This window comes from Podarcis gaigeae (assembly GCF_964106915.1).
Source record: "Podarcis gaigeae genome assembly, chromosome: 8".
NCBI classification, from domain to species: Eukaryota; Metazoa; Chordata; class Lepidosauria; order Squamata; family Lacertidae; genus Podarcis; species Podarcis gaigeae.
Window position 1 is genome coordinate 89,150,366 of NC_139684.1, and position 1,134,594 is coordinate 90,284,959.

A 1,134,594-nucleotide genomic window follows, 5' to 3' on the forward strand; every position below is an offset into this window, starting at 1 on the left:
TCAGCCTTCTTGATGGTCCAGTTCTCACTTCCATACAAAAGACCCTGATGTTGGGAAAGATGGAGGGCACAAGAAGGGGACGACAGAGGACCAGATGGTGGGACAGTGTTCTCCAAGCTACCAGCATGAGTTTGACCAAACTGTGGAAGGCAGTGGAAAACAGGAGTGCCTGGCGTGCTCTGGTCCAACGGGTCACGAAGAGGCGGACACGACTAAACGACTCAACAACAATAAGAACAGGATAAGACCTGAATGACACCAGCTCCTGGGTCAAGGTGCCATATTTCATTACACGCTGCTGTATGTTGAGAGAACTGAATAAGAAAGGGGGTGGGGGGAAGCAGGCCTTTCTCTGCTCCAACCAACCAGCCACTCTCTCCCTCGACTTTTCCAAAGGGACCCAGGCGTCCTGCCTGTTTCCTCTCGGCGTTCCCTCTAGCAGCTAGCAGGTCTCATTGTGCAAAGAAGAAAGGAGAAGACGTCGGGGGGAGTCGGTTGGGGTTGGGGGGGAGCGGTTTGGAAAGTTTTTGCTTCTCCGAGGGGCGTGGCCTCTGGCTGCCGGAGGCGGGGCCAAGGCCCGCCCTGCCTATAAGAGCTTCGGAGGGGCCCCTTTACGCTTCCATTCATAAGCTGCGCGCGTGCCTTCCTGCTTCTCTTTGATCTCCAGCCTGTTCCCCAGGGCGCCACCTGCGGCTTCGTCTGCGCTCCCCGCCGCTTTGGCTCCACTTTCCCCCTTCTGCTGCTGCTCTTGGACGCCGCTCGCTCGCCGGGGACTTGGCTCTCTGCAGAGTCTCAGGAGCTCGCCTTCCTCCTCTCCTTGGAGTCCCGGCTACATGGCTCTCCGCCTCCTCTTCTCCGGCTTCCTGGCGCTGCTGTGCGCCCCGCGGGTGAGTGCGCAGCGATCGGATTCTCGCGCGTAAAGAGAGCGCGCAGCCGGACCCGCTGGCGAAACGTGCCGTTTCCTACGCGCGAGGAGGGGTGTAGGCGTTAAAGGTGCCTTTGCCTCCCGCTCCCGATGCCTGTTTACGGCGATTTTAGGTGAATCCGAGGAGGACCAGGTGGTTTGCTGCGAATAAAGTAACCCTTGCGCTCGTGTGTGTACAGACACTTGGGTATCGATCTGCCCAAGCTTTGCTGTTGAGTAGGAGACAGACAGGAGTGTCAACTTGGCCCCGCCGCCGTGGGTGCCGTGCAGCGTGCATGGCCCTGGCACCGAAATTTGTGGGTGCCCCGGGCCCCTTAATAGAATTTTGCGGGTGCCCGGGGATCCAGGGAGTTGGATAGGAGACTGGTCCGTTTGTGTGCGCTCTGGGCAAGAAGGCTGCGCTTGGCACGCCAGCCTTCAGGTTGCAAACCCCGAGGTCTCGGGCAAGATGATCATAGTAAAAGGAAGGACGTGTCAGATGCCGGGTTTTTCAAGTTTCTAGTCCACATTACTGTGTATAGGTGGGAAAGGTGTGCAGCCTTTTGGAAGCCTGCGTATCTCTAAGATAGGACTTGCTTAAACAAGTGCGATCATGAAACTTTTGGATCCTTATAATAGCTACTTCTTATTAATTGTATATCTTGCCTTTCTTTCAAGGACCTAAATGTAGAATATATGGCTCCCCCCATTTTATCCTTTCAGCAACTGAGATAGTTTAGGTTGATGGACCAAGGTCATGTGGTGAGGGTCATGGCTGAGTGGCCCAGTCCTCATCCAACACTCTTAATTTAAGCAACTGTGATGGTTACTAAATCCTTCGGAAATAGAGCAGAAGAGAAGGAAGCTGTTTGTTTGTTTGTTTGTTTTTAAAGGAATCTGGTCCTTGATTGGTAAAGCAAAAGGAACTTGTGTGGAGCACATCTGCTGTTGTCTTCAGAAGGTTTTTTTGTACTGCATTTAAAACAAAATGTGATTTTTAATTAGGCTGCTTCCTGACAAGGGCTTCATACTGTAAATGGGTTGTTGCCGTATCGCAAGTGGGTTGTTTGCAACAGGTTTTTTGAAAAAGAAGCACTCAGATTTCAATCCAGATTGAATGAAGAGGTGGGGTGCAGGCTGATGTTTTATTGATGTACGTACAGTACATTCATTTATTGCTTCCCCCTCACTGTGCAATTCCAGAGGCAGCTCAGTACACCAACTTTGGGCACACTTTCGGAAAACGCTATTTGCACGAGTGATGATAACGGGTGTCTGGTGAGACTAAGATTCTGATGCAGCAATTGCACAGTGATTAAAAGGGCAAGATCTGGAAATATCTTCTGTTAGGGGATTTAGAGAATTGTCTGTGCACAACCCCTTCCCCAAAACTGGGATTTTAATTAGAGTGGATGACGGTGTTCTAAAAAGAGAAGTTTGGGGGTTGAAGTTTGCTTAGGTTCGGTTGCTGTGTGTGTGTCTGTGGTAAAGAGAAGAGCAGTTAAATGAATCAGGATCTTTCTTGAATCAAAGCGCCGTTTTGTCTTTGTTGCCTGCGGCCCCCATGAAAACTTGTTGCTGAATCCTTTGTGAACTGGGTTTTTCCTCTCCTAAACTTTTGCCTTTTCAAACCTCCATCCGCCATAGCCAAAGGTAGGGATGATGAGAGTTCAGCAACAGCCACCACTGTTTGGCCACCACTGTTCTAGACTTTAAAAAAATCTCTAGCTCAGCAATCTGTTTGGGCAGATGAGCACATGGATGTTCGTTCTTGTGTGCTGTTGGCATGAAATATTGAGCTGGAGTGATAAGCCCCTCGCCTTGGCTACTCCCCTTCTCTGACCTGGCAACGGGGCCCCCGCCTGGTTGCAGAAGGCATTGACCTGAAGGACAGGAATAAAAAGAGCAGATGTTTTCTTCCACCTAATGATTGCAACTTTCAGGGTATGTGTTAGGGGTGTGTGTGTGTGTGTGTGTGTGAGAGAGAGAGAGAGAGAGAGAGAGAGAGAGAGAGAGAGAGAGATCTGCACATGGAAGTATTGCTTTATTAGTAGATTTCTCGCAGCATTTGTGACTGTTTGGGGGCATCCCCAGAAATCCTCTCTGCCCCATAGCATGGACCTCTATTTGGTATCCACAGATCTGGTTGGCCACTGCAAGAACAGGATACTGGATTAGATGGGCCCTTGGCCTGATCCAACAGGTCTCTTCTTAGGTTTGTTATATGGACATGAGTGTAGTCATGGAATCAGTCAGAAGGGATCCCCAGGGGTCATCTAGTCCAGCCCCCCTTGCAGTGCAGGAATCTCAGCTCAAGCATCCATGACAGATGCCATCCAACCTCTGCCTCAAAACCTCCAGGGTAGGAGAGTCCGCCACCGCCCCAGGGAGGCCATTCCACTGTCTAACAACTTGTTTTTACACTTAAATCTTACCCTCTTCCTACCCACCCTGACCTGTGCTCTTTCTTGCCAGGCCATTTGCATTTTAATCTTGCATCGCAATTCCTCCCATCTCTGCTGGACCAGCGTGTAAGCACAGTGATCTTCTTTTTTGACACACACACACACGCACACACACCCTTCTTTACTGTCCTCTTTGTGTGCTTGGTTCTTGCCACGATAAATTAGTCTTTCAGGTGTTTTTGGAACTGTGTGTTGTCATCCCCCACCCAACCCCATCTTTATTATTCCAAAGTTGACCCTTGGTGTTGAAACCCTTTTTCTGGCAGTGTTTTGGATCACGGTTGTTAAATGTAGTTTCATTTTTTTTAAAGTAATATTTATTAACATTTTAAAGACTGCAAAAGAAAGACAAAGAATTAAACAAAACAAAACAATACAATACAATACAAAAACACAACACAACACCAACCCCCAAACATTAAATTAACAAAACCAAACAAACACAATTTAAAACACATCTAATAAGTTCAGTATCTTAACTTTCATTTACTTGTTTCAACGACCTCCTCACACCTCCCTTTTTGTATTCCATTTTAATTGTTTCAGCAATTCCTTTCCATCTTCCTCTGTTTTCTGTCCTGTAATTTATCTTAACATATTTTAACCTAACGTTATTTTTCCCTTTAATATATAATTGTCTTAACATATTTTAACTTTATTTTCCCTTTAATACTCTAATAAACTATTTGTGCTTGATTCCTTGTAACATTTCTACTAAAGCTATATAGCTCCTTTCCAACATTTTTCTAACACTCATTAATTTTACAATATTTTTATAAATAGCCTTTAAACTTTTTCCAATCTTCTTCCACCGACTCTTCACCCTGGTCTCGGATTCTGCCAGTCATATCCGCCAATTCCCTATAGTCCATCAACCTGGTGATCTCTTGTCCGATGCTCTTAACTCTTTTCCAAGTCCCTTCTGCGAGTCTTCTCCATATTTATACATGAACTTTGCTTTGTCTTCCACTGATCTTACTTTCATTTTCCTTCCTTTGAGGCTAAAGAGTAGATCTCGGGGAAACTCCCACCTAAAGATGATTTTATTCCTTCTTGACAGGGCAACCAAATCTCCGTAGTTAAATCTAAGATCCAAAAGGTATTTCAGGACGTCTTTCAAAATTTCCACTCTTGACTGTTGTTCTTCTAAGTTCCTCTGGTATTTCCAACAGTCTCTTATTTTGTTCTTCCCTTTTTTCCCTCCTCTTCCAAGTCCGAGAGCCCTCACAGTTTTAATCTCTTCTTGACCCAAGTCCCAGTCCCCAAAATCATCAAATTCCTGTGTGAGGAAATCTATCAAACTTTCCTTCTCCAGTTACAGATAGGTAGCCGTGTTGGTCTGCCATAGTCAAAACAAAAAAAATTCCTTCCAGTAGCACCTTAAAGACCAACTAAGTCAGTTCTTGGTATGAGCTTTCGTGTGCATGCACACTTCTTCAGATACACCAATGATTTTATTCCTTCTCGACAGGTCAACCAAATCTCCGTAGTTAAATCTAAGATCCGATCTAAGATCTAAGATCTGAAGAAGTGTGCATGCACACGAAAGCTCATACCAAGAACTGACTTAGTTGGTCTTTAAGGTGCTACTGGAAGGAATTTTTTTTCCTTCTCCAGTTCAGGTAGGGCTCTGATCCTCAAAATCTGATTTTCTTTAGATTCAATCAGGGCCCTGGTCTCTTGGGACAGAGCGTTCCACCAGGCCGGGGCCACGGCCAAAAAGGCCCTGGCTCTAGTCGAGGTCAGTCTAATTTCCACCATGCCGGGGCTGCTTCAGGAAGCATCTGATGGTTGAGCTATCTGGCCATAGATTCAGTGAGGAGAAGCTGGAGAGCAGCAAATTTGTTTCACGTGGCTGTTTGCAAAAGTGCGAGGGTTTCCTCACAAAAGTGGGGCAGGTAATACGTCTATAAAGTCTTTACAGTTCCTCCAGGAAGCTAGTCTCCTTCCCTCCTGCCGCCAAAACACACAAATATATCTACCTCCAGAGTCGAGAAAGTAGGGTGGAATTTGTGTGAAATGTTCTGTGTGTGTATATGAGAGAGAGAGAGAGAGAGAGAGAGAGAGAGAGAGAGAGAGAGAGAGAGATATGCACAACGGGAATGTCTAAGCAGAGACTAATGGAAGGCCAAGAACTGCTGTTTCCAGAATGGAGGGAAAGTGTGCAGTGTAATTAATGTAGACTGTAATCTAGATTCTGTTGTCAGTGCAGTGGATGCTCAGGTTGCGAATGTGATCCGTGCGGGATGCACGTTCACAAGCTGCAGTGTTCGCAACCCACAGCTGCGCGTCTGCGCACGTGCGGGTTGCAATTTGGTGCTTCTGCGCATGCGCGATTTAGTGCTTCTGCGCATGCATGAACCTGGAATTAACCCGTTCTGGTACTTCCGGGTTTTGGCAGTCCATAACCCGAAAAAACACAACCTGAAGCGCCTGTAACCCGAGGTATGACTGTATATGGTTTGCTATTGTTGTAAAAGCTGGGAGCATAAAGAAAGAGACAGGAAGAGTGACTTCAGTGTCCTGCTCTAGATGGGGGTGTCTGGGAATGAGACATTGCTTTCTCTGCAAAAAGAGCTCGGAGGAAGAAAGAGCCCTTGGCATGGTCAGATGATGTTGATGGGGTGGGGAGCATGATGCACGTTTCTGAGCAACATGTTCCCCACAGACATCTGATTGGCCACTGTGAGAACAGGACGCCGGAACACTGCGGTTGGAAGCAGCGCATGGGTGGGAAAACGACAAAATGTCCGGCAAAATTTTGCCCAAAAAGCTCAACTACTTCGGCCATGTGTCTGGATTTTTACTTTTTGAAATGTGACAGCCCTGCTCACCAACAGTTTGTAGAAATCAGCAGGCAATTGTCAATTTTTTGACAGCATGGAGATGAACACTTTCAGCTGGTGGTTGTTGTTTAGTTGTTTAGTTGTGTCCGATTCTTCGTGACTCCATGGACCAGAGCACACCAGGCACTCCTGACTTCCACTGCCTCCTGCAGTTTGGTCAAACTCATGCTGGTAGCTTCGAGAACACTGTCCCACCATCTCTTCCTCTGTCGTCCCCTTCTCCTTGTGCCCTCCATCTTTCCCCACATCAGGGTCTTTTCCAGGGAGTCTTCTCTTCTCATGAGGTGGCCAAAGTCTTGGAGCCTCAGCTTCAGGATCTGTCCTTCCAGGGAGCACTCAGGGCTGATTTCCTTCAGAATGGATAGGTTGGATCTTCTTGCAGTCCATGGGACTCTCAAGAGTCTCCTCCAGCACCAGAATCCAAAAGCATCCATTCTTCGGCGATCAGCCTTCTTGATGGTCCAGCTCTCACTTCCATACATCATGACTGGGAAAACCAGAGCTTGAACTATACAGACCTTTGTTGGCAAGGTGATGTTGCCAAATCTAGCTGTAGTTCCTGGCACAAGAGCTCAGGGCTGTCTTAAGCATATCCGGTGCCATGGTGCAAATATCTCTCCGTTTTCCAGAGTTGTTGACCTTTCGGGGGGGGCGCTTTGGTCTGGCTCCTTTACATTGCGTGGTCCAATGTGCGCTTGGCGCTGCACATAACTAAGAGGCACATCGATTGCAACCCAGATGGCCTCCCACGAAACCTCCCTCTAAGCACCTGGTGCCCCTGAAATGCCCCCGTCCGGGGAAGTCCTGCGCCACAGGAGGGCCAGCAAGCAGATCAGGTGGCTTGCTGGCTGTGCCATCCTCGCTCGGCATCAGGATCGCACAGGGCGCTTCCCTGCTCCGCTCGCAGACTCCGCAGGGAGGTGTGCAGGCAGTGACGCGGCCAAAGAGGGGTGCCCTGCGCCCACCCCCGATCGCGCCCGTCAGGCACCCAGGCAGCCCCATCAGGAGGGGGCGCAAAGGGGCTTCCCTGAGCCCGAGGCAGCATGCTCTGATGGGTGGCTGAGAGGAGGGGAGCGGGGAAGGGAGTGAGCCCTGACTCTCCTTCCTGGACACTCAGCCTGCGGCGCCCTCCAAAATCTGGCACCCTGGTGCCCCATGTCACTAATGTCTGTGGGTAAGACGCCCCTGCAAGAGCATCTGCAAAGGTTGGCAGCCATAAGTACTGTGGTACCACTTCAGGTTACAGACTCTGCTAACCCAGAAGTAGTACCTCGGGTTAATAACTTTGCTTCAGGATGAGAACAGAAATCACGTGGTGGCAGCGGGAGGCCCCATTAGCTAAAGTGGTGCTTCAGGTTAAGAACAGTTTCAGGTTAAGAACGGACCTCCAGAACAAATTAAGTTCTTAACCCGAGGTACCACTGTACTCTGGGAACTGGCTGCAGCATTGGAGAGGGTTTATGAAGTTTCAGAGGTCAGCAAACTTTTTCAGCAGGGGGCCAGTCCACTGTCTCTCAGACCTTGTGGGGGGCCAGACTGTATTGGGGGTGGGGGATGAACGAATTCCTATGCCTCACAAATAACCCAGAGATGCATTTTAAATAAAAGGACACATTCTACTCATGTAAAAACACACTGATTCCCAGACCGTCCGCGGGCCAAATTTAGAAGGTGACAGAGCCGGATCCAGCCCCTGGGCCTTAGTTTGCCTACCCATGAAGTTTGTGCTTTGGGAACAGCTACAGTGCAGCCCCCCACCCTGCCTGGGCCACGGGGGTTGTGGGCTGAGGCCTCAGGGCAAGCATATTGGGTCCAGAGCATAACTTGGAGGTTGGCCAGCTGACTGTTGCCCACTGTGGACATTTCACTTCCTGCTTGGATAAAAGGCTGTGAGGAAGGAGTAAGAATGGGGAAAGGGACATTGTTACTGCCACTTACTGCTGAGCTAGGTTCAAGGTTCTTGAACAGCTTAGGTCAAGGGTACCTCAGGGATTACCGGAACCCTTACATCCCAGCTCAGATCACTGAGATCTGCTGCAGGCAGTGTTTGAAATTAGCCAGGCACTAGACGCATTTTGCACCCGGCTTTGGACCACTTGCGACCAAGTGAGGATTCCTGGGCGTCATAATGGCACCTGATGTCTCCACCATCTGGGGATCATTGGATTTGGACTGTCTTCACACACTAATACCCCACCCTATAGTATTCTGTCAGTTCTATTTTATCTGCACAACCAGAAATGAATTTCTGGAACCAAATTGCGTTTTCTGGGCAGCCTGAGCAAGAATCGCCACTGTTAAGAAAAAGAGGTTGGAATAATAGGGCAATATATATGTGAAAAGACCCTGATGTTGGGAAAGATGGAGGGCGCAAGGAGAAGGGGACGACAGAGGACGAGATGGTTGGATAGTGTTCTCGAAGCTACCAGCATGAGTTTGACCAAACTGCGGGAGGCAGTGGAAGACAGGAGGGCCTGGCGTGCTCTGGTCCAGGGGGTCAGAAAGAGTCGGACACGACTAAACTACAGGGAACCAGGCAGAGGGCCTTCTTGGTGGTGGCACCCGCCCTGTGGAACGCCCTCCCATCAGATGTCAAAGAGATAAAGAATTACCTGACATTCAGAAGACATCTTAAGGCAGCCCTGTTCAGGGAAGTTTTTAATATGTAATGCTGCACTGATTGGGAGCCGCCCAGAGTGGCTGGGGAAACTCAGCCAGATGGGCGGGGTATAAATAATAAATTATTATTATTATTATTATTAAACAACTAAACAACAACAAATATATGTGGACTATCCCTCAACCAAGTGACTTCTCTTCTTTCAGTTCTCAAAGCTCTTAACCTAGCTCAAGGTTGCCATCTGAACTAGCAGATGTTTTACTGAGAATCCATCACAGTAAGTCCATTATTTGAAAAGTCTTTAGAGCCGTCTGGCCCCCAAATGGCAAATAGACATTCTGTTTTGGCGACTGCAACGTTGGTTTAAGGAGCCATTTGGTGCCTAGTTTATATATCCAAGTTTCTAACACTGGCTTCAGGTACGTTGTTGGTCATTCCCCAAGTTGGTGAGGCTCATTTGACAATGAGAAACCAAGCCACCCTTGTCATTGGCCCAGCCCTGTGGGATACTCTGCCAACAGTATGGAATAACTATGCCAACTTTCTTTCCCACCAAACCTATGAAGGCAGTTAAGAATTCATCCTTCCATAATGCGTAATTGATGTCTGTATTTAACCTTTGTATGGCTTTATAGTTCTATCGCTGCAAACCGCTTTGAGATACACCATATTTTCCTGTGCACAAGACGAGGTTTTTTATTTATTAAAAAATGATGTTAAAATTTGGGGCTCACCTTATACACAGGTAGTGCGGGGCAGGTGGTGATTGGTTTCAGCTGCGAGCAGGAAATTCTCCGCGTCACGAGGGTGGGCGATTGGTGGCTGTCACAAGGGCTGCTTGTGATTGGCTGCCGCTGCGGCAATTGGGCGGTTGTTTGGCGGCTGCCAGCGTTGAATGGGCAGACAATTGGTGGCTTCAGGGACGCTCGCGTTTGTCAATATTTGCGCGTTGGGTGATCGATTTTTGGCAGTCCCCCCCCCAAAAAAGCTTAACAACCCTTGGCAGTCTCCCCCTATTTTCTTAATTTTGAGTCCCCCAAAATAGGGGGCGTCTTATACACGGGGGGGGGGGGGTTATACACAGAAAAATATGGTTATATATCTATGTCTATTTATGACGTAAAGGTAAAGGACCCCTGACCATTAAGTCCAGTCGCAGACGGCTCTGGGGTTGCGGCGCTCATCTCACTTTACTGGCCAAGGGAGCCGACGTTTGTCCGCAGACAGTTTTTCCAGGTCATGTGGCCAGCATGACTAAGCCGCTTCTGGCGAAACCAGAGCAGTGCATGGAAACGCCATTTACCTTCCCACCAGAGCGGTGCCTATTTACCTACTTGCACTTTGACGTGCTTTCGAACTGCTAGGTGGGCAGGAGCAGGGACCGAGCAACGGGAGCTCACCCCGTCGCGGGGATTCGAACCGCCGACCTTCTGATCAGCAAACCCAAGAGGCTCAGTTTAGGCCACAGCGCCACGTGCGTCCCTTATTTATGACATAGTGGTATACAAATATTGGTATCAATAAATGAATAGTTCAGTGGCAGAGCATTTGCTGTGCACGATGCAGGAAATTCCAGAATCAATTGCTAGCGGCATTTCCAGGAAGGGCTGTGAAAAGACCCCTAGCAGAAATCTTGGAGAGCCACTGTACAGGGTTATAAAGACTAGGACTAGCCACCTGAGAAACAGTTTCTACCCAAATGCATTTCTAGTTTTAAACGCAGTATAAGGAATCTCTATAGGAGTATACTGTATTTTAAAATGGGGTTTTTAGGGGTTTTTGAATGTCTTATGTAGATTTTTCAATTTCATTGTTCTGTATGGGACAATGACAATAAAGATATCGTATCACCAGTCAGTGCAGAAAATGCTAATCTGGATGGACCCAGTGGTCTGATTCAGTATCAGACAGATAGCCTCCTGTGTTCCTGTAATAGCTGAGAGGGAGGGGGCTGCAAGGTCTCTCCTGCGTTAACCGGTTTCCCCCCACCCTCTCTTTGTTGCTCACAGGCTGAGCTGGCTGGCGTCTTTGAACTTCAAGTCCACTCCTTCACCACCACCAGCCTGCGGAGCTTCTGCCACGGCGGCCAGCCCTGCCGCCTCTTCTTCCGCGTCTGCCTGAAGCATGCCCAGGCCGTGGTTTCTCCAGAGCCCCCCTGCACCTTTGGGGCAGCCTTGAGCGACATCGTCCCTGCTGACCGCAACGCCGTGGCCACCAGCGGGCCCATCCGGGTCCCTTTCCACTTCAAGTGGCCGGTGAGCTCCTTCCCCCCAGGCCTCAGCTCTGCATGTTCTGAGCCTCTCGGTTTCAAACCCAGGACAGGAAGCCGTGCTCAGCACCTCTTTCTCCCATGGGATCCTGATGAATTTGCTCCCTGTGTCCCCTATAGTGGGCATTTTCTGTCCAGCACATGCCTTGTTTCTGTACTTTAGTGTGCAGCCAGAAGGTATGGGAAAAGATGTGTTGCGGCATGTGTGGGCTAGGATATCTGTTGGGGGGTGCAGAACCTCAGTTAAGTATTTTTATTGATTTACTTGAATGTGTGGGAATGTTCAGGGTGGCAGGAGAGGATATATTGTTTATTAATCTCCTTCCTAACTTGCTCTAGCAAGTTTCTTTACTTAGCAGAGTTTATATTCCCCTTTTTACACGCACAGCAGATAGCTGGTCGCAGGCTCGTGTGAGCCTCTCACTATTATACAGTGGTACCCCGCAAGACGAACGCCTCGGAAGACGAAAAACTCGCTAGACGAAGGAGTTTTTTGTTTTCTTAGCCACTTCGCAAGACGCATTTCCCTATGGGCTTGCTTCGCAAAACGAAGCTTGCCCCGCAAGCTCCGGGGATAGCGGGGAAGCGCAGCGCGTCTTCCCTGCTGTCCCCGGACCTCTTTTGAAGCAAGGGGCGGCGGGGAGAAGATCGCTTCTCCCCGTTGCCAGCCCCGCAATCTCCGGGGACAGAGGGGAAGGCACGCGCGCCTTCCCCTCTCTCCCCGGACCCCTTTTGAACCAAGGGGCAGCAATGGGGAGAAGCGATCTTGCTTCAAAAGAGGGGACAGAGGGGAAGGCGCGGGCAACGGGGAGAAGCAATCTTCTCCCCGCTGCTCCTTGCTTTAAAACAGGTCTGGGGACAGAGGGGAAGGCGCGCGGCACTTCCCCTCTGTCCCCGGACGGTCTCCATAGGAACGCATTGATTGATTTTCAATGCATTCCTATGGGAAACCGTGCTTCGCAAGACGAAAAACTCGCAAGAAGAAAAAACTTGCGGAACGAATTAATTTCGTCTTGCGAGGCACCACTGTACAATTTGGTCTGTTTCAGATTGAATTGTATGTTCCTGGTAAGTTCCCTGAATCCTTAAAAAATTAAAGACACCACAATCTTATTCAAAGTCCAGGGCAGTCTTTAGCATTTGAGCCACCGAAGTGCAAGGATCCACCCAGCGCCATCCCCAACCAGAGACGAAACAAGTCCATGGCTCCACTAGTGACTCTGACTGCCGGTTATTTCTCTCGTGGGCTCCTTCCACAGTTTCAGCCTCGGGCTGGAGGCTCCTTCGCCTCGCCTTCGCCTCCCCAACCCACCGCCGGAGCCGCTTGCTGCGGGAAGCTTCCAAGGTTTTAATTAATTTGCAGCAATTAAAGCACGGTTAAGAGAGGAGGCGTGGAACAGTGGCACAGCTCCCCCACAAAAAAATCTCCAAACAAAAACAGATGTGGGGTTGCCCTCCCTTCTTCCCATATTTCTTTTCTTAGTGGGTTGGAAACGGTTCGCCGGATGATTTATTTCTTTTGATCCCACAAACTTGAGGGGAAAAGCAGAGAGTGCCACTGATGGCGTGGCACGTCTTTGGTAAATGAGCGCACAAAATTGAAAGTCCTTTAGTGAAACAGTAGGTACACATTTTGGTAATACCTAGGTTTATATGTATTTTATTTTTCTAGCTTGATCAAAATTATGATTTCATAACAGGTAGATAGTTAAGAGCTTAGGTGGCTTCAGCTGTGGGCGCCTGGTGCCCCCTAGAATTCAGTGTGCCCGGGTGCCCCACACCCATGGGTAAAGACAGCCCTGTCAAAGTCAATAAAAGAAGTTTACTTACATCAGTTCACAGATGGATCCCTGAAGGCAGACTTAGTTACCAATACAGTCATACCTCCAATTGAATGTGCTTTGGGTTGGGCGCGTTCGAGTTGAGCTCCGCGGCAACCCGGAAGTAACGGAGCGCGTAACGTCCGGGTTTCGCTGCTCGCGTATGCGCAGACACTCAAAATGACGTCACGCGCATGCGTGGAAGCGGCAAAACGCAAGAAGATCAAACCTCTCCTTTCTGAAGGAAATCAGCCCTGAGTGCTCCCTGGAAGGACAGATCCTGAAGCTGAGGCTCCAAGACTTTGGCCACCTCATGAGAAGAGAAGACTCCCTGGAAAAGACCCTGATGTTGGGAAAGATGGAGGGCACAAGGAGAAGGGGATGACAGAGGACGAGATGGTGGGACAGTGTTCTCGAAGCTACAAACATGAGTTTGAGGGAGGCAGTGGAAGACAGGAGGGCCTGGCGTGCTCTGGTCCAGGGGGTCACCAAGAGGCGGACACGACTGAACGACTAAACAACAACAAAACCAAAAGAGTACCTTTTCTGGGATGCCACCTGTTGCAATAATGTGTGCACATTATCAAAAGACAAGTAAATACTTCTTCTTTTTTTCCTTTTTGGCAGTATCGTTTATCCACGTGCAACAAATTTGACCAGGACTTCTTTAAAGAAGTGATACCCTTGTTAAGACTGCCAGCCCTGCCATTAGGCAGGATGAGGCAAGTGCCTCAGGCAGTTGATTTTGGGTGTCGTGACAGCCAACTGTTAAGTTAATATTATTATCATCATATATTATTTTACTGCCAGGGAAGAGGGGAAGCAGTTATGAGATTTTCTGCTTCAGGTGCTAAAATAAATTAGTCAGCTTTTGGGTATTAGGTACCTTGACTTGGAGTGGAGCTGGGGGGTTTGGGTGGCATTTGCTCCTCAACAATATTATTATTATTAGTATTATTACTACTACTACCGTATTCTTCCATGTATAAGATGCCTCCTATTTTTGGGGAATCAGAATTAAGAAAATACACTATCTGTGTATAAGACAACCCCTTATTTTAAACTTCAAAAATTTCAGAAAAAATATAGTCTTATACACGGAAAAATGTGGTTCTTCTTCTTATTTTTCTTCTTCTTCTTCTTCTTCTTCTTCTTCTTCTTCTTCTTCTTCTTCTTCTTCTTCCTCTTCTTCTTCTTCCTCTTCTTCTTCTTCTTCTTCTTTTTCTTCTTTATTTTGCGTGTGTGCAGCCCAGCTTAATAAGAATTTATTTGCTGTTTTTCCTCACTTAGTTAAGGGAAAACAGATAACACAATACACAATTTTTAATATTTGAGTGTAACCCTAAAGGTGTTTCCCTGCCAACTTGTTCCCTCACAGTTCTTGTTCTGAGGAGAAAACGAGAGAAATTTTCTTTTTTTCTTTTACAATTTTGGTCTATGTGGTGTTGGGAAGGCAGCCATTTATATTTATTTTTGGATCCGAGTGTGTTCTGCTGAATCGAATTCTCGTGTTTTTTATTAAGTATTAAGACACACTCTGGGAGTTTGAATGAAGGCTGTTGCAGAAAACAGCAACAGGAGACAGAGGAGAAATTGTGAGGGAAATATTGGACTGAGGGGGGGACAGCAATTCGACCAAGCAAGGAAAGCTTCAGGCTTGACCATATTTCAAGATCTTTTTTCACTTCTGACCAGCATTTCTCATAGTTGTCTTTAAACAAATTCACATTCTTAGCAGTCATATTCACCCCCAGGTATTTTACTTTCTTTACTAATGTTAAACCTGTCTCCTTCTGAAACCACTCTCTCTCAATCGGCGTCAAAATTTTCTCCAAAACCTTGGTTTTTAACTTATTCAATTTAAAACCTGCCACTTGACCAAATTCCTGGATTAGTTCTAGGGCCCTCTTAGTGCTAGATACTGGCTCCTTTATTTTTATTTTAATATGTGTGTCACTCCATAAACAACTCTGACTCCATTTTAGCCGGTAGACGGAAAACCGCCCAGCAGCTTTTAGGCCGCCATCTTCACCCTGAGGCCTTTCTCTCTCTCTTTTTTTATAATATTTTTTATTAATTTTAACATATAGATTATAAAATGTACCACAAAACTTATCACTTATACAATCTTTTTAGACTTCCATCAGCACCTCTGATGATCCACCGTTTTAACCACTTCTTAGGCATTTCTTAACTTTATATTGCCTTTACATCTCTTAACAAATCATCCTTCCCCTTCTCCATTTTTGCAATACTTCCAATAATACTCCTCACAAAACTTCTTGCAAACCTACAAACGTCGTCTAATCTTCACAAATACTTTTCAAATAGTCTGTAAATTTACTCCAGTCTTCCGTGAATTTCTGGTCCCGCCAGTTTCGAATCCTTCCTGTTAGTTTATCTAGTTCTGCATAGTCCATTAACTTCATCCTCCATTCTTCAATCGTCTGTAATTCTTCTTGCTTCCATTTTTGGGCCAATAATATTCTTGCTACTGTTATTGCATATAAAAAGAGCTTACATTCCTTTCTATTTATATCACTCCCCACAATGCCCAATAGAAATGCTTCTGGTTTCTTTATAAATGTATATTTCAACATTTTTTTCAACTCATTATATATCATCTCCCAGAAGCATTTCACCTTTTTACATTCCCACCACATGTGATAAAATGTTCCCTCTTTTTCTTTACATTTCCAACATTTATATTACTAACTTTATACATTTTCGGAGGCCTTTCTCTTGGAGCAAGGCCAGATTGACACACAACCCTTCCTTCCTTCCTTCCTTCCTTCCTTCCTTCCTTCCTTCCTTCCTTCCTTCCTTCCTTCCTTTTCCAAATCCTTTATTATTTTATTCACATACTATACATTCTTTACAACAAACAACTCCAAAATAAACAGACAGCTCCAAAATAAAATAATATGTAACATAACCATAAGTCTCGTGTTTTCATTTACACTGATCTCCTCTCCGATACTTTTACTTGATATTTCTTGCTGCTTTCTGCTTTCGTTATAGAATCTTTATGAAAATTTAAATCTCTTAAATCCTATACCAATCTTTAACAATTTCAATTAATCCCTTCACCTCCCTCCTCCACAGCCCAATACTTCCCTCCACCCGTGTGCGATCTCTTTTACCTACTATTATTTATTTATTCACTTTATTTGTTATTCCAACCTTAATACATTATTATCCTATCTCCTTGCACCTTTTAAACTTTTGCATATTAATTTTTAATCTCCAGCACCGACTTTTTTCATGTATTCCTTAACGCATTCCCACTCTTTATTAATTTTTTGATTAGAGTAGCCTCTAATTGATGCTGCTAATTTTGCCATCTCCACGAATTCAAGAAATTTGGTTCTCCATTCTAATAATTCTGGTATTTTATCAGTTTTTTGCCACTACGATTCTGGCTGACGTGGTTGCGTAAAGGAATACATTCCTTTTATCCTTAGGGATGTCACTCGATACTAAAACCAGCAAAAGTGCCTCTAGTTTTTTACAGATCAAATTGCTAAATACAGGTGAAACTCGAATAATTAGAATATCGTGGGAAAGTTCCTTGAGTTCTGTATTCCAACCTGAAAGGTGAAACTAATATATGAGATAGACTCGTGACATGCAAAGCGAGATATGTCAAGCCTTGATTTGTTATCATTGCTGATGAAAAGCCCCAATTAATCTCAGAAAATTAGAATATTCAAGGAAATCAGCAAAACAAGGATCGCAAATCTAGCAAGATTGGACCTCTGAGAAGTAGAAGCACATCGCGCTTTGCATGTCATGAGTCGATCTCATATATTAGTTTCACCTTTGAAGCTGAATGACTGAAATGAAGGAACTTTTCCACGATATTCTGATTTTTCAAATTTCACCTGTATCTTTTTAAAGCTCTTCATGTATCATAATCCAGAATTGTTTCACCACTTTGCACCCCCACAACTCTCCTCTCTGTCCCCCCCCCCCAGCATTTTTCCTGACATATAAAAATGGTTTCCCTGCATTCACCAGCTTGTGAGAACGGACCTTGCGTGCGCAAGTCCTAGTCTTAACCGTAGCCGAAAAAGTACCAAGGTGGATGCAAAATGGCAGCTTGACGGCAGTTCTCTCACACCTTATGTGGGTGTTTACTAAGCCTGAGGCGGCCATTTCTGAACAACAGCCTCACCTCCCCTAACAGTACTTTGGAAAGTAAAACTAAAGTCAAAACTCTCTTTTTTCCCCCCAAATTTATTTTCATTGATTTTCCACATTTATTTATTTATTCAATTTTTTAAATTGATTTTCCAATATTTTTTTAAACAAACAAACATAGATCTCAACCATTTTTAAACCAATCCTAATAACATTGTCAAATGACTTCCTCGTACCCCCCTAGTTGAATTTCAGTGTATGTCATTTTAACAGTTTTCCAAAACCAATTTTCTCGTCAGATTAACTTGTTCACTTAACATCTTTCTTTCTTTCTATTTTGCCATTAAACATATTAATTCCTAACATTGCGTATTTAAATCCTAAGCCTATCTAACATTTGAAAGCTTTTCCAGTTAAATTAACTTAACACATTTAACTAAATAGTCTTTAAATTTCCTCCATTCCTCCTGGTACTCCTCCTCTTTCTGGTCACGGACTTTCCACATTTATAACAGATATAACACATAAAACACACAAAAGAAAACATGTTACAATACTGAAAAAAATAAACAAGAATATAAACACTTATTACTTCTAAAACCCAATTTAACTTTCATTGTTAACTGACTGAATTTCATTCTATCACCTTGTAATAGTTCTCCAAAACCCTCTTTCTAATAAAATTAACTCTAATAAAATTTACCATCTTCTTCTCTTTTCTTAATAATCTAAATCCATAATGCTTTACAATTCATTCTTATTCTAATCCTAAGGCTATTTGATACTTTCAAGTGACTTCTAATTATCTTATGCTACAATATTTAGCTAAATAATCTTTGAATTTCTTCCAATCTTCTTGATACTCCTCTTCTTTCTGGTCGCGGATTCTTCCAGTCAGGTAGGCCAGCCCCCAAAAGTCCAACATCTTCATCTGCCATTCTTCTACTGTTGGTATTTCTTGAGATTTCCAGTTTTTAGCTAGTAGCAGTCTTGCCGCTGTATTGGCATAGAAAAACTAAGATCGTGGCCACTGGGCCCATCACCTCCTGGCAAATAGAAGGGGAAGAAATGGAGGCAGTGAGAGATTTTCCTTTCTTGGGCTCCATGATCACTGCAGGTGGTGACAGCAGCCACGAAATTAAAAGACGCCTGCTCCTTGGGAGAAAGGCGATGGCAAAACTAGACAGCATCTTAAAAAGCAGAGATATCACCTTGTCCGTATAGTTATTGTGCCAGTGCTTGTGCCAGGAACTACAGCTGGATTTGGCAACATCACCTTGCCAACAAAGGTCCGTATAATTCAAGCTATGGTTTTCCCCAGTCATGATGTATGGAAGTGAGAGCTGGACCATAAAGAAGGCTGATCGCCGAAGAATGGATGCTTTTGAATTATGGAGCTGGAGGAGACTCTGGAGAGTCCCATGGACTGCAAGAAGATCAAACCTCTCCATTCTGAAGGAAATCAGCCCTGAGTGCTCACTGGAAGGACAGATCCTGAAGCTGAGGCTCCAGTACTTTGGCCACCTCATGAGAAGACTCCCTGGAAAAGACCCTGATGTTGGGAAAGATGGAGGGCACAAGGAGAAGGGGACGACGGAGGACGAGATGGTGGGACAGTGTTCTCGAAGCTACCAGCATGAGTCTGACCAAACTGCGGGAGGCAGTGGAAGACAGGAGTGCCTGGCGTGCTCTGGTCCAGGGGGTCACGAAGAGGCGGACACGACTAAACAACTAAACAACAACAAGTCTTGCCGCTGTATTGGCATACAAAAACATCTTTTTTGGGCTAAAGTCAAAACTAAAATACAGCAACTGCTAATTTTTTTAGCACATATGTCACTTGGTCTGCTTCTACCGACCAGAAGGGAACAGTTATGTGAACAGGAATTGTTGCTGAGGACAATGGCCGAGTCCCAGCGCCACCCGCTCAAAATGGCGGCACTCTTGCCTTCCCAGAACTTGAGATTATTATTTTTTTTCCTAATTGTATCCTTGCGTAATATAGAACAAAATGCATTTAACCACGAGGAGGAGATACAACCATCTGGGGCTATTGTTTTGGCATTTTGTGAAAGAATCACCAGCCTCGTTGAACACAAACTCAACCGCTGGCCCATTTGAAAATAACTGAGTCTCAAGAAGGAAAACAACAGGAAGATTTAAAAGAACTATTAGAAATGACTATCAAAAGCAGCAGAGATATGAGATGATCAGAGCCGCCCCCCTAAACCCGAAGCATGGGAAGCCCCAACAAAAAATTTATAATTCGGCAGAATATTTGGATTATTTGATATGTATATGTATAATGTCGAATATTTAATGTGATTTGATTGGAATGATTTAATAAAAATGATTTAAAAAAAGAAAAAGAAAGAAAATAACTGAGACTCAAAGTTGTTGTTGTTGTTAGTTACCTGCCCTTTGCCTCAAGGTCCCAGAGTGGGATGCAAAGTGAAAACATCATATTAAGAACACTTTAAAACACAATCACAAAAAGTAACGTGGCAATTATTGTTATCCTTGAAGACTGATGAAGAAGCTGAGGCCTTTCGCTGCACCACTCTGATGATGATGATGATGATGATGATGATGATGATAATAATAATATTTATACCCCAGCCACTCTGGGCGGCTCCCAACAAAATATTAAAATACAATAATTCATCAAATATTAAAAGCTTCCCTAAAGAGGGCTGCCTTCAGATGTCTTCTAAAAGTCTGGTAATTGTTGTTCTCTTTGACATCTGGTGGGAGGGTGTTCCACAGGACAGGTGCCACCACCAAGAAGGCCCTCTGCCTGGTTCCCTGTAACTTGGCTTCTCGCAGGGAGGGAACCGCCAGAAGGCCCTCAGAGCTGGACCTCAGTGTCCGGGCAGAACGATGGGGGTGGAGACGCTCCTTCAGGTATACTGGGCCTTTGAGGCCGTTTAGGGCTTTAAAGGTCAGCACCAACACTTTGAATTGTGCTAGGAAACGTACTAGGAGCCAGTGTAGGTCTTTCAAGACTGGTGTTATATGGTTTCGGCGGCCACTCCCAGTCACCAGTCTAGCTGCCGCATTCTGGATTAGTTGTAGTTTCTGGGTCACCTTCAAAGGTAGCCCCACGTAGCGCACATTGCAGTAGTCCAAGCGGGAGATAAGTAGAGCATGCACCACTCTGGCGAGACAGTCCGCGGGCAGGGAGGGTCTCATCCTGCATACCAGGTGGAGTTGGGATACAACTGCCCTGGACACAGAATGGACCTACACCTCCATGGACAGCTGTGAGTCTAGAATAACTCCCAGGCTGCACACCTGGTCCTTCAGGGGCACAGTTACCCCATTCAGGACCAGGGAGTCCCCCACACCCCCTGCTCCCTGTCCCCCAAGAACAGTCCTTCTGTCTTGTCAGGATTCAACCTCAATCAGTTAGCCGCCATCCATACTCCAACCGCCTCCAGACACACTCACACAGGACCTTCACCGCCTTCACTGTTTCTGATTTAAGAGAGGTAGAGCTGGGTATCATCCGCATATTGATGAACACCCAGCCCAAACCCCCTGATGATCTCTCCCAGCGGCTTCATATAGATATGAAAAAGCATGGGGGATAGGATGGAACCCTGAGGGACCCCACAAGTGAGGGGTCTGAACACTCAACCCCCAACACCACTTTCTGGACACGGTCCAGGAGGAAGGAGCAGAACCCCTGTATAATAATGTGTGAGGGAATTGCCAGCTGGTTGCCATTCTACATCTCTGCCCCAACATGGCCAACACATTTTAGTCACAGTAGGCCTTGTAATAATAATAATAATAATAATAATAATAATAATAATAATAATAATAATAATAATAAATTTATACCCCACCCATCTGGCTGGCTTTCCCCAGCCACTCTGGGCGACTTTCAACAAAATATTAAAATACAGTACATATCAGGCCCATTCTGGAAAGGCAAGAATGCCGCCATTTTGGAATTTGTCCTCAGCAACCATTCCTGGTCACATAACTGTCCCCCTCTGGTTGGTAGAAGCCTGTACAAGTGACACATTTGCTAACAAAATATGCAGATAGCTTTTCTTCTTCTTCTTCTTCCCCCTCTTCAATTTTACTTCAAAAGTAGTTTGTTGTGGGAGATAAGGCTGCTGTTCAAACATGGAGAAGGCGTATAACCCAGTCTCACAGTCAAAATAAATTAAAGCAATTCTTTAAAAAGGTAGTGAAAAAAGACTCTTCTTAAGAACCTAAAAACTCCCTTAAAACGGTCAAGTCTTCAAAAAAGTTATATGATCTAAGAAGGTCTTTAAAAGAATCCTTCCGAAAGAATTTAAAAATTATAATGTAGCACCTTAGAGACCAACTGAGTATAATACAACTCTTTTGAAGACTTGATTCTTTAAAGGGAGTTTTTAGGTTTTTAAGAAGAGTCTTTTTAACTACCTTTTTAAAGAATTGTTTTAATTTATTTTGACTACGGCAGACCCAACATGGCTACCCAATTGAATCTCACAGGCTTCATTAAAGTGGTTTGGACCCTGTTCAACATATTTTAAAAAGGGAGCAGATTTTATGATGACTGATGGTATGTGGATTTTTTTTGAGAGAGAGACTGTGTATGTGTGTGTGTGTGTGTGTGTTATTTTTATTTTTATTTTTTGAGTTTATTAATTAACGTTATTGTGTTAGATCGGTAAACATTATCATATTACATCACAAGGCTTATTATAATATAATTTTCAGCATGTATACAAAGTTTATATACAAGGTTTATATACCTAAAGAAAAGAAACAAGGACAAAAAACTATTCCAAAATCATACATGTGCCAACACTTTGGACTTCCTGTCTATCCCGTTGTATATTCCTTTTTTACAGATGAATGTACTCTTATTATTGTATATTTCTTTACATTTTATCTAATACATTCCTATATCAGTATGTACCCTTGGTCTTATTTCTCAGCTCAGTCAATCAAATGTGTGTGTGTGTTTTTAACGAATGTTTTAAAGGATTTTTCTTCGGTTGTGTGCTGCCACAAATGTGCTTACAGGTTTAAACGGTGGGATATAAATGTTTAAATTAAGGGGAATTGAGGTTCTCCCATGTTCCGTATGCTTGGGGGCTATTCTAAACTTGGAATTGTTGTTTTTTCCCCCCAAATTAACCCCCCCCCCCATGAGTAGTGAAAAGTGGCAGCTTTTTATAGTAGAAAAACATCTGCTGTATTTCCTCAAGTCTCTCACTTGTCTTTTCTCTTTTTCCTTCTCTCCCAGGGCACCTTTTCCCTCATTATTGAATCTTGGAGGGCAGACTCAGGAGAGCCATCGACAGGTAAGTGAAAAAAAAAGTTATACGGTGAAAATATTCAAAGTGCTGCACATTCATAAGTCCAAACAACAATCCTGTAAAGTAGGCCAATAGCAAACCCAGAGCAATAAGAGAGAGATGAAACAACGACCAAAAAATACGCTAAGGGGGCAGGAACATAGCTGTCAACTTTTCCCTTTTCTTGCGAGGAATCCTATTCGGAATAAGGGAATTTCCCTTTAAAAAAGGGAAACGTTGACAGCTATGGGCAGAAATAGGAAAGTTACCGTGTGAGAGATATAGAAAACGCTACATTCCTTTTTTGTTTGTTTGTTTTCATTGAGTTTATTTACAACACATAAACATACACACTTGTCAAACTAAACTTGGAAATAATAGTACAGAATCAAAAGAAAAGCAAACAACAACAAAACACACACACACAAAAATACAAATACAGTGATACCTCGGGTTAAGTACTTAATTCGTTCCGGAGGTCCGTTTTTAGCCTGAAACTGTTCTTAACCTGAAGCACCACTTTAGCTAAAGGGGCCTCCTGCTGCCGCCAGAGCATGGTTTCTGTTCCCATCCTCAAGCAAAGTTCTTAACCTGAAGCACTATTTCTGGGTTAGTGGAGTCTGTAACCTGAAGCATATGTAACCCGAGGTACCACTGTAAGACATGATAACGTACAAAAACTTATTCACACCAATTAATCAATAATATATATGTACCATAATAAAAAAATTCCTTCCAGTAGCACCTTAGAGACCAACTAAGTTAGTTATTGATATGAGCTTTCGTGTATGTGCACGAAATAGCTGAAGAAGGTATCTGAAGAAGTGTGCATGCACACAAAAGCTCATACCAATAACTAACTTAGTTGGTCTCTAAGGTGCTACTGGAAGGAATTTTTTAATTTTGTTTCAACTACAGCAGACCAACACGGCTACCTACCTGTAACTAGATATATGTACCATATTCCAGTTCTTCTTTTCTTCTAATTGACTTCCTTCATCCTCAACATGGTTCTTTTTTTGTTTTTGGTAAACGGCCTCCTTTTTAGAATAATAAATTATTATTATTATTATTATTATTATTATTATTATTATTATTATTATTATTATTACCCCGCCTATCTGGCTGAGTTTCACCAGCCTCTCTGGGCAGCTTCCAACAAAATATTAAAATACAATAGACCGTCAAACATTTAAAGCTTCCCTAAACAGGGCTACATTCCTCTTTTCTTTTCTTTTTTGCATATAATTTTATTGATTTTCAAATTTTAACAATTATATAGTACCATAACATAACAACCATTATCTCATTTGCTCTGCCGAGATACGACTTCCGTCTGTCCTTTTTCTGGTTTCCTTCTGTTACATTTTATTTTGCACATTTGTAACATCTCCATCCTATATTTATCTTAACTTGTCTTAACACTCTTTTATCTTAAATAGAATGTTAATTCTTCTCACGAAGTGAGCCTTATCTTAGAAAGCATTACATTCCTTATTCCTAATAAGTTTTGAGGTAAAATTGTTCCTTTAAAAATGTGAACCGAAAAGGCTTATGAATTATCCTTAAAACTTCATATACCGTATTTTTCGCTCTATAAGACGCACCAGACCACAAGACGCACCTAGTTTTTGGAGGAGGAAAACAAGGGAAAAAAATAATCTGAATCTCAGAAGCCAGAACAGCAAGAGGAAACAGAACAGCTTTCGCTGCGCAGCGATCCCTCTTGCTGTTCTGGCTTCTGGGATAGCTGCGCAGCCTGCATTCGCTCCATAAGGCGCACACACATTTCCCCTTACTTTTTAGGAGTCTTATAGAGCAAAAAATACAGTGTGTGTATATATATATATATATATATATATATATATATATATATATATTGTATCGAAGGTCTTAAATGTTTGTGGGTTTTCATTTTTGAGTCATTTTTCATTTTTGAGTCATTGAGTCATTAATCCGTTCCAGACTTTTAAAAACAACCCTTAATACAGCAATTGAACATGAATTTTGCTATCTACTCTAAAAAAATAAATCAGTATTTTAGATGATAAAATTATAAAAGTTATTATTATTTCTTACCTGCAATTGGATGGGGGGCTTTTATCCATTTCCACAGTCGCACAATCAGTCAATCATTAGCTGAACTGGGCTCCACACAGTCACAAAAACAAACGAACCGAAAAAGCCCCAAAACACAAAACGCAAAACAAAATAGCAAAAACAAAATAGCAAAACAAAAACAAATACAGTGGTACCTCGCAAGACGAAATTAATTCGTTCTGCGGGTTTTTTCGTCTTGCGAATTTTTCGTCTTGCGAAGCACGGATTCCCATAGGAATGCATTGAAACTTGCAAGACGTTTTCGTCTTGTGAAGCAAGCCCATAGGGAAATTCGTCTTGCGAAGCAACTCAAAAAAGGAAAAACTCTTTCGTCTTGTGAGTTTTTCGTCTTACGAGGCATTCGTCTTGCCGAGGTACCACTGTAGCAAAAACAAAAGCCCCAAATATAAGCTACAAATATTACTACAGAACACTGCAATCGGAAACGGAAGGCTTGAATTACAATGGGGGGGGGCGCAAATTAGAAGCGCAACAGGAAACACAAGGGGACGCAAAACGGAGCATGTTCGGCTTCCGAAAAAATGTTCGAAAACCGGAACATTTACTTCCGGTTTTGGAGCGTTTGGGTTCCAAGCTGTTCGTGAACTAAGCTGTTCAAAAACTGAGGTATCAGTGTATTTAAAGATGTCAACTCACCTCTCAGTCTCTCTTTCCTTCTCTAATAATGTATGATGATGAAGAATATGAAATACGGATAGTGTAATATTGGGAATAAAAGTTCTGTTTTCTCCCCAGTAGCCTCCTCCTGTTACAGGCAGGAGTGGAGGTGTTAAAGCTTTTTTTCTTTTATAAATGTTATTTTATGTTTAATTGTCTCATATATGTATTTTAACAAAAAAAAAACCACCCCACAGTTTTTACATGATCGATCCATATTTTCTTCGACTTCCCTCCCTGCCCTTCTGTGTTTCCTTATTTTGTATCTTTTTACCAGTACAGAACAATTTTTATCTAATTAATAACTTCCCATTATATTCCATTTTAATTATCTTTTACTGCCCGAGTTTATGTCAGTCCTGCTGAAAAAGAAGTGGTTCTCTAAAGGTCTCAGAGAGAGCTCATAGAAACATGAGACATGAACCAGGCAGCTCCTAGTTAGCTGATCTATGGATGAAAGGCAGAAAAAAAATGTAATTAAAAAGTGGGATGCTGTAGGGAATTCTATTGCTACACCTTGTGGTAATAATAATAATAATAATTTTTATTTATACCCCGCCCTTCCCAGCCAAGGCTGGGCTCAGGGCGGCTAACAAGCAATAATAAAAATAAGTTGAATGAATACAACTTAAAAACAAGATTAAAATACAACATTAAAACATTAAAATGCAGCATCATCACAGGAGGAGAAAGGAAAAAGAAAGAGGGGGAGGGAATCAAATTGGCTCCAAGCCAAAGGCCGGGCGGAACAACTCTGTCTTACAGGCCCTGCGGAAAGAAATCAGATCCTGCAGGGCCCTGGTCTCATGAGACAGAGCGTTCTACCAAGCTGGTGCCATCACTGAAAAGGCCCTGGCTCTGGTTGAGGCTAATCTGACTTCCTTAGGGCCCGGGACCACTAGGGTGTTGCTATTTATGGACCTTACATGAAAGGAACCAGGGGCACCGGAGAATATTCTCACCTCACCTCACTAACCAGGGCTCTGTATTCAGAGTTCAGGCAATCTCAAATTCTGCACTTAAAATATTATGACCACAGTGTGATCTGTGGAAATTGGAACAAATTTGCATAATTTCATATTGTGTAATTCTGGTTTGGGTAGTCAAGGGGAGAAGCTCAGGAGCAAAACTGGAAATAAAAGCTGTTACGGGCATCACAAAATACCCATTTCAAAGAAGAAACACTGACTCCATAGACAACGCCCCTTCACAAAACAAAATACAGACAAGAAGCAGAAAAACCCCTCCTAGCAAAAACAATTTCTATCCTTAGCAAATAAAAAGTAGGAGCCTTAGTGGGAATTGTGGCATCCAGAGGTCCCACACTGGGGGTCCCAAATGTAGGCTTGCTAATGTCCTACACACAGTGACGGTCAAACTTCTTTAGCTTCTGAAATCTTTGTAGGCATCAACAGTTTCAAACACACCCCACAAGTGATAGGAATTTACAAACAAGGAAATGGTAGTTTCTGAGGAAGCTGGGTTCTGCACTCATGGCCACATTTTGCATGTCTTCTTTGCTTCCGCACCATCATAGAAAACTCACCAAGCCTTGGAAGTGATTGTTGGTGCACACAGCTGTCCATCTTAATAATAGCATCCTTGTTTTGCTAAGTTTTAGGAAGCATGGTTTATGAAGTGCAAGATGGTCCTTAGGTGTGACCATTTGGATCAATTTAGAAAAACAGCAACAATCTGCAATCAAAATGTTTTTAATAGAAAATGTTAATACTAGAAAAGCAATGAAAGGACACAGATAACAGCTAGTTTTGCGTAGCAGTTAGGGGGCACAAGATTGAAATATATGCTCATCCATGACACTTACTTGGTGCCTTGCAGAATGCTGCAGCGAGGCTCCTTACGGGGTCCTTGCCGTGGGATCACATTCACCCGGTGCTATACCAGCTGCACTGGCTCCCAGTGGAGTACAGGGTCAGGTTTAAGGTGCTGGTTTTAACCTTTAAAGCCCTATACAGCCTAGGACCCTCGTACCTACGGGACTGCCTCTCCTGGTATGTCCCACGGAGGACCTTACGGTCTTCAAACAAAAACATCTTGGAGGTCCCGGGCCACAGGGAGTTTAGGCTAGCCTCAACCACAACCGGGGTCTTTTCAGCTCTGGCCCCGATCTGGTGGAACGCTCTGTCACAAGAGACCAGGGCCCTGCGGGATTTGACATCTTTCCGCAGGGCCTGCAAGACGGAGCTGTTCCACCAGGCCTTTGGCCAAGGCACAGTCTGACCCCCTCCTTTGGTAATCCTCATAGAACTCTAGCCCAATGGTTGCCAATAATTTGATTCTGAATTGATTTTAGTATGTATTTTAATTAATTGACTGTGTGATTTTTATGTACACTGTGCTATTTTTACTTGTTAGTCGCTCTGAGCCCGGTTTTGGCCGGGGAAGGCGGGATATAAATAAAAAATTATTATTATTGTTAGGCCAGTTACTGTCTCTCAGACTAACCTACTTCACAGGGTTCTTGTGAGGATAAAATAAGGAGCAGGAAAAACATGTACACAAACGTGGAGTAGTAGTAAAGAATCCCAAGGTTTCTTATATATTTATTGTGTGACTACATTTGTAATTCTTTGTATGGTTCTGGTCACCTCATCTCACAAAGGATATTATAGAATTGGAAAAGGTTCCAAAAAGGGCAACCAAAATGTTAAAGGAAATGGAGCAACTCCGCTATGAGGAAATGCAGCATTTGGAACTTTTTAGTTCAAAGGTGAGTAAGAGGTGACCTTAAAAAGTAAAGGTAAAGGGACCCCTGACCATTAGGTCCAGTCATGGCCGACTCTGGGGTTGCGGCGCTCATCTCACTTCATTGGCCGTGGGAGCCGGCGTACAGCTTCCGGGTCGTGTGGCCAGCAGGACTAAGCCGCTTCTGGCGAAGCAGAGCAGCGCACGGAAACGCCGTTTACCTTCCCGCCGGAGCGGTATCTATTTATCTACTTGCACTTTGACGTGCTTTTGAACTGCTAGGTTGGCAGGAGCAAGGACCGAGCAACGGGAGCTCACCCCATCATCACGGGGATTCGAACCGCCGACCTTCTGATCAGCAAGTCCTAGGCTCTGTGATTTAACCCACAGCGCCACCCGTATCCTTACATAAGTTTATAAAACTCATGCGTGGCATGGAAAAAGTGAATAGAGAAAAGTGTTTCTCCCTCTCACAACACTAGAATTCAGGGGCATCCAGTGAAGCTGAATATTAGATGATAAAGTATTTCTTTAGAATCATAGAATCGTAGAGTTGGAAGAGACCACAAGGGCCATCGAGTCCAAGCCCCTGCCAAGCAGGAAACACCATCAGAGCACTCCTGACATCTGGTTGTCAAGCCTCTGCTTAAAGACCTCCAAAGAAGGAGACTCCACCACACTCCTTGGCAGCAAATTCCACTGCAAATTTACACAGTGCATAGTTATACTATGGAGCAGGAGGCAGTGATGGTCACTGCCACCTACTTTGGTGGCTTTAAAAAGAGGATTAGGCCATTTCATGGAGGCTACTGCTGTCAGTGGCTGCTAGCCATGATGGCTGTGCTCTGCCCATACTTTTCCCCTCAAGTGTGCATGTGACCAGTACAGATGTGAAGTGTGCTCTCCTGACTAGCCTCTACAGAAGTATCCAGTATGAACTTGCTCATTTTGATACGCACAGAGCTTTTTCCAGCACGATTTCTTGAAGCCCCTGCCTTCCAAGAGCCTGTAATTCTTGGATTCAAAGGTTTGAACCTCACTGCTTGTTGGCTATTTGCAGTTGAGTAGCGCTGCAGAGAGCTTGCTGGGGAGACCATGCATAACAAGGAACTCAGAAAGAACTTTAACCAGGTTTTAATAACAAAACAAAAACTCCTTTTACACTTAAGCTAAGAACAACAAACATGACCCAACCACCAACCCCCATCCCCCAGGGTAATGAGAGAACTAGGTGCTGCTCCTTATATACTATGCCCAAATGCTGACACAGCTTAATTAACACAACCTAGCAGCACCTGCTATGTTTCACAGCTGTAAGACTGGGTCTCGTTATTTGCCCTGGCCCTTAAAGACATACACAACTTGTGAAACGATCATGAACCTTCACATTTTACAGTGACCATTCGACAGTTCTGGCTGGAGGCGTATCTCTCGCTCTCCCTGCCCACCATTCCTCCCATTGCTTAATGACCTATCCATCTTCCAACTTCTTTTCTCCCTTTCTCCAGAGGATGCCCAGAGGTTGATCAGTCGCTTGGCTACGCGCCGCCGCTTGGCTGTGGGTGAGGACTGGTCGCAAGATGTGCAGCTGGGAGACCAAAGTGAGCTGCGCTACTCCTACCACGTCACCTGCGATGAGCACTACTATGGGGAAAGCTGCTCGGACTACTGCCGGCCGCGGGACGACACCTTTGGGCACTACACCTGTAATGAGCTGGGCAGCCGAATCTGCCTGGCAGGGTGGCGGGGCGAATACTGCTCTGAGCGTAAGTAACCTCTAAGGAGAGGAGGGTGTAGCAACCACAGCTTGTAGTAGTAGGGGGAAGGAATAGAGTTGAGACGCTGGCATTTCACTTGCATGAATTTAACACGACTCCCGTTTAACATAAAACAATACAATCATAGAACTGTTGAGTTGGAAGGTATGCCAATGGTCATCTAGTCCAGTGTTTCCCAACCTTGTGCCTCCAGCTGTTTTTGGACTACAATTCCCATCATCCCTTGCCGCTGGTCTTGCTAGTCAGGGATGATGAGAGTTGTAGTTCAAAAACAGCTGGAGGCACAAGGTTGGGAAACACTGATCTAGTCCAACCCCCTGCAGGGCAGGACCACAGCTGAAGAATCAATGTCAGGTGGCCAATACTAAATTATCAATGCATCTATAGTGGGAGGGTATATGGTGTTTTCTAGTGACCTACATACAGATCCCTATGGCAACAAAAGTCTGCAACCCTATGCAGGCATGGCCAAACTTGGCCCTCCAGCTGTTTTGGGACTACAACTCCCATCATCCCTAGCTAACAGGACCAGTGGTCAGAGATGATGGGAACTGTAGTCCCAAAAAGAGCTGGAGGGCCAAGTTTGGCCATGCCTGCGTTGGGTTGCAGACTTTTGTTGTGGAATCTGTTCTGCTAAGAATTATTAGGAAAGGGATTTAAAATAGGTAGTATCATAATAGCCTTTACATATTAGTAAAGGGTGGCTACACATGGGATAATGTGTGTTCGTGTGGTTGCTTCACTCTAGATGATATTATTACTTTTATGTGGTATTTATTATCTGCACATCACCCTATGGTTGCAGGGAAGATTACAACATTAAACCACATTAAAAACAATAAAAAAGAAATGAAGTAAGATGGGTCATGAAGTATATACGGTACCGTATTTTTCACTCTATAAGACGCACCAGACCACAAGACGCACCTAGTTTTTGGAGGAGGAAAACAAGAAAAAAAATATTCTGAATCTCAGAAGCCAGAACAGCAAGAGGGATCGCTGCGCAGTGAAAGCACCAATCCCTCTTGCTGTTCTGGCTTCTGGGATAGCTGCACAGCCTGCATTCGCTCCATAAGACGCACACACATTTCCCCTTTCTTTTTAGGAGGGGAAAATGAGTCTTATAGAGCAAAAAATACGGTATATACTGTAGAAAAGGGGAGAAAAACAGAACAAGGGACAAACTTTTTTCCGTTCAGAAAAAGCTATATTGAGCTTTTATAGTTTAGAAGAAAGGTGACTAAGGGCATGTGATGGGCTTGTAAAATTATTTATGGTGCAGAGAAAGGAAGAGAGGTTTTCTTCCCTTTCCCATAACATTAGAGTTCAGAGTCTGTCCACTAACTTGGTTGGCAGTAAATCCTGGACCGACCAACTATTTATTTACACAATGGCATTCTCTGCCAGAAGATTTGTGATGGTTCACTAGGGTAGATGGCTTTCATATTATAAGAAATTCAGATAGGGTTGGGTTTATTCATGGCTGAATAAAGGGTTGAAATATTGCACCTTCGTTCTCTCGTTGTGGGTTTCCTAGAAACACTTTCCCAGCCACAGTTGGAAACAGGATTCTTGACTAAATGAGCTTTGCCAGCAAGGTAGCTCTTACATTCTTAATCATGGATCACTTTTCTTCCAAGTCAGTCCATAGCAGTAGGAGTTTTTTTGGTGGTTTAACACCTCTTTATCAAACTGCTGCCTTAACATATAGTAGCTATGGGATATATCCAGACAAGGTCTACTCAGAGCAGACCCATTAATGTTAGCAGACTTAAGTTAGTTTTGTCCATTAATTTTAATAGGTTTACTCTGGATGCAACCAGTGGTGTACCTAGGGTCCCTTGCGCCTTGGCAAGGAGGTATTTTGGTGCCCTCCTCCCCAGAAAAAAAAATCACTTTACAGCAGTAGCCCCATGAAAATATTCTACATTTTATGTGACCTAAGTACTTGAAGTATTCGAAGTGAAGACGAAGGAGAAAGGGCAAAAAAAATGTTCACATGTCTTTGAGCTGTGGTGCAAGAGGACAGTAAGTTTCTCTCCTGCTTGATCTTGCCTTGACAGCGGTGGTGCAGCGCTGCACACAAATACATCACACACTCCATAGTTTCCAGCAGTCGACCTTCATGCAGCCTTGCCATTTCTCCTACTGCTCAGCTCCAAGCTCTTGTCTAAACTCATGACCATACACAGAAAACTGGAGACAGATTTCTGTGATGATTTTTGCACACAAACACACACACACACCCCAGGCCTGCGCCCCTGGCGAGGGCTGGTTTTGTTAACCCCTTATGCCTCTGGACGCGGGTGGCGCTGTGGGTTAAACCACAGAGCCTAGGGCTTGCCGATCAGAAGGTCGGTGGTTCAAATCCCCGTGACGGGGTGAGCTCCCATTCCTCGGTCCCTGCTCCTGCCAACCTAGCAGTTCAAAAGCATGTCAAAGTGCAAGTAGATACATAGGTACCGCTCCAGCAGGAAGGTAAACGGCGTTTCCATGCGCTGCTCTGGTTCGCCAGAAGCGGCTTAGTCCTGCTGGCCACATGACCCGGAAGCTATATGCCGGCTCCCTCTGCCAATAAAGCGAGGTGAATGCCGCAATCCCAGAGTCGTCCACGACTAGACCTAACAGTCAGGGTCCCTTTACCTTTACCTTTAACCCCTCTGGATACAACCCATTATTTCTGTTAATCAAGAGTTTTCACCATGTTGGGATAATTTCAGTGCTGGAACTGCACTGTTTGAATGAGCTCCCTCCTTTTGTGTGTGTGTGTCCTGGGGGGCGGCGGGTTGTAACTGCCTTCTTAGTGTAATTCTCACTGTCATCAAATATACCTGGGTATACAGTGTTCAAAACACTGCAGAGCAATTGACCCCCTTAGCTATAGACTAGAGATGGGGAACCTATGAGCATCTGGAAGTTTCTGGGTTATAGCTCCCATCAGCCCTGGCCACTGACCAGGCTGGCTGCTGGAGTCAGAAAACACCTGTTGTTGAAAACAGTGGCATAAGAAGCAGGTGAGGGAGAAACAATTTTAAGTGTATTTGCAGCCTTTTGAGAGTCTCCTATGACCCCCAAATCTATAGGAGAATTTAGATAGCTACCAGGCCTTGACAAATAGACCCTGACAACCAAAAGAATAACATTGCTTGTGCTGAAGGAAAGGATTGGGGTTTTAATGTCAGTGCAGTTAAAAGTATCAAGGGATTGTAGGGAAGGACTAAAAGAGTTGTTAGTTTAGAGAAAATAATAGCAATTTTAAAAAGTTTTTTAAAATAAAAGTTATAAAGTGCCTAAAATATTTTTCTCACTCCCATTAATTGAAATGGATGGGCAGTCTGGTTAGGTTTAGTGCAAAATTTATTTTTAGAATTCACTCCCAGAAGCTCTCGTGGTGGTGTGACCTCTCTTAGTGTGACCTAGCTTAGATAGTCTTAAGAAAGTTTGAGTAAACCCATCAAAGAGGAGAGGTCTTATAAACAGATATTGTCCAAGAAACGTAACTGAAACCAATATGTTAATCATTCTCTTGTGGTTGAGCTTTCGGAAACATTTGGCTGGCTGTTGCTTGAGGGAGATTGGTCTCTCTGACTTAGGCAATTGGGTTCCTAAACTGTCACACTATTGAAAGAAAGGGATTTTCTTAAAATAGGCAAAACCACCGCTAGCAGGCGACACCCTTTCTTTCATGCCGTGAGGGAGAGAGAAGTCATTCCTTTTGACCAGGAAAACATTGTTGTGTGGCCAGCTCCCATACACTCCCAAGAAGTGGAATAAAGACACATGAAATAGTATTTTAGCTTAATGGGCAAAAAAGGCCAAAACTTTATTGGTTACAGAATGTGAGTGGTATTGGCTTAAAGGTAAAGGTAAAGGGACCCCTGACCATTAGTTCCAGTTGTGGCCGACTCTGGGGTTGTGGCGCTCATCTCGCTTTACTGGCCAAGGGAGCCAGCGTTCAGCTTCTGGGTCATGTGGCCAGCAGGACTAAGCCGCTTCTGGCGAACCAGAGCAGCGCACGGAAACGCCGTTCACCTTCCCGCTGGAGCAGTACCCATTTATCTACTTGCACTTTGATGTGCTTTCGAACTGCTAGGTTGGCAGGAGCAGGGACCGAGCAACAGCTCACCCCGTCGCAGGGATTCGAACCGCCGACCTTCTGATCAGCAAGTCCTAGGCTCTGTGGTTTAACCCACAGCACCTCCCGCGCCCCTTGGTATTCGCTTAGGCATTGGAAACCACACAACTATACCTGACTCCTGCCTGTCTGAAGGAGTCTTTGGATGGTTAACCACCAGTATGCCAGTATGGGGAGCCCTGCTGATACACATCAGCTAGGGACTCCTCCAGGGTCACCGCTAGGGGTCATGCCATGGCCCTAGCGCCCCCCCCCCGTCTGGGGCTTTGGATGGAGACCACGCCCCCTGGATTCTTTTAATGGAATACCCTTGAATTAGGGAGGGGTAGGTGATGGCCACTACCTCCCCTCCCCTTCAACCTAAGAAAAACAGAGGCGAGTCCTCCGCCGCGAGCAGTTTAAATAGCTTGTGCCATGCCCCCTGGACTGTCCGATTTGGACGGCCTAAGGATGATGTGGCCGAGGACCATCCAGTGCTCCCAGCCCACAAGGGCATCTCCGGGATGATGTTTCCGGGAAACGGGAAATGGCTCTCCCTCGCCTGATTGCACAGTGTGGAGTGTGATGCTTTCTGAAGATGCTCAGAGGCGCTACCCCTTTCACAGCAGAAAGTGTGATTAATTCTGCTGCCTGTCTTTTCCTGAGGTTTCTGGGATCAGAGATGGTGACCCTGTGTTGCTCATACAGATTTGTGAGTTATTTAGATGTTAAAAGGATTAGACAGGGGTGGGAGGGGAGGGGACACACACAAAATGTGCACGTGTGAACCCCTTCTAATCCTCAAAAGTTGAAGCAGGATAACGGGCAGAAAGGGCAAACTTGGCCTAGGTCCGCAGCCCTCGTCGGTTTTGCCAATCTCCATGGAAATGGCTGTGGGCCTGGGGAATTCTTCCTTTTACAGTCCCTTAAATCACAACGGTTTAATTGCCTCACAAAGCTTCCCCTTGGAGCCTTGGCATATGGAGGGGCTGGTTAACCTCCCAAGGGGAAAGGGGGGGAGGGACTGGATAATTAACCAGGGTCATGTGAACCACACATTCCCCATTCCTTTGTTATAGTGTGCCTTAGCTGGATGTGGTGGGGAGGCCAAGTTTTAAAAGTGGGTCGGGGGGGGAGGGACACATTCCCCCCCTCTTTCCCCAGACACTCTGCTTTTGTTACTGAGGAACAATGGAGAGCAGCCAGAGATTAAAAGGGGTCGCGTGTTCCAAGCCAGCCATGCCTTGTCCTGTGGTGGCTCTCCTTTTGGGTGGCATGTGGGCCTTTTGTTTGGTGCAGCGGCAGGTGCCAGATGTTGGCGTGACGCGTGAAATCTATACAGCAACAGCACTGGCTCTCTTCCCCCCCCTCTCTCCTCCTCTCTCTGCTTCCCCTCCCTTCTTTTCTGTTTAACTCTTTTCAGCAATTTGTCTGCCTGGCTGCAGCAACAGCCACGGGTACTGCGAGAAACCTGGAGAGTGCAAGTGTCGTATTGGCTGGCAAGGGCATGTCTGCGACGAGTGCGTCCGCTACCCAGGCTGCCTCCATGGCACCTGCGTGCAGCCCTGGCAGTGCACCTGCCAAGAAGGTTGGGGCGGGCTCTTCTGCAACCAAGACCTCAACTACTGCACTAACCACCGCCCGTGCAAGAATGGCGCCACCTGCACCAACACAGGGCCGGGGAGCTACACCTGCAGCTGCAGGGCTGGTTTTGCGGGGACGAAATGCGAGATCGAGACCAACGAATGCGACAGCAACCCTTGCAAGAATGGAGGCAGCTGCAATGTCAGTATAGCACCTTAACCCTCAAACTCCACCTTCCTTTCTCCTAAACCCATTCTCACAACTTCTATAAGTTTTGCACATTTTGCACATCCACCGCGTAACAACAGATGCGTAGGTATCTCTCGTAAGATTACAGGTGGATAATGTAATTTCTGTGTTCTGGGATGTTTCCAAATTCACATTTAGTAACCCTGGGAAACAGTGTGGGCTACACTGAAGAGAGATAATGTAGGTTACTAATAGTAAAAGTTATAGGAGCTCTGTGAGCAAGTTGAAGTCTTGCACCAACTATGAACTCACTTAGGGAAGCTGCTGCTTTCTCAGTCTCTGCATATTAGACATGGCCTACCATACAAGGAGGTTGTAAAGCTCATTGAGACCATGTCTGATGTATTTTGACACACTGGAATTGAGGTTTAGAACTACTAGGAGCTACCATCAGGAAGATGTGGCAGTCTCCATGGAAGTCCCAGGTTGTATGTTGTCACTGCCAGGCATAATGCTGACCCATGTTTAGGAACCAGATGCGAATTCTATCTCATATTACATGACAGACTTCCTTTGAGGGTTGGGGGAAGGCATTTCTGTACTAAAGTGTGCATCTGAGAGAACTCTGCTGGAGACAGATGTACCCTCTTCCGTAATGGTTGCAGCAAAGCCCAGTGTTTCCCTTGGTTAGTGTGAATGGTACCCTGTGCTGAACTCAAATACCAATTCAGTTGTGTCAAACCTGGCATACCCCTAAGACCACTTATGCATAGAATCTTAGAGTTGGAAGGGGCCCAAGGGTCATCTAGTCCAACCCACTGCAATGCTGGAATCTCAGCTAAAGCATCCATGACAGAAGGCCATCCAACCTCAGCTTAAGAACCTCCAAAGAAGGAGAGCCCACCGCCTCTTGTGGGAGTCTATTCCACTCCTGAACAGTTCTTCCTATCAGAAAGTATTTCTGAATTTTTAGTCTGAATCTCATTTCTTGCAAATTTGAAGCCATTGGTTCAAGAAAACGAGCTTGTTTCATCTTCCATGGGACAGCGCTTCAGATACTTGAAGTGGCTCTCATATCTCCTCCCAGTCTCCTCTTTTCCAGGCTAAACCTACCCAACTCCTTCAACTGTTCCTCATCAGGCTTGGTTTCCAGACCCTTGATCGTCTTTGTCGCCCTCCTCTGCACACATTCCAGCTTGTCAACATCCTTCTTAAATTGTGGTACTCCGAAGTGGACATTGTACTCCAGGTGTGGTCTGACCAAGGCAGAATAGAGCGGTAGTATTACTTCCCTTGATCAGGACGCTATACTTCTGTTGATGCAGCCTAGAATAACATTCATGTTTTTTGCTGATGCATCACACTGTTGTCTCCTCTTAAGCTTGTGGTCCACCAAGACCCCTAGATCCTTTCCACAAGTACTGCTAGTATGCCAGGTGTCCCCCATCCTGTATCTGTGCATCTGCTTCTTCCTGCCTAAGTGCAGAACCTGACATTTGTCCCTATTGCAATTCCTTGTAGGCGTATGTCTACACTGCGAAGGTAAATTTGTGTAACTGCCATGACTTCTCTATTCTGAACTTGGGGGGCTTGTAGCTAGGTAGAGGGCCTATTCTTTTTATCGTATATCTAATGGGAACAGTATTTGTAGATTCTACTCAAGAATGTTATTCATAAATGCCAGCTTTGTAAGAAGAGGGTGCTGTAGGGAAATCCTCAAGGACCTTTTTTGAAAACTTGCCTGTCAACTTCAGAGTTAGCACACACATTGTGCACCTATGATGATGGTGGCATGAAAGGGTGACAGAGTGGATTAACGATGTGTATGCAGGTGGCGCTGTGGGTTAAACCACAGAGCCTAGGGCTTGCCGATCAGAAGGTCGGCGGTTCGAATCCCCACGACGGGGTGAGCTCCCGTTGTTTCCATGCGCTGCTCTGGTTCGCCAGAAGCGGCTTAGTCCTGCTGGCCACATGACCCAGAAGCTGTACGCCGGCTCCCTTGGCCAATAAAGCGAGATGAGCGCCGCAACCCCAGAGTCGGTCACGACTGGACCTAATGGTCAGGGGTCCCTTTACCTTTACCTTATACATACATACCAGAAGTTATAAGGGCAAACCCAGAGATGAATGACAACTTTCAAAGGTGAAATTCAGTAGCCCAAATGGGAGATCAAATATGTTTTGTACAGACAGTCTGGCCGTAAGCCAATGTAGCAGATTTGGGGCAACACTTTGGGAGATGAAGATGGGACATAAATCACTAGGGGAGTTCTCCTTTCTAAGCTATGCTGAATTAAACTGAATAGAATTTGCACAGCAGGCAGCAAGTGTGAATCTGGACCCTGGCATGCTGGTATCCAAGCCCTAACCCTCTAGGAATCCAGGGTGGAACAGGGAGCAAACATGTATTCCCTTGCAGATTTGACATTGCCGTGCCCTGACCAAGACACCCTTGCAATGAGTTCAGGTTTTAGCTAGCAAAGGGGCTCTTGCATTCAGAAGTGCCAATGACAACTTTGTTTAGGAAACCAAGGATTACGAAAAAGAAATGGTTTATGTTGCACTTAAATGAAACTGATTCAACACAAGCTGGCTGAAAGGTAAGGTTTCTGGGGAGGAATGTGCAGCCTGGCTTCTATTTATTTTCTATTTTTCAGTGTGGGAAAAATGCATCTTATGTTAGGTTTCTTGTTGCTTGTTCTGTCTCTCCTGTGCTCTGATCCCTGCAGGTGGTCTTAAGAGAGTCTGGTTTATTTTATTGATATGGTACAATGCATGCGCATTGGTGTCCTGAGTGATGCAAGTTGCTCCTACCCCAAGCAACTTGTGCTTTAAATCTTAGAATCATAGAATCATAGAGTTGGAAGAGACCACAAGGTCCAACCCCCTACCAAGCAGGAAACACCATCAGAGCACTCCTGACATATGGTTGTCAAGCCTCTGCTTAAAGACCTCCAAAGAAGGAGACTCCACCACACTCCTTGGCAGCAAATTCCACTGTCAAACAGCTCTTACTGTCAGGAAGTTCTTCCTAATGTTTAGGTGGAATCTTCTTTCTTGTAGTTTGGAGCCATTGCTCCGTGTCCGCTTTTCCGGAGCAGCAGAAAACAACCTTTCTCCCTCCTCTATGTGACATCCTTTGATATATTTGAACATGGCTATCATATCACCCCTTAACCTCCTCTTCTCCAGGCTCAACATGCCCAGCTCCCTCAGCCGTTCCTCATAAGGCATCGTTTCCAGGCCTTTGACCATTTTGGTTGCCCTCCTCTGGACACGTTCCAGTTTCTCAGTGTCCTTCTTGAACTGTGGTGCCCAGAACTGGACACAGTACTCCAGGTGAGGGGGAGAGGCAAGGGTAACTCAAGCTTAATTTTTGTAGCAGATAAGAATCAAATGCTTACACAGATGTTTTAAGGAGGGTTTTTAGGTAAAAGGGAATAGTCAGTGTCTACTGCAGGATTTTAAGACAAAGCCCACTGGGGGAGAGTTTTCCACCCTTGCAAAAGCAAATACCAGCTTCATAAATGGAATATGCAGCAGGGGAGAAAAGGAATCAATTCAACTTCCAAAGGTGCTCTGATACTTTTCAGTTATCCCTGCCCCCAAATAATGTAATTTCATTTTTTTAAAACCTGGACCTTTACATGCAAAGATGCATTTAACTTTGCACTGAAACTTTTTATACCTCTTCTTTTTCTTCCCGCCTGTCACAATAGAAAAATATAAAGGGGTGGGATTCTCAAGGAAATTCTACATCACTTTCTTAAAATTAGCATTTGTTTCCTAAATGTAAGGGTTTGTCATCATGTCATCCCCTCCCCCCTTCCCTGCAAACACACTTTCTCTTGTAGTTGGATAATGTTTGAAAATGGAAAATTTATGCTCAATGCCATTTCTTTAACTCGGTGGTTTTTCTAGCTTTTTCTGCCCTCAGGGAGCTCTTTTATGTTAAGTGCAAAACTGGGGAGATGGGGAACTTTCGTGGGCAGCACTCCATGTCCTCCTCCTATAAAGGACCCATGTTTCAGTGCCCTGGGTTTTTCAGATGCCTGATAATGCTTTAATCTGAACTACTTCTAGAGTAAAAAGTGTTTTTGAATGCTTAAGCACTTACAAATGGGTATCCTTGGATCACCAGAACATTTTGACATGTCTTACATCTTAATTCAGCCTTGAATTAGCCCTCAAAACTTTACTAGTCAGCCTTCCCACCTGATAGATGCTTGTTGTGTGTTATGTTGCAGTGATTTTTAAATGCATGAGCTGCAACTATTCTTACTGTGAACATGTGTTTAGTGTTGATATTTTAGCAAAGGGTGCCACCTACTGGAAAAATATTGAACTTGAACTTCTGACATCAAGTTTGTACAAACCTCTCCAAACAGTTCCAAGCAACTTTCACTGTTAACCTTTTTTACAGATACAGTGGTACCTCGGGTTACATACGCTTCAGGTTACATATGCTTCAGGTTACAGACTCCGCTAACCCAGAAATAGTACCTCGGGTTAAGAACTTTGCTTCAGGATAAGAACAGAAATCGGGCTCCGGCAGCAGCAGCGGGAGGCCCCATTAGCTAAAGTGGTGCTTCAGGTTAAGAACAGTTTCAGGTTAAGAACGGACCTCCGGAACGAATTAAGTACTTAACCCGAGGTACCACTGTATTTCCTTCAGGACAATCCATGGAGATGATGATAATTATTATTATTATTATTACCCATCTAACTAGTTCTCTGTGCCCAAGGGGCACCAAAGCAGACTATGAATATGAACACAGTGGAGTCTGTTGCTCAAAGCAAAAATAGCACACTTTAGAATATTCAGAACATTTAATATAGCTGAGTAATCCTCACCACCTTACCCTTGTAAGGTAGGGTGCAATTATTATCCCTATATTGTAACTGAGGCAACTGAGAATGCAGAGGCAAGACCACCAAATGTGTTTGTAGCAGGGATGAGATTTGAATTGGGGTTGCTTTTATTTGTAGCTTGGTCCTCTGGCCACTTTGCTGTACCGAATCCAATGAGTACCTTCAAGTTTGTCAAAATGCAGTGTCACTGTCCTAGTATCCCTGTCTGCTATTGACAGAAGAAGTGCAGCATGAAATAGGGAGAACATGAGAAGCCGCATCTTCTAAAACTTTCTGCTTCTACACTGCTATTAACATTACAAGAGCCCTGCTGTCTTCCTTTATATCTGGTCACTCAGGGGAAGGTGTTGGTAGTGGAAGGAGGGCAAAGAGAAGAAAATAAACCTTATTGCATTTTTCTAGGAGGGGTATATCCTAATGACAGAGTTTTCCTTTATTTTTTGCAGTATGATACTATAACCCTTGGGACGCGGGTGGCGCTGTGGGTTAAACCACAGAGCCTAGGACTTGCCGATCGGAAGGTCAGCGGTTCAAATCCCCGCGACGGGGTGAGCTCCCGTTGCTCGGTCCCTGCTCCTGCCAACCTAGCAGTTCGAAAGCACATCAAAGTGCAAGTAGATAAATAGGTACCGCTCTGGCAGGAAGGTAAACGGCGTTTCCGTGCGCTGCTCTGGTTCGCCAGAAGCGGCTTAGTCCTGCTGGCCACATGACCCAGAAGCTGTACACCGGCTCCCTTGGCCAGTAAAGCAAGATGAGCGCCGCAACCCCAGAGTCGGTCACGACTGGACCTAATGGTCAGGGGTCCCTTTACCTTTACTATAACCCTTGGAGCTGGTTCACCTATATGAAGCCACCAGGACATGACTGAACCTGTAAATGGGTGCATGAATGAGGGGAAGCAACACCACTCTTCCCCAACACATCTCCTTACAGCCTCACCCTACCCCCAAACACACAGCACTGTTCTCTTTGCAGAGTTCACTTCCAGCACTGGAGATTAGCTGAACAGAAAAGTGCCTGGTGAGACAAACTAAGGAGGTAAGCCATTTTCTGGAAGGCTTAGCATCCCCATTAGCCTGTCACTTTTACTCCAAAAACCAGGCACACATCAACCATACTTCTCACTTTTTACAAAGTGTGTTTAATTAACCCCTTTCCGGTGCACTGCATTTAAATGGAGTCAGTTTAAGCTATTGTTATTGTTGTTTAGTCGTTTAATCATGTCCGCCTCTTCGTGACCCCCTGGACCAGAGCACGCCAGGCCCTCCTGTCTTCCACTGCCTCCAGCAGTTTGGTCAAACTCATGTTTGTAGCTTCCAGAACACTGTCCCACCATCTCGTCCTCTGTCGCCCCCTTCTCCTTGTGCCCTCCATCTTTCCCAACATCAGGGCCTTTTCCAGGGAGTCTTCTCTTCTCCTGAGGTGGCCAAAGTATTGGAGCCTCAGCTTCAGGATCTGTCCTTCCAGTGAGCACTCAGGGCTGATTTCCTTCAGAATGGAGAGGTTTGATCATCTTGCAGTCCATGGGACTCTCAAGAGTCTCCTCCAGCACCAATTCAACTATTATATGCATATACAGTGGTACCTCGGGTTAAGTACATAATTCATTCCAGAGGTCCGTTCTTAACCTGAAACTGTTCTTAACCTGAAGCACCACTTTAGCTAATGGAGCCTCCCGTCGCCGCCGCACGGTTTCTGTTCTCATCCTGAAGCAAAGTTCTTAACCTGAGGTACTATTTCTGGGTTAGCGGAGTCTGTAACCTGAAGCGTATGTAACCTGAGGTACCACTGTAATATACATATTCCTCCTCATGGAGTCTGGTCTCCTGTGTGACAAGCACGGATACCTCTTCCTATACTACTGCAGAGTACGATCATCACACATGGGACAACTTCATGGACCCCTTTGGTATTGGCAGCATGAATGACAACAGAGAAAGGCTCCTTGAGCTGTGCTTCCATCACAGCCTCTGCATCACAAACACATTCTTCCCTACCAAGGCAAAACACCGAGTCCTGGAAACATCCAAGGTCAGGCCACTGGCACCAGCTGGACTTGCTTGTCACCAGGCGACTGGCACTAAACTCTGTTTTCGCCACATGGAACTGCCACAGTGCTGACTGTAACATGGATCACTCCCTGGTGGCAAGCAAGATTCAGCTCTAGCCAAAGAGAGCCCGTAACGCAAAGCAGAAAGTGCAGCCTCAAATTAACACTGCCAGAACAGTCACACCTGAACTTTGAATGCTTCTCTGATTCCGTCAGACAAGTCCCACTGAACTGCCTCAGGGATAACATTGAAACCACATCAAAGAGGCAATCAAAACACAGCTTTGTCCTCCTCTGGCAAAAGAGAGCAACAGATCCTCAATTGGTTTGAGGCCGGCATAAAGGACATGTTGCCTGTTATCGCTGCCAAGCATGAGGTTCTTGTGAACGACAAGCTTGCACCCTGCAAAAAGACACTGCACCGAGAGAGGCAAGGAGTGATGCCCAGCAGATTGCCAGACAATGTGCCAATGACTACTGGCTAAAGCTGTGCCAGAGCATTCGACTCGCTGCTGACACTAGCAGCACTTATAAAAGGTACGACGGCACAAAGAAAGTCTTTTGACCAACAGTCAGGAAAACTGCACCACTGAAAAGCTTGTCGGGTGAGATCATCACAGACTGCCGCATGCAGATGAAGAGATGGGCAGAGCACTATGAAGAACAGTAAAGGTAAAGCTGGTGACCATTAGGTCCAGTCGCGGACGACTCTGGGGTTGTGGCATTCATCTCGCTTTACTGACCGAGGGAGCCGGCATACAGCTTCCGGGTCATGTGGCCAGCATGACTAAGCCGCTTCTGGCGAACCACAGCAGCGCACGGAAACGCCGTTTACCTTCCCGCTGGAGCGGTACCTATTTATCTACTTGCACTTTGACGTGCTTTCGAACTGCTAGGTGGGCAGGAACAGGGACCGAGCAAGGGGAGCTCACCCCGTCATGGGGATTCGAAACGCCGACCTTCTGATCGGCAAGTCCTAGGCTCTGTGGTTTAACCCACAGCGCCACCCTCGTCCCATGAAGAACAGTACTCACAGATAAACATGGTCTCTGACACAGCAATTGACAGCATCCAGACTACCTGTCCTGCGAGAGGGGAATGTTCCTCCCTTGACAAGCTGAAGGACACCATCAGCTCTCAGGCATGTGTTAAAACCCCAGGACAGGACAGGAGGGAATCCTAACAGAAATGCTGAAAGCCTGCTTCAGTTCCTCCCTCATGACACATCTCCACAGCCGCCTCTTGCGGTATTGAGATCAAGGATCAGTGCCACATGACATGTGCAACTCCAGCATTGTGACCCTTCGCAAGAACAAAGGAAGGTGACTGCTGTGGCTGTAGCTATTGTGGAACCTTCTTGCTGAGTACTGTGGGTAAAGTCTTTGCCTGTGTAGTTTTCAACAGGTTGCAGTCACTCGCTGACAGCGTCTGTCTATCCTGAGTCGCAATGTGAGTTTGGAGCTCAGAGGTCCACAGACAACATAACTTTATCGTTGTTTCAGCTGCAGGAGAAATGCTGAGAGCAGAGACGCCCCTTGCATGTTGCCTTCATAGACCTGGCAAAAGCCTTGCCCACCTAAGCTTCACAAGATGATTGTGTCGTTCTACGAGAACATGCATGGCACTATCCAGTATGATGGCTCATGTCAGGTGTGCACGCAGGAGCCGGGCCCTGTGACCAGTAGGGCTTTGCAGGACTGGGGCCTTCCTAAGTTTGTTCTGAAGAGGCAAGGCGTGGCCGCACAGGTGAGACCAATTGGTAACTCACAGCACCTGGTGGCAAGAGCCGGGAAGGGATATAAGGTCAGCATTTTCCCTTTGGGTTTTTGCCACAGCAACACGTTCCCTGACTTGCTGCGTTTGACTCCTTGCTTCTTGATCCTCGGACCTCTGACTTTGTGACTCCTTGCTTCCTGACCCTCAGACTCTTGGCTTTCTGACTCCTGGCTTCTGGACTCCCATTCCTGCTCCCACCCCACCATCTTGCCCCCGGTCCCGACGTCCCCAGCCGGGATTTCGATCGTCCCTGAACCGGACCGTGACAGCTCATCTGCAGAGGCTGTGTTTTTGCTGTGGTTCTCTTTGACATATTCTTCTCCCTGGTGCTGTCACATGCTTTCAGCTTAATGGAAGAAGAGGAGGAGGAGGAGGAGGAGGAGTTTGGATTTGATATCCCGCTTTATCACTACCCTAAGGAGTCTCAAAGCGGCTCACATTCCCCTTTCCCTTCCTCCCCCACAACAAACACCCTGTGAGGTGAGTGGGGCTGAGAGGTTTCAGAGAAGTGTGACTAGCCCAAGTCACCCAGCAGCTGCAGGTGGAGGAGCGGGGAAGCGAACCCGGTTCACCCAATTAAGAGTCCACTGCTCTTAACCACTACACCACACTAGCTCTCGGAAGATGGTGTGTACTTTCATTCAAGGAGCAACTGGGGTCTGTTCAACCTCGCACATTTCCGCATCAAGACGAAAGTGTGATGGTCCAAAATAATAAATTCAAGTGTGACGGGTCCATATCTAAGAGATATTGTTTGCAGATGATGCAGCCTTGACAATGCACTCCGAGGAAACTCTACAGCGATTCATCAACTGTTTTGCTCAAACCTGCAGGTAGATCGGCCTTAGCATCAGCCCGATAAAGAACAACATCCTCGGTCAGGACATCACCAGCACTCCATGCGTTCAGCATTGGTGATCCCATGCTTAAGGTAGTAGATGATTTTTGTCTACCATAACCAGCAATCTTCCCAGTGCTGGAAAAGTGTATTGGCAAGGAAGCTACGGCAATGGCTTGGCTATCCAAAGGGATATGGGAGAATGCGATACTAAGACCCAGTACAAATATGAAGGTCTACTATCCTTGAGTGTTGAGCACACTCTTTTATGGAAGTGAATCATGGGCAATGTAGAACCGCCAGATGTGAAGCCTCAGTGTTTTCCACATGTGCTGTATCAGGAAGGTGTTGGGCATCATAGAGTCTCAAACAAAGATGTGCTCTAATTCCCAGCCTCTTCACACTCCTGTCTCAGCAATGTCTATGCTGCCCTGGTGTGATGGCCTGGGAATCTGATTCAGAATCTGAACCTGAGGAGTCCCAGCCTGCACAGGAGTCCCCGCCTCCAGGGCCGGCTGAGCAGGGGCAGGGCCTTGATTCTGAAGCCCCTGCACCTGTGCCAGATCCTCAGGAGCAGACACCAGATGTATCCACTCTGGCTCCTGAGGTGATGGAGGACCCATTGCCTGCAGGTGCTCCTCTCCCAGCCCTATCAGGGGAAGGTGAGGTTGCCTCTGGGTCCAGTAACCCTCCAGCCTCTCCTGAGCTGCAGAGGTTCGGGGCAGAGAGGCTGAGGGAATTGGGTTCTCTCAGGAGGAGTGCTCACCTCCAGGCCAGGAGAGGCAGGTCACCTGTGGGCTGGGACCGCCCCTGGCCTCAGAGGAGATAAAGGCCAGTCAGCCCAGTCCCAGGTTGCGGGAGCAACGACGTTGGAAACCTGTTCCTGCCAGCACCCTGACCTGCTCTTCCGGAGTTCCCGACCACGCCCGGCTTCTTGCTTTGGACCCCGCTTCGCCCTTGGTGGACAGTCTCCAGACCCTCGGCCCAGGACCGGACTCTGACCACGCCTCACGGTAACCCCTCCCCCTGGGGACCAGCACACCTGGTCCTATCCACCGAATGGAAGATGGCAGGATCCCTAAGGATGTGGTCTATGGGGAGCCAATTCAGACACCAGGCCCATTGGCAGACCGACTCTGAGTTACAGAAATGTCTGCAGATGTGACATGAAGGCTGGCAACATCAACTCTGCTGTGTGAGAATCCCTTGCAGACAACCACAGTGCCTGGAGGCAGACAGGTCATGTTTCCACAGCAGTGACCAGAGGGAGGAATGACTGCTGGAAGGAGTGCAGAAAGAAGAAATGCCATGGTGCTTCTGCAGCAGCACAACTGCACACCTTCATCTGCCCCAGCTTCAACAAAACATGTCTCTCCTGTATTGGTCTCCACAACCACAGCAGACGCTGCAACTCTCCAACAGTTTAACCTCCAAAGGTGCTTTCCTCCATTGTCTCCCGAGACAGACAGATATCAACAATAGGTACCATATTGTGAAGGGCATAACCAGATTCTTCCACACCAAGAAAGCAGTAACATTCAAAACAAAGAGCCAGGCGCCTTAATTTTAATCTTCACTGCATCTTAGAGTAGTAGTGCTTGAGTAAATTACTCCTGTTACTTGTGCCTACAGCAGCTAGGTGCTTTATACTCAGTTCATAAGTTTATTGTTCTAGCCAAAGACCATGACAAACTTGTATTAAATGATAGTATTAGTATAATAATACAGACCATACATCCATAATATAAAAAAACAAAAACTTCGCCAAGTTCCAGAGCATTATAACAGTTTCCCTTATGCATCTGATGGCTCCAATTCTAATATTATTTTGCCTTTGTAAAATCCAGTTTGCTAACATCCATGATGTAAGAGAGAGAAGTTACCAGGGACACCAGCAAATTGAAATCCGTCTTGATTTAAGATTAACCACAACAGTTTATAGCAATTTTATCTTAACTCCCTTTTCCTGATTTTTATTTTATATGCTTGTGCATATGTGTGCGTGTGCACGCAATTTCTCCCTGGGTGTACCTGCTTGCTTATGTGAACAAAGGTTTCAGAAAGCGATCTCTTGGATCTCTATATAAGGGACAGGCTAATAGATAATGAGTGAAGCCTACCACTTGAGGTTGACCACAAATAAAATGTCTGTCTGCGTACAGGACCATGCTGTAGTGGCCATCCAAAACTGCAGTGGGCATCACTTGGAAATGCAGTTCAATAAAAGCATTTTTTATTTTTTTAAAAAAATATTAAAATTGTAAACCACTTTATGATTCTATGTAAATTTTAGCCCTTTAATCTACATAAGTCCCCACTGTTCCATCTGTATATTATAAACATTTCCCCCTCATTTAATCATGCATTTATGTGACAGGAGTGGGTGTCAAGAGCAGGTCAGCAATAAATCACACACAGTAAGTGAGGTTAACTCTTTATTAGAGGAAACAAGGTCTGCTCCGCATTGCCAGGCCTCATGAGCACAGCAACTCTTCTTGGTAGATCTTGCCCCTATGAGGCAGTTGTGGAGTTGAAAGGTCTTCACCTTCCCACAGCTGCCTATGTCTCCTCCTGTCCTGGGTGCTTCCTATGCAGTCTGAGACGCTGCTGCCATGTTTGTTTTTGCTCCTCTTCATATCTCTCCTGGTTCTGGGAGACCAGGGGGGAGTGTAGCTCTTTGCAGCACGTGGTGGGGTGGGAGAGAGACATCCTGGCTTCTTCACCAGCGTGACTCATAGAATCATAGAAGAGTTGGAAGAGACCACAAGGGCCATCGAGTCCAACCCCCTGCCAAGCAGGAAACACCATCAGAGCACTCCTGACATATGGTTGTCAAGCCTCTGCTTCAAGACCTCCAAAGAAGGAGACTCCACCACACTCCTTGGCAGCAAATTCCAGTGTCGAACAGCTCTTACTGTCAGGAAGTTCTTCCTAATGTTTAGGTGGAATCTTCTTTCTTGTAGTTTGGATCCATTGCTCCGTGTCCGCTTCTCTGGAGCAACAGAAAACAACCTTTCTCCCTCCTCTATGTGACATCCTTTTATATATTTGAACATGGCTATCATCTCTGCCTCTTGGCTTCTCTCTGCTTCTGCTTCTACTTCTGATTCTGGAATTCTGTCTGCCACAGACTCTTCCTGCTTTCTAAACCCCATTACCTCTTCAGCTTCTGACACCACCATCTCCCAGGCTTCTCCCTCTGACCACAAATTGCTGTCTTGCCACCAATCTCCGGGCTCTGAGCCTCCACCCCTTGAGGGTTCTCCAGCTGGTTGCCTCCCACCATTCTTCTGTGTCCAGCCAGCCCATGACATTATCCTATACATCAGGATCCTAAAAGGTTAGTTCAACACTGCCACTCTGGTTATAATTAGACAGGCATTTACAACGTAAACCTTGAAAGATTCCATCAACGGTGTCTCCGAAAAATTTTACACATCACTTGGGAAGACAGGTGAACTAATACCAGTGTGCTGGAAGAAGCAAAGATCACCTGTGTTGAAGCAATGATTCTTCATTGGACTGGTCATTGGACTGGTCATGTTGTGTGGATGCCTATGATCGTCTTCCAAAGCAAATACTCTATTCCGGACTTAAAAATGGAAAACGTAATGCTGGTGGTCAACAAAAGAGGTTCAAAGACTCAAGGCAAATCTTTAAAAATGTAGTATAAACACCAGCAACTGGGAAACACAGGCCTGCGAGTGCTCCAATTGGAGAACAGCCTTTCCCAAAGGTGTCATGGGCTTTGAAGACACTCGAACTCAGGACGCAAGGGAGAAACATGCTAAGAGGAAGGCATGCTTGGCAAATCCACACCGTGATCAACTCCCGTCCAGAAACCAATGTCCCCACTGTGGAAGGACGTGTGGATCCAGAATTGGCCTCCACAGTCACTTACGGACCATATTTATGGAAGGCAATCTTAGTCGGCTACCAGTGATCTCCAAAGAAGAAGACGACAATGTAAACGATTTCCTAAATCCAAGGAAGCACCTACAATGGCTTGAATTTCTGCTTGCAGTTCAGATTCTGTTTTCATTATTCTGCTGGGTTTCTTCACTGGCCAGTTATGGGTGACCACCTGTAGAACATATGGCGATCTCTATCTTCTTCATGCACTGTTTTTCCAGGTATGCTCATTAATTCATTGTTCATTGCCTTTTCCTCTTGTCTGTGCGGTAGAGCAGGAAACGTGGAGTGCCTCCAGAGTTCCATTGCAAGATTGAGACTTGAACAAATTAGGGTAGGTGACAGACCAATATCATTTCCCTGGAAGGTAGCAAGTGGGTTATCAGCATACTCATCCACTATCAGTCGCCTTGGATCTGAAGGGGTTAAGTTGAGAAGGGAAAACAACTTCATCTCTTGAGCATTTATATTGGTGTAAAAGCAGGTAAAAGCAGAGTTAAAGTTCCAATGTTGATGTTGTTGTTGTTTAGTCGTTTAGTCATGTCCAACTCTTCGTGACCCCCTGGACCAGAGCACGCCAGGCCCTCCTGTCTTCCACTGCCTCCCGCAGTTTGGTCAAACTCATGTTTGTAGCTTCGAGAACACTGTCCAACCATCTCGTCCTCTGTCGTCCCCTTCTCCTTGCGCCCTCCATCTTTCCCAACATCAGGGTCTTTTCCAGGGAGTCTTCTCTTCTCCTGAGGTGGCCAAAGTCTTGGAGCCTCAGCTTCAGGATCTGTCCTTCCAGTGAGCACTCAGGGCTGATTTCCTTGAGAATGGAGAGGTTGGATCTTCTTGCAGTCCATGGGACTCTTCAGAGTCTCCTCCAGCACCAGAATTCAAAAGTATCCATTCTTTGGCAATCAGCCTTCTTTAGGGAGGTTTTTAAAGGCTGATGCTGTACTGTTTTTAATATTCAGTTGGAAGCCGCCCAGAGTGGCTGGGGAAACCCAGCCAGATGGGCGGGGTATAAATAATAAATTATTATTATAAATTATTATTTATGGTCCAGCTCTCACTTTCATACATCACTACTGGGAAAACCAGAGCTTGAACTATACGGACCTTTGTTGGCAAGGTGATGTCTCTGCTTTTTAAGATGCTGTCTAGGTTTGCCATCGCCTTTCTCTCAATGAGCAGGCGTCTTTTAATTTCGTGATCAATATCAAATTAAATCAATATTTAATATCTATCAATATTGATAGATGTCATTTAATTGTTTGGCTACTGAATCTGATTAGAGCCTTAGTGAACTCAGACCTATCATTCTCTTGATGTACCTTCAAGCCATCACCAACTTCAATTTCTTTGCAACCCTGCAGATAAGCCTAGCAGAAATCAGAATCCCTGTGTCCAGTATACCAATTATGGCATTTAAGACTGAAACATCCTTTTCCAATGTGTCAGTTCTGCTAAAGCTTCTCTCTGCTGTTTATTTAGACAGGTGACATTGGTGGCGTAGAAGTTCCCACAGTGAGGGAGTTTCAGTCTCTGTTGTGGCTGAGTCTATTGCGCCAAGATTGTTATTACACCTAGCTGAGGTTTCATTATATGGAGGAAGCTGAGGTTGCCTGGGAGCATATATATTGCCTCCTAACAAGTTTCAATCAATTGACCAGTTAGCTAAGCTCAGGGCCGTCTTAAGCATATCAGGTGCCGTGGTTCAAAGATCCCTCCAGTGCCCCCCCTTTCCCCAAGCCTCTGCGGGGGTTGCTCTCCTCCCGTGGAGGCTTGGGAGGCAAGCTGCACGCCTTCCAGCCATATGGTTGACAGGGTACAGCTGGCGGGTGAGCAGGGAAAGGGGAGGCCGCCAGCAAAGGCGTGCAGCTCCCCCATTCGCTGGAGCACCCCTGAGAGGCCAGCACCCTGGTGCAACACGCCAGTAAGCCCAATGGGAAAGACAGCTGTGGCTAAGCTTTCATTAGAGGAACATGTAGGATAAGGCTTCTCTAGCCCCATTACTTGCACATGCACCCTGTAAAGCAGGGGTCACCAACCTAAGGCCCATGGACCGGAAGCCGCCCCTGAGCCACCCCCGAACTGAGTTGCCCGCTTGCGTGCTGCGCTAAACCCATGCAGCATGGACTCGCTTCCGCAACACCAGAAATTGCACCTGCGCATGTGCAGATGCCCAAAAACACAGGCACGTGCATGACCCAGCCCACGGAGGGATCTCCGTGGGACCAATCCGGCCCAGGCATTGCTGACCCCTGATGTAAAGGACCAGGACTGTCCATGTAAGGCATATTTAGAAACTTTATATACAAACTTGCACTTGGTTTCTGTCATTGAACTCAGCCCAGCTGGTGCACAAGAGGAGAATCTGGAGGTAGAAAATAAAAATGGGGGCTGAACTGGGAGAGATGACGAAGAAAAAGTCCAGGTATTACATAGAAGGTAAGTCTGAAGGTGCTAAAGAAGTGTCACAAATTCCACGAGTAAAGCACCAGAATAGAAAATGGATATTCTACAGAGAAGAACAGATAACAAAAAGATTGAAAGCAGCAGGATGAAGGGAAGACGGAATTCATAGAGTACAAGAATGTTAAAGACATAAAAGCAACTTTTTGGTGAGTGCAAATAGGATAAAGAAGCTGATGTAGATAGAACTGGGGTGAAGAACGGAAAGATATGGTTGAAAGGACAGGTAGAATGAGCAAACCAACCAGCAGAATAAAGACTGGAATGAGAAATAGGGCAGAGATGAGAGAGTCCAGATGAAAAATAACCATGATCAAAATAAGAGTGATGTCCACAGAGGAAGGGCTGGGGTTTAGATTGTGAAGACACAAGCAGCAAGTTTTAGCAATCTGAGGAGTTGAAGGTCAAGAGGAATTAAATATACTCTGCTTAAGCGACTGACTATGAGGATGGATAGGGACGCGGGTGGCGCTGTGGGTTAAACCACAAGCCTAGGACTTGCCGATCAGAAGGTCGGCGGTTCGAATCCCCGCGACGGGGTGAGCTCCCGTTGCTCGGTCCCTGCTCCTGCCCACCTAGCAGTCAAAGTGCAAGTAGATAAATAGGTACCGCTCCAGCGGGAAGGTAAACGGCGTTTCTGTGCACTGCTCTGGTTCGCCAGAAGCGGCTTAGTCATGCTGGCCACATGACCAGGGGTCCCTTTACCTTTATGAGGACGGATAAAAAGATGGTCAGTTGAAGCATGCAGAGGAACATGAATGCAGAAGAGGAAATTGGAGACTTAGGTATATCAGCTTCAAGAAAATGTTCTTACGGTCATGAAGGAATGGCAGAAGACAATTGATGACTGGATAAGCGCTGCTGAGACAGGTTTGGCTAAGTACTGCTGGAACAGGTTTTGAACACAAGCAGTAGAATAAGGTAAGAGGCAAAGACTGAAGGCATGGCCAGAATGATCCCAGTATAGGTAAGGCTTTTGACAATGTCTCCTATGATAGTCTTGCAGAGAAGCTGGAATAATGTTGAGCTGGACAGCCCAAATGTGAGGTAGCTGTTAGTGGGTTTGTAACTGGTTGACCTAATTAATGGTTCCTTGTCATCCTGGAAAAAAGTGAAAAGTGGGGTGCTGTGTTATGTTCCAGGCCCGTTATTGTTCAATGTCTTTATAAATGACTTGGACAAAGGAATTGAGGGGATGCTCGTCAAATTTGCAGATGGCACCATACTGGGAAAGGTAACTAATGCAGCGGAAGAAAGAATAGGGATTCAATATGACCTTAACAAATTGGAAAACTGGGTCCAGACTAACAAAATGAATTTCAAGAGGGACTAACAGAAGGTTATAAAGCTAGGCAGGAAGACCCAGCTGCACAAATATAAGATGGGAGACACCTGGCTTGCCAGTAATACATGTGAAAAGGATCTAGGGCAGTGGTTCTCAACCTGTGGGTCCCCAGATGATGTTGGACTACAACTCCCATCATCCCTGAGCTCTGGCCTTGCTAGCTAGGGGTGATGGGAGTTGTGGTTCAACAACATCTGGGGACCCACAGGTTGAGAAAAGCTGATCTAGGGGTCTTTTGTTGTTGTTGTTGTTTAGTCGTTTAGTCGTGTCCGACTCTTCGTGACCCCATGGACCAGAGAACGCCAGGCACCTCTGTCCTCCACTGCCTCCCGCAGTTTGCTCAAACTCATGCTGGTAACCTCGAAAACACTATCCAACCATCTCGTCCTCTGCCGTCCCCTTCTCCTTGTGCCCTCCATCTTTCCCAACATCAGGGTCTTCTCCAGGGAGTCTTCTCTTCTCATGAGGTGGCCAAAGTACTGGAGCCTCAGCTTCACAATCTGTCCTTCCAGTGAGCACTCAGGGTTGATTTCCTTCAGTATGGAGAGGTTTGATCTTCTTGCAGTCCATGGGACTCTCAAGAGTCTCCTCCAGCACCATAATTCAAAAGCATCAATTCTTCGGCGATCAGCCTTCTTTATGGTCCAGCTCTCACTTCCATACATCACTACTGGGAAAACCATAGCTTTAACTATACGAACCTTTGTTGGCAAGGTGATGTCTCTACTTCTCAAGATGCTGTCTAGGCCTGTCATTGCCCTTCTCCCAAGAAGCAGGCGTCTTTTAATTTCGTGGCTGCTGTCACCATCTGCAGTGATCATTGAGCCCAAGAAAGTAAAATCTCTCACTACCTCCATTTCTTCCCCTTCTATTTGCCAGGAGGTGATGGGACCAGTGGCCATGATCTTCGTTTTTTTGATGTTGAGCTTCAGACCATATTTTGCGCTCTCCTCTTTCACCCTCATTAAAAGGTTCTTTAATTCCTCCTCACTTTCTGCCATCAAGGTTGTGTCATCTGCATATCTGAGGTTGTTGATATTTCTTCCGGTTGTTGATATTTCTTCTAGGGGTCTTAGCAGACCACAAGCTTAACATGAGTCAACAGGGTGATGCAGCAGCAAAAAATGTGAATGCTATTCTAGGTTGCATCAACAGAAGTATAGTGTCCCAATCAAGGGAAGTAATCGTCCCGCTCTATTCTGCCTTGGTCAGACCACACCTGGAGTACTGTGTCCAGTTCTGGGTGCCACAATTTAAGAAAGATGTTGACAAGATGGAATGTGTGCAGAGCAGGGCGAGCAAGATGATCAAGGGTCTGGAAGTGAAGCCTTATGAGGAAAGGTTGGGGGAGCTGGGCGTGTTTATCTTGGAAAAGAGGAGGCTGGGAGGAGATATGAGAGCCATCTTCAAATATCTCAAGGGCTGTCACATGGAAGATGAAGCAAGCTTGTTTTCTCCTGCCCCTGGAGGGAAGGACCTGAGCCAGTGGCTTCAAGTTACAAGAAAGAAGATTGCGACTCAACATCAGGAAGAACTTTCTGACAGTAAGAGCTGATGGACCCCAGTTAATTTTATGGGAGGAAACTGATTCTGTATTATCCTCATGGCTATCTTGTAGCTCTGTTTGACACTCTTTACACACATTTTAAAGTGAAGATCTTCTAGACTGGAGTGGACTAGGGTGGTTACATGTAATCAGAAACAGGTTATATTTATAATGCCTTTGGTTTGCACAGTGTGGTGTGCCTTGAGATAATGGTCTCTAAGACTTGCCCTTGGAGTGTTAAATACCAGTACTCTGCCTTTTAACGTGGTGGTGATCAGAGTGTCCCTGGTCATGTGCAGAATGCTTCTCCCATTGCTGCTGAATATAATTCCAAGGAGCATCTTCCCCCAGCACATCAGGGAGTGGTGAGAGTGAGGAGGCTTCAGAGGTAGAGCAGTCATTGGAGAAGGATTAATGCCCCCATTCTCAGAAATTAATAAATGGTTTTTACCTCCTCCCCCTGGAAGTAATTCCATTTGAAAAAGTTAAGGTCCTAGAAAACTATTGCTAGTCAGTGCTGATGCTGGTGTTTGGGATTGCCTGTTGCCTTGGCCTAAGACAGGGCCCACAAGAGCAAAACACAAATGGAAAAGACAATTGAAAAGGCTGAGAAGTCCTGCTCACCTCTCTCTAACTGTATGGAGTGCCAGTGGTAAGTATTCAGGGCTCTGTACCAGCTTAGAAGACTGCTCTTCTCCAGCACGTGCTCATCTCTGAGCTGCCAAAAGGAATCAAACTGGTCCATGAGATGCAGAGCTGAGCCTGAATCTCTCACTGTAAATGCCCTTGTGCAGAGATGCTTATCTAGGCTCTACTTTAGACTGATCCTTTTAAACTTAAGGGCTTTCTATGACATTTTAAAGAGGCATGTCATTGGATGACTGGCACTAGCTGTATTGTAGTAGCCCTGTGACCCAGTCTTGTGCCAATATGCCTGATGGGCACAATCTGTGCACCTAGGGCAGTGATGGCGAACCTTTTAGAGACCGAGTACCCAAACTGCAACCCAAAACCCACTTACTTATCGCAAAGTGCCAACACAGCAATTTAACCTGAATACTGAGAGGGACGCGGGTGGCGCTGTGGGTTAAACCACAGAGCCTAGGGCTAGCAGATCAGAAGGTCAGCGGTTCAAATCCCCGCGACGAGGTGAGCTCCCGTTGCTCGGTCCCTGCTCCTGCCCACCTAGCAGTTCGAAAGCACGTCAAAGTGCAAGTAGGTAAATAGGCACCGCTCTGGTGGGAAGGTAAACGGCGTTTCCATGCACTGCTCTGGTTTGCAAGAAGCGGCTTAGTCCTGCTGGCCACATGACCCGGAAGCTGCATGCCGGCTCCCTCGGCCAATAAAGCGAGATGAGCACCGCAACCCCAGAGTCGGTCACGACTGGACCTAATGGTCAGGGGTCCCTTTACCTTTACTGAGATTTTAGTTTAGAAAAAACAACTCGTACATTAACATCTTTTGTCTTAAAAGAAAAAAAGCAGCAACAGAGCTTTCAGTGATACATACAACTTTTTACTGAAAGGTAAAAGTTTGCATTAAGATGATCCAAACAAAGTGAGGAGAGTAATCCCAAGTGCTTTCGTTGATTTAAAAATATTTGGCAGAGAATTCCACACGTTAAGGATTCCCTGAGCGTTTAAGCTCCAGCCCAAGCAAGCAAGCATGCATTCTTGGCATGGCCCTCTGAGCACGTGCAGAGCGGTGCCCCCCCATCACACTGCCATTTCCCGAAAGGGCCCAGGGGCTGTCCCACATGCTAGCCCCGCTCCCTCGCCCAGCCCTGACTGGCCCTACACAGGGTGTATAAAGCCTCAACCTCACAGCAGGAGGAGGAGGAAGGCGGCTGCTCGGAACTCTGGGCAGCCCACCAATGTGGCAGTGTGGCCTCTGAACGCGTGCAGAGTGCTACACCCTCCCCACCCACAGCGGAGGCTCCCCAAGGGAAAACGTGCACCCTGGAGGTTGTGACTCCGTTTTGCACCCCTCGATGCCCCATCTGAGGCACTTCTCCTCGGACACAAGTCCCAGGATCCGTGCCCAGCCTCTAAAAACAACAAGAGCGCCTGCATCACATATCCGAATGAGACCAATGCCTCACCTGGCCCTTCCCGTTGCACCTCCCTGGCCACAAGGCTGCCTTCTTGGTCTGGGCGTCCTGTGCGGAGCAACTGAGCAAAAGGAGCCCTAAAGGTGCTGCAGCAAACGGGCCAATTTGGAGATCTCGGCTCTGTACTGTCCTGCTTGCGCAGCATCCGAAACTGAGGGCCCGCCATAATCATTGCCAGTGCTATTTCGCAACCCGCTTGCACAAAATACCTAATTGCCGCAATATGCTCCGGAAGCCTCCATGCAATTGGGTGCAATGAACTCAGGCCAAAGAATAGCTGAGACCCCCATTTTGGAGAGAGTCGGCGCCCTGGCGGGCATCGCGTCCCGCCTCTGCTGCGCAGTTGAGCTGAGGACTCGGCGCACCACCTTCGCCTTCTGCCAGTTCTGTGCTGGGGTGACGGCGCGTGTGCCCACAGAGAGGGCTCTGAGTGCCCCCTCTGGCAAGCGTGCCATAGGTTCGCCACCACTGACCTAGGGTAACTTGCAATATGAGGTCAGATCTATAAACTGCTACATATGAAGGGAACCTGTATTGAACTTTTGTTTCGGTCTAAAGACCTATGACCTTTAAGTTTTCTTTCTTTTTTTATATAAATATTTATTAAAGATTTTCTTAATACAATAAAAAAGAGAAACAAAGAACATAACATATAGTTTTACAATCATCATACTTTCTTCACTTCTTTGGACTTCCTCGCATCTCTCGTTCCTGCGTTCCAAATTTTCTATCTTTACCCAGCAATTTATCACCTTGATTCAATTCTTGTATTATAATTTTCCAATATTATCCCTAATTTTAGATAGTATAACCCCCAGCTTAGAAGCTTAATTTTAACATAATATTTATCCAAAATTTATCTTTTCTTATAATTTCATTTATCTTCATACTCCTTTTAACTAGCTTTTTAGTGCCATATTGTTAATAATCTTACATCTTTCTTAACATTCATACAATTTACAATATTTTTGTAAGTAATCTTTGGATTTCTTCCAGTCCTCCTCCACAGCCTCTTCTCCCAGGTCTCGGATTCTGCCAGTCATTTCTGCTAGCTCCATATAGTCTATCAGTTGCATCTGCCATTCTTCCAGTGTGGGCAAATCTTGGGTTTTCCAGTGCTTGGCGACAAGTATCCTTGCTGCTGTTGTTGCATACATAAAAAGGTTTTCTAAGCCAAGAGCATTCATCATTAAGCCTTGCAAGACCTGAAATGCTTTGACCAAATCAAGTCTAACCAAAGCAAGGCTCCTCTGCAAGTAAAATGAAGTGAAAGATTAGCTATAAGTCCAAGGTGTCTTTCATTCCTTCTTTCCTTGAAAGTGCTTTAGCTGGAACAGGGCTAGCCAACATGGAGCTGTCCAGATATTGTTGTTGTTTAGTTGTTTAGTCGTGTCCGACTCTTCATGACCCCCTGGACCAGAGCACGCCAGGCACTCCTGTCTTCCACTGCCTCCCGCAGTTTGGTCAAACTCATGCTGGTAGCTTCGAGAACACTGTCCCACCATCTCGTCCTCTGTCGTCCCCTTCTCCTTGTGCCCTCCATCTTTCCCAACATCATGGTCTTTTCCAGGGAGTCTTCTCTTCTCCTGAGGTGGCCAAAGTATTGGAGCCTCAACTTCAGGATCTGTCCTTCCCGTGAGCACTCAGGGCTGATTTCCTTCACAATGGATATGTTTGATCTTCTTGCAGTCCACAGGACTCTCAAGAGTCTCCTCCAGCACCAGAATTCAAAAGCATAAATTCTTCGGCGATCAGCCTTCTTGATGGTCCAGCTCTCACTTCCATACACCACTACTGATGTAGTCCAGATATTATGAGACTCCAACTCCCATCAGCTGCAGCCATCATGGCCAATGATCAAGGACAGTGGCATAGTGTGGGTTGCTGGTGCCTGGGGCAGGCAAGCCACTGATGCCACTAGAGCACCCCCCACTGGAGCCAAGCTGTGCCATGCTGCACTGCCTGTCTGCCCACGCAAGGGGGAGCCCAGCCGGCTGACATGGCTCTTGGTGGATAACCCCCAACACACACCTGCAGAGAGGAGCACTGGGCTGTGCAGCACGGGTTGCCCCTTGACTGCCTCCCTCTGTCCGCACCTGCTCACTGTGCGCCTTGAATGCTCTGCCACCTGTGCCAGGGAGGGGGTCCTTATGGAAGCTGGCACCTGCCAGGGAGGCCAGGTTGCACACCCCCAGGATTTTGCCTCAAGGAAGGTGGGAACTAGGGCCCAACAACATCTGGAAGGCACCCCTGGGTTAGCAACCCTTGAGCTAGAGCATTTACAATGTTAAGTATGCTTTTCAGGAGCTGAACTGATGGGACCAAGCCAAAATAATGATCAGCTGGTTTTGCTTGGAGCTTAAATGTAAGAATGTGATCAAAATGTAAACCCTATTTAAAACACATGACAGGTATGTCTTTTGTACTGATTATATGTGAGATGAACAACTGCAGTGGATTCGGGGTCTGAACACAGTGGGACATGAGCCACTGGGAATATCTCCTGTGCAAACTCCAATGAAACACACACAATTTTTTTTATTGTATTTTTATTCAATTTTGAAGATTAGTACAGTGGTTCCTTGGTTTAAGAACAGTCCTGTTTATGAACAATCCGGTTTACGAACTCTGCAAAACCAGAAGAAGTGTCCCGGTTTGAGAACTTTACCTCGGTCTAAGAACAGAATCCAAATGGTGGAAGGGCACTGGTGGTGGGAGGCCTCTTTAGGGAAAGCGTGCCTTCGGTTTAAGAACAGTTTTGGTTTAAGAACGGACTTCCAGAACGGATTAAGTTTGTAAACCGAGGTACCGCTGTATTGTCTGTCTCCTGAAAACATGAGCTGGGCTCTTATAAACTAAGAGACAAAAACGCACAAGGAAAAGAGTCAAGAGGAAAGGTAACCATAAAGCAAGCATTTAAATCTATCTGGGACCGGATTAATCTCCCCTTTCCGATGGTCTTACACAGGAGACAACCTCAGTGGGTTGTGCTTAAGCCTCTTTCATCCTGGGCAAAAAGGCCTAATCACTCGGCTGTCTGTCCTTATCTTGCAGGACTTGGAGAATGACTACAAATGTACCTGCCCTCAAGGTTTCTACGGCAAGAACTGCGAAGTCAGTGCTATGACCTGCGCCGATGGGCCTTGTTTCAATGGCGGGACCTGTGTGGAGAAACGGATTGGCGGCTACACTTGCCACTGCCCAGTGAATTACCACGGTTCCAACTGTGAGAAGAAGATAGACCGGTGCAGTAATAACCCGTGTTTGAACAGTAAGTGTTCCTTTCCTCTCTGCAGTCTTTCATTGCACTAATCATGGGGATCCTAATTTGGATTTTAAGTATCACAAATGCAGTAGGGTTGTTTTTTTATGCATACGCTTTTAAGAGGTGAACTGTAATCTTGCTGTGTCTTAAGCAAGATTTCATTTATCTAGCACAGAAGACTACAGCAGTTGTAAGGTTTTAAAAAATGTCCAGTAGTCTAGGTTCCACAAAACTTGGCAGGGTACTTTAGGAGGGACATGGTAAATCACTTTATATTTGGGTAGACATTTCCCATATCTGCATACTATTGTGTCAAAAGTGTCCGTAGCTTTTTGGTACAGAAACCCTAGTGAAGTAGTTTGCAGTTAAGACAGCATTTGTTAATTTATTGTTAAAAAGTGAAAGGTTACAAATTGGCTCTTAGGATAAGCTTTTTAAGCCTATCCTGCTAGATTACCAAAACGTATGTTGAGGCTCCCTAAAGGTAAAGGTAAAGGTAAAGGGACCCCTGACCATTAGGTCCAGTCGCGGAGAACTCTGGGGTTGCGGCGCTCATCTCGCTTTACTGGCCGAGGGAGCCGGCGTACAGCTTCCGGGTCATGTGGCCAGCATGACTAAGCCGCTTCTGGCGAACCAGAGCAGCGCACAGAAACGCCGTTTACCTTCCCGCCGGAGTGGTACCTATTTATCTACTTGCACTTTGACGTGCTTTCGAACTGCTAGGTTGGCAGGAGCAGGGACCGAGCAACGGGAGCTCATCCCGTCGCGGGGATTCGAACCACCGACCTTTTGATCGGCAAGCCCTAGGCTCTGTGGTTTAAACCACAGCGCCACCCGTGTCTCTAGGCTCCCTAGAAAGGGTTAAAGTTTGCTTGCATTCTCCCTGCCAAATGCTGTTGAATGATGGCTCCAGTTTAGTCATTTAGTCGTGTCCGACTCTTTCTGACCCCCTGGACCAGAGCACGCCAGGCCCTCCTGTCTTCCACTGCCTCCCGCAGTTGGGTCAAACTCAGGCTGGTAGCTTCGAGAACACTGTCCCACCATCTCGTCCTCTGCCGTCCCCTTCTCCTTGTGCCCTCCATCTTTCCCAACATCAGGGTCTTTTCCAGGGAGCCTTCTCTTCTCCTGAGGTGGCCAAAGTCTTGGAGCCTCAGCTTCAGGATCTGTCCTTCCAGTGAGCACTCAGGGCTGATTTCCTTCAGAATGGAGAGGTTTGAGTGGTAGTGTCAACCTAGTTGGTGAAGTGTGTGCAGGATCGCTCACCAGTCGCGTCCCTCCGGGCAGCTTTGCTCTCCCAATCGCCTCCTCTCTGGCACGCGCTCTTCGGCTCCCAATGCCCTTCGGGTCAGTGCAGGTCAGGGGCTGTGGTTGTCCCAAGAAAGTGCACAAGAGGAGACTACTTTTGCAAGAGGCTGCAGTGAGTCATGGAGATGGGCGACCCACGGGCAGGCTGTGCCGTGGGGATCGGGGGGTAGGGAGATGTGGGCAGGCTGGCGTGTGGGGATGTGGGGTTGGAGGACAGGCGTGGGTGGTGGTGGATAGGGGTTAGGGAGACACGCAGCAAGTTGGATAGGACAGATAAAACCTTATTCGCATTAGCCAATGGCCATAGCAACAGTGAAACATTACAGTATACGCAGAAAAGGGAATTTTATATTAAAGCACAATTTAAAGTCCTGAATCAGCCGTCAGTTAGTGGTCCTTATTCTGGTTGCCCCTGCTATGAACCCAGCAACCTTTGCTGTTATCTGCTCTTTTTGATCTGATAGCAGAAAGGAGATTGTGGCAGTGGCTGAGCGCCCTGGGATGGTTAGTACGAGTGGGGTGGTGATCTCGTTCCTCAGGTCTTTGTAGAGAGCGCAAGACAGGAGGACGAGTGCCGCTGTTTTGGTGCTACCGTCTCCACAATGGCAAAGGCGTTTCTCAGACGGGATCTTTTGGAATTGACCCTTGAGTACCGCAGATGGCAAAACATCCAGTCTTGCATGTGTAAAAGCACATCTGTATTTTGGGATAATAAGATTGTTCCAGATATGGGGCCAGAGAATCAAAATGGAGAGGTGGAAAATGAGCAGCAAGTTGGGTTGTGAGGATGGGGCTTAAGGAGACATGGGTGCAGGTTGGGTCATGGGGATCTGGGTTAGGGAAGCACATTCATAGGCTGGGTCGTGGGGAAGGGGGTTGGGGAGACGTGTATAGGCTGGGTTGTGGGGATGGGGGCATGGAAGGCCTGCATGTAGACTGGGCCATGGGAGTGAGGGAGATCCATGTGTAGGTTGGGTTGTAGGGACGAGCATTAGCGATACTGACCATCTCTTTAGCCAAAAGCAGGCCCATACTTCCCATTGAAATACTTGTAAGTTTATTAAAATTGTTCTTCTTTTTAAATACTTATTGTTTTTCCTGTTTTTTTGTGCACTACAAATAAAGTACCGTATTTTTTGCTCCATAAGACGCACCTGACCATAAGATGCACCTAGTTTTTAGAGGAGGAAAACAAGTAAAAAAATATTCTGTTTTTTTTTTATAATAATTTTTTATTGTTTTTACAAAACAAAAAACAAAAAACAGGGGACAAGGGTATAGGAAAAACAAACAAATCACAAACAAATACATAAAACATGACTTCCCCATACCTCCCCTTCTCTGCATCATTATTTTATAATGTGTCAGCAACCCTTCAGTCAATTTCTCTATATATTCTCATTAAGTTTCCCCCTTTAATTTACGATTTACAGCTGTAGTTCTTTGTTTCTAGCCTCTCGACATCTTAACCGTCCAATATTTTACAGTAGTTCTTAAGGTATACTTTAAATTTTCTCCAATCTTCCTCCACCGCCTCCTTCCTCTGGTCACGGATTCTGCCGGTCATCTCTGCCAGTCCCATATATTCGATCACCTTCGTCTGCCATTCCTCCAGAGTGGGTAGTTCTTGCATCTTCCAATACTTTGCTAAAAGAATTCTTGCTGCCGTGGTTGCATACATAAAGAAAGTCTTATCCTTCTTCGGTACCAATTGGCCCACCATGCCCAGAAGAAAAGCCTCTGGTTTCTTTGAAAGTAAAAAAATATTCAGAACGAAACAGCGGATGTATGATTTTTGTGGTTCATGCTGTGGCCACAGACATGTGATTTGATGGTGAGTTTGGGGTAGCCCAATGCAAAAATCCTGAGGATCCATGTGGATCCGTGCTTTGTAACCATGTTTTTGCGCCATTGCGGCCGCACGAAACAGTGGATCTGTGGGTTTTTTGGTGCAGGCTGTAGCCCTGGACAGGCTATGTGATCTGATGGTGAATTTGGGGTGACCCAATGCAAAAATCCAGAGGATCCATGTGCTTAATTTTCCAGAAGCAAGCGTAGGCACCATATTTTTCGCTCTATAAGATGCACTTCCCCCTCCTAAAAAGTAAGGGGAAGTGTGTGTGTGTGTGTGTGTGTGTGTGTGTTATGGAGCAAATGCAGGCTGCACAGTTATCCCAGAAGCCAGAAGAACAAGAGGGATCGGTGTGCAGCGATCCCTCTTGCTGTTCTGGCTTCAGGGATAGCCATGCAAAGCCTCTTGAGCAGAGCGGGAGCGCTCCTCCCTCTTCGCTCAAAAGTCTTTGCGTTGCTTTCTTGTTTATTGTTTTCCTCTTCTAAAAACTAGGTGCATCTTATGGTCGGGTGCATCTTATAGAGTGAAAAATATGGTAATTAGTGGATAGGTAAAAGAGGTAAAGGTAAAGAACCCCTGGATGGATAAGTCCAGTCAAAGGTGACTACGGGGTGCAGTGCTCATCTTGCTTTCAGGCCAAGGGAGCCGGTGTTTGTCCGCAGACAGCTTTCCTGGTCATGTGGCCAGCAGGACTAAGCCGCTTCTGGCACAACTGAACACCATGACCAGAGCGCACGGAAACGCCGTTTACCTTCCCACCACAGTGGTACCTATTTATCTACTTGCACTGGTATGCTTTCGAACTGTTGGGTTGCCAGGAGCTGGGACCGAGCAACGGGAGCCCACCCCGTCACGGGGTTTCAAACCACCGACCTTCTGATCGGCAAGCCCAGGAGGCTCAGTGATTTAGACCACAGCGCCACCCATGTCCCTGTTAGTGGCATGGAAATATGATGTCCAAACTGTTTGCTTGGCAGTACCTATATATTGCTGACCTATACATGATATTAGGACACAGGTGGCGCTGTGGGTTAAACCACAGAGCCTGGGACTTACCGATCAGAAGGTCGGCGGTTCGAATCCCTGCGATGGGGTGAGCTCCCGTTACTGGGTCCCTGCTCCTGCCAACCTAGCAGTTCAAAAGCACGTCAAAGTGCAAGTAGATAAATAGGTACCACTCTGGCGGGAAGGTAAACGGCGTTTCCGTGTGCTGCTCTGCTTCACCAGAAGTGGCTTAGTCCTGCTGGCCACATGACCTGGAAGCTGTACGCCGGCTCCCTCGGCCAATAAAGCGAGATGAGCGCCGCAACCCCAGAGTCGGCCACGACTGGACCTAATGGTCAGGGGTCCCTTTACCTGTTATACATGATATTAATAGTACTTGGCTGGGGGAGCCACCTTAACTGGGTGGCTGCATCCAGACATCACAATGACTCAGTGTGAAAGAAATGACGCTCTTCTTCCCCTTGCATGTGCCCCTCTTATTCTCAAGGGTGGCCTTGAAGACAGAGAACTTTCACTTCTATTATTGATTAACTGAAGTTTGATATTATGTCCAAAGCCTGAACTGTAATTAATTTTAATAAGCATTTGTTGAAAGAAACCCGCAACGTAAATCAGTTTGCAGTTGGCTTGTTCCAACAAAATTCTGGTTAAGATTAATGTACTTGTCAGAGAGTTGTGGATTTGGTTTTAAAGAGCCTACAATGTATTGCATTTGATTCTTTTCAATTTAGATTTCTTTCTTTAAAAAAACATATTTTTAAAAGCACACTTAATATGGTTTACTAATCAGATGCAGGTTTTCTTAATCACAGATGTTTATCCACCCTTGCTCTGGACAGTAGTAGTAGTAGTAGTAGTAGTAGTAATAATAATAATAATAATAATTTATTTGTACCCCGCCCATGGTATAAGGTAGGGGTCCTCAAACGTTTTCAGCAGGGGGCCAGTCCACTGTCCCTCAGACCTTGTGGGGGGCCGGTCTATATTTTTTGGGGGGGAATGAACGAGGGACGATGAGCAGCGCATGAAAGGGCTCCGGAGAGGGGCTGCTTCAAATAGTGGCAACTCGAGAGGGGCGCTCAGCCAGCCGCGGCTCCTGTGCCTTGCCAGTGGCAGGGGCTGGCGGCGGGACGATGAGCTGCGCACCAATAGAGCCCAGCCCCCTTCCTCCTCTAGGCAGGGCAGGGAGAAGCCAAGAGGAGGGAGGGAGGAGGCACCGCCGCCGTGTGAGGGAGAGGGAAAGAACAAGTGCGCTGGCGATCCATGCAGTGATTCTCGGACCATCGGCGGGCCGTGTTTAGAAGGCAATTGGGCCTGATCCGGCCTGCAGACCTTAGTTTGCCGACCCAAGGAGTAGTAGATCATGGTGTTTGTCCTTCCAGCTTTGAGTACGAGTCTCTTAGCTTGCATAACTTTTATTATACATCTCCTTTCCTTTGGCGATCACTCGTAGCTGAGTAAGATTGACTTCCATAAACACGGTTTTAACAATGAGTCCATAAGTGACTGTGGAGGCCAATTCTGGATCCACACATACTTCCACAGGGGGGACATTGGTTTCCGGGTGGGAGTTGATCCCGGTGTGGATTTGCCAAGCATGTCTTCCTCTTAGCACATTTTCTCCCTTGCGTCCTGAGTTTGAGTGTCTTCAAAGCCCAGGACACCTTTGGTCAAGGCTGTTCTGAGTTTGAGTGTAACTGATGAGACATTATATTCTATGCCTCCCTAGCCATTGTCATTGCAGGTGGATATGGAGCCAGCATGCTGCATAGGTTAGAGCAGGCTTCCTCAACCTCGGCCCTCCAGATGTTTTGGGACTACAACTCCCATCATCCCTAGCTAGCAGGAATTGTAGTCTCAAAACATCTGGAGGGCCGAGGTTGAGGAAGCCTGGGCTAGAGTGTTGGACCAGCATGGAAGGCATATTGAGAGTATATAGGTAACAACAGTGACTTTACTGTGGGTGTCTGCTGTAGACCTCCAGGCCAGACTAAGGACTTGGAAGATGCCTTCCTACAGCAGATTAGAGTAGTCTTGGGAGACTTCACCTTCCCCAATAACTACTATCTGTTGGAATTCAAAATCTGCAAAAAAATATTAAGTCCAACAAATTCCTCCATTGCCTTGCTGACAATTTCATTTCCCATAAGGTGGAAGAAGCCACAAGGGCATTGTCTATCAGGGACCAGGGAGGACTAATCGATGAAGCAGACATTAGGGCTGGGCGATATCTGGTTTTCAATACCATGATATATCACCAGGTAAACATCATGATATATTGATATATCACGATATCTGAAATAAGGAAAGAAGTATGTAGAGGTGAACAGGATAATGTCCTGGCAACTGCTATTACTTAGGGATCCAAAACAGCAGTCCCAGATTATTTGTATTCACTATGACTCATTGCCATACTTTGTATTTTCCTGAATACCACCATTTGGTAGCCAAGCCCAAAACCAAAAGTCCTGTTTGGATGCATTTTGACTTGCCTGCTGATAAAACTGACTGTGTGGTGATTGCTAATATCGCCATTTATCCATTTTAGACCCCTTCTTAGAAGAATTGCCAGGACATTAGCCTGTTCGCCTCTTCTTAGTTGCTTCCTTATTTCAGACATTGTGGTAGATTGCATTGTTTGGTTGGTGATATATTGTGATGTTTAGCTGGGGATATATTGCGATGTTTAGCTGGGGATATATCACAATGTTGAAAACCAGATATTGCCTAGCACTCACACACATTGTGATTCGTGATATATTGCCAACTCAAATATTATGAAACAGTTATGATGATGTGAGTTTCAAACCGGGTTTGGATGATATATTGATATATTGCCCGGCCCTAGCAGACATACTGGGAACTTTGGAAGGAAGTGAGCATGTCCTACTGGTTTTCATGATACAGAGGCAAGGGAAAGCTGATTGTGGTAAGAAATGGACTCTGGACTTTAAGAAGGCTTAATATGATAGCCATGTTCAAATATATAAAAGGATGTCACATAGAGGAGGGAGAAAGGTTGTTTTCTGCTGCTCCAGAGAAGCGGACACGGAGCAATGGATCCAAACTACAAGAAAGAAGATTCCACCTAAACATTAGGAAGAACTTCCTGACCGTAAGAGCTGTTCGACAGTGGAATTTGCTGCCAAGGAGTGTGGTGGAGTTTCCTTCTTTGGAGGTCTTTAAGCAGAGGCTTGACAACCATATGTCAGGAGTGCTCTGATGGTGTTTCCTGCTTGGCAGGGGGTTGGACTCGATGGCCCTTGTGGTCTCTTCCAACTCGATGATTCTATGATTCTAAGGCTGATTTCAAAAAGCTTAAGGAACTATACTGGTTGAGGTCCCATGGTGAGAAATACTCAGAGAAGGGAGTCCAAGATGGATGGGACTTTCTTAAAGGTGAAATATACTGAAGGCACAAATGCAGACAATTCCAGCAAGGAAGAAAAGTGGGAGGCATAAGGAGCTTGCAGGTGAGATGAGATTTGAGAAGGGCATTTATAAGAAAAAGAAGAAAAGGGAAATCACAAAGGAGGAGTATACACAAGTAGCCAACAGTTGCAAGGAGAAGGTTAGGTGAGCTAAAGCTCAGAATGAGCTGAGGCTTGCAAGGGACGTTAAAAATAACCTTGGCTATCTTCGAAGCAAGACATAGAACAAGCAAGTCGTATGTCCTCTGGGTGGAGAAGATGGAGAGAAGCTGTTGGGTGACAGAGAGAAGATGGAATGGCTGAACACCTACTTTGAGTCCGTCTTTACCCAAAAGCAAAGCAGGGTCAGCCTGGTAACAACAGAACAATCAATTCAATGAAGGAACTGCAGGCCAAGATAGGAAAAGAAGGGAACACCTCGCTACTTTAAATGAATTCAGATCTCCAGTGCCTGATGAGCTGCGCCCAAGGGTTCCAAAGGACCTTGCTGATGTAATCTCAGAGCCTTGGAGAACAGGTGAGGACCCTGCAGACTGGAGGGGGGCAAATGTTTTCCCCATCTTCAAACAGGAGGAAAAGGAAACACCGTTTACCTTCCCGCCGGAGCGGTACCTATTTATCTACTTGCACTTTGACGTGCCTTTGAACTGCTGGGTTGGCAGGAGCAGGGACCGAGCAACGGGAGCTCACCCCGTCATTGCGGGGATTCGAACCGCCAACCTTCCAATCGGCAAGTCCTAGGCTCTGTGGTTTAACCCTCTGTGGTTTAATTACCGACTGGTGACCTTGACATCGATACCAGGAAAGGTCCTAGAACAGGAAATTAAATGGTAGGTCTCTGAGCACTTACAAAAGGATGCTGTAATTGCTAAGACCCAGCATGGGTTTCTCAAAAACAAATCATGCCAGAGGAATCTCTCTCTTTTTAATAGTGTTACAAGATCGGAGGATCAGGGAATTGATATGGGCCTAGCGTATCTTTATTTCAGTAAGGCTTTTTGACAAAGTCCCCCATGATAGTCTTGTAGAGAATCTGATAAAATGTGGGCTAGACGAGGTAACTGTTTTGTGCATCTGTACCTGGTTGTCTGACTGAACCCAAAGAGTGCCACTTATGGTTCCTCAGCATCCTGGAAGAAAGTGACAATAGGGGTGCTACAGGGTTCTGTCTTGGGCCCATTGTTGTTCAATGTTTTTATAAACAACTTGGATGAAGGAATTGAGGGGACGCTCATCAAATTTGCAGATGATACCGTACTGGGAGGGGTAGCTAATGCTTCAGAGGACAGAATCGGGATTCAAGATGACCTTCGCAGCTTGGAAAACTGGGCCCAAACTAACAAACTGAATTTCAGGCAGGACAAATGTCAGGTTCTGCACTTAGATGGGAAAAACCAGCTGCACAAATGTAACAACTAGATTGCCAGTAGCACATGTGAAAAGGATCTGGCGTCTTATTAGACCACTGGCTTAGAACCTAAGTCAACAGTCCAGCAGTACCAACTTGGGTTCCAGACTGTGGGTGCTCTGCGCGTGTGTGCCCCATAAGGTAAAGGTAAAGGGACCCCTGACCATTAGGTCCAGTCGTGACCGACTCTGGGGTTGTGGCGCTCATCTCGCTTTACTGGCCGAGGGAGCCGGCGTACAGCTTCTGGGTCATGTGGCCAGCATGACTAAGCCGCTTCTGGCGAACCAGAGCAGCGCACGGAAGTGCCATTTACCTTCCCGCCGGAGCGGTACCTATTTATCTACTTGCACTTTGATGTGCTTTCAAACTGCTAGGTTGGCAGGAACAGGGACCAAGCAACGGGAACTCACCCCGTCACGGGGATTCGAAACGCTGACCTTCTGATCGGCAAGTCCTAGGCTCTGTGGTTTAACCCACAGTGCCACCCGTGTCCCATGTGTGTGCCCCATGCCATGATGTCACATCACTATGTCATGATGTTGCAACACAGGGCGTGCATGCGCTCCAGCAGCAACTGGGCTGGGACTTGGGTCTCCACCACAGCACCTCTATTGGGGCCTACTGCAGCTACGGACACACCCCAGAAGCACGTCAGCAGCAGCAGCAGCAGCCCCCAACAGGGGTCCCGCAACAGCAACTGGGCCTGCGTGCTCCACCACCGCGCCAGAGGAAAGGCAGCAGTGTGCAACAACAGAGGGCAGAGGCGTTTTCAACTCATGGTCAACAACCTTCCATGAGTCATTGACCTGAAATAGGTTGGTGAGGAAGCCAGGACACATGCGCCTGATGTGCCTGCTTGCTAAGCAAAATAGTGTTTGTTTCTTTTCCTTTTTGCCTGGTGCAAAAGTTCAGTTTGCTTCCTGACCGATACTCTGAGCTCCAAGCACCCTTTGAAGTAGGCAGACAGTGGCAGGCCAGCACTTGACCAGGGGCTGCCAGGCTTGTAGCTGACCAGTGAGACATGATGTTCTCTCCCACCAACAGAGAGAATCCGTAGTACCCGTACCTTATGCCAATCAGGTTGAGCTCATAGCTCATGGCTGCTGCCTTGCATGTTGTTTTTGCTGTGTTTGCAACATCGAAGTGACCTCTCTGGGGCCTAAGCTTGTGTATATAGAGGTCCAAATGACAGAACCCCTCTCTTCAGCCTTGTTGTGGTCCAAAGGAAAGAAAGCAGTGCATTTGGCAGCAGGCTAGCCTGCCAGTCAAAGCCATTTTTTAGGTCTGGCCGCTGTCGCATGATGACAGCTTCTTGAAGCCACAGATGAGAGCTGCATGCAGGGCGATGGGGAAACCAGTGGTGGACAAACTACCAGAAGGATCACGAAATGTTCCCCACCAGAGATACTGCCTCTCCCCTAACATCCCTTGCACCCCATAAATTAAGCAACACACACACACACACACACACACACATATATATATATACCTACTGAGTGAAATTCTGGCATGTGGAATTTTTACTCAACAATATTTAGAATTTTTTAAGAATTAGATTTGTATAACGCCCTTCATCCGTAGATCTCAGGGTAGTTTAGCAGTGTTTCCCAACCTTGTGCCTCCAGCTGTTTTTGGACTACAGTTCCCATCATCCCTCGCCACTGGTCTTGCTAGTCAGGGATGATGGGAGTTGTAGTTCAAAAACAGCTGGAGGCCCAAGGTTGGGAAACACTGGTTTACAGCATAAAAATACAATATAAAAACACAGAATATAAAATACAGAATAAAAAACGAGAACATAAACAAAACAAAACAATAACCCTCTCTCCCACAAACACATAGTCTAAAGGGTATAGGATGTTAATCAGACAAAGGCCAGGTTGAAGAGGAATGTTTTCACCTGCCCCCTAAAAGTGCACAATGAAGCATCCTATGCGCAGTCAATATTGTGCAATCCTTGCAGGTGGGGGGAACCACAACCCACAATCTGCAGTGCTCTACCCACTTATCTGGGGGTAAGCCTCATGAAGTTCTTATGAGCAAGCATGTATAGGATTGAACTGCAAATGTATATGTGCCTAACTGTGTAGTTTTATCTTCTTTTTCTTCTAACTTATTTTCCAGACCTCCTCATACCTCCCTTTCTTATATTCCAATTCAAATTGTTAGTTCAGCAAATCCTCACCATTAGTTTTTTTTACTTATTTCAAAACCTTATTTTCCATATCTCTTAAGCATTACAGCTGGGAACCACTTAATTTCTATTCAACATCATTCTAACATTCATTAATTTTACAATATTTCTGCAAATAGTCTTTAAAGTTCTTCCAGTCTTCTTCTGCCGACTCTTTTCCCTGGTCTCGGATTCTGCCGGTCATTTCTGCTAGTCGCATATAGTCTATCACCTTCATCTGCCATTCTTCCAGAGTGGGTATATCTTCTTTTTAAAGAGAATGAAAGGTGGGAGTTGAGACCGCTGGTATGGCGAAAGAGCAAATATTTCAATTCTTTCCCCTCTCCATCTGCAGTTCATGCCTACTTTCTGGCAAGCCCCAAAATAGGAATGGGAACCGTTTTTCTGCTGGTGGAAAGATCCCAACCTCCCCTGTGCTCTGTGGGCCACTTTGACAGGTGGCTGTCATCATGATGTGTGATTGCAGTTTCAAAGGGGCTGAAAGTGAATGCCTTTGAAAGCGAGGTACTTTCAAATGAACTCACCCTTCTTTGTCAGTTTGCAGGCATGGTTTGGATTCAAACCACTCTTGCAAATGGACTTTTCCATTCACCATTGATGGGGTTGAAAAATAGCAATTATCATCAATGTTATTTGTGTCTTGGAAGAACACAGGTGCTTGTCACCTTGTTTTTAAATGTCTGTATTAATTCACAAAATTATACCCCTGCATACCTAACGAAACCATTGTCTTGTTTGAGCAGCCCCATCTTGTGGAATTCAGCCACTTGAGTTTGCAATTAGAGGGAACCCATGGAACCTGCGACCATGTTGCAGCATGGTGTGTCCCTGTTTAGGATGCCTAAACTGGGATCAGCTTTGTCTGCGAACAACAGTCCTTCTGTTTTGTCTAATTAAGTTTCACTTTGTTAGTTTGCATGCAGTCTTTCAAGCACCTTGGTGCAATTCTCACTTGCATTTGTGCAATCTGATGAAAAGGTCGGAGAGCAGTGATCATCAGTGTACTGGTGATGATATCTTACTCTTCATTAAAAGGTAAAGGACGTCTGACAGTTAAGTCCAGTCGTGAACGACTCTGGGGTTGCGGCGCTCACCTCGCTTTATGGCCGGGGGAGCCGGCATTTGTCCGCAGATAGTTTTTCCGGGTCATGTGGCCGGCATGACTAAGCTGCTTCTGGCAAAACCAGAACAGCGCACGGAAACGCCATTTACCTTCTTGCCAGAACGGTACCTATTTATCTACTTGCACTTTGACGTGCTTTCAAACTGCTAGGTGGGCAGGAGCTGGGACTGAACAAAGGGAGCTCACCCCATCACGGGGATTCAAACTGCCGACCTTCCAATCGGCAAGCCCTAGGCTCTGTGGGTTTAGGCCACAGAGCCACCCGTGTCTTCATTACAGCAGTATAATTACTTCCCAAGCCCTAGAAATGATTCAGCTTGAAACAGGAGGTCAGTTCAACACATCACATGCAATCAACATGAAAAGTACTTCGCGTAGATCCTGTTTTTTCAGGCTCCAACAGTCTCCTGCTGCAGGAGGAAGCCCAGCTGCCTGAAGCAATTGGAGAGGGCTGGGCAGGGAGGGGGGGCAAAGAAGAGGCAGGCATCTCCTTGCAGCAGGAAACTCATTTGCTGTCTTGTGCTATCCCCCCCCCCAAAAATGCTACACTCCTGCCAAGATGAGCTTCACTGCACTCATTCAGCAGGACCAGTTACCAAGTAAGCTGAAGTAACTGTGCCTGAAAGTGATACTGTATTTTTCGCTCTATAAGACACACTTTTCCCCTCCTAAAAAGCAAGGGCAGTGGCGTAGCGTGGGGGGTTACGGGGGGGCCGGCCGCACCGGGCGCAACATCTGGGGGTTAGGGTTAGGGGGCGCAAATCCACGGGTTAGGGGGCGCAAATCCACAGGTTAGGGGGCGCAAATTACTTGCCTTGCCCCGGGTGCTGACAACCCAGGCTACGCCACTGAGCAAGGGGAAATGTGTGTGCTTCTTATGAGGCGAATGCAATCTGCGCAGCTATTGCTGAAGCCAGACGAGCAAGAGGGATCAGTGCGCAGCGATCTCTCTTGCTCTCCTGGCTTCAGGGATAGCCACGCAAAGCCTCTTGAGCGCCGGCTTGGTGTTGCTTTCTTGTTTCCCTCCTCTAAAAACGAGGTGCGCCTTATGGTCGGGTGCGTCTTATAGAGTGAAAAATACGGTACTTGCTGACTTCTCCATGGAAATGTTGTATTGCCAGTACAGTGGTACCTCGGGTTAAGTACTTAATTCGTTCCAGAGGTACGTACTTAACCTGAAACTGTTCTTAACCTGAAACACCACTTTAGCTAATGGGGCCTCCTGCTGCTGCTGCCGCGCCGCCGGAGCACGCTTTCTGTTCTCATCCTGAAGCAAAGTTCTTAACCTGAAGCAGTATTTCTGGGTTAGCGGAGTCTGTAACCTGAAGCGTATGTAACCTGAGGTACCACTGTATCTGTATTCACAGAATAATAGAATCTTAGAGCTGGAAGGGACCCAAAGGTCATCCAGTCCAACCCCTTGCACTGCAGGAATCTCGGCTAAAGCATTCAGGACAGATGGCCATGAAAACCTCGAAGGAAGGAGAGTCCACAACCTCCTGAGGGAGACTGTTCTACTGTCAAACAGCTCTTACTGTTCAGATGAAGCCTGTTTGGGGATTCTGGTAAAGAAGTGTGCATAGCATGGATGTTTGCTTTAATGTTTCCAAAATGGCTGCTTCTTCATTTCGTGTTTTGCAGAGTAGGGCTTACTTCCCACAAATCACTGCCAAGTTGTCATTCTTTCCCTCTTCCTGGATTTTAACCAACTCAAATCCTCTATTAGCTGTATTTGTTCAGAAAGCATTTTGTCTAGAAGCAAACTTTGTGTCCAGCCTTCTTATGAAAGGTCCTAACACATGATGCCACAATTGAGATTTCAGCGTTCTTTGACAGAAGTAGGCCCTCATAAAGCCACATTCTTCTTGAGGATGAAAAGGGCGTCAAACTCTGCCAGGAGAAGTTCATATTTGTGTTTGTGGTCCTCTTCAGCATGGTAAAAGATCCACAAACTTCACAAACTTCTTATAATAGACTTGCACCATTCCTTCCTCCTTGTGGAGTCTTGTGGCTTGGCAAAGGCTAGCAAATATTTCTTTCCAGGCAGGCCTTGATACAGAATTATTAAAAGTTAAAAAGATTTCTAGTTTAGGAAACTCTGTCATTTTGTTTTGTTAGGAATTTGTGGGTTTAAAACTTGAATTTTGACACTATGTCAAAGAAGTCTTTGAGGACAAACCAATCTGGAAGCTAGCAAGAACTTGATTGATTCTTATCAGAAAGAGACAAACAGGAACTCCACTTCTTTTAGTTACAGATAGGTAGCCGTGTTGGTCTGCCATAGTCAAAACAAAAAAAATTCCTTCCAGTAGCACCTTAAAGACCAACTAAGTTAGTTCTTGGTATGAGCTTTCATGTGCATGCACACTTCTTCAGATACACTGAAACAGAAGTTTCCAGACCCTTCTATATAGTGAGAAGGTGGGGAGGGGTATTACTCAGAAGGGTGGTGGGAATGGGTGATTGGCAGATAGCTGTGATGAGCTCTTAATGACTGCAATAGGTCTTACAGGAAAAAGCAAGGGGCGAGAAGGTGAAAAATGGCTTTGTCATGTATAATGAGATGTATAATTATACATCTATCTGCATATCATGTATAATGAGATGTATAATTATACAGCTATCTGCCAATCACCCATTCCCACCACCCTTCTGAGTAATACCCCTCCCCACCTTCTCACTATATAGAAGGGTCTGGAAACTTCTGTTTCAGTGTATATGAAGAAGTGTGCATGCACACGAAAGCTCATACCAAGAACTAACTTAGTTGGTCTTTAAGGTGCTCCTGGAAGGAATTTTTTTGTTTCCACTTCTTTTAGGCAGCATCAACAGAAGTCGTGTCTCGATCAAGGGAAGTACCGGTAATAGTCCCACTCTATTCTGCCTTGGTCAGACCACACCTGGAGTACTCTATTTACTTCTGAGCACCACAATTTAAGAAGGGTGTTGATAAGCTGGAATATAGAGGACAGCAACAAAGACGATCAAGGGTCTGGAAACCAAGCCTTATGTTTATCTTGGAAAAGAGGAGGCTGAGAGGAGATATGATAGCCATCTTCAAATATCTCAAGGGCTGTCACATGGAAGATGAAGCAAGCTTGTTTTCTCCTGCTCTGAAGGGTAGGACCTGAGCTAGTGGCTTCAAGTTACAAGAAAGGAGATTCCGACTCAACATCAGGAAGAATTTTGTGACAGTAAGAGCTGATGGACAATGGAATGGCCTCCTTCAGAAGGTGGTGGACTCTCTTTCCTTGAAGGTTTTAAAGCAGAGTTTTCATGGTTACCTGTCACGGATGCTTTAGCTGTGATTCCTGCGTTGCAGGGGGTTGGACTAGATGACCCTTGGGGTCCCTTCCAACCCTACGATTCCATGACTAGAGGTGCTTACCCAACTGTCACTATCTTCAGATGGGATTCAATCACATGCCAGCAAATTTGGGTAGTGCAATTAAAGTGGGTTCAATGCACTTTCACAACAATCCCATCATCTTTCTCTCCCAAGTCAGACTTTTTTTTTTTTTTGCAATAGGAAAAGGGAAAGTGATATGATAATGCAATAGGAAGTGTGGGATAGCAATGCAATGTCACCTACTCTCCCTGCCCAAAAAAATCTGGATGAATGCTCAATAGCCAGGTTGCGTGGCTGACCTAAGTACAATGCTGCTTACTGACTGAACTATATCTCAGTTGCATCCACAGAACATAGACACAAGCCAGGGACAGACCTTGGGATCTCAAATTTCAGCAGGGCCCTGTGCAGTGCAAAAAGGGGACGCGGGTGGCGCTGTGGGTTAAACCACGGAGCCTAGGACTTGCCGATCAGAAGGTCGGTGGTTCGAATCCCCACAAGGGGGTGAGCTCCCGTTGCTCGGTCCCTGCTCCTGCCAACCTAGCAGTTCGAAAGCACGTCAAAGTGCAAGTAGATAAATAGGTACCACTCCAGCGGGAAGGTAAATGGCATTTCTGTGCGCTGCTCTGGTTCGCCAGAAGCGGCTTAGTCCTGCTGGCCACATGACCTGGAAGCTGTACGCTGGCTCCCTCAGTCTCAAGAGATGAGCGCCGCAACCCCAGAGTTGTCCGCAACTGGACCTAATGGTCAAGGGTTCCTTTACCTTTACCACTTGCACTCCATTCTAAAACATAGTTGCAACATCCCTTAAGCTTCATGGCCAGTGCGACCAAACTGGCTGTGCTGCCTTAAATCCGCCTCTGCACAAACCACTAGGGATCCCACAGAGGGAACAGCGGAGGAAGCTGCTCGGGCACCTGGGGTGGCGTGCCCAGGGGCGGCGTGCATCGCAAAGAGTCTGCCTGCCTCCTCTCACTCAGCCACCCTACAGCTGGGGGGGGGGGAGGGAGCAGTGGGTGGACCATTTGGGCAGCATGGAGCTTTGACGCGCCCAAGCCCTATGTCTCTCCCAGGAGTGCCACCCGGCATTTTGTCACACACACCCCAGTGGTGACACCTGGGGCAGTCTCACCTACGGCACTCCCTTTCTCCGCCCCTACACAGAGGCCTCACACACGAAAGAGCTAATGGAATAAGAGGAGGAGGAGTTTGGATTTGATATCCCGCTTTATCACTACCCTAAGGAGTCTCAAAGCGGCTAACATTCTCCTTTCCCTTCCTCCCCCACAACAAGCACTCTGTGGGGTGAGTGGGGCAGAGAGACTTCAGAGAAGTGTGACTGGCCCAAGGTCACCCAGCAGCTGCAGGTGGAGGAGCGGAGACGCGAACCCGGTTCCCCAGATTACGAGTCCACCGCTCTTAACCACTACACCACACTAGAAGGCAAAGCACAGGACTGTTAGTAACCACAGCATGATTAATCAATACGTATCAATCAATACGTGATTAATCAGTGGAACGTGTGCACAGCATGACAGCTGGGATGATCAAGGGTCTCGAAGCCAAGCTTTATGATGAGAAATGGTTGGAGGAGCTGGGTATGCTTAGCCTGGAAAAGAGGAGACTGAGAGGAGATATGACAGCCATCTTCAAATATCTGAAGGGCTGTCACATGGAGGAGGGAACAAGCTTGTTTTCTCCTGCTCTGGAAGGTAGGACTTGAACCAATGGCTAAAAGTTACAAGAAAGGAGATTCTGACTAAACATATGGAAAAACTTTGTGACAGTAATAGCTGTTCAAGAGTGGACTAGTTGAGGGTTTGGATTAGATGCCCTTTGGGGTCCCTTCAACTCTACAGTTCTATGATGCTGTGATTCTGCAGTGTAACAGAGCAGTGTGGCCAAAATACCTTCATTAGCAGTGCTTCAGAGGTGGCTAGAAAGTACTTTGTTGATAATGGATAACAACTTGAATTGGAAAGCCTAATAAGAAGCCCCTTCATGGATCACCGCCTTGTCGTCGCGAAGGGGCTTGAATAACTCAGAGAAGCTATGAGCTGTGCTGTGCAGGGCCACCCAAGACAGACAGTTTATAGTGGAGGGTTTTGACTAAACCTGATCCACCTGGAGCAGGAACTGGCAAGCCACTCCAGTATCCCTGCCAAGAAAACTCCATGGACGAAGACAACAGGTATATAAAAGTTATGACACTGGAAGATGAGCCCCTCAGGTCGGAAGGCGTCCAACATGCTACTGAGGAAGAGCGGAGGACAAGTACAAGTAGATTCAGAGCTGATGAAGCGGCTGGGCCAAAGCCGAAAGGATGCTCAGTTTCGGATATGCCTGGAAGCGAAAGGAAAGTCCAATGCTGTAAAGAAAAATATTGAATAGGAACCTGGAATGTAAGATCCATGAACCAGGGTAAGGTGGATGTGATCAAAAATTAGATGACAAGAATAAATATTGACATCCTGGGCATCAGTGAACTAAAATGGAAGGGAATGGGCGAATTCAGTTTGGATGATCATCAAATCTACTACTGTGGGCAAGACTCCCATAGAAGAAATGGAGTGGCCCTCATAGTCAACAAAAGAGTGGCGAAAGCTGTACTGGGATGCAATCTCAAAAATGATAGAATGATCTTGATATGAATCCAAGGCAGACCTTTTAACATCACAGTAATCCAAGTTTAGGGACGCAGGTGGCGCTGTGGGTTAAAGCCTCAGCGCCTAGGACTTGCCGATCGAAAGGTCGGCGGTTCGAATCCCTGCGGCGGGGTGCGCTCCCGCTGCTCGGTCCCAGCGCCTGCCAACCTAGCAGTTCGAAAGCACCTCCGGGTGCAAGTAGATAAATAGGGACCGCTTACCAGCGGGAAGGTAAACGGCGTTTCCGTGTGCGGCTCTGGCTCGCCAGAGCAGCGATGTCACGCTGGCCACGTGACCCGGAAGTGTCTCCGGACAGCGCTGGCCCCTGGCCTCTTAAGTGAGATGGGCGCACAACCCCAGAGTCTGTCAAGACTGGCCCGTACGGGCAGGGGTACCTTTACCTTTACCTTTAATCCAAGTTTATGCACCAACTACCGGTGCTGAAGAAACTGAAATTGACCAGTTCTATGAAGACTTACAACATAAAAGGAACAACTGGCAAGTTTGGCCTTGGAGTTCAAAATGAAGCAGGGCAAAGGCTAATAAAGTTTTGTCAAGAGAACAAGCTGGTCATCACAAAAACTTTTTCCAACAACACAAGAAATGCCTCTACACATGGACATCACCAGATGGGCAACATCGAAATCAGATTGATTATATTCTCTGCAGCCAAAGATGGAGAAGCTCTATACAGTCAGCAAAGACAAGACCTGGAGCTGACTGTGGCTCAGATCATCAGCTTCTTATAGCAAAATTCAAGCTTAAACTGAATAAAGTAGGAAAAACCACTGGGCCGGTAAGATACAATCTATGTCAAATCCCTTATGAATACACAGTGGAAGTGAGGAACAGGTTTAAGGATTTAGATTTGGTGGACAGAATGCCTGAAGAACTATGGATGGAGGCTCGTAACATCATACAGGAGGCAGCAACGAAAACCATCCCAATGAAAAGGAAATGCAAGAAAGCAAAGTGGCTGTCCAATGAGGCCTTACAAATAGCGGGGGAGAGAAGGCAAGCAAAATGCGAGGGAGATGGTGAAAGATACAGGAAATTGAATGCAGATTTCCAAAAAATAGCAAGGAGAGAGAAGAAGACCTTCTTAAATGAGCAGTGCAAAGAAATAGAGGAAAACAACAGAATGGGAAGAACCAGAGATCTGTTCAAGAAAATTGGAGATATGAAAGGAACATTTCGTACAAAGATTGCCATAATAAAAGACAAAAATGGAAAGGTCCTAACAGAAGCAGAAGACATCAAGAAGAGGTGGCAAGAATACACAGAGGAATTATACCAGAAAGAAATGGATGTCTCGTATACCCCAGGTAGTGTGGTTGCTGACCTTGAGCCAGACATCCTGGAGAGTGAAGTCAAATGGGCCTTAGAAAGCACTGCAAATAACAAGGCCAGTGGAAGTGATGATATTCCAGCTGAACTATTTAAAATCTTAAAGATGTTGTTAAGGTGCTACACTCAATATGCCAGCAAGTTTGGAAAACTCAGCAGTGGCCAGAGGATTGGAGATCAGTCTACATCACAGTCCCAAAGAAGGGCAGTGCCAAAGAATGCTCCAACTACCGCACAATTGCACTCATTTCACATGCTAGCAAGGTTATGCTTAAAATTCTACAAGGAAGGCTCAAGCAGTATGTGGACCGAGAACTCCCAGAAGTGCAAGCTGGATTTAGAAGAGGCAGAGGAACCAGAGACCAAATTGCAAACATGCGCTGGATTATGGAGAAAGCTAGAGAGTTCCAGAAAGACATCTACTTCTGCTTCATTGACTATGCAAAAGCTTTTGACTGTGTCGACCACAGCAAACTATGGCAAGTTCTTAAAGAAATGGGAGTGCCTGATCACCTCATCTGTCTCCTGAGAAATCTCTATGTGGGACAAGAAGCTACAGTTAGAACTGGATATGGAACAACTGATTGGTTCAAAATTGGGAAAGAAGTACGGCAGGCTGTATATTGTCTCCCTGCTTATTTAACTTATATGCAGAATTCATCATGCGAAAGGCTGGGCTGGATGAATCCCAAGATCGCTGGAAGAAATATCAACAGCCTCAGATATGCAGATGACACAACATTGATGGCAGAAAGTGAGGAGGAATTAAAGAACCTTTTAATGAGGGTGAAAGAGGAGAGCGCAAAATACGGTCTGAAGCTCAACATCAAAAAAACGAAGATCATGGCCACTGGTCCCATCACCTCCTGGCAAATAGAAGGGGAAGAAATGGAGGCAGTGAGAGATTTTACTTTCTTGGGCTCCATGATTACTGCAGATGGTGACAGCAGCCACAAAATTAAAAGACGCCTGCTCCTTGGGAGAAAGGCGATGGCAAACCTAGACAGCATCTTAAAAAGCAGAGACATCACCTTGCCGACAAAAATCCGTATAGTTAAAAGTATGGTTTTCCTAGATGTATGGAAGTGAGAGGTGGACCATCAAGAAGGCTGATCGCCGAAGAATGGATGCTTTTGAATTCTGGTGCTGGAGGAGACTCTGGAGAGTGGAAAACAGGAGTGCCTGGCGTGCTCTGGTCTAGGGGGTCACGAAGAGTCGGACACGACTAAACGACTAAACAAGAAGAAGAAGAAGAAGCAAGAACTATGTTGTACCACAGTCTGAGGAAAGAAATGCTAAATGTTATTCTCAAGGATATCAAGGTTTAACCAAATGCTGCAAGTGAGCCAAGCAGACAGTTCCAGTACCAGGTCGCTGGCATGAGGAACAGACTCTCACCCTGTGACTGCTGCAGAAGGAATAGATCAACACAATGGAAGGAACATTTAAATCACCACACCTTTACCTGGTAGATATTGGAAAACACTTGTTCCAGATGAACTCACTACTGACAACATGACCCAATTTATGGCAGCAGGTATTCAGGCAGCTTAAAACTTTAGCCATATTATCACCAGTCATCACTACCCTCAAGCAAACTGGGAGGCAGCGAGAGCAGTATGGTCAGTAAAGATAATCTTGAGACAGCATGAACCACAAATTGCTCATTTACGTTACAGTCATCTCCACTGACAACAATTCTGCTGAACTATTATAGCTGTGGATTGATAAATTTGAGCACCCATGCCAACCCTAGAGAATTTCATTGCGTAGTGGCCTGACCTGCAAAAAAGTTGCTTGTTCAGACTGTGAAGCTATAACTTGTGCAATTCATTGAGAGAACTATTGCGTTTAGAGCCTTGAGAGAGTTTTGTCCTTGAGACTTTGAGATGGGTAACTGATTACCTGAACTACCAAATGTTGCACAAGGGCTGATTTATTTGTTTGTTCTTTACACAAAAGGCAGTTCAGCCAGTGGCGTAGCGTGGGTTGTCAGCACCCGGGGCAAGGCAAGTAATTTGCGCCCCCTAACCCGTGGATTTTGCGCTCCCTAACCCGTGGAGCGCGCCCCCCCCAGATGTTGCGGCCGGGCCCCCCTGCACCCCCACGCTACGCCACTGAGTACAGCAAATGTATGATTAGTGTCATTTTATAGTTAGTGCACTGTGGGTTAAACCACAGAGCCTAGGACTTGCCGATCAGAAGGTCGGCGGTTCGAATCCCCGCGACGGGGTGAGCTCCCGTTGCTCGGTCCCTGCTCCTGCCAACCTAGCAGTTCGAAAGCACGTCAATGTGCAAGTAGATAAATAGGTACCACTCCGGCGGGAAGGGAAACGGCGTTTCCGTGCGCTGCTCTGGTTTGCAAGAAGCGGCTCAGTCATGCTGGCCACGTGACCCGGAAGCTGTACGCCGGCTCCCTCGGCCAATAAAATGAGATGAGCGCCGCAACCCCAGAGTCGGTCGCGACTGGACCTAATGGTCAGGGGTCCCTTTACCTTTACCTTAGGTGGCACTGGACTTAGTTGTAGGAGTTGGGAGTTTCTTGTTGGAGAGAGGCATATTGCGTAGCTTCCTGGCTGGTTTGTCCTACAAGACTTCCATGACTACGGTTGCCATGTGCTCCCTTTTTTTCAAGACATGCCCTCTTTTTCAGGGGTAATTTTTTCTGTCCAGGTGGATTTTTTAAATTTGCCAAAATGTCTCTGGTTATACTTTCTGTTTTTTTTTTTTTTTAATATTTTTTATTCATTTTCACAAATATAACAAAATAAAAACATAACATAACATACAATGACATAACATAACATACTAAGACATAACATACAATAACATACATAACACGACTTCCCCAAGCCTTCCCTTCACTGCACCCTTATTTTTTTAAAAACAGCATTTCTAGCAATCCTTCATTCCAATTCATAACTGATTCTCTTTATATTTTATTTAAATTTAAGATTTAACAGCTATAATTCTCTATCTTATATCCCTTGACATTTTAGCATTCCGAAATTTTACAACAGTTCCTAAGATAAACTTTAAATTTTCTCCAGTCCTCTTCCACCGTCTCTCTCCTCTGGTCACGGATTCTGCCGGTCATCTCTGCCAATCCCATAAATTCTGTCACCTTGGTCTGCCATTCTTCCAGAGTGGGTAGTTCTTGCTTCTTCCAATATTTTGCTAGTAGAATTCTTGCTGCTGTGGTTGCATACATGAAGAATGTTCTGTCTTCCTTTGGTACCATTTGGTCGACCATGCCCAAGAGAAAAGCCTCTGGTTTTTTAGCAAATGTCCGCTTGAGAATTTTCTTCATTTCATTATAGATCATTTCCCAGTAGGCCTTAATCTTTGGGCAGGTCCACCAAAGGTGGTAAAAAGTTCCTTCACATTCATTACACTTCCAGCAATTATTATTGGGCAAATGATATATCTTTGCTAGCCTGGCTGGGGTCATGTACCACCTATAGATCATTTTCATTATATTCTCTTTTAAGGCAGTGCATGCCGTAAATTTAATGCCTGTGGTCCATAACCTTTCCCAGTCCGCAAACATAATGTCATGACCAATATCTTGTGCCCATTTAATCATTGCTGATTTAACTGTTTCATCTTGGGTGTTCCATTTCAGCAGCAAATTATACATTCTAGACAAATTCTTAGTATTGGGCTCCAATAGTTCCGTTTCTAACTTTGACCTCTCCTTCTGAAATCCTACTTTCCTGTCTTGCTTAAATGTTTCATTAATCTGCTGGTGATGTAACCAGTCTCTGACTTTAGGTTTTAATTTCTCCAAGCTCTGTAATTTGAGCTTTTCACCATCATATTCCAAGATTTCACTGTATTTTGGCCAGTCTGAATCCATATTAAGTTTTTTTACCGCTTTAGCTTCCAGGGGTGACAACCACCTGGGGGTTTTATTTTCCAACAAATCTTTATAACGATTCCATACATTAAACAATGCTTTCCTGACAATATGGTTTTTAAAACCTCTATGCACTTTTACCTTGTCATACCATAAATATGCATGCCGATGAGACATAGACATAAACTGGTGGTTGAAGACTTGGTTTCCTCTTCCCCTCTCCTGCTCCCTTCAGCAATATATTGCAGCTTCTGTAGCCTACATATAGTAGGGGTATTTAAAATGAGAGTCATCATAGTGTCCCCTTTTTTGCTCTTCAAAATATGGCAACCTTATGAATGCCAGAGTTTGCCAATGTAGCATCTGCGGGTGTACAATCATGCACAGAGGCCTTTCTTGGCATCCACAGGGTTCCCTTTGCTGAAATTAGGCTTCAGATAAGCATTCTGCTGTGGCCAATAGAATAGTTTGTAGCGTGTGCTTGGTTGCAGTGTGCCCAGGGTGCCCATAACAATTTATCCAGTTTGGCAGAGTGCCCATGGGCCCCAAAAATTGATCATCCTTGATATATATGTAGGCCTATGCTGTAGAAACGTGCCTTTTTTGTTTTGTAAATTCAGCCATGTATATAAAAAATGGAAGCACAAGTTGGGGAAAACACCAAAACCAAGAATGTATTATATTTTTCATTCTGTTATTTAAACTCAGCGTTGGGGCAGCTGACAATGGGAAGAACTGGGAGGGTGAAAGCTATGAACGCAAAGAGGTGTGTGTGTGTGTGTGTGTGTGTGTGTGTGTGTGTAGGGATCAAGGCCATGGAGGGTTTTGAAGGATAAGGAGCTTCTGCTGGCTCCTAGAACTGATCAGAAGAAAATACAGGTATTTAAGGAGAGGTGTTCTATGGTCTGAGTAGTAAGAGACATGAATAATTTTGACAGAAAATTTCTCAGTAGTAGAGGAGTGATAGTTACAGCTGGCATTTATGTAGTAATTTTGTGTCTGAAGCAGTTAACTTACATTATTTTAGTGAAGCTTACCTCTTTTTCTTTGGAGAGCACTCATAGCTGAGAAAGATTGTCTTCCACGCACACGGTCTTAATGGTGTGTCCGTAAGTGACTGTGGAGGCCACTTCTGGATCCACACGTCCTTCCACAGTGGGGACATTGGTTTCCTGGCGGGAGTTGATCACGGTGAGGGTTTACCAAAAGTGCCTTCCTCTTAGCACGTTTCTCCCTTGTGTCCTGAGTTTGAGTGTCTTCAAAGCCCATGACACCTTTGGTCAAGGCTGTTCTCCAATTGAAGCATTTGCAGGCAGTGTTTCCCAACTGTCTGTGTTTATAATACATTATTTAGATTTGCCTTGAGAGCGTCTTTAAACCTCTTTTGTTGACCACCAGCATTACGCTTTCCATTTTTAAGTTCAGAATAGAGTAGTTACAGTATTTTGTAAGATGATACAGTGGTACCTCGGGCTAAGTACTTAATTCGATCCAGAGGTCCGTTCTTAACCTGAAACTGTCTTAACCCAAAACACCACTTTAGCTAATGGGGCCTCCCGCTGCCGCCATGCCGCTGGAGCACGATTTCTGTTCTCATCCTGAAGCAAAGTTCTTAACCTGAGGTACTATTTCTGGGTTAGTGGAGTCTGTAACCTGAAGCGTATGTAACCTGAGGTACCACTGTGTAATCAGGCATCCGGACAACATGACCAGTCCAACGAAGTTGATGTTGAAGAATCATTGCTTCAACACTCGTGATCCTTGCTTCTTCCAGTTCGCCTGTCTTCCTAAGTGATATGTAAAAAAAAATTCGGAGACACCATTGATGGAATCTTCCAAGGAGTTGGAGATGGCGTTTATAAGTGGTCCATGTTTCACAAGCATACAGTAAGGTTGGTGGTACAGTAGCTTTGTAAACAAGCATTTTGGTATCCCTGTGAATGTCCCGGTCCTCAAGCAGTCTGCACTTCAATCAGGAGAAAGCTGTACACACAAAGCTCAGGCGATGCTGGATTTCGGCATCAGTGTTGGCCCTTGTGGAAAGGTAACTGCCCAGGTAGGAGAAGTGATCAAACACTTTCAAATGTTACACCAACGTTACACTGCAGAGGGGTTGTTTTGTGCTTGTTGGTGCAGCACTTTGGTTTTTTGAATGTTGAGCGATAGACCAAGCTTTCTGTAAGCTTCTGCGAAGATATTTAGCATGGAGTGGAGGTTGTCCTCTGAGAGTGCATACTGAAGCTCTATGACAGAAGTTATGATAACCTTACTCTTTGCTTTCAGCCTACTCAGATTAAAGAGCTTTCCATCAATACATGATTCTACTCCGGTGGGGAGTTAGCCTGTTGCTTTCGGGCAAGTTTTATTCGAAGGGTTGAAAGCCGCTCATTAATGCCTGTAAGGACTTCTGACAAGAGTTTCACAAAATCATTTTTGATAGCAAAGCCTACTCCATGTATTTGACGTTCTTGTTTAGGTAGACCTTTCCAGAAGAATGTGTAGCCCCCATTTTCTTCCTTCAGTTGTCCCTCTCCTGTTCTTCGAATTTCTTGAAGTGCTGCAATATCGATGTTAAAACGTCACAACTCTCTTGCAATGATGGCAGTTCTCATTAGCTGTGTTATCCAACAAAGTCTATATATTCCATGTCCCAAAGTTCCATTATATTTTATGACTGCTGGGTGATGACCCCACTGGGCGCGGTAATCCAGACAGAGAAAAAGGGAGACTGTGTTTAGAGACACCTTTTCTAGTCTCGCCCCCTTTTCGGAGTGAGCAGAGTAGATCATAAATAGGACTGCTCAGTCATGTATATACAGCTGCTGAGCTACTCAAGGGCCTCTTTCCTTGAGTCAGAATGACTGGATCTGTATCCACCGCCCATGTGCCGATTCCTGTCTAGGGGCTTCCATATTTCACGGTCCTGCCCTCGTTACTATTTGCCAATCGTCATGGGACTTTTTGGGGTTTCAGATGGGTTTTTGGAAGATGCCTGTGTGTTAATTTGTTTTATGTGTAAAGATCAGTGCATGGTGACCAACATACAGTCTTCATAGTAAGGCTCTATTCCAATGGCATGAGTATCACGATGACCGGTAGATTCTTATCTGCTACAGCCTTCATCCACCTTCACAGCTGTTGTAACATACCGCTTGTTATCTTCCACCTGTTCTGCCATTGAGGACTTCTTGGGTCATTCTTTGTCTAGCTCCTCCCATTTGACCTTACCACGTTGAGTGACCCTTCTGGGTGTACAAGACTTCTGATGGCTTCACTCATAAGGATCATAGGAACGCGTTAGGCCACTCACCACGACAAGGTGATGATCCAAACCCTGTGAGAAAAACCAGTTTTGTTCCCCTGTTGCAGAACTGGGGATGAGAGTGAGGTCACTTAGTGAGTTGTTGTCTGCCTGTGATGAGATCTAAATCAGAAATTGCCCATCTTCCTCTATGTTCTCGGAAGCATTGTTATTGCATTGCTTAAATTAAGCCTCAATGGATTTTGAGGATGCTGGCTCGTCAAAGGAAAACATTTGCTGAATGAAAGCTGCTCTTAAATGCATGCCTCCATCTCTATGAAGGAAACCACTCAGACTCTCTGTCTCCATTTTGCAGGGTATGGATGAGAACTTCTATGTTTGGAGATAGTACGCCAACAAATATCAATTTCTGTTGGCGAGGGCTCCTGCATGCTCTGTTTGTGGACTTCTCAGAGCCAAGTGATTGCTCTGGTCACCGTAGGAAACAAAAATGCTGGACTAGATAGATTCTTTAGCCTGATCCTGTAGGCTTGCTGCTACATTCTTCTGGTAACAGGCAAAGGAGGTGGCTGCGATAACTTTATGCATTCCTATTTCCTTGAGTCGTGAGAAGCCCCAGAAGCTGGGACTCAAGGCAGCTCACAACATATTAAGAAATATACTTACTGAATACAGTGGACGCTCGGGTTGCGAGTGTGATCCGTCCAGGAGGCATGTTCACAACCCGCAGCACCACATCTCCGCACGCGTGAGTCGTGATTCCGCGCTTCTGCGCATGCGCAAGTGCCAAAACGGTTCAGCACGGTTCGTAACCCAAAAACACACAACCTGAAGCATCAGTAACCTCAGGTATGACTGTACAAAGTAACACAAACTAGATAAACACAATACAGTAGTTAAAATAAGATGGAATGCATTTAAAACCAGCATTAAAATAATGATTACTTTGATAGATGAGAGATACCCTGAAGGAAGGAGACTTTTGTGCTTTCTAAATATTTCTTTTATTAACACATCCAAAAGCAGAGCAGCAGGTCCCAAGAAAACAACTCTGCAGTCTCCTTAAGTGGCACCCCCAGTTTTAGCTGACTTCAGTGTGAAACTCCCAACTTTCTCTTCTGAAACCACCTGATAGTGGCACGCACCTGCCCGTTCCCTCAATGGAAAGGTCTCGCTTTTTATAAGCCTTCTCGGTACCTCATTTAGTAACTTAGATGTTGACAAGATGTTGTTGCTGTTTAGTCGTTTAGTCGTGACCCCCTGGACCAGAGCATGCCTGTCTTCCACTGCCTCCCGCAGTTTGGTCAAACTCATGCTGGTTGCTTCGAGAACACTGTCCCACCATCTCGTCCTCTGCCGTCCCCTTCTCCTTGTGCCCTCCATCTTTCCCAACATCAGGGTCTTTTCCAGGGAGTCTTCTCTTCTCATGAGGTGGCCAGAGTCTTGGAGCCTCAGCTTCAGGATCTGTCCTTCCAGTGAGCACTCAGGGCTAATTTCCTTAAGAATGGATAGGTTGGATCTTCTTGCAGTCCATGGGACTCTCTAGAGTCTCCTCCAGCACCAGAATTCAAAAGCATCAAGATAGGCTTGCCATATTTCAAAAAGTCCAATTCCTGACACCCCCAAAGTTGTTGAACTTTGTTGAGCTTTTTCTTTCTTTCTTTAACTTCAACTTCTTTCTTTCTTTCTTTCTTTCTTTCTTTCTTTCTTTCTTTCTTTCTTTCTTTCTTTCTTTCTCAATGCCCAAAGGGAAAGGGGGCAGTGGCGCAGCCTCCCTCCCCAAAACAAACAATAAAAACACAACAACCCAGTGTCTCCAAGAGCAGATTCATCTTTTTCTTCTAGCAGGGAAAGAAAGGGAGGTTCCTTGTGGAGGTCCCCCTTGCCCATGCTTTGGGAGGGTGGGACTCAGGAGGTGAGTTCCTTTGGATCTGTTCCCAAGCAGGTGGCCACAGGTGTCCTGTTCCCTTTTAGCCGGGCTCCTTGCCTCCTGCTCTGCGTCCTGGGAAGGGGAGCGATTGTCTTCCTCGAGGCAGCAGCTTTGGCAAGGTAATACAGCAGCTGTCAAGGGGGGAGGAAGGCGGGGGCGAGATAACTGAGTCGTCTTTATTTTCCTCTCCAGATGGCTGGGAGACTCTCGCCCTCCCCTCCTGCTTCTCAGCTGGGGCTGCTGCGTGTGGGGAGGTCAGGAGCACGAGTGTGCTTTGGGTCTCCCCATGTAAGGGAGGGGGACACACCTTCTGCAGCTCAGTGGGGGAGGGAACCGGGTTACCATACATACGGGAAATTCCGGACATCTCTTTGAAATTCAAAAAATCCCCCAGGACGTCCAATTTCCTGGCACTTGCAGAATTTTCCAGACGTATGGCACAAGCCTGTCACAAAACATCTCCTAACCCATGGGTAGGCAAACTAAGGCCCAGGGGCTGGATCCAGCCCAGTCGCCTTCTCAATCCGGCCCACGGATGGTCCGGAAATCAGTGTGTTTTTACATGAGTAGAATGTGTGCTTTTATTTAAAATGCATCTCAGGGTTATTTGTGGAGCCTGCCTGGTGTATTGACATGAGTATAACGTGTGCTTTTATTTAAAATGCATCTCTGGGTTATTTGTGGGGCATAGGAATTTGTTCCTTTTTTCCCTTCAAAATATAGTCTGGCCCCCACAATGCCTGAGGGGCAGTGGACAAGACCCCTGCTGAAAAAGTTTGCTGACCCCTGTCCTAACAGATTCTGTTGATGAAACATCAAGTCAGCCATTTCTGCACTGTTAACCAGTAATCTGTCTAATTTGTGAACCGCCCTGAGACCCCCAGGTAAAGGGCGGTATATAAATTCAATAAGCAACAACAACAAAGGGATGTTCAGCCATTGCCCATAGCAATCTGAACGTCAGTTTTATTGGTCCTTCTTTTTCTGGGTTCTTGAGACAGCGCTTTGGCTTGTTACTGCAGAGCAAGGAGGAGAGTAAATCTTCGCATCTCATGCTTCCCTACCCATTTCCAATGAATGCTATGTGAGAGGAGAATGGCTAAGAGATCAGGGATTGGGGAGATGGCTTGAGAGGGGAAACACAGCTCCAAGCCTCTTTTCGGAGCAAAATTAATTATGTCAGCTGGCAGAGGGCCGGGGTAAAGGATACCTGTGCTCCAGCAGGTGAATGAGGTACTAATGAGTTTCAAGTTTTGCTGTTGTTCATGACAGATTAGCACAGAACTTGGTTTCCCAAACTGTGGTCCATGAGTTTCATTCGGTGGCCCAAAGCATTTCTGTGAACTTGTAATTGAAGATGAGAGACAATATATTAGTCAATACAGTGGTACCTCTGGTTGCGAATGGGATCCGTTCTGGAGCCCTGTTTGCAACCTGAGAGGAATGCAACCCATGTCTGCACATCGCCACTTCTGCGCATGCACATGACATCATTTTAAGCGTCTGCGCGAGCGGCGAAACCCAGAAGTAACCCATTCTGTTACTTCCTGGTCGCCGCGGGACGCAACCTGAAAAGACTTTTCCCGAAGCGTCTTTAACCCGAGGTATGACTGTATAGTACAGTGGTACCTCGGGTTAAGAACTTAATTTGTTCCGGAGGTCCGTTCTTAACCTGAAACAGTTCTTAACCTGAGGTACCACTTTAGCTAATGGGGCCTCCCGCTGCCACCGCACTGCCGCCACATGATTTCTGTTCTCATCTTGAAGCTAAGTTCTTAACCCGAGGTACTATTTCTGGGTTAGCAGAGTCTGTAACCTGAAGCGTCTGTAACCCGAGGTACCACTGTATGTGGTGTTGTGGGATGGGTAGTACCTCTGGTGGGGGCCATGTTGTGCTCCTTCTGGGATAGTTTGTCCACCTTTGGTCCCCCACCCTGAACTCATCTCTTACCTGTAGCTCCCAGAAGTTGTCAGCGTGCGACAGCAGCCACACCCCAGAAACACAGGGGCATTGTGTGGGTTGCCGGCACTTGGGGCAGGGCAGGTGTTGATCCCCCCTGGCAGACTGGGCAGCAGTCAGTCCCTTCCCCGGCCAGTGTCTAATCAGAAGAGTCTCTCCTTGCAAACTAGCTCCATCTTGAGAGCAGAGATAAGGCAGAGAAGTGAGAAGCCAGGAGCACTGCCGTGTTGCCTCACCCTCCTGTCCTTGCAGCGAGGCAAACTGGGCAACACACATAATAATAATAATAATAATAATAATAATAATAATAATAATAATAATAATAATTTATTATTTGTACCCCGTCCATCTGGCTGGGTTTCCCCAGCCACTCTGGGCGGCTTCCAACAAAGATTTAAAATACACGAAGATGTCACACATTAAAAACTTCCCTGAACAGGGCTGCCTTCAGATGTCTACTGAATGTCAGGTAGTTGTTTATCGCTTTGACATCTGATGGGAGGGCGTTTCACAGGGCAGGCGCCACCACCGAGAAGGCCCTCTGCCTGGTTCCCTGTAGCTTTGCTTCTCGCAATGAGGGAACCGCCAGAAGGCCCTCGGCACTGGACCTCAGCATCCAGGTAGAATGATGGGGGTGGAGACGCTCCTTCAGGTATACAGGACAGAGGCCATTTAGGGCTTTAAAGGTCAGCACCAACACTTTGAATTGTGCTCAGAAACGTACATGGCTCCGGCAGTGCTTTCCTAACTCCCTTTTCTTCCCTCCCTCCTTGGTAGGCAGTGGCAACGCAATGGCACCCTCCCTCTTCCTCTCTCCCTCTTGGCCAGCCCAGGGAAGGCACAGGTGTGTCTTCTCAGTGATGGCTCCGACCTGGTGGAATGTGCTGTCCCATGAAACAATGGCCCTTCAGGATTTAACCTCCTTCCGCAGGGCCTGTAAGACAGAGCTATTCCGCCTGGCTTTTAATATGAACTCAGACTGATCTTTTATTTCCCTTCCCTTCCTCCCCCTCCCCTTTTATGAAGATTAGCCGCTCTGAGACCCCACAGCTAATTCTCCCCTGGTCTCCTCGCTGGCCCAAGTAGGACCAATTCAGCCAGCTAGCCCTGGGGATTATCCAATTGATTTTTGAGTTATTCATATTTTTATGCTGTATTTTATGCTGCTTTTATAATAAAGTGTTTTAAATTTGTTGTTAGCCACCCTGAGCCCAGTTTTTGAACAGGGAAGGGTGGGGTATAAATAGAAGTTTATTATTTATTATTATTATTCATTGCCCATGAGGAGAAGGAGGCCTGGGCGCAACTTGCCTCCCTTCAGCTCTGGCCTTGATGAGGGAGTCTGTTGTGGGGGTGCCCAGGGCCACGGCTCCCCCCACCCATGCTATGCCACTGTGGGAATGGCTTCAACTGGCGGCTAAACCAGGTGAGGTTGGCTGTTGGTGCCTTGAACTCCTCCTTCCAGCAACTCCTGCAGCCAAACTGGTGCAAAACATATTGCTCTGCTTGTTAGAATTCCTGCTCCATGAGTGCAGTCATGGGATTGTTGTCTTTCATATGACATTATATGTTTTGACTCCACAGAGTGGGAAGTGACGGAGACAGGATGTTTGTGTTCCTGTGTTCCGTCAAGTGGGACTATTGTCCTTTGTTCTTTTTCTCTTTGCTGTCTGATGCTCGAAAGAAAGGGAGCCATGTTGCAGTGCTCCGTGTGTGTTTATATGTAAATAAAGTAGATTAGCCAAAATGCTGAGTTGCTGAGGTCTGTCACGTGCATAGATCTGTGGATCCCTAAGTGTGCCAGTGTCTGTTGGCATTGGTCGCTGTGATGTTCAGGCAGAAGAAAGCTTATGAAGTTCCTGAACAATTGACCAGCAGGGAGAGAACATGCCAGTCGGGCATGTGTCTCTGCCAGGCTCCTACTCGAGTGTAGGCTGAACACCTGACACTGCTTTCCTTTGGACCACATCATCAACGAGACCGAGGGGGAGGAGTATTGTTCTCTGGGCAGCCCATGACCTCCATGCACACTGGCCAGCCTTGCGCTCCAGAGAGAGGTCACTTTGGTGCTTTTAACACAGCAGTATGACTTCACCCCTGGAGGCGCACTCCATTGTCTCTCAAGACAGACAGATGCCAACGACAATAATATAATAAAAGAAACAATTAAATGCAATTAAAAATCACAAAGTATCTACATGGTGCATTGCAGATGCTACAGCAGCCAGAAAAGCCATTAAGCGTTCCGCCAAGACCAGCAATTTCCAAGTGGTCCATGAGAGGTGGAGGTGGGAACTGCATACACAAGAGAAGCTGGAGAATGGGGAAAATAAATAGGATACTTCTTCCCTTTTCTTTGAACGGGGTTCCTCCTTCATGCTAGCAATTTCAATGATAACATTTAATACAATTGCATTTCTTTTTAAAAGCTGAAGGTTTCGTTTCAGTTGACTAAATATCCTTTGATTAAAGCTTAATGTGGTTTACAGGCAGGAACTATGTGATTAGCACTGCTATGTTCAATGGTGCTTACTCCTGTTGTTGTCTAGTCGTTTAGTCGTGTCCGCCTTTTTGTGACCCCCTGGACCAGAGCACGCCAGGCACTCCTGTCTTCCACTGCCTCCCACAGTTTGGTCAAACTCATGCTGGTAGTTTCAAGAACACTGTCCCACCATCTCGTCCTCCATCGTCCCCTTCTCCTTGTGCCCTCCATCTTTCCCAACATCAGGGTCTTTTCCAGGGAGTCTTCTCTTCTCAGGAGGTGGCCAAAGTCTTGGAGCCTCAGCTTCAGGATCTGTCCTTCCAGTGAGCACTCAGGGCTGATTTCCTTCAGAATGGATACGTTTGATCTTCTTGCAGTCCATGGGACTCTCAAGAGTCTCCTCCAGCACCAGAATTCAAAAGCATCCATTCTTCAGCGATCAGCCTTCTTTATGGTCCAGCTCTCACTTCCATACATCACCACTGGAAAAACCATGGCTTTAACTATACGGACCTTTGTTGGCAAGGTGATGTCTCTGCTTACTCCTAGAAAGCTGCAAAAGACTGCAGTCATGCTAATCCCAAAAAACTGGGCATTGTGCCAAGAACTGCTGCCTGCAATTTTTGATTCTCCTTGGAGGGATGGCTTGTTAGACTATTCCGTTCCACCTTAAGTACAGGCATGACTGTTGTGTGCCACATGCCTGTTTACACTCCAGAACAGCTTGCTGGGAACTTCCATTTGTGTATAGCTTTCGCTTATGCCGCTTGCTTGGACACAAAAGGGAGAAGACATGTTTTTTCCTTGTCTTGATGTACGCTGAATAAACTGCCTGTAAATATGCTTTTGGGACATGGGTGGCGCTGTGGGTTAAACCACAGAGCCTAGGACTTGCCGATCAGAAGGTCGGCGGTTTGAATCCCTGCGACGGGGTGAGCTCCCGTTGTTTGGTCCCTGCTCCTGCCAACCTAGCAGTTCCAAAGCACATCAAAATTCAAGTAGATAAATAGGTACCACTCCGGCGGGAAGCTAAACGGCGTTTCCGTGTGCTGCTCTGGTTCTCCAGAAGCGGCTTAGTCATGCTGGCCACATGACCCGGAAGCTGTACGCCGGCTCCCTCGGCCAATAAAGTGAGATGAGCGCTGCAACCCCAGAGACGGTCACGACTGGACCTAATGGTCAGGGGTCCCTTTACCTTTACCTTTAAATATGCTTTATACAGCCTCTCTCTGTCACTTCTGTTGCGTGTTAATTACTCTGCTGATTAGAGCGTGCTCCAGCTTCTGAAGGCTTCTGAAGCTGCAGGTTGCTGTTTCATGCTAAGCCAAGGACCGGAGATTGCCTGGCCGGTGGGCCTGAGCCAGCTGTGGGCTTGCCAGTTGCCCCCGTTTGCTAGGAAGCATCCCAACATGGCTACGGGGGTTCACAAGATGAGTTCCTGCACTTCCACATTTATATCCCTGCTTGGCAATAAACATGGGATCATAGAATCATGGAGTTGGGTCATCTAGTCCAACCTGCTGCGATGCAGGAATCTCAGCTAAAGCATCCCTAAAGCAGTACATGTGAAATGGATCTAGGAGTCTTGGTTGACCACAAACTTGACATGAGCCAACAGTGTGACGCGGCAGCTAAAAAAGCCAATGCAATTCTGGGCTGCATCAATAGGAGTATAGCATCTAGATCAAGGGAAGTAATAGTGCCACTGTATTCTGCTCTGGTCAGACCTCACCTGGAGTACTGTGTCCAGTTCTGGGCACCACAGTTCAAGAAGGACACGGACAAACTGGAACGTGTCCAGAGGAGGGCAACCAAAATGGTCAAAGGCCTGGAAACGATGCCTTATGAGGAACGGCTAAGGGAGCTGGGCATGTTTAGCCTGGAGAAGAGGAGGTTAAGGGGTGATATGATAGCCATGTTCAAATATATAAAAGGATGTCACATAGAGGAGGGAGAAAGGTTGTTTTCTGCTGCTCCAGAGAAGCGGACACGGAGCAATGGATCCAAACTACAAGAAAGAAGATTCCACCTAAACATTAGGAAGAACTTCCTGACAGTAAGAGCTGTTTGACAGGTGGAATTTGCTGCCAAGGAGTGTGGTGGAGTCTCCTTCTTTGGAGGTCTTTAAGCAGAGGCTTGACAACCATATGTCAGGAGTGCTCTGATGGGGTTTCCTGCTTGGCAGGGGGTTGGACTCAATGGCCCTTGTGGTCTCTTCCAACTCTATGATTCTATGATTCTATGATCCCTGACAGATGGCCACCCAACCTCTCTTTAAAACCCTCCAGGAAGGGAGAGTCCGCCACCTCTTGTGAGAGTCTCTTCCACTGCTGAACAGCTCTTACTGTCAGAAGGTTTTTTCTGAATGTTTAAGCAGAATCTCCTTTCTTGCAACTTGAAGCCATTGGTTCGAGTTCAGAGCAGGAGAAAACAAGCACACTTCCTCCTCCATGTGAAAGCCCTCAATATATTTCAAGGTGGCGTGGCAAGAGAAATTGATGGATTATGCGGAATTGGCGAAATTGACATACAAACTGCGAAACAAGGACAACTGTGACTTTAAAGAAGAATGGGAACTCTTTACAAACTACTTTTAAAAAAAAGCACAAAACGAATTGGCAAGTTTTGAATAAACATACACAAATTTATTGATTGTCAACATAATAGACAGATAATTTAAGGATCTTTACAATTTTATAATATGCAGAGAATAACATGTGCTGAAAAATCAGAGACAGGAGCTGAGGGAAGTCTTTGCGGGGGGAGGGAGGGTTTTTCTTAGGGAGGGGGGAAATTGGGGGGGATGAAGATGATATGCTTTGATACTTTGTTACATTGAAATTCTTAATGAAAATTATTTTAAAAAAGAAAAAGATATTTGAAGGTGGCTATCATATCCAGGGACGCGGGTGGTGCTGTGGGTTAAACCACAGAGCCTAGGACTTGCCAATCAGAAGGTCGGCGGTTCAAATCCCCACTACGGGGTGAGCTCCCATTGCTCGGTCCCTGCTCCTGCCAACCTAGCAGTTCAAAAGCACGTCAACGTGCAAGTAGATCAATAGGTACCGCTCCGGCGGGAAGGTAAACGGCGTTTCCGTGCGCTGCTCTGGTGGCTCAGTCGTGCTGGCCACATGACTTGGAAGCTGTACGCCGGCTCCCTCGGCCAATAAAGCGAGATGAGCGCCGCAACCCCAGAGTTGCCCACGACTGGACATAATGGTCAGGGGTCCCTTTACCTTTACTATCATATCTCCACCCAGTCTCCTCTTTTCCAGGCTAAACATACCCATCTCCTTCAAGTGCTCCTCATAAGGCTTGGCTAGACCCTTGATCATCTTGGTTGCCCTCCTCTGTGCATGTTCATCTTGTCCCTCTCCCCATAATTTGAGCACTACTTCTCACCCTTGCGGAGGGCTTGGTGCCTGATGTTGCCTATGCGACTTAGAGGTTTCAGACCCCACAAACTAGGAACAATACGAGAGTATACCCTATTGAGAATTCCCCAACTCCCTTTGCTTCCCTATATGCAGCTAGTTGAGAAGGCAAATGGTGCATACCAGGGCGCAGGGCTGCAAGCTAGGACTCTGCTCCCTTAAATTTCTGCTAGCTCATGTCTAAGAGGTGGTGCTTGTGTACTCCTTATGGGCTCCTTACGGGGTCCTCGACGTGGGATCACATTCATCCAGTGCTTTACCAGCTGCACTGGCTCCCGGTGGAGTACAGGGTCAGGTTTAAGGTGCTGATTTTGATCTTTAAAGCCCTATGCAGCCTAGGACCCTCGTACCTAAGGGACTGCCTCTCCTGGTATGCCCCGTGGAGGACCTTAAGGTACACAAATGACAACATTTTGAAGGTCCCAAGTCGCAAGGCGGTTAGATTGGTCTCAACTAGGTCCAGGGCCTTTTCAGTACTGGCCCCGATTTGGTGGAACGCTCTATCCCAAGAGACTAGGGCCCTGCAGGACTTGACATCTTTCTGCCTGGCCTTTGGTTTCGACTCAGTCTGACCCTTATTCCCCCCCCCCCCTTTATGATTTTGACTTTTAAAATGAGGCTGCGTTTTTAAATTGCAATTTAACTGTATTTTAAATTGGTTTTCCCCCTTTTTTCTCATGTTTTTACTGAAATTTTATTGGTGTTAGCCTCCCTGAGCCCGACTCTGGCTGGGAGGGGGGCAGGATATAAATACAATTATTTATTATTATTATTATTATTATTATTATTATTATTATTATTATCATCATCATCATCATCACTGATTTTTTTCCCTGCTTTAACTTTCAAGACTTCCAAGAAATTGAAATTTCATTTTTCATTTGATCCCTGGCCATTACCTCACAGCACAGTTCCCACAATTGCCTGGGAAGAGGGAATGTCCTTTTAAAGCTATGCAAATATATTCTCTGGTTTTTGGATGGGTTTATTGCTTTGCTTGATGTATTGTGCTTTAATAGTGACTTACTCTAAACATTTGCCTTGGGGTAGAAACGATGGCTTGGTTGCCACAGGTGTCCAGGACTGAATAAACTACCGTATTTTTTGCTGTATAAGACTCACTTTCTCCTTCCTAAAAAGTAAGGGGAAATGTGTGTGCGTCTTATGGAGCGAATGCAGGCTGCGCAGCTATCCCAGAAGCCACAACAGCAAGAGGGATTGCTGCTTTCGCTGCTGTTCTGGCTTCTGAGAATCAGAATTTTTTTTTTCTTGTTTTCCTCCTCCAAAAACTAGGTGCGTTTTATAGAGCGAAAAAATATTTGGCTGGTTTTCAGCCATTAACCTGCTTGCATGTCTCTGTAATTTACTCTCCTTTCCTTTCCAGGTGGCCACTGTCTGGATCTGGGCCGCAGCGTGATCTGCAAATGCCGCCAGGGTTTTGCTGGCCCTCACTGCGAATTGAACATAGATGATTGCGCAGGAAACCCTTGTGCCAACGGAGGCACCTGCATCGACGGCCCCAACAGCTACACCTGCTCCTGCACCCTGGGCTATGGCGGAAAGGACTGTGGTACCCGCATGGACGCCTGTGGCTCCAACCCGTGCCTGAACAGTGGCACCTGCTACACCCACTTCTCGGGCCACGTCTGCGAGTGTTCATCCGGCTACATGGGCTCCAGGTGCGAGTTCAAAGTTCAGGTTCCCACCCCTGTGAGCAGCCAGCGGGTGGCTGAAGGCCCTTTTCCCGTTGCCCTGGCCGTTTCCTTTGCTCTGGGGCTCCTGACCTTGGTGCTCGCGGCATGTGCCGCCGTGGCTGTGCTTCGGCACATGAGGCAGGGCCGCAAAGCTGTGAAAAGCAGTGTCCGCAATGACCTGGCGACCATCAACAACCTCAAGGAGAGAGATGGCTTCCTCATCTCCCCCGGGCGCTTTAAGGTCTCGAACAAAGACAGCCGATTCGGTGGAGACCAGTTCAACTGCAGGAGGAAGTTGCTGGATCAGAGCCGTGAGTCTGTCTGCAAGAAGAAGCTGGAAAAGTAAGTGGTACCCATCTGTCCCATTTGGGCTCCTTCTGTTTGCTTCTAACTTGAAGACTGGGGTGAAGTTCTGGGGTAGGGTGCATGGGCAAATATTAGGACAAGGTTATTAACGTATTTATGGGACTGCCTCTCCTGGTCTGCCCCACAGAGGACCTTAAGGTCCATGAACAACCAACATTTAGAGGTCCCGGGCCCTAAGGAAGCTAGATTATCCTCCCCCAGGGCCAGGGCCTTTTCAGTGATGGCTCCGACCTGGTGGAATGCTCTGTCCCATGAGACCAGGGCCCTGCAGGATTTAACCTCCTTCCGCAGGGTCTGTAAGACAGAGCTATTCCGCCTGGCTTTCAAGTTGAACTTAGCCTGATATTTTATTCCCCTTCCTTCCCTCCCCCTCCCCTTTTTATGAAGATTACCCGCTCTGGGATCCCACAGCTAATTCTCCCCTGGTCTCCTCGCTGGCCCAAATAGGACTAATTTAGCCAGCTAGCCCTGGTGATCATCTAATGTTTATTGGATGGATTTCCCCCCTAAATTGATTTTTGATTTTATTGTTATTCACGTTTTATACCGTATTTTATGCTGTTTTTTGTAGCATCAACTGTGTTTTACATTTGTTGTTAGGCGCCCTGAGCCCTGTTTTCTGAACCCGGAAGGGTGGGGTATAAATAAAAATTTATTAGTATTATTACTATTTATTAATTGGGACTAGGCATTTCAGTCATGTTACACCAGTGATTTATCATCTACACCAGTTTATCATCTACACCTAGTCCATTTCTGGGTCCACTTTAAAGTGCTGGTTTAAAACCTTTAATAGCTTGGGACTAGGATATCTGAGGGACACAGGTGGCGCTGTGGTCTAAACCACAGAGCCTCTTGGGCTTGCCGATCAGAAGGTCGGCGGTTCGAATCCCCGCAACGGGGTGAGCTCCCGTTGCTCGGTCCCAGCTCCTGCCAACCTAGCAGTTCGAAAGCACACCAGTGCAAGTAGATAAATAGGTACTGCTCCAGTGGGAAGGTGAACGGCGTTTCCTTGCGCTGCTCTGGTTTCGGTGTTCCATTGCGCCAGAAGCGGCTTCTGAAAGACTGCCTTCCCCTGTATATACCTTACAAAGCCTTAAGATCTCTTTAGACACCATTTTCCATGTACCCCGGTAAAGTGGATGGCTGCTGAGCGGAGGGTCTTCTCAGCTGTGGAATAGCCCCCTTCCCCCCCCCCAGGAGCCCTGGCAGTGCCTGTATCTGGTTCCGTTCACCCAAGTCTTTTAAAACACTTGCATTAAAAAAGTGGAAACTTGGAGACTTTATTGAAGGCAGCCCTACTTAGTGAAATTTTTAATGTTTGATGTTTTGTCATGTTTTTAATATTCTGTTGGGAGCCACCCAGAGTGGCTGGGTATTATTTATTTATTATTCTGAACTGCTACTTTGGGGCTTTATTCTCATCTGATAGAATGAAAGATTTCTATTTCATTTGATGGTTTATTGTGCTGCTCGTATTGCATTTTATTTCATGCTTCTGTGAGCTGTTTTCAGTAGTAGTGGAAGTAATTTAATTTAAAAGTCCATGTAGATTTGGCAGGTAAGTACAAGAAAGCAACGCTGTCCAAGCTAGTGATGCTCATAAGGCTGAGACATTGAGTTTATGCTAATGTGTTGGCTTATTGCAGTACATCTAAGAATATGTATATGTAGGAATCCTCATTTGCTTGTGAGACGATCCTGTGATTTCTTCAGGAAAAAACTATCTGAGCAGGATCCTAAAGGACTCAGAGCCTCATTCGTGGGATTGCTCCCGGAAACTGCCATTTAGATCTACCTCTTCTCAGTGTTTGTGTGTACATTTGTGGGTAAACAGGAAGGAAGTATGTTTTACAATGTTCATCTCAAAATTTTAAAAAATCAGTTATTTCAGGATACTAAGGGAATAAATGCCTTTGCATTTTTAGTGCTTCTGGTGCGAGCTATATAAATTACACAGAGGAACAGCCCTGTAAGACGAACCACCATTACATTATATAGGCAATTACCATTAGCACCCATCTGCCTCATCAGACAATGGAAGGCACCTTTGTGGGTGAAATCAAACCATTGGAGGGTTACAGCGTCTGCTGTGGCTGTAGAGACCGATACAGGAGAGATATATTTTGTTGCATCTGGGACTGGTGAAGGCATCTGGTTGTGTTGCTGCAATGCTCCAGGGCATTTCTTCCCTCTGCGCTCCTCCCAGTGGTCATTCCACCTGTGGTCACTGCTATGGATACACAACCTAACTGATTGTCTCCAGGCAATGCAGCTATGACTTAAGCGCATCTGAACCGCTTTACCATACTGGATTTAGCAGTCATCTAGTCCAACACATTGTCTCCCGAAAGACAGCCTGTTGATGCTGGAAACTTGTGTGTGTGAAAGCAACTGTGCCTTCCCTTCTTGCTTGTACCCCAGTATTCAGTATGCTTGCAGGGCAGCAGCTGAAGAAGGTACAAAAAGGGCTTTCTATCAAGTATGACAGCCATGTTCAAATATATCAAAGGATGTCACATAGAGGAGGGAGAAAGGTTGTTTTCTGCTGCTCCAGAGAAGCGGACACGGAGCAATGGCTCCAAACTACAAGAAAGAAGATTCTACCTAGAAATTAGGAAGAACTTCCTGACAGTAAGAGCTGTTTGACAGTGGAATTTGCTGCCAAGGAGTGTGGTGGAGTCTCCTTCTTTGGAGGTCTTTAAGCAGAGGCTTGACAACCATATGTCAGGAGTGCTCTGATGGTGTTTCCTGCTTGGCAGGGGGTTGGACTCGATGGCCCTTGTGGTCTCTTCCAACTCTATGATTCTATGATTCAGCACTACCTCTGAACATTAAAATTCCATTTTTAGCTCTCATGATTAATAGCAATCTATAAACTCAATGATAAACAAATTCAGATCACTCTACTAGTCAACACCAAATTTTGTAGCAATTAATTCTATAAGTTTATTTCTGCATAGTGAGAAGAAATATTTTCTTTTGCTTTGTTCTGGATCAATTGCAAATAATTTTCATTAGATGGCCCAGATCCCAGAGTCTTCATTTCCTCTTTCTCAGCAAGTGTTTTCTACCAGTAAAGAGACAGTAACTGTGAAGATTTAGTTTTGCATGAATGTTTTATTGAAACCTTTCATCACACAATAAAAAGCCAAAGTGATCTAAATAAGAAAAAGGGGAAAAGGAAAGGAAAGGGAAAAAGAAGGGGGAAAACACGAAGTCCTCTCACAAAGGTAGATCTTAACCCTTGCCTCACACAGAAGGGGGTGGACCTTCCCAGTTCTCACTGGGGAGCTTCCCTTTCTTCTCCCAGCCTCCCAGCCTGGAATTTATTCCCTTCCCCACTTCTCACACAGGGTCTTTCACCAGCCAACCATTGCCTTCCTGTGCAAACCCTCATTAACCCTCATTTAGTCGTGTCCGCCTCTTCGTGACCCCATGGACCAGAGCATGGCCGGCACTCCTGTCTTCATCACCATTTTCATCATTTTTAAATTTGTATACCGTCTTTCTATCTTACAATACTCAAGGCGGTTCACAAGCTGAAGAAACAAAAAATGTACATCTTATATCAATCTAATGCAGTACAAAAATGTGATAATAAAACTTTAAAATGGGCAACTTACATCAAAAAAGTAACATTCAACAATCATTAGAATAGTATTAAATAATAAAAAGGTAAAGGTAAAGGTACCCCTGCCCGTAGGGGCCAGTCTTGACAGACTCTGGGGTTGTGCGCCCATCTCACTCAAGAGGCCAGGGGCCAGCGCTGTCCGGAGACACTTCCGGGTCACGTGGCCAGCGTGACATCGCTGCTCTGGCGAGCCAGAGCCGCACACGGAAACGCCGTTTACCTTCCCGCTGGTAAGCGGTCCCTATTTATCTACTTGCACCCGGAGGTGCTTTCGAACTGCTAGGTTGGCAGGCGCTGGGACCGAGCAGCGGGAGCGCACCCCGCCGCAGGGATTCGAACCGCCGACCTTTCGATCGGCAAGTCCTAGGTGCTGAGGCTTTAACCCACAGCGCCACCTGCGTCCCACATTAAATAATAAGAACATATAAAAATTAAACAGAAGTCCACTCAACAGTCACAACAAATAACTTCTAAACTATAATCAGTAAAAGAACGGCAAGCCACAGTACATACAATAATACAATACAAATTGAGAAGCAGAGACTAGAGGGTGGGGCAAGGCAGGTGGAAGGAGGCCTTGCCAGATAAGAGTCTCTCCCCTCACAGTTCTTCCTCCAGGACCAGCTTCCACTGCCTCCCGCAGTTTGGTCACACTCATGCTGGTAGCTTTGAGAACACTGTCCCACCATCTCGTCCTCTGTCGTCCCCTTCTCCTTGCGCCCTCCATCTTTCCCAACATCAGGGTCTTTTCCAGGGAGTCTTCTCTTCACAGGAGGTGGCCAAAGTATTGGAGCCTCAGCTTCAGGATCTGTCCTTCCAGTGAGCACTCAGGGCTGGTTTCCTTCAGAATGGAGAGGTCGGATCTTCTTGCAGTCCATGCTGGTAGCTTCCAGAACACTGTCCAACCATCTCGTCCTCTGTCGTCCCCTTCTCCTTGTGCCACATGCATATACTTGTTCATAAATTTTATCAAAGCTTTTTCAGCATCTAATGATAGAATAAGAAAGTCATCTTTTTTTTTTTTTGTAAATCTATTAGATCAACCACTAAACTGCTATTGTCTGTAGCTTGCCTAGTTTTAATGAATCCTGCCTGGTCACTCTTTTTTTTAAAAAAACCACATTTTTATTTGTTTTTCCACAAATACAATAGCCATCAAAAACTTATCCAGCAGTACAGCTAATGGTGTTTGTTTCATCCATTGTCTCTAGACGTACACTTACACATTTAACATTCAAACATATTACTTAACGTAACCTCTCCACTGAGAATATTGAGCGGTTGGTATGCGATCTTGATTTTGGTCATTAACATAGTTAAAGACAGGGGTCCACATTTATTGGAAGGTGTCTCTATTCTTTATGCCTTTAATTGCCCCCCTGTGTCTGGTGAGACACTCACACATTGCTGTATCCCAGATATTATTTTCCCTTATGTTCAGGGGTATTTTAGTCTGGTTCTTCCATTGCTGAGCTATCTCTAATTGTGCTGTGGTCAGTAAGAAGCCTACTAATTCACTGTGGTAGAGCTTACGTCTAGGTCCAAAGATAGTAGGGCTAAGACAGAATTTGGAGAAAGGGTTTGGCCTGTAATTGCAGATATAATGGAGAATATTCCAAAAGTTTTTTATGTAAGGTCATTTCCACCAAACATGATTAATGAACCAAGTGACCCCCTGGACCAGAGCATGCCATGCCCTCCTGTCTTCCACTGCCTCCCTCATGTTAGTAGCTTCGAGAACACTGTCCCACCATTTTGTCCTCTGTCGTCCCCTTCTCCTTGTGCCCTTCATCTTTCCCAACATCAGAGTAGTCACTCTTTATTATTGGCGATATCAATTGTTGCCTTCTATTTGCCAAAATTGTTGTTAAAATCTTTATATCTATATTAATTAGTAATATTGGACAATAAATGCATAGAGTATGAATCTTTGTCTGGTTTTGATATAATTGTGATATATGGTTTCTCTTTTACTGTGTAATAATGGGTATTAATATCACTTGGAGAGCTGTATAATTCACCGGCTACTCCTATAATACTGGGAATCAATGCCCTGTCTTTCTTTTGTTTTAAACAATTGGCAAGGTCTTGTCTGCTTCTTCACCATTTTCCCAATATGTCTGCAAGCATGAATTCTGTCTGTTGAGGTAGAATATTAATTAATTCATACTTCTGTTTTGTATTTCTTTATATAAACAAATAGATGGATTTCTAACGATTTGTGCCCAAGATTTTTTCAACTACCGAATTTTTCCATGTATAAGACTATGTTTTTTAATGGAAAAATCATGTTCAAAATTAGGGGTTGTCTTATACATGGTAGTGCATTGTGGGGCCGTGGGTTGGAGATTGTTATTGGTGGCTGCTGCAAGGGCTGTTGCTGATTGGCTGTCGCTTCGGCAATTGGCAATTTGTCTACGTGCGTGAGCAGCATTTATGGTCTGGTGGATGAGCGGTTTCTGGCAATCCTCTCCCCAAAAAGCTCAACAATTCTGTACAATCCTCCCCCCCCCCAAAAGCTCAACAACTTCGGGGAATCTCCCCACCCCTCATTTTCTTAATTTTGAGTCGTCCCCTCCAAATAGGGAGTGCGTTATACACGGGGGCATGTTATACACGGAAAAGTACGGTACTTTAACATTCTCAGATGTTAAACCACATGTTTATGCCATGTTTTGAAAAGAAGGATTTCATGCACAGGATAATACGTTGTGCAGTCATAGTTAATATAAGATCGTGAGATTAATTATCTAAGACCAATGGACACATGGCCACCCCACAAATGATATGAAATAATCATGCCATTGCAAGTAGGTACCACTTTGCTGTAATGGGTAGTGAGAGAATCCATAATTTTGCCAGGTTATAAAACTTATATAAATGGATAGTCAGCAAGGGGAAAAAACCAAATATGCTGCATCATCTCTGTAACAACTGTCTTCAAATATATAGAAGAACTACTCTATATCCACTTAATTGTTTTTTCTCTAGGCTCACCATGTTTTAGCTTGTGGTCCACCAAAAATCCTAAATCATATTGTAAAGAGAAAAAAACCCCACTCTTCCCTTTTTGAAATCCTGCAGTTTTAAAAATATGTTTTTATTAAAGATTTATTTATTAAAGATTTTCTTACATTACAAAACTACAGATCAGTTATATTCGATGTGAGACACTAATGTTATGGACAGTATAATGTGGGGGAGGTAAGGGGGAGGAGAGGGGTAGTAAACTACTAAAGTGCCGTATTTTTCGCTCCATAAGACACACTTTCCCCCTCCTAAAAAGTAAGGGGAAATGTGTGTGCGTCTTATGGAGAGAATGCAGGTGGGAGGCTCTGCTCAGCACTCCCTTTAAAGAGCCGTGTGGAGCATGTGTGCGGCTCTTGGGGGCTTTTCCCTGAGGAGAGAGAAGGGCCCCCAAGAGCCGCACACACGCTCCACGAGCTCTTTAAAGGGTGCGCAGCTCTTGGGGGAGCCTTCCTCCTGCTGCCTGGAAGAGGCTTCGTGTGGCTATCCCAGAAGCCAGAACAGCAAGAGGCTAACCCAAAAGCCAGATCCCTCTTGCTGTTCTGGCTTCTGGGATTCAGAATATTTTTTTCTTGTTTTCCTCCTCCAAAAACTAGGTGCGTCTTATGGTCTGGCGCATCTTATAGAGCTGAAAATACGGTAGTTCTTTTACATAGGGTACGTGGAAAGCTTTTGTGTCAGCGTCCCGTGGGTAGGTTCTTTGTATTCATTTAATAGTTTTCATTGGAGGTAAGAGAGTTTGAACTGCGGGAGGCAGTGGAAGACAGGAATGCCTGGCGTGCTCTGGTCCAGGGGGTCACGAAGAGTCAGACACCACTAAACGACAACAACAAGAGAGGTTGGGGAGCCCAGGGCATGGTTGCTTGACTTCAATTGACAGCAGTGGCTTTTGTTTGTGGGGGCAGGGGGAAGGTTGTTAGGTCAGGTTAGCCATATTGATTTGTATGCTGTTGGTGGGTTCTTGTTGTTGTAATGTAATGAAAGGGAGCCACACCGGGGTGGTGTCGTCTTCTTTTGTTTGTCATGCTAGTTTCAGTTTGTTGGTTAGCTTTTCTAGTAGGGCTGTTTCCCATACGGCTTAGTACCAGTGGTCCATGTTCACTTCTGACAGGTCCCTCCAGTGTCTAGTTATGATGCTTCTGGCTCCTGAGAGTAGGTGGCTTATGAGTTCTTTGTAGTGTGAGCATTATTGTCTTGAAAAATATTCAATGGGGCCAGTTCTGGTGTTGCTTCTAATACTTGTTCTATTACTTTACATCAGTAGGACTGATGTCCAAAAGGGTTGGATTTTGGGACAATCCCACTACATGTTGAGGTATGTGCCTGAAGAGGTGTAACGCCTGCGGCATTTTGGTGAGGTTCCTGGATGTCTCAGTGCCAACTTCCATGGTGTTAGGTACTATCTATAGATAAATTTCACGGTGAGTTCCCTTCTTTTGGCTGAGATGGATCTAAATGATGGTTTTGACCACAGTCTCTTTAAGCCCCTTTAAAAAACTGCAGGGTTTTATGTTTGTAATGTTGGAATTTGCCAACATCTCAAAGATAAAACCCTGCAGTTTTTTAAGGGGCTTAAAGAGACTCCGTAGTTTTCTCTGGGTTGGATGGTTGTGAAGGTTTCAGAAGCATTGAGAGAGCCTTTGCTTTGAGGCCCCATATTTTTCACTTTATAAGACGCACCCAACCATAAGATGCGCCTAGTTTTAGAGGAAGAGAACAAGAAAAAAAATATTCTCTCCCTCTCTGTGCAGCGCCTCTCCATCAAAGCGGGAGGAGAAATGGAAGGGTCGCTACACAGAGAGGGAAAGCTGTGCAGCACCTCTCCAGCGAAGCGAAAGCAACACGAAGCCTCCGGAGCACAGCGGGAGCGCTCCCGCTGCACTCAGGAGGCTTCGGGCGGCTATCCCTGAGCACCTCCAAGGAAGCAGAGCCCACCACCTTCTGAGGGAATCCATTCCACTGTTGAGTAGCTGTTACCATCAGAAAGTTTTTTGCTGATGTTGCAGAATCTCCGGTCTTGTAACTTGAATCCATTGGTTTGGGCCCTACTCTCCAAAGCAGGAGAAAACAAATGTGCTCCATCTTCCATCTGACAGCCCTTCAAGTGTTTGAAGATGGCTCTCATATCTCCTCTCGGTCTCCTCTTTCCCAGGCTAAACATACCCAACTCCCTCAACTGCTCCTCATAAATAAGGCTTGGTTTCCAGGCTTTTGATCATCTTGGTCACCATCCTCTGTACACATTCCAGCTTGTCAATAACCTTCTTAATTTGTGGCATCCAGAACTGGACACAGTACTCTAGGTGTGTTCTGACCAAGGCATAATGGAGTGGTGCTGACTTCCCTTGATCAGGACACTAATCTTCAGTTGATACAACTAAAATAGTACAGTGGTACTTTGGGTTACAAACGCTCCAGGTTACGAACTCCGCTAACCAGGAAGTAGTTACCTCGGGTTGCGAACTTAGCTCCAGGATGAGAACAGAAATCGCGCGCTGGCAGCAGTGGGAGGCCCCATTAGCGAAAGCGCACCTCAGGTTAAGAATGGTTTTGGGTTAAGAACGGACCTCCGGAACGAATTAAGTTTGTAACCTGAAGTACCACTGTATTCACCTTTTTCTGCTGCTGCATCACAATGTTGACTCATGTTAAACTTGTGGTCTACTAAGGCCCCTAGATCCTTTTCAAATGTAGTACAGGCCAGCAAGGTGTCCCCCATTTTATATTTGTGCACCTGGTTCTTCCTGTCTAAGTGTAGAACCTTGCATTTCTCTCTGTTGAAATTCATTTTGTTAGTTTGGGCCCGGCTTTCCAACCTTAGGATGAGTTAGGGGTGAGCAGTGAGGTAGCCAGATTTGTTGCAGAAGAAATTATTCAAGGAAGAAGAAAAATCAAAATTGTTTGTTTTGATAAGCTAGAATTCAGATGCAGTTTCTCCAAGCATAGTCACTGAAACTCTATGTCAGGCATCCACAAACTCAGCCCTCCAGCTGTTGTTGGACTACAACTCCCATCATCCCTAGCCAACAGGACCAGTGCTCAGGGATGATGGGAATTGCAGTCCCAAAACAGCTGGAGGGCCAAGTTTGGGGATGCCGGCTCTATGGCTACACTGGGCTTATTTTTAATTGGCATTCATAATGAAGTGTTTTGAATTATGGTGCTGGAGGAGGCTCTTGAGAGTCCCATGGACTGCAAGAAGATCAAACCTCTCCATTCTGAAGGAAATCAGCCCTGAGTGCTCACTGGAAGGACAGATCCTGAAGCTGAGGCTCCACTACTTTGGCCACCTCAGGAGAAGAGAAGACTCCCTGGAAAAGACCCTGGTGTTGGGAAAGATGGAGGGCGCAAGGAGAAGGGGACGACAGAGGATGAGATGGTTGGACGAGATTCTTGAAGCTACAAACTTGAGTTTGACCAAACTGCGGGAGGCAGCGGAAGACAGGAGTGCCTGGCGTGTCTGGTCCAGGGGGTCACGAAGAGGCGGACACCACTAAACAACTAAACAACAACAAATGAAGTGAGATTTGGCATGCAAACTCATTCATTTGGCACCTTTAGAATGGTGATCTATTTCATCCAACTGTCTGTGTGACAAGTGATCAAGGTGGCCACTTACACATTGCCAAAAATACAGAAATGCATCACCGAAAAGGAGGACAAGAGAACACAAACTTTTTTTAAAAAATCAGATGATACTTTAAATGGATAGAATGCTTACTGTAATTTAAAAGTGTGTCTCATTGTACTGGAGAGGACTGTGACCAGGTGTTCTGTGTGCCTACTTAGCCTTCTGCCCAGATATAAACTGTTTAAGGACAACTTCAACAGCCCTCCTGTTCTCCCTTCTTAAGGTTCTTTATCTTGAAACTTGACTTAGGGCTTATCCACACTTCCACTGCTCCCTCCCTCCATCCCCCTGGGGAAACCGCTCTTTAGTGCTCAATTGGAACAAACGGCAATTTGAGTTTTCTTTGGGTTCAGGTTTGCTCTTATTTTTTTTTACTAAATAGCTAGTTTTCCCTGAGAAAGGAGCAGGGCAAAGGAGAAACTGGTCAGACTTGTGTAGAAGTGTGGGCTAGTCCTTAAACTAGACAGCCCTTTAGAGGACTGGCACTGTCCTTTGTAAAGTAGGACACATGGCCACACTACAAATATGAATATAATCGTGCCAGTGCAATGGCAGTTAGAGAATCCATAATTATTGTAATGGGAAGTTAGAGAATCCATAATTTTGCTAGGTTATAAATCTGATATAAATGGATAGTTAGTTTAACACTATTTCAGGGTTTTTAATACCCTGCACTTCCTCCAGGGCACAGGGTAGCTTACAACACAACATAAACTGTAATATACAGTATAAAATGAGACAACAATGAAAACAGCAACATTAAGCCCCAACACTGGGTTCCAAAAGCCTGGAGAAATCCACAATAAAAATCCACAATAACTTTGCTAGTAAAGCTCACTGAGCTTTTGTTTAAAAAAGCATCTTCTTCAGCCAGCAGAAATGCAAACCAGCTTTAAGTTGAAAATTTCAACAACCTTACGAAGAAGTTTTATCAATTAAACTGCTCCTCTTAAATAAGACTCCCATCAAATAAAAAGAAGTCTCCAACCACTGCTTCATTCTTTTCTTTCCTCTCCTTTATTAATGTTTTTCAGTGTGTTTTCTTTAAAATGATACTTTACAGTAAAATAAATTCATTCCCTTCTTACATTTTCCATTGTTATTGTAGCGACTGCAGTAAGCAAACTTTACCTTCGGAAAACCTTACCTTCTGTGAATCAAATCAATTTATCCATTTCTGCAATCTCCAAACACTTAACAGGTGCTTGTGGATTTCCCCAGTTACCATCCCATATGGTACTTAATGCTGCTTTAGGCAGCAGTGATGGGGTAGCACTGGGGAAGCATGCAGAACTACTAAATAAAGCAGAATAAATCTACCACTAATGCACTATTGTTGTGCCAAAAACAGGTTGTAGATTACAGCTTGAAGGGGTCCACAAAATCAGGCTCAGTTCCTGTCTTGTTTTAGATCTAGAACATGGGTAGGCAAACTAAGGCCCAGGGGCCAGATCCATAGCTGTCAACTTACAGATTTGAAAATAAGGGACCAGCAGCCTCGGAAATAAGGGGTCAGCAACCAAAATAAGGGATTTTCAGAGCACAGGTATGTTCGACTTTTGAGCCCCTCTGAGCCAAAGGCAGAAAGCCCAGCCAGCAGCCAAACGAAGCCTCAAGCGGTGGTTCCCACAGCGCAGCAACCCGGCAAAGGGGATGCAGCAAGGGAAACCACCGTCACCTCTCCGCTGGGAAGCGCTGAGCAAAGGCGAGTCCACAGGGAACGCGGCCGATTTGATCGGCACAAGGCATGCAAGCTCCACCCCCCAGTCGTTCTTAGACTCCTTATTGGGTGAGCAACGCAGCCAAACAACACAGTTGGCCGGCAGGGAGGGAGGGAGAGGAGCTGCTTCCTTTGAAACCTGGGAAATTTAAGGGACATCATCAATAAGGGACAGCAGCAGGACACGGCGCTGGGATAAGGGACTTTCCTGCCAAATAAGAGACGGTTGACAGCTATGCAGATCTGGCCCCATCACCTTCTAAATCCGGCCTGCAGACGGTTCGGGAATTGTGTGTTTTTACATGAGTAGAATGTGTCCTTTTATTTAAAATGCATCTCTAAGTTACTTGTGGGGCATAGGAATTCGTTCATATTTTTTAAAAAATATAGTCTGACCCCCCCACAAGGTCTGAGGGACAGTGGACTGGCTCCCTGCTGAAAAAGTTTGCTGACAGCACTTCCGGGTCGGCGCCATCGCCGAATGGCGGGCTCCCTCCGAGCTCCGGAGGGAGCCGGCTTGGCAGGGGCTGGGTCCTACCGCACCGGCGATGCGGGGACCCTTAAAAACCATGGCCAGATTGAGGCCGTGGACATGGAGACTCGGCTGGCACCGTTAGCGCCCTCCCGACTCGTGAAGGAGCCTTTTTAAAGGCTACGGATCGGGTGCCGGGGAGAAGCGTGGTGCTTTGAGTTCTCTGCTATCCCTGCCGAGCGCAGCCGCATGCCATCCGGCGGAGAGCGCTGACTTCTTCTATTGAAAATTCGGCTCTAAAGAAGAACCCGTGAGTAATTGGAATATGGACTAAAAAAAAAAAGGGGATAAATTTTTAAAATTCGGAGCGAACGGGGGAGGTGGAAAAAAGGAAGTCAGCCTACCCCTAAATTGTAGAAGAGCCAAAACAAAGGACTGGACAACTAAGATCGAGTGTAACCTTATCTTGCCGAATCAGCAACTTCGCGAGGGAAAATTATAAGATTGAGCTGGAGGAGAAAAGTGGAATTGTTTTAAAAAAAAGCAACCCCCCCGGAATCCCTGGAGCGATTCGTGAAACTGCCTGGAGAAAAGTGATGGAGGTTTTGACAGCTGTCAAAGAGCTGACAAAAAGGAAGATTAAAATAGAGACTTTGTTATGAGGACTTTGCCGGTTATATTTGTTACAAATTGAATACAAACTGTTTTAAATATCGGTCAACAAGCTACTTGGTCTGGTGGATGTGATTCTGGAAGGGAACTTTGTTACTGCAATCCACCTAGAGGAGCCGAGGGACATTGCATGTGTTTTTCACAGGAAATGTGAACAGTTGAATGGAACTTTCAATCTCCTGGGAAACTGCAGGAATGGAACACTATTTTGTCTACAGAGGTCTACACACTACAGGAAACAATGGAACTATTTGTTGGAAAACGAAAGGAACATGATGTAATGCTTTGCTTCAAGAATAACAAACCTCTGCAGAGACACTAGAAACTTTTGGAAAAAGAACATTTCTGTGGGAGAACAGAGAAATAAAAAGGAGGAGAATGATTGATAAGAACAAGGAAACAACAAGAACTGGACAGAACTGGGGGAACATTTGGGATATTCAGGTTTGACAAGCTTATGGATACAAAATTGGAGTTTTTACTCCTGGATATAAAAACCTGGATAGAAGAAATGGGCCCTTATTTGATAGACTCCTTCTACGATTGGACATCCGTAATTAAAGACTGGCAAAGAACCGGAGGGATATAGTGTAATGTGGGAACTCCAGGAAGATATTAGAAGTGGAGGGATAGGTGAAACGCAAAGGGGAAAGAGGGGAGGGAAAATTGGAATCCAAAGGCTGTAAAATTATTATTTACATTTATCTTATTTTCATCTGTACTATGTTCGAAAGGGGGAAACCCGTGGAAGGGTATAGATCGATCTTAGGGGACGAGAATTTGGATAAATTGGGTTATTGACGAAGAGTGTAATTTGGGGATAAGAATTTGTTGAATTTAATTGCTTATTTGGAAGATTTGGAACACAAGAGGGGATAGGGAGGGGAAGTCCTAGTTATTGGCAATAGATTGGATTTAATTTGCTTTGATTTGTTCTAATTTGGAAAACCTTAATAAAAATTATTAAAAAAAAAAAAAATGAAAAAGTTTGCTGACGCCTGATCTAGAATCTTTGCATCCTCTGCACAGTACCTCTGGTGGGGGAACACATCATGCTCCTTCTGGGGTAGTTTTATCCATCTTTGGCCCCACCCTGCACTCAACTGTCACCTGTGGCTCCTAGAAGCTGTCAGCATGTGACAGCCTCCACAGCCGGAGAACGGCTTTGGCTGGCTGGCTAAACCAGGTGAGAGTAGCTGAAGGTTTGTTTTGTAGTTTGTATAAGAAAACTTGTTTTTAAGGGGATAGTTTCAGGGCTGCTCAGGAGTGGGCCCTAGCCAATAAAATGGCTGGGGCAGGTTCTGCTGGGGGTGGATGCACTGGGACACCCGATCTCAGTGATAATGGGTAGGAGGAGTTATGCTAGCACCAGACCTTGTCAGGTTTAGTCGTTATCTGAAGACTATCCCTGCCTCCAGGTCTGTTCCTGACCAGAACGATACTGGAATCAACAAGGGTGACCCACACGACTTTAAGGTGCTGCTGTGCAATGGCAGGTCAATGATTCAAAAGACCACTGCCATCCGTGATTTGTTCATGGGTGGAGGGATCTGGCATGGTTGGACATGGCAGATGGGTCTGTTCTTGCCACTGCTTGTCTGCCAGCTTTCACTTATGCACAGCAACCCAGGTCACGTTGCAGTTATTTTTAGGAGGTCATTAGCTTGCACTAGGCGCGTCCTATTGGGAGTTTTCTGAGTGCATGTTCTGGAAGTTGGGAAATAGGGGCAATACAGGATTCCTATTGGTGTACCTATTCCCCGCTTCACCAAGGATTCCCTGGCCGAGCTGCTTCAGGTCATGGTAGATGTTCTCCAGGAGACACCTAGTCTGGTTGTCCTAGGGGATTTTCTTTTTCTTCTTTGGCAATCACTAGTAGCCAAGTAAGATGGTCTTCTATGACCACGGTCTTAACGGTGTGTCCACAGATGACTGTGGAGGCCAGTTCTGGAGGAGGTTAAGGGGTGATATGATAGCCATGTTCAAATATATAAAAGGATGTCACATAGAGGAGGGAGAAAGGTTATTTTCTGCTGCTCCAGAGAAGCAGACATGGAGCAATGGTTCCAAACTACAAGAAAGAAGATTCCACCTAAACATTAGGAAGAACTTCCTGACAGTAAGAGCTGTTTGACAGTGGAATTTGCTGCCAAGGAGTGTGGTGGAGTCTCCTTCTTTGGAGGTCTTTAAGCAGAGGCTTGACAACCATATGTCAGGAGTGCTCTGATGGTGTTTCCTGCTTGGCAGGGGGTTGGACTCAATGGCCCTTGTGGTCTCTTCCAACTCTATGATTCTATGACTCTATGATTCTATATCTACTACTGTGGGCAAGAATACCATAAAAGAAATGGAGTGGCCCTCATAGTCAGCAAAAGAGTGGCAAAAGCTGTACTGGGATGCAATCTCAAAAATGATAGAATGATCTCGATACGAATCCAAGGCAGACCTTTTAACATCACAGTAATCCAAGTTTATGCACGAACCACTGGTGCTGAAGAAACTGAAATTGACCAATTCTATGAAGGCTTACAACACCTTATAGAAATGACACCAAAGAAGGATGTTCTTCTCATTATAGGGGATTGGAATGCTAAAGTAGGGAGTCAAGAGGTAAAAGGAACAACTGGCAAGTTTGGCCTTGGAGATCAAAACGAAGCAGGGCAAAGGCTAATAGAGTTCTGCCAAGAGAACAAGCTGGTCATCACAAACACTCTTTTCCAACAACACAAGAGACGACTCTACAGATGGACATCACCAGATGGGCAGCATCGAAATCAGATTGATTATATTCTCTGCAGCCAAAGATGGAGAAGCTCTATACAGTCAGCAAAAACAAGACCTGGAGCTGACTGTGGCTCAGATCATCAGCTTCTCATAGCAAAATTCAAGCTTAAACTGAAGAAAGTAGGAAAATCCACTGGCCTGTACTCCACTGGGAGCCAGTGCAGTTGGTAAAGCACTGGATGAATGTCCCGTGGCAAGGACCCCTTAAGGAACCACGCTGCAGCAATCTGCACCCACTGGAGTTTCTGGGTCAGCTTCAAGGGCAGCCCCGTTTAAAGCGAGTTACAATAATCAAGCCTGGAGGTGACCATAGCGTGGATCACAGTGGCTAGGTCAGGGCGAGAAAGGTAAGGGACAAACTGCTTAATATGGTGGAGATGGGGAAATGCCACCTTTCCTGTGGCTGCAACCTGCACCTCCATGGAAAGGGAGGCGTTGAAGGTTACACCCAAGCTCTTGACAGAAGGTGCTGGCACTAATTGCGCCCCTGCAAGAGATGGGAGTTGGCCCCCCAACCCCATGTCGTCTCGACCCAGCCAGAGGACATCTGTCTTTGAAGGATTTAACTTCAACCAGCTCCCACGCAGCCATCCAACCACAGCTTCCAAGCATCTGGTCAGTGTGTCCGGGGTTGAGTCAGGGCGGCCGTCCATCAACAGATAAAGCTGGATGTCATCAGCATATTGATGACAACCCAGCTCAAAACTCCAGACTGTCTGGGCAAGGGGGCGCATAAAGATATTGAAAAGCATCAGGGAAAGGATTGCACCCTGTGGCACTCCACACACCAAGGAGTGCGACAACTCCTTCCTAAGCGCTTTCATCAGCATATTGAAGCTCTATGACAAAGGTTATGGTAACCTTACTCTTTGCTTTCAGCCTATTCAAGTTAAGGAGCTTTCCATCTGTTCGATACTTGATTTCTACCCCGGTACGGAGTTTCCCTTCAACAATGTGTAGGATCCTGGCAATGAAAATAATAACTAGAGTTGGGGCGATAACACATCCCTGTTTAACACCTGATCCCTCTGTGAATGGTTCACTTTGAGAGCCATCGTTATCTGAGATTGTTGATGTCATATTGTTGTGGAGGAGCTGAAGGATGTTCACAAATTTATCTGGCCAGTCAATTTTCAAAAGGACATTCCACAGGCATTACGATTTACAGTGTTGAAGGCCTTAGGTCAATAAACACCATATACATCAGTTGGTTTTGCTCTCTGCATTTTTCTTGAAGCTGTTGAGCAGCGAAAATAATGTCCACTGTCACCATAGAAGGTAGACAACCATTTTGGGATTCAGGAAGGGTAGCCTTGGATATAGTTAGGAGAAGGTTTGCTAAGATCCTTGCAAGAATTTTTCTGGCCGCAGCTAATAAAGAGATGCCTTGATAGTTTCCGCAATCACCTTTCTTAAATTTTGGCATCCCTAAAGTCTGCTGGGATCTCTTCTCTCTCCCAGATTTTTCCGATGAGCTTGTGAAGTTGTTGTTTTGGTTCAATTCCGCCCACTTTGAATAATTCAGCAGGTATCCCATCAGTTCTGATGGCTTTGTTTTTCATTTGGTTAATAGCTGTACAGAGATTTGGAGAAACTCCAAGCTCATCTCTAGTTTGTTTTTTGCAGAATTTGTGAGGGGACCTCAGCAGATACAGGGGAGTTGCAGTTAAGGAGATGCTGGTAATTTTCTTTCCAGCACAATGCAATAGCTTCTCTATCTTTTTGAAATCTGGTACTGTCTGTTGAGCATAGGGTGAATAAAGCATGATTTATTGGCCAAAAGATGGTCTTTGTGGCTTTAAAGAAACTCTGTGCATCATGAGTGTCAGCTAAGTGCTGGATCTTTTGAGCTTTTTTTTAATCCACCAGGTATTCATCAGTTCTCTTTAGGGACTTCTGACAAGAGCTTCATAATATCTTAAATGGATTTTAACATCCATGCCAACATGACCTCACAAGGGGCCACTCAGGGACATCATGGAAAGCATGGCCTCCATGGGGCTGTCCCTGAATAAGTTTGGCCCAACTCATAGCCGCGGACATGCCTTAGACTTGGTGTTTACCTCTATGGATGTTGGTGATCTGACACTAAGTAAAAGTGAAACAAAAGAAGTGCCATGGTCAGATCACTTCCTGGCGCAACTGGACTTCTCTGCAACCCTTTCCCTCCACAGGGAGATGGGACCAATTTAGATGGCCCGCCCCACCACTTAATGGATCCAAATGGTTTCCAGAGAGTGGTAGGGAACATATCCCATGTTGATGGCCTGACTCCCTTGTGGCCTACTGGAACATGGAGTTAACCATACTATCCACTTGTCTGGCACCAAAGCGCCCTCTCCAATTGCTTGGAGCCTGGACAGTCCCATGGTATCCGCCAAAGCTGAGAGTGATGAAACAATTGCTGAGACAGCTGGAGCACTGGTAGTAGAAAAATCATTCTGAATCGGACTGAACATGGGTTTGAGCTCAACGTCAAGTGGTGATAGCAACAGAAAAAAGGACCTTCTTCACTGCCTCTATTGCATCTGCAGAAAATAGTAGCAGGAGACTCAGGTGGTTCATAATCTAACTGAACCACCATCACCATTGGACCTGGAGAGGACACCAAGATCTCCTGCAATGATTTTGTAGTTTTTTGCAGATAAAGTCGCTCAGATTCAGAAAAAGGTAGACTCCACCATGGTAGCAGAGCCGGCGTAGGAGAGTGCTAGAGTTCTGTCTACTCAAGTTGTATGGGATCAATTTCAATCTGTTACCTCCAAGGATGTGAATAGGCTGTTTGGATGAGTGAAGCCTACCACCTGTCTCCTTCATCCTTGCCCATCCTGGCTCATAAAAGCCAGGGTTGCATGATGGGCCCCGTGATGTGGTGAACGCTTACCTCTGTGAAGGGAGTCTTCCCAGACCCACTTAAAGAAGCAGTTATTAAACTGCTTCTTAAAAAAACATATTTGGATCGAGCCACTATGGCCAACTATTGCCCAGACTCAAATCAGTGCGCAGGTGATATAGAGCTCTACCTACCCAAAGTGGTGTTGGGGGATGAGTGTTCAGACCCCTGGGCTCTCACTTGTGGGGTCCCTCAGAGTTCCGTCCTCTTCCCTCATGCTTTTTAACATCTACATGAAGCTACTGGGAGAGATCACCAGGGGGTTTGGGATGGGTGTTCATCAATATGCAGATGATACCCAGCTCTACCTCTCTTTTAAATCGGAACCAGTGAAGGTAGTGAATGTCCTGTGAGAGTGTCTCGAAGAGGAGGATGGATGGTGGCTAACGGATTGAGGTTGAATTCCAACAAGACTGAAGTACTGTTATTGGGTTACGGGCGGCGGGTGTGGAGGATTCCCTGGTTCTGAATAGGGAAACTGTGTCCTTGAAGGACCAAGTGTGCAGCCTGGGAGTCATTTTGGACTCTTAGGGGTGGAACAGTTATTCTGAAGTTTCTCAAAGGTCTGTGCATCACTCCATCCCATAATACAATGTTTCCAAACAAACAACAGCCTGCAACAGTCCTCTCTCCCCCACTGGGGGGAGCTATGTCTCAAATCTTTGCCATTTCCTCCTCAGCCTCATTCATCCTCTATCTGAAGGAACCCTGCAGATACAATTTCACTTCCAGTAACACTGCATTATGATCAGAGCATGTTCTAGGACATATTTGGATTTTTGTTACCCTTGGAGCTATATCCCTGGTAATCCAGAGGTAATCGATTCTCAAGAATGTTTGGGATGAATTTGAAAAAAAAGTATAGTCTTTCTCTGTAGGATTTTGTAGTCTCCATATGACTGACAGGACATATTTGTCTACCATATCAAAAAACAATGTTGGGAGTCTGCCTGCTTTCTGCTCTTGTGATTTATCCATAAGTGTGGAGACTATTCAAATCTCCCATTAATATTATTTTATAATCCAGGTATTCATTGAGCTTTAAATCCAAATTTCTAAAAAATTCCACTTTTCCATCATTTGGTGCATAAATTCCCAATAAAAGATATTTATCGCCTTGTGCTGTAATTTCAGCAGCAATGTATCTCCCTTCCTCATCCTTAAACAACAGCTTGGGGTTCCATTTTTCTTTGACATAAAAAACCACTCCTCTTTTTTTTTACCCTATCTGATGAAATAAAGTCCTGTCCAAGTTTTTTATTTTGTAAAATTTTTCTATGCAATCTAGTAACATACATTTCTTGTAAGCAAATTATATCCAAATTGTGTCTTGCCAAGATATGAAAAACTTGGCCTCTTTTTTTCAGAGAATTTAAACCATTAACAATCCAGGAGTAAATTTTTAAATACATCTTAGTTTTTTAGGGGCCTTCCGCACCCAAAGGAGGAGAACTTTCCAAGCCAAGTTCCTTTGCATTTTTCTCCAGAAATCTCTCTTTCTCTCCCACAGTTCTGATTTTTTGTTTCCTCCCCTGAAATTTGAAGGAGAGGCCCTCTGGGAATTCCCACTTGAAGAAAATATTTTTCTTCCTTAGAGCAGTTGCCAGATCTGTGTAGTTATTTCTCAAAGATAAGAAATGTCTTGGGACTTCCTTGAACAAAAACACAGCTTTCCCATCTATCTTTAAACTTTTTTTATAGTGGTGTCCTAATATCATATCTCTTTGTTGTTTTGTTTTGAAAGTCACCATACAGTCATGTGTGATTTTAGAGTCCTTTTTGGGGCCAAATCTGTATGCTTTATCAATCCACAAATTTAATTCTTCTTTTGGAATCTCCTGAAAAGTTGAAAATTCTTCAATAAGCCAACCCCTCAGATTGTCCTGCTGCTTCTGAACTACCCATCTCAATCTCAAATGAGCCTCCTTCTCCTTCAATTGAAGAAACGCATTTGAATTTTGCGCTTCCTGCTGTACAGTTTCTAAGTCCCAGACCCTTACCGTTTCCAATTGTGTAATTCTTGCCTCATGTGAAGTCATATCTGACTTCACTATCTTCAGGTCCTCCTTCAGTTCAACAAAGTCGTTCCTCAAATCTTGAATAGTTTTTTGGTTTTCTCTTACTTCTGTTTTAATTTCCTGAAGAAGCTGCATTACAAATTCTTCAAATGTAGGTGTTCTTGAGTCTCTCCTTGGTTTATTTTTGGCTTTCTCTGGTCTCTCTGGCCTTTGTCTCTTTGTCTCTCTCATCCATACTTTCTCTCTCTCATCCATACTTTCTCTCTTTTTTTTCTTCCCAAGGTCAGCTACAGTCACCAGGGAGAGATAAAAAAGTAAGCAGTCTAGTTTCCCAGCTTTCAAAGGTCCCCACTCCAAAATAAGAGTCTTTCCTTCCCACAGTCTTCTAATCTGTACAAGTCTTTTTGTTTACTCCTCTAACCAAAACAAAAAAATTCCTTCCAGTAGCACCTTAAAGACAAACTAAGTTAGTTCTTGGTATGAGCTTTCGTGTGCATGCACACTTCTTCAGATACATGCACACGAAAGCTCATACCAAGAACTAACTTAGTTGGTCTTTAAGGTGCTACTGGAAGGAATTTTTTTGTTTTGACTATGGCAGACCAACACGGCTACCTATCTGTAACTCCTCTAACCAAGTCCTCAAAAGCTTATTTCAAATCTTTAACTTAGTAACCAGAGGGTAGAGATACAATTCCAAGTAATTTTTGAGTTCTGGCAGCTGTGATTACTTTGTATTCCCCAAAGCGGAAAACAAAAGTTGAAAGTATCCGATTCCTTTGTTACGTCACAATGGAGTCAAGCCTTCCCTCTCCTGGGAAGTCTGCTTCCACAAAGAAGATATAACAGTTCAAACAGTTCCCGAATTCTGCAGGGAAATTACTTTTTGTCTCCCCCCCTTCCCCCTGCTAGAAAGGGGGTACAGTGGTACCTCAGGTTAAGTACTTAATTCGTTCCAGAGGTCCGTACTTAACCTGAAACTGTTCTTAACCTGAAGCACCACTTTAGTTAATGGGGCCTCCTGCTGCCGCTGCGTTGCCGGAGCACGATTTCTGTTCTCATTCTGAAGCAAAGTTCTTGACCTGAAGCACTATTTCTGGGTTAGCGGAGTCTGTAACCTGAAGCGTATGTAACCTGAAGGCGTATATCACCTGAGGTACCACTGTAATTAGTACACTTGAAAGTTTCTTTAAAAAAATAAAGTTAAAGTTGCGGCTTTTGGTAACGTTAGCTGCTTTCACTTTTACTTCAGCGGAAGGGATCAACCTTCATTTTTAAATCCCTTTCCTTCCCAATTTGTAAATCCAATTTGAGTACTCACGATTTTCAGAAGAATTAAGTCCAAATTTTCTTTGGAGGAATTGGCTGCTCACGATCGCCGGACTCAGAGCTTCATGCTTTGAAGGAAGCGAGTTGATTCTCCAGTGCCACCGTCTCCAACCCCGCTCTCACTCGGCACTCTTTTTTGAGCTTACTGGCGAGCGGGGGAGTCGTTCCTGGCACCCGCAGGAACTCCAGGTCCTCAGAACACTCGATCTGAGGGGAAGTAGATTTCTCAAATTCTTTTGCTTTCTGACGTGATTGCAGGTTACATGTTGGAATTGGAATTAATGGGGGAGCAGTTTTATGCTGCAAAGTATGACCCTACAGACACGCCCATCTTTCCTTCACAACTCACTCCCAATCAACTAATTAACAGGAGCATGTCCCCACCCAGCAGCTTCATGCAGATGTTAAACAACTTGGGGGATAGGATTCAGTCCTGCAGAACCCCACTTTGAAGGTTCAGTGGGGCTGAAAAGCACTCCCCAAGCAGCACCCTCTGGGAAAGTCCATTCAAGTTGGACTGGAACCTCTGCAAAGCAGTGCCACCCATCCCTAGTTCAGACAGTTGCTTCAGAAGGATACCATGGTTGATGGTATCGAAAGCCGCTGAGAGGTTGAGGAGAATTAACAGGGACATGTTTCCCTTGTCTCTCTCTCGACAGAGGTCATCAAACAGGGCAACCAAAGCAGTTTCTGTGCCAAAACCGGGTCTAAACCCCGACTGAAATGGATCCAGAAAATCAGTTTCTTCCAAAAGCGCCTGGATCTGGTCTGGGTGGGGCACAAATAATAATTTTGTTGTTGTTTTAAGAAACTCTGGAGATAGACTCTTGATTCAAATTGTCACCTGCCCCCCAAACATCAACATAAACCCCCACTTCAGGAACTCTCACATCAAGTTTGGGGATGATATTTAAAGAGGCAGCCAAACCTATGTAAAAAATGGGCTAAGTCACACCGAAGTTATATTTTGGACCACCACCTTGATTCAAAATGGCAGCTGTCAACTTCAGGACTCCTCGTGCCAGCTTTGGCAACAATATTTTGAGAGGTGGCCAGATTTATAGAGAACAAACAGACAGACAATTCTTCAAAAAATCTAGTCGATATCTTCATTTGCTAGATAGTGAGGGGTGGGATTTTAGGGGACAGGTAGTCTAGGACCTCCAGGTAGCATTTTCAGAAGTTTGCTTACCTTCAATGGCCAGGTGGCATTGCGGCCTGGCCATGGGGAAGACTGCAGAGTGGCCTGGGTTCGGGGATTCCCCAGGGGGCAGGTCCAACCAGCCAATGGGTCTGCCCCCTGGGGAACAAATTGAGGCGATCACAACACTCCTCAGTTTTTCTGTGGTGGTTAGGCATTGGGTAAGCCTTAGTCAGGCATCCCCAAACTTGATCCTCCAGATGTTTTGGGACTACAATTCCCATCATCCCTGACGACTAGTCCTGTTAGCTAGGGATGATGGGAGTTGTAGTCCCAAAACATCTGGAGGGCCGATTTTGGGGGTGCCTGGTCTTAGTCTTGTCTGGAGGGGAGGTTGTAGCCTCCACCTGCCCCTCCATTTTTCTCAGTCTGACAGTTTCCTATTGTGAATGTAACCAGACATGTTCCCTCAAATTACTCTTGATATAAAGCAGCATTAAAATAATCTAGACTAGTGTCAGCGTATAATATGTAGGGTTTCCTACTATCAGGAAAGTTGCAAGTGTTAGGAATTTGATAGTCTTATCCATTCACATAAATTTTCCAGCAGTTCTGATATTTTATGATATCTCCCATCAGCGGACTGGACACATCCTCTTTCCGCAAGAGAGACTCCTTTCATCAGATCTGTCAGAGGACAAACAACAGAGGGCTGTGTTGTTGTTTAGTTGTTTAGTGGTGTCCGCCTCTTTGTGACCAGAGCACGCCAGGCCCTCCTGTCTTCCACTGCCTCCCACAGTTTGGTCAAACTCAAGTTTGTAGCTTCGAGAACACTGTCCCAACATCAGGGTCTTTTCCAGGGAGTCTTCTCTTCTCAGGAGGTGGCCAAAGTCTTGGAGCCTCAGCTTCAGGATCTGTCCTTCCAGTGAGCACTCAGGGCTGATTTCCTTAAGAGGGCTAGTTTCACACAAATCTCTGGGAGCCAAATCCTTCAAATGGTCTCAAAGATTTCAAGTTAGTTATCTGCAGTTTTAATTTTAGTTGGATACAGTGGTACCTTGGTTCTCAAACTTAATCCATTCCGCAAGTCCGTTCCAAAACCAAAGCGTTCTAAAACCAAGGCACGCTTTCTTGTGGAAAGTAATTCAAAATGGCTTAATCCGTTCCAGACTTTTAAAAACAACCCCTAAAACAGCAATTTAACATGAATTTTACTATCTAATGAGTCCATTGATCCATAAAATGAAAGCAATAAACAATTTACTACAGTCACACAATCAATCAGTAGCTGAACTGGGTTCCATACAGTCACAAAAACAAACAAAAAAGAACCACAAAAACTTAACGCAAAATAAATAGCAAAAGCAGACAGACCTCAGCGTAACACTTAAATCAGAAGCGTAACACTCAAAATGGAGCATATTTGGCTTCCAAAAAAAGTTCGCAGACTGGAACACTTACTTCCGGGTTTGCAGTGTTTGGGTTCCAAGTTGTTTGAGTACCAAGGCGTTCGAGAACCAAGGCACCACTGCATGTGGAAATCCTTCTTCAGACATTATGCATGGTATTCAAGTAAATATTACTCAGAGTAGACCCATTAAAATTAATCATGGTCATATAATTCAATGTGCCTACTCTGAGTAGAATCAACTTGCATAATACTATGTCATTTAAGACTGATAAGATCGACATTTTATTCAAGAAGAGCTTCAAGCTATGACCTTCTAGTTGATCTAGAAGTTTCATTAGCCAGGTCTCATTCTCAAATACTGTTAAATCATCAAATATTCCAAGGATATTAATCTCCCTTATAACTTTCTCCATCAACTATTTAAATGTAGCTGGAGCCTCAGTCACTCCTTGATGCATCCTTCAAACTGATAGAAGCCCAGAGGGCAAATGAAAGCATTTTTCTTTGTTTGCCTCTGCCATAGTAATTTTATAATAGCCACTCCTGAGTTCCAGCACTTTAAAACACTTAGTACTTCCCGTCAAACTGTTCAATGCACCATCTATCCAAGGTGTATTTATCAGGAATGTTACAGATAGGTAGCCGTGTTGGTCTGCCATAGTAAAAAAAAAAACACAAACAACAAAAAAAAATTAAAAAAATAAAAAATACAACTTATCACCAAACTTAAAACCATGGAGAAACCTGGTCTGAACAAAGACCTTGGATTCTTATCTCATTATACATGACAAAGCCATTTTTCACCTTCTCACCCTTCGCTTCTTCCTGTAAGACCTATTGCAGTCATTAAGAGTCGTCAACAGGCTCATCACAGCTATCTGCCAAACACCCATTCCCACCAGCCTTCTGAGTAATACCCCTCCCCACCTTCTCACTATATAGAAGGGTCTGGAAACTTTTGTTTCAGTGTATCTGAAGAAGTGTGCATGCACACGAAAGCTCATACCAAGAACTGACTTAGTTGGTCTTTAAGGTGCTACTGGAAGGAATTTTTTTTGTTTTATCAGGAATGGTCTGTCAGCTTAATCAGTGCCTACCTGTATGGTACTAGTCTTTTTGCACACAATTACAATGAGTGGTGCAAATGGACTCCTGGATGATCCCTGCAAGAAGTAGTTATTAGAATCATAGAACTATAGAGCTGGAAGGGACCCAAGGGTCATCTAGTCCAACCCCCTGCAATGCCGGAATCTCAATTAGATCATACAAGACAGATGGCCACCCAACCTCTAAAAACCTCCAAGGAAGGAGAGTCTGTACCACTGTCGAACAACTCTTACTGTCAGAAAGTTCTTTCTGATGTTTAATCAGAAAGTCCTTTCTTGTAACTTGAATCCATTGGTTCAGTTCCTATTCTCTGGAGCAAGAAAAAACAGTTTATTTAGGCATATCCCACTTTTCTTTCTTGTTGGAATTGTCTGCATTTGGGCCCTTCATTACTTCACCTTTAAGAAACTTCCATCCATCTTGGACTCCTTTTGCTTTGAGTATTTCTGACCATGGGACCTCATCCAGTAGTGCCTTACTTTTTGAAATCCGCCTTCTTAAAGTCTAGGGTGCATGTCCAACTACACTCACCTGTCCCCTTGTCTCTGTATCATGAAACCCAAGAGGACATGAACACTTCCTCCCAAGGTTCTCTGTACTTTCACTTTGTTGACCAGTTCCTCCCTGCTGATGAGGACCATGTCTAAGACAGATGACAACCATGTTGCTTCTTCTACTTTCTGGGAAAGAAAGTAGTGAGGCAATGGAGGAATTTGTTTGATCTTACATTCCTGGCAGAGTTTGATTTCCAGTAGATATCAGGGTAGTTGAAGTCTCCTATGACGATTATGCCTGTTGTCTTTGTCCATGGAGTTTTCTTGGCAGGGATACTGGAATGGCTTGCCGGTTTCTGCTCCAGGTGGATCACATTTGGTCAAAACTCTCCACTATGACCTGTCCATCTTGGGTGGCCCTGCGTGGCATAGCGCATAGCTTCTTTGAGTTATTCAAGCCCCTTTGCCACGGCAAGGCAGTGATCCATGAAGGAGATGGTTGGATAGTGTTCTTGAAGCTACCAGCATGAGTTTGACCAAACTGTGGGAGGCAGTGGAAGACAGGAGTGTCTTCGTCCATGGGGTCACGAAGAGTTGGACACGACTAATCTGCTGGAGGAAGGCATCACCCAAGTCTGGCTTGACAATCCATAGCAGACACCCACAGTAAGGACATTGTTGTTTCCCTGCTACAGTTTTCACCAATATACTCTCCATCTGCCCTCCATGCTCTAAGTCATAGATCTCTTCACAAGTGTACAATCCTTTACATATAATGCTAGTCCTCCTCCCTTCCTGATCTATTTCTTTGAGAAGGATTAACATCTCAGTTTCTACATTCTGAGGGACGCAGGTGGTGTTGTGGGTTAAACCACTGAGCCTCTTGGGCTTGCCGATCAGAAGGTCGGCAGTTCGAATCCCTGCGACGGGGTGAGTTCCCGTTGCTCGGTCCCAGCTCCTGCCAACCTAGCAGTTAGAAAGAACGTCAAAGTGCAAGTAGATAAATAGGTACCGCTCTGGTGGGAAGGTAAACGGCGTTTCCGTGCGCTGCTCTGGTTTGATAGAAGCTGTCTGTGGAATCTGACCCAGAAGCTGTCTGTGGACAAACGCCAGCTCCCTCAGCCTATAGGGCGAGATGAGCATGCAACACCAGAGTCATCCGTGACTGGACCTAATGTTCAGAGGTTCCTTTACTTTACCTTTGAAATCCCAGTATTATCTGGGAAAATCCAGACGCATGGCAGCCCTAGTCTCATCCCACCAGATAATAATGCTTTTTAGGTCATATTTGCCATTCTGTATTAAGAGCATTCATGTAGAGACAACTGAAACCATGACTCATTCTACTGCACACTGCTGCCTGTTCCCTGCCATAGGGAGTCACCTGCCGCCACCACATTTCATTTTCATTTATTCAACTTATTAGTTGCTTGACTCTCAAAGGTCTCCCAGTGACTTACAGCAACAACACACACACATACCATAGAGCGGGAAATTAGAGAGAATCATAATACATTAATATTTCATATATTGTAACATCCATTAAAAACATACTCAAATAATAAAGCAATACTCAGACCCACTAATTAACAATAAATAAATAAAATCTCAACCTCCCTCTAGTCTAAAAATCGTTCACATCAAACCAATAATTCCCCCCCTTTAGCCTCCCTACTCTGTCCAGAAGTCTGATGCCAAGACCAGCTGTTAGAATCCGTGGTGGGTAGGCCCAATGTCCTCCAGGAATAATCCGGCAACCCTCCTCTTCCTTCAAGAGGAGCTGTAGCAAAGCAAACCAGGAAGATAGTAACAAACGTTTTGCCTGCTTTGCAGTTGACCTGGCCACTGATCCTCTCCTGTTGCTCCTGGCAGTCCTCCTTTGTTGTGTCATGTTCCTCCAGGGGTTCATCTCCTGCACTGGGCAATCTTGTAGATGTTCTATTAACACCCTTAGGCACCTGAATATCTCTATGGAAAGTCATGGGTCATGCAGACAGATAGGTATCCTACCACTTTGACAAAACCACGTCCTATTCATTTGATGAGTAACCTTTGTGTTTAGATGCCTGTTGTAATTTCAAACACTCTTTCCACCCCACTGGTTCAAGAGAGTCCTTAAATTTAAACTTCTCTGGATCAATGCAAAGGGTTACCTCACTGTGATCTTGCCTGTCAGCAGTTATAGCAACCTCATAGATGTGAACTCAGTGCTATCTCTGTAGATGCCGTGATTTCCCCCCTAGATTCATTCCTCAGAAGGATCTATAGTTCTTCAGTGGAGATGTAGGCAAGACTACATCTAAAAGTGCTCCTGACAACTCATTGTTTGGTGGGATTTATACTAAAATCATCTGATTTGGGGGGGATCAGAAGGGTATTAACTCTGCAAGCGACAAATGTCTTCCCTCCAGCAGGAAGCGTTGTGAAACTTGTTTGACTGAGACCAACAAACTCCCTGAAATCTCTTCTTGAGGCTTGAGCATACATTTGGGGTCCTACCAAATCTTCATGTCTTTGGTACAAGCAGCCAAAATACTGGCATTAATTCCTATAATTACAGAAAGGTCATTGTACCTTTTGGGTGCTGGGCACACAAATGCCATTATGCCAATCTCTTTAATTCCAGTAACAACTTCAGGACACTACGTTCTACAGTGACATAGCCTGTATGGTCTTGCTTAGGCCTATATGGCAAGTCCTTCTATGGACTGGAGAGAGGGGTCTCATAAATGCTGTTCATGAAAATTATGGTAACTTGGGATCATCTGTCCAGTAAGGCTTGGCAAGTCCAATACCCAAGTTTAACTGTGATCATTGGTGTTGGCCCAATCAATCCTTGGGAAGTATTTAGTGCTGAGGACAATATGCTGAAAGTGGAACTGTTTCTCGTTGCGGAGCTGAGTCACTCCAGAACTGCGCCCCCAATGTTTTAACCCTTTACTAGCCTCCTTATCAGCCTCTGGGTTTTTTGGAGACAATAATTATAATATCATCTTCTCCACATCTATAACAAGAAGAGCCAACTGACTCATGACACGGTGCAGGACCCAAAAATGTGCATCTTTTGGTCTCACGCTCTGGTGTGGCCACAGCACAGGAGCCAAAACGGGACATCTGGGATTGGGATGAGAAGTTGGAGCAGCTTCTGTAAATCCGGGATGTCCTGCTTAAAATGGGACAGTTGCCTTCATATGGCCTTCACTTATACAGTGGTACCTTGGTTTACTGACTTAATCCATTCTGAAAGTCCGTTCTTAAACCAAAGTGTTCTTAAACCAAGGCGTGCTTTCCCATAGCAGTGAGGGACTGAATTTACAAATGGAACACACTCAACAGGAAGCGGAACATATTCTGCTTCCAAGGCAAAGTTCACAAACCAAAACGCCTACTTCCGGGTTTGCAGCGTTCTTAATCCAAGTTGTTCATAAACTAAGCTGTTCTTAAACCATGGTACCACTGTAGCTGCATGCACTGTTGGGCATAAATTTACATTACTTTGTGTAACTTAAGAGGCCTGGCAGTAGAGAGGGCACTGCCTCCTCTTAAACTATGGGGACGGCATTTATCCTAGTTTGTTTCCAGGCCCACCTTAGAAGGCTGGTTTTGTCCTTTAAAGCCTGTTGTAACTTAGGACCAGCCAGGGTCCTTGAATGACTGCATTTCTCTATATGTACCTACCTAAACATTAAGATCCTCAACGGAGTACTCTTCATGTGTACCCCCGCCATCTGAGGTGAGGGGCTCTGGGGAAGACCTGAGTGGTAGTGCCTCAGTTGTGGGATGTTCTCCCCACAGAGTGTCACATTTTGATGTTTTTGGCACCAGGAAAAGACCTTTCTTTCCCAAGTTTTTCCCCCCATAAATCCTGCTGATTATGCTGGTTTTAGGAAATGTTTTTTGTTTATTTACATTTTAATTGTTTTATAAACCACTCTGAAAATATGATTTGGAGGGTGGTATAAAACAGCCACTGGGACGCGGGTGGCGCTGTGGGTTAAACCACAGAACCTAGGACTTGCCGATCAGAAGGTCGGCGGTTCGAATCCCCGTGACGGGGTGAGCTCCCGTTGCTCGGTCCCTGCTCCTGCCAACCTAGCAGTTTGAAAGCACGTCAAAGTGCAAGTAGATAAATAGGTACCACTCTGGCGGGAAGGTAAACGGCGTTTCCGTGCACTGCGGCTTAGTCCTGCTGGCCACATGACCCGGAAACTGTAAGTAAAGCGAGATGAGTGCCGCAACCCCAGAGTCGGCCACGACTGGACCTAATGGTCAGGGGTCCCTTTACCTTTACCTATAAAACAGCCACATAAATAAATATTCAGTGTCAGGGCTGAGTCCCGGAACACTGTCAGGAGCCAGCATCAAGAGGAGGTTAGCAATAAAAAACCCAGTGTCATTGAATTCTTTATTCAAAGAAACCAAAACAGGGCAGAACTAATGATCCCAACAACTCTTGCAACTCTTTTCAGTAGGTATCACCCCAATGAGGAAGTTGCTAGGACTTAAAGGTCCCTGCCTTCCCACCAATCCCCAAGCAGTCTCAGGCTCCTTGGTCTACTATCGTCTTATTGCTGCACCCTCTTCATTCCTCTACGTGTCACTGGAATACTTTTGAAATTCACTGGCTAAGGTTAGTTTCTTAGAAAAAAAACTAAACAAGAAAAAGTGTCACCACTTTTTATTAGGACCAACGAAACCTCACAAAATAATGAGCAAGTAAGTGCTTAAGTTTCATATAACTCCTCGGACAAAATGTTAAAAGAGGAAGAATATGATGTACTGGTAGCAGGCATGAGCAAACTCGGATTGGCAGAGGGAAATTCAGAATGCTGTTGGCAGATTGTTTAGATTGGCTTACATACTGCACATGAAGTGCTTTGACTGCCCAGGGGAATGTTCTCAGTAAGTTGCTAGTACTATAATCTTTCCCCTCCTTAATATATCAGTGTTTAGTTAGGCAGGAATCTGATATCCGAAGTGTCCTTCTGTTAGAAATGTCCTGGTTGTATGAGCAGTCTGGAGAATGACAGCTTTTGAGAATGTATTTAACAGGAATAACAGTACATGTATGATTTCTAAAAGGTGCTTTTGGTATTTGGAATAGAGCCGAACTACAAATTTCCTTTCTGCATATGCTGTTTTAAACCTAGGGACTGGTTGGGCTATTTTTCCATTCTCATTTTTGTCATCATGGTCCATCTAGGTCACAGTGGTTCTAAAATCTACCTGGAGATGGCAGGGCTTATACCTGGAGCTTTCCTCATGCAAAGCAGATGTTGGGCCACTAAGCTATAGTCCTTTGTTGTTTAGTCGTTTAGTGGTGTCCGCCTCTTCGTGACCCCCTGGACCAGAGCACGCCAGGCCCTCCTGTCTTCCACTGCCTCCCGCAGTTTGGTCAAACTCATGCTGGTAGCTTCGAGAGCATTGTCCCACCATCTCGTCCTCTGTCATCTCCTTCTCCTTGTGCCCTCCATCTTTCCCAGCATCAGGGTCTTTTCCAGGGAGTCTTCTCTTCTCATGAGGTGGCCAAAGTCTTGGAGCCTCAGCTTCAGGATCTGTCCTTCCAGTGAGCACTCAGGGCTGATTTCCTTCAGAATGGAGAGGTTTGATCTTGCAGTCCATGGGACTCTCCAGAGTCTCCTCCAGCACCAGAATTCAAAAGCATCCATTCTTCGGCGATCAGCCTTCTTGATGGTCCAGCTCTCACTTCCATACCTCACTACAGGGAAAACCAGAGCTGTAGTCCTTATCTCATTTTAAATCCAGGTGAGAACTGCAAACAGAGTCCACCCACTCTAGTCTTAAGGATTGAGTTGGCTAGTATTGGCAGAAGCCTTCCTGTACATATTTTGGCACCAAGCTGTATAGGGCTTTGTCAACCATTGCTAGGATCTTGAATTGATATTAATAGCATGCAGGCAGCCAGTACATGACCCACTAGTTAATTACTTGGCAGCCACATTCTGCAGCTTCCAGACTGTTTTCAATGGCAGACCCACATAGAGTGCACTGCAGTAATTCAAACATGAGGAAACTAGCACATGTGTTACTAATGACAGGCTATACTGATCCAGGAATGGCTTTGGCCAATGAAGCAACTGTCATGGGTGCTTCTTGCCGCTGTCTGGTTCTCAGCTAGGCCTCCAGTGACAGAATACTCCCAAGCTTGAATGCTCCAGCAGGTAAGTGCTACCCCATCTAAAACAGGCTGTCTTCCTAATTTCCAAACCAAAGAAATGTCTTTTCCAGAATCTTGGCCCTTATCCAGTCTGTCATCATTTCCAAGCATTGGTCCACCATATCTACCACCTCACCAAATTCAGATGGAATTGAGAGCATACTGGTAATTCTTTGCTCCACATTCTCAGATGATTCCTCCCAGCAGTTTTGTAAGATATTCTATAGCATGGGACACAGAATAGAACCCTATGGAATCCCACAGCACAGTTTTCATGGAGCTCAACAGGAATCTCCCAGTGCTATTCTCTAGAGGGGACACTGAAGGTAAGAGTGGAACCACCAAAACACAGTGCCCCCAATCCACAGAGTTGCTCCAGAAGGGTTGTTGTTTAGTCGTTTAGCCTCCGCTTCAGGATCTGTCCTTCCAGTGAGCACTCAGGGCTGATTTCCTTCAGAATGGAGAAGTTTGATCTTCTTGCAGTCGATGGGACTCTCTGTATCCAGAAGGATACAGTGGTCCATAGTAGTAAAAGCTGCTGCTGTTGAAAAGTATCAACAGAGTAATACTCTCCCTATCCCTCGCTAACACTTCAATGCAGTTTCTGTGCTGTAACTGGGCTAGAAACTGGATTTAAATGGATCCATATACTCTGCTTCATCTAGCTGCCCAGCCACCAGCCTTTTATACTCCTTACCCACGAAAAGGGCTATTTGCAACAGGGTGAGAGTTATCTAATACCTGCAGTCCAGAGTGGGGTTTTTTCAGGAGAAGCTGCACTGTTGCTTCATTCTAAATGGCCAGCACCATTCCATTTTGCAACAAAGCAATCTTCCACCCAGTTGATCCCTCTTGGTTACATAACACAAGTCAGCATTGGGTACAGGTTGAGAGGACATGCAGTCAGCCAAAATTATGCAAGTTTCTTGTCCTGTCCTGTCCACATCCACAATAACTCAAACTAATCCCACAAGGAATCATTAGGCAGTGTTTTAGAGATCTCACCGGGATTTGCATTAAATGCAACGTTAAGTTCAGAGTAAATACAAGTAATTTTGCCACCATAGGGATAAGCACATTTGACAGAACAGGCCTCTGAACGGTGAGACGTTCCCATTAGACCTAATCAGCCAGTTTACCATTCAAAACAGCTCTGCCGGATGATTCACTGAGGATACAGTAGTGGTAGAGAAGTGTGCTTTTTTTGCTGCTGCTGTCACATGTTACGCAGTTATGCATTCCAACCTGTGTTATTACAGGACTTTCACCGTCTGCACGCCAACTCTTTGGCTTCTTTCCCAGTTCTGATCTCCTTGGAGTGCTCAGGATCACTGCAAGCTCCACCAGATCACAGAGGGCACTCGGGAGTGATCACATCAATTGAACTTCTCATATTGCCATTCCATAGCAAGACTAAGGCATCGAAACACCCAAATGGCTTGGGTTATTGACACGATGGCCCCTGAGCGCCCTCTCCCACTTCGTGGAGCCCGTTTGGGCCCCTGGTATACTCCAGAGCTTAGGGCAAGGAAACAAGCTGGGAGACGGCTTGAACGTAAGTGGAGGAAGGATCCAAAGGAGCCTACCTAGTGGCAGTGAAGGCAGCAAAGAAAGCATACTTTGCTACCTCGATTGCATCCTCACTATGTTGTCTGGGGCCTTTTACAAGCCGGCCCGAAGGAGGTGGGAGAACCAACGGTAGCTTGTTGTGACTCGTTCGCAAGGCATTTTGAGGATAAAATCACTTGCATCCACCAAGACCTTGACTCTGCTGTTATAGCAGAGGAATCTCATGGGGTGCCCAGAACACAGACTAGTCCTGTTGTGTTGGATGAGTTTCAGCTGGTAGGGCTCAGGGATGTGGACAAGGTGCTCAGATGGTCAGGGCGACCACTTGTGATCTAGACCCTCGTCCCTCCTGGCTGATAAAAACCAGCAGGGAGGAAACAGCTGGCTGGGCCAGGGAGGTGATCAATGCCTCTTTGCAAGAGGAGGTGGTCCCTGCCTGTTTGAAGAAGATAGTGGTAAAACCACTCCTTAAGAAACCTTCCCTGGATTTGGAAAACCAAATGAACTACCAGCTAATCTCCCTGGACCTAGTAGTAGGTTCTGGAGCTAGTAGTCACAGACCAGATCCAGGCACTTTTGGAAGAAACTGATTTTCTGGATCCATTTCAATCGGGGTTTAGGCTCAGTTTTGGCACAGAAACTGCTTTGGTCGCCCTGTATGTTGACTTCCGTCGAGAGTAACAAGGGAAACGTGTCCCTGTTAATTCTCCTCGATCTCTCAGCGGCTTTCAGTACCATTGACCATGGTATACTTCTGGAGCGGCTGTCCAAATTAGGGGTGGTTGGCACCGCTTTGTGGTGGTTACAGTCCGACTTGGATGGTTGTTCCCAGAGGGCCCTGCAGGGCTCAATCCTATCCCCTACGTTGTTTAACATCTACATGAAACTGCTGGGTGGGGTTGTCCAAAGATTTGGAGTACGTTGTCAGCAGTATGCTGATGACACTCAGCTCTATTTATTTATACCCCACCCATATTCTCAATTACAAAACATTCTCAATTACTTCATCCAAGTCATTTATAAAGACGCTGAACAACAATGGGCCTTGGACAGAACCCTGCGACACCTCACTTGTAAGTTTTTTTCCAGGATGACCAGGAACCATTAATGAGTACTCTTTGGGTTTGGTCAGTCAACCAGCTAATCAACAAATCCACCTTCATTCAATCCACATTTTATCAGCTTATCATAGCAAAAAGTCATTGATACTACCACTGATAATAATATTGCAGCCTGAGGATGTGGGCTAGCTAATTAAAGAAGTGTGAGCAGCCCCCTGCCCATCTTGGGTTCTTAGAACTAGCCATAGGGGGCTGACTAGTTCTTAGTATAATAACACTTCACTGGAGGAAGGAAACATTTGCCTGGGCAGCAATAGAATACTGGTGATGGTGGTGGGATTTTGCTCTGTCACAGGGAGGGGGACATATGTCATGTGAGATAGGCCAGGAGAAAGTGTGACCGATATTTGCAAGCTGTTATCTGTTATCTCAACTAGCAGGTGTTGGGTGGCTGTACCAGCTTGTCCTCGTTATCTTACGGTGCTATTGGTAATTGTCAGGTTGAAGCACAATAAAATATCTCCCATCCATGATGTGAATGTGAATTAATAATAATAATAATAATAATAATAATAATAATAATAATAATAATAATAATTTATTATTTGTACCCCGCCCATCTGGCTGGGTTTCCCCAGCCACTCTGGGCGGCTTCCAACAAAGATTAAAAATACATTAAAATGTCACATATTAAAAACTTCCCTGAACAGGGCTGCCTTCAGATGTCTTCTAAATGTCAGGTAGTTGTTTATTCCTTTGACATCTGGTGGGAGGGCGTTCCACAGGGCGGGCGCCACTACCAAAAAGGCCCTCTGCCTGGTTTCCCTGTAGCTTTGCTTGTCGCAGTGAGGGAACCGCCAGAAGTATTCAGAGGTCAACTTGGCGTTTATTACCGAGAACAGATGAGTGAGCTGGGAAGGCCAGATAATAATAATAATAATAATTTTATTATTTATACCCCGCCCATCTGGCTGGGCTTCCCCAGCCACTCTGAGCGGCTTCCAAAAAAATATTAAAATACTGTAATACATCAAACATTAAAAGCTTCCCTAAACAGGGCTGCCTTCAGATGTCTTCTAAAAGTCTGGTAGTTGTTTATCTCTTTGACATCTGGTGGGAGGGCATTCCACAGGGCGGGCGCTGCCACCAAGAAGGCCCTCTGCCTGGTTCCCTGTAACCTCACTTCTCGCAGGGAGGGAACCGCCAGAAGGCCCTCGGTGCTGGACCTCAGTGTCCAGGTAGAACAATGGGGGTGGAAACGCTCTTTCAGATATACTGGACCAAGGCCCTTTAGGGCTTTAAAGGTCAGCACTAACACTTTGAATTGTGCTCAGAAATGTACTGGGAGCCAATGTAGGTCTTTCAAGACCAGTGTTATATGGTCTTGGCGGCCGCTCCCAGTCACCAGTCTGGCTGCCACGTTCTGGATTAGCTGTAGTTTCCGGGTCATCTTCAAAGGTAGCCCCACATAGAGCGCATTGCAGTAGCCCAAGCGGGAGATAACCAGAGCATGTACCACTCTGGTGAGACAGTCTGTGGGCAGGGAGGGTCTCAGCCTGCGTACCAGGTGGAGCTGGTAAACAGCTGCCCTGGACACGGATTTGACCTGTGCCTCCATGGACAGCTGTGAGTCCAAAATGACTCCCAGGCTGCGCACCTGGTCCTTCAGGGGCACAGTTACCCCATTCAGGACCAGGGAGTCCCCCACACCTGCCCGCCTCCTGTCCCCCAAAAACAGTACCTGAAGATCTCTCCCAGCGGCTGCATGTAGATGTTGAAAAGCATGGGGGAGTGGACAGAACCCTAAGGCACCCCACAAGTGAGAGCCCAGGGGTCTGAACGCTCATCCCCCACCACCACTTTCTGAACACGGCCCAGGAGGAAGGAGCGGAACCACTGTATGACAGTGCCCCCAGCCCCTCAAGACGGTCCAGAAGGATGTTATGGTCGATGGTATCAAACGTCGCTGAGAGATCCAGCAGAACTAGGAAACAGCTCTCACCTTTGTCCCTAGCCCGCCAGAGATCATCAACCAGTGCGACCAAGGCAATTTCAGTCTAATGAGGCCTGAATCCCGATTGGAAAGGATCCAAATGGTCCACTTCTTCAGGTGTGCCTGGAGTTGTTCAGCAACCACTCGCTCAATTACCTTGCCCAAGAATGGAAGGTTTGAGACTGGGCAATATTTGGCCATCGTGGCCGCATCTAAAGATGGTTTTTTTAAGAAGCGGTTTAATAACCGCCTCTTTCAGCGGGTCTGGGAAGGCTCCCTCACGGAGGGAAGCATTCACCACCCCACGAAGCCCATTGCCCAGTTCTTCCCGGCTAGCTTTTATAAGCCAGGATGGGCAAGGATCCAGGAGACAGGTGGTTGGTTTCACTCGTCCAAGCAGCCTGTCCACATCCTCGGAGGTAACAGATTGGAATTGATCCCACACAACTTGACTAGACAGGACTCTAGCACTCTCCCGCCCCGGCCCTGCTCCCTTGGTGAAGTCTACTTCTTCCCGAATCTGAGCAATTTTATCTGCAAAAAACTTTGCAAAATCATTGCAGGAGAACATGTGGCCCGTACTGGGCCCTGATGTAGCAGGTGGTTCTGCTAAATTGCGGACCACCTGAAAAAGTCTCCTGCTGCTGTTTTCTGCAGATGCAATAGAGGCAGTGAAGAAAGTCTTCTTCGCCGTCGCTACCGCCACTTGGTAGGCTCAACATTGAGCTCTAACCCGTGTCCAGTCAGCTTCAGAATGGGTCATCCACCACCGGCGCTCTAGCCGTCTCAACGATTGTTTCATCGCCCTCAGATCCGTGGAAAACCACGGGGCTCTCCGGGCTCCATGCAATCGGAGAGGGCGCTTCGGAGCCAAACAGTCAATAGCCCTGGTTAACTCCACATTCCAGCGGGCCACCAGGGAATCAGCTGAAAGGCCATCAACATGGGATAAAGCATCCCTTACCACTCTCTGGAAACCATTTGGATCCATTAAGTGGCGGGGGCATACCATCCGAATCGGTCCCACCTCCCTGCAGAGGGGAAGGGTCGCAGAGAAGTCCAATTGCACCAGGAAGTGATCTGACCATGTCTTACCCAGCTTTGCCCACCTGGTTACTCAGTTCAACACTGGTCAGGGGGCCATGTTTATGTGTCTCACAATAGCCAATCTCTCTCACCAGGAAACCAATCTTACTAGAAGCCGGGTGTGAAAGGTTGTACCTGGTGCTGAATAAGAGAAAGAGAATTGGTATTTTGTTGGTGTACCACCCACCCTACTGGATAAAGTATCTTGTGCTGGAGAACTTCAATAAGAGCTGTTGAACTATCTCCCTCGGGAGATGGTGGCCATCTGTCAGGGTTGCTTTAGCTGAGATTCCTGCATGATAGGGGGTTGGACTAGATGACCCTCAGAGTCAATTTCCAACACTACAGTTCTAGGACTCTCCATCCTAAACCTGCCTTGTCTGGCCAGACGTGGGACTGGGTTGCTACCATGACAACCATAGGCTGTCTCAGTACATCACTGATTCAGTGCATTGTTCAGGTCATACTCTTGATGTCACCTTTGTAGTAAATCAGGGTGGGAGTAAACCAATAGTTGGGGAAGTGTTTGTTTCCCCATTATCATGGATGAATAATTCCTTTGTGAGATTTGGATTGGCTGTGATGGATCCACCCAGCAGCAGTGGGAACCTATTACGATGGTCTGCTGTTGCAGTCCTGTTTCTGAAACTCACAAATCCATGTTGCTATCTTGGAATAGCAAATGTATGTGGTATTCCCTCACCTTCCTTCCCAGTAGAAATGATCCATGAGTCCTCAGATACTTCCTATATCCTTTCCTCCACAGTGCTTCCTTCCTAAATCCATGTGGATTCAAATGCAGAATGGTCTATGTGTATTCCTCCCATTCTGCATATATATATATATATATATATATATGCAGGTTTTGGTGTCCTCGGGTGTCTTCCCGTGTAAAAGTTGGGGTGTCTAGGCGACGTTTCGACGAGGTCTCACTCGTCATCTTCAGGCTGGTGCTTTCGGCTTCTTGTTACTGGAACAGAGCGGGATCTCAATGTTTGAGTTCCTATAAATACTGTAGAGGGGGTGTGGTGTCTAGCCTCCAATGTTCTGGGCAGAGAGGAAGTTCCCAGGCTAGTGTGCCTTTTCTTCTTTTGTTCCTTAATTACTTGAGAGATACCTTGAGTGATTTCTTGAGTGATATCCTGAGTACCACTTAGGTGGGTCATTAGGTGTGGATTAGTTGCTAAAGTCTTTGTGTCTTGACCTCTATGAAATACCCTGCAAAGTCTGCCCAGCCACGTACATTGGACAAACAAACAGACGAATAAATGCACGTATCGCAGAACACAAGAATGCCGTCAAAAAAGAAGAAAAAACTTCCTCTCTTTTCCAACACATGAAAGAAACAGGACACGAAATTAATTTTGCAGATTCCAAATTGCTCTTTAACACGGAACATCACCACAAGAGAATAATCATGGAAGCCATCGAGATAGAGAAACACCCTCACAACATGAACAAGCGTGACGACACATCCCGCTTGCCAGACATCTGGAAATTAGCCCTCCCCACAAAAACTGACACCAGATCCAGAGGCACACAGAACGCCAACACCAATCAACCACACCAGACCCAAACCCAGACCCTCTCCACAGATGAATTACTGACACCATCCAGTAGCCAATCCATGGTGGCACCTCCGGATGCTGCACCCCCCTGCAATCCCTACACAGATCTGGCTGACACAAGCCACAAAACCACAGCTCGCCCCTATACACGAAGCCAAGCCAAAGCACAACTAAGTGCAATACAGCCATCTTCTCAGGAAAACTCTTCACAAAGTTCAAGAGGTCAAGACACAAAGACTTTAGCAACTAATCCACACCTAATGACCCACCTAAGTGGTACTCAGGATATCACTCAAGAAATCACTCAAGGTATCTCTCAAGTAATTAAGGAACAAAAGAAGAAAAGGCACACTAGCCTGGGAACTTCCTCTCTGCCCAGAACATTGGAGGCTAGACACCACACCCCCTCTACAGTATTTATAGGAACTCAAACATTGAGATCCCGCTCTGTTCCAGTAACAAGAAGCCGAAAGCACCAGCCTGAAGATGACGAGTGAGACCTCGTCGAAACGTCGCCTAGACACCCCAACTTTTACACGGGAAGACACCCGAGGACACCAAAACCTGCATATATATATATATATATATATTTGCTTTCGTAGATTTTCACGGGTACAGGAATGCAGGTTTTGGTGTCCTCGGGTGTCTTCCCGTGTAAAAGTTGGGGTGTCTAGGCTAGACACCCCAACTTTTACACGGGAAGACACCCGAGGACACCAAAACCTGCATATATATATATATATATATATACACACACATATATACACACACACACACTTTTATTAATTTTTTAACATATCATTTCCAACAGTCACTTAACATATATTTTTATCTTATACAGCTTTTTAGACTTCCGTCAACTATCTCTGAAGACTTTCCATTCTTTATCACTTAATCTGCATTTCTTAATTTCTCTATTACTTTAAATTATCCTTAACTGATATTCTCTTCATAATCTTCCTTGCAATATTTCGCATAATCCTCCTTACAAAACTTCTTGCAGTCCTGCTAGCGTAATCTGTTTATTACAATTGCTTTTCAGGTAGTTCAAATATTTACTCCAGTCCTCTAAGAATCTCTGGTCCCGCAGGTTTCGAATCCGTCTTGTCAATTTGTCTAATTCTGCATAGTCCATTAATTTCATTGGCCACTCTTCTTTCGCCGGTAATTCTTCTTGTTTCCACCTCCCTTTCTTCTTAAATCAGTTGTGCCTTTGCAGTAATGTGACCCATCTAGCAGTAATAGCATTTTTGAGTCAGCCGTTTCATAAACAATCTCTGAAGAGATTTCTCTACAAGTGGAGCAGACGTGGCTGATCATGTTGAGAAAAGGTGTCTTAATTGCTACTAATCATGATAGCTAAATGAAGCACCCATGCCCAGAGGCAGCTTATGTCTAAACGCCAGATACGAAGGACAAGGATGTGCTTTATTTGGGAGTTTCCTGGAAGTATCTGCCTGGTCCCTTCTGGAAACAGAAGGATGGGCTAGAATATGAACCCATCTTGATGTGTCCCTGCGAGACACTTCTTAATTCCTTTCTTTCCTGATGGAGGAGCACGTGTCCAAAGCCCCCTTTAACTTATGGAATGAGCTGCGCAGCTCTTTGCATTTTGTCAGTATGGCCAACTGAGCTTCTGTTCTGGCGTTATTACTAGATTTAGCCCTGGAAAGCTCAGGAAAGTAATTTATATTGAATCATAGAATCATAGAGTTGGAAGAGACCACAAGGGCCATGGAGTCCAACCCCCTGCCAAGCAGGAAACACCATCAGAGCACTCCTGACATATGGTCGTCAAGCCTCTGCTTAAAGACCTCCAAAGAAGGAGACTCCACCACACTCCTTGGCAGCAAATTCCACTGTCGAACAGCTCTTACTGTCAGGAAGTTCTTCCTAATGTTAAGGTGGAATCTTCTTTCTTGTAGTTTGGATCCATTGCTCTGTGTCCGCGTCTCTGGAGCAGCAGAAAACAACCTTTCTCCCTCCTCTATGTGACATCCTTTGATATATTTGAACATGGCTATCATATCCCCCCCTTAACCTCCTCTTCTCCAGGCTAAACATGCCCAGCTCCCTTCCAATTCATTTTGTGGTATGTATTGTGAAACATATTTAGGGGAATTATTTTCACAGAGAGGCTAAATTGGTCCTTGCTGTTACATTCTAAAATGTGAGTGTGAAGCTGACATCATCTAGAATGGACAATTGCATTATCTTCAGTTTTCTCGCCCCCATTAACAGCAGTCACCAGAGACCCAAAATTGACGACAAGCTCAGATGTGCTTTTAAGTGTCTCATGTGTCAACTGCATATCATCTTGTAGACCAACTAGCAAGGTGACAAAACATTCAATATTAGCAGCAGAGCAGAAAGCTTTCTAGGGCAGTACAAGATGGTTTGGCAACAGTCGCGCGATCTAACACAGGATTGGGAGACCTTTGGGCTTCCAGATGTTTCTGAATTGCAACTCCTATAATCACTGGCCATGTTTGCTGGGGCTGTTGAAAGTTGTAGTTCAATAACCTTTTAACTGTTGCTGTTATCTCCCTTTCCCTGTTTCTTGACACTCTACATGAGTAGTCAAATATCAGGATGATAAATTGGGTGTTTAAATATATTAAAAATTGAATTTTAAAGAAAAGTTTGGGGTTTCGGCTGCCATTTTCTCTTTAAAAAGAACCTGGTTTGAAACAAAATCTGAATTTAATGCAGACATCTATCAAGTGAATTTATGACGCTCTAAGTAACTTATAAAAGACTATATAATTGGGCAGCTTTTTCTCATTAAGAAAGAACTGTAAAAAAACACACCACATTTTAGTCTTGTCATTTTATACAAACCTGTAGTTTATATAACTGCTTGATACTGAAGGCCAGAGTGGCAAATTACCACAGCCATCATCCAGTATGCCATCTATGTGACCTTATTTATGCTTAGGGACGGCATGTTCTCTGCAATTAGAGTCGGTAGTATAATTATGAATGAATATGGTTATAGCTACTAATTATAATACACTCTGGTAACTCAAATAATAGATGAAACAATTAAAAGTGAGGCCAATAATTCAAAATAGTTTTTCCCCTTGATGATTTAAATCAGCCAAATTTGCCAGATATTGTATTCTCAGTGGCTGCTCTGTTCCCCATCATGTATTTGATGGTAGAAATTATGGGTTGTCTCCAACTAAGTTCTCTGAGTATACCCACTGAAATTAACAGATCTTCAAATACCTTAAGGGCTGTCACACAGAGGAGGATGGGGGTTTTTGGAGCCAGTGTATAGAATGCCATTCTCAGTGTTGTTGTTGTTTAGTCATTTAGTCGTGTCCGCCTCTTCGTGACCCCCTGGACCAGAGCACGCCAGACACTCCTGTCTTCCACTGCCTCCCGCAGTTTGGTCAAACTCATGCTGGTAGCTTCGAGAACACTGTCCCACCATCTCGTCCTCTGTTGTCCCCTTCTCCTTGCGCCCTCCATCTTTCCCAGCATCAGGATCTTTTCCAGGGAGTCTTCTCATGAGGTGGCCAAAGTCTTGGAGCCTCAGCTTCACGATCTGTCCTTCCAGTGAGCGCTCAGGGCTGATTTCCTTCAGAATGGAGAGGTTTGATCTTCTTGCAGTCCATGGGACTCTCAAGAGTCTCCTCCAGCACCAGAATTCAAAAGCATCAATTCTTTGGCAATCAGCCTTCTTTATGGTCCAGCTCTCACTTCCATACACCACTACTGGGAAAACCATGGCTTTAACTATACGGACCTTTGTTGGCAAGGTGATGTCTCGGCTTTTTAAGATGCTGTCTAGGTTTGCCATCGCCTTTCTCCCAAGGAGCAGGCGGCTGCTGTCACCATCTGCAGTGATCATGGAGCCCAAGAAAGAAAAATCTCTCACTGCCTCCATTTCTTCTCCTTCTATTTGCCAGGAGGTGATGGGACCAGTGGCCATGATCTTCATTTTTTTGATATTGAGCTTCAGACCATATTTTGCGCTCTCCTCTCTCACCCTCATTAAAGGGTTCTTTAATTCCTCCTCACCTTCTGCCATCAAGGTTGTGTCATCCGCATATCTGAGGTTGTTGAGGTTCTCAGTGTTACAAAGCTATTATTGTCACTCAAAAGGAACAGGACCATTTCTGCTGGGGTGTACCTGTTTGCTTTTGTGAATAAAGGTTTCAGAAAGAAATCTCTTGAGTCTCTATATAATGGGCAGGCTAACAGATAATCAGTGATGTATTCCACCTGAAGTTGACCACAAATACAAAGTGTGTCTGTGTACAGGACCTTCTTGTGAAGGCCATCCAAGACCACAACGGGCATCACATGTAAATGCAACACAATAAAGGCATTTATTAAGGAAGCTGGGGAGAGTTTGGTCAGATAACTAGCTCTAAAATGTTCTGTTCTCAAGAGTGGATACCAAGGGGTAAATTTTGTGTTTCCAATTAGTCGTGGCAATGCTGTTTTTCCTAGAAAAAATAGACCATCTCTCCTGGTATGCACTGCGGAGGACCTTAAGGTCCACAAATGACAACATTTTGGAGGTCCCGAGCCTCAAGGAGGTTAAATTGGTTTCAACTAAGGCCAGGGCCTTTTCAGTACTGGCCCCGACTTGGTGGAACGCTCTGTCACAAGAGACCAGGGCCCGGCGGGACTTGACATCTTTCTGCAGGGCCTGCAAGACAGAGCTTTTCCGCCTGGCCTTTGGTTTAGACTCGGTCTGACCCTTCTGTTTCCCTCCCCTTATGGTCTTGATTTATCGGCTACTTTTAGTAGGCTGCATTTTAAATTGCATTTTAACCTGTATTTTAAATTGGAGGTTTTTTCTTCCCCCCCCCCCTTTTCCCCCTATTACGTTTTTACTGTGATTTTATTGGTGTTAGCTGCCCTGAGCCCAGCTCTGGCCGGGGAGGGCTGGGTATAAATAAAATTTATTCTGTAATCTGGCTGGGAAAAGCCCTGATTACAGGAGACCCCTTAAATGCAAAGTCCATGGTGTTTGTTTTTTTGACGTGTAGGGGTTATTCTACACCGTATTGGAGGTTTCACCCCAAACCTGCCACAAAGAGGAACAATTTGTGTTCACTGTGTATGTAAAATGAGGTCATCCCGTGGATAATCTCTTCAGTCATGGAGTAGATGATAGAATGGGACATTTGAAAAAAGTAGGACTATTAGAAGGAGTGTTCAGAGGTCTACTAAAAGGTAACAGAACTTCTGGCAACAGAACAACCTTAGCACACAGATCATGCCAGCAGGTGATTCCAGTCACACATCAGGTTTTGGACAGGCGGTTGTGGTTTAGGGAAAAACCACAGGCCACATGCAAGCCGAATTGGGCCTGGAGGCCAGAGGAGCTTCACAGCTGCCATGAGAATGTCATGTGTAGTGCTGCTGGCAGTGTTGAACCAAGCTGTGGAATGGAGATGGTGGAGCCATATGGTCCTTAACCTCAGGCGGCAAGATGCCTTGAGCTACCTCTACTCACAGCCTCACAGGGCTCCAGAAGGAGGAGAAATAAAGCAGTATGTCATCTGCATATTGAGGATAACACACTCCAAATACCACACTTCAAGGGGCACTGTCCCCTAGTGGTTTCACAAAGAGGATGAGAGTGAATATGGAACCTTGCAGAACCCTGAAGGGAAGATGCAGTGGGGTTGAACAGAAATTCCCCACAACTTCCATCTGGAAACAGCTGTCTAGGTAAGAGAAGAACCACTGCAATACAACCTGTCCACATTCAACTCAGGCAGCCTCTTCAGGATACCCTGGTGAATAGTGTTGAAAGCTTCGCAGCTTCTTTTGATGCACACTGGACCACTCTCAGCTTTCAGCTGCAAATTTAAGCAATTTGGAGATCTGATTGGTAAAATATATGCTTTTTATTTATTTATGATTTTATCATATTGAAGAGTGTAAAATGTTCATAAATATTAATAAATCTGTCTGATGACCATGATGAATGTGCCCTCTCAAACCAGCTGAGTATGTAAACACTCCCCTTTTTTGTATTATTTTCTATTCATTGCTCATTCTCACCTCACCCTTGCTTTCCAGAGTAGCAACAAGAGAACACTTCCCTTGCCATGAGCTGATAACAGACTTTAAACATGAGGAGCAAAGATAAAGCCAAGGCCTGTATGCTTGTTCAGTGGGTAAAGAGAGTCTGCTAGGTGTGTTTTATGAAGGTGGTTAAGCAGGCAAAGGTGCCATAAGGTCTTGATGAGAACTGAGTTTTTAATTTCTGGATTGAAAATTGCCACCATAGTCAAGGCTTACTAGGAGGCAGAGTCCACTGCCACTTAGCACTGTGACTTGGATACATTGCCAGTTGAGTATGCTGTACAGAATGTCTTCTTTTTCACTCGCTGATGAATCCCGCTGATGAACCATCCCGCTCCCATATTTTGGGAGGGAACAAAGCTTCCCCCTCCAGTTTTTAACACACCCCTTGCTTCTTTTTCCCTTTACCGCAGTAAAAAAACTGAGCCCACCCGGTCCATTGCTCCTGTTGGATACCCCAAAGAAGGCACCTACCACCCCATCTACATCATCCCAGACCAGATGGAGCAGTGCATTTATGCAACCGAGGTAATGAATATATGCTCACTCCTCCAACCTGCCCACGCTGTTACCCTGGAACTAGCTCAGGGTCAGAGATGACAGTCACTGCCATACAGATCAAATGGTCCTGTGAGGTTCACAGCCGATGGTATAACTATACACAATCCAATAGCAGAATCAGAAAATGTGCCAGTTCTGTCGTGCTCATGGTGTCAACGACAACAAAATGTTGGCTGTTCCTGGGGGAAGCAGCCTTCAAAGCTCTGTCTGCTCAGGCAGGATATTGCTCAGAGCAAGTGTTGGCTGACAGAAGATTGAGTGAATGGGTGCATGCCTTTACAGTCGTACCTTGGATCCCGTACGCCTTGCGAGTCAAACGTTTTGGCTCTTGAATGCTGCAAACCCAGAAGTGAGTGTTGGTTTGCGAACATTTTTTGGAACCTGAACATCCGATGTGGTTTCCGGTTGGCTGTAGGAACTTCCTGCAGCCAATCAGAAGCCGTGCCTTGGTTTCCGAACGCTTTGGAAGTTGAACGGACTTCTGGAACGGATTCCGTTCGACTTCCAAGGTACCACTGTATATCTTGGCTTCCTTTTCTCCATCCACCTTTTCAAGACAAATAATTTCACTCTTCCCATCTTTCATTTTCTGCCTCCTTTCTTATGTTTAACGACACCACTCACACCTCTTAGCCAGAGTTGCAGGTAAAAAAAGAACAGGAATACTTGCTGAAGCAACGTCATTCGGCTGCATCCAGCTGCCGCCGTGCAGCCTTCCAATAAATGCAGCCACAGTCTTCTAAGACTTTAAAAATCTGCCTGAGTTAGCTGAAGCTTCTAAATGATATCTGAGAAGTTTCTTACTATGCTTTAGGAATAAATTATAAATTGCGAGAGAATAATCTTTTCCCTTGAAAAATATTACATCATGAAATACACTGGAAATCAAGAACCATCTATTGGGTTTTTTTTTACTAGCTTGAAAGCCCTGAAGTGGCTCAGCAGAACTTATTTACCACTAAATCACATCTCAAGGGGCAACTCCCTTTTCAAGGAAAACACTTTTAAGGTGGAATTTTATGAAAATCTTAATGTCACACTAATCCACACAGATATATTTTTTCTAATTCCCATCTTGCACTTCAATCTCGTTGAAAAGCAAGTTGTTTTTTTACTGCTTCTGCTGAAAGTAGGAAACAGTCTCCCATATTCATATTATAATATGCATATACATTCCAGGTTTCCTAAAGTAACCAGCACATATTTATTATATGTAGATGTGTAAAAATATATCATACATACATTTTGCATATAGTTTTGCGTATAATTAGTTGGGCTTTTGAAAAACAGCAACACAACAATGCATGAATGGCTCTGACCTAGGCACTCAATGCAAAGGCACTCCAACGCAGGAACTGTCAAATTTCATGTATAAATCCTCTTGCATCTCTGACCACTTTCTGCTAGCCCCAAATTGCTCAGAGCAATGCCCTTTCAATTTTCTGCCAGGATAATAAATAATAATAATAATAATAATAATAATAATAATAATAATAATTATTATTATTATTATTATTATTATTATTATTTATGCCCTGCCTATCTGGCTGGGCTTCCCCAGCCACTCTGGACGGCTTCCAACAAAACACTAAAATACAATAACCTATTAAACATTAAAAGCTTCCCTAAACGGGGCTGCCTTTAGATGTCTTCTAAAAGTTTGGTAGTTATTTTTCTCTTTGACATCTGGTGGGAGGGTGTTCCACAGGGCGGGCGCCACCACCGAGAAGGCCCTCTGCCTGGTTCCCTGTAACTTGGCTTCTCGCAGAGAGGGAACCGCCAGAAGGCCCTCGGCGCTGGACCTCAGTGTCCGGGCAGAATGATGGATAGCACACATCTCCCTGAAGCTGTAGTTCACTGCTCCATAAGCTTCTTGCTATTTGCCTCCTGGCCTTTGCTCTCTATCCGACCTGCATGCTCTGTCCTTGGTCCTGACACCTGACAAGCTCATCATCCCTGATTCTTGCTTACTTCTGTTTGCTACCTGCCAAGCTACCTACTCGACTGATGCAGTGAACTCTTGAGATATAAGTGAGGGATTATCCAAGTTAACAGTGTGAGAATTAAAACTAATGGAAACAAAAATCACACTTTCCAATACACTAAATATTGTGCAAACCAAATACAACTATGCCATTGACATATTTTTAAAAATATACAACCATGTCATGTTTCTTTACTCAAGCCCTACAGAAAACAACGTACGTAAGGTATTCAGTCTTGGTACGGTAACTGATCTCTGAAAATATTTTTAAGGTCGAGGCCAAAGTGTCTATGAAAATGGAAATGTTTAGGTAGGCAACAGGTTCTGAGTTTCCAGTTTTAAAGTTTGGCTACCCTTCAGCTGCAGTCGTTGTTTTGGTCGTTCAGTGTAAAATTCTCAAAGGCATCTCTGAGAGCTGGTGGTATAAACAACATTGGAGATGTGTATCTGATTGAGCTAGTCTCATGTGGTTGCTGTTGTGAGGTCCACCCTTTCGCTCCCCAATCTCTGCTCCAAAGCTTTTTCCCTCCCTTACAAAAATAGCCAAGGAGTTCACCCTGTTGGAAGCCACAGATTGCAATAACAAATTTAATCCTTCCTCCAAGGAGTTGAAATGTATTAGTTTATCCCTGGGTTTCTCAACCTTGACCCTCCAGATGTTTTTGGCCTACAACTCCCATGATCCCTAGCTAGCAGGACCAGTGGTCAGGGATGCTGGGAATTGTAGTCCCAAAACATTTGGAAGGCCGAGGAAGCCTGGTTTAGCCACACAAGGACCTTGTAGAAAAGAGGAGTGGGCAAGAAGCCCCTCCTCCAGTAAGTTTGTAAACTGAATGGTTTTTTTCATGCATCCAAACCCAATTAATCTCAGCGAACCCATTTGATAAGCATTGCAGGCAAGGGTATTATATTATAACGAGTAGACTTAATTGGTACTACTGTGCTTTGGCTGATTAACATTCTATGTCCCTTTAAATGTGTTTGTGGGAGGGAGGTTATTGGTTTTCCCTTGTTCTTGTTTTTATTATGTATTTTGGGTTCTCATTTTGCACATTTATGTGAATTGCCCTGTGATGAAGGGAGGTATATAAATTTTAATGATAATGATAAACCTCTGACAGCTGATGGCTAGCAATAATCATGTATTTCAGGATTAGTCTATGGGCCAAAAGGAATGATCAATATCCTTTTGAAGGATTAAACAAAGTAGCTTCCCCCCATGCCTATGACCCTAATAAAATTATTAGTCATAGTGACCATCAATAATGAGTAGCTGCTACCAGAACACCTAGTGTTTTAAAAAAAGAAAACATGTAATATTCAGTTTGGGGATATACATTGTACATTGCGCAAAAGGGGTTCAAATTGACCAGAAAAAAATCCATAACATAATGAGAAAATTGAGGGCAGGGTATCGCTGAAAAGATGCTAAACCCCAAAGCTGTAACTCTTGTTTTTTAGGCTTTACTTTTGGGCCCAGTCATTCACAGAGGTTGAGTTTTGCTCTCCATCAGCATGTGCCCTATTAAGTATTATAGGCAAGTGCTTTATAGCCTTAGAGAGATGTGCACCGAATCCTGAGTTTTTGCCAAGGGATCATTACAAATCAATGGACACACTCAGCATAGGGTGATGGAGGATGGATTTCCCTGTTTCATTCAGGAAAGTTAGGCAAGACATGGAAGCTGCTGAAGTAAAACCAGCAGAAAGGTATAATGTGCAACACCAGATCAAAATGTGTGATCATAGAATCATAGAGTTGGAAGAGACCACCAGGGCCATCGAGTCCAACCCCCTGCCAAGCAGGAAACACCATCAGAGCACTCCTGACATATGGTTGTCAAGCCTCTGCTTAAAGACCTCCAAAGAAGGAGACTCCACCACACTCCTTGGCAGCAAATTCCAGTTTCAGCATATGCGAGAAAGCAGAGGTAACATGTCTTTAGGGGGGGGGGGTAATCTATATATTGTGGGACGCGGGTGGCGCTGTGGGTTAAACCACAGAGCCTTGGGCTTGCTGATCAGAAGGTCGGCGGTTTGAATCCCCGCAAAGGGGTGAGCTCCCATTGCTCAGTCCCTGCTCCTGCCAACCTAGCAGTTCAAAAGCGCATCAAAGTGCAAGTAGATAAATAGGTACCGCTCTGGCGGGAAGGTAAACGACGTTTCCATGCACTGTTCTGGTTCGCCAGAAGCGGCCTAGTCATGCTGGCCATGTGACCCGGAAGCTGTACGCCGGCTCCCTCGGCCAATAAAGCGAGATGAGCGCCGCAACCCCAGAGTCGGTCACGGCTGGGCCTAATGGTCAGGGGTCCCTTTACCTTTTATCTATATATTGACTTTGTAACCCTTCTGTAAAAAATTAATCGGTGTGTCAAGGGAGGGGAACTGAAAACCACATTTTGAAGCCATAGAAACTATACTTCCCTGGTGTTTTGTGTATCATGTGACCAACTACTCTCATTACCTTCCACGGTACAGTCATCTCTCAACTTACACAGGGGTTATGTTCCGGGGCTAGTACTTAATGCCAAACTTGCATATAGTCAAAACACAACTCCCTGCACCTCTGAACACTCTCCCAAGGCCACATGCACTCTCCCAAGGCTGCTGTACACTCTCCCTGCATCTCCAAATGCTCTCTCACAAAGCGAGTGCAATGGTGGGTGGGATTGCCAACAGTCCCCCCCACCCCCGGATGCCCACCCTGCTATTTATTATTTTCGACCAAACACGTAGTGCTGAATTCACACAAGTTAAATGTAAGTTGCAAGTTGACTGTACTTGAAAGATGGGTTGAACTTATCAGGTCGCACACACACACACCCCTCCAAAGTGGTGGTTGCTCTGAACAGATTGGACAACGTAATTATCTTTGGAAGGATGCCAATGGACCAAGCCATTGAAGACACAGTTAAAAGGATGCGTTTGCCAGGTGGGACTAAAGGATTCAGTTTTCGTAAAGAAGCAGCTATCAGGTATCGCACTCCTGTGGATTACGGAAGTCCATGCATTTGTTAACTATGAAACATGACTGATGTTACAAACAACTGGTTTATCTAAGCCAAACATGACAAAGTGGGTGTGAGGCGCATGACAGACATGTTTCAAAACACATGAGTGAAATCTATTCAGTTCTGTGACTAGAACTGGTGCGGCAAGCTGGATAGTGATTTTTTAAAGGCACAATAATTTGGGTTTACTACAAGTTTCAGGCAGAGAGACCCAAACATAAATGAAGTAATAGGATTCTCAAATTGCAACTGAAATGATCTTCTACCCTTAACAGAATGGCACAAGTCATAGCTAAAGGAAGAAGTTACAGATAGGTAGCCGTGTTGGTCTGCCATAGTCAAAACAAAAAAATTTCCTTCCAGTAGCACCTTAAAGACCAACTAAGTTAGTTCTTGGTATGAGCTTTCGTGTGCATGCACACTTCTTCAGATACACAGTATCGTGTGCATGCACACGAAAGCTCATACCAAGAACTAACTTAGTTGGTCTTTAAGGTGCTACTGGAAGGAAATTTTTTTGTTTTGACTAAAGGAAGAACCGTATGCTGAATGATGACAGAGCTCTGTTTGGATAGATGATTTTGACAGCACAAGGCCATCATTTGTCATTTAGAGATATTCTGGACCATTTGGCCCACTCATTAGCAATGTGCTGTTTATTTATCTTTTTACACAATTAAGGCTGCATTCTTATACACACCTACCTGGAAACAAGCCCTATTGAACTCAGTGGGATTTAAGTCTTGAGTAGGATTGCAGTGGTGTTTCGTTTTGCAGAGTATAAATAATCAAATCAAAAATCAAATCAAATTCATTGTTAGCAGCCATGATGTTAATAATTTTACTAGGGTTGTAGGTTTGTTTGCTTTTTAAGCTACTGTACTATGTTTAATCCTTCCACTTGGTATGTTTTAATGGCCAGCGGCTACAAGCAAGGCAAACCCGACTGACTGCTATCAGCCATGCCACTTTTAGATCTGTGACCAAATCGGCTGTTTCCTGAGATTGTTCTCTTATACCGAAAAAAGTAAAAAGTGGCTCTCAATATTATCTGAATATACAAGCCCCCTCCTTGATGTCAACTTCTAATTAATTAGGTCATCAATGTGGATTTTGAGAACTGTGAACAGGTATTGACCGATGGCCAAGACCCAGAACAGTCTGTAGCTCACACAACTGGGATCGCACCCTTGTGTGTTGCAGCCAGTTCTGGGTATGTTCAAAACTTGCTATTGGTGAGTTTCACAATTTAACAACATGGGGTAGGAAACATACAGGGGCCAAAAGTGGCTATCTTAGCTATAACAGCAGAAAGAGGTTTATTATCCAAGTTAAATGTGCATGGCTCCTTTTACACTGATGCAATAGATGAGTTCTACAGGAAGTCTCGACGGTCGAGCTCTTGTACAAATAATGTGGGTAAGCCGAAATAATTATTTATTTTCCTTGATGCATGTCTCGAATGGATAAAACAATTTACCCATCCACAGTCATACTTTTGCTGAGATTAAACCTTACAACACGGGTTCAAAGTGATGGAATTCCCTTGTAGAAATATGTGTAAGTAGCAGAGTAATACAGGAGCCTAATTGTCACAGACAAGGATGATGGTACAAAAGCTTCTGTTTAAAAACAAATGCAAGCCTTAACATTTCAGGATCAAGAATCTCAACATGAAATTCTCCATCCGTGAATAGAGTGTACACTGGATCAGGTTATACCTGTCACTTGCTCCTGGCAGAACAGTGTGAATCAGCAAACTTTATCCCTTGTGGTAAGAGGGAAACCCATGCTCTGCCCTTCTGGTCCTGCCTGTTCCGCGGGGGCAGGAGATGCGCAAAGGTCCCCCCATCACCATGCGTTCGTTTTTTTAGTACAATGCCTCAGAATTTTTGTTTTCATTTGACCCATATTATCCCTGACATGGAGAAAAAATACCTACCAGGCCTCGCTAGGGCTGGGAGAACTGGGAAAGGCATACACAGCCAAGACATCAAGGAGAGCCCAATGGAAGGCTCAGGTGAGTTGACGGAGGCAGCAGCCTATGCCCATTCTAGAAGATGTAGCAGCCTGATCAGAGGGTGGCACCTCCAATCACTCATTGCCCACTGGCACCAAACCCATCTGGAGCATGGCAGTCATTCCTTTCTCAATGTCGCCTTTGGTTTTGGTTTTAGGGAGTTCTAGTTTTCTATGTTGTTTGTATTTTTGTGTGCAATGCATTTTGTGGGTTTGATTTGATGTATAGTTGTTGTAAGTTGCTTTTAGTTTCTTTCCCCCAAAAAATAAGATACATAATTTTAAAATAAGTAGAGTGCAGCTTCCCAGGAGTAGGCAGAAGGGCTGCTGTGCAGCATGAATTATGGTCTTCATCCATCCAGGGATTGTATAACCACTCATGTATCAATGGCCCAGCAGTCTGACAGCTCTGCACATGCAGACCCTCAGTGGTGGGGATGACCCTGGAGTATCTCTCCTACTGGACAGAGAAGAACACCCAGGGATGAAAGTCCTGATCCCCTTTTTCAGACAGATGACCTTTTTTTGGCTCTTCTGATCAAAGTGGGTAGAGCCTGCAGCCCAGAAATTCCCCATCCCCTCCTGTCTTGGCCATATAATTCCTCTCCCCAATGCTTTCAGTTAAGACCATAAACCAGGGACTGGTGCTCACCCTTCGTGTATAAGGAGTTGTCAAACATATGGAAGCACTCCCTCCCTCAGCAATGGAGGATGCACTCTTGGGCACTATTCTTCCCAAGGACAGGAGACAACCAAGTTCATACAGGCTTTTGCTATCTCTAATTTTTCTGGGGAACATCTGTCCTCGTGGGCAGTGATTTCCTTCAAATGTTGCACACAGGCTTGCTGAAGCTTTCTGAGGTTGATCACCTTATGTTTCCAAGGTCAACCTGACTCTAGCACTCTGTCATTTGGAGAGCAAGCCCTGGGGGAAGTGTTGGTAGAAACCAAGATAAAAAGGAACTTTGCCTTCTGTCCAAGGAGGGGGGAAATGTATGACCCGTGAGGTGTCCTATGGCTTCCTTCACCCCTTGGACCCAATTCTGATGCAAGGAAACCAGAGGTTCCAAAATAGAACCTAGACCACTTCTGCTAAGGGCCATTCCCCCAAGCTAGTATAGAAAATGTAGAAGACCTCAGCAACCATAAGATCAAAAGGAAAAATCAACTGTGGCTCTCCCTTAGGAATTGACATGTTCTCCAAGGGACAGGTTTCTTCTCTCAAAAAGGATTCATCCATTGACTCAACAGTTAAGGCTGTGTGGTTAATGTAAGATATTATGTTAACATTCATGTTGTGTTTGATTTCATGTTGTGTTTGTTGAGAGGCGTCGTGTTATAAATTAGGGTTTTTTTATGATGTTGCTGGAGAAACACCTCTTACCTCTCACTCTCTGTATCAACATGACGCCGCCAAGGTGTAGCCATTTTCTGCCCCTTCTGGGGGCACAGCTCATTCATTGACAGCAAGGAACCTTCAAACTTCATTGGCAGAAGGGTGTAACAAAGACGTCCAAGATTCATCTTCAGCTTTTGGGGAGGCAGCTAGTCCAACAAGTTATTTCTCCTTAAGCCTGGAAGACAAGATTGCCCTTCCACAGAGTTATGTTAGCTTCTGTTCGAATTAGAAGGATGACTTTTGAGAACATCTCTGCCAGAGGGTACCTGCTTAATGCCTAGAATGTCCTGAAGATGTTGAATCATCAGCTGATGAGAAAACACCTTCACCGTAGTCCCAGTGCTTCTTCCTCTATCAGCGGAAGAGGATATCCTGGAGGTGGTGTGTTCAGATGCAGAGGATTTGGGTCCAGGAGAATAGAGCGTCAATGTATATACAGGGCAATAGCCTGTACATGTACGTCATCAGCAAGCAACAAAGTGAGCAGTGTTACCTCAAGATTCCTAATGAAAGGAGCAGAAAGAGCAACTAGCCTAATATTCTACTTCCTATGCCTTCTCCAGCACAGCTGCTTTGAAAAATCAAAAAAGGCAAAAGCCATTCTAAGCATCGTCTTGTTGACCAAGGCATCTGGGTTTTGGACCTGATGAGAGTATGCTAAGCTCACCTGTGTGGCAATTGGGGGAGGGGGTCTTTTGGGCCACTGAGCTTTTAGTGCAGTGCAGCTTGAGTCCTGGGGTTGACACCCTTCCTGGCCCTCTTTTTCTCTGTTAGAGCTTCAGGGAGTTTTATTGTTTTGAAGATTATTTCCAGCTGTAGAGTGACAGTTACACCAGCTTCATTATATCCCCAAATGGGGGAGGGCACCTCTCACCAGAAGGAATAAAGTTTGCTGATTTACATGGTCCCCTACATGAGAGCAAGGGGCAGGAGTAACCCGCCCAGGATACCCTCCATTCACCAAGGAACCTCCACGGTAAGTCCAAGGTTTCTTCCTCCAGCTTGGCTCAGGTGTCCCTCCAAACGATGTGCTAAAATCCCTCTTGGGGCTGTAGGAGGCAGGCTGCGTAAGGAAAATGGGTTGGAGACTGCCTCTAGGAACCCTGCATGGCCTCAGCTGAAGAGGGCAGGGTGTTCAAACAGGCAGGTGAGCCACGGAGTACTGTGGGAAGGTGAGCTCTTCTTCCTCCTAAGTCTTTGTTTACCTAACCACGCAACTGTAAGGCAGCATCAACTCTGACCACATCAGTTATCTTTTCTTTCTACATCTTGCACATGGCCAAACAATACCATACCACCTCAGGCCAGATCCCAGAGAACCAACACAGTGCAGTGAGACTGTGGTAGCTCCCATGAGTAGGTTGTATAGAAATCCATCTCTCTCTCTCTCTCTCTCTCTCTCTCTCTCTCTCTCTCTCCCTCTCCCTCTCCCTCTCCCTCTCCCTCTCCCTCTCCCTCTCTCTTTCTCCCTCTCCTGTTTTGTTTTCTTCCCCTCTCTTCCTAGAGTTGAAGCTTTAAACTTTGCAGGCTTGGGGTGGATACCAGCAACATTATCTTTCATTTCTGGGCATTTTAAAACTATGGCATCTTCAGAAGAGACTCTTCTTCTTTTTTCAACATATATAACTTTTTTATTTTGTGTAAGCTAAGAGGAAATTTATACACTGAAATTTCAAAAAGACCTCAGACATGCACATAAACCTTGTTAGAGGTTGTTCTACATAGCATTCTCTTTTTTTCCATAGGAATTTCCCCAAACATTTACAACCCATAGTTTTACTGTACATACAGTCTACGAACCACAGCAGTCTATGATCATGTCAAATTTACACTGTGCAAAATCAAAATATAGGGATAGTGGTACAACAACAAAAAATGTAACAGGTATATTTCAGTGTAAGACATTTAGACAGTTTTGGTCCTTCCATCCCAAACCAAATTGATTAACACATAGATCTGGAGAATCAAGTGCTTAGGCAGTGATCACTTAACTAAAGACTATTTTTGTGAGCCGCCCATAGCCCTGGCAGAAAAACAAAAACCTCTGTCTCCAATAGTTTCATTTTCCTCCCTGCCAGTAACCATTGGAAAGGAAGATTTCACAGGCTCTGTTCACAGCCAAACCAACATTTTTTCATTCAGGCTACTTGATATCAGTCTAAATGGGGTAAAATGGTCCAGAGATGATTCCAGCAGCATCAGTGTCCCTAGAATCATGGCAACTGCTCTGGAGGTCTCCTCAGGGCCAAGTAGGAGGGAGGTGGTCTTGGTTCCCTGAAATATGGAGAATGCTCAGTTACACTCGCTGTTGCCAACTAGATCTTTTGGACTACAGGTCCCATAAGCACTGGAAACCGTCATCTAAAATATCTGGAGGCTGCCAGATTGGCAAAGGCCAGCTCGCATGAAAGAATTTGTAAGTTCACCAATGAAATGTATGTGATATCCCTTAGCACAAAGTACTTGCCCCCCACCCTGCCAAAAAAAAAGACTTGCTATTGGAGGGTATCGCTCAGAAGAGACAAGACCACAAGACCAGAGAGGGAGGAGGGTGGGACTGTTCTATAATTGTCTTAGTTCCAAGAATGAGAAGGAAGACGAATGTATTGTGAACTACAAAACACACACAAAAAGCAGGCAACTTGCAAAACCCAGATCTTCTGAATGGGGGTTAAAATGGAACTGGACGATTTCATGAGATCAAGAGATGACAAGGACTTTGTGCCGATAAGGATAAGGCTGCCATACAAGAGAGAACACCAGTTTTATTCCATTGAGAGGTGTTCTCAATATCTGATCTTGCCCGATGTTCAGAAGCATGTTGAGAATAGTGATCGCTCTACCATGGGAGCACTAAATACATAGTTCTGCATCTCTCAACTATCTGCTGACACGTGCCCAGTTGCAAGAGAAAGTCAGACATAAACATCTCTTTTAACAGCAGTAGGGATGTACAGCATCCCCAAGTTTGGCTCTAAAATGAGCAGGATTTTGCGAGCATTTCCTTCAAGTGAGACTCTCAAAAGATCAAGCACTTTGGTAAGTGAATTTAAATAAAAAACTGGAAAAGTTCTTATATGCCTATTGGAATCAGCAGGACCCTGGCTTTCACATAACCCTAAACTATGGCTTAGTGCACAAACCCTTCCCAGAAGCTTAACTACGCTTTACTTGCTGCCAAAAGACCATGAGTTAAAGCCATGGTTTGTTGTTGACTTAGAAATCTTGGTTCCCTTAGTTATAACTTGGCAACCCTTCCTTTAACCACAGCTTGTTAGGCCACAGGCTACAAAGGCACAAGGTAAGAGTAGAAGGAAACCAGTTTGTTTAATCACCTGTAAGACAACTCACATTTAACTTGTAGTTTGTTAAACAAGCCATGGCTTAACGTTATGTGTAAACCCGGCCATAATTTCCAAAGCCAGACTAAAACCTCCATGTTTCACTGATTTCAATTGAGACATGCTGCAAAACAGCTGCTGGGAGGAAAAGCAAACCGACTGGTGCTGTAGCTTGCTTTTTGTCCCTCGCCAACCTTTTCGTGGCTTCCAGGTCTTTAACTCCGTCTATTCAAGTTAATAGTGATTTCAGTACTGAGAGCTAAACATGCTGAGAGTCTACACACATCTGGAACAGAAGAAAACTCATCCCATCCACCACTGAAGCTATTTCTGCTCCACCTGGTGTTGAGATCATGAGCTCTGGCAGTAGCCAATGTTGTTGTTGTCATTTAGTTGCGTCTGACTCTTCGTGACCCCCTGGACCAGAGCACGCCAGGCACTCCTGTTTTCCACTGCCTCCCGCAGTTTGGTCAAACCCATGTTTGTAGATTGCAGAACACTAACCATCTCATCCTCTGTCGTCCCCTTCTCCTTGTGCCCTCCATCTTTCCCAACATCAGGGTCTTTTCCAGGGAGTCTTCTCTTCTCCTGAGGTGGCCAAAGTCTTCAGGATCTGTCCTTCCAGTGAGCACTCAGGGCTGATTTCCTTCAGAATGGATCGGTTTGATCTTCTTGCAGTCCATGGGACTCTCAAGAGTTTCCTCCAGCACCAGAATTCAAAAGCATCCATTCTTTGGCGATCAGCCTTCTTTATGGTCCAGCTCTCACTTCCATACATCACGACTGGGAAGACAACAGGCAGTAGCCAATATCTGATTGCAGAAGTAGCCTGTCCTGCTACGCAGCTTCACCTTGATACCTGTGACCTAATGAGAGGGGAACACCAATGACAGGAGCAAACAGAATGGTGCTGAGCAAGAACCACCTCAGGAAGAAGAATCCAAGCAAGTTCTCACTCAGCAGCAGCAAAACGAGCCAAATGTTGGCAAGGCATTGCTTTTCTCTAATCACTACATAAATACGAGGTAGTCACAGGCAGTAGCAGTACTTTTCTTATCTCAAGCGTCTAAAGTGGACTCCTTTGCACTATTCTTCCGTTGGGAATCTTTGTAGCATCTTATTGGCCTGGACTTGCTGACTCTAATGAGGCAATGGTAGTCTTAACTCCCACGGGCTTATGATGCAGCGTGGAGGATTTAAAGATAGTGCAAGGACTATGAGCTACACCCAACCAAAGTGAAGATCTGTGATGTCCTGGTGTTCTTGGAAGGTGGCCTCCAGAAAAATCTAAATCAAACACCAAGTGATGGGGGACAGTTCTGTGGCTGCTTGTGGCATGAAGGCTGCCATAAACGGATTTGCCCTGCATGCTTCCCACCACGGGTCCACAGAGCTGAAACACAGTCAGCAGCAAAGCATGAGGAAATGGTCCTGAGTCTTGATTAATGAGCAACACATGATTGTTCTAGGCAGCTTTATTGCCTGTTATGAAGCTTAAGGGTTGATATACAGAGACTGCCGTGGATCCCCACAGGAGCAGATCTGCTTGCATCCTCTCAGCAGATCAAAACCGAAACTCTCACAGTCACTCAAATAATGCAATTTCACTGTCATCTTTGCACCTTTGTAAACAATCCTGCTACACGGCCAGAGCTTCATGTTACATACGGAAACTCACAGACATTTTCCTGAAAGAATGACCAATATCCCCAACACCCCCTCTCAGTCTTTTCAGAACAACTATTTACAGAGCATAAACAGAGTGCTTACTTAGTATGGTTGTTGCTGTTTAGTCGTTTAGTTGTGTCCGCCTCTTTGTGACCCCCTGGACCAGATCACGCCAGGCCCTCCTGTCTTCCACTGCCTCCCGCAGTTTGGTCAAACTCATGCTGGTAGCTTCAAGAACACTGTCCCACCATCTCGTCCTCTGTCGTCCTCTTCTCCTTGTGCCCTCCATCTTTCCCAACATCAGGGTCTTTTCCAGGGAATCTTCTCTTCTCATGAGGTGGCCAAAGTCTTGGCGCCTCAGCTTCAGGATCTGTCCTTCCAGTGAGGACTCAGGGCTGATTTACTTCAGAATGGAGAGGTTGGATCTTCTTGCAGTCCATGGGACTCTCAAGAGTCTCCTCCAGACCAGAATTCCAAAGCATCAATTCTTCTGCGATCAGCCTTCTTTATGGTCCAGCTCTCACTTCCATACATCACTAACTTAGTATGGTTATCCAAACCTAAAAGTTCAACCATCATTTTACATTTAAGAAATGTCAAAGGTTTCGTCATTGCATCAGCAACATTCTGGCTCCTTTCACAGTACACATGGCATAATTACATTCTGTGCCACGTTACTGTACATTTTACATTCTGATATTTAATTTTGACATGTTTTGATCTTCCTTTAAAATGATCAGATTTAGCAAGAGATGTGGTATATATGCCAGATTATCAATAGAGACCTTTACTGGAGATTCACCTTTCATTCCCATGTCAATCAGTAACTGTTTAAAATAGACCAGTTCACTGCACAACTCACTCAGAGAACAGTGGAGGCTTCAGTGGCTTCAGTGGAGGATACACTTGCAAGACCCTGTTTTTGTGATTTATTAGCTCAGTTTGGGAAAGCTTAATGGAAAAACTTAATTGACTGAACTCTTTTTTTAAATGCAAACTGTCACCTCTTCTTAGGCGGAGGTGACCTGCTTTGGTATGGTCGACCTCTTGGAGCGGCACCTGAGACCATCTGGAGAACAGCCAGCTGTGTGCTACCCTCACCTGTGATTTGTCCTTCTCCAGTTCTCTCACGTGCTCCTCTAACCTCCTATAGGAAGCTGCCTTATACCGTCAGATCATGGGTAGCTGCACCGCAGCAGTGTGTCTTTGGGGCAAAAAACCCCCCGTTACGAGTGGTCATTCCTCAGACTGGCTCTTCTCATTCAGGGCAGAGACAAGGAGGAACCATAAGGAGGGAGGAGAGCCCATCTTCAAGATCTGCTGCCTTCTTCCCAATGTCTGTCTTCATTTTTAAAATTTATGCTTATTCAGGAACTAATGGTTAACAAACTAGGGTTGGGAGGCTGCAGAAAAGGGCAATATAGTGTTCCTAGAGGCAATCTCCAAACAATTTCTGTTAGGGAAATCAACTGCACTCCTGGCCTCAGAGGCGTTTAACCTAATCTTTTGGCGCGGCACCTGAGAATATGTGAGGACGTCAACTTACAGGTGAGTACACACAGTTGGCCCCCCCCCCTGTCATTTACTGCTGGGCTGGGGAGTTCTGTATATATATATATATATATATATATATATATATATATATATATAGCATTACAAAGACTCCCTTTTCCTATTTACACCTTGAGCCGAACTATTTGCTCATATGAAACAACTCTACAGCACCAGCTTTGAGCTGAAGAGAGAACTGAGAATACTTTAAATATATCTATTATACTTTGTAAGACGATGGGTAAACACCTCTCCGCTCCCAGCACCTCTGCCCCAGTGTGTATTATTTCAGTCATCCTGGATAGGTTTGTACACGGAAAAAAACGATGCAAGAATCACAATATTCATTATCTGCCCAAAATTAAGACAAGCCAAAATTTTCACAGAGATCCAGGTTTTAGAATGACTGCTGGTGGTACCCGGAATCTGGACCCCCTTCCCGTGCCTGCAAGCCCCCTCCTTACCTTGGGCTGGTTTGCCGGTTTGCCGGTGACGCACCTCTTGCTCCTTGCAAAGTTTTCCTTCCTTCAGGGAGCTGGGAATGTGAGCAGCCGCCGCTGTGCATTACCTTCTCGGTGTCCTGAATGGAAAAGGCATTTTGCGCTGGGCAGGGCAAAGGACTAGCAGGCTTCTCAGTGGCTTCTCCAGGAAACTCTTGGGTCAGGAACCCGCCAGGCACAGCAGCAGTCTATCTGGGCATCCTATCTGGCATGATGATTAATCCAGACTTGGCAGGGCTAATTCCTTCCTTGGAAACATGCTCACTTAGTTTTGGGGAGGGGGGAGGGGGGAGGGCAAAAAGGCAATACTCGGTCATTGTGTTCCGTTCTAACCCTCCCTCCCCTTCTCCCTCCTTTTTTCATATTCATTTCTAGGTCTGAAGAAAACCCTTCTCCCAAGCCTTGGACTCCACCACCTGAATTTTATTTTAATTCCCCTCCAAATTCTCAGCTAAAGGAATGTTTACAGAGCAGACTGAACGGACTCCTGGAGCAGCCAATGTCTTACCATTATTAATTTTTTTATCTATATAGTATTATTATAAAAAAGACTCCTTTTTTAAAGGAAAATATTTAATATTTATTCTTGCTGCTATATTTTTTTATTTTTGCATCGAGAGCAACAGACTGACTCAGAATCTTAGGAAGCGATCGCTGGATTGGGAAGTATTGGAAAGTCAGAGCTGGGTTTTGGAGAGGTTTGTTTGGGTTTTCTCTTGAAAGGGGGAAAAGAAGGACGGAGGCTGATTTGGGAGGGAGGGAGGCTGCCCTAGGATTGTCTAATCTGGAGAAAAGGCGGGTCCTTTTCCCACACAAGTGCGAGGAAGGAAGCGATTATTTTTTCCCCATGTTCCTATTTTTTAAAATACGTTTTTAAACTGTTGCCGGTTTCCCTTCCGTTTTGTGGGCTCTTTGCCTCAGCCCACAGTGACTCTCCTCTCAGTCTGAAGGAGGGAAGCTGCCCTTTTGTTCAGCCACTGGAGAGGAGCAGAAAAAAAACAACAACCCCTAAAACAGGAAGCCATGATTGATTGGATTTGAGTGATGCCTCACCTTTCAGCTACAAAAGAATCCACAAGGCACCTTTCATTGAAAAAGGAAATAAAAATTAAGAAAGCACAATGCGCATCTGTTGGCTTGATGTGGTTGTAAAAAAACCAAGGAGGAGAGGCTATGGACCCAGGTGAGATACTCACCTGTAAAAGTACCTGGCAGGACAGGTTCCATGTGTCCTCCTTATTTTGCCAGTAGTAGTTCCCGAAGAAGCATTTTTCAACTGGAGGAAATGGTATGGTCGCACCACTCTTATCCCCATACAGGGACAGCATTTATACAAGGCAAGTAGCATGTGGGAGACTAACAGATTCCTCCCTTTGTAGTGGAAGTTCCCTGGTGCGTTGGTTTTAATCAGAGACTGGGAACCTCTGGTCTCCAGGCTGGGTGTGGCCCCTGGAGGCCTCCCAGGGCCACTCTTGCCTGGCCCCACCCTCTCTCCCTCCCGTTCCATGGTGGCCGTAGGAGGGAGGGGGGAAAGCAGCAAACAGCAGGTCCCAGGGGCCTGATCTGGATGAGGACCAAGGTGCAAGGTGGCCATTTAACCCTTCAGTGCGATCCTGAGCTGAATTGTGGCCGCCGGGCTGCCCATCCATAGATCCTCAAAAGCTCACTTAGGTCTCTAGCCCCACCTACTGCTGGAATATTGCCTGCAAAGATTCCCTATCACTCTTCTGAATGATTTGGGAGGAAAACTCAACCAGACTCCTAGGGGACACCGTTGTCCTTCACTGCAAAGCAATATAGCAAGAGGAGATTCTGTTTAACAGGACTTTTTGTCCTTGGGGTGAATTGCTTTCGAAGGCTCCCCACCACCACCACCACTCCCTCCACAAGAACAACCCCCCTTGGCCACCACAGAGGCCTCCTGGTCCTGGAGACGGGCCTGGACCAAAAGCAACATGGAATATCAAAGCGCACTCTGACAAGAGATAAGTCATCATTTTTGGCTATCAAGTCAAAACAGAATCCATTGTGCTTTACGTGACCAATTGGATGAACATCGTTGATTGCTTATTTTGAATTTTTTTAACACACTTTGAGAGATGAACTTCTTGTACTGTTACCCCACAAATGGCAATTTGAAGCTTCATATAAAGAAAAGTCAACATTTCCCCCACAATAATGGTGAGTATTTTTTTATACAAAAAGGATGGAGTGGAATCATGTTTTGGTAGCAACTAAATCAGTTTACTACAGCTGCGGCAACCTTTTCATTCCATTTTTTAAAAAAAACCTGCAATCCTAGACTTGCTTACCTGGGAGTAAATCCCATTGGAATCAATGGCTTTTACTTCTGAGTAGTCGTGTAGGATTGCAGTTACATTTTCAGCCTCTGATCCTTAATGTCACAGATTTTAACAGAAATATTTTGGGATGCATAGCAGTTCTTGTTCCTTTTTAAACTGTTCCCCTCCTGCCCCATGTTTTCTTTTTTAATTTTAAAACACAATAAATACTGTGTACAAAAAAAGTCTGCTAGAGATGCTTTATATACATATTTAAGTTGTATATACTGTATATTTATAAGTGCCATGTTTATATATCCTTCCCCACCCTCTGTGACTTATTTTATGTATGGTCCTTTCTCTCAAAAGAAAGTTATATAAAATATCTATTTTGCTCAGTGAAACCTAATCTGCCTGAACCTGTTTTCTTCCTGTTTCGCTTCATTTCTACACCACACTTTTACACAACCACCACGTCCAGGTGGAGCTTTTAGGGTGGCTGTGATGGGGACAAACAGCCCAGCCTGTGCCCAATTTATTGCACTGGGCAGCGGACTAGCTCAAGACGTTTTGCCGCCCAAAGCGCTGGCACAACGGCAATCTGAGAGGAGCAACCCAGGCTCCTCACATCATCATCCCAGAGTTTGTGGTCTTAGCATTCATGGACATTGCCAAGGATTCCAGGGTGTGCCCTCCCAGTTTGCGGGACATCTCTAAAAATGCTGCCACCCCAAGTGGCTGAATACATTGTTTGTTGAGTTAGGCCTGCCCTCAAGGGACACTTCCATGTCCAGTCAGGTCCCAACACACTGAAAAACAGGCCACAGGTAGAAAGCCACCGAGGTGATTGGCCTTCCATAACTGCCACCATTCCTAGCCTGGGGCCATACTGGGTGGGCTTGATGGGAGTTGGAGTCCAGTAATATCTGGAGCTGAGGCTCCAAGACTTTGGCCACCTCAAGAGAAGAGAAGACTCTCTGGAAAAGACCCTGATGTTGGGAAAGATGGAGGGCACAAGGAGAAGGGACGACAGAGGACGAGATGGTGGGACAGTGTTCTCGAAGCTACCAGCATGAGTTTGACCAAACTGTGGGAGGCAGTGGAAGACAGGAGTGTCTGGCGTGCTCTGGTCCAGGGGGTCACAAAGAGGCGGACACGACTAAACAACAACAATATCTGGAGGGCCACGGGTTCCCCACCCCCTAACGTAGGGGGAGTCCTTGTGAGTAGCAGGAGAAACAAAGGTCTCACACTCAAAGAAACCAAGCACAATATTTGTGAGAGACAGGCAGTGGCATCATCAAACAGGAATCCCTTTCCCTGAACCAGCCCACCCAAAGTTGCAAAAACAGTTTAATAAAGCATCCCTGCTTAGGGAAGCTTTTAATGTTTAATAGGTTATTTTATTTTAGTGTTTTGTTGGAAGCTGCCCAGAGTGGCTGGGGAAACCCAGCCAGATGGGATGTGTGTGTGTGTGTGTGTGTGTGTGTGTGTGTGTGTGTGTATACAGTATATATATATATTATAATAATAATTTATTACTTATACTCTGCCTATCTAGCTGGGTTTCCCCAGCCACTCTGGGCGGCTTCCAACTGAATATTAAAAACAATACAGCATCAGACATTAAAAACCTCCCTAAATATGGCTGCCTTCAGTTGTCTTTTAAAAGTAAAATAGTTGAATTGTTGTTTATTGCCTATTATTATTATTATTATTATTATTATTATTATTATTATTATTCAGCCCCCAACTATTTGCAAAACCTTGCACAATGTTTCGCGCAAAAGGGACATTCCACGGGACCCAGTTCCTGACACCTCCTGGGAGTTAAAGGATCTGGAAGACGTTCCATCCACTTCCTGACACTTGATAACCACACATGGCTTTTCGTTCTTTGGTGGAAACGGCAAATAATTTCTCTTCCTGCTGACAGTCAGTTTGTCCACTATTGTAGTAAAAAGGGGGGGGGTCTCTTCACAGTAGGGATGGGAGAACATTTGACTGTACACACAGCCAGGAACCCCTGAATAGAGGCCCCTTGGAGATGAATTGGCTCCTTGCTTGGCTAAAGCTTTGTCCCCCTGTGCCCGCCCCCAGGAGCAGAGCTCCCTGAACTAACAGAGGAAAGTGTTAATGGGGAAACCATAAGGCAGGCAAGTGAGAAAGGCCTGACCTACCAGCCCTGGGGCAGCTGTTTACAGGCAGCTGTCAACACATGGCTGAGAAATGAGTGTGTCCACTCAGGGTGTGGGTCATGGCTGTCAAGGCTTTGAGATGGGCATGCTGGGGAGTCAGGAAGCTGGCACTCCCATGAAAGGAATGTTTTAAAAAAAATTAAATATATAGTCACTGGTTTAGTAAAAGCATTTCTCCCCCAGTGATTGGGTTTAAACATAGCATCACATGCTGGTAAAAAAAGGGGGGGGGAGGGCACTCTCCATCAGATAGAATTAGAGCAATCAAAAATGACACCTGGTTGCTTTCCATTTACAGGACTAACCTGTAAAAACCATGCCTAGATAGAGCCAAAGATCCAAATACAGTGGTACCTCGGGTTACATACGCTTCAGGTCACATACACTTCAGGTTACAGACTCCGCTAACCCAGAAATAGTACCTCGGGTTAAGAACTTTGCTTCAGGATGAGAACAGAAATCGTGCAGCAGTGGCGCAGCAGCAGGAGACCCCATTAGTGGTGCCTCAGGTTAAGAACAGTTTCAGGTTAAGAACGGAACCTCCAGAACAAATTAAGTTCTTAACCCGAGGTACCAGTGTACCAGGAAGCAAGCCAGAGTCTGGCCTGCCGTGCCTTCTGAACCCAGGCTCCTGTACAAATTGGATGTGCCACTGGGCCACTGCGAGGCCTTGCGCATTTAGCCACATCTGCCTAACAAGGAATGGTACACTGCAAATGTGCGAAGGGCACTCAAAATAACAAAGATTGTTAATAAATAATAATAATAATAATAATAATAATAATAAAAATATTTTTTAAAATTGTATCTTGCCTTTCTTCCATAATGGAAACTGAAGCAGTGGTTCTCAGGTAGTTTCCACTCCAGGCACCTCCCAGACCCAGGGCTGCTTAGCTTCAAAGAGACTTTAGCCTCAGTTGACTTCAGATCATGCTCAATGGTGCATGCTAAGTGCCTAACATTTCAAAACAACGTTTTGTGTAAATGAAGAGGAGCAGCCTGAACAGCTTCAGTTAGCAACACTCGTTACTGGGCATCTAGTGTCATCTAGATGTTCATCCAATTTGCGGTTATAACTCTTCTTTGGCGATCCCTCGTGGCCGAGTAAGAGTACGGTTTTAACAGTGAGTCCGTAAGTGACTGTGGAGGCCAGTTCTGGATCCAGACAACCTTCCACAGTGGGGACATTGGTTTCCGGGCAGGAGTTGATCACGGTGAGGGTTTGCCAAGCGTGCCTTCCTCTTGGCACGTTTCTCCCTTGCGTCCTGAGTTCGAGTGTCTTCAAAGCCCAGGACACCTTTGGTCAAGGCTGTTCTCCAACTGGAGCACTCGCAGGCCAGTGTTTCCCAGTTGTTGGTGTTTATACTACATTTTTTTTAGATTTGCATTTAGTGCGTCTTTAAACCTCTTTTGCTGACCACCAGCATTACGCTTTCCATTTTTAAGTTCGGAATAGAATAGTTGCTTTGGAAGACGATCATCAGGCATCCGCACAACAGGACCAGTCCAACAAAGTTGATGTTGAAGAGTCATTGCTTCAACATTGCTTCATTCATCAACACAACAGCTGTTGCTTCCTCAAACACAAAGCGTCTTACACGCGCACACCTTTGAAGATGGCATAAACAGAACTGCATTGTTCAAAAATTTAATGGAAGATATACACTAAAACGTTATCAAGGACGCAGGTGGCGCTGTGGGTTAAAGCCTCAGCGCCTAGGACTTGCCGATCGAAAGGTCGGCGGTTCGAATCCCTGCGGCGGGGTGCGATCCCGCTGCTCGGTCCCAGCGCCTGCCAACCTAGCAGTTCGAAAGCACCTCCGGGTGCAAGTAGATAAATAGGGACCGCTTACCAGCGGGAAGGTAAACGGCGTTTCCGTGTGCGGCTCTGGCTGGCCATGTGACCCGGAAGTGTCTCCGGACAGCGCTGGCCCCTGGCCTCTTGAGTGAGATGGGCGCACAACCCCAGAGTCTGTCAAGACTGGCCCGTACGGGCAGGGGTACCTTTACCTTTACCTTTATACACTAAAACGTTACCATTGGTTCAGCTGTTCTGTAAGGACCTAAGAACAGCCTGCTGGATGAAGCCAATGGCCTGTCTAGTCCAGCATCCTGTTCTCAGTGGCCAACCCAAAAAGGGGCATCTCCTTGCCCTACATAGAGGTTGTGGGGCTTGAACCCGGGGCCTTTTGCAAGCAAAGGAGGTGCTCTCTATCAGTGACCCACCACAGCCCTTCCCCACAAATGGCTCAGCAACCCCTCGGTGCTTGATCTCTAAAATAAGATGAGCTGGGTTCAAACAAGCCTGGATACTCCGCAGAACTAGGCGCTGCTGCGCTAATCCCAAATATGCTGGTTTAGCTGCAGATACTCAGTATTGCGGAAAAAGTGCTCAGCACACACTGAAAGGATGAGTTGCACATTTATCGCTTGATGCTGCAATGAGCCAACGCTGATTGAACTTTCAAATCAGTCAAGCACAGGACATTTCGGTGGAGTCAGTTCACAAGTACAGCTTCAACTCAGCAAGCAACCTGCCTGCATGTGTGAGTCAGATCTCAGGGGAACATTTCTACCACTTTCGATTTTCCGGAACTGAACCATACCTCAAGTGAAGTAAGTCTGATTTCTGACAATGTTACCAAGGGCCCATCTTAATAAAGCTGATTTATTTAATAAATCTGCATTCCCGTGGCCGGTCTTAATAGGCACACACTTTGCACTCACCCAGAGAGACCCTGCAGATCATTCCAGCAGTGACCCCCAGTGTCTCAACAATGAATCAAGTCATTCTATCACGAAGTTCCAAACTGAGCACAATTCTGTTCCCTGACAGATATAAATTGCTGCTTTCGATTCACTGCTCTCCCTGATATCCCTTGATGTCAGCCCTGTTTAAGGAAGTTTTTAAGGTTTGAAGTTTTATTCTGTTTTTAGTCCTCTGTTGGGAGCCGCCCAGAGTGGCTGGGGAAACCCAGCCAGATGGGTGGGGTATCAATAATAAAAATGATGATGATGATGACGTCCAGGCTTAGAAAGCCTATCTAGCTACATTTCAACAAAGCAAGACTACCATCAACCTGCTTTTAAAAACAGCAAGTTTCTAGATTTTATTGTTGCATGATAGGGGGGAAAGTACAGTGGTGCCCCGCAAGACGAACGCCTCGCAAGACGAAAAACCCGCTAGACGAAAGGGTTTTCCATTTTGGAGGCGCTTCGCAAAACGAATTTCCCTATGGGGTTGCTTCGCAAGACGAAAAAATTCTTGCATCCCCCCGCGGGGGTTTTCCGCTTTTTTCGCCCTTTTCTTAAGCCGCTAAGCCGCTTAGCAGCTGTTCCGCTGATAAGCCGCTTAACAGCTGATCGCTGGAAGCCGCTTGACAGCTGTAGCGCTAATCCACTAAGCTGTCAATGGGCTCGCTTCGCAAGACGAAAAAACCGCTAGACGAAGAGAATCGCGGAACAAATTCTTTTCGTCTAGTGAGGCACCACTGTATAGGCAGGTCTGTACAAAGAAGCCCAGAACAGAGAAGGTGGTCAAAACTGAAGCGGCATTCAAATGTCCTGAAGAAGCTCCCATGGCAATGGCAATTCCCATGCACTTCCAGATGTTGCTACAAATCCCATCATCCCTGTCCACTGACCAGGCTGAAGGAAGCCAAGGTCCAACAACACTGTTAGCTTTCTAATCTGTTAGCTTTCTCTTGACACCAAACTAGCCAGCAAATAAATGAGGAGGTACAGAGCCCTAATCATAATTTGTTTCTTAGGAATAATTTGTACAGATTTGCATATCATTAAAATATTTCTATCCCACCTTTTGTGCCAAAGCACTTGAAGGCAACTTACTGCAGGGGACCACATTTAAAAAACAAACGAAAACCATTAAATCTGCAACATCAGTAAACAAGCATCATTTTGAAAATTAAGACACAGCCAGCAGCAAGAAACTACAAATGCCCTCTGATATAGTCTGCAACCAGAAAGCCTTTGGCAAAGGGGACACGGACACACACACACACCACCCCTGAAAGGAGCGCCATAGCCTGGGAGATACGGTGGGAGAGGGCAGTTGGGGAGGGGGCCCACATGGACAGGCCCCTCCATAGCTGAAACGGAGAGGGGAGTCGGCCCTTCAAGTACACTAAGGACTTATAAAAGCCAAAACGGGGGCCCTTAAACCAATTGGAAGCCAACAAAATGTTTCAGGATTCGGATCATAAGCCTTTCTGGCAACAGCGCCAAGTCGCATTTTCTAACAACAGCGGTTTCCCAAAATCTTGAAAGGGGGCACTATAATTACCAAGGGCTGAGGTCTCTCCCCCCAAAAAAATATTCTGCTGAAGAAGAGACCTTTGTAACTCAAAGACTTGCATGCAAGTTCTTCATCTGCAATCCCTCATAGCCGGGTAAGATTGTCTTCCATAAACACAGTTGTCAGGGTTTCAGGGACAGAGAGCGAGGGGGAGGGGTCCCAGGGTGACGAGGAAGAGGACGACAATGACCCGAGGTTGTCAGTGAGTCCGTCAAGTGAATCCGAGGATTCCCAAAAGGGAGCCCCCCTGGTCAGGCCAAGGGGCAGTAGAGAGGGAAGCAGTCAGAAGCAGGGGAACGAAGAGGGAATCCCCAGTGGGGGTTGGAGATCGGGACCGGCCTCTCCGTCGGAACGGAGTGAAGGGGGTGGAGTTACCAGTGTGTCAGAAGGAGCAGTACAAGCCTCTTAAGCTGGTGCAGGGGCGGGACTGACTCAGAGGGGACTTCAAACATCTAAGGGTAACAGATGCTGAGCCACGGAGCTTGGATGTAACGACAACAATGTTCTTCAAAAAAACCTTTTGTATATAACTTGGACTGGATTTTGGTCTCTTGTGAGCTGGGACCTCGGTGGCTCTGACAGTAAGTCCCCTCCCAAAGAACGCAAAATTTTTTTTTGCAAAGCTCACAAACGGTGACAGCCATGAGTGCGGAGGATCAGCTGACAGCACTGCGAACTACAGTTTCCGAACTCACCGCTGCAGTCCTTGCGTCTCAGAAGAAGCATGACGAAATGGAGAAGCGCTGCCAGGACCTGCAAACAAGGTGGGAGCGTGCAAACAGGGAAGGGTTCCCAGGGTCCAGATCAGAGGGCATTGGACTTGGAAGGCGGGGGGGCAGCCTAGTCACCCACTTCGATGGGAACCTGAAGCACTACCCCAGTTTCAGAGCAGACGTTTTGTATGCATTACACTTGCTTCGTCATGACTTTAAAGATGAGGAGGAGAAAGTGGGGTTTATTGTTTCTCACTTGCATGGGCCGGCCAGAGACTGGTTGCGCAATTTGTGGCGTGAAGATGGCCCTGCCCGCCGCGATTCTGATGAATTCATTAAAGCGATGGATGCCTGCTTCCAGTCAACCGTAGATTTGGATCTTGCACGCAGGGAGATATTTGGACTGCGGCAAGGCAAAGCCACTGTGCGTCAGTACCATTCCAGATTTTTTGCTTTACTGACTGCGTTACGCTGGGAGAAAGACTGCACACCTGTGAGGGATTTGTTCTGGGAGGGTCTCAGCGGTCCCATAAAGGACGAACTTGCCAGGGGAGACAGACCTCAGACCCTGGAGCAGGTGGTGCAGAGGGCTCTGGCGATTGGCATACGTCACGAGGGACGTCCTTGGCACAATGAGGAAGAACGTCAGGTGCGTCCACCAGCGAGGACGTCTTCTTTCATCCCCAGGGAGTTCAGTCAGTCACATCCCTCGCCGCTGGGGAGGCAGGGGAAGGAGCCGATGGAACTTGGTGGTGCTAAGGCTCAAGCAACAGCCAGAGCCCCAGTTTCCGGTGCAGTAAAGGCGAAGCCTCCTAGAGGGACCAGGAAGTGTTACATCTGCGACAGTGCACTGCACATGGCGAAAGAGTGCCCCCAGAGGCTCCAGAAACACACTGCAGCTTTAGCGACGGTAGCTGCAGAAGTGATCCAGGAAGAGGAACCTCAGGGAAACAATGCCTGGCTGCAAGCAGAATTGCTGGGGCTCAGCCAGGCGAATCTGTAGAACAGTCCCCAGCGTCTTTGCAACCCACAGACCCTTTACCACCCAAGCCAGCGGTGCAGCTCACTGCAACACTTCAGTTGCCAAATGGGACCACCCTAGAAGTGCCCCTCACGATCGATTCGGGGAGCAATGCCGATTTCGTGGGGATGCAATTCGTCAAGCAGCATCGCATAGCGCTTCTGCCCGCCACAACGCCTCTGAACGTAGTCACAGTGGATGGCAGGAAATTGCTAGGAGGGCAAGTTGTGCAACAGACACCTCCCATGGTGATGCGGATAGGAGATCACCGAGAAGTCATTAGCTTCAATGTCACCCAACTGTCTGACACGCCTATAGTATTAGGCATGAGTTGGCTGGAGAAACACAGTCCTGTTGTAGCGTGGTACCAACGCCAGATCACCTTTTGCTCATCGTACTGTGCTCAAAATTGCATCCAGTCCTGCCAGGAGGAGGGGGCTGAGCACCAGCTGCGACTTGGCATGGTGCAGGCAGTACCTAGCAAGTACAAAGGGTTCCTGGAGGTTTTCTGCGAGAAGGAAGCTGACCAGTTGCCGCCCCACAGACCTTATGATTGTGCCATCGACCTGGTGCCGGGGGCGCAGTTGCCGACTGCAAAACTGTATTCCATGTCTGAGGACGAGATGCAAGAGCTCAGGGAGTTCATAGAGCACAATTTGAAGCGTGGATTCATCCGGGAATCGAAAGCAGTGGGGGGCAGTCCTGTGTTCTTTGTAAAGAAGAGAGACACGCCCCAAAAAAGACTCATTGTGGATTACAGGTTCATAAACAGTATGACCAAGCCCAAGGCCTTCCCCATGCCCAAGATAGATGATCTCCTAGCAACCGTGAGGAAGGGGAAGATCTTCACCAAATTGGATCTGCGTGGAGCGTATAACCTCATACGCATCCGGGAGGGCGATGAGTGGAAAACGACCATGTTCACGCCTCTGGGCACGTATGAATACAGAGTTATGCCGTTTGGTCTCCAAAATGGATCTCACGTATTCCAAGCCTTTATGCATCACGTGCTAGCGGGACTCCTCTACAAGAAATGTGTGTGTTTCCTCGACGACATCCTGATCTTTTCGGAGACGGAAGAGGCCCACGAGAGGGACGTAAAGGAAGTCCTGCAAAGACTACGGGAACACAGGCTCTACGCCAAGTTAGAGAAGTGCCAGTTTGATGTGACGGAGGTGGATTTCCTGGGCTACAAGCTGTCCGACAAGGGGCTCGCCATGGACAGCGTCAAGGTCCGCGCGGTGTTGGACTGGAAGAGCCCACGCAATCGGAAGGAAGTCCAGAGATTCGTCGGCTTCGCCAACTTCTACCGCAAATTCATCAGAGGTTTTGCAAAGGAGACAGCAGCGATCACGGACACTCTGAGTTCCAAGAAGAAGAGGTTCGTGTGGACGGAACAGGCGGAGCGCTCTTTTCGGAAGCTTAAAAGCCTTTTCGCCTCCGAGGAGCAACTGCTGCACGTGAATCCAGGCAGGCCCATGCGAGTGGAGACCGACGCGTCAGACAGGGCGGTTGGAGCTGTACTCCTGCAAGAAGATCCACATGGAAACTGGAGACCCGGTGCCTTTTACTCCCGAAAGCTCAGCAAGGCGGAGCAAAACTACACCATATGGGACAGGGAGCTGTTAGCCATTCACGCAGCTTTCAAAGCGTGGCGACACTTCCTCATAGGAGCCAAGCACACAGTACAGGTCCGCACGGATCACAAGAACCTAGAGTATTGGCGCACGGCGAAGCTCCAAAGCCAGAGACACATGCGCTGGGCGGAATTCTTCGCGGATTTCGACTTTCGGATAGAGTACATCCCAGGAGATTCCAACGTTATAGCCGATGCGCTATCCAGGAAACCGCAATATCTCGATGAAGCGGCGCCAGTAGCAGCCAAGCACATTTTCGCACCGCAGGCGTGGTCGTGCGCTGCCATCGCAGTAGATCTGGACGCGGTGCGACGCGCGTTGCAAGTGGATCAGTTCGCACAGTCCAAAATGGAGGAGTTGCGCAGAGGTGTGCAGAGTGGAGAAGAGTTCCAACTGCGCGACGGACTGCTAACTCGCAAAGGTGCCCTCTACGTGCCAAGCGACGAGCTTCGCGCAAAGGTTCTGCAGCAGTTGCACGACGCCCCCAGTGCTGGCCACTTCGGTAAGGAGAAGACAATAGAACTGGTGGCAAGGGACTTTTGGTGGCCCCGGATGCGCGGAGAGGTAGCGGATTACGTCGCCAGGTGTGACACTTGTCAGAGGTTCAAGCCAGTACACCAGAAGCCAGCGGGGCTGTTGGAACCGCTGGAAACGCCACAGCAACCGTGGGAGAGGGTAGCCCTGGACTTCGTTACTGACCTGCCCAGCTCCAGAGGGAAGACAGCGGTACTGGTGGTTGTGGACCTGTTCACCAAGATGGCGCACTTCATTCCGTGCGCAAAGGTGGCGACGGCGGAACAGACTGCCAAACTCTTCATTGATCACGTGTTCAAGGTGCATGGGCTGCCGCAGTCCATCCTGTCCGACAGGGGGCGCCAGTTTGTTTCCAATTTTTGGCAGAAGCTTTTAGGTATCCTGAACGTCAAGATCAACCTTACGTCGGCGAGACACCCACAGACCAACGGCCAAGCTGAGAGGGTCAACGCGATCATGCAGCAGTACCTGAGATGTTACGCCAATCAGCGACCCGCAGCTTGGGTGGACTACCTGCCGATGGCAGAGTTTGCCTATAACAACACGAAGCACGCGTCCACGGGGGTGACGCCGTTCTTCGCGAACAACGGTCGGCATCCCAGAACCTTCCCGGGGTTCGGGGCACCGAGAGAGGGGGTGCCGCAAGAAGCCGACCAGTTTGCAGCGGAGCTGCAGGAGGTGCACGAAGAGTTGCGGAGACATTTGGAACTGGCCAAGCAAGCATATAAGGTGCAGGCAGACAAAAACAGGAGAGCGGGGGAGGAGATCCAGGTGGGGGACTGGGTGTGGTTAGCCGCCCAAGCCATGCCAGCCAAGTCGTTGGCCAAGAAGAAGCTAGGGCACAGGCAGTTAGGGCCGTACCAAGTGGAGGCTAAGATCAACCCTGTAGCCTTTCGACTAGCCCTCCCCGAAGGTTCCAGAGTGCATCCGGTATTTCATAGGTCGGTGCTCACCCCCTACAAGGCACCGCACAGGTTTCAGGAGTCTGAAACAGTCCCGCAACTACACACTAAGTCACAGGAGAGGGAGAGGGCGCCTAGGGCCGAACCACTCAACGAGGTCACAGAAATCCTGGACTCGAGATGGGGGGAAGAGGGGGTAGAATACTTTCTAGCCACAGAGGGCACTCCAGCCAGTGCCAACGGTTGGGTGCCGGGCTACGCTTTAGACGAACCTCTTCTAAAAGACGAGTTCCATGCCCTTTTCCCGCATAGACCCATGCCAGCCGAGTACTTTGATGACTGGCTCTTTACGCCCACACTCTCAGGCAGTACTTTCCGGGGTTTTTCTTCAGCCGAGGAGAGAACGCCAGAATCTAGCCCGCCCAGGGGATCGTGCTCAGGGGTGGACACAGAAACCTCCTATTGGTGGGACGAGCAACCAGAGGAGGACTGGCGCAGGAAATGGCTGACGGGACCTTGGCCGGCAGCACCAGACGAGGTACCAATGGAAGAGGGAGAAGAGAACACTTTGGGTCAAGAACCCGAATTCGAACACTCATACACCGAACTGCAAGCAGAGGATATGCAGGTACACAACCTGTATCCTGCATCCACCTCCGAAGAGCTGCAGCTCCTACAACCTGCACCCGATGGGCGGGAGGGGGGAAGGGGGGCTTCAAGGGGGGGATGGATGTCAGGGTTTCAGGGACAGAGAGCGAGGGGGAGGGGTCCCAGGGTGACGAGGAAGAGGACGACAATGACCCGAGGTTGTCAGTGAGTCCGTCAAGTGAATCCGAGGATTCCCAAAAGGGAGCCCCCCTGGTCAGGCCAAGGGGCAGTAGAGAGGGAAGCAGTCAGAAGCAGGGGAACGAAGAGGGAATCCCCAGTGGGGGTTGGAGATCGGGACCGGCCTCTCCGTCGGAACGGAGTGAAGGGGGTGGAGTTACCAGTGTGTCAGAAGGAGCAGTACAAGCCTCTTAAGCTGGTGCAGGGGCGGGACTGACTCAGAGGGGACTTCAAACATCTAAGGGTAACAGATGCTGAGCCACGGAGCTTGGATGTAACGACAACAATGTTCTTCAATAAAACCTTTTGTATATAACTTGGACTGGATTTTGGTCTCTTGTGAGCTGGGACCTCGGTGGCTCTGACAACAGTCTTAACAGTGAGTCCGTAAGTGACTGTGGAAGCCAATTCTGGATCCACACGTCCTTCCACAGTGGGGACATTGGTTTCCGGGCGGGAGTTGATCCCGGTGAGAGTTTGCCAAGCATGCCTTCCTCTTAGCACATTTCTCCCTTGCGTCCTGAGTTCGAGTGCCTTCAAAGACCAGGACACCTTTGGTCAAGGCTGTTCTCCAACTGGAGCGCTCGCAGGCCAGTGTTTCCCAATTGTTGGTGTTTATACTACATTTTTAAAGATTTGCCTTGAGAGTGTCTTTAAACCTCTTTTGTTGACCGCCAGTATTATGCTTTCCCTTTTTAAGTTCGGACTAGAGTAGTTGCTTTGGAAGACGATCATCAGGCATCCACACAACAGGACCAGTCCAACGAAGTTGATGTTGAAGAATCACCATTTCAACACTGGTGATCTCCTTGATAAAGAGTTTTGTGAAACCCTAAAGTCTGCATTTGCCTACAACACCGGTGGTCTTTGCTTCTTCCAGTACACTGATATTAGTACGCCTGTCTTCCCAAGTGATGTGTAAGATTTTTCAGAGACCCCGTTGATGGAATCTTTTGAGGAGTTGGAGATGGCGTTTATAAGTGGTCCATATTTCACAGGCATACAGTAAGGTTGGTGGTACAGTAGCTTTGTAAACAAGCATTTTGGTTTTCCTGCAAATGTCCCGGTCCTCAAACACTCTGTACTTCAACCGGGAGAAAGCCGCACTCGCAGAGCTCAGGCGATACTGGATTTCGGCATGCAACTTACAGCAGCCACTTAGCACTGCCTGCCTCTCTCTTCTCCCTGCCTTTCCACCTTAAAACAACTCTTCCCGGCCCTTCCCAAGTCCCTCCTCCCCTTGCAGTGGATTAGCTGTCTGGCTTTGATAACAGCTGCTGGGAGTGTGTGCGTGTGTGTGGCTGTCTGCTGAAGTTGGTAGGTGTCCTGATATTAATATAGATGCACACACACAGAGAGAGGCACACCCTGTAAACAGCTTTGGCTGCCCTGGAGGAGAGTCAGAAGTGCTTCGAGATGGGAGGCCAAACTTCTCAGCTCTTCACCGTCCCTGAGCAGCAGGAGATCATGAAAGAAACCGGCTGTACGGGAAAACTTTATAAGAGAGAACGGTTTGCTTTCCTTCTTTTCACGAATAGAGGGGGGAAATGGGGGAGGAGGGAGTTTGCAACAGAGCTCGGAATTGTTTTAAACCCCGTTCCCCAAAATGAGAAGCCCACCTGCCTTGTGGCGCATTTGCTCTCCTCTTTGCCAAGCCCACAGACCAGCCTTAGATCTCTGGATCTGTCCCAGGAGGAGACTTGGCTTTGCTGGAAGAGAGAGATGTCCTGGCTGCTCCAGACTTTACGCAAGGGGTGGGAATCGTGGCCAGTGGGTTTGGGCAATCTCATAGGAGGGAAAGATCCAGCACTTGTGGAGAAGAGCCTGTTGACCAGAGAGAATCAGAATCGGGACTTCATAGCTGAAGCACTGCTCAGTTTGGAAGCTGGGAGGAAAGGGGTGTTGGGACTTCCGAGATCCAGATCAAAGCACAGGGCAGGGAGCAATTTAAGAGGAGATGAAAGGGGGGCAGCAGCTGCCATGATGCCAACGCACCCCTCTCACCTTGAGCCAGAGAGGGAACAGGCACTGGGAGAAGAGGCTAATCCGGATTTTCGGGTTCCAGCGTTCTGGGCCTGTCCCGTTCCAGCCTCACCCCAGCGGGGCCACCCGCCTCCTGTCGCCAGCTCAGGGCACAGAGCAGAGGTGAGGTGACTGATGGAGATCAGAGATCCACAAAGTCTGTTCCCAGCCAAGGAAATGGGAGTAAACGACAGCGCATCAGCTAGTATTGTGTGAGTGCAGAACTTCTGGACAATTTGCAGCTGTGGAAGAAATCTTGTTTTTTTCCTCTTGTTCTGATGAGTCAGCCAAAAGCAGAGACTTGGGACACGGGAATCTTTCATCAGGGACGCGGTGTGCGGTTAGTTTGGGGGAGATCATCATGCTCCTGGGGTGGAATGTGATCCTCCCCCCTGCCCCTTTAAAGAGTTATTTTACCAAGTTTTGGGTGAAAAATGAACTGTTGCTTTTGAGCTTGGCACTGTGCCCCACCCAAAGCCTTGCATCTTATCTGGCAGCTGGCTTCTTATTGTTTACAAAATCTCCAGAGGAGGAAAGGGAGGGGAGGGGGCTGACTTTGAGATTTCCGTCCTGTTCCCCACTTCAACAAGTGGGGGGGGGGTGTATTAAATTCCCTCAGCAGGGGGTAGAAGGTTTGGATGTGTGTGCTTTAAACCCAGTGTTGTCACCAACTTCTTTTATTATGCTGGGCTTGTCAGGGGCTTCCCTGGAGAGAAGATGCAGCAGATTTCAAAGCAACAAGTGCTGTGCCAGGAATAATAGTCACAGTGGCACCCTCCATTTCCCATCTGCCCCAGTTAGCATGGATAATGGGAGGTTGGGGGGGGGGGGGAGACACCAGACTGACAACCTTTGCTCTATACCTTTTCCCATTTCATCTGGTACTTGGAACTTTAGTTGCTGCTAAAATTCATTTATAGGGACGCGGGTGCCGCTGCAGTCTAAACCACTGAGCCCCTTGGGCTTGCCGATCAGAAGGTCGGCGGTTCAAATCCCGCGACGGGGTGAGCTCCCGTTGCTCGGTCCCGGCTTCTGCCAACCTAGCAGTTCGAAAGCACACCAGTGCAAGTAGATAAATAGGTACTGCTCCAGTGGGAAGGTAAACAGCGTTTCTGTGCAATGCTCTGGTTTTGCCAGAAGCAGCTTAGTCCAGACGAATCTGATCACCAGCCCTCCCTCAGGCCTGCGACCTTCTTTTCCCCAGCAACCACGTTGCATGGTCCCCACGTGGACCAGGAGACTGCCCTGAATCTGGACAGTCTGTTCCCATTTCCTTGCAATGCAGGCGTGCTCAAGCCTGCTCTCCAAGTTTCAAACAGTTCGCCTTTAGTTTCAGGGGAATGTTAATTGCATCTGGCTTCTTCCTTTTTTAAAAAATACGTTCGTTTCAAGGTCATTATACCTGCTGCTCATGGCACTTTCTTGGCTAATCATTAAACCTCTCCTTTCCTCTTGCACCCAGTCTCGGAAGCTAATGTTATGCGCCTTTACCAGCGCTTCCAGGCATTGGACAAAGATGAAAAAGGCTTCCTCAGGTAAAGAAGAGGGAAGGGAAGGGAAGGGAAGGGAAGGGAAGGGAAGGGAAGGGAAGGGAAGGAAGAGGATGGCAATCTGAGAACAAGGAAGGAACTCAGAGGCCTCCGTCTGAAGACATTGCCCCACAACCACCACCCCACTGACCTTTACACAGTAGAGATTCAGACAGCTGAGTTGAGATTTGTGCTTTTCCTAACCTGCCATGTTCTATTCTACTTGTGGACATGATATAGCCATGGGAACAGGGAGGACACAATTCACACGAGAAGTTTTTTGTTCTTAAATTAAAAATAAAGAAATATGAACTCTTCTTCAAGCGCTATTTCTCCATTTTCTTCTTCCAAGACTGGTAAAAGGTTTTAAAGTTTGATTCAAGAGCATTCAATAAATACAGAACTAAATACGTCAGAGCAAATTGGTAAAAAAATAATGACACATTAAAGGTGAGCGGAGTGGCAATAGGTTCCCCCGTCCAATGTGACAGAGCACAAGTCAGAAACATACTGCTCTAGAATTCTGTGATTCCAAGAGTCAGCAGAGTAGAATTAAGAACAATTCACACCTGCAGAGAACAGCAGTTCTGCTCTGTTCTGGGGGTCTTATTAAGTTAGTTTTTCTGCAGGCAGAAGACCCGCAAGAGGGGAAAATGCAGAAAACGCAGCGGAGACAGGGATTTTCATAACAATGTCACGCTGATGCCCAATTAAAAAGTTAGTAAACGCAGGAAGGATATCCCATAGTAAATGCCTACAGAAGCCCCTTAGCCACTGCTTTTGACCACCAAATTCCTGCTCATTTGTCAACACCTGATGTATTTCAGTTTTACAGTGCTTCATCCAGCTGACATAGGATGTTAGGGTGCCCTGGCAGAAACAACAACGTTATCACCACAGCTTTCTGCACAACATCTGGGTGACAGATTTAGGGATGCAGGAGTTGAACACGGCCCCTGAGCTCCCAGTACGTTTAGTAGGCTGGTCTCTGCTTTGAAAAGCAGTGCAGAAACTTTTATGGTTGTCCACTTCTCAAGTACTTAGGAGGACTGTAGCAGGAAGAGAGGCAATGTGGATTCAAAATATTCGCTGCCCAGACACTGAGGTCCAGCTCCAAGAGCCTTCTGGCAGTTCCCTTGCTGCGAGAAGCCAAGTCACAGGGAACCAGGCAGAGGGCCTTCTCGGTAGTGGTACCCGCCCTGTGGAACGCCCTCCCACCAGATGTCAAAGAGAACAACTACTACCAGACTTTTAGAAGACACCTGAAGGCAGCCCTGTTTAGGGAAACTTTTAATGTTTAATAGACTATTGCATTTTAATATTCTGTTGGAAGCCGCCAAGAGTGGCTGTGGAAACCCAGCCAGATAGGCAGGGTATAAATAATAAATTATCATCATTATCATCATCATCATCATCATCATCACTGCAGGCCAGTCAAAGGAGGCGGGTGTGGGGTTAACAATTACACAGACGGCGCCTGAGCCGAACGGAACGAGTCGCCATGTCTCATACAATTTTGCTTGTTCAACCTACCAAACAATTACACAGACTTCGCACCAGGAAGACAAAGAAACCTTGGGGGGTTTTCTGACTACGACCTGAATTCCTTTTATGTGTTTCCCCCCTGCTCGTTTTGGTCATCAGCCACTTCAGATATTCACTGTGAACAGAAAATCTGGATGGAATAAAATAAAATAATAAATGAAAACCTAACATAAGCCCCCTTTGAGTTGTGGGGGTTGGGCTAGATACCCCTTGGGGATCCCTTCCAATTCCGTTGCTAAACCTTATACGTTCTGTTATAGCTATGTTTTCTCCCTCCGCAGCAAAGATGACTTCGAAGGGATTGGAGAACTAGCAGTGAACCCCATTGGCGACCGGATCATTGATGCCTTCTTCCCAGATGGGTGTGTATGGGTGTGGGTGTGGGTGTGGGTGTCTTGTGTGTAGGGAAGTCTCTGGCCCTGCCCAGTGCCATAAAAAACAGAAACTGCCCTCGCTTGCCCTTGCCCTCACTTCAGCACCCTCTCCTCTTCTAACAATACAGGGAATCAGACCTTAGTGCACAAGAATGATTCTAGAGTCCATTCTATGATTCAGGGTACTGCAAGAGCCAAGTGTGCCTGGAGGGTTCTTCCGCTCCCTGCTGCTTCTTGGTTCTAGTCTATTATGTTCTTCCACAGACGCATTTGCTCTTGGCGAACATCCACAAGGAACATCTCCCAGCCCCAATTCCCAAGTCTCATGAAAGGGCTCATCCTGTGTCTGCCTGAGAGCCACACAGAGTTCCTGCGTTGTCGCTGAGACCCAGCCAGGCAGGAGTGGCCCTTGCAGGCAGTTCCCCAAAGTCCACACAAAGAGAAATCACAGGACTGAGAGGTGTGAGGCAGACACTGGCCTTGTCCAATGTAATCAAGGCTTGCCTCTTTTGCAGCCCTGATGCAAATGCATAATTAAGAAACACCCTCAGGCTGATCAGGCTTCCTCAAGCAGTGGCATGCTAAAGAGAGGAAAGGAAGTACCGTATTTTTCGCTCCATAAGACGCACCTAGTTTTTAGAGGAGGAAAACAAGAAAAAAAAATATTCTGAATGAAACAGTGGATGTATGATTTTTGTGGTTCATGCGGTGGCCACAGACATGTCATCTGATGGTGAATTTGGGGTGACCCAATGCAAAAATCCTGAGGATCCATGTGGGTCCGTGCTTTGTAACCACATTTTTGCGCCACTGCAGCCCCACGAAACAGTGGGTGGGTGATTTTTTTGGTGCAGGCTGTAGCCCTGGACATGCTATGTGATCTGATGGTGAATTTGGGGTGACCCAGTGCAAAAATCCTGAGGATCCATGGGCTTTTACCTCCCCCCTCCCAGGCAGCCTCTGCTAGAGTCCCTTATCTCTCTTCCGATCCCACCGATCAGCTGCTTCCTTTCAACACTCCCTTCCCTCTTGTTTGCCTTAGTGTCTTTACCTTAACTGGAGCAGTTTTTTGCTCCTCCTTTTCTCCTAATTTATCTCCTCATTGCTTTAATCTTCCTGTCTCCTCTCCTTGCAAGTTCGCTGTCTTTACCTCCCCCCCCCCCCCCGGCAGCCTCCTTTATTGCTAGCATCCCTTATCTCCCTCCTGGCTCCAGGGACCACGCATTCGCTCCATAAGACGCACAGACATTTCCCCTTACTTTTTAGGAAGAAAAAGGTGTGTCTTATGGAGCGAAAAATACGGTAGCTCAGGAGCACAACATCTGCTTTGCATGCAGAAAGTCTCAGATTCAAACTCTAAGCATCTCCAGTGAAGGCAATGCAGAGCTAGATGGGACAGCAGATTCCCGTGTTCCTTCCTAGTAGGTAAGATTCCACAAAGGGTCTTGTTTCTCCCTAGGAGAGAGACTACGGACTTCCGGACATTCACTCGTGTGCTGGCCCACTTCCGGCCAGTGGAAGGACCCGGAGGCTCGCAGAATGCTAACAGCCGGCTTAGCAAACTGAAGTGTGAGTGAATATAATGGGTGTCCCAGGGAAAACAACTACAGGAGGGCGCCAAGAAGTACCCCTTGTAGCTGTAAGGGCGAGACGCTTGGTTGATTTCATTTAAATGAAAACCGAAACACAGAGTTCTGCAGTCACTGCCAAGTTCCCCAGTTATGCTGTGCAGTAACAAAAGCACAGCATGCACCTGCAACCTGGGTGCTTAATGTCCACCCTTAAGCTGGACAGATCTGTGGGCCGGGCCGGCAGCACAACATGGTGTCTCGCCCTAAACATTCCCCATTGCTAACCTCCCCCCCTGTTGTTCTGGTTCCTGTTTAGTTGCTTTTCAGCTCTACGACCAAGACAAGGATGGAAAGATCTCCCGAGCAGAAATATTACAGGTAACTCTTGCAAACAACTGGGGAAAGCTGCAAGGGTGGGGAAGGGATGTGCGTATGAAGAATTAAAACCAGGGAGGGGCAGTGCTTAAAGATGTTACCCAAAGGCAAATATATCCTGCCCCCTAAACCTCAATGGAGGAGGAGAGCTGGCGTCACCCTGACAAAAGGAATCTGCTCTCTACATGCACTTTTTAAAATTCATATGTACCAGGCTAGAAACGTCTTGGGCTCAAAGCTAACTGTTGGAAGACTCAGGATGGATAAAAGAAAGAACTTATTCATGCAGCACATAGTTAAACTGTGGAACTCGCTGCCACTGGAGACAGTGACGGCCACCTACCTGGATGGCTTTAAAAGAGGACAGGGCAAATTCACAGAGTGCAAGGCTGTCCTTGGCTACTACCGATGATGGCTATGTACTGCCTCCATGGTCAGAGGCCGTAATGCTTCTCAATACCAGTTGCTAGAGGGACGCGGGTGGTGCTGTGGGTTAAACCACAGAGCCTCTTGGGCTTGCTGATCAGAAGGTTGGCGGTTCGAATCCCCGTGACGGGGTGAGCTCCCGTTGCTCGGTCCCTGCTCCTGCCCACCTAGCAGTTCGAAAGCACTTCAAAGTGCAAGTAGATAAATAGGTACTGCTCTGGTGGGAAGGTAAACGGCGTTTCCGTGTGCTGCTCTGGTTCGCCAGAAGCGGCTTAGTTATGCTGGCCACATGACCTGGAATCTGTACGCCGGCTCCCTCGGCCAGTAAAGCGAGATGAGCGACGCAACCCCAGAGTCGTTTGCGACTGGACCTAACGGTCAGGGGTCCCTTTACCTGAGAGAGCTGCTGTTGTGCTTGAATCCTGCTTTCAGGTTTTGCACTGGGCATCTGGTTGGCCACTCAGAGAACAGGATGCTGGACTATCCAAGCCATTGGCCTGATCCAACAGGCTCTTCTTACATTGTGAAGGTCACAAGTGATTATCGTGCCAGGAACCCCAGGAAATTTATCCAAGGACATCGGTGCAGAAGCACACCCATGTTTGTGCTCCAGCCGTCGGCAGAGCAAAGCTTTAGTCCCTCATCTTGATGAAGGCGGAGGATTAGGGAGAAGCAGCGCCCTTAAGAACCCCTCATCTCTCTGGCTACTCCTCTTCCCCAACCCCCAGGTGCTGAGAATGATGATTGGGATCGAGGTGACGGATGAGCAACTCGAGAGCATCACAGACCGAACCATCCAAGAGTCTGATAAGGATGGAGACAACGCCATCTCCTTTGAGGAGTTCGCAAAGGTCTGGGATAGGGGAGGTTCTTCCACACTGGCCATTCCCAGGTAGTGCCCTCCAGATGTTTTGGCCTCCAACTCCCATCAGCCCACAGATGGGAGCAGGAGAACAAAACATCTGGAGTGGGACCAGCTTGGGGAAGGCTGGTCTATGCGCTGCAGAGATATGGACCCTGAGGAACATAAGTTTAATTTCCAGTCATTTTTTTAAAAAAGCCAAAGATATCGGACAAGTGGATCTGTGTCTTCAAGGCAGCCATAGCCCAGGTGTGGAGAACCTCAGGCCTGGGGGTTGAATGTATCCCTCCACACCCTTCTATCTGTCCCTCAGGACTCTACCCAAAATACTCCATCCTCTCTCCCCAGGCCACACCCACTCACACACACACACACGTCCTCTGAACTCTGCCTGGATGGCAGAGATGGTTGTGGGAATGTGTGCATGTAGAAGCTGTCCCACAAAGGTAACATTTACATTTATTGTCCCACCAAAGATATCATGTGATCCCCAGAAGATTTCCCAGAAGGGGGCCATGACCCTTGGGCTGAAGGCAGGGAAGGCGGGGTATAAATAAAATTTATTATTATTTATTGTTACTATTATTATTAAGGAGGTCCCGCACCCCTACACTAGCCCCTCGCGGGCACTCGTCTCCTTAACCCTCAGAGGCACACACTGAAATTATCCTTCAGTCATGTTTTCCAGGATTGGGGTTCAGGCCATGAAAAGCAGTTCTAGGTCTGAGAAAGGCTAAAAAGCCCCAGTAAAGCTTTTTTTTTTTTTTTTTTTGGTAACGCCAATCTTCTCCACTTTGCTTTGCAGTCTGTGGAAAAGCTGAACATTGAACAGAAGATGAGCCTCCGGATCCTGAAGTGATCCATCAGGGACCAGAGAAACCCCTGACAACTTGGGAAATGAACAAGTCTGGCTCCTGACAGCAAAGGATGGAGTTGCAAAAACATGTGGGATACTGTCAGATCTCAGCTCTGCTCCTGATGGGCCGCAAAGAAACCAAATTAGAGATCTCCATCTAACAAAGATCCCTCACTGACACCAAGATGGGATCAGGAGCTGTTGACCAACGGAGGCCTGCCATTCTGTCTGCCGTGTCTAAGCAGACCTCCATGACAATATTTCATCTAGAAGCGGCACTACCTTTTTCCCATTTTCTGAGAAGCTGTGCAATCCCTACGCCATGCACTAAAATACACATCAAACCAGATTTTCTTTTTCTTAACAGGAGGGTGCAGAAAGCAACTCTGGCACCCTCCCCTCCCCATTCGTTGCAAGCGAGCCCAAAGTCGTAACCTTGTAAAGAAACCGTGGAGCATCATGCAAAGATTTCAGAATGCAGTTGGGGCCTAAAATGATTACTTCCTTTGGAAAAGCCCCCAACAGCCTGGGGTGGGGGGCGTGGGAAAGAGGAGTTCATACTTTTGAGACCTCCCCTCCTTTTACGAAAAGCTTCGCAAAGGCAGTAGAATTTAATGCTGCCAGACAGCAAACGAACGAGTCAGAATTCATTTCCGGGAGATTTGATTTCAAGGTTTCATCAAAAAGGTAATACAAACTGGAACTGTGGCACTGGTATCTGAAAACCAGTTATCATTCTTCGATCGCATTTTCATTCATTAAAAGATACGCAGATTGCATCCACACAAAGCTGGAAGTGGTTTTAAATTATCTGCCCTATTTTATTTCCATTCTTGCATTCTGCAGCTACGTAGTAAGTATGTAGGAAGCTGCCCTGTACCAGGTCAAGTTTCTTCTCTTCTCTGGAGAGCAGCGGCTCTTGGGGGACGGGGAGGGGGACGTGTCTCACGCAGGAAAAGGTTCTTTCCCGTCACTCTGTACCCGATGCTTTGTGTTGAAGCAACTCCCCTAGGAGGAAAGGTTTCAGGGCTTTTAGAGCCAAAGGAAGAGGTGATGTAACAGAGGTGTATAAAATTATGAACAGCATGGCAAACAAGGGCAGAAAGAAGTTTTTCCTCCCTCTCTTGTACAGTGGTACCTCAGGTTACATATGCTTCAGGTTACAGACTCCGCTAACCCAGAAATAGTACCTCGGGTTAAGAACTTTGCTTCAGGATGAGAACAGAAATCATGCAGCGGTAGTGCAGCAGCAGCAGGAGGCCCCATTAGCCAAAGTGGTGCTTCAGGTTAAGAACAGTTTCAGGTTAAGAACAGACCTCCAGAACGAATTAAGTTCTTAACCCGAGGTACCACTGTAATCCTAAAACCTTGTGGGCATCCATTGCAGCTGAATGTTGGAAGATACGGGACAGAAAAAAGAAAGGATTTCTTTACACAGCAGACAGTTAACCTGCAGCAGCAGGAAGGGGTAGCCAACAATCTACATGGCTTTAAGAAAGGATTTGACAATTTCACGGAGAATAAGACTATCAATGGCTGCTAGCTGTGATGGCTATTCTCTGCCTCCACAGTTATGCCTCTGAATATCAGTTTCTGGAAAGGGAAGCGTGTTCTTCTACTCGCATCCTGCCTGCAGGTTTCCCACAGACAACTGGATGGCTATTATTAGAACTGGGTGTTGGACGAAATGGGCCACTGGCCTGATCCAGCAAGCTCTTCTTGCGTGTTTAAGAAAAGGGATGCCCTGCCAGCTTGGGACCTTCTGCATGCAGAACAAGGGCGGCTCTGCCACTGAGCTAGGCGTCTCCCTCTCTCCTTTATGTTTCCCACATCTTTGATGCTTGGTCTGTTGCTGTTTGTTGTTTAGTCGTTTAGTCGTGTCCGCCTCTTCGTGACCCCCTGGACCAGAGCATGCCAGGCACTCCTGTCTTCCACTGCCTCCCGCAGTTGGGTCAGACTCATGCTGGTAGCTTCGAGAACACTGTCCCACCATCTCGTCCTCTGCCGTCCCCTTCTCCTTGTGCCCTCCATCTTTCCCAGCATCAGGGTCTTTTCCAGGGAGTCTTCTCTTCTCATGAGGTGGCCAAAGTCTTGGAGCCTCAGCTTCAGGATCTGTCCTTCCAGGGAGCACTCAGGGCTGATTTCCTTCAGAATGGAGAGGTTTGATCTTCTTGCAGTCCATGGGACTCTCAAGAGTCTCCTCCAGCACCAGAATTCAAAAGCATCCATTCTTCGGCGATCAGCCTTCCTTGTGGTCCAACTCTCACTTCCATACATCACTACTGGGAAAATCAGAGCTTGAACTATACAGACCTTTGTTGGCAAGGTGATGTCTCTGCTTTTTAAGATGCTGTCTAGGTTTGCCATCGCCTTTCTCCCAAGGAGCAGGCGTCTCAGTCTGCTCGCTGCATTTATACACTTTCTTCTTTCCGGATCAGCATACTGATCTTAGGATCAGGCCCAGCTCAGGCATTGTAAAAAAAGGAACAAGACAATTGAGAAATATGCACAGACACAGCTAGAGCCCCTTCTTCGTATGCTTTGCTGAGCTACAGAAAAATAGGTGGTGTGGGGGTTGGGGGGGGGCTTGCAGTTGAGAATCTTGTGCAGTGAGAAGGTATCCTGACAGACAGAAAAAGGGGTCTCATCAACCAAATGATACTAGGGGGCAGCATGTTAAAGATAACACAAACCTCTTTTATCTGGTACTAACTGTTGCCAGAGCAAATACTTTTATATGCAAAGAGCTCCACGTGTCAGCTGCTGGTCAGGAACTATACAAAGCAACTATACAAAGTATTCATGGTATGCTCTGGTACAAATCATGCAAAAATTTGCTGGGGCATACATTTCCCCGAGAGAGTTCCTCGTGTCAGGCAAGAACTCAGATATTTGTCTCATTAAGAGGCCAAAACATCTCCCCTCCCTGAACTGTTGCAGCCTTTCTGGAAAGCTGGGCACAGAATTATAAATTTTTGATGACACCATTAGCAGAGGTCCATCTTTTGTTCTCCGTTAGCAAATCTGCAGCCAAATCCAACTCGGGAGACAAAACTTGAGAAAGCCTGCATCGTCCAAGCAGTGCCTCTTAGCCCAACTGTCCTGCAGGCAAGAACAGCACCTCTCGCCCCAAAAGCACACTAATGTGTGCAGCACACATACGCCCAGCCTTTACATCACTGTAACATTTGAGAAATACCTCAATACAAGATCGTACCTCTGTACTCCATGCAAATGAATGTGGGTAGTCTATCACTCCCTGTTTCTGTAAGGAGTCATTAAATGCAGATCACAACCACTCATAAACATGCCCTGAAGCTCCACCCTGTGAGTGACCACGACAGAATGTTAAGCCCTATAAAGCCATATTCATGACACGCCAGTATTTGCCCCGTATTTCCCATTTAAGCCCACAGGCGCCCAGCCCACCCACCCCTGCCCCGCTACCCCCACCATTTCTCCTGCAGGGACCCCTCCTCCCTCTTTGCAGATCCAGCCCTCCCCCTGCAAGATTAAAGATACCAGCAGGCCAGTCCTCCCTGCATCATCAGATGATGTCATCTCCAACAGCTGGCCAATAGGGGAGCCCCCAGCTGGGAGCATCTTTGCTGCAAGACAGGAGGGCTGGGGAGGGAGCAGAAGCAGCTGCTGGGGGAAACTGGGGGGGCAGGGAGGGTCGGGTGGGGAGCTCCTTTGTTTCTCTTCCCTTTGAGGCGGCAATCCCACTGCTCTGTAAATCCAACCTGGACTCTCCTCCTCGGGCGGCTGGCTTTGACATTGCAGGTCCTAACATATCCACCTGCGGCAGGAGCTCATTCATCGCTCTCCAGCAGCAGATACTTCAGAAAAGGACTGGTCTCCCTCCGATTCTTTAAAAGGAGACTCTTCGCCTCTGCAGAGCGACTGGACTGCACCTGCTTCAGCTAGGAAACCACAGAAGCCAAGGCCGCAGGGCAGGTACATTTCCTCTCATCAACCTTCGTATCAGCATCATATTACCTTTATTCCAGAGCAGGGAGATAAATGAGGATGGGAAAGGGGAGAGAACAAGAGGGACGGAAACCCCTCTTTCTCATGCAGGGTGGGTTTCCAGGAAGGAGCATGCAGAAGAAACTGGGAGACATTTTACTGCATAGCTACCAGCTTGCGAGGTGCAAGCCAGCCAAGGCTTCCAGCGGGCAGATTAAGGGAATGGAGTGTGTTTCTGTGGATGTGAATGGATATGCCAGCAACGTTGCTGGCCTTCTTTCAAGAGACGTCATTTTTAAATTAGATTTGGGGCTCATTTTATTGTGGGGGGCAGGGAGGTAGAGTCAGAAATAAATCTTTTTGCAGATCCATATCTAGTGGTGCCGAGTATGAATTGCAAATATCCGCTGAAACACTCCCCCAAGTTAACCAGGGGTGGGGGTGAGTCTTCCCAATTTTTGACAAATCTGAACATCTCTGTCAGATTTATGTCCCCCCCCCCCGCAAACTGAAATATCCCCGGCCTGACCAAAAATCTGCTTCACATGTTTCTATCCTACCTCCCCTCCCCCACCCCCCAAAAAGGTTTTGCCTTTACAAGATTGTGGAGTCTCAGCAAACTGTCAACTTGCCAGGATTTCTTTTCTTAGCTAAGGCAGAAGAATTAAGGCATCACCACCAATCCTACATTGTATTTCAGTAAACACTGGCTGTTTGCATGGATGTAAAACAAGGAGTAACTCAGGCTAAACACGGAAGAGCAGTCGGTGTCTTAACAGTGAAAACGACACAGCCCAGTAACAACTTTGTGCATATCTGAATCAAACTGGTCTGGTAGTTTTTGCTCTTCCTAGGGAGGGTTCCCTGGGAACTGTAGTTCTGTGACAGAGGGTGGGACGGCTAGGGAACTCTGCCTGTTATTGCAGCGGACTACCATTCCCATAATCCTTTGAGGGAAGCCATGACAGTTAACACTGTTATAAAACTATTATGGTTTGTTGTTGTACAGAGAGGCCCTTGGAGAGTGGCCATGTATTGTGGGGAGGACGTTTCGTAGGCATGAGCCAGCGTCACCCGTCCCACGCACAATGGGAATTGAAACAAGACCTAATTTGAGCCAGGGCAGAACCTGGAAGAAGCAAAGAAGCTTCTGTGCAGATTGCCTTTCCCTCGCCTGCACATCTGGAAGGCCCTGCACATCTGGAAGGAATTAAGAGGATGGGCTCATGATGCTAGTTGAGGAGTGGAACTGAGAAAACCAAAGGCAGGTGGAAACAGAGGCAGGTAAAACCACAGGACAGGGCACATTAACCAGGGGTCAGCAAACTTTTTCAAGGGCCGGTCCACTGTCCCTCAGACCTTGTGGGGGGCCGGACTATGGGGGGGGGGGGAATGAACGAATTCCTATGTCCCACAAATAACCCAGAGATGCATTTTCAATAAAAGCACACATTCTACTGATGTAAAAACACACTGATTCCCGGACTGTCCGCAGGCCGGATTGAGAAGGCGATTGGGCCGGATCCGGCCCCTGGGCCTTATTTTACCTACCCATGACATTAACCAAGGGTAGAAGCAGGCATAATGTGGCACAGACAACACGCACCAAATGCCAGAACATCAAATATATTGATGGTTTGACACCCAGCCAAAAAACAGGAAAACAATGTACTCTGAATGGGAAAGACTACCTGGTACCTGTGACAAACATAATCAGAACAGAGAACTGAATTAGAAAAACACTAAAAAGGAAAAACACTTGACAATTTCGTCTGAGGCACCTTGCACACACAAACCCCAGCTTCCTTCTCCAAACTCTTTGAATGCATTAAAAACAAACAAAAAATGGAGACGTGCAGGTTCAAAAATTCTTTGCACAACGAATCTTCTTGTTTATCACACAGCAGACACAAGTTGGGGAACTGCAACCTTCCACACTTTCTTTCTGAGTGCTCAAAACAGAGGGTCACACCTGGTTTTCTGCATGCCTGCCTGCCCGCCGACATGTCAACTATCAGTCCTGAATAGTGAGTATCTCGTGACTAAGGGAGAAGCCTTGTTGGTAAGAGGCTGTGCCGGGTAAAAGGGCATTCTGAAATCATTCAAATTGAGCACTGGGTTTTGGGTGCTCAGCCAGGGCGGGAACGAAACCACCAATCCTAGGCATCACAGACACTGTGGATTAATTACTTCCTATTCACAATTAAAGCTTGCTCCTCTTCTCTTAAGAAGGAGGGGGGGGACCATGTACGTGGCTCCCTTCAACCCAAACCAATTTACAGTTGCTCACCAAAACGCCTTTCTCTTTTCTACCTTGTCAACAGTGACTACTTGTTTAAGCTGCTGCTGATTGGCGATTCTGGAGTTGGGAAGTCATGCCTTCTGCTCCGTTTTGCGGTAAGGCTCTTTGGAAGGGGTGTTCCGGCACCTTGGCTAGCTTTTGATGAAGTGTCAAAATTATTATTATTATTATTATTATTTATACCCCACCCTACCCGGCCAAAACCAGGCTCAGAGCGGCTAACATCAAATGTATAACACATTAACATAAAATAATAATAATTATTATTATTTTATAAAAGGGACAAGGCAAGCAGGACTCTCAGCCACATTTTCAATGTCAGGTCTTGCCCCAAGATATAAAGAGGAAGATGCCTCTGAGCATGCGCAAAGCATCTTAGAAATAAAGCTCCTATATTTGGCCAGTCAGACTATTGGGTCCTGTACTGTCTACTCAGGGCCTCAGCCAAGGCTCTTTCGTATCACCTGCTCCCAGGTGCTAGGCCTTATCCTAGCCTGAGTCCAGCGCCCAACCATCAGACATCCACCTAGTCAATGCAAACCACAGAAGTCACAAGCTGTGCCACAGAACAAACTTACAAATAGCTCCAGACCCAGGGAAAGGAACACAAAAATGAAACAGCAAGCTAATTTTGCTTGGGGGGGGGGAATCTGCAACCCAGGCCGACGCCTGTTCTTCGACAGCGTGCTTGGCTTAACAGAAATAGGTTCCAGGTGAGCCTTTTCTAAGGGTGTTTTCCCCACGTCAGAAAAAGTTTTCCTGGGTCACTTCCAGGAAGAAGCCTCATACTGTGTCCACAGGTCATAAAGATCTCATTTTTCCTTGTACATTAGCTCCCATGCACCCCCATTTTAGATAGCCAGTGCTATTTTTGTCCACATTAATGAGTGTGATTTGTTTTTTTAAAGAAATCCCTTCCCACCCTGAAATTCCAGACACGGATGGAGGGAAGTACTGGGCTGTGGGGGAGGGAGGTGAAGGGATTAATTGAAATTGTTTAAATAGGGGGGAAAGGGGGAGACACAAAATACTGTGCACACTGAACACTGGTAGAGCAATCATTTAGGGATAAAGCATTTCATAATTCAATACCCAATACAGATTTATCTGCAGTCTCTTTGAGACATCAGCCATCTGCATGCATTGAGACAGAAAAACGATAAAGACTTACTTTTTCCAAGATAAAAAATAATTTACAAAATAAATTCCAGACTTTGAATTCCCCAGATTTTTCAAGGTAGCCAAGGATACTGAACTGGCAATCAAGAGATATGGTGGTTCAAGTGATGGACTAAGACCTGGAAAGTTAGGGTTCAAATCCCCACTCTGCCCTAAAACTCACTGGGTGTCCTTGGGCCAGTCACTGCCTCTGAGCCTAACCTGCCTCACAGGGCTGTTGCAGGAATTAAATGAGGAGGGGGGAAACGTTTGCCACCTTAAGCTCCATGGAGGAAAAGGTGGGATACAAATGCAGTCGATAATAGTGGGGTGGGTGCCAAAGTAAGAAGCTGCCTTGCAGAGAGACAGACCACTGACCCATCGATCTTCACCCTCCCCAAGATTTGAGGCAGAGGTCTTTCTCAACTCTACCTGGAAATGCCCCCATGGAAAGAAGATGCTCTACCTCTTCAGTATCTTACGATTTCTTAACTTACAAATGATACCATACGATACGTCTTTATTGTCATTGTCCCATACAGAACAATGAAACTGAAAAATCTACATGACATTCAAAATCCCCTAAAAACTCTGAAACCCCATTTTAAAATACAATATACTCCTATAGAGACTCCTTATACTGCATTTAAAACCAAAATCACATTTGGATAGAAACTGTTTCTCCTAGTCTTTATAACCCTGTACCTTCTTCCAGAAGGCAGAAGCTGAAAGAGATCATTTCCGGGGTGCGCACTATCCTGCGCTATCTCTGCAGCTTTCTGATGGCACCTGGAAGCGTAGATTTGATCCAAGGTGGGAAGAGTGCATCCAATTATTCTCTCCGCAGTCCTTACAACCCTGCGCAGCATTGTTTTTCCCCTGACCGTGCAGCTCCCAAACCACACACAGAGACCATAAGTTAATACACTCTCCACAGTATGATGGTAAAATGCCATCGACAGGTCCTTTGAGAGATTATTTTTCTGGAGGATTCTCAGAAAATATAACCTCTGCTATGCTCTCTTCACCAAGTCTTTGCTGTTTTCTCCCCAGGTTAGGTCATCTCTCAACTCCATTCCCAGAAATCGAAACACTGAGACCTCTTCCACACACTTCCCCTCAATAATAAGTGGCTGAATATTCAATTTACATTTCCTAAAGTCCACAATAATCTCTATTGCTCCCACTCAGACACAGCAAATTATCTCAGCAGAATACCACTACTCACATGCACACTTTCTTTTCTTCTTCTCTAGGATGACACCTACACAGATAGTTACATCAGTACCATCGGCGTGGACTTCAAAATCCGGACAATAGAGTTGGAGGGAAGGACCATTAAGCTGCAGATTGTAAGTATATCCTCAGGGCTGTGGAAACAGGAGGCTGGAAACTGAGCTTCCTGGATTCTCTCCCTCTGGTGCAAGTTGCAATGGCTGCATCCTCCACATGCAGCTGCTGGGTGACCTTGGGCCAGTCACACTTCTCTGAAGTCTCTCAGCCCCACTCACCTCACAGAGTGTTTGTTGGGGAGGAAGGGAAAGGAGAATGTTAGCCGCTTTGAGACTCCTTAGGGTAGTGATAAAGCGGGATATCAAATCCAAACTCCTCTTCTTCTTCTTAAGAGTTCCTGTACCTTAAACAGCTGCACAGAATCTAGAATCACAGCAGGTGCAACTTTTTCTTATCCACCTTGACAAATTGTTCCACTCAACCTCTTGTAATTAAGGACCCCTTAAAAACACCTTGAACGTTTGGTGAAATGATAACCTTCCAGTGAAAGTTTTGACATTCCTTAACAGCAGCCTTAGGAGCTGCTTCAAATTCTAGATTTGCTGACAGGTCCAAGGGACGAACCCAAGGAGAACAGAGTGCTGAAATATACAGTATGTGTATTTATGTAAATGTTGTGGCAACTGAATATACATGCATTAAAACAGACCTATGATAACTTCCCCTAGTATCTAGTTACAGGTAGGTTGGTCTGCCGTAGTCGAAACAAAATAAAAAATAAAAAAATTCATTCCAGTAGCACCTTAGAGACCAACTACCGTATTTTTCGCCCTATAGGACACACCGTCCCATAAGGCGCACCTAGTTTTTAGGGGGGAAATAAAGGGGAAAAATTATTTTCCCCCCAGGCATGGGGCTGGGGCGGGGGAAGCCTGAGCTTCCCCCGACCCCAGCCCCCAGAACAGGCAACTCTCTGCAAGCCGTGGGAGCCTGGCGCCAAGCTCCCATGCCTTGCGGAGAGCTGCATGAAGTCTGGGCGCGCTGAGCTTAGCACGCCCAGGCCTCAGCATGCAGGCAACTCTCCGCAAGCCGCGGGAGCCCAGCGCCGGGCTCCTGCGCCTTGCAGAGAGCTGCGCGAAGCCTGGAGAGCGAGAGGGATCAGTGCGCACCGACCCCTCTCGCTCTCCAAGCTTCAGCGAAAGCCTGCATTCGCCCCATAGGATGCACACACATTTCCCCTTCATTTATCGAGGGGGAAAAGTGCGCCCTATAGGGCAAAAAATACGGTAAGTTTGTTATCTGAAGAAGTGTGCATGCACATGAAAGCTCATACCAATAACAAACTTAGTTGGCCTCAAAGGTGATTCAGACCTATATGAACAGAATCAAAATTTCTGTTAAGTTCCATTTTGGTTTCACTCATTTTCTCATACTCTTATTACATTCTCTTATTACATTTCTAACACTGTCACTAGAAAGCAGCACTGACCAGAACAAACACATTTATTTGCCCCACAGTGGGATACTGCAGGGCAGGAGCGCTTCCGAACAATCACATCCAGCTATTATCGAGGTGCGCATGGCATCATCATTGTATACGATGTGACAGACCAGGTAAGTGGGACAGAGAAAGAGAACAGCTTTTCATTCAAGAAAAGTAGAGGGGAGACACTAGACCTTAGGTAGGACGTTCCCCTCAGGGCAACAGTGACCATCACAGCACAGAATCATAGAATTGTAGAGTTGGAAGGGACCCAAAAGTCATCTAGCTCAACCCCTTGCAATGCAGGGTATCTTATCCCTTGCAGGGATATCCTTGCAAGGGATAAGATACATGGCAGCAAGAAAAGCTGCTGCCCTGGCCAGCTACCTTGGGCCACCAGTAACGGAGGCCAAAGGGCAGACTCCCACAAAAATTCACTACCACAAGATGCAGCAATGTCCACTCCACTAACTTAGATAGGTTTAAAAGCGGATATGATAGATTCCCCTTTAAAAGACTGAAGGAGAGCTTTATGAAACATTCCATAAACCTCCATGTTATGGCTCCTCTGTTCAGAGGCGTAATGACACTAAGCATCATTTGCTTGAAATCAACAGCGGAGGACAGTTTTTGCCCAGTCTGTGGGCTTCCAAAGGTGTTATGTACTGAGCTGAATAGGATCCAAACTGCAACAATCTGATTGGTCCTAGAAGAATAGGATCCAAAATGCAGCAGTCTGATTGGTCCTAGAACAATGCAGCAGTCTGATTGGTCCTAGAACAATGCAGCAGTATAATTGGTCGGCAGGAACCACCCAATCGTGCTCCAGATAGAAGTGAATCCACAACCTGATTGGCCTACAGGCAAATTCTGGAATTAGCCAACCACGTGCAGCCCATTGTGTAAATTATGTATATAAAGTAGATACTTTGAGAGGACTTTCATTCTTCCTCCTCACCACTATGAGCTGAATAAAGAGCATGAAATCCACTCTGAGTATATTTCAAAAGGGCATCTGATTGGCCACTGTAAGGGAACAGGATGCTGGACTGATGAATTTTGGTCCAAACCAGCAGGGCTCTTCTTATTGCCACCAGAAAGTTCTCTTGCCAAGCCCCATGTAATGAATGAGGGTAGCTTTGCAAATGCATCCATATAATTTAATAGCACACATTTTTAACTAACCTTCCTGCTCCATCTATCTCAGCGTTACTGATGGGCAGTGTAAGAGAGGCAGAGAATTAACTTTTGGAAAGCATCCCTATTTAATCGCCTGGAAGGGATTCTTGCTCACCACAGGTGACTAGGCAAGCAGTTATTTAGAAGCTTGGTTGGTGAGAAGAAGCCAGGGACAGACAAATGAACAATATGGTTAGGGAAGAAGAGGAGTTTCAGCAAACATGAGGCCAGAGTAGCTCACTGCTGCTGCTACCCACATACTTAAACGAACGACTTCTCTGAACTCTGTTCCTGCCCTTTCCAGGATTCCTTCAACAACATGCATCTCTGGCTGGAGGAAATCAACCGCTATGCCAGTGAGAACGTCAACAAATTGATTGTGGGAAACAAGAGCGACCTCACGAGCAAGAAAGCAGTGGATTACACTACAGCCAAGGTGCATAAATAGGGGGAAGGGAAAGGCATGCATCAAACCAGCTTTTACCCTTAAATTGCTGAGAAAGCAATTTCACCTTCAGTGAAACTAGCTGCATTTGCACTCTTTCATTTTCATTCATTCTCTTTGTCGTCTCTCCGACTCCTGAAGGAGTTTTTAGACTGTAAATTTCATGATACAAGAACCTAAGCTATAAACATATTGCTTATGTTATTTCATAAACTGCAATGGCGCTAGATCAAAAAGCCAGCTTCTACCTTATGAAAAGCTGGGCAGTGGAGTGTCACCTACTGCTAGTCTCCTCTTGTTCTCTTTCGGATCACCCCATACTGTTACTATTTCTACTAATAATTTTATTATTTGTACCCGCCCCATTTTTATTGGGCTGCTAATAGCTGTCAGGGCGGCAACATTTGTTTAACAAGTTTATTTAGATATTTAAAAAATGTACGAACAAAGCTTTCTGTAAAAACAGATTCCAGGGTGCTACAGAGAGATATCTAAAATTGCAGAAATGCATTATACAGAATAACATTTATTTGCTATGGAAAACAACAAAGAGTCTCTTGTGACATGTTAAGAGATTCTTAGTTCTTTTTGCCGCAAAAGGCTTAGCACGGCTACCTGTCTGCAGATCATCGCTGAGTCTTCATTGTTGTTTTGTCTCGACCTCCCTGCACGCAGGAATACGCAGACTCCCTTGGGGTGCCCTTCCTAGAGACCAGTGCGAAAAACGCCACCAACGTCGAACAGGCCTTCCTCACCATGGCGGCAGAGATAAAAAACCGGGTGAGCAGCGGCCCCACCCAGAACGACAGCCATAAGTCCAACCTCCACATCCAGAGCGGCCCCCTGAGGCAAGAAGGGCCTGGCCAGGGAGAAGATGGCGGAGGAGGCTGTTGCTAAGAGAGCAACCGCCCAACGAGCGAAGGAGTGGGAGGTTCAAGGAATGCACAAGGGGGAGGGAGCAGCGGTGAGCCTTGGGCCTGCAGAATGGCCAACGATGACGACAGGACCCCCTTTTTCTTCACAGCATCCCAACGCATCTCTATGGACTTGGAATGCACAACAGAACTTCTCCTGGCAAAACTGCCTTGGCCAATCTGTGTTTGCTTCATCCCGTTTCCCTGACTTTGGAGCTGTCCTATCTTTTCCTGTTTAGCAACCACCTCCTGACCAGCTGTACCAACACACACACACACACACACACACACACACAGCCCAGTTTCTTTCTCTTAGCAAATCTCCTCCCAGCCCAATGGAACATGGGACCTACCAATTGTCTTGCTGCATAGAAAAAGGGAATCGAGGGTAGCAAGGGGGCGGAGAGACCCTTATACCAGATTCATTCGCCTAGAATTACCATCATTACCTGGTTCCACTTCCACACACACCAAAATGGGTTTCGGAGCATGCAATCAAGATCCCTTGGCGCACGGTCTAACAGCCACCACCTCCCCCTCAAGCCTTTCCTATTTTTTAAAAAAATCAGTACTGTATTGCTGAAGGCAACTGACAGAAAGGGTAGATTTCCACTCTTCTCTCGGCCATCGCTTCCCGCTACCATCTCCCCAAAACTCCTGCCTGCTAGCTCTGAGAGCATAACTGCATTACAAACTTACATTAGTCCATGGATCCTGGGGGGTCGTAGTTTGGCAAGGGTCAAGAGAAGTTTCAATTCCATAGAGTTCCCCACCAAAGAACTACAGATCCCAGAATTAAGGGGAGAACTGGAATAACTCTTTAACCTAATGTAAGCATGTGACGCATCCATAAACACAGTACATCCACACCCAACGTTTCATGGATGAAAATACGGACACCGTTGCGCATGCGTAACATGCCTGTTCCGCCACTACAGATCACTGTCTTGGCTCTCCCCAAACGCCGCAATACACAGACATTGTTGAAGGTTCCCTTCCCCCAGTGAACCTTAATTTATGTTCATGTAACTTAGATATCGGTGGGAAGGGAAAATCCTAGTCTGCGCACATGTGCTAACGAGTTTAGAGAAGGGGAAAGGCCACTCCCCAAAGCCCAAGCAGGGATATTTCACCTTGGGCAGCTACTAGGAAACGGGGTCAGGCAACCCACCTGCCAGCATATGGTGCGTGATTTGCAACCTCATGGCGACGCAACTGTAACCCCATGCCTGCAACAGGTCAGAAGTCCAGGGAAACAGGATTTAACATTTTCAATAGTCCACTTGCCTTTTGGAGGGTTTGCAGGCCTTATGGTGCTCCTAACACCGACAGCATCAAGCAATCAACTCTTGTTGGCAGAGCACAATGTCTAACTCCTTTTTCTCATCCTTTTTTTATTTTATTTTTTAACATTTTGCCCTCAAGAATTGCAATGCTAATTTGCCCTTTGTTTAAATAAGTAGGTTGGCAAGTTTTCTATTCATCCAACATACATGCGTAGTATGTATGTTGGTACCCTACTGATTTATCTGTCACTCTGGAAAATACTGAAAAACTGTAAGGTGTTAAGAGAGAGCAAGCCTCCAGTCCTCATGGGTGTGAAATATACAAGGCTTCTCTGTGGAAAGCTCCAAAAGGCAGGGGACACAGGGCTTACAGGAAGGGAGCTGTGGTCCTATCTGGTTCCCTATCTCCCTTCTCCACATCCCTATTTACCATGCAATCCTGATTTCAATACCCCTGCACTAATTTTGAGGCCATATTCCTCACCGCCACAGATGAACATCAACAGGAGGCGAGGGCTTTCCCACTGTCAGTGGGAACTCTTGAAATCAAACTGCCCAGCATATGAAATATCTGGTGGGACTGAGAAGAGGACCCTGAAGAACATCTGTCCCCATGAACTCACATTGCTGCTGTCGCCATATTTGGGGGGAGTACAGCCAGGAGTCACATAATGCCACAGGCTCCATCTTTTTAAGGGCAAAAGCATTTCCCTATAAATGTTTGTATGTGTGTCTGGTTTTTTGCCTCTTTTTTTTTAACCGTGAACTGCTTAAGAGAACGAATATGGTTGAAAATATTTTGAAGTTAACTTCGCTTCTCTCCTTGCCCTGGGTCTCTCGCCCAAAACGAAATTTCTCTTTTAACAGATTGGATTTGTCAGCCGGACTAAATGCAGAACCAAGCAAAGGCTCGCAACGTTTATAACTCTGGCAGTTTATTCGAACGGCAGAATTCAGCATGATCTCCTCCAGAGGTTGGTTGGGGGGCAGGGGTATAAAACGAGGGCAAGGGTTTCGTGTGTTTCTGGACTGCGTCACAACATCTTATGAAAACCGAAAGCGTTGCTGGATGTAATTTGTCTGATTAAAAGCTTGACAGGGTGCAGATTAAAACAGAAAACAGCTCACTGATTAAGTGGAGTGATCCATCTGTACTCTCTTGGGACGCTGGGAAACAGAGGGCCTGATTTCTGGCCGCAGCCTCTGAGCTTAGCCCCAGTGGAGGTCACAGGTCTGCCAGCATAGCAGATGAAGGACAAAAGTGCAGGGTTTCAGAGCTGCTGTATTTGATGTTTTGAACTGTACACTGCCCTGGGAGTCTTGCGCTGAAAGGCAGCCTAGAAACAGATCAATGCTGGCAACGTCCTTTGCCAAACCCACTGAGCGATAGCAGTGCAGGGGGAGGGGAATTCTCTACACAGCCCCTTTTTCGGTGCTTCTTCTTATTAATTTATGAATTATAAACTCTCAAGAGCCTCAAGGTGATTTGTAAACATACCATTTTGACATTAAGCAGTATATAAATAAATGAACAAGTTGAAAAAGCTTTTTTTTAAGGGGGGGGAAGGCTTCCACTGTTTCCAGTAAGTACAAAGAGCAGGTGTGGGTGCCTGTCAAACCTCAATGGGGATGCTGTTATGGCTGACATTGTGACTCATGGCCATTGATAAATAAATGTGAGCAAGGGGAGAGAGAAGTCAGGGCATCTGAAAGCTCACCAGGCAACAGACCGAGATGTTTCAGGTATATACCTTTTCTTAAAAACAATTCCCATTTTAAATACTCTTTAATATATGATGGGATTTTAACTCATGCCTGGATTTCTTTTGATGTAGCCTTTTATCTGCTACACTGCTTTATAATTTGCATTTTAAACCTTGCTATTTGAGAATATAAGAAGCAGCCAGTTCCTTTTGTTCCTTTTGACTGTTTTGCACAAGACACAGACTTCCTCTGTTATCAAGGCCACATGCTCATCCGCCAAATGAGCAGAGAACCAGGAAGACAAGAGCTGCTCTGAAGTTGGGTCAGAGCAAAGGCCCATCTAATCCAGCATTCTGCTCTCCCATTGCCCAGCCAGGTGCCCCAATAGAAAGCCCATAAGCAGGACACTGGTTCTGCCAAAAGCTCACTACATACCCTTAGGCAAGTCACTTACCTCCCCAGCCCATCCTCAAATACTTTCAATTATTGGAATACTTCTATGCCGCCTTTTGGTCAAGAAGACCAGGCAAGTTATCTAACAATATAGTGGCACCTCTGGATGCGAACGGGAGCCGTTCCGGATCCCCATTTGCATCCAGAGCAGAACGCAGCCTGCGCATCTGCACATGCGCGGGTCGCGATTCACCACCTCTGCGCATGCGTGTGACATCATTTTGAGCGTTTGCACATGCGCGAGCGGCGAAACCTGGAAGTAACGCTTTCTGTTACTTCCGGGTCCCTGCAGAGCACAACCTGAAAATGCTGGACCTGAAGCAACTTTAACCCAAGGTATGACTGTACAAGGAAGGGGAAAAGAAAATACACACCAGCTCCCAAACAGAACAAAACATCATAGAATCATAGAGTTGGAAGAGACCACAAGGGCCATCGAGTCCAACCCCCTGCCAAGCAGGAAACTCCATCAGAGCACTCCTGACATATGGTTGTCAAGCCTCTGCTTAAAGACCTCCAAAGAAGGAGACTCCACCACACTCCTTGGCAGCAAATTCCACTGTCAAACAGCTCTTACTGTCAGGAAGTTCTTCCTAATGTTTAGGTGGAATCTTCTTTCTTGTAGTTTGGATCCATTGCTCCGTGTCCGCTTCTCTGGAGCAGCAGAAAACAACCTTTCTCCCTCCTCTATGTGGCATCCTTTTATATATTTGAACATGGCTATCATATCACCCCTTAGCCTCCTCTTCTCCAGGCTAAACATGCCCAGCTCCCTTAGCCATTCCTCATAAGGCATCGTTTCCAGGCCTTTGACCATTTTGGTTGCCCTCCTCTGGACATGTTCCACATCAAGCTCCCACACACACACATACACACTGTATTCAGCATTTCAACTACCCAAGCTCAAAGTCTTGGGTAAAGAGCATTCCCTTCACCACCCACTAGAAAGCAAGCAGCAAAGAAGCCAGGTGCTGCCCCCCCCCCCGGGAAATGCACCAGCAAAAGACGGCAGAGCCGATCCACCCGGCTTGATCCAATTGCACAGGCAGATTCATCTGGGAGGAGGTGATCCTCAAGACATGGGGATAATAGTAAACTACTTGGCAAGGTTGTTGAAAGGATAAGACGCACCAGACCACAAGACGCGCCTAATTTTGGGAGAAACAGGAAAACAGTGAAAGCAGCAATCCCTCGTGCTGTTCTGGCTTCTGGGATAGCTGCGCAGCCTGCATTCGCTCCATAAGACGCACACACATTTCTCCTTACTTTTTAGGAGGGAAAAAGTGAGTCTTATAGAGCAAAAAATACGGTACTTGGCAAGGTTGTTGAAAGGATTGCTGCGACATGTGTTGGAAGTATTTCGAAGACTCTAAAGCAAGGGGTGTCCTAACTTAGGCCACCAGCAAATGTCCTGTCCCTCCACCCAGACTCCACCAGTTTTGACACTCGAGACAAAAAAGAAAAATGATTAATAACGCAGAGTGTGCTGCGATGGAGAGAGACAAAGTTGCCCTGATAAGCAGAGATGGAGCACTAGCCCCACTCCTTAGCTGATCTCCACATAGCAGGGGGGAGGGTTAGCAGGGGAGTGGGGGGGGGGCTGTGTGCAAGCATGCAAGAGCCTGTGTCCAAGAGTGTGGACTGGCCACATCCACTGCTGGCATGCAGCTCCCAGAGGACTGGCAAAGGATGGGTGTGGACCTCATCCTCAGGCCAAAAAATATTAGCCACCATCTGCTCTAAAGCACCATATAAATGTGCTTGTTGTTACTACTGCTACTCATTTCTCGCTTGTGAGATCATAAACTGCTGAGCTCCTGAAGCTCCAAATCATCATCATCTTATTATTTGTATACCATTTTTCCAGAATCATGCTCAGACCAGCGCATCAGTGTCTGAAATAAGGGCACCAGGACATCTCATTTAGATAAAGGCTTTCAGAGTTTATACAGAAAGCCTGGCAATGCGGTTAACAAGACATGCTAGGTACTATTTTAGAGTAATAAGTAAAATTCACAGCTTTGCCTCATTTTGTACAAGCAGCCACACACAAATTCTAAGGTTTGCAATTCTTTACTTCAGTAGTAATATCTGCAAAATTAGCAGCCAAAAGAAGTGCATTTCCAAACAAACACAAAACGGCCAGCTCTCAAACCCCTTGTCATAAAAGACATCCGGTTAAGTACAACCTGAACGTGTGACAATTTCTCATTCACTTCCACCATGAAACAGAACCACAGTGTGAAAATTTGTGGAGAGGAGCTGATAGAAACCAAACTGCGGTTTAAGTGAAAAATTGGCCTAGGGTGCTCAACCTGGATCCTGTCATTAACTGTTAAAGTTTCAATTGCAAATAGCAAAATAAATAAATAAAAATCCCCAAAGCTAAGCCTTCAAATCCACAGTAATGAAATCTGAAGACGTTTGCTTACGTGTTCTCTGAGATTAGCATGCGCATAAAGATCAAGGAAATGTGCAGTCTTTATAGAGGCACACAAAAGTTTGTCACACAGCCTCCTTCCCACATGGCTATGCAACTCCTGCGTATTTCACGTTACCCTGACCTTCCTGCAACACACAGACAGAAACTGAATTAAAATGTAACAATGAACTATGGTTTAATAGCCCATTGTATATTATTCCAGGAATAAACTGCAGAGGGAGGCTGCACACTGCCCGCTCTCTTCCTCCAGCAGTGTTGAGAAATCAGAAGCTTTCACTTCCTTTTTTGATTAACCATTTGATTAATCCTAAACCGAGGTTAATCTTAACTATGGTCTGTGTTGAAACAAGCCTGTTTCATTACCCATCCCAGAGGAGAGGCAGGGGAGTGGGAGAGCTCGGAGCTTTCTGTGCCTCATTTCCGTAACAATCGCCATAGTTTGCAGCTGTGTTTGGACACAGCCCCAAAGCAGATACAAAGAAAACGTAGAACTCTAAGTAAATGTCAAGTCAGAACTTTAAGCTTCAGTTACACACCCGACTTTCCTATTCCATCATAGGAAAGGACCGCTGTGAATACGGCATCACGGCAAAACGATGTATTTAAACATTTATAGCCCCATCCACCCCGAAAGTACAGCAACGTTTAGAGCTCTCCATTTGCTAGGTGAAGATTTACCAGCCTTGCGCACACCCACCCACCCAGCCATCCACCTTAAGCCTGAAATGTCTTCAGTATGCAGGCAGGCAGCAGCTTAGCAGGCAGGGCACTCTAACTGGGGAAGATGTCCACCAACTGCTTTTGGGGCCACTTGCCAAAGTCTTGAGAGCTCAGCTGGGCATACACCTGGCGCTTGGCTGTCTGATAGACCTCAGCTTTGACCTAGTTGAGGGAAAGAAAGGAGGAGTCTAGAAGGGATGTTCGAGAGAAAGATTGGAGAGCCCACCAACACCCCCCTTGAAATTCTCCTTATTTACTTATTTTCTTTATCATCTTTTTTCTCATCATTAAATTTATATACTGCCCTTCATCTGAAGATCCCAGGGCGATTCATTCACAACATAAAATAGAAAATGAGAATACAAAATCCTTAATAAAAGAAATACAACCCTCCTGGGGAGAACATTCCACAATCAGGGAGCCAATGCATGAAAGGCCCACTCTTGTGCTGCCACCCTCTGGACTTCTCACTGAGACACATGGGGAAGGGCCTCAGGTGGCTGGCCTTACCCAGTCAGATGGGTGGCATATAAATATATTATAATTATTACAGAGTCTGGGTCAGTTCATATGAGGAGAGGCGGTGCTTGAGGTACTGTACTGCAGTCTTGACATGTTTGTTGTTGTTGTTGCTGTTTAGTCGTGTCCGACTCTTCGTGACCCCCTGGACCAGAGCACACCAGGCACTCCTGTCTTCCACTGCCTCCCGCAGTTTGGTCAAACTCAGGCTGGTAGCTTCGAGAACACTGTCCCACCATCTCGTCCTCCGTCGTCCCCTTCTCCTTGTGCCCTCCATCTTTCCCAACATCAGGGTCTTCTCCAGGGAGTCTTCTCTTCTCCTGAGGTGGCCAAAGTACTGGAGCCTCAGCTTCAGGATCTGTCCTTCCAGTGAGCACTCAGGGCTGATTTCCTTCAGAATAGAGAGGTTGGATCTTCTTGCTGTCCATGGGACCCTCAAGAGTCTCCTCCAGCACCATAATTCAAAAGCATCCATTCTTTGGCGATCAGCCTTCTTGATGGTCCAGTTCTCACTTCCATACATCACTACTGGGAAAACCATGGCTTTAGCTATATGGACCTTTGTTGGCAAGGTGATGTCTCTGCTTTTTAAGATGCTGTCTAGGTTTGTCGTTGCTTTTCTCCCAAGCAAATGTTTAGGGCTTCATAAGTCAAAACCATCACTTTGAATTGGGCTCAGAAACTAATTGACAGACACTGCAGTCGGGCCAGGATTGGCATTATATGCTCAAACTGTCTTGCCTCGGTGAGCAACATGTCCACCAAACTTTGCACCAGCTGAAGTTTCATGTATAACATGTTGCAGCAATCTAACCTAGTTACCAGAGCATAGACAACAAAAGTTAGACTATCCCTGTCTAGATAGGTGCACGGCTGGGCCACCAGCTGAAGCTGATGAAAAGCACTTTGCACCTGAGACTCAAGCAACTTCAATGGACCCAGAAGTACCCTCAAGCTACGTACCTGCTTCTTCAGAGGATGTGTAACCCCATCAAGAACAGACCACCTCAATGAAAGGAAAACAAGGGAACCCAAACCCACCACACACTCTTTGGGGCAACTGAAAAGACTCACCTTGGCTTCATAATATGTGGGCAGCAGCAGCAAGTCCTCTCTCTTCATCTCCTGAGCCACCTTCCTGAAGGATTTCAGCATGGCAGCCTTGCAGAGCCGACTTGGGCGGTACTGGTCAAATGGATTTGTCATGCTGGCAGAGGCAAGAGCGATCCATCAACAAGGAGCTTTACATGAATCAACAGCAACACCTCACAACAAAGCAGGACCTCAACAACAAAAGCCAGTGTGTCCCAGCACACAATTCAACCACAGTACCAAGAAAGGCCATGAGTGAGAATGACCAGGTTCTGACTCAAGAATCCAAATTCGAGAAAATGTGTGGAATTAACAGAATCTGAATTCAGCAATTACCACTATGCCTGCCTTTCTACATGACCCATGCAAGCTTGCATTTTATATTTGTGTGTGTGTGTGTGTGTGTGTGTGTGTGTGTGTACACACACACACACATTCTTCCTACATGCAATGTGGTTATGTGCAGGAGGAGTAAGTCCTCATTTTAAGAAAAAACAAACTATAGTGTTCCATTGATATGCAGCCATTTTTAGCCTATCAGTAGTGACAAAGTGGGACATGGGTGGCACTGTGGGTTAAACCACAGAGCCTAGGGCTTGCCAATCAGAAGGTCGGTGGTTCAAATCCCCGCAACGGGGTGAGCTCCCGTTGCTCGGTCCCAGCTCCTGCCAACCTAGCAGTTCGAAAGCACGTCAAAGTGCAAGTAGATCAATAGGTACCGCTCCGGCGGGAAGGTAAACGGTGTTTCTGTGCGCTGCTCTGGTTCGCCAGAAGCAGCTTAAGTCATGCTGGCCACATGACCCAGAAGTTGTACGCCGGCTCCCTCGGCCATTAAAGCGAGATGAGTACCGCAACCCCAGAGTCGGCCACGACTGGACCTAATGGTCAGGGGTCCCTTTCCCTTTACCTAGTGACAAATTAGCCTTTAGTATTGGATTTGAATTTCTTTATGGTTTTATTCAGGTTTTATTCAGGGACGCAGGTGGCGCTGTGGGTTAAAGCCTCAGCACCTAGGACTTGCCGATTGAAAGGTCGGCGGTTCGAATCCCTGCGGCGGGGTGCGCTCCCGTCGTTTGGTCCCAGCGCCTGCCAACCTAGCAGTTCGAAAGCACCTCCGGGTGCAAGTAGATAAATAGGGACCGCTTACTGGCGGGAAGGTAAACGGCGTTTCCGTGTGCAGCTCTGGCTCGCCAGATGCAGCTTTGTCACGCTGGCCACGTGACCCGGAAGTGTCTCCGGACAGCGCTGGCCCCTGGCCTCTTAAGTGAGATGGGCGCACAACCCCAGAGTCTGTCAAGACTGGCCCGTACGGGCAGGGGTACCTTTACCTTTACCTTTTTATGGTTTTATTGCCAATGTTTAGAGCTTAGAGGTAGGGAAGACTGCACTGGACTCCCAACAGCTGGAGGACCTTTTCTTTCTCAGCCCCCTGCCTCCCAAAACACAGACCTGAAGCAAAACTTGGCATCAGTAGCTAACCCTCAGCTGTTTACCATTTCAACCACCTGTAATGCAGTGAATTCTCAGATACCCAAACACATAGAGATATTGTCGGTCTTTATTTTTGATTGGCTGCCCCTCCTCCTGAACAACCCAAATGACTTATTAGCACAAGGGGTGCCTGCATAAAGAGCATCATTTACAGAGAAGACGCCAAATTCTGCTTGTCGAGTTCGGATCCTTTTATTAGCAGTAAAACCACAACTGATTCCTAACACACACACACACACACACACACACATCATAGGCCTACCCCATTCCCACACCCAAGCCCCCAGTGCCCCAAACTCACTCCTGTACTGCCTTCCCAACAGCTGCATTCACTAGTTCCAGCATCTCGTCTCCCCCACACCAGTTGAAGCTCAAGGAGCGAAACTCTGCTGGCGTGTCAAGGGAAGCGGCACAGGGACCCTTAAAAAGGTATATCTGCCTGTGGTTAAATGGCTTCGGCAAGCTATCCGAGGCTGCCAGGTTCAATCGCTCATTGATGACCTTGTGGAGGGTGTCATGGTCTTGGTAAGGATCAGCTGAAAGGTGAAATTAGGAGAGAGAGCAAGTTACTTGCAAGGAGAAGGTAGCAAATTCCAAGGCTGATGTTGTCTAAGGGAGTTTAGTGCACAGCCAGCCCCACATCTGCACCCCACGAGAGGACTCTAGGGGCTGCCAACCCTGCCCAGGACAACTGAGGCATTGATGTGATTTAAGCTGCAGTCAGAGAGAGGGGCAAGGCAGTAAATAGCTCAGCTGCCATTTAAGGAGCCCCGACCTGCCCCTGCACTTACTGTGCCATGGGGTATTATTATAACTATTTTATTTATTTATTAAATCTGTATACAGTGGTGCCCCGCAAGACGAATGCCTCGCAAGACGAAAAACCCGCTAGACGAAAGGGTTTTCCGTTTTTCGATGCGCTTCGCAAGATGAATTTCCCTATGGGCTTGCTTCACAAGACGAAAAAACCGCTAGACGAAGAGACTCGCGTAACGGATTATTTTCGTCTTGCGAGGCACCACTGTACCACCCTTCATCCACAGATCTCAGAGCAGTTACAATATCAAAGCACAAAATGCAGAATTAACATAACAAAAACAAACCAATAATCCGCCCCTCCTACGACACATTTAAAAGGGCCTCAGATGTCTATCAGCCGAAGGCCTGGCTGAAGAGGAACATTTTCAACAGGCATCTAAAAGGGTTTAATGAAGGCACCAGATGAATCTCCTTGGGGAGAGGATTCCACAAATGGGAGGCACTGCAGAAAAGGCCCTGTTCTTGTGTTGCCACCCTCCTGACTCTTGTGGAGGAGGCACATGAAGAAGGGCCTCAGAGGATGATCTCCAGGTCCAGGTTGGTTCATGTGGAGAGGTGGTACCCCTGAAGGGATTGTCCCCCCAATTTTTTTTATTTTTGCAATCCCCAGAGAGTTGGCTTTGGGGGCATCACCTCAGAGGCTCCATAAGACCCTGTGTATTAGCATGCTGATAAAGCTCAAAATAGGGACGCGGGTGGCGCTGTGGTCTAAACCACTAGGGCTTGCCAATTGGAAGTTTGGTGGTTCGAATCCTCCCGTTGCTTGGTCCCTGCTCCTGCCAACCTAGCAGTTCGAAAGCACATCAAAGTACAAGTAGATAAATAGGTACCGCTCTGGTGGGAAGGTAAACGGTGTTTCCGTGCGCTGCTCTGGTTTCGCCAGAAGCAGCTTAGTCATGCTGGCCACATAACCAAGAAAAACTGTTTGCAGAGCGGACAAACGCCAACTCCTTTGGCCTGTAAAGCAAGATGAGTGCCACAACCCAAGAGTCATTTGTGACTGGACTTAACTGTTGGGGTACCTTTACCTTTTTTTAAAAAAAAAAAAAAAAGCTCAAAAGGATTTTTGTTCATTTAGTGCCCCAAGGCAAGGAAAGCCCAGTGTCCTGGGATGTAGAAGCATGGAATGGAAACATTTCTGCAGTTTGGATGCTGCCAATACAGTTCATGGGCTCTTTATGCGAGTTCTGTAGTAACAAAAACATACGTCACCTAGGACAATGCTGGTGATGTACACCGGGTGGATGATGTGGCTGAGAAGGGCCCCCTGCACTCCCAAGGCACTCCAGCGGGTCAGCTTGTCGCTGCTGGAGACACAGTAGACGTAGGCAGACAGCGTGCTGGGGCGGCAGTACGAGATGGGCCTGAGGACCCCTTTAATGCTGATGTGGAGCCCAATGGATGGATTCGGCTGTGGAGACACAATCCTGCAGGCCACAGGAGGGGAAGGGGAAATTAAATCAACTCAGAGAGGGAAGTAATGGGGAGGATTCAGGTACAGGAATTGGGACTGGAAGATCCCAGGGGGTGGGCTGAAGAAACAGAGTGCTGCCACTGTGCTGACGCTAAGAAGGTCTGCCAGCAACTGGATGCAGAGACCGCCAGGGAACCCTGCATGTTACCTGGAAAGCTACAATGGAAATAAGGCAGAATATAATAAATTAAAAGTATTGTTCTTTTGTTCTTAATGCCAAAAGCAGCCTCTTAGATTGGAGGAAATGCAAAGATAAAACTTCACCTGATGCAAGCTTGGCTGCTGAGCTGCTCTTTTGTCAATTGTCAGAAAACCATAGAAAGAGAGGATAAATAGCTTTTAAAGGTTTGGGGGGGGGGGTTGCTTCAAAACCCCGTCCGAGCAAACACAAGAGTGGGCCAGGAGTAAATAGTGAGCAACTTACAAATTGCGAATGCCTCTCTCAGAGTGCATGCAGTTCTCCTACAATCTATCGTCTTCCTGCAGCCTGAGTGGGGATCAAAACCCTTCTCCTGGGTTTCTTAGCTTTCTCCCAAATGGCAAGGCAAGGAGACCAACTGCTAAATGGAGCCATAATGAACAACAGGCAGAACCAGCTCCTTCTAGTTCCATCCCCCTCCCTTCCACCTTCTGCAAGGGCAATGCTAAGACAAGAGGAGGAAGCTAAAAGGAAGTACTGGTCACCAGAATGATTACAAGTAAGAAGGCAGGTGTGGCGGAGGCTGGCTGAGGGCAGGTGGAGGTTGACAGGATAGTGCCTCATTTGCCCTAAGGGACCAGCCGCCACTTGCCACCGAGATCCCCACCACAAAGACCAAACAGCCCATCTGACCTGCATGATCTCATCTCTCTCTCCTCCCCACAGCTACCTCTCTCTTCCACACACCGAAACCTTTCTGCTCTGAGCCACAGGCAAACACTCACCGGGTGTTCTCCGAAGCTCCTTTGGGCCTCCGACTCAGGTAGAGATGCAGAAAGTAATTTGGTTTCAGAGTCAGGTGCACCCCGTCCTCTGCCAGGCGGAAGATGCACTTCTCAAGGGCGGTGGGGTCTTGGCAGCAGAACATCAGTAGCTGCTTGTATAAGTACCTGGGGATACCAAATATTGTCGCTTGTAAAGGCTGTTGTGTCTTTGGGCCTTCAATCAGATCGCAGGGCAACCTCCTGCCGCCTATCTCCAGATACAGTGGTACCTCAGGTTACATATGTTTCAGGTTACATACGCTTCAGGTTACGGACTCCGCTAACCCAGAAATAGTACCTGGGGTTAAGAACTTTGCTTCAGGATGAGAACAGAAATCGTGCTCTGGCGGCACTCAGCAGCAGGAGGCCCCATTAGCTAAAGTGTTCAGGTTAAGAACAGTTTCAGGTTAAGAACGAACCTCCGGAACGAATTAAGTACTTAACCCGAGGTACCACTGTACTCCCTTCTGTTTGTTTCCCTTCTTCTTCTTCTTCTTCTTCTTCTTCTTCTTCTTCTTCTTCTTCCCACCCCCTTCCATGTATATCAATATAAGAGATTGTAGTTTGCCTACTTTACCCTCTGTAATCATTGTTTCACATTTCAGTTGATTGTTAGAAGAGTTTGTTTTCGTTAACAAAAAAACTAACACCATAAAATTCCAGATTTTGAAAGAGACCTGTGTTTCAGTTTGCACATTGTATAATGAACTGTGAATTCAGCAGCTTCTCATTCAAGTGCAAACAAAAATTGATTTTCTCCCCAATACATGTAACTGGGACATGTATCTTTGAAACACGACACCAACCAAAGTAACTGGGCAATGCCTGAAGAAACCCCATTGCTCCTCAGTCTTGTTACCAAACTCCTCTGCTCCTCTGTTTGAAGAACTCCCTTGTCCAGTGTGGCTATAGCTAGCTGCCAACTCCAAACACCAACTCCAGTCATGGGCCTTCTAGTGATAAGAGGGTTCATCTCTAGAACATGCAAGGCAGCGTTAGAGAAGAATAAAGGGAAAGGGAAAGGGACCCCTGACCATTAGGTCCAGTCGTGGCCGACTCTGGGGTTGCGGCGCTCATCTCGCTTTATTGGCCGAGGGAGCCGGTGTACAGCTTCCGGGTCATGTGGCCAGCATGACTAAGCCGCTTCTGGCGAACCAGAGCAGCGCACAGAAACGCCATTTACCTTCCCGCCAGAGTGGTACCTATTTATCTACTTGCACTTTGACGTGCTTTCGAACTGCTAGGTGGGCAGGAGCAGGGACCAAGCAACGGGAGCCCTCCCGTCACGGGGATTCGAACCGCCGACCTTCTGATCGGCAAGTCCTAAGCTCTGTGGTTTAACCCACAGCGCCACCCGCATCCCTAGAGAAGAATACCTCTGAGCAAATACCAAGTGAGTTTCCCTAATCATTAGGTTATCCCAACCAGTCCTCAACATCTGGGATTAGAAATAAGAACCTCTTGTGATTTCCAGGAACAGTTGATTCCTGGCACCCCTCACTTGTAAAATCACATCCTGCCTTTAACCTGCTGCTTCCCTCCTAAATTGCTCCTTTAACCTGGCCAGTAAAACCAGCACTGCACATCAGCGCTGGGAAGACGGGGTGCCTTACCTCAGAAGCGCTCTGCGGGCAACCACTAGCCCATGCATATCATGGATTCTCCTGCCTTTGAACTCCATCCAGCCCTCGTAGCAGACATCTCCTGTTCCCAGGGCAACCAGCTCATAGGTCTCCTTGTAGGAGCTCTGGCTGTTGGCAACCTCTGAAGGGACAGGAAAGAAAGTGTCAAAATGTTAATTGCGACTTCAAAGGCCAGCTCAAAACAGGGAGGGAATATCCAGGGAGGCAACAACCATTCAGGAACAGCCGCTTGCCTAGCAAACATTTGGGCCAAATTAAACTGAATGCTGAGTGCTCTGCTGAGCGGGGAACAAGCCAAAACTGCTGCAACGTCTTGCTTGGAGCAGGTATAGGACCCCAACTAGGTGGAGTTTCCATCCCTCCCACCTTTAGAACTACTTTGCATTTCCTTCCTCTGAAGAATGTAAGAAGAACTCTGATGGATCAGAGGAAGGATCCATCCAGACCAGTGGCTCCCAAAGTGCGCTGTACCAGTGGGGTTACCCAGGAGGGCACTAAGAGGCGAGGGGCAAAAGGGGGCATTGAAAGCACAAATGATTATCAGTCTTTGATGTTGTTTTTTAATATGCTTTATTGGTTGAAAACTTTGTAACAGAAACGGACAATAGATGTTATAGGCAAAATGAGAAATAAAAAATAAACCATTATTCATACTTGCTTTGTGTATAGTATACATTTGTGATTCAATTTTACAAGGCTTCTCATCTTCCCCTTGCGTTCCCGAATAAAATTCCTTAAATACGTGCTTAGACTTTACTTTCTCCATGTTATTTCACTTACTATCAATTTTATTTTATAAAGTTATCCTGATTGCACATCGAAGATTATCAGTCTTTGAAAAGCTGGTATCAATGGATCAAGCTCATCTATTTTGTTAACTAATTAAACTAAATAGTTTTAACTCGATTTTGAATAAATATGCAATTAATTGTTACTGTTTTGAAATTTATTGTGTTATTATATTCCCCAGTGGGTCTTGCAAACTGCTATTCTGAATAATGTTTTTAATATGGTAAAGGTAAAGAACTCCTGGACGGTTAAGTCCAGTCAAAGGCGACTATGGAGTGCAGCGCTCATCTCGCTTTTCAGGTCAAGCTGTCTGTTTGTCCACAGACAGCTTTCCAGGTCATGTGGCCAGCAGGACTAAACCATTTCTGGTGCAACGGGACACTATCACAAGTCCCAGAGCGCATGGAAACGCCGTTTACCTCCCTGACGCAGCAGTACCTATTTATCTACTTGCACTGGTGTGCTTTTGAACTGCTAGGTCGGCAGGAGCTGAGACAGAGCAACGGGAGCTCTCCCCATTGCAGGGATTTGAACCACCAACCTTCTGATCAGCAAACCCAAGAGGCTCAGTGGTTTAGACCACAGCGCCACCTGTGTCCCTAAGGTAAAGGACCCCTGGATGGTTAAGTCCAGTCAAAGGCGACTATGGGGTTGTGGCGCTCATCTCGCTTTCAGGCCGAGGGAGCCGGCGTTTGTCCACATACAGCTTTCTGTGTCATGCGGCCAGCAGGACTAAGCTCTGATAATAATAATAATTTATTATTTATACCCCGCCCATCTGGCTGAGTTTCCCCAGCCACTCTGGGCGGCTCCCAATCAAGCCCGGCTTCAGCTGGGGAGGGCAGGATATAAATAATTTTTTTTTTATTTTTTTTATTAAACTGCTTCTGGCGCAACAGAACACCATGGCGGAAACCAGAGCGCACAAAAACTCCATTTACCTTACTGTCGCAGTGGGAAGGGACACTGGAGACACATTATGGAACCAGAGGAACAGTGGACCAAAAACGTTTGGGAATTCCTGCTCCAGACCAGCATCTCATTTCCCATTGTGGCCAACCGGTTGCCTCCAGAAAGCAATCCAGCAAGGCATGAAGTTGTTGCTCCTCAGCAGCTGACACTCAGCGGTATTCTGCCTTTCATCCTCGAGAGTCAGTATTGCCATCATGCCTAAAGTCCACGTAGGATTTCACCCCCGCCAAAAAAACAGCAACACCCCAAAGACGACAGGGCGCCAGTGGCTCACCTCTCTCCAGTATGAATGCTGCCACACTGCTCATGCAGCCTTGGTACCGCACGTCTTCTCCGATAAGCATTTCACAGATATCACTGGTAATAGCGGCACAACGTTGTGTGTGGGAAACTTCGATTTCTGGTGAAGAGAAAGGGGGCAGGTTGTTTTCCTTGGGGTAACTGTTTGGACACCTCTGCTTATTCTGCAAACGTGACGAGATCTAATGTCATGTGGGGAGGCTCAGCCCCAGTACCATTTTTCAAATGCCAGAGACCTCATGAAAAGAGAGTGGACACTTGCTGACTGTTCCCTCCTCACAGGGCTGGAGACAGACAGTTTTAAGCATGGGCAGGCAAATTATGCAAGCCTCAGGCTGAAAAAGGTTCGCCTTCCCTTGGCACTGATTGCCAGGGGCTTTCAAAGATCTCTGGAATGAGTCTTTCCCAGCCCTATAGTCGCCCTTGTGCAGAACCCCGTACCAAGTGCAGGGAAGGCAAAAGGCCACGGGCAGTTTGTCACTTGCATCTTAAAAAGCAGGAAGACTATTAAAAGGAATAAATGCATTCAACATTTGCTATGAACAACACACGAAAGTTAAGGACAAGGAATTAATAAGTTAAAGGAAAGCCATGTTTTTGAAGAATGTTATTCTTACCAGGAGGCCGAGGTTTTACAGAAGAAACTGGGATAACAGGCAAGCCTACAAGACACAAAAGGCAACTGAGGTGAAGAGATGTACTGAGAGACAGCCACCTTGTACTAAATCTGCCTGTTACAAATTGCGGTACAGTACATTGTGCCATTCCCATGATAACCTGCTTTCTACATTTGTGTGTGAACCCACCCCCACAATTTAGGATTGGAAAGGAAATGTTCAGCCTCTACCAGTTTGGAGAGACAGCACTCAACTTCAGAAATGCCTCTCAGTGCGTTGGGACATACAAGGCAACAAGAGCAGCTCTGAACATGTGCAGAGCACCTTTCCCTGGAAGTTGCATAACCAGAGAACACACCATGCTACACACCATCAGAAAACCATAGCTCATTCCTAGCCCTTGTGAGAACGGGTGGGGAGGGTGCCTGTCCAAGCTGTTTAGACCACTTCACTATTCTAGAATTCAGAGTATCCGTGGAAAGGGAGTGAGAATTTACTAGGTAGAAACTGTACATTCAAAGTACACTGCTTGCCGAGACATATGCTGGGAACTGTGGCTCTGTGAGGAACACACTGCCATCTGTTCCCAGGATTTTTAAAGCCACGTGTTTTAAATCAGGCGTAGGCAAACTCGGCCCTCCAGTTTTATTTATTTTTATTACGATAAATATCATCTTTATTGTCATTGTCCCATAAAGAACAACAGAATTGAAAAATCGACATAAGACATTCAAAAACCAACAAGCCTGCTATCCCAGCTATCCCAACCTGGTTAGCCACCTAAAAACTCTGATACCCCATTTTTAAAATACAATATACTCCCACAGAGACTCCTTACACTGCGTTTAAAATCGCATTTGGGTAGAAACTGTTTCTCGTGCGGCTAGTCCTAGTCTTTATAACCCTGTACCTTCTTCCAGAAGGCAGAAGCTGAAAGAGATCATTTCCGGGGTGCGCACTATCCTGCGCTATCTCTGCAGCTTTCTTATGGCACCTGGAAGCGTAGATTTGATCCAAGGTGGGAAGAGTGCATCCAATTATTCTCTCCGCAGTGTTTACAACCCTGGACAGCATTGTTTTTCCCCTGACCGTGCAGCTCCCAAACCACACACAGAGACCATAAGTTAATACACTCTCCAAAGTACAATGGGAAAAAATAGTAATACTACAGTTCCCATCATCCCTGACCACTGGTCCTGTTAGCTAGGGATGATGGGAGTTGTAGTCCCAAAACATCTGGAGGGCCGAGTTTGCCTATGCCTGCTTTCAGTATACGGTGTGGGTGTGACACACAAGACATACTTTCATTTTGCTTCTCCAGTTGTGCATCCGAAACATCATCGATTGGTTGATCCCATCCATCCAGGAGTGGCTCCTTAAAAGAAGCGGAGGGCAGAAGGTGTGCTGCAGAAAGAACATCAGTGGGGAAGTGAGGAGGGGTGCCAAAACAGAGAAACAAAACACGAGAGTGGGGCAGAAAGGGAAGCAGGAACCTCCCTCTTAACCTCAACGCCCACAAAATATACTGACCTTCCAGCTCCCAATGTCTACACACAAAGAGGAAGAAAACAGGGGGTAGACCTGCAGCAATCATGCAGTTTTATTTACATTAATCCACAACTGATATAAATCTTACCACGAGGCAGGGCAAAAAGACCTACCCGTATTTTTCGCTCTATAAGACGCACCAGACCACAAGACGCACCTAGTTTTTGGAGGAGGAAAACAAGAAAAAAAATATTCTGACTCTCAGAAGCCAGAACAGCAAAAGGGATCGCTGTTCAGTGAAAGCAGCAATCCCTCTTGCTGTTCTGGCTTCTGGGATAGCTGCGCAGCCTGCATTCACTCCATAAGACGCACACACATTACTTTTTAGGAGGGGAAAAAGTGTGTCTTATAGAGCAAAAAATATGGTACTTATGGTAGAAACGGTTGGGGTGGGTGATGGTTACAAGACCCAGGCTGCTCCGTAACGTCACCCATACCTCCTGTACAAGAGGGAAGAATGTGCTTTTGACCTTTACTAAATTTAACAAGTTCTCATTTTTCCCACTGCAGAGTCGAGAAGTGTGCACATCCGGTTACCTTTTATCAGACATTCACCTCCAGTGCTTTGTAAAATATTTATTGAGAAGAATTTCACATACAGAAAGCTTGACAAAATAAATGGATCGTATGGTTAGAATTGTGATTACAAAACGAAAATGCGTAGCTGCTGCAGATCTACTACTACTTATTTTCAAACTCTTGAGATACATAGACATTTCTAGGAATCACTTTCTGCACTATTCATCATATATTGTAAGAATCTGCCTGCCAGGGAACTGCCATCGGAGAGTCAGGTGGTGGAAGGGCTCGAGGAGGCTAAGAGACCCTCAGATGCTGAGGAAGGAACCAGCAGGGGGAGAGGGAGAGTTCCTGCAGAAACTCAGGCGGAGGGATGGCTCCAAGATGCTTCCAGTGAGAACAGCGGGGAGGGCTCAGGACCTCCGCTGGGGACGCCCACTCTGCGCAGGAAACTGTCACGCAGAGAATCCAGACGTAGAGTTTCCGTTAAGGAACTCTTATGTTGGCATAAATTCCGGAAGCGTCCACTGACGGATTCTGCCAGCGATTGAGGGAGTCATGCTTTGAGGGCTCCCGTAAAGGCAGAGCTTTGAGACCTATGCAAAGCTCTGAGGGATTCAGCTTTTACGCACAAGCAGCTCATTATCCCATCACACTGCCCTTTGAGCTGACACGGCTCAAGCACTAAAAGAATCCTGTGGCAACTTTTAGCATATGCATTACAGCTTAAGCTTGGTAGGATGGGTGGGATCTAAATTTAATATAAATAAATAAAATAATAGGGCAATGAAGTGGTTGTTGGAATAAATTGAGCCTTTGGATCCCTACAAAGACTGGATTTTGCAGGAAAAGGCACCGCCAAAGAGGTCAAATTGCTAGTGTTAAGAGCATCAGAGCCCTGAAGCTGGATGAGACCAAAGACCCATCTAGTCCAGTATCCTGTTTCCATGGCGGCCAACCAGATGTCCCTAACGAAGTCCACAAGCAGGACATGAATGCTACAACATTCGGCAGGTTTAACCTGGCAGATTCCCTTGCCCTCTTAGTGCAATGGTAAAAAGGTAAGTCCAGTCAAAAGCGACTCTGGAGTTGTGGCACTCATTTCGCTTTCAGGCCAAGGGAGCCGGCATTTGTCCACTGTTTTCCGGGTCATATGGCCAGCATAACTAAATGGCTACTGGGCCGTGACGAGTGCCAGAGTGGATGCGGGTGGCGCTGTGGTGTAAACCACTGAGCCTCTTGAGCTTGCTGATCAGAAGGTCAGAGGTTCGAATCCCCGCGACGGGGTGAGCTCCCGTTGCTCTGTCCCAGCTCCTGCCAACCTAGCAGTTCGAAAGCATGCCAGTGCAAGTAGATAAATAGGTACCACTGTGGCGGGAAGGTAAACAGCTTTTCCAGGCACTCTGCCACTTGTCAAGGTCCTCCATGCGCCAGTAGCGGTTTAGTCTCTTTCAAATCAGAACCAGTGAAGGCGGTGAAGGTCCTATGTGAATGTCTGGAGGTGGTTGGAGGATGGATGGCGGCTAAGAGATTGAGGTTGAATCCTGACAAGACAGAAGTACTGTTTTGGGGGAGAGGAAGCGGGCAGGTGCGGAGGACTCCCTGGTCCTGAATGGGGCAACTGTGCCCCTGAAGGTCCAGGTGCGCAGCCTGGGAGTGATTCTGGACTCACAGCTGTCCATGGAGGCGCAGGTCAGTTCTGTGTCCAGGACAGCTGTTTATCAGCTCCATCTGGTATGCAGGATGAGACCCTCCCTGCCCGCAGACTGTCTGGCCAGAGTGGTGCATGCTCTGGTTATCTCTCGCTTGGACTACTGCGATGCGCTGTATGTGGGACTACCTTTGAAGGTGACCTGGAAACTACAACTAATCCAGAATGCAGCAGCCAGACTGGTGACTGGGAGCGGCCGCCGAGACCACATAACACCAGTCTTGAAAGACCTACATTGGCTCCCAGTACATTTCCGAGCACAATTCAAAGTGTTGGTGCTGACCTTGAAAGCCCTGAACGGCCTCGGTCCAGTATACCTGAAGGAGCGTCTCCACCCCCATCATTCTACCTAGACACTGAGATCCAGTGCCAAGGGCCTTCTGGCGGTTCCCTCGCTGCGAGAAGCCAAGTTACAGGGAACCAGGCAGAGGGCCTTCTTGGTGGTGGCGCCCGCCCTGTGGAACGCCCTCCCACCAGATGTCAAAGAGTAAAATAACTACCAAACTTTTAGAAGACATCTGAAGGCAGCCCTGTTTAGGGAAGCTTTTAATGTTTCATAGATTATTGTATTTTAGTCTTCTGTTTGAAGCCGCCCAGAGTGGCTGGGGAAACCCACCCAGATGGGCAGGGTATAAATAATAAATTATTATTATTATTTTTAGTCCTGCTGGCTACATGACCAGGAAAGCTGTCTGTGGACAAACGCCGGCTCCCTCGGCCTGAAAGCGAGATGAGCGCCGCAACCCCATACCTTCCAGGGGTCCTTTACCTTTACCATAGCAATGCTGCAACCACAGCGTTATTAATTCTCCTTTCAGGCCCAGTCCACCCTCTTCTGCATCTACCCTTTCCTTGTGTGGCACCACTAGCGGATCCAGAGAGCTCTGGAGAAAGAAGAGGCTCCTCAACGGCAACGGTTTGAAGTTGTCCTTCCTTCCAAGGAGACTGCACCCGATCTTTCTGCAGAGATGCTGCGAAATTTATTTTCTGGCAACCCTCTCCTGCCGCCTCTTCTTTGTCCGACATTTTTCTGGGAAGAAGGGAAACAGATAAAAATTTAAAACTTAAAATTTAAACTTAAAATTTCAAACTTTTTTTTAAAAAAATTAAAAGAAGGGGTGTTTACAATTACAAGCTTTTTGCTTGAATGTCTAAGTTTTGTACCAATGTTGTGTTGCAGGGGCAATATAAGTTTTGTTATGTACCAAGGTTCCTGCTTTGTTGGCAACCATCTGCCTCGAGATGCTATTGTGCTCTTATTATATTTGTGTATTTTCTGTGAACTGCTTTGAGGAAACTACTATACATAGCTTTTAAGTTGGGGGGGTCTGTCTGGATACCCTTCCAAAACCTGTGATCTTGTGAGGGTAGAAGGTCTAAGATGAAGCTTGGGTATGAAAACAAGATAATTGTGAGTAGAAGCAGGACTAAGATGTGGAGATCTGCTCCAGAGATCCAGACCGTGGGGAGCCCCAAAAAATTAATAAATACAATTTGGACTATAATTTGAACTTTTTTATTTCAGTTTTTTATTTTTCTAATTGGAGTATTATGTTTGGATTTTTAATTGGATGTTTTTTATTGGAAAATCAATAAAAATGATTTTAAAAAAGAAAGAAAACAAGATAATTCTGCAAGGCCAGGGGCCACCACAGAAAAGGCCGTGTTTTTTGAGGCGGATGACAGTCTGCCTTCCCTCATCAATGGTTATGTGGAACTTGATGGGGAGATTTTTAAGGGTCTGAATTCTGAATTTATCGCTATTCACGTTTCATGCTGTATTTTATGCTGTTTTTTGTTGCATCAATGAAGTGTTTTAAATTTGTTGTTAGCTGCCCTGAGTCCGGTTTTCTGAACTGGGAAGGGCAGGGTATAAATAAAAAAATATTATTTATTTAAATGGAAATGGATTTTTTTTTTAGAGACTACCAGGTTAAAGAAACATGAGTTTTAGACCATTATTTGACCGGCCGTGAACCATTTTGACGGGGTTCTGTTTTGTTTCTGTTTCGCAATTAAGTGGCCGTGAACAAAAGAATTGTAAATATGTCTAAACTGGTACATACGAAAAGCACGATAGATCAATATTTTGTGATTTTTTTTAAAAAAAAAACAACCCTTAATTTTCAGGTTTTGGTCCCAAACAGGGAGAAAAGGCCTCTTCCAAGATGGCGCCTATGGCGCCAAACCAAAAACTGTGGCCCATGTATTCAAATTCAAAATCGGTTCCCCGGCCAACGGATCAAACGGCTCATCCACAAATCACCGTTCTTTTCCATGTATAAGACTAGGTTTTTTCACTCTAAAATAATCTTCAAAATCGTGGCTCATCTTACACAATCTCCCCCCCCCCCCCCGCCGCCATTTTCTTAAATTGGAGTCCCCAAAAATAGGGGGCGTCTTATACATGGGGGCATCTTAATAGATGGAAAGCCACTTAAGAGAGGCTTCAATTTTGTTAAAACAGAATAAACCAAACACCGCAATGGCCGCTATTCCCCCCTCCCAGAGCTTTTTCCCCTCGCAAAATGGCCTCAGCGCACCCCAAGTCGCCCCTCAGTTTCCCCAAAGCTCTGAGGAGGACCCCCAAAAAAACATGGCCTCCCCCCCAAAAAAAAAACCTGGAGGGAATCCCCTCTAGAAAAATGGCCCCAATTGGCCCAATCGGATTTCATGGAGAAGAGGGGCTCACTTTTAGTATTTCTTCCCCCCCCCCAAAAAAAACCCCAAATTCCTTCTCACTGCCCCCTCACAGGAGATATCCCCTGAAAAACCTCCACATAAGGGCCCCCCAATAATTTAACCCAATAATTTAGCCCCTTTGCCCCAAAGCTCAATAAATCAAAAATCGCTCTCCCAAAAAATTGAACGTCCCACCCAAATCTCCCTCCCTGAAACGTGAAGGAGACCCACCCCGCCTATCCCATAATAATAATAATAATAATAATAAATGTTATTTATACCCCGCCCTCCCCAGCCAGGGGGCTAACATCACAGTAAAGACATAATGGGGGGGACAATTTAAAATACAGGTTAAAATTCTATTTAAAATGCAGCCTCCACAGCCCCCCCAATGGTGTTTCCACACAAGCCCCTTTCTTGCCTCCCCCGTTAATTCGGATTAATTGGGGAGGCGCTGAGGAGGAGATGGGGCTTTGGAGTGTCCCAAAACCAGCTTGGGGGGTGAAGTGGAGGGGGTATCCTATGAAGAGTAGGAAATGTGCAAGGAAGGAAAGCATTAACTCCAGCAGTTTGGGGGGGTTTTGCAGGAAAATGGGGTGCATGGAAAAGAGGGGGGCGCTGAAGGCAATCACAAAAAGGTTGCCTTGGTGCAAACAGGTGGGGGGGGGCAAAGGCGCCTGCTGCAAATTAAGAGGGGGATGGAGCAAGTTCAATGCACCCCTTGGGGTGCAAAGGAGGGGTGCAAATTTTTGGGGAGGGGGGAACCTACTTGCAAACACAGCTAGCTAGAAAGCTAAATGGGTGGGGGTGCAAAATGGATGCAACAAGGAGAAGAGGCGGGGGGGGGGGCAAAGGGGCACCTGTTGCAAATTAGGAGGGGGGAGAAGCAGGTTCAATGCACCCATTGGGGTGCAAAGGAGGGGTGCAATTTTTGGGGGAGGGGGGAACCTGCTTGCAAACACAGCTAGGTAGAAACCTAAATGGGCGAGGGTGCAAAATGGATGGAACAGGGAGAAGAGGCGGGGGGGGGGGGCAAAGGGTTTGATACCACGGGGGTAACTCATGGGGGGTAAGTGGGTTTTCCTTGCACCCCACGTTGGAAGAAAAGACCACGCAGACTTGCTCTCCCACCATCTAGGAACCCCGCTTCCAGTTTCCCCTACCAAGTTGCAAATGAATTAAAACCCAGCTGCTTCTCCACGTGTTTGAGTGAGGATCTACTTTGAAGCTAATGGGGGGGGGGGCGAGGAAGACATCTGCAACGGCGACCAATCCGGTAAAAGAAAAGTCAGTTAATCAGTTTTATTGCACATAGCCAAAGGCTGCCGCAATGCACACAGAATCATTCAAAAATTAAAAGAAAATATACTGGATTAATACAAAAACATTTGTGTTATCAAGACGTTACCTGCTCTAAACAGAGCTATAAAAGTACCTTCATATACAAATCAAGACATTAAACAACAAAATTTATAAGCTGAAAGTATCACATGGCCACCAATGTATGTTAATTAATACAGCGGTAAAAGAAAAGGAGGGAGATCTCACAGGCTCCTCCCACCCCGCTTGGGGATCCATTGCAACGCCTTTAAGGATCGCAGCCCGAGGAATGGGTGTCTTTTTAATAACTTGGAGGAAGTAAAAAGCAGGATTCAGATTTGCGCTCCAGATTTGGAAGGGAAACTCGCCACCCTCACCCCGGGGGGGGGGGAAATCTACTTGGTTTCTCAGGTTAAGCCAGGTGCCTTGGGTTTATGTATTTATTTTATTTTATTTTATTTTGCACGTGCAATTTGCACGCCCCAGTTACTCCAGGGGGCGCTTTGCTTACGGATCCCGTGAAATGGATTCAGAAGCAGTTGCTCTCCGTCTAATCCTTGTTGTGCGTGAGGTTGTTTTACCTGCTCAAAGATGTCGATGTCTTGCCCGGGCTCACAAACGGTCTCTGCAAAATGCAGTGAAACGGTTTTGAAACGTAAACACGGGACTTTAAACCGCTGCAAGGAGGAAATGGCTCCGCTTTGGACCTCGCAAGTTGCGCCTCTAGGTGGCGTATCCTAAGCATGTGATCACTGCAAACCGGAGTTTAAAGGGGTGGCGACAGGAGGTGACCTGTTAATTGCAACACCATCATGTAACATTCAGGTTTGCAAACCTTTGCAATTGCTGCCTTGAGAGCGCTTGCATTAAACAGAGATTTTAAAAGAATCGAAAGAAAGTGTCTGCTTGCTTAAATAAATTAATACTTCTGAGAATAGTAATAATAATAATAATAATAATAATAGTTACAGATAGGTAGCCGAGTTGGTCTGCCATAGTCAAATCAAAAAAAAAAATCCTTCCAGTAGCACCTTAAAGACCAACTAAGTTAGTTCTTGGTATGAGCTTTTGTGTGCATGCACACTTCTGAAGAAAGCTCATACCAAGAACTAACTTAGTTGGTCTTTAAGGTGCTACTGGAAGGAATTTTTTTGTTTTTAATAATAATAATAATAATAATAATTTGTACCCTCCCATATGGCCGGGTCTCCCCAGCCACTCTGGGCGGCTTCCAACAAAGATTAAAAATACATTAAAATACATTAATATATATATGATTTCCAAGTTCCAACATGGCAGCTCCCAGTGTGGTCAGTTATTGCTTTCATTGGGGGGGGGGGGAGAGAATGTTTATTTCACTGAGAAAAGTGGAAATCCCACCAGGAGGTGATCTTAAAGCTTGCTCTGTGTTTGCAGAAACTGGAACTGAATAGTGGAAGATTTATTTCATTTATATCATACTTTTCCTTCAAGTAGGCTTAACATGGTTCTTCCCCCCACCCTCTGCATTTTACCCTCACTTTATGCTCACAACCCTGCAAAGGAGTTTAGGCCGAGTGAGAGTCTGGCTGGCTCTCTCGCCCATGAATTTGTCTAATGTTCTCTTAAAGCCATCCAGTTTGGTGTCCACCGCAGGCTCTTGCGGGAGTGACTGCCGAGGCTTTGATAAAAATAAAATTAACGAAAACAACTGATAACTTGGTGGCCTGCAATGGTTTCTCCAAATGGTTCCATTGCTTGAGGTGGAAATGCAGGATGCAGGTGGCGCTGTGGGTTAAACCACAAAGCCTAGGGCTTGCTGATCAGAGGGTCGGTGGTTCGAATCCCCACGACAGGGGGGGGAGCTCCCATTGCTCCATCCCTGCCCCTGCCAACCTAGCAGTTTGAAAGCACAAAGTAGATAAATAGGTACCACTCCGGCGGGAAGGTAAATGGTGTTTCCATGTGCTGCTCTGGCTACATAACCCGGAAGCTGTATGCCGGCTCCCTCGGCCAGTAAAGCCAGATGAGCGCCGCAATCCCAGTCATCCACAACTGGACCTAATGGTCAGGGGTCCCTCTACCTTTACTTTACCTTGGTTCTCAAACACTTTGGTTCCCAAACGCCAAAAACCCAGATGTAGGTGTTCCGGTTTTCAAACGTTTTTCGGAAGCTGAACGTCCGATGCGGCTGCTGGCTATTATTTCCGGGGCGTCTGCACCAATCAGAAGCTGCGCCTTGGTTTCCGAACATTTCAGAAGTCAAACGGACTTCCAGAACGGATTAAGTTTGGCGCTTTTATTTTTGCTCTTTATTTTGCGTTTTTGTTTTTGAGGCCTTTTAGTTTAATTTGTTTTTGTGACTGAGTGGAACTCAGTTCAGCTACTGATTGATTGACTGATTGTGTGACTGCGGAAATGGATAAAAGCCCCCCATCAAAACAATGACTATCATCCGTGCAGGTAAGGGGGAAAAAATCTTAATTTTTATCATCTACAAAACTATCTTATTTATTTTATAGTACAGTACATTGATTATTGCTTTCATTTTATGGAGCTATGGTCTCGTTAGATAGCAAAATTCATGTTCAATTGCTGTTTTAGGGGTTGCTTTTAAAAGTCTGGAGCAGATTAAGCCGTTTTGCATTACTTCCTATGGGAAAGCGCACCTTGGTTTTGGAACGCTTTGGTTTTGGAACGGACTTCTGGATTAAGTTTGAGAACCAAGGGACCACTGTAGTAGAGCCCAGGGAATTCTATTAAAAGAACACACACCAGAGCAAGTATCCATCCCTAAAGTTTTTATTTTGATTTTAGCTGCTTCTATTCTTTTTATCCTTGCAGAATTCCCATCTCCGCCTGCCTGGAGTCAGGGGCAGGGGTTGCGTGGGAACCTCTGGCTGGTGGGAAAATAGAAAACCATCCCCTCGCTCCTGCAGGGCTTATAAGGGGAGATGTTGTAGTCGGAGTCTTCGATGCAGCTGGAGGAGAAATTGCTGTGGAGCGAAACCTTTATTTGCACCAATATTTGACGCCCCTGCAAAGAGGGGGGGAAAAGATTTGAGAAGAGGAGGGGTACCGTGCTATGTTAGAAGCAAAAAAAACTTGTTTGGTGAATTAGAAGAGCCACAAAAAGATTCCACCGAGCACATGGATTGATAATATGGACAGATTGGCTACATACGAACGAATTGCATGTCAACGAAAAAAATAAGAATGGATAAATATGAAGAAATCTGGAACGAATATTTAAGCGATAAGGTGGATAGTGGTGGGAAGTAGGGGGAGAGGAGAGCGATCGGAAAATATTGTTTAAAAAGGTGTAGTCATAAGTATATCCGTGTATTCAAATCTGAATTGTCAAATTGTGTTGTTATTGTTTTTCTTGTATGTGTCTTTTACGGTTGATGTTTGTATCGAAAAACGATTAAACAAATTAACCCTTGAACACTTCACAGCTAAAGAAAAGGTAACCCACCCGGACGTCGGTCACGCACTGGAGTTCATATTGGTCTCCCAGGACGGGCCGCAACACAGTCATGAAGGTGCTGAGCTGAGAATGAGAATTGCAGGCAGGATGGGGCAGAGAACTACGGTTAGGACATATACAGGAAGCTGCTAAGCCATTGGTCCACCCACATCACTGTTGTCTACACAGGCTGCCAGCAGCAGCTCTCTGGAGTTTTCAAGCTAAGTCTCTCCCAGGCCTAGAATCATATGCTGTCCGCTGCTCTTTGGGGCTGGGGGGGGGAATAATATTTTTTTCTTGATTTCCCCCTCTAAAAACTAGGTGCGTCTTGTGGTCTGGTGCGTCCTATAGAGCGAAAAATACGATAATTGTTTCCCTCAAAGAATTCTGGGCACTGTGGTTTAACCCTCCCTGAATTACCATTCAAAGGAACCCTTATTAAACTACAGTGCCCAGAATTCTTTGAGGGGAAGATTGTCCTTTGAAGAGATAGTGCGTACACAACCTTTTCTGTGAATCTTTTCTGTGAACCGCCCTGAGACCTCCTGGTATAGGGTGGTGTAGAAATTCAATAAATAATAATAATAATAATAATTAATAATAATAATAACCACCTTAAGAGACTTATTGCAGGCCAGGAGGATGAGGAGATGAATTAAAAGTGTAATGAGGACCCAGCTATTTTATGGCGGCCTTCCGTAACCCGCCTCCCTCTCATCCCCAATTTCTCAGATCTCCACGGAAACAAAAAATAGGATGGAATAGGTACCTGGTAGCTCTGGATACAAGATGGGATGATGGCAGCTCTTTGAAAGGTGCTGTGTTCAGAAAGAGAATGTAAAACAGGGTCATTTAGCTACAGCAGCGACTTCTTTCTGCCCTAGAGACCACTTGAAAAATGATGGTGATTTTGGTGCGGCACTTGTAAGGCGCACTATACTAGATGCCATTTGGGTTTTAGTTGTGTTTTATGTACATCTTTCCCACCGAATCCAAATTGTGATACACCGCACGGCCGTATCAGCTCACCTGTCGATGTTATATTTTGTGCGCAGGAAGAGGGCGGCTCGGAAGTATTTGTCAGGAGAGCTCAGCGCTTCCACGCAGCCGGCGCAGCTCCCGTGTTTCTGCCACTCTTTGTCCCTGTGCGGGAGGAAACAGCCATTGGCATCTCTCCACCTGAGCCTTTGCCCCCTCCAGATGTTTGGGACTACGACTTCCATCAGCCCCAGCTAGCGCATGTCCCTTCTCCAACCCCAGCCCCCTTCTCTGTTAAGCCCCCTGCCTTAGTTACCAGAACTGGAAGTTGCTCAGGTTGATGAAGGATGGCCAATGCTCGTTCAGTTCAGACGTCAAGTCCTGCAGGAAAGGAAGGTGGTGGGGAGTGTTAGTATTCCTGCTCCGTGATTGCAGTCATGGGATTGTTGTCTTTCACATGACGGTGTATGTTTTGACTCCACCGAGTGGGAAGTGACGGAGACAGGATGTTTGTGTTCCTGTGTTCCGTCAAGTGGGACTATTGTCCTTTCTTCTTTTTCTCTTTGCTATCTGATGCTAGAGAGAGAGGGAGCCGTGTTGCAGTGCTCCGTGTGTGTTTATATGTAAATGAAGTAGATTAGCCAAAATGCTGAGTTGCACAAACTCTGTAGATCCCTAAGTGTGCCGGTGTCTGTTGGCATCGGTCGCCGTGATGTTCGGGATGAAGAAAACTTTTAAAACTCCCGAACAATTGACCAGGAGGGAGAGAACATGCCAGTCGGGCATGTGTCTCTGCCAGGCTCCTACTCAAGTGTAGGCTGAACTCCTGACAGGGAGCAGGCTACTTGAGACAATCGTCTCATCCTGAGGACTACATCTGGGGCCGGCCCTACCATTAGGCAAGTCTGCTCAAGGGGCAGATCAGGGCCCTCTTAAGCATATCCGGCGCCGTGGTGCAAAAATACCTTTGGCGTCCCGTCCCCTCCCCTCCCCCCCTCCCCATTTCCCAGAGTTACCAACAGTTTTTTTTAGGGAGGGAACACCAGCAGCGGCAGAGGAAGCCTCTTATTTTGATTTTATATATTGTGATCTTTTCTGTGAACCACCCTAAGACCTCTGGGTATAGGGCGGTATATAAATCAAACCAACAAACCACAAGGGTCGCCTTGTCGTGCAATGCAGAAATCTTTCACCTAGCGCGGGATTCGAACCCAGAAACCTAAAATTAAATGTCTTGCGCTCTACCCGCTGAGCTGTCCCAGGTCGTTGGAAGCAGGGCCACCGAAGCCGAACTTTGCAGCGAAAAGGTTCTACTCACCACCAGGTCGGAGGGGAAGAGGTATCTAGATGGGCAGCAGCCCTTGACGTTGCTGGGCCTGTGGATTTAAAGGGCAACGAGAGGAGGTGAAGGAGGCTGGAACCTTTTCTATTCCAGCAGGCAATTAAGAATGCATCATATTGTCTTAATTTAACTTTGTTCTATGGTTTTAATTGTATGGTTTTAAGTATAATTGTTGTAAGCAGCTCTGATATTTTTAAGTAGCATGTGTGCGTGTGTTGTGTGTGTGTGTGTGTGTGTGTGTGTGCATGTACACACACACACACACACACTTAATATCAGGGCCAGATTTAGGTATGATGAGGCCCTAAGCTACTGAAGATAATGGGGCCCTTTATATGTCCAGCTGTCCTTTGTCCACAACAAATTGTCGCTATTTTTGTGTGTGTGTGTGTTGAATATATGCTAGATGGTAATTTGTGGACCTCATAGGTATCTCAAGCCATTTGCCCATGTTGCCCTGCAACTGGTCCATGCAGAATGTGGGCACCCTATATATAGAAAGGAGCAAACCAGGGATATTTTAGGGAGCAGGCAGGGCCCAGGACTTACATTATAAGAGCCTACACAACACAAAACATGGTTGCTGTAGGTAGGTTTTATTTTATTTGTTTTTTATCTTATATTTTGGAAATGTACATCCACTTTTTTTTTCCTTTAAATTTTCTGGGGGCCCCACTCTCTTGGGGGCCCTAAGCTAGAGCTTGTTCAGTTTATACGTAAATCCGGCACTGCTTAATATATATATTTAAGTAAGAAAATAAATACTTCACTTAAGTCCAAGCAATAAATACATGCCTCCCATACCAGCCCAAATGAGATCGCCTCACCATAATCCATGAATGGTCCAGTTGTTTGCGTCTTTCGGCAGAACGCACTCAAACCTCCTTCCCAGAGCCTACAAATGCATGACAGAGAGCAGAAGATGGGTTAGATTCCCGAAGGTACAGCATAGCCACAAACCTCATTTCCCCCTTTTTGTGTTTGTGTGTGTGTGATTCGTAGAATCGTAGAATTGTAGAGTTCAAATGGGCTCCAGGGGTCATCCAGTCCAACCCAGGAATCTTTCACCCAACATGGGGCTTGAACCCACGACCTTGAGATTAAGAGTCTCATGCTCTACTGGCTGAGCTATCCTCTATTTATTAATACAGCTTAACAATTAAGCAGATGTTTGATTTCATTTCTGTTCTCTTCAACTCATATTTCTCCTTCTGCTATTGGACCAAGTCCAAACGCCATTGAACTACAAATCCCATCATCCCTTGCCACTGGGCATGTTGCCTGGGGCTGATGGGAGCTAGAGTCCCCCACGGCTGCTTCTTTTAACCCCTTCTCACGGATAGCGCTGTGGGTTAAACCACAGAGCCTAGGACTTGCTGATCGGAAGGTCGGCCGTTCGAATCCCTGCTCCTGCCAACCTAGCAGTTCGAAAGCAAGTCAAAGTGCAAGTAGATAAATAGGTACTGCTCCAGCGGGAAGGTAAACGGCGTTTCCATGCGCTCTGGCACTCGCCACTGTTCTCCGTGCACCAGTAGTGGTTTAGTCCTGCTGGTCATACAACCCAGAAAGCTGTCTGTGGACAAACACCAGCTCCCTCGGCCTGAAAGCGAGATGAGCACTGCAACACCAGAGTTGCCTTTGACTAGACCAGGGGTCAGCAAGGTGTACCTTGCCTGGGCTGGTTCATTCCAGCAGAGCTCCCTCCATGGGCTGGATCACGCATGCGCACGCGCACCTGCAATTTCCAGTGTTTGTGTCTGCACAGACATGATTTCTGGTGTCTGTGTGCACGCAGATGCGATTTTCGGCATTTGCACATGCAGAGACGTGATTTCCGGTGCCGCGAAAGCGAGTCCCTGTGCCGTGCTGCGCCGGTTTAGCGCAGTGCGCGGGGACTCACCGAGCCGGCGTCTCGGTTCTTGGGCAGCTCGTGGGCCTGTTAAACAACCCCAAGGGCCGCTTGTGGCCCATGGGCCTTAGGTTGCCGACCCCTGGACCATACTTAACCGTCCAGGGGTCCTTTACCTGTTGCAACTGCTCTGCAGCTGTCTTATTTAGCCAGGTAATACACAGAGGTGTTAACTGTTCAGAAAGGGAGTCTCCCCGAATTAGAAACTCTTACTCACTATGCAGAAGGTTCCAGGCCACATCTGGACAAAGCTCATACATCGCCAAGGACAGGACCTGCAGTCGGAGAAAGAGAAGTCTCCCAGTTTCTCCTCCTTTCAAAAGTCTTCAGATCAGTTCATTCTTCGCCCCCTCACTTCCACCAAAAGACTGATACCGATTCACTGGAAAGATAATACTATGGAACCCCCCCCCCCCTTTGATCAAGGGATAGAAAATGAACAGGTTGCTTTTAGATGCAGATTGTGTATGGATAAATGCAATAATACCGTATTTTTCGCTCTATAAGACGCACCAGACCACAAGACGCACATAGTTTTTGGAGGAGGAAAACAAGAAAAAAATATTCTGAATTTCAGAAGCCAGAACAGCAAGAGGGATCGCTGCGCAGTGAAAGCAGCAATCCCTCTTGTTGTTCTGGCTTCTGGGATAGCTGTGCAGCCTGCTTTCGCTCCATAAGATACACACACATATCCCCTTACTTTTTAGGAGGGGAAAAGAGAGTCTTATAGAGCAAAAAATACGGATACTTAGAATGCATTTATTAAAAAATATTACGACTTGTTAATAATTGTATACTCGTTGGAATAATCACCTTACTTATGCACCTGCATATCGTAGTGCAGTTTCAAGCACCTTTCTTTCACTTTATTTGTCCATTGAATTTTTTCAATAAAATATATATTTTTAAACAAGATCAGTTCCCAACATTTCTGTACCAGTTTGCGGTTTTATTTATTTATTGATTTTTTTTAGCCCAGGGTGACTTCCAACCAACCTTTCCTTTTAGTAAACACTTTCACTGTATATGTGTGTGTGTGTGTGTGTGTGTGTGTGTGTATAAAAGTCCTCATGAAATTTTTTAAGGTCAATTTCTCATTAATTACACATTTTTGCAAGCCATTTCACCTAACATATTCATCTACCTTATTTTTATTTCCTAACATTTACTGTATTTTTCTGTGTATAACATGCCCCCGTGTATGACACCCCCTATTTTGGGGGACTCAAAATTAGAAAATGGGGGGGAGATTGCCCCCGTGTATAAGACGACCTCCCCTTTTTAACATATTTTTTTGTAAAAAAAAAAAAGTAGTCTTATATACAGAAAAATACGGTATATAGTACTTGATTGTGTAGAAAACAAAATAAAACCTCAAAGCGGTTTACAAAAAGAGCGAATCAGTAAAACTATCAGTAAAATAAAAACCACTAATTAAAACATCCAAAAAAATAAAATGAAACCAACAATCAACTAAAAACAGATGAAAACACATGTCATCATTCTACATCTCTGCCTAGGCTTGTCTAAACAAAAATGCTTTTAGCAGGTGCTGAAAAGAGTACAGTTTTATGTGCGCTTTGATACACAGTTTTGCTTGGAGAACTGTATTGCAAAATTCAGAGATGCACAAAATTCTCATGACAGCTGTGTTCCAGTTTGCATGTTGTTCTGGGAAGCGTGAATCAGGTTTTTCATTAAAACACAAACTGAAATTCTCCGTCCATCCCCACCTGTAATGCAGAGACTGTTGTTGTTTAGTTGTGTCCGCCTCTTCGTGACCCCCTGGACCAGAGCACGCCAGGCCCTCCTGTCTTCCACTGCCTCCCTCATCCTTGTAGCTTCGAGAACACTGTCCAACCATCTCGTCCTCTGTTGTCCCCTTCTTCTTGTGTCCTCCATCTTTCCCAACATCAGGGTCTTTTCCAGGGAGTCTTCTCTTCTCATGAGGTGGCCAAAGTCTTGGAGCCTCAGCTTCAGGATCTGTCCTTCCAGTGAGCACTCAGGGCTGATTTCCTTCAGAATGGAGAGGTTTGATCTTCTTGCAGTCCATGGGACTCTCCAGAGTCTCCTCCAGCACCAGAATTCAAAAGCATCCATTCTTTGGTGATCAGCCTTCTTGATGGTCCAGCTCTCACTTCCATACATCACTACTGGGAAAACCATAGCTTTAACTATACGGACCTTTGTTGGCAAGGTGATGTCTCTGCTTTTTAAGATGCTGTCTAGGTTTGTCATAGCTTTTCTCCCAAGAAGCAGGCGTCTTTTAATTGGAGCAGGAACCAGCAAGCCACTCCGTTATCCCTGCCAAGAAAACTCCATGGGCAAAGACAACACGCAGAGGCTGAGAGTTCTCAAATTCATCTTGTCCCACTTTCTGCCCATCCTCTCTCACCCTTGCATGAAGTTCTACCTACCTAGAGTTCTCCACCTTGGCCTGCTGCTGCCTCCAGAGATCCTCAGGGCGAACCAGCAACCAGAAAAAACTCATGCAGAAGAAACCCAGAGCGACGGAATTGGCTGCCATCATACCTGCAAGCAAAGCAGAGCTGATGAAGGACGGAGGGGGAAACAGCAAGGAGAAGAAACCAGTTGCTCCGTCAACGTGCAACCCCAGGTATAGAAACCCTCAAGTAGGGTTCAGTAATCCCAATGTCTGACGACAAAAACATTGGCTAGATTGTACTCAGTCATCAGGGAGTCATAGCTCAGCCACAGAGCGCAAGCCTCAGTTCCAGTATCCCAAAATTAGGCTAGGAAAACCCAACAGGGCCTCTGTCTAAGCTCAGTTGAATCAACTACCTGACTTTGTATAAACCATCTACCTAAGCTGATCCAGCCTGAGGTTGCACAGCAGCAATACACATGCCCTGATACGATGTCGTCCTTTCAGTACGAGAGCCAGACACCAATCTGGTGTTTAAAAGGAGAAGGACGGGGCTGGTTTCGCTTCCCTGTGTGACGACTGAGAAGCAAAGGCTTAGCTCCTCATGGAGTTGCAGATTGCAGAACAATTGCTTTGATCAGACCAGCTTCGGCTACTGCAGGCAAATGCAGACTTTAGGGTTTCACAGAGCTCTTTATCAAGGAGATCACCAGTGTTGAAGCAGTGATTCTTCAACATTAACTTTGTTGGACTGGTCGTGTTGTGTGGATGCCTGATGATCGTCTTCCAAAGCAACTACTCTATTCCGAACTTAAGAATGGAAAGTGTAATCCTGGTGAGCAACAAAAGAGGTTTAAAGACTATCTCAAGGCAAATCTTTAAAAATGTAGTATAAACACTGACAACTGGGAAACACTGGCCTGCGAATGCTCCAATTGGAGAACAGCCTTGACTGAAGGTGTCCTGGTCTTTGAAGACACTCAAACTCAGGACGCAAGGGAGAAACGTGCTAAGAGGAAGGCACGCTTGGCTAACCCTCATCGTGATCAACTCTCGCCCGGAAACCAACGTCCCCACTGTGGAAGTATGTGTAGATCCAGAATTGGCCTCCACAGTCACTTACAGACTCACTGTTAAAACTGTGTTTATGGAAGACAGTCTTACTCGGCTACGAGGCATCGCAGAAGAAAAAGATAAAAGAGAATGGAAAGGGTGACCATTTAGTTTCCAGGTCATTGTTGAAGTATGGAACTCACTCCCACAGGAGGCTGTGATGATGGCTACTGAAGGATTTAGGAAGAATGCTTGATCAGGCCAATGGCCTGTTCTCACAGTGGCCGACCGGTTGCCCCAATGGGAAACCTGCAAGAAGGATCCATGCACAAGAGCAACATTCTCATCTCCCATGGCTTCCAACAATATTGCTGCCTCCTGGAAAAATGTTTAAAAGCACCTTTCCCCCCCCCAAAAAAAACACGAAGTCTTTTTTGTTGGGGATAATTAAGATGGAAATTCCCAGGTGTCAAAAAAGGTTATATATGTACACCACTACTGCGGCCCGTGTTTCATTAGCCCAAAAATGGAAAATGAGCGGGTTCCCAACTAACGAAGAATGACTGATGGAATATGCACAGCTTGCAGACTTTTAATATATCGAATAAGAGAACAAGAAGAACATACGTTTAGAGAAGATTTGGAAATGTTTATTGAATATATGGGGGGAAATTGTGTACACTTGAAAACGTTGGCAGCATCCAGATAAATTCAACAGCATAAATACGTTTTGATGGAATACTGAATGGTTTAGTTCATATAAAATATGCAGGGGTTTACGTTTATGCGAAATGAACCACGGGAGGAGAAGAAGGGAAGTCATTGATATGTTAAGGTTGTCTAAATGAATATTCTAAATTGTAAAACAGAAAATTTGATAAAATATATATATATATATACATATATATGAGAAGAAGCATTGCTGCTTTCAACCGTGGAGGCAGAGGATCATCACTATGGCCAGCAGCCACACTGATAGGCCTCTCCTCCATGAGTTCCACAGTTTAACTAAGCTGTGGGTGGAGAAGGGCTTTCTTTTAGCTTCCCGAACCTCCCAATGTTCATCTTCGTTGGATGCCCAAAAATCCCAAGGGCTACGAGAGAGGGAGGGAAACTTTTCTCTGTCTTCTTTTATTGTACTATGCAGTGCAAAACCTGATCCCAGAAGACGGTCCCATTCAGGGCCAGATTTAGGTCTGATGAGGCCCCAAACTACTGAAGGTAATGGGGCCCTTTATACGTCCAGCTGCCCTATCTGGCTAGATGGTAATTGATGGACCTAATAGGTATCTCAATCCATTTGCACATGTTGCCCTGTAACCAGTCCATGCAGAATGTGGGCACCCTAGATATAGAAAGGAGCAAACCAGTGATGTTTGAAGGGAGCAGGCGAGCAGGCGGGGCCCATGACTTACATCACAGGAGCCTACACAACACAAAACACTGTTGCTGTACGTAGGTTTTATTTTATGTCTTTTTTATCTTATATTTTGGAAATGGACAGTGATACCTCGGGTTAAGAACTTAATTAATTTTGGAGGTCTGTTCTTAACCTGAAACTGTTCTTAACCTGAGGCACCACTTTAGCTAATGGGGCCTCCCGCTGCCACCGCACTACTGCCGCACAATTTCTGTTCTGAAGCAAAGTTCTTAACCCAAGGTACTATTTCTGGGTTAGTGGAGTCTGTAACCTGAAGCGTCTGTAACCTGAAGCGTCTGTAACCTGAAGCGTCTGTAACCCGAGGTACCACTGTACATCCACTCCCCCCCCCTTTATTTGGGGGGGGGATCTCCAAGAGAGTGTGGGACGCGGGTGGCGCTGTGGGTTAAACCACAGAGCCTAGGACTTGCCGATCATAAGGTAGGCGGTTCGAATCCCCGTGACGGGGTGAGCTCCCGTTGCTCAGTCCCTGCTCCTGCCCACCTAGCAGTTCGAAAGCACATCAAAGTGCAAGTAGATAAATAGGTACCACTCTGGCAGGAAGGTAAACAACATTTCCGTGCGCTGCTCTCGCTCGCCAGAAGCGGCTTAGTTATGCTGGCCACATGACCTGGAAGCTGTACGCCGGCTCCCTCGGCCAGTAAAGCGAGATGAGCGCCGCAACCCCAGAATCGGTCACAACTGGACGTAATGGTCAGGGGTCCCTTTACCAAGAGAGTGAGGGCCTAAGCTAGAACTTGTTTAGCTTATACTGTATGTAAATCTGGCACTGGTCCCAAAACTCACAACGTACAGCTCCAGGGCTACTAGGGAAGGAGGAAAACTTTTTCCTGTTTGCTTTCTCCGTGCAATGCTGTGCATCATAACCTGATCCCAGAATACGGTCCCATTTAAAGACAGCTGCTGCTGCCCCTTCTCCACCGCAGGCCCTCTGAAATGTCCCTCCAGCCTCCGCATTCCAGTCCGAAGTTTGAACTCGCCAGCTGCCCTTACTTCTGGCAGGCAGTCAAGGAAAACAACGGCGGCCCCCCCTCCCCTCCGCCCTGGCAGGGAGGCAATGCCCTTGTAAGGCCCAGCTGGAGGTCAGCAGAGACACAGGCAGAGAGAAGGAAGGGAAGGAGAGAGATCAGGAAAGAGGCAGCAAGGACCACGTCAAGAGCATGAAATCCCTTCTGGTAAAGACCCCTCCTCTGTCTCTGCACGGCTGCTTGCTAAAACCAGGTCACTAACTCTGGGGTGTTTGTGCGCCCTATCGCTTCCTTGCTCCTAACCCATAAGCTACTGGACTTTTGCTGGTGGAAGTCCCCAAATTAATATTTACAATTTGGAAGACAGTTTGATAATTTTTATCTTGCTTTATTTTAGTTTTTTAGTTTTATTGGATTATGATTTGATATGTTAATTGGATGTTTTTTATTGGAAAATTCATAAAAACGATTCAACAACAACAAAAACACTGGCGAGGCCGAAATAGGGGAGACACAGTTTCAGGGGGGTAGCCTTGCCAGTTTGTTGCACAGTCCCCTTCGAAAGATATATACTGTATATTGAAGCAGAAAGTTCTGTGTGTGATACATGAGATTTAGGTCAGGTTGAGAGGCAGTTTCTGGCTCAAGGTCACCCTGTTGAACCTCAGAGCCAAGTGGGTTATTTCAAGTCCCTCCTAGTCCTTCCTCACAGGGCTATTCATTTCATTTATTTCATGAGATTTCTCTTTGCCTGTGAAACAGACACAGAACAGAGATCAGCCTTAGCTACTTATTCCATCTGCCCCCCCCCCCCACCTGCTGCTTCCATGGGAGAAATACTTTACCTTTCGAAAAACTGATGTTTTGGGAGGAGCTGGAGTAAACCTAGATTTAAGCCTAGGCCTGCCTTTGCCAACCGGGTACCATCTAAATCAGGGCGGTCCAACTTTTCCTACCAAGTGGCCTGCAAGAGTACATCAACACACAGCCCACAGGCCCCACACTGCCTTGTTTTGGGGAAAGAGGGGAGAAGCGAGCCCAAAATGTTGTTGTTGTTGTTGTTGTTGATTTATTTATACCCTGTCCATCTGGCTGGGCTTCCCCAGCCACTCTGGGCGGCTTCCAACAAAATATTAACATGCCATAATGCATCAAACATTAAAAGCTTCCCTAAAGAGGGCTGCCTTCAGATGTCTTCTAAAAGTCTGGTAGTTGTTCTTCTCTTTGACATCTGGTGGGAGGGTGTTCCACAGGGTGGGCGCCACCACCGAGAAGGCCCTCTGCCTGGTTCCCTGTAACTTGGCTTCTTGCAGCGAGGGAACCACCAGAAGACCCTCGGAGCTGGACCCCAGTGTCTGGGCTGAATGATGGGGGTGGAGACGCTCCTTCAGGTATCCTGGGCCTTTGAGGCCATTTAGGGCTTTCAAGGTCAGCACCAACACTTTGAATTGTGCTTGGAAAGGTACTGTGAGCCAATGTAGGTCTTTCAAGACCGGTGTTATGTGGTCTTGGCGGCCGCTCCCAGACACCAGTCTAGCTGCCGCTTTCTGAATTAATTGCAGTTTCTGGGTCACCTTCAAAGGGAGCCCCACGTAGAGCGCATTGCAGTAGTCCAAGTAAGAGATAACTAGAGCATGCACCCCTCTGGCGAGACAGTCTGTGGGCAGGGAGCGTCTCAGCCTGCGTACCAGAGGCCGCCTCAGCCTCCCCTGACCCAACCGGTAGTGGAGCAGCTGTAAGTGATGGCCCAGCTGGAGGCAACGAGGTCATCCCCACATCTGGAGCCAGGGCAGGCTCAGGCCCCTAACTCAGCCCAGCTGGGGTTTGTTGCAGGGCAACCTGTGCAGACTGGGACACTTCAGGATCAGGCCCCAGACTGGGTTCAGATGATGCCTGAGGCAAAGGATTCGGTGCAGACTGAGACCCCTCTGGCTCCGAGTCCGAGCCCGAGTCCCAGGCCATCACAAGTCCTTCTTCACACTGCCCATGGTTAAACTGTGGAACTCCCTGCTACAGGGCCACAATGATGCAAACCAACTTGGATGGCTTTAAAAGAGGATGGGACAAATTCAGGGAGGAAGAGAGGTCTAAGGATGAGTGCCAGCCAGGATGGCTCTGCTTTGCCCTCCCCAGTTGGAAGCAGAAACGCTTTTGAATCTCTGTTCCTGGAAACCACAGGAGGGAAGAGTCGCTCTTGTGGGAATGTTCAGGGATGCAGGAGAGGATATATTGTTTGATTATAGCCTTTCCAACTTGTATTAACAAGTTCACAATTTAGCAGAGTAACATTCCCCCTTTTAAACTCACAGCAGATGCGTTTGTTCAGGCTCGCTAAAGCCTCTAGAATAACTGTTCTGGTATTTCCCCCGTATTCCCTCACAAAAGATAAGACACGACACAGTCTTCTGTAAAAGTATAAAAAGATTTTACTTACTCACATTCTGTTCACAATTGGATCCCAGAAGCTTAGAAAAGTAACATACACCTGGAAACTATCTCATAAGGAGACAGTCCCTTTGTCCTCTCTGGGGTGGAGGCCAAGAGAGCATCTTTGACTAAGCAGATGTTGCTTCTTCGACGAAAATAGTCAAAGAGAGAGAGATGGCTGCCCTGCCCTTTGCTTTTGTCTTTACCTGCACAGGTGAGGCCATGCCCTCCTCTAGTCACATGCAGAGGAAGTCTGTCTCAGCCCAGAAGGAAACAGGAAGTTGACCTGCTGGCTGGACAAACATTCCTCCCCATGTGTAAACATGTTACCTCTAGGAATGTTGTACTTGACTGCTCTTGTGTTTCACATCCTGCTTCCTGGTTCCCAAAAGGAATCTTGTTGGTGACTGTGGGAAGATGCTGGACTAGGATCCAGCAGGCACTCTTTATTCTCTTACGTTCATGGCTGGTGGGTTTTGTAGTCGAAAACATCTGGAGGGCACCCAACTGGTCTGGAGTGGGGTGGGGAAGGGGGGGACAGGTGGCAACCGTTCTGCATGTCACTGGACCCAGGTTTCACTTGTGCTTTTAGAGCCCCCAGGGACAAAGCCCCGAGTGCTTTTACATCTCAGCTTCCGGAGAAAGCAGAAGTTCCAACGACGGCTGTAACCGCAGCTGGCTAAATACAATCTGTGTACCTGAGTTAACAGTGAACTAGAAGTTACATGCAGCGAACTTAATGGCAAGCTTTGCAAACATTAAGCCGGTTCGCTTTCACAACAACCCTATGAGGTGGGCTGCAATTATCCATCCATCCCCTGTGCCAAATAAATAAATAAATAAATAAATAAATAAATAAATAAATGAAACCCCGCCCTCCCCAGCCAAGACCGGGCTCAGGGTGGCTAACACCAGATAGCAATACAATTGATTAAAATACAACTTAAAAACAAGATTAAAATGCAACATTAAGGTGCAGCCTCATTTCTGTAGAAACTCAAATCAAAAACTTTTGGGGGATGAAAACGTCAAATCTTCACCAACGCTAACTATCCAGACTGGTAGAAAAAACCAGGGAAGTCCCCAAATAGGAGTTCCATCACAGGAGAAGAAAGGAAAAAGGAAAGAGGGGGAGGGGATCAAGTTGATTCCAAGCCAAAGGCCAACTCTGTCTTACAGGCCCTGCAGAAATCAGATCCTGCAGGACCCTGGTCTCTTGTGACAGAGCGTTCCACCAGACTGGGGCCAGTGTTGAAAAGGCCCTGGCTCTGGATGACGCTAATCTGACTTCCTTAGGGCCCGGGATCTCTAGGGTGTTGCTATTTATGGACCTTGAGGCTCTCCGTGGGACATACTGGGAAAGGTGGTCCCATAGGTACGAAGGTCCTAGGCCATGAAGGGCTTTAAAGGTCAAAAGCAGCACCTTAAATCTGACCCAGTACTCCACCGGGAGCCAGTGCAGCTTGAAAAGCACTGGGTGAATATGCTCCCATGGTAGAGACCCCGTGAGGAGCCTTGCTGCTGCATTCTGCACCCGCTGGAGTTTCTGGGCCAGCTTCAAGGGCAGCCCCGCGTACAGCGAATTACAGTAGTCAAGCCTGGAGGTCACAAATTCGTGAAGGAAAGGGTTATCCATGGCTCCTTGGGACTTCCTAATGCGATTCTGCTTTTTTTGTTCCTCGTTTCCTCTCTTCGCTAGGCTTCCCGTATCAGTTCTCTTCGGTTCTTCTCCACCTCCGCCCCTCGGACATTGAAGAACAAGGTCCCAGAATACCAGAAGCTCTTCCAGGTGAGAGATTTGGCTGCGTCCAGAAAGCAGCTGTTTATGGTAGCAACAGCTTTGCTCAACCAGACATGGCAGGAGGGAGGGAGGGAGGGAAAGAGAGAGAGAAGGGGCGGCACCTGGAAGAAGGGTCTAGGCTGGTCACAGGTGTACAACTATTCAAAGGATGGTTCTCTCTCTGAATAGAACAGTGGTGGACTCTCCTTCCTTGGAGGTTTCTAAGCAGAGGTTGGGTGTCCATTGGTCATGGATGCTTGAGCTGAGATTCCTGCATCGCGGCGGGGGGGGGGTGAACTAGAGGACCCTTGGGATCCCTTCCATGATTACTTTGATAATGATGATGATCATCTTATTATTATTTTTTTTAAAAAAATTATTCAAAATTAAAACAAAACATATTATCCAGAAACATATCATCCTTATTCCCCCCTATTTTTCCTCCCTCCCCCCACAGAACTCACCCCCCGACTTCCCTCAGTTCCAGTCTTTGATTTCTCTGAGACTGCTGTTTTCTGCATGTTACAAAGTTGTATAGATCCTCAAACTATTTAGCTACTATCAATACAAAGTTTGCGAATATTTATTCAAAGCCAGCCAAGGAGTTCAGTTCGCTTTGTTGCGTCTTCAAATACTTTGTAAAGGGTTTCCATTCATCCTTAAAGTCACAGTTATCCTTGTCCCGTAGCTCATATGTCAGTTTTGCCAGTTCTGCAAAGTCCATCAATTTTTCTTGCCATGATTCTTTAGTTGGGGTTTCTTCAGTCTTCCATCCTTGTGCTACCAGAACTCTCGCCTCCGTTGTCGCATACATGAAGATGTTTTTCAGCTTTTTTGGCAGGTCTTTCCCTACAATCCCTAACAAAAATGCTTCAGGTTTTTTAACAAATGTTAAATGGAACATTTTATTCGATTTGTTGTATATCATTTCCCAATTTTTTAAAATTACATTACAACCCCACCACACATGATAAAATGTTCCCTCCTTTTCCTTACACTTACAACACATATTTGAACTAGTTGTGTACATTTTCCCTAACTGCACTGGTGTCGTGTACCATCTGTACACCATCTTCATGTAATTCTCCTTCAATGATCATTTTATTATTTATACCCCGCCCATCTGGCTCAGTTTCCCCAGCTACTCTGAGCATCTTACAGCATCTATAAAAATAGCCTTCTTGTGTTTTGGCTCATTTTCCTTTTTTTTTCTCCCCCCCCCCCTTTTCCTCCTCCTTTCCTTTTTCCTTTTTCCTTTCCCATAATGGCTTATGTTCTATGCCATGTACTTTGATATTTCCTGTAGTTTTTTTAGTTTTTTCCATTATTATTATTAAGGATTTTTCTTTTGTAATTTTGGTTCTTTGTATTTATCTGTATTTGTTTAAAGCTAAATAAAAGTATATATTTTTAAAAAATGTAAAACATCAGACATTTAAAAGTTTTCCCCAATACATACTGAATGAAATCAAACTCCAAACCTCCCTTTCCAGCAACAGGGGTCATAATCACTGTTTCCTTTCTTCAAAATAAATAGAGTAATATCATATTGATAGCAGGTTTAGAAGTTCTCCAACGTCATATTGAAGAACGCCCCCAGAATTCCTCCCCAAACTGATAATGATGATGATGATGATGATGATGATGATAGTAACAAATTTATACTTCACCTTGTCATCTGATGAGACAGAGTAGAGTTTGGAGGGCCAAGTCATAGAATCCTATAGTTGTGGACAGGGCCGGATTGAGGTTTGATGTGGCCCTCAGCTCCTGAGGGTAATGGGGCCCTTTCTATGTCCAGCTGTCCTTCATCAACAACAAATTGCCACTGTTTTTTGTGTTGAATATATGCTATATGGTATGGGACGCGGGTGGTGCTGTGGGTTAAACCACAGAGCCTCTTGGGCTTGCTGATCAGAAGGTTGGCGGTTCGAATCCCCGTGACGGGGTGAGCTCCCGTTGCTCGGTCCCTGCTCCTGCCCACCTAGCAGTTCGAAAGCATGAAGTGCAAGTAGATAAATAGGTACTGCTCCGGCGGGAAGGTAAGCGGCGTTTCCGTGTGCTGCTCTGGTTCGCCAGAAGCAGCTTAGTCATGCTGGCCACATGACCCGGAAGCTGGACGCCGGCTCCCTTGGCCAATAAAGTGAGATGAGCGTCCCAACCCCAGAGTCGGCCATGACTGGACCTAATGGTCAGGGGTCCCTTTACCTTTATATGCTATATGGCAGGCACGTCCAACGGGTAGATCGTGATCTACTGGTAGATCACTGAACGTCTGTGGTAGATCAGTGGTAGATCACTGGCTCCCCCCCCCAAAGTAGCTCAACCACTATGCCCTGCACCCCTCAAAACAGGGCTTTCCTCCTCCCTAAAAAAAGCTCAAAAACTCTGATCTGAACTCTTAAAAACAGGACTTCCTCTTCCCTAAAAAAAGACCAGAATCCCAAAAAACCAGGGTTTTCCTTCCTAATAAAAGCTCAACAACTTTGACCTGAACCCCCCAAAAGTGGCCAGTTTTTAATTCTCTGAGTAGATTGCAGTCTCTTGGGAGTTGGCCACCCCTGCTATGTGGTAATTTATGGACCTAATAGATATCGAAAACCATTTGTCGTGCAACCAGTCCATGCAGAATGTGGGCACCCTCTATAGAGAAAGGAGCAAACCAGTGATATTTTAGGGAGCAGGCTAGCGGGTGGGGCCCAGGACTTACGTCACAGGAGCCTACACAACACAAAACACGGTTGCTGGATGTAGGTTTTGTTTTATTTGCTTTTTATCTTATATTTCGGAAATGTACTGTAATGGTTCTAGGGGGTTGCTCGTGCGTAAGTTGGCGCCACACCTGGCTGGGTTACCTGGTCGAACCCTTTCTGTCTGGACAGCCCTTCACTCCGTGGCTGTCTCAGTCGCTGGCAGAATCCGTCAGTGGGCGTTTCTTGAACTTCTTCCAGCATAGAAGTTCTTTGACGCCCAGTCTCCTCCTACTCTTCTGCGCAGGGAGGGTGTGGGCAGCGGAGGACCCACGCTCTCCCCGCTGGTCTCCTGCGAGGAGTCCTGGAGCCTTTTCTCCGATTCCCCCATCTGCCCCCCTTCTCCACTGGTGCTACGCTGATTTCCTTCCCCAGCAGATGGGCTGCCTCTCTCCCTACTGGGACCCTCTCCGGCATCCCTCTGGAGCCTTCCCTCCGCCTCTGGCTCCGATGGCAGTTCCCTGACATGTACCTCCAGTTCTTTTTTCCCTTTAATTTTTTGGGGGGCCCCCAAGAGAGCGGGGCCCTATGCTAGAGCTTGTTAGGCTTATACATAAATCCGGCACTGGTTGTGGAGTTGGAGGGGATCCCAGGGGTCATGCAGCCCAACCCCCAGGAATGCAAGGTTCAAAGAGGGTTGCCTTGAATTTGCTCGTCCATAGCGAACAGCGCCCAGTGCACCCACTGAGCATGATGCACACATGTTGAGGTGGACTGGGGGGGGAGGGCAGGTGACTAGATGACCTTTGGCGTCCCCTCCAATGAATGGGGCTAACTCCTTGCCTCTCCGCAGGAGGACAATGGGTTGCCTGTGCATCTCAAAGGAGGCACCATCGACGCCATGATGTACCGTGGAACCATGATCCTCAGTGTCTTTGGTAAGCAATACCTCCTTTTCCTAATTCATTTCCAGATTTTGCATAATTGTTCAGAGCTGCTATCCTCCTTTAATTTTTATTATTATTATTATTTAACTAAAAAATATAGTTATTTTTATAGTGGGTTGTGTTGGTTTTTTTTAAAAAAAGAAATCTGTGTTTGATTGTTTTTAAAAAATAAATCTTTCCCCTCGCTTGCATGGAAACAGATCGTTTGTGCTTGGAATTTGGGGTCTGTGGCCTATGGAACGACCTGAAGTTCAGTATGTACAGCAAATGTAGAACACAGATGATACACCACAATGAACCAAATTCTCTCTTTCACTCTCGCTGTCAAAAATAGAAGCCTTCTTGCTTCTCTTTGCGGCGAGACAAAACGGAGAAACGAAACAAAACAAAGTGAGAGCAGATGGGCTTGTGTGTTTTTTTCCTGTCCATAAATATTTCCCTTTCAAACTGCAGCCAAGCTCAGAGAGCAGATTGTGCCTTTATTTGGCCTGAGAATGATAACGGTGAGAGAAATCTTCCGAAACTTTTTGCGGCCATTCTGTCCTGTTCCTTGGTGGGTTTTGGGGGCCAGCAAACTCATTGCCCCTTCCTCTTGGACGAATGGACCTACAGGCTCACAGACAGACAGAGAGACTGGTTTGGATAACCCTTGGTTAACTTTATTCGGAGGGATACATTGCGGAGGAATGCAATGCACAAGTTTCTGATTTCCATGCTGCCGCCACCATCCCACCCCACCCAGGTTAGAATCCAGAAGTCAGCTTCTGGGTTACATTTCAAAATGACATCTCCATAGACTTAGACATTATACCATATTTTTTGCTCTATAAGACTCACTTTGTCCCTCCTAAAAAGTAAGGGGAAATGTGTGTGCGTCTTATGGAGCGAATGAAGGCTGCGCAGCTATCCCAGAAGCCAGAACAGTGAGAGGGATTGCTGCTTTCACTGCACAGCGATCCCTCTTGCTGTTCTGGCTTCTGAGATTCAGAATATTTTTTTTCTTGTTTTCCTCCTCCAAAAACTAGGTGCGTCTTGTGGTCTGATGCGTCTTATAGAGCGAAAAATACGGTGTTTGGTACCCAGAGCTGCAACAAGCAGCAATGACCTTCAGTTATGCAGTGGAACATCCCTTTCCACAACCATCGTTTTCACACACCCCCAAAAATCTGCTCCGTGTTACAGATTGTGTCACCTTAAACCTTGTTTAAACACCCTTTAGCTGGCTCTTACAAAGTTCAGAAAACAACTGAACAAACCTTTAAAAACAAAACAAAACAGGCCAAGCAAGCCTTATTATCCGAGCAAAACCCAACTGCAGGGGTCAGCAAGCTTTTTCAGCAGGGGGCCGATCCACTGTGCTTCAGATCTTGTGGAGGGCTGGACTATGTTTTTTTTGGGGGGGGGGAATGAACGAATTCCTATGCCACACAAATAGCCCAGAGATGCATTTTAAGTAAAAGGACACATTCTACTCATGTCAAAACACGCTGATTTCCAGACCATTCCACAGGCCAGTTAGAAGGCGATTGGGCCGGATCCAGCCCCAGACCTTAATCTGCCTACCCATGGAATAAGGTTTCCTTGCAAAGCAAGCAGTTTCTGGAGGGTTGCTTCCGTGCTAAAGCCTTTTGGCGCGGCTGTTTGGCTGTTAGCAGGAACTGGTATTAAACTGGACATTGTATCACCCAGTAGCTCCTTCCCCACCACCTCTGTGCAGTAATATATAATGTTTCTTCTCACGTCAATCCCTTCAGCAGCTACCCCCCTACAACATTAATTAAGAGCTTCCTTCTTTCAGTTCCATTGTGTTTTATTGCTTCCTGTTCAGCATAGCTAAAGAGCAGCCATTGACTGTCCCTTAACCAACTTCTGCTTCCCATTTTTTTCATACGACGCGAAATGACTGACCAGTGACATTTTCCTGGATTTATCATCGTTGCTTTAATATTTACCGGAATATCAGAGATCTTATGTTATCGGGCAGCATGCAGATGTCATAAATACAGGGGAACGAAGGATGGCAATTTCAGGAGAAAGGGCTGGCGTGAAACCCACAATGCTTCGAGCCTTGCCAAATTTTTTGATAAGTGACATGGAGCTATTTTTCCCCCCCAGGTGTCGGCCTCACGCTCTTTGTCCTGTTCCAAGCTGCTTCTCCGAAGAAGAACAAATGAGAATAAAGCTTTAAGGGGGGGGAGAGACTTGGAAGTCCCTACCCCAACCACCAATACCTGTTCCATCCCTCAGAGTGAGAGAGAGAAGGACGATCGCCTTGTTTTCTGGGGCGGAAGAATTACCAAACCTGTCGATTCTTAGGAACTTTCCTTCAGAATGGTAAAAGAGCAAATGAAGTTGTTCAGAGACATAAACAAGCGAATGAATAAAATGAATTGAAAGAAAGATTTGGCCCCTTTTTAAAAAAAACACACAAAAACCTGCATTTTTAAAAACAGACAGACACCGCCACAAATTTTAAAGGCTGTTAACAAAACTGGAATATCAAAATTCACACACATGCCTGTATAAGCCTAAGAGGCTGCCTCAAGACTATTTTGTCTACAACAGGCCTTGCGGCAAGAGGATGCCGTCTAGCGGTTTTTCAGCCCCCAGCCAATATGTAGTCCAAAACAGCTAGATTTCACCAGTTTGACTGATGCTTATATTTTGGAAATGTTCATCCACTTTTTGATGTACTGGTGTTGCTTGACTCTGACCGAAAGCAGCTCTGCAAGGTCCTTTCTTTCTTTCTTTCTTTCTTTCTTTCTTTCTTTCTTTCTTTCTTTCTTTCTCCCCCCCCACCCCAATATTTTTTATTGGATTTTAATAACAGCAAACAAGGAAAAAAACGATATCACCTCTTCGCCATTTTGGTCTAATTTTATTTCACATACAAGCACAGAGGCTCAAGGAGCGCTAGGTACCACCGGTCGATATGAGTTCCTGGGGTTTTGTACAGGCCAAGATTATTTCGGAATAAAAATCCTAGTATCATAGTTCGAAGGGACCCCGAAGGTCATCTACTCCAACCCCCTTCAATGCAGGGACTGCAGCTGAATCACCTGTGGCAGGTGGACAGCCAAGCTCTGTTTCAAGACCTCCACATTTCTAATTGTTTAAATTTTGATCGTGGAAACCTTTGCAATGATAGACCAGACATCCTTTCCCTCAAACTGCTAGGTTGGCAGGAGCAGGGACTGAACAACGGGAGCTCACCCCGTCGTGGGGATTCGAACCGCTGACCTTCTGATTGGGAAGCCCTAGGCACTGTGCCTTAACCCACAGTGCCACCCGCGTCCCTAATCACAGGAGCCTACACAACACAAAATTCGGTTGCTGTATGTAGGTTTTATTTTATTTGCTTTTTATCATATATTTTGGAAATGTAAACCCAGTTTTTTCCCTTTTAGTGGGGCCCTAAGCTAGAGCTTGTTTAGTTTATAGGTAAACCCGGGACTGGTCCCCCACCTTCCACAAAAGTCCGCCCCACTGCTGAACATCTCTTGCTGTCAGGAAGTTCTTCCGAATGTTTAGTCGGAATCTCCTTTCCCGCCATTTGTTGTTATTAAAACACAACATCCTGTTCTCATGGCCGCCATCGCAGTCTTCCCCATCCCGTGGGACCTAATATAAATTGGGCCTCTGAGACCGTTCTTAGAGAACAGCGCTCACCTGTCGGTCACCTGACACCGCAAACTGCCAGGTACAGAGGTCTGTCCCGCTATCCCTGTGCTACACACAGCCTGTCATCCATCCCAGAATGCAAGGGGTGGGCCTTGTTTGCCCCGGGTTGCTAGCTCCAAGGTAAGTCACTTACCTGTCCAGTCCACCAGTGGAATCTGAAAGCCTCACAAACCCGCTCCACTTCCCTGAGAATGACTCTCGTTTGGTCGCTGCTGTTGGAGAGACGCGTTTGGCGTGGCAGCAATTCCCCAGCCGCTACAGACCGTGCCCAGAAACGTTTGAATCGTTCCATTTCACAGAAAGTGGTTGCATTGGATAGCCGGGTGATCCCGCACCCTTCCGTTCTTTTCAGTAAAATGGCCTTATTTCACGATGATGGCATGCACCTTTCCGACTGGGGGAGTGATATCGGCTGGCTGATATTGCAGAGGGCCTGAGGCATTGGTTATAGATGTGAGGGTATCATAGCTGTCAACCTACAGATTTGAAATAAGGGGCCAGCAGCCTCGAGAATAAGGGATCAGCAGCCAAAATAAGGGACTTTGCAGGCACAGGTATGTTCAACTTCTGAGCCCCTCCAAGCCAAAGGCAGAAAGCCCAGCCAGCAGCCAAACGAAGCCTCAAGCGGTGGTTCCCACAGCGCAGCAACCCGGCAAAGGGGATGCAGCAAGGAAAACCACCGTCACCTCTCCGCTGGGAAGCGCTGAGCAAAGGCGAGTCCACAGGCAACGCGGCCGGTTTGATCGGCACAAGGCATGCAAGCTCCACCCCCCAGTCGTTCTGAGACTCCTTATTGGGTGAGCAACGCAGCCAAGCAACACAGTTGGAGCCTCCCTCCTCCCTGGCCGGCAGGGAGGGAGGGAGAGGAGCTGCTTCCTTGGAAACCCGGGAAATTTAAGGGACATCATCAATAAGGGACAGCAGCGGGAAACGGCGCTGGGATAAGGGACTTTCCCGCCAAATAAGGGACAGTTGACAGCCATGGAGGGTATTTGGTGGCAAGCCTTTGGGCTCTTGTTTGACCTTGGGGGGGGGGGAAGGGAGGTGTGGCCATCACCTGCCCCTCCATGCTTAAGCGTATTCCCTTAAAGGAATCCAGGTGTGTTGATCTTGTCCGAAGCCCAGTCAGGGGCTAGGGCCTTGACACAACCCCAATGGGAACACCAGGGGGAGCTTGAGTTGGTTCGCATCGACAGGGCTGCCCCTACCCATGGCTTACCCTTACTGGGACTTCCTGCACAATGGGCAGGAGTCAGATATAGTCGGGTCCACAATAAAGTTGTGGCCAAAATTTGCCCAGTAACATAAACCTAATATCCGTGTCCTGGTGTGAGTTATTTCCCAACGAGGGGGTGGCTGCGGGGTCTCGACACGCAACAACACACCTCCTGGCTTAGGGCACAGCCAGGCTGAGATGCGGCTGCATTTTCCAGGAGACCTCAAAGTAGGGGGGCAGAGGGGTCGGTGGAGATCTGGCGCGGTTGGAGGGTGTGTAACAAAAACTATGCTAGTTTTTATTTTAATTAGGAAAGGTGGGGCTTCTCAAAACTGAAATCTTTTTAATTAACTCCAATTATATCATGTCTCTTTAAAAGAAGAAGAAGAAGCCTGGCTTAAACCCAAATCAGAATTTAATAAAGATGCTCTGTTTACAGTCTCGTACGATGGGATTGTCACGGCCATTCATCCCACAGTTAAAGCTTGGTTTTGGTTTGGTCTGCATGCACAAACGCGGAGAGAAATATCTGGCTTCTGAGGTTAGCAGGAACAAAGAAAGCAGCCTTAAACCCAGTCACTTGGTTGGTCCATCTAGCTCAGTATAGTCTACACAGACTGGCAGCAGTGTAGCTACAGACATGAGTTTCTCCCAACCCTCCCTGGAGATTCTCCCAGTGGGAACAGAACTTGGCAGCTCCTGCATGCATTGCAGGTGGCCTACCCCGATCTGTGGCCCTTCCCCTAAAAATAAACTAAGATCCCAGTCCTCATGGATGTGAATCAAGGGAGCTGCCTTACGCCAAGTCATATCATTGAACCCGGGGTCTTCTGCTTGCAAATGCTCTACCACCAAGCTACAACCCTTCCTCCAACCAAATTTGTCATAATAAATAATGAATTGTACTTATTATTGTGGGCATTGTCCTGGACCAGTCCTGGGTGCCAAGACCAAGGAGATGCCATCTCCAGAATCTCACCAGGATCACCCGCTGAGCCTGTTCAAGGTATCTTGCGCTTCTGTTTTACGTCGTCACCATCCAACATGTCACTTAAACCTTGCGATGTGTTGTTAAGTTCTCAAGTTATGACTCTCCTAACTAAACAGGCTGGACATTTGCATCCCATCTATGGAGAACCAGTGCTTTTACCCAGTGGGTGCCGATCCTTGCTTATTGAAAAATGATGCACGGGAGCAGCCCAATCCTGTGTGTGTGTGTGTGTGTGTGTGTGAGAGAGAGAGAGAGAGAGAGAGAGAGAGAGAGAGAGAGAAAGTTTAGCAGGAAGCAGCTCCCACATTGATCAAAAGGACTTACATTCAAATAGGACGGCAGCCATAGCCTTCCAATAAGTGGTCTTGCTCAGTGTCCCTGGGTATGTACAGAAAACAGTCTCTTGTGCAAACAGGTATAACAATTCTGAACATGGATCCAGGAGGATCGTGTCCCTCGTGTGTACAAAGGCGCTATTTCCCTACAATCCGATCTGCTCTCGCCTTCACTTTCCAGCATCCTTTTCTAGTTAGTCGCATGCAAGCTTACTCAGGAAGTGGATGCGTTTCGAAATGGGAAACGTGATTTGGAACTGCCTGGATTTGAAACCAATTCAGGTGGATGAAGCCGTTTCTTTCAGGGGTGGGGTGGGGAGGGTAAAAGGCGGTTGGCAGAGCGGTTCAGGCATTTTTCAGCATCTTGGTAGTCTGGTTGTTGGCTGCGTTGATGCTAATCACGTTTGCGATGGCCTGCGGAGAAAAGAAGAAAGTGAGAAAACAGAGGCAGAGGCTGTTTCAAGCAGCAGGCCTGGCTGTCCGCATGGCTGGAACTACACCTCCCATCACGCTGGCTGCTGAGCCTGATGGAAGTTGTAGTCCAAAGCACGTGGAGAGCTCCAGGCACAATTCAAAGTGTTGGTGCTGACCTTTAAAGCCCTAAATGGCCTCGGTCCAGTATACCTGAAGGAGCGTCTCCTCCCCCATCGTTCTGCCCGGACACTGAGGTCCAGCTCCAAGGGCCTTCTGGTGGTTCCCTCCCTGCGAGGTTACAGGGAACCAGGCAGAGGGCCTTCTCGGTGGTGGAACCCACCCTGTGGAACGCCCTCCCGTCAGATGTCAAAGAGAAAAACAACTACCTGACATTCAGAAGACATCTTAAGGCAGCCCTGTTCAGGGAAGTTTGTAATGTATGACATATTATTGTATTTTTGGTCTTTGTGGGCGGGGTACAAATAATAAATTATTATTATTATATATATATATATATATATATATATATAAATAATTATTATTATTAAAGGCTGCCTTAAGGGACTCACATGTTGTGTGAAGAGTTTTCCCTCACCTGTACTAACTCTACCACAAAGTGTCCCAACCCCCTTGACCTTTTCATCCTTTACTGAACCTTTCCAAGCTCTCTATCACCCCTTTGTTCATTTTTTAAAAAAATCTGGGGCAACCAAAATGGTACACAGGATTCCATATGAAGGTGTTAACTAGAACGATCTTTCCAAAGGAAGTAAAGTCACAGATCCTCCCGCTGGTGGATCCAGAAGTAGTCAGAGTGCGATGTAACATAAGCAGTCAAGGACAACACTTCCTGTTTGCCCAGAGTGGACACACACAGGGGGATGTTACTGCAGCCAGGAGGACTTCCTGTTACACCTGGTCTGGAGCATCCAGGTGGACGGGCATGTGACCAGGTGGATGGGCGTGACCCTATGAGACCCTGTAAATCTCTCTCTCTCGACCCTGACGCTTTTGCTGCTTTCTTCTGATACTGGTGTATTTTGCTGTCTGCTGGCTCTCAGCTAGCAGCACATGGGCTGAGAGCCCATATGGGGCGAACTCAAACCCTTTTCCATACCTACAAGCTAAAGTCTTCCTTCAGGGAACCAACAGTGAACTGAATGTGAGTAAACTACTTCTTCTTAACAGAAGACTGTCGTGTCTTTATTATTTTAAAGAGGGAACAAAGGGGGAATTTACCAGGAATAATCCAATCCGGACAAGCCAGACTGGATTGCTTAAGTAAAGCGATTCAAACGGATCTACCAACCAGCTTCCTGCAATATACTGGGGAATACACTCTGCTACTGACTCACAAGCGTGAGTGAGGAAGGATAATTATTATTATTATTATTTATTATTTATACCCCGCCCATGTGGCTGGGTTTCCCCAGCCACTCTGGGCAGCTTCAAACAGAAGACTAAAATGCAATAACCTATTAAACATTAAAAGCTTCCCTAAGCAAGGCTGCCTTCAGATGTCTTCTAAAAGTCTGATAGTTGTTGTTCTCTTTGACATCTGGTGGGAGGGCGTTCCACAGGGCGGGTGCCACTACCGAGAAGGCCCTCTGCCTGGTTCCCTGTAACTTGGCTTCTCACAGCGAGAGAACCACCAGAAGGCCCTCAGAGCTGGACCTCAGTGTCCGGGTAGAACGATGGGGGTGGAGACGCTCCTTCAGATATACTTCAGATATACTTAATCAATATATCCTCTCCTACATCCACAACATTCCCACAGAGTGGCGCACTCAAAATATGTGCATATACAAACCCTCCCTAACACAGCATCTTCCAGTTGTGCATCTTGGGTGTAGAATTTGGAATTTTCAACTTTTTATTTTAAAAAAAATCACGTTATGCGCTACTGCATATGTTCTCTGCCCCGGCCCATCCTGTGAGGTGGGGGAGCATCGCTCACCTTTTCCTTAATGCTGTCCACCTGCTTGCTCTGGACGTCAATTTCGTTGCTCATGTCCACCGCCATGCTGCGAAGGTTGCTCAGCATGCTGTCCACCTGCGTCAGGTTCTGTTCCATCTCTTCTTCCACGTCGTCTTTTGTTATCCTGAGCAAAACACACAAAGAACGTAAGAGCCTGGGAACTGGATCAGGCCAGAGGCTCCTCGTACTCCATCAGCCTTTCCTTGCAGTGGCCGAGAAAAAGTTCGACAACTAAGTTTTCAATCCGGGAAAATAAAAGGCGTGATTGAGCTGCGGAAGGTGGATGATGACGATGGCAATTTTCTTGTTGTTATTATTAGGGTTTTGTTTTGTTTTGTTGTAACCATCATGGTCATATCAACCGCAGAATAAAAATACATACGCTAAGAATACTTTGCAAGACCCATGCTCCTAATTTCTCTTTGTAGCCAGATAGGAAGTAAATTATACAAAGTTATTTTTAAAAGTCCAGTTACGTTAGGGCTCAGAGGAATGAGCTACCAATTAAAGTACTCAAAGCCTCTCAAAGTAAAGAGACACAAAGATTTCGGAAGCTTATCAATAATACTTCTTGTAAAAGCATCAACCAAGCTACAGCCTCACATTTACCAAAAATTATAATCTACAGGCTAAAAATGTTAAAATACAAAAGGGTGAAGGAACTCATACATTGAAATTGTCCAATTAAATATTTAAATCACCTGGTTAAATCTTGGCTAATCACCGTATTATTACTACTACCACTACTACTACTGCCATGGATTTATTAACTGCCTTTAGGCATAAGAGAATTAAAAGCACAAATCAGGACTAAAACCCTAACAAATGGGACACTTGTCATATCAACCCATTTATCCAGCTGGAACAAAAACGCCTTTTGACCGTTTCCGGAAAGGGCAGAGAGCGTCTGCCTATCTCAACAGGAATGCTATTCCACAGAATGGGGCAGCCACAGAAAAGGCCCTGCTCTTGACTGAGGTGGCTTCTGACACCTTTGGCGCTTGCAGGAGAAATTCTCCTGGAGGCTGCAGAGATCTCCTGGTTGTGCGAGGTGGTCTTGGAAGAGAAGATCTCCCCACTCCTTACCTCTGGATGAAGGGCCCACTCATGACCATCTGGTTTCCATCGGCCACCACACAGGGTTGTCGAGAGACCACCTGGCCGTTGCTGGCCTTGCTGGCCTCCAAGTCTTTTATGCTCTTTAACCTACGTTTCAAAAGAACAGATGTTCAGGCAGGAGTTCAACCTGTAACATACTTTGCTCTGATCCAAAACAAGGAGAGAGAGGTGTCCCTGGCGCTTGCACGGACAGGGGACTTACTTTGCACAGGGGCAGACGAAGAGGCCACAACATTTCGCCATGTCCGTGAGGTTCTTCTCGGCCTCCTTCATGTCTTGGATGATCTGGTCCAAGCCATCCTCAATCCGGTCCAGCTGCTCTGAGGAAGGGAAAGGGAAGGGGAGACAGAGGAGACACTCAGGAACCTAGAAACATTATGCACGGCCCTCTCTGAACACGCAGGATGAGTCTCACAGGTATTGTGAGATTGTGGAGAGGAGCGGCCAGTTTCTCATGCTCCCTTGAGGGATGTCAGCTGGTTTTCAAATCTCCCCTCCAATAATAATAATAATAATAATAAATTTTATTTATACCCCGCCCTCCCCGGCCAGAGCTGGGCTCAGGGCGGCTAACATCAATGAAATTTCAGTAAAAACATAACAAGGAAAAAAGAAAAAGGAAAAAAAAAACATTTAAAATACAGGTTAATATGCAATTTAAAATGCAGCCTCATTTTAAAAGTAGCTGATAAATCAAGACCATAAGGAGAGGGAAACATAAGGGTCAGAGTGAGTCCAAACCAAAGGCCAGGTGGAACAGCTCTGTCTTGCAGGCCCTGCGGAAAGATGTCAAGTCCCGCAGGGCCCTGGTCTCTTGGGACAGAGCGTTCCACCAGATCGGGGCCAGTGCTGAAAAGGCCCTGGCCCTAGTTGAGACCAATCTAACCACCTTGCAGCTCAGGCCCCCCAAGATGTTTTTATTTGAAGACCGTAAGGTCCTCTGTGGGGCATACCAGGAGAGGCAGTCCCGTGGGTACGAGGGTCCTAGGCCGCATAGAGCTTTAAGGGTCAAAACCAGCACCTTAAACCTGACCCTGTGCTCCACTGGGAGCCAGTGCAGCTGGTAAAGCACTGGATGAATGTGATCCCATGACAAGGACCCCGTAAGGAACCTCGCAGCAGCATTCTGGAGTTTCTGGGTCAGCTTCAAGGGCAGCCCCACGTAAAGCAAGTTACAGTTGTCAAGCCTGTAACCGTTGTGTGGATCACAGTGGCCAGATCAGGGCAAGAAAGGTAAGGGACCAACCGCTTCATACGGCAGAGATGGAAAAATGCCACCTTTGCTGCAACCTGCGCCTCCATGGAAAGGTGTCGAAGATTACACCCAAACTCTTAACGGACAGCGCTGGCACTAATTGCACCCCCGCAAGAGATGGGAGTTGCCCCCTCAGTCCCATGTCGTCCCGTCCCAGCCAGAGGACCTCTGTCTTCGAAGGATTTAACTTCAACCAGCTCCCACGCAGCCATCCAGCCACAGCTTCCAAGCATCTGGTCAGTGTGTCCGGGGTCGAGTCAGGGTGGCCGTCCATCAACAGATAGAGTTGGGTGTCATCAGCATACTGATGACAGTAGCAATGGAGCCTCGTCTATTAGCTGCTAAGGCCTAGTGGTTAGGGTTGCCATATGTCTGGGAAATCCCAGACACGTCCTCTTTTGAGGGGCAACCTTGCTATCGGGGGGGGGGGGGTTCATTTCCAAACAAAACTCCGGGTTTCTGTTTGTTTGTTTTTCTAAAAGTGTGCAGGTGTGTGAGCAGGCTACTGTGCCGACAACTCTGGGGCTCAATGACTGTCCGGATTTTTACTTCTTGAAATGTGGCAACCCTACACGCCCGGGAAGAATGGCAGATGAAGTTGATGGACTATATGGAACTGGCGGAAATGACTGGCAGAATCCGAGACCAGGGAGAAGAGTCGGTGGAAGAAGACTGGAAAAAGTTTAAAGATTATCTACGGAAATATTGTAAAATTAATGAATGTTAGAAAAAAGGTGGAATGAAGCTATATAGCTTTGGCAGAAATGTTAGAAGGAACTAGGTATAGATAGATTGTTAATGCATTAAAAGGGAAAAAACTAGGTTACAATATGTTAAAATTAACTTTAAGATAGAAAATAGATGAAGATGGAAAGGACCTGCTGAAATAGTTAATTGAAGTGGAATACAAAAAGGGAGGCGTTGAGGAAGTCAATGAAACAAGTGTATGAAAGTTAAGATTTGAAAATATTGAAAGTGTTTTTAATTGTTTTTGTTTTGTTTTGTTAATTTAATGTTTTATGTAGTGTTTTTGTTTTTGTTTCTGTCTTTGTATGTTCAATTTTTCTTTTTTCTTTTTGTAATTTCCAAAATCTTAATAAATATTATATCTATATATCTATATCTATATCTATATCTATATCTATATCTATATCTATATATAATTATATATATATATATATATATATATATATATATGCTTTCGTAGATTTTCACGGGTACAGGAATGCAGGTTTTGGTGTCCTCGGGTGTCTTTTACACGGGAAGACACCCGAGGACACCAAAACCTGCATATATATATATATATATATATATATATAAAAGAAATGTGGCAACCCTATTTCAGGTCTTAGCGTGCCAGACAGAGACCTGGAAAGACGAGGGTTCGAATCCCCACCAGTGGCGACAGTGGCGTAGCGTGGGGGGTGCAGGGGGGGCCGGCCGCACCAGGCGCAACATCTGAGGGTTAGGGTTAGGGGGTGCAAATCCACGGGTTAGGGGGCGCAAATCCACAGGTTAGGGGGCGCAAATTACTTGCCTTGCCCCGGGTGCTGACAACCCACGCTACGCCACTGAGTGGCGACCTTGAGCCGGTCGTACCTCACAGGGTTGTTGTGGGAATTGAACAAGGATGGAGAGACCCACATGCACCAGCTTGAGCTCCTTGGGGGAAAGCTGGGGCATGAGTGTGAGAAATGAAGGAATTAAATAAATCAGGGCATTCTGCCAACCTAAGCCTGCCCTCAGCTAGCCCCTCGGCACTAGGAGGTGGCCCTCTCATTCAGATTCCTCCTGCTCCTCAGTCTGAGTGCTGCCCCTTGTAGAAGGAGGATGGGGTTAGAGAGAACTAGAATTAGTTGCCTCTGCCTGTTGTTGACTCTGGCGCCCCCTACTGCTGGCCTCCCTGCCTTCTACCCAACCGGTCCCCAGTGACCGAAAGCAAACTAGCATTTCTCCTCAGGATGCATATTTTCTGCTTGCAAGAATTACTGCATTTTTCGCTCCATAAGACACACCTGTTTCCTCCTAAAAAGTCAGGGGAAATGTCTGCGCGTCTTATGGAGCGAATGTGTGGTCAATCGCTGGCTCCCTTTCTAGCCCTGCCCCCTTGCCCAGGCCTCCATTGTTGAATGTTCTGCAAGTGACTGGCTGATTATCTGTCTGGAAACTGTAGAAACGGTTCCCTTCCTTTCCTAAAGAAGCTGCAGAACTGTGAGTTGAACCCCATAAAAACAGGATTTTTTCCCCTTTGCAAAGTAAGCTCAACAACTTTGAGCTGATCCTCAAAAAAACGGGGCTTTTCCCTTTTCCCCTTTCCCCCTCTAAAAACTAGGTGCATATTATGGTCAGGTGTGTCTTATGGAGTGAAAAATACGTTATTTTCTATCCCGTGGTATTGCCATCCCACTTTCTGAAGTGGTACCCGTTCATTCTGGCACCTTATTCTGCTGCTGTGTGCATTCAAGGGGGTTTTAAGACTGGTCAGCCAACCCACAGAGGACTTTAATTATAGCAACCTCAAACATAGAACCAGAACACAGCTAACACCTCCGTGGTCTGCAAGCGATCTGCCATCAAGCCAGAGGCCTTACCTCCCTGGTCATCCAGCATGACCAAAGTTCGAATTCCGGCATCTTTGCTCTGTTGGGAAGGAGAGATGGGGAGAGAAGAGAAGAACGTTAAACGTCTCTGGGATTCTGCAAGATTTCTGGGGCCTGATGTTGCTCAAGGGATCGAACGCAACGAAGGGCACATTCACACCAGGTTTCTGGTCCTCATGCATGTGGCCAAAAGGAAAAGCAGCCACAACTTGAGAACTCTCCGCAAAAGGCTTGCAAAGCAGAATGGACAGGTTGTTAAAGAACGTCATCCCATCATCCTCAGGTCACTTTCGCAACAGACATTTAATAATAATAATAATAATAATAATAATAATAATAATAGATTACTTATTCCCCGCCCATCTGGCTGGGTTTCCCCAGCCACTCTGGGTGGCTTCCAACAGCAGATTAAAAATACATTTCAAGCGCTATGGGGCCACTTAAACAGTCCAGGCTTCGCTTATGTATTCAGTGGTCTGGGTTTGCCTGAGCTGGAGTCTGGACTAAGGATTCTGAGCTCCTGTGTTCTGATTCGATACATGATATCCAATCACAGAAAGCCTCTGCCATTGGCCTTTAAACTCTGAGTCACGATTCGCAGCTTGGAAGTTTAGTCAGCCAATCACATTGGGAGTGGGAGTGGCCCAGGCCTCCAGAAACGTATATAAGCAGTTGCTTTCTCCCTGTCGTCCAGTTCTGTTAGTTCAATAAAGGTTCTTGCTGTTATCGCTGTGTCTTCCCTCGTGGGAAGCTTCGCCCAAAGAATCCTGGGATCTGCGGTTGCGTAAGGGTGCGGAGAGCTGTTGAGCTTCCTGTGAAGAGAGGCTGTTTCTTACCTCATCTACCAGCTGCAACATCCTCCTGGTGCTCTCCAAAGCCTGAAGTGAAGATAAAAAAGAGCAGGAAACTAAATATTATTGATTTATAGATGCATAGCATTCCTCACGTTGCAAGGCAGGAATGACATCTCTGGGAAGCTCTGAAGGTGGTGCTGATGGGAGTTGTAGTGCAGCACCTCTTGAGGGCACCAGGTTAGCAAAAACTGCTTTTGTCCTTTTAAAAGCCGCCTAAGTCAGAAGCCAACGTAACCCCTAATGGAGGCAAGTTCTGTAAGTTAATTATGCACTCTGTGTGAAGGAATGGGTTCCCCAAACCCAAAACCGACTGTGCAGTCAGGCTGAAACAGGCCCACAAGCTTTTCAAGCTCAGGAAGCTTGAACTTGAGTCAACGTATAAACAGAAAACCCAGCTGTATAAACAAGTGCTCAAAGCCCTCTCCCTTATCAGTCCGTGACGGCAATGAGTGGCCTTGCCAGTTCCTAGTGGAGCAGGGATGAGACATCTGGGTCTTATCTTACATCCTGACCACACTGACGTACAGACCTTGTCAGCCACCCGGGAACGGTGCCAAGAGAGCTCTTAGAATTGGTGACCTCTTGCTCCAAGATAAGAGTATAGGAGTAGGAACAGGAACAACCTTTTATGGTCAAGAGTGCCGGAACAGGAACAACTCTTTATGGTCATGGATGTCAACTTACATGTATAAGCTGACATGGCTGGATTCCTGGGGAAGGGGGGGAGAGGGTGCCTGGAGGATATATATACTGCATGAAATATCTCATTTCTTTGGACTTGCTGTGGACTGACCACGCAAGTGCCTTCTGCTATCCGGAGAGCAGAATAAACTCTTTCTCTGAACCAAACCTCGGTGTCATTTGACTTCCTTTCTCCCTCCCGGGAGCAACGCAGACCCCACCAGTCGGCATAGTCTAATAAGGCTACATGTGAAGAAATTACTTTCTCAAGCCTGTCTTAAGCCAACCAGACGTTTTACTAGATTCTTCACTGAGTAACCCCAATAAAACTGCACATCCTTTCTTGCCACCAACACCCACCCACCCCAGGACAAAACAAAACACCATTTGGCAGTGCAACGCACGCTAAAGCAAATTAGTTCCATAGTTGGAATCTGTCTCATTTGCATAAGTATTATTGTAGCTGTTTTGCAAGAACGAGAATTGTTCTTCAGAACAAAGCCAACTTCCTTGCAATTATATCTCTGGCATATTTGGGCAGGAATTCCAAACTGGGTTTGTGGGGTGAGGGGGGCAGTGTAACGGCCTGGGATTCAGACTCAGAGGCTGAACCTGAGAAATCCCAGCCTGCACAGGAGTCCCCGCCTCCAGAACCAGCTGAGCCGGGACTGGGGCTTGAGCCTGAAGGGTCCTCACCTGTGCCGGATCCTCAGGAGCAGATACCAGCTGAGTCTGCTCTGGCTCCTGAGGTGATGGAGGACCCATTGCCTGCAGGTCCTCTACTCTCAGCCCCATCAGGGGAAGAGGAGGTTGCCTCTGGGTCCGGTAACCCTCCAGTCTCTCCTGAGCTGCAGAGGCTCAGGACAGAGAGGCGGAGGGAACTAAGTTCCCGCAGGAGGAGGGCTCGCCTCCAGGCCAGGAGAGGCAGGTCACCTGAGGATCGGGGCTGCCCTATGCCTCAGGGCAGATAAAAGCCAGTCAGCCCCAGTCCCAGGTTTTGGGAGCAATGTTGTTGCTAGCCTGTTCCTGCCTGCACCCTGACCTGCTCTTCTGCCAGAGTTCCTGACCTCACCCAACTCCCTGCCTTGGACCCAGCTTCAGCTTTGCCGGACTGCCTCCATACCGCACCCTCGACCTCGGACTAGACTCGGACGTCCCCGCACGGTTAACCCACGGGACCAGCAAAGGCAGAAGGTTCTCCAGATTGTAGACTGGGACACAGTCATGCTGCTACTAAAGTAAACTGGGAGCAATTTAAGGCTGGAGGAGGCCATTTCTTCCAGAAGAGGAAGCTACTAACTAAAGGTGCAATAGCCCCACCAAGTCTTAACAGTCGTTTGCCAGTCCACACAGAGCAGCTGAGCATGGCAACTGCATTTTATGTGCGGGGATTGTTGTGAGAGCAAATTGCCACAGATCAGAAAGGATGTGGGAGAACAAGGCAGAAGATATTGAAGGCAACAGGCTGGCAGCGACGCCAGCTGGATTCGCCGCAAATCGTCAATGAAAAATGGGTATCATTTCCTGGCAGGAGAAATAGTGTAGAGTCGACCCAGGCGAGACTGGGAATAATCTGGTTCTGGGTTGAAATCAGCTCATAGGAGGGGGGTTGCCTTCCCAATCCCCTTTCTCCCCACCCCTCTGGGCAATACCAGGAGCAATTTTATAAGGAAAAGGGCAATCTGGCTGGTAGAGGCAAAAAAAAAGAATTTTCCTGACCTCATTGTTGACCTGGTGGATGCGCTGTTCAAGGTCTTCCGGCTCCAAACCCACCACACCGTTGGCCGCCATCTTGGGATCTTTTGGGAAAGAACCAAGGGGGACGTTTTTCCTTGTATGGATAAATCCACGGTCTCCTACAGAAAAAGACATAATAATAATAATAATAATAATAATAATAATAATAATAATAAATTTTATTTACACCCCTCCCTAGCCAAAGCCAGGCTCAGGGTGGCTAACACCAGTAAAAATTACAGTAAAAACATAAAGGGGGGGACCCCAATTTAAAATACAGATTAAAATGCAATTAAAAATGCAGCCTCATTTTAATAGTAGCCCATTGATCACGCGGGTAGGGACGCGGGTGGCGCTGTGGGTTAAACCACAGAGCCTAGGACTTGCCGATCAGAAGGTCGGCGGATCGAATCCCCGTGACGGGGTGAACTCCCGTTGCTCGGTCCCTGCTCCTGCCAACCTAGCAGTTCGAAAGCATGTCAAAGTGCAAGTAGATAAATAGGTACCACTCTGGCGGGAAGGTAAACGGTGTTTCCATGCGCTGCTCTGGTTCGCCAGAAGCGGCTTAGTCCTGCTGGCCACATGAACCAGAAGCTGTATGCCGGCTCCCTCGGCCAGTAAAGCAAGATGAGCGCCGCAACCCCAGAGTCGGCCATGACTGGACCTAACGGTCAGGGGTTCCTTTACCTTTACCTTTACCACCTGTTTACAGTGAGATTAAACGAGCCCCCCTCCCCCCCCAATCTCTCAGTCCTTGTTACACTCTGTGTGTTGGTGCGGCTTATCGTGCTTCTATATCTCTTGCCCAAGGAGATAATCTGAAAGAGTCAGAATATCCGGTATCACTGTCCTACGTTGATATTTACTTACTACTTCGGCACCATGAATGCCTAAAAAAAGTTTTACCGCTTAGCCCACAGGATAGCATTTATTACTTTTTCAACCATAGACTTATTATACTTCTACGGACTTTCAAAGATTGACAGATTAGAGAATTTGCAAGTGTACACATTTTGTTTTTGTTGTACTAAATCATGTATATTGTCGCGGGAAACGCCCCCCCCTCATCATTCAGTTTGTACAAACTCCACACATACACACACACACACACACACGACAAACGCGGCACTTCTGTTATAAATTCATAGAAAATCAACCATACATCGGATTTGCACTGTTACACTTTTATTTTACTCCATGAAGGAAGGACTACAAAATGGGGAAGGTTTGATACAGGCCAGCCATAATCCCTTGAGCATACCAGCACATCCACAGGAGCCCTGCCCAGTTGCTATGCCAACCCTGATGGTCCCTGACAGAAGACCATCAAGATCACAAAGAACTTGCATATGGGAGTGGATTCAGTACAGACTGCAACAAAGGACAATGATCAGCTCTTCCCTCTGGGGGCAGGAAACTGCAAACTCCCCTTTGTCCTCAGGAAAGTACTCATGGGGAGGGGGGAAAGGAGGGACCAGCCAGGTGACAGGACACTCAGGTTACCTCCACAACTCCTCCCTCAACCCCTCCTCTTTGTGATGTGTCAATGATGTAGTCATGATGTAGTCTTAGAGGTGTAGCATGGGGGATTAGTAGCTAATAAAAGTTGGGGTCTTCTTTTGTTCTGGACTTCCATCTTGCTTCATCTTGTTGCTTGGCAGGGGGTTGGACTCGATGGCCTTTGTGGTCTCTTCCAACTCTATGATTCTATGAGTCCTGTTGCGATGGTTTCCAATAAAGGCCAAGCCTACAGGCTGCTGTTTTGCTCCAAATTGTCCTGGTTGGTGTCTTTGTTTTTTGTCCAGAGCCTTGGATTCCTCCGTTAAAATATTATGCAATAAGAATTGCAGTGCTAGCTAGTATACTGGTCTTCGTGTTGCTTGTATTGCTTGTTGTTTGGTGAGCTTGCAGGCTGGCAGACAGCAAACAAAAACCAGTTAGCTTTTAGGGTGGAAGCTACTAACTAAAGGTGCAATCATGTGTTAACAATACTTTGCCAGCCAACAAAGAACAGGTGGACATTGCAATTGCGTCCAACAAGACAGCTGGCACGGTGTCACAGAACCCCATTGCACCACAGTCTATTCCTTGGGCTCTGCCATTTTGTCACACGCCTTGCGAATATCCCTGGGGAGGGTGGACGGAACCTGCCATAACTCCAGCCCCCACCTCCTCCGCCGGGCGATATGATTCTTCATCCGCATCCCCCGAAGAAGCCGTATAATTATCGCGCTTGAAAAGTGCAGCTGTTTGCTCTTTGGGAGCTGAGAAACAGCCGCCCACCCCCCCTCGCCCTCCCTCCCCCCAAAGGACCTTCCCGGGCTCCCACCTTCTGCTGCTCGGCTCTGCCTGCAAAATTCGTGCAAATTAAAAATAGAGGCTTTGTGTGTGTTTTGTGCTTTTGAACAAAGCGAGAGAGAGAGGAGGGGGCAGAGGTGTAGCAAAACTTTTTTCCCAAGCTGACAGCAAAAGAAAAAAGGAGGTAGAGGGTGGGTTGGATGGGAATAAAAGCGGTTTAGGAATGATTCATGGAAAGAGAGGAAGAGGGGCCCTAAAGATATCCTTTTGATTGTGCTCGCTTGATGATTTGCACTCTTGATGGTGTCAAAGCGACCAGTTAGTTTCTGGGCTCAGTTCAAAGTGGGGGTTTTTTGCCCTAGAAAGCCTTTTGTGGCTCAGGACCCCAGTACCTCAAGGACTTCATCTCCCCCTAGGAACCATCCTGGACTCTGCGAACATCATCTGAAGAACAGGGCCTTTGCAGTGGTGGCTCCCTGCTTGTGGAAAGCTCTCCCTGGGGAGGCCCGCCTGGCACCAACATTCCATACCTTTAGGCAAAAGCATTTCTTTCCTGCCAGGCCTTTGGCTCTTCATTACCTGTGGCCTCCTTTAATGAGTGCCGCTCCTTCCTCCTGGGCCGTGTCCAGAAAGTGGTGTTGGGGGTTGAGTGATCAGACCCCTCACTTGTGGGGTGCCTCAGGGTTTCATCCTCTTCCCCCATGCTTTTTAACATCTATATGAAGCCGCTAGGAGAGATCATCAGGGGGTTTGGGCTGGGTGTTCATCAATATGCGGATGATACCCATCTCTACATCTCTTTTAAATCAGAACCAGTGAAGGCGGTGAAGGTCCTGTGTGAGTGTCTGGAGGCGGTTGGAGGATGGATGGCGGCCAACAGGTTGAGGCTGAATCCTGACAAAACAGAAGTACTGTTCTTGAGGGACAGGAGGCGGGCCGGTGTGGAGGACTCCCTGGTCCTGAATAGGGTAACTGTTCCCCTTAAGGACCAGGTGCGCAGCCTGGGAGTCATTCTGGACTCACAGCTGTCCATGGAGGTGCAGGTTAATACTGTGTCCAGGGCAGCTGTCTACCAGCTCCATCTGGTACGCAGGATGAGACCCTCCCTGCCCGCAGACTGTCTCGCCAGAGTGGTGCATGCTCTGGTTATCTCTCGCTTGGACTACTGCCACACGCTCTATGTAGGGCTACCTTTGAAGGTGACCCGGAAACTACAACTAATCCAGAATGCGGCAGCTAGACTGGTTACTGGGAGCGGCTGCCAGGACCACATAACACCGGTCTGAAAGACCTATATTGGCTCCCAGGACATTTCAGAGCACAATTCAAAGTGTTGTTGCTGACCTTGAAAGCCCTAAACGGCCTCGGTTCAGTATACCTGAAGGAGTGTCTCCACCCCCATCATTCTGCCCGGACACTGAGGTCCTCCTTCAAGGGCCTTCTGGCGGTTCCCTCATCGCGAGAAGCAAAGCTACAGGGAACCAGGCAGAGGGCCTTCTCGGTGGTGGCACCCACCCTGTGGAACACCCTCCCATCAGAATACATATTTAGAAGACATCTGAAGGCAGCCCTGTTTAGGGAAGCTTTTAATGTTTCATAGGTTATTGTATTTTAGTGTTTTGTTGGAAGCCGCCCAGAGTGGCTGGGGAAACCCAGCCAGATGGGCGGGGTATAAATAATAAATTATTATATTATTATTATTATTATTATTATTATTATTATTATTATTATTATTATCCTGGGCTCTGTGATCATTATCTGAAGCCCTTCTCCGTGGGCCCCCTCCACAGGAGGTCTGGGGGTGGCAACACAAGAACAGGGCCTTTGCAGTGGTGGCTCCCTGCTTGTGGAAAGCTCTCCCTGGGGAGGCCCGCCTGGCACCATCATTCCATACCTTTAGGCAGAAGCATTTCTTTCCTGCCAGGCCTTTGGCTCTTCATTACCTGCGGCCTCCTTTCGTGAGTGCCCATTTTAATCCTGCTTTTGAAAAGACCATTGTCTCTTATTCGCCTGTGCTTTGTTTTACGATGGCTTTGATGTGTTTGCTTAATGTTGTATGCCGCTGTGAGTTACCGTACTTTTTCAGTGTATAAGACGATGTCTTTTGCTTTGAAACTTTACTCAAAAATTGGGGGTGCTCTTATACACAGGTGGTTAATGTACAGGTTTTTTTAGAAAAACAACAACCACTACTTACCTTCCCACAGCTAGAAGACCCCCCCCCCCAAAAAATCTGCAACTTTGGGTTATCTTGGGCATTGGTGGGTTAATTTGGGGTTTAAAAAAATAGGGGTCGTCTTATACATGAGGGAGTCTTATACACACACAAAAATACAGCACTTTTGTTTTTAAGAAGTGGTTAATAAGATTAATTAACAACAACAATAGACAATCCTGTTTCAACACTGTTCATTTGTTGTTGTTGTTTAGTGGTTTAGTCGTGTCCGCCTCTTCATGACCCCCTGGACCAGAGCACGCCAGGCACTCCTGTCTTCCACTGCCTCCCGCAGTTTGGTCAGACTCATGTTGGTAGCTTCAAGAACACTGTCCCACCATCTCGTCCTCTGTCGTCCCCTTCTCCTTGGGCCCTCCATCTTTCCCAACATCAGGGTCTTTTCCAGGGAGTCTTCTCTTCTCCTGAGGTGGCCAAAGTCTTGGAGCCTCAGCTTCAGGATCTGTCCTTCCAGTGAGCACTCAGGGCTGATTTCCTTCAGAATGGAGAGGTTGGATCTTCTTGCAGTCTATGGGACTCTCAAGAGTTTCCTCCAGCACCAGAATTCAAAAGCATCCATTCTTCGGCAATCAGCCTTCTTTATGGTCCAGCTCTCACTTCCATACATCACTACTGGGAAAACCAGAGCTTTAAACACTGTTCATACCTGTGAACAATTGCTTCATTTTCCAGTTTGTCTGTACCTTCCTGATGAAATCTGGTCCCTTTTTATACCACAAATGTTCAGGGGGCTTTGTCCTGATTTTTTTGAGCTGTAAAGGGACAGAGATCCTCCAAATGGCAGAAGGTCCCAGATTCAGTCTCCAGGTAGGGACTGAGAGAAACTCCTTCCTGAAATCCTGCAGAGATGCTGCCAGCCAGTGTAGGCAATATTGCACTGTATTACCAACCTTACTGTCTGTTTGTGAAACATGGACCACTAATAAACTCCATCTCCAACTCCTTGGGCAATTCCATCAATGGCGTCTCCAAAAAGTTTTGCATATCACTTGCGAAGACAGGCGAACTAGTATCAGTGTACTGGAAGAAGCAAAGATCACGAGTGTTGAAGCAATGATTCTTCAACATCAACTTCGTTGGACTGATCGTGTTGTTTGGATGCCTGAGAATCGTCTTCCAAGGCAACTACTCTATTCTGAACTTAAAAATGGGAAGCGTAACACTGATGGTCAACAAAAGAGGTTTAAAGAATGTCTCAAGGCAAATCTTAAAAATGTAGTATAAACACTGACAATTGGGAAACACTGGCCTGCAAGCGCTCCAGTTGGAGAACAGCCTTGACCAAAGGTGTCAGGGGCTTTGAAGACACTCGAACTCAGGGCGCAAGGGAGAAACATGCTAAGAGGAAGGCGCACTTGGCAAACCATCACCATGATCAACTCCCGCCCGGAAACCAATGTCCCCACTGTGGAAGGTTATGTGGATCTAGAAGTGGCCTCCACAGTCACTTACGGACTCACTGTTAAAACCGTGTTCATGGAAGACAATCTTACTCGGCTACAAGGGATTGCCGATGAAAAAGAAGAAGACATGGGCAAATGGTCTGTCTTGGTATAAGGCAGTTTTCTATGTTCTAACTGGGGTGGGTGGAGTTGCCCTTGTGCCTTTACTTTCTGCACAAAAGCTGATTTCAAAAGACAATGGGTATTTTGGTGTTAGAAGTGTACCAGGCCTAGTAGCCACCAGCCATCAAAGGCAATTCACCTAAACCCTATGGATCACCATTTAGTGCGAGGCTATGCAAAAATCTAGAAAGGGGGAGGTGCTCACTTTGCCAGGTGATGTCGGAGAAGGACTTTCAAAAAGCATTTTTAGCAGGGTTTAACGGCCTGCTCTTTTATTTATTCAATTTAGATTGCCAGCGAGTAGTGCATTTCTAAAAGGATCTCAGGTGGCTGTCTCTTACGCATGGTAATAACTGTAACGAAGTTATCACCCTTTTAAAAAATAAGGAAGTGGAAGGATTTGAGCCTTAATGCGTGCCTAGGACATCGGTTAATTGAATTAAGTGACTCCGTGTGAAGAACACTGGAAAAAGCTCACTTCTGTCTGGGAGCTCATCCTGACTCCCCAGAAAAGTGCCCTTGAATAGATGTAGGATTACAACATTATTATTTTTCATCCTGTGCAACTGGCAGGGCCATCGCAGCTAAAAGAATCATAGAGCTGGAAGGGTCCCAGAGTATAATAATAATAATAATAATAATAATAATAATAATAATAATAATAATAATAAATTTTATTTATACCCCGACTTAGGGTGGCCAACACCAGTAAAATTACAGTAAAAACATAATGGCGGGGCGGAACCCAAATTAAAATACAGGTTAAAATGCCATTTAAAATGTGCGCCTCATTTTAAAAGTCAAAACCATAAGGGGAGGGAAACATAAGGGTCAGATTGAGTCCAGCCCAAAGGCCAGGCAGAATAGCTGCGTCTTGCAGGCCCTGCGGTTAGATTGGTCTCAACTAGGGCCAGGGCCTTTTCAGTAGTGGCCCCAACTTGGTGGAATGCTCTGTCACAAGAGACCAGGGCCCTGCGGGACTTGACATCTTTCCGCAGGGCCTGCAAGATGGAGCTGTTCTGCCTGGCCTTTGGTTTGGACTCAGTCAGACCCCCTCTCTCCTTCTGTAATCCTCATAGAACTCTAGCCCAATGATTGCCATTAATTTGATTCTGAATTAATTTTAGAATGAATTGCTTTTAGAATGCTGTGTTACTTTTATTGTTGTTAGCCGCTCTGAGCCCGGCTTCGGCTGGGGAGGGCGGGATATAAATTACCAAAAAATTATTATTATTAGTAGTAGTAGTATAAAGGTAAAGGGTCAAGGGACCCCTGACCATTAGGTCCAGTCGTGGCCGACTCTGGGGTTGCAGCGCTCATGTCGCTTTATTGGCCAAGGGAGCCGGCGTACAGCTTCCGGGTCATGTGGCCGGCATGACTAAGCCGCTTCTGGCGGACCAGAGCAGCGCACGGAAATGCCGTTTACCTTTCTGCAGGAGCGGTACCTATTTATCTCCTTGCACTTTGACGTGCTTTTGAACTGCAAGGTGGGCAGGAGCAGGGATTGAGCAACGGGAGCTCACCCCGTCACGGGGATTCGAACCGCCAACCTTCCGATTGGCAAGTCCTAGGCTCTGTGGTTTAACCCACAGCGCCACCCGCGTCCCTTGTTATTAGCATAAACACCGACAACTGGGAAACACTGGCCTGCAAGCGCTCCAGTTGGAGAACAGCCTTTGCCAAAGGTGTCCTGGGCTTTGAAGACACTCGAACTCAGGACACAAGGGAGAAACGTGCCAAGAGGAAGGCACGCTTGGCAAATCCACACCGGGATCAACTCCCGTCCGGAAACCTATGTCCCCACTGTGGAAGGATGTGTGGATGCAGAACTGGCCTCCACAGTCACTTACGGACTCATTGTTAAAACCGTGTTATGGAGGACAATCTTACTCGGCTGCAAGGGATCACAGAAGATGAAGAAAGCATTCTGACCTCACAATGGCCAACCAAATGCCAGTGGGAAACAGGATCCGAGCGCAAGAGCATCTCTCCTCTCCTGCAGTTTCCAGGGACTGGGACTCATAAGCCCTACTGCCTCCGACCGCGGACGCTGAGCTGAGCCATGGAGGCCTGAAAGCAGCCACTGACAGCTCTTTCCCCCATGGATTTGGCTGACCCTCCTTTAAAACCGTCCAAGTCAATGGCCATCGCTGCCTCCTGTGGCAGGGAGTTCCGTAGTTCAACTCTGTGCTGTGTGAAGGAGGACTTGCTTTTCCCTGCCCTGAATCTTCCCACACTCAGCTTCACTGGATGTCCATCACTTTTCCCTCTCTACTTTCTCTGTGTCATGAATCACTTCTATCTCAGTCGCTCCATCCCGATTTGCTTGCCCAAAAACCTCACACAAAGGCCAGACTACAGCCTGGACTCAGTAAAAAAACAAACAGCATTTTAAATGCATTATAAACATGCAACACCAGGAGGCACCGTAGAGCACAAAACTTTTCCATGTGATTTTACATAGCGCTTTTTTTCTTTGGTTATAATGATTTAATTTATAACTTCTTTATAGCATCCCCCACCCCACCCCATGTATAGATCCACCCCCTCTCTTTCCAGAGCATTCTTCCTGATTTGCCCGCATGGAGGATAGATGACAAGGATTACTCATTGAAGCTGAATCCTGACAAGACAGAAGTACTATTTTGGGGGGACAGGCGGGTGTGGGGGACTCCCTGGTCCTGAATAGGGTAACTGTTCCCCTTAAGGACCAGGTGCGCAGCCTGGGAGTCATTCTGGACTCACAGCTGTCCATGGAGGCGCAGGTCAAATCTGTGTCCAGGGCAGCTGTCTACCAACTCCGTCTGGTACGCAGGATGAGACACTATCTGCCCGCAGACTGTCTCACCAGAGTGGCGCATGCTCTGGTTATCTCCCGCTTGGACTACTGCAATGCACTCTACATGGGGCTACCTTTGAAGGTGACCCGGAAACTACGACTAATCCAGAATGAGGCAGCTAGACTGGTGACTGGGGGCAGTGGCTGAGACCACATAACACCGGTCTTGAAATACCTACATTGGCTCCCAATACGTTTCTGAGCACAATTCAAAGTGCTGGTGTTGACCTTTAAAGCCCTAAATGGCCTCGGCCCAGTATACCTGAAGGAGCGTCTCCACCCCCATCGTTCTGCCCGGACACTGAGGTCCAGCGCCAAGGGCCTTCTGGCGGTTCCCTCATTGCGAGAAGCAAAGTTACAGGGAACCAGGCAGAGGGCCTTCTTGGTGGTGGAACCCACCCTGTGGAACGCCCTCCCGTCAGATGTCAAAGCGATAAACAACTACCTGACATTCAGAAGACATCTTAAGGCAGCCCTGTTCAATGAAGTTTTTAATGTGTGATATTTTAGTGTATTTTGGTTTCTATGGAAGCCGCCCAGAGTGGCTGGAGAAACCCAGCCAGATGAGCAGGGTACAAATAATAAATTATTATTATTATTATTATTATTATTATTATTATTATTATTATTATCATCATCCCGATTTCCTTGCAGGGATGTTCGTACACCTTTGCATTCGTCTCCCCACACTTTTCAATGTATGTCCCCATCACTTTCCTAAGTGCAAACACTCCACTCCTTTTTTTAAAAAACACCTGTGCACCCTTGAATTTCCCAGATACTGACTCAAACCCCACCTGCAAAATGCTGGCCCTTGAAGCAACATAGACTCTCAGAACTGCAGCATCTCAGCCGTGACTCAGTTTCCCCTTCGTCAAGGACCAGCCTGCTGGTTAATGCCTCATGGCTGACTGAAAGCACGGCATCAGATTTGGCCAAAGCTATTGAGCATGACTCATCGGAGCCTTTCAGCTCCCCTCCGGTCCCTCTTACACTGGGGGAGGGAGGAGGAGAACAGGGCAATTGGGGGGGGGGTGGAGAGCAAGAAGGATCTCAAACCCATTAGAGCCCGGAGCCTTCACAACCCATTAGGTGGGGAGGCCAAATGCCTGACAGTTTACAAGCCTTCTCTGTCCCATCTCTCTCGTCGATATAACCTTTCAGATCTTCTGGCATCGGAAAGTGGGAATAATGTTATTACTATAGATGCCCCTCCATCTCACAGTCCCCTGGGCTGCTGCAATTATGGAACAGGATGCCGGTCTCACAACCAGCCCTGCTCCTCTGCCGTCCAGCATCACGTACGGACAGAGCCCTCTGTTTTTGGCTGCACACATCTTAAACTGTAAACCCATCCCTGGCTTAGCAGTACAGGAAACACACTGGTACTGTGATAGGAATTTTGAGGTCTTAAAGGTAAAGGGACCCCTGACCATTAGGTCCAGTCGTGGCCGACTCTGGGGTTGTGGCGCTCATCTCGCTTTGTTGGCCGAGGGAGCCGGCGTACAGGTTCCGGGTCATGTGGCCAGCAGGACTAAGCCGCTTCTGGCGAACCACAGCAGCGCATGGAAACACCATTTACCTTCCCGCTGGAGCAGTATCTATTTATCTATTTGCACTTTGATGTGCTCTCGAACTGCTAGGTTGGCAGGAGCAGGGACAGAACAACAGGAGCTCACCCTGTCGTGGGGATTCGAACCGTCGACCTTCTGATCGTCATGTCGGAGGCTCTGTGGTTTAATCCACAGCACCACCCACACCCCTTTGAGGTCTTAGATATATGGTAATGTTCATAAGCGTACCAACCAAGCACGTACATACATCAGCACAAGAAGACTGACCTGGAACCATTTTGATTCCTAAACTGAGCAAATGTTTTCTCTGCAAGGTCAAAGTGGGAAACCTCCCCATTGTCTCTTTCCTCACAAATCCTGTCTTAAGGGCACATTTAAGATATGAATAGGGTGTGAGCCTGTGACCTGGCCCAGGAAATAAGTATTTATCATTACAAAAGACTGGCCAGGCTCCCCAGGTAATCCAATCGAGTGAGCATTAAACAGGTAACCTGGCAGACAGGAGGTAAACAAAGCACTCAGATTTCTGCTGTAGACCGCCCTTTCTGTGATGTAGGTATGATGTATCTGGGGGGCGGTCTTAGGTTACACCCCATCTGTGATGTATGTATGATGTTTCTGGGGGTGGTCTTGATCTACCGGGTGGCAATTTCAAAAGTCTTTATAAGGCCTTGTGCGCCGTTTTTCTGGGTCCTCCTCTCTCCTACAGGTGAGGGGAGCACCTTGTTGCAACAGATCAAAAAAGATCAAGCTTACTAGCTGCCTTGCTTTTCAATATTCTCTGGTTGGCCTCTGTTATTTTCTCCGACCAATAGGGAACCTACGTAAGGACTCTATATGGGCTCTTGGATACCCCATAAGGGAAAAGAGCAATTTTTGTTTACAACAGTACCAAGCCCCTGAAGGACCAGGTGCGCAGCCTGGGGGTCATTCTGGACTCACAGCTGTCCATGTAGGTGCAGGTCCATTCTGTGTCCAGGGCAGCTGTCTCCCAGCTCCATCTGGTACACAGGATAGGACCCTCCCTGCCCGCAGACTGTCTCGGCAGAGTGGTACATGCTCTGGTTAGCTCTCGCTTGGACTACTGCAATGTGCTCTATGTGGGGCTACCTTTGAAGGTGACCCGGAAACTACAATTAATCCAGAATGCGGCAGCTAGACGGTTGACTGGGAGCAGTCGCCGAGACCACATAACACCGGTCTTGAAAGACCTACGTTGGCTCCCAGTACATTTCCGAGCACAATTCAAAGTGTTGGTGCTGACCTTGAAAGCCCTAAATGGCCTTGGTCCAGTAGACCTGAAGGAGCATCTCCACCCCCATCGTTCTGCTGGACACTGAGGTCCAGCACCAAGGGCCTTCTGGCGGTTCCCTCCCTACGAAAAGTGAGGTTACAGGGAAGCAGGCAGAGGGCCTTCTCGGTGGTGGCGCCTGTCCTGTGGAACGCCATCCCACCAGATGTCAAAGAGAAAAATAACTGCCAAACTTTTAGAAGACATCTGAAGGCAGCCCTGTTCAGGGAAGCTTTTAATGCTTCATAGGTTATTGTATTTTAGTGTTTTGTTGGAAGCCACCCAGAGTGGCTGGGGGGACCCAGCCAGATGGGTGGGGTATAAATAATAAATTATTATTATTATTAGTCAGATCATTGGGTCCACCCGGCTCAGTACTGTCTGCACTGGCCGGCAGCAGGGCTTGGGACGAGGCTCCTCTCCCAGAGACGCTGTCGAGGATTGAACTTGGACCTTCTGCATGCTCTCTCGCTGACCCACAGCCCTTCCTTGACTTGTTTCCTCTGCGCCTGCTACATGACCTGGTCTGGCCCTGCTGCTAAGTGGTTTCTTTTGTGGTCCAGCCAATCTCCCTCTGGAACAGAGATGGGCAGCGGCACGCAGGCAAATTGCCCGTCAAACGTCCCTAAGGACACAGGTTCAAGACCCGCTGCCAACTAGAGCATCTTCGCATCGGTGCAAACGCAAATCTCCTTTCTGCGAGGTACCTAAGCGCCTCAATCCTGCGCGATTCAGGCATCCAGGCGGGCCCCTTTCCTTAATGAGCAGAGCAGTCTTGTAACTGCCAGTGACAAAGGGCTCCCTTTTATCCAGCGCTAATTGGCGGAAGACTTTGCAAGCAGCCACTTAATGCATCTGCTCCCTAATGGCTCCTAGCTGAAATTAAAAGGCAAGTGAAGAGATCCAAGGAAGATTTATCCAGTCAATTACAAGCTTTGTTGTTTGCGGAGGGCAAGGCTACGCATGGCCGCCAACCACAATGGCTGTGCAGCACCTCTGTTGCTGGAAAACGCAGGAGGGGGAGAGTGCAGCTCTTGCCACTTTCCCGTCGGGGCATCTGATAATGATGATGATGATGATGATGACGATGATGATGATGATGATAATAATAATAATAATAATAATAATAATAATAATAATTTATTTATCCCCGCCCATCTGGCTGGGTTTCCCCAGCTACTCTGGGCAGCTCCCAACAGAATTAAAAGCACAATGAAACATCAAACATTAAAAACTTCCCTGAACAGGGCTGCCTTCAGATGTCTTCTAAAAGTTTGGTTATTTTTCTCTTTGACATCTGGTGGGAGGGCGTTCCACAGGGCAGGCGCCACTACCGAGAAGGCCCTCTGCCTGGTTCCCTGTAACCTCACTTCTCGTAGGGAGAGAACCCACAGAAGGCCCTCGGAGCTGGACCTCAGTGTTGGGGCAGAATGATGGGGGTGGAGACGCTCCTTCAGGTATACTGGACCGAGGCCGTTTAGAGCTTTCAGGGTCAGCACCAACACTTTGAATTGTGCTCGGAAACGTACTGGGAACCAATGTAGGTCTTTCAAGACCGGTGTTACGTGGTCCCGGCGGCCGCTCCCAGTCACCAGTCTAGCTGCCTCATTCTGGATTAGTTGCAGTTTCCGGGTCACCTTCAAAGGTAGCCCCACATAGAGTGCATTGCAGTAGCCCAAGCGGGAGATAATTAGAGCATGCACCACTGATTGGCCACTGTGAGAACAGGATGTTGCACTAGACGGACCACTGACCTGATCCAGGAGCCAGAGTCTTCTTATGTTCTAACTGAACCTCCAGGTCCAAAGGCAGTCTATCTAGATCCTTAGGTTCATAGGGCTATTTGGTCACTGTGAGAACTGGCTTTTGGAGTAGATGGGTTGCTGGCTGACCCAGCAGAGCTCTTGGGCAGCTCAGAAGGAGGGTTAGAACGTGGTGCTGATAATGCCAAGGTTGCGGGTTCGAACCCCGTATGGTCCAGCTGCATATTCTTGCACTGCAGGGGGTTGGACTAGATGACCCTCAGGGTCCCAAATCTACGATTGCATCATTCTTTTCCCATTGGCCTACACAGATAATCCTGCCAAGCTACAAGGGGGATTGCCCTGCTTCCCCAATATTTCTAAACCAGGACCATAGCTCAGCGCAGGAGTGACTGATTTGCACGCAGAAGGTCACAAGTTTTTTTCCTAGCATCTCGGAGAAAACCATGCCTAAAATCCTGGAGAGCTGCTGCCAGTCAGTGTACGCAACCCTGCGCTAGATGGACTTAGCATAAATAGGGCGGCTTCCTTTCTAAGCGCAGCAAGGGTCTGCTCACAGCTTTGCAAGCTTCCAGTCGTCTCAGCGGCTTCTGCGTTTGCCTTCCATTGCAGCCACAGCCCAGAAAGAAAAAAATAACAATAACAGAACCCTAAGAGGGGACTGAGACAAGGAAGGTGAGCCTGCAAGGTTTACACCAGGATTTCTGAAGGCTGAGGGCCCTCCAAAACATTTAGGAGTGCCAGTGAATCGGTATCTGGGGAGCCCAGAGATCCCCCCCTCCAATTCCTTGCAATATGTCACAGCGAAGGGGATTCCCAGGTAGAATTTGTGGACCGCAAGCTACACATGCTTAAAAGAGCAAAATATCTTGGGCTAGTCATGGTTACTGCCATCCCAGAAGGGAATTCCTTCCAATATATCTGAAGGAGCATCTCCACCCCCATTGTTCAGCCCGGACCCTGAGGTCCAGCTCCGTCCAAACGCCCATCGTGAGATGCCAAAAATGATCACATTAACAGATAACACTCTTAACAGATTGAGGTTGAATCCTGACAAGACAAGTACTGTTTTTTGGGGACAGGAGGCGGGCAGGTGTGGGGGACTCCCTGGTCCTGAATGGGGCAACTGTGCCTCTGAAGGACCAGGTGCGCAGCCTGGGAGTCATTTTGGACTCACAGCTGTCCATGGAGGCGCAGGTCAATTCTGTGTCCAGGGCAGCTGTCTACCAGCTCCATCTGGTACGCAGGATGAGACTCTCCCTGCCCACAGACTGCCCCCCAGAGTGGTGCATGCTCTAGTTATCTCCCGCTTGGACTACTGCAATGCGCTCTATTTGGGGCGACCTTTGAAGGTGACCTGGAAACTGCAGCTAATCCAGAATGCGGCAGCTAGACTGGTGACTGGGAGCGGCCGCCAGGACCACATAACACTGGTCTTGAAAGACCTATATTGGCTCCCAGTACCTTTCCAAGCACAATTCAAAGTGTTGGTGCTGACCTTGAAAGCCCTAAATGGCCTCAAAGGCCCAGGATACCTGAAGGAGCATCTCCACCCCCATCGTTCTGCCTGGACACTGAGATCCAGCGTTGAGGGCCTTCTGGCGGTTCCCTCATTCAGAGAAGCCAAGTTACAGGGAACCAGGCAGAGGGCCTTCTTGGTGGCAGCGCCCGCCCTGTGGAATGCCCTCCCACCAGATGTCAAGGAAATAAACAACTACCAGACTTTTAGAAGACATCTGAAGGCAGCCCTGTTTAGGGAAGGTTTAATATCTGAAGGACTATTGTATTTTAATATTTTGTTGGAAGCCACCCAAAGTGGCTGGGGATATATAATAGGCGGGTATAAATAATAAATTATTACTATTATTATTAATCCTAACAACGGCAATTGCTTCTCATTCATTATGATGCTGATAGCTCACTTTTCCTCTACAAGCTCAGTGGTTCTCGCTCTTCCCATTTCTAGCCTCACAACAGTCCTGCGAGGTAGTTTAGGCTGAGAGACAGCGAGTCCCTCAAGATCGCCCAGTGTGCTACATAGCTGAGTGGAGATTTGAACCCTGGTCTCCTAGTCCAATGCTCCAACCATCAAAGGTAAAAAAGGCAAAGGACCCCTGGATGGTTAGTTCCAGTCAAAGGTGACTCTGGGGTTGCGGCGCTCATCTCGCTTTCAGGCCGAGGCAGCCGGCGTTTGTCCACAGACAGCTTTCCGGGTCATGCGGCCAGCAGGACTAAACTGCTTCTGGAACAACAGGACACTGTGATGGAAACCAGAGCGCATGAAAACGCTGTTTACCTTCCCGCCGGAGTGGTACCTATTTATCTACTTGCATTGGTGTGCTTTCAAACTGCTAAGCTGGCAGGAGCTGGGACAGAGCAACGGGAGCTCACCCTGTCGCGGGGATTCAAACCACCGACCTTCCAATCGGCAAGCCCAAGAGGCTCAGGGGTTTAGACCGCAGCGCCACATTACCCCACACTAGTCAGATCATGGTCACAAACAGAATCAGCTCCCTGATTCTTTCAAAACCAAGGAGAAGGGGGGGGGGGCACTCAGCCCTCCACAGGCACCTGTTTTACAAAGCTTTGACACCAGCCTCCAACTCTATTGCTGCCTCTCAAATGAAAAACACAGATTTGCCACCTTTACATTTTTCACACAGCCAACGAACCCTTCCAAAAAAAGATCAGGCTAGCCACCCTCCCACTTGCTATCGAGCTTCACAATCTCAGCACTGCAAAACAGCTTTGTGCCGGTCTCGATTCCTTCGCGAGTTTTCTGAAACATTTCTTGCGGCAGTGACGGTAAACACAATGCCCTTGCAAGAGGTGATGTGCTCAAAGAGCTCCCTCCATCTGTCTCCAGATGCACTTGCAAGAGGTCAGCTGCAAGCCGTGTAAAATCAGAGCTTGTAAACAGAACCAAGCAGCAGAAAAGTGTTTACCGGTCTGCATTTCAAAATATCTGGGTATTCTGGGAATCTTCAGGTGGAAGGAAAAACATATGGGGACTTCTAGACTGTCACTATTTTCCAAGTGGGATTCAATCAAACACCAGCAAATTCGTGTTGCACAATTAAGGTGGAACTGATGCTCTTTGAACAAGCTCGTTTACAAAACAAAACAAAACCCAAACATTTTGCAGGAAGGAAAGTGATGGTGAAAATGCTCTGGAAAGCATGGAATGGCAATACTTCAACAGAAGTCTAGTGCCCAGACCAAGGGAAGTAATAGTTTTGCTCTATTCTGCCTTGGTCAGACCACACGCGGAGTCCTGTGTCCTGTTCTGGGCGCCACAATTTAGGGAGGATATCGACAAGCTGGAAGGGGTGCAGAGGTGGGTGAGAAAGATGATCAAGCCTGATGAGGAACAGTTGAGGGAGTTGCATATCCAGCCTGGAGGTGATATGATTCTTTAGTCATGTAGTCGTGTCCGCCTCTTCGTGACCCCCTGGACCAGAGCACGCCAGGCACTCCTGTCTTCCACTGCCTCCCGCAGTTGGGTCAAACTCATGCTGGTAGCTTCAAGAACACTGTCCAACCATCTCGTCCTCTGTCGTCCCCTTCTCCTTGCACCCTCCATCTTCCCCAACATCAGGGTCTTTTCCAGGGAGTCTTCTCTTCTCCTGAGGTGGCCAAAGTCTTGGAGCCTCAGCTTCAGGATCTGTCCTTCCAGGGAGCACTGAGGGCTGATTTCCTTCAGAATGGAGAGGTTTGATCTTCTTGCAGTCCATGGGACTCTCAAGAGTCTCCTCCAGCACCAGAATTCAAAAGCATCTATTCTTCGGCAATCAGCCTTCTTGATGGTCCAGCTCTCACTTCCATACATCACAACTGGGAAAACCAGAGCTTTAACTATATGGACCTTTGTTGGCAAGGTGATGTCTCTCTTTTTAAGATGCTGTCTAGGTTTGTCATTGCTTTTGACATGATAGCCATCTTCAAACGCCTGAAGATCTGACACATGGGAGATGGAGCTAGCTTCTTTTCCGCTGCTCTAGACGGGAGGAGATTTTGACTAAAGATTAGGAAGGACTTTCTGACAGTAAGAGCTGTTCAGCCGTGGAACAGACTCTCTCTTGGAGGTTATAGAGCACAAGTTCGTCAGGGATTCCTTAGCAATCATTCTTGCACATCAAGGGGTTGGGCTAGATGATCACTGGCGCCCCTTCCAACGCTACAGTTCTAGCGGATTGACACCATGTTGTGTAACCTACTTGCAAACAAATCAAAACAAATGCGCAATAAGGAGATGGTGCCCCTTAACCTCCCTGTAAATTTGGAGTAAGCAAATCGAGATGAATGCTCCACAGTTTGTCTGGGAGTGACCTAGAATCATAGAATCCTAGAGTTGGAAGAGACCACCAGGGCCATCGAGTCCAACCCCCTGCCAAGCAGGAAACACCATCAGAGCACTCCTGACATATTGTTGTCAAGCCTCTGCTTAAAGACCTCCAAAGAAGGAGACTCCACCACACTCCTGGGCAGCAAATTCCACTGTCAAACAGCTCTGCCTCTCCTGTGACTAGATGAGAGAGGGGAAAGATGGAAACTTATAGCTGAGAACCAACCCACAGTTGCTGGGCCTTTATATACTGCTGTGATATAGTATTACGACGCAACGGTACATATCGCTCCCTCAGGCGACACTCTGGAGCGAGGGGAAGGGTGAGTCTGTACATTTCAAACGGTTGGAGCTTGCAAGAGAACCCAGGAGTCCTAACTTGGGTTGCAGAGAGAGAGACAGTGTGGTGCATTGGTTAGAGCAGGCAAAGGCAAATTCAGCCCTCCAGATGTTTTGGGACTACAACTTCCATCATCCCTAGCTAACAGGACCAGTGGTCAGGGATGATGGGAATTGTCGTCCAAAACATCTGGAGGGCCGAGTTTGCCTATGCCTGGGTTAGAGTATCAGAGGCTTGGGTTCAAATCTCCTCTCAGGCACAAAGCTCACTGGGTGCCCTTGGGCCATCTCTCGGCCTAGCCTACCTCACAGGGCTGTTGTAGAGATTAAATGGGAAGGGGGAGAAAACCACGTATGCGCCCCAGGCTTCCTCAGAGAAATAATAATAATAATAATAATAATTTTTATTTATACCCCGCCCTCCCCAGCCAAGGCCGGGCTCAGGGAGGCAAACAAGCAATAATAAAAACAAGTTGAATGAATACAACTTAAAAACAAGATTAAAATACAACATTAAAATATTGAAACATTAAAATATTAAAATGCAGCCTAATTCATTAAAATGAATAGATGAACACTGATAAACAGCAGATTAACTCAGGCAACTTCACGATTCCCCATTCCTGCAGTAATTTCAAAACCATCCACACCACTCCCTGCATTTCAGGGGGTTGGACTAGATGACCCTTGATAGTCCCTTTCAACTCTATGATTTTGCTCCAGCCCCCTAATTCCAGCCTCCGCTTGGACCCTCAGAAGCAAGCACCTGTTCCTCGATCACTCGTATCCAGAATTAATCCCAGGGAAACCTCTAGAGACCTGCTCCAGATCCCCGCATCTGACACAAACACACCCCTCCTCCTCCTCCTCTTCACCGCCCACCATCCATTCAGCCCCCAAATTTCCCTCTAGACTCCCCCTCCATTCAGTTTCAGATCCCAGGCGCCCCTCTCCCCTCCCCAAGGCGCACGACGCGCAATCCGCCTCTCTGATAAAGGGGGGGGGGACCATCAAGAACTTTGCCCGTTCGCTCGCAGAATAAACAACAGGTTGGTGGTTCGGAGGAGGAGATTTTGGGCAGCTCCCTGACGCATCGCAGAAACGGCTTCGGGATTTCGTTGCAAAACGCAACGCAAGAAAAGACTGAAGTTTGTTAGAGGCTGGAACGAAAATGGCCCAAAGGCAAGCGCTGTGGCAAGACCACAATTCCGAAGGAAGGATGCGCCGCCTTTGAAGTTTACCTGCTCATTTGCGCTCTCAAATCAAACAGTAATTTTTTTCCATTCTTCTTTTAATGAAGACTCACTTTCTGGAGCTTCCTAGCGACCCCCAGAGCGCAACAGCTCCCCCCCTCCCGCCCCCAAATCTTTTTTTACCTGTTTCTCCTCCTGTCCCAGACTCCTGCCTCCCTCATCAGCAACAAGCCCAGCGCGCAGGATGGAGAGGATGGAGCCCCGCCCTCTCCGCCTGGGGCTGCGGCCCCCCCCCCACTGCACCGCCTCTGGAGCCACCCCATTGGGCGGGGAGCCTTGAAAGGCAGCCGGGGGAGGCCTCTGGTTGGCTGGCGGGCTAGGGAAAGGGACAGGGCGGGGCCGGGAAAGCCTGGGGCTGGTACCCGCCCGCCTCTCCTTCCCTCCAGGGGATGCTGTTGCCAGGGGCAACCTGACGTGAGCCAGGGGAGGATGGAGATCGCAAGTTGGCACAACTCTGCGTCTGCCAGAATGAACTTCAATTCCCAGGGGAGTTTGGCTCCAGGCTGGGCATCTAGGCAACCCGGAGCGGAGTGCAGTGTTAGTCAACGCAGGGCAAGGCTGGCACCGCCGCGTGGTGGGCAGTCGGAGAATCTTGGCAGCCGGGCCGCCTCAGGCAAGGCTGGGTGACATCCTGGGCATCTTTGATAACCTGGCCTGGTAACCCAGGCAACTTGGACCTCTCTTTGTAACCTGGGCAACTGGAGCGTCTTGGTAACCCGGCAACTTGGATGTCTTAGTAACCTGGGCAACTGGGGGCAAAATGAAGATGGAAAATCTTAGGGCTTTGGGTCATGCCTTGGGAAGAAGGGGGGGGGCAATCAAAGGCCCTTGCTGTGTACCCAAATGCTCATCCGAGGGAGATCTCAGAAACAGACTTGGAACCTCTTAAGCAGGGGCAGGCAACCTAAGGCCCGGGGGCCGGATCCGGCCCAATCACCTTCTCAATCCGGCCCATGGACGGTCCAGGAATCAGTGTGTTTTTACATGAATAGAATGTGTCCTTTTACTTAAAATGGGTTATTTGTGGGGCATAGGAATTTGTTCGTTATTTTTTCCCCAAAATATAGTCCGGCCCACCACATGGTCTGAGGGGCGGTGGACCGGGCCACGGCTGAAAAAGGTTGCTGACCCCTGCTCTTAAGAGTTGTGGGCGCTGGGAGAGTTCCAAAGGCCGTTCATGTTAACCTTTTCGTCTGTCGGGCTAATCATACACCTGCCTTCCCTTCCCGCTTCTTCCCTTCCTTTTGCACAACCCAAACCACACTGTGTCTGCAAGGCAGAGGAAAGCCACGCATGGTAAAAAGGTAACGTCAGATATATAGCCAACTCGAGGAAGTAAGACCAGCCAGATTTGGCAAGATGCACCCTGTAGGGATCCCTCCCCTCTCTCCATGGGTCAATTTTTGATCTTAGGTCTGGCTTGGACTGAAAGGAAAACTCTCATTGTCAAAACCTTGCTATAAAACTATTATTTAATGATTAATTGGCCCATGTAAAGGCTCTTTCATTGTCTCTCTGTTTCTCCTTCCCCCCACCAAATACAGTGGTACCTCAGGTTAAGTACTTAATTTGTTCCGGAGGTCAATTCTTAACCTGAAACTGTTCTTAACCTGAAGCGCCAGCTTCCCGCTGCTGCCGCTGCGCCGCCACTGCACAAATTTCTGTTCTCATCCTGAAGCAAATTTCTTAACCAGAGGTACTATTTCTGGGTTAACAGAGTATGTAACCTGAAGCGTATGTAACCTGAAGCGTATGTAACCCGAGGTACTACTGTATGTCTATCTCTTGCAGAAGGAGCCCGGACAATTTCAACGTGTTGTGTTCTAGGGTCACACTAGGCGACAAGGTTGAGAGATTTAGGCTTGTATCTCCCATCTGTATATATTTCTGTTTACAACAGTTGTGGGGGTTCTGAGTCTCTTCCACACAGCTTGTCTATTGCGCATCCATCATGATTTGTTTGTAGGGAAGTCAGAGCATGTTGTACCAAGTAGACCTGAAGGAGCGTCTCCACCCCCATCGTTCAGCTCGGACACTGAGGTCCAGCTCCGAGGGCCTTCTGGAGGTTCCCTCACTGCAAGAAGCCAAGTTACAGGGAACCAGGCAGAGGGCCTTCTCGGTGGTGGCGCCCACCCTGTGGAACGCCCTCCCACCAGATGTCAGGGAAATAAACAATTACCTGATGTTTGGAAGACATCTGAAGGCAGCCCTGTTTATGGAAGCTTTTAATGTTTAATGCTATACAGTCATACCTCGGGTTACAGCTGCTTCAGGTTGTGTATTTTCGGGTTGTGGACTGGAAGTACCAGAATAGCTTACTTCTGGGTTTTGGCAGTCGCGCATGCACAGAAGTGCTAAATCACGCTTTGCGCATGTGCAGAAGCGCCGAATTGCAACCCACACATGCACAGATGCAGGTTGCAAACGTGCATCCCGCACGGATCACGTTCACAACCCGAGCGTCCACTGTACTGTGTTTCTAATATTCTGTTGGGAGCCGCCCAGAGTGACTGGGGAAACCCAGACAGATGGGCGGGGTATAAATAATAAATTATTGTTATTATTATTATTGACTTCACCCCCCAAGGCACACCCATTATCTCCCAGGACAGATGGATGCCAGCCAAGAAGGTAAAGGTAAAGGGACCCCTGACCGTTAGGTCCAGTCGTGGCCAACTCTGGGGTTGCAGCGCTCATCTTGCTTTATTGGCCGAGGGAGCCGGCGTACAGCTTCCGGGTCATGTGGCCAGCAGGACTAAGCCGCTTCTGGTGAACCAGAGCAGCGCACGGAAACGGCGTTTACCTCCCCGCCAGAGCGGTACCTATTTATCTACTTGCATTTTGACGTGCTTTGGAACTGCTAGGTTGGCAGGAGCAGGGACCGAGCAACGGGAGCTCACCCCGTCGTGGAGATTCGAACTGCCGACCTTCTGATCGGCAAGCCCAAGAGACTCAGGGGTTTAACCCACAGCACCACCTGTGTCCCTTAAGGTAAAGGGACCCCGACCATTAGGTCCAGTCATGACCAACACTGGGATTGCGTGCTCATCTCGCATTACAGGCCAAGGGAGCCGGCGTTTGTCCGCTCTGCAGACAATTTTTCCAGGTCATGTGGCCAGCTGGTCATGTGGCCAGCAGGACTGGCGAACCAGAGCAGCGCACAGAAACACCGTTTACCTTCCCGCCGGTTGTGGCTAATGCCTGTTGCTTAGACACCATGATAAATATTGCTGGGGAGCAGTTGATGGTCGTGGTGCCCATTTCCACTGGTGACTCCGGGAAATATAGCTGTGAGCTCCTGGAAGCTATATCTAGGTTGCTAGGAAGGGTGCACTTAAATTTTTAAGTGTTATACATTTTTCAGGACACTTCCCTTTCACTCTCCTTATCACAAAAGCCTGGTTTGGGGGGCAGGAGTGTAGTGTGTTTGTGACACAGGAGTACCAAATGAATTTCAACTGCATTGCCTGAATTTGCAGGTATACAATTCCATCCACAATTAGTGATGGTCTGGGAGCGCTCCTGGAATTGAATTGACGCCACTGTACAAATAACTCCTTCCTTCATACTGTTTCCCAGATATATCCCTCCCTCCTTCAAGCGCTGTTCGCCTCATTAGGAAAAAGCAAAAATATTGGTCTGTTTCCATATGGGAAACACCACCATATAGCCGACCTGAGATCTATTTGACAAATTCAACCTGAGATCTGTTTGACAAACAACTCGCTTAGATCAAATTCTGGAGGTGTCGCTGTGTTGACAGTTGCTGCCACCGCAGACGAAAAAAGCACACCTTGTGACAGCTTAAACACTCACCAATTTCTCGAAGCAGAGGCCACAGACTGCTTTGTCAGGCGCATGACAAAGGATTTGTGTCGTCTAGATGAGGACAACAAATTGTGCACCTGTCGGGAGTCGGATCTAATCTGCTGCAGCTTCCGCCACAACAAATCAGTCAAATCACTGAAACGCTGGTGGCCAACCTGGTGCCCTCCAGATGTTTTCGGGCTCCATCCGATGCCTCTCTTGTCCCTTTTTTGGCACCTGCTGAAGACGCTCCTCTTTCAACAACACTTCTAAAAGTTGACATCTGTCTAGGATTCAAGTTGAATCCTTTTTTTAAGCTATTACCTGTTTTTAACATACATTTTCTACCATTTGTTTTTATTTATTTTTCAGACAGAAGGAGAATCACAGCATCATAGAATTGTGGAGATAGAAGGGATTCCTGGAATCATCTAGTTCAGGGGTTTGGCCAACTTCCAAGAGACTGCGATCTACTCACAGAGTAAAAAACTGGCAGTGATCTACCCCCTTTTTGGGGGTTCAGGTCATATTAGGGGTGCAGGGCAAAGATGTTGAGGTTTTTTTAGGGGAGCCAAAGTTTTTTAGCTTCTTTGGGGGGAGCCACTGATCTACCAGTGATCTGCTACAGACGTTCAGTGATCTACCAGTAGATCACGATCTACCTGTTGGACATGCCTGATAGTCCAACCACCCTGTGAATTCAGGTATCTCCATGCATGACAGGTGGCGATCCATCTGTTTTAAAACATTCAATGACAGACAGTCCACCACTTTCTGAGGGAATCCATTCACCTCAGTCTTCAGAAATATTGCTTCCATGCAAACAAACAGCCCCGTCTCCCCTGCTGGTGAGGTACTGAGTTAATTTTAATTTAAAATAAAATAAAATAACATTGTTTCTCTCATCAAACAAAGGTTTCGTTCCACAGGTCTCTGTGCCTTGCCAGTGGTCTGTAGCCGCATTGGCCTGATGTTGCCTAGGCAATAAAATTGTACCAAGTCAAATAAAAAGTATTGAGTTCCTTGCCGGTCCTTTTCTTGCCTATATGAGTTATTAGTTCATCCGTCAAAATCAAGTGCCAAAGCTTGCAAAGAGGACTAAATTCAGCGTCCTCCAAAAAGTGTAAGTCCAATCACAGAACGGCAACCCCATTCAAAGATTGAACTGGACGAGATGTTCTTCAGTAGGTCTTGAGTTGGAAACACAAAGCTGTATGCATAGATCAATCACAGGAAGGCAAATCAAAGCCACCACCCTGCTGAGAATAACGCAAGACCTATTGAAGAACATCTTATCCAGTTGAATCTTTGAAAAACAGCTTTGAAAAACTTTTTCATATTCTCCAGTGTGCTGCCCTTGCCGTTGTGCCGGCACGGGGTTGCCGCTCTGTGATAGGAGTTACGCTACTTGTTGAACGGTTCATTTATCCAGTCTGTATAACATTTATTGCACATGTAACTTGTTAAGATACAGTTGTACATTTATCTAGTCCATGTTTACAGTACAGTCGTACCTCAGGTTAAGTACTTAATTCATTCCGGAGGTCCGTTCTTAACCTGAAGCACCACTTTAGCTAATGGGGCCTCCTGCTGCCGCCGCGCCGCCGGAGCACGATTTCTGTTCTCATCCTGAAGCAACGTTATTAACCCGAGATACTATTTCTGGGTTAGTGGAGTCTGTAACCTGAAGCGTAAGTAACCCGAGGTACCACTGTATCTCCAGGCTTTGTTTTGCACATGGCACCTTAGTGTGTTTGTTGCTTGAATGGTTACAAGTCTATCTCTACGCTAGTTATTATTCTAGTAAATTTGCTTTTATACTTATAAGCCAGGTTGTGGTGGTGGTGTTTTGTTGCATTATTGTTACTGTCACCACATTTGATACTTGGTGTATATACTATGCCTAGGCATTGCCTTAGGAGATAACAGAAATGTATATTAAGGGGCGCAATCTGTTGGGCGCAGACTTTGGAGTCTATTCCTCTGTGCCTATTTTGCTGGCTTGCAAAATAAAGCCCTTTGTTTTACGCATTTGCTGCGTGAGTTTTTTATGAGCCCCGAACGTTGATTTTTGCAATAAAGTTTTGTAATAAAGCCTGCTTCATGGAACACTTTTAACCAGATGGAGGGCCCCTGAGGGTTAAACCACCTGAGGGTGGGTGTTGGGTTTGAATAACAGCAAATTATAAAATTGTTTAGTTGAGATTCCTGCATTGCAGTGGTTTGGACTGGATGACCCTCGGCTCCCTTTCCAGCTCTACGGTTCTGTAACTCTACGAAGCTGTATTGCCACAATTCCTCCAGCAAAGCTTTGTGGTTGGCATTGTTAATTTTATTTAATGTTACCAGGTGCATTTTCCAACGATGTGCGACTTTTCGGTTGTTCTCCCAGATCCTTGCAGATGTGGACTTCAAGGGAGCCTTGACCCAGATTGTATTCCATTCAGTACCTCCCAAAGACTCACCTAGATCCTTTTTCCTAACAAGTTTTTAGCCTTTCAAGATGAGCTAACGAGATACAATGGTTAAGGCTTTTCAGAGCTAGAAAATGAAGCCTTTGCCCAGCAGGCTGGAGGTTTGCTCCACATGAGTCAATGGGCAGGTTTGCTTGCAACGATGGCTTATAAAATGTACGATTTGGTGCATCGCAAGCCAATTATAATTTAGGTTTCCAAGTTTTTGTCATATCTCTGGGGCTGCCGGCTGCTATTAAAATCTCAAAACTTGCATAAACCAACGTGTTCCCATTTTCCCAAAAGTCTGAATAGCACCAGCTTTGCAAAAGGAGGGTGAAATACTGAGGGTGCCATGGATGACATTGCAAAAAATGAGTTTATTTGCCTATGTGGGGGTTGCGGTATATATGTTATGATCAGTGCCGGATTTACGTTTAAGCTAAACAAGCTCTAGCTTAGGGCCCCACTCTCTTGGGGGGCCCCAAAAAATTTAAAGGAAAAAAAAAACCTGGATGCACATTTCCAAAATATAAGATAAAAAACAAATAAAATAAAACCTCCATACAGCAAGAGTGTTTTGTGTTGTGTAGGCTGCTATTTTGTGATGTGCAAATGGCTTTAGAGGTCCATAAATTACCATGTAGCATATATTTTAACACAAAAAAACTGTGACAATTTGTTGTTGACAAAGGACAACTGGACATAGAAAGGACCCCATTAGCTTCAGGAGCTGAGGGCCGCATCAAACCTCAATTCGGCCCTGGCCCTGAGGCTAAGCAATGAGGAACACTGAAAAACGATGCTGCTTCGGCTTGAAGAAAAAGGTCTGCAAGTTCTGTTACGTACAATGGAACTTAGAGGAAAACACAACTTAAGAAGATATTGGAACGCTCTGGGTCATTTTGCCTTGCTGCTGTGTGCACAGAAAATGGTGGAACCAGCTGAAGGACAACACATGGAGATCTTCATTGATCGTTACCATGCCTCTTCAATTATCATCACTGTATAATTATAAAATGGTTGTATAATCTTAGAAGGGGGCCTGGCTGTGAGGGGATGGGGTTGCAACTACCATGAAGAGACCCTAAACTTCTGAATTTGACCTGACACCACTGTATGTCCTCTGAGAGTGATGCACCTTGGAGACCAGGGTTCGAATTGCCACCCAGTCATGAAGTTCGCAGGGTGAGCTTCGGGACCAGTCTCTGCCTCTCACCCTGGCCTACCTCCCAGGATTGTTGTGAGGATTAAATGAGGAGGGGGCAGAACCACGTATATGGTGCCACGAGCCCCTTGAAGGAAACAGTGGGACAGAAATGCTATCCTGAAATCAATCAATGTGAAACACACCTTGGCAGCCAGATAATAATAATAATAATAAAATATTATTTATACCCCGCCCACCTGGCTGCGTTTCCCCAGCCACACTGGGCGGCTTCCCACAGAACACTAAAATAGAGTAATTCATCAAACATTAAAAGCTTCCCTAAACAGGGCTGCCTTCAGATGTCTTCTAAAAGTCTGATAGTTGTTGTTCTCCTTGACATCTGATGGGAGGGCGTTCCACAGGGCGGGCGCCACCACCAAGAAGGCCCTCTGTCTGGTTCCCTGTAACCTCCCTTTTCGCAATGAGGGACCCGCCAGAAGGCCCTCGGCACTGGACCTCAGTGTCCGGGTAGAACGATGGGGGGGGTGGAGATGCTCCTTCAGGTCTACTGGGCCTTTGAGGCCGTTTAGGGCTTTCAAGGTCAGCACCAACACTTTGAATTGTGCTCGGAAACGTCCTGGGAGCCAATGTAGGTCTTTCAGGACCAGTGTTATATGGTTTTGGCGGCCGCTCCCAGTCCCCAGTCTAGCTGCCGCATTCTGGATTAGTTGCAGTTTCCAGGTCACCTTCAAAGGTCGCCCCAAATAGAGCGCATTGCAGTAGTCCAAGCGAGAGATAACCAGAGCATGCACCACTCTGGCCAGACAATCCATGGGCAGGTAGGGTCTCATCCTGCGTACCAGATGGAGCTGATAAACAGCTGCCCTGGACACAGAATGGAACTGCGCTGACTCCCAGGCTGCGCACCTGGTCCTTCAGGGGCACAGTTACCCCATTCAGGACCAGGGAGTCCTCTACACCAGCCCGCCCCCTATCTCCCAAAAACAGCACTTCTGTCTTGTCAGGATTCAACCTCAATCTGTTAAGAGTGTTATCTGTTAATGTGATCATTTTTGGCATCTCACGATGGGCGTTTGGACGGGACACCCGCTCCTTCTGTGCTTGGGGTGGGGGATATGGCCAGGTGTGAACACGTAACACTCAGGCTTTTAGCTGCAGGTGTGATCCACTCCCCTCTGGAGAAAACTCTGCGCCAGGGGATGCTGGCAGGGGAGGCAGAAGGCCCTGGCAGAGAAAAGGATGGTCCTTGTTATGCAACTTTTATCGCTGCTGTTGGAAAACAGAGTGGGTGTCAGGGAGAGACACAGGCAGCTGGCACATTTGCAGACAGAGCCCGACACAGGGTGGCAGCGAAACTGAAAGGCTCCTCCCTCTCTCTCTGATCCGAAGGGGAGACAACCCTCCCTGCTTTCCGTCTTGGACGTTTTAAAAACACAGCCACCCCAAAAAGCAGGCATTCTCTGCAGATCCATCCCACGAAGTCATCTCAGGGTGAAGCTGCTGACGGGCTCTTGCTATTTTTTGAGAGATTTAGTGTCACACTGGGAAATCCAGGCTGCACAGCTAAGAGTTGATGGGGAGATTCTTGCGCAACAAACCCCTTTCCCCCCGCAAAAAAAAATTGGACCTTTTGCAATAAGAAAAAGAAAATGCAGCCATGCCCACAAGGAGACATAGAGGCAGCGTTGGGGTGGCAACGGTTCTCAACCTGTGGGTCCCCAGATGTTGTTGGACTACAACTCCCATCATCCCTGAGCTCTGGCCTTGCTAGCTAGGGGTGATGGGAGTTGTAGTTCAACAACACCTGGGGACCCACAGGTTGAGAAAGGCTGAATTCTAAACCCTTGCTGCGTTTGACACAGTATTTTGCAGAAGTTTTACCTGGGGATTGTGTGTGTGTGTGTTCGCCTTGCTTCTAGGGTCCATGTCCCCACACCAATTTAGCTGCAATTCCTGCATCGCACGGGGTGGGACTAGATTGCGCTTTGTGGCTCCCTTTCCAACTCTACAATTCTGCGATTCTCTCCTTTCCTTGGGCTCTGCCATTTTGTCACGCGCCTTGCGAATATCCCTGGGGAGGGTGGACGGAACCTGCCATAACTCCAGCCCCCACCTCCTCCGCCGGGCGATATGATTCTTCATCTGCATCCCCAAAAAAGCCATATAATTATCATGCTTGAAAAGTGCAGCTGTTTGCTCTTTGGGAGCTGAGAAACAGCCACCCACCCACCCCCTCGCCCTCCCTCCCCCGAAGGACTTTCCCGGGCTCCCACCTTCTGCTGCTCGGCTCTGCCTGCAAAATTAATGCACATTAAAAATAGACGCTTTGTGTGTGTTTTTAACAAAGCGATGGGGGAAGAGGTGTAGCTGCGGCAGGAACATTTATTCCAAGCTGGCAGCAACAACAAAGAGTCTCTTTGCTTTTGGGGGCTTAAGGGTTGCCAATGTTTGCCAAGGGGGCTGCCCCTTTGTTTTTTTGACTGCATCTTTTTTGGAGCGTGTGTGTTTCACGTGCTGTTTGGGCAATTTTGAGCATCACCAGTTTTGCTTCAGAGTATTAAACGGGTGTTATGTGCTACCCACACGAATCTTTTTTAGATTTCCAAATGTCTCCCCGGATGGCCAACTGTTAGGGATTATTCACATACCCGCATTCCAGCGGCAGGGTTACCCCTAGGGTGCCTTCCACATTTACGGTTCTGCGCTCCTATGACCTTTAAGGCTACATTTGGCACAGCAGCTTATTGCATTTCCCTACTGATTTCTGCATTTTATTTGAGCTTTCACACGACGGGAAAGCCGCTTCTGAGAATCTGCTGGAAGCTGAGCCCGAATGTACGTCTTAATTGCTTCCAGAAATAATCCAGCGTCCGTGGTTGTCCCACGTCACACACACTGGTATGAATGAACTTTAGCATGGCATGCTGGTCTATCAAGTCAAAATGGCAGAGTTCCCACATCAGACCATGTTGTCGTTTAGTCATGTCCGCCTCTTCGTGACCCCCTGGACCAGAGCACGCCAGGCACTCCTGTCTTCCACTGCCTCCCGCAGTTTGGTCAGACTCATGCTGGTAGCTTCGAGAACACTGTCCCACCATCTTGTCCTCTGTCGTCCCCTTCTCCTTGTGTTCTCCATCTTTCCCAACATCAGGGTCTTTTCCAGGGAATCTTCTCTTCTCATGAGGTGGCCAAAGTCTTGGAGCCTCAGCTTCAGGATCTGTCCTTCCAGTGAGCACTCAGGGCTGGTTTCCTTCAGAATGGAGAGGTTGGATCTTCTTGCAGTCCATGGGACTCTCAAGAGTCTCCTCCAGCACCACAATTCAAAAGCATCCATTCTTCGGCGATCAGCCTTCTTTATGGTCCAGCTCTCGCTTCCATACATCACTACTGGGAAAACCAGAGCTTGAACTATACGAACCTTTGTTGGCAAGGTGCTGTCTCTGCTTTTTAAGATGCTGTCTAGGTTTGTCATTCCTTTCCTCCCAAGAAGCAGGCGTCTTTTCATTTCGTGGCTGCTGTCACCATCTGCAGTGATCATGGAGCCAGACCAGGACCTGGGTTCAAATCCCTCCCTTGGCAACAAAGCCCACTTCAGTAACCTTGGGGGCCAGTTACTACTTCTTAGCCTAACCTACCTCACAGGGTTGTTGTGAGTATTAAACGAGGAGGTGGAGAGAACCATGTCCGACGCTTGAGCTATACTTGAAATGTAAGGTAGAATGTAAATGCGATAAATGAACTTAACACAATGTTCCCCCAGGTCTGAATTGAACAGATGGAATCTGTTCACCGAAAAGAGGAGGCATTAAGCCATCGGGTTTGCCAGCAACGGAGACAAAACACTGATGCCCGGAGAGGATTGTTCTCATTGCACAACTTTTATTCTTGCGTTTAGAAAACAGAGGGGGTGTTGGGAGGGGGAGAGGCACAGGCAACTGGCACATTTTCGAGGCAAGTGATTCTCTCTGCAATCTGACAGAAAGGCAACCCTCCCTGTCTTGGATATCTTTTTTAAAAAATAAAAATCAAAGGCACACATTCTCTTCATCTGGCTGAAACAGCTCTTTCACCAGGTCCCAGTGGGGCAGACAGTGGGTGATCCTTTTCCCACAGCTGCTCGAATTTTCAAAATTAGACAAATTTAGAGAGAGAGAGAGAGAGAATCAGTTGTCTTTCTACTCTTTTATTCCTTCAAAATGCATGCATAGAAATTGCATATGTATTGCAAGTATAGAGCTTAGGGGGGAGAGTCTGCATGGGAGTCTAGTCTCCATGCAATTTGCAAAAATAAAAAAAGGGTACTACATTGTTTTTAAACTGCTAGGAATACTGTGGTTGCACAAAGCAAACATTTCGCAGTTGCCCTTGGGCAGAATCATACCAGCTGTTCCTTGATTTTTAAAAATATTTTTTAATAAACTGCAAGCCTCTATAACTGGCGTTCCTTAAATAGTTTTGGGCGGACTTTGGCTGTTACTGACCTATTGCTTTTGAAATTGAATCCATGCAAAGTGCTACAGGGGCTCATTCCCCGGTTTATAAATGGGGGGGGGGTGATTTCCTTCATTTGTTGGGTGAGTGCTGTTGCCGTCACGTCAGTCTAGTCCGACTCCCATCACAACACTCCTGGCCTAACTTGCCCATAACAAATGGAGTTAAAACGGCAGACTACAGGAAGTGATGGATTTTTTATTCCTGAACGATTCTCAAGGATTAGTGGGGCCAAACTCCAGCCACAGTGCAGAATTCGCACACGGAACACACGCAACCGCTGTCACGATCTTGCCACCAGCCCAGACACAGGTCCCCCAAGGAGAGCTGTGGCTTTGCTAAGGGTAAGAATTTCATATTCAGGCCCTCTCAGCTCCCCAATTCCTGAAATGAAGGCAATTGTTCCGTCGTGAAACTATAGTGAATTATAGAATCTGCACGGGCACCGCCGTAAACCGAGCCGGCCTGGGGAAAGGAAAAGCAAATACCATTGCAAACTGGAGGCTTCTTTCAAAAAGACACCCACCCGCTGTTAGTAAACAAAACAGTTAACGTAAATCTGTATTAGCAGTTGCTTTTCTAACGGAGGTTAAAAATGCAAAATAAAACAAACATAGTAAAAGGGGCCCCCTATTGTTGTTGTTTTTTTGCTTTAGCAAAGGGAGTGGAAGAGAAACTGAAAAAAGAAAAGAAAGGGATTTATTAGAGACTGTCCCGCCTCGCAGGGAGGACTGCTGGGCAGATGTAGCATGGAACTTCTAAAAACAGTCCAGAACAGGCTCGGTGATGTCGGAGTGGGGGGAGCGCGATCCCACAGGCAGGCCGGCCTTACGAATACATGGTGAGCTGCAGCCACTGGGGAAAAGAAGACGAACGTCACTCTCCACATCCTCTCCAAGTTTCTAGTTCTCATCTTCAAAGCATCTCAGCAGCCCAACTCCTTCCCCATCTGCATCTCTCCGTCTCCTGCAAGCTGGTCTCCTTCTCCCCTATCCTGCCCCATATCTCCCCGTCTCACCCATAGGCTGTTTACGCCCCAGCATCTCCTCGTTCTTGATTTCCCTCCTCGGAAGCAGAGCTCACGGCAAAAGCTTTTCCTGAGCCAAACTATAGCAAGTTTGCCTCCGGCAAATCAATGGGAGACTTAGTTGCTCCCTTCTCTTTCTGCTGGGCCCAGGAAAATAAGCCCCGTCTGCACAGTGCGTTGAAAACGGTGCCCCACCGCTCTGAAAAGCCATGGATTCCCCAGGGAATCCTGGGAACTGTAGTCTGTTAAGGGAGACTCGCAGAGCTACAACTCCCAGAATTCTCTGGGAAGAGGGATTGGCGGTTGGACCACTCTGAGAACTGTAGCTCTGTGATGGCATCATTATTATTATTATTATTATTATTATTATTATTATTATTATTATTATTTTGTTAGTTGTTTTATCTTGCCCAGGGCAACCCAAAGCGACTTACAACCAGCCAGACAATCAGCCCCACATAAATACATTAAAAACAAGAGGAAAGAGAAATACGTTAAAACCATCTCACCCCACAGATAGTTTAAGGCCAAAGGCCTGGTTATAAAGGGAGGTTTTCAGCTGGCACTGTAATGAAGATGCCAAGCGAGCCTTCCTAGGTAGGGCATTCCACAAACAGGGAGCCACCACGGAAAAGGCCTGTTTTTGTGTTGCCCCCCTCCAGACTGGAGGGGTCTCCTAAGGACTCTCGGCAGCCATAACAAACTGCGGTTCCCAGAATCCCACAAACGGTGTAAGATTCTGACTGAACATGTACAGTGGTACCTCGCAAGACGAATGCCTTGTAAGACGAAAAACTCGCAAAACGAAAGAGTTTTTTGTTTTTTGAGTTGCTTCGCAAGACGGATTTCCCTATGGGCTTGCTTCGCAAGACGAAAACGTCTTGCAAGTTTGTTTCCTTTTTCTTAAAACTGTGCATTCACTTCGTGGAGCAACTCATAGCACGCGGTGTGGTAGCCTTTTTGAGGTTTTTGAAGACTTTGGTGCTTTTTGAAGCTTTTCCAAAGTCCGTGCTTCGCAAGACGAAAAAATCGCAAGACGAAAAAACTCGCGGAACGAATTAATTTTGTCTTGCGAGGCACCACTATAGTCAGAATATCCTGATGGCAAGAGCCATTTGAGAATGGACAAGACTCCCTAGGGTGGTGATATACCACATTTTTCGCTCTATAAGACGCACCGGACCATTAGACGCACCTAGTTTTTGGAGGAGGAAAACAAGAAAAAAAATATTCTAAATCTCAGAAGCCAGAACAGCAAGAGGGATCGCTGCTTTCGCTGCACAGCGATCCCTCTTGCTGTTCTGGCTTCTGGGATAGCTGCGCAGCCTGCATTCGCTCCATAAGACGCACACACATTTCCCCTTGCTTTTTAGGAGGGGGAAAGTGTGTCTTATGGAGAGAAAAATACAGTATTCTCCTTCATTGGAGGTTTCTAAGCAGAGGTTGGATGGCCATCTATCAGGGATGCTTCCGCTGTGATTCCTGCATCCCTTCCAACTCTACAATTCTGATTTGTTTTGCTTATTTTTTACATTGCGCACCACTTTGTGGCGCTTTTTAAAAAGTGTTTTTATAAATGCTTTCAAATAAACAATAAATGCATGTGGTCGTTTTTTGCTTGGCTCATTCCTTAACAACCCTAACCCTTCTGTCCCCAAGATCTTTGGATCCTTGCTGGGTGTAATGGATGTATGGGGTTGCTCGTGCGTAAGTTTGCCACCACTCCTGGCTAGGTAGCCTGGTTAAACCTTTCCTGCCTGGACAGCCCTTCACTTTGTGGCTGTTCAGTCGCTAGCAGAATCCGTCAGTGGGCGTTTCTTAAACTTCTTCCAGCACAGAAGCTCTTTGACGCCAAGTCTACGCCTACTTTCCCTGCGCGGAGGTCTTCTGCGCAGGGTGGGTGTGGGCAGAAGAGGACCTGTGCTCTCCCCGCTGGTCTCCAGCGAAGAGTCCTGGAGACCCCTCTCCGATTCCCCCAACCGCCCCCCTTTATCCCTGGTGTTACGCTGATTTCCTTCCCCAGCCGATGAGTTCCCTCTCTCCCTGCTTGGCCCTTCTCCGGCATCGCTTGGGAGCCCTGCCTCCACTTCTGGCTCCGATGTCAGTTCCCTGACACTGGGTTTCCGCACTCGGTGGATTCCTCCTGCTCAGCTCCCTTTGCCCTGGAGTGGAACAAGAGCCAGACGTTCTCCTTACCTCCTTCAAGCTCACACGGATCTGCCCGCTTCCATCCCTGTCCAGAGATTTGAAGGCACCTGAAAGCAGAACGGATACGATACGTTAATCTTTATTGCCATTGTCCCATACAGAACAACGAAATTGAAAAAAATCTACATCAGACATTCAGAAACCAACAAGCCTGCTATCCCAGCTTGGTTGGCCCTCTAAAAACTCTGATACCCCATAATTAAATACAATATATTCCCACAGAGACTACCTTCCACTGTGTTTAGAACCAAAATCACATTTGGATAGAAACTGTTTCTCAGGCGCCTGGTCCTGGCCTTTATACCCCTGTACCTTCTTCCAGAAGGCAGAAGCTGAAAGAGATCATTTCCGGGGTGCGAACTATCCTGCACTATCTCTGCAGCTTTCTTATGGCACCTGGCAGCATAGATTTGATCTAAGGTGGGAAGAGTGCACCCAGTTATTCTCTCCGCAGTCTTGACAACCCTGGACAGCATTGTTTTTCCCCTGGCCGTGCGGCTCCCAAACCACACACACAGACCATAAGTTAATAAAGTGGTACCTCTAGATACGAACGGGATCCGTTCTGGATCCCTGTTCGCATCCTGAAGCAAACGCAACCCGCGTCCGTGTGTGTTGCAATTTGCCGCTTCCGTGCATGCGTGTGATGTCATTTTGAGCATCTGCACATGTGCGAGCGGCGAAACCCGGAAGTAATGTGTTCTGTTACTTCCGGGTCGCCACGGAGCGGACCCAAAAGCGCTCAACCTGAAGCACATTTAACCCGAGGTATGACTGTATCGTCACAGAAGGATGTGGTTCTGTACTCAAGAGCCATGAAGTTTGGGAATCAGTGATGCCCTCAACCCAGGCCATGTTGACATTCGCACAAGCGGGTGCAAGGACTCCCGTGCAAAGGCAGCCAGCCTCAGGGTGGGGTCACCAGAGGCACCCTACCCGAAACCAGCAGCTGCTCGAGACAGCTCTTTTTGGAAAGGAAACAAGGGACCTGCGAGGGACACCTCTGGCAGAACCCCCGGCGACGCCAACTTACGAAACATGGCGTCCAGGCGCACCAAACAGCTGATGAAGTTGTCAAAGTCCATGTTCCCGTTCTCATCTGAGTATCTGCGCACGATCATGCTGTACAGCTGCTCGTTCAGCCGGAAGCCTGGCAAGGAAAGGGGGGAAATTGGAGGGCAGGAAAGAGGGAGGAGCTAGTCAGAAAACAGCTCTTCTATTATTATTATTATTATTATTATTTGTTGTTGTTGTTGTTGTTGTTGTTGTTGTTTATACTTTTCAAGTTTATACATTTCATTAGTTTTACAATCAATTTAACATTTCAAAGTTTTGACTTCCTTCCCCCCCCCTTTCCGTGGTTCCTTAAATTTATTTCTTAATACCTTCTACACATCCAAATTCATTTAATTATCTACTTTAAATATATACTCTTATGAAACTGCAGGTTATCACAATAGTAATGTTTTTATCTGTTTGCAATTTATCTGTAAATATTCAATAAATCATATCCATTACCGTACTTTTCTCTCTACAAGATGCAGATTTTTTCTCCTAAAAAGTAATGGGAAATGTCTGTGCGTGTTATTGAGCAAATGTGTGGTCCCTGGAGCCGACTGGCCCGAGTGCAGGGGCAAAAATCAGGCAAAAATCGGATCGTGCGAGAGAGGAAGCTGTTGCTTTCCTGCATTCTGCCTCAGGGTCTTACTGCCCACCCTCTCCTGTTTTGGTTGCTGTTTGCTCAAACGGAACAAAGAGCAGGCAAATCCCCTCCCCTCCCCTCCAGGCAAGCAGAGGGGAAAGGAAAGGATCGCGTCCTTCCTTCTAATTCCTCTCCATGCTCCGGTGCTGCTGCGTCCAGGGAAGCATTTTAGGGACTCGCAGGCAGCCGGAAAACATGCAGGTGGGAGGGGGGGGGCTGGCTTGGGTATGTGGGGGGGGGACTTTTGCCTTCCTTTCCTCCCTCCTGTTAAACCCCTCTCCTGCATTCTTAGCCAGCTGCTTCTCTGCACACCCCTCTCGTGCTCCTTGTCCCTTCTGTGTTTTTCCTTCCCTCCCCACGTAAAACGTGGTTACAAAGCACGGATCCACATGGATCCTCAGGATCTTTGCATTGGGTCACCCCAAATTCACCATCAAATTACATAGCATGTCCATGGCTACAGCCTGCACCAAAAAAATCACGCACCCACTGTTGCCTGGGGCTGCAATGGTGCAAAAACGTGGTTACAAAGCACGGATCCAGCTCTCACTTCCATACATCACTACTGGGAAAACCAGAGTTTTTACTATATGGACCTTTGTTGGCAAGGTGATGTCTCTACTTTGGAAGATACTGTCTAGGTTTGCCATCGCCTTTCTCCCAAGGAGCAGGCGTCTTTTAATTTCGTGACTGCTGTCACCATCTGCAGTGATCATGGAGCCCAAGAAAGTAAAATCTCTCACTGCCTCCATTTCTTCCCCTTCTATTTGCCAGGAGGTGATGGGACGAGTGGCCACGATCTTCGTTTTGTTGTTGTTGAGCTTCAGACCATATTTTGCGCTCTCCTCTTTCACCCTCATGAGAAGGTTCTTTAATTCCTCCTCACTTTCTGCCATCAAGGTTGTGTCATCTGCATATCTGAGGTTGTTGATATTTCTTCCGGCAATCTTAATTCCGGCTAAGGATTCAACACCCTTTTAACAAACTACAGCTCCCAGAATTTTGGGGGGGGGAAGCCATGACTGTTTAAAATGACATCATAGTGCTTTAAATGTATGGTGTGGATGGCGTTTTTTGGGTACCCAATCACATTTGCTCCTTACCTGCTGCCTCAAAGGCTCCTGGGAGTTCGCTGCTGCCGATGGTTCCAGATCGATCCGTATCAAATTGCTTGTAGATACACTGATGTCCGGACAACCCCAAAATTGGGGGTGGGGGGAGGAGAACAAAAAGACAGGTAAAGCAAGCGGGACAGCTAAACGGAATAATGTCCTCACCAACCCAAGACTCCACAACAGCCCAGGGTGGATAAAAATCCATGGTTTTTTAAAAATAAAATTTAAAAAATATTATATTTTTTAAAATTTAAATCGGATTTTTAAAATAAAATGCTTTTGGAGGAAAAATCTTTCTAAAGATAGTTTTCTATTTAAGTTACATTATAGTCCAAAGGCTATTCATCAGGAAATAAGGATTTACTTTAAGTTTTTCATGTGTGGTAAAACTCAGTCTAAAAATCGTTTAACCATATCGGTTAACAAATACGGATACATATGCGATAACGTTATTGTTTTAGTTAAATAAATTGTTTAAATTGTTATGAAGGAAATGATTATTTTTCTCCTTCCAATGATTATTTTTCTCCTTCCAACAGCAGAAAAGTTGTCCAAATAGAAACAACAATTTTGTAATTATCTGCCTGTGTATTTCCAATAGTATAACCAAATCAGTCATTTTTTACATAACTGTAAAAACTACTCTGAAAATTTGTGATTCCAAAAATGAAACCTTCCTCTGGTTGTACATATTAAGGGGATGCCAGCAAGGCTGAACCTTTCTGTACAAAAATTATTTAAATCAATTCTTACTGACTAGTGATTTAAATTGATTTGATTTAAATCAAATTCACCCTGCCAGAGCCCCATCCCTAAATAGGAGTGTGCTAGATGCAAAAAAACAAATAAAAATTCAATTTACCTGCCACTTCTTGATGTTGTTCCAGAGGTACTTGAATTCCTCAAAGCCCAGTTTTCCGGTTGTGTCGCTCTGCACAGGGCACAGTCAAGGAGCAAAACGCCACAAGCGCACAGATTCCCACCCCTTTTTCCCAGAAGCAGCACGAAAAGCAGGCAAGCAGGGATATCGGGAGCCAGAACGCAAAAGTCCTCGAGAAGCCACACAATTTTATTATGCACCCTTGTTCCTAAAATACGTCAGTTTCAGAGATCTTGCAACGTGGAGGTAAACGAGAGAAAAAATATTCTGAATCCCAGAAGCCAGAACAGCAAGAGGGATCACTGCACAGACTACATTCGCTCCATAAGACGCACACACATTTCCCCTTACTTTTTACGAGGGGGAAAGTGTGTCTTATAGAGCGAAAAATACGGCATATATAAAAGATAACGTAGAGGGAGCAAAACCCAGACCCAGATCCCCAACTGGGAAGAGGATACGTCCATGACGGCCACCATGCTGCGACAAGTGTCAATCCCAAAGCCGTCCGTCTTCAAGTCCGGATCTGGAAAGGAAAAGGCAAAAGGAGGGTGAAACCAATGGCGGAATCAGAAGCCGGAAGCGCCATCCAGCCGGGGCGGACGGGACTTGGCTGTTGGGACCTCAACCTCCACTAGCTCCAGCCAGCATGACCAAAGGTCAGGGGTGATAAGGTTTAATAGGTACTGAAATAATAAATATGAAACACTCCCATCAGTGTTGGCATCCCACCGGCTCCCAATACAGCCCCATTGGCCCCAAAGGAAACTAATCTTCCACTTACGCCGTGTCACCACTTTGTTCAGGATATTCATGAGTTCTGTGGCGCTGACTTCCATATCCTAGAACAAAAGAAAAGGAATGGTGTCGGCTGTAGCGCAAAAGGGAAAGCTCAGAGCCTAGAGAAAGTTGTTTCGCATTTCCCATGTGCATTTTACTCAGACGTAAGGCCCACCGGATGGGACGCGGGTGGCGCTGTGGGTTAAACCACAGAGCCTAGGACTTGCTGATCAGAAGGTTGGTGGTTCGAATCCCTGCAACGGGGTGAGCTCCCGTTGCTCGGTCCCTGCTCCTGCCAACCTAGCAGTTCAAAAGCATACCAGTGCAAATAGATAAATAGGTACCACTCTGGCGGGAAGGTAAACAGCGTTTCTGTGCACTGCTCTGGTTTGCCAGAAGCGGCTTAGTCATGCTGGCCACATGACCCGGAAGCTGTACGCCGGCTCCCTCGGCCAATAAAGCGAGATGAGCGCCACAACCCCAGAGTCGGCCACGACTGGACCTAATGGTCAGGGGTCCCTTTACCTTTACCTTTACCTTTAAGACCCACCGAGTTTGCAGAGAAAACTGCAGCGGGCAGCTGCCTCAAAATAGCAGTGCCATTGTGCTGGATGCAACTCAAATTCCCCGCCTGGGCCCTTTTCCCCCCTCATCAGCCAAATCCCAGAAGCAAGAGGCTAGTCCTCAGTGTTTACGGAAAGGCCACCAGGGGAGAAAACACTCACGTCTCCCGCCAGCTGCACAAAGAGCTTCCGGAACTGCCGCTGTTCTTCGCTTTCGTTGGCTTCGATGTTGGAAAAGTGGCTGCGAGGAGGCTGAGAAGAGAGAAGCAGAGAAGCAGGGAATTGGACGAGGGCCGTAACTTGGAGGGAGAGACCCTGCGCAGGATGTCTGGAAGGACCTGAAAAATCCCATGCCTGGGAAGCTTGAGAGCAGTGTAGGCCAGGGGGGACGGACCCAGCCTGCCCAATTCTATTCAATAAAATCCCAGGCAGTGGCCAAAATCAAACTTCTGGCAGCTTCCTGAATTGGCAGCCTGTCTCCAGCGCAAGCGGCAATGAATATTGCGGAGCAAGAAAAATGGAAATGAAGAACTTACCGGAGGTTCTGGGTTATACTGAGCGGCTGCTTCACTGATGGACAGCAGGCATGGAGGAGAAAAAAGATAAACCCGATCAGCGGTGGGTCTTTCAAAGCATTGCCACGGGAATGGATGGTTCAATACAGATCCTGCCAAGCTGGACTACAATTCCCATCAGCCCCAAGTGAGGTTTCCCTGGGCCTCACCCAAAAGCTATACAGTGGTGCCTCGCAAGACGGAAAACTCGCTAGACAAAAGGGTTTTCCGTCTTTTGAGGCGCTTCGCAAGGCGAATTTCCCTATGGGCTTGCTTCGCAAGACGAAAACGTCTTGCGAGTTCTTGTGATTTTTTTCCCTCCCCCCCCCCTTTTTCTAAGCCGCTAATAGCGCTAATCCGCTAATAGGGATGCTTCGCAAGACGAAGAAACCGCAAGACGAAGAGACTCGCGGAACGAATTAATTTCGTCTTCCAAGGCACCACTGTATGCTGCTCTTCCAGAATTCATAGAGGAGTTCATAGAATCAAAGATTTGAAGAGCTGGAAGGGATCCCCAGGGGTCATCTAGTCCAACCCCCTCCAATGCCGGAATCTCGGCTGAAGCAGAAACCTCCAAGGAAGGAGAACGCACAACCTCCCAAGGGAGTCAAACGACTCTTCCTGTCAGAAAGTTCTTCCTGATGTTGACTCAGAATCTCCTTTCTTGTAACTTGAAGCCCTGGGTTCAAGTCCTACCGTCCAGAGAAGGAGAAAACAAGCTTGCTCCATCTTCCATGGAGGCTGGGCGGCCATTTGTCGCGTATGATCTAGGGCAGTGTTTCCCAACCTTGGTCCTCCGGCTGTTTTCGAACTACAATTCCCATCATCCCTGACCACTGGTCTTGCTAGCTGAGGATTATGGGAGTTGTAGTCCAAAAACAGCTGGAGGCCCAAGGTTAGGGAATGCTGATGTAGGGCAGCGGTTCTCAACCTGCGGGTCCCCAGATGTTGTTGGACTACAACTCCCATCATCCCTGAGCTCTGGCCTTGCTAGCTAGGGGTGATGGGAGTTGTAGTTCAAGAACATCTGGGGACCCACAGCTTGAGAAAGGCTGATCTAGGGGGCTGGACTAGATGACCCCCAATGTCCCGTTCAACTTTATAGTTCTATGATTCTATGTGTGTGTCTTTATTTCATAAAGTATATACACCACTTAATTGTTGTTGTTTTTAATATGGTTTACAAAACAGCAAAACTGAGAAAAAACCACAATGATACTTTAAAGCAGGCACCCCCAACCTTCGGCCCTCCAGATGTTTTGGACTACAGTTCCCATCATCCCTGACCACTGGTCCTGTTAGCTAGGGATCATGGGAGTTGTAGGCCAAAACATCTGGAGGGCCGAAGGTTGGGGATGCCTGCTTTAAAACATACAAAAATTAGAATATTAAAACAGATTAAAATTACTTCAACTTTCCACACTCCTGGGTAGACTGGTCTAAACAAGTTTTTTATCAGGCATCAAAATGCAAGGAAGAAAAGAAAACAACGGTAACATGTAAAAATGTGCATGTGCACGTTTTAAACCAAGCTTCTAGCCCTCACTGTCTCAGAGATAAGTTTGGAATGGTGGGAACATTGCTTTTAGAAAGCTCAGAAGCAGAGCTGACTTGGAATCATGCCTCATGCTGTGGCCTTATTTGCATACAGGATAGTTGGAAAATTCCAGGTATGATTCAGCAGGAAAAGGAAGAAATAACTCATTCCCCTCCCAGACCTACAATTCACAGAGAGGTTTAACAGTCTTTCCCTCTCAGTGTTAGAAATTCAGATATATAACCTAATCGCCGAACGGCACCTTAGACCTGGGTTACGGTCGCCACAATGGAAAGTTGAGGCTCCTTCCCCCCAAAGATTATTATTATTAATTTTTTAATGCATTTTTATTGGGGGGTTTTAACATATCATTTCCAACAGTCATATAACCTAACTATTTATCTTATACAATGTTTTAGACTTCTATCAACACCTCTTGATGATTTTTCGTTCTTTATCACTTATTTTGCATTCCTTAATTTCACTATTACTCTTAATTGTCATTAACTAATAATTCTCCTCATAGTCTTTCTTGCAATATTTCAAATAATCCTCCTTAAAAAACTTCTTGCAGTCCTACTAGCCTAATCTGTTCATTACAATTGCTTTTCAAATAGTTCGTATTTTTACTCCAGTCCTCTAAGAATCTCCGATTCCGCAGGTTTCGAATCCTTTCTGTTAATTTATCAAGTTCTGCATAGTCCATCAATTTCATCCTCCATTCCCCCCTGAAGTTTATTATTATTATTATTATTATTATAACTATAATTATCACTATCAACATATCTTTACCACTTTATATTTTAAATAAGAAGTCTCAAGTTGACAACACCTTAAAACATCAAATCAGACAATCCAGAATAAAACAAATTCAGACTCCAAAGAAAATATCTCAGATCCTTCTCTAAGTGACATTTGGCTTTTCCCAGTCACCAGCCTGGTATCCAGAGATCTCCACAATTTGACCCGTGCCAGTCCCAAAACATACCCGGCTGATTTCTGTTTCTTCTTCCCAGGGAACTCTGGGAATTGTAGCTCTACGAGCCGAACAGGTGTCTCCTTACAACACTCAGCGCCCTTAACGAACTACAATTCCCGTCATTCTTTGGGGCAGAGGGAAGACATAACTTTCTAAAGTGGTACCATGGTTCTTTATATATATCTGAAGGAGCGTCTCCACCCCCATTGTTCTGCCCGGACACTGAGGTCCAGTGCTGAGGGCCTTCTGGCAGTTCCCTCCCTGCGAGAAGCCAAGTTACAGGGAACCAAGCAGAGGGCCTTCTCGGTGGTGGCGCCCACCCTGTGGAACGCCCTCCCAGCAGATGTCAAAGAGAAGAACAACTACCAGACTTTTAGAGGACATCTGAAGGCAGCCCTGTTCAGGGAAGCTTTTAATGCTTGATGTATTACTGTATTTTAATATTTGGTTGGAAGCCGCCCAGAGTGGCTGGGGAAGGCCAGCCAGATGGGCAGGGTATAAATAAATCATTATTATTATTATTATTATTATTATTATTATTATTATTATTATTTTTTAAAGGTAAGGGTTGAGTGTGGCCCCAAACGCCTTCCTCCACTCACGAGCCCTGGACTTCACTCCCGAGAGTCCAAACTTCAGCAGCAAAGCTGTAAGCGGTACAAGAATAACTGCAATCCTCAGTATGTTTACCCTGAAAGGAGTGTCCCAAAGTTAAGTGGGACTCACTCCCTAGGTAAGCGTGTTTGGGACAGAAGCCTGACTCTTCTTCTGATAGAGAAGACCTGGGTTTCATTCCAGCTGCTGGCGGCTGTTTTGCTTGTTGACCCAAGTTTCCCTGCATGCTAGCAAACCAGTCTGACGGTAAACATGAACTAGCCGTTCAGCTACCAGCCCATCTCTGCAAACAGTGGAAGGAAAGGTCCTCAATGGCAAAATACTGTATTTTTCCGTGTATAAGATGCCCTCTATTTTGGGGATCTAAAAATTAAGAAAATGGGGGGGGGGGGAATTGTCCACCAAACGTCTTATCGCTCGCCACCAGCTGCTGCCAATCACCCACATGAACACTGAAGACAATTAGGGGGTCAGTCCAAGCAAAAATTTCAAAAAGAATGGGGGAAACATAGAGAACACCTTAAAAAGCAGTCCCCTCAAATTAATACTTGGACTTGTTTCGATTAACTTCTGCAGGATAATTTATGGTACTTAAGTTAAAAATTGTATTTAAAAAAGGGGGGGATAACAAACTATGATGGAGATAGTTTACTAAAAATGAAAAGAGAACCGTGTAGAGAGGATGAAGGAAGTTAGATGGAAGAAAGGAAGAACAGAACTATGGGGGGGGGGGTTGTTCGCTATTTGTTTTGTATAAATTTAGGTACGTAGTTATAGATTATTTGTACAGTCAGACCTCGTGTTACAGCCACTTCAAGTTGCGTTTTTGGGGAATATGGACCGCCCAAACCCAGAAGTACCGGAACGGGTTACTTCCGGGTTTCAGCAGTCGCGCATGCGCAGAAGCACTAAACCGCGCTTTGTGCATGCGCAGAAGTGCCGAATCGCAACCCGCGTGTGCGCAGACGCGGGTTGCAAACGCTGTGGGTTGTGAACGTGCATCCCGCATGGATCACGTTCGCAACCCGGGTGTCCCCTGTATACTTTTTAAATTTCTTTTTGGTTGTGCTTTTGCTGTTGTTTGTTTTATAAACGTTTGTGTATATGTTGTAAATAAACTCGTTTTTTAAAAAACTCACCTGATGGCGCTGATGACTCCTCCCAGGATTCCCATGGCTCCGCCTCCTCCACCGCCGCCGCCTCCACTGCCTCCACTCCCCCCTCCACCACCTAAAAACCCCCCAATGACATTGCCAATGTTGATGTTCGCTCCCCCAATCTTGATGTTGCCCCCTCCGCCGCCGCCGCCACCTCCTCCTCCACCAAGGAAGTTTTTGACAAGGAACATTTTCTGAAGTGTTTTCTCTGTTTGGAGAGAAAGGAAAGTTTGTTTAAAACACACACAAACACACAACTTCTGCTTATTATTATTGAAGGGTTTATTATTGAAGGGTGCATATAACATCCTGCCAGAATGGGAGACAAAAGATGAAGAGGTGAAATCAGTGATGATTAAATGGGCAAACAAATTATGAACAAATTAAGGGATAAATTCACACATCTCTGAGTAAACTTCAAGAAAATGGGAAGAAACTTCCAACCAATGATAATATAATCCTGTGCCCACAGACTGGGAGAAGGTCCCATTGAAGTCAATGAAGCTCTTTCTTTTTCTTTCTTTCTTTCTTTCTTTCTTTCTTTCTTTCTTTCTATTCACATTTATAGGATTACACTGTAAAGAACAACACAAAACTGGAATAGATTTCTGGATGTGATGTCTGGAAAAGATTATGCAGCAGGGTGCCTTGCCTTTATTTATCAATTTACAGGGTGTAATACCCACCCACTCCAAAAAAGGGGGGAGAACCCCCTATGCCTTTACCTCTTTTTAAAACTAAACTATGACCCTTAATATTTAATGCACATCACTTGGGAAGACAGGCGAACTAATGCCAGTGTAGTGGAAAAAGCAAAGATCACGAGTGTCAAAGCAATGATTCTTCAACATCAGTTTTGTTGGACTGGTCATGTTGTTCGGATGCCTGACTATCGTCTTCCAAAGCAACTACCGTATTTTTCGCCCTATAGGACACACCGTCCCATAAGGCACACCTAGTTTTTAGGGGGGGAAAAGTTTTTAGGGGGGGGAAATAAAGGGGGGAAAATTATTTTTCCCCCAGGCGCTGGGCTGGGGCGGGGGAAGCCCGAGCTTCCCCCGACCCCAGCCCCCAAACAGGCAGCTCTCTGCAAGCTGTGGGAGCCCAGCGCTGGCTCCCGCTACTTGTGGAGAGGTCCGTGAAGTCTGGACGCACTGAGCTCAGCGCGCGCAGGCTTCAGCATGCAGGCAACTCTCTGCTTGAGGAGAGCTGCGCGAAGCCTGGAGAGCGAAAGGGGTCGGTGCGCACCGACCCCTCTCGCTCTCCAGGCTTCAGCGAAAGCCTGCATTCGCCCCATAGGACGCACACACATTTCCCCTTCATTTTTGGAGGGGGGAAAGTGCGTCCTATAGGGTGAAAAATACGGTACTCTATTCCGAACTTAAGAATGGAAAGCGTAATGCTGGTGGTCAACAAAAGAGGTTTAAAGACTCTCTCAAGGCAAATCTTTAAAAATGTAGTATAAACACTGACAACTGGGAAACACTGGCCTGCGAGTGCTCCAGTTGGAGAACAGCCTTGACCAAAGGTGTCCTGGGCTTTGAAGACACTCGAACTCAGGACACAAGGGAGAGATGTGCTAAGAGGAAGGCATGCTTGGCAAATCCACACCGGGATCAACTCCCGCCCAGGAACCAATGTCCCCACTGTGGAAGGACGTGTGGATCCAAAACTGGCCTCCACAGTCACTTACGGACTAACTTTTAAAACCGTGTTTATGGAAGACAATTTTACTCGGCTACGAGGGATTGCAGAAGAAGAAGAGGAGGAGGAGGAGGAGGAGGAGGAATGGTGCATGTTGTTTAAAATGTCTCCATCCTGTTTTCTTTCCCAAAGAATACTCTAAGAGGTTAATAGTAAAAATTCTGCCTGTACCCAAAGGTTAGATATCAGCCTCGTAGAAGTGTGCCTGAGAATAGTTTGGGGGGGGGGGGTTACATGAAGTGGGACCCCTCCTTGCAGGGGGATGGGGGTCAAAGGCACAGCATGCAAACAAGGAAGCTGCTGGGTTGCAACAGTTAACCCCTCCCCGCCACAAACTCTGTATCGAGACTATTTTAATGCGGCACACCCCCTCCTGGAGGAACAGGAGGAACGAAAGAGATCAGGGGATTTAGAAAAGCTCAGGGAAAGGTCTTTAGCCACGCTTGGAAAAAACAGGCTTAACTTAATGGTCACCGTTCAAAAAGGTAATCACCACTCCTTGTACTTTCCTGCATTTAATTTCCTACTGTCCTCAACAAGGCCAGATTTAGGTTTGATGAGATCCTCAGCTCCTGAAGGCAATGGGGCCTTTTATATGTCCAGCTGTCCACAACAAATTGTCGCTGTTTTTTTGTATTGAATATATGCTAGGTAGTCATTTATGGACCTCATAGGTATCTCAAGCCATTTGCACATGTTGCCGTACAACCAATCCATGCAGAATGTAGGCACCCTATATATAGAAAGGAGCAAAGCAGGGATAGTTTGAGGAGCAGGGGAGCAGGCGGGGGCCATGTATTACATCATAGGAGCCTACACAACATAAAACACTGTTGCTGTAGGTAGGTTTTGTTTTATTTGTTCTTTTTTCCTTTAAATTTTATGGGGGCCCCAAGAGAGTGGGGCCCAGAGCTATAGCTTGTTTAAAGGTAAAGGGACCCCTGACCATTAGGTCCAGTCATGGCCGACTCTGGGGTTGCGGCGCTCATCTCACTTTATTGGCCGAGGGAGCCGGCGTACAGCTTCTGGGTCATGTGGCCAGCAGGACTAAGCCACTTCTGGTGAAGCAGAGCAGCGCACGGAAACGCCGTTTACCTTCCCGCTGGAGTGGTACCTATTTATCTACTTGCACTTTGACGTGCTTTCGAACTCCTAGGTTGGCAGGAGCAGGGACCGAGCAACGGGAGCTCACCCTGTCGCGGGGATTCAAACCGCCGACCTTCTGATTGGCAAGTCCTAGGCTCTGTGGTTTAAACCACAGTGCCACCCGCATCCCTTATAGCTTGTTTAGCTTATGCATAAATCTGGCACTGATCCTCAATCTTAACCATTCCCACCCCTTAACCATGTGCGTCTGTGCGTTTCCGTTTGTGCGTGATGTCATGTGTGCATGTGTGAACCTGCAACTCAAGATAACCCTGCGTTCGGGTACAAATGGACTGGGATCCAGAAACGTTTCTGCCATATTTGCAGGGGGTTGGACTAGATGACCCCCAGGGTCCCCCCTCCCATATCTATGATTCTATGAAATATGCTGATCTTACAGGTGCCATGAAACTCTTTGTTGGTTTTTGTTTTGTTTAGTTTTTGCATGTTCAACCTTTCCGGCGAAGGGTTATTTGCAAATCTCGCCACACCCAAACAGCGCTAATTCTGGTTTTAAATGTTGGTGGCGAGGAGCAGAGGACACAGAGAGGGAGTTTGGGCGATCGGAAATTATTCCAATCCCATATGGACAAGGAAGGGGCAGCGGGGAGAGAATGCAATCGACTTTTCCTGCTCTAATCACTCCTTGTCCCCACACCCTCCCTCAATACTAGATCTATAGTAGATCTAAACAATACTATAGATCTATAAACAATACTAGATCCGCAGGGCCTGTAAGACAGAGTTGTTCCACCTGGCCTTTGGCTTGGAGCCAATTTGATTCCCTCCCCCTCTTTCTTTTCTCCTCCTGTGATGAGGCTGCATTTTAATATTTTAATGTTCTATTTTAATCTTGTTTTTAAGTTGTATTCATTCAACTTGTTTTTATTGCTTGGTAGCCGCCCTGAGCCCGGCCTTGGCGGGGAGGGCGGGGTATAAATAAAAATTCTTTTTTAAAAAAATATTATTATTATTATTATTATTATTATTATTATTATTATTATTATTACTACTATTACCTGGGAATCCTGATATCCAGCCTTCCCAAACCTAGTGCTGATGGGAATTGTAGTCCAAAACATACAGAAGACACCATGTTTGGCCAGGGTGTGTGTGTGTGTGTGTGCGCGCGCGCGCATTATAGTTGGATAAAACTCCTCAGTCTTCCCAGGTTACCTCATTCTCCCCAGCTAGTAAAATCCATATTTTTCTTTCCCGAGCTGCAAAGACGACCCAGACATCCCATGTTTCCTTTTTACACCGTTTCCCACTAGATTGTTACCCCCCCACAAAATAAGAAATCAATTTAAGAGCAGGACCCTCTAAGAAACATCGCTGGCGTTTGGAGAAAGGAAGGCATTTAATAAATGTTTTTGGAGCACCAGTTTAAAAACAGAAGCTGGAAATGTCCGTTCCAACATTCCTGTCTTGTGGGTTTTGTGTGTGTGTTTTTGGAGGAACTTTGCAGGCCAAACAGCCTGGCGTGTCTGTCGGGTGGAGTGAAACCGGATTAATTGTCCCAGGCTCCTCCTCGGAAGGAAGTCTGGGGTGTGTAGTTCTGCCAGCGCTTACGGATCTGCCTGCCAGGACTCCTGATTCACGGCCCTGCCTACAACTCCCAGGGTTCCCTGCGGTTACAAAAAAGGGTTTGATATTTAAACTATGGGCACATCCACACATTCAAAGAATAGCAAATGCGCATTTAAAGCACATGATTCTCCCCAAAGAATCCTGGGAATCATAGCTTCCCTTCACAAAGCTACCATGTGTGGCGCCCTGAACCAAACTACAGTTCCCAGCATTCTTGGGGTGAAGACATGCTCTTTGAATGTGCATTGAATATGCTTCAAATGTACGGATCTGCCCTTTGTTGGAGTCCTGGGCACATTTACCTGGGAGTAAGTGCCACTGTGCGCAATAGACTTCCCACCCCCACAAAGAAAAAGAGTTTCCTGGGAATTTAAGAATGCTTCGTAATAAAAGGATGGTTTGGCGTCATGAAATATAACAAAAGTGGGAGATGGCTGCACTGAAACCTTGAGATCTGGGCTGGGATCCAGACCATTGCAGCAGAGTAAAATGCTCCAACACAAGAGGAACCCTCCCCAGTTTGGAGAGCAGCTCAACACCGAGAGCAGGGATCGGTTGACTTCGCTGGAGCTAATATTTTGCAATAGTTTGTGGAGGAGTTTGCAATAGTGTTGCCTAGGAGAGAGAGAGAGTGTGTGTGTGTACAGCCCTATCGCCAAAGGAGCTGTGAGAATCGTAGAATTGTAGATTTGGACGGGATCCCAGGGGTCATCTAGACCAACCCCGTGATGCAGGGATCGGGGCTAAATTGGGACAGTTTGGGGCTGGGAGAGGGAGGAATCCCTAGACAAAACTTCTGCAAAGTATTAAATCCTGTAAAGTGACTGGATTACAGTTACCAGATGTCCCCGTTTCCCAGGGAAAAGTCCCCGGATTTACAAATCAGTCCCCATACAAAATCGATTGAAGTTGAAAAGTGTCCCTGGATTCACTGAAAAAATCTGGTAACCTTAGAATGGATCCCTTACTAGATTATCTCGCTCCCAACATCATATGCGTCTCATTGTAGACCCCATAAAGTTGCTGGATCTTTTGAAGGGTGGTTGGGAGGCATCGTTTGTGGAGCAGCCTCGGATTGGGTCCAAAGGCAACAGATCCCAGGAACGGATACAGGACCCATAACAGAAAAAGTTGGGCGGGAAAGGAAAAGCATTCGCAGCGGAAAATCACCAGATATAGGGGGATCCAAGAAAAAAAGAGGGCAATTGTATTCAACTAAGGTCTACTCAGAAAAACACCCATTAAAGTCAATGGGCCGAGGTGAGTCGTGTGCATTAATCCCAATGGGTCTACTCTGAGTAGGGGTGACAAAGAAGACAGTCCGGATGATTTAGGGTGGGTGAGAGATCTCCTTCGAAGGAGAGGAGATGTGTGTGAAAAGGAAGGGCGAGTTTTGCGGCGGGGGGAGTAGATTACAAAACGGAAACTAATGCTGAGAGGGAGAGAGAGAGAGAGCAGGGAGGGATCTAGCGCGCGCCGGATCGTGTCCAAATGGGCTCCAGGGGATTTAGAGGGAGGGGAAATGGACAGTGGACAAGATTTAGGGCAAGGGAGCCAGAGGAGGCCCAGTGGAGGAAGTAGATCCTTCCCGTAGTTATTAATGGGGGGACCGGGATCCACCCGGGATCTCCCCAAGGGATCCACTGCCTGGAAGAAGAAAGAAACCCCAGTTGGTGCCCAGAACCAGCCTGCAGGTCGGGATCTGCTCCCAGACTCTTCTTACCTTGGGGCCGAGGCTGCTGCGGGGTCGCTTCTGCTGCGGGCGGCTCTCCGTCGGGTCCGCTGCGGGATCTACCACGCCCGAGCGAGTCACTGCAGCGGAGCCGCCCGGAGGGCGCCGCGGGGTCCTAGCGCCCGCCCACTAGTTTGAATCCTGTGCTGGGGAAAAGCTTCACCGGTTGAATTTCCGCCTGCCGTGCCAGAAAAAAAGAAAAGAGACAGAACGAGGTTGAGATCGGCGTTAAATGACTGTTTCTTTTCTTTTTTTAATAGTGTTTACTGAATTTTACAAATGTTATATTCATCACAATTCATGTTTTCAACAAAATAGTATATAAATCCCTACCTTTCTTCCCCCAACCTCAACTTCAGGTTCATTAAGTATTTCCTTCTCCTGCCTGTTGTCTTTTAGTTACATTTTATAATCTTTCGGTTAAATATTGTTACAGTCGTTTCAATTTTTTTATCATCTTTCCCATATTACATCTTATCTTTTTTGTTTGATTGTTTTCTTCATTGTGAGTCCCTTCTTTAAAATACTGTAGTTCTTTAAATACAGCATAAACAGTTCCCAATCTTTCTTAAAATCTCTCTTATCTCATAGTTTCCCCCTTACATGACTGTTTCAAAAGGCTAGATAAAGGTCCTTTTTGAATGTGTGTGTGTGTGTGTATGGAAATATATTTCAATTTAAATAGGAATATTTGTGAGTAACAGATTGGCCTAGGATGTAACTATGTGAAATTGTATAATATTATGGATTGAAGTCAAAATGAAAAGAAATAAAGATGTTAATTGAACAAGTAAATCTTTTACAAAAATAGTGTTGGAAAACTACTCCAATTAACTATTTGGAAACTCAGCCAGGGGGATTTGAGGAAGTCACTTTACAACGATAACAAAAGTGGGATTAGTCAAGATAAATGTTTTGTGTGTCTGTTTATTTTTTGATCTTGTAATGTTTTTCTTGTTTGTTGTTGTGTTTGTTAAAATATTGGAAAACCAATTAAAAATTTTTTGAAAAAATATATATATTTCAGACTCCTCTTTCCCACCCCCACCGTTTGCATGATTTCCAAACATCCCCTGCCTTTCGCAGGCTCACAGCTGCGGGGGGGAAAATGACTGGAGGTGTATCCCATTGAGCTCAGTCGAACCTCCAGCTTCCAAGGTAGTCTACCACTATGAATTGGCATGCACCGCTAAGAAACAACACACCGCCTTGCCTTCATGCCCCCTGCCGGTGGGCTTGTCCATTCTATCATTTATTTCTAAAAACAGTTCTATAATAATAATAATAATAATAATAATTTATTATTTATACCCCGCCCATGTGGCTGGGTTTCCCCAGCCACTCTGGGTGGCTTCCAACAAAACACTAAAATACAATAACCTATTAAACATTAAAAGCTTCCCTAAACAGGGCTGCCTTCAGATGTCTTCAAAAAGTCTGGTAGTATTTTTCTCTTTGACATCTGATGGGAGGGCGTTCCACAGGGTGGGTGCCACTACCGAGAAGGCCCTCTGCCTGGTTCCCTGTAACTTGGCTTCTCGCAGGGAGGGAACCGCCAGAAGGCCCTCAGAGCTGGACCTCAGTGTCCGGATTGAACAATGGGGGTGGAGACGCTCCTTTGGGTATTCTGGGCCTTTGAGGCCGTTTAGGGCTTTCAAGGTCAGCACCAACACTTTGAATTGTGCTTGGAAACGTACTGGGAACCAATGCAGATCTCTCAGGACCGGTGTTATGTGGTTCCGGTGGCCAAGGAGCTCAAGATGGCAGAAATGAGTTCCCCCTGCCGTCATCTAATTCTCTCAACAACCCTGCAGGGTAGGTCAGGCAGAGAGAGAGTGACTGTCCCCCAAGGACTGGTGTTATATGGTCTCAGCAGCCGCTCCCAGTCCCCAGTCTAGCAGCCGCATTCTGGATTAGTTGCAGTTTCCGGGTCACCTTCAAAGGTAGCCCTACATAGAGCGCATTGCAGTAGTCCAAGCAGGAGATAACCAGAGCACGCACCACTCTGACAAGACAGTCCGCAGGCAGGGAGGGTCTCATCCTGTGTACCAGATGGAGCTGGTAGACATCTGCCCTGGACACAGAATGGACCTGCGCCTCCATGGACAGCGGTGAGTCCAAAATGACTCCCAGGCTGCGCACCTGCTCCTTCAGGGGCACAGTTGCCCCATTCAGGACCAGGGAGTCCCCCACACCTGCCCACCTCACTGGACAGATCCTGAAGCTGAGGCTGCAAGACTTTGGCCACCTCAGGAGAAGAGAAGACTCCCTGGAGAAGACCCTGATGTGGGGAAAGATGGAGGGCACAAGGAGAAGGGGACGACAGAGGACGAGATGGTGGGACAGTGTTCTCGAAGCTACCAGCCTGAGTTTGACCAAACTCCGGGAGGCAGTGGAAGACAGGAGTGCCTGGCGTGCTCTGGTCCAGGGGGTCACGAAGAGCAGGACACGACTAAAGGACTGAACAACAAAGACCAGTTTGCGAGGGAGGAGCGGCTCCTCCTTGAGACTAACAATCCGAAGCGGCTCCGAATTAATAGATTCGCATCAGGCGTTTCCCCACTCCGACCAGAGAGAGCTGTTGGTTTTGCACAGGGAGGAGCCAACTTCTTTTGCGAAGTTTGCTCGGCTCGCTTTCTCTTCCTGCTGGCGAACTGGCTCTGCCGGTTCCTGGTCTGCAGCGAGGAAGCGGAGCGTGTCCGATCCGGAGTCACGCCCCCCCCCCCCCCGATTCCGCTGCTCGGCCCCAGCAGCTTCTGATTCAGGCGCCAGGAATGCGCCCGTGGGTGCGTAGGTGGGGGTGCCCAAAGGAGGCGACGCCCTCTTGCGGGAAGAGGGGGGAGGGGTCGGGGCCTGCTTCCTCCGGAGACAATGCGGAGTCACTCCGGATTAAGGCCAAAGCGGTTGCGAACTCCTGGAAGCTGTACTGAAATCTATTTCCTCCATCCAGGCCCAGACAGGGGGGGGGGGGCATATGGGCCACTTGTCCCAGGCCTCCAATTCCAACGGGGGCCTCTGTCAGCTAGGAAAGCATTTTTAAATGTCAATACTTAAAATAATCCTTTTCACTATGTATTTTTAAAAAGCACTGTTGCTGTTGTTTAGTCGTTTAGTCGTGTCTGCCTCTTTGTGACCCCCTGGACCAGAGCACGCCAGGCACTCCTGTCTTCCACTGCCTCCCGCAGTTTGGTCAAACTCATGCTGGTAGCTTCAAGAACACTGTCCCACCATCTCGTCCTCTGTCGTTCCCTTCTCCTTGTGCCCTCCATCTTTCCCAACATCAGGGTCTTTTCCAGGGAGTCTTCTCTTCTCACGAGGTGGCCAAAGGATTGGAGTCTCAGCTTCAGGATCTGTCCTTCCAGTGAGCACTCAGGGCTGATTTCCTTCAGAATGGAGAGGTTGGATCTTCTTGCAGTCCATGGGACTCTCAAGAGTCCAGCACCAGAATCCAAAAGCATCCATTCTTTGGCGATCAGCCTTCTTTGTGGTCCAGCTCTCACTTCCATACATCACTACAGGGAAAACCAGAGCTTTAACTATACGGACAAGGTGATATCTCTGCTTTTTAAGATGCTGTCTAGGTTTGCCATCGCCTTTCTCCCAAGGAGCAGGCGTCTTTTAATTTCGTGGCTGCTGTCACCATCTGCAGTGATCATGGAGCCCAAGAAAGTAAAATCTCTCACTGCCTCCATTTCTTCCCCTTCTATTTGCCAGGAGGTGATGGGACCAGTGGCCATGATCTTCGTTTTTTTGAAGCTGAGCTTGAAAACATTTTTAAATGTAAATACTTAAAATAATCCTTTTCCTTATGTATTTTTAAAAGCACTATTGTGTATCTATATTTTCCAATTTGTCTTTATATGCAGATACAGTTCAAACCTTGAAATAAAATTATTTGTCAGCATAACTTTGGTGAAAATTATTTATAAGACTTCAGTTAACCCCAGGGTAAAAAGGGGGGGCACATTTTCTACCTGGCCAGGGCCTCTGCCTGGCTCTGCAACCCCCCGCCCAATTATTTTTTATTGAACTTTTGGTGCAATTGTAAATACAAAGGCAACTCAATATGCAAAAAGTATGACTTAAAAACAATTTTTTAAAAAATCAATGCAATGCAGGGCAATGAAATAAATAAAAAAAATAAAAAAAATGTCCAGTAGCACCTTAGAGACCAACTAAGTTTGTTCTGCGTATAAGTGTTCTGGAGAAGTGTGCCTGCACATGAAAGCTTATACCCAGAGCAAACTTAGTTGGTCTCTAAGGTGCTACTGGACAATTTATTATTATTATTATTATTATTATTATTATTATTTCGACTGCTTCCGACCGACACAGATACCTATCTGAAACAGGGCAATGAGGCATCATAAGGAATATCTGCACATGCTTGGAAAAACCCACTTCAGATTTGAATTGGGTCAATCGTAATAAACCAATTTCCTATTATTGCAGTTATTTCATTGTTATTTCTCTCTCTACTTTATCACATGATAAGACAAAGTTGTACAAGCATGCTGTAGGTCTGCCCTTTCCATGTGCTTCATTCTTCGTATGAGCAATAAAACCATGCCAAATAACATAACAATTGTCATGTTTCTTTTAAATCAACTTTCAATGGAGTTTTATACATAGTTACACAAAGTTGCCAGGTTGTTTTTAAGTGGCTTAAATGTTACATGGTTTCACAAGGGCCCTGGAAGCCAGTTGGTGACCTGGTGCAGGAGAGTTTAGACAAGAAGGGATTGCTCTTAATCAGGCATAGTCAATCTCAACCCTCCCGATGTTTTGGGACTACAATTCCCATCATCCCTGACCACCTTTCTATGTCCAGCTGTCCTTTGTCAACAACAAATTGCTGCTGTTTTTTGTGTTGAATAGATGCTAGATGGTAATTTATGGACCTCATAGGTATCTAAAGCCGTTTGCACATGGCAAAATATGTGTTTTATCAAAGTAATTGTTGGACTGAAATACAATTAAGAAGAAGTATATTAACAGTGAAATACAATTAAAAGGAAGTATATTAATACAGTAATGAAATGACCTTTGGGTATAGGTTGATATAAAGGTAAAGGACCCCTGACCGTTAGGTCCACTCACGGACGACTCTGGGGTTGCAGCACTCATCTCGCTTTACTGCAAGAAGTCAAGTTACACTGCGAGAACCCAAGTTACAGGGAACAAGGCCTTCTCGGTAGTGGCACCTGTCCTGTGGAACGCCCTCCCACCAGATGTCAAAGAGAACAACAACTACCAGACTTTTAGAAGACGTCTGAAGGCAGCCCTCTTTAGGGAAGCTTTTAATGTTTAATAGATTATTGTATTTTAATATTCTGTTGGAAGCCGCCCAGAGTGGCTGGGGAAACCCAGCCAGATGGGTGGGGTATAAATAATAAATTATTATTATTATTATTAATGGCTGAGGGAGCCGGCGTTTGTCCGCAGACAGCTTCCGGGTCATGTGGCCAGCATGACTAAGCCGCTTCTGGCGAACCAGAGCAGCGCACGGAAATGCCGTTTACCTTCCCGCCAGAGCGGTACCTATTTATCTACTTGCACTTTGACGTGCTTTCGAACTGCTAGGTTGGCAGGAGCAGGGACCGAGCAACGGGAGCTCACTCCTTCGCGGGGATTTGAACCACTGACCTTCTGATTAGCAAGTCCTAGGCTATGTGGTTTAACCCACAGCGCCACCTGTGTCCCACAGCTTGGTATAGAAGTAAAATTATTATTATTATTATTATTATTAAGAAGAAGAAGAATAAAGATCTAACTTAAAATGATTTTTACTCATAACAAACTTAATATTATATGTATATTTTGGAAATGTACATCCAGTTTTTTGTCCTTTAATTTTTTTTTATATATATAAATTTTTATTAAGGGTTTTTTTATTACAATAGAAAGAAGAAACAACATAGCAAAAAACAAACAAAAAAGAAAAATAGAAACCAGCATAAAGTTTAACATCTTATAATAACCAACTTTTCTTCACTATTGGACCTCCTCACGTCTCTCACTCCTACTTTCCAAATTTATAGAGCTTTAACCAGCAATTTATCACCCTGTTTCCATTCTTATTATACACTTTTCCAATATTTTGTCCCCAACTTTGAATAGTTTTATCTAGATCTTCGATCTCTAATCTTACCATAGTATTTATTCATAGTTTATTTTTATCATAAAATTCACTCATTCTCACAGTCCTTTCACCAAATTTTATGGTGCCCAATTATTTTCAAATCTCTCATCCTTCTTAACCCAATTTTTGGGGGGCCCCCAAGAGAGTGGGGCCCTAAGCTAGAGCTTGTTGAGCTTGTACGAAATTCCAGCACTGGTTTCTCTCCCTCTGCCCAATTCTTTCTATCTATCTATTGATCTGTCTGTCTGTCTGTCTGTCTGTCTATCCCTCTCTCCCTCCCTCCCTCCCTCCCTGGCGCCTTCTTCGTTCCTTCCCGGGGCGGCCTCTTTCCCCCCGCTCCCTTGCCTGGCCCAGGGAGGAGGAGCCTCTTCCTCCTTCCCTCCCCTCGGCCCCGCCCCGCCTCCCACGTGACGCCGGGTTCCGGAAGAGGATGGCGTCGGGTGGGCGCCTGGCGCGCTGCGTGGGGCCGCCCGGGCTCCCGCTGCTCCGGCTGGCGCTGCTGCTGCTGCTCGGCGGGGCCGCCCTGGCGCCCCGGCCCGCCCAGGGGGCCGCCTCCCAGCCCGGCCGCTGGAGCCTCGACGCCCGGGGGGTGAGTGAGGGGCCCGGGCGCGAAGGGGTTAACCGGGGGGGGGCGCGGGAAGGGAAGGGAAGGGAGGCATAGCGTGGCATAACATGGGACAATTAATACGGGGGAATGTTAGTATAACAGGCAATTAATGCAGTTTCATACGGTATATCCAATATAGTAAAGTCAATATAGTGTAATTAATGTATAGTGTGGCATAATATAGGACAATTAAGAAGGGTTAATGTTAGTATAATAGGCAATTAATGCAGTTTAATACAGTATAGTCACTATAGTGTAATTAATACATAGTGTGGCATAATATAGTATACTTAATAAGGGTTAATGTGTCATTAATACAACATGCAATTAATGCCGTTTAATACGGTATGGTCAATATGATATAGTCAATATAGTGTAATTAATACATAGTGTGGCATAATATAGGACAATTAATAAGGGTTAATGTGTCATTAATACAATATGCAATTAATGCATTTAATACGGTATAGTCAATATAGAATAATTAATGCATAGTGTGGCATAATATAGTACATTTAATAAAGGTTAATATTAATATAATAGGCAATACAACTCACTATGTTAGTAAAATGGTATTGTAATACAGTCAATGTATTATAATTAATACATAGTGTGGTATAATATAGTATACTTAATATAATGCTTGTTGATATTAACTTTAATATAATAATGTGGGGTTCTTATTTAATTTCCATTTTATAATATACGTTCAAATCATAACACCCCACTTTACATCCCTGGCTCTTTAAAGCCTGTCACCTTCCTTTCCTCCCGCCGCATGGCTTTCAAAATTAACCTTTATATCATTAATGTGGGGCCCTTGTTATTGTTTGTATACCACGGTGCTTATTTTTGTGTTCTTATATGGTAAAGCATCCTGTGCTCCTCGGATGAAGAGTGGCTTAGAAACTTAATAAAAATAATATAACATAATGGCCTTGGAGAGGAAAATAGCCGGCGTTGTCATGAATGCACCCTAATAATAATAATAATAATAATAATAATAATAATAATAATTTAGTTATATTCCAATGTGTGTGTTTGAATTAAAATTCCTCAGAATAAACAGGCAGCCCATCGGCAACCGCTTGTCACGTTGCGGTGTGACCAAGAAGCCAAACCAGAGCAGGCCTGATCTTCAGCGGCCATTAGGAGGAGAGGAGCAGAGTCGAGTCTGGACCAGGGGCCCCAAATGTATGTGGGGATAATAATAAGAATAATGGCCTTGTTCCTGACCAACATTCAGCGGCCGATCCCTGCTGGGGATCTTGTGATCCCCTCCCTTCTTGTCCTGCCCTTCTTGTCTGTTGGGGCATCTGCAGGACACATAATAATAATAATAATAATAATAATAATAATAATAATAAATTTTATTTATACCCCGCCCTCCCCAGCCAAGACAGGACTCAGGGCGGCTGACACCAAAAACAATTGATTGAAATGCAGCTTAAAAAACAAGATTGAAACAACATCAAAACATTAAAATGCAGCCTCATTTCAATCAACTCAATCAAAAACTTTTTTGGGGATGAAAACGTCAAATCTTCACGAAGCCTAACTATCCAGACTGGTCCTACATGGGCCAGAAAAAAGCCAGGGAAGTCCCTAAATAGGAGTTCCACTACAGAAGGAAAAAAGAAGGAGGGGGAGGGAACCAAGTTGATTCTCAGTCCTCCTCACTTTGTCCATGTCAGGCATAGACAAACTCCGGCCCTCCAGATGTTGGGGACTACAACTCCCATCATCCCTAGCTAACAGCACCAGTGGTCAGGGATGATGGGAACTGTAGTCCCAAACATTTGGAGGGCCGGAGTTTGCCTGTGCCTGGTCCATGTCATTGAAGGCACCAGGTCTACTTACATGGGTGATAGTAGTGGTTGCCATTCACCCCATTGGAGCATGTGAAGAGTTTTCCCTCTGGGGGCACTGTGCTAACAGATCTAGGAGTGAACCATTTCTGAATCCTGTTGTGGACACCGGTTTTTTTTTGGGGGGGGGGTGTTGTGCATGTTTGGGGAAAAGTTGGGCAGGGCAGGTTGGAAGAGGGGAGGAGATAAGAAAAGTCTGCACCCCTCTTTTGGGTCTTAAAGGATCTCATTCCATAGAAGGCAGAGGGATTTTAAGGTGGGTAGCAAGATGGGGGGGGGGGTGAACTTCCTTGAGCAAGAAAAAGACCCGAAGGTCTCCTGTCTTTGGGGTTGTTTCAGGGATGGGAATGGGCAGATTATACCGTCTATGACAGCGGTCAGCAAACTTTTCCAGCAGGGGGCCGGTCCGCTGTCCCTCGGATCTTGTGGGGGGCCGGACTATACAGTGGATACTGGGGTTGCGAACGTGATCCGTGCAGGTGGCACGTTCGCAACCCGCAGTGCCGCCTCTGCGCATGTGTGGGTTGCAATTTGGTGCTTATGCGCAAAGCGCAATTTAGTGGTTTGGCGCATGTGCGAGCACCGAAACCTGGAAGTAACCTGTTCCGGTACTTCTGGGTTTAGCGTGGTGCATAACCCGAAAACACACAACCTGAAGCGGCTGTAACCCAAGATATGACTGTATTTTGGGAAAAAAGTAATGAATGAATTCCTATGCCCCACAAATAACCCAGAGATTCATTTTAAATAAAAGGGCACATTCTACTCATGTACAAACATGCTGATTCCCGGACTGTCTGCGGGCCGGATTTAGAAGGCTGAATCCGTGGCTGAATCCGATTGGGCTGGATTCGGCCCCCGGGCCTTAGTTTGCCTACCCATGATCTATGAACAAGGAAGTCTTCCTCTATTTAAAGGCCGCCCCTAACTGAAAGCCGCTGGTGGAGGGCAGGATGGAAGAAGCGCTTGAGAAATCAATCACACTGAGTGTTTATTAACAGGCGGAGGCGGCATCTAGCGGGAAATGCTTTCACGCTCTCACCGCAAGTCCTGATATTACCTCTGAATGTGAGAAAGTGGGGAGACCTATTTCTTCATTTCCTGAGCACACAACCCACCCCCAAAAACCACCACCCTCAATTTCTTTTTTCGGTGGCGCTGCAGACGGCGAAGGGCGCATGCATGCTCTTCCTGTGGCCTACTTTCCCCGTTCTTCAGGCTCATAAACCTCGCCCACAGTCCTGTGTCCTGGGCCAGGTGTTTTTCTGGAACTGCGTTTCCCAGGTGCAAGATAAAGGCTGCCCTTTGAGACTGCAGTCTTCTGTTTTGTTCTCGGGGACAATAAAGCCCCGTGGAATGTTTGCCCCCGAGTTAATATTCGTATACCTCGGCAAACAGGTTGCATTGCTGATTTGGGTAGCAGGTGAATTCCGCCCATGTTGGTCTAAACCTTTGGGCTAACAAAGTTGAGAAAACTGCAGTTCCCTTGGGGGAATCCGCCATGACTGTTTAAAGCAGCACCATAGAGCTAATAATAATAATAATAATAATAATAATAATAATAATTTATTGATACCCCTCCCATCTGGCTGAGTTTCCCCAGCCACTCTGGGCGGCTTCCAACAAAACACTAAAATACAAGAACCTATTAAACATGAAAAGCTTCCCTGAACAAGAATGTATGGCATGGACCAGGCATCCCCAACCTTCGGCCCTCCAGATGTTTTGGGACTACAACTCCCATCAACCCTGACCACTGGTCCTGCTACCTAGGGATGGTGGGAGTTGTAGTCCCAAAACAGCTGGAGGGCCGAGTTTGCCTATGCCTGGTCTAAACTACCCTTCTCCAGGCTGGACCCCACCCAGATGTTTCAGGCTTCAGACAAACATCTGCTCAAAACATCTGGAGGGCAGCAGGTTGATTCAGGGCAATTGAATGATTGTGTTTCCCTGACTTGCGGAGAGCGAAGGCAGATCAGGTGCTTCCAGTCTGCCTCGCGAGTAAAGCCTAGTTCACCTGCTGGAGTTCCAGGCCAAAAAGAGGAGTTTGCAATGGGTCGACTGCCAGTTGTGTCTGCAACTAGGGAGGGCAGCCATTTGGCAGCTGTTCCAAGTTTGTGGTTTTTGCTTCCAACTCTGCTTCTTTGCTAGAGGAAATAATGGCTGGCAAACTCAGGATGTCCCAGAATAAGCCCAGAGTTTAGTCTCAGGGCGCAAGGTTTGAACACAGAAAACAACCTGAGTTTCTGCCTTGAGCATCTCTGGTTAGGAAATACCGTATTTTTCGCTCTATAAGACGCACCAGACCATAAGACGCACCTAGTTTTTGGAGGAGGAAAACAAGAAAAAAAATATTCTGAACCTCAGAAGCCAGAACAGCAAGAGGGATCGCTGCGCAGTGAAAGCAGCAATCCCTCTTGCTATTCTGGCTTCTGGGATAGCTGCGCAGTCTGCATTCGCTCCATAAGACGCACACACCTTTCCCCTTACTTTTTAGGAGGGGAAAAAGTGAGTCTTATAGAGCAAAAAATAAGGTACTTCTCTCTCTGCCAGAGTATTATTGTTCCAGATCAGCCTCCCCCCCCCCTTTGTGGCCTCCCAGAGTTTTGGACTCCAACTCCCATCAGCCCCTGCCGGCATGGACAAATGGGCTGGGATGATGGGAGTTGTAGTGCAGATCAGCTGGAACTTTGATGCACAATTTCATATCCTTAGCTAAGAGGAGAAATATGTGGAGCTGAGACAACAGAGAGGGGCATTAATGATAAATAACAATAATTAATTTTTATTTATACCCCGCCCTTCCCGGTTCAAAAACCGGGCTCAGGGCGGCTAACAACAAATTTAAAACACTTAATTATAAAAGCAGCATAAAATACAGTATAAAAACATGAATAACAATACAAATCAAAAATCAATTAGATAATCTCCAGGGCTACCTGGCTGAATTGGTCCTACTTGGGCCAGCGAGGAGACCAGGGGAAAATTATCTGTGGGGTCTCAGAGTGGATGATCTTCATAAAAGGAGAAGGGAAGGGAAATAAAAGATCAGGCTGAATTCAAAGGCGAGGCGGAATAGCTCTGTCTTACAGGCCCGACGGAAGGAGGTTAAATCCTGCAGGGCCCTGGTCTCCTTGGACAGAGCATTTCACCAGGTCGGAGCCACCACTGAGAAGGCCCTGGCCCTGGTGGAAGATAGTCTGACTTCCTTAGGGCCCGGGACCTCTACACTATGGTTATTCATGGACCTTAAGGTCTTCTGCGGGGCATACCAGGAGAGGCAGTCCCGTAGATACGAGGGCCCTAATGTTTACAGCTATACATCAGGCAACTCTTTCTGTGTGTGGGATGGATGGTCCTCAGGTTGTGGTTTAGGATCTGCAGCAGTTGGGGGGGGCGTGATATATGTTGCCTCACCTGCTGGTCCCACAAGCTGCGTCTCTCCCACCTCCCACCCTGCTGCAATGCTTATCGAACATTATATGGTGCATTTTGGGTGTTGCACTGTTCTCATCTCAGTCCTCTGCCGTCGGTATTATCCCCATAATGCAGATGGGGAGACTGAGGGTGTGACCTGCCCCAAACTGCCCAGCGGCATGTGACTCCGCCCTGGATTTCATTCCTGCCTTCTGAGCTTGCATTCTTTGGAAATTTAACCCACAGCCAGGAACACAAGGCTGCTCATGTTTCCTCACCGCTCAGCATCTCTTTCTCCCCAGGAGCAGGCTGAAATTTTCCACTTGCAAGTTGCCATGCTGCTGAGGCTACGTGGTTGTTTTCTTTGCGATTCAGAATCAGAGGAGACGTCCCTGCGTGGGGGCCTGAAACTATTTTGGGGAGGAATGAGCCACATCGAGGGTGTCTCTAATCAATTAATTTTTGCTCTTCTTTTTCAGAACCAAACAAAGACCTTGTTTGTCTTACCCAAAACAATGTTTAAGGACACCCAGATTATCCTCAAATGTAAGTTCCGGTGCTGTTATAAAAGGGAAACAGCTCACCTGTGCAAAGACTTACCTTGTGTCCCACTCCTGTTGAGAAACTTCCATCCTTGGGAGAGATGCTTTAGTAGTACGATACGCTCCTAGGGTTCGTCTTATTTGCCACTAAAACCAGGCCCTTTACCGTGGTGGCTCTGAGGTGCACAATACTGGCATTTAGGCCTCCAATTCAGATATAGGATGGAGGGGAACCTGGCTTGACAGCAGTGGATGCAAAAAGGATCTTGGGCAGCCTTTCTCAACCTGTGGGTCCCCAGATGTTGTTGGACTACAACTCCCATCACCCCTAGCTAGCAAGGCCAGAGCTCAGGGATGATGGGAGTTGTAGTCCAACAACATCTGGGGACCCACAGGCTGAGAACCGCTGATCTAGGGGTTTTAGCTTAACAGTGTGATGCAGCTATAAAAAAGGTAATGCTATTCTAGGCTGCATCAACAGAAGTCTAGTGTCCAGATCAAAGGAAGTCATAGAACTGCTCTATTCTGGCTTGGTCAGACCTTGCCTGGAGTCCTGTGTCCAGTTCTGGGTACCACAATTTCAGAAAGATATTGACAAGCTGGAAGGTGTACAGAGAGGGGCAGCCAAGAGGATCGGGTGTGTGGAAACCAAGCCTGATGAGGAACAGTTGAAGGAGCTGGGTCTGTTTAGCCTGGAGAAGAGACGACTGAGAGGTTATTTGCCAGCCATCTTAGGGTGGAAGAAGGAGCAAGCTTCTCTTCTGCTGCTCCGGAGGGTCGGACCCGAACCAATGAATAATAATAATAATAATAAATTATTTGTATCCCGCCCTCCCCAGCCAAAGCCGGGCTCAGAGCGGCTAACAGCAATAAAAGTAACACAGTTTACATAAAATCCCAGTCGATTAATTGAAATGCATTCTAAAATCAATTCAGAATCAAATTAATGGCAACCATTGGGCTAGAGTTGTGTGAGGATTACAGAGGAGAGAGGGGGTCAGACTGTGCCCTGGCCAAAGGCCTTGGTGGAATAGCTCCGTCTTGCAGGCCCTGCGGAAAGATGTCAGGTCCCGCAGGGCCCTGGTCTCTTGTGACAGAGCATTCCACCAAGTCGGGGCCAAGGCCGAAAAGGCTCTGGTGGAGGCCAGTCTAATCTCCCTGGGACCTCAAAGATGTTTTTATTTGAAGACCGTTAAGTTCCTCTGTGGGGCATACCAGGAGAGGCGGTCCCGTAGGTACGAGGTTCCTAGGCCGTATAGGGCTTTAAAGCTCAAAACCAGCACCTTAAACCTGATCCTGTACCCCACCGGGAGCCAGTGCAGCTGGTATAGCACCGGGTGAATGTGATCCCGCGGCAAGGACCCCGTAAGGAGTCTCGCCACGACATTCTGCACCCGCTGGAGTTTCTGGGTCAGTCTCAAGGGCAGCCCCACGTAGAACGAGTTACAATAATCCAGTCTGGAGGTGACCATCGCGTGGATCACAGTGGCTAGGTCAGGGCAAGAGAGGCAAGGAGCCAACTGCTGAGCTTGGCGGAGATGAAAAAACGCCGCCTTTGTTATAGCTGCAATCTGCGCCTCCATGAAAAGGGAATTCACAGGACAGCAAAGGAGATTCTGACTAAACATACGGAAGAAATTTGTGGCTGTAAGAGATGCTCAGCCATGGAACAGACACCCTAGGGAGGCGGTGAATTCTCCTTCCTTGGAGGTTAAGCAGAGCTTTGGTGGCCATCTGTCATGCATTCTCTAGCTGTTATTCCTTTATTGCAGGGGGTTGGTCTAGAGGACCTTTGCAGGTCCCTTCCAAATCTACAATTCTAATTTCACCCAGGCTTTATCCGAAGGAGTGATTCAGCTCTGTTTGATTTACTGACTTTTGATATACGGTACTTGTTTCATGGTGTGTGTTTTTATTGTTGGCTTTATGCCGTCCAACAACACATTATTTTTTCCTGCTGTTGGCAGTAACGTGTGTGTGTGTTTGTGTGCACATTCACAGATAAATAAATTAAAGCCTTAGGTCCTTAAGGTCCACAAATGATAACATTTTGGAGGTCCCGGGTCGCAAGGTGGATAGATTGGTCTCAGCTAGGGCCAGGGCCTTTTCAGTACTGGCCCCGACTTGGTGGAACGCTCTGTCCCAAGAGACCAGGCCCCTGTGGGATTTGACATCTTTGTTGGAGCTGTTCCGCCTGGCCTTTGGTTTGGACTCAGCCTTATGTTTCCCTCCCCTTATGGTCTTGATTTATAGGCTACTTTTAAAATGAGGGTGCATTTTAACTTGTATTTTAAATTAGGTTTTTTTTCTTTTGTTTCCCCCCATATTATGTTTTTCCTGTGATTTTATTGGTGTTAGCAGCCCTGAGCCCGGCTCTGGCCGTGAAGGGTGGAGTATAAATAAATTTTATTATTATTATTAGCCCCAAAGGTAAGGCAGTTCAGGGTTCATTTTCACGCCTGGTTAGCGCCAGATGTTTGCTGCCCTCCTTCGCCTAATGCTTCTTTCCCTTTGCAGTTGTGGAAAAGAACTGCGTCACCCCCGATTTGTCCCTGAACATCACCTGGTACCTCCGCAGCTCCCACTGCCACGACGAGGTCTACATAGACGTGAGCAACTGGCCCCTTCTTTGCTTGTGGGGTGGAACTGGGGCGGGCTGAAGAGTCCCTGAGAACCCCAAGGGCTTCTGGGATGTCTGTGGGCGATGCAGAGTTAGACTGCGGAACTCCCTCCCACAGGAGCGCCACCAACATAGGGGGCTTTAAAAGAGCATTTGACGAATTTGTGAAGGAGAAGCCTATCGATGGTTGCTAGCCAGGACATCTGTGCTTTGCCTCTGTGGTTGAAGGCAGCAGTGCTCCTGAACACAATTTTTTAGTTTTTGTTTTTTAAAAAAATATTTTTTATTTAACGATTTAATGTTACTAAAAACAATACAACCATACTACCACAAAATATAATTAAGAAATAAAAATTACATACATCAATATTTAGTTTCTTTGTAATTTACCGTCTTATTTCCTCCCAAACATTCCATATAAAAACACACATATGTGCAGACACCCACACAAAATGATAATAATGAAAGTAAATATTTTTTCCCCTTTCATCTTCCAGAATCTTTTCTTCAACTTTGACTTCCTCTCAAGTCCCTTGGCATATATTTTATCTTACAATCGAATGTACACAAAACAATAAACCTTTTTATATAAATTTTCCAATACATTCTGAAAACATAATAAATCCTTAATTGTTGTCCACCTCCTTTTAGTTCCTTTATCACTCAAATGCCAGCACAGAGTCAAAACTATTATTGTATTTTTGAACCTATCTTCTATAACCACCCCATTTTTCTGCAAATTTCTGCTTTGAGATTCCTCTGAGTTTGCTAGTCAATTGAGCCGTCTCCACCAATTCCTGTAATCTGATTTGCCAATCTGTTATTTTTGGAGCCTCGTGATCTTTCCATCCCTTGGCCACAAGTAGACGAGCTGCTGCGGTTACATACAAGAATACCTCTCTTAGATGTTTTTGGGATCTCTTTATTTAAAATAGTTAAGAGAAATGCCTCCGGGTTTTTTTAGTAAAAGTTATCCCCATCATCTTTTTTAATTCGTCATATATTTACCCCCCCAAAAAATCTTCACATGTACGTTTTTTAGTTTTTCGACAACCCGTTTCTCACGTTCCTCTTCTGCCCTCGCAGGAAACCAAGGCGGAGCAGTACCTGAGCCATCACGAAACGGAGGCCAGCGTCGCTGGAGGCGGCCAGTACATTTGGTACACGACCCTGGTCCCGTGCAGCCAGCTCAATGAGGTGGGGAATGCAAAATGGCGGGTGGCAAGTCGCTGGGACGCGGGTGGAGCGAGATCGGTTTAACGGGCAAGGCGGCTGCGTTGGGGAGGGTTGGCCTTTGGACGGAGCAGGAAAGAGGATTTGTGTCTGCAGAAGGAAGGAAGATTTGGGGGGAGCCCAGGGCGGCCTGCGGAGAAGCGTTGTTCCTGCTTCTTCGCTAACGGGGTGAAGGTGATTGGCGGAGCAGGAAAGATTTTGAAAGGAAACCGGACGTGGGAAGCGGCTTTTGGGCAAAGTGTGTATTGTCGTGGCCCAGTTGGCTCAGCGCAACCCGGCGAACGTTTGGGTTTCCGGACTGAAGATCATGACCCCTTCGCTTCTCCTTGGTTCCTTCCTTTTAATGATTTAATGTCTCCACCTCCATCATTCAGCCCAGACACTGAGGTCCAGCTCTGAGGGCCTTCTGGTGGTTCCCTCGCTGCGAGAAGCCACGTTACAGGGAACCAGGCAGAGGGCCTTCTCGGTGGTGGCGCCCGCCCTGTGGAACGCCCTCCCGTCAGATGTCAAAGAGAAAAATAACTACCAAACTTTTAGAAGACATCTGAAGGCAGCCCTGTGTAGGAAAGCTTTTAATGTTTAATAGGTTATTGTATTTTAGTCCAATGTTGGAAGCTGCCCAGAGTGGCTGGGGAAACCCAGCCTGATGGGTGGGGTACAAATAATAGATTAGGATTAGGATTTTGTTGTATTTAACCTTGTTTTTTAAGTTGTATTCCAATCAACTTGTTTTTATTATTGGTTGTTAGCCGCCCTGAGCCCGGCCTGGGCTGGGGAGGGCGGGGTATAAATAAAATTTATTATTATTCTTATTTACTTGGGGAGGAAGCCTGAGGAGCATGGAGGGAAAAGAGGCTTTTCTTTGGACCAAGTAGAGGTAGAAATCTGGTCCAATTTTGCAGCCAAGGGTTTATCCCCAAATTAGGAGATGTGGGGTGCGTTTTCCTTTAGGAAATACAAATTGGGGTCGTGGTGGAGGGACTTTTGTCGGGAGAAAAGAACAGGGCGCTAACAACCGGCTGTCTCCCTTTCTTTTTCAGCTGCACTTCCCAGAGCTGCCGAAGCCCCAAAAGCTTGAGCCTTTCAAGGAGGAAAGCGTGGTCAGTTCGGTCAGTGGAGAGTCGGGGAACTGGGGGGCTGGGGAACGGGACTGTGGTCTCACTCTAGACAGAAGTCCCTGGCCTTGTTATTGCTGCCCGACGACATAGTGAGGGGCTGCAGGCTTGCTTTAAAGGAGGGGGTTGGGTTGGATGGCCATTAAACTGTGGAACTCACTGCCACAAGGGAGACAGGATGCTGGACTAGACGGGCCCCTGGCCTGATCCTGCAGGCTCTCCTTATGTTCTTTCTCGTACCTACAGGACCGCCTCTCCCAGTATGTCCCATGGAGGACCTTAAGGTCCATAAATAGCAACACCCTGGAGGTCCCGGGCCCTAAGGAAGTCAGATTAGCCTCACGCAGAACCAGGGCCTTCTCAGTGATGGCTTCAGCCTGGTGGAACGCTCTGTCTCATGAGACCAGGGCCCTGCAGTATCTGATTTCTTACCGCAGGGCCTGTAAGACAGAGTTGTTCCGCCTGGCCTTTGGCTTGGAATCAACTTGATCCCCTTCCCCTTTTCCTTTCTCCTTCTGTGATGGAATTCCTAATTGGGGACTTCCCTGGCTTTTTTCTGGCCCACGTAGGACCAGTCTGGATGGTTGGCCTTGGTGAAGATTTGACATTTTCATCCCCAAAAAGTTTTTGATTTGAGTTTCTACTGAAATGAGGCTGCATTTTAATGTTGTACTTTAATCTTGTTTTTTAAGCTGTATTTCAATCAATTGTTTTTATATTTGGTGTTAGCTGCCCAGAGCCCGGTCTTGGCTGGGGAGGGCGGGGTATAAATAAAATGTATTTATTATTTTATTATTATTAATGGAGCAACAGCGGCGGAAGAGTCTTACTCTCCTTATGGGATTTCTGGAAGCAAGCAGCCCTGTATCGGGCGGATCCAGCAAGCTCTTCAAGTGCTGCTCTTAACTGCGCTCCTGAAGCCAGCCTTTAATGAAATTCAGTGGTGGGGTGGATCTTCCCACTAGGCCAGATGGTTCTTCCCTAAATAGGCAGGGTGTTTCTGTACCATTCAGCATGGCGGGGGGGGGGGGAGGCGGGCAAAGCCAGAAGGAAAGTGGGCAGTGCAAATTTTACCATTGTGGGGTAGGCTAGTTTCCATGGATACTCAAACACTCCCCTCTCTCCTCTCCAGAGCTATTAGCAGTATATTCCAGGGATGCAGTCCATCCAGGAAAAAGAAACTCTCAAGGCGGGGGGGGGGGGGCAGGGGGGAGAAAGCTGGGGGGGGAGTGTGGCCTGAGGGAGAGTCCCAAATAGGAGTTGGAGGGTAGCATTAAAATAATAATAATAATAATAATAATAATAATAATAATAATACAGTGGTACCTCTGGATACGAACGGGATCCGTTCTGGAGCCCCGTTCGCATCCAGAAGCGAACACAACCCGCCTCTGTGCATGCGTGGGTCGCGATTCGCCACTTCTGCGCATGCGCATGACGTCATTTTGACCATCTGCGCATGTGCGAGCGGCAAAACCTGGAAATAACGCGTTCTGTTACTTCCGGGTCGCGGCAGCACACAATCCAAAAGCGTTCAGCCTGAAGCACATTTAATCCGAGGTATGAGTGTATTATTATTATTATTATTTATACCCCGCCCATCTGGCTGGGTTTCCCCAGACACTCTGGACGGCTTCCAACCCAATATTAAAAACACAATACAGGATTAAACATTAAAAACTTCCCTAAACTTCCCTTCCTGGCCAGACTCAGAAGTTTCCCCCCATCCCTGGTATAACAACAGATATCGTCGGTGGCTTTGCTGCAGCCCTGTGGATGTTCTGCCTGATTTTCTCTGAAATCGCTAACTGCTGGGTACCAGATGTAGCTTCTCTTGTTTAAGACCCCCTCTTTCAGTGGGTGAGAGAGAGAGAGAAGGGTATTTGAAGAGCATTAGGCTAGTAGGACTACAAGACGTTTTGTAAGGAGAAATATATGGTGCTCCAAAGCAGATAAAGAATAGAGATATGGGTTGTGAATTTTAAATGTAACAGGGAAAATAAGAAATATATACTAAGAGATGAGATTGGAAAATTTTCAGACAGGAAGTCAAAAAAATTGAATAAGATGTAAAAGCATGTTTAATTACTGTTGAAAATGGTATGTTAAAACTAATAAAAATTTATATATATAAAAGAGAGAGCGAGAGAAGGGATATTTCCCCCTTCTTGGGACCCTTTACAGTTTGCAGGCATGGTGGCTCGCAAGAGCTGTGGGTGGACCGATTCCTCCATGAGATGCCACCCTTTCGTTGGCGCACCCACCCTTTTCCTGATGCCCATTTTCCCGTTTCGCCCGCAGCCCCAGTCGGGAGTGAAGAAGAGGGAGGCTCCCAAGCAGGCAGAAGAAGAGGCTGTGGGGAAGGAAACAGGAGCCACACAAATGAGCAAGGATGTTGCGCAGCCGGCTGCCTCGGCCAACAAGAAGGAAGACAAAGGCGCCGCGAAGAGCGCAGTGGTGAAGAAGCAGAAGTTAGAGGTTGGTTGTTGTTGTTGTCGTTGTTTAGTGGTGTCTGCCTCTTCGTGACCCCCTGGACCAGAGCACGCCAAGCCCTCCTGTCTTCCACTGCCTCCCGCAGTTTGGTCAAACTCATGCTGGTAGCTTCGAGAACACTGTCCCACCATCTCGTCCTCTGCCGTCCCCTTCTCCTTGTGCCCTCCATCTTTCCCAACATCAGGGTCTTTTCCAGGGAGTCTTCTCTTCTCAGGAGGTGCCCAAAGTCTTGGAGCCTCAGCTTCAGGATCTGTCCTTCCAGTGAGCACTCAGGGCTGATTTCCTTCAGAATGGAGAGGTTGGATCTTCTTGCAGTCCATGGGACTCTCAAGAGTCTCCTCCAGCACCATAACTCAAAAGCATCCATTCTTCGGCGATCAGCCTTCTTGATGGTCCAGCTCTCACTTCCATACATCACTACTGGGAAAATCAGAGCTTGAACTATACGGACCTTTGTTGGCAAGGTGATGTCTCTGCTTTTTAAGATGCTAGAGGTTAGTAGGTGGTAAAAATGGCATGCTCCTGGTTCCTTGTTTAGTAACAGCTGTGCCCAATCCTGCCCTCTAGTTCATCAGGAGTTTTCTCTGCTTGCAAAGGTGGCAGGGGCATCTTCTTTGCACCCCTGGCAACTCCAAGGAGGTGGGCAACCTGCGACCCCTAGATATTATGGGGCTATTGTGCAGTTCTGCTCTTCTGTGTTCAGTTCTGGTGGCCCCACGTCCAGAAAAGGGCATAGTAGGTTTGGGGAAAGGGCGACCGAAACAATCGAGGGATCAAGTTTGCAGCCTCTGGGACTTTTCGTTTAGAGAAAGGCGAGGTAGAGCCGATGAAGAAGCTTATAAAATTACGCATGGGCTAGGGATGCAGGGGTTGAGAAAAAAGACCCTTGCTTTCTTGTAACACCGGCAACACTAGAATTTGGGGGCGTCAAACAAAGCTGAGAGTCGGAAGATTCAGGACAGGGAAAAGAACGTCGCTATTCACTTATTCACTCAATAGTTGAACCGTGGAACTCCCTGCCACCGGGATGGCTTTTCAAAGAGGATGGGGCAAATTCATGGAGGGGGAGGGCTGCCAAAGGCTGTTTCCATGATGGCTGTGCCACGCCCTCCTCGATTGGGGCAGCAACGCTTCTGAGTCCCAGTTGTGGGGAGAGTTTCTCTTGTGCACGGATCCTGCTTTCAGTTTCCTGGAAGTGGCAGGTTGGCCGCTGTGAGAACAGGATGCTGGACTAAATTGGCCAACGGCCTGATCCAGGAGGCCCTTCTCCTGTTATGATATAATACGATACGATATGATACAATAATCTTTATTGTCATTGCCCCATACAGAACAATGAAATTGAAAAATCTACATCAGACATTCAAAACCAACAAGCCTGCTATCCCAGCCTGGTTAGCCCCCTAAAAACTCTGATACCTCATAATTAAATACCATATACTTCCATAGAGACTACCTTCCACTGCTTTTAGAACCAAAATCACATTTGGATAGAAACTGTTTCTCAGGCGGCTGGTCCTGGCCTTTATAACCCTGTACCTTCTTCCAGAAGGCAGAAGCTGAAAGAGATAATTTCCGGGGTGTGCACTATCCTGCGCTATCTCTGCAGCTTTCTTATGGCACCTGGAAGCATAGATTTGATCCAAGGTGGGAAGAGGGCACCCAATTATTCTCTCCGCAGTGTTTACAACCCTGGACAGCATTGTTTTTCCCCTGACCGTGCAGCTCCCAAGCCACACACACAGACCATAAGTTAATACACTCTCCACAGTACAGTGGTAAAATGCCACCAACAGGTCCTTTGAGAGATTGTTTTTCCGGAGGATTCTCAGAAAATATAACCTCTGCTGTGCTCTCTTCATCAGGTCTTTACTGTTTTCTCTCCAGGTTACGTCACCTCTCAACTCCATTCCCAGAAATCGAAACACTGAGACCTCTTCCACACACTTCCCCTCAATAATGAGTGGCTGAATATTCAATTTACACTTCCTAAAGTCCACAATAATCTCTTTTGTTTTCTTTAAGTTACGTTCTTCTGCCTCTGTGCCACAAATCCAGCAGCAAGGAACTAGGGGGGGGGGGGAGGAAGGATGGGGTGGGTGCAGGTTTGGCACAGCTTCGAAGTTTCCATGAATTCCGGCAGCAGTGCCAGAACCTTGGCTGACCCGGGGTGTTTTTCCGGGGGGTTCCTTCCAGGTTTCGACTGTCGCCGTGACCTGGGAGGACGGGCCTTATGTCTTCATCCTCAGGATCTTCAGCAACAAGATCCCATCTCCTAACTGGGAGATCAAAAGTGAGTGAAACGGCGCAGCTTTTCCGTGGGCGGCCAGGGTTGAGATTAGTCAGCGGAGCGGCGTTTGAGTCGGTGGGGAAAGCTTTGCCTTCGCGCGAGAAACGACCCAGGCTGTTCTGTGCCTGGCATTAGGTACTTGGGTGAAGAGATGGGCTTTGTTTTCCAGTTCTGTTGTGTATAATGCAGGGTGGATAAAAATCAATGAGTTTTTTAAAAATAGTAATAAAAAAAATCAGATTTATACAATACAGTATACAAAGAATAGAAATAAAAACATCAATTATATCAAATACATTTTGGGGTTTTGAATCAGCAGTCAAACGGTGGACCTTATTTTGATTGCCCCAGCTAAAAACCTTGCAGCCTTTGCTGTCACCTGCTCATCTTGATCTGCCAAGAGGAAGGACACTGGGGCAGTGGCTGGGCGACCCAGAATTGACAATAAAAGAGGGGTGATATTCTCATTCCTCAAGTCTTTATCAAGAGTGCAAGCCAGAAGGGCATGTGTCCTTGATTCGGTACTGCCATCTCCACAGGGACATAAGTGTTTCTCGTGTGGAATCTCTTGGAATCGTCCCTCAAGTCCAGCCAAGGGCAAGACGTTCAATCTTGCGAGAGTAAAAATGCGTCTATATTTTAGTTACAGATAGGTAGCCGTGTTGGTCTGCCATAGTCAAAACAAAAAATTCCTTCCAGTAGCACCTTAAAGACCAACTAAGTTAGTTCTAGGTATGAGCTTTCGTATCTGAAGGTACCTGAAGAAGTGTGCATGCACACGAAAGCTCATACCTAGAACTAACTTAGTTGGTCTTTAAGGTGCTACTGGAAGGAATTTTTTGTTTTGTCTATATTTTAGGGTTGCTTGGTTATGCAGGTAGGGTGCCAGAGAGTCGAAATGGGAAGGTGTAAAATAGTCATGCCATGGGCAAAAAATTCCTTATTGAGGCCAAGTTGTTCTGACGCTCGATATCATTTAGGCTCTGACAAATTAGACTGTTTGCTCGACTAAAACCCACAGTGAGTGGCTGTTGCGGTGATAAAACACAGGAGTGAAGTTTTTGACAGACAGTATTAGTCCAGGCACTTTTGGGATCTTGCAGCACGAGGGATATTAGACTGGGGGGATTTGAGTTTAGGCGAAGCCAATAGTTAAGTGCCCTACGCCAGATCCATAATTCTACCAAGGGAAGATTAGCCTCGAGGTGCAATGATGTGTTTGGGACATGGGGGGACAGAGGAAATTGGCCTTAAGAGCTTTGACTGGACAGCTTCCGTAGACCCAAGGTGAGTTCCTGTCCAAATCTGAGCCCCGTATAATAGCTGTGCTGGCAGTTTAGCTTGGAACTCTTCCAGGACTGAGGTTATATGTTTGCCACCTTTTGTGTGGGAAAAGCGTGTCAGAATTTTGGTGCTTCCTCTCCCGTAGCCCCTTCCGCTCACCTGTCTCCTTTCCCCCTCCAACTTTCAGTTGACGTGCAGATGAAGCATCCTGACCACCAGTACATCTCTGCCTCCGAGTGGCCTCTGATGGTGGTGAGTTCTTTTCCTCCCCATGGGTCCCCCCTGTGGGACTCGCCGATGCTGTGTGTGGGGTCCGGCGGGCAGCTCAGAGAGACCGACAACCAGCGCAGCTGTTTCAAAACAAAGAGACCCCGGGCAATGATGCGCTTTGGACCAATCAAATTTTTTGAGTTGTCTCCAAGGGCAGCCCCACGTAGAGCGCATGGCAGTAGTCAAGCCTGGAAGCTAGCCGAGTACAGTGGCCAAGACACCTCTGTCCAGTAGTTGGCGCTGTGTCAGGATTCCTGCCTCGACCCATTTCTATATACCGTGTCAGTAGCCAGGTGTTGGGACTACAGTTCCCAGCATGGAACTGGTGTGACGCGGCAGCTAAAAAAGCCAATGCAATTCTGGGCTGCATCAATAGGAGTATAGCATCTAGATCAAGGGAAGTAATAGTGCCACTGTATTCTGCTCTGGTCAGACCTCACCTGGAGTACTGTGTCCAGTTCTGGGCACCACAGTTCAAGAAGGACACTGACAAACTGGAACGTGTCCAGAGGAGGGCAACCAAAATGGTCAAAGGCCTGGAAACGATGCCTTATGAGGAACGGCTAAGGGAGCTGGGCAGGTTTAGCCTGGAGAAGAGGAGGTTAAGGGGTGATATGATAGCCATGTTCAAATATATAAAAGGATGTCACATAGAGGAGGGAGAAAGGTTGTTTTCTGCTGCTCCAGAGAAGCGGACATGGAGCAATGGCTCCAAACTACAAGAAAGAAGATTCCACCTAAACATTAGGAAGAACTTCCTGACCGTAAGAGCTGTTCGACAGTGGAATTTGCTGCCCAGGAGTGTGGTGGAGTCTCCTTCTTTGGAGGTCTTGAAGCAGAGGCTTGACAACCATATGTCAGGAGTGCTCTGATGGTGTTTCCTGCTTGGCAGGGGGTTGGACTCGATGGCCCTTGGGGTCTCTTCCAACTCTATGATTCTATCCAGTGTGGCCCGGTCGCCATGGATGATGGGAGTTGTAGTCCAGCAAGGTCCGGAGGGCCCTGTTTTTGCTGCCCCGGCAGAGCTTGTTGCTGCTGCTGCTCCTCCAGCCTCATCCCTCTCCTGCCCTTTCCTCTCCCCCCCCCCCCGTAGTTCTACATGGTGATGTGCATTGTCTACGTGCTTTACGGGGTCCTCTGGCTGGTCCTGCTGGCCTGCTACTGGCGAGACATCCTTCGCATCCAGTTCTGGATTGGCGGTGTCATCCTCTTGGGAATGCTAGAGAAGGCCGTCTTCTACGCTGAGTTCCAGAGCATCCAGAGTCAAGGGACCTCAGGTCAGTGGGGACTTGCTGATAGCGACGGGCTTTGCAATACAGCGGGCACTCAGGTTGCGAACGGGATCCGTGCGGGATGCACGCTCGCAACCCGCAGCGTTCGCAACCTGCAGCGGCGGGTCTGCGCATGTGCGGGTTGCAATTCGGCGCTTCTGCGCATGCGCAACCCCCCAAACCAGCAAGTAACCCCTTCTGGGTTTCGGCAGTCCGTAACCCGAAAACCGCAACCTGAAGCGTCTGTAACCTGAGGTATGACTGTACACACACACACACACACACACACACACAACACACTCACAGTTCCCAGGATTCCTTGGGGGAAGCCGCCATGACCATTTAAAGCAGCACCGTGGAGCTTTAAATGTATGGTGTGGACCAGGAACACCCAACCTTCAGCCCTCCAAATGTTTTGGGACTACAACTCCCATCATCCCCTGGCTACTGGTCCTGTTAGCTAGGGATGATGGGAGTTGTAGTCCCAAAACATTTGGAGGGCCAAGTTTGCCTATGCCTGGTCTAAACTACCCTTCTCCAGGCTTAACCCCACCCAGATGTTTCAGACTTCATCAGGGATGATGGGAGTTGTAGTCCCAAAACATCTGGAGGGCCGCAGGTTGGGGAACGCCTTGGACCTTGCAGGAAGTTTCTGGTTCCTGTCTACAGGGTCTGCCCTGCATTTTCACAGCCTCTGCCTTCTCTCAAAACGGCGCCTTCTCTGCTTCTGCTTTCCAGTTCAAGGGGCGGTGATATTTGCCGAGGTCCTGTGTGCTGTGAAGAGGATGCTGGCCCGGGTGCTGGTCATCATCGCTAGCCTGGGATACGGCATCGTCAAGTGAGTGTGTCGGCCAGGGAGAGGGAGGGGGTCCAACCCCTGGGCCAAAGCGGCGGAGGACACCTGCTTGGTGTGCAGAAGGCCCCAACTGCAGTACCTGATGTCGCCAGTTAATTTTCCTGCGATGGGGAAGACCTCATGGAGAACCTCGGCTGGGGCTAGGGGAGAAAGCATGTGGGGCAGCCAGTTGTCTAATAATAATAATAATAATAATAATAATAATAATAATAATAATAATAATAATAAATTTATTATCTATACCCCGCCCATCTGGCGGGGTCTCCCCAGCCACTCTGGGAGGCTTCCAACAAAACACAAAAACACAAAAACCTATTAAACATTAAAAGCTTCCCTAAATAAGGCTGCCTTCAGATGTCTTCTAAACGTCAGATAGTGCCACCACCGAAAAGGCCCTCTGCCTCGTTCCCTGTAACCTCACTTCTCACAATGAGGGAACCGCCAGAAGGCCCTCGGCGCTGGACCTCAGTGTCTGGGCAGAACGATGGGGGTGGAGACGCCCCTTCAGATATACTGGACCGAGGCCATTTAGGGCTTTAAAGGTCAGCACCAACACTTTGAATTGTGCTTGGAAAGGTACTGGGAGCCAATGTAGGGCTTTCAAGACCGGTGTTATATGGTCTCGGCGGCCGCTCCCAGTCACCAGTCTAGCTGCCGCATTCTGGATTAGTTCTAGTTTCCGGGTCACCTTCAAAGGTAGCCCCACGTAGAGCGCATTGCAGTAGTCCAAGCGGGAGATAACCAGAGCATGCACCACTCTGGCGAGACAGTCCGCGGGCAGGTAGGGTCTCATCCTGCGTACCAGATGTAACTGGGAGACATCTGCCCTGGACACAGAATTGACCTGCACCTCCATGGACAGCTGTGAGTCCAAAATGACTCCCAGGCTGCACACCTGGTCCTTCAGGGGCACAGTTACCCCATTCAGGACCAGGGAGTCCCCCACACCTGCCCACCCCCTGTCCCCCAAAAACAGTACTTCTGTCTTGTCAGGATTCAACCTCAATCCATTAGCCGCCATCCACCCTCCAACTGCCTCCAGGCACTCACACAGGACCTTCACCTAGTTTCCAACATGCCCTCCTCTATCAGTCAGCAGAGTAGGTGACCCTTAATCTGAGGGCCATGGGTTCGAGCGTAAAATTTCCTGCAAATCAGTGGGTTGGACTAGATGATCTACAGAGTCCCTTTCTCCTCTGTGGTTCTATCATCCACCCAGGTTAGCAAGGGGCATTCCCAGGTGCCTGGGCACTTCCGGGCCGAGCAAACTCGGGTTGCAGAGCAGGGCATAGGCTGGGGGGTTTTCTGAGGGCCACTTGGAAAGGCCTGGAGGGCCACATCTGGCTCCAGGTCTGAAGTTCCCCAGCCTGCCCCAGCCATTGCCTGTCTGAGTTCTGGATCAATTGCCTTCCTATGGGTTTTGTGCCACTTAGGCAGGGGCCAGCAAACTTTTTCAGCAGGGGGCCGGTCCACTGTCCCTTAGAACTTGTGGGGGGCCGGACTATATTTTGGAAAAGAAAAAAAAAGAACGAATTCCTATGTCCCACAAATAACCCAGAGATGCATTTTAAATAAAAGCACACATTCTACTCATGTATAAACACGCTGATTCCCAGACAGTCTGCAGGCCAGATTTAGAAGGTGATTGGGCCGGATCCAGCCCTGTTTAGGGAAGCTTTTAATGTTTCATAGATTATTATATTTTAATATTCTATTGGAAGCCGCCCAGAGTGACTGGGGAAACTCAGCCAGATGGGCAGGGTATAAATAATAAATTATTATTATTGTTATTATTATTATTATTATTATTATTATTATTATTATTATTATTTGCCTCTTTGGGGCTGCTGCATCCTCTCGCCTGGGAGACGTTCTCGGATCATAGAACCGGTCGCCAGAATTGTAGACCTGGGAGGGGGCCCCCCACCGGGCCCAACCTGCTGCGGCACAGGAATCGTGGCAAAGCGCCATCACGTTCACAAGAGACCTGCCCCGTTTTTCCGGCGACTTGGCTCCTTGACTTCTGCCCCTCTTTTCTCTCCAGTGTGGTGTAGTGGTTAGAGCGGTGGACTCGTAATCTGGTGAACTGGGTTCGATTCCCTGCTCCTCCACATGCAGCTGCTGGGTGACTTTTGGCCAGTCACACTTCTCTGAAGTCTCTCAGCCCCACTCACCTCACAGTGTTTGTTGGGGGGGAGGAAGGGAAAGGAGAATGTGAGCCGCTTTGAGATTCCTTAGGGTAGGGATAAAGCGGGGTATCAAATCCAAACTCCTCCTCCTCCTCTTCTTCTTTTTCTTCTCCGCAGGCCACGGCTGGGAGCTCTCTTGAATCGGGTCGTGGGCGTAGGGCTGATGTACTTGATCTTTTCCATCATCGAGGGGGTCCTGCGGGTCAAATCGGTAAGGGCGGACGGCGGGGGGGGAGGCAGGGAGGGTGTTGGGGGGGGTTAAGCCCAGGAACAGCCCTCTCAGCCTGACTGTCCCCCTCCCACCCCAGGAGCAAACCAAAGCCGCCGCGCTCATCTGTGAAATTTTCTTGGCGTTTGTGGATTCGTGTATCGTCTGGTGGATATCCTTTACAAGGGACTAGAAACTTGGGCAGTTTGCCTTCTCTTTGCTCTTCCCTTGCCTTGGAATGGAGATTGGGAGGGGGGTTTCTAAATGAAGGGAGAAGCATAAAGCTTTGCAATCTAATCCGGCAGCCCACAAAGGATTTCTGCGTCTCCACCCCCATCGTCCAGCCCGGACACCGGGGTCCATCTCCTGAGGGCCTTCTGGCCCTTCCCTCCCTGCGAGAAGCAAAGCTACAGGGAACCAGGCGGAGGGCCTTCTTGGTGGTGGCACCCGCCCTGTAGAACGCCCTCCCACCAGATGTCAAGGAAATACACAACTATCTGACTTTTAGGAGACATCTGAAGGCAGCCCTTCAAAACCCAACAAGCCTGCTATCCCAGCTATCCCAACCTGGTTAGCCTCTTAAAAACTCTGATACCCCATTTTTAAACACAATATACTCCCATAGAGACTCCTTACACCGTGTTTAAAACCAAAATCACATTTGGGTAGAGGTTGTTTCCCAGTCCTAGTTTTATAACCCAAACGCTTTATATCGCGTGGTCGCCTGGAAGTGAATTTCCGCTCGCCCTAGGCGCCTGGCTTGTTCAATGAGCTGTTTGATTCTCCGCTGCAAATCGATTCAGCTTCCCGCCTGCACTTTGGCCTCCCTGCTCTTTCTGCCTCTCCTCTTCACCACCTCTTTCTCCTTCTTTTCTCTTGTCCCCCGTTTTATCGCAGGCGCAAGACGACTTGGTGCTGCTAGCTGCTATCCCTCTGGCTATGCTCGACTCTGCCCTCTGCTGGTGGATATCCTCTGTGCTCTGCCGGGCCGGGCCGGGTCCCGACTCTCGTTCAGTTTCGCCTGCATGTGCCTTTCGGTTTCTTGCCCTCCTTCCCCCAAAAGTAATTTTCCCAACGATCTGCTCCTTTTCAGGGGGTTGAGCTCCCTGCCCATAGCGACGCTCCTTATCTGCTGGGAAGGCATAGTTGGCGGTTGTTAAAAACATGGGAAGAGCCCAGTGGCCCAGATAACTCAAGAGATCCAGATAGACTGCGACTGGACCTGGAGGCTCTATAAAAAGAACCCTCTTGGGTGTGGCCAGCTTCCTCTTATGGGGGCCAAACAGAGGCCTGTGGGGTAAAGCCACAAGCAGGATCTAAGTGCAGGAGCCTTCTCTCCTTCCCACTCTTAATAATAATAATAAATAGATAGAATTTTATTTATATCCCACCCTCCCCAGCCGAAGCCCAGGCTCAAAGCGGCTAACAGCAGTAAAAGTAACACAGCATTCTAAAATCAATTCTGAATCAAATTGATGGCAATCATTGGGCTAGAGTTCTGTGAGGATTGCCAGAGGAGGGGGTCAGACTGTGCCTTGGCCAAAGGCCTGGTGGAACAGCTCTGTCTTGCAGACCCTGTGGAAAGATGTCAAGTCCCGCAGCGCCCTGGTCTCTTGGGACAGAGCGTTCCACCAAATTGGGGCCACAGCTGAAAAAGCCCTGGCTCTGGTTGAGGCCAGCCTAACCTCTCTGTGGCCTGGGACCTCCAGGATGTTTTTATTTGAAGACCGTAAGTTCCTCTGTGGGGCATACCAGGAGAGGCGGTCCCATAGGTACGAGGGTCCTAGGCCGTATAGGGCTTTAAAGGTTAAAACCAGCACCTTAAACCTGATCCTGTACCCCACCGGGACCCAGTGCAGCTGGTATAGCACCGGATGAATGTGATCTCTAAGTGAAGACCCCGTAAGGAGTCTCGCCGCGGCATTCTGCCCCCGCTGGAGTTTCTGGGTCAGCTTCAAGGGCAGCCCCGCGTAGAGCGAATTACAATAATCAATCCTGGAGGTGACCGTCACATGGAGCACAGTGGCCAGATCAGGGCGAGAAAAGTAAGCGACCAACTGCTTGATACGGCGGAGATGGGAAAATGCTGCAACCTGCGCCTCCATGGCCAGTCTCTTGGGACAGAGCGTTCCACCAGATTGGGGCCACTGCCAAAAGGCCCTGGCTCTGCTTGAGGCCAGCCTAACCTCCCTGTGGCCCGGGACCTCCAAGATGTTTTGTTTGAAGACCGTAAGGTCCTCCGTGGGACATACCAGGAGAGGTATGTCCGTGGGACATACCGTAGGTATAATAATAATAATAATTTTATTATTTATATTTGGCCCATCTGGCTGGGTTTCCCCCCAGCCACTCTTTCTCCCGCCCCCACCACCACCCACTGCTGTCTTCCTTAACGAGCAACACATCCTCATTAGCCTGGTGCAAACCATGAAGCTGCTGAAACTGCGCCGGAACCTGGTCAAGCTCTCGCTCTACCGCCATTTCACCAACACGCTCATCTTCGCCGTCATCGGTGAGTCTGGGGGAGAAGGGGGAACCCCCAAAGCGTTTGCTTCACGTCTGTATTATGTGCGCGTCCAGGTTTCCCAGTCGCATCTGTAGGTAGAATTCACAGGATTGTTGAGCTGATTGGGAAACCCAAGGGTTATCCAGCCCAACGCCCCACAGTAAGGCAAGGATTGCCATAGCTGTCAACTTTCCCCTTTTCCTGTGAGGAATCCTATTCGGAATAAGGGGATTTCCCTTTAAAAAAGGGAAACGTTGACAGCTATGGGGATTGCGGCGAAGGGGTCCCTGGCAGGTGGCTGCCCAGTGTCCGCGGAAGATTTATTCTCTGAGCCAAAAGCCCACCATGGAAGGTAGCAGAATTCTCGACGGGGAAATGCGAGATTTTCAGAAATACAGCGGTATCTTGGTTCTCAATCTCAATTCCGTTCCAAAACCAAAGCATTCCAAAACCAAGGCGCGCTTTCCCCTAGAAAGTAATTCAAAATGGATTAATCCAGTGGTGTCCAAACTTTTTACAAAGAGGGCCAGATTTGAAGAAGTGAAGGGCCGTGAGGGCCAACCAAAGGGGGTTTTTACCTTTTTTTTTGGATTGAAGTTGAGGTTTTTTCAGGATTTTACCCCAGGAAATAAACTGCCACTGGGGCTGGATGAAACCCAAAACGGACTTTGGACATGTCTGGGTTAATCCGTTCCAGACTTTTAAAAGCAACCACTAAAACAGCCATTTAACATGAATTTTGCTTTCTAACGAGACCATTGATCCATAAAATGAAAGCAATAATCAATGTACTGCAGTCACACAATCAATCAATCAATCAATCAATCAGTAGCTGAACTGGGTTCCACACAGTCACAAAAAAAGAGCCGCAAAAACAAAAACGTAAAATAAATAGCAAAAACAGACAGACCTCAGCATAACACTCAAAACGGAAGTGTAACACTCAAATCAGAGCATGTTCGGCTTCCAAAAAATGTTCACAAACCAGCATTTGCAGCATTTGGGTTCCAAGGCGTTTGAGAACCAAGAGACCACTGTACCTAAATAAATAACTCTCTTAAGTTGCAGTAATCCCCCAAACAGCTCCGATGCGCACAGATAGCTGATGCTCCTGGAGGCGGGTGACGAAACGGGCTGCCCTGGAGGGAGGGTGTGGCTGGCAGGCCGAAGTGGAGCTCTCCACGCCGCAACCTTACGTTGCAGCGCTGGCTTGCATCTTGGTTATTTCTCAAAGGGAATAATCAAGGCAATGGACGGCCCAAAAAACACCTGCGGTCGTATTGAAAGGCAGGATACCTGGAGGTTGCAGAGGGCGCCGCTGGTTTAAATGACACATGATAAATATTTGGCATTGTTGCCAAAGTCTCATCCAACTCACCCAAAATTTGTTTCCTCTGCAGCGTCTGTTATCTTCATAATCTGGACCACTAAGACTTTCAGGCTCGCCACATGCCAGGCAGTGAGTACTGAGGAACCCCATCCAAAACGGGGAGGGGGGGGAGACAGACAGTTTTTTGGGGGTGCTGAGCTAATGGCGATTATTATCTACATTTGAACAGATCTTTACAAATACTGTTTAAATCCTGTTAAGAGTTTTAACTGCTTTTCAGCGATCCCAGTTACCATACTTTTCCGTGTATAAGACTAGGGGTTTTTTTTACTTTAAAATTATGTGGAAAACTGTGGGTCTTCTTATACACGGATAATGAATGGTGGGGATTTCTTAAATTGGAGTCCCTAATAATAGGGTGTGTCTTATACACGGAAAAATACAGTATATATCAGGGGTCAACGAACTTTTTCAGCAGGGGGCCGGTCCACTGTCCCTCAGACCTTGTAGGGGCCAGACTATATTTTGGAAAATAAAAAAAGAACGAATTCCTATGCCCCACGAATAGGCCAGAGATGCATTTTAAATAAAAGGACACATTCTAATGTAAAAACACGCTGATTCCCGGAACCGTCCGTGGGCCGGATCCCACGGTACATGGTACATATGTTTTCAGCTTTTTGTATTTTACCTGTGCAAGCTGCCTCAAGTCCCAGTCTAGGAAAAAAGGCAGAGTGATCATTATTATTGTCGCTGTCATCGCTTCGCCCTGGGTCACAGAAATCCTATTGGTGCACCTTTTGTCTTTTTTAAAAAAAGGCTCATTCATGTCCTTACCTGGCAAGGAAGACACCTTGAACATGAAGTGTCCTTGAGTTCTCTCCAGATATGCCAAAAGTGCAAGGCTGGGTCTGGGGTTTGGGAGGAGAGTAGGCCAAGTTTGATTCAGGATGAGATTAATCTCTTCAGATTAGCCTCAACCAGAGCCAGGGCCTTTTCAGCACTGGCCCCGGCCTGGTGGAACGCTCTGTCTCATGAGACCAGGGCCCTGCGGGATCTGATTTCTTTCCGCAGGGCCTGCAAGACAGAATTGTTCCACCTGGCCTTTGGCTTGGAATCAACTTGATCCCTCTTTCCTTTTCCTTTTCTCCTCCTGTGATGGAACTCCTATTTGGGGACTTCCCTGGCTTTTTTCTGGCCCACGTAGGACTAGTCTGGATAGCTGGCCTTGGTGAAGACTTGATGTTTTCATCCCCCAAAAGTTTTTGATTTGAGTTTCTACTGAAATGAGGCTGCATTTTAATGTTGTATTTAATCAATTGTTTTTATACCTGGTGTTAGCTGCCATGAGCCTGGTCTTGGCTGGGGAGGGCAGGGTATAAGTAAAATGATTTATTATTATTATTATTATTATTATTATTATTATTATTATTATTCCTTGTTGCTCATCAGGACTGGCGGGAGCTGTGGATCGATGATGCTTTTTGGAGATTCCTCTTCTCCATTATCCTTCTGGTGATCATGTTCCTCTGGAGACCCTCTGCCAATAACCAAAGGTACAGCAACCTCTGGGCAGGCGATGCTCTGAAGCACAACTTGATTCCTGAGGTTGAATCCTGACAAGACGGAAGTACTGTTTTTGGGGGACAGGGGGCGGGCAGGTGTGGAGGACTCCCTGGTCCTGAATGGGGTAACTGTGCCCCTGAAGGACCAGGTGCGCAGCCTGGGAGTCATTTTGGACTCACAGCTGTCCATGGAGGCACAGGTCCATTCTGTATCCAGGGCAGCTGTTTACCAGCTCCATCTGGTACGTAGGCTGAGACCCTCCCTGCCTGCAGACTGTCTCACCAGAGTGGTACATGCTCTGGTTATCTCCCGCTTGGACTACTGCAATGCGCTCTACGTGGGGCTACCTTTGAAGGTGACCCGGAAACTACAATTAATCCAGAATGCGGCAGCTAGACTGGTGACTGGGAGCGGCCGCTGAGACCACATAACACCGGTCTTGAAAGACCTACATTGGCTTCCAGGACGTTTCCGAGCACAATTCAAAGTGTTGGTGCTGACCTTGAAAGACCTAAATGGCCTCGGCCCAGTAGACCTGAAGGAGCGTCTCCACCCCCATCGTTCTGCCTGGACACTGAGGTCCAGCTCCGAGGGCCTTCTGGCGGTTCCCTCACTGTGAAAAGCCAAGTTACAGGGAACCAGGCAGAGGGCCTTCTCCGTGATGGCACCCGCCCTGTGGAACACCCTCCCATCAGATGTCAAGGAAATAAACAACTACCAGACTTTTAGAAGACATCTGAAGGCAGCCCTGTTTAGGGACGCTTTTAATGTTTAATAGGTTATTGTATTTTAATATTCTGTTGGAAGCTGCCCAGAGTGGCTGGGGAAGCCCAGCCAGATGGGCGGGATATAAATAATAAATTATTATTATCATTATTATTATTTCGCTTAGAGGCATTCACTAACTCTTGGCTCGGCCTACCTAATAAGGTTGTTGCGAGGGGAGGGATGAGGAGGCAACGGATGCTGCTTCTTGGAGGAGAAGCCATCAGGCTGAGAACTGCGGCTTGACGTCTTGGCCGCTCTCCCCAGGCATTGCGGGGTGGGTGGGCTAGATGACAACCCCCCCCCCCGCCGGTTCCCTTCTAACTCCGCAACTCTGTGACTCCAGGTACGCCTTCATGCCATTGGTGGACGAAGGCAGCGAGCCGGAGGATGAGGACGAGGAGCCCATGGTCAACGAGGCCTTTGGTAAGAGCTCAGCACCAGGGGGGCCTCCCTGCATTGTGTGGGGCAAGCCTGGGGGTGGGGGGCTCAGGGAGGTGAAGTTGGAGCATCTCTCCAGGCTACTGGCTGTCAGTCGTTACCCGGAGAGGCGCAATGTAAGACGTAAAGGTTCCCTGTGGGAAAAACCGAAAACACACAGCCTTCTCAAGCGATGCAAATTTGCATGAATCTCATCAAATCAAAATATATTGCTTAGCCAAGTGTAGCCAAAAAAAGAAATAAGCAAACGTATTTCCCGTAAAACGAACAGGCGTGGTGCATATCTCCAGTTGCAAGGCTAGACTCGCAGGCATAAGGTTCGCAATTTGTTGTAATTAAACAGATTTGTAAAAATGTTACATGGTAAAAATACGAGAGAGAGACATTGCACATACTTTGATAAATCAAGAATTTTTTTATTAAAAATACATTAAAATAAAATAATTTTTGTTGTTGCAATTGCATAAAATACTATCGGTATGTAAAGCCATAACTACTTGGGACCAGTTTGCCTTTCTCCACTTGGATCTGCGGATCAGGCCCTGTTCTAAGTGCCCCCACAATCCCCGTTCCGCGTTTGTAAGAGGTGTCCTTTTTCTCGCCCCCACTCTGTTTTCAGAAGGGATGAAGATGAGAAGTTCAAAGCCTGAAGCCAATGGGATCCTCAAGGGCAGCAGAGTGGTAAGGATCCTGCACCCTGTCCTCCACAAGCTGCAGTCCAGGCACCTCTCCCGGTGGCCTGGTTTGCAAGTCGCACTCAACCAAACCATGGTTAGCCGGGACCACGAAACCCCGGTTCACCCTAAACCATGGTTTGGCCTCGCCTCCTCCTTTTCCTTATTCTTTTGTCAGTTCTGGATCATAAGGCAGCTGGCTGCCTCTTCTGGTTGTAGCAAAGTACCCAGTAATCTTATACAGTGGTACCTTGGTTCTCAAACTTAATCCGTTCCAAAACCAAAGTGTTCCAAAACCAAGGCATGCTTTACCATAGAAAGTCATGCAAAACAGATTAATCCGTTCCAGACTTTTTAAAACAACCCCTAAAACAGCAATGTAACAAGAATGTTACTCTCTAACAAGACCATTGATACATAAAACGAAAGAAATAATGTACTGTGTTATAAAATAAATAAGACAATATTGTAGATGATGAAAATTAAAATTAATTGTTTTTCTTACTTGCTCTGATGATAGTTATTGTTTGGATTGGGGGCTTTTATCCATTTCCGCAGTCACACAATCAGTCAATCAGTAGCTGAACTGGGTTCCACACAGTCACAAAAACAAATTAAGCGAAAAAGCCTCAAAAACAAAAATGCAAAATAAATAGCAAAAACAAAAGCGCCAAATACAGTGGTACCTTGGTTCTTGAACTTAATCCCTTCCGGAAGTCCGTTTGACTTCTGAAATGTTTGGAAACCAAGGTGCGGCTTCAGATTGGTGCAGGCGCCCCGAAAACAATAGCCGACAGGTGCATCGGATGTTCGGCTTCCAAAAAACGTTTGAAAACCAGAACACTTACTTCCTGTTTTTCGGCATTTGAGAACCAAGGCATTTGAGTACCAAGGTACCACTGTATTTCTCACAAACAAAAACACACCAATTTGCCGTCCTTTGCCATCTTTTTGGGATGGCATCAGGCTCTCTGCTGGCTTTCGGCGCACGTTTGGAGCCCAGTCCAAGTAGAACAACCTGCGTTTTCCGGTTCTGAAGCCTTGCTGTTCATCCACAAATCTTGCTTCGTTCCCCTTTCTCAGGATGAAGACTTGAAATGGGTTGAAGAAAACATTCCGTCTTCCATGGCTGACGTGTAAGTTGTTGGCTTCCAACCCCTCAAATGCTTGTTTGTGGGCCGTCAAGTGATTTATTGCTCAGCTGTGTAGCATTTAATCCAGGGGTCTGCAACCTTTAAGACAAAAAGAGCCACTTGGACCCGTTTCCAAAGAAAAAAAAACTGGGAACCGCAAAACTCTTCATTATAAAAATAACTTTTTTGTCACTTTTTTATTATTTCTTTGTTTGACCCCTCAGAATTACTCCTCCTCATAGAAATAAATGTTAAATTAACAAGTTACCCTTTTTCGTGTGTGTGTTCTTCACTCCCCTTCAAAACAGTGACCAGCGTACATGCCCCTTACAACGTAGCGGGCGGGCGGGCGGGAAGGTGACGTCGGGACGGTGCGTGACTAACGCACGCACCGCCCCCATGCGACGTCACAGCCAGTACAGCGCCCGCCACAGTGGCGAGTGTCGGGGCGCACAATGCGCCTCCTCCCCTTGCTAGTATCCGCCCCGGAGCCGCGGCAAAGGTGTAAAAGAGCCACATGCGGCTCCGGAGCCGCGGGTTGCAGACCCCTGATTTAATCAAATAAGCAAGTCAGTGCTCTGGAAATGCATTTTGTGCAAACGTTCTGTAAAGACAGCGCTTTGGGGATTCTGCAGTATTATTATTATTATTATTATTATTATTATTATTATTGGGATTCTGCAGTAAAGGGGGCATTCACAACCTATTATTATTATTATTATTATTATTATTATTATTATTATTATTATTATTATTATTATTTTGTGGATTCTCCAGTAAAGGGGGCATTCACAACCTATTATTATTATTATTATTATTATTATTATTATTATTATTATTATTATTATTATTATTTTGCGGATTCTCCAGTAAAGGGGGCATTCACAACCTATTATTATTATTATTATTATTATTATTATTATTATTTTGCGGATTCTCCAGTAAAGGGGGCATTTACTGTTATTATTATTATGGGGATTCTGCAGTAAAGGGGGCATTCACAATCTTCTATTATTATTATTATTATTATTATCATCATTATTTTGAGGATTCTGCAGTGAAGGGGGTGTTCACAATTATTGTTATTAAAATGTATTAGTCCCTTTTTTGCCACAGCAACTCAGAAGCCGCATTAGACAGCAGCTGGGTGGCCATTTGTGACTTACTCCTCCTCAGTGATTCCTACATTGCAGGGGGTTAGACTAGATATCCCTCGGGGTTCCCTTCCAACTCTGCAGCTCTGTGATTCTAGACAGGCCCAAGCTGATTGACTCTCCAGTGAAAGACCTCCGTTTTAATTGCTCTGATTTTATCAGCTGACACCTGCAGCCCCTGTCTAGCAATATTACAAAAATTCACATTAATAATCTTCCTTTTCCCTCTTCCAGCGTGCTCCCTCCTTTGTTAGATTCTGACGAGGTAAGCCAAGTTCAGTTTTATTTGTGCATTTTGGCCTGATGGAGCGGGGCCCTTGCTATGTTTCATGCGATAGGCACACTGGGTCGGCATTCCTGGCCAGGCCATTGAGACTGCAACCCAGAACTAGATAAACTACCGTATTTTTCGCTCCATAAGATGCACCTAGTTTTTAGAGGAGGAAAACAAGAAAAAAAATATTCTGAACAAAACAGCGGATGTATGATGTTTGTGGTTCATGCTGTGGCCACAGACATGTGATTTGATGGTGAATTTGGGGTAGCCCAGTGCAAAAATCCTGAGAATCCATGCGGATCCGTGCTTTGTAGCCATGTTTTTGCGCCACTGCAGCCCCACGAAACACTAGATGCATGATTTTGGGGGGAGGCAGGCTGTAGCCATGGACATGCTATGTGACCTGGTGGTGAATTTGGGGTGACCCAGTGCAAAAATCCTGAGGATCCATGGGCTTTTACCTCCCCCCTCCCAGGCAGCCTCCTTTATTGCTAGAGTCCCTTATCTCCCTCCCGATCGCTTGCCGATCAGCTGCTCAGCGGCTTTGTTTCAACACCCCCTTCCCTCTTTCTGAAAAAAAAAGCACAATCTGCTTTTTGCCCCTGGGCAACTCGGCTCTAGGGACCACACATTCACTCCATAAGACGCACAGACATTTCCCCTTACTTTTTAGAAGGAAAAAAGTGCATCTTATAGAGCGAAAAATACGGTAGGTCCACTGAATACCCATAAACTACTTGATCATAAAACAATGTAAGGCCTATGCATCATTTCCCTTTTTCCCACCCAACATCTCCCAGACTGTTCCTCCAATTTGCTCCTGGGCAACGGCTGGTTTTAATGAACAAATATGCCCACAGAATTCAAGTTACATGGATTTCCCAATCCCTCCTTACAGCTAATAATTTGCCAGGCCTGCCTATGAGAACCATTGGCTGGGCTTCTGTGAGGTCACAGCAGTTAGAACTTTTTACAACTATCACGGCAGAACTGCAAAGGAGCTCCTGTTCTTATTAAAACTTTTGTAAAAAGTGGGTTTTCCCTTGTCCTCCCTCTCTCCCCACCCCCTCAAAAAACAGGAAATAGTGACCACGAAATTCGAAATGTCCAAAATGGAATGAAGTCTGGATCCGGCCGAGCCGCTCAGCCGCACTCTTTTCCTAGTGGATTTCGGAACGGACGAAGAGTCGCCGATGGTCGTCCTTTTCCCTTTTTTCCTTTTTACACATGCACATATATAATATATATACATATATATATATTTGTATATGGTCAAAATATTATTTTATTACTTTTTGGTGTTTCTCTAACTATGGAGCTCCGAGGCTTTTGGGGGTTTGTTTGTTTGTTTTTTGTCCAGGTGAGGACCTTACGCCTGACCCCACCAGTTGGGGGGCAGGCGTGCAGCCGAGATCGCCAGCGCCCCCCACTGGAGAGGAGGGGGATTGCAGGACAGTTGGACCAGTGTTGCTTTCTTGTCGACTTCTTTCCCGAACCCTGTTTTGGAGCAGGCCTTCTCTGATGAGGAAACACGAGGGGGACTCTTTGTAGCGCCATTTTGTGTCCTTTGCCGTTGGCCTCAGGGTACTGGTACAGTCGGGTCTCTTGACGCTGGCTTGGGACCCGAGTCACTTGTGGGGACGGGGGGCAAAATTCTGGGGTAGGGAATGTGCACGAACCCAAAGTTTGTGCAGCTTCAAAGCTGCTTCTCTGACCGCATGGAAGCGCTCTGCCTAAGGGGAGGCATAAAACGGACAGTCCTCTCTTTTGGGAGGAATCTTTAGGGCAGGCACCCCTAACCTGTGGCCCTCCAGATGTTTGGGACTACAACTCCCATGACCCCTAGCTAACAGCACCAGTGGTCAGGGAGGATGGGAATTGTAGTCCAAAACACCTGGAGGGCCAAAGGTTGTGGGTACCGGCTTTAGGGGGACAGCGGCTGGTTTTTTGCGGAGGAGACGCAGGCAAGGGGCACGCCCGACTCTGCAACAAAAAGGGGGCGCAGGTTGGAAAAGATTACTTTTATGGCCAAGGAGAGCATTGGGGCAGATCTATAGGGCGGGCAGATCTATAGGGCGGGCAGGTTCGTTTATCTCTGGAATCAAGTTTCCCGCAGCAGCTCGCCGTGTTGAGCCGCAGGAAACTGTATGGGGGGAAAAGCCCCCGATTGGTTTATTTTGGGGGGCATAAGGGAAACTGAGGGTGAAGGGGAAGCTATATGGGGAGCGCAGAGAGCCCAGCTTGCTTGAGACCACAGCCTGGTTCTTGTCTCAACAACGGCAGCCTCAAAAGCACTTTTAAGTGTCCTTTGGGCAATAGCAGATAGCAAGCACCCTTTCCTTCCATGTTAGATCGCAGCCACCCCCGTCCTCCCCCCCACCCTTTATTCCCAGGCCAGCCTTCTCCCTCCCCTCAACCTGATGCCCTCCAGATGTTCAGGACTACAACTCCCATCAGCTGCAGCCAGCACAGCTGTATATTGCAAAGGCTGATGGGAGTTGTGGGCCAGAACATTTTGCAGCCACCTGCTGGAGAAGGCTGCCCTTGGGAGATCCTTCCTGGACCACTTGAGATATATATATATATATGTTGCTTCCTGCCTTGATTCCGCATTCAAAAGATGCATTTTCTAAAAATAAAATATAGAATTCCACCCGGAGCGGTGTACAGACTTCTCCCATTGGGAAGCTTGCTCTTCTGAACAGCTTTTTTCAAGTTCCCAAAACTTCAGCCAGACTTTCTGATGTGACGCTTTCAAGGATATGCGGGGAGGGAACGTCGGATTTCTTCTCAAATAAACCCTTTTATTTATTTTTGAAATTGTACATACATCTTTGGGGAGGGGAAGCTGTGTGTGTTTTTATGCAGCCCTATTAAAAAAAAAAAGAGGAACAAAAAGTTCACCCCCTAGAGTGTGTGTGTGTGTTTGCTGCATTCCCCCGCGGGTTGGGGAGAAGGGGCAGAGGTTGACCGGGACAGAAGCTGCTTTGAGTGCAGAAGGCACCAGGGTTTTGTCACAAAGCACCTCTAAATTTGAAAAGTCTCAGGCGAGAGGACAGGCGACCCTGGGCTCAACAGAGAGTCCAGTACCACTTTCTGGACTCCCCACCCCACCCCCCAAAAATATGAGTCACAACATATACTGGTTGAGGGCAACTGTTGCTCAGTGGTTAGAGCATCTGCTTTGCTTGCAGGTCCAATTCCCTTTAGCGTCTCCCTCTCCTGAAACCCTGGAGAGCTGCTGCCAACCAGTGCAGTCTGCGTTGAGCTGGATGGACCAACTCAGTAGAAACCTCCTATGTTCCTAAAACCAGCCCTGCAAGAGGGCGAGGTACAAACGAGCAGACAGAAACTTCATTGGAACAGGTTTAATTGTATTTTTGACACATCAAACCTCACCAGTCCTCTGCTCCTGTTCCTCTTGCCCGCAGGCTCTGGAATAAAAGGGTCTTTTAAAAAATAAAAATGGGGGTTGCCTTAAATTACTAAGGGATTAAGTGGGAGGCTGGTGAAGGCAGGAGGGGGAACGGAGGCGCAGGCCTGGCCCCTGAACCAAGCCTTGAAACATGCTCTGTCAACCTGGTGCCCCCCAAATGCCTTGGACTTCAACACCCACCAGTGCCGGGCAGGAGAGCTGAGGTGCAGGAGAGCATGGCTGGAGGGTGTACTCGGAAAATATCTGGAGGGCACCAGGTTGGCGAAGCTTGCTTTCAAAGTTCTCTGCTCTCCCCAGGAACGGGGACCTCAAGGAACTTCTCTGCTGGACCCCTGCTCCCCTTGCTCCCGCTCGGCCGCCTTTGCCAGCTGCTCTGCTGCGGCATCGATGGCGGCGCCCACGATCTCCACCGCAGCCTGGTAGAGCCGCTGCTTGTCGTCCTCCTCTCCCAGCTCTGCCTCGGGTTCCTCCATGGGCGATGGCAGCTTCCGCCCGGAGCTCCCTCTCCTTTGGCAAACTTCCCTTCCTCCATCCTCGGTGAGAGCCTGGCAGGGCCTTGACGGGGGTGGCTCCTCCTGAAGGCCTTGGCCTCTGGGTGGAAGGGAGGGAAGTGGCTCCAGGGGGGTCAGCAGGGTCTGTGGGAAGCCAGGAGATGGCGCCCTTTCTTCCTCCGTGATGTAGGCCCTGGGAGCGTCGTAAGGGTCTGGTTCCAGGGCACGGCTTCTGCCAGGTGGCGAGGCTGGCAGAGGAACCGAGCAGCTGCTAAGATGCAGCACTTCCTGGCGGATGTGTTGGGTCTCTTTGCTGGCACGCCCGTTCTCTCCTTCAGTTGCTTGGCTTTCGGGATTGCTTGCGGCGGAAACCTCCCTTCCCCACTTTTCCTGCAGCCCACCCACCCCACCCACCGGGCTTACCAGCAACTCGCTGTTCAGCCAGCCCAGATCTCTTGTCGCCATCAGCATGCCCTGCCCACCTGGGTTTTCGGCAAGATCGGCAAGAGCCTGTTCCTCTCCGTCCGACGCCTCGGCCCAGTACCCGTAGTCTCCCAGCTCAGGGGCCTGGTCTGCGACGTCTTCCGCCTCTACTCCCTCCCTGCCAGGAAGGTGGCAAGTTCCTCTCCACTTGAAAACGCCCCTGAGGCCTTGACTCTCTTCCCGAAGCCGCCTTCCCTCGCTCAAGAAAGTGCAGAGCTCGTCCACTTCCCGTTCAGTCGCGGGACCTGAAATATCGTCCTCTGCCTGCCCATGGATCTCCAGCCCACACCTGGAGCTCAGGTGCTCGCCTTCATCCTCCTCTTGAGTTTCACCCACGTTGGATGCAAGAGTTTTGTCCTCCGTGGGTGAAAAACAGGGGGATCCATCCACCCTGGCGATGGGCGAGGTTTCTGGCTCCGCGGGGAGACGAATATCCCGTTCTTCCACCGCCTTGGGACTTCTCTTGCTCTCTGGGAGAACCGACCTTTTCTTGGCTCTGGATCTCAGCATGGCCCTGAAAGCTCTCCACGGCTTCATCACCCACCAGCCAACAAACCTGTCCACTGGATCGGCCGGCGCTGTCTCCGCGATGGAGCTGGGTTCTGCCGGACTCTGGGCCTTGGCTCTGGGCGTCCACCTCAGAGGAGACTCCCCTTGCGGGTCAGCGGTTCTGCTGAGGGCAGCCACAGGCCTGCACCGGACTCTCGCCCTCTGGGCCGGTGATGCCGGTGGACCGGTGGGCGTCTTCTTCAGGCACAGGAGTTTCCTGAGGAGAGAGGTGCCGCTTTTTCCTCGCACGGATTCCTCGTCGGAGTCCGGCCCTCGGGCGTCCTCCCGCGTGGCCGGCTTCCGGACGGCCTGGATGGGGCTCTCGTGAGTGGCCTCCATGCAGAGGCGGCTCTTGGGGGCCATCTGAGGCGGATTGGCGGCCCCTTTCCTCTTCAGCCAGAAGGGGCACCTCCCCTTGAAGAAAGCCCTTCCGGAGGGATACGATTCTCCTGCCTCAGATTTGCTCACGGACCCCCCAGCCCCGGGAGAAGGCCTTGAAATCAGGCTCTTTCTGGACGCTTCCCCTCCCAGCGAAGAGAGTTTGTTGATATCATAAGATAATGTAAAGTGGGCCTCTGTTATCCTCTCGGAGGAGGTCTGCATGTTTTGTTCCTTGCCTGGAGCTCCGGTTTATTTTTGTCCCTTGCTCCCGGGATGGCTTTTTTAAAAAAAAATAATAATTGATGCTGGTGGTGTTTCTTCTAGTCCTCAGTGTTTCTTGGCTCACTTGCCTCCATCTGCGGTCAGCCTCCTTCAGAACTTCATGGCTCTTAATCCAGGCTGGAGCAGGTATCAAAACTCATATTTCTTCTTCAAATAACAGCTGCCAATAGGTTTTTTTTGGGCGGTGGGAGGGGGACAAGACGGGCGGGGGACAGCGTCCCTCCATCAGGTATTTCCCTGCCCAATTTTATATTACCATCTGCAGTGTGTCCACTGCAGGCTCTGCTGCTTCTCATGTGGATGCAGAAAAGGCTTGGAAGCACCAAGGGGTCATTCCTTTGCCAGGCTTCCTGCAGAACGACACAAAATAAACATGTCCACTGAACAAATAATTAGGAAATTTATACAGCCAGGGGGATGGCTGCACATACCCTGAGTGGTGAGCCCACTGAGGATTCCCCACAAAGCCCTCTTTTGGGGCAGAGAAACAGACTTTGGAAGGCTCTCGCTTCAATCCCTGGAATCTTGAGAAAGAGCCCATTGTTGAACATGCTGCATGCACAGATGACGCTCAGCATTGATGCTAGGCTCCTTCTCCAATGATCACGAACGAGCCAGCAGTAAATCCCACTGTGCAAGTTGGAGTTAACTCTCTATTAGCAAAAACAAAAAAAATTCCTTCCAGTAGCACCTTAAAGACCAACTAAGTCAGTTCTTGGTATGAGCTTTCGTGTGCATGCACACTTCTTCAGATACACACTCTATTAGCAAGAGTGCGATCTGCAAAGAAGTGTCAGGCCTAATGAGTGCAGCAACTCATCCCCCGCAGGTCTTGCCCCATGGATCAGTTGCCCTGTCTCCCCACAGCCATCTAAGTTCCCTCCTTTACAGGGCTTTCCCCAAGCAATCAGAGACTGCGCCTGGGTGCAGCCAACCCCTCCTCTGCCTCTTTTCATGCCTCTTCTGGTCCTGAGAGACCAGCCGGGAGGGGAGCGTGTGGCAGCAGGAGGGGGAGATCCCTGTGACTTCATCAGCCTGACCCATCTCTGCCTCTTGGCCCCCTCTCCTCTCCAGCCTCTGAGTCTGGACTGCTCACTAAGCCCTGTTGCCTCTCCAGCTCCCAACACCACTTCCTCCCCGTCTTCTCCCTCTGATCGCTCATTGTTGTCCCACCCCCACCCCCCCCGGCTCTGGATCGCCTTCCCTTGGGGGCTCCCCAGCCAGTTACCCCCACCATTCCTCTGCATCCAACCAGTCCATGAGACCAGTCTTTGAAGCCACTTGATTTCTTACGCCCAGGTGCCCCTCCACCTCTCTTCAGAAACCACCCCATTCCTAGGAATCCTGGTGTTGCTGCTTGAGATGAACAGGCCAAACTCCCCCTGCGTACATTTTGTTTCGCCTTGACGGCTGGACTTGGTTTTCCTTCTGCAAAGCCGGGAGCTGCGTCTATTTCTGGCCTTTTGCCGGCTCCCTCCACTGGCACGGAGCTTGTGGCCGTGAAACGTTCTGCAAAAACGTCTCTCCAGAATCCCAGCTGTTTTCCTAGCGAGCCGGAGAACATTGCTCAGCGACCCTTATGGCTCTGCTCATATTGAGGAAGGCTGAGCTCAGCAAGAGATTGAGCGAGGGAGGGAGCGAGCGGGGAAGAGACCTTGCATTTCTGCTCATTCTTGAAGGATTAGGGAGCAAGGATAGCCTGATTCGAGCCCTTGGAAACTAGCAAGCACACTTCTGAGCATGTGCAGAGAGTCATCTCTGCCTCACCACTTTGCAAACGCAAGCTGCCTCCGGGCATATTTTGTTGGAAGACAAGGTGCATGCATAGCTCAGTTGGTTAGAGCGTGGTGCTGAGAACGCCAGAGTCGCAGGTTCTATCCCTGTATGGGACAGCTGCATATTCCTGCATTGCAGGGGTTGGTCTGGATGACCCTCAGGGTCCCTTCCGACTCCACAATTATATATAAGGTTTTGAGCTCAAAAAAAGCCCCCAAAATGTGACTTCCAACAATACCCAGCAGGCAAATTGCTCCTGGTATACCTTTTCACAGCCCTATTTATTTAATAAAATCATAGAATTGTAGAGTTGGAAGGCACCTCTATGGTCATCTAGTCCAACCCCCGACAAGGCAGGAATCTTTTGCCCAACGTAGGATTCGAATCCACGATTAAGATTCTCATGCTCGGCCGACGAATTAAAAAACAATTTTTTTTTTGCTTCATTTCATAAAATGAATAGAGCTCTTGATTGTAAAAAACCTCAAAACAATATTATAAATAGTAAGAATATTTTTTCGGCGACTTTCAAAAAGCCTCTGGGATAGCTCAGTCGGTAAAATATGGGGCTTTTAATCTCAGGATCAGGGGTCCAAGCCCCGTGTTTGCCCGAAAGATTCCTGCAATAGACTAAAAATAGATCCACCAACCTGGAGACGTCCAGCTGTTTGGAACTACAAGTCCCATCAGCCCCAGAGTGCCCAAGAATGCCTAAGGCAGTGCCTGAGAATGGGGGGCTGGATATGTGCTGGGAGGGCTGTGGGAATCTGGCACCTCGGTTTGCAACCTTCCCCCCCCCCCACCCCTCGCCCAGTCCTTTAATCCTGGGGAGGAAGAGGGCGCACGGAGCGCGGCGGTGGGGAGACAGAAGGCAGCGACCCCCCAGCAGCTCCCATCCTCTGGAGGTTGTAAGGCGGGGTGGGGGGGCACGAGTAAGCGGTCCCCCCCCCCGGCTTGACTCCTCCGCCCCCAACCATGCCATGTAAGTCCTTGCTTCCCAAGGACTTTGCAGCCTGGGTCCGTGCGCGCACAAGATGTGCGTAAAGATGCTCGCAGCATCCTGGCCCTGCCTGCTGCTGTATGGGGACCCCCCCCCCCGTCCAGCGGTGACCTTCATCTCCCCACCTGGATCTACACCCCCCCTCCCACCCCAGCGATCGCACTGCACCCCTTTTACCTGACTGATGGCCAGCTGATACCCAGAGCATCCGTGCCAGCCTTGCAGCGGCGGGAACAAAGCCGGGCGCAGCCAGCTCCGCTTTCTTCTCCTTCCCACGAGCCCCTCCCTCTCCCCTCCGCACGTACCGGGGGGAGCCTCGCCGCGTACCGGGCTCCGCCACGGGTCCGAAGCGCGCCTTGCGCTCCCGGCCGCGCGGAGGAGCAGCCTCGGACGCCCACCACCCGTGGCAACATCTGGAGGGCGCGCACGGGAAGGCGCCCTTCACACGTTCCCGCGTGACACGCGGGCGGGCCCCACGTGCCCAGACCCCGCCCGCCTGCTGCTCTCTCCTTCGCGGCCTGTAGGAAGGGGCTAAGCGGCACGCAGGCACCCCACCGATTTCCACAGGGACCTGGCTACTGGGATTCACGCGTCTTGCAGGAACGTGGGAATGGAGGGGGGGATTGGTAGGAGGAGACGATCCTTTTTTTTTTTTTGAATAATATTTATTAAAGTTTTGAAAGTTACAGAAAGGAAAAAGAAAAAAGAATTAAACATAACAAAGCCATACAATACAATACAAAAACAAAAATATTACATATACATGACAAAAATAAAACAAAAACAATTAAAAAAAGAAAAATGAAACACAACCTATACTTTCAATGTTATTAACTTTCTTTTGCTTGTTTCAGCGACCTCCTCACACCTCCCTTTTTTTGTATTCCACTTCGATTAATTGTTTCAGCAAATCCTTTCCATCTTCCTCAAACTTCTGTCCTATCATTTAACTTAACAAATTAACTTATTTTTTCCTTTAATCCAATTACAATCTATTATACTTAATTCTTTATAACATTTCTGCTAAAGCCATGTAACTTCATTCCAACATCTTTCTAACATTCCTTAATTTTACAATATTTCTGTAGATAATATTTAAATTTCTTCCAATCTTCTTCCACCGACTCTTCTCCCTGGTCTCGGATTCTGCCCGTCATTTCCCCCAGTTCTAGACGATCCCAAGGTGGGATGGAACGGAAGCCCAGCAAGCAAACACCAGGCCTCTTTTTCTCCTCTTTATTAGAAAACCTTTGGTGCCAAATATATTAAAGAAGGGGTAGTGGAATGAAGGGGTCATATACATGCTCAGTTCTGGTGGCGCCTGGCTTCTCTGAAGGCAGCAGGTGTATCTTCTCCGGCCCTCTGCTGGGCACTGGCTTGTTCATCTTCAAGCAGAGTGTGGCAGAAAATGCCACCAGGAATTCCAGATGTTGCCACGCCTAGCGAGGGAACGTGGCTCGATGGAACACAGCAACCAAAGAGCAGAGGTTGCCAGAATTACCACCTAAGGTCCTGCGTTTCAAAATGCAGCCGCCTGCGATCTACGGAACTCCTAGCCACAGGGTGATGTACGCAGACACACTGAACTTAATGGGGATGGCTAACCTAGGTTCCTTGACTTCTGTGACTCTGGAAGAAAGGCATCATACATTTAAAGCGCACCCAAACACAGGAATCCTGGGTATAGCTGTTTGTCAAGGGTGCTGGGAACTGTAGTTCTGTGAGACTCACGCTACAGTTCCCCGGATTCTTAGAGGAAGGGAATGTGCCGCAAACGGAAGGGGCATGCATAGTTGGGTACAAGTTCCTTCTTTTTTAAATGAATGGAGGAGGACAGGCCTAACAGTGAATATTTGTGTTAACAACTAATAATTGAACACTTGGGGGGGGGTTCTTTCTCTCTCCTTTCACCAGGTGCTACAGCCCATCTCTGAGCAGATGCAGCCGGGCACTGCACTGCAGGAACAGATTCTGGAACCCGCCGGAGGAAGAGCCTGTGGAACTCCCAGAGACACCTTTCTTCTCTCCATGCATTATGAAGAGTCCACGCCCCCCCCCCAGCACTCCCTGCCTTCTAAGTGGGTGGCGGCCCACTGTATGTGAGCATGAGGTGGAAGGATCTGACGTAGCGGTTTTCCTGGAGGCAGGAGAGCTCCGACGGGTACAGAGGGAAGGGGCTGGCCAGGAACAGCAGCAGCAGGATGGCGCTGAGGATCATCACCGTCCTGTTCCATATGGTGGGGAGTCTGGGGGGCTTCTGGGTTCGGAGGCAGGAGATGATCGAAGGCTCTTGTAGGCTGGATCTGGAAGGAGAAGCAAATGGTTCAGATTCGTAAATCTGGTTGTTGGGACACTTCTTTGAATAATAATAATAATAATAATAATAATTTATTTATATTCCGCCCTCCCAGCCAAAGCTGGGCTCAGAGTGGCTAACAACAGTAAAATAATACAGCATTCTTTATGGACTTAGGTAAGGGGACCCCTGACCGTTAGGTCCAGTCGCGGATGACTCTGGGGTTGTGGCACTCATCTTGCTCTATAGGCTGAGGGAGCTGGCGTTTGTCCGCAGAAAGCTTCCGGGTCATGTGGCAAGCATGACTAAGCTGCTTCTGGTGAACCAGAACAGTGGGCAGAAATGCCGTTTACCTTCCCGCCGCAGTGGTACCTATTTATCTACTTGCACTTGACATGCTTTCGAACTGCTAGGTTGGCAGGAGCTGGGACCAAACAACGGGAGCTCACCCTGTCGCGGGGATTTGAACCGCCAACCTTCTGATCGGCAAGCCCTAGGCTCAGTGGTTTGACCACAGTGCCACCCAAGTCCCTATATTACATTATTGCTATTGTATATTACATTAAAGGTAAAGGGACCCCTGACCATTAGGTCCAGTCTTGACCAACTCTGGAGTTGCGGCGCTCATCTCGCTTTATTGGCCGAGGGAGCCGGCGTACAGCTTCCGGGTCATGTGGCCAGCAGGACTAAGCCGCTTCTGGAGAACCAGAGCAGCGCACGGAAACGCCGTTTACCTTCCTGCCAGAGTGGTACCTATTTATCTACTTGCACTTTTTGTGCTTTCAAACTGCTAGGTTGGCAGGAGCAGGGACTGAGCAACGGGAGCTCACCCTGTCGCAGGGATTCGTGCCACCAGCCTTCTGATCAGGAGGCCCAAGAGGCTCAGTGGTTTAGACCACAGTGCCACTCGCATCTTTATGGACTTACAGGACCTCAAAAGGTCACTTCCACAGCAGGGTCAGAGGTCTCCTCCCACAGCCCTCTTTGGCCTCTCAGGGTTGGAGCCGTCAGAATCATAGCAGATTTGGCTCCAAGGCCGAGCAGCTGCCCAGCCCTATCCCGAAGCGCACAGCAGAGAGATGTCTTTGTCAAATTGGAAGGAAGCTCGCTTACCCCTGCTCAATGGTGATTGCGATTTCTGCTGGCCGGGAGTCGAGGTGCTCCTTCTTGCAGATCTAGGAAAACAGGCACAGAGAGTGAAAAGGAAAAGCAGGCAATAAACGAATAGAAAATTAGTTTTCGTTGGTGGCGAGAGAGATTGGGGGCCATGGTTGGTTTGCCTTCATTTACAGCGGTTCTTTGGTTCTCAAACTTAATCTGTTCCAGACGTCCGTTCCAAAACCAAGGTGTGCTTTCCCATAGAAAGCGATGCAAAACAGATTCATCCATTCCAGGCTTTTTTAAAAAAAACTCTAAAACAGCAATTTAACATGGATTTGACTGTCTAACGAGACCATTGATCCATAAAATGAAAGCACTAAACAATGTACTGCAGTCACACAATCAATCAATCAGTCAGCAGCTGAACTGGGTTCCACACAGTCACAAAAACAACAAAAAAAGAGAAGCAAAAACGCAAAATAAATAGCAAAAAACAGACAGACCTCAGCGTAATATTCAAAAAGGAAGTGTGGCACTCAAATTGGAAGTGTAACACTCAAAACAGAGCATGTTTTGAAAAAGGTTCACAAACACTTACTTCCAGGTTAGCATTGTTTGGGTTCCAAGTTGTTTGAGTACCAGGGCTTTTGAGAACCAAGGCACCACTGTATTATGTTCCCACAGAGGACCTTAAGGTCCACAAATGGCAACATTTTGGAGGTCCCAAGTCGCAAGGTGGTTAGACTGGTCTCAACTAGGGCCAGGGCCTTTTCAGTACTGGCCCCGACTTGGTGGAATGCTCTGTCACAAGAGACCAGGGCCCTGCGGGACTTGACATCTTTCCACAGGGCCTGCAAGACAGAGCTATTCCGCCTGGCCTTTGGCTTGGACTCAGTCTGACCCTTATGTTTCCCTCCCCTTATGGTTTTGATCTATGGGCTACTTTTAAAATGAGGCTGCATTTTAAATTGCATTTTAACCTTGTTTTTTTTTCCTATTATGTTTTTACTGTAATTTTACTGGTGTTAGCTGCCCTGAGCCCGGCTCTGGCTGGAGAGGGGTATAAATAAAAATATTTATTATTATTATTATTGCAAGGAGATGCCACCAGGGCTAAAGTCTGGTAGGAAGCACAAGCTCAATGGGCCTCCTAAATCCAGAGGGGTGGAAGTGGCTGAAGGTTGTCCAGTGTTACCCAAAGAAAGCACTCTGCACATGCTCAGATGTGCATTCCTTACAGCTTCAGGATCTCCAAGCATTCCTTTCTCGGTTGCAGCCCAAGGCAGTGAAGCCACAAGGATCCAGGGGTTGCTTTTCCGGTGTTCCCAACCTATCAACTGCTTACCTGCCCAACGTTGCTGGCTGGGGTTGGCAGAGTTGTCTTTTTCGCCCGTTGCTGTGACTTCTGCCTCTTGGGTCGTTTCCCGCTTGCCTGGGATTGCACTGGGAATTGCAGATTGAGGACATGTAGGGAGACAGGCCCACAAGTCCCAGTGACCTGCAGAGTGGACCGTCAGATTATAAGGTGCTGCCCTCTATGGAGCCAGATCATTGGTCCATCTAGTTCAGTGGTGGCTACACTGGCTGGCAGTAGCAGGATTTATTGCCCAGGACTGAACCTGGGACCTTCTCCATGCAAAGGATGTGCTGGACCAAGGAGTTGTGGGTTCTCCCCCTGTTATTTGGAGCACCTGGTTGGCATGCAGAAGGCCTTGGGTTCCATCCCTGCCATCTGCAGCTAGGGCCAAGATGGGAAAGGCTAAAACCCTTGACAGCCACTGACCATCAGAGAACACCAATATTTCTCAAACCTGAGTCCCTGGTTGTTGTTGGACTACAACTCCCATCGTCCCTAGCTAGTGGGATGAGTGGTCAGGGATGATGGGAGTGTCGACATGCAGAGGGGCCGGGAGGCCAGCTGGCAAGCCCAGCTCGGACGTCTCCTGCCATCGGCCTGTGCTCTGACGTAAATCAGCGACCCAAACTTCAAAAGCCAGGGCACGCAATTAGCAGAGTGATGCCACTGGTCCCATCACCTCCTGGCAAATAGAAGGGGAAGAAATGGAGGCAGTGAGACATTTTACTTTCTTGGGCTCCATGATCACTGCAGATGGTGACAACAGCCATGAAATTAAAAGACGCCTGCTTCTTGGGAGGAAAGCGATGAAAAACCTAGACAGCATCTAAAAAGTAGAGATATCACCTTGCCAACAAAGGTCCGTATAGTTAAGGCTCTGGTTTTTCTAGTAGTGATGTATGGAAGTGAGAGCTGGACCACAAAGAAGGCTGATCGCCAAAGAATGGATGCTTTTGGATTCTGGTGCTGGAGGAGACTCTTGAGAGTCCCATGGACTGCAAGAAGATCAAACCTCTCCATTCTGAAGGGAATCAGCCCTGAGTGCTCACTGGAAGGACAGATCCTGAAGCTGAGGCTCCAAGACTTTGGCCACCTCATGAGAAGAGAAGACTCCCTGGAAAAGACCCTGATGTTGGGAAAGATGGAGGGCACAAGGAGAAGGGGACGACAGAGGACAAGATGGTGGGACAGTGTTCTCGAAGCTACCAGCATGAGTTTGACCAAACTGCGGGAGGCAGTGGAAGACAGGAGTGCCTGGCGTGCTCTGGTCCAGGGGGTCACGAAGAGGCAGACACGACTAAACGACTAAACAACAACAACAACTGCGCACACAGAAGTAGGCATGAGGCGTAAGTCATGCTACAGCTACAGATTTCTTGAACATAAATCAGAACAAAGAAACATGTCGTCTCTCTCTCATGTCGTCTTGGAGAGAACAGCAAAAGCAAAAGCTATGCACAAAGGGAAGCTCCCAGCATACTGTGCTGGAATGTAAACAGACATGCAACATGCAACAATTTCATGTCTGTTCCTTAAGGTGGAACGGAATTTTCACCAGGGAGTAGTGGACTCGAGTTTGAGAAACACTAGTGTACACCATCTTTCCTCGACCTGGTGCCCCCCTCCAGATGTTTGGACTACAACTCCCATCAGCCCTTAGCCAGTACTTTTACAGGAGTTGCTGTCCCAAGAGCTTGGAGGGCACCAGATTGGAGGAGCCTGGTGCAGAGAAGGCACAGGAGATTCCTGCCCCCAATATATACGTTCTCTACAACCCGAGATGTTCTCGTCCTGCTCCATCGGAGGAACTTACTTGTTCCAGCTTCCCTCCCATCTTCTCCCGGCAGCTCTGGCCCAGCCAAGTCTCAATCCGTTGGGGGTCAAATCCCATCGGTTCTGCTTGGCGGGGGCTCCCTTTCTCTGGCGGCCCATTTTGGGGGTGCTGACATCCCTGGAGCTCCCATGAGTGCGACGTTCCTACCAGAGAAGGCAGCAAGAACATCAGATCAGGGCGGGAATCGTGTCCCTAAAGTGGAACTCCAGTCTCCAGAGTAGATGGTCACAGAGCGCTGGCAAACCAGAAGGAAACGGACGTGCCTGGTCTTTATTGAGAATTTGTTTCTCATTTGCTTGCCAGCAGGTTATACGGCATTGAGCATCTATCCTGAGTTGCTTGTGTGGTGGTTATAAGTCTTCCGTTAACCCATGGGTAGGCAAACTAAGGCCCAATCGCCCTCTCAATCCAGCCCCCGGACGGTCCAGGAATCAGCATGTTTTTTAACATGAGTAGAATGTGTCCTTTTATTTAAAAATGCATCTCTGGGTAATTTGTGGGGCCTGACTGGTGTTTTGACATGAGCAGAATGTGTGCTTTTATTTAAATTGCATCTCTGGGTTATTTGTGGGGCATAGGAATTCATTTTTTTTCTTCAAAATATAGTCCAGCCCCCCACAAGGTATGAGGGACAGTAGACCAGCCCCCTGCTGAAGAAGTTTGCTGACCCCTGGACTTTAACCAGTCATTTATCCACACTTTTAGCACATTTTCCCCATCACTTTCCTAACTGCGTAAATTAATAACGACAACAATAAATTATACTCCGACTTTTCCCGACAGGATTCAAGTCAGCTTAGAGATAAAAACAAGAACCACTAAAAACACAGTAAAAACAATAATTAAGAAACAATTGTGGTCGTTTTCACACCAGAGTGCTTTAATATACTATAAGTGGGCAAAAATCTAAACTTCCATACGTCATTGACTCAGTCTCGCCAAATGCTGGCAATCTGGAGAAAGCCTTTTGTGCCAGACTTTACACACCTGCTGAAAACTTTTCTGTTCTGCCAAGTCTGTGCTGGCAATTAAGAGCACATCTTTCAAAATAATCATGTGGTTTCTGATTATTTACTTTCCATATGGTTTTTCCAATTTGTATGGTTTTATGTCCTCTTGTTGTAAACTGTTTTGATTTTGTTTTAATGAAATAACAGCATGAAAATGTTTTTACAAATAAGTTCCAGGCACACCCAAAGGGATGATTCATCTTATTAAACTAGCATCTCCTCTAAAAAGACCCTGGGAAACCAAATGCAAGGACTTACCAGAACGGCACCTTTTTATTTCCTGGTCTGTGACGGAGGAACTGAATTGATGCCACTCCGCCTGGAAGCCATTCTGCACCTGTAAGAAAGGAGGGGAAAGATGGGGGCAGTTATGAAACGACAAGGAAAACTATTAAATTGGCAAGAAGAACGGCAAGATTTTGGGGTGGGGGAATCAGCCATTCTGAAAACCAGATGGGGTAGGGGGGAGGGGTTACATGGCATGGGGTGAACATGGTTAATCTGTGGAACTCTCTCCCAGAGGAGACAGCGATGGCCACGAGTTTAGATGGCTTTAAAAGACAATTGGGCAAATTCCTGGAGGAGAAGTCTTATCAATGACCACGAGCCAGGATGGCTATTGCTCACCCTCCACATTCAGAGGGGAGAGTTGCTCTCGCATTCAGGTCCCGCTTGCAGAAGAGACATCTGGTTGGCCCTTATGGCCTTCCCCAGCTTGGCACCCTCCAGATGTTTTGGACTACAACTCCCATCAGCCCCAGCTACGAGGCAGTAACTGGCCCAAGGTCACCCAGTGAGCTTGGTGACTGAGTGGGGATTCGAACCCTGCCCTCCCAGGTCCTAGTCGACGCATGGCCACTGTGAGAAGAGGGTGCTGGACTAGATCTAGCAGGCCAGCTTAAAACATCCTTTTGTTGCTGTATATACCTATTTTAGGCAGAAAAGTGAAGCAACCATGTTCCTGCTCTCTCTTCCTACCAAGCCCTGGGAGTAAGACCTCTTCCACCCACCCCAGCCATTCCCAAATGCTTACAGAAAAGTCTTCCTGGCTGCCACATCTCAAAGGCAAGGAACGGGATGCACAAACACAAGGCCTGCACTTCCGGCGAGGTTCTTCCCACTGGCCCATACCTGCAGGGTAACAAAACAGGTGAAAGGACCACTTCAGAATATCTGCTTGTGTTTTCTTTAAAAAGTCAACTTCCAGCCCTTATGAGCCTTCTCCAGTTTGGGACCCTCCAGATGTTTGGGACTACAACTCCCATCATCCCTAGCTAACAGGGCCAGTGGTCAGGGATGATGGGAATTGTAGCTCCAAAACAGCTGGAGGGCCAAGTTTGGCCATGCCTGTCCTAGCCCAACAGCCTCTTCCACGGTGAAAGACCCTTAGAGCTGAAGGTGCTGTTTGATGGCTGTAAAAGGGAAAGGGTCCATTAGGTCCAGTCATGACCGACTCTGGGGTTGTGGCGCTCATCTCACTCTATAGGCCGAGGGAGCCTGCGTACAGCTTCCGGGTCATGTGGCCAGCATGACTAAGCCGCTTCTGGCGAACCAGAGCAGCGCATGGAAACGCCGTTTACCTTCCCGCCGAAGCGGTACCTATTAATCTACTTGCACTTTGATGTGCTTTTGCACTGCTAGGTTGCCAGGAGCAGGGACTGAGCAACGGGAGTTCATCCCGTTGCAGGGATTCGAACCGCCGACCTTCTGATCAGCAATCCCTAGGCTCTGTGGTTTGGACCACAGCGCCACCCCTGTCCCTGTTTGATGGCTGTAGGTGCTCAGAAACTCTGAAACGAATAATGGGGGTGGAGACGATGGTCATAATGATGATGATGATGATAATAACAGTAATAATAATAATAGTAATAATAATAGTAACAACAACAACAAATTATTTCTTATACCCCTCCCATCTGCCTGGGTTGCCCCGGACACTCTGGGAGGCATCCAACAAAAATACAGCATCAAAAATTAAAAGCTTCCAACGACAGGGCTGCCTTCAGATATATTCTAAAAGTTGTGTAGTTCTTTATCTCCTTGATATCTGAAGGGAAGGAGTTCCACAGGGCGGGTGCCACCACTGAGAAGGCCCTCTGCCTGGTTCCCTGCGACCTCACTTCTCGCAATGAGGGAACCGCCAGAAGGCCCTCGGTGCTGGACCTCAGTGTCCGGGCAGAACGATGGAGGTGGAGACACTCCTTCAGGTATACTGGGCCTTTGAGGCCGTTTAGGACTTTAAAGGTCAGCACCAACACTTTGAATTGTGCTCAGAAACGTACTGGGAGCCAATGTAGGTCTTTCAAGACTGGTGTTATGTGGTCTTGACTGCTGCTCCCAGTCACTAGTCTAGCTGCCACATTCTGGATTAGTTGTAATTTCCGGGTCACCTTCAAAGGTAGCCCCACGTCGAGCGCATTGCAGTAGTCCAAGCGGGAGGGAGCATGCACCACTCTGGCGAGACAGTCTTCGGGCAGGGAGGGTCTCATCCTGCGTACCAGCTGGGCCCTTGTTCCTGTGTCATGATTCAACCCAGCTCCATACCCCCAAAGCGGGGGCCGTCCCTCCCTCCCAGGCCACGCCTACCTGTGATGGCGCTGGAGTATGAGGAGTCCTCTTCGTCATGCGACGTAGATCCCCCTATATCCACAGAAGGATCCCACTCCAGATCCACGTTTGCCTCTACAGCGGGAGCTGGCTGCTGGCGGTGCAGCGAGGGGTTCTTTGGGGTCGACTGGCGCATGGGGGCAGCAGGAGGCTGGGGCGGCCCAGCACCATCATCGCCCCCCCACTCCAGGGATTCTTCCGCGAGGGACTCAGACTCCAAATCGCTGTCCCGGTCCGACAGCCACTCTTCCTCAAAGACCTGGGGGCAAGGTAATATGTTCAGGAGAGAAAGAGAGAGATCTGCAGACATGGAAGAGTTATCGTCCACTTAAAGAAATCTCAATGCCCATTTGCAACACATCCTTTCCCTAGAAGAATTCTGAGCCCTGTCGTTTTCCCATCACAGAATTACAATTTCCAGCTTAGCCCAGGATTTTTTGAGGGGAAGAATGGGCTTTGCATGTCCAAGATTGAACCTGGGGATATGCTCTGCAAATATGCTCTGCCTCTGAGCAATGCCCTTCACTTGCAAGGGGCTGGATTCTGCACCCTCTTAGGGGTTTCTGTGCTTCTGTCGTGCAATTCGATACTCTTTATTGTCATTGTCCCATACAGAACAACGAAACTGAAAAAAATCTACATCAGACATTCAAAAACCAACAAGCCTGCTATCCCAGCTATTCCAACCTGGTTAGCCCCCTAAAAACTCTGATACACCATTTTTAAATACAATATACTCCCATACAGACTCCTTACACAGCGTTTAAAACCAAAATCGCATTTGGATAGAAACTGTTTCTCAGGCGGCTGGTCCTCGTCACCGGTACTCACCAGCCGCATGCTGACCAGTCGCCCCTGGAAGCGGAAGACTCTGCGGAAGACCTCCTGGCAGAAGCAGCTCAGGTCCTGCAACTCCTCCTCCAAGACCGCCGCGTCCTCAGGCTGGCTCTTCTGGATCAGAGCTTCCCCGTGCACCAGCAGGTGGTCAATGCGCTCTGCATTGGCCTGGATGTCTTGCTGGAATGCCTGGACGTCAGGAAAGAGAGGCAAAGGGCTTATCCCTTAGCTGGTTTTGGACTACAATTCCCATCATCCTCCCTAGCTAGTAGGACCAGTGGTCAGGGATGATAGGAGGCAGTGACTGCCATTAACCTGGGTGGCTTTAGATGTGTATTTCGATCTGTTTTTCGTTTACTGCCAATTTTAATCTTTTAAAAATACAGTATTTTAACTTGCTGCTTTCTTTTTCTTTTTTTATACGTTTTTATTATTTTTTAACATATCAATTCCAGCAGTCATACAACATAACTTCTCATCTTATACAATATTTTAGACTTCCGTCAACACCTCTGATGATTTTCCGTTCTTTATCACTTATTATGCATTTCTTAATTTCATATTACCTTTAATTGTCCTTAACTAATAATTCTCCTCATTATCTTTTTTGCAACATTTCAAATAATTCACCTTACAAAACTTCTTGCAAACCTACTAGCGTAATCTGTTCATCACAATTGCTTTTCAAATAGTCCGTACGTTTACTTGAGTCTTCTGAGAATCTCTGGTCCCACAGGTTTTGAATCCTTCCTGTTAATTTATCTAATTCTGCATAGTCCATCAATTTCACCCTCCATTCTTCTTTCGTCGGTAGTTCTTCTTGCTGTTTTCAACTGTTTTTACTGATAATTCTATGGGTTCCCCCCCCCATTTGTAAACTGTTTTGCTTTTTTAAGAAATCAAGCAAAATTTATGTCTTTTATGTTGTTTATGTTTGTTATAAATTTGAAAAACCAATAAAAAAAATTGGGGAAAAAAGAAATGAAGCAAAATATACATTTTTATGCAGTGTTTTTTTTCTGGGGGTATTCAAAGGTATGCAGTACCGACACCTTCCCCCCCCCAAATGTTTAATTTGTGGCACTTCCTGTAACAACTTCATGGTGAGTAAGGTAAAGGTAAAGGGACCCCTGACCGTTAGGTCCAGTCATGGCTGACTCTGGGGTTGTGGCATTCATCTCGCTTTACTGGCCGAGGGAGCCGGCGTCCAGCTTCCGGGTCATGTGGCCAGCATGACTAAGCCGCTTCTGGCGAACCAGAGCAGCGCATGGAAACGCCGTTTACCTTCCCGCCGGAGTGGTACCTATTTATCTACTTGCACTTTGATGTGCTTTCGAACTGCTAGGTTGGCAGGAGCAGGGACCGAGCAACGGGAGCTCACCCCGTCGCGGGGATTCAAACCGCAGACCTTCTGATCGGCAAGTCCTAGGTTCTGTGGTTTAACCCGCAGCACCACCCGCGTCCCATGGTGAGTACCATCCCTTAAAAAAACAAACACTGAAATTAATAAGATAAATTTCTGAGCTTTTGCTGGACACTATCCATACATGGATTATTATTATTATTGCAAGAACATTGAGGTGTCCAGAAACGTTTCCCTCAGCAAATGTCCACCTGCTCCAGATGCCAGGTCCTGAGCTGAGATACCAGACTTCAGAAGCGTTCAGTGAATCCCTGGGGAAACGTGTAGCCTTGTGGGAAAACTGCAAGAGTCCAAATTCTTGACTCCCCCTTTCCTCAGCTTTTTCCCTACCTGCAGCTGTATCATTTTCTCTAGCGACGTCCCTCCGGAGAAGTGCTCCACGTCGGTGAGTCGGAGGTCCAGCTCCACCAGCCACACCCGGATGGTCTCTTTCTCCAGCTCAAACTTTTCCCACTGGTTCACAAAATGCTGGCAGGGGGAGGGAAGGGAAAGAACATACCAAACACCACCCTTTATTCACAGAGCTAAGAGATACCTGGACAATATTGTAGGAGGAACATCTGCCCTGAAGCAGCTATTCAAAAATGGCCCAGGTTATACCTGTGGAATCATAGCTTGCATGAAATCCACACTCGACTCCAGGTATATTTCAGTTATCCCGGAGGGAATGCGGACCTCAAGGTGACTGTGGACCTCCAAGGTCCAGCGCCCACCAGGACCTACCTTCAGCCTCTTGCAAATGGCAGCCGTCCGAGCCTGAAGGTCGTCCCAGCGCTGGTTGACCTCTTGTACCGTGGGCCGGAGCTGTGGGCCGATGGCCGCACTCCTCACCAGCTGATGGTATCGCCTGTTTAAGGATTCCAGAGGAAGCAGTTTGTCTGACACTTGTCTTTGTAGCACCTGAAAAGGAGCCATGCAAAATGCCAGTGGGGATTGTGTTGCAGGAATTTATGTATAGGTTGGGGGGGGGTTGCCCCTCCAGCAGATATCCTGCACATGTAGCCCACTACCAAAATCAGCACAATCGCTTTTGTGACTTTTGTGATTTGTCCCCACAAAGCACTTCATCACAGTTTATTCCTATCTATTCAAAGGGCCTCTGCTGCAGGATACCAAATGTAAGAATTCACTGATAAATGCATCTATGTACTGGCTCACTGGAAAACTTCAGAAATTCATATATACATGTGAGCTCAGCTACTCAGCAGCCCCTCTGCCTGAGTGATGATCCCTGGCGTCCTGACACCTGGTTTTTATGTTTCTGTGCTTTTAGGTTTGTACATATTTTATGGGCTAATAGCCGTAAATAAATAAATTTGATTTGAATTTGACATCTGAGTGCCAGACAGGTAGCCCTTCCAGAAATAACAAACCCAGATGAGGACAAAAGGGTGTGGTTAACTTGGCTGGGAAACAGGGGAATGTAAATATCTATCTCTTTTGTTCCACTTGATGGGTGTTTGGTGGAGGGCAAGGGGAACCATGGGGCAGGGTCCAGGATGCTCAGATTACGGCCACCAGACCTCCCCTTTCATGATGTAACCACATAGGCGCCGACTCCATGGGGCCTGAGGGGGCCCGAGCCCCCTCAAAAATTCGTTTGGGGGGGCTCTGCCCCCCCAATAATTTAAGAAAATTATTAGTTATATTATGCTTTGTAAAAATCACAAAATTATGTTGGTATTTTTTATTTTCCTTGTTTGACGATAGTTACCTTTTAAAATAAAGGGACGCGGGTGGCGCTGTGGGTAAATGCCTCAGCGCCTAGGGCTTGCCGATTGAAAGGTCGGCGGTTCGAATCCCCGCAGCGGGGTGCGCTCCCGTTGCTGAGTCCCAGCGCCTGCCAACCTAGCAGTTCGAAAGCACCTTCGGGTGCAAGTAGATAAATAGGGACCGCTTACCAGCGGGAAGGTAAACGGCGTTTCCATGTGCAGCTCTGGCTCGCCAGAGCAGCGATGTCACGCTGGCCACGTGACCCGGAAGTGTCTCCGGACAGCGCTGGCCCCTGGCCTCTTGAGTGAGATGGGCGCACAACCCCAGAGTCTGGCAAGACTGGCCCGTACGGGCAGGGGTACCTTTACCTTACCTTTTAAAATACATTCAGTAATGAGTTAAAACAAAGCCACTCCCGATCTAGAGAGGGGGTGGGGTTGCGGGCTCTCGACCCATCAACAATCTCGCGGGGCTGGCGGATTCCCCCTAGCTCATTAATATTCACCGCCCACGGCGGCAGCCAATCGGCTGCCGCAAAGGGCGGGCCCTCACAGGTTCACTTAAGGTCGGGGCAGCCCGGGGCTCGCCCCTTTCGTTCCCCCAGCAGCAGCGGTTTGGAGGTCTTGGGCCCCCCCAATATTTTTTATAAGTCGGTATGGGCCCCCGCCCCCCCCAATATTTTTTTTAAGTCGGCGCCCCTGTGTAACCATGATGTAGTTTGGCGGAGTGTAACATGTGGATTAGCAGCTAATAAAAGTTCGGGGGCTCTTTTGTTCGGGGCTTCCATCTTGTTCCACCTGGTGGCAGGTGGGAGTCCTGTAGCGACAGTCTTCAATAAAGACCAAGCCTACTGGCTGCTGTTTTGCTCTGGTATTCCTGGCTGGTGTCCTTGCTTTTTTGTCCAAGGGAGCCCTCAGATTTCTCCGTTAACAGGGAGTATTGAGACTAGAGCAGGCAAAAGTCTTTGCCCCCACCTCCCTACAAAGTGGTCCAAGGCTGCTTGCAAACAAATAAATGGGTGATAAAATGTTATTAATGTAAGGTTAGCAGGTGTCCCTGTTTCCTGGGGACAGTCCCCGGATTTACAAATCAGTCCCCTGACAAAATCCATTGAAGTTGAAAAGCGTCCCCAGATTCATTGAAAAAAATCTGGTAACCTTATATTAATGGTTCATGAAGCTTTTGTGTGGATTCACCCAGAAGTCGGTTCTGCCTCCTTTCTGTGTGATGCCATGATCTTTTAAAAAGCTGCCTTTTAAAAATATTTTAAAGTGCATTTTCCTCTCAAAATCATTTCCTTCAAAATACCCATTTCTAAATGTGTTCTCTCTCCAATATATTTTGATACGTTGTTGGGCTATGTCGGTGGTTCCTTAAGTGGACAAACCCACTCCTTGGGGGGCAGTAGGATTACCTAGGGGGCGGCAGAGGGGTGCCGAAGGTGTATATGGCCATCAGACTTTGAAAAGCTGGCATTGCTGGATGAAGTCCATCCATTCTGTAGACTTAAACTAAATTGTTTTAACTGGGTTTTGAATAAATATGCAATTAATTGTTAACTGTTTTGAATTATCGCATTATTGCTTTCCTTAGTGGGCTGTGCAAACCGCTATTCCAGAATAATGCTTTTCAAAGGCTAGGGCAGGGGGCACTGAGAATGGGTTTAGGGAACCAAGCAGGCAGTGGCCTGAAAAACTTTGGGAACCACAGGATTGTGGGTAACTTTATTAGATTCAAATTTGGCTTCCCACTAAGAAAGTTGTTGGGGGATGAGTGTTCAGACCCCTCACTTGTGGGGTCACTCAGGGTTTCGTCCTCTCCCCCATGCTTTTTAATATCTATATGAAGCCGCTGGGAGAGATCATCAGGGGGTTTGGGCTGGGCGTCCATCAATATGCAGATGATACCCAGCTCTACCTCTCTTTCAAATCAGAACCAGTGAAGGCAGTGAAGGTCCTGTGTGAGTGTCTGGAAGCGGTTGGAGGATGGATGGCGGCTAATGGATTGAGGTTGAATCCTGACAAGACAGAAGTACTGTTTTGGGGGGACAGGAGGCGGGCTGGTGTGGGGGACTCCCTGGTCCTGAATAGGGTAACTGTGCCCCTGAAGGACCAGGTGCGCAGCCTGGGAGTCATTTGGGACTCACAGCTGTCCATGGAGGTGCAGGTTAATTCTGTGTCCAGGACGGCTGTCTACCAGCTCCATCTTGTACGCAGGATGAGACCCTCCCTGCCCGCAGACTGTCTTGCCAGAGTGGTGCATGCTCTGGTTATCTCTTGCTTGGACTACTGCAATGTGCTCTAGGTGGAGCTATCTTTGAAGGTGACCTGGAAACTACAACTAATCCAGAATGTAGCAGCTAGACTGGGGACTGGGAGTGGCCACCAATACCTCATAACACCGGTCCTGAGAGATCTGCATTGGCTCCCAGTACGTTTCCGAGCACAATTCAAAGTCTTGGTGCTGACCTTGAAAGCCCTAAACGGCCTCAGTCCAGTATACCTGAAGGAACGCCTCCATCACCATCGTTCAGCCCGGACACTGAGGTCCAGCTCCGAGGGCCTTCTGGCGGTTCCCTCGCTGCAAGAAGTCAAGTTACAGGGAACCAGGCAGAGGGCCTTCTCCGTAGTGGCACCCGCCCTGTGGAACGCCCTCCCATCATATGTCAAAGAGATAAACAACTACTTGCCATTTAGAAGACATCTCAAGGCAGCCCTGTTTAGGGAAGTTTTTAATATCTAATGCTGTCTTGTTTTTAACACTCGATTGGGAGCCGCCCAGAGTGGCTGGGGAAACTCAGCCAGATGGGTGGGGTATAAATAATAAATTATTATTAATTATTATTAATTATGATGATGATGATGATGATAAATGTCCTTGTCTGACAGCTGTGCACCCTCCATTCCCCTGACATTTACTCACTGTGAAGCAGGTGCGAGGGAACCGTAGGCCCTCCAAATATTGCCTGAGCTACAACTCCCAAGAACCCCGGCACGTATGGCCAGGGCTGGAGAAGAGTTGTAGTTCAACTGTGAAGCCCGAGGGCGGGGCCTGTATTTATTCCAGATCTCTGGGTTCTGTGATGAAAGCCATTGTGGTATAGTGGTTGAGTAGCACCTTGGAAGCCAGGGTTTGAAGGAGTGAGGACCAGGGGTCCACCTGGGTCCACTTTGGAGAGCCAGGCTGGAGCCATTTTATAGACTGAAGCCATTTTATAAGAAGCAAGCTAAAAGCTAAAAACTATTTCTCTCCTCTGCCTGCCCACAGCATTTTTGTAAATGCAGCAAATGTGGTCTGAGCGCTTCACACCTGCTCTAGCTATTGACCCAATTCCCGTAAACAGACCGAGAATAGAGCGAACAACAGGAAAGATGTAGCCCACCACAAAATAAGGTGAGAATACGGATGGCCAATGTGGTTTTACAAGGAACTGGAAATAGGTCAAGAGGATTATAAGCTTACAGCGCCACCTAGTGAAGATAATGCAGCTTGGAACCGAAGGGCCACCATCAATTCTTTAATTGGTTGAGCTTCAATGAATATGCATAAAGGGGAATGTTTGGGGGGTGAGTTTAGAGGCTGAACTTTGCTTTGCCTAAGGGGATAAAAACTGTCTGCCCCTGGTGTTCGGGGGCATTCTCTCATTTTTGCTGAATGTACCCACTTTGCTTTGCTTGTCTGACAAATAAACCAAAGTCAATAAAACTTCTTTTAAAAAATATTGCTGCCTGGATTTTTCCATTCTGGTCTGGATTCTGAAGTCTCCAACATTTCTGGTGCCACAGGTGACTCGGATCAAGGACCTTAAGTCCTCAAAGGACCAGAAGGCAGCTCCCTTGTCCTTCTCTGGACAGGGAACAGCCGAGGGCCAAGGCCCCGCTTATCCTGACGCCACTGAGGCTTTTCTTCGGAGGAGGGCGAAGCCAATTTGACCCTCTGCTGTACCCTCAAGAGGAGACAACGGATTGAAGGACCGAGGTTGACAGGACAGGACAGAGTCCAGCCGGCTGGTGAGTACATGGGAAAAAGGGCCCTGGGGACAGAGGAAGGCAAGACCCCCTTGTAATTAAAAGGGGAAGGGAGATCTTGATCACATGTCCAAGCGTGTTTGGTGGCAGTAAGGGAAGGATTGGCTCCTGATACCCACCCACACTTAAGGATTTTAAAGGAAGGCAGAAAGGAAAAAGGGGGGGAACCGGGAGGCTAGTGTGTGGTACAGCGTCCAGTGAAAGAGGCACTTGGTGCGTGTGTGTGTGCAACCCCAGGGTATTCCCCTGGGGTAGAACCAATAAGTACTCCGTTTCCCAGCAGCGCAAGTTCGACTGGGTGAGGAAAATTGGGAACTGCATGTGCGTGTGTTTGGTGCTTGGGGACGCTGCACAAGGGCCATATTAAATATGGGAGGGAGTGGGCTCAAAAGGTCTGGTAACTCCCCTACAGTGCATGCTGAACAATTTCAAGAAAGGATTCAGCGGAGACTATGGGGTTGTGATGACGCCAGAACGCTTGCGCACTCTGTGTGAACTGGGAAGAAACATAGGGGCCCTAACTGGGACAGGGCAACAAGGGGTATTTTTTGAGGCTGAGTACCTACTTAGAGAAGAGTTTCAGACTCAGATTCAGATTTGGGAGCGATGGAGGAGATCGCTCCAGAGATCCCTTAGGTTATCCAAGTTAGTATACAGAACTAGAGTGCATATAAAACTTTCAGATCTCTGGACCTCAATGAAGGCAAGAGTTCAGCCAGGCAAAGCTGGAGGGTTCTCTGCTGAGCTGTGGCTTTGGTAGTAAGGCAAGCCTCCTAGTTTTTCCATAGCCCAGCACTGAACTGGGAAGCACATGAGCCTTGCAGACCTCCAATAGTTTTGATCCCTATAGTAACTACAGCTTGACCAGGGAGGCCAACCTAAATCCCAGAACTTAGTTAGGGAAGAGCTGGGTACCTCTGTGACCAGCGGCAGTTTGGAACACATCAGGGAAACCACCAGCAGCCCCCTAGCTTCTCTGATGACCAGTGAGAGGTGGTCTATGGCTAGGAACTACGAAATGCTTTCAGACCTATAGCAGTTACAGTTGAGACAGGGAGGGCAATTTAATTGGTGTCCTTAACCAGGCACCAGCTGGATGGCTCAGTGCTCAGGTGTGTCTCAGAGAACACTGCAGCAGACCCCTAGTTTGAGGCTCAGGCAGAGGAGCCTCAAGAGAAGACCTGCATCTTTGTGGCCACCACAGTTGACAAGTTAGTTGCCACAGAAAAGGATGAAGGAAGAGATGAAGAAAAAAAAAACTGCACAGAACCAAAAGAGGAAGAAGAGCTTTCTCCATTTAACTTGGATGAGTTTGTGAACATGGATGAAGTTCTAGAGGTTCACGTGATAATAGAGAACCCCCCCCCCAACCCCCTGGCTGAAGAAATATAAGACTGATCAATGCAAAATTAAGGAGCACAGGCAGGAAAATGCCTCAAGAAGCCCATTTACCAGGGATCCGAGGCAAAAGTCCTGGCCCCACCCCCATATGATCCAAGTGCCGTGATGGCCCCCCTTGGGAGGACAGGGACAGCCCCATATCCTCAAAGCTCCGCCGCCGCCCCGATATGCGGCCCCGGGAGCCGAAGCAAGAAAGGGGGGGGCTGCCAGCCAGCCCAGAAGTACACAAGGCAGAGCCCAGTGACCAGGTCCTGGATGAATTATACCCCAGTCTTAAAGAATTGAGGAAAAGGATGAACAAATACAGAAGTTCGACCACTATGTATCGAGAAGCTGCAGACACTTATCGCAAGGGTCGAGATAAAGCCTTGGGAAAGGACCTAAAACAGTCCAGGTCCAACCAGTCCAGGTCCACCGCAGAGGCAGGAGCAGCAGTCCTGACCCCCCCTTTGTGTAGTTCAGGACAACCCGCCCAGAAGGTGTTTGAACAAAGAGGAGATGTTGAGAAGAGGGAGAAGAAGCAGTGGAGGAAAGAAAAGGCAGCAGTGTTAGGCACGGCAATGGCTCACAGCCCAGGGATCCGAGGGGTCCGCCGTAGCCATTCAGAGACCCGCGGCCAAGGGGGAGGAAGATGCCTGCTCAGCAACAGCAAGGCCATGAGGGTTACCCCTGTGAAAGGCTGCATGGAGCCAATTGGGAAGCCTGGTCAAAACACATGTACTATTGGCTGGCAGAAAAGCACCTATGGGAAAATACACAGGCTGAAACAGGCTTTGCCCAGCCCATTGAGAAGTCTACAGGCGCAGTGGAGGCTTGTGAAGCAGACGTGCCTGATGCTCTAGAGAAGCCCTGGGTTGCGTGACAGGGACTGAAGACGGCATGTCAGGCTGCAGTGGAAGCCAGCCCAGAGGGACCTAGAGGATGCCCAGAAAGAGTACCAAGCCCAGAGGGGGCTGAGTACCAAGCCCAGAGGGGGCTGAGGCTGCTTTGGGAAGTTGTTTCTACGGTTCAACGCATCTGTGTGATGGACTGTGTGTTGGAGAAAGGCTGAGAAGGCAGTTGCAAGTTGTTCCTCAGGCAGCAGAGCACCCAAAAGTGGGGGTGCAGGCCAGGCAAGCCGTTCCAAGAGTTCTGAGAAGGCCAAAGTCTCCAAGAGTTATTTGTCCTCTGAGGTGAAGTCCAACAGCGAAAGGCATTGCCCTGCAATTGGCAGCTGGATGCAAGGCTAACATCTATATTGATTCTAAATATGCCTTCTTAACCCTGCATGCGCATGGCACCCTATGGAAAGAGCCGGGAAAGCTCTGAAATACGGTCCAGAAGTTGAGACGTTACTAGAAGCTGTATGGGCCCCCGAAGAGATTGCTGTAATGCACTGCAAAGGCCATGGCAGAGGTCGGGACATGGTCACTAGAGGCAACCGGAAAGCAGATAATGCAGCTTGTGAGGCAGCTCTGAAACCTCCACCAGTGGTCAACACCGCCCTCAACCCAGCTACCCCGTTGCCGGTAGGAGAAGGTGAGGAGAAGACGCACGATTGCATTGAGGTTATGGACAAAAGACTGGACCAGGAGAAGTGGCCAGAGGAAATCGATTGGCAGACAGAGTGGCCAAGGAAGCAGCCTGGGAACCGGCCCCCGCCTCAGTTATTGGAGCAGTGGTCCCAGAAGGGATCTTAAGCACTGCTGACAAACCAGCCTATACAAAGCAGGAAAGGGACACTGCAGATGCACAGGAGTTGACATTGTCCAAAGATAGATCCCAGAGTCCCTTTCCCAGCAGATAAATTCAGAGATACTATGAGTCCACCCACATGGGGCCAGATGCCACAACCAAGCAGCTGGAAAAGTATGTCTATATAGCCAACCTTTATCAACTGGCAGCCCAGATTTCCAGGAAATGCCTGCTATGCCAAAAGAATAATCCCAGAACTCACTCCAGATGATGTGGAACAGCGTTACACCCTTGATGAACATCAGTGGGCATGTCAAGAAGGAGCAACGCTCCAGGAAGGACCAGACAGCCGTGTTTTTGGTGCCCCAGCATCTGGCCAGCGTGATTGTGAAGAGTTGCCACGAATCCACCCATTTGGGAAGCCCAGCTGCTAAAGCACACCTTGGGAGAATACTCTACATCCCCAACCTATCTTGACTAACTGCTGCTATAATTAACTACTGCTACATCCCAAAACTGTGTCCTGTGCGCCAACCAAGAGACTGAGACTATCACCCTTTGAACTTTTGTATGGCAGGCCACCCCCTTTCGTCCAAGACAAGTGCAATCTCTGTGTTTGTCGTGTGTGTTTGCTTCCTTTCCAGGTATTCTCTCGAGCGTACACCGTGCAGTTCCGCTACCTGTTCCAACTGGGTGACAGCGTCTGGCGACCCCCTCATCCCCAACTGCAGTGAAAGTAGCCGAGGTGATCCCCTGGGTACATCAAGAAGTCGGAGGGTGTCTGGACTTGCAAAAGAAATCCTGCTGACCCTCTGAAGCTGATCATCACCTTGTGTCTGACGCTACCAGGAAAAGCGTTGGGCCACGGGCAACGAGATCCTGCGACTAATCATCACAAGGACAGTCACAAAGACTTTCTCCTTTCTCTCTTATTTTCTTTATTGACTTGCTCTATGTCTTATTGCCCTGACCCTACCGAGCCATACCAACCCTATTGGCCTGCTGACCTCTGCTATGACTGGTTCGTCTTGCCGGTGGTAAGAGACGGCGTGCTCATTGGCTATTGAAAACAGGGGTTTGATGAGGTTGCCGTATTGAAACATCCCACTACCCCACTGTGGCTCCTCTTCCATACCACTGTCCAGCGCACATGGGTACTACTCCTACGGGAAGCTGCAGAGACGGTCGAAACCTATCGAGTTCTGGACCGCTCTTGCTGTTGTGGGGGGGTAACCAACTGTCAATCGGGGGGTAGAGCACTGTACCAACCCCATTTGATAAACCAGGCCCAAATCTTACTCCAGGTGTTGCATGGGAGGGTGTCTGAATCAGGTGCATTGAAATTGCTGAACAAGTGCCAGTAAATTTTGCAGCCCCACCTGTGGTTGTCGTGGTGGCTCGAGCCTCCCAAAATCCCAGAATACTACCTGAACTAGTGGGCCTGGTAACTCCACACCTAATACCCTTGAATGTGGCAGGGTATTCCTGTGGCTGCATAAGGGTTGCCACCCAGTAGACAGACAGGGCACCTAGTTCCGGAAGAATTGGATGGGAGGGGCGCCAGCTGGCAGCGTCCCCAACGTAGAGACTTGCTCTCCAGCAAATTTAGAGGCACCACTAGGACTTTTGGTATTGGGCCCAGAACCCCTTGATATAGTCACCCCGTGTGTCAGGCCGTTGCAGGGGTGGATATATTCTTGTGGGTGCAACATCATTTACGTGGAAGAAGGGGCCCCTTTTGGATATAGTACTCTCCCAGGAAACCACAGGGGTCCCCACCCACCGGGAATAGTTGGGAAGTTGATCCAAGTGGTAGGAGCTTCAGAAATAAGGTGGAGAGTCACCCCTGAGGCCCAGCGAATAATTGAATACGAATATCAGTGGGCCCTTCAGCGGTAAAAGAATATTAGGAATGGCCCCCGAGTATTGGTGGGTAGGAGTGGTATGTACTGCCCTATTTCTTTGGATGCTCCTGTATTCTTGCTGGCATGAACAATATCGTATCTGGTTAGAGAACCTACCTGTGTATTGGCCAAAGCGGGAAAGAGTCCCCTGGCCTCCCATGCCAACTTTTTCCGTCTAATGACTGAGTGGGGCGTCCATAACCCCTGCAAGAGGTAGTTACAAATGGCTGAAATGGTAGCCCATTCTGCCAATAAGTCAGAATGTCTGGTATGCACCTTGGCCCCAACAGATGCCACGAGTGGACTACCACTTCTCCCATATCCTGGCTCTCTATGACCTATAGATCCATCAAAACGAAAATGGAAACCGTAACCGGTCGGCATTTTCGTGATGGAAAGGGGGGAATGAAGGAGTGAGGACCAGGGGTCCACCTGGGTCCACTTTGGAGAGCCAGGCTGGAGCCATTTTATAGACTGAAGCCATTTTATAAGAAGTAAGCTAAAAGCTAAAAACTATTTCTCTCCTCTGCCTGCCCACAGCATTTTTGTAAATGCAGCAAATGTGGTCTGAGCGCTTCACACCTGCTCTAGCTATTGACCCAATTCCCGTAAACAGACCGAGAATAGAGCGAACAACAGGAAAGATGTAGCCCACCACAAAATAAGGTGAGAATACGGATGGCCAATGTGGTTTTACAAGGAATTGGAAATAGGTCAAGAGGATTATAAGCTTACAGCGCCACCTAGTGAAGATAATGCAGCTTGGAACCGAAGGGCCACCATCAATTCTTTAATTGGTTGAGCTTCAATGAATATGCATAAAGGGGAATGTTTGGGGGGTGAGTTTAGAGGCTGAACTTTGCTTTGCCTAAGGGGATAAAAACTGTCTGCCCCTGGTGTTCGGGGGCATTCTCTCATTTTTGCTGAATGTACCCACTTTGCTTTGCTTGTCTGACAAATAAACCAAAGTCAATAAAACTTCTTTTAAAAAATATTGCTGCCTGGATTTTTCCATTCTGGTCTGGATTCTGAAGTCTCCAACAGGTTCACATCCCCACTCGGCCATGAAGCTTAGCTCACGCTGGTGACCTTGGGCCACTCGCTGCCTCTCAGCTAGATTCATAGAATTGTAGAGTTGAAAGGGACCCCAAAGGCCATGTAGTCCAACCCCCTGAAACGCAGGCATCTTGCCCACAGCCATCCCTGGCTGGGCTTGAACCACCAACATTCTGGTTACACACACTGACCCACTGAGCCACACAGTGCACTGACTTAATGTTGTGGAGATGAAATGAGGAGGGTGGGCGCCTTGGAGAAAAAGGCGGGATATAAATCAAATAAGTAAATAATGGGTGCTTTATAAATTACCTATACTGAGCAAACTGAAAGAGGGGGAGAGACGTGTAACCCAGAAGCAGCAGAAGTCACAGCGCCTGCAACATTTCCGTGCAAATTGCGTTTGGCGTAAGTGATGCTGCAATGTCAATTAACGCACCACTGCAAAATTAAGCAAGTCCCAGAGCCGTCTCCATTTTAGCAATTCAACCTGCTGGCTGGCAGTCCAGATGCCTTGCTTTGAGCGCTATGAATTTCTGAGCGAGCCGTTCTCATCTTTCCGTTCCTCTCTCTCATGCACAAACACGTCCACAAGGTGACCTGGATTGCTGGGCTTCAAAAGTTGTTAATTCACACCAAAGTGTCGGTGGGGAAGAGAACAAAGGCGCATTCTCTCCCCCGCTGGCTCCCCTCGGAAGGGTGGCCCATCCTTCCTAAAGGCCTCATTTGTTCGCTCATTTGTTATTTTTGGCCCCTCGCTGCTCCTTTAAGATAAAAGGGCTGGCAAATCCCAAGCTATCAAATGAGTCCCTGGCAAGGAAGGCTCTGTAACTGCAGCTTCAGGGCCGCGTAAGACACAGAGTGCACTTAAAACACACGGATTCCCCTGAATAATCCCAGGAACTGCAATTCAGAGTGCTAAAATTCCCGGCGTTCTTCGGGGGGAAGCAGTGTGCAGTATGTGGACCGAGAACTCCCAGAAGTGCAAGCTGGATTTAGAAGAGGCAGAGGAACCAGAGACCAAATTGCAAACATGCGCTGGATTATGGAGAAAGCTAGAGAGTTCCAGAAAGACATCTACTTCTGCTTCATTGACTATGCAAAAGCCTTTGACTGTGTCGACCACAGCAAACTATGGCAAGTTCTCAAAGAAATGGGAGTGCCTGATCACCTCATCTGTCTCCTGAGAAATCTCTATGTGGGACAAGAAGCTACAGTTAGAACTGGATATGGAACAACTGATTGGTTCAAAATTAGGAAAGGAGTGTGGCAAGGCTGTATATTGTCTCCCTGCTTATTTAACTTATATGCAGAATTCATCATGCAAAAGGCTGGGCTGGATGAATCCCTAGCCGGAATTAAGATCGCCGGAAGAAATATCAGCAACCTCAGATATGCAGATGACACAACCTTGATGGCAGAAAGTGAGGAGGAATTAAAGAACCTTTTAATGAGGGTGAAAGAGGAGAGCGCAAAATATGGTCTGAAGCTCAACAACAAAAAAACGAAGATCGTGGCCACTGGGCCCATCACCTCCTGGCAAATAGAAGGGGAAGAAATGGAGGCAGTGAGAGATTTTACTTTCTTGGGCTCCATGATCACTGCAGATGGTGACAGCAGCCACGAAATTAAAAGACGCCTGCTTCTTGGGAGAAAAGCAATGACAAACCTAGACAGCATCTTAAAAAGCAGAGACAGCACCTTGCCAACAAAGGTCCGTATAGTTAAAGCTATGGTTTTCCCAGTAGTGATGTATGGAAGTGAGAGCTGGACCATAAAGAAAGCTGATCGCCGAAGAATGGATGCTTTTGAATTCTGGTGCTGGAGGAGACTCTGGAGAGTCCCATGGACTGCAAGAAGATCCAACCTCTCCATTCTGAAGGAAATCAACCCTGAGTGCTCACTGGAAGGACAGATCCTGAAGCTGAGGCTCCAAGACTTTGGGCACCTCATGAGAAGAGAAGACTCCCTGGGAAAGACCCTGATGTTGGTAAAGATGGAGGGCGCAAGGAGAAGGGGACGACAGAGGACGAGATGGTGGGACAGTGTTCTCGAAGCTACCAACATGAGTCTGACCAAACAGCGGGAGGCAGTGGAAGACAGGAGTGCCTGGCGTGCTCTGGTCCAGGGGGTCACGAAGAGCAGGACACGACTAAACAACTAAACAACAACAAAATTCCCAGTGTTCTTTGGGGGGAAGCAGTGTGCTTTAAAGGGCATGGTGTGTATGCAAAGCAAGGGCCAGACAACCCGGCCCTCAGGAGGTCCCTCCTTACCTTGAACCTTTGCAGCTCTTTCTTGGAATTGGCATAGGAGACCTGCGAGGAGTTTGGGGAGACAGCCATCAGCTCAGCAGCCCACAGCCAGTCCTGGAAGCGGAAAAGCAAGTCTTGGAAGGCTTTCTGGAGTTGCCATGCCTGCTCCTCTCTGGTACGGGGAGAGGAATCGATCCGTCAATGCACGAAACCAAGGCAGACTCTGGGAAGAAGGACCACCCCACCAACCACCTGCTAGAACTCCCATCTTGAATTTAAAAACATTTATAGAATCATAGAATCATAGAATCATAGAGTTGGAAGAGACCACCAGGGCCATCGAGTCCAACCCCCTGCCAAGCAGGAAACACCATCAGAGCACTCCTGACATATGGGTGTCAAGCCTCTGCTTCAAGACCTCCAAAGAAGGAGACTCCACCACACTCCTGGGCAGCAAATTCCACTGTCGGACAGCTCTTACTGTCAGGAAGTTCTTCCTAATGTTTAGGTGGAATCTTCTTTCTTGTAGTTTGGATCCATTGCTCCGTGTCCGCTTCTCTGGAGCAGCAGAAAACAACCTTTCTCCCTCCTCTATGTGACATCCTTTTATATATTTGAACATGGCTATCATATTATATTATACAGAGTGAGTCTTTTAAAAGAGACTCACCCTGTATACTCTGTATCCACGAGGCCTCTTTTAAAGGACTCACCCTGTAAATAGCTTATTTTTTTAAAAAAAACAACACACCTCTAAATGTTATTTCAATTACTATGTACTTTTAAAAACATTTTTGTGTGTGGCAACAGGCCTTTGCAGCCGTTTAAATGTTGATTGATCAGTCTCCTGAGTGATTATCTGTATCCCCACCTGCACTTTATATTTAAGGCACTACGATAGCAATTTAAACTGTCATTGCTTCCCCCAAAGAAATCTGGGAGCTGTATTTTTTTTAAAAAAAATAATGTTCTAATTCAAAGATTTTTTCATGAGTAACAGAAGTACATTCAGCGTCTCTGCTTTCAAGTCGTAGAGTCCTTCGTACAGTTCAGCTACATTCAGTTTTCAGACATTATTATTAGGGATAGTATGAATTTGAGGGAGAGAGAGAGGTGGAGGGGAAAAAAATGGGAAGAGTTGTAAACTTTCATTCCTTTTCGTAATACGTGAGCGGAGCTATAGGTATCTTGGTTATGCTGTAGTTTGTTGAGGATGCTGAGAGTTCTTAGGAGATGCCCTATTCCCTTCCCAGAGTGGTTTAGCAATAAACCCCTCTCCGTGGGGAACTCTGGGAATTGTAGTTCTGGGAGGGGCTCTCCTTACAATGTTCAGCACTCTGAACAAACTACACTTCCCAATAGTCCCAGCCACAACTGTTTAAAGTGGTATCATTGTGCTTTGAATGTGCAGTGCGCAGGTGGCCTGTATTTTTTTATTAACTTGAAACTCCATTTTGCATTTCGCACTCCCTCCTTGAAACACTTTACGGTGGTACAGAAATACTGATCTGCCCCGTAGAGGACCTTAAGGTCCAAGAATAATCATAGTTTAGAGGTCCCGGGCCCTAAGGAAGTCAGTTTATCCTCCCCCAGGGCCAGGGCCTTCTCAGTGGTGGCTCTGACCTGGTGGAATGCTCTGTCCCATGAGACCAGGGCCCTGCAGGATTTTCTGAACCAGGAAGGGCGGGGTATAAAAAAAAATATAATAATAATAATAAATAAATAAATAAATAAATAAATAAATAAATAAATGAATGAATGAATGAATGAATGAATGTTAAGGTTGCTCACAGCTGGGCAAGGGAACCTCTTTTGAGGGGCTCTGGGTCTTCACCCAAAGGCCTAGACTAGTGCGCTAACCAAAAACCGGGAGATTTTTTTCAAGAGCTCACCTGATGCGTTTCTCGACGGACACTGTGGAAAGGTCGCAAGCAGCCATCTCTGGCACCGGCTGCTCTCCACGGAGCGTGGCACATCCGTGGCAGTTGCTGAAGTCAAGGGGCATTTCCTGCCTCCAGCCGATTCTCTGCATCCTCAGCCGAGAGTTTTGGTGTGATGGCTTCAGCTGACTATCTCTGTGGCGGAAGATGCGTCAGCCCTGTCCGAGAGTTTGCAGACGGCTCGGGAAACAATGAATGCCACATGGCGGCCCGTCGGTCCGTGGAGCGAGTTCAGGATCTGCCCGCCAACTCTGTCTGAGAAGGAGCACAGTTAAATTTTAGAGAAGGAAAGGAAAAGAGAGAAATTAGCCGTTGCAGATCTCGAGGGAGGGGGAACATCAACATCTATCTGAAGAAAAGACAAAGGGGTCAAATCCAATTTCTGACAGGCTTAGCCCAGAGGTGGGGGAGCCGCAAGATAGGACTCTGGGCATGTGCAGAGTGCATTTATCTAAGCGTCACCACACATCTTGGCTAAGAAATAAAAACACTGAGAGTGAGGGCAAAGGCCTATTTATTGCAGAGAGAGAAAATCCAGACACTGCAAAGAGTAACCTTCCTCATCCAAGTTTCCTTCTCCTTTAATTTATCGCTTAGGTAGCCAAGTTCATAACGACATATCTGCTTCTAAGCAAATAAACACAGGAAGGTTTATTGCCCAGGGAACCCATTAATTAGTATTATCTTAAAGTCTGCTGAGAATTTTCCGCATCACCTACTGTGCACCATCAGTGATATAAAAGGAGATCAGTAACAGGCTCACACACTCCAGATTGGAAAATTTTCAGATGAGATTGATGGAAGTGAAAAAAATGTATAAGATGTTGAAATATGTTTCATTATGGTTGAAAACGATATGTTGAAAATTAACAAAAAAATTATATATATAAAAAAAGAACTAGATGATTCTCCGGGTCCCTTCCAACTCTACGATTCTCCACTCCACCCCCACCCCCCCACTATGATCATTCTGGTCGCCCTTTTCTGAGCCTTTGCCAACTAGACAATATCCCTCTGAGCAGAACTCTGCAAAGCACAGCAAAAATGGCAATCAAGGCAGGAAGACGAGCAGAAAAAGAAATGTCAGGTTTAGCAAGAAAGCTGCAAAGCCAGATTACACACACACACACACACACACACACACACACACACACACTCTTACACTTCTTCTGTGGTGGTTTTCACAATTAACAAATACTACTCTGAGGTGCTGGATTGAGGGCGGGAGGGATGGCATTTCAAACTGGCATCCAAGAAAGAAAGAAAGAAAGAAAGAAAGAAAGAAAGAAAGAAAGAAAGAAAGAAAGAAAGGACGACTCAGTCCTTTTGTTAGAAGGAAAAGACCAAGCGGGTTTTGTTGCAAAGGAAGCAATTTAGCCAAGATTCGCAAGAGGCAGGAGAATCACTGTCTGAGCAGAGGCTGTTAAAAGAAAAGAAAAGGAGGGGGAACCATAGAAGCATAGAATTGCGGAGTTGAAAGGAGAATCCAAATGGTCATTTGGTCCAACGCCCTGCTGTGCAGGAATCACAGCTGAAAAATCCCTGACAGATGGCCTAGCCAGGATTTTTGTTTTGGGGGGGCAGGCCTTTTGTTAGCAGAATGTTTCTGAGCACAATTCAAAGTGTTGGTGCTGACCTTTAACGCCCTAAACGGCCTCAAAGGCCCAGTAGACCTGAAGGAGCGTCTCCACCCCCATCATTCTGCCCGGACACAGAGGTCCAGCTCTGAGGGCCTTCTGGGGGTTACAGGGAACCATGCAGAGGGCCTTCTCAGTGGTGGCACCCACCCTGTGGAACGCCCTCCCACCAGATGTCAAAGAGATAAACAACTACCTGACATTTAGAAGACATCTGAAGGCAGCCCTGTTTAGGGAGGCTTTTAATGTTTAATAGGTTATTGTATTTTAATATTCTATTGGAAGCTGCCCAGAGTGGCTGGGGAAACCCAGCCAGAAGGACGGGGTATAAATAAATTATTATTATTATTATTATTATTATTATTATTATTATTATTATTCGTAAATGGGAATGCCTTCCCCCTAATCCTTAGTGAGAAAGAAAGAAAAAAGATACTTTGCCCATTCTCAAAGGTACTTTTGTCCTTATGATTAGCCCTGGGAAAAAAGAATTAACGCCTAACAAAATTAAGCTCCACCTGGCTCTCTTTTCCTCCCAAAAGGCCACGGAAACGGTTGGGAACAATGCCAGCCTCCTTCACTTTTATGCTCAGGCCAGAAGATGCCCCCCTCTCTGTGCCCTGCCTTATCAGCCCTTGTGACTTTTTCAAATATTGCAAATATTCTCACTGCAGCTAAAACAAACACCGTGTTTCCCTGATGATTCCCTTGCAGAATTATTGCGGCACCAAAGCAAGCAGCTTCCCTTGGGTCGTCTGTGGCGTCCCCTGCCAATAGACTTGGCAAACACGTATCGGTGTACGCAGAGGTTTGTTTGGCTTCTCTTTTGGCACGTAGCTGAGGGCATGCACCTTGCAAACGGGCTGGCCAGGGCGCTCCAGCCAGGGATCTGTTATCCAGAGTTTGTGGGGCGCAACAGTAAACAGGACAGTGGCTCTAAGCATACACAGAGTTCAGTCTCTTTCCCGCACAGGTGTCCATACCTGCCTGGGATCAGGGAGCACAGAACCCGTGCCAAAAGCTGTGGTCTCTAGGTAGATCGGAGGCATCTGGTTTTCCAAAATTGAGCATCCAAGCTACATCCAAGCTAGAGGAAATATCTGGTTTGATTAGCCAGAGTGAGAAAAAGGCATTCCTCAAAGTTGAAATGGCACCACAGACACAGGCAGGAAACTCTCTTCAAATATAGGGCTTTGGTCCAGCTAGCTTAGTGTTGTCTACACTGACCGGAAGCAGCTCTTCAGGGTTTCAGAGTGTCTCTGGACAATGTTTTGCTCTGAGACCCATGCTTCTTCTGCATGAAAACTTTTGCACGTGGTGCTGTTGCCGTCCAAATGCCAGCCTGCATTCCTCACCCACCTTTATTCCTCATGCAACCTTTCTGGTGAAAATCCACTCCTATAAAAATAAACCTCTTGCCAAAATGACTTTGCAAACTATCCTCGTTAACTGTGTGCCTTGTCGATCCCATAATTTAGCAGCAAGAGAGAGTGTGCCACACCTGCAGGATTGCTACCTGCGATTTCACATAGGTCAAACAGCCACCAAGAAGGTCCAACAAACATATTGTTCTAGCCTATTGCAATAACATTTTGATTTCCCAAGATGGAACAGGCTGTGTCTCTCTGCCTCACGCCATTGTTGTAGTTTTCCAAACTGGCCCCAGTCCCCTCACTGGCATGATATTCACTAGGCACGGTACTTAGATACATCCCCAATATTTGCATGTTTTCAAATGGCAGAAATTGATCAAAGGTTTGGGTTTTGTCTGTTTCTCCAGACCTGCACAAACATCCAGTAGTACGGCTCAGCTTTAGAAACTTTTAGCAACGCCAGCATGCCAATACCTGGGATAGCCCACAAGCATGCACAGAGTGTGATTCATTTGCCATTGAGTAAACACTGCCTCTCTATAATTACCTGGCATTTTGAGAAGCGTGCTTCCCCCTCCCCCCAAAAAAAATAAACTGAAGGAACTGCAAGAAGCAAATAATTTAATACCCAAAATTTAATAAAACACAAATTGCTGCTCCTTTATTATTTTCATTGCCTATTTACTCTTAATGCACTGAAACCAAAACAGCCCCAAATGTGCTCTTAAGGTGCCCTCCTACTAGCCTAATTTGGACTCCTTAATAAACTGCGTTTCACATCATCCACTCCAGCAATTTAGGCTGCAATCCTCACCCCGCTTCCCTGAGAGGTGGGAGCAAGCTGCCTTGAATTCAACAGGATTTCCTCCCAAGTAGACGCAGCTGGCCTTGCACTGTAAGACTGCAGTCTGACATCATGCAAACCGAGACTGAAACGCTGCCACGTTTTATGGCACTTCACTCTCACCCTGACAGCAATTTAAGGAGCAGGTAGAAGGTTTCACTTCACGCCGGGGGCATATAAGCCTCAACCTGGAAAGCTGGCACGGGCAGGTGGCGACTTACCTGAACTGCCTTTCTAAAGAGTCACGCAAAGCAGCCCAGATTCGTCTGGATCAGCGATCCCCGCCAGATCGAAACCCAGCGTCTGCGGGAAGCTTGGAAGCTGCATCGACAGCCTGACCTTTTGCATTTCTCCCGCGCGCCTGTCAATCATTAAACAGGTGTCCTAGCGCGGTTGCCACATCACCCACAGCGGGGAGCGCGCAAGAGGCGCAACAGCCGACTCCATCCTCTCCTCTGCAGGGCGCGCACACCTTGATGGATGGAGACCTGGAAGCGACGCGTGGAGAAAGGGGATGGACTTTGCAAGCGAAGAGTTGAAAAGGGCAACCCCAAAAACGTCTGCCCCAAACCTCTGCCGCTCCTCCTCCTCCTTCCGCCCTCCCTCCCTCCCTCCTCAACAGGTGAGCTGTGTTCTCTCTGCAGATACCTGCGCAAAGAGAAACCAGGAGCAGGGAGGGTTGCCAGGTAATTTGATTCTCCAACGGCAGCACGGGTTTGTGGGGAGGGAGCCCAACCCATCGGTGCACTCCCTCGGACAAGCCAGGTGCTTCTTCTCCCTTTGCAACGAGGAAAAAAAAAAGCACACACTCTGCACCGTGCAAGCAAGGGCTGCAGTGACCAAGGAAGAGGCGAGAGAGAGGGAATAAAGTACATCTTCACGCAGCAGTAAGGAGAAATGGTGGCATTCTCTCCCCACTCATGTGAATGGCTGTACAAAGAAGATCAGGCAAATCGGTGGAGGAGAAAGCTATCAATGACTGCCAAGTCTGAGGCAGTAATGTTTCTGAATGCAGGTTGCTGGAAGCCACAGGATGGGAGATCTTGTGTTTGGTTCTGCATGCAGGTTTCCCCATAGTGTTGTATGGAAGTGAGAGCTGGACCATAAAGAAGGCTGGTCGCCAAGAATGGATGCTTTTGAATTCTGGTGCTGGAGGAGACTCTTGAGAGTCCCATGGACTGCAAGAAGATCCAACCTCTCCATTCTGAAGGAAATCAGCCCTGAGTGCTCACTGGAAGGACAGATCCTGAAGCTGAGGCTCCAAGACTTTGGGCACCTCATGAGAAGAGAAGACTCCCTGGAAAAGACCCTGGTGTTGGTAAAGATGGAGGGCACAAGGAGAAGCGGACGACAGAGGACGAGATGGTGGGACAGTGTTCTCGAAGGGACCAGCGTGAGTTTGACAAAACTGCGGGAGGCAGTGGAAGACAGGAGTGCCTGGCGTGCTCTGGTCCAGGGGGTCACGAAGAGTTGGACACGACTAAACGACGACGACAACAACATCATGCAGGTTTCCCATCATGGGCATCTGGGCATCCACTGTGAGAACAGGATGCTGGCCTGGCCTGACCCAGCGGGCTCCTCTTATGCCCCCCTCACTGCCCCCTGGGGGCTCACTGAAGGATGGCAATTCCCCAGGGGGTGATCCAGCTACGCTGATCAGTATTAAGCTGATCCACTGTTTGCACTGCATTTTCTATTTGCTTTACAGGTGCAATTTTATTATTCGTTTTACACTGCCCACCCCTAAGACTTTTTATTTGTAATGTTGGGTGATATATAAATATTTGCACAGAAGATAAAACAAATAAAACATGGGAAGAAAACTCAATTTGGTGGTTTCGCTGGTTTTCTGTTATAGAACTTCTGTATTGTTGTGTTAAATGTTTAGGGTAGTTTTTTCCTGAGACGGATAGTAATAAAAAGTCACTCTCTCTCAGGCTCCTCCTTCTTTAACCACTATTGTTTGTTTGTATTTATATCCCACCTTTTCCTCCAAGGAGCTCATGGTCACATACAAGATTCTTCCACTCCTCATTTAATTCCAATGACCCTTTGAGGTCGGTTAGGCTGAGAGGCAGTGACTGGTCCAAGGCCACCCAGTGAGTTTCATGGCTGGGTGGGGATTTGAACCCTGGTGTCACGGTCTGGCTTACGGGTGGGCGAAGTCCCGGCTGAGGATGTTGGGACCGGGGGCAAGATGGCGGGGTGGGAGCAGGAACGAGAGTCCAGAAGTCAGGGGTCCAAGGGTCGAGAAGCAAGGAGTCTCAAAGTCAAGGGTCCGAGGGTCAAGAAGTGAGTCAAGAAGTCAAGGGTCCGAGGGTCAAGAAGTGAGGAGTCAAGAAGTCAAGGGTCCGAGGGTTGAGAAGCAGGGAGTCACGAAGTCAAGGGGCCGAGGGTCCAGAAGTGAAGAGTCAAGAAGTCAAGGGTCTGAGGGTTGAGAAGCAAGGAGTCACAAAGTCAAGGGTCCGAGGGTCAAAAAGTGAGGAGTCAAGAAGTCAAGGGTCCAAGGGTCGAGAAGTGAGGAGTCAAGAAGTCAAGGGTCCGAGGGTTGAGAAGCAGGGAGTCACGAAGTGAAGGGTCCGAGGGTCAAGAAGCAAGGAGTCATGAAGTCAAAAGTCCGAGGGTTGAGAAGCAAGGAGTCACAAAGTCAAGGGTCCGAGGGTCAGGAAGCAGGGAGTCACAAAGTCAAGGGTCCAAGGGTCGAGAAGCAGGGAGTCACAAAGTCAAGGGTCCGAGCGTTGAGAAGCAAGGAAGACGAGGATCAGGAAGCAAGAAGCCCAAGGCAGGAAGCTTCCGGCTCTTGCCACCAGGTGCAGTGAGTTACCAAGCGGCCTCACCTGTGCGGCCACACCTTGCCTCTCCAGAACAAACTTAGGAAGGCCCCAGTCCTGCGAAGCCCTACTGGTCACAGGGCCTGGCTCCTGCATATACTCCTGACACCTGGTCTCCCAGGCCCTAGTCTGACACTCTAACCACTACACCACACTGGCTCTCAAGCGTCCCACTAGTCCGCCTAGACCACTTCTGTTTGCTGGGAATGCCAACAACTTTCCAGGAACTTGGGCAGAGAACCTTCCTGGTATCTACTACAGCTACGCAATTCTTTTCACAAGGGTTATCACATATCAGGACTGAAGCTTCTGCATATAACACATTTGCCCTACCACTGAACCATGGCGCATTCCCAGCTCAAAGGCTGTGAAAAATTGAAGGAGCTGTGGGCTCTTACCTTTCTTTATTTGCAAAAGATGCTTTTCACTTAAATAGCACCAAAGCAACACAGAGTCATGAAACCACTATCAAAAATGGTTGGTGTCCATTGAGATCACATTCGCATCATACATTTATAACACCACGATACCACTTTAAACAGTCATGGCTCCCTCCAAAGAATTCTGGGAGCTGTAGTTCATTAAGCTGTAGGGGCCGCCTATTCTCTTCCCAGAACTACAATTCCCAGAGATCCCCGCGAAGAGGGTTTAATTGTTAAACCACTCTGGGAACTGTAGTTGTACAATGGGAATAGAGGTCTCCTCACAGTTCTCAGGACACTTATTATGATATTACATCTACATCATCATCATCACTACTGCCCTTCACCCTACGGTCCCAGGGCAGATTACAACATTAAAGCACAATATTAAAAACAGTTTAAAACAACTAGCAATCGCAAAAGTAAGGTGGGTCCTAAGTGTCAAAAGCCAGAGTAAAATCACAGAATTGTAGAGTTGGAAGGGACCATGAGGGTCATCTAGCCCAACCCCCTGCAGTGCAGAAATCTTTTGCGCAACGTGGGGTTCAAACCCACAGTTCTGAGATTAAGAGTCTCATGCTCCACCAATTGAGCTAGAGTAAAGTGGTGCATTTTCAGCATTCACCAGAAGCTGTACTATGAAGGTGTCAGGCACATCTCTGTGAGACGGGACTTCCATAACTTAGAGGCCACCACAGAAAAGGCTCTCTCCTGAGCTGCTGTCACCGTGCGTGAGCCTCCGAGGGTGGAGGAACCACCAAGAGAGCACTCTCTGCCAATCTCACCACCCTAGAGAGTCTGTAGGGAAGGCGGTCTTTCAGATATTTGGGGTTTAACAGGCTTAAAACACACACATAACAGCTCCCATAATTCCATGGGGAAGGGAAGCCATGACTGTTGGCATGTCCAAAGTCCGTTTCGGGGGCCTAATCCGGCCTGCTGGTCAGTTTAATCTGGCCCCGTGGCAGTTTATTCCCTGGGGTAAAATCTTAAAAAACTTCAGCATCAATCCTAAAAAAACTCAACAATTTTGGGGTAAAATCATAAAAGCTCAACAACTTCAGTTCTAAAAAAAGGCTAACAACTTTGGCTGGACCGTCTAAAGTCCATTTTGGGGGCCTAATCCGGCCTGCCGGTTGGTTTAATCCAGCCCCTGTGGCAGTTTATTCCCTGGGGTAAAATCCTAAAAAAAAACTCAATAACTTCAACCCTAAAAGAGGCTAACAACTTTGGTTGGTCCTCATAGCCCTTCACTTCATCAAATCTGAAAAAAGTTTGGACACCACTGTGCATCATCGTGCATTAAATGCATGGCGTTAAAAGCGTCTTGGCACTGGAAGGGAAGAAAGCAGAGAGGCCAACCTTAGGTGCAGCCAGAACCAATGACATCCCATCCTCCTTCTTGCTGCTGAGTTGTACCAGGGCAACTCTGAGGAGGAAGTTCACAGCCAGTGCCACCCCCTGGACTGGAAGACAGGCAGGTGGGGACCAGGGCTGGGTGAGCCAAATTTCCTCCGAAGGACCAGCCTCCACTGACAACAGTACAATTAACACACAACAGCAGAAACACGCAATAAAAGATTGGGCAACCAAGGCCAGTAAATGCTTGCTTTAATAAAAATGTTTTTAACTGCTAGAAAAGGCAGAATACTGAGGGTGGCTGTTGAATCTTTGACGGAGAGTCATTCCCCCTGCCACCAGCACCATCATTCCCAACAAAACCTTGTGCTGATAAATAGGCACCTTTTTGTTTGTGTACATTTTAAAGGCCTCCTAGTCTAGCGCACTTTAACCCACAGCCCAGAGGCAGAAGGCAATGAAGTCGTAGGTGCACGGTGGCTCCTTGTTTTACCAGACAGTATAAGCCGCATGAACAGTATGCCAAAAACTTAATCAAGTGGAATAATCAACATCGTAAAGTTATGAACCAGGATGGAACTGGCTGTTTCCATCTCTGAGTGATAGCAAACAACACCAGATCGTAGGATATCAGAAGGAAGTGACCTGAAAATGGGCATTTTCTGCTGTGGCCCCTGCACTGTGGAATGTCCTTTTCTCTACCACATTTGAAGCATCGCCCAACAATTGCATCAGATCTCTTGTAAAGACAGCGTACCTTTTGCCCAGGCTTTCCTGATGCATAATATTGAACCCTGGTATTAGTGAATTCCTGTTTTTATGCTGTAACTGTTTAAAACACTGCTCCATTGTGTATATGTTCTCTTTTTGCATATAGTTTTGAGATTTCAAAATATTAAGCAGCTTAGAAATGTGTTTAATTAGTAAACAGGCTCTCTCAGCAGCCCACTCTGTTTATTCCCACAAAACTTTGCAGTTGCCTCAAACACTGTTGCATCTGCTGCAGATTTTGCAATGGCCCCATTGTGTCCCAGTTGCACTACAATATGCTTTCAATCTGGACAGCTTTGTTTTGAATGCAAGACAACAGTCCATACAGAAATATATGTATTTTTAATTCATTGTATGTTGAAAAATGCCCCAAATTTTAAGCCTTTGAAGTTCTCCAGTTTCCTACATGTACAAAAATGTACAACTGCAGAAGCCCTACTGGTTCTTCTCCCTTCAGGGCAAGCTGCAGAAGCAAGGGGGCTGTTGGCCATTAGAGCTGGTAGGGCAGAAGCCAGGGAGACGGACAGTAGGGGGAGCCAGAGTCAATGACAGGCGGAGCCAACTCCTTCTAGGCTTGGCCCCATCCTCCCTGCTCAGTTCTACAAGGGGTTTTGGTGTGGGTTGCCACAAACGAAGATGAGGCCAGCAGCTCAGCCTTGGCCAAATAGCGTTGAAAGCCCATAATATTCAGGTGACGTCCTTCCGATCGCTGTTTCATGGGCCCAGCAAGCATGTCCAACCTACACCTCTTTTATTACAGTATTTCTGTTGATTGTAGCTGGCAAAATTGCAGCCCCGACACATTCACGGTCCTGGCGATGGAAGTTTTTGACGTCTGATGATTCTCTGTGTTTTTATATTATGCTGGAGTGACTGGGGCAACAAAGTCAGATGGGCGGGGTGTAAGTAATAAATTATTATTATTATGGAACACTTTGAAACGCTTGACTCTCCTAGCTCGCTACGCTGGTACAATAATATTTACCCATATACTGGACAAAAAACCACCCATAACATACGCCTATTAAAAAGGAATTTCTTATTTGGTGGAACTTTATTTTGTATTCCAGTGCATCAGACATACAGTCCGCTAGGTCAGCAGCATATCTGCATGTTGTAAGATTTCCTCCTTTGTCTCATTGTAGATGGACTTTCTCTTTTCTTCTACTGTTGTATCTTAGTAACCTCTTCACCCCCTAGCTATCTTTAAACCTGACATTTATTTTTCGCCACTGACTGCGATGTGCTGAAGTCAGCCTTGCAAACGATGCTTTGACATGCCCCGACGGAACACTGGAAATGTACCCTGGGATTCAGGGCATCTTTGGAGTGCTAAGTTCAGGCACAATAGTGTGGATTTAGTCTTTGGGGCAAAACACAAGGAGCTGATTTGATCTCAAAGGTTTTCAGAACCACAAGGGTTTTGCAAGAACCACACACACAAAACCTTTATGACGTTAGCACATGTCCGTCAAGCCATTTATTTGAATGTCCCAGCTTCAAAGCTAGCACTTCCTCATAAAACATTTCCAAGAGTGGAAATATGCCTTACTTGAAATGGTCTTTTGGGCCAGAACTAGCATGGATAAGGAGCAACGTAGGGCAACTTGTTAAAACCAGGAGATGGAAACCTATCCAATAGCCCAGATTTGCAGTTCTGTAGGCCGGGCACTGGACTTTTGTCCTGTATGGCAGGGCCAAGATAGGAGATCTCCCTCACTGCCTGCTTGAAAATCACCTGACACCACAGTGTTTGCACCCTTGTGGTTTGCAATCAGACCATGAAAGCAAAAAGACCCTTTGCAAGCCCCCACTATGACATGATCCTTGTGGGCTTGCAAAGTGCAGGGCTTTGCAGGCCCCGACAATTAGTTGACCATCAGTGCCTGCAAACTCCCTTGTGGCATCCATCAGCATCTTTATCTATAGGACAGGTGGGCATGGTTTGGAAGAAGCTTTTAATGTTTAATAGGTTATTGTATTTTAGTGTTTGGTTGGAAGCCGCCCAGAGTGGCTGGGGAAACCCAGCCAGATGGTTGGGGTATAAATAATATATTATTATTATTGTGGGCCAAACAGGGAGGTCTGGAGGCCTAAGGGCATGCCCATGGCTCTCTGCCATGGCTATGTGGGCATGTGAGTCAAACCCAGGCATCCAGTCTCCTGCTAGCAAAGTCAGACATGGTTCTTTGCTGGGAAGAGAATAAGGATGGCCTGACTTTCTGGCTTTGCTGGAAAGACAAGCATCTATTCCATCTGCCAGGCCACATTGCACGCTGTGTGTTATAGAACATGTTACGCACCAGAGCGCAGCCTCGTCGTGTCCTTTGCCTCCAGGGCTTACTATTCTCGTGTCTCTCTCTTCACTCCCCCCCCCCCGCCCCCGCTTAATAGCTCATGCAAATTTGCAGTCTACAGCGGCTGCTCTTTCTCTCCTGCAATTCACAGTCTTTCTCTGTGTTAAGATTCACTCTCTCAAACATCAGAAGAGGAGGTCAAGCATGGACTGCAACACTTCGGACTACAAGGAGGAATATTCCTCCATACTAAAAAAACAAAGAACCACCACAAACTCTCTGTACGCAGAAACATTCCCTGCATCCGAGAGAAAGAGAGAGAGAGAGAGAGAGAGAGAGAGAGAGAGAGAGAGAGAGAGAGAGAGAAGTCTAGACTAGAACCCTTCTCCCTGAGATGCTGGCTCTCTGCATGCAGGGAGCTGCTTGTGGACAGAAAAGGGTTCCAGTGCGTAGGCCACCACAAAGCAAAATGGTCACTTCCGTCTGCCCAGGAAAATAGAGGTTTTCAGCACTTTGGGGACGTGACGGATGGTGAGCGACACCCGTGTCCCCCGCTGCAACGTGTCCCCAAGTTCGGCATCACACATGCCTGCGTTGGCCACTTTCTCTGTGACAGTGTCCTCTGCAACCGGGCGGATGCCGTGAAGGTAGCGGCAGTACATGTCCTCCCGCAAGACCAAGAGGCTACGGGGCTTCAGGAGCAAGGACAAGAAGTGGCGCTGATCCTCAGTCTGAGGGATGGGCCCCTGGAAAGGGAAACAAAAACCCTTAGCTGTGATGTTTCTAGAAGATGTGCGCAGCCTGAGAGCAACACATTATGGAAGTGTGCTTTTTATAGCGGTGCTCATCAAATTATTGTGCCACACAACTCCATCCCCTGGGTTTGCCGCTTGGGGGATTCCCCCCCCCCCCCACATCCCAATATACCTGTTGCTTCTACTGCTAAATGGTACTCAAATTCCATGCACCCACATTTCCAAAATATGCCCAAGCAAAGTCAGTAGCATTGCAATTGCCTGGTGACACCTGTAAGTGGGTTCTGACTGTAAGTGGGGGGGGGGGCGGGGAATAACAGGCAGATAATGTGCATGGTTAACGTGGCAAGCAGGCTATCAATGGGGACTCAAACAGCCATAGGTCATTGAAAGGGCATCTATTTTGCATGCAGAAGGCCAGATCTCCAGGTTAAGGCTGGGAGACTCTCTTTGCTTGAACCCCTGAAGCGCTGCTGCCAGTCAGTGCAAACTGCACTGAACTAGGTGGATGAATGACCTGGCTTGGTAATGAGGCACCTTCCCATGTTCCTCTAAATGGCAATTATTACTGGGCCTCCCTTGAACTCCCTGATCCTCACCTCCAGCAGAAATTGAGCTGCCCATATCTGAGTGGCAGTGCCAACCAACACTCCCCACAGCTCTGGCCAGAACCAGTTAACTGCCAAGTAGCTGAATTGGGACTGGACTACTTGAAAATGATTTACAGATGGCATTTAACTCTGAGTAGGTTTGCTAAGATATATAAGACTCAATCGTGTAAGTGCTGGAGATGCAAGGAGGTTGAGAGTACATTCTTTCATATGTGGTGGACCTGTAAAAGGGTAAAAGAATATTGGGAAATGATCCATAATGAATTGAAAAAAATGTTTAAAAGTGCTTTCCCAAAAAAACACAAAACAATAGAGTCCTTTTAGTTGGGGATAATTCAAACGGAAATTCCCAGGTGTCAAAAAAGGTTATTTATGTACGCCACTACTGTGGCCTGTGTTTCGTGGAAAACGAGCGAGGTCCCAACTAACGAAGAATGACAACTTAAGCTGATGGAATATGCGCAGCTTGCGGAATTACATATAGAATAAGAGAACAAGAAGAATGTACGTTTAGAGAATATTGGGAAATGTTTATTGATTATATGGGGGGGGGAATTGTGTACGCTTGAAAATGCTGGCAACATTAACATAAATTCAACAGTGCAAATAGGTTTTGATGGATGTAATAATGGAATACTGAATGGTTTTGTTTATGTAAAATATGCAGGGATTCACGACTTGCAAAATGAACCATGGAAAGAGAAGAAGGGAAGTCATTGATATTTTAAGGATGTATAAAGGAGCATTCTAAATTGTAAAACAGAAAATTTAATTAAAAATATATTTAAAAATTAAATAAAATAAAATGGGACTGGAGTAGAACATCCTCTTGCCCAATATTATTTACCTCTCCGCCTTCCGATTGCTGCCTTCTGCTGATGGGATGGTAGAAGTCGAGGAGGGTGTGAGACCCCAGGTTGATGGTTGTGACGGTGGGGAAATAGAGGGGACCATCCTCGTGAGGCTAGGGGCAAAACAGACCCAACGTCAGACAGGGGAAAGAAGATATTTTTATGCCCAAAGCAGCGCCAGATTTACGTATAAGCTAAACAAGCTATAGCTTAGGGCCCCACTCTCTTAGGGCCCCCCCAAAAAATTTAAAGGCAAAAAAACCCTGGATGTACATTTCCAAAATATAAGATAAAAAACAAATAAAATAAAACCTACACACAGCAAGAGTGTTTTGTGTTGTGTTGGCTCCTATTTAAAGAATTTATTCAACTAAAATAATAACATTTTAGCAATATGTATCCATGTTTGTTAACAGATGTGGTTAAACGTTTTGGGTTTTTTTTAAAAAATAAAAACTTAGACTGAGTTTTAGCACACATGAAAAACTTTAAACAAATCCTTATTTCCTGATGAAAAGCCTTTGGACTATAACGTAACTTAAATAGAAAGCTATCTTTAGGGAAAAAAATCCGATATAAATTTTAAAAAATCAAATTTTTCAATTTTTTAACAAAACACTGTTGATTTTTATCCACCCTGCGACCAGGTCACCTCTTATTCGCCATTTCTCTGAACTAAAAAGTCCCTTAACTGCTGCTTTTCCCCTCACAAGCACGGTTGCGCCATCCCTGGGGCCATTTTGTTTTCCCTATTTCTGAACCTTTCCCTGCGTAAGTGCCAGCCTTTTCTTAGGCGAGGCCACCAGAAGAATGGCGAACGTTTTTCCCCAGACATGCCACAGATTTGTACGAAGAGCCTTAGGGATATCTCTGCGGTTTGATCCCGGGCGCCATGTGTGAGGCAGCCGGTTACCATGATGCCCTCGCCAGGGCGGTACTCGTTGACCAGGACGTGGTTCGCCATTTTCCCTCCGAAAACGCCAAGGGAGGACACTTTGTCGGCGCAGGCCTGGAGCCAGGCGGGCAGCTTCTCCAGAACCATCCCTTTCGGGTGTGGCAGCCCTCCTGAGGGGGAAAAAGGATAAAAAACGCCACAAATTAAAAATACTGTCTACAGCGGCCTTGGCAAAGTTTCTTTCGGTAGTCATACGTATCAAAGATCATCATACTCTTTAAGAGAGAATGTAATGAAAATGCGATACAGGTGGTACTTGACCCTGGCCATATTGGCAAATGAAATATACTCGGAGTCGAGAGTGGATTTCATGCTCTTTATTCAGCTCATAGTGGTGAGGAGGAATGGAAGTTCCCCCTGAATATCTGCTTTATATACATTATTTACACAATGGGCCCCGCGTGATTGGATAATTCCAGGATTCACCTGTAGGCCAATCAGGTTGCGGATTCACTTCCACCTGGAGCTGGATTGGGTGGCTCCTGTGGACCAATCAGACTGCTGCATTCTGAATCCTATTGTTCTAGGACCAATCAGACTGCTGCATTCTGGGTCCTATTGTTCTAGGACCAATCAGACTGCTGCATTCTGGGTCCTATTGTTCTAGGACCAATCAGACTGCTGCATTCTGGGTCCTATTGTTCTAGGACCAATCAGACTGCTGCATTTTGGATCCTATTCAACTCAGTACATAACACCAAAAATGTACAAAAGCTGTAGTGATGTATGTTGGAGATTGATTATGAAAAATTGACTATGCTTCATTGACTATGCAAACGCCTATAAATAATAAATTATTATTCTTATTATTTTCAGTATCCGCTTGCACTGTCAAACTCAGACATATCTCCCCCTATTCTTCCTAATGTTTCAACAAATTAAACCGATTTGTAAAAATAAAAAAAAAGCGTTACTTGGGAAAAAAATACGAGAGATATTGCACACACCTTTGTAAATCAAGAAAATCTTTAATACAAATAAATTTTTAAAAAAGCAAAGGAAAAAAGCACCATAGATTTAAAATACTGTTTACAGTGGCCTTGGCAAAGTTTCTTTCAGTAGTCATACGTATCAAAGATCATCATAATCAAGACTAAATAAATATTGCCCAGGGGGCTGTATGCATGAATCTGTATTTTATTCTAAATTTATGTTACGGGTCTTTGGACCGCAATAAAGATTTATTAATAAAATACTGTCTATAGAGCACAAGATTTAGGACACAATATACAAATGGAGGATTGGGGGAAACTGTGGAAAGTGAATTTGAAATTCACTGATTGTAGAACTTTGAAAAGAGAATTGTACGAAAATGACGTATCGGTGGTATATCCCCCCGAAAAAAATGGCAAAAAACGTACCGAGAAAGAGATGGTTTTACCATCTGGAGTGGGATTGTAAAATAATCCAAAGCCATTGGGAAATCATTTAAAAGGAAATGAAAAGAACGTTTAAGACAACTTTGTTAGAAGTCCTGAAGCATTTTTGTTAGGAATTATAGGCCATGAAATGGCAAAAGAGTGGAAGAAATTATTTATATATGCAACAACAGCAGCTAGGATATTACTATCCCAAAGATGGAAAGACGACAAGATACCAATGAAAGAAGAATAGCAAGAAAAGCTGATAGAATACTCTGAAATGGCGAAGGAGACTTTAAAAAGGATTGGGAATTTAAAAAAAAGGATTGGGAATCATTTATGTTGTATCTACAGAAATATTGTGAAGAAGTGGACTCACGAGCAAGATTTGAGTCAACACTTACGATTAAGAAAATAAATATAAAGTTAAGACGTTACAATTGGGAAAATAATGAAATGTAAGATGTGATTCGGGAAATACGGTACGAAAATGATAAGAATATAATAATATTTATGTACAAAATTAAGGCAGGATAAAGCAGGCAGGAGAAACAAATATTTAAAGAACCAGAAGGGGAAGCTGAGAGAAATCGGGGGGGATTGGGACTCATATATGGGATTTTTTGTGATATTGATGATGGTGCGGTATATAAAATTGTAAAACTCAATAAATTTGTTTCAAAAATAAATAAAATAAAATAAAATAAAATAAAATAAAATAAAATAAAATAAAATAAAATAAAATAAAATAAAATAAAATAAAATAAAATACTGTCTGTAACAGGGGTAGAGGGTGGTCAAGGTTGATGGCAGCCACACTCCAACAAACGTGTCTCCTGACTCAAAACATGGCGGTTTTCCACATCTGGAAGGCCACGTCATGGTTTCCTGAGTCAGCCCACGTTTCTTGTCAACTTTTCCCTTTTCTTGCGAGGAATCCTATTCGGAATAAGGGAATTTCCCTTTTGAAAAAGGGAAAAGTCGACAGCTATGTGAATTTCTTGACAGTTTCCCTCAGAAACTGTTTTACCTCACAAGAGACTTGCAGGCCTGTGGAGATTTCCACTGTCAAGAGACGAGTTGGGCCAGGAAAGCAAATTTGTTTTGGCCGGTTTTTAAGGTTTCACAGATCAAAAATATGCTGTTACCTCAGCTTCACTTTAGTTAGTGACTGTGGGTGTGTTTTTTAAGCGTTTTAGCTGCCATTGGTTTAATTCAGTGGTGTCCAAACTTGTTTCAAAGAGGGCCAGATTTGATGAAGTGAAGGGCCGTGGGGGCCAACCAAAATTTTTAAGGATTAAAGTTTTTGAGCTTTTTTTGGGATTGAAGCTGTTGAGGTGTTTTTTAGGATTTTACCCCAAGAAATAAACTGCCACAGGGGCCGGATTAGGCCCTCAAAATGGACTTTGGACATGCCTGCTTTAATTCCTCAGCAATTCACAATTTTATTCACCTCATGGTGCAAGTTATCAGACTGCAGGGGGAGTGGGACTTGATTTGGGATTTCATGGTTGTTCAATATATTTTTGTGTGTATTCTGGCCCAGATTTAAGCACTCCCAAAAGGACTTTTTGTGTGTATTCTGGTCCAGATTTAAGCACTCCCAAATCAATTTAAATCACTAGTCAGTAAGACTTGATTTAAATCTTTTCTTGTTTACAGAAAGGTTCAGCCTTGCCAGCATCCTCTTAAAATTTACAACCAGATGAAGCTTTCATTTTTGGAATCATAAATTTTCAGAGTAGTTTTTAAAGTTATATAAAAAATCACTGATTTGGTTATACTATCAGAAATCCATAGATAATTATGAAATTGTTGTTTATATTTGGACAACTTTTCTGCCGTACTTTATTGGAAGGAGAAAAATAATCATTTCCTTAATAACAATTTAAACAATTTATTTAACTAAAACAATAACATATGTATGTATCCATGTTTGTTAACTGATGTGGTTAAACGATTTTTTTAAAAAACAAACAAACCTTTGACTGCTTTTTAACACATATGAAAAACTTTAAAGAACTCCTTATTTCCTGATGAATAGCCTTTGAACTATAATGTAACTTAAATAGAAAACTATCTTTAGAAAGGTTTTTCCTCCAAAAGAATTTTATTTTAAAAATCTGATTTAAATAAAAAAAATCTGATTTAAGTAAAAAAAAATTTTTTTAATTTTTTTTTTAAATTATTGATTTTTATCCACCCTGACTCACAACTGGGTAAACGAACAAACAAGTCCAGCTTTCTCAAAAAAATAATATTTATATCCTGCTCTTCGGTCAAGCAAGTCAGGATGAGGTGGGGGGTTCCTCATTTCCCCCCTGGCAAAATGCTGTTTTTTCATAGCAAACAGGGGGTGCACCTCTCCAAGTCCATGTCTAATGCTCTTAACCGCTAAACTAGCTTTTGGTGCAATGAGAGGCCTATAGAGTGGTGCCCCGCAAGACGAACGCCTCGCAAGACGGAAAACCCGCTAGACGAAAGGGTTTTCCGTTTTGGAGGTGCTTCGCAAAACAAATTTCCCTACGGGGTTGCTTCGCAAGACGAAAAAATCTTGCGTCCCCCCGCGGGGTTTTTCCGCTTTTTTCGCCCTTTTCCTAAGCCGCTAAGCCGCTTAGCAGCTGTTCCGCTGATAAACCGCTTAACAGCTGATCGCTGGAAGCCGCTAGACCGCTGTAGCGCTAATCCGCTAAGCTGTCAATGGGCTTGCTTTGCAAGACGAAAAAACCGCTAGACGAAGAGAATCGCGGAACGGATTCTTTTCGTCTAGCGAGGCACCACTGTACAGTGGGACCTCAGTTGTCAAACGTAATCCGTTCCAGAAGACCGTTTGACTTCCAAAAATGTTCCAATAACCGAGGCACAAAGGGCTAGCTGCAAAGTCTTTTTTCTTTTTCTTTTTAATGTTTTGTTGGTTGAAAATTACCTTACATAACAAAGAAGATCAGTTGATGATAAAAACAAAAGTATACAATCTTTCATTCCCTAATTGATCCTTGCTTTGTACATCGTTTTATAATTAAATTTAACTTGACCTCCAATCCTCCCCTTGCGTTCCCCAAGTAAATTCTTTAAATACGCACTTGCCTAAGACTTCTCCATGTTGTCTGACTTTGAGTTTCATCAAATTTTCCTATTTTACACACACAAGTTCAGTCAAAACCTGCCAAACAGATTGGTAATTTGACAGTGTTCTTGCACATAAACTCTGTATATATGTCCCATTCTCTGATAATTTTTTCATCTGCAACGTCTCTCAACCTTGCTGATATCATCTCACCAGTTCAGCGCATTCCCTTAATTTGTTTTGCCAATCTGATTTAGATGGGATATCCTCTCCTTTCCAGTCTTTTGCAAAGGGCTGGCTGCAAAGTCCACGGAGAAAATTGTGGGGGGAAAGCAGCAGAAACCATTTGGCTTCCAAGGCGTGTTCAAAAACGGAAGCAATTACTTCTGGGATTTTGGCGTTCGGAAACCGAAACGCTTGGCTTCCAAGACGCTCAAAAACCAAGATATCGCTGTATATCACCCTGCCGAGTGGGGATTTTTTCAGAGATTAGGGGCAGATGTGTAGCAAAATAGCCGCCTGAGCCCAGTGGTGTCGCAGTGGGGGGGGGCAGGGGACAAAAAGGCACCCTGCGGGGATCCCGGCACCGGCGGCAAACCGCTATGTACAGCGCATGTGTGGCGTCGCACACATGTGCTGTACGTAACGCCGCCACACATGCACTGTATGTTTGCCACCAGCGCCGCTCGAGTGCCGAAAGGACAGGATGGGATCCCTCCATTGCCGCTGCAGCCGTCCCTATGGTGCTGGAGAGGTGGCGGCAAACCGCTATGTACAGTGCATGTGCGCCGTTGCACACATGCGCTGTATGTAACGACGTCGTACATGCGCTGTACATAGCGGTTTGTGCCGGTGCCGTTCAAGTGCTGTACATACAGGGGTGTGATCCCTCCCATCCCTGCTACAGCCGCATGTAGAGGATGCTCCGTTCGCGGCTGTAGCAGCGATGGAGGGATTCCGGCACCGTCCATACGGCGCTGGGGCAGTGGCGCCAGCAAACCGCTATGTACAGCACATGTGCATCGCATGTGAGCCCTATGTAGCAATGCTCATGACCCCGGGTGTCATGACGCCTTTGTTCGCCCCTGCCTGAGCCTCCTTCATGCTGTTGAAGAAAACTGACCCCACTGTACACTGGCCTTCTGAGCCTCCTTTGTGCGCTATAGGAGTGAATGGGGATCCACACGATTAAAGAGGGCAATGAGGTTCCCCTCCGGCGTCCGCACGCAACATTTACCCCAGTTCTGCAGCCTCCTCCCCGACAGCTGAGTCCACTTGGGCTTGGGGGCATCATAAACCTGCAGGCGGTGGGGGGAAAAGCAAGATATTCACATGGAAACTGCAGGCATCAGAAGAAGTACCCAGAAAATGCTTAAAAATACATTTGTGAAAAAGCCAGAGGGAATGAGATCCCAAAGAGAGATATAAAAGGGTTTATGCATGCGACAACAGCAGCAAGAACTCTTTTAGCCCCAAAATGGAAGCAACGGGAAATCTCATTGCTGGAAGAGTGGTAGGCGAAGGTGATGGACTTTGCGGAATTGGCAAGGCTGACCGGGAAAATCGGAAACCAGCGCGATCCAGCTTTCCAAAAAGACTGGAGTAAATTTGTACAATATCTGAAGGACAATCACAAACAATTAACAGCAGTAGCAGGGTTGTCAACATGCAATGCCAAGGATTTGTACCTTTTTATATTAATTTAAAAATTTGTGATAAACAGAAGGAGTGAAACGTAAATAGGAAAATGTATAAAATGCTAAGAGGTGATAACGAATTATGGAAACCATGAGACGAGAGGGAGGGAAGTCGAAGCTCGACTGAGCAAATATGTAATGAGTACAATAAGCTGTACACCATTATTTCCCATATATTCAATAAATGTTTTCCAATCTTCTCTAAATGCATGTTCTTCTTGTTCTCTTGTTCTATATTAAGTCTGCAAGTTGGAACATTTATGTTCTCCATCACAACTTTGTCAAGAACGACAGGGAGGCGTGGAAAGTGAATTCTGCCTATTGTAATGTTGCACCAGAAATTATCTCTGGTGATCTAAGGCTGGAAATCAGTCATCATCATCATAATAATAATTTATTACTTATACCCCACCCATCTGGCCAGGTCTCCCCAGCCACCTTGGGAGGCTAACAGCAGAATACTTAAAACACGATAAAACATCAAACATTAAAAACTTCCCTAAACAGTCATTATAGAGAGAAAGATGGAAAGAGAAAGAGAGAAAGCAGGAAGAGAAGTGAGCTCTGTGTATATCATAGGAAACACCATGCGCAACCTGATAGCTGTTCCTGGCAAATTTGATATTGATAGCTGTTAAGAGTATACCATATGGCTGCTTTAACTGCTATACCACTTTGATGTTTGCTGCCTCGGGGAGGAAAATGTGCAAGACAAATTTAACAACAACGACAAGAGAAGCAGATTTTAAAAAAGATTAGCTCAGAAGGACATGTCTGTAAACAGCCAGGATCCAGGAATCCTACAGGGGTCACAATACAAGATGAGCCTTGGCAGTTTGTCCAGCTTTGGGGCCACCCAGAGGCATCTGGCCGGTCACCGCTGAAGACATTCTGGGGTGAGGAACCCCTGGTTTGAAGGCCAGTTTTGGCTCAGCAGGCTGTTTTTCTCCAAAGCATGGGCACATCAGTTGGCATCACCATTGACACCAGCTGATGTACTGGCGGCACAAACCTGTTCCCAGGATTGCACAGCCTAAACAGCAGGATTTGATCTCTGCTCATCAGCCTTTGCGAGTCTCCCTTTAAGATCACACTGAAAGGGATTTCGTCAAATTTGGTCACACTGAAAGGGATTTCGTCAAATTTGACCCATGGGGATCCTGATATGGATGGGAGCCATAGAGCCCAAAAGTTCTCCCCCCACACTCAGTTCAAATTCAACGAGACAGTTCTTAAAACACCGCACAAAGGCGAACATAAATGTGCGCACACCTGTTGCGAAAGGTACGCCTCCTCTGCCTCTGTGATGAAATCTGGAACATAATAAGCGGCTGGTGGAGACTGCATACGAAAAGAGAAAATGTGAAAAGTACGAAAATGCAGATCTAAGAAAAAAACCTCCCCCCCCCCCAAAAAAAAATATCCCAGCCGCTGCAATGTCAATTAGGGAACTTTGCATGCTCCTCAGTCAGAATCATGGCTCTCTGTATGAAAAATTAATACTATCTATAAAATGAAGATTTCCCCTCTGTACAAAATATATGGCATTTAATATTTGGTGGTTTTGAGAACGTTGCTCATTAGCCAGGCCTTTGGCTAATCAAACAACTGTTGATAATGTTGGTTAATTAAAGAACCGATGGACTTTTAAACTGGGTGGGGGGTATTGTTACTACGGTATGTATTTTCGTGTTTTTTAATATTGCAAACCACCTTGTGGATGAAGGGCGGTATAGAAATTTAATAAAGAAGGAAAAAAAGAGGAAGGGGATCAAATTCTGGGGTTGTTTTTGTCTTTCTACCTCTCTGGAATAATTATTCTGTTTCTTCTCTCTAGCTGCCACCCCAGTCTATACTGGTCATAGACATGTGCAGCACATTTCATTAGTGTGCACACAGGTTTGTTTTTAAAATGGCAAACTTTTATTGAATATGTACTCATACTCAAATCATAAAGGATATCATTTTCATTCATCAAGCTAAACAAATTAAAACCTGACTTAGTTTTTTTAAAAAATTAGCAAACAACATTTTACTTAAAAAATACAAAATTGAAAAAATGAGATGCAAAACAGGCGCATGATCTTTATTGTAGAGTTGGAAGGGACCGCTGAGGGTCATCTAGTCCAACCCGCGGCAATCTTTAACCATATTTAATTTTTATCTTTACTATTATCTTTAACCAGATAACAAGCAGCCCCAGAATGACCAAAAGGTGTTCAAGTTTCTTTCATCTTCCTCTCCTAGAGAATGAGACGTCGCTCAGCAGGTGTGAGCAAAAAAGTGTGACGTCCCCTGTAACTTAACTATGGCTTGATATGTAGCATTAAAAGTAGGTTGTGCTCATCTGCTTCTTGGGAAAACCTTCACCGCCTCTAGACAAATCCATGACTGCTTAATTCACTTCTCTCTCTCTCTCTCTCTCTCTCTGTGTGTGTGTGTGTGTGTGTGTGTGAACAAGTGTACTCCTATCACTGAACATAATACAGTGGTACCTTGGTTCTCAAACGCCTTGGTAATCAAACAACTCAGAACCCAAACACTGCAAACCCAGAAGTAAGTGTTCTGGTTTGCAAACCTTTTTCAGAAGCCAAACGTGCTCCGTTTTGAGTGTTACCCTTCTGATTTGAGTGCCACACTTCTGTTTTGAGTGTTACACTGAGGTCTGTCTGTTTTTGCTATTTATTTTGCGTTTTTGTTTCTGCAGCTCTTTTTTTTTGTGACTGTGTGGAACCTGGTTCAGCTACTGATTGATTGATTGATTGATTGATTGATTGATTGATTGTGTGACTGCAGTACATTGTTTATTGCCTTCATTTATGGATCCATGGTCTCGTTAGATACTAAGATTCATGTTAAATTGCTGTTTTAGGGGTTGTTTATAAAAGTCTGGAACAGATTAGTGCATTTTGCAGTACCTCGGGTTAAGTACTTAATTCGTTCTGGAGGTCTGTTCTTAACCTGAAACTATTCTTAACCTGAAGCACCACTTTAGCTAAGGGGGCCTCCTACTGCTGCTGCACCGCCGGAGCACGATTTCTGTTCTCATCCTGAAGCAAAGTTCTTAACCTGAAGCAATATTTCTGGGTTAGCGGAGTCTGTAACCTGAAGCGTATGTAACCTGAAGAGTATGTAACCCAAAGTACCACTGTACTTTCTATGGGAAAGCATGCCTCGGTTTTGGAACGCTTTGGTTTTGGAACGGACTTGCGGAATGGATTGAGTTTGAGAAGCAAGGTAACACTGCACAAAGCTTCCTAATCAATAGCAAAGACGTTCCAATAACCCTCTAGGAAAAAGCATCCCTCTGACGAGATGGTACCTGCGTCACACGAAACGGCTCCAGAGCCATGATCCCATCAGAAGTCGCCAACATCTCAGAACAGAGAGCTGAGCTTTCTTCGTTTCTTCTCACTCCATCACAAATCCCTGAGCCTCACCAAGAAGGGTGAACTCCCAGTTGCTCACCTGGGAAAGACAAAAGCAGCAGCACATCAGACATGGGAAATGACCTACTTTCAAGAAAGGCCTTTTCCTACTGGAGACATTTGCTCACATCCAGCCCTTGTTACTCTTACCTCCCCCAGCCTCTTATATCCCCCCTTCCCCTTTATCCGCTGCTTCTCTGAATTGCCTGCCCTTGGTTTGGAAGCTCCTTGGGGCAGCGAACTCTCTGTGGCTTTGCTTCACCTAGACTTATAATTGTCACTTTATCCTGAGACTTTTAAACAGTGGACTTTTGCATATCTCCACCCCGCCCCCAAATCAGATATGCTTTTCACAGCTGTTTTAACGCCTTGATTGCATTTTTGTATATTATTTTTATATTTGCACATGGCCCTGAAAACCAATGTTAGAAGGGCGACAAGGGAATTCTTTGAAGAAAAAACACACTCCCGCACTTTTGATCAAACTCATGCTGGTAGCTTCGAGAACACTGTCCCACCATCTCGTCCTCTGTCGTCCCCTTCTCCTTGTGCCCTCCATCTTTCCCCACATCAGGGTCTTTTCCAGGGAGTCTTCTCTTCTCATGAGGTGGCCAAAGTCTTGGAGCCTCAGCTTCAGGATCTGTCCTTCCAGTGAGCACTCAGGGCTGATTTCCTTCAGAATGGAGAGGTTGGATCTTCTTGCAGTCCAGGGGACTCTCCAGAGTCTCCTCCAGCACCAGAATTCAAAAGCATCCATTCTTCGGCGATCAGCCTTCTTGATGGTCCAGCTCTCACTTCCATACATCACGACTGGGAAAACCAGAGCTTTTACTATACGGACCTTTGTTGGCAAGGTGCTGTCTCTGCTTTTTAAGATGCTGTCTAGGTTTGTCATTGCTTTTCTCCCCAGAAGCAGGCGTCTTTTAATTTCGTGGCTGCTGCCACCATCTGCAGTGATCATGGAGCCCAAGAAAGTAAAATCTCTCACTGCCTCCATTTCTTCCCCTTCTGTTTGCCAGGAGGTGATGGGACCAGTGGCCATGATCTTAGGTTTTTCGATATTGAGCTTCAGACCATATTTTGCGCTCTCCTCTTTCACCCTCAATAAAGAGTCCAGCCATGCAGCTGGACATTCTTGCAAATGGGAATAAGGGGTGCAATGGAAGCATCCCCCATTCCAACTGAGCCAAGCCTTGCCAGGACGACTAAGCCCTATAGCAGGGCTCCCAAGGGCAGGAAAAGGAACCCAGGAGTCCTGAGCCGCCCCCTCCCCATTGCAAACTCCTCCCGCCCTTTGGCTCCATGCATACTCACTCATTCCAGCAGACAGCAAGATTATATTTCCGGGTAGCTCGTTGACTGACAGCTGCATCCATCCAATGAAAGAAAGCGGGGAAAGCCTCCCGCGGGAAGGATCAGTAAACAGCTGAGCTTTGTAGGTCCCGCCTTCCTTCAGTCTAGTGAACCAATCAATTGTCTGGCTGGTCAAAATGCGTCTTTGGTGGGGAGGGGGCGTGGGTGTTCTTGAAGAGCAAAGGACGCTGGGAGCCAGGACTCCTGGGTTCCTTTGAAGGGCTAGTGAAAGGAGAAGGGGCTGGACTCCTGGGTTCTTTTGATTGTCTGGGGAAAAGATAGGGGCCAGGACTCCTGGGTTCCTTTGGGGGTATGGAGGAAGGAGAGGGGCCAGGACTCCTGGGTCCCTTTGAAGGTCTGGTGAAAGGAAGCGGGTCAGAAGGGAAAGGATTTGCTGAATTAACAAATTAGAAATTGGAATACAGAGAGGGGAGGTATGAGGAAGTCGGGGAAGTAAGTTATAAGAAAAAAAGGGATTGAAATTATACTTGTTTTTTTATTTTTGTCTGTTTCTATTATTGTTTTGTTTTGTTTTTATATAACTTTTGAAACTTTAATAAAAATCTTTAAAAAAAATAAATAAAGGAAGCGGGTCAGGACTCCTGGGTTCTTTTGATTGTCTGGGGGAAAGATAGGGGTCAGGACTCCTGGGTTCCTTTGGGGGCCTGGAGGAAGCAGAGGGGCCAGGACTCCTGGGTTCCTTTGGGGGTGTGGGAGAAGGAAGTATTGCTATGAGGTTTTCTTGGGGAAGTTGAGTGAACTCGAACCCTGCTCTGACCAAGCCCTGTAAGAAAGGCAACCCCCCCCCCCCCGTTTCCTTCTGAAACTGTATAATGCTTTGTTCAGCAACTTTTCCTTCTGCGATCCATCTGCTTTGTTCTTTGCCTTTGCTCTTAATTCCAGTGTGGTGTAGTGGCTAGTATCTGATTAGGACCTAGGAAGGTAAAGGTAAAGGGACCCCTGACCATTAGGTCCAGTCGTGACTGACTCTGGGGTTGCGGCGCTCATCTCGCTTTACTGGCCGAGGGAGCCGGTGTACAGCTTCCGGGTCATGTGGCCAGCAGGACTAAGCCGCTTCTGGCGAACCAGAGCAGCACACAGAAACACCGTTTACCTTCCCGCCAGAGCGGCACCTATTTATCTATTTGCACTGGTATGCTTTTGACCTGCTAGGTTGGCAGGAGCAGGGACCGAGCAACGGGAGCTCATCCCATAGCGGGGATTCGAACCGCCGACCTTCTGATCAGCAAGTTCTAGGCTCTGTGGTTTAACCCACAGCGCCACCCGCGTCCCTAGGAAACCAGAGTCCAAATCCCCATTCATCCACATAAATCTCACTGGGTGATCTTGCGAGAATCACTGTCTCTCAGCCTAACCTACCTTGCAGGGTGGCTGTGAAGAAAAAATGGGGAGAACTATGCGTGTCACCTAGAGGTCCTAGGAGGGAAGGTGGGTTCTAAATGTGGTACAATAAACAATACATTTGGGAAACATGTTTTGAACTGCGGCTTTTTGCTATATTTCTGGAGTGAGCTCTTGTTTGTGGGTAGCTAATATGGTGCACTTCTGATGTTCTACCTAGACTACATCTCCCATCATCCCTGACCATTGGTGCTAATGTGAGCTGGAGTCTACAGATCTGGAGGCTGCCAGCCTGGCTGTCAATGAGCAGGATGAGCCTTTCTTGACCTTGGGTCCCCAGATGTTGGACTACAGTTCCCATCATCCCTAGGGAAATAAAAAAATTAAGGTCTTATATATATAATAAATGTTCATAAATGTACCAGGCAAACACGTACAGGAAGCAGCATAGGAAAACAGCCCTGAAACCGTTTTGACTCCCAAACTGACAAAATGTTTTCTCTGCAAGGTTGAAGGAAAATGGAAAAGCCTCAGATTGTCTTTTCCTTCACAAATCCTGTCTTGAGGGTATGTCTGTGTATGAATAGGTTGAGCCTGTGACCTGGACTCAGGAACTAAGTAGTCATCATTACAAAAGACTAGCCAGGCTCCCCAGGCAATCCAACCAAGTAAGCATTAATAGGTAACCTGCCAGACAGGAGGTAAACAACGCACTCAGATTTCTGTTGTAGACCACCCCTTTCTGTGATGTAGGTATGATGTATCTGGGGGGTCGTCTTGAGCTACACCTCTTTCTGTGATGTAGGTATGATGTTTCCGGGGGTGGTCTTGGACTCCAGGGCGGGCAATTTAAAATGTCTATATAAGGGCGGACACACCTTGGTTTGGGGTCCTCCTCCTTTCCTGCGTGTGAGGGGAGCACCCTGTTGCAACAGTTCAATAAAGATCAGGCTTACGAGCTGCTTTGCTTCTCAATATTCTCTGGTTGGCCTCTGTTCTTTTCTCCGACCAATGGAGAACCTACAAAGGACTCTATAAGGGCTCTTGTGTCCCCCATAAGGGAATAAGGGCAGATTTTTGTTTATTACACTAGCTAGCAAGATAAGGGATGAAGGGAGTTGTAGTCCAACATCTTTGGGCCAAAGGTTGAGAAAGGCTGAGCTAGATTATTCCCCGAATCCATCTCTCAGAGAGAGAGAGCGCAGAAAGGAAGAACTCTGCACAACATGCACATAGAAACACTTTTTATTAATTTGTTAATAACAGATAAGCAATAGCATAGTGATATTTTCGTCATGCTAAGGCCCCTGCCCCCCGCTTTTTCCCTTCTTCCAGTGTGCCTGGGCGGACGAGGGGGTCAGGGAGGACAGAAATCATGCAAGATTCAACAGAGAGTTCAGCAGAGGGCACGGCAAGCCATCTCACTCGACAGTTTACAAAGTTATTTGTTTCGTTTAAAAAATAAAGAATATACATGTAGGCAGAAAGAACACAATCCAGTGTGGTTTCTACATAAAAAGGAAGGGAATTTCACAGGAAGCCACGGGGAAGGCCTGCGACTGAGATCCGGTGTAACGCCAGTGGCAAGTTGTCATTGCTATGTTTGGGGAAGACTACGCAATCCTGACTATTACCCCCCACCCGCCCCGGTTCCAACAAGGGAGGTGGAAGGACAGGCCTAAGTTCTTTCCCCTAGTGGCCAAACGCGAAGCTGAAATCAACTGAAAGGTTAATTTATTGCTGGTCAGTGAAGGGTTGCAGAGTGATAAGGAAGTTACAAGGACAAGTGAAGGATGAGGAGGTCGTGTCTATTTACAACTGAGTGATGGCAAGCTGATGGCCAAAGGATGGCGCAAGATTGGGGGGTACCTTGGCATCTCAAAACAAAAGAGAATATGGGGGGGATTTAGCATGGAGGGGAAGGTGAAAGGCAAGAGGCTTGGACTGCAATCTTGGCCTACCAGTCTTTCCTCAAGACCCCAAATGTTTCTCCAGTCTTTATGCTGGAATGCAAACATCCTCTCCGGACGTGGCTGTCCAAGCAGCACTAATTCAACAGGTGTGGCGTTATCATCACTGGGAGCCTGCACAAAGGCTGCACATGTTGCATTTCTGCACAGGCTGAAGGCAGAAGACTTCTGAATGTGGCATTCATAGTCATCTTCCCAAAGCCCTTTGGCCTGTTTTTTCTCAGGATTGCAGTATCCAAACGGACCTTGCAGGTGTGATAAGGAAGGGAACGGGAGCACATGCAGAGAGATGAGTAAGGGAGCAATTTGCTCAGGAGGTGGGGAAAGGAGCCCTTGTCGTTCGTTACTCCTCTCCCAAGCTGGGAGGAAGTCTGGGAATCTCGGCTCGGTCTGGGATGAAATTATACACACTGCTTTGTTCTCTAATTGCGTGCGCTCTGACTGCGGGTGCCACCCGGTTTGCACCCACAATCTCAAAACGTTTAAAGCGCTGATGCAGAGATTCCTCCACCAAAACTTCAAAAGGGTGGCTGGATTTGAAGATTGCTTTCCCAGCTCACTTTTAACGCTCGTCCTGATTCCTGATAACTACAGCAATATTCAAACCTAGGAACTCTCCACCTTGCCAGCCTCAGGAACTGCTCCGATAGGCAGATACCATGTGGTCTCTTGCTGTCCCAATATTTCGATTAAACCCTTTCCAAGTGAGCTAAAATGTAGGGACCTCTGAGCAAAAGCCGTATGTTTAAAATGTTAACTGAGATGGATTATAATAGCTAACATGCTGCAGCTAATGAACGCTGGAGTTGAAGTAACAGTGAGTTATAGCAGCTTTTGCAAACCCGGGTCTCTCCAGATGTTTCGGAAGACAGCTTCCATCAGTGCAACCAAAACATCTGGAAGGTACCAGGCTGGCAAAAGCAAAGTTATAATATTTCTTTATTCTCTCCCACCCACCACCCACCCCCATTTTTTTAATAGGAAAAAGTGACTTCTGGAAATATATGCTCAATATACACACAGAGATACACATACTACAAACCATCACAGGCTGTTACTGAGTGGTCTCCTCCTCCCTGTAGGCTAACTCACACAAATGCTAAGCACAGCTGCTAACACACACTACGTTTTAGATGAGACTTGCATCTGCACCCCACAGGTCGCTATTGTTCAGTTGCAAAGAAAACGAATTGGTCCGACGAGTCAGTGTGCTCAGATGCTACAAGTTGGGACCCTGGACGCTGCGGACTTTATCTCCTGCTCCCGTCTGTCTGCAGGGGGTCAGCGAGACATCTTGGACTACGACTCCCATCAGCCCCAGCTGGCTCAGCTGTGCTCCCATTGGCCACAGCAGTCCTACGGCCAGTGCTGGAGCTGATGGGAGTTGTAGTCCAAAGCATCTGGAAGGACTCGACTTGGAGGCGGCTTCATTGCTGTTTCAAGCTGCCATCCTGCACTGCTTTTGTGTCCTTCTGAGGTCTTGGAAGGCTTCCTCCTGTTTCCTGAGCCTCTTTGATACCTCTTGATGAAGACGCTGTCCCCAAGAGAGAAGGGACCCTTTGGGTAAAGGTGAAAAGGGGTGATAGCCCCTCTCCCTGCTTGCTGGAAACCCCCGCTCTCATAAGGGCATCAGAAGCCCTCCTGGATCAAGCCAAAAGGGGGTCCAGCATCCTGGGTACCCCAGCGGCCAACCAGATTCCCTGATGTGAGGTCCATAAACAGGCCATGGATACAGCAAGGCTCTTCCCCACCTGCAATTGCCAGCAACTGGGGTTCAAAGGCAGGTTTTTGCCTTTTGTGCGATGTCGGGACTCATCAGCACTACCCGCCTGTCTGGGGAGCAAAGGGAAAGAAGCCAGTTGCTCTGTGGGGGCCACCAGATATTGCCCACAGGCCATGGTTTAGCCACTCCTGCTGAGCACACTTACCTGCAAATAGTGAACTCAATGGCTACTTCTGAGCAGCCCCTGAACAGGCCTGCAGCGCAAGGGACCAAGTTGCCCGGGGCACCCTCTTTTTAGGAGAAAGCTAGAACGAGGAGAGGGCAGAACCGGGAGCATAGCAGAGGGAAGATAACATTAATCTCGTCTCAGGCAGCAGGGTTCAGCTTCTATCAAGGCAATCTGCTCTGCACGGGTGATTTTCCAGCAGGCATAAGGAGAAATTCCGCAAGTTTGGGATCTTTTGCGACACGCACCAGGCGAGTGGGGAGGAAGCCAGAGATTTGTCTCCAGACCACAGCTCCTAGGGCTCTGTCCTCCATTTAAAGACGTCTGAGCCGACTAACCGCATGAGCTTTTAGGTGCCAATTAATAGGCTGGAAAACGAAGAGGTGCCAGAAGAGACCTGCTTTAGCCGAAATCCCATGGGAGTGAGTGCCAGGAAACGGGGGACGGAAGGTATAAGTATAGCATTTCTCACAAACTACTAGAGGGGTGGTGTTAATATGTTTTAACAAGGCACTGGGGTTCACTAGAACGGCAATCAGGGGAGGAGAGATGAGGGCAAAAAATAACTGAAGAGCAGTCTTTGATTACTTGGAGAGCGAAGAAACAGCAGGGGAAAAGGGAAGAGGGAGCCGCAGGTAGGTTTACGACTGCATTTCTGCACGGAGCATCCACGGAAACCAACAGCAGAAAAGTAACCTGCAGGAGACGAAGGGAAGGGGAGAGAGAGTTTGAAAAATGACTATTGATGAAGCTCTGGAGAAGGACAGGAAGCAGCAGAAGAGGAAACATGTTACATTGTATGAATCTATTGTTTGATCTTCGGATGAAGGTTGGTATGGAAATGTAATTAAGAAATAAATAAACCGGAAGTGAAAGGCTCCACTTCCTAGAACCACTGAACGATTCCCGGTTTCTCCATGTGCATCTCAACGATCAATGCTCTGGACGTCCCTTAAACCAAACCTTCTCCAACTTGTTGTGTTCCAGATGTGCTGGAGGGGCCCATGCTGGCTGGGGCTGGTGGGTTGTGATTCCAAAACATCTGGAGGGCACGTCATGGTTGCAAGTCGCTTTGAGCTGCCTTGCGAAAGATGAAGTGACTAACAAATTTTATAAATAACAATAACGAATATTTAGGTCAGGGAAGCTGGGTTTAAACCAACTCTTCTCAATGTAATGCTTAGGCACTTTCATTGGTATGGCAAGGCCCAAGCTAGCTGTACTGTATATATACCGTATTTTTTGCTCTATGAGACTCACTTTTCCCCTTCTAAAAAGTAAGGGGAAATGTGTGTGCGTCTTATGGAGCGAATGAAGGCTGCACAGCTATCCCAGAAGCCAGAACAGTGAGAGGGATTGCTGCTTTCACTGCGCAGCGATCCCTCTCGCTGTTCTGGCTTCTGAGATTCAGAATATTTTTTTTCTTGTTTTCCTCCTCCAAAAACTAGGTGCGTCTTGTGGTCTGGTGCGTCTTATAGAGCGAAAAATACGGTATATGCTAGGGTGGATTTGAAAGTCAGGTACGGATCCAGAAGGCAAAATCCAGCTTCTGCTCTGAAGGCAATGGGATGGCTTTGAGCAAATGTATTTGCAGAATTCATTTAAACCATGTTTATGTTCTCTGCACTCAGAGAGACTTGCAAAACAATTCATAGTTCAGATCATAAGACACAATATGGGGGGGGGGGAGGGAGAAGAGACCCAGAGAACAGCCAACAAACTCCCACCCAGAAACCAATGTCCCCACTGTGGAAGGACGTGTGGATCCAGAACTGGCCTCCACAGTCACTTTTAAAACCATGTTTATGGAAGACAATCTTACTCAGCTACAAGTGATCACCAAAAAAGAAGAAGAAAGAAGCAGCAGCAGCAGCAGCTATGCACTATTGAAACAAGACAGGATCAAACCATGGTTTCTGAAACTGACTTGTTTGCGGTTCATCGTTTACCCTCTCCACCGTTTGTCCTTTCGAACCTTACAATAATTTGTGGTTAAGTGCGAATTAGGAAGTGGATGTTTCCAACTTCTTCCTTGTAGCAACAACTCCCATCATCCATGACCTCAGCTGGCTGGGGCTGATGGGAGTTGGAGTCCAACAACCGGTTACCCATCCCCGCTCTAGGTTAAGCCCCGGACCTGCCCAAATTTGCTAGGCTTCACCCCTGACCTGCTCAAGCCCACCAAAATCCACCTGGGTTGCCAGGCTGAGCTGCAAAATCCTCAGTAGGCCTCACCCAATGGGTGCTCCAAACTGGTGCTTGGCTCCCCTCCTTGGTCCACTCAAGTTCCTCCCACTTAGAGTGGGAGAGGAACAGGAGTCTATGTAGGTCAGGCATGTCCAACCGGTCAATCGCGATCTACTGGTCGATCACGTTATCCTGATTTACACCCTCCCAAAAAACTCAACAACTTTGGTCAATCCAATGGGTAGATGACTGCCAGTTTTTTTATAGTGGGAGTAAATCGCAGTCTCTTGGGAGCTGGACATGCCTGATGTTTGTGAATTGAAGAGACTTCAAAGGGAGGCAAACATAGCACAGGTTGTCCTTACCTAGAGATGGAGTTTTCCGATGTGATATCTTTTGGGGTTCTGACTGCTGTGAAGTTGCGCTTTGGCTGTGAGACTGCAGGAGAGGGAAAAGGAAGAGGTGGTCCTTTTAAGAACGGAGAAAGGGTGGCAAAAATGTATAAAAACGAAAAGAAAGCGTGTTGGAGATGTGAAACAGAAGGTTCGTTCTATTATATGTGGTGGGATTGTAAGAAGGTAAAAGCCTACTGGGAAATGATATATAATGAATTGAAGAAAATGTTAAAAATAACTTTTGTAAAAAAAACCAGAAGCCTTTTTATTAGGTATTTTAGGTCAAGACACACCAAAAGAAATGAGGACTTTACTTATGTAGGCCACTACAGCAGCAAGAATGTTGATTGCACAAAATTGGAAGACTGGAGAAATACCAGCTAAAGAACAATGGCAAGAGAAGTTGATGAACTATGCAGAACTGGCAAACATGACAGAAAGACTAAGAGAAAAAGACAACAGAGACTTTGAAAAAGATTGGGAACCATTCCTATTATACCTTCAGAAACAAAGGCAATAGACTTGATGGCAGGATTTAAATAAACATCCACATTATTAGCATCAGTTTAGGTTTGGAAGATAGCGAAATAAGATGATGTGTTTAATTTTATTTTTATGTTTTTAAGGTTTGATGTTACATTATTAATAACTTTTTCTGTTGAGAGACAGCAAAGCGGGTGAAAATAGAAACAAACCAGAAACGCAAGTTGGGGGAAGCCTTGGAGGGGAGGGATATATAGCAAATGTTAAGAATTTGAGATGTATGTAATGAATGAAAATGAAAAATGAATAAAAAAATGTTTTTTTTAAAAAAAAAGAACGGAGAAAGGGGGGCACTTTCAGTTAATGATGCTTCTTTCTTGCCCCACCTTCTGAGAGTTCCTAGCTCTGCCCCAGGTAAGATGCCATTTCCAGACCCTCCAAGTGCCCCTATTTTCCAGGGATGTCCCCAATTTAGAGAAGCCGTTCCAGTTTCTTATTAGATCTCAGAATGTCCCGCTTTTCCTTAGGACGTCCTAATTTTATTGGAGAAATGTTGGAGGGTATGGAGTTATCCAACTCCCCGAGCCGTCTGAAGGCAAGTTTTTATAATAATAATTGATTATTTATACCCCGCCCATCTGGCTGGGTCTCCCCAGCCACTCTGGGCGGCTTCCAAAAAAATATTAAAATACAATAGTGTGTTATACATTAAAAGCTTGTTTAATGCTTTATTGTGTTTTTATGTATGTTGGAAGCTGCCCAGAGTGGCTGGGGAAACCCGGTAAGATGTGTGGGGTATAAATAGTAAAATTATTGTTATGGAGTGGGATGTCCCTGATTCCATCAGAGAAAGAAGGGTATGGGCACTGAAAATCCAAAAGAGAAGGAAAATATGATCCACGCCACACCTGAGGATTAAGTGGAATGGACCTCTCAGATTCCCCTAATACAACGGTTCTCAACCTGTGAGTCCCCAGATGTTGTTGGACTACAACTCCCAAAATCCCTGAGCTCTGGCCTTGCTAGTGAGCCAGCGTGGTGTAGTGGTTAAGAGCGGTAGTCTCGTAATCTGGGGAACCGGGTTCGCTTCCCCGCTCCTCCACCTGCTGGGTGACCTTGGGCCAGTCACACTTCTCTGAAGTCTCTCAGCCCCACTTGTTGTGGGGGAGGAAGGGAAAGGAGAATGTTAGCCGCTTTGAGACTCCTTAAAGGGAGTGAAAGGCGGGATATCAAATCCAAACTCTTCTTCTTCTTCTAGCTAGGGGTGATGGGAGTTGTAGTTCAACAACATCAGGGGACCCGCAGGTTGAGATAGGCTGCCCTAATTCATTTCTCTTGCAAAAAAACAAACAGCAAACACAGGTGCATATTCTCGTAAAATAATTTCTTCTTTTTACACAATATGTCCTGTTATGAAATCCTGTCTTACAACACGCATGAGACAATTCAGCCCTTTGCTTCCCAGTTGTTGAATAGGGTTGCCAAATGTTTGGGCAACCCTACATTTTGGGGGAGGAGCTGTACATGCTTCCACCTGATGGAATGCAGATACAGAAGGGAATGGTCTGTAAACTGCGGAAATCCTTATATGGTCTCAAGCAGAGTGCCAGGTGTTGGAACACAAAACTCACTGAGACATTGCTTTCTCTAGGTTTTCACCAGGGCAAAGCTGATCCATGTGTGTTTGTCAAGGAGGAGGGGCAAAACAAACTGTATTGTTTATGTTTTGTTGATGATCTTCTGATGTTTTGGAAGAATCAGGCTTTTTACCAAAGCACCCTCACTCAATTGAAGGAGCACTTTGACATGAAGGATCTTGGTGAGGTATCCAACTATCTTTCTCTGCAGGTGGAGAGGGACCAAGCAGGTAATTTTCTGGTACACCAAACACAGAAAATTGCTGATGTATTAACCAGGTTGAATATGGTTGATGCAAACCCAGCAGTCACACTGATGGTGACAGGTTACCAGGTAGATAGTACTGCTGAAGCTACGCTGTACAGCTGCATTCTAGGCAAGTTGAATTTCATTGCTAGATGCTCAAGACCTGACATTGCTGTAAGCACTAACCTGCTAAGCAGACATGCTAACAATACTACTGTTCAGGATTGGAAAGCTCTGAAGCGTATAGCCCGCTATTTGAAAGGGACTATGCACTACAGACTGAGGTTCACCAGTCAAAAGACTGGAGGTCTTGAAATCTTTGCAGATGCTAGTTTTGGAAGTGACACCACGGATGGTACAAGCTTCTGGAGTATGCTACATGTACAACCACTGTCTGTTTGACTGGTTGTGCAAAAAGCAGACGACAGTAAGCCTGAGTTCCTGTGAAGCAGAACTCAATGCTCTGTCATTCTCACTCATGGATTGTGAATGGTTGATGCAACTGTTTAAGGACATCGGGGTTTCTGTGAAATGTCCTATACAGGTGTATCAAGACAATAGATCCTGTTTGGCTTTGCTGAACTCAGGGAGTTGCAGGCAAAGAACCAAGTACTTGCAGATTAAGCTACATCGTGCAAGGGAGTGTATTCAGAAAGGACTAATTCAGGTGTCCTACATGGCAGGAAATGAAATTCCTGCTGATCTGTTGTCTAAGGTTGTTAACAGAGAACAACTTAAGGTTTATGTGCAGAGGTTGCAATTGGGTTGAACCACAGGTACTGCAGGTTACATGGAAAGGGGGATTTCCGTTCCACCTTAAAAGGGAGCAGGCTTTTGTGTGTCACAGAGTCTGCGTATTTCCTGTTTCTCAGGATGTTTCTGTTTCGATAGAGCTGTTGTGTCTCTCTCTCTCGGTGCCTGAACACGCTAGCAGGCAGTCATGTTTTTCTTTGTTCTGACCAACGCTGAATAAACTTGTAAATATGCTCTCCTGCTGTGCAACTTTCGCTATGTGTGAATTCTGCTGATAGAGTGTGCACCAGCCTAAGAATGTGGCAATCTATTTCTGAGGCTTCGTGTCGCTAAATGCTGATACTGCACGTCTACGGGAGATCGATGGACGTCCGGAGTCCGGCTGGAGGCAGTGATGGCCTATGTCTCCCTGGCAGTATCCCAACATTTTTTAGGGGGGAGGGGTTCCTAACCTGAAATCTAGCAAATTTTTATTCATTTAGCAAGATCCACGTACCATTTAATCAACAAAAAGAAACCCTAAGTGGTTTCCATAAAATAATATAAAATATTTTAAAAGAGCAATAAAACCAAGTATTTTTTTTAAAAAAACAACGATTTAACCTAAAATTGATCAAAACATGTAAATAAATCAGCAGTTTTAAAACAAATGTACGCAATAATAGGACACGTCTAAGTTGGCATGTGATAAAAGTTTTTCATGCCGCTGAATCTACTGTATTGGCCTGAAAATAAGCCTCGCTTTTTTCCCCCAAATTCCGACCGTGAAAATTTAAAGTGCGGCTTAAATTCGCGACCTTACAAAAACAGGCTTTTGCGATATCACTGCTGAAACAGACATATGGTAAAACGGAACGAGTGTGAGTGCCTGCCGAATTTTAAGGGAGCGGTTTATATTCGGGTATTGACTTTTCTTCTCTCCCCCCCCCCCCAATTTTAAAGGTGCAGCTTATATTTGGGTGCGGCTTATATCCGGGCCAATATGGTATATGTTTTCTTGTCAGGCAGCATTAAAAAGCACAGGAGGCCTACAAAAGTGGGAAACAGATATTTGGAAACTCTTGTATTGCATTTTTGCTCATGTGGGAGAAAACGGGGGACAAAACCCAGGGTGTACCTACTAGTGACTTGGTGGACTTTCTTTGCCGAAGTGCCATCTCCCTGGGAATCTTTGGGGCCTCCGATTCTGCAAAAGAGAGATGGCCACGATTAATTCACAGTCAAGAACAAGGCAAGCATAAAAAAGAGATTAATTGCCAGGAGATCATAGAATTGTAGAGTTAGAAGGGTACCCCCAAGGTCATCAAGTCCAACTCCTTGCAATGCAGAAATCACAAGCTAAATAATCCCTGGCAGATGGCCACCGCCCAATCTCCGTTTAAAAATAATAATAATAATAATAATAATAATAATAATAATAATAATAATAATATATTTATTGTCATTGCCCCCTCTCGGGGACAACGAAATTACTTGGCTGCTCCATCCACCCAGGTAGGGCACTCCACACAAAATCAGAACAACTATAAAAACACTAATTAAAACAATACAGTATAATACAGCAAGGAAGATTAGATGACTTCAAAGTCCAGGTTTCCCATTCAGGGCCGAGATCGCTCTGGAGAAGAGGCTGTTCTTGAGACGGCTCGTTCTTGTCTTCATCGTCCTGTATCTCCATCCCGACGGCAGGAGCTCGAAGAGACAGTGACCAGGATGCGATGGATCTTTTACTATGCCCAGTGCCTTCCTATGACACCTTGTGGCATAAATCTGCTCTAAGGTGGAGAGCGGGCAGCCAACAATGCTCTCTGCTGCCTTCACAACTCTGCCCAACCCCCTCCTGTCCTGGGTAGTACAGCTTCCGTACCACACACATAAGCCATAAGTGAGCACGCTCTCAATGGCACAGTGATAGAAGGCAAGCAGCAGTTTCTGCGGAAGATGGTTTTTCCTTAGGATTCTCAAAAAGTACAGTCTCTGCTGTGCCTTCTTCACATATCTGCAAGGGAGTCCACCACCTTCTGAGGGAGTCTGGTCCACTGTTGAACAGCTCCTGCCGTCGGAATTTTTCCCCTGATTTTTAGACGGAATCTCCTTCCTTGTCATTTGAAGCCACTGTTTGCGTTCCACCCTCTGGAGGAGCAGAAAAGAAGCTTGCTCCATCTTCCTTTCAGATTTTTGAAGGTGGCTCTCCTTTCTCCTCTTTCCCAGGCTAAACGTACCCAGTTCCTTCAACCGTTCCTCATCAGGTTTAGTTTCTAGGCTTTTGACCATCTTGGTCACCCTCCTCTGCACACCTTCCAGCTTCTCAACACCCTTCTCAACATGGTTTCTTCCCACATGCCCCCTTTGGAACTCTTATGTTTGTAGTAGTGGCTATGATTATTTTAAAATGTTCAGGGAGGCAGGAGAGGATATGTTGTTTATTAATATCCTTCCTAACTGTGCTAGCAAGTTTCTTTACTTAGCAGAGTTTCACAGTCCCTTTTAAACACACAGCAGATAGCTGGTTGCAGGCTTGTGTAAGCCTCTCACTATTAGGTTCCTGGTAAGTTCCCTTATATCCCTCTTAAAAGAATAAACACGCCACAATCTTGTGTAAAGAACAGTCATACCTTGGGTTACAGATGCTTCAGATTACGTTTTTTTCGGGTTATAGATCGCTAAAACCCAGAAGTACCAGAACAGGTTACTTCTGGGTTTCGGTGGTTGTGCTTGGGCAGAAGTGCTAGATCACGCTTTGCGCATGTGCAGAAGTGCCAAATCGCAACCCGTGCGTGCTCAGACAGGCCGCTGCGGGTTGCGAATGCTGTGGGTTGCGAACGTGCATCCAGCACAGATCACGTTCGCAACCCGAGTGTCCACTGTATATAAAAAAAGTTTACTCACATTCAGTTCACAGTTGGATCCCTGAAGGCAGACTTAGTTACAAAGGATATACATGTGGATCTATCCCATATGGGGATAATCCCAGTGTCCTCTGTTGGCTGGAAGTCAACAGAGCATCTCTAGCTAAAAAGCTAGACAGACAGAGGAAGTAAAAAACAGAGAGTGCTGGGTGCCTTGTCCCTTTTGTTACTTGGACAGGTAAGTCACGCCCACCTCTAGTCACATGCAAAGGACGTATGTCCCAGCCGGGAGGAAACAGGAAGTTTTTGACTGGCTGGATGAAACATTCCCCTGCATGTCCACTCTAGGAAAACAAGGAAGGTTTGTACTTGACTGCTACTTGTGTATCACATCCCACAATATAAGTAAAGGTAAAGGGACTCCTGACCGTTAGGTCCAGTCGTGGCTGACTCTGGGGTTGCGGCGCTCATCTCGCTTTACTGGCCGAGGGAGCCGGCATACAGCTTCCGGGTCATGACTAAGCCGCTTCTGGCGAACCAGAGCAGCGCACGGATATGCCGTTTCCCTTCCCACCGGAGTGGTACCTATTTATCTACTTGCACTTTGACGTGCTTTCGAACTGCTAGGTTGGCAGGAGCAGGGACCGAGCAACGGGAGCTCACCCTGTCGCGGGGATTCGAACCGCCGACCTTCTGATTGGCAAGTCCTAGGCTCTGCGGTTTAACCCACAGCGCCACCCGCATCCCTTATCCCAGAATATATACCGCCTAATTTTCAAAAAAAGGCAGCAAATGAATCAGCAGCTTCTCTACAGAATACGCTCCCCAAATTAGAACAGGATCATTCGTAGCTATGTTAAAAACTATTTAGCAGCTTGTTAAATCACGTGAAATATAAACCCCACACACCTCTGCACTCTGGAAGGCGGAGCAAAGACTCCATGCTTTGGGGCGCAGGTGAAATAGCGAACTCCAAAGACAGAGCCATCGTGTTTTCCTGTGGGCTTGTCAAGTTCAATGCCAAACCAGTAGCCTGGAGAGAAAGAGAGAGGGAAAGAAAAACATGCAAATTAGTCAGAAATGCAGATTTTTAAATTACTCTTGCTAATTCCAACAGAGACTAGGAATTTGTCTCGCAGATTTCAAAGGGGACCCCCTTCCACATTAGTAACGCTGAGGACTGCAACCTTAATCCCGCAGAATGCTTTGCAGTCGGTGTCCTCGTTTGCACTCTCCCAAAAGAACAACACATGAGGTAGACCACTGTTACTCCCATTGTCAGAGGGGTGAAACTGAGAGTGATCTGAGGCCACGCAGGAAGATCACAGCAGAGGCAGGACTTGAACTCAGGACCCTCAGCTCGAATTAGGTCTCCTGAGGTTATTTTTTTAATGCTACCGATCCAAAGTCTGCACCTTGGTCTCAATGCTCTGCCCCACCCCCTAGACAGGATCCTAATTCCTCTAGTGGAAATGGCTTCCCAGATCACCAGCTCTTGGCTTACCTGGGGCAAAATCTGTCTTCCCGTAGAAACGAATGATGCCTTGCTTCTGACCTGCCACCAGGACGTGATCCCCAATCTCAATCTTCAGTCCTTCACGGTCCAGGCTGCCAACAGATAAGGACTTCTTCCTGAGAGCTGCACAGAGAAGACGGGTGGAGAAAAGCGAGATCTGGATGTTTTAGTTTGGTACATGTTATGTACTGAGTTGAATAGGATCCAAAATGCAGCAGTCTGATTGGCCCTAGAACAATAGGCTCCAGAATGCAGCAGTCTGATTGGTCCTAGAACAATAGGATTCAGAATGCAGCAGCCTGATTGGCCCTAGAACTATAGGATTCAGAGCACAGCAGTCTGATTGGTCCACAGGAGCCACCCAATCCAGCTCCAGATGGAAGTGAATCCGCAACCTGATTGGCCTACAGGAGAATCCCGCAATTAGCCAATCATGTGGTGCCCATTGTGTAAATAATGTATATAAAGCAGATATTCTGGGGGAACTTCCATTCCTCCTCACCACTATGAGCTGAATAAGGAGCACGAAATCCACTCTCGACTCCAAGTATATTTCACTACATAACTTATTTATCTTGTTTTATTTTTCAAATTTCTATCTTGATTAAAATAAAACGTATTTTAAACCATCCAAAAACATAGTGAACACCTGAAAACAATTGCGGGGATTCCTATGACACATCCAGGTCTATAATTTTATCATGTCTGTTGTTTGTAAAACTATCTGTATAGAATCATAGAACTGTAGAGTTGGAAGTGTCAGGAGGTCCTACGCACAAGTAGGAAGCCTGCAGAGACACATGAGACTCCATTTCCTCAGGGTCTTGCTAAAGAACAATGTCAAACAAAGATTGATAATCTCAATCTACTGGGCCACAATAGAAAGTGTCCTTTCATACTGTATTACATTGTGGTACGCTGGTTTGACAGCCACAGACAGGAAGTCCCTACAGAGGGTGGTGAATACAGCACATGACATCATGGGCTGTCCGCAGAGTTCGCTAGATGACACAACAACAACAACAACAACAATTTATTTATACCCCACCCATCTGGCTGGCTTTCCCCAACCATTCTGGGCGGCTTCCAACAGAATATTAAAATACAATAACCTATGAAACATTAAAAGCTTCCCTAAGCAAGGCTGCCTTCAGATGTCTTCTAAAAGTCTGGTAGTTGTTTTTCTCTTTGACATCTGGTGGGAGGGCACCACCACCGAGAAGGCCCTCGCGGGAGACCGCTGCCTCAGGAGAGCGAGAAAAATTCTTAGGGACGACTCACACCCCAGCCAGCACCTCTTTAAACTCCTACCTTCGGGAGGGAGATACAGAAGTATAGTCAGCCCCACTAACAGGTTAAAGAACAGCTTTTATCCGTGGGCTGTGGGGCTGCTGAATGGAAAAAAGAGTGGTATCTTCCTTCCTCTTGTTCATCAGACAGCCAAGAGAGAGAACACAAGGACAAACGTCCTACATCACAGAAAGGTAAAGGTAAAGGTGCCCCTGCCCGTACGGGCCAGTCGTGTCCAACTCTAGGGTTGTGCGGCCATCTCACTTAAGAGGCCAGGGGCCAGCGCTGTCCGGAGACACTTCCAGGTCACGTGGCCAGCGTGACGAAGCCGCTCTGGCGAGCCGGCACCAGCGCAGCACACGGAAACACCGTTTACCTTCCCGCTAGAAAGCGGTACCTATTTATCTACTTGCACTTTGAGGTGCTTTCGAACTGCTAGGTGGGCAGGAGCTGGGACCGAAAGATGGGAGCTCACCCCGCCGCAGGGATTCGAACCATCGACCATAAGATCGGCAAGTCCTAGGTGCCGAGGTTTTACCCACAGCGCCACCTGTTGTCTGCCTCCTGGTCATCCTGTGTTTCTGGTACATCCTGTGTACATCCTGTGTTTCTGGTACATCACAGAAACACAGTAATAAAAACATCCTGTCTTCGTCACTTCCCACAATGTGGAATGGAAACATACACCGTCATGGGATAAACACAACCGCGTGACTGCAACACGGGAAAAGAATCCTAACAGGAAGGGACCACAAGAGTCCTCTAGTCTGACACCCTGCAATTCAGGAATCTCAACTAAAGCATCCATGACAAGGAGCCCTCCAACCTCTGCTTAAAAGGAGAGTCCACAGTGAAAGAGGTCCAGCTTACCTTTCTTGTCTTTGTCTTTTTCCTTCCGGCCCTTTGCGGTCATGCGGGAGAAGTCCGTGCGGGGGGTTCGGGGGGTGGAGGTCACCGACGAAGGCGTCTGATCGGCGGCTTTGGTGATCTTGGACACAGAAGCAAACACTCCTGGGAAAAGGGGAAGGAAAACCGGAAGCTCAAAGCTTACAGGGCAGGTAAGAACTATGCAAACAACAACAACAATTTATACACCGCCCATCTGGCTGGGTTTCCCCAGCCACTCTGGGCAGCTCCCAACCAAATATTAAAAACACAATACAGCATTAAACATTAAAAACTTCCTTAAACAGAGCTGCCTTCAGATGTCTTCTAAACGTCAAATAGTTGTTTATTCCTTTGACATCTGATGGGAGGGCGTTTCACAGGGTGGGCGCCACTACCGAGAAGGCCCTCTGCCTGGTTCCCTGTAGCTTTGCTTCTCGCAATGAGGGAACCGCCAGAAGGCCCTCGGTGCTGGACCTCAGCATCCGGGCAGAATGATGGGGGTGGAGACGCTCCTTCAGGTATACTGGACCGAGGCCGTTTAGGGCTTTAAAGGTCAGCACCAACACTTTGAATTGTGCTCAGAAACGTCCAATTAGAACCATTTAGTTTAATCAATTCAAAAAAACTTGGTGATGCCAGCTTTTCAAAATGGCAGTCATTTATGTCAGGAGTTCAGCCTACACTCGAGTAAGACCTGGCAGAGACACATGCCCGACTGGCAAGTTCTCTGCCTCCTGGTTGATCGTTCAGGAGCTTCACAAGCTTTCTTCAGCCCAAACATCACAGCGACCGATGCCAACAGACACCGGCACACTTGGGGATCTGCAGAGTTTGCGCAGCATGCATGACAGACTCTCAGCAATTCAGCATTTTGGCTAATCTACTTCATTTACATATAAACACACACGGAGCACTGCAACACGGCTCCCTCTCTCTCTAGCATCAGATAGCAAAGAGAAAAAGAAGAAAGGACAATAGTCCCACTTGACGGAACACAGGAACACAAACATCCTGTCTCCCTCACTTCCCACACGGTGGAGTCAAAACATACACCGTCATGTGATAGACAACAATCCCATGACTGCAATCATGGAGCAGGAATTCTAACAATTTATACCCCCAGCGACCCCCTGACACCCCCTTCTTAGCATCCCACTGAGAAATCCCACTCCCCCAGGGGGCAGTACCACCAACTTTGGGAGCCCCTGGCCTAGAAGGCGTGTGCTGGGGGAAACCCAGGAGTTGCACTCTTCTACAGCTTTGATATTTGTGTAGTTGGGCGGCTGCTGGATATGAAGGCAGAGGAGTGCTGGTGTCAAGGGGGCATAATCCCGCTTTAGATTACCGTGTTTCGGAGGGCAGATAAAGTAACGGATTCCTCCCACGCTGCCGTCGTTCTTGCCGTCCGGCTCATCCAGCTCCACGCCCACCCACTGGCCGCTGGCAAATTCCGTCGTGCCGCAGAAACGCAAGGTGCCCAACTGCGGGGAAGCAAGGCAAGATTGGGGAAACAAGACACAAAAGAGGAAGTCACCTTATAATAATGAATCAGACCACTGGCCCATCTAAATTAATATTGTTGGCACAGGCTGGCAGCAGCTTCCCACGCTTTCGAACTGCTACAGAAATGACATGGGGGCACATTTGTAAAGTTGTTACAATGTTACAAATATTATGCCTGAATGTATCCCTTCGACTTGACAGCTCAGGGAAGATACCTATAAGTTTGTAGAAAATCCATACTTTAACTGACTCTCCTCATTCCAACACCATTTTAATGCTGAAAGAAAGGTGAGTTTAGGCTCCACCTCCCTCCATGAACCAAGAAGCAGGAACAGGGCATCCCACCATAATTCCCCAAGCGTGAGAGCACAGACAGCCCCCCCCCCCCCCCCGTTCTGAAAGCCCATCTCCAGAAATGTCCTGAGGGCAAGGAGATGTCAAGAGTTTTATTGTTCTTCCAGTGATGAGTACTTAAAAGGTGTTGGGAAAGGTGTCTGATAAAGTGACCTAATGTTGAACTTGTGTAACCCTTGTGTAAAAAGGTAAAGGGACCCCTGACCATTAGGTCCAGTCGTGGCCAACTCTGGGGTTGCGGCGCTCATCTCGCTTTATTGGCCGAGGGAGCCGGCGTACAGCTTCCGGGTCATGTGGCCAGCAGGACTAAGCCACTTCTGGCGAACCAGAGCAGCGCACGGAAATGCCGTTTACCTTCCCGCCGGAGCGGTATCTATTTATCTACTTGCACTTTGATGTGCTCTTGAACTGCTAGGTTGGCAGGAGCTGGGACCGAGCAACGGGAGCTCACCCCGTCGCGGGGATTTGAACCGCCGACATTCTGATCGGCAAGCCCTAGGCTCTGTGGTTTAACCCACAGCGCCACCCGCGTCCCTAACCTTTGTGTACCCCTCCCCATTTGTGACATGCTAGTGATGTAATGATGATGTATCCATGATGCCCCTCAAAGTGTATTCTGGGGGAAAGATGGAAGGTTTATAAAAAGGAGGTCACCCCATCCTCAGGGTTCTTACTCCTGGGGGACCTGTTGCGCAACAATAAAAATCATGGTCTACTGACTGCTCTTTTGCTCCAAATTACTTGGCTGGAACTTCCTTTTTTACTGACCACTTGGATCTGCGGGGGACTTGCACCCCGACGAGCTGGGCTGTTGGGAAGTCTCCCACCCCATAATTTTTCCTTAACACGAACAGTACAGTCATATCTCATGTTACGTCCACTTCATGTTACGTTCTTTCAGGTTACGACCCAGAAGTATCGGAAAGGGTTACTTCTGGGTTTCGGCGCTTGCGCATGTGCAGAAGTGCAAAATGACGTCACGCGCATGAGCAGAAGCGGCAAATCGCAACCCGTGCGTGTGCAGACACGCCACTGCGGGGTGCACTCTTTTCATGTTGCGAACGGACCTCCGGAACGGATCCCGTTCGCAACCAGAGGTACGGAATTAGTGGGTCAACCCTGATAGCACTAGCATTGGACACAACCCATTAGATGTCACCACCATGGGCTTTTCAAGTCCAGTCCTAGCCAAGAGACACTGGTGATGGGGGTCCCAAACCCACCTGCCATGACGAGGGACACCTTGGCCTTACCTTCAGCCCGTCCACCATGACCCGGTCGCCGAGCTTGAGGCCGAGGGAGATGAGCATGAGGTTGCCCGGGATGTTGTCGTAGTTCGGCAGGGTGACCTTGGGGAGGTTGCAGCTCAAGGGCACGGCGTCCAGCAGCAGCTGCTTCAGCTCCTTGGCGATCATGGCCGCCTCGGCTTTGTCCAAGGTCATGTCCATGGGGTCTGGGACCACGTCAGACGGCGCCTGGCCTTTGCTGTTCTGTTGGGAGAGAGGATTGCGCAGGGAGAGAATTGAGCTGGAGGAGACACCATGGGGGTCCCTGGGGGTGAGGGGGGGGCGAATCCTTCACACCGCATGAACCGTAACCCCCAGACTACCAGATTGCTCCTCTAGCCTTTCTCTCTCTCTCTCTCTCTCTCTCTCTCTCTCTCTCTCTCTCACACACACACACACACACACACACACAAATAGGGACACTTCTCACTCTCTTCCTTTCACCAAAAGGACCCTCCTCAACCCCCCATTTTTTGCCCCTCCCTCCCACAGAGGATTTCCTATCAGCCGTCTAGAGTGGCTGGGGAAACCCAGCCAGATGGGTGGGTAATAATAGTAGTAGTAATAATAATAATAAAAATAATAATAATAATAATAATATCAGAAGAAGAGCAAGTGCTACCAGCGCTACAGCAACTCTGTGTCCAGGGCAGCTGTTTACCAGCTCCGTCTGGTACACAGGCTGAAACCCTCCCTGCCCCCGGACTGTCTCGCCAGAGTGGCGCATGCTCTGGTTATCTCCCACTTGGACTACTGCAATGCGCTCTACGTGGGGCTACCTTTGAAGGTGACCCGGAAACTAATCCAGAATGCGGCAGCTAGACTGGTGACTGGGGGCGGCCGCCGAGACCACATAACACCGGTCTTGAAAGACCTACATTGGCTCCCAGTACGTTTCCGAGCACAATTCAAAGTGCTGGTGTTGACTTTTAAAGCCCTAAACGGCCTCGGCCCAGTATACCTGAAGGAGCGTCTCCACCCCCATCGTTCTGCCCGGACGCTGAGGTCCAGCGCCGAGGGCCTTCTGGCGGTTCCTTCATTGCGAGAAGCAAAGCTACAGAGAACCAGGCAGAGGGCCTTCTAGGTGGTGGCGCCTGCCCTGTGGAAAGCCCTCCCCATCAGATGTCAAGGAAATAAACAACTATCTGGCTTTTAGAAGACATCTGAAGGCAGCCCAGTTTAGGAAAGTTTTTAATATTTCATGTTTTATCACTTTATTATTATTATTATTAATAATAATAATAATAATAATAATAATAATGTTCTGTTGGGAGCTGCCCAGAGTGGCTGGGGAACCCCAGCCAGATGGGCGGGTTATAAATAATAATTTATCATCATCATCATCATCAATACGTTTATCCACCACAGCTCCCCTTTCTTACCCTGACGGCTGGGTTGGCACCATGTTCCAGGAGACATTTCACGGCCCCAAGGCACAGGTTGGAAGCAGCAATGTGGAGTGCTGTTCCGTGGTTAAAGTCGCTACACGTCGAGTTCAGAACTGAAGGGGGAAGGAATATACAGGTCAAGCAGGTATTAGAACCAACGTGCCACTGTTAGCATTTCACACTTACTCGCAGCGATGAGCCAAACAATGGTTTAGTGAGAATGGGCAAGCGTGCCGGCAACCAGAGAGGAAACTGAGGCTGCTCCACCCCTCCTCCAGAGCTAAGCCATGGTTCGCCTTAGTCACCTTCAAACCTAGGCTCATGGTTTGTCTCCCCCAAACAACCCATGAGCGGCAAAGCAGGAACAACTTTGGTTGCAACTCATGGTTTGTTGGGAGAGACAAACCATAACTTAGCTCCAAGTAGCCTGGCAGCAGGGAGAAGGGTGAAATAATCACTGTTGTTTGGCTTAGTATTATGTGCAAACCAGGCCACAGCATGCGAGGCTGTATATGGAATAAGGTCAAAGGAAGTGAAGGCCATGGGAAGCTACAGAAATTCCAGAAGGGTTGCTCTTACAGCAAAAATGAGTTTTGTGGCACCTTAATGACACCTTGTGGCACCAATGACAAGCCTAGACAGCATCTTAAAAAGCAGAGACATCACCTTGCCAACAAAGGTCCGTATAGTTAAAGCTCTGGTTTTCCCAGTCGTGATGTATGGAAGTGAGAGCTGGACCATCAAGAAGGCTGATTGCCGAAGAATGGATGCTTTTGAATTCTGGTGCTGGAGGAGACTCTTGAGAGTCCCATGGACTGCAAGAAGATCCAACCTCTCCATTCTGAAGGAAATCAGCCCTGAGTGCTCACTGGAAGGACAGATCCTGAAGCTGAGGCTCCAAGACTTTGGCCACCTCATGAGAAGAGAAGACTCCCTGGAAAAGACCCTGATGTTGGGAAAGATGGAGGGCACAAGGAGAAGGAGATGACAGAGGACGAGATGGTTGGACAGTGTTCTTGAAGCTACCAGCATGAGTTTGACCAAACTGTGGAAGGCAGTGGAAGACAGGAGGGCCTGGCGTGCTCTGGTCCAGGGGGTCACAAAGAGTCGGACACGACTAAACGACTAAACAACAAAAGACTAACCAATTTATTTTGGCGTCAGCTTTCATGAACAACAACCTGCTTCATCAGATGCCTGAAGCGAGGTTCTGAAAATTATCTGTCTTCGCAGTCTGTTCCCCCAGTGGTGCTGCCCCTGAAGACTGTTCAGAAACTACAACTGGCTCTGAACATTGCAAATGAATCAGAAACTCGAGTGGGTCCTTATCTGAAAAATTCTTCTCCGACTTCCGATTTGTTCCCACCTGGGTCCAATTGAAGGTTCGGGACCCTGTGCTCCCTCGATTAAACACTGCCAGGATCCAGCATACACTGGCTGTCTCCTCTACTTGGCACAACCAATCTCCCACATCCAAGCTGGCAACTACATTTTTGCAAGCATTTTGAAGCCCTGGCCATGCAGCTGGCTGATATTCACATGCTTCTTCCTTATTACTGCTTTACAGTCAATGGGATACACTCCAGATCGTGGAATCATAGAACTGTAGGATTGGAAGGGACCCCAAGGGTCATCTAGTCCAACCCCCTGCAATGCTGTGGGCTACAACTCCCATCATCCCTGATCACGGACCATGCTGGCAAGGGCTGACTTCCCCTGCTTTACAGTATTTCAGAGCTGAGTCTGCCCATTAAAAACACTTTTTAATAATAATAATATAAAGGAATGCAATAAACATTGGTGGATGGCTGGGAGTTCCTTACACAGTTCCTTACACAGTGCTCCGATTCTTGGTGAAGAAGGTTGCCTAGGAGTGCCAACCCTCAGGAGATGAAGAGGAGACAGCAGCTGACGGGTTTTTGTTGTTGTTTTTTGCAGCTGCTGCTGCTGTGATGCTCAATATTATCGGTCAGAACTTCTTAGGAAGGAAGCAGGGAATTAATCCGAGCCAACACCTCTGCCTGAGTGCCCTGAGTGCTCACTGGAAGGACGGATCCTGAAGCTGAGGCTCCAATACTTTCGCCACCTCCTGAGAAGAGAAGACTCCCTGGAAAAGACCCTGATGCTGGGAAAGATGGAGGGCGCAAGGAGAAGGGGACGACAGAGGATGAGATGGTGGGACAGTGTTCTTGAAACTACCAGCATGAGTTGGACCAAACTGCGGGAGGCAGTGGAAGACAGGAGGGCCTGGCGTGCTCTGGTCCTGGGGGGTCACGAAGAGGCGGGCACCACTAAATGACTAAACAACAACAACAACAACACCTCTGGCACTTTTGCAAACCTCTCCTTACAGAGAACTACTCATTATTTACTTTGTGGATTTTTTACACCAATTGCGGGGCAAAAAACCCCCAAAAACTCCAAGCTGTTTCCAAAGCGAACAGAACAATAAAACGATAGGCAAAAACAATTCAAAGCCTTCAAAGAATAAAGACCGGCGATAAACTAAAAAGTGATTAAAATGCACACCAACATTCTGAGTAGGTTATCTGGGTAGGTTCACTTAAACAAAGTTTTGTGTTTTTTTAGCAGGTGATGAAAAGAATATAGCAAAGGAGCTTTCCTGGTGTCAATTGGCAGGGAGTTCCAAAGGGCAGGTCTTACAAATGCGGAAGAGGTATTATGTGACGCTGGTAATGGTGTCAGCTCTGCAGATCAGAGCAGTTGATGGGGCATATAAGGGGCAAGGTGATCTCACAGGTAAACTGGCCCCAAGTTACTAAGGGCTTTGTGTTGTCAGCCCCGCCCTCTTCTGGGCAGGCCTCGCCCCCTCCTTCCAAACCCACCTTTTGGCTTGGAGGCCTTCAGCAGGATGCGGATGAGTTCCGGGACGTCAAAGTAAGCCGCGTAGTGCAGGGCGTTCATGTTGGTCCAGCGGCTGCGCAGGGTCACATCCGCACCCAAAGCCAAGAGCTGGTTGGAGAGGCGCACAGCAGCGGCTGGGTCACCTGGGAAGGAGGACCACAGCGACAAACTGGGTTACCCAACAGGCAGACTGAGCACAAGTTTGGGCACCAGCAGAGCAGGAGCACAAAAAATAATACATTTATTCAAAAAAGAGTTTGACACTGGCTACTTAAATAAAAGTATGGAAGTAGTCATTTAATTTCAGAATACATGTACCATCTTTTTTGCTCTATAAGACTCACTTTCCCCCTCCTAAAAAGTTAGGGGAAATGTGTGTGTGTCTTATGGAGCGAATGCAGGCTGTGCAGCTATCCCAGAAGCCAGAACAGCAAGAGGGATTGCTGCTTTCACTGTGCAGCGATCCCTCTTGCTATTCTGGCTTCTGAGATTCAGAATATTTTTTTGCTTGTTTTCCTCCTCCAAAAACTAGGTGCGTCTTGTGGTCTGGTGCCTCTTATAGAGTGAAAAATATGGTACGTTCTGTCTCATTTGGGGGTGTCTTTTTATGGTTTAGCATTGTTTTTATTTTGAATTATGAATCCGGGGACAGGGGCATCACAAACTTTCCAGTGCTCAGGGCCTCTAAAAGTCTAAATCCGGCCCTGGATAAACCCAAAGCTTCTGTGATGTCAGAGGCAGCTCAGCCAATCACCACCAGAGACTTCTTCATCCATATGTTCAAACTCCTTAGTGCAGTGATGGCCAAACTCGGCCCTCCAGCTGTTTTGGGACTACAGCTCCCATCATCCCTAGCTAACAGGACGGGTGGTCAGGGATGATGGGAATTGTAGTCCCAAAACAGCTGGAGGGCCGAGTTTGGACATCACTGCCTTAGTGTCTTACAGTGCAGATATTGCCGTGAATGCAAAACTGACTAAAACCTACAGGCGGTTTCAGGGAGTCAAATTCTAAAAGTGGGTTGGAAGACCAGATGGGAGCCCTGAAAGAGCTGGCAGGGCTCTGAGACCCAGGAGAGACACCCAGGGGGACGCGCCAAGAATAGAGAGTAACCCCCCCACTGGCTTCCTTACCAACACCATGAGCACCAGCCTTGCAGGCGTAATGCAGCAGCGTCATGTCTGTCAGCCCATCGCGGTCATTGACATGGCAGCCTCGCTTCAATATCTGTGGGATGCAAGTCACCAAGAAGGGTGTCAGTCAGAGGTGTAAACGGATCCATCTCCCCTGCGCCATGTGATGGCCTGGGACTGGGGCTTGGACTCGGAACCAGAGGAGTCTCAGTCCGCACTGGATCCTTTGCCTCAGGCGGCATCTGAACCAAGTCTGGGGCCTGATCCTGAAGAGTCCCAGTCTACACAGGTTCCCCTGCAACAAGCACCAGCTGGGCCGAGTCCGGGGCCTGAGCCTGCCCTGGCTCCAGATGTGGGGATGACCTCGTTGCGTCCAGCTGGGCCATCACTTACAGCTGCTCCACTACCGGTTGGGTCAGGGGAGGCTGAGGCGGCCTCTGGGTCTAGTAACCCACCAACGTCTCCCAAGCTGCAGAGACTGAGGTCTGAGAGAAGGAGAGATCTGAGTACTCGCAGGAGGAGTGCTCACCTTCGGGCAAAACAGGGAGGTGAGTCATCGGGGGATCAGGACCGGCCGTTACCCCGACAAAGATAAAAGGCTGTCGGACCCCACCCCAGGTTGCGGGAGCAACATTGCTGTATGTCAGATTTTGCCTGAGATCCTGTACCTTGCCTGGTTTCCTGCCTCATGTCCTGTCTTGAACCTGTTGGACTGAGTCCCAGTGGAACCTTCAGATTCTGGACCGGTCCTGGACCGCGTTTCATGAGTTACCCCCGGGCCCAGCACACACCACCCACATCAGTTGATCTGCTGAGCATGTGAGGCTGGGCGTAGCTAAGAATGAGTTTAAGCTAGAAGGGGCGTCAGAGGTCATCAAGCACAACCCACCCCCTGCCAGCAACAAGAACCCCCACCTAAATCTGGAGCTGATCTGCAAGCACATCTAAAAGTGGGGCAGAGCATCTTTTCCAGCCTGAAAGCCACATTCCCCGAGAGATGACTTTCCTGGGGTCGCGTGCCAGGGATCGGATGGGCAAAGGCAGAAGAAAAGGGTATGTGGCTAGAGGTAAGAGTTGGGCTGAGGAGTGGACCTGATGCTTAACTTTGTACAGGAAGCTGTACTCCAGCCACACAAAAGCCAGAGGCTTCTACACCTCCTTTCAGCCAAGAGAGAAGTATTCTCGCAGTTCAAAGACCCATTCCATCCAGTCGAAAGCCTTCTCGGAGGGCTTGTCACAGGGTCTGTGAAGGATGTGGCCAGAGGAGAGAAGGACAGGGGGCAGGTGGTCTCAGGAGGGTCCCATAGGCCAAACGGCAAGGACAGGGAGGCCATATTTGGTCCCTGGGGGGCTCCCCACCTGCGATCTAAAAAAACCTCAGGCCTCTTACACACATCCCCCAATGATATAGCACCTACAGTCATACCTCGGGTTAAAGTTGCTTCAGGTTGAGCGTTTTCAGGTTGTGCTCCGCGGCGACCCAGAAGTAATGGAACAGGTTACTTCCGGGTTTTGCCGTGCGCGAATACACATATGCACAAAATGACGTCACACGCATGTGCAGAAGCAGAAATCACGACCCACACGCACGCAGATTGCGTTCTGCTCAGGATGCAAACGGGGCTCCAGAATGGATCCCGTTCACACCCAGAGGTACCACTGTATTGCACATTATATTATGAGGAATAGGTGGGGGGGTCTCCATGCTGCTCCCTTTCTGCTAACTGACCGCGGCTGGGATTTCCGGGCCTTCCCCCCTTCACCTCTTGGCTCCTAGCTACAGGACTGTAGGAGAGAGGGGTGCCAGCATTTGCAGAAACTTCCCTACCCACATGACGGGGCCATCTTAGTGGTGGTCCCCTGGTTGTGGAATACGCTCCCTAGCAAGGAGCAGCACAGCAGGGCACTCCCAGGTTCCAATGCCCCCTCCTCCTCCCCCACTCAGCCCACGATCCCCCAAGAGACGCCCATCACTCGCCTCACTGCCAATGATATCGATCTTGTGCTGCACTTGGGGAACCCACTGGCGGATGATGGCAAACAACTCCGGGACGGTGGTGATGGGGTCGTAGAGGATTTCTTGACACGCCGGGTCGTTTGGGTCGAAGAAAGTGAAAGCTGCAGAGGACGGGAGGGTAAAACGGCCCGAGGAAATGAAAAACAAAAGTGGCTTTTCAAGAGATTGCCTCACCCTTACGGACCCAACCAGATGTGCCTCGAGGTCCCTTTCAACTCTACAATTCCACGAACACCACTTGCTGGAAACTGCAGGAGGGGAAAAGATCTTGTGCTCAGATTGTGCTTGCGGGATTCCCCTATGGGTATCTGCAGGCATAGGCAAACTCCAGCCTGCCAGATTTTTGGGACCACAACTCCCATCATCCCCAGCTAACAGGACCAGTGGTCAGGGATGATGGGAACTGTAGTCCCAAACATCTGGAGGGCCGGAGTTTGCCTATGCCTGGGTACCTGGTTGGCCCTTGTGAGAACAGAATCATAGAGTTGGAAGAGACCACCAGGGCCATCGAGTCCAACCCCCTGCCAAGCAGGAAACACCATCAGAGCACTCCTGACATATGGGTGTCAAGCCTCTGCTTAAAGACCTCCAAAGAAGGAGACTCCACCACACTCCTGGGCAGCAAATTCCACTGTCAAACAGCTCTTACTGTCAGGAAGTTCTTCCTAATGTTGAGGTGGAATCTTCTTTCTTGTAGTTTGGAACCATTGCTCCGTGTCCGCTTCTCTGGAGCAGCAGAAAACAACCTTTCTCCCTCCTCTATGTGACATCCTTTCATATATTTGAACATGGCTATCATATCACCCCTTAACCTCCTCTTCTCCAGGCTAAACATGCCCAGCCCCCTTAGCCGTTCCTCATAAGGCATCGTTTCTAGGCCTTGGACCATTTTGGTTGCCCTCCTCTGGACACGTTCCAGTGTCCTTCTTGAACTGTGGTGCCCAGAACTGGACACAGTACTATGCTGGACTAGATGGGCCATTGGCCTGATCCAGACCACTCTTATGTTCTTATCTTCATAGAACTGGCAGGCCTGGTGTTCTAGTTTAGGCTTCCTCAACCTCAGCCCTCCAGATGTTTTTGGCCTACAACTCCCATGATCCCAGTGGTCAGGGGTGATGGGAATTGTAGTCTCAAAACATCTGGAGGGCCGAGGTTGGGGGGGCCTGTTCTAGTTCCTCCACTTTCAGACTTTCTTAAGGCAATTTTTAAAAAATTTCACTACTAAGCTTCTGGAGAATTAAAGAGCCCATAATCTGCTCTTTCAAATCTTTCCTAAGCTTGTTCTACAAGCATAATCATAGAGGTGTGTATTTCACAAATAAAATCCTGTTATCCTGTCTCTCATCCCACCCAAAAAAGAGACACTGATCCCAGGTTTTTAATAACTAGCCTGGAGAAGAGGAGGTTAAGGGGTGATATGATAGCCATGTTCAAATATATAAAAGGATGTCACATAGAGGAGGGAGAAAGGTTGTTTTCTGCTGCTCCAGAGAAGCGGACACGGAGCAATGGATCCAAACCACAAGAAAGAAGATTCCACCTAAACATTAGGAAGAACTTCCTGACAGTAAGAGCTGTTTGACAGTGGAATTTGCTGCCAAGGAGTGTGGTGGAGTCTCCTTCTTTGGAGGTCTTTAAGCAGAGGCTTGACAACCATATGTCAGGAGTGCTCTGATGGGGTTTCCTGCTTGGCAGGGGGTTGGACTCGATGGCCCTTGTGGTCTCTTCCAACTCTAGGATTCTACGATTCTATGAACTAAAAGTTGTGCCTCTCTCCCTCTCACCTTCTCTCAGACAAAACAGAAAACAGGGGGAAAGTTTATTATTTATGCGCAGTCAATTTATGGGAAGAGCAGCCTGCAAGGAGAGAGTCTGCATATCACTACATCCAGTGACTCATCGCTTCTGCTTGTATTTCCTGAGTCACCACCAAAGCAATGTTATTTTAGAAACAGGTCATCTGCCAGCTTGGCTCTCTCTGCCAACGTCAGCCGAGTCCAGTTCCTGATTATGTACATATTGAAAGACTTTGGGTATTCATTAGGTCTGCAGGCTTGGAGCCAGAGGAAGCCAACCGGGCGTCTCCAGCCCCATCGTTCAGCCCAGACACTGAGGTCCAGCTCCGAGGGCCTTCTGACGGCTCCCTCACTGCGAGAAACGAAGGTACCGGGAACCAGGCAGAGGGCCTTCTCGGTGGTGGCGCCCGCCCTGTGGAACACCCTCCCACCAGATGCCAAGGAAATAAGCAGCTATCCTATTTTTAAAAGACATCTGAAGGCAGCCCTATTTAGGGAAGCTTTTAATATTTAAAGCTGTATTGTTTTTAATATTCGGTTGGAAGCCGCCCAGAGTGGCTGGGGAAACTCAGCCAGGTGGGCGGGGTATAAATAAGAAGAAGAAGAAGAAGAAGAAGAAGAAGAAGAAGAAGAAGTTTGATGGACTATTGTATTTTAATATTCTGTCGGAAGCCGCCCAGAATGGCTGTGGAAACTCAGCCAGATGGGCGGGATATAAATAATATTTTTTTATTATAAATTATTGTGATACCTCAACAGGAATGCTATTTCACAGAACAGGGGCAGCTAAATTAAAAGCCCCCCTCCACGTTGTGACAGAACGAGCTTCTGAGATATTGGCTGGGGCTGATGGGAATCGGTTGCCCACAGTTATCTGGAGGGCCTGCAATTCATCCCTGCAATTCATCTCTGTATGATAAACCAACTATAAATTCAACCTGCCGGGACGTTCCTTTGTGCTAAGCTCACTGCAGGAAAAGAGCAGGTCCAATTTCCATCAAGGCCCTTCTTGACCGGATGAATGCATTGCAGTCTATTAATCACCTGCCCTTTTGCTGATTAACCAATTCAATTTAATCAGCACACTATTCCCAAACTCGATAAAGCAGTTTCCTCAAAGGGAACTCTTCCTTCAGTACTGGAGCACAGGATAATTTACGGTTTAATCAACAAAAGCTATGATACACAGTGTTAGGGAAAAAAGGCCTCATATATATATGTATGTGTGTGTGTGTGTGTGTGTGTGTATTTCCTAGGACAATAACACCTCAGAACCAAATAATTTAAATACAAACTCCCCAAAACTGTGAAGCTGATTTGCAGCCCCATTGATTAAAATATGCCTTCCCTGATTAAATATGGATTCTGTCCCTTAATCAAACTGAAGATTTAGCTGGTGGCGGCTGCAGCCCTAACCATGTCTGTAGGGACTGGCTGCTAGTGACCCGCTGGGCCAAATCCACAGTATTAATGCTAGCAAATAAAGTCCTAAATTGCTCAAGAACCAAAGATTGCCTTCTTAATACCCACAGCAGGTGAGGCCTTGGCGGTGGTGGTGCCGTTTGGGGTCTCCTGGTTGCCGCTGCCCCATGACAGGGGCTTTTCAGTGGTGGCCCCCTGGTTGTGGCATGCCATCCCTAGCAAGGTGTGCCTGTCTCTGTCGCTAAATTTATATACCTCCATCCAAGCATCGCAGGGCAGTGTGCAGTATAAAAAGTAACAAAATAACAAAGGAAACCATAACACACAAACACAGTTTAAAAGGCCAGAGGTTGTTTAAGGCCCGGGAGAAGATCAGTGATTTCACCTGGCACCTAACAGGAGCACTTTCAATAGGAGAGCATTCCACAAACGGGGAGCCACCACAAAAAAGGCCCTGTTCTTATGTTTCTGCACTTCGGACCTCCTGAAGAAAGGCCTCAGATTGTGATCACAGGGTCGGGACTGGTTCATATGGGGGAGACATATTGGGGGGAGACAGTTCTTGAGGTGTTGCGGTCCTGAGCAGTTTTAAGGCTTTATAGATCAAAACCAGCACTGTTAATGGGGCCTGGAAATTAATTGGCAGCCCCTGCAGTCAGGCTAGGATGGATGTGATATGTTCAGACCTTCTTGCCCCGGTGATCAACCTGCCCACCAATTTCTGCACCCGCTGAAGTTTCCAAACCGTCTTCAGAGGCAGACCACGTATAATATGCTGCAGTAACCTATCCTAGATGTTACCAGAGCATAAACGGCAGATGTTCAGCTATCCCTGTCCAGAATGAGGCCAAAGCTGACGGAAGGCACTCTGTCATTATGAACTTGAAAACATTCCTGTTTATTCAGGCATTTTGGCGGCTGAAGAATTCTGCTCCTGAGAGCCCTGGCAGGATAAAATAATGCTTTAAACAACATTTTCTAGCTGTAATTGCTTTTAGATGTTTTCCACTGTAATTGCATTTACCGTGTTTTAACTGCTTAGTTTTTGCATCTGAGGGACTTGTCACCCTGGGCTCCTTCAGGACGATGCAAATTCAACCCATCAATCAACCAGGACACTACAGGTGGCTAAGAGGGTCAGAGAGGGCTTTGCATGGGTGCAAAGTATTGAGAGGGACCTGCCCAGGGCCGGATTTAGGTTTGATGAGGCCCTAAGCTACTGATGAGGCCCTTTATACGTCCAGCTGTCCGTTGTCCACAACAAATTGTTGCTATTTTTTATGTTGAATAGATGCTAGATGGTCATTTATGGACCTCATAGGTATCTCAAGCCATTTGCACATGTTTGCATGCAACCAGTTCATGCAGAATGTAGGCACCCTATATATAGAAAGAAGCAAAGCAGTGATATTTTAGAGAGCAGGCGAGCAGGTGGGGCGCATGACTTACAGAGTGGTGCATGCTATAGTTATCTCCTGCTTGGACTACTGCCATGCGCTCTACGTGGGGCTACCTTTGGAGGTGACCCAAAAACTACAACTAATCCAGAATACGTCAGCTAGACTGGGAGCGGCCGCCGACACCACATAATACCAGTCTTGAAAGACCTACATTAGCTCCCACTATGTTTCTGAGCACAATTCAAAGTGTTGGTGCTGACCTTTAAAGCCCTAAACGGCCTCAAAGGCCCAGTAGACCTGAAGGAGCGTCTCCACCCCCCCCCCCATCGTTCTGCCCAGACACTGAGGTCCAGCTCCGAGGGCCTTCTGGCGGTTCCCTCCCTGCGAGAAGCCAAGTTACAGGGAACCAGGCAGAGGGCCTTCTCGGTGGTGGCACCCGCCCTGTGGAACGCCCTCCCTTCAGATGTCAAAGAGATAAACAACTATCAGACGTTTAGAAGACATTTGAAGGCAGCCCTGTTTAGGGAAGTTTTTAATGTGTGACATTTCATTGTATTTTTAATCTTTGTTGGAAGCTGCCCAGAATGGCTGGGGAAACCCAGCCAGATGGGTGGGGTACAAATAAATACTACTACTAATAATAATAACTATTATTATTATTATTATTATTATTATTATTATTATTATTACATCCTAGGAGCCGACACAACACAAAAAACTGTTGCTGTATGTAGGTTTTGTTTTATTTGTTTTGTATCTTAGATTTTGGAAATGTACATACACTTTTCCTTTAATTTTTGGGGGGCCCCCAAGAGAGTGGGGCCTATAGCTTGTTTAGCTTCTTCTGTACGTAAATCCGGCGCTGGACCTGCCTCTGTGTCACATTTGAAGTGCCTCTTGTTCTCTTACCTTGCAGTCAAGAGGAAACCCACAATGGCCCTTGCTGTCTCCAGGGCAACCTCCAAAAAGCCTCCACAACTGCTCCCTTGTCCCTTTCTCAGCCTCTGCTGGACTGAAAGAGCCCTCGATCGTGCTCTGGGCTTCCAATTCCCCTTCTCCTCTCCCTCGCCCCAGACCTCCTCAACTCGCTCGTTTTTATGGCTTTTCTCCACGGGCAGCGCCAAAAACAGAATACAAAAAAGCCTGTTATGCACTGAGGTCCGGCAGGTGTCAGAGGAACCAGGCCAAACTGCGCACCCCACAACCGCTGCGTATTTGTATCTGGCCATCCCCGAATACTTGAATTCTTTGCTTCTCACCAGGGTTCGGCCTCAGAACCCGCCACACACACCTGCCCCAAGCACGTGCCATGATGTTCTTTGCTAACACGCCAGGGCTAGTTTTAGGGTCTAGCGTTCCAGGAAACCACTTGGGGGCCACCCTCTCATCTAGAAACAGGACAAACAGCTGATTTGCACAGCTTGGACCCCAACCTCCATACAGGAACAACAGATTATTGTTTTTAATTTGTGGGGGACAGGGCCGGATTGAGGTTTGATGCGGCCCTCAGCTCCTGAAGGTAACGGGGCCCTTGATATGTCCAGCTGTCCTTTGTCCACAACAAATTGCCGCTGTTTTTTTGTGTTGAATAGATGCTAGATGGTAATTTATGGACTGAATAGGTATCTCAAGCCCCTTGCACATGTTTCCATGCAACTAGTCCATGCTGGGCATCCTATATATAGAAAGGAGCAAAGCAGGGATATTTGGGGGAGCAGGCGGGGCCCAGGACTTACACCATAAGAACACTCTTTGTTCTCTCCTGCTTTGTTTTGCCCTCGGTTTCCTTTTAACCAACTTTTAGAAGGCAAGCAAACAAAAATTGTAAACAACAATCTAGGGCCCTGCACTTTCGAACTTGACAAGGGTGGCTAAAAATAATATCCTGATAAATCTTCCCCCCCCCCCGCCACCCCCATCTCAACAGGTTGCAGCACAGTGTCCTGGAGCCCTTCCAGACGACCCGTTCAATCAGCATTCACCCTGATTTATTTTCAGAGAGATTAGACGCCGTTGGCCATTTTGTGAACATTCATTTTTGATTTGTTGGCAAGGAGGTTAATACGACGTTGCATTGAAGTGAGTGCTGTCCCTCACTTTCCTTATCACGAAAAAAGAGGCCTGGTCTCTGGGAGAAAGCAGGTTCGTATTTCTGGTTATTCTATCCATGACGATTATTGTGATTTATTATTTATATGATAGGATGAGGGGAAGGAAAAATTCACGCCTCCATAATCACTGCTTTCATTTCTTTCTTTTTTTAAAAGCAATTTTTAACCCTTGCAGATTAAAAGAGAGGGATTAAAAAGGACGGATGGTGAAATATACTCGGAGTCAAGAGTGGATTTCATGCTCTTTATTCAGCTCAAAGTGGTGAGGAGGAATGAAAGTTCCCCCAGAATGTCTGCTTTATATACATTATTTACACAATGGGCCCCACGTGATTGGCTAGTTCTGGAATTCTCCTGTAAGCCAATCAGGTTGCGGATTCACTTCCACCTGGAGCTGGATTGGGTGGCTCCTGTGGACCAATCAGACTGCTGCATTCTGAATCCTATTGTTCTGGGGCCAATCAGACTGCTGCATTTTGGATCCTATTCAACTCAGTACATAACAGATGGGATATCTGTGAACTCCCATCAGCTCCATCCCAACATGGCCAACTGTCAGACATTATTATTATTATTATTATTATTATTATTATTATTATTATTATTGGGAGGTGGGTCACCTGCCGCTACATTTGGGCAGGGGACAGGGGCACAAGTTAGCCATCCCTTGTTTAAAGGAATGTAACGAACTTTCCAAAGACAGAAAAGCGTTTCAAGATGTGGATTATGATTACGATATCTCTATTGTCATTGTCCCTTGCAGAACAATGAAATTGAAAAACTACATAAAACTACATTAAAAACTACATAAAACATTCAAAACCCCCTAAAACTCTGAAACCCCATTTTAAAATACACTATACTATAGAGACCCCTTGTGCTGCGTTTAGAACCAAAATCACATTTGGGTAGAAACTGTTTCTCAGGCGGCTGGTCCTGGCCTTTATAACCCTGGACCTTCTTCCAGAAGGCAGAAGCTGAAAGAGATCATTTCCGGGGTGTGCACTATCCTGCGCTATCTCTGCAGGTTTCTTATGACACCTGGAAGCATAGATTTGATCCAAGGTGGGAAGAGGGCACCCAATTATTCTCTCCGCAGTCTTGACAACCCTGGACAGCATTGTTTTTCCCCTGGCCGTGCAGCTCCCAAACCACACACACAGACCATAAGTTAATACACTCTCCGCAGTGCAATGGTAAAATGCCATCAACAGGTCCTTGGAGAGATTGTTTTTCCGGAAGATTCTCAGAAAATATAACCTCTGCTGTGCTCTTGTCACCAGGTCTTTGCTGTTCTCTCCCCACGGGAGATGGCGTCCTGCACTGCTCCATTATCCTTCCACAGGAAAACAATAAACTATGCAAACGTAGGAAACAGATGCAAATCTGCTTCATCTACACAGGTCGCAAAACTGTGCATTTCTTGGTACGAAACATATGCAGCTGCTTTTTATCAGGTCAGACTATTTGACTATCATCTGCTTTAGTACTGCCTCCTCTCCCTGGCTGTGGCTTTTCGGAGTTTCGGGCAGAGAGGGGTCTTCCTTACCCCCCCACCTGATATCACTTGATGGAGTTGCCTGAGTGTCAGCCTGAGGCCTTCTGCATGCAAAGCAGCTGCACTGCATTCGGGCGCTACCCCCCCCCCCAACCACCTTGTTTCTTCTACATGCAAAGCACTTGCAGCCCTGGGCACAGCGGAAGAAATTGCTTTGGGGCATCCCACGCAGAGCCCGATTTACGTACAAGCTAAACAAGCTCTAGCTCAGGGCCCCACTCTCTTGGGGGCCCCCAAAAATGTAAAGGAAAAAAACCCCTGGATGTACATTTCCAAAATATAAGATAAAAAACAAATAAAATAAAACCTACATCCAGCAACCGTGTTTTGTGTTGTGTCGGCTCCTGTGATGTAAGTCATGGGCCCCGCCTGCTCCCTCAAATATCCCTGGTTTGCTCCTTTCTATATATAGGGTGCCGACATTCTGCTATTTATCACTATTAGTAGTTTGCATCATATATTTACACCTCTTGTTATTTCATGTTCTAGCAAGTTTCTAGAGACTAAATGATGAGTCTTTGTAAACTGTGTTTCTAAGGGAACTTTTGTTCTTGCCAAATGCAGATGTGTTTGCATTCTTTTGTTATGAATCAAAAATCATTTCAAGTTAGAGCTTAATAATGATTCCACTATTAATATAGTTCTTCTTAATTGTATTTCACTATTAGTATACCTCTTCTTAATTGTATTTCAGTTCAACAATTACTTTGATAAAATACATCTTTTGCGATGTGCCAATGACTTGAGATCCCTATGAGGTCCATCAATGACCATCTAGCATATATTCAACACAAAAAACAGTGACGATTTGTTGTGGACACAGGACAGCTGGACATATCAAGGGCCCCATTACCTTCAGGAGCTGAGGGCCGCATCAAACCTCAATCCGGCCCTGATCCCATGCAACCACGAACATAATTTGTGACCCGTTGACCGCCCACCTCCTGCCTTATCAGAATATGCACAGACTTTGTGCATCTTTCCAGCTTTGGAACGATGGAATTCAAGGCAAATGATGGAATTCAAGGAAGGGACTCACCATAATCTTTGGGGAGTGGTGCTGGGGCGGAAGGGTGGACCATCGCTTTCTTCCTCCGCTCCAAGACAGGGCTCTGGAATTCCAGCGGCTGGTGGTTCTCCTCCGAAGGGAGGTCCGTCGAGTCGTCTTTGGTCATGGCTCCTGGAAGACTTTTCTCTCTGTTAAAGAGGAGAAGCAGGGGAGAACAGGAATGGAGCCGAACAGCAGAATGTGAAACTTCCAGATATACGGACCTATCTTAGGCCAACCTCACGATCTTCACGCTGTGCAAACTTGACCTTTAGATCATAGAGCACGGGGTTGTGGGTTTGAATCCCACACTGGGTAAAAGACTCCTGCATTGCAGGGGGTTGGAATGGATGACCTTTGGGGTCCTCTCCACCTCCACAATTATTCTATGATTCTATGAAAGGCATTACCAGGCAGACACCTTCAGGACAGGGTGAGAGCATTGCTTTTTTTACTGGGGGTACACAGGGGTACACATACCCCTAAACATTTTGTGAATCTACGTTTGGCCTCATTGAGGGGCAGTATTTCAATATGAGTAGGAAAATGAGAGTACCCCCTAAATTTTTTTTGGGGGGGGAGCACTGGGTGCAAGTATTTATTTATAATGATAATAATAATAAATTTTATTTATACCCTGCCCTCCCCGGCCAGAGCTGGGCTTAGGGCGGCTAACAGTAGTAAAATTACAGTAAAAACATAATAGGGGTAACAAACCAATTTAAAATACAGGTTAAAATGCAATTTAAAATGCAGCCTCATTTTAAAGTAGCCAATAAATCAAGACCATAAGGGGAGGGCAGCATAAGGGGCAGAGTGAGTCCAAACCAAAGGCCAGGCGGAACAGCTCTGTCTTGCAGGCCCTGCGGAAAGATGTCAAGTCCCGCAGGGCCCTGGTCTCTTGGGACAGAGCTTTCCACCAAGTCGGGGCCATGACTGAAAAGGCCCTGGCCCTAGTGGAGACCAATCTAACCACCTTGCGACCTGGGACCTCCAAAATATTGTCATTTGTGGACCTTAAGGTCCTCCGCAGGGCATACCATTATTTAGCAGTGCAGCGACAGATAGGACCTGTGAGCCATTCCAGATTTGAGATGATAAGGAACAGGAGAGAGGCCTGCCCCATAACCCCTGTGCTGTCGCAGCAAAACAACACCGCAAACCCTATTTTGATCTGGAACCATAAAAAGTCCCACGACAGCTTTAAGTCTTTTGTGGCGTAAGCTTTCACAGGCTGTGTGCATCAGATGCACGGTGGGGTTTAGCCCGCAAAAGTTTGTGCCACAATAGAGCGGACAGTAACACATTAACACGGCTAAACCTCTGAAATTCATTGTACGCTTTGGAACACTGTGTTGGATGACTCAACCCATTACTATGACGGTCATATCGAGGCTCTAACCACATCTTCAATCCAGTCATTAAAGGGAGCCGCAAACCTGCTACACGTGAGCAAGTTGTGTACAAACGTGGACTTGCCATGGACAAATTTAATGATATTTGGAATTGATTTTTATAAATATCATATTAGATTAAGGTCTGGTTAACTACAATAACAATCCCCCCCTTTTATGTAGTGTACACAATACCTTTTTTCTGTTATGTTTGATTCCATGGGTACTATTTCTTCTTTTTTCTTCTTTTTTTGTCTTATCTTACTCTGTGCACTTGTACTTTTGTACTTTTTATTTTTCAATAAATAATATTTTTTGAAAAAAATCAGGCTCTAAGCAGGCTCTTGTCTTTTTAACAACTGAGGATTTTGTAAAATTCATGTTCCTCTTCCTTCAAAAGGCACATTGATGTTAATCAGGATAACGATGATGTGCTCAAAATCTGTTTAAGGTGCTTAGTCACAATTTAGAAGTGAAATTGGCCTTCCTGCAGGTTTACAGTCCAAGCACTTTTAAAACACATTCAGAGCCTGTTATTTGCCTCAAAGAATTCTGGGCACTGTAGTTAAAGCTCCTAGCAAGCCTTAACGAACTACAGTGCCCAGAATTCTTTGAGGGAAAGGAGGTTATTTGAATGTGCTTTAAAGTTATAGTGTGTACACAGTCTAAGACTGGCCAAATTTTCAGTTTAAGGAGCTGCTTGATTTGGCAGCTCTAAGGCTGAGATATAAAACTCCTTCCCCAAATACTGACTAGGATATATAAACGTAATATCACATCCTTTTAAAGCACAGCTTTCAGGAGATACCATGATCTCTGGTTCCACATGGAGCGTCCAATGGGCACTCTGAAATCCCTAAAATTGACTGCTCTCTTGCAAAACTGCTATTCCCAAGCCTCCTTTAGAACATTAAAAAAACCACAAATCTGTGTGTTTGAATGCATATCCAGAGGTAGAAATATGAGCAAGTCTTCCTTTCTGAGCACAAAGAGCTGTCGGGAAGAATCAATGGACGGCGTAGGAAACAACGTCAATCATTTTTCAGCGCATCCAGATGGGGGCTTGATATTGTAAACAGATCGGTCAGATATCGCAGATGCTTCTTTGGCAACAGGTTTTGTTTTAACTTATTAAGTATTCCCCAGAAAGGGTAAGTCCTGATTAAATTTGTGTGGGCCGGGGGGGGGGGGGAGGTTATGGGGTGGCATTTAGATGCCAAGGATGCTGTGCAGACTCTGCAAAAAATGTCCACATACGAGGAGCATCCATCCCACAATAAACACATGCCCAGGAAACCCTTTATTTGCCAAGGATTTTTTTATTTTAAAAATCCCTCTCTTAAAGGGTTTATATAGGAAGTTTGGCTGCATGTGCCTTAGGTATCTGCCTGGGTTTCACAGATTAAAACAGAGACATGTTTGTGTACTGGTGATTCTCAATCAACTCCCCTTCCACATTTATTTATTTGTTTGATTTAATGATTACCTATATACCTTTCCAAGGAGCTCACAGTACCTACATACATGGTCCTTCCCCTCCCCATTTTATCCTCACACAACCCCCCTGTGAGGTAGGATAGGCTGAGAGACAGTACCCTGCCCAAGAATCAGCCTTTGTGGCCTAACGAGAATTCAAACCCAGGCCTCCCAGTTCCTAGTCTGAAACTCTAACCATTACACAACACTTCCCCACACCCTGCTGGCCTGGTTTTCTTCATTTACTACGCAAGAGACCCGGTACCATGCCAAAGCAAAATATACAACTAAGCTCAAAGGAACCGTTTCTCTTTTTACAAAAAATAAAATAACACCTTGAGAATGTTTTAGGTCAGTGTTTAGCAGCAGCATGGTTGTATAATTGATTGTGCAACACACTTACTAGGGAGTAAGCCCTGCTGCAGACAGTGGAGCCTACTTCTGAGTAAGCATGCAAGGGATTAACGTAGGAACGCTGCCTTTTATTTCTCCATCACATTGAACCTGCGGCCTTCAGAGGCTGTCAAAGATATTCAGGGATGGTTTGCCCGCCTTGACAGGCAGTTCTAGGGGGTGGGGACAGAAGGGAAATGGCCGTGTTGTTTTTAGGCAAGCAAATATCTGGAAGGAAAAGGGATGCCAGGAGGCGGAAAAGAAAGCCGCTGGGGGGAGAGAGGGTGGCAAATACAGGAGGGAAATGGGGTGCTTTGGGTGGGGACCCCACTGGAAGGTGCTGTTTACAAGGAGTGGATGATGGGTGTGTGAGCGAGGAAGAGGGCAGACCAGAGGGATTCTGGGGGATATGGCAATATGTCAGTTGCAGATGCCCGTCGAATAGTGGTAGTAATAATAATAATAAATAATAATAATAATAATAATAATAATAATAATAATAATAATAGGGTGTACCCTCTACCCCAGGTAATGGAAACGGGTGTGATTCTGGAGCCACAAATAGGTGTGTTGTTGAAGAAGGACAGAGTGCTGGAATATGGAGGGTGGGGTGTCAGAATGGGGTCTACAGCGATGGATGCGATCCACTGCGATGTGCAACTGGGAATGGAGATGGGGCCCGATGGGAAATACCAGAAAGGGAGGAGGGTTGGGCAGATTAGAGATGGGGGGTTCAGGTGTGTGTGGCTGGGAAGGATACAGGGATGCGTTGGGGGGGGGGTCTATGGAGAACAGGTAGCCCTGAGGATGGGGGCGGAGCTTGTATTTTTTGGGGGGGCAATGATGGAGATGGGGAGCATCTGGCGCAGGTGCGGGGTTTGCATCTTTGAAGGTCTGGATGGAGGGGCCGGGCCGGAGATCTCCCCCCGCCTCGAGATGGCTGCCTGCCTCTCCCTCCGCGATGGGGAGGGATGGATGGGGGTCCCCCCCAGCCGCCCATCACCTACCTTGTGGGAGGCTGGCGTCCCCTCCGAGGGGGCCTCTGCTGCGCGCCCTCCTGCCTCTGGGGCGACGGGGATGCAGACGCGCGCAGAGCGGAATGGAGGCAGCAGCAACGCTCAGGCGCCGCCTCTCGCTCGCAGCATCAGCACCAGGCGGAGGGATGCTCGGCCCGCCTCCTTGGCGGGGAGTGGGGAGGGGGAAATGGGAAAGTCCCGGGGTCGGATCCCTGCACCGCTGCAAGCTCAGGCAACCTCCCACGGTGGCCAACCTCCCAGGGCTGGTTTGTTTTGTTTTGTTTTTAATCATCTTTATTGAATTAAAATACAAATATATATGCAGTGGTATCTCGGATTACAGATGCTTCAGATTACAGACTCCACTAACCCAGAAATAGTGCTTCAGTCCAAGAACTTTGCTTCAGGATGAGAACAGAAATTGTGTGGCAGCGCTGCAGGGGCAGCAGGAGGCCCCATTAGCTAAAGTGGTGCTTCAGGTTAAGTACAGTTTCAGGTTAAGAACGGACCACCGGAATGAATTAAGTTCTTAACCCGAGGTACCACTGTACATACATAAAGATAACAAAGAGAAAAGATTAAAACAAGAAAAGAAAGGGGGGACCTACAAAACAAGAATTTGCATTATTATACAACCGTTCATTGGATTTCTAAATAAAAGACTTCCAGTTCTTCACGCTGCAAGCTCAGGCAACCTCCCACAGCCGCCAACCTTGCGGGGCTGGGTTTTTATTTTTTTTTGCTTTTTAAAAAATCATCTTTATTGAATTAAAATACAAATATATATACATACATAAAGGTAAAAAAAGAAAAGATTAAGACAAAAAAGAAAGAGGGGGGAAACACACACCTACAAAACAAGAATTTGCATTATTATACAATCGTTCATTAGGGACGCAGGTGGCGTTGTGGGTTAAACCACAGAGCCTCTTGGGCTTGCCGTTCAGAAGGTCGGCGGTTTGAATCCCCGTTATGGGGTGAGCTCCCGTTGCTCGGTCCCTGCTCCTGCCAACCTAGCAGTTCAAAAGCACGTCAAAGTGCAAGTAGATAAATACATACTGCTCCAGCGGGAAGGTAAAAGTGTTTCCGTGCGCTGCTCTGGTTCGCCAGAAGCGGCTTAGTCATGCTGGCCACATGACCCGGAAGCTGTACGCCGGCTCCCTCGGCCAGTAAAGCAAGATGAGCGCCGCAACCCCAGAGTCGGCCACGACTGGACCTAATGGTCAGGGGTCCCTTTACCTTTACAATCGTTCATTAACAACAACAACAACAACAATTTTTATTTATACCCCGCCCTCCCCAGTCAGAGCTGGGCTCAGGGCGCCTAACACCTGTAAAATAACAGTAAAATCATAATAGGGGGGAAACCCACCAATTTAAAATACAGGTTAAAATGCAATTTAAAATGCAGCCTCATTTTAAAAGTAGCCCATGGATCAAAACCATAAGGGCAGGGAAACGTAAGGGTCAGACTGAGTCCAAACCAAAGGCCAGGCAGAACAGCTCTGTCTTGCAGGCACGGCAGAAAGATGTCAAATCCTGCAGCGTCCTGGTCTCTTGTGACAGAGCATTCCACCAAGTCGGGGCCAGTACTGAAAAGGCCCTGTCCCTAGTTGAGACCAGTCTAACCACCTTGCAACCTCCAAAATGTTGTCCTTTGTGGACCTTAAGGTCCTCCACGGGGCAGACCAGGAGAGGCAGTCCTATAGGTACGTAGGTCCTAGGCTGCATTGAATTTCTAAATAAGACTAACAATTCTTCTCATTGTACTTGTATTGTAATTTACATTTAACTCACAGCCTTCTATTACCGCAATTTGTTTTCATGTACTCTAACCAATTAACATTTGCACATTGTATTTTACAAGGAAGGACAGATTGTGAAGCTGAGGCTCCAGTACTTTGGCCACCTCATGAGAAGAGAAGACTCCCTGGAGAAGACCCTGATGTTGGGAAAGATGGAGGGCACAAGGAGAAGGGGATGGCAGAGGACGAGATGGTTGGATAGTGTTTTCGAGGTTACCAGCATGAGTTTGACCAAACTGCGGGAGGCAGTGGAGGACAGAGGTGCCTGGCGTTCTCTGGTCCATGGGGTCACGAAGAGTCGGACACGACTAAACGACTAAACAACAACAACAACAACATTTTACAAGGATGTGTTGTAAGGATGCACACACAGTGTTCCGGTGCGCTCCAACGTGACATCTGCTTCTCACTTCCTACTGGGCTGTAGTACTGGGGCTTGTGGGTTTAACTGTCTGCATTTTAATATATATATTTTTAAAAAATATTGTTTTATTCCATAGGAAACCGAACTACCTTAGAACCATCCTCATTTATTTCTAGCCATGTTTTATCTGTATTTGTTTTTATTTTTGCAAACCACCTTGTATGCTGGTTCTGGGGGGAAAGTGGGATTATATCAGGGCCGGATTGAGGTTTGATGAGGCCCTCAGCTCCTGAAGGTAATGGGGCCCTTTGTATGTCCAGCTGTCCTTTGCCAAGAACAAATTGTCACTGTACTGTTTTTTGTGTTGAATATATGCTGTATGGTAATTTATGGACCTCAGAGGGATCTAAAGCCATTTGCCACTGTTGCTGTATGAATGTCTTGTTTTATTTTTTTATCTTATATTTTGTAAATGTACATCCAGTTTTTTCCCTTAAATTTTTTTGGGGCTCCCCAAGAGAGTGGGGCCCTAAGCTAGAGCTTGTTTAGCTTATACATAAATCCGGCACTGGATTATATACAGTGGTACCTCGGGTTACAGACGCTTTAGGTTACAGATGCTTCAGGTTAGACTCCGCAAACGCAGAAATAGTACCTCGGGTTAAGAACTTTGCTTCAGGATGAGAACAGAAATCGTGCTTAGGGTGCAGTGGCAGCAGGAGGCCCCATTAGCTAAAGCGGTGCTTCAGGTTAAGAACAGTTTCAGGTTAAGAACGGACCTCCGGAATGAATTAAGTTCTTAACTCGAGGTACCACTGTATATGAATAATATTCATGTGTGAATGTTCCCCAGTGGTACAGCTATGGCTGAACCTCTGGGCTGCTGTCCAAGGTCCCCAAATTACCACCGACAGCCTACAGATCAGGGGTCAGCAAACATTTTCAGCAGGGGGCCGGTCCACTGTTCCACAGACCTTGTGGGAGACCAGACTATATTTTTTTGGGGGGGGAATGAACGAATTCCAATGCCCCACAAATAACCCAGAGATGCATTTTAAATAAAAGGACACATTCTACTCATGTAAAAACACACAGATTCCCGGACTGTCTGCGGGCCGGATTTAGAAGGCGATTGGGCCGGATCCAGCCCCCCCCCCCCCCCGTGCCTTAGTTTGCCTACCCATGCTAGAGATGTTGAGAGCAGTGGCAAAGTGGCCCAAAGACTCTGCCTAAATGCGTCCGTTTCCCCTCCAGCTGAGATGACAGTCAAGGTTTTGCCAGGAATTCAGTTGGCAGCGAAGGAGCCATTACCACAAATCAACTTCAGAAGCCTCTACTCAAAGTCTCCGACATTTTTACGCTTGCCGTATCTATAAAATGGTATGCCGGTAATTAAAATGGGAATGGCATGGAGAAACGGATACGAAAGATGTTGAGTGTGCAGCCGTTCTGGGATCCATCAGGCTCTTTGAGTAGCCAAAAAGGGAGCAATTAAATGCCAAGCTAGCCTAAGAGGGCTTCCTTGCTTGCAGTGTGTGAACGTAAGTGAAATCATCACAACCCAACAGCGGTTTGCAGAGGGAGCAGCGAGAGGAAGGGCTTCCTGCCCATTAGAACAGCCTCTTCACCAACCTGAGGCTCCCTCCAGATAGAATCGTAGAATTGAGGAGCTGGAAGGGACCCCCAGGGGCTATCTAGACCAACCCCCGCTCATTTAAAAAGCGTCCGGCTTGTTTTAAAGTGAAGGCAGGTTCCCTGAGTGTCAGCGTGATACAGTGGTCAGGACCTGGGAGACCTGGGCTCAACCCCCCCCCCCCAGCCATGAAGTTCAGTGGGTGACCTTGGGCAGAGACGCTCTCAGTCTAACCTCGCAGGATTGTTGTGGGGATTAATTGCAGAAGGGGCAGCCATGTAAGCCCCTGAGTGTTCCTTGCAGGAAAAGCGGGATATAAATAAAATATAAAAAAAATAAAATCCAGGCATCACATTCTGTACTCCCCCAAAGAATTCTAACATCCAACACAACTTGGGCCACCAATTCCAACCTTTCCTTTGGGATTTTTTTTTTTTTTTTTTTTGGTGGGGGGTTAATCCAAGGACATTGGGACGCGGGTGGCGCTGTGGGTAAAAGCCTCAGCGCCTAGGGCTTGCCGATCAAAAGGTCGGCGGTTCAAATCCCCGCGGCGGGGTGCGCTCCCGCTGCTCGGTCCCAGCGCCTGCCAACCTAGCAGTTCGAAAGCACGTCAAAGTGCAAGTAGATAAATAGGAACCGCTTACTGGTGGGAAGGTAAACGGCGTTTCCGTGTGCAGCTCTGGTTCGCCAGATGCAGCTTTGTCACGCTGGCCATGTGACCTGGAAGTGTCTGCGGACAGCGCTGGCCCCCGGCCTCGTGAGTGAGATGGGCGCACCAACCCCAGAGTCTGTCAAGACTGGCCCGTATGGGCAGGGGTACCTTTACCTTTAATCCAAGGACAGGCATTCAACTCAGAAAACACAGCCAAAGCTTCCACTTACAGAAGGATTCTCAACCGTTGCCCCATTTTCCAATATTCCATTTATTAGGGTAATATATATATATATTTTGTATTACAGCACTGTTAACACCCCCACCACCCCCAGTGAGGTTCTTCCCACCCTCAGTTTCTGCCCCTCACCAAGATCTACAATCACATTGTCGCGTTTTAATTTTTAGCCTTTACCTCCTACTCCTGGATTAACTTTCAATTACAGAGACCCGTGTTTTTTTTTTTAATAAAAAAAGCAAAACCTTAATAACATTTTTTAAAAAGGATTTACCATAACACCCACTCACTCACAAACTCAAAACGACGCTATATTTGGCTGGCTATGGGACAAAAATAGTGTATGACAAGAAAACCTAAGATGGCAGCCGTGAGAGGACACCCTGAAAGGAGTCTAGATAGAAGACCGAAAGAATCCAAGGAGAAGCCGACATTTCAGTAAAGCCTTCCACTATCATCCCTGACGACATGAGAGTGACTTAGGGAAGCAACACCCGCTAATGTGAGAATCTGCCCCTGAGCACTGGTTGTGGGGCAGGGGGACTATTTACCCTCAAGACCCACTGGCAGCCTGGCAAGTCACGGTGGGAAGCATAACAAAAGACTAGAGGGGATCTTCCATCTGAACCAGCAAGGATGCAGAACGCATTCAGCGTAGCAATGGGTCCTTAGCAGGAAACAACAGCCCTAGCCAAACCAGCTATGCTTCCTGCCAAAGCTTTTCCCCACCCTGCTGGCTGCATCAGGTGAGGGGGAGAACGGGACAGGGCCATGGAGATAGTGCCCTCCATCATGTTCCCTGCAGCTGGCACTATTGCGTGTTGGAAGGCTCCCTGTGGATTCTAGAATCCTGATCTTCCAGGGTTCTAGATCGCCAGAAAAAGGGGGGGGGGAACAGGCTCTCTACTGCAGATGTTTGACTCTCTCCCCTTGTGGGGAGGGAATGGGGGTGGAGATCCTCTACCTCCTCGCCCATGCGAGGAATTTAAATACCCGAGTGGGGCTCAAGAATAGGCAGACCTCCGGGTTGCGCTGTAAGTTATGGAGGCTTTGTTGACAAATGCAGGCCTTTTTGAAGCGCACCATGCTGGCACTTCCCTGAAGTTTGCAAGATTAAGACGGTTGAGACAGGCTGCTCCCTACAATCTCCCTACCGAGCCTCCGCCTTCAGTCAGACGTGGCCTGTTTGCAGTACTCGGCTGAACAGAACCGCTTTTCAAGAGATCGCAAGGAGCTGCAATGGGTAAACGCAAGCGCCGAATCTGAAACGATTCCGTTACTACGAAATCTGTCAAGCGGCTGAATAGATGAAAATGAGTCGCTTGGAACGCTCAAAACACTTTCGCAGCTCAGCTCTGTGGATGGCGCCATGTTCTTGTGTACTGATCTGCTTTTGTAGGAGGTGTGCATGTGGGATTGCCATTCATCGCAGCCTCTTGTTAATGGCTTCCACCACATGTTCTCCACAAAGGGTGTGTGTGAGAGATTCCTTTCTGCTCCTCTCTCAACCCCCTCCCCTGCTCCCAGGGTGGCCTTATGCTCCCACAAGTGCCCAGGTATGAAAGGTCTATGGGGACCAGTAGCAAATACTTTCGCCTTCTGATTAGTGTGGAGAATGCAGAGATACCAGCCGTCTGTGCACTAAGTTCTGCTGGAAGCAGGAAGAGAGAGGGGGCAATTCTCTCTCTCACACACACACACAAAGAGAGAGAGAGAGAGAGAGAGAGAGAGAGAGAGAGAGAGAGAGATGCCCTGAAGTTGAGCCCTTTAGAAAGGCACCTAGGAGAGCCCAACATCAAAGTGCGGCAATTTCAGGTGCCCAAAAAGCGGTACAGCAGTTCAGCCGCCAAGATGGGCCTGTCCGCCCTTGCCTTGCTAGCAAAGCAAGCTGGCCAGGACAGTCTGGCTCACACCAAGCAGCAGTTATCACAACAAATGAGGCAGCGGTGGCAGCAGCTTCGAGGCTCAGGCGCAGAAGAGGAGGCAAACACACACACACACACACACTCAGTGGCTCAATTCCCCCCACCCAGACAATTTTTATGTACAATTATTTCAGGCAACTTTCCCGCAAAATAAGGTGCCGTCGCAATAAGGCCATCGGGTTAGGCAGCTGAAATCAGAAGAGGCCCGGTGGCGCCAGGCCTGAGATTCTCGCAGCCAAAAGACGTAGGTGCCGGGACCCTCCCTGACGGGTGCCTTCGGCCAAACGGAACGCAACGAGGGTTGGCTCCCGACTGCCCTCTGCCGCCTCCGAGATTACTGCTCCTCCACGTGGATGATGGTCTCGTTCCCTTCTTCTGGGAGCTGGGGCACAGCGTAGACCAGCGCCTGGTCATTGTCCTGGCAGATGATGGCCACAGCAGCGCCGGCTTCGGGGACAAGAGTGCTGGACTGTAGGCAGGCCTGAGCGAGGGGGAGAACAGAGTGGGAGAGGTTAAGAGGGTCCCCAAAAGAAGCTTCTGGAATATAGTATATGACGAGCTTAAAAAATGTTTAACTTTATGAAAAATACCAAAGCTTTTCTACTAGGGATAACGGACACAGGTATAGGAGGAGAAGGTCAGAAAATACTCCTCTATGCCACAGGAGTGGGAAGGATCCTAATTGTTAAAAACTGGACAAAGAAATCGTGCCAACAAAAAAGGAACGGCAAGACAAACTGTTAGAATATACTGAACGGGCTAGATTAACAGAAGGCAATTATAGACCACACCAGACAAGAGTTTCAAAAAGCATGGGGAAAATGCAGAGAATACTTCGCAAAACAGTGCCCTAAAATACATACCTGGACTTGTTTCGATTAATGTCTGCAGGAGACTTTGTGGATATTTAAGTTATAATTAGAAAAATCTTCATAATCATTCATAAAGGAAACAGCTGTTGTACTGTTTTATTGTTGTTAGCCGCCCTGAGCCCGGCTTCGGCTGGGGAGAGCGGGATATAAATAAAATTTATTATTATTATTATTATTAGTAGTAGTAGTAGTAGTAGTAAATAAGGAGGCCAGATACAGGATAAAGGAAGTCTTTTCTTTGGTTGCTTGTATTGTTGTATGTTATCCTCATTGTATGTTCACATTTAATGAGGGTGGATTTCTGTATTGGGGGGTGGGGGGTTTATGTTATGTTGTAAATAAAACTTCCAGTAAAAACTAAAAAAATAAGAAGTTCCCCGACACCTTGTTGGTTTATTCATTTAGGAAAATATCTGTATATCACTGTGTCATTAAATAAATATTCATTTAAACTGTTTACAGCAATAAAACTGTCACAAGCAGCAGTGCTTCTGCAAACCAGTTGCTGAACACCAGAAGAGGGGAAAGGGCTCTCGCACTCGGGTCCTGCCTGCGGGCTTCCCATAATAGGCTTCTGATTGGATGCTGTGATAACAGGATGCTGGACTAGGTGGACCACTGGCCTGATCCAGAAGCGCCCTTCTGCATGCAAAGCAGATGCTCTGCTGTGGAGCTATGGTTCATAGAATTACAGAACTGTAGACCTGGAAGGGGTCCAGAGGGTCATCTAGCCCAATCCCCTGCAATTAAATGGCCTGTAAGTTGCTGAAATAAATGCAGAAGCCAAGACTAGGCAACATGCCACCCTCCAGATGTTTAAGAGAAACGGGCAGGTGCAAGGGTGAATTTTTATTATTATGGTCACAGACCAGTTCCGGCTCACATACAATATCAGGAAAATCATAAAACACAACAGGAATACATTGAGTTGCAATTGGGCATAACAGAGACAATTTAGATATAGCGGCAGTTAAAAATATATATTAAATCTTGATCACTAAAATATAACCTAAAATTTTCATTTAAAACCTTAATCATTTTGACTGTACAGCTTGTTCCCTAAGTTTTATGGCAGTCGCACAGAATTTGGCCACCCTTAGCGTGATCTCTAGATCCTTGTCCTCTACCAGGGGTTTTAGATATTGAAGTTCGGACCCATTTGGAGATTTTTGTATAACAGAAGTGATGAATACCGAGCGTATATCCCCGTAGAAACGGCAGCGTAACAAGACATGCAAGGGTGGGTTTGGTGGAGCAGGCCAAAGCGGCTTCGTCTCATTCACCATCTTGCTCCTGGATGCGACTCTGAGCTAGACTGCCCCTGAAACTGGAGGCTCTATCGTGGATACCAGCTGCGGAACCCTTAGCTCAAGGTTGGGCAGAGGAACAGGAGGACCGTTCAACACATGTCCTCACCAAGGAAAGAGCCGCCCCCCCCCCCGCCAAAACCCATGGAAGAGAGACTATCTTTATTATGGTACTGGTATGCTGGAACGGAAGGGGGGTGAGCCTCCTATGTTTCTTTTTGATATATTGCATATTTGCTACTTTACTTGGCAAATCCCCATGGAAAGTCTGAAAGTCTGACTTTTAAAATGAGGCTGCATTTTAAATTGCATTTTAACCTGTATTTTAAATTTTTCTTTTTCTTTTTTTCCTTATTATGTTTTTACTAAAATTTTATTGGTGTTAGCTGCCCTGAGCCTGGCTCCGCCCGGGGAATAAATAAATTTTATTATTATTATCATTATTACCGATTATGTACACAAGCAAGATGGTACTGTACTGTAATACTGATATAATTTTGATTTAATTATTAACTGTGTGGAAAAAGATATAAGAGTTTGCAATAAATTTTGATGGACTGTGAAGAGCGGAAGTTGGGAATTGAGGCTTCTAGCCAAAGTACAGGCTTATCTGTTCTGGTAATGAGATGAAACGAAGAGGTTTGGACTATAGGCCTGGAACAATGGGCAGAAAGCCAGATTTCCTCCATTTTGAGACATGTCGTATTGGAGAATACAGGCATGGAGAAGTGAAAGTGAAAGACATGGAAGAAAATAAACACCCGCATAGAAACTGTTTTGATAGAACTCGCTTGCGGGACAAACGCAGAGGCTGCGAAAACGAAGGAAGGATTAACATCGGATTTATGGGAACCGCATGGACTAATTAAGAAAGCAGCGCAAATGTGAGGTGATGGAAATCCTCCGACCTCAGAGCGCAGGAAGTCAAACAAAGATTTATGATTTGGCTTAATATTTGGAATGTTTTATTATTTTATAATTCAGAATGTTTTTAATGTGGCCTTTATTGGATTAAACGATCTCGGTCCTGTATACCTGAAGGAGCGTCTCCACCCCCATCGTCCAGCCCGGACACTGAGGTCCAGCTCCGAGGGCCTTCTGGCGGTTCCCTCATTGCGAGAAGCCAAGTTACAGGGAACCAGGCAGAGGACCTTCTCGGTGGTGGCGCCCGCCCTGTGGAACGCCCTCCTATCAGATGTCAAGGAAATGATTATACAACCTTTAGAAGACATCTGAAGGCAACCGTGTATAAGGAGGTTTTTGATGTTTGATGTATTTATTGTGTTTTTAATATTCTATTGGGAGTCGCCCAGAGTGGCTGGGGAAACTCAGCCTGATGGGCGGGGTATAAATAATAAATTATTATTATTATTATTATTATCATCATCATCATCATTATTATTATTAAATTGGAAAACTTATGTGTGCGTGTTTTAAAAAGAACCTCCTGCCAAAACCCATTACTTACCTTCCTCGATTATTTCAAGGTTTTTCCCTTTTATATATATTCCCAACCGCCCCCTGTACTCATGAGGCCTAGAAGCTGCATGCTTAAAGAGGAAAACGCAGAAGCTGAGAAATCCCAGCAGACCTGATCTCTGACGCGTGCTCGCCTCTCTCCGTTTCCCAGCTGCGAATGCCGCCCAAGGAGACCAGCCGCCCTGCGAAGCCAGCTTACCATTTCCAGCAGCTTCAGCTTCTCCTCAGAAACCAGGTTCTCCTTCCGCAGCTGCTCCACCACCCCTTCCATGGCCTCCAGCTTCGCGCAGTGCCGGCGGTGCCTCTGCTGGAGAACCTTCACCTTCTTCTGAAGGCCCATCACCACCTCCACCAGCTCCGAGGTCGTCCCCTCGTGCTTGTGGTAGCGGTGCTCCTCCAGCTGCTCCTCCAAGGACTCGGCCGAGCTCAGCACCTCCAGCTTCTCTTCTTCCGCCGGGGGGGCCTTCGGAGGCGCCTGGTTGGAGACGATGGGGACGGTGGAGACGATGGGGAGGCTCAGGGCGGAGGACAGCACCGTCTCAGGGGGGGTCACGCCGGATGAGGCGGCGGCCGAGATGGGCGCCGTCGGGATGGTCTCGAAGTAGGCCACCATCTCGGCGGGCGGCTCCTGCAGGGAACGCAGGACGGCGGCGGCGGAGGGGTCAGTCTCCAGAAATGGCTCGATGGAGACATTCTCGATGATGAGCGCCCCTTGCTCCGGAGCCATAGCTGGGTCGGCCATCAGGGCCTGGAGCGGCGGCTCACAGGGCACGGCCACCTCTGCACAAAAGGGCTCGGAGGCCCCCCTGGACGAGCCCGGCGTAGCTTCTAGGGTCACCGGCGGCAGCGAGGCCAAGAAGTCAACCACCTGCTGCTCCACCTGGTCCGGGAGAGGCTGGCTGGCATCAACCGGGGAAGACACAGTCAGCGTCACGGCCTTGAGGGGCTCCACGATTTGGACCAAGGGCAACAGGTTCACAGCCCCAACCAAGGGCGCTGAGAGGGCAGGGAAGTCTGAGGCGGAGGACTGGGTCTCCACGTAGATCGGGGCAGCTGCCACGCTGGGGTCAATGGCAATGGCAAGCGTTTCCAGGGCGTTGGGCTCGGGGCGGCTTATGGCTTGGGGTCCCGGCATGCTCCTCTCCCCTTGGCATTCAATGATGAGCTTCTTAGCTGGGACATCGGAGGAAGTCCTGGCCGGGTTTTCCCTCTTCTGCAAAAGCAAAAGCAGACAAATGAGCAGCTGCCCTTCCAAGATGCAGGGCTACCAATAATAATAATAATAATAATAAATAAATAAATAAATAAATAAATAAATAAATAAATAAATAAAATAATAATTTATACCCCACCCATCTGGCTGGGTTCTTCAGTCACTCTGGGCGGCTTCCAACAAAGTATTGAAATACAGTAGTCTGTTAAACATTGAAAAGAGCCCTAAAGGGCTGCCTTCAGATGTCTTCTATAAGTCTGGCAGTTGTTCTTTTCTTTGACATATGATGGGAGGGCGTTCCACAGGGCGGGCACCACCACCGAGAAGGCCCTCTGCCTGGTTCCATGTAACTTGGCTTCTCGCAGCAGGGGAACCGCCAGAAGGCCCTCGGCGCTGGACCTCAGTGTCCGGGCAGAACGATGGGGGTGGAGACGCTCCTTCAGGTATACTGGGCCTTTGAGGCCGTTTAGGGCTTTAAAGGTCAGCACCAACACTCTGAATTGTGCTCAGAAACGTAGTGGGAGCTAATGTAGGTCTTTCAAGACTGGTATTATGTGGTCTCGGCGGCCACTCCCAGTCTAGCTGACGTATTCTGGATTAGTTGTAGTTTTTGGGTCACCTCCAAAGGTAGCCCCACGTAGAGCGCATCTCTACCGATCCCCCCACAAGGTGATCTAGACAAGAGGAGGCCCTGAACCCCACACTGCATTCCTTCCCCTTGCCTGATATTTCCTAGGAGCTGTGCAAAGATAGTAAGAACACCCCACAGCCTTTGCTCGCAGGTTTAGTCTAAGAGGCAAGACACAGATTGAAAAAGAGATGAGAGAACAGGGGAAGAAGCACATTCAAGCACTAACCACAAAAAGTCTTGTGGTGCCTTAAAATAGACTAACCACAAAAAGTCTTGTGGTGCCTTAAAATAGACTAAACAGATTTATTGCGGCGTAAGACAGATGCAAGACGAACAACAACAACAAAACCAGTGTGTTGGGCCTGAAGGAACCACAAGACTCTCTGATGCAACAGACGAGCTTGAAATCTCTTGTGCTTGAAATCCTGCTTGCATTTGGTTGGCCACTGTGAGAACAGGATGCTGGGCTACAGGGGCCACCGGCCTGATCCAGAAGGCTCTTAGGTTCTTTGGAAATTCAAGGACTAGCTCATGCATCCCCAAACTCAGCCCTTCAGCTGTTTGGGGACTACAGTTCCCATCATCCCTGACCACTGGTCCTGTTAGCTAGGGATTATGGGAGTTGTAGTCCCAAAACAGCTGGCGGGCCGAGTTTGAGGAAGCCTGCACTAGCTCTACATAATGCTACATCAATGCCTCATGCCCTGAATAGAATGGTTTCTGAGGAACCGAAGGGTGACTTATTCATGCAATTTCTTATCTGCCCTTTACCCAGGGGTAGGTAACAGTGATAAAAAATATATACCGTATTTTTTGCTCTATAAGACTCACTTTTTCCCCTCCTAAAAAGTAAGGGGAAATGTGTGTGTGTGTGTCTTATGGAGCGAATGCAGGCTGCGCAGCTATCCCAGAAGCCAGAACAGCAAGAGGGATTGCTGCTTTCACTGCGCAGCGATTCCTCTTGCTGTTCTGGCTTCTGAGATTCAGAGTATTTTTTTTCTTGTTTTCCTCCTCCAAAAACTAGGTGCGTCTTGTGGTCTGGTGCCTCTTATAGGGTGAAAAATACGGTAATTGGCCCCAGCAGAGCCAATGGAGGAGGCGTCTCCCAGCCTTTCCTCTTCCTCTGCTGCATCCAGGTGGGAGGGCTGATAGCAGAAGACCACTCCCGACCACATCTAGGCTGCTGGATTGCTGCATTGCTACAGTGCCAGAGGGGGTGGAGAACTTTGGTGTGAGCTGGAAGTGCCCAGTCCAAATGCCACCAGAGCTACAAACTCAGCAGGCAGCCAGTCCGTTCTTATACATCATACATAGAGCACATGACTTCTCCCAAAGTATCCTGGGCACTGTGGTCTGTTACAGGGGCTGGGAATAGTAAACTGTGAGGGATAAACTACATTTCCCAGGATTCTTTGGTGGAGATGATGTGCTTTAAATATGTGGTGTATCTGCAGCCCCAGTCATCCCATACTGTTTGAGGACAGTAACCAGGAGTCCATGGGTTTTGTCTGGCGTTTGTTTGCCAGGAGACGAGTTTGCCACCACTGCCACCACCTCCGTCCCAGCCAATTTCACACTGTGCTTTTGCCTCTTGAGGGCAGCATGACCACATGGGACGGAGCTGATGGCCGCTTGTCATATGATGCTTCAGAAAGCAAGACATCCAACTGACACCTGGGAGATGACTTTGCCTTTCTTCTAGATAGTCAGTAAGGCCTTGATAATAATGCTCAGAGGTTTTCATTACCTGTGTACCTTAAGCACTGAAAGAGCACTATTTAGAGGCTAAGCATTATCAGCCAGATGATACGCCTCCAGTTTTAGGACTCTTACTCCAGTTCACCCATTACAGGAGCCCACAGAGGAAAGGGGGGGGGGACAGGGGAGAGAGACCAAAACATTCCATCAGTCTGCAGCACAGGAAGGGATGAGAAAGCAGCGCCACTCAGTTAGCTCTGCTCCTCTCCCTCAGCCATTTTATATTTGAGCTGGTCATTTATAAGAACTGCGTAAACTTAAGAACCAATGCCTCTTTGCTCTTTTACTACCTTAGCTCTTTTCCATTTTGTGTCCCGTTATTAAGATTGTAAGCCTGTGGGGCAGGGACCATTTTGTCCATCACTCATCTCACAAGAGCCAGGTAAAAGTGTTTCAAATAAACACAGTTACAGATAGGTAGCCGTGTTGGTCTGCCATAGTCAAAACAAACAAAAAAAAAAAATTCCTTCCAGTAGCACCTTAAAGACCAACTAAGTCAGTTCTTGGTATGAGCTTTCGTGTGCATGCACACTTCTTCAGATACACTGAAACAGAAGTTTCCAGACCCTTCTAACATAGACTTAGTTGGTCTTTAAGGTGCTACTGGAAGGAATTATTTTTTTTTGTTTCAAATAAGCACAGACATTTCTACAATGTGAAGTGCAGAACCTGAGTAACCGAGGAAAAGATCAGGGCATCATTCTACACTCAGGGCTTTGGTCCCTCTTCAGCCAGCCTTTGATCTTCACCTGACATAGCCCAGTGTTTAGGACACGTGGCTTTAACTGCTTTGCTGTGTGCACACACAGCGGTTATTACCCTCAAAACATGCTCCCAGCAGTGGAACATACACAAATCCACCTCTTAACCCAATACTCTGCGGTGTTTATTATTCTGTGTTACAAATCACATGGCAAAGGTTTGTTTGCTCTCGGATCCAAGTCCAAGATGCTGCGCAGCTGGGATATATATATATAGCAGCCACCAAGGGGGGGAGGGGAGCAGTTCTAGAAAGCAGGCTGCATCTAACTAATGTCATCAGCATAAACAGTTTGTGAGAGCACAGTGGCATGCAAGGGTCCAGTACAGACTGAACTTCTGTCATTAGCAAGTGAATCTCCCAAGCACAAAAGTGGAGAGATTTAACACAGGATAATAACATGACCAGGCCCACTCTGAAATTTAACCAGCCGTCTGCTGTGGGTTTGTCGGCTGCTAAATTTGAGCGCACAACCAAAATAACACCCACTGATATCAGGCTGCCACTTTCCCTTGCTAGAAACATGTGCTTAGAGAAGCCTACCCAGATGTTTAGAATGCCAGTGCAAGTTTTAATCTGTTTTTAGTTTCAACTTTTTGAAAGTATTGCATTCTTTTTGTTAATTTCGATACATTTTTTGTAAACTGCTTTGAGGATCCCCCCCCCCCTTTTACAATCAAGCAGTGTATACATTTTATGAACTACAAATGAAAAAACACTTTTCGGCTACCAACTCGCTTTTTTCTTTCACTGCTATAACCCACCCTGAGCATCTACTACAGAAAAGGCTCCAGTTCCAAAGAGATTTTATTTAAATGCTATGTTAGGGCCAAGGAACCTTTTCCAACCCTAGGGGCCATGTGGCTTAAGGAGCAGCCTCCCGGGGGCCAGTGTGCCAGAGGCAGACATATCCAGAGGCAAACATGGGCACAGCTTTGGGCCAGAGGATCCCTGCTCCTCTGGTATGTTCTTAAGCTACTGATACACCACCCAGCAAAAACATCAGCTGGGAAAATGGCAATTCTCCAACATACTTTCTTGGCAGGTGACCAACCACTCACCAGCGAGCCTTCTGAGGTCTGGAAGATGGTGGGAACAGCGTCAGGCTTCAGGAAGCGTGCCCCCCACCGGTATTCAAAACAGGAGGGGGCAAAGTGCTCGCTGCACAAGTGCTGGTGCTTCGTCGGGACCCACTTTTCCTGGTTCATCTGGGAGAGCCATTGCTGGAGACGTTCAGGATTGTGCAGAGGAAACCTGTGTGGAGGAGTGAATAAATGCCAAAGTCTACACACCTGTAGCTGAAATAAATGCATGTCCCTCCCCTGTTTGGCCCAGACCTCCATTCCCCTCCAGGTCACCTGTGGTCTCCCTAATTTTTTCTCTAGCATGTAAGTCTCTTGGGAAGGGACCTGTCCTTTCACTGGGGTGTCTGGTGTCTACTGGGACAGAAGGCAGGAAGACCTACAGCAGGCAGAGGCAGAGCCAATGACAGGCAGAGCTGTCCCCTCCCTGCTGAGTTTTACAAGGACAATGCTAAGACTAAAGAAGATGCAGTTGGCAAAGCAGTGTCACCCTATGGCTTGGATTTAAGACAGAAGACAGACAGGTGGTGGCTGAGGGCAGACTAAGGTGGGGCAAAACCATACTTGCCCTTATGGGCCAGCCTCTGCCTGCTGCCTTTTGGTCTTTGTAAGGCAGCACGTGCATGGCTGGTGCCAAATAAATAAATATACTGACACACCTGAGCACCCTTTTGTCAAACACATACATAGCACGATGTGGGACACCCTCATTTTACAAGGGAGACATACACACCTTAACAGTCAAATGAGACAAGCTGAGTGTCTGAATATCCAATCTCTTTGCTTTTTATTTAAAAAGCAGCCACAGGTTGTGCAAGTGTGAATCAGATCGGAATCATGGGCTCTATACCTTTAGAGAACACTCAAAACACATCCTTTCACCTCAAAAAGCTCTGTGTGCTGCAGTTCACCCCTCACAGAGTTACAGTTCTCAGCAACCCATAACAATCTACAATGCCCAGAATTCTTTGGGGGAAAGAATGTTCTCTCAATGTACTTTAAAGGCGTAGGTATGTACACAGCCTTAGTGCTGGGGAAAAGGATACGCCTTTCCTGACCCTGCCCTGCTTCCAGCAAGGTAAATTCCCCCCTTACAATAGTTCCACTGGAAAAATGAGGCAGGAGGAAGATTTACAGGGGGGGGGGGATAGCAAGGGGGGGCAGAGAGAGAATGATTAAACTATTCTTCCCCCCAGGGCTCAGGGCTAATGTCCATATTTAGTCCCACCCTGCACTTCCAAAAGAAATGCAAAAAACAACAACCACCCCACCCGTCAGACTCTCCTATCACCAGCTTCTGATCTAGTTTGGCTTGTCTCCTATTATCAAGGAGAGAGTGAATTAAGTAGCCTTAGCAACTACTGAGTGGCTTTAGAAACGCAGCTATTCAAGATTTAAGAAGAAGGAAGATAACAGGAGGGTGAAGCAATCTGGAGGCTGCCTGAAATAATCCTTTGAGAAGGAGGGGGGGGGGCTCTTCACTACCCATTCAAGAGCCAACCCCCAAGGTTAACATTCCATATCTGAAGCTCTAGAAGTGAAAGACTAAATAATAATGTACTGATATCTTATTTTTCTGCAAAAAGGGACAACCAAAGCAGCTTGAGATGTATGCAACATGGCCGTGTTACAAAACCAAACCACATATTCTGGTTCCTCTTTCTGGCTTCCTCAGGTTGGGTGAAAAGAAATAAAACCCATGCGGTGGAAGTCATGGACGCTGCTTACTAGGAAGTGAAATTCGGGGAAAAGTACTGGGACGTCCTTCCTTCCAAGGACCACAGTCTTAAAAACAAATCATAATATACATGCCGGTGTCGATATGTTGAGCTTGGCAGGCCTGGGATAAGCCAGTTACACTAACCTGGTGCCTGCTACGCCCCCCCCCCCCCGCTGCACAATTTTGGGCTACAATTCCTAATAGGGTTGTAGTCAAAAACACCTGAGGCTGGCACGTGGGCTTAACATGATGTCATGCAAACAAGACAGCAAAGTATCTAGGCTACAGCCGGGAGTTCGATGCAGGGTGGAACGCCCTCTTATCAGATGTAAAGGAGTTGAAGGCAGCCCTGTAGAGAGAAGCTTTTTCATATGCAATGTTTTGATATGTATGTTCGTAGCTGCACAGAGTGCTGGGGCAACCCGGTCAGATAGGCAGGGTACAATTAAAAAAATATTATTATTATTATTATTATTATTATTATTATTATTATTAGCACTGGTCTTCAACTGGTGGGCTGGAACCCACCAATGGGTCACGGCCTGATCCAGGGCAGGTGGAAACAGGGGCACCAACCAAAATATATGGCAAAAGATTAAGAAACGGGAAACCCCAAACATGTGGCTCCTGGGTCCGCGGAAGTTGCCCGATTTAAAGCACCCCCAATCCAGGGGGCGGTCCCCCTATCCCCCCCCCACCTTTAGGGGGGTGCCCTCCCCACTTCCTTGGTTTCCCCACGTGCAGGTGGGTTTCAAGCGCTGCACACAGCTCCTGAAGGAAATATGGTCCTTTACATGTCCAGCTGTTCTTTGTCCACAACAAATGGTCGCTGTTTTTTGTTGCTGAATAGATGCTATACAGTGGTACCTTGGGTTAAGTACTTAATTCGTTCTGCAGGTCGAATATGGTTTTGAGATTTTAAAATATTAAGCAGGTTAGAAATGTGCTTAATTAGTAAACTGGCTCTCTCGCCAGCCCACCCTGTTTATTCCCACAAAACTTTGCACACAGTTGCCTCAAATGCTGTTGCATCTGCTGCAGATTTTGCAATGGCCCCGTTGTGTCCCAGTCGCAATACAGTCGTACCTCGGGTTAAGAACTTAATTCCTTCCAGAGGTCCGTTCTTAACCTGAAACTGTTCTTAACCTGAAGCACCACTTTAGCTAATGGGGCCTCCTGCTGACGCCGTGCCGCCAGAGCACGATTTCTGTTCTCATCCTGAAGCAAAGTTCTAAACCTGAAGCACTATGTCTGGGTTAGCGGAGTCTGTAACCTGAAGCGTCTGTAACCCGAGGCACCACTGTATATGGTAATTTATGGACTTCATAGCTATCTCAAGCCATTGGCACATCACAAAATACGTATTTTACCAAAGTAATTGTAGAACTCAAATACAATTAAGTCTATTGATAGTGAAACACAATTAAGAAGTAGTATATTAATAGCGAAATTATTATTAAGCTCTAACTTGAAATGATTTTCTATTCCTAACAAACTGAATAATGCAAACGTATTAGGCATTTGGCAATTAATTAAATAAATAAATAAATAAATAAATAATAATAATAATAATAATAACAACAACAACTCCCATGAGAAACACAATTTACAAAGACTCATAATTTTGGGGGGGCCAAATAAGTCCAGCGCGCTCCCCGTTTCTCCCCCCTCTCGTGTCGTCACAACGCTGCCCCGCGACGTCACAATCCCCCCGCGTTCCTGTGTGACGTCACGCCCCGTCTCCCCCCTCCCCCCCTTCCCGAAAGTTGACTGACTTGTAGAAACTGAGGCGCCGGTTGTCGGTCCGCGGCTCCCGGGCCGAGTTGCAGCAGTTGGGCGCCCGGCAGTACTTGGTCATGGCCGCCGCCGCCGCCGCCGCCTCCTTCTCTCTCTCCGCCGCGCTTCCCTCACGCGGCCTCGGCACCACCTGGGGAGAAGAAGAAGAAGAAGAAGAAGCGCCCGGCGGTTGTTGACGTCGCGGCCTCGGCGCCTCCCTCTTTCATGTCCCTCCTCCCGACCCGTAGGCTCCGCCCTCGCGCACGCGCGTCCGGGGCCCGCGAAGCCGGCATCCGGCGGAATCGCGCCCGGAGTGGGAACGTAGAGATAGGAAAAAATACAGAGAACCTGCGGGTGGGGGCAACGCGGGTGAGGCGGTGAGAGATAGGGAAATGGTGGCCCACGCCAGTCGCTGGCTGGAAATATTTTCCGGGGAGCAAGAGTGGTCCTCCAATCAGTGGTTCTCAACCTGTGACTTCCTTCCCCCCCCAATGTTGTTGGACTACAACTCCCATCATCCCTGAGCTCTGGCCTTGCTAGCTAGGGGTGATGGGAGTTGTAGTTCAACAGCATCTGGGGACCCACAGGTTGAGAGTCCAAGAAGCCAAGACAGGAGCGGCTGTTTTTCCCCCCACCTGGGATTTCATTTCGTGTGGGGAAATAAATAATAATAATGATTATGATGATTTATTATTTATTATTTATACCCCGCCGATTTGGCTGGGTTTTCCCAGCCACTCTGAGCAGCTTCCAACAAAATATTAAAAATACATCAAACATTAAAAACTTCCCTTAACAGGTGTTACGGTAAAATCTGGGTGCGAGGCTGCTCTGCCACCCAGCTCGTCGGACTAACTCCGTGGGTCCCTGCGGAGGAAAATGAGCTCAGCCAGAGACAGGAGCAAACTGCAGAAGATGCAGGTTTATTGCGCAACAGGTTCAAGGCGAGATTGAACAGCGAGAAAGGGGTGACATGAACTTTTGAAACTTCCCTCCATGCCCCAGAATACAGTGCAAAACACATCCCAGTTACAACATGAATACATTAAGAAGAGGTTGGGTTACACAGGATTAACATATAGAATCCTAGAGTTGGAAGAGACCACAAGGGCCATCGAGTCCAACCCCCTGCCAAGCAGGAAACACCATCAGAGCACTCCTGACATATGGTTGTCAAGCCTCTGCTTAAAGACCTCCAAAGAAGGAGACTCCACCACACTCCTTGGCAGCAAATTCCACTGTCGAACAGCTCTTACTGTCAGGAAGTTCTTCCTAATGTTTAGGTGGAATCTTCTTTCTTGTAGTTTGGATCCATTGCTCCGTGTCCGCTTCTCTGGAGCAGCAGAAAACAACCTTTCTCCCTCCTCTATGTGACATCCTTTTATATATTTGAACATGGCTATCATATCACCCCTTAACCTCCTCTTCTCCAGGCTAAACATGCCCAGCTCCCTTAGCCGTTCCTCATAAGGCATCGTTTCCAGGCCTTTGACCATTTTGGTTGCCCTCCTCTGGACACGTTCCAGTTTGTCAGTGTCCTTCTTGAACTGTGGTGCCCAGAACTGGACACAGTACTCCAGGTGAGGTCTGACCAGAGCAGAATACAGTGGCACTATTACTTCCCTTGATCTAGATGCTATACTCCTATGGATGCAGCCCACAATTGCATTGGTTTTTTTAGCTGCCGCGTCACACTGTTGGCTCATGTCAAGTTTGTGGTCAACCAAGACTCCTAGATCCTTTTCACATGTACTGCTCTCAAGCCAGGTGTCACCCATCTTGTATTTGTGCCTCTCATTTTTTTTTGCCCAAGTGCAATACTTTATATGGAGGAGGGAGGGGGGAATATGCAGAGCTGGAGATATGCGCAGATAAGCACATCCTGATGAGAAGACAATGGTCCATGTACTGGCATTGCCTGGAGGAAAGGCTTGGCAGAGTGATTTGACAGGATTAGGGCCTTGACACCTTGCTTGAGGGATTATGGAGGACAGGGGAGGTGTCATGGAGTCCTAGAGAAATTGAGCAAATTGGCACGTTGAGTTTCTATGAGTTTTATAGATTTTAGTCCCTTTTGACATTGACAATTGGAAATAAATGGATATATTGTAGCGAAGAAGGTGAAGAAGACATGCCCCCCTCTTCTGTATCACAGGAAACATGGGGTTCACTTTTAATTCTTTTCACTTTACGTGCCCTTTCTGCCTTTTACTTTCCTACGCTTCTCTTTCTTTGTCTGAGTTGCAGAAAGTGGTTCTGAGAAGTTTGCCGACGTTTTCAAAGTTCGTACCTTGGGACCTGCGTGAAAGAGCTCCTGTTTTTTGGGGGGTGCGGGAGGAAGACAGAGGGTTGAACTAGATGTCTCTCTGCCCCCTTTCCAGCTCCACAATGCCATGATTTGATTCTATAATTCCGATTTGTTTGGGCGTCCAAAGGCAACCCGGAAACTGCAAACCACGCGGGACTCGGATCCATTACAGTCCCAGTAGGCAACGTCATGAAATGCAGAGTAATGCACACGTGCGCTCGCGCATGCACACACTTTATAAAGCAAAAAAGAGGTTTTTTCCTACTCAGAAGTGATTCCTGCTGAGTTCCCTGGGGCTGTCAGCTGGGAGCAAGACTCGCTCATCTCAGTGGAAGTTACTTCTGAGTAGACACGTTTCTTCCTTTCTTTTTGAATTCTAAACTTGCACTCTGAACAGACGCCTTCTTTTATGGACGGTTGAGCAATTTGCCGGATCTGTTCCATATTTATCTCATGAAATTGACACACTGCTCAATTGGAAAATAAACAAACCTCAAAGTAGTTTGAAGACAAGACAATAAAATGAAAAAAATACAACGCTGCTTTAAAGCATATAAAAGTCAAAATGCTTTTAAACGGATTAAAGTTTGCATTGGCTTTCTGCACATTTGGGTAGGCTTGTCTAAACAGGAATGTTTTTTAATTGTATTTTAATCAACTTGTTTTTATTATTGGTTGTTAGCCGCCCTGAACCCGGTCTTGGCTGGGGAGGGCGGGGTATAAATAAGATTATTATTATTATTATTATTATTAGCGGGTGCCCAAAAGAGACCAGCGAAGGCGCCTGCCTAATGTCAAGAGGCAGGGAGTTCCATAGTGTAGGCGCGGCTAGTTGTTACCAACACAAAAAGGGCATTATGTGGCACCTTTAGCAGTGTCAACTCCGCCGATCGAATAGATTAGGCATCTCAGATGGGGTGGAAAAGAGATTTTAAAATTTTAATTAAATGAACATGCATCGTTGCTGGATGAGATTCGAACCCGCGAACGGGGAGAGCCAGGAGGGCGGGACGGCGCCTCCTCAATGGCTCAGCAGCGCCCGCCGGTTGGCGGACACGCCTCGCCCTCCTCATTGGCTGCATTCAGGCATGACTGACGGGATATCCGCCCAATGGCAGGGCCGAGGCGGTTTTCCGCGCGCGGTTTGGGACGGTTACGGCTGAGGCGGCGGCGGCGGCGGCGAAGAGAGAGGCGGCGGCGGGGCTCGGACAGGAGCTCCCAAGCCAGCGGGAAATGGCCGGAGGCGGCGGCGGCGGAGGAGGAGGTTTTTACGCGCGACCGTTGGCCTCCGGGGCGGACTCGCCGCCGCTCCTCAGCCTGAGGCGCCGGTCGAAACTCCAGGGGCCGGAGGAGGCGGTGAGGGGCGGGGCCAGGGGCCGGTGGGCGGGGCCAAAGGCGGCTGCCTTTCGACGGCTGGCGGGAGAGAAGAACGCTCGGGGGCGGGGCTGTGGGCGGGGCCAAGGAGCTGGGCGGGGCCAAAGGCGGCTGCATTTCGAGGGCTGGCGAGAGAAAAGAACGCTCGGGGGCGGGGCTTGGAGGGGCTGTGGGCGGGGCTACACAGGTGGGCGGGGTTAAGGGCTTGCATGCAGTAATCGAAGCAGCTGAAGTGGGAAGGAAATGGGTTAGTAACGAAGTGGATTTGAATCAGGGTTAAGAATCTCGGGTTATGTTAAAACATTTAGTCATAGCTGTCAACTTTTCCCTTTTCTTGCGAAGAACCCTATTTGGAATAAGGGAATTTCCCTTAAAAAAAGGGAAACGTTGACAGCTATGCATTGAGTCCATCTATCATAGTGCATAACTCAGGTATGTTTATAGTGTACATTGACTTACTGCTTATGGTGCATGATTGGCTGATGTCAGTGCTTTTTTTTCTGGGGGGATGCAGGCAGTGCCGGATTTATGTACAGTATAAGCTAAACAAGCTCTAGCTTAGGGCCCCACTCTCTTGGGGGCCCCTGAAAAATTTAAAGGGGAAAAAAACTGGAGGTACATTTGCAAAATGTAAGATAAAAAAATAAATAAAACAAAACCTACCTACAGCAACAGTGTTTTGTGTTGTGTAGACAGACTCCTGTGGTCTAAGTCACGGGCCCCACCTGCTCCCTCAAATATCCCTGGTTTCCTCCTTTCTTTATATAGGGTGCCGACATTCTGCATAGGGACGTGGGTGGCACTGTAATCTAAACCAGAGAGCCTAGTGCTTGCCGATCAGAAGATCAGCAGTTCGAATCCCCGCAACGGGGTGAGCTCCCGTTGTTCAGTCCCTGCTCCTGCCCACCTAGCAGTTCAAAAGCCCGTCAAAGTGCAAGTAGATAAATAGGTACCGCTCTGGCAGGAAGGTAAACGGCTTATGTACTTTATTATTACACCATTAAATTGCATGGAGCAATGAAGTTAAATCATTCCCAACTAAATTGACAGTGCAGTAATTAATTTCATTTTAGCAGTAATTTTTAAACAAATAATGTTGCTCTCGCGACAAAGATATTTTTCCTGGGGGTGGGGCTGCCAATACAGCTCCTTGGCTCTGAATTTGAGGGCTCTTGCCTGGGGTTGTGTTTGGTGCATGTGTCATGTGACACTTTCATGTATTACATACATTATATCAGGCACTTGCTTTTTATTGTGAGCTGCACTTTTTGGTGGAAAGGCAGAAAATGATGATTAATTACCTAATGCTCTTCGCCCCAAGGCAGGTTACAGTGTTAAAGCACAATACTGAAAAGGGTGTAAAACAATATGCAGCCACAAAAGGAAGGTGGGTTGTAAAATTGTACACAACAAGTGTCAAGAGCCAGCATAAAGACGCACCTCTGTGACTATAAAATTATATAGTATTTACAATTGCTATATAATTTCTGCTGCCTAGTGGAAGAGCTGTTATTTTTAAAGAGACCCATGTGGGAAGCTGAGCTGCCAAGTCTGTTCAATATTTTCACAAACTTGCTATTTTAAAAATCTTTAAAAATTCCTTCCAGTAGCACCTTAAAGACCAACTAAGTCAGTTCTTGGTATGAGCTTTCGTGTGCATGCACACTTCTTCAGATACACTGAAACAGAAGTTTCCAGACCCTTCTATATAGTGAGAAGGTGGGGAGGGGTATTACTCAGAAGGGTGGTGGGAATGGGTGATTGGCAGATAGCTGTGATGAGCCTGTTGACGACTCTTAACGACTGCAATAGGTCTTACAGGGAGAAGCAAGGGGTGAGAAGGTGAAAAATGGCTTTGTCATGTATAATGAGATAAGAATCCAAGGTCTTTGTTCAGACCAGGTTTCTCCATGGTTTTAAGTTTGGTGATAAGTTGCAATTCAGCAGCTTCTCTTTCCAGTCTATTTCTGAAATTCCTTTGTAGTAAAACAGCTACTTTGAGATCTTGTATAGAATGTCCTGGGAGATTGAAGTGTTCTCCTACTGGTTTCTCTGTCTTGTGATTCCTGATGTCCGATTTATGTCCGTTTATTCTTTGGCATAAGGTCTGGCCTGTTTGTCCAATATAGAGAGCTGAAGGACACTGTTGGCATTTGATGGCATACACAATGTTAGACGATGAGCAATTAAATAGTCCCGAGATGGTATGTGGGATGTTGTTGGGGCCAGTAATGGTGTTGTCCAGGTGTATGTGGCAGCAAAGTTCCACTAGTGACCAAGTAGAGGCTTCTGGGACACCCCAAGCAGGGCGTGAATGTGACAGCTTCCCCCTCCTTTTGCTCTCCAGCAACTGGCAATCTAAAGTTGGGACTTGAAAGTTTCCATTGTGACTGATGGAAGCAGCATCTGAAGGCCGAGAAAAGCCTCAGGCTGAGTTTCTGCTTGTTGTGAAACATGAAAAATGATAACTCTACTAGAGGAGCAAAGGCCAAGGGAAAGTTCCTTCCTGGGTCACTGGGCTGCGGACATGACCTCTCCACTTGCATTCACGTTCCATGGAAATCATGGCATTATTACGGGTGGATATATGACACTGTTTTCTTTCTTCTTTCTTTGGACAGGTTATGCTAGAGAAAGTCTTGGGAATAACTACTCAAACCAGCAGTGCTTTAACTTGTGACCCAAACACGGGGCAGACAGCCTATCCAACAGGGTAGGTGCTTTGCTGTAGTCAGTGCAGCTAGATATTCTGCAGCCTGATGCTCAGTGAAACGGGTGGTTTGAATAACTGCAATTAACTGCAATTAATCCAGAATGCGGCAGCTAGACTGGTGACTGGGAGTGGCCGCCAAGACCATATAACACTGGTCCTGAAAGATCTTCATTGGTTCCCAGTACGTTTCTGAGCACAAGTCAAAGTGTTGGTGCTGACCTCTAAAGCCCTAAATGCCCTCAAAGGCCCAGTAGACCTGAAGGAGCGTCTCCACCCCCATCATTCAGCCCGGACACTGAGGTCCAGCTCTGAGGGCCTTCTGGTGGTTCCCTCCCTGCAAGAAGCAAAGTTACAGAGAACCAGGCAGAGGGCCTTCTTGGTAGTGGTGCCCGCCCTGTGGAACGCCCTCCCAGCAGATGTCAAGGAGATAAACAACTATTTTACTTTTAAAAGACAACTTAAGGCGGCCCTTTTTAGGGAAATTTTTAATGTCGGAGGCTGTATTGTTTTTAATATTTGGTTGGAAGCCACCCAGAGTGGCTGGGGAAACCCAGCCAGATGGGTGGAGTATAAATAATAAATTATTATTATATTATTATAAATAAGCTGTACTCTTAGAAGGGAAGTATGGATTTGTTTGCCAGTCTTTTGGGGGGCAGGGGGAGATCTCTGGGACCATCAATTAGACCCTTAGACAGATGTTGTTAGTCACTATTGTGGTATTTGTTGTTTGTCTTCTGCATGATCATCCACAAATATCCTATTTCCTGTTGTGTTGCTAGAGAGGAAGGGAGCTTGTGACCAGTCATGCTGGCTTAATTTGCACATAATACTAAATCATGCTGTGGGAATAAATCTGGACAAGCCTCAGGCCTGCATGCTCCCCTTTCCCTCTCCCCTGGCATGACAAAGTGACTTGAAGCATTTGCTTCCATTTTTATTGAAGCACGGTTGCCATTATGCCTGAACCAGGAACTGTGGTTGATTTTCAGTATGGTTGATTTGATCAATCCAGGATAATAAGCCACAGTTTTTGTAAATGAATGCTTCCCTCCCCTGAGTACATTTGTCCAGCCAGTAAAATTTAGTCACTTTCCCCTCTTTAGAGTTGGGGAATTCACTCTCATGTAAATGTTTTGATCTCTCTTTCCAGATGCGTGGTTGTGATTTTAAATCCTCGGCAGAATAAACAGAGGCATATTTTTAATACTGCTAGGTAATGTATATATTAGTTTTTGTATCACTCTTGCTAATTGGAGTGTTTATAGTAAAAAAAAAATAATGCAGCTTGCGTGTGAATTTCTGGCCAAGTATGGGTGAAGCTTGTTGAAAGTGATTTTCCAGAGAACAGAAGATCATTGTGGTGTTTATTTGATCAGTAAATCGTTTTAAATAAGGAGAGCCAAATGGACTGTAGGGCAGGGCTGTCTCATGATAGAATACTTCGCTTTGAAGCCCCAACTGTTTGGACCTTTAAGTGGAGCAGTTTGGATGGCGTTTTGCAGATAGCCCCACACTTCTCTTCAAACCTTCAGTTTTTGGAGGTTTAAAGAGCAGCGCAGATCTATTTGCAAAAGCTCTGCACAGCACTTTGACCTTCCCAAAACCAGAGGTTTAAAGACCAGCATGCAGCGGTTTGTAAAAGGGCTTACAGTTAGCTCCATGTTTTGCTTCTACTGTGTGTGACATTCCTCGTAATCATGACAGGAATGCACACCCAAACTAATCGGGATTTAACTCCTGCCCATCAGTTCATGAGTGGAAGGTTAAATCCTGCACGCCAGTTCTCAGCCAGCGCAGAAGCAAACCCCGTCCCCTTGCCCATCAGCTGATGTCACTTCCATTGGAGTAACACCAGCTGATTAGCAGGTAGCTATGGTTTTTAAAAAATGGTCCCCCACCACTGGTTTAAACAAATAATGAAGTGGGCTGATAATAATTTTAAGAAAGCACTCAGCTGGTTAATCATCAAGATGTGCAGATGACTTTAAAGCTCTTTGTTGTTTCCTGCGGAAACCCAGCCAGATGGGCAGGGTATAAATAATAAATTATTGTTATTATTCCTTTCTATAATGACTCACAACTAGTTTGTGGCAAAAGCTTTTGTGGACTCGCACCCATTCCGTTTGGAGCAATGTCATTCCATGCACCTGAAAAGTGGGCTTTAGTCCACACACAGGTTTCTGCCGCAATAAATGTTTGTTGCTTTTCCTGTAACAGAGTTACATGACGTTTCTTTGGAATACATTTTATGGAGAGATAAAATGTAAAGGCGTTCTCTTCCCACTTTTAGGAAAACAGTTAGTGCTCTGTCTTTCTCTCCTGATGGGAAATATATTGCAACTGGTGAGGTGAGTTTTGCCTGAATGAATTTTCTTTAAAAATTATGCAAGGTGTACAAAGTATGTATTTTTTTTAAAAAAAATATCTTACGGATCTAAACATGCGAATTATACTAATACATTTTTGAAGCCTCCTTTTATCACTTGTAATTTGTGGCAATGCCTTGAACTCCCTTTGGCAAGAGACCTGCACCTCAGTCGTACCACTTTGAATCCCTGGCTGGTGACAGCAAAGTAATATAAAGGAGATACCTGTGTTATCTTAAATGCAGCAGTCACGGGCCATCACAAGCTACTGAAATAAGAGTGTTTAGAATTAGAATGCCAATTGAAATCATAGGAATATTTTGTCTTGTGTTTTCAAAATTACTTAATCATGTCCTCTAGTGGTGTTCTAGCACTGGATGATTCCAATGTGCTACCTTTGACGTTCTAAACCAGCGGTTCCCAACTGCTTTTTGGCCATGCCCCACCTAAGCATCTCTAAAATCCCGATGCCTGCCCCCCCAACATATAATTCTTATTATTCAAAAAGTGAAGTCCTATTCACATGGAGGAAGTCTAAAAGGCCAATCACTGTTAATAACTCATTATCGAATTGCCCCCTTTAAAAATCAATTTGCCCCCCTGTGGGGCATGTGCCCCACGTTGGGAACCACGGTTCTAAACCGTTTCTCTTTTCTCTGAGCCCACCGTAGAGTGGCATGCACGGTGGCCGTGTGAGAGTTATCAAGAGACGTGCCAGAGCTTAAGATGGCCTACACGTCACACCTCATGACCGGAAATACCCATCAGCAAGTGAGCAAGAATTGCTCTCTTCACATCCTTCAAGGAAGTCCCTTGGTGGTGGTTGGCAAAAAAAAGTTCCCAGAGCACCTTGCAAATATCAGTGAAAAGGTGGTCCCTCCTCTCAGTCTCACAATCTCAGAGTCAACAACACAAAAGGAAAAGAGAATAGGAGGGAGAAGGAAAAGAGCAAGCTCAGGCGTCGGCTCTCAGTGACGGAGACCTTGAAGTGAATAGCAGAAATGGGGAAATGGGGAGAGAAGTTGCTGATTTTTCAGCAGAGCCAAGGGAGTCCCATCTCTCTCACCCTCTCTGCGGCAGGGGTAGGTGAGGGAGGGGCCTGATCCAGCTGGTCTTTTAACAGAGCCAATGGAGAGGCCCTGCGATTTGGCTGCTCCCTCCCTCTCTAGTGGCCTGGTGGAATCAGCGTGGGCTGAGCACTGTCTAGCCATGGTCCCAGTGACCGCAGTTCTGGCTTTTCCTCCTGCAGAACGGGCACAGGCCGGCAGTCCGCGTGTGGGATGTCGAAGAGAAAAGCCAGGTGTCGGAGCTGCACGGCCACAAGCACGGCGTGGCGTGTGTGGCCTTTTCCCCCAATATGAAATACCTGGTCTCAGTGGGATATCCCCATGACATGATTGTCAACGTGTGGGACTGGAAGGTAAGGCGCCGGAAGGTGGGGTGCAGGAGCAAGAGGCCACTGCCGTGTCTGAGGGCAGGGATGTTATCTGAGATGCTGGGGCAGGCCCTTCATCAACCTGATGGCCTCCAGGCTCTTTGGACTACAACTCCCATCAGGCCATGTTAGGGTGTCAAGGACCGGGAATGTGCAGGTTATTCAGTGTGAAGACTGGTGTGGGGAGAGGAATGCAATGGTGTGTGCTTTAATATACATTCTGTTGTAAACAAAAATTGCCCTTCTTCCTGTATGGGGTATCCAAGAGCCCATATAGAGTCCTTACATAGGTTCCCTATTGGTAGGAGAAAATAACAGAGGCCAGCCAGAGAATATTGAGAAGCAAAGCAGCTAGTAAGCTTGATCTTTAGTGATCTGTTGCAACAGGGTGCTCCCCTCACACACAGGAGGGAGGAGGACCCAGAACAATGGCGTGCAAGGCCTTATAAAGACTTTTGAAATTGCCACCTGGTAGATCAAGACCACCCCCAGAAACATTATGCATACATCACAGAAGGGGTGTAACCTAAGACCACCCCTCAGATACATCATACCTACATCACAGAAAAGGCAGGTCTAAAATAGAAATTTGACTGTTGTTTTTCTCCTGTCCTTGTTTATCTCCTGTCTGGCAGGTTATTTGATTGGATTGCCTGGGTAGCCTGGCCAGTCATTTGTAGTGATAAATACTTAGTTCCTGGACCATGTCACAGGCTCACAACCTATTCAAACACAGACATACCCTTAAGACAGGATTTGTGAAGGAAAAGACAATGGGGAGGTTTTTCCACTTTGACCTTGCAGAGAAAACATTTGCTCAGTTTGGGAATCAAAATGGTTCCAGGTCAGTCTTCCTGTGCTGACCTATGTACGTGCTTGGTTGGTACGCTTATGAACATTACCATATATCTAAGACCTCAAAATTCCTATCACACATTCTCACTGGGAAAAGTTTGATGCATACTCTTAATGGGTTCTGTTCAAGGACTATTTGTGCCATTTGCATCTCGTGCCGGAATGATTGGTGGGTATTCATGCTTCTGTTTTGCAGAAGGGCACACTCATTGCCTCCAATAAAATCTCCTCCAAGGTTATGGCCATCTCCTTCTCAGAGGACAGCTACTTTGTTACTGTCGGCCACCGGCACGTGAAGTTCTGGTTCTTGGATGAATCCAGGGAGTTTAAGGTAAACCTGTCTGCATCCTGTGACTGACAGCAAAACGGGAAGTTCCTTTCAAAATAGCTTCCTGGTTAAGCTGTCTGTATGGTACTTCCATAGCCCCTTCCATTGTTTATTCTTTTTTCCATTGTTTGTTGGAAACCCTTCTTGGCCAGTTAAATTTGCAACTCTACGAACCGGCCCCAGAATCCCCCCAGAATTCTAAGCAAGCACCTTAGATTCTATATTTTAGCATCCTTTTGAACCCTCACTCTTACAACCAAGTCAACAAATGTGTCTCACTGTCTGTTTTGAGACATTTAAAGAAGTAAATTAACCATTTTCATCAGGTTTGTGTTTGGTTGAAGAAATAAAATAAATTGAGACTCTGTTTCCTGTGCATGCAGAGAAGTTATATTTGCATTTTATGATGCCCCAGAGAGAAAATTACAGTGGTACCTCAGTTTTCGAACTTAATCTGTTCTGGAAGTCCGTTCTTAAACCAAAACCATTCTTAAACCAAGGCGCGCTTTCCCTAAGGAGGCCTCCCGCCGCCGGTGCCCTTCCACCATTCGGCTTCCATTCTTAGACCGAGCTAAAGTTCGCAAACCGGGACACTACTTCCAGTTTTGCAGAGTTCGTAAACCAAATAGTTGTAAACCAAATAGTTCGTAAAGAGGGCTGTTCTTAAACCGAGATACCACTGTAGTTGCTGTCCTTCTGCTGTTGTTTTCAGTGCAAGACATAGGCTAGCTTAAACCGTTGAGCTTGAGTTGGTGTGTCATTTCAGATTAAACAGACTGTTCCACTGGTTGGTCGCTCTGGTCTTCTTGGAGAGCTTCACAACAACATCTTCTGTGACGTGGCATGTGGGCAGGGCAAAATGTCAGGTAGCACGTTCTGCATTTCTTATTCTGGCCTCCTCTGCCAGTTTAACGAGAAGCGCGTGCTGGAGAAGTGGATTGATCTGAAGGTACCAATCCCGTTTTTGTTTCTGGGGCGGTGGGTGGAAGACAAGAAGCCTCCTCCTTTGCGATCTCACTGCACACACCTCCTTCCCCTTTTCAAGGTGTCTCTGGCCAACTGCATCTGCGTCAGCGAAGAGTTCATTTTCTGCGGCTGTGCAAATGGAACCGTGCGCATCTTCCACACCCACAACTTGCATTATCTCTCGGACTTGCCTAAGCCGCACCACCTGGGCATCGACGTCGCTGGAGAAGAATTGCTGAGGTACAAAGCTCTTGGGGCCCAGCAGGCATGGGAGCTGGGCTGGAAAATGTGCAGGCATGTGCTTAGGCAGAGGCCTGATGCTTTCATGCTGAAGAATGCACACGTAGTGGTGGTGTTTTAACCCAGCAAGCTCGCAACTCTGCAAGAAATAAAAAATCAGTGCATTTGCTTAGCCCAGAGGTTTTCAACCCTTTTGTGTCCACGGCTCCCTTGACCAACTACTTTCTTTCTGTGGCTCCCCTGTGGGGAAATGCACTCTGAGTCTCAGGAGCTCAGTTATGTCACCCCTTGCCTGCAGAGCTGGCAGCCCCTCGCCCCTTTTCAAACACCTTCTCTTGTGGAGTGTTCCCTTAGCATCCTCTCCTCTCTCCTTGGGCAGGAGCAATCGCCGCCACTGCCCTTGTTCTCTGAGTGTAGTGGTTAAGAGCGGTAGTCTCGTAATCTGGTGAACCAGGTTCGATTCCCTGCTCCTCCACCTGCAGCTGCTGGGTGACCTTGGGCCAGTCACACTTCTTTGAAGTCTCTCAGCCCCACTCACCTCACAGAGTGTTTGTTGTGGGGGAGGAAGGGAAAGGAGATTGTTAGCCGCTTTGAGACTCCTTAGGGTAGGGATAAAGCGGGATATCAAATCCAAACTCCTGTTGTTGTTGTTGTTGTTGTTGTTGTTGTTGTTGTTGTTGTTGTTCTTCTTCTTCTTCTTCTTCTTCTTCTTCTTCTTCTTCTTCTTCTTCTTCTCCTCCTCCTCCTCCTCCTCCTCCTCCTCCTTCTCCTTCTCCTTCTCCTCCTCCTCCTCCTCCTCCTCCTCCTCCTCCTCCTCCTTCTTCTTCTTCTTTGCTGTCCCCCCTGCCCCAAAGAGAGGTGCCTCCTCACGCCACCCCCTGGGGCCCTGGGAAGAGGGTGCCCCCAGCCTAAGCGGCCCAACAGAGACTGGCCAAAGGCAAATGTGAGACCACCTTACTCCCTTTGGGAGGTAGCAGGGCCAACAGTGGGTGCCGCTAGGCCTGCACGGCGGAAAGGCTCCCAGGCAGGCAGGCAGGCAGGCAGGCAGCAAGCACAAGAAAGGCCAATGGGGTGCCTGCTTGCCCTCCCTCTTGTCAGACCATTCCCAACAGCAAGGGCTGGTGGACTGGCTGGCTGGGCTCCCTCACCCATTTGCTTGCTTACTCCGAGGCCACTTCAGCTCCTGGCCAGCCCCAGGGGACCATTAGCCTGGGGAGCTTGTAGCCAGGGCCACTGCAACAAACAGCTGCTCCAGCCTTTGGGAGGCAGAGATGTGAGAGGGCATTAGAGGGAAGGAAAGCGGGACTTGGGCCAGCATTGCCAGTGGCACCCCTGACCATCATTCAAGGCACCACAGCACACTGGTGGAAAACCACTGGCTTAGGCTATTGATTCACTGGGATATGTCGTCCTTGCACAGTTTGGGCAAAATGCTGCTCTCTGGTGACTTTCAGCTTCCCTCATGTCTCTGGTGGCCGCGCATGGGAAGCAAACGAGAGGTGCGGCTGGGGGACATCGCACATTAGCAGGCTGTTGCTGCCCCTGCCTCCACGTCAAGCTTAACTTTTCCCCATCGCCAGTGGCCCCTTCCTTTTGATTGTGTGTGTTCCCACTTCCCTTGCACTTAAGGTCTTTGCAGCTTATGTGTAAAATGAAGCTCATCAGTTTGGTTCTTTTTGGTAACCAAGGGGTATGTTCCCCCCCTTCCCCCCCCCCCTGATCTTTTCAAGAAGGCCAGGTGCCACCTACTCAGATACGATTGCCTTGGCCTTTGACTCCCGCCATAACTGGCTCTCCTGCGTTTACAAGGACCACAGTCTGTACATTTGGGATGTGAAGGACACCCGCCAAGTGGGGAAAGTGTGGTCCGACCTTTTCCACAGCTCCTTTGTGTGGAATGTTGAGGTGAGTGGGTGGTGCTTCTTCTTTTCTGAAAAGGGTGTGAAGGATTAAGAAAATAACATTTATTCATTTCATTTATTTGTGTGCCGCTCTTCATAAAAAATCAGGAAGTAGCTTACACGATGAAAATGAAATAAAATGGGCCGTTCCAATTTAGGGAAGTAATAACTAAAGCCCACACATTATTAATGGTGTTCAACAAACTAGGTCCATCATACGGCTTGGATTTTGTGTCTTGATTCTTCTGTTTTTTCCCTTGGCTCTATTGTGGATGCATCTTAGGTTTATCCTGAGTTTGAAGACCACAGAGGATGTTTACCCCCAGGGTCCTTTCTAACATGCTCATCGGACAATACTATACGGTTCTGGAACTTGGAAAATGGCACGCATGTGGATTTTCAGAAGAACATCTACAGTAACGTAAGCATTATTGCTTATGAAGAGGCTGGTTCAGACTTGATATGATGCCAGATTAAACCTGAGTGATTTATACCAATGTGTAGGTTGTGCATTTCAATGTCTGGAAGGCATGCTAGTAATTAAAACTAATTGAGGTTTTGTTGACTTAGTTCCCTTCTGGTTTGTTACAAATTATTTTCCTTTTGATGAGTCTTCTTTTTAACAGAATGGGTGTCTGTGTATAGAGAGATATATCTCTTAAAACATTCTTTCCTCTATGAAGAACTTGCTGAAGATTATCTATGTGGAAAATAACATCCAGCACCTGCAAGATTTAACAAATTTGCCAGACCGAGGTGAAAATGCCAACTACCTTGATGTGAAATCTGGTGTCCGTGTGATGCAGGTCAGCCCTGATGGTCAGTACTTGGCCTCTGGGGACAGAGCGGGAAATTTGAGGTGGGTCTGTTTTATTCTGTGTCGTCTGCCAGATTCTGTGTTTTCATATAACTGCGTGATGAGTTGTAGCTAAGGCCCTGCGTATGCCAGTCACAGGCGGTGGGTTTCTACATCTTTGATTCCTCAGCAACAGCGATAATTGTATTATTTATATGCAGGCCATCTAACAGGGCTGCAAGCTCCTAAGGAACACCAGCCTCGGCAGGGCTGTCTCCAAATACTTAAAAGTTATTAAAATGTGTGTGTTGTCTTACAGGATACATGAGCTAAAATATATGGATGAAGTCATTAAAGTGGAGGCTCATGATTCAGAAGTTCTCTGCTTACAATATTCTAAGCCAGAAACGGGTAAATTTCCAAATTTGAAAATGTGTGCAGTTAACATTTATTCCAGGCTCGTGCCTGGGGCTTTTTTTGTATGTGGATGTATATAGATACACACAAACTCGCTCCCATCGCTACAGGATTGGGACTATGGTGGCTGGGTGGTATTCAACTCAGAGAAGACCCACTGGAATGAATGGACCTAACTTCAGCATGTCCTTTGTGGGTCTGCTTGTGCTTTTCCATTGCTTTAAGTCCCTTCGGAGTAGATGCGGAGTTGCCCATCTTTTCTGCCTCCTGTAGGGATGGCCCTGCTGGCCTCAGCAAGCCGAGACAGGCTGATTCATGTGCTCAACGTGGAGGAAAATTATAAACTAGAGCAGACGTTGGACGACCATTCCTCAGCCATAACAGCTGTAAGGTTTGCTGGTAAGTTGCCCAACAATCTGCTCCAGCTGATTGTATTTCTGGGAGCCTTGCTCTTCCCAGAATGGATGTCAGTTCAGGTGCGGAACCTCTATGTGCAGTTGCACAGATTAATCCACTTCTCCCTGTGTTCTCACACAACTCCAGTGTCAGCTGGCTTGCAGAGGAGAAGTTTCCAGTGCAGTGTTTTCCTGGGGTTGATAATGTTTTATTGTAGGCCACCCTGGTTATTGTCTTTGAAGAGTGGGGTGTACATCTAAATCAGTGGGGTTTTTTGGCCATGCCCCACCTAAGCATCTCTAAAATCTTGATGCCCCTTCTCCCCGTGACATATAATTCTTATTATTCAAAAAGTGAACTCCTATTCACGTGGAGGAAGCCTATAAGGCCGTTAACTTGGTCTAAACAAGCTTGGAAACAACGGATCTAGATAAATACAAGGGGATTTTCCTACAGATTTCACTTACCTACAGATTTCTTCTTCTCGCCTACAGGAAATGGAGAGATTCAAATGATCAGCTGTGGAGCCGACAAAAGCATCTATTTTCGCAGTGCACAAAAGGTGCTTACAATTCATTGACGGAATAAGCCACCAGGAGGTTTGGCGATAGCCACCAAATGCAGATGGCTTTCAAAAGAGGGTTGGATAAAACCACGAAGGAAAATAGCGGCAGGGAGGGCTCTTGCCTTTGCGGGCTTCCCAGAGGCATCCAGTTAGCCGCCATGGAAGCAGGATCCTGAGCCGGAGGAGGCACCGTAGGCCTCATCCAGGGGGGCTGCTCCCATCTGATATTGAGCAGCTTGTTTTCCTTTTCCAAAGACCCATTGCCAAATAATGAAAGGGGGACCTCTCCCCTTTTGTATCCAGATGAAAGTTTATCTGATTCGTTCATTCTTACCGTATTTTTCGCTCTATAGGACGCACTTTTTCCCCTCCAAAAATGAAGGGGAAATGTGTGTGCGTCCTATGGAGCGAATGCAGGCTCCTTGGCTTCAGTGATAGCAACGGGAAGCCTCCGAAGCGCAGAGGGAGAGCTCCCTCCGCGCTCCGGAGGCTTTGCGTCGCTTTCGCTGAAGCCTGGAGAGCGAGAACCCGCCCCAGCCCTACGGCTAAAAAGGAAGCCAAGACAGCAAGTGGGATGGATCCTGCTGGCTGTCTTGGCTTCTTTGCTTTTTGGGGCTGGGGGGGGAAAATAATTTCCCCCCTTTATTTCCCCCCCTAAAAACTAAGTGCGCCCTATGGTCTGGTGCACCCTATGGAGTGGAAAATACGGTATGTGTGAGGCCACTACAGACTTGCTGCGCTGCTGTTGGGGTAAAATTCCTGCACCAGTTCAGATCTTAGTTGGGTCGTTTTCACTCCACAGGTGTCGGACGGAATTAACTTCATCAGAACTCACCACGTTGCTGAGAAAACGACCTTGTACGACATGGATATCGACATAACACAGAAGTATGTTGCAGTGGCCTGTCAGGACAGAAATGTCAGGTAAACTGTTCCGCATTTTCCACCGCAGAATTTTCGGCATTCCACTGGAAGAAAGTAAGCATATTCCTCCTCCTGACCGCCAGACTTCCTCTTAACCTGGCTGCACTTTTGTTGTTCTGCCTTGTTGCATATGTCCATCCTGTCAACAGACTGTTAAGACTGTCGGTTTTTGAACCATGAAAGAATCAGGTCTGGCACGGTTGCTGCGTGTGCTAGTGGCCGTAAATCAACATAGTTGTGCGCCTTCCTTCAAAGCGCATAGGCGCTCTAGACCAGACACCAGAGAAGAAATAGATCATGGTAGCAATAAAGCTCAGACAAGTCATTACTCTTTACTTGTAGGTCATAAAATGTGTAAATGGTTCCTGCTATTAACAGGCTTTCACCGCAGCTGCAGGTGAAGGTACAATTAAAGTTCTGAGGCCTTGCTCTCTTCTGAGCTGCAAAATTTCTCTACATGTGGTCAGTTCAGGAGATAAACACAGACTGGAAAAATGGTTCGCTGTGTTCTGTAGGAAACCACGTATGTCCAGAAAACAATACCCTCAGAAAGTGTCCTTGGATAGTCTAAACCAGGGGTCAGCAACCCGCGGCTCCGGAGCCGCATGTGGCTCTTTTACACCTTTGCCGCGGCTCCGGGACAGATACTAGCAAGGGGAGGAGGCGCACTGTGCGCCCCGACACTCCCCACTGTGGCGGGCGCTGTACTGGCTGTGACGTCACATGGGGGCGGGGCGTGCGTTAGTCACGCACCGTCCCGACGTCACCTTCCCGCCCACTGTCAGATCGCGGCTCTGGAGATATATTTGTTTTAAATGTCGCAATGGTTTTACGGCTCCCAGTGTTTTTTTTCCTTCGGAAACGGGTCCAAGTGGCTCTTTTTTGTCTTAAAGGTTGCAGACCCCTGGTCTAAACAATCGGCACTTAGCTGCTGCTTCAATCTTCTTTCTGTTTCTGGAAATGAATGAAACACTCTCACTCACGCCAACACTGACTGCCTCAAATCTCCCCATTTTGATTAGGTGCTTTTCTTGGGATACAGTTGCCTGTAAGGGGAAGAATAGGGAGAGAGCGTGGCTCAGCTGATGGGGCATGGGGCTCTTAATCCCAGGTTTGTGGGTTTGAGCCCCATGTTGGGCAGAAGATTCCTGCTTGGCAGGCGGTGGGACTAGATGGCCCTTGTGGTCCCTCCAAACTCTACATTTCTACGATTCTAAATCATCTCAAATCTTTTGACATTCTCTGTAACAGTCAGAGCTCTTTAGATATATCCTCCAACAAGCGGTGGAGTTGGGCCACTTTGGTTTGGCAGATCTTGATGTGGAGATGATGATGATGATGATGATGATGATGATTTTCTTAAAAAAAACACCAACCCAATCTAGCTGGGTTTCCCCAGCCACTCTGGATGGCTTCCAACAGAAGATTAAAAATACATTAAAACATCAGACATTAAAAACTTGCCTAAAAAAGGCTGCCTTCAGATGTCTTCTAAATGTCATATTGTTGGTTGTTTATTTATATAGTTAAGTGCTCTGTTTGTGGAACTATTATCGCCAGAGTGTTTCTGATTTAAAGTATTATTTATTCAATTTATTAATTGCGTGCTCTGTAAAGAGTCTCTAAGCGACTTGCAAAACTTAGCTGTTTTCAAGTTTTGCTTTTGAATATCCATATTCACCTAAATCTGAGAGGGAAATTCCATGGGAAGAGCCAGGATTAAACATCTCAAGAATCACAAAACACCTGTGGCAGCTCTTGAGTCATGGACAGCTGAATTATTAATCTTCATCCTTTTATCATATGAGGACTTTAATCCACGGGTATTCTTACTCTTCTAAACAAAATATGAGAATTTCTTAATTATTTTGGCACTTTTTTTGAGAGTATGTCTGGACTTTCCCCTCCTATTAAGCCTCGGTTGCTTTTATTGAGGGCTCTGCTGGTTCCACAAAGGTCTGTAAATTGGTCCTGTATGAGTTGTAGTGGCTGGAAGGAGCCTGAGAGAGGAAATAGATGAAGCTCCGGATCGGGGCCAATCACTGCAAGTACCACAGAGCAATTCCCTGACTGCTTGGCTAGAGCAGCAGATAGGAGCCAGAGCAACCAGGGAATTCATCCTCATCGCTCATTCTCCAGCTCCAAGGGCCAGAGTAGCTCATGCTTTGCATGCACAGGGCTCCGGGTTCAAATCCAGGGTACATCCCCGCAATAGGAAAGGTGGTAAGTCCTCTCACCAGTCAGAAGCAGCACCCCATGGACTGGTAGTTTAGCTCTGTTTCATTTTGTGAAATGTTTGTTTCATTTTGATGAAATTGTTTTCCTGTGTATTTTAATTAGCTCACCAACTCCTTCAGATTAACTTTATGCTTGTAAACTGCCATTTTGGCCAGTTTACGGGCACCTGTGTGCCCACAGTCGCAGCACAGTCCTGTCTAGGAAGCCGATTCACGGAATGTGTGCACTGAGAATGTTTTTAATTCCCAGAGAAAAGGACCAGTGTTTGCATAGTGAGCCTGTTACTCCACGGCTCTTTCAAAGGCTTTGAGCACAGGACACAAAGCCCAGTATCAAAGCCTAGCTCTTCAGTTCTGTCCAACCAACAAGCCTTTGCACACACCCAAATGTAACTTGACCTTCCTCCAGGGTATACAACACAGCCAGCGGGAAACAGAAGTGGTGCTACAAAGGCTCACAAGGCGAGGACGGATCTCTTCTGAAGGTAACCGAGTTCATATGGGGAAAGTGCCTGTGGAAATAACCCCCCCCCCCCGGTGCAGCACCAGGGGCTCTTGCCTGCCCTTGGACCCAGGCCTCCTGGAATGTGGCCTAATATTCCTGTGGGCTATTGCTTCCCACTAAACGGTGTAGGGAATGCCCAGCACGCTTATTTTGTTGAACTGCGAATAAGTGGTTCGTTATTCAACCGACAACAATTAAAGTAAATCTGAAAGAGTGAAGCCTCTTTGTTTCCAATCCCTGTGCAGGTCCAGCTGGATCCTTCTGGAACATTCTTGGCCACCAGTTGCTCAGACAAGAGCATTTCCATTATCGACTTCCACTCTGGGGAGTGTGTTGCCAAAATGTTTGGACACTCAGGTTTGTTTTGCTGTGGTGCTGTTGCTGCTTTTTTTGGTTCGGTTATTTTGCAAGCGCATATCTAGTACATAAGGGACGCGGGTGGCGCTGTGGGTTAAACCACAGAGCCTAGGGCTTGCCGATCAGAAGGTCGGCGGTTCGAATCCCCGCGACGGGGTGAGCTCCCGTTGCTCGGTCCCTGCTCCTGCCCACCTAGCAGTTCGAAAGCACGAAGTGCAAGTAGATAAATAGGTACTGCTCCAGCGGGAAGGTAAATGGCGTTTCCATGCGCTGCTCTGGTTCGCCAGAAGCGGCTTAGTCCTGCTGGCCACATGACCCGGAAGCTGTACGCCGGCTCCCTCGGCCAATAAAGCGAGATGAGGGCCGCAACCCCAGAGTCGGCCACGACTGGACCTAATGGTCAGGGGTCCCTTTACCTTTTCTCTAGTACATAGTACAGCCTACCCCAGCCTGGTGCCCTCTGCCTGTTTTGGATCCCATTAGCCCCAGACGCTACAGTCTGTTTCTTATCAATTGTCATGATAACTGATTCAACCAAACAACCAACGCATCTTTATCTTGCAGAAGTCGTTACAGGGATGAAATTCACCTTTGACTACAAACATTTGATCACCGTCTCGGGAGACAGGTGGGCAACTTGAACTGCGAAAGATGCTTGTGTGGATTAGAAATTTTGTGGGCCTGAAAGTGGGTTCATTTAGTGTGTGTTTGTTGCTCAATTAGCTTTAAGGGAAGAGGATGTCTGGACGGGGTTCCCAGATGTGTGTGGCCTTTTCAGATCTAGGCAGGAGAGAGCAGGAAACACACCAGGGATGTGGAACGGTTCAGGCCACTGATTCGGCCCTCTTCCCTTTCTCCAGCTGCATCTTTATATGGCACCTTAGTCCTGAAATTACCACCTGCATGAAGCAGCATTTGATGGACCTGGATCAAGTCCAGCAGCAGAGGAAAGCCAGGGAGCCCGTGTGGCCTCATCAGGTCAGGTACTGGACGATGCTCTCTGCTCCCGATGGGGAGACTGGGGTGACTCTGTCGCTCTTGAGTCCTGAAAGGGATCCCTCTGACTCTTCCTTTCCTCCAGGAGGGAGCCCTACATTGCTCTGCCAAGCGAAAGGTCTCCCTGTGGGGCTGAGCGCCTGACTGACTATGACACAGAGGAGGAGAGGGAAGAGGAAGACGCTGCTCTTCTGACGCCCCCCCAAGTTGTCCTTGATACAGGTATGGAGGCACGAGGCACTTCCCAAGGCAGCTGGAAGGGAGGGTGCCCAGGGGACGCGTGGGATTTGGCGAGAAGCCACAGAAAACGCATCAAACTTCAGGAGAGGCCCAGGTGGAGACCCTGGTGGCTGGGATTTTGTAAATGCCTTTTCGTCCTCTCTGCCTCCCCTCCCCCCTATAAAATTTCTGGTAATGTTTCGTTGGGATGCGTCTGGTCCAGCATCCTGTTCTCACAACCAGATGCCCCAATGCGAAATGCACAAGCAGGACCCTTAAACACAAGAGCGCTCTCTTTCAGTGTCCAGCCACTGGTATTCAGAAGCATTGCTGAGAATCTGTACAGTGGTACCTCTGGATGCGAACGGGATCCGTTCCGGAGCCCTGTTCGCATCCTGAAGCGAACGCAACCCATGCCTGCAGGTCGCGATTTGCCACTTCCGCGCATGCGCGTGATGTAATTTTGAGCGTCTGCGCATGTGCAAACAGCGAAACTCGGAAGCGTAACCGCGGAGCGTAACCTGAAAACGCTCAACCTGAAGCACATTTAACCTGAGGTATGACTGTACTCTGCTTTACTTTGAAAAGCAAAACCCCTCGTATTTCTACTTCCTTTGGTTTCTGAGAATTGGTAGATAAAGTTTCCACGGGACCCAGTTCTGCTTTTCAGTATTTTCTCAATTGCTCTGTCTTAAATGCAAAGGGGGGGGGGATTTCTTGTTCCTATATGTGCCTTGTATGGAGAGTTTTAACTCTGCTTTCACATTGCTCACCCCAATCTCCCTCCCCTCTTGCTCTCTCCAGCTCCTGCATGCGTCCTCACCAATGGTAAACTACCCATGTGGGCAAAAAGGCTGGTATGTAATGCGCGCTTACAAAAAATGTATTTTTTTATATATGGATGAATTCAGCCATTGCCAACCTTCCGCGTATTTTGGACTACAACTCCCATCAGCCCTGGCTGACACAGCTGACTGGGGCTGATGGGAGTTGTAATCCAAAGCAGCTGGAGGGCACCAGGCTAACCATGGCTGGATTATGAGGCGTAGAATCCCAGTAACCAACGTTCTTCTTGTTGTCATTAATTTCCTATATCTTGCCCAGGGCATCTAACAACCAAGGTGCAGCATTAAAAAGAAACGTAAAATCACAGTACAAAGTACAGCAGACAAGTCGGCATTAGACAATACAAATGGTGTCACTCGTATTATGCTCCAAAGGTCTGTCAGTTGCCATCTGATAACAGGGAGGACCATCTGACCTCAGGAGGGAGGGACTTCCATAGCTGGGGTGCCACCACCGAGAAGGCCTTGTCTCGTGTGACGTGCACCAGCACCGAAATCAATCACTGAGTGTGCCAAAAACCTGGCTTCTCCTGCAGATCTCCAAACAAGTGTTGGCTGATACTGCAGAAAGTGCTCTTTTGGTCCTGAGCCCAGGGCATGGGAAATGATAATGAAATAGGTGTTGTTAGCAGGGGTGGCTTTGTTCCACTCCTTGGGCCTTGGCTGCAGATCAGGGTGAAGGAGGGTGTCAGGTTTGGATGACCCACAAAGCCAAGCCTTGGCTTCGCTTTTGTGCCGTGCCAGCATGAAAATGCTCCCATCCCCTCTGTCGTCCGGAGCTTGTGGTGTGGCTTAGCGGGACGTCCAAACGGGGCCGCTGCCAACGACTTAACCCGTGGCTAAGAGACAAAGGGTTCTCTCCATGGCTGTCAACCGTCCCTTATCCCAGCGCCGTGTCCCGCTGCTCTCCCTTATGGATGATGTCCCTTCAATTTCCCGGGTTTCCAAGGAAGCAGCTCCTCTCCCTCCCTCCCTGCCGGCCAGGGAGGAGGGAGGCTCCAACTGGGTTGCTTGGCTGCGTTGCTCACCCAATAAGGAGCCGGAGAACGACTGGGGGGTGGAGCTTGCATGCCTTGTGCCAATCAAATCGGCCGCCTTGCCTGGGGACTCACTTTTGCTCAGCGCTTCCCAGCGGAGAGGTGACGGTGGTTTTCCTTGCTGCATCCCCTTTGCCGGGTTGCTGCGCTGTGGGAACCACCGCTTGAGGCTTCGTTTGGCTGCTGGCTGGGCTTTCTGCCTTTGGCTCGGAGGGGCTCAGAAGTTGAACATACCTGTGCCAGGAAAATCCCCTATTTTGGCTGCTGGTCCCTTATTTTTGAGGCTGCTGCTCCCTTATTTTCAAATCTGTAAGTTGACAGCTATGGTTCTCTCTATCCATCCAGGTTAGCATGAACTGCAGTTATTTTTGCATGCTTAACCACAGGCAGCAGAAACTAACTGCTGCTCCAAAAATGAAAGGAGTTCCAGTTCTCCAGCTTTGACAGCTAAGCAGTTGGGTGGGTTGTTGGTGCAAGTTTTGCTTTGATAGGATGAAAACAAGAACCATTCTTGCTGGGTCCTGCAGAGAGGCAAATGGTCCTCTTCAATGTGGTGATAATCAAATGGGGGGGGGGCTTCTACTGTGATCTGTGGGTCTCCAAATGTTCTGCAAATCAAGGCAAAGGAGGCAAGTGAAGTATTTGAACCAGGCAGAGGGCCTTCTTGGTGGTGGTGTCCGCCCTGTGGAACACCCTCCCATCAGATGTCAAGGAAATAAACAACTATCCAACTTTTAGAAGACATCTGAAGGCAGTCCTGTATTGGGAAGTTTTTAAAGTTCAATGTTTCATCATGTTTTTAATATTCTGTTGGGAGCCGCCCAGAGTGGCTAGGGAGGCCCGGCCAGATGGGCGGGGTAGAAAAGATAAATTATTATTATTAATTATTATTATTGTAGGTTGGGGTGGGTTACAAAACACCAACTGCTAGCCATCAACCCATCCATGATTAATTCTCTGACTTGGCGATTTTTATCCCAACCACATGAGTGGCATGAAGACACACACACACACTTCCTCTCAACTTTCCTCTCTCTAGCTTGGAGAGGCAGATAATGCGGACACTGCCACCTTCAACTCCAGGGTGAGTTATCAGCCGCAAGGGCGATGGGCAGAACGTGCCACCAAAGAGCCCATTAAGACCATGCTGGATGCAGACCTGAATTACTTCACCCCAATTAAAAACAGCAGCCTGCATGACAGCAAGCTGGAACCACAGAATCTGAATCGGCTGCTCTCGGAGGTGAGAAAAGTTTACTTGGTACAAGGGGCTTAACTTAGGTCGACTTTGCTGTCCACCTGCACCCCCGCGCCCTCAGACCCCATGTCCTTTGAGTCCAGGGATAGAAGGCCAGGGACAAGCCTTGGAATGCTGTACTGTTTTTAATACTTGATTGGGAGCCGCCCAGAGTGGCTGGGAAAACTCATCCAGATGGGCGGGGTATGTATGTATGTATGTATGTATGTACGAATGAATGAATGAATGAATAAAATTATTATTATTATTATTATTATTATTATTATTATTATTATTATTTATTGGCACTAATTTTCAGGGATGGTACTTTTTCCTGGAGCATGCTATGTGTGTGCCTTTCCGTGTGGGTAGAGTTCCTCTCCTTTCACCAATGAGCCCCCACCCACCTGGGAAGCAGGGAGAAATATTTCCCTCTTGGGCTGTACTTTGGATGTGCTTCCGTGGCTCTTGCTTGCGCCAGGGGGCTTGTGGCTTCTTGCAGCAGAACCTGCATCTGCTCCACAGCTTTTAACAGCACACAAACCAACCAAACAAGGCAGGTACTCTTACAAAACCCGATTATTGGCGGGTGCGGCTGCCTTGGGTTTCCTCAAGGGGACAAGCAGATTTTCCAGTTAGCCTTTGTGATTTTTTTTTTTTTTTAGTTTGATTGAACCTGGAGTCGATCCATCGATGAGAGCTTCCATGCTCCTTTAAACTTATTTTGGAACCACTCTGCAGCCCTTGGATATTCCGGCTCCAGAACATTTCTTGCTTCCATCTTTTCTGCTGTCTCTGAATCCTCTTAAAACATTGGAGGGGAGAGTCACAGGGACTAATTCCCTTTTCACGGGCTATTTTTGGTTTTCCCTCCAGGCCAAGGACTACCCCAGCAACATCATTGAAGATTTCCAGCAGTCAGATCTGTCCTCTGATGATGAGGCGAAAGAAGAGCTTGAAATCAGTGGGGACAGCCTGTGCCCCGAACAGACGGGCAGCAAGACCCCTGAGAGCGAAAGGTCAGTCCTCGCTTGGAGAACCTGGCCTGGGAGGAGCTGCCCTTGAAACCTGCAGGCTTACCGTCGAGTAAATGCGCTTAGGGTAGAGCTGCAGGACTTACAGAGGGGGAGAGCCAGATCTGGTTTGGATTTGGCTGGAGACATCTCAAGGGCACACCCCGTTCTGCTGCCCTCTGCCCTTGAAGTTTTGAAAGAAGCTTGAACTGATGGATGAAGGCTTTTCTCTCCACCCCACAAGAATCACCGGCACTTTTAACCTTTCTTTAAAGGAGCTACATGAAGGAGCTGCTCCTTCAGCCGGCGTACCAGAAGGAAGTGGCAAATACCAAGGAGAAGCTGCCAGACAAAATCTACTCTGTGACTTCCTTGGATTCAGAGGTCTCTGCTTTCAGCCACCAGCAAGAAGGTAGTCTGAAAGGCGATTTCTGCTCACATCTGGGGTATTTTTTTTGGTGCTTGAGCTGCAGAAGGGCTCTCCCCTCTCAGCTGGCCATTGTGCCCCCACCCCTGCCCAATTAGTGCCAATTTCCAGGGCCCAATGAAGCAGGAAGACCTGGCCCTTGAACCCCCAAGGGCAGGTGAGGGGGAGCTGTCTGCTGTGCCCAAGAAGAGGTGAAGGGGATGCAGCCTGCCTCGGCCTCTGTCCGCACCCTACAAATTGGGCTGGTAGAGGGGGCAGCGGGAAGGGAATCTGCTCTCATGGTTGTCACAGCCCTCCCCCAAAACGATCCTGCATAAAAGGCAGCAGGTGAGGAAAAAGGGACTCAGAGCTGCAGGATGAGACCTTCCCCCATCCTCTATAAGTCAGCTGTAGGGAATGAGGTGTGTGTTTGCAGGAAAGGGAGAGTCAGGGAAAGGAGAAGCAGCATAGAATTGCAGAGTGGGAAGGGACCATGAGGGTCATCTAGTCCAACCCCCAGCCATGCGGGAATCTTGCCCAATGTGAGTCTCGAACCCGCAGCCCTGTGTTTAAGCGTCTCGTGCTCTGCGGACTGAGCCATCCCAAGTTCATTCCTGTGCCAGGTGATCCAGGAGATTTGGGTGGGAGAAGAAGCCAGTGCTTGGCCCAGAATCCAGAATGGCTTTGTAGTCTGCAAACGGAGCTCTCCTCTCAGCTTTTTCTTCCTTTCCTTCCCCCCGGCCCTGGCTTTGTAGTTTCGGAGGCGGAAACAGAAATGACCGACGTGGATGAGAACTTCCAGCAGACCAGCTCTTTGCCCCAAACCCCCGAGCAGGAGAAATACCTCCGGAATCACTTTGAGACGCTGGCTGATGCCCAGGCAGAAGGCAAGGCCAGAGCTGCGGCAATGAGCCAAATGTTGATATTTCCCCCCCCCCCCCCCCATTGCGAGAATCTCCTGCTATGGTTGAGAAAGGAGGAGGCAGAAAATGCTCTTCGCTTCTTCCGCTCCTGACTGACTGCATGTCTCTGTGTGTTATCTATGTAGTGACTAGATGGCTGAGTGAGAGCTGTAACTCTCATGCAAGCCAGTAGTTTAGTTTGTAGTAGCTATTAGAAATGAAAGAAGTTAGGCTGCACAGCTAGCTTCCGCGTTGTTTATACTCTGCTGAGTCTGGTGCTCACAATGCACAGTTGTGAGTCCAGTGCACTGAGACCTACTTTCCAGGATTGGAAGGTCTCTGGAAGTGCCCCGCTCACCTAGCCCAGTCGGGGCAGAACCAGCTATTGAGGCCAGTCGCTGACACCGGTTGCAAGGCGTACTGACACCGAACGGCACAGCGGCTGTGCTCTTCCCACAAGCAAGAACCCCTCGCCTAATAGGCACAGCCGGAGGCGCATAGGGGCAATTTCTCAGGGTGCTGTTCTTTTGAGTCACTGACCAAGTAACAAACCCCTTGGCAGGCCACTGGCACTTTGACGGCAGATTAGAGGTCATTTCGTGTGTTTGTCAGTATTCACTTTTCAGCTACTGCTGGTTGGTGATATTATTAGCTGTATTTATCTCCCAGCTTTTCCTCCAAGGAGCTGAAGGTGGGGTGCATGGCTCTCCCTCTCCCCACTTAACCACCACAACAACCCTGTGAGGTGGGCTAGGCTGAGAGGCAGGGACTGGTCCAAGGCCACCCTGGCCAGGTGGGGATTTGAACCCTGGTCTCCCAAGTCCTACTCCACACTGGCTGTGTCAGGAACTTGGGAAATCTCCCGCTTGGTCTCCCCTTTTTGATGCAGAAAAGTTTGAAGGCTGCCTAAAAGATCTGAAGGCGCCGGAGGAGGAAGAGGAGGAGGCGGCCTTGTTCCAGAATCCTCGCCTGAGCATATCTACCCGTTTTCTCTCCAGCTGCCAAAAAAACAGCAGGTGGGCAGATACATATCTATATTTTAAACCCTGCATTCATGAAAGAACCATCTGAACGGCTGTGTTCCTTTCACACAGGTTTGCAGCTCCCTTTCTTCCGAGGCTCCGTCAGCACTCTCAGGCCGCTGCTGCAGATCAGCTGGCGGAGGAGAGTCTCCTGTCGGGCGAGCACAAGAAACCAGAGGCAAGTTGACCGCCTGAGTCAAGGATGAGCCACTGGGCTCAGCTGTTCCCTTTTGCATCTTGGCAGACGTCTTGTCTCCCAGCCCTTCTGTGAAGATTGGGCACAGCCACGACTTAGTGGCAGCGGAACAGGGGCTCTGCAGGCAGAAGGGAATTTCCAGTTAAAAGATCTCTGGTAACCACACTGGAAAATAATAATAATAATAATATTATAATAATTTATTATTTATACCCCGCCCATCTGGCTGGGTTTCCCCAGCCACTCTGGGCGGCTTCCAACAAAAGATTAAAAATACATTAAACATCAGTCATTAAAAACTTCCCTAAACAGGGCTGCCTTTAGATGTCTTCTAAACAGGTAGTTGTTTATTTCCTTGACATCTGAAGGGAGGGCGTTGCACAGGGTGGGTGCCACCACCAAGAAGGCCCTCTCCCTGGTTCCCTGTAGCTTCACTTCTCGCAGGGAGGTAACCGCCAGAAGGCCCTCGGAGCTGGATCTCAGTGTCTGGGCTGAACAATGGGGGTGGAGACGCTCCTTCAGGCAGGGACGTAATAAGGGAGGGCAAGGGGGCGGTCCGCCCCGGGTGCCACCCTGGGGGGGGGGGTTACAAGATGGTCCACTGCCTCCCCCCAGCTGTAGAGTGGCCAAGGGTACAGGCACCAAGTGTGCGGCAGCTCATACAGACAGTGCTTGAGTGGCAGCCCGTACAGTTTGCCCCGCCCCCGGTGCCCCACACCGGTTGACTTAGAGGCTTCCTCCGCCTCTGCCTTTAGGTATACAGGACCGAGGCCATTTAGGGCTTTCAAGGTCAGCACCAACACTTTGAATTGTGCTCGGAAACGTCCTGGGAGCCAATGTAGGTCTTTCAGGACCGGTGTTATGTGGTCTCGGAAAAGACCCTACAAGGCTGTCGTCTAGATCAGCGATGTCCAACACGTCGATTGCAATCTACTGGTTGATCCCTGCAAGGTTTTGGTAGATCACAGTCGATCGTTGGCCCCCTTCCGGCCCCAGCCCCTCTCCCTGCACCGGCCTCCATTTGTTACAGAAGGGAAGCCGGAGTTTAGAAAGGGAGGCTGTTATCTGGCCAGCGATCGTGAGGTCAGTGGCTGCTTCTATTCCTCCCTTAGAAGAGCTGCACAAAATCCCTTAGCCCCCCAAAAACGGGGCATATTCCCTCCCCCAAAAAATCTCCACAACTTTGATCTGAACCCCTAAAAAATGGGTCAATTACTGCCAGATTTTAATTGTGAAAGTAGATCACAGTCTCATGGGAGTTGGCCACCCCTGGTCTAGACAAATTGATGTCCTCAAAGGCAGCTTCATGTGCCCAGTTCAGAGATGTAAATAAGGCTTTTCTTTGATCCTTCCACATTTGCAAACGTCAATGACTTGAAAGCAGTTTAACTGGAACGTAACCCCCGCAACTGTTTAGTGTGTGTGAAATTCCCAGTGCATTCCTTGTTACACTGATGCAGCTGCGCTGGCTGGGGCTGATGGGAGTTGTAGTCTGGAAGCTCCAGAGGGTACCAGATTGGCGAATGCTGCGCTGGCACCTCTATAGCCTGCTGAAATGCCCAAACTCTCCGGCCTCAGAGTCGATGCATGGGAAATGGTGGCTAGGTATTTTGCAGGCAAGGACCTTGGGTTTGGGGCATCTGCAATGCTTTTAAACTTGCAGCCCGGGGTTTTGGTTTCTAACAATCTATGATGTAACTGCTTTAGAAACTTTCTGAAGAAACCAGCTGTGAGCTGAAGGAAAAGCTTGACGCCAGAGCGTTCGTCGCCTCAGGTAGGAAACTTTCTGGAATGTTGCGTTTGCAGCAGGTTTGTCATGTAGCATGGCAGGAACTGTTACCGTTCCCCGTTGTGGAGAAACGTTCGCTGCTGCAGGGTGTGGATTTGACTCTGCCGCTGCGTAGGGCGGATTTCCAGAAATGCCAGTTGATGCAATCAGTTCTCAACTGAAGAATGCTGTTGGGTGTGCTCCCCGCTTCCCCTTCTAGGAAGGCTCCAAATGTAGAAATCTCTCTCTTCCCGCCCCCTCCCTATGTTCTTAGAATCACAGGTCCTGGTCAAAAACTTTGAAATAAACCTGCAGCCTTTGTGCACCAAGTTTCAAGAGACTTTGCAGCTTTACGATAAGGTAAGATATAGGAAAAGGCCGCAACATCAGAACTTTTCCAAAAAATTCTTCTCCATCTACATATTTTTTGGGGGGATCATCAGATTATCCTGTCAAATGTCTAGGATATGGTTTATATAGGGCTGTGGGGTACTGTTGTGGTGGTGTGGGTCCCTGGCATCCTTGTCCCAGCCCAGTTTCGGACACGGGTGCGAATCCTGGGTGTGAAAGCATTTGTCCTTTTGCTGTGCAGGTGACCTCCTGCAGCGACTCCACGGAGGAGGAGCTTCTCCACGTAAAGAACCGGCTGCTTAGCACTTTCTCCTGGATGAAACAGGAGCTGGACTCCCGAGCGATCAAGAGCAACGCAGACGCGGCAACAGCCACGGACAGCCCCTCGCCCTGGCAGAAGCGCCTTCAGGACAGCGAGACCCGCTCTCTCCTGAAGCATTACTCCGACTCGCTGCTGAACATGGTCCAGAAGAAGCTGGAGGAAACCCACAAGGCGGACGTCGCCTGAATCGCCCCAGGCAAGGGATACGTCTGCCCCGACCCTAAACAAACTTTATTGCGGCGCTGAGCTCAAGAGAACGTGCCCATTAACTTCCGTGTGACTCCTGAGGAGTTAACAGCAGTCAAGAAGGGAACAGATTAGCGTTTATAACTCTAGTCTCTATTTCCTGTGCATCCACACACACACACACACACACACACACACACACACACACCATTTTCTCCCTGGAAGCCAATACTGACAAGTTGGGTTTTTTTAGCTTTTCCCAGAGACCTCTTACAAAAAACATTCTTTATAAGAATGTTTGCAACAGCGGTTCTTAAACGTTTGCTGTTTTTTTCTTGGTTTTGAGAATTAATAAAATTGTATTAGATTTTGAAAAGTGTGTTTGTGTGTGTGTTGATTGGGACTCATTGCTGAGTGAGCAGTCTTCATCCCCCTTCATGCTTTCCAGATCTGCTCCCAGATTTGTGGGGGCACACAGAGAGCTGCGGGGGGGGGGGCGAGAGGAAGGTGAAGTCCTATGCAACAAGCAGGAGTTATATCCTGCTTATGGACTTTATATGAGTGTGTGGGGCTGTAACTCAACAGTGGAGCATTGCAGAGCCAACTTCAGGCAGGTCTGAGAACTACCATATTTTTCGCTCTATAGGACGCATTCCCCCCCCCCTCCAAAAATGAAGGGGAGATGTGTGTGCATCCTATGGAGCGAATGCAGGCTTTCCCTGAAGCCTGGAGAGAGAGAGGGGTTGGTGCGCACCGACCCCTCTCGCTCTCCAGGCTTCAGGAAGCTATCCGCAAGCCTTCGGAGCTTGCAGATAGCAGCCTGAAGCCTGAAGCCTGAAGCCTGGGGAGCACAGTGCCAACTCCCGCTGCGCTCCCCAGGCTTCAGGCAGCTATCCGCAAACCTTCGGAGCGCTTCTTGGCTTCTGCCAAAGCCACGCGCAGCCTCTCCCGGCTGAAGAGGATGTGCGTGGCTAAAGAGGAAGCCAAGACAGACAGCGGGATGGATCCTGCTCGCTGTCTTGACTTCTTTGCTCTTTGGGGCTGGGGGGGGAAAATAATTTTTCCCCCTTTATTTCCCCCCCTGAAAACTAGGTGCGCCCTATGGTCCGGTGTGCCTTAGGGAGTGAAAAATACGGTATCTTTGAAACCCTGGAGAGTTGCTGCCAGTTAGTGTCCACAGTACTGAGCTTGATGGAGCCATGCTCTGACTTGGTAGAAAAAAGACAGACACGGAACCGAGAAATTGCACAAAGCAAATTAAATACTGTGAAAATCCCTCAGACGAGAAGTAATCGACTAGAAATATTACCTTATGGAAATAAACCAAATAGTAAAAATCAAGTTTAAGGAAAAAATTAGAAAAACCTAAAATTGAGCAAAGCCTTAATGGGATGCCGACTACAAACCTCATTTCACTGAACTATTATAATACTTCAGAATTTTTGGGAGTTCTACCCCCTTTTTTTGAATTTTGGTCATTTAAAGTTTATGATTTTTCTATTTCCTTCTGAGGAAACTGAATAGTTCAGAGAAACGAGGTTTGTAGCCGGCATCCCGTTAAGGCTTTGCTCAATTTTAGGTTTTTCTAATTTTGTCCTTTAACTTTTTGATTTTTACTATTTAGTTTATTTCCATAAGGTAATATTTCTAGTCGATTACTTCTCATTTCAGGGATTTTCACGGTATTTCATTTGTTTTGTGCAATGGTCTGACTTGGTAGCTTTTGACATTCCTAGCAACAGCTGACTAGGACTGGACTCGGGGGGGGGGGGCAGCATGATCCTACACTTCTTACCATGAAAAGAGAGATTGAGACTAGACGGATCTTTGGTGTGCCTCAGGAGGGCTCTTCCATGTTCTTAAGACCTACTGTTGAGAAGAGAACATTTATTTCTTTTATTTCCGTTATCTCTTAAAAACATATGAAAGCAGCTTACAACAAACATAAATCTATAACAAACAACAACAAACATAAATCTATACAGTAAAGAAGTATTAAAAATTAAGATCGGATATCAATTCACTATTGAGGTACAGTGTATTCTCAACTGCCTGCGTAAACCTGCTGGGGGAAAAAAATTTCAGCAAGCATTTAAAAGTCAAAACAGAAGGCTCCTGCTGAATCTCTAGTGGCAGAGAGTTCCACAGGACTGGGCCAATGACAGGGCCAAAGTCTCGGTTCCTTCTTGTTGCCAAATGAGCCTCGCCAACTCGGGGAATGACCAGTTATGATCCCAGTGATTGAGCTGGGATATAAGGGTTCAGGAAATTCCCCCAGTTAGGCTTGACCAAAGTTGTTCAGGGCTTTGTAAATTAATACAAGGCTCTTGAACTCGGTAGCAGATGGAAATATGGGATAGTTATGGAATAAATATGGAAATGGGAGGCGTGAGGGACGGGATGGAATCTCCTGGAAGATGGCCGGGCTGTCTTGTCTGGAACCCTGATCAGGAGCACGTCCCACGGCCACTTTCTGCAGCAGCTCCCGGTTACAGTCAAGGTAAGACCTCGGTTGAACTCTCCAGCATGGTTTGTTAATCAAAATCCGAGAGAGAGAGAGAGAGTCGGCTGCATAAAATCAAACTGCTCAGAAAGCTGTCCATGGAAACAGGTTTATTCAAATCTGAGCGAGACATGGAAATGTGGCTCTGTTTGAAAGGAGAGATTTGTTTGCTTGCGAGCATCCGGATCAAGTGCTGGAAAAACCCACCAGGAACAGGCTGCCCAAACCCCCCCCCCCCCCACTCCCAGGCTTGCTCACAGGGTGGGCCTTTTCTGTGGTGGCAGGAAAGCATTTCTCTCTCTTTTGAAAAAAAATAATTTTTATTAATAATTTCAACATAACAAATGATCAAAAGCATATCATCCTCATTCCCCTCTTTTCCCCCTTCTCCCCTCCCCAAGACGAAACCCCTACAAGACTTCCCTCAGCTCTTATCTCCAGTTTTTCAACACATATTATTATCTGTATATTATGAAATTGTAAAGATCCTTAAATTATCTATCTATTACATTAACAATAATAAATTTGTGTGTTACAGATAGGTAGCCGTGTTGGTCTGCCATAGTCAAAACAAAAAAATTCCTTCCAGTAGAACCTTAAAGACCAACTAAGTCAGTTCTTCGTATCTGAAGAAGTGTGCATGCACACGAAAGCTCATACCAAGAACTGACTTAGTTGGTCTTTAAGGTGCTACTGGAAAAAAATTGTGTGTGTTTATTCAAAACCTGCCAAGGAGTCCAATTCATTTTGTTGGTTATTTTAAGTAATTTGTAAAAAGTTCCCATTCTTCTTTGAAGCCACCGTTGTCCTTGTCTCACAGTTTGTATGTCAATTTCGCCAGTTCTGCATAGGCCATCCATTTCCCCTGCCACTGTTCTTTTGTCGGGATTTCCTCGTTCTTCCATCCTTGTGCTATTAGGACTCTTGCTGCCGTTGTCGCATACATCAATATATTTCTGAATTTCCTTGGCAGGTCTTTTCCTGCAATCCCTAACGGAAGGCATTTCTCGTACCCAGCCTTTGCCAACATGGTTCATTGCAGGAAATCAGAGCTTGAACATCCTGTATGGCAGAACCCACCATTCTCTCATGGGCTTCACTGTTGAACTGTTCCAACTGTTGCGTGTATGTCCTAAACTCTAGTTTATCACATAGTTATTTATTCTTACAGCACCTTGTTTCTCTAATAACCTGTCTATTTTGCAAAAATAAATTGCTTTCATGCTGTAGCATTATACATACATGATTACCCATGGCTCTGGCCAGCACTCTGATCCCAATACTGTGGTACTTCAGGTTACAGACGCTTCAGGTTACAGACTCCACTAACCCAGAAATATTACCTCGGGTTAAGAACTTTGCTTCAGGATGAGAACAGAAATCGCGTTTTGGCGGTGCGGCGACTTTAGCTAAAGTGGTACCTCAGGTTAAGAACAGTTTCCGGTTAAGAACGGACCTCCGGAATGAATTAAGTTCTTAACCCGAGGTACCACTGTATATCTGTCCTGACTGCAGTGTTACAAGATGCTAGAAGTGCCTGGCTACTTAACCTTTTCGCTTGCTCTGTGTAGTATTAGTATCTTCCGCTAGTGGTGCTCCTCTGGTTGCAAGTGTTGGTTAAAGAACAGTCTTACATTGGGTCAAGTCATAGATCCATCTAGTCAAATGCTGCATGTCTTGACAGCAGTAGACCTCCAGCATTATGGGTATAGATTTATTCTGTGAACCGCCCTGAGACCCCCAGGTATAGGGCGGTATATAAATTCGATTAATAATAATGATAATAATGGTGCGCTCCTCAGAACACACCGGGGACAGGCAAAGATCTAACAGTGGTGTGTTGCATTAGTGTGCAAAGGTTACTTTTTTAAAAAGCTGCCCAATTTTCCCCAGTCATTAAATTCTACGCCAACTGATGGTGTTTTGGTGGTGAACAGGTTGGCCTTTTTCAATGTCCAGTTTGATGCATGTGATTGAGCATTGTTGCCATCGAGTATCGGGTGAATCGCCCGTTTCCTGCAGCTGTCCTGTTCAAAGAGACAAGCCGGCTAACCGTCCTCGACTCTTCCCTCTATAGCGAAGTGCAGAATTTGCATAGAGAGGATGGAGATCTCTTGTTGCCTTTGCAGTTAGGAGCACAAAGTATGCAAAGGAGCTGGAATTCGGTTCGCATTCAGAACACGCGCACACACACACCTGCCCCGCAACACTAATTCAAATCGCGAGATATCCAGTGTCGCTCTTGTAAACAGCCCAGCCTCTTTCACACTCGTCTCCAGAATCACAACCTTTGCTGGACTTCAGCGGAGATTTTGGATTCGGCTTCGCAGCAGATGAGAAGGTGAGTGGTTTGAATTCTGGGTGCCTGTTCCTGCTTTTGCTGGAAGGTAGCTGGGTGTTTGGATGAGAAACGGGTTGTAGCCTCTTATCTGGAAAAGAAGCAGAGCAGGAGAGAATCTTCTTCTTGTTGTTTAGTTGTTAGTTGTGTCCGCCTCTTTGTGACCCCCTGGACCAGAGCACGCCAGCCACTCCTGTCTTCCACTGCCTCCCACAGTTGGGTCAAATGCTGGTAGCTTCGAGAACACTGTCCCACCATCTCGTCCTCTGTCGTCCCCTTCTCCTTGTGCCCTCCATCTCTCCCAACATCAGGGTCTTTTCCAGGGAGTCTTCTCTTCTCCTGAGGTGGCCAAAGTCTTGGAGCCTCAGCTTCAGGATCTGTCCCTCAGGGCTGATTTCCTTCCGAATGGAGAGGTTGGATCTTCTTGCAGTCCATGGGACTCAAGAGTCTCCTCCAGCACCAGAATCCAAAAGCATCCATTCTTCAGCGATCAGCCTTCTTGATGGTCCAGCTCTCACTTCCATACATCCCGACTGGGAAAACCATAGCTTTAACTATACGGACCTTTGTTGGCAAGGTGAAGTCTCTGCTTTTTAAAGGTTTGTCATGGCTTTTCTCCCAAGAAGCAGGCGTCTTTTAATTTCGTGACTGCTGTCAAAGTGCCAAAGTCCCGCCGGGGAATCTCAAGCCCACGGTTGTGCCAGCCATGCCTAAATCTTTCCTGGTCAAGCGGCGAGTTTCGACGCGACTGGCATCCCGGGATTGGGGAGAGCTCTCTGACCAACTTCGCGGAGACTTGTACATCCCAGGTAGGTGTGCTAAATTTTTTTGTGTTGCCTTCAACATGAAAGTAGAAAAGAAAAGAAAAAAAGACCTAAGGAGAGAGAAAGCTGAAGAGGAGAAAGAGGGAATAAAATATTAAAGAAACATAATGAAAGATAAAAGGAGTCTTGTTCTGCAGTCCAATATGGTATTCACTCATTAAGATCCAACCATTCAACACTCTATAATTCAGTATTTTGTCAATCTTCAACAGCAGATATTGCAAGTTCCTTTTCTCTTTCATGCAAAAAGTCCCTTAGAAATTTCCAATCCTTAATAAGAGTCAGTAATGAGTTTTCTCTCATTAAACACGTTGACTTTGCCATCTCCGGGGAAATTATTATCATTATCATTAATTTTTATTTTTATTATTTATTGAACTTACATACCTCCCTATACTCAGGGGTCTCAGGGCAGTTCACAGAATAAAATCTAGATATAGAAGCACAAAATACATAATCAAAATAAAAACAACAATCCGATAGCCCCCCCCCCAAACACACACCCACACCCCCCCACACACATTTTAACAGGGCATAGGATGTAAATCAGATTAACCAAAGGCCTGGTTAAAAAGGAATGTTTTTGCCTGGTGCCTAAAGGTTTATAATGAAGTTGCCAGGTGAACTTCCCTGGGGAGAGCATTCCACAGACCGGGAGCCACTGCAGAGAAGGCCCCGCTCTCGTGTTGCCACCCTCCGGACCTCTCAATGCCCCATCCTGTTTACCAAAGCTTTTCCCCTCCTGAAAGTGCTCCTGCCCGTCATGAATCCCAGGGCAGCAAATTTCTTGCAACTGGGGTGGGTGGGAATGCAAGGGCCAGTTGTAGCCCAAACATCTGGCTGCCCTTGCCCTGGGGGCCCACAAGTCTCTTGCCTTAACATGCCCGGCTCCCTGGAAGCATGGGCTGCAAGAACATCCTTGGAGAAGGGGGGTTCTTTTTAGTTCTTCCCAGGGCCAGATTGTGGTTTTATCCGGCCCTCAGCCCCTGAAGGTAATGCCCTTGATATGTCCAGCTGTCCTTTGACAACAACAAACGGCCGCTGTTTTTTGTGTTGAATATATGCTATATGGCAATTTCTGGTCCTAATAGGTATCTAAAGCCTTTTGCACATCACAAAAGATGTTTTTATCAAAGTAATTGTTGAACTGAAATACAATTAAGAAATATATTAATAGTGAAATAATTACTAAGCTCTAACTTAAAATGATTTTTTATTCACAACAAACTGAATAATGCAAACACATTGGCATTTGGCAATAACAAAAGTTGCTTGAGAAACACAATTTACAAAGACTCATAATCTAGTCTCTAGAAACTTGCTAGAACATAATAATAATAATAATAATAATAATAATAATAATAATAATAATAAAAAATTAATACCCTGCCCTCCCCAGCCAAGGCCAACATGAAATAATAATAGGTGTAAATATATGATGCAAACTACTAATAATTATAAATGGCAGAATGTGGGCACCCTATATATTTTGTTGTTGTTTAGTCGTTTAGTCGTGTCCGCCTCTTCATGACCCCCTGGACCAGAGCACGCCAGGCCCTCCTGTCTTCCACTGCCTCCCGCAGTTTGGTCAGACTCATGTTCGTAGATTCGAGAACACTGTCCCACCATCTCGTCCTCTGTCCTCCCCTTCTCCTTGTGCCCTCCATCTTTCCCAACATCAGGGTCTTTTCCAGGGAGTCTTCTCTTCTCATGAGGTGGCCAAAGTCTTGGAGTATATATATGGAAATGAGCAAACCAGTGATATTTTAGGGAGCAGGCTAGCAGGCGGGGGCCATGACTTGCATCATAGGAGCCTACACAACACAATGTTGGTTTTATTTTATTTGTTTTTTATCTTCTATTTTGGAAATGTACACCCAGGGTTTTTTTCCTTTAATTTTTTTTGGCACCCCCAAGAGAGTGGGGTCCTGAGCTAGAGCTTGTTTAGCTTATACGTAAATCCGGCACTGGTTTTTCCAGAAGGCAGCGTGGCTCAAACCCTGGCAGACCCCAGACTCCTCACAGGCGGCTCGGTGAATGTGTGGGAAAGAACCCACGCAGGGGACTTCCTCCAAGGCGTCGCTCAGAGCCCGTGTCATCCTCAACTGGGTCCCGTGGGGAAATATCCCAGGAGCAGCAAGGTAAGAACCCAGGAAGATCAGGCCAGCTGTTCTCACAGTGGCCGGCCAGATCAGGGCGTCTTGAATTGTTCCAGCTTTCCAATTCCGAAAATGAGGGGTGCTAAAAAGTTGAAGCGTGACCTGGGGATTCGAAACATGTTTGGGCTGAAATAATATGATTTTGTTTGGCTGGGTACGTAAAATGCGTGCAAAAGTCACAGAACCCATAAAGAATGATTGAGAGGTGCTTGCAGTTATACATTATTCAGGTGGGTAGCTGTGTTGCTCTGATGCAGTCAAAATAAAAAATAAATTACAAATTGTCTAGTAGCACCTTATAGACCAACTAAGTTTGTTCTGGTATAAACTTCCGTGTGCATGCACACTTCTTCTGTTTCAGTGTAATTAGGTATATATTATTGTTATTTAGCATTACCTGAAATCTTCAGAAGGTAGCATAAAGATAATTTGGTTTTCCAAAAGCAGTTGATGTGCTTCTTTATCCAAGATAAATGTCGCAAAAAAAGGTGCTACGTAACACCCACCCTGCGTACATAAGAACTCAGTCACTTAGTGTGGCAGAACCAACACTTTGGAACTCCCTGGCAATGGATATCAGCCTTAACTGTATTCTTATCAGCACCTGCTGGAGACATCCTTATTTAGACAAGCTTACCTAGATGTTTTCAATCATGTAACGATAATTCTATTGCCATTTTCATAAACTGCTTTGAGGTTTGTTTCCTGCAATCGAGCGGTTTATAAATTATATGCAATAAATATTGGAGCTCAGTCGGTAGAGGATGTTCCACAGGGAGGGCGCCACCACCAAGAAGGCCCTCTGCCTGGTTCCCTGTAACTTTGCTTCTTGCAGGGAGGGAACCTCCAGAAGGCCCTCGGAGCTGGACCTCAGTGTCCGGGCAGAAAGATGTGGGGGGGAGATGCTCCTTCAGGTATACTGGGCCTTTGAGGCCGTTTAGGGCTTTCAAGGTCAGCACCAACACTTTGAATTGTGCTCAGAAACGTACTGGGAGCCAATGCAGATCTCTCAGGACTGGTGTTATGTGGTCTCGGCGGCCGCTCCCAGTCACCAGTCTAGCTGCCGCATTCTGCATTATTTGTAGTTTCCGGGTCACCTTCAAAGGTAGCCCCACGTAGAGCGCATGGCAGTAGTCCAAGTGGGAGATAACCAGAGCATGCACCACTCTGGGCAGACAGCCTGCACACAGGGAGGTTCTCATCCTGCGTACCAGATGGAGCTGATAAACAGCTGCCCTGGACACAGAATTGACCTGTGCCTCCATGGACAGCTGTGAGTCCAGAATGACTCCCAGGCTGCGCACCTCCGCAATTGTATGAAAAGAAAAATGAATCCAATGGCCATGCTGGCTGAGACTGATGGGAGTGGTAGTTCCAAGCCTCTGGGTTGCATAACGCTGCAGCTCCTCCACGTTCGTCTGGTTTGCAAACTCCCAACCTCTCCCGCTTCCTCCCTTTCTGCTCCGTCCAGGGCAGGAGTTCTGCAGCGCCGCAGTTCCAGTGCTGCGTGTGCAGCAAGTCCTTCCCTCTGCAGCGCATGCTGAACCGCCACCTCAAGTGCCACAGCTCGGTCAAGAAGCACGTCTGCAGGTACTGTGGCAAGGGCTTCAACGACACCTTCGACCTCAAGAGGCACCTGAGGACGCACACAGGTGGGGACCTCACCCTGCAAGGGCCTCGGCTCTTGTTGCTCACCTTGGTGGGGAATTTACAAACATAACATCCATATTGACCAATGCATTGTGTTTTGTTGTTGTTGCTGCAGGAATTTATGTATAGGTTGGGGGGGGTTGCCCCTCCAGCAGATATCCTGCACATGCAGCCCACTACCAAAATCAGCACAATCACTTTTGTGACTTTTGTGATTTGTCCCCACAAAGCACTTCATTCACAGTTTAATCCTATCTATTCAAAGGGCCTTTGCTGCACGATACCAAATGTAAGAATTCACTGATAAATGCATCTATGTACTGGCTCACAGGGAAAACTTCAAAAATTCATATAGACATGTGAGCTCAGCTCCTCAGCAGCCCCTCTGCCTGAGTCATAATTTCTGGCCTCCTGATACCTGAGTGCCAGACAGGAAGCCATTCCAGAAACAACAAACCCAGTTGAAGACAAAAGGGTGGGATGAACTTGGCTGGGAAATGTCTCTTTTGTTACACTTGATGGGTGTTTGGTGGAGGGCAAGGGGAACCATGGGGCAGGGTCCAGGATGCTCAGATTACGGCCACCAGACCTCCCCTTTCATGATGTAACCGTGATGTATGAGTGATGTAGTTTTGGGGGGGTGTAACATGGGGATTAGCAGCTAATAAAAGTTTGGGTTCTCTTTTGTTGGGGGCTTCCATCTTGTTCCACCTGGTGGCAGGTGGGAGTCCTGTGGCGACAGTCTTCAATCAAGACCAAGCCGACTGGCTGCTGTTCTGCTCTGGTATTCCTGGCTGGGGTCCTTGTTTTTTGTCCAAGGGAGCCCTCAGATTTCTCCGTTAACATTGTAAATAATTTTTATTAATTTTTCTTTAATAACACTCCAGTTGGTAGAATATAAAATCTTGCCACCACAATACAAATAATAAAGCCAATTATACATTTCAAATTACATATTTTTTAAAAACTTCCCATGTTCTGGCTGGTCAGGAGAAAAAAAAATATTTATTATTCCTGCTTTTTCTCTCTTGTTTATTCCCAATATCATAGTTCCGATCTTAATCCTTTGTCTTATCTCAACAGCCACTGGTGTGAGACTTGTAATCGTATTTAACAAATCTATATGGATATTGACCTGCAAGAGGAATTTTATTCTTCCTGTTGTTGTCCGTCAATTATTTTCGGCGCAGTCCCCCCCAGAGGCCCCTTTTTTCATTCCACCATCTTATCTTCCAAGATTCTGGCCTGCCTTTCAGCTTTTCTTTGTTTAATTAAAATTAAGACACAGCGACCCTTCAAGTCTTTTAACGAACTGATGTTTTCCCAATCCGAATAGGGGTCTTCCGTAGGAGGCAGTACCATGAGGTATATTTCACAGTTAGTAATTGTTTGGTTCCTCTACAATCCAAGCTTTGCTCCCCGCAATGTATTGTATCACAGAATCGCAGAACTGTAGGTACCTCCAAAGGTCATCTAGTCCAACCCCCTCTTGCAATACAGGAATCTCAGCGAAAGCATCCCAGAGAGATGGCCACCCAACCTCTGCTTCAAAACCTCCAAGGAAGGCGAGTTCACAGCTTCCCGAGCGAGGCAGTCCCGCTGTCAAAGAGCTCTTGCTGTCCGAAAGTTCTTCCTGGTGTTTATTCAAAATCTTCATTCCTTTTTTGTTGGGAAACCCTTTTATTTACATGAGAGACACAACTCTTCCCAAATCCCCTTGTTGTTGTTGTTTAGTCGTGTCCGGTTCTTCGTGACCCCCTGGACCAGAGCACGCCAGGCCCACCTGTCTTCCACTGCCTCCCTCATGTTTGTAGCTTCGAGAACACTGTCCCACCACCTCGTCCTCTGTCATCCCTTTCTCCTTGTGCCCTCCATCTTTCCCAACATCAGGGTCTTCTCCAGGGAGTCTTCTCTTCTCCTGAGGTGGCCAAAGTCTTGGAGCCTCAGCTTCAGGATCTGTCCCTCCAGTGAGCACTCAGGGCTGATTTCCTTCAGAATGGAGAGGTTGGATCTTCTTGCAGTCCATGGGACTCTCAAGAGTCTCCTCCAGCACCAGAATTCAAAGGCATCCATTCTTCGGCGATCAGCCTTCTTGATGGTCCAGCTCTCACTTCCATACATCACTACTGGGAAAACCATAGCTTTAACTATACAGACCCTTACTTCAGAGGAATGAACTGAGAGGAGTGGGTGGCCCCGATTCCAGGTCGGCTGTGTTGGAATTCTAGCCCGTTCAGAGGTATGTGCCTATCTGTTCAGGCACCGGCTGAATTCCTTAGACCTCCCTCCGGCGACTCCCGGCAGGAAAAACATACGAGGTCCGTTCCGGCGATTTTCCTCAGGCTGTGAGAAAAACACACCAACTGCTTCTCCTCCTCCCTGCTCCCTGCATATCCCCAGGGAGGGGAATCAGACACAGACAGAAATGTAACTACATGCTTTTATTCCTGTCTTTAGCAGTCATACAGTAAAAGATGTCTGCTCTCTTCAACAAACAGAGAGAAACTCCAAAACTCCACCCATGTACATCCTGTACAGGTCATATGACATCCTGAGCTCACATCCTGTGCTCAATAAGGAGAATGGACTGCCCCTTCGTTTTCATGGCAACAGTCACATACTTCCTGTTTGGCTTTCCAGCCACAAGCAGCAGACTGAGCTGCTAGAGCCTTTGCTTGCTGCAGCATTGCTGCTTTAGAATAACATACTCCCCCTAAAGTATCAATGCGTGCTGCGAGCAAAGCGTCATCCAGAGAAGAAAACAAACAGTTGTTATACTTATAACATTCCCCTGTTGTTTCAGTTCCACCCTTGGAACTACCCGCCATTGGTTTCACCAATGTACCTCTCTGGTTGTGTGACTTCCAAGGAATGAGTGCTTCTGCATTACCTTGGTTAACAACTCTCTGTTGTGTCTTTGTCTCTGACTCAGACACAGCTTCAATGTGACCTTGGTCATTTACAACAGCAACAGCTAAGTTAGCAAACTCTTGTGAATACCTCTTGGGTGGTACACCCTTCGTTGCTCTCTCAGACCTACGTAAGAGGTGCTGCTCTTCTTTGCTTTCTGGTTCAACCTTTGGACTCTTTGGAGAACCAGTACTAAGCTTAATCAGTGGTTCACCCTCCTCTTCTGAGGGTCTAGTCTTTATGTGAGATTTCCTCTCAATGACTGTGACAACTGAGCTGTCTGAGCTATCGCTGTCATCATCAGTACTACTGAACTCAATAAAATCAACATCATCATCATCATCATCATAATCATCATCTCCTGTGGGAAATGTGTGAACAATCACTCTCTCCTGTTCAGGAGCACTCTCTAGAAATTTTGTGAGAATCACCTTTCCAGATTCAGACAAAATTACTCTGTAGAGACCCTTTTCATAACCCACAAAAATGCCTCTGGCATTCTTTACTCCACCCGGAGCTTCTGTTCTCACATGAGACCCAAACACCTTGAAATGAGCAACAGAAGGTTTTCTGTGGAACAGTCTCTCAAAAGGAGAACTTCCCAACTCTTTTGAAAACTTTCTCAACCACGTATAACAAAATGACATTAGCGACTCAGCCCAGTACTCATGTGACAGATGTGAACTAAGCAATTGCGCTTCCATTCCCTTTTGCAATTCTTTGTTCACCCTAACACAGAAACTTCTGTTCCAAGCTTCTTCGGAACTAGCAATTTTGTGTCTTATCCCTTTCTTCTTCAGGAACCTCTGGAAATCCTGTAAAAGAAAAATTGGCTTCTCATCTGTGCAAAGACAATTTATGTCAGCATCATGCATATTTTTAACCTTGTCACAAAACTCTTTAAACCTTTCTAAGGCTTCTTGCGGTCTCTCCAAAAGATAAATCCAGACAAAACCTGTAAAAGAATCAACACATATTAGGTAATACTTTGCATTGCCTCTAGATGGTGCTAAAGGACCAATCACATCAGCATACACCCGCTGAAATGCCCTGTTGACCCTCGAGGTGACCTTCTTGGTGTTCTCCTTGGCTACACCTGCAAAAGAAATCATGTTAGAATCACAAGAATTACATTCCATGTAATCACTTTGATCAAATGTCAACAAATACAGTCCATCTTTCTCTTTGGCAGAAAGATACAACTCTCCATCTTTGTAGATCTCACAGTGTTGATCATCATAGGACAGTTTTAGTCCCTTCTTGGCAATCTGCGAAACGCTGAGCAGATTGTACTTCAACTCTGGAACCAAATATACATTGTTTATAGTCAAGTTCAGACTTTCAAAATACACAGTCCCAATTCCGGTGGCTTCCAGCTCTTGACCGTTGGCCTGTTGTACCGCGAAGCTTTGCTTCTTAAACGTAAAAAATAGTTCTCTGTGTCCTGTCATGTGAACTGTGGCTCCAGTGTCCAAAACGAAAGAATTCCCCACTTCTGGTGTGGCTTTTAGGGACATCAAAGCCTTTGCAGTCTTTGCCTTTGGCTTGGTGTGACCTTTGTCTGACGCCTCAGACTTTGTGGAGCTTCCCTTGGCTCCTTTCTGCTGACGTGGCTTCTTACAGTACCGCTGAAGATGCCCAGTTTGCCCACAATTGTAGCATCGGACAACGTTCAAAGCTACAGCGTTTTCTCCAGTAGCTTCAGCAGTGGGGGTGTCAGAACTCCGTTCTTGTCTCCCCCTGTCCTTGACTTCCAGGGCGGCAAGTCTGTCATGTTCATTCAGAACGACGGCAAAGACCCTGTCCGACGTTAGATCAGCTGCTGGGAGAGACCCCAGCTGACTGGCAACTGTTTTGTAAGTCCGATTCAGACTGTTGATCACCATGAAGCAAAACACTTCCTCATCCAGACGGAAATTGCGTTCCACCATCTGCTGACGCAGAAATTTCATTTCCGTCAGGTGCGCTTGAACATCTCCATCAGGCGCAAGCCTCAGGTTGGTCAGCTTCTCAAAATACAGCAACGCTGAAGAACCTGCATCTCTCTGATGTGTCCTTCTCAGCGTGTCCCAAACATCTTTCGCGTGCTCTAAATGCTGTATGTGAATAAGCTGAGAGTCTGCCACGCACAGAATTATAGCTGTTCTGGCCTTCACATCCTGTGACTCCCAAGCACGCGTTGGTGCTGCAGGGATGGGGTTCTCAATCACCCCAAACAGTCTCTGATTCTGCAGCAAGGCCTTCATCTTAATGGACCAAGATGCATAATTGTCACTGGTCAGGAAGGGTGGAGAAGGCAGGCCTCCCCCCTTCTTGGCATCCATTTTGAGTCCTTGCATTGACTCTCAAACACAAGCCTCTAAAATCCAAAAGCTGGCTTGTTTACACTCTGTGCACCTGGCAGCTATAACACTGGCCGCTTTGGAAAGTCCCTTTCCAACAGTTCCTTTGGGCCTAAGTCAAAACATAGGCTGTTTTGCCTCTCTGAGGCAAAGCCTGACTTCCAGCCCTCTCGTGAAACTGGCCTTCGTTGCTAAGCAACAGCATTCCTTTTCTTGGACAGGATTAACCACAGGAATGTTTGGAATGCAGAGCTCTTCTCTCTCGGAGCTGTTTTTCCCAAACCTTGCTCCCTTGAAGCAGAGAATGAATCAACCTGCATTCACATCTCCAAGCCCGAAAATCACATACCTGGGCTCCGTTGCTTGGCTTTCAGCTTCTTCTGGTCAGCTTCTGGCTGCAGAGAATCAGCTTTCTCACCTCAGGCCTCCATGGAGCGATGAATACAGCAGCTCTGTCACTCTTTCTGCAGACTTCCATGGATCGTAGAAACCATCCTCTGCTACCACTGTTGGAATTCTAGCCCGTTCAGAGGTATGTGCCTATCTGTTCAGGCACCGGCTGAATTCCTTAGACCTCCCTCCGGCGACTCCCGGCAGGAAAGACATACGAGGTCCGTTCCGGCGATTTTCCTCAGGCTGTGAGAAAAACACACCAACTGCTTCTCCTCCTCCCTGCTCCCTGCATATCCCCAGGGAGGGGAATCAGACACAGACAGAAATGTAACTACATGCTTTTATTCCTGTCTTTAGCAGTCATACAGTAAAAGATGTCTGCTCTCTTCAACAAACAGAGAGAAACTCCAAAACTCCACCCATGTACATCCTGTACAGGTCATATGACATCCTGAGCTCACATCCTGTGCTCAATAAGGAGAATGGACTGCCCCTTCGTTTTCATGGCAACAGTCACATACTTCCTGTTTGGCTTTCCAGCCACAAGCAGCAGACTGAGCTGCTAGAGCCTTTGCTTGCTGCAGCATTGCTGCTTTAGAATAACAGGCTGTGCTTAACGGGCTTGTAAGTGACGAAGAACTCTCCCAAATAGTGACCAATCATTTCAGGCTTGATTTCCACCTGGTTGAAGGTCTTCCCATTGTACACGCCAACCATGCTGCCTGTCGGAGTGTCCTTACGCCCGAGCTGAAATGGCTCTCCTCTTTGGACGTGTCTTCGGGATCCATCAGGCTCTCCTCCGACGGTGATTAATGACCTAAGCCTTTGATGAGGCTTCAGGCACGTTCCCCCGTTACGCAGAGTATCCAGACAGCAGCAGAAGGAGCCGAAATATGTGCTACATCGCTACGTTTATTAGTAACTACGCAGGACAGAAAAGAATATGCATCTGCTCTCTGTGAGAGTCAGGGAAGAACCTGGAACAAAGAAACAGGAAACCAGTAACATCAACATCCGTCTCCCGTGAGACTTCCAACAGTCTGGAATGTAAACAGAGTCTTGTGATTCCAAAAACTGCACAGTGGCATAACAGAAATCTAACACTGCCTACCATTTCCAGAAGGATAATCATGTATTGCAGGTGGATTTTGACCACCTCTGCCTTCTCCATGGGCAGGGCCCCTTTCTTGGCCTTGCGCAGCTGCTTCAGGAGGGGGTCTGCTTGCGGCGCAAGCCAGGGTTGAGCCGCCACCGCCGGCGGGCGCTGTACAGCTGCATCAGCTGCTCAGAGGACATGTTGAGAAGCTGGTCCAGGTCAACACCCTGATAGGTGAACCTCCAGAAAGTACACTTCTTCTTTTCTGCTCCACTTCCGCCATCTTGGCCGCAGTCTTCTCCAGGAAAAGGCCGAGATCCCGCGCGGTTTGCTCCTAGTGAGAGCCCAAAATCTTCATTCCTGTAACTTGAAGCCATTAGTTCAAGTCCTACTCTCTAGTGCAGGAGAAAACAAGCTTGTTCCCTCCTCCATGTGACAGCCCTTCAGATATTTGAAGATGGCCATCATATCTCCTCTCAGCCTCTTTTCCAAACTAAACATACCCAGCTCCTTCGACTGTTCCTCATCAGGCTTGGTTTCCAGACCCACGATCATCTTGGTTGCCCTCCTCTGAACACCTTCCAACTTGTCATTACCCTTCTTGAACTGTGGCACCCAGAACTGGACACAGTATTCCAGGGGTGGTCTGACCAAGGCAGAATAGAGGGGTCCTATGTTGATCTGGACACTAATAATCATAGTTTGGAGGTCCCAAGCCTTAAGGAAGTCAGACTATCCTCCACCAGGGCCAGGTCCTTCTCAGTGATGGCTCCGACCTGGTGGAATGCTCTGTCCCTTGAGTCTAGGGCCCTGCAGGATTTAACCTCCTTCCATCGGGCCTGTAAGACAGAGCTATTCCGCCTGGCCTTTAATTTGAATTCAGCCTGATCTTTTATTTCCCTTCTCTTTTATGAGCTCTGAGACCCCACAGCTAATTCTCCCCTGGCCTCCTCGCTGGCCCAAGCAGGACTAATTCAGCCAGCTAGCCCTGAGGATTATCTAATTGATTTTTGAATTTTATTGTTATTCATGTTTTTATACTGTATTTTATGCTGCTTTTATAATTAAGTGTTTTAAATTTGTTGTTAGCCGCCCTGAGCTCGGTTTTTGAACCGAGAAGGGCGGGAATAGCATAGCTTTAGCTAGGGAATAGAATAGCATTAGCTTTTTTTGCTGCTGCATCACACTGTGGACTCACGTTAAGCTGGAGCCCCTAGATCCTTTTCATGTGTCTCCCCCATTTCATATTTGTGCATCTGGTTCTTCCTGCCAAAGTGCAGACCCTTACATTTGTCCCTCTTGAAAGTCATTGTGGTAATTTGGGCCCAGCTCTCCCATCTGTTAAGGTCATTTTGAATCCCCAAAACCGTATCTTCTGATCATCTCATGAGGCTCTCCTTCGTGTGCCTCCTCCTCAAGAGGTCCACAGGGTGGCAACAGAGAACGGGGCCTTCTCTGCAGTGGTTCCTTGTCTGTGGAATGCTCTCCCCAGGGAAGTCCGCCTGGCGCCTTCATTACACACTTTTAGGTGCCAGGAAAAAACGTTCCTTTTTAACCAGGCCTTTGGTCGACCTGAGGGACATCCTTTGCCCTTTTTAAAAAAAAAAATATGGGGGGCTGCTATCAGGTTGTTTTTATTTTGATGATGTATTTTGTGGTTTTATATCTTGATTTTATTCTGTGAACCACCCTGAGACCCCCGGGTATAGGGCAGTATATAAATTCAATATATAAAAATAATTTCTCCGGAGATGGCAAAGTTAACGTGATTAACGAGAGAAAACTCATTACTGACACAGGTGAAACTCAAAAAAAAAAAAAAAAAAGAAAATCGTGGAAAAGTTCATTTATTTCAGTAATTCAATGCTATTGAAGCATCCTGGTCTTCCATAACACCTCAGCAGTGCCACAGGCTGATCGCATTCATGCCACACCGCATTGAGGCAGTAATTGATGCAGAAGGGGCCCAAACCAAGCCCTGAGTACATATGCATGCTTCTACTTCTCAGAGGTCCAGTATTGCTCTATTTGCAATCCTTGTTTTGCTGATTTCATTTAATATTCTAATTTTCTGAGATTGTTAATTTGGGGTTTTCATCAGCTGTACGCCATAATCATCACAATGATAACAAATAAAGGCTTGACATATCTCGCTTTGCATGTCATGAGTCTATCTCATATATCAGTTTCACCTTTTAAGTTGAATTACTGAAATAAATGAACTTTTCCATGATATTCTAATTTTTCGATCCTGTATTAAGGATTGGAAATTTCTAAGGGACTTTTTGCATGGAAGCAAAAATGAGTATGTGGAGTTGAAGATTGACAAAACACTGAAGTGTAGAGGTTTTATTATTTTGCGGTTTTATATCTTGATTTTATTCTGTGAACTGCCTTGAGACCCCTGGATATAGGACGGTATATAAATTCAATGAATAATAATATAGGCCTGTCCACCTGACATTTGTTCCTCCGCAGGCATCCGCCCGTACCGCTGCTGCGTCTGCGACAAAGCCTTCACCCAGCGCTGCTCCCTCGAGTCGCACCTCAAGAAAATCCACAGCATCCAGCAGCGATACGCTTACCGCGAACGCCGCTCCAAGCTCTTTGTGTGCGAGGAGTGCGGCTTCACCTGCAGCGGCAGCGAGGAGTACTACGGCCACGTCCGCCGCCTGCACCCCAGCCACGGAATCCTGGCCAGAGGGTTCCAGAAGGTGGTGCCGCCCGACCTCCACCCCAGGTTCCACGTCCTCTACCCTTCCGCATACTGAGGCCCAGAGGCCAGGGCTGAGGAAGCTGGGCAGCAGCAGCACTCAAATCCCATGTAAGGAAAACGGGGGAGTAGAAAAACTAGCCAAATCATGCATTTGGAGTACGCTGCCCATGCCAAGAGGGGACTGTGCCAATTCTGCACCTCTTCTAAGTGTTGGGCGTCTCGCCCAGCCCTGCCTTGAGATCTACGTTTCTCAAAATTAGCTGTTACCAAAATATGCGACAGTCTCAGAGGGCTAAAAATGAGTGTAATGAGTGGCGTTTTGTCGCATGCCGCCTCGCGGGGCCAATATTGGTGGCGAGACAGAATATAATTATATTTAAAACTATGTTTCCTCATGGCCAGGGGAATATTTTGTTCTGCTTCCTGCTTAAAAGCAGCAACATAAGCGGCCTCCACTCTGACCATGGCAGTCTTGCATTATAGCTCATTTTTTAAAAAGCGGGTGGGCACAAGCTATCTTTAAAGCCACACCTCTAAACCAGACACTCAGCCCCATCATCCTGGTTGAGATGGAGTGGGCTGGAATGAGGGAAAGGTAGGCAAACCACACATGCTTTCTCCCACATGACCTGAACCCTAGATCATGGGGGGGGGGGTGGACTACATGGCCCCTGGGTCCCGTCCAACTCTTAAGGTTCTATTCTTCTATTATTCTCAGCAAGCTGCTTTAATTGTGTACAAATGTGCCAGCCCCAGCTGCCCCACCCAGGAAGGCTTGAGGAAGCACAACTTTACTTTTGTAAAAATATAAACCATGTTTTATTAACAGAGCTGAAAACGCAAACAACCCAAGTCAAAGAGGGTGTCTAGGCACAGGCAGGCAGCAGTTGAATCATCTGGAAGTTTGTCAGAAAGGAGAGAAATTAAGGTAACGTCAGGAAAGGGACAAGGAGGGGGCTGACATCTCCACGGGCTTCACTCTGTCCAGCGGTGGCCGCAGTGGGGGGCCGTGCAGACGTAATACAGCCGCATGGCATCCTAAAGCAGAGAGGGAAGGGGTGAGACGGGTGTTCCAGGTGTGTTTCCCTTACCTTGCCCCCGTGATCATAAAGACCTCCGGGGAAATGTGAAGGCTTAAAACCCAACAGAACCAGAAGCCACCTTTCAAACCTCCACCTCCTAATCCCCAGGTTTTGGAGCTCTGGGAAAAAACCTCCTGTTGTGTTTGCAACATAACCACAATGCTGTTTTGTTTTGAACTGCAAATGCAGAACCACAAATTGTTTTGGCACTGGGAACGCCCTTCTGCGAGTCTGTAAGGAGCTCAGCTGAAACACCCACCCCTGCTGCTGGAGTTTTTTTAAGTGACAGAGACTCCAAACTCTATGGCAGCCGCCCAGCTGGTTTTAAGAGGAGATATTTGAATAAGTGAATGGGGCAGCAGGTGGAAAACAGACATGCAAATCATGTGGGGTCACGGCTATAATTCTGCTACTGAAGCGAGCAAATGTCATTGCTCGTAACTTTTAAGAGGGGTGTTGCTGCCAGGGATTACAAAAACACCAGCTGCCCTAGATCTCAAAAGAAGTCTCCTCACCTCAGCCCTTGCGCTGTGAGACTGGAAAAACACGGCTTCCTTGTGGCCACACCTGGAAGACAGGGGTAGAAAGATCTGGTTATGAGACAGGGCAGATCCTGGAAGCACAGAGGGAATGGCCCACACCCAGCCTTCCCAAGCTGGTATCCCACGCCTAATGTCTGGGACTAGCTGATGGGAGTCCAAAATGTCTGGGAGGGCTGGCCTCCTTCAAAGGCTTTTGTTTGTCCCAGGCTGTTCTATGCTTTGTGGCATTTGCCAGACTTTTTAAAAATAAGAAGAATGGCTACAGCTCAGCACTCACTTTTGGCAAGGGTGGTCCTCTGTTCGGGGCAGAGTTGGGTCCTGGGAAACGTCAGCAATGATCTGGGTTAGTTCACTGAAATACAGATGGTTAAAAAGTGATTCTTTTGATAGTTATCCTGCACACCTCCAGTCAGCCCATCTCGAAAATACAGTGGAAATCATTATGTGATGAACGGCAATCTCTTGCTGTCAAAAGTCAGCCCCATCCCCGGGGGACCCCCCCCCCCCCCGCCCTTTTCTTTTGCAGTCATCATTCTTCCCATTGCGCTGCCCCCAGGACATCTGGCCGCTTCCTTACCACTTTACTGAATTTTCCAAAAAGCCCCCCTCTTCTCATTTCTCCACCCTCATCACCCAGCCCGGACACTGAGATCCAGCTCTGAGGGCCTTCTGGCAGTTTCCTCCCAGCGAGAAGCCAAGTTACAGGGAACCAGGCAGAGGGCATTCTTGGTGGTGGCACCCGCCCTGTGGAACGCCCTCCCACCAGATGTCAAAGAGATAAACAACTACCTGACATTTAGAAGACATCTGAAGGCAGCCCTGTTCAGGGAAGTTTTTAATGACTGATGTTTTAATGTAATTTTAATCCTTTGTTGGAAGCCGCCCAGAGTGGCTGGGGAAACCCAGCCAGATGGGCGGGGTACAAATAAATAATAATAATAATCATCATCATCATCATCATCATCATTGTTTCTGTGTGGGTGCTTCCCCACTCCCTCTGACCACCTTGGCCTGGCACCTGGATTGGTAGCTATGGTTCTGTGAAGGCAGCCGAGAAATAACTTTTCACTGCAGCTACGTCACTTCGCCAGTTCACGTTCAGCTTGCGATCAACCACTAGGGCATTTCCCCATGTTTCACTTGTCTGAACAAAGTGGATGCAAAACTAGGCTGGATTTTCAACGCAGGAATACAGGAGGTTGCCTTATGTAAAGTTAGCGCGTTCCCTGATGCAGCGTGGCTGGCAATGGCCTCTCCAGGGCTCAGGCAGATCAAAGCAGGCCAGCAATTCCTTCAAGGCAGCTGCTGGTACTTACTCAACTTCATGCGTGATTTTATTGACGTAGATGCAGCTATTGTCAGCCTCCTGCTGGTAGTCGCAGTTCCGGCACTGCAGGGAGAAGAGGAGAACGGTCACACGTTCACGTTCCCAGCAAGCCCTGGGGGGGCAAAACATTACCTACAAGACTGGTGCCAGGAGGGATCTGGCTGCCTGGGTGTCACGGACTGGTTGGACATAGAGGGACAGTGGGAGGCACCAGCTGGGGAAGAAGGCTCCGAGTGCGGGGATTGGTGGTGGGACAGAGGGAGGAGATGGGGAGGAGGAGTCTGTGGCAGAGAAAAGTCAAGGCAGAGGCGGAAGCGGCAGAGCCATAGCTGTCAACGTTTCCCTTTTTTAAAGGGAAATTCCCTTTGTCCGAATAGGATTCCTCACAAGAAAAGGGAAAAGTTGACAGCTATGGGCAGAGCAGGATGAGGAAGCCCAAGAGGCAGAGATGAGTCTGGGTGGTGAAGCAGCACAGGTGTCTCCCCCTCCTGCTGTGACAAGTGCCCCTCTTCCCTGGGCTCCCAGGACCAGGAGAGGTATGAAGTGTGAGGAGCAAAGGAAGACCTGCAGGCATAGTCTCAGATTGCTTAGGAAAGACCTGGAAAGACCAGGAAGAGGAGACTTAGGCAGCTGTGGGAAGGCAGGGGCCTTCAGTCTCCACAACTGCTTCATAAAGGACAAGACCTACCAAAGAAGAGTTGCTTGGCTCATTAGGCCTGGCATTCCTGTGCGGATCCTGTTTTTCTAATAAAGCGTTAACCACCTGCTCTGTGTGATTCACTGCTGTCTCGTTCCTGACACTGCACACCCGTGATCTGTGCCCAGCAATCTCAAAGGCTGAGTTATGGCTGCCTCCCAAGGTCCGCAGCTCAAAGCTAGCAAACAAGGGGCAAAATGACCAAGCTCGCCCCTTTCCCGGCCAAAAGGTCCCAGCCAGGCAGCTGAGCTGCGAAGGGACTGCCACAAAAGCCACAACAGCTCACGGTGAAACTCTGACCTCAGGAGTCTCCCTGAAGAGAGTATTGCCACCTGACACTCACAGCATAGAGAAGGATCCTGTTCTCTTTGTCTTCTTTAGGGTACAACATGTTGTTGCTGTTAAAAAAGAGAGGAGAGAGAGAAAGATTTGAGTGAGTTTCTTGGAGAACAGGTGAGATGCAAATGTAAAACTAGAACTAGTTGGATGGACATCAAATGAAGCTGAGCAGGGAGTGGGGGGCCAACAGCTGAGAGCCGCCTTGCCCGGCCCTGGCGCCCTCCAGATGTTGTGGGCAGCAACAGCTGTTCTGGCTTGAGCTGACAGGAGCTGGAGCCCAAAGCCCAGGGGCAGAGAGCAGGGAGAAAGTCCCAGGTTCCGTTCTCTGCCTGAAATCCTGGAGACCACCGCTCCCAGTCCGTGTAGACAATATTGGGCTAGATGGACCCATAAGTCTGACTCAGCACAAGGCTTAGCGATTCCTGCCCCCAAGTCCCGCGTCAACATGGCAGGATAGCTTTTTCTGATGCAAAGAGCTGTCAGGCAGTGGAAGAGACTCCCTCAGAAGATGGTAGACTCTCCAGTGAGAGCCAGTGTGGTGTAGTGGTTAAGAGCGGTAGTCTCCTAATCTGGGGAACCGGGTTCGGTTCCCCGCTCCTCCACATGCAGCTGCTGGGTCACCTTGGGCCAGTCACACTTCTTTGAAGTCTCTCAGCCCCACTCACCTCACAGAGTGTTTGTTGTGGGGGAGGAAGGGAAAGGAGAATGTTAGCCGCTTTGAGACTCCTTAAAGGGATTGAAAGGCGGGATATCAAATCCAAACTCTTCTTCTCTTCCTTCCATGGAGGTTTTTAAGTGGAGGTTGGATGGCCCCATCAGGGATGCTTCAGCTGTGATTCCTGCCATGCCACGGGGTTGGTCTAGCTGGCCCCTGGGAGCCCCTCCACAATTCTATTATTCCTTCACCCCAGTTTTAAAAGCGAACCCATTTTTTTGCTCTGCAGCTCAGCAGGATTGCTGCCTGTCTTTGTTTTCCCATTAAGGTATCAGAACATGAATCTGTTGTGAACAGAACTCCAAGAGATGCTGGATGGGCAGCTTGAAGCACATTCATTTCTCCTCACTTTTCCTGTGCTCATAAATCGAGGGACGCAGAAATACTAATTTTGTTGTTGCTGTTTTATTCTTTGTACCCTGTCCATTTGGCTGGGTTGCCCCAGCTTGCAACATATATAAAAACATAATAAAACATTGCACATTATAAAAGTATGCCCTTATTGAATTCCTCAACCTCCCTGATAATGGCCCTCACTATGCTACATTAAAGGGATACGGGTGGCTCTGTGCTCTAAACCATTAAGCTTCTTGGGCTTGTCATCAGAAGGTCAGCAGTTCGAATCCACACAACAGAGTGAGCTCCCCTTGCTCTGTCCCAGCTCCTGCCAACCTAGCAGTTCAAAAGCATGCCAGTGCAGGTAGATAAATAGGTACCGATGTGGCAGGAAGGTAAATGGTGTTTCCATGCTCTCTGGTTTCCATCACGGTGTGCCGTTGTGCCAGAAGCAGTTTAGTCCTGCCGGCCACATGACCTGGAAAGCTGTCTGTGGACAAACACCGGCTCCCTTGGCCTGAAAGCAAGATGAGCACCGCAACCCCTTAGTCGCCTTTCACTGGACTTAACCGTCCAGGGATCCTTGTATCTTTTTTACCTTTTACATTAAGTAGGCTTGGGTGTCTCTTACGTGTAAGAGAAGCCCACACAGGTCACGCAAAGCCAGCCCACAGAACAGCACTTTCTGGAAAAGATCTCCGAACAATCATTATACCCTTACCATCATTACTAATTCCCAGGTTGTGGCCACAGTTGCACGCTATCAACTTCAAGGAGCCACAGGTGAGAGCCGAGTGCAAGGCTGGGACCAAAGGTGGAAGGAGAATGACATGTCCCCCTCCCCTAACATCCCATATGCCCCTCGAGGGGAGCCAATGGGTCTCAAATCCTCGGTGAGTTAGGAACTTCCCCTACGTGTGAAGACAGTTTCTAGCGAACTGAGCAAATGAGACCAACAGGAGGTCCAGCGGCCAAGAAGGTGATTCCTGCCCCTTCTACAGAGGGAAGAGAGAGGCAGATGGGGCTCATCCACCTGGAAAGGGACCCCATCAAACGGAAGGAAAACTCTGGTCCTAAATCTCTTCTGCCTTTCAGAATATCTTTGGGAGAAGAGTGTGATGGCCTGGGACTGGGGCTCAGACTCGGAACCAGAGGAGTCTCAGTCTGCGCCGGATCCTTTGCCTTAGGCGGCATCTGAACCTAGTCTGGGGCCTGATCCTGAAGAGCCCCAGTCTGCACAGGTGCAGCAAACACCAGCTGGGCTGAGTCAGGGGCCTGATCCTGCCCTGGCTCCAGATGTGGGGATGACCTTGTTGCCTCCAGCTGGGCCATCACTTCCAGCTGCTCCACTACTGGTTGGGTCAGGGGAGGCTGAGGCAGCCTCTGGGTCTAATAACCCACCAACATCTCCCAAGCTGCAGAGACTCAGGTCTGAGAGAAGGAGAGACCTGAGTACTAGCAGGAGGAGTGCTCGCCTTCGGGAGAAACAGGGAGGTGAGTCGCCGGGGGATCAGGACCGGCCGCTACCCTGACAGAGATAAAAGGCTGCTGGACCCCGCCCCAGGTTGCGGGAGCAACGTTGCTGTTTGCCAGAACCTGCCTGAGAGCCTGTACTTGTCTTGCCTGGTTTCCTGCCTCGTGTCCTGCCGGAATGACTCCTCGCGGAACCCTTGGATTCGGGGCCGGACCTGGACCGCGTTGCTCGGGTTAACCCCCGAGCCCAGCACAAAGAGAACCCTACACAAATCCAGAGTGGAGTCAGCTAAGGAGGTTGGGTGGCCCCATGTGTGCCTCCTTCCGTCAACTCCTGCCGCCAAGTTGGTGCCAAACGCATTGCTCTGCTTTCCTTTGGACCACCTCAGCGAGGCTGGGGGGGGGGTCTTCTCATCTGGGCAGCCCAGGACCTCCAGACACACTGCCCAGGCTTGCGCCCGGGGAGGTCATTTCAGTGATGCTAACACAGCAGTTTGACTTCACCCCCTGAGGCACACTCCATTGTCTCTCAAGACAAACAGGTGCCAACGATGATTACTTTTTAAGTTTGCATACCGCCCTTTTCTGAACATCCTGTTCCCAATTATCGCTCCAATGACCCAGAAACAACAACAACAGTTCTTGGAATATTATTATGCTGGAATATTATAGCTTGGTTCAGGTGATTTGGAAAGAATTTGGCTTCAGCCCCAGAGGCGCACAGACATGTGCCAACCAAGATGACTTTTTAAGTTTGCTTACCGCCCTGTTTGGAACACAGAGTTCTCAACTTCGGAGGAGAAGAAGAGAGGGCCATGAAATAACCACACGGATTACTCTTAAAAGCAATTACTGCTTGAGTCTTATCGCCTGAGACAGATTCACATACTGGAGACATTGCGCTTCAAACTCCTGACATGACATGTTGGTGATCTCATGATCCATATTTCCCAGCAGTTTGATATTGATATTTAAAAGTACAGGGGACAAGATAAAATCGTACAATATTCCAAAGTACCGCTGCCAAGGAGTCTGTCACCTGCCCTCCATCGCCTCCCTCTGGGAACATTCCCACAGCTCACCAGCCAACGCATTGAGGCTCTTATGACGCTGAATCTAGATCCCAAAGCCAGATTAAAATGGATCCAGATAACTCTAGACTGGGAGCGGCCACCAAGACCATACAACACTGGTCCTGAAAGACCTACACTGGCTCCCAGTACGTTTCCGAACACAATTCAAAGTGTTGGTGTTGACATTGAAAGCCCTGAACGGCCTCAAAGGCCCAGTAGACCTGAAGGAGCATCTCCACCCCCATCATTCTGCCCGGACACTGAGGTCCAGCGCCGAGGGCCTTCTGGCGGTTCCCTCCCTGCGAGAAGTAAGGTTACAGGGAACCAGGCAGAGGGCCTTCTCAGTGGTGGCGCCCGCCCTGTGGAATGCCCTCCCTTCAAATGTCAAGGAAATAAACAACCATCTGATGTTTAGAAGACATCTGAAGGCAGACCTATTCAGGGAAGCTTTTAATGTCTCAAGTTTTTCTGAATTATTAATATTTTGTTGGAAGCTGCCCAGAGTGGCTGGGGAAACCCAGCCAGATGGATGGGGTATAAGTTGTTGTTGTTGTTCATGATCATCATCATCACCATCAAACCTTTTATTGGCATCACATACAAACATCCATAACATAACAGTACAGAATTACCGCTTCCCCCATGGCACAAAACATTTACCCCCCAAAAAAGGAGCGGCATAGCAGACTATTGTCACATCTCTAGGTCTCCAGGGAGATCAGTCGTCTGCAATGTGTTTCGACAACAGAATACAGTGGTACTTCAAAATGCAAATGGGATCCATTCCGGAGCCCTGTTTGCACCCTGAATAGAACGAAAGATGCGACTGTGCGTCTGCACGTGGCGCGTTTTGCCGCTTCCGCGCATGACGTGATTTTTACCGTCTGCGCATGCTCGAGCAGCAAAACCTGGAAGTAACACGCTCCTTCAATTCCAGGTCACCTTGTTGTGCAAGCCAAAATACTTATCCTGAAGCATATTTATCCTGAGGTATGACTGTACCAGATAAAGATATTTGGCCACTAACTTAGTGAGCTCCTGGTCATTCCCCAGTAGTAGAAAGTGTATGACCTCTGGTTTCCATTTGGGGATGCAGAGTTGCTCTAGGAATTGCTGGCGGAGATCAGCATATAGGTTATAGTTAAGAACCATGCGAGTAAGAGTTCCCACCAGGTGGTCATCCCATCAGCAGATTCTCTCTCTGCCATGCCCAGGAACCTTCCCCATGGCTTTGAGTTGAACCTGGCCAGCGAAAAGGCCCTTCCTTCTTGAGGGTTGAGCAAAAATTCGAGGTAGTTGTGGTTGGTTTCATGTGCCCAGGAAAGTTGAAAGTCAAGAGAGGAGCATGTTGTTGTTGTTGCTATTTCCTATTATTCCCCTTACTCTGACCGCTGCTGCTGTTGCTCCACCACGTGCATCTCTCCCTAACCCCGTGTACCTGAAAAAGTGTGCATGCACATGAAAGCTCATACCAATAACTAACTTAAAAGTTAAAGGGACCATTAGGTCCAGTCATGACCGACTCTGGGGTTGCGGCGCTCATCTCGCTTTACTGGCCGAGGGAGCCGGCGTACAGCTTCCGGGTCATGTGGCCAGCAGGACTAAGCCGCTTCTTGCGAACCAGAGCAGCGCACGGAAATGCCATTTACCTTCCCGCCAGAGTGGTACCTATTTATCTACTTGCACTTCGACGCGCTTTCGAACTGCTAGGTGGGCAGGAGCTGGGACCTTACAACGGGAGCTCACCCCGTCGCGGGGATTCGAACCACTGACCTTCTGATCCACAGTGGTTGAGACCAGTGTTTCCCAACGTTGGGTCTCCAGCTGCTTTTGGACTACAATTCCCATCATCCCTGACCACTGGTCTTGCTAGTTAGGGATGATGGGAGTTGTAGTCCAAAAACAGCTGGAGACCCAACGTTGGGAAACACTGGTTTAGACCACAGCGCCGCCTGCGTCCCCTAATAACTAACTTAGTTGGTCTCTAAGGTGCTACTGGAAGGAATTTTTAAATTTAATTTAATTTAATTTAATTTTCTTTCCCTAAGCCTTGGCTGTGTTTTGGGAAAACAACCCAGCCCCTGTTTCCTTTCGGTTCTTGCTTATGCAGGATACCCCGCCCCCCTTCTCGGCACATCACAGACCTGCAGCGTGGGAAGGGGGACCCCCGAGGTCATCTAGCCCGGCCCCCTGAGGGGACTGATGGAGGGCCGTTCAATGCGGCCCCCGCCCTCTCCTCCTCCCCGACCCCCCCCCCGGCCTCACCATTCCTGGCAGAAGCGGATCCCCACGAAGCCCGGCTCGTAGGCCCCTTCCGACTCCATGGCAACCGCCCCCACTGCGCAGGCGCAAAAGGCCCCTCCCGCCCGGAGCCCGGCTCAGGCTCGGCTTCCCGGGCTCGGACTGCGCAGGCGCGGCTTCCGGCGTCCTCCGCTCGCGCCCGCCCTTCTCCTCTTCGGCGCTTCGGCTACGGCAGCCGTCAGGGGCCAGAATAGACCCGAGGGCGGCCGCTCCGAAGTCTGCGCGCGCAGAAGTGGGTGTTCTGGTCGCCTCGCCTGAAAAAGGAGATGGAAAAGGATTCAGGGGGGAAAGGGATCCCAAATGAGCCAGAGGAGGGAGGGACTCCCCGCTTGGGAGAAAGGGTACACCCTGGGAATAAGTAATCATAAAAATAAGGGCATTATTATTATTATTATTATTAAAATATTTTTATTGGCGTTACAATTTAATATTCCACACATCAATATAATAATAATAATAGTAAAAGAATTCATATATATTCCCCCCCCACACACACACCCTGTGACTTCCCTGAACTTACCCTTCTGGTTCATTAAATGTTTGCTACTTCTGCGTAATTTATTTCCTCCTATTTTCTAAATCTTTTCATTAAATGCTCTTATATTCTTTTCACTTATTTATACCGTATGTTCTTTCCAATTATATCTTTCACTTAATTAATTTCGGATTTATTGCTTCTTAATCTGTACATTTGTTTTCATAATTGTGTTTACTCAAATCCTGCTAATGAGTCCATTTCTTTACAGTGTTTCTGTAACTACAGCAGGAACGCTTCCCAGTCTTTCTTAGAGTCTCTCTTGTCCTTGTCTCTGAGTCTTCCTGTGAGTTTTGCCATTTCTGCACATTCCATAAGTTTAACTTGCCATTTTCTTTCGTTGGCATCTTGTTGTCTTTCCATTTTGGGGCTAGTAATATCCTAGCTGCACGAAGAACTTCTTCCGCTCTTTTGCAATTCCTGCCCTATAAAGGTATAATGATTATTAGATCTTTTCCAGAAAGGGCTGTTCTGTGGGCTGGCATGGCGTGACCCGTGGGGGCTTCTCTTACACGTAAACATGCTTGGCAGAAAGACGCTGTAGCAGGAACCCCCCCACCCCAATCATTCTGTTTGTATAAACTACACACTCACACACTACATACGCCACATTTCTGTTATAAATTCATAGAAAATCAACCATACATCGGATTTGCACTGTTCCATTTTTATTTTTACTCCATATGACAAGAACTAACAAAGGGGGGTGGCTTAGTCCTGGTCAGCCATAATTCCTTCACCGTCTCAGCACATCCACAGGAGCCCTGCCCATGCCAACCCTGATGATCCCAGACAGAAGACAATCAAGATCACAAAGAACTTGCATATGGGAGTGGATTCAGCATGGACTGAAACAAAGGACAATGATCAGATCTTCCCTCTGGGGGCAGGAAACTGCAAACTCCCCTTTGTCTCCTGGAAGTGACTCATGGGGGGGGGGGCAAAGGAGGAACCAGCCAGGTGACAGGACACTCAGGTTACCACCAACTCCTCCCTCAACCCCTCCTTTCTGTAATGTATGCATGATGTTACCACCACAACTCCTCCCTCAACCCCTCCTTTCTGTAATGTATGCATGATGTTTCTGGGGGTGGGCTAGACCTAGAGGAGGGGAATTTCAAAAGTTTTTATAAGACCTTGCACACTATTCTTCTGGGTCTTTCCTCTCTCCTGCAAGTGAGGGGAATACCCTGTTGCAACAGTTCAATAAAGACCAAGCCTACAGGCTGCTGTTTTGCTCCAAGTTATCCTGGTTGGTGTCTTTGTTTTGTCCAAGGGAGCCCTCGGATTTTTCCTGTAACAACGCCAATGTAGCATAACGAGGCCATTATCAGGGAGGTTGAGGACTTCCAATAAGAAAAGGTCATACTTTTTAATGTCCAATGTTTTTCTATATGTTTGAAGCACTGCAGCGCCACTTTAAAGAGACATGGCTCCCCCCCCCCATCCCTCTCCACAGTGTCAGAAGAATTCTAAGGCATCACAAATAAAAATGAATGTTCATAAATGCACAAGATAAACACACGTACGTAAGTATCCAAACCACGTGTCTGAAATAGTGCAGGGGAGGAATCCTGAAGCCGCCTTGGCTCTTAATGACCGCAAATATTTCCTCTGCAGGAGGAACCCTTGGGGAAACCTCTCCCGACAGTTACTTTCACTTAACGAATCCTTCGGAGCCACTCAAAAGAGCACATTTTGTGCATGAAGAGGCGATAGGGGAGGTCTGTGACCAGGGTTTCTGAAACCAGGGTATGTACCATTTCCAAAGATGAGTGGCTAGGATAATGCAACCAGCAAGCATCATCAAGTGTCAGAAGGCAAGATAAGTATCAAAACATAAGACATGGTGTACGAGGAAGACTCTGAGAAGGAGGCGTCTGGGTAAAATCAAGGCAGCAACTGACCTACTTAAGAGCATTCAAGTTGGCTGTTCATCAATGTACTTCAGCTGACATGAAAAAGGGAGACGAAACTTTATCTCGATGTCTCATTGCCTCACCATACAAAGTGTATGATTCTTCAAGATTTAACACAGAGAATCTGCACTCTGGCATTCAGTACATGACAGCTGAACTCTTGAATCTGGTGACATTGAATAGTAATTTGTAAGATTGTATATATCTCCTCAAGGTTGATTTGAGACCGTAGATATATTCTTTGAGCTTGCATTATTTTGAGTTATACAGTGGTACCTCGGGTTACATACGCTTCAGGTGTCGCAGGGTTCTGTCCTGGGCCTGTTGTTGTTCAACGTTTTTTAAATGACTTGGGTAAAGGAATAGAGGTGATGATTGTCAAATCTGCAGATGACACCAAACTGAGAAGGGTAGCTAACGCCGCAGAAGACCGAATCTGGTTTCACAATGAGCTTAACAGACCAGAGAACTGGGGCTCAGCTAACAAACTGAATTTCAAGACGGACAAGTGTAAGGTCCAGCACTTGGACAGCAGGAACCAGCTGCCCAAATGTAACATGGGGCAACAGGCTGGTTTGCCAGTATGACATGTGAAAAGGATCCAGGCATCTTAGTGGACCACAGTCTGAAGGCGGGTCGGGGCTGCTGATTCTTCTAGATCTGTCAGCAGCTTTCGACATGGCCGATCACGAACATCTGGACCACCGCCTTGCCGACGTGGGGATCCAGGGCACAATCCTTCAATGGCTGCGCTCGTTTCTCTCTGGTCGGGGACAGAGGGTGGCGCTTGGGGGGGAACTGTCATCGCGTCACTCCTTGGTGTGTGGAGTGCCCCAGGGTGCGATACTGTCCCCGATGCTTTTCAGCATCTTTATGTGCCCCCTCGCCCAGCTTGTCCAGAGTTTTGGGATGGGTTGCCATCAGTATGCTGATGACACCCAACTCTATCTGTTGATGGATGGCCATCCTGACTCGGCCCCAGACACACTGACCAGATGCTTGGAAGCTGTGGCTGGATGGTTACGTGGGAGCCGGTTGAAGCTAAATCCTTCGAAGACAGAGGTCCTCTGGCTGGGACGGGATGATATGGGATTGAGGGGGCAACTCCAATCTCTTGCGGGAGTGCAATTAGTGCCAGCACCGTCCGTTAAGAGTTTGGGCGTAATCTTCGACACCTCCCTTTCCATGCAGGCGCAGATTGCAGCTATAACAAAGGCGGCATTTTTCCATCTCCGCTAAGCTAAGCAGTTGGCTCCTTGCCTCTCTCGCCCTGACCTAGCCACTGTGATCCATGCGACGGTCACCTCCAGACTGGATTATTGTAACTCGCTCTACGTGGGGCTGCCCTTGAGACTGACCCAGAAACTCCAGCGGGTGCAGAATGCCGCAGCGAGACTCCTTACGGGGTCTTCGTTGGGAGATCACATTCATCCGGTGCCAAACCAGCTGCACTGGCTCCCGGTGGAGTACAGGATCAGGTTTAAGGTGCTGGTTTTAACCTTTAAAGCCCTATACGGCCTAGGACCCTTGTACCTATGGGACTGCCATAGGTATCTCCTGGTATGTCCCACAGAGGAACTTACGGTCTTCAAACAAAAACATCCTGAAGGTCCCAGGCCACAGAGAGGTTAGGCTGGCCTCAACTAGAGCCAGGGCTTTTTCGGCCGTGGCTCCGACCTGGTGGAAAACTCTGTCACAAGAGACCAGGGCCCTGCGGGACTTGACATCTTTCCGCAGGGCCTGCAAGACGGAGCTGTTCCACCAGGCCTTTGGTCAGGGCGCAGCCTGACTCCCTCCCTCGGCAATCTTTGTGGAGCTCTGGCCCAGTGGTGGCCAGTGGCTTGAATTTAATTAATTTTATAATGAATGATTTTAGAGTGTTGTTTGTGCTGTACTTCTGTACTGTTTTATTGTTGTTGGCCGCCCTGAGCCCAGCTTCAGCTGGGGAGGGCAGGATATAAATAAAATTATTATTATTATTATTATGAAGAAGAAGAAGAACATGAGTGAACAGTGTGATGCAACAGCAAAACAAGAAAAGAAAAGAAAAGAAAAAGCTGGTGCAATTCCAGGCTGCATTAACAGAATTACTGTGTCCAAACCAAGGGAAGTAATGTTGTTGTTTAGTCGTTTAGTCGTGTCCGACTCTTTTTGACCCCCTGGACCAGAGCACGCCAGGCCCTCCTGTCTTCCACTGCCTCCCGCAGTTTGGTCAAACTCATGCTGGTAGCTTCCAGAACACTGTCCCACCATCTCGTCCTCTGTTGTCCCCTTCTCCTTGTGCCCTCCATCTTTCCCAACATCAGGGTCTTTTCCAGGGAGTCTTCTCTTCTCATGAGGTGGCCAAAGTACTGGAGCCCCAGCTTCAGGATCTGTCCTTCCAGTATGGTGTAGTGGTTAAGAGCGGTAGTCTCGTAATCTGGTGAACCAGGTTCGATTCCCTGCTCCTCCACATGCAGCTGCTGGGTGACCTTGGGCCAGTCACACTTCTTTGAAGTCTCTCAGCCCCACTCACCTCACAGAGTGTTTGTTGGGGGGGAGGAAGGGAAAGGAGAATGTGAGCCGCTTTGAGACTCCTTAAAGGGAGTGAAAGGCGGGATATCAAATCCAAACTCTTCTTCTTCAGTGAGCACTCAGGAATGATTTTCTTAGGAATGGAGAGGTTGGATTTTCTTGCAGTCCATGGGACTCTCCAGAGTCTCCTCCAGCACCAGAATTCAAAAGCATCCATTCTCCGGCGATCAGCCTTCTTTATGGTCCAGCTGTCACTTCCATACATCACTCCTGGGAAAACCAGAGCTTTATCCATATGGCCAACAAAGGTCCGTATAGTTCAAGGGAAAGTGCCCCTCTATTCTGCCGCAGTCAAACCCCACCTGGAATCCTGTGTCCTGTTCTGGGCATGACAATTTAAGAACGATATTGACAACTTGGAACATGTGCAGACAAGGGTGACCAGGATGATCAAGGGTCTGGAAACAAGTCTTGTGAGGAACGGTTGAGGGAGCTGGGGATGTGTAGCCTGGAGGAGACCGAGAGGTGGAAAAGCTCATTCCTTGTAGGTTTTTAAGCAGAGGTTGGGTGGTCATGCTTTAGCTGAGATTCCTGCATCGCAGGGGGTTGGGCTAGATGACCCTAGGGTCCCTTCCAATACTTAAGATTCTATGATAGCCATCTTCAGATATCTGAAGGGCTGTCACATGGAACAAGGCTAGTTTTCTGCTGCTCCAGAGGGCAGGACCCAAGCCAATGGTTGCAAATTACAGTCATACCTCGGGTTAAATAAGCTTCAGGTTGAGCATTTTCAGGGTATGCTCTGCAGTGACCTGGAAGTAACGGAACGCGTTACTTCCAGGTTTCGCCGCATGCGCAGATGCTCAAAATGACGTCATGTGCATGCGCGGAAGCGGTGAAATGTGACACGCGCAGACGCGCAGTCACGTGTTACGTTCTACTCAGGATGCAAACGGGGCTCCAGAATGCATCCCGTTCGCATCCAGAGGTACCACTGTACAAGGAAGGAGATTCTGACTAAGTGTTAGGAGCATCTTTCTGATGGCAAGAGCCGTTTGACCATGCAATGGACTCCCTCAGAAGGTGGTGTAGTGATCAGGTGGGATTGCTATGGGGAATTATAACAAATATAGAGTAATCCATCTGTGTCAGCAATGAAAGCATTGCGTTGACTGGGTTTAAACTATTTTGATATGATTCTTGATCAATCCACACCTCTGCATCCCTGTTCCATTTCTCTTTCTTGACAGGTCACGTACACAGCCCAGTTGCTTCGCCAGGCAGGCTCCTGGGTCATCAAAGATAGTGGGCAAGTTTCTTTGAAGTAGGTTTCTAATATGTTAATCTTAAGATGTTAATCTTAGGGCCAGGAAACAGATCTCACATGAAGGTGAGAATGATCCCTGTCTTCCTGGCCATCCTTCTTACCATGTATATTGCTTGTTTATCAACTCCCGGGGTTGCCAAATGCACTCCTTTGTAGTTCGGTTTTGTTTACCCCCAAAGTATGCGTGCTTAATTAGTTTTGGTAGTTTAACTTTGTCCCCACATTGGGTTTGTTGAAATGCTCGGAAGAAATCTGATTGGTTCTTACGAACACGCCGTAAAAGTTCTTTTGTGAATAAAACGACCTGGTCCGGAGGGTGGAGAGACAGATTATTATCCGCACCCTTCCCAGAGTCTTGCTGGTTCAAGCCTCTGTGTGTATTCTTATTAATCAGAGTTCAATCCTTCCTTTGTTTTGGGAACACCTCAAACTGGCTGCGACAAGCTCCCCTCCCCGCTGGTCTCCAAGAACGCGCAGGATAATGAGGAGAGTGGAGCGAAGGCCAGATGTGTGCAGATGCAGTTTGAGACTGCTTGGGATAAGAGAAAAACAATATTGAAATTTCTGTTTTAAGACCACCTTTTCTGTGATGTATCTGAGGGGTGGTCTTAAGTTACACCCCTTCTGTGATGTATGTATAATGTTTCTGGGGGTGGTCTTGATCTACAGGGTGGCAATTTCAAAAGTCTTTATAAGGCCTTGTGCGCCATTGTTCTGGATCCTCCTCCTCTCCTGCGTGTGAGGGGAGCACCCTGTTGCAACAGATCAATAAAGATCAAGCTTACTAGCTGCTTTGCTTCTCAATATTCTCTGGTTGGCCTCTGTTATTTTCTCCTACCAATAGGGAACCTATGTAAGGACTCTATATGGGCTCTTGGATACCCCATAAGGGAAAAGGGCATATTTTTATTTACAACATACCCCTGGAATCTCACACCGATCAGAGATTGGGGTGGTTTGTAAATTACCGCGAAACAATCCAGTTCTGAAAAGAAGCACCATGATGCATCTCTCCCATTTTACAGCATGGAAACATTAAGGCTGATAAACAACGTGGAGTGCGCAGAGTTTGGAGTTTCACAGAACTCTTCATTGGGAGGAACAGAGTTACAAGTTCCTGGAATTATAGCCTGTTCTCTGGAACATGAAATCTGCATGTCAGGAGGTACAGACTGACATTTTTCTGACTAAATGCAAGAACATGGACATTATATCTAAGGGTCTTAGAATTAAGAACCCTCTACAATCCACTTATCCTACTGAATATGCAAGGAAACTTGGCCACACTTTCTTCAAGAAGCTGCTCAAACATCTGATCGGCGTTCTGTATTCTAAACAGAAGCTAATAAAGAAAGAACTCTTTGTACTTTGTATGGTGAGGCAATGAGACATCCAGATAAAATCTCAGTTTCGTCTCCCTTTTTCATGTCAGCTGAAGTACATTGATGAACAGCCAACTTGAATGCTCTTAAGTAGGTCAGTTGCTGCCTTGATTTTACCCAGACGCCTCCTTCTCAGAGTCTTCCTCGTACACCATGTCTTATGTTTTGATACTTATCTTGCCTTCTGACACTTGATGATGCTTGCTGGTTGCATTATCCTAGCCACTCATCTTTGGAAATGGTACATACCCTGGTTTCAGAAACCCTGGTCACAGACCTCCCCTATCGCCTCTTCATGCACAAAATGTGCTCTTTTGAGTGGCTCCGAAGGATTCGTTAAGTGAAAGTAACTGTCGGGAGAGGTTTCCCCAAGGGTTCCTCCTGCAGAGGAAATATTTGCGGTCATTAAGAGCCAAGGCGGCTTCAGGATTCCTCCCCTGCACTATTTCAGACACGTGGTTTGGATACTTACGTACGTGTGTTTATCTTGTGCATTTATGAACATTCATTTTTATTTGTGATGCCTTAGAATTCTTCTGACACTGTGGAGAGGGATGGGGGGGGGAGCCATGTCTCTTTAAAGTGGCGCTGCAGTGCTTCAAACATATAGAAAAACATTGGACATTAAAAAGTATGACCTTTTCTTATTGGAAGTCCTCAACCTCCCTGATAATGGCCTCGTTATGCTACATTGGCGTTGTTACAGGAAAAATCCGAGGGCTCCCTTGGACAAAACAAAGACACCAACCAGGATAACTTGGAGCAAAACAGCAGCCTGTAGGCTTGGTCTTTATTGAACTGTTGCAACAGGGTATTCCCCTCACTTGCAGGAGAGAGGAAAGACCCAGAAGAATAGTGTGCAAGGTCTTATAAAAACTTTTGAAATTCCCCTCCTCTAGATCAAACCCACCCCCAGAAACATCATGCATACATTACAGAAAGGAGGGGTTGAGGGAGGAGTTGTGGTGGTAACATCATGCATACATTACAGAAAGGAGGGGTTGAGGGAGGAGTTGGTGGTAACCTGAGTGTCCTGTCACCTGGCTGGTTCCTCCTTTGCCCCCCCCCCCATGAGTCACTTCCAGGAGACAAAGGGGAGTTTGCAGTTTCCTGCCCCCAGAGGGAAGATCTGATCATTGTCCTTTGTTTCAGTCCATGCTGAATCCACTCCCATATGCAAGTTCTTTGTGATCTTGATTGTCTTCTGTCTGGGATCATCAGGGTTGGTATGGGCAGAGCTCCTGTGGATGTGCTGAGACGGTGAAGAAATTATGGCTGACCAGGACTAAGCCACCCCCCTTTGTTAGTTCTTGTCATATGGAGTAAAAATAAAAATGGAACAGTGCAAATCCAATGTATGGTTGATTTTCTATGAATTTATAACAGAAATGTGGCGTATGTAGTGTGTGAGTGTGTCAAGCATGTTTACGTGTAAGAGAAGCCCCCACGGGTCACGCCATGCCAGCCCACAGAACAGCCCTTTCTGGAAAAGATCTAATAATCATTATACCTTTATAGGGCAGGAATTGCAAAAGAGCGGAAGAAGTTCTTCGTGCAGCTAGGATATTACTAGCCCCAAAATGGAAAGACAACAAGATGCCAACGAAAGAAAATGGCAAGTTAAACTTATGGAATGTGCAGAAATGGCAAAACTCACAGGAAGACTCAGAGACAAGGACAAGAGAGACTCTAAGAAAGACTGGGAAGCGTTCCTGCTGTAGTTACAGAAACACTGTAAAGAAATGGACTCATTAGCAGGATTTGAGTAAACACAATTATGAAAACAAATGTACAGATTAAGAAGCAATAAATCCGAAATTAATTAAGTGAAAGATATAATTGGAAGGAAAATATGGTATAAATAAGTGAAAAGAATATAAGAGCATTTAATGAAAAGATTAAGAAAATAGGAGGAAATAAATTACGCAGAAGTAGCAAACATTTAATGAACCAGAAGGGTAAGTTCAGGGAAGTCACAGGGTGTGTGTGTGGGAATTAATATGAATTCTATTATTTTTAAAAAATAATTTTTATTAACCGGCCAATCAAATCAAATTAAATCACATCACATAAATTCCAAATTACAAAGCCGAATTTTAAATTTTGTTGGGGGGACCCATATTTCAAGATCCGAAGGGGGATTCTGATCATCTTGCTACTACGTTAATGTCCAAATCAATCCAAATCAGTCCAAACAGAGTTCATAATTCTATCCAGTCTTATCTTGCTGTTTCCACATCACATCTTGTTCATATGTTTTCTCTTTTTTCTTTATGGTCTCTTCTGATAGTCTCCTTAAGCCGATAAACACCAATAATAATCCTGTGTGAATTTTTCCGTTCTTCCAATCCTCAAATCGAGATGGTTTCCATATATCATCACCTTCATAGATAACATCGCTCTCTCCATCATTAATCTCACAAAACTGTCGCTCTTAAGTCCCTCTGAGGAGTTTCACCCACAATATATAAACAGCTCTATTTCTCGCTTTCTCCTCCCAGACTCAAGACCTCCGACAGAACTTCCCAATATGGTGACAGCATTTTTAACTGTGTCTTTCCAAAGCTCTTATACATTCCACGCTCTTCTTAAAACATGCTTTGGTTCAAAAGTTTATCTCCACACAGCCTTAAATCCACAGCTTAAGTCCTTAAAACGACATTTCTGACTCGTGAGGGGAGGGGATTCTTGTTTAATCACATAAGGAAAGAAAGGAAAGTTTCCCCCCTCCCCCATCAGTCATTTGCCATACCGTATCTTGGCGTATCTTCTCATGTTTTATTCTTGTCTTGTTTTATCAGAGATCTCTTCTGTTAGCAGTCTTTACTCCCCCTCCTTCCTCGAAATATGTGCATTCCTTCATCCAAATTGTTTCTTTTGAAGTTCTTGCAGCTAGTGGCACGGATCAGGGACGGCGTCCAGGAGCGCCGGAATCCCACAGGAGGGCTTTGTGCCTAGTGCCCCCATCCCCACAAATTCGGGGGTGGTATAGGGCACAGCAAGCAAGGGCAGTCCCCCCCCCACCATCCTGGGGGGGGGGTAGGGATGCTAATTACTCCCATCATAGCCTCGTGTGGGTCGGAGAGATGTTATTGTCAGCCATCTTCCGATGCGCCCCCTAGTGGCCCCCGGAATATATATGAATTCTACTACTACTATTACTACTACTACTGCTACTATATTATTACATGATTGATTTGTGAAATATTAAACTGTAAAACCAATAAACATAACATGTTGTTACTCTTCAAAAACAGAGAAGAGAGAGAAATATTTAAGTGAGTTTTTTGGAGAACAGGTGAGATGCAAATGTAAAACTAGAACTAGTTGGACGGACATCTAATGCAGCTGAGCGGGGAGTGGGGGGCCAACAGCTGAGAGCCGCCTTCCCGGCCCAGCGCCCTCTAGATGTTGTGGGCAGCAACAGCTGTTCTGGCTTGTGCTGACAGGAGCTGGAGCCCAAAGCCCAGGGGCAGAGAGCAGCTGCTTTGCGGGGAGAAAGTCCCAGGTTCCGTTCTCTGCCTGAAATCCTGGAGACCACCGCTCCCAGTCCGTGTAGACAATATTGGGCTAGATGGACCCATAAGTCTGACTCAGCACAAGGCTTAGCGATTCCTGCGTCCAAGTTCCCTGTCAACATGGCAGGATAACTGTTTCTGATGCTAAGAGCTCTTGCCTGTTGCCTTTGTCCATGGAGTTTTCTTGGCAGGGATACTGGAGTGGCTTGCTGGTTCCTGCTCCAGGTGGATCACATTTGGTCAAAACTCTCCACTATGACCTGTCCATCTTGGGTGGCCCTGCACGGCATAGCTCATAGCTTCTCCGAGGTATTCAAGCTCCTTCGCCATGGCAAGGCAGTGATCCATGAAGGGATGGTTGGACAGTGTTCTCGAAGCTACAAACATGAGTCTGACCAAACTGCAGGAGACAGTGGAAGACAGAAGTGCTTCGCGTACTCTGGTCCAGGGGGTCACGAAGAGTCGGACACCACTAAACGACTAAACAACAACAAGAGCTGTTAGGCAGTGGAAGAGACTCCCTCAGAAAATGGTAGACTCTCCAGTGAGAGCCAGTGTGGTGTCGTAGTAATAATAATAATAATTTTTTTTTATTAATATCCCGCCCTCCCCAGCCGAAGCCAGGCTCAGAGCAACTAACAACAGTAAAATAATACAGCATTCTAAAACCAATTCATTATAAAATCAGTAGTGGTTAAGAGTTCTCTTTCTCAAGCTCTGGGAAGAAGACCTTTCATTGCCTACAGACAGCCACCCAATCTTAAACAACTCCTCACCCACAATGATACAACTGGTACCAGAGCCTGCAATAAACAAACCCAGATGCCAACTTTGCTGCCAACACCATTACTCATCATCAACATCATCAAACTTACCATCTTAGGCCTATTTAATTGCTCATCTTCTAACATTGTGTATTCTACCAAATGCCAACAGTGCCCTTCAGCTCTCTATATTGGGCAAACAGACCAAACCCTGTGCCAAAGGATAAATGGACATAAATCTGACATCAGGAATCACAAGACAGAGAAACTGGTAGGAGAACATTTCAGTCTCCCAGGACATTCTATACAAGATCTCAAAGTAGCTGTCTTATTGCAAAAGAATTTCAGAAAGAGACCGGAAAGAGAAGTTGCTGAATTACAACTTATCACTAAACTGAAAACTATGGAGAGACCTGATCTTAATAGAGATATTGGATTCCTGTCTCATTACATATGCTAATCATCTGCATACCATCCCTTGTTTTTTCTTGTAGGACTAATTGCAGTTGTTTACAGGTTTACCATACCCACTGAGTCAATCACCCATCTCCCACTAACCTTCTGAGAAAAACCCCACCCACCCTCCCACTATATATAAAGGTCTGGTGATTTCTGTTTCAGTGAATCTGAAGAAGTGTGCATGCACACAAAAGCTCATACCAAGAACAAACTTAGTTGGTCTCTAAGGTGCTACTGGAAGGATTTTTTAAATTTTGTTTTTCCAATGAATTTATGGGGTAAGTTCTATCCAGCTAGCCTGGCTAAAGCTGTTTGACAGGTATGGTTGGTTCTTGCGACAGCTCAGGGAACAACGCTGAAACCATTGCAAATGCATCCATTGACGGAGACCCGATGCTCCTTGCCAACAGTGGATATCCAAATTGATAATTGTCCATGAGCTAGAAGGGCCTGGTTGTTACTGTCTGGAGTCATGTCCCCCCCCCCCATTTTGATAGCCTATGACCTTATGGTTGGCGGTTCGAATCCCTGCGACTGGGTGAGCTCCTGTTGCTCGGTCCCTGCTCCTGCCAACCTAGCTGTTCAAAAGCACATCAAAGTGCAAGTAGATAAATAGATACCGCTCCGCCGGGAAGGTAAACGGTGCTTCTGTGCGCTGCTCTGGTTCGCCAGAAGCGGCTTAGTCCTGCTGGCCACATGACCCGGAAGCTGTACGCCGACTCCCTCGGCCACTAAAGCGAGATGAGCGCCGCAACCCCAGAGTTGGCCATGACTGGACCTAATGGTCAGGGCTCCCTTTACCTTTACATTCTGCTATTTATCATTATTAATAGTTTGCATCATACCTATTATTGAGATACCTATTAGGTCCATAGATTACCATATAGCATATATTCAACACACAAAAAGGTGACAATTTGTTGTGGACAAAGGACAGCTGGACATATCAAGGGCCCTGTTACCTTCAGGAGCTGAGGGCCTCATCAGACTGAAATCTGGCCCTGCCCTACATCCAGGATCCCTCCCTTCTCTCGCGGCAGAAGTAGCAACAAATCCTTGCACTCTGGTGTTGTCTGAAAGTCCCACCTCCCCACTTTCCCAGGAGCGTTCAGAGGGATGGAAGGCAGAGACCTTCTGTCCCGGCTTCAGCTTCTCTGTAGGGGCAAGACCTGTTGGGAAGGGGGGTCGGGTCGCACACAGTTTTCTGGACTAAAGAGTTAACTTTGCCCAAAGCAGAGACATCACCTTGCCAACAAAGGTCCGTATAGTTCAAGCTATGGTTTTCCCAGTAGTGATGTATGGAAGTGAGAGCTGGACCATCAAGAAGGCTGATCGCCGAAGAATGGATGCTTTTGAATTCTGGTGCTGGAGGAGACTCTTGAGAGTCCCATGGACTGCAAGAAGATCAAACCGCTCCATTCTGAAGGAAATCAGCCCTGAGGGCTCACTGGAAGGACAGATCCTGAAGTTGAGGCTCCAATACTTTGGCCACCTCAGGAGAAGAGAAGGCTCCCTGGAAAAGACCCTGATGTTGGGAAAGATGGAGGGCGCAAGGAGAAGGGGGCGACAGAGGACGAGATGGTGGGACAGTGTTCTCGAAGCTACCAGCATGAGTGTGACCCAACTGCAGGAGGCAGTGGAAGACAGGAGGGCCTGGCGTAAGAGTCGGACACAACTAAATGACTAAACAACAACATTGCCCACAACTGACTCTGCCTCTTCGTTCCAAGCTGCATCTGACTCCAGCCTTGGCAAGGGTTGAGACAAGTCTGCAGTTGGTGAGACCCCTCTCGCCCTTGGCGGACCCCCCTCTGCTACACCGAGCCTGGAAGCCTCTATGCGACGGAAACCCAAGAGAATCTGTTGGCCTTACCAGTGGCAACCTGCTTCCTGGGATGCTGGGGAAGTCGTGGTGCTCCATGTGGTAGCCCACGTTGAAGGTGAACCAGTTCAGAGGCCCGTAGTAGGAGACGGTGTCGTAACCCTTGGCATACATGTAGTGCTCAGCGATGAAGTGCCCAGAGAAGGGGTGGAAGCCCATGGCCAAGGTGGTTCCAGCGACCAGGTAGACCACAGGCTTGAAGCCCCATAAGCTGTAGATGAGGAGGTCATAGCCCATTTGGACAGCCACGTTAATGACCTCCATCTTGGAGATGGGTTTGGGGTTGATGAAGAGCGGCCGCAGGACGTAGAGGAGAGGTTGTAGAAAGACCCAGAGTAACTTCCTCAGCGGGGTGTTGAAGAAGTTTCCCTCCAACTCGCTGGGGACGTCAACATCCAACCCGTCCACGGCCAGGAAGCGGTGGTGGTCGACGTGGTACTTCTTGAAGGAGGTGGCGTAGGGGACGCCGATGGGCAGGTTGGCGAACATGCCGAAGAAGCGGTTCAACTTGGGCCTGTTGTTGCCGAAAGGCACGTTGTGGGAGATGTCGTGGATGGCCAGCGCCAACGAGTGGTTGATGCAGCCCCCGAAGGCGTAGGCCCAGAAGAAGACCCACTTCCAAGGCAAGCCCTTCACCAGGTAGCAGGCGAGAAGCTGAGTCAGGACCATGAGGGTCACCACCCACTTCATGTTGGGATCGGGGCCCATCAGCTTCTTGATCTCCGGGTACTTAGCTGTTGTGGAGGAAAAGAGGGGTGAGAGGGGGAAGCAATAGCGTTAGTTGGTGTGGCAGTGAATCGCAGGCAGAGAGAGGGTAATAATAATAATAATAATAATAATAATAATAATAATAATACAGTGGTACCTCTGGATTTGAACGGGATCCGTCCCGGAGTCCCGTTCGCATCCTGAAGCGAACATAACATGCAACTGCGCGTCTGAGCATGCGCGGGTTGCGTCTTGCGCTTCCGCGCATGCGCATGACGTCATTTTGAGCGTCTGTGAGTGCGCGAGCGCAACCCGAAAATATCCATCCCGAAGCTACTTCAACCCGAGGTATGACGGTAATAATAATAATATTATTAATAATAATTTATTATTTATACCCCACCAATCCTTGAGGTTACCTGGTTCCTATTAAGCTGTCTAGGGTTTCAGACATCAGCATCAATATCTTGAACAAAGCTAGGAGATTTCCTGGCAGCCAGCAAGGAGCTTTTAGTGACTGCATAGTACATGTATCTGAAGAAGTGTGCCTGCACGCTAAAGCTCATACCAATAGCAAACTTAGTTGGTCTCTAAGGTGCTACTGGAAGGAATCTTTTTATTTTGTTTCGACTTTGGCAGACCAACACAGCTACCTACCTGCATAATACATGGGTGCAGAGTTGTTCTGGCCAAAGGCTGCGTTGCCACACTCAGCACGAGATGCAGTTTCTGAACTAACATTATTATTATTATTGTTAATTATTTCTACCCCGCCCAGCCACTCTGGGCGGCTTCCAACAAAATTAAAAGATTAAAAAAAACATTAAAACACCAGTCAGTAAAAACTTCTCTAAAAACTTCATTAACACTGATGTCCTGCTGGGAATTTCAGTCTGGAATTTCAGACTGAAATCCCCAGGTGTCAAAAAAGGTTACTACTGCGACCTGTGTTTCATTAGCCCAGAAATGGAAAACGAGCGAGGTCCCAACTCCTGAATAGTGGCAACTTACTTAAGTTGACAGAATATGCACAACTCGCAGACTTAACATATAGAATAAGAGAACAAGAAAAACATATGTTTAAAGAAGATTGGAAAACATTTATTGAATATACGGGAAATATTTGTGTACAGCTGGAAACACTGGCGGCATTAAGATAAATTCAACAGCGCAAACAAGTTTTGATGGATGCAATAATGGAACACGGATTGGTGTAGCTTTTGAAAAACATGCAGGGATTTATGATATGTAAAATGAACCATGGAAAGAGAAGAAAGGCAGTCACTGATATCTTAAAGGTGTAAAATGAGTATTTTAAACTGTAAAACAAAATTTAATAAAAATTATATACAGTGGTATCTCGGTTTAAGATCAGTGCTGTTTACGAACGATTCGGTTTATGAACTCTGCAAAACCGGAAGTAGTGTCCCGGTTTGCGAACTTTACCTTGGCCTAAGAACGGAAGCCGAACGGTGGAAGGGCACTGGCGGCGGGAGGCCTCATAAAGGAAAGCATGCCTTGGTTTAAGAACGGTTTCGCTTTAAGAACGGGCTTCCGGAATGGATTAAGTTCGTAAACTGAGGTAAAAGGTAAAGGGACCCCTGACCATTAGGTCCAGTCGTGGCCGACTCTGGGGTTGCGGCGCTCATCTCGCTTTACTGGCCGAGGGAGCCGGCGTACAGCTTCCGGGTCATGTGGCCAGCAGGACTAAGCCGCTTCTGGCAAACCAGAGCAGCGCATGGAAACGCCGTTTACCTTCCCGTCGGAGCGCTACCTATTTATCTGCTTGCACTTGGACGTGCTTTTGGACTGCTAGGTTGGCAGGAGCAGGGACCGAGCAACGGGAACTCACCCTGTCGTGGGGATTCGAACCGCCAACCTTCCGATCAGCAAGTCCTAGGCTCTGTGGTTTAACCCACAGCACCACCCGCATCCCTAAACGGAGGTACCACTGTGTATATATATGCTTGTGGACTTCCCATTGGGGGATCTGGTCGTCAGGGACTGGTTGGATGCAGAGGAGCGGTGGGAGGGGCCAGATGCAGAACCCCCAAGGGAGATCCCAGAAGAGGAAGGCTTGGAGCCCAGGGATTGGTGGTGGGACAATGAGGAGAGGTCAGAGGAGGAAACTTGGGAAGAGATGCTGAATACGGAAGGGACAACAGGCTTTAGTGAGCAGGAGGAGCCTGTGATTGAGAACAGTTCAGACTCTGATGATGAAGCAGAGGAGAGGAGTCTAGAGGCCGTTGAAGCACCCCAGGAGTCCCATCCCCCCGGGTTAGTGATCAGGTGGGATTGCTATGAAGAATTATAACAAATATAGAGTATTTGAAAGCATTGCGTTGACTGGGTTTGAACTATTTTGATATGATTCTTGATCAATCCACACCTCTGCATCCCTGTTCCATTTCTCTTTCTTGACCAGTCACGTACACAGCCCAGTTGCTTCGCCAGGCAGGCATCCTGCGTCATCAAAGACAGTGGGCAGTTTCATTGATGTAGCTTTTCTGATATGTTAACCTGTAGCTTTTCTGATATGTTAATCTTAGGGTGTTAATCTTAGGGCCAGGAAACAGATCTCACATGAAGGTGAGAATGATCGCTGTCTTCCTGGCCATCCTTCTTACCATGTATATTGCTTGTTTATCACCTCCCAGGGTTGCCAAATGCACTCCTTTGTAGTTCTGTTTTGTTTACCCCGTACGTATGCATGCTTAATTAGTTTTGGTAGTTTAACTTTGTCCCCACATTGGGTTTGTTGAAATGCTCGGAAGAAATCTGATTGGTTCTTACGAACACGCTGTAAAAGTTCTTTTGTGAATAAAACGACCTGGTCCGGAGGGTGGAGAGACAGATTATTATCCGCACCCTTCCCAGAGTCTTGCTGGTTCAAGCCTCTGTGTGTATTCTTATTAATCAGAGTTCAATCCTTCCTTTGTTTTGGGAACACCTCAAACTGGCTGAGACAAGCTCCCCTCCCCGCTGGTCTCCAAGAACACGCAGGATAATGAGGAGCGCGGAGCGAAGGCCAGATGTGTGCAGATGCAGTTTGAGACTGCTTGGGAAACATCCGGGAGTGGAGGAGCCTTAGGAGGGGTGCAAGACAAGGACCCTCAGTCCTGGCAAGAGGGTTGGGAAGAGTTGTTGAGTTGCATGCCATTTCCTGGACTAAAGGGTTAACTTTAGGATGCTGGACTAGAATAACTTGGCACTTGGGCCTGATGCAGCTAAAGGGCTGTCATGTTCCTTAAGCACTAAAAGGGGAAAGGGAAGAAAGAACAAAACGACCTGTGTCTAAATCTTTGGCCGTGGAGTCATTGCACTTCTTGGCAAAAGTGGTTTTCTCAGAAAAATAACGCCCACGTAAGATGTAACATATCCTAGTGTGTCACATAGCAATGCGCTGGGCCAGTCCACCTCACCGGAGCTGAGATAATTAGAGAGTATGGTTCTGAATGGTGCTGGATTTCACAGGAATGTTGCAAAAGGTTCCTGGAGCTCATCTTTCGCTTCCAGGTGGAAACATGTTGCTGTCTTAGTCATGGAACCATAGAACTGTAGAGTTTGCACGCGCCTGCAATGCGGGAATCTCAACTCAAGCACCTATGAAGACGGCCAAAATCTACAGAATTCTTTCTGAAACGGAAAGTAACACACAGCTCCCAGGATTATCGGCTGGAGGGGAACTGCAATGGTTCATACAGTGCTTCAAGCATACGGTGAGGTGAAGGGAAGCCTTGCTTCTGCACATGACTGTGGCCTGATGGGAAGTCTTGCTTCTAAGCTTTGTTTCTACACATGATGCTGCACAAACCGTTCTAATACTAAGACATTCACTCACCACCTTAGAATGTTCAGTTCACATTGAGTTCAGGGCAACATTATACTTTGACCTGTTCTTAATGCATAGCTGGTCACATCTACGGAATGTGATGGTTATGATCTTTTAAGTCTCCTATAGCAATCATTAGTAATTGTTCTAAGTCTTACTATATTAATCACTAGTTATAATTTAATTAGGAGGTTTTCATGCCTGTCTAGTTCTGTGCTCCCTTTCCCAGCCTTTAATCTATCGGTGATTAATGCCTATATGCAACCCTTTGCTTTGTACTTGTGTTAACCAATCAGCAACAATCACGTATGCGGCAATGCTGTAATATTCAATAAAAGGGACTCCCCGAGACATGCTCGAGAGATGCCTCCCATATGACACTCCTCACTCGTCTGTCGTTATTTCAACCCAACAGTGAGGCTGGACTCTTCTGAATTAAAGAGCGGGTTTTTGCAGGCAAAGCTCCAGGGTGGAGGGGAAAACCACTTGAACCTGGAGCTTAAAAGCATGGAGCAAAAGGTAAGCGTAAATAATCCCTGCATCTCTCCTCCAATCTTTCACGCCCCAATATGTACCCATGACATCAGATACGAACGTTCTCAAGAAGGGTGTGCCTGCAGATTTCCCTGCTCCTGCCAACCTAGCTGTTCAAAAGCACATCAAAGTGCAAGTAGATAAATAGATACCGCTCTGGCGGGAAGGTAAATGGTGTTTCTGTGCGCTGCTCTGGTTCGCCAGATGCGGCTTAGTCCTGCTGGCCACATGACCCGGAAGCTGTACGCCGACTCCCTCGGCCACTAAAGCGAGATGAGCGCCGCAACCCCAGAGTCGGCCATGACTGGACCTAATGGTCAGGGCTCCCTTTACCTTTACCTTTATGACCTTATTTAAATGAGCTACCATGTTGGCTACTGGCAATACTGTAGATCCACTACACAGGAAAAAACCCCACGTTAATTGTGTAAAACATAAATACATAATACTCAGTTTGGGACTATAATTTTCACATCTTGTGTCCAATTAAGGCTCAAAAGGGTTCAAACTGACCTGACCTGAAATAATTTCTGAAAACAGCATGGAAAAATGCAGGCAACACAAAATCTGTAAATCATGTGAGGAACACACACAGGTTTCACTTCTGGATGAGTTTCACTGAAGGCAGCTCTGTTTAGGGAAGCTTTTCATATTTGATGAATTTGTATTTTAACATCAAAAAAACGAAGATCATGGCCACTGGTCCCATCAACTCCTGGCAAATAGAAGGGGAAGAAATGGAGGCAGCGAGAGATTTTACTTTCTTGGGCTCCATGATCACTGCAGATGGTGACAGCAGTCACGAAATTAAAAGATGCCTGCTTCTTGGGAGAAAAGCAATGACAAACCTAGACAGCATCTGAAAAAGCAGAGACATCACCTTGCCAACAAAGGTCCATCTAGTTCAAGCTATGGCTTTCCCAATAGTGATGTATGGAAGCGAGAGCTGGACCATCAAGAAGGCTGGTCGCCGAAGAATGGATGCTTTTGAATTCTGGTGCTGAAGGAGACTCTTGAGAGTCCCATGGACTGCAAGAAGATCCAACCTCTCCATTCTGAAGGAAATCAGCCCTGAGTGCTCACTGGAAGGACAGATTGTGAAGCTGAGGCTCCAAGACTTGGACCACCTCAGGAGAAGAGAAGACTCCCTGGAAAAGGCCCTGATGTTGGGAAAGATGGAGGGCACAAGGAGAAGGGGGCGACAGAGGATGAGATGGTGGGACAGTGTTCACGAAGCTATCAACATGAGTCTGTCCAAACTGTGGGAGGCAGTGGAAGAGAGGAGTGCCTGGCGTGCTCTGGTCCAGGGGATCACGAAAAGTCGGACACGACTAAACGACTGAAAACAATAACATTTTGCTGGAAGCCGCCCAGAGTTTCTGGGGAAACCCAGCCAGATGGGCGGCGTATAAATAATATTTTTAAAAATTCATTCATTCATTCATTCATTCATTCATTCATTCATTCATGGCATTTGTGCCCTCAGCCTTTCTAGAAAAAGACACAACATGCAAAGGGGGGGGGGGGACCAAAATCAAAACTCAGGCACTGATTACCAAACAGCTGTCCCTACAAAGATCATTTCAGGGGCAAGGAGACGCTTGATAGTGGGGTGGGAGAGCTGGGGGGGGAAAGTCACATATGGCAACCATTGCGCCACTTTGGTTTCAGATAGTACATGGGTAAAGGATAAATGTAAAGATACTGTTAGGTCCATTTGCAGACGACTCTGGGGTTGTGGCGCTCATCTCACTTTACTGGCTGAGGGAGCCGGCGTTTGTCCGCAGACAGTTTTTTCGGGTCATGTGGCCAGCAGGACTATGCCGCTTCTGGTGAAACCAGAGCAGCGCATGGAAACGCCATTTACCTTCCCACCGGAGTGATACCTATTTATCTACTTGCACTTTGACATGCTTTCGAACTGCTAGGTTGGCAGGAGCAGGGACCGAGCAATGGGAGCTCACCCCGTCACGGGGGTTCGAACCGCCGACCTTCTGATCGGCAAGTCCTAGGCTCTGTGGTTTAACCCACAGCGCCACCCGCATCCCTTAGAACATGGGTAGATGAGTCTAAAAAGCCCAGGACACAAATGTTCATGGCTCTCTAGAAGCTATGATGGTTCCTTGACCCGAAGTACTGCATTTGGCATTTACTCAGGAAGTGTATACAGTACTCGATTCGGACCAAACTAAAACACCCAGAGCCAAATATACATCAGTTTGACACCCACCCATATCATAGAACCATAAAACCATAGAATTGTAGAGTTGGAAATGACACCAATGTCCACCCCCTGAAAATATGACCATAAAACCTTCATCCCCCTCCTTATTCGATGTAATAGCCTCAAACAGGAAGAAACTGATCAGAGTTTCAGAAAGAGAAACACTGTATGCTTCCCACTGTATGCAGGTCTTGGTCACACTGTCGCTAAGGATCTGCACAATGGTAAAAAATCCTCACCCATCGCCCAAAAGAGTAATTAGAAAAAACAGCTGCAGCAGTACACAGGTAGACACAAAGCACACCATCCTAAACATGGCCCAGAACGCCGAAATCTTTCTTCACAGTGCAGAGTCACTGCAGCCTCTTGATTTTATCAATTACCTTTGACTGACAGCTGCAACGTCCCTGGCATGACAACATCTCCTTTTTCCAGATGATGCAAACCAGAACTGCACACCGTATTCCACAGTTACATTCCATTTGAAGATAGCGAATCATCATCTTCAAGGCAGAGGAGTTAGTTGCATGTGACAATGACACACTTTCTAAAGTGCAAATCTATTCCGGCTTACCCCGTTGGCCATCGTTGCCCACAGAGATAGGAATTCCTAATGGGAGCAAACTGGTTGAGCAGGTGCCTTAGCCCAGCAGGTTGGACAGGATTTGGGTTCAACAAGGGTAGTCTCACCTCACTCTCAGAAGGCAGCTGTGGGGATCACACCCCAAGTCACTCTCCATAAAAGCGGGGAGAGTCTTGAGTCAGGCTCAGAGAGGTCCTCCCCATGGGCAACGCTGGGAGCAGAGATGACTTCGAATGGGTCTACACAGACCAGCCCCACACAAGCCGAAGGAAGGAGATGCTGGGTGAGTTTCAGGTGGAGGACTCCGCCAAGGGCAGAGACTGGAGGGGTGGGTGAAGGGCGAAGTGGGTGAACTGGGACCGGACGGGTAGGGAACTGGACTGACGTGGCTACCAGCACCAAGAAGGGCTGGATTTAGGTTGGATGAGGCCCTGAGCTCCTGAAGGTAATGGGGCCCTTGATATGTCCAGCTGTCCTTTGTCAACAACAAATAGTCGCTGTTTTTTCTGTTGAATATATGCTAGATGGTCATTTATGGACCTCATAGGTATCTCAAGCCATTTGCACATCCCAAATGTGTATTTTATCAAAGTAATCGTTGAACTGAAATACAATTAAGAAGAATTCTATTAATAGTGAAATTGAGAAGAAGTATATTAATAGTGAAATAATTATTACGCTCTTAACTTAAAATGATTTTTTGATTCATAACAAACCAAATAATGCAAACCCATTGGCATTTGGTAATAACAGAAGTTTCTTTAGAAACACAATTTACAAGGATTCATAAGCTAGTAGGCTCTGGAAACTTGCTATAACATGAAATAATAATAGGTGATATATGATGCAAACTACTAATAATTATAAATTAAGTTTCATAACCTGTACAATGCAATTGTAGTTAATAAAAGCAGGCAGGGCCCATTACTTACATCATAGGAACTAACGCAACACAACACAACACAACACAAACACAACACATTGTTGCTGTATTTAGTTTTTATTTTATTTGTTTTTTATCTTTTAATTTAGAAATGCACATCCAGTTGTTTTTTTACTTTAATTATTTGGGGGCCCCCAAGAGACTGGGGCCCTAGGCTAGAGCTTGTTTATACGTAAATCCAGCACTGGCCCCAAGAACCATGTTGGACCTCTGCTGTTTCAAGGTGCGCGTCTGAATCGTCATGCGTGTCCGGCGCTGATATGTATTCCTGCACACACTACTAAGAGACGTAGGACTGTCTACTAGAGTTACCATTTCTGTGTGCTAGGATTATTTGGTTAGGACCTTTTGCAAGAGTTTGAGATCCGTCTGCAGACCCTCCAAATGACTCTATTTTCTAGGGATATTCCTGGATCTACAGAAGCCATCCCGGTTTCTGATTTGATCCTTGAATGTCCTGCTTTTCCTTAGGACGTCCCTATTTTCATCAGAGAAATGTTGGAGGATCTGGAGCTATCTGACCTACATGGCATCTGAAGGCAGCTCTGTATAGGGAAGTTTTTTAATGTTTAATGTTTTATTGTGTTTTTATATATGTTGGAAGCCACCCAGAGTGGCTGGGGCAACCAAATAATATGGGCGGGTATAAATAGTAAAGTTACTATCTGTAATGGTTCTAGGGGTTGCTCGTGCGTAAGTTGTTGCCACTCCTGGCTAGGTTACCTGGGTGAACCCTTTCTGTCTGGACAGCCACCCATCCGTGGCTGTCTCAATCGCTGGCAGAATCCGTCAGTGAGCGTTTCTTGAACTTCTTCCAGCAAAGAAGTTCTTTGACGCCTAGTCTCCTCCTACTCTCCCTGCGTGGAAGTCTTCTGCGCAGGGAGGGTGTGGGCAGCGGAGGACCCGCGCTCTCCCCGCTGGTCTCCGGCGAGGAGTCCTGGAGCCCCCTCGCTGATTCCCCCTTCTGCCCCCCTTCTCCACTGGTGCTACACTGATTTCCTTCCCCAGCGGATGGGCTGCCTCTCTCCCTACTGGGACCCTCTCCGGCATCCCTCTGGAGCCTTCCCTCCGCCTCTGGCTCCGATGGCAGTTCCCTGACACTATCGTTGTTGTTGTTGTTGTTGTTGAATAGGACAGCCCTATTTTCATCCGAGAAATGTTGGAGGGTGTGTGTTTGTTAGAAATATGTGTTTATGCTTGTTTATGCTTAACCTTATGTCACAAGAAGTTCAGAAGGAATAAAGAAAGGTTGGCTTATTATTACATGAAATTCAAGGGGCAGAGCATAAGGATGGATGCTGCTTCAGATATCAAAATTACAGATTAAGTAGGCAGGGACTCATAAAGGTCCAGGGTGGGATGTGAGCACCTAAGGCCACCCGAAAGCAAAGGTGGGTTGACTTTGAAATGAATGAAGCTTAAGCTCCAGGGCCCCCGATCTGAGAGGGGCCCCAGAAGAGGCTTGCGTCCACCTTGCTTAAAAGTTTGGGTCTAGCAAACCCAACTGGAGTCGCAATTGAATCAAGCCAAATTGATTTTTGTTGCTGCTGCTGTATGTTTCCACCATCCCAGTAAGTAGCCCAAGTGTGGTAATGGTGTGGTGATTTGTTGTGGAACAACCCTATGGACGAGGATGTGGGTGGTGCTGTGCATTAAACCACAGAGCCTAGGACTTGCCGATCATGTGGGAATGTTCAGGGGTGCAGGAGAGGATATATTGTGAGATTATATCCTAATCCAACTTGTGCTAACAAGTTCCCCAAATATCAGCAGAGTTTATAGACATTCCCCTTTAGGTTTGCACCAGTAACATCTGCACAGGTTCGCTAGAACCTCTATAATAATTGCCCTGGCAATTTCCCCTTTTGTTCCCTCTTAAAATACAAGACGGGACGCGGGTGGCGCTGTGGGTAAAAGCCTCAGCGCCTAGGGCTTGCCGATCGAAAGGTCGGCGGTTCGAATCCCCGCGGCGGGGTGCGCTCCCGTTGCTCGGTCCCAGCACCTGCCAACCTAGCAGTTCGAAAGCACCCCCGGGTGCAAGTAGATAAATAGGGACCGCTTACCAGCGGGAAGGTAAACGGCGTTTCCGTGTGCAGCTCTGGCTCGCCAGAGCAGCGATGTCACGCTGGCCACGTGACCCGGAAGTGTCTCCGGATAGCGCTGGCCCCTGGCCTCTTGAGTGAGATGGGCGCACAACCCCAGAGTCTGGCAAGACTGGCCCGCACGGGCAGGGGTACCTTTACCTTTACTTAAAATACAAGACACGACACAGTCTGTATAAAAGAGTTTACTCACGTTCTGTTCACAATATGATCCCAGAAGGCAGACAGCTTAAAAAGGTAAAATACATTTAGAATCTGTCTTGTAGCAAGATAGTCCTTATCTCCTCTCTTGGCTGGGAGCCAAGAGAGCATCCTTAGATGTTTCCTCATCAAAGGAAGATGGCAGAGAGAGAGATGGCTGCCTGCCCTGTGCTTTTATCATTTACCTGCACAGGTGAGGCCACACCCACCTCTGGTCACAAGCGGAGGAAGTCCGTCCCCAGGAAGTTTACCTGCTTGCTAGACAGACATCTCTCCCCATGTTCTAACATGTACACTCTAGGAATGTTGTTATTGACTGCTCCTGTGTTTACATCCCACAGATCAGAAGGTCAGCGGTTTGAATCCCCGTGACGGGGTGAGCTCCCGTTGCTCAGTCCCTGCTCCTGCCAACCTAGCAGTTCAAAAGCACGTCAAAGTGCAAGCAGATAAATAGGTACTGCTCCGGCGGGAAGGTAAACGGCGTTTCCGTGCGCTGCTCTGGTTCGCCAGAAGTGGCTTAGTCCTGCTGGCCACATGACCCGGAAGCTGTACGCCGGCTCCCTCGGCCAGTAAAGCAAGATGAGCGCCGCAACCCCAGAGTCGGCCACGACTGGACCTAATGGTCAGGGGTCCCTTTACCTTTAACCCTATGGAAGAAGATAACAGTGAAAGGGGTCCCATGACAGTTCAGGCTTCAGAGCCCCCAGAATGCCACTACCCTAAAGCCGTGTGAACTGTGGGGTGAGGCCCCCTGCCCTGCCGCTGCCCCAAGGAGCCTTTGCCATATTGCATGCGGGAGATAACGGGGGAATTGTGGAGGAGGGTGGGAAAACAAGCCCCACTATCTCTGTCCTCTTAACGCTTCTCTCATGGGGTTGTGGAAAGGCTGAAAATAGGTTGTGCGTATTCTGACATGCTTTAATTTAATCAATCAATCAATCAATCAATCCATATATAAATTAAATGAAACATAAATCTGCAGGCACACCCTTCTTGAGAACGTTCGTATCTGATGTCATGGGTACATATTGGGGCGTGAAAGATTGGAGGAGAGATGCAGGGATTATTTACGCTTACCTTTTGCTCCATGCTTTTAAGCTCCAGGTTCAAGTGGTTTTCCCCTCCACCCTGGAGCTTTGCCTGCAAAAACCCGCTCTTTAATTCAGAAGAGTCCAGCCTCACTGTTGGGTTGAAATAACGACAGACGAGTGAGGAGTGTCATATGGGAGGCATCTCTCGAGCATGTCTCGGGGAGTCCCTTTTATTGAATATTACAGCATTGCCGCATACGTGATTGTTGCTGATTGGTTAACACAAGTACAAAGCAAAGGGTTGCATATAGGCATTAATCACCGATAGATTAAAGGCTGGGAAAGGGAGCACAGAACTAGACAGGCATGAAAACCTCCTAATTAAATTATAACTAGTGATTAATATAGTAAGACTTAGAACAATTACTAATGATTGCTATAGGAGACTTAAAAGATCATAACCATCACATTCCGTAGATGTGACCAGCTATGCATTAAGAACAGGTCAAAGTATAATGTTGCCCTGAACTCAATGTGAACTGAACATTCTAAGGTGGTGAGTGAATGTCTTAGTATTAGAACGGTTTGTGCAGCATCATGTGTAGAAACAAAGCTTAGAAGCAAGACTTCCCATCAGGCCACAGTCATGTGCAGAAGCAAGGCTTCCCTTCACCTCACCGTATGCTTGAAGCACTGTATGAACCGTTGCAGTTCCCCTCCAGCCGATAATCCTGGGAGCTGTGTGTTACTTTCCGTTTCAGAAAGAATTCTGTAGATTTTGGCCGTCTTCATAGGTGCTTGAGTTGAGATTCCCGCATTGCAGGCGCGTGCAAACTCTACAGTTCTATGGTTCCATGACTAAGACAGCAACATGTTTCCACCTGGAAGCGAAAGATGAGCTCCAGGAACCTTTTGCAACATTCCTGTGAAATCCAGCACCATTCAGAACCATACTCTCTAATTATCTCAGCTCCGGTGAGGTGGACTGGCCCAGCGCATTGCTATGTGACACACTAGGATATGTTACATCTTACGTGGGCGTTATTTTTCTGAGAAAACCACTTTTGCCAAGAAGTGCAATGACTCCACGGCCAAAGATTTAGACACAGGTCGTTTTGTTCTTTCTTCCCTTTCCCCTTTTAGTGCTTAAGGAACATGACAGCCCTTTAGCTGCATCAGGCCCAAGTGCCAAGTTATTCTAGTCCAGCATCCTAAAGTTAACCCTTTAGTCCAGGAAATGGCATGCAACTCAACAACTCTTCCCAACCCTCTTGCCAGGACTGAGGGTCCTTGTCTTGCACCCCTCCTAAGGCTCCTCCACTCCCGGATGTTTCCCAAGCAGTCTCAAACTGCATCTGCACACATCTGGCCTTCGCTCCGCGCTCCTCATTATCCTGCGTGTTCTTGGAGACCAGCGGGGAGGGGAGCTTGTCTCAGCCAGTTTGAGGTGTTCCCAAAACAAAGGAAGGATTGAACTCTGATTAATAAGAATACACACAGAGGCTTGAACCAGCAAGACTCTGGGAAGGGTGCGGATAATAATCTGTCTCTCCACCCTCCGGACCAGGTCGTTTTATTCACAAAAGAACTTTTACAGCGTGTTCGTAAGAACCAATCAGATTTCTTCCGAGCATTTCAACAAACCCAATGTGGGGACAAAGTTAAACTACCAAAACTAATTAAGCATGCATACGTACGGGGTAAACAAAACAGAACTACAAAGGAGTGCATTTGGCAACCCTGGGAGGTGATAAACAAGCAATATACATGGTAAGAAGGATGGCCAGGAAGACAGCGATCATTCTCACCTTCATGTGAGATCTGTTTCCTGGCCCTAAGATTAACACCCTAAGATTAACATATCAGAAAAGCTACAGGTTAACATATCAGAAAAGCTACATCAATGAAACTGCCCACTGTCTTTGATGACGCAGGATGCCTGCCTGGCGAAGCAACTGGGCTGTGTACGTGACTGGTCAAGAAAGAGAAATGGAACAGGGATGCAGAGGTGTGGATTGATCAAGAATCATATCAAAATAGTTCAAACCCAGTCAACGCAATGCTTTCAAATACTCTATATTTGTTATAATTCTTCATAGCAATCCCACCTGATCACTAACCCGGGGGGATGGGACTCCTGGGGTGCTTCAACGGCCTCTAGACTCCTCTCCTCTGCTTCATCATCAGAGTCTGAACTGTTCTCAATCACAGGCTCCTCCTGCTCACTAAAGCCTGTTGTCCCTTCCGTATTCAGCATCTCTTCCCAAGTTTCCTCCTCTGACCTCTCCTCATTGTCCCACCACCAATCCCTGGGCTCCAAGCCTTCCTCTTCTGGGATCTCCCTTGGGGGTTCTGCATCTGGCCCCTCCCACCGCTCCTCTGCATCCAACCAGTCCCTGACGACCAGATCCCCCAATGGGAAGTCCACAAGCATATATATACACAGTGGTACCTCCGTTTAGGGATGCGGGTGGTGCTGTGGGTTAAACCACAGAGCCTAGGACTTGCTGATCGGAAGGTTGGCGGTTCGAATCCCCACGACAGGGTGAGTTCCCGTTGCTCGGTCCCTGCTCCTGCCAACCTAGCAGTCCAAAAGCACGTCCAAGTGCAAGTAGATAAATAGGTAGCGCTCCGACGGGAAGGTAAACGGCATTTCCATGCGCTGCTCTGGTTTGCCAGAAGCGGCTTAGTCCTGCTGGCCACATGACCTGGAAGCTGTACGCCGGCTCCCTCGGCCAGTAAAGCGAGATGAGCGCCGCAACCCCAGAGTCGGCCACGACTGGACTTAATGGTCAGGGGTCCCTTTACCTTTTACCTCAGTTTACGAACTTAATCCATTCCGGAAGCCCGTTCTTAAAGCGAAACCGTTCTTAAACCAAGGCATGCTTTCCTTTATGAGGCCTCCCGCCGCCAGTGCCCTTCCACCGTTCGGCTTCCGTTCTTAGGCCAAGGTAAAGTTCGCAAACCGGGACACTACTTCCGGTTTTGCAGAGTTCATAAACCGAATCGTTCGTAAACAGCACTGATCTTAAACCGAGATACCACGGTATATAATTTTTATTAAATTTTGTTTTACAGTTTAAAATACTCATTTTACACCTTTAAGATATCAGTGACTGCCTTTCTTCTCTTTCCATGGTTCATTTTACATATCATAAATCCCTGCATGTTTTTCAAAAGCTACACCAATCCGTGTTCCATTATTGCATCCATCAAAACTTGTTTGCGCTGTTGAATTTATCTTAATGCCGCCAGTGTTTCCAGCTGTACACAAATATTTCCCGTATATTCAATAAATGTTTTCCAATCTTCTTTAAACATATGTTTTTCTTGTTCTCTTATTCTATATGTTAAGTCTGCGAGTTGTGCATATTCTGTCAACTTAAGTAAGTTGCCACTCTTCGGGAGTTGGGACCTCGCTCGTTTTCCATTTCTGGGCTAATGAAACACAGGTCGCAGTAGTAACATTTTTGACACCTGGGGATTTCAGTCTGAAATTCCAGACTGAAATTCCCAGCAGGACATCAGTGTTAATGAAGTTTTTAGAGAAGTTTTTACTGACTGGTGTTTTAATGTTTTTTTTAATCTTTTAATTTTGTTGGAAGCCGCCCAGAGTGGCTGGGGAAACCCAACCAGATGGGCGGGGTAGAAATAATTAACAATAATAATAATGTTAGTTCAGAAACTGCATCTCGTGCTGAGTGTGGCAACGCAGCCTTTGGCCAGAACAACTCTGCACCCATGTATTATGCAGGTAGGTAGCTGTGTTGGTCTGCCAAAGTCGAAACAAAATAAAAAGATTCCTTCCAGTAGCACCTTAGAGACCAACTAAGTTTGCTATTGGTATGAGCTTTAGCGTGCAGGCACACTTCTTCAGATACATGTACTATGCAGTCACTAAAAGCTCCTTGCTGGCTGCCAGGAAATCTCCTAGCTTTGTTCAAGATATTGATGCTGATGTCTGAAACCCTAGACAGCTTAATAGGAACCAGGTAACCTCAAGGATTGGTGGGGTATAAGTAATAAATTATTATTAATAATAATATTATTATTACCGTCATACCTTGGGTTGAAGTAGCTTCGGGATGGATATTTTCGGGTTGCGCTCGCGCACTCACAGATGCTCAAAATGACGTCACGCGCATGCGCGGAAGCGCAAGACGCAACCCGCGCATGCTCAGACGCGCAGTTGCATGTTATGTTCGCTTCAGGATGCGAACGGGACTCCGGGACGGATCCCGTTCAAATCCAGAGGTACCACTGTATTATTATTATTATTATTATTATTATTATTATTATTACCCTCTCTCTGCCTGCGATTCACTGCCACACCAACTAACGCTATTGCTTCCCCCTCTCACCCCTCTTTTCCTCCACAACAGCTAAGTACCCGGAGATCAAGAAGCTGATGGGCCCCGATCCCAACATGAAGTGGGTGGTGACCCTCATGGTCCTGACTCAGCTTCTCGCCTGCTACCTGGTGAAGGGCTTGCCTTGGAAGTGGGTCTTCTTCTGGGCCTACGCCTTCGGGGGCTGCATCAACCACTCGCTGGCGCTGGCCATCCACGACATCTCCCACAACGTGCCTTTCGGCAACAACAGGCCCAAGTTGAACCGCTTCTTCGGCATGTTCGCCAACCTGCCCATCGGCGTCCCCTACGCCACCTCCTTCAAGAAGTACCACGTCGACCACCACCGCTTCCTGGCCGTGGACGGGTTGGATGTTGACGTCCCCAGCGAGTTGGAGGGAAACTTCTTCAACACCCCGCTGAGGAAGTTACTCTGGGTCTTTCTACAACCTCTCCTCTACGTCCTGCGGCCGCTCTTCATCAACCCCAAACCCATCTCCAAGATGGAGGTCATTAACGTGGCTGTCCAAATGGGCTATGACCTCCTCATCTACAGCTTATGGGGCTTCAAGCCTGTGGTCTACCTGGTCGCTGGAACCACCTTGGCCATGGGCTTCCACCCCTTCTCTGGGCACTTCATCGCTGAGCACTACATGTATGCCAAGGGTTACGACACCGTCTCCTACTACGGGCCTCTGAACTGGTTCACCTTCAACGTGGGCTACCACATGGAGCACCACGACTTCCCCAGCATCCCAGGAAGCAGGTTGCCACTGGTAAGGCCAACAGATTCTCTTGGGTTTCCGTCGCATAGAGGCTTCCAGGCTCGGTGTAGCAGAGGGGGGTCCGCCAAGGGCGAGAGGGGTCTCACCAACTGCAGACTTGTCTCAACCCTTGCCAAGGCTGGAGTCAGATGCAGCTTGGAACGAAGAGGCAGAGTCAGTTGTGGGCAATGTTGTTGTTTAGTCATTTAGTTGTGTCCGACTCTTACGCCAGGCCCTCCTGTCTTCCACTGCCTCCTGCAGTTGGGTCACACTCATGCTGGTAGCTTCGAGAACACTGTCCCACCATCTCGTCCTCTGTCGCCCCCTTCTCCTTGCGCCCTCCATCTTTCCCAACATCAGGGTCTTTTCCAGGGAGCCTTCTCTTCTCCTGAGGTGGCCAAAGTATTGGAGCCTCAACTTCAGGATCTGTCCTTCCAGTGAGCCCTCAGGGCTGATTTCCTTCAGAATGGAGAGGTCTGATCTTCTTGCAGTCCATGGGACTCTCAAGAGTCTCCTCCAGCACCAGAATTCAAAAGCATCCATTCTTCGGCGATCAGCCTTCTTGATGGTCCAGCTCTCACTTCCATACATCACTACTGGGAAAACCATAGCTTGAACTATACGGACCTTTGTTGGCAAGGTGATGTCTCTGCTTTGGGCAAAGTTAACTCTTTAGTCCAGAAAACTGTGTGCGACCCGACCCCCCTTCCCAACAGGTCTTGCCCCTACAGAGAAGCTGAAGCCGGGACAGAAGGTCTCTGCCTTCCATCCCTCTGAACGCTCCTGGGAAAGTGGGGAGGTGGGACTTTCAGACAACACCAGAGTGCAAGGATTTGTTGCTACTTCTGCCGCGAGAGAAGGGAGGGATCCTGGACCTTGGGCAGGGCCGGATTTCAGTCTGATGAGGCCCTCAGCTCCTGAAGGTAACAGGGCCCTTGATATGTCCAGCTGTCCTTTGTCCACAACAAATTGTCACCTTTTTGTGTGTTGAATATATGCTATATGGTAATCTATGGACCTAATAGGTATCTCAATAATAGGTATGATGCAAACTATTAATAATGATAAATAGCAGAATGTAAAGGTAAAGGGAGCCCTGACCATTAGGTCCAGTCATGGCCGACTCTGGGGTTGCGGCGCTCATCTCGCTTTAGTGGCCGAGGGAGTCGGCGTACAGCTTCCGGGTCATGTGGCCAGCAGGACTAAGCCGCTTCTGGCGAACCAGAGCAGCGCACAGAAGCACCGTTTACCTTCCCGGCGGAGCGGTATCTATTTATCTACTTGCACTTTGATGTGCTTTTGAACAGCTAGGTTGGCAGGAGCAGGGACCGAGCAACAGGAGCTCACCCAGTCGCAGGGATTCGAACCGCCAACCATAAGGTCATAGGCTATCAAAATGGGGGGGGGGGACATGACTCCAGACAGTAACAACCAGGCCCTTCTAGCTCATGGACAATTATCAATTTGGATATCCACTGTTGGCAAGGAGCATCGGGTCTCCGTCAATGGATGCATTTGCAATGGTTTCAGCGTTGTTCCCTGAGCTGTCGCAAGAACCAACCATACCTGTCAAACAGCTTTAGCCAGGCTAGCTGGATAGAACTTACCCCATAAATTCATTGGAAAAACAAAATTTAAAAAATCCTTCCAGTAGCACCTTAGAGACCAACTAAGTTTGTTCTTGGTATGAGCTTTTGTGTGCATGCACACTTCTTCAGATTCACTGAAACAGAAATCACCAGACCTTTATATATAGTGGGAGGGTGGGTGGGGTTTTTCTCAGGAGGTTAGTGGGAGATGGGTGATTGACTCAGTGGGTATGGTAAACCTGTAAACAACTGCAATTAGTCCTACAAGAAAAAACAAGGGATGGTATGCAGATGATTAGCATATGTAATGAGACAGGAATCCAATATCTCTATTAAGATCAGGTCTCTCCATAGTTTTCAGTTTAGTGATAAGTTGTAATTCAGCAACTTCTCTTTCCGGTCTCTTTCTGAAATTCTTTTGCAATAAGACAGCTACTTTGAGATCTTGTATAGAATGTCCTGGGAGACCGAAATGTTCTCCTACCAGTTTCTCTGTCTTGTGATTCCTGATGTCAGATTTATGTCCATTTATCCTTTGGCACAGGGTTTGGTCTGTTTGCCCAATATAGAGAGCTGAAGGGCACTGTTGGCATTTGGTAGAATACACAATGTTAGAAGATGAGCAATTAAATAGGCCTAAGATGGTAAGTTTGATGATGTTGATGATGAGTAATGGTGTTGGCAGCAAAGTTGGCATCTGGGTTTGTTTATTGCAGGCTCTGGTACCAGTTGTATTATTGTGGGTGAGGAGTTGTTTAAGATTGGGTGGCTGTCTGTAGGCAATGAAAGGTCTTCTTCCCAGAGCTTGAGAGCTTGGCGAAGCAGAGCAGCGCACGGAAATGCCGTTTCCCTTCCCGCCAGAGGGGTACCTATTTATCTACTTGCACTTTGACATACTTTCAAACTGTGCTAGGTTGGCAGAAGCAGGGACCGAGCAACAGGAGCTCACCCCGTCGCGGGGATTCGAACCGCTGACCTTCTGATTGGCCTGTCCTAGGCTCTGTGGTTTAACGCACAGTGCCACCCGCGTACTTAGCATGGGCCACCCAAAAAGGGCCGCGTGCGTGTTGGACCACCCTGTTCTAGCGAAATGTATTGCATGCCTTCGAGGGACAGGGTACGTGACACACATATAAGCAATTAAGCAGTTGTACTGTTCGACCGCCCAGCCTGTTTGATGCCATTGCCTGTTGATCAAATCTTGCAATTAGGAAAAAACCCCGCCCTAATTAACTGCATTCATGCAGCCCAGACTTTGTAGGCGTTGAGAAAACAATACAGTCACTTCCTGCCATCTCACAGTCCAAAAGAGAATATGCCAGGGCATCCTTATTACTGCAGCAGATAATTATAATGGTGACAATATTTCAACATATTATTTATTACATTATTATTCTGTATTCACCCTCACAACAACCCTGTGAGGTAGGTTGGGCGAAGAGATGGTGAGTGGCCGCCAAGGGCTTCATAGCTGAGTGGGGATTCAAACCTAGATCTCCCAGGTCCTAGTCCAGCACTCTAACCACTAGGCAACACTGTGTCTCACGTTTGTTGCTTTGCAGAACAAACCCAAAGGCAGCTCTCAAGCTACTGAACCCATTATTATTATTATTTTTAAGGAGAAGAAGGAAAAGTTACATTCATCACGAAATAGCCGAAAACTAGAGTGGTCGCTTCTGCATTGCTAAAAATAGTAACATAACAGGGAAAGGAAACACATCTCATTGAAAAAGAGGGCACCAATTTACATCAAATTTGAATATGCTAATTTATAAGCCGATGCAAATTTAGAAATATACTGCATTTCACCACAGAGGGGGAAACTGAAGCCAGGTGGTTTGTGTTCCTGCCCGCTGTCCAGGCGCCGTTCACTGTTGAGGGGGAAATCAATTCACCTTGCGATTCGTTACCGGGTGGGGAAGGTTTACCTGAAATAGAAAAAGGCCGGAAATCAAAGCAGAGACCCCACGAAAAGGGAGGTCTTTAGTGCTGCTGCATGAAAGGTCCAGTTCTTAGAGGCAAAGAAGGGTGGCTTCATTGCACAAACGAATGTACAAGTATGCATTACTTTTTCTGTTGCCAGGGAGGTTCTTTGGCTTTACTTACATGCTAACACCTCAGTCAACTACAACTACTTTACGAAGAGACCAGAAGCAGGATCACCCAGTTCAGGAAAGATAACATTTCGAAATAATCAAAAGGCATGTGTGAGAAGCATTTGAGTTCCTGGTATTTCGAAAGTTGGGGAAATACCAGGGTAGAGCAGAGTGCCCCCCTCCCAATTGATTCATTCAGCCTCCTGTCCATTTAACGTAATCCTTCCTGCCAATATGACCGAGCTGAATGGGAGACTCTTAATCTTAGGGTTGGGAGTTCGAGTCCCATGCTGGGCAAAAAGACTCCTGCATCGCAGCGGGTTGGACTAGATGACCCTCATGGTTCCCTGCCAACTCTGCAGTTCTCTGATTCCAGAATAAGATTCTGCAGACATCCTGGCACCCTAAAGGTGGGAGACAGACAGTCCGACATCATCAATTTTAGCCGCTCTGAAGCGCTGATTTTTCTACTGCCTTGCAGGGCAAGTAAGCAAAGTTCTGAACTTTGTGTGAATGTGTACATATGGAGCAGGAAAGCTCTGGTACTAAACTTCCGCTGCTTTGTGGGATATCTTTGTGAGAAAAAATGACCCTTCCACAAATACTGAGTGGAATCTCTTAAGACGGCTGGGTGGTGCCATTTACGCCTTCTTCTGACTGTCTGGCCAGAGTGGTGCATGCTCTGGTTATCTCCCGCTTGGACTACTGCAATGCGCTCTACGTGGGGCAACCTTTGAAGGTGATTCGGAAACTGCAATTAATCCAGAATGCGGCAGCCAGACTGGTGACTGGGAGCGGCCGCCGAGACCACATAACACCGGTCTTGAAAGACCTATATTGGCTCCCAGTCCATTTCTGAGCACAATTCAAAGTGTTGGTGCTGACCTTGAAAGCCCTAAACGGCCTCAGTCCAGTATATCTGAAGGAGCGTCTCCACCCCCATCGTTCTGCCCAGACACTGAGGTCCAGTGCCTTCTGGCGGTTCCCTCCCTGCAAGAAGCCATGTTACAAAGAACCAGGCAGAGGGCCTTCTCAGTGGTGGTGCCTGCCCTGTGGAACGCCCTCCCACCAGATGCCAAGGAAATAAACAACTACAGTGGTACCTTGGGTTACATACGTTTCAGGTTACAGACTCCGCTAACCTAGAAATATTACCTCGGGTTAAGAACTTTGCTTCAGGATGAGAACAGAAATCGTGCAGTGGCAGTGCAGCAGCAGCTGGAGGCCCCATTGGCTAAAGTGGTGCTTCAGGTTAAGAACAGTTTCAGGTTAAGAACAGACCTCCAGAACGAATTAAGTTCTTAACCCATGGTACCACTGTATCTGACTTTTAGAAGACATCCCTGTTTAGGGAGGCTTTTAATGTTTGACGGGCTATTGTATTTTAATATTTTGTTGGAAGACGCCCAGAGTGGCGGAAAACCCAGCAAGAGATGGGCGGGGTATAAGTAATAAATAATAAATAATAATAATAATTATCATTTTACTTCTGGCAACTGCTGCCGCCATGCTGGTGCCAAACGCATAGCTCTGCTTTTCTTTGGACCACCTAAGCGAGGCCGGGGGGGGGGGTGTCTTTTCATCTGGGCTGCCCAGGACCTCCAGACACTCTGCCCAGGCTTGCACCCGGGGAGTTCACTTGAGCGGTGCTAACAGTTTAACTTGAGCTGCACTCCATTGTCTCTCGAGACAGACGGGTGGCAGCTATTATCTGTACAGTACTTTTGTGGTTGAAAAGTCGGAACACCGCCTTATTGAAAACAAAGGAAGAGTCGACTTCAAGGGAAGCGCTATTTTAAAATGCAAATAGGGAGAGCCTTTTATTTTAATCCCAGGCAGGTGCTATCTCATTCAGCGGAAAGCGTCTTGGCAAGCGAATTTGCTTTTTAGGTTTCTGGTGCCAGGGTGCCAGAAGTAATCTTCATAGCTTCAAAGCTCCTACCCTCTGTAGGGCTATTTATTTTTAAACCAGCCTTGGACGGGAGACCACAGTTCAAATAGAGGACTGCTTCTATAACCTAGGCCAAAAAATCCGTTAAAACACCCCAGACCTCCAGTGACTGAAACAATTTGGACCTGCTGCAAAATGTTGTCCTACAGAGTGCGCCTCTTCAGTATCCAAGCCAGCCAGCCATTTCATCTCCCTTTCCCAAATACTCCATTCCATTCCCCTCCCCTCTGCCTCCAGTTCTCTGTTTAATAATAATAATAATAATAATTCATTATTTATACCCCGCCCATCTGGCTGAGTTTCCCCAGCCGCTCTTGGCAGCTCCCAATTGAGTGTTAAAAACAATGCAGCATTAAATATTTAAAAATTCCCTAAACAGGGCTGCCGTCAGACGTCTTTTAAAGATAAGACAGCTGCTTATTTCCTTCGCATCTGAAGGGAGGGCGTTCCACATGGCAGGTGCCACTACCAAGAAGGCCGTCTGCCTGGTTCCCTGTAACCTCACTTCTTGCAATGAGGGAACCGCCAGAAGGCCCTCGGTGATGGATCTCAGTGTCCGGGCAGAACGATGGGGGGGGGGGGAGATGCTCCTTCAGGTATCCTGGGCCTTTGAGGCTGTTTGGGGCTTTCAAGGTCAGCACCAACACTTTGAATTGTGCTTGGAAACGTACTGGGAACCAATGTAGGTCTTTCAAGACTGGTGTTATATGGTCCCGGTGGCTGCTCCCAGTCACCAGTCTAGCTGCCGCATTCTGGATTAATTGCAGTTTCCGGGTCACCTTCAAAGGTAGCCCCACGTAGAGCGCATTGCAGTAGTCCAAGCGGGAAATAACTAGAGCATGTACCACTCTGGCGAGACAGTCTGCTGGCAGGGAGGGTCTCATCCTGAGTACCAGATGGAGCTGGTAAACAGCTGCCCTGGATACAGATTTGACCTGTGCCTCCATGGACAGCTGTGAGTCCAAAATGACTCCCAGGCTGCGCACCTGGTCCTTCAGGGGCACAATTGCCCCATTCAGGACCAGGGAGTCCTCCACACCCGCCCGCCCCCTGTCCCCCCAAAACAGTACTTCTGTCTTGTCAGGATTCAACCTCAATCTGTTGGCCGCCATCCATCCTCCAACCGCCTCCAGGCACTCACACAGGACCTTCACCGCCTTCACTGGTTCTGATTTGAAAGAGAGGTAGAGCTGGGTATCATCCGCATACTGATGGACGCCCAGCCCAAACCTCCTGATGATCTCTCCCAGCGGCTGCAGTTAGATGTTTCCATCTCCAACATTAAAATGAAGGATTAAAGGCATGCTTGATCCTCACTGGGCAGCTTTTGATACCCCCTTTCCATAGAATTTGTTTTTTCCTCCGAGGGAGGGCACTGCTTGAAAACCTTGGGGTTCCTTTAAGCCTGGATGGTGTTGCTTTGTCTGCAGAAGGAGAGGCAGTTGGGAGAATGACCTACGTACTATGTCCTGGTATACAGGCTAGAAATATTGCTACCTATCTGTTTTTGCTGTGAAATTGCCGGGCACCACATTTTAAGGCGGATGTTGTGCAGAGTAGGGCAACCAAGATGGTCACGGGTCTGGAAACCATGCCTTATGAGGAACGGTCGAAGGAGGTGGGCATGTTTAGCCTGGAGAGGAAGAGACTGAGAGGAGATTGTTGTTGTTGTTTAGCCGTGTCCGACTCTTCATGACCCCCTGGACTGGAGCACGCCGGGCCCTCCTGTCTTCCACTGCCTCCCACAGTTGGGTCAAATGCTGGTAGCTTCGAGAACACTGTCCAACCATCTCGTCCCCTGTCGTCCCTTCTCCTTGCGCCCTCCATCTTTCCCAACATCAGGGTCTTTTCCAGGGAGTCTTCTCTTCTCATGAGGTGCCCAAAGTCTTGGAGCCTCAGCTTCAGGATCTGTCCTTCCAGTGAGCACTCAGGGCTGATTTCCTTCAGAATGGAGAGGTTTGATCTTCTTGCAGTCCATGGGAATCTCAAGAATCTCCTCCAGCACCAGAATTCAAAAGCATCCATTCTTCAGCGATCAGCTTTCTTTATGGTCCAGCTCTCACTTCCATACATCACTACTGGGAAAACCAGAGCTTTTACTACACGGACCTTTGTTGGCAAGGTGCTGTCTCTGCTTTTTAAGATGCTGTCTAGGTTTGTCATTGCTTTCCTCCCAAGGAGCAGGCGTCTTTTAATTTCGTGGCTGCTGTCACCATCTGCAGTGATCATGGAACCCAAGAAAGTAAAATCTCTTACTGCCTCCATTTCTTCCCCTTCTATTTGCCAGGAGGTGATGGTCCCAGTGGCCACGATCTTAGTTCTTTTGATTTCATATGCCTGTTGTTTTTTTGTTTGTTTTATATGCCTGTTGTTGAGAGGAGATAGCCACCTTCAGATATTTCAAGGGCTGCCACGGAGAGGATGGAGCAAGTTTGTTTTCTCCTGTTCTGTAGGGTAGGACTCAAGCCCACGGTTGCAAGAGACAAGAAGGGAGATTATCGGCTCACCCACACTTCAACTTCTCCTGCGTCTAGAAAGGACGGGTCCAGGAAGTTCTCCTCCCCCACCCCTGGGTCCTATTCTAGGGAAACCCATTCTTTAGTGCTAAATCGGAGCAAATGTCAACCTGGAGGAAACCTGAATTTCCAGTTTGCTCTAACTGAGCGATAAAGAGCAGGGCACAAGAGGAAATGTGTCTGAGCTCTCTGACTAAATATTTTCTGAGAAGTTATATTTTCTGAGAATCCTCCGGAAAAACAATCTCTCAAAGGACCTGTACTGTGGAGAGTGTATTAACTTATGGTCTGTGTGTGTGGTTTGGGAGCTGCATGGCCAGGGGAAAACCAATGCTGTCCAGGGTTGTCAAGACTGCGGAGAGAATAATTGGGTGCACTCTTCCCACCTTAGATCAAATCTACGCTTCCAGGTGCCATAAGAAAGCTGCAGAGATAGCACAGGATAGTGCACACCCCGGAAATGATCTCTTTCAGCTTCTGCCTTCTGGAAGAAGGTACAGGGGTATAAAGATTAGGACTAGCTGTCTGAGAAACAGTTTCTATCCAAATGCGATTTTAAACGCAGTGTAAAGAGTCTCTATGGGAGTATATTGTATTTTTAAAATGGGGTATCAGAGTTTTTAGGGGGCTAACCAGGCTGGGATAGCTAGGATAGCAGGCTTGTTGGTTTTTGAATGTCTGATGTAGATTCCCCCCCCCCCAAAAAAAAAATTTTTGTTCTGTATGGGACAGTGACAATAAAGATTATCGTATTGTATCATAAGAGTTGTTCAGCAGTGGAACAGATCACCTAAGGTGGTAGACTCTCCTTTGTTGCAGATTTTCCAACCAACGGGTGGCCATCTGTCAGGCATTCCTTAGCTAGGGTCCCTTCTTTGCAGGGGCTTTGACGAGATGACTCCCAGGGCCCCGTTCAACTGCACATTTCTACGAATCTATGAAACAGCGAATGAAAAAAATAATAGTAATTCAATGAAGCAAATCACATCCCTTTTCCATGTGCGTACAAAAGAGTCTTGAATCATTTGGATCTTTTTTCTTTTGAAAGATAGTAAGTAGAATCACAGAACTGTGGGGACCTTCAAAGGTCATCTAGTCCAACCCCCTCTTACAATGCAGGCATCTCAGCTAAAGCATCCGTGAGAGATGACCATCCAACCTCTGCTTAAAAACCTCCAAGGAAGGAGAGTCCACAACCTTCCGAGGGAAACCGTTCCACTGTGGAACATGTGCTCATTAATGTATGTGCACATTATGAAAGTGAATTCAGTTGTGATTTCAGCGTATCTCAGTTCCAGCCCAGAACACATCGGTTAATAATAATAAATTTTATTTATACCCCGCCCTCCCCAGCCAAGACCGGGCTCAGGGTGGGTAACACCAGGTATAAAAACAATTGATTAAAATACAACTTAAAAACAAAATTAAAATACAACGTTAAAATGCAGCCTCATTTCAGTAGAAACTCAATCGAAAACTTTGGGGGGGGGGTGAAAACGTCAAATCTTCATCAAGGCCAACTATCCAGGCTGGTCCTAAGTGGGCCAGAAAAAAGCCAGGGAAGTCCCCAAACAGGAGTTCCATCACAGAAGGAGAAAGGAAAAAGGGGAAGGGGATCAAGTTGATTCCAAGCCAAAGGCCAGGCGGTTATGGTGGTTCCACCTCCCCAGAACCTGACTTGAATTCAGATCCCAGAATCAGTGGCATCAGGGGAGTCTTCAGCATATGCGCCGTCAGGGTGGCAAAGATCCGCCCAGCTCCCCCGTTGGACAAGCACCGCCGTTGTGATCTTTGGTAAATGAGTGAACAAAGTCCTTTGGTGAAACAGTAGATATACATTTCGGCAATACCTAGGTATTTTGTTTTCCCAGCTCGATCAAAATTATTTATTATTTCATAACAGGCGCGTAGTTAAGAGCTTCGGTGGCTTCGGCAGTGGGTGCCCCCCAGAATTTGGCGCCTGGGTGCCTTGCACCCCTTGCACCCCCAGGTAAATGCCAGGAGTGGCATTTTGTCGTTGTTGAGTCGTTTAGTCGTGTCCGCCTCTTCGTGACCCCCTGGACCAGAGCACGCCAGGCACTTCTGTCTTCCACTGCCTCCAGCAGTTTGGTCAAACTCATGCTGGTAGCTTCAAGAACACTGTCCCATCATCTCGTCCTCTGCCGTCCCCTTCTCCTTGCACCCTCCATCTTTCCCAACATCAGGGTCTTTTCCAGGGAGTCTTCTCTTCTCATGAGGTGGCCAAAGTCTTGGAGCCTCAGCTTCAGGATCTGTCCTTCCAGTGAGCACTCAGGGCTGATTTCCTTCAGTAGGGATACGTTTGATCTTCTTGCAGTCCATGGGACTCTCCAGAGTCTCCTCCAGCAGCAGAATTCAAAAGCATCAATTCTTCGGCGATCAGCCTTCTTTATGGTCCAGCTCTCACTTCCTTACATCACTACTGGGAAAACCATAGTTTTTACTATACGGACCTTTGTTGGCAAGGTGATGTCTCTGCTTTTTCAGATGCTGTCTAGGTTTGTCATTGCTTTTCTCCCAAGAAGCAGGCGTCTTTTAATTTCGTGACTGCTGTCACCATCTGCAGTGATCATGGAGCCCAAGAAAATAAAATCTCTCACTGCCTCCATTTCTTCCCCTTCTATTTGCCAGGAGGTGATGGGCCCAGTGGCCATGATCTTCGTTTTTTTGATGTTGAGCTTCAGACCATATTTTGCGCTCTCCTCTTTCACCCTCATTAAAAGGTTCTTTAATTCCTCCTCACTTTCTGCCATCAAGGTTGTGTCATCTGCATATCTGAGGTTGTTGATATTTCCTCCGGCAATCTTAATTCCGGCTTGGGATTCATCCAGCCCAGCCTTTCGCATGAAGAATTCTGCAAATAAGTTATATAAGCAGGGGGACAATATACAGCCTTGCCGGACTCCTTTCCCAATTTTGAACCAATCAGTTGCTCCATATCCAGTTCTGACTGCAGCTTCTTGTCCCACATAGAGATTTCTCAGGAGACAGATGAGGTGATCAGGCACTCCCATTTCTTTAAGAACTTGCCATAGTTTACACCCCTCGTTCTTCTGTTTCTGTCCGATTTTCAGTGTTTCGATGTTTTTTCTTCCAGGTGAGGAAAATCGCCCCGGAGTATTACGACCACCTTCCCTACCACAACTCCTGGGTCCTTGTGCTTTATGATTTTGTTTTCAAAAGGCATCTGGGGCCCTTTTCCCGCGTGAAGAGGACCCACAAAAGGGACAAGAACTTATGAAGCTGGAGGGAACTGGTGCTGTGCCTCCTGCCCCCCCCACCCCCCAACTTCCAACACCTCCAGTTCTCCCCCCACCTCCCCCATGAAGGGGGACGGGGGGGGTGTGATGAGTAGAGTCGCTGAAGGCTGTTCTCAAAAGCAAAGCTAAACACATTTTTACAAAGAACATCAAGAGTGTCAGCAGCAAGAATATTATTGGCAGAGAAGTGGAAGCAAGAAGAATTACCGACGAAAGAATGGAGGATGGAATTGTTGGACTATGCAGAATTAGATAAATTAACAAGAAGGATTCGAATCCTGTGGGACCAGAGATTCTTAGAAGACTGGAGTAAATATACGAACTATCTGAAAAGTAATTGTGGATGAACATATTACGCTAGTAGGATGGCAAGAAGTTTTGTAAGGTGGACTATTTGAAATACAGTGGTACATAGGCTTCAGGTTACAGACTCTGCTAACCCAGAAATAGTGCTTCAGGTTAAGAACTTTGCTTCAGGATGAGAACAGAAATCGTGCTCGGCGGCACTCTCCTCCTCCTCTTCTTCCTCCTCCTCCATGAATTTGTCTAATCCTCTTTTAAAGCCACCCAAGATGGTCGTTGCTGCTGCCTACTGTGGCAGGGAGTTCCACAGTTTAACTCTGCACTGCATGAAGTGCTGCTTCCTTTCCTGTGTTCTGAACCTTGCAACTGAAGCTTCGTTGGCTGTCCACGAGTTCCAAGTGTTGGGAGGAGTCAGATTCCTAGACACAATAAATTGATCTGAAACGTATTTTCTGTTTCTCTTGGAAGCTCCTAACGGGGATGGAGTCGTGTGCCTCTACCCTCCAGGGCCCATCAACACGGCAGCGTCGTGGGGCTAGGAATCAAAATGGCGGTATCGTTGGCCTACGGATTTCTCATAATAATAATAATTTATTACTTGTAACACTCCCATCGGACTGGGTTGTCCCAGCCACTCTCCAACATATATAAAAACATAATAAAAAAGTAAACATTGAACACGTATACAGGGCTATCATCATCAACTGTTGTTAAATTCTACGATGGGAAGAGACTCAGTTACGCTTAATCTCTAGGGTGGGCTGTGAATTAAGGGGTTCTGTGTGCAAATCATGCCAGACTCCCCAGACCAGCAGGAAGACCCAACCCTTTGCCAGATGCCAGAACCAGCCTCATCCCCTCACCTCTTCCCAGCGGGGTTTGGTGGGGGTCGGAGTGGGGTAAGAGAACACGGGTGAATATGAAAGGGGGCAAGGCATTCAGCCAACACACTGCCCCACTCAATTCTTACCCCCATCAAAAGATGGAGGGCAGGTGAGTGAAAGTCCAGATATTTCAGACTACACCACCAGCTGTCACCCGATTAAAGAAATTATAGTTGCTAAACTGGATAGGGTTTAGTTAGTTAACTTATTAATTGAATCTGCAAAAGTTTGCCCATGACTGGGGGGAAACACCTCACTTCTGGAACAGGAATAAGGAGCCTAATTCATTTATGATCAGCTGGATTTAAAAATAAAATAAAATACTTGTATTCAAAATGGGGTGGGGTCCAGATGGTTCGTCACGCTGGGAGATGGGCCTCATGAAGGTCAGGACTAACCTAAATTGGATTGACTTTAACAGATGACCAAGCTCAACATCTGAGGGAGGAACAAAGGCAGGAATTGCTGAATGGATCAAAATGCTTTGACGATGCTCAGAACCGTCCCATGAGCTCACTGAGCATCATGTACCACAGGGAATAAAACTGGGGTATTTCTTGCATTATGGTGCCCTCTTGTGAATAATAATAATAATAATAATAATAATAATAATTTTTATTTATACCCCGCCCTCCCCAGCCAAGGCCGGGCTCAGGGTGGTTAAAAAGCAATAATAAAAACAAGTTGAATGAATACAACATAAAAACAAGATTAAAATACAACATTGAAACATTGAAACATAAATAAATAAGGGAGGCAGCATGGCGGCTGCAGCAGCAGAAAAGAGCTCCTGAAGCCAGCCAGAGTGAAAGGCTCTGTCTGGCCGATTCCCGGGCTCCCAGGTCTGCTGCTGCCAACACTGCCAACGGAGAGGAATCGGGGGTGCCCGGGGCGTCTTTCAAGGGAGCCAAAACACCCCCCCACGACCTTGATTGAGCCGGAAAGGCACCCGACCCCCCCCCCAACAGCCGAGAGGAGCTCCAAATCCAGGAAGACAGTGGAGCTAACGCAGAGAGGGAGAAAAAGAGAAGGGGGAAGGAAGAAGGGAAAGAAAGAAAGAAAGAAAGAAAGAAAGAAAGAAAGAAAGAGGAGCCCTAGCTTTGCCGACAAGGAAGAGGGGAGGTAGGTGAACACGGGAAGGCAAAGGACCGAGCCTACCCCTCCATGCAAAGCCGCATGACAAAGGAGATCACAGAAAGGAAGAAACTACCCCCTTCTTTTCTCCTTTTTTCTATAAAAAACAACAACCAACAAACAAAACCCTTTTTTAACCCCTTCCTACCCCTCTCCCCCTTTTTTAAAAAGAAATTCTTTTTTATTCCCCCCCCCATATACCTACTTTTATCATTTTTCTTTTTAAAAGAGGGGCCACTGCTGCTGCAGCCACCCTTTATTTGAATCTTTATTTTTATTTCTATCTTTTCTACACACTATTTAAAGACACACTTTTCCACACACACACACCCTCAATTTAAACCTCATTTTATTTTCACCTCAAACTCCCCTCTTAAGAATTAAAATGGCAGTACCCAGAAAACAGCCCTGAACCATCACAGGCCATTTCCTGGGACTGCCACTTCGCCCCAGACTTTCCACTCTCTTTTACCTATCCTCTTTTACCTATACTTTACTCATTTTTATTTTCTTTTTTAAATAAAAAGCTCTATCTATCTATCTAAAGACAACCCCCCCCTTTTTTTTTACCTTTAATTCTCATTTTTATCTTTTACCTGTACATTTTTAATTACTTTTTTACAAATAAAAAATAATAACAATAATTAGGAGGAAATATTATTATCTATTTTATTTTTATTTTTTATTTTTTTAAAAAAACCACACATTTTTTCCCCTCTCTCTTTTTAAAGCCCGTTCTTGTCTATTTGTTGGCTTGTTCTTGAGGGGGGAATCTTTCGCCCCCAGCTACGACCACCACTCTCTTTTAAAACAAAAATTTCCTCTAGATCACTGCTATTGTTACTGATACTCTCCCCCTCAACTCCCCCCTTTTATTTTTCTCTCCCTTTTTGCTCTCCCCTCTCTCTCTTCACCCCTCCTCATTTTTCCCCCTTATCCCACCTTTCATTTTCCATCCCCAATTTTTTTTTTCTATCCCTTTTATTTTTTAAAATCAACCCCCCCTTTTTTTAGCCTGTCCGTCAGTTTGTTTTTGAGAGGGGAGCCCTTTCCCCCCACCCCCTCTTTTAAAATAAGACTTTCCCCCATACCATTGCAGCAGCTCCCCCTCCCTCCCTCCCTCCTCCCCTCTCCCCCTCTCTTTTCTTCTCCTTCCCTCCCCCACCCTTCCCCCTCCTCCTCTCATTCTCTCTCCCTCCACCCTCTCTCTATCCCCCCCTTCCCCTAAAGGAAACACATACACACATTCATATCACCCTATCATAATTTGCCCCCTCATACTATAGCTAAAACTACTGCTGCAATCTAATACCTCTGATATTACTGTACCATCTCTCCTCTCTTTCAACTCTTTTTGTCTCTCTCTCTCTCTTCTCTCTTACTCCAATCTCCCCTCTCCCCCCCACCTCCCCCCTTCTTCTCTCTTGCTTCTTCTTCTTCTTCTTCCCTTTTCTCCCTCCACCCTTTACATATAGCCTATCTGTCTGTCTCTGTTTCTAAGCGCACTCCCAACCCCAATTTCCACCTTAACTGGACCCCAGTACCCCTTTTGGGTATATACAACCCCCTCCTAAACACATATCCCCCCTGGCCCCACCCCTCTAATCTCTTGCATCTCTACCTGCTAACCCCCCTCCCTTTATATGAACTGTCTGTCCGTTAGTCTACCCACCTCTGCTTACCCGCCCTCCCCCCCAGCCTCGGCGGCACCGCTGAGGCAACTACAGAAAACCCAAGAGAAGTTCTTAAAACACAGGCTAGAAGTGACACAAATGACCGCCTAATCCAAACGCTCTGTAAAAGCCACCAGCCAACAAAGCCTGATCAGCTCAACAACCCAACAATACCCCGGAATCACCACTGGCACAACTCCTAACCACCACACGCCCTACCCCAAGTGGACGCCAAGCCAACCTCAAACCAAAACTATCAGGGAGACTGAGATGACACCAACCAGGGAGATGGCAAACAATGCTAAGATGGTAACTCCCCTTCAAGATGATGACCACCCAATAACGAAACGAGATCTGAGGGAAATGGAAGCAAGATTAGAAGAAACACTGAAGGCCACAATGGCTCCCATGCAGGTACTAATCAACAATCTAACCTCCAAAGTGGAAGCTCTAGAGAACAAAAACCGAATGCAAGAAAAAAATAATAGAGCAATACCGGGAGGAGAACGCACGTGTGAACAAGAAACTGGACGAACTGGTAAACCAAATGGAAGCAGAACACAGAGAGATGAAAATTAAGCAAGCCGACCTTGAAGATCGCAATAGACGCTGTAACATCCGCTTCCGCAACTTTCCTGAAAAAGCAGAGGAGAAAAGCCCAACAGACCTAATTATACGCTGGCTGAAAAACACAATCCCAGGCCTGAAACTTGAGGCAGATGACTTGGAGAGGGCTCACAGAGCCCTAAAACCTATGCCAAAACTCAGCGCCCCCCCAAGAGACATCATTGTATGCTTCACGCGCTACAAAAAGAAGGAAGAGGTATGGAACAACCTCAGAAACTCAACCAACCTTCGATATGGAGAAACCCCCATTCTGGCCCTACAGGACCTATCTCAGGATACTCTAAACCGGAGGAAAAGCCTGCGCCCATGCACCCAGCGTCTCCAACAAGCAGGGATCAAATACCGATGGGGCTTCCCCTTCCGTCTCATTGTAACAACCAATACAACACAACACATGGTTACCAACATACCTGAGGCCCTGCAACTACTAAAGAACCTTGAACTCGACCTCCCACCGGAATGGCAACCGACAAACCCACCAAGTGACAGCCCCAACCACGAGGAAACAACAGCAAGCAACTGGACGACGGTACAGAGCAAAAAGAAACAACAGAAGCGGCAGAACAACGCAAACCAATACAGGCAAGCACAACGCTCAGAACCGTCCCGCCGGCCATACGACACAAGAAACCAGACCAAGATTAACCAAACCAATTCATCGCAGATGGACAACCCTACAACAACAACAACAACAACAACTGCAGCTGAATGAAGCAACCAGGAAAAAAAACCCACAAACCGAAGGACTGGTGATTTCTCCCCCCCTTTCCCCCTCTCTCCCCCCCCCAAAACATAGATTTAGTTAACACCATCAACATCCCCCCCAGCCCCGCACCCCCACAGAAACCCCCACCCCAACACCAGTCCAGACGACCTCAACCACATTCCCCATCACCCACACCTTCAACATCCTCATACTCCATACTAAGGAAAAACAACTCCAACCTTAATAACACAACCCACAATCAGGCTAAAATCTGATACCCAACCAGCAATATGGTGGCACCAGAGCGTACCAGCACCCACATCCCCACCCCAACACACCAACAATGTTGCTTATAACATTGGCAACATTGCTTACGAACCTTATACCTGACAGCGACGTTACAAAGTCACTTCACACTGTCTCGCTGATCACCCCCTATCGTAGACAACAGGGGGGATGGCCTGTCCTTGAACATGGCCTTCCACACCAGCTGAGACCTAGGACCAACCGGCTAAATGCCAGATGGCCCAAAATACCCCAAACAAACACCTATATGACTACATATAGGAAACTCCCTACAACTTACCCCCTACTCTTTAACCCAAATCTCACTCTACTCCCACTAGCCCCCCACCCACCACACCCTAGGTCAGCGCAACCCCACTGGTTCTTTAAACAACACGAAGAGAGAGACACAAGACAGGGAATCGCCCCACATAATAGATAAGCAAGATGGCTAACCTAAAAGCAATTACATTAAATGTGAGGGGGCTGGGAAACCCCATCAAAAGAAAACGCATCACCTCATACATAAACACCATGAAACCACACCTCACCTTCCTACAAGAAATACACAACCCACCCAAAGGCAGCAAACTCCTGAGCAACCCCCGCTTCAGTCAACAGTGGGTCGCACAAGGCTCAGGGAAAGCTCGTGGTGTAGCCATAATACTCAGTAGAGACCTGAACTTCACTGCCACAACAGTCCTCAGGGACAAAAAAGGCAGATTCATTTTCGCTAAAGGGACACTAGATGGCAAAATCAAACTGACAATCGGTTCCATATATGCCCCAAACACGAAACAATTAGAATTCTTCCAGAAGACACTAAACAAATTCCTCTCCTTCTCTGAAGGGGAAGCAATCCTAGGAGGGGACCTCAATCTAAATATGAAAGGTTTATCCCTGAAAGATATCCACCCCACAACCCCATGGGCAACCTTCCTCCGAAGGAAACCCCCAACAACTAGGAACTCTTACAAGTTACTAAAAATGCTAAAAAACAGGGGTCTCTACGACATTTGGGGTGAGCAAAACCCGGGAGACATCAGCCATACATTCCAATCAGGACGCCATGATACAGTGTCCAGACTGGACAGCATTCTACTCACACAGGGTCTGATCCCCTCAGTGGAATCAACAAACATAGGTAACATTAAAATCACAGATCACGCCCCAGTAGAAGTCATCGTTAAAATAGGAGAAGGAACACAAACCACCCCATCATGGTCCTTCAGTCCCATCCTAACTACAAACAAACAAATTAGAGAGAGCCTCACAAAAACCCTCCAAAACTACTTCAAGGAAAACGATGTAAACAATATAACAACCCCCCTCCTATGGGACGCAATGAAAGCGGTCACCAGAGGAGCTTGCATAAAAGAGAAAACATTCCTTAAAAAACAAACCTCCTCAAAAATTAGCAAAATAGAACAAGACATCACAGCCCTCTCATCACGCTACAAACAAACAGGATCTAAAAAACTCCTCAAACTTATAGAACAAAAAAGGAGAGAACTAGACTCCCTAGAAATTAACAAAACAATGATCAACATTCTATACTCTAAACAACGTTTCTACGAATATGGAGGGAAAAACTCCAGATTACTAGCAAATAGATGTAGGAAAAAAGCACTCAAAACAAGAATACACTGCATCACCAAAAAAGACGGCAACATAACATTCTCCCCCGAAGAAATAACCTCAGAATTTGCAGAATTCTACTCCAACCTATACACCTCCCATAACCCACCAGAGAAGGAAATCAGAACATTTCTAGCAGGACTGACCATGCCTACCCTAACTGATGAGGAACAGGAATTCATGGACAGCCCTATCACCCCAGAGGAAATAGATGCGGTCCTCAAAAACCTGAAACCACACAAAGCCCCAGGCCCAGATGGCTTCACAGCAGAATTCTATAGGAAATTCAAAGAACCCTTGATGCCCTACATGACCCGCCTATTCAACGACATCATAAAAGGGGCCCCCATCCCCAAAACCTGGACCCACTCCAAAATAGTCTCCATCCCAAAACCACTAAAAGACAGCCTCAAAGTAGAATCATACCGCCCAATCTCATTAATAAACCAAGACTACAAGATATTCACATCAATCTTGGCCAACCGCCTAAAAATCTTCCTACACAAGTTAATAGCCCCAGACCAGACTGGTTTTGTCCCTGGCCGCAATATAACAGACCCCATCAGGAAACTACTGAACCTGATCGAACACAGCAAGGCAACCAAACTCCCATTGACAATTATGTCCCTAGACATCCTCAAAGCCTTTGATTGCTTGGAGTGGAAATACATATTAGCAGTACTAACTAACATGAAATTTGTCCCCAACTTCCTACAAATCCTCAAACAAATATACTCCCAAGCCTCAGCAAAATGCAGAACTAACAATATGGATTCTAATACTATAGCTATCCAAAGAGGCACGAAACAAGGATGCCCACTGTCTCCCTTCTTATTTATCCTGGCTCTGGAACCCTTAGCAATCCGCATCCGAGCAGCCACAGACATCAAGGGAGTGGAAATAAAAGGCAGAACCTATAAATTAGGGCTCTTTGCAGATGACCTAATGGTCACAACACCAGACCCCATAAGCACAGCAACCTCCCTAATCAGAGAACTCAACACATTTGCAATGGTGTCGGGCCTACAGGTAAATTTTACAAAGTCAGAAGCAATGTGCTTCAACACCCCTCCTCACACCCAAAAAGAACTCACGAAGGTCACCAAAATAAAACTTTGCCACACCAAGTTCAGATACCTAGGGGTACAAATAACCAGAAACCTCAATAAACTGTACCTCCACAACTACAAGCCCCTGTGGCGACAAATTAACAAAGACCTAAAGAGATGGAATAACACGAATTTCACTCTCTCAGACAAAATAGCCATGATCAAAATGATCACACTCCCAAAACTAACCTACCTATTCCAAACCCTCCCAATCTGGATCCCCTCAACCCAACTTCGCAGTTGGCAGAGAAAACTACACTCTTTCATCTTCTCACATAAAAAACCAAGAATAAGCCCCAAATACCTGCACCTCCCCACCTCAGAAGGAGGATGGGGAATCCCCAACATAGAAGCATATTACAATGCCAACCAAATACGCCATATAATCCCATATATACTAGAAGATGAGACAAAACAATGGGTACACCTAGAGAGGGACACAATTGAAAACACCTGCACCACAACATACCCACTCCTCCCAAACAAACTAAAGAAAATTCCCACAACACTTAACAGGTACACACAGACCATGCTCAAAGCATGGAAAACACAAATAGGCAAACTATCCCCAACCCCATCCCCACTAATCCCCCTGGCGTACCACCCATTATTCTACCATGCAGCACAAAACCTCCAGACAAAAACCTGGCGAACCAAAGGCTTATATCGCCTAATAGACTTTTATAAAAATAACAAACCCTTGTCAACACAAGAAATACAAGACAAACTAGAAGACACCCAAATGACCTGGTTAACACAACACCAACTACATGCCTTCTTAAACAACCCAACAGTAAAATCAGCAGCAACTAGGCCCCTGACAACCTTCGAAAACCTCCTCCTAACAACAAAGGGAAATGGTAAAGGGACGGTATCCGCAATATACAAAATACTACTCCAAAATCCCGCAAATCCCCTAGACCAGGGGTCTGCAACCTTTAAGACAAAAAGAGCCACTTGGACCTGTTTCCAAAGAAAAAAAAACCTGGGAGCCGCAAAACTAACACACACACCGCCCACATGCGACGTCACAGCCAGTACAGCGCCCGCCACAGTGGGGAGTGTCGGGGCGCACAATGCGCCTCCTCCCTTCGCTAGTATCTGCCCCGGAGCCGCAGCAAAGGTGTAAAAGAGCCACATGCGGCTCCGGAGCCGCAGGTTGCAGACCCCTGCCCTAGACACAATCAAAAAACAATGGGAGAATGACATAGGCTATGAGATTAACCCCACTCAATGGACCAGAATGTGGTCTAAACCCCCCTTTAAATCCATATCAACAAAAAGAAAAGAACTCACACTGAAACTCACCTACAGGTGGTACCTAACACCAAGGAAACTAGCGCTAATACACCCAGGAACCTCACCAAAATGCTGGAGAGGGTGCACCTCCTCAGGCACATACCTCCACATGTGGTGGGAGTGTCCCAAAATTCAACTATTCTGGACAACAGCCATACAAGAAATATGTAAAATAACTAAGCAAGTAATAGACATCACCCCAGAATTGGCCCTACTAAACATCTTCCAAGACAACAATGCCCATTTACACCACAAAGAACTTATAACCCACCTGCTCTCAGCAACCAGAAACATCATAACCAGACACTGGAGAGACCTGTCAGGAGTAAGCATGGACCAATGGTACCAAATAGTATGGGAAACAGCCCTACTAGAAAAATTAACTAATAAACTGAAACTGACACGGGGACAAACAGAAGAAGACGCCTTCACCCCGGTATGGCTCCCCTTTATCACATACACAGCCCAACAGGACAATGACAATAATCCACCAACAGCATACAAATCAATATGGCTAACCTGATCCAAAACACCCACCCACCTCACTCACACACGAAAACAAAGATCACCACAGCCAATCACAAGCAAACAATCACACCCTAAGCCAACCCCAACCTCTCTCACCACCAAAGGAACACAAGTGAACAACACAAGCAACGCTGACACCAAACTCTACATACATTAAACATAATAGAAACACCGCCACCCGACCCCACCCCCATCCATCCTCCCTCTCCCCACCCCCCCTTTCTTTTTCTTTCTGTTTTCTTCTCCCCCTAATGCCTCAACAAATGAAACGGATTTGTAAAAACGTTACATGGAAGAAGAAGAAGAAAAAAATACGAGGCACTACACTTCTGTAAAACAAGAAAATCCTTAATAAAAATATTTAAAAAAAAAAAAAACATTGAAACATTAAAATGCAGCCTCATCACAGGAGGAGAAAGGAAAAAGAAAGAGGGGGAGGGAATCAAATTGGCTCCAAGCCAAAGGCCAGGCAGAACAACTCTGTCTTACAGGCCCTGCAGAAAGAAATCAGATCCCGCAGGGCCCTGGTCTCATGAGGCAGAGTGTTCCACCAGGTTGGGGCCATCACTGAGAAGGCCCTGGCTCTGGTTGAGGCTAATCTGACTTCCTTAGGGCCCGGGACCTCTAGGGTGTTGCTATTTAGGGACCTTGAGGCTCTCTGTGGGGCAGACCGGGAGAGGCGGTCCCGTAGGTACGAGGGTCCTAGGCCATGAAGGGCTTTGAAGGACAAAATCAGCACCTTAAACCTGACCCTATGCTCCACCGGGAGCCAGTGCAGCTGGAAAAGCACTGGGTGAATATGCTCCCATGGCAGAGACCCCGTGAGGAGCCTCGCTGCAGCATTCTGTACCTGCTGGAGTTTCTGGGTCAGCTTCAAGGGCAGCCCTGCGTAGAGCGAGTTACAGTAGTCAAGCCTGGAGGTGACCGTCGCATGGATCCCTGTGGCCAGGTCGGGGCAGGAAAGGTAAGGGACCAACTGCTTGATGTGGCGAAGGTGGAAAAATGTCGCCTTGGCTGTTGCTGTGCCTCCATGGAAAGGGAGGCATCAAGGATTGAAGAGGGGCTTTCCGATGGGGGCTCGATATTGCAAAATAAACAATGACAACAGGGGTTTTTTCAATTAAAAAAATGCATTGGGGTTTTTCCCCCCTGGGAAGCATCGATCTGGGTTAAATGTAATGGGTGGAATGTGATCTGGTGCTCTGATGCCAACCATGTCGTTGTGGATGTCGTGAGAAAATCGCAGCCCCCAGGAGTGATGGTTCCCACAATGGACGTTCGCCTGGAAGCCCCACCCACCCACCTCCCGCAACTCTGGCTGCGCATACACACAATACGTGTCAGGCATGCGGCTCCCCCCAAGGAATCGTAGAATCTTAGAGAGTCGGAAGGGCCCCAAGGGGTCATCTAGTCCAACCCCCTGCAACGGTTCCTGGGAACTGTAGCTCCCTAAAGGCGGGAGCAAAAAAATAAAAATAAAAGCTTCACCTTTGGGCATATTTGGACGGAGCCCACCTTGCCAGCTGATTCCATTTCAACAGGCTATGTTTTTGAGCCTGAGCAAAACTGGGATGTGCAATTACTAGTAGTAATATTAGTACTATTAGTATTAATACTACAAGTACTACTAGTGCTATTAGTATCACAAACCTCCCCCTCTCTGCCTCCGCTCCCCATCCATGAATGCCTGCCTGCCATTACTGTTAGTACTATTAGTACTATTACTACAAGTACTACAAACCTCCCCCTCCCCACCTCTCTGCTTCCGCTCCCCATTGGTAAATGCCTGCCTGCCATTAATATTAGTATTATTACTACGAGTACTACGAGTGCTACATACCTTCCCCCCACCCCTCCCCTCCCCTCTGCCTCCGCTCCCCATCGATGAATGCCTGCCTGCCATTACTGTTAGTACTATTAGTACTATTACTACGAGTACGTACTACTAGTACTACAAACCTTCCCACCCGACCTCTCCGCCCGCCTGCATCCGCCTTGCCCTCCCTTCCAGTCGGCTTCAGCCCCCACCTTCGCTTCCGCACCGCTCCTCGCCATTGGTCACTCTGGAAACATCCCGGCTTCCTATTGGTGGATTCCCCGCTGGGGCTTCACGGATGAGAGAGAGAGACGCGGCGAGGGGAGGGGCAGGGCAACGCGAGCCTGAGCTCCGTTTTTCTTGGTGCGTGGAGGCGAGCCTCGGGCGCTGATTGGCGAGGCACGTCACGAGGGCGGGCCGGGCGTGGCGCGATTGGCTGGCGGAGGGGGCGGCCGGCGCCTGATTGGCCGGGCGGCGGGAGCGGCCCGTGAGGGGCTTCTGAGGCGGCGGTTTCTCGGCTCCGGTTTCTTCGGGCGGCCGGGTCGGGATGAGCGTCGTGACGGGGACGCCCGCGGTGGTGTCCGTCTCCATCAGCAGCACCCTCAACTCCTTCCGGGCCCTCAAGAGATACGCCCGGGGGCTCACCCTCGCCGAGTTCAAGGTGAGAAGGACGTCGGGACGCGCCGACACGTGTCGAGAAAGAACGCGTGTTCGTCAGCCCAGAGGGCTGCTAAGGAGCTCCCCCGCCAAAGAAACTGCCAGTATCATCATCATCATCATCATCATCATCATCATTATTATAATGGGGGCTGCTCAAAACGTGCGAGGGGCGATCGTTAGGAACCGATCCAGCTTTAGCAGGATGAAAACATCCTATACCCTTTTTAAAAACGCTGCCTCTTTGGGGTTTTTTTTTATTGGGTTTATGTTGGTTTTATGTATTTGATATTTTATGTGAACCGCCCTGAGACCTTCGGGTATAGGGCGGGATAGAAATGAAATTAATTAATTAATTAAACAAACAAACAACGACAACAATAATAATAATAATATTTATTATTCTTCTCTGCGCCATCCTGTACCTAAAAGATGTAACTGGAAACAGGCAGGCCTATTATTGCAGCAAAAAAAAAAAAAAGCACACCCAGTGCCAGATTTATGTATAAGCTAAACAAGCTATAGCTTAGGGCCCCAAAAAATTTTAAGGGAAAAAAAAAAGCTGGATGTACATTTCCAAAATATCAGATAAAAACCAAATAACATAAAAACTGCATGCAGCAACAGTGTTTTGTGTTGTGTCAGCTCCTATTTGTGATGTGCAAATGGCTTTGGGTACCTATGAGGTCCATCAATGACCATCTAGCATACATTCAACACCAAAAACAGTGACAATTGGTTGTTGAGAAAGGACAGCTGGACATAGAAAGGGCCCGTTACCTTCAGGAGCTGAGGGCCGCATCAAACCTCAATCCGGCCCTGACAGCACCTCACCAGGCCTTTCCTGAAAAGCAGACATGGAAGGGATGCCTCACCTCCCCTGCCCACCCCCAAATAATCGTAATTATGGCCCTCCCCTCGCAGAAAGGGAACCGAATTATGACCCTTTGGGAAATTGCCTTGGGGGGGGGGATGGATCCTAGTCCAGCTGCAACCCAGGCTGCCTGCCTGCCTCCTTTCCTCTGCTCTGTGTTGCTCCAGCCTGAATCTGTACTGGAAAATGGGCCACCGTTTTGTTTTGTTTTATAAGCAAGCTGTTCACTGCAAACAGCCTTCCCAGGGGAGCCCTCTTTTCCACTAAAAAGTGGGTTGGGGGTATCAAAGGAGGGGCCTTCCTCCTCCCCCCAGACACACATCCCAGCGCACAGTTCAGAGGGGTGCGTCCCCCTCTCAGAAATGGACTTAGAGTAAATCTGAATTCCTCCCATCCCACCAGAGACTGAATTTGGACTCTTCTCCCCTTTCCTCCAGTAGCATTACATCCCCCCCCCCCCAAAGTTCTGGCCTTTACATCGAAAGTGGGGATTCTCAAAAGAGTTGAGTTTGGCACAGACTCCTCCATTCTGCCCTCTTGTAATTCCAAGGAAGGAATTAGTGCCGAGGGCATTGAAAATATCGAGGGCCCCTGAAGTCCCACTGATTTGGGGGTGGGGGTCCCTGTTGTCTTTGTCCCCCTTGGCGTGGCTCAGGGCTCCCCTTGCCGCCGCCAGGAGCATCGTCCGAATTGCTTGCTGCGTTGCTCCGGCCTGCCGTCTGGCCTGTTCGCACAGCGGCACCTGCAGGCTCCCCAGAGAGGAAGCTGGCATAGATGGGGTGGTGCCCTGTCCTGGGGTAAGCGACTCCTGCGCTGCTGGCCGTGGCGTGGCCTGTTTGCCTCCATGCCAGATGGGTTTGCGGTGGCAGCAGGGTCGCTGCAGGAGCGTGTGATGGGGTACCAAAGGAATGCAGAGCGCCGCGGCTGCTTGTGAGAGGTCTTGCACGTTGAACGCCAAACGAGAGGATTTTTCCTTGTGGGAGAATCGGCTCCCTCTGCTTTGACATTGCAGGGAGAATGTGGGTTTAGGCTTTGCAGCTAGATTTTTAGCTGCATGGCATGCCCTTTACACCCTTTGCATGCGGGCGCAGATGGTCGTTGGACTTGCCTCCTGCCCTTACTTGGAAAGCTGATGCTTTCTTCCACCCATCTCCCCCCCCTCCAATCCCAGGGGGGGAAAACCCTTATATTTGCTTGCTTCAAGTTCCAAACTTGCTCCTCTTTGCTTCTGCCTTTTTTTGGGGGGGGGGTGTCCTTAGCAGAACAGCACTCGCCCCCATTTTGAGCTCTGGTCCCCAGCAAACAGGCCTGTGTCAACAATAACAAAAATCCTTTTGTGCCACACATCCAAACTGGGATTAACTGCAGCTTGGCAACTGGCGACCTGTGCCCAGCTGAGTGAGCCGGCCAACCAGCTCTCTTTTTCTCTCCCCCCTCCCCCCCCATGGCTGCAGCGTGTGGCCTTGTGCCAAATTCTGCCTTTTGTTTCCCTCCAGCATCTCTTTTTCTGCCCTGGCAGTGAGAAACAACCGGGACAATTTAAGGATGGAGCTTGTTCATGCTTTCCCCTCCCTCCACTCAGATGCTGTTTTGCAGTCCCCACCTATGTCGGGAATGTCACTATCCCCTACTTAGCACCCTGAGCTGGGAGCTGTGCAGGCTGCATCACAGAGGGGAGACCTTCTCTTGCTCAGAGGTGTAGAGCCTTGGTCAGCAACTAGTTTCTCTGCAGAGCCATTCTGTGAAGAATTGAGGGGTTGGGTGGGCAACCCCGCCCCCTATAGTGCCTGGCCTGCACACACTATTGCCACAGGCACCTCTTTGTCTCTCTCTTTTGAGCTTCAGATTGACAACTGTACAGCCGTGTTAGACTGAAGCAAACTTGTTGCTGACCTTAGCTTTGCAGTCCCCACTAAGATGCCTTGATGTATCCCCATCACTAGAGGTCACAAACACGACTGGTCCCATTAATGTTACATTACTGTTGTGGTTCGTCTTGCACGGAGCGAGGGGTGGGATACTTCACATCATCTGTTGCCTGTGATAAATACTCTTCTTCCCCTTCTGCCTGGTGCTTCTGACTGAACAGTGTAAGCTGGAACTGGTTGTGGGAAGTCCGGCATCATGCATGGACCTCGAGCTCTATACTCCGGACGACAAGTTTGTGATGAAACTCGACAGCGACGAGGCCTTGCTGGGGTCTTACCCCATCGACGACGGGTGCAGGATTCATGTGAGTGTTGGGCTGGTTCTTCCCTAGATCAAAAGGCTCGCCTCATAATACTTTTGCTATTGCAAGAAATTGGGGGAAGCTGCCCTGGGGGCTGGACCGCATGAGGGCCTCTTACGCATCTGATAAGAAGCTACCTTCTGAATTCTGTTGTTGTCCCTCTGTTTCCCCCTATTATTTATACAGCAGCATCAATGTGCTGTCAGACATGTGCCGTCAAGGGCCTGCTCTCCCCTTATAGTACCGTTCCCCAAAGCTGGGGATGGCAGAGGCCCTGGTGAGATTCCACTGCCAAGTAAAAGCATTTCACTTCTTCCGTGCACTGGCAATAAATTTGTGAATGCCGCCGCTGCTGTAGGTCTTCTATGCTGCTACGTACACTAACCTGTTTTTAGAAATGATAGGTTTATTCAGTGTGTTTTTAAGTGCTTGCTGTATGTTTTAGTATGTTGGCAACCCTCCCTGTGATCAGAATGATGTGATGAAGGGCAGTCTATTGGTGTTGCTAGTAAATGTCAATAAACAAAAATTTAAAAATACCATTCTCTGTAAAGAATGGAAGGACAGGTCCCTGCTGCAAGGGGGGGATGAGGAAGAATAAGCTTTTATTTCAGTTGGATGCGCTTGGTCCTATTTGCAGTAGGTTATGGAGATTACTGGGTTCTGTCAAAGGATTTGTGAGTGGGTGACGAAAGTGAGGTTCCCTTGCTAGTGAAATGTAGTTTGCCCATTTCATGGGAATGGGGACCTGCCCTTGTCCATTGCTTAATGTTGCTCTGAACAGCATTATGCACATTGGTGCCACACTGCAAATAACTAAATTGTGTGACCTATTGGTTTTTGGAGTATTTTCCATAGTGGGGTCTATTCCTAGTAGTAACTGTGTCACTGTGCTCTATATATAAATTTAATCCTTATTAAAAAAAGATGGAATGACACATGCGGCACATGGCCATCTGTGAACTAGAATTTAGAGCCCCTTTGCAATTGGTGGCAACAAATGCCTTTTTAAAAAAAGCTTAGAAATTGCTCTTTTGCTTCTGCCTTTAAAAAATAAATAAAATGACTGTGTTTTGGGGGCCTGTAGGTTATTGACAAGAGCGGTGCAACCATCGGGGAATACGAAAATGTGTCAAAGGTAGAGAAGTTTGAGATAACCGATGCTGAATATGACAAGCGAACAGGTGAGAGCTGATGGCAGTGTCCCAAATGATTCTGTCTTTGAAAGAAAAGAGTCTGTCTAATCCCATCAGTTGTATCTTAGGTTTTTGAAACTGGCTCCTCATTTGTGTGTTGGGTTCCAGCTGCTCACATTCTTGGATGGCTTTGAAAGACGTTGAGACAAACTGCTTCTGATGCAACAGGGCACTGCCAGGGCCATGGAAACACTTTTTAACCTCCCGCTGCAGTGGTACCTATTAATCTACTTGCACTGGTATACTTTCGAACTGCTGGGATCGCAGAAGCTAGGACAGAGCAACGGGAGCTCACTGCATCATGGGGATTTGAACGATTGGATGGTTGGCAGTTCAAATTGGTGCGACGGGGTGAGCTCCTGTTCCTCTATCCCAGCTTTGGCCAACCTAGCAGTTCGAAAGCATGACAACGTGATTAGATAAATAGATGTGTGGCAGGAAGGTAAATGGCATTTCCGTGTGCTCTGGCACTCATCACGGTCCTCCATGTGCCAGTAGCGGTTTAGTCATGCTGGCCACGTGACCCAGAAAGCTGTCTGTGGTCGGCTCCCTCAGCCTGAAGAGTGATGAGCACTGCACCCCATAGTCGCCTTTGACGGGGCTTAACAGTCCAGGGTTACCTTCACCTTGCCTGGGTAAGAGAAGACTGATAGTATAGCCATTTCCAAATATCTAAAGGGTTGTCACTTGGAAGAGGGAACAAGCTTGTTTTCTGCTACTACAGAGGGCAGGACTCGAACCAGTAGATTCAAGCTACAAGAAAGGTGATTCCAACTAAACATCAGGAAGAACTTTCTGACAGTAAGAGTCATTTGACAGTGGAACGGACTCCCTCGGGAGCTGTGGGCTCTCCTTCATTGGAGGCTTTTAAGCAGAGGTTGGGTGGCCATCTGTCATGGATGCTTGAGCTGAGATTCCTGCATTGCAGGGGGTTAGACTGGATGACCCTCAAGGTCCCTTCCAACTGTACAGATTCTAAGTTTCCATGTCTTGTGGCATTGCTGAGATTCTCAAGTAAGAAGAGTGCCGTTGTGCTCAGGCCCTGCTTGTGAACTTCCCGTTCAGGTTGGCCACACTGAGAACAGGCTGCTGGGCCAGATAGACCTTTGTTCCCTTGCTTGAGTGAACTAATTCATAGAGGGCTCAGTGGTACCGTTGTAGATGGCCTTGTTTCAGTCTGAGTTTACTCAGCAAGTTTACTCCTTTTGAACCATTCCCGCCATTCTCTGTGTCCTGCAGATACAGCACGCTCCTTCATGAAAACAAGTAAGCTGGGGCAGTACAATGCGGAAGAAATGATGAAGAGGGAAGCCGAGAGGGAGCAGAAGCTGCTGGAGGAGAAGGCCCAGGCGGAAGCCATTTCCGTGGGGTCGAGGTGTGAGGTGCGGGCAGCAGGGCAGCCCAACAAGCGGGGGACAGTGATGTACGTTGGTGAGTACCTGGGTGCATGTCCCTACTTCCTGCCCTGTAGAAGAGAATCACTTTGTAGGGATTGGATGGGGGGGGCATTTAAAATACGGTGCAGCAGAAACCAGTGTGAGAAGCAGTTTGAAGTCTTATTTGGTTTTGCTTTATAAACCAGGTGAAGAATTCTGTAACACATTTGGCACCACTGGGGAAATCAGCTGATTAGCACACAGTGCTGAGAACGCCAAGGTTGCAGGTTCCATCCCCATATGGGGCAGCTGCATATTCCTGCATTGCAGGGGCTGGACTAGATTGGCTGGATCAATCCATCAACTTCTTTTGGATGATTTAGAAGGATTCCGTCTGGCATCACTTTTGCTGTGCGTGTGTCACTATCCGCACTCAGCAGAGTTACATCTCAACGCAGCTCCATCCTTGGAATCATCTTCAGGGTTCAACGTTCACACATTAGGCAATAAGCATTCATGGCCGCCATAAAGATTCGGGCAAGTGTAGAAGTTTACTTGTCAGGCTAGCAAATATATACAGACATTCGCCACTGCCAGGGTCTAGGCATGCTTAGAGTCCCACAATATAATAATAATAATAATAATAATAATAATAATAATAATAATAATTATTATTATTATTATTATTATTATTATTATTATTATTATTATTTATTATTTGTACCCCGCCCATCTGGCTGGGTTTCCCCAGCCACTCTGGGCGGCTTCCAACAGAGATAAAAAATACACTAAAATGTCACATATTAAAAACTTCCCTGAACAGGGCTGCCTTCAGATGTCTTCTGAATGTCAGGTAGTTGTCCATCGCCTTGACATCCGATGGGAGGGCATTCCACAGGGCGGGCGCCGCCACCGAGAAGGCCCTCTGCCTGGTTCCCTGCAACTTGGCCTCTCGCAGTGAGGGAACCGCCAGAAGGCCCTCGGAGCTGGACCTCAGTGTCCGGGCAGAACGATGGGGGAGGAGACGCTCCTTCAGATATACTGGACCAAGGCCATTTAGGGCTTTAAAGGTCAGCACCAACACTTTGAATTGTGCTCGGAAACGTACTGGGAGCCAATGTAGGTCTTTCAAGACCGGTGTTATATGGTCTCGGCGGCCGCTCCCAGTCACCAGTCTAGCTGCCGCATTCTGGATTAGTTGTAGTTTCCGGGTCACCTTCAAAGGTAGCCCCACGTAGAGCGCATTGCAGTAGTCCAAGCGGGAGATAACCAGAGCATGCACCACTCTGGCCAGACAGTCCGCAGGCAGATAGGGTCTCAGAGAGTCCAATACACACTCTCTCTGCTTCTTTTATTTATGCAATGATTTTTATTAGTTTTCAATTACAACAATCCAATCATTATAACAATGCCAGATTATAATACAATTAATAATCATTGAGATGCCAAATTACACAATTTAGGTGGCCTCCCGCATGCTAGAATTCGTGGTTTGGTGGTTTCCTTTATTTCTGTGTTCCAAAGTCTTATAAATTTCAATTACGCTCCAGTCCAGATACCACCTCTTTATATCACAGCTGCAATTTTAATGACTTCCATTCGTATTGACACATTGAATAATTTCTGCACCTGCAGATGAAGCATTCAAACTCTCTCCTTCCTGTGCGTCCGCAGTATTTCTTCCTTGTAATATATCGTGTCTATCTTTTGTCAGTTGCTGTTGTTCTCCAGCATGCCTTGGGCGGTGCTAGTGTCCCATTGTTGTTTCAGAAGATCTCCATTGTTTTACAACTACAAAAGTCACACTGTCCCAATAAGTTTCCAGTTTTCTCCATCTTTTTCTCAGCCTGGGAGGGAGAGCAAGCTGTCAAGGCTTGCCATATTTGAAACGGTGAAAATCTGGACAGAGAAGTTGTTGAGGTTGTGTTTTCTTCGCAAAAATAGCAAATTGCCATTTTCTAGTTATTTTTCTGGGAAATCGGCAAAAACGGCACTGCTGACATGGGCTGGATTCTCCCAGACACCTCACCAATTTCCACCTGGAGGCTGCTAGAGACAACAGTATTCCGGATGTGTCTGGTCAATTCCAGACCTGTGGTAACCCTTTGTAGAGTTGGAAGGGGTGACCTAGTCCAGTCACATCCAGTGCTCTCTCTGCTTCTCTTAACTGCAAGAGACAAGTTACAAGTTACACAGAACCATTGTTAACAGTACTTCCTGTCACACTGCGCATGTCCAAAGAACAGTTACCACAGAAAGTGCCCTTGCATACACAAAAAACCTCCAGCCTTCTGCTTCTTCTTGAACCTTCTTCTCTGTTCTTCTCTGTTTCTGGAACAAATGATTCTCTCACACACAGAGAGAGAGAATATCCAACATAGATGACCCTCAGGGTCCCTTCCAACTCTTATGATTCTGTGAAATTTGATGGTGCTTTTCAGCTTGAACAAGGATTATGAGTGTCCCTCCCTCCTTGCAAAAACAGAGAAGCTGCTTCAAGTTCCAGTAAGACTTATAGTCCAAAGCACGCTTCCATAATAATAATTATTATAATTAATACCCCGCTCATCTGGCTAGGTTTCCCTGGCTTCCAACAGAATATCAAAATACAATACAGTGGTACCTCTGGTTGTGAACGGGATCCGTTCTGGAGGCCCATTCGCAACATGAAAAGAACGCAACCCACAGTGGCGCATCTGCGCACGCATGGGTTGTGATTCACTGCTTCTGCGCATGCTCGTGTCATTTTGCGCATCTGCACATGCGCGAGCAGCGAAACCCGGAAGTAATCCTTTCTGGTACTTCCGGGTTGCCGCGGGACATAACATGAAGCGGACGTAACATGAGGTATGACTGTAGTCTATTAAACATCAAAAGCTTCCCTAAACAGGGCTGCCTTCAGATGTCTTCTAAAAGTCTGGTAGTTGTGCACTTGTGCCTGACTTAGGATTGTAAGCTCTTCCCCTTTCCTTTCTTCTCCATAGGCTTAACGGAGTTCAAGCCCGGTTACTGGGTCGGCATCAAGTATGATGAGCCTGTGGGGAAGCACGACGGAAGGTAAAGCCCTCCCTTCACCTGACGTCTCTTGCAGGGCAGTCCTGCCTGGCCTGGGCCCCCAAAGTGGGTCATCATGGGATCTGGGTGGCTCTGGCAGCTTCATAGCTTCACGTTGAAGCAGCAGCACATTCCCACCTTAACTTCTGGTACATTGTCAGCACGTGTTTTAGGTCTACGTCTAAAGGCAGTCCACAGAGTGTTGCAGGGGCACTAAACTTAACATTCAGCGTGCTTTTGCTTTTTTATAGTGTTTGTCAATTCATTTTGGGCTGCCTCAGAAAGATAAAAACAAGTCCGAGTTTGCTTCAAGTCTTCCTCTGTAGTGTTGCTGGCAGCAGTTCAATAAATATATGGCTTGGGACAAGAGTACAGAATGTTGTATTGGGTACAGAATTCTGCCAGAGGGGTGACTGAATAACATTTCCAGCAGTTGGGGGCAGAATCTCAGAGCCCCGCATGGTTCCCACCCCTCCTTAATAGCCAGCAAAACAAAAAGAAACATTTTTTGAAACGTGAAATAATAATATTAATGATTTTATTATTTATATGCCGGTCATCTGACTGGGTTTCCCCTGCCACTCTGGGCAGCTCACAACAAAGTATCAAAAACACAGTAAAACCTCAGCCTTCCCTAAGCAGGACTGCCTTCAGATATCTTCAAAAAGTCAAATACAGTGGTACCTTGGTTTACGAACTTAATCCGTTCCGGAAGTCTGTTCTTAAACCAAAGCGTTCTTAAACCAAGGCGTGCTTTCCTATATCAGCGGGGGACTCATTTTACAAATGGAACACACTCAACAGGAAGTGCAACCTGTTCTGCTTCCAAGGCAAAGTTCACAAACCAAAACACCTACTTGCAGTGTTCTTAATCTAAGTTGTTCATAAACCAAGCTGTTCTTAAACCGCAGCACCACTGTAGTTGTTTTAAAGATTTTTAAAACGGCAGGAGCAGGATAAATAACGTGGAGCAAGAAACTGTGCAAAACAGGCAACTCCTGTAATTGTTACAAGGCACAGAATGTGGATTGCAGAAGTGTTCCTTTTTTAAAAGTCAGCGGCATGTGCTGAGGATTGGGGCTTAGGCCGTCCTTTGAGCTGCTGGGCTTCTCCTCAGACTGCTATCCCTGCAACCCCCCCAGCCTGAGTGTGACTCTCTTTCTCCTGCTCTTCTTCTCCTTGGCAGTGTCAACGGAAAGCAGTACTTTGAGTGCCAGCTCAAGTACGGGGCCTTTGTGAAGCCTCGCTTCGTCACCGTGGGGGATTTCCCGGAAGAGGTGGACTACGGCCTGGACGATGAAATGTGACGGGGAGACGAAGAGGTGCAGGGGTGGCTGAAGGAAGCAGAGCGGGTCGCCATGCGGCCTCTGTTAATGGCTGGCTGTTGCGCTCTGATCCCATGCGCAAGGTCACTTGAGCAAGCCAAAGGGAGAAGGCGCGAAAAGCCGCTGTGTGTTCTTTGACTTGTGTTGGTGGTTTCCCCCCGCTTCCCTTTCCCCTGGTTGTCTCTTGTCTGTTCTGTGAAGATGCTATATCCCCTTGGTTTTTCTCATGTTTACACCCTTCTGCGCCAGCTCAGTTAGCCCAGAGAAAACTGGAGTCTCCTTGCCTTGTTGCAGCAATCCTTGAAGGGGTGAAGCTTGGGGGTGGCAGCAAAGTCGCTCCTGATTCCCCCACCCCAGTAGTAAGGCCTGCTGGTTGCAGAAGCAGTTAGTTGAGCAGGTTGAAAAGAGAACCTCTGAGCAGATTTGTACAAGACCCTTCCTGCTTTTTTTAAAAAAAGTAAATGCAGACATTTCTATGACCATGTATTGTTTTTCCCCATTGTGAAAACTTTTTTTTGTGCTACTGGCCGATGCTATGTGAATACGATAAATTAAAAAAGTTGGTGGGAAAATACATTCCAGACACGAGTGCTGCTTCTGTGTGAGCTTCTTCCATCTTGCGCACCGAGTTCCTGGGGATCCTGGCTGGGTGGAGGTATAGGAGGTCGTCTTACAGCAGCTCTCCAGATCCTTGGATCTCCTTGCCTTGCTTTCCAGATCCCTTCAGCTGGAGATTCCACGGAAGGAACCTGGAACCTTGTGGAAGGGAAAGTGTGTGCAGCACGGCCACTGGGCTCTTCTCCCCCGGCCTCTGAAGATTACAAATACTGGTGGGGTGGGGTGGGGTGACCCATTAGTACCAATGACTCAGTGTTTCGTTTTCTGGGAATGGAGTTGAGAGATGACCTAACCTGGGGAGAGAACAGCAAAGACCTGATGAAGAGAGCACAGCAGAGGTTATATTTTCTGAGAATGCTCCAGAAAAACAATTTCTCAAAGGACATTGCACTGTGGAGAGCGTACTAACTTACGGTCTGTGCGTGTGGTTTGGGAGCTGCACGGCCAGGGAAAAAACAATGCTGTCCAGGGTTGTAAAGACTGCAGAGAGAATTATTGTGTGCACTCTTCCCACCTTAGATCAAATCTATGCTGCCAGGTGCCATAAGAAAGCGGCAGAGATAGCACATGATAGTACGCACCCCGGAAATGATCTCTTTCAGCTCCTGCCTTCTGGAAGAAGGTCCAGGGTTATAAAGGCCAGGACTAGCCGCCTGAGAAACAGTTTCTACGCTAATGCAATTCTGATTCTAAACGCAGCGTGAGGGGTCTCTGTAGTATAGTGTATTTTAAAATGGGGTTTTAGTTTTTAGGGGTTTTTGAATGTTTTATGTAGTTTTATGTAGTTTCGTGGTAGTTTTATGTAGTTTTTCAATTTCATTGTTCGGCAAGGGACAATGACAATAAAGATACCGTATCGTATTGATGAGGAACCCACATCAGCCCCACCCAGCATGGCCAGTGGTGGAGGGTGATGGGAGTTTTTGTCCAGCATTCATTAGGAGGGCCACAGATTCCCCATCCTGCCTCTAGTGTGATCTCCAGGCTCAGCTCCTCTCTTGCCTTGACTGCAAGGACTGCTTTGTTTCTGCTCTTCTAGGGAAGCACCTGCTAAATTCATATTCTCTCCTTATTAACACTGATTTTCTCTGCAGCTGCTTCAAGCTGCTAGTTGTCATCTGCCCCTTGCGCTGCTTTCACTCTGTCCGTTCTGCCTAAGTGGAATTCTGCTGTTTCCCTCCTTTCTCGCATTCGCAGCCTGTTCCTCCCTCAGCTGGTAACGGTATTCCGGTATTCCTCCGTCTTGCTCAGCTGGTCCTGTTTCCCTTCAAAATCCTTCATCGCCCAGGCCTCAACTCGTTTGCTCGTCATCCGACTCATCTTTCTCCCGCCTCATTTGTTCACCCTGGTTTCTCTCCCAGCCCTTCCCAAATCTTAAGCTCTGTGGTCAAGGGCCGCGTCATTTAGGAGGTGCTGTTGCATCTCGCTCACAGCTGGGCTGGATAAATGCAGTAGTAATTGGGGAGCTTTTCATGTAGTTGAGCAAAAAGGAATGTGAGTGGAAACTTAAGCCTCCCCTGAAATGTGACCATTGTGGTCTTGTGGTTGCAGCATTCTGCAAGCTTGCCAGATATATATATGTTTGCGTCCCTTGCCTGGGAAGGTTAGGTAGTGGGCTCAAACTATACTGCCTTTCATAGATTACTATGATAGTCATAGTCCCTGTTCTAGTCATAGCTTTTCCCTTTTCTTGCCAGGAATCCTATTCGAAATAAGGGAATTTCCCTTTAAAAAAGGGAACAGTGACAGCTATAGTTCTAGTTCTTCCTCAAAAATGACTGGATTTTAAAAAAACAACCCCAAATCAGCTGCTTAAAGCTATCAAGCTGCATATGACAACAAAGCTAAACATTTGCTTTGGAAACGAGTTTGGAGTCTGTGTCATAAGGCTTCTTAACGAAGCTACATCCGGGGCTTCTGGGGGCAGGTGGTGGGGAGCCCCCAGTGAACAGTGCCTGAGCTGTAGATGCCAGCCCTTCCCTCTCCCAAGTCCTGCAACTTCCGTCTCGGAATTACTTTCCCTTAAACCATAATTTGGGAACATCTTTGCCCCCCCCCACCTGATGCTGGGCTCCCACCTATCAGTGCCAGCCAGCGTAGTTGGCGGTCAGGGCTGAGAGGAGGGGTATGCAGTGCTGGTGCCAGGCTATTTTGTGCCTTAGGGAAATTGCTAACTTCAAATTTAAAAAACCCATCTTGTAGAAATGATAAAAATCCTTCAAAATGTAGAAGTAAAACATGATCAGAAATTCGTAGGATAAACAAAAACGAATCTGTATAAAAACTCAGCCCCTCAAAGGTCAGTACTGCACCCTAGGTAGAACGTGAGACTCCTGTTCTCACAGTTATGGGTTCAAGCCCCACCATGGGCAAAAGAGCCCTGCATTGCAGGGGGTTGGGCTAGATGACCCTCGTGGTCCCAGCTGTACAATTCTGGGATCGCACCGGCCCTGGGTATATGTAAGGCCACAGATTCCCTATCTTGTCTGAAGCAACATGGGCAGCCCAAAACCTTTGGCTGCCTTTGGTATGATCCTCCACCCCCATCGTTCTGCCCGGACGCTGAGGTCCAGCTCCGAGGGTCTTCTGGCAGTTCCCTCACTACGAGAAGCAAAGCTACAGGGAACCAGGCAGAGGGCCTTCTCGGTGGTGGCACCCGCCCTGTGGAACGCCCTCCCATCAGATATCAAAGAGAAAAACAACTACCTGACATTTAGAAGACATCTGAAAGCCCTGTTTAGGTAAGTTTTTAATGTGTGACATTTTAATGTATTTTTAATCTCTGTTGGAAGCCGCCCAGAGCGGCTGGGGAAACCCAGCCAGATGGGCGGGATACAAATAATAAATAATAATTATTACTACTACTACTACTAGGACAATTATTTAGCGGGTGAGGGGGCAGGCCAGGGACGAGGCCTTTAACTCCCCTGCCTTAATCAAGCCTAGGTTGCGATGCAGCGGATACGGGAAACGCAATCTGCGCACGTGCCCCCCCTGTTGATTTATTCTTCGAAATAAAATGAATTTCTGGCAAGGCCAGGCGTTCCTTCTGGCTCGGCTCAAACGGGAAGCTTCTCCCAATCCAGTCGCCCGCGTGGATCCCCCTCCTCGGGGTGGCGCCCCCTCCTCGCTCGCCCTTCCGGGGGGTCTCCTTAAGGACAATGACGCGCCCCCTCCCGCCCACCTGGCTTCCTGGGAACGCCCCCTGGCCAGCCGAGAGCCAATGGGAAGCGAGAGGAAGGCGCCGGCGGAGTCTCAACGTTCTACGGCTTGTGACGCGCCGAGGGGGGATCCCCTCCTTCGGCCGGAGTCGGGGGCGGGGAAGGCGGAGAGCGGAGCTCCGGCAGGAGCCTTGCGGGATCGCGGATCGGGCGCCGGGGAACCGGTGGGTCCTCTCGAGCTGCCTCTTCAGGGCGGGCGCTTCAAGGCCGCCGGAATCGGGGCCTGTTTCTGTGGCCGGGGGGGGGGGGGCGGCGGGCGGGCGGGTTGAGGTTTCTGTGTCCAGCTGCCCTTTGCCAACAAGAAATTGTCAATGTTTTGTGTGTTGAAGGTATGCTAGATGGTAATTGAGGGACCTCATAGGTATCCGAAGCCATTTGCACATCACAAAATACGTATTTTATCAAAGTCATGGTCGAACTGAAATACAATTAAGAAGTATATTAATTTGTTGCTGTTTAGTCGTTCAGTCGTGTCTGCCTCTTCATGACCCCCTGGACCAGAGCACGCCAGGCACTCTTGTCTTCCACTGCCTCCCGCAGTTTGGTCAAACTCATGCTGGTAGCTTCGAGAACACTGTCCCACCATCTCGTCCTCTGTCGCCCCCTTCTCCTTGTGCCCTCCATCTTTCCCAGCATCAGGGTCTTTTCCAGGGAGTCTTCTCTTCTCATGAGGTGCCCAAAGTCTTGGAGCCTCAGCTTCAGGATCTGTCCTTCCAGTGAGCACTCAGGGCTGATTTCCTTCAGAATGGAGAGGTTGGATCTTCTTGCAGGCCATGGGACTCTCAAGAGTCTCCTCCAGCACCAGAATTCAAAAGCATCAATTCTTCAGCCATCAGCCTTCTTTATGGTCCAGCTCTCACTTCCATAAGTATATTAATAGTGAAATGCAATTAAGAAGAAGTGTATTAATAGTAAAATAATTATTAAGCTCTAACTTAAAATGGTTGGGGGCCCATGACTTACAACACAAAAGTATCTGAAGAAGTGTGCATGCACACGAAAGCTTATACAGTGGTACCTCTGGTTACGTACTTGATTCGTTTTGGAGGTCTGTTCTTAAGCTGAAACTGTTCTTAACCTGAAGCACCACTTTAGCTAATGGGGCCTCCTGCTGCTGCCACGCCGCTGTAGCACGATTTCTGTTCTCATCCTGAAGCAAAGTTCTTAACCCAAGGTACTATTTCTGGGTTAGCAGAGTCTGTAACCTGAAGCATATGTAACCCAAGGTACCACTGTACCCAGAACTACTTATTTGGTCTCTCAGGTGCTACTGGACAAATTTTTACTTCTTTTTTTTAACACAAAACACTGTTGCTGTATGTAGGTTTTATTTTATTTGTTGTTTATCTTATATTTTCTAAATGTACATCCAGGTTTTGTTTCCTTTAAATTTTTTGGGGGCCCCCAAGAGAGTGACGCCCTAAGCTAGAGTTTGTTTAGCTTATACATAATTCTGGCACTGGGTTGGGGGGTGGGCAGCTTCTGGTGGCCCATGTGCTCCTGCCAGACTCCCCTCCGGAAGATAACTCCCCCCCCCCCCCGTTCAAAACATCACTGGCCATTAATAATTAGACGCGCTGCCTCTGATTTTGTACTGCGGTGATGTGAGATAGTGCGCTGTTCTTCCCATTTTGCTGAGGCTGCAGCGCTTCATCTGGGGTGGTTTGTCCACCTTTGGTCCCCACCCGGCACTCGGCTCTCACCTGCCGCTCCAAGAAGCTGTCGGCAGGCGACAGCGGCCACAATCCCAGGAAACGGCTTCGACGGGCTGGCTAAAGCAGGCGAGGGTACCCTCGGTGAGTTGGGGACTTGCCCTGCATGCAAATACAAGCTCTAGTTGATTGGGCAGACGAGACCAAGGGTCAAGAAGGCGGTTTCTGCACATTCTGTAGAGCAGGGGTCAGCAAGGTTTACCTCCCCTGGGCCAGTTCACTCCCGCGGAGATTGCTCTGTGGGCTGGATTGCGTCTGCACATTTCTGGTATCTGCGCAGACACAATTTTTGGCACCCCCCCCCCATATTTTATTCAACTTGGCACCCCTGACACAGGTCTTGGAACTCGGACCCAGGGCTGATTTTCTCTCAGAAAGGCTCCCGCTTCTTCCAGGGCCTTCCTCCAGCCTTGCTCGGGCACCCCCCTTAAACTTCCCCACCAGCTTCTGTTCTGACGCTGCTGCTTTTGGTTCCCCAGCTCCTGCTCTGCTCCTTGGGTGATCCTCCCTGGCTGACCGGAAGGGATGTCCGAACGCCCCATGGCCCGCCACAGCAAGCTTCAGAAGCAAGTTCTCGGCCTCTACCGCAGCTTCCTGCGGGCCGGCAAGGACAAGCCGGGCTTCCTTCCTCAGATACGGGCCGAGTTCAGGAAAAATGCCCAGATCCCCCGGACGGATGTCATGATTATAGAGTACCTTGTCCGGCGTGGGCAGAGGCAGCTAGAGCAACTCAGAGGTGCCCACACCAAGCAGATGGGTGCCTTCGTCAGGACGGAACAGGAGGAATGATGAGCCGGGAATTTTACTTTTTGGAAAAGGTTTCCTGCCCATTTTTAATGGAATGGTCCTTTCTCCTAGCTGCTGGTTTTTAACACAGCTGGCATTGCAGGTGGGGAGTCTGTGGCCTTGCAGATGTTGCTCCGTGATCATGGCCAGCGGTCAAGGGTGATGGGAGTTGCTACACGGTGGACGGGAGCTTAGCAAACCTGGAATACAGATCTGGGTGTCCTCTCAGGAATGACTGAACAGAGCTGCTCACAGTTGCCACTCGAGGGCACAGTTGAGAAATACATAATCATTCTGTTCCCATCAGATTTTTCTCCTCCTTTTTATAGTTGAACTAAAAACACTCGCTCCCTACAGATGTAAGAATGCCCTAAGCAGGTTCTGATTGACGCAGCTCACCCCAAGAGACTCTGGGGGTTGGTGTGCTCTGTGAAGTTGGGAATTCAGTATTAGAGATTGTCAACACGCTCACATGGCAGTTGAACCGGTTTAGGTGCCCTGTGTAGGCTCAGTTTTTCCTTGTAACCTTGGTTGTTCTGTCTTGGCGGGAATTTGAATAAACTAAATTGCCAAACAGCTCTTTGTGGGCTGCTTTTTTATTACTGTGTAGGATGAGCCCTGTTTTAAAAGCCTTTCTGTCAGTCGCCCAGATCGTTTCCACCGGGTCATGGCTACAAGGATCCACATCAAGCACTGAAGGCAGGAGAAGGGACTGATGCTGCCATATTCCTGTGCAAATGTTTAAATACAGTGGAACCTCTACCTGCAACCTCTACCTGCAACCACAAACCACAAAAAATGGGTTTGGGTCCTAAGATAATTTAAGGCAATTCATTGGGGAAGATGCTTAGCGGCAGAACGGCTTCCTTGGTTGCAGAAGGGCGCAGGCTCGTTTCTTGGCATCCCAGGACCTCCATGCACACTGCACAGGCCTGCGCCCGGGGGAGATGACTTCATTGCTGCACTGCTAAAGCAATGTATTTGTTTTATATCCCTCTGTCAAGGGGCCAGGCTGGCAGACATGGGTCTCACTATTTCTTAGGTAGGCTAAGTGGCAGTGATGGGCCCAAGATCCCCCAATGAGCTTTAAGGCCAAGTGGGGATCTGAACCTTGGGTCTCCCAAGTCCTAGTTTGGACACTGTAATATTCATGATCCCCCACTTCTGCAGCTTCACTCATCAGCTTTCCACTTCCCCCAAGTCTTTGTATAGTAATAATTTATTATTTCTACCCCACCCACTCTGAGCGGCTCCCAACAGAATATTATTAATAATAATAAAGCTATAAAACATCAAATATTAAAAGTTTCCCTAAATAAGGCTGCCTTCAGATGTCATCTAAAAGTCGGATAGTTGTTTATTTCCTTGACATCTGAAGGGATGGCGTTCCACACGGCAGGTGCCACCACCGAGAAGGCCCTCTGCCTGGTCCCCTGCAACCTCGCTTCTCACAGTGAGGGAACCCCCAGAAAATCCTCGGAGCTGGATCCCAGGATGGAGACGCTCCTTCAGGTATAACCCACCCCTCACCATCCAAAGTTACAGACGGCGTGAGATCAGCTCACCTCGCCTGAGAAATTCACCACCTTAAGTCTATAAAGGCGTAATGGGAATTGATAAGCCTTTCTGAAAAGGAGGAAGGCAAAGTTCGCGCTGGCAGAGGAGGCCTGCCTCAACCAGAACGGGGTGCTGAAGTTTCTGTGCGCTTCCTACACGTAAGTAGACCACCTGCCCTTGCCTTTTCTGGGCGCTGCTGCTTTGCTGGCGAGGGAGAAGGATCCTGTTCTTGAACCTTGGCCCTCTGAATCATCCTTCTGCAAATACACCCCTTTGGGCTGAGTGGCGGCTGGCTGTGCCTATAAACCTTGCATTCGCTTGGGGTTTACTGCTCACCAGCATGGCTCACGCAATCTCGGAAGTGATTCTTATTTTAGAATATTTTCTGCCCACGGTCACCTTCGAGCCATTTATGCTGTTAATGTTGGGGAACAGGCATTGTTAATAGGCCACCTGCGCGGGCGTAGGCTGTGCAATTACGGGAAAAGAGAGAGAGAGGTGGTGTTTGCTTGCCATCTACATACCTGCGACCTTTTGATGTGTCCCTCTTCTGCCAGCTCCCTACAGTTTAAAATAAGGGCTTTCCCCACACACACTTTTGGAACTTTTTTGGGGGGTAGCCCCTGCCCCCAAAATATAGGAGGGCTCAGCACACACAAGCTGGCGCCCCTGAAGCTAATAGATACATTACGTTTGGGGAAAAGGAAGGCCGGGTGGGGGGAGGAAAGTGAGTGGAATCCTTGATTCTGACATAATATTACGTAATTGTTAAAATGGCCAGGTGGAGCAGACAGAGGTGGGAGGAGGTTCCGGGAGGGGAGAAGTCAAATAAGGCAGCCAATGGAGGAGACCTCCTCATCTTGCCCCCCCCCCTTTCTGCTGCAGCCAGGCAGAAAAGTTTGAAGGCTCATGTTGTGTCCCTTGTGTCAGAAACAGCCACCTGTAAGGTGCGCTCGTGAAGCTCTGCGTGTTTGCGTGCTGGCTCAGGGGAGAAAAATACGACCCCAAGCAGCTTGCTAAGGGAAAGGCTTCCTTCCCCTTCTCTGGAACACTGGTTTAATAATAATAATAATAATAATAATAATAATAATAATAATAATAATTTATACCCCACCCATATGGGCAGCTTCCAAGAAAGTATTAAAATACAGTGGTCTGTTAAACATTAAAAGCTTCCCTAAACAGGGCTGCCTTCAGATGTCTTCTAAAGCCTATTGTTCTTTTCTTTGACATCTGATGGGAGGGTGTTCCACAGGGCGGGCGCCACCACCGAGAAGGCCCTCTGCCTAGTTCCCTGTAACCACTTCTCGCAGCGAGGGAACCAGCAGAAGGCCCTCGGAGCTGGACCTCAGTGTCCGGGCAGAAAGATGGAGGTAGAGACGCTCCTTCAGGTATACTGGGCAAAGGAGGGTGAGGGCTTTCAAGGTCAGTACCAACACTTTGAATTGTGCTCGAAAACGTACTGGGGGCCAGTGTAGGTCTTTCTACATATCTGGAATAGTTTTATTACCAGACTGGGTGCCAAGCAGCTTCTGTAGCTTGAAGCGGTGCCATTCAGAAAGCAGTGCTATCACTTCCAGGCTGCTTCAGGTTACAGATTTGACTTGTCCGTCGTCAGCTGAGAATTCCAGAGCAGAGGAAGCTGGAGAGGGCTGTAGGCCGGCCTTTCCTAACCTGGCGCCTTGCAGATGTTCTCGAGCTGCAACGCACATCTGCCCCAGTCACCCTGGCTGTGCTCCCATCAACACCAGCATCACATGACTGCGCTCGCTGATGGGAGCCATACTCCAAAGCACCTGGAAGGCAAAGATTGGGTTGGAGTGTCCATTTCTTATGAGATGCAGTTGTGCAGGAATAGGGGCCAAAGGAAGATCAACTGAACAACAACAACAATAATAATTTATTTATTCCTCGCCCTTCCCAGTTCAAAAACCAGGCTCAGAGCGGCTAACAGCAAATTTAAAACAATTAGAAAAGCAGAATAAAATACAATATACAAACATGAATAACAATAAAATTCAAAAATCAGTTTAGGGGAAATAAGCATTAGATAATCCCCAGGGCTAGCTGGCTGAAGTGGTCCTATTTGGGCCAGGGAGGAGGCCAGGGGAGAATTAGCTGTGGGGTCTCAGAACGGGTGATCTTCATAAAAGGGGAAGGGGAGGGAAGAAAAGGGAAATAAAAGATCAGGCTGAATTCAAGTTAAAGGCCAGGTGGAATAGCTCTGTCTTACAGGCCCGACGGAAGGAGGCTTAATCCTGCAGGGTCCTAGTCTCATGGGACAGAGCATTCCACCAGGTCGGAGCCATCACTGATAAGGCCCTGGCCCTGGTGGAAGATAGTCTGACTTCCTTAGGGTCTGGGACCTCTAAACTGTGGTTATTAATGGACCTTAAGGTCCTCTGTGGGGCAGACCAGGAGAGGCGGTCCCGTAGAAGAAGAAAAACCAGCTCTCCAATGCTATGCACTGAGGATCTCCACTGTACAGAGGATGAAGTCTTAATCCTCATTTTCTGATGGGAAACAGTCCTTGACACCTTTCTTCCATCTATTTGCACGTGATGGGCTGCCAACCTTCCAGGGGCAAACTTTTGCAGATATTTATTCCCAGGCCCAGGGATAGTTTGAAAAGCCTCCACATTTTCTCCCTCTTCTTAGCAACCAGTAGCTGTGGATCTTCAACCCTTTTAATACCCTGTGGCTGACAAAAGCGATGCTCTCCCTGACCAGAGGTAAGAGGAATAATTTGGTTTTAGGATGGGTATACTTACCCGAAGGATTCAGAGGTTATTATCTCAGGATCATAGCCCAAGTTAGTAAACCATTCCGTGAAGAAGGATGTCTGCTGCTGTGTAGATGTCTTCAGGAATATTGAACATCACTTCCCCACATAACACCAGTTGCAAAGAAAGGAGAGGGAGGGAGGGAGGATCACTTGGTCCTCAAAGGCCTTGCCTCTCGGCTAGGTGGAATTCAGTACTAGTCATACTGGCTGGTGTGCCCCTTTTTGTTCAGCCACATCTCCCCACTTCCTTAAAGGGTACATGAGTTTCCCCCTGGGTTTCTGCACTTGCTGCAGAGGGATGTGGGGGGCAGAGGGGGTTCGGCCAACTGGGAAGGGAGCCCATCTAAGAGAAGGATACCTCTGCTGCCTTGCGGAACAGCTTCAGGAGAAGAAAAGGCTCAGGAGCGAACCCTACACAAATCCGGAGTCCCTAAGAAGGCGGTTGGATGGTGCCTTGTACACCTCCTTCCAAGACACAGGTGGCGCTGTGGTCTAAACCACAGCCTCTTGGACTTGCTGATCAGAAGGTTGGCGGTTCGAATCCCCGCGACGGGGTGAGCTCCCGTTGCTCGGTCCCAGCTCCTGCCAACCTAGCAGTTTGAAAGCACATCAGTGCAAGTAGATCAATAGGTACCACTCTGGCGGGGAGGTAAACGCCGTTTCCGTGCGCTGCTCTGGTTCACCAGAAGCAGCTTAGTCATGCTGGCCACATGACCCGGAAGCTGTATGCCGGCTCCCTCGGCCAATAAAGCGAGACGAGCGCCGCAACCCCAGAATCGGCCACGACTGGACCTAATGGTCAAGGGTCCCTTTACCTTTACCTTTACCTTTACACCTCCTCCCAGCAACTCCTGCAGCCAAGCTGGTGCCAAATGTCTTGCTCTGCTTTCCTTTGGCTGAGGGGGGCGGGCCTTGTCGTCTGGGCAGCCCACCACCTCCCTACACCATGCCCAAGCTTCCACCCCGGGGAGGATGCTAACACAGCCGTTTGACTTCACCCCCGGAAGCACACTCTGTTGTCTCTTGAGACAGATGGATGCCAACAAGTTTTCCCCAAGGGAGTGCAGCAAGGAAAAGGGGACCTGCAGGTCCCCTGTTGTTTATACACTTCAACCCCCCCCCCCCACGAGCCCATCGGGACTGGAAAGTCGGAAAGCAGGGAGCCCAAAGAGCAGGTGGAGCCACAGCCAAGGACAGGTGGAGCCAAGGAATACTAGTTTTGTCCGCATCCTCCTCTGTTGAGTTCCACCTGGTCTAAGGAGGAGGAAGGAGGTTGACAGCCAGGGCCACCGACTACAGTGGTGCCCCGCAAGACGAATGCCTCGCAAGACGAAAAACCCGCTAGACGAAAGGGTTTTCCGTTTTTCGAGGTGCTTCGCAAGACGAATTTCCCTATGGGCTTGCTTCGCAAGACAAAAACGTCTTGCGAGTCTTGTGAGTCCCCCCCCCCCCTTTTTCTAAGCCGCTAATCCGCTAATCCGCTAATAGGGATGCTTCGCAAGACAGAAAAACCGCTAGACGAAGAGACTCGCGGAACGGATTATTTTCGTCTTGCGAGGCACCACTGTACATTAGTTGCAAATTGAAAGCAGGCAGCTGGGGCTGGCTGAAGACACCCTGAGGTGGGTGGGCAAGGTCCCCGTTCACCCTAAAGGACCAGCCGCCGCTGATTCTAGCAGCGGCCGGGGGCATCTGATGTGGGATCTGCCTTTTGGCTGCTCCCCTGCTCTTCCTTTTGCAGAGTTCCAGAACAAAGACGACGCCTACTGCTTCTCCTTAGCCAAGGCCCTCTACTGCGTGTCCTCCCCAGTGACGGTTGGGTTTTATGCACCGTGGGGGCACTGCAAAGCCTTCCTCCTGGACAGGATCCGAGGTGAGTACTCGTAAGGTGAAGACCCATGAAAGGAAGGGCTCACAAAGGGCGGACCTTGGTAATAGTCCAACCTCTCCTGGTGCCGGTTTTAGGAAGGTGGTGTGAGGCTCTGGCAGGGTCCAAAGCCTTCCTATCTCCTTCCCGAAGCCCAGTAAGTGCTTGTGGGAATGTTCAGGGAGGCAGGAGAGGGTATATAGTATATTCATATCCTTCCTAACTTGCGCTAGCAAGTTCCTTTACTTAGTAGAGTTTCACATTCCCCTTTTAAACGCACAGTGGATAGCTGGTTGCAGGCTTGTCTAAGCCTCCCACTATTAGGTTCCTGGTAAGTTCCCTTACCAGCTCCTGCCATAGCTGTCAACTTTTCCATTTTCTTGCGAGGAATCCTATTCAGAATAAGGGAATGTTCCTTTAAAAAGGGGAAAAGTTGACAGCTATGGCTCCTGCCAACCTAGCAGTTCGAAAGCACATCAAAGTGCAAGTAGGTAAATAGGTACCACTCCGGCGGGAAGGGAAATGGTGTTTCCATACGCTGCCCTGGTTCACCAGAAGTGGCTTAGTCCTGCTGGCCACATGGCCTGGAAAAACTGTCTGCAGACAAACGTCGGCTCCCTTGGCCAGTAAAGCGAGATGAGCGCTGCAATCCCAGAATTGTCTGTGACTGGACTTAACTGTCAGGGGTCCTTTAGCTTTACCTTTAAGTTCCATTATATCCCTCTTAAAAGAATAAACACATGACAATCTTATTTAAAGTCAATAAAAGAAGTTTACTCACAGTATCATCAGTTCCCAGTGGGATCCCTGAAGGCAGACTTAGTTACAAAGTATATACATGTGGATCTATCCCATATGGGGATAATCCCAGTGTCCTCTGGTGGCTGAAAGCCAACAGAGCATATCATGCTAAAAAGCTGCTCCAAGGATGAAGGAAGTCAAAGAGAGAGAGAGTGCTGGGTGACTTGTCCCTTTTGTTACCTGGGCAGGTAAGGTCACGCCCACCTCTGGTCACATGCAGAGGAAGTATGTCCCAACCAGGAGGAAACAGGAAGTTTTCGAATGGCTGGACCAAACGTTTCCCCCGCATGTCCACTCTAGGAAAACAAGGAATGTTGTACTTGACTGCTGCTTATGTGTCACATCCCACAGTGCTTGCCTGGCTTTGGGAAGGAGGAAGAGGGTTCTATGACCCGGTCAGAGCCCTCACGCCTCCCCCCAAAGCTAGGGAACTGCTCGCCAGCCTTTGAGAGGGCAGCCTCCATGGCTGAATACTTGGTGCCACTGCTTTGTTCACACTGCCCTAAATCCGCCTTGTTCACAGAATGCCTGTGGAACTCATTCATACTGGATGAGGCAATGGCTAAGAAGAGCAGGAGTGGCTTCATGGAGGTTGGGGATGAGTTAAATACTGTGGAGGGCAGGGCTATCAAGGGCTATGTGTCAGGAGAGCAAATCGTGTTTATCTCCATTTCCAGAGATGCCCCTTCAAAGTAAGTGGCACATGCTGATTTTCAGCATTTGTTTTTCTTGACGTAGAATTTGAGTTTCACTGGTGCAATGCTTGGATTTCATTTATCTGATGCACCAAGTAGCTTTTTCACTGTTCTCGCTTTCCCCTACCAGAGGCAAAACGCACTGCTTAGAGAGATGGAAATCATTTAGAGAATAATGTTTTAAATAAATAGCATGTAACTCTCAGAAAATAAAGCAACGAAACAATTTACAGATGAGCTTGAAATCACACCAAAGGGTGAGAGTGTACGGTTTATTCAAGCATGACGTGTAAGAGGCCTTGCAGAATGGGAAGATACAAGCCGCCCTGCAGCTGCGTCAGACTCAAGTCCAGCATCTTTTTCTCACAGTGGCCAACCAGATCCCTCAAGAGAAAGCCCAAGGGCACGAGTGCTCCAGCACTTTCCCCGCCTGCAATTCTCTGCCTTACCCTCCAAAAAATGGTCTAATCCCAGTTTAAAACCTTTTAAATGAAAATTGGGTTTTACCATAGAGCAGGCGTCAGGCGAGTCTCTCTGAGAAGGCTATTCCAAATCCGAGGTGCCACCACCAAGAAGGCCCTCTCCTTTGTTGCCATGTACCTCAATTCACTTGGAGGTCACACATGGAGTGAGGACCGGGAGGGGATCTTAAACTTTGGGTAGTTAATCAAAGTATTGTATGATCAACAGAAACCAGGACAGACCCTGGTCGGCTGGGATACAGTAGACTCAGTCTCTGGTCTGCTTCTCTTCCTTTCCCTCTAGAATACATGCGCCTTCAGTCATGGAAAAAAGACCAGCAGGAATTCCAGCGGACCGGACTGAAACAGCGAGGGACTTCTGGGTGGGATCTGGTCTCCGTCATCTTCCTCATGATCTTCTACCACCCCGTCCTGACACTGCAGCACCGGCAAAGGAAAAACGTCCAGCACATCTTCATTCATTTCAGCGCCTGGGAATACGCCGGGAGTGACCAGCTCTGGGCAGGTCTGATCACTGCCCTGTGCGACGGCATCGAGAGTCACTTTGGCCTTGTCCCCGTGAGCGTCTACAGAGCTGTGGGCAGGAAGTGCGGCCTTGTCGAGGCCCCTCTGAGCCAGGAGTGGATCAGCAAGAAGTACCTCTGCCTGCCGCTGTGGGCTGCCATCCTCTTGGTGGTGGCCGTGGCTGTCGGGGTCGGGGCCCTCATCTTTGTTTTCGGCATCCCCACTGGCAACGCTTCCGGGGACGCCATTGCTGTTGTCGAGGGCCTTGGGGCCACGGCGGTTGGGATCACGGCTGCGGCATCCGTCCGGATGGCTATCATGGTGGTACGGAACGTCATTGTCACCCAGAAGGCCCAGCTGGAGAGGCAGATGAACCGAACGGACCTCAGCGCCCAGCTGGGCTTCATGAGCAACGTCAAGAGGGAGGTGAAGATCATTGCCAAGTTCCTGAAGTTCATGGAGATCTTCCAGCGGAGGAAGCTCAGGGTGGTGCTGGAGATCACCAGCTTGGACAACTGCAGCCCCGACAAAGTGGTGGGCGTCCTCGACGCCATGAACATCCTCCTCTCGGACTACGAGGCGCCCTTCGTCTCCATCCTGGTGGCCGACCCCAGCGTGATCGTGGACTGCGTGGAGAACTCCTTGTACATGAAAGGCATGGCCAACAATGGCTACGAGTTCTTGAACCGCATCATCACCCTCCCGTTCTCGGTCCCCAAGATGGACACCCACACCAAGATGCAGCTGGTGAAGTCTGCCGTCGACTTCAGGGAGGAGCAGGAGAAAAGCCTGGAGGATGAGGAGGGAGAAGGGGACTTTCCGCAGGAAAACCAGAGGAGGCTGAATTCTAGGTCGCCCTTGTGTTACGATTCCACCAGCCGGAAGGCCCCCGAGCGACACACCGATGGCAGCTGTGTGCCTCTGGTTGTCGTGAGTCCCAGACTGGAAGCGCCTCCCCGAAATAGGTGCAAGAAAGGCTTCAAAGCCAAGGACCTGATCCAGGAGGCCTTTGAGTTCCTGCTGGACGACAGCATGAAGGAGTACATGACGGACAACATGGTGCAGATGAGACGGATCATCAACACCATCTCCGTCACTGTGCGTCTCATGGCGACAGAGGTCCCCCGGGAGAAGCTGTGTCCACGCAAAGTGGCCTCCTGGGTGCTCCTGGCCAGCCAGTGGCCTTGCCGGCTGAGCTGGATCTTGCAGTGCATTGAGGACGATGAGCAGGTGGGCCGGCTGGGCCTGGGCCAAGGCTGCCAGCTGGCTCCCCACCACTTCCTGTGGGAGGTGTACGAGAAGTACATGGACGAGCTCGACATGCTCAAGGGCCAGCTGGAGAAGCTCTTGGAACTGGACGGCGACCCCGAGCTCTTCCACAGCTTCCTGTGCCACAGGTTCCAGGTGAAGGACGCCAGCTTCTTCCTGCCTTACACGGTCAACCTGGACTCCTCCTTGAAGAGGCACATGGAGCTGCTCCGGGGCAGCCGCAGCCTGAAGCGAAGCACCAAGAAGGGCCACGGCCTCTCCAGATGCGTTCTGCTGGGGCTGTCGGTGGACGAGGTCTGCAAGGAGGTAGGAAATCACTGCCTTGTGCAGGGTCAACTTGGAAGCATGTTGAGTAAAGAGGAGGATGCCCAAGCAGCAAGGAAGTATATAGTGTTAGGGCTTCCTGCCAAGGCAAACAAAGGAAGCGATGCCACAGAGTTCTCTCTAGCAAATTTCACAGGAAAGCTCTGTGAACCTCATTCCTTTCATGTGCCTGTCTGGCAAAACATGGGTTGCTGCTTTGACTGCAGCAATGTCCCATAGATCTATCCCAACCTGACTAGGAATACACTCTAGAGAAGTATCCCTTGTTTTGTACCTCAGCTGTTTTTCCCTGGCTGGGATTTGGCCTTCAGCTCTGATTATACCTGCCTGGATGGAGACACTAGCTTATTTGCGTAAAATTTACATTGGTTGCCCTACCCACTTATTGCCTCTGGCCCCACCCACCATGGTCATGTGACCTTTGGAAGGTTGCCCAACAGGGAATATGGCCCCTAAACAGAAAAACTTCTTGCCTTCCCTATGTGTGGGACAGTGTTGAGGGACGTGATTGTGAGTTTCCACCTCTGCTTTTTGTTCTTTTCCAGATGGACCAACTTGGCTTGAAAGAGGAAAATTCCCAGCGGTACAAGGAGAGGTTGAGGCAGCACCATCTGAACGGACGCGCCCTGGCCTACAGCGACAGGAACGAAATCAGAGATGTCCTTGGCATGGGTCTTGGGGAGTGGGTGACCTTCAGTGCGTATTTCCTTGGGTCAGGGCCCTCTCAGGCCCCTTCGACATCGTCTCCCATGGTGATGTTCGGAAAGAAGACCTACTTAGGCGTGCAAGAGAATACGCCGAGAGGAAGCTCCTGGTCCCTGAACTTTTCCAGGGAAAATAACCAGCTCAACCAGGTTCTGTGCACCTGAGACATGCTGGAAATTGCTACTGGAATCTGGAGCAAGAGATGGACTTGATACAGCCACTTCAACATTTATTTATTTCTTATAGAAAGGAAGCGCTGTGGTCCCTAACTCCAGAAATAAAAGTTCAGCAACTCTGCCTGAAATCCTCAGGTCACTGGTGTGATTTATTTACCCACAATCTGCATAAGATACAATCTATTTAATCAGTTGGAAGATTCAGGATAAGCAAAAGAATGTAATTCACAAAGTGAATTGCTTTGAGGGTGGGGGTTTTTTTGGGGGGGGTTAAAACTAGGCAGTATATACATTAAATCAGTGCTTTTTTCCCCTTAAAAATGTTTAGGGGTACTCTTGTTTTCCTACTCATATTGAAATACTTTCCCTCAATTAGGCCAAACTTAGATCCACAAAATGTTTAGGGGAATGCGTACCCCTATGTCCCCCCAGAAAAAAAGCACTACATAAAATACATAAATAAACTATGGCATTTGATCCCACAAGCGGGAGTGATGGCCACAAACTTGGACGGCTTTTGAAAAAAGGACAAGGTGACACATCTGTGAACCTGGGTGTATGGGAGAGACGCCAAAGTCAGACTGTGGTTTTTGTGTAACACTGAAAAAGAAGCTCAAGAGCTGAGATTCTGGGAGCTGTAGAATGAGACGGTGGCGGTGGCGAAAATGGTCCAAACCCATGAAATGACCAGAGTAAATGACAGACAAAATAATCTAATGCTTTCATAAGACATAATTTAATTTGGGGGTGAGATTGGTATCTGTCACAAATGCATATCATATACAGCACACTTCATTCCTCTCTTCCTGTCCCATGCAGGCTTTTTTAAAAAACCACACACACACACACACACACACACACACACACACACACACTATCTGCAGTGAAATATGGTTGAATTCATCTCAGCGTTGTAGTCCGAAACATCTGAGGGGCACTAGGCTCGTGAAGGGTGTCTAGGATCCTTTTAAAAATTATTATTATCTTTCTGCCGCAATGAGCAGCTCTGGAATTATCCTTCACCTTTCAACCCAGCACTTTTCTCCGCAGACGGTGTCTCGCCCTCCCTGTTTTTCCTCTGGACTATGTGATTCAGGCCCTGCTGCAACTCAAACTGCCTCTTCAGAGAGAAGTCTAAATTGATGAGGAAGCTGGAAAAATACCTGGCCCGACCCACCGTAAAATGGCTCTTCTGCAAGAAGGTTCGGAAAAGATCAGGGTCCCCATCGAGCTCCATCTTCCTGAATTGTCTAGTCCTCTGTACTTGCAGGGATGCAAGGAAAGGCATGCAACTAAGTTTGTTATTGTTATGAGCTTTCATGTGCGTGCTATGGTATCTGAAGAAGTGTGCATGCACACGAAAGCTCATACCAATAACAAACTTAGCTGGTCTCTAAGGTGCTACTGGAAGGATTTTTTTTTTTAAAAAATAATTTTTCAAATTTTCTTTTGACTACGGCAGACCAACACGGCTACCTACCTGTAACTAGGTTCTTATGCCTTGTGTTCACACCAGTTCCCAATTCATCAGCATGCTGCTGCAGACCACGCTCTCGGGATACGAGGTCCGCCTGAACAGATCCTCCTCAACGAGTCTTTTCTCTCACAGCCCTACCTAGAGCTTCTGGGGATTGAACTCAGGGGCCTCCTGCTCTGACCCTGAGCTGCAGCCCTCCTGACACAGTCTGCATGCCTTTCCTTGCATCCCTGCAAGTACAGAGGACTAGACAATTCAGGAAAGATGTCTTGGATATCCCAGTGGGCACCCTCCTGTCTCAAGAGACATTGGAGTGCACCTCCGGGGGTGAAGCAGCACTGAAATGTCCTCCCAGGGCACAAACCCGGGCAGTGTGTCTGGAGGTCCTGGGCTGCCCAGATGAGAAGACCCCGGAAGTTGGTGCCCGCGGCAAGAGGGAAAATGGTGCTGTGGGGGAAAAGCATGGAATCCCCATGCCGATCCACAGAACGACCGTGGGCCGGTTCCAGGAAGCTCCTGGGCCAGAACTAGCCCCATGGGCCTTAGGCTGCCGAACTCTGGTTTAGGATCAGAGTTTTCCTTCTCCTAGATGGGCTACCTGCCAACCCGCGTCTCACTTCCCTCTACAGCACCTGCAGAAACCCCCTTCTTGACCACTGGACCCACTCATTGAGGGTTTGAGACCCATCAGCTGCTCTCGCCTGGGTGTGGCCATTGTCACCTGCTGACAGCTTCTCGGAGCCCCACTCTAGTGCTGCACCCCAGTCCTGCCATGGCTGTATGGGGAAATGGATGCTCCACTGGCATCACAGAGTCCCTGCATCTCAGAGGGCAGCAGGGCCTCTGGCAGTCAGCAGGTCTTGCTTGGAAATCTACAGCAGCCTTTGCCAATCTGGAGTCCTCTGTGTGTTTTGGACTGCCTGGGGCTGATGGGAGTTTTAGTCCAAAAACATATGGAGGGCACTAGGTTGGGGAAAGCTGTCTTGGGCACTGGGACTGCCCAAATGATGATGATGATGATGATGATGATGATGATGATGATGATAATTTATTCCCCGCCCATCTGGCTGTGTTTCCCCAGAAGGTTAAAAATACATTAAAACATCAGTCATTAAAAACTTCCCTAAACAGGGCTGCCTTCAGATGTCTTCTAAACGTCAGATAGTTGTTTATTTCTTTGGCATCTGATGGGAGGGCGTTCCACAGGGTGGGTGTCACTACCAACAAGGCCCTCTGCCTGGTTCCCTGTAACTTCGCTTCTCGCAGCAAAGGAACTGCCAGAAGGCCCTTGGCGCTGGAGCTCAGTGTCCAGGCAGAAAGATGGAGGTGGACACACTCCTTCAGGTCTACTGGGCCGAGGCCATTTAGGGCTTTAAACGTCAGCACCAACACTTTGAATTGTGCTCGGAAATGTACTGGGAGCCAGTGTAGGTCTTTCAAGACTGGTGTTATGTGGTCTCGGCAGCTGCTCCCAGTCACCAGTCTAGCTGCCACATTCTGGATTAATTGTAGTTTCTGGGTTACCTTCAAAGGTAGCCCCACACAGAGCGCATAGAGTAGTCCAAGCCGGAGATAACTAGAGCATGCACCACTCTGGTGAGACAGGTGGAGCTGGTAGACAGTGAACGACCCTCTCGCTGTTGTATAATTAAATATGCTCTGAACTCTCTCTTTCATCTGTGATGACTCATGTTTGAGGGATGGTGGTCCTTACCTTCAATTTCACACAAGAGCCTTTTCTTGCCTCTCCCCCAGGGTGCGTAGAGCCCCACCGTCACAGGCAGGGCAATATGGTGCAGAGTCTCAGCTAAGGCTTGGCAGTAAATGGTTTCATTTGTTCCTGGTTCCTCTGTAAAAAAAATAGAAGGGAATCAAAATGATTAATTTTTTTAAAAAAATTTTGCCAGACTATGAGGACCAACCAGGGACGCGGGTGGCGCTGTGGGTAAAACCTCAGTGCCTAGGACTTGCCGATCATATGGTCGGCGGTTCGAATCCCCACGACGGGGTGAGCTCCCGTCGTTCGACCCAGCTCCTGCCCACCTAGCAGTTCGAAAGCACCCTTACGTGCAAGTAGATAAATAGGGACCGCTTTATAGCGGGAAGGTAAACGGCGTTTCCGTGTGCTGCGCTGGTGCCGGTTCGCCAGAGCAGCTTCGTCACGCTGGCCACGTGACCTGGAAGTGTCTGCGGACAGCACCGGCTCACGGCCTCTAGAGCGAGATGAGCACGCAACCCCAGTCAGACACGACTGGCCCGTACGCGCAGGGTTACCTTTACCTTTACCTTTATGAGGACCAGCATCAAGTAGAACCGGAGAAGAGAACTGAAATCTAAGACGCTGATTTGGAAACTACCTTACACACCCCGATTTTCTTTATCCGGAGGTGCCTCTCCCTTCTGCTGGAGTGAAATGTAGATGGGCTTATTCATCATCGTGGCGTTTAAAAAGTCCCCAATCCACAGGCTGCTTAACTCTGCCAAAGAAGGGTAGGATAATGAGTAGAGTCCTGTCCCCACCCCTTGGCACTGGTAGAGTGGCGGGCAGAGAGGTCAACAGAAGTGGCACCAGAACTGAAGATGGCGCAGGAACAGCCAGCTAATTCTGGTTTGCCCCCATCTTCCTCCCTGCTGAATGCTAGGAGGGCAACACTGAGATGAAGGAGGCACAAGCTCAACTGCCTGTGCCATGGCTACCATCACTGCTTCCTAGCCATGTTTGCTTCTGGGCTGGCAACCGTGGCAAGTTTTAGGTGCCTATTAACAAATAGTTCCCATAAAATTTCAGATTGTACCGCTCAGTGTTTTGATTCTGGATTATTATTTTTAAAAAAATAATATTTATTAACATTTTAAAGACTACAAAAGAAAGAAAAAGAATTAAACAATACAATACAATACAAAAACAAAAACACCACACAACACCAAAATATTAAATTAACAAAACAAAACAAACACAATTTAAAACACATCCAATAATTTCAGTATCTTATCTTTCATTCACTTGTTTTAACAACCTCCTCACACCTCCCTTTTTGTATTCCACTTTAATTAACTGTTTCAGCAATTCCTTTCCATCTCCCTCTGTTTTCTGTCCTGTAATTTATCTTAACATATTCTAACCTTATTTTTCCCTTTAATATATAATTGTCTTAACATATTTTAACCTTATTTTCCCTTTAATACTCTAATAATCTATTTGTACTTAATTCCTTGTAACATTTCTACTAAAGCCATATAACTCCTTTCCAACATTTTTCTAACACTCATTAATTTTACAATATTTTTATAAATAGTCTTTAAACTTTTTCCAATCTTCTTCCACCGACTCTTCTCCCTGGTCTCGGATTCTGCCAGTCATATCCGCCAATTCCCTATAGTCCATCAACCTGGTGATCTCCTGTCCGATGCTCTTAACTCTTTTCCAAGTCCCTTCTGCGAGTCTTCTCCATATTTATACATGAACTTTGCTTTGTCTTCCACTGATCTTACTTTCATTTTCCTTCCTTTGAGGCTAAAGAGTAGATCTCAGGGAAACTCCCACCTAAAGATGATTTTATTCCTTCTCGACAGGGCAACCAAATCTCCGTAGTTAAATCTAAGATCCAAAAGGTATTTCAGGACGTCTTTCAAAATTTCCGGAGACATCCGGAGGCGGCGCAAACGGCAATGGCGGTCCTCCTTGCGCTGTGAGGGGGAAGCTCCGCGGAAACGGGTCGTCCGCTACGGCGAAGCGGAGACCTGCATCGGAAACCCACAGGCAGCAAAAGCCTGTGGTCGTGGGACTCGGTGGGCACCAGAAGCGCCCCCCGAAACGGAGAAGGGACCCCGTAAGGGGTCTCGGAACGTGGAAGGGCTGGCGCGGTGCTGTGAGTCGATCGCTATTTCTGAGGAGTGAAGCCGCATAGCCGCTGTCGGTGAGCGCTGACCTTTTTTTCTGGGAACATTTGATTCGAAAAGCAACAACCCATGAGTAAGAAAAGACAGTAAGAATTGGAGACTAAATTGTGGTAAATTCGGCTAAAAGTGGGAGACGCAACCAGGAAGTCCGTCTTCCGCTTCTGCTAAAGATCTAAAGCAAAGGACTTTGAAGTTTGGAGCCTTTGAAGAGGCGTTAAAAGTAATCAATCTGTCATCTATTGGAGCTGCTTTTATGCAACACTAGGATCTAATTTTTTAAGCGATTTATTTTTTTAATATGGACTGTGTCTTTCCTCTTCTTTTGGATTTACAATTTGACTGAGAAACCCAGGCAGTTGGACTGCCTGACTAATAGAACTGTCAGATTGCAGACTTTGACACTTTGTTACTTGGGCTTGCTACAATCTGAGTGTTATTGGAATTGCTACACTGAAACACCTTTTCTGGCACTTGCTAGAGACATTGTTGTGCTTTTAAGACCAACTCTGCTAACTACAAGAAAACTGAAGGTTCTTTGGAAATTAAAGGCTGTTGGGACATTGTTGTAGAAGTATTGGAACTTTGGTTTAATGGGAGTTTTAAATCAATGATTTTAATAATTTGGCTTTTTCCCTCAAGACATATTTGAACTCCCCCTAGAGGACTTTGGATTTATATTTGTATGTGACTTTGCTCTCTCTTTCCTTTCCTCCTATTTGATTGCTTATTCTCTGGGCTGGTGGATTCCCATGGGAACATACTCAGCTTGACCTTGACTAGTAGACAGAACTGGAATGAGTGGCATTGGGAAAACAAGAGCGGCTAAAGCGAAAGCTAAACAAACAACCTTGACTTTAACTTCACAGCCGCGTAGATCATCTGTCCCTGCTGTTTTGCTGGCAGAGGAAGAAGGAATTGAGCAACCTCTGCTGGAAGATATGGCTACAGGAGGATCCAATTCAGTACTAGAGAAAATCTTTGGAAAATTGGAAGTTTTGGATAAAAAAGCGGATGAGCAAACGGCCAAGATTGACCAAAATACAGCCAGTGTTAACAAACTAACCGAACAAGTTGCTCTGAATGCACAATCGATTGGAAAACTATTTGAGGCCACTACAGAAAACCGCAAATTGGCTGAGGAAGCCAATCAAAAAGTTGAAGAATTAGAGCAGGAAGTAAAACCATTGCATAAACAGATTGGTGAACAGCAGGCTTATCTGTCTATGATAGAATTACGGAGTCGGGAAAATAATCTGAGATTGAGGTCGATATTAGAACTTGAACAAGGGAATTTAATTGAGTTCCTGACAAAAGAATTCTCCAAGTTTTGGCCTTTGGAGGAAGAAAAGGACTTTAAGATTGTGACTGCTTTTAGACTTGGAAAACTAACAAGGAAAGACAGGCCCAGAGATTGCTTGATTACTTTGAGATCAAAGGAGGAAAGAGATAAAATACTAGGCCTACACTACGAAAAGTCACTGGAAATTTTGGACAGAAGGGTAGAAATTTATAAAGATATCCCAAAACAACTTTTGGACCTTAGTTCCACCTACATTAGGTTAGTAAAATTGCTGAGGAGTAATTCAATTATTTTTAGGTGGGAATTTCCCCAAGGATTATCTTTTACATTCAGAGGGAAGAAGGTGAAAATTAAAACAGCCGAGGACAAAGAAAATTTTTTGAGTGTCTACGGAGAGGACCTTCAGAAAGGGATTGAAAGACCTTCAGGATCTGGGCCATCGCCTGCACTTACACCTTTGGGGTCTGAAGACCAGGACAAAAAGATACCACCACCTAAGGAATAACAGATTTGTCCAGGATGTCTCTGCAACTTCTGACCTGGAACATTAACGGCTGTAATTCCCCGGAAAAAAGGAAAAGAATATTTCACATATTGAAAAAAGAACAATTGGACATTATCTGTTTGCAAGAAACACATGTGACTAGGCTCCATAGGAAAGTGTTAATAAACAAAAGATTAGGACAAGAATTTATTTCTTCGGACCGAGTTAAGAAAAGAGGAGTGGTGATATATGCAAAGGAGAGCCTGTCACCAAAATTTCTATTTAAAGTTGAGCAAGGAAGAATTTTGGCAATTGAGATACAAAACCAAGGAGAAAAGTTTTTGATATTAGGAATCTATGCACCAAATGAGGGGAAATCAGAATTCTGTAAGAAGCTGCATGAGACAATGCTGGACTATCTGGACTATGACAACATCATTATGATGGGAGATATGAATGGGGTGGCATAAGTCTCAAAGCCAAAATGTGACAAAAGATGGCAGACTACCTAAAACTTTTTTCAAACTGACTGACAATATGGACTTGATTGATTGATATTTGGAGGACAAAGAACCCCCTGGGAAGAGAAGGAACATTCTTTTCTGAAGCCCAACTGACATGGACAAGAATCGACCAAATATGGATATCTAGAGGTCTGGCACCTAAGACAAGAAAGGTGGAAATCTGCCCAAAGACCTGCTCCGACCATAATGCCGTAAAGATGGACATGAGACTAATCCCAATCGGCTCCTTTAGATGGAAGATGAATGACAATTTGTTTAGAGAGCAGGAGATTACCAAAAAGGCCCAAAAAGCTCTGAAGGACTATTTTGAGATAAATTTGAACACTATGGTGGAAAAAAGAATCATCTGGGATGCAAGTAAAGCAGTTATGAGGGGGTTTCTGATACAACAGAACACTGTAAAGAAAAGAGCACAGAATGAGAAAAAAGACAAGATTTTGGAGAAAATTAAAGAATGTGAGAAGAAGCTAAGATTGAGACCGAAGTCACAGGAGTTTTTGAGAAAAATTAAACTTTATCAAGCACAATACTCCAAACTGATAAACCAGGAAGTGGAGTGGAAACAAAAAAAATTCCTTCCAGTAGCACCTTAAAGACCAACTAAGTCAGTTCTTGGTATGAGCTTTCGTGTGCATGCACACTTCTTCAGATACTTCTTGGTATCTGAAGAAGTGTGCATGCACACGAAAGCTCATACCAAGAACTGACTTAGTTGGTCTTTAAGGTGCTACTGGAAGGATTTTGTTTTGTTTTGACTATGGCAGACCAACAAGGCTACCTATCTGTAAGTGGAGTGGAAAGTTAAGCTAATGAAACAAAGATCATTTGATTCGGCAAACAAATGTGGAAAACTGTTAGCATGGCAGTTGAAAAAGAGACAAAAATTAAACACGATTACTAATCTAGAGATTGAAGGAAGAAATATCCAGAACCCAGTGGAGATCAGGAAGTGCTTCCAGAGATATTTCAAACAATTATATACCCAAGGGCCGCAAAACGAGGCTGAGATACAACAATTTTTGACAAAGAATGGACTACCAAAGTTGTCTCAAGAAAATAGATCATTCCTGAATTATAAAATAACACAACAAGAGATTGAAGATGCCATTCAGAATATGCAATTGGGCAAATCTCCAGGGCCAGATGGGCTTACCTCCAAATATTACAAGGCATTGAAAGACTATTTGATACATCCACTAATGGAGGTTTGCAACGAGATTATGGAGGGGAAGAAAGCACCGGAATCGTGGAAAGAAGCTTTCATCACATTGATACCTAAATCAGAATTGGAAAAGACACAACTTAAGAACTATCGTCCCATCTCCCTCCTAAATGTGGACTACAAAATTTTTGCAGACATCTTAGCAAATAGATTTTAAAAAGTGTTAAATGAAGTGATTCATAAAGATCAGGCAGGCTTTCTCCCAGGTAGACATTTGTTTGCTAACACAAGGAACATTATTGATATTTTGGAACTTTTGCAAACAAATATTAATACAAGAGCAGTGTTAATATTTATAGATGCGGAGAAGGCCTTTGACAATATTTCATGGAAGTTTATGAAGAAAAACCTGGAAGGGATGGGAGTGGGGCGGGGGTTTGAAAATGGGATAGACGCAATCTATTCAGAACAAAAGGCTAAATTGATAGTTAACAATGTGGTGACAGAAGAGTTTAAAATTGAAAAAGGAACACGACAAGGTTGCCCTATTTCCCCTTTGTTATTCATTTCGGTCCTGGAGGTGCTCTTGAATATGATTAGAGGGGACCGGTTGGTTGAAGGAATTCAGGTCGGAGCGAAACAGTATAAACTTAAGGCTTTTGCAGATGACCTAGTTTTGACCTTACAGGAGCCAGAGTCTAGCACAAAAAGGGTATTACAATTGATTCATGTGTTTGGTCGCGTGGCGGGATTTAAACTAAACAAACAAAAAACTAAGGTACTGGAGAAAAATTTGACATCTTCAGAATCAGAAAGGTTTCAGAAGGAGACAGAGTTAAATGTGGTTAAAAAAGTAAAATATCTAGGGGTAAACATAACAGCAAAGAATTTGAGTTTATTTAAGGACAATTATGAAAAATGTTGGTCAGAAATTAAAAGGGATTTAGAAAGTTGGTCAAGATTGAAACTTTCCTTGTTGGGCCGAATTGCTGCTATAAAGATGAATGTATTGCCAAAGATGCTGTTTCTCTTTCAGACTTTACAGATTGTGGATAAAATGGAGTGTTTCGGGAAGTGGCAAAGAGATATCTCCAAATTTGTCTGGCAGGGCAAAAAGCCCAGAATTAAGTTTAAAATATTAACTGATGCTAAAGAAAGAGGGGGGTTTGCCCTGCCAGACTTAAGGTTGTACTATGAATCAGCAGCTTTCTGCATGTTGAAAGATTGGCTGCTTCTTGAAAACACTGATGTTTTAGATTTGGAAGGATTTAACAATGCTTTCGGATGGCATGCATATTTGTGGTATGACAAGGTTAAAATTCATAAGACTTTCAAGAACCATATTGTTAGGAAAGCAGTGTTTAATGTCTGGATAAAATATAAAGACTTATTAGAAAACAAGACCCCAAGGTGGTTGTCACCTATGGAAGCTAAGGCTCTGAAAAGACCCAATATGGAGGTCAAATGGCCAAAATATTGGGAAATACTAGAAAAAGATGGAGACAATTGGAGGATTCCAGGTGGAAAAATCGAAGTTGGAAACAGAACTGTTAGAACCTAAGACTAAGCTACTTTCAAGAATGTACAACTTGCTGTTGAGGTGGAACACACAGGATGAAACGGTTAAATCAGCTATGATCAAATGGGCACAGGATATTGGGTATAATATCATGTTTGCTGACTGGGAAAAGTTATGGACCACCGGTATGAAGTTCACGGCAAGTAATGCCCTGAAAGAAAACATTATGAAAATGATATATAGGTGGTACATGACCCCAGTCAAGCTTGCAAAAATATATCACCTGCCTGATAATAAGTGTTGGAAATGTAAGGAAACTGAAGGAACGTTCTTTCACCTCTGGTGGACCTGCCCTAGGGTTAAGGCTTTCTGGGAAATGCTATATAATGAGCTGAAAAAGGTATTTAAGTATACCTTTCCTAAGAAACCAGAGGCCTTCCTTTTGGGCATTGTTGGCCAGAGGGTGTTAAAGAAGGATAGAACATTATTTATGTATGCAACAACAGCAGCAAGGATACTTGTCGCCAAACACTGGAAAACCCAAGATTTGCCCACGCTGGAAGAATGGCAGATGCAACTGATGGACTATATGGAACTAGCAGAAATGACCGGCAGAATCCGAGACCTGGGAGAGGAAGCAGTGGAAGAGGATTGGAAGAAATTTAAGGACTATTTACAAAAACACTGTAAATTATATGAGTGTTAAGAAGGATGAGAGATTGAAAATAACATGGCACCAGAAAGTTAGTTGAAAAGAATATGAGAATGAGTGAATTTTAAGAGAAAAATAAATTTTGAATAAATATTATGTTAAAATTAGGCAATTAAGACTTAGATGAAAATATTCAAAGTTAGGGACAAAACATTGGAAATTTATAAAATAAGAATGGAAATAAGGTGATAAGTTGCTGGTTAAGCTGTATAAATTTGGAACGTAGGAGCGAGAGATGTGAGGAAGTCCAAAAAGCGAAGAAAAGATGGTTACTATAAGATGTTAAGTTTATATTTGTTTCTTTTTTTGTTTTGTTTTCTGTTTATTCTGTTTTTTTCTGTTATTGTACTAATAAAATCTTCAATTAAAAAAAATTAAAAAAACAAAAACAAAATTTCCACTCTTAACTGTTGTTCTTCTAAGTTCTTCTGGTAGTTCCAACAGTCTCTTATTTTGTTCTTCTCTTTTTTCCCTCCTCTTCCAAGTCCGAAGGCCCTCACAGTTTTAATCTCTTCTTGACCCAAGTCCCGGTCCCAAAAATCATCAAATTCCTGTGTGAGGAAATCTATCAAACTTTCCTTCTCCAGTTCAGGTAGGGCTCTAATCCTCAAAATCTGATTTTCTTTAGATTCAATCATAGCAGGCATCAACTTATGGTCATCAAATTGCATCTGTAAGGCTGGGACTCTCTCTCTCTCCAATTGTGTTACTTTAGGTTCAACGGCAATAACTTTCTCCCTAGCCTTCTCCGCAGTTTGCCATGTCAATGTAGATTCCTGTATCAATTTCTGAATAGTTTCTGTATTGGTGTTCACTTTTTGTCCCAAATTATCGATTTTGGTAGTTACCACATCCACCTTTTTGTGAAGCTGTTCCAGTGAGTCACTTATCTTACATAATACAACCACTAAGGCCTCTTCTGTCGACATTCTTAACCGATTCAAGGTCCCCAGAATCTCACAGCTTTTTATCTTGCAGCTGGAAATTCCCCCAGCTCAACTCTTGTAACAGTTTCAAAGGCTTCCTCTAGAGGGAAACAGTTTCTATTTGTATTAGTCCTTTTAAACTCAATTCACACAATAAAGTTAGTTTCAATTTTCTGTTACTTTTACTCCTTTTTAAACGCAGACGGAGACAGTGGAAACAATGTATTCCTCTTATTTAACTAACTGTCAGTGAACGTTCTAATCACGGTCAATGAGCATTCCAGAACACGTCAGTCCTGTTGGCAGCCCGTTTCCAGGATCGGAGCGGTGGTATATTAACTCTGTTCGCTCTCTCCTGCAGGTATACTCAGTCCAAAACTTTCCCGCCTCTTCTCCTGCCACCAAGGGGGGTTTAGTATTTTTCACCGATGGAAATTTAGTCCTTTACAATAGGCTTTCCGAGGCTTCAGCTTGCATCCTCATTGCTTCAATCTATTTACAAAAGGGGAAGGTGGACTTCCTGTTTTAGACCTCCCCGTTTTGACACCAAATTAAGACGTTTAAAAATCCAATTCTCCACTCTACTCACGGGTAGTTGCTTTAAGATCAAATTGTCCACAGGAAAAAGTCAGCGCTCTCCGGCAACAGCTATGCGGCTTCACTCCGTGGAAGAAGCAGTCAATTTGAAGCACCGCGCCAATCACCCCACGTTGCTCCAGATCCCCGAAACCGGGTTTCCCTGCGAGTAGGGGAAGCACAAAAGGTGCCAGCCGAATCCCACATTCACAGGCTTCACCCGCCTGTGATTTTTAGTGGTTCTCCACCTTCGCCGTGGCGGCCAGACCCAGATTTCCACGAGGCAAATTCCTCCCGATCAGAGGAATTCCGCCATTACCGGAGGCGGCAACCCAGAAGTCACTTGATTCTGGATTTTTTATTTGACACCACAGGCAACTCCCCGTTTATGTGGGGGTTGCATTCCGAGGCACCGCACCTTTATGTGAAATCACGTATATTGGGAACACTACTGAGAAAACCTGCAAACGCCCTCTAAGCCACTGGACTCCCTTGGAAAAAAACCTTACAAAAATTGAAAATCCCACCCAATTCCACCACAATTGCTCTCTCCAAACCTCCCTGCTCAAACTCTAACCTCAAAGGTTGGTGCAAAGGCTAGAGGATGTTTTCGTGCCATTTTTTTTGTGCTCTTTTAGGGCTGTTTTTGCCAATATTCATGCCTCTACCAGGTTCGTGGTGATTCAGTCACATGTGGCTTGAGTGCGTGTAAGCGGGGAGTTAGTTGCCTGTATGCATTTTTGCTTTATTTGCCTTCTAGTCCTGTGATTTTGATGGCTTTTGCTTTTCACAATGCTTAGTGGTGGTGGTTGTTGTTTTAAAAAAGATATCAGGCATCCTATAAAACGGATAAGATAAATGAATAAAAATGGCTGAGCTGAATGGCATTTTAAATCTGGAGGTGGCAATGTGCTCATGTCCGTGTGGGCATGCGTGTGTGATGCTGCATCTGTCAGTGCTGATGTGCACAGAACAATGAACTGAAAGAAAAAGTAGCAGTCGCCATAAGGAGCTCAAGGCCACACACGTTTAGGCAGAACAAACAATGCCACGCTGGCAGAGTAGTAGGAGCTAGAGCAGACATGGCCAAACTCGGCCCTTCAGATGTTTTGAGACTACAAATCCCATCATCCCTGACCACTGGTCCTGTTAGCTAGGGATGATGGGAGTTGTAGTCTCAACTCATCTGGAGGGCCGAGTTTGCCTATGCCTGAACTAGAGACAGCTGGAAAAGAAATGAGATCTAGACAGAATTGTTGTTAGTACAAGGAAGACAGATAGGTCCTCCGGGAAGTGAAAATCTGCCTGTTTTAAAATGGGTATAAAAATCCTTGGATCCCTTTGTTTGGGGTCCTGTCTTTTTTTTTTTTTTTGCTAGCTTTCCAGATCGTTAGTAGCTGGACCTCTAGGCTTGAGCATGGAATAAATTGGTAATTCCTGTTTGCTTTGCTTTTCTGCACCTCGCCTCTTGAGTTTCAGCCTCAGGAAAGACACAGTCACCCTTTTTCCCACCGCACCACCCACCAGATGTTCCAGCTGCTGCCTCGCACCCCCTTCATCCCCTCCTAGGAGACCCTCCCTCTTGGCCACAAGTTGGGGCAGCAGAGCACACGTGTTGCCTGCCAGGTTCAATCCTGCGCATCTCCAGATAGGGCTGGCAAAAGGTGTCTGTCCGAAACCCGAGAGAGCCACCCCAAGCTGGTCTTTGAAGGCGATGTTGAGCCAGATGGACCAACAGGCCTGGACTCAGTGCGAGGCAACAGACTGAATTCTTACCTAGGTGGCTGTCCACGTAACTTCTGAAGTACAGGAACCAAACAGGGATTGGCAGTTGGAGCAGCAGAGATGACCATTGATGCTTCCTAGAATGTCCCTTTTCTCCAGCTTATATCAGGGTCAACGGAGGAATGAGTGGCGGGTCAGCTAAGAGCATGCAGGCATGTGTGTGTGTTGGGGGTTGACTGAAGGGCAGAGTGTTTGAGGACTGGGACATTCACAGGGAAACCAAAATGCTTATTTACAAAGCAAAACTACCAACCTTACTGTAAGCTTGTGAAACATGGACCACTTACAAACGCCATCTCCAACTACTTGAAAGATTCCATCAACAGGGTCTCCAAAAAATTCTACACATCACTTGGGAAGACAGGCAAACTAATACCAGTGTACTGGAAGAAGCAAGGATCACCAGTGTTGAAGCAATGATTCTTCAACATCAACTTTGTTGGACTGGTCATGTTGTGCAGATGCCTGACGATCGTCTTCCAAAGCAACTGCTCTATTTCCAACTTAAAAATGGAAAGCATAATGCTGGTGGTCAACAAAAGAGGTTTAAAGATTGTCTCAAGGCAAATCTTTAAAAATGTAGTATAAACACCAACAATTGGGAAACAGTGGTCTGAGAGTGCTCCAGTTGGAGAACAGTCGTTACCAAAGGTGTCCTGGGCTTTGAAGACACTCTAACTCAGGACGCAAGGGAGAAACGTGCTAAGAGGAAGGCACGCTTGGCAAATCCACACCGGGATCAACCCCCACCCGGAAACCAATGTCCCCACTGTGGAAGGACGTGGGGATCCAGAATTGGTCTCCACAGTCACTTACAGACTCACTGTTAAGGCCGTGTTTATGGAAGACAATCTTTTGCGGCTACGAGGGATTGCCAAAGAAAGATGTTTGGGGTAAGGTGCATGAGCCGTAGATCTGCTGAATTCACTAAGGATCAATCAGATTTACGAGAAAGGATCTTATCTACGAAACAAACAAACTTCTCGGTAACGTAGTGTGAAGTTTAGGTGCAGTGCCACCAGTATCCTGGTAGCATCCAACTGCAAGCCAGCTGCATTTGATTTGGTGATTAAACCTCAACAGTTTCTTGAGCACCCCTAAAGTCAGAAGGAAATGGAAGCATGTGTAGCCTTCACCTACCTAACACCTGGTTTTATGTGGCCCGCCTGGAAAAGAAATAATAGTGTCCTGCTTACTACACCTCTCTAGAGGTCCCAAAGCTTCCTGAAATAGGGATGTTTGGCCCACTGACAGCATTCACACTTTACTGAGAAAGCAGGTCTTTTCCTTGGAAGAGAGTAGATTTATTTGGCAAGTGCTGCCTTTTCAGATGTAAGATTCCTGGGAAAAGCCTACGCATATGTCTAGAAGCTGCCAAGGAAGGTTTACCTGCTATGTGAAGCCAATCGGTTACCTCCGAGGATGTGGACAGGCTGCTTGGACAAGTGAAGCCAGCCACCTGTCTCCTGGATCCTTGCCCATCCTGGCTTATAAAAGCTAGCCGGGAAGGGCTGGGCGATGGGCTTCGTGGGGTGGTGAATGCTTCCCTCCATGAGAGAGCCTTCCCAGACCCGCTGAAAAAACATATTTAGATGTGGCCACGATGGCCAATTATCGCCCAGTCACAAATCTTCCATTCTTGGGCAAGGTAATTGAGCGAGTGGTTGCTGAACAACTCCAGGCACGCCTGGAAGAAGCGGACCATTTGGATCCCTTCCAGTCGGGATTCAGGCCTCATCATGGGACTGAAACTGCCTTGGTCTCACTGGTTGATGATCTCCGGCGGGCTAGGGACAAAGGTGAGAGCTGTGTCCTAGTTCTGCTGGATCTCTCAGCGGCTTTTGACACCATCGAAAATAACATCCTTCTGGACCATCTAGAGGGGCTGGGAGCTGGGGGCACTGTTATACGGTGGTTCTGCTCCTTTCTCCTGGGCCATGTCCAGAAAGTTGTGTTGGGGGATGAGTGTTCAGACCCCTGGGCTCTCACTTGTGGGGTGCCTCAGGGTTCTGTCCTCTCCCCCAGGCTTTTCAACATCTACATGCAGCCGCTGGGAGAGATGATCAGGGGGGTTGAGCTGGGTGTTCATCAGTATGCAGATGACACCCAGCTCTTCCTCTCTTTCAAATCAGAACCAGTGAAGGTGGTGAAGGTCCTGTGTGAGTGTCTGGAGGTGGTTGGAGGATGGATGGCAGCTAACAGATTGAGGTTGAATCCTGACAAGACAGGAGGACTGTTTTTGGGGGACAGGGGGCGGGCTGGTGTGGAGGACTCCCTGGTCCTGAATGGGGTAACTGTGCCCCTGAAGGACCAGGTGCGCAGCCTGGGGAGTCATTTTGGACTCACAGCTGTCCATGGAGGCACAGGTCAATTCTGTGTCCAGGGCAGCTGTCTACCAGCTCCATCTAGTACGCAGGCCGAGACCCTCCCTGCCCGCAGACTGTCTCGCCAGAGTGGTGCATGCTCTAGTTATCTCCTGCTTGGACTACTGCAATGCGCTCTATGCGGGGCTACCTTTGAAGGTGACCTGGAAACCACAATTAATCCAGAATGTGGCAGCTAGACTGGTGACTGGAAGTGGCCACCGAGACCATATAACACCAGTCTTGAAAGACCTACACTGGCTCCCAGTACGTTTCCTAGCACAATTTAAAGTGTTGGTGCTGACCTTTAAAGCCCTAAATGTTTTTTTTTTTTTTGCAGGCTCCTTTTACCCAGCGGAAGGATGAGCAGTACGTGCCAGATACTTTTCTTTACTTTATTTACACTTCAATGTTAAGAGATTACAAACAAGCATCTTGCCTCTGCTAGAGCAGAGAAGCAACCTCTCTCTTCGGAAGCACCGAGAGAACAGAGAAAAACAGGAAACCAGTGTACGTCACATCCAGTCTCCCTTTCCCGTGGGAAAACCCAACAGCAACTCTGACTGTGGAATGTAAACATTGCCTTGTGACTAGCATTTCGCTGCACAGTGAAGAGAGCAGAAACCAACACTAAACGGCCTTGGTCCAATATACCTGAAGGAGTGTCTCCACCTCCATCGTTCTGCCCGGACATTGAGGTCCAGTGCCGAGGGCCTTCTGGCGGTTCCCTCACTGCGAGAGGCCAAGTTACAGGGAACCAGGCAGAGGGCCTTCTCGGTAGTGGCACCCGCCGTGTGGAACACCCTCCCATCATATGTCAAAGAGATAAACAACTACTTGCCATTTAGAAGACATCTCAAGGCAGCCCTGTTTAGGGAAGTTTTTAATGTTTCATAGGTTATTGTATTTTAGTGTTCTGTTGGAAGCCGCCCAGAGTGGCTGGGGAGACCCAGCCAGATGGGTGGGGTATAAATAAATTATTATTATTATTATTATTATTATTATTATTATTTCCCTATTCCTTTGTAATCCTGCCTTCATCATCCAGCTGCCTTCATCAAGTTAATGTACACATATCAGAATTTTTGACAGGAATCTTCTTCTTCTTTGGCGATCCCTCGTAGACGAGTAAGATTGTCTTCCATAAACACTGTTTATGGATAGCCCTGTGTGTTGTGGCATTCATACAGCCCTGAGCCCCTCTCCCCCTCCGACACGGTATCATCAATCTCTTTCAACACCATAAACAACTTTTTGGCATACAGTGGCATTCCTGAAATGAAAGACCATCAAGATTTTTTTTTTTAATGCATTTTAAAAAAAAATTTCCACAGACAACAAATAAAACAATCTTTTACAATCAACATTTTGTGTCATCTTATTTACATTGCGTATCTTCACGCCGCGACTTCCTTCCTTCCCTGCGTCGGTTTTCTTAAAACATATCTTCTCTTGTAGGTTCTTATTGACCTTCTATACACATCACAGGATTTATGTTAACCCTGCCGTAGTTTTTAAACTTCTACAGTTATTTCTTATATATACCACAAATTTACCCCCCTCTTCTTCAAACTTTGTACCTTTTTGGTCTCAAATTCTATATGTCATTTTAGCCATCAAGATTTAAGTGCTTTAACAACAGCAAAAGTTCCAGTTGCATCTAAATGCCATTGGATCCATAAAAGAAAGCAATGGCGTTTTGTCAGGGCTAGTAGGGTGGCTATAGAAAATGTAGCTTGAGTCTCTTGTGTGAAGAAATGCTACATCAATCCCAGAATTGTAGAGTTGGAAGGGACCAAGAGGGTCATCTAGCCCAACCCCCTGCAATGGAAGAATATTTTGCCCAATGTGGGGCTCAAACCCATAACCTTGAGGTTAAGTGCATCTGCAGCAACACGACCAGACTCTTTCATCTGCCCCAGCTGCAACAAAACATGTCTCTCCACAGAATTAGGGGGAGCAGTAATACTCAGTCCCTTCCAGAAAAAGGAACCCAGGGAGGAAGTGGGGTCTCAAAACGACAAGCCTGAAGGGCGGGCCCAAGGGTGCCGGGGGGAAAAGAGCCGTGATACCAAGTAAAATCCCACACAGAAACGTACCCAGAGACACAGAACAACCAGTGTAATAAAGGAGTGAAGTTCTTTGATTAAAAAGAGAAAAAATTCCTGTCAGAAAATGACCAGCAAGCGCCAAGCCAAAGAGACTCAGGATGACCCAGCTGCTGCGTCTGAGGAGAATCCTAATATATTAGAGATGATGAGGCTAAGATTGGAATTGTCTAAGGTTGAAGCAGAGAAAGAAAGAGAAGAGGCCAGAATGGCTGCTGCCCTTCATCTAGCAGAGATACAGAGAGAGAGAGAGATGAGCCCAAGAAGAAAGAGACAGGGAGGCCAAGAGGGCCCATGAAAAAGAGATGCTTCCTTTAAAAATGGAGGAGATTCAGGCAAGGGCAGAACTGCCGCAAGCAATGTTGGGGGTGGAGATTTTACCTCAGCAAATGTAAAGTATGTACAGTGGTACCTCGGGTTACAGACGCTTCAGGTTACAGACTCCGCTAACCCAGAAATAGTACCTTGGGTTCAGAACTTTGCTTCAGGATGAGAACAGAAATCATGTTCCGGCGGCACATGAACAGTTTCAGGAGGCCCCAGAACAGTTTCAGGTTACGAACGGACCTCCAGAACAAATTAAGTACTTAACCCGAGGTACCACTGTAAAAGGTGATGGTGTGCAGGCCTAATGGTCCAAGCTTCAAAATGCCAGTTTTCAAAATAAGGCAAGTCAAATATTTCGGTCCCGTCCCAAGGGGTGGAAATATACAACCTGATTGGAGCAAGGCAAAGGTCCTTCAAGAGGGGCCTGGACCCTCCACAAAAAGAGAAAGAAGAGCTTTTCTGGGGGGAGTGGGATATTGTCCTCCATTTCTTCCTCCTTTTAGCCCCCATGCTGCTCCTTGACATGACTGGGTGAAGAAAGACCAGCCAGACAAGAGCATTTGGAGGGACCAGTGCCAGGCAGCGTTGGGACATTTAAAAACAGCCCTAGATCCGGGGTCAGCAAGCTTTTCCAGCCGGGGGCCGGTCCACCGTCCCTCAGACCTTGTGGGGGGCCGGACTATATTTTTTGGGGGGATGAACGAATTCCTATGCCCCACAAAGAACCCAGAGATGCATTTTAAGTAACAGGACACGTTCTACTCATGTAAAAACACGCTGATTCCCGGACCGTTCGGGGGCCGGATTGAGAAGGCGATTGGGCCACATCCGGCCCCCGGGCCTTAGGCTGCCTCCCCTGGCCTAGATGGACCTTGGGGTCCCTTCCAACTTTAGGATTCTGTTCTTCATTTTGGAAGGCGGACAAGGAGCAAGAGCAACCTGCCGTCACAGAGTCTTCATCTCCTTGGTTGCCCTTCTCTGGAGGGTGGGCAGATTGTGAGGAGCAAAAACGAGGATGCAATGATGACTCTCACTTTCAATACTCCTACTATAGGTAGGCTAGAGAAGCTGTGAGATGTTTTGCTGAGGGGGGCGGGCAGGAGAAGAGAAGAGGAACGCAAGTCTTCCACCCCCAGTTACCGTAGTTTTCGCTCCAAAACACGCACTTTTTTGCTCCTAGAAAGTAAGGGAAAATGCCTGTGCGTGTTAAGGAGCGAATGCACGGATCGGAGCCATGGCTGCCGTCAGTCAAGCAAAGCGGGAGCCGCTTGCAGGGCTTCTGTCCCGCTCTCGCTTTGCTTGCTTTAAAGCGACCTGGAGCCGGGGAGGAGGGAGGGAAGGAGAGCCATGGCAGCAAAGCGGGCAGCAGCCGCTTACACGGGAGGAGGGACAGACGCTAGCAAAGGTCCGTGAGCTCTCTAAACAGAGCAATGAGGCTGCAGAGGGACAGCAGGAAAGATAAAATTTAAGCAACCAGCAGCAAAATAAAACCAACCTCGAGCTCTGAGCCACGCAGTGAAAACCAGGAAGTTAAAGAAAAAAGGCTGGGGATGAGGGAGAGGGGAAAACTTCGCAAATCCCCGCGTCTCAGCTGGGAGGGAGCAGCTTGTTTTCAGGCAGGATAGATTCGAGCATTGTCTGGGTCCTAGTGCCCCTACTCCTTTTTTGTGCTCCATTCTATTGCTGCTGGTGGCTGCTTATCACTCAGGCTGCAAGGAGGAGCGCTTTTACACAGCTAATGGTGAATCCCCTGCAATCCAAGTCCTCCTCACTTGCTCAAATCTATTCTGCCTCAAAACAAGGAGCGGAAGGAAAAGGCTGCAAACTGTTAAATGGAAAAAAACCCAGGCACAGGGCAAGTACCTTAAGTATACCTTTAAAGCAACAGTGCTCTTTCCCTCCCTCCTCCCCGCTCAGCTCACCGAAAAGCTCCTTCTCCAGGCGTGCTCCCTTGAGTGCTTTTCCTTCCCTCCCCACTTAAAACGTGGTTACAAAGCACGGATCCACATGGATCCTCAGGATTTTTGCATTGGGCTACCCCAAACTCACCATCAGATCACATGTCTGTGGCCACAGCATGAACCATAAAAATCATGCACCCACTGTTTCGTTCAGAATATTTTTTTCTTGTTTTCCTTCTCTAAAAACTAGGTGCGTGTTATGGTCAGATGCGTGTTATAGAGCGAAAAATACGGTATGTCTCCTCCAGAACGTCTGGCCAGAGACATTTTGACAATTTTTTTAAAAATCTGGTGGATTCCAGCAGACCTCAACCATCCTGCTCTGCCTGCTGCTCCACTTCTCCATCCCATAACTCCTAAGCTCTGCAGCTCACCTTGCTTCACCTGCGGAGGAAGAGGGCCCTCTCACCTTTGCCTCTCCTACCGAGTCCCTTTCTTCTCTGAACAGCCCATGACCCCAGCCTCTCACTGCATGGCAAACTTGTCTGGTTGAAGGAGCTTTGAAGACATGCTGATTCCAGAGGATTGGAAGTGTCTGGCACACAGTGGAATAAACACAGGTCTGGCAAACCAAGCCTAAGCCAAATTCTAACACTTTCTGAATCCAGGAATTTTGGGGGTGTAAGAATGCCAGCGTGTTCAGAAGACATAATGTCACCGGAGGGGGAATAAAAGGCTTCCTAGGAAAACCCCCTTGGCTGCTCCTGCGCTGCTTCCAAGGCGACTCCACCAAGAACATACATTTATGGCTGAAATACAGACACAAAGCAGCAGATGGGACAACACAGAATGCCCCCCCCAGCCATGTCTGGCAATGTCTCCCCCCTCCAGCTGCCCCTCCAGCCCCCCCCCCGGACCCCCTCTTGCTGGGACAGGGCTCTCTGCCCCGCAGACCCCCCTAGACATGCCCAGGGGCCCCCAAGAGAGCCAGGCAGGACGCCCCCCCCCAGAAGAGACACCCCCGGGTCCCCCATCTGGCCCCTGCGCCCCCCCCCCAAGGCTCCCCGCTCCCCCGCCCAGACGCCCCTTCGCAGCCCCAGGCAGAGAGAGGGGCTCCTCCTCCGGGACACGGGTTCCCCCTTCCCACGCACACGCGCCCAGTCCCGGGTCCTGCTTCTTCCCGGCCAGGCGCCCCCCCTCCCCTCGGCCCAGCGGCCCCCGCACCCTCCCAGGCGCCCCCAGGCGCCCCAAGAGAGACACCCCCGGGTCCCCAATCTGCCCCCCCCCCACAAAGACCCCCCTCTCCCCCGCCTAGACGCCCCTTCGCAGTCCCGGAGCCCCAGGCAGAGAGACGGGCTCCTCCTCCCGGACACGGGTTCCCCCTTCCCACGCACACGCGTCCTCTCCCCCATTGCGGGCCCAGGTGCGGCCTCTTCCCCTCAGAGGGAGCAGCTCTGCGCCTGCGCGACGCCCCGGACGGCTCCGCGGGGAGAGAGAAGGGTTAAGGGGCGCCGAGCTGGCTTCCTAGAGAGGACAGGGAAGGAAGGCGGGCCGCTCCGCCCCCCTCTGACGTCCCTTCCGGCCTCGCCCTCGCCTGCCGAGCTCTGGTGGGTCTCCTCTCGGGGGAAGCCTGCGGAACTCCCTGCCCCGGGAGGCGGGAAGGGGAGGGAAGAGAGGCTAGGGGTCCGGGAGGGAGCCAGAGGGACCTCAGGCCCTGGCCAGGGAGGTGGGACTGGAAGACAGCGAGGAGGGAGAAGGACATTAGGAGGGACAATATTCTGAGGGAGAAGGATATTATGAGGGACATTATTATGAGGGAGAAGTATATTAAGAGGGACAATATTCTGAGGGAGAAGGATATTAGGAGGGACATTATTAGGAGGGAGAAGGATATTAAGAGGGACAATATTCTGAGGGAGAAGTATATTAAGAGGGACAATATTCTGAGGGAGAAGGATATTATGAGGGACATTATTATGAGGGAGAAGTATATTAAGAGGGACAATATTCTGAGGGAGAAGTATATTAAGAGGGACATTATTATGAGGGAGAAGGATATTATGAGGGACATTATTATGAGGGAGAAGTATATTAAGAGGGACAATATTCTGAGGGAGAAGTATATTAAGAGGGACATTATTATGAGGGAGAAGGATATTATGAGGGACATTATTATGAGGGAGAAGGATATTAAGAGGGACATGAGGGAGAAGTATATTATGAGGGACATTATTAGGAGGGAGAAGTATATTAAGAGGGACAATATTCTGAGGGAGAAGTATATTAAGAGGGACATTATTATGAGGGAGAAGGATATTAGGAGGGACATTATTAGGAGGGAGAAGTATATTAAGAGGGACATGAGGGAGAAGTATATTATGAGGGACATTATTAGGAGGGAGAAGTATATTAAGAGGGACAATATTCTGAGGGAGAAGTATATTAAGAGGGACATTATTATGAGGGAGAAGGATATTAGGAGGGACATTATTAGGAGGGAGAAGTATATTAAGAGGGACATGAGGGAGAAGTATATTATGAGGGACATAATTATGAGGGAGAAGTATATTAAGAGGGAAAGACCATGAAGCTTCCCTTCTCTTTCTCTTCATAAATCTCTGTATGTCGGCCATTTCCCTCCCTAATTCTTTATTTGTTTGACTAAACTGGGAGGCAGTGAATGACAGGAGGGCCTGGCGTGCTCTGGTCCTGGGGGTCACAAAGAGGCGGACACGACTAAACAACAACAACAATTCTTTATTTGATGCAAAGTCCAGTTTCTGAGGCGTCTTCCAGGGCAGTTCCACCCAGAGGGCCTTGCCACCGTCCCCTCGGATCCAGAGCAGGAAGTCCCCAAGGGACGGTGGCTGGAGCTGGACATGGGCCCTGCTGCTCACCAAGCCACCCAAGCAGATATGGCTGGGTTGGGGCGAAGCTCTGGACTATGAAGTGGGGTTGGGAGGGACCCCCACTATTGCCCTGGCTCCAGATTACACTCACTTGTCACTCACAGTTATGACTTCTCCCTCCTCCTCTCCCCACGATTCCTCAGGGAACATTCTTCTTCCCTTGGCTACGTACAGTGCTGCCCCGAAAGACGAATGCCTTGCAAGACGGAAAACTTGCTAGACGAAAGACTTTTCCGTTTTGGAGGTGCTTCGCAAAACGAATTTCCTATGGGCTTGCTTTGCAAGACAAAAATATCTTGCGAGTTCCTGCTGGTTTTTCCCCCTCCCCCCCCCTTTTTCTAAACTGCTAAAAGCCGCTAAACCGCTAATAGCGCTAATCCGCTAAGCCGTCAATGGGCTTGCTTCGCAAGACGAAAAAACTGTTAGACGAAGAGACTCGCGGAACGGATTAATTTCGTCTTGCGAGGCACCACTGTATTGATCTTACAATAGAATAGTGTGTTTGATTCGTAGGATTTGTTGCATCTTCCATTAGAACTTGGCAGAGGACCAAGGGGCTCCTTCTGATCTCTTGGAGACTTCCTGAGACCCCAGATGGATGAGCAAGACTCAGCTGGCCCTGAAGCAGGAAGAGGCCATGCCATGGAAACGGGGAGCAGTGGGGGATTCTGGGAAAACTCCATGCAGAGGATTCTGGGTGAGGAGGACACCCCTTGCTCAGAGGTGCAGAGCCAGCAGCTCAGGCAGTTCTGCTTCCAGGAGGCCAAAGGACCCCGAGAGGTTTGCAGCCAATTCTACCACCTTTGCTGTCGATGGCTGAAGCCAGAAAGGAACACAAAAGCTGAGATGCTGGACCTGGTGATCTTGGAGCAGTTCCTGGCTGTCCTTCCCCTGGAGATGGAGATCTGGGTGAGGGAATGCGGAGCGGAGACCACTTCCCAGGCGGTGGCCCTGGCCGAAGGTTTCCTCCTGAGTCAGGCAGAGGAGAGGAAGCAGGCAGAGCAGCAGGTGAGAGAGACTTTCCTCTGGATACTCCCAAGGGGCTCCAAAGAGGAGGGAGAGTATTCCCAAATCATTTCCTAATGGCCCATCCTTTTTTGGAAAGCATCTAGGAACAGATATTATTATTATTTATGACACCCATGTGGCTGGGTGCCTTCCAGCACATATAAAAGCATAAGAAGACATCAGATGTCTTCTAAAAGTTATGCATTTTCTTATCTCCTTATCGCCTGATGGGAAGGCATTCCCCAGGGTGGGGGCCACTGTGGAGAAGGTCTTCTGCCTGGTTCCCTGTAACTTCACTTACCACAGTGAGGGAATCAGCAGAAGACCCTCCGAACTGGACCTCAGTTCATGGAGATGCTCCTTTGGGTATAGTGGGCCTTTCAGGCCGTTTAGGGCTTTAAGGTTCAGCACCAACACTTTGAATTGTGCTGGGAAACGTTCTGGGAGCCAGTGAAGATCCTTGAGGACCAATGTTTCATGGTCCTGGCAGCCAACCCCAGACACCAGTCTAGCAGAAGCAGGAAGCAGCTTTCACCTCTGTCCCCCGAAAGCGCTTGCCTCTGCCATTCCTTCTCTAACCCTTCTCCCCATTCTCTGTTTTGAATCCTTGTTGCTCTTTCAGAGGAAGGATCTTTGGGCAGAAATGGGTCTTGATTCTTCTGAGGCAGAGAAGACTCCCTTGGACGCCAGAGTGAGGCCTCTGGGTAAGGAGGAAGGAGTGTTTTCTCCCCCGTTTTGTCACATTCTCTTGGTTTTGAAACTAATCTCTGAGTTCTTTGCATCTTTTGGGAGAAGACATCTGGAGCCCAGAGCTCGGGGGGGGGGGGATGTATTTTTGCACAACTATTATATGAAATGGGTACAAATGTCCAAATGTACTCAGCAGGGGAGACGTTTATGATAAAAATTTGATTAGTTTACAATTACAGTCCAATAATAGCCTCCTTATAACAATGCGAAATTACAATACAATTACTAATACCAATCTTATACAAAATTATATAATATAGGTGGCCCCCCGCATGCTAAAACCAAGGGTTTGAAGATTTTCTTGATTTCTCTATTCCAAAATCTTTTTAATTTCAATTACACTCCTGTCAAGATAACAATCGTTTATACAACAACTGCAATATTAAAGACTTCCATTCGTATGGAAACATCAAATAATATATAAAACTACAAGTGAGGCACTCCAGTAATATCCTTACTCTTCCTGTGTGTGGCAATCTTTCTGTTTGTGATATTTCTTCCTGTCCTTGTAAAATGTTCTGTTTATCTTTTCCTGGTTGTTGCTGTTCTCCATCATTCCTTGGGCGGAGCTAATATCCCATTGTGGTTTCAGAAATTCTCCATCGTTCTGTCCTGTGCTTCATTGTTTGGCAACTTTAACAGCAGCTGCAAAAATCACACAGTCCCAATAAATAATCAGTTTTCGCCATTTTTCTTCTCCGCCTGGGATGGAGAGGGATCGGTCAGAACTGCAAATGACTCAGTAATGAACCTTATCAGCTCCCTCACAACTTTCAGATTCCTCACATCCCTCTGTCTGGCCTAAGATAAATGCGCATTTATCCAATTAGATTAAATTCCAAGTCCTTTTAGCATTATTCAGTTCAGTCTGTATATAATAAAGGATGGGGAAGAGTCAGCTCTAATTTTCCATCGTAAACATTTTGCAAAATAGAGCTTCCCTCCCTTTTTCCTTTTTCCCCCACACACAGTTCCATTTGATGTTATATTCCATATCTGCAATCCAGTTTCATCCCTGCTCACCTGTGCATAGATATTTTGAACTAGTATCCAATGGCGGGCTGCCAATTCATTAGTGTAGAGATGAAAACTTTGTATAAAGAAGCCATAGGCTCCCCTCCCCCCACATCTTTTGCACCAAATGAAGTCTTCCCTCATATACAAACTTTAAAGACCTTGCAGCTGATTCAGTTCCGCAGTTTATGATCTCATCTCTTCCAGCAACGCCTGTACATTAGTCCACATTGAGCTCTAATTGACAGGAGAACCTCTGCTTCTTAATGGCGGAGAAGGAGGGTTTTCGGCAGGCGAAGGGCTTTTGCACTCAGCGCCTCCCGCAATCCATGCCGGAGCCAGAGCCTGGTACCAAGACGAACTGGGAGTGAAGCCCGTTCCCCCCTGTCCCTGGGGGAAACTTGCAAGGAGAATTACCCTCAGTCATCCTTGTTTTTCCTTCTCCAATGATCTCCCGCTGCCTCCATTAAGGCAGAGCGGAACCGGAAGCTAGCAGGGGAGACTTGGACGAAGCTCCATCTGCACTTAGAGATGCACTGTTTCACCTCTGAGAGAAGCAGGCGCTCACGGTTTCCACTTACCTTGGTCTCTCCCAGGTGACGGAATGATGCCACCAAGACCTGCTCCTTCATCTTTTCATGGTGGTGGAGGGAAGGCAGCAGCTGTGGACCCAGATCAGGTAGGGGGAAGGAGCCTTGTGGGGAAGGTCTGCTTGGATGCAGAGGAATGGTGGGAGGAGCCAGAGAAGAGGGAGCCGACTGGGAGGAGGAGGAGGAGGAGGTGTCTGAAGCTGGAGAGGGAAGAGGGCTGAGGGAGCAGAGGGAGTCTGTGGCAGAGAGCAGCCCAGACTCCGAGGCAGAAGCTGCAGCAGGAGAGAGGAGGGATGAGGAAGGCAGAGAGGGGTCTGGCCGCTGTAGAAAACAACAGAGCCAAGGGAATGTTCTCTAAGAGGACAGCCTTTTTCCTGTTCTGTTAGGGTCCAGTGTGCTTTGAAGATGTAGCTGTCCATTTCACAGACGAGGAGTGGGCATTGCTGGATCCTGACCAGAGAGCTCTCCATAAGGAAGTCATGCAGGAGAATCGTGGGATCTTGGACTCTCTCGGTAAGGCTCCCTATTGGATCATCCTATCTGTTTTGTAATGCAAGACATCTCTCTATGTGACGAAGCTCTGATATTTTGATGGGGCTCAACAGCGCCACCCGCAGCACCTGGGATGTTAACACTCCCACAGCAAACCTTGAATGGATGGCTATTGATTTTTTCCCCTGTGAATATTCTTCCTCCAGTTCTGCCGTTTAAAACCCTGACCAGGCTGTCTGAACTGCCCAGGCCTTCTTCAATGTAGGCTTCAGAGTGATTTGGGATGTTGAAGTAGCTCCAGTCACGTTTCCTGCTTTGTTCTTGCTTCTGTCTCTCTCTGGTTGACCAAAGAGTCGCTTGACATTGGAGATGGCACAGATTCCACGACTGAACCAAACAAACTCCATCCCAAAACAGAGCCAGGCTTTTTGAATCTCAGGCAGTGAACCCTGTAGTAACAATAACGATAATTTTATTATTTTTACCCTGCCCATCTGACTTCCAACAAATAGGAAAAACAACAACAACAACAACAACAACAAACATTAAAAATGTCCCAAAACAGAGGTGCCTTCAGAAGTCCTCTAAAAGTTGCATAGTTATTTCCTTGACATCTGATGGGGGGGGCGTTCCACAGGGTGGGTTCCCCTATCGAAAAGGCCCCCTGCCTCGTCCCCTGTAACTTCTCACAAAAATGTAACATTTAAGTACAGTGGTACTTCGGGTTAAGAACTTAATTCGTTCTGGAGGTCTGTTCTTAGCCTGAAACTGTTCTTAACCTGAAGCACCACTTTAGCTAATGGGGCCTGCTGCTGCCACTGCGCTGCCAGAGCACGATTTCTGTTCTCATCCTGAAGCAAAGTTCTTAAGCCGAGGTGCTATTTCTAGGTTAGCGGAGTCTGTAACCTGAAGTGTATGTAACTTGAGGTACCACTGTAAGGAAACTTGAATAATAATAATAATAATAATAATACTGATATGACAAGTTTCTGCTGCATTCTGTGATGTCGAGAATTTAAGGAAACATCCAAATTGGTTTAAGGTGATGCACATCATCATTAAATTTTTAGCCACTAAAGAAATTTAAATTTGGCAGCTGCTACACACATTTGTTCAATATACAAAATGTGTTTTTCAGCACACAGAAGTTCATGTTTGCCATCTTTATTTGCCTACTCTTACATCGCTGACCCCAAGGCAGCTGACTATGACCAAGTCAGTCCAGAGTCAATGTTCCCAAATATTTCTCAAGCTCTTAAAATTTGTTTAGATTTATTACTGCATATTGAACAACTTGGCATATTGAATACAGTAGTACCTCGGGTTAAGAACTTAATTCGTTCCGGAGGTCCTTTCTTAACCTGAAAGTGTTTTTAACCTGAAGCACCACTTTAGCTAATGGGGTCTCCTGCTGTTGCCGCTGCGCTGCCAGACCATGATTTCTGTTCTTATCCTGAAGCAAAGTTCTTAAACTGAAGCATTATTTCTGGGTTAGCAGAGTCTGTAACCTGAAGCGTGTGTAACCTGAAGCGTATGTAACCTGAGGTACCACTGTATATCTTCATTTTGAACAGGGAACTTTCCCCTTTGGCCACCTTTAAATAATAATAAAAGCACATTTTATTTATGAAGATAGTACAGATCCATATTTAAATTTGAACAAAATGATGTTACCAGGTTAAGCTGTACTTTTAAAAACTAGAGAGAGAAAACATATAATATTCAACTTACTGCAGTTGGGCAGACATATGAGGATTTGGTGGAAAATTTGGTGGAAAATGAAGATGAAGCTATAATGTTGTGGAAGATCAAGGCAGATCAGAGGCCTGTCAGTACAAGTGAGACCAAAATGGAGGTTGGAGCTTTTGGGACATACAGTTTTAAAAAACTTAAAGAACTAAATTTGAGCTCCATTTTTAAATCTAGAGACTGGTTTGGAAGAAAATTGGTCATTATTGAGACAGATCTTCCCCGAGAGTTGGTGTTGAACACAAAGGATGGTCAAAAAATCCGGCAGAGTGAAATGGAAAGAGTTTTAGGAGCCTCAGAAGTTTGGGATCCAGGCTGAGAATTGATGGATTGATGGACATTGATTTGGGGATTAAACCGGGAATGGGAGGGTGGGATTTGGGAATCCAAAGGGTGTTTAAATATAGTTTGTTAAGTTCTCTTTTTTCTTTTTATAACTTTTGCAATTTTTATGGAATGTAGGGAAATTGTGGAAGGGAAATTTGGGTCGACTTTAGGAAAAAGGTTTAAGATTAAGTTAAATTTGGGTTTTTTAAACTAATTAGAAATAAGGTTTTTAAAATTAATTGAGAAATGAAAGAAAGAAGAAAAGGAAAATAAATAGCATGAATAAAGAAATTATTAAGTTAAGGTAGAGCAAAATGATAAGAACTTGTTGGGCAGATAACATAAATTGGAATGCAAGAAGGGGAGGGGGGAGGAGGTCTCAGAAACAAGGTGAAAGAAGATAAGGTTCTTTAAATATTATGTGTCTTTTTAATTGTTGTTCTTTTTTTGGATATTTTTTGTGTTTTTTTTTTTAATTTTTGTCTTTTGTTTTGTTATTATATAGAAAATTTCAATAAATATTATTTAAAAATATATATAATATTCAACTTGATTTGTATACGAAACTAGACATTTTTACGGAACAAAAGGAACATTATAACATCTAACTCCCTTCAGTTCTTCCCCTGTCCCAAGCATTAATGAGCATTGTTCCATAATTTGGGACTGCACTTCTTCCCGAGACTCTAATCCGTTTGCCTTTTAGTTTCAGGTGGTGATGAATTAGAAATGATGAACGAGGGAGACCACAACGAAATCCATACAGTGGAGGAGCCATATCAGGATTCAGACTGTGGAGAGAGCTTCAGTCAGAGCTCCCATTCCACTTCCCATCAAAGAAATCCCCTTGAGAAGAAACACTATCAGTGCTTGGAATGTGGAAAGAACTTCACTCGGAGTGCCCATCTCACATCCCATCGTAGAATTCATACAGGGGAGAAACCATATCACTGCTTGGAGTGTGGAAAGAGCTTCAGTCACAAGCACAATCTCACTTCCCATTGTAGAATTCATACAGGGGAGAAACCATATCACTGCTTGGAGTGTGGAAAGAGCTTCAGTCACAGCCATGATCTCACTTCCCATCGTAGAATTCATAAAGGAGAGAAACCCTATCAGTGCGTGGAATGTGGAAAGAGCTTCACTGATAGCTCCTCTCTTATCTCCCATCAAAGAATTCATACAGGGGAGAAACCCTTTCAGTGCTTGGAATGTGGAAAGAGCTTCAGTCAAAGGTACAGCCTCACTGCCCACCGTAGAATTCATACAGGGGAGCAACCATACCAGTGCATGGAATGTGGAAAGAGCTTCAGTCAGGGCTCCCATCTCACTGCCCATCAAAGAATTCATACAGGGGAAAAGCCCTATCAGTGCTTGGAATGTGGAAAGAGCTTCAATCGGAATGCCCATCTCACTTCGCATCAAAGGATTCATACAGGGGAGAAACCCTATCAGTGCTTGGAATGTGGAAAGAGCTTCAATCAGAGGGCCAAGCTGTCTTCCCATCAAAGGATTCATACAGGGGAGAAACCCTATCCGTGTGTGGAATGTGGAAAGAGCTTCAATCAGAGGGCCAAGCTCACTTCCCATCAAAGGATTCATACAGGGGAGAAACCCTATCAGTGCTTGGAATGTGGAAAGAGCTTCAATCAGAGTGCCCATCTCACTTCCCATCAAAGGATTCATACAGGGGAGAAACCCTATCAGTGTGTGGAATGTGGAAAGAGCTTCAGTCAAAACCGCAGTTTCACGTTCCATCAAAGAATTCATACAGGGGAGAAACCGTATCAGTGCTTGGAATGTGGAAAGAGCTTCAGTCACAGCCACAATCTCACTTCCCATCGTAGAATTCATACAGGGGAGAAACCATATCACTGTTTGGAGTGTGGAAAGAGATTCAGTCACAGCCATAATCTCACTTCCCATCGCAGAATTCATACAGGGGAGAAACCCTATCAGTGCATGGAATGTGGAAAGAGCTTCAGTCACAGCCACGATCTCACTTCCCATCGTAGAATTCATACAGGGGAAAAACCCTATCAGTGCATGGAATGTGGAAAGAGCTTCAGTCAAAACCGTAGTTTCACTTCCCATCGTAGAATTCATACAGGGGAGAAACCCTTTAAGTGTGTGGAATGTGGAAAGAGCTTCAGTCACAGGTACAATCTCACTGCCCACCGTAGAATTCATACAGGGGAGCAGCCATATCAGTGCATGGAGTGTGGAAAGAGCTTCAGTCAGGGCTCCCATCTCACTGCCCATCAAAGAATTCATACAGGGGAAAAACCCTATCAGTGCGTGGAATGTGGAAAGAGCTTCATTAGAAAGCACAATTTCACTTCACATCAAAGAATTCATACAGGGGAAAAACCCTATCAGTGCTTGGAATGTGGAAAGAGCTTCAATCGGAGTGCCCATCTCACTTCCCATCAAAGGATTCATACAGGGGAGAAACCCTATCAGTGCTTGGAATGTGGAAAGAGCTTCAATCAGAGGGCCCATCTCACTTCCCATCAAAGGATTCATACAGGGGGCAACCCAATCAATGTGTGGAATGTGGAGAGCTTCAGTCAAAACCGCAGTTTCACTTCCCATCAAAGAATTCATACAGGGGAGAAACCGTATCAGTGCTTGGAATGTGGAAAGAGATTCATTAATGGTGCCACACTCACTTCCCATCTAAGAATTCATACAGGGGAGAACTGCTGAGATATATTTCCAACAGCTGTGAGACATTCTCCTGTGCCACAATGAGTACACGAATCATGTGTGGGAACGTTAGCACACTGCACCTGTGCTGTCTCATCGTCCCCCTTACCCTCCAGAGGTGTCTCCAGCACATAGAGCCTGTTCTGACATGCAACACTGACCAGTTGTTTCCCACCCTGGAAATAGAACAGACATCATTTTCAAAGCAAACCTTATAACCCTCCTTTACAAGAGCAGATACAGATAAAAGACAACACTTCATTCCTGGCACAACGTAGGCTTCCAGCTCTGCCTGTAAAAAAGAAACAAACGCATTCCCAATGGTGGTTAATTGTCTCTGTGTGCCATCAGCAAGAGTGACTGTTCTCCCAGTTGAAACAGCCCTGCAGTTCCACATTTCGCCACTAGATGGCATCAGATGTGGCTGGCTCCTGAGTCGATGACTCAACGCAGCATGCTGCCGTCACTAGAGTTGTCCTTCAACGTTGCCATAGAGGCAGCAAGGTGATAAGAAGAACCGTCCTCACTTCCTCTGTCACGTCCTCTCTTCGCATTCCCACGCTGGCCTCCTCTCCTAGACTGGCTGCCATGGAAACCTGGCTGGCTGCCACGAGGACTTGGCTGACTGCCATGGGAAGCGATCTTGGAGACATCCTGCCCGGCCTCTCTGGCTCTCCTCGGACAGGATCAACGCAGGTGTTCAACAGACCCGCAGACAAAGCAACGACGAGTGGAAAAAACCTGAACCGTGCCTTCTGGCTTGGCCCCCCCCCCTCTGCTACCAGCAGGGCACCCTGAGCCAGCTCGGCTCTCTCTGAGATGGCGTTCTTCCTCATCACCCAAACGACCAGTGGAAAACTTTTCAAACTTGCCTTTGGTCTTCTCTGCGCCCCCCCAACCTTGCCAGCAGCTCTCTGTGAGGCTGTACTGCCTCTTGGGGACGTGGCTTTTGGCTTCCACTGTGGTTTCTCGGCAAACCCTCTCCAGCTCCTGCCAAACAGCCTGGGCACTGTGGTGCACTCTCTCTAGTGTCTGGTAGGCCTCCTGGGCAATCTCAAGACCCTCCACCAAAGGTAGTTGTGAGCCCTCCAAACTGAGCACGATAGCTCCTAGGGCTTTCTGGTCCTTCCTCTGTGAGGCATAGGCAGCTGCAACGACCGCTGCAGCAGCTCCGGGAGCTGGAGCGTGCTGTGGGGGCCCTTGGGTTGCCTCCCACAGACCCTTGGCTACCAACTAGGCCTTCCACTTCCTGGACCACTCTTCCCAGTTGCTCCCATTTAACTTCTCGAAAGGGACAGTGAAAGATTCCTGGCCATCTGCCATCTTCTCCCCCGGGGCCTAGCCTACTCACGTAACCAGCAGCTCCTCTTGGTACCCGGTCCTGAAGATGACATCTTGCCCAGTGAGCTTCGCTGCCTCAAACATTAGGCAGGAGCTCCAGCCGGCTTCTCCCACACACACAGGCACTACGTGGCAACAGCTTCCATAGCTTGGCTGGGCCCATAACCTGCTGAGATATAATGGCACCCGGCACGCTTCTCCCTGTGCCGATGAACGCCTGTGCTGATAGGTAAAACTTGAGCTCTCTTTGCAGCTCTTAGCAGAGTCCCACAGCAGCAGAAAAGGGGCCTTGTGTGTATATAATAAATCAGACTGTACGCAGGCTTCTTTCTAATCTCTAACAGTCTTTAATGAGAAGAAAAACATCATAAATCACCCAGCGGGAAAAAAGATGTGGTGAAAGGAGAATGAATCCACTACTGGCGGTAAGAATAAAATGGAGTATAGCGGAAGGCTGGGAGAGTGAAAGTAAGAAAGTAGCCGCTAAGTGGGTGTGGAGGAAAGACCTCAGACACAAAGTATAAAGAGTCAGAGGCAAAGTAACAGCGAAATATTTTAATGGGCTAGAGAGAAGGGAAAGGAATTCTTCTGCTTCATCGGGTTGGAGACTGCTACAGCAACAACCGGCGAGGGGTCTGAGGACGGTCTTTATGTATTCAACTTTTCTGAATGCAGCATTTAAGAAGGGACTGACTTAAACAGTACGCAAAGTTTCCTTTTCCCAGTTTTGTCATTAAGCATGCTTGAATAAAGGACAGAGACTGGCATACACTAAACCCAGTAAAAGGCTGGGAAAATCTGAGCGATAACAGGAGGAATGGAGAAGGGAAGAAGCTTCTGAGGAGACTAGGGAGAAAAAGCGAACAGTTTGAAGTTTCTGCTTCGCCACTTTGCTCCTTCCGCTTCGGTCTCTCCTCGCCCTGTCTTAAAGAGATATACCCTAATGTCTAAACAGGAGAAGACTGAGCCTATGTCCTAGACTGAATTACAGCTTTTGTGGAAAGAGACTGGGAACTTTTGGGAGAGGGGAAATTAAATACGACAGTGTGTCAGGACTTAACGCTATATAAAAAGCCTCTTGGCCTATGCTGCCGATGAGCGCCGACCTTTCTTCTTGAAAACATCGGAATTGGCTGTAACATACCCGTGAGTAAGGGGAACTAAATATTGGACTAAATTTGTGGAAATTGGCTGAAAACGGGAGGCGAGTAACAGGAAGTCCGTCTCCCGATCTTGCTAACTAGATCAAAGCAATGGCATTGAAGTGCGCTGAAGCGTTCAAAAGGGATCGTAAAAGCACAACAAAGGTGCATTGATAGACTTTGTATTTAAAAGACAAGAGGGAAATCTTTGTAAAACTTGTGGACTCTATTTTTGGAACTTTCTTCCTATTTTTGAGCTATGCGGAGTTAAAAGGGACAACCCAGTTGTCGGACTGTCAGCGCGTAAAAGAGAACTGTCAAACTGCTGATACTGTTGCTGGAGTTTAAACTATTACATAGACTGAGATACAAATTCTTAAACATTGTTGCTGGGACCCTTCTTGACACCTTGTGGCCCTTTTTTAAGAAATAGAAAACCTGGGGAACCTTCCTTTTGTGCTCTGGAATTACTAAGACTTAATATGGGGAATATAGGAACTTCAATGGCGGAAAAGAGCTCTCTCCTTCCTTGAAACTTTGAAACACCCCCCCCTAGAGGATTGTGGAGACATAGAGGCCTGGGAACTGTATTTTATTGAGACTTTCTGTGGTTTAATTGTTTACACTCTGGATTTGTCTTTCTCATGGAATAAAAGACAAGTTGACCTTGAACAGAGGCAGGTGTGGAATGAGCGGCTCAGGGAGAACAAGAGCAGCCAAAGCTAAAGAAAAAGAAAAGAAACCGGTGCAACTTGTTCAAACAACCTTAACTCATCAACGTAGATCATCTATCCCAACTGTGCTGACAGCACAGGAGGTGGAAGTTGAACAGCCTGCTGCAGAAGACATGGCAACTGGAGGATCTGAAACAGTCCTGAAACAAATTTTGGAACAACTGGCAATTTTAAATCAAAAAGTGGACAATCAATCATCAAAAATTGATCAAGCTACATCCTCTATTAGTAAATTATCTGATCAGGTTTCCCAGCACACCCAGGCAATTGAGAAACTGCAAGGAGCTACGGCTGAAAATTATAAACTAGCTGTGGAAGCCAGTCAAAAAGCAGAACAGGCGAACAAAAAGGTTGATGAGATTAAGGGGGAAGTAAGGCCTCTGAAAAGACAGGTAGGGGAACAACAAGCCTACCTGTCATTGGTTGAACTGAAAAATAAGGAAAATAATCTCAGGTTAAGGGCCATCCCAGAATTGGAGGAAGGAAATCTAGAGGGATTTTTGACACTTTTGTTCTCCAAATTCTGGGGAATTGAGGAAGATAAGGATTTCAAAATTGTGACGGCTTTTAGACTGGGAAGATCGATAAAGAAAGATAAGTCCAGAGACTGTTTGGTTATTTTGAGATCAAGAGAGGAAAGAGACAAGATACTAGGCCTGCATTTTAAAAAATCTTTGGAGATAGAAGGTAAAAAGGCAGAAATCTATAGAGACATACCCAAACATCTTTTGGATCTTAGGACCACCTACACAGATTTGACCAAATTGCTGAGACACAACGCAATTCCTTATAGGTGGGAATTTCCGCAAGGACTATCATTTACTTACAAAGGAAGGAAAGTAAGAATCAAAACACCTGAGGACCAGCAGAAGTTCCTATACGACCACGAGGAGGACCTCCAGAAAGGAGCTGCAGCTTCTTGGCCACCGCCACCACCGGGACCATCACCAAAACCTACACCGTCTGGATCTGGACCAGCACTACCACCTCCGGGATCGGAGGGAAACTTAGACACCCCACTGTAGGACCCACTAATTAGACCAGGATGTCTCTGCAGCTTCTTAGCTGGAATATAAATGGCGGAAATTCTCCGGAAAAAAGAAGAAAAGTATTTCATATTTTGAAAAAAGAACAATTGGACATTATTTGCCTACAAGAAACACATGTGACAAGGCTCCACAGAAAAGTGCTAATTAACAAAAGATTAGGCCAAGAATTTATTTCTTCGGATAAAGTCAAGAAAAGAGGAGTGGTGATATATGCAAAGGAGAGCCTGTCACCGAAATATTTATTTAAAGATGAACACGGCAGAATTTTGGCGATTGAAATCCAGACACAAGGAGAAAAATTTTTGATATTAGGAATATATGCCCCAAATGAAGGAAAATCGGAATTCTTCAGGAAGCTGCACGAGATTATGCTGGATTATTTAGACTACAACAACATCATTATGTTGGGCGATATGAATGGGGTTGTGTCTGTAAATATGGATAAGTCGCAAAGCGCTAACATAACGAAAGATGGCAGACTACCTAAAACTTTTTTTGAAATGACTGACAATATGGACTTAATTGACATATGGAGGGTTAAGAACCCCCTAGGAAAAGAAGGAACTTTCTTTTCTGAAGCTCATCTGACATGGACACGAATCGACCAAATTTGGATAACTAGAGGACTGGCACCTAAGACTAGAAAGGTGGAAATCTGCCCAAAAACCTGCTCCGACCATAACGCCCTGAAAGTGGAACTGAGACTAAACACAGCCGGATCCTTTAGATGGAAAATGAATGACACCTTACTAAGGGATGAGAAGATTGTTAAGAAGGCCCAAAAAACTTTAAAGGACTATTTTGAGATAAATTTAAATACCACTGTGGAAAAAAGAACAATCTGGGACGCAAGTAAAGCAGTTATGAGAGGGTTTCTAAACAACAAAACACGATTAAGAAAAAGTTCTGGAATGAAAAGAAGGAGAAGATATTGGAAAAAATAAGAGATGGAGAGAAAAAATTAAGATCCAGGCCCAAGTCGAAGGAAGTGCTGAGAGAAGTGAATTTTTTCCAAGCACAATATTTGAAATTGATAAATCAAGAGGTGGAATGGAAAATTAAACAAATGAAACAAAGTTCTTTTGAATCAGCAAACAAGTGTGGGAAACTGCTAGCATGGCAGTTGAAAAAGAGACAAAAACTTAATACAGTTACAAATCTAGAGATTGAAGGGAGAATGGTTCAGAAACCCGAGGAAATTAGAAAGTACTTCCAGAGATATTTCAAAGAACTTTATTCACAAGGGCCGCAGAAAGATTCGGAGGTGGACCAATTTCTTAAAACGGATTACAGAAAATACCTCAGGAAATGAGAACAACCCTGAATAGTAATATCACACAACAAGAAATTGAAAGTGCCATTCAGAACCTTCAATTAGGCAAATCTCCAGGCCCCGATGGACTTACCTCCAAATATTATAAGGTTTTGAAGGACTATTTGATACAACCTCTGTTGGAGGTCTGCAACCAGATTATGGAGGGGAGGAAGGCACCGGAAACGTGGAAAGAAGCTTTCATCACATTGATACCTAAACTAGAAACTGAAAAGACCCAGCTTAAGAACTACCGCCCCATCTCCTAAATGTGGATTACAAAATTTTTGCGGACATTTTGGCAAGTAGGTTTAAAAAAGTGCTTAATGAAGTGATCCATAAGGACCAGGCCGGCTTTCTCCCTGGTAGGCATTTGTTTGACAACACAAGAAACATTATTGACATTTTGGAACTTCTACAAACAAATCTTAACACTAGAGCGGTTTTAATTTTTATCGATGCGGAGAAAGCCTTTGACAATATCTCTTGGATGTTTATGAAGAAAAACTTGGAAGGGATGGGAGTGGGGCGGGGGTTTGAAAATGGAATAGAAGCAATATATTCAGAACAAAAAGCTAAATTGATAGTAAACAATGTGGTGACAGAGGAGTTTAAAATTGAAAAAGGGACACGGCAGGGGTGCCCTCTATCCCCCCTACTGTTTATTTCAGTTCTGGAGGTGCTATTGAACATGATCAGAAAGGACCGGTTGGTACAGGGAATTGAGGTCGGAGTGAAACAATATAAATTGAAAGCATTTGCAGATGACTTGGTATTAACATTACAGGAGCCAGTCTCTAGTACTAAAAGGGTGTTAGAATTAATTTCTGACTTTGGTCGGGTGGCGGGATTTAAGCTGAACAAGCAAAAAACCAAGGTTCTAGCAAAAAATTTGACAACTACAGAAACAGATGAGTTCCTGAAAGAAACAGAACTAAATGTGGTTAAAAAAGTAAAATACCTAGGGGTGTATCTGACCTCCAAAAATTTGAATTTGTTTAAAGATAATTACAAGAAATGTTGGTTAGAAATCAAAAGAGATTTGGAAACATGGTCAAGATTGAAACTTTCCTTGTTGGGCCGAATAGCAGCTATAAAGATGAATGTATTGCCGAAAATGTTATTTTTGTTTCCGGCCCTACAGATCGTGGACAAGGTGGAATGTTTTGGAAAGTGGCAGAAGGATATTTCCAAGTTTGTTTGGCAGGGCAAAAAGCCCCGAATAAAGTTTAAAATATTAACTGATGCGAAAGAAAGAGGAGGATTTGCCCTGCCAGACTTGAGGTTATATTATGAATCTGCAGCCTTCTGCTGGTTGAAAGATTGGATCTTACTGGAAAACACTGATGTCCTAGATCTGGAAGGGTTTGATAATGCTTTTGGGTGGCATGCATATTTGTGGTATGACAAGGTTAAAGTGCACAAATTGTTTAAAAACCATATTGTCAGAAGAGCGATTTTGATGGTCTGGACAAAATATAAAGACTTATTGGAGAGCAAGACTCCGAGGTGGCTCTCACCGGTGGAGGCCAAGGCACGTAAGAGACTTAACATGGAGGCCCACTGGCCTAAATATTGGGAAATAATTGAAAAAATTGGAGACAATTGGAGGTTGCAGAGCTTGGAAAAATTAAAAAACAAGGTGCGAGACTGGTTGCACTATGCACAAATTCAGGAGGTTTTTAAAGTGGACAAGAAGGTTGGATTCCAGGTGGAAAAATCGAAATTAGAAACAGAACTGTTAGAGCCAAAAAATAAATTACTTTCGAGAATGTATAACTTGCTGCTTAAATGGAACACTCAGGATGAGACAGTCAAATCCGCCATGATAAAATGGGCGCAGGATTTGGGGCATAACATTATGTTTGAAGACTGGGAAAGGTTATGGAACACCGGAATGAAATTTACGGCATGTAGTGCCTTGAAGGAAAACATTATGAAAATGATATACCGGTGGTACATGACCCCAGTCAAGCTGGCTAAGATATATCACCTGTCTGACAATAAATGTTGGAAATGTAAAGAGGCGGAAGGGACATGCTTTCACCTCTGGTGGACTTGCCCGAAAGTGAAGGCCTTTTGGGAGATGATTCATAATGAACTAAAAAAGGTACTTAGATTTACCTTACCTAAGAAACCGGAGGCCTTTCTTCTGGGCATAGTGGACCAGAGAGTGTTTAAGAAAGATAGAACCTTTTTTATGTATGCCACTACAGCAGCAAGGATCCTAATTGCAAAGCATTGGAAGACACAAGATCTACCCACGCTGGAGGAATGGCACACGCAGTTGATGGACTACATGGAACTGGCCGAAATGACTGGCAGAATCCGAGACATGGGAGAAGAAACTATTGAGGAGGACTGGAAAAAATTTAAGGACTATTTGAAAAAACATTATAAGCTGTACGAATGTTAAAAAATGTACCCTCTAGGAAACTCTAGCTTCAGCAATGGTAAATTAATGAAATGGAAATTAAGGCACAAGAAATCAGAGGTAGAATAATGAAACAACTTTATTGTGTTCAAACGAAAATGTATAAGATTTGGGTTATAACATCTTTGAAATTAGGAAACATGATAAAATGAAGGATACAATAAGTATTGAAACAAGTTAACAAATTGCTGATGTTCTGTATTACAGAGAATGCAGGGTTTGGAGGATGCGGGGAAGTCCACCAGATGTGCTGGAAAAAAAGAATATGGAAATTTGTAACTTTTCTATTTTTTTTTCTTATATCTGTCTTCTATTCTTTTTTTTCTGTATTTCATAAACTTAATAAAAATATTATAAAAAAAAATAAAAAGCCTCTTGGCCTAAAGAACACCTTCCTTCTTGGCCCAGCTCCCCTGCTTGGACTCGCTCCTGGATTGAGACTCTCATTACACCCCTCCCAAGATTCTAGAGAATTAACTACGTGTCTTCATTTACATACCCTTAAAACTTTGACGCTTAATTTCTTTTTTGCATCGCCCTCTTTTATATCTCTTTAATTTGTTATAGGCAGGTCCCCGGATCCTTTCGGCATCATTTGTGAGACGTTGGCCTTGTTATCCACATATCCTTTTCTTGCATTCTGTCCTTTTTTATTGGCTTTGATATATTTAATGGCGGGGTTACGGTCCATACGAGATTTGTAGATAGGTATTGTGTGGAGGGGGATATCCTGCTGAGAAACCACACCGAAGGCCAATTACAATGGGAGGAATTGAGGAAGTCAGTAATTCTTTATAGTGATCTCTAAAGGAGGAAGAATACTAAACATACAAAATGAAAAAGGGGTTGGGAACGCCAGCGGAAAGGAGGCCATCTAGACAAGAAGAAGGGAAGGAGGGGAAAGAAATTAAGGATTATGATAGTTTGATGGCCGAAATAAGGAAAGAATTAAAAACAATGAACAATATATTGAGAGAAAGCTACTGGAAGTACAGGATACTCTGGATAAGAAACTGGAGGGGGTGGTGGGTGAATTGACAGGAAAAGTTAAAGACCTATCGGTAAGAGCTAAGGTACTTGAGGACTCAATGAAAGGGTGCAAAAAGATACAAAAGACAGCAAAAAGGAGGTGGACAGGATTAAAACAGAAGTTAAAGAGATAGGAAAGATACAGGAAGAGTTGTTGGATAACATGGCTATGACACAGATGAGACAAAACCAATTAAATTTGAAATTTAGAGGAATCCCGGAGAACTTAAATGAGAACATAAGATCTAAAATGGTTAAAGAGTTAGCAATTTGGTTAGATAGGAAGGAAGAAGAGATAAATTACTCCTTAGCAAATATCTTTCGGATAAGAACAAAATCGGCCAAAGCTAAGGGGAAAAAATTGCCAGGAGATGTACTAGCCATGTTTAATTCGTTGGAGATAAGAAATGAAATTCTGAAACAGAATTACAGCAAAAGGTTATATATTGAAGGAAATTCAATTATTATATTTAAAGAGATCCCTTCGAGATTTCTTCGAAGGAGAGATGTATATAAAAAATTAACCAACCAGTTGAAGAAAAACGGGATCTTATATAGATGGGAGTTCCCGGAAGGTATTTCATTCTATTTTAAGGAAAAAAGATTTAAACTGTCCACTCCTTCAGAGCTTGAAAAATTTGCAAGAAGATACGAGAAGGATTTTGGAAAGATGGCGGGGTGGGAGGAGATGGGGAGAGGCAGGGGGAGGGGGAGGGGAGTGAAGAAGAAGAAAGAGAGACAAACCTAACAGAAGAAAGGGAAGAAGCAGAGAAAGAAGACAAGGAACAGTAGTTTCCATTCAGATTTGATAACATATTAATAGGGTACAACAGATGGTGTTAAAATTACTGACCTGGAATGTGAATGGGTTGAATAATAAAAATAAAAGGAATCAGATTGCACATACATTATTGAAAAAGAACCTTGACCTAATCTGTCTACAAGAGACTCATGTAATAAATAAGCATAAGAGAATTCTGAGTAATAAGAGATTAGGGCTGGATTTTGTGACTTCTGATAAGGTTAAGAAAAGAGGGGTGGTACTATATATAAAGGAAAAAATTGACCCACAACTACTGTATAAAGATGATCAAGGGAGACTGATAGTGGTACAGATGGTGTTTCAAGGAGAAAAAATAATCGTCGTTGGAATATACGCACCTAATGATAAAAAATCAGCTTTTTTCTCTGAATTAGGCAATAAGTAATTGGAATGGATGGATCAAAAAATGATACTGATGGGAGACTTTAATGGTGTGGTATCACCAAATCTGGATAAGTCAACAAAAAAGCAAGAGTCAAAGGAAGGCAAGCTACCCAGATCATTTTTTGATCTGGTTAATAATATGGGTTTAATAGACGCCTGGAGATTCAAAAATCCCACTATAAAACAGTATACTTTCTTCTCAAACCCAAACCAGAGTTGGGGGAGAATAGATAGTATTTGGATATCGAAAGAATTGACACAGAACTTAATTAAGTCGGAAATTCTTGCACAAACCATATCTGATCATAATTCGGTATATATAGAGATAAAAAGTAAAGATGTTAGAGCAGGTAGATGGAGAATGAATGAATCTTTATTCAATGACCAGAGGATAGTAACTAAGGCTAAGGAAACAATTGATGAATATTTTAAATGGAATTTAAATGGGGAAACAGCTATAGAGACGGTGTGGGATGCAGGAAAGGCAGTCATGAAGGGTTTCCTGATTCAAAAAAAACAGCCACTTAAGAAAAGAAAAAGAGAAAAAGAAAGAGCAGATTTTAATACAGATTATGGAAAATGAAAGAAAATTAACTATCAATCCTGGTGAGGAGACTGCAAAACAAAACATAAAGATACTACAAGCCAAATTTTCTATGATAATTAATCAAGAGATTGAATGGGAAATTAAAATGATGAAACAGAAAAAAATTGAATCAGCTAATAAGATAGGGAAATATTTGATGTGGCAAATAAGAGAAAGGAGGAAACAAAACATGATTTGTAAGATAAAGGATGGAGAAAGGATTGTAGAAGAACCAAAAGAAATAAAAAGGATATTCCAGAAGTACTATAAGGGCCTATATAAAAGAGGAAAGGAAACAGATTATGAAATAGACTGCTTTCTGCAAGAACATCATCTGCAACAGATTGCAAAAGAAGAAAAAGAGTTACTAGACCAGATGATTACACAAGAAGAGATAAAGAGGGCTATAAAAAAGATGAAAACTGGAAAAGCGCCGGGGCCGGATGGCCTACCAGCCAAATATTACAAAATATTAAGCGATCAAGTATCCCCAACTCTATGTGAAGTGATGAATAATATTTTAAAAGAGGGGAGGATCCCGAACACCTGGAAGGAAGCATATATTACTTTGATCCCCAAAAAAGACGTAGATGCTTTAGAGGTGAAGAATTATAGACCAATTTCGCTATTGAACAACGACTATAAGTTGTTTGCAGATGTAATGGCAGAAAGATTTAAAAAGATATTAAACAATAGAATTCACAAAGACCAAACGGGCTTTCTTCCAGGGAGACAACTGAGGGACAACGTACGAAATGTGATAGACATTATTGAATATTTGGACACTAGAATAGATATACAGGCGGCCTTGGTATTCATAGATGCCGAAAAGGCATTTGATAATGTTTCATGGGGTTTCCTGAAGAAAAGCTTGAAAATGATGGGGATGGGAGAAAAATTTAGAAAAGGCATAGAAGCTATCTACCATGAACAAAAGGCAAAACTTGTAATAAATAATACTACATCAGAATTCTTCAATATATTTAAAGGAACTAGACAAGGTTGCCCCTTGTCTCCTTTATTATTTATAATAGTATTGGAAATACTTAATAAGAGATTGAGGGAAACAACAGAGGTTAAAGGAGTCAAGGTAGGATTAAAAGAACACAAAATCAAAGCTTTTGCAGACGATATTGTGTTAACATTAGAAGACCCAAAACACAGTGTAAAAGAAGCTCTACAAAAATTTGAAGTTTGGTGCTGTGTCAGGACTCAAGGTTAATAAGAACAAAACTAAAATGCTGGTCAAAAACCTAACTAAGGAAGAAACGGTAGACCTAGAACAAAGGGCGGGAATTATGACAGCTAAGAAGGTGAAATACCTCGGAGTGTGGATTATGGCAAAAAATATCAATTTATATAAGGATAATTATGAGGCTACTTGGAGGAACATCAAGAAAGACTTGGAAATCTGGGGGAGAATGAGACTATCCTTTTTGGGGAGGATAGCGGTTGTTAAAATGAATGTCCTGCCCAGAATGTTGTTTTTATTTCAAACTATTCCTGTACTTAAAGGTTTAAGGCAATGTAAAGAGTGGCAGAGAGCCCTGGCGAGATACATCTGGCAGGGAAAAAGACCACGAATAAAAATGAAAATATTGGTAGACAGAAAGGAAAGAGGGGGCTTCTCCCTTCCGGACCTGAGTTTATACTATGAAGCGGCATGTTTATAGTGGCTAAAAGACTGGATAAGATTGGAAAATAAAGACATATTGGATCTGGAGGGTTTCGACAACAGGTTCGGGTGGCACTCGTACCTGTGGTACGAAAAGGTGAAGGTACACAGGGGCTTCCTAAACCCTATTTTTAGGGGACCAATATTTCAGGTATGGGAGAGAAATAAAAATCTCTTGGAAAGGAAGACCCCCTGGTGGATCTCACCAATAGAGGTATTAACTATCAAGAAAACTAATATGGAAGAGAAGAATGCCACTTATGAAGAACTTATAACCAAAACAGAACAAGGTATTAAACTCAGACCGTATGAAGAGATAAAAAATTTATTCACTGGTTTGTTGCAATATTACCAGGTGAACGATCTGCTAAAAGAAGATAAAAAGAAATTAGGATTTGAAGATAAAAAAATCTAAGTTCAATGTGGAGGTTGTTGAAGGTAAGAATAAAATACTGTCTAGGATATATGATATGTTACTGGAGTGGTATACAAAAGACGAGGAGGTGAAGGAGGTAATGACTAAATGGGTGATAGACATTGGCTATAATATTGATTTTGAAAGGTGGCTGGAATTATGGAATAACAACATTAAGTTTACGGCGTGTATGGCATTGAGGGGAAACATGTGGAAAATGATATATAGGTGGTACCATACGCCGGTTAAACTGGCTAAAATGTATAGGTTAAAGAATAAAAGATGTTGGAAATGCGGTGAAGCAGAAGGCGATTTCTACCATATGTGGTGGTCATGCAACAAAGTGAAAGGCTTTTGGGAATTAATTTACAACGAGCTCAAAAAAAAATTCAAATACACTTTTCCCCAAAAAACCGAAGCCTTTCTGCTAGGAATGTTGGGAAAAGAAATCAAAAAAGAAGATAAGATAATATTCCTTTATGCCACTACAGCCGCAAGAACTATGTTGGCACAAAACTAGAACACAGAAACTATACCCAGCATAAGCGATTTGCAGGTTAAAATGGTAAATTATGCCGAGCTTGCTAGACTAACAGGTAGAATACGAGACCAAGATGAACAGAAATTTCATGAAAATTGGAATAAATATTGGAAGTACATTGGAAATAATTTGTAGAGGGCACTGGCGGGGCTGGAATAACTCTAACAGTGAGCGGCTAATATTTAAGATTAAAAATAAAATATGTGACTGTAGAATTTATTTGATACTTACCAAAAGGGTGGAGGGGAGTCCAAGGCTCGGTAGAGCCCAAAAGATTGCGATCTCTTGAATCTTTGTTTCTTTTTCTTTTTTTCTTTTTTCTTTTGGTATAATTTGGGGAGGGGATATAATAAACTATGTAAATGAATTATATCTATATATGCATACTGATATGTTTATGGGCATATTTATTTATGTATTCTATACCTACATTGATATGTTTATCTGCATAATTCGAATAAAAATGTATTGGGGGGAAAAAAAGAGAAAAACATCATAAATGAGTCGGGGCGAGAGAGCGGACATCCTCTTGTCTCTCAGCCAAAAACGAAAGTAACTCACACACAAAGAAAGATTCCCGTATGTGAACCTAACCACGCCTCAGAATGTGAGATGTCACACAGAACTGTTTAACCCTGTAAGTTCTGATTCTCCTCACAGGAAACCTATCAGTGCCTGGAATGTGGAAAGAGCTTCAGTCAAAGCAACAATCTCACTTCCCATCAGAGAATTCTTACAGGGGAGAAACCATTTCAATGCCAAGGGTGTGATTGGAGGGATTTATGAAAGTCTGGTCTCATTTTTAAAGTTCTTTTAAAAAATAGAATTGGAGCTCTTAAAAGTACTTAGAGCTGGCTGGAAAAGCTAAAATCAAGACAGGTTTGGACAAGTTCCTTTCTCTTTGAAGGAAAATATTTCTTCTACTCTGCAAAGAGAATTGGATTCCTGCAAGACAACCACTCTTATCTGGACGTCTAAATTGCTTTGTCCTCTTGGACACATTCTTTTTTTCTTTTTTATGATTCCTCTCTTAAAGTAATTATTTGGTTTATTTGTTTAATTCAAATCTTAATTTGAGAAATTGAATTTTATGTTGAACAGCTTATGTGTGTTGGGGATCAGGCTGGAAGGAAGAGGGAGGGCTGGAAAAATGCAGGAAACAGGATCTCTTAGGAAAGAGTTATTCCGTGACCTTGACAAACTGATAAGGTGCCGCTGGAAAATAGGCTGCTTTGAGAACAAGGGAGAGGGAGATTTTGAATATGGCAGTTTAAAAACAGTTAACACCAGGCCTGTGTTAAATTTGGAGTAGCTATTAGCCTGGATTGTTAAAAATAATGAAATGGAGACAAATTTGACCACTAAAGTAGAGACACTGACAAAGAAAACAGAAGCACTAGATGTCTTCATGAAAGGAAGGGAGGAGAAGTCTGAAAAGCTGGAAAAGAAGACAAAAAATGGAAATCAGAACAGGAGACGCTTAGGATTGATGTGGACGGTTTGGGTGGAAGATACGAGGCAATTGTTGGTGCTTTGGTGGTTCTTGAGATGAGGCAGAAAGCCCAGCCTCTGAGACGGAGAGGAGGGAGGAGAGCAGGGTTTTAGCAAAGGTTTGAGCGGAGTGGATTGGAGTGGAATTAGACTGGCTTGTGGAGCAAGGAGTGCTCGAGCTGGTGCCTAATGCCCCCTGAGAAACCCCAATCATCACACCTGTCAAGCCCTATGGCTCAGTCCACATCTGCGCAGAGTACAAATGTATCATAAGCAAGGCCCTTACGGCTCATGCATACCCGGTGCCAATGGTCAGCCATGTCCTCACCACCCTTGCGGGGTCTAAGATTTTTGGCAAGCTGGCCCAGGCCCAGGCCTGGTTTGGGTAGAAAACCAATTTGAATAAATCCCCCCAGTGCCACCCCCTAGCTGGTCTTCCTGTCTCCCTCTTCCTGTGCCCCCACCCTGCCCCAATCAAAGTCCCAGCCCATCTTGGGGCCTCAAGGCATGCGGGCCAAATTTGATGGGGGCCAGGTTGGGCTCAGAGCTCTGCTTTCCTCTCCTTACACTGGGAAGCTTGTCCACTAACTCATGGATAAAGGGTTGTTTGGAAAACTAAGCCATCTCTACCCCCCACCCTGTTTTGAAATAAAGCCTATTTAAGAATTGGGGACACGGAGGAAGGAGAAAGTTATGTACTAAGCTTGGATCCTAGAACAATAGGCAAGTAGGATCCTAGAATGCAACAAGTGATTGGCTTGCAGGAAAAGACCAATCAGGCTCCAGGAGAGAAGCAGAATCAGTCAGTCAGACGGGACTAATTGTGTAAATAATGTATATAACAGCCTGAGGTTTGGGGGCCATTAAATCATTGCTTTACAAGCTGCAATAAAGACCATGAAATTACTACAGGACTCCTGAGTAGATTTCAGAGAATCTAATGCATCTTTGGTTGGGAGTGTCCACCAAGGAGATTGGAGATGGTTGCCAGTCAAAGGGTAGTTTAAGACGGGGGGGGGGGGAGCTCTTTGTGAAAGGGGGGGCAGTTTTGGGAGACATTCCAGCCGTGGCATTGGCAACCAGATGAGGAATCCTGGAAGAGGACACTCCAGGCTCATCTAGTCCAACCCCTGCGATTCAGGAACCCCGGTTCTTAGTCCCGCCAGCTCCCTTGAACTGGGCAACTCAGATGCCTGGAGCAGCGCCCGTTGGAGAGCAGCCTTGGGTCGCCTCTGGAGCTGGCCGGACCTTTTGGACGGCTGTTTCCATCCCCCCTGCCTTCTGCTGGCAGGCCCGGTTGGGAGTTGTAGTCCAAAGCCCATTGAGGGGGGCTGGTCCTGGAGGTGGTTTTCAAGTTGGAACTATGTTTTGACCCCTTGCCCAAAGGAGATGCCACAAAGTGTGTGCGTGTCGGGTGTCTTTTCAGTTCCAGGATACAAGGTGCTCTCTTGACCCGGGAGCCCAATCCCTCTCCCCCACCCCTAGAAAAGGGGGTCTTCCCCTCATCCTCTCCTTGCAGGACCCCCTTTTCCTTCCTCTTTGCTCAGAGAGTCGGAACCAACTCTCTCTCAAGGGACCCTGGAGCCAAACACTTGCAGAGTTTTACTTCTCAAGCAAAGGGTGGGAAGGAATACATTCTTGTTGCTCTTGAGATGTACAGAAATCTGTTCCCCGTGGAGGGAGAAGCTTGCCAGGCCCCCAAGGTCCCCGCAGGGAGAGGTAAAGGTAAAGGTAAAGGTACCCCTGCCCGTACGGGCCAGTCTTGCCAGACTCTGGGGTTGTGCGCCCATCTCACTCAAGAGGCCAGGGGCCAGCGCTGTCCGGAGACACTTCCGGGTCACGTGGCCAGCGTGACATCGCTGCTCTGGCGAGCCAGAGCTGCACACGGAAACGCCGTTTACCTTCCCGCTGGTAAGCGGTCCCTATTTATCTACTTGCACCCGGAGGTGCTTTCAAACTGCTAGGTTGGCAGGCGCTGGGACTGAGCAGCGGGAGCGCACCCCGCCGCAGGGATTCGAACCGCCGACCTTTCGATCGGCAAGTCCTAGGCGCTGAGGCTTTAACCCACAGCGCCACCAGGGAGAGAGGGACCAGCAAAAGGGTTAAGTGGCACCCAGCTGGCTTCCTGGAGAGGAATAAAGGGAGGAGGCTCCCCAGAGCAAAACCTCCGCCCCCATCCAGGCTTTTGTCTCTCTGCTCCACAAGTGTTGTCTGGGGGACCTTTCTGGGATCCGGTGAGTTGCCTTGGGGAGATGGGGGGTCCCAGGGCTGCAGGGGAGGGTCCCCCCAAAGAAGACCCCTCTGCCAACTCCCCTTTGTCTCCTAGAAGTGACTCATGGGGAGGGGGAAAGGGGGAACCAGCCAGGTGACAGGACACTCAGGTTACCACCAACTCCTCCCTCAACCCCTCCTTTCTGTAATGTATGCATGATGTTTCTGGGGGTGAGCTTGATCTAGAGGAGGGGAATTTCAAAAGTTTTTATAAGGTCTTGCACACCATTTTTCTGTGTCTTTCCTCTCTCCTGCAAGTGAGGGGAACACCCTGTTCAGTAAAGGCCAAGCCTACAGGCTGCTGTTTTGCTCCAACTTATCCTGGTTGGTGTCTTTGTTTTTTTCCAAGGGGAGCCTCGGATTTTTCCGGTAACACTGCTTCAGGGCCAGCTGAGTCTTGCTCATCCATCTCTGTTCTCTGGACACCTCCAGATCGGAAGGAGTCATTAGGTCTTCTGCCAAGTTTTGTCTGTCCTACTGAGAGGTGCCAGAGAATCCTGTAAAGCAAATGCATTCTTGACCACAAGCTTGACATGAGCCAACAGTGTGACGCGGCAGCTAAAAAAGCCAATGCAATTCTGGGCTGCATCAAGAGGAGTATAGCATCTAGATCAAGGGAAGTAATAGTGCCACTGTATTCTTCTAAGAGCCCTGGAGCTGGAGGAGGGAGACCTGGGCCCATTTGACCCCATGGCTAGGAGCTTTGGAGGGAGGTGGGGAAGATGGGGAGTGAGAGGAGCTGGTTCTGGGTGGAAACATCCACTCTGAGGAAAAGACCACCAGCTAGAGAAAGGAGTCTCTGAGCGTAGTGGGAAGGACAGTGTGTGGTGTCCTGGGAGAGTAAATCAGGCCAGGAAGGAACTGGGAGGCTGAGCCAGGAGGAGGAGGAGCTGGAAAGAGACCGGCTGCTGAGCTCTCATCCCAGTCAGGAGGGGAGAGATCCTTCTAGAAAGAGAAGACTCCCAAACCAGAGATCCCTTGGGTCTTTGGCTTGGAGTACCTTGGGAGTAGGGTAACTGGCAGAAAGTGCCACCTTGTTAAGAGCCAAAGTCTTAAGTGTGAAACAACTGATTAGTAAGTTTTACCTCACGCAAAGAACAAATCGTGAAGCTGAGGCTCCAAGACTTTGGCCACCTCATGAGAAGAGAAGACTCCCTGGAAAAGACCCTGATGTTGGGAAAGATGGAGGGCACAAGGAGAAGGGGACGACAGAGGATGAGATGGTGGGACAGTGTTCTCGAAGCTACCAGCCTGAGTTTGACCAAACTGCGGGAGGCAGTGGAAGACAGGATGGCCTCGCGTTCTCTGGTCCAGGGTGTCACGAAGAGGCGGACACGACCAAATGACTAAATGACGACGACCTCACGCGAGTCCCCCACAAGATAATCTGAGGTAGTTGGAGGGCATTTGTGGGAATTGTGTTCTGTGAGGTGGGTGCACTATATTTAAGAGAGAGAACGGGCCCAAGGCTGCCGGGGGGGAAGAGCCCTTGCGTCATCGCATATTAATTGGGGGCAGAGGTGGGATAGGAAGTTAAAACCCACACAGATCCTATTTAGTTTTGAGCGGACTGGCAGACTTAAACATTCCTGAGGGAAACTGGGTGCTGCACTTACGCCCACAGATATGTGGAATTTTGAGTGAAATATACTCAGATCTCAGAGAGGATGAAACCTCTGATTCCCTCACGTTTAAAGAGAGAGTGAAAGTGTGCTTTGGACTGACTGCAGAACAAAGCCAAAAAGCCTTTGGTGAAATTAAAAGGAAACCAGGAGAGACTTAGGCCCAACTGGGCAGCCGAATTGACCAAGCTCTGGACAGACGGGAGGAAAGTTAGATGAGCTCAAACAGCTCATCAGTTTAGAGCAATGTTTTCAAGAGGTTCCTGCTCATTTAGGCTGAAAACAGTAACTGAAGTCTCTACCTTGGGAGATGAAATCAAAGGAGACTCAGGGGGAGCAGTAATACTCAGTCCCTTCCAGTGGGGTCTCAAAACGACAAGCCTGAAGGGCGGGCCCAAGGGTGCCGGGGGGAAAAGAGCCGTGATACCAAGTAAAATCCCACACAGAAACGTACCCAGAGACACAGAACAACCAGTTTAATAAAGGAGTGAAGTTCTTTGATTAAAGAGAGAAAAAATTCCTGTCAGAAAATGACCAGCAAGCGCCAAGCCAAAGAGACTCAGGATGACCCAGCTGCTGCGTCTGAGGAGAATCCTAATATATTAGAGATGATGAGGCTAAGATTGGAATTGTCTAAGGTTGAAGCAGAGAAAGAAAGAGAAGAGGCCAGAATGGCTGCTGCCCTTCATCTAGCAGAGATACAGGCTGAGAGAGAGAGAGATGAGCCCAAGAAGAAAGAGACAGGGAGGCCAAGAGGGCCCATGAAAAAGAGAGGTTTCCTTTAAAAATGGAGGAGATTCAGGCAAGGGCAGAACTGCCGCAAGCAATGTTGGGGGTGGAGATTTTACCTCAGCAAATGTAAAGTATGTACAGTGGTACCTCGGGTTACAGACGCTTCAGGTTACAGACTCCGCTAACCCAGAAATAGTACCTTGGGTTCAGAACTTTGCTTCAGGAGGAGAACAGAAATCATGTTCCGGCGGCACATGAACAGTTTCAGGAGGCCCCAGAACAGTTTCAGGTTACGAACGGACCTCCAGAGCGAATTAAGTACTTAACCCGAGGTACCACTGTAAAAGCTGATGGTGTGCAGGCCTAACAGTCCAAGCTTCAAAATGAGGCAAGTCAAATATTTTGGTCCCGTCCCAAGTGGTGGAAATATACAACCTGATTGGAGCAAGGCAAAGGTCCTTCAAGAGGGGCCTGGACCCTCCACAAAAAGAGAAAGAAGAGCTTTTCTGGGGGGAGTGGGATATTGTCCTCCATTTCTTCCTCCTTTTAGCCCCCATGCTGCTCCTTGACATGACTGGGTGAAGAAAGACCAGCCAGACAAGAGCATTTGGAGGGACCAGTGCCAGGCAGCGTGGGCAGATTGTGAGGAGCAAAAACGAGGATGCGATGATGACTCTCACTTTCAATACTCCTACTATAGGTAGGCTAGAGAAGCTGTGAGATGTTTTGCTGAGGGGGGCGGGCAGGAGAAGACAAGAGGAAAGCAAGTCTTCCACCCCCAGTTATGTCTCCTCCAGTACGTCTGGCCAGAGACATTTGGACAGAAAAATCCACCTGGACAGAAATTTTACCCCTGAAAAAGAGGACGTGTCCTGGGAAAAGAGGACACATGGCAACCCTTCTTCTCTGGCGTCCCACGTAGCCGAGTAAGACTGTCTTCCCTAAACCCGGTTTCAACCATGAGGCCCTCAGTGACTGTGGGGGCCAATTCTGGATCCAGGCGCCCTTCCTTGCCTGGTTGAAGGAGCTGTGAAGACACACTGATTCCAGAGGATGAGGAGCGTCCAACACACCGTTTAATCCACAAGGGGCCATAGGGAAATTCGTCTTGCGAAGCGCCTTGAAAAACGGAAAACCCTTTCGTCTAGCCTCTCCTACCGAGTCCCTTTGTTCTCTGAACAGCCCATGAACCCAGCCTCTCACTTCAGGGCAAACTTGTCTGGTTGAAGGAGCTTTGAAGACATGCTGATTCCAGAGGATTGGAAGTGTCTAGCACACCGTTTAATCCACACGGGTCTGGCACCCGGTGTTGGCAACCCAATTCCAACATTTATGAACTTGAGGTATTTTACGGGGCTTGGGCACCCACAAACTTCTAACAATGTCACCGGAGGGGGAATAAAAGGCTTCCTAGGAAAACCCCCTTGGCTGCTCCTGTGTTGCTTCCAAGGCGACTCCACCAAGAACATACATTTATGGCTGAAATACAGACACAAAGCAGCAGATGGGACAACACAGAATGGCCCCCCCAGCCATGTCTGGCAATGTCTCCCCCCTCCAGCTGCCCCTCCAGCCCCCCCCCCGGGACCCCCTCTTGCTAGGACAGGGCTCTCTGCCCCGCAGACCCCCAAGGGGCCCCCAAAGGAGACTCGCCCCCCCGGATCCCCCATCTGGCCCCCCAAAGACCCCCCTCTTCCCCGCCCAGACTCCCCTTCGCAGCCCCAGGCAGGGAGACGGGCTCCTCCTCCCGGACACGGGTTCCCCCTTCCCACGCACATGCGCCCAGTCCCGGGGTCTGGGTCCGGCTTCCTCCCTGCCCCCCCGGAAGGGGCAGCTCTGCGCCTGCGCGACGCACCTGACGGCTCCGCGGGGAGAGAGAAGGGTTAAGGGGCGCCGATCTGGCTTCCTAGAGAGGACAGGGAAGGAAGGCGGGCCGCTCCCCCTCCTCCTCCCCTCTGACGTCCCTTCCGGCCTGGCCTTCGCCTGCCGGGCTCTGGTGGGTCTCCTTTCGGGGGAAGCCTGGGGAACTCCCTGCCCCGGGAGGCGGGAAGGGGAGGGAAGAGAGGCTGGGGGTCCGGGAGGGAGCCAGAGGGAGCTCAGGCCCTGGCCAGGGAGGTGGGACGGGACTGGAAGACAGTTAGGAGGACCTTAGGAGGGACATAATTGTGAGGAAGAAGCATATTATGAGGGACATGAGGGAGAAGTATATTAAGAGGGACATAATTGTGAGGGAGAAGTATATTAAGAGGGACATTATTATGAGGGAGAAGTATATTAAGAGGGACATTATTATGAGGGAGAAGTATATTAAGAGGGACATTATTATGAGGGAGAAGTATATTAAGAGGGACATTATTATGAGGGAGAAGGATATTAAGAGGGACATAATTGTGAGGCAGAAGTATATTAATAGGGGCATTATTATGAGGGAGAAGTATATTAAGAGGGACATTATTATGAGGGAGAAGTATATTAAGAGGGACATAATTGTGAGGGAGAAGTACATTAAGAGGGACATTATTATGAGGGAGAAGTATATTAAGAGGGACATAATTGTGAGGGAAAAGTATATTAAGAGGGACATTATTATGAGGGAGAAGGATATTAAGAGGGACATTATTATGAGGGAGAAGTACATTAAGAGGGAAATACCATGAAGCTTCCCTTCTCTCTCTATTCATAAATCTCTGTATGTCGGCCATTTTCCCTCCCTAATTCTTTATTTGATGCAAAGTCCAGTTTCTGAGGCGTCTTCCAGGGCAGTTCCACCCAGAGGGCCTTGCCACCGTCCCCTCGGATCCAGAGCAGGAAGTCCCCAAGGGACAGTGGCTGGAGCTGGACATGAGCCCTGCTTCTCACCAAGCCACCCAAGCAGATATGGCTGGGTTGGGGCGAAGCTCTGGACTATGAAGTGGGGTGGGGAGGGACCCCCACTGTTGCCCTGGCTCCAAATTACACTTCATACAAATGACTCACTTCTCCTCCTCCTTCTCTCCCTACACTTGCTCAGGGAACATTCTTCTTCCCTTGGCTGTGCTTTGATATTATAATAGAAGACTGTGTTTGATTCCTAGGATTTGCTGCACCTTGCATTAGGACACACAGAACTTGGCAGAGGACCAAGGGGCTCCTTCCGATCTCTTGGAGACTTCCGGAGAGCCCAGATAGATGAGCAAGACTCAGCTGGCCCTGAAGCAGGAAGAGGCCATGCCATGGAAACGGGGAGCAGTCAGGGATTCTGGGAAAACTCCATGCAGAGGATTCTGGGTGAGGAGGACACCCCTTGCTCAGAGGTGCAGAGCCAGCAGATCAGGCAGTTCTGCTTCCAGGAGGCCAAAGGACCCCGAGAGGTTTGCAGCCAGTTCTACCACCTTTGCCATCAATGGCTGAAGCCAGAAAGGCACACGAAAGCTCAGATGTTGGACCTGGTGATCTTGGAGCAGTTCCTGGCTGTCCTTCCTCTGGAGGTGGAGAACTGGGTGAGGGAATGCGGAGCGGAGACCAGTTCCCAGGCGGTGGCCCTGGCCGAAGGTTTCCTCCTGAGTCAGGCAGAGGAGAGGAAGCAGGCAGAGCAACAGGTGAGAGAGACTTTCCTCTGGATATTCCCAAGGGGCTCCAAAGAGGAGGGAGAGTATTCCCAAATCATTTCCTAATGGCCCATCCTTTTTTGGAAAGCATCTAGGAACAGATCTTCTTCTTCTGCTTCTTCATATTATTATTATTATTATTATTATTATTATTATTATTATTAATACTACACCCATCTGCCTTCCAGCACATATAAAAGCATAAGAAGACATCAGATGTCTTCTAAAAGTTATGCATTTTCTTATCTCCTTATCGCCTGATGGGAAGGCATTCCCCAGGGTGGGGGCCACTGTGGAGAAGGTCTTCTGCCTGGTTCCCTGTAACTTCACTTACCACAGTGAGGGAATCAGCAGAAGACCCTCGGAAGTGGACCTCAGTTCATGGAGACGCTCCTTTGGGTATAGTGGGCCTTTCAGGCCGTTTAGGGCTTTAAGGTTCAGCACCAACACTTTGAATTGTGCTGGGAAACGTTTTGGGAGCCAGTGAAGATCCTTGAGGACCAATGTTTCATGGTCCTGGCAGCCAACCCCAGACACCAGTCTAGCAGAAGCAGGAAGCAGCTTTCACCTCTGTCCCCCGAAAGCGCTTGCCTCTGCCATTCCTTCTCTAACCCTTCTCCCCATTCTCTGTTTTGAATCCTTGTTGCTCTTTCAGAGGAAGGATCTTTGGGCAGAAATGGGTCTTGATTCTTCTGAGGCAGAGAAGACTCCCTTGGACGCCAGAGTGAGGCCTCTGGGTAAGGAGGAAGGAGTGTTTTCTCCCCCGTTTTGTCACATTCTCTTGGTTTTGAAACTAATCTCTGAGTTCTTTGCATCTTTTGGGGGAAGACATCTGGAGCCCAGAGCTCGGGGGGGGGGAGTGTATTTTTGCACAACTATTATATGAAATGGGTACAAATGTCCAAATGTACTCAGCAGGGGAGACGTTTATGATAAAAATTTGATTAGTTTACAATTACAGTCCAATAATAGCCTCCTTATAACAATGCGAAATTACAATACAATTACTAATACCAATCTTATACAAAATTATATAATATAGGTGGCCCCCCGCATGCTAAAACCAAGGGTTTGAAGATTTTCTTGATTTCTCTATTCCAAAATCTTTTTAATTTCAATTACACTCCTGTCAAGATAACAATCGTTTATACAACAACTGCAATATTAAAGACTTCCATTCGTATGGAAACATCAAATAATATATAAAACTACAAGTGAGGCACTCCAGTAATATCCTTACTCTTCCTGTGTGTGGCAATCTTTCTGTTTGTGATATTTCTTCCTGTCCTTGTAAAATGTTCTGTTTATCTTTTCCTGGTTGTTGCTGTTCTCCATCATTCCTTGGGCGGAGCTAATATCCCATTGTGGTTTCAGAAATTCTCCATCGCTCTGTCCTGTGCTTCATTGTTTGGCAACTTTAACAGCAGCTGCAAAAATCACACAGTCCCAATAAATAATCAGTTTTCGCCATTTTTCTTCTCCGCCTGGGATGGAGAGGGATCGGTCAGAACTGCAAATGACTCAGTAATGAACCTTATCAGCTCCCTCACAACTTTCAGATTCCTCACATCCCTCTGTCTGGCCTAAGATAAATGCGCATTTATCCAATTAGATTAAATTCCAAGTCCTTTTAGCATTATTCAGTTCAGTCTGTATATAATAAAGGATGGGGAAGAGTCAGCTCTAATTTTCCATCGTAAACATTTTGCAAAATAGAGCTTCCCTCCCTTTTTCCTTTTTCCCCCACACACAGTTCCATTTGATGTTATATTCCATATCTGCAATCCAGTTTCATCCCTGCTCACCTGTACATAGATATTTTCAACTAGTATCCAATGGCGGGCTGCCAATTCATTAGTGTAGAGATGAAAACTTTGTATAAAGAAGCCATAGGCTCCCCTCCCCCCACATCTTTTGCACCAAATGAAGTCTTCCCTCATATACAAACTTTAAAGACCTTGCAGCTGATTCAGTTCCGCAGTTTATGATCTCATCTCTTCCAGCAACGCCTGTACATTAGTCCAAATTGAGCTCTAATTGACAGGAGAACCTCTGCTTCTTAATGGCGGAGAAGGAGGGTTTTCGGCAGGCGAAGGGCTTTTGCACTCAGTGCCTCCCGCAATCCATGCCGGAGCCAGAGCCTGGTACCAAGACGAACTGGGAGTGAAGCCCGTTCCCCCCTGTCCCTGGGGGAAACGTGCAAGGAGAATTACCCTCAGTCATCCTTGTTTTTCCTTCTCCAATGATCTCCCGCTGCCTCCATTAAGGCAGAGCGGAACCGGAAGCTAGCAGGGGAGACTTGGACGAAGCTCCATCTGCACTTAGAGATGCACTGTTTCACCTCTGAGAGAAGCAGGCGCTCACGGTTTCCACTTACCTTGGTCTCTCCCAGGTGACGGAATGATGCCACCAAGACCTGCTCCTTCATCTTTTCATGGTGGTGGAGGGGAGGCAGCAGCTGTGGACCCAGATCAGGTAGGGGGAAGGAGCCTTGTGGGGAAGGTCTGCTTGGATGCAGAGGAATGGTGGGAGGAGCCAGAGAAGAGGGAGCCGACTGGGAGGAGGAGGAGGAGGAGGAGGAGGTGTCTGAAGCTGGAGAGGGAAGAGGGCTCAGGGAGCAGAGGGAGTCTGTGGCAGAGAGCAGCCCAGACTCCGAGGCAGAAGCTGCAGCAGGAGAGAGGAGGGATGAGGAAGGCAGAGAGGGGTCTGGCCGCTGTAGAAAACAACAGAGCCAAGTGAATGTTCTCTAAGAGGACAGCCTTTTTCCTGTTCTGTTAGGGTCCAGTGTGCTTTGAAGATGTGGCTGTCCATTTCACAGATGAGGAGTGGGCATTGCTGGATCCTGACCAGAGAGCTCTCCATAAGGAAGTCATGGAGGAGAATCGTGGGATCTTGGACTCTCTCGGTAAGGCTCCTTATTGGATCATCCTGTCTGTTTTGTAATGCAAGACATCTCTCTATGTGATGAACCTCTGATATTTTGATGGGGCTCAACAGCGCCACCCGCAGCACCTGGGATGTTAACACTCCCACAGCAAACCTTGAATGGATGGCTATTGATTTTTTTCCCTGTGAATATTCTTCCTCCAGTTCTGCCGTTTAAAACCCTGACCAGGCTGTCTGAACTGCCCAGGCCTTCTTCAATGTAGGCTTCAGAGTGATTTGGGATGTTGAAGTAGCTCCAGTCACGTTTCCTGCTTTGTTCTTGCTTCTGTCTCTCTCTGGTTGACCAAAGAGTCGCTTGACATTGGAGATGGCACAGATTCCACGACTGAACCAAACAAACTCCATCCCAAAACAGAGCCAGGCTTTTTGAATCTCAGGCAGTGAACCCTGTAGTAACAATAACTATAATTTTATTATTTTTACCCTGCTCATCTGACTGGGTGGCCCCAGCCACTCTGGGCAACTTCCAACAAATAGGAAAAACAACAACAACAACAACAAACATTAAAAATGTCCCAATACAGAGGTGCCTTCAGAAGTCCTCTAAAGGTTGCATAGTTATTTCCTTGACATCTGATGGGGGGGGGGGGCGTTCCACAGGGTGGGTGCCCCTATCGAGAAGGCCCCCTGCCTCGTCCCCTGTAACTTCTCACAAAAATGTAACATTTAAGTACAGTGGTACTTCGGGTTAAGAACTTAATTCGTTCCGTAGGTCCGTTCTTAACCTGAAACTGTTCTTAACCTGAAGCACCACTTTAGCTCATGGGGCCTCCTGCTGCCGCTGCGCTGCCAGAGCACGATTTCTGTTCTCATCCTGAAGCAAAGTTCTTAACCTGAGGTGCTATTTCTAGGTTAGCGGAGTCTGTAACCTGAAGCGTATGTAACCTGAGATACCAGTGTAATGAAACTTGAATATTAATAATAATAATAATAATAATAATAATAATAATACTGATATGACAAGTTTCTGCTGCATTCTGTGATGTCGAGAATTTAAGAAAACATCCAAATTGGTTTAAGGTGATGCACTTCATCATTATATTTTGGGCCACTAAAGAAATTTAAATCTGGCAGCTGCTACACACATTTGTTCAATATACAAAATGTGTTTTTCAGCACACAGAAGTTCATTCCCCTACCACAAAGTAGCTGACTATGACCATGTCATTCCAGAGTCAATGTTCCCAAATATTTCTCAAGCTCTTACAATTTGTTTAGATTTATTACATATTAAATACAGTTGTACCTCGGGTTAAGAACTTAATTCGTTCCGGAGGTCCTTTCTTAACCTGAAACTGTTTTTAACCTGAAGCACCACTTTAGCTAATGGGGTCTCCTGCTGTTGCCGCCGCGCCACCGGGGCATGATTTCTGTTCTTATCCTGAAGCAAAGTTCTTAAACTGAAGCATTATTTCTGGGTTAACAGAGTCTGTAACCTGAAGCGTATGTAACCTGAAGCATATGTAACCCGAGGTACCACTGTATATCTTAATTTTGAACAGGGAACCTTCCCGCTTTGGCCACCTTTAAAATAATAATGAAAGCACATTTTATTTATGAAGGTAGTACAGATCCATATTTAAATTTGAACAAAATGACGTTACCAGGTTAAACTGTACTTTAAAAACTAGAGAGAGAAAACATATAATATTCAACTTGATTTGTATACAAAACTAGACATTTTTACAGAACAAAAGGAACATTATAACATCTAACTCCCTTCAGTTCTTCCCCTGTCCCAAGCATTAATGAGCATTGTTCCATAATTTGGTACTGCACTTCTTCCTGAGACTCTAATCCATTTGCTTCTTAGTTTCAGGTGGTGATGAATTGGTAATGAAGAACAACTACAACGAAATTCACACAGTGGAGGAGCCATATCAGGAATCAGACTGTGCAGAGGGCTTCAGTCAGAGCTCCCATTCCACTTCCCATCAAAGAAATCCCCTTGAGAAGAAACCCTATCAGTGCTTGGAATGTGGAAAGAGCTTCACCAGGAAAGAAAATCTCACTTCCCATCAAAGGATTCATACAGGGGAGAAACCCTATCAGTGTGTGGAATGTGGAAAGAGATTCAGAAATTGCTCAGATTTCACTTCCCATCAAAGGATTCATACAGGGGAGAAACCCTATCAGTGCGTGGAATGCGGAAAAAGCTTCAGTCAGAGGGCCAAGCTCACTTCCCATCAAAGGATTCATACAGGGGAGAAACCCTATCAGTGTGTGGAATGTGGAAAGAGATTCAGAAATTGCTCAGATTTCACTTCCCATCAAAGGATTCATACAGGGGAGAAACCCTATCAGTGCTTGGAATGTGGAAAGAGCTTCCGTCAGAGCTCCCAACTCACTTCCCATCAAAGGATTCATACTGGGGAGAAACCCTATCAGTGCTTGGAATGTGGAAAGAGCTTCAGTCGGAATGCCCATCTCACTTCCCATCAAAGGATTCATACTGGGGAGAAACCCTATCAGTGCTTGGAATGTGGAAAGAGATTCACCTGGAAAGAAAGTCTCACTTCCCATCATAGAATTCATACAGGGGAGAAACCCTATCAGTGCGTGGAATGTGGAAAGAGATTCAGAAATTGCTCAGATTTCACTTCCCATCAAAGGATTCATACAGGGGAGAAACCCTATCAGTGCTTGGAATGTGGAAAAAGCTTCACCTGGAAAGAAAGTCTCACTTCCCATCATAGAATTCATACAGGGGAGAAACCCTATCAGTCCCTGGAATGTGGAAAGAGCTTCAGTCAAAGGAACAATCTCACTTCCCATCAGAGAATTCACACAGGGTAGAAACTATTTCAGTGCCAAGAGTGTGATCGGAGGGATTTATGAAAGTCTGGTCTCATTTTTAAAGTTCTTTTAAAAAATAGAATTGGAGCTCTTAAAAGGACTGGCTGAAAAAGCTAAAATTAAGACAGATTTGGACAAGTTCGTTTCTCTTTGAAGGAAAATATTTCTTCTACTCTGAGCCACTTAAAGAGAATGGAATTCCTGCAAGACAACCACTCTTATCTGGACACCTAAATTGCTATGTCTTCTTGGACACATTATTTTTTTTTCTGTTTTATGGTTCCTCTCTTAAAGTAATTATTTGGTTTATTTGTTTAATTCGAATCTTAATTTAAGAAATTGGATTTTATGTTAAACATCTTATGTGTTTAACACATAACAAAGCCATTTTTCACGTTCTCACCTGTCAGGGAACTGCCATCGGAGCTCAGGGGGGTGGAGAGGCTCTCGGATGCTGGGAGACCCTCAGATGCTGAGGAAGGAACCAGCAGGGGGAGAGGGAGAGTCACCGCTGAAGGAGGAGGGGGAGAGGAGACAGCGTCGGAGGTTAGGCTCAGAGACGCTTCAAGCGAGGCCAGTGGTGAGAGCTCAGGACCTCCCCTTGGGACGCCCACTCTGCGCAGAAAGCTGTCACACAGAGAATCAAGGAGGAGACTTTCGGTCAAGGAACTCTTACGTTGGAAGAAATTCAGGAAACGCCCACTGACGGATTCTGCCAGCGATTAAGGGAGCCATGCACTGGTGGCTCCGCGGAGAGGGAGAGTTTTAAAACTAGCTACCAAACTGTGAGAATCTTAGCGCTCATGCACAAGCAGCCCCACATCCCATTACATCACCCCTTGCTTTTTCCTGTAAGACCTATTGCAGTTGTTAAGAGCCGTCAACAGGCTCATCACAGCTATCTGCCAATCACCCATTCCCACCACCCTTCTGAGTAATACCCCTCCCCACCTTCTCACTATATAGAAGGGTCTGGTGACTTCTGTTTCAGTGTATCTGAAGAAGTGTGCATGCACACGAAAGCTCATACCTAGAACTAACTTAGTTGGCCTTTAAGGTGCTACTGGAAGGAATTTTTTGTTTCATCTTATGTGTGTTGGGTATCAGGCTGGAAGGAAGAGGGAGGACTAGAAAAATGCAGGAAACAGGATCTCTTAGAAAAGATTTATTCTGTGACCTTGACAAGCTGATAAGGTGCTGCTGGAAAATAGGCTGCTTTGAGAACAAGGGAGAGGGAGATTTTGAATATGGCAGTTCAAAAACAGTTTACACCAGGCCTGTGTTAAATTTGGAGAAGCTATTAGCCCGAATTGATAAAAATAATGAAATGGAGACAAATTTGACCACTAAAGTAGAGACACTGACAAAGAAAACAGAAGCACTAGATGTTTCCATGAAAGGAAGGGAGGAGAAGTCTGAAAAGCTGGAAGACAAAAAGTGGAAATCAGAACAGGAGACGCTTAGGATTGATGTGGACGGTTTGGGTGGGAGATAAGAGGCAATTGCGGGCGCTTTGGCGGTTCTTGAGATGAGACAGAAAGCCCAGCCTCTGAGACGGAGAGGAGGGAGGAGAGCAGGATTTTATCAAAGGTTTGAGCGGAGTGGCTGGGAGTGGAAGAGGAATTCATGGAGGAGGCGCCACCCTCCTCACAGCTGGGGGTGGTGGTTTTTGGGTAGAAAACCAATGTGAATAAATCCCCCCAGTGCCACCCCCTGGCCGGTCTTCATGTCTCCCTCTCCCTGTGCTCCCACCCTGCCCAAATCAAAGTCCCAGCCAGCAGCTGCCCCCCAGGCCTTCCTCCGCCCATCTTGGGGCCTCAAGGCATGCGGGCAAGTAGGATCCTAGAATGCAACAACTGATTGGCTTGCAGGAAAAGACCAATCAGGCTCTAGGAGGGAAGCAGAATCTGTTAGGATATTTCCGTTCCTCCTTAAAAAAGGGAACAGGCTGTTGTGTGTCACATGCCTGTTTACTTCCTGCTCACTGGGAGTTTCCGTTTTGTATATAGCTTTTGTTCTGGCTGTTTTCCTTGACATGGATGCAAGCAGTCATGTTTTTCCTTTGTTCTGACCAACGTTGAATAAAGCTGTAAATATGCTCTCCTGGGTGAATCTTCCGTTGTGGAAACTCTGCGAGAAAGGCGTGCATGAGTCTTGGAATGCGTCTGAGGCTCATGTCGCTAATTGACTGATGCTGTTCCAACGGGAGACCGGAGATCGTCTGGAGACGACATGGAGGCCTGATGCCTCTGTCTCCCTGGCAGGATCCCAACAGAAACAGCCAGTCAGATGGGACTCATTGTGTAAATAATGTATATAAAAGCCTGAGGTTTGGGGGGCAATTAAATCACTGTTTTACAAACTGCAATAAAGAGCATGAAATCACTACAGAACTCTGAATATATTTCACTGGCGATGAAGGTGGGATCCTGCTGAGCTGTCTCCCGTGCGCCGCATATAGCCGCCACAGGCAGCACAGCATCGCACCGAGCATCCAGGCTACAGCTCCAGGACCCAAGGACCCAGAATGGTGACAGACAACAGCTTCATGCCGTTCAGCCCAGCCTCAGGAGACTGGGAAGGATACTCCACCCGCTTCCAGTTCCTTCTGGAGGCAAAGGACTTCATGAGACACAGCCAAGAAGACGGCAACCTTCTTCAGCATCTGTGGAGAAGAAACGTTCAAGATCGCCCGAGCCCTCCTCGCTCCCACAAATATTGCGACCGTTCCCTATGAGACAATAATAGAACGACTGAAGGGGCACTTCTCACAACAACCCTCGGTGGTAGAGTGTCGAAATGCCTTCTAGGCAAAGCGGCAGGTCTCCGGAGAAACCATAACCAGGAATGTGACCTCCCTCTGCCAGGCTGCCCGGCTCTGCAACATCACAGAGCTGGAGAACATGCTCGGCGACAGCCTCGTGGGTGGCCTGAGGGACGAGAAGCTGCAGTGGCACCTCTACGCCAAGAAGGACCTGACGCTCCAGGCTGCCCTAGAGGAGGCTTTAGCAACTGAAGCTGCTGAGAGGTCAGCGCAAGGATTCCAGTCAAACCTGTCGTCCCAACCGAGGATCCACCATGAGGACCTCACCGACGACTCAGAATTCGACCGGGAGGACGTGTACTGAGTGCAGCAGCGCACATAAGCTGCACGCCCACCACGACAGCCTCGTCTGGAGGACGGGAACTGTGCAAGTTGTAGGGAGCCACGGGCAGAGGACTTGCCATTTCCGCAATGCAGAATTCCGACAATGCAGAAAAGTGGGACACATCGCCCGGGTTTGCCGTGCCTGCCCTGCCCGATGCCTCGAACCAGATGGCTGACCCAAGAGTCTCAGGCCCTGTGGTCTGACACACCAAGGCAACTCGATGGAGATCACAGACTGTCAGGTATACCAGTTGCCTCATTCTAATGCGGACAAAATTTACATCGAGGCACAGATAGAGGCAGCCCCATGCCGCCTGGAGCTTGATACAGGCTCAACCCTGTCCATAATTTTGGCATGGACATTAAGGAATTGTGTCTCAGTGGCGGCTCCAAGTTTGGCCAGCCCCATTCACCCTCCTTGAGACTTCCACAAATGCAAGGTCCCCACAATGGGGGTGGGAACCCTCAATGTACAATATCGAGGGCGGAAGCGGTGGTTGGAGTTGATCGTGGTCAAGGGGTGCTACGTTAGCTTACTGGGGTTGGCGTGGTTTGGGCCACGGGGGTTAGCCATCACCGGGGTGAACCGCACCAGCTCCCGCGTGGACGTGGACACCATGTGCAAAGTGTTTTCAGAGGTTTTCGATGGGGCATTGGGATGATATACTGCCCCCCATTGGCCTACAACTACACCCTGCCATATGACCCATCAGGTTCAAGGCCCACCAGGTCCCGTTCACCCTCAAAACCCACATTGATGAGGAATTAGACTGGCTTGTGGAGCAAGGAGTGCTCTAGCTCGTGCCTAATGCCCTTGAGAAACCCCAATCATCACACGCGTCAAGCCCAATGGCTCAGTCCACATCTGCGCAGACTACAAATGTACGCGGAGAAAGCCTTTGATAATATTTCTTGGACCTTTATGAAGAAGAATCTCCAGGGGATGGGGGTGGGTAAAGGGTTTGAAAACGGTATAGGCGCTATATACTCTGAACAAAAGGCTAAACTTATAGTGAACAATGTCATTACAGAAGAACTTAAAATAGAGAAAGGGACACGCCAGGGGTGCCCAATTTCCCCACTACTCTTTATTTCGGTCCTGGAGGTTTTGCTGAACATGATAAGAAAGGACCAGCTGGTTAAAGGGGTTCAGGTCGGAGCGAAACAATATAAACTGAGAGCTTTTGCAGATGATCTGGTACTTACATTACAAGAGCCAGAATCTAGTACTAAAAGGGTTTTGGAATTGATGCAAGAATTTGGTCAAGTGGCAGGATTTAAATTGAACAAGTCAAAAACCAAGGTATTAGAGAAAAATTTAACAGTTATTGAGAAAGAAAAGTTTCAGAATGAGACAGGTTTAACTATGGTTAAGAGTGTAAAATATTTGGGGATCAATATGACAGCAAAAAATATGAATTTATTTAAAGACAATTATGAGAAATGTTGGAAACAAGTGAAAAAAGATTTAGAAATTTGGTCAAATTTGAAGCTTTCCTTGTCTGGTCGAATAGCAGTTATAAAGATGTATGTATTGCCTAGAATGTTGTTTTTGTTCCAAACATTGCAAATTGTGGACAAGATGGAATGTTTCAAGGGTTGGCAGCAAGACATTTCTAAATTCATCTGGCAGGGCAAAAAGCCCAGAATAAAATTTAAGATTTTAACTGATGCAAAGGAAAGAGGGGGATTTGCCCTGCCAGACTTGAAACTTTATTATGAATCAGCAGCTTTCTGCTGGCTAAAAGAATGGCTGCTCCTTGAGAACACGGATATCTTAGATTTGGAAGGTTTTAATAACTTTTTTGGGTGGCATGCATATTTGTGGTACGACAAGGTCAAAGCTCATAAAGGTTTTAAAAACCATATTGTCAGGAAAGCATTGTATAATGTCTGGATTAAATATAAAGATTTGTTGGAGAACAAAACTCCAAGGTGGTTGTCACCAATGGAGGCAAAAGCTTTGAAAAAACTTAATATGGAGTCTAAATGGCCAAAATACTGTGAAATTTTAGAACAGGAGGGTAATAAGTGGAAATTGCAGAGTTTTGAGAATTTAAAAGATAAAGTGTGAGACTGGCTTCATTATTATCAAATACTGGAGGTCTATAAGATGGACAGGAAAATTGGCTTTCAGGTGGAAAAATCAAAACTGGAAACAGAGTTGCTAGAATCCAAAACTAAGAATCTGTCAAAAATGTATAACTTGCAGTTGAAATGGAATACGCAGGATGAAACAGTTAAATCAGCTATGATTAAGTGGGCACAAGATATTGGTCATAACATTATGTTTGCTGACTGGGAAAGGTTGTGGACCACCGGTATGAAATTCACGGCATGTAATGCCTTGAGAGAGAATATTATGAAAATGATCTATAGGTGGTACATGACCCCAGTCAAGCTTGCAAAAATTTACCACTTATCAGACAATAAATGTTGGAAATGTAAAGAAAATGAAGGTACATTCTTTCACCTCTGGTGGACATGCCCAAGGTTTCCCCAGCCACTCTGGGCGGCTTCCATAAAAACCAAAAATACACTAAAATATCACAGATTAAAAACTTCCCTGAACAGGGCTGCCTTAAGATGTCTTCTGAATGTCAGGTAGTTATTTATCGCTTTGACATCTGATGGGAGGGCGTTCCACAGGACAGGCGCCACGACCGAGAAGGCCCTCTGCCTGGTTCCCTGTAGCTTTGCTTCTCGCAATGAAGGAACCGCCAGAAGGCCCTCGGCGCTGGACCTCAGCGTCCGGGCAGAACGATGGGGGTGGAGACGCTCCTTCAGGTATACTGGGCCGAGGCCGTTTAGGGCTTTAAAAGTCAACACCAGCACTTTGAATTGTGCTCGGAAACGTACTGGGAGCCAATGTAGGTCTTTCAAGACCGGTGTTATGTGGTCTCGGCGGCCGCCCCCAGTCACCAGTCTAGCTGCCGCATTCTGGATTAGTTGTAGTTTCCGAGTCACCTTCAAAGGTAGCCCCACGTAGAGCGCATTGCAGTAGTCCAAGCGGGAGATAACTAGAGCATGCACCACTCTGATGAGACAGTCCGCGGGCAGGTAGGGTCTCAGCCTGCGTACCAGGTGGAGTTGGTAGACAGCTGCCCTGGATACAGAATTGACCTGTGCCTCCATGGACAGCTGTGAGTCCAAAATGACTCCCAGGCTGCGCACCTGGTCCTTCAGGGGCACAGTTACCCTATTCAGGACCAGGGAGTCCTCCACACCAGCCCGCCCCCTGTCCCCCAAAAACAGTACTTCTGTCTTGTCAGGATTCAATCTCAATCCATTAGCCGCCATCCATCCTCCAACCGCCTCCAGGCACTCACACAGGACCTTCACCGCCTTCACTGGTTCTGATTTGAAAGAGGTAGAGCTGGGTATCATCTGCATATTGATGGACACCCAGTCCAAACCCCCTGATGATCTCTTCCAGCGGCTTCATATAGATGTTAAAAAGCATGGGGGAGAGGACGGAACCCTGAGGCACCCCACAAGTGAGAGCCCAGGGGTCTGAACACTCATCCCCCACCACCACTTTCGGAACACGGCCCAGGAGGAAGGAGCGGAAACACTGTATGACAGTGCCCCCAGCTCCCAGCCCCTCTAGACGATCCAGAAGGCTATAAAGATATGGGTTTAAAAATTAGTGGTTTTCAGGGGCGTTGATTAAGGAAAAAGAACAGAATTATCAAAACTATGGGAAATAAGGGAATGGATTTGCTGATAAGATAAATGAGATTAGAATACAGAAGGGGGAGGTGCGAGGAGGTCGGGGAAATTAAGTTTAAGAAAATAAGGTTTGAAATTATACTTGTTTTTGGTTTTTTGTTTATGTATGTTTATGTATGTTTTTATTGTTGTCTGTGTTTTTATGTTTTTATTGGAAACTTTAATAAATATCATTTAAAAAAAACAAAAACAAATGTACCATAAACAAGGCCCTTACGGCTCATGCATACCCGGTGCCAATGGTCAACCATGTTCTCGCCACCCTGGCAGGGTCTAAGAATCCACTTGATCGGGGACAAGGTGAGGGCTATTTGCGACCCCCCTGCACCTAAGGGTAAGACAGAACTCCAAGCCTTCTTGGGACTATTGAACTTCCGGATGATTCCTGGGGGGAAACTGCAAGAGGGCTGGAGAGAGGAATCCCAAGGGGATAGTAGAAGGGTGAGGCCCATAGAGCAGGAGGAGCGGGTAAGGGAGGCAGAACTAAGAAACCAAGAACCACAACCAGAAGGAACCAGAACCACAACCGAGTGGACCAGCGGCATCCAATCCAAGAACCCCGTCACAGCCGGCAGCCCTGGAACAAGAGTCGGAACCAGGAACCCCTACCGAGACACCCAAGACCATAAGGCATACATAGGTGACCGGCATATCTCAACTACTACGAATGCTACCCTTCTGGGTACAATGGGAACTTAGAGGGGAGGGGGGTTATGTACTAAGCTTGGATTCTTGAACAATAGGCAAGTAGGATCCTAGAATGCAACAACTGATTGGCTTGCAGGAAAAGAGCAATCAGGCTCCAGGAGGGAAGCAGAATCAGCCAATCAGACGGGACTGATTGTGTAAATAATGTATATAAAAGCCTGAGGTTTGGGGTGCAATTAAATCACTGTTTTGCAAGCTGCAATAAAGAGCATGAAATCACTACAGGACTCCTGAGTAGATTTCAGAGAATCTAATGCATCTTTGGTTGGGATTTTCCAGCAAGGAGATTGGAGATGGTTGCCAGTCAAAGGGTAGAAGAAGAAAAGAGTTTGGATTTGATATCCAGCCTTTCACTCCCTTTAAGGAGTCTCAAAGCGGCTCACATTCTCCTTTCTCTTCCTCCCCCACAACAAACACTCTGTGAGGTGAGTGGGGCTGAGAGACTTCAGAGAAGTGTGACTGGCCCAAGGTCACCCAGCAGCTGCATGTGGAGGAGCGGGGAATCGAACCCAGTTCCCCAGATTACAAGACTACCGCTCTTAACCACTACACCACACTGGCTCTCTAGTTTAAGACACGGGGGGGGGGGAGAGCTCCTTGTGAAAGGGGGGGGCAGTTTTGGGAGACATTCCAGCCGTGGCATTGGCAGCCAGAAGAGGAATCCTGGAAGAGGACAGCAATTCAGGAACCCCGGTTCTTAATCCCTCCAGCTCCCTTGAACTGGGCAACTCAGATGCCTGGAGCAGCGCCCGTTGGAGAGCAGCCTTGGGTCGCCTCTGGAGCTGGCTGGACCTTTTGGACGGCTGTTTCCATCCCCCCTGCCTTCTGCTGGCAGGCCCAGTTGGGAGTTGTAGTCCAAAGCCCATTGAGGGTGCCTGGTCATAGAATCAGAGAGTTGGAAGAGACCACAAGGGCCATCGAGTCCAACCCCCTGCCAAGCAGGAAACACCATCAGAGCACTCCTGACATATGGTTGTCAAGCCTCTGCTTAAAGACCTCCATAGAAGGAGACTCCACCACACTCCTTGGCAGCAAATTCCACTGTCAAACAGCTCTTACTGTCAGGAAGTTCTTCCTAATGTTGAGGTGGAATCTTCTTTCTTGTAGTTTGGATCCATTGCTCCGTGTCCGCTTCTCTGGCGCAGCAGAAAACAACCTTTCTCCCTCCTCTATGTGACATCCTTTTATATATTTGAACATGGCTATCATATCACCCCTTAGCCTCCTCTTCTCCAGGCTAAACGTGCCCAGCTCCCTTAGCCATTCCTCATAAGGCATTGTTTCCAGGGCTTTGACCATTTTGGTTGCCCTCCTCTGGACACGTTCCAGTTTGTCAGTGTCCTTCTTGAACTGTGGTGCCCAGAACTGGACACAGTACTCCAGGTGAGGTCTGACCAGAGCAGAATACAGTGGCACTATTACTTCCCTTGATCTAGATGCTATACTCCTATTGATGTAGCCCAGAATTGCATTGGCTTTTTTACCTGTCGCGTCACACTGTTGGCTCATGTCAAGCTTGTGGTCAACCAAGACTCCTAGATCCTTTTCACATGTACTGCTCTCAAGCCAGGTGTCACCCATCTTGTATTTGTGCCTCTCATTTTTTTTGCCCAAGTGCAATACTTTACATTTCTCCCTGTTAAAATTCATCTTGTTTGTTTGGGCCCAGTTCTCTAATCTGTCAAGGTCGTTTTGAAGTGTGATCCTGTCCTCTGGGGTGTTAGCCACCCCTCCCAGTTTGGTGTCATCTGCAAATTTGATCAGGATGCCCTTGAGTCCATCATCCAAGTCGTTGATAAAGATGTTGAATAAGACCAGGCCCAAGACCGAACCCTGTGGCACCCCACTAGTCACTCTTCTCCAGGATGAAGAGGAACCATTGATGAGCACCCTTTGGGTTCGGTCAGTCAGCCAATTACAAATCCACTGAGTGGTAGCATAGTCAAGTCCGCATTTTACCAGCTTCTTTACAAGAATATCATGGGGCATCTTGTCAAATGCCTTGCTGAAATCAAGGTAGGCTACATCCACTGCGTTCCCTTCATCTACCAGGCTTGTAATTCTGTCAAAAAACGAGATAAGGTTAGTCTGACATGACTTATTTTTCAGAAATCCATGCTGACTATTGGTGATCACAGCATTCCTTTCTAGGTGCTCACAGACTGTTTGCTTAATGATCTGCTCCAGAATCTTCCCTGGTATTGATGTCAGACTGACTGGGCGGTAATTATTTGGGTCCTCTCTTTTCCCCTTTTTGAAAATAGGGACAACATTTGCCCTCCTCCAGTCTGCCGGGACTTCGCCTGTTCTCCAGGAATTCTCAAAGATGACTGCCAGTGGTTCTGAGATCACATCTGCCAGTTCTTTTAATACTCTTGGATGCAGTTCATCTGGCCCTCAAGACCTGAATACATCTAAACTAGCCAAGTATTCTTGTACTATCTCCTTAGTTATTCTGGGCTGTGTTTCCTCTGCTGAATCATTTGCTCCAAATTCTTCAGGTCGGGCATTGTTTTCTTTATCGGAGAAGATTGAGGCAAAGAAGGCATTGAGGAGTTCAGCCCTTTCTGTGTCCCCTGTTTGCATTTCACATCTTCTCCTCTGAGTGACCCCACAGTTTCTTTGTTCTTCCTTTTGCTACGGACATACCCATAAAAGCCTTTTTTGTTGCTTTTAACCTCTCTAGCAAGCCTGAGTTCATTCTGTGCTTTAGCTTTTCTGACTTTGTGTTTACACGTGCTGGCTATTTGTTTGAATTCCTCTTTGGTGGTTTCCCCCCTTTTCCATTTTTTGTACACATCCTTTTTAAATCTTAACTCAGTTAAAAGTTCTTTAGATAGCCACCCTGGCTTCTTTAGGCACCTTCCATGTTTCCGTCTCATTGGTATTGGCTGAAGTTGTGCTTTTAACTATCTCCCTCTTAACAAACTCCCAGCCATCATGAACTCCCTTTCCTTTTAGTATTACTGTCCATGGGATCTCACCCAGCACTTCCCTAAGTTTTATGAAGTCGGCTTTCTTAAAGTCAAGAAATTGAGTCCTAGTATGCTTGGTTGCTTCTTTCCGCTGTATAGTAAACTTCAGAAGAGCATGATCACTCGCGCCTAATGATCCTTCCACTTCTACCCCACTAACCAGGTCATCAACATTGGTTAGGACCAGATCTAAAATGGCTGTTCCTCTTGTTGCTTCTCCCACTTTCTGGACAATGAAGTTGTCTGCAAGGCCAGTGAGGAATCTGTTTGACCTTATGCTCTTGGCTGAGTTTGACATCCAGCAAATATCCGGGTAATTGAAGTCCCCCATTACTACTATCTCCCTTCCTTTTGCATGCTTGGCCATCTGTTCCAGGAAGGCATCATCTGTGTCCTCCGTTTGGCTTGGGGATCTATAGTAAACTCCCACAATGAGGTCCCTGTTATTCTTCTCTCCCTTAATTTTGACCCAAATGCTCTCACTTTGGCTTTGAGGTTCTAAATCTTGGATCTCTTCACAGGTATACACATCCCTGACATATAACACCACTCCTCCTCCTTTCTTGTCTGGTCTGTTTCTCTGAAATAGATTGTATCCCTCCATTATTACATTCCAATCGTGGGACTTATCCCACCAGGTTTCAGTGATGCCTATTATGTTATATTTAGTTTGCTGTACCAAGAGCTCAAGCTCATCTTGTTTATTACCCATGCTTTGCGCATTAGTGTACAGACAATGAAGTCCATTAATCATTCCCCCGTCTCTTATTTAAGGATTTTTTCCTCCCACCACTAGGTCTGTGTGCTGTTTGTGTGCTGGTCCCGGGGGGAAGGTTACCGTTGGCGTAGTCAAAGTCTGGTCCTGGGTCAATAGCCTGGAAACAGTTCCGACGGAGCGGGACGAGGTCCGAAGCAGGAAGCCGGGCGGGGACAGGAACACTGGAGGAAAAGGACTGGATGCTGGCCGAAACAGCTCTTCATCGACGTTGCTCCCGCAACCTGGGACCGGGCTGACTGGCCTTTATCTTCTCTGAGGCCAGGGGCGGTCCCGGCCGCCAGGAGACCCGCCTCTCCTGGCCTTAAGGCGAGCACTCCTCCTGGGAGAAACCAGTTCCCTTCGCCTCTCTGCCCTGAGCCTCTGCAGTTCAGGAGAGGCTGAAGGGTTACTGGGCCCAGGGGGAGACTCACCTGTAGGCACTGAGTCCTCAACCACCTCTGGAGCCAGAGTGGAATCACCTGGTGCCTGCTCCTGAGGATCCGGTACTGGTGCAGGCGCTTCAGAATCAAGGCCCTGCCCCAGTTCAGCCAGCCCTGGAGGCGGGGACTCCTGTGCAGGCTGGGATTCCTCCGGTTCAGCCTCTAAATCAGAATCCCAGGCCATCACAGTTTGCTCCATTTGGTCTATGACATTTGGATGATCATCTTCATCAATTGATAGACTCCTACCTTCAGGAGCACTGTCTCCCTCCCCCACATTAGTCAGTTTAAAGCCCTCCTGATGAGGTTTCTGAGATTTTTGGCAAAAACATTCCTCCCAACCGTTGTGAGGTGCAGCCCATCGCTTGCCAGAAGTCCATCTTCAAGAAACTGCAGTCTGTGATCTAAGAATCCAAACCGTTCCTGTTTACACCATTTGCGAAGCCAGCTGTTCACTTCCACTATTTTTCTCTCTCTCCCTGGGCCGCGTTGTTCAACTGGGAGGACAGATGAGATGACAATTTGTGCATTTAATTGCTTCAATTTCCTGCCCAGAGCCTCATAGTCTCTTTTGATCTTCTGGAGGCTATTGCTTGCAGTGTCATAGGTTCCCACATGAACCAAGAGGAAGGGGTATTTGTCAGTGGGTTTTATGATTCCTTGCAGTCATTCAGTTACATCTTGGATCTTAGCCCCGGGGAGACAGCACACTTCCCAAGACATCTTGTCAGGCCCACAGATCACTGCTTCTGTTCCCCTCAGCAGGGAATCCCCTATCACCACTACAAGCCTCCTCTTAGGTTTGGTCGGGGTTCTTCCGTGAGCTGTCCGTTCCAAGGTCGCCTGCACATTCCCTGAGGACTGACTTTGCTGCTTGTCTTCCTATACCTGATCGACTGTAATGAGGGAGAGATCCTCAAATGGAGTCTGCTCTTCATCTTCCATGCTAGGGGAGAGGACCTCAAAGCGATTGTGTATTTCTAAACAATCAGAGCGAACCCTGGACCTCCTACTTCTTTGAGTCACGTTTCTTCATATATCTGGCTCCTGTGTTGGTGAACTAGCCTCCTTCTCAGGGGAGTCCCCTGTCTCCTCCTTGGTGGAGACGGTGTGCTCTGTTGCTTCCAAGAAGAGCTCCAGCTCTCTAATTCTTTGGAGCGTAGCTACACGTTCCTCCAGTTGCTGGACTTTGTCTTTTAAGAGGGCAATCAACATGCAATTGCTGCAGGTAAAGCTGCCTGCAACCTTTGGCAAGATGGCAAACATTGCGCAGGAACTGCAGGCGACTGCAGCTGTTCCCTCACTCTCCATCTTGAGAACGTGTCGTTGGGGGTGGCTACAGCGGTCCTCCATCATAAGAAGCGTGCAGACAGGACAAATAACTCCCTCCCCCCCCCCAAAAAAAACCTAGGTCTCACCCAACAAACGTTTGAGACTAGCTCCCCTAAATCTAAAAGATGGATCAAACTGCGAGCTCTGATAAGCTCCTCCCACAGCTAATCACCTGCCTCAACAGAAACCCTGCCCCCTCTGACCTCTGCACTGGGAGAGAAGCTAATCAGTCACAAAGAAACACACACACACACACACACACACGAGAAAACCCTTTTTGCTCCTTCTTAGCTGCTGCCCTGCAAGCTCTGATAAACTCCTCCCACAGCTAATCACCTGCCTCAACAGAAACCCTGCCCCCTCTGACCTCTGCACTGGGAGAGAAGCTAATCAGCCACAAAGAAACACACACGAGAAAACCCTTTTAATGTTTGAATAAGATATAAGGACTTGCTTGAAAACAAAACTCCAAGGTGGCTGTCACCAATGGAAGCGAAGGCTCAGCTCAGAAAAAGCTCAATATGGAGGCCAAATGGCCGAAATATTGGGAAATTTTGGAACAAGAGGGAGAGAGTTTAAAACTGCAGAGTTTTGAAAAACTAAAAAACAAAGTGCGAGATTGGCTTCATTATTACCAAATAATGGAGGCTTACAATTTGGACAAGAAAATTGGCTTCCAGGTGGAAAAATCAAAATTGGAAACAGAACTGTTAGATCCCAAAATCAAGAACTTGTCAAGAATGTATAACTTGCTGTTGAAATGGAACACTCAGGATGAAACGGTGATATCTGCTATGATTAAATGGGCACAAGATGTTGGACATAACATTATGATGGCTGACTGGGAACAGTTATGGACCACAGGTATTGTAGCCTTTTTAATCCATGGGTAGGAATAATTGTTGCACCCGAGCAGAGACAAAAGGAGCCAAACAACACCAAGGGGTTAATCCAGAGAAAGAGCGTTTTATTCTGCCATCTGGGGGGGGGGCAGAGGCACCTGTGTGATTCAGTTCACAAAAGACACGCTGCCCTGAAAACATTTTACAATCAGGTTTTATCCTTTTTTCAAACCCCTTTTTTCCTCTCCCCCTTCACAGATTCTTACATAGAAATGTTGCTTTTCGTATTCTGGCTCTGTTCCCGGAAGTATGTTGCAAATCAATGTACCAGGACAAGGTCATCTGGGATCTGGGAAGCGAAAAGCTTTACTGTTCTCAGCTATGGGTTTGTTACCGCATTTTTGTTACAGAGAGGACTGCTTAGCTCGTGCTTTTTGTCTTAGAGGAAAATGCAGTTTTTAAGAAGAGGAGTTTGGATTTGATATCCCGCCTTTCACTCCCTTTAAGGAGTCTCAAAGCGGCTCACATTCTCCTTTCCCTTCCTCCCCCACAACAAGTGGGGCTGAGAGACTTCAGAGAAGTGTGACTGGCCCAAGGTCACCCAGCAGCTGCATGTGGAGGAGCGGAGACGCAAACCCGGTTACCCAGATTACAAGTCCACCGCTCTTAACCACTACACCACACTGGCTCTCTTTAAAATGCATACGTTGCGTACGCCGAGGCCTGGCTGGGGGAAGAATTCACAAACAGTTTTTTTTAGGGTTTTCTGGGGTAACCCTTTTTTTTAGGGCTTTCTGGGGTAACCCTAACTGTACCCCTTCAGTATGAAATTTACGGCATGTAATGCCTTAAGAGAGAATTTAATGAAAATGATCTACAGGTGGTACATGACACCAGTCAAGCTTGCAAAAATTTATCATTTGCCCGATAATAAATGTTGGAAATGTAAAGAGATGGAAGGTACATTCTTTCACCTTTGGTGGACATGCCCAAGGATTAAGACCTTCTGGGAGATGATCTATAATGAAATAAAAAAGGTATTTAAATATACCTTCCTGAGGAAACCAGAGGCCTTTCTCCTGGGCATGGTCGGCCAATTGGTGCCTAAGAAGGATAGAACTTTCTTTATGTATGCAACAACAGCAGCAAGAATACTTATTGCAAAGTACTGGAAGACACAAGATCTACCCACCCGGGAAGAATGGCAGATGAAGGTGATGGACTACATGGAACTGGTGGAAATGACTGGCAGAATCTGAGACCAGGGAGAAGAGTCGGTGGAAGAAATTTAAAGTTTACTTATAGAAACATTGTAAAATTAAGGAATGTTAGAAGGTTGCTGGAATGAAGTTATGTGGTTTTAGCAGAAATGTTATAAAGTACTAAGTAAAAATGGATTGTTAATTGTTGAAAGAAGAGAATGTAAAATTACAGTATATTAAGATAAATTATTAGGATAAAAACAAAGATGGAAAGGATTTGCTGAAATATCTAACTGAACAAGAATACAAAAAAAGGAGGTGTGAGGAGGTCAAGGAAACAAGCAAATGAAAGATAAGTTATGGGAAGGTTTGATTTGTTTTTTAATTGTTTGTATTTTTCTGTTTTGGTTTTTTTTACTTATTGTGATGTATTGTCTTGGTTTTTTGCTTAATTTGGTGTTTTTTCTTTTTTCCTTTTGTAACCTTTAAAACTTTAATAAATATTATTTAAAAAAACAACAACAGAATGTGGCAGCCAGACTGGTGACTGGGAGCGGCCACCAAGACCATATAACACCAGTCTTGAAAGACCTACGTTGGCTCCCAGTACGTTTCCGAGCACAATTCAGAGTGTTGGTGTAGACCTTGAAAGCTCTTAATGGCCTCGGTCCAGTATATCTGAAGGAGCGTCTCCACCCCCATCATTCTGCCCAGACGCTGAGGTCCAGCGCTGAGGGCCTTCTGGCGGTTCCCTCCCTGCGAGAAGCCAAGTTACAGGGAACTAGGCAGAGGGCCCTCTCAGTGGTAGAACACCCTCCCAGCAGATGTCAAAGAGAACAACAACTACCAGACTTTTAGAAGACATCTGAAGGCAGCCCTGTTTAGGGAAGCTTTAAATATTTGATGTATTACAATATTTTAATTTTTTTGGAAGCCGCCCAGAGTGGCTTGGGTGGCCCAGCCAGATGGGCGGGGGTATAAATAATAAATTATTATTATTATTACACCCAAAGACGCCCCATGTGGTTTAGCAGACAGACTAAGCCCTGGAGCTGGAGGAGGGAGACCTGAGCCCATTTGACCCCATGGCTAGGAGCTCTGGAGGGAGGTGGGGAAGATGGGGAGTGAGAGGAGCTGGTTCTGGGTGGAAACATCCACTCTGAGGAAAAGACCACCAGCTAGAGAAAGGAGTCTCTGAGCGTAGTGGGAAGGACAGTGTGTGGTGTCCTGGGAGAGTAAATCAGGCCAGGAAGGAACTGGGATGCTGAGCCAGGAGAAGGAGGAGCTGGAAAGAGACCGGCTGCTGAGCTCTCATCCCAGTCAGGAGGGGAGAGATCCTTCTAGAAAGAGAAGACTCCCAAACCAGAGATCCCTTGGGTCTTTGGCTTGGAGTACCTCGGGAGTAGGGTAACTGGCAGAAAGTGCCACCTTGTTAAGAGCCAAAGTATTACGTGTGAAACAACTGAGAAAACCATGAAGGGAAATAACATTGTAAACTGAGGTATCCTAAGTTTTATCCACTTGTGTCATAAACTTCCTTGTTAAATAAAATTGTTAATGTTTATTTGAACAATTCTTGCCTGAGACTCCCAATTAGTAAGTTTTACCTCACGCAAGTCCCTCACAAGATAATCTGAGGTAGTTGGAGGGCATTTGTGGGAATTGTGTTCTGTGAGGTGGGTGCACTATATTTAAGAGAGAGAACGGGCCCAAGGCTGCCGGGGGGGAAGAGCCCTTGCGTCATCGCATATTAATTGGGGGCAGAGGTGGGATAGGAAGTTAAAACCCACACAGATCCTATTTAGTTTTGAGCGGACTGGCAGACTTAAACATTCCTGAGGAAAACTGGGTGCTGCACTTACGCCCACAGATATGTGGAATTTTGAGTGAAATATACTCAGATCTCAGAGAGGATGAAACCTCTGATTCCCTCACATTTAAAGAGAGAGTGAAAGTGCGCTTTGGACTGACTGCAGAACAAAGCCAAAAAGCCTTTCGTGAAATTAAAAGGAAACCAGGAGAGACTTAGGCCCAACTGGGCAGCCGAATTGACGAAGCTCTGGACAGACAGGAGGAAAGTTAGATGAGCTCAAACAGCTCATCAGTTTAGAGCAATGTTTTCAAGAGGTTCCTGCTCATTTAGGCTGAAAACAGTAACTGAAGTCTCTACCTTGGGAGATGAAATCAAAGGAGACTCAGGGGGAGCAGTAATACTCAGTCCCTTCCAGAAAAAGGAACCCAGGGAGGAAGTGGGGTCTCAAAACGACAAGCCTGAAGGGCGGGCCCAAGGGTGCCGGGGGGAAAAGAGCCGTGATACCAAGTAAAATCCCACACAGAAACGTACCCAGAGACACAGAACAACCAGTGTAATAAAGGAGTGAAGTTCTTTGATTAAAAAGAGAAAAAATTCCTGTCAGAAAATGACCAGCAAGCGCCAAGCCAAAGAGACTCAGGATGACCCAGCTGCTGCGTCTGAGGAGAATCCTAATATATTAGAGATGATGAGGCTAAGATTGGAATTGTCTAAGGTTGAAGCAGAGAAAGAAAGAGAAGAGGCCAGAATGGCTGCTGCCCTTCATCTAGCAGAGATACAGGCTGAGAGAGAGAGAGATAAGCCCAAGAAGAAAGAGACAGGGAGGCCAAGAGGGCCCATGAAAAAGAGAGGTTTCCTTTAAAAATGGAGGAGATTCAGGCAAGGGCAGAACTGCCGCAAGCAATGTTGGGGGTGGACATTTTACCTCAGCAAATGTAAAGTATGTACAGTGGTACCTCGGGTTACAGACGCTTCAGGTTACAGACTCCGCTAACCCAGAAATAGTACCTCGGGTTCAGAACTTTGCTTCAGGATGAGAACAGAAATCATGTTCCGGCGGCACATGAACAGTTTCAGGAGGCCCCAGAACAGTTTCAGGTTACGAACGGACCTCCAGAACAAATTAAGTACTTAACCTGAGGTACCACTATAAAAGGTGATGGTGAGCAGGCCTAATGGTCAAAGCTTCAAAAAGCCAGGCCTATACCCTCCACAAAAAGAGAAAGAAGAGCTTTTCTGAGAGGAGTGGGATATTGTCCTCGATTTATTCCTCCTTTTAGCCCTCATGCTGCTCCTTGACATGACTGGGTGAAGAAAGACCAGCCAGACAAGAGCATTTGGAGGGACCCCTAGAAAAGAGGGTCTTCCCCTCATCCTCTCCTTGCAGGACCCCCTTTTCCTTCCTCTTTGCTCAGAGAGTCAGAACCAACTCTCTCTCGAGGGACCCTGGAGCCAAACACTTGCAGAGTTTTCCTTCTCAAGCAAAGGGGGGCAAGGAATACACTCTTGTTGCTCTTGAGATGTACAGAAATCTCTTGTCCTGATGCTTCACAACACAGGCCTGCTGTGATGGGTTTCCTTGTCCCCCTTGCCACTGAAAAATTCCATTTCACTGCCTCTTTGCCGATTGTTACGTTTCATTACTTCTTTTAAGGTAAAGATGTTACGCTGCATCTTTGAGACGCTGCACTTCCTGCTGCTTTTTTCTCTTCTGGGTTTGAATAAAACAGAATCTGTGGACTAATGTTCTTGCTTTTTGTGTGGTCCTTTCCTCTTGCTTGATATACAACGGACGCTTATTTATTTAGTTGTCCGTGGCATTTCCATGCCTCTTTTTTCTCCAGGGGCTCCAGGTGCCAGAGACCGGGTTCTCCCCCGCAGCCCCAGGCAGAGAGAGGGGCTCCTCCTCCGGGACACGGGTTCCCCCTTCCCACGCACACGCGCCCACTCCGGCTTCTTCCCGGCCAGGCGCCCCGCACCCCCCCGGCCCCCCTCTTGCTGGAACAGGGCTCACTGCTCCGCGGCCCCCCAGACGCCCCCAAGAGAGACACCCCGGGTCCCCCATCTGGCCCTCCCTGGAAGACCCCCCTCTCCCCCGCTCTCGCAGCCCAGGCAGAAAGAGGGGCTCCTCCTCCGGGACACGGGTTCCCCCTTCCCACGCACACGCGCCCACTCCGGCTTCTTCCCGGCCAGGCGCCCCGCACCCCCCCAGGCCCCCCTCTTGCTGGGACAGGGCTCACTGCTCCGCGGCCCCCCAGACGCCCCCAAGAGAGACACCCCGGGTCCCCCATCTGGCCCTCCCTGGAAGACCCCCCTCTCCCCCGCCCAGACGCCCCTTCGCAGCCCCAGGCAGAGAGAGGGGCTCCTCCTCCGGGACACGGGTTCCCCCTTCCCACGCACACGCGCCCACTCCGGCGCCCCTCAGAGGGAGCAGCTCTGCGCCTGCGCGACGCCCCGGACGGCTCCGCGGGAGAGAGAAGGGTTAAGGGGCGCCGAGCTGGCTTCCTAGAGAGGACAGGAAAGGAAGGCGGGCCCTCTGACGTCCCTTCCGGCCTGGCCCTCGGTTCTGGTGGGTCTCCTCTCGGGAAAGCCTGGGGAACTCCCTGCCCCGGGAGGCGGGAAGGGGAGGGAAGAGAGGCTGGGGGTCCGGGAGGGAGCCAGAGGGAGCTCAGGCCCTGGCCAGGGAGGTGGGACTGGAAGACAGCGAGGAGGGAGAAGGACATTAGGAGGGACATAATTGTGAGGGAGAAGGATATTAGGAGGGACATTATTAGGAGGGAGAAGTATATTAAGAGGGACATGAGGGAGAAGGACATTGGGAGGGACATAATTATGAGGGAGAAGTATATTAAGAGGGACATGAGGGAGAAGGACATTAGGAGGGACATAATTGTGAGGGAGAAGGATATTAGGAGGGACATAATTGTGAGGGAGAAGTATATTAAGAGGGACATGAGGGAGAAGGATATTAGGAGGGAAAGACCATGAAGGAGAAGTACAGTAATACCTCTGCTTACAAACCGTCCTCCTTGCGAACCCTTTAGCTTCCCTTTTCTCCCTATTAATAAATCTCCGTATAATAAATCTCTGTATGTCGGCCATTTCCCTCCCTAATTCTTTATTCTACTAAACTGGGAGGCAGTGAATGACAGGAGGGCCTGGCGTGCTCTGGTCCAGGGGGTCACGAAGAGGCAGACACGACTAAACAAGAACAACAACAATTCTTTATTTGATGCAAAGTCCAGTTTCTGAGGCGTCTTCCAGGGCAGTTCCACCCAGAGGGCCTTGCCACTGTCCCCTCGGATCCAGAGCAGGAAGTCCCCAAGGGACAGTGGCTGGAGCTGGACATGGGCCCTGCTGCTCACCAAGCCACCCAAGCAGATATGGCTGGGTTGGGGCGAAGCTCTGGACTGTGAAGTGGGGTGGGGAGGGACCTTGCCTTGGCTCCAGATTACACTCACTTGTCACTCACAGTTATGACTTCTCCCTCCCCCTTTCCCCCACAGGCAGCTTGGAGTCTGAGCTGTGCTGCAATCCAGCCCTGGTTCCTAGCAAGACTCAGCCACGCTTCCTCAGGGAATATTCTTCTCTTGGCTGTGTATTGAGCTTACAATAGAAGACTGTGTTTGATTCATAGGATTTGTTGCACCTTCCATTAGAACTTGGCAGAGGACCAAGAGGCTCCTTCCGATCTCTTGGAGACTTCCGGAGAGCCCAGATGGATGAGCAAGACTCAGCTGGCCCTGAAGCAGGAAGAGGCCATGCCATGGAAACGGGGAGCAGTCAGGGATTCTGGGAAAACTCCATGCAGAGGATTCTGGGTGAGGAGGACACCCCTTGCTCAGAGGTGCAGAGCCAGCAGCTCAGGCAGTTCTGCTTCCAGGAGGCCAAAGGACCCCGAGAGGTTTGCAGCCAGTTCTACCACCTTTGCCATCAATGGCTGAAGCCAGAAAGGCACACGAAAGCTCAGATGTTGGACCTGGTGATCTTGGAGCAGTTCCTGGCTGTCCTTCCTCTGGAGGTGGAGAACTGGGTGAGGGAATGCGGAGCGGAGACCAGTTCCCAGGCGGTGGCCCTGGCCGAAGGTTTCCTCCTGAGTCAGGCAGAGGAGAGGAAGCAGGCAGAGCAGCAGGTGAGAGAGACTTTCCTCTGGATATTCCCAAGGGGCTCCAAAGAGGAGGGAGAGTATTCCCAAATCATTTCCTAATGGCCCAACCATTTTTGGAAAGCATCTAGGAACAGATCTTCTTCTTCTGCTTCTTCATATTATTATTATTATTATTATTATTATTAATAATAATAATAATACTACACCGATCTGCCTTCCGGCACATATAAAAGCATAAGAAGACATCAGATGTCTTCTAAAAGTTATGCATTTTCTTATCTCCTTCTCACCTGATGGGAGGGCATTCCCCAGGGTGGGGGCCACTGTGGAGAAGGTCTTCTGCCTGGTTCCCTGTAACTTCACTTACCACAGTGAGGGAATCAGCAGAAGACCCTCGGGACTGGACCTCAGTTCATGGAGATGCTCCTTTGGGTATAGTGGGCCTTTGAGGCCGTTTAGGGCTTTAAGGTTCAGCACCAACACTTTGAATTGTGCTGGGAAACGTTCTGGGAGCCAGTGAAGATCCTTGAGGACCAATGTTTCATGGTCCTGGCAGCCAACCCCAGACACCAGTCTAGCAGAAGCAGGAAGCAGCTTTCACCTCTGTCCCCCGAAAGCGCTTGCCTCTGCCATTCCTTCTCTAACCCTTCTCCCCATTCTCTGTTTTGAATCCTTGTTGCTCTTTCAGAGGAAGGATCTTTGGGCAGAAATGGGTCTTGATTCTTCTGAGGCAGAGAAGACTCCGTTGGACGCCAGAGTGAGGCCTCTGGGTAAGGAGGAAGGAGTGTTTTCTCCCCTGTTTTGTCACATTCTCTTGGTTTTGAAACTAACCTGTGAGTTCTTTGCATCTTTTGGGGGAAGACACCTGGAGCTCAGAGCTCGGGGGGGGGGGGAGAGGTATTTTTGCACAACTATTATATGAAATTGGTACAAATGTCCAAATGTACTCAGCTGGGAAGACTTTTACTGCAGCTGGTTCAATTCCACAGTTTATTATCTCTTCCAGCAACGCCTGTACATTAGTCCAAATTGAGCTCTAATTGACAGGAGAACCTCTGCTTCTTAATGGCAGCGAAGGAGGGGTTTTGGCAGGCGAAAGGCTTTTGCACTCAGCGCCTCCCTACCTCTCGCAATCCATGCCGGAGCCGGAGCCTGGTACCGAGACGAACTGGGAGTGAAGCCCGTTCCCCCCGTCCCTGGGGGAAACTTGCAAGGAGAATTACCCTCAGTCATCCTTGTTTTTCCTTTGCCAACGATCTCCCGCTGCCTCCATTAAAGCAGAGCGGAACCGGAAGCTAGCAGGGGAGACTTGGACGAAGCTCCATCTGCACTTAGAGATGCACTGTTTCACCTCTGAGAGAAGCAGGCGCTCACGGTTTCCACTTACCTTGGTCTCTCCCAGGTGACGGAATGATGCCACCAAGACCTGCTCCTTCATCTTTTCACGGTGGTGGAGGGGAGGCAGCAGCTGTGGACCCAGATCAGGTAGGGGGAAGGAGCCTTGTGGGGAAGGACTGCTTGGATGCAGACTGGCTGGACACAGTTGGATGCAGAGGAATGGTGGGAGGAGCCAGAGAAGAGGGAGCCGACTGGGAGGAGGAGGAGGAGGAGGAGGAGGAGGAGGTGTCTGAAGCTGGAGAGGGAAGAGGGCTGAGGGAGCAGAGGGAGTCTGTGGCAGAGAGCAGCCCAGACTCCGAGGCAGAAGCTGCAGCAGGAGAGAGGAGGGATGAGGAAGGCAGAGAGGGGTCTGGCCGCTGTAGAAAACAACAGAGCCAAGGGAATGTTCTCTAAGAGGACAGCCTTTTTCCTGTTCTGTTAGGGTCCAGTGTGCTTTGAAGATGTAGCTGTCCATTTCACAGACGAGGAGTGGGCATTGCTGGATCCTGACCAGAGAGCTCTCCATAAGGAAGTCATGGAGGAGAATCGTGGGATATTGGACTCTCTCGGTAAGGCTCCCTATTGGATCATCCTATCTGTTTTGTAATGCAAGACATCTCTCTATGTGACGAACCTCTGATATTTTGATGGGGCTCAACAGCGCCACCCGCAGCACCTGGGATGTTAACACTCCCACAGCAAACCTTGAATGGATGGCTATTGATTGCTTTCCCTGTGAATATTCTTCCTCCAGTTCTGCCTTTTAAAACCCTGACCAGGCTGTCTGAACTGCCCAGGCCTTCTTCAATGTAGGCTTCAGAGTGATTTGGGATGTTGAAGTAGCTCCAGTCACGTTTCCTGCTTTGTTCTTGCTTCTGTCTCTCTCTGGTTGACCAAAGAGTCGCTTGACATTGGAGATGGCACAGATTCCACGACTGAACCAAACAAACTCCATCCCAAAACAGAGCCAGGCTTTTTGAATCTCAGGCAGTGAACCCTGTAGTAACAATGACGATAATTTTATTATTTTTACCCTGCTCATCTGACTGGGTGGCCCCAGCCACTCTGGGCAACTTCCAACAAATAGAAAAACATTTCCTTGACATCTGATGGGAGGGCGTTCCACAGGGTGGGTTCCCATATCGAGAAGGCCCCCTGCCTTGTAACTTCTCACAATAATGTAACATGTAAGTACAGTGGTACTTTGGGTTAAGAACTTAATTCGTTTCGGAGGTCCATTCTTGACCTGAAACTGTTCTTAACCTGAAGCACCACTTTCGCTCATGGGGCCTCCTGTTGCCGCTGCGCTGCCAGAGCACAATTTCTGTTCTCATCCTGAAGCAAAGTTCTTAACCTGAGGTGCTATTTCTAGGTTAGCGGAGTCTGTAACCTGAAGCATATGTAACCTGAGATACCAGTGTAAGGAAACTTGAATAATAATACTAATAATAATACTGATATGACAAGTTTCTGCTGCATTCTGTGATGTTGATAATTTAAAAAAACATCCAAATTGGTTTATGGTGATGCACATCATCATTAAATTTTTAGCCACTAAATAAATTTAAATTTGGCAGCTGCTACACACATTTGTTCAATATACAAAATGTGTTTTTCAGCACACAGAAGTTCATGTTTGCCATCTTTATTCCCCTACTCTTACATCGCTGACCACAAGGCAGCTGACTATGACCAAGTCAGTCCAGAGTCAATGTTCCCAAATATTTCTCAAGCTCTTACAATTTGTTTAGATTTATTATTGCATATTGAACAACGTAGCATATTAACCACTTTAGCTAATGGGGTCTCCTGCTGCCACCGCGCCGCCGGGGCATGATTTCTGTTCTTATCCTGAAGCAAAGTTCTTAAACTGAAGCATTAGTTCTGGGTTAGCAGAGTCTGTAACCTGAAGCGTATGTAACCTGAAGCATATGTAACCCGAGGTACCACTGTATATCTTCATTTTGGACAGGGAACTTTCCCGCTTTGGCCACCTTTAAATAATAAAAAAGCACATTTTATTTATGAATATAGTACAGATCCATATTTAAATTTGAACAAAATGACATTACCAGGTTAAGCTGTACTTTTCAAAACTAGAGAGAGAAAACATAATATTCAACTTGATTGTTGTTAGCTGCCCTGAGCCCAGCTTCGGCTGGGGAGGGCGGGATATAAATAAAGGACTGGGTGAGGACTGCAGGGCCTGCTCCCTTCCAGGGCCTTCTCCAACTGGCCAAGGGGGCGTGGCCCAAGCCCTTATTTGGAACAAACTTTTGGGGAAGTGTGGGAAGTGTTCTGCCATTGCTTCCCTGTTCCAGGTGGTTAATGTGCTTTAAAATGTCCTCAAGCAGTCGGTGGCAATTTAAATTTTTATTCCTTTTTTTCCTTTTTTCCTTTGTTGGGGGTGGGTGGGATGGATAGTTGGTTGGGGATTAATTTTAGTATAATTGTTCTGTTCCTTGTTGTTGTTGTTGTTGTTTTATTGGTTCTGTATAGTTTGTGTTTTGTTTTTAAGGGGCGGGATCAGGGCTGCCTGGGAGTGGCTCCCCAGCCAACACGATGGCTGGGACAAGTTCCACGGGGAGGGGGGGATGCACTGAGACATCCGATCTCGGTGATCATGGGCAGGAGGCGGAGTTACGCTAAGACCAGACCATGTCATTACCGAGGAGGCAGGTTTAGTCGTTGTTTGAAGACTATCCCTGCCTCCGGGTCTGGCCTTGACCAGATGGATACTGGAATCAACAGGGGAAACCCACATGACCTGAAAGTGCTGCTGTGCAATGCCAGGTCAATGATGAATAAAACCACTGCCATCCACGACTTGATTGTGGATGGAGGATTTGACCTGGCATGTGTGACAGAGACCTGGTTGGAGGAAGCAGATGGGCCTGTCCTTGCCGCTGCTTGTCCACCAGGTTTCTCTTACGCACAGCAACCCAGGTCATGTGGGCGGGGAGGGGGGGTTGCAGTGATTTTTAGGAAGTCACTAGCTTGCACCAGGCGTCCTACTGGGAAGATCCAGTTCTCTGAGTGCATGTTCTGGAAGTTGGGCAATAGGGGCAGTACAGGATTCCTCTTGGTGTACCAACCTCCCCGCTGCACTAAGGATTCCCTGTCCTAGCTGCTTCAGGTCATGGCGGATTTTCTCCTGGAGACACCTAGTTTGGTTGTCCTAGGGGATTTTAACATCCATGCCGACACGACCTTACAAGGGGCTGCTCGGGACTTCGTGGAAAGCATGGCCTCCATGGGGCTGTCCCTGAATAAGTTTGGCCCAACTCATAGTCATGGACATGCCTTAGACCTGGTGTTCACCTCTAGTGACGTGGGTGATCTGACACTAAGTAAAGGTGAAACAAAAGAAGTGCCATGGTCAGATCACTTCCTGGTGCAACTGGACTTCTCCGCGACCCTTCCCCTCTGCAGGGAGGTGGGACCAATTCGGAGGGGATGCTTTAGCCCATGTTGATGGCCTTTCAGCTGATTCCCTGGTGGCCCGCTGGAATGCGGCGTTAACCAGGGCTATCGACTGGCTCCGAAGCGCCCTCTCCGATTGCATGGAGCCCGGAGAGCCCCGTGGTTTTCTTCGGAGCTGAGGGCGATGAAACAAACGCTGAGACGGCTAGAGCGTCGGTGGCAGAAAACTCACTCCGAATCTGACCGGACACAGGTTAGAGCTCAACGTCGAGCCTACCAAGTGGCGATAGCGATGGCGAAGAAGACTTTCTTCACCGCCTCTATTGCATCTGCAGAAAATAGTAGCAGGAGTCTCTTTCAGGTGGTTTGCAATTTAACGGAACCACCTTTACCACTGGGGCCTTGTAAAGACCCCAAGATCTCCTGCAACGATTTTGCAAAGTTTTTTGCAGATAAAATCACTCATATTCGGAAGGAGCTAGACACCACCGTGGGAGCAGGGCTGGGGCGGGGGAGTGCTAGAGCTCTGTCTTGTCAAGTTGCATGGAATCAATTTCAATCCGTTGCCCCTGAGGATGTGGACAGACTGCTTGGACGCGTGAAACCAACCACCTGTCTCCTTGATCCTTGCCCATCCTGGCTAATAAAAGCAAGCCGGGAAGGGCTGGGCGATGGGCTCTGCGGGGTGGTGAATGCTTCCCTCTGTGAGGGAACATTCCCAGATCCGCTGAAAGAGGCGGTCATTAAACCGCTTCTTAAAAAACCATCTTTAGACCCGGCCAGTATGGCCAACTATCGGCCAGTCTCAAATCTTCCATTCTTGGGCAAGGTGATTGAGCGTGTGGTTGCCTTCTGGCGGTTCCCTCATTGCGAGAAGCAAAGCTACAGGGAACCAGGCAGAGGGCCTTCTCGGTAGTGGCGCCCGCCCTGTGGAACGCCCTCCCATCAGATGTCAAAGCGATAAATAACTACCTGACATTTAGAAGACATCTTAAGGCAGCCCTATTCAGGGAAGTTTTTTATCTGTGATATTTTACTGTATTTTTGGTTTCTATGGAAGCCGCCCAGAGTGGCTGGGGAAACCCAGCCAGATGGGTGGGGTACAAATAATAAATTATTATTATTATTATTATTATTATTATTATTATACAAAACTAGACATTTTTACACAACAAAAGGAACATTATAACATCTAACTCCCTTCAGTTCCTCCTCTGTCCCAAGCATTAATTAGCATTGTTCCATAATTTGGGGCTGCACTTCTCCCAGAGAATTTAATCCGTTTGCCTCTTGGTTTCAGGTGGGGATGAATTGGAAATGAAGAACAAGGGAGACTACAACGAAATCCACACAGTGGAGGAGCCATATCAAGATTCAGACTGTGGAGAGAGCTTCAGTCAGAGCTCCCATTCCACTTCCCATCAAAGAAATCCCCTTGAGAAGAAACACTATCACTGCTTGGAGTGTGGAAAGAGCTTCAGTCAAAACGGGGGTTTCACTTTCCATCGTAGAATTCATACAGGGGAGAAACCCTATCAGTGCGTGGAATGTGGAAAGAGCTTCAGTCAGAGTTCCCGACTCACTTCCCATCAAAGGATTCATACAGGGGAGAAACCCTATCAGTGCTTGGAATGTGGAAAGAGCTTCATTGACAGACGCTATCTCATTGCCCACCAGAGAATTCATACAGGGGAGAAACCCTATCAGTGCTTGGAATGTGGAAAGAGCTTCATTGACAGACGCTATCTCATTGCCCACCAGAGAATTCATACAGGGGAGAAACCCTATCAGTGTGTGGAATGTGGAAAGAGCTTCACTCGGAGTGCCAATCTCACTTCCCATCAAATAATTCATACAGGGGAGAAACCCTATCAGTGCGTGGAATGTGGAAAGATATTCAGAAATTGCTCAGATCTCACTTCCCATCAAAGGATACACAAAGGGGAGAAACCCTATCAGTGCGTGGAATGCGGAAAGAGCTTCAGTCAGAGTGCCAAGCTCACTTCCCATCAAAGGATTCATACAGGGGAGAAACCCTATCAGTGCATGGAATGTGGAAAGAGCTTCTCTGAAAGCTCCTCTCTCACCTCCCATCAAAGAATTCATACAGGGGAGAAACCCTTTCAGTGCATGGAATGTGGAAAGAGCTTCACCTGGAAAGAAAGCCTTACTTCCCATCGTAGAATTCATACAGGGGAGAAACCATATCACTGCTTGGAGTGTGGAAAGAGCTTCAGTCAAAGCCGCGGTTTCACTTCCCATCGTAGAATTCATACAGGGGAGAAACCTTATCTCTGCTTGGAGTGTGGAAAGAGCTTCAGTAACAGCCACGATCTCACTTCCCATCGTAGAATTCATACAGGGGAGAAACCCTATCAGTGCGTGGAATGTGGAAAGAGCTTCAATCAGAGTTCCCATCTCACTTCCCATCAAAGGATTCATACAGGGGAGAAACCCTATCACTGCTTGGAGTGTGGAAAGAGCTTCCGTCAGAGCTCCCAACTCACTTCCCATCAAAGGATTCATACAGGGGAGAAACCCTATCAGTGCTTGGAATGTGGAAAGAGCTTCAGTCAAAGCAACAATCTCATTTCCCATCAGAGAATTCACACAGGGTAGAAACTATTTCAGTGCCAAGAGTGTGATCGGAGGGATTTATGAAAGTCTGGTCTCATTTTTAAAGTTCTTTTATAAAATAGAATTGGAGCTCTTAAAAGGACTGGCTGAAAAAGCTAAAATCAAGACAGGTTTGGACAAGTTTGTTTCTCTTTGAAGGAAAATATTTCTTCTACTCTGAGCCACTTAAAGAGAATGGAATTCCTGCAAGACAACCACTCTTATCTGGACACCTAAATTGCTATGTCCTCTTGGACACATTCTTTCTTTTTTCTTTTTTATGGTTCCTCTCTTAAAGTAATTATTTGGTTTATTTGTTTAATTCGAATTTTAATTTAAGAAATTGGATTTTATGTTAAACATCTTATGTGTGCTGGGTATCAGGCTGGAAGGAAGAGGGAGGGCTGGAAAAATGCAGGAAACAGGATCTCTTGGGAAAGATTTATTCTGTGATAAGGTGCTGTTGGAAAATAGGCTGCTTTGAGAACAAGGGAGAGGGAGATTTTGAATATGGCAGTTCAAAAACAGTTAACACCGGGCCTGTGTTAAATTTGGAGACGCTATTAGCCCGAATTGATGAAAATAATGAAATGGAGACAAATTTGAACACTAAAGCAGAGACACTGACAAAGAAAACAGAAGCACTAGATGTCTCCATAAAAGGAAGGGAAGAGAAGTCTGAAAAGCTGGAAAAGAAGACAAAAAATGAAAATCAGAACAGGAGATGCTTAGGATTGATGTGGACGGTTTGGGTGGAAGATAAGAGCCAACTGCGGGCGCCTTGGCGGTTCTTGAGATGAGACAGAAAGCCCAACCTCTGAGACGGAGAGGAGGGAGGAGAGCAGGATTTTATCAAAGGTTTGAGCGGAGTGGCTGGGAGTGGAAGAGGAATTCATGGAGGAGGCGCCACCCTCCTCACAGCCGGGGGTGATGGCTTTTGGGTAGAAAACCAATGTGAATTAATCCCCCCAGTGCCACCACCTGGCCAGTCTTCCTGTCTCCCTCTCCTTGTGCCCCCACTCTGCCCAAATCAAAGTCCCAGCCAGCAGCTGCCCCCCAGGCCTTCCTCCGTTCATCTTGGGGCCTCAAGGCATGCGGGCAGAATTTGGTGGGGGGCCAGGCTGGGCTCAGATGTCTGCTTTCCTCTCCTTGCACTGGGAAGCTTGTCTACTAACTAATGGATAAAGGGTTGTTTGGAAGACTAAGCCATCTTTACCCCCCCACCCTGTTTTGAAATAAAGCCTATTTAAGAATTGGGGACACGGAGGAAGGAGATTGTTATGTACTAAGCCTGGATCCTAGAACAATAGGCAAGTAGGATCCTAGAATGCAACAACTGATTGGCTTGCAGGAAAAGACCAATCAGGCTCCAGGAGGGAAGCAGAATCTGTTAGGATATTTCCGTTCCTCCTTAAAAAAGGGAACAGGCTGTTGTGTGTCACATGCCTGCTAACTTCCTGCTCACTGGGCGTTTCCGTTTTGTATATAGCTTTTGTTCTGGCTGTTTTCCTCGCCATGGATGCAAGCAGTCATGTTTTTCCTTTGTTCTGACCAACGTTGAATAAAACTGTAAATATGCTCTCCTGGGTGAATCTTCCGCTGTGGAAACTCTGCGAGAAAGGCGTGCATGAGTCTTGGAATGTGTCTGAGGGTCGTGTTGCTCATTGACTGATGCGGATCCAACGGGAGACCAAAGATCGTCCGGAGATGACGTGGAGGCCTGATGCCTCTGTCTCCCTGGCAGTATCCCAACAGAAGCAGCCAATCAGACGGGACTCATTGTGTAAATAATGTAAATAATGTATATAAAAGCCTGAGGCAATTTATATACATACATACATATACATATATATATATATATATATATATATATATGCTTTCGTAGATTTTCACGGGTACAGGAATGCAGGTTTTGGTGTCCTCGGGTGTCTTCCCGTGTAAAAGTTGGGGTGTCTAGGCGACGTTTCGACGAGGTCTCACTCGTCATCTTCAGGCTGGTGCTTTCGGCTTCTTGTTACTGAAACATTGAGATCCCGCTCTGTTCCAGTAACAAGAAGCCGAAAGCACCAGCCTGAAGATGACGAGTGAGACCTCGTCGAAACGTCGCCTAGACACCCCAACTTTTACACGGGAAGACACCCGAGGACACCAAAACATATATATATATATATATATATATATATATGGGGGGCAATTAAATCACTGTTTTACAAACTGCAATAAAGAGCATGAAATCACTACAGGACTCCGAATATATTTCACTGGTGACGAAGGTGGGATCCTGCTGAGCTGTCTGCTGCGCAACACACACAGCCGCCACAGGCAACACAGCATCGCACTGCACATCCAGGCTACAGCTCCAGGGCCCAAGGACCCAGAATGGCGACAGACAACCACTTCATGCCGTTCAGCCCAGCCTCAGGAGACTGGGAAGAATACGCCACCCGCTTCCAGTTCCTCCTGGAGGCAAAGGACGTCATGAGACACAGCCAAGAAGAGGGCAACCTTCTTCAGCATCTGTGGAGAAGAAACGTTCAAGATCGCCCAAGCCCTCCTCGCTCCCACAAATATTGCGACCGTTCCCTATGACACGATAATAGAACGGCTGAAGGGACACTTCTCGCAACAACCCTCGGGGTAGCGTGTCGAAATGCCTTCTAGGCAAAGCGGCAGGTCTCTGGAGAAACCATAACCAGGAATGTGACCTCCCTCTGCCAGGCTGCCCGGCTCTGCAACGTCACAGAGCTGGAGAACATGCTCCGCGACTGCCTCGTGGGCGGCCTGAGGGACGAGAAGCTGCAGTGGCGCCTCTATGCCAAGAAGGACCTGATGCTCCAGGCTGCCCTAGAGGAGGCTTTAGCAACTGAAGCTGCCGAGAGGTCAGCGCAAGGATTCCAGTCAAACATGTCGTCCCAACCAGGGATCCACCATGAGGACCTCACCGACGACTCAGAATCCGACCGTGAGGACGTGCACTGAGTGCAGCAGCGCACATAAGCTGCACACCCACCACGACAGCCTCATCCGGAAAATGGGAACTGCGCAACTTGCAGGGAGAGCCACGAGCAGAGGACTTGCCATTTCCACAACGCAGAATGCCGACAATGCAGAAAAGTGGGACACATTGCCCGGGTGTGCCATGCCTGCCCTGCCCGACGCCTCGAACCAGATGGCCAACCCAAGAGTCCCAGGCCCCGTGATCTGACACACCAAGGCAACTCGACGGAGATCACAGACTGTCAGGTATACCAGTTGCCTCATTCTAATGCAGGAAAAAATTACATTGAGGCACAGATAGGGGCAGCCCCGTTCTGCCTGGAGCTTGATACAGGCTCAACCCTGTCCATAATTTTGGCATGGACATTAAGGAATTGTGTCTCAGTGGCGGCTCCAAGTTTGGCCAGCCCCATTCACCCTCCGGGAGACTTCCACAAACGCAAGGTCCCCACGATGGGGGTGGGAACCTTCAATGTACAGTATCGAGGGTGGAAGTGGCGGTTGGACTTGATCGTGGTCAAGGGGTGCTACGTTAGCTTATTGGGGTTGGCGTGGTTTGGGCCACTGGGGTTAGCCATCAGCGGGGTGAACCGCACCAGCTCCCACGTGGACGCCATGTGCAAAGAGTTTCCGGAGGTTTTCGATGGGGCATTGGGGGGATATACTGCCCCCCCTCCCCGTTGGCCTACAACTAGACCCCGCCATACGACCCATCAGGTTCAAGGCCCACCAGGTCCCGTTCACCCTTAAAACCCCGCATTGACGAGGAATTAGACTGGCTTGTGGAGCAAGGAGTGCTCGAGCCGGTGCCTAATGCCCCCTGAGAAACCCCAATCATCACACCCATCAAGCCCAATGGCTCAGTCCACATCTGCGCAGACTACAAATGTACCATAAAGAAGGTCCTTACGGCTCATGCATACCCGGTGCCAATGGTCAGCCATGTCCTCGCCACCCTGGCGGGGTCTAAGAGTCCACCTGATCGGGGACAAGGTGAGGACTATTTGCGATGCCCCTGCACCTAAGGGTAAGGCAGAACTCCAAGCCTTCTTGGGACTATTGAACTTCCGGATGATTCCTGGGGGGGAACTGCAAGAGGGCTGGAGAGAGGAATCCCAAGGGGATAGCAGAACGGTGAGGCCCATAGAGCAGGAGGAGCGGGTAAGGGAGGCAGAACTAGGAAGTCCAGAAGTGACCAAGGCTGAGCAGCATCCAACCCAACGATCCCATCACAGCCGGCAGCCCTGGAACAAGAGCCAGAACCAGGAATCCCTACTGAGAGACACCCAAGACCACAACGCATACGTAGGTGACCGGCATAGCTCAACGACTATGAATGCTAACCTTCTGGGCACAGCGGGAACGTAGAGGGGTGGGGGGGCTATGTACTAATCTTGGATTCTTGAACAAAAGGCAAGTAGGATCCTAGAATGCAACAACTGATTGGCTTGCAGGAAAAGACCAATCAGGCTCCAGGAGGGAAGCAGAATCAGCCAGTCAGACGGGACTAATTGTGTAAATAATGTATATAACAGCCTGAGGATTGGGGTGCAATTAAATCACTGCTTTGTAAGCTGCAATAAAGAGCATGAAGTCACTACAGGACTCCTGAGTAGATTTCACAGAATGTAATGCTTCTTTGGTTGGGATTGTCGAGCAAGGAGATTGGAGATGGTTGCCAGTCAAAGGGTAGTTTAAGACATGGGGGGGGGGGGAAGAGCTCCTTGTGAAAGGGGGGGCAGTTTTGGGAGACATTCCAGCCGTGGCATTGGCAGCCAGAAGAGGAATCCTGGAAGAGGACACTCCAGGCTCATCTAGTCCAACCCCTGCGATTCAGGAACCCCGGTTCTTAGTCCCACCAGCTCCCTTGAACTGGGCAACTCAGATGCCTGGAGCAGCGCCCGTTGGAGAGCAGCCTTGGGTCGCCTCTGGAGCTGGCCGGACCTTTTGGACGGCTGTTTCCATCCCCCCTGCCTTCTGCTGGCAGGCCCGGTTGGGAGTTGTAGTGCAAAGCCCAATGAGGGTGCCTGGTCCTGGAGATGGTTTTCAAGTTGGAACTATGTTTTGACCCTTTGCCGAAAGGAGATGCCACCAAGTGTGTGTGTGTCAGGAGGGTGTCTTTTCATTGTCAGGATACAAGGTGCTCTCTTGACCTGGGAGCCCAAGCTTGCCAGGCCCCCAAGGTCCCCCGATGGAGCAGCTCTGCACCTGCGCCACGCCCGGGGCTCCTCCGCAGGCAGAGAGGGACCAGCAGGCAGAGTGGCACCAAGCTGGCTTCCTAGAGAGGAATAAAGGGAGGAGGCTCCCCAGAGCACAAGCTCCGCCCCCATCCGGGCTTTTGTCTCTCTGCTCCACAAGTGCTGCCTGGGGGCGCCTTCTGGGTGAGTCGCCTTGGGGAGATGGGGGGTCCCAGGGCTGCGTGGGAAGGGTCCCCCCAAGAAGACCCCTCTGGGGCCCTGGCTCCTGAGCGAGAAGGGAGAGCTCCGCTTTGCAAGGGCTCAGAAGAACAGCCATGAGGGCCAGGGAGTCATGATGAGGGACCCCCAAAGTCATCTAGCCCACCCCCAGCCAGGCAGGAATCTTCTGCCCAGCCTGGGGCTTGAACCCAGGGGTCTGAGATCCAAAGAGACTCGTGCTCTACCCACTGAGCTCTCCTGCCTTGCCAGAGGGTGAGGGGGCTTTCGTTTCCTCTGCAGGAGCTGCCTCAGTTTCCCTTCTGGCATCTGGTGGGTTTCCTCTCTTTTCTGCCCTAGGGTGCAGTGGGGAGAAGTGGGGCGAGGTGTCCCAGGGCTGCAGGGGACGGATCCATGGGGATTCTGCTCAGCTCCTGCAAGGGGATTCTCAAGCCAGGGCTAAGAGGTTCTGCCCCCCTTCCTCTCTGCAAAGCCAGGGAGGCTGCAAGTAGCAGGAGGTCTGCCACTCTTGTCTTGCTCCTTTGGGGAGGGGTCACTGAGTCAGGAAGAAAAGGGCCTGCAAAGGAACCCTGATGGGACTGAAGAATCAGCCCAGGTGGCAGCCAGATGGAAACATCTGGAGGCAGAAATAAAAACTTGGCCTCTGTTCTAAACAAAGTCCTTCCATCTCCCAGTGCGCAGTTAGGCCCATGGAACTCCCTGCCACAGGAGGAAGAGATGGCTTGAGAAGAGGATGAGGCCCATTCAGGGAGGAGCAGAGGGCTAGCGATGGCTCCAGGCCCCCCAGTGGGAGGCAGCCATGATTCTGAAGGGGGAGAGAGTTGCCCTCACAACAAAGTCTGTCTTCAGAATATGGGAATATGGTGCTTGAACTCCGAGTCTGGGCTGTGATTCAGACTCATCCATGCTGGCCCAGGGAACATTTCTCTTCTCCTGACTGTCTATCAATCTTTTAGTAGAAGAATGCATTTGCTTTACAGGATTCTCTGGCACCTCTCAGTAGGACAGGCAGAACTTGGCAGAAGACCTAGGGACTCCTTCCGATCTGGAGGTGTCCAGAGAATAGAGATGGATGAGCAAGACTCAGCTGGCCCTGAAGCAGGAAGAGGCCATTCCCTGGAAACTGGGAGCAGTGGGGAATTCTGGGAAAACTCTGTGAAGAAGGAACTGGGTGAGGAGGACACCCCTTGCTCAGAGGTGCAGAGCCAGCAGCTCAGTCAGTTCTGCTACCAGGAGGCTAAACGACCCCGAGACGTTTGCAGCCAACTCTACCACCTTTGCCGTCAATGACTGAAGCCAGAAAGGCACACGAAAGCTGAGATGCTGGACCTGGTGATCTTGGAGCAGTTCCTGGCTGTCCTTCCTCTGGAGATGGAGATCTGGGTGAGGGAATGTGGAGCAGAGACCAGTTCCCAGGCAGTGGCCCTGGCCGAAGGTTTCCTCCTGAGTCAGGCAGAGGAGAGGAAGCAGGCAGAGCAGCAGGTGAGAGAGACTTTCCTCTGGATACTCCCTAGGGGCTCCAAAGAGGAGGGAGAGTATTCCCAAATCATTTCCTAATGGCCCATCCTTTTTTGGAAAGCATCCGAGGAATGATATTGGATAGCCCTAAAGTGTCTTTTCCAGGAGGGCTGTCCCTTCCAGTTCACAATTCCATCCAGATAACAAATCTTCGGCTCACCCTCCCTAAGACCAAAATCCCTGCAACAGATGTCTGTCCTCCTGTATCAAATCTCAATTCTTGCTGCGTCACAGATAGAGCCTTCCCCCCCCCCCCAAGTCCTTCACAGAATAAAACCTTTGAATTCATATTATTTTTCCCCACACAGCTCATTTTTAACCCCATTTGTCAATTGGTTACTGTGACGGATCTTCTGAGGGGGAGGGTTATTAGGTAATCACATAAAGCAAGAAATAAAAAGTCATTCCCCCCCTTTCCGTTCCGTTGGCTTCCACATACCAGCATGTCTGTAGTGCTTTGATGTAATCTTCCGTCTCAATCTTCTTCCTTTCAGTGGCCAAATTATTAGCAGATAAAACCTCCTGCCTCTCTCGAAGCATGTGTGTTAGCTTTCTCCAGATTTTTCCTTTTACGTAACGCAACTAGTTTCGCTCCTGGAAGCAGCTTCGGAGGAGTGCCGAGACCCACTGAGGGTTGTGCACCCAGTGCCTTGGACCCCCTCCTTCTTCCGAACTCGGGGGTGATTTATGGCAACCGCGGGTGAAAACTGTGTCTTTCCATTCCCTGGAGAGACGAAGGAGACTGATTTACTCCCCATAATCAGCCTCAAATTGCCTCTTGTTGCTCTTTCAGGGGAAGGATCTGTTAGCAGAAATAGGTCCGGATTCCTCAGAGATAGAAAAGACTCCCTTGGACTCCAGAGAGAGGCCTCTGGGTAAGGAGGAAGGAGTTCTTTCTCCGTCTGCTCACAAGCTGTGGATTTTGAAACTAATCTGTGATTTCTTTTCATCTTATTGGAGAATTCACAGGGGACCCAGAGCCCAGAGAACGGGAGATGTGCTTTTGCACAACTAGTATGTCAAATGGGTGCAAACGTCCACATTTAGGTGGCAACTCCTGCTTATTTGAAGGCGCACCTGTAGTTTTCCTTCGGAGTGAAGCATGCGCTCTTGGCTTCCCACTTACCTTCTTCTCTCGCAGGAGACGAAACGATGCCAGCAAGACCTGCTTGTCCATCTTTTCTTGGTGGGGGAGGGGAAGCTGCCCCTGTGGACCCAGAGCAGGTAGGAGGAAGGGGCCATGTGGGGAGAGAGGATGCCATGGACTGGGGGACACAGAGGAATGGTGGGAGGAACCGCCAAGGAAGGAGGGTTGAAGGCTCAAATAGGCTTCTAAGCAGTTCACACCCCATACCAAAGAGTGGCCAGGATTCACCCCATCAGTCCCACAATGGGGCTTTCCCCCTCTCATTCCCCTGCGCACCTTGGAGATGTCTATAGGGCTTCAGGAGGGTCCTCCCTGTCGCGAAATCTTTGCGGCGCTTTCGCAGAAATGCTTAGAGTTCCAGGTTCTTCAGTGCAGTATATTTATTGTGAGCTCTATATATACAAATATCTACAGGCTATAATACAGCCAATCAACTGACAGAACATTATTTTGACCCACATCATTCTGACCCTGCACTTGCATAGAAAGAATTGCAGGCCAATTGCATCAGCCAGTTGCATCAGCTAGCAGACTCAAGCCTGCAGACTTACTATCTCACACAGCATTCTGGGATCCCAACACTCCTCACCCAGCAAGAACAGCACAGAGGGACAGAAGAAGGGATCCTTCCATGTGGAAAACGGGAATGTTTGTGCACAGGATTTGAGGAATGATTTGAAGAACACCAGTTTCTTAATGCCCCTCATTAAAATACACAACGAATAATTCCATTAAAACATCAAAATATGCATCCATAAAATGTGCAGAAAAAGAATCCAATTAATACAGAACATCAATGAAGAGGCAGAAAACAAGAAAGTGTAACAGTTCACCTTTATGTTATCTAAGAGGACAACCTTTCTCTTTTAGGGTCCAGTGTGCCTTGAAGATGTAGCTGTCCATTTCACAGATGTGGACTGGGCATTGCTGGATCCTGACCAGAGAGCCCTCCATAAGGAAGTCATGGAGGAGAATCGGGGGATCTCGGACGCTCTCAGTAAGACTTAATATTATGCCTACCCCCCTCCAAGATGGCCCCCTTTTGCTCTTGAAGGGCTGGTCTGTCTGCAGCCCCCACAGCCTCCCATCAGGGCCCCTTCATGTGGGCAGAAGCAGAGGAAGGGCCTCAGGAAAGCAGCCATGGCTCTGGCCAGATGCACAGGAGGAGGAGGAGGGGCGCTGACCGCTCTCCTTCCCCCTCAGACTCCATCCATCAGCAGCCCCCATCCCCTCATAGGGGCAGGGCCACCAGAGGTGCAAGGTGCTGAGCAGGGGGGAAGATCCTCCAGGGCAGATAAGACACCCCCCCATATTTTTTCCAGAGTCCTCTAAACTGCCCAGGCCTTCTTAAATGTATCTTCAAAGTGATTCAGGAAGTTGAAGTGGCTTCTCTCAGATGTTTTGTTTCTGTTCTTCTATCTGTCCTTGGCTGACTAAAGAGACGAGTGACATTGGAGATGGCACAGATCCCAAGATTGGGCCAAACAAAATCCGTCCCAGAAAATAAGCAGGCTTTTTGAACCTCAGGCAGTGAACCCTGGAGGAAGACCTCACATCTAACTCCCTTCAGTTCTTTCCCTGTCACAAGCTTTAATTAGCACTGCTCCATAATTTGGGACTCCATTGCTTCCTGAGGCTCTGTTTGTCACTTAGTTGCAGGTGATGATGAATTGGAGAAGGAGAATGAGGGAGACCACGACAAAAGCCAAACAGTGGAGAAGTCATATTCAGAGTACGGAGAGAGCTTCAGTCAGAACTCCCATTCCACTTCAAATCAAAGAAATCCCATTGAGAAGAAAACCCGTCAGTGCTTGGAATGTGGAAAAAGCTTCAGTCGAAAGGACAGTTTCACTTCCCATCACAGAATTCATACAGGGGAGAAACCTTATCACTGCTAGGAATGTGGAAAGAGCTTCAGTGACAGCCGCCAGCTTCCTGTCCATCAAAGAATTCATACAGGGGCGAAACCCTATCCAGGTTCATTGAGAAGGATTCATTGAGAAGGCCAAACTCACGATCCATCAAAGCATTCAGAGTGAGGGGAAACAATTTCAGAAACCTTATGAGTGCCAAGAGTGTGGAGAGAACTTCAGTCGAAAGGACCATCTCACTTCCCATCACAGAATTCATCAGGGGAGAAACCCTATTCGTGCTTGAAATGTGGAAAGAGGTTCATTGAGAAGGCCAAATAATATGAGGGTGAGGTTTGCAGCCGGGTTCTTTGCCACATCTGGTGCCCAACAGCAATTCCTACTACGTACCCAGAGCTGGGACTTGCAAGTCCTTGGCCAAGTTTTTTAATATCTTCTTCACAGTGTCCGTTCTCTTGGCAGATCAAGATGAGCCAAGGTTGCAAGGTTTTTAGCTGGGGCGATTAGAATAAGATTCACTGTTTGACTATTGACTCAGAACCCTTAAAAGTATATTCTATAACTTTTTATTTATTTTTCTTTGTATATCATATTGTTTTATTGCTATGGCCGGTGGCTGACCCAAATTATGATTTATTCCTTCAATACCTCCTTCACGTCATGACTGGTCTAAGTCCTTTCAGGGCGTCCTTGGCATCAAAATGAAAGCCTATCTGGTGTCTGGAGAGCCTGGCGAGGAAAAGGCCTGCCAGGGGGGTGTCCTTGCAAAGCCCCTCCCCCTCTGGGCCTTTCCTGCTGCTTCTGGGGTGTTTGTTTGGTTTTTAGCCAAGAGAAAGCTTGCTCTTCTTGTCTCCTTTTCTCCCCCTCCTTGACTTCACAGCTCTGGTGCAGTCCCTTCCCAGATACAGAGAGTGATCTGGGGTGTCGTGGAATCCTAGAACAGGAGAATTCTGCAGGTCTGCCCAGAACTCATTGCACCGAGTTCAAGGGAACTTCTTCCCTAGTAGTTCCTCTTGGGATCTCCGTTTGACCGAGCTGATAAAGCTCATCTTCCGGAATCGCCTCAACGTGATTGACGACCTGAGCCTCTGATAAGGCTCCAGGCACATTCCCCATTCAGCAGAGTTTCCAGCACAGGGAAGAGACGAGAGGTTTGGACTACATTGCTAGGAGTTTTATTATCTAGCTACGCAGACAGAAAAATACATCCTCTCTCTGTGAGAGCAGAGAGCAACTGAACAACAAAGGAACAAAGGAACAGGAATCCATCTCCCGTGAGACTTCCAACAGTATGGAATGTGTGGAATGTAAAGAGAGTCTTGTGACTCCAAAGCACTGCTCAGTGGCAAACCGAAACTAAGAGTTCCGTCCAGCTGCCTGAATGGGAGAGAGAGGAAGCAGGGCTCCTCCAGGGACCTCCTAGCCCTGAAGTCTTTCCCTGCCGGCTGGCCATTATCAGAAAGACTCTTTGACTATTGGGGGTCTGGGTTGGCTCTTTCCCATGTGGGCCATTCCTTCTGCCGTGGGACATGAGGTGAGTTTTACGTGTGTTTCTTTCATCACACTTAACTCTGGACATTACCATGTTTACATTGTTTACATTTTTATGTGTTTTGATGTTTCCTTTGCCTTTAGAAGTATATTTTATACCTACTCACCACTTACTGAGTCTTGATGTATTAACCCAAGTGGTGCATAGGTATGGCAGAGGATTCTGTCGACAAAGGTGTGTAAAATTCCTATTCTTGAAAGTCACGAAATAGTCGTCATCTTGCCCCCACCCCCCACCCCATATGCCTAGCTTACCTGGCCTGCAGCACAGGAAGTTGCATGGATCATCTTCCTTCCGGATGCAATTGCGCAGCCTCCGGACCAAGCGCTGGAACCTCCCCTTGGGCTGATGTACAAAAAGCCCGATGCACAACATGGATGGCGCTGCCCTCCTCCTGCTCATGTTTAAACACCCCTTCAAGCCCTGAGGGGGCAGGAGAGAAAGGCCGAGCTGGTCAGAAGCAAACATTGTAAATCTATGGTCCTACTTTTTAAATGCAAAGAGCATTAGATGATAAATCACATTGCAAAACCAAGAAATGGAAATGGATAGCTTCATGCATCGCAAGCGTCCACTAGCAGTGGTGGTTTCCGTTTTGGAGGAGGGACCATTCTTGTCCCTTTTCCCTTCAACTATACAAGGTTTTGTCAAGCCCACCCCAAACTCCTTCCATCCAATAGGGGGGATGTTTGAGGGCAGTGAAGTCCCTTTCAGATCACTTCAGATATGAATCTCTCTTCACTTCACACCCTTCTCAGCACAAGCATTTTCTCCTCACTTACAGGAACAGTGGGAAGACAAGCTGGCCTTGTTGTGAGCCAGGTGTCCTAGAGAGACTCTGAAAGAAAGGCCCATGGAATCAAAGGGAGGCTGGGGAGGAGAACAGGTCCTCTCAGGAGTGGCTTCCGAGGGCCATGATGCGCTGGGGCACTGCCTGCCAATCCAATTCCCCGAAATTCATCACCCATCCTGAGACCCTCAGAAGAAGATTCAGGAGGGGCCTGGGCCCCTGACCAGCTACATGGCTGGATGGTCCTTTCCACCATTCAAGAGACAAGTCCCTCCATCCGACCAGGGAGGGTGTTGCTTTACTTGGCAAGAAGCAAGACACACACGCTTGTTTGTTGCCATCAGGCTGCAAGAAGCTCAGGGGAAGTGGCAGGTTGGGGCCCCTAGGAGAATATACTACACCCAAAGACGCCCCATGTGGTTTAACGGACAGACTAAGAGCCCTGGAGCTGGAGGAGGGAGACCTGGGCCCATTTGACCCCATGGCTAGGAGCTCTGGAGGGAGGTGGTTCTGGGTGGAAACATCCACTCTGAGGAAAAGACCACCAGCTAGAGAAAGGAGTCTCTGAGCGTAGTGGGAAGGACAGTGTGTGGTGTCCTGGGAGAGTAAATCAGGCCAGGAAGGAACTGGGAGGCTGAGCCAGGAGAAGGAGGAGCTGGAAAGAGACCGGCTGCTGAGCTCTCATCCCAGTCAGGAGGGGAGAGATCCTTCTAGAAAGAGAAGACTCCCAAACCAGAGATCCCTTGGGTCTTTGGCTTGGAGTACCTCGGGAGTAGGGTAACTGGCAGAAAGTGCCACCTTGTTAAGAGCCAAAGTATTACGTGTGAAACAACTGAGAAAACCATGAAGGGAAATAACATTGTCAACTGAGGTATCCTAAGTTTTATCCACTTGTGTCATAAACTTCCTTGTTAAATAAAATCGTTAATGTTTATTTGAACAAATCCTGCCTGAGACTCCCAATTAGTAAGTTTTACCTCACGCGAGTCCCCCACAAGATAATCTGAGGTAGTTGGAGGGCATTTGTGGGAATTGTGTTCTGTGAGGTGGGTGCACTATATTTAAGAGAGAGAACGGGCCCAAGGCTGCCGGGGGGGAAGAGCCCTTGCGTCATCGCATATTAATTGGGGGCAGAGGTGGGATAGGAAGTTAAAACCCACACAGATCCTATTTAGTTTTGAGCGGACTGGCAGACTTAAACATTCCTGAGGAAAACTGGGTGCTGCACTTACGCCCACAGATATGTGGAATTTTGAGTGAAATATACTCAGAGAGGATGAAACCTCTGATTCCCTCACATTTAAAGAGAGAGTGAAAGTGTGCTTTGGACTGACTGCAGAACAAAGCCAAAAAGCCTTTGGTGAAATTAAAAGGAAACCAGGAGAGACTTAGGCCCAACTGGGCAGCCGAATTGACCAAGCTCTGGACAGACGGGAGGAAAGTTAGATGAGCTCAAACAGCTCATCAGTTTAGAGCAATGTTTTCAAGAGGTTCCTGCTCATTTAGGCTGAAAACAGTAACTGAAGTCTCTACCTTGGGAGATGAAATCAAAGGAGACTCAGGGGGAGCAGTAATACTCAGTCCCTTCCAGAAAAAGGAACCCAGGGAGGAAGTGGGGTCTCAAAACGACAAGCCTGAAGGGCGGGCCCAAGGGTGCCGGGGGGAAAAGAGCCGTGATACCAAGTAAAATCCCACACAGAAACGTACCCAGAGACACAGAACAACCAGTGTAATAAAGGAGTGAAGTTCTTTGATTAAAGAGAGAAAAAATTCCTGTCAGAAAATGACCAGCAAGCGCCAAGCCAAAGAGACTTCACACGCACACGCGCCCAGTCCCGGGTTCTGGGTCCTGCTTCTTCCCTGCCTCCTCCTCTCCGCCCGCTTGACGCCCCGGGCTCCTCGGCAGGGAGAGAGAAGGATGAGCGGGGCGCGCCCGGCTCGCCAAGGGTTAAGGGGCGCCGAGCTGGCTTCCTAGAGAGGACAGGAAAGGAAGGCGGGCCGCTCCCCCTCCTCCTCCCCTCTGACGTCCCTTCCGGCCAGAGCGGCCTCGCCTTCGCCTGCCGGGCTCTGGTGGGTCTCCTCTCGGAGGAAGCCTGGGGAACTCCCTGCCCCGGGAGGCGGGAAGGGGAGGGAAGAGAGGCTGGGGGTCCGGGAGGGAGCCAGAGGGACCTCAGGCCCTGGCCAGGGAGGTGGGACTGGAAGACAGCGAGGAGGGAGAAGGACATTAGGAGGGACAATATTCTGAGGGAGAAGGATATTATGAGGGACTTTATTCTGAGGGAGAAGTATATTAAGAGGGACATGAGGGAGAAGGACAGGAATACCTCTGCTTACAAACCGTCCTCCTTGCAAACGCTTTAGCTTCTCTCTCTATTCATAAATCTCTGTATGTAGGGCATTTCCCCTCCCTAATTCTTTATTTGTTTGACTAAACTGTGTGAGGCAGTGGATGACAGGGGTGCCTGGCGTGCTCTGGTCCAGGGGGTCACGAAGAGGCGGACACCACTAAATGACTAAACAACAACAGGGACGGTGGCAATCCAGCCCTGGTTCCTAGGAAGACTCATCCATGCTTCCTCAGGGAATATTCTTCTTCTCTTGGCTGTGTATTGATCTTACAATAGAATAGTGTGTTTGATTCGTAGGATTTGCTGCACCTTGCACTAGAACTTAGCAGAGGACCAAGGGGCTCCTTCCGATCTCTTGGAGACTTCCTGAGACCCCAGATGGATGAGCAAGACTCAGCTGGCCCTGAAGCAGGAAGAGGTCACGCCCTGGAAACTGGGAGTAGTGGGGGATTGCGTGAAAACTCCATGCAGAAGATCCTGGATGAGGAGGACACCCCTTGCTCAGACGTGCAGAGCCAGCAGCTCAGGCAGTTCTGCTACCAGGAGGCCAAAGGACCCCGAGAGGTTTGCAGCCAACTCTACCACCTTTGCCATCAGTGGTTGAAGCCAGAAAGGCACACGAAAGCTCAGATGTTGGACCTGGTGATCTTGGAGCAGTTCCTGGCTGTCCTTCCCCTGGAGGTGGAGAACTGGGTGAGGGAATGCGGAGCGGAGACCAGTTCCCAGGCGGTGGCCCTGGCCGAAGGTTTCCTCCTGAGTCAGGCAGAGGAGAGGAAGCAGGCAGAGCAGCAGGTGAGAGAGACTTTCCTCTGGATATTCCCAAGGGGCTCCAAAGAGGAGGGAGAGTAATGGCCCATTCTTTTTTGGAAAGCATCTAGGAAGAGATCTTCTCCTTCTTCCTCTCCTTCTTCTTCTTCTTCTTATTATTAATAAAACACCCATGTGGCTGGGTGCCTTCCAGCACATATAAAAGCATAAGAAGACATCAGATGTCTTCTAAAAGTTATGCATTTTCTTATCTCCTTCTCACCTGATGGGAGGGTTTTCTTCTCACTGGTTCCCTGTAACTTCACTTAGCACAATGAGGGAATCAGCAGAAGACCCTCGGAACTGGACCTCAGTTCATGGAGACGCTCCTTTGGGTATACTGGGCCTTTCAGGCCAACACTTTGAATTGTGCTGGGAAACGTTTTGGGAGCCAGTGAAGATCCTTGAGGACCAATGTTTCATGGTCCTGGCAGCCAACCCCAGACACCAGTCTAGCAGAAGCAGGAAGCAGCTTTCACCTCTGTCCCCCGAAAGCGCTTGCCTCTGCCGTTCCTTTTCTAACCCTTCTCCCCATTCTCTGTTTTGAATCCTTGTTGCTCTTTCAGAGGAAGGATCTTTGGGCAGAAATGGGTCTTGATTCTTCTGAGGCAGAGAAGACTCCGTTGGACGCCAGAGTGAGGCCTCTGGGTAAGGAGGAAGGAGTGTTTTCTCCCCCGTTTTGTCACATTCTCTTGGTTTTGAAACTAATCTCTGAGTTCTTTGCATCTTTTGGGGGAAGACACCTGGAGCCCAGAGCTCGGGGGCGGGGGGGAGAGATGTATTCTTGCACAACTATTATATGAAATGGGTACAAATGTCCAAATGTACTCAGCAGGGGGAGACATTTGCGATAGTAATTTGATTAGTTTACAATTACAGTCCAATAATAGCCTGGGGTGGGATGGATGTTTATTGGGCCTGGGAATTTGTTTGATTTTATGTTTTTGTAATTTTTATTGTTTTTTGTTTGTATTGTTTTATTTGTTTTTTTTTTTAAGGTGTTATTTTGTTCTTAAGGGTGGGGTCAGGGCTGCTGGGGAGTAAGTCCCAGCCAACAAAATGGCTGGGGCATGTTCCACAGGGGGAGATGCACTGGGACAACTAATTTCGGTGATCACGGGTAGGAGGAGGAGTTACGCTAAGACCAGACCATGTCATTACAGAGGAGGCAGGTTTAGTCGTTGTCTGAGGACTATTCCTGCCTCCGGGTCTGGTCCTGACCGGATGGATACTGGAATCAACAGGGGAAACCCACATGACCTGAAGGTGCTGCTGTGCAATGCCAGGTCAATGATTCATAAGACCACTGCCATCCATGACCTGATTGTGAATGGAGGACTTGACCTGGCATGTGTAACAGAGACTTGGTTGGATGAAGCAGATGGGCCTGTCCTTGCCTCTGCTTGTCCACCAGGTTTCTCTTACGCACAGCAACCCAGGTCATGTGGGCGGGGAGGGGGGGGGTTGCAGTGATTTTTAGGAAGTCATTAGTTTGCACCAGGCGTCCTATTGGGAAGACCCAGTTCTCTGAGTGCATGTTCTGGAAGTTGGGCAATCGGGGCAGTACAGGATTCCTTTTGGTGTACCGACCTCCCCGCTGCACCAAGGATTCCCTGCCCGAGCTGCTTCAGTTTGTGGCGGATGTTCTCCTGGAAACACCTAGCTTGGTTGTCCTAGGGGATTTTAACATCCATGCCGACACGACCTTACAAAGGGCCGCTCGGGACTTCGTGGAAAGCATGGCCTCCATGGGGCTGTCCCTGAATAAGTCTGGCCCAACCTGTAGCCTTATTGGAGTTCACCGATTGGGTCTGCGTTGCTCCGGGAGAGGAGGAAGGAAGTCAAAACGACACCGAGGTTGGTTCAAAGAAAGAGTTTATTCTGCTCTCCGGATAGCAGAAGGCACTTGCGTGGTGAGTCCACAGCAAGTACAAAGAAATGACAGGTTTCATGCAGTTTATATATCCTCCAGGCACCCTCTCACTCCTCCCCTAGGAGCCCAACCACGTCGGCGTACGTACACAGGTTGACATCACATATGTTCCTGCTCTGGTACTCTCAACCATAAAGGGATCTTCCTTCCTGCACTCCTGACCATAAAAGGATATTCCTGTTCCTACTCCTATCTTGGAGCAAGAGGTCACTACTTCCGAGAACATGCTCTGGCGTTAGTCCCAGACTTGGGTCTCTGCATCATTTGTGTTCAGAACATAAGATATGTCTGTGTCTGTTCTACTGGTAGAGTCAAGGCCAGTCTTGCCGTCAAACTGATAAGGGAGATAGCTGTGTTCTTGTTTTGCATTTGCTCAACGGCTGAAGTTTATGCATTTTAGCTAAGGAGAAATGGGGATTTTGGTGCAGTTTAAAAACTGCCTGCACAGTCAGTTTTTGGGTTTTGGAAACCCATTCCTTCAAACCCACTGGACGTGCCTTAGACCTGGTGTTTACCTCTATGGATGTTGGTGATCTGACACTAAGTAAAAGCGAAACGAAAGAAGTGCCATGGTCAGATCACTTCCTGGTGCAACTGGACTTCTCCGTGACCCATCCCCTCTGCAGGGAGGAGGGACCGATTCGGATGGTCCGCCCCCGCCACTTAATGTATCTAAATGGTTTCCAGAGAGTGGTAGGGGATGCTTTATCCCATGTTGATGGCCTTTCAGCCGATTCCCTGGTGGCCCGCTGGAATGTGGAGTTAACCAGGGCTATTGACTGTTTGGCTCCGAAGCGCCCTCTCCGATTGCCTGGAGCCCGGAGAGCCCCGTGGTTTTCCACGGATCTGAGGGCACTGAAACAATCGTTGAGACGGCTAGAGCGCCGGTGGCGGATAACTCATTCCGAATCTGACCGGACACAGGTTAGAGCTCAACGCCGAGCCTACCAATTGGCGATAGCGACGGCGAAGAAGACTTTCTTCACTGCCTCTATTGCATCTGCAGAAAACAGCAGCAGGAGACTTTTTCAGGTGGTTCACAATTTAGCGGAACCACCTGCGACATCTGGGCCCAGTACGGGCCACATGTTCTCCTGCAATGATTTTGCAAAGTTTTTTGCAGATAAAATCGCTCAGATTCGGGAAGAAGTAGACTCCACCGTGGGAGCAGGGCCAGGGCGGGAGAGCGCTAGAGTCCTGTCTAGTCAAGTTGTGTGGGATCAATTCCAATCTGTTACCTCCGAGGATGTGGACAGGCTGCTTGGACGAGTGAAACCAACCACCTGTCTCCTGGATCCTTGCCCATCCTGGCTTATAAAAGCTAGCCGGGAAGGACTGGGCGATGGGCTTCGTGGGGTGGTGAATGTTTCCCTCCATGAGGGAGCCTTCCCAGACCCGCTGAAAGAGGCGGTTATTAAACCGCTTCTTAAAAAACCATCTTTAGATGCGGCCACGATGTCCAATTATCGCCCAGTCTCAAATCTTCCATTCTTGGGCAAGGTGATTGAGCGAGTGGTTGCTGAACAACTCCAGGCACACCTGGAAGAAGCGGACCATTTGGATCCCTTCCAGTCGGGATTCAGGCCTCATCATGGGACTGAAACTGCCTTGGTCGCACTGGCTGATGATCTCCGGCGGGCTAGGGACAAAGGTGAGAGCTGCTTCCTAGTTCTGCTGGATCTCTCAGCGGCGTTTGATACCATCGACCATAACATCCTTCTGGACCGTCTAGAGGGGCTGGGAGCTGGGGGCACTGTCATACAGTGGTTCCGCTCCTTCCTCCTGGGCCGTGTTCAGAAAGTGGTGGTGGGGGATAAGTGTTCAGACCCCTGGGCTCTCACTTGTGGGGTGCCTCAGGGTTCTGTCCTCTCCCCCATGCTTTTCAACATTTACATGCAGCCTCTGGGAGAGATCATCAGGAGGTTTGGGCTGGGTGTTCATCAGTATGCGGATGATACCCAGCTCTACCTCTCTTTTAAATCAGAACCAGTGAAGGCGGTGAAGGTCCTGTGTGAGTGTCTGGAGGCGGTTGGAGGATGGATGGCGGCTAACAGATTGAGATTGAATCCTGACAAACAGAAGTACTTCTTTTTGGGGGACAGGAGGCGGGCCGGTGTGGAGGACTCCCTGGTCCTGAATGGGGCAACTGTGCCCCTGAAGGACCAGGTGCGCAGCCTGGGAGTCATTTTGGACTCACAGCTGTCCATGGAGGCACAGGTCAAATCTGTATCCAGGGCAGCTGTTTACCAGCTCTATCTGGTACGCAGGATGAGACCCTATCTGCCTGCGGACTGTCTCGCCAGAGTAGTACATGCTCTGGTTATCTCCCGCTTGGACTACTGCAATGCGCTCTATGTGGGGCTACCTTTGAAGGTGACCCGGAAACTACAACTAATCCAGAATGTGGCAGCTAGACTGGTGACTGGGAGCGGCCACCGAGACCATATAACACCAGTCTTGAAAGACCTACATTGGCTCCCAGTATGTTTCCGAGCACAATTCAAAGTGTTGGTGCTGACCTTTAAAGCCCTAAACGGCCTCGGTCCAGTATATCTGAAGGAGCGTCTCCTCCCCCATCGTTCTGCCCGGACACTGAGGTCCAGCTCCGAGGGCCTTCTGGCGGTTCCCTCACTGCGAGAGGCCAAGTTACAGGGAACCAGGCAGAGGGCCTTCTCGGTAGTGGCGCCCGCCCTGTGGAACGCCCTCCCATCAGATGTCAAAGCGATAAACATCTACCTGACATTCAGAAGACATCTGAAGGCAGCCCTGTTCAGGGAAGTTTTTAGTATGTGACATTTTAGTGTATCTTTCATCTTTGTTGGAAGCCGCCCAGAGTGGCTGGGGAAACCCAGCCAGATGAGCGGGGTACAAATAATAAATAATAATAATAATAATAATAATAATAATAATAATAATAATAATAATAATAATAATAATTATTATTATTATTATTATTATTATCATCATCATCATCATCATCATCATTATAACAATGCGAAATTACAATACAATTAGCAATACCAATTTTTAAGATACCAAATTATATAATATATTTCCCCCACGCATGCTAAAACTGATGGTTTGATGATTTTCTTGATTTCTGCATTCCAGAATCTTATTAATTTCAATTACACTCCTGTCAAGATAACAATCCTTTATACAACAGCTGCAGTATTAATGACTTCCATTCGTATTGAAACATCAATTAATATTTGTTGTTGTTTAGTCGTTTAGTTGTGTCCGCCTCTTCGTGACCCCCTGGACCAGAGCATGCCAGGCACCCCTTTCTTCCACTGCCTCCTGCAGTTTGGTCAAACTCATGCTGGCACCTTCAAGAACACTGTCCCACCATCTCGTCCTCTGTCATCCCCTTCTCCTTGTGCCCTCCATCTTTTCCAGCATCAGGGTCTTTTCCAGGGAGTCTTCTCTTCTCATGAGGTGGCCAAAGTACTGGAGCCTCAGCTTTAGGATCTGTCCTTCCAGTGAGCATTCAGGGCTGATTTCCTTCAGAATGGAGAGGTTGGATCTTCTTGCAGTCCATGGGACTCTCAAGAGTCTCCTCCAGCACCAGAATTCAAAAGCACCAATTCTTCGGCGATCAGCCTTCTTTATGGTCCAGCTCTCACTTCCATGCATCACTACTGGGAAAACCAGAGCTTTTACTATACGGACCTTTGTTGGCAAGGTGATGTCTCTGCTTTTTAAGATGCTATATAGGTTTGTCATTGCTTTTCTCCCAAGAAGCAGGAGTCTTTTAATTTCGTGACTGCTGTCACCATCTGCAGTGATCATGGAGCCCAAGAAAGTAAAATCTCTCACTAATAATAATAATAATAATAATAAATTTTATTTATATCCCACCCTCCCCAGCCGAATCCGGGCTCAGGGCAGCTAGCAACAATCAAATAATCCAACATTCTAACAACATCTCATTCTAAAAATTAATTAAAATCAAATTGATGGCAACCGTTAAGCAAAATTCTGTGCTGATTGCCAGAGAAGGGAGTCAGGCTGTGCCCTGACCAAAGGCCTGGCGGAACAGCTCTGTCTTGCAGGCCCTGCAGAAAGATGTCAAATCCCGCAGGGCCCTAGTCTCTTGTGACAGAGCGTTCCACCAGGTTGGAGCCGCAGTCGAGAAAGCCCTGGCTCTAGTTGAGACCAGCCTAACCTCTCTGAGGCCTGGGACCTTCAAGATGTTTTTATTTGCAGATCGTAAGTTCCTCTGTGGGGCATACCAGGAGTGGCGGTCCCGTAGGTACGAGGGTCCTACGCAGTATAGGGCTTTAAAGGTTAAAACCAGCACCTTAAACCTGATCCTGTACTCCACCGGGAGCCAGTGCAGCTGGTATAGTACCGGATGAATGTGATCTCTCAGTGAAGACCCCATAAGGAGTCTCGCTGCGGCATTCTGCACCCGCTGGAGTTTCTGGGTCAGTCTCAAGGGCAGCCCCACGTAGAGCGAGTTACAATAATCCAGTCTGGAGGTGACCGTCGCGTGGATCACAGTGGCTAGGTCAGGGTGAGAGAGATAAGGAGCCAACTGCTTAGCTTGTCGGAGATGAAAAAATGCCGCCTTTGTTATAGCTGTAATCTGCTCCTCCATAGAGAGGGAGGTATCGAAGATTACACCCAAACTCTTAACGGACAGCACTGGCACTAATTGCGCCCTGCAAGTGATGGGAGTTGCCCCCTCAATCCCATATCGTCCCGTCCCAGCCAGAGGACCTCTGTCTTCGAAGGATTTAACTTCAACCGGCTCCCATGTAACCATCCAGCCACAGCTTCCAAACATCTGATCAGTGTGTCGCGATGACAGTTCCCCCCCAAGTGCCACCCTCTGTCCCCGACCAGAGAGAAACTAGCGCAGCCATTGAAGGACTGTGCCCTGGATCCCCACGTCGGCAAGGCGGTGGTCCAGAAGTTCGTGATCGACCATGTCGAAGGCTGCTGACAGGTCTAGAAGAATCAGCAGCCCCGACCCGCCTCGATCCAGCTTCCCGCGGAGATCATCTGTCAGGGCGACCAGAGCCGTCTCGGTCCCATGACCAGCACGGAAGCCGACTGGAATGGATCCAGAGCCGATGTTTCATCCAGAAACCTGCCAAGCTGTTCAGCAACCGCTCTCTCAATCACCTTACCCAGGAATGGAAGATTTGAAACCGGGCGGTAATTGGATAGATCTAAGGGATCTAATGATGTTTTCTTTAAGAGCGGGCGCACCACTGCCTCCTTCCAGGTGCCAAGGCACAAATTGATGATATCCCCCCAGGGGGGCCCGCACTTCGTCTGGACACGCTCTAATCAGCCAAAACGGGCACGGGTCGAGAGGACAGGTGGTGGGCTTTCCAGCTCGGAGGAGTCTGTCCACGTTGGCTGGGGATATCCGGTCAAAGTGGTCCAATACTGGACCCGAGGACAGTCGAGGGGCCTCCAGTTCCTTTATTGTATCCAAATTGGCAGGGAGGTCATGGCAGAGCAACAAGACCTTCTCCACAAAAAAGCTCGCAAATGCCTCACAGTTGTGTGTCAAATTGTTATTTAAATTTGGCTGTCCTTCAAGGGACGTTAAAGACCTAATTATACTAAATAATTGCGCCGGGCGAGAGCTAGCAGATGCAATGGAGGCCGAGAAGTAGGACTTCTTAGCGGCCTTCACTGCCATCTCGTAGGTTTTCATAAAAACCCTATAAGATGTTCTTGAGGCTCCGTCACGGGCACCCCGCCATATTCGCTCTAGCTGCCTGAGGTCCCGCTTGATTTTCCGGAGCTCCTCGGTAAACCAGGGAGCCTGGTTTCTGCGGGGTCGCAGAGGGCGCTTAGGTGCGATCTCATCGATGGCTGCCAGGAACTGGATATTCCAGCCCTCAACAAGCTCAGTCAATGAGTCGCCGGGGGGGCAAGGTCCCGCAAGGCTTGGCAGAATCTTTCAGGGTCCATCAGCCTCTGCGGTTGAGCCCAAATCGGCTCGCCATCTAAGCAGGGTGGGGGTGGAAAGTCAATCCTGGCTTTCAGAGCATAGTGATCAGACCATGGCACCTTCATCGAAGGAGACATGATCACATCTATACCGACGCCAAAATCAAATCCAGAGTGTGGCCTGCTTGATGTGTGGGGCCCGAAACAAACTGGGAGAGCCCTAGTGTCGCCATGGAAGACACCGGGTCCAGAGCCTGTGAGGAGGGAGTGGCATCAGCATGGATGTTGAAGTCCCCCAATACCAATAGGTTAGGGAACTCCAAGGCCCAGCCGGCCACCGCCTCCAGCAGGCCTGACAGAGTGGTTGCTGGTGCGCTAGGTGGCCGGTACACCAGCCAGACAGCCAAGCTCACCTCAGAGCCCCACACTAGGCCTTACTCTTCCCATGTGTGGCAATCTTTCTGTTCGTGATGTTTTTTCCTGTCCTTGTAAAATATTTTATCTTTTCCTGGTTGTTGCTGTTCTCCATTATTCCTTGGGCGGAGCTAATATCCCATTGTGGTTTCAGAAATTCTCCATCGCTCTGTCCTGTGCTTCGTTGTTTGGCAACTTTAACAGCAGCTGCAAAAATCACACTATCCCAATAAATAATCAGTTTTTCCCATTTTTCTTCTCCGCCTGGGAAAGAGAGGGATCGATCAAACTGCAAATGACTCAGTAGTGAACCTTATCAGCTCCTACACAACTTTCAGATTCCTTACATCCCTCTGTCTGGCCTTAGATAAATGCGCATTTATCCAATTAATTTAAATTCCAAGTCCTTTTAGCATTAATCAGTTCAGTCTGTATATAATAAAGGATGGGGAAGAGTCAGCTCTAATTTTCCATCGTAAACATTTTGCAAAATAGAGCTTCCCTCCCTTTTTCCTTTTTTCCCCCACGCACAGTTCCATTTGATGTTATATTTCATATCTGCAATCCAGTTTCATCCCTGCTCACCTGTACATAGATATTTTGAACTATTATTCAATGGCGGGCTGCCAAATCATTAATGCAAAGAAGAAAACTTTATATAAAGAAGCCATAGGCTCCTCTCCCCCCACTCACTGTCTGTTGCAGCAAATGAAGTTTATTCTCAAATTCAAACCTTAAAGACCTTGCAGCTGGTTTAATTCCACAGTTTATTATCTTTTTCGGCAACGCCTGTACATTAGTCCACATTGAGCTCTAATTGACAGGGGAACCTCTGCTTCTTAATGGCGGAGAAGGAGGGTTTTCGGCAGGCGAAGGGCTTTTGCACTCAGCGCCTCCCTACCTCTCGCAATCCATGCCGGAGCCGGAGCCTGGTACCGAGACAAACTGGGAGTGAAGCCCGTTCCCCCCTGTCCCTGGGGGCAACTTGCAAGGAGAATTACCCTCAGTCATCCTTGTTTTTCCTTTGCCAACGATCTCCCGCTGCCTCCATTAAAGCAGAGCGGAACCGGAAGCTAGCAGGGGAGACTTGGACGAAGCTCCATCTGCACTTAGAGATGCACTGTTTCACCTCTGAGAGAAGCAGGCGCTCACGGTTTCCACTTACCTTTGTCTCTCCCAGGTGACGGAATGATGCCACCAAGACCTGCTCCTTCATCTTTTCATGGTGGTGGAGGGAAGGCAGCAGCTGTGGACCCAGATCAGGTAGGGGGAAGGAGCCTTGTGGGGAAGGACTGCTTGGATGCAGACTGGCTGGACGCAGAGGAATGGTGGGAGGAGCCAGAGAAGAGGGAGCCGACTGGGAGGAGGAGGTGTCTGAAGCTGGAGAGGGAAGAGGGCTCAGGGAGCAGAGGGAGTCTGTGGCAGAGAGCAGCCCAGACTTCGAGGCAGAAGCTGCAGCAGGAGAGAGGAGGGATGAGGAAGTCAGAGAGGGGTCTGGCCGCTGTAGAAAACAACAGAGCCAAGTGAATGTTCTCTAAGAGGACAGCCTTTTTCCTGTTCTGTTAGGGTCCAGTGTGCTTTGAAGATGTGGCTGTCCATTTCACAGATGAGGAGTGGGCGTTGCTGGATCCTGACCAGAGAGCTCTCCATAAGGAAGTCATGGAGGAGAATCGTGGGATCTTGGACTCTCTCGGTAAGGCTCCCTATTGGATCATCCTATCTGTTTTGTAATTCAAGACATCTCTCTATGTGAAAAGCCCCCAAGAGCCACACACAAGCTTCGCGCGGCTCTTGCGGGCTTTTCCCCAGGAGGCCAGTCAGTCCCTTCTCCCTCCTGGGGAAAGCCTTGCGCGCCTCTCCAGCTGCGGGAGGCTATGCGAAGCTAAAGAAGCCAACTTTTTAAAAATCTATCTCTACCTCTTTTTCTTTTTCCGTCTTTTCTCCACCCCCTTCTTTTCCTCTGGATCAGTGTTTTTATCTAACGTTTTAGTTTGGAGGGGGGGATATTATAAAAAAGGAAACTTTGCAGCTTTTATTTTAGTATACAATAAAAACAGATTAAACAAAACACAAAAGAAGGAAATAGCATAGAAGAGGAAGAGAAAAGGGAAAGAGGGGGGATACAAAGCCATTTACCAGAGGTAGATCTTAACCCTTGCCTCACCTGGGAGCTTCTCTGGGCAGGTATTCCCTCGGCTTAAGTGGGGTGGGGGAAGATTGGCAGGTAGGGGGGTACTTACCTAGACACTGAAGCCACATGTCTCTCCGATGAAAATTGGGAGTGGGCATTGTGTGAAGTGGCTGTGGATCTCCTGCCGCAGAATTGTAGGACTGTATAGAGTTGGGAGGGCCACACGAGGGTCATCTAGTCCAGCCCCCTCACAATGTAGGAATCACAGCTAAAGAACGCCAGGCAGATGGTCCCCCAACAGCTGCTTAAAAGCCTCCAGTGGTGGAGACCCCCAACACCTTCCGAGGTCATAGAATTGTGGGGTTGGAAGGGAACCCCAGGAGCCATCTAGTCCAGCCCCGGTGGACAGCGGGCACGATCCATCCCATTGCACAAGGCTAAATATGCTGCGCAAGGCTAAAGAGGAGGCCAAGGCAGCGAGCGGGATGGATCGCGCTTTCTGCCTTGTCTTCTTCTTTAGCCGCGCTGGAGAGGTTTAGCTCCTGGCTGAAGAGGTTGCACGGCTATGGATCCCGCTCACTGTCTTTGTTTCTTTGCTCTTTGGGACCGGGGGGGTGGGACCCGGGCTTCCCCCGCAGCCCCGAGCAGCTCTGGGAGAAGCGGACAGGCTGTGCGCATCCTGTCTGTGGCTCTTTGGGGCTGGGGGGGAATAATATTTCCCCCCTTGATTTCCCCCTCTAAAAACAAGGTACGTCCTGTGGTCCGGTGCGTCCAATAGAGCGCAAAATATGGTAATAATAAAAGCACATTTTATTTATGAAGATAGTACACATCCATATTTAAATTTGAACAAAATGACGTTACCAGGTTAAGCTGTACTTTTAAAAACTAGAGAGAGAAAACATATAGTATTCAGCTTGATTTGTATACGAAACTATACATTTTTACAGAACAAAAGGAACATTGTAACATCTAACTCCCTTCGGTTCTTCCCCTGTCCCAAGTATTAATTAGCATTGTTCCATAATTTGGGACTGCACTTCTTCCCGAGACTCTAATCCGTTTGCCTCTTAGTTTCAGGTGGTGATGAATTGGAAATGAAGAACAAGGGAGACGACAACGAAATCCATACTGTAGAGGATCTATATCAGGATTCAGACTGTGGAGAGAGCTTCAGTCAGAGCTCCCATGCCACTTCCCATCAAAGAAATCCCTTTGAGAAGAAACACTATCAGTGCTTGGAATGTGGAAAGAACTTCAATCAGAGGGCCAAGCTCACTTCCCATCAAAGAATTCATACAGGGGAGAAACCCTATCACTGCTTGGAGTGTGGAAAGAGCTTCACTGCTAGCTCCTCTCTCACCTCCCATCAAAGAATTCATACAGGGGAGAAACCCTATCACTGTTTGGAGTGTGGAAAGAGCTTCACTGCTGGCTCCTCTCTCACCTCCCATCAAAGACTTCATACAGGGGAGAAACCCTATCAGTGCGTGGAATGTGGAAAGAGCTTCACTCGGAGTGCCAATCTCACTTCCCATCAAAGGATTCATACAGGGGAGAAACCCTATCAGTGTGTGGAATGTGGAAAGAACTTCAGTCACAACCACGATCTTACTTCCCATCGTAGAATTCATACAGGAGAGAAACCCTTTCAGTGCGTAGAATGTGGAAAGAGCTTCAGGACGAGCTTTGAACTCACTTCCCATCAAAGGATTCATACAGGGGAGAAACCCTATCAGTGCGTGGAATGTGGAAAGAGCTTCAGTCACAGGTACAATCTCACTTCCCATTGTAGAATTCATACAGGGGAGAAACCATATCAATGCTTGGAGTGTGGAAAGAGCTTCAGTCACAGCTACAATCTCACTTGCCATCGTAGAATTCATACAAGGGAAAAACCATATCTCTGCTTGGAGTGTGGAAAAAGCTTCAGGATGCGCTCCGAACTCACTTCCCATCAAAGCATTCATACAGGGGAGAAACCCTTTCAGTGCGTGGAATGTGGAAAGAGCTTCACTCGGAGTGCCTATCTCACTTCCCATCAAAGGATTCATACAGGGGAGAAACCCTATCAGTGCCTGGAATGTGGAAAGAGCTTCAGTCAAAAGAGCAGTTTCACTTACCATCGTATAATTCATACAAAGGAGAAACCCTATCAGTGCCTGGAATGTGGAAAGAGCTTCAGTCAGATCTCCCAACTCCTTTCCCATCAAAGGATTCATACAGGGGAGAAACCTTATCAGTGCCTGGAATGTGGAAAGAGCTTCAGTCAAAAGAGCAGTTTCACTTACCATCGTAGAATTCATACAAAGGAGAAACCCTATCAGTGCCTGGAATGTGGAAAGAGCTTCACCTGGAAAATAAGCTTCACTTCCCATCAAAGAATTCATACAGGGGGAAACCCCTATCAGTGTCTGGAATGTGGAAAGAGCTTCACCAGGAAAGAAAGTCTCACTGCCCATCAAAGGATTCATACAGGGGAGAAACCCTATCAGTGCCTGGAATGTGGAAAGAGCTTCAGTCAAAAGAGCAGTTTCACTTACCATCGTAGAATTCATACAAAGGAGAAACCCTATCAGTGCCTGGAATGTGGAAAGAGCTTCAGTCAGATCTCCCAACTCCTTTCCCATCAAAGGATTCATACAGGGGAGAAACCTTATCAGTGCCTGGAATGTGGAAAGAGCTTCAGTCAAAAGAGCAGTTTCACTTACCATCGTAGAATTCATACAAAGGAGAAACCCTATCAGTGCCTGGAATGTGGAAAGAGCTTCACCTGGAAAATAAGCTTCACTTCCCATCAAAGAATTCATACAGGGGAAAACCCCTATCAGTGTCTGGAATGTGGAAAGAGCTTCACCAGGAAAGAAAGTCTCACAGCCCATCACAAAATCCATACAGGGGAGAAACCATATCAGTGTGTGGAATGTGGAAAGAGCTTCAGTCAAAGCAACAATCTCATTTCCCATCAGAGAATTCACACAGGGTAGAAACTATTTCAGTGCCAAGAGTGTGATCGGAGGGATTTATGAAAGTTTGGTCTCATTTTTAAAGTTCTTAACACAATTGGAGCTCTTAAAAGGACTTAGAGCTCCCTGAAAAAGGGAGGAATGCAGGAAACAGGATTTCTTGGGAAAGAGTTATTCTGTGACCTTGACAAACTGATAAGGTGCTGTTGGAAAATAGGCTGCTTTGAGAACAAAGGAGAGGGAGATTTTGAATATGGCAGTTCAAAAACAGTTAACACCAGGCCTGTGTTAGCCCGAATTGATAAAAATCATTAAATGGTGACTAATTTGACCACTAAAGTAGAGACACTGACAAAGAAAACAGAAGCACTAGATATCTCCATGAAAGGAAGGGAGGAGAAGTCTGAAAAGCTGGAAAAGAAGACAAAAAATGGAAATCAGAACAGGAGACGCTTAGGATTGATGTGGACGGTTTGGGTAGAAGATAAGAGGCAACTGCGGGCGCTTTGGCAGTTCTTGAGATGAGACAGAAGCCCAGCCTCTGAGACGGAGAGGAGGGAGGAGAGCAGGATTTTAGCAAAGGTTTGAGCGGAGTGGCTGGGAGTGGAAGAGGAATTCATGGAGGAGGCGCCACCCTCCTAACAGCCGGGGGTGGTGGTTTTTGGGTAGAAAACCAATGTGAATAAATCCCCCTTTTAGGGTCCAGCAATTCTGTTTCCAGTTTTGATTTTTCCACCTGAAAGCCTAGTTTTTTATCCAAATTATATGCCTCCATTATTTGATAATAGAGGAGCCAGTCTCGCACTCTGTTTTTTAGTTTTTCAAAACTCTGCAGTTTTAATCTGTCTCCCTCTTGTTCCAGAATTTCCCAATACTTCGGCCATTTGGCCTCCATATTGAGTTTTTTCTGAGCCTTTGCTTCCATTGATGACAGCCATCTCGGGGTTTTATTTTCTAACAAGTTTTTATACTTACTTTACTTTATCAAACCTTTATTAGGCATTATGGAAATAAAACCTTAAAAGAGAAAATAACATATAAAAGCCTTGAAATATATATAAAAAGGCAGCAGTTTGCTAAATGCATATATATATATACATATAGAGTCAGTGGTTTTCCTTGTTATCCTGCTCCTTGGAGGACTGCTACCAAAAACTCGGCTACCCCCGCCGTTACCCTTTGGTCAACGTCGGATAGGTAGAAACCCACACATTCACCTTGCTGCGGTTCCAGACCACCCAAAAGAGGGGACAGCACGCGTTGACGGAGCGTACTGTACAATGGGCAATAAAGGAGAATATGCTCTACAGTGTCCGGGACATTCATAGAGCATCTGCAGAGTCTCTTGTTTCTAGGAATGTTTTGATATCTTCCCCTGACAAATGCTGAGGGAAAAACATTCAAACGGGCCAGCATAAAAGCCCTACGTTGGGCTGGGATTATTAGTTTAGTGACGTAATTGGCTCTGCTATCTAAGATATTTAATTCATAGAATATGGGGGAGCAAATTTTGTTTACAGCTGCCATAATATTTTGTCTCTCGACATCCTTTAGTCTAGTTAGGATATTATGGGAGATATATTGCTCACTAGAATTGTACAGGGGCTCCAGCTCGATGCCTAAAGATTCAATCTTTTTTTCGAGGTGCTGATACCATCTTGATTTATAGGAGTCTTTGAGCAAATCAGCGAGCAGACTTGATGGAGGGCAGCGAAAGTGGCAGCGTAACCAATACTTTATTGAGGTGGACCATGCCCAATATTCCATTGTGTGTATGCCTATTTCTGCACACATTGTTTCATATTTGATCACAGCTGGGAGTCCAAGAATACGTCTCAGAAAGCTAGAGTGAATCTTTTTTAAATCATTGTTATATGCTTGGACCCATAGCGGGATTCCATAGAATATCTGGGATTGCACTTTTGTTTGAAATATCTGATTTGCCGCAGGAATAAATTGATTACCTTTCTGATAATGAAAACGGGCAACTGCTGATGAGATGCACTTTGCCTGTTTTATGGCATTTGTGCGATGGGTTGCCCACCCTAAATTGCTCTGGAATAAGATTCCCAGATACCTATAGATTTTCACTTGTTGGATTTCTTGCCCTCTTATTTTCCATTTCTCTAATTTCCAACCATTCGAGAAGACCAAAATTTTTGTCTTCTCATAGTTTATAGAGAGTTTGTTACATTCGCAATAGAGGATCAGTGAAGATATAAGATATCTTATATCTTCCAAGTTTTTATATCTTATCCAGACATTAAATAGTGCTTTCCTGACAATATGGTTTTTAAACGCTTTGTGTCCTTTAACCTTATCATACCACAGATATGCATGCCAACCAAATACATTGTTAAAACCTTCCAAATCCAACACATCAGTGTTTTCAAGAAGCATCCATTCTCTCAGCCAACAAAAAGCGGCTGATTCATAATAAAGTTTGAGGTCTGGCAGGGCAAATCCACCTCTTTCTTTAGCATCAGTTAATATCTTAAATTTTATACGAGGCTTCTTGCCCTGCCAGACAAATCTAGAGATATCTCTCTGCCACTTCTTGAAGCGGTCCATTTTGTCCAAAATTTGCAATGTTTGAAACAAAAACAGCATTCTTAGCAATACATTCATTTTTATCACAGCAATTCAGCCTAACAACGATAACTTCAAATTTGACCATATTTCTAAATCCTTTTTCACTTCAGTCCAACATTTTTCATAGTTATCCTTAAATAAATTCATGTTCTTAGCAGTCATGTTAACCCCTAAATATTTCACTTTCTTAACCAATGTTAATCCTGTCTCCTTCTGAAATTTATCTCTCTCAATCTCAGTTAGATTTTTCTCTAAAACCTTAGTTATTGTCTTGTTCAACTTAAAACCTGCTACCTGACCAAATTCTTGAATCAGTTCTAATACTCTTTTAGTACTAGATTCTGGCTCGTGTAGAGTCAATACCAAATCGTCAGCAAATGCTTTCAGTTTGTACTGTTTGGCTCCTACTTGTATACCTTTTACCAATTGGTCCCTTCTAATCATATTTAACAAAACCTCCAGGACCGATATAAAAAGCAAAGGAGAGATTGGGCAACCTTGTCGTGTTCCTTTCTCACTCTTAAATTCTTCTGTCACTACGTTATTAACAATTAATTTAGCCTTCTGTTCTGAATAAATTGCACCTATACCATTTCCAAAACCTTGACCAACCCCCATCCCCAGTAAATTCTTCTTCATGAAACTCCAAGAAATGTTGTCAAAGGCTTTCTCCGCGTCCACAAATATCAAAACTGCTTTAGTATTGATCTTCACTTGTAGTTTTTCTAAGATATTAATTATATTCCTCATATTGTCAGACAAGTCTCTGCCCGGGAGAAAACCCGCTTGATCTTTGTGAATTTCTTCTGCTAACACCTTTTTTAATCTTCTAGCCAAAATATCTGCAAAAATCTTATAATCCACATTAAGCAGTGCTATGGGGCGGTAGTTCTTAAGCTGTGTCTTTTCAGTCTCTGTTTTCGGTATAAGTGTGATGTACGCTTCCTTCCATGACTGGTGCCTTTTCCCCTTCCAATATTTCATTGCAGACTTCCTTTAAGGGTTGTATTAACCATTCTTTCAGAGATCTGTAGTATCTTGAAGTCAGTCCATCCGGTCCTGGAGATTTACCCAATTGCATGTTCTGAATGGCCCCTTCTACTTCCTGTTCCGTTATTTTGTAATTCAGCATTAACTTATTTTCCTGGGAAATTTTTTGTAGTCCATTCATTTTCAAAAATTTAGCAATGTCCATTTCTTTCTGCATCTCCTGTGTATATAGTTTTTTGAAATACCTCTGGAAGCACCTTCTAATTTCCAATGGATTCTGTATATTCTTTCCTTCCACTTCTAAATTCATAATAGTATTAAGTTTTTGTCTTTTTATCATTTGCCAAGCCAACAGTTTCCCACACTTATTTGCCGATTCAAATGTCTTTTGTCTCATCTGTTTAATCTTCCATTTCCTGATTCATCATTTTCATATATTGTACTTGATATAACTTTATCTCTTTCAAAATCTCCTGCGACTTTGGTTTCACCCTCAATTTCTTCTCTCCTTCCTTTATTTTTTCCAGGATTTTGTCTTTTTTCTCATTTTGAATTCTCTTCTTAATTGCATTCTGTTGTATCAAAAATCCTCTCATGACCGCTTTGCTTGCATCCCATATTACTCGTTTTTTCCACAGTAATGTTCATATTTATCTCAAAATAGCCTCTCAAAGTTTTTTGGGCCTTCTTAGTGAATTCTTCATTCCTAAACAAAGTATCATTCATCCTCATCTAAAGGAACCAATTGGCGTCAATTTCATTTCCATCTTCACGGCATTATGGTCGGAGCAGGTCTTGGGGCAGATTTCCACTTTACTAGTCTTCGGAGCCAGTCCTCTGGTTACCCAAATTTGGTCAATTATTGTCCATGTCATTTTAGCCTCAGAGAAGAAGGTTCCCTCTCTTCCCAGGGGGTTCTTTGTTCTCCAGATATCGACTAAATCCATATTTTCAGTCATATCAAAGAAAGTTTTTGGTAATCTTCCATCCTTGGTGACTACCTGTCTCTGTGCCTTATCCATATTTGTAGACACTACCCCATTCATATCTCCCATCAAAATCATATTGTAATCCATATAGTCCATCAGAGTCTCATGTAACTTCTTTAAAAAGTCCGATTTTCCTTCATTTGGTGCATAAATACCTACTATCAAGAAATTTTCTCCTTGTGTTTGAATTTCAATTGCAACGTATCTTCCTTGATCATCTTTAAATATAAATTTTGGTGATAGGTTCTCCTTTGCATAGAGGACCACTCCTCTTTTTTAAACTTTATCCGATGAGATATATTATTGGCCTAATCTTTTATTATACAATATCTTCCTGTGTAGCCTTGTCACATGTGTTTCTTGTAAACAAATCAAGTCCAAATGCTCTTTTTTCAGTAAATGAAATACTCTCCGCCTTTTTTCCGGGGAGTTCAGTCCATTCACATTCCAACTCAAGACCTGCAGCGCCATCATGTGGTTACTTTGATGCCCCCCCAAGTGCACCCAATGCTTGCTCCTCTTCTGTTGGTAATGATGATGGCAGTTCACTGGGGGGTCCAATCCAAAGGATAATGTTGATATATCCAATGTTCCCCTGTTTGGTGATCTTCTCTCCAATACTCTTTGCTCTGGTCCTCTATCTGATGATCTTCTGTCCAATGCTGTTGGCTCTTTTCTGATTCCCTTCTGCAGATCTTCTTCGTATTTAATCAGAAACTTTATTTTATCTTCTGCTGATCTTTTTTTTATTTTCCTTCCTTTAAAGCTGAAGGATAGGCCTTGAGGAAATTCCCACCTGAAGATGATTTTGTTCCTTCTCAGCAGGGCAACCAAATCTCCAAAATTGGATCTAGGGTCCAAAAGATGTTTTGGGATATCTTTAAATATTTCCACTCTTGACTGTTGTATTACCAAAGTCTTCTCGTAGTGCCAGCCCAAAATTCTATCTCTCTCTTCTTTAGATCGGAGGGTAATCAAGCAGTCTCTTATTCTGTTCTTCTTCTTCTTCCCTCCTCTTCCAAGTCTAAAGGCCCTCACAATTCTGAATTCCTCTTTTTCCAAGTCCAAATCCCAGCAGTCTGCAAATTCCTGCATAAGGAATTCTAACAAAGAGTCCTTTTCCAGTTCAGGTACAGCTCTAATTCTCAAATTTATCTGTTTTTCCTTGAGCTCAATCATAGAAAGCGCCAACTTGTGGTCCTCAAGTTGCTTCTGTAGGTCTGGAACTCTCTCTGTTTCCAATTGAGTTACCTTTGCCTCCACGGCAACAACTTTTCCCTTAGCTTCCTCTGCGATCTGTCGAGTCGAATTAGACTCCTGTATCAGTTTCTCAATAGCTTCTGTATTTGTATTAACTTTTTGTCCCAAACTATTTATACTTTGTGAGTTCTGGTCTAATTTTTTATTCATTTGTTCCAATGATTCATTTATCTTACTTAATGCAAGAGCTAAGGTCTCTTCTGATATCATTCCTTTTGATTTAGAGTGCGTTGATACAGCCGCAGATGGGGCAGGAGGACCAGATGTAGAGGCTCTTCGCTGCCAAGACTTCCCAGACCTTGTTGTTTTGTCTTGGATTGGCGGGTCTATTTTTTCTTTTCCATCTGCCATAACGCTTAAACACTTCAAGGTCAATTCCACAGTCCCAGAGTCTTATCTTAGAATTGGAAAATTCCAACCCTTGTAGCAATTTCAGAAACCTCCTCTAGAGGGAAGTAGTTACTAATTATGGTATGTTAGCCCAAAATGTCACTTTTTAAAACACAGTTGCACCATTAGATTTAGTATCAAGTCTCAGTTACTATTACTCAGTTACTCTTACTCCTTTTGCTCCTTTTTGAGGTCAGAAGAGGATGGTTAAAACAATGTATCACTCTTGTTTCACTGGCTGTCAGCAAACGGTCTATTCACAGTCAATGCACGCTCCAAAATACAACAATCTTAATGGCAGCCCGTTTCCAGGTTCTGAGCGGTGAAAATTTAGCTTCTTTCCCTCTAAGCCATCTCTACCCCCCACCCTGTTTTGAAATAAAGCCTATTTAAGAATTGGGGACACGGAGGAAGGAGAAGGTTATGTACTAAGCTTGGATCCTAGAATAATAGGTAAGTAGGATCCTAGAATGCAACAACTGATTGGCCTGCAGGAAAAGACCAATCAGGCTCCAGGAGGGAAGCAGAATCAGCCAGTCAGACGGGACTAATTGTGTAAATAATGTATATAAAAGCCTGAGGTTTGGGGGCAATTAAATCACTGTTTTACAAGCTGCAATAAAGACCATGAAATTACTACAGGACTCCTGAGTAGATTTCAGAGAATCTAATGCATCTTTGGTTGGGAGTGTCCACCAAGGAGATTGGAGATGGTTGCCAGTCAAAGGGTAGTTTAAGACGGGGGGGGGGGGAGCTCTTTGTGAAAGGGGGGGCAGTTTTGGGAGACATTCCAGCCGTGGCATTGGCAACCAGATGAGGAATCCTGGAAGAGGACACTCCAGGCTCATCTAGTCCAACCCCTGCGATTCAGGAACCCCGGTTCTTAGTCCCGCCAGCTCCCTTGAACTGGGCAACTCAGATGCCTGGAGCAGCGCCCGTTGGAGAGCAGCCTTGGGTCGCCTCTGGAGCTGGCCGGACCTTTTGGACGGCTGTTTCCATCCCCCCTGCCTTCTGCTGGCAGGCCCGGTTGGGAGTTGTAGTCCAAAGCCCATTGAGGGGAGGTGGTTTTCAAGTTGGAACTATGTTTTGACCCTTTGCCGAAAGGAGATGCCACCAAGTGTGTGTGTGTCAGGAGGGTGTCTTTTCATTGTCAGGATACAAGGTGCTCTCTTGACCTGGGAGCCCAAGCTTGCCAGGCCCCCAAGGTCCCCCGATGGAGCAGCTCTGCACCTGCGCCACGCCCGGGGCTCCTCCGCAGGCAGAGAGGGACCAGCAGGCAGAGTGGCACCAAGCTGGCTTCCTAGAGAGGAATAAAGGGAGGAGGCTCCCCAGAGCACAAGCTCCGCCCCCATCCGGGCTTTTGTCTCTCTGCTCCACAAGTGCTGCCTGGGGGCGCCTTCTGGGTGAGTCGCCTTGGGGAGATGGGGGGTCCCAGGGCTGCAGGGGAGGGTCCCCCCAAGAAGATCCCTCTGGGGCCCTGGCTCCTGAGCGAGAAGGGAGAGCTCCGCTTTGCAAGGGCTCAGAAGAACAGCCATGAGGGCCAGGGAGTCATGATGAGGGACCCCCAAAGTCATCTAGCCCATCCCCAGCCAGGCAGGAATCTTCTGCCCAGCCTGGGGCTTGAACCCAGGGGTCTGAGATCCAAAGAGACTCAGGCTCTACCCACTGAGCTCTCCTGCCTTGCCAGAGGGTGAGGGGGCTTTCGTTTCCTCTGCAGGAGCTGCCTCAGTTTCCCTTCTGGCATCTGGTGGGTTTCCTCTCTTTTCTGCCCTAGGGTGCAGTGGGGAGAAGTGGGGCGAGGTGTCCCAGGGCTGCAGGGGACGGATCCATGGGGATTCTGCTCAGCTCCTGCAAGGGGATTCTCAAGCCAGGGCTAAGAGGTTCTGCCCCCCTTCCTCTCTGCAAAGCCAGGGAGGCTGCAAGTAGCAGGAGGTCTGCAACTCTTGTCTTGCTCCTTTGGGGAGGGGTCACTGAGTCAGGAAGAAAAGGGCCTGCAAAGGAATCCTGATGGGACTGAAGAATCAGCCCAGGTGGCAGCCAGATGGAAACATCTGGAGGCAGAAATAAAAACTTGGCCTCTGCTAAACAAAGTCCTTCCATCTCCCAGTGCGCAGTTAGACCCATGGAACTCCCTGCCACAGGAGGAAGAGATGGCTTGAGAAGAGGATGAGGCCCATTCAGGGAGGAGCAGAGGGCTAGCGATGGCTCCAGGCCCCCCAGTGGGAGGCAGCCATGATTCTGAAGGGGGAGAGAGTTGCCCTCACAACAAAGTCTGTCTTCAGAATATGGGAATATGGTGCTTGAACTCCGAGTCTGGGCTGTGATTCAGACTCATCCATGCTGGCCCAGGGAACATTTCTCTTCTCCTGACTGTCTATCAATCTTGTAGTAGAAGAATGCATTTGCTTTACAGGATTCTCTGGCACCTCTCAGTAGGACAGGCAGAACTTGGCAGAAGACCTAGGGACTCCTTCCGATCTCCTGAGAACAGAGATGGATGAGCAAGACTCAGCTGGCCCTGAAGCAGGAAGAGGCCTGGCAACCCAACATGGGAGGAGTGGGGGATTCTGGGAAAACTGTTTGGTCACATTATGTGGATTTTGAAACTAATCTATGAATTTGTTTAATCTTTGGGGGGGGGGGAGTCACGGGGGCCAAGAGCCCAGAGAAAGGGAGATGTGTTTTTGCACAACTAGTATGTGAAATGGGTACAAACGTCCATATTTAGGTGGCAACTCCTGCTTATTTGAAGGCGCACCTGTAGTTTTCCTTCGGAGTGAAGCATGCGCTCTTGACTTCCAATTTACCTTCTTCTCTCGCAGGAGACGGAAAGAGGCCAGCAAGACCAGTTTGTCCATCTTTTCTTGGTGGGGGAGGGGAAGCTGCCCCTGTGGACCCAGAGCAGGTAGGAGGAAGGGGCCATGTGGGGAGAGAGGATGCCATGGACTGGGGGACACACAGGAATGGTGGGAGGAACCGCCAAGGAAGGAGGGTTGAAGGCTCAAATAGGCTTCTAAGCAGTTCATACACCATACCAAAGAGTGGCCAGGATTCACCCCATCAGTCCCACAATGGGGCATTCCCCCTCTCATTCCCCTGCGCACCTTGGAGATGTCTATAGGGCTTCAGGAGGGTCCTCCCTGTCGCGAAATCTTTGCGGCGCTTTCGCAGAAATGCTTAGAGTTCCAGGTTCTTCAGTGCAGTATATTTATTGTGAGCTCTATATATACAAATATCTACAGGCTATAATACAGGAGCAGTTCATACAGTCAAACTGAGTACCTGGCTGCACCTTAAGGCAAAGAGGAAGACTCTCTCTCTCTGACCACACTCCTCTGCACCACCACCTTTACTGCTGGACAGGTTTCCCTTTTAAAGCAAGGACAGCCAATCAACTGACAGCATTCTGACCCTGCACTTGCATAGAAAGAATTGCAGGCCGATTGCATCAGCCAGTTGCATCAGCTAGCAGACTCAAGCCTGCAGACTTAGTATCTCACACAGCATTCTGGGATCCCAACACTCCCCACCTGGCAAAAACAGCACAGAGGGACAGAAGAAGGGATCCTTCCATGTGGCAAACGGGAATGTTTTGTGCACAGGATTAGAAGAATGATTTGAAGAACACCAGTTTCTTAATGCCCTTCGTTAAAATACAAAATGAATACCGGTAATTCCATTAACACATCAAAATATGCATCCATAAAAAGTGCAGAAAAAAAATCCAGTTAATACAGAACATCAATTAAGAGGCAGAAAACAACAAAGTGTAACAGTTCACCTTTTTCTTTTAGGGTCCAGTGTGCTTTGAAGATGTAGCCTTCCATTTCACAGGTGTGGAATGGGCATTGCTGGATCCTGACCAGAGAGCCCTCCATAAGGAAGTCATGGAGGAGAATTGGGGGATCTCGGACGCTCTCAGAAAGGTTTAATATTATGCCTACCCCCCTCCAAGATGGCCCCCTTTTGCTCTTGAAGGGCTGGGCTGTCTGCAGCCCCCACAGCCTCCCATCAGGGAACCTTCACGGGGGCAGAAGCAGAGGAAGGTCCTCAGGAAAGCAGCCATTGCTCTGGACAGATGCACAGGAGGAGGAGGAGTGCTGACCCAAATTATGATTTATTCCTTCAATACCTCCTTCACGTCATGACTGGTCTAAGTCCTTTCAGGGCATCCTTGGCATCAAAATGAAAGCCTATTTGGTGCCCGGAGAGCCTGGCGAGGAAAAGGCCCACCAGGGAGATGTCCTTGCAGAGCCTCTCCCCCTCTGGGCCTTTCCTGCTCCTTCTGGGGTGTTTGGTTTTTAGCCAAGAGAAAGCCTGCTCTTCTTATCTCCTCTTCCCCCCTCAGTGAGAGTACAGCTCTGCTGCAGTCCCTTCCCAGATACAGAGAGCGATCTGGGGTGTCGTGGAATCCTAGAACAGGAGAATTCTGCAGGTCTGCCCAGAACTCATTGCACCGAGTTCAAGGGAACTTCTTCCCTGGTAGTTCCTCTTGGGATCTCCGTTTGACCGAGCTGATAAAGCTCATCTTCCGGAATCGCCTCCACATGATTGACGACCTGAGCATCCGATAAGGCTCCAGGCACATTCCCCATTCAGCAGAGTTTCCAGCACAGGGAAGAGACGAGAGGTTTGGGCTACATTGCTAGGAGTTTTATTATCTAGCTACGCAGACAGAAAAATACATCCTCTCTCTGTGAGAGCAGAGAGCAACTGAACAACAAAGGAACAGGAATCTGTCTACTGTGAGACTTCCAACAGTATGGAATGTGTGGAATGTAGACAAGAGTCTTGTGACTCCAAAGCACTGCTCAGTGGCAAACAGAAATGGCAAGAATTTTCTCCTCACTTTACAGGAACATTGGGAAGACAAGCTGGCCTTGTTGTGAGCCAGGTGTCCTAGAGAGACAGTGGGGAAAAGGGAGGTCCCACTCTGAAAGGCCCATGGTATCAAAAGGAGGGTGGGGAGGAGAACAGGTCCTCTCAGGAGTGGCTTCCGAGTGCCATGATGCGCTGGGGCGGGGCAGGGACAAATGCAGAGGGGCGGGGACTTCCGGGTTGGTGCCATCGTTCAATGGTGGATTCCCTCCGAGCTCCGGAGGGAATCGGCTCCGTAGAGTGTGGGTCTGGCCGCTGCGGTGAAGCGGGGACCCTTAAAATCACAGGCGCGAAGGCCTGTGAACACAGAGACTCGGCGGGCACCATTTGCGCCCCCAATCCATGAAGGAGCCTTTTTAAAGGCTTCAGAACGGGGACGGGGTGAGGCGTGGTGCTGAGAGTACTCCCTCGTCTACGGAGTGAAGCCGCAAGCCATTGATGGAGAGCGCTGACTTTTTCCTTGGATCAATCGGACTTTAAAACATCAACCCATGAGTAATATGGAGATTTGAACCTTAAAATTCTTTTTTTTTTTATCAGGAACGAGCGGGGAAGGGTTAAAAAGGAAGTCCACCCCCCCCTTTGTAAACAATCTAAAGCAAAGGACCTGTCAGCTGAGGTCGAGAGAACTTTTCTTTGTTTTTGTATAAGATTTTAACTTCACGGTTCGGACATTACAAGAAGATTTACTGGAGGATAAAAGATAAATTTTGGAAGCTAAAATTTCACACACACCCCTCAGACCCGGGAGCGTCCCGAGAGAAAGCCTGCTGATGTAATATTGAATAGTTTGACAGCTGTCAAGTTAGCTGTCGGACAGTTAGCTGTCAGTTGGAAAAAGAGAACTTTGTTTTTGTTGCCTCTGCTGGTTTATTTGTTACAATTTGCTGAAAATAAGGAAGGGCTGACACAAAATAACTGGACTTTTGGTTTTTGAGCTGAAAGGAATATTAAGGAACTAAAATCCCCCTAGAGGGGTTTTAGTGACATTACAGGAATGGCCGGAGGATGGAAAATTCAAGCAGAACTAGACAGAGCATTTGTTCTCTTGGGAAAGTTACAAGATCAGTACAATGTTTTGGCTACAGAGGTTTCAGCACTACACCTGACAGCAAATAACAGTGTTGAATCTGATAAGGATTTGAAACAGGAAGCCCATTCAACTGAACAAGTAGATGAAACTGAACAAACAGATGAAACTGAAAGTTTTGACAAGATGGAGCAACATGTCGCTTTAGAAGGAAATGAAGGAGGAGCTGGAATTCTGCAGATGTCAAAGGAGAACTGCAACTTGAGACCTGACAGGATGACAAAAGAGGAAAATAAAAATTTGATGTGGAAAGCCTGGCCTGAATTGGTGACTGAAAAATGGAGAGATCTCCTTTTGGGGAGATCTGAAGACCTGAGGATTATAAATATGCTGAAGGTGAAAGTTGGAGCTTTGGGGACTTTTGGATTTGAAAGAAATATGAAACAAGTGTTGGAGTACCCCATAGGCTTTGTTTCCAAATATGGAGGTCTGGCTGGAAGCAACATGGATCCTGTTGGGCCGGAGCCTCTCCGAGATTTGGGGTTTAATATCAAAGACTATTAAAAATGTAATGGAAAAAGGGGGCTGCTTGTGTGTAAGTGTTTAAATCCTCCAAGCTTTACCATCAGTTCCTAAACTTTCCCAGTCTGAGGAGCCATGGGTGCGTGGCTACCTCAATCGCTGGCAGAATCCGTCAGTGGGCGTTTCCGGAATTTACGCCAACATAAGAGTTCCTTGACAGAAACCCTCCTTCTGGATTCTCTGCGTGACAGTTTCCTCCGCGGAGTAGGCGTCCCCAGCGGAGGTCCTGAGCCCTCCCCGCTGTTCTCACTGGAAACATCTTGGAGCCATTCCGCCGATTGAGTTTCTGCAGGAACTCTCCCTCTCCCCCTACTGGTTCCTTCCTCCGCATCCGAAGCTCTCCTAGCCTCCTTGAGCCCTTCCACCACCTGATTCTCCGATGGCAGTTCCCTGACATCCACCTCCCCTCCAGGACCCCCCTCACCCCCCATTTCCCCCTCTTCTCTGGGTGGTGAGGCTGGGAACCCCCTGAAAGAATCCTCCACATCTTCGGATGACTCGGAAACCGCCCTCCACCTACTACTATCCCTTCTTCCCCCATACTCTTCCCCATCTGATTCTTCTTCCTCTTCCTGTCCTGATTCTGGGAATCCCTCAAACTCCTCTTCCTCATCAGTGGTGCCGAAGTGTTCCTCCCAGAACCTAGCCAAGGGCTGGGGCTTCCTCGGGAACCGGCGATGAAACGTTCCTACTAAGACCTCATCCTTGACCGTTTCTGCCGGTAACCAGGTATTTTCGGACTCCGGTTCCCCTTCCCATGCCACTAAGTACTCCACCTGTCTCCCCTTCCACCAAGAGTCGAGAATTTCTGCTACATGACTGCTCCGCTCCCTCTCTTCTGCGGTGCCGCAGGAACCTCACTTTCGCGTTCCCCAAATTCTCGCCCCTCCCTGTAATGTAATGACCTATGGAATACTGGATGCAGTTTCATGTTGTCTGGCAGCCTGAGTTTAAAGGCCACCGTATTGACCTGCTGTATAACCTCGAAGGGTCCCAGTCGTTTTGGCCGCAATTTTTTGCAACCCCCCTTGAACGGTAACCCTTGTGTTGACAACCACACCAGGTCCCCCACCCTTATGGTCTCTCCTTCCCTTCTGCTCCTATCTGCCTGCTTCTTGTATTCTGCCTTGGCCCTATCCAAATTCATTTTGAGCTGTTGGTGTATTGCTTCCATTTCTTCCACAAAATGTTCCGCTGCCAGTACGCTCCATCTTTCCCCCCCCCCTTCCTCTGGAAAGGCCCTGGGTGACACCCATAATTAGCCAAAAATGGACTCATGCCCGTGGACACATTTTCCGCATTATTGTACGCGAATTCAGCCAGGGCTAATTTCTCTACCCAATCATTCTCCCTGTCATTTACATAACACCTCAGATATTGTTGCAGAATACTGTTTGCCCTTTCCGCCTGCCCATTTGTTTCTGGGTGTCTGGCGGTTGAGAAATTGACCTCCACGTGCAGTAAGCTCATGAGCTTCCTCCAGAACCTGGACGTAAATTGTTTCCCTCCATCTGAGACCACCCTCAAGGGGGCGCCATGCAACCTAAAAACGTGTTTTACAAACAACCTGGCGGTGTCTTCCGCCGTTACCGTATGTGAGCAAGCTATAAAGTGGCACATCTTGGTTAACAGGTCTACCACTACCATTACCGCAGTTTTCCCCTGGGATCTTGGTAAATCCGTCATGAAATCTATGCAAACTGCCTCCCATGGCCGTTCAGGTGTGGGTAATGGTTCCAGCAACCCCGCCGGTGCCGCCCTTTCCCCCTTTGCTCGCTGGCAGCGGTCGCACCCCCTTACATACTCTCGTACATCTTCCCTCACCTTGGGCCACCAGAATTGCCTGGTAACTAACCACATTGATTTGTGTTGTCCAAAGTGCCCCGCGGTGGGGCTGTCGTGCAGTTGTTTGAGTACCCTACCCCTCAATTCCCCTTCTGGTATGTACAAGGCCCCCTTGTAGTACAACGCCCCGTTCTTTTCTTCAACCCCCCCGGTGATCTCCCCGGCTCTCCTGAGCCCTCTGAGCTTCTCTTGGGCGTATTCATCGTTCTCTGTCCCTTCTACTAGTTCTCGTTGCCCTACCAATGCTGCCCCACACACCCAGTGGTCCTCGGGGATGACATGTCTCTCTTCGGGCGCTCCCTCCCCCTCCATATACTCTGGTTTTCGAGAGAGAGCGTCCACCCTCACGTTCTCTGGTCCCGGTACGTAGCGAATCTCAAAATGAAATTTGGAAAATTCCTGCGCCCATCGCACTTGTCTCTGGTTCAGTACTCTGGCCGTTCGCCAATATTCCAGGTTCTTGTGGTCCGTGCACACCTGGAGCTTGTGCTGCACTCCTATTAGCAGGTGCTGCCATCGTCAAAACGCTTCATAAATGGCGAGCAGTTCCCTGTCGTACACTGTGTAGTTCCTTTTGGATTTATTCAACTTCCGCGAGAAGAAGACACACGGTCTCCAGTCCGACGCATCCTTCCCCGGCTGGAGCAGAACCGCCCCTACCGCTCGATCTGATGCATCTGTTTCCACCCTCATCGGTTTCTGTAGATCCACGTGCAAGAGCTGTTCTTCCGAAGCGAACGCTTTCTTTAGCTTTTCAAATGCTCGCTGCGCCTCTTCCGTCCATGCAAATTTCTTCTTACTACTGAGACAATCGGTGATGGGAGCCGTTAAGTGGGCAAAGTTTTTGATGAACTTCCGATAGAAGTTTCCAAACCCCAGGAATCTCTGCACGTCCTTCCTGGTTCTGGGTGTCTTCCATTCCAGTACCGCTTGGACCTTGCTAGGATCCATGGCCAATCCCTTGTCTGACAAACGGTACCCCAGAAATTCCACCTCTCTAGTATGGAACTGGCACTTCTCCAGCTTGACCCACAGCTGGTTTGCTTGCAGTTGGCCTAGGACCTCTCGGACATCCCGGACATGCTGCTCTTCGTCCTCTGAGTAGACTAACACATTGTCTAAGAAGGCTACACAGTTCTTATAGAGCAAAGGTCCCAGCACGTGATTCATGAATGATTGGAAACAGGCTGAGCCCCCCTGTAGTCCGAAGGGCATAACGAGATACTCAAAGGCCCCCAAGGGGGTGAACATGGTAGTTTTCCATTCATCCCCCTTCCTCACCCGTATCAGGTTATACGCCCCCCTCAGGTCCAGCTTGGTAAAAATCTTTCCCTTCCTCACCCTGGTCAAAATGTCGTCAATCCTGGGCATGGGGAAGGCTACTGGTTCTGACACCGAATTGACGGCCCGAAAGTCCACTACAAGCCTGGGCTCAGTAGTGTCTTTTTTGTCCACAAAAAACACTGGGCTGCCCCCCACCGCTCTTGATTCCCTGATGAAACCTCGTTTCAGGTTCTTGTCTATGAACTCCCTTAACTCCTGCATCTCCCTGTCTGACATGGCGTACAGTTTGCCCACTGGTAGCTGGGCTCCCGGGAGTAGGTTGATTTGACAGTCAAAGGGTCTATGCGGGGGCAGTCTATCTGCTTCCTTCTCACTGAAGACGTCACTCAGGTCGGCGTATTGTCGGGGTATTTCTCCCTTTTCCCCCACCGCCATCCCTGCAAGACTGGCCCTAGCCAGCCCCTGCATTTCTCTTCCCTTGCAGTGCTCTAGGCAATGCGCTGACCCAAAAAAGACTGTCCGCTGGTGCCATCCCACTAGTGGGTTATGTAGCGCCAGCCAGCTCATTCCCAAGATGATGGGAGGTCCCGCTTGTGTGGCTACATGAAATGCAATGACTTCCGTGTGCCTTGCCACTCATTGTCATGGGGACCGTCTGTTGGTTCACTTCCCCTCCCAGCAGTTCCCTCCCGTCAATCGTTGTCACCTGCAAGGAAGGAATTAAGGGCAGTGTTTGTATTTGGTGTTCTGACGCAAACTCCTTACTCATAAAATTGCAGGAGCTGCCTGAGTCTAAGAGGGCCTTTATAGTGAGTGGATGTCCGTTGGGTAGCTCTAGCAGCACCTCCACGACGAGAGCAGGTCTTGGGGGTTCAGGCTTGGGCACGTTCACTGATCCTTGGCCTGACTGCTGTGCCCTATCGCTGGCAGCCAGGCGTTGGCTTTTACTTGCTCCTTAACCCCCTCCTCCTCACTCCCAACAGCCCCCACCATTCCTTGCCACCCCTTCCTTTGCGGGCAGACCCTGGCAAAATGTCCTGGCTGTTGGCAAAGGAAACATTTCTTGGTGCTCTTCCCTTCCTTCTTCCGCCCTTCGTTAACGTTTGAAGTTCCGTGCACGCTTGCTCCTCCAATCTCCATCGGTTCCACTGGCGGGGAAGGTTGCGCCGGCATCTCAGGAATGCGGAAATCATTCCAACGCTCTCCTCTCCCTTCCCGCTTCTCCAGCGCTCTCGCCTCCTGGCGCGCACCAATCGCAAGCGCTGCCTTGGTCAGCTGATCCATGGACTCCGGACGGGGCGCGCGGGAAAGTTCATCTTTCACCGCTGGGGCTAGGCCTTCAAACAGCATTTGTATCGGGTCCGAAGACAGATCCCACCCCAATTTATGTATAAGCATGGTAAACTGTGTCCAATACTCTCTGATTGATTTCCCTGTTTGCACGCCATTAACTGTCTGCGTACCACGCCCTGTTCAATCTGGCTGGAAAACATCAAGTCCATCGCACCAAAGAATTTCCTCAAGTCTTTTAAGGCGCTATTATTGTTTGCCATCAGGGGTCTCACCCAATCTCTAGCCCCTCCCTCGAGGTGTCCAATCACAAAAGCCACTCTCGATTCCTCATCGGCAAAGTCATTGTGTTGCAGGTTTAGTGCATACTGCATCTCTGCCTTAAAGGCTTGGTAGTTCCTTGGATCACCCCCAAATTTCTGTACCAACCCAGGTACCTTCCTTCCGATGGGAGTGGGTTTCCCCTGTGCATCCTGCACCCTCCTTTCCTCGAGCCGTGCCGTTAGCAGTGCCAGCTGGTGCTCCAAAGCTCTGTTTCTCTCCTCCAGAGTTGGTCCCCCTCCAGCTCCTCCTGCTCCGGTTGGGTTGCTCATGATGCCGCTCCTTCGCACAAGCAGCGTCAGAGACTGACGGATTGCTGTAATGGAAAAAGGGGGCTGCTCGTGTGTAAGCGTTTAAATCCTCCAAGCTTTACCATCAGTTCCTAAACTTTCCCAGTCCGAGGAGCCATGGGTGCGTGGCTACCTCAATCGCTGGCAGAATCCGTCAGTGGCCGTTTCCGGAATTTACGCCAACATAAGAGTTCCTTGACGGAAACCCTCCTTCTGGATTCTCTGCGTGACAGTTTCCTCCGCGGAGTGGGCGTCCCCAGCGGAGGTCCTGAGCCCTCCCCGCTGTTCTCACTGGAAACATCTTGGAGCCATTCCGCCGATTGAGTTTCTGCAGGAACTCTCCCTCTCCCCCTACTGGTTCCTTCCTCCGCATCCGAAGCTCTCCTAGCCTCCTTGAGCCCTTCCACCACCTGACTCTCCGATGGCAGTTCCCTGACAAAAAAGACCGGCAGAGAGGAACTGAGAGAGATTTAAGGGCCTCGGACGTGAGATCTCCAGGCTAAATAACATATAAAGACTGATGGATATTGGTTGGGGACTGGAACCGGGAAAAGGGTGGGTGGAGTTTGGGAATTCAAAGGGTATACAAATATAATTGGCTTTGTTTTTATATTTTTGCTAGTTGTATGGAAATTGGGAAAACCGTGGAAGGGAAATTTTGGTAGACTTCAGGAAAAAGGTTTAAGAATAATGAATGAGGTATAAATATTTATGTAAATTTGGATAAGTTAAAATTGGTTTTTTTAAAAAATCAATTAGAAATAAGGTTTGTAAAAGTAAATTGAGGAAATGGAAGAAAGAAGAAAAGTATAATAACAGCATGTTAGAACAAATTATTAAGTTAAAGTGGAGAAATAAGTTAAGGACGGATAATCTAAATTGGAATACAAGAAGGGGAGGTGTGAGGAGGTCTGAGAAATAAGGTTAAAGAAGATAAGTAATTAAAACTTTATGTGTTTTTAATTGTTGTTAAGTTTTGATTTTTTTGTTTTTTGGGTGGTTTTTATTTTGTTCATTTTTGTTTTTGATTTTTATATGTATGCTGAAAATAACAATAAATGTTCATTAAAAAAAAAAGACAAATGCAGAGGGGCACTGCCTGCCAATCCAATTCCCCGAAATTCATCACCCATCCTGAGACACTTAGAAGAAGATTCAGGAGGGGCCTGGGCCCCTGACCAGCTACGTGGCTGGATGGTCCTTTCCACCATTCAAGAGACGGGTCCCTCCATCCGACCAGGGAGGGTGTTGCTTTACTTGCCAACAAACAGGACACACATGCCTGTTTGTTGGCATCAGGCTGCAGTAAGCTCAGGGGAAGTGGATGGTTGGGGCACCTAGGAGAATATCCTACACTGCATCTAGGAGAATATCCTACGCTGCATCAAGGATTCCCTGCCCGAGCTGCTTCAGGTTGTGGCGGATGTTCTCCTGGAGACACCTAGCTTGGTTGTCATAGGGGATTTTAGCATCCATGCCGACACGACCTTACAAGGGGCTGCTCGGGACTTCGTGGAAAGCATGGCCTCCATGGGGCTGTCCCTGAATAAGTCTGGCCCAACCCATAGCCGCAGACATGCCTTGGACCTGGTGTTTACCTCTATGGATGTTGGTGATCTGACACTAAGTAAAAGCGAAACGAAAGAAGTGCCATGGTCAGATCACTTCCTGGTGCAATTGGACTTCTCAGAAAGTGGTCTATTTCATCTCTATTTTATTCCTGACTGTACACTGTACAAAAACATGTCTGCTCACTCAGAATCCTCCGAGCAACTGAAAAAGTCCTCCTGGACACAAACAACAGGAAGGTCTCATATTACACAGAGTACATAACCCTGAGAATCGCCTGGAACATCCTGTCCCACGCTTAAACCCATCATGTGATGTAAACATTGAACTGCTTGTTCGCAGCTGCTTAGTACTCATATCATAACAACCCAGCAGCTGCATGTGGAGGAGCGGAGACGCGAACCCGGTTCCCCAGATTACGAGACTACCTCTCTTAACCACTACACCACACTGCCTCTCAAACAGCAGCAGGAGACTTTTTCAGGTGGTTTACAATTTAGCGGAACCACCTGCGACATTGGGGACCAGTATGGGCCACATGATCTCCTGCAATGATTTTGCAAAGTTTTTTGCAGACAAAGTCACTCAGATTCGAGAAGAGGTAGACTCCACCGTGGGAGCAGGGCCGGGGCAGGAGAGTGCTAGAGTCCTGTCTAGTCAAATTGCATGGGATCAATTCCAATCGGTTACCTCCGAGGATGTGGACAGGCTGCTTGGACGAGTGAAGCCAACCACCTGTCACCTGGATCCTTGCCCATCCTGGCTTATAAAAGCTAGCCAGGAAGGACTGGGCAATGGGCATTATGGGGTGGTGAATGTTTCCCTCCGTGAGGCAGTTATTAAACCACTTCTTTAAAAGAATCCTCCAGAAAAACAATCTCTCAAAGGACCTGTTGATGGCATTCTACCATTGCACTGTGGAGAGCGTACTAACTTATGGTCTGTGCGTGTGGTTTGGGAGCTGCACGGCCAGGGAAAAAACAATGCTGTCCAGGGTTGTAAAGACTGCAGAGAGAATTATTGTGTGCACTCTTCCCACCTTAGATCAAATCTATGCTGCCAGGTGCCATAAGAAAGCGGCAGAGATAGCACATGATAGTACGCACCCCGGAAATGATCTCTTTCAGCTTCTGCCTTCTGGAAGAAGGTCCAGGGTTATAAAGGCCAGGACTAGCCGCCTGAAAAACAGTTTCTACGCTAATGCAATTCTGGTTCTAAATGCAGCATAAGGGGTCTCTCTAGTATAGTGTATTTTAAAATGGGGTTTTAGAGTTTTTAGGGGTTTTAGAATGTTTTATGTAGTTTTTATGTAGTTTCGTGGTAATTTTATGTAGTTTTTGAATTTCATTGTTCCGCAAGGGACAATGACAATAAAGATATCATATCGTATTGTAAAAACCATCTTTAGATGTGGCCACGATGGCCAACTATCGCTCAGTATCAAACCTTCCATTCTTGGGAAAGGTGATTGAGCGAGTGGTTGCTGAACAACTCCAGGCACGCTTGGAAGAAGCGGACCATTTGGATCCCTTCCAGTTGGGATTCAGGCCTCATCATGGGACTGAAACTGCCGTGGTCGCACTGGTCGATGATCTCCGGCGGGCTAGGGACAAAGGTGAGAGCTGTTTCCTAGTTCTGCTGGATCTCTCAGCGGCGTTTGATACCATCGACCATAACATCCTTCTGGACCGTCTTGAGGGGCTGGGAGCTGGGGGCACTGTCATACAGTGGTTCTGCTCCTTCCTCCTGGGCCGTGTTCAGAAAGTGGTGGTGGGGGATGAGTGTTCAGACTCCTGGGCTCTCACTTTTGGGGTGCCTCAGGGTTCCATCCTCTCCCCCATGCTTTTCAACATTTACATGCAGCCGCTGGGAGAGATCATCAGGAGGTTTGGGCTGGGTGTTCATCAGTATGCGGATGATACCCAGCTCTACCTATCTTTTAAATCAGAACCAGTGAAGGCGGTGAAGGTCCTGTGTGAGTGTCTGGAAGCGGTTGGAGGATGGATGGCGGTTAACAGATTAAGGTTGAATCCTGACAAGACAGAAGTACTGTTTTGGGGGGACAGGAGGCGGGCCGGTGTGGAGGACTCCCTGGTCCTGAATGGGGCAATTGTGCCCCTGAAGGACCAGGTGCGCAGCCTGGGAGTCATTTTGGACTCACAGCTGTCCATGGAGGCACAGGTCAAATCTGTATCCAGGGCAGCTGTTTACCAGCTCCGTCTGGTACGCAGGATGAGACCCTATCTGCCTGCAGACTGCCTCGCCAGAGTGGTGCATGCTCTGGTTATCTCCTGCTTGGACTACTGCAATGTGCTCTATGTGGGGCTACCTTTGAAGGTGACCCGGAAACTACAACTAATCCAGAATGTGGCAGCCAGACTGGTGACTGGGAGCGGCCACCGAGACCATATAACACCAGTCTTGAAAGACCTACATTGGCTCCCAGTACGTTTCCGGTTTCCGAGCACAATTCAAAGTGTTGGTGCTGACCTTGAAAGCCCTAAATGGCCTCAGCCCAGTGTACCTGAAGGAGCGTCTCCACCCCCATCATTCTACCCGGACACTGAGGTCCAGCGCCGAGGGCCTTCTGGCTGAGGGCCTTCTCAGTGGTAGAACACCCTCCCAGCAGATGTCAAAGAGAACAACAACTACCAGACTTTTAGAAGACATCTGAAGGCAGCCCTGTTTAGGGAAGCTTTAAATATTTGATGTATTTTTGTGTTCTGAAGCCGCCCAGAGTGGCTGGGGAGGCCCAGCCAGATGGGCGGGGGTATAAATAATAAATTATTATTATTATTACACCCAAAGACACCCCATGTTTGTTTAGCAGACAGACTAAAAGCCCTGGAGCTGGAGGAGGGAGACCTGGGCCCAGTTCCCCCCATGGCTAGGAGCTCTGGATGGAGGTGGGAAAGATTGGGAGTGAGAGGAGCTGGTTCTGGGTGGAAACATCCACTCTGAGGAAAAGACCACCAGTTAGAGAAAGGAGTCTCTGAGCGTAGTGGGAAGGACAGTGTGTGGTGTCCTGGGAGAGTAAATCAGGCCAGGAAGGAACTGGGATGCTGAGCCAGGAGAAGGAGGAGCTGGAAAGAGACCGGCTGCTGAGCTCTCATCCCAGTCAGGAGGGGAGAGATCCTTCTAGAAAGAGAAGACTCCCAAACCAGAGATCCCTTGGGTCTTTGGCTTGGAGTCCCTCGGGAGTAGGGTAACTGGCAGAAAGTGCCACCTTGTTAAGAGCCAAAGTCTTAAGTGTGAAACAACTGAGAAAACCATGAATGGAAATAACATTGTAAACTGAAATATCATAAGTTCTATCCACTCGTGTCATAAAATCGTTAATGTTTACTTGAACAAATCTTGCCTTAGACTCCCAATTAGTAAGTTTTACGTCACGCAAGTCCCCCACAAGATAATCTGAGGTAGTTGGAGGGCATTTGTGGGAATTGTGTTCTGTGAGGTGGGTGCACTATATTTAAGAGAGAGAACGGGCCCAAGGCTGCCGGGGGGGAAGAGCCCTTGCGTCATCGCATATTAATTGGGGGCAGAGGTGGGATAGGAAGTTAAAACCCACACAGATCCTATTTAGTTTTGAGCGGACTGGCAGACTTAAACATTCCTGAGGAAAACTGGGTGCTGCACTTACGCCCACAGATATGTGGAATTTTGAGTGAAATATACTCAGATCTCAGAGAGGATGAAACCTCTGATTCCCTCACATTTAAAGAGAGAGTGAAAGTGCGCTTTGGACTGACTGCAGAACAAAGCCAAAAAGCCTTTGGTGAAATTAAAAGGAAACCAGGAGAGACTTAGGCCCAACTGGGCAGCCGAATTGACCAAGCTCTGGACAGACGGGAGGAAAGTTAGATGAGCTCAAACAGCTCATCAGTTTAGAGCAATGTTTTCAAGAGGTTCCTGCTCATTTAGGCTGAAAACAGTAACTGAAGTCTCTACCTTGGGAGATGAAATCAAAGGAGACTCAGGGGGAGCAGTAATACTCAGTCCCTTCCAGAAAAAGGAACCCAGGGAGGAAGTGGGGTCTCAAAACGACAAGCCTGAAGGGCGGGCCCAAGGGTGCCGGGGGGAAAAGAGCCGTGATACCAAGTAAAATCCCACACAGAAACGTACCCAGAGACACAGAACAACCAGTTTAATAAAGGAGTGAAGTTCTTTGATTAAAGAGAGAAAAAATTCCTGTCAGAAAATGACCAGCAAGCGCCAAGCCAAAGAGACTCAGGATGACCCAGCTGCTGCGTCTGAGGAGAATCCTAATATATTAGAGATGATGAGGCTAAGATTGGAATTGTCTAAGGTTGAAGCAGAGAAAGAAAGAGAAGAGGCCAGAATGGCTGCTGCCCTTCATCTAGCAGAGATACAGGCTGAGAGAGAGAGAGATGAGCCCAAGAAGAAAGAGACAGGGAGGCCAAGAGGGCCCATGAAAAAGAGAGGTTTCCTTTAAAAATGGAGGAGATTCAGGCAAGGGCAGAACTGCCGCAAGCAATGTTGGGGGTGGACATTTTACCTCAGCAAATGTAAAGTATGTACAGTGGTGCCTCCGGTTACAGACGCTTCAGGTTACAGACTCCGCTAACCCAGAAATAGTATCTCGGGTTCAGAACTTTGCTTCAGGATGAGAACAGAAATCATGTTCCGGCGGCACATGAACAGTTTCAGGAGGCCCCAGAATAGTTTCAGGTTACGAACGGACCTCCAGAGTGAATTAAGTACTTAACCCGAAGTACCACTGTAAAAGGTGATGGTGTGCAGGCCTAATGGTCAAAGCTTCAAAATGCCAGTTTTCAAAATAAGGCAAGTCAAATATTTCGGTCCCGTCCCAAGGGGTGGAAATATACAACCTGATTGGAGCAAGGCAAAGGTCCTTCAAGAGGGGCCTGGACCCTCCACAAAAAGAGAAAGAAGAGCTTTTCTGGGGGGAGTGGGATATTGTCCTCCATTTCTTCCTCCTTTTAGCCCCCATGCTGCTCCTTGACATGACTGGGTGAAGAAAGACCAGCCAGACAAGAGCATTTGGAGGGACCAGTGCCAGGCAGCGTTGGGACATTTAAAAACAGCCCTAGATCCGGGGTCAGCAAGCTTTTCCAGCCGGGGGCCGGTCCACCGTCCCTCAGACCTTGTGGGGGGCCGGACTATATTTTTTGGGGGGAGGGATGAACAAATTCCTATGCCCCACAAAGAACCCAGAGATGCATTTTAAGTAACAGGACACATTCTACTCATGTAAAAACACGCTGATTCCCGGACCGTCCGGGGGCCGGATTGAGAAGGTGATTGGGCCACATCCGGCCCCTGGGCCTTAGGTTGCCTCCCCTGGCCTAGATGGACCTTGGGGTCCCTTCCAACTTTAGGATTCTGTTCTTCATTTTGGAAGGCGGACAAGGAGCAAGAGCAACCTGCCGTCACAGAGTCTTCATCTCCTTGGTTGCCCTTCTCTGGGAGGGTGGGCAGATTGTGAGGAGCAAAAACGAGGATGCGATGATGACTCTCACTTTCAATACTCCTACTATAGGTAGGCTAGAGAAGCTGTGAGATGTTTTGCTGAGGGGGGCGGGCAGGAGAAGAGAAGAGGAAAGCAAGTCTTCCACCCCCAGTTATGTCTCCTCCAGAACGTCTGGCCAGAGACATTTTGACAATTTTTTAAAAAATCTGGTGGATTCCAGCAGACCTCAACCATCCTGCTCTGCCTGCTGCTCTACTTCTCCATCCCATAACTCCTAAGCTCTGCAGCTCACCTTGCTTCACCTGCGGAGGAAGAGGGCCCTCTCACCTTTGCCTCTCCTACCGAGTCCCTTTCTTCTCTGAACAGCCCATGACCCCAGCCTCTCACTGCATGGCAAACTTGCCTGGTTGAAGGAGCTTTGAAGACATGCTGATTCCAGAGGATTGGAAGTGTCTAGCACACAGTGTAATAAACACAGGTCTGGCACCCGGTGTTGGCAACCCAAGTCTAAATCCAATTCCAACATTTATGAAACTGAGGTATTTTACGGGGCTTGGGCACCCACCAACTTATAACAATGTCACCGGAGGGGGAATAAAAGGCTTCCTAGGAAAACCCCCTTGGCTGCTCCTGCGCTGCTTCCAAGGCGACTCCACCAAGAACATACATTTATGGCTGAAATACAGACACAAAGCAGCAGATGGGACAACACAGAATGCCCCCCCCCCAGCCATGTCTGGCAATGTCTCCCCCTCCAGCCCCCCCGGGACCCCCTCTTGCTGCGACAGGGCTCTCTGCCCCGCAGCCCCCCAGACCCGCCCAGAAGCCCCCAAGAGAGACACCCCCCCGTAGAAGAGACCCCCCCGGGTCCCCCATCTGGCCCCCCCAAAGACCCCCCTCTCCCCCGCCCAGACGCCCCTTCGCAGCCCCGGGCAGAGAGACGGGCTCCTCCTCCCGGACACGGGTTCCCCCTTCCCACGCACACGCGTCCTCTCCCCCATTGCGGGCCCAGGTGCGGCCTCTTCCCCTCAGAGGGAGCAGCTCTGCGCCTGCGCGACGCCCCGGACGGCTCCGCGGGGAGAGAGAAGGGTTAAGAGGCGGCGAGCTGGCTTCCTAGAGAGGACAGGAAAGGAAGGCGGGCCGCTCCTCCCCCCTCTGACGTCCCTTCCGGCCTCGCCCTCGCCTGCCGGGCTCTGGTGGGTCTCCTCTCGGGGGAAGCCTGGGGAACTCCCTGCCCCGGGAGGCGGAAAGGGGAGGGAAGAGAGGCTGGGGGTCCGGGAGGGAGCCAGAGGGACCTCAGGCCCTGGCCAGGGAGGTGGGACTGGAAGACAGCGAGGAGGGAGAAGGACATTAGGAGGGACATAATTGTGAGGGAGAAGGATATTAGGAGGGACATTATTAGGAGGGAGAAGTGTATTAAGAGGGACATTATTATGAGGGAGAAGTATATTAAGAGGGACATTATTATGAGGGAGAAGTATATTAAGAGGGACAATATTCTGAGGGAGAAGGATATTAGGAGGGACATTATTATGAGGGAGAAGTATATTAAGAGGGACAATATTCTGAGGGAGAAGTATATTAAGAGGGACATTATTATGAGGGAGAAGGATATTAGGAGGGACATTATTAGGAGGGAGAAGGATATTAAGAGGGACAATATTCTGAGGGAGAAGTATATTAAGAGGGACAATATTCTGAGGGAGAAGGATATTAGGAGGGACAATTGTGAGGGAGAAGTATATTATGAGGGACATTATTAGGAGGGAGAAGTATATTAAGAGGGACATTATTAGGAGGGAGAAGTATATTAAGAGGGACATTATTAGGAGGGAGAAGGATATTAAGAGGGACATAATTATGAGGGAGAAATATATTAAGAGGGACATAATTATGAGGGAGAAGGATATTAAGAGGGGCATTATTATGAGGGAGAAGTATATTAGGAGGGACATAATAGTGAGGGAGAAGGATATTAAGAGGGACATGAGGGAGAAGTATATTAGGAGGGACATAATAGTGAGGGAGAAGTATATTAGGAGGGACATAAGGGAGAAGTATATTAAGAGGGACATGAGGGAGAAGTATATTAGGAGGGAAATACCATGAAGCTTCCCTTCTCTCTCTATTACTAAGTCTCCTTATGTCGGTCATTTTCCCTCCCTAATTATTTGATGCAAAGTCCAGTTTCTGAGGCGTCTTCCGGGGCAGTTCCACCCAGAGGGCCTTGCCACCGTCCCCTCGGATCCAGAGCAGGAAGTCCCCAAGGGACGGTGGCTGGAGCTGGACATGGGCCCTGCTGCTCACCAAGCCACCCAAGCAGATATGGCTGGGTTGGGGCGAAGCTCTGGACTATGAAGTGGGGTGGGGAGGGACCTTGCCTTGGCTCCAGATTACACTCACTTGTCACTCACAGTTATGACTTCTCCCTCCCCCCCCCCCCCCCAGACAGCTTGGAGTCTGAGCTGTGGTGCAATCCAGCCCAGGTTCCAGATTACACTTGATACTAATTACACTGGATTCAAATGACTTGATACAAATGACTCACTTGTCATTCACAGTTATGACTTCTCCCTCCCCCTTTCCCCCCCATACAGCTTGGAGTCTGAGCTGTGGTGCAATCCAGCCCTGGTTCCTAGCAATACTCATCCACGCTTCCTCAGGAAACATTCTTATCCTCTTCATCTTACAATAGAATAGTGTGTTTGATTCATAGGATTTGCTGCAGCTTGCATTAGTACCCACAGAACTTGGCAGAGGACCAAGGGGCTCCTTCTGATCTCTGGGAGACTTCCTGGGAGCCCAGATGGATGAGCAAGACTCAGCTGGCCCTGAAGCAGGAAGAGGCCATGCCATGGAAACGGGGAACAGTGGGGAATTCTGGGAAAACTCCGTGCAGAGGATTCTGGGTGAGGAGGACACCCCTTGCTCAGAGGTGCAGAGCCAGCAGCTCAGGCAGTTCTGCTCCCAGGAGGCCAAAGGACCCCGAGAGGTTTGCAGCCAATTCTACCACCTTGACCATCAGTGGCTGAAGCCAGAAAGGCACACGAAAGCTGAGATGCTGGACCTGGTGATCTTGGAGCAGTTCCTGGCCGTCCTTCCCCTGGAGATGGAGATCTGGGTGAGGGAATGCGGAGCGGAAACCAGTTCCCAGGCGGTGGCCCTGGCCGAAGGTTTCCTCCTGAGTCAGGCAGAGGAGAGGAAGCAGGCAGAGCAGCAGGTGAGAGAGACTTTTCTCTGGATATTCCCAAGGGGCTCCAAAGAGGAGGGAGAGTAATGGCCCATTCTTTTTTGGAAAGCATCTAGGAAGAGATCTTCTTCTTCTTCTTCTTCTTCTTCTTCTTCTTCTTCTTCTTCTTCTTCATACCACACCCATGTGGCTGGGTGCCTTCCGGCACATATAAAAGCATAAGAAGACATCAGATGTCTTCTAAAGGTTACACAGTTTTTTATCTCCTTCTCACCTGATGGGAGGGCATTCCCCAGGGTGGGGGCCACTGCAGAGAAGGTCTTCTGCCTGGTTCCCTGTAACTTCACTTACCACAGTGAGGGAATCAGCAGAAGACCCTCCGAACTGGACCTCAGTTCATGGAGACGCTCCTTTGGGTATAGTGGGCCTTTGAGGCCGTTTAGGGCTTTTTAAGGTTCAGCACCAACACCTTGAATTGTGCTGGGAAACGTTTTGGGAGCCAGTGAAGATCCTTGAGGACCAATGTTTCATGGTCCTGGCAGCCAACCCCAGACACCAGTCTAGCAGAAGCAGGAAGCAGCTTTCACCTCTGTCCCCGAAAGCGCTTGCCTCTGCCGTTCCTTTTCTAACCCTTCTCCCCATTCTCTGTTTTGAATCCTTGTTGCTCTTTCAGAGGAAGGATCTTTTGGCAGAAATGGGTCTTGATTCTTCTGAGGCAGAGAAGACTCCGTTGGACGCCAGAGTGAGGCCTCTGGGTAAGGAGGAAGGAGTGTTTTCTCCCCCTTTTTGTCACATTCTCTTGGTTTTGAAACTAACCTGTGAGTTCTTTGCATCTTTTGGGGGAAGACACCTGGAGCCCAGAGCTCGGGGGGGGGGATGTATTTTTGCACAACTATTATATGAAATGGGTACAAATGTCCAAATGTTTATGATAGTAATTTGATTAGTTTACAATTACAGTCCAATAATAGCCTCCTTATAACAATGCGAAATTATACAAAATTATATAATATAGGTCCACCCCCGCATGCTAAAACTGATGGTTTGATGATTTTCTTGATATCTGTATTCCAAAATCTTATTAATTTCAATTACACTCCTGTGAAGATAACAATCCTTTATACAACAACTGCAATATTAATGACTTCCATTCGTATGGAAACATCAAATAATATATAAAACTACAAGTGAGGCACTCCAGCGATATCCTTACTCTTCCTGTGTGCGGCAATCTTTCTGCTCGTGATGTTTTCCCTTGTAAAATGTTCTGTCTTATCTTTTCCTGGTTGTTGCTGTTCTCCATCATTCCTTGGGCGGAGCTAATATCCCATTGTGGTTTCAGAAATTCTCCATCGCTCTGTCCTGTGCTTCGTTGTTTGGCAACTTTAACAGCAGCTTCAAAAATCAAAATGTCCAAATGAATAACCTCTTTTAGCCATTTTTCTTCTACACCTGGGAAAGAGAGGGATCTGTCAGAATTCCAAATGACTCAGTAATGAACCTTATCAGCTCCCTCAAAATTTTCAGATTCCTTACATCCCTCTGTCTGGCCTAAGATAAATGCACATTTATCCAATTAGATTAAATTCCAAGTCCTTTTAGCATTATTCAGTTCAGTCTGTATATAATAAAGGATGGGGAAGAGTCAGCTCTAATTTTCCATCGTAAACATTTTGCAAAATAGAGCTTCCCTCCCTTTTTCCTTTTTTCCCCCACGCACAGTTCCATTTGATGTTATATTTCATATCTGCAATCCAGTTTCATCCCTGCTCACCTGTACATAGATATTTTCAACTAGTATTCAATCGCAGGCTATCAATTCATTAGTGTAGAGATGAAAACTTTATATAAGGAAGCCATAGGCTCCTCTCCCCCCACTCACTGTCTGTTGCAGCAAATGAAGTTTATTCTCAAATTCAAACCTTAAAGACCTTGCAGCTGGTTTAATTCCACAGTTTATTATCTTTTTCAGCAGCGCCTGTACATTAGTCCACATTGAGCTCTAATTGACAGGAGAACCTCTGCTTCTTAATGGCGGAGAAGGAGGGTTTTCGGCAGGCGAAGGGCTTTTGCACTCAGCGCCTCCCTGCCTCCCGCAATCCATGCCGGAGCCGGAACCTGGTACCGAGACAAACTGGGAGTGAAGCCCGTTCCCCCCTGTCCCTGGGGGAAACTTGCAAGGAGAATTACCCTCAGTCATCCTTGTTTTTCCTTTGCCAACGATCTCCCGCTGCCTCCATTAAAGCAGAGCGGAACCGGAAGCTAGCAGGGGAGACTTGGACGAAGCTCCATCTGCACTTAGAGATGCACTGTTTCACCTCTGAGAGAAGCAGGCGCTCACGTTTTCCACTTACCTTTGTCTCTCCCAGGTGACGGAATGATGCCACCAAGACCTGCTCCCTCATCTTTTCATGGTGGTGGAGGGGAGGCAGCAGCTGTGGACCCAGATCAGGTAGGGGGAAGGAGCCTTGTGGGGAAGGAGCGCTGGGATGCAGACTGGCTGGACACAGTTGGATGCAGAGGAATCATAGAATCATAGAGTTGGAAGAGACCACAAGGGCCATCGAGTCCAACCCCCTGCCAAGCAGGAAACACCATCAGAGCACTCCTGACATATGGTTGTCAAGCCTCTGCTTAAAGACCTCCAAAGAAGGAGACTCCACCACACTCCTTGGCAGCAAATTCCACTGTCAAACAGCTCTTACTGTCAGGAAGTTCTTCCTAATGTTTAGGTGGAATCTTCTTTCTTGTAGTTTTGAACCATTGCTCCGTGTCCGCTTCTCTGGAGCAGCAGAAAACAACCTTTCTCCCTCCTCTATGTGACATCCTTTTATATATTTGAACATGGCTATCATATCACCCCTTAACCTCCTCTTCTCCAAGCTAAACATGCCCAGCTCCCTTAGCCCTTCCTCATAAGGCATTGTTTCCAGGCCTTTGACCATTTTGGTTGCCCTCCTCTGGACACATTCCAGTTTGTCAGTGTCCTTCTTGAACTGTGGTGCACGGAATTGGACACAGTACTCCAGGTGAGGTCTGACCAGAGCAGAATACAGTGGCACTATTACTTCCCTTGATCTAGATGCTACACTCCTATTGATGCAGCCCAGAATTGCATTGGCTTTTTTTAGCTGCCGCGTCACACTGTTGGCTCATGGTGGGAGGAGCCAGAGAAGAGGGAGCCGACTGGGAGGAGGAGGAGGAGGAGGAGGGGTCTGAAGCTGGAGAGGGAAGAGGGCTGAGGGAGCAGAGGGAGTCTGTGGCAGAGAGCAGCCCAGACTCCGAGGCAGAAGCTGCAGCAGGAGAGAGGAGGGATGAGGAAGGCAGAGAGGGGTCTGGCCGTTGTAGAAAACAACAGAGCCAAGTGAATGTTCTCTAAGAGGACAGCCTTTTTCCTGTTCTGTTAGGGTCCAGTGTGCTTTGAAGATGTGGCTGTCCATTTCACAGACGAGGAGTGGGCATTGCTGGATCCTGACCAGAGAGCTCTCCATAAGGAAGTCATGGAGGAGAATCATGGGATCTTGGACTCTCTCGGTAAGGCTCCCTATTGGATCATCCTATCTGTTTTGTAATGCAAGACATCTCTCTATGTGATGAAGCTCTGATATTTTGATGGGGCTCAACAGCGCCACCCGCAGCACCTGGGATGTTAACACTCCCACAGCAAACCTTGAATGGATGGCTATTGATTGCTTTCCCTGTGAATATTCTTCCTCCAGTTCTGCCTTTTAAAACCCTGACCAGGCTGTCTGAACTGCCCAGGCCTTCCTTCTTCAATGTAGGCTTCAGAGTGATTTGGGATGTTGAAGTAGCTTCAGTCACGTTTCCTGCTTTGTTCTTGCTTCTGTCTCTCTCTGGTTGACCAAAGAGTCGCTTGACATTGGAGATGGCACAGATTCCACGACTGAACCAAACAAACTCCATCCCAAAACAGAGCCAGGCTTTTTGAATCTCAGGCAGTCAACCCTGTAGTAACAATAATGATAATTTTATTATTTTTACCCAACATCAAACGTTAAAAAAATTCCCAATACTGAGGTGCCCTCAGAAGTCCTCTAAAAGCTGCCTAGTTATTTCCTTGACATCTGATGGGAGGGCGTTCCACAGGGTGGGTTCCCCTATCGAGAAGGCCCCCTGCCTCGTCCCCTGTAACTTCTCACAATAATGTAACATGTAAGTACAGTGGTACTTTGGGTTAAGAACTTAATTCGTTCTGGAGGTCCGTTCTTAACCTGAAACTGTTCTTAACCTGAAGCACCACTTTAGCTAATGGGGCCTCCTGCTGCCACTGCGCTGCCAGAGCACGATTTCTGTTCTCATCCTGAAGCAAAGTTCTTAACCTGAGGTGTTATTTCTAGGTTAGCGGAGTCTGTAACCTGAAGCGTATGTAACCTGAGAAACCAGTGTAAGGAAACTTGAATAATAATAATAATAATAATAATAATAATAATGAAGCTCTTAAACTGAAGCATTAGTTCTGGGTTAGCAGAGTCTGTAACCTGAAGCGTATGTAACCTGAAGCATATGTAACCCGAGGTACCACTGTATATCTTCATTTTGGACAGGGAACTTTCCCGCTTTGGCCACCTTTAAATAATAAAAAAGCACATTTTATTTATGAATATAGTACAGATCCATATTTAAATTTGTACAAAATGACATTACCAGGTTAAGCTGTACTTTTCAAAACTAGAGAGAGAAAACATATAATATTCAACTTGATTTGTATACAAAACTAGACATTTTTACAGAACAAAAGGAACATTATAGCATCTAACTCCCTTCAGTTCTTCCTCTGTCCCAAGCATGAATTAGCATTGTTCCATAATTTGGGACTGCACTTCTTCCCGAGACTCTAATTTGTTTGCCTCTTAGTTTCAGGTGGTGATGAATTGGAAATGAAGAACAAGGGAGACCACGACGAAATCCACAGAGTGGAGGAGCCATATCAGGATTCAGACTGTGGACAGAGCTTCACTCAGAGCTCCCATTCCACTTCCCATCACATAATTCATACAGGGGATAAACCCTATCACTGCTTCAGTCACAGCCACGATCTCACTTCCCATTGTAGAATTCATACAGGGGAACAACCGTATCAGTGCGTGGAATGTGGAAAGAGCTTCACTCGGAGTGCCCATCTCACTTACCATCAAAGAATTCATACAGGGGAGAAACCCTTTCAGTGCGTGGAATGTGGAAAGAGCTTCATTCGGCGTGCCGATCTCACTTCCCATCAAAGGATTCATACAGGGGAGAAACCCTATCAGTGCTTGGAATGTGGAAAGAGCTTCAGTCAGAGCTCCCATCTCACTTCCCATCAAAGGATTCATACAGGAGAGAAACCCTATCAGTGCGTGGAATGTGGAAAGAGCTTCAGTCACAGGCACGATCTCACTTCCCATAGTAGAATTCATACAGGGGAAAAACCATATCAGTGCGTGGAATGTGGAAAGAGCTTCAATCGGAGTGCCCATCTCACTTTCCATCAAAGGATTCATACAGGGGAGAAACCCTATCAGTGCATGGAATGTGGAAAGAGCTTCAGTCAGAGCTCCCATCTCACTTCCCATCAAAGGATTCATACAGGAGAGAAACCCTATCAGTGCTTGGAATGTGGAAAGAGCTTCAGTCAAAGCTACAATCTCACTTGCCATCGTAAAATTCATACAGGGGAGAAACCATATCACTGCTTCAGTAACAGCCATGATCTCACTTCCCATCGTAGAATTCATACAGGGGGAAAACCCTATAAGTGCCTGGAATGTGGAAAGAGCTTCAGTCGGAGTGCCCATCTCACTTCCCATCAAAGGATTCATACAGGGGAGAAACCCTATCGGTGCCTGGAATGTGGAAAGAGCTTCAATCAGAGGGCCCATCTCACTTCCCATCAAAGGATCCATACAGGGGAAAAACCCTATCAGTGCCTGGAATGTGGAAAGAGCTTCAGGACGAGGTCTGAACTCACTTCCCATCAAAGGATTCATACAGGGGAGAAACCCTATCAGTGCGTGGAATGTGGAAAGAGCTTCAGGAAGAGCTCCGATCTCACTTCCCATCGTAGAATTCATACAGGGGAGAAACCATATCACTGCTTGGAGTGTGGAAAGAGCTTCAGTCACAGCCATGATCTCACTTCCCATCAAAGAATGCATACAGAGGGAAAACCCTATCAGTGCATGGTATGTGGAAAGAGCTTCAATCGGAGGGACCATCTCACTTCCCATCAAAGGATTCATACAGGGGAGAAACCCTATCAGTGCATTGAATGTGGAAAGAGCTTCATTCAGAGCGCCCATCTCACTTCCCATCAAAGGATTCATACAGGGGAGAAACCCTATCAGTGCGTGGAATGTGGAAAGAGCTTTAGTCAGGGCTCCCATCTCACTTCCCATCAAAGGATTCATAAAGGGGAGAACCCTATCAGTGCGTGGAATGTGGAAAGAGCTTCACCTGGAAAATAAGCTTCACATCCCATCAAAGTATTCATTCAGGGGAAAACCCCTATCAGTGTCTGGAATGTGGAAAGAGCTTCAGTAAGAGCTCCTATCTCACTTCCCATCAAAGGATTCATACAGGCGAGAAACCATATCACTGCTTCAGTCACAGCCATGATCTCACTTCCCATCGTAGAATTCATACAGGGGAAAAACCCTATCAGTGCCTGGAATGTGGAAAGAGCTTCAGTCAGAGCCACCATCTCACTTCCCATCAAAGGAATCATACAGGGGAGAATCCTGTCAGTGCCTGGAATGTGGAAAGAGCTTCACCTGGAAAGTAAGCGTCATATCCCATCAAAGAATTCATACAGGGAAAACCTTGTCAGTGTCTGGAATCTGGAAAGAGCTTCAACAGAAACGAAAGTCTCACAGCCCATCACAAAATACATAAAGGGGAGAAACCCTCAGAACTCTCACACAACTCAGACAACTTATGTGCAGCAGTGCACATAAGCTGCACGCCCACCACGGCAACCTCATCCGGAAGACGGGAACTGCGCAAGTTGTGGGGAGCCACGAGCAGAGGACTTGCCATTTCCGCAATGCAGAATGCCGACAATGCAGAAAAGTGGGACACATCGCCCTGGTGTGCCGTGCCTGCCCTACCCAAAGCCTCGAACAAGATGGCCGACCCAAGAGACCCAGGCCCTGTGGTCTGACACACCAAGGCAAATCAACGAAGATAACAGACTGTCAGGTATACCAGTTGCCTCATTCTAATGCATTCTAATAAATGAAGAGATAGAATGGAAGATAAAATGGTTGAGACATAGAAATTTTGAGTTTGCAAATAAACCTGGCAAACTTCTGGCCTAGCAATTAAAGAAGAAAAAGGAAGATAGAATTATCAATAAAGTTAAAATTGAAGACAAATGGATTCAAGAACCGAAGGAAATTAGTAAAAACTTTCCTAGTTTTTTTGGAAAACTATATAAAGAAGGTCCAGAGACTCCAGAAAAAATAATTGATTATTTGGGCAAAAATAAACTACCAATAATACCTAAGGAAAAAACTGCAATCTTGAATTCACCAATAACAGCTATGGAGGTGCAACAAGCTATACAGAGATCAAAATTAGGAAAGACACCGAGCCCAGATGGTCTCCCAGCTAATTACTATAAAAAGTTAGAACAAGCATTATTTCTTCCCTTGAAAAACCTAATGAATAATATTCTGGCAAATGGAAAGCTACCGAAAACCCGGAAGGACAGCTTTATTACTCTTATCCACAAACAGGGAACAGATGCCACAAACATGGCCAATTACAGACCCATTGCACTGCTAAATAACGATTACAAGATATTCGCAGACATTCTTGCAAATAGATTAAAAATGGTGCTGAAAGAGATAATTCATAAAGATCAAACCGGATTTCTTCCCGGACGATTTATGCAATCCAATATTAGATGTGTGATTAATGTATTAGAATATTTGGATATTAAAATTGATAAACCAGCAGCTATTATGTTGGTGGACGCTGAAAAGGCTTTTGACAATGTGTCCTGGAAGTTTATGAAAAAATTAATGGAAGAAATCGGACTGGGAGAAAATATTTGTAAAGGAATAAATGCCATCTATTCGGAACAATATGCAAAATTGATCATCAATGGAAGAATTACTGAGGAGTGCAAAATAAACAAGGGAACCAGACAGGGCTGCCCACTGTCACCACTGATATTTATCTTGGTGATGGAAGTCTTGAACAATCAAATAAGAAAGGATCAGCTTGTTAAAGGCATCACTCTGGGAAACAAAACATATAAAATTAGAAATATCTGGCAGGGCAAAAAGCCCAGAATCAAGTTCAAGATATTAACTGATGCTAAAGAAAGAGGGGGCTTTGCCCTGCCAGACTTAAAGTTGTACTATGAATCAGCAGCTTTCTGCTGGTTGAAAGATTGGCTACTTCTTGAAAACACCGATGTTTTAGATTTGGAAGGATTTAACAATGCTTTTGGTTGGCATGCATATTTGTGGTATGACAAGGTTAAAATACATAAGGCTTTCAAGAACCATGTTGTCAGAAAAGCAGTCTTCAATGTCTGGTTAAAATATAAATATTTATTGGAAAATAAGACCCCAAGGTGGTTATCACCAATGGAGGCTAAGGCCCCGAAAAGACTCAATATGGAGGCCAAATGGCCGAAATATTGGGAAATAATAGAAAAAGATGGAGACAATTGGAGGTTGCAGAGTTTGGAGAAATTACAGGGGAAAGTGCGAGATTGGTTACATTACGCTCAGATTAAAGAAGCTTTTAAGTCAGATAAAAAGTTAGGATTCCAGGTGGAAAAATCAAAGTTAGAAACAGAACTGTTAGAACCCAGCTCTAAGTTACTTTCAAGAATGTATAACTTGCTGCTAAAATGGAACACACAGGATGAAACGGTCAAATCAGCTATGATAAAATGGGCACAGGACATAGGGCACAACATTATGTTCGCGGACTGGGAAAAGTTATGGACCACAGGTTTGAGATTTACGGCATGTAATGCCTTGAAAGAAAACATTATGAAAATGATATATAGGTGGTACATAACTCCAGTCAAGCTTGCAAAGATATATCATGTGTCTGACAATAAATGTTGGAAGTGTAAAGAAGCTGAAGGAACATTCTTTCACCTCTGGTGGACTTGCCCTAGAATGAAGGCTTTCTGGGAAATGATATATAATGACCCGAAAAAGGTATTTAAGTATACCTTCCCTAAGAAACCAGAGGCCTTTCTTTTAGGCATTGTCGGCCAGAGTGTGCAAAAGAAGGATCGAACCTTTTTTATGTATGCTACAACAGCAGCAAGGATACTCATCGCCAAAAGCTGGAAAACTCAAGATTTGCCCACACTGGAAGAATGGCAGATGCAACTGATGGACTATATGGAACTGGCGGAGATGACTAGCAGAATCCGAGATCTGGGAGAAGAACTGGTGGAGGAGGAATGGAAGAAATTTAAGGACTATATACAAAAATATTGTAAATTGTATGAATGTTAAGAAAGATGTAAGATTAGCAATAGAATGGCTCCAACAAATTAGCTACAAGGAATACAAATCTAATTGTAATTGAAAGAAAAGACAAATTTTGGATAAATTGTTATAACTAAGTCTTCAAAAGAGTGATTTAAATTCTAAAATCTGAGATTTAATATTGGAAAAATATATTATATGAATTGAAACAAGTTAATAATTTGCTAGTAAAATTTATGAGTTTAGGATGCAGGAACAAGAGATGTGAGGAAGTCTAAAGATGAGAATGAAATGTGGATATTGGAAAATACTATGTTATTATGTATGTTTTTTATTGTGTAAATAAAAACTTAATAAATATTATTATAAAAAAACATAAAATTAAAGCTTTTGCAGACGATTTACTTGTTATGACTGAAAACCCTAAAGAAAGTCTGAAAAGAGTGCTGGAATTGATTAAAGAATTTGGAGAAGTGGCAGGCTTTAAGCTGAATATAACAAAAACAAAAATGCTTGTTAAAAATGTAACCACAAAAGAAAAGGACTTAGAAAAAATATTGGGCCTGAAAATCTCTTCAAAAGCGAAATACTTGGGTATTTGGATCACCCCCAAGAACATAAACTTATTTCAGGATAATTATACCAAAACTTGGTTAGAGATTAGAAAAAACTTGGTAACCTGGAGTAAACTAAAATAAACATTTCTGGGTAGGATTTCCATTATAAAGATGAATGTGCTTCCAAAATTAATCTTTTTATTTCAAATGATCCCAATACTGGGTGAAGCAGGTTGTCTCAAGATATGGCAAAGAGAAATTTCCAAATTCCTGTGGGAAGGGAAGAAACCTAGGATTAAACGCCTGATCTTAATAGACATAAAAGAGAGAGGAGGCTTTTCCCTACCTGACCTAAAACTTTACTATGAGGCAGCCTGTTTCACCTGGCTAAAAGATTGGTGCACGCTGCAGGATCCGGACCTCTTGGACCTGGAAGGTTTTGACAACCGTTGGGGATGGCATGCCTACCTAATATATGGAAAAGCGAAAATTCATAAAAAATTTACCAACCATATAATAACAAAGTCACTCTTTGCCTTATGGAAAAAATATAAAGACCTGCTGGAGCCTAAGGTCCCATGGTGGACTTCTCCAGTAGAAGCCATAGCAGTAAAACGGAAAAATACTCAGGAAAGCTGGCCAACATATAAAATACTTCTAAAAAATGAAGATAGCCAAATAAAATTTAAAAACTTTGAGGAAATAAGAGAACACATTTCAGACTGGTTCCAATACCATCAGCTATTTGAAAATTTTAAATCTGACAAACAAAAGGGGTTCTCCACAGAAACTTCCCAATTTGAATCTGATCTTGTAAATTCTAAAAGAAAAACTCTTTCCAAAACTTACCGACTCCTCCTTGACTGGACAGTCAAAGAGGAGGAGGTAACAGTGGCAATGGTGAGGTGGTCCCAGGATTTTGGCCATTCAATAACCATGGCAACAATGGGAAAATTTAGGGAAGAACAATTGGAAATTCACAAATTGTTACACGATTAGAGAGAACTTTCAAAAAATGCAACACCGATGGTATCTAACACCATGGAAACTTTCAAAAATGTATAAAAACGTGTCAAGTAATTGTTGGAGATGTGAAGGCTCAGGAACATTCTACCATATGTGGTGGTTATGTAGGAAAATACAGGTATTATGGGAACGTATACATGCAGAACTGCAAAAAATGCTAAAGATCTCTTTCAATAAAACACCAGAGGTCTACCTCCTGGGAATAACAGATTTGGATATTCCCCAAAAGAGGAAGGGTATCTTTTTATATGCGACGGCGGCAGCAAGAGTTTTGATTGCAGCAAAATGGAAGAGTAATGAAATCCCCTCTATACAAGATTGGATCCAAAAGCTGACAGAATATGCTGAATTAGATGGTTTATCAGAAAAAAAGAATAAATCAAAACAGGAATTTGTTTCTAAATGGGAGGTTTTCAAAGAATATCTGAAAAATAAATATAGTAGTTTAAATTCTGTTGCAGCATTCGAGGAATTTCAGTAATAGTTGTAAGGTAGATATAAGAAATTAGATTTATCGAGAATAAGTTTAATTTTGAAAAAAATGTTTATTGGCAATAAGTAATATGATTTTGAAATTTGGAATAGACAGGAGGTTGGGTCTTTAGTGTTAAGACCAATAGATGTTTTATTGTTTGCTAAGAAAATTATGGGTCTATGGTTATTTTTGTAATTTGTGTGTAATTTGGTATTTTTGTTTGTTTGTTTTTCTTGTTGTATAAATAAAATAAAATTTTAATTAAAAAATAAAATAAATGCAGAAACAATTTACATCAAGGCACAGATAGAGGCAGCCCCTTGCCGCATGGAGCTTGTTACAGGCTCAACCCTGTCCATAATTTTGGCATGGACATTAAGGAATTGTGTCTCAGTGGCGGCTCCAAGTTTGGCCAGCCCCATTCACCCTCCGGGAGACTTCCATAAATGCAAGGTCCCCACGATGGGGGTGGGAACCTTCAATGTACAATATCGAGGGCGGAAGTGGCGTTTGGACTTGATTGTGGTCAAGGGGCGCTATGTTAGCTTACTGGGATTGGCATGGTTTGGGCCACTGGGGCTAGCCATCACTGAGGTAAACTGCAGCAGCTCCCATGTGGAAGTGGACGCCATGTGCAAAGTGTTTTCAGGGGTTTTTGATGGGGCATTGGGGTGATATACTGCCCACCCCATTGGCCTACAACTAGACCCTGCCATACGACCCATCAGGTTCAAGGCCCACCAGGTCCCGTTCACCCTTAAAACCCCGCATTGACGAGGAATTAGACCGGCTTGTGGAGCAAGGAGTGCTCTAGCCTAATGCCCTTGAGAAACCCTAATCATCACACCCGTCAAGCCCAATGGCTCAGTCCACATCTGCACAGACTACAAATGTAACAAGGCCCTTATGGCTCATGCATACCCGGTGCCAATGGTCAGCCATGTCCTTGCCACCCTGGCGGGGTCTAAGAGTCCACCTGATCGGGGACAAGGTGAGGACTATTTGCGACGCCCCTGCACCTAAGGGTAAGGCAGAACTCCAAGCCTTCTTGGGACTATTGAACTTCCGGATGATTCCTGGGGGGGAAACTGCAAGGAAGGCTGGACAGAGGAATCCCAAGGGGATAGCAGAAGGGTGAGGCCCATAGAGAAGGAGGAGCGGGTAAGGGAGGCAGAACTAGGAAGTCCAGAAGTGACCGAGGCTGAGCAGCCACAGGAACGTGAACCACAACCGAGTGGACCAGCGGCGTCCAATCCAAGAACCCCGTCACAACCGGCAGCCCTGGAACAAGAGCCGGAACCAGGAACCCCTACTGAGACACCCAAAACCACAACACATACATAGGTGACCAGCATACCTCAACGACTACAAATGCTAACCTTCTGGGCGCAACGGGAACGTAGAGGGCAGGGGGGTTATGTACTAAGCTTGGAGCCTAGAACAAATGGCAAGTAGGATCCTAGAATGCAACAACTGATTGGCCTGCAGGAAAAGACCAATCAGGCTCCAGGAGGGAAGCAGAATCAGCCAGTCAGACGGGACTGATTGTGTAAATAATGTATATAAAAGCCTGAAGTTGGGGGGGGGGGTTGCTATTAAATCACTGCTTTACAAGCTGCAATAAAGAGCATGAAGTCACTACAGGACTCCTGAGTAGATTTCAGAGAATCTAATGCATCTTTGGCTGGGATTGTCCACCAAGGAGATTGGAGATGGTTGCCTGTCAAAGGGTAGTCAAAGGTAGCGGGGGGGGGGGGGAGAGCTCCTTGTGAAAGGGGGGGGGCAGTTTTGGGAGACATTCCAGCCGTGGCATTGGCAGCCAGAAGAGGAATCCTGGAAGAGGACACTCCAGGCTCATCTAGTCCAACCCCTGCGATTCAGGAACCCCGGTTCTTAGTCCCGCCAGCTCCCTTGAACTGGGCAACTCAGATGCCTGGAGCAGCGCCCGTTGGAGAGCAGCCTTGGGTCGCCTCTGGAGCTGGCTGGACCTTTTGGACGGCTGTTTCCATCCCCCCTGCCTTCTGCTGGCAGGCCCGGTTGGGAGTTGTAGTCCAAAGCCCATTGAGGGGAGGTGGTTTGCAAGTTGGAACTAGGAGATGCCACCAAGTGTGTGTGTGTGTGTGTGTGTGTGTGTCGGGAGGGTGTCTTTTCAGTGCCAGGATACAAGGTGCTCTCTTGACCCGGGAGCCCAATCCCTCTCCCCCACCCCTAGAAAAAGGGGTCTTCCCCTCATCCTCTCCTTGCAGGACCCCCTTTTCCTTCCTCTTTGCTCAGAGAGTCAGAACCAACTCTCTCTCAAGGGACCCTGGAGCCAAACACTTGCAGAGTTTTACTTCTCAAGCAAAGGTTGGGAAGGAATACATTCTTGTTGCTCTTGAGATGTACAGAAATCTGTTCTCCCACGGAGGGAGAAGCTTGCCAGGCCCCCAAGGTCCCCGCAGGGAGAGAGGAACCAGCAAAAGGGTTAAGTGGCACCCAGCTGGCTTCCTGGAGAGGAATAAAGGGAGGAGGCTCCCCAGAGCAAAACCTCCGCCCCCATCCAGGCTTTTGTCTCTCTGCTCCACAAGTGTTGTCTGGGGGACCTTTCTGGGATCCGGTGAGTTGCCTTGGGGAGATGGGGGGTCCCAGGGCTGCAGGGGAGGGTCCCCCCAAAGAAGACCCCTCTGCCAACTCCCCTTTGTCTCCTAGAAGTGACTCATGGGGAGGGGGAAAGGGGGAACCAGCCAGGTGACAGGACACTCAGGTTACCACCAACTCCTCCCTCAACCCCTCCTTTCTGTAATGTATGCATGATGTTTCTGGGGGTGAGCTTGATCTAGAGGAGGGGAATTTCAAAAGTTTTTATAAGGTCTTGCACACCATTTTTCTGTGTCTTTCCTCTCTCCTGCAAGTGAGGGGAACACCCTGTTCAGTAAAGGCCAAGCCTACAGGCTGCTGTTTTGCTCCAAGTTATCCTGGTTGGTGTCTTTGTTTTTTTCCAAGGGAGCCCTCGGATTTTTCCGGTAACACTGCTTCAGGGCCAGCTGAGTCTTGCTCATCCATCTCTGTTCTCTGGACACCTCCAGATCGGAAGGAGTCATTAGGTCTTCTGCCAAGTTTTGTCTGTCCTACTGAGAGGTGCCAGAGAATCCTGTAAAGCAAATGCATTCTTGACCACAAACTTGACATGAGCCAACAGTGTGACGCGGCAGCTAAAAAAGCCAATGCAATTCTGGGCTGCATCAAGAGGAGTATAGCATCTAGATCAAGGGAAGTAATAGTGCCACTGTATTCTGCTCTGGTCAGACCTCACCTGGAGTACTGTGTCCAGTTCTGGGCACCACAGTTCAAGAAGGACACTGACAAACTGGAACGTGTCCAGAGGAGGGCAACCCAAATGGTCAAAGGCCTGGAAACGATGCCTTATGAGGAACGGCTGAGGGAGCTGGGCATGTTTAGCCTGGAGAAGAGGAGGTTAAGGGGTGATATGATAGCCATGTTCAAATATATAAAAGGATGTCACATAGAGGAGGGAGAAAGGTTGTTTTCTGCTGCTCCAGAGAAGCGGACACGGAGCAATGGATCCAAACTACAAGAAAGAAGATTCCACCTCAACATTAGGAAGAACTTCTTGACAGTAAGAGCTGTTCAACAGTGGAATTTGCTGCCAAGGAGTGTGGTGGAGTCTCCTTCTTTGGAGGTCTTTAAGCAGAGGCTTGACAACCATATGTCAGGAGTGCTCTGATGGTGTTTCCTGCTTGGCAGGGGGTTGGACTCGATGGCCCTTGTGGTCTCTTCCAATTCTATGATTCTATGCATCCTCTGTAAAGTACACCCCTTTTGCAATTCCAATAAAAAAATATCTCCAATCTGCCCCTGTTGAAGGAGGCTTTTTCTGATCATATCCTTTTTCTTAATGCAGCAGAGCTTTTACCGTTGCCATCTTCCTCCTTAGCCCGAGCTGTTATGATCATATCTGATCTTCCTCTGCCAGTTTTGATCAGGACTCTCCACCAAGGACTGTGATGGTCAATAAGTCCATTTATTTTACTCCTCCTGCATTTCCTTTGGGTAATTAATTCTTTCTTGGTGGGGTTCACCAAATCATGAAATAACAAATATAAGAAATGCAAAAGTACGGCAGCCGCTCACCTCATTCATCAAAACGGCAAGAAAGGAGTCTTTTTGAAGTCCGAAACTTGACCTCCAATGACTGTGTAGTTTAGCAGATTTTTCTTTTAACTCTTTCCTTCCAGAACAGGCCTGTTTTTCTGCCAAATCTTTTAATTTTAGGGAAACGGACTCCTAGCTGACAAGACTGACTTTGGAGAGTTGCCAAATTTGTGCCTTGGACATCACCCAGAGTCCCTGCCTCCACAGCTCCTCTGGGCACAAACGATGAAACGCCATTCAGTGATGTTTATGTGCTGAGAATAGGGAAGTGCCGCCTCACCTTCTGAATGTCACTAATTTTATTTATCAACCGTTGCAGTTTTATTTCTAGATTGAATGCTAAAATAGACTTCTAAGCAGTTTACACACTATACCCAACTGTGGCCAGGCTGCACGTCCTCATTCACACAATGGGGCTTTCCTCCCTCTCCTCACATGCCCCCATGTGACCTTGAAGTTGGCTTGGGGGCATCTGGAGGTCTCTCCCCCCACCCCCTAGAACCAAAAACAGGGAGAGGAGAGAAGGGATCCTTCCATGTGGCAAACAGGAAAACCATGATCTGGAGAAGACCAGGTTCTTTATGTTCATCATTAAAATAAACAATAAAAGGGTTCCATTAAGACATTAAAATATGCACCCATAATCAAAATTTGCAGCAAAACAAACCCATTAAAACAGAACAGCAATTAAGAGGCAGAAAACAACAGAGTAAAATGTAACAGATCACCTTTCTCTTGTCTAAGAGGACAGCCTTTTTCCTGTTCTGTTAGGGTCCAGTGTGCTTTGAAGATGTGGCTGTCCATTTCACAGACGAGGAGTGGGCGTTGCTGGATCCTGACCAGAGAGCTCTCCATAAGGAAGTCATGGAGGAGAATCGTGGCATCTTGGACTCTCTCGGTAAGGCTCCCTATTGGATCATCCTATCTGTTTTGTAATGCAAGACATCTCTCTATGTGACGAACCTCTGATATTTTGATGGGGCTCAACAGCGCCACCCGCAGCACCTGGGATGTTAACACTCCCACAGCAAACCTTGAATGGATGGCTATTGATTGCTTTCCCTGTGAATATTCTTCCTCCAGTTCTGCCTTTTAAAACCCTGACCAGGCTGTCTGAACTGCCCAGGCCTTCTTCAATGTAGGATTCAGAGTGATCTGGGATGTTGAAGTAGCTCCAGTCACGTTTCCTGCTTTGTTCTTGCTTCTGTCTCTCTCTGGTTGACCAAAGATAGGATTGGCATTGGATTTGGCAAAGTTTCCGTGATTGGGCCTAATAAAATCCATCCCAGAAAAGAGCCAGGCTTTTTGAATCTCAAGCGGTGAACCTGTAGGAAGACCTCCCATCTAATAATAATAATAATAATAATAATAATAATAATAATAATAATAATTTATTGTTTGTACCCCGCCCATCTGGCTGGGTTTCCCCAGCCACTCTGGGCGGCTTCCATAGAAACCAAAAAACACTAAAATATCACACATTAAAAACTTCCCTGAACAGGGCTGCCTTAAGATGTCTTCTGAATGTCAGGTAGTAGTTTATCGCTTTGACATCTGATGGGAGGGCGTTCCATCTTCTCAGTCATGGCAGCTAAAAGTAAAGGAAAATGACTCCTGGACTGTTAAGTACAGTCAAAGGTGACTATGGGGTGCAGCGCTCATCTCACTTTCAGGCCGAGGGAACTGGCATTTGTCCACAGACAGCTTTCCGGGTCATGTGGCCAGCAGGACTAAACCGCTTCTGGTCCAACAGAATCTGGAATAATTTATTGCTCAGAGACATCGGGTCCGGCAGGCTTCTGCTGCGCACACATTCCAAAGCTCTGAGCAAAAGCAGAGTCACACAGCGGTCAGGAAGACAGAGCCTTCTGTCTTCTGTGCATCGGTGCGCATAAATCAGGCTCTCATATAGTTACTAAAACTAAAAGCAGTTTATTTACAGCATTCTAGGCATTATCACGGAACATTGTACAAAGGTGTCTGTCCCGGACGAAAACGAAACTAGAACAGAACAAAGAACTTGAGACTCTTGGAAGTGATGCAGAGTCTCTCTCTGCCCCACAGGAGGCTGGACGCACACTCTGAGCTGCTTAACTCTGTGATGTCAAGGACATCTAGGACTACACAAATATTAGAAGACTGAAGGCAGCCCTGTATCAGGACGTTTTTGATTCCTGATGTTTTACTATGCTTTTATATATGCTCTAAGCCGCCCAGAGTGACTGGGGAAAGCCAGCCAGATGGGTTGGGTGTAAATAATAACATTACTATTACTACTATTATTATATAATTCCCTTTAGTTCTTTCTCTGTCACAAGCATTAATTGGCATTACTCTTGTTAGTTGGGGCTGCATTTATTCCTGAGGCTCTAATCTAAAATATGTTTGTCTCTCAGTTGCAGGTGATGATGAATTGGAGGAGCGATATCCATATTCAGAGTGCGGAGAGAGCTTCAGTCAGTGCTTGGAATGTGGAAAGAACTTCAGTCGGAACGCCCGTCTCTTTGTGCATCTTAGAATTCACACCGGGGAGCAACCATATCAGTGCCAAGAGTGCTTCAAAAAAAGGGTCAGTGTCACTTCTCATCAGAGAATTCATTCAGGGGAAAAATCCTGTCAGTGCCTGCAACGTGGAAGGCGCTTCAGCCACAGCCACCAGCTACTGTATTTTCCGCTCCATAAGATGCACTTTTTTTCTCTTAAGAATTAAGGGGAAATGTCTGTGTGTCTTGTGGAGTGATTGTGTGGTCCCTGGCAGAGGCGGAGCTGGGGACTTTGGTTCCCGCAGGGGCGTGGGTGTGACGCGCTGCCTGTGTCAGCGTCCTAATGGCGACGCCCGCGCCACGGGGTGGGGAGAGACGAGGCGGGGGAGGAGGGCTTGAGAACACTCTTTAGAGTTCCCTCCGTCCGAGGGGCTCTGTGACTTGCATGGGAGCAGCCAGGAGCCAGCGCAGAGGGCGATCTTTCTCCCTCGCGCGCTCTGTCAAATTGGGTCGGGGAGCTCCTGCCAAGCAATATATTCGCCTCTTACCCCGAGGCTTAGCTGCCAGATGCCCATGTGTGTCTGAAGGCTCTGAGGGAGGCGTTGCCCCGAAGTAGAGGAAACAAAAAAAAATCCTTCCAGTAGCACCTTAAAGACCAACTAAGTTAGTTCTTGGTATGAGCTTTTGTGTGCATGCACACTTCTTCAGATACACAGAAAGCTCATACCAAGAACTAACTTAGTTGGTCTTTAAGGTGCTACTGGAAGGATTTTTTTTTTGTTTCCTCTACTTCGGGGCAACGCCTCCCTCAGAGCCTTCAGACACACATGGGCATCTGGCAGCTAAGCCTCGGGGGAAGAGGCGAATATATTGCTTGGCAGGAGCTCCCTGTCCCAATTTGACAGAGCCATTTTTCACCTTCTCACCCCTTGCTTTTTCCTGTAAGACCTATTGCAGTCGTTAAGAGTAGTCAACAGGCTCATCACAGCTATCTGCCAATCACCCATTCCCACCACCCTTCTGAGTAATACCCCTCCCCACCTTCTCACTATATAGAAGGGTCTGGAAACTTCTGTTTCAGTGTATCTGAAGAAGTGTGCATGCACACGAAAGCTCATACCAAGAACTAACTTAGTTGGTCTTTAAGGTGCTACTGGAAGGAATTTTTTTTGTTTTGACTATGGCAGACCAACACGGCTACCTATCTGTAGAGGAAACAGGTCTCTCTATCCCTTGGATGAGCAAGCAAGGCTGGCAGGCAACACTTTGGGGTTTTGCTTGCAAGGCGATATTGTTCTGTTTCTGTTTTGCATTTTTATGTTGTGATCTTCGGATGGAGGGCAGTATACAAATTAACAACCACAACACCTGATCTAGACAAGCGCTCTCTCGCTCTCTCTCTCCACCCTGCTCCCCCGGCCTCCACTCTTCCGGGGAGCGGATGTGCCGTAGTTGCAGCAGGAGTTTGCTGCGGCTTAATGCCAGGCCAGAGAGAGAGAGAGAGAGAGAGAGAGAGAGAGAGAGAGAGAGGTACTACCGCCAGAGTCGAGTAATGTCTGAGCAAGCATTGCCCAGGGAGATAGGTGTTGCAGCTGCAGAATGAGGCTCATTGAAAAGAGCGGCGGCAGCTGTTGGTGCAGCGGCTGGGAAAGCTGATGAGTTGGAGGCAGGCTGACTGAGCTGCAGGCGGTGGGAACGAGCCTGCAAGCACGGGCTCTCACACGAGCGTCATCCCAATGGGGCAGCCTATCGGGTCTGTCCGGCACCGTGTTGCTTTCCCACTCGTCGCCTAAGCAACTGGTCTCGCCAGGACAGCAGTGCCTTCCTTTACCTTACCGATACTCCTTCAAGATAAAAAAATGCTATCTCGCGATATACACAGCTGAGCCTGCCGATTAGAGGGGTGGGCTGAGCATGCTTTCCTGCTGTCCCCTGGCCCACGCACTGAATCCCTCCTGAGTTCAGTGGACACCCTTTGCCATGCCTGACATGAAAGGTCTCTCAGCCAACATGTTCAGACCAACTACATGCCAGTTGTTTAACCTCAAACCTATTTTAATATGGGTTTTACTGAGAAGAGGTTTCTTAATATAAGAAAATGAGAAAATATTAATTCTATTTAAATATATTTCACAATATGAATGTAATATATCAATCTCCATTTCAGATTTAATTTGAATTGGCAATTTTCTACATGAAAATTTATTCTTTTGGCGATACAAATTACAAATAAGCTCATATATTTCAGCAAAAAGTTTTGAATGTCTGCCATTTTTACTAACACATTTTAATAAACTAGTCGCTTTATATTTCTGAAGTCTCTTACAAGTGATGACTTTCTTATTTTACAATTTAAAAATAAAACGCTCATAAATAGTGAAAATCATATAGTATTTTATCAAAGAAAAATATATAAAGGAATAATTTAGTAAATAATATATAATTAATCATATGGGTTTATGCTATAATATCAATAAACTTTTAGGGTGATAACTTTTTTCCCCCAGACGGTATGTCAGCTATATTTAATATGGGCAGCGCTCAGTGGTAAAAATTGGAGATACATTACTGACAGTTCCTTCATCTCTGTATTTTCTTGCAGAAAACCTCCCCCTTTCTACATACAAGCATGATAAAGCAGAAAAGACTAGCATATAGGATTCCTTTTAAACTACAGGTAGTTAAATATTCTAAAGAGCATGGAAACAGAGCAGCGGAGAGACATTTTGGGCCACCTCGAACTGAAAAAATGATAAGAGATTGGAGGAAACAGGAGGACCAGCTGCAAAAAGCAGATAAAAGTAAGCACACTTTTCGTGGAAATGCTGCAAAGTGGCCACAGTTGGACGTGGCCATGAAAGAATGGATCACATATCACCAGAATAACGGCTTCCCAGTCTCTACAAAAATGATAATATGTGAAGCTAAACGCATTGCTGTAGAGAAAGGCATTCACGATTTTACTGGCTCACCATCATGGTGCTGCAGATTTATGAAGCGATGTGGCCTTGCTATGTGCACCAAAACTAGAATTGCGCAAAAAATGCCAGAAGAATATCAATCTAAGATTCTGTCTTTTCATAAATTTGTAATTGATGCTAGGAAGAAAAATGGGTTTGAAAATGGCCAGATTGGGAATATGGATGAAGTCCCGCTAACCTTTGATGTGCCATCTAATAGGACTGTTAATCTGAAAGTTGCCAAAACTATTGCTGTGAAAACCTCCGGACAGGAGAAAACCCATTACACAGTTGTGTTGTCTTGCTGTGCAGACGGCACCAAATTGCCACCCATGTTAATTTTCAAAAGGAAAACATTTCCAAAAGAAGTGATTCCACGAGGAATTGTTGTACATGTTCATGAGAAAGGATTGATGGATGAAAATGGAATGAGAGTATGGGTTGAAAAAGTGTGGTCCAAACGTCCTGGAGGGCTTTTGAAAAAACCTGCCTTATTAGTACTTGACCAGCTTAGAGCCCATATTAGCAAAACAAAAAAGTGCTTTGAAGAAGTGAAGACCCATCTAGCTGTAATTCCTGGAGCTCTTACCAGCCAGTTGCAACCTCTCGGTGGTTCCATCAACAAGCCATTTAAGGTCTTTATGCGAGAAGAGTGGAACAAATGGATGGCTGCTGATAATCATGATCTGAAACCTACTGGACAAATGAAGAGGCCCACTATCACTCAAGTTTGTGAATGGGTGAAAACATCATGGCACTCCGTGAAGGAGGAAATCATTGTCCAGTCATTCAAAAAATGTGGCATTAGCAATGCTTTGGATGGAAGAGAATATGGTATTTTATATGAAGATAGCGAAGAAAGTGATGTCGGTGGTTATGAGCAACTGAGCTTCACAAATTCTGACTCTCGCAATGATGAGTTCTTGGGGTTCACAGAAGACTAGAAGAGTTCTTGAACCTTAAAGTCTCTCTTCATTTTTTAATGACAGTGATGATAGTTCTTAATGCCACTGTTGACCGCTGTTCACTTTACATGGCTGAAATATTATTCTGATATACTGGTAGTTTATTAAATAGTTTAGTACAACATTTGATTCAGAATATATATTTTTTTCTTGCTTTCCTCCTCTAAAAACTAGGTACATCCTATGGAGTGAAAAATACGGTAAGTGTCCATCAAAGAATTCATACAGGGGGAGAAGCCATATCAGTGTTTGGAATGTGGAAAGAGCTTCAGTAAGAGTGGCAATCTCTTGGCCCATCAAAGAATTTATACAGGAAAGAAACCCTATCAGTGCCAAGAGTGTGGAAAGAGTTTCAGTCAAAAGGGCAGTTTCACTTCTCAGCAAATTCATTCAGGAGAAAAACCCTATCAGTGCTTGGAATGTGGAAAGAGCTTCAGTCACAGCCACCAGCTAAGTGTCCCATCAAATAGTTCATACAGGGGAGAAGCCATATCAGTGTTTGGAACGTGGAAAGAGATTCACTGAGAAGCCTAAACTTCTTATCCATCAAAGAATTCACAGTGGGGGAAAACGATTTTAGTGTGGAAAGAGCTTCAGTCACAGGCACTGGCGGAGGAACGGGCTTGCGGAGGGAGCGGGCTGCCCCCGGCACCACTATTCTGGCAGGGTGCCTTCGCAGCAGGCCCCCCGCCCCCGGAATGCAGGAAGCAGGGAGAGCAGTCTCTCTCTAAGCAGCCAGGATGATGTCTAAAAGAAATGCCGCCGCCGCCCCCCATTCATATGCTCCCCTCTTGCGCGTTCGTCTGTCGTGGGGCCCTGGGGACGGGAGCTATGAATGGGGTGGTGGCAGCGGCATAATTTCTTTTCGCCATCATCCTGGCCGGTTAGAGAGAGACTGCTCTCCCTGCCTCCTGCTCCTTCCCCTTTCGGATGAGAAACAGAGAGAAAGGCACAGGCTCAATGTGCTGGCCATCATTTCCCTTTTCCCCTACAACATGCGCTTAAAAACAACAGCCGCCAAACCTAGAAGCACTTTGCACAAGGCGTTCTGCTGGGGTCTCCTGGTTTGTTTCATTAAAAAAACAAAGCGCTCACTTTAAGAAACTGAGTATCCGTCTGTCCGTAGTCCTGGATAATCCTTGGGACGGGAAGGTATTTCTGGCCATTGAGAATTGCCGCCAGCCACCACTGCCTTCTTTGTCTGCTCCTCAAGGTGACAACCGGCCAGTAATTTCTTTCAGCTGGTGGGGTTACAGGAAGCCCCACCTGGAGGAAGGGGCGCACATTCCTGGAACCAACCAGCGGCGGCTTCAGCGTGAAAAGAGCAGCAAATAAACACTACTTTTTATAAATAATGATAATATCTACAACAGCTTCCCTACAGGCTCCTGTCCCCAACTCGCTGGTGCCAAATGAGCCTCAGTTCTCCTCCCACCACTGACCGGAGCGGATTGCAGCCTATGGCTTCCATTTCCAGCCAATTTACATGGGAGGCAGTCCCAATCCACACAGGTTTTACTTCAGAATAAACATGCTTGGGCTCAGGCCATAAGTATTCATATTAAGGGTTTTACACACTAGTGGGACACGGGTGGCGCTGTGGGTTAAACCACAGAGCCTAGGACTTGCTGATCAGGAAGTCGGCAGTTTGAATCCCCGCGACGGGGTGAGCTCCCATTTCATGTCAAAGTGCAAGTAGATAAATAGGTACCGCTCCGGCGGGAAGGTAAACGGCGTTTCTGTGCACTGCTCTAGACATGTGGTTTATATACTTAATGTATGTGTGTTTGTCTTCTGCAATTATTAATGCAAATGGTGCTGTGGGTTAAACTACTGAGCCTAGGGCTCGAGGATTGGAAGGTCGGTGGTTCAAATCCCCGCGACGGGGTGATCTCCTGTTGCTCGGTCCCTGCTCCTGCCCACCTAGCAGTTCAAAAGCACGTCAAAGTGAAAGTAGATAAATAGGTACCGCTCTGGCGGGAAGGTAAACGGCATTTCTGTGCGCTGCTCTGGTTCACCAGAAGCGGCTTAGTCCTGCTGGCCACGTGACCCGGAAGCTGTACGCCGGCTTCCTCGGTCAGTAAAGCGAGATGAATGCCGCAACCCCAGAGTCGTCCGCGACTGGACCTAATGGTCAGGGGTCCCTTTACCTTTACTAACCCGCCCTCTCCCATACTCAAACCTTACTTAGAGGCAAGCCCCATTCAAATGACCACAATCCCAAGCCTCTCTCCAAGGAAGGAAATCTCCTTGAGTTCAGTTGCTTTTTATAATAACAATAACTTTTGAGTAATAATGTCTGGTTCGAAGTCCTGATTTCTTGTTTTAGCCTGAGGGTTTCAATCGTACTTAAGATTTAGGGGAGGGGTGCTGCTATTCCCCCCACACACACACTCTGTTCCCCCTCCAAAGCCCCACTAGACCGGTTCACAGGTCCAAAAAATTTATTTTGCAAGTTTTTCTCAAGTTTAAAAAGTATGGCTTCTATTTCTCCCCCCTCCCCCGCCAACCCACCATTGTTTCCTGAGCCATGTTTTCTCTAAGAGCTGGGAGTGGTTGGAAGGGACTGTCTTAGGAAGACCCCTCCCCCGCTCTTCCTTTGACAGCTGATCAAAAGAAAATAGTCCAAGGGGGCTGGCACAGAATATGCGAGGGATGGATGTGTACTAGGAATGAAGGGGGCGGGCAGGAAAGGGCGCTGGGAGGACCCCAAAGCTGCAATCCTAAGTAAGCATCATGGCTGGGGAAGAAATCCCATAGCACTGAATGGGGCTTCACTGGTGGATCAATGTGCATGGGATGTGGCTGCAAGCAGCCTTGCTAGGGAGTAACCCCTGCGCTGCTCAGTGAGGGAGGAAACATGCCCAGGATCCCACTGCCAGGATTCTTGCTAGCTGAGCTGAATAGGGCTTACTTCCGAGTAAGCACGCTTAGCGCTGCACCCTCTCAGGTCCAGAATTGGCCCAACCCAATTCAACGAAAGCCCTCAATTTCTGAATTTTGTGGGAAATGCGGGGTGTGTGTGTGTGTGATTTGGGGATGGCATCTGGGCCGCTTTCAAGATTGACTCCTTACTCGGGAGTAAGTTCCTTAGACATCAATTTTACTTGATGTGGGTGATCTACAGGAACGCATCCCTTGGGTCAGCTTGCAGTCGCCATCCTATATGTTTACTCAGAAGTAAGTCATACTGCATCCAATGGGTCTTACAGTCAGGGGCAAAGGGAGGGCTAGGAAGGGGGCAGGCGTGGAGGTAGACTGCCCTGGGCAATGGATGGGGGGGTGACAAAAAAATCTGCACCAGGTACCACCTGACCTTCCTACACCTCTGGTCACAGGGCCCGTCTCGCTTCCCATCAAAGAACTCACATTGGGGGCAATCTATAGTCGTGGCTGTATACAGATTTAATTTTAGGAGACTTTAGTTCATATGAGGTGAGGATTGCAGCTGGGTTCTTTGCCACATCTGGTGCCCCATAGTAATTCCTACTACGTACCCAGAGCTGTGACTTGCAAGTCCTTCACCAAGGTGTTGAATTCCTTCTTCATGTCATGCCTGGGGAGAGGGATAAGAGAGATTGGGCAACAATGATGAGGTTGCTGTCCATGCTGAACTTTCCTAGGAAGGACTTGGTGTAAAAAATGTGATAGTTCATTGAATATTAGATATTAATTTTGATTTTGTACGAAGTGTCCTAGTATTAATTGCATTCAGCCTTTCTGATAGAATGCATTAGGCTTGATTTTTGTATGCCTGCATTTTGTAACCCTCATTCCACTCTCCTGTAAAGTTGTTGTGTGTAAGTTGCCTACCGCTTCCATCCTTATCAGATCCTAGAAGGGCAGATGATGTTTTGGGAGAGAGATCTGTGTTGAGATAGCATCCGGGTGAGAACTCACACCTCACTTCAGAGGTCTTTGACATGTTTGGGTACCAGGGAAGTAAGATAGGAGATAGAAATGTCGAGTCCCATGGAAGTCCTGGTTGCCATGGGCATGGTGTCAAAGTGAGACATAGGAGACCCAAATGACCTGGGCACTCTGGGACACCTCAAGGTACCGTATTTTTATTGTTATTTAATTGGCGAGTACTTAAGGTGTTAGGAACTTGATCTGCTAACTGGGGCAAGTTGATGAACTTGGGTGATGTATCAGCAATGTATAAATTATGGTTCTGGAAATGTATTCTGGGTAGGGAGGGAAGGTCTTCACAGAGCTTTTAACCCATGTTTGGGACTCTTACTCTGTGTGGAGACCTGTTGTGCAACAACAACAATTTATTATTTATACCCCACCCATCTGGCTGGGCTTCCCCAGCCACTCTGGGCAGCTTCCAACAAAATATTAAAATACAGCAATGCATCAAACATTAAAAGCTCCCCTAAATAGGGCTGCCTTCAGATGTCTTCTAAAAGTCTGGTAGTTGTTGTTCTCTTTGACATCTGATGGGAGGGCATTCCACAGGGCGGGCACCACTACTGAGAAGGCCCTCTGCCTGTAACCTCACTTCTCACAGGGAGGGAACCACCAGAAGGCCCTTGGCGCTGGACCTCAGTGTCCGGGCTGAATGATAGGGGTGGAGACGCTCCTTCAGACCTACTGGACTGAGGCCATTTAGGGCTTTAAAGGTCAACACCAACACTTTGAATTGTGTTTGGAAACGTACTGAGAGCCAATGTAGGTCTTTCAAGAGGCCGCTCCCAGTCCCCAGTCTAGCTGCCGCATTCTGGATTTGTTGTAGTTTCCGGGTGGCCTTCAAAGGTAGCCCCACATAGAGCGCATTGCAGTAGCCCAAGCGACAGATAATTAGATAATGCACCACTCTGGCGAGGCAGTCTGTGGGAAGGGAGGGTCTCAGCCTGTGTACCACGTGGAGCTGGTAAACAGCTGCCTTGGACACAGAATAAAGATTGTGGTCTATAGACTGCTGTTTTGCTCCTGTATTTGGCTGGAACTTCCTTCTGCTAACCGCAGAGACCTGCAAGGACTTTTGTCCTGACAAGCTGGGCTGTTGAGTATCCTCACACAGTGGCGTAGCGTGGGGGGTGCAGGGAGGACCGGCCGCACCAGGCGCAACATCTGGGGGGGGGCGCTCACACTCGCAGCTCTCTGCCCCTACCTGGCTCACTCACTCTCTCTCAGCGCTGTCACAGATTTCGCAAAAAATTCACTATTGTCACACGGATCCTCCTCCTAGCCAATCAGGAAGTGGGATCCACTTCCTCATTGGCCGAAAGGTGAATGCATGCAATTGGCTGAGCTGCCGAGCAGGAGGCGGGAGGACTCGAGGAGACGCAGGGAACTGAGTAGAAGCTGCCGCTGCAGGTAAGTCTCTCTGCCTTGAAAGGGGGGCACGCTGGTCTCTCTGCATTGAAAGGGGGGCACATTGGTCTCTCTGCCTTGAAAGGGGGGCACGTTGGTCTCTCTGCATTGCAAGGGGGCACGCTGGTCATTCTGCATGTTGAGCTGACCAGATAGATTGAAGTTTGGTTGGTTCAACAGTGACGAGACAGATTTTGATCCATATGTAGCTGCTCCAGCTCAACATAAGTTGATGTAAGCCAGTGGGTCTAGCAACCTTTAATTTATTTATTTATTTATTTTGCTGAAAGAGTAAGGCAATAGGCATGAAGGTGAATAAACATTATGTTAAGAGTAAAGAAATGGTTATACAATGAAGGGGTGCTAAAAGTGCAGCACACAAGAAAGTGATTTTCTTTTTTTTTTTCTTTTTTAAGAATTTTAGCTCACCGAAATAACTCGACTTCGGCACCACATTATCTTGTATAAGGAGGTCAATCCTGATGAGCAGGTTGCAAACTGGTCAGCTTTAGATTTGCTTCACTGGGTGTATAAGTGGAAGCTGCAAGAAAGTTTAACTAACTTTGTTGTCACATTAAGAATCTTTCTTACTGTCGCTGTTTCTCTTGTGCAGGTTTGTACAGTTCACTTCTGGATTTTTAAAGGAAAATTAGAGATGATTTTGATGGGCTTGAGAAACAAGCAAAAGCCACCTTGCCAAATACAAATACTTTGTCTCCTTGTTTTGTCCACTACAAAACAAGGAGACAAAGAGTGAGGGAACGGCAAAGAAATGGCAGAAGTGCACCTGATGCCTTAGATGCACTATCTTCCAAGAGATACGGTAGGTTTAGAATAAAATCCTTTATTCCTATATTAGATGCACTTGAAGCCAATTTAAAAAGAAGAAGTACTGCGTACAGTGATATTGTACAATTGTTTGCCATTCTTGCTAATTTGAAGCATCAAAGCAAGAAATTAAGCAAGGTGTTGAACTGTTGATGGAAACATACCCAGAAGATATTGACCTGAAACGTATTGATGAACTTTTGCACTTTCACCTGTAAGTGACACAAAGCCATAGGCTTACAGCAGAGCCCTCTCTGTCTCATACAGACCTTTATCAAATTATATACAAGGAAAAAATTCAGATGGCCTTTCCTAATGTGGAAGTAGTTTTGTGGCTATTTCTTTGCCTTATGGTCACTAACTGCTCAGGAGAGAGGAGTTTTTCAAGACTCAAAAGAATTAAAAATGAATTAAGCCACAATGTCTCAAGAGAGGTTGTCCACACTGAGCATTCTGTACATTGAAAGTGACAAACTTAGACAAACAAATTTTGATGAAGTTTTGGATGATTTTGCTATGAGGAAGGCTAGGGGGAAAACATTTTAGCCTTACTGTATTTGATGGTTGTAGTTTACTTCTTAATATGCATTTTAAAACTGACTTTTTAATGACAACATAAAGTAGATTCTAAAAGTGCCACACTGTCAGGTAATCATGGTCATATTATTTACACTTCCCAGGCAATATAATTTGTAAACTCAAGGTGCTTTTTTAAGAATAACATTACAACTTCATTTTCCTAAAAATTAATGCTTATTCCACAAAAGGTTTACAAAGTTCAGTTATTGCAAAAGTTTTTCAGTGTTAATATTATGCATTTTTTTAAAATCACCATGGAATTGAACAATAACGTCTTATCTCCTTTAGAGGAGAAATTGTGAATTGCAGAATTTTCAATCCCCGTCATCATCCTTGGCTTCACTCAGTTTTGTTTAACACCCTTCCATTTTCTAGTCCTGAGGGTGGGGGATTGGGAGGGGCCTCACAAGTGAGGGGTTGAAATAAAGGAGGAGAAGGACCACCCGGAGGACGGCCTTGCAGAGACACTCCTGGCTCCTTGCAGGACAACAAAGCAGCCTTGTTGTGGTGGTGGCGGGGGACCTCAGGCGACCCCTCCGAGCCTTTCACCCCTCGAGCTGTTGGTAGAGCCGGGGACTAAGAGGCCATCCAAACACCCCCAAATCCCATTCACCCACACAAGATGATGAGCCTGAGTGGCGCCCACCCATAGAAACCCCCCTCCCCCTTCTACAGCGAAGAGGCTTGTGAACCCTTCAATGGAGTCCCGAAAGCCCTCAAGGAAACATCAGGATTTCTCAAAGAACCATCGCTGACCAATGGGCATCGTCCAAAGGTGACAGGCAGCCAATCCGAAGTCAGGAAGCAGCGCGATCCGCCAGGAGAGCTCGGCTCTTTTGCGCGACGCCTTGAGCGCAAGGAGTGGAGAGCAGAAAGAGGGAAGAAGCGCGCTACAAAATGTAGCAACAGCGGATACAATGTTTCCTCTGCAGATTCAAGACAGAAACAGGAATCCGGGCTCCCCTCCCTCCCTCCCTCCCTCCCTCAAGCAGAAGGCGCTTGCCCCCCCCCCCCTTAGGGGGAATCCAGCTTCGCCCCAGGAGGCAGCCCAGACCCCAGGCAGAAATCCGGATCCTTCCAGAGGAGAAGCGCAGGAAGGCCTCGCGACTGGGGGGAGGTGTGAATCCCGTTCTTGCTCTTTGGGGAAGCAGCTCCTTCCAAGGTGGGGGGAGCTGGAATGACTGGCGGGGGGGCCGACACTTTCTCCTTTCTGCATGACAACCACTCCTCTTTTGTGACGAGGACATGACGTTTTGTTTTTTTTTTTAAAAAATAATTTTTATTAACAGGCCCATCAAATCACATTAATTCCAAATCACATCAGTTCCAAATTACATAGCCAAATTTTTAAATTTTTGTTGGGGGTACCCATGCTTCAAGCTTTGAACAGGATCCAAGAGGTCATGAGCTTTGGGGATGGTGGGAGGGATGCATTGTGGGAAAATCCCTTTCACCCCTTGCTGGGGGTTCTTCCTCTTTGTCAGCTTTGAACCTTCCTTGCAACAAACAAAGATCAGGTCTGCTGACCGCTATTTTCCTTCTTCAGCTTGGCTGGAGTCTCCTTCTTTTGCTGCCCCTAGATAACTGGGGGGGGGGGGAGCGATGTAAGGCCCGTAAACCCGATTATTTTCTTTAACCCTGTTGCTCCTGCTTCCCTTTCCAAGGGAGGGAACAGCTGAGAATCCAGCCCAGAGGGCTGTCAAAATAAGGCCCCCCTGGAGGCTGCGATGCCCGGGGCTCCTGCTTTGCAGAGGGAGGGGGAGCGCGGCTCGCCAAGGGTTAAAAGGAACTGAGCTGGATTCCTAGAGAGGACAGGAAATAAGGGGGGAGAACGAGGTCCTCCCGAGGAAATCCCCTCCCGCCCGCCCCTTTCCTCTCTTCCAGGGGGAGGTTTTCGTCTCCTCTGCAAGAGCTGCGTCGGTGGCACCTTTGGGATCTTGTAAGTCCCTTCCCCATAGGGCGCAGGGGGAGAAGGGGGCAAGTCCCAGGGCAGCCAGGGAGGGGGCCGGGGGGGGAGGAGTTAAAATTAAGTCTGCTGCAACTGGACAGTGCCACTCCTGGATGTGTTGCATTTGTGACCATTATGCTCGTTTGCCTTGGCTAGCAGTAAAGCTCTGCTGGATGAAATATGTAATTGCCTCTGATCTATTTTTTGGGAATCCTGCAATGTGTTTGACTTTTTACTCTGCTAACTATATGCGAGAGTTCTGCTCTGGATCAATATTTAAATGACATAAATGTGTTCCCAGGGATATTTGTGGGGATTCAATGAGGAGGGGCAGACCCATGGATTGGAGAAAAAGGTGGGATAAATACAGCACAAATCAAAAGAGGGAGCCCATCCATTAGGGGCCAGTTTCGGAGCCGTCTTCCAGGGCAGTTCCACACAGAGGACTTGCAACCACCTCATGGGATCCAGAGCAGGAAGCCCCATGGCCCCCTCCTCTCTGTGCCAAAGGCTGGAGCTTCCAGGGGGCACTGCCAGTCCCCGAGGCCACCTGAGGGACCATGCTGGATGCCAAAGAACCTCCAAGCAAGTGGGGCTGGGGGGGGGGTTAAGCTATGTAACACCTTCACCATCATCATCATCCCCATCCCATTTTCACCCTCGGGTCCCAAGGCAGATTACAACATTAAAACACAATACTGAAAAGAACTTTAAGCCACGTACAATCACAGAATGAAGGGCAGCCCTACTTTTCTTGCTTTCGAGAGCTGTCCTTTGGTCAGGTCAGGATCTGGCCCTCAGAACAAAGGAAAAAGGGACCCCACCCCAGTAGTCTGTCTTGGGAACAGGGGAGATTCCGAGTTCTGGGAAAGGAGACAGGCACTGGAAAGAAATGTGCCCTGGCATTTGGGGGGGGGGAGGGAAGGAGGGAGGGAGGGAGGGAGGGAGGGACCCCCACTCTTGCCTTGAGTCCAAACTACACTTGGTACAAATGACTCACTTGTCAATTCTGACTTCATTCTTCCTCTTTTAAAAAATAAACTCTGAGTCTGGGCTGTGATTCCTGCAAATACTTCTCCATGCTTGCCCAGGGAACCCTTTTCTCCCCCTTTGTTGTTTAGTCGTTTAGTGGTGTCTGCCTCTTCATGATCCCCTGGACCAGAGCACGTCAGGCACTCCTGTCTTCCATTGCCTCCCGCAGTTTGGTCAAACTCATGCTGGTAGTTTCGAGAACACTGTCCCACCATCTGGTCCTCTGCCGTCCCCTTCTCCTTGTGTCCTCCATCTTTCCCAACATCAGGGTCTTTTCCAGGGAGTCTTCTCTTCTCATGAGGTGGCCAAAGTCTTGGAGCCTCAGCTTCAGGATCTGTCCTTCCAGGGAGCACTCAGGGCTGATTTCCTTCAGAATGGAGAGGTTTGATCTTCTTGCAGTCCATGGGACTCTCAAGAGTCTCCTCCAGCACCAGAATTCAAAAGCATCAATTCTTCGGCGATCAGCCTTCTTGATGGTCCAGCTCTCACTTCCATACATCACTACTGGGAAAACCATAGCTTGAACTATACGAACCTTTGTTGGCAAGGTGATGTCTCTACTTCTCAAGATGCTGTCTAGGCCTGTCATTGCCCTTCTCCCAAGAAGCAGGCGTCTTTTAATTTCGTGGCTGCTGTCACCATCTGCAGTGATCATGGAGCCCAAGAAAGTAAAATCTCTCACTGCCTCCATTTCTTCCCCTTCTATTTGCCAGGAGGTGATGGGCCCAGTGGCCATGATCTTCGTTTTTTTGATGTTGAGCTTCAGACCATATTTTGCGCTCTCCTCTTTCACCCTCATTAAAAGGTTCTTTAATTCCTCCTCACTTTCTGCCATCAAGGTTGTGTCATCTGCATATCTGAGGTTGTTGATATTTCTTCCGGCAATCTTACTTCCGGTTTGGGCTTCATCCAGCCCAGCCTTTTGCATGATGAATTCTGCATATAAGTTAAATAAGCAGGGAGACAATATACAGCCTTGCAGTACTCCTTTCCTAATTTTGAACCAATCAGTTGTTCCATATCCAGTTCTAACTGTAGCTTCTTGTCCCACATAGAGATTTCTCAGGAGACAGATGAGGTGATCAGGCACTCCCATTTCTTTAAGAACTTGCCATAGTTTGCTGTGGTCAACACAGTCAAAGGCTTTTGCATAGTCAATGAAGCAGAAGTAGATGTCTTTCTGGAACTCTCTAGCTTTCTCCATAATCCAGCGCATGTTTGCAATTTGGTCTCTGGTTCCTCTGCCCCTTCTAAATCCAGCTTGCACTTCTGGGAGTTCTCGGTCCACATACTGCTTGAGCCTGCCTTGTAGAATTTTAAGCATAACCTTGCTAGCGTGTGAAATGAGTGCAATTGTGCGGTAGTTGGAACATTCCTTGGCACTGCCCTTCTTTGGGATTGGGATGTAGACTGATCTTCTCCAATCCTCTGACCACTGCAGAGTTTTCCAAATTTGCTGGCATAGCAATGATGCCTTGACAGCATCATCTTTTAAAATTTTAAATAGTTCAGCTGGAATACCATCACTTCCACTGGCCTTGTTATTAGCAGTGCTTTCTAAGGCCCATTTGACTTCACTCTCCAGAATGTCTGGCTCAAGGTCAGCAACCACACTACCTGGGGTATACAAGACATCCATTTCTTTCTGGTATAATTCCTCTGTGCATTCTTGCCACCTGTTCTTCTCCTCCTTACTGTGTATCAAATGTATTTGCTTTTTAGGCTTTGCCAAAACCTCTCATTAGGACAGGCAGAACTTGGCAGAAGACCTAGGGACTTCTTCCGATCTCCTGGAGACTTCCAGAGAGCCCAGATGGATGAGCAAGACTCAGCTGGCCCTGAAGCAGGAAGAGGCCACGCCCTGGAAACGGGGAGCAGTGGGGGATTCTGGGAAAACTCCATGCAAAAGATTCTGGGTGAGGAGGACACCCCTTGCTCAGCTGTGCAGAGCCAGCAGCTCAGGCAGTTCTGCTACCAGGAGGCCAAAGGACCCCGAGAGGTTTGCAGCCAACTCTACCACCTTTGCCATCAATGGCTGAAGCCAGAAAGGCACACGAAAGCTCAGATGTTGGACCTGGTGATCTTGGAGCAGTTCCTGGCTGTCCTTCCTCTGGAGTTGGAGAACTGGGTGAGGGAATGCGGAGCGGAGACCACTTCCCAGGCGGTGGCCCTGGCCGAAGGTTTCCTCCTGAGTCAGGCAGAGGGGAGGAAGCAGGCAGAGCAGCAGGTGAGAGAGACTTTCCTCTGGATATTCCCCAGGGGCTCCAAAGAGGAGGGAGAGTATTCCCAAATCATTTCCTAATGGCCCCTCCTTTTTTGGAAAGCATCCAAGGAATGATATCGGACAGCCCTAAATTATTTGTGTCCTAAGCCATTCCATTTCTAATCTACTTTTTTTGAATCCTTGTTGCTCTTTCAGGGGAAGGATCCGTTAGCAGAAATGGGTCCGGATTCCTCTGAGGCAGAGAAGACTCCCTTGGACTCCAGAGAGAGGCCTCTGGGTAAGGAGGAAGGAGTTCTTTCTCCGTCTGCTCACAACTTGTGGATTCTGAAACTAATCTGTGATTTCTTTTCATCTTATTGGAGAATTCACAGGGGACCCAGAGCCCAGAGAACGGGAGATGTGCTTTTGCACAACTAGTATGTGAAATGGGTACAAACGTCCACATTTAGGTGGCAACTCCTGCTTGTTTGAAGGCGCACCTGTAGTTTTCCTTCGGAGTGAAGCATGCACTCTTGGCTTCCCACTTACCTTCTTCTCTCGCAGGAGACGGAAGGAGGCCAGCAAGACCTGCTTGTCCATCTTTTCTTGGTGGCGGAGGGGAAGCTGCCCCTGTGGACCCAGAGCAGGTAGGAGGAAGGGGCCATGTGGGGAGAGAGGATGCCATGGACTGGGGGACACAGAGGAATGGTGGGAGGAACCGCCAAGGAACAAAGGCTCAGGGCCAGGGGAGGGGTGGGGGGACGATGATGAGAGGTTAGAGGGAGAAAAGGGGACTGGGAGGAGAAGGTGTCGGTAGCTGAAGAAGCAACAAGTCTTAGTGAGCAGATGGAGTCTGTGGCAGAGAGCAGTCCAGACACAGAGGCAGAAGCGGAGGCAGGGGAGTGAGATGCGGGAGACCGAGAGGCAGAGAGGAATCCAGCTGGTGAAGAAGATTAAGGGTCTCCTAGTCCTCTTGCGACAAGCTCTCCTCCCTGCTGGTACTCCACAACCCAGAGATCAATGAATACAATAATCTTTATTGTCATTGTCCCCTACAGAACAATGAAATTGAAAAAATCTACATCAGACATTCAAAAGCCAACAAGCCTGCTATCCCAGCTATCCCAGCCTGGTTAGCCCCCTAAAAACTCTGGTACCCCATTTTTAAATACAATATACTCCCATAGAGACTCCTTACACTGCGTTTAAAACCAAAATCGCATTTGGGTAGAAACTGTTTCTCAGACAGCTAGTTCTAGTCTTTATAACCCTGTACCTTCTTCCAGAAGGCAGAAACTGAAAGAGATCATTTCCGGGGTGTGCACTATCCTGCGCTATCTCTGCAGCTTTCTTATGGCACCTGGAAGCGTAGATTTGATCTAAGGTGGGAAGAGTGCACCCAATTATTCTCTCTGCAGTCTTTACAACCCTGGACAGCATTGAAGCTGGAGGAGCAGCCTCAGATTGCCTTGGGAGAGGCCTGAAGGGGGAGGACCCCATCAGTCGCACAATGGGGCTTTCCCCCTCTCATCCTCCTGTCGTTGCCCCCCTGCGCACTTTGAAGTTGTCTATAGGGCATCAGGAGGGTCCTCCCCACCCGGCAAGAACAGCATAGAGGGTCCTTCCATGTGGCAAACGGGAATGTATCCATAATGAAATGTGCAGATAAAGAATCCCATTAAAACATAACATCAATTAAGAGGCAGGAGATGAAAGTGTAACTCTTGACCTTGATATTGTCTAAGAGGACAACCTTTTTCTGTTAGGGTCCAGTGTGCTTTGAAGATGTGGCTGTCCATTTCACAGACGAGGAGTGGGCATTGCTGGATCCTGACCAGAGAGCTCTCCATAAGGAAGTCATGGAGGAGAATCGTGGGATCTTGGACTCTCTCGGTAAGGCTCCCTATTGGATCATCCTATCTGTTTTGTAATGCAAGACATCTCTCTATGTGATGAAGCTCTGATATTTTGATGGGGCTCAACAGCGCCACCCGCAGCACCTGGGATGTTAACACTCCCACAGCAAACCTTGGAGGGATGGCTATTGATTTTTTTCCCTGTGAATATTCTTCCTCCAGTTCTGCCTTTTCAAAGCATGAAACTCAGCCAGATGACTGGCATATAAATAATAAGATGATGATGATTTCCTGAGGCCCTTCCTCTGCTTCTGCCCCCGTAAAGGGGCCCTGATGGGAGTCTGTGGGGGCTGCAGACAGGCCAGCCCTTTAAGAGCAAAAGGAGGGCCCCTTTACGAGGGCAGAAGCAGAGGAAGGGCCTCAGGAGAGCAGCCAAGGGTCCAGCAGGGCTGGGAAACATCTGGCCAGATGCACAGGAGGAGGAGGTGACCGCCCTCCTTCCCCCTCAGACTCCTCTCATCCCCTCATAGGGGCAGGGCCACCAGAGGTGCAAGGTGCTGAGCAGGGGGGAAATTGCTCAGATGAAGTTACTCCAGGGCAGATAAAACCCCCTCATCCATATTTTTTTCAGGCTCCTCTAAACTGCCCAGGCCTTCTTAAATGTATCTTCAAAGTGATTCAGGAAGTTGAAGTGGCTTCTGTCAGATGTTTTATTTCTGTTCTTCTTCTTTCTGTCCTTGGCTGACTAAAGAGACGAGTGACATTGGAGATGGCTCAGATCCCATGATTGGGCCAAACAAAATCCGTCCCAGAAAATAAGCAGGCTTTTTGAACCTCAGGCAGTGAACCCTGGAGGAAGACCTCACATCTAACTCCCTTCAGTTCTTTCCCTGTCACAAGCATTAATTAGCACTGCTCCATAATTTGGGGCTCCATTGCTTCCTGAGGTCTAATCTGTTTGTCACTCAGTTGCAGGTGATGATGAATTGGAGAAGGAGAATGAGGGAGACCACGACAAAAGCCAAACAGTGGGGATGTCATATCCATATTCAGAGTACGGAGAGAGCTTCAGCCAGAGCCCCCATTCCACTTCAAATCAAAGAAATCCCCTTGAGAATAAACGCCATCAGTGTTTGGAATGTGGAAAGAGCTTCATTCACAAAGGCCTTCTCAGTGTCCATCAGAGAATTCATACAGGGGAGAAGCCATATCAGTGCTCAGAATGTGGGAAAAGATTCACTCAGAGTGCCCATCTCACAACCCATCAGAGAATTCATACAGGGGAGAAACGCTATCAGTGCTTAGAATGTGGAAAGAGATTAATTGACAGACGCCAGCTCACTGTCCATCACAGAATTCATACAGGGGAGAAACCCTATCAGTGCTTGGAATGTGGCAAGACATTCATTGACAGACGCCAGCTCACGGTCCATTACAGAATTCATACAGGGGAGAAACCCTATCAGTGCTTGGAATGTGGAAAGAAATTCACTCAGAGAGCTAATCTCACAACCCATCACAGAATTCATACAGGGGAGAGACGTTATCAGTGCTCAGAATGTGGAAAAGGCTTCATTGACAGACGCCAGCTCACTGTCCATCACAGAATTCATACAGGGGAGAAACCCTATCAGTGCTTGGAATGTGGAAAGAGCTTCACTGATAGACGCACGCTCACTGACCATCAGAGAATTCATTCGGGGGAGAAGCCATATCAATGCTTGGAATGTGGAAAGAAATTCACCCGGCGCACCAGTCTCACAACCCATCACAGAATTCATCAGGGGATAAACCCTATCAGTGCTCAGAATGTGGAAAGAGCTTCATTGAGAGAAGCCAGCTCACTGTCCATCAAAGAATTCATGCAGGAGACAAACCCTATCATTGCTTGGAATGTGGAAAGAGATTCATTGCAAAGGCCAAACTCACAATCCATCAGAGAATTCACAGTGGGGGGAAACGATTTCAGTGCTTGGAGTGTGGAAGGAGCTTCAGCCACAGGGCCCGTCTCGCTTCCCATCAATGAACTCACATTGGGGACAATCTATAGTAGTGGCTGTATACAGATTTAATTTTAGGAGACTTTAGTTTATATGAGGAGAGGATTGCAGCCGGGTTCTTTGCCACATCTGGTGCCCCATAGTAATTCCTACTACGTACCCAGAACTGTCACTTGCAAGTCCTTCGCCAAGGTGTTTAATACCTTCTTCACAATGCCCTTTCTCTTGGCAGATCAAGATGAGCCAAGGTTGCAAGGTTTTTAGCTGGGGCAATTAGAATAAGATCCACCGTTTGATTATTTACTCAAAACCCTTAAAAATATGTTATATAACTGACTTTTTATTTTTATTTTTTGTATATCATATTGTTTGGTTGCTATGGCCGGTGGCTGACCCAAATTATGATTTATTCATTCCTTCAATAGCTTCTTCACGTCATGACTTGGGAGAGGGATAAGAGTGATTGGGCGACACTGATGAGGTTGCTATACCTGCTGAGCTTTCCTATGAAGGACTTGGTGTAAAAAATTTGATAATTGATTGAATATTATAGATTTTGATTCTGTTTGAAGTGTCCTAGTATGAACTGCATTTAGCCTTTTTGATAGAATGCATTGGGCTTGATTTTTGTATGCCTGCATTTTGTAATCTTCATGCCACCCTCCTGCTCTGTGTAAAGCTGTGATGTGTACATTTCCTACAGCTTCCATCCTTATCAAACCCTAGAAGGGCAGATGATGTTTTGGGAAAGAGGTCTGTGTTGCGCTAGCATCCGTGTGAGAACTCACATCTCTCCTCAAAGGTCTTTGACATGTTTTGGGAACAGGAAAGTAAGATAGCGGATAGGAATGTCAACAGTCCCATGGAAGTCCTGGTTGCCATGGGCATGGTGTCAAAGTGAGACATAGGAGACCCAAATGACCTGGGCACTCTGGGACACCCCAAGGTATTTTCAGAGGAGTCAATATTCACATTGAGCCACACGTCCCATGACCTGTGACCTTTCTTGATTCAAGTGGAAGAGCGTTGTGGCATTTTATGAGTCTTTGTGTGCTGTGTATATAAGCTTTCTTCTAATATGCCTCCTGGCAGCCTTTTCGAACTATCCGTTCTATTGAACAACTGGTTAGGAAGGCTGTTCTATTTGAATAAACTGGATCCCTGCAAGACGTTGAGATTGCTCTCATTCTCTTGGTTCTGAGCTTGTTTCAGGTGTTCCCTTGCCTAGGTAATGGACAGGTGATATGGAAACAAATTCTGATCACACGAGCAATTCACATACTTTTTATTTTTCTTTCCTCTGTGAGAAGCCTAAGTCAAGGATTCCCTTTCTGCTGTCCTCCTTTGATCATTCACAATGGGCCAAGGGGAAAGAATTGTCTCCATGAGGAAGCAGAGTTCTTGGTCCATCGTGCGCCAAAGGGTGTTGGGAGCAAGAGAGGACAAGTTTGTTTGCTTCAGGGTACTCCTCTTCTTCATTTACGAAGTTGAGCAGTTAAGCAAACACTCTACTCCTTGCACAAGTGTGTACATACAGACACACACACAGAGAGAGAAGCATATTCAAAGCAACAATTGATGTGAAGGGTTGAAATTGTTGTTAAAATGTGTTGGTGGTTCGCGAGACCTTACCAGGCTCCTCAATAGTCAGAAGCGAAGCAAAGGCACTTATACAATGGTCCTTTATTCTGTTGCAACCAGGTTCCCTATACAAGCAGCAAGAGGAGCAGGGAGAGGAAGCCCTATGCAAGGCAAGTCTGGATTTCTTACACCCCTAGGATTGTGGGGGGTCCTAAATGCCACGGATCCCTCATTTTGCAAGATTAGGGGACCTGCAATGGCATGGGGTGCAAGAAGGAGGGAAGTGTTGCAAGTCAATTCATTTCCCCAACCCACAGAGATCCCGTGGAAAATTATCTTTAGTGACATGGCCATCAATTTCTTAGAATAACAATAGGGCTGGAGATGGGATGGGAACTTATTTCTTCGTGGGAGGAAGCGGATCTGTCCCTTCTAGCGCCTTCAAAGACAGACGGAAGGAGAGAAAGAAAGGAAGAGCTAAGGGCAGGAAGGGGTTTAGAAAGGGAATAGCATCTTGCTGCATTTCTTCAATAAAATGTTGCATCCCAGGTACAAAGTTCCCATTCTCATTTCCGTCGCTGATTGTAAATTGGGAGAAGCAAGGTTACATAGCGACACCCAAAGGATACCAGAGAAATAAAGTTTCTACATAGGGATACAAAAGGTTATACACAAATTTATCTAGAGGTTCTACAAGTCACAAGAAGAGTTACTTTGTTTTTTTGGAAAGTAGCAAAAAGCTTCATTGGGAAGGAAGCATAAGAGAGGAAGGCTGAATGAAATGGGGTGGGGGGTGAAGAGCCTCCCTCGACCTCCGAGTAAAGGTCGCATTGCCTTATTTCTTGCTTGAGGGTCCCAATCCTTTCAAGGTGCAGTTTACACCTTGCAGAGCCCCTCCTCCCCCCGGGCCTTTCGTGCTCCTCCTGCTTCTGTTTCCAAGGGAAGGAAGAGCTCAGAAGCAGGTCCAGGGGGTCCCCCGAGAAGACCCTCTAGGGTAGTTTCCCAGAGGATGCGGTGCCGCGGGGGAGCGCGCGAAGCTCGGCCCCGATCCAGGCTCTCTGGAGCTCCCCAGCGCAGGACCGTCTTGCCGGGCACGCGCGCCTGAGGCGGCTGCTGCTGCTGCTGCGAGGCTCGCAGGGCCGGCGGGCATCCCTGGCCGGGCTCCCTCCTGTCCGGGGCAGGCGCGCTCTGCGTGTGCTCAGGGCAGAGGGAGTCCCCAGCCCTGCCTTGGGGGTGGCGGAGTCGTCTGGGGAGCCGCTGCCAGCCAGGTGCCCTTGCACCGCCCCCCCCCCCCCGGCTACCTCCTCCTGCTGCTCGCTGGGGCTCCGCTTTTCGAGAGGCCAGCCGGGAGGGTGCCCCAAAAAAGACCCGCCTGGATGTATGCAATGCATGTGATTCCAGAGAGAGAGAGAGAATGCGAGCTTGGTTTGCTCCACCTTGCAAGAGTTAAAAGGAACTGAGATGCATTCCTAGAGAGGACAGGAAATAAGGGGGGGGACGAGCAAAAGCCCCTCCCACCTCCCAAGGTTCCTCCTTGCAAGGGGGTGACTTTTATTTCCTCTGCAAGAGCTGTCTAGGGAGCCCCTTCTGGCATCTGGTGAGTTTCCTCTCTTTTCTGCCCTCGGGTGCAGTGGGGAGAAGTGGGGCGAGGTGTCCCAGGGCTGCAGGGGGGGATCCGTGGGGACTCTGCTCAGCTCCTGCAAGGGGATCCCCAAGCCAGGGCTAAGAGGTTCTGTCCCCCTTCCTCTCTGCAAAGCCAGGGAGGCTGCAAGTAACACGAGGTCTGCAAGAGCCAGTGGGGTGTAGTGGTTAAGAGCGGTGGACTCGTAATCTGGGGAACCGGGTTCGCGTCTCCGCTCCTCCACATGCAGCTGCTGCGTGACCTTGGGCCAGTCACACTTCTCTGAGGTCTCTCAGTTTGTTGTGGGGGAGGAAGGGAAAGGAGAATGTTAGCCGCTTTGAGACTCCTGAAGGGGAGTGATAAAGCGGGATATCAAATCCAAACTCCTCCTCCTCCTCTCCTTCTCCTTCTTCTTCCTTCACATTCAAGAGGCCGCTTGCTCCTTTGGGGAGGGGTCACTGAGTCAGGAAGAAAAGGGCCTGCAAAGGAACCCTGATGGGACTGAAGAATCAGCCCAGGTGGCAGCCAGATGGAAACATCTGGAGGCAGAAATAAAAACTTGGCCTCTGTGCTAAACAAAGTCCTTCCATCTCCCAGTGCGCAGTTAGACCCATGGAACTCCCTGCCACAGGAGGAAGAGATGGCTTGAGAAGAGGATGAGGCCCATTCAGGGAGGAGCAGAGGGCTAGCGATGGCTCCAGGCCCCCCAGTGGGAGGCAGCCATGCTTCTGAAGGGGGAGAGAGTTGCCCTCACAACAAAAAACAGAAGTCTGTCTTCAGAATATGGGAATATGGTGCTTGAACTCCGAGTCTGGGCTGTGATTCAGACTCATCCATGCTGGCCCAGGGAACATTTCTCTTCTCCTGACTGTCTATCAATCTTGTAGTAGAAGAATGCATTTGCTTTACAGGATTCTCTGGCACCTCTCAGTAGGACAGGCAGAACTTGGCAGAAGACCTAGGGACTCCTTCCGATCTCCTGGGAACAGAGATGGATGAGCAAGACTCAGCTGGCCCTGAAGCAGGAAGAGGCCATGCCATCCAACATGGGAGCAGCGGGGGATTCTGGGAATACTCTGTGAAGAAGGAACCAGGTGAGGAGGACACCCCTTGCTCAGAGGTGCAGAGCCAGCAGCTCAGGCAGTTCTGCTACCAGGAGGCCAAAGGACCCCGAGAGGTTTGCAGCCAGTTCTACCACCTTTGCCATCAATGGCTGAAGCCAGAAAGGCACACGAAAGCTCAGATGCTGGACCTGGTGATATTGGAGCAGTTCCTGGCTGTCCTTCCCCTGGAGATGGAGATCTGGGTGAGGGAATGTGGAGCAGAGACCACTTCCCAGGCGGTGGCTCTGGCCGAAGGTTTCCTCCTGAGTCAGGCAGAGGAGAGGAAGCAGGCAGAGCAGCAGGTGAGAGAGACTTTCCTCTGGATACTCCTAAGGGCATGTGTTAGCAAACTAAAGCCTGGGGGCCACATCTGGCCCAATTGCCGTTCCAATCCGGCCCATGGATGGTCCGGGAATCAGCGTGTTTTTATATGAGTAGAATGTGTCCTTTTATTTAAAATGCATCTCTGGGTTATTTGTGGGGCATAGGAATTCGTTCATTTCCTCCCAAAAAATATAGTCTGGCCCCCCACAAGTTTGGAGGGACAGTGGACCAGCCCCCTGCTGAAAAGGTTTGCTGATCCCTGCCCAAGGGGCTCAAAAAATGAGGGAGAGTATCCCCCAATGCTCTACTAAGTTGCCCATCCTTTTTTGGAAAGCATCCGAGGAATGATAGCCCTAAATTGTTTGCCTCTGCTGCTTCTTTTCTAATCCTTCTCCCCACTCTCTCTTGAATCCTTGTTGCTCTTTTAGGGGAAGGATCTTCTTGCGGAAATCGATCTTGATTCCTCTGAGGCAGAGAAGACTCCCTTGGACTCCAGAGAGAGGCCTCTGGGTAAGGAGGAAGGATTTTTTTTCTTTGTTTGGTCACATTTTGTGGATTTTGAAGCTAATCCGCGAATTCTTCTCATCTTTGGGGGGAGGTCACAGGGGACCAAGAGCCCAGGGTTTGTGTATTTTTGCACTCTAGTACAGTGGTACCCCGCAAGACGAACGCTTCGGAAGACGAAAAACTCGCTAGACAAAGGAGTTTTTCGTTTTCTTAGCCGCTTCGCAAGACGCATTTCCCTATGGGCTTGCTTCGCAAAATGAAACTTGCCCCGCAAGCTCCGGGGATAGCGGGGAAGCGCAGCGCGTCTTCCCCTCTGTCCCCGGACCTGTTTAAAGCAAGGGGCGGCAACAGGGAGAAGCGATCTTCTCCCTGCCGCCCCTTGCTTCAAAAGGCGCGCGGCGCTTCCCCTCTGTCCCCGGACGGTCTCCACAGGAACGCATTGATTGATTTTCAATGCATTCCTATGGGAAACCGTGCTTCACAAGACGAAAAACTTGCAAGAAGAAAAAACTTGCGGAACGAATTAATTTCGTCTTGCGAGGCACCACTGTATGTGAAATGGGTGCAAACGTCCACATTTAGGTGGCAACTCCTGCTTGTTTGAAGGCGCACCTGTAGTTTTCCTTCGGAGTGAAGCATGTGCTCTTGGCTTCCCACTTACCTTCTTCTCTCGCAGGAGACGAAACGATGCCAGCAAGACCTGCTTGTCCATCTTTTCTTGGTGGCGGAGGGGAAGCTGCCCCTGTGGACCCAGAGCAGGTAGGAGGAAGGGGCCATGTGGGGAGAGAGGATGCCATGGACTGGGGGACACAGAGGAATGGTGGGAGGAACCGCCAAGGAACGAAGGCTCAGGGCCAGGGGAGGGGTGGGGGGACGATGATGAGAGGTTAGAGGGAGAAAAGGGGACTGGGAGGAGAAGGTGTCGGTAGCTGAAGAAGCAACAAGTCTTAGTGAGCAGATGGAGTCTGTGGCAGAGAGCAGTCCAGACACAGAGGCAGAAGCGGAAGCAGGGGAGTGAGATGCGGGAGACCGAGAGGCAGAGAGGAATCCAGGGCTCTGGTTGTTGTAGAGGCATGGGAGTCTCCCTACCCTCCTGTGACAAGCTCTCCTCCCTGCTTGTCTCCCACAACTCAGAGAGCCAAGAGTGGGAGGAGCCGTCTCAGATTGCAAGGGAAGAGCCCTGGAGAGGAGGGGAGTTTGGCAGTTGGGGGAAAGCAGGGACATTCAGCCCCTGAAACACTTTCATGGCGGCAAGACCTACAAGAATTTTTCCTGTGCTCATTAGGCTTCTTCTAATAAAGAGTTAACTCCGCCTACAGTGGGTGAGGCAGCGGGTTGGGGCAGCCAGAGTTGCTCGGGGTGCAAATGATGAAACACCATTCAGGGAGGTTTATGTGCTGAGAACAAGGAAGTGCCACCTCACCTTCTGAAGGTCACTAATTTTATTTATTAACTATTGAGGTTTTATTTCTAGATTGAAGGCTAAAATAGACTGTCAGAAGGCACGGGTGGTTGCTCACGAGTAACCAGGCAGGACTCCGACCTGTCTTTTACAGGTTTTATTTAGGTGCAAAACTATTTACAGTGCAGAGCCCCAAAACTCATGTCTGCCTCAATAGCAGGCAGAATCCGGGAGTGCTTGTTTCCTGGACCTTCCCCAGCATAAAAGCTTCATTACACCCAGCCTTTTCCTTCCCTCTTTGCGCTTTAGACTTCTGCGCAGGGTGGGTGACCGAAGGGGCATGCTTCCCTCCTGGCCGGCTTGGCCAGGAGCGGTGTTCAGGCTCCCACCAGCATCCTCTGGTCCTTTCACCTCTTCCCCACTGGAGGTGGGGCTTTCCTCATCACCGGAGGAGGAACTGCTTCGCAAGATTTTTGGATGCTCCCTGTAACACAACTGCCCCTCTGTTTCCTGCCCCTGTTCCGATGGCAGTTCCCTGACATAGACTTCTAAGCAGATTGTGCACTATGCCAAACAGTGGCCAGGCTTCACGTCATCATTCACACAATGGGGCTTTCCCCCCTCTCCTCACATGCCCCCATGTGACCCTGAAGTTGGCTGGGGGGCACCTGGAGGTCTCTCTCTCCCCCCACCCCCCAGAACCAAAAACAGGGAGAGGAGAGAAGGGATCCTTCCATGTGGCAAACAGGAAAACCATGATCTGGAGAAGACCAGGTTCTTTATGTTCATCATTAAAATAAACAATAAAAGGATTCCATTAATAATAAATTTAATAATAATAAATTTTATTTATATCCCGCCCTCCCCAGCCGAAGCCGGGCTCAGGGCGGCTAACAACAGTAAAATAGTGCAACATTCTAAAAACATTTCATTATAAAAATTAATATAAATCAAATTGATGGCAACCATAAGCTTAAGTTCTGTAAAGATTGCCAAAGGAGGGAGTCAGGCTGCGCCCTGACCAAAGGCCAGGTGGAACAGCTCTGTCTTGCAGGCCCTGCGGAAAGATGTCAAATCCCGCAGGGCCCTAGTCTCTTGTGACAGAGCGTTCCACCAGATCGGAGCCGCAGCCGAAAAAGCCCTGGCTCTAGTTGAGGCCAGCCTAACCTCTCTGTGGCCTGGGACCTTCAAGATGCTTTTGTTTGAAGACCGTAAGTTCCTCTGTGGGACATACCAGGAGAGGCGGTCCTGTAGGTATGTGGGTCCTAGGCTGTGTAGGGTTTTAAAGGTTAAAACCAGACCTTAAACCTGATCCTGTACTCCACCGGGAGCCAGTGCAGCTGGTATAGCACCGGGTGAATGTGATCTCCCAACAAAGACCCCGTAAGGAGTCTCGCTGCGACATTCTGCACCCTCTGGAGTTTCTGGGTCAGTCTCAAGGGCAGCCCCACATAGAGCGAGTTACAATAATCCAGTCTGGAGGTGACTGTCGCGTGGATCACAGTGGCTAGGTCAGGGTGAGAGAGGTAAGGAGCCAACTGCTTAGCTTAGCGGAGATGGAAAAATGCCGCCTTTGTTATAGCTTCAATCTGCGCCTCCATGGAAAGGGAGGTGTCGAAGATTACACCCAAACTCTTAACGGCCGGTGCTGGCACTAATTGCACTCCCGCAAGAGATTGGAGTTGCCCCCTCAATCCCATGTCGTCCCGTCCCAGCCAGAGGACCTCTGTCTTCGAAGGATTTAACTTCAACCGGCTCCCATGTAACCATCCAGCCACAGCTTCCAAACATCTGGTCAGTGTGTCTGGGGCCGAGTCAGGATGGCCATCCATCAACAGATAGAGTTGGGTGTCATCGGCATACTGATGGCAACCCAGCCCAAAACTCTGGACAAGCTGGGCGAGGGGGCACATAAAGATGCTGAAAAGCATCGGGGACAGTATCGCACCCTGAGGCACTCCACACACCAAGGAGTGGCGCGATGACAGTTCCCCCCCAAGTGCCACCCTCTGTCCCCGACCAGAGAGAAACGAGCGCAGCCATTGGAGGACTGTGCCCTGGATCCCCACGTCGGCAAGGCGGTGGTCCAGAAGTTCGTGATCGACCATGTCGAAGGCTGCTGACAGGTCTAGAAGAATCAGCAGCCCCGACCCGCCTCGATCCAGCTGCCTGCGGAGATCATCTGTCAGGGTGACCAGAGCCGTCTTGGTCCCATGACCAGCGCGGAAGCCGGACTGGAATGGATCCAGAGCCGATGTTTCATCCAGAAACCTGCCAAGCTGTTCAGCAACCGCTCTCTCAATCACCTTACCCAGGAATGGAAGATATTAAGACATTAAAATATGCACCCATAATCAAAATGTGCAGCAAAACAAACCCATTAGAACAGCAATTAAGAGGCAGAAAACAACAGAGTAAAGTGTAACAGATCACTTTTATTAGGTCTAAGAGGACAACCTTTTTCTTTTTCTGTTAGGGTCCAGTGTGCTTTGAGGATGTGGCTGTCTATATCACAGATGAGGAGTGGGCGTTGCTGGATCCTGACCAGAGAGCTCTCCATAAGGAAGTCATGGAGGAGAATCGTGGGATCTTGGACTCTCTCGGTAAGGCTCCCTATTGGATCATCCTATCTGTTTGTATTGCAAGACATCTCTCTATGTGATGAACCTCTGATATTTTGATGGGGCTCAACAGCGCCACCCGCAGCACCTGGGATGTTAACACTCCCACAGCAAACCTTGGAGGGATGGCTGTTGATTGCATTCCCTGTGAATATTCTTCCTTCTATTCTGCCTTTGTGAAACATGGACAGGCTCCTCTGAACTGCCCAGGTCTTCTTAAATGTAGGCTTCAGAATGGTTTGGGAAGTAGAAGTGGGCTCTGTCAGGGTTTTTGTGGGTTCTGTCAGGGTTGGGCCTAATAAAATCCATCCCAGAAAAGAGCCAGGCTTTTTGAATCACAGGCAGTGAACCTGTAGGAAGACCTCCCATCTTCTCAGTCATGGCAGCTAAAAGTAAAGGAAAATGACTCCTGGACTGTTAGGTCCAGTCAAAGGCGACTATGGGGTGCGGCGATCATCTCACTTTCAGGCCGAGGGAACTGGCATTTGTCCACAGAGAGCTTTCCGGATCATGTGGCCAGCAGGACTAAACTGCTTCTGGTGCAACAGAACACCATGATGGAAGCTGTGGACCCCCCTCCCCATTCAGATGTCAAGGACACAAATATTAGAAGACTGAAGGCAGCCCTGTATCAGGAAGTTTTTAATTCTTGATGTTTTACTATGCTTTTATATATGCTCTAAGCTGCCCAGAGTGAGTGGGGAAAGCCAGCCAGATGGGTGGGGTGTAAATAATAATGTTACTATTACTATTACTGTTATTATATAATTCCCTTCAGTTCTTTCTTTCTCACAAGCATTAATTGGTATTACTCCGTTAGTTGGGGCTGCATTTATTCCTGAGGCTCTAATCTGTTTGTCTCTCAGTTGCAGGTGGTGATGAATTGGAAATGAAGAGTGAGGGAGACCACATTGAAATCCACACAGTGGAGGAGCCATATCCATATTCAGAGTGCGTAGAGAGCTTCAGTCAGAGCTCCCATTCCACTTTCCATCAAATTAATCCCATCTGGAATAATACCTATCAGTGCTTGGAATGTGGAAAGAGCTTCAGTCGAAAGGACAGTTTCACTTTCCATCAAAGAAATCATACAGGGGAAAAACCATATCGGTGCTTGGAATGTGGAAAGAGCTTCAGTCGAAAGGACCTTTTCACTAGACATCAGAGAATTCATACAGGGGAGACACCATATCATTGCTTGGAATGTGGAAAGAGCTTCAGTCAAAAAGGCCAGCTCACTGTCCATCAAAGAATTCATACAGGGGAGAAACCCTACCAGTGCTTGGAATGTGGAAAGAAATTTACTCAGAGCACCCATCTCACAATCCATCAGAGAATTCATACAGGGGAGAAACCCTATCAGTGCTTGGAATGTGGAAAGAGCTTCATTGAAAGACGCCAGCTGAATGACCATCAGAGAATTCATTCGGGGGAGAAACCATATCAATGCTTGGAATGTGGAAAGAGCTTCATTGAAAGACCCCAGCTCACTGACCATCAGAGAATTCACACAGGGGAGAAACCCCATCTATGCTTGGAATGTGGAAAGAGCTTCGTTAGCAAAAGCAAGTTTACTGTCCATCAGAGAATTCATACAGGGGAAAAACCATATCAATGCTTAGAATGTGGAAAGAGCTTTGTTCAACGGCATCACCTCATGGGCCATCAAAGAATTCATACAGGAGAGAAACCCTATCAATGCCAAGAGTGTGACAAGAGCTTCAGTCGGAAGGACAGCTTCACTTTCCATCTGCAAATTCATACAGGGGAGAAACCATATCAGTGTTTGGAATGTGGAAAGAGCTTCAGTCGCAGCAGCCAACTCAATCCCCATCACAGAATTCATAGTGGGGAGAAACCCTATCAGTGCTCAGAATGTGGAAAGAGCTTCAGAACCAAAAGCCAGGTCACCGTCCATCAAAGAATTCACAGAGCGGAGGAATCCTTTGAGTGCCAAGAGTGTGGCAAGAACTTCAGAAGAAAGGACAGTTTCACTTCCCATCTGCAAATTCATAGAGGGGAGATACCTTATCAGTGGACAGAGCTTCAATCCGAGTGCATGTCTCACTTTCCATCATATAATTCATACAGGGGAGAAACCATATCAGTGCTTGGAATGTGGAAAGAACTTCAGAACCAAAATCCAGCTCACCGTCCATCAAACAATTAATACAAGGGGAGAAACCATATCAGTGGAAAGAGCTTCAATCAGAGTACATCTCCCGCTTTCCATCAAAGAATTCATTCAGGAGAAAAGCCCTATCAGTGCTTCGAATGTGGAAAGAACTTCACTCAGAGGGCCCATCTCACTTCCCATTGGATAATTCATACAGGGGAGAAACCGTATCAGTGCTTGGAATATGGAAAGAGATTCACTGAGAAGGCCAAATTCAAGATCCCTCAAAAATTCACAGCTGGGGAAAATGATTTCAGTGCCAAGAGTGTGGAAAGAGCTTCAGTCACAGGGCCTGTCTTGCTTCCCATCAAAGAATTCACATTGGAGGCAAACTGTAGTAGTGGCTGTATACAGATTTAATTTTAGGAGACTTTAAATAATATGAGGGTGAGGTTTGCAGCCGGGTTCTTTGCCACATCTGGTGCCCAACAGCAATTCCTACTACGTACCCAGAACTGTCACTTGCAAGTCCTTGGCCAAGGTTTTTAATATCTTCTTCACAGTGTCCGTTCTCTTGGCAGATCAAGATGAGCAGGTGACAGCAAAGGTTGCAAGGTTTTCATCTGGGGCAACTAAATAAGATCCACTGTTTGACTATTGACTCAAAACCCTGAAATGTATTTTATATAACTGACTTTTTATTTTTATTCTTTGTATATCGTATTGTTATTTTATTGCTATGGCTGGTGGTTGATGCAAATTAGGATTTATTCCTTCCTTCAATAGCTTCTTCACATCATGCCTGGGGAGAGGGATAAGAGTGATTGGGCGACACTGATGCGGTTGCTGTCCATGCTGAACTTTCATAGGAAGGACTTTGTGTAAAAATTGTGATAGCTGATTGAAGATTAAATATTATAGATTTTGATTTTGTTCGATGTTTCCAAGTATTAATTGCATTTAACATTTTAGATAGAATGTATTAGGCGTGATTTTTGTATGCCTGCATTTTGTAACCCACAGTCCACCCTCCTGCACTGTGTAAAGCTGTGATGTGTATATTGCCGACAGCTTCCATCCTTATCTGACCCCAGAAGGGCAGATGATGTTTTGTGAAAGATTGAGTTGAGCTAGAATCAATATGAGACTTCGTGTCTCTCCTCTGAGGTCTTTCACATGCTTTGGGAAAAGAGAACTAAAATAGGGGATTAGAACTTCAAGAGCCCCACTGAGGTCCTGGTTGTAAAGAGAACGGTGCAACATTTTGTTGTTGTTGTTGTTTAGTCATGTCCGCCTCTTTGTGACCCCATTGAGCAGAGCACGCCAGGCACTCCTGTCTTCCACTGCCTCCCGCAGTTTGGTCAAACTCATGCTGGTAGCTTCGAGAACACTGTCCCACCATCTCGTCCTCTGTTGTCCCCTTCTCCTTGTGCCCTCCATCTTTCCCAACATCAGGGTCTTCTCCAGGGAGTCTTCTCTTCTCATGAGGTGGCCAAAGTACTGGAGCCTCAGCTTCACGATCTCTTCTTCCAGTGAGCACTCAGGGCTGATTTCCTTCAGAATGGAGAGGTCTGATCTTCTTGCAGTCCATGGGACTCTCAAGAGTCTCCTCCAGCACCAGAATTCAAAAGCATCAATTCTTCGGCGATCAGCCTTCTTGATGGTCCAGCTCTCACTTCCATACATCACTACTGGGAAAACCATGGCTTTAACTATACGGACCTTTGTTGGCAACGTGATGTCTCTGCTTTTTAAGATGCTTCTATATTTGCCATCGCCTTTCTCCCAAGGAGCAGGCGTCTTTTAATTTTGTGACTGCTGTCACCATCTGCAGTGATCATGGAGCCAAAGAAAGTAAAATCTCTCACTGCCTCCATTTCTTCCCCTTCTATTTGCCAGGAGGTGATGGGACCAGTGGCCATGATCTTCGTTTTTTTGATGTTGAGCTTCAGACCATATTTTGCGCTCTCCTCTTTCACCCTCATTAAAAGGTTCTTTAATTCCTCCTCACTTTCTGCCATCAAGGTTGTGTCATCTGCATATCTGAGGTTGTTGATATTTCTTCCGGCAATCTTAATTCCGGCTAGGGATTCATCCAGCCCAGCCTTTCGCATGATGAATTCTGCATATAAGTTAAATAAGCAGGGAGACAATATACAGCCTTTCCCAATTTTGAACCAATCAGTTGTTCCATATCCAGTTCTAACTGTAGCTTCTTGTCCCACATAGAGATTTCTCAGGAGACAGATGAGGTGATCAGGCACTCCCATTTCTTTAAGAACTTGCCATAGTTTGCTGTGGTCGATGCAGTCAAAGGCTTTTGCATAGTCAATGAAGCAGAAGTAGATGTCTTTCTGGAACTCTCTAGCTTTCTCCATAATCCAGCGCATGTTTGCAATTTGGTCTCTGGTTCCTCTGCCCCTTCTAAATCCAGCTTGCACTTCTGGGAGTTCTCGGTCCACATACTGCTTCAGCCTGCCTTGTAGAATTTTAAGCATAACCTTGCTAGCGTGTGAAATGAGTGCAATTGTGCGGTAGTTGGAGCATTCTTTGGCACTGCCCTTCTTTGGGATTGGGATGTAGACTGATCTTCTCCAATCCTCTGGCCACTGCAGAGTTTTCCACACTTGCTGGCATATTGAGTGTAGCACCTTGACAGCATCATTGTTTAAAATTTTAAATAGTTCAGCTGGAATATCATCACTTCCACTGGACTTGTTATTAGCAATGCTTTCTAAGGCCCACACTACCTGGGGTATACGAGACATCCATTTCTTTCTGGTATAATTTCTCTGTGTATTCTTGCCACCTCTTCTTGATGTCTTCTGCTTCTGTTAGGTCCTTTCCATTTTTGTCCTTTATTATGGTAATCTTGGTACGAAATGTTCCTTTCATATCTCCAATTTTCTTGAACAGATCTCTAGTTTTTCCCATTCTATTGTTTTCCTCAATTTATTTGCATTGCTCGTTTAAGAAGGCCTTCTTGTCTCTCCTTGCTATTTTTTGGAAATCTGCATTCAATTTCCTGTATCTTTCACTATCTCCCTCGCATTTTCCTTGCCTTCTCTCCCCCGCTATTTTTAAGGCCTCATTGGACAGCCACTTTGCTTTCTTGCATTTCCTTTTAATTGGGATGGTTTTCGTTGGTGCCTCCTGTATGATGTTACGAGCCTCCATCCATAGTTCTTCAGGCACTCTGTCCACCAAATCTAAATCCTTAAACCTGTTCCTCACTTCCACTGTGTATTCATAAGGGATTTGACTTAGATTGTATCTTACCGGCCCAGTGGTTTTTCCTACTTTATTCAGTTTAAGCTTGAATTTTGCTATAAGAAGCTGATGATCTGAGCCACAGTCAGCTCCAGGTCTTGTTTTTGCTGACTGTATAGAGCTTCTCCATCTTTGGCTGCAGAGAATATAATCAATCTGATTTCGATGCTGCCCATCTGGTGATGTCCATCTGTAGAGTCGTCTCTTGTGTTGGAAAAGAGTGTTTGTGCTGACCAGCTTGTTCTCTTGACAGAACTCTATTAGCCTTTGCCCTGCTTCATTTTGATCTCCAAGGCCAAACTTGCCAGTTGTTCCTTTTATCTGTTGATTCCCTACTTTAGCATTCCAACCCCCTATAATGAGAAGAACATCCTTCTTTGGTGTCATTTCTAGAAGGTATTGTAAGTCTTCATAGAATTGGTCAATTTCAGTTTCTTCAGCACCAGTGGTTGGTGCATAAACTTGGAGTACTGTGATGGTAAAAGGTCTGCCTTGGATTCGTATCAAGATCATTCTATCATTTTTGACTTTGCATCCCAGTACAGCTTTTGCCACTCTTTTGCTGACTATGAGGGCCACTCCATTTCTTTTACAGGATTCTTGCCCACAGTAGTAGATATGAACTGAATTTGCCCATTCCCGTCCATTTTAGTTCCCTGATGCCCAGGATGTCAATATTTATTCTTGCCATCTCATTTTTGACCACATCCAGCTTACCAAGGTTCATGGTTCTTATATTCCAGGTTCCTATGCAATATTTTTCTTTACAGCATTGGACTTTCCTTTCGCTTCCAGGCATATCTGCAACTGAACGTCCTTTCGGCTTTAGCCCAGCCGCTTCATCAGCTCTGAATCTACTTGTACTTGTCCTCCGATCTTCCTCAGTAGCATGTTGGACGCCTTCCGACCTGAGGGGCTCGTCTTCCAGCATCATAACTTTTATATGCCTGTTGTCTTTGTCCATGGAGTTTTCTTGGCAGGGATACTGGAGTGGCTTGCTGGTTCCTGCTCCAGGTGGATCACGTTTGGTCAAAACTCTCCACTGTGACCTGCACGGCATAGACCTTAGCTTCTCTGAGTTATTCAAGCCCCTTCGCCACGGCAAGGCAGTGATCCATGAAGGGGCAACATATGAGACCCAAATGACCTGAGCACTCTGGGACACCCCAAGGTAATTTCAGAGGAGTCAATATTCACATTAGCCGTGCATCCTATGACCTGTGACCTTTCTTGATTCAAGTGGAAGAGTGTTGTGGCATTTTATGAGTCTTTGTGTGCTGTGTATATAAGCTTTCTTCTAATATGCCTCCTGGCAGCCTTTTCAAACCAGCCCTTCTGCTGAAGAACTGGATAGCAAGGCTGTCCGATTGCAATAGTTTGAATAAACTGGGTCCCTGCAGGACTCTGAGTTTGGTCTCATTCCCTTGGTCCTGTGTTTATATTTCAGGTGTTCCTTCACCTGGGTAACAAACTCCTGGCGTAGAAGTAAATTTTTACCACACAAGCAATTCAGATACTTTATTTATTATTTCTATAGCTGTTAAATTTGTGCAGTGCTCTTGATGTGAGGATGCCAGGGTGGTTCACCTCATGAGTTGAGAGGTTCACAGAGCTTCCTCTTCCAGTGCTTCCAAGCTGCAAATTGGTGGGGCTCCTTCTTTTCTCCTGCTCTGGAGGGTGGGATCCGACCCAGTGGGTTAAAAGATAACAGGAATGGAGATTCCTATTAAACTTCAGAAAGAATTATCTTGCAGTAAGAACAGTTCAACAGTGGAAGAGACTCCGTCAGAAGGTGGTGGCCTCTTCTTCCTAGGAGATTTTTAAGCAGAAGTTGGATGGCCAGCTCTCATGGCGTTGAGATTCCTGCACTGCTGGGGGTTGGACTAGATGTGCTTTGAGGTGCCCATCTTATATTTGTGCATCTGCCTCTTCCTGTCCAAGTGCAGAACTTTACATATGTCCCTGTTGAAATTCCTTTTGTTAGCTTGTGCCCAGGTCTCCAACCTGTAATCTCATGTTGAATCCTGATTCTGTCTTCTGTGACATTAGCTTCCCCTCCCAGTTTGGTGTCATCTGCAACTCTGATGAGCGTCCCCTCACGGATTGTCAAGCAAAGGCACCAGCCAGGAATACAGGAGCAAAACAGCAGCCTGTAGGCCTGATCTTTATTTAAAATACGTTGCAACAGGACTTCCACCCACCGCATGGAAGAAGCAGGAAGAAGCCCCAAAGAAAGGGATGCTTGTTCTTTAATCCCTTTTCCCTTTTCCCATAAACACCTTGGGTGAAGCATCATGCAGACATCTTAGATACATCATGCATATGTCACAAACAGGGAGGTGTTTTCTTGGCAGAAACCAGTTCATCCCTCCCTTGCCCTCCATCTCGCACCCATCAAGTGATGCAAAGGAAATATCTACAAGTTCCTGGGTTTTCCCGTCAGGTAATCACACTTCTTGTCCTGACCAGGACCTACTCCATTCCTGGATGGTCTGCTATTGTCCATAGGACAACTACCTGTCTGGCAGGTGATTATCTCTTGTTCAAGAGGCTGCTGAGTACAAGATCTCAGGTTTCCAGGATTATGGCTGTCTTGTTTCCCAAATTCCCCCTTTGGGAGCCATTTGTTCCCTGAGTAAAATGAAGTTGGAATGGTGTCGATCTGACATAGGGCTGATTTTATATGAAGGTTTTGCTGCATAAGGGAAGGTGAGTACTATGTAAGGTAAAAAGGTAAAGGACCCCTGGACGTTTAAGTCCAGTCCTAGGTGACTATGGGGTTGCAGCACTCATCCCTCTTTCAGGCCAAGGGAGCTGGCGTTTGTCCACAGACAGCTGTTGTAAGAAAAAACTGCTCCTTTTCCCTTATGGGGTACCCAAGAGGCCATATAAAGTCCTTTTGTAGGTTCCCTATCGGTAAGAGAAAATATCAGAGGCCAACCAGAGAATATTGAGAAGCAAAGCAGCTAGTAAGCCTCATCTTTATTAACTGTGGCAACAGGGCGCTCACTGCCACACGCAGGAGGGACCCCAAACAATGGTGCGCAAGCCCTTATATAGGCATTTGAAGTCGCCCAGCCTGGAGCCCACGACCACCCCCCAATACATCATACATATATCACAGAAGAGGCCGACTACAGCAGAAATCCTGTCTGCCAGGGTACCTCAAAAATGACCACGGATTGCATCACTTGGGCCGTCTGGCGAGTCTCTTGTCCTTCAAGACAGGATTTGTGAGCACAGAGACAAGGGGGAGGTTTTCTCATTTCCTTTGTTCTTGCAGAGAAACATTTGAAGTCAATTGGGGAGAGACAAAATGGTTTCAGGACTTTCCTCCGTACTGATTCAGGTATGTGGTGATTTATAGGTGTATGTATGTGTTTGCCTGGTACATTTATGAACATTTATTTTATATCTTAGACCTTATAATTCTCATAACGCAGCTTTCCGGGTCATGTGGCCAGCAGGACTAAACCGCTTCTGGTGCAACGGGACACCATGACGGAAGCCAGAGCGCATGGAAACACTGTTGACCTTCCCATCGCAGCGGTACCTATTTATCTACTCGCTTTCAAACTGCTAGGTTGGTGGGTTTTTATGAGGATATTTACAAAAAAAAATTGTTTAAATAATTTTTATTGGTTTTACACAATAAATCTCACATTTAACACATTTAAATTTTGAACTCAAACAAGATTCTTCCCAATCTTCCCTCCTCCCCTCCATGGTCCTTTGTGTATCTAAGAAACTGCATATTATATAGCTCTAGTCCTCCAAAATGTCCAAAGTCTTTGTAACATTGCAGGAGTTGCTACTGAGACCTGCCAAAGAGCTCGAGTGATTACTGTGTTCTTTTAAGTACAGTCTGTATTTGTCCCATTCCCCACTGAAGTTTTCATCCTCCTGGTTTCTGATTTTCCCTGTCAGCCTTGCCATCTCTACATATTCCGGTAGTTTCATCTGCCAGTCTGCTTTTGTCGGCATCTCCTCTCCTTTCCATCGCTGGGCAAACAGCATCCTTGCAGCTGTAGTTGCGTACATGAGTTGTCTTCTCAATTCCTTTGGTATGTCTGCACCTAAAATTCCCAAGAGAAAGGCTTGTGGTCTTTTGACAAAAGTTATTTTAAACATTTTTTAAAAATTCCTTATATATCATTTCCCATGAGTCTTTATCTTTTTATAATTCCACCACATGTGGTAAAAGCTGCTCTCCTTTTTCTTAAATTTCCAATTCAAAACTGAATGGTGGTTTGTGGGGTGGTCTGGGGGTGCAGCGTCCTGTTTCACTGGAAACAACTTCCCCCCAAAAAACATTATAAAAATTCCAATAACAGTGCACACGGCTACTAACAGTTGCCCTTTGGCTGTCTATAAGAAGTTTATACCTTAACATAAGAAGTTTATACCTTGTAGTTTATACAATGCAAATACCTTTGGATTTATACCATAAAGTTGGCTAACTGAAAGGACAAGCAAATTGTTCAGGGCTGAAGCAGCTTCCTTATGAGGAAAATTTGCCACATGCAAAAGGTATTCTCGGGTGGAATTCAGTCACAGCTAGAGAAGCCTCAGTCGGATCTGTAACAGCAGCCAAGAGCGGGAAAATGCTACTTTTAAGGATGGTCCCCAAGAGAACCTAGTGCCATAGAGAAATTACAAAATGGAATACAGACGCCCTTTTCCTCCTCTGCATTTCGGATTTGATGTTTTCATGCGTTGCTATATCGTTGTAACATTTTGAAGAGGGGGTCCCAGGGGGCTGGGAGGGGGGCAGAAATAGCAGGTGGAGCGGGGAGACATGCTTCATAGACATTGGATACAAATGTATGTATTCAGCTTCGGGGGGGGGGCATTCTGTGTTGTCCCATCTGTTGCTTTGTGTCTGTATTTCAGCCATCAATATCCTGTGTTCTTCTGCCTTGGAAGCAGCACAGGAGCAGCCAAGGGGGTTTTCCTAGGAAGCCTTTTATTCCCCCTCTGGTGACATTGTTATAAGTTGGTGGGTGCCCAAGCCCCGTAAAATACCTCAGTTTCATAAATGTTGGATTTGGACTTGGACTTGGGTTGCCAACACCGGGTGCCAGACCCGTGTGGATTAAACGGTGTGTTGGACGCTCCTCATCCTCTGGAATCAGTGTGTCTTCACAGCTCCTTCAACCAGGCAAGGAAGGGCGCCTGGATCCAGAATTGGCCCCCACAGTCACTGAGGGCCTCATGGTTGAAACTGGGTTTAGGGAAGACAGTCTTACTCGGCTACGAGGGACACCAGAGAAGAAGGGTTGCCATGTGTCCTCTTTTCCCAGGACACGTCCTCTTTTTCAGGGGTAAAATTTCTGTCCAGGTGGATTTTTCTGTCCAAATGTCTCTGGCCAGACGTTCTGGAGGAGACATAACTGGGGGTGGAAGACTTGCTTTCCTCTTCTCTTCTCCTGCCCGCCCCCCTCAGCAAAACATCTCACAGCTTCTCTAGCCTACCTATAGTAGGAGTATTGAAAGTGAGAGTCATCATCGCGTCCTCGTTTTTGCTCCTCACATTCTGCCCACCCTCCAGAGAAGGGCAACCAAGGAGATGGACTCCGTCCTCTTCCTTCTGTGACGGCAGGTTGCTCTTGCTCCTTGTCCGCCTTCCAAAATGAAGAACAGAATCCTAAAGTTGGAAGGGACCCCAAGGTCCATCTAGGCCAGGGGAGGCAGCCTAAGGCCCGGGGGCCGGATGTGGCCCAATCACCTTCTCAATCCGGCCCACGGACGGTCCGGGAATCAGCGTGTTTTTACATGAGTAGAATGTGTCCTGTTACTTAAAATGCATCCCTGGGTTATTTGTGGGGCATAGGAATTCGTTCATTCCCCCAAAAAATATAGTCCGGCCCCCCACAAGGTCTGAGGGACGGTGGACCGGCCCCCGGCTGGAAAAGCTTGCTGACCCCGGATCTAGGGCTGTTTTTAAATGTCCCAACGCTGCCTGGCACTGGTCCCTCCAAATGCTCTTGTCTGGCTGGTCTTTCTTCACCCAGTCATGTCAAGGAGCAGCATGGGGGCTAAAAGGAGGAAGAAATGGAGGACAATATCCCATTCCCCCCAGAAAAGCTCTTCTTTCTCTTTTTGTGGAGGGTCCAGGCCCCTCTTGAAGGACCTTTGCCTTGCTCCAATCAGGTTGTATATTTCCACCCCTTGGGACGGGACCGAAATATTTGACTTGCCTTATTTTGAAAACTGGCATTTTGAAGCTTTGACCATTAGGCCTGCACACCATCACCTTTTACAGTGGTACTTCGGGTTAAGTACTTAATTCACTCTGGAGGTCCGTTCGTAACCTGAAACTATTCTGGGGCCTCCTGAAACTGTTCATGTGCCGCCGGAACATGATTTCTGTTCTCATCCTGAAGCAAAGTTCTGAACCCAAGGTACTATTTCTGGGTTAGCGGAGTCTGTAACCTGAAGCGTCTGTAACCCGAGGCACCACTGTACATACTTTACATTTGCTGAGGTAAAATCTCCACCCCCAACATTGCTTGCGGCAGTTCTGCCCTTGCCTGAATCTCCTCCATTTTTAAAGGAAACCTCTCTTTTTCATGGGCCCTCTTGGCCTCCCTGTCTCTTTCTTCTTGGGCTCATCTCTCTCTCTCTCAGCCTGTATCTCTGCTAGATGAAGGGCAGCAGCCATTCTGGCCTCTTCTCTTTCTTTCTCTGCTTCAACCTTAGACAATTCCAATCTTAGCCTCATCATCTCTAATATATTAGGATTCTCCTCAGACGCAGCAGCTGGGTCATCCTGAGTCTCTTTGGCTTGGCGCTTGCTGGTCATTTTCTGACAGGAATTTTTTCTCTCTTTAATCAAAGAACTTCACTCCTTTATTAAACTGGTTGTTCTGTGTCTCTGGGTACGTTTCTGTGTGGGATTTTACTTGGTATCACGGCTCTTTTCCCCCCGGCACCCTTGGGCCCGCCCTTCAGGCTTGTCGTTTTGAGACCCCACTTCCTCCCTGGGTTCCTTTTTCTGGAAGGGACTGAGTATTACTGCTCCCCCTGAGTCTCCTTTGATTTCATCTCCCAAGGTAGAGACTTCAGTTACTGTTTTCAGCCTAAATGAGCAGGAACCTCTTGAAAACATTGCTCTAAACTGATGAGCTGTTTGAGCTCATCTAACTTTCCTCCCGTCTGTCCAGAGCTTGGTCAATTCGGCTGCCCAGTTGGGCCTAAGTCTCTCCTGGTTTCCTTTTAATTTCACCAAAGGCTTTTTGGCTTTGTTCTGCAGTCAGTCCAAAGCGCACTTTCACTCTCTCTTTAAATGTGAGGGAATCAGAGGTTTCATCCTCTCTGAGATCTGAGTATATTTCACTCAAAATTCCACATATCTGTGGGCGTAAGTGCAGCACCCAGTTTCCCTCAGGAATGTTTAAGTCTGCCAGTCCGCTCAAAACTAAATAGGATCTGTGTGGGTTTTAACTTCCTATCCCACCTCTGCCCCCAATTAATATGCGACGACGCAATGGCTCTTCCCCCCCGGCAGCCTTGGGCCCGTTCTCTCTCTTAAATATAGTGCACCCACCTCACAGAACACAATTCCCACAAATGCCCTCCAACTACCTCAGATTATCTTGTGGGGGACTTGCGTGAGGGAAAACGTACTAATTGGGAGTCTCAGGCAGGATTTGTTCAAATAAACATTAACGATTTTATTTAACAAGGAAGTTTATGACACAAGTGGATAAAACTTAGGATACCTCAGTTTACAATGTTATTTCCCTTCATGGTTTTCTCAGTTGTTTCACACGTAATACTTTGGCTCTTAACAAGGTGGCACTTTCTGCCAGTTACCCTACTCCCGAGGGACTCCAAGCCAAAGACCCAAGGGATCTCTGGTTTGGGAGTCTTCTCTTTCTAGAAGGATCTCTCCCCTCCTGACTGGGATGAGAGCTCAGCAGCCGGTCTCTTTCCAGCTCCTCCTTCTCCTGGCTCAGCCTCCCAGTTCCTTCCTGGCCTGATTTACTCTCCCAGGACACCACACACTGTCCTTCCCACTACGCTCAGAGACTCCTTTCTCTAGCTGGTGGTCTTTTCCTCAGAGTGGATGTTTCCACCCAGAACCAGCTCCTCTCACTCCCCATCTTCCCCACCTCCCTCCAGAGCTCCTAGCCATGGGGTCAAATGGGCCCAGGTCTCCCTCCTCCAGCTCCAGGGCTCTTAGTCTGTCCGTTAAACCACATGGGGCGTCTTTGGGTGTAGTATATTCTCCTAGGGGCCCCAACCTGCCACTTCCCCTGAGCTTCTTGCAGCCTGATGGCAACAAACAGGCGTGTGTGTCTTGCTTCTTGCCAAGTAAAGCAACACCCTCCCTGGTCGGATGGAGGGACTCGTCTCTTGAATGGTGGAAAGGACCATCCAGCCATGTAGCTGGTCAGGGGCCCAGGCCCCTCCTGAATCTTCTTCTGAGGGTCTCAGGATGGGTGATGAATTTCGGGGAATTGGATTGGCAGGCAGTGCCCCAGCGCATCATGGCCCTCGGAAGCCACTCCTGAGAGGACCTGTTCTCCTCCCCAGCCTCCCTTTGATTCCATGGGCCTTTCTTTCAGAGTCTCTCTAGGACACCTGGCTCACAACAAGGCCAGCTTGTCTTCCCACTGTTCCTGTAAGTGAGGAGAAAATGCTTGTGCTGAGAAGGGTGTGAAGTGAAGAGAGATTCATATCTGAAGTGATCTGAAAGGGACTTCACTGCCCTCAAACATCCCCCCTATTGGATGGAAGGAGTTTGGGGTGGGCTTGACAAAACCTTGTATAGTTGAAGGGAAAAGGGACAAGAATGGTCCCTCCTCCAAAACGGAAACCACCACTGCTAGTGGACGCTTGCGATGCATGAAGCTATCCATTTCCATTTCTTGGTTTTGCAATGTGATTTATCATCTAATGCTCTTTGCATTTAAAAAGTAGGACCATAGATTTACAATGTTTGCTTCTGACCAGCTCGGCCTTTCTCTCCTGCCCCCTCAGGGCTTGAAGGGGTGTTTAAACATGAGCAGGAGGAGGGCAGCGCCATCCATGTTGTGCATCGGGCTTTTTGTACATCAGCCCAAGGGGAGGTTCCAGCGCTTGGTCCGGAGGCTGCGCAATTGCATCCGGAAGGAAGATGATCCATGCAACTTCCTGTGCTGCAGGCCAGGTAAGCTAGGCATATGGGGTGGGGGGTGGGGGCAAGATGACGACTATTTCGTGACTTTCAAGAATAGGAATTTTACACACCTTTGTCGACAGAATCCTCTGCCATACCTATGCACCACTTGGGTTAATACATCAAGACTCAGTAAGTGGTGAGTAGGTATAAAATATACTTCTAAAGGCAAAGGAAACATCAAAACACATAAAAATGTAAACAATGTAAACATGGTAATGTCCAGAGTTAAGTGTGATGAAAGAAACACACGTAAAACTCACCTCATGTCCCACGGCAGAAGGAATGGCCCACATGGGAAAGAGCCAACCCAGACCCCCAATAGTCAAAGAGTCTTTCTGATAATGGCCAGCCGGCAGGGAAAGACTTCAGGGCTAGGAGGTCCCTGGAGGAGCCCTGCTTCCTCTCTCTCCCATTCAGGCAGCTGGACGGAACTCTTAGTTTCGGTTTGCCACTGAGCAGTGCTTTGGAGTCACAAGACTCTCTTTACATTCCACACATTCCATACTGTTGGAAGTCTCACGGGAGATGGATTCCTGTTCCTTTGTTCCTTTGTTGTTCAGTTGCTCTCTGCTCTCACAGAGAGAGGATGTATTTTTCTGTCTGCGTAGCTAGATAATAAAACTCCTAGCAATGTAGCCCAAACCTCTCGTCTCTTCCCTGTGCTGGAAACTCTGCTGAATGGGGAATGTGCCTGGAGCCTTATCAGAGGCTCAGGTCGTCAATCACATTGAGGCGATTCTGGAAGATGAGCTTTATCAGCTCGGTCAAACGGAGAACCCGAGAGGAACTACCAGGGAAGAAGTTCCCTTGAACTCGGTGCAATGAGCTCTGGGCAGACCTGCAGAATTCTCCACTTCTAGGATTCCACGACACCCTAGATCACTCTCTGTATCATTCCTACATCTGGTAACCCCCGACGTGCCAGATCCCTTACGCAGCCGAACCCCTGTACTTCACTCAACTGGAAAAGTCACAGCGCACTACTTCGTGAGTATGGGAGGGGAATTGACTAAATTGCAGAAAGAGAACGAAGCAATGCTTCCCTTCAGGGAAGGGACTGCACCAGAGCTGTACTCTCAGTGAGGGGGGAAGAGGAGATAAGAAGAGACCAGGGAAGAGAGACGGCGGAAGAAGATTGGAAAAAATTTAAGGACTATCTTGGGAAATACTGTAAAATTAATGAATGTTAGCATGATGTTGGTTTAGAAATTAAGTGGTTTTCAGCTGTAATGATTAAGTAAAAAGAAAAGAAAGGTTGAAAATTAAATGAAAATTAAGGGTGACAAAAAGGGGAGGTATGAGGAGGTCTGGGAAGTAAGTTATAAGAAAACAAGGGAATGAAATTTTACTTGTTTTTAAATTGTTTTTAGTTTTGGATTTTTTTTATATTAGATATGTTTTTTGTTTGTGTTTTGTTTTTCTTATTGTTTTTTCTGTATATTTTTTGAAATGGTAATAAATATCTTATAAAAAAAAAAAAGAGGAGACAAGAAGAGCAAGCTTTCTCTTGGCTAAAAACCAAACACCCCAGAAGGAGCAGGAAAGGCCCAGAGGGGGAGAGGCTCTGCGAGAACATCTCCCTGGCGGGCCTTTTCCTCGCCAGGCTCTCCGGGCACCAAATAGGCTTTCATTTTGATGCCAAGGACACCCTGAAAGGACTTAGACCAGTCATGATGTGAAGGAGGCATTGAAGGAATAAATAATAATTTGGGTCAGCCACCAGCCATAGCAATAAAAAAAAATACAATATACAAAGAAAAAATCAAAATCAAAAGTCAGTTATACAAAATACTTTTAAGGGTTCTGAGTCAAGAGTCAAATGGTGGATCTTATTCTAATTGCCCCAGCTAAAAACCTGTGAAGAAGGTATTAAACACCTTGGCCAAGGACTTGCAAGTCACGGTTCTGGGTACGTAGTAGGAATTCCTTTTTTTAAAAAAAGATTTTTATTAGGGTCTCAACAGATTTTATCATAACAAACAAAACAAAACAAAACAATAACAGACAATAAACAATATAACACAAAAAAACAAACAGAAATATATAAGTTCAATTCTTAATTTCATGTACCTTACTTTCCCGACTTCCTCACACCTCCCTTTTCTGTATTCCAATTTCCAAATTAGTTTCAGCAAACTCTTCCATTATTTTGTCTGATTTTAATGTTACTTAATTTCTTTTAAATTAACCATTGCCACTATTAACCACTTATCTTCTAATCCCCCATCATTGATTAATTTTGCTATGTTTCTTTACTTGTTACTTATAAGGCATCTTTGCACGTTCCTTTCAACTTTGTCACTAATGCCGCACTATCTCTATATCCTGCATCGTTTTAACATTCAAATAGTTTACAATGTTTTTGCAGATAATCTTTAAATTTCAGCCAATCTTCTTCTGTTTGTTCTTCTCCCAAGTCTTGGATTCTGCCAGTCATTTCTGCCAGTTCCATGTAGTCTATCAATTGCATCTGCCATTCTTCCAAGGTGGGCAAATCTTGTGTCTTCCAATACTTTGTGATAAGAATTCTTGCTGCTGTTGTTGCATGCATGAAAAAGGTTCTATCCTTCTTTAACACCATCTGGCCAACAATGCCCAAGAGAAAGGCCTCTGGTTTCTTAAGAAAGGTATACTTAAATACCTTTTTCAGTTCATTATAGATCATTTCCCAGAAAGCCTTGACCTTTGGGCATGTCCACCAGAGGTGAAAGAATGTTCCCTCAGTTTCCTTACATTTCCAACACTTATTGTCAGGCACATGGTATATCTTTGCAAGCTTGACTGGTGTCAAGGAATTCCTATTGGGCACCAGATGTGGCAAAGAACCCGGCTGCAAACCTCACTCTCATATTATTTAAAGTCTCCTAAAATTAAATCTGTATACAGCCACTACTACAGTTTGCCTCCAATGTGAATTCTTGATGGAAAGCATATATAGAGCTCACAATAAATATACTGCACTGAAGAACCTGGAACTTTAGCATTTCTGCGAAAGCGCGGCAAAGATTTCGCGACAGGGAGGACTCTCCTGAAGCCCTATAGACATCTCCAAGGTGCGCAGGGGAATGAGAGGGGGAAAGCCCCATTGTGGGACTGATGGGGTGAATCCTGGCCACTCTTTGGTATGGTGTATGAACTGCTTAGAAGCCTATTTGAGCCTTCAACCCTCCTTCCTTGGCGGTTCCTCCCACCATTCCTGTGTGTCCCCCAGTCCATGGCATCCTCTCTCCCCACATGGCCCCTTCCTCCTACCTGCTCTGGGTCCACAGGGGCAGCTTCCCCTCCGCCACCAAGAAAAGATGGACAAGCAGGTCTTGCTGGCATCGTTTCGTCTCCTGCGAGAGAAGAAGGTAAGTGGGAAGCCAAGAGCGCATGCTTCACTCCGAAGGAAAACTACAGGTGCGCCTTCAAACAAGCAGGAGTTGCCACCTAAATGTGGACGTTTGCACCCATTTCACATACAGTGGTGCCTCGCAAGACGAAATTAATTCGTTCCGCAAGTTTTTTCTTCTTGCAAGTTTTTCGTCTTGTGAAGCACGGTTTCCCATAGGAATGCATTGAAAATCAATCAATGCGTTCCTGTGGAGACCGTCCGGGGACAGAGGGGAAGCGCCGCGCGCCTTTTGAAGCAAGGGGCGGCAGGGAGAAGATCGCTTCTCCCTGTTGCCGCCCCTTGCTTTAAACAGGTCCGGGGACAGCGGGGAAGACGCGCTGCGCTTCCCCGCTATCCCCGGAGCTTGCGGGGCAAGTTTCATTTTGCGAAGCAAGCCCATAGGGAAATGCGTCTTGCGAAGCGGCTAAGAAAACGAAAAACTCCTTTGTCTAGCGAGTTTTTCGTCTTCCGAAGCGTTCGTCTTGCGGGGTACCACTGTACTAGAGTGCAAAAATACACAAACCCTGGGCTCTTGGTCCCCTGTGACCTCCCTCCAAAGATGAGACACCTTCTCCTCCCAGTCCCCTTTTCTCCATCTAACCTCTCATCATCGTCCCCCCACCCCTCCCCTGGCCCTGAGCCTTCGTTCCTTGGCGGTTCCTCCCACCATTCCTCTGTGTCCCCCAGTCCATGACATCCTCTCTCCCCACATGGCCCCTTCCTCCTACCTGCTCTGGGTCCACAGGGGCAGCTTCCCCTCCGCCACCAAGAAAAGATGGACAAACTGGTCTTGCTGGCATCGTTTCGTCTCCTGCGAGAGAAGAAGGTAAGTGGGAAGCCAAGAGCGCATGCTTCACTCCGAAGGAAAACTACAGGTGCGCCTTCAAACAAGTAGGAGTTGCCACCTAAATGTGGACGTTTCTACCCATTTGACATACTAGTTGTGCAAAAACACATCTCCCGTTCTCTGGGCTCTTGGTCCTCTGTGAATGGGATGGGGAATGGTTCCGACTCTCTGAGCAAAGAGGAAGGAAAAGGGGGTCCTGCAAGGAGAGGATGAGGGGAAGACCCCCTTTTCTAGGGCTCGGGGAGAGGGATTGGGCTCCCGGGTCAAGAGAGCCCCTTGTATCCTGGCACTGAAAAGACACCCTCCCGACACACACACACACACACACTTGGTAGCATCTCCTTTCGGCCAAGGGTCAAAACATAGTTCCAGCTTGAAAACCACCTCCAGGACCAGGCACCCTCATTGGGCTTTGGACTACAACTCCCAACCGGGCCTGCCAGCAGAAGGCAGGGGGGATGGAAACAGCCATCCAAAAGGTCCGGCCAGCTCCAGAGGCGACCCAAGGCTGCTCTCCAACGGGCGCTGCTCCAGGCATCTGAGTTGCCCAGTTCAAGGGAGCTGGTGGGACTAAGAACCGGGGTTCCTGAATTGCAGGGGTTGGACTAGATGAGCCTGGAGTGTCCTCTTCCAGGATTCCTCATCTGGCTGCCAATGCCACGGCTGGAATGTCTCCCAAAACTGTCCCCCCATTTCACAAGGAGCTCTTCCCCCCCCCCCCCGCGTCTTAAACTACCCTTTGACTGGCAACCATCTCCAATCTCCTTGCTGGACTATCTCAACCAAAGAAGCATTACATTCTGTGAAATCTACTCAGGAGTCCTGTAGTGACTTCATGCTCTTTATTGCAGCTTGTAAAACAGTAATTTAATGGCCCCCCAATCCTCAGGCTGTTATATACATTATTTACACAATTAGTCCCATCTGATTGGCTGATTCTGCTTCCCTCCTGGAGCCTGATTGGTCTTTTCCTGCAGGCCAATCAGTTGTCGTGTTCTAGGATCCTAATAGCCTTTTGTTCTAGGATCAAAGCTTAGTACATAACCCCCCTCCCCTCTACGTTCCCATTGCGCCCAGAAGGTTAGCATTCGTAGTTGTTATGGTCTTGGGTGTCTCTCGGTAGGGGTTCCTGGTTCCGGCTCTTGTTCCAGGGCTGCCGGCTGTGACGGGTGAGGAGATTTCACCCCTCCCATATCCAAGAATCTCCTGATGATCTTTGCTGATTCTCCAGAGAGAAAGAGGCGTGTTCTGATCTCTACTTATTCTACTCCAGAAAAGAGTCAGTCAGTCAGTCAGTGTGTCGGAGAGAGAGAGACTGAGTGTTAGAGATCGTGTGTAGAGATAAGGTTGCTGCTAAGAGCAGCTGCAGACACTCAGTGTAGTGCAGCATTCATTTATGCTTAGACCTCATTAAGCTCTGTATATAGTTGTATTATAGTTGTAGACAGAATAAAGAAGTTATTCTACAGAGCTGCTCTCCAAATTGTTTTTATACTCTGCTAGACTCTGCTAGACTCTGCTGTGCGACGACTGTCTTCTTGTGGAAGTGAATCCGGTGCTCACAACTCTAAGCTGTGAGTCCACAGCACTTTGACCTGTTCCTGTCCAGAAGGTGGTCTCTGGAAGTGCTACCCAGCTCCCCTAGCCCATTCGGGGCTGAAGTGTATGAGTCCTGTTGGTGGCACTGGCTCAAGGGCGATGCTGACATCGGTTATGGGCCCAGTCGTCGTTCCAGTCGTCTGACCAGTTGTTGTTCCAGTCCTACCAGTCGTCCCAGTCGCCAGAGGTTTCTGTTGCTGATTGCCGGACGGCGGAACGGAGGCTGCATGCTGGACTGATTTGCGGTGCCCAGAAGCAGAGCTGTTTTGGAGCAGAGTGTTCAAGCTGTCGCTGTTGCTGCTGCTTGATTTATGGAGGTATGTTGCTGACTGACAAAGAGAAGAAGATAGCATCTCTGTTTGCCTGTTAATTGCGCTCTGAGTGGGAGAGAGAGTGGTTGAAGGAGTCAAGGCTCTATCTGTGTTGCACGAGGGAAGTGTCTTGCTCTAAGTAATAGCAGACATGGCCTGTGCACATTCTGGCCAGATGGCTCTGTCCTTTCCTCTCCTCACGCCTGAGACCTATGCTGTTTGGCAGGTCAAGATGAAAGCGCTTTTACAGAGGGAAAAGCTATTTCACACGATAGAAGATGACCCTCCCGAGAAGGATGATGATGATTGGGCTGAGTGGCATGCTGCAGACATGAAAGCCCGAGGGACAATTGTTTTGAGTGTTTCAGGCCACTTGCTGGTGAACTTAGAGGGTCAAGAGACTGCACGAGCTGTTTGGCATAAGTTGAGAGATATGCATTTGAGGCAAAATGCTGGTTCCAGTGTGATTTTCTTCAAGAAGCTGTGCAGGCTGCAGTTGGAGAAAGGTGGTGATTTGCCTAGCCATCGATCTCAGTTAAAGCGTCTCAGACAGGACCTTGTTCAGTGAGACCTGGCTATTTCAGAGGCTGTGTTTGCAATGCTAATGATCAATAGCCTAGACGATTCTTACAATGGAGTAGCTGCCCAGATTTCTACAATGCCTTCAGACCGGCTAACAGAAGATTATGTGACTAGCGTGCTCTTGAATGAGTGGGATCGCAGACAGGCTGTTAGAGAAAGCCGGGACAATGGTGCTGTTAAAAATGTGCTTGAAAATGTGCCTGAGTCTTCAGCAGGGGAAAGTGAAAGTGAAACTGCTGCTGTTAAAGCACTAAAGTTGAGGCGGTGCTTTTCGTGTGGAGCACAACGCCATTTGAGTTTCCAGTGCAAGAAATCTTCAAAGAAGAAGGGAAACTTCAGAGGCAGAGGGGGAGGAGGAAGAAATCCCCAAGCACCTGCTACTTCAAAGGCTTTGATCTCTCACTGCTCCAATCAACGTGGGCGAAGTTTCTTCGTGATCGACTCTGGCTGCTCAAACCACGTGACCAACGATGAAAGTCTCTTTCTTCAGCCTGAGAAGCAAGAGAAAGCAATTCTTCAAACAGATGGGACTGTTCTCACAAGTTTGGCTAAGGGAACTGTGTTCTTAAAGAGCCTGAATGCAACAATTAAGAATGTCCTGTATGTGCCTGATATTCAGGACAATTTCTTGAGTGTTTCCCAGCTTGATCGTCAAGGGTTTAAGGTGGTGTTTGCTAAATCTCGCTGTGAAATTCTTAGAGATGGCAAGCTCATTCTGTATGCAAAATGTATTAATGGTTTGTACCAATTGCCTTTTGTTACAGGTACAACTGCAGAAGCAACTGTGAAAGAGTGTTGCAATTTATCTGTTGATAAGAATGAGAAGTTGCATGACCAATGTATTCATTATTACCACCGTGTTTATGGTCATTTGAATTTCCAGGCTGTGGCAAAAATGCCTGATATGGTTGAGGGAATGAAGTTGAAAGAATGTCCCTACCACATGAAATGTGTTTCTTGTGCTGAGAGTAAGGCAAGGCAAGCTCCCAAAGGTACAGAGTCTGGGAGAGAGGCCAAGAAACCATACAAAGTCATTCATGCAGACTTAGTGGGGCCTCTAGCGCTCTCTAGAGGCAAATCAAGTTTTTTTATGGTTTTGATAGACTCCTATTCAGGATATGTTTGGGTCTATATGTTGCAGAAAAAGTCTGAAGCCTTTACCAAGTTTTGCCAGTTTTGTAAATGGCTCAGAAATGTACATAATGAGAATGTACGTTGTATTTTCACAGACAGGGGTGGAGAGTTTTGTTCAGAAGTGTTTGAGAATTTTCTTTCTGAACAGGGCATTGAGCATAGGACCGCCACGCCCAGATCACCCTGGCAGAATGGTTTATGTGAGAGAATAAACCAGACCCTGCAGCAAGGAATCAGAACACTGTTACATGATTCGGGGCTGCCCAATCCCTATTGGGCCGAAGCTCTTTCGTTTTTCTGTCACGTGTACAACAGGAGGTACCAGTCCGCAGTAAATTGCACCCCGTATGAGATGCTTCACAAAAGAAAGCCATGTGTGAAGCACTTTAAATTTTTTGGGTCAGAAGTTTGGGTGTACACCTCGCAGGGTGACAAACTGAGCAAGCATGGAGAACATGGTGTTTTCCTAGGATATGAGAATGCGTCTTATCGTGTCCTGATCACAGACACAAAAACCATAAGGCTGACCAGGAGTATTGAGGACAATCCACAATGGGACACAGTTGGCATTTTTCAGTGCCATTCCATTTGCGATGATGGTGCAAAAGGGGCAAAGACAGTTAAGAGGGAGGCAAGTGCTGATGTGATTGATAATCCTGATGCCGATGTAAATTCGGATGATGGCACAGATTATCAGAGCCCAAAAACCTCAGGTGAGTCTGACGCAAACTCAGACTTAGCAGTTTCATATACTTTAGCTCCCCATTCTCCCAAAGAGGAGGAAGCACCAGAACAAGAGGATCAGAGAGTTTTGCGCAGGTGGAAAAATCAAAACTGGAAACAGAATTGCTAGACCCTAAAAGGGGGATTTATTCACATTGGTTTTCTACCCAAAAGCCATCACCCCCGGCTGTGAGGAGGGTGGCGCCTCTTCCATGAATTCCTCTTCCACTCCCAGCCACTCCGCTCAAACCTTTGCTAAAATCCTGCTCTCCTCCCTCCTCTCCGTCTCAGAGGCTGGGCTTTCTGTCTCATCTCAAGAACTGCCAAAGTGCCCGCAATTGCCTCTTGCCTCCCACCCAAACCGTCCACATCAATCCTAAGCGTCTCCTGTTCTGATTTCCGTTTTTTGTCTTCTTTTTCAGCTTTTCAGACTTCTCCTCCCTTCCTTTCATGGAGATATCTAGTGCTTCTGTTTTCTTTGTCAGTGTCTCTACTTTAGTGGTCAAATTTGTCACCATTTCACTATTTTTATCAATTCGGGCTAATAGCTTCTCCAAATTTAACACAGGCCTGGTGTAAACTGTTTTTGAACTGCCATATTCAAAATCTCCCTCTCCCTTGTTCTTCAAAGCAGCCTATTTTCCAGCGGCGCCTCATCAGTTTGTCAAGGTCACAGAATAACTCTTTCCCAAGAGATCCTGTTTCCTGCATTTTTCCAACCCTCCCTCTTCCTTCCAGCCTGATACCCGATAACACATAAGATGTTTAACATAAAATCCAATTTCTTAAATTAGGATTCGAGTTAAACAAATAAAGCAAATAATTACTTTAAGAGAGGAACCATAAAGCAGAAAAAAGAAATAATGTGTCCAAGAGGACATAGCAATTTAGGGTTGTCTTGCAAGAATCCAATTCTCTTTAAGTGGCTCAGAGTAGAAGAAATATTTTCCTTCAAAGAGAAACGAACTTGATTTTAGCTTTTTCAGCCAGTCCTTTTAAGAGCTCCAATTCTATTTTTTAAAAGAACTTTAAAAATGAGACCAGACTTTCATAAATCCCTCCGATCACACTCTTGGCACTGAAATACTTTCTACCCTGTGTGAATTCTCTGATGGGAAATGAGATTGTTGCACTGTTAGGGTTTCTCCCCTGTATGGATTTTGTGATGGGCTGTGAGACTTTCATTCCTGGTGAAGCTCTTTCCACATTCCACACACTGATAGGGTTTCTCCCCTGTATGAATTCTCAGATGGGAAGTGAAACTGCGGTTTTGACTGAAGCTCTTTCCACATTCCAAGCACTGATACGGTTTCTCCCCTGTATGTATTTTTTTATGGAAAGCAAAACTCTGTTTCCAGCTGAAGCTCTTTCCACACTCCAAGCACTGATAGGGTTTCTCCCCTGTATGAATTCTTTGATGGGAAGTGAGATCTGAGCAATTTCTGAATCTCTTTCCACATTCCTCGCACTGATAGCGTTTTTCCCCTGTATGAATTCTACGATGGGAAGTGAGATCGTGGCTGTGATTGAAGCAGTGATATAGTTTCTCCCCTGTATGAATTTTACGATGGCAAGTGAGATTGTGGCTTTGACTGAAGCTCTTTCCACACTCCCAGCAGTGATATGGTTTCTCCCCTGTATGAATTCTACGGTGGGCAGTGAGATTGGAGCCCTGACTGAAGCTTTTCCCACATTCCACGCACTGAAAGGGTTTCTCCCCTGTATGAATCCTTTGATGGGACGTGAGATGGGCCCTCTGACTGAAGCTTTTTCCACATTCTAAGCACTGATAGGGTTTTTCTCCTGTATGAATTCTACGATGGGAAGTAAGATCGTGGCTGTGACTGAAGCTCTTTCCACACTCCAAGCAGTGATATGGTTTCTCCCCTGTATGAATTCTACAATGGGATGTGAGATGGGCACTCCGAGTGAAGTTCTTTCCACATTCCAAGCACTGATAGTGTTTCTTCTCAAGGGGATTTCTTTGATGGGAAGTGGAATGAGAGCTCTGACTGAAGCTCTCTCCATAGTCGGAATCCTGATATGGCTCCTCCACTGTGTGAATTTCGTTGTGGTCTCCCTTGTTCTTCATTTCCAATTCATCCCCACCTGAAACTAAGAGGCAAACGGATTAGAGTCTCGGGAAGAAGTGCAGTCCCAAATTACGGAACAATGCTAATTAATGCTTGGGACAGGGGAAGAACTGAAGGGAGTTAGATGTTATAATGTTCCTTTTGTTCTGTAAAATTGTCTAGTTTCGTGTACAAATCAAGTTGAATATTAGATGTTATCTCTCTCTAGTTTTTAAAAGTACAGCTTACTGTACTGGTAACATCATTTTGTTTAAATTTAAATATGGATCTGTACTATCTTTATAAATAAAATGTGCATTTATTATTATTTAAAAGGTGGCCAAAGCGGGAAAGTTCACTGTCCAAAATGAAGATATACAGTGGTACCTTGGGTTACATGCACTTCAGGTTACATACGTTTCAGGTTACAGACTCTGCTAACTCAGAAAGAGTGCTTCAGTTTAAGAACTTTGCTTCAGGATAAGAACAGAAATCATGCCCCGGCGGTGCAGCGACAGCAGGAGACCCCATTATCCAAAGTGGTGCCTCAGGTTCAAAACAGTTTCAGGTTAAGAATGGACCTCAGGAATGAATTAAGTACTTAACCCGAGGTACCACTGTATTCAATATGCTAAGTTGTACAATATGCAGTAATAAATCTAAACAAATTTTAAGAGCGGACATCCAGAACGAATTAAGTTCTTAACCCGAAGTATCACTGTACTTAAATGTTACATTATTGTGAGACGTTACAGGGGACGAGGCAGGGGGCCTTCTCGGTAGCGGCACCCACCCTGTGGAACGCCCTCCCAACAGATGTCAGGGAAATAACAATGCAACTTTTAGAGGACTTCTGAAGGCACCTCTGTACTGGGACGTTTTTAATGTTTGATGTTTTATTACATTTTTCTATTTGCTGGAAGTTGCCCAGAGTGGCTGGGGCAATCCAATCAGATGGGAAGGGCAAAAATAATAAAATTATCATTATTGTGAACATTTAATAATCTGGTGGAAAATTTAGATCTGATTGATATATGGAGACATAAAAATCCAATAACAAAACAATTTACACACTTTTCAGAATCACACCAAAGCTAGGCTAGGTTGGACCAAATATGGGTTTCAAGAGAATTAACAACAAGAGCAGTGAAATGTGAAATTCAACCTAGAACCCTTTCTGATCACAGCTCAGTAACCTTGGAGTTAAAAAGTAGAATGCAAGGGACATACAGATGGAGAATGAACGAATTCCTTTTTGAAAATGAGGAGATAATTGAGAAGGCCAAAAGAACTTTAAAATATTATTTTGACATGAATATGAACAAAGAAACAAATATTAATACAGTCTGGGATGCCAGTAAGGCAGTGGATTCCTAATTAATCAGAATAGCTACAGGAAAAAGTTAAGAGAACAAAAAAAAGAAGAAATACTTAATCAATTAAGAGAATGCGAAAGAAAACTAATAATAAACCCAAGTGAGGAACAGATCAAAGAAACCTACAGAATACTTCAAACACAATACTCAATTTTAATAGGTCAAGAAGTAGAATGGAGAATTAAGGTATGGAAACAAAAATATTTTGAATCAGCAAACAAAACTGGGAAACTATTAGCGTGGCAACTACGAAAAAGTAAAAAACAAATGTGATCAATAAAATAAGAATAGAAGATCAAATTGTGGAAGACCCCAAGAGAATAAAGGAAATTTTTATTAAATTTTTTGAAAAACTATATAAAAGGAAAAAAGAAGACATAATTGGAATAAAGAAGTACTTAGAAGAAAATAGAATGAAAGGATTAACAGAAAAGGAGAAAATACAATTAAATAAACCTATAAAAACGGAAGAAATCCAGGAGGCGATAAAAAAAATGAAACTGGGAAAAGCTCCAGGGCCTGATGGCTTATCTGCTAAATACTATAAAGTTTTAGAGGAATACTTAGCCCAGGTACTATGCGAAGTAGCAAATAACATCTTAAGAGGTAAAACACCAGACTCATGGAAGGAAGCCTATATTACATTGATATCTAAGCCAGATACAGATAAGTTGGACATGAAAAATTATAGACCAATATCATTATTAAATAACGATTATAAAATATTCGCTGAAGTAATGGCCAATCGTCTCAAGAAATGCTTAACAAACCTTATTCATACAGACCAAGTTGGATTTTTACCCAATAGACAATTAAAAGATAATATAAGACACATAATAAATATTATTGAATATTTGACTGCAAGAATGATATCCCTGCGGCAATAATCTTTATTGATGCCGAAAAGGCTTTTGATAATGTATCCTGGCAATTCCTTTTGGGGTGTTTGGAAACAGTAGGGATAGAGGGCTCCTTTTTGGAGGGTATAAAAGCTATCTACTCAAGCCAAAGGGCAAAATTAATAATCAATAATGACTTAACTGACTCTTTTGAAATTTCAAAGGGCATGAGACAGGGATGCCCTCTGTCTCCTCTTCTATTTATAATGGTATTAGAAATTATCACGAATAAGATAAGAACAACACCAGAAGTACGTGGAATTAAAATGGGGGAAAAGAATATAAATTGAAAGCATATGCTGATGATTTGATGCTATCATTAGAAGATCCACAAAAAAGTGTACACAGGGTAATAGAATTATTAGAAGAATTTGGAAAGTTATCGGGTTTTAAGTTAAACAAATCAAAAACTAAAATGATGACCAAAAAATCAGTTAGAGGTACAAATTGGAATTAAGGCGGTAAAAAAAGCAAAATACTTAGGAATTTGGCTAACTATGAAGAATATAAATTTAATGGCGGATAATTATTTAGTTACTTGGAAAGAAATAAAAAAGGACCTAGATATCTGGAACAGGATGAAATTATCATGGTCAGGAAGAATGGCCGCAATTAAGATGAACATGCTTCCAAAGCTGCTATTTTTGTTCCAAAATATTCCGGTGATAAGGGGAACCACAGTTTTTAAAGATTGGCAAAAAATTCTATCCAAATTCATTTGGCAGGGAAAAAGGCCTAGAATTAAATTCAAATTACTTACAGATAGAAGGGAAAGAGGAGGATTTGCGGTACCGAATTTGAAACTGTGCTACGAGGCTTCATGCCTCTGTTGGATTAAAGAATGGATTGTCATACAAAATACTGACCTGTTAGATCTAAAAGGCTTCAATACCAGATTTGGATGGCACGCATATTTGTGGCACAACAAAGTAAAAGTACACAAAGGATTCTCCAATCATATTATCAGAGGACCATTGATAGAGGTATGGGAAAGAAACAAAAGTTTACTTGAAAGAAACACTCCCTGGTGGCTGTCACCAATAGATATTTTAACAACCAAAAAAGTAAATATAGATGGTGAAAGATGGACATATGAAGACTTGTTGGTTAGAACAGAGAAAGGTTGGAAAATCAAAACTTATGAAGAATTAGGAGATAAATTAAGAGGACCAGACTTTATTCCAGTATGCAACAACAGCTGCTAGAATATTAATAGCACAAAATTGGAAGTCAATTAGTATCCCAACGGTAAGAGATTGGCAAAGTAAACTATTCGAATACTTAGAATTGGCAAAAATAACACAAAAAATCAGAGATCAGAAAGAAACAAAGTTTATTAAGGAATGGAATAAATTCATAACATATTGAAGCAGATTTTAAAAATCTAAAGATCACAGTAGGCTAAATATAATCCTCCGATGTGCAGAAGTCTTAAAGATAAACTGCGGAAAAAATCCTTTATTATATAACTCAAAACCGAGGTGGAGGGAAGTCAATTAGTTATATTTTGTTTTTTGTTCTTAGCTTTTTTGGTTTATTTGGTTGTTTGGTTTATTTTTTGTTTGTGATGAATTTGTCTTGTGTGTATTGGTGTGTAATGAAAGAGAATAAAGAGAATGCAAAAAATTATCATTATTGTTACTACAGGGTTCACTGCCTGAGATTCAAAAAGCCTGGCTCTGTTTTGGGATGGAGTTTGTTTGGTTCAGTCGTGGAACAAAGCAGGAAACGTGACTGGAGCTACTTCAACATCCCAAATCACTCTGAAGCCTACATTGAAGAAGGCCTGGGCAGTTCAGACAGCCTGGTCAGGGTTTTAAAAGGCAGAACTGGAGGAAGAATATTCACAGGGAAAGCAATCAATAGCCATCCATTCAAGGTTTGCTGTGGGAGTGTTAACATCCCAGGTGCTGCGGGTGGCGCTGTTGAGCCCCATTGAAATATCAGAGGTTTGTCACATAGAGAGATGTCTTGCATTACAAAACAGATAGGATGATCCAATAGGGAGCCTTACCGAGAGAGTCCAAGATCCCACGATTCTCCTCCATGACTTCCTTATGGAGAGCTCTCTGGTCAGGATCCAGCAACGCCCACTCCTCGTCTGTGAAATGGACAGCTACATCTTCAAAGCACACTGGACCCTAACAGAAAAGGAAAAAGGCTGTCCTCTTAGAGAACATTCCCTTGGCTCTGTTGTTTTCTACAGCGGCCAGACCCCTCTCTGCCTTCCTCATCCCTCCTCTCTCCTGCTGCAGCTTCTGCCTCGGAGTCTGGGCTGCTCTCTGCCACAGACTCCCTCTGCTCCCTCAGCCCTCTTCCCTCTCCAGCTTCAGACACCTCCTCCTCCCAGTCGGCTCCCTCTTCTCTGGCTCCTCCCACCATTCCTCTGCGTCCAGCCAGTCTGCATCCAAGCAGTCCTTCCCCACAAGGCTCCTTCCCCCTACCTGATCTGGGTCCACAGCTGCTGCCTCCCCTCCACCACCATGAAAAGATGAAGGAGCAGGTCTTGGTGGCATCATTCCGTCACCTGGGAGAGACAAAGGTAAGTGGGAAACTGTAAGTGCATCTCTAAGTGCAGATGCGGTTTGCCAAAGTCTCTCCTGCTAGCTTCCGGTTCCGCTCTGCTTTAATGGAGGCAGCGGGAGATCGTTGGCAAAGGAAAAACAAGGACGATTGAGGGTAATTCTCCTTGCAGGTTTCCCCCAGGGACAGGGGGGAATGGGCTTCACTCCCAGTTTGTCTCGGTACCAGGTTCCGGCTCTGGCATGGATTGCGGGAGGCAGGGAGGCGCTGAGTGCAAAAGCCCTTTGCCTGCCGAAAATCCAACTTTGCTGCCATTAAGAAGCAGAGGTTCTCCTGTCGATTAGAGCTCAATTTGGACTAATGTACAGGCGTTGCTGGAAGAGATGAGATCATAAACTGTGGAACTGAACCAGCTGCAAGGTCTTTAAGGTTTGAATTTGAGAATAAACTTCATTTGCTGCAACAGACAGTGGGTGGGGGGAGGGGAGCCCATGGCTTCTTTATATAAAGTTTTCTTCTCTACACTAATGAATTGGCAATAAACTGCGGAATTGAACCAGCTGCAGTAAAAGTCTTCCCAGCTGAGTACATTTGGACATTTGTACCCATTTCATATAATAGTTGTGCAAAAATACCTCTCCCCCCCCCCCCCCCGAGCTCTGAGCTCCAGGTGTCTTCCCCCAAAAGATGCAAAGAACTCACAGATTAGTTTCAAAACCAAGAGAATGTGACAAAACGGGGGAGAAAACACTCCTTCCTCCTTACCCAGAGGCCTCACTCTGGCGTCCAATGGAGTCTTCTCTGCCTCAGAAGAATCAAGACCCATTTCTGCCAAAAGATCCTTCCTCTGAAAGAGCAACAAGGATTCAGAACAGAGAATGGGGAGAAGGGTTAGAGAAGGAATGGCAGAGGCAAGCGCTTTCGGGGGACAGAGGTGAAAGCTGCTTCCTGCTTCTGCTAGACTGGTGTCTGGGGTTGGCTGCCAGGACCATGAAACATTGGTCCTCAAGGATCTTCACTGGCTCCCAGAACGTTTCCCAGCACAATTCAAAGTGTTGGTGCTGAACCTTAAAGCCCTAAACGGCCTCAAAGGCCCACTATACCCAAAGGAGGGTCTCCATGAACTGAGGTCCACTTCCGAGGGTCTTCTGCTGATTCCCTCACTGTGGTAAGTGAAGTTACAGGGAACCAGGCAGAAGACCTTCTCCACAGTGGAACCCACCCTGGGGAATGCCCTCCCGTCAGGTGATAAGGAGATAAAAAACTGCGTAACTTTTAGAAGGCATCTGATGTCTTGTGATGCTTTTATATGTGCTGGAAGGCAGATGGGTGTAGTATTATTAATAATAATAATAATAATAATAATAATAATAATAATAATAATATGAAGAAGCAGAAGAAGAAGATCTGTTCCTAGATGCTTTCCAAAAATGGTTGGGCCATTAGGAAATGATTTGGGAATACTCTCCCTCCTCTTTGGAGCCCCTTGGGAATATCCAGAGGAAAGTCTCTCTCACCTGCTGCTCTGCCTGCTTCCTCTCCTCTGCCTGACTCAGGAGGAAACCTTCGGCCAGGGCCACCGCCTGGGAACTGGTCTCCGCTCCGCATTCCCTCACCCAGTTCTCCACCTCCAGAGGAAGGACAGCCAGGAACTGCTCCAAGATCACCAGGTCCAACATCTGAGCTTTCGTGTGCCTTTCTGGCTTCAGCCACTGATGGTCAAGGTGGTAAAACTGGCTGCAAACCTCTCGGGGTCCTTTGGCCTGCTGGAAGCAGAACTGCCTGATCTGCTGGCTCTGCACCTCTGAGCAAGGGGTGTCCTCCTCACCCAGAATCCTCTGCATGGAGTTTTCCCAGAATCCCCGACTGCTCCCCGTTTCCATGGCATGGCCTCTTCCTGCTTCAGGGCCAGCTAGGTCTTGCTCATCCATCTGGGCTCTCCGGAAGTCTCCAAGAGATCGGAAGGAGCCCCCTGGTCCTCTGCCAAGCTCTGTGTGTCCTAATGCAAGGTGCAGCAAATCCTAGGAATTAAACACATTCTTCTATTATAAGATCAAAGCACAGAGAAGAGAAGAAGAATGTTCCCTGAGCAAGTTTAGGGAGAGAAGGAGGAGGAAGAAGTCATGACTGTGAATGACAAGTGAGTCATTTGTATGACGTGTAATTTGGAGCCAGGGCAATAGTGGGGGTCCCTCCCCACCCCACTTCATAGTCCAGAGCTTCGCCCCAACCCAGCCATATCTGCTTGGGTGGCTTGGTGAGCAGCAGGGCTCATGTCTAGCTCCAGCCCCCGTCCCTTGGGGACTTCCTGCTCTGGATCCGAGGGGACGGTGGCAAGGCCCTCTGGGTGGAACTGCCCTGGAAGACACCTCAGAAACTGGACTTTCCGTCAAATAAAGAATTGTTGTTGTTGTTGTTTAGTCGTGTCCGCCTCTTCGTGACCCCCTGGACCAGAGCACGCCAGGCCCTCCTGTCATTCACTGCCTCCCAGTTTAGTAGAATAAAGAATTAGGGAGGGAAATGGCCGACATACAGAGATTTATGAAGAGAAAGAGAAGGGAAGCTTCATGGTCTTTCCCTCTTAATATACTTCTCCCTCATAATTATGTCCCTCCCAATGTCCTTCTCCCTCATGTCCCTCTTAATATACTACTCCCTCCTAATAATGTCCCTCCTAATATCCTTCTCCCTCATAATAATGTCCCTCTTAATATACTTCTCCCTCAGAATATTGTCCCTCTTAATATACTTCTCCCTCCTAATAATGTCCCTCATAATATACTTCTCCCTCATGTCCCTCTTAATATACTTCTCCCTCCTAATAACGTCCCTCATAATATACTTCTCCCTCATGTCCCTCTTAATATACTTCTCCCTCCTAATAACGTCCCTCATAATATACTTCTCCCTCATGTCCCTCTTAATATACTTCTCCCTCATAATAATGTCCCTCTTAATACACTTCTCCCTCAGAATATTGTCCCTCCTAATGTCCTTCTCCCTCCTCGCTGTCTTCCAGTCCCACCTCCCTGGCCAGGGCCTGAGCTCCCTCTGGCTCCCTCCCGGACCCCCAGCCTCTCTTCCCTCCCCTTCCCGCCTCCCGGGGCAGGGAGTTCCCCAGGCTTCCCCCGAGAGGAGACCCACCAGAGCCCGGCAGGCGAGGGCGAGGCCGGAAGGGACGTCAGAGGGGGGAGGAGCGGCCCGCCTTCCTTTCCTGTCCTCTCTAGGAAGCCAGCTCGGCGCCCCTTAACCCTTCTCTCTCCCCGCGGAGCCGTCCGGGGCGTCGCGCAGGCGCAGAGCTGCTCCCTCTGAGGGGAAGAGGCCGCACTTAGGCCGGCAATGGGGGGCGCGCGGGGGGGGGGGCCGCCTGGCCGGGAAGAAGCAGGACCCAGAACCCGGGACTGGGCGCGTGTGCGTGTGAAGGGGGAACCCGTGTCCGGGAAGAGGACCCCGTCTCTCTGCCTGGGGCTCCGGGACTGCGAAGGGGCGTCTAGGCGGGGGAGAGGGGGGTCTTTGTGGGGGGGCAGATTGGGGACCCGGGGGTGTCTCTCTTGGGGCGCCTGGGGGGGCCTGGGAGGGTGCGGGGGCCGCTGGGCCGAGGGGAGGGGGGGCGCCTGGCCGGGAAGAAGCAGGACCCGGGACTGGGCGCGTGTGCGTGGGAAGGGGGAACCCGTGTCCCGGAGGAGGAGCCCCTCTCTCTGCCTGTGGCTGCGAAGGGGCGTCTGGGCGGGGGAGCGGGGAGCCTTTGGGGGGGGGCGCAGGGGCCAGATGGGGGACCCGGGGGTGTCTCTTCTCGGGGGGGGGGCGTCCTGCCTGGCTCTCTTGGGGGCCCCTGGGCATGTCTAGGGGGGTCTGCGGGGCAGAGAGCCCTGTCCCAGCAAGAGGGGGTCCCGGGGGGGGCTGGAGGGGCAGCTGGAGGGGGGAGACATTGCCAGACATGGCTGGGGGGGGGGCATTCTGTGTTGTCCCATCTGCTGCTTTGTGTCTGTATTTCAGCCATCAATATCCTGTGTTCTTCTGCCTTGGAAGCAGCGCAGGAGCAGCCAAGGGGGTTTTCCTAGTGTTACGGAAGGGGGGGGCATGTCTTCTTCACCTTCTTCTTCGCTACAATATATCAATTTATTTCCAATTGTCAATGTCAAAAGGGACTAAAATCTATAAAATTCATAGAAAATCAGCGTGCCAGTTTGCTCAATTACTCTAGGACTCCATCACACCTCCCCTGTCCAGCATAATCCCTCAAGCCAGGTGTCAAGACCCTAATCCTTTCAAATTGCTCTGATCAGCCTTTCCTCCAGACAATCTCAGGTGGCAGAATATGCATATTTGGGACCATTGTTTTCTCATCCCCAGGAAGTGTTTATATCTGTGCATATCTCCAGCTCTGCATATTCCCCCCTCCCTCCTCCATATGTTAATCTGTGTAACCCCCCCACCTTCCTGAAGTGCTGATCTGTGTAACCCCCCCCCACCTTCCTGAAGTGCTGATCTGTGTAACCCAACCTCCCTTTAATATATTCATGATGTAATCTGTGTAACCAAACCTCTCTTTAATGTATTCATGACGTGTTTTGCACTGTATTCTGGGACATGGGGGGAGTTTCAAAAACTCATGTCACCCCTTTCTCACTGTTCAATCTCATCTTGAACCTGTTGGCCAATAAACTTGGATCTTCTGCAGTTTGCTCCTGTCTACGGCTGAGCTCATTTTCCTCCGCAGGGACCCACGGACTTAGTCCGATGAGCTGGGTGGCAGAGCAGCCTCGCACCCAGATTTTGCCGTAACAGTTGGCGCCCACAACGTGGGGCATGCGGTTCTCCCGCGTTGCTGACCGGGGGCCCCGAAATCTTCAGCCGGCACCAGGCCATTTTGCCTGGGAAGATCCTTTGGACCCCCGGCCATATTCCGGGCGGTAATCAAAAGCCCCAGGAGTTCAGCCGGGGAGCAAAGAGGGATCCAGCCGGCTTATTCATCCTGGGATCATCATAGAAGACGCGTGAGTATAAGGAAAAGGAAAATCCAGTGCACTGGTGGGAAAGGGGTGGAAATCTCCTGGCAACTGAATTCTCTGCCCTCCTCTCTATTGTTCCTTCTCGCCTTTCTCTTGGTCCGGTTAGTGAGAGAGATCGTGGACCGCTGCTCGACCCAAAAGGGGGGTTCTGAGCTCTATCTCTTTCTCCTCTCAAAGCCTCCAGTCAGCCGCACCAATTGAGAGTCCAAAAGTAAGACGGAGAGACCCGGCTTGGAAAGACAGCCGACTCTCTGCAACGGGCATCTCAGTTGAAAGCAAGGGGCTGGAGTTCTTCTTCCGAACTTCCCGAGCGCCCTTACGGAGGGGGCAGGAAGGGGTCTTGCTTTCTGTATCAATCCCAGCCGCACTGGTCGGTGCCACGTAACACGTGTATCGTGCGTGAGCCCGCTTCCAAAAGCAAGGGGGATTTTCGGTTCGAAACTCTATCCAGGGATCACCCGATCTGGCACCGCATGGCGCGGGCGTTCAGTAGGGCCCCTTTTCCTGAGATTGTGGCAATAGGTAGGAGGTTGCCAGGAGGGATAGCCCATGAGGAATTGGGCAGGATCGGCAGAGTGGAAAAGGACCCCAGGTTATTGACTAAGGAAATAGGAAGGAAATATAAGGAACCGGATAGCTAGAGCTCTTTAAAAACCCACTAAGGAAGTCGCCAAGCGACGAAAGACCCCTCTTTACTATAGCCCCCTGTACAAGTTACCCAAATCCTAATCAACCCCTCTCCTTCTCCCTTCTCTATCCCCCCCAAAAAAGAAAACAACAACAAAAGCGACAACAACAACGCATGCTTATATAAAGGGGTACCCAGTCAACTAAGCATTGTGAGCCCTGCCAGTTTGGTTAACTGGTGGTGTTTGAAGAGGCAAGGAGGCTCTTAAAACCATGTGGGACCTTCCTACTAATTTCACTTAATGAAGCTAAAGGAAGCAGCCCAACTCCTTGCAATAACCAACTAAAGGATGAGAGTATATATGTTTACATGTTGTCTGTTATGTGTGTTGTGTGTTAATACATATATGAGAATATGTGTGTTTACATGTTGTCTGTTATGTGTGTTGTCTGTTCCTTCTGTCTCTGACAGACTGCCTTTCTTAAGCGCGCATAGTTTAAACTGCAAGCTTGCTTCAAAATTTTAAATCTAAGGAAGCCATGCTGGACCTTATCAGTCTTAAATAAGACCAAATGAGAATGAAGGGTGCAAATGCTTACCCCACCTCTTGCTTTGCCACAACTTTTCAGATTGTGAGTCTACAGTCTATTTTGGAATGTGAATGTTTCTAATGTTTCTGGAATGTGAATGTTTCTAATGTGAATTAGATGTTTCTGCTGCAAAAGCGTAGTTGAGCACAACTGCTCTCTCAAGCTAAGATGCAGTGTATTTATTTCATGAAGCACATAAAAGGTAGAAGCTTTGATGGACAACAATTGTCTATCTATAGAGTCCAGTCCTGATACCAGTCTCTAAGATCAATCAGGGTTTCCTGGCTTCTTATTGGAAAATACCTCCCCCACTTGTTTCTGTCTCTTTCAGGTCCCCCCCCCTTCTTACTTCTGTGCCAAGTGAATTTACTCCTGAGTAAGCTTCCTTCAACAAGGGAGGGGGGCACATTCTTTGCTAAAAGTACCCGACATTATTTGAGTGGGTATATCAACTGAAATAACCCTATGCTTATAAAATATTCTCTCCCAGATTCTCTTCCTATCTTATCTTAGGAAAACTGTTCTTCCTTCAGAGAGTTCTGTATAAAGCTGAGTACTTTTATTTTCCTCTTCCTTAGTACATGATAGGAGCACTGATTGTGCTCTCTTCCCCAGTAGTGCCTGTGTACATAAGTATGTGTGTGTAGTACAAATCTTGCTGTGAAATCTTGCTATGAACACTGTATTTTAGGGTTGGACTAGATGACCCCAGAGTCCCTTTCAGTTCTCCCAATTTGTGGCTGTGTGGAGGGTAATTCTTAAATTCTGGTGTGGTGATGGAGTTGAAATTCAGCCTAGCTTTGCTCTTTAGTTTAAAGGTGAGAGGTGAAGCTGTGATGTTTTGAAGCACAACTGGTAATATCAAGCATTTGAGTAATTACAGTGTTTATCATTTTGTCTACTATTTAAAAATCAGACTTCAAAGTCAATTCAAAGTTTAAACACATACAAATACATATGGGCCTTGACCAATCCTGTACATAAAGGGGGCAGGAAAATTTTGTCTGCAAATGGTAAGGCCGAAATAACTTAAAATGTTAAAAAAAATAAAATCCTATGAATTCTGACTCTGGCCATTTTTTCCCATATATAAGGGCGTGGCATTGTTCCGCGAATTGGCAGAGGGATATTAGCCCTTTCCTGTACATAAAGGAAGCAGTCCTTTGCTTGGGCTGAAATTGCTAGCTTTTGTTGGTGAATACTTCAATTGCTGAGTTTCCCTTTTTTGTTTAAATCTAACCCTCTTTTAAAATCTACTCCTTACCCTTCCCTTATTCAAATTCTAATTTTGCCAAAAGATGCAACATTTCAATAGTATAAAAGGTTTGCTGAGACATGAACTCCACACATGCACAGAGACTAGATCAGCAAAAAAAAAAAAAAAAGGATAGGAAAAGAAAAGAGAGAGAGAGAGAGAGGAAGGAGGGGGAACTGTGGGGGGGGGGAGGAGGTTTATGTAAAACTTGGAACCATTGAGAGAAATCACCCTTAATGTGTCTCAAGTTTGAAATCTTAACATGCCAAATTCTTTTCACAGGTAAATATCAAAGCATTCCACCCCTCAATGGGATTTAAATCACAGACTTTGTTTGTGTGCATTTTAACAGGATATGTGAACCCCAATAACAAACTGTTTGTCCCTTTTTCCTCCCACAGCAACTTTCTTTCTGTTCTATGAAACAAGTCTGAATCCCTACTATATTAGTGACTTCTATCTCTTTGTGGCTTTGACACTTTTAGAGTTACAAATAATCTGTTTTCACTTATTTAATCCGTTTTTCCATGATGTCTATGAAGTTAATCGAAGCACAACCAAACATTGTTTGTGGAATGGTGTTTGTTTACCTTTTGCCTGAGCATCTCTTATTAATTCTGTCATTTTGGCTTGTTCAAGGTACTTCCACAACTTAAATTGCCATTAAGTCATTTCCCAGTATTTTGCTATTAACATTCTAGCCGATCTTGTCACATCAAGAAACACTCTTTTATTTTCATTGTTACTTCAGATTTCCTAAAATTCTGTGTCTTAGCATTTATTTATTTTTCGTTCCTCATAGGTCATTGTGTGTGTGTGTGTGTGTGTGTGTGTGTTTTATTATTATTTTAACCTTGTATTTTTTTTTACAGTTCTCTTTCTCTCCAAAGTGAAGGAAAGCAAACAAACTTAGCAGATAATAACAGTAATTATATGGAAATGTGATAATAATATTGGAATGAATGAAATGCTTAATCCGCTAAGATTTTATTATTTGCAGCTTCCCACGTAAATTGAAGGACATCCTTTTTTCCCTTTTGCCCCTTCCCCTTACTAACTCCTGTCTTTTTAAGTCCCCAAAACCCTGCCCCTTACAGGATGTCACTTCTACAGATGTGTTACTACAGACCTATGATGAAAAAGCTTCGCCACCACCTGCAGCAACAGACACCAAAGTTTTCAAAGTGGCCACAGCTATCTCTTTCAAAGGATATAGACTGCCGGGGGAGTGGGGCTGACAAAGGGGGGAGGAGTTGAATTGCAAGGACATTTTCTCACTTTCGAACCTCAAGAATGTGCTCCAGCATTGAGAATATACATGCATAGAAGATCACAATTGTCTCAAGATAAGCAACTGATATTTAATTAGTTTTTTTTGTATTATGTATTATTACGTAGGAATGTTGAAATGTGTCTGACAGTGTGTCATTTCCACAAATGGGGGGGCTATTTTTGTGGCTATTTTTGTGTGTAAGTGTTTTATGTCTAATGTCTTATTCCTTACACCCCAGTGGAGGATCCTCATACATTTTATACCTTTTAACAGATCAGGCTATTATGTAGTCCAATGTTTAGACTTAGATAAATTTATAACCATATTTCGTTGTTTCACCTGGCACTCTGCCAACTTCCCTACCCATTTTAAAAATGTGCTAAAACTCACTTTACCAAGGAGAAGCTTCTAAGATACATGAAGGTGGATATGCTTTGGTTTAGCAGGAATGATCCCTTATACAGTTAAATTGACTTATTTCGACAAGTGCCCTTTTAAGAATGGTTTTCTTTTAACAGATTGGTTTGAAGAGTTGAGAACCATGGGGAAAGATAAATTCAAATTGGACTCAGTTTGAATTGGGCAAGTGTATCCAGGCTGCAATTAGCTTTTGGTCCTTAAAGTGCAAGTGAGCAACTTCCCATGACTGCAAGACTACAATAATAAAACCCCATAGGAAGCCAAGGCAAGGACATTTCCCTCAGGACGTGTCCAAACCTGTGGCAGCTGTGGTGAGTGCCAGGCAACATGGTTAATATGAAAGCCCTAAGTGGATTCACCAGGGATTGCCACTACTGTGAGACCACAGAAAAGCTACCTTGACACCTGAGAACACAAAAATGGCGGGGGACAAAGCAAACTGCATTTTTCCACTTAATAGTGGACCTTCCTGCTAAATGTAAAGCATAGACCACTACTGAACAAAATACAACAGGTGTTCCTTTATGCGATATCCTATATCCAGCTATCTGCACTACTATACTTGCAAATGACCTTAAGAGGCATGGCTTGCAAGTCCCCTTCAGGTTTGCACAAACCCACACACCTAGTACGGTAGATACAAAGTTATTATTTAGTGCCTATCTATAACACGCATGTACATTGTATTGGTCCGTGTTGCTCCCTCCTTTGCTGCCCTGCTCAACCCACCCCCTTTTTCCATTGGGCCTATTCCCACTCACAGGGCACCCCTACCTTCACCGAGATTTAGGGTGCGGAGAAAAGATTTGCAAGTTCTTACAGAACTTTAATGCAAATCTATCTCCGAATGGGGGACTGATACGGAAGGGGGGGGCATGTCTTCTTCACCTTCTTCTTCGCTACAATATATCAATTTATTTCCAATTGTCAATGTCAAAAGGGACTAAAATCTATAAAATTCATAGAAAATCAGCGTGCCAGTTTGCTCAATTACTCTAGGACTCCATCACACCTCCCCTGTCCAGCATAATCCCTCAAGCAAGGTGTCAAGACCCTAATCCTTTCAAATTGCTCTGATCAGCCTTTCCTCCAGACAATGTCAGGTGGCAGACTATGCATATTTGGGACCATTGTTTTCTCATCACCAGGAAGTGTTTATCTGTGCATATCTCCAGCTCTGCATATTCCCCCCTCCCTCCTCCATATGTTAATCTGTGTAACCCCCCCACCTTCCTGAAGTGCTGATCTGTGTAACCCCCCCACCTTCCTGAAGTGCTGATCTGTGTAACCCCCCCACCTTCCTGAAGTGCTGATCTGTGTAACCCCCCCACCTTCCTGAAGTGCTGATCTGTGTAACCAAACCTCTCTTTAATGTATTCATGACGTGTTTTGCACTGTATTCTGGGACATGGAGGGAGTTTCAAAAACTCATGTCACCCCTTTCTCACTGTTCAATCTCATCTTGAACCTGTTGGCCAATAAACTTGGATCTTCTGCAGTTTGCTCCAGTCTACGGCTGAGCTCATTTTCCTCCGCAGGGACCCACGGACTTAGTCCGATGAGCTGGGTGGCAGAGCAGCCTCGCACCCAGATTTTAGCCGTAACACTAGGAAGCCTTTTATTCCCCCTCCGGTGACATTGTTATAAGTTTGCAGGTGCCAGACACCCAAAAATTCAGGCGCATCTTTGGGGGCTTCTACGCAATGCCCTCTGGTCTAGTTGCACTAGGAAGTGATCTGACTTCTTATGTTTTAGCATATGTTGTTTTGTGTCTATATTTCAGCAATAAATATAAAGTGTTCCATGAGCATATAAGCCATGAACAACTAAATAAATAAGAGTCCGTTGTATATCAAGCAGCAGGAAAAGACCACACAAAAAGCAAGAACGTTAGTCCACAGATTAATTTTTATTCAAATCCAGAATAGAAAAAACAGCGGGAAGTGCAGTGTCTCAAAGATGCAGCGTAACATCTTTACCTTAAAAGAAGTAATGAAACGTAACAATCGGCAAAGAGGCAGTGAAATGGAATTTTTCAGTGGCAAGGGGGACAAGGAAACCCATCACAGCAGGCCTGTGTTGTTAAGCATCAGGACAAGAGATTTCTGTACATCTCAAGAGCAACAAGAGTGTATTCCTTCCCCCCCTTTGCTTGAGAAGTAAAACTCTGCAAGTGTTTGGCTCCAGGGTCCCTCGAGAGAGTTGGTTCTGACTCTTTGAGCAAAGAGGAAGGAAAAGGGGGTCCTGCAAGGAGAGGATGAGGGGAAGACCCTCTTTTCTAGGGGTGGGGGAGAGGGATTGGGCTCCCGGGTCAAGAGAGCACCTTGTATCCTGGCACTGAAAAGAGCCCCCCCCACTTTGTGCCAAAAGTTAGTTCCAACTTGAAAACCACCTGAAACGCCCCCTAGTCCAGACCTCACAAGGAACATTTTAGCTGCACTTTCTGCATTGCAGGGGGTGGGCTTAGATGACCCTTGGGGTCCCTTCAACTCGAGGATCTCAGACTCAGAAGAGCCACAGAAACACACAGGCCCGATATTGGGGGAGGGGGGCTGGCCCAGGAGTCCCTGCCAGGCCGGGGGGGGCAAAGCACAATGGCTTCAGCTGGCCCTCCAGAACCAGCCACCTTCAATGGGCTTTGGACTACAACTCCCAACCGGGCCTGCCAGCAGAAGGCAGGGGGGATGGAAACAGCCGTCCAAAAGGTCCAGCCAGCTCCAGAGGCGACCCAAGGCTGCTCTCCAACGGGCGCTGCTCCAGGCATCTGAGTTGCCCAGTTCAAGGGAGCTGGCGGGACTAAGAACCGGGGTTCCTGAATCGCAGGGGTTGGACTAGATGAGCCTGGAGTGTCCTCTTCCAGGATTCCTCTTCTGGCTGCCAATGCCACGGCTGGAATGTCTCCCAAAACTGCCCCCCCCTTTCACAAGGAGCTCTTTCCCCCCCTGCGTCTTAAACTACCCTTTGTCAGTTGTTTGTGCAGGAGCCGGGCCCTGTGACCAATAGGACTCTGCAGGACTGGGGCCTTCCTAAGTTTGTTCTGGAGAGGCAAGGTGCGGCCTCACAGGTGAGACTACTTGGTAACTCGCTGCACCTGGTGGCAAGAGCCAGGAAGGGATAGAAGGTCAGCATTTTCCCTTTGGCTTTTTGCCACAGCAACACGTTCCCTGCCTTGCTGCGTTTGGTTCCTTGACTCCTTGCTTCTTGACCCTCGGAACCTTGGCTTCCTGATTCCTGGACTCCCGTTCCTGCTCCCACCCTGCCATCTTGCCCCCAGTCCCGACGTCCCCAGCCGGGACTTTGATCGCCCATGAACTGGACTGCGACATTTGGACTGGCAACCATCTCCAATCTCCTTGCTCGACACTCCCAACCGAAAATGCATAACATTCTCCTTCCTCCGTGTCCCCAATTCTTAAATAGGCTTTATTTCAAAACAGGGTGGGGGGTAGAGATGGCTTAGTCTTCCAAACAACCCTTTATCCAGTTAATAGTTAGTAGACAGGCTTCCCAGTGCAAGGAGAGGAAAGCAGCCCCCTGAGCCCAGCCTGGCCCCCCACCAAATTCTGCCCGCATGCCTTGAGGCCCCAAGATGGGCGTAGGAAGGCCTGGGGGGCAGCTGCTGGCTGGGACTTTGATTGGGGCAGGGTGGGGGCACAGGGAGAGGGAGACAGGAAGACCGGCCAGGGGGTGGCACTGGGGGGATTTATTCACATTGGTTTTCTACCCCAAAACCACCACCCCCGGCTGTGAGGAGGGTGGCGCCTCCTCCATGAATTCCTCTTCTACTCCCAGCCACTCTGCTCAAACCTTTGCTAAAATCCTGCTCTGCTCGGGGGGCCACTAGGAGGCGCATCGGAAGATGGCTGACAATAACATCTCTCCGACCCACACAAGGTAATTTGGAGGCTATGATGGGAATAATTAGCATCCCTACCCCCCCCCCGGATGGTGGGGGGGACTGCCCTTGCTTGCTGTGCCCTATACCACCCCCGAATTTGTGGGGATGGGGGCACTAGGCACAAAGCCCTCCTGTGGGATTCCGGCGCTCCTGGACGCCGTCCCTGATCCGTGCCACTAGCTGCAAGAACTTCAAAAGAAACAATTTGGATGAAGGAATGCACATATTTCGAGGAAGGAGGGGGAGTAAAGACTGCTAACAGAAGAGATCTCTGATAAAACAAGACAAGAATAAAACATGAGAAGATACGCCAAGATACGGTATGGCAAATGACTGATGGGGGAGGGGGAAAACTTTCCTTTCTTTCCTTATGTGATTAAACAAGAATCCCCTCCCCTCACGAGTCAGAAATGTCGTTTTAAGGACTTAAGCTGTGGATTTAAGGCTGTGTGGAGATAAACTTTCGAACCAAAGCATGTTTTAAGAAGAGCGTGGAATGTATAAGAGCTTTGGAAAGACACAGTTAAAAATGCTGTCACCATATTGGGAAGTTCTGTCGGAGGTCTTGAGTCTGGGAGGAGAAAGCGAGAAATAGAGCTGTTTATATATTGTGGGTGAAACTCCTCAGAGGGACTTAAGAGCGACAGTTTTGTGAGATTAATGATGGAGAGAGCGATGTTATCTATGAAGGTGATGATATATGGAAACCATCTCGATTTGAGGATTGGAAGAACGGAAAAATTCACACAGGATTATTATTGGTGTTTATCGGCTTAAGGTGACTATCAGAAGAGATCATAAAGAGAAAATAGAAAATATATGAACAAGATGTGATGTGGAAACAGCAAGATCAGAATGGATAGAATTATGAACTCTGTTTGGACTGATTTGGATTGATTTGGACATTAACGCAGTAGCAAGAAGATGATCAGAATCCCCCTTCGGATCTTGTAATATGGGTCCCCACAACAAAATTTAAAATTTGGCTTTGTAATTCAGAATTTATGTGATGTGATTTAATTTGATATGATTGGTCGGTTAATAAAAATTATTTTTTTAAAAAATCCTGCTCTCCTCCCTCCTCACAGGCTGGGCTTTCTGTCTCATCTCAAGAACCGCCAAAGCACCCGCAATTGCCTCTTATCTCCCACCCAAACCATCCACAGCAATCCTAAGCATATCCTGTTCTGATTTTTTGGTCTCCTTTTCTAGCTTTTCAGACTTCCTTTCATGGAGATATCAAGTGCTTCTGTTTTCTTTGTCAGTGTCTCTACTTTAGTGGTCAAATTTGTCACCATTTCACTATTTCTATCAATTCGGGCTAATAGCTTCTCCAAATTGTCCTCCATCTCTTCAGTCAGGTCTTTTTTAAGTCAGCAAAAGTTCCACCAATTCAGATGGGGACCTGTCGCCTGGGTCTTGCTGTGAAGATCTTCAACTCAGGCCTGGTGTTAACTGTTTTCAACTGCCATGGTCAAAATCTCACTCTCCCTTTTCCAGCGGCACCTTATCAGTTTGTCAAGGTCACAGAATAACTCTTTCCCAAGAGATCCTGTTTCCTGCATTTTTCCAGCCCTCCCTCTTCCTTCCAGGCTGATACCCAACATACATAAGCTGTTTAACAGAAAAGCCAATTTCTCAAATTAAGATTCAAATTAAACAAATAAACCAAATAATTACTTTAAGAGATGAACCATAAAAAAGGATAAAAGAAAGTATGTGTCCAAGAGGACATAGCAATTTAGATGTCCAGATAAGAGTGGTTGTCTTGCAGGAATCCAATTCTCTTTAAGTGGCTCAGAGTAGAAGAAATATTTTCCTTCAAAGAGAAACAAACATGTCCAAACCTGTCCTATTTTGGCTTTTTCAGTGAGCTCTAAGTCCTTTTAAGAGCTCCAATTGTTTTTTAAAGAACTTTAAAAGCCAGTGTGGTGTAGTGGTTAAGAGCGGTAGACTCATAATATGGTGAGCCGGGTTCGCGTCTCTGCTCGTCCACATGCAGCTGCTGGGTGACCTTGGGCTAGTCACACTTCTCTGAAGTCTCTCAGCCCCACTCACCTCACAAAGTGTTTGTTGTGGAGGAGGAAGGGAAAGGAAATTGTGAGCCGCTTTGAGACTCCTTAGGGGTGTGATAAAGCGGGATATCAAATCCAAACTCTTCTCTTCTCTTCTTCTTTAAAAATGAGACCAGACTTTCATAAATCCCTCCGATCACACTCTTGGCACTAAACTGGTTTCTACCCTGTGTGAATTCTCTGATGGGAAATGAGATTGTTGCTTTGACTGAAGCTCTTTCCACATTCCACACACTGATATGGTTTCTCCCCTGTATGGATTTTGTGATGGGCTGTAAGACTTTCTTTCCTGGTAAAGCTCTTTCCACATTCCACACACTGATAGGGTTTCTCCCCTGTATGAATTCTTTGATGGGAAGTGAAGCTTATTTTCCAGGTGAAGCTCTTTCCACATTCCACGCACTGATAGGGTTTCTCCCCTGTATGAATTCTTTGATGGGAAGTGAGTTTCGCATTATTAATAAATCCCTTTCCACATTCCACACACTGATATGGTTTCTCCCCTGTATGGATTTTTTTATGCGAAGCGAAACTCTGTTTCCAGCTGAAGCTCTTTCCACACTCCAAGCACTGATAAGGTTTCCCCCTTGTATGAATTCTTCGATGAGAATTGCAATCTGAGCAATTCCTGAAGCTCTTTCCACACTCCAAGCACTGATATGGTTTCTCCCCTGTATGAATTCTTTGATGGGAAGTGAAACACTTTTTCCAAGTGAAGCTCTTTCCACATTCCAAGCACTGATAGGGTTTCTCTCCTGTATGAATTTTTTGATGGGCAGTGAGACTGGAGCTTTCACTAAAGCTCTTTCCACATTCCAAGCAATGATAAGGTTTCTCCCCTGTATGAATTCTTTTATGGGAAGTGAAACTGTCCTTTCGAACGAAGCTCTTTCCACATTCTGCACACTGATATGGTTTCTCCCCTGTATGAAGTCTACGATGAGAAGTGAGATGGTAGCTGTGACTGAAGCTCTTTCCACATTCCGTGCACTGATAAGGTTTCTCCCCTGTATGGATTCTTTGATGGACAGTGAAACTTTCTTTCCTGGTGAAGCTCTTTCCACATTCCAAGCACTGATAGGGTTTCTCCCCTGTATGGATTTTTTGATGGGAAGTGAAATTGTCCTTTCGACTGAAGCTCTTCTCACATTCCAAGCATTGATAGGGTTTTTCTCCTGTATGAATTCTTTTATGGGAAATGAAACTTATTTTCCAGGTGAAGCTCTTCCCACATTCCAAGCACTGAAAGGGTTTCTCCCCTGTATGAATTCTTTGGTGGCAAGTGAAACTGTCCTTTCGACTGAAGCTCTTTCCACATTCTAAGCAATGATAGGGTTTCTCCCCTGTATGAATTCTTTGATGGGCAATGAGATGGGAGCACTGACTAAAGCTCTTTCCACATTCCAAGCACTGATAAGGTTTCTCCCCTGTATGAATTCTTTGATGGGAAGTGAAACTTTCTTTCCTGGTGAAGCTCTTTCCACACTCCAAGCACTGATAGTGTTTCTTCTCAAGGGGATTTCTTTGATGGGAAGTGGAATGGGAGCTCTGACTGAAGCTCTTTCCACAGTCTGAATCCTGATATGGCTCCTCCACTGTGTGGATTTCGTTGTAGTCTCCCTTGTTCTTCATTTCCAATTCATCACCACCTGAAACAAACAAGAATTATATTAGAGCCTTGGGAAGAAGTGCAGTTCCAAATTATGCAGCAATGCTCATTAATGTTTTGACAGGGAAAAACTGAAGGGAGTTAGATGTTATAATGTTCCTTTGTTCTGTAAAAATGTGTAGTTTCTTATACAAATCAAGTTGAATATTGGATGTTTTCTCTCTTAAGTTTTTAAAAGATAACTGTACAGCTTGACTTGGTAACATCATTTTGTTCAAACATAAATATGGACCTGTACTATATTCATAAATAAAGTGTGCTTTTATTATTATTTAAATGGTAGCCAATGAAGGAAAGTTCCCTGTTCAAAATTAAAATATATTCTATATGCTAATAAATAATTAAAAAATATTATTTATACCCCACCCATCTGGTTGGATTTTCCCAGTCACTCTGGGTGGGTTCCAACAAAATATTAAAATATAATAGGCCTTCACATATTAAAAGCTTCCCTAAACAGGGCTGCCTTCAGATGTCGTCTAAAAGTCTGGTAGTTGTTCTCTTTGACATCTGCTGGGAGGGTTTCCACAGGGCAGGTGCCACCACCGAGAAGGCCCTCTGCCTGGTTCCCTCTAACCTCACTTCTTGCAGGGAGGGAACTGCCAGAAGATCCTCGGAGCTGGACCTCAGTGTCTGGGTAGAACGATGGAGGTGGAGATGCTCCTTCAGGGATACTGGACAAAGGCCATTCAGGGCTTTAAAAGTCAGCACCAACACTTTGAATTGTGCTCGGAAACGTACTGGGAGCCAATGTAGGTCTTTCAGGACCAGTGCAATGTGGTGTCAGTGGCCACCCCCAGTCACCAGTCTAGCTGCCGCATTCTGGATTAGTTGGTAGTTTCCAGGTCACCTTCAAAGGAAGCCCCACGTAGAGCACATTGCAATAGTGCAAGAGGGAGATAACTAGAATATGCACCACTCTGGTGAGACAGTCTGCAGGCAGATAGGGTCTCATCCTGCGTACCAGATGGAGCTGATAGACAGCAGCCCTGGACACCAAATTGACCTGTACCTCCATTGACAGCTGCAAATCTAAAATGACTCCCAGGCTGCACACCTGATCCATCAGGGGCACAGTTACCCTATTCAGGACCAGGGAGTCCTCCACACCTGCCCACCTCCGGTCCCCAATTTGGATGTTTTCTTAAATTCTCGACATCAAAGATTGCAGCAGAAACTTATCATATCAGCATTAGTATTATTATTCAAGTTTCCTTACTTAAATGTTACATGACATGGATAAATTACAGGGGACAAGGCAGGGGGCCTTCTCGATAGGGGAACCCACCCTGTGGAACGCCCCCCCATCAGATGTCAAGGAAATAACGATGCAACTGTTAGAGGACTTCTGAAGGCACCTCAGTATTGGGAAGTTTTTAATGTTTGATGTTTCATTATGCTTTTATATTTGTTGGAAGTTGCCCAGAGTGGCTGGGGCAATCCAATCAGATGGGAAGGACAAAAATAATAAAATTATCATTATTGTTACTACAGGGTTGACTGCCTGAGATTCAAAAAGCCTGGCTCTGTTTTGGGATGGAGTTTGTTTGGTTCAGTCGTGGAATCTGTGCCATCTCCAATGTCAAGCGACTCTTTGGTCAACCAGAGAGAGACAGAAGCAAGAACAAAGCAGGAAACGTGACTGGAGCTACTTCAACATCCCAAATCACTCTGAAGCCTACATTGAAGAAGGCCTGGGCAGTTCAGACAGCTTGGTCAGGGTTTTAAACGGCAGAACTGGAGGAAGAATATTCACAGGGAAAGCAATCAATAGCCATCCATTCAAGGTTTGCTGTGGGAGTGTTAACATCCCAGGTGCTGCGGGTGGCGCTGTTGAGCCCCATCAAAATATCAGAGGTTCGTCACATAGAGAGATGTCTTGCATTACAAAACAGATAGGATGATCCAATAGGGAGCCTTACCGAGAGAGTCCAAGATCCCATGATTCTCCTCCATGACTTCCTTATGGAGAGCTCTCTGGTCAGGATCCAGCAATGCCCACTCCTCGTCTGTGAAATGGACAGCCACATCTTCAAAGCACACTGGACCCTAACAGAACAGGAAAAAGGCTGTCCTCTTAGAGAACATTCACTTGGCTCTGTTGTTTTCTACAGCGGCCAGACCCCTCTCTGCCTTCCTCATCCCTCCTCTCTCCTGCTGCAGCTTCTGCTCGGAGTCTGGGCTGCTCTCTGCCACAGACTCCCTCTGCTCCCTCAGCCCTCTTCCCTCTCCAGCTTCAGACACCTCCTCCTCCTCCTCCTCCTCCCAGTCGGCTCCCTCTTCTCTGGCTCCTCCCACCATTCCTCTGCATCCAAGCAGACCTTCCCCACAAGGCTCCTTCCCCCTACCTGATCTGGGTCCACAGCTGCTGCCTCCCCTCCACCACCATGAAAAGATGAAGGAGGAGGTCTTGGTGGCATCATTCCGTGACCTGGGAGAGAAAATGTAAGTGGAAAACTGTAAGTGCATCTCTAAGTACAGATGGGGTTTGTCAAAGTCTCCCCTGCTAGCTTCTGGTTCCGCTCTGATTTAATGGAGGCAGCGGGAGATCGTTGGCAATGGAAAAACAAGGATGATTGAGGGTAATTCTCCTTGCAGGTTTCCCCCAGGGACAGGGGGGAATGGGCTTCACTCCCAGTTTGTCTCGGTACCAGGTTCCGGCTCCGGCATGGATTGCGGGAGGCAGGGAGGCGCTGAGTGCAAAAGCCCTTTGTCTGCCAAAACCCCTCCTTCGCTGCCATTAAGAAGCAGAGGTTCTCCTGTCAATTAGAGCTCAATTTGGACTAATGTACAGGCGTTGCTGGAAGAGATGAGATCATAAACTGCGGAATTGAACCAGCTGCAGTAAAAGTCTTCCCAGCTGAGTACATTTGGACATTTGTACCAATTTCATATATTAGTTGTGCAAAAATACCGCCCCCCCCGGGCTCCAGGTGTCTTCCCCCCCCAAAAGATGCAAAGAACTCCGAGATTAGTTTCGAAACCAAAAGAATGTGACAAAACGGGGGAGAAAACACTCCTTCCTCCTTACCCAGAGGCCTCACTCTGGCGTCCAGCGGAGTCTTCTCTGCCTCAGAAGAATCAAGACCCATTTCTGCCCAAAGATCCTTCCTCTGAAAGAGCAACAAGGATTCAAAACAGAGAATGGGGAGAAGGGTTAGAGAAGGAATGGCAGAGGCAAGCGCTTTCGGGGGACAGAGGTGAAAGCTGCTTCCTGCTTCTGCTAGACTGGTGTCTGGGGTTGGCTGCCAGGACCATGAAACATTGGTCCTCAAGGATCTTCACTGGCTCCCAGAACGTTTCCCAGCACAATTCAAAGTGTTGGTGCTGAACCTTAAAGCCCTAAACGGCCTCAAAGGCCCACTATACCCAAAGGAGGGTCTCCATGAACTGAGGTCCACTTCCGAGGGTCTTCTGCTGATTCCCTCACTGTGGTAAGTGAAGTTACAGGGAACCAGGCAGAAGACCTTCTCCACAGTGGCCCCCACCCTGGGGAATGCCCTCCCATCAGGTGATAAGGAGATAAGAAAATGCATCTTTTAGAAGACATCTGATGTCTTCTTATGCTTTTATATGTGCTGGAAGGCACCCAGCCACATGGGTGTCATAAATAATAATAATATCTGTTCCTAGATGCTTTCCAAAAAAGGATGGGCCATTAGGAAATGATTTGGGAATACTCTCCCTCCTCTTTGGAGCCCCTTGGGAGTATCCAGAGGAAAGTCTCTCTCACCTGCTGCTCTGCCTGCTTCCTCTCCTCTGCCTGACTCAGGAGGAAACCTTCGGCCAGGGCCACCGCCTGGGAACTGGTTTCCGCTCCGCATTCCCTCACCCAGATCTCCACCTCCAGAGGAAGGACAGCCAGGAACTGCTCCAAGATCACCAGGTCCAACATCTGAGCTTTCGTGTGCCTTTCTGGTTTCAGCCATTGACGGCAAAGGTGGTAGAGTTGGCTGCAAACCTCTCGGGGTCCTTTGGCCTCCTGGTAGCAGAACTGCCTGAGCTGCTGGCTCTGCACCTCTGAGCAAAGGGTGTCCTCCTCACCCAGTTCCTTCTTCACAGAGTTTTCCCAGAATTCCCCCCTGTTCCCCGTTTCCAGGGCGTGGCCTCTTCCTGCTTCAGGGCTCATTGAGTCTTGCTCATCCATCTGGGCTCTCTGGAAGTCTCCAAGAGATCGGAAGGAGCCCCTTGGTCCTCTGCCAAGTTCTGTGTGTCCTAATGCAAGGTGCAGCAAATCCTAGGAATCAAACACATTCTTCTATTATAATATCAAAGCACAGCCAAGGGGAGAGGAATGTTCCCTGAGCAAGTGTAGGGAGAGAAGGAGGAGGAAGAAGTCATGACTGTGAATGACAAGTGAGTCATTTGTATGACGTGTAATTTGGAGCCAGGGCAATAGTGGGGGTCCCTCCCCACCCCACTTCATAGTCCAGAGCTTCGCCCCAACCCAGTCATATCTGCTTGGGTGGCTTGGTGAGCAGCAGGGCTCATGTCTAGCTCCAGCCACCGTCCCTTGGGGACTTCCTGCTCTGGGTGGAACTGCCCTGGAAGACACCTCAGAAACTGGCCCCAAATGCAGCGGTTGGGTTCTCAACTGGGTTCCCTCTTTTACTAATGGCATTTCTATCCCACCTTTTCTCCAACAGGCTCCAGGTGGTGTCTGGGACTGGACCCAAGAGGAATGCTGGAGACCCCCTTCCCTCCTCCTGAACCTTCCCGAGAAGAGGAGGACAGTATAGATTTACAACAGTGGTTTGCAGAAGGTCATAGTTCAGAGGCTGCAGAGGGGAGAAGCTGGGAAATATTGGGAGAGCAGCAGGAGGAAGAAGGAGCAGCACCAGGGGAGAGACAGCTGACAGACTCTGTGTCTTCAGAAAGCATTCCTGACCCTCCTTCTCCCAGGATCCAGCGTGCATTGAGAGTAGGAGAACAGGAAGCTCAGAGGCAGAAAGCACAGATCAGCCGACGCAGGGATGACGTAGAAGAGGAGAGAGAGAGGGGAGGGACTTTACTCAGAACGACGCCATTACTGCGATGGAGAGGCGCTGTTCAAAGTCTCTCTCTGTAAATATTGAATAAAGGACTTGGCAGGAACTCTTCTTGTTGTCTCCTTCTTGGCTGGCCGCTGGGGGAGCCTGACAGGTGGCATCTACCCCTCCTCACTGAAGACCCACGAAAATCCTTTGGCATACATGTAATTCCTGTTTTAAAGACCTGCATTGGTTGCCAGTTCATTTCTGGGCCTAAGTTCATCAACAGACCAACACTTTATATTGTTGAGTTGGCAATGGAAGAGGAGAAAGGCCCATGACTCACCCTTAATCGAAGCACAGCCACAAGGGCTTTGCCATGTGGAATGCTCTCTGTTCACTCTGTTCTGTTTCCCCTTTATTTTGGGTCGCCTTCAAACCAATTCCTTAACCCAAAAGTCATACGCTGAGCACTGACAATGAACCTGATGTCGCAAAGTTATTATGCTGCTTTTGTGATATACAAATGGCATGAGAAGAGTTGCTTTACTTATCTGTATTCTTTATTATTCCTATGATCCTTCTTTATAAAACCCAATAAAAAGTTATTCAAAAAACAAGAGGAAACAACACACACACACACACACACACACACACACACACAGGCTCCATCTGTGTTGCATCTGATATGTTAGCAGGCTTTAAAGTTAATCACCAGAAAAGGAAAAGGTTATCAAAGAATATGAGAGGAGAAGACCAGAAGGTTTTGGTGGAGGAAACAAGGTTTCAAACTGAAAACAAAATATTTGTGTGTTACTGTGACAAATACCAATTTATGTTGTTTCAAAATAGTTATGTGCTGAAATCAAAGCATATGTCAAGCTGGGAGATGCCAAAATATTGATCTCATTTTTGATGGCAGGGAAAATGCCCAGTTAAACTGAAGGTTATTGCAAGATGCCAAGCAAAGAGAAGCAGGAAGTGATCCTCCTTTCCCACTTTCCTCCATCTCCTTTCAAACATGAACAACATCTTTTGAAAGAAAGAAAAATAAGGGGAAATAAAAGAGAGAGAGCCCCCCGGCCCCCCTCCGGGCTGCATCTGCCAAGCCAGACTCCCAAGAGGCTTGGGAAGCCTAGTTTGTGAAGGAGGCCGAGAGGCCCTCGGAGACCCGTCCAGCTGCCCCTCGAGCCTCACAACTCCTGGGAAGCTGGGGAAAGAGCCCCCCCCGGCCCCTCCCTCTCCCGGGAGGAGGAAGGGGAAAGCCAAGGCGCTTTTACCTCAGCGTCGCGGGGCAGGGAGTTCCGCAGGCTTCCCCGAGGGAGACCCACCAGAGCCCGGCAGGCGAGGGCCAGGCCGGAAGGGACGTCAGAGGGCCCGCCTTCCTTCCCTGTCCTCTCTAGGAAGCCAGCTCGGCGCCCCTTAACCCTTCTCTCTCCCGCGGAGCCGCCCGGGGCGTCGCGCAGGCGCAGAGCTGCTCCCTCTGAGGGGAGCGGAGGGGCGCCGGAGTGGGCGCGTGTGCGTGGGAAGGGGGAACCCGTGTCCCGGAGGAGGAGCCCCTCTCTCTGCCTGGGGCTGCGGGGGAGAACCCGGTCTCTGGCACCTGGAGCCCCTGGAGAAAAAAGAGGCATGGAAATGCCACGGACAACTAAATAAATAAGCGTCCGTTGTATATCAAGCAAGAGGAAAGGACCACACAAAAAGCAAGAACATTAGTCCACAGATTCTGTTTTATTCAAACCCAGAAGAGAAAAAAGCAGCAGGAAGTGCAGCGTCTCAAAGATGCAGCGTAACATCTTTACCTTAAAAGAAGTAATGAAACGTAACAATCGGCAAAGAGGCAGTGAAATGGAATTTTTCAGTGGCAAGGGGGACAAGGAAACCCATCACAGCAGGCCTGTGTTGTGAAGCATCAGGACAAGAGATTTCTGTACATCTCAAGAGCAACAAGAGTGTATTCCTTGCCCCCCTTTGCTTGAGAAGGAAAACTCTGCAAGTGTTTGGCTCCAGGGTCCCTCGAGAGAGAGTTGGTTCCGACTCTCTGAGCAAAGAGGAAGGAAAAGGGGGTCCTGCAAGGAGAGGATGAGGGGAAGACCCTCTTTTCTAGGGGTGGGGGAGAGGGATTGGGCTCCCGGGTCAAGAGAGCACCTTGTATCCTGGCACTGAAAAGACACCCTCCCGACACACACACACACACACTTGGTGGCATCTCCTAGTTCTAACTTGAAAACCACCTCCCCTCAATGGGCTTTGGACTACAACTCCCAACCGGGCCTGACAGCAGAAGGCAGGGGGGATGGAAACAGCCGTCCAAAAGGTCCGGCCAGCTCCAGAGGCGACCCAAGGCTGCTCTCCAACGGGCGCTGCTCCAGGCATCTGAGTTGCCCAGTTCAAGGGAGCTGGCGGGACTAAGAACCGGGGTTCCTGAATTGCAGGGGTTGGACTAGATGAGCCTGGAGTGTCCTCTTCCAGGATTCCTCATCTGGCTGCCAATGCCACGGCTGGAATGTCTCCCAAAACTGCCCCCCCTTTCACAAGGAGGTCTCCCCCCCCCCCCCATGTCTTAAACTACCCTTTGACTGGCAACCATCTCCAATCTCCTTGCTCGACAATCCCAACCAAAGAAGCATTACATTCTGTGAAATCTACTCAGGAGTCCTGTAGTGACTTCATGCTCTTTATTGCAGCTTGTAAAGCAGTGATTTAATTGCACCCCAATCCTCAGGCTGTTATATACATTAGTTACACTATTAGTCCCATCTGATTGGCTGATTCTGCTTCCCTCCTGGAGCCTGATTGGTCTTTTCCTGCAGGCCAATCAGTTGTCGTGTTCTAGGATCCTACTTGCCATTTGTTCTAGGTTCCAAGCTTAGTACATAACCCTCCTCCCCTCTACGTTCCCGTTGCGCCCAGAAGGTTAGCATTTGTAGTCGTTGAGGTATGCTGGTCACCTATGTATCCCTTGTGGTCTTGGGTTTCTCTCGGTCGGGGTTCCTGGTTCTGGCTCTTGTTCCAGGGCTGCCGGTTGTGACGGGGTCGTTGGCTTGGACGCCGCTGGTCCACTCGGTTGTGGTTCTGGTTCCTGTGGCTGCTTGGCCTCGGTCACTTCTGGACTTCCTAGTTATGCCTCCCTTACCCGCTCCTCCTGCTCTATGGGCCTCACCCTTCTGCTATCCCCTTGGGATTCCTCTGTCCAGCCCTCCTTGAAGTTTCCCCCCAGGAACCATCACAGCAGTTGATCGCAGTGGCAGCACCAAGCTTTTCCCCCTTCGTTAGCACCTCGTATGACACGGGGCCAGTCGCCCTGGTGACTGTGGCGGGTACCCATGCCAGGCCCTCCCCGAAGTTCTTTGCGTACACTGGGTCGCGGGGCTGGAAGGTCCGGGGGTTCCCACCTTCCCCCACTGCTGCCTCCTCATGGGCCCTGTTGGGGTGAAGGCGGTCCGGTCTTGTTGTGAGGCGCCAGCCCATGAGTAGTTCCGCTGGGCTCCGGCCATCATTGTGCTGTGGCTGCTATGCTGGGCTAGGACAAATGCAGCTAGGCGATACTCCCAGTCCCTTTGTGTCATGCGGCGGAGGGTGTCCTTGGTGGTCCACACCATGCGCTCTGCTTGGCCATTCATGGCGGGGTGGAACAGCACTGATCGTGCATGGCGGATGGCATTTTCTGTTGCGAAAGTCTGGAACTCCTGTGATGTGAATGCTGTTCCATTGTCGGAGACGAGGGTGTCAGGGAGTCTGTGGGTTGTGAACAGCCTGCATAGTACTTGGATGACCGCAGCCATGGAAGTGGACGGTACCTGGGCGACCTCCAGCCATTTGGAGTATGAGTCCACCATTACAAAGAATGTCCTTCCCTGGAAGGGGCCAGCGCAGTCCACATGCAGGTGAGACCACCGTGCTTGGGTGGACTCCCAGGGTTGGATGGGGGCCCTTGGGGGATCTGGGCAGGACTCCTTTCAGCTCTGGCAGTATTTAACCCAGGCCTCTATCTCCCCGTCAATTCCTGGCCACCACACATAGCTTAAGGGCCTCACCACCCCTGGGTGTGTTTCATGTAGGGCTGTGAGGACCTTTTGGCGCAGAGGCTGGGGAACGATCACCCTGCTTCCCCGTAACAAGCACCCCTTGTGGGCTGACCACTTGTGTTTGCGGGTTGTATAGCCCGCAAATTCCGGCCCAGGGTTGCTACTGGGCCATCCCCACCACACCCAGTCCAGGACCCGGGAGATGACCCTGTCCTTCATGGAGTGGTGTGCTACTTCCAGCACCTGAATGGGGCGGTCAGGAAGCTGTTCCAGGCTCATGACCTCATGTGCGGGTGCGGGGTCGGGTCCAGTCTCAGGTAGTGGCAGTCTGCTGAGGGCGTCCGCGTGGCCCATTGCCTTCCCAGGCTGGTGGACCGGGTATACTGGTAGCTGGTGAGGAAAATCAACCACCTGAGGACGCAGGGTGACAGTATTTGAGGGGTCTGCTTCTCGGGTGTGAATAGGCCAAGCAGCGACTTGTGGTTGGTCATGACGGTAAAGAGGCACCCATACAAGAAATCGTAAAATTTATTTACTCTGTTGGCAATTGCCAGGCCCTCTTTGTCTATTTGTGGAGAGGGTCTGGGAAAAGTAAGGCACCGGCACCTCTCTTCCATCCGGAAGTTGGTGCCCTAGTACGGCACCGACACCATAGGGCGAGGTGTCGCATGCCAGCACCACCGGCAACCTCTCGTCAAAGTGCGCCAGGACTGAGTTCAAGACGAGCAGATCGTTGACTGCTTGGAACGCAGCCTCATGGCACTGCCCCCACATCCATGGGGCCTGCTTATCTAACAGTCTGTCTAGAGGCTCTGCTTCTGCTGCCTTGTGGGGTAAGAAGGCATGGTAAAAGTTCAATAGTCCCAAGAAGGCTTGGAGTTCCGCCTCTCCCTTAGGTGCAAGGGCGTTGCAAATAGCCCTCATCTTGTCCCCGGGTCAGGTGGACTCTGTCTGTATCTACTGTAAATCCAAGAAAAACCATCTGTTGAACTCCTAGCAGACACTTTTCCTGCTTTACCTTGAGGCTGGCCATCTGGAAACAGTGCAGGACGGTGCAGAGTGTGTCCCCAAACTCCCCCAGCGTGGCCCCAGTGATCAACACATCACCGAAGAAGAGTGTGACGCCGGGTATTCCTTTGAGGAGAGAGTCCATTGGATTTTGGAATATGCCTGGGGCCACGCTGACGCTAAATTTCAGCCCCTTGACACGGAACGGACCCCTGTGTGTTACAGTCATCTGTGCCTCTGCAGTGGCCTCGTCCACTGGCAACTGCTGGTAGGCCTGGGCCGGGGCCAGGGCCAGGTTGCCAAAAATCTTAGACCCTGCCAGGGTGGCGAGGACATGGCTGACCATTGGCACCAGGGATGCATGAGCCGTAAGGGCCTTGTTTATGGTACATTTGTAGTCTGCGCAGATGTGGACTGAGCCATTGGGCTTGATGGGTGTGATGATTGGGGTTTCTCAGGGGGCATTAGGCACCGGCTCGAGCACTCCTTGCTCCACAAGCCAGTCTAATTCCTCGTCAATGCAGGGTTTTAAGGGTGAACGGGACCTGGTGGGCCTTGAACCTGATGGGTCGTATGGCAGGGTCTAGTTGTAGGCCAAGGGGGGGCAGTATATCATCCCAATGCCCCATTGAAAACCTCTTTCTAAAAACTCCATTTTTTTTAAAAAGAGCTTTAAAAATGAGGCCAGACTTTCAAAACTCCTTCCAATCACACACTTGGCACTGATGATTCCTCCCCTGTATGTATTCTTTGATGAAATGAGATTTCCTTTTTGACTGAAGCTCTTTCCACATTCCTAACATTGATTTGACTTCTCTGCTGTGTGTGTTTTTTTTTATTTATTAAATTTTGACATAAATATATTTCACAAACGTACAAAAGACAAAATGAAAAAGAAAAAACAGAAAAAGAGGGGGGGGGAGAGAAAAAAAGAGAAAAACACGAAAAACATACAACTTTAAATGACATTAACTGACTTCCCTTTATCTTGATTTCGGAAAATATTACCTTGTTTATCTATCTGCTGTGTCTATTCCTTAATAAAACTTTTTACGTAGTAAGCGTTATCTCATGCCTACTGTGATTTCTGTAAGTACATATATGTTTCTGATCAACATTTTGATTTTCCCCTTGTCTCTATTTCCATATATATCCTAAATTTATCCCATTCATTGTTAAATTTTGCTCTTCTTTGGTTTCTTATTTTCTGTGTCAATTTAGCCAACTCCAAATAATCGGATAATTTAAGTTGCCACTCCTTTAGTGTTGGGATTTTTGGTGTTTTCCAGTACTGTGCTATGAGGCTTCTGGCGGCCACTGTTGCATATTGAAAAAAGGTTCTATCTTCTTCTTTGATATCCTTACCAATTATCCCCAGCAGGAAGGCTTCGGGTTTTTTAACAAACGTATATTTAAGAATTTTTTTTAATTCATTATAGATGGATTCCCAGAATTTTTTGAGAATCTCGCACGTCCACCACATATGGATGAAATTGCCCTCCTTGCTCTTACATTTCCAACACAATTTATCGCCTGTTCTATACATTTTATGTAGTTTTACCGGCGTTATGTACCATCTGTACATCATCTTATACATGTTTTCCTTTAGTGTCGTGCATGCTGAGAAATTCATATCTTTACACCACAATGCCTTCCATTTGTCAAACTCTATGTTGTACCCTAGGTCTACCGCCCACTTCACCATCACATCCTTTACTTCCTCGTTCTTGGTGTCCCACTCAAGCAACTGGTTGTACATTTTTGATAATAATTTTGTTTTACTTTCTATTATTTCAATCTGAAATCTAGATTTCTTGTCATTTATTCCGATCTTATTATCTTCTCTCCACATTGAATTAATTTGATGGTATTGAATCCAGCCAGTCAGCTTGCTTTTTATTTCTTCGTAAGGTCTAATCCTCCACCCGGATTCTGTTTTGGTTAGTAAATCTTCATATGTCCATCTTTCCCCCTCAATGCTTAATTCTTTAATTGTTAAAATGTCTATTGGTGATAACCACCAGGGCGTTTTCTGTTCCAACCATTTTTTGTTCCTTTCCCACACTTCCAGCAGTGGCCCTCTGAAAATGTGATTAGAAAAACCTTTATGAACCCTTCCTTTGTCTCGCCATAAATAGGCATGCCAACCGAATCTTAAACCCCTCTAGATCTAACAAATTTTTGTTTTTGATGACAATCCAGTCTTTTACCCAACAAAGACATGCAGCTTCATAATATAACCTCAAATTTGGAACCGCAAGGCCACCCCTATCTCTTTGGTCTGTGAGCAATTTAAATCTAATTCTTGGTCTCTTTCCCTGCCAAATGAATTTAGAAAGTAATCTCTGCCATTCTTTGAATATTGAGGTTCCTCTAATTATCGGTATATTCTGGAATAGGAAGAGTAATTTAGGTAGTAAGCTCATTTTAATCGCTGCCATTCTCCCCAACCACGAGAGATGTATTCTATTCCATGTATCCAAGTCCTTCATTATTCCTTTCCATGTTTTCTTGTAGTTATTTTCAATCAGATTTATATTTTTCATAGTTAACCAGATTCCAAGGTATTTTACTTTTTTAGTTATTTTCATTCCAGTTTGACTTTCAAGATCGTTATTGGTTTCTTCTTCCATATTTTTGGTCATTATTTTGGTTTTTGCTCTGTTCAATTTAAATCCGGATAATTTTCCAAATTCCTCTAGTAGCTTTAACACTTTGCCGACGCTCTCTTTTGGTTCTTCCAATGACAGCATAAGATCGTCTGCATATGTTTTCAGTTTATATTCTTTCGCTCCTATTTTTATGCCACGGATCTCTGGGGTTTTTCTTATCTTGTTTGTGATTATCTCTAAAACCATGATAAACAACAACGGTGACAGAGGGCACCCGTCGAGTGCCTTTTGCTATTAAAAAATGTTCTGTCAGGGTATTGTTAATAATTAATCTAGCTCTTTGTTGTGTGTAGATTGCTCTAACTCCTTCCAGGAATGTGCCATCTATCCCTGATCTTTCCAGGCACTTTATCAGAAAACCCCAGGAGACATTGTCGAAAGCCTTCCGGCATCAACGAACATTAAAGCAGCGGGAATTTCATTATGACTTTCTAAATATTCAATAATGTCTATTGTATGTCTAATGTTATCTTTTATTTGTCTGTTGGGAAGGAAACCGGCCTGGTCAATATGAATGAGATTAGTTAAACACTTTTTAAGTCTGTGTGCCATTATATCTGCGAATATCTTGTAGTCATTATTCAATAATGAAATCGGTCTGTAATTCTTAATGTTAAGTTTGTCTGAATCTGGTTTCGGGATCAACGTGATATAGGCTTCTTTCCAGGATGCTGGCATTTTTCCTCCTCTTAGTATCTCGTTGATTGCGTCACATAGTACTGGTGTTATGTATTCCTCTAGGACCTTGTAATACTTGGCAGATAACCCATCTGGGCCTGGGGCTTTCCCCAGTTTCATCCTTTTGATTGCCTCCCGGATCTCCTCTATTTTCATAGGTTTATTTAAGGCGGTTCTTTCCTCTTCTGATATATTTTTGGGACTATTTTCTTCTAGGTATTTTGCGATGTCCGTTAAATCTTCTTCTTCTCTTTTGTATAGGTTCTCATAGAATTTAAGGAAGTTCTTTTTTATTTCATTGGGGTCTTCCAGGACTTGTTCTTCAACTTTTATTTTATTGATGGTACTAAGTTTTCTTCTTTTTCTCAGTTGCCACGCCAGAAACTTTGTAATTTTATTTGCCGATTCGAAGGACCTTTGTTTCATTAACTTTATTCCTCATTCCACCTCTTGGCTTATTAATATCGAATATTCTGTTTGGAGCATTTTATATTGTTGCTTATGGCCATCGCCGTTTGGATTTTTTATCATATTTTTTCGCATTCTTTCAATTGATGGATTAATTCTTCTTTTTTTCTTTAGCCTTTTTTCTTTGGGTATTTTGTTGTAGCAGGAGGCCTCTTAACACAGCCTTGCTAGCATCCCATACTGTGTCTATACCTGTTCCTTTATTGATATTTAAGTCAAAATAGTCTTTTATTGTAGTTTTAGCTTTTTCGATCATTTCTTCTTTTTCAAGTAGGTAGTCATTCATTCTCCATCTGTACAACCCTTGGATCTTCCACTTTAATTGTAATGTTATTGGGCTATGATCCGATAAGGTTCTGGGTAGAATTTCACATTTCTCCGTTCTTATTATTAATTCTCTTGAGATCCATATCTGATCCAGCCTGCTCCAGCTCTGATGTGGTTCAGAGAAATGGGTAAATTGTTTCATTGTAGGGTTTTTGTATCTCCATATATCTATTAGGTCCAGATTTTCTTCCAGATCATTAAACGATTTCGGTAGTTTCCCTTGATTTATGTTCTTTTTTCTTGTACTTCTATCTAGTTCTGGCGTCGGAACCGCATTTAAATCTCCGAGTAAGACCAGTTTATTGTTGTCTAGCTCTAATAAAGATTGTTCCAGTTTTTTAAAGAACTCCATGTAATTTTTGATGGGCATTGAGACCTAATTTCCTGGTGAAGCTCTTTCCACATTCCAGGCACTGAAAGGGGTTTTCTCCTGTATGAATTCTTTGATGGGAAGTGAAACTTATTTTCCAGGTGAAGCTCTTTCCACATTCCAAGCACTTAAAGGGTTTCTCCCCTGTATGAATTCTTTGATGGGAAGTGAGTGTGGAGCTGTTAATGAATCTCTTTCCACATTCCAGGCACTGAAAGGTGTTTTCTCCTGTATGAATTCTTTGATGGGAAGTGAGACTTTCTTTCCTGGTGAAGCTCTTTCCACATTCCAAGCACTGATAGGGTTTCTCCCCTGTATGAATCCTTTGATGGGAAGTGAGATGGGCCCTCTGACTGAAGCTCTTTCCACATTCCATGCACTGATATGGTTTCTCTCCTGTATGAATTCTACGATGGCAAGTGAGATCGTGGCTGTGACTGAAGCTCTTTCCACACTCCAAGCAGTGATATGGTTTCTCCCCTGTATGAATTCTTTGATGGGAGGTGAGAGAGGAGCTATCAGTGAAGCTCTTTCCACATTCAACACACTGATAGGGTTTCTCCCCTGTATGAATTCTTTGATGGGAAGTGAGATCGTAGCCATGGCCGAAACTCTTTCCACATTCCACACACTGATAGGGGTTATCCCCTGTATGAATTCTTTGATGGACAGTGAGACTCTCCTTCCTGGTGAAGCTCTTTCCACACTCCAAGCAGTGATATGGTTTCTCCCCTGTATGAATTCTTTGATGGGAGGTGAGAGAGGACCTATCAGTGAATCTCTTTCCACATTCCACACACTGATAGGGTTTTTCTCCTGTGTGAATTCTTTGATGGACAGTGAGACTTTCCTTCCTGGTGAAGCTCTTTCCACACTCCAAGCAGTGATATGGTTTCTCCCCTGTATGGATTCTTTGATGGGAGGTGAGAGAGGACCCATCAGTGAAGCTCTTTCCACATTCTAGGCACCGATAGGGTTTTTCTCCTGTGTGAATTCTTTGATGGACAGTGAGATTTTTTTTCCTGGTGAAGCTCTTTCCACATTCTACGCACTGATAGGGTTTTTCTCCTGTGTGAATTCTTTGATGGACAGTGAGATTGCTTTTTTTACCGAAGCTCTTTCCACATTCCACGCACTGTAAGGGTTTCTCCCCTGTATGAATCCTTTGATGGGAAGTGAGATTTTCTTTCCAGGTGAAGCTCTTTCCACACTCCAAGCACTGATAGGGTTTTTCTCCTGTGTGAATTCTTTGATGGGAAGTGAAACTGCTTTTTTTGCTGAAGCTCTTTCCACATTCCATGCACTGATAGGGTTTCCCCACTGTATGAATTCTTTGATGGGAGGTGAAACTGCTTTTTTTGCTGAAGCTCTTACCACATTCAACACACTGAAAGGGTTTTTCCCCTGTATGAATCCTTTGATGGGAAGTGAGCTTGGCCCTCTGATTGAAGCTCTTTCCACATTCCACACACTGATAGGGTTTCTCCCCAGTATGAATTCTAAGATGGGAAGTGAGAGTATAGCTGTGACTAAAGCTCTTTCCACACACAAAGCAGTGATACGGTTTCTCCCCTGTATGAATCCTTTGATGGCAAGTGAGATCTGAGCAATTTCTGAATCTCTTTCCACATTCCAAGCACTGATAGGGTTTCTCCCCTGTATGAATCCTTTGATGGGAAGTGAGATGGGCCCTCTGATTGAAGCTCTTTCCACACTCCAAGCACTGATAGGGGTTTTCCCCTGTATGAATTCTTTGATGGGAAGTGAAACTGCTTTTTTTACTGAAGCTCTTTCCACATTCCACGCACTGAAACGGTTTCTCCCTTGTATGAATTCTACGATGGGAAGTGAGAGTATAGCTGTGACTGAAGCTCTTTCCACAAACAAAGCAGTGATAGGGTTTCTCCCCTGTATGAATTCTTTGATGGGAAGTGAAACTTATTTTCCGGATGAACCTCTTTCCACATTCCAAGCACTGATACGGTTTCTCCCCTTTATGATTTCTCTGATGGACAGTGAGAGTTTCTTTCCAGGTGAAGCTCTTTCCACACTCCAAGCACTGATAGGGTTTCTCCCCTGTATGAATTCTTTGATGGGAAGTGAGATGGGCCCTCTGATTGAAGCTCTTCCCGCATTCCAAGCACTGATAGGGTTTCTCCCCTGTATGAATCCATTGATGGGAAGTGAGCTTAGCTCTCTGATTGAAGCTCTTTCCACACTCTAAGCAGTGATAGGGTTTCTCCCCTGTATGAATCCTTTGATGTGCAGTGAGATGGGAGCCCTGACTGAAGCTCTTTCCACATTCCACGCAGTGATATGGTTTCTCTCCTGTATGAATTCTACGATGGGAAGTGAGGTTGTGGCTGTGACTGAAGCTCTTTCCACACTCCAAGCAGTGATAGGGTTTCTCTTTTGTATGAATTCTTTGATGGGCAGCCAAACTCTGTTTCCAGGTGAAGCTTTTTCCACATTCCAAGCACTGATAGGGTTTCTTCTCAAGGGGATTTCTTTGATGGGAAGTGGAATGGGAGCTCTGACTGAAGGCCTCTCCACAGTCTGAATCCTGATATGGCTCCTCCACTCCCTTGTTGTAGTCTCCCTTGTTCTTCATTTCCAATTCATCACCACCTGAAACTAAGAGGAAACGGATTAGAGTCTCGGGAAGAAGTGCAGTCCCAAATTATGGAACAATGCTAATTAATGCTTGGGACAGGGGAAGAACTGAAGGGAGTTAGATGTTATAATGTTCCTTTTCTTCTGTAAAAATGTCTAGTTTTGTTTACAAATCAAGTTGAATATTAGATGTTTTCTCTCTCAGGTGTTTAAAAGTACAGCTTAATCCGGTAACGTCATTTTGTTCAAATTTAAATATGGATCTGTACTATATTCATAAATAAAATGTGCTCATATTGAAAAAGGTGGCCAATGCGGGAAAGTTCCCTGTTAAAATTAAGATATATTCAATATGCTAAGTTGTTCAGTATGCAGTAATAAATCTAAACAAATTTTAAGAGCTGGAGAAATATTTGGGAACACTGACTCTGGACTGACTTGGTCATAGTCAGCTGCCTTGTGGTGGGCGATGTAGAAGTAGGGGAATATAAATGGCAAACGTGAACTTCTTGGCATGTGATGAAGACACATGAGAGCAGAAGCAGCAAAGCAGGCTGGGAAGTGCTGGGACTGCACAATCATTTGGGCCTACTAAAGCTATTCAGGCCTAACTGCTAAGTGTTGAGTCACTCTGACATGTGACATAGCAGACATTTTCTCTGTGTGTTCTCTGAAAGATTTCAGTCAGAGTCAGTCTGCCTCAGTTGTGAACAGAGTCAGTATGGAATCTCAGTCAAACTGTTTGGAACCATGTTGTTTATCAAGAAGTTTATTTTAACTCAGTAAAGCTCTTATTCTTTAAAACTCTGCATTATTAATTTACGCTGCGCGTCACTTCTATGTGCTGAAAAACACTTTTCATATATTGAACAAATGTGTGTAGCAGCTGCCAAATTTAAATTTCTTTAGTGGCTAAAAAATTAATTATGATGTGCATCACCTTAAACCAATTTGGATGTTTTCTTAATTTCTCGACATCACAGAATGCAGCAGAAACTTGCCATATCAGTATTATTATTATTATTCAAGTTTCCTTACAGTCGTACAGCAGGTTACATACGCTTCAGGTTACAGATTCCGCCAACCTAGAAATAGTACCTCAGATCAAGAACTTTGCTTCAGGATGAGAACAGAAATCGTGCTCTGACAGCGCAGCAGCAGCAGGAGGTCCCATTAGCTAAAGTGGGGCTTCAGGTTAAGAACAGTTTCAGGTTAAGAACGGACCTCCAGAACGAATTAAGTTCTTAACCCGAAGTACCACTGTACTTCACTGTACTCCACTGGTTGGAGGTTGGATGGCGGCTAACAGATTGAGGTTGAATCCTGACAAGACAGAAGTACTGTTTTTGGGGGACAGGAGGCGGGCAGGTGTGGAGGATTCTCTGGTCCTGAATGGGGTAACTGTGCCCCTGAAGGACCAGGTGCGCAGCCTGGGAGTCATTTTGGACTCACAGCTGTCCATGGAGGCACAGGTCAAATCTGTGTCCAGGGCAGCTGTCTACCAGCTCCACCTGGTACGCAGGCTAAGACCCTACCTCCCCGCGGACTGTCCCGCCAGAGTGGTGCATGCTCTGGTTATCTCACGCTTGGACTACTGCAACGCGCTCTACGTGGGGCTACCTTTGAAGGTGACCCGGAAACTGCAATTAATCCAGAATGCGGCAGCTAGACTGGTGACTGGGAGTGGCCGCCGGGACCACATAACACCGGTTCTGAGAGATCTGCACTGGCTCCCACTACGTTTCTGAGCACGATTCAAAGTGTTGGTGCTGACCTTTAAAGCCCTAAACGGCCTCGGTCCTGTATACCTGAAAGAGCGTCTCCACCCCCATCGTTCAGCCCGGACACTGAGATCCAGCGCCGAGGGCCTTCTGGCGGTTCCCTCATTGCGAGAACTGAGGCTACAGGGAACCAGACAGAGGGCCTTCTTGGTAGTGGCGCCCGCCCTGTGGAACGCCCTCCCATCAAATGTCAAAGAGATAAAGAATTACCTGACATTCAGAAGACATCTTAAGGCAGCCCTGTTCAGGGAAGTTTTTAATATGTAATGCTGTACTGTTTTTAACACTGATTGGGAGCCGCCCAGAGTGGCTGGGGAAACTCAGCCAGATGGGCGGGGTATAAATAATAAATTATTATTATTATTACTTAAATGTTACATTATTGTGAGAAGTTACAAGGCAGGGGACCTTCTCGATATGGGAACCCACCCTGTGGAACGCCCTCCCATCAGATGTCAAGGAAATGTTTTTCTATTTGTTGGAAGTTGCCCAGAGTGGCTGGGGCCACCCAGTCAGATGAGCAGGGTAAAAATAATAAAATTATCATTATTGTTACTACAAGGTTCACTGCCTGAGATTCAAAAAGCCTGGCTCTGTTTTGGGATGGAGTTTGTTTGGTTCAGTCGTGGAATCTGTGCCATCTCCAATGTCAAGCGACTCTTTGGTCAACCAGAGAGAGACAGAAGCAAGAACAAAGCAGGAAACGTGACTGGAGCTACTTCAACATCCCAAATCACTCTGAAGCCTACATTGAAGAAGGCCTGGGCAGTTCAGACAGCCTGGTCAGGGTTTTAAAAGGCAGAACTGGAGGAAGAATATTCACAGGGAAAGCAATCAATAGCCATCCATCCAAGGTTTGCTGTGGGAGTGTTAACATCCCAGGTGCTGCGGGTGGCGCTGTTGAGCCCCATCGAAATATCAGAGCTTCGTCACATAGATATATATCTTGAATTACAAAACAGATAGGATTATCCAATAGGGAGCCTTACCGAGAGAGTCCAAGATCCCACGATTCTCCTCCATGACTTCCTGATGCAGAGCTCTCTGGTCAGGATCCAGCAACGTCCACTCCTCGTCTGTGAAATGGACAGCCACATCTTCAAAGCACACTGGACCCTAACAGAAAAGGAAAAAGGCTGTCACTTGGCTCTGTTGTTTTCTACAGCGGCCAGACCCCTCTCTGCCTTCCTCATCCCTCTCTCCTGCTGCAGCTTCTGCCTCGGAGTCTGGGCTGCTCTCTGCCACAGACTCCCTCTGCTCCCTCAGCCCTCTTCCCTCTCCAGCTTCAGACACCTCCCCCTCCTCCTCCTCCTCCTCCCAGTCGGCTCCCTCTTCTCTGGCTCCTCCCACCATTCCTCTGCGTCCAGCCAGTCTGCATCCAAGCAGTCCTTCCCCACAAGGCTCCTTCCCCCTACCTGATCTGGGTCCACAGCTGCTGCCTCCCCTCCACCACCATGAAAAGATGAAGGAGCAGGTCTTGGTGGCATCATTCCGCCACCTGGGAGAGACAAATGTAAGTGGGAAACTGTAAGTGCATCTCTAAGTGCAGATGCGGTTTGCCAAAGTCTCTCCTGCTAGCTTCCGGTTCCGCTCTGCTTTAATGGAGGCAGCGGGAGATCGTTGGCAAAGGAAAAACAAGGACGATTGAGGGTAATTCTCCTTGCAAGTTTCCCCCAGGGACAGGGGGGAATGGGCTTCACTCCCAGTTTGTCTCGGTACCAGGTTCCGGCTCTGGCATGGATTGCGGGAGGCAGGGAGGCGCTGAGTGCAAAAGCCCTTTGCCTGCCGAAAATCCAACTTTGCTGCCATTAAGAAGCAGAGGTTCTCCTGTCGATTAGAGCTCAATTTGGACTAATGTACAGGCGTTGCTGGAAGAGATGAGATCATAAACTGTGGAACTGAACCAGCTGCAAGGTCTTTAAGGTTTGAATTTGAGAATAAACTTCATTTGCTGCAACAGACAGTGGGTGGGGGGAGGGGAGCCCATGGCTTCTTTATATAAAGTTTTCTTCTCTACACTAATAAATTGGCAGTCCGCCATTGGATACTAGTTCAAAATATATATGTACAGGTGAGCAGGGATGAAACTGGATTGCAGATATGGAATATAACATCAAATGGAACTGTGCGTGTAAAAACAAAAAGGAAAAAGGGAGGGAAGCTCTATTTTGCAAAATGTTTACGATGGAAAATTAGAGCTGACTCTTCCCCATTCTTTATTATATACGGACTGGGACTTCCGAGTCAGCGCCAACGATTAATGGCGGATTCCCTCTGAGCTCGGAGGGACCAGCTCCGTGGGATCGGGTCTTGCCGCTGCGGCATAGCGGGGACCCTATAAAAATCGCAGGCGGAGGAAGCCTGCGAGCGTGGGGACCCGGCGGGCACCATTTGCGCCCCCCAGGTTTCAAAGGAACCCACTTAAGGGCTCCGGAGCAGGAAGGGGGTTGAGGCGCGGGGCTGAGAGTCAACTGCTTCTTCCATGGAGTGAAGCCGCACAGCCGTTATCGGAGAGCGCTGACTTTTTCCTGGGACATTCGGACTCAAAAGTAACTACCCGTGAGTAGGTTTATCGAACTAATTGGAGAAAACTAGAGAAAATTTGAATAAATAATAATAATAATAATAATAATAAATTTTATTTATATCCCACCCTCCCCAGCCGAAGCTGGGCTCAGGGCGGCTAACAACAATCAAAATAGTTCAACATTCTAAGAACATTCATTATAAAATTAATTAAAATCAAATTAATGGCAACCATCGGGACGCAGGTGGCGCTGTGGGTTAAAGCCTCAGCGCCTAGGACTTCCGATCGAAAGGTCGGCGGTTCGAATCCCTGCGGCGGGGTGCGCTCCCGCTGCTCGGTCCCAGCGCCTGCCAACCTAGCAGTTTGAAAGCACCTCCGGGTGCAAGTAGATAAATAGGGACCGCTTACCAGCGGGAAGGTAAACGGCGTTTCCGTGTGCGGCTCTGGCTCGCGAGAGCAGCGATGTCACGCTGGCCACGTGACCCGGAAGTGTCTCCGGACAGCGCTGGCCCCTGGCCTCTTAAGTGAGATGGGCGCACAACCCCAGAGTCTGTCAAGACTGGCCCGTACGGGCAGGGGTACCTTTACCTTTTTAATGGCAACCATCAAGCAAAATTCTGTGCAGGTTGCCAGAGGAGGGGGTCAGGCTGCGCCCTGACCAAAGGCCTGGTGGAACAGCTCTGTCTTGCAGGCCCTGCGGAAAGATGTCAGGTCGCGCAGGGCCCTAGTCTCTTGTGACAGAGCGTTCCACCAGATTGGAGCCGTGGCCGAGAAAGCCCTGGCTCTAGTTGAGGCCAGCCTAACCTCTCTGTGGCCTGGGATCTTTAGGATGTTTTTATTTGCAGACCGTAAATTTCTCTGTGGGACATACCAGGAGAGGCGGTCCCATAGGTACGAGGGTCCTAGGCCGTGTAGGGCTTTAAAGGTTAAAACCAGCACCTTGAACCTGATCCTGTACTCCACCGGGAGCCAGTGCAGCTTGTATAGTACTGGATGAATATGATCTCGCAGCGAAGACCCCATAAGGAGTCTCGCCGCGGCATTTTGCACCCACTGGAGTTTCTGGGTCAGTCACAAGGGCAGCCCCACATAGAGCGAGTTACAATAATCCAGTCTGGAGGTGACTGTCGCGTGGATCACAGTGGCTAGGTCAGGGCGAGAGAGATAAGGAGCCAACTGCTTAGCTTGGCAGAGATGAAAAAATGACGCCTTTGTTATAGCTGTAATCTGCGCCTCCATAGAGAGGGAGGTATCGAAGATTACACCCAAACTCTTAACGGACGATGCTGGCACTAATTGCACCCCCGCAAGAGATGGGAGTTGCCCCCTCAATCCCATATCGCTCCGTCCCAGCCAGAGGACCTCTGTCTTCGAAGGATTTAACTTCAACCGGCTCCCACGTAACCATCCAGCCACAGCTTCCAGACATCTGGTCAGTGTATCTGGGGCCGAGTCAGGATGGCCGTCCATCAACAGATAGAGCTGGGTGTCATCGGCATACTGATGGCAACCCAGCCCAAAACTCCGGACAAGCTGGGCGAGGGGGCGCATAAAGATGTTAAAAAGCATCGGGGAGAGAATCGCACCCTGAGGCACTCCACACACCAAGGAGTGGCGCGATGACAATTCCCCCCCAAGCGCCACCCTCTGTCCCCGACCAGAGAGAAACGAGTGCAGCCATTGAAGGACTGTGCCCTGGATCCCCACGTCGGAAAGGCGGCGGTCTAGGAGTTCGTGATCGACCATGTCAAAAGCTGCTGACAGGTCTAGAAGAATCAGCAGCCCCGACCCGCCTCGATCCAGCTGCCTGCGGAGATCATCTGTTAGGGCGACCAGAGCCGTCTCGGTCCCATGACCAGCGCGGATGCCGAGACGGGAAAGGTATAAACAGGAAGTCTGCCTTCCCGACTTGTAAATAGATCAAAGCAAAGAGATTGTAAAGCGGAAACTTTGAAACTTTTGAAAGACTTTTTAAAAGACGTAAATCCAGACATCTAGAATGTTGATTCCCCTCCAGATTTCAGGAGTGGAGGGGAAAAAGAACTGAGAAAAATCTACCTGCAAGAAAAGGGGGAAAGAAAGTTAAATATCCGCTGCTTAAAACCTGGGAACGGGCTGCCCCTAGACAGGAAAAGCCGGCCAGTGGAAAGCCTGTCTGCAAGTTAAAACTTGAGAATTGACTCTGCGAAAGGGATACAGTGTTTCTGGACTTCTCCTGATTTTGAAGTAACATGCAACTGTGGTTTTTTAAGGGACTGGGGGACTTTAAAGAGTTATATTTGTTTCAAGAAAGTTGCATTTTGGACTGTAACTGTGTCCCCCTAGAGGAACATTGCTATTGTTGCAACAACAACTGGGTTTTAGGAAATTTTCCATTCAAAAAAATCTCCACCAGCCGTGGGAGCGACCTTGGACTTTCATGAGAGTGTTATGGCAAATGATAAAGGAAAATTAGAGCTGACACAGAAAAGGACTACGAGGTCTGGCAGACCGTACCGAATCGACACTACACACCAGCGAAGGGCTTCAACATCTGGAGCACCTGGCACATCAGGGGCTGTACCTTCACAGGCTAAAATAAAAGTTATGTCTGAAGACGTTCTGGCACAGGCACTTGGAAAAATTAATGCATCTTTGGAAAACTTGGCTAAGCAAGTAGCGGAAACAAATAAACAAGTTGAAGCATCTGCTAAAATCGATGTGAATACTACGAGTATTAATAATTTGGGACAGAAAGTGAATTCTAACACACAGTCTATCGAAAAATTACTAGAAGAATCTGCCTCAACCCGAAAGGTAGCTGAAGAAGCAAAGGAAATTGCGACGGCTACTCAAGAGAAAATACCACCGGTATATAAAAAATTGCAGGATCATGATCTGACACTTTCTATGATTGAATTAAGAGACAAGGAGAGGAATCTAAGAGTTAGGGCGGTACCAGAAAGTGAGAAAGATAATTTGGCTGACTTTCTAACACAGGAATTTACAGATTTTTGGCAATAGGAATTAAAGGAAGAATTCAAGATAGTGACTGCATTTAGACTTGGCAAAGGACAAAGGAGGAACAAAGTAAGAGACTGTTTGATCACTTTTCGAACAAAAGAGGAGAGAGATAAAATTCTGAACCTGCACTATCAAAGATCTTTGGAAATTGGAGATTCGAGAGTGGAAATTTTTAAGGACATTCCAAAACAACTTTTGGATTTAAGAGCAAACTACGGAGATTTAGTTGCCCTGTTGAGAAGAAACGGAATCCTCTTTAGGTGGGAATTTCCTCAAGGCCTATCGTTTAAATATAGAGGAAGAAAGATAAGAATAAGAACAGTTAAGGATAAAGACAGGTTTTTGAATGACCACGGAGAAGACTTGCAAAAAGAAGCAGAATCTGGAGAAGACCCAGGAGCATTGGAAAAAGGAATACTCGACATAGCAAACCTATCTTTTGGATTGGACAGTCAAGGGAAAGAGACACCACCGACAGAACAAGAACAGTTACTTGGAGCAGTTGGAGGTAAAGTGAAGTAACCCCATCACCATGGCTCTGCAACTTCTAAGTTGGAATTGTAACGGTTTGAACTCACCCCGGAAGAGAAAAAGCGTATTTCATATACTAAAAAAAGAACAATTGGACTTGATTTGCTTACAAGAAACACATGTGATGAGGCTACATAGAAAAATACTTATTAATAAGAGATTGGGACAAGAATTCATTTCATCTGATAAAGTCAAAAAAAGAGTAGTGATATATGCAAAGGAGAGATTGCTACCGAAATTAATCTTTAAAGATGAACAAGGAAGATTTTTGGCAATTGAAATTCAAGTTCAAGGAGAGAAATTCTTGATTGTAGGAATTTATGCACCGAATGAGGGGAAATCTGAATTTTTTAAGAAGTTGCATGAGATTTTACTGGAACATATGGACTATAACTTAATTTTCATGGGGGATATGAATGGAGTAGTATCTACTAATATGGACAAGGCACAAAGACAGGTAGTCACTAAAGATGGAAGACTACCAAAAACTTGACATCTGGAGAACAAAGAATCCCCTTGGGAGAGAGGGAACCTTTTTCTCTGAAGCCAAGAGGACATGGACTAGAATCGACCAAATATGGATTACTAGAGGAATGGCACCAAAGATAAAGAAAGTTGAAATCTACCCAAAAACTTGCTCCGACCATAACGCTGTAAGGATGGAGATGAAGCAAATAACAACTGGTTCCTTCAGATGGAGGATGAATGATACCTTATTTAGAGAGGAAGAAGTGCATAAGAAGGCCAAAAAAACCTTGAGAGACTATTTTGAAATAAACATGAAGACCAATGTTGATAAAAGAGTAATCTGGGACGCAAGTAAAGCTGTCATGAGAGGGTTTTTGATTCAACAGAATGCAATAAAGAAGAGAAGCCAAAATGAGAAAAAAGATAAAATACTGGAGAAAATTAAAGAAGGGGAGAAAAAATTGAGAGCAAAGCCAAAGTCGCAGGAGATCCTGAGAGAAATAAAACTATCAAGTACAATATATGGAATTGATGAATCAGGAAACAGAATGGAAAATTAAACAAATGAGACAAAAGACCTTTGAATCAGCGAATAAATGTGGGAAATTGTTGGCTTGGCAAATGAAAAAAAGACAAAAACTAAACACTATCACAAATTTAGAAGTGGAAGGAAAGAACATACATACCGTATTTTTCGCTCTGTAACACGCACCTGACCATAACACGCACATCGTTTTTAGAGGAGGAAAACAAGGGAAAAAACATTCTGAATGAAACAGTGGATGTATCATTTTTGTGCTTCATGCTGTGGCCACAGACATGTGATCTGATGGTGAATTTGGGGTGACCCAATGCAAAGATCCTGAGGATCCATGTGGATCCATGTTTTGTAACCACGTTTTTGCACCATTGCAGCCCCAGGCAACAGTGGGTGTGTGATTTTTGGGGGGCAGGCTGTAGCCATGGACATGCTATGTGATCTGATGGTGAATTTGGGGTGACCCAATGCAAAGATCCTGAGGATCCATGTAGATCCATGCTTTTAAAGCACATTTTTGCACCATTGCAGCCCCAGGCAACAGTGGGTGCGTGCTTTTTGGGGGGCAGGCTGTAGCCATGGACATGCTATGTGATCTGATGGTGAATTTGGGGTGACCCAATGCAAAGTTCCAGAGGATCCATGCTTTTTAGCCACATTTTTGCACCATTGCAGCCCCAGGCAACAGTGGGTGCGTGATTTTGGGGGGGGGCAGGCTGTAGCCATGGACATGCTATGTGATCTGATGGTGAATTTGAGGTGAACCAATGCAAAGATCCTGATGATCCATGTGGATCCATGCTTTTTAACCACATTTTAAGTGGGGAGGGAAGGAAAAACACAGAATGGACAAGGAGCACGAGAGGGGTGTGCAGAGAAGCAGCTGGCTAAGAATGCAGGAGAGGGGTATAACGGGAGGAAAGAAAGGAAGGCAAAAGTTTTCCCTCACCTACCCACCCAAGCCAGCCAGCTCACTCACACTCTCTCTCTCTCTCTCTCTCTCTCTCTCTCTCTCTCTCTCTCTAAGACCCTGAGGCAGAATGCAGGAAAGCAGCCACTTCCTCTTTTCAGGTTTCCCTTCTCCGAAACGCGCGATTTGATTTTTGCCTGATTTTTTTTTGCCATTTGGCTCCAGGGACCACACATTCGCTCAATAACACGCACAGACATATCCCCTTCCTGACTTCCAGTTTGAGATCGCAAGCAGTAGGGAGCGCGGAAAAGCCGCTAAGAGCTTTTCCGAACTGCGTGGGGGCTTGGGGGCGACGCAAGGGCACTGCGACCCCCGAAACCTCAAGAGGGGACACCTTGAGGGATTAGCTATCCAGCAGCGTTGGAGCGGTTCCGAAGCTTCTTCGGGTTTTTTTTCTAAAGGATCCGAGAGCGACGGGACTGAGAACGCATATGGTAAGCTCTGCAGACCCCGCGCAGCAATGCCTCTAGCTCCTACTGGAAAAGCGGCAAATTTCCACAACTTTAAGAACAGAGCCCTTAGTGCTTACGGAATAATTTAGAACGAAAAACTGGGAGCAAGCACCAAGTGAAAACTGGATGTTAAATGATTGAAGTAAGGAACCCGACCTGTTTTTTCAGAGCTAATATGGCGCAGGGCACTCAATCATAAGAGAGAAGAAAGGAAGTGACTTAGCGCCCGCTGCGGAGAACTGAAAAGTGAAAGCCCTTGGCTATACTTCTAGCGAGGCAGAGGAAACAAAGGAAACAAACTATTATAAAAGTAACCGAACAGACTTTGTACTTTTTTGGGGGGGAGAAGATACAGAGTCAAAGGAATAAATGGAATAGAGTGGTTACAAAGTAGAACATTCTGACGTCGCGAAGGAGGGGGAGAAATATTTTGAGGCTGCAAAGGATGGAATAAATTAACAACCTGACCCTCTTCTGGAGTCCTCCGCTTCTGAAGGTTAACATGAAGAAATTTGTTTAAATATATAGAGGGGAAGGTCCCTCTCCCCTCTCCCTCAGTTTATTAATTTGGGAAACAACCTCCCCCCCTCTTTAAAGAAGTTGGAGGTTTGTTCTCCTTGATATTGAAGTGTATGGGTCTACCCCCCCCCCTTAGTTAAATTACACTATATCTTTTTTTTTCTTCATATTTTTTCTATTTTTCCTATTTTTTGTTTTTTATTTTTTACCTTTTTTATTTTTCCCTTTTTTCTTCTTTTTTTTTCTTTCTTCTCTCTCTCCCTTGCTTCTCCTGAGCTGAGAGGACGCACTTACAGACTTATAGCCAATTTATCATCCTGACTGACTGATTGAATACTGGAGACATAAAAAGACTTTGACACTCAGATTTTTCGGCTCTTGAAGAGAGAGAGAAGCAAAACCAGAACATTGAGGATATATTAATACCTGATTTTTTTTTTTCCTTCTTGTTTTTTGCCTTTTCCTTTTTCCCTTAGGACTCTCCATAGGATTTTAGGACGCCAAGACATCTGTGTTCCTGCCCCTGTCTTTTCCACACCCTTCTCTTACAACCCGAATTCGGATTAAGCCAGCAAGTGGGTGAAGAATATAAATACTAGCATTAACATTAGGAGATAGAAGCCAAGTAAAAATTTCGTGTTATCCTGTCCTTCGTATTTGGAACCCCAAAGGTGTGGTCTTCATTGAGCTGTGTTGCCAAGACTGGGCACAACTACCTGCCCAGTTTGTAAAAAACTCTCTTTCCTTCTAAGAACAGCTCTGATGCTTCTACGCCTCCTGTGGTTGGAGAGAATTTTCTGTCTTTGTTTTTTGCTGTTCCCCTTTTTGGGAGTTTAACTCTTAAGTATTGACATAGCCTTCTGGGGGAAACTCTGGGGGAAATTTTGAATTGGAGTAATTAGGAAAAGAAATTTAGAAGTTTAGATAGAAAATAAGGATAAAGATTGTTGGAGGGAATTTTTGTTTGCTTTGTCTGACCTTCATATCTACCCCCTCTGTCTGACTCCCATATAGCTCATTGTTCACTGTTTACGGTGCTCCTTGTTTATAAATACCATCTAAAATAACATTACCATCTAGTAACTGGTATTTTAGAAGTGGCAACCTGAACGGATAAAAGTGTATTGGAACAAAGTGATTAATAAGTTAGCGGATAGGGTGCAGAGTGTGCGCCCCCTTGGGGAGAGAATAAGCATTGCAGGACATCTATTTTGAAACCGGTGAAGAAGAAAATGGCAGGGAAAGATGGGAAAAAGGCAGGTGGAACACCACTGGAAAGGAAAACATCCCGCCAAGAGGAGATAAAGGATTTAGATTTTCTATGGTTAAAAATAAAGGAAGAATTTAAACAGAATGAAATACACCTGGAAAAAAAATTAGGAGAGATACATGAGTTAATAGACAAGAAAATAGAGGGAGCTGTAGGAGAACTGTCAGGCAAAATTAAAGATCTGACATCCCGTTCGAAGGCTATGGAAGAAACTAACAAAAAAATTCAGAAAGAAATGAAAGAACAAAGAAAAGAGACAGATAAGATAAGAGATGAGATAGAAAATTTAAATAAAAACCAAGACCAAATCTTAGATAATTTGGCGATGATTGAAATGAAACAAAAACAGCTAAATCTGAAGTTTAGGGGAATAGGAGAAGAGATAAATGAAAACATTAAAGAAAAAATGATCCAAGAGCTAGCGAAATGGCTAGAATTGAAAGAAGAAGAGGTTGCATATACGATGGAAAACGTTTTCAGAATTAAAACAAGGGCTAAACAAGTGAAATTAAAAAAAATAGCAGGAGACTGTCTGGTTATCTTTAACTCGATAGAAATGAAAAACATGATATTAAAAAGAAGTTTTCAGAAAAAATTAATTATTGATGGTAAACCGATCATTATTTTTAAAGAGATACCAACCAGACTCCTGCGCAAAAGAGAAGGGTACAAACATCTGACAAATGTCTTAAAAAAGAACAATATACAATATAGATGGGAGTTTCCTGAAGGGATTTCTTTTTTCTATAAGGATAAAAAATTTAGAATTGCTGAGATACAAGAAGTGAAGAAATTTATGCGCAGATATGAGAAAGAATTGGGAGGTATGGAGGAGAGACAAGAGGGAAGGGGTGGAGACCTGGAGAGGAGAGGAAAGAAGGGGGAAAGAGGAAAAGACCAAGAAGGGTTCAGAGACCAGGAAAGAAGAAGTAGGGAAGAAGAAGTAGACGAAGAAGAGGAAGAAGAGGAAGCAGCGGCGGAGGAAGCAGAAGAGGAGGAGGAAGAGAACAAAACCACTCGTATTTAAAACACTAAGTTTTTGTAGATTGAATAGTAGTCATTATAATGAATTTGAAAACTTTGTCATGGAATGTGAACGGTTTGAATGAAAAAGTTAAAAGGAATAAAATTGTGAATGTGTTGAAAAGAAAGAATTTGGACCTAATATGTTTACAGGAGACCCACGTAACTAAAAAGCATAAGCATATCCTGATACACAAAAAGCTGGGCCAGGAGTTTACAAACTGTACAACGGAAAAGAAAAGAGGGGTGGTAATTTATGTGAAAGAAAAATGGGACCCCAAAGTGATTTGTAAAGATAACGAAGGAAGAATCTTGGGAATACAAATTAACTTCCAAGGTGAAAAACTTAATGTGATAAATGTATATGCCCCAAATTTGAATAAGCCAGAATTCTTTAAGAAATTGGAACAAATGTTATTGGAATTAGATCCTAACAAGACGATCCTAATGGGAGACTTTAATGGAGTGCCAGAACCGGAATTAGACAAACAAATAGAAAAGGGGAAAAAGAAACAAGGGAAGCTGCCGAAATCCTTTAAAAACATGGAGGAAAACTTAGATTTAGTAGACATTTGGAGATATAAACATGCAATAGAGAAGCAATTTACCTTCTTTTCAGAACCATATAAGAGCTGGAGTAGAATTGATCAAATTTGGGTCTCTAGGGAGCTTACGCTAAGAACTACAAAGTGTGAAATCCAACCTAGAACCTTCTCGGATCATAACCCGGTTGCACTGGAAATAAAAGGTAGATCACAGGGTGGATTTAGATGGAGATTGAATGAATACCTATTAGAGAATGAAGAGGTTGTAGAAAAAGCTAAAGACACCTTAAAAGAATACTTCAGCCTGAATCTCAATAATGAAACAACCCCAGACATAGTCTGGGATGCTAGTAAAGCGGTTTTAAGAGGGTTTTTTATACAGCAAAACAGCTATAGGAAGAAAGTAAGGGAACAAAAGAAAGAAGAAACTCTTAACCAGTTAAAAGAATGCGAGAAAAAATTAATAGTAAACCCGAAGGACGAACAAAATAGGCAAACAATTAAACTGCTACAATCGCAATACTCAATGTTAATAAACCAGGAAATAGAATGGAAAATTAAAGCAATGAAGCAAAAATATTTCGAGTCAGCTAACAAAACGGGTAAATTACTAGCATGGCAGCTGAGAAGGAGGCAAGAGCAAAGAGTAATAAACAAGATAAAAGTTGAAGAACATCTAATTGAAGACCCAAAAGAGATAAAGGAGAACTTTCTGAAATATCATGAGAAGCTGTATAAAAAAGAAGATGAGGAAATAACTCAAATAGAAAAATATCTAGAAGATTATAACGGGAAGACTATAACGGAGGAAGAAAAAATTCAATTAAATAACCCTATAAAAATAGAAGAGATTCAAGAAGCAATAAAGAAGATGAAACCAGGGAAAGCGCCGGGACCGGATGGACTATCAGTGAGATATTATAAAGCATTAGAGAACCAATTAACCCCAGTCCTTTGTGACATCATGAATAAGATATTAAAAGAAGGGAAAATACCAGAGTCTTGGAGAGAGGCTTATATAACGATGATCCCCAAACCAGATATGGACAAACTGAACCTTAAGAATTACAGACCCATTTCATTATTAAATAATGATTATAAAATATTTGCGGAGGTGTTGGCAAATAGGCTTAAGAAATGCCTAGTGAAATTAATACATAAAGATCAGGTAGGATTTCTTCCAAACAGGCAACTTAGAGATAACGTAAGGCATGCCATAAATATAATTGAGTACCTGGAAAGAAAAAGCGAGATACCCGCAGCGCTGATCTTTGTTGATGCTGAAAAGGCATTTGATAATGTCTCTTGGCAGTTCCTACAGAAGAGCATGGAAAAAGCGGGGCTAGAGGGCGAGTTCATGAACGGAATAAAAGCGATATATTCGAAACAATCGGCGAAACTAATAATAAATAACAACCTAACAAACTCATTTAAAATAGAAAAAGGAACTAGACAAGGATGCCCTCTATCCCCGCTCTTATTTATGATGGCGCTAGAGGCAATTACAAATAAAATAAGAGCTACATCAGAGATCCAAGGGATCAAATTAGGAACAAAAGAGTATAAGCTAAAAGCGTACGCGGACGACCTGATGCTGTCACTGGAGAGTCCACAAGAAAGTGTGGGTAAGGCCTTGGAGATGCTAGAAGAATTTGGCAAGGTATCTGGCTTTAAATTAAATAAAGGGAAGACTAAAATGCTGACGAAGAATTTGGGCAAAGAGGAAAATGAAAAATTAGAATCACAATATGGAATTAAAGTGGCAAAAAAAATAAAATATTTAGGAATTTGGCTAACTAATAAAAATATAAATCTGATACAAGATAATTATCTTACGACATGGAAACAAATAAAGAAAGACCTGGATACCTGGAGTAGAGTGAAACTTTCATGGACGGGAAGGATGGCCGCAATAAAAATGAACTTACTTCCAAGAATGCTGTATCTCTTTCAAAACATACCAGTGATTAGAGGATCCAAACTTTTCACAGAATGGCAAAGAACTATCTCAAAATTTATATGGCAAGGAAAAAGGCCAAGAATTAGGTTCAAACTTTTGACAGACCGGAAAGAGAGAGGGGGTTTTTCGGTTCCCAACCTGAAATTATATTTTGAGGCAGCCTGTCTTTGTTGGATTAGGGATTGGATTAATTTGGAAAACTCCGATTTGTTGGATCTTGAGGGGTTTGACAATAGGTTTAGCTGGCATTTTTATTTATGGCAAAATAAAGGAAAATCACATAAAGGATTCACAAGTCACATCGTTAGGGGCCCTCTCTATGAAGTCTGGGAGAAAAACAAAAAGCTCCTAGAGGAAAAAACACCCTGGTGGCTTTCACCAGTTGATATCTCAATGATTAAAAAAGTAAATATGGAAGGAAAAAGACTTACCTATGAAGATCTATTAATAAGATCAGAAAACAGATGGAAGATGAGAACGTATGAAGAGCTGAAAGGTAATTTGACAAGTTGGCTACAATTCCACGAAATAATCGCAATATGGACAGATCACAAAAAAGTAGGGATGAACGAGAAGAAATCCAAATTCCAGACAGAAATAATTGAGGGTAATTGTAAGTTATTATCTAAAATGTATGACTTATTATTGGAGTGGGATACGAAAGACGAAGAAATAAAGGAAGTTATGACTAGATGGGCAATGGATCTGGGATATAACATAGACTATGATAAGTGGCGGAATTTATGGACTAACGGAATGAAATTCACAGCATGTGCAACACTAAGGGAAAACTTAGAAAAGATGATGTACAGGTGGTACATCACCCCGGCAAAACTGGGGAAGATGTACAAAACAGCTAGTAAGTCTTGTTGGAAATGTAAAACTAGAGAAGGTAATTTTTTCCACATGTGGTGGACATGCGAAGTAATGAAGAAATATTGGGAAGGCATTTATAATGAACTAAAAAAAATATTTAAATATACCTTTATTAAAAAGCCAGAGGCCTTCCTATTGGGTATAATCGGGGATGAAATTAAAAACGAAGATAAAACATTATTTCAATATGCCACAGCTGCTGCCAGATTATTAATTGCCCAAAATTGGAAAAGCCAAAGTATCCCAGAAATTAGAGATTGGCAAACAAAGTTATTTGAATTTGTACAACTTGCAAAAATGACACAAAAAATTAGAAACCAAAAAAACACAAAGTTTACGAATGACTGGAAAAAATTCATGACCTACATTGAAGAGAACTATAAGAACATAAAAACCACAGCAGGATTGATTTAGATCTTATGATGTATAAGTCTATTATAATTAGTAACTGCAAGAGAAATAAATTATTTAATGTAAAAAGCCTGAAACCAGTAGGGATGGAAGTCAATAGGTGTACAAAGGAAGGATTAAAATATCTAGAGATATAAAGAGACAATTGAACAAGCAAAGAAATGTAAAAGGAAATAGTCATTATGTTTAGAAATCTGTTTTATTTTATTTCGATGTAATGGTTGTAACTGTTTTTCTTTTCGTGTTTTTGTTTTTCCGTGCTGTCATTGTTTTTCTTTTTGATCATTTAAGCAAAAATTAATAAAAAGAATTCACGACCAGACATATCCCCTTCCTTTTTAGGAGAAAAAATCTGTGTGTTATAGAGGGAAAAATACGGTAATCCAGTTGAGATTAGAAATTGCTTCCAGAGGTACTTTAAACAGTTATATTCACAAGGGCCACAGAAAGAAATGGACATAGACCGATTTTTGAAGACAAATGGATTACAAAAAATCTCTCAAGAAAGTAAATTAATGTTGAATTATAAAATATCTGATCAGGAATTAGAAGGTGCCATTCAAAATATGCAACTAGGCAAATCTCCAGGACTGGATGGGCTGACTTCCAGATATTACAGATCTTTGAAGGAGTGGCTATTACAACCTTTGAAGGAAGTCTGCAATGAAATTTTGGAAGGGAAAAGGGCACCAGAGTCGTGGAAAGAGGCATATATCACACTTATACCGAAAACAGAGACCGAAAAGACTCAACTTAAGAACTACTGTCCCATATCCCTATTAAATGTGGATTACAAAATTTTTGCTGATATTTTGGCCAAAAGATTGAAAAAAGTATTGATGGATGAGATTCACAAGGACCAAGCGGGCTTTTTCCCGGGAAGACACTTGTCTGACAATCTGAGGAATATAATGGACATTCTGGAAAAGTTAGAAGTGAACATAAACACTAAAGCAGTTCTGATATTTGTGGATGCGGAGAAAGCTTTCGACAACATTTCTTGGAGTTTTATGAAAAAGAACCTACAGGGTATGGGGGTAGGCCAAGGTTTTGAAAACGGTATAGGTGCAATATACTCTGAACAAAAGGCTAAATTAACTGTAAATAATGTGGTCACGGAAGAATTTAACATAGAAAAAGGGACACGACAGGGGTGCCCAATTTCCCCATTGCTTTTTATATCGGTCCTGGAGGTCTTGCTGAACATGATTAGAAGGGACCGGTTGGTTAAAGGTATACAGGTCGGAGCCAAACAGTACAAACTGAGAGCATTTGCAAATGACTTAGTATTGACGCTACAGGAGCCAGAATCTAGTACTAAAAGGGTTTTGGAACTAATTCAAGAGTTTGGTCAAGTGGCAGGATTTAAATTGAACAACTTAAAAACTAAGGTCTTAGAGAAAAATTTAACATTGATTGAAAGAGAGAGGTTTCAGAATGAGACAGGTTTGACTGTGGTTAAGAAAGTGAAATACCTGGGGATTAACATGACAGCAAAAAATGGGAATTTATTTAAAGATAATTATGAAAAATGCTGGACAGAAGTGAAAAAAGATTTAGAAATTTGGTCAAACTTGAAGCTTTCCTTGTTGGGTCGAATTGCAGCTATAAAGATGAATGTATTGCCTAGAATGTTGTTTTTTGTTTCAAACATTGCAAATTGTGGACAAGATGGACTGTTTCAAGAAGTGGCAGAAAGATATTTCTAGATTTGTCTGGCAGGGCAAGAAGCCCAGAATAAAATTTAAGATATTAACTGATGTAAAGGAAAGGGGTGGATTTGCCCTGCCAGACTTTAAACTTTACTATGAATCAGCAGCATTCTGCTGGTTGAAAGACTGGCTGCTTCTTGAGAACACAGACATTTTGGATTTAGAAGGTTTTAACAACGTTTTTGGGTGGCACGCATATCTGTGGTACGACAAGGTTGAAGCACATAAAGCATTCAAAAATTAAATTGTCAGGAAAGCATTGTTTAATGTTTGGATAAGATATAAGGATTTATTGGAAAATAAAACCCCAAGCTAGTTGTCACCAATGGAAGCAAAAGCTCAGAAAAAGCTCAATATGGAGGCCAAATGGCCGAAATATTGGGAAATTTTGGAACAAGAAGGAGATAGATTGGAAGTGCAGAGTTTTGAGAAATTAAAAAACAAAGTGCGAGATTGGCTTCATTATTATCAGATAATGGAGGCATATAATTTGGACAAGAAAATTGGCTTCCAGGTGAAAAAATCAAAATTAGAAACAGAGCTGTTAGAACCTAAAACTAAGATTTTGTCAAAGATGTATAACTTGCTGCTGAAATGGAACACTCAGGATGAAACAGTGAAATCTGCTATGATTAAATGGGCACAAGATGTTGGACATAGCATTATGTTTGCTGACTGGGAACAGTTATGGACCACAGGTATGAAGTTTACGGCATGTAATGCCCTAAGAGAGAATATTATGAAAATGATTTATGGGTGGTACATGACCCCAGTCAAGCTTGCAAAAATTTATCATCTGCCCGATAATAAATGCTGGAAATGTAAAGAAAATAAAGGTACATTCTTTCACCTTTGGTGGACGTGCCCAAGGATTAAGGCTTTCTGGGAAATGATATATAATGAAATGAAAAAGGTATTTAAATATACCTTTCTGAAGAAACCAGAGGCCTTTCTCCTGGGCATGGTCGGCCACTTGGTGCCAAAGAAGGATAGAACTGTTTTTATGTATGCCACAACAGCAGCAAGAATACTTATTGCAAAGTACTGGAAGACACAAGATCTACCCACTCTGGAAGAATGGCAGATGAAGATGATTGACTATATGGGATTGGCACAAATGACTGGCAGAATCCGAGACCAGGGAGAAGAGTCGGCGGAAGAAGACTGGAAGAAATTTAAAGACTATTTACAGAGATATTGCAAAATCAATGAATGTTAGAATGATGTTGGATAGAAATTAAGTTGTTTCCAGCTGTAATGGTTTAAGAGAATATGGAAAAAAAGGTTTAGAAACATGTTACAACTTATAGATAAGGATTTGCTGAACTAACAATTTGAACTGGAATACAAAAAGGGAGGTATGAGGAGGTCTGGGAAATACGTTAATGAAAATAAGCATTGGAAACCTTATGTGTTTTTTAAAAAAAAATATTTTAATTTTTGTATTTTTGTTATTCTTTATTATTTTTTCTTTTTACTGTATTATTATTGTAAACTTTAATAAACATTTTTTTTAAAAAAATATTATATACAGACTGAACTGAATAATGCTAAAAGGACTTGGAATTTAATCTAATTGGATAAATGCGCATTTATCTTAGGCCAGACAGAGGGATGTAAGGAATCTGAAAGTTGTGAGGGAGCTGATAAGGTTCATTACTGATTCATTTGCAATTCTGACAGATCCCTCTCCATCCCAGGCGGAGAAGAAAAATGGCGAAAACTGATTATTTATTGGGACTGTGTGATTTTTGCAGCTGCTGTTAAAGTTGCCAAACAACGAAGCACAGGACAGAGCGATGGAGAATTTCTGAAACCACAATGGGATATTAGCTCCGCCCAAGGAATGATGGAGAACAGCAACAACCAGGAAAAGATAAACAGAACATTTTACAAGGACAAGAAGAAATATCACGAACAGAAAGATTGCTACACACAGGAAGAGTAAGGATATCACTGGAGTGCCTCACTTGTAGTTTTATATATTATTTGATGTTTCCATACGAATGGAAGTCATTAATATTGCAGTTGTTGTATAAAGGATTGTTATCTTGACAGGAGTATAATTGAAATTAATAAGATTTTGGAATGCAGAAATCAAGAAAATCATCAAACCATCAGTCTTAGCATGCGGGAGGGGGCACCTATATTATATAATCTGATATCTTAAAGATTGATATTAGTAATTGTATTCTAATTTTGCATTGTTATAATGAGGCCATTAATGAACTGTAATTTTAAACTAATCAAATTACTATCGTAAACGTCTTCCCAGCTGAGTACATTTGGACATTTGTACCCATTTCATATAATAGTTGTGCAAAAATACATCCCCCCCCCCGAGCTCTGAGCTCCAGGTGTCTTCCCCCAAAAGATGCAAAGAACTCACAGGTTAGTTTCAAAACCAAGAGAATGTGACAAAACGGGGGAGAAAACACTCCTTCCTCCTTACCCAGAGGCCTCACTCTGGCGTCCAACGGAGTCTTCTCTGCCTCAGAAGAATCAAGACCCATTTCTGCCCAAAGATCCTTCCTCTGAAAGAGCAACAAGGATTCAAAACAGAGAATGGGGAGAAGGGTTAGAAAAGGAACGGCAGAGGCAAGCGCTTTCGGGGGACAGAGGTGAAAGCTGCTTCCTGCTTCTGCTAGACTGGTGTCTGGGGTTGGCTGCCAGGACCATGAAACATTGGTCCTCAAGGATCTTCACTGGCTCCCAGAACGTTTCCCAGCACAATTCAAGGTGTTGGTGCTGAACCTTAAAAAGCCCTAAACGGCCTCAAAGGCCCACTATACCCAAAGGAGCATCTCCATGAACTGAGGTCCACTTCCGAGGGTCTTCTGCTGATTCCCTCACTGTGGTAAGTGAAGTTACAGGGAACCAGGCAGAAGACCTTCTCCACAGTGGCCCCCACCCTGGGGAATGCCCTCCCATCAGGTGAGAAGGAGATAAAAAACTGCGTAACCTTTAGAAGACATCTGATGTCTTAGTATGCTTTTATATGTGCTGGAAGGCACCCAGCCACATGGGTGTCATAAATAATAATAATATCTGTTCCTAGATGCTTTCCAAAAAAGGATGGGCCATTAGGAAATGATTTGGGAATACTCTCCCTCCTCTTTGGAGCCCCTTGGGAGTATCCAGAGGAAAGTCTCTCTCACCTGCTGCTCTGCCTGCTTCCTCTCCTCTGCCTGACTCAGGAGGAAACCTTCGGCCAGGGCCACCGCCTGGGAACTGGTTTCCGCTCCGCATTCCCTCACCCAGATCTCCATCTCCGGGGGGAGGACAGCCAGGAACTGCTCCAAGATCACCAGGTCCAACATCTGAGCTTTCGTGTGCCTTTCTGGCTTCAGCCACTGATGGTCAAGGTGGCAGAGTTTGCGGCAAACCTCTCGGGGTCCTTTGGCCTCCTGGGAGCAGAACTGCCTGAGCTGCTGGTTCTGCACCTCTGAGCAAGGGGTGTCCTCCTCATCCAGGATCTTCTGCATGGAGTTTTCACGCAATCCCCCACTACTCCCCGTTTCCAGGGCGTGGCCTCTTCCTGCTTCAGGGCCAGCTGAGTCTTGCTCATCCATCTGGGCTCTCTGGAAGTCTCCAAGAGATCGGAAGGAGCCCCTTGGTCCTCTGCCAAGTTCTGTGTGTCCTAATGCAAGGTGCAGCAAATCCTAGGAATCAAACACATTCTTCTATTATAATATCAAAGCACAGCCAAGGGAAGAAGAATGTTCCCTGAGCAAGTGTAGGGAGAGAAGGAGGAGGAAGAAGTCATGACTGTGAATGACAAGTGAGTCATTTGTATGACGTGTAATTTGGAGCCAGGGCAATAGTGGGGGTCCCTCCCCACCCCACTTCATAGTCCAGAGCTTCGCCCCAACCCAGTCATATCTGCTTGGGTGGCTTGGTGAGCAGCAGGGCTCATGTCTAGCTCCAGCCACCGTCCCTTGGGGACTTCCTGCTCTGGGTGGAACTGCCCTGGAAGACACCTCAGAAACTGGCCCCAAATGCAGCGGTTGGGTTCTCAACTGGGTTCCCTCTTTTACTAATGGCATTTCTATCCCACCTTTTCTCCAACAGGCTCCAGGTGGTGTCCGGGACTGGACCCAAGAGGAATGCTGGAGACCCCCTTCCCTCCTCCTGAACCTTCCCGAGAAGAGGAGGACAGTATAGATTTACAACAGTGGTTTGCAGAAGGTCATAGTTCAGAGGCTGCAGAGGGGAGAAGCTGGGAAATATTGGGAGAGCAGCAGGAGGAAGAAGGAGCAGCACCAGGGGAGAGACAGCTGACAGACTCTGTGTCTTCAGAAAGCATTCCTGACCCTCCTTCTCCCAGGATCCAGCGTGCATTGAGAGTAGGAGAACAGGAAGCTCAGAGGCAGAAAGCACAGATCAGCCGACGCAGGGATGACGTAGAAGAGGAGAGACAGAGGGGAGGGACTTTACTCAGAACGACGCCATTACTGCGATGGAGAGGCGCTGTTCAAAGTCTCTCTCTGTAAATATTGAATAAAGGACTTGGCAGGAACTCTTCTTGTTGTCTCCTTCTTGGCTGGCCACTGGGGGAGCCTGACAGGTGGCATCTACCCCTCCTCACTGAAGACCCACGAAAATCCTTTGGCATACATGTAATTCCTGTTTTAAAGACCTGCATTGGTTGCCAGTTCATTTCTGGGCCTAAGTTCATCAACAGACCAACACTTTATATTGTTGAGTTGGCAATGGAAGAGGAGAAAGGCCCATGACTCACCCTTAATCGAAGCACAGCCACAAGGGCTTTGCCATGTGGAATGCTCTCTGTTCACTCTGTTCTGTTTCCCCTTTATTTTGGGTCGCCTTCAAACCAATTCCTTAACCCAAAAGTCATACGCTGAGCACTGACAATGAACCTGATGTCGCAAAGTTATTATGCTGCTTTTGTGATATACAAATGGCATGAGAAGAGTTGCTTTACTTATCTGTATTCCTTATTATTCCTATGATCCTTCTTTATAAAACCCAATAAAAAGTTATTCAAAAAACAAGAGGAAACAACACACACACACACACACACACACACACAGGCTCCATCTGTGTTGCATCTGATATGTTAGCAGGCTTTAAAGTTAATCACCAGAAAAGGAAAAGGTTATCAAAGAATATGAGAGGAGAAGACCAGAAGGTTTTGGTGGAGGAAACAAGGTTTCAAACTGAAAACAAAATATTTGTGTGTTACTGTGACAAATACCAATTTATGTTGTTTCAAAATAGTTATGTGCTGAAATCAAAGCATATGTCAAGCTGGGAGATGCCAAAATATTGATCTCATTTTTGATGGCAGGGAAAATGCCCAGTTAAACTGAAGGTTATTGCAAGATGCCAAGCAAAGAGAAGCAGGAAGTGATCCTCCTTTCCCACTTTCCTCCATCTCCTTTCAAACATGAACAACATCTTTTGAAAGAAAGAAAAATAAGGGGAAATAAAAGAGAGAGAGCCCCCCGGCCCCCCTCCGGGCTGCATCTGCCAAGCCAGACTCCCAAGAGGCTTGGGAAGCCTAGTTTGTGAAGGAGGCCGAGAGGCCCTCGGAGACCCGTCCAGCTGCCCCTCGAGCCTCACAACTCCTGGGAAGCTGGGGAAAGAGCCCCCCCCGGCCCCTCCCTCTCCCGGGAGGAGGAAGGGGAAAGCCAAGGCGCTTTTACCTCAGCGTCGCGGGGCAGGGAGTTCCGCAGGCTTCCCCGAGGGAGACCCACCAGAGCCCGGCAGGCGAGGGCCAGGCCGGAAGGGACGTCAGAGGGCCCGCCTTCCTTCCCTGTCCTCTCTAGGAAGCCAGCTCGGCGCCCCTTAACCCTTCTCTCTCCCGCGGAGCCGCCCGGGGCGTCGCGCAGGCGCAGAGCTGCTCCCTCTGAGGGGAGCGGAGGGGCGCCGGAGTGGGCGCGTGTGCGTGGGAAGGGGGAACCCGTGTCCCGGAGGAGGAGCCCCTCTCTCTGCCTGGGGCTGCGGGGGAGAAGCAGGTCTCTGGCACCTGGAGCCCCTGGAGAAAAAAGAGGCATGGAAATGCCACGGACAACTAAATAAATAAGCGTCCGTTGTATATCAAGCAAGAGGAAAGGACCACACAAAAAGCAAGAACATTAGTCCACAGATTCTGTTTTATTCAAACCCAGAAGAGAAAAAAGCAGCAGGAAGTGCAGCGTCTCAAAGATGCAGCGTAACATCTTTACCTTAAAAGAAGTAATGAAACGTAACAATCGGCAAAGAGGCAGTGAAATGGAATTTTTCAGTGGCAAGGGGGACAAGGAAACCCATCACAGCAGGCCTGTGTTGTGAAGCATCAGGACAAGAGATTTCTGTACATCTCAAGAGCAACAAGAGTGTATTCCTTGCCCCCCTTTGCTTGAGAAGGAAAACTCTGCAAGTGTTTGGCTCCAGGGTCCCTCGAGAGAGAGTTGGTTCTGACTCTGAGCAAAGAGGAAGGAAAAGGGGGTCCTGCAAGGAGAGGATGAGGGGAAGACCCTCTTTTCTAGGGGTGGGGGAGAGGGATTGGGCTCCCGGGTCAAGAGAGCACCTTGTATCCTGGCACTGAAAAGACACCCTCCCGACACACACACACACACACTTGGTGGCATCTCCTAGTTCTAACTTGAAAACCACCTCCCCTCAATGGGCTTTGGACTACAACTCCCAACCGGGCCTGACAGCAGAAGGCAGGGGGGATGGAAACAGCCGTCCAAAAGGTCCGGCCAGCTCCAGAGGCGACCCAAGGCTGCTCTCCAACGGGCGCTGCTCCAGGCATCTGAGTTGCCCAGTTCAAGGGAGCTGGCGGGACTAAGAACCGGGGTTCCTGAATTGCAGGGGTTGGACTAGATGAGCCTGGAGTGTCCTCTTCCAGGATTCCTCTTCTGGCTGCCAATGCCACGGCTGGAATGTCTCCCAAAACTGCCCCCCCTTTCACAAGGAGGTCTCCCCCCCCCCCCCATGTCTTAAACTACCCTTTGACTGGCAACCATCTCCAATCTCCTTGCTCGACAATCCCAACCAAAGAAGCATTACATTCTGTGAAATCTACTCAGGAGTCCTGTAGTGACTTCATGCTCTTTATTGCAGCTTGTAAAGCAGTGATTTAATTGCACCCCAATCCTCAGGCTGTTATATACATTAGTTACACTATTAGTCCCATCTGATTGGCTGATTCTGCTTCCCTCCTGGAGCCTGATTGGTCTTTTCCTGCAGGCCAATCAGTTGTCGTGTTCTAGGATCCTACTTGCCATTTGTTCTAGGTTCCAAGCTTAGTACATAACCCTCCTCCCCTCTACGTTCCCGTTGCGCCCAGAAGGTTAGCATTTGTAGTCGTTGAGGTATGCTGGTCACCTATGTATCCCTTGTGGTCTTGGGTTTCTCTCGGTCGGGGTTCCTGGTTCTGGCTCTTGTTCCAGGGCTGCCGGTTGTGACGGGGTCGTTGGCTTGGACGCCGCTGGTCCACTCGGTTGTGGTTCTGGTTCCTGTGGCTGCTTGGCCTCGGTCACTTCTGGACTTCCTAGTTATGCCTCCCTTACCCGCTCCTCCTGCTCTATGGGCCTCACCCTTCTGCTATCCCCTTGGGATTCCTCTGTCCAGCCCTCCTTGAAGTTTCCCCCCAGGAACCATCACAGCAGTTGATCGCAGTGGCAGCACCAAGCTTTTCCCCCTTCGTTAGCACCTCGTATGACACGGGGCCAGTCGCCCTGGTGACTGTGGCGGGTACCCATGCCAGGCCCTCCCCGAAGTTCTTTGCGTACACTGGGTCGCGGGGCTGGAAGGTCCGGGGGTTCCCACCTTCCCCCACTGCTGCCTCCTCATGGGCCCTGTTGGGGTGAAGGCGGTCCGGTCTTGTTGTGAGGCGCCAGCCCATGAGTAGTTCCGCTGGGCTCCGGCCATCATTGTGCTGTGGCTGCTATGCTGGGCTAGGACAAATGCAGCTAGGCGATACTCCCAGTCCCTTTGTGTCATGCGGCGGAGGGTGTCCTTGGTGGTCCACACCATGCGCTCTGCTTGGCCATTCATGGCGGGGTGGAACAGCACTGATCGTGCATGGCGGATGGCATTTTCTGTTGCGAAAGTCTGGAACTCCTGTGATGTGAATGCTGTTCCATTGTCGGAGACGAGGGTGTCAGGGAGTCTGTGGGTTGTGAACAGCCTGCATAGTACTTGGATGACCGCAGCCATGGAAGTGGACGGTACCTGGGCGACCTCCAGCCATTTGGAGTATGAGTCCACCATTACAAAGAATGTCCTTCCCTGGAAGGGGCCAGCGCAGTCCACATGCAGGTGAGACCACCGTGCTTGGGTGGACTCCCAGGGTTGGATGGGGGCCCTTGGGGGATCTGGGCAGGACTCCTTTCAGCTCTGGCAGTATTTAACCCAGGCCTCTATCTCCCCGTCAATTCCTGGCCACCACACATAGCTTAAGGGCCTCACCACCCCTGGGTGTGTTTCATGTAGGGCTGTGAGGACCTTTTGGCGCAGAGGCTGGGGAACGATCACCCTGCTTCCCCGTAACAAGCACCCCTTGTGGGCTGACCACTTGTGTTTGCGGGTTGTATAGCCCGCAAATTCCGGCCCAGGGTTGCTACTGGGCCATCCCCACCACACCCAGTCCAGGACCCGGGAGATGACCCTGTCCTTCATGGAGTGGTGTGCTACTTCCAGCACCTGAATGGGGCGGTCAGGAAGCTGTTCCAGGCTCATGACCTCATGTGCGGGTGCGGGGTCGGGTCCAGTCTCAGGTAGTGGCAGTCTGCTGAGGGCGTCCGCGTGGCCCATTGCCTTCCCAGGCTGGTGGACCGGGTATACTGGTAGCTGGTGAGGAAAATCAACCACCTGAGGACGCAGGGTGACAGTATTTGAGGGGTCTGCTTCTCGGGTGTGAATAGGCCAAGCAGCGACTTGTGGTTGGTCATGACGGTAAAGAGGCACCCATACAAGAAATCGTAAAATTTATTTACTCTGTTGGCAATTGCCAGGCCCTCTTTGTCTATTTGTGGAGAGGGTCTGGGAAAAGTAAGGCACCGGCACCTCTCTTCCATCCGGAAGTTGGTGCCCTAGTACGGCACCGACACCATAGGGCGAGGTGTCGCATGCCAGCACCACCGGCAACCTCTCGTCAAAGTGCGCCAGGACTGAGTTCAAGACGAGCAGATCGTTGACTGCTTGGAACGCAGCCTCATGGCACTGCCCCCACATCCATGGGGCCTGCTTATCTAACAGTCTGTCTAGAGGCTCTGCTTCTGCTGCCTTGTGGGGTAAGAAGGCATGGTAAAAGTTCAATAGTCCCAAGAAGGCTTGGAGTTCCGCCTCTCCCTTAGGTGCAGGGGCGTTGCAAATAGCCTTCATCTTGTCCCCGGTCAGGTGGACTCTGTCTGTATCTACTGTAAATCCTAGAAAAACCACCTGTTGAACTCCTAGCAGACACTTTTCTTGCTTCACCTTGAGATTGGCTATCTGGAAACAGTGCAGGACGGTGCGGAGTGTGTCCCCAAACTCCCCCAGCGTGGCCCCGGTGATCAACACATCATCAAAGAACGGGTGACGCTGGGAATTCCTTTGAGGAGAGAGTCCATTAGATTTTGGAACATGCCTGGGGCCATGCGGACGCCAAATTGCAGCCCCTTGACACGGAACGGACCCCTGTGCGTTACAATCGTCTGTGCCTCCACAGTGGCCTCGTCCAGTGACAACTGCTGATAGGCCTGGGCCAGGGCCAGCTTGTCAAAATTCTTATACCCCGCCAGGGTGGCGAGGACATGGCTGACCATTGGCACCAGGTATGCATGAGCCGTAAGGGCCTTGTTTATGGTACATTTTTAGTCTGCGCAGATGTGGACTGAGCCATTGGGCTTGATGGGTGTGATGATTGGGGTTTCTCAGGGGGCATTAGGCACCGGCTCGAGCACTCCTTGCTCCACAAGCCAGTCTAATTCCTCGTCAATGCAGGGTTTTGAGGGTGAACGGGACCTGGTGGGCCTTGAACCTGATGGGTCGTATGGCAGGGTCTAGTTGTAGGCCAAGGGGGGGCAGTATATCATCCCAATGCCCCATCGAAAACCTCTGGAAACTCTTTGCACATGGCGTCCATGTGGGAGCTGGTGTGGTTCACCCCGGTGATGGCTAACCCCAGTGGCCCAAACCACGCCAACCCCAGTAAGCTAACGTAGCACCCCTTGACCACGATCAAGTCCAACCGCCACTTCCGCCCTCGACATTGTACGTTGAAGGTTCCCACCCCCATCGCGGGGACCTTGCATTTGTGGAAGTCTCCCGGAGGGTGAATGGGGCTGGCCAAACCTGGAGCCGCCACTGGGACACAATTTCCTTAATGTCCATGCCAAGATTATGGACAGGGTTGAGCCTGTATCAAGCTCCAGGCAGAACGGGGCTGCCTCTATCTGTGCCTCAATGTAATTTTGTCCGCATTAGAATGAGGCAACTGGTATACCTGACAGTCTGATCTTCGTCGAGTTGCCTTGGTGTGTCAGACCACGGGGCCTGGGACTCTTGGGTTGGCCATCTGGTTCGAGGCGTCGGGCAGGGCAGGCACGGCACACCCGGGCAATGTGTCCCACTTTTCTGCATTGTCGGCATTCTGCGTTGTGGAAATGGCAAGTCCTCTGCTCGTGGCTCTCCCTGCAAGTTGCGCAGTTCCCGTTTTCCAGATGAGGCTGTCGTGGTGGGCGTGCAGCTTATGTGCGCTGCTGCACTCAGTGCACGTCCTCCCGGTCGAATTCTGAGTCGTCGGTGAGGTCCTCGTGGTGGATCCTCGTTTGGGATAACATGTTTGACTGGAATCCTTGCGCTGACCTCTCAGCAGCTTCAGTTGCTAAAGCCTCCTCTAGGGCAGCCTGGAGCGTCAGGTCCTTCTTGGCATAGAGGCGCCACTGCAGCTTCTTGTCCCTCAGGCCGCCCATGAGACAGTCGCGGAGTATGTTCTCCAGCTCTGTGACGTTGCAGAGCCGGGCAGCCTGGCGGAGGGGGGGTCACATACCCGGTTATGGTTTCTCCGGAGACCTGCCGCTTTGCCTAGAAGGCATTGTGACATGTTACCCCCAAGGGTTGTTGCGAGAAGTGCCCCTTCAGCCGTTCTATTATCGTGTCATAGGGAACAGTCACAATATTTGTGGGAGCGAGGAGGGCTTGGGCGATCTTGAACGTTTCTTCTCCACAGATGCTGAAGAAGGTTGCCCTCTTCTTGGCTGTGTCTCATGACGTCCTCTGCCTCCAGGAGGAACTGGAAGCGGGTGGCGTATTCTTCCCAGTCTCCTGAGGCTGGGCTGAATGGCATGAAGCAGTTGTCTGTCGCCATTCTGGGTCCTTGGGCCCTGGAGCTGTAGCCTGGATGTGCAGTGCGATGCTGTGTTGCCTGTGGCGGCTGTGTGCGTTGCGCAGCAGACAGCTCAGCAGGATCCCACCTTCATCGCCAGTGAAATATATTCGGAGTCCTATAGTGATTTCATGCTCTTTATTGCGGTTTGTAAAACAGTGATTTAATTGCCCCCCAAACCTCAGGCTTTTGTATACATTATTTACACAATGAGTCCTGTCTGATTGGCTGCTTCTGTTGGGATACTGCCAGGGAGACAGAGGCATCAGGCCTCCACGTCAACTCCGGACGATCTCTGGTCTCCCATTGGATCCGCATCAGTCAATTAGCGACACGAGCCTCAGACGCATTCCAAGACTCATGCACGCCTTTCTCGCAGAGTTTCCACAGCGGAAGATTCACCCAGGAGAGCATATTTACAGTTTTATTCAACGTTGGTCAGAACAAAGGAAAAACATGACTGCTTGCATCCATGGCGAGGAAAACAGCCAGAACAAAAGCTATATACAAAACGGAAATGCCCAGTGAGCAGGAAGTTAGCAGGCATGTGACACACAACAGCCTGTTCCCTTTTTTAAGGAGGAACGGAAATATCCTAACAGATTCTGCTTCCCTCCTGGAGCCTGATTGGTCTTTTCCTGCAAGCCAATCAGTTGTTGCATTCTGGGATCCTACTTGCCTGTTATTCTAGGATCCAAGCTTAGAACATAACATTCTCCTTCCTCCGTGTCCCCAATTCTTAAATAGGCTTTATTTCAAAACAGGGTGGGGGGGGTAAAGAAGGCTTAGTCTTCCAAACAACCCTTTATCCATTAGTTAGTAGACAAGCTTCCCAGTGCAAGGAGAGGAAAGCAGACCTCTGAGCCCAGGCTGGCCCACCACCAAATTCTGCCCGCATGCCTTGAGGCCCCAAGATGGGCGAAGGAAGACATGGGGGGCAGCTGCTGGCTGGGACTTTGATTGGGGCAGGGTGGGGGCACAGGCAAAGAAGGCTCTGAATATAGGAAGACCGGCCAGGGGGTTTCAATGGGGGAGATTTATTCACATTGGTTTTCTACCCAAAAGCCACCACCGCCGGCTGTGAGGAGAGTGGCGCCTCCTCCATGAATTCCTCTTCCACTCCTAGCCACTCCGCTCAAACCTTTGCTAAAATACTGCTCTCCTCCCTCCTCTCCGTCTCAGAGGCTGGGCTTTCTGTCTCATCTCAAGAACCGCCAAGGCGCCTGCAGTTGGCTCTTATCTTCCACCCAAACCGTCCACATCAATTCTAAGCATCTCCTGTTCTGATTTCCATTTTTTGTCTTCTTTTTCAGCTTTTCAGACTTCTCCTCCCTTCCTTTCATGGAGATATCGAGTGCTTCTGTTTTCTTTGTCAGTGTCTCTACTTTAGTGGTCAAATTTGTCACCATTTAATGATTTTTATCAATTCGGGCTAATAGCTTCTCCAAATTTAACACAGGCCTGGTGTAAACTGTTTTTGAACTGCCATATTCAAAATCTCCCTCTCCCTTGTTCTCAAAGCAGCCTATTTTCCAACAGCACCTTATCACAGAATAACTCTTTCCTAAGAGATCCTGTTTCCTGCATTTTTTCAGCCCTCCCTCTTCCTTCCAGCCTGATACCCAATAACACATAAGATGTTTAACATAAAATCCAATTTCTTAAATTAAGATTCGAGTTAAACAAATAAAGCAAATAATTACTTTAAGAGAGGAACCATTAAACAGAAAAACAAAATAATGTGTCCAAGAGGACATAGCACTTTAGGTGTCCAGATAAGAGTGTTGTCTTGCAGGAATCCAATTCTCTTTAAGTGGCTCAGAGTAGAAGAAATATTTTCCTTCAAAGACAAACAAACTTGTCGAAGCCTGTCTTGATTTTAGCGTTTTCAGCCAGCTCTAAGTCCTTTTAAGAGCTACAACTGTATTTTTTAAGAGAACTTTAAAAATGAGACTTTCATAAATCCCTCCGATCACACTCTTGGCATTGATATGATTCCTCCCCTGTATGTATTCTTTGATGAAATGAGATTTCCTTTTTGACTGAAGCTCTTTCCACATTCCTAACACTGATATGATTCCTCGACTGTGTGTAATTTTTGATGGGCAGTGAGACCTACTTTCCTGGTGAAGCTCTTTCCACATTCCAGGCAATGAAAGGGGTTTTCTCCTGTATGAATTCTTTGATGGGAAGTGAAACTTATTTTCCAGGTGAAGCTCTTTCCACATTCCAAGCACTTAAAGGGTTTCTCCCCTGTATGAATCCTTTGATGGGAAGTGAGATTTTCTTTCCAGGTGAAGCTCTTTCCACATTCCAAGCACTTAAAGGGTTTCTCCCCTGTATGAATTCTTTGATGGGAAGCGAGTGTGGAGCTTTTAATGAATCTCTTTCCACATTCCAGGCACTGAAAGGGGTTTTCTCCTGTATGAATTCTTTGATGGGAAGTGAGACTTTCTTTCCTGGTGAAGCTCTTTCCACATTCCATGCACTGATAGGGGTTTTCCCCTGTATGAATTCTTTGATGGGAAGTGAAGCTTATTTTCCAGGTGAAGCTCTTTCCACATTCCACGCACTGATAGGGTTTCCCCCCTGTATGAATTCTTTGATGGGAAGTGAGATGGGCCCTCAGATTGAAGCTCTTTTCACATTCCACGCACTGATAGGGTTTCTCCTTTGTATGAATTCTACGATGGGAAGTGAAACTGCTCTTTTGACTGAAGCTCTTTCCACATTCCAAGCAATGATATGGTGTCTCCCCTGTATGAATCCTTTGATGGGAAGTGAGATGGACCCTCAGATTGAAGCTCTTTCCACATTCCACGCACTGATAGTGTTTCTCCCTTGTATGAATTCTACGATGGGAAGTGAGAGTATAGCTGTGACTGAAGCTCTTTCCACACGCCAAGCAGTGATAGGGTTTCTCTTTTGTATGAATTCTTTGATGGGAAGTGAAACTGTGCTTTCTAATGAAGCTCTTTCCACATTTCAAGCACTGATACGGTTTCTCCCCTGTATGAATTCTTTGATGGGAAGTGAGATTGCGGCTGTTACGGAAGCTCTTTCCACATTCCACACACTGATAGGGTTCGTCCCCTGTATGAATTCTACAATGGGAAGTAAGATCGTGGCTGTGACTGAAGCTCTTTCCACACTCCAAGCAGTGATATGGTTTCTCTCCTGTATGAATCCTTTGATGGGAAGTGAGATTGCGGCTGTTACGGAAGCTCTTTCCACATTCCACACACTGATAGGGTTTCTCTCCTGTATGAATTCTTTGATGGGAAGTGAAACTGGTTTTTTGACTGAAGCTCTTTCCACATTCCACGCACTGATAGGGTTTCTCCCCTGTATGAATTCTTTGATGGGAAGTGAAACTGCTTTTTAGACTGAAGCTCTTTCCACATTCCAAGCACTGATAGGGTTTCTCCCCTGTATGGATCCTTTGATGAGAAGTGAGATAGGTACTCCGAGTTAAGCTCTTTCCACATTCCAAGCACTGATATGGTTTCTCCCCTGTATGAATCCTTTGATGGGAAGTGAGCTTGGCCCTCTGATTGAAACTCTTTCCACATTCCAAGCACTGATAGGGTTTCTCCCCTGTATGAATCCTTTGATGGGAAGTGAGCTTAGCCCTCTGATTGAAGCTCTTTCCACACTCTAAGCAGTGATAGGGTTTCTCCCCTGTATGAATCCTTTGATGTGCAGTGAGATGGGAGCTGTGACTGAAGCTCTTTCCACATTCCACACAGTGATATGGTTTCTCTCCTGTATGAATTCTACGATGGGTAGTGAGATTGTGACTGTGACTGAAGCTCTTTCCACACTCCAAGCAGTGATAGGGTTTCTCTTTTGTATGAATTCTTTGATGGGCAGCCAAACTCTGTTTCCAGGTGAAGCTTTTTCCACATTCCAAGCACTGATAGTGTTTCTTCTCAAGGGGATTTCTTTGATGGGAAGTGGAATGGGAGCTCTGACTGAAGCTCTCTCCACAGTCTGAATCCTGATATGGCTCCTCCACTGTGTGGATTTCGTTGTGGTCTCCCTTGTTCTTCATTTCCAATTCATCACCACCTGAAACTAAGAGGCAAATGGATTAGAGTCTCGGGAAGAAGTGCAGTACCAAATTATGAAACAATGCTAATTAATGCTTGGGACAGGGGAAGAACTGAAGGGAGTTAGATGTTATAATGTTCCTTTTGTTCTGTAAAAATGTCTGGTTTCGTATATAAATCAAGTTGAATATTAGATGTTTTCTCTCTCAAGTTTTTAAAAGTACAGCTTAACCTGGTACTGTTATTTTGTTCAAATTTAAATATGGATCTGTACTATATTCATAAATAAAATGTGCTCATATTGAAAAAGGTGGCCAATGCGGGAAAGTTCCCTGTTAAAATTAAGATATATTCAATATGCTAAGTTGTTCAGTATGCAGTAATAAATCTAAACAAATTTTAAGAGCTGGAGAAATATTTGGGAACACTGACTCTGGACTGACTTGGTCATAGTCAGCTGCCTTGTGGTGGGCGATGTAAGAGTAGAGGAATAAAAATGGCAAACGTGAACTTCTTGTCATGTGACGAAGACACGTGAGAGCAGAAGCAGCAAAGCAGGCTGGGAAGTGCTGGGACTGCACAATCATTTGGGCCTACTAAAGTTATTCAGGCCTAACTGCTAACTGTTGAGTCACTCTGACATGTGACTTAGCAGCCATTTTCTCTGTGTGTTCTCTGAAAGATTTCAGTCAGAGTCAGTCTGCCTCAGTTGTGAGCAGAGTCAGTATGGAATCTCAGTCAACCTGTTGGGAACCATGTTGTTTATGAAGAAGTTTATTTTAACTCAGTAAAGCTCTTATTCTTTAAAACTCTGCGTTATTAATTTACGTTTCGTGTCAGGTCATGGGGCCCTGTGTTTTATGGATGGCAAATTGCTAAAGCTGGAGAATCAGGGTGATGTTGGTGAGGACCTCAAAGGAACTGAAGGTCCAGTGGTGAGGTCGTGTACCAAAGAAGCAGACCCGGTGCAGCAAGGAGCAGAAACCATGTCAGCTCAGCAACCTGCGGTTTATTAATCTTGGCAACACTGCCCAGATGGAACATCTGAATGGTAAGAACTACCTGACTTGGGCTCTCAAGCTTGAACTGGTTCTAAAACATGATAGACTTTGGTACTGTGTGGAAACTGGTTTGAATCCACAACCCTCTGAGCAGGAAAAGAAAGAAGATGATAGAGCTCGAGCGCACATTTTGTTGGCTCTAGAGGAACCACAGGTCCTGCACATTGCAGAATTGGACTCTGCCAAACAATATTTGGATCGTCTAGATCAGATACACCTGTCTGACAGTGCTGGTTCAATAACTGGACTAACTAGGAGACTGTATAGAACAGTGCTGCCTGAAGGCGGATGTTTAACTACACACCTCCAGACTTTGCGCATGTTATTCCTCCAGTTGCAAAAGAGAGGTAAAAGATTTCCAGACCTGGATCAAGTCTATATCCTGCTATCCAGTCTCCCACCAAGCTTTAGTATTGTGATAGCCTCTCTTGAAAGCATGAGGCAAGAAGATTTATCAATGGCGTATGTAACAGCCCGTCTACAGGAGGAATCTGAAAAGCGCGTGGAAAAGCTGAGTGAGAAGGCAGACCAGAGGAGTTTGCGTCGCCCTGCTAACCACAAACCCAGATTCTCAAGAGGAGATGGGACCGAAGAATGCTCCACGGATCATGCCATGTTGGCAAAGAAATGCTATCAGTGTGGCAAACTCGGGCACATGAAGAAAGATTGCCACGTGAAAAAACCCAGGAAAAGCGAGTGATCCCTGTGAGACAGAAAAGCGGATGCATTTCATCTTGGCCGCCGCAAGAGAAGAAAAGAAAATTTCTCCAGACAGCTACATTTTGGACTCTGGCTCTGCCAGAATCATAATGAACAGCCGTGACTGCTTTATAACACTCAGCAAATTGCCAAAAGGTAAGGACAGCATTTGTCTTGCTGATGGGCGGCATTGCCCAATCTCAGGTATAGGTACGTGTTATATGCCATGCCTAGATGCAGAACTGAGGGATGTATAGTTTGTTGAAGAACTAGAATTTTCTTTATTGTCAATTTCATGCCTTACCAATGTTGGTTTTGAATTTATATTTGTGGGTGATAGTGTTTTATTAAGAAGCAGGGCAAGGAAATTGCTTCTCCAAAAATGGTGGATGCCTTGTACCCTTTACAGAACTCTCCGCCAAGTAATGGGGTCACAGAGAGACCTAAAGCTGGAAAAAAATGATGTGTTAATAACTGAACTATGTCAGCAAAACTCTAATTTCCCGCATAAAAACTGCTCCCATGCTTTGCATAGAAAAATGGGGCATGCAAGTTTCAAATATCTGGAGAACATGAAAAAAATTGGTCAAGATTTAAATGTTAACCAGTGTAGCACATACCTTGATTGTGCTATTTGCAAGCAAGCAAAATCAAAGTTGCAACCAATACCAGGTAGAAGTGATAGAATTTCGTGTCCCATTTGATAGCAACACCCCCTCTCGCTCGTAACACTGAGCTGTACCGACCTTAATTCAAATTTAAACCTGAACAGAAACATTTATGAGATTGCGGACTCAAAGCTTTTGTAAAACCGTCTGCGAGATTTTCTTGGCTTGGACAATACTTTAGTTCAATTAAACCTTGTTTTACACTTTGGCATACATTTTGATAACGGATATCCAAGTGTTTTGTGTGTGCCTTGAATTGAACTGATTTAGCTAGTTTAATACAAGGTTGATTGTCTTCCCACACTCTGATAGGTAGGGAACATTCTCCAAACAATTCTTGTACCAGTTGCTTATAAAATTCCAGTTCTCTACATACATCTGATAATGCATTGAACTCAGATTCAGTTGAACTTAAAGCTATAAGTGATTGCTTTCTTGATCTCCAACCAATTAGTGCATTTCCAAATTTTATCGCCATTCCTGACACTGATTTTCTATCTGGTCCAGCATCTGCCCAACTGCTGTCGGCCCAACATTCAAGTTGTGTGTTGCCCTCTGCTGATAGTTTTAAGCGAAACCTTTTGGTAGTTTGGAGATACCTTAAAACGCTTTTTACTCCTTGCTAAGCATGCATTGATGGTTTTTCAGCTTGTCTACACAGCATGTTGACAGCATATGTTATATCGGGCCGAGTCCACTGTGCAATGTGGAGTAGACTACCTATCGCTGACTGGTAAACCCCGGGATTACTGAACTCTGCCTGTTGCTCGGCTTGAGCATCCTTTGTGTAACTTAACTCCATTGGGGTTTTAACACCAGCACAGTTGTCCATTTTAAACCTTTCCAGCAACTGCTGGATCTTAGCTTCTTGGCTGAGTCAATAGTTCCCATTTTCATCTTGCTGAATTTTAACTCCTAGATAAACAGATACATTGCCTAGTGATTTTATCTGAAACCTTTTTCCAAGCTTTGTGGCAAATTGTTGTGCAAGTTTATCATCCTTTCCACTGTATAATAAATCGTCAACAAATATCAAGACTGCTTCTTGTTCACATCCCGAGCCTTTTAGATAAAGGCATGCATCTGCGGCGCTCTTTCTGAACCCCATGCTCTCTAGAGCATCGTTTAAGCAGGAATTCCAATTACGGGCGGACTGTTTCAACCCATAAATGGATTTGTGTAGGCGCCAGACCTGGTTTGGCTTGTCTCCTTCAAAACCTGTTGGTGGTGTCATATAGACTTCCTCCTGTAAGTCTGCATTTAAATAAGCCACATTGACATCCAAATGAAACAGCTTATTTCCCTTCTTAGCTGAAGAGGCTAAAAGCATTCTTAGTGACTCCGATCTTGAAGTAGGGGCATAGATTTGAGAATAGTGAACACCTTTGCGCTGCGAAAACCCTTTTGCAACTAGTCGGGCTTTATATTGCAACTCTTCAGTAGTTGTGGGCTTTAAACGATATACCCATCGACAACCTACAGCTTGTTGCCCTTTCGGAAGCTCTGTACTTGTAAACACACCAAGAGACTTCATTGAAGCCATCTCTTTTTCCATTGCTTCCTGCCACTTTACGGCTTCTGAGCTTGGAAGCTGTTGTACTTCCATATAGCTATCTGGCTCACACTGTGCCATATTTACGTATACACTTGTCACCTTAAACCGCTCTGGCGGCTTGCCCTTTGTGGCACGTTTTGACCTGCGCAATTGCTCCTCTTGTGCCCCCTCTGACCGCTGGCTGTCAGAATCTGTCTCAGACTTTATATCTGGACGCGCCCCTAGGGATAAAGACCTCCGTTCAGATACCTCCCTTGGGCTGGGTGTTGCAGGTGACCTGCTTCGCTTTTGCTGTCTGCTAGGCCTACTGACTGGCGATGTTGGAACACTCCTAGATTCTGGCTTTTCTACCTTAGGAGAAGAACCTTGTGCCTGGTCAGAATCTGCATCTGAACCATGTGCACCATCCCCTTCTGGCTCACCACCCTCTGGACTTTCATTCTCAGCATAAATGCCTAAATCATCTCTCAAAATGTCAGGGTTAGCATGTAAGTGAGTCCATCCGGACTGCTCACAAAATTCACTGCTCCTACTGAGGACCACTCTTGTAGTATCCCCATTTGGGTTCACGAATCTCCAAGATTTGGCGTGTGGTTCGTAACCACAAAAGGTGAGTTTCCTAGCCCTTGGACTTCCCTTTTTCCTTAACGCTTTTGGGATAAGTACATAGGCTTGACATCCAAACACCCGAAAGTAATTAACTTTGGGCTTCTTCCCATATAAAGCAAAATATGGGGTAGTATCAATTACCGAATTATATACTCGGTTCAGAATATGAGTAGCCGCCTGCCAGGCTTCCGCCCAGTAACTTTGAGGGAGTTTAGCATCAAACAACATAGAGTTTGCCAACTCTTGCAGAACCCTGTTTTTACGTTCGGCCACGCCTCCTTCTTGGGGGGAATAAGGTGGAGACAGACGATGCTTAATTCCCTTTTTCTTAAAGAAATTCTGCAACACAGACCCGGTAAATTCTGACCCTCTGTCTGTCTGAAAAGCAAGTACTTTAGTACCGAATTCAAGTTCTACTGCATGAACCCAATTTTTAACTGTTTCTGCAGTATCTGCTTTTGTTTTGAGAGGAAAAAACCATGTAACCTTTGTTTTGTCATCCGAGAGACACAGTGCATACCTCGAACCTCCCATGCTAGCAACAGGCATTGGGCCACATAGGTCCATATGCATAAGTTGGAATACTTTGTCAGATTTCCTATCTGAACTGGGATAGCTGCATCTATGAACCTTCGCCCTTTTGCATGCAGTACAATCCAAATACTTAGTACATTTGTTCATTTTGCACCCTTCTGATAATTCAGGTTGCCTTTTAACATACTGAAAACTAATATGTCCCAGACGGCGGTGCCATAAATGAACACCCATAAATGAATTATGGGTAGGCGAGTTCACACAACCAGCATGAACCTGTTCAACTTCATCTGGACTTGTCTCAAAATAATATAACCCATCTCTGCATTCCACCTGCAAAAGAGATACGTTATTCTTTGAAATAGTGCAAACCCCATTTTCAAACACAGTTTTAAACCCATCTCTATTAAGTTCTGACACAGACAAAATACACCCCTTCATTCCCTTTAGCACGTAGGCATCAATTTCTGTTTGCAAACAATTCAAGAACACTGTGCCTACGGTCTTTAAGGAACGTTTAGTTGAATCTGCCATTGTCACAACTTTAAGGGTTTGCAAATGTCTGCAATTCTGCAAACGGACACTAGATGGCACCACCAGGTGGTGAGATGCACCACTGTCGATCAACCAGCGTAGATTGTTGCCATGGCCACGCCCTTGCATCAACGCCATTGCTGAAGCCATGTGCTGTGTGCTGTGGGCATAGCCACGACCTCCTCCTCTTCTTCGACGTCCCCTGGAACTCCTTGTCTGGTAACTAGGGGTAACGGCCTTGGTGCCAGTGTGGTGTAGTGGTTAAGAGCGGTAGCCTCGTAATCTGGGGAACCGGGTTCGAGTCTCCGCTCCTCCACATGCAACTGCTGGGTGACCTTGGGCCAGTCACACTTCTTTGAAGTCTCTCAGCCCCACTCACCTCACAGAGTGTTTGTTGTGGGGGAGGAAGGGAAAGGAGAATGTTAGCCGCTTTGAGACTCCTTAAAGGGAGTGAAAGGCGGGATATCAAATCCAAACTCCTCTTCTTCTTCTTCTTCTTCTTCTTCTTCTTCTTCTTCTTCTGCTGTCTTGACCAGGTTCACGGGTGCAATTCCTAATTAAATGGGAAGGGGAACCACAGCGAAAACAGTGTCTAGCTGCAAAAGCATTTACTGTGTTCTCAAACTCAGCATCCCCACTCTTAGGCACAGCATAACTCCCCTTTGAAGACAAACCTCTTTCTCTTTGCCTTTTATCCTGTTCATCTGCAAGCCGAGAAGAAATGTATTCAAGGTTTAATTCAGTTGAAGGCATAGCTTCCAAAGTTAGAGCTAGAGTCTCATAGCTTTTATCAAGAGAAGACAACAATATGTATGACTGCTGCTCCATAGAGAAAGGAATGCCCAGCTGTCTTAGTTGATTAAAGGCAGACACCATTTTGGCAATATGTTCTTTCACACACGCTCCCGGTTGGAGACGTAAATCAAACAAACATCTTGTAGCATGGATCTTGGCCCCCGCAGTGTTTCTGGAATTTAACCGCTGCAGAACCGTCCAGACCTCATGCGTGTTCTTTAACTCAGAAACATAAGGCATTTGCTCTGGTCCCACTGCCAAAACTAGTAGACCTTGGGCTTTCCTGTCGCGTTTCTGTGAAGCTGCTGCTGCTGCTTTGTCTTCTGCAGACGCGTCTGCAGCTGCCTGTAAAGGCGGTGCTTCAGTACAACTCCACAACTCTTTTGCTTGCAACCAAACCCTTACTCTAGCCTTCCAATCTTGCCAATTTTTCCTGGGACTCTGCCATCCTCCCTGGGGCTTAGGAACGATACTCACACACCTGTAGACCGTCTCCCAGCTGCTGAGGTGGCTCCTTGAGGAATAAGACGTCTTCCAGCGAGTACAAACTGCGCAGTGCCTGTTTAAAACTTTTCTAGGCACGTTGCAGGACTCAAGCTGCTTTGAAGGCTTTCGTTGTCGGCAACCGCTTCTGTCTTTGCTCCAGTCCTTTCATAAATCACTCTGAACTGCACTCCTTATCTCCTTCTTGACGTACAAACAACCATAACCCATTAAACTTTAATTAGTTTAATGCTAAGTAAATGTCCAGTGCGCTTCCATCGTCACAAGTCCCATTACAGCAGAGCATTTCGCACAGCGGTTTAAGAAGGTCAGGAGAGGCAGTATCTTTTCAAAGAGGAGTCTTGGAGCAAGCGGTTTTAGAACTCAAAGAAAGGTTTATTTACAAAAGAAAAGAAAAACCTGGTGACGAACCACACATATCAGCAAACACGCTCAAAGGGAAAAACACAAGGGTGAACTGACTATTTATACAAACTCACATTCCTGGAAGCTTAATGACTTCCAGCTGCTCAGTGATTAGAGCGTCTTGCTACCTCTTTAACCCTTTGATAGCAACATTTCGACACTTGCTTTGCAACTTGTTCATTCTGACTTAATTGGTCCTTTTCCAAAGAGTGAGGGAGGATTTAGATATGGCCTAGAAGAAGACGACTTTGGATTTGATAACCCGCTTTATCACTACCCTAAGGAGTCTGAAAGCGGCTAACATTCTCCTTTCCCTTCCTCCCCCATAACAAACACTCCATGAGGTGAGTGGGGCTGAGAGACTTCAGAAAAGTGTGACTGGCCCAAGGTCACCCAGTAGCTGCGTGTGGAGGAGCAGAGACGCGAACCCGATTCCCCAGATTACGAGTCTATTGCTCTTAACCACTACACCACACTGGCTCTCAATTATTGTGGATGATAAAACAAGGTATTCATGCCTATATCTATTGAGAAACAAATCAAAATGTGCAGATGCTTTGAAGTCCTGGAAGGTATGGGCAGAAAGACGTTTTCAAAGGCCAGTTATTCAACTCCAAACCGACCGAGGAGGCAAATATTTAAGTAATCATTTCCAGTGAGAGTCAGTCTGCCTCAGTTGTGAACAGTCAGTATGTAATCTCAGTCAACCTGTTTGGAACCATGTTGTTTATGAAGAAGTTTATTTTAACTCAGTAAAGCTCTTATTCTTTAAAACTCTGCATTATTAATTTACGCTGCACGTCACTTCTATGTGCTGAAAAACACTTTTCATATATTGAACAAATGTGTGTAGCAGCTGCCAAATTTAAATTTCTTTAGTGGCTAAACATTTAATGATGATGTGCATCACCTTAAACCAATTTGGATGTGTTCTTAAATTCTCGACATCACAGAATGCAGCAGAAACTTGTCATATCAGTATTATTATTATTATTATTATTATTCAAGTTTCCTTACACTTGTACCGCAGGTTACATACGCTTCAGGTTACAGACTCCGCCAACCTAGAAATAGCACCTCAGGTTAAGAACTTTGCTTCAGGATGAGAACAGAAATCGTGCTCTGGCAGCGCAGCGGCAGCAGGAGGCCCCATGAGCTAAAGTGGGGCTTCAGGTTAAGAACAGTTTCAGGTTAAGAACAGACCTCCAGAACGAATTAAGTTCTTAACCCGAAGTACCACTGTACTTAAATGTTACATTATTGTGAGAAGTTACAGGGGACGAGGCAAGGCAGGGGGCCTTCTCGGTAGGGGAACCCACCCTGTGGAACGCCCCCCCCATCAGATGTCAAGGAAATAACGATGCAACTTTTAGAGGACTTCTGAAGGCACCTCTGTATTGGGAAGTTTTTAATGTTTGTTGTTGCTGTTGTTGTTGTTTTTCCTATTTGTTGGAAGTTGCCCAGAGTGGCTGGGGCCACCCAGTCAGATGGGCAGGGTAAAAATAATAAAATTATCATTATTGTTACTACAGGGTTCACTGCCTGAGATTCAAAAAGCCTGGCTCTGTTTTGGGATGGAGTTTGTTTGGTTCAGTCGTGGAACAAAGCAGGAAACGTGACTGGAGCTACTTCAACATCCCAAATCACTCTGAAGCCTACATTGAAGAAGGAAGGCCTGGGCAGTTCAGACAGCCTGGTCAGGGTTTTAAAAGGCAGAACTGGAGGAAGAATATTCACAGGGAAAGCAATCAATAGCCATCCATTCAAGGTTTGCTGTGGGAGTGTTAACATCCCAGGTGCTGCGGGTGGCGCTGTTGAGCCCCATCGAAATATCAGAGGTTTGTCACATAGAGAGATGTCTTGCATTACAAAACAGATAGGATGATCCAATAGGGAGCCTTACCGAGAGAGTCCAAGATGCCACGATTCTCCTCCATGACTTCCTTATGGAGAGCTCTCTGGTCAGGATCCAGCAACGTCCACTCCTCGTCTGTGAAATGGACAGCCACATCTTCAAAGCACACTGGACCCTAACAGAACAGGAAAAAGGCTGTCCTCTTAGAGAACATTCCCTTGGCTCTGTTGTTTTCTACAGCGGCCAGACCCCTCTCTGCCTTCCTCATCCCTCCTCTCTCCTGCTGCAGCTTCTGCCTCGGAGTCTGGGCTGCTCTCTGCCACAGACTCCCTCTGCTCCCTCAGCCCTCTTCCCTCTCCAGCTTCAGACCCCTCCTCCTCCTCCTCCTCCCAGTCGGCTCCCTCTTCTCTGGCTCCTCCCACCATTCCTCTGCATCCAAGCAGACCTTCCCCACAAGGCTCCTTCCCCCTACCTGATCTGGGTCCACAGCTGCTGCCTCCCCTCCACCACCATGAAAAGATGAAGGAGCAGGTCTTGGTGGCATCATTCCGCCACCTGGGAGAGAAAATGTAAGTGGGAAACTGTAAGTGCATCTCTAAGTGCAGATGGGGCTTGTCCAAGTCTCCCCTGCTAGCTTCCGGTTCTGCTCTGCTTTAATGGAGGCAGCGGGAGATCGTTGGCAAAGGAAAAACAAGGACGATTGAGGGTAATTCTCCTTGCAAGTTTCTTCCAGGGACAGGGGGGAACGGGCTTCACTCCCAGTTTGTCTCGGTACCAGGTTCCGGCTCTGGCATGGATTGCGGGAGGCAGGGAGGCGCTGAGTGCAAAAGCCCTTCGCCTGCCAAAAACCCTCCTTCTCCGCCATTAAGAAGCAGAGGTTCCCCTGTCAATTAGCGCTCTATTTGCACTAATGTACTGGCGTTGCTGGAAGAGATGAGATCATAAACTGCGGAACTGAACCAGCTGCAAGTTCTTTAAGGTTTGAATTTGGGAATAAACTTCATTTGCTGCAAAAGACAGTGGGTGGGGGGAGGGGAGCCTATGGCTTCTTTATATAAAGCTTTATTCTCTACACTAATGAATTGGCAGCCTGCGATTGAATACTAGTTGAAAATATCTATGTACAGGTGAGCAGGGATGAAACTGGATTGCAGATATGAAATATAACATCAAATGGAACTGTGTGTGTAAAAACAAAAAGGAAAAAGGGAGGGAAGCTCTATTTTGCAAAATGTTTATGATGGAAAATTAGAGCTGACTCTTCCCCATCCTTTATTATATACAGACTGAACTGATTAATGCTAAAAGGACTTGGAATTTAATTTAATTGGATAAATGCGCATTTATCTTCGGCCAGACAGAGGGATGTAAGGAATCTGAAAATTGTGCAGGAGCTGATAAGGTTCATTACTGAGTCAATTGCAGTTTGACCGATCCCTCTCCTTCCCAGGCAGAGAAGAAAAATGGCAAAAACTGATTATTTATTGGGATAGTGTGATTTTTGCAGCTGCTGTTAAAGTTGCCAAACAACGAAGCATAGGACAGAGCGATGGAGAATTTCTGAAACCACAATGGGATATTAGCTCCGCCCAAGGAATGATGGAGAACAGCAACAACCAGGAAAAGATAAACAGAACATTTTACAAGGACAAGAAGAAATATCACGAACAGAAAGATTGCCACACATGGGAAGAGTAAGGATATCGCTGGAGTGCCTCACTTGTAGTTTTATATATTATTTGTATAAAGGATACTTATCTTGACAGGAGGGTAATTGAAAATAATAAGATTTTGGAATGCAGAAATCAAGAAAATAATCAAACCATCAGTTTTAGCATGCGGGGGGGATCTATATTATATAATTTGATATCTTAAAGATTGGTATTACTAATTGTATTGTAATTTCGCATTGTTATAATGAGGCCATTATTGAACTCTCGCCCTGACCTAGCCACTGTGATCCACGCGACGGTCACCTCCAGACTGGATTATTGTAACTCGCTCTACGTGGGGCTGCCCTTGAGACTGACCCAGAAACTCCAGCGGGTGCAGAATGCCGCAGCGAGACTCCTTACGAGGTCTTCGCTGCGAGATCACATTCAGCTTTTTTGGCTGTGGCTCCAACCTGGTGGAACACTCTGTCACAAGAGACCAGGACCCTGCGGGACTTGACATCTTTCCGCAGGGCCTGCAAGACGGAGTTGTTCCACCAGGCCTTTGGCCAGGGCACAGCCTGACTCCCTCCCTCGGCAATCTTCGCGGAGCTCTGGCCCAATGGTTGCCAGTGGCTTGAATTAATTAATTTTATAATGAATGATTTTAGTGTGTTGTTTATGCTGTACTGAGCCCGGCTTCGGCTGGGGAGGGCGGGATATAAATAAAAATAATTATTATTATTATTATTATTATTATTATTATTATTATTATTATTATTATTAATTTTAAACTAATCAAATTACTATCGTAAACATCTCCCCTGCTGAGTACATTTGGACATTTGTACCCATTTCATATAATAGTTGTGCAAAAATACATTTCCCCCCCCCTGAGCTCTGGGCTCCAGGTGTCTTCCCCCAAAAGATGCAAAGAACTCACAGGTTAGTTTCAAAACCAAGAGAATGTGACAAAACGGGGGAGAAAACACTCCTTCCTCCTTACCCAGAGGCCTCACTCTGGCGTCCAAGGGAGTCTTCTCTGCCTCAGAAGAATCAAGACCCATTTCTGCCCAAAGATCCTTCCTCTGAAAGAGCAACAAGGATTCAAAACAGAGAATGGGGAGAAGGGTTAGAGAAGGAATGGCAGAGGCAAGCGCTTTCGGGGGACAGAGGTGAAAGCTGCTTCCTGCTTCTGCTAGACTGGTGTCTGGGGTTGGCTGCCAGGACCATGAAACATTGGTCCTCAAGGATCTTCACTGGCTCCCAGAACGTTTCCCAGCACAATTCAAGGTGTTGGTGCTGAACCTTAAAAAGCCCTAAACGGCCTCAAAGGCCCACTATACCCAAAGGAGGGTCTCCATGAACTGAGGTCCAGTTCGGAGGGTCTTCTGCTGATTCCCTCACTGTGGTAAGTGAAGTTACAGGGAACCAGGCAGAAGACCTTCTCCACAGTGGCCCCCACCCTGGGGAATGCCCTCCCATCAGGTGAGAAGGAGATAAGAAAATGCATAACTTTTAGAAGACATCTGATGTCTTCTTATGCTTTTATATGTGCTGGAAGGCACCCAGCCACATGGGTGTCATAAATAATAATAATAATAATAATATGCTTTCCAAAAAAGGATGGGCCATTAGGAAATGATTTGGGAATACTCTCCCTCCTCTTTGGAGCCCCTTGGGAATATCCAGAGGAAAGTCTCTCTCACCTGCTGCTCTGCCTGCTTCCTCTCCTCTGCCTGACTCAGGAGGAAACCTTCGGCCAGGGCCACCACCTGGGAACTGGTTTCCGCTCCGCATTCCCTCACCCAGATCTCCACCTCCAGAGGAAGGACAGCCAGGAACTGCTCCAAGATCACCAGGTCCAACATCTGAGCTTTCGTGTGCCTTTCTGGCTTTAGCCACTGATGGCAAAGGTGGTAGAGTTGGCTGCAAACCTCTCGGGGTCCTTTGGCCTCCTGGGAGCAGAACTGCCTGAGCTGCTGGTTCTGCACCTGTGAGCAAGGGGTGTCCTCCTCACCCAGGATCCTCTGCATTGAGTTTTCCCAGAATCCCCCACTACTCCCCGTTTTCATGGCATGGCCTCTTCCTGCTTCAGGGCCAGCTGAGTCTTGCTCATCCATCTGGGCTCTCTGGAAGTCTCCAAGAGATCGGAAGGAGCCCCTTGGTCCTCTGCCAAGTTCTGTGTGTCCTAATGCAAGGTGCAGCAAATCCTATGAATCAAACACATTCTTCTATTATAATATCAAAGCACAGCCAAGAGAAGAAGAATGTTCCCTGAGCAAGTGTAGGGAGAGAAGGAGGAGGAAGAAGTCATGACTGTGAATGACAAGTGAGTCATTTGTATGACGTGTAATTTGGAGCCAGGGCAATAGTGGGGGTCCCTCCCCACCCCACTTCATAGTCCAGAGCTTCGCCCCAACCCAGTCATATCTGCTTGGGTGGCTTGGTGAGCAGCAGGGCTCATGTCTAGCTCCAGCCCCCGTCCCTTGGGGACTTCCTGCTCTGGATCCGAGGGGACGGTGGCAAGGCCCTCTGGGTGGAACTGCCCTGGAAGACACCTCAGAAACTGGCCCCAAATGCAGCGGTTGGGTTCTCAACTGGGTTCCCTCTTTTACTAATGGCATTTCTATCCCACCTTTTCTCCAACAGGCTCCACGTGGTGTCCGGGACTGGACCCAAGAGGAATGCTGGAGACCCCCTTCCCTCCTCCTGAACCTTCCCGAGAAGAGGAGGACAGTATAGATTTACAACAGTGGTTTGCAGAAGGTCATAGTTCAGAGGCTGCAGAGGGGAGAAGCTGGGAAATATTGGGAGAGCAGCAGGAGGAAGAAGGAGCAGCACCAGGGGAGAGACAGCTGACAGACTCTGTGTCTTCAGAAAGCATTCCTGACCCTCCTTCTCCCAGGATCCAGCGTGCATTGAGAGTAGGAGAACAGGAAGCTCAGAGGCAGAAAGCACAGATCAGCCGACGCAGGGATGACGTAGAAGAGGAGAGACAGAGGGGAGGGACTTTACTCAGAACGACGCCATTACTGCGATGGAGAGGCGCTGTTCAAAGTCTCTCTCTGTAAATATTGAATAAAGGACTTGGCAGGAACTCTTCTTGTTGTCTCCTTCTTGGCTGGCCACTGGGGGAGCCTGACAGGTGGCATCTACCCCTCCTCACTGAAGACCCACGAAAATCCTTTGGCATACATGTAATTCCTGTTTTAAAGACCTGCATTGGTTGCCAGTTCATTTCTGGGCCTAAGTTCATCAACAGACCAACACTTTATATTGTTGAGTTGGCAATGGAAGAGGAGAAAGGCCCATGACTCACCCTTAATCGAAGCACAGCCACAAGGGCTTTGCCATGTGGAATGCTCTCTGTTCACTCTGTTCTGTTTCCCCTTTATTTTGGGTCGCCTTCAAACCAATTCCTTAACCCAAAAGTCATACGCTGAGCACTGACAATGAACCTGATGTCACAAAGTTATTATGCTGCTTTTGTGATATACAAATGGCATGAGAAGAGTTGCTTTACTTATCTGTATTCCTTATTATTCCTATGATCCTTCTTTATAAAACCCAATAAAAAGTTATTCAAAAAACAAGAGGAAACAACACACACACACACACACACACACACACACACACAGGCTCCATCTGTGTTGCATCTGATATGTTAGCAGGCTTTAAAGTTAATCACCAGAAAAGGAAAAGGTTATCAAAGAATATGAGAGGAGAAGACCAGAAGGTTTTGGTGGAGGAAACAAGGTTTCAAACTGAAAACAAAATATTTGTGTGTTACTGTGACAAATACCAATTTATGTTGTTTCAAAATAGTTATGTGCTGAAATCAAAGCATATGTCAAGCTGGGAGATGCCAAAATATTGATCTCATTTTTGATGGCAGGGAAAATGCCCAGTTAAACTGAAGGTTATTGCAAGATGCCAAGCAAAGAGAAGCAGGAAGTGATCCTCCTTTCCCACTTTCCTCCATCTCCTTTCAAACATGAACAACATCTTTTGAAAGAAAGAAAAATAAGGGGAAATAAAAGAGAGAGAGCCCCCCGGCCCCCCTCCGGGCTGCATCTGCCAAGCCAGACTCCCAAGAGGCTTGGGAAGCCTAGTTTGTGAAGGAGGCCGAGAGGCCCTCGGAGACCCGTCCAGCTGCCCCTCGAGCCTCACAACTCCTGGGAAGCTGGGGAAAGAGCCCCCCCCGGCCCCTCCCTCTCCCGGGAGGAGGAAGGGGAAAGCCAAGGCGCTTTTACCTCAGCGTCGCGGGGCAGGGAGTTCCGCAGGCTTCCCCGAGGGAGACCCACCAGAGCCCGGCAGGCGAGGGCCAGGCCGGAAGGGACGTCAGAGGGCCCGCCTTCCTTCCCTGTCCTCTCTAGGAAGCCAGCTCGGCGCCCCTTAACCCTTCTCTCTCCCGCGGAGCCGCCCGGGGCGTCGCGCAGGCGCAGAGCTGCTCCCTCTGAGGGGAGCGGAGGGGCGCCGGAGTGGGCGCGTGTGCGTGGGAAGGGGGAACCCGTGTCCCGGAGGAGGAGCCCCTCTCTCTGCCTGGGGCTGCGGGGGAGAAGCAGGTCTCTGGCACCTGGAGAAAAAAGAGGCATGGAAATGCCACGGACAACTAAATAAATAAGCGTCCGTTGTATATCAAGCAAGAGGAAAGGACCACACAAAAAGCAAGAACATTAGTCCACAGATTCTGTTTTATTCAAACCCAGAAGAGAAAAAAGCAGCAGGAAGTGCAGCGTCTCAAAGATGCAGCGTAACATCTTTACCTTAAAAGAAGTAATGAAACGTAACAATCGGCAAAGAGGCAGTGAAATGGAATTTTTCAGTGGCAAGGGGGACAAGGAAACCCATCACAGCAGGCCTGTGTTGTGAAGCATCAGGACAAGAGATTTCTGTACATCTCAAGAGCAACAAGAGTGTATTCCTTGCCCCCCTTTGCTTGAGAAGGAAAACTCTGCAAGTGTTTGGCTCCAGGGTCCCTCGAGAGAGAGTTGGTTCTGACTCTGAGCAAAGAGGAAGGAAAAGGGGGTCCTGCAAGGAGAGGATGAGGGGAAGACCCTCTTTTCTAGGGGTGGGGGAGAGGGATTGGGCTCCCGGGTCAAGAGAGCACCTTGTATCCTGGCACTGAAAAGACACCCTCCCGACACACACACACACACACTTGGTGGCATCTCCTAGTTCTAACTTGAAAACCACCTCCCCTCAATGGGCTTTGGACTACAACTCCCAACCGGGCCTGACAGCAGAAGGCAGGGGGGATGGAAACAGCCGTCCAAAAGGTCCGGCCAGCTCCAGAGGCGACCCAAGGCTGCTCTCCAACGGGCGCTGCTCCAGGCATCTGAGTTGCCCAGTTCAAGGGAGCTGGCGGGACTAAGAACCGGGGTTCCTGAATTGCAGGGGTTGGACTAGATGAGCCTGGAGTGTCCTCTTCCAGGATTCCTCTTCTGGCTGCCAATGCCACGGCTGGAATGTCTCCCAAAACTGCCCCCCCTTTCACAAGGAGGTCTCCCCCCCCCCCATGTCTTAAACTACCCTTTGACTGGCAACCATCTCCAATCTCCTTGCTCGACAATCCCAACCAAAGAAGCATTACATTCTGTGAAATCTACTCAGGAGTCCTGTAGTGACTTCATGCTCTTTATTGCAGCTTGTAAAGCAGTGATTTAATTGCACCCCAATCCTCAGGCTGTTATATACATTAGTTACACAATTAGTCCCATCTGATTGGCTGATTCTGCTTCCCTCCTGGAGCCTGATTGGTCTTTTCCTGCAGGCCAATCAGTTGTCGTGTTCTAGGATCCTACTTGCCATTTGTTCTAGGTTCCAAGCTTAGTACATAACCCTCCTCCCCTCTACGTTCCCGTTGCGCCCAGGTGGTTAGCATTTGTAGTCGTTGAGGTATGCTGGTCACCTATGTATCCCTTGTGGTCTTGGGTTTCTCTCGGTCGGGGTTCCTGGTTCTGGCTCTTGTTCCAGGGCTGCCGGTTGTGACGGGGTCGTTGGCTTGGACGCCGCTGGTCCACTCAGTTGTGGTTCTGGTTCCTGTGGCTGCTTGGCCTCGGTCACTTCTGGACTTCCTAGTTATGCCTCCCTTACCCGCTCCTCCTGCTCTATGGGCCTCACCCTTCTGCTATCCCCTTGGGATTCCTCTGTCCAGCCCTCCTTGAAGTTTCCCCCCAGGAACCATCACAGCAGTTGATCGCAGTGGCAGCACCAAGCTTTTCCCCCTTCGTTAGCACCTCGTATGACACGGGGCCAGTCGCCCTGGTGACTGTGGCGGGTACCCATGCCAGGCCCTCCCCGAAGTTCTTTGCGTACACTGGGTCGCGGGGCTGGAAGGTCCGGGGGTTCCCACCTTCCCCCACTGCTGCCTCCTCATGGGCCCTGTTGGGGTGAAGGCGGTCCGGTCTTGTTGTGAGGCGCCAGCCCATGAGTAGTTCCGCTGGGCTCCGGCCATCATTGTGCTGTGGCTGCTATGCTGGGCTAGGACAAATGCAGCTAGGCGATACTCCCAGTCCCTTTGTGTCATGCGGCGGAGGGTGTCCTTGGTGGTCCACACCATGCGCTCTGCTTGGCCATTCATGGCGGGGTGGAACAGCACTGATCGTGCATGGCGGATGGCATTTTCTGTTGCGAAAGTCTGGAACTCCTGTGATGTGAATGCTGTTCCATTGTCGGAGACGAGGGTGTCAGGGAGTCTGTGGGTTGTGAACAGCCTGCATAGTACTTGGATGACCGCAGCCATGGAAGTGGACGGTACCTGGGCGACCTCCAGCCATTTGGAGTATGAGTCCACCATTACAAAGAATGTCCTTCCCTGGAAGGGGCCAGCGCAGTCCACATGCAGGTGAGACCACCGTGCTTGGGTGGACTCCCAGGGTTGGATGGGGGCCTTTGGGGGATCTGGGCAGGACTCCTTTCAGCTCTGGCAGTATTTAACCCAGGCCTCTATCTCCCCGTCAATTCCTGGCCACCACACATAGCTTAAGGGCCTCACCACCCCTGGGTGTGTTTCATGTAGGGCTGTGAGGACCTTTTGGCGCAGAGGCTGGGGAACGATCACCCTGCTTCCCCATAACAAGCACCCCTTGTGGGCTGACCACTTGTGTTTGCGGGTTGTATAGCCCGCAAATTCCGGCCCAGGGTTGCTACTGGGCCATCCCCACCACACCCAGTCCAGGACCCGGGAGATGACCCTGTCCTTCATGGAGTGGTGTGCTACTTCCAGCACCTGAATGGGGCGGTCAGGAAGCTGTTCCAGGCTCATGACCTCATGTGCGGGTGCGGGGTCGGGTCCAGTCTCAGGTAGTGGCAGTCTGCTGAGGGCGTCCGCGTGGCCCATTGCCTTCCCAGGCTGGTGGACCGGGTATACTGGTAGCTGGTGAGGAAAATCAACCACCTGAGGACGCAGGGTGACAGTATTTGAGGGGTCTGCTTCTCGGGTGTGAATAGGCCAAGCAGCGACTTGTGGTTGGTCATGACGGTAAAGAGGCACCCATACAAGAAATCGTAAAATTTATTTACTCTGTTGGCAATTGCCAGGCCCTCTTTGTCTATTTGTGGAGAGGGTCTGGGAAAAGTAAGGCACCGGCACCTCTCTTCCATCCGGAAGTTGGTGCCCTAGTACGGCACCGACACCATAGGGCGAGGTGTCGCATGCCAGCACCACCGGCAACCTCTCGTCAAAGTGCGCCAGGACTGAGTTCAAGACGAGCAGATCGTTGACTGCTTTGAACGCAGCCTCATGGCACTGCCCCCACATCCATGGGGCCTGCTTTTCTAACTGTCTAGGGGCTCTGCTACTGCTACCTTGTGGGGTAAGAAGGCATGGTAAAAGTTCAATAGTCCCAAGAAGGCTTGGAGTTCCGCCTCTCCCTTAGGTGCAGGGGCGTTGCAAATAGCCCTCATCTTGTCCCCGGTCAGGTGGACTCTGTCTGTATCTACTGTAAATCCTAGAAAAACCATCTGTTGAACTCCTAGCAGACACTTTTCTTGCTTCACCTTGAGATTGGCTATCTGGAAACAGTGCAGGACGATGCGGAGTGTGTCCCCAAACTCCCCCAGCGTGGCCCCGGTGATCAACACATCATCGAAGAACGGGGTGACGCTGGGAATTCCTTTGAGGAGAGAGTCCATTAGATTTTGGAACATGCCTGGGGCCATGCGGACGCCAAATTGCAGCCCCTTGACACGGAACGGACCCCTGTGCGTTACAATCGTCTGTGCCTCCGCAGTGGCCTCGTCCAGTGACAACTGCTGATAGGCCTGGGCCACGGCCAGCTTGCCAAAATTCTTAGACCCCGCCAGGGTGGCGAGGACATGGCTGACCATTGGCACCAGGTATGCATGAGCCGTAAGGACCTTCTTTATGGTACATTTGTAGTCTGCGCAGATGTGGACTGAGCCATTGGGCTTGACGGGTGTGATGATTGGGGTTTCTCAGGGGGCATTAGGCACGGGCTATAGCACTCCTTGCTCCACAAGCCAGTCTAATTCCTCCTGAATGCGGGGCTTTGAGGGTGAACAGGACCTGGTGGGCCTTGAACCTGATGGGTCGTATGGCGGGGTCTAGTTGTAGGCCAACGGGTGGGGCAGTATATCATCCCAATGCCCCATCAAAAACCTCCGGAAACTCTTTGCACATGGCGTCCACTTCCACGTGGGAGCTGCTGCGGTTCACCCCGGTGATGGCTAACCCCAGTGGCACAAACCACGCCAACCCCAGTAAGCTAATGTAGCACCCCTTGACCACGATCAAGTCCAACCGCCACTTCCACCCTCGATATTGTACATTGAAGGTTCCACCTCCATCGTGGGGACCTTGCATTTATGTAATTCTCCCGGAGGGTGAATGGGGCTGGCCAAACTTGGAGCCGCCACTGGGACACTATTTCCTTAATGTCCATGCCAAGATTATGGACAGGGTTGAGCCTGTATCAAGCTCCAGGCGGCACGGGGCTGCCTCTATCTGTGCTTCGATGTAAATTTTTTCCGCATTAGAATGAGGCAACTGGTATACCTGACAGTCTGTGATCTCCGTCGAGTTGCCTTGGTGTGTCAGACCATAGGGCCTGGGACTCTTGGGTCGGCCACGTGGTTCGAGGCGTCGGGCAGGGCAGGCACGGCACACCCGGGCAATGTGTCCCACTTTTCTGCATTGTCGGCATTCTGCATTGCGGAAATGGCAAGTCCTCTGCTCGTGGCTCCCCGCAACTTGCGCAGTTCCCGTCTTCCGGACGAGGCTGTCGTGGTGGGCGTGCAGCTTATGTGCGCTGCTGCACTCAGTGCACGTCCTCCCAGTCGGATTCTGAGTCGTCGGTGAGGTCCTCGTGGTGGATCCTCGTTTGGGATAACATGTTTGATTGGACTACTTGCGCTGACCTCTCAGCAGCTTCAGTTGCTAAAGCCTCCTCTAGGGCAGCCTGGAGCGTCAGGTCCTTCTTGGCGTAGAGGCGCCACTGCAGCTTCTTGTCCCTCAGGCCGCCCACGAGGCACTCGCGGAGCATGTTCTCCAGCTCTGTGACGTTGCAGAGCCGGGCAGCCTGGCAGAGGGAGGTCACATACCCGGTTATGGTTTCTCCGGAGACCTGCCGCTTTGCCTAGAAGGCATTTCGACACGCTACCCCCGAGGGTTGTTGCGAGAAGTGCCCCTTCAGCCGTTCTATTATCGTGTCATAGGGAACAGTCACAATATTTGTGGGAGCGAGGAAGGCTTGGGCGATCTTGAACGTTTCTTCTCCACAGATGCTGAAGAAGGTTGCCCTCTTCTTGGCTGTGTCTCATGACGTCCTTTGCCTCCAGGAGGAACTGGAAGCGGGTGGCGTATTCTTCCCAGTCTCCTGAGGCTGGGCTGAACGGCATGAACCGGTGGTCTGTCGCCATTCTGGGTCCTTGGGTCCTGGAGCTGTAGCCTGGATGACCGGTGCAATTCTGTGCTGCCTGTGGTGGCTGTGTACGGTGAGCGGCAGACAGCTCAGCAGGATCCCACCCTCATCGCCAGTGAAATATATTCAGAGTCCTGTAGTGATTTCATGCTCTTTATTGAAGCTTGTAAAACAGTGATTTAATTGCCCCCCAAACCTCAGGCTTTTATATACATTATTTACACAACGAGTCCAGTCTGACTGGCTGATTCTGCTTCCCTCCTGGAGCCTGATTGGTCTTTTCCTGCAAGTCAATCAGTTGTTGCATTCTAGGATCCTACTTGCCTATTGTTCTAGGATTCAAGCTTAGTACATAACCTTCTCCTGCCTCCGTGTCCCCAGTTCTTAAATAGGCTTTATTTCAAAACAGGGTGGGGGGTAGAGATGGCTTAGTCTTCCAAACAACTCTTTATCCATTAGTTAGTAGACAAGCTTCCCAGTGCAAGGAGAGGAAAGCAGACCTCTGAGCCCAGCCTGGCCCCCCACCAAATTCTGCCTGCATGCCTTGAGGCCCCAAGATGGGCGGAGGAAGTCCTGGGGGGCAGCTGCTGGCTGGGACTTTGATTGGGGCAGGGTGGGGGCACAGGGAGAGGGAGACAGGAAGACCAGCCAGGGGGTGGCACTGGGGGATTTATTCACATTGGTTATCTGCCAAAAAACCACCACCCCCGGCTGTGAGGAGGGTGGCGCCTCCTCCATGAATTCCTCTTCCACTCCCAGCCACTCCGCTCAAACCTTTGCTAAAATCCTGCTCTCCTCCCTCCTCTCTGTCTCAGAGGCTGGGCTTTCTGTCTCATCTCAAGAACCGCCAAAGCGCCCGCAGTTGCCTCTTATCTTCCACCCAAACCATCCACATCAATCCTAAGCGTCTCCTGTTCTGATTTCCATTTTTTGTCTTCTTTTTCAGCTTTTCAGACTTCTCCCTTCCTTTCATGGAGATATCAAGCGCTTCTGTTTTCTTTGTCAGTGTCTCTGCTTTAGTGGTCAAATTTGTCACCATTTCACTATTTCTATCAATTCGGGCTAATAGCTTCTCCAAATCTTCCTTCATCTCTTTAGTCAGATTATGTTTCCTGCATTTTTCCTGTTCTCCCTTTTCCTTCTAGCCTGATACGTAAGCTGTCTAACATAAAATCCAATTTCTCAAATTAAGATTCGAGTTAAACAAATAAACCAAATAATAACTTTAAGAGATGAACCATGAAAAAGAAAAAAAGAAAGTGTCCAAGAAGACATAGCAATTTAGATGTCCAGGTAAGAGTGGTTGACTGGCAGGAATCCAATTCTCTTTAAGGGGCTCAGAGTAGAAGAAATATTTTCCTTCAAAAAGAAACAAACTTGTCCAAACGTGTCCTGATTTTGGCTTTTTCAGCCAGCTCTCAGTCTTTCTAAAACGTCCTTTTTAAAAAAAGAGCTTTAAAAATGAGGCCAGACTTTCAAAACTCCTTCCAATCACACACTTGGCACTGATATGATTCCTCCCCTGTATGTATTCTTTGATGAAATGAGATTTTTTTTTCTCTGAAGCTCTTTCCACATTCCTAACACTGATCTGACTCCTCTGCTATGTGTAATTTTTGATGGGCATTGAGTCCTACCTTCCTGGTGAAGTTCTTTCCACATTCCAGGCACTGAAAGGGGTTTTCTCCTGTATGAATTCTTTGATGAGAAGTGAAACTTATTTTCCAGGTGAAGCTCTTTCCACATTCCAAGCACTTGAAGGGTTTCTCCCCTGTATGAATTCTTTGATGGGAAGTGAGTGTGGAGCTGTTAATGAATCTCTTTCCACATTCCAAGCACTGATACGGTTTCTCCCCTGTATGGATTTTTTTATGGAAAGCAAAACTTTGTTTCCAGCTGAAGCTCTTTCCACACTCCAAGCACTGATAGGGTTTCTCCCCTGTATGAATTCTTTGATGGGAAGTGAGATCGTAGCTGTGATTGAAACTCTTTCCACATTCTATACACTGATAGGGGTTATCCCCTGTATGAATCCTTTGATGGGAAGTGAGCTTGGCCCTGTGACTGAAACTCTTTCCACATTCTACACACTGATAGGGTTTCTCCCCTGTATGCATTCTCTGATGGGAAGTGAGATCGTAGCTGTGACTGAAACTCTTTCCACATTCCGCACACTGATATGGTTTCTCCCCTGTATGAATCCTTTGATGGGAAATGAGCTTGGTTCTCTGACGGAAGCTCCTTCCACATTGCAAGCACTGATATGGTTTCTCCCCTGTATGAATTCTACGATGGGAAGTCAGACTATAGCTGTGACTGAAGCTCTTTCCACACGCAAAGCAGTGATATGGTTTCTCCCCTTTATGAATTCTTTGATGGACAGTGAGACTTTCTTTCCGGGTGAAGCTCTTTCCACATTCCACGCACTGATAGGGTTTCTCCCCTGTATGAACCCTTTCATGGGACGTGAGCTTGGCTCTCTTACTGAAGCTCTTTCCACATTCCAAGCACTGAAAGGGTTTCTCCCCTGTATGAATCCTTTGATGGGAAGTGAAACTGCTTTTTTGACTGAAGCTCTTTCCACATTCCACGCACTGATAGGGTTTCCCCCCTGTATGAATCCTTTGATGGGAAGTGAGATGGGCCCTCAGATTGAAGCTCTTTCCGCATTCCAGGCACTGAAAGGGTTTCTCCCCTGTATGAATCCTTTGATGGGAAGTGAAACTGCTCTTTTGACTGAAGCTCTTTCCACATTCCACGCACTGATAGGGTTTCTCCCCTGTGTGAATCCTTTGATGGGAAGTGAAATTGGCCCTATGATTGAAGCTCTTTCCACATTCCACGCACTGATAGGGTTTCTCCCCTGTATGAATCCTTTGACGGGAAGTGAGATGGGCACTCGGATTGAAGCTCTTTCCACTTTCCACACACTGATAGGGTTTCTCCCTTGTATGAATTCTACGATGGGAAGTGAGAGTATAGCTGTGACTGAAGCTCTTTGCACACGCAAAGCAGTGATAGGGTTTCTCTTTTGTATGAATTCTTTGATGGGTAGTGAAAATTATTTCCCTGGTGAATGTCTTTCCACATTCCAAGCACTGATACGGTTTCTCCCCTTTATGATTTCTTTTATGAACAGTTAGACTTTCTTTCCTGGTGAAGCTCTTTCCACATTCCACACACTGATAGGGTTTCTCTCCTGTATGAATCCTTTGATGGGAAGTGAAACTGCTTTTTTGACTGAAGCTCTTTCCACATTCCACGCACTGATATGGTTTCTCCCCTGTATGAATTCTATGATGGGAAGTGAGATGGGCCCTCTGGCTGAAGCTCTTTCCACATTCTAAGCACTGATAGGGTTTCTCCCCTGTATGAATCCTTTGATGGGAAGTGAAATGGGCACTCCGAGTGAAGCTCTTTCCACATTCCAAGCACTGATAGGGTTTCTCCCCTGTATGAATCCTTTGATGGGAAGTGAGCTTAGCCCTCTGATTGAAGCTCTTCCCACATTCCAAGCACTGATAGGGTTTCTCCCCTGTATGAATCCTTTGATGGGAAGTGAGCTTAGCCCTCTGATTGAAGCTCTTTCCACACTCTAAGCAGTGATAGGGTTTCTCCCCTGTATGAATCCTTTGATGTGCAGTGAGATGGGAGCCCTGACTGAAGCTCTTTCCACATTCCACGCAGTGATATGGTTTCTCTCCTGTATGAATTCTACGATGGGAAGTGAGATTGTGGCTGTGACTGAAGCTCTTTCCACACTCCAAGCAATGATAGGGTTTCTCTTTTGTATGAATTCTTTGATGGGCAGCCAAACTCTGTTTCCAGGTGAAGCTTTTTCCACATTCCAAGCACTGATAGTGTTTCTTCTCAAGGGGATTTCTTTGATGGGAAGTGGAATGGGAGCTCTGACTGAAGCTCTCTCCACAGTCTGAATCCTGATATGGCTCCTCCACTGTGTGGATTTCGTTGTGGTCTCCCTTGTTCTTCATTTCCAATTCATCACCACCTGAAACTAAGAGGCAAATGGATTAGAGTCTCGGGAAGAAGTGCAGTACCAAATTATGAAACAATGCTAATTAATGCTTGGGACAGGGGAAGAACTGAAGGGAGTTAGATGTTATAACGTTCCTTTTGTTTTGTAAAAATGTCTAGTTTCGTATACAAATCAAGTTGAATATTAGATGTTTTCTCTCTCAGGTGTTTAAAAGTACAGCTTAACCTGGTACTGTCATTTTTTTCAAATTTAAATATGGATCTGTACTATATTCTTGTCATGTGACGAAGACGTGAGAGCAGAAGCAGCAAAGCAGGCTGGGAAGTGCTGGGACTGCACAATCATTTGGGCCTACTAAAGTTATTCAGGCCTAACTGCTAACTGTTGAGTCACTCTGACATGTGACTTAGCAGCCATTTTCTCTGTGTGTTCTCTGAAAGATTTCAGTCAGAGTCAGTCTGCCTCAGTTGTGAGCAGAGTCAGTATGGAATCTCAGTCAACCTGTTGGGAACCATGTTGTTTATGAAGAAGTTTATTTTAACTCAGTAAAGCTCTTATTCTTTAAAACTCTGCGTTATTAATTTACGTTTCGTGTCAGGTCATGGGGCCCTGTGTTTTATGGATGGCAAATTGCTAAAGCTGGAGAATCAGGGTGATGTTGGTGAGGACCTCAAAGGAACTGAAGGTCCAGTGGTGAGGTCGTGTACCAAAGAAGCAGACCCGGTGCAGCAAGGAGCAGAAACCATGTCAGCTCAGCAACCTGCGGTTTATTAATCTTGGCAACACTGCCCAGATGGAACATCTGAATGGTAAGAACTACCTGACTTGGGCTCTCAAGCTTGAACTGGTTCTAAAACATGATAGACTTTGGTACTGTGTGGAAACTGGTTTGAATCCACAACCCTCTGAGCAGGAAAAGAAAGAAGATGATAGAGCTCGAGCGCACATTTTGTTGGCTCTAGAGGAACCACAGGTCCTGCACATTGCAGAATTGGACTCTGCCAAACAATATTTGGATCGTCTAGATCAGATACACCTGTCTGACAGTGCTGGTTCAATAACTGGACTAACTAGGAGACTGTATAGAACAGTGCTGCCTGAAGGCGGATGTTTAACTACACACCTCCAGACTTTGCGCATGTTATTCCTCCAGTTGCAAAAGAGAGGTAAAAGATTTCCAGACCTGGATCAAGTCTATATCCTGCTATCCAGTCTCCCACCAAGCTTTAGTATTGTGATAGCCTCTCTTGAAAGCATGAGGCAAGAAGATTTATCAATGGCGTATGTAACAGCCCGTCTACAGGAGGAATCTGAAAAGCGCGTGGAAAAGCTGAGTGAGAAGGCAGACCAGAGGAGTTTGCGTCGCCCTGCTAACCACAAACCCAGATTCTCAAGAGGAGATGGGACCGAAGAATGCTCCACGGATCATGCCATGTTGGCAAAGAAATGCTATCAGTGTGGCTAGCTCGGGCACATGAAGAAAGATTGCCACGTGAAAAAACCCAGGAAAAGCGAGTGATCCCTGTGAGACAGAAAAGCGGATGCATTTCATCTCGGCCGCCGCAAGAAAAGAAAATTTCTCCAGACAGCTACATTTTGGACTCTGGCTCTGCCAGAATCATAATGAACAGCCCTGACTGCTTTATAACACTCAGCAAATTGCCAAAAGGCAAGGACAGCATTTGTCTTGCTGATGGGCGGCATTGCCCAATCTCAGGTATAGGTACGTGTTATATGCCATGCCTAGATGCAGAACTGAGGGATGTATTGTTTGTTGAAGAACTAGAATTTTCTTTATTGTCAATTTTCTTTATTGTTGGTTTTGAATTTATATTTGTGGGTGATAGTGTTTTATTAAGAAGCAGGGCAAGGAAATTGCTTCTCCAAAAATGGTGGATGCCTTGTACCCTTTACAGAACTCTCCGCCAAGTGATGGGGTCACAGAGAGACCTAAAGCTGGAAAAAAATGATGTGTTAATAACTGAACTATGTCAGCAAAACTCTAATTGCCCACATAAAAACTGCTCCCATGCTTTGCATAGAAAAATGGGGCATGCAAGTTTCAAATATCTGGAGAACATGCAAAAAATATATAAAGATTTAAATGTTAACCAGTGTAGCACATACCTTGATTGTGCTATTTGCAAGCAAGCAAAATCAAAGTTGCAACCAATACCAGGTAGAAGTGATAGAATTTCGACACTTACTTTGCAACTTGTTCATTCTGACTTAATTGGTCCTTTTCCAGAGAGTGAGGGAGGATCTAGATATGGCCTAATTATTGTGGATGATAAAACAAGGTATTCATGGCTATATCTATTGAGAAACAAATCAGAATGTGCTGATGCTTTTAAGTCCTGGAAGGTATGGGCAGAAAGACGTTTTCAAAGGCAAGTTATTCAACTCCAAACCGACCGAGGAGGCGAATATTTAAGTAATCATTTCCAGGCATGGCTTAAACGCTATGGAATAACGCATCGTCTCACATGTCCAAATAGTCCCTGGAAAAATGGAGTTGCAGGGGGCCGCTAGGGGAGCATTGGAAGATGGCCGACAATACCATCTCTCCGTCTCACACGAGGTAATTAAGAGGCTGATATGGGAGTATGCAGCCTCCCTTGTTACCCCAAGGGAATGGGGAACACTGCCTCGCCTGCGGTTGCCATAAATCACCCCCGGATTCGAAAGAAGGGGGTGAGGGCACTAGGTGCACAACACTCGTGTTGGACGGCTCTCCCTGATGCTGTGTCTGATCATGCGGCCTGGTTGCAGGAGCTCAAAATAAACAATTAGAGAGAAGCAAATGCACATATTTCGAGTGAAGATCGGGAGTTAAGACTGCTAACTAAAGTGACCTCTGTGAAGTGGAGCGACGGGCTGGACTCAACAACATATTAAGAAGAAGATACATCAAATGGTCGGTATGTCAGAACGGGACTGAAAGGGGGGGGGCTTTTCTTTTTTTATCTTATGTGAGTACCTAACAATCCTCCCCCCAAGAAGAATCGTTGCAATTACTGATAACAAGCAGGATGATTAAGAACTGTGTGGAAATAAATCACTAATCAAAGGCATGGCTTGCGGAATATCTGGGAACTGTGTGACGCAGTTATAAAAAGAGACTTGTTAGGGCAGGTCTGGCTACAGGATTTATGATCGAGGGAGAGGAGACCATGGCTTGTTATTATATCGGACTGTGAGTTTGACTTGGCAGTACCCCCTGAGAAGATTGAGGAGAGACTGACAGACCTGCGAGAATTAACGGGCAGACTTTAAGAATGTTTTGTACGGAAGTGCGGAAATGGGTCTGTCTGTTTGAATATGGCTCTTGGAGGAATAAAATCCACACAGGACATAACAATGTTTGTTTTCAACCCGCTTGTGGAGACTATCAGAGGTCACAAAGTAAGGAATATATGACAACAGGAGGATGAGGAAAATAATAAAGAGAAGATTGAACAGAACTGTGAATACTATCTGGACAGAACTGTGAACATTAAAGCAGCAGCAAGAGAGATGTTTGGATCCCTTTCTGAGCTCGAAGCATGGGTACCCCCAACAAAAATTTAAAAATTTGGATGTGTAATTTGGAACTAATGTGATTTGATTGGTTTGTTAATAAAAATTATATTTTTTAAAAAGGAAAAATGGAGTTGCAGAGAGACGTGTGGGTGTCATGCAAATTGTAAAGAACAGCTTGTTAACTGATGCAGGATTGCAAAATGATGCAAAGCTCTGGGGAAAAGCTCTCCTGACTGTCAATTTTTTAGTGAACCGTACTTTCACTACTGCCACGGGTGATGTTCCCTGTTGTTTAGTCGTTTAGTCGTGTCCGCCTCTTTGTGACCCCCTGGACCAGAGCACGCCAGGCACTCCTGTCTTCCACTGCCTCCCGCAGTTTGGTCAGACTCATGTTTGTGGCTTCAAGAACAGTGTCCCACCATCTTGTCCTCTGTCGTCTCCTTCTCCTTGTGCCCTCCATCTTTCCCAACATAAGGGTCTTTTCCTGGGAGTCTTCTCTTCTCATGAGGTGGTCTTGGAGCCTCAGCTTCATGATCTGTCCTTCCAGTGAGCACTCAGGGCTGATTTCCTTCAGAATGGATGCTGTCAGAGCTGCCTCTAGGTCCCAGCTCACAGAGGACCAACGCCAGGTTGATGTAATGTACAAAAGTCTTTATTGAAGTTTAGTTTCCATTTCAACGCCAGAGCGTGCAGCCCTACGTCTTAGACCTTAGATCGGCGAAGTCCCGTCTGAATCACCTCCCCTTCCGCACCAGTTTAAGATCCTAGCCCTGCTCCACCTTCTGCGCTGTTCTCTCCTCCTCTGGGTCCTCCTGCCCACCGGGACATTGCCCTTTCTGGACTCCTCCGACGCTGAGTCGCTTAACTCCTCCCCCTGCCTCCGGCGGGCTTTAGGACCCGGTTCCCAATCCTCATTCTCTGCTGTCCCGCGCTCCTGTACATTTGAACTTGTTTCTCGCGCCAACCCAGTGACCTTTCTCCTAACCGTTACACTGCTTCTATCACTGCTTCCCTCTTCCGTGACACTGGCCGGATCTGACCTCCCCTCCGTTGCCTGACTCTCCGATGGAGGCGTGGTCAGCTCTGCCTCGTCTCCTCTCCCTGGTGGGGAAAGCACTGGCCCCGATACCTGGGACTCTTCCCCCCCACTCTGCTCTGGTGGGGAAGCTGGTCCTGATTTCCAACTACTGCTCTGGGAGTCCCTGCTGCCCCCTTGCTCCTGGGGCGTTCCCCTTGGGAACCCCCTGGCCACTGGCCACTGGCGCCCCCTTTTGTGAATCTTCCGATTCGCTGGAGAGGCTCATGGAATCCCTCGGACCACTGTCCCCTCCTACGCTCCCCTCAGATTCCTCCCCCTCGCTCTCCATCTCCCCTCTTCCCTGTGCCTCTGCTCCTGAGCCCCTGACAGATGCGTTTGATCTTCTTGCAGTCCATGGAACTCTCAAGAGTCTCCTCCAGCACCAGAATTCAAAAGCATCAATTCTTCGGCGATCAGCCTTCTTGATGGTCCAGCTCTCACTTCCATACATCACTACTGGGAAAACCATGGCTTTAACTATACGGACCTTTGTTGGCAAGGTGATGTCTCTGCTTTTTAAGATGCTGTCTAGTTTTGCTATCGCCTTTCTCCCAAGGAGCAGGCGTCTTTTAATTTCGTGACTGCTGTCACCATCTGCAGTGATCATGGAGCCCAAGAAAGTAAAATCTCTGTCTCCATTTCTTCCCTACAGATGTTCCCTACAGAATGCTTTTTGGGAAGGAACCGGATTACACAGGTTTACATGTGTGGGGGACTTGGGCTTCTGTTCATATCCCCAAGTCTCTGAGACGCAAAGGTGAGCCTAAAACCAGAGTGCTATGTTTCATTGGCTATCAGGGCTATTCTAGCAGGTCTTATCGTTTTGCTTTGGGATGTGGCCAAGTAGTCATTTCACAAAATGCTGAATTTGCTGAACAGGATAGGTGGGAACAGGTTCATGCCAATCCTAGTATTTTAATTCCTCTCTCAGGACAGCCACAGGAGCCTGTCAGGCAGCCAGCTGCTGAGGAAAGGATAGGAAGTGGGGAAAACTTGCCCTCAGGCACTGACACTTTGCAAAGTGCCACAAGCAGTGAATCAGAGGAACAACAAAATGATGAGCTGGAGGAGCAACAAGAGAAGGAAAGCCCAGTGGTTATTCCTAGAAGGTCCACATGGACTACCAAGGGTATTCCCCCGATAAATTGACTTTTGGCACAACAAAAGTGTGTCATGTGAATTGTACACAGCCACAGGACTTTGCTCAAGTTCTGAAACTACCTTCTAAGGAACAAACCCAGTGGTTTGACGCCATGAAAGAAGAGTTGGGATCATTCAAAGAAAATAAGGTTTACACACTAGCCAAATTGCCACCAGGTGAAAAGTTAATTTTTCATGTTTATACTTCTGCTCTCTAGGTCTTTGGGGAGGGTCATGTGACAAAGACACATGTGAGCAGAAGCAGCAAAGCAGGCTGGGAAGTGCTGGGACTGCACAATCATTTGGGCCTACTAAAGTTATTCAGGCCTAACAGCTAAGGGTTGAGTCACTCTGACATGTGACTTAGCAGCCATTTTCTGTGTGTTCTCTGAAAGATTTCAGTCAGAGTCAGTCTGCCTCAGTTGTGAACAGTCAGTATGGAATCTCAGTCAACCTGTTTGGAACCATATTGTTTATGAAGAAGTTTATTTTAACTCAGTAAAGCTCTTATTCTTTAAAACTCTGCATTATTAATTTACGCTGCGCGTCACTTCTATGTGCTGAAAAACACTTTTCATATATTGAACAAATGTGTGTAGCAGCTGCCAAATTTAAATTTCTTTAGTGGCTAAACATTTAATGATGATGTGCATCACCTTAAACCAATTTGGATGTTTTCTTAATTTCTCGACATCACAGAATGCAGCAGAAACTTGTCATATCAGTATTATTATTATTATTATTATTATTCAAGTTTCCTTACACTTGTACCGCAGGTTACATACGCTTCAGGTTACAGACTCCGCCAACCTAGAAATAGCACCTCAGGTTAAGAACTTTGCTTCAGGATGAGAACAGAAATCGTGCTCTGGCAGCGCAGCGGCAGCAGGAGGCCCCATGAGCTAAAGTGGGGCTTCAGGTTAAGAACAGTTTCAGGTTAAGAACAGACCTCCAGAACGAATTAAGTTCTTAACCCGAAGTACCACTGTACTTAAATGTTACATTATTGTGAGAAATTACAGGGGACGAGGCAAGGCAGGGGGCCTTCTCGGTAGGGGAACCCACCCTGTGGAACGCCCCCCCCATCAGATGTCAAGGAAATAACGATGCAACTTTTAGAGGACTTCTGAAGGCACCTCTGTATTGGGAAGTTTTTAATGTTTGTTGTTGCTGTTGTTGTTGTTTTTCCTATTTGTTGGAAGTTGCCCAGAGTGGCTGGGGCCACCCAGTCAGATGGGCAGGGTAAAAATAATAAAATTATCATTATTGTTACTACAGGGTTCACTGCCTGAGATTCAAAAAGCCTGGCTCTGTTTTGGGATGGAGTTTGTTTGGTTCAGTTGTGGAATCTGTGCCATCTCCAATGTCAAGCGACTCTTTGGTCAACCAGAGAGAGACAGAAGCAAGAACAAAGCAGGAAACGTGACTGAAGCTACTTCAACATCCCAAATCACTCTGAAGCCTACATTGAAGAAGGCCTGGGCAGTTCAGAGGAGCCTGTCCATGTTTCACAAAGGCAGAACTGGAGGAAGAATATTCACAGGGAAAGCAATCAATAGCCATCCATTCAAGGTTTGCTGTGGGAGTGTTAACATCCCAGGTGCTGCGGGTGGCGCTGTTGAGCCCCATCAAAATATCAGAGGTTCGTCACATAGAGAGATGTCTTGCATTACAAAACAGATAGGATGATCCAATAGGGAGCCTTACCGAGAGAGTCCAAGATGCCACGATTCTCCTCCATGACTTCCTTATGGAGAGCTCTCTGGTCAGGATCCAGCAACGCCCACTCCTCGTCTGTGAAATGGACAGCCACATCTTCAAAGCACACTGGACCCTAACAGAAAAGGAAAAAGGCTGTCCTCTTAGAGAACATTCACTTGGCTCTGTTGTTTTCTACAGCGGCCAGACCCCTCTCTGCCTTCCTCATCCCTCCTCTCTCCTGCTGCAGCTTCTGCCTCGGAGTCTGGGCTGCTCTCTGCCACAGACTCCCTCTGCTCCCTCAGCCCTCTTCCCTCTCCAGCTTCAGACCCCTCCTCCTCCCCCTCCTCCCAGTCGGCTCCCTCTTCTCTGGCTCCTCCCACCATTCCTCTGCGTCCAGCCAGTCTGCATCCAAGCAGTCCTTCCCCACAAGGCTCCTTCCCCCTACCTGATCTGGGTCCACAGCTGCTGCCTCCCCTCCACCACCATGAAAAGATGAAGGAACAGGTCTTGGTGGCATCATTCCGTCACCTGGGAGAGACAACGGTAAGTGGAAACCGTGAGCGCCTGCTTCTCTCAGAGGTGAAACAGTGCATCTCTAAGTGCAGATGGAGCTTCGTCCAAGTCTCCCCTGCTAGCTTCCGGTTCCGCTCTGCCTTAATGGAGGCAGCGGGAGATCGTTGGCAAAGGAAAAACAAGGATGACTGAGGGTAATTCTCCTTGCACGTTTCCCCCAGGGACAGGGGGGAACGGGCTTCACTCCCAGTTTGTCTCGGTACCAGGTTCCGGCTCCGGCATGGATTGCGGGAGGCGCTGAGTGCAAAAGCCCTTCGCCTGCCGAAAACCCTCTTTCTCCGCCATTAAGAAGCAGAGGTTCTCCTGTCAATTAGAGCTCAATGTGGACTAATGTACAGGCGCTGCTGAAAAAGATAATAAACTGTGCAATTAAACCAGCTGCAAGGTCTTTAAGGTTTGAATTTGAGAATAAACTTCATTTGCTGCGAAAGACAGTGAGTGGGGGGAGAGGAGCCTATGGCTTCTTTATATAAAGTTTTCTTCTGTACATTAATGAATTGATAGCCTGCGATTGAATACTAGTTGAAAATATCTATGTACAGGTGAGCAGGGATGAAACTGGATTGCAGATATGAAATATAACATCAAATGGAACTGTGCGTGGGGGAAAAAAGGAAAAAGGGAGGGAAGCTCTATTTTGCAAAATGTTTACGATGGAAAATTAGAGCTGACTCTTCCCCATCCTTTATTATATACAGACTGAACTGAATAATGCTAAAAGGACTTGGAATTTAATCTAATTGGATAAATGTGCATTTATCTTAGGCCAGACAGAGGGATGTAAGGAATCTGAAAATTTTGAGGGAGCTGATAAGGTTCATTACTGAGTCATTTGGAATTCTGACAGATCCCTCTCTTTCCCAGGTGTAGAAGAAAAATGGCTAAAAGAGGTTATTCATTTGGACATTTTGATTTTTGAAGCTGCTGTTAAAGTTGCCAAACAACGAAGCACAGGACAGAGCGATGGAGAATTTCTGAAACCACAATGGGATATTAGCTCCGCCCAAGGAATGATGGAGAACAGCAACAACCAGGAAAAGATAACATATTTTACAAGGACAGGAAAAAACATCACGAACAGGAAGATTGCCACACATGGGAAGAGTAAGGATATCGCTGGAGTGCCTCACTTGTAGTTTTATATATTATTTGATGTTTCCATAAGAATGGAAGTCACTAATACTGCAGTTGTTGTATAAAGGATTGTTATCTTGACAGGAGTGTAATTGAAATTAATAAGATTTTGGAATGGAGAAATCAGGAAAATCATCAAACAATTGGTTTTAGCATGCGGGGGGGGCACCTATATTATATCATTTAGTATAAGATTGGTATTAGTAATTGTATTCTAATTTCGCATTGTTATAAGGAGGCTATTATTGGACTGTAATTGTAAACTAATCAAATTACTATCATAAACATTTGGACATTTGTACCCATTTCATATAATAGTTGTGCAAAAATACATCCCCCCCCCCGAGCTCTGGGCTCCAGGTGTCTTCCCCCAAAAGATGCAAAGAACTCACAGGTTAGTTTCAAAACCAAGAGAATGTGACAAAACGGGGGAGAAAACACTCCTTCCTCCTTACCCAGAGGCCTCACTCTGGCGCCCAAGGGAGTCTTCTCTGCCTCAGAAGAATCAAGACCCATTTCTGTCCAAAGATCCTTCCTCTGAAAGAGCAGCAAGGATTCAAAACAGAGAATGGGGAGAAGGGTTAGAGAAGGAATGGCAGAGGCAAGCGCTTTCGGGGGACAGAGGTGAAAGCTGCTTCCTGCTTCTGCTAGACTGGTGTCTGGGGTTGGCTGCCAGGACCATGAAACATTGGTCCTCAAGGATCTTCACTGGCTCCCAGAACGTTTCCCAGCACAATTCAAAGTGTTGGTGCTGAACCTTAAAGCCCTAAACGGCCTCAAAGGCCCACTATACCCAAAGGAGGGTCTCCATGAACTGAGGTCCAGTTCGGAGGGTCTTCTGCTGATTCCCTCACTGTGGTAAGTGAAGTTACAGGGAACCAGGCAGAAGACCTTCTCCACAGTGGAACCCACCCTGGGGAATGCCCTCCCATCAGGTGAGAAGGAGATAAGAAAATGCATAACTTTTAGAAGACATCTGATGTCTTCTTATGCTTTTATATGTGCCGGAAGGCAGATGGGTGTAGTATCAATAATAATAATAAGAAGAAGAAGAAGAAGAAGAAGCAGAAGAAGAAGATCTGTTCCTGGATGCTTTCCAAAAATGGTTGGGCCATTAGGAAATGATTTGGGAATACTCTCCCTCCTCTTTGGAGCCCCTTGGGAGTATCCAGAGGAAAGTCTCTCTCACCTGCTGCTCTGCCTGCTTCCTCTCCTCTGCCTGACTCAGGAGGAAACCTTCGGCCAGGGCCACTGCCTGGGAAGTGGTCTCCGCTCCGCATTCCCTCACCCAGATCTCCATCTCCAGGGGAAGGACAGCCAGGAACTGCTCCAAGATCACCAGGTCCAGCATCTCAGCTTTCGTGTGCCTTTCTGGCTTCAGCCACTGATGGTCAAGGTGGTAGAATTGGCTGCAAATCTCTTGGGGTCCTTTGGCCTGCTGGAAGCAGAACTGCCTGATCTGCTGGCTCTGCACGTCTGAGCAAAGGGTGTCCTCCTCACCCAGTTCCTTCTTCACAGAGTTTTCCCAGAATTCCCCACTGCTCCCAGTTTCCATGGCATGGCCTCTTCCTGCTTCAGGCCCAGCTGAGTCTTGCTCATCCATCTGGGCTCTCTGGAGGTCTCCAAGATATCGGAAGGAGCCTCTTGGTCCTCTGCCAAGTTCTGTGGGTCCTAATGCAAGGTGCAGCAAATCCTATGAATCAAACACATTCTTCTCTTATAAGATGAGGAGGAGGAGAATGTTTCCTGAGGAAGCGTGGCTGAGTCTTGCTAGGAACCAGGGCTGGATTGCACCACAGCTCAGACTCCAAGCTGTCTGTGGGGGGAAGGGGGAGGGAGAAGTCATAACTGTGAGTGACAAGTGAGTGTAATCTGGAGCCAAGGCAAGGTCCCTCCCAACCCCACTTCACAGTCCAGAGCTTCGCCCCAACCCAGCCATATCTGCTTGGGTGGCTTGGTGAGCAGCAGGGCCCATGTCCAGCTCCAGCCACTGTCCCTTGGGGACTTCCTGCTCTGGATCCGAGGGGACAGTGGCAAGGCCCTCTGGGTGGAACTGCCCCGGAAGACGCCTCAGAAACTGGACTTTGCATCAAATAAAGAATTGTTGTTGTTGTTTAGTGGTGTCCGCCTCTTCGTGACCCCCAGGACCAGAGCACGCCAGGCCCTCCTGTCATTCACTGCCTCCCAGTTTAGTCAAACAAATAAAGAATTAGGGAGGGAAATGGCCGACATACAGAGATTTATGAAGAGAAAGAGAAGGGAAGCTTCATGGTCTTTCCCTCTTAATATACTTCTCCCTCATAATTATGTCCCTCATAATATACTTCTCCCTCATGTCCCTCTTAATATACTTCTCCCTCCTAATAATGTCCCTCCTAATATCCTTCTCCCTCATAATAATGTCCCTCTTAATATACTTCTCCCTCAGAATATTGTCCCTCTTAATATACTTCTCCCTCCTAATAATGTCCCTCCTAATATCCTTCTCCCTCATAATAATGTCCCTCCTAATACCCTTCTCCCTCAGAATATTGTCCCTCCTAATGTCCTTCTCCCTCCTCGCTGTCTTCCAGTCCCACCTCCCTGGCCAGGGCCTGAGCTCCCTCTGGCTCCCTCCCGGACCCCCAGCCTCTCTTCCCTCCCCTTCCCGCCTCCCGGGGCAGGGAGTTCCCCAGGCTTCCCCCGAGAGGAGACCCACCAGAGCCCGGCAGGCGAGGGCGAGGCCGGAAGGGACGTCAGAGGGGGGAGGAGCGGCCCGCCTTCCTTTCCTGTCCTCTCTAGGAAGCCAGCTCGCCGCCTCTTAACCCTTCTCTCTCCCCGCGGAGGAGCCTGGGGCGTCGCACAGGCGCAGAGCTGCCTCTTCCAGGGGGGGGGGGGGCAAGGAGGAAGCCGGACCCAGAACCCGGGACTGGGCGAGTGTGCGTGTGAAGGGGGAACCCGTGTCCGGGAGGAGGAACCCCTCTCTCTGCCCGGGGCTGCGAAGGGGCGTCTGGGCGGGGGAGAGGGGGGTCTTTGGGGGGGCCAGATGGGGGACCCGGGGGTGTCTCTTTTCCGGGGGGGGAGTCTCTCTTGGGGGCCCCTGGGGGGCTGCGGGGCAGAGAGCCCTGTCCCAGCAAGAGGGGGTCCCGGGGGGGGGCTGGAGGGGCAGCTGGAGGGGGGAGACATTGCCAGACATGGCTGGGGGGGGCATTCTGTGTTGTCCCATCTGCTGCTTTGTGTCTGTATTTCAGCCATAAATGTATGTTCTTGGTGGAGTCGCCTTGGAAGCAACACAGGAGCAGCCAAGGGGGTTTTCCTAGGAAGCCTTTTATTCCCCCTCCGGTGACATTGTGTCTTCTGAACACGCTGGCATTCTTACACCCCCAAAATTCCTGGATTCAGTAAGTGTTAGAATTTGGCTTAGGCTTGGGTTGCCAGACCTGTGTTTATTCCACTGTGTGCTAGACACTTCCAATCCTCTGGAATCAGCATGTCTTCAAAGCTCCTTCAACCAGACAAGTTTGCCATGCAGTGAGAGGCTGGGGTCATGGGCTGTTCAGAGAAGAAAGGGACTCGGTAGGAGAGGCAAAGGTGAGAGGGCCCTCTTCCTCCGCAGGTGAAGCAAGGTGAGCTGCAGAGCTTAGGAGTTATGGGACGGAGAAGCGGAGCAGCTGCAGAGCAGGATGGTTGAGGTTTGTTTGAATCCAAAGCTGCGGCTCTGGGAGAAACAAGAACCTCTAGGAGTGTCAGTGCTGTAAAGCCCACCATTTCCATGCTCATGTCAATAAACCAGATATCATGAAGACACCAGTGACTTCTCTGTGCCTCATTCCAAAAGGAAACACGAACCCTGAGTGACCTCCTTAAATCCTTGGAGAGATTGGGATGGATGCAACAACAGAGAGAGAGAGAGAGTTGTTCATTTGCTGAATTGGATTGTTTCAACCTGGAAACAAAACATCTCACAGCTTCTCTAGCCTACCTATAGTAGGAGTATTGAAAGTGAGAGTCATCATCGCGTCCTCGTTTTTGCTCCTCACAATCTGCCCACCCTCCCAGAGAAGGGCAACCAAGGAGATGAAGACTCTGTGACGGCAGGTTGCTCTTGCTCCTTGTCCGCCTTCCAAAATGAAGAACAGAATCCTAAAGTTGGAAGGGACCCCAAGGTCCATCTAGGCCAGGGGAGGCAACCTAAGGCCCGGGGGCCGGATGTGGCCCAATCGCCTTCTCAATCCGGCCCCCGAACGGTCCGGGAATCAGCGTGTTTTTACATGAGTAGAATGTGTCCTGTTACTTAAAATGCATCTCTGGGTTCTTTGTGGGGCATAGGAATTTGTTCATCCCTCCCCCCCAAAAATATAGTCCGGCCCCCCACAAGGTCTGAGGGACGGTGGACCGGCCCCCGGCTGGAAAAGCTTGCTGACCTCGGATCTAGGGCTGTTTTTAAATGTCCCAACGCTGCCTGGCACTGGTCCCTCCAAATGCTCTTGTCTGGCTGGTCTTTCTTCACCCAGTCATGTCAAGGAGCAGCATGGGGGCTAAAAGGAGGAAGAAATGGAGGACAATATCCCACTCCCCCCAGAAAAGCTCTTCTTTCTCTTTTTGTGGAGGGTCCAGGCCCCTCTTGAAGGACCTTTGCCTTGCTCCAATCAGGTTGTATATTTCCACCCCTTGGGACGGGACCGAAATATTTGACTTGCCTTATTTTGAAAACTGGCATTTTGAAGCTTTGACCGTTAGGCCTGCACACCATCACCTTTTACAGTGGTACTTCGGGTTAAGTACTTAATTCGCTCTGGAGGTCCGTTCGTAACCTGAAACTATTCTGGGGCCTCCTGAAACTGTTCATGTGCCGCCGGAACATGATTTCTGTTCTCATCCTGAAGCAAAGTTCTGAACCCAAGGTACTATTTCTGGGTTAGCGGAGTCTGTAACCTGAAGCGTCTGTAACCCGAGGCACCACTGTACATACTTTACATTTGCTGAGGTAAAATCTCCACCCCCAACATTGCTTGCGGCAGTTCTGCCCTTGCCTGAATCTCCTCCATTTTTAAAGGAAACCTCTCTTTTTCATGGGCCCTCTTGGCCTCCCTGTCTCTTTCTTCTTGGGCTCATCTCTCTCTCTCTCAGCCTGTATCTCTGCTAGATGAAGGGCAGCAGCCATTCTGGCCTCTTCTCTTTCTTTCTCTGCTTCAACCTTAGACAATTCCAATCTTAGCCTCATCATCTCTAATATGTTAGGATTCTCCTCAGACGCAGCAGCTGGGTCATCCTGAGTCTCTTTGGCTTGGCGCTTGCTGGTCATTTTCTGACAGGAATTTTTTCTCTCTTTAATCAAAGAACTTCACTCCTTTATTAAACTGGTTGTTCTGTGTCTCTGGGTACGTTTCTGTGTGGGATTTTACTTGGTATCACGGCTCTTTTCCCCCCGGCACCCTTGGGCCCGCCCTTCAGGCTTGTCGTTTTGAGACCCCACTGGAAGGGACTGAGTATTACTGCTCCCCCTGAGTCTCCTTTGATTTCATCTCCCAAGGTAGAGACTTCAGTTACTGTTTTCAGCCTAAATGAGCAGGAACCTCTTGAAAACATTGCTCTAAACTGATGAGCTGTTTGAGCTCATCTAACTTTCCTCCCGTCTGTCCAGAGCTTGGTCAATTCGGCTGCCCAGTTGGGCCTAAGTCTCTCCTGGTTTCCTTTTAATTTCACCAAAGGCTTTTTGGCTTTGTTCTGCAGTCAGCCCAAAGCGCACTTTCACTCTCTCTTTAAATGTGAGGGAATCAGAGGTTTCATCCTCTCTGAGATCTGAGTATATTTCACTCAAAATTCCACATATCTGTGGGCGTAAGTGCAGCACCCAGTTTTCCTCAGGAATGTTTAAGTCTGCCAGTCCGCTCAAAACTAAATAGGATCTGTGTGGGTTTTAACTCAAAACTAAGCAGGAATGCCTGCACACCATCACTGTATTTTTCGCTCCATAGGACACACTTTTTCCCTCCTAAAAAATAAGGAAAATGTGCGTCTTATGGAGCAAATGTGCGATCCCTGGAGCCAAATCGCTGTTGCCCCGCGCTCTGGGGGTGGGGAGAGGAGCCACACTGCTCTGCCTGCAGCCTTTGCTTTCCCCTGAAGCCCCGACAAGGTTTGCAAGCAGAGGGAAGGCTGTGCGCTCCTGGGCTGCTCAGTGAGGGTGGGGAGCAGCAAATTGCCGTCTCTCAGTGCCTCCTAATTCAACTGCAAAGGATTGCCTGACGGGATTCTGAGCTCCATTTGAAGTTTAAAAATATTAAGTTTGGGCATTTCTTCAAGTAGCAGTTTTGCGGAAATAGTCATCAATACATGCAAAGCATCTCCACAAACCAGTCATAGTGAGCTCAGCTAAAACCGAGCAGGCATCTGGCTCAGGAACAGATCAAACTGCACAACTATAACCGGACATCCTGTCAAAACAAGAAAAATTCCTTCCAGTAGCACCTTAAAGACCAACTAAGTCAGTTCTTGGTATGAGCTTTCGTGTGCATGCACACTTCTTCAGATACACTTCAGATGCATGCACACAAAAGCTCATACCAAGAACTAACTTAGTTGGTCTTTAAGGTGCTACTGGAAGGAATTTTTCTTCTTTTGACTATGGCAGACCAACACGGCTACCTATCTGTAACCGGACATCCTGTGTGTTTGTGTGTGGACCATGTTCCTCGCAGCTAATCTTTATTGCTGAAAAGAGGCACTGATATTCCACTCCAAATCTATAATTCATTGTACTAATTCTTACAAGTACAGTCCACCTATACCAAACCAAAAACATTGTGTTCTCTTGGTATTGAATGGAAGCTATTTATCTGCCCTCTTTTCCTCCTCTGTTCTTTGCTCAGTCACTCCATTTTGAATCTTCCTTTCAAAACAACTATGCCTGTTTAGAGAAAACTTCAGAGATTTAGGAACTGGAGCGCAATCATTTGATCTCTTTGCTGTTCCTCCATACTCCAAGCACTTCTCATTTGCACAGCCCTGGTTTCTCTCCCTGACTATTAATATTCTTGATTAATAACAGTAAAATGCTCAAATTTTTAGCTTTTGTGACTGCGGCCAATACTGACTTCCCAGTGATGATGAAAACAGCTACATTCTAATGGAATGTCTGTCCTTTTTCCATTCTCTTCAGTATATACTGCGGCTCACTTTAAAGCAGCAAAGTGGACAGGAGCCACCCACTTTGCTGTTTTAAATAGTTTAGTACAACATTTGAGTCAGATTTTTTCCCCCTTGTCTTCCTGTCCCCCCCCCCCCCGTTTTCTAAAAACTTGGTGCATCTTTTGGTCAGGTGCGTCCTATGGAGCGAAAAATATGGTACTTTACATTTGCTGAGGTAAAATCTCCACCCCCAACATTGCTTGCGGCAGTTCTGCCCTCGCCTGAATCTCCTCCATTTTTAAAGGAAACCTCTCTTTTTCATGGGCCCTCTTGGCCTCCCTGTCTCTTTCTTCTTGGGCTCATCTCTCTCTCTGTATCTCTGCTAGATGAAGGGCAGCAGCCATTCTGGTCTCTTCTCTTTCTTTCTCTGCTTCAACCTTAGACAATTCCAGTCTTAGCCTCATCATCTCTAACTCAATATATTAGGATTCTCCTCAGATGCAGCAGCTGGGTCATCCTGAGTCTCTTTGGCTTGGCGCTTGCTGGTCATTTTCTGACAGGATTTTTTTCTTTTTTTAATCAAATAACTTCACTCCTTTATTAAACTGGTTGTTCTGTGTCACTGGGTATGTTTCTGTGTGGGTTTTAACTTCCTATCCCACCTCTGCCCCCAATTAATATGCGACGACGCAATGGCTCTTCCCCCCCGGCAGCCTTGGGCCCGTTCTCTCTCTTAAATATAGTGCACCCACCTCACAGAACACAATTCCCACAAATGCCCTCCAACTACCTCAGGTTATCTTGTGGGGGACTCGCGTGAGGGAAAACTTACTAATTGGGAGTCTCAGGCAGGATTTGTTCAAATAAACATTAACGATTTTATTTAACAAGGAAGTTTATGACACAAGTGGATAAAACTTAGGATACCTCAGTTTACAATGTTATTTCCCTTCATGGTTTTCTCAGTTGTTTCACACGTAATACTTTGGCTCTTAACAAGGTGGCACTTTCTGCCAGTTACCCTACTCCCGAGGGACTCCAAGCCAAAGACCCAAGGGATCTCTGGTTTGGGAGTCTTCTCTTTCTAGAAGGATCTCTCCCCTCCTGACTGGGATGAGAGCTCAGCAGCCGGTCTCTTTCCAGCTCCTCCTTCTCCTGGCTCAGCCTCCCAGTTCCTTCCTGGCCTGATTTACTCTCCCAGGACACCACACACTGTCCTTCCCACTACGCTCAGAGACTCCTTTCTCTAGCTGGTGGTCTTTTCCTCAGAGTGGATGTTTCCACCCAGAACCAGCTCCTCTCACTCCCCATCTTCCCCACCTCCCTCCAAAGCTCCTAGCCATGGGGTCAAATGGGCCCAGGTCTCCCCACTCCAGGGCTCTTAGTCCGTCCGCTAAACCACATGGGGTGTCTTTGGGTGTAGGATATTCTCCTAGGTGCCCAAACCTGCCACTTCTCCATGTTCTTTTCTGATAGATCAAGACGCACGGCAAGGACGTTGTCCGAGTGCTGCCCTGAGCTTCTTGCAGCCTGATGCCAACAAACAGGCGTGTGTGTCCTGCTTGTTTATGGGAAGCAAGACAGGCCCTGTGACTGAAGCTCTTTCCACACTCTTGGCACTGAAATCGTTTCCCCCCACTGGGAACTCTTTCATGAATCATGAGTTTGGCCTTCTCAATGAATCTCTTTCCACATTTCAAGCACTGATAGGGTTTCTCTCCTGATGATGACAGAAGCTACTTCAACTTCCTGAATCACTTTGAAGATACATTTAAGAAGGCCTGGGCAGTTTACAGGAGCCTGAAAAAAATATTGGGGGGGGGTCTTATCTGCCCTGGAGGATCTTCCCCCCTGCTCAGCACCTTGCACCTCTGGTGGCCCTGCCCCTATGAGGGGATGGGGGCTGCTGATGGATGGAGTCTGAGGGGGAAGGAGAGCGGTCAGCGCCCCTCCTCCTTCTGTGCATCTGGCCAGAGCCATGCCTGCTTTCCTGAGGCCTTTCCTCTGCTTCTGCCCCCATGAAGGTTCCCTGATGGGAGGCTGTGGGGGCTGCAGACAGGCCAGCCCTTCAAGAGCAAAAGGGGGCCATCTTGGAGGGGGGTAGGCATAATATTAAGCCTTACTGAGAGAGTCCGAGATCGCCCGATTCTCCTCCCTGACTTCCTTATGGAGGGCTCTCTGGTCAGGATCCAGCAATGCCCATTCCACGTCTGTGAAATGGACAGCTACATCTTCAAGGCACACTGGACCCTAAAAGAAAAAGGTTGTCCTCTTAGATAACATAAAAGCAAACTGTTACACTTTGTTATTTTCTGCCTCTTAATTGATGTTCTGTATTAATTGGATTCTTTTCCTGCACATTTTATGGATGCATATTTTGATGTGTTAATGGAATTATTCATTGTGTATTTTAATGAGGGGCATTAAGAAGCTGGTGTTCTTCAAATCATTCTTCAAATCCTGTGCACAAACATTCCCGTTTGCCACATGGAAGGATCCCTTCTTCTGTCCCTCTGTGCTGTTCTTGCCGGGTGGGGATTGTTGGGATCCCAGAATGCTGTGTGAGATAGTAAGTCTGCAGGCTTGAGTCTGCTAGCTGATGCAACCGGCTGATGCAGTCTCTGCTCCACATTCCCTCACCCAGTTCTCCATCTCTGGAGGAAGGACAGCCAGGAACTGCTCCAAGATCACCAGGTCCAGCATCTCAGCTTTCATGTGCCTTTCTGGCTTCATCCATCAACAGCAAAGGTGGTAGAATTGGCTGCAAACCTCTCGGGGTCCTTTGGCCTCCTGGTAGCAGAACTGCCTGAGCTGCTGGCTCTGCATCTCTGAGCAAGGGGTCCTCCTGACCCGGGTTCTTCCTCACAGTGTTTTCCCAGATTCCCCCACTCCTCCCATGTTGGGTTGCAAGGCCTCTTCCTGCTTCAGGGCCAGCTGAGTCTTGCTCATCCATCTCTGTTCTCTGGACACCTCCAGGAGATCGGAAGGAGTCCCTAGGTCTTCTGCCAAGTTCTGCTTGTCCTAATGAGAGGTGCCAGAAAATCCTGTAAAGCAAATGCATTCTTCTACTACAAGATTGATAGACAGTCAGGAGAAGAGAAATGTTCCCTGGGCAAGCATGGATGAGTCTGAATCACAGCCCAGACTCGGAGTTCAAGCACTATATTCCCATATTCTTAAGACAGACTTCTGTCTTTGTTCTGAGGGCAACTCTCTCCCCCTTCAGACACATGGCTGCCTCCCACTGGGGGGCCTGGAGCCATCACTAGCCCTCTGCTCCTGCCTGAATTGGCCTCATCCTCTTCTCAAGCCATCTCTTCCTCCTGTGGGAGGGAGTTCCATGGGTCTAACTGTTAAGTTGTGGGTGAACATATCAGACGACACAGTAATTCGTCAAACAGCTCTTGTTTATTCACAGGTGTCAGAGCCGCCCCTAGGTCCCAGCTCACAAAGGACCAACACCCGGCTGTAGTTATGTACAAAAGTCTTTATTGAAGTTCAGTTTCCATTTCAAAGCTGCAGCGTGCAGCTCTACGTCTTAAAGTCTAGACCGGCGAAGTTCCGTCTGAATCTCCTCCCCTTCCACACCAGTTTAAGTCTCTAGCCTTGCTCCACCTCTTCCTTAACTCCTTCCTCCTCTGGGCCCTCCTGCCCGCTGGGGTTTCATCCTTTCTAGACTCTTCTGACGCTGACCCCCCTGATTCTTGCCCCTCCTTCCGGCGGGCCTTAGGACCTGGTTCCCTATCCGGGCTACCTGCTGTGCCGCTCGCCTGTACATTTGAACTTGGCGCGCGCGCCCAGCCGGCAACCCTCCTCTTGACCGTTCCCTCTCTCTCCGATGGAGGCGTGGTCAGCCCTGACTCATCTTCTCTCGCTGGTGGTGAATACGCTGGCCCTGATACCTGGGACTCCTCCCCCCCACTACGCTCTGGTGGGGAAGCTGGTCCTGATTTCCAACTGTTGCTCTGGGAGTCCCCGCTGGCTCCTTGCTTCTGGGGTGTCCCCCTTGGGACCCCCCTTGCCCTGGCCATCGGCGCCCCCTTCTGTGAATCTTCTGATTCGCTGGAGAGGCTCATGGAATCTCTCGGACTACTGTCATCTCCTATGCTGCCCTCGGATTGCTCCCCTTCGCTCTCCATCTCCTCCCCTCCCTGCGCTCCCGCTGCGTCCCTGACAACAGGCCAGAACAGAACTGAGCTGAAGGGTTCAGCCAGCCTGCTTATATAGAGCTCCAATACAACGCAACGGTAACCACTTTCTGTAACTATCCAATCACTGAATATCACTTTCAATCCCTTATTTGCATATGTGGAACTGAGTGAAAACTATCTACAGTTTCCCCCTGCTGGCCCAGGGTGAGAACTTCAGTACATAACACTAACTGCGCACTGCGAGATGGAAGGACTTTGTTTAGCACAGAGGCCAATTTTTATTTCTGCCTTCAAATGTTTCCATCTGGCTGCCACCTGGGCTAAGGAACGTGGCTGATTCCTCAATCCCATCAGGGTTCCTTTGCAGGCCCTTTTCTTCCTGACTCAGTGACCCCTCCCCAAAGTGTGACGTACTGGTTTCTTGTTCCTTTGTTGTTCAGTTGCTCTCTGCTTTCACAGAGAGAGGGTGTTTTTTTCTGTCTGCATAGTAAGAACTGAAGCATAGTGATGTAGCTATGATAAATCTCATCACTTCTGCGTGCTGCTTTGGTTCTCTGCTGAATGGGGGATGTGCCTGGAGCCTTATCAGAGGCTCAGGTCATCACGTCGGAGGCGATTCCGGAGGACTCGGCCGGAGGGGGATGAGCTTTATCAGCTTGGCCGAGCACAGGTTCCGACATTTTTGGCTTTGGGCCTAGAAGAACGGCAGAAGAACGGAATGCAGGTTATCTTCTCTGCGTGTCAAGAAGATTGATGAGAGGTGTGTGCTCAAGCCCCAGGAAGCCTGCCAGTCCCTAATTAATGGCAATAAGGGTGGACTTTGAACTTTTAGCCAAAAGCTCTGATCGGCTGCAGCAGAAGCTCAGAAAGCAAAAGCCTCATGCAGTGTGCTTTTGGAATACAGATGGCCAGTGCAAGAGTGACAGAGGCTCTTCGATTTGCGATGGGAATTCCGAAGCTCTCAAGAAGCTTTGCTAAGAAAAGAGGGTCTGTTTCATGTGATATCAGACGCCCCCCTCCCCCAGCTCCAATAACCGGAGAATGGGAGGCTAAGGATTCCAAAGCAAGGGGAATTCTGATGCTTATTGTGTCCCCTGAAGAGTTGTGTCTTTTGTGTGACAAGGCCTAAGCCAGAGAGATGTGGGACAGTCTCCAACAGTCACATTTAAGAACAGAGGCGGGCGCTTCTTTGTTCTTTTATGCCAAGTTGCATGATATGGCACTTGCTGATGGAGCAGATGTACGTGCTCACCTCATGGAAATGCAGAATCTAAGGCATGAGTTGCAACAGCATGGAATCACCTTTCCAGAGGCTGTGTATGCCTTCATGATTCTACATTCTTTGGGTTCAAGTTGGGAAGCGAATATCCCAAGACCGCCTGACTTTTGATTGTTAAATCTCAGTCTGTAGTGCATAGTGCCATTCAAATAGCGTGCTATGCATTTCAGAGCTTTCCAGTCCTTAACAGTAGGATTGTTGATGTGTCTGCTTAGCAAATTCGTGTTTACTGCAGTGTCAGGTCTCGAACATCTAGCAATGAGGTTTAGTTTGCCTAGCACACTTCTGTACAGAGTAGTGTCAGAAAATGCTTCTTCAGTATCATCTACCTGATAACCTGTTGTCATCGGTGTGTCTACAGGGTTAGCATCCATCAGGTTTAGTTTGGTTTACACATCAGCAATTTTCTGTGACTGTAGCAAGCGGTCTCTTGAATGCGAAGGAAGACTTGCAGACCTCGTGTTACTTGCAGCCTCCCTGGCTTTGCAGAGAGGAAGGGGGGCAGAACCTCTTGGCCCTGGCTTGGGGATCCCCTTGCAGGAGCTGAGCAGAGTCCCCACGGATCCATCCCCTGCAGCCCTGGGACACCCCCACCCCACTTCTCCCCAATGCACCCTAGGACAGAAAAGAGAGGAAACTCACCAGATGCCAGAAGGGAAACTGAGGCAGCTCCTGCACAGGAAATGAAAGCCCCCTCCCCCTCTTGCCGGGAGGACCTGTTTCTGCCCCCCTGCAGCCCAATTCTTTTTAACCCTTGCAAGGTGGAGCAAACCAAGCTCACATTCTCTCTGAGGCTGTTCCAAGAGGAGCCACATGCATCGCGGACATCCAGAAATGAACCCGAACAAGGCAGGAGAGCTCAGTGGGTAGAGCACGAGTCTCTTTGATCTCAGGCCCCTGGGTTCAAGCCCCAGGCTGGGCAGAAGATTTCTGCCTGGCCGGGGGTGGGCTAGATGACTTTGGGGGTCCCTCATCATGACTCCCTGGCCCTCATGGCTGTTCTTCTGAGCCCTTGCAAAGCGAAGCTCTCCCTTCTCTCTCAGGAGCCAGGGCCCCAGAGGGGTCTTCTTGGGGGGACCCTCCCCTGCAGCCCTGGGACCCCCCATCTCCCCAAGGCGACTCACCGGATCCCAGAAGGCGACCCCAGGCAGCACTTGCGGAGCAGAGAGACAAAAGCCTGGATGGGGGCGGAGCTTGTGCTCTGGGGAGCCTCCTCCCTTTATTCCTCTATAGGAAGCCAGCTCGGCACCCCTTAACCCTTTTGCTGGTCCCTCTCTCCCTGCGGATTTTTATCTCACCAGCTGCTCAGAGAGCAGCTCGATGGTTGTTTACATCATGTGAGTGTCTGAGAGCGTGAGACAGGAAGTCTCAGCACAGTCTCAGTACTGTGAAAAGTTACTTTCGCTTCTGTGTGAAGTGCGCTCTTCTGTTCTGGTGCTCAGAGAGAGCAGGCATGCTGGTGGATTCTCTGTGTATAGACAATGAATAAAGTAGTTTATAGCTACTGATTGTCTCTTTCTTCTGCAATGAGATGCCAGAAGACGAGTGTGCTCCTCTCAGGAGGGAGGGGTTGCTCATTACCAGTCTCTCTGGACTGAGGAAGATTTACAGCCAGAGGGTGACCACCGGAGAGATGTCTCGGTGTCTTGGGAAGGTGGCGGTCTTCCCAGGCGCTTTTCCAACACCCCGGGCGTGGTGCAGGCGCAGAGCTCCTCCATCCGGGGACCTTGGGGGCCTGACGAGCTTCTCCCTCCGTGGGGAACAGATTTCTGAACACCCTTTGCTTCAGAAGCTAGAGGAAAACTCTGCAAGTGTTTGGCTCCAGGGTCCCTTGAGAGTTGTTTCCGACTCTCTGAGCAAAGAGGAAGAAGAAGAAGAAGAAGAAGAAGAAGAAGAAGAAGAAGAAGAAGAAGAAGACGAAGAAGAAGAAGAAGAAGAAGAAGAAGAAGAAGAAGAAGAAGACGAAGAAGAGTAGTAGTTTGGATTTGATATCCCGCCTTTCACTCCCTTTAAGGAGTCTCAAAGCGGCTAACATTCTACTGTTCCTTCAAAGAGAAATGAACTTGTCCAAGCCTTGATTTTAGCTTTTTCAGCCAGCTCTAACTCCTTTTAAGAGGTCCAACTGTATTTTTTAAGAGAACTTTAAAAATGAGACCAGACTTTCATAAATCCCTCCGATCACACTCTTGGCACTGAAATGGCTTCTCCCCTGTAAGATTTCTCTGATGGGAAGTGAGACTTTCTTTCCTGGTGAAGCTCTTTCGACAATCCAAGCACTGATATGGTTTCTCCCCTGTATGAATTCTTTGATGGGCAATGAGACTTTCTTTCCAGGTGAAGCTCTTTCCACATTCCAAGCACTGATATGGTTTCTCCCCTGTATGAATTCTTTGATGGGCAGTGAGACTTTCTTTCCTGGTGAAGCTCTTTCCACATTCCGCGCACTGATATGGTTTCTCCCCTGTATGAAGTCTACAATGAGAAGTGAGATGGGCCTTCTGATTGAAGCTCTTTCCACATTCCAAGCACTTATAGGGTTTCTCCCCTGTATGAATTCTTTGATGGGAAATGAAACTGTTCTTTCTAATGAAGCTCTTTCCACACTCCATGCACTGATAGGCTTTCTTCCCTGTATGAAGTCTACGATGAGAAGTGAAACTGTGCTTTGGAATGATGCTCTTTCCACATTCCGCACACTGATAGGGTTTCTCCCCTGTATGAAGTCTACAATGAGAAGTGAGATGGGCACTCTGTTTGAAGCTCTTTCCACATTCCGCACACTGATATGGTTTCTCCCCTGTATGAATCCTACGATGGGAAGTGAGCTTGGCCCTCTGACTGAAGCTCTTTCCACATTCCATGCACTGATATGGTTTCTCCCCTGTATGAATCCTTTGATGGGAAGTGAAACTGTGCTTTCTAATGAAGCTCTTTCCACATTCCGCACACTGATATGGTTTCTCCCCTGTATGAAGTCTACGATGAGAAGCGAGATGGGCACTCTGATTGAAGCTCTTTCCACATTCCAAACACCGATAGTGGTTTTCCCCTGTATGAATTCTTTGATGGTAAGTGAGTGTGGCGCTGTTAATGAAGCTCTTTCCACATTCCAGGCACCAATAGGGGGTTTCCCCTGTATGAATTCTTTGATGGGAAGTCAAACTTATTTTCCAGGTGAAGCTCTTTCCACATTCCAAGCACTTAAAGGGTTTCTCCCCTGTATGAATTCTTTGATGGGAAGTGAGTGTGGCGCTGTTAATGAAGCTCTTTCCACATTCCAGGTACCGATAGGGGGTTTCCCCTGTATGAATTCTTTGATGGGAATTGAAACTTATTTTCCAGGTGAAGCTCTTTCCACATTCCAAGCACTGATACGGTTTCTCCCCTGTATGAATTCTTTGATGGACAGTGAGACTTTCTTTCCTGGTGAAGCTCTTTCCACATTCTAGGCACTGATAGGGGTTTTCCCCTGTATGAATTCTTTGATGGGAAGTGAAACACTTTTTCCAGGTGAAGCTCTTTCCACATTCCACGCAATGATATGGTTTCTCCCCTGTATGAATTCTACGATGGGAAGTGAGCTTGGCCCTCTGACTGAAGCTCTTTCCACATTCCACGCAGTGATATGGTTTCTCCCCTGTATGAATTCTACGATGGGAAGTGAGGTTGTGGCTTTGACTGAAGCTCTTTCCACACTCCAAGCAGTGATAGGGTTTCTCTTTTGTATGAATTCTTTGATGGGTAGCGAAACTCTGTTTCCAAGTGAAGCTTTTTCCACATTCCAAGCACTGATAGGGTTTCTTCTCAAGGGGATTTCTTTGATGGGAAGTGGAATGGGAGCTCTGACTGAAGCCCTCTCCACAGTCTGAATCCTGATATGGCTCCTCCACTGTGTGGATTTCGTTGTGGTCTCCCTTGTTCTTCATTTCCAATTCATCACCACCTGAAACTAAGAGGCAAACGGATTAGAGTCTCGGGAAGAAGTGCTGCCCCAAATTATGAAACAATGCTAATTAATGCTTGGGACAGAGAAAGAACTGAAGGGATGTAGATGTTATAATATTCCTTTTGTTCTGTATAGTTTCATATACAAATCAAGTTGAATACTAGATGTTTTCTCTCTCAAGTTTTTAAAAGTACATCTTAACCTGGTAACGTCATTTTGTTCAGATTTAAATAAGCATCTGTACTATCTTCATAAATAAAATGTGCTTTCATTATCATCTAAAACATGGCCGATTTCTTTAGTGGCTAAAAATTTAATGATGATGTGCATCACCTTAAACCAATTTTCATAAATTCTCGACATGCAGCAGAAACTTGTCATATCAGCATTATTATTATTATTATTATTATTATTATTATTATTAAAGTTTCCTTACTTAAATGTTACATTTTTGTGAGAAGTTACAGGGGACGAGGCAGGGGGCCTTCTCGATAGGGGAACCCACCCTGTGGAACGCCCTCCCAACAGATGTCAGGGAAATAACTATGCAACTTTTAGAGGACTTCTGAAGGGACCTCAGTATTGGGAAGTTTTTAATGTTTGATGTTTCATTATGCTTTTATATTTGTTGGAAGTTGCCCAGAGTGGCTGGGGCAATCCAATCAGATGGGAAGGACAAAAATAATAAAATTATCATTATTGTTACTACAGGGTTCACTGCCTGAGATTCAAAAAGCCTGGCTCTGTTTTGGGATGGAGTTTGTTTGGTTCAGTCGTGGAATCTGTGCCATCTCCAATGTCAAGCGACTCTTTGGTCAACCAGAGAGAGACAGAAGCAAGAACAAAGCAGGAAACGTGACTGGAGCTACTTCAACATCCCAAATCACTCTGAAGCCTACACTGAAGAAGGCCTGGGCAGTTCAGAGGAGCCTGTCCATGTTTCACAAAGGCAGAACTGGAGGAAGAATATTCACAGGGAAAGCAATCAATAGCCATCCATTCAAGGTTTGCTGTGGGAGTGTTAACATCCCAGGTGCTGCGGGTGGCGCTGTTGAGCCCCATCAAAATATCAGAGGTTCGTCACATAGAGAGATGTCTTGCATTACAAAACAGATAGGATGATCCAATAGGGAGCCTTACCGAGAGAGTCCAAGATCCCACGATTCTCCTCCATGACTTCCTTATGGAGAGCTCTCTGGTCAGGATCCAGCAACGCCCACTCCTCGTCTGTGAAATGCACAGCCACATCTTCAAAGCACACTGGACCCTAACAGAAAAGGAAAAAGGCTGTCCTCTTAGAGAACATTCACTTGGCTCTGTTGTTTTCTACAGCGGCCAGACCCCTCTCTGCCTTCCTCATCCCTCCTCTCTCCTGCTGCAGCTTCTGCCTCGGAGTCTGGGCTGCTCTCTGCCCCAGACTCCCTCTGCTCCCTGAGCCCTCTTCCCTCTCCAGCTTCAGACACCTCCCCCTCCTCCCAGTCGCCTCCCTCTTCTCTGGCTCCTCCCACCATTCCTCTGCGTCCAACTGTGCCCAGCCAGTCTGCATCCAAGCAGTCCTTCCCCACAAGGCTCCTTCCCCCTACCTGATCTGGGTCCACAGCTGCTGCCTCCCCTCCACCACCATGAAAAGATGAAGGAGCAGGTCTTGGTGGCATCATTCCGCCACCTGGGAGAGAAAATGTAAGTGGGAAATTGTAAGTGCATCTCTAAGTGCAGATGGGGCTTGTCCAAGTCTCCCCTGCTAGCTTCCGGTTCCGCTCTGCTTTAATGGAGGCAGCGGGAGATCATTGGAGAAAGACAAACAAGGATTATAGAGGGTAATTCTCCTTGCAAGTTGCCCCCAGGGACAGGGGGGAATGGGCTTCACTCCCAGTTCGTCTCGGTACCAGGCTCCGGCTCCGGCATGGATTGCGGGAGGCAGGGAGGCGCTGAGTGAAAAGCCCTTCGTCTGCCAAAAACCCTCCTTCGCTGCCATTAAGAAGCAGAGGTTCTCCTGTCAATCAGAGCTCAATTTGGACTAACGTACAGGCATTGCTGGAAGAGATGAGATCATAAACTGCAGAACTGAACCAGCTGCAAGGTCTTTAAGGTTTGAATCTGAGAGAAGACTTCATTTGGTGCAAAAGACGGTGTGGGGGAGGGGAGCCTACGGATTCTTTATATAAAGCTTTATTCTCTACACTAATGAATTGACAGCCTGCGATTGAATACTAGTTCAAAATATATATGTACAGGTGAGCAGGGATGAAACTGGATTCCAGATATGGAATATAACATCAAATGGAACTGTGTGTGTAAAAACAAAAAGGAAAAAGGGAGGGAAGCTCTATTTTGCAAAATGTTTACGCTGGAAAATTAGAGCTGACTCTTCCCCATCCTTTATTATATACAGACTGAACTGATTAATGCTAAAAGGACTTGGAATTTAATCTAATTGGATAAATGCACATTTATCTTAGGCCAGACAGAGGGATGTAAGGAATCTGAAAGTTGTGTAGGAGCTGATAAGGTTCACTACTGAGTCAATTGCAGTTTGACCGATCCCTCTCTTTCCCAGGCAGAGAATAAAAATGGCGAAAACTGATTATTTATTGGGACAGTGTGATTTTTGCAGCTGCTGTTAAAGTTGCCAAACAACGAAGCACATGACAGAGCGATGGAGAATTTCTGAAACCACAATGGGATATTAGCTCCGCCCAAGGAATGATGGAGAACAGCAACAACCAGGAAAAGATAAAATATTTTACAAGGACAGGAAATAACATCACGAACAGAAAGATTGCCACACATGGGAAGAGTAAGGATATCGCTGGAGTGCCTCACTTGTAGTTTTATATATTATTTGTATAAAGGATTCTTATCTTGACAGGAGGGTGTCAAGGAACTGCCATCGGAGCCAGAGGCGGAGGGAAGGCTCCAGAGGGATGCCGGAGAGGGTCCCAGTAGGGAGAGAGGCAGCCCATCTGCTGGGGAAGGAAATCAGCGTAGCACCAGTGGAGAAGGGGGGCAGAAGGGGGAATCAGCGAGGGGGCTCCAGGACTCCTAGCCGGAGACCAGCGGGGAAGGCACGGGTCCTCCGCTGCCCACACCCTCCCTGCGCAGAAGACTTCCGCGCAGGGAGAGTAGGAGGAGACTTGGCGTCAAAGAACTCCTTTGCTGGAAGAAGTTCAAGAAACGCCCACTGACGGATTCTGCCAGCGACTGAGACAGCCACGAAGTGAAGGGCTGTCCAGACAGAAAGGGTTCACCCAGGTAACCTAGCCAGGAGTGGCGACAACGTACGCACGAGCAACCCCTAGAACCATTACAGAGGGTAATTGAAAATAATAAGATTTTGGAATGCAGAAAACAAGAAAATCATCAAACCATCAGTTTTAGCATGCGGGGGGGCACCTATATTATTTAATTTGATATCTTAAAAATTGGTATTAGTAATTGTATTGTAATTTCGCATTGTTATAATGAGGCCATTAATGAACTGTAATTTTAAACTAATCAAATTACTATCGTAAACGTCTCCCCTGCTGAGTACATTTGGACATTTGTACCCATTTCATATATTAGTTGTGCAAAAATAGAGTTCCACGCCTCTGAGCTCTGGGCTCCAGGTGTCTTCCCCCAAAAGATGTAAAGAACTCACAGATTAGTTTCAAAACCAAGAGAATGTGACAAAACGGGGGAGAAAACACTCCTTCCTCCTTACCCAGAGGCCTCACTCTGGCGTCCAAGGGAGTCTTCTCTGCCTCAGAAGAATCAAGACCCATTTCTGCCAAAAGATCCTTCCTCTGAAAGAGCAACAAGGATTCAAAACAGAGAATGGGGAGAAGGGTTAGAAAAGGAATGGCAGAGGCAAGCGCTTTCGGGGGACAGAGGTGAAAGCTGCTTCCTGCTTCTGCTAGACTGGTGTCTGGGGTTGGCTGCCAGGACCATGAAACATTGGTCCTCAAGGATCTTCACTGGCTCCCAGAACGTTTCCCAGCACAATTCAAAGTGTTGGTGCTGAACCTTAAAAAGCCCTAAACGGCCTCAAAGGCCCACTATACCCAAAGGAGCGTCTCCATGAACTGAGGTCCACTTCCGAGGGTCTTCTGCTGATTCCCTCACTGTGGTAAGTGAAGTTACAGGGAACCAGGCAGAAGACCTTCTCCACAGTGGCCCCCACCCTGGGGAATGCCCTCCCATCAGGTGATAAGGAGATAAGAAAATGCCTAACTTTTAGAAGACATCTGATGTCTTCTTATGCTTTTATATGTGCTGGAAGGCAGATGGGTGTAGTATCAATAATAATAAATAATAATAATAATAATAATAATAATATGAAGAAGCAGAAAAATATGATCTGTTCCTAGATGTTTTCCAAAAAAGGATGGGCCATTACTCTCCCTCCTCTTTGGAGCCCCTTGGGAATATCCAGAGGAAAGTCTCTCTCACCTGCTGCTCTGCCTGCTTCCTCTCCTCTGACTGACTCAGGAGGAAACCTTCGGCCAGGGCCACCGCCTGGGAACTGGTCTCCGCTCCGCATTCCCTCACCCAGTTCTCCACCTCCAGAGGAAGGACAGCCAGGAACTGCTCCAAGATCACCAGGTCCAACATCTGAGCTTTCGTGTGCCTTTCTGGCTTCAGCCACTGATGGTCAAGATGGTAGAACTGGCTGCAAACCTCTCGGGGTCCTCGCAATCCCCCACTACTCCCCGTTTCCATGGCATGGCCTCTTCCTGCTTCAGGCCCAGCTGAGTCTTGCTCATCCATCTGGGCTCTCTGGAAGTCTCCTAGAGATCGGAAGGAGCCCCTTGGTCCTCTGCCAAGTTCTGTGTGTCCTAATGCAAGGTGCAGCAAATCCTATGAATCAAACACATTCTTCTATTATAATATCAAAGCACAGCCAAGAGAAGAAGAATGTTCCCTGAGCAAGTGTAGGGAGAGAAGGAGGAGGAAGAAGTCATGACTGTGAATGACAAGTGAGTCATTTGTATGACGTGTAATTTGGAGCCAGGGCAATAGTGGGGGTCCCTCCCCACCCCACTTCATAGTCCAGAGCTTCGCCCCAACCCAGTCATATCTGCTTGGGTGGCTTGGTGAGCAGCAGGGCTCATGTCTAGCTCCAGCCACCGTCCCTTGGGGACTTCCTGCTCTGGGTGGAACTGCCCTGGAAGACACCTCAGAAACTGGCCCCAAATGCAGCGGTTGGGTTCTCAACTGGGTTCCCTCTTTTACTAATGGCATTTCTATCCCACCTTTTCTCCAACAGGCTCCAGGTGGTGTCCGGGACTGGACCCAAGAGGAATGCTGGAGACCCCCTTCCCTCCTCCTGAACCTTCCCGAGAAGAGGAGGACAGTATAGATTTACAACAGTGGTTTGCAGAAGGTCATAGTTCAGAGGCTGCAGAGGGGAGAAGCTGGGAAATATTGGGAGAGCAGCAGGAGGAAGAAGGAGCAGCACCACCAGGGGAGAGACAGCTGACAGATTCCCTCATGGAGAAGCAATTCTGAGAATGCTCCTTTGGAGGATGAATGCAAGTGGCCCCGGAGAAAGAGCCTTTTCTCAGCTGAAGAGGAAACAAAATCAACTGAGATCCGCAAAGTCCTGAGATCCATCATGTTACCTCAGCCTCGGGATGCACAAAAGGAGAAGCGACGCAGTTTCTCATTTGATGGGACTTTGCTTTCCGGAGCTGCTTCCGAGGGCCGCCTCCGCCCTCCGCCCGGCCCGCCTTGGCCCCTTCCCGGGGCAGGGAGTTCCGCAGGCTTCCCCCGAGAGGAGACCCACCAGAGCCCGGCAGGCAGGCAGGCGAGGGCCAGGCCGGAAGGGACGTCAGAGGGGGAGGAGCGGCCCGCCTTCCTTCCTTCCCTGTCCTCTCTAGGAAGCCAGCTCGGCGGCCCTTAACCCTTGGCGAGCTGCTTCCCCCCTGGGTGAGGCGGTCCCTTCCCGGGAAGCCTGGATGGGGGCCGAGCTTCGGGGGGGGGCGCTGGGCCAAGACGGGAGAAGATCCGGAGAGCCTGCAGGATCGGGCCCGGGGGGAGCAGCAAGCGGGATGGGGCTCCAGAGCCCCCCTCGCCCATCTCGGGGGGGGGGGGCGTCCAGAGGATGAAACTCTGCCCCCATCTTCCCGCAGCCTCGCTCTTGCTCTTTCTCGCACAGCAGCTCGGCTTGGCCTGCTTTGCATATCCAGTGGTACCTCGGGTTAAGTACTTAATTCGTTCCGAAAATAGTCCCTCGGGTCAGTGGATTCTGTAACCTGAAGCATATGTAACCTGAAGTGTCCGTAACCTGAAGCGTATGCGACCTGAGGTACCACTGTATTTGATCTGAAGGTTATTGTGAAAACGTTTGGAAAAGAACGATGCAGTGGGACCTCGGGTTACATACGCTTCAGGTTACGAACTCCGCTAACCCAGAAATAGTGCTTCAGTTTCAGAACTTTGCTTCAGGATGAGAACAGAAATCGATCTCCGGCGGCAGCGGGAGACCCCGTTAGCTAAAGTGGTGCTTCAGGTTAAGAACAGTGTCAAGTTAAGAACGGACCTCCGGAACGAATTAAGTTCTTAGCCCGAGGTACCACTGTATTTCGTGTCGAAATGCCTCGCTCTCTTCCTCAGTGTCCCTGGTTCGTCCATCTGAAGGGGGTTTCTTTGCCTTTTTCTCCCTGACTCAAAGACCCCCCCCCCCCACGAAGGAAGAGGAGAGGGGCAGAGCTCCTGCAAACTCTCCCCCTCCCTGGTTTTGGAGAGAAGAAGGGGGCCGGGACCCTCTGCTGCCTGACTCGGGGGTCCCCCCTGCAGGAAATGAACAGCCCCCCATGCACACACACCCCGGGACCCTGGCACGAGCGCCAACTGGAAAAAAATACGGGGGGGGGGCTGGCAAGCCCCGTCCCGCATTATCAATCCCATGAATGGCAATGCCCCTCAACTGTGGGGTGGCTGCCCCCCCTCAAATACTTTATTGCGTGGCTGAACACCCCCCTTCTCCTCAATGCACCCTAAGCGGGAAGAGAAAAGAGACTCGCGGATCCCCGAAGGCGCCCCCGAGGCAGCACTTGCGGAGCCCCCCCCCCCACTTGCAGGAAGGGATGGGGAGGAAGGGTCTTTGGCTCTGGGGGACCTGGCCCCCTTTATTCCCAGTCCTCTCTCGGAATCCAGCCCAGCTCCTTTGAACCCTGGGCCAGCCGGGCGCTCCCAGCTCCCCCGCTCTCTCCCTCTGCAAAGCAGGAGCCCCGGGCATTGCAGCAGCACCCAGGGGGGTCTTCTCTGGGGGACCCCCTGGACCGGCTTCTGAGCTCTTCCTTCCCCTGGAAACAGAAGCAGGAGGAGCACGGAGGGGGAGGGGCTCTGCAAGAAGCTCTCCCGACACCAGCCTGGCTTGACTTTGGCGTGAACTGCACCTTGAAAGGATTGGGACCCTCAAAAGAGAAATAAGGCAATGCGACCTTTACTCGGAGGTCGAGGGAGGCTCCCCCCTCCCCCATTTCATTCAGCCTTTTTTTTTTAAAAGAATAATATTTATTAAAGTTTCAAAGAGGTTACAAAGATAAAAAAGAGAAAATAAACAAAAAATACAAAATACAATACAATACAATAAAATAAAATAAAAACAATTTAAAAACATTCAGCCTTGCTCTCTTATGTTTCCTTCCTAATTAAGCCTTTTGCTTTTAGTGTGTGAGTGTCTGGAGGCGGTTGGAGGATGGATGGCGGCTAACAGATTGAGGTTAAATCCTGACAAGACAGAAGTACTGTTTTGGGGGGACAGGGGGCGGGCAGGTGTGGAGGATTCCCTGGTCCTGAATGGGGTAACTGTGCCCCTGAAGAACCAGCTGCGCAGCCTGGGAGTCATTTTGGACTCACAGCTGTCCATGGAGGAGCAGGTCAATTCTGTGTCCAGGGCAGCTGTCTCTCAGCTCCATCTGGTACGCAGGATGAGACCCTCCCTGCCCGCAGACGGTCTCGCCAGAGTGGTGCATGCTCTGGTTATCTCCCGCTTGGACTACTGCAATGCGCTCTACGTGGGGCTACCTTTGAAGGTGACCCGGAAACTACAACTAATCCAGAATGCGGCAGCTAGACTGGGGACTGGGAGCGGCCGCCGAGACCACATAACACCGGTCTTGAAAGACCTACATTGGCTCCCAGTACGTTTCCGAGCATGATTCAAAGTGTTGGTGCTGAACTTTAAAGCCCTAAACGGCCTCGGTCCAGTATACCTGAAGGAGTTGCTACTTTCCAAAACAAAGTAACTCTTTTTGTGACACATAGAACCTCTAGATAAATTTGTGTATAACCCTTTGTATCCCTGTGTAGAAACTTTATTTCTCTGGTATCCTGTAGATGTCACTATGTAACCTTGCTTCTTCTGACTTACAGAGGACCCCCCCCCCCCCACTTGTGGCTTTTCTGGCAGGCATCTTCTGTGTGTTCAGCAGATCCCAGGAAGACCCTTCCTGGCGATGCGGAGGATGGCTGTGGCAGTCAGAAAGAGAAGAGAAGGGGAGAGGAGGAAGGCACCTCAAAGGACATCTAGTCCAACCCCCTGCAATGCATGAATCTAAACTCACTGACAGAGGTGCATCCAGCCTCTGCTTAAAAAGCTCCTTTGGAGGGAGTCTGATCCACAGTTCAACACGTCATGCAGTCAGAACGCTTTTCCTGAACTTTAATCAGAATCTCCATTCCTGTTATCTTTTAACCCACTGGTTCAGATCCCACCTTCCAGAGCAGTAGAAAACAAGGAGCCCCACCAATTTGCAGCTTGGAGGCACATGCTTGAGCAAGAAGTAGAACTTAATTTGTCAATTTTGAAGATGCTGGCTGTCTCCTATTTGGGAGGTTGAGGGGATGGGCCTCCGCAGGCTGCAAAACAACTGCACTAAAGATGGCCAATGCATATTTCTCACTGTGCTGGAAGAAAGCGACAATTGCCGCAGGGTTCTGTCCTGGCCCTGTTGCTGTTGTTCAATGCCTTTATTAGACAACTTGGACAGAAGAGTTGAGGGGATGCTCATCAGAGTTGCAATGACACCAAACTGGGAAGGGTAGCTAATGTCACAGAAGACAGAATCAGGATTCAACATGAGCTTAACAGGTTGGAGACCTGGGCACAAGCTAACAAAAGGAATTTCAACAGGGACATATGTAAAGTTCTGCACTTGGGCAGGAAGAGGCAGATGCACAAATATAAGATGGGCACCTCAAAGCACATCTAGTCCAACCCCCAGCAGTGCAGGAATCTCAACGCCATGAGAGCTGGCCATCCAACTTCTGCTTAAAAATCTCCTAGGAAGAAGAGGCCACCACCTTCTGACGGAGTCTCTTCCACTGTTGAACTGTTCTTACTGCAAGATAATTCTTTCTGAAGTTTAATAGGAATCTCCATTCCTGTTATCTTTTAACCCACTGGGTCGGATCCCACCCTCCAGAGCAGGAGAAAAGAAGGAGCCCCACCAATTTGCAGCTTGGAGGTGCTGGAAGAGGAAGCACTGTGAACCTCTCAACTCATGATGTGAACCACCCTGGCATCCTCAGATCAAGGGCACTGCACAAATTTAACAGCTATAGAAATGATAAAGTACGTTACCTGCTTGTGTGGTAAGAATTTGCTTCTACGCCAGCAGTTTGTTACACATGTAAGGGAACATCTGAAATAAAAACACGGAACCAAGGGAATGAGACCAAACTCATAGAGTCCTGCAGGGACCCAGTTTATTCAAACTATTGCAATCGGACAGCCTTGCTATCCAGTTCTTCAGCAGAACAGATAGTTCGAAAAGGCTGCCAGGAGGCACATTAGAAGAAAGCTTATATACACAGCACACAAAGACCCATAAAATGCCACAACACTCTTCCACTTGCATCAAGAAAGGTTACAGGTCATGGGATGTGTGGCTCAATGCGGATATCGACTCCTCTGAAATTACCTTGGGGTGTCCCAGAGTGCCCAGGTCATTTGGGTCTCATATTTTGCACCATTTCCTTGGCAACCAGGCCCACAGTGGGGCTGTTGATGGTCCTACCCCCATCTTACTTTCCTGTTCCCAAAATATGTCAAAGACATCATCTGCCCTTCTAGGGTCGGATAAGGCTGGAAGCGGTAGGCAACTTACACATGACAACTTTACACAGAGCAGGAGGGTGGAATGAGGGTTACAAAATGCAGGCATACAAAAATCAAGCCTAACGCATCCTATCTAAAAGGCTGGATGCGATTAATGCTAGGACACTTTGAACAAAATCAAAATCTATAATATCTAAAATTCAATCAACTATCACATTTTTTTCAACAACTCCTTCCAAGGAAAGATCAACATTGACAGCAAACACATCAGTGTCGCCCAACCACTGTTATCCCTCTGTCCAGACATGATGTGAAGAAGGAATTCAACACCTTGGCCAAGGACTTGAAAGTCACAGCTCTGGGTACGTAGTAGGAATTACTGTGGGGCACCAGATGTGGCAAAGAACCCAGCTGCAATCATTACCTCATATGAACTAAAGTCTCCTCCAATTAAATATGTATACAGCCACTACTGTAGTTTGCCCCCACTGTGAGTTCTTTGATGGCAAACAAGACGGGCCCTGTGGCTGAAGCTCTTTCCACATGCTTGCCCTGATAGGGTTTCTCCCCAGTATGAATTCTCTGATGGGACATGACACTATCCATTTTTCTGAAGCTCTTTCCACACTCTTGTAACCGATAGGGTTTTTCTCATGGATTAACACTTTGATGGGCCATAAGATGGCATTTTTGATTGAATCTCTTTCCACATTAAAAGCACTGATAAGTTTACTCCCTTGTATGAATTCTTTGATGGGAAGTGAGTTTGCTGCTCGCATTGAAGCTGCTTCCACATTCCAAACATTTATAGGGTTTCTCCCCTGTATGAATTCTGTGATGGGCTGTGAGACTGGTGCTCCGGGTGAATCTCTTTCCACATTCCAAGCATTGATATGGCTTCTCCCCTGTATGAATTATTTGATGGACACTTAGCTGGTAGCTGTGACTGAAGTTCTTTCCACATTCCAAGCACTGATAGGGTTTCTCCCCTGTATGAATTCTTTGGTGGGAAGTGAAACTGTCCTTTCGACTGAAGCTCTTTCCACATTCCAAGCACTGATAGGGTTTCTCTCCTGTATGAATTATTCTATGGGAAGTGAAACTGTCCTTTCGACTGAAGCTCTTTCCACATTCCAAGCACTGATAGGGTTTCTCTCCTGTATGAATTATTCTATGGGAAGTGAGATTGCTGCTCTCAATGAAGCTCTTTCCACATTCCAAACATTTATAGGGTTTCTCCCCTGTATGAATTCTCTCATGGACAGTGAGCTGGCGTTTGTGAATGAATCTCTTTCCACATTCCAAGCATAGATATGGTTTCTCCCCAGTATGAATTCTCTGATGGGAAGTGAAACTCTCTCTTCGACTGAAGCTCTTGTCACATTCTTGGCACTGATAGGGTTTCTCTGTTGTATGAATTATTTGATGGGACATAAGATGGCCTTTTTGAACGAAGCTCTTTCCACACTCCCAGCACTGATAAGGTTTCTCCCCTGTATGACTTCTCTGATGGACAGTGAAACTCTCCTTTGTTCTAAAGCTCTTTCCACACTCTTGGCACTGGTAGGGTTTCTCCCCTGTATGAATTCTTTGGTGGGAAGTGAAACTGTCCTTTTTTCTGAAGCTCTGCCCACAATCTTGGCACTGAAAAGGTTTTTCCCTTGTATGAATTCTCTGATGGACAGTGACCTTGTATCTCTGACGGAACCTCTTTCCACATTCCATGCACTGGTAGGGTTTCTCCCCTGTATGAATTCTTTGATGAGTCCTGAGCTGGGAGCTCTGAGTGAATGTCTTATCACATTCCAAGCACTGATATGGCTTCTCCCCTGTATGAATATTTTGATGGACACTTAGTTGGTGGCTGTGACTGAAGCTCTTTCCACACTCCAAGCACTGATAGGGTTTTTCTCCTGTATGAATTCTTTGATGGGAAGTGAGATTGCTGCTCTTATTGAAGCTCTTTCCACATTCCAAACATTTATAGGGTTTCTCCCCTGTATGAATAAGTTGATGAACAGTAAGCTGGCCTCGGTGTCTGAAGCTCTTTCCACATTCCAAGCACTGATGGGGTTTATTCTCAACGAGATTTCTTTGATGGGAAGTGGCATAGGAGCTCTGACTGAAGCCCTCGCCACAGTCTGAATCCTGATATGGCGCCTCCAGTGTGTGGATTTCGTTGTGGTCTCCCTCGTTCTTCATCTCCAATTCATCACCACCTGCAACTAAGTGGCAAACAGATTAGAGCCTCAGGAATAATAATAATAATAATAATAATAATAATAATAATAATAATTTATTTTTTAAACCGCAGCCACTCTGGGCGGCTTCCAACAAAGATTAAAAATACATTAAAATGTGAGACATTAGAAAACTTCCCTAAACAGGGCTGCCTTCAGATGTCTTCTAAATGTCACATAGTTGTTTATCTCCTTCACATTTGATGGGCGGGCGTTCCACAGGGTGGGCTTATCACAGTGAAGGAACCACCAGCAGGCCCTTGGCACTGGACTTCAGTATCCGGGCAGAACAATGGGGGTGGAGACGCTCCTTCAGGTATACTGGGCCGAGGTCATTTAGGGCTTTCAAGGTCAGCACCAGCACTTTGAGTTGTGCTTGGAAACGTACTGGGTGCCAATGTAGGTCTTTCAGGACCGGTGTTATGTGGTCTCAGCGGCCGCCCCCAGTCACCAGTCTGGCTGCTGCATTTTGGATTAATTGCAGTTTCAGGGTCACCTTCAGAGGTAGCCCCACACAGAGTGCATAGCAGTAGTCCAAGCGGGAGATAACCAGAGCAAGCACCACTCTGGTAAGACAGTCTGCGGTCAGGGAGGGTCTCATCCTGTGTACCAGATGGAGCTGGTAGACAGTTGCCCTGGACACAGAATGGACCTGTGCCTCTGTGGACAGCTGTGAGTCCAAAATGACCTCCAGGCTGCGCACCTGGTCCTTCAGGGGCACAGTTGCCCCATTCAGGACCAGGGGATCCTCCACACCTGCCTGCCCCCTGTCCCCCAAGAATAGTACTTCTGTCTTGTCAGAATTCAACCTCAATCTATTAGCTGCCATCCATCCTCCAGCCGCCTCCAGGCACTCTCACAGGACCTTCACCGCCTTCACTGGTTCTGATTTAAAAGAGAGGTAGAAATGGGTGTCATCTGCATACTGATGAACACCCAGCCCAAACCCCCTGATGATCTCTCTCAGCGGCTGCATGTTGATGTGAAAAAGCATGGGGGAGAGGACAGAACCCTGAGGGACCCCACAAGTGAGAGCCCAGGGGTCTGAACACTCATCCCCCCCCCACTTTCTGGACACGACCTAGGAGGAAGGAGTGGAACCACTGTATGACAGTGCCCCCAGCCGCTCAAGACGGTCCAGAAGGATGTTAAGGTTGATGGTGTCAAAGGCCACTGTGAGATCCAGCAGAGATAGGGAACCGCTTTCACCTTTGTCCCTAGCCCGCCGGAGATCATCAATCAGCACACCCAAGGCAGTTCCAGTCCCATGATGAGGCCTAAATTCCGTTTGGAAAGGATCAAAATGGTCTGCAACCTCCAGGCATGCCTGGAGTTGTTCAGCAACCACCTGCACAATCATCTTGCCCAAGAATGGAAGATTTGAGACTGGGTGATAGTTTGCAATATTGGGCGGATCTAAAGATTGTTTTTAAGAAGCGGATTAATGATCACCTCTTTCAGCAGGTCTGGGAAGACTACCTCACAGAGGGAAGCATTCACCACCCACAGAGCCCATCGCCCAGCCCTTCCCAGCTTGCTTTTATTAGCCAGGATGGGCAAGGATCAAGGAGACAGGTGGTTGGTTTCACTCGTCCAAGCAGCCTGTCCACATCCTCGGAGGTAACCGATTGCAATTGATCCCATGCAATTTGACTAGACAGGACTCTAGCACTCTCCCGCCCGAGCCCTGCTCCCACAATGGTGTCTACCTCCTTCCGAATCTGAGCAACTTTATCTGCAAAAAACTTTGGAAAATCATTGCAGGAGATCTTGGGGTCTTTACAAGGCTCTGATGGTAAAGGTGGTTCTGTTAAATTGCAAACCACCTGCTGCTATTTTCTGCAGATGCAATAGAGGCGGTGAAGAAAGTCTTCCATGCCATAACTATCACCACTTGATAGGCTTGACATTGAGCTCTAACCCATGTCCAGTCCAATTCAGAATGAATTTTCTACCACCGGCGCTCTAGCCGTCTCAAATATCGTTTCCTCACCCTCAAATCTGTGGAAAACCACAGGGCTGTCCGGGCTCCATGCAATTGGAGAGGGCGCTTCGGAGCCAGACAGTCGATAGCCCTGATTAACTCCACATTCCAGCGGGCTACCAGGGAATCAGCTGAAAGGCCGTCAACATGGGTTGAAGCATCCCCTACCACTCTCTGGAAACCGTTTGGATCCATTAAGTGGCGGGGGCGGACCATCTGAATCAGTCCCATCTCCCTGCAGAGGGGAAGGGTCACAGAGAAGTCCAGTTGCACCAGGAAGTGATCTGACCACGGCACTTCAGTTTCACTTTTAGCTAGTGTCAGATCACCCACGTCACTAGAGGTGAACACCAGGTCTAAGGCACGTCCATGACTGTGAGTTGGGCCAAACCTATTCAGGGACAGCCCCATGGAGGCCATGCTTTTCACGACGTCCCAAGCAGCCCCTTGTAAGGTTGTGTCAGCGTGGATGTTAAAATCCCTCTGGACAACCAAGCTAGATGTCTCCAGAAGAACATCCACCACGATCTGAAGCAGCTCGGGCAGGGAATTCTTGGTGCAGCGGGGAGGTCGGTACACCAAAAGGAATCCTGTACTGCCCCTATTGCCCAACTTCCAGAACATGCACTCAGAAAACTGGGTCTTCCCAATAGGATGCCTGGTGCAAACTAATGACTTCCTAAAAAACACTGCAACGCCCCCCCCCCCGCCCACATGACCTGGGTTGCTGTGCGTAAGAGAAACCTGGTGGACAAGCAGCGGCAAGGACAGGCCCATCTGCTTCATCCAACCAAGTCTCTGTTACACATGCCGGTCAAGTCCTCCATTCACAATCAGGTCATGGATGGCAGTGGTCTTATGAATCATTGACCTGGCATTGCACAGCAGCACCTTCAGGTCATGTGGGTTTCCCTTGCTGATTCCAGAATCCATCCAGTCAAGACCAGACCTGGAGGCAGAGATAGTCTTCAAACAATAACTAAGCCTGCCTCCTGGGTAATGACATGTTCTGGTCTTAGCGTAACTCCTCCTCCTGCCCATGATCACTGAGATCGGGTGTCCCAATACATCCCCCCCTCCCCGTGGAACTTGCCCCAGCCATTCTGTTGGCTGGGGCCCACTCCCAGGCAGCCCTGATCCTGCCCCTTATAAACAAAACACAAACTATACAACAACCAATAAAACAAAACAAAACAAAACAAAAAACAACGTTATACCTAAATGAATCTCCAACCAGATATCCTTATAGAAGACATCTGAAGGCAGCCTTGTTTAGGGAAGCTTTTAATGTTTGATGGACTACTGTATTTTAATATTTTGTTGGAAGCTGCCCAGAACAGTTGGGGAAACCCAGCCAGATGGGCGGGGTATAAAGAATAAATTGTTGTTGTTGTTGTTATCCATCCCACCCCCCAACAGAGCAAAAAGGGGGGGGGGAGAAGAGGAAAATTAACAGGCCACTGACTGCTTAAGGACATTTTAAAACACATTAGATTAGACACTTGGAAGAGGGAAGCAATAGCAGAAGAACTCCACACTTCCCCAAGAGTTTCTTCCAGTGAGTCCAGCCCCACCCTCTGGGCACTGCAGCAGGAGTCCTTTTGTAGCTGAGAATGTGCGGGCTTGCCCCCCCCCCCTTCCCCAAGGCCAGTTGGAAAAGGCCTTGGAAGGGAGCAGGCCCTGCAGTCCTCGCCACAGCCGATGGTCCCAAATTAGGGAGCAGTGCTGATGAATGCTTGTGACGAAGGAAGAACCGAAGGGAGTTAGATGTGAGGTCTTCCTCCAGGGTTCACTGACGGGGGTTCAAAAAGCCTGGTTATTTTCTGGGACGGATTTTGTTTGGCCCAATCATGGGATCTGAGCCATCTCCAATGTCACTCGTCTCTTTAGTCAACCAAGGACAGAAAAAAGAAGAACAGAAATAAAACATCTGACAGAAGCCCCTTCAACTTCCTGAATCACTTTCCTGAGGCCCTTCCTCTGCTTCTGTCCCTGTGAAGGAGCCCTGATGGGAGGCTGCAGACAGGCCAGCCCTTCAAGAGCAAAAGGGGACCATCTGGGGGGGGCATTATTATTATTATTATTATTATTATTATTATTATTATTATATTTATACTCTGCCCATCTGGCTGGTTTCATGCTTTGAAAAGGCAGAACTGGAGGAAGAATATTCACAGGGAAAGCAATCAATAGCCATCCATTCAAGGTTTGCTGTGGGAGTGTTATCATCCCAGGTGCTGCGGGTGGCGCTGTTGAGCCCCATCAAAATATCAGAGCTTCGTCACATAGAGAGGTGTCTTGCATTACAAAACAGATAGGATGATCCAATAGGGAGCCTTACCGAGAGAGTCCAAGATCCCACGATTCTCCTCCATGACTTCCTTATGGAGAGCTCTCTGGTCAGGATCCAGCAACGCCCACTCCTCGTCTGTGAAATGGACAGCCACATCTTCAAAGCACACTGGACCCTAAAAGAAAAAGATTGTTGTCTTAGACCAAATAAAAGTGAACTGTTACACTTTGTTGTCTTCTGCCTCTTAATTGATGTCCTGTTTTAATGGGAATCTTTTTCTGCGCATTTTATGGATGCATATTTTGTTGTGCTAATGGAATTATTCACTGTGTACAGTGGTGCCTCTGGTTGCGAACGGGAACTACTGCAACCCAAAGTGCCTGCTCTGCGCATGTGCGAGAAGCGAAAGACCACTTCTGCGCATGCGCAACTGGAGAAACCCGGAAGTAACCCGGTCTGGTACCTCCGGGTTTGCCGCGTTCGTAACCGGAAGGTAACATAACCTGATGGCAACGTAGCCAAAGGCACCACTGTATCTTAACGAGGGACATTAAGAACCTGGTGTTTGTTGATGTGTCTCCCCCTGAGTGCGGGTGTCCAATCTCACCCATCCAGAGCTGAGAGCAGCACCCACTCCTCCGAACTTCAAACAAGACATACATTTGAATATGCATGGACAACAAGAGACAGAACAAAGGGAATGGAAGTGATAGGAACTGTCTTCCGTTCTCACGCTTCCAAGCATGGAATGTAAACATAGGACATGTGATTTAACACTCACACATCCATCAACGGGAGAATGAAAATATCAACAGTGTTCTTCAAATCATTCTTCAAATCCAGTGCACAAACATTCCCGTTTTCCACATGGAAGGATCCCCTTTCTTCTGTCCCTCTGTGCTGTTCTGGCCGGGTGGGGAGGACCCTCCTGAAGCCCTATAGACATCTTCAAGGTGTGCAGGGGAATGAGAGGGGGAAAGCCCCACTGTGGGACTGATGGGGTGAATCCTGGCCACTCTTTGGTATGGGGTGTGAACTGCTTAGAAGCCTATTTGAGCCTTCAACCCTCCTTCCTTGGCGGTTCCTCCCACCATTCCTCTGTGTCCCCCAGTCCATGACATCCTCTCTCCCCACATGGCCCCTTCCTCCTACCTGCTCTGGTTTGAGTCGGCTGCAAACCTCTCGGGGTCCTTTGGCCTCCTGGTAGCAGAACTGCCTGAGCTGCTGGCTCTGCACCTCTGAGCAAAGGGTGTCCTCCTCATCCAGGATCTTCCTCACATTGTTTTCCCAGAATCCCCCACTGATCCCATGGTGAGTTCCAAGGCCTCTTCCTGCTTCAGGGCCAGCTGAGTCTTGCTCATCCATCTGGGCTCTCCGGAAGTCTCCAAGAGATCGGAAGGAGCCCCTTGGTCCTCTGCCAAGTTCTGCCTGTCCTAATGAGAGGTTTTGGCAAATCCTAAAAAGCAAATACATTTTTCTGATATAAAATTGATACACAGTAAGGAGGAGAAAAGGTTTCCCTGGGCAAGCATGGAGAAGTATTTGCAGGAATCACAGCCCAGACTCAGAGTTTATTTTTTAAAAGAGGAAGAATGAAGTCAGAATTGACAAGTGAGTCATTTGTACCAAGTGTAGTTTGGACTCAGGGCAAGAGTGGGGGTCCCTCCCTCCCTCCCTCCCCCAAAATGCCAGGGCACATTTCTTTCCAGTGCCTGTCTCCTTTCCCAGAACTCGGAATCTCCCCTGTTCCCAAGACAGACTACTGGGGTGGGGTCTCTTTTTCCTTTGTTCTGAGGGCCAGATCCTGACCTGACCAAAGGACAGCTCTCGAAAGCAAGAAAAGTAGGGCTGCCCTTCATTCTGTGATTGTACGTGGCTTAAAGTTCTTTTCAGTATTGTGTTTTAATGTTGTAATCTGCCTTGAGAACTGAGGGCGAAAATGGGATGGGGATGATGATGATGGTGAAGGTGTTACATAGCTTAACCCCCCCCCCAGCCCCATTTGCTTGGAGGTTCTTTGGCATCCAGCATGGTCCCTCAGGTGGCGTCGGGGACTGGCAGTGCCCACTGGAAGCTCCAGCCTTTGGCACAGAGAGGAGGGGGCCATGGGGCTTTCTGCTCTGGATCCCTTGGGATGGTTGCAAGGTCCTCTGTGTGGAACTGCCCTGGAAGACGGCTCCGAAACTGGCCCCTAATGGATGGGCTCCCTCTTTTGATTTGTGGCATATTTATCCCACCTTTTTCTCCAATCCATGGGTCTGCCCCTCCTCATTGAATATCCACTTATGTCATTTAAATTCTACTGGATATTGATCCAGAGCAGAACTCTCGCATATAGTTAGCAGAGTAAAAAGTCAAACACATTGCAGGATTCCCAAAAAATAGATCAGAGGCAACTATATATATTTCATCCAGCAGAGCTTTACTGATAGCCAAGGCAAACGAGCATAATGGTCACAAATGCAACACATCCAGGAGTGGCACTGTGCAGTTGCAGCAGAAGTGCAGAGTGTTTGAGGACCAGGACATTCGCAGGGAAGCCAAAATGCTTGTTTACAAAGCTATTGTACTACCAACCTTGCTGTATGCTTGTGAAACATGCACCACTTATAAACCCCATCTCCAACTTCTCAAAAGATTCCATCAACGGTGTCTCCACAATATTTTACACATCACTTGGGAAGACAGTCGAACTAATGCCAGTGTACTGGAAGAAGCAAAGATCACCAGTGTTGAAGCAATGATTCTTCAACATCAACTTCGCTGGACTGGTCATGTTGTGCGGATGCCTGATGATCGTCTTCCAAAGCAACTCCTCTATTCCAAACTTAAAAATGGAAAGCATAAAGCTGGTGGTCAAAAGAGGTTTAAAGATCGTCTCAAGGCAAATCTTTAAGAAGTAGTATAAACACCGACAACTGGGAAACACTGGCCTGCGAGTCCCCCAGTTGGAGAACAGCCTTGACCAAAGGCTCGAACTCGAACTCAGGACGCAAGGGAGAAACGTGCTAGGAGGAAGCCACGCTTGGCAAATCCACACCGTGATCAACTCCTGCCCGGAAACCAATGTCCCCACTGTGGAAGGACGCGTGGATCCCGAATTGGCCTCCAGTGTCACTTACGGACTCACTGTTAAGGTCGTGTTCGTGGAAGACCATCTTACTCGGCTGCCAGGGATCGCCCAAGAAGAAGAATTTAATCTCCCCCCCCGCCCCTCCCTGGCCGCCCTGGGACTTGCCCCCTTCTCCCCCCTGCGCCCTATGGGGAAGAGAGAGGAGACTTACAAGATCCCAAAGGTGCCACCGACGCAGCTCCTGCAGAGAAGACGAAAACCTCCCCCTGGAAGAGAGGAAAGGGGGGGCGGGCGGCGGGAGGGGGCCTCGTCCTCCCCCCTTATTTCCTGTCCTCTCTAGGAATGCAGCTCAGTTCCGATTTACCCTTGCAAGGCGGAGCACATCAAACGCACCTCCTCTCTATTCAGGAGCCCGGGAGGAGCCTCGTACTTTGCAGACGCGTCGAGGCGCCTGATTTGCGGAGACCGAAATGAATCCAAAGGGGGCGGGAGACCCAGGACGCCCAAAGGGGAAAGAGAAAGGAGACTCACCGGATCCCCGAAGGCGCCCCCTCCCCGTGGCAGCACTTGCGGAGCAGAGACAACAGCCCCCCCCCCCTTGCATGAAGAGAGGCGGAGGAAGGGTCTTTGGCTCTGGGGGACCTGGCCCCCTTTATTCCCAGTCCTCTCTCGGAATCCAGCCCAGCTCCTTTGAACCCTGGGCCAGCCGGGCTCCTCCCCCTCCCTCTGCGAAGCAGGAGCCCCGGGCATCGCAGCCCCCAGGGGGGTCGTAGTTGCATCCCTCCCACCATCACCAAAACGTCACGCCACGGTCACAAAAGAGGAGAGGTTGTCATGCAGAAAGGAGAAAGTGTCGGCCCCCCCGCCAGTCATTCCAGCTCCCCCCGCCTTGGAAGGAGCTGCTTCCCCAAAGAGCAAGAACGGGATTCCCACCTCCCCCCAGTCGCGAGGCCTTCCTGCGCTTCTCCTCTGGAAGGATCCGGATTTCTGCCTGGGGTCTGGGCTGCCTCCTGGGGCGAAGCTGGATTCCCCCTAAGGGGGGGGGGGGGCAAAGGACCTTCTGCTGGAGGGAGGGGGAGGGAGGGGAGCCCGGATTCCTGTTTCTGTCTTGAATCTGCGGAGGAAACATTGTATCCGCTGTTGCTACATTTTGTAGCGCGCTTCTTCCCTCTTTCTGCTCTCCACTCCTTGCGCTCAAGGCGTCGCGCAAAAGAGCCGAGCTCTCCTGGCGGATCGCGCGCTCCAGACACGGGGCTGCTGCTTCCTGACTTCGGATTGGCTGCCTGTCACCTTTGGACGATGCCCATTGGTCAGCGATGGTTCTTTGAGAAATCCTGATGTTTCCTTGAGGGCTTTCGGGACTCCATTGAAGGGTTCACAAGCCTCTTTGCTGTAGAAGGGGGAGGGGGGTTTCTATGGGTGGGGGCCACTCAGGCTCATCATCTTGTGTGGGTGAATGGGATTTGGGGTGTTTGGATGGCCTCTTAGTCCCCGGCTCTACCAACAGCTCGTGGGGTGAAAGGCCCGGAGGAGTTGCCTGAGGTCCCCCCCACAACAAGGCTGCTTTGTTGTCCTGCAAGGGGCCAGGAGTGTCTCTGCAAGGCCGTCCTCCGGGCGGTCCTTCTCCTCCTTTATTTCAACCCCTCATCCCCAGGGGCCTGAGCAGGGGATCCCACCCCCTACCCCCTACCAATGGAACGGGTTTCATATATATATCTGATACAAAAGTTTGCAGCTTGCCTGTGGGGCAGGTGGGGGAACATAATGGAACACTCTTGCAGGCCCCACGGCCTCCTCCGGGGAAGGGGTCCTGGTGTTCTGGGACTCACAGCTGCTCTCTTGTGAGTACGCGGTCTAGCAGAGTTAAAGCAGCGCAGACGGAGAAGAGGAGGTATCTGGCCATACCGACTTTATTTCTACTAATTACAGATTAAAGAACGGAACACGTATGAGAGGAGCAGCTCTCATACAGACATCCTGTCTCATCGCAGAAAGAGCAGAAAGAAAAAGTGCAATAGCACCAGAGATGGAATTCACACCGACTGGCCTCCTTCCTCACAGAACAGAAAGGAAACAAGAATCAGATGATCCTTGCAATGGGAGGAGTGAAATGCTAACAGAACACATGTATTGTGCTTACAAATATGTTCTTACTGCAAGATAATTCTTTCTGAAGTTTAATAGGAATCTCCATTCCTGTTATCTTTTAACCCACTGGGTTGGATCCCACATGTAAGGGAACATCTGAAATAAAAACACGGAACCAAGGGAATGAGACCAAACTCATAGAGTCCTGCAGGGACCCAGTTTATTCAAACTATTGCAATCGGACAGCCTTGCTATCCAGTTCTTCAGTAGAACAGATAGTTCGAAAAGGCTGCCAGGAGGCACATTAGAAGAAAGCTTATATACACAGCACACAAAGACCCATAAAATGCCACAACACTCTTCCATTTGCGTCAAGAAAGGTCACAGGTCATGGGATGTGTGGCTCAATGCGGATATCGACTCCTCTGAAATTACCTTGGGGTGTCCCAGAGTTCCCAGGTCATTTGGGTCTCATATTTTGCACCATTCCCTTGGCAACCAGACCCACGGTGTGTTATTCTAAAGCAGCAATGCTGCAGCAAGCAAAGGCTCTAGCAGCTCAGTCTGCTGCTTGTGGCTGGAAAGCCAAACAGGAAGTATGTGACTGTTGCCATGAAAACGAAGGGACAGTCCATTCTCCTTATTGAGCACAGGATGTGAGCTCAGGATGTGTTATATGACCTGTACAGGATGTACGTGGGTGGAGTTTAGAGTTTCTCTCTGTTTGTTGAAGAGAGCAGACATCTTTTACTGTATGACTGCTAAAGACAGGAATAAAAGCATGTAGTTACATTTCTGTCTGTGTCTGATTCCCCTCCCTGGGGATATGCAGGGAGCAGGGAGGAGGAGAAGCGGTTGGTGTGTTTTTCTCACAGCCTGAGGAAAATCACCGGAATGGACCTCGTATGTTTTTCCTGCCGGGAGTCGCCGGAGGGAGGTCTAAGGAATTCAGCCGGTGCCTGAATAGATAGGCGAATACCTCTGACCGGGCTTGAATTCCAACAGTGGTATCAGAGCTGATGGTTTCTACGATCCATGGAAGTCTGCAGAAAGAGTGGCAGAGCTGCTGTATTCATTGCTCCATGGAGGCCTGAGGTGAGAAAGCTGATTCTCTGCAGCCAGAAGCTGACCAGAAGAAGCTGAAAGCCAAGCAACGGAGCCCAGGTATGAGATTTTCGGGCTTAGAAGTGTGAATGCAGATTGATTCATTCTCTGCTTCAAGGGAGCAAGGTTTGGGAAAAACAGCTCCGAGAAAGAAGAGCTCTGCATTCCAAACATTCCTGTGGTTAATCCTGTCCAAGGGAAGGAATGATGTTGCTTAGCAACGAAGGCCAGTTTCACGAGAGGGCTGGAAGTCAGGCTTTGCCTCGGAGAGGCAAAAACAAAGTTTTGTTTTGACTTAGGCCCAAACAAAGGAACTGTTGGAAAGGGACTTTCCAAAGCGGCCAGTGTTATAGCTGCCAGGTGCACAGAGTGTAAACAAGCCAGCTTTTGGATTTTAGAGGCTTGTGTTTGAGAGTCAATGCAAGGACTCAAAATGGATGCCAAGAAGGGGGGAGGCCTGCCTTCTCCAAGCCTCCTGACCAGTGACAATTATGCATCTTGGTCTATTAAGATGAAGGCCTTGCTGCAGAATCAGAGACTGTTTGGGGTGATTGAGAACCCCATCCCTGCAGCACCAACACGTGCTTGGGAGTCACAGGATGTGAAGGCCAGAACTGCTATAATTCTGTGCGTGTCAGACTTGCAGCTTATTCACAAACAGCATTTAGACCACACGAAAGATGTTTGGGACACGCTGAGAAGGACACATCAGAGAGATGCAGGTTCTTCAGCGTTGCTGTATTTTGAGAAGCTGACCAACCTGAGGCTTGCGCCTGATGGAGATGTTCAAGCGCACCTGACGGAAATGAAATTTCTGCGTCAGCAGATGGTGGAACGCAATTTCCGTCTGCAGGAGGAAGTGTTTTGCTTCATGGTGATAAACAGCCTGAATCGGACTTACAAAACAGTTGCCAGTCAGCTGGGGTCTCTCCCAGCAGCTGATCTAACGTCGGACAGGGTCTTTGCCGTCGTTCTGAATGAACATGACAGACTTGCCGCCCTGGAAGTCAAGGACAGGTGGAGACAAGAACGGAGTTCTGACACCCCCACTGCTGTTGCTACTGGAGAAAACGCTGTAGCTTTGAACGTTGTCCGATGCTACAATTGTGGACAGACTGGGCATCTTCAGTGGTACTGTAAGAAGCCACGTCAGAACAAAGGAGCCAAGGGAAGCTCCACAAAGTCTGAGGCGTCAGACAAAGGTCACACCAAGCCAAAGGCAAAGACTGCAAAGGCTTTGATGTCCCTAAAAGCCACACCAGAAGTGGGGAATTCTTTCGTTTTGGACACGGGAGCGACAGTTCACATGACAGGACACAGAGGACTATTTTCGTCGTTTAAGAAGCAAAGCTTCGTTGTACAACAAGCCAACGGTCAAGAGCTGGAAGCCACCGGAATTGGGACTGTGTATCTTAAAAGTCTGAACTTGACTATAAACAATGTTTATTTGGTTCCAGAGTTGAAGTACAATCTGCTCAGCGTTTCGCAGATTGCCAAGAAGGGACTAAAACTGTCCTATGATGATCAACACTGCAAGATCTACAAAGATGGAGAGTTGTATCTTTCTGCCAAAGAGAAAGATGGACTGTATTTGTTGACATTTGATCAAAGTGATTACATGGAATGTAATTCTTGTGATTCTAACATGATTTCTTTTGCAGGTGTAGCCAAGGAGAACACCAAGAAGGTCACCTCGAGGGTCGACAAGGCATTTCAGCGGGTGTATGCTGATGTGATTGGTCCTTTAGCACCATCTAGAGGCAATGCAAAGTATTACCTAATATGTGTTGATTCTTTTACAGGTTTTGTCTGGATTTATCTTTTGGAGAGACCGCAAGAAGCCTTAGAAAGGTTTAAAGAGTTTTGTGACAAGGTTAAAAATATGCATGATGCTGACATAAATTGTCTTTGCACAGATGAGAAGCCAATTTTTCTTTTACAGGATTTCCAGAGGTTCCTGAAGAAGAAAGGGATAAGACACAAAATTGCTAGTTCCGAAGAAGCTTGGAACAGATGTGTCTGTGTTAGGGTGAACAAAGAATTGCAAAAGGGAATGGAAGCGCAATTGCTTAGTTCACATCTGTCACGAGTACTGGGCTGAGTCGCTAATGTCATTTTGTTATACGTGGTTGAGAAAGTTTTCAAAAGAGTTGGGAAGTTCTCCTTCTGAGAAACTGTTCCACAGAAAACCTTCTGTTGCCCATTTCAAGGTTTTTGGGTCTCATGTGAGGACAGAAGCTCCGGGTGGAGTAAAGAATGCCAGAGGCATTTTTGTGGGTTATGAAAAGGGTCTCTACAGAGTAATTTTGTCTGAATCTGGAAAGGTGATTCTCACAAAATTTCTAGAGAGTGCTCCTGAACAGGAGAGAGTGATTGTTCACACATTTCCCACAGGTGATGATGATGATTCTGATGATGATGATGATGTTGATTTTATTGAGTTCAGTAGTACTGATGATGACAGCGATAGCTCAGACAGCTCAGTTGTCACAGTCATTGAGAGGAAATCTCACATAATGACTAGACCCTCAGAAGAGGAGGATGAACCACTGATTAAGCTTAGTACTGGTTCTCCAGAGAGTTCAGAGGCTGAACCAGAAAGCAAAGAAGAGCAGCACCTCTTACGTAGGTCTGAGAGAGCAACGAAGGGTGTACCACCCAAGAGGTATTCACAAGAGTTTGCTAACTTAGCTGTTGCTGTTGTAAACGACCAAGGTCAGATTGAAGCTGTGTCTGAGTCAGAGACAAAGGCACAACAGAGAGTTGTTAACCAAGGTAATGCAGAAGCACTCACACAACCAGAGAGGTACATTGGTGAAACCAATGGCGGGTAGTTCCAAGGGTGGAACTGAAACAACAGCGGAATGTTATAAGTATAACAACTGTTTGTTTTCTTCTCTGGATGACGCTTTGCTCGCAGCACGCATTGATACTTTAGGGGGAGTTTGTTATTCTAAAGCAGCAATGCTGCAGCAAGCAAAGGCTCTAGCAGCTCAGTCTGCTGCTTGTGGCTGGAAAGCCAAACAGGAAGTATGTGACTGTTGCCATGAAAACGAAGGGACAGTCCATTCTCCTTATTGAGCACAGGATGTGAGCTCAGGATGTGTTATATGACCTGTACAGGATGTACGTGGGTGGAGTTTAGAGTTTCTCTCTGTTTGTTGAAGAGAGCAGACATCTTTTACTGTATGACTGCTAAAGACAGGAATAAAAGCATGTAGTTACATTTCTGTCTGTGTCTGATTCCCCTCCCTGGGGATATGCAGGGAGCAGGGAGGAGGAGAAGCGGTTGGTGTGTTTTTCTCACAGCCTGAGGAAAATCGCCGGAATGGACCTCGTATGTTTTTCCTGCCGGGAGTCGCCGGAGGGAGGTCTAAGGAATTCAGCCGGTGCCTGAATAGATAGGCGAATACCTCTGACCGGGCTTGAATTCCAACACGGTGGGGCTGTTGATGTTCCTAGTCCCTATCTTAGTTCTCTTTTCCCAAAACATGTCAAAGACCTTTGAGGAGAGGTGTGAGTTCTCACACGGATGCTAGCTCAACACAGATCTCTTTCCCAAAACATCATCTGCCCTTCTAGGGTCTGAAAAGGCTGGAAGTGGTAGGCAACTTACACAGGACAACTTTACAGGAGGGTGGAATGAGGGTTACAAAATGCAGGCATACAAAAATCAAGCCTAACGCATCCTATCTAAAAAGCTGGATGCAATTAATACTAGGACACTTTGACCAAAATCAAAATCTATAATATCTAATATTCAATCAACTATCACATTTTTTACACCAAGTCCTTCCTAGGAAAGATCAACATTGACAGCAAACTCATCAGTGTCACCCAATCACTGTTATCCCTCTCCCAAGGCATGATGTGAAGAAGGAATTCAACACCTTGGCCAAGGACTTGAAAGTCACAGCTCTGGGTACGTGGTAGGAATTACTATGGGGCACCAGATGTGGCAAAGAACCCAGCTGCAACCATTACCTCATATGAACTAAGGTAAAAGATAAAGGTACCCCTGCCCGTACGGGCCAGTCATGTCTGACTCTAGGGTTGTGCGCTGGGGGCCAGCGCTGTCCGGAGACACTTCCGGGTCACGTGGCCAGCGTGATGAAACTGCTCTGGCGAGCTGGCACCAGCGCAGCACACGGAAACATCGTTTACCTTCCCACTAGAAAGCGATACCTATTTATCTACTTGCACCTAAGAGTGCTTTCGAACTGCTAGGTGGGCAGGAGGTGGGACCGAAAGACAGGAGCTCACCCCGCCACGGGGATTCGAACCGCCGACCATGCGATCGGCAAGCCCTAGGCACTGAGGTTTTACCCACAGCGCCCCCCGCGTCCCTCTCATATGAACTAAAGTCTCCTCCAATTAAATCTGTATACAGCCACTACTGTAGTTTGCCCCCACTGTGAGTTCTTTGATGGCAAACAAGGCGGGCCCTGTGGCTGAAGCTCTTTCCACATGCTTGCCACTGTTAGGGTTTCTCCCCGGTATGAATTCTCTGATGGGACATGACACTATCCATTTTTCTGAAGCTCTTTCCACACTCTTGTAACTGATAGGGTTTTTCTCATGGATTAACTCTTTGATGGGCCCTAAGATGGCATTTTTGAGTAAAGCTCTTTCCACACTAAAAGCACTGATAAGGTTACTCCCTTGTATGAATTCTTTGATGGGAAGTGAGTTTGCTGCTCCTATTGAAGCTGCTTCCACATTCCAAACATTTATAGGGTTTCTCCCCTGTATGAATTCTGTGATGGGTTGTGAGACTGGTGCTCTGACTGAAGCTCTTTCCACATTCCAAGCACTGATAGGGTTTCTCTCCTGTATGAATTCTTTGATGGGAAGTGAGACTGGTGCTCCTATTGAAGCTCTTTCCACATTCCAAGCACTGATAGGGTTTCTCCCCTGTATGAATTCTTTGATGGACAGTGAGCTGGCCTTTGTCTATGAAGCTCTTTCCACATTCCAAGCACTGATGGGGTTTCTGCCCTGTGTGAATTATTTGATGGACAGTAAGCTGGCGTCTGTGAATGAAGCTCTTTCCACATTCCAAGCACTGATAGGGTTTCTCTCCCGTATGAATTCTTTGATGGGCCGTGAACTGGCCTTTGTGAATGAAGCTCTTTCCACATTCCAAGCAATGATAAGGTTTCTCCCCTGTATGAATTCTTTGGTGGGAAGTGAGCTTGGACCTCTCATTGAAGCTCTTTCCACATTCCAAGCACTGATAGGGTTTCTCTCCTGTATGAATTCTTTGGTGGGAGGTGAGCTTGGACCTCTCATTGAAGCTCTTTCCACATTCCAAACATTTATAGGGTTTCTCCCCTGTATGAATTCTCTGATGGTCAGTAAGCTGACTTCTGAGAACAAATCTCTTTCCACATTCCAAGCACTGAAAGTGTTTTTCCCCTGTATGAATACTTTGATGGGTTGTGAGACTGGTGCTCTGGGTGAATCTCTTTCCACATTCCAAACATTTATAGGGTTTCTCCCCTGTATGAATTCTCTGATGGGAAGTGAAACACCCTCTTCGACTGAAGCTCTTGTCACATTCTTGGCACTGATAGGGTTTCTCCCCAGTATGAATTCTCTGATGGGACATAAGTTGGCCTTTTAGAATGAAGCTCTTTCCACACTCCCAGCACTGATAAGGTTTCTCCCCTGTATGAATTCTTTGGTGGGAAGTTAAACTGTTCTTTTGACTGAAGCTCTTTCCACATTCCAAGCACTGATAAGGTTTCTCCCCTGTATGAATTCTTTGGTGGGAAGTGAAACTCTCCTTTGTTCTGAAGCTCTTTCCACACTCTTGGCACTGGTAGGGTTTCTCCCCTGTATGAATTCTTTGGTGGGTAGTTAATCTGTCCTTTTTTCTGAAGCTCTGCCCACAATCTTGGCACTGATAAGGTTTTTCCCTTGTATGAATTCTCTGATGGACAGTGACCTTGTATCTCTGACGGAACCTCTTTCCACATTCCAAGCACTGATAGGGTTTCTCCCCTGTATGAATTCTTTGATGAGTCCTGAGCTGGGAGCTCTGAGAGAATGTCTTATCACATTCCAAGCAATGATATGGCTTCTCCCCTGTATGAATATTTTGATGGACTCTTAGTTGGTGGCTGTGACTGAAGCTCTTTCCACACTCCAAGCACTGATAGGGTTTCTCTCCTGTGTGAATCCTTTGATGGGAAGTGAGATAGGAACTCTGACTGAAGCTCTTTCCACATTCCACGCACTGATAGGGTTTCTCCCCAGTATGAATTCTACGATGGGAAGTGAGATAGGAACTCTGACTGAAGCTCTTTCCACACTCCAAGCACTGATAGGGTTTCTCCCCTGTATGAATAAGTTGATGAACAGTAAGCTGGCCTCGGTGTCTGAAGCTCTTTCCACATTCCAAGCACAGATGGGGTTTCTTCTCAAGGAGATTTCTTTGATGGGAAGTGGCATGGGAGCTCTGACTGAAGCCCTCGCCACAGTCTGAATCCTGATATGGCTCCTCCACTGTGTGGATTTCGTTGTGGTCTCCCTCGTTCTTCATCTGCAATTCATCACCACCTGCAACTACGTGGCAAACAGATTAGAGCCTCAGGAATCATCATCATCACCATCATCATCATCATCATCATTTATTTGTACCCCAGCCACTCTGGGCAGCTTCCAACAAAGATTTAAGAATACATTAAAATTTCAGACATTAGAAAACTTCCCTAAACAGGGCTGCCTTCAGATGTCTTCTAAATGTCACATAGTTGTTTATCTCCTTGACATTTGATGGGAGGGCATTCCACAGGGTGGGCTTATCGCAGTGAAGGAACCACCAGCAGACCCTTGGCACTGGATCTCAGTATCTGGGCAGAACGATGGGGGTGGAGACGCTCCTTCAGGTATACTGGGCCGAGGTCATTTAGGGCTTTCAAGGTCAGCACCAGCACTTTGAGTTGTGCTCGGAAACGTACTGGGAGCCAATGTAGGCTTTTCAGGACCGGTGTTATGTGGTCTCGGCGGCCGCCCCCAGTCACCAGTCTGGCTGCCGCATTCTGGATTAATTGCAGTTTCTGGGTCACCTTCAAAGATGAGAACCGCAACCCCAGAGTCGGCCACGACTGGACCTAATGGTCATGGGTCCCTTTCCCTTTAAATATTTTTTTTTAAGAATCGGTTTAATGATCACCTCTTTCAGTGGGTCTGGGAAAGCTCCCTCACAGAAAGAAGCATTCACCACCCCGCAGAGCCCATTGCCCAGCCCTTCCCGGCTCGCTTTTATTAGCCAGGATGGGCAAAGATCAAGGAGACAGGTGGTTGGGTTCACTAGTCCAAGCAGCCTGTCCACATCCTCGGAGGTAACCGATTGGAATTGATCCCATGCAATTTGACTAGACAGGACTCTAGCACTCTCCTGCTTGAGCCCTGCTGCCACATTGGTGTCTACCTCCTTCCGTGAGCAACTTTATCTGCAAAAACCTTTGCAAAATCATTGCAGGAGATCTTGGGGTCTTTACAAGTCTCTGATGGTAAAGGTGGTTCTGTTAAATTGCAAACCACCTGCTGCTATTTTATGCAGATGCAATAGAGGCGGTGAAGAAAGTCTTCCATGCCATAACTATCACCACTTGATAGGCTTGACATTGAGCTCTAACCCGTGTCCGGTCCAATTCAGAATGAATTTTCTACCACCGGCGCTCTAGCCATCTCAAATATCGTTTCCTCACCCTCAAATCCGTGGAAAACCACAGGGCTGTCCGGGCTCCATGCAATCAGAGAGGGCGCTTCGGAGCCAGACAGTCGATAGCCCTGGTTAACTCCACATCCCAGTGGGCCACCAGGGAATCAGCTGAAAGGCCATCAACATGGATTGTGGTAACCGACTTCCGGTCGGCGCCAGCGTTAATGGCGGTCCTTGCTTCGAGCTCCGAAGCAGGACTGCTCCACGAGTTCAGGTCTGACCCGCTACGGCGAGCGGGGGACCCCTAAAATCACAGGCGCAGAAGCCTGTGAGCAAGGAGATTCGGTGGGCACCTTTGCGCCCCCCCGGTACTGTGAAAGAGCCTTTTTAAAGGCTCCGGAGCGGCACTGGGTGTGAGCGCGGTGCTGAGAATCGCTACCCAGCCCGTGGAGTGAAGCCGCGTCGCCATCAACGGAGAGCGCCAATTCCTTCCTGAAACTAAAGATTGACAACTTCACCCGTGAGTAAGAACAAGAGAATAAGATTAACGGGACACTAAAAATTTTGACATTCGGCTGAAAACGGGAAAGGCATAAATTAAGGAAGTCTGCCTTCCCGATCTGCATGACTAACAAAGCAACGAAAAAGCAAGCTGTATTTAAAAGGGAAACTTCTCTCTAATCCAGCAAACCTGACATCGAACGTAGACCTCCCCCCATCCGGCAGGAGAAGGGGGGAAGATAATTGGGACATTGTTTAACCTGCATTAAATAATTTGGATGGGAAATCTTTCACTGTCAAATCCTCTGACTCGGGCTGCCTGAATAAGGCACCGGGAAAGCGATCTGTCAGACGGATCTTGGATACAAAGTGGGACTTTATCTGTAACAAAATTATGGGACTTTAGTGGATTTACACTGTTGAATTTTGAACTGAAACAAAGTAAGGATTTACAATTGGACTTTTGAACTTTTTCGTCGCTCTATGCTTTCTTGTTTCTTTGTGGCTTATTCCTATTTGGATACAATGTGCTCCCTCTAGAGGGTTTCAAGGGAAACAGTTCCATTGAGGAAGAAGCAGTGGGATTTTCCACTTGTAAATATTTCCTGTGAGAACGACCTTGGATATGAGCACCCCAGTGGAGGAGATATCAACTAGATCAAAAACAAAGCAAGCACAAGCACAAAAGAAAAGGGGCTCTATGTCAGGAGCAGTACCAGTTGCACAGGAAAAAGTAACAACTGCATCAATGGATTCTATGACACAGGCACTGCTTAAGATAAATCAATCGTTGGAAGCATTGACAAAGCAGTCTACTGAAAATTCTAAAAAATTGACAGAACTGACAGCTAGATTGGACTTGAACACGGCAACTGTGACAAGTAACACAGATTCCATAAATCGATTAATACAAGAAAGTTCAGAAACAAAAATCGCTGAAAGTGCTAAAAGTACTGCAGAGGAGACAAGGGAAAGGTTTGTGCCAATTGCAAAAAAAGTGAATGAGCATGATGCAACTTTGGCCTTAATGGAACTGGAGAGGAAAGGGAAAAATCTGAAACTAAGACTGGTTCCTGAAAGTGAGGGGGACAACCTTGTGGAATTCCTTACAGAGAACTTTGTGGAATTTTGGCAAGACGAACTGGAGAAAGAGGAGGAGTTTGTGATAACTACAGCCTTCCGGTTGGGCAGGAGACAGGGCAAGAAACCAAGGGATTGCCTAATCACGTTGAGATCCAAGGAAGAAAGAGATAAAATATTGAATCTACATTATCAAAAGGCACTGGTGATCCAGAATTGTCAAATACAGATCTTCAAGGACATCCCTAAATACATTTTGGAGGTGAGAACCTTCTATAAAGACCTAGTCGACCTGCTAAAGGAAAATACTATCCCATTCAGGTGGGAGTTCCCACAAGGACTGTCCTTCAACTTTAAAGGTAAGAAGATAAAAATAAAAACAATTCAAGACAAAGAACAGTTTTTGGAGAGATATTTAGAAGACCTGCGGAAAGGAACGGTAGGAGAGAGAGAAACAACTGACATTGCAAACTTATCATTTGGACTTAACCCAATACCAACCGAGGAGGAACAAAAGCTTGGAGCAGTCGGTGGAAAAGGTACCCAGTAACAAGATGTCTCTGCAACTGCTGAGTTGGAATTGTAACGGTCTAAACCTTCCCCGAAAAAGAAATCAAGTTTTTCACATTTTAAAGAAAGAACAGTTAGATATAATATGCCTACAAGAAACCCATATCGCCAGGATACACAGGAAACTTCTGACAAATAAGAGATTGGGACAAGAATTTATATCATCAGACAAAGTCAAGAAAAGAGGTGTGGTGATCTATGTAAAAGAAAAATTGGTTCCAAAAATGATATTTAAAGATGAACAAGGAAGATACCTGGCAGTTGAAATTCAAATTCAAGGAGAAAAAGTTCTGATAGTAGGAGTATAGGCACCAAACGAAGGGAAGGCCGAATTCTTTAAGAAGCTGCATGAGACATTAATGGACTTTTTGGACTATAAAATCTTAATGATGGGAGATATGAACGGAGTTGTCTCCACAAACATGGATAAAGCACAGAGACAAGTGATTTCTAAGGAAGGGAGACTACCAAAGACTTTTTTTGAAATGACTGAGACTATGGATTTGATTGATATCTGGAAAACAAGGAACCCTCTGGAGAGGGAGGGAACCTTCTTTTCTGAAGCAAAGATGACATGGACAAGAATTGACCAAATATGGGTTACTAGTAGCCTGGCGCCAAGAATAAAAAAAGTAGGAATCTGCCCAAAAACCTGCTCCGACCATAATGCTGTAAAGATGGAAATGAAACTAACAACAACTGGATCCTTTAGATGGAGAATGAATGACACCCTATTTAAAGATGAAGAGATTTACAAGAAGGCCCAAAAAGCAGTGAAAGATTATTTTGAGGTAAACTTGAGAACAGATGTGGAGAAAAGAATAATTTGGGACGCTAGCAAAGCCGTGATGCGAGGTTTTCTAATTCAACAGAATTCTATAAAGAGGAAAAAACAAAACGAGAGGAAAGAAAAAATCTTAGGAAAAATAAAAGAAGCAGAAAAGAAATTGAGGTCCAGACCAAAGTCTCAGGAGATTTTGAGAGAAATAAAGTATTATCAGACGCAATACATGGAACTGATGAACCAAGAAATAGAATGGAAAATAAAGCAGATGAGACAAAAGACATTTGAATCAGCAGACAAATGTGGGAAACTTCTGTCATGGCAACTGAAAAAAAGGCAGAAACTGAACACTGTGACAAGTTTAGAAATGGATGGAAAGATTATCCACAAACCCAACGAGATAAGTAATTGTTTTCAAAGTTTTTTTAGGAAACTGTATGCACAAGGGCCAGTAAATGAACAAGAAATAGAAGAATTTATTAGAAAATATGGTTTACCAAAAATTTCAGAACAAAGCAAAATGATTCTGAATGAAAAGATAACAGATCAGGAAATAGAGGGTGCCATTCAGAACATGCAATTGGGAAAATCTCCAGGACCAGACGGTTTGACTGCTAGATATTACAAAGTGTTGAAGGAATGGTTAATACAACCATTGAAGGAAGTTTGTAATGAAATTATGGAGGGGAAAAAGGCACCGGAATCGTGGAAAGAGGCTTTCATCTCACTTATACCGAAAACAGAGACTGAAAAGAACCAGGTTAAAAACTACCACCCTATATCCTTACTTAATGTGGATTACAAAATTTTTGCAGACATTTTGGCAAAAAGACTAAAAAAAGTACTGATAGGGGAGATTCATAAAGATCAAGCTGGCTTTCTCCCAGGGAGACATATGTCAGACAATGTGAGGAACATTATAGACATTTTGGAGTTATTAGAAGTTGACATTAACCGAAAGGCGGTTTTGATTTTTGTGGATGCGGAGAAAGCCTTTGACAACATTTGTTGGAGTTTTATGATGAAGAATCTCCAAGGGATGGGGGTAGGCCAAGGTTTTGAAAACGGTATAGGTGCAATATATTCTAAACAAAAAGCAAAGCTAATAGTGAACAATGTGGTAACGGAAGAAATACCTATAGAAAAAGGTACACGACAGGGGTGCCCAATATCCCCTTTGCTTTTTATATCTGTCCTGGAGGTTTTGTTAAACATGATTAGAAAGGATCAGTTGGTTAAAGGAATACAGGTCGGAGCTAAACATTATAAATTAAGGGCATTTGCAGATGACTTAGTGTTAACGTTGCAACAGCCAGATACTAGTACCAAAAGAGCATTAGAATTAATTGAGATATTTGGTCAAGTAGCAGGATTTAAACTGAATAAACAGAAAACGAAAGTGTTGGAAAAAATTTTAACAATGGAAGAAAAAGAGAGATTTCAGAGTGAAACTGGTTTGGAAATAACGAAAAAGGTGAAATACCTAGGGGTGAATTTAACATCTAAGAATGTGAACTTATTTAAAGACAATTATGAAAAATGTTGGACAGAAGTTAAGAAAGATCTAGAAATATGGTCTAGGCTGAGACTTTCCTTGTTAGGCCGAATTGCTGTTATCAAGATGAACGTATTGCCTAGAATGTTATTTTTATTTCAGACCTTACAGATTCTAGACAAGATGGATTGCTTCAAGAGGTGGCAGAAAGATATATCTAAATTTGTCTGGCAGGGCAAAAAGCCCAGAATAAAATTTAAGATCTTAACTGATGCAAAAGATAGAGGGGGTTTTGCCCTGCCGGACTTAAGACTCTATTATGAATCAGCGGCTTTCTGCTGGTTGAAACACTGGCTACTCCTTGAAGACACAGACATTTTGGACCTAGAAGGGTATGATAATAACTTCGGTTGGCATGCATATCTATGGTATGACAAGGTAAAGGTGCATAAAGGCTTTAAGAACCATATTATTAGGAAAGCTTTGTATAATGTCTGGATTCGATATAAAGATTTGTTGGAAAGTAAAACCCCTAGGTGGCTGTCACCAATGGAAGCCAAGGCGGTGAAAAAATTAAATATGGAACCTAACTGGCCAAAATATTGTGAAATCCTAGAACAAGATGGCGAAAAGTTTAAACTTCAGAGTCATGAGAAGCTAAAGTTTAAAGTCCGAGATTGGTTACATTACTATCAGATAAATGAGACATTTAAGCAGGACAGGAAATTAGGATTTCAGAAGGAGAGGTCAAAGTTAGAAACAGAACTGCTAGAACCCAATACTAAGAATCTATCTAGAATGTATAACTTGCTGTTGAAATGGAATACACAGGAGGAAACGGTTAAATCAGCTATGATTAAATGGGCACAGGATATCGGTCATGACATTATGTTTGCTGACTGGGAACAGTTATGGACCACCGGCATTAAGTTTACGGCATGTAGTGCCTTAAAAGAGAACATAATGAAAATGATCTACAGGTGGTACATGACCCCAGTCAAGCTTGCAAAAATTTACCATTTGCCCAATAATAAATGTTGGAAATGTAATGAGTCTGAAGGTACCTTCTATCATCTTTGGTGGACCTGCCCAAAGATTAAAGCCTTTTGGGAAATGATCTATAATGAAATTAAAAAAGTCCTTAAGTGGACATTTATAAAGAAACCGGAGGCTTTTCTCTTGGGCATGGTCGGCCAGTTGGTGCCAAGGAAGGATAGGACTTTTTTTATGTATGCGACCACAGCAGCAAGGATCCTGTTGGCAAAGTATTGGAAGATGCAAGAACTACCTACTCTGGAAGAATGGCAGACAAAGGTGATTGACTTTATGGGACTGGCAGAGATGACCGGCAGAATCCGTGACCAGGGGAAAGAGACAGTGGAAGAGGACTGGAAGAAATTTAAAATATATCTTAAAAATTGTTGTAAAATTGAGGACTGATAAGATGTCTGGGGGTAAGAAGTAGAGAATTACAGCTGTAAACATTAACATTAAGGAAATTTAAAGAAAACTACTAGAGAAATTGACTGAAGGGTTGCTAAAGAGTTGTAAAACAAGGATGCAATGAAAGGGAGGTATGGGGAAGTCATGTTTTAAATGTTTTTTATATGTTTTTGTTTTGTGTTTTGTTTGTCTTTTTGTTAAAAAACCAATAAAAATTATTATATATATATAAAAAAAAGGCCATCAACATGGGATGAAGCATCCCCTACCGCTCTCTGGAAACCGTTTGGATCCATTAAGTGGCGGCGGCGGACCATCTGAATCGGTCCCATCTCCCTGCAGACAGGAAGGGTCACAGAGAAGTCCAGTTGCACCAGGAAGTGATCTGACCACGGCACTTCAGTTTCACTTTTAGCTAGTGTCAGATCACCCATGTCACTAGAGGTGAACACCAGGTCTAAGGCATGTCCGTGGCTATGGGTTGGACCAAACTCATTCAGGGACAACCCCAGGGAGGCCATGCTTTCCACGAAGTCCCAAGCAGCCCCTTGTAAGGTTGTGTCAGCGTGGATGTTAAAATCCCCCAGGACAACCAAGCTAGGTGTCTCCAGGAGAACATCCGCCACGACCTGAAGCAGCTCGGGCAGGGAATCCTTGGTGCAGCGGGGAGGTCGGTACACCAAAAGGAATCCTGTACCGCCCCTACTGCCCAACTTCCAGAACATGCACTCAGAGAACTGGGTCTTCCCAATAGGACACCTGGTGCAAACTAATGACTTCCTAAAAAACACTGCAACGCCCCCCCCCCGCCCACATGACCTGGGTTGCTGTGCGTAAGAGAAACCTGGTGGACAAGCAGAGGCAAGGACAGGCCCATCTGCTTCATCCAACCAAGTCTCTGTAACACATGCCGGTCAAATCCTCCATCCACAATCAGGTCATGGATGGCAGTGGTCTTATGAATCATTGACCTGGCATTGCACAGCAGCACCTTCAGGTCATGTGGGTTTCCCTTGTTGATTCCAGAATCCATCCAGTCAAGACCAAACCTGGAGGCAGAGATAGTCTTCAAACAATAACTAAGCCTGCCTCCTGGGTAATGACATGTTCTGGTCTTAGCGTAACTCCTCCTCCTGCCCATGATCACTGAGATTGGATTTCCCAGTGCATCCCCCCCTCCCCGGGGAACTTGCCCCAGCCATTCTGTTGGCTGGGGCCCACTCCCAGGCAGCCCTGATCCTCCCCCTTAACAACAAAACACAAACTATACAACAACCAATAAAATAAAACAAAACGTTATACCTAAATGAATCTCCAACCAGATATCCTTATAGAAGACATCTGAAGGAAGCCCTCTTTAGGGAAGCTTTTAATGTTTGATGGACTACTGTATTTTAATATTTTGTTGGAAGCTGCCCAAAACAGCTGGGGAAACCCAGCCAGATGGGCGGGGTATAAATAATAAATTGTTGTTGTTGTTATCCATCCCACCCCCCAACAGAGCAAAAGGGGGGGGGGAGAAGAGGAAAATTAACAGGCCACTGACTGCTTAAGGACATTTTAAAACACATTAGATTAGACACTTGGAACAGGGAAGCAATAGCAGAAGAACTTCACCCTCCCCCAAGAATTTCTTCCACCCTCTAGGCACTGCAGCAGGAGTCCTTTTGTAGCTGAGAATGTGCGGGCCTGGCCCCCGTCCCCCAGGCCAGTTGGAAAAGGCCTTGGAAGGGAGCAGGCCCTGCAGTCCTCGCCACAGCCGATGGTCCCAAATTAGGGAGCAGTGCTAATTAATGCTTGTGACAGGGAAAGAACTGAAGGGAGTTAGATGTGAGGTCTTCCTCCAGGGTTCACTGCCTGGGGTTCCAAAAGCCTGCTTATTTTCTGGGACGGATTTTGTTTGGCCCAATCATGGGATCTGTGCCATCTCCAATGTCACTCATCTCTTTAGTCAACCAAGGACAGAAAGAAGAAGAACAGAAATAAAACATCTGACAGAAGCCACTTCAACTTCCTGAATCACTTTGAAGATACATTTAAGAAGGCCTGGGCAGTTTAGAGGAGCCTGAAAAAAATATGGATGAGGGGGTTTTATCTGCCCTGGAGTAACTTCATCTGAGCAATTTCCCCCCTGCTCAGCACCTTGCACCTCTGGTGGCCCTGCCCCTATGAGGGGATGGGGGCTGCTGATGGATGGAGTCTGAGGGGGAAGGAGAGCGGTCAGCGCCCCTCCTCCTCCTCCTGTGCATCTGGCCAGAGCCATGGCTGCTCTCCTGAGGCCCTTACTCTGCTTCTGCCCCCGTGAAGGGGCCCTGATGGGAGGCTGTGGGGGCTGCAGACAGGCCAGCCCTTCAAGAGCAAAAGGGGGCCATCATGGAGGGGGGTAGGCAAGATGATGAAAATGATAATTTTATAATATATATGCCAACCACCTGGCTGGGTTTCATGCTTTGAAAAGGCAGGAGCGGAGGAAGAATATTCACAGGGAAAGCAGTCAAAGGTCTTCCATCTAAGGCTGGCTGTGGGAGTGTTAGCATCCCAGGTGCTGCAGGTGCTGCTGTTGAGCCCCATCGAAAAATCAGAGGTTCCTCCCATAGAGAGATGTATTGAATTACAAAGCAGATAGGATGATCCCAGAGGGAGCCTTACCAAGAGAGGCCACGATCCCACGATTCTCCTCCATGACTTCCTTATGGAGAGTTCTCTGGTCAGGATCCAGCAACGCCCACTCCTCATCTGTGAAATGGACAGCTACATCTTCAAAGCACACTGGACCCTAAAAGAAAAAGGTTGTCCTCTTAGACCAAATAAAGGTTAACAGTTACACTTTGTTGGCTTCTGCCTCTTAATTGATGTCCTGTTTTAATGGGAATCTTTTTCTGCGCATTTTATGGATGCATATTTTGTAACTGAAAATTGAAACTAATTTTATCGCTTGAACCGTGGTTAAAAGGATTGATACAAATAGAAATTGTTTCCCTCTAGAGGGAGCCTTTGAAACTGTTACAAGAGTTGAGGTGGGGGAATCTCCAGCTGCAAGATAAAAAACCGTGAGAACCAGGGATTGACCTTGGATCGGTAAGAATGTCGACAGAAGAAGCCTTAGTGATTGCATTATGCAAGATAAGTGATTCATTGGAACGGCTCCATAAGAAGACCGATGTGATGACTATCAAAATTGATAACTGGGGACAAAAAGTGACTAATTTGGGACAAAAAGTGAACATCTATACAGAAACTATTCAGGAATCGATACAGGAATCTACTTTGACATGGCAAATTGTGGAAAAGGCGAGGGATAAAGTTGTTGTTGTTGAACCTAAAGTAATACAAGTGGAGAGGGAGAGAGCCCCAGCCTTACAGAGGCAATTTGATGAAGATAAGTTCATAGAATAATAGAATCATAGAGTTGGAAGAGACCACAAGGGCCATCGAGTCCAACCCCCTGCCAAGCAGGAAACACCATCAGAGCACTCCTGACATATGGTTGTCAAGCCTCTGCTTAAAGACCTCCAAAGAAGGAGACTCCACCACACTCCTTGGCAGCAAATTCCACTCTCGAACAGCTCTTACTGTCAGGAAGTTCTTCCTAATGTTTAGGTGGAATCTTCTTTCTTGTAGTTTGGATCCATTGCTCCGTGTCCGCTTCTCTGGAGCAGCAGAAAACAACCTTTCTCCCTCCTCTATGTGACATCCTTTTATATATTTGAACATGGCTATCATATCATCCCTTAACCTCCTCTTCTCCAGGCTAAACATGCCCAGCTCCCTTAGCCGTTCCTCATAAGGCATCGTTTCCAGGCCTTTGACCATTTTGGTTGCCCTCCTCTGGACACGTTCCAGTTTGTCAGTGTCCTTCTTGAACTGTGGTGCCCAGAACTGGACACAGTACTCCAGGTGAGGTCTGACCAGAGCAGAATACAGTGGCACTATTACTTCCCTTGATCTAGATGCTATACTCCTATTGATGCAGCCCAGAATTGCATTGGCTTTTTTAGCTGCCGCGTCACACTGTTGGCTCATGTCAAGTTTGTGGTCAACCAAAACTCCTAGATCCTTTTCACATGTACTGCTCTCAAGCCAGGTGTCACCCATCTTGTATTTGTGCCTCTCATTTTTTTTACCCAAGTGCAATACTTTACATTTCTCCCTGTTAAAATTCATCTTGTTTGTTTTGGCCCAGTTCTCTAATCTGTCAAGATCATTTTGAAGTATGATCCTGTCCTCTGGGGTGTTAGCCACCCCTCCCAGTTTGGTGTCATCTGCAAATTTGATCAGGATGCCCTTGAGTCCATCATCCAAGTCGTTGATAATGATGTTGAATAAGACCGGGCCCAAGACAGAACCCTGTGGCACCCTACTAGCCACTCTTCTCCAGGATGAAGAGGAACCATTGTTGAGCACCCTTTGGGTTCGGTCAGTCAGCCAGTTACAAATCCACTGAGTGGTAGCATAGTCAAGACCGCATTTTACCAACTTCTTTACAAGAATATATTGGGGCACCTTGTCAAATGCCTTGCTGAAATCAAGGTAGGCTACATCCACTGCGTTCCCTTCATCTACCAGGCTTGTAATTCTGTCAAAAAACGAGATAAGGTTCGTCTGACATGACTTATTTTTCAGAAATCCATGCTGACTATCGGTGATCACAGCATTCCTTTCTAGGTGCTCACAGACTGTTTGCTTAATGATCTGCTCCAGAATCTTCCCTGGTATTGATGTCAGACTGACTGGGCGGTAATTATTTGGGTCCTCTCTTTTCCCCTTTTTGAAAATAGGGACAACATTTGCCCTCCTCCAGTCTGCCGGGACTTCGCCTGTTCTCCAGGAATTCTCAAAGATGACTGCCAGTGGTTCTGAGATCACATCTGCCAGTTCTTTTAATACTCTTGGATGCAGTTCATCTGGCCCTGGAGACTTGAATACATCTAAACTACCCAAGTATTCTTGTACTATCTCCTTAGTTATTCTGGGCCGTGTTTCCTCTGCTGAATCATTTGCTCCAAATTCTTCAGGTTGGGCATTGTTTTCTTTATCGGAGAAGACTGAGGCAAAGAAGGCATTGAGGAGTTCAGCCCTTTCTGTGTCCCCTGATTGCATTTCACCATCTTCTCCTCTGAGTGACCCCACTGTTTCTTTGTTCTTCCTTTTGCTACGAACATACCCATAAAAGCCATTTTTGTTGCTTTTAACCTCTCTAGCAAGCCTGAGTTCATTCTGTGCTTTAGCTTTTCTGACTTTGTGTCTACACGTGCTGGCTATTTGTTTGAATTCCTCTTTGGTGGTTTCCCCCCTTTTCCATTTTTTGTACACATCCTTTTTAAATCTTAACTCAGTTAAAAGTTCTTTAGATAGCCACCCTGGCTTCTTTAGGCACCTTCCATGTTTCCGTCTCATTGGTATTGCCTGAAGTTGTGCTTTTACTATCTCCCTCTTAACAAACTTCCAGCCATCATGAACTCCCTTTCCTTTTAGTATTACTGACCATGGGATCTCACCCAGCACTTCCCTAAGTTTTATGAAGTCGGCTTTCTTAAAGTCAAGAAATTGAGTCCTAGTCTGCTTGGCTGCTTCTTTCCGCTGTATAGTAAACTTCAGAAGAGCATGATCACTCGCGCCTAATGATCCTTCCACTTCTACCCCACTAACCAGGTCATCAACATTGGTTAGGACCAGATCTAAAATGGCTGTTCCTCTTGTTGCTTCTCCCACTTTCTGGACAATGAAGTTGTCTGCAAGGCCAGTGAGGAATCTGTTTGACCTTATGCTCTTGGCTGAGTTTGACATCCAGCAAATATCCGGGTAATTGAAGTCCCCCATTACTACTATCTCCCTTCCTTTTGCATGCTTGGCCATCTGTTCCAGGAAGGTATCATCTGTGTCCTCCGTTTGGCTTGGGGATCTATAGTAAACTCCCACAATGAGGTCCCTGTTATTCTTCTCTCCCTTAATTTTGACCCAAATGCTCTCACTTTGGCTTTGAGGTTCTAAATCTTGGATCTCTTCACAGGTATACACATCCCTGACATATAACGCCACTCCTCCTCCTTTCTTGTCTGGTCTGTTTCTCTGAAATAGATTGTATCCCTCCATTATTACATTCCAATCGTGGGACTTATCCCACCAGGTTTCAGTGATGCCTATTATGTTATATTTAGTTTGCTGTACCAAGAGCTCAAGCTCATCTTGTTTATTACCCATGCTTTGCGCATTAGTGTACAGACAATGAAGTCCATTAATCATTCCCCCGTCTCTTATTTAAGGATTTTTTCCTCCCACCACTAGGTCTGTGTGCTGTTTGTGTGCTGGTCCCGGGGGGAAGGTTACCGTTGGCGTAGTCAAAGTCCGGTCCTGGGTCAATAGCCTGGAAACAGTTCCGACGGAGCGGGACGAGGTCCGAAGCAGGAAGCCGGGCGGGGACAGGAACACTGGAGGAAAAGGACTGGATGCTGGCCGAAACAGCTCTTCATTGACGTTGCTCCCGCAACCTGGGACCGGGCTGACTGGCCTTTATCTTCTCTGAGGCCAGGGGCGGTCCCGGCCGCCAGGAGACCCGCCTCTCCTGGCCTTAAGGCGAGCACTCCTCCTGGGAGAAACCAGTTCCCTTCGCCTCTCTGCCCTGAGCCTCTGCAGTTCAGGAGAGGCTGAAGGGTTACTGGGCCCAGGGGGAGACTCACCTGTAGGCACTGAGTCCTCAACCACCTCTGGAGCCAGAGTGGAATCACCTGGTGCCTGCTCCTGAGGATCCGGTACTGGTGCAGGCGCTTCAGAATCAAGGCCCTGCCCCAGTTCAGCCAGCCCTGGAGGCGGGGACTCCTGTGCAGGCTGGGATTCCTCCGGTTCAGCCTCTAAATCAGAATCCCAGGCCATCACAGTTTGCTCCATTTGGTCTATGACATTTGGATGATCATCTTCATCAATTGATAGACTCCTACCTTCAGGAGCACTGTCTCCCTCCCCCACATTAGTCAGTTTAAAGCCCTCCTGATGAGGTTTCTGAGATTTTTGGCAAAAACATTCCTCCCAACCGTTGTGAGGTGCAGCCCATCGCTTGCCAGAAGTCCATCTTCAAGAAACTGCAGTCTGTGATCTAAGAATCCAAACCGTTCCTGTTTACACCATTTGCGAAGCCAGCTGTTCACTTCCACTATTTTTCTCTCTCTCCCTGGGCCGCGTCGTTCAACTGGGAGGACAGATGAGATGACAATTTGTGCATTTAATTGCTTCAATTTCCTGCCCAGAGCCTCATAGTCTCTTTTGATCTTCTGGAGGCTTTTGCTTGCAGTGTCATAGGTTCCCACATGAACCAAGAGGAAGGGGTATTTGTCAGTGGGTTTTATGATTCCTTGCAGTCATTCAGTTACATCTTGGATCTTAGCCCCGGGGAGACAGCACACTTCAAGAGACATCTTGTCAGGCCCACAGATCACTGCTTCTGTTCCCCTCAGTAGGGAATCCCCTATCACCACTACAAGCCTCCTCTTAGGTCTGGTCGGGGTTCTTCCTTGAGTTGTCCGTTCCAAGGTCGCCTGCACACTCCCTGAGGACTGACTTTGCTGCTCGTCTTCATATACCTGATCGACTGTAACGAGGGAGAGATCCTCAAATGGAGTCTGCTCTTCGTCTTCCATGCTAGGGGAGAGGACCTCAAAGCGATCAGAACGAACCCTGGGCCTCCTACTTCTTTGAGTCACGTTTCTCCGTATATCTGGCTCCTGTGTTGGTGAACTAGCCTCCTTCTGAGGGGAGTCCCCTGTCTCCTCCTTGGTGGAGACGGTGTGCTCTGTTGCTTCCAAGAAGAGCTCCAGCTCTCTAATTCTTTGGAGCATAGCTACACGTTCCTCCAGTTGCTGGACTTTGTCTTCTAAGAGGGCAATCAACATGCAATTGCTGCAGGTAAAGCTGCCTGCAACCTTTGGCAAGATGGCAAACATTGCACAGGAACCGCAGGCGACTGCAGCTGTTCCCTCACTCTCCATCTTGAGAACGTGTCGTTGGGGGTGGCTACAGCGGTCCTCCATCATAAGAAGCGTGCAGACAGGACAAATAACTCCCCCCCCAAAAAAACCTAGGTCTCACCCAACAAACGTTTGAGACTAGCTCCCCTAAATCTAAAAGATGGGTCAAACTGTGCGCGCCGCTGCCCTGCAAGCTCTGATAAGCTCCTCCCACAGCAAATCACCTGCCTCAACAGAAACCCTGCCCCCTCTGACCTTTGCACAGGGAGAGCAGCTAATCAGCCACAAGAAACACACACAGGAGAAAACCCTAACGGTCAGGGGTCCCTTTACCTTTTATTCCAAACTTTGAAATGGAAAGCATTTGATATAAAATTGATACACAGTAAGGAGGAGAAAAGGTTTCCCTTGGCAAGCATGGAGAAGTATTTGCAGGAATCACAGCCCAGACTCAGAGTTTATTTTTTAAAAGAGGAAGAATGAAGTCAGAATTGACAAGTGAGTCATTTGTACCAAGTGTAGTTTGGACTCAGGGCAAGAGTGGGGGTCCCTCCCTCCCTCCCTCCCCCAAAATGCCAGGGCACATTTCTTTCCAGTGCCTGTCTCCTTTCCCAGAACTCGGAATCTCCCCTGTTCCCAAGACAGACTACTGGGGTGGGGTCTCTTTTTCCTTTGTTCTGAGGGCCAGATCCTGACCTGACCAAAGGACAGCTCTCGAAAGCAAGAAAAGTAGGGCTGCCCTTCATTCTGTGATTGTACGTGGCTTAAAGTTCTTTTCAGTATTGTGTTTTAATGTTGTAATCTGCCTTGAGAACTGAGGGTGAAAATGGGATGGGGATGATGATGATGGTGAAGGTGAAGGTGTTACATAGCTTAACCCCGCCCAGCCCCATTTGCTTGGAGGTTCTTTGGCATCCAGCATGGTCCCTCAGGTGGTGTCGGGGACTGGCAGTGCCTACTGGAAGCTCCAGCCTTTGGCACAGAGAGGAGGGGGCCATGGGGCTTCCTGCTCTGGATCCCATGAGGTGGTTGCAAGTCCTCTGTGTGGAACTGCCCTGGAAGACGGCTCCGAAACTGGCCCCTAATGGATGGGCTCCCTCTTTTGATTTGTGGCATATTTATCCCACCTTTTTCTCCAATCCATGGGTCTGCCCCTCCTCATTGAATATCCACTTATGTCATTTAAATTCTACTGGATATTGATCCAGAGCAGAACTCTCGCATATAGTTAGCAGAGTAAAAAGTCAAACACATTGCAGGATTCCCAAAAAATAGATCAGAGGCAACTATATATATTTCATCCAGCAGAGCTTTACTGATAGCCAAGGCAAACGAGCATAATGGTCACAAATGCAACACATCCAGGAGTGGCACTGTGCAGTTGCAGCAGAAGTGCAGAGTGTTTGAGGACCAGGACATTCGCAGGGAAGCCAAAATGCTTGTTTACAAAGCTATTGTACTACCAACCTTGCTGTATGCTTGTGAAACATGCACCACTTATAAACCCCATCTCCAACTTCTCAAAAGATTCCATCAACGGTGTCTCCACAATATTTTACACATCACTTGGGAAGACAGTCGAACTAATGCCAGTGTACTGGAAGAAGCAAAGATCACCAGTGTTGAAGCAATGATTCTTCAACATCAACTTCGCTGGACTGGTCATGTTGTGCGGATGCCTGATGATCGTCTTCCAAAGCAACTCCTCTATTCCAAACTTAAAAATGGAAAGCATAAAGCTGGTGGTCAAAAGAGGTTTAAAGATCGTCTCAAGGCAAATCTTTAAGAAGTAGTATAAACACCGACAACTGGGAAACACTGGCCTGCGAGTCCCCCAGTTGGAGAACAGCCTTGACCAAAGGCTCGAACTCGAACTCAGGACGCAAGGGAGAAACGTGCTAGGAGGAAGCCACGCTTGGCAAATCCACACCGTGATCAACTCCTGCCCGGAAACCAATGTCCCCACTGTGGAAGGACGCGTGGATCCCGAATTGGCCTCCAGTGTCACTTACGGACTCACTGTTAAGGTCGTGTTCGTGGAAGACCATCTTACTCGGCTGCCAGGGATCGCCCAAGAAGAAGAATTTAATCTCCCCCCCCGCCCCTCCCTGGCCGCCCTGGGACTTGCCCCCTTCTCCCCCCTGCGCCCTATGGGGAAGAGAGAGGAGACTTACAAGATCCCAAAGGTGCCACCGACGCAGCTCCTGCAGAGAAGACGAAAACCTCCCCCTGGAAGAGAGGAAAGGGGGGGCGGGCGGCGGGAGGGGGCCTCGTCCTCCCCCCTTATTTCCTGTCCTCTCTAGGAATGCAGCTCAGTTCCGATTTACCCTTGCAAGGCGGAGCACATCAAACGCACCTCCTCTCTATTCAGGAGCCCGGGAGGAGCCTCGTACTTTGCAGACGCGTCGAGGCGCCTGATTTGCGGAGACCGAAATGAATCCAAAGGGGGCGGGAGACCCAGGACGCCCAAAGGGGAAAGAGAAAGGAGACTCACCGGATCCCCGAAGGCGCCCCCTCCCCGTGGCAGCACTTGCGGAGCAGAGACAACAGCCCCCCCCCCCTTGCATGAAGAGAGGCGGAGGAAGGGTCTTTGGCTCTGGGGGACCTGGCCCCCTTTATTCCCAGTCCTCTCTCGGAATCCAGCCCAGCTCCTTTGAACCCTGGGCCAGCCGGGCTCCTCCCCCTCCCTCTGCGAAGCAGGAGCCCCGGGCATCGCAGCCCCCAGGGGGGTCGTAGTTGCATCCCTCCCACCATCACCAAAACGTCACGCCACGGTCACAAAAGAGGAGAGGTTGTCATGCAGAAAGGAGAAAGTGTCGGCCCCCCCGCCAGTCATTCCAGCTCCCCCCGCCTTGGAAGGAGCTGCTTCCCCAAAGAGCAAGAACGGGATTCCCACCTCCCCCCAGTCGCGAGGCCTTCCTGCGCTTCTCCTCTGGAAGGATCCGGATTTCTGCCTGGGGTCTGGGCTGCCTCCTGGGGCGAAGCTGGATTCCCCCTAAGGGGGGGGGGCAAGCGCCTTCTGCTTGAGGGAGGGAGGGAGGGAGGGGAGCCCGGATTCCTGTTTCTGTCTTGAATCTGCAGAGGAAACATTGTATCCGCTGTTGCTACATTTTGTAGCGCGCTTCTTCCCTCTTTCTGCTCTCCACTCCTTGCGCTCAAGGCGTCGCGCAAAAGAGCCGAGCTCTCCTGGCGGATCGCGCGCTCCAGACACGGGGCTGCTGCTTCCTGACTTCGGATTGGCTGCCTGTCACCTTTGGACGATGCCCATTGGTCAGCGATGGTTCTTTGAGAAATCCTGATGTTTCCTTGAGGGCTTTCGGGACTCCATTGAAGGGTTCACAAGCCTCTTTGCTGTAGAAGGGGGAGGGGGGTTTCTATGGGTGGGGGCCACTCAGGCTCATCATCTTGTGTGGGTGAATGGGATTTGGGGTGTTTGGATGGCCTCTTAGTCCCCGGCTCTACCAACAGCTCGTGGGGTGAAAGGCCCGGAGGAGTCGCCTGAGGTCCCCCCCACAACAAGGCTGCTTTGTTGTCCTGCAAGGGGCCAGGAGTGTCTCTGCAAGGCCGTCCTCCGGGCGGTCCTTCTCCTCCTTTATTTCAACCCCTCATCCCCAGGGGCCTGAGCAGGGGATCCCACCCCCTACCCCCTACCAATGGAACGGGTTTCATATATATATCTGATACAAAAGTTTGCAGCTTGCCTGTGGGGCAGGTGGGGGAACATAATGGAACACTCTTGCAGGCCCCACGGCCTCCTCCGGGGAAGGGGTCCTGGTGTTCTGGGACTCACAGCTGCTCTCTTGTGAGCACCTGGTCTAGCAGAGTAAAAGCAGCGCAGAGGGAGATGAGCAGGAGAAAAGAAGGAGCCCCCCCCCCCCCAATTTGCAGCTTGGAGGTGCTGGAAGAGGAAGCACTGTGAGCCTCTCTACTCATGAGGTGAACCACCCTGGCGTCAGATCAATGGTGCTCTAGAAATTTAATAGCTATAGAAATAATAAATAAAGCTTGTGTGGTAAGAATTTGCTTCTACACCATCAGTTTGTTTCCCAGGTGAGGGAACACAAATATAAACACGGGACCAAGGGAATGAGAGCAATTCTGTTGGGACCCAGTTTATTCAAACTATTGTAATAGGACAGCCTTACTAACCAGTTGTTCAGCAGAGCTTCTAGTTCGAAAAGGCTGCCAGGAGGCATATTAGAAGGAAGCTTATATACACAGCACACAAAGACCCATAAAATGCCACAACACTCTTCCACTTGCATCAAGAAAGGTCTCAGATCATGGGACGTGTGGCTTAATGCGAATATCGACTCCCACAGTTCCCAGGCCATTTGTTAGGCTGTTAGGCTGCTGAATGAAAAGATAAAAACAGGGGAACTGACTTTCGGGTTTGGTGGGTGTGCGTCAGTAAACGAGGGGAATTAAGACTAAGAGAGCTGAGTGGGGTGTGCGCGCTTGTGTAATCTCACTGTATATAAGTTGTACAGGTGACAATAAAGTATTTCTATTTCTATTGTATTTGGGTCTCATATGTCTCACTTCAACAACGTTCCTAGGCAACCAGGCTAAGGAAATGCTAGCTCAACGCTTCTCTCTTTCTCTCTTTCCCAAAACATCACCTGCCCTTCTGGGGTCAGAAAAGGCTGCAAGCTGTAGGGAACACATCACAGCTTTACATCGTTCAGGAGAGTGGCATTAGGGTTACAAAATGCAGACCCACAAAATCAAGCCTAATACATTCTATCTAAAATGTTAAATGCAATTAACTAGGACACTTCAAACAAAATCAAAATCATTAATATCTAATTCAATCAACTATCTCAAATTTTACACCAACTCCTTCCAAGGAAAGCTCAGCATGGACAGTAAATGTCACCCAATCTCTCTTATCCCTCTCCCCAGGCATGACATGAAGAAGGAATTCAACACCTTGGCGAAGGACTTGAGAGTCACAGTTCTGGGTACGTAGTAGGAATTACTATGGGGCACCATATGTGGCAAAGAACCCAGCTGCAACCATTACCTCATACGAACTAAAGTCTCCTCCAATTAAATCTGTACACAGCCACTACTGTAGTTTGCTCCCACTGTGAGTTCTTTGATGGGAAGCAAGACGGGCCCTGTGGCTGAAGCTCTTTCCACACACTTGGCACTGAAATGGTCTCTCACTTTTGTGAATTCTTTGATGGGAAGAGAGGTGGCTGCTCTGACTGAAGCTCCTTCCACATTCCAAGCACTGATATGGCTTGTCCCCTGTATGAATTCTTTGGTGGGAAGTGAGATGGCTGCTCTGACTGAAGCTCTTCCCACATTCCACACACTGATAGGGCTTTTCTCCTGAATGAATTCTTTGATGGGAAGTGAGAGATGCCGTCTGATTGAAGCTCTTTCCACATTCCAAGCACTGATATGGCTTCTCCCCTGTATGAATTCTTTGATGGACAGTGAGCTGGCGTCTGTGAATGAAGCTCTTTCCACATTCTGAGCACTGATAAGGTTTCTCCCCTGAATGAATTATTTGATGGACAGTAAGTTGGCTTCTGACAATAAAGCTATTTCCACATTCCAAGCACCGATATGGTTTCTCTCCTGTGTGAATTCTTTGATGGACAGTAAGCTGGTGGTTGTCACTGAAACTCTTTCCACATTCCAAGCACTGATATGGTTTCTCCCCCGTATGAATTCTACGATGGACAGTGAGCTGGCACTTGTGAATGAAGCTCTTTCCACATTGTGAACACTGATAGGGTTTCTTCCCAGTATGAATTCTCTCATGGACAGTGAGCTGGCGTTTGTGAATGAATCTCTTTCCACATTCCAAGCACTGATAGGGTTTCTCCCCTGTATGAATTCTCTGATGGGAAGTGAAACTGTCCTTTTTTCTGAAGCTCCTCCCACACTCTTGGCACTGATAAGGTTTCTCTCCTGTATGAATTGTTTGATGGGCCGTGAGCTGGCCTCTTTGAATGAAGCTCTTTCCACATTCCAAGCACTTATATTTTTTCTCCCCTGTATGAATTTTTTCATGGTCAGTGAGGTGGCTTCTGTGAATGAAGCTCTTTCCACATTCTGAACACTTATATGGTTTATCCCCTGTGTGAATTCTTTGATGGACAGTGAGCTGGCCTTTGTGTATGAAGCTCTTTCCACATTCTGAACACTTATATGGTTTCTGCCCTGTGTGAATTATTTGATGGACAGTAAGCTGGCGTCTGTGAATGAAGCTCTTTCCACATTCCAAGCACTGATAAGGTTTCTCTCCCGTATGAATTCTTTGATGGGCCATGAATTGGCCTTTTTGAATGAAGCTCTTTCCACATTCCAAGCAATGATAAGGTTTCTCCCCTGTATGAATTCTTTGGTGGGAAGTGAAACTGTCCTTTCGACTGAAGCTCTTTCCACATTCCAAGCACTGATATGGTTTCTCCCCTGTATGAATTCTTTGATGGACAGTGAGACTGAAGCTGTGAAGGAAGCTCTTTCCACACTCCAAGCATTGATAGGGTTTCTTCCTGATGGGATTTCTTTGATGGGAAGTGGAACAGGAGCTCTGACTGCAGCTCTGTCCGCACTCTGAATATGGATATAGCTTCTCCACGGTGTGGATTTTGTTGTGGTCTCCCTTGTTTTTCATTTCCAATTCATCACCACCTGCAACTGAGAGAGAAATGGATTAGAGCCGCAAATTATGGAGCAATGCTAAATAATGCTTGTGACCCAGGAAGAACTATAGGGAGTTAGATGTGAAGTCTTCCTACATAGTTTACTGTCTGCAATTCAAAAGGTCTGGCTCTTTTCTGGGATGGATTCTGTTTGGCCTAATCATGGAATCTGTGTCATCTCCAATGTCAATCTATCTTTGGTCAATCAAAAACACAAAAAAGCAAGAACAATAACAAGGAACCTAGGAAAAGCTACTTCTACATCCTAAATCACTCTGAAGCCTACATTGAAGAAGGCCTGGGCAGTTCAGAGGAGCCTGATCATGGTTTGAAAAGGCAGAACTGGAGGAGGAATATTCACAGGGAAAGCAGTCAATAGACTTTCATCCAAGGCTTACTGTTGAGCCCCATCGAAATATCAGAGGTTCCTCCCACAGAGAGATGTGTTCAATTTCAAAGCAGATAGGATGATCCAATAGGAGGCCTTACCTAAAGAGTCCAAGATCCCACGATTCTCCTCCATGACTTCCTTATGGAGAGCTCTCTGGTCAGGATCCAGCAACGCCCACTCCTTGTCTGTGAAATGGACAGCTACATCTTTAAAGCACACTGGGCCCTAAAAGAAAAAGGTTGTCCTCTTAGACAACATAAAGGTGATCTGTTACACTTTACTCTGTTATTTTCTGCCTCTTAACTGCTGTTCTTTTTTAATGGGTTTGTTTTGCTGCACATTTTAATGATGGATAAATAGTTCAATGTGTTAATGGAATAATTCATTGTGTATTTTAATGTGAGCTATTAAGAACCTGGTGTTCTTCAAATCATTCTCTTTGTGCAAGCAATCCTATGCAAGGATCCCATCTCCCTGTGTGCTGTTCTGGGGGTCAGGAGGCCCTCCCCATCCCCTAAGACCAAGGTCAAGAGGTGCATGGGGGAATGAGGAGGATGGGGGGGGAGCCCCTTTGTGTGAATGATGGCGCTGGTTAGGTGTATCCTGGCCATGGTTTGGTACAGTGTGAAAACGCTTAGAAGCCTATTTTAACATTCAATCTAGAAATGAAACTGTAATGACTTATAAACATGTGGGAATGTTCAGGGGTGCAGGAGAGGATATATTGTTTGATTATAGCCTTTCCAACTTGTGTTAACAAGTTCACAATTTAGCAGAGTAACATTCCTCTTTTTAAACTCACAGCAGATGCGTTTGCTCAGGCTCACTAAAGGCTCTATAATAACTGTTCTGGTATTTTCCCCTTCTTCCCTCATAAAAGATAAGACATGACACAGTGTTCTATAAAACCGTAAAAAGAGTTTACTCATATTCTGTTCACAGTCGGATCCCAAAAGGCAGACTTAGCTTAGAAAAGTAACATAGACCTGGAAACTATCTCATAAAGAGACAGTCCCTTTGTCATCTCCTGGCTGGAAGCCAAGAGAGCATCTTTGGCTAAGCAGATGTTGCTTCTTCGATGCATGTAGTCAAAGAGAGAGATATGGCTGCCCTGCCCTGTGCTTTTGTTGTTACCTGCACAGGTGAGGCCACGCCCACCTATAGTCACATGAGGAGGAAGTCTGTCGCAGCCCAGAAGGAAACAGGAAGTTTACCTGCTGGCTGGGCAAATATTCCTCCCCATGTGTAAACATGTTCACTCTAGGAATGTTGTACTTGACTGCTCTTCTGTTTCACATCCCACAAAACAATCCTAGCGACATTCAGAAGGTGCGTTAAGGGGACGCTGCTGTTCCTTATTCTCAGCACATAAACCTCCCTGAATAGCATATCAGCCTTTGTTTAGGTCCTCTTTGAGGGAAGCCAGGAGGAGGAGAGAGATTTGTTCATGCTCGAGGCAGCCTGGTTGCCCCACCTCTATGCCTACACAGAACGGGTGATTTTAACTCTTCATTAGAAAAAAATGGGATCTTTGTAGGATTGCCAGGCCTAATGACCTACTTTTCTCCGTAGGTCTTGCCATTAGGAGACAGCTGCAGAGACAAAAGGCCCCGATTTCTCCTGGCTAAGTCCCTTCCTTTCCATAATACTCTGTAAGCAATCTGAGACTGCTCCTCCTGCTTCATGGCTCTCCGGGTTGTGGGAGACAAGTGGGGAGGAGAGCTTGTTGCAGGAAGATGGGGAGACCCCTTGCCTCTACACAAGCCAAACCCCTCCCTGCCTCCCTCCTTCCACCTCCTGCTTCCGCTTCTGCCTCTGAGTCTGGACTGCTGTCTGCCACAGACTCTCTCCGCTCACGAAGCCCTGTTGCCTCTCCAGCTTCTGACACCTCCTCCTCCTCCCAGTCTCCTTCCTTTTCTCCCTCTGACCCCTCATCATCATCCCACCACCCCTCCCCTGGCCCTGAGCCTTTGTTCCTCCTCCCACCATTCCTCTGTGTCCACCAGTCCATGACATCCTCTCTCCCCACAAGGCTCCTTCCTCCTACCTGATCTGGTTTCCCAGCTGCTGCTTCTCCTCCGCCATCATGAGGAGATAGTTGGGCAGGTCTTGCTGGCATCGTCCTGTCACCTACGAGAGACAAAGGTCACGAGTGCCTGCTTCTCTCAGAGGGGAAACTATAGATGGGCCTTCAAAAAAGTACCCCTTTAGGATGTTTGTACCCATTTCCCATTTTAGTTGTGCAGATACATATCTCCTTTTCTCTGAATTTTTCACCCCAAGTATCTTCTCCAAAAGATGAAAAGTACTCACAGATTTCTTTCAAAATCTACGACATGTGACAAAATGGAGAAAAAACTCATTCCTCCTTACCCAGTGGCCTCTCTCGGGTATCCAGCGGAGTCGGTTCTGCCTCAGAGAAATCCAGACCCATTTCTGCAAACAGTTCTGTCCCCTGAAAGAGCGAAAAGCATTCAAAACAGAGCATGAGGAGAAGGATTAGAAATGGAACGGCCCTCCCTTAGATGCTTTCCAAAAAAGGATGGGCCATTAGTAAATGATTTGGGAATACTCTCCCTCCTCTTTGGAGGCCCTTGGGAGTATCCAGAGGAAAGTCTCTCTCACCTGCTGCTCTGCCTGCTTCCTCTCCTCTGCCTGACTCAGGAGGAAACCTTCGGCCAGGGCCACCACCTGGGAAGTGGTCTCTGCTCCACATTCCCTCACCCAGTTCTCCATCTCCGGAGGAAGGACAGCCAGGAACTGCTCCAAGATCACCAGGTCCAGCATCTCAGCTTTCGTGTGCCTTTCTGGCTTCAGCCATTGACGGCAAAAGTGGTAGAGTTGGCTGCAAATTTCTCGGGGTCCTTTGGCCTCCTGGTAGCAGAACTGCCTTAACTGCTGGCTCTGGACCTCTGAGCAAGGGGTGTCCTCCTCACCTGGGTTCTTCCTCACAGTGTTTTCCCAGATTCCCCCACTCCTCCCATGTTGTGCTGCAAGGCCTCTTCCTGCTTCAGGGCCAGCTGAGTCTTGCTCATCCATCTCTGTTCTCTGGACACCTCCATGAGATTGGAAGGATCCTTGGGTCTTCTGGCAAGTTCTGCCAGTCATAATGAGAGGTGCCTGCTGTATTTTTTTTCTATTAATTGCTTTATTTATTATTTTCCATATATATACAACACAGAATTATCTTCATTTCAGTCAGTCCGATAAAGATATCTAGGTTCACAAAAAAATAGAAAGAAAAAAGTATCAGAAAAATAGAAAAATAAAAAGAAATTCAGATACAATTTGAACTATGTATTTTCTACACATACATTTGACCTCCCATTCTCTCCATATTTCCTTTTATATTATATTAAATTTATTGTTATTATTTGTAAAAATTCTCTTTTCTATTTTGATATCGTTTTCCTTTATATATACTATTTACAGAAATCATTCAAAGGCAACTACCGTGTTTATATTACAACTATTTTTCAAGTAGTTCTTAAAATTATCTCACCCTAGAATGAACTCCTGTCTGGGTTTTTCTCTAATTCCTTCAGAAAGAGAGGCTAATTCCACATATTCTGTAAGTTTCAGTAACCAGTCGTCTCTGGTAGGAACTTTGTCATTTTTCCAATATATTGCAATAAGCAACCTTGTGGCCGTGGTTATGTACAAAAAAGTTTCCTTAGACCCTTGGGGATATCTGTGCCTGTAATACTCAGAAGAAACGTTTCTGGTTTTTTAGGGAAATTTACCTTTAACATTATTTTTAGTTCTGAGTGAATGTCGTTCCAGAATTCTTTGATTTTCTGGCATGGCCACCATATATGAAGCATAGTGCCTCCTGCTTCCCCGCATCTCCAACATACATCTGGTGTATTTTTATACATCTTGGAGAGGTACCATATTTCCCTTTCTGGAACAACAGGCGGTAAACCTCCAATTTACCTTCCACAAATTCTCCCATTGGGACATCTGTATGGTGTGACCTAGATCTTGGGCCCATTTAATCATGGCTGACTTAGCCTCCTCCTCCTTGACTTCCCAGAAGGTCGGCGGTTCGAATCCCTGCTACAGGGTGAGCTCCCGTTGCTCGGTCCCTGCTCCTGCCAACCTAGCAGTTTGAAATCACGTCAAAGTGCAAGTAGATAAATAGGTACCGCTCCGGCGGGAAGGTAAACGATGTTTCCGTGCCCTGCTCTGGTTCCCCAGAAGTGGCTTAGTCCTGCTGGCCACATGACCCGGAAGTTGCACGCCGGCTCCCTCGGCCAATAAAGCGAGATGAGCGCCGCAACCCCAGAGTCAGCCCCGAGTGGACCTAATGGTCAGGGGTGCCTTTGCCTTTACTCAAAGGAGAAGAGAAATGATCCCTGGCAAGCGTGGGTGAGTCTTGCTTGGAGCCAGGGCTGGACTGCACCACAACTCAGACTCTGAGCAATCAAGTGAAGCTGCCTGGGTACCAGGATAGCAGCTGGCATCTCCACCATCTGGGTATCATTGGATCTGGACTGTTTTCACACACTAATACCCCACCCTGTAGAATACCATCAGTTATATTGTATTGGCGCAATCAGAATGAATTCCTGAAACCAAAATGCTTTTTCTGTGCACTCTGAGCAGGAGCAGCAAACAACATTATAGTGAATTGTTTTCGCTTGTCTTTGCCTACCCCACTGCCCTGTTCACGGTTGTGAAGAATATCCCTGCATTATGAATGGTCCATGTCACCATTAAGAAAGAGAGTTTGGAAGAGGCCAATATATCTCTGGCCTGCCCCTGGATCAAGGGACTTTTCTTCTTTAAGTTCTCAAAACTCTTAATTCAACTCAAGGTCATCTGAACTAGCAGGATGTTTAACTGGATGTTTAATCACAGTCAATCCATCATTTGAAAAATAAGACTTGAGAGCTGTCTTGCTCCAAAATGGCAACCTTGGCTTAAGGAGCCATTTGGCCCCTAGCTTATATATCTGGGTTTCTAACATTGCCTCCCTCTTCCCACTTTCCTGCTGCAGCTTCTGCCTCTGTCTGGACCGCTCTCTGCCACAGACTCTCCCCGCTCACTAAGCCCTGTTATCTCTTCAGCTTCAGACGCATTTTCCCAGTCTGCTCCCTCCCCTGGCCCACAGCCACCTTCCCTTCGGGGTCCCCCGGCTGGTTCCTCTCACTGTTCCTCTGTGTCCACCCAGTCCATGCAGCTCCCTCCTTGCATCATTTATTCTGTTACCACCAGGTTGTGCTCTCCTTTCCTGTTCTTACTGAGGTCAACCAGGGGCCTCTTCTGGGAAGCCCACCAGCAGGACTGAAGACCCAGGGCGCTTCCCAGCAGCTGGCCTTCAGAAGCATGGCTGCCTCGGACTGTGGAAGCAGAGCCTGACCATCGTGGCCAGTATGTTTCCGAGCACAATTCAAAGTGTGGGTGCTGACCTTTGAAACCCTAAATGGCCTCAGCCCAGTAGGCCTGAAGGAGCATCTCCACCCTCATCGTTCTACCCGGACACAGAGGTCCAGCTCCAGGGGCCTTCTGGCAGTTCCCTCCCTGCGAGGTTACAGGGAACCAGGCAGAGGGCCTTCTCAGTGGTGGTGCCTGTCCTGTGGAATGCTCTCCCATCAGATGTCAAGGAAATAAATCTGACTTTTAGAAGACATCTGAAGGCAGCCCTGTTTAGGGAAGCTTTTAATGACTGATGTTTTAATGTATTTTTAATCTTTTATCGGAAGCCGCCCAGAATGGCTTCCCAGTCAGATGGGTGGGGTATAAACAATAAATTGTTGTTGTTGTCAATAGCCCCCTGCTCCTCCCTGAATTGGCCTCATCCTCTTCTCAAGCCATCTTGCTTGGGGACCATCCCTCCTGTGGCAGGGAGTTCCATGGGTCTAATGGCCTGCTGGGTGATGGAAGGGCTTTGTTTATTTCTTCACCATAAAGACCAAGTTTCAGCGTCCAAAGGTTTCCATCTGGGTGCGACCTCGGTTAATAAATGTGACCCATTCCTCAATCCCATGGAGGTTCCTTTGCAGCCCCTTTTCTCCCTCGCTCAGTGACCCCTCCCCAAAGGGGCCAAGCAGCTTCTCCATCCAAGGGAAGAGGAGAGACGCGGACCTCGCCCCCTCCCTGGCTTTGCAGAGAGGAAGGGGTGCAGAACCCTGACTTGGGGGTCCTCAGCAGGCACTCCATGCACCCTTCCCTGCAGCCCTGGGACCCCCAACGCGCCCTATCGGGAAGAAAGAGGAGACGTACCAGATCCCAAAGGTGCCACCAGCGCAGCTCTTGCAGAGGAGACGAAAGCCACCCGAGAAGGTGGGAAGGGCTTTCCTTCGGGAGGACCTCGGCCTCCCCCCCCCTCCTTATTTCCCGGTCTTCTCTAGCAATGTGCAGCTCGGTCCTTTTTAACCCTTGCAAGGCTCACCTTCTTTTTATCTCAGGATCGCAAGAGGAGCCAAGCGCACTGCAGACACCCAGAGATAAAGTCAAACAGGGGCGGGTCAAGCGCGAGGCGCGATCATCTCAGCATCGTGGGTTCGAGCCCCAGGTTGGGCAAAATAGTTCTACCTTGCGGGAGGTTGCACTAGGTGACCCTGGTGACCCCTGATAATAATAATAATAATAATAATAATAATAATAATAATAATAATAATAATAATAATTCACTATTTCTATGACCCTCTTGTCTGGCCTTCTGAGCTGATCCTTTTCACCCTTGCAAAGCGGAGCTCCCCACGCTTCCCTTCTCCCTCCCTCCCTGGAGTCCCATGCATTGCACACACCCAAGGGGTCTTATTTGAGGGACCCCCTAGGCTGGCCTTCAGCTCTCCCAAAGCGGAGCCCCGGCAAGCGGGAGGCGGCAGCCGGGTGTGTGTGTCTGTCTTGGGGGCTCCATCCTCGCTCCGAGCCCCGCCGGGAGAGGCACCTGTCAGGCTGCAAGCCTTGGCTGGCGTGGGGCTCTCCGGCCGAACCTCTTCGGGCCACGCGCGTGCCTCTGAGCACACGCAGAGTGCGCCTGCCTCCGAGCAGGAGGGAGCTCGGCCGGACCAGTCCCGCGCGCCCCCGACACTCACCTGCCCCACCAGCCCCGCAGCAGCCTCCGGCGCGCGCCCGCCTGCCGACCTGTCCAGGTCCGCGGAAGGAGCCCGGCTCGCCCAGCGGCAGGGACGCATGCACGGCCGGGCCCGGCGCGCTCCCGACACCGCCACGTGCACAGCGTGCAAGGCAGCCCCTCCCGCGAAATCCTGGAAGAGGCGCCCCTTCTGCGCATCCCATCATCTAGGCTGGGGAACCACCCAGGTGGGACTGGAGCGCCTTCGGGGATGCGCTGGGTGAAGACCGAAGGACATCGGGAGAGCCTGCAGGATCAGGCCGGGGCCCGTCGGGTGCAGCGCCGTCCATGGGGAACCAGCAAGCCGGATCCGAGCGCCAGAGCTCCTCTCCTCTCCCGGGGCTTCCAGAAACGGGTATCCGGAAGCATCGCCATCGCCCTCTTTAGGGAAGTTTTAAATGTTTGATGTTTTATTGTATGTTAGTATTCTGTTGTGAGCCGTGCAGAGTGGCTGGGGAAATAATAATAATAATAATAATAATAATAATAATAATAATAATATAAATAAATAAATAAATAAATAAATAATTTTTATTTATACCCCGCCCTCCCCGGCCAAGATCAGGCTCAGGGCAGCTAACAACCAATATAAATACAGTAAAAATATTAAAAACAAAACAAAACAAAGTTTATTAAAATGTAAGTTAGAATACAGCTTAAAATGCAGCCTTGTTTTAGTGGTAGCCCATACATCAAAGCCATAAGGGGAGAAAACGTCAAATATTCACTGGGGCCCAACTATCCATGCTGGTCCTACATGGGCCAGCAAAAAGAGCCAAGGGAAAATTTATATACAAATCCCATATATGGGGTTCCATTTAAAAAAAAAAAAGGAAAGGAAAGGAAAGGAAAAGAAAGGGGGGGGGGGCGGTTTTGACTGAGTCCAGCCCAAAGGCCAGGCAGAACAGCTCCGTCTTTCAGGCCCTGTGGAAAGATGTCAAGTCCCGCAGGGCCCTGGTCTCTTGTGACAGAGCGTTCCACCAGATCGGGGCCAGTACTGAAAAGGCCCTGGCCCTGGTTGAGACCAATCTAACCTCCTTGCGACCTGGGACCTCCAAAATATTGTCATTTGTGGACCGTAAGGTCCTCCGTGGGGCATACCAGGAGAGGCGGTCCTGTAGGTACGAGGGTCCTAGGCCATGAAGGGCTTTAAAGGTCAAAACCAGCACCTTAAACCTGACCCTGGACTCCACCGGGAGCCAGTGCAGTTGGTAAAGCACTGGATGAATGTGATCCCATGGCGGGGACCCCGTAAGGAGCCTCACCGTGGCATTCTGCACCCGCTGGAGTTTCTGGGTCAGCTTCAAGGGCAGCCCCATGTAGAGCGAATTACAGTGGTCAAGCCTGGAGGTGACCGTCGCATGGATCACTGTGGCCAAGTCAGGGCGAGAAAGGTAAGGGACCAACTGCTTGATATGGCGGAGATGGAAAAATGCCACCTTTGCTATGGCTGCAACCTGCGCCTCCGTGGAAAGGGAGGCCTCGAAGGTCATACCCAAGCTCTTGACAGAGGGCACTGGTAGAAGTAGTAGCAATAATAGTTGCAGCCCTACAAACGTGCCCCCTCTCTGGCTTTGCAGAGGAGTGGGGCAGGGCCCTCTGCTCCCTGACTTGGAGGTGCCCCCCCCAATGCACCCCACCCAGAAGGGAGCGGAGACGCCCCAGATCCCAGAAGGGGCAGCACTTGCAGAGCAGAGAGACAACAGCCACCCTCCTTCTCCTGGCAGGGAAGACCTTGGCAGGGCGGGGCTTGTGCTCTGGAGGACCTGCCAGCCGATTTCATTTCCTATCCTCTCTAGGACTCCAGCTCAGTTCCTTTTAACCCCTGGCAAGCCGAGCGCACCCAGCTCACCCGCCTCCCTCTCGAAAGCAGGACAGTGGGAGCGAAGTGGAGGACACCCCCCCCCCCAGATATGCTTTATTTGGGGGGCGGGCGGGGGAGGAAACTGATGCCCGAGCAAGTCCGTAAGTGCTGCCTTCCCTTTTGTTCATGCACGTAGTCACTGATGCACGCCCCTAAGCGCACCCCCCGCGGCTACTGGATGCAAGTAGCAGGCGATACTCCCGTTTTTATGAATGGAACCCCCACTGCCTCAATGTAGCAATGCTACGGACACTTCCGATGTGAAGCGGAAACAATTAATTCATCGTATTTTGCTTAGGAAATCTTGTACATACGAATGAATGTCCTGGACTCGCTGGACGCAGACGGGTGGGTCAGTCTGCATTTCTTAGTACTGAAAGTACGGATCTGATGTGTAGAGATTTTTTTACTATTCTGCTTAATTCAAGAGGGTTCCGGAAAGTTTTCTTTCTGTGTGAAAGAAACGGGCAGAAGGTTCTTGTCTGAGTTATTTCTTGTTTGGGAAGCTGAGAGCAGCAGGTTTAAACTGGTTCTGCTATCTTTCTGTCAAGGTCATGCTGACTATAATAAGAGGCCAGGAGGAGCCCGGGTCTCACTCACTTTCTCTTTCTCTTTCTGTATCTTTGTTCTGTGCCAAATCTGAACGTACAGTGGACACTCAGGTTGCGAATGTGATCCGTGCAGGATGCACATTCGCAACCCGCAGCACTCGCAACCCGCGTCTGCGCATGTGCAGGTTGTGATTTGGCGCTGCTGAGCATGCGCAAAGTGCAATTTAGCGCTTCTGCACATGCGCGACCACTGAAACCCGGAAGTAACCCATTCCTCTACTTCTGCGTTTCAGCGGTCTGCAACCTGAAGCGTCTTTAACCCGAGGTATGGCTGTATTGGATTTGTGACCATTATGCCTATTTGCCTTCCACAAAGCTCTGCTGGATGAAGTACAATTGCCTCTGGTCTATTTTTTGGGAAGCCTGCATAGTGTTTTTTCCTCCTCTGGAGCTGGCATGTCTTCTCCCAGGGAAAGAAGGCTCAGAGCCCAGAGGAGGAGTGATGCGTGGTCAGAAAGAGAAGAGGGGGCAGATGGGGGGAGGAGAGGAGGTTCAGGAAGCAGAAGAGGTTTAGTGAAGAGAGGGAGTCTGTGGCAGAGAGCAGTGCAGAGGCCGGGGGGGGGGGGGGAGGCAAGAGGTTGAGCGGAGGCAGGCTGGTGAAGAGCCCAGGGAGTCTCCCCTTCCTGCTGCAACCAGCTGCCCCCCCCCCCCCCGTTCTCCCAGAAGATGCAGAGAAATGAAAAGAGCAGAGCAGAGATTGGTTGTGGGCAGACGCGGTTTTCATCGGAGCAAGATTTGCGGGGAAGAGCTACTGCAACCACTAGGCCTGCGCTGCTTTGGTGTCCTTAAAAAAAAGAGTTAACTGTACCGGTACCGTGTTTCTTTTAATTGATGGCTTACACTTCAGATGAGGTACAGTACTGTGTAAAATGTTTTGTAAATGCTTTATTCTTTGATTTCTGAAATCACTCCTTCATGTGTGCATTATGGGAAACCTTTGTCTGCCACAGGCCCCTAAGTGCACAGAGCAATGGCTGGCCGGTGTCTGGAGCCCACCCGTCCTGTTGATTAGCCTTGTGGTCAAGTTGAATGAAACTTGTGATAACTGCTTGGAATGTCAGTGTCTCGTGTAAACTCTGTCTGGAAAGGTGAAAGTCTTGCAATTCACAAATGGCTTGATTGACATATTGTACTTTTGACTTGTCTGACCTGATGCAACCCCTCCTAATTTTGTGGTGTTTTTCTAGCATTTGCCTACGTGTCACTGACATTTGTAGGATGGGATTTCTTGCAAATGGAAATATTTAAAAGCCAGAACACCAATTGTCTCGGGGATCTCCTTTCTTTGCTTTCAGATAGGTTGAATCTTTACCACGACAAATAAAACAACCAGAACCTTAACAGCTCCCTTTGTTTTTTGCATTTTAATATTTTAATGGTTCAATATTTTAATGTTGTATTTTAATCTTGTTTTTAAGTTGTATTCTTTCAACTTGTTAGCCACCCTGAGCCTGGCCTTGGCTGGAGGGTGGGGTATGGATAAAAAATATTATTATTATTATTATTATTATTATTATTATTATTGTTGTTGTTGTTATTATTTTGCCTTCTCTCTTTTTTCTTCTTCCACTCTGACTGAGGAACCTTGCTCCCTGCAAGGTAACCTCAGGTAAGGGGTCTGGCCCTAAAGCGACCCCTTACTTTCTGGTAACAGGATCCTCTTTTCTTGGCTGGGTTCTGAGCTGTTCCCTCTCTTGGAAACAGAAACAGAAGGAAGAGCTTGCGGGGGGGGGGGGGAGGCTAGAACCAACTTTCAAGAGCAAGGGACCTCAAATTGGGACAACGTCCTTGAGGCTCAGAGGGGCTGCCTGTCAGGGAGTCTTGATAACAAAACGAGCGGAGTTTATTAAAGGAAGATTTGTTGCAAAAACAACAAAGTTCACCAGAGTGGCGAGTACAGCTGTCCAATCATTGATCAAGATGTCCGTTCTAAGGTGGGTGTTTCCGGCAAGGCCAGGAACAGCCAAATGCCTTCTTGTGACGTATTCTGTCTTGAAGACCCCCCTCCATACACCTCGACCTAGGGGAGAGGGGGTCAGCTCCCACCTCTTCCTCATTCTCTGAGAGTTTACTTCCAGGAAACGGCTATAATCCTCTTGCCTTGTAGTTAACCCTCTCTCCTCCCGGCTCCTCTCTTCTTTGGGAGCTAGCTGCAAACTTCTCCTGGGGTCTGGCTCATTCATGACACTGCCTGAGGAAGTTTGGCTATGTCATCCTACAAGAGGCCAATGAGTGGCTCAACAAGGACATCCCATTCCTCCCCACCCAAGCTCTCCATGTACCAGCCTGGTTTTCTTTCAGCCCCTCATCCTGAAGAGCCTGAGCAGTGGGTCCCACCTCCTACACTTCAAACACTGTGACGTATTTCATATATATTTGATACAAATCTATTCAGCTTACCTGTGTGTGGAAGGGAGACATGTATTGTAGCATGTTGTTGTTGTTGTAGTTTGTATACAGCTCACTGCATGGCTCTAACAAGCCACTCTTGAGTTCCTATACCAATAATCTAGGAACTTTCACCACTTGGGAACTCAGCCAAGTTTTACTGCCTGTATAATCTGTTCTGAATGCTGTATGGAAAAACACATGAAACTGACCTTTGGAGAGTTTGTAAGTAAACCCATTTTTAACTTACCAAGTGTGTGGTCTTTTCCTGTGTTGGGGAGATTTGGAATTCACAAGGGCATGTTCTAAAGATCTAGCAGCCTTCATTTCCATGCTTTACTTTGCTGCATATTTGGTGATTTAAAATCTCTGCTGGAGTTCTCTCACCAAAGAGTAAAGGTAAAGGGACCCCTGACCAAAAGGTCCAGTCGTGACCGACTCTGGGGTTGCGGCGCTCATCTTGCTTTACTGGCCGAGGGAGCCGGCGTACAGCTTCTGTGTCATGTGTCCAGCAGGACTAAGCCGCTTCTGGCGAACCAGAGCAGCGCACGGAAATGCCGTTTACCTTCCCGCCGGAGTGGTCCCTATTATCTACTTGCACTTTGACGTGCTTTCGAACTGTTAGGTTGGCAGGATCAGGGACCGAGCAATGGGAGCTCACCCCATCGCGGGGATTCAAACCGCTGACCTTCTGTTCGGCAAGCCCTAGACTCTGGGGTTTAGACCACAGTGCCACCCGTGTTCCTCACCAAAGAGTACTTGCCTCTAAGTTTGAGCTTGACATCCCAGGAATGACTAGGTATATAAGCTGCAACAGCAGCAAAACTGTGCCACCACTAAGAAGACCCCTCTGAGTGCTGCCAAGGCCTCCGTCTCTGGTCTTTCTTTCTCAAGCACTGATCATACACAGATTATTCTGCAGGCTCCATGCTGAACTCTGTGCTCCCATCTTGTACCAGACATTTTTTCATCTACGACCCAAAGGTCTTCAGTCATGGGGATTGTTTCAAAGGGAACAAAGAGCTTCTGCACTGAACCAGGGTTTTAAAAGGCCCTACTAGGAATCGGCAGAAGGGTGCAGATGCTTCCAAATGAACAGGTGACATTGCACAGGTTAGTGCAGACAGAGCAAGTGTGTTGCCCCCCCCCCCGAGTCCTACTTCAGTGCAAGTTGAGTCAGATCAAGGCCACGTTGTCTGCAGCAATGCGGCTTCCCTTTCTAACTTGGTGCTCTTAAATACACACAGAAAAGGCAATAAATGGGAATGTAATGTGATTATTTGATGTGAACTGAACTTATCAAGGCTCGTGGGGATGCAGGGGGAATTTCATGATGGACTTCCCCCAGCCAGGCCTCCCTGCTGAAGCAAGCTGGGGGGGGGGGGAGGAGGAGGAGGAGGAGGCCCTCCTGGCCTCCAGAAAGACCCTCGTCCTAGCAAGAGTCTCTTCTCCCCTGGTGAGCTGCAGAGGAGAAGGAAGGATGGTCCGAGGGGAGGTGTGGAGGTAACGCTCTGCTTCGCAAAGGCAAACCTCACACCAGACGTGCAACAGTATGTCAAGGGAAGTTTTTAATGTGTGATATTTTAGTGTTTTTTGGTTTCTATGGAAGCCGCCCAGAGTGGCTGGGGAAACCCAGCCAGATGGGTGGGGTACAAATAATAAATTATTACTATTATTATTATTATTATTATTATTATTACGCCTGCTTTCCCTGACCTTTTGCCTTTGGGCTAGAAAATAGGGTTTTGTCCTATCACAATTTGTTTGCTTGGCTGGAGCATGACGGGGGACGCAGATGTAATCAAGTATTGGGGGGAACATCTGAGGGAAACACCTGCTGACACGTGTATTTGCTTACGCTAAGTTCAGGGTGGTTTCGCTACTGTTTCCAGTTGTTGACTTCTGCTAATAAAAGGAGCCTCGGCAGAGCTAGTCGGTAGCTTGCTTGGCACATGATTCCCAGCTTGCTCCTGCGCAGCTCACCTGCATCCAACCTCCTGTCGCCTCTGTTATTCCTACAGGGAGGGGCAGCCTCGGTTGACCCGGGCAGACAGGAGATGCCACTGGGCAACACAGCTAATGGCCGGCCACCAACACAAAGGGAGCCCTTAGCCTTGACCTGCAGCCCAGTAAGATTTTAAGAGCCAACAAAGAACCTACTGGATGTGGCCAAAGGGGCCCCATCCAGTCCAGCATTCTCACAGGGACCAACTAGATGCCCTCATGGGAAACCTTCGAGAAGGACCCAGGCACAAGAGCCATTCTCTCCTTCTGTGGTCTCCAGCCACTGGCATGCTTGCTTGCTTGGGAAAAGCCTTGTTTAAGCTCAGGGGAAGGGATTGCTGCTCTGCTGCTACCTATCAGTGAATAAACATTCCCCAAAGGCTGTTCCGCCCCCCCCCGCCTGCGTTGATGTAGATGGGAGCACAAAGAAGCCCAAGCCCTTGTAAATCACACACTTTATATTTAATATAGTGCAACAAAAATAGTTAAGAATGCAAGAACTTTTACAGATTAAAAAAATAGTTTTTAAACCATCTGATCTTAAAAATAGACAATAGTCGTGACGCTTAAAAGACAACCACGCCGGGCATTGTTCTGCGCCCGTCGCCAGGGCTTGGCCCGCCTCTTAGGAGAAGCCGTCGCTCCTCCGAAGGGCTGCGTCTACGGGGGCCGCTCTCTCGCCCTCCAGGTCGACCACCGTCTTGCCCCTGGCGGGCAGTGCCACGCAGTCCTGTGGCAGCCCCTCGGCCGGCTTGGAGCCCGGCTGCGCCGCAGAGCCACCCTGGCTGCCGTTGGTCTGGGAGCAGACGCTGCTGACCCTTGCACCCTGGCTCTTGTGGGGGTTGGCGTAGACTTTGTACTTCACCAGGAGGATGAAGATGAAGACGAGGATGGCGGCCACAATGACGCCTCCGAGGATGATGATCATGGTGCCGCCCAGGAACTGGGCGTGGAGGGAGTGGCACTGCCGGTACTCCTCCTCCGTGGAGAACTGCACGCAGCCCACCACAGCCGTCGCCGTCAGGAGCGTCACGCCATCATCGTAGACGGCCAGGACACACAGGTCGTAGTCCCGCCCCGCAACCAGGTCGCTCAGGAAGAAGGACTTGCTGGCGGCGGGGATCATCCTGCAAGGGAGAGGGACACAGAGGGGGCTCAGTCCACAGCGCAAGCATCATGAACAGTGCGCCTTTGCCCCCGGGAGCGTGCAGAGGGCCGAAGGCACAAACTCAGGCAATTGGCAGAACTGGCCCTGTGGCAGGGGCCACCTTATGCCCATTTTCTGCATTTGTCAGAACTCAAACCCTCAGTGTGGAGATACCTTTGGAACTCCCTGCCTGTTGACCTCAAGCAAGTGCCTTCACTGTAGGTGCCTTTTGGCGCCTGGTTTGGACAGATGCTGAGAAAGTGGAGGCAATTTTAATCTTTTTTTTAGGATTTTAACTTTTGTATGCTTTAAAGCAGGCTTGAAGGTTTTTCTGGGTTTGGCTGTTTTACCTTCTTGTAGCTCACTTTCAGTTTTGTTAAACTATCAAGTGGTGCGTAAGTTTTATTACCTCCAGGACCGCCTCTTTCCGTATGAACCTACCCAGACCCTGAGATCATCTTCTGAGGCCCCATTAGTGTGCCACCTCCTCGAGAGGTTCGGGGGAGGCAACACAAGAACGGGGCCTTCTCTGCAGTGGCTCCCCGTCTGTGGAATGTTCTCCCCGGGGAAGTTCGCCTGGTGCCTTCACTATACACCATTAGGTGCCAGGCAAAAATGTTCCTTTTTAACCAGGCCTTTGGCTGACCTGATCAACATCCCATACCCTTTTAAAATGTGGTTCTTTGGGGGGGGCTATTATTGGGTTATTGCTTTTATTTTTATTTTATAAATTGTGATCTTTTGTGTGAACTGCTCTGAGACCTCTGGGTACAGGGCGGTATATAAATTCAATAAATGAAATGAAATGATGAAAATAATTAATACTGACAACAAAGAGATGGGCTGACTGGCTGCTCTGGCAGCAGAAGGAGTAACTCCTGGTCCTTTTTCAGGCTGAGGTGGGGGGGGGCCTTCAGAGCTCTGTCCTGAGACAAAGAGCAGGAAGGGAAAGCCCAATGGGGTGGTGAGTTTTCTGCTCCCCCTGTGCCCAAACTCGAGAGAGCCACCTCACTGATCTTTCCCCTTGGGGAGACTCATAGAATCATAGAGTTGGAAGAGACCCCAAGGGCCACCGAGTCCAACCCCCTGCCAAGCAGGAAACACCATCAGAGCATTCCTGACATATGGTTGTCAAGCCTCTGCTTCAAGACCTCCAAAGAAGGAGACTCCACCACACTCCTTGGCAGCAAATTCCACTGTCGAACAGCTCTTACTGTCAGGAAGTTCTTCCTAATGTTTAGGTGGAATCTTCTTTCTTGTAGTTTGGATCCATTGCTCCGTGTCCGCTTCTCTGGAGCAGCAGAAAACAACCTTTCTCCACTCTTGTGGCTGCCCTTGCTGGCTGCTAATTCCCAATTCATACTTATTATCTGTAGGTGATCTACCAATCTACCTTCCCAGCTACCTAGTAATGTTTAATTGTTTTTTAAGGGTTGCTTTCCTCCATGATTTGAGCCCTCCCTATTTTTTCCCTGTAAGTCACCTGGTGAGGTATAAATGAACAAATGATAATATTAACCTGCTGGTCACAGCAAGCTTTATCCTGCTGCACTTTGCTTGCATTTTGTAAACTGCTCAGGTGTGTGACATTTCTGACACACCCTCCACCTCGAGCCCTGAAGGGCAGGTTGCCACGGAGTCCCCATCTGACTGAAAAGAAGCAAAGCAGCTCAATTCAAGCCAAGCCAGGCAGTGGCGTAGCGTGGGGGGTGCAGGGGGGGGGCGGCTGCACCGGGCGCAACATCTGGGGGTTAGGGTTAGGGGCACAAATCCACAGGTTAGGGGGCGCAAATCCATGGGTTAGGGGCTGCAAATTACTTGCCTTGCCCCGGGTGCTGACAACCCATGCTACGCCACTGAAGCCAGGCCAAGATTGTGTCCCCACAAAGTCTCTTCATGGTTGGAGGATGGATGGCAGCCAATGGATTGAGGTTGAATCCTGACAATTCAGAAGTACTGTTCTTGGGGGACAGAGAGTGGGCAGGCGTGGAGGACTCCCTGGTCCTGAATGGGGCAACTGTGTCCCTGAAGGACCAGGTGTGCAGCCTGGGAGTCATTTTGGGCTCACAGCTGTCATGGAGGTGCAGGTCCGTTCTGTATCCAGGGTAGCTGTCCACCAGCTCCATCTGGTACACAGGATGAGACCCTCCCTGCCTGCAGTCTGTCTCGCCAGAGTGGTGCATGCTCTAATTATCTCCCACTTGGACTACTGCAATGCGCTCTACGTGGGGCTACCTTTGAAGGTGACCTGGAAACTGCAATTAATCCAAATGCGGCAGCTAGACTGGTGACTGGGAGCGACCGCTGAGACCACATAACACCGGTCTTGAAAGACCTACATTGGCTCCCAGTACATTTCTGAGCACAATTCAAAGTGTTGGTGTAGACCTTTAAAGCCCTAAATGGCCTTGGTACAGTATACCTGAAGGAGCATCTCCACCCACATCATTCTGCCCGGACGCTGAGGAAATGTACTGGGAGCCAATGTAGGTCTTTCAAGAAGGTAAGTGGGCTACCCCTAAAGGGAGCCCCACAGAGAGCGCATTGCAGTAGTCCCAGCAGGAGATAACTAGAGCTTGCACCACTCTGGCAAGACAGTCCGCAGGCAGGGAGGGTCTCAGCCTGCGTGAGGAAAAGGAGCCTGCTCACCTGTAGACCAGGATGTCGTCAGCCGAGCTGTTATACTGGATCTGGAACATCCGGATCCCTGGGATGTGGTGCTGCGAAGGCCACTGGATGAGGGCAGAGGAGGAGGTCAGCTCAGCAACCACCACTTTCCTCTCTGGCTGGGATTTGGTTTCGTTGGGGAAGCTGGACTTGGCAGAGATGAGGATGTCCGAGGGGCCTGGCTCTGCTTCCTTATCACAGTTGGTGCTATTTGCAAGGTGAGGGTAGGGGTTGACCACCAGCTCCACGGGGGCCGTGGACTCCCCCGCAGCGTTGGAGGCGATGCAAGTGAAGGTCCCTTTCTCCTCTACAGAAGCCACCAAGATGTCCAGGGTGCCGTTCTCAAAAGAGACGGTCCGGGAAGTGTTGGAGACCAACTTCCCGCCTGGCGAAATCCAGCGCACATACGGCTCGGGGTCGCCCACCGCTTTGCACTTCAGGGAAGCCCCCTGGCCTTCCATGACCACCTGCTTGGGGGTCCGGTGCGTGATCATGGGCGGCTCGCAGACAAACTCCTCTTCCCGGATGGACCAGAAGTACTTGCCCATCAGCTCCGGCGGGGAGGCGCACGTCTCCAGGTCGTCCTCCCGCGTCAGGCGCCGCAGCCAGACGAGCTCACAGTTGCAGTGCAAGGGGTTCCCCCCGAAGCTCATCACCAGGGAGGACAAGGGGAGCCCCTTTGGCTTGGCGTAGACAGGGATGCGAGAGAAGAGGGGGTCCGGGGGAATCTTCTTCAGCTTGTTGGAGGTCATGTCCAGCCGAGCCAACTTGTGGAGGTTGGAGAAGACTCCCTCGGGGATGAAGTCTATGAGGTTGTGGTCTAGGCTGATGGTGTTGGCGTTGGACAGCCTCCCGATGGTTTCCCAAGGGACGTTCACCAGGTTATTGTAGGAAAGGTCCAGGTCCTCAATCATGTCAATGAAATCATCCAAAGACCCGGGGGAGATATAGTTCAGTTGGTTGTTGCTGAGGATCAAGTGGCGGAGGTTGACCAACCCTTTGAAGTGATCCTCGTGGATGTGGGTGAGTCGGTTGCTGTCCAAGTGCAACGCGTGAAGGCCCTTGAGGTCAAAGAACGCATAAGGCATGATCTGACTGATGGTGTTCCGCGACAGCGTCAGGTGGATCAGGCTGGTCATGTTGGCAAAGTCCCTCCTCCGCAGGGCGGTGATGAAGTTGTCCATCAGCCGCAGCTCCGCCGTCCGCCGGTCGATGCTCGGAGGCACAAAGAGCAGCCCCGTCTTGGTGCAGAGGATGGTGAAGGAGGGAGAGAGGCTCTGGCACATGCAGCGCGTGGGACACGTGGTGGCCTTCGCCACGGAGCTCATAACCAGGAGGGACAGGACCAGCCTTTCCATGGTAAGGTAAGCAGCACACCTGGGAGAAGATGAGAGGGCCAAGGGGACAGAGGGAGGGAGGAGAGAAGGAAGGAAGGAAGGAAGGAAGGAAGGAAGGAGGGAGGGAGGGAGGGAGGGAAGGAAGGGGGAGGGAGAAGGAAGGAAGAAAGGAAGGAAGGAAGGAAGGAAGGAAGGAAGGAAGGAAGGAGGAAAATGAAAGAGAAGGAAGGAAGGAAGGAAGGAAGGAAGGAAGGAAGGAAGGAAGGAAGGAAGGGGGAGGGAGGGAGAAGGAAAGCGAGAGAGAAGGAAGGAAGGAAGGAAGGAAGGAAGGAAGGAAGGAAGGAAGGAAGGAAGGGAGGGGAAGGAGAAGGGAAGGGAAGGGAAGGGAGGAAGGAAGGAAGGGAGGGAGGAAGGAAGGAAGGAAGGAAGGAAGGAAGGAAGGAAGGAAGGGGGAAATTTGTATCAAGGCTATTAGTATATTAAAGCAAAAGTTGACGTCCAACAAAATGGGCAAAGCATTTGCCTCGGCATCTGCCCAGAGACTCCTTCTGCAAAAGCACACTTCAGCTGGCCCTGTGGCATTCTTTTTGCAGATTCACCAATTAAATGATTTTTTTTAAGGTTGTTTTTTTTAAAAAAGGTTTTGATAGAGTGAGATAGAGGTTCGAAATAAATCTGTTGGAAAATGTTATCAAAAATGTACAAGTTACTTTGAGAATGGTATACAAAAGATGGAGAAGTTAAGGCCGTGGTGATACAGTGGGCTAGAGATTTTGGATATCATATCCAACTCTCTTCTTGGGGAAAGTTATGGAAAGAGGAAATAAAGTTTACCGCATGCTGTTTGTTGAAAGATAATTATATGAAAATGATGTATTGTTGGTATTTAACACTGAGTAAAATTGCTAAAATGTACAAAACAAGTTCAAATCTGTGCTGGAAATGCAAAGGGGAGGAAGGTGCTTTTTACCATATATGGTGGACGTGTACATTGGTAAAGGCTTTCTGGGAGATGATATATAATGAATTAAAGAAAATGTTTAACAACACCGTAGTTAAAAAACCAGAAGCCTTTTTGTTAGATATAACAGGTGAGGAGATACCAAGAGAGGACAAAAGGCTTTTAATGTATGCAACTACGGCAGGGAGAATGCTTCTAGCCCAGAGATGGAAGGAAGGAGAAATACCAACAAAAGAAGAATGGCAGACGAAACTGATGGGGAAGATTTGAAACCAGGAAGATCACGTATTTTCAAAAGACTGAAGTAAATTCTTAGTATATTTAAAAACCACTGTAAACAGTTTAAAATCATTGGCAGGGATGTAATGACACCTGTGATGTGGAATTATTTATGGTAATTATGGATATTTAACAGATGGACAAGGGTAAAAGACGCAGCAAACTTAATCTTAAACAAGGAACCCATGAGGGGAGGGGAGGAGGGAAAGAAGGTTCAAAAGAACCTTGTATTTTAATGTTTGAAATGGCTAAGTTAAAATGTATAAAACTGTGAGAGAGAAAAAACAATTAATATTATTTTTTTAAGGAAATGCGGCCTGCTCAGAACAGTGCCTGAAGGAGAGGGGGTCCTACCCATGTCAAGTGAATATATTTGTGTACAACCCCCCCCCCCCCAAGAGGAGAGACAGCAGCAGCAGGCGGTGACTGGGGGTGGCGTAGGCAAAGGACTGGGCGGAAGTCTCTGCACAGCTCTCCTTTGCTGTCCTGCCAATGCTGACTATTGGGGTTTGTCTTCAGCATCAGCACCCCCCCCCCCAATATGGTTCAAGCCCCAGCCTGCACTGGTGCCCCTCTTCCAACAGCCCTCCCCCCCATGCATGTTCTCTACTCCCCCAAGTCCTCCAGGCAGTGCCTGGGTGACGCACTTCTGCAGTGGCCCCAGTGGGGTGTAGTGGTTCAGAGCGGTGGACTCATAAACTGGTGAACTGGGTTCGCTTCCCCGCTCCTCCACCTGCAGCTGCTGGGTGACCTTGGGCCAGTCCCACTTCTCTGAAGTCTCTCAGCCCCACTGAGGCTGTGGGGGAGGAAGGGAAAGGAGAATGTCAGCCGCTTTGAGACTCCTGAAGGGGAGTGATAAAATGGGATATCAAATCCAAACTCTTCTCTTCACCTATAGACTATATGGGACTGGCAGAAATGACTGGCAGAATCCGAGACCAGGGAAGAGAGACGGCGGAAGAAGATTGGAAGAAATTTAAGGACTATCTTAGGAAACATTGCAAAATTAATGAATGTTAGAACGATGTTGGTTTAGAAATTAAGTGGTTTTCAGCTGTAATGATTAAGTAAAAAGAAAAGAAAGGCTAAAAATTAAATGAAAATTAAGGGAGAGGATTTGCTGAACTAATAATTAGAAATTGGAATACAGAAAGGGGAGGTATGAGGAGGTCGGGGAAGTAAGTTATAAGAAAATAAGGGATTGAAATTATACTTGTTTTTGTTTGTGTTTTGTTTGTATTATTGTTTTTTCTTTTATATAACTTTTGAAACTTCAATAAATATCTTTAAAAAAACCAAAACTCTTCTCTTCACCTGCATGGTCAGGTCCCAGAGCCCTTGGACTCCCATTCTGATGGAGGCACAACGGGTGGGAGCCTGCTGGCGGGGGGCTCAGGGGCTGGAGTGCACCCACCTCCCAGGTGGAATGTTGTCCCAGGGGGGCACCCCATTATGGCTTCCTCCGCAAGATCACCTGGTAATAGATGGGTGGGAAGGTGGGAGACAAGAAGCTGCCCTGAAGGAGCTGGGGCAGAAATGGTCACAGCCCTCCCCCTCCCAAAAACAGAGGACATAAAGTGCTTTCTTTATGTGAAAATAAATGGGCTGACACTGTCAGGGCCGTCTCTAGCATTTGTGGCACTGGGGTGCAAAAAACTGCCCAGCGCCCTCTCAACGGCCCGCCAATCCCACGTTCGCAGGAGGGGGGAGCTGGCCGGCTGCCTCAGCACCTGCAGCGGAAAAGCCTGTGGCGCTCTGACGGGCTCTGCTGTGCTCAGCAGCGGCTGGCCTGGCTCTTCAGTCCCCGGACTCCAAATCTTGGCCCCAGACTCTCAGCCTGGCGCCCCTGAGAGCCTGGCACCTGGGTGCCCCGCACCCCTAGCGCCTATGGGTAAGCCGGCCCTGGACACTGTATTAGGTAAAGTTCAGGATAAGTTTAATAATAGGTTTATAGGTTTTTTCTTTCGTTCTCCTCTTCTTTCTTCTTCTTTTACCTTATAATTCTTTTTGTATTTTTAATCAATAATCTATATTTAATTTTTAATCAATAATCTGTACAGTGGTACCTCGGGTTAAGAACTTAATTCGTTCCAGAGGTCCGTTCTTAACCTGAAACTGTTCTTAACCTGAAGCACCACTTTAGCTAATGGGGCCTCCCGCTGCCGCCGCACTGCCGGAGCCTGATTTCTGTTCTCAAACTGAAGCAAAGTTCTTAACCTGAGGCACTATTTCTGGGTTAGCGGAGTCTGTAACCTGAAGCGTATGTAACCTGAAGCGTATGTAACCTGAGGTACCACTGTATTTAAGAATCTATATTTTAAAAGTAAATGGGCTGATAATTGAAATATGAATGAACAGGTTAGCCCAGCTGCTCGCCCTCCCTCCCTCCCTCCCTCCCTCCCTCCCTCCCTCTCTCTCTCTCTCTCTGTGTGTGTGTTGCCACACACACACACACACACATTTCACTCACACCTTCTCAGACAGCTCCTAAATGCGGCTCTTTCAGCTGAAGCAGGTTCCATCATCTTCTCCCAGAAGGAAGCTGCATGTGACGCTACTAACCCTGTGCAACCGCAGAGGGTTGTAATCTAATTATATAAATTATGCTCCCTTATTATTAACCTTGTCATAATCAGAAACAAATGGTACCTAATTATAATCACTCCTCTAGCCTTCTTGTACCCCCCCCCCCGAACAAGCTCTGACAAATTTCAGTGCAGTAGTTTCACAGCCTATATTGTAGCATTTATCTGCAGGTGGCTGTGTCTCTCTACCTGCATCACCCCCGGAAATTCAAAAAAGCTCAGAACCTAACAAGAGCCTGGCTGCCATTGGCCCTTCCAGCCCATCACCCTCCACTCACAGCAGCCAACCAGGTGCCTCTTGTGGGAAACTCGGAAGCAGGATCCGAGCACAGGAGCACCTTCCCCTCCTCTGGTTTCCAGCAACTGGGATTCAGGAGCAGTGCTGGAATTACATATAAGTTAAACAAATTCTAGCTTAGGGCCCCACTCTCTTGGGGGCCTCCAAAAAACCTGGATGTACACTTCCAAAATAGAAGATAAAAAACAAATAAAATGAAACCTACCTACAGCAACCGTGTTTTGTGTTGTGTAGGCTCTTATGATGTAAGTCATGGACCCCGCCTGCTCACCTGCTCCCCAAAATATCCCTGGTTTGCTCCTTTCTATTTATAGGGTGCCGACATTCTGCATGGACTGGTTGCAGGGCAACATGTGCAAATGGCTTGAGGTACCTATTAGGTCCATAAATTACCATATAGCATATAGTTACACGTAGGTAGCCATGTTGGTCTGCTGTAGTTGAAACAAAATAAAAAAAAAATCCTTCCAGTAGCACCTTAGAGACCAACTAAGTTTGTTATTGGTATGAGCTTTTGTGTGCATGCACACTTTTTCAGATACACTGAAAGAGAAGCCACCAGACCCTTATATATAGTGGGAGGGTGGGGTGGGGTTTTTCTCAGGAGGGCAGTAGGAGATGGGTGGTTGACTCAAAGGGTATGGTCAACCTGTTAATGACTGCAATTAGTCCTACAGGAAAAAGCAAGGGATAGTATGCAGATGACCAAAAAAAGCTTTAGCATGCGTAATGAGACAAGAATCCAATATCTCTATTAAGACCAGGTCTCTCCATAGCTTTCAGTTTAGTAATAAGTTGTGATTCAGCAACTTCTCTTTCAAGTCTGTTTCTGAAATTCTTTTGTAATAAGACAGCTGCTTTGAGATCCTGTATTGAATGTTCTGGGAGACTGAAGTGTTCTCCTACTGGCTTCTCTGTCTTTTGATTCCTGATGTCAGATTGATGTCCATTTATCCTTTGGCGTAGGGTTTGACCTGTTTGTCCAATATAGAGAGCTGAGGGGCACTGTTGGCATTTGATGGCATAAAACCCTAGAACCCTCCCACTATATATAAGGGTCTGGTGACTTCTCTTTCAGTGTCTCTGAAGAGGTGTGTGTGCACACAAAAGCTTATACCCAGAACAAACTTAGTTGGTCTCTAAGGTGCTACTGGACATTTAATATATATATTTTTAATTTATAAAGGTGTGCAGGTGTGGACAAAATATTCCAATTTCACATATTCTACTGCAGGTTTCTTCGGCTAGAGGAAGAACGGGCAGGTGGTCAGTGCTCAGCGTGGAGAGGATGGAGAAATGCTTTTGGGTGACAGAGAGAAGGCAGAATTCTCAACACCTACTTTGCCTCTGTCTTCAACCAAAAGGAAAGCGACGCCCAACCTGGTGATGTTGGAATAAATGATGTAAGGAGGGAGCTGCAGCCCAAGATAGGAAAAGACGTGGTCAGGGAACACGCACACACTGTGACGATGAAAACCCCTAATGCTTAGAAAATCAGCATTTGAGATTATGCTGATTATGCTGCCGTGAGGACCCTTCTGGCCCAAAGATGGAAAGTACAAGATATACCAACTATTCAGGAGTGGCAGGCGAAGTTGACAGAATATGCAGAACTTGCCAAACTGTCAGGGAGGATCCGGGACCAGGGAGATCAAAGATACCAAAATAACTGGAGTAAATTTATTGAATATTTAAAGAAGAATTGTAAAAAGGTCAAGACACTAGCAGGATTGACATAATATCTCCAATGTATAATAATACTGATATGAGAATGATGTGCGTGATGGAAAGAGGATAAACATACCAGTTGTGGGGAGGGAGGGGTGTCGCGACTTGGCAGAGTCAAAGGGAATGTATGGTGCTATTACAATTTGTTGGAAAAGAATATGTAAGGAAAACAATAAAAATTCACTTCAAAAAAGAAAAAGAGAGATTATGCTGAAACACTTATTCCCCTCAGGCCCAAAGCTGCACTGTTTGCAGTTTCCTTCTGACCCGCTGGGTGGCAACAGTGACACCTGAGCTGGAATTTGAAGCATCCCTGCAGGTTTGCAGCTTCGCCACCAGGTGGCATTAACAGCAGCAGCAAAAGGCCAGCAGCACAATCTCCAGGTTCTCAGCTGTCAGAGTGGGGTTTGTTTGGTTTTTTTAAAAAAAGATTAAGTTCCTGGCATTTTCAGAACCCAAGATAGCAGGAAGAAAGGCAGGCAGCATTCTCCTCGTTCATTTTGCAAGGAAGTAACCTGCTCCCACCTTTTAGGTAGTGAAGAAGAGGAAGAGGAAGAGGAAGAGGAAGAAGAGGAGGAGGAGTAGTTTGGTTTTGATATCCCGCTTTATCCCTACCCTAAGGAGTCTCAAAGCGGCTCACATTCTCCTTTCCCTTCCTCCCCCACAACAAACACTCTGTGGGGTGAGTGGGGCTGAGAGACTTCAAGGAAGTGTGACTAGCCCAAGGTCACCCAGCAGCTGCATGTGGAGGAGCGGAGACGCGAACCCCATTCACCAGATTACGAGTCTACCACTCTTAACCACTACACCACTACTGAGGTCACACCAATGGCTGGCATTTAGGAAGGAAGATCTGGCCAGCTGGGCAAAGCTAATGCCCCCCCCCCCCAAGACCTGAAGGCCCAAGAGAAGGACCTTCCTGTCTGGTCCTCCATCCCTCTTTGCTAGGCCATCGCTGATGGTGGAATGATCACTGCTGCTGCTCCAACAGAGGTGTCCAGGGCTGCGGCTGCGGCAACATGGGCTAGGATGCCCCTGCAAAAGACCCAGGAAGGTCAGACCCGGTTGCTCTACCTGGAGGGACAGCATTGCCAGGGAAAGTGTTGGGGGCTCCAGTCGAGAGTGGTGAACAGGCATTCTGCTGGATGCAAGTTAGCCTATAGATGGACAATGGCAGACTTGCCCTCTGATGCTACCTGTGTGTACTTATTTATTTATTCAGAGTATGTAGCTTCAGCTACTCCTGAAAACCTCTGCAGACACCCACCCCATTGCACACTTGCTTAAAGGTACCCCTGACCATTAGGTCCAGTCATGACTGACTCTGGGGTTGTGGCGCTCATCTCGCTTTACTGGCCGAAGGAGCTGGCGCACAGCTTCCGGGTCCTGTGGCCAGCAGGACTAAGCTGCTTCTGGCGAACCAGAGCAGCGCACGGAAACGCCATTTACCTTCCCACGGGAGCGGGATCTATTTATCTACTTGCACTGTGAGGTGCTTTTGAACTGCTAGGGTGGCAGGAGCAGGGACTGAGCAATGGGAGCTCACCTGAACCTCCGACCTTCTGATGAGCAAGTCAGTTTGCACACTTGCTTAGAATTATTATAATTCTTGCTTATGGATCATAATACCGGCCCACCTTGCAGGGTGGCTGTCAGAGCAGCTGGAACCATGTGCACAAAGCATTTTTTGAACATAACAATCAGATCACCAGACGCTACACTGCTCCAGTTGCGGCCAGATTGGAAGTCTGCTCCCTTCTCCACTACGGAGCGCTTAAGACTCCTGCGAGGGACAATGATTGAGATGGTTTTAACCTGAGGCTAAAGCTGTACTTGGAGCCTTGCCAAGCAGACATTACAAGAGGCAAAGGCGGGGAAGCAGCCATGGACGCTGCTCAGACCGTGTGCTGGGGGGGGGGTTGCAGGCGTTATTGGGGGTGTCATGAAATGGCAGCAAGCAGCTGAAAGACAAGAGCAGAACCAGGTGCTCCTCAGAGGACAGTGTCCAGCCAGCGAAGTGGAAAAGAACAGAAGCCAGACCGTGAGGCCAGACAAGAGGAGGAAAATGACAGGTCACCACTCATCACTCACAGCTGCCCAATGGAGTCTCCCTCCCGCCCCCCACAGAAGCCGACATGACAGAGGTTTATAAAATACAGTGGTGCCTCGCATGACGAAATTAATCCGTTCCGTGATTCTCTTCGTCTAGCGGTTTTTTCGTCTTGCGAAGCAAGCCCATTGACAGCTTAGCGGATTAGCGCTATTAGTGGTCTAGCGGCTTTTAGCGATCAGCTGAGAAGCGGCTTATCAGCGGAACAGCTGATAAGCGGCTTAGCGCTTAGGGAAAGGGCAGGAAAAAGCGAGAAAAAAACGCGCGAACTCGCAAGATTTTTTCGTCTTGCGAAGCAAGCCCATAGAGAAATTCGTTTAGCGAAGCGCCTCCAAAAACGGAAAACCCTTTCGTCTAGCGGGTTTTTCATCTTGCGAGGCGTTCGTCTTGCGGGGCACCACTGTAATGCCCAAGCGGAGGAAACAGGTGCTGTGTGCCACGGGGGTGGCTGCCGCGAAGACACCCAAAGGATTTCCTTGTGTCGTGCGCAGATCCAAGGCCTGTTTGTGGAAAGGCACCGTGGACCTGGGCTGCCCTTGCCTAGCTCTCCCTTCTTCCAGGAGCGAAAGGGCCAAGGCCCCCACACCCTCCTCCACGTGGGTCAGCAGGAAATGCCCCCCTGCTCCTCTCTTCTTTGCTCATTGCTGCTCTTTGAGCTGACTGGCATTTCCCCACAAGGCCATGCATGCAGCGGGAATGCTGGCGCATGTGCTCCAACCTGGAATGGGAGGCAGAAGCACAAAAAGCAACGTCCCGTCTGCATCTGTCAGGAACCAGTTTGACTAAAGCCGGCCAAGTGTGGAGGAAGCACCACCAGGCCTGGCCTTTGACAAACAGCCGCAAGTCCCAGGGTCACTTCTGGACATGAGGGGGAAGACAGCTGACTTCAGGAGAACTTCGGCTGCCGGGACAAAGCGCCCAGGTCAGCCGGGAAGCAGGCAGGCAAGTCCCAGGTCGGGAAACCGAGACTTATGAGGAGGAATTGAGGGAGTTGGGGATGTTCATCCTGAAGGACACTGAGAAGGGACGTGAGAGCCATCTCCTAATCTCTGAGGGGCTGCCACATGGAATATGGAGCAACCTTCTTTTCTCCTGCTCCAGAGGGGAGGACCCAAACCAATGGTTTCAAGCAACAGGAGAGGAGATTCCAACCAAACATCTGGAAGAACATTCTGACAATAAGAGCTGTTCAAGAGTGGAAATTATCTCCCTTGGGAGGTGGTGGACTCTCCTCCCATGGAGGTTTTTAAGCAGAGGTCGGATGGCCATCTGTCATGGATGCTTTAGCTGAGATTCCAGCATTGCAGAGGGTTGGACTAGATGACCCTTGGGGTCCCCTCTGTGATGGCCTGGGACTCGGGCTCGGACTCAGAACCAGAGGAGTCTCAGTCTGCACCGGATCCTTTGCCTCATCTGAACCAAGTCTGGGGCCTGATCCTGAAGAGTCCCAGTCTGCACAGGTTCCCCTGCAACAAGCACCAGCTGGGCCGAGTCAGGGGCCTGATCCTGCCCTGGCTCCAGATGTGGGGATTCCCTCATTGCCTTCAGCTGGGCCATCACTTACAGCTGCTCCACTACTGGTTGGGTCAGGGGAGGCTGAGGCGGCCTCTGGGTCTAGTAACCCACCAACATCTCCCAAGCTGCAGAGACTCAGGTCTGAGAGAAGGAGAGACCTGAGTACTAGCAGGAGGAGTGCTCGCCTTCGGGAGAAACAGGGAGGTGAGTCGCCGGGGGATCAGGACCGGCCGCTACCCCATCAGAGATAAAAGGCTGTTGGAGCCCGCCCCAGGTTGCGGGAACAACATTGCTGTATGCCAGATCTTGCCTGAGATCCTGTACCTTGCCTGGTTTCCTGCCTCGTGACCAGACCTGGATTACGTTGCTCAGGTTACCCTCAGGCCCAGCGCACCCTCCAACCTTACTAGTCTGTGGTTCTAAGAAGATCTAAGGGCAGACTGCTTCAGGCAAAGTGAGAGGAGAGCCCATCTGCCCTGAGTGGGAAGCTGGGAGGATCCCCTCCCCCACCCCTCCCTGCTCACAACACGCACCAACCTTCCCAACCCTCATCCTCTCCTGAGTCCTGCGTGGAAGAGTTCCGTTGATGTGTGGAACTATCAATCAGCGCACAGAAATCAGTGTTTGGCGTTGTTTGGAAGTGGGATTATTAAAGTGCGCAATGCATGCAGCCTGCCAGGAGGCTGAGAAGATAGTGCAGGAGAGAAGGCTCAGTTAGGGGGGAGAAGGAATATTCATGAGAACCAATTACTCTTGTTTTGTAGCTTGTCTTGAGCCGCACAGCCAAGAACAGCAGCCTCTTAATAAGGAGAGAGCTGCCTGGAAGCTGAAGCGTGAGGACAAGTCCATGAATCATGAGGAGACACGCTGGAGGGAAGGCAACCAAAGGTTATTAGCCCTGCCGGCTGCATGTCCCACGAGGAGGACCTTCTGCTCCTGCTTGTGGGCTTCCTCGAAGCATCTCAAGGGCCACTGTGAGGACAGGAGGATGCGCTAGACCTTCCGCCTGATCCAGCAGGATCTGCCCATAGTTGCCTTTCATTTCAGCTCGCATCTTCAGCGCCAAAGATGCTTTTCTAAAAGTGGCAAGCAGCAGAACAGCTGCCCCGCTTCCGTCCTACGAGGACCGTCCTATACAACAGCCTCCGATTGTGTGCTTCTGTTTGTGCATGTAGCTTTTCTTTATGTCTAGAAAAATACCGTTGGGAACTGACAATTGGCTCGTTTACGCTTCAATTCGCCCTGTGGTTTCCAGGCACGGGTTCAAGAGGTTTTTCTTTGGGCCCACTGATTTCCCTGGGGAAACCTGCTATTTCCCAGGTTTTCTTGACATTTGTTCTGATTCAGTGGGAAACAGCATGTTTTCCCTTTTGACCTGCGCCTAGAAAACACTGGGCAAACACTGGAAACAGGGAAGAGCCCAATTCTCCTCTGCGCTTTTCTGAGCCTCTTGCCTGGAACTGGCCTTGGTGCTGAAGTCCAGCAATTCAGAGGCCTGGGAAAGCCCAGCGACTCTTGGATAGAAACCACCTTCCTTGATCTGCCCTTTCTGGCATCTGGTTCTGGCACAACTCAGGGTGTTTCATGAATATTCACAGCAGTTATTTTAGCATGTTACTATTTTTCAGGATACGGTGGGGTGGAAGTAGGGAAGGAGGAAGAGCAGGACCCCCCCTTCTCAGGAAACAGCCAGGCAAACCGAGGAAGAGAAAAGTGATCCGCTGAGCTCTTTGCGAGCAGAACATTGCTGTCCATGGATGGCTCCAACACATCACGGACTCTGCTGCTTTTCCATTCCCCTCTGCTATGTCCCTCACTTGCTTTTGGGGCACCCCTGCCTTTGGCCATCCTAACAGGGGCTGACCACTACCCACAGCCCAGGCTCACTGGCCACAGTGTGTTTGCTACAGTGCAGCACCCATCAAGCCCAAGGGGACTATAAAGACCCAGCAGGTGGGGAAAGGAACTCCTGGCCACTGCTCTCTCCCTGCTCCCTGCCCCATCACAGCCCTCGCCAGGCAGGCAAATCCTTGAACGCCTTCACTATGCACTCAGGCAGATACTGCTTCTGACGGCCAAACTGAACATAAGAAGAGCCTGCCTGTTGGAGGAGGCCAAAGGGGCCCCATCGAGACCTGCAGGGCCTTCTCCCAGGGGCCAACCAGATGCCCAGATGCCTCAGTGGCCCAGAGTGCCTTCCATCAGCTTTGGCTGGTGGCCCAGCTACACCCCTTTCTGGACAGGGATGGCCTAAGTATCCCTGTCCATAGTCCCAACTATCCCTGTTGTCTATGCTCTGTTAACCTCAGAGTTAGATTACTGCAATGCATTCTACGTAGGGCTGCCTCTGAAGACAGTTCGGAAACTTCAGCTGGTGCAGAATTCAGCGGCCAGGTTGCTCACGGGCAAGACGGTCTGAGCATATTACATTGATCCTGATCCAACTGCACTGGCTACCGATTAGTTTCCCGGCCCAATTCAGAGTGCTGGTTTTGACCGCTAAAGCCTTAAATGGCTCAGGACCCTGCTCCCTGCCCCATTAGCTAAAGTAACCTGTTGACTTTGAAAGTTTTTTCCAAGCTCAGAAGGTGGCCTCTGGGTCGTTATATCAGTTATATTTGCCTTATAGGATTTCTCAGCTAAGGCCAGTTCTTGAACCAGGTTAGTTGGGCAGTTAATATTTTCGGAATCTTGTTGGAGCCCTTTAAGATGAGTTCACCAATCCAGGACAGTGGGAGGAGGAGGAGGAATGGCCTCATCTAGAATTAACTCATTCAACCCCCTCTTACTCTCCTTTTGGAGAAAATATTGTGTGATTTTGCTCTGTCTCCTTCGGGGTTGCGGGGAGCTGATTAATGAATCTGGCATGATTCATTAAGGTTAAGAACAGTTTCAGGTTAAGAACGGACCTCCAGAACAAATTACGTTCTTAACTTGAGGTACCACTGTATAGGGTGGTGTATAGGTTAAGCAAGCAAGCAAGCAAACAAACAAAACCAGCAAGCAGGATCTGAGCACAAGAGGAAGCCTCCCCTTCTGTGGTTTTTAGCCACTGGCATTGAGAATCATGTGCTGCCTCTAGCTGTCCTGGCTAAGAGCCATCAATAACCTTCCTCTAAAGTGAACTGGACTAAGAGTACACAATTGTGATTCCTGATTCCTGAATTGCAGGGTTTTGGACTAGATGGCCCCTGGAGTCCCTTCCAAGTCTGCCATCCTGTCAGTCTATGGCCCTTGGGCGATGAGTGAGTTTTCATGTCTGCATTCAGAGTCTGCCACTGCCGAAAAGTCCACCCCATCAGCCTGCCCCCAATTCACCCAGGCAGAGGAAGGGCACGAAAGGTGTGCCGGGGCAGAGCCCTCCAGGCTATTTTGGGCACCATCACCACGTGGTGTTGACACAACACCACATGTTTCTGGTTAACATCCCCCAAGTCCTTTGAAAACGAGGCAGCGAGGCCTTGAAGTGGCGTCTTGCTTTCATCTGAAGGGGGGCCAATTATCTGAGACAAGCAGCTGCGAGGAGTCAGGAGTCGTCAGCCCTGAAGTCAGAAGCCTTGAAGTCAGCAGCATCACAAGACACACCAGCCACTCGCGACCTGAAGGCTCCTCTGCCTCCCAGCTTGCCTTTCCTGCACCTTTGGCCCCAACGGAGGCTGAATTGGGCCCCCCCCAGCCCCCTTCTCCTGGGTTATTCCAGTTCTCTGTAGCAGCTTCTAGGATGATCCCCATTTCATATTTAATGTTTTAATATTTCAGTGCTAATTGGAGCCCATAAAATACACAATCCTTTCATTCCATCGCCACATCTCACATTGTGGGTGCTAAAAACATTCATTTGCATTAGAAAGGGAGAGGGAGTTTCACTTTAGTGATTGAAGGGGGGGAATCCGCACATATCCAGATTAAAAGAGGGGAAACTGCAGTTCTCAGCACTACTAGGCAGTGCTCATTTCCCAGACAAAATCACGGTCCTTTGCAAAAGTTTGGGAATTATAGCAAGGCCACAAGCAAGGTGTGATGCAAGGACGGCATCGGAGGAGATGAGCTTTGGTGTGGCGTTAAAGGGTGGCACTGTGAGTTAAACCACAAAGCCTAGGACTTGCCGATCAGAAGGTAGGTGGTTCGAATCCCCAAGACGGGGTGAGCTCCCGTTGCTCGGTCCCAGCTCCTGCCAACCTAGCAGTTCAAAAGCATGTCAAAGTGCAAGTAGATAAATAGGTACCGCTCCGGCGGGAAGGTAAACGACATTTCCGTGCACTGCTCTGGTTTGCTAGAAGCGGCTTAGTCATGCTGGCCACATGACCCGGAAGCTGTACGCTGGCTCCCTTGGCCAACAAAGCGAGATGAGCGCCGCAACCCCAGAGATGGCCACAACTGGACCTAATGGTCAGAGGTCCCTTTACCTTTTTAAATAAGGCAGAAAAGAGGGGTCAGAGTGGGTGGGAGGCAATTGGGGAGGGGGGCTCTGGCATGGCTTTGCCCCCTCCATGCTAAGCCCAAGCTGGGCCTCTTCAGGCCCTCGTGCCCCTGACTTAGGAAAGGTGGGAGACCTGTGGGACTTTGCTTCCAGAAGGCCCCCAGTCTTGATGGAGGGGCTTTGCTGCAAGACCCTGGGGCTGTTGCACTGCAAAGGAGCAGGGAACCCTTTGCTTGACATTCACTGCTGCAGCAGCCTTGCAATGGCTTTGCAGGCCAGAGCAATTCCACAGCTTACTTCACCCCCCTCCTTGTAATCTTCCTGGGTACAGAGCCAGCAGGTGGGGAGGGGCAAGTTCCCCCTCTCATCTCCCACCTCCCCAGACTGCAAAATAAGTGCTACGGCTGTCAGGCAAATTGACGCTTGGTGGCAACCTGTCCTCCTTTGCTCCCAGAAGCTCCAAGGATATATCAGTAGTTTGGCTTAAGCACAGGGAGGTGTGCGGGGGGACGGGGTGGATCTGAACCCACTGCGTCTGGAATGAGGCACCTGTGAGGAGAAACAGAGCCGCTTGCCCCAGGTAGGCTGAACGTCCCCTGTGTGGAGCAGGCGAGGAGACCAGGCCAGGCCAGGCCAACCCCCTGCTGCCCCTGGAGAACGCAGCAGCCATCTGCTCCGACATGTGCAAAACCCTCCCAGGCTAGAGCGGTTTATTCAGAGATGGAGATCTTGTTGCCTCGCCATGAAATATTCAGCGAACAAGAGCAGATTTTATGCATGGGGAGACTGCAAGGCTGCCTTTGCGCAGGGGGTGTAGTAGGAGATAAAAAGGTTTCTGCCTGCATAGGCAGCGGTTTCTGGGTCTGGGGGAAACCACAGTGACCGCGTCATATGCAGAAGGAGCAGGAGAGGGGTCACAGAACGACCAGAAATTATTTTGGAGGGGGAGAACAAGTTGAAGTCCTCCATCCAGGTGCAACTGAGGAGCAGGGACTACTTTTGGCCTTTCTGCCAACTCAGGCTCAATGGGGGGCATGTCAGAAGAACTTAAGAAAGGCCTGCAGCCGGATCAAACCAGAGGGGCCCGATCCAGCACAGATGCCTAAAGGAAACCAGAAAGCAGGATTCAAGCCCTCTGCCCTCCTGCATTTTCCAGCAACTGGGATTCAGCACTGCTGCTTCCGACTGCAGAGACAGAGCACAGCCATCTTGGATAAGGGCCACATATTGCCTTCTCCTCCACAACTTTGTCTTATCCTCTTTTAAAGCCATCTAAGTTGGTGGCCATGGGACGCGGGTGGCGCTGTGGGTTAAACCACAGAGCCTAGGGCTTGCTGATCAGAAGGTCGACGGTTAGAATCCCCATGACGGGGTGAGCTCCCCTTGCTCGGTCCCTGCTCCTCACAGCGCTGCAGCTCGAAAGCACCTCAAAGTGCAAGGAGATAAATAGTACTGCTCCGGCGGGAAGGTAAACGGCATTTCCGTGCGCTGCTCTGGTTCGCCAGAAGTGGCTTAGTCATACTGGCCACATGACCCAGAAGCTGTACGCTGGCTCCCTTGGCCAATAAAGTGAGATGAGCGCCGCAACCCCAGAGTCAGCCACGACTGGACCTAACGGTCAATGGTCTCTTTACCTTTTTAATTTGGTGGCCATCACTGCCTCCTGTGGGAGAGAGTTCCATAGTTGAACTCTGCAGTGTGTCAAGAAGGACTTTCTTTTATCTGTCCCAAATCTTCCAACGCTCAGCTGCACTGGCTGTCCATGAGTTCTAGCCTTAGGAGAGAAGGAGAAAGACTTTTCCTTATCCACTTAGAAGGGGTATGTTTAGCCTGGAAAAGAGGAGACTAAGAGGAGATATGAGAGCCCCCTTCAAATATCTCAAGGACTGTCCCATGGAAGATGGAGAAAACTGGCTTTCTCCTGCCCTGGAGGGCTTGACTTGCACCAATGGCTTCAAGTTCCAAGAAAGCAGATTCTGACTAAATGTGAGGAAGAACTTTCTGATGGTAAGAGCTGTGGAATTTTGACAGTGGAAATTATCTCCCTCAGAAGATGGTGGACTTCCCTTCCTTGGAGGTTCCTAAGCAGAGGTTGGATGGCCACCGGTCAGGGTGGTGTTGGTTGAGATACCTGCATTGTAGGGGGTTGGACTAGATGACCCCTGGGTCCCTCCAAAAGGATTCTGTGATTCCTTCATTGGAGGGTTGGACTAGATGATTCTATTATTGTTTTATGAGACCCGAGAAAAAGAAAGAAAACCAAGATGAAGGGGATTCCCCCAAACACAACCCAGCAGTCATATTAGTATTCCAGAAACATCCACGGCAGGACATAAATTCACCCACAAACTGGACAGCCCTGTCCGAGAAAGGCAGGTGGCAGCTGAGTCAGAGCTGGCCCAGCCATTAGGCAGGGTGCAGCCCCTGTATCAGATGACAGAAGCCCCCCTGTGGCGTTCCCAAAGCAAAGGAAGGATTGGACTCTGATTAATAGAATACACATGAGGCTTGACAAGCAAGACTCTGGGAGGAGGTGGCAATAATAATAATGCCTCTCCACCCCTCGGCCCAGGTCGTTTTATTCACGAAAGAACTTTTGACACAGTGTTCGTAAGAACCAATCAGATTTCCTCTGAGCATTTCAAAAACCCCACATGGGGACAAAGTTAAACTACAAAAAAACAAAAACCTAATTTAAGCATGCATACTTCTGGGGTAATTAAAACAGAGCTAAAAAGGAAGAATGCATTCATTAACAAGCAATAAACACTAGAGGAAGGATGGCAAGGAGATAGGGATCTTTATCACCTTCATGTGAAACTATTTCCAGGTCCTAAGTTTAACAAAACCAAGGAAGAGTACACCTAAAGAAACTGCCTTCTGTTTTTATGGCCTGGGATGCCTGGTGCAGCAACCGGCAACTGACCTATGTCCTAGAATGCTTATATGTGTTTGTCAGACAGAGAGAAATGGGCAGTAGAGGAAAAATGCAATAGATGTAGAGGCTTGTGGGACTTGATCAGAAATTATTGTCAGTGAATCAATCCCAGTCAACGCCATGCTTTCATCACGGACACAATGGCTTGATGCATATTTTATAATTCCTCATAGTAATCCCATCTGATCACTACACCCCCCAGGCAGCATACCCGCGGGTGCCCTGTCTGCCAAACCACTGCTGACATTGGCACTGATTCTGGGCAAATCACATCCATTTGGGGCAAGTTCTCACTCGAAATCAGCACAGTCTTGCTGGTGAAGGAGATGGTGGCGTTTCTCCACCAGGAGAGGGTGCGGCAGGGCGCACGGTGGCAGCAGAAAAGGCAGTGTTGGCAGGAGCAGGGAAGGCGGCATTTCCTGTTTTGCCTCAAGTGGAAAACAGTACAGTGCATAGATGGGCTTGGGGGGGGGGAGGGAGAGAGTCCTTTTTCACACAGTGAAACTCCTGTGAAACTCCTTGCCACAGGAAGCAGCAATGGCCATCAACTTGGATGGCTATAAAAAGAGGATTAGACTGACTCCTGGAGGGGAACAGGGCTATTGAGGGCTGTGTTCTGCCTCTGAAGCTGGAAGGAGTTGTGTTTCTGAATCCCAGCTGCTGGAAACTGGCGAAGGGAAGAGGACACTTTGTGCTCTAGTCTTGCTTGCAGGTTTCCCATTGGGGCACCTGAAAACCCAGAGCAGGATCCGGCCTCTGTGGCACAGGGCAGCTTTGCCGCCTGCTGAACTGAGCAACCAGCACAAAGCACAATTAGGAGACCGGAGGGAGCTCACTGGAAACACTTAATCCCTCATTGATGGAGGTGGGAGTTGGTGCAACTGCCCATTTATGAGGAACCCATTTATGCAAGGCAGCAATATTCAGAATTCTGAATCAGGAAAGGGACCGTTTAGACTCCTGCAATTTGCTTAGTTTGGGAGAAATAACTATCCCAGGCTGGGAGGTGAAAGGAGCCCCCCTGCGGAGAATCTGTGGGGAAGCTTTCAGGCTGGAACAGCCTAGATGGGGCCCAGTAGAACTTCCCTGCTCACTCCTCTCCCACTGCCTCCCAGCTTGACTTTGTGGAATGAATGAATGAATGAATGAATGAATGAATGAATGAAATCTTTATTGCTAAAAGCTGTAAGCCATCAGAATTGGTCACAATGCGTAAAATACAAATAATTAATTGAAATAAAACTTAAGCAGTTTGGTGTTCCCTGCACAGCCTCAGACCTCTGAAGGCCAGTCCCTGGCGGGGGGCAGCAGTGAGGAAAGAGGCTGCCTCTTGCCCTCTGGTCCTGCTTGTGGGTCCATTTGGACGTGGGTCCATTTGGGCCTGATCCAGGGGCTGCTCTGGGGCTCCTCTTAGCTTCTCCACACAACAGTTGGCACCCGTCTGCCTCAAGTGACAATGGAGTGCCCCTCTGGGGGTGAAGTCAAGCTGCTGCGTTAGCAGAACCAAAGTGACCTCCCTGGGGTGGAAGCCTGGGCAGAGTGTCTGGAAGTCCTGGGCTGCCCAGGCGACTCTGATGGGATCCAAAGGAAAGCAGAGCAAACTGTTTGGTACCAGCTTGGCTGCAGGAGTTGCCAGAAGGAGGCATGGAAGGCGCCATCCAACCATCTTAGGGACTCCAGATTTGTGTAGCCTTTTCCTCTCCTGCAAAGCAGCGGAAGTTTACAGTCAGAGTTTTCCTTCTCCTGGATGAGTTCCCTTCCCAGGTGGAAAAGCCCCACCAGTCGCTCACTTCCCTCTCCTGCATGTGATTAAACCACCTACTTGATGTGGGATGTGAAACACAAGAGCAGTCAAGTACAACATTCCTAGAGTGAACATGTTCACACATGGGGAGGGATGTTTGTCCAGCCAGTAGGTCAACTTCCTGTTTCCTTCTGGGCTGGGCCAGACTTCCTCTGCATGTGACTAGAGGTAGGCGTGGCCTCACCTGTGCAGGTAACGACAAAAGCACAGGGCAGGGCAGCCATCTCTCTCTCTGTGACTACATGCATTGAAGAAGCAACATCTGCTTAGCCAAAGATGCCCTCTTGGCCTCCAGCCCAGAGAGGACAAAGGGACTGTCTCCTTATGAGATAGTTTCCAGGTGTATGTTACTTTTCTAAGCTAAGTCTGCCTTCTGGGATCTGATTGTGAACAGAATGATGTGTGAGTAAACTCTGTTTATACTTTTATAGAAGACTGTGTCGTGTCTTATCTTTTATGAGGGAATAAGGGGGAAATACCAGAACAGTTATTACAGAGGCTTTAGCGATCCTGAGCAAATGCATCTGCTGCAAGTTTAAAAGGGGGAATGTTACTCTGCTAAATTGTGAACTTGTTTACACAAGTTGGAAAGGCTATAATCAAACAATATATCCTCTCCTGCATCCCTGAACATTCCCACACTTGACTGTTGGACCCACCCAGATTGAGGGCAGAGGGGCAGAGTCACCCATCCAGCCCTGCTGCTCCCCTTTTTGGAGTGAGGAGGAGGCTGCACAGGCCCCCTGGCCGGTGGGCCAGCTACACTATTCTGGGGGTCCGGAGGGCAGCGCTTAGGTTGCCCCATGCCAACCATTGTCATTTCCTTGGGAGAGCCCAGCCCAACAAGGTGGGCAGACCCGAGAAGACTTCAGGAGGCTGGGCTTTGAAACCAGAGTGAAACTCTCAGGTGTATTTGGGAAGCAGAAGCCAGCCAGGCATTTGGCCTTGTCATGTTCTCTCCCCAGTGAGAAGCAGAGTGAAGGAGCGCATTAGAAGCACCATCTTCAGATGCTCCTGCGTGCGCCGTGAGAGCACGAGAAACCCAAAGGAGCAGACCAAGGTCACCGTGCCCAAGGATCTCATTGCTAAGTGTGCAGCTGGAGCCGCAGTCTCTTGTTAGAGAAGATGGATGTGTGACACGAAGACCACCTTCAAACATCCAATGAGCTTTTCACGTGGAAGAAGGTGGAGCCTATTTTCTGTTGCTCCAGAGGGTAAGGCCCGAACGTGTGGATTCAGATGACAAGGAAGGAGATTCAGACAACATTCGGAAGAGCTTTCAGGTGGTTAAGAACTCAGTGGCCTTCCATCAGCTTCAGCTTCAGCTGGTGGCCCAGCTATGCCCCTGTCTGGACAGGGATAGCCTAACTACTGTTGTCTATGCTCTGGTTCGATTACTGCAATGTGTTCTACGTAGGGCTGCCTCTGAAGACGGTTCAGAAACTTCAGCTGGTGCAGAATTCAGTGTCTAGGCTGCTCACCGGAGCAAGACGGCCTGAGCATATTATATAGATCCTGATCCAACTGCACTGGCTACCGATTAGTTTCCTGGCCCAATTCAGAGTGCTGGTTTTGACCGCTAAAGCCTTAAAGCAACTCAGGACTGCAATACCTCCAGGACTGGCTCTTTCCATATGAACCTCCCTGGACCCTGAGATCATATTCCGGGGCCCTTCTTCGTATGCCCCCTCCTCAAGAGGTGTGGAGGGTGGCAACACAAGAACGGGGCCTTCTGTGCAGTGGCTCCCTATCTGTGGAATGCTCTCCCCAGGGAAGTTCGCCTGGCGCCTTCATTATGCACCTTTAGGAGCCAGGCAAAAACATCCCTTTATAACCAGGCCTTCAGGCCTTTGGCTGACCTGACCAACATCCCATACCCTTTTAAAATGTGGCTCTTTTGGGGTGTGTGTATTATTGGGTTATTGCTTTTATTTTTATTTTATATACTGTGATCCTTTTATGTGAACTGCCCTGAGACCTCCAGGTATATAAATTCAATCAATCAATCAATCAATCAATAAATACGAACAAGAAGAACAACTTCTCAGCAGTGGTATAGACTCCCTTGGAACGTGGTGGACTCTCCTTCCTTGGAGGGTTTTAAGCAGAGGTTGTGTTCTTTGGCTGTAATTCCTGCATTGCAGGGGGCTGGACTAGATGACCCCCAAGGGTCCCTTTCCAACTCTACAATTCTGTGATTCTATGATATGCACCTGCTCCCTTGTGAGATGTCTTTGGGGGAAGAGAAGGCTGAGGAGTAAAGCTTACACTAGTCCACAGTGGAGCCCCTAAGACGGCTGGGGGGTGTCAGGGAACTGGGGGCTGAGAAGGGGGAAATGATGGGGAAACACAGAGATAAACCTCGGGTCATAAGTAGTTGCACCTCATCAGAGGGGGAGGATGACAAAGGGTTGTCAGGAAGCAATGAATCAGGGAGGGGGGAGTAATTTCCGGGGCTTAGCTCTTCACGTAAAAGAGGAAGGAAAAGGGGAGGGCTCCGGAAGTGGTTATGCTGGAGAAAACGAAAGGAACAGCCAGTCTCTGCAACTGATCCCGAATGAGCTGGACGTGCTCTGAGAGCTCTGTGTGTAAATAGGAAAATGGAACTAATAAATCCTGTAAAACTGGCCGGAGTCCTGGACTCTTATCTCTTCAAGCACCCACCAATCATCCCTGACAGGGGGCATTTTGTCTGCTTCCTTACGGCAACTCCTGCTGCCCAGCTGGAGCCAAGCATTCTGCTCTGCTTTCCTTTGGACCCCACCAGAGGGGCAACCCAGGGCCTCCATACGCACTGCTCAGGTTCGCGCTCTGTGGAGATCACTTTGGTGCTGCAAATGCACCAAAAAAGCAAGGAAGGCAGGGGCTGCGATTCTCCAGCAATTTGACTTCACCCTCGGAGGCACACTCCATTGTCTCTTGAGACAGATGAAAGCCAACACCAGCAGCATGATGCTATGAGTGTCGGCATGCAGAGGGCCGGAAGGCCAGCTGATAAGCCCCAGCTGTGCTGTCTCCATCCATTGTCCCGTGCTCCAACGTAAATATTAGCAGAGTGTACTGAACACACAGAATAGGCGTGAGGCTTGTGAAGTCACACTATAACTACAGATTTATTCATCATAAATCAGGACAAAGAAACATGTCGTCTCTCTCTTGTGTCATCTCAGAGAGAACGGGTAAAGCAAAAGCTATACACAAACGGAAGTTCCCAGCATACTGTGCTGGAATGTAAACAGACATGTGACACTCAACAATCCCATGCCTGTTCCTTAAGGTGGAATGGAAATGTCAACATGGAGCAAGCCGGTGGTTACGCAGCAGAAAACGCCAGCTAGCTGAATTTACAACATCTGACATAAAGGATGGTCTTCCCAGACCCAGACCTGTGGGAATGCAAAGCAACTTGCAGAAATTGGCATCCAGTTCAAAGGCCGGGGGGGGGGGGGATCAGATGGAAAGAGGAAGCAGTCCCACCAGAGAGAGAAGACTGGCCAACCAAGTTCATGGACTAGGCTGAAATGGCGAAACTAACCGGAAAGCTCAGAAATCAAGACGACAAGAAATTTAAAAAAGAATGCGAAATATTTATCATGTATTTGCAAAAGTCTTGTAAACAGGTTAATACGTTGGCAGGATTTGAAGAACACTTGTAACTTTAGAAATAGTATTGGGAATTTGAGGTAGAGAAAATAATTTGGAATGGAAATGATATGCAGTTGAAAAGGAAATTTAAGGAAGTGGGGGGGGAGGGAAGTCACAGGGTTGGGAGAATCCCATTTTATGGATGTGATACTGCGTGTGTGTGTGTGTGTGTGTGTGTGTGGTTTGTGGTGGTTGTTTGTTTTTTAATGTTGTTATTTTTGTTGAAAATTTAATGAAAATATTATTAGAAAAAGCAAAAGAAACCAGTGCCTTCTGGGCCCCCCACAGGAAAACCCCCACAAGCGCCACCCCTCCCCACAGTGTCGCCCAGGGCCATCTTTAGCATATCTCCCACCGGGGTGCAAAGATCTGCCCAGCGCCCCCACATTTAGTTTTGGTGGGGTGGGCGGACTCGAAGGTTTTTGTGGAGGGAAGCCAAAGTTGTTGACCTTTTTGAGGGTAGGAAAATCTGCTCACCTGTAACAACTACGCAGCGGAAATAACAGCTTTTGTTTCCTGACTCATCGGGAATATTTGATGCTTTGGAGTAACAGCAACAGAGGGGGGGACAACTTTTGTTCCATTGATTTTCACTGCCAGCAATTGAGAGGGACCGGTATACAGCAGGTATACATTTGGCGCCCCCCGGAATTCGGCGCTGGGGTGTCCCGCACCCCTTGCACCCCCCGGCAAAGACGGCCCTCATGCTGCCTTCCCCATAGCTCAGGTGAGCGCCTGTGTGCTCTGCTCAAGTAGACCTGTTTCCTATTACAAGCCCTGCAAATTGGATAAGACGGTGATGTCGACTCATCCGGCAGACGCACAGAATTGTCCAGGTCACCTGAAGCGCATCCCCGCTTCTTGCCCTGCCTCCTGGACGGATACAAAAATGCCTTCGAGTTCACCCGCCGGAAGAGAATGAATTTTTTTTCCTTTTCGATTTTCTGAATCATAAAATGTGTTAATAGCTTAATTGAAACCCGCAACATAAAACGGAATCGAGCTGCGAGAGAGCGGAGAACTGCGAGATGCCGAACAGCAATCTAATTACTCGCTGGCAAACGAGGCAGGTGTGCTGCGGTGGATTGAATCACAGGAGCTTAAAATGCAAATTAACTCCAAAACAAAACACAGCCCTGGGTGGGTGGGGGGCTTCATCTTGGGTGCGGTGACCTTTTTGGGGGGCGGGGGAGTGCTTTGCATTCGCGGCGGAGCTTTGCTGACGCACGCGCAGGCTCAAATCTCCCTTCACGGCAATTTCCCCTTAATTTGGGGAACAGGGAAGTTGCGCCTTATCATCAAACCTAATTCAGCAACAGTCCTTGAGGGAGTGAGTGCCGGAGGCAACTTCTGCCGCATGCCCAGGATGTGTGTGGGGAGAGCGAGGGGGTCCTTTAGCCCCATATCCTGACATTTCCGGTGGCCCCCGGAGGCCCCCAGAAGAGCCCAGCTTGGCCCCTGACCACAGAGGCAGGGAGTTGCAGCACTTACCTTCAAGCAATCTCCAAGTTCACTGCCCGGCCGGCTCCAGCCTCCCGGACCGCCTGTCATCAGGAGCTCAGGCGCACAGGATGCCCTTGGAGCGACAGATCCGCCATTCGCCCGTCAGTCCAGCCCCCCTGGGGGGGCTCACAGGCTGCCATCCCTCCTGAAAGAAAAGAAGGGAAGAGGAGGCTGCGTCAGAAAGAACTTTGTCTGAGAGGACAAAGGCGCCCACTCATTTTCTTGTTGCATCTATAGCACACTTTTATATTCAAGGAGCTTCAGGTGGCATTTATCATTCACCTCCTCCCCATTTAACCTCCACAACAACCCTGTTGAAGTTGAGGGACATGAGGCAGGAGTTGAGAATGCAGGTGAGCTGCACACAGGTGGGCTGAATGCAAGCTGCCGGCCAGCTCTGTGGAGGCTCCTTTTATTGACACAATATGCACACCCAGGCAGATACATTTTGGGCTGTGACCTTTACAGTCCCGAGATCATGGGGTGGTACAAAGTTATTTTGGCACCTGTTTCCACCGCATCATTTCCCCCTTGCACAGTGTATGATGAAGGAGATAAAAGGTCTCAGAGACAAAGGTTACAGACAGGACACCGCAGACTACTGAGACCGCAAAAGGTTAGACAGAGGGCACGATGTTCATACAGCTGTGGCTTTATCTGTGAGGGGGAGTGTGCCCCACACCCCAAGGTCATGCGCGGGCGGGGAGTGTGCTCTTCACCCAGCGATCATCCCTACACCCTGTGAGGTAGGTTAGGCTGAGAGAGGCAGTGACTTGCCGCCCAGTGAGGTTCATGGCCAAGTTGGGGGAAATTTGAACCCTGTTCTCCCAGGTCCTGGACAGACACTCTAACCACTGCAGCACACTTTTCCCAACAGAAACAACTCCTGGGGTGGGGAGGGCCGGGTTCTCGTTGCTCAGCCTCCTCCAATGGTGCTGAAAGGCCCCCACTCTGCAAGAGGACCCTTCTCCCAGAAGGAGCACCTGCCAGGAGACCTCAGGCTCCCAGCAAACCCCCCTTCCCCAAGGAGCAGGGGGAGAGGGGCAAGCCCTGTGTCTCCCCAACCCACCCCCAGTGGCCCCCGTCTGCCAGGAGGTCTCCTCAAAGGGCACAATCCTGGCAGCAGCTTCATCTGAAACAGGTCCCAGAAAGGACAGGGGCTCCTGCTCAGCCACCCTGGGGCCCCCAGTCCCCCCCAGGTCCACCTGCTCCTCATCTGTGGCAGCCCAGCTGCTGGCCCAGGTGAGTGCGCCACTGAAGGCCACGCCTGCCACCAGATCTTTCCTCTCCACGGCTAATTTCTAGGGTCTCGGCTGGAGGCCAGTTAAGAGCATCAACCTGACAAAGCAGACGGGGAACATCCAACCGCCATGGCAACCGCAGCTGCAGAGTCACAATTCAGCAGCGTTGGCATCAGGCTGCAGCTCCTGGCGAAAGCAGGCGCGCCGCATGCAGAATGGCCCTGGATCAGTAGGAGGCACTGGCGTACGGGGGGAGCCCACCGCCCTGGCGGCACGATCCTGGTGGGGTGCCATCGTGGCTGCCCCTGCGCACTGGGCACCACGCCCCCAGGATGTCAATCAGCCAAATTGACAGACATAATAAGACAAAGACCAAAAAGTGAAATAAAGAAAGAATGGGAGTGCCTAAATGAATACCTTAAAAGCCAAGGTTCGAGGACAGAAATCTGGCTGAGTCTGGAATAACCTTGTGAATTGAGAGGATAAGAAAGAGGGATTTATATCTAGATGCTAGGATAGAGATGATCAGGAAGACAGGAAGATACAATGAGAGGTAAAGGAGTTGCTGTGGGATTGGTGGAAGTCAATGTTTGTTTTTGTTTTTAGTGCTTATATTATTAACTTGTAAGATATGGATTTGTTTTTTGAATGTTGGTTTTTGTGTTTTGTTTCTTGTTATTTTTCGATATCTTTCGTGTTGTTGTTGTGTGGAATATAAAATTTATATATTAAAAAAACAAAAAACCCCCAACAAAATAGAACCTTCCAAAGGGGGGGGGGGAGGATGTGTGCCACGCCCCTGTGAGTGGCACGCCACACCCCCGGGACACACGCCTGAAGCTCCACCACTGGTAGGAGGGCCTGTAATGCCCACCGCCTGGAGCCCTGGAGAGCCATAGCTCAGTGGCTGCCTTGCAAGCAGAAGCTCCAGGTTCAAATCCCGCTGGCCTCTCCAGGTATGTCTGGGAGTCTGAAACCCTGCAGGGCCACTGTAGTCAGCACTGGGCTGGATACTTCTTCATGCAGTGCATAGTGAGACTCGCTCTGCCCATTTAAAAAAAAACCCTCTTTCAAATCCCTCCAGGTTGGTGGCCATTCCTGTCTCATGTAGGCTCAGCTGGCTGGGCCAAGGCTTTGGCTCTCTTTAAGGCAGCTCCCCACATGCCTAGATGCAGCAGAGGTTGTGGGGTGTGGTATGGACAAGGGGGGGCAGTACCCAGCCAACACATCAGAAGCGCTGGCCTCTTGAGTTTGGATGCTGCACTGTAAGGACTCGACAACAGCCACTTGACAAAGGCTCCCAGCATTCCATGCACGGAGATACCACTGATTTCTATACATCTTTCTCCATTCGACAGCCTATACTGGGCTCCCAGTGCCACCGTAAGACAAGGAAACTCCATTTTCTGAAACATAGAAATTCACCAAAAATAGATGGTTTTGTTTCATTCCAAAAGGTAATAAAATTGTGGTCCCAGGATGTAAGGGGAGGGGGCCTGACTCATGGCCTGAATGGAATGGGAATCCATAATCCTCAAGGTGTATCCTCAGGTCCTCAGCATCTGCCCCCCCCCCACTGCCAAACCAGGTGTTAACAGCCCAGACAGAGGAAGCAGACTAGGGGTTGTCAGAGGGAAATTAGACTCAGGAAGAGCAAATGAAGGTGCGAAGGTATGGTAAAAGTAAAGGTAAAGGTAAAGGGACCCCTGACCGTTAGGTCCAGTCACGGATGACTCTGGGGTTGTGGCGCTCATCTCGCTCTATAGGCTGAGGGAGCCGGCGTTTGTCCGCAGACAGTTTTTCCGGGTCATGTGGCCAGCATGACTATGCCACTTCTGGCAAACCAGAGCAGCATGCAGAAACACCGTTTACCTTCCCGCCGGAGCGGTGCCTATACTTGCACTTCATGCTTTTGAACTGCTAGGTTGGCAGGAGCAAGGACAGAGCAATGGGAGCTCACCACGTCACGGGGATTTGAACCACCGACCTTCTGATCGGCAAGCCCAAGAGGCTCAGCAGTTTAGACCACAGCGCCACCCGCATCCCTTACAAAGGGATGTGCAAATAGTTTGTTGACTTGTGCGAAGTGAGTACTTGAACTGTCCAGTTCTCACATTTCTGCCTGACACCACACCTTTTCTGTGACATACCTATGATGTTCTCATGATATCGTGTGAAATGTACCATGTGAACTCGTGGGAACTCTTAAGAAGCCATGTGCCCTCTGTTCTGGGCTGCTTCTTCCTTGTTTTGGCTGGGGAATTGGAACCTCGTTGCAGCAATAAATGTTCCGGCTTCCTAGCTGCTCTTGTGCTTCACTTTGCCTGGCTGTGGTCTCTTCCTTGAACCTGACCAGATTCAGAACCTGCAGGGCTGGGCCCTGGCGAAGTTGGGAAACGGCTTAAGTATCACACCCCAAGTTTTGCCCACATCAGTGGGGTGGAGACAATGCTTCTTCATGCTCCTTTTTGCCCAGGTTCCTGAGCAAAGGCTGGCAGGTGGGAGATGGTGGAGCCAGCTGGTGCTCAGAGGGGCTCGGCGTGATTTTATGTTGGCTCAGGGGACCAATGCAAACATGCAGCTAAAATTATCTGGGCACCGTGGAGGGAATGGTGGAATTACAGGAATAATCTACTGCTGCCCTTCACACACTGTGTGGCCTGAGCATTTTGAGCACAGCTTTTCATCAGCAAATGCCTACAGAGATGAGTTTTCTACCCAATCTATGGCTTCCCTCGGTGAGGATGCTCTGCAGTCGAAACACGCAAGACGTTGAGGACTCTTGAGACAACTTATTTTCACAAACCCCAGTCCTGCTCGGCTCCTATTTCGCTGTGTCCTTGGTTGTGATGGGACGCTTGAATGAGGTGGACAGAGTGGGGGACAGGAGGGGGGGAGAGTAATCAGATTTCAGACAAATTGCCAACAAGGATAACTTTCCCCAATAGTTGTATTCCACAGCACAAAAGGCTTAACCTGCTGGATTTCTGCAGGTCGCATGTTAAAGATACAGGAGCACCTGATTTTCTCTACCTCTGTGGACCCCCCACTCCCCCAAGAAAATGGTTTGGCCCAGTTCACCCTCCTGGCTTTGTGGAAGAGCCATTCCAGTCCCATGTGGGGATGTGGCAGTGACTTCCAGGCTCCAAAGAGGTGGCTCTTCCACAACGGCCAGCTCTTTCCCTGGGTCTGTGCTGGTCCAGGCTTTGCCCCACCTGGCCTGGGGTGGGGGGCCTGACAGACTCCAGCTACAAAAGCTGGGACTGCTGAACAGACTCTTGGGCGGGGGGGGGTTGTTTAGGGGGCTTTGCTGCTGTTACTGGTGTCCATTTTTTGCATCTTTATTTTTAGAGATCATGATTCACATGGCAATTTTTCAATTCAATTGCACTTTTTGATGTGTCTCATTTATTGCTTAGGACCAGTGCTTTTTTCTTTAAAAAATGTTTAGGGATACTCTCATTTTGACTCAAGACAATCACCATTTCATAGTTCAAATCGGGGGAAATAAATATAGTAAGTGGACAAAAGTACAAAGATTCACAAAATGCTTGTCGTCGTTGTCCCTGGAAAAAAAGCACTGTGATTGTGTATTTTTTTATGTTGTAAGCCATCTTGATCAGGGTTTGAATTAAGGAAAGGAAATAAAGGGGTGGGGAATATGGATGTATAACTCCTCTCAGTCTCCTCTTTTCCAGGCTAAACACCACCAGTTCCCTCAACCGTTCCTCATCAGGCTTGCTTTCCAGACCATTGGTCATCTTTGTCAGCCTCCTCTGCACAAATTCCAGCTTGTCCACATCCTTTGTATATTATGGCACCCAGAAATGGACATAGGACTCCAGGTGGGCTCTGGCCGAAGCAGAATAGAGCCCTGCGCTTGTGCTGCATCAGGCAGATGTCCAGACCAGCTGGCTTTCTGGAAGACCGGCTTGCAGAAGGATCTTTTGCTGGGTCAGCTCTGATGTTCCGGTGTCTGTTCTGCAAGCTCCCCTTTTTTTTTGCAAAATGTTGCAGAGAGTCCCACTTCCCACCCTTTAGCGCATCAGGGAAGCTGCCAGGCTTTCATTGTGGTTTCCTGCATTTAGCACTCTTGCTTTTCAACTGAATTGCTTTTCACCTGCTCTTGGCTTTATTATGAGATACGGATATTCTGGCAACCTTGTAAGCCCCTTTGGGTTTATGTGCAGTGGAATTCCCCCAACCCATGCTTTGCTTTTCCACAGGTGGCAGAAAGGGACAGCCCCCCCCCCGCCTGCAGCCCACCCACTTGGGGGCTGGCCGGCTGAGTTTTCCAACCCCAGCCACATACACTTGGAGGCCAGGACCTCCCCTTCGCTGCCCGTCTGCTCAGGAATGGAGCCCAGGATGCCCCTTCTTCCCTCGTCTGCCTTGCCTGCGTCTGAACTGGAAGCCGCCGCACCAAGTGAGCTCAGCAGGAGCGAAGAGGGGAGAGAAGAAGCAGGATTTGGCTTTCAAGGGCGGCGCGGAGCCTGACAAACTCGGCTCGCTGTTTCCCCCATCCCTGCCTTTTATGTTGCTGAAGTGCAACACGGCGCTCCTAATCCCTAGACAATGCTGAGCTCTGAAAGCCACACCAAACAACAACCGCACAAGCGTGGGGGGGACGGGACTCCCAGGATAGGAACAGAAAGCCAGAGGCTCTTCTGACAGCTGCACACAAAGGCCTTGATGGCACTCCTGCCAGGACGCTGCCGAAATGACGAGAGGGCTTTGAAGCGTCCACAAATAATGCAGCAGCAGCAGTGATTTGCATGCTCAAAGAAGGGGCTTTGCGCAGCTGGGGGCTCTGCCCAGACCCAGAGCAGCAGAAGCAAGGCAAGGAGGTGGGGGGGGGGGCTGCTCTTGCGCAAGAGCTCTGCCAGCCCAGGTTCAGCTTGGGGGTTCCCCAAAAGAGGCAGCTGGTGGGCTGCTGTGAGAACAGGCTGCTGGGCAAGAAGGGTCATGGGTCGGATCCAGCTGCTCTTCTTAGTGTTACAGAAATGACACGGGGGGGGGCATCCTTAAAGTTGTTACAATGTTACCAATATTTTGCCTGACTGTATCCTTTCGACTTGACAGCTCAGGGAAGATACCTAGCTTTATAAATTCATAGAAAATCCACACTTTAACCGACTCTCCTCATTCCAACGCCATTTTGGTCCTTAAAGAAAGGTGAATTTGGGCTCCACCTCCATCCATGAACCAAGAAGCAGGAAGTCACTGTAGGCAGCAGGAACAGACCCAGGGAGTGACCAAGGGGGCAACACTAGACAGTTGAGCAAGTCAGGTGTTCTGAAAGCCCATCTTCAGACCAGTCCTGAGGGCAAGGAGATGTCAAGAGTTTCATTGTCCTTTCAGTGATGGGGACTTAAGAGGTGTTGCGAAAGGGGTCTGAGAACGTGACCTCATGTTGAACTGGTAACCCGTGTATAAAGGTAAAGGTAAAGGGATCCCTGACGGTTAAGGCCAGTTGCAGATGACTCGGGGGTTGCGGCGCTCATCTCGCTTTACAGGCTGAGGGAGCTGTCATTTGTCTGCAGACAATTTCTCCGGGTCATGTGGCCAGCATGACTAAGCAGCTTTTGGCGAACCAGAGCAGCGCACGGAAATGCCGTTTACCTTCCTGCCGGTAAAAAGGTAAAGGTAAAGGTACCCTTGCCCGTACGGGCCAGTCTTGACAGACTCTGGGGTTGTGCGCCCATCTCACTTAAGAGGCCAGGGGCCAGCGCTGTCCGGAGACACTTCCGGGTCACGTGGCCAGCGTGACATCGCTGCTCTGGCAAGCCAGAGCCGCACACGGAAACGCCGTTTACCTTCCCGCTGGTAAGCGGTCCCTATTTATCTACTTGCACCCGGAGGTGCTTTCGAACTGCTAGGTTGGCAGGCGCTGGGACCGAGCAGCGGGAGCGCACCCCGCCACAGGGATTCGAACCGCCGACCTTTCGATCGGCAAGTCCTAGGCGCTGAGGCTTTAACCCACAGCACCACCTGCGTCCCAGCGCCACCTGTGTCCCTTCCTGCCGGAGCGGTACCTATTTATCTACTTGCACTGGTGTGGTTTCAAACTGCTAGGTTGGTAGGAGCAGGGATCGAGCAACGGGAACTCACTCTGTCACGGGGATTCAAACTGCCGACCTACTGATCAGCAAGCCCAAGAGGCTCAGTCGTTTAGACCACAGAGCCACCCGCGTCCCTAACCCTTGTGTACCCTTTCCCATTTGTGACATGCTAGTGATGATGTACTGTATCAGTGATGCTCCTCAAAGTGTATTCTGGGGGAAAGAGGAAAGTTTTAAAAGAGGAGGTCACCCCCTGCTCAGGGGTGAACTCTTACTCCTGGTGGGACCTGTTGCACAACAATAAAAACATGGTCTACTGACCGCTGTTTTGCTCCAAAATGCTTGGCTGGAACTTCCTCTTTTACTGACTGCATCGACCCACAGGAGACTTGCACCCCAACGAGCTGGGCTGTTGAGTAGGTTCTCCCCCCCAGAATTCCCCCCTTAATATTAGGTTCAGCAGCAGCAGCAAAGACCTGGCAGAGGAACCTCTATACAGTCAAACCTCGGTTCTCGAATGGCTCCATTGCTGAACGTTTCAGCTCCCAAACGCCGCAAACCTGGAAGTAAGTGTTCCGGTTACCGAACGTTTTTTGGAACTTAAACAGATTCCAAGGCGTGTTTCTCTCTCCTCCCCTCCACTGAAATTGCCAACAGCCCTTTGATTTTTGGTTTTTGAACGTTTCGGAAGTTGGTCTTCCGGAATGGATTACGTTTGAAAACTGAAGTTCCACTGTATCAGGAAGATACAATCTCATTTAATGGTTGAACTGGGAATCAAAGATTTTTGTGGCAACAGCATGGGGGCTGCTCTGAATCATGCCAGGTGGGTGCAGAGCCCAGGAGACCCCAGAAGGAAGCCCCCAGTACAGTGGTACCTTGCTTGTCAAACGGCTTGGCTCCTGAACGCTGCAAACCCGGAAGTCAGTGTTCCAATTTGTGAATGTTTTTCCGTAAGCCTAACTTCCAACGCACCTTCTGACTGAGTGCAGGACTCTCCTGCAGCCTTGGTCCAAAGTGTATGTGGCGGTGGCAGCAGGTGATGTCTCTCTCTGAGGCCAGATCTGCTACCGCCATAGAAGGCAGCCCCCTTACCTTGCCTGGGGGGGGGGGGGGCGTTGGCCCTGCCAGCAGCTTAATACCAGCCTATGCTATCGTCAATCATTTTGTCTCCTAGAAAGGCCATGGGAGGCATTCGGTCCAGCCAGTTCTGGCTTTGTACAACCGTAGGATAAGTTAGAAGAAGAAGAAGAGTTTGGATTTGATATCCCACTTTATCACTACCCAAAGGAGTCTCAAAGCAGCTCACAATCTTCTTTCCCTTCCTCCCGCACAACAAACGCTCTGTGAGGTGAGTGGGGCTGAGAGACTTCAGAGAAGTGTGACTGGCCCAAGGTCACCCAGCAGCTGCACGTGGAGGAGCGGGGAAGCAAACCCGGTTCACCAGATTACGAATACGCTGCTCTTAACCACTGCACCACACTGGCTGCCACACAGCCAGCCAGCCAGATCCTGGCCACCACCTTCTCTCTAAGCCCCAGAGACTTGAAAGGGAGACCCTGGCAGAATGAAGGTCTAATTAACAAGCTTCCCACCTTTCATGTTGCTCTTAATGAGCAGGTATTTTGCATCAGAGGCAAAGAGACCCTGACAAGCCCCTGCTGCGCTCAGCAGAAGGACGCCGCTGGCACCTCCTTGCCCTCGCTGACTGGCACTGTCTGGCTTTGCGGACCTCCAACCTGGCAGAGTCTGGTTCCAGCTGCTCTGGTACATGTCAAGGGCATGGAGGCCAGAAGGTCTGCTTCACGAGTTGGGATGAGCTGGGAGGGAGGGAGGGAGGGAGGGAGGGAGGAAGCAGCATCTTTGCCAGCCTGTGGCTGCAACCCCACGACTTCTTTGAGTCTGTCTAAGTCTGTCAACGTCTCCCCCCCCCCCCACCGCCTACCACAGATCCTAGAAAGCAGCTAGCAAATATTCTCGCAAATATTTGTTCACCAGCTCCGCAGGAGGCAACAGTTTGCAAGTCTCCTGCCTTGATCTGTGTCAGATCAGGAGTCCCAGGAAGTCTGGCTCCAGCTCCAGAGTGGCACTCCCAACAGATGAGAATAAAAGGAAGAGAATTGGGGTCTGGATCTGCAACTGGGGGTCAGAAGTGGGACCAAGTCCCAGGCCCTCAGGCCCTCCCAGCCCAGCTCTCTGGGGCAACCACCAGGTCTTGAGATCCTGGAGGGGCTGAGCCCAGCAGGGAGACCGGCTGCCAAGTTGGGGGTGGTTCCACCCCTGGAGTTGAAGGGATTCTCGGGGGGAGGGGGACTAAGAAGCAAGGGGGCGGCAGGGGGGTGCCGGAGGGGTCCACCAGACCTTAGAAAGCTGCTATCAAGTGCTTCAGTTCTGTTGAATTAAACTAAATACTTTTGACTGGATCTGAATAAATGTGCAATTAATTGGAACTGTTTTGGGTGTTATTGTCTTCCTTGGGGGGTCATGCAAACCGCTGTTCTAGATAATGCTTTTTGAAGGGTTGGAGGGGCACTCTGAGTGACGGAGGTGGGGACCCCAAAAATAGTTTGGGAACTGCTGGTTTAAAGGGAAGGAGGGCTGCGGGGGAGGTGCTGCTTTCTCAGCACCCAAAGGAGATTACCGTATTTTTCTGTGTATATGAGGAGGGTTTTGTTTTTGCTTTTTTAAGGTAAAAAAATTGGGGTTGTCTTATACACAGGTAATACGGGGGGGATGGGCAGCGGTGATCTGGCAGACGACTGGGGTCTTCTGTGAAGCGTGTGATTGGCAGCTGCGGTCAGGTGGGTGAGCAATTGTCAGCATTGCGCCCCCCAAGCTCAACTCTGGGCATTCCGCGCCCAAAAAAGTTCAACAACCGTGGGCAATTCCCTCCCTCCAAAAAGCTTAACAACTCTGGGCAATTCCCCCCTCCCATTTTCTTAATTTGGAGTCCAAAAAATAGGGGGCATGTTATACACGGAAAAATACATTATGCAGCACCAAATCCTTCTCTTGGTTTCCCCTCTGCCTCTCTGTGCCAAAGGCCCTGGATCTCCCTTTCGCTCAGCCCTCACTGGAAACCTTGGTGCTGATCTACCATGAGGGAAGAAACAAAAGGTCACCCAGAGCATGGCAGAGTAAAAATAGAAGAAGGGGCACCCATGCAACCCTGGAGAGGATGCAGGAAAGGGGCTGTGTCGCTGGGCAGCGCTAGTAAATCGAGGCGAGGGCAGCAGCCCTAAGAGCAACAGCCACATTCTTCTCTGCTGGTGCCTTGAAATAAAAGTCAGGAGGGGTGGAGGAGGAGGAGGAGGAGGAGGAGGAGGAGTTTGGATTTGATACCCCGCTTTATCACTCCCCTTCAGGAGTCTCAAAGCGGCTAACATTCTCCTTTCCCTTCCTCCCCCACAACAAACACTCTGTGAGGTGAGTGGGGCTGAGAGACTTCAGAGAAGTGTGACTGGCCCAAGGTCACCCAGCAGCTGCATGTGGAGGAGCGGGGAATCGAACCCGGTTCATCAGATTACGAGTCCACCACTCTTAACCACTACACCCCACTAGGTCTCTGGGGTGCCAACTTGGATAAAATATTGGGGGAACCCAGGTATGCCCCACCCTGCATGATTGATCACATGACGCAGTGCACACACAGCATCTGAATGGCAACGACCATCAACTTTAGGGAGAGAGCCCCCTCAAATATTTTATGGGGGGGGGTGAAGGGACCTTGGCCCCCTAGGAGTTGTCTCCTATGGAAGTCAGCATGAAATAAGGACCCCAGAAGAGGGTGCTGGATCAGGCCAACAGCCCATCTAGTCCAGCATCCTAAGAACCCAGGAATCTGGATAGACTGCCACTGGACCTGGAGGTTCTATAAGAATATATGGAGAGCCCTCAAGCTAAGGGCCCACCGGGTCCACTGTCCTGTTCTCACAGAGGCCAACCAAAGGCCCATGATGGAAAATCCACAAGCAGGATTTGGGCACAAGAAATGGGTATTCCGAAGCAACAGCCCGGATCAGCCTCAGAGTCAGACCTTTGCTCAGCAAACAAAGCCACAACACGGGGCCCCTGCAGAGGAGAGCAATCTGATCAGAGGCAAAGCAGCCCCAGGGGACTCGACTGAGCAAATCCTGCCTTGTGCCACCATCTGAGAAGAAGGCAGGTGGTGGGAAGGTGGTGGGAAAGGCGGAGAGAGGGGGGGGGGAGATGGGTCGGGGAAGGTTGGGAACCAAAAGCCATTCCATAGAGAAACAGACTCCCTGCAAAAGTAATGGACGCTCCTTCCCTGCATAATACAGGGTTTCCCTGTGTGTCAATGCAAAAGGCTGTGTCCTGTATTTGTGGCATGTGAAACACAAGAGCAGTCAAGTACAACCTTCCTAGAGTGAAATGTTCACACATGGGGAGGGATGTTTGTCCAGCCAGTAGGTCAACTTCCTGTTTCCTTCTGGGCTGGGACAGACTTCCTCTGCATGTGACTAGAGGTGGGCGTGGCCTCACCTGTGCAGGTAATGACAAAAGCAGAGGGCAGAACAGCCATCTCTCTCTTTTTGACTACATCCATCGAAGAAGCAACATCTGCTTAGCTAAAGATGCTCTCAGGCTCCAGCCAAGAGAGGACAAAGGGACTGTCTCCTTATGAGATAGTTTCCAGGTGTATGCAACTTTTCTAAGCTAAGTCTGCCTTCTGGGATCTGATTGTGAACAGAATGATGTGTGAGTAAACTCTCTTTATACTTTTATAGAAGACTGTGTCGTGTCTTATCTTTTATGGGGGAATAAGGGGGAAATAGCAGAACAGTTATCATAGAGGCTTTAGCGAGCCTGAGCTAATGCATCCACTGCAAGTTTAAAAAGGGGGGTGTTACTCTGCTAAATTGTGAACTTGTTAACACAAGTTGGAAAGGCTATAATCAAACAATATATCCTATCCCTGAACATTCCCACAGTATTGATACAGTTTTGTCCTGTATTTCAGGACAAAATGCCGTATCCTGTATTGTAAGGGTGTGTGGAAGAGAGAGAGAGAGAGAGAGAGAGAGAGAGAGAGAGAGAGAGAGAGAGAGATTCCAGTAAGGCCATCGTGTCTGACTGCAACAGATTGTAATGGATTGCTCTGAAGTCACTTTAGCACCAGGGGGAAAAACCTGCTTCCCCGCCACTCCGCCTTGTCCTGTATTTGGCCAGAACAAAGGTGGCCGCCCTACCTACCAGCCGTTCTCTAGCTGTGATTCCTGCACTGCGGGGGGTTGGGCTGGATGACCCTCAGGGGCCCCTTCTCTGATCTCTGGTCACTGCCGCAGCCTTTGATGCGAAAGGCAAAGGAGACGGGGGCTCGGCCGCTGCAGCCAGGATGACTCACACCCCCTGATGCCTTTTGGGTTAACTTTTAAACGCCCGCTGAAAACCTTTCAATTCCCCCAGGCCTGTGCAGGCAATTAAGAATACATCTTTCCAGAGAGGTTAATCGGTGCCTGTTTTTAACTTTTTAAGAACAGCATGATTTTATGTATTTTTTATTGTAAACCGCTTGGATATTTTTAATAAGGTATTTTTTATTAATAAATAAAATGCAGGCAGGGAAGACGCTGACCCGTTTATGCATTCATCGAAATGCGCGGGGTGGGGGTAAGCAGGCAGTGTTCCTTCACTGAGCAGCGAAGTGCTTGTCACAAGACAATGTTTACATTCCACAGTCAAGTGCTGTTGGGTTTTCTCACGGGAAAGGAGACTGGATGTGACGTACACTGGTTTCCTGTTTTTCACTGTTCTTTGCAGTTCAGTGTGTGATTCTCTCCATGCTTTAGAGGAGAGAGGATGCCTTTCTCTGCTCCGGCAGAGGGAAAATGTTTTTCTGTAAATTACCAGCTTTGAAGTGTAAATAAAGTAATATAGAGCAAGTTGGCACGTACTTTTCATCATTCCGCTGTGCACTGGACACTGCTTATCTCCAACATTTGGTTCCGGGCCCAGAAAAACGCAGTGTTTTGAGAATGGACTCCAGAAGTCGGGCTCCTGGTAAAGGAACAAAGGAGCAAAGAATTGGAGTGCCGGCAAAGGATCGGAATGCAGAGGGCCGGATCGGACGATATGTCTGCGCGTCAAGATGATTTGATGAGGTATGTGCTACAGCTCCGGGCAGCCTGCCAGCTTCTAATTAATGGCTTTATGGCTGGACTTTGAACTTTTATAGCCGGTTTTGCCGTGGCACAGGCAAAAGGCTAGAAGGATAAATTTTTCCTATGCTGGGGGAAATCGAAAGTAAAGCAGCTGCAGCAGTGTCGCAGCATGAATTTAAGACAGCAGAGAGAACTTTCACTTTTGAACTTGCCTTTGGAATGCGGTTTGAAGCAGCTGCAGATAAGCAAAGCAATTAAGCAGAAAGGCACAGGTTCACAAAGCAGAGGCTGTTTTTGAATTTGCTTTTGGATTGAAGCAGCTGTACACAGACACAGCTAGTATAAAGCAGCCTGATTTAAAGCAGCAGAGATGACGCAGAAGGCTAATGCCAAAGTCATGATGGCTAGCTGCAGAAGGCTGGATGAGGCAAGTGGGGAATTTGATGCCAATCAGCCAAATGCTCAACTCACAGTAGCCAGTGTTACTGCCGTGATATTGAATGAAGCGGATCGCCGGGGTGCTAGCTGCATGGGCAAGGGGGAGACTTCACAGACGTCATCCCATAGTGCAGTGGAACCACCAGATGGCGCCAAAGCTTTGAAGGCAGTGAAATGCTACACGTGTGGACGTCTAGGCCATATGAAGAGGGAATGCAGATATCCCAGGGCCAAGACAGAGCAGCGCAGCGAAAGCTCATCGCGTGGAAAAGGCCGAGGCAAAGGCAAAGGTCCGGTGTCCAGGACAACGCAGCACAAGGCAATGGTCTCACGCTTCACTCCAAAGGTTGCAGAGGTCCAGAAGACATCTAGATCTTTCTTCGTTGTTGATTCAGCGGCGACCCACCACATGTGCAACGATAAGCGACTGTTCGTGTCTTTTACACCGCAGGAAGGTGCGATTCACCAGGCGGATGACCACACAATCCCCAGTAAAGGCTACGGAACTGTTGTTCTTCACAGTTTGGACTTATCGATACAGGATGTGCTTTATGTGCCAGATGCCAAGCATAATCTGCTCAGCGTTGGACAGCTGAATGAGCGGAAAATTGACGTTTCCTTTAAGAACAAAAGGTGCATCATCACAAAGAAAAATGATTATGTATTGCATGCTGAATATGTTGATCGTTTGTATGTTTTGTATTTTGATGATGTTGTGCAGGATGACACTTGTTGCATTGCAGGTTCTAACAAAAGTTTGCATGCAGAATGTATTCATGATTTTCATCGAAAATTTGGTCATTTGCATTTTGAGGCAGTATCTAAAATGCCTGCCTTGGTTGAAGGTATGACTATTAAACCCTGCAGGTACCACATGAAGTGCAAGGCATGCGCAGCAAACAAGGTGAAAATGGCTGCGAAAGGTAAGGTGTCTAGTAGGCAAGCTACAGAACCATACCAGGTTGTTCATGCTGATTTGGTTGGACCACTAGCGCCCTCTTTGGGTGGAAACAGGTACTTCATGGTTCTCATTGATGCATTTTCCAGGTATATTTATGTGTACAATCTCAAGCAGAAATCAGAGGCTTTTCCAAGGTTCAAGGAATTCTGTGCTTGGTTGGAAAATGTGCATGGCAAGAAGGTAAAGACTCTTTTCAGTGATCGCGGGGGAGAATTCACTTCTCAGCAGTTTGAAGCTTTTCTGACTGAGAAAGGAATTCAACACGATTTGTCTAGTCCTCGCTCGCCATGGCAGAATGGACTTGCGGAACGAGCAAATCAGACATTGCTTCAAGGGTTAAAAACCTTGCTGCATGATGCCAATCTTCCAGAGAGTTATTGGGCCGAAGCTCTCTCATGTTTCACTTACAGTTATAATCGCAGGTTATCTTCAGCGATTGGTTGTACCCCCTATGAGAAGATGTTTGGCAAGAAGCCATACATCAAACACATGAAAATTTTTGGTTCTGACATGTGGGTTCACTCACCACAAAACTCCAAGTTAGACAAGCGTGGATTGCATGGTATCTTTCTAGGTTATCAGAAAGGGTCTTACAGAATAATGATGACTGACTCTAAGGAAATTAAGCTCACAAGAAGTGTTGAGTACAATGCCAAGTGGGGGGAGAATGTGGGAATTTTCCAATGTTATCCTGATGACAGTGATGAAACTGAGGATAGTCAAAAGCAACCGCAACATCCCACACCCACTGATGAAGGTTCTGATTCTGAGTCTGAAACTGAATTGGGTGATTCAGAGGATTTCAAGAGTGCGAAAGCCTCTATGCGACCCTCTGAAAGCTCTGATCAAGAATTGGAGGAACCATTGTTCACAATAGGTCACTTTTCTCCTAAGAAGGAAGAGGAGAGTGTTGAAGACTTAAGGCTAATTCGTAGGTCACAGAGAGCGACAAAAGGCAGACCTCCAAAGAGATTTGCTGATGAGTTTGCTAAGATAGCAGTAACAGCTGTTAAAAGCTCCAAGAAGGTGTTTGAACCTTCAAGTTTCCAAGAAATCCAGGATTTGGATTCAAAGGAAGCTGAGCCATGGTTAAATGCCATGAAGGCTGAGCTTGATTCCTTGGAAAGGAACAAAACATGGGACCTTGTTCCAGTAGTTCCAGGAATGAAACTGCTTGGAAGCAAATGGGTCTTCAAAGCGAAGACAGATCAAAATGGCAAGATAGTCAGACACAAAGCCAGATTGGTAGCCAGAGGTTTTGCACAGGTACCAGGTGAAGACTATCACGAGACCTACTCACCCACCGTGAGGTATGAGAGCATTAGGCTTATGCTCAAGCTAGCTGCAGAAGAGAATCTACACATTAGTCACCATGATGTGAATACAGCTTTTCTGTACGGATCTCTAGATGAATCACTTTATATGCTTCCACCTGATGGCGTACAGGTAAAACAGGGATTTGTTTGTGCTCTGAAGAAGTCCCTTTATGGTCTCAAACAAAGTGCACGGTGTTGGCACACAAAACTCACTGAAGTATTGTTTTCTCTAGGTTTTAAGCAAGGGAAAGCTGATCCATGTGTATTTGTCAAAGAGGAGGGGCAAAAGAAACTGTATTGTTTGTTTTATGTTGATGATCTTTTATTCTTTTGGAAGGATGTCACAATGTACAATAATGCCCTAGCTCAATTGAAAGAGCACTTTGACATGAAAGATCTTGGTGAGGTAAACAACTACCTATCTCTGGAAATAGAGAGAGATCAAGATGGTAACATTCTAGTACACCAGTCACGTAAAATTGCTGATGTGTTAAGCAAACTAAACCTGATGGATGCTAACCCTGTAGACACACCGATGACAACAGGTTATCAGGTAGATGACACTGGAGAAGCATTTTCTGATACTACACTGTACAGAAGTGTGCTAGGCAAGCTAAACTTCATTGCCAGATGTTCAAGACCTGACATTGCTGTTAGCTGTAATTTGCTAAGCAGACAAGTCAACAATCCTACTGTTAAGGATTGGAAAGCTCTGAAACGCATAGCGCGGTATTTGAAAGGCACTATGCATTACAGACTGAGATTTAACAATCAGAAGTCTGGTGGTCTTGAGATATTTGCAGATGCAAGTTTTGGAAGTGACACTACAGACAGGAAAAGTACGTCTGGAGTTTGCTATAAGTACAATCAGGGTCTATTTGATTGGTCATGCAAGAAGCAAACAACATTTAGCTTAAGTACTTGTGAAGCTGAACTGAATGCACTGTCTTATTCACTTAAGGATTGTGAATGGTTGTTACAATTGTGCAAAGACATAAAAATTCCTGTCAAATGTCCAATCCAGGTTTACCAGGACAACAAAGCATGTTTGGCTTTGCTGAATTCTGAAGGTTGTAAGCAAAGCACGAAGCACTTGCAATTGAAGTTGCAACATGCTAGGGAACGTATTCAAAAGGGACTCGTAACGGTGTCCTATATGCCAGGTAGTGAAATCCCTGCTGATGTATTGTCCAAGATTGTATCAAGGGATCAACACTGTACCTATGTGCAGAAGTTGGGTTTGTGCTGATATTGTACGAACACGCTGCCCAGTGATGTTCACAGAAAGGGGGAGGATGTTGGTTTCTGCTTCCTTCACTGAGCAGCGAAGTGCTTGTCACAAGACAATGTTTACATTCCACAGTCAAGTGCTGTTGGGTTTTCTCACGGGAAAGGAGACTGGATGTGACGTACACTGGTTTCCTGTTTTTCACTGTTCTTTGCAGTTCAGTGTGTGATTCTCTCCATGCTTTAGAGGAGAGAGGATGCCTTTCTCTGCTCCGGCAGAGGGAAAATGTTTTTCTGTAAATTACCAGCTTTGAAGTGTAAATAAAGTAATATAGAGCATGTTGGCACGTACTTTTCATCATTCCGCTGTGCACTGGACACTGCTTATCTCCAACAGGCAGACCCCCACCATGACGTGAGTTCAGATGACTGGGCTTGGAAGGCTGCCCCCCACCCCACCCCACCCCACCCCTGGCCATCGGAAACCCAGGAGGCTTCTGAGCATGCCCAGCCAAAGGCCTCCATTCACACAGACACCTGCAGGCTTCTCTTACGCAATTTATGGTGTGGCATGTTATTTTGCCCATGGCTCACTCTTCAAATACAGTGGTACCCAGGTTCTCAAACGCCTTGGTTCCCAAACTCCAAAAACCCAGAAGTAAGCGTTCCAGTTTTCAAATGTTTTTCGGAAGCCAGATGTCCAATGCAGCTGTCGGCTCTTGTTTCCGGGGCGCCTGCACCAATCAGAAGCTGCGCCTTGGTTTTCGAACATTTCGGAAGTCAAATGGACTTCCAGAGCAGATTCAGTTTGACGCTTTTGTTTTTGCTATTTATTTTGCATTTTTGTTTTTCAGGCTTTTTCAGTTCATTTGTTTTTGTGACTGTGTGGAACCCAGTCCAGCTACTGATTGATTGATTGTGTGACTGCGGAAATGGATAAAAGCCCCCCATCCAAACAAGGACCATCATCAGTGCAGGTAAGAAAAAATTTTAATTTAAATTTTTATCATCTACAATACTGTCTTATTTATTTTACAGTACAGTACATTGATTATTGCTTTCATTTTATGGATCAATGGTTTCATTAGATAGTAAAATTCATGTTAAATTGCTGTTTTAGGGGTCGTTTTTAAAAGTCTGGAACGGAATAATCCATTTTGCATTACTTTCTATGGGAAAACGCGTCTTGGTTTTGGAACTTTTTGGTATTGCAACAGACTTCGAGAACAGATTAAGTTTGAGAACCAAGGTGCCACTGTAGAAATGCAGGTTTAAATGGCCAGATGCAGCCAGAGTGAAGCATGTTTAAGCGCCACCAGCCTCACTGAAGAGGATAAGCAGGTGCTTAAATGCACCACATTGAAATCAATGGAACTTAAGGAAGCTTATCCTGGGTTGGATGTGCTCAAAGCCCTGGATAAAAGCGTAGGGTTCAACTTTTAAGAGATTCTGGGGGTCAAATATGCAAATTTGCATTGTACTTAGACACCATTCCAGATTATGGTTCAAACATGCTTAATATAAAGGGTTGGATCTACACTGATCTAAAAAGAGGTGCTAAGAAAAAAAGTTATATACAATGGTACCTCGGTTTAAGAACAGCCCTGTTTACGAACAATTCAGTTTACAAACTCTGCAAAACCAGTAGTGGTGTCCCAGTTTGTGAACTCTACCTCGGTCTACAAACAGAATCCAAACAGTGGAAGGGCACTGGCAGCAGGAGGCCTCAATAGGGAAAGCGCGCCTCAGTTCAAGAATGGTTTTGGTTTAAGAACGGGCTTCTGGAATGGATTAAGTTCATAAACTGGGCACCACTGTAGCTCTCAAGACACCCTCTGGTGTCATATTTTTATAACGCATTTATAACGTTATAACTCACCAGTATAGATTAGCCCTGGGTTTTCTTTCTTTTTAATGCAACTTCAGATGTGTACACCCAGCCTCTCCCTCTTCTTGACTCCCCAAAATGCAATAGTGAAGGAGTCTCCATGACTTAACGAGGCTTAACGAGGATGGCAACAAGTCACTCTTCTTAATGAGCTGACCTGGTCCATGTTTTGTACCAGGACCACCCCACCTCCAAATCTCTCTGAAATGCCACACAGACAAGAACCTTCCATCTTTTTGCAGGTAGGAGCCCCTGCGGCAGGAGCCAAGCCACATCTGGGGCCACGTGCCCACAGACTGTCTCGCCAGAGTGGTGCATGCTCTGGTTATCTCCCGCTTGGACTACTACAATGCGCTCTACGTGGGGCTCCCTTTGAAGGTGACCCGGAAATGACAACTAATCCAGAATGTGGCAGCCAGACTGGTGACTGGGAGCGGCAGCTGAGACCGCTTAACACTGGTCTTGAAAGACCTACATTGGCTCCCAGTACGTTTCCGAGCACAACTCAAAGTGTTGGTGCTGACCTTGAAAGCCCTAAGCGGCCTCGGCCCAGTATACCTGAAGGAGCTTCTCCACCACCATCACTCAGCCTGGACACTAAGGTCCAGCACTAAGGTGGTGGCGCCTGCCCTGTGGAACACCCTCCCATCGGATGTCAAGGAAATAAACAACTATCTCACTTTAGAAGACATCTGAAGGCAGTTTAGGGAAGTTATTTAATAACTGATGTTTTAATGTCTTTTTAATCTTTTGTTGGAAGCTGCCCAGAGTGGCTGGGGAAACCTAGCCAGATGGGCAGGGTATAAATCATCATCATCATCATCATCTCAGCCCCACCTAATGGAGAAAACTTCTCCACCCCACTTCCCTGTCATTCGCAGCCACAACCTCTCTGCCCTGAAGTGACTTCTCTTCTGAGAGCAGCTCTCAACCCTCTTCTCTCACCTGCAGCTCAGCTGGCATTATTTTTGGCAACAAGCGCTCAGCTGCTTGGGAGGGGCAGATCAATATGCCCAGCTCAGCAGGATGCTGCATTTCCCTGACAAAACGCAGCAGGGCTTAGCTCCTGAGAGCCAGGTCAGCACCCTGAATAATGGAACGGGAGCGAGATCAGCACCAAACTAGCTGTAAATCCATGGCTGAGCTCTTGCCCTTGCCAAGCAAAGCCCCAGGAGGCCTCCACCTCAACCCACCCATCTGCCACACTGCTCTTCTCTGTCTTCCCTGCAGAGGAGGTGGAGAGGGGGTGTCCTTTCCTGGGCTGAACTGGCCCCCCCCGACAGTGGCTCCTGGGCTTCTCTGTAAGAGTCCTGGCTTTATTGCAGCAAAGGCTGTGAGGCAGCTGGCAAGAGGCCATGAAGTTTCTTCTGAGTCCAGCTGCAGAGACCCCTCGCTTGAGCCACTGGGCACCACTCAGCACTGTCAGGCTGCCCTGCTTTGTCCCAAGCGGGAAGTAGCTGCTCCTGCCCCACCGGGAGACACTTTGGGAGCCCAGAACCCAAGAAGTGCCAGCTGGATTAGGCCAAAGGGGGCCCATCTGGTCCAGATTCCTCTTCTCCTGTGGCTTCTAGAAGAAATTAAGAAGATAGGCCAATGACCCATCTAGTCCAGCATCCTGTTCTCCCAGTGGCCAACCAGATGCCCATTATGAGAAACCCGCAATCAAGATTCGAACACAAGATTCTCCATTCCTATGGTCTCCAACAACTGGGATTCAGAAGCATGGCTGCCTGCTCTGTGGAGTCAGAGCAGAGCCACCTTGGCTGGCAGCCACCCATAGCCTCCATGAATCTGTCTAATCCTCTTTTAAAGCCATCTGAGTAGGTGGCCATCGCTGTGGGAGGGAGTTCCACAGCTTAACCGCATGAGCGACATGAAGAAGGACCCCCTTTTATCCACCCTGAACATTCTGCTTCATTGGGTGTCTGTGAGGTCTGGTGTCTCGTGAGAGAGGGAGGAAAACTGTTCTCCATGCACTTTCTCTTCCTGGGCCAGCAGGGCAAGGGCAGGGGGAACTCAATGGTGATGGTGTCCCCAGGCAGAGTTCAAAAGGCAATGCAAATAAACAGCCTAAAGCATCTTCCAATCGCAAAAATCAGGAGGGAAAGCCTTTGGAGGACAACGGCTTCTCCTGGAGACAACCTGGTTGACACCCCACTCTTCTCTCCAGCATGCTAAGGCAGCTCTAAGACAGGCCCTTGGTCTCCATCCTTGCCACCATCTCCTCACAAAACCTGGTACCCTCTCTCTGCCACATTTCTGAAGACTTTGATGAGGATGATAATTATTTATACCCCACCCATCCAGCTGGGCGTCCCCAGTCACTCTGGGCAGTGCCCAACATATCAAAAACAGAACTTCCCTAAACATGCCTTCAGATGTCTTCTAAATGTCAGATAGTTGTTTATTTCCTTGACATCTGATGGAAGGGCATTCCACAGGGTGGGCACCACCACTGAGAAGGTCCTCTGCCTGGTTCTCTGTGACCTCACTTCTCGCAGGGAGGGAACCGCCAGAAGGCCCTCGAAGGTGGACCTCAGGGTCTGGGCTGAACGATAGGGGAGGAGATGCTCCTTGCAAGGACCGAGGCCGTTTAGGGCTTTCAAGGTCAGCGCCAACACTTTGAATTGTGCTCAGAAACATACTGGGAGCCAGTGTAGATCTTTCAAGACCGGTGTTATGTGGTCCCAGTCACCAGTCTAGCTGGCGCATTCTGGATTGATTGCAGTTTCGGGTCACCTTCAAAGGGAGCCCCACATAGAGCTTAGCTGAGAAATGTTGCGCAGCAGCAAGGAAAGGGAACCCCCTGGACCCAACCTCCTGCCCCCTCTAGGAGCACTTGCAGGAGAACCTCTGTGAGCCAAACAGTAATCACTTCCTGGTAAACTGCACAGAGCCGACTCCCGAAGAACAAGGACTTGGCAAGACAGGAAGGAGCAGATGGGGAGCTGGAGGGAGGCAGAGCCAGAAATGCAGAATGGAGTTCCCAGAAGCTCCGTGGCAAAGGCACATCCAGGAGGGAAGGGAGGGGAAGGGCCCCACGCTGTCTCAGCCCCCCCCCAACATGCCCCAAGGATAGAGCGGAAGCAGCTGAACAGGGAGCCAGGAAAGCAAGAGAATCACAGAAAGTGGGAAGGGACCCCTGGAGTCATCTAGTCCAACCCCCTCTTGCAATGCAGGAATCTCTGCTAAAGCATCCATGACAGATGACCATCCCACCTCTGCTTTGAAACCTCCATGGGAGGAGAGGCCACCACCTATGGAAGAAGTCTGTTCCCCTGTAAAATGCCAGCCCCCGGAAAGTCCTTTGCGTATGAGAGAGGAGATACATCATGGGACAGGAGGTTCCCTCACTGCAAGAAGTGTGGTTACAGGGAGCCAGGCAGAGGGCCTTCTCGGTGGTGGCTCCCGCCCTGTGGAATGTTCTCCCATCAGATATCAAGGAAATAAGCAACTACAGTGGTACCTTGGTTTAAGAACAGCTTAGTTTATGAACAACTTGGATTAAGAACGCTGCAAACCCGGAAGTAGGTGTTTTGGTTTGCAAACTTTGCCTTGGAATAAGAGCATGTTTCGCTTCCTGTTGAGTGTGTTCCACTTGTAAATTGAGTCCCCCGCTGCTATAGGAAAATGCCTTGGTTCAAGAACGCTTTGGTTTAAGAAGGGACTTCTGGAACGGATTAAGTTTGTAAACTAAGGTACCACTGTATCTGACTTTTAGAAGACATCTGAAGGCAGCCCTGTTTAGGGAAATTTTTAATGTCTGATGTTTTATTGTTTTTAATCTGCTGGGAGCTGCCCAGAGTGGCTGGGGAAACCCATCCGGGTGTGTGTGTGTGTGTGTGTGTGTGTGTGTGTGTGTAATGGTGATTATTTCCTGACCCACCAGTAGAAGACCAGCCTCCCACTCACCTCTCTCCTCCCCCCACCAGACAGGGAAGAAACATTTGCCTTTACTGCCTTAACAGAGCACAGCAGGTTGCTGTTATGGAGGACAGAACAGGAGGGCCTTTGGCCAGAGAGCAGGAAGCCCTGACTCACCTGCACTGGACTCACAAAGACCTCCAGGAACAGCCCTGCCAAGGCCAAGCAGCTGGCTTGCCTAGTGGCTCCTGCTCCCTGCACGAGAATCCCTTTCGATGGCTGCATCTCCCAACATCGCCCTGCCCTCAGCCAGCCCAGAAGCGCACACGGGTCCAAGAGCGCCATGCTGGACCTCAATGCAATTTCTAGAACAAATCAATACTTTGGGCAGAACAACATTACCCCAGAGGAAGCATTTTCTTCCTTCTCAGTTGCTACATGAACTGCCCACATGGATTGGGGAAATAAATATACATATATGGTAGATGGTTCTAAGAGGATTAGACAAATTCATGGAGGAGAGAACTATTGAGAGTCCCGGGGAGGGCAGTTGCTGGAAACCCCAGCAGGGGAGAAAGGGCTCTTGGGCTCGAATCCTGCTTGCTGGCTCCCCATAACAGGCATCTGGTTAGCCACTATGGAGACAGGATCCAGCAGGTGTTCTTAAGTTCCCTGACACTCATGATGGCAGCCAGTGCATTAAGCTGATAAGAAAACTGGGACTATATATTATGCTCTGCTTTTAAGCGGAAGAAGTGATGTGTTAGCAAAAACACCCACGGTTTGCGCTTTGTGTGCTCTGCATGTTGATGGTTCCAGGTTCAATCTTTAGTCAAAAGCTGAGAAGGTGGCACAGCTGGCAAAGACCTGCCTCTGCCAGAGACCTTGGAAAGCAGCTCTCAATTTGGGCGGGGGGAGACCATGCCGTGGGCAGGGTGCTAAACCTTAGCCTGGAGGAAGAGGAGACTCTTGACTGAGTGCCGAGGGGAGCAGGAGACAAACCCCCATTTCCTTGTTCAGGAAGCTGCTGGATCTTGCCCGCCTGCTCCATCCCACTAGTTTGGGAGAAAAACCCTCACACACAATTGCCTAGTTGTGCAGGATTTGCAGGACGCCATGCGATGCTGGTGTTTGTGTGTGACAGAAGCAGCCTGTCGAGCCGAATGTGGAACTGTGCAATCAACTCAGCATGGCTGTTGCAAAAAGGAGCAAAGCCCTTTCTTCCGAGCGGCAAGACAGACAGAACCCAGCACCGTGCCAAGCTCACTGCTGATCATTATTACTCCACTTGCACAGAGAATCTGTGGCAGGCAGAGGAACTGGGAGTGCTGACAGGGCTAGCAGCCAACTGGGCGCCGTTGCCAGCCAGCCGCCTGCACAAGTGTCCCTCCCCATCAGAACATCCTGCTCAAAAGTCACCAGCTCCTGCTGCCATTGCAAAGGCTGGGATGACTCACTCTGCAAGCAGCCAGCGGCAGCAGCCCAGGCAGGCAGGCAGGCAGGCAGGCAGGCAAGTGCGTACCCCAACCCAAACCCCATCACCACCACCACCAAGAAGTACCAAAATCCCAGACGGGACTCTGCCACAGTGAGCCCAGGAGGGTCTCTGCTTCTTCTCCCTCTCCCAGGGAGCACAAGGAGAAGACTATGCCCTTCAAAGCACCCACACGCCCTGGCAAAGACCTCTCTGCTTTCTCTGACCTTTTAACGGGGTCTTTTGATGGGCATTCCTGCTGCACCCTCCTATCTTGCTGCTTTCTGTCTCACAGGTGCTGTGACAGAGCACATAAGAACATGAGAAAAGCCTGCTGGATCAGGCCAAAGAGGACCCCCATCAAGCTCAGCCTTCTGTTCTCCCATTTGCCAAATGCCCCAGAGAGTCTAGGAATCTAGATGGTCCCTCGACCTGGAGTTTCCATAATGATATGTTTACAAAGCTATTTTACTAGCAACCTTACTGTATGCTTGTGAAACATGGACCACTTGTAAACGCCATCTCAAACTCCTCGAAAGATTCCATCAATGGTGTCTCCGGAAAAAATTACAGATCACTAGGGAAGACAGGACAACTAATACCAGTGTACTAGAAGAGGCACCCCCAAATTCCTCCCTCCAGCTGTTTTCGGACTACAATTCCCATCATCTTTGACCACTGGTCCTGTTAACTAGGGATGATGGGAGTTGTAGTCCCAAAACAGCTGGAGGGCTGAGTTTGGGGATTCTGTACTAGAAGAAGCAAAGATCACCAGTGTAAAAGCAATGTTTCTTCAACATCAACTTCGTTGGACTGGTCATGTTGTTTGGATGCCTGATGATCGTCTTCCAAAGCAACTACTCTATTCCGAACTTAAAAATGGAAAGCGTAATGCTGGTGGTCAACAAAAGAGGTTCAAAAACTCTCTCAAGGCAAATTTTTTAAAATGTAGGTCAACCACCAACAATTGGGAAACACTGGCCTGCGAGTGCTCCAGTTGGAGAACAGCCTTGACCAAAGGTGTCCTGGGCTTTGAAGATCCTTGAACTCAGGACGCAAGGGAGAAACGTGTTAAATGGAAGGCACACTTGGAAAATCCTCACTGGGATCAACTCCCGCTCAGAAACCAATGTCCCCATTGTGGAAGGACATGTGGATCCAGAATTGGCTCCACAGTCACTTACGGACTCACTGTTAAAACCGTGTTCGTGGAAGACAATCTTACTCAGCTACGAGGGATCGCCAAAGAAAGAAGATAACATTAGAAGGGCCTGCTGGATTCAGCCAATGGCTCACCCAGTCCAGTGTCCTGTTCCCAGTGGCTGACCAGAGAAGCTGGCCTGGAGAAGACTGAGAGGTGATACAATAGCCATCTTCAAATCCCTGAAGGGCTGTCACACGGAGAAATGTCTCCTGCTGCTCCAGTGGGCAGAACCTGAACCAACAGATTCAAAGGACAAGAAAGGAGATTCGGACTAAAACTTCGGAAGAGCTTTAAAAATAATAATAATAATAATAATAATAATAATAATAATAATAATAATAATAATAATAATAATAATAATAATAATTTATTTGTACCCCACCCATCTGGCTGGTTTTCCCCAGCCACTCTGGGCAGCTTCCAACAAAGATTAAAAATACATTAAAATGTCACACATTAAAAGCTTCCCTAAACAGGGCTGCCTTCAGCTGTCTTCTAAAGGTTCAAAGTTATTTATCTCCTTGACATCTGATGGGAGGGCGTTCCACAGTGGAGACGTTCCTTCAGGTATACTGGGCTGAGGCCATTTAGGGTTTTCAAGGTCAGCACTAACACTTTGAATTGTGCTCGGAAACGTACTGGGAGCCAATGTAGGTCTTTCAAGACCGGTGTTATGTGGTCTCGGCGACCACTGTCAGTCACCAGTCTAGCTGCCGCATTCTGGATTAATTGCAGTTTCCAAGTCACCTTCAAAGGTAGCCCCACGTAAAGCACATTGCAGTAGTCCAAGCAGGAGATAACCAGAGCATGCACCACTCTGGCGAGACAGTCTGTAGGCAGGGAGGGTCTCAGCCTGCATACGAGGTGGAGCTAGTAAACAGCTGCCCTGGACACAGAATGGACCTGCGCCTTTATGGACAGTGGTGAGTCCAAAATGACTCCCTGGCTGGGCACCTGGTTCTTCAGGGGCAGTTACCCCGTTCAGGACCAGCGAGTCCTCCACACCTGCCCGCCTCCTGTCCCTCAAGAAAAGTACTTCTGTCTTGTCAGGATTCAACCTCAATCTGTTAGCCACCATCCATCCTCCAACCACCTCCAGACACTCACACAGGACCTTTCTAACAGTAATTGAGCTGTTTGACAGTGGAAAGGACTCCCTCAGAAGGTGGTGGACTCTCCTCCCTTGGACGTTTCTTAAACAGAGGTCAGGTGGCCATCTGTCAGCGATGCTTCAGCTCTGACTCCTGCACTGCAGGGGGTTGGACTAGATGACCCTTGGGTGTCCCAGCCAACTTTATCCTTCTATGGAAAGGGCTGGAGCCATCCCAGGAGATGCTAACAGGAAGCAGCTGCTGTTCTTGTGGTTCAAGAGGGCCCAGACGCAGCAGATCCATTCATTGAACCAGGACTCCAATTGGCCGATTGATCCTTAAACTTCCAGAGGGGTTTTGAAAACTCCTGTTCTGGATTGCTTGGTGTTGATTGCACTTTTCATATCAATTCACTTAAGTGCACTTTACTGCCTTCATCTCATGGCTCTGATTGATTTTAATCTCTATTCTGACCTGGGTGTAATTTCACATCTCTGTTCTTCGCTACTGCGTTATAGCCTGGGCTTTTTTTATTGAATTGAACTGTGGATATTCTGTTCCCTGAACAAACTGATAGCGAAAGGTTTATTGAATGGGCTGATATAATATTTTGATATGGATTGTGACTGCTGTTGGTTTACATTCTGTGCAGTGTCAGCTACTTTGGACAGAGCCAGTGGATGGGAATCGCAAGAGGGGAGAGCATTGGTGCTGCTCAGGTCCAGAAGATGCAGGAAGACCCTGCTGGATGAGGCCAATGGCCAGTCTAGCCCAGCATCCTCCTCTCACAGTGGCCAAATGGATGCCCCAGTGGGAGACTCTCAAAACAGGATCCCAGCACATGAGCCTTCTCCACGCCTGTGGTTTCCAGCAACTGGCATTCAAAAGCACTGCTGCCCCCAACTTTGGGGGTGGAGCAAAGCCATCCATGGCCCTCTCCTCCTCCGTCTAGCCCTCTTTCAAAGGTTGGTGGCCATCACTGCTTCCTCCTTGTCGGCTTCTAAGAAGAGGTACCTGGTTGGTCACAATGAAAACAGGACTCTGGACAAGATGGGCACCCTTTGGCGTGATTCAGCAGCCAGATTTTTCTGAATGTTGTCACAATTCAGGGCAGCTGTCTACCAGCTCCATCTGGTATGCAGGATGAGACCCTCCTGCCCACAGACTGTCTCGCCAGAGTGGTGCATGCTCTAGTTATCTCTTGCTTAGATTACTGCTTTGCACTCTACGTGGGGCTACCTTTGAAGGTGACCCGGAAACGACAACTAATGCAGAATTTGGCAGCTAGACTGGTGACTGGGAGCAGCTGCCTTGACCACATAACACCAGTCCTGAGAGATGTGCATTGACTCCCAGTACATTCCAAGCACAATTCAAAGTGTTGGTGCTGACCTTGAAAGCCCTAAACAGCCTCAAAGGCCCAGCAGACCTGAAGGAGCATCTCCACCCCCATCGTTCTACCCAGACACCGAGGTCCAGCTCTGAGGGTCTTCTGGCAGTTTCCTCACTGCAAGAAGCGAAGTTATAGGGAACCAGGCAGAGGGCCTTCTCGGTGGTGGCACCCGCCCTGTGGAATGCCCTCCCATCAGATGTCAAGGAAATAAGCAACTATCTGACATTTAGAAAAATCTGAAGGCAGCCCTGTTTAGGGAAGTTTTTCACGACTGATGTTTTAATGTATTTTTAATCTCTTGTTGTAAGCCGCCCAGAGTGGCTGGGGAAACCCAGCCAGATGGGCAGGGTATAAATTGTTTTATTGTTATTGTTATTGTTGCAGAAGAGCAAAAAGCAATTCTAAATACATTGCAACCCTTACTGAAAATGAGTTCTCCACCCCAATGAAATTCCTCTAGGCCCAGGGGCTCAGTGCCCCCTGACCCTGTGAAAAACTCTCTTTCTCTCTGTGTGTTTGTGTATGTAAAGGCCTTCCATATGGGGTCCTGAGGCTTTGACAAACTCGCTTCCCTCTTCCCTCCTGGAAGGGGGGAAGAGTCATCTCGCTGCCCCCCCCCCCACTGGTTAGCCTTTTGGCACCAAGCAAAGCCCTTCTGCTCCGCGTGCCAAGGGGATCTGCACTCCAGCCTGCTTTGCTGGGCTCTCCTGCCGTCGGCCTCATCTGCCATCCCTGCTGCTTAATTGACTGTTTGGGGGAATATCATATTTCAATCACTGTTATGTATCTCATTTTTACCATTTTTAATTACAGGCCCTTTGGCTCAAAAGGCAGGACACAAACATTCGAAATACATTTTGTTGATTAATCAGAGGGGGGTTTAATTGGCAAGGCTGCAAATTAAAGGCACTCGTGTTTGGTTTTGGAGGATGCTTGTAGCTCCAGTGCATTAATGTTAACAACGTAAAAGAAAATATGTCCTTACTTCAAAAGAGGGATGGGAAACTGACTGGCATCTCGCTTTGGTACCTCCTGAAGGCACCCCTAGAGTAATGCTTTGATAACAGGCACATTAATCTATTAATTGGCAGATGATCAAACAATTACTGTGGGTTGGCTGGTTGGCAGCCCTAACTGTGAAGAAGCGGGTGCAGAGTTGGTTGTTCTGCAGGAACACCCCCCCTCTCCAAAGGGAGGCCCCCTGGCCAGAAGCGCCCAGCTCTTTCTCCAGCTGCATGCAAAGAGGCAGCAGAGCCCAAGGAGCCTGTCCTGAGCTGGGTGGCAGGTCAAGCACATGAGACAGGCAGCAGGTGCAGCCTCACCTGGTCAGTGCCCTGCAAAGCTCAGCCAATGTGCTTCTGGCCTCGTTCACTGGAACGTCTCCCCTTCCAAAGCACCTTCCTCTCTGGCCACGTCCCTGAGTTTCATGTTAGGAAAACAATCTTCAGGAAACACATAAAAGTTCCTTTCAGCTTTAAAGAGGGTTCCAGAATTTTCTTAAGTGTCTGGGAGTGGCACTCTTGGCTTGACTGGTGTCAGCGGGAGGTGCAAATAAAGGGAGGAAGTTGCAGGCTGGAATTCCCACACGAGGAAAGCGCGCGCACACACACACACACACTGAGTTTATACTGTGCTGGAGGAATGTAAATAGTTTGTACGGGACGCGGGTGGCGCTGTGGGTTAAACCACAGAGCCTAGGACTTGCCAATCAGAAGTTTGGCGGATCGAATCCCCACAACGGGGTGAGCTCCCGTTGCTCGGTCCCAGCTCCTTCCAACCTAGCAGTTCGAAAGTATGCCAGTGCAAGTAGATAAATAGGTACTGCTCCGGCGGGAAGGTAAACGGCGTTTACGTGCGCTGCTCTGGTTCGCCAGAAGCGGCTTAGTCCTGCTGGCCACATCACCGGAAGCTGTACGCCGGCTCCCTCTGCCAATAAAGCAAGATGAGCACCACAACCCCAGAGTCAGCCACGACTGGACCTTAAGGTCAGGAGTCCCTTTACCTTTAAATAGTTTGTACAGTCGTACCTCGGGTTGAAGTCGCTTCAGGTTAAGCCTTTTTGGGTTGCACTCCATGGCGACCCGGAAGTAATGGAGCACTTTACTTCCAGGTTTCGTTGCTCACGCATGCGCAGATGCTCAAAATGACATCACACGCATGCGTGGAAGCGGCAAAATGTGATCGGTGCATGCGCAGTCGCGTGTTACATTCTACTCAGGATGCAAATGGGGCTCCGGAACAGATCCCCTTCACATCCAGAGGTACCACTGTATATATTTGTAACAGAAATGCTTGTGCAACCGGTCAAGCAATGAAGAAGCTCTTGACGGAGGAATTTGACTCTGACTCCTGTTCTTGTCCTCTGCTTCTGGGGGAAAACTCTGCTACAAACAGTAAGACGAGGTTTTAGTGAGGTGCCACCACACAAGCCGAAAGCGCAGCAGAAGTGTGTGGGCGGTAACCTCTAATACTTCATTCTCCAGGATTGCAGATTGTGACTCCTTCTTCCCCAACCCCAGCAATGAGCCCCAGTGCTGTGACTTCGTGGGGTGTGTGTGTCTGTGTGAGTCCAGGATTCAGAGAGTGAGAGGGAGCGATATGCAGGGCTGGCCTCAGATGGACAGGCTACACCCGAAGTGCTTGCCCAGGAGAAGTCCATGGAGAGGCAGGACCTCTCTAGCCTGAGGAGAGACCACATTGCCTTCGTCCGATTTGGAGGACTCCAGCTCACAGATGAACGGAGGCCTTCTCTTCGAGAGAAAAGCTACTAAAGCAGCGGTTCTCAACCTGTGGGTCCCCAGATGTTGTTGGACTACAACTTCCATCATCCCTGAGCTCTGGCCTTGCTAGCTAGGGGTGATGGGAGTTGTAGTTCAACAACATCTGGGGACCCACAAGTTGAGAAAGGCTGGACTAAAGTGAAGGCGATGGCAGAGCTTAAGGCTCCTTCTTGCGCTGGAGTCCAGCATGGAGCTGTCCAGGGTGCTGAAACCTCCACTATTCTGAGGCCACTGATGGAAACAGAACTGTTCTCTCACCCCCCCCCCCATCCCAGCAGTCCAGCCTTCCGACTTGATTGTGCCCACATTTCGCTCCTCTGGGGACTTGGCCGTGATGGATTCTGGTGCTGCAGAAGCCCCGGGGGGCTCGCGACGCCACCGTGGGGGCTGCCAAGGGGCCTGCTTGCAACGGTGAATAATTCACGTTAAAGGGCTTGACGCATCTCCCGCAGATGGGCTGCTGGCAAGCTCAGCCTGGCTCTGCTGCATTAGTGCTGAAAACAAATCAATAGTTTGGGCTGGGTTGGCCAACAAGTGCATTAGGGGAGGTCACATGGCTCCTTCTGATAAGAGCATCTTTTTGTCCAAAGGGGAAAGGGCAGGTCCAAGAAGCCCACCCCTCCCTCCCTAGAAATCTCTCTCATGCACTCATGTCCTTTTCTTCCAGAGGTTCCCACTGCCACCCCACTTCCTCTTCCACCCCCACTGCTGTTGGGGTTGGACTGCTGTCATTTGCCCCCACCCCAGGCTCACTGTAGTTTTTCACTTGCAGCCCATGCTGCCTTCTGATCTGGGGTGCTGCAATAAGGCCACCTTTAATATGCCACCTGCCTGCAGACAGCAGAAACGTTCAATTAAATATCATAATAAACACTTTCTGTGTGTGTGCAAAGGAATCTAGAAGAAGAAGAGTTTGGATTTGATATCCCGCTTTATCACTACCCGAAGGCGTCTCAAAGGGGCTAACATTCTCCTTTCCCTTCCTCCCCCAGAACAAACACTCTATGAGGTGAGTGGGGCTGAGAGACTTCAGAGAAGTGTGACTGGCCCAAGGTCACCCAGCAGCTGCATGTGGAGGAGCAGGGAAGCGAACCCGGTTCCCCAGATTACGAGTCCACTGCTCTTAACCACTACACCACTAGACTGGTATTGGTGCAGCTCAGGGAGCAGAGAATATGGAGAAGCCATTCACATGGAAACAGCTCGGAGATGCACAGAGGAGGCGACAGAGAAGGGTCTGGGAACCAAGCCACATGAGGAACGGTTGAGGGAGTTGGGGATGTTTAGCCTGCAGAAGAGATTGAGAAGGGATAGGCTAGCCACCTTCAGATATCTGAAAGGCTGCCACATGGAAGAGGGTAAGAGCTCTTCAGCAGTGGAACGGACTTCCTCAGAAGGCAGAGGAGGACCCTCCTTCCTTGGTTGTTACTCAAGCAGAGGTTGGATGGCCATCTGTCAGAGATTCTTCAGCACTGCAGAGGGTTGGACTAGATGACCCTGGGGTTCCCTTCCAATTCTATGAATCCTGACCTGGTTGGCTGCCAGGGGGAAAAGGCTGCAGCTCTCAAGGCTGCTGAGGCCTCACCTGCTTAAAGAGGAAAAGGCTTCCATTCACTCATGGAGATCAAGGCAAAGCAAGCTGCTAACTGAGAGCCAGGCCCATTTAGCAGAGAGCGGCTTAGCAGCACAGCCCCAAATCCACATCTGACCCTGGGACATGTTTGGGGGGAGCTCAGTGGGTGTCTCCCCACTCCCTCCCACCAAACACCGCCCAAGGCCTGAAGGCCAAAAGACACACAGACACTCCGCACCCTTCCAGCCCATCTTGACACAAAAGTTCTGGAGAATTCTAGCCAGGAAGTAGAATCTCGAGGAACCAGCTGATTTTTTCATTGCACTTAATCATTCAAAATGAGTAGATGCTTCTATGAATTAATGAGGTGGGGTTTTTCTAGTATTCCCCCCCCCCCCCCGGAGGTGGATAAGTCCTCTTGATGAGCAGAAAGGAAGGGCAACAAGTTTTAAAAGAAATACTCCAAAATCAGTTATCTGGCACCCAATGGTCTCCGTCCTCTCAATGTCCCAGGCTTGCCCCACCCCCACCCCACGCCTGTTCCTGAGCCACAACCCCTCCCTCCGTGGCCACAGAGGCTGCCTGTCTTCAGCTCCATGTTTAGTGGCCGGCTGTTGTGAAATGACGAAGGAATCACTGGCAGAATGAGTGACTGGAAGGGCAGGTCATATATAAATGCTGTTTTATTTACAGAAGATATAAAACAAATAAGAGTAATTGCAGGGTTGCAGTGGGGTGCCTTTGATGATTTTTAATTCTATACAGAATTATAATGCAGCGCTTCAAAAGAGGCTGCCATAAAAAATCATTAGATCAGCACAGGAAGAAAGCGGGGTGGTTAGCACTAGATTAATATTTGCATAATGTGCTTTTGTAGTCGTGATTTTAAGAATAGCACTTGGAGGACATAAACAGTGAGCTCAGTTTGATGGGGGTTCAGATTACTCCGCCAGGGAAGCACGCATCCAGAACTGCGCTGGAGCTACAGAGAAGGTCATAAGCCCAGGGACTCTCCCCTGCCAGAAACAGGGGCCTCTCCAGAAGCTGGGGTCGTGGAGAAGGCGTCCTCCAGGCATTGCGGCCTCCTCCTCCTTGCCAGCCCATCCTCTGTGGTGCTTCTCGTGAGGCCAAGACGCGCCACCAGCTCCTGAATCACTGCCTCTCTTTTGTGCGGCAGGCCTGAGCCACCGCCAACGCGTCGGGTGCCTTTAAGCAGGTTTGATAAATGGGGTATCTATTTTTGGAAGATTCACGGGGTCTGGCTCTCTGAACATCCAGGCGCGGCGGGAGAGGAAGCCCGTTTCTGACAGCTGAAACTGTCTGAGCAAACAGGGATGACCCAGCCCACAGAATGCACAGGGAGGGCAGGCCAGGATGCGCATCTCGCTGCTTGGCCAGACGCAGGCTGCGGCAGACGTCCCGACCCCACGGGGCTTCACAAGGGCCAGCAGAGCATTACAAGAGGCAGCTGGATCAGGCCAGTGTCCCCTAGAGTCCAGCATGCTGCCCTTTCAGTGGCTGGTCGGATGTCTTTAGGAAACCAGCGAGCAGGATCCGAGCACTTGAGCAACTCTGCAAATAAGTCTAATCCTCTTTTAAAGCCCTCCACCCTGGTGGCCATGACTGCCTCTTGTGGGAGGGAGTTCCAAGGTTTATTTCCTTGACATCTGATGGGAGGGCACCACCACCGAGAAGGCCCTCTGCCTGGTTCCCTGTAACCTCACTTCTTGCAATGAGGGAACAGCCAGAAGGACCTTGGAGCTGAACTTCAGTGGATGATGGGGGTGGAGATGCTCCTTCAGGTCTACAGGTCTACACTCCTTCAGGCGTCTGCTCTGCATGCAAAGGCTCCCAGTTCATTCTTTGGCACCTCCAGGTAGGACTGGGAACATCCCTGGGCCCAAACGCTGGAGATCTGCTGCCAGTCAGTGCAGGCAATACTGAGGTGTGAGGTGGACTCTTAACACCATTTCTTTGATCTGTCCCGAACCTCCCAAAATTCAGCTTCTCTGGATGCCCAGCAGTCCTAGTGTTATGAAGTAGAGAAGCTGTGCACTTTCTCTATGCCATGCCTGATTCTACAAGCTCCTGTCCTGTTGTCTCTTCCTTGCCTTTTCTCCAAACTGAAAGGGCCCACCAGGAAATCTGCAAAGGTTAGGAGGCCCCTCCCTCCCAGTCACTGGAAGGCCTCTCTGGGTCCAGCAGAGAAAGCCTTTGCTGCTGGCTCAGCTGGAGGAGGAGGAGAGCCTGCCCAGGCTGGCCACGTTTCTGGCGGGCACAGAGGGTGATGGGGAGAGAAGCCGCTTGCCTGATGCCGGAGGCCTCAAAATAAACCTCTCTCCAAAAGGGAGGGGAGGAATTCCACAAAGGTAAAGATGAGCCTCGCGTTGAGGACACACAGACTCTGAGGGAATCTATTCTGAGCTCAGATGAAGAGCCTGCAATTTTCTAACTCAGAAATGGCTCCTAATTGTAGTGAGCAAAGGAAGTGTTGGAAACAGTCAGGGAGGCGGGGATGGCTTTTCCCTGAACGCTTGCCAAGGAGGTGCCGAATGACAGAGGTAGGAGGGCCCACCCCCTTTCCTGAAAAGCAGGGGAGAGCGAGGAGATGGAGGAGAGCTGGGGGGGGGGTCACCTGAGAGCTCCGAATGTCAGACGGTGGTGATTCACCCTCCAGAGAAACAATGCCGCTTCTTATAAGGCCAGAGTGCAAATTCTCAGAGTCAGAGCACCTGCTCAGCAGGTGTGGAAACTGTTCTTTTTATTATTTCAGGCTTATGGTGAGAAGAAATGCCATGGAAATTGAGCCCCTGAGCAAGACACAGGTTCCAAGCCCCCTTCCATCCTCCTCCAAGATCAGCCACGACAGTTTGCATCTGGCTGAAACCTAGACAGCCACTGGCCATCTTTGCAGACCATGGGTAGCCCCCACATGTGGACGGACTGCTGTCATCCCTGCCTATGCTGTTTGGGGCTGATGAGTGTTGCAGTCACTGTGCATTTCATTGTACACAGGTTGTACATGGACAATCAAGGTATTATTATAATTAGTGCAACAATAGCAGAGGCCACGTCGCAATGGCTTCCCCGAGCACGAACAAGCAGCGTAAACAGATGTAGCCACGGCCTGATTCCACGTGAGACAGTTTGCTTGGTTCCTATGCTTCCTAGAGCGGTTAGAGTGTCAGACTGGTGTGAAAAGTCCACCTCACACCTCAGTATTGCCTGCACTGACTGGCAGGAGCTCTCCAGGGTTTCGGCCAGGGATGTTCCCAGTCCTACCTGGAAGTGCCAAAGAATGAACTGGGAGCTTTTGCATGCAGAGCAGATGCCTGAAGGAGTGTATTCCTGTAGACCTGAAGGAGCATCTTCACCCCCATCATCCACTGAGGTTCAGCTCCGAGGGCCTCCTGGCTGTTCCCTCACTGGGAAGTGAGGTTACAGGGGACCAGGCAGAGGGCCTTCTCGGTGGTGGTGCCTGCCCTGTGGGTGGAACACCCTCCCATCAGATGTCAAGGAAATAAAAAACTATCTGATGTTTAGAAGACATCTGAAGGCAGCCCTATTTAGGGGAGCTTTTAATATTTGATGAATTAGTGTTTTAATATTTTTCTGGAAGCCGCCCAGAGTGGCTGGGGAAACCCAGCCCAGCCAGGTGGGCAGGGTATAAATACTAAATTATCATCATTATTATTATTATATTATTATTATCTACCACCAAGAAGGGTGAGGATTTTCTGTGGAGTGTATGTCCACTATGTGTACACCTTAAAATTCATGTAACACCAGGATCTGGGAGACCCGGATTGAAATCCTCCCCCGTCAACCACAAAGCTCTCCCTGGGCGTGACCTTCGGCCAGTCCCTGCCTCTCTCAGTGCAACCTGCTTCACTGGGTTGCTGTGAAGATAAAATGCAGGGAGAACAACGTCCACAGTCTTTCTCTCCTTGGAGGAAGGTGGGGTAGAAGCAGATGACAACCACCACAATAATAAATAATCATCGTCTTCCAAGACTCCTTGCAACTGACGTTTGCTGTCCTCAAGACCCAAACTTCAACCCCCAACCCCCTTTGGAGCCCACGGTCGTTTGCAGAAGCTGCAGCAAAACAGAGCCATCTATTTTGATAAATGAACAGACCCCTCAAACAAGCCGGCTGCCTCTCTTGGCCATTTATCACCAGTGCCAGAACAGCCCTCCTTCCTCCCTCTCCTGCTTTGCCTGCCCTCCCCCCCATCCCCTGCAGATTCTTCAGAAGTTTTGCGCTGAGCAAGCAGCCATATTGCTCTCCCTTCCCCATTCCCCACAGGCCTCGCTTGGCTAGCCGAAGAAGGAGAGCCTTGGCTGAGCAAGGCAACCTGCCACAGTGGACCAGGAGGCTGGAGAAGGCTTTGCGCTCCCCCTCCCCCCCCGCCAGAATTCCCAAGCAAACATCCTCCTCCCTCCAAGCACTGCCCTCCATGCAGCATCAATAGGACTCTGAGAGAGTCAGTCTGCTGTAGTGGGGAGAGGGCCAGACTGGGACCTGGGAGAGAACAGGGTTCAAATCCCCACTCAGCCACTCAGCTCACGGGGTGCGACTTGGGGTGGGTGGGGGAGGCAGTCCCTGCCTCTCAGCCTATCCTACCTCGCAGGGTCGTTGTGAAGATTAAATGGGGAGCGGGAGAATAATGTACACCACTTGGAGCTCCTTGCAGGAAAAAATATGAGATATAAATGCAACAAATAAAGACTGCCCTGGTCCTCTTTCGTCTTGGGAGATGGGGCAGGGCATGGTCTGAACACCTCCCCCCCATGTCCACCCACAGGGTCTGGCCCACCAAAGGCCCTTCTCCCAAGAGAACTGGCCTTCCAAGACAGACAGATGTGCAGGACCCTCGGCTGGCACAGCTGGTTGCTCAATCAATCAACCAATCAATCCATCTGTTTGCCTCTTTTCCACACACAAAATCATGCTCAAAGCAGCTTACGGTTTGCCTTCCTTTGAAAGTCACTCTGCTCCACCTCAAGGAAAGGCCCTCTCGGTTCAGGGGCAGAGCATCTCCTTCCAGACAGAAGCTCCTGGGGAGTCAACAGCTTCTGCCCGAAGCCCTGGAGCACCTCTGCTACCAGGCAGTGCAGAGAGGACTCAGCTTGCCTGACTCCATTCGAGGCAGGGCTCTCTCCCTCTGCCCCTTCCTGCAGCAAGAAAGCAGCACATGCCCTATTCCTTCACCTTCCCTCAGCTGAGCAGGCAGCTTGCAAAGGTAATGCTGACCCTGCAAGATGAGGAGACCTCCACACAAGAGGTCTCCAAGCAAGAGACCCAACTGCACCTCTGCTCTGTGCCATGGAAGTCCACACAGAGAGGGCCACCTTCCACTCTGCACTGACCCTGCACCTTGGTCAGAAGGCAGGAGGAACCCCCAGCCCATGCGGTGGGCTACACTGGGGTAAATGGCCAGCCAGAGGGACTTCTGGGGGCCTCTTTCATAGCTCCACAATATAGAAGTCTGGAAGCCACGTCAGCAGAAGGCGACTCTCTCCTCATCCATGAACAGACGGCCTCTGAGTCACCAGAGCTGCATCTCACCTACTGAGTGGCCTACAGACCCTTGGCCGCCCCCTTCCCCTTGGCCAGAGGACCAGCCCCTCTCCCCTTCCAGTTAACCACACAAGATGAAAGCAGAGGGGAGGGTGAGGCAGGAGGAGGAGATGTGCTAATTGCAGGTGGGAATCAACCCAAATTAAGTATATTTGGAATGCACAGCCACAAAAAGCCCACACAGGTGAGGGAGGGAGGCTAAAGCCACATTCACAGACTCACAGAACTGTCGGGTTGGAAGGGGACCCAGAGGTCATCTAGGCCAACCCCATGCAATGCCAGAGAGAAGGACCGAGAGAGGGGACGGGGCTAGAGGGCAGAGGCTGGACGACACATCCAGACCACCAAGAGGGCACCCAGAGGAGTGCAGAAGGCCAGCAGGAAGAGCCTTGACCTTTCAAGGTGGGCAAAATGGCAGGAAGGGAGAGGCGGGACTTCCGGGTCTCAGCTGCTCGTTCCGCAAGTCCCCAAAGGCTCAAACCAAGAAAGGAAAAGGCAGCCCCAAACAGCATCTCTCCAGGAAGCAAAGCTTTGTTTACGGAACCCGGAGAAGTATTCTGCCATATTATATTAGCACAGAAGCATTTGCGTGGGCAGCAATGACCTTTTCCTGCTTCCCTGAAATGCCCGTTGCGGGAAGCGCATCAGTGACGGAAGGGATCTTTCTCTTTGCTCCTTAGGAGGTTGCAGAAGACAGAGGATCCCAGAGGCCGGAGGGAGTTAAAGGCCCCATGGGGCCAGCCCCACAGCGCAGGAGTGCAGGGTAGTTAGTGCATGGGGACTCCCCCAGCCCCCAGGGGGTGCACCTTGCTCACTGAGGCAGCCTCTCTCAGGGCCATTGCAGGCACCAAAGGCTCACCCCAATACCACCCTCTCCACTTGGGGTGCTGCTGCCTGGACCAGAGCTCAGCAGGGAGCCAAGGAGGGCAGAGGCAGTGGGTGAGTCTTATCCTGGCCGGCAACAGCCTGAGAAAGGAGCTTTGGAGTCCCACCAGAAGGAGATCCACAAGGAATGGGGAGGTCCTAAGCGACAAGCCACTCTCCCACTCCAACTGGCCAGAGGGCTATGGGGTCATCATGAGCCGCACAGCAGGAGCATTGCAGTTCTTCCAGAGCCACGTCAGCAGGAAACAGGAACTCTGCCTGCACAACATCACTCTTGAGAGGTTCAACAACACTTCCAAGGACTGCAGCACAGAGGGGCCTAACCCTGGAGCTCTGACCACTGGACCCCTCTCCCCTAAAGCAGGGCTCCATCCCTTCACAGGACGCCCCTTGACGAGAGACACACAGACACTCGAGCAAAGCCGAGTCGGGGACACCGCAGGAGGGGCGCACGGGCCGGTGGGATCTTCGCTTCCCCAGAACAGGGGAGGCCGATGAGGCTCTCTAGCTCCCCCACTGGCAGCCCGCAAGGAAGGCAGCGGCAAGCACTTCCCCTCCTCCCCTCAGACAACTGGACCATTTGGTTCCGCGCATCTTTTGCACCCTTCTCCCTCTGGCCTGGAAGGAAGCACGTGACGCTTCGAAATGGCTCCGTGCACCAGCTCCGCCAAGCACCTTCGCCCAGCAGGTTCGAGCCCCGAAGGCGGCATCTGCAGGCCGGCCGGGAGGGACCTCCGACGGTCAGCAGAGCCGTGGCTGCTGGTCCTTAGCTGGGTGGACTGCGGGTCTGACTCGGTCTTCGGCAGCCTGAATGGCACCGAGGAGCCCCCGCCGCAAGGTCTGGGTTCTCCCCGAGAACCTGGGAAGCTGCTCCGCCGGTGGAACATCCGAGGAGTGACCGGGGCGCAGCCTGCAGCTCCTCCTTCCGTCCTGCCACCGGCTCCCCAAATAAAGGGTCGAGAAGCCCGCCTGGAACCCCCTCCCTCCGGCGGGGACAGGGATGCGGCGGCGGAGAGCCACCCCCGACGGGGCGGGCGAGTCCCCAAGCTTCCCGCGGGCGCCGCCCTCGTTTCCTCCCGAGGAGGCCTCGGCCTGGAAACTCCAGCTCCGGCAGCTCCGCTTTCTCTGCCCACCAAAATCAGACGGCCGACTCGGAAGCAGGACGCCTCCTTCGATGACCCCAGGAGGCCAGGCCGCCTCCTCCGGCGCACTCCCCCAGTCAAACGGAGGCTTCCCCAACTGTGGGGGGCGAGCGAAGCCTGGGCGCCCCCTCGGAGCCCGCCTCGCCTTTCCAGGCGGCTGCGGAGCAGCAGATTGGGCCCGTCCTTGGGCCGCCGGGCGGGTGCCGAGCCAGGAGGGAATGCAGGACCCTCGAGCCGGGCCGGGCCAGGAAGGGGGCGCCGCCTTAGTAGAAGAGGAGCCGCCGCCCCTGTCCGCAAGTCAAGGTTGCTGTGGCTGCAGCGAGCAGGTCGCCGGGTCTCGGCTCCGGGAGGGGCGGGCCGCTTAAGCCAAGCCTTGAGAACGGGAGGCGGAACGGAAAACACGGAGCGCCCCCCACCCGCAACACACACACCCACGAGAGCGCGCATTGCCGTCCAAAGGGGGGCGGTTCTTGCGGGGCCCGGAGCCAGCGGCAAACTTCCCTGGGGGCGCAGCCTGCTGCCTCCGGGGTGCTGAAACGGCGTTCTCCCCACGCCTGCGCTGCAGCGGAGGATCGCTCGTCCGGGGCGCGGGGGACACACAAGCCAGCGCCGCCGGGCAGGGCGAGGAAGCGTGGGCGCTTCTCTCGTGGGTGGGGGTGGGATCCCTCCGCTCATGGCCGCCTACCCCGCCTCGGGGCAGAGCGGGAGGCTGCAAGCGCTGGCCGATTTCAAGGAGATTTCGAGCCGGGGAGGAAGGGGCCCCTGCCCAGCAGCCGCGAGTGCCCCCCCCCCATGTAGCCGCGCCCTCTTACCTGGCCCCACGGCCTCCCTCGGGAGCGGCGCCGTCCCTGCTGCTGCTGCTGCTGCTGCCGCCCCTCCCCGGCTGCTGCTCCTGGGGGCTCCGCGGCGGCGGCTCCGGCTCGGTTGGCCATGCGCCCGTCGGCGGCTCCTCCTGTCCGCCTGCCGGGGCCGCGGCGGGCGTCGCTCAGTCGGCGGGGCCGGAGGGCGGCTCCTCCATCCGGGCGCGTCCCCTGCCCCCTCGCCCCCTGGCCCGGCCGCGCCTTGCCCGCTCCGGCGTCCTGGTCCTGCTCGCCTGCGTCGGAGCGCAGCTCGGCTGCCGGCGTCGCGGAGGCGGCGGTGGCTCCTCCTCTCCTCTCCCCCCACCGCCGAAGCCGAGCAGGCGCCGTAGCCCCGGCTCGGCCATGCCCGCTGGGGGGAGCCTCTCCGCCGTCAGGAACCGGCCAGCTCCGGGAGCGCCCCTCGACCCCCGCGCGCCCCCTTCCCTGGCGTTGCCTCGCCTGCTTTTTGGCTCCCGAGAGCGGAGCGGGGATGCCCTTTGGCGCAAGACGGGGGCGCCGGGCGCGCTTCTCTCCCTCATGCCGCCGGGCAGCCGAGGGCCGGGGTGGGGCGCTGAGGGCTGCTTCGGCTTTGCGGGGCACTTGGGGCGCTCTTTGCCCCCAGAGGGCGCGGAGGGCCAACCTGACTGTCGGGAGATGGTCGCTGCCTCCTGCGCTCCGCTCTCCAGCCGGCTGCGGACACACCGCGCCTCCATTGCGCTCCCATCGCCAAGCCCCCTGCCCCGTGGACGAGACGGGTCCTCTGCCCGTCCACAAAGGGAACCCCCCTTTTGGGGAGAGAGTGGCTGGTGGGACTTGGTAGTTTTGACTGGTTTTCATTCTTGGCGTTGCATTTTTGTCAACCGCAATCCGGGGCCGTGTTTCTGGAGGTCCAAAGCTGTCCAGACGACAGGACCCGCCCCCCCCCCCTCGGCGTCGCTGATGTGGACCAAAGAAAAGGAAAGCTGCGCATTTGGTTTGGCTGCAGGAGTTGCCGAAAGGAAAGGGTTGTAAATGGTTTTAAATAAAGTGAGCGACGGGGAAGCGACGCTCCCTTCCCCTCAGGGCGCTCCGCTCTCCTGAGAGCAGTTCAGTTCATAATTTTATTGTTCTAGCCAAAGGCCATGACAAACCTTGTATTAAGCAATAGTGTCAATAAAATAATATGGAGCAGGCATCCATAATATAAAAGGCATAATGTACCAAAGACTGCCAAATTCCTGAGCATTAAAACAGTTTCCCTTGTGCATCTCTGACAGCTGCAATTCCAATGTTATTTTGCCTTTCTAAAATCCAGTTTACCAACATCCATAATGTAAGAGAGAGAAATTAGTAGAGACGCCAAAATGCTGTCCAGCTTGACTTCAGATCAAACCCACTGATCACCACAACAATTTATAGTGATTTTATCTAACTCCCTTTTTCCTGATTTTTTTTCCTGCAGCCAAAGCATAGAGGACCACTCTGTGTAAAGAAGCTATTATTCTGACTCAAAAGAAACGGGGTCATTTCTGCTGGGGTGTGCCTGCCTGCTTGCTTGTGCGAACAAAGATTTCAGACTCTCCTCTCTTGGATCTCTCTATAAGGGGCAGGCTGACAGATCGTGAGCGATGTCTTCCACCTGAGGTTGACCACAAATACTAAGTCTGTCTGCGTGCGGGATCTTGTAGTGGCCGTCCAAGACGGTACTTGAAACACAGCTCAGTAAAGGCATTTCTTAAGGAAACTGGTGAGAGTTTGTCAGATAACTAGCTCTAAAATGCTTTGCCCACAAGAATGGTTACCAAGGGGAAAATTAAGTGTTTTTAATTAGGTGCAGGTCCCTTTTCGATTCTATCCAGAAGAGCTTAGTTGACACTTATTCAAGGTCAAGGCACATTTCAATTCTGGAAAATAATAATAGTCTAATACTTCTTGACGAGCTGCTTCCCAGAGTTGGTTATCACCCAATTCCATATAGCCAAACTGCAGACAAATGCTCTATAGGCATAGTAAAGGTAAAGGGACCCCTGACCATTAGGTCCAGTTGCAGATGACTCTGGGGTTGCAGCACTCATCTCGCTTTATTGGCCGAGGGAGCCAGCGTATAGCTTCCGGGTCATGTGGCCAGCAGGACTAAGCCGCTTCTGGCGAACCAGAGCAGCGCACCTTCCCGCCGGAGCGGTACCTATTTATCTACTTGCACTTTGACGTGCTTTGGAACTGCTGGGTTGGCAGGAGCAGGGACCGAGCAACGGGAGCTCACCATGTCATGGGGATTTGAACAGCCGACCTTCTGATTGGCAAGTTCTAGGCTCTGTGGTTTAACCCACAGCACCACCCGCGTCCCTTAATAGGCATAGTAGAATTTTTAAAAATATACTTTAACCGAACACAGTCTGCTCTTGTCTTAATTGCTGGCCACTCCGATTCTGTATGAAGAAGAGCTGCTGATATTCTTGATGGCAGAGAGTACAGCTTCTGAAAGAAATTATTCTGCACAGTTTCCAAAACGTTTATGGAGTTTGTATCAGAGACCCAGATTTCGACACCGTAGAGCATTTGAGGAAGCACTTTGCTACCAAATATATTTAGGGCAGGTTCAATCAGCTGTCCTCCCTTAATCTAAGCATCATTGATACCTAGGACTGAGTGTGCCAAAAATCACCATCTTGGTTGTGGAGTATTACAGTTAGGCTTCCCTGTTTACAGTACATGCTGGACATCTCTAAGAAATCTCTGACGCCCAATCAGGGAAGACACAGGAGCCCTGAAACTTGATGTATCTTCATACATCGAGAGCGAGGTTCTTTCTGTTCCTAGTGCCTGGAGGGGGGAGGTTTGCATTGGCTAAATATGGCATCAAACCATTAATATAATGTTGAAAACAGTGGGAGCCAGAACGCAACTTGGCTTCACCCCTCGTGGCATCAGCCCCTTAAAAGCATCAGACATAACACCATTCAGACCTACTCTGATCCTCATTTGTGTATTGCTGCGTATAGTTCTTGGATCAATAGCAGAAGCCAACGGTCGATGTCAGCAATTTGAAATTTCTCTCACCGTCTGCTTCAAGTAATAGAGTCGAATGCAGCAGAAAGATCAATAAAAGGCTACATAAAGATTATTCTTAATATTCCTAGCATACTTCCTTATAATATGGCTCAGAGTAAAACATGGATCAACGATACTGCGTACCAATCTGAATCCCCCTTGTTCTTTATGATTAATGTCATTTTGCAACCAGTTGGATAATTTTTGAGGGAGATACCGTGTATATAACTTTGAGGAGATGTCTAACAAGCTAATTGGACAATAGTTTTGTGGATCCTTCCTATCCCATTTTGTATAAATTGGGAAAATGATACTAGTTTTCCATAGGGCCTGTGTTGTTTATACGCCAGTCAGGATAGGTCTCCACCAGCCCATCTCTTCCTTATGGAACTCAGAGGAAAGCATATCTTCTCCAGGGCCAAGAAATAAGGACCTGTAGCTCACTGGAAGGAAAGATCCTGAAGCTGAGGCTCCAAGACTTTGGCCACCTCATGAGAAGACAAGACTCCCTGGAAAAGACCCTGATGTTGGGAAAGATGGAGGGCAAAAGGAGAAGGGGGCGACGGAGGACGAGATGGTTGGACAGTGTTCTTGAAGCTACCAGCATGAGTTTGACCAAACTGTGGGAGGCAGTGGAAGACAGGAGTGCCTGGCGTGCTCTGGTCCAGGGGGTCACGAAGAGGCGGACACAACTGAACAGCAAAAAGTTCTTGCAAGAGGCTGGTTGCCATTCCAGTAGGTTTGAGAAATCCTCACACACTGCTGGCCTATGTGATTGCCCAGAGTGGCCACCAAATATGTTGGAGAAATCTTTTCTTCGCGTTGGCTATCCAACCAACTCAGGTACGTTGACTGTGTGTAGTTATGAATGGTAAAAAGGTAAAGGTACCCCTGCCCTTTCGGGGCAAGTCGTGTCTGACTCTAGGGTTGTGCGCTCATCTCACTCAAGAGGCCGGGAGCCGGCGCCATCCAAGGACACTTCCGGGTCACGTGGCCAGTGTGACGAAGCTGCACTGGTGAGCCAGCACCCGTGCTGCACACGGAAACGCCGTTTACCTTCCCACTATAAAGTGGTACCTATTTATCTACTTGCACTTTGACGTGCTTTCGAACTGCTAGGTGGGCAGGAGCTGGGACCGAATGACGGAAGCTCACCCTGCCGCGGGGATTCGAACCGCTGACCATACGATCAGCAAGTCCTAGGCACTGAGGTTTTACCCACAGCGCCACCTGCGTCCCTAGTTATGAATGGTAGAAGTAATCAAATAGGGCCTGAGCGAGTTCTGTGACAATTTGCTGAAGACACCCACAAATTTTGGAGATTTGCTCTTAAAAAGATGATGCGAGCTCACCAGTGGGTGCCATGAGGTGAGCGAGTGCCATGGAATAGAACCTGGGGGGAGGGCCCTTCATTTAAAATTTGTGGGTGCCCAGGCACCCAGCGTCCCACATACTGTATTGGCCTGAATATAAGCCACACTGCCCCCCCCAAATTCCGACCGTGAAAAATTAAAGAGCAGATTAAATTCACGACCTTACAAAAATTGGCTTTCACGTTATCACTGTAGGATTTTCTTCCACATTTGCCATTTGCTGGTGTGAGTGCCTGCGGAATTTTAAGGGAGCGGCTTACATCCAGGTATTATCTTTCCCCCCCTTGAATTTTAAAGGTACGGCTTATTTGCGGGTGCGGCTTATATTCGGGCCAATACGGTAGTTGATACCTTTGATTGCTACGCGATTTCTCTTTAGCACCACTGCCGAATCTGTGACACCATTTCAGTCTTTTCCTGCCTGTTTTTCTCCACACACTTGCAGATTCCTCTATAGGCGTATGTTCTGTTAGAGGAAATAGGGTCACCAATACTGGAAAATGGGCACACAGGGTTCATCTGCTCACTTAGAAGCATCCACAAATGCGAAGAATGAAGGAGGGAGTCTGATGCATCCGAGAGTGTTATGGTGCGAGAGAAGGAATGCCTCAGAGGTGGGAGCTGAATGAGGGGCTGGTGGTGCAGCCACACGCCTTCCACCCCCACCCACCCATTGGAGAAGCAGCAGGCCGGGTGGGCTTCAGCACACAGACCCTGGCCCAGTCCCACTGCTGAGGGTGGACTTCCCTTGATCTGGACCCTGGACGTCTGTCGGTGTAGCCTGTTGCGTTCCAAAGGCAAAGGAAGGATTGGACCCTGATTAATAAAATACACACGAGGTTTGGCCAGCAAGGAAGTGCCAATAATAATCTGCCACACCCTGGCCCAGGTCCCTTTATTAACAAAAGAACTTTTAACACAGCCCTTGTAAGAACCAGTCAGATTTCCTCTGAGCATTTCAAAAAAACTACTAGGTGGGTACAAAGTTAGATCAGAGAAATCCTTTTAACTACAAAGACTGCTTTGAGCACGCATACATGTTTCAGAGTAAATAAATCAGGAATCCAGGAGGAATGCATTTAGCAACACGTGACCACCACAGTAGCCGAGCTTTTTAGCTGCTGCATCACACTGCTGGCTTCAAGCTTCACATGGGCCAACAGCAGCAGCAGAAAAACGTTTGCTGCAGCAAAACAAGCTAATGCTATTCTAGGCTGCATCAAATAACTTTCTGGTGGGAAGAGCTGCTCTATGGTAGAATGGGCTTCCTTGGCAGCTGGTGGGGTCTCAGTCCTTGGAGGTTGGATGGCCATCCTGCATTGCAACAAGGGTTGGGCCAGATGACCCCTGAGGGTCCTTCCTGTTCTTGCAGGACCCCCCCCATCATCCAGTTTGTACAAACACGACACACACACACAGCATACACGACTCTTCTACTATAAATTCATAGAAAATGCCCCGTACATCGGATCTGCACCGTTCCACTTTTATTTTACACCATGAAGGAAGGACTATCAAAGGGGGGAGACTTGACACAAGGCAGCCACAATCCCCCAAGCCCATAGGAAGCCCTCCCCAGTTGGCATGCCAACCTTGATGGTCCTAGACAGAAGATCATTGCACTCACAAAGGACCTGCATATGGAAGTGGATTCAGTACAGACTGAAACAAAGGACAGTGACCAGCCCTTCCCTCTGGAGACAGGAAACAGTGAACTCCTCTTTGTCCTCTGGAAATGACTCATGGGGAGGGGGAAAGGAGGAACCGGACAGGTGACAAGACCCTCAGGTTACCACCACAATTCCTCCCTCAACCCCTCCTCTTTGTGATGTGTCAATGATGTAGTTATGATGTAGTCTTGGGAGTGTAGCATGGGGGATTAGCAGCTAATAAAAGTTTGGGTTCTCTTTTGTTGGGGGCTTCCATCTTGTTCCACCTGGTGGCAGGTGGGAGTCCTGTCGCGACAGTCTTCAATCAAGACCAAGCCTACTGGCTGCTGTTTTGCTCTGGTATTCCTGGCTGGGGTCCTTGTTTTTTGTCCAAGGGAGCCCTCAGATTTCTCCGTTAACACTGTTCTACAATCCTATGACTCCACACTTGCACTCCAACCCACCTGAGCCAAGCATCAGAGGGATTCTGGCCTTCCTGGGCTCCCAGCCTTGTCCACACGCTTCTCTGCTTTGTGGGGGCTTTGTGGCTCCTGCCTGCACCCCCAACACCCCTTTGATGTTCTTTGAATCTGCGCATGGTAAACGCTAATCACTTCTTGGCCAGCAGCTTCCCCTGAGCTGGAGCTGCTGTCAAACCTGGGCAGAGCTGAGGCGTTTGTGCTTAGCCTTCTAAATTCTGGTTAAACACTAATTTTCTGTCAGGAGTCGGGCAGGGCTGGGCTGGAGGGAATCCGGCTCAGCAGATCCATCCACCTGGCCACTAGCAGGACTTGCAAGCCAGCCGTCTCCATGGCATCCTGATGGTTCATTGTGAGGGCAGCTCTGCCATTGGCAGCTGTGTTGCAAGGGAGGGCTGGGGGACGCCAGGCCTTTTCCTGTGGGCTGTTGCCTTCCTTGTGGGGCTCAGTGTCTGGGGAGGGCAAGAGGGGAGGGGAAGATGACTTGCCTGGAGGGGGTGGGAGCAGGAGGTCCACCTAGAATCCTCTCCCTCCCTGCAACATCGATGCCTTGGTCAAACCACCCCTGGAGCCCTTTGTCCAGTTGTGGAAGGTTACTGACAAGCTGGAAGGTGTGCAGAGGAGGTGCAGAGAGCCAAGATGACCAAGGGTCTGGAAACCAAGCCTGATGAGGAACAGTCGAAGGAGCTGGGTACATTTAGCCTGGAAGAGAGGAGACTGAGAGGAGATAGGAGACCCACCTTCAAATATCTCAAGAGCTGCCACGTGCAAGATGGAGCAAGTGTGTTTTCTCCTCCTCTGTCAATTTTAAAACATCATTTTAAAGTAATGGCCTGAGTTTGGCAAGGATCCTGTTAGGTTTCTGCCATGCATTGTAAGCGGAGCATTTGGAAGCTTCCAGTGGGTCAGGATACAGTGGGGAGGTTGACGCCCTGTATGGCTAGGGATGGGCCAGGTTGTCCCCTGCCAGGTGCGCCAGAGGGGCACAAAAATTGCACCTCTCCACTCCACTGAGCCAGAATGCCATGAGCCAGCCCACCCGTCCACGTGCTCTCCTTGCCAAGGGCACAAGGGAGCCTCTGTCCGCATGTGAGACATGAGTTGTTCCCCCTGGCTGAGGTTCCCTGTGCCTCCCCCCGCCCTGCTGCTAAATCCCCCCTGCTGGTATCTGCCAAGAGGAGCCCTGCAGCTGGATCAGGCCCTAACAGCCCACCCAGCCCTCCTCTCCCTCCCAGCTTCTTTCTCTCCCTCCTCCTCCTGTGTGCTGACTATTCATGCACTTGATTTAAGGGGGGGCTCTCTTCCCTTTCCACAGCTCTTCCTGTGCCACCTGCACAGGCTGCCCCACCCCCACCCCAATCCTCCTGGGTCTTGCAGGAGCTCTTGAGAGATTATTTTCCCACCTCCCTGCTTGCGGGCATCTCAGCATTCCCAGAGAATCAGGTTGCACAGCTGGCTTGCTGCTGATAAAGGCGAGGCATAAACCTTGCAAGGATGTTGGGGAGGGGGGTGTCTCTGTGGGTAAAGAGGGGGCCTTTGTGTTTGGGGGCAGAGAGGCGCTGGCAGAGCATTTCCTTGAGAAGCAGCTTCTTCTCAGAAGGATGCACTCAATGCCTGGAATTACCCGCCATGGTGACACATAACAGAATGCAACATCTCCATTAACTGAATCATCAGACCCAAAGGTCTAGGGCTTTCTAGTATGACCATGCAAGGAGGACCTGGTTCCGAGGCAGGGGCAAAACTAGGTTTTATGTCACCCAAGTCAAAGACCCAGTTTGGCACACACACCCCATGCACATTTGCATACACACACAAACACAGGCTGTGAGTCTCAAAGGTTCCCCTCTGGAGGCTTCAGCCAGGACAAAAAAACCAAGCTAGCAGTGGTGTGCAGTCATTGGACTAAGAGGACTGGGTTATTCCCCTCTAGAAGCTCCCCTTGAAGCTTCTGCACGGCTTAGGGAGGAAGGTCCGAGGATCTGGTGGGCCCAGGATCCATCCTGCTGTTAACAGGGAAATCTGAGGGCTCCCTTGGACAAGAAAACAAGGACACCAGCCAGGAATACCAGAGCAGAACAGCAGCCAGTCGGCTTGGTCTTTATTGAAGACAGTCGCGACAGGACTCCCATCTGCCACCAGGTGGAACAAGATGGAAGCCCCCAACAAAAGAGAACCCAAACTTTTATTAGCTGCTAATCCCCATGTTAGGTAAATGTAAAGGGACCCCTGACCATTAGGTCCAGTCGTGGCCGACTCTGGGGTTGCGGCGCTCATCTCGCTTTACTGGCTGAGGGAGCCGGCGTACAGCTTCCGGGTCATGTGGCCAGCATGACTAAGCTGCTTCTGGTGAACCAGAGCAGCGCACAGAAATGCCGTTTACCTTCCCACCAGAGCGGTACCTATTTATCTACTTGCACTTTGACGTGCTTTCAAACTGCTAGGTTGGCAGGAGCAGGGACCGAGCCACGGGAGCTCACCCCGTCGCGAGGATTCGAACCGCCAACCTTCTGATCGGCAAGCCCTAGGCTCTGTGGTTTAACCCACATCCCTAATCCCCATGTTACACTCCCCCCAAACTACACCACTCATACATCATGGTTACATCATGAAAGGGGAGGTCTGGTGGCAGTAATCTGAGCATCCTGGACCCTGCCCCATGGTTCCCCTTGCCCTCCACCAAACACCCATCAAGTGGAACAAATGAGACATTTACATTTCCCTGTTTCCCAGTTCATCCCACCCTTTTGTCTTCATCTGGGTTTGTTATTTCTGGAATGGCTGCCTGTCTGGCACTCAAGTATCAGGATGCCAGGGATTATCCCTCAGGCAGAGGGGCTGTTGAGGAGCTGAGCTCACGTGTCTATAGGAATTTCTGAAGTTTTCCCAGTGAGCCAGTACAGAGATACATTGATCAGTGAATTCTTACATTTGGTATCATGCAGCAGAGGCCCTTTGAATAGATAGGAAGAAACTGCGATGAAGTGTTTTGTGGGGACAAATCACAAAAGTCACAAAAGTGATTGTGCTGGTTTTGGCAGTGGGCTGCATGTGCATGATATCTGCTGGAGGAGCAACCCCCCAAAAAACCCTATACATAAATTCCTGCAACACTGCCATCTTCCCAAAGCCCACCTGTCAGAGCCCTGGTACCTCCTACGCAAAGCCCAGGAAGCTTCTGACTGGCTTAGGGAGGGAGGCGCAATCCTCTTGTGCACATCACATGCATGACATCATGCCCCCCAATCCCCTCGCAAGCTGGCACCTCTGGCCCTAACTGTTCCCCTATGAAAAATTCAACACACGCCATTGCCAGCAAGACACCCCACCCCCAGCAATGGCTCTTTCTGGGGAATGGCTCCTCCTTTTGACAAGAGAGCATCTCAAAACCACCATCAAACCAGAGGTTCCTTTCATCCCTGAAAAGACATTCTGCCATTTGCAGAATAAAACCTGTAGAGGGGGGACCCATGAGGGTCTCAGAACTCCAGGTGTGCCTGGAGGCACTAAAAGATGGCTGCCCCACAGCGCCCATGGGCAGAATGATCTCCTCCTCTCTGGGGGTCTCCAATGTGGTGCCCATGGAGACTCCCCTGTTCTGGGCACCATGGAGAAGAGGAAATCATTATGCCCATGGGCGCCATGTTGGTGACCCCAGAGAGGGTGCAGAATGTCCAGGGCCACCCTGGGTCACTTCCTGGACAACCCTGAGGCCCATCTTCTTAATCAGTATCATGTGGTGGATGCAAGTGCCATAAAATTTGCAGAAGCCCATGAGAGATACCAGCAGGGCAGACCTTTGATGTTTATCTCAAAAAGTGGGTCACTTCATATGCGTGGTTTATGCTTGAACATAAGAACATCGGCTGGGATGGAAGGTTCACAGGCTAGGAAGGACTTGCTCGCAAATTTATTGCCAGCTGCACGAGTTATTCTAGCTAGGAAGGGGCAAGCAGAATATAAAATGGAAGAATGGTACAAAGAGGTGTAGGATATAGCTATTAATGATAAGTTAACATGTGCTATTAAGATAAAACGGGGAATACGCAGGAGAAATTATTTTGCGGATATATGGAAAGTATTTGTAGAATTTGTACTGTTAAAACGGAAAGGGGTCAAGCCATCGCAGGAGATGTTGAAATTTTGGGAGGTTGGATAGTTACAGTGGAAGGGTCTCGTGGTGTGTGTGCGCACATTTTAATTTATTTATTATGTATTATTATTACTTTGTCCAAAAAGAAAAAAGAAAGGGGGGGAAAGAGAAATTATGCATGTGGCAGGAAAAAAAAATGTACGGTAAGCGCCAAAGTTCACTGTTTTAAAACTTGCCTCATTACAGGTGCAATTAGGGAATAAAAAATAAAAGGCAATTTTTCTGCCGCAGCCTCTAATTGCAGCTTTAAGTTTAATTAGTGTAAAAAAAAAAATGCAGAATAAACCGAACGCTTTTTTAAAAAAATGCAACAACAACAACAACCAAACATCAGAAGAGCCTGCTGGATGAGGCCAGCATCCTCTTCTCACAGTGGCCAACCAGGTGCCCAAAGCAGAATCTGAGCGCAAGAGCCACACGCTCCCCTCCTGCCGTTTCCAGCAACTGAGATTCAGAGGCATGGCTGCCTCCAAACGTGGACCATAGATACCTGTCCTGATATTTCCCAGAAGAGGCGTCACCCACCAGATGATGATCCCCCAGAGCAAGAAGCAAGCACCAGACCCCGGGGGCCTGTTTCTCTTGGGGCAGAATCCTCACTCTCCCCCTGAATCCACCCGGCACCTCTCCGTGCAAAGCCCACTGCCCATTGGCAATTACAGTCAGAGGAGCACAGGGCCTGTGGATGTGGCAGCAACAGTGGCTGGTGGTCAGAGCCGCGAAGGTACATACAGATGTGCCACCTCCCCATTACAGTACCAGCAACGACTTGAAATTCTCCTATTCTGAGATCAACTTCCAGGACCTGAGCTGGTCCTTCCGAAATCTCTATAAATCCATGCTTGAGAAATCCTCCTCATCCCAGCATGATTTCTCTTCCCTCCTGGGTGACATGCAGCTCTTCAACCACAATTCCTATATGTACCAGCAGCAGCAGGTGCCCTCCGCAGTGGGAGCTGCACCCCCCCTCCACACTCCAACCTCAGAAGGCTGTCCATCCCAGGGTGGCAAGCAGCAAGGAGGTGACAGCTATGGCCCCCCTACCTGTATGTCCATTCACCCCTCTTCAATGCAGCATGGAGGATATCACCAGCATCAGCACCACCACCCGCACTCCCAGTCCTTTTATTACAGCATTCTCTTACAAGCACAAACAGGCAACTCTCCGTAAGGATCTTAGTTGCCTACTCTGACTCCTCCTTGCAATTTCAGGAGCAAGGAGCGAGCCAAACGGAAGTTCCTCCCCCCGTGTCTCCTTTGTTCTCTGACATGCTTGGTCCTCTGAGTTCGGGAGAAGGGAGAGGGTTCTCTTCCACTCTAGATTGATGTATCGCCCAGCTGCTCCTTCCCTTCTGGTTGCTTAGCTACTATCTCATAGCTGGGCAGCTCCTCTCTCAACTGTGCAGCACCTGCCTGTCTCCCTGCTTCTGGAGATGCTGGAAGCAAAAGGTGTGTGTCTGAATGTTCCCCCTCCTCTTCTTCTAGGATTTGATCTTCCTGCGATTGCACTGCCCAACCTTCCGATTCAGACCACCTGTGGTAGATTCACCAGTCGCCACACGCGCCTCCTCAAAAGTCGTCCTCTGACTGGGGACACACACACCCCTCTATCATGATGCCATGCCAAAGACATGTTGGGAGACCAGGCAAAGTCCTCAGAGAACATGCCTCCAAGCCTGCTTTCAACGATGGCTGGTTTCCAAAGCTACTAGCTTTTGTACGATTAAGAGCTCACAGAAAAGCAAGCTTTTGTGGGAAATGTTGCCCGGATGCTGTGTCTCTGGCCTTCGTCCTGAACTGAGCAACAGGTAGCCCATCTCTCGCTCTTATCGCTGGCTCTGCTCCTGCCACCTGCCTTACAGCTAGCAGCCTGTTATCTGCATGATAACTCTGCCTAGTAGCTGAGATGCTGCAATATCTCCATTGCAGACGGGAGGCTGGAGGGAAGCCTGAGGAGGAGAATCCCTGTTAGGGAGACAACCACGTGGGCTGCTCCCTGAAGCTCCAGATCTGCACTCTACTGGGGGGGGGGGGGTGAGCACAAACTTGGGGAAACTGAGTTCCTTCGCAATTTAAAATTAGACTTTTTTTTTTTGTCCAGGGCAAGGGGTGTGGTGGCTAGAACTAACATTGACCCTTACTTGGGCCCAAAATCCACCTGTATCTGAAATCAATAACATTGATCCGGATCATTGTCTGCTGGAGTTTATTTAGTGTTGCCTTTTGTCTGGAATTTCCCAAATGTATCCTGAAGAATGCATTCGGAAGCAGTGTCCGAGTGGAAATCGCAAAAACGTCCGGGGAAATCCTGGCAACCTGTGTCGGCAGTGTCGCTTCTGGCAATGCTCCTTAAAAATAGCTCAACAACTTCTTGGGGGGGGGGGTTGCCAAAAAAAACCTCCACAACTGTCCCGATTTTCACTGTTTGAAATGTGGCAAACCTCGTTTATTAATCACATCTTACATTTAGCCAATGCTGGGAGTGGAGACGGGGAGGCACTGTGACTGGGCCCACAATAAGTAATTAAGAATGTAAACAAACAAACAAACTCGGTGGTGAGTCCCCCCACCTTTCCCCCCCCCCCAAAGCACTGAGTATATCCACTGTGAATTGAGCTGCTCTGGTCCCTTTGCTTTGGGGAGGCCTCTCTCTTCCACGCAACAGCCCTTGAGATATCTGAAGACGGCTCTCGCATCACCTCAGTCCTCTCTTCCCCGGCTAAACACCAGACCGGCCCAGGACTCTCAGAAGCAGCAGCCCTTGCAGTTCTCCAAAGGCAGAATTAAGCCCAGCTGCTCAAATCACTGCACTTCTCTCTGCATGAGTAGAGTCCTGCAGCAGTGGCAGCTGGATCAGGCCCAAGGGGGCTGCCTAGTCCAGCATCCTGGCCTCACAGAGACCTTGTCCCCTGGGAAAAGAGGCTCCCTTGCAGGACCTGAGAGCAGGAGCTCTTCTGCAGTGGGGATGCAGTGCTCAACGTTGCATGATGGAAAAAGCTTCCTCCACCCCTCCTCTTCCTCTTCCTCTTCCCTTCCCCCCTCCTCTTCTTCCTCTTCTCACAACCAGCCTGCAGGTTCTCTGTGTGAGAAACAGAAGATTATTTGGGAAGCAGTGCTATTCCGTGAAAGGGGGAGATTCCTGGGGCCTCTGGTGTGTTTGCGCCAGGGAGTCACGTGTCTCCCTTCAAGGCTGCTGCGTGGGTGCAAGTGGCTTCCATCCCTCCGGCATCTTCTGTTCACCTGACCTTCAGCGATGCAGTTGAGGAGCGGCACAAGAGGAGCCGCGTGAGCGCACAGAGGCGCCTGCGTTTATGCACAGGACTGGGATGAGCGGGGCTGAGATGACTGGCCCCCTTCAACGCCATCGCTCTGCTGTCCTGATAAAAGGGGGGAGCCCCAAGCAGGTGGGGTGATCCCCTTCCCAGCTCCTCCCCCAGAGGTTTTGCAGGGTCCGCATGGGTCTGCGGCAATAACTGGGGTTTCTAGGGTTGCCATGGGTCCTCTTTTCCCAGGACACATCCTCTTTTTCAGGGGTAAAATTTCTGCCCCACTGGATTTTTTTAATTTGCCAAAACGTTTCTGGCTGTGCTTTCTGGATGAGAAATAGACATAACTGGTGGTTGAAGACTTGCTGTCCTCTTCTCTTCTCCTGCCCACCACCTCAGCAATACAGTATACCACTGCTTCTATAGCCAACATATAGTTTTTGTTGTTGTTGGTTAGTCATTTAGTTGTGTCCGCCTCTTCGTGACCCCCTGGACCAGAGCACGCCAGGCACTCCTGCCTTCCACTGTCTCCCGCAGTTTGGTCAAACCCATGTTCGCAGCTTTGAGAACACTGTCCCACCATCTGGCCCTCTGTCATCCCCTTCTCCTTGGGCCCTCAGGGTCTTTTCCAGGGAGTCTTCTCTTCTCATGAGGTGGCCAAAGTACTGGAGCCTCAGCTTCAGGATCTGTCCTTCCAATGAGCACTCAGGGCTGATTTCCTGAAGAATGGAGAGTTTGGATCTTCTTGCAGTCCATGGGACTCTCAAGAGCCTCCTCCAGCACCATAATTCAAAAGCATCAATTCTTCAGCGATCAGCCTTCTTCCTGGAGCAGGAACTGGCAAGCCACTCCAGTATCCCTGCCAAGAAAACTGCATGGACAAAAACAACATACATACATACATACATACATACATACATACATACCTTATTCATCTGGCTGGGTTTCCCCAGCCATTCTGGACAGCTTGCCACCTATATAAAAATATAGTAAAACATCAGCCATTGAAAACTTCCTGATAGAGGGCTGCCTTCAGATGTCTTCTAAAAGTCAGTTGTTTATTTCCTTGACATCTGATGGGAGAGCGTTCCACAGGGTGGGTGCCACCACCAAGAAGGCCCTCTGCCTGGTTCCCTGCAGCTTGGCTTCTCGCAGGGAGGGAACCACCAGAAGGCCCTCGGAGCTGGACCTCAGTGTCCAGGCTGGATGATGGGGGTGGAGACGCTCATTCAGGTCTACTGGACCTTGGAGGCTGTTTAGGGCTTTAAAGGTCAGACCAACACTTTGATTTTTGCCATAGGACCGGTGTTATATGGTCCCGGATATGAAGAGATCTTCTCTGTGTAAAGCTCGGTTGCTCCAAAGATGCCTTCTAGTGTACTATGAATCCAACCACTTCTTCTCAAGGCCTTAATGGGGTTTATTTTTCTAGTACGAGAAATATTTGCCTAATCTTGTTGTTTTTACCTTGGAAAGTGCCTAATGGATATCTATCCCTCTGCTCAAGCACTACAAAGTTGTGCTTGAATTTCAAGTATCATAAATAACATTCCATCCCTCTTCTCTGCTCTGACAGTGGTGAGATGGAATTGAGAATTGCCTCTGAGCAGTTGTTTGCCTAGCCAATTTTACACTAGACTGTCTACTGATCCAGTTTACAAGCACAGTCTGAATGCTGTGGCTGATAACTTAATGAATACAATTGTGTTCCTCAAATCTGAAATAAAATTATTTTCTGCTTCAAAAAGAAGCTGTGTCAGATTTTATATTTTGTGGTTTTAGCTCCCCCTGGTATAGAAATGCAAATGAATAAGGCTGCAAATGTGTGCCCCCCTAGCCCCCCCACTTCCTTGCTGCCCCCCCCACTCCTCTGTTGTCAGTTTGGGGCAGGCCCCTCCCCCAGGCTGGCCTTTGTCACTGCTGCTGCAGCTGCTTATTTTTCATTTCGGATCTTTATTACTTTTCCATTTCTCGAGTTTCACATCTGTCATAAATCACCAAATCTGCCCTCTACGGATCTCAACGCCCACTTTTCGGGTGTGAGCGCTCCATTCCCACGCCCGTGTTTACACTTTGCAGTAAAACCAAGTATTAGTTTTAGGCATGTTAAAAATAAAATAATCCAAGCACGGTTGCGTTGCAATCACATTTCCCCCTGCCAATTAAGAGCCACTTTGGGGTCAGGGAGAGAGTTCAGCCCCTCTCAAGATGCCTTGCCGCAGAACGGATGTGGCTCCAGCCCAGATATTTCAGTTTGATTCATTTAGACACCAGTTTAGGAAAAAAATCTAATAAAATTTTAAAACCCATGAAATCCATAAAATAACACAATGCTTGAAACACAACAAAAGTGATGGACCCTCCTTCAAAGTGTTAGTGCTGATCTTGAAAGCCCTAAACGGCCTCAAAGGCCCAGTATACCTGAAGGAGCATCTCCATCCTCACAGTTCTGCCCAGACACTGAGGTCCAGCGCCGAGGGCCTTCTGGTGGTTCCCTCACTCTGAGAAGGAAGGTTACAGGGAACCAGGCAGAGGGCCTTCTCGGTAGTGGCACCTGCCCTGTGGAACACCCTCCCATCAGATGTCAAAGAGAAGAACAACTACCAGACTTTTAGAAGACATCTGAAGGCAGCCCTGTTTAGGGAAGCTTTTAATGTTTGAGGTTTTATCATGTTTTTAATATTCTGTTGGAAGCAGCCCAGAGTGGCTGGGGAAACCAGGACAGATGGGTGGGGTATAAATAAATAAAAATGTTGTTGTTGTTGTTAAAGCTTGGTGGGATGGGTGGGAAGACTTGTTAGGACATCTTCCCCCAAGTTCTGCATGCTTCCCCAGTGGAGGTGGTCTCCATGGGCTGCCAAACTGCTGCCATAAGCTTGATGGGGATTCCAGGAAGGTTGGAGGGGGAGGGGGAGAGATTCCTGGCCCCTCTTCCCTCCCACCACACCCATATTTCCTGCCCATCCCTTACTGCTCAGCTGCTGCTGTGGCTCTTTGTGTGAGAGTTGGGCTGTTATTCTAACCACTTTCCAGAAGATAAACCACTTCATTTGAGGAGAGGTCCCTGGCTGGCCCTCAACCCCCCTCCCTGAACACTCCATGTTTGCAGAGCCCTCCAGCAGCAGCATCCCGACAGCGGGGCTCTAACGAGCAGCTGGCCGGCCCACAATTAGGGAGGCCAAGAGGCCATCAGGGCAGAATAACTTATCCATATGCAAGTGGACTCGTTGCGGTGACCTCTCTTGTCGGAGGTGAACCTGACTCAATCCAAGCGCTTTTCCCCCTCCCTGCTTAAGGGGCAGGGTGGGGAGATGGCGGCATAATATTCCTGCCATGTTCATTTATCGTCACAGATGAAATCAGCAGCTTTGTTGAAGAGGGTCAATTGCAGCTTAATTTCTCTGCAGGGAGCAGGAGAGAGAATATGAGAGAAAATGAGAGGGGGGTGAGCTCCATCACCAGCCCTCTCCTCGCTGACCCTCCACGCCACACATGCGCTCCCTCAGCACCTGCTGACAAAGCCTCCAGGCGGCTCCAGAGGCAGATTGCAACACTGCCAGGGTGAAGCCCCATATCAAAAGGCAGCCACTTAGTGGCCAGGTGAGGACCCCAAGGGGGAAGGAAGGAGCCCTTTCTTGGCCCTGTGGGAATGTTCAGGGATGCAGGAGAGGATATATTGTCTGATTATAGCCTTTCCAACTTGTGTAAACAAGTTCACAATTTAGCAGAGTAACATTCCCCTTTTTAAACTCGCAGTGGATGCGTTTGCTCAGGCTCGCTAAAGCCTCTATAGTAACTGTTCTGGTATTTCCCCCTTATTCCCTCACAAAAGATAAGACACAACCCAGTCTTCTACAAAAGTATAAAAAGAGTTTACTCACTCACATTCTGTTCACAGTCGGATCCCAGAAGGCAGACTTAGCTTAGAAAAGTAATATACACCTGGAAGGTATCCCATAAAGAGACAGTCCCTTTGTCCTCTCTTGGCTGGAGGTCAAGAGAGCATCTTTGGCTAAGCAGATGTTGTGTCTACAAAGTCAAAAAGAGGAGAGATGGCTACCTTGCCCTGTGCTTTTGTCATTACCTGCACAGGTGAGGCCACGCCCATCTCTAGTCACATGCAGAGGAAGTCTGTCCCAGCCCAAAAGGAAACAGGAAGTTTACCTGCTGGCTGGACAAACATTCCTCCCCATGTGTAAACATGTTCACTCTAGGAATGTTGTACTTGACTGCTCCTGTGTTTCACATCCCACAGGTCCTTCCTTCTTGGTCTCTTTGTGGATGGCGCCTTCTTAGAACCACAAAAACTATAGAGCTGGAAGGGGCCCCAAAGGGTCATCTAGTCCACCCCGGCCATTTGGACTCCTGGTTTTGTAGGCTGTGAAGCCGGTGGAGGCAGGCAGGCTGCCCAAAAGGTGCTGCACCATTGCAGGATGTTCTGTGCCGGTGTGATTGCAGGGGCTGTGGATTCATCTTGCTTCTCGTAAACAGTGGTGGACCTACACTTTGTTGGGAATGTTGTGGATACTTGGAGAGGATATATTGATTTAATAGTATCCTTCCTCACTCACGCTTGTGAGTCAGCAACAGGGCGACATTCCCCAATATATAGCAGGAAGCTAGTTGGTAGATTCATTTGAATCTCTTTGCTTAAGCAATCCAGTCTGGCTTTGTCCAGATTGGGTTATTCCTTGCAATTTCCCCCTTTATCCCTCCTAAACAGAATAAAGACACAACAATCTTCTTTATAAATAATAAGAAGTTTACTCACATCCAGTTCACAGTTGGATCCCTGAAGGCAGACTTCAGCTTGTAGTTACAGAAAAGAGTTTGAGCCCATGTGCTGCTGGCTGAGAGCCAGCAGACAGCAAAATAACAGCAGGATAGAATAAAAGGAAGAAGAAGGGAAGATGGCTGCGTGACCAGCCCTGCTGTGGGGTCTGCCAGGGTCACACCCATCTACCTGGTCTCACACACAGGGTGAGGATGCTCCAGACCAGGTGGGACAGGAAGTCCTCCTGCCTGGAGTAACACCCCCCCCCCCGCGTGTCCACTCTGGGCAAACAGGAAGTGTTGTATTTGACCGTTTATGTTACATCCCACATACTTTTGAGGTCCTGGGGTTTGAGAAGAGCCACGGGGGTCCCTTCGTAACCAGCAACGAGGTCGGGGTAACTGCAGGGTAACGGCTGTGATTTTCAGTGGGGCTTTTCCCTGACAGATCTGCTACACTTTTTCTGTGCTACCGACTCTCAAAACTTTGGGATTGTTGAAATAAATCCAACAAAAAATGAATCCATTTGAGTTGTGCCACCCAAAGGGGGTTTATTAGACCCAAACATTTTCAGCAAAGTGAACTGAAGTTGCATCTTGGTCCCCTGTGGGATACGGGGCCCTGAAGCCTAAGCTTCATTCATTTCATGGAAGACCCACCCTGCCCTAAAGGCTAAAATAGTCTCATTTCCACAGGTTGTTATGTACTGAGTTGAATAGGATCCAAAATGCAGCAGTCTGATTAGTCCTGGAACAATAAGATTTAGAATGCAGCAGTCTGATTGGTCCACAGGAGCCACCCAATCCAGCTCCAGGTGGAAGTGAATCCGCAACCTGATTGGCCTACAGGTGAATTCCGGAATTAGCCAATCATGTGGGGCCCATTGTGTAAATAATGTATATAAAGCAGACATTCTGGGGGAACTTCCATTCCTCCTCACTACTATGAGCTGAGTAAAGAGCATGAAATCCACTCTCGACTCCGAGTCTATTTCTCAGGTGGAGGGGTTTGCCATGTGCCCACCACCCTCTCAGCCTCCTTCACATGAAGCAACCAGTGCCCAGGACTTGGCTCCCTCCTCCCCCCCCCCCCCGCCATCCTCTAGAGAAGGGTTTGAAACGGGCTTCATCTGAAAGCCAATTTCTATTCCTTCGTCAAGGTCAGAGTATTCTGAAACAGGGGGCCTCTCCCATTTAAGGCTCTATTCATATATTACTCCTGGGCTGTCTGCTGCACTTGTGAAACTTTGGAAAGCTACTTCACTTTGCTCTGCAAGAAACAAACAAGAAGCCTTTTGCTCAAGAGCCTGTGCCTGATTTTGCCCTCTCTGAGCTGTAATTTACTTGGGGGTGTGGGGAGAAAACCCCCTTTTGCTCTTTCTCATTGTCTCATTCTCTCTGAGGCTGAGCCTCAGAAAGAAACGCCTTCCTTCTGTGCCCATTGCTGGACGGAACTCCGAAGGGAGAGTCTTGAAAGCTCCTTTTTGGGGCATCATTATCCTGGAAGGGGGCGTGGCTGGAGAGAGAGAGAGAGAGATGGAGCTGGCCTTAACTCCAAGAAGTCTCTTTGCAGTTTAATGGATTATCGATTGCAAAGAAGAATAGGGAGATCTCTGAGGGAGGACTGGGATGGGGGGGTGTTTTGAATGGATTGTCTCGTCCAAGGAGGTTTTGCAGGGTGATTGTGTGGGAAGAAAATTCACTGCCCAATAGGCTTTGCTAAACACCACAGCTGCCATGGCAGCAGCCCCCCCCCCCCCGTCATCATTTTCTTCCAAGTCCCATTTACAGTATCAGTTTACTCTGATCCGGTGCTGCCTTTGACCTCACGCAGCTGTTCTCAAAGAGCAGGGAGTAGTGATCACTGCTGGCCCCATTGCCTTGTGCTGGAGGGTCCCTCAAGCTCACTCAGACCCACCACCAGGCCCAGAGGGGGGGCGAGGGGGCTCCTGGTGTTGCCACGAAGTGCTGCGTCTCCAGAACTGCCTGAGGGTTGGCTCGGCCCTCCTGCCTGTCTCTTCTTCTCCCGACTCCACTCCCCGTGTACCCAAATTGTTGTTGTTGTTTAGTCGTGTCCGACTCTTCATGACCCCATGGACCAGAGAACGCCAGGCACCTCTGTCTTCCACTGCCTCCCGCAGTTTGGTCAAACTCATGCTGGTAGCTTCGAGAACACTGTCCCACCATCTCGTCCTCTGTCGTCCCCTTCTCCTTGTGCCTTCCATCTTTCCCAACATCAGGGTCTTTTCCAGGGAGTCTTCTCTTCTCCTGAGGTGGCCAAAGTCTTGGAGCCTCAGCTTCAGGATCTGTCCTTCCAGTGAGCACTCAGGGCTGATTTCCTTCAGAATGGAGAGGTTTGATCTTCTTGCAGTCCTTGGGACTCTCAAGAGTCTCCTCCAGCACCAGAATTCAAAAGCATCCATTCTTTGGCGATCAGCCTTCTTGATGGTCCAGCTCTCACTTCCATACATCACGACTGGGAAAACCAGAGCTTTAGCTATATGGACCTTTGTTGGCAAGGTGATGTATTTGCAGGTGCAAATACAGAACTCATTCTGCGGATTCCAGCCCCCGCAAAAGCCCCCTCCCCTCTCTGCATGAGGCCCTCAGCACTTGTGGGTTGGGATGTGAATAGATGTTGGGAGAGGGCATCTTTATTAGAGATTATCCTCCCTCCCTCCCTCCCTCCCTCCCTCCCTCCCTCCCTTTGTGAGTTCAGCATTGTGTCCCCGTTTGCATCATAAAGGGAAGCTTAGATAGGCCAGTTTCAGCCTTTGAGTTTAAGACAATCCAGGATGCTTTCTTGGCAGGCTGGATTCTCCTGGTGTTCCCCCTTTTTCAACCCCTATGTTATTTTAAGTCATGTAAAAAGGTAAAAATAGCATTTACTCTCTCAGAATATTTGTTGAAGACTAACAGATACAGCAGCTTTCTTCAGGAAGGCTTAAAATGGAAGATTGGGTTTGGAAGACATACTTAAGCCTCGCTTAAAATTGGAGCTTGGAGCTCAGACTGCAGATGTTGTGATGTTGCTGGCATAGTGGGGAGAGAATGCGATTGTGAGTCCAGGCAGGTAGGAGGATATACAGTGGTACCTCGGTTCTCAAACTTAATCTGTTCCAGAAGTCCGTTCTTAAACCGAAATCCTTCTTAAACCGAGGTGTGCTTTCCCTAATGAGGCCTCCCGGCACTGGTGCCCTTCCACCGTTCGGATTCCATTCTTAGACCGAGGTAAAGTTCTCAAACCGGGACACTACTTCTGGTTTTGGGGAGTTCATGAAATGAATAGTTCATAAACAGGGCTCTTCTTAAACTGAGGTACCACTGTACAGCTATGGCCTCCCTCTGAGCATGTACCACTCTGGCGAGACAGTCTGCGGGCAGGGAGGGTCTCATCCTGCGTACCAGATGGAGCTGGCAGACAGCTGCCCTGGACACAGAATTGACCTGTGTCTCCATGGACAGCTGTGAATCCAAAATGACTCCCAGGCTGCACACCTGGTCCTTCAGGGACATAGTTGCCCCATTCAGGACCAGAGAGTCCCCCACACCCACCCGCCTCCTGTCCCCCCAAACAGTACTTCTGTCTTGTCAGGATTCAACCTCAGCTAGGCTGAAAACAGGGACGGAGGGAGGGAGCTCTGACGGGAGCGGGGCGGGGGGGGGGAGAGATTCAGGTGAGAAAGCCCCTTCCATTCAGCAGCTCCTCCTCTTTCATTTAAACCCATTTGGCTAAGCTGCTGAGTTAGGGATGTGAGCGGCCTTATCTGGCAGCAAGTGCAGTTTCTTCCCGATGAGCTCCAGGCTGATTAGAATCAGGCTCCTGCTAAGCCCCACGTAAGCCTCTGAAATGAAGACAAGCATGTCTGGGGTGTCTGGGGCTAGAGGAAAGCCGGGAGCACAAGCTGGATGGCAAAAGAGAAAGGAGGAAGGAGGAGGAGGAAGGTGAGATCTGGAGGGCGGGTGTTGTTGCTGCTGCCGCTTCACTAGGGAGAAGTCAGGGCTCGCCAGGGGGAGATGTCCTCTCCTCCCCTAACTGACACCCCCCCCCAGCATAGGTCAATCACCCTCCTCTGAAATATTGGTCCTGACTTGTGTAGTGTTAGCTGCAGGGTCCACTGGCATCCCTGCTCTGGGGGAGAGATGTGGGGCCCTGCAGAGAACCCAACTGGTGACCCAGAAGAATCCGCTACAGTCCTAAGACCTTTCATGGCCAGCCCTCCCAAAACTGCCACTCCAGGGCCCACCTCAGTCCACCTCCTTGTGGAGCCACCTCTGTCCTAACCCCTCTGCAAAGTGCTGTGTCTCATGGACACCTTGCGTATCCCACCCCCCTTGACCCACTGCCGGATTTACGTATAAGCTAAACAAGCTCTAGCTTAGGGCCCCACTCTCTTGAGGGCCCCCCCAAAAATTTAAGGAGATAAAACTGGATGTGCATTTCCAAAATATAAGATAAAACCTACATACAGGAAGAGTGTTTTGTGTTGTGTAGGCTGTGTTGTGTTGAGAGACAGTGTCGTGTAGTGGTTAAGAGCAGTGGACTCATAATCTGGGGAACCGGGTTCGCTTCCCTGCTCCTCCACCTGCAGCTGCTGGGTGACCTTGGGCCAGTCACACTTCTCTGAAGTCTCTCAGCCCCACTCACATCACTGAGTGTTTGTTGTGGGGGAGGAAGGGAAAGGAGATTGTGAGCTGCTTTCAGACTCCTTAGAGTAGTGATAAAGCAGGATATCAAATCCAAACTCCTCCTCCTCTTCTTCTTCTTCCTCTTCTTCAATGATGTAAAAACAAAAACAAAAAAATTCCTTCCAGTAGCACCTTAAAGACCAACTAAGTCAGTTCTTGGTATGAGCTTTCGTGTGCATGCACACTTCTTCAGATACGAAAAGCTCATACCAAGAACTGACTTAGTTGGTCTTTAAGGTGCTACTGGAAGGAATTTTTTTTTTGTTTTGACTATGGCAGACCAACACGGCTACCTATCTGTAATTCAATGATGTAAGTTATGGGTCCTGCCTGCTAGCCTGCTCCCTAAAATATTACTGGTTTGCTCTTATTATTTCATGTTATAGCAAGTTTCTAGAGACCAGATTATGAGTCTTTGTAAATTGTGTTTTGAAAGGAACTTTTGTTATTGCCAAATGCCAATGGGTTTGCATTATTAAGTTTGTTATGAATAAAAAGATCATTTCAAGTTAGAGCTTAATAATTATTTGACTATTAATATACTTCTTAATTGTATTTCACTATTTATATACTTGTTAATTGTATTTCAGTTCAACAATTACTTTGATAAAAAAATCATATTTTGTTATGTGCAAATGGCTTTAGATACCTATGAGGTCCATAAATGACCATATATTCAACACAACAAAAAACAGTGACAATTTGTTGTTGACAAAGGACAGCTGGACAAAGAAAGGGACCCATTACCTTCAGTAGCTCAGGGCCGCATCAAACCTCAATCTGGCCCTGCCTTGACCACCCAGACGACATCCTGATCCCATTGAGGAGTCCAGACCTGGTGGTGGAGTAGCAGCCTTCTGAGGCTCCCTTAGGAAGCCCCAGAAGATGCACCAGTAGCCATGGCCAGAGAGGATGGAGGTAAGGAGAGAAGGTTGTCTGGAGAACAGCCCCAGGGCTGACACTCTCAAGGCTGCCTTTGGAAATGGCACGTGCTCAGCAGTTCAGTGTGGCTAACGTGGATCTGAACCAGCCCTTCATCTGTGAAAGGCAGGGGGAGCCCAGTCCTCTGAGGCCTCCCAGTGGCCCACACTTCCTCCTCAGTTAAATTGATAGCCTCCTGGCTAGGAGCCACCAATAGCCTCTTGGTGGGGACCAGGGACTCCTGGAGTCCCATTATGGGGTGAGAAGCACATAACACCCGACCTCAGGAAGAAGGTCCTCTTCTTTCCCTTTGCTGACGTGGGTGGTGCTGTCATCTAAACCACAGAGCCTAGGACTTGCCGATCAGAAGGTCGGCTGTTTGAATCCCCATGATGGGGTGAGCTCCCATTGCTCGGTCCCTGCTCCTGCCAACCTAGCAGTTCAAAAGCACGTCAAAGTGCAAGGAGATAAATAGGTACCACTCCAGCGGGAAGGTAAACAGCGTTTTCGTGTGCTGCTCTGGTTCGCCAGAAGCGGCTTAGTCCTGCTGGCCACATGACCCAGAAGGTGTATGCCGGTAAAGCGTACTCGGCCAGTAAAGCAAGATGAGCGCCGCAACCCCAGAGTCGGCCACGACTGGACCTAACGGTCAGGGGTCCCTTTAACTTTACCTTAAGGGGACTCTCAATGACCCACCTGGCAAACCACAGAGTGGGAAAAATGTGTGGAGTTTTGTACTGCTGGTTTTCTAAGGCATTTAAACGACAACAACCACCGCCTGCAAATATCTGCATAAAAAGTTAATCCCTTGTTTTCCAGCCACATCTTGATATTGGGGGACCAGCCTGACTGTCAGGACATGAGAGTGCTGCATGGAGAGAGATCAGGTCCTACCTTCTTTTCATTGCTCCGGTTTCTTATATCGTTAAGATTAGTTAAGGGTCATGTTCCTCTTGCAGGAGAGATCTGCGGAAAGAATTGTGGGGTCTTCTTGAAGCTTCCTTCATCTCCCACTCTGCCCGAGTTTGCCATCCTATTACCTTCCAGGCTCCCCCTCCCCCCAGGCTTATTTTGGGCTATTGTTTATTTATTTGTCAGGCCTGGGTAACTCTTTTAAAGAGAAATCTGTTTTCTCCCTCGCTCTGCCATCCTGTCAACTTCAGATATTAAAATTTAACCGAGGTGGTACATGGCTGCCTTTCTTCCGCACAGTGCATGTTTTTTGTTTTGTTTTTTCAATTATTAAAAGAGCTCAAGAGCTTGACATGAATGCAAATGACAGGCGGACGGGCGTGTCGAGAGACGCGGAACCAGGCAGGGGAACAACATGCTCCACTTGCAGAGTTCATGGCCTTTGTGATGTCAGAAGGACTTCCTGATGGGCTCTGTCAAGCCAGGGCATGGTGGGTGAATCGGGGGGGGGGGGTCTTCTTTCATCCCATCATGCAGGAGAAATCTGAGTCATGGAATTGGCTGGTAAAGCAGGGGGGCGCTGGTCTTTCTGCCCTCCCTTGGCAGCCACTGATCATTCTGGGCACCTCACTTTAAAGAGGATATTGACAAGTCAGAGGAGTGTCCAGAGGAGGGCAACCAAGATGATCTGGAAACCAAGTCTTAGAAGAAGAAGGGTTGAGGCAGCTGAGTCTGTTTAGCCGGGGGGGGGGGGAGAAGACTGTGCAATAGCCACCTTCAAATATCTTGAGTGCCAGGAGAGCCATGGAAGATGGAGCAGGCTTGGTTTCTGCTGCTCCATAGGGGAGGGGAGGACCCAACCCAGTGGATTCAAATTGCAAGAAAGGAGATTCCGACTGAACATCACTGTTAAGGAGAAATTCTGGGGTAAGAGACTGCCCAACAGCCCAGCTCGTGGGGGGCAAGTCCCCTTAGGATCCATGCGGTCAGTAAAAGATGGAAGTTGTAGCCAAGTAATTTGGAGCAAAACAGCAGTCAGTAGACCATGATTTTTATTGTTTTGCAACAGGTCCCCCCAGGAGTACGAACCCTGAGCATGGAGCGACCTCCTCTTTTAAAACTTCTCTCTTTCAGCATTGATACATCATCACTACATCACTAGCATGTCACAAGCAGGGAGGGTACACAAGTGTTACACCAGTTCAGCATGAGGTCACTTGATCAGACCCCTTTCCCAACACCTCTTAAGTCCCCATCACTGAAAGGACAATGAAACTCTTGACATCTCCTTGCCCTCAGGACTGGTCTGGAGATGGGCTTTCAGAACACCTGACTTGCTCAACTGTCTAGTGTTGCCCCCTTGGTCACTCTCTGGGTGGGGGGCCCTGTCTGTGCTCTCACACTTGGGGAATGATGGCGAGATGCCCTGTTCCTGCTGCCTACAGTGACTTCCTGCTTCTTGGTTCATGGACCGAGGTGGAGCCCAAATTCACCTTTCTTTAAGGAGCAAAATGGCGCTGGAATGAGGAGAGTTGGTTAAAATATGGATTTTCTACAAATTTATAAAGCTAGGTATCTTCCCTGAGCTGTCAAGTTGAAAGGATACATTCAGGCATAATATTGGTAACATCGTAACAACTTTAAAGCTGTGCCCCCCCCCCCCGAATTTCCGTAACATCACAAAGAGCTTTTTGAGCTCATCTTCCTTATAGGTTTTAGAGGCTGGGAGACCACCTGTCAGAGGTTCTTTAGCTGCAATACCTGCAAGGACAAGGACTGGTCTTGCTTCCAACGCTGTGGTTCTTTGAATCCATGGTTCTGTCCAATTGGGGTCCTGCAGCAGGCCTATTCTGGAGGAAATCCCATGCAAGGGGTGGGCTGGGGGCCCCCTCCCAGGCCTGCAAATGCAAGTGTCCAGTGAGCCAGGGGGTCACCTGGAAGAGATGCTTCCTGTTTTGAAACCCATCACACCCTTCTCCTGTGGCTTGGGCTACCTGCAAGTATTGATTGAGGAACAAGAGGGATGAAAACAAAGAGCGCAATTGTGGTTTCCTGCAAATCTTCCACAAATATGCCCCACCAGACCACACTGCAGCCTCTGAACTGTGGGAATATTAAGGAAGGTAGGAGGGGATATACCCTCCTCACTCACGCTAGTGAGTGAACAGCAGAGCACACTCCCTTTGCAACATATTGGAGGCAAGTTGATGATTCGTTAGATTCCTTTAATTAAGCAATCCAGTCTGGCTTGTCCAGTCTGGCTTCTTCCTGGTAATTTCCCCCTTTTATTTCCCTCTTAAAATAATAATAACACAACACAGTCTTCTTTCAAAAGAAGAATTAAGTTTCTCTCACATTCAGTTCCCAGCAGTAATTCTGAAGGCAGGCTTTAACTTGTGGTTACAGTGAAAAGAAGTGTGAGCTACATCTCAGACTGCTTGTGGGCTCCATCCTGTGTGAAGGTTGAGCCATGCGCTGGCTAAGAGCCAGGAGTCCAAGAGACCAAGAGAGAGGTGGCTGTGTGGCCAGCCCTTCGATCTGGTCAGCAAGAGCCACTCCCATCTCCCTGGTCACAGACACGGGGAGGAAGCTCCAGAGCAGGTCTGTAGTCACATTCCCCTGGGGGTCCATTCTTGGCAACAAGAAAAGGTACCTGATTGCGCTAGTAATAATACACCACCCCCCCCGCCACAGGAAGCAGCCCCAGCCGGAAGGCGTTCCCCTGCACTGAGATAAAATTAAATTCCTCTAACAAATTGCTCAATCAAAAAGCCAGGATTCCTACTGATTAAGCCATTTATTGAAAAGGAAAATTCAGATTGTTTCACGAGAATCTTTGCTGGCTCCCTGATGAACCAATTAATTTTAGAAAACCATCAGATTTCTTAAAAAACTGAGAGCAGGAAGAGTTTGCTTCAGGGCACTGTGAGGGGAGGGGGCTGAGCGCCAGTTTTTTTCCACCCTGAACTGGACCCCTTGGCAGAGAGAGACAGCGAGAGAGAAAGAAGAGGGCAAGGCCTGCTGGCCAGTATCAGACCCGCCAAGGTCTGAGCCCAAGGCCTGGCCTTTCTGCCTGCAATGCTTCCTTGAGTGTGCCACTGAAGGGCTGACTCACTCACACACCCCGCACCCTCACACATGTACCACAACAATACCTGAACTCTCCCCATCGCCAGGTGAGTTGCCCCAGTTGCAAAGCATTTCTCTTTGGGGTGATGATGTGAAGGTCTGATCACACATAAAAGCCATTGCTACTTGTGGTTGCTGCTGGGTTGTGTGTGATGCGTTATAAAGGGGTGGACTAGATGACCCTCAGGGTCCCTTCCAACTCCACAGCTCTTGATCCTCTGGGAAGCAGCCCCTCGTCAAAGTGCAAGTAGATAAATAGGTACCACTCTGGCAGGAAGGTAAACGGCGTTTCCATGCGCTGCTCTGGTTCGCCAGAAGCGGCTTAGTCATGCTGGTCACATGACCCAGAAGCTATACACCGGCTCCCTCGGCCAATAAAGCAAGATGAGCGCCGCAACCCCAGAGTCAGTCATGACTGGACCTAATGGTCAGCAGTCCCTTTACCTTTTACTATCCACAACATTCCCACAGTTGGGTTGAGTAAGGGCTTTCAAGAACTCTGCTTGGATGAGAGATGGTGAGGTGTAGGGGGGGCAAAAAGGGGTTGGTCAGGAGATAAGCAGCCAAGGGGATGTATTTTCCCTATATAGAAGGGGTGTCCAACTTCCAAGAGAATGCAGTCTACTCTCACTATAAATAAACTGCCATTGGATTGACCAGAGTTGCTGAGCTTTTTTGGGGGAAGGGTCAGCCAAATTTGTTGATGAACTTTTTCCGGAAGGATGAGCCAAAGTTGTTGAGCTGGAGATCACAAAATCACAAGATCGACTAGGATCGACCAGGAACAGCCTGCGATCAAGCACTAGATCACGAATGACCTGTTGGACAGCCATGCTATATAGGGTGTGCTCTGGTGGAAAATACCGCAGACTCTTTCGGGAGTCTGACTAGTGGGGACTTCCCTTCTCTCTTCTCTTCTCTCCTTCTCTCCTGTCCTTCCATCCTTCCCTCTCTTTGCGATTTCTTCTTCTGCGATTCCTACACTGAAGGTTGGACTATATGAGGCGTGGTGTCCCTTTCAGTTCTCCAATTCTCCAATGCTATGCTGGAGGCCAGAGCAGACCCCCAGGCCCAGCTCCCCCCAAGAGCCTCCTCCACCTGCAAGCTGCCTTTGAGACAGATGCTGGTCTGAAGCTTCTCAGAAGAGCTCCACACGAAGAGCCCCAGCACCAGCGGCATCAAGACCCCCCCCCCTCTCTGTGCGTGAGTCTCCACAGACCTGCTTCTCATCGAGCCAGATGCTGGGGGAGTCCTTGTTACCAAGCAACACTGACTTGTAAATAATTTTTTGGTGCAAGGACATTTGTTACAAAACTCCATAAAGCCGGCGGGGTGTCTATGTGTTTGAGGAGAGCAGAGCAAACGAAAGAGAACTCTTGTGTGTCTCTTGCACTCCCCAGTTCTGAACTGGCCATGGATCTCTCGTGTGAGTCAGTGTGCGTTAGAAAATCACAACAGGAAAGGAGGTGGGAGCCCAGGACCCACACAAGGTGGAGACAACCTGGGGGTGCACCTGACAGCTAGCTGGGCTGCCAGTTGCCAACCCCTACCTGGTTCCTCCATCCATGAGGGTCCTCCTGGGGTAAGAGCCTGTGATCTCCTTGGATCTGGGGGTCCCTCTGGTGAGCACCTGAGCTGCGTCCCTGCAAATGCACACGTACACAGGCTCTGCCCCACTGCCCCTGTGCAGCCCCACTGGAACTCAAACAGCTCACTAGGCATCCCATGAGTGGAAGCCCAGTTGTGGGACTGCTCAGCAGCTAAACGAATAATAGAATTGCAGAGTTGGAAGGGACCCCAAGGGTCATCTAGTCCAACCCCCTGCAATGCAGGTATCTGAACTAAAGCATCCATGACAGACGGCCATTCAACCTCTGCTTAAAAACCTCCAAGGAAGGAGAGTCCACCACCTCTCATGGGAAACAACTCCACTCTGGAACAGCTCTTACTGTCAGAAAGTTCTTCCTGATGTCTACCACAGTTGAAATTTGAAGCTATTGGCTCGAGTCCTACCCTCCAGGAGAAAACAAGCTTGTTCCGTTTTCCATGTGAAAGCCCTTGAGATATTTGAAGGTGGCTCTCATATCTCCTTTCAGTCTCCTCCAGGGGTGCCAACTTGAATAAAATAATGTGATGGCTCAGGTAAGCCCCACCCCACATAACTGATCACATGATGCAGTGCACACACACACACACCATTTGAATAGGAATGCCCATCAACTTTGTGGGGATCCCACGGCCCCTAAGTCTCCTCTTTTCCAGGCTAAACATACCCAGTTCCTTCAACTGTTCCTCATCAGGCTTAGTTTCCAGGCCCTTGATCATCTTGGTTGCCCTCCTCTGCCCACCTTCCAGCTTGTCAACATCCTTCTTAAATTGTGGTGCCCAGAAAAGGACACAGGACTCCAGGTGTGGTCTGACCAAGGCAGAAATAGAGTGGGACTATGATTTCCTTTGATCTGGACACGACTTCTATTATGGGGGCAAAGAAAGCTCACTGGATTCCCCCAATTCTGGGATCCTGCCCAACCCAGGCACCCGTGGAGACCACCTGGGTTGACTCATTTGAAGAGCAATTTACTGATAAGCTGCCCATTATAAATTGGCTTCCGCATCAATTTCAGATTTCCTGGGTTCTCCTATTGCTGCATTTCACTTTTTGTTGCCTGAGGACACTTGACCCTGCGCCCATTCTGAGTTACTCTGGGAGAGGACCTGGAAAGAGAGGCTTCTGCGCCTTTGGGGCAAGGTTGGAGGCAGGAACATTCAGGGCCCACTGAAAACCCGCTTCAAAAATCAGTACTTTTAACGGGGGTACTAGAGGGTACTCAGTACCAGCACCAGACCACCCCCCAAAATGTTGTTGTTGTTGTTGTAATTTATTTATAGCCCACCCATCTGACTGGGTTTCCTGGGTTTCTGACTGTTTATTTCTGTGACATTTGATGGGAGGGCGTTTCACAGGGTGGGTGCCACTACCAAGAAGGCCCTCTGCCTAGTACCCTGTAACCTCATTTATCACAGTGAGGGAACCGCCAGAAGGTCCTCAGAGCTAGACCTCAGTGTCCAGGCAGAATGATGGGGGTGGAGACACTCCTTCAGGTATACTGGGCCTTTGAGGACGTTTAGGGCTTTAAAGGTCAGTACCAACACTTTGAATTGTGCTTGGAAATGTAATGGGAGCCAATGTAGGTCTTTCAAGACCGGTGTTATGTGGTCTCAGTGGCCGCTCCCAGTCACCAGTCTGGCTGCCGCATTCTGGATCAGTTGCAGTTTCTGGGTCAACTTCAAAGGTAGCCCCTTGTGTGGCACTTACTGTGTGGCACCAACTTCATGGGGAGTACCAACACCCTTTTTATACTTAAAGAAATCACTGCTTTTAATTGAGACTGCATTGGAATTGATTTTAAGATGCTGAATCCTGCATTGTTTTCTGCTCTGGTCTCCTTTGGGAAAAGGCGGGGTATGAATTCTGTGGGAATGTTCTGGGGTGCAGGAGAAGATATATTGTGAGATTATATCCTAATCCAACTTGTGCTAACAAGTTCCCAAAATATCAGCAGAGTTTATAACATTCCCCTTTTAGTTTGCAACGGTAACGTCTGCACAGGTTCACTAGAACCACTATAATAATTACTCTGGTAATTTCCCCTTTTGTTCCCTCTTAAAATGCAAGACACGACACAGTCTTTATAAAAGTATAAAAGAGTTTACTCACGTTCTGTTCACAATATGATCCCAGAAGGCAGACAGCTTAAAAAAGGTAGAATACACTCAAAATCTATCTTATAGGAAGATAGTACTGTCCTCTCTTGGCTGAGAGCCAAGAGGGCATGTTGCTCCTTCAAAAGATGAAGATGAGAGAGAGAGATATGGCTGCCTGCCCTGTGCTTTTATCATTTACCTGCATAGGTGAGGCCACCCCCACCTCTGGTCACATGCGGAGGAAGTCCGTCCCCAGGAAGTTTACCTGCTTGCTAGACAGACATCCCTCCCCATGTTCTAACATGTACACTCTAGGAATGTTGTCATTGACTGCTCCTGTGTTTACATCCCACATACCCCTTCTCAGGCAATACAACATACACAAAACATAAACAACTTTATTCAACCACCCAGAGTCTCATCTTGAAATGTAGATTCTGGAAGCTCTCTCTTGGTAGGGGTTTCGTCAGGATGTCAGCAGTCATCTCTTGGGTGCTGCAGTAGGATAGCTCCACAAGTCCATCCTGGATCATCTGGCGTATGTAGTGGTATTTAACCCCAATGTGTTTTGTTCTGGCCAGGAACTTCTCACTCTGCGTCAGCTTCAGGCAACTTTGATTGTCCTCTAGCAAGCTGACAGGCCCTTTTCTCACCAACCCAAAGTCCTTTATGAGTTGATCAAGCCAGGCGATCTCTCTGCAGGCTTCTGTTGCTGCAACGTATTCTGATTCTGTGGAAGATAATGCTACACAGCTCTGTTTATAACTGCCCCATGAAACAGGTCCATCACCAAACATGAAAACATGACCACTTGTTGATTTATAATCAGCATTATCCCCAGCCCAATCCGCATCAGTATACCCAACCAACTTAGGGTCTCTGACGGCTGGTAACCTTAATTTACAATTCATGGTACCCTTCAAATATCGCACCACCCTCTTTACACCTGCCCACTCATGCTCAGTGGGAGAATTCACTTTTCTGCTAAGAATCCCCACAGCATTAGCTAAGTCAGGTCTACATGTGGTAACTAAATACAAAAGTTTACCGATCGCCGACCTGTAGTCATTGTTGTCTGGCAACTGCTTCGAATCCTGCTGATTCTTCAGGAAGTCAGTGGCCATCGGTGTAACAACTGGATGTGTGTCTTGCATCTGCATGTGCTCAACTAGCTCGTGGATCTTCTGTCTTTGGTTGAGAAGAAATGATCCGTCCTCTTCTCTTTCCACCTGGATCCCGAGGTAGTACTGGACATCTCCTAGCTCCTTGACCTCCACCTCTTTGCTAAGGTGTTTTACTATCTGTGTATAGTCTTTCTCACTTGCTGTGGCAATAATCAGGTCATCAACAAATGCTAGGATATATGAGAATTGTCCATTATTTGACTTACTGTACAAGCACTTGTCAGCGTCACCTTGCTTGTACCCAAGTTGCGTCAGCATTTTATGCAACTTCTGGTTCCAGGCTCTAGCAGCCTGTTTAAGTCCGTAAAGTCCTTTCTGGAGTTTGCACACTAAATGTGCCTCATGTGGTTTCACAAAACCCTTGGGCTGTTTCATGTAAATTTCTTCTGAAATCTGCCCATGTAGAAAAGTGGTAGCCATGTCTATGTGTTTCACTCTCATTTTCTTGGAGGCTGCAATACTCAAAAACATTCTTACACTGCTGTACCTCACGGTTGGTGCAAAAACTTCATCATAGTCTTCACCAAAACGCTGTGAAAATCCCTGTGCTACAAGACTAACTTTGTAGCGCTGCACTTCTCCTTCTGACCCCTTCTTAACCTTGAAAACCCATTTACTGCCAATGGCCTTCTTACCGGGAGGCAGCTCAGTGAGTGTCCAGGTCTTGTTCTGATGCAGTGCATCCATCTCCTCCTGCGCAGCCTTCCTCCAGAGACTGGCTTCTGCAGCTGGCATCTCCTGTATCTCTTCCCAAGTGGAAGGTTCCTGTGAAAACGCCGACCCTGCAAAGTAGGACAGTCGTAATGGTGGGACACCTCTGTTGGTTCTGGACGAGCACCTGACCTCTGGTTCTGCGACCGCATCAGCTTCCTCGTCCTCCTCCAACGCAGGCATGTCCCCATCTGAGTCCTCATCTTCGTCTCTGGTGCCGCCAGGGTTCTGGTCCTCTACGTCTTCTGGTGCGTCGCCTGTAGGGGGCTCTGTAACACTCGAAGGTAGATTAGTACTTTGTGGGGTCTCAAAAGGGAAATATACAAATTCTTGAGTCCTTTCTGGCTCATCGGAAGAATCCACAACAGTGTTCTTAGTGTCTACTTTTCCATATTCATCAACATAAACTGCATGGTATGCATTTGTCTTACCAGTTTGTAAGTCCATAATTCTGTATCCTTTGCCTCCAGAGGTGTATCCCACCAGGATACCTGCTTTTGCCCTGGAGTCAAGCTTGTGTCTGTGTTCCTTGGGCACGTGGAAGTAACACGGACTTCCAAACACACGTATGTGCGACAGATTGGGAGCTTTCCCATGCCAAAGTTCAAATGGTGTGCACTCTGCCCCTTTTGTTGGCAGTCTATTCTGCAAATAGACCGACATGTATACTCCTTCAGCCCACAGTTTCTGTGGCACACATGCATCCTTTAGCATGCAGCTTGTCATATCCATAATGGACCTAAATTTTCTCTCAGCTATGGCATTCTGCTGTGGTGTGTAAGGAATTGTGGTTACGTGTGCAATTCCTTCCTTGGCCAGGAGAACCTGCATTTCATTTGAGCAGTACTCACCTCCATTGTCGCTCATTAGCACAGCTGGAGCTCTCTGGAATTTGTTCTTGACCATGGCAATGTATTCCTGGAGCTTGTCCACTGTCTCACTCTTCTCTTTGAGGAAATATAAAACACAAAATCTTGAAAAGTCATCCAGAAATATTAAAATATATCTATTTTTTCCCAGTGAGGGAACATTCATGGGTCCACATATGTCAGTGTGCACTATGTCAAGCACTTTGTTGCTTCTTTGTTCTGCACAATGTGGAAATGAAGGTTTTACAGCCTTCTCAGTAATACAGCTTATGCACTTTGCTGGAGCTTTGTTGCTCTGCTTTACCTGCAAACCTCTTACAAGATCTCTTTTCTGTAGATCCAGAATGACGTTGGTGTCTCTATGTCCAAGCCTTCTGTGCCATAGGTCCAGATCTGTCTCATCTTTCTGGCTGGAATGTGCCACTTTTGCAGACTGGCTCTCTGAAAGATCAAGCTCATATACACCATTTATTAGCTTTGCTTGGGCAACCACTTTGCCATTTTTAATCTGAGGTATGAAGTTTATGGCATATAATGCCTTAAGAGAGAATCTAATGAAAATGATCTACAGGTGGTACATGACACCAGTCAAGCTCGCAAAAAATTACCATTTGCCCGATAATAAATGTTGGAAATGTAATGAGACTGAAGGTACATTCTTTCACCTTTGGTGGACATGCCCAAGGATTAAGACATTCTGGGAGATGATTTATAATGAAATGAAAAAGGTTAATGAAATGAAAAAGATTCTTATCTCATTATACATGACAAAGCCATTTTTCACCTTTTCACCCCTTGCTTTTTCCTGTAAGACCTATTGCAGTCGTTAAGAGTCGTCAACAGGCTCATCACAGCTATCTGCCAATCACCCATTCCCACCACCCTTCTGAGTAATACCCCTCCCCACCTTCTCACTATATAGAAGGGTCTGGTAACTTCTGTTTCAGTGTATCTGAAGAAGTGTGCATGCACACGAAAGCTCATACCAAGAACTAACTTAGTTGGTATTTAAGGTGCTACTGGAAGGAATTTTTTTTGTTATGAAAAAGGTATTTAAATATATCTTCCTGAAGAAACCAGAGGCCTTCCTCCTGGGCATAGTTGGCCAATTGGTGCCAAAGAAAGATAGAACTTTCTTTATGTATGCTACAACAGCAGCAAGAATACTCATCGCAAAGCATTGGAAGACACAAGATTTACCCACCCGGGAAGAATGGCAGATGAAGTTAATGGACTACATGGAACTGGCAGAAATGACTGGCAGAATCCGAGACCAGGGAGAAGAGTCGGTGGAAGAAGATTGGAAAAAAATTAAAGACTATTTACAGAAACACTGTAAAATTAATGAATGTTAGAAGGATGCTGGAATGAAGTTATATGGCTTTAGCAGAAATGTTATAAAGAATTAAGCAAAAATAGATTGTTAATGGGCCAAAGGGGGGGGGGGAAAGTAAGGTTAGATTGTGTTAAGATAAATTATAGGACAAAAATTGAGAAAGATGGAAAGGATTTGCTGAAATAGCTAACTGAACTAGAACACAAAAAAGGGAGGTGTGAGGAGGTCGTTGAAACAAGTAAATGAAAGATAAGATATGGAAATATTGGATGTGTTTTTAATTGTTTCTGTTTTTGTTTCTGTTTTGTCAAGATAAGTAGTATTTTTTTGTTTTTCATGTATTGTATTGTATTGTATTGTTTTGCTTTGTTTAACTTTTTTTCTTCTTTTTGTAATCTTTAAACTCTTAATAAATATTACTTTTTTAAAAAAGAGAGAGAAAAGTTGTTCTGGGCACATATCCAAGCAGCATCAAGCCTTCTCATAAAGGGATCTCGCCCCCTGGGAAATGGAATGGGACTTGGAAGGAGGAAGCTTGTGAGAAGGGGGGGGGCAGAGAGGAGAGAGGGGGGGAGAGAGAGAGAGAGAGAGAGAGAGAGAGAGAGAGAGAGAGAGAGAGAAGCCGCTTTCCTTGAAAGAGAGACTCTCCCAGGCCCCTTTCGGGGGGGGGGGGGCAATGGCTGCTGGTGAATCCGATTTGCCGTGAGTGGCAGAGCTGAAGAGATTACATGGGCTGCGCTTGTAATCTGGCAGTGGCTGTCTGCCGGGTTTACCGCGGAGGAGCAGGATGGACTCTGGGACAACGTGGGTCGCTGTGGTGCAAGGGATCCCTGCCGAACAGCTCTCGGGCGGCGGGTGGTGGTGGTTCTGCCTCTGGGGGGCGGGGGGAGCATCCGCCCGGCTGCCTGCAGCACATCTCAGCTGACTTTGGGACAATAACTCCACTGTGTAAGCGCAGTCACCGTTAAATTGCTGCAATTAGCCAGTTCATAAAACATCCGCCACAGTATTGTGGATGTCATGAAAGGAGCGGGTCGCTGGCCGCCAAGGCTCAGGAGCCAGTTGCAGGCCAGCTGCTTCCCACAGAGAGGGGGCCTGCTAGATACTGTCACCCCACTCCACCCCCTTTCCAAGCAGGCTGCAGGGAAGACAGCGATTGCCCAGGTCCACTTTCCCTGGAATAAAGAGTCGTGCCTGGAGGTTATATGTGCTTATTCCCACTGCTAACAGAGAAATCTGAGGGCTCCTTTGGACGAAAAACAAGGACCCGAGCCGGGAATATCAGAACAAAACAGCCAGTCGGCCTGGTCTTGATTGAAGACTGTCGGGACAGGACTCCCACCTGCCACCAGGTGGAACAAGATGAAAGCCCCGAACAAAAGAGAACCCAAACCTTTATTAGCTGCTCATCCCCATGTTACACCCCCCACCAAACTACATCACTCATACATCACAGTTACATCATGAAAGGGGAGGTCTGGTGGCCGGAATCTGAGCATCCTGGACCCTGCCCCATGGTTCTCCTTGCCCTCCACCAAACACCCATCAAGTGGAACAAATGAGACATTTACATTTCCCTGTTTCCCAGCCAAGTTCATCCCACCCTGGGTTTGTTATTTCTGGAATGGCTACCTGTCTGGCACTCAGGTATCAGGAGGCCAGAAATTATGACTCAGGCTGAGGGGCTGCTGAGCAGCTGAGCTGACATGTCTATATGAATTTCTGAATGTGTCAGTACATAGACACATTGATCAGAGAATTGTTACAGTTGGTATCGTGCAGCAAAGGCCCCTTGAACAGATAGGAAGAAACTGTGATGAAGTGTTTTGTGGGGACAAAGCACAAAAGTCACAAAAGCGATTGTGCTGATTTTGGTAGTGGGCTGCATGTGTGTGATATCTGCTGGAGGGGCAACCCCCCAAAAAAACCTTTACATAAATTCCTGCAACACCACTTAGATACAACTTGAGCAGAGGACAGCGGGGCTCGCAGCATCAACACCCCCAACAGATCCTGCTTCTCGGTCACTCGTAGCTTTGGATCCAGCCCAGAGCAGATGTCTGTGCCTCCAGCTCCAGCTCTGCTGTCTCCCATCAGTCTGGCCAGTGGCTCTTGTTCTCCTGCCTTGCAGCCAGGTGGTGGCCAGAAGGTGGAGGAAAGGCCCACCCTTCTTGCAACTTATTTTGGGATGCTGATGAGGTCACTCGAAGGCCAGCTGAAGTCCCTGTCTAGCAAGAAGCTTGGCTGACCAGTGCAGCAATCTCCTGTCCTCTCACTGGGCCCAAGACCCCCCAAATGGACATAAATACCAGGAAGAAAAGGGAAAGGAGGGTCATTAGGGTGGGGGACTGGCCATTTGCAGCTGTCGTGGCTGAAGGAGGTGGTGCCCCCAGAGGAAATGTCCTCCCGCCCTCGAGCCTCTTCTCTCCTCCTCCCTCCTGGCAGATTGGGGAGGGGGCGTCCTGTCTCCCCCACGCCAACACTCCTCCACCATCAACGCGGGCTTGAAGGCTGAATCTCTTTCTTCCCGGAGCTTATCTCACTCATCAGTGGGTTGTCAAGGGAGGGATCCAGGCCCATCAGGCGGTGGGGGAGGGGAGAGAGGGAACGAGGGGGGGGGGTGTTGCCGCGAGGAGTGGGGGGGGGCTCGCAGAATGGCAGGGCTGTCTCCGTTGCTGAGCAGCCTGTGCTTGAGAACTCCGCGTCTCATTGATATGACAAGCTTATCGCCGGATTATATTGGAGGCTACAAGGTCATTCCTTTTGATGTTAAAAAGGCTATAAAAGAGGGGGGGGGTCCCTGCCCAGCCTGCGCATTAAGTCAGAAATAATGTCTCTCTCCACATTCTCTGGGAAATGCAGGGAGCTCGGCCTCAGACTCGGAATTTGACATTTGCAGGGAAATGCGTGCCCTGACTCGAGATGGAGGTGACTTTCTCAGGAGTAGTCTTGAGGGGGGGGCGTTGTCTCTGGGCTCCCCAGCCGATGAGTCCTGGGTCTCTTCCCCAAGTGGCAAAAGGTCGCAGGGCGGGTCCCCAGTGGCAAGGCTGGGAATGCCTCCCATCGGAAGCCCTGCGGAGCCGCGGCTGCCAGCCTGTGTAGACAGCACGCAGCTATTGGGACCAACTGGAAAAGAAGGGAATTCTCCCTCGCCTCCTGCTCGGACGGCACAAGAACCGGCCTCAACGTTGTCTGGGAACAAAAGGTCTGCCTCGATTTGTTCCTGGGGCATTTGGGAATTCTTGGCTGGGGGGCTCTCTTTGTCCAACCCCCGTCTGCCCCAGAGAGCCCCTTCCCAAGGGAACAAAGCCGTGCATTTGCAGGAAGAGATTCCTTTTGCAAGCCAAGGTGGGGAGTGGCTGTGTCTTTGGTGAGCGCCCCGCCCGCCCGCCTCCATCCTCCGTCCTCACCGGCTGAGCTATAAAGCATTCCTTGCCTCGACCAAAGAGGCAGCAGGCAGACAAGGCAGCGGAGGGTCCCTGGGGGGCTGGCATGAAAGGAAGGCGACTCCCCCTCTCGGAAAAGACTTTGAGCGAAACCTGAGCCGAGGAGATTCAAAGGAGCTCAAATGCTTTCATGCCTGGGCAAACTAACGAGACACACCGGGAAGGACGGGGGCGGGGGTGGGTATGTCGAGGCTCCACAGGATGGAGACTCTCCACCGGCTTGGCCAACGGGGTGCCCGCGGGCTCGGTCCCGGCAGGGGTGTGGCTCCACCAGCCCCCCCCCCCATCGCTGCTGCAGGCTGACCAGTTCCCCAGGGGAGGGTTCGGCATGTGGGGGGGGGCAGCGGCCAATGTTTGCCTCTTGGATCAGTCTGGTGGCCATCCGGTCCAGGAGCCTCCTCTCACAGTGACCTGTTACCGGAGAAATCTGAGGGCTCCCTTGGACAAAAAACAAGGACACCAGCCAGGAATACCAGAGCAGAACAGCAGCCAGTCGGCTGGGTCTTGATTGAAGACTGTCGCCACAGGACTCCCACCTGCCACCAAAAGAGCCCCCAAACTTTTATGAGCTGCTAATCCCCATGTTACACCTCCCCCAAACTACATTACTCATACATCACGGTTACATCATGAAAGGGGAGGTCTGGTGGCCGGAATCTGAGCATCCTGGACCCTGCCCCATGGTTCCCCTTGCCCTCCACCAAACACCCATCAAGTGGAACAAAAGAGACATTTACATTTCCCTCTTTCCCAGCCAGGTTCATCCCACCCTTTTGTCTTTGTCTGCCTCTGTACCTGGAGGCTCTATACGAACATAACAAGAGTCTGCCGGATCAGGCCAATCGGCCATCGAGTTCAGCACCCCGTTCTCACAGTAGCTGAGCAGTTGCCCGTGGGAAGCCGAGCCCCCTCGCCCCCTGTGGGTGCCAGAAACTGGGGTTCAGAAGCCTGGCTGCCCCCGACTGTGCAGGCAGCAGAGTTTCCTGCTGGCGAGGAACTTTCCCAAGACACACCCCAAAAATCCCTTTTCAGAGTGTGGGTGCAGTTAGAGTGACAGAGGAGGGCCTGGGCGGGGGGGGGGCAGGGTACAAATTCCCACACAGCCCACAGGGCGACTTTGGGCCAGTCAGCCTCGCCGGGTTGTGTGATGACAACGCAAGGAGAACAAGGAGGAGGAGCCGCCACGTGCGCCCTTTGGTGGGCTGTTTTTGGCAGCTGCTGGAAAGAGTCCCGTGAGGGCGCCTGCCGGATTTCAAGAGGCAGGGAGTTCCAAGGGCCAGGTGCTGCTGCCACACTGAAAGACCGAGTTCTTACAACTGCGCCTGCAACTCTGCCGGTGATGCTGGTCGAAGTGGTTGGGGGGCGAGGCTACCTCGCGGGTAAACGTCTCGAACTCAGCCCAGTAGCAGATGGGAGACCAGCATAGACCTCTGAGCAGGGAGATGTTAAATGCGGACATTCTGCCCTGACTGCAGCCCCTGGACCCGGCGCAAGGGAAGCCCCGCGCAAGGGGCTTAGAAAGGGTCCTTCTCCTCCTCCTCCCTGCCTGCCACGGCCTCTCGGGCTGAGCCGGGCTTACTCGTCCGGAGCAAGGCTGACCACGCGTGTGCGCGCACGTGGGGCCCTCTGACCCATCGCCAGCAGCTCCCCTAGTGATCCCGGAACCACAAAATGCTAGAGTTGGAAGGGACCCCCGAGGCATCTAGTCTTACCCCCTACGATGCAGGAAGGATGTTTCTCAGGGCAGCCGGGTGGGAACGGCCACCAGTTCGAGTCTTCGCTCCACCGTTTGATAGGATCTGCTCCATGGAAGAGCAAAGGAGGA

General features: G+C 47.4%; 37 protein-coding genes and 8 long non-coding RNA genes across 83 annotated transcripts; 22 read left to right on the forward strand and 23 right to left on the reverse strand.

The window, feature by feature from the left end:
• Positions 1 to 577: 577 nt before the first annotated feature.
• On the forward strand, positions 578 to 162,907 carry DLL3 (delta like canonical Notch ligand 3). Of its 2 annotated transcripts, XM_083753868.1 has the most exons (9): positions 578 to 887; positions 10,845 to 11,090; positions 22,322 to 22,379; positions 29,366 to 29,623; positions 35,173 to 35,534; positions 59,486 to 59,702; positions 97,667 to 98,318; positions 144,601 to 144,715; positions 160,597 to 162,907. In XM_083753868.1, the coding sequence occupies exons 1-9, from the start codon at positions 834 to 836 to the stop codon at positions 160,600 to 160,602; spliced, it is 1,968 nt and encodes a 655-aa protein (XP_083609994.1). In that variant the 5' UTR covers positions 578 to 833; the 3' UTR covers positions 160,603 to 162,907. The 2 variants fall into 2 exon arrangements, with proteins under 2 accessions (XP_083609994.1, XP_083609995.1); XM_083753869.1 differs by lacking the exons at positions 578 to 887; positions 10,845 to 11,090 and adding an exon at positions 21,390 to 21,631.
• On the reverse strand, positions 154,797 to 158,104 carry LOC310851852. Its single transcript, XR_014567883.1, has 2 exons — positions 157,801 to 158,104; positions 154,797 to 157,764 (listed from the first exon to the last, which is right to left on the reverse strand). It is a non-coding gene; the product is annotated as an uncharacterized lncRNA (long non-coding RNA).
• A 13,039-nt stretch (positions 162,908 to 175,946) lies between the features above and the next one.
• Positions 175,947 to 184,997, forward strand: LOC310851740 (calcineurin B homologous protein 2-like). 2 transcript variants are annotated; one of them, XM_083754408.1, is made up of 7 exons: positions 175,947 to 176,131; positions 178,133 to 178,205; positions 180,026 to 180,106; positions 181,578 to 181,687; positions 182,006 to 182,067; positions 183,219 to 183,341; positions 184,158 to 184,997. In XM_083754408.1, exons 1-7 carry the CDS (start codon positions 176,065 to 176,067, stop codon positions 184,209 to 184,211), a joined length of 570 nt encoding a protein of 189 aa, XP_083610534.1. In that variant the 5' UTR covers positions 175,947 to 176,064; the 3' UTR covers positions 184,212 to 184,997. The 2 variants fall into 2 exon arrangements, with proteins under 2 accessions (XP_083610534.1, XP_083610535.1); XM_083754409.1 differs by having other exon boundaries at positions 176,000 to 176,159.
• Positions 184,998 to 187,655: 2,658 nt separating this feature from the next.
• On the forward strand, positions 187,656 to 199,312 carry LOC310851701 (ras-related protein ORAB-1-like). 2 transcript variants are annotated; one of them, XM_083754355.1, is made up of 7 exons: positions 187,656 to 188,165; positions 190,082 to 190,204; positions 190,502 to 190,574; positions 192,894 to 192,989; positions 194,389 to 194,484; positions 195,837 to 195,968; positions 196,653 to 199,312. In XM_083754355.1, exons 2-7 carry the CDS (start codon positions 190,182 to 190,184, stop codon positions 196,872 to 196,874), a joined length of 642 nt encoding a protein of 213 aa, XP_083610481.1. In that variant the 5' UTR covers positions 187,656 to 188,165; positions 190,082 to 190,181; the 3' UTR covers positions 196,875 to 199,312. The 2 variants fall into 2 exon arrangements, with proteins under 2 accessions (XP_083610481.1, XP_083610482.1); XM_083754356.1 differs by having other exon boundaries at positions 187,863 to 188,165; positions 190,085 to 190,204.
• Positions 199,313 to 202,391: 3,079 nt separating this feature from the next.
• ADAD2 (adenosine deaminase domain containing 2) lies at positions 202,392 to 232,524 on the reverse strand. The gene is made up of 22 exons (XM_083752017.1): positions 232,436 to 232,524; positions 232,051 to 232,165; positions 229,851 to 229,908; positions 228,552 to 228,619; positions 227,701 to 227,758; positions 226,699 to 226,763; positions 226,434 to 226,547; positions 226,174 to 226,222; positions 225,414 to 225,488; positions 224,813 to 224,972; positions 223,488 to 223,491; positions 222,538 to 222,723; positions 218,800 to 218,984; positions 215,479 to 215,580; positions 214,177 to 214,221; positions 213,534 to 213,659; positions 211,469 to 211,619; positions 209,817 to 209,981; positions 208,631 to 208,845; positions 206,901 to 207,135; positions 205,091 to 205,223; positions 202,392 to 203,659 (listed from the first exon to the last, which is right to left on the reverse strand). The coding sequence occupies exons 1-22, from the start codon at positions 232,452 to 232,454 to the stop codon at positions 203,549 to 203,551; spliced, it is 2,439 nt and encodes an 812-aa protein (XP_083608143.1). The 5' UTR covers positions 232,455 to 232,524; the 3' UTR covers positions 202,392 to 203,548.
• Positions 232,525 to 235,528: 3,004 nt separating this feature from the next.
• Positions 235,529 to 245,725, forward strand: COX7A1 (cytochrome c oxidase subunit 7A1). The gene is made up of 4 exons (XM_083754473.1): positions 235,529 to 235,688; positions 239,608 to 239,697; positions 243,232 to 243,316; positions 245,441 to 245,725. Exons 1-4 carry the CDS (start codon positions 235,674 to 235,676, stop codon positions 245,497 to 245,499), a joined length of 249 nt encoding a protein of 82 aa, XP_083610599.1. The 5' UTR covers positions 235,529 to 235,673; the 3' UTR covers positions 245,500 to 245,725.
• Positions 245,726 to 248,619: 2,894 nt separating this feature from the next.
• LOC310851712 (synaptosomal-associated protein 25-like) lies at positions 248,620 to 279,922 on the reverse strand. The gene is made up of 8 exons (XM_083754373.1): positions 279,810 to 279,922; positions 260,169 to 260,305; positions 257,751 to 257,792; positions 256,906 to 256,954; positions 253,262 to 253,379; positions 253,027 to 253,146; positions 251,920 to 252,064; positions 248,620 to 249,962 (listed from the first exon to the last, which is right to left on the reverse strand). The coding sequence occupies exons 2-8, from the start codon at positions 260,238 to 260,240 to the stop codon at positions 249,894 to 249,896; spliced, it is 615 nt and encodes a 204-aa protein (XP_083610499.1). The 5' UTR covers positions 260,241 to 260,305; positions 279,810 to 279,922; the 3' UTR covers positions 248,620 to 249,893.
• Positions 279,923 to 291,284: 11,362 nt separating this feature from the next.
• On the reverse strand, positions 291,285 to 311,011 carry CAPNS1 (calpain small subunit 1). The gene is made up of 11 exons (XM_083754223.1): positions 310,889 to 311,011; positions 304,708 to 304,933; positions 300,420 to 300,453; positions 300,046 to 300,135; positions 299,325 to 299,382; positions 299,002 to 299,066; positions 298,523 to 298,591; positions 297,649 to 297,727; positions 295,877 to 295,993; positions 294,832 to 294,890; positions 291,285 to 292,463 (listed from the first exon to the last, which is right to left on the reverse strand). The coding sequence occupies exons 2-11, from the start codon at positions 304,914 to 304,916 to the stop codon at positions 292,437 to 292,439; spliced, it is 807 nt and encodes a 268-aa protein (XP_083610349.1). The 5' UTR covers positions 304,917 to 304,933; positions 310,889 to 311,011; the 3' UTR covers positions 291,285 to 292,436.
• A 6,458-nt stretch (positions 311,012 to 317,469) lies between these two features.
• LOC310851462 (transmembrane protein 87A-like) lies at positions 317,470 to 351,299 on the forward strand (the record flags this gene model as incomplete). Of its 5 annotated transcripts, none has more annotated exons than XM_083753909.1 (20): positions 317,470 to 317,628; positions 323,411 to 323,477; positions 325,991 to 326,082; positions 327,180 to 327,290; positions 328,367 to 328,435; positions 330,743 to 330,919; positions 333,131 to 333,227; positions 334,696 to 334,760; positions 335,872 to 336,055; positions 336,788 to 336,887; positions 339,212 to 339,305; positions 339,403 to 339,474; positions 341,706 to 341,814; positions 343,209 to 343,267; positions 344,591 to 344,694; positions 345,816 to 345,895; positions 346,530 to 346,591; positions 347,668 to 347,720; positions 349,106 to 349,136; positions 350,228 to 351,299. In XM_083753909.1, the coding sequence occupies 20 exons, from the start codon at positions 317,470 to 317,472 to the stop codon at positions 350,267 to 350,269; spliced, it is 1,827 nt and encodes a 608-aa protein (XP_083610035.1). In that variant the 3' UTR covers positions 350,270 to 351,299. The 5 variants fall into 5 exon arrangements, with proteins under 5 accessions (XP_083610035.1, XP_083610037.1, XP_083610036.1 ...); XM_083753911.1 differs by having other exon boundaries at positions 346,533 to 346,591; XM_083753910.1 differs by lacking the exon at positions 339,403 to 339,474 and adding an exon at positions 340,200 to 340,268.
• On the reverse strand, positions 350,644 to 358,188 carry LOC310851463 (uncharacterized protein). Of its 2 annotated transcripts, XR_014567751.1 has the most exons (3): positions 357,724 to 358,188; positions 350,949 to 355,120; positions 350,644 to 350,912 (listed from the first exon to the last, which is right to left on the reverse strand). XR_014567751.1 is itself a non-coding variant. In XM_083753914.1 (2 exons), the coding sequence occupies exon 2, from the start codon at positions 354,708 to 354,710 to the stop codon at positions 352,893 to 352,895; it is 1,818 nt and encodes a 605-aa protein (XP_083610040.1). In that variant the 5' UTR covers positions 354,711 to 355,120; positions 357,724 to 358,188; the 3' UTR covers positions 350,644 to 352,892. The 2 variants fall into 2 exon arrangements, 1 of the variants encoding a protein (XP_083610040.1); XM_083753914.1 differs by having other exon boundaries at positions 350,644 to 355,120.
• A 580-nt stretch (positions 358,189 to 358,768) lies between these two features.
• SYNE4 (spectrin repeat containing nuclear envelope family member 4) lies at positions 358,769 to 390,882 on the reverse strand. Of its 2 annotated transcripts, none has more exons than XM_083753904.1 (13): positions 390,058 to 390,882; positions 385,935 to 386,237; positions 384,064 to 384,214; positions 370,735 to 370,911; positions 370,342 to 370,479; positions 368,583 to 368,777; positions 367,731 to 368,010; positions 366,178 to 366,275; positions 365,403 to 365,481; positions 364,114 to 364,277; positions 362,289 to 362,441; positions 360,956 to 361,017; positions 358,769 to 359,849 (listed from the first exon to the last, which is right to left on the reverse strand). In XM_083753904.1, exons 2-13 carry the CDS (start codon positions 386,072 to 386,074, stop codon positions 359,621 to 359,623), a joined length of 1,866 nt encoding a protein of 621 aa, XP_083610030.1. In that variant the 5' UTR covers positions 386,075 to 386,237; positions 390,058 to 390,882; the 3' UTR covers positions 358,769 to 359,620. The 2 variants fall into 2 exon arrangements, with proteins under 2 accessions (XP_083610030.1, XP_083610031.1); XM_083753905.1 differs by lacking the exon at positions 390,058 to 390,882 and adding an exon at positions 389,807 to 390,021.
• A 5,375-nt stretch (positions 390,883 to 396,257) lies between these two features.
• Positions 396,258 to 411,708, reverse strand: ALKBH6 (alkB homolog 6). Of its 2 annotated transcripts, XR_014567788.1 has the most exons (8): positions 411,559 to 411,708; positions 410,139 to 410,284; positions 408,089 to 408,157; positions 406,357 to 406,417; positions 400,650 to 400,801; positions 399,733 to 399,849; positions 397,316 to 398,265; positions 396,258 to 397,139 (listed from the first exon to the last, which is right to left on the reverse strand). XR_014567788.1 is itself a non-coding variant. In XM_083754284.1 (7 exons), exons 2-7 carry the CDS (start codon positions 410,190 to 410,192, stop codon positions 397,993 to 397,995), a joined length of 726 nt encoding a protein of 241 aa, XP_083610410.1. In that variant the 5' UTR covers positions 410,193 to 410,284; positions 411,559 to 411,702; the 3' UTR covers positions 396,258 to 397,992. The 2 variants fall into 2 exon arrangements, 1 of the variants encoding a protein (XP_083610410.1); XM_083754284.1 differs by having other exon boundaries at positions 396,258 to 398,265; positions 411,559 to 411,702.
• A 2,480-nt stretch (positions 411,709 to 414,188) lies between these two features.
• Positions 414,189 to 453,385, reverse strand: CLIP3 (CAP-Gly domain containing linker protein 3). The gene is made up of 14 exons (XM_083753961.1): positions 453,278 to 453,385; positions 448,999 to 449,156; positions 439,631 to 439,770; positions 437,653 to 437,746; positions 436,501 to 436,662; positions 433,649 to 433,767; positions 432,234 to 432,470; positions 430,469 to 430,604; positions 429,106 to 429,246; positions 426,934 to 427,068; positions 426,339 to 426,462; positions 423,702 to 423,766; positions 419,431 to 419,503; positions 414,189 to 417,574 (listed from the first exon to the last, which is right to left on the reverse strand). The coding sequence occupies exons 2-14, from the start codon at positions 449,132 to 449,134 to the stop codon at positions 417,520 to 417,522; spliced, it is 1,617 nt and encodes a 538-aa protein (XP_083610087.1). The 5' UTR covers positions 449,135 to 449,156; positions 453,278 to 453,385; the 3' UTR covers positions 414,189 to 417,519.
• On the reverse strand, positions 434,737 to 548,196 carry LOC310851588 (sphingolipid delta(4)-desaturase/C4-monooxygenase DES2-like). Of its 2 annotated transcripts, XM_083754155.1 has the most exons (3): positions 548,169 to 548,196; positions 546,614 to 547,537; positions 434,737 to 434,794 (listed from the first exon to the last, which is right to left on the reverse strand). In XM_083754155.1, the coding sequence occupies exons 1-3, from the start codon at positions 548,179 to 548,181 to the stop codon at positions 434,772 to 434,774; spliced, it is 960 nt and encodes a 319-aa protein (XP_083610281.1). In that variant the 5' UTR covers positions 548,182 to 548,196; the 3' UTR covers positions 434,737 to 434,771. The 2 variants fall into 2 exon arrangements, with proteins under 2 accessions (XP_083610281.1, XP_083610280.1); XM_083754154.1 differs by lacking the exons at positions 434,737 to 434,794; positions 548,169 to 548,196 and adding an exon at positions 547,669 to 547,759 and having other exon boundaries at positions 546,588 to 547,537.
• On the reverse strand, positions 457,996 to 472,763 carry THAP8 (THAP domain containing 8). The gene is made up of 4 exons (XM_083754020.1): positions 472,501 to 472,763; positions 468,985 to 469,177; positions 463,761 to 464,774; positions 457,996 to 460,384 (listed from the first exon to the last, which is right to left on the reverse strand). The coding sequence occupies exons 1-4, from the start codon at positions 472,581 to 472,583 to the stop codon at positions 460,238 to 460,240; spliced, it is 1,437 nt and encodes a 478-aa protein (XP_083610146.1). The 5' UTR covers positions 472,584 to 472,763; the 3' UTR covers positions 457,996 to 460,237.
• On the forward strand, positions 475,925 to 504,063 carry WDR62 (WD repeat domain 62). 2 transcript variants are annotated; one of them, XM_083753613.1, is made up of 30 exons: positions 475,925 to 476,165; positions 478,805 to 478,896; positions 480,050 to 480,112; positions 481,190 to 481,247; positions 482,515 to 482,685; positions 483,752 to 483,886; positions 484,650 to 484,832; positions 484,929 to 485,089; positions 486,820 to 486,994; positions 487,274 to 487,411; positions 487,674 to 487,849; positions 488,106 to 488,197; positions 488,477 to 488,602; positions 489,094 to 489,161; positions 489,967 to 490,088; positions 492,735 to 492,810; positions 493,076 to 493,187; positions 493,752 to 493,815; positions 494,048 to 494,170; positions 494,269 to 494,405; positions 495,207 to 495,259; positions 497,324 to 497,527; positions 498,398 to 498,540; positions 498,810 to 498,946; positions 499,696 to 499,827; positions 500,732 to 500,858; positions 500,937 to 501,042; positions 502,768 to 502,834; positions 503,103 to 503,188; positions 503,421 to 504,063. In XM_083753613.1, the coding sequence occupies exons 1-30, from the start codon at positions 476,043 to 476,045 to the stop codon at positions 503,685 to 503,687; spliced, it is 3,717 nt and encodes a 1,238-aa protein (XP_083609739.1). In that variant the 5' UTR covers positions 475,925 to 476,042; the 3' UTR covers positions 503,688 to 504,063. The 2 variants fall into 2 exon arrangements, with proteins under 2 accessions (XP_083609739.1, XP_083609740.1); XM_083753614.1 differs by having other exon boundaries at positions 475,929 to 476,165; positions 486,823 to 486,994.
• Positions 475,957 to 598,806, forward strand: TBCB (tubulin folding cofactor B). Of its 2 annotated transcripts, XM_083754275.1 has the most exons (7): positions 475,957 to 475,979; positions 588,010 to 588,167; positions 591,127 to 591,270; positions 592,355 to 592,451; positions 593,703 to 593,894; positions 596,824 to 596,896; positions 598,080 to 598,806. In XM_083754275.1, exons 2-7 carry the CDS (start codon positions 588,054 to 588,056, stop codon positions 598,198 to 598,200), a joined length of 741 nt encoding a protein of 246 aa, XP_083610401.1. In that variant the 5' UTR covers positions 475,957 to 475,979; positions 588,010 to 588,053; the 3' UTR covers positions 598,201 to 598,806. The 2 variants fall into 2 exon arrangements, with proteins under 2 accessions (XP_083610401.1, XP_083610402.1); XM_083754276.1 differs by lacking the exons at positions 475,957 to 475,979; positions 588,010 to 588,167 and adding an exon at positions 589,698 to 589,834.
• Positions 485,097 to 486,605, reverse strand: LOC310850500 (uncharacterized protein; the record flags this gene model as incomplete). The annotated part of the gene is made up of 3 exons (XM_083752018.1): positions 485,097 to 485,975; positions 486,018 to 486,232; positions 486,584 to 486,605. The coding sequence occupies 3 exons, from the start codon at positions 486,603 to 486,605 to the stop codon at positions 485,274 to 485,276; spliced, it is 939 nt and encodes a 312-aa protein (XP_083608144.1). The 3' UTR covers positions 485,097 to 485,273.
• OVOL3 (ovo like zinc finger 3) lies at positions 509,136 to 522,894 on the forward strand. The gene is made up of 4 exons (XM_083754282.1): positions 509,136 to 509,337; positions 511,333 to 511,493; positions 512,983 to 513,163; positions 522,381 to 522,894. The coding sequence occupies exons 1-4, from the start codon at positions 509,235 to 509,237 to the stop codon at positions 522,671 to 522,673; spliced, it is 738 nt and encodes a 245-aa protein (XP_083610408.1). The 5' UTR covers positions 509,136 to 509,234; the 3' UTR covers positions 522,674 to 522,894.
• On the reverse strand, positions 523,409 to 532,618 carry POLR2I (RNA polymerase II subunit I). Of its 2 annotated transcripts, XM_083754458.1 has the most exons (7): positions 532,468 to 532,577; positions 529,398 to 529,610; positions 526,610 to 526,664; positions 525,559 to 525,632; positions 524,520 to 524,594; positions 524,216 to 524,267; positions 523,409 to 523,656 (listed from the first exon to the last, which is right to left on the reverse strand). In XM_083754458.1, the coding sequence occupies exons 3-7, from the start codon at positions 526,655 to 526,657 to the stop codon at positions 523,594 to 523,596; spliced, it is 312 nt and encodes a 103-aa protein (XP_083610584.1). In that variant the 5' UTR covers positions 526,658 to 526,664; positions 529,398 to 529,610; positions 532,468 to 532,577; the 3' UTR covers positions 523,409 to 523,593. The 2 variants fall into 2 exon arrangements, with proteins under 2 accessions (XP_083610584.1, XP_083610583.1); XM_083754457.1 differs by lacking the exon at positions 529,398 to 529,610 and having other exon boundaries at positions 532,468 to 532,618.
• LOC310851597 (sphingolipid delta(4)-desaturase/C4-monooxygenase DES2-like) lies at positions 554,781 to 575,977 on the forward strand. 2 transcript variants are annotated; one of them, XM_083754167.1, is made up of 3 exons: positions 554,781 to 554,967; positions 563,344 to 564,086; positions 575,342 to 575,972. In XM_083754167.1, exons 1-3 carry the CDS (start codon positions 554,886 to 554,888, stop codon positions 575,483 to 575,485), a joined length of 969 nt encoding a protein of 322 aa, XP_083610293.1. In that variant the 5' UTR covers positions 554,781 to 554,885; the 3' UTR covers positions 575,486 to 575,972. The 2 variants fall into 2 exon arrangements, with proteins under 2 accessions (XP_083610293.1, XP_083610294.1); XM_083754168.1 differs by lacking the exon at positions 554,781 to 554,967 and adding an exon at positions 563,137 to 563,215 and having other exon boundaries at positions 575,342 to 575,977.
• A 3,296-nt stretch (positions 598,807 to 602,102) lies between the features above and the next one.
• Positions 602,103 to 605,129, forward strand: LOC310850182. The gene is made up of 2 exons (XR_014567253.1): positions 602,103 to 602,221; positions 604,249 to 605,129. It is a non-coding gene; the product is annotated as an uncharacterized lncRNA (long non-coding RNA).
• A 1,064-nt stretch (positions 605,130 to 606,193) lies between these two features.
• Positions 606,194 to 615,848, forward strand: LOC310851409 (NTPase KAP family P-loop domain-containing protein 1-like). Of its 2 annotated transcripts, XM_083753780.1 has the most exons (5): positions 606,194 to 606,270; positions 608,771 to 608,844; positions 610,639 to 610,770; positions 613,026 to 614,821; positions 615,385 to 615,848. In XM_083753780.1, the coding sequence occupies exons 2-5, from the start codon at positions 608,826 to 608,828 to the stop codon at positions 615,706 to 615,708; spliced, it is 2,271 nt and encodes a 756-aa protein (XP_083609906.1). In that variant the 5' UTR covers positions 606,194 to 606,270; positions 608,771 to 608,825; the 3' UTR covers positions 615,709 to 615,848. The 2 variants fall into 2 exon arrangements, with proteins under 2 accessions (XP_083609906.1, XP_083609905.1); XM_083753779.1 differs by lacking the exons at positions 606,194 to 606,270; positions 608,771 to 608,844 and having other exon boundaries at positions 610,475 to 610,770.
• Positions 615,849 to 616,554: 706 nt separating this feature from the next.
• LOC310850501 (uncharacterized protein) lies at positions 616,555 to 630,284 on the reverse strand. Its single transcript, XM_083752019.1, has 4 exons — positions 630,077 to 630,284; positions 619,564 to 619,674; positions 618,873 to 619,046; positions 616,555 to 616,983 (listed from the first exon to the last, which is right to left on the reverse strand). The coding sequence occupies exons 2-4, from the start codon at positions 619,631 to 619,633 to the stop codon at positions 616,733 to 616,735; spliced, it is 495 nt and encodes a 164-aa protein (XP_083608145.1). The 5' UTR covers positions 619,634 to 619,674; positions 630,077 to 630,284; the 3' UTR covers positions 616,555 to 616,732.
• Positions 630,285 to 638,265: 7,981 nt separating this feature from the next.
• LOC310851375 (uncharacterized protein) lies at positions 638,266 to 677,604 on the forward strand. 4 transcript variants are annotated; one of them, XR_014567730.1, is made up of 8 exons: positions 638,303 to 638,391; positions 640,207 to 640,701; positions 641,324 to 641,405; positions 643,062 to 643,144; positions 643,442 to 643,568; positions 646,330 to 648,250; positions 662,470 to 662,676; positions 677,371 to 677,604. XR_014567730.1 is itself a non-coding variant. In XM_083753699.1 (7 exons), exons 2-7 carry the CDS (start codon positions 640,288 to 640,290, stop codon positions 662,612 to 662,614), a joined length of 2,766 nt encoding a protein of 921 aa, XP_083609825.1. In that variant the 5' UTR covers positions 638,266 to 638,391; positions 640,207 to 640,287; the 3' UTR covers positions 662,615 to 662,878. The 4 variants fall into 4 exon arrangements, 3 of the variants coding, with proteins under 3 accessions (XP_083609825.1, XP_083609823.1, XP_083609824.1); XM_083753699.1 differs by lacking the exon at positions 677,371 to 677,604 and having other exon boundaries at positions 638,266 to 638,391; positions 646,336 to 648,250; positions 662,470 to 662,878; XM_083753697.1 differs by lacking the exon at positions 677,371 to 677,604 and having other exon boundaries at positions 662,470 to 662,878.
• On the forward strand, positions 669,842 to 707,294 carry LOC310851413 (uncharacterized protein). 2 transcript variants are annotated; one of them, XM_083753787.1, is made up of 8 exons: positions 671,991 to 672,237; positions 673,893 to 673,975; positions 674,279 to 674,405; positions 697,829 to 698,323; positions 698,988 to 699,069; positions 699,702 to 699,784; positions 700,119 to 700,245; positions 704,400 to 707,294. In XM_083753787.1, exons 2-8 carry the CDS (start codon positions 673,935 to 673,937, stop codon positions 705,716 to 705,718), a joined length of 2,274 nt encoding a protein of 757 aa, XP_083609913.1. In that variant the 5' UTR covers positions 671,991 to 672,237; positions 673,893 to 673,934; the 3' UTR covers positions 705,719 to 707,294. The 2 variants fall into 2 exon arrangements, with proteins under 2 accessions (XP_083609914.1, XP_083609913.1); XM_083753788.1 differs by lacking the exons at positions 697,829 to 698,323; positions 698,988 to 699,069; positions 699,702 to 699,784; positions 700,119 to 700,245 and adding exons at positions 669,842 to 669,909; positions 671,010 to 671,491 and having other exon boundaries at positions 672,156 to 672,237; positions 674,279 to 674,404; positions 704,393 to 707,294.
• Positions 678,833 to 710,872, reverse strand: LOC310851813. The gene is made up of 2 exons (XR_014567835.1): positions 708,924 to 710,872; positions 678,833 to 680,575 (listed from the first exon to the last, which is right to left on the reverse strand). It is a non-coding gene; the product is annotated as an uncharacterized lncRNA (long non-coding RNA).
• A 1,519-nt stretch (positions 710,873 to 712,391) lies between these two features.
• LOC310851675 (zinc finger protein with KRAB and SCAN domains 4-like) lies at positions 712,392 to 715,784 on the forward strand. The gene is made up of 5 exons (XM_083754306.1): positions 712,392 to 712,608; positions 713,438 to 713,519; positions 713,786 to 713,868; positions 714,662 to 714,788; positions 715,445 to 715,784. Exons 1-5 carry the CDS (start codon positions 712,447 to 712,449, stop codon positions 715,687 to 715,689), a joined length of 699 nt encoding a protein of 232 aa, XP_083610432.1. The 5' UTR covers positions 712,392 to 712,446; the 3' UTR covers positions 715,690 to 715,784.
• A 4,257-nt stretch (positions 715,785 to 720,041) lies between these two features.
• Positions 720,042 to 734,651, forward strand: LOC310851428 (uncharacterized protein). The gene is made up of 6 exons (XM_083753835.1): positions 720,042 to 720,074; positions 720,650 to 721,144; positions 721,726 to 721,807; positions 730,603 to 730,685; positions 730,989 to 731,115; positions 732,628 to 734,651. Exons 2-6 carry the CDS (start codon positions 720,731 to 720,733, stop codon positions 734,538 to 734,540), a joined length of 2,619 nt encoding a protein of 872 aa, XP_083609961.1. The 5' UTR covers positions 720,042 to 720,074; positions 720,650 to 720,730; the 3' UTR covers positions 734,541 to 734,651.
• Positions 734,652 to 738,736: 4,085 nt separating this feature from the next.
• On the forward strand, positions 738,737 to 816,288 carry LOC310851439 (uncharacterized protein). Of its 3 annotated transcripts, none has more exons than XM_083753861.1 (7): positions 738,737 to 741,902; positions 776,164 to 776,592; positions 804,438 to 804,931; positions 805,382 to 805,463; positions 806,137 to 806,219; positions 809,339 to 809,465; positions 810,350 to 816,288. In XM_083753861.1, the coding sequence occupies exons 3-7, from the start codon at positions 804,518 to 804,520 to the stop codon at positions 811,651 to 811,653; spliced, it is 2,010 nt and encodes a 669-aa protein (XP_083609987.1). In that variant the 5' UTR covers positions 738,737 to 741,902; positions 776,164 to 776,592; positions 804,438 to 804,517; the 3' UTR covers positions 811,654 to 816,288. The 3 variants fall into 3 exon arrangements, with proteins under 3 accessions (XP_083609987.1, XP_083609986.1, XP_083609988.1); XM_083753860.1 differs by lacking the exons at positions 738,737 to 741,902; positions 776,164 to 776,592 and adding exons at positions 781,570 to 781,851; positions 803,317 to 803,502; XM_083753862.1 differs by lacking the exons at positions 738,737 to 741,902; positions 776,164 to 776,592 and having other exon boundaries at positions 803,952 to 804,931; positions 810,356 to 816,288.
• LOC310851410 (uncharacterized protein) lies at positions 760,445 to 769,395 on the forward strand. Of its 3 annotated transcripts, none has more exons than XM_083753782.1 (6): positions 760,445 to 760,480; positions 762,023 to 762,504; positions 763,148 to 763,229; positions 764,844 to 764,926; positions 765,882 to 766,008; positions 767,350 to 769,395. In XM_083753782.1, exons 2-6 carry the CDS (start codon positions 762,091 to 762,093, stop codon positions 768,936 to 768,938), a joined length of 2,295 nt encoding a protein of 764 aa, XP_083609908.1. In that variant the 5' UTR covers positions 760,445 to 760,480; positions 762,023 to 762,090; the 3' UTR covers positions 768,939 to 769,395. The 3 variants fall into 3 exon arrangements, with proteins under 3 accessions (XP_083609908.1, XP_083609907.1, XP_083609909.1); XM_083753781.1 differs by having other exon boundaries at positions 760,461 to 760,484; positions 761,882 to 762,504; XM_083753783.1 differs by lacking the exon at positions 760,445 to 760,480 and having other exon boundaries at positions 761,882 to 762,504; positions 767,356 to 769,195.
• LOC310851661 (zinc finger protein 213-like) lies at positions 792,584 to 801,493 on the forward strand. Its single transcript, XM_083754281.1, has 6 exons — positions 792,584 to 793,224; positions 795,988 to 796,492; positions 796,685 to 796,766; positions 797,033 to 797,115; positions 798,235 to 798,361; positions 800,750 to 801,493. The coding sequence occupies exons 2-6, from the start codon at positions 796,079 to 796,081 to the stop codon at positions 800,779 to 800,781; spliced, it is 738 nt and encodes a 245-aa protein (XP_083610407.1). The 5' UTR covers positions 792,584 to 793,224; positions 795,988 to 796,078; the 3' UTR covers positions 800,782 to 801,493.
• Positions 816,289 to 833,740: 17,452 nt separating the features above from the next.
• LOC310851542 (uncharacterized protein) lies at positions 833,741 to 842,715 on the reverse strand. The gene is made up of 6 exons (XM_083754074.1): positions 842,622 to 842,715; positions 840,995 to 841,498; positions 840,243 to 840,324; positions 839,399 to 839,481; positions 838,969 to 839,095; positions 833,741 to 834,722 (listed from the first exon to the last, which is right to left on the reverse strand). Exons 2-6 carry the CDS (start codon positions 841,406 to 841,408, stop codon positions 833,743 to 833,745), a joined length of 1,686 nt encoding a protein of 561 aa, XP_083610200.1. The 5' UTR covers positions 841,409 to 841,498; positions 842,622 to 842,715; the 3' UTR covers positions 833,741 to 833,742.
• A 7,830-nt stretch (positions 842,716 to 850,545) lies between these two features.
• Positions 850,546 to 866,649, reverse strand: LOC310850502 (uncharacterized protein; the record flags this gene model as incomplete). Its single annotated transcript, XM_083752020.1, has 12 exons — positions 850,546 to 851,047; positions 851,265 to 852,480; positions 853,624 to 856,277; positions 858,220 to 858,346; positions 858,646 to 858,728; positions 859,329 to 859,410; positions 860,031 to 860,534; positions 862,548 to 862,879; positions 864,626 to 865,124; positions 865,479 to 865,685; positions 865,935 to 866,120; positions 866,314 to 866,649. The coding sequence occupies 10 exons, from the start codon at positions 866,647 to 866,649 to the stop codon at positions 854,791 to 854,793; spliced, it is 3,843 nt and encodes a 1,280-aa protein (XP_083608146.1). The 3' UTR covers positions 850,546 to 851,047; positions 851,265 to 852,480; positions 853,624 to 854,790.
• LOC310851351 (uncharacterized protein) lies at positions 863,931 to 897,775 on the reverse strand. The gene is made up of 7 exons (XM_083753623.1): positions 897,690 to 897,775; positions 895,179 to 895,682; positions 894,473 to 894,554; positions 876,628 to 876,710; positions 876,202 to 876,328; positions 870,800 to 873,452; positions 863,931 to 867,127 (listed from the first exon to the last, which is right to left on the reverse strand). The coding sequence occupies exons 2-7, from the start codon at positions 895,590 to 895,592 to the stop codon at positions 867,100 to 867,102; spliced, it is 3,387 nt and encodes a 1,128-aa protein (XP_083609749.1). The 5' UTR covers positions 895,593 to 895,682; positions 897,690 to 897,775; the 3' UTR covers positions 863,931 to 867,099.
• Positions 897,776 to 902,102: 4,327 nt separating this feature from the next.
• Positions 902,103 to 926,764, forward strand: LOC310851808. The gene is made up of 3 exons (XR_014567831.1): positions 902,103 to 902,200; positions 923,955 to 924,463; positions 926,107 to 926,764. It is a non-coding gene; the product is annotated as an uncharacterized lncRNA (long non-coding RNA).
• LOC310851378 (uncharacterized protein) lies at positions 903,468 to 922,608 on the reverse strand. The gene is made up of 6 exons (XM_083753703.1): positions 922,523 to 922,608; positions 919,976 to 920,479; positions 919,273 to 919,354; positions 917,087 to 917,169; positions 916,663 to 916,789; positions 903,468 to 907,420 (listed from the first exon to the last, which is right to left on the reverse strand). The coding sequence occupies exons 2-6, from the start codon at positions 920,387 to 920,389 to the stop codon at positions 905,406 to 905,408; spliced, it is 2,721 nt and encodes a 906-aa protein (XP_083609829.1). The 5' UTR covers positions 920,390 to 920,479; positions 922,523 to 922,608; the 3' UTR covers positions 903,468 to 905,405.
• Positions 903,468 to 924,192, reverse strand: LOC310851807. The gene is made up of 2 exons (XR_014567830.1): positions 924,074 to 924,192; positions 903,468 to 904,017 (listed from the first exon to the last, which is right to left on the reverse strand). It is a non-coding gene; the product is annotated as an uncharacterized lncRNA (long non-coding RNA).
• A 13-nt stretch (positions 926,765 to 926,777) lies between the features above and the next one.
• Positions 926,778 to 928,927, forward strand: LOC310851843. The gene is made up of 2 exons (XR_014567873.1): positions 926,778 to 927,027; positions 928,355 to 928,927. It is a non-coding gene; the product is annotated as an uncharacterized lncRNA (long non-coding RNA).
• On the reverse strand, positions 928,294 to 944,040 carry LOC310851360 (uncharacterized protein). Of its 2 annotated transcripts, none has more exons than XM_083753667.1 (6): positions 943,997 to 944,040; positions 942,488 to 942,969; positions 941,754 to 941,835; positions 940,037 to 940,119; positions 939,598 to 939,724; positions 928,294 to 932,168 (listed from the first exon to the last, which is right to left on the reverse strand). In XM_083753667.1, exons 2-6 carry the CDS (start codon positions 942,899 to 942,901, stop codon positions 929,734 to 929,736), a joined length of 3,141 nt encoding a protein of 1,046 aa, XP_083609793.1. In that variant the 5' UTR covers positions 942,902 to 942,969; positions 943,997 to 944,040; the 3' UTR covers positions 928,294 to 929,733. The 2 variants fall into 2 exon arrangements, with proteins under 2 accessions (XP_083609793.1, XP_083609792.1); XM_083753666.1 differs by having other exon boundaries at positions 942,488 to 943,114; positions 943,997 to 944,037.
• A 5,222-nt stretch (positions 944,041 to 949,262) lies between these two features.
• LOC310851392 (uncharacterized protein) lies at positions 949,263 to 977,322 on the reverse strand. Of its 3 annotated transcripts, XR_014567739.1 has the most exons (8): positions 976,927 to 977,307; positions 975,529 to 975,805; positions 962,216 to 962,443; positions 961,488 to 961,569; positions 959,368 to 959,450; positions 958,925 to 959,051; positions 954,963 to 957,787; positions 949,263 to 951,452 (listed from the first exon to the last, which is right to left on the reverse strand). XR_014567739.1 is itself a non-coding variant. In XM_083753738.1 (7 exons), the coding sequence occupies exons 1-7, from the start codon at positions 976,947 to 976,949 to the stop codon at positions 956,001 to 956,003; spliced, it is 2,601 nt and encodes an 866-aa protein (XP_083609864.1). In that variant the 5' UTR covers positions 976,950 to 977,322; the 3' UTR covers positions 955,806 to 956,000. The 3 variants fall into 3 exon arrangements, 2 of the variants coding, with proteins under 2 accessions (XP_083609864.1, XP_083609865.1); XM_083753738.1 differs by lacking the exon at positions 949,263 to 951,452 and having other exon boundaries at positions 955,806 to 957,781; positions 976,927 to 977,322; XM_083753739.1 differs by lacking the exons at positions 949,263 to 951,452; positions 959,368 to 959,450; positions 961,488 to 961,569; positions 962,216 to 962,443; positions 976,927 to 977,307 and adding an exon at positions 974,398 to 974,524 and having other exon boundaries at positions 955,809 to 957,787; positions 975,502 to 975,734.
• LOC310851838 lies at positions 965,388 to 984,514 on the forward strand. 4 transcript variants are annotated; one of them, XR_014567863.1, is made up of 3 exons: positions 965,388 to 965,443; positions 965,995 to 967,346; positions 984,415 to 984,514. It is a non-coding gene; the product is annotated as an uncharacterized lncRNA (long non-coding RNA). The 4 variants fall into 4 exon arrangements; XR_014567864.1 differs by having other exon boundaries at positions 965,995 to 967,366; positions 984,415 to 984,495; XR_014567865.1 differs by lacking the exon at positions 984,415 to 984,514 and adding an exon at positions 968,073 to 968,309 and having other exon boundaries at positions 965,995 to 967,366.
• Positions 977,639 to 979,578, forward strand: LOC310851810. The gene is made up of 2 exons (XR_014567833.1): positions 977,639 to 978,418; positions 979,352 to 979,578. It is a non-coding gene; the product is annotated as an uncharacterized lncRNA (long non-coding RNA).
• On the reverse strand, positions 984,057 to 1,016,297 carry LOC310851383 (uncharacterized protein). 8 transcript variants are annotated; one of them, XM_083753718.1, is made up of 7 exons: positions 1,016,229 to 1,016,283; positions 1,013,110 to 1,013,275; positions 1,011,799 to 1,012,389; positions 1,011,547 to 1,011,628; positions 1,011,221 to 1,011,303; positions 1,009,272 to 1,009,398; positions 1,006,205 to 1,008,777 (listed from the first exon to the last, which is right to left on the reverse strand). In XM_083753718.1, exons 3-7 carry the CDS (start codon positions 1,012,279 to 1,012,281, stop codon positions 1,007,189 to 1,007,191), a joined length of 2,364 nt encoding a protein of 787 aa, XP_083609844.1. In that variant the 5' UTR covers positions 1,012,282 to 1,012,389; positions 1,013,110 to 1,013,275; positions 1,016,229 to 1,016,283; the 3' UTR covers positions 1,006,205 to 1,007,188. The 8 variants fall into 8 exon arrangements, with proteins under 8 accessions (XP_083609838.1, XP_083609840.1, XP_083609839.1 ...); XM_083753715.1 differs by lacking the exon at positions 1,016,229 to 1,016,283 and adding an exon at positions 1,015,402 to 1,015,505; XM_083753712.1 differs by lacking the exons at positions 1,006,205 to 1,008,777; positions 1,009,272 to 1,009,398; positions 1,013,110 to 1,013,275; positions 1,016,229 to 1,016,283 and adding exons at positions 984,057 to 987,184; positions 996,809 to 996,935; positions 1,015,402 to 1,015,455.
• A 7,234-nt stretch (positions 1,016,298 to 1,023,531) lies between these two features.
• LOC310851456 (leucine-rich repeat and fibronectin type III domain-containing protein 1-like protein) lies at positions 1,023,532 to 1,093,353 on the reverse strand. Of its 2 annotated transcripts, XM_083753899.1 has the most exons (4): positions 1,093,118 to 1,093,353; positions 1,052,050 to 1,052,206; positions 1,026,921 to 1,028,315; positions 1,023,534 to 1,024,251 (listed from the first exon to the last, which is right to left on the reverse strand). In XM_083753899.1, exons 3-4 carry the CDS (start codon positions 1,028,294 to 1,028,296, stop codon positions 1,023,750 to 1,023,752), a joined length of 1,878 nt encoding a protein of 625 aa, XP_083610025.1. In that variant the 5' UTR covers positions 1,028,297 to 1,028,315; positions 1,052,050 to 1,052,206; positions 1,093,118 to 1,093,353; the 3' UTR covers positions 1,023,534 to 1,023,749. The 2 variants fall into 2 exon arrangements, with proteins under 2 accessions (XP_083610026.1, XP_083610025.1); XM_083753900.1 differs by lacking the exons at positions 1,052,050 to 1,052,206; positions 1,093,118 to 1,093,353 and having other exon boundaries at positions 1,023,532 to 1,024,251; positions 1,026,921 to 1,028,312.
• Positions 1,093,354 to 1,134,594: the final 41,241 nt, after the last annotated feature.

Bases quoted from the DNA above. Each gene is read 5' to 3' on its own strand.
- LOC310851360 (XM_083753667.1), bottom strand. From the start codon at position 942,901: ATGGATGAGCAAGACTCAGCTGGGCCTGAAGCAGGAAGAGGCCATGCC. The intron at 941,836-942,487 runs GTGAGAGAGACT...CTGCTCTTTCAG, and splicing joins GGAAGCAGGCAGAGCAGCAG to AGGAAGGATCTTTGGACAGA. The intron at 932,169-939,597 runs GTAAGGCTCCCT...TTTGCCTCTTAG, and splicing joins TGGCATCTTGGACTCTCTCG to TTTCAGGTGGTGATGAATTG.
- LOC310851378 (XM_083753703.1), bottom strand. From the start codon at position 920,389: ATGGATGAGCAAGACTCAGCTGGCCCTGAAGCAGGAAGAGGCCATGCC. The intron at 917,170-919,272 runs GTAAGGAGGAAG...TTTCTCTCCCAG, and splicing joins CGCCAGAGTGAGGCCTCTGG to GTGGCGGAATGATGCCACCA. The intron at 916,790-917,086 runs GTAGGGGGAAGG...CTGTTCTGTTAG, and splicing joins CAGCTGTGGACCCAGATCAG to GGTCCAGTGTGCTTTGAAGA.
- OVOL3 (XM_083754282.1), top strand. From the start codon at position 509,235: ATGCCTAAATCTTTCCTGGTCAAGCGGCGAGTTTCGACGCGACTGGCA. The intron at 509,338-511,332 runs GTAGGTGTGCTA...TGGTTTTTCCAG, and splicing joins CGGAGACTTGTACATCCCAG to AAGGCAGCGTGGCTCAAACC. The intron at 513,164-522,380 runs GTGGGGACCTCA...GTTCCTCCGCAG, and splicing joins GCACCTGAGGACGCACACAG to GCATCCGCCCGTACCGCTGC.
- DLL3 (XM_083753868.1), top strand. From the start codon at position 834: ATGGCTCTCCGCCTCCTCTTCTCCGGCTTCCTGGCGCTGCTGTGCGCC. The intron at 888-10,844 runs GTGAGTGCGCAG...TGTTGCTCACAG, and splicing joins CGCTGCTGTGCGCCCCGCGG to GCTGAGCTGGCTGGCGTCTT. The intron at 11,091-22,321 runs GTGAGCTCCTTC...CTTCTCTCCCAG, and splicing joins CTTTCCACTTCAAGTGGCCG to GGCACCTTTTCCCTCATTAT.
- LOC310850501 (XM_083752019.1), bottom strand. From the start codon at position 619,633: ATGATGAATAAGCCCATCTACATTTCACTCCAGCAGAAGGGAGAGGCA. The intron at 619,047-619,563 runs GTGTGTAAGGTA...TTTTTTTTACAG, and splicing joins TCCGGATAAAGAAAATCGGG to AGGAACCAGGAACAAATGAA. The intron at 616,984-618,872 runs GAAAGAGAGAGT...CATCCCTGCAAG, and splicing joins AAACATGAGTCATCACAGAT to TACAGAGGACTAGACAATTC.
- CAPNS1 (XM_083754223.1), bottom strand. From the start codon at position 304,916: ATGTTCCTTGTCAAAAACTTCCTTGGTGGAGGAGGAGGTGGCGGCGGC. The intron at 300,136-300,419 runs GTAAGTTCTTCA...CTCTCTTCTCAG, and splicing joins AGTATAACCCAGAACCTCCG to CCTCCTCGCAGCCACTTTTC. The intron at 292,464-294,831 runs GTAAGGAGAACG...TCTTTTCCCCAG, and splicing joins TCCGTGTGAGCTTGAAGGAG to TGGCTGCAGCTCACCATGTA.
- LOC310851588 (XM_083754154.1), bottom strand. From the start codon at position 547,729: ATGTTATGTTCGCTTCAGGATGCGAACGGGACTCCGGGACGGATCCCG. The intron at 547,538-547,668 runs GTACCACTGTAT...CCTCCACAACAG, and splicing joins GATCCCGTTCAAATCCAGAG to CTAAGTACCCGGAGATCAAG.
- LOC310851597 (XM_083754167.1), top strand. From the start codon at position 554,886: ATGGGCAACGCTGGGAGCAGAGATGACTTCGAATGGGTCTACACAGAC. The intron at 554,968-563,343 runs GTGAGTTTCAGG...CCTCCACAACAG, and splicing joins CCGAAGGAAGGAGATGCTGG to CTAAGTACCCGGAGATCAAG. The intron at 564,087-575,341 runs GTAAGGCCAACA...TTTTTCTTCCAG, and splicing joins CAGGAAGCAGGTTGCCACTG to GTGAGGAAAATCGCCCCGGA.
- LOC310851383 (XM_083753712.1), bottom strand. From the start codon at position 1,012,281: ATGACTGGCAGAACTTGCCAGAAGACCCAAGGATCCTTCCAATCTCAT. The intron at 1,011,304-1,011,546 runs GTAAGGAGGAAT...TGTCTCTCGTAG, and splicing joins TACCCGAGAGAGGCCACTGG to GTGACAGGACGATGCCAGCA. The intron at 987,185-996,808 runs GTAAGGCTCCCT...TTTGCCACGTAG, and splicing joins TGGGATCGTGGCCTCTCTTG to TTGCAGGTGGTGATGAATTG.
- LOC310851675 (XM_083754306.1), top strand. From the start codon at position 712,447: ATGCTGGACCTGGTGATCTTGGAGCAGTTCCTGGCTGTCCTTCCTCTG. The intron at 712,609-713,437 runs GTGAGAGAGACT...TTGCTCTTTCAG, and splicing joins GGAAGCAGGCAGAGCAGCAG to GGGAAGGATCTGTTAGCAGA. The intron at 713,520-713,785 runs GTAAGGAGGAAG...CTTCTCTCGCAG, and splicing joins CTCCAGAGAGAGGCCTCTGG to GAGACGAAACGATGCCAGCA.
- LOC310851409 (XM_083753779.1), top strand. From the start codon at position 610,593: ATGTGGGATCTGCCTTTTGGCTGCTCCCCTGCTCTTCCTTTTGCAGAG. The intron at 610,771-613,025 runs GTGAGTACTCGT...CTTTCCCTCTAG, and splicing joins CCTCCTGGACAGGATCCGAG to AATACATGCGCCTTCAGTCA. The intron at 614,822-615,384 runs GTAGGAAATCAC...GTTCTTTTCCAG, and splicing joins TGGACGAGGTCTGCAAGGAG to ATGGACCAACTTGGCTTGAA.
- LOC310851351 (XM_083753623.1), bottom strand. From the start codon at position 895,592: ATGGATGAGCAAGACTCAGCTGGCCCTGAAGCAGGAAGAGGCCACGCC. The intron at 894,555-895,178 runs GTGAGAGAGACT...TTGCTCTTTCAG, and splicing joins GGAAGCAGGCAGAGCAGCAG to AGGAAGGATCTTTGGGCAGA. The intron at 873,453-876,201 runs GTAAGGCTCCCT...GTTTCCTCTTAG, and splicing joins TGGGATCTTGGACTCTCTCG to TTTCAGGTGGTGATGAATTG.
- ALKBH6 (XM_083754284.1), bottom strand. From the start codon at position 410,192: ATGTTGGCGACTTCTGATGGGATCATGGCTCTGGAGCCGTTTCGTGTG. The intron at 406,418-408,088 runs GTGTGCGCACAT...CACCGCCTGCAG, and splicing joins AGGCGTACCTTTCGCAACAG to GTTTATGATGCCCCCAAGCC. The intron at 399,850-400,649 runs GTAACCGGCTGC...TTTTGCCCCTAG, and splicing joins GCCCTGGCGAGGGCATCATG to CCTCACGAGGATGGTCCCCT.
- LOC310851413 (XM_083753787.1), top strand. From the start codon at position 673,935: ATGGTGGTGGAGGGGAGGCAGCAGCTGTGGACCCAGATCAG. The intron at 673,976-674,278 runs GTAGGGGGAAGG...CTGTTCTGTTAG, and splicing joins CAGCTGTGGACCCAGATCAG to GGTCCAGTGTGCTTTGAAGA. The intron at 700,246-704,399 runs GTAAGGCTCCCT...TCTTGGTTTCAG, and splicing joins TGGGATATTGGACTCTCTCG to GTGGGGATGAATTGGAAATG.
- THAP8 (XM_083754020.1), bottom strand. From the start codon at position 472,583: ATGACCAAGTACTGCCGGGCGCCCAACTGCTGCAACTCGGCCCGGGAG. The intron at 469,178-472,500 runs GTCAGTCAACTT...TCCTCCACACAG, and splicing joins CGGCGCCTCAGTTTCTACAA to GTTTCCTCTGCACAATCCTG. The intron at 464,775-468,984 runs GTGAGTGGTTGG...TTGCTTTTGCAG, and splicing joins AGACCTCAGAAGGCTCGCTG to AAGAGGGAAAACCCGGCCAG.
- LOC310851410 (XM_083753782.1), top strand. From the start codon at position 762,091: ATGGATGAGCAAGACTCAGCTGGCCCTGAAGCAGGAAGAGGCCATGCC. The intron at 764,927-765,881 runs GTAGGGGGAAGG...CTGTTCTGTTAG, and splicing joins CAGCTGTGGACCCAGATCAG to GGTCCAGTGTGCTTTGAAGA. The intron at 766,009-767,349 runs GTAAGGCTCCCT...TTTGCCTCTTAG, and splicing joins TGGGATCTTGGACTCTCTCG to TTTCAGGTGGTGATGAATTG.
- LOC310851456 (XM_083753900.1), bottom strand. From the start codon at position 1,028,296: ATGGAAAGGCTGGTCCTGTCCCTCCTGGTTATGAGCTCCGTGGCGAAG. The intron at 1,024,252-1,026,920 runs GTGAGCAGGCTC...TCTCCCTTGCAG, and splicing joins GACGACATCCTGGTCTACAG to GATGATCCCCGCCGCCAGCA.
- POLR2I (XM_083754457.1), bottom strand. From the start codon at position 532,526: ATGGAGTCGGAAGGGGCCTACGAGCCGGGCTTCGTGGGGATCCGCTTC. The intron at 524,268-524,519 runs GTGAGTGCTGAG...CCTGTCTTCCAG, and splicing joins GAGGACCACCCTTGCCAAAA to GTGTGGCCACAAGGAAGCCG. The intron at 523,657-524,215 runs GTGAGGAGACTT...TCTCTGCTTTAG, and splicing joins CTCACAGCGCAAGGGCTGAG to GATGCCATGCGGCTGTATTA.
- LOC310851701 (XM_083754355.1), top strand. From the start codon at position 190,182: ATGTCAACTATCAGTCCTGAATA. The intron at 190,575-192,893 runs GTAAGGCTCTTT...CTTCTTCTCTAG, and splicing joins GCCTTCTGCTCCGTTTTGCG to GATGACACCTACACAGATAG. The intron at 192,990-194,388 runs GTAAGTATATCC...TTTGCCCCACAG, and splicing joins GGACCATTAAGCTGCAGATT to TGGGATACTGCAGGGCAGGA.
- LOC310851439 (XM_083753861.1), top strand. From the start codon at position 804,518: ATGGATGAGCAAGACTCAGCTGGCCCTGAAGCAGGAAGAGGCCATGCC. The intron at 804,932-805,381 runs GTGAGAGAGACT...TTGCTCTTTTAG, and splicing joins GGAAGCAGGCAGAGCAGCAG to GGGAAGGATCTTCTTGCGGA. The intron at 809,466-810,349 runs GTAAGGCTCCCT...TTTGTCTCTCAG, and splicing joins TGGGATCTTGGACTCTCTCG to TTGCAGGTGGTGATGAATTG.
- LOC310851740 (XM_083754408.1), top strand. From the start codon at position 176,065: ATGGGAGGCCAAACTTCTCAGCTCTTCACCGTCCCTGAGCAGCAGGAG. The intron at 176,132-178,132 runs GTACGGGAAAAC...TCTTGCACCCAG, and splicing joins GATCATGAAAGAAACCGGCT to TCTCGGAAGCTAATGTTATG. The intron at 182,068-183,218 runs GTAACTCTTGCA...CCCAACCCCCAG, and splicing joins CCCGAGCAGAAATATTACAG to GTGCTGAGAATGATGATTGG.
- LOC310851375 (XM_083753697.1), top strand. From the start codon at position 640,288: ATGGATGAGCAAGACTCAGCTGGCCCTGAAGCAGGAAGAGGCCATGCC. The intron at 640,702-641,323 runs GTGAGAGAGACT...TTGCTCTTTCAG, and splicing joins GGAAGCAGGCAGAGCAGCAG to AGGAAGGATCTTTGGGCAGA. The intron at 648,251-662,469 runs GTGCTTGGAATG...GAAACCTATCAG, and splicing joins ACAGGGGAGAAACCGTATCA to TGCCTGGAATGTGGAAAGAG.
- WDR62 (XM_083753613.1), top strand. From the start codon at position 476,043: ATGGCCGGAGGCGGCGGCGGCGGAGGAGGAGGTTTTTACGCGCGACCG. The intron at 486,995-487,273 runs GTGAGTGGGTGG...GATGCATCTTAG, and splicing joins CCTTTGTGTGGAATGTTGAG to GTTTATCCTGAGTTTGAAGA. The intron at 497,528-498,397 runs GTGAGAAAAGTT...TTTTCCCTCCAG, and splicing joins TGAATCGGCTGCTCTCGGAG to GCCAAGGACTACCCCAGCAA.
- ADAD2 (XM_083752017.1), bottom strand. The intron at 215,581-218,799 runs GTAGATGCAGAA...TTCTTTCTGCAG, and splicing joins TGGTGCCACACAAGGAAAGG to CACACCTTCTGCCCTCCGCT. The intron at 207,136-208,630 runs GTGACGTATGTT...TTCACCTTTCAG, and splicing joins CATCACCAGCATTGTCCTAG to CTGATCCTTACCAAGACCAT.
- TBCB (XM_083754275.1), top strand. From the start codon at position 588,054: ATGAGCGTCGTGACGGGGACGCCCGCGGTGGTGTCCGTCTCCATCAGC. The intron at 592,452-593,702 runs GTGAGAGCTGAT...TGTGTCCTGCAG, and splicing joins TGAATATGACAAGCGAACAG to ATACAGCACGCTCCTTCATG. The intron at 593,895-596,823 runs GTGAGTACCTGG...TCTTCTCCATAG, and splicing joins GGGGACAGTGATGTACGTTG to GCTTAACGGAGTTCAAGCCC.
- LOC310851661 (XM_083754281.1), top strand. From the start codon at position 796,079: ATGGATGAGCAAGACTCAGCTGGCCCTGAAGCAGGAAGAGGCCACGCC. The intron at 796,493-796,684 runs GTGAGAGAGACT...TTGCTCTTTCAG, and splicing joins GGAAGCAGGCAGAGCAGCAG to GGGAAGGATCCGTTAGCAGA. The intron at 797,116-798,234 runs GTAGGAGGAAGG...TTTTTCTGTTAG, and splicing joins CCCCTGTGGACCCAGAGCAG to GGTCCAGTGTGCTTTGAAGA.
- LOC310851542 (XM_083754074.1), bottom strand. From the start codon at position 841,408: ATGGATGAGCAAGACCTAGCTGGCCCTGAAGCAGGAAGAGGCCATGCC. The intron at 840,325-840,994 runs GTGAGAGAGACT...TTGCTCTTTCAG, and splicing joins GGAAGCAGGCAGAGCAGCAG to AGGAAGGATCTTTTGGCAGA. The intron at 839,482-840,242 runs GTAAGGAGGAAG...TGTCTCTCCCAG, and splicing joins CGCCAGAGTGAGGCCTCTGG to GTGACGGAATGATGCCACCA.
- LOC310851392 (XM_083753738.1), bottom strand. From the start codon at position 976,949: ATGTTTCACAAGCATACAGCAAG. The intron at 961,570-962,215 runs GTGAGAGAGACT...TTGCTCTTTCAG, and splicing joins GGAAGCAGGCAGAGCAGCAG to AGGAAGGATCTTTTGGCAGA. The intron at 957,782-958,924 runs GTAAGGCTCCCT...TCTTAGTTTCAG, and splicing joins TGGGATCTTGGACTCTCTCG to GTGGTGATGAATTGGAAATG.
- LOC310851463 (XM_083753914.1), bottom strand. From the start codon at position 354,710: ATGCAGACCTCCTCCGAGAGGATAACAGAGGCCCACTTTACATTATCT.
- COX7A1 (XM_083754473.1), top strand. The intron at 239,698-243,231 runs GTGAGAGATTTG...GCCTCTCCGCAG, and splicing joins AATACCAGAAGCTCTTCCAG to GAGGACAATGGGTTGCCTGT. The intron at 243,317-245,440 runs GTAAGCAATACC...TTTCCCCCCCAG, and splicing joins CATGATCCTCAGTGTCTTTG to GTGTCGGCCTCACGCTCTTT.
- LOC310851712 (XM_083754373.1), bottom strand. From the start codon at position 260,240: ATGGCGGCCAACGGTGTGGTGGGTTTGGAGCCGGAAGACCTTGAACAG. The intron at 253,380-256,905 runs GTAAGGCCTCTG...TCCCTTCCTCAG, and splicing joins CATGCTGGATGACCAGGGAG to AGCAGCTGGACCGGATTGAG. The intron at 253,147-253,261 runs GTAAGTCCCCTG...TTTGAAACGTAG, and splicing joins TTCGTCTGCCCCTGTGCAAA to GTTAAAGAGCATAAAAGACT.
- SYNE4 (XM_083753904.1), bottom strand. From the start codon at position 386,074: ATGCAGAGAATCGGCTGGAGGCAGGAAATGCCCCTTGACTTCAGCAAC. The intron at 368,011-368,582 runs GTGAGTACCGGT...CCTTGCCCCCAG, and splicing joins GACTGGTCAGCATGCGGCTG to GTCTTTGAGGAAGAGTGGCT. The intron at 364,278-365,402 runs GTAAGTCCTTGC...CTTCTCTGGTAG, and splicing joins AATAAAAAGGTGCCGTTCTG to GAACGTCGCACTCATGGGAG.
- LOC310851428 (XM_083753835.1), top strand. From the start codon at position 720,731: ATGGATGAGCAAGACTCAGCTGGCCCTGAAGCAGGAAGAGGTCACGCC. The intron at 721,808-730,602 runs GTAAGGAGGAAG...TGTCTCTCCCAG, and splicing joins CGCCAGAGTGAGGCCTCTGG to GTGACGGAATGATGCCACCA. The intron at 730,686-730,988 runs GTAGGGGGAAGG...CTGTTCTGTTAG, and splicing joins CAGCTGTGGACCCAGATCAG to GGTCCAGTGTGCTTTGAAGA.
- CLIP3 (XM_083753961.1), bottom strand. From the start codon at position 449,134: ATGACCAAAGACGACTCGACGGACCTCCCTTCGGAGGAGAACCACCAG. The intron at 433,768-436,500 runs GTGGGTTTGGAA...TTCCCCCTTCAG, and splicing joins GAAGGCCTCCAAGCCAAAAG to TTCTGAACTCGACGTGTAGC. The intron at 429,247-430,468 runs GTAATCTAAAGC...CCCTTTTCCCAG, and splicing joins TATCTGCCCTCCGAAACACG to GAGTGTTTGCTTCTGTGTCC.